The 1,153,433-nt window shown below is 44.4% G+C and overlaps 2 protein-coding genes and 2 long non-coding RNA genes across 4 annotated transcripts; 2 read left to right on the top strand and 2 right to left on the bottom strand.

Moving 5' to 3' along the window:
* Positions 1 to 12,880: 12,880 nt before the first annotated feature.
* Positions 12,881 to 66,272, top strand: LOC120999497 (the record flags this gene model as incomplete). The annotated part of the gene is given in 5 exon segments (XM_040430453.1): positions 12,881 to 14,146; positions 14,582 to 15,202; positions 55,735 to 56,267; positions 56,269 to 56,389; positions 66,135 to 66,272. Coding segments are annotated over 5 exon segments (2,679 nt in total), but the record flags the coding sequence as incomplete, so codon positions are not given.
* On the top strand, positions 35,640 to 54,644 carry LOC121002651. Its single transcript, XR_005779304.1, has 3 exons — positions 35,640 to 35,765; positions 51,671 to 51,677; positions 54,634 to 54,644. It is a non-coding gene; the product is annotated as an uncharacterized LOC121002651 (long non-coding RNA).
* A 425,011-nt stretch (positions 66,273 to 491,283) lies between the features above and the next one.
* On the bottom strand, positions 491,284 to 1,044,320 carry SHANK1 (SH3 and multiple ankyrin repeat domains 1). Its single transcript, XM_040430330.1, has 24 exons — positions 1,044,051 to 1,044,320; positions 921,114 to 921,317; positions 905,086 to 905,157; positions 893,255 to 893,363; positions 891,383 to 891,534; positions 865,547 to 865,714; positions 857,827 to 857,943; positions 837,648 to 837,725; positions 835,218 to 835,284; positions 825,443 to 825,725; positions 800,028 to 800,191; positions 789,923 to 790,036; positions 768,512 to 768,587; positions 579,563 to 579,645; positions 566,620 to 566,744; positions 540,434 to 540,569; positions 539,045 to 539,125; positions 534,186 to 534,209; positions 512,322 to 512,378; positions 510,351 to 510,475; positions 495,981 to 496,089; positions 494,507 to 495,559; positions 492,988 to 494,449; positions 491,284 to 491,854 (listed from the first exon to the last, which is right to left on the bottom strand). The coding sequence occupies exons 1-24, from the start codon at positions 1,044,318 to 1,044,320 to the stop codon at positions 491,284 to 491,286; spliced, it is 5,700 nt and encodes a 1,899-aa protein (XP_040286264.1).
* A 75,015-nt stretch (positions 1,044,321 to 1,119,335) lies between these two features.
* On the bottom strand, positions 1,119,336 to 1,144,303 carry LOC121002643. Its single transcript, XR_005779303.1, has 5 exons — positions 1,144,291 to 1,144,303; positions 1,141,121 to 1,141,130; positions 1,136,899 to 1,136,902; positions 1,128,292 to 1,128,300; positions 1,119,336 to 1,119,448 (listed from the first exon to the last, which is right to left on the bottom strand). It is a non-coding gene; the product is annotated as an uncharacterized LOC121002643 (long non-coding RNA).
* Positions 1,144,304 to 1,153,433: the final 9,130 nt, after the last annotated feature.

The raw sequence follows: 1,153,433 nt of genomic DNA, 5'->3' as shown, positions 1-1,153,433 counted from the left end.
GCGCTGAACATCCTTTCGGACAGGGCACTGGACGAGGGGCAAACCAACAGTTCCATGGCAAATTGTCAAGCCTGCATACCCAGTAGTCCAGGGGTTCATCGCTTCTCAGAGTGTCCACATCGGCCATTAACCCGATGTAGTCGGACACCTGTCAGTCTAGGCGTTCCCTGAGGCTGGATCCGGAGGATGGCTGTCGATGGGTTGGCTGCAAGAATGATCTCAATCCGAAATCACCAACACATCTTCAAACCGCCTTCTTCTTGCATGAGCTGTTGGATTGGTACCCGTAACTGTTTTTCTGTGAGTGGAAATTCCTCTGCCAGCGCCCACAAAAGCAGAATGCAGCATTTCTCGAAGCAAGACCTGGAAATGCTGCATTTTGACAGCCCTATGTGATGGTAGTAACATTTCCGCCATTTAGTGTTTGTATCAGGGGTCTAAGTATGTTGCCACCCAGTACTGGTCCTTGCCCTTTATGCTTTTTATACGGGGGTCCCTCTTAAAACACTGGAGCATAAAGGCCCCTATTTGCACTAAACTGGAAGCGGTGGAGTGGCCTGGCTCCTGCTCATCATCCAGGATAATGTCATCCTCGTTCTCCTCCCCCCATCCACGGACAACACCAGGGATCCCAGAAACGTTTAAAGCATGCTCTTCTTGCTCCTCCTCCGCCCTGGCACCATCCTCCTCTGACTCCTCTTCAGACTCCTGTTGTTGACTTGTCTCAGATGGAGTATCCTCCCCTGGGAATTCATCCAGCATTGCGACTTCCTCATCTTCCAGCTCCTGCTCCTCGACGGCTTGATCAATGACACGACGCAATGCACACTCCAGAAAGAAGGCGTAAGGTACGATGTCACTGATGGCGCCCTGGCTGCAACTGACCAGTTTGGTGATCTCATCAAATGGCCGCAGAAGTCTGCATGCATCGCGCATGAGCAGCCACTGGCGCGGTAAAAAAAAACAAGCTCCCCAGCAGGGCTGCCCTTAGGCTCCATTCACACGTCCGCAATTTCGTTCCGCATTTTGCAGACCCATTCATTTCTTCTATGGGGCCGCACATCGGGTCCGCACTTCTGTTCCACCAAAATATAGAATATGTCCTATTCTTGTCCGCAATTGCGGACAAGAACAGGCATATTCTATTAGTACCGGCAATGTACGGTCCGCAAAATGCAGAACGCACATTGCCGCTTTCCGTGTTTTGCGGCTCCGCGGACGTGTGAATGGAGCCTTAGGTGTTCAGGCGCCCTGTGCGAGCTAATCTTGTGCCGGTTCACCTAAACATACACAAAGAGGAAAACAATCTTTGTAACAAACAGTTTTTTTTTTTATTACAGATAATTTAAGTCCAAGTGCAAACAGGTACAATCATACCCAGTGTCACCCATAGCCAGTCTCCTGCCCCCCTTAATCATACCCTGTCACCTTTGCTCAGTCAACTGCCCCCCTTAATCATACCCAGTGTCACCCAGAGCCAGTCCCTTGCCCCCCTTAGTCATACCCTGTCACCTTTACCCAGTCCCCTGCCCTTCTTAATCATACCCAGTGTCACCCTTACCCAGTCCCCGGCCCCCTCAATTAGACCCTGCCCCCCTTAAATTAAGGGTGACAGACACTGGGTATGATTAAGGGGGCAGGGGACTGGACAAGGGTGACACTGGGTATGATTAAAGGGCAGGGGACTGGCGTTGGTTGACACTGGGTATGATTAAGGGGGCAGGGGACTGGGTAAAGGAGACACAGTATGATTAAGGGGGGCAGGAGACTGGCTATGGGTGACACTGGGTATGATTAAGGGGGCAGGGTCGAATTGAGCGGGCAGGGGACTGGGTATGATTAAGAAGGGCAGGGGACTGGGTAAAGGTGACAGGGTATGATTAAGGGGGGCAGGGGACTGGCTCTGGGTGACACTGGGTATGATTAAGGGGGGCAGGGTCTAATTGAGGGGGCAGGGGACTGGGTAAGGGCGACACTGGGTATGATTAAGAAGGGCAGAGGACTGGGTAAAGGTGACAGGGTATGATTAAGGGGGGGCAGGGGACTGGCTCTGGGTGACACTGGGTATGATTAAGGGGGGCAGTGGACTGGGCAAAGGTGACAGGGTATGATTAAGGGGGACAGGAGACTGGCTATGGGTGACACTGGGTATGATTAAGGGCCTTAATCATAACCAGTGTCACCCATAGCCAGTTTCCTGCACCCCTTAATCATACCCTGTCACCTTTACCCAGTCCCCTGCCCCCCTTAATCATACCCAGTGTCAACCAAAGCCAGTCCCCTGCCCCTTAATCATACCCAGTGTGACCCTTATCCAGTACCCTGCCCCCTTAATCATACCTAGTGTCTTTCACCCTTATCCAGTCCCCTGCCCCCCTTAATTAGACCCTGCCCATTTAATGAGAGATATTTGGTAAAAAACAAACAAAAAAAACCCAATAAGAACAGGTACTCACTATTTGAAGTCTTCTGCTCCCTCCCTGTCTGCAGAGCACCGGCCGCCGCCCTCACACATTGAGCGGATCCTTCCGCGGCTCTCTGTAAAGGTGCAGCCCCTAAACTCCTCCTCCACGCTCTGGATCCTGACCTGGCAGCTGCAGCGGCTCAGCTCGCCAGGCTCGCCTCACACAATCTCGGGCCGGCCTGCTGTAAGAGACCGACTGCGATCTGTGTCGGCCGCCGGGCGCCCCTGTTTCCATGGCACCCTGTGCGGCTGCACAGCTCGCACACCCCAAAGGCAGGCCCTGCTCCCCAGAACCTGTCCTGCTGCAGAGTTCGTACAGGTAGTGCAGCGTACTCAAGTTAGGGTTACTAGTGTTCCTGGGTGTTATAGTGCAATCATGACACTAACCTGAGACCGCTGACTCTCTGCAAGGGCAGGGGATGATAGGAAATGTTCGTGACGCCAGTGCCAATTAAACGGTGGCACGCCGTTTGCTGATAGCAGGAATAATTGAGGAACCACGTGATGTTAAAGCAGAACTCAAACTTTAGTAGTCATCATATAGGGACAATAACGGAAACGCAGTTCCTTTGCAGACAGTTGATTTTCGGTACAGTTGATGCAGGCAATATATGTATAGCAAGGTGACTTCAGAGTGTTAAACACAGGACTTGTAGTACAGGCAGCTTGCACTCTATTCCTGACTGATCCTGGAACATATAAACTCTTCTCCAAGGCCCAATACCCTAGCTCTGGCGTATATCCTTGGTTTTATCTTTATCAAGTACCTCCTCTGTTGTCTTGAGTACCTCTTGCTTTTCTGAGCTTTGCCTCTGTCTCTCTCTCAGCTTCCTCAGACTCTAGAAACTTCTGAATTCAGGTGTTCCTGCTTCTGCATAGATGAACTCAGGAGGGGAACCTTCTCTTTGAATCTGGAATCCGGTTACAGGGACTGCAATACCCTCTCCTGGTCTGCAGGCTTCCGGCCTGGACTTGACTCTGACATAGTCTAAACTCCAACTGCTGTAGACTGACTTTAGACTAGACTCACTTTTCCTTCCCTGACTGGGCCTTATATAAACTAGGGCTCCCTAGCTCCCTCTAGTGACTAAGAGCTGGAATGACACCCCTAGCAGGCCTGTACATGCAAGTTTCACAGTAACAGGGAAATACATAGCATTACAGTTTATAAAGATGACTTATACCAACTTCCCCATAAATAAGGGGGAACGACAGCACACAAGTGACCCTTCTGTAGTGACGGGCATTACAGTCCCCGTACACTACATACCCCACTGCTTTAAGCTGAGTACGACCTCGTACTCCATCAGGGCTCGCCCAACTGGAATCTCTACCTGAAACAGAAAAAGAGACATGCAGGCATACATATATGTAATTCATCTGCATTTACATTCATATCAGGTCCAATTGGCAAAAGCGAAGTGTGGTGACAAGGGGCGTCGTTCTCTTCTTCTCAGGATAGTGAATGGAACTGGGGCGCTGACCTGGCACAGCGTGACATTAATAACCAGGATAGTCCATGACAATGAATAAGTCCATAATAGAACAGCAAAATAGATAAAACAGTATAAAAGTTCTTGGAGGCTCAAAGAACAAACATGAGTCCGTACCCAGGTTATTTTCCTATTAAATCACAGAGGCTCTCGTGCGGTGGAGTCCATCTCTGGGCACATTTCCTTTAAAAAGAGTAAGAATCTCAGAGGCTCAGGTTCTTTTGAGTCTGTCTCCGGGCACGGTTCCTTAGTATGAAGTTGCACAATATAAAACTGTAGTGTACGGGAACTGTAATACCCGTCACTACCAAAGTGTCACTTGGTGTGCTGTCGTCCCTCCTTAATTATGGAGAAGTTGGTATATGTCAGTTTTATAAAATGTCATGTAATGTAATGTTATGTATTTCCCTGTTACTGTGAAACTTGCATGTACAGGCCTGCAGGGGTGTCATTCCAGCTTCTAGTCGCTAGAGGGAGCTAGAGAGCCCTAGTTTATATAAGGCCCAGACAGGGAAGCAAAAGTCAGTCTAGACCACAGCTCAGAAGTTTCTAGAGTCTGAGGAAGTGTCCAGAAGTTGAGAGAGACAGAGAAGCAAAGATCAGGAAAGCAAGAGGTACTCAGAAAGACAGAGGAGGTACTTATTAAAGCTATAGCCAAGGATATAAAGCCAGAACTAGGTTAATGGGCCTTGGTGAAGATATGCTATATTCCAGGATCAGACAGAATTAGAGTGCAAGCTCCTGTGCTGCAAGTCCTGTGTTCAACACTCTGTAATTACCCTGCTATAACTGAATTGCCTGCATCGACCGAATTGCAAAATCGACTGTATGCTTAGGAACTGCATTTCCAATATTGTCTCTGCTTGCAAAACTACTAAAGTTGGAGTTCTGTTTTAATACTACGTTTCCTCAATTTATTCCTGCATCCGCAAACGGCGTGCCACCGTTTACTTGGCACTGGCGTCACGAACTATTTCTACCTATACCTGCCTGTCACGGAACCATGAACCAGACGTACAACAAGAGATAAGAGAAAATAAGAAGGCTTTATTGAAAATAAAGCTGTAAAGCAAAAGTCCAAACGGATGGTGAAACCGAGCAGAGTCTTTGCGAAGCCAGAGGTCAGGAACCAGAAGGGTAGTCAGACGAAGCCAGGATCAGGAACCAGCAGGGTAGTCAGACGAAGCCAGGATCAGGAACCAGCAGGGTAGTCAGACGAAGCCAGGATCAGGAACCAGAAGCAGCAGCAGTCTTAGAAGCATGTGAACACAAGAGGACCAAGCAAGGAACTGAAGCCACAGACCTCCTATATATATGAGCTAGGCATCCAGCTCCTCCCAGTGGGAAGGAGGAGCCGCAGGGTGGAAGGCTACAAGAAACCCAGAAACCAAGATGGCCGCAAGCACATGTCAAACGAAGGAGAACAGCAAGAAGGTAAGACCATGACAGTACCTCCCCCTCAAGGGCCCCTCCTCCGCGGAGCACAGAACGGTTTCTGAGGGAAGCGTGCGTGGAAGGCTCGGAGCAAGGCAGGAGCATGGACATCTGCGGAGGGAACCCAGGAACGCTCCTCTGGACCATAACCACGCCAATGGACCAAAAACTGCAACCGACCGCGGACCAGGCGTGAGTCCAGGATATTGCTCACCTCATATTCCTCACGATTGCCCACTTGGACCGGACGAGGCCGAGGAACCGAGGAAGTGAAACGATTACACACCAGTTGCTTCAACAGGGAGACATGAAACACGTTGGAGATCCGCATGCCAGGAGGAAGCGCAAGGGCATAGGCTACCGGGTTTACCCTGCGAAGCACTCGGAAGGGACCAACAAAGCGAGGCGCCAGCTTGGGAGTGGGCACTCGAAGGTTGAGGTTGCGGGTGGACAACCATACACGGTCTCCGTAGGAAGGAGCAGGCGCTCGTCTGCGATCAGCCTGGAGTCTCTGGCGCTGCGCAGAGACCTCAAGGGACTTCTGGATCTGTACCCAAGAAGCACGTAGGACGGAAAGGTGATCCTCCACAGCCGGAATATCCTGGGGAGAGAATACCTCCGGTAACACGGCAGGTTGGAACCCATAATTGGCCATGAAGGGAGACGTCCCAGAGGAAGAGTTCACCGCCGTGTTCCTGGCAAACTCAGCCCAAGGCAGGAGGTCAACCCAATTGTCTTGGTGATCGGAGACATAGCAACGAAGGAATTGCTCCAAGGCCTGATTGGATCGTTCTGCGGCCCCATTGGACTGAGGGTGGTAGGCCGAGGAGAAGGAGAGATGAATCCCCAACTGGGAGCAAAAGGCGCGCCAGAACCTGGACACAAACTGACTCCCCCGATCCGACACAATCTCCTTGGGCAAACCGTGCAACCGGAAGACCTCCCTGGCAAAAATCGTGGCCAACTCTTGTGCAGAGGGTAACTTCTTGAGAGGAACACAGTGGCACATTTTGGAAAACCGATCCACAATCATGAGAATGACCGTATGGCCTCGGGATGCAGGGAGGTCCACAATGAAATCCATCCCCAGGTGTGACCATGGGCGCTCCCCGGTGGCTATGGGTTGCAGAAGGCCCAACGGAAGGTGCCGAGGGGACTTACTCTGGGCACAAACGGAGCATGCCGCTACATATGCGGCGATGTCGGAACGTAGGGAAGGCCACCAGAACAGACGTGAAACAGCCCAGGACAGCTGATTCTTTCCAGGATGCCCCGCGGTCTTGGAGTTATGGTAGGTTCGCAACAACCGAGTGCGCAACTCCTCAGGCACAAAACATCTGCCGTTGGGTCTCCCAGAGGGAGCACCAGATTGAGCCGCCAAAATCTGCTCACCCAGGGGAGAGGTCAGGCTGGTGCGAATGGCGGCCAGGATCTGATTCGGAGGTATGACCGAAGTCGGAATCGACTCCTCCCTGGACAGCTCGGAGTACTGCCGTGATAAAGCATCCGCCCTGATGTTCTTGGAACCGGGTAGGTAGGAGACCACGTAATTAAAACGTGACAAGAACAGAGCCCATCTGGCCTGACGTGGTGTCAATCTCTTGGCCTCAGAAAGGTAGGTCAGATTCTTGTGGTCCGTCAGGATGAGAACCGGAACCACCGAACCCTCGAGCAAGTGCCTCCATTCTTTAAGGGCCTGCACGATGGCCAATAACTCCCTGTCACCAATCTGATAGTTGCACTCCGCGGAAGACAGTTTCCGGGAGTAAAACCCACAAGGAAGCAGAGGACCCTCTGGTGTTCTACGCTGAGACAGAAGGGCGCCTACTCCCGTCTCAGACGCGTCCACCTCGAGGACAAAGGGCAACCCAGGGTTGGGATGCGACAGAATCGGAGCCGACACAAAGGCGGACTTTATGGCCTCAAAAGCTCGGATGGCCTCGAGCGGCCAGACCTGGGAATTACTGCCCTTCCTGGTCAGATCCGTGAGAGGCTTGGCCAGCATGGAAAAGTCCCTGATGAACTTCCGATAATAATTGGCGAAGCCCAAAAAGCGCTGCAGGGAACGAAGACCACTGGGCTGGGGCCACTGTAAGACAGCCGAAACTTTCTCAGGATCCATGGAGAACCCCTCAGCGGAAATGATGTAACCTAAGAAGGTTACCTGGGATCGGTGAAATTCGCATTTCTCAAGCTTACCGAACAGCTTGTTCTCTCGTAACCGTTGCAACACTCGTCTGACATCCAGAATGTGGGCCTCCATGGATTCAGAATATACCAAGATGTCATCCAAATAGACCACCACACACTGCTGCAACAGGTCACGGAAAACATCGTTGATGAATTCCTGAAAGACTGCGGGCGCATTGCACAACCCAAAGGGCATAACCAAGGATTCATAATGACCGGTCCTGGTGTTAAACGCGGTCTTCCACTCATCCCCCGCCTTGATCCTTACCAGGTTATATGCCGCCCTCAGGTCGAGTTTGGTAAAGACCGTGGCCCCTTTAAGGCGATCGAACAGCTCGGAAATCAAGGGTATCGGGTAAGCGTTCTTGATCGTGATGCGATTGAGACCCCTGTAATCGATGCAAGGCCTCAACTCACCGCCCTTCTTTTTCACAAAGAAAAATCCAGCCCCTGCCGGGGACGAAGATTTGCGAATGTGTCCGCGTGAAAGCGCCTCCCTCACGTACTCCTCCATGGCCTCATTCTCCGCTACCGACAGTGGATAGACTTTGCCACGAGGAGGAATGGCACCAGATTGTAACTCTATGGCACAATCGTATGGGCGGTGCGGAGGTAGGGCAACCGCGCGCACCTTATCGAATACATCCCGGTACTCCTCGTATTCAGGAGGCAACAGAGAGTCCGAGGAAGTACACAGCAACTTGACAGACCCATGGATGCAACTAGCCCCACACTGCGGTGACCACGAGAGGATCTCGACCGATCTCCAATCGAAAGTCGGATTATGCTTCTGGAGCCAGGGGTACCCCAAGACCACCGAGTAGTGTGGAGACGAAATAACCTGGAGGCAGACCGACTCTCTGTGAACGGCACCAATGGCTATCCCCACTGGAAGGGTCTCATGAGTCACGTGTGGCGGCAGAAGGGGTCTGCCGTCTATCGCCTCAAGAGCCAGTGGGGAACCTCGAGCCTGCAGAGGAATGAAATTGGCGGCAGCGAACACACTATCAATGAACAAACCACCAGCACCAGAGTCCACCAACGCCTGGGTCGTCACCGAGCCCCCGACCCAGGAGAGGACAACAGTGATCAGTGGTTTGTCAACACGGGAAACCGGGGACGAGGAGACTCCACCCAAGATCTGCCCCCGACAGGATCTCAGGTACGAGCGTTTTCCCGGACGGTTCGGACATGCCAACCGAAAATGCCCACCGAGACCACAGTACATGCATCGGCCCTCGCGTCTCCGGAGTGCCCTCTCCCCCTCGGACAGGCGAGCAAACCCCAGCTGCATGGGTTCACCCCCAGACAAGTCATCCCCAGGAGGCGTGGGAGGAGAGGGAGGCACGGGTGTGAAAGCAAACGTAGGCACCAATCTGTTAGAAGACCTCCGCAGGTTCTCCTTAAAGGAAGGTCTCTCCCTGAGTCTGGTGTCAATCAAAATCAGGAAAGAAATAAGAGACTCGAGCTCAACTGGTAGGTCCTTAGCTGCAACCTCATCCTTCAAGGCATCCGAGAGACCATGAGAGAAAGCAGCGACCAGAGCCTCATTATTCCAGCCCACCTCTGCTGCCAGGGTACGAAACTCAATGGCGTATTCAGCTACGGATCGTGAACCCTGTCTGATGGACATAAGGAGCTTCGCAACAGAGGCAGCACGAGCCGGCACATCGAATACCTTCCGAAGAGAAGCAACAAAACCGGAAAACTCGGCAACCACCGGATTGTTGTTCTCCCATAAAGGGCTGGCCCAGGCCAAGGCCTTGTCCGAGAGCAGCGAGATCAAGAAGCCCACCTTTGATCTCTCAGTGGGAAAGGCATGTGGCAGCAACTCGAAATAAAAGCCCACCTGGTTAAGGAAACCTCGGCACTGAGTTGGCTCTCCCCCAAAGCGCTGTGGAAGAGGGGCAGAACCGGTCATACCCCGAAACACCGCAGGCGCAACAACAGGTGTCGGGGTAGACTCTGGCGCAACAACCGGAGCGGCAGTAGGAGCGAGCCCAGGAGCGACAACCGACCCATCGGCAACGGGAGCGAAATGAGCCGTGCGTTCAAGCAGGGTTTGCAACGCCACAGCGAACCGACCCAACAGGTGATCCTGCTGATCAAGTCTGGCAACCAGCGTGGGTAGCGAGGATGGCCCTGTACCGTCAGAATTCATGGCTTGGTCCTAATGTCACGGAACCATGAACCAGACGTACAACAAGAGATAAGAGAAAATAAGAAGGCTTTATTGAAAATAAAGCTGTAAAGCAAAAGTCCAAACGGATGGTGAAACCGAGCAGAGTCTTTGCGAAGCCAGAGGTCAGGAACCAGAAGGGTAGTCAGACGAAGCCAGGATCAGGAACCAGCAGGGTAGTCAGACGAAGCCAGGATCAGGAACCAGCAGGGTAGTCAGACGAAGCCAGGATCAGGAACCAGAAGCAGCAGCAGTCTTAGAAGCATGTGAACACAAGAGGACCAAGCAAGGAACTGAAGCCACAGACCTCCTATATATATGAGCTAGGCATCCAGCTCCTCCCAGTGGGAAGGAGGAGCCGCAGGGTGGAAGGCTACAAGAAACCCAGAAACCAAGATGGCCGCCAGCACATGTCAAACGAAGGAGAACAGCAAGAAGGTAAGACCATGACACTGCCCTTGCAGAGAGTCAGCTGTACCAGGTTAGTGTATATTGCACTACATCACCCAGAAACACCTACTACACACAACTTGAGTACGCTGCACCTCTCTTTTGGCGTCACGAACAGGATACGCACGCTTTCTAGTGCAAGAAGCGTGAACTTTGTGCCTTATACAGTTGCCCTGTGACCAAAGTGACAATTTGCCTGTTTATTGCAAGTGGACTTTGTGGACTGAAAATCATACCCAAAGTGTACCAAAAACCTCCAAAAAGCGCTGTGCAGTGTTGCGCTGCACAGAGGAAGAAAACCGCCGCATTGGAATGTGGTTTTGTGGACTTTTTGCAATCCTGCTTGCTGTCAGTGAATGGACAGCGTTTTGCTAAAGATGGCCACCGGCTGCCTGGAGTAAAGTTTCCCGCGCCGCTGAGGACTTTCGTGGGCGGATCCCTGCAAAGACACAGAGAGTCCCGCCCCTCTTGATCATCGCACCGCCGCGGCCCTGCTTCTCCTGCGTCATCGGGTGCTCAGGACGTCCGGAACCTCGCGAGACTGGACCTGCGCAAGCCCGGCGATACCGGTAAGCACTTGTAACCGGAGGGAAGGGTAGTGTACCGGCCTCTTTAGTCGCCAGCGGCCACCTCTCAATAGACTACCATGTCAGAGCCAGGAGTGCCTGAGCAGCCGGCCCCAGGAGAGCTTGCGGCTCCTGATCACCCTACAGCCCCTAGCATGATGCCCTTTACCATGCCCTACTATTTCGGGGCCCCATGGTTCCCCCGCTACAGGGGAGAGACCCATACCCTACGGGACTTTGAAGAAAAGTTGCTGGCACTATTCCGATTATACCCTATAAATGCCGACCAGCAAATGGAAATCATGCTGGCGCAACTGGAGGGGGCTGCCCGCAGGGAAGTGTTATCATGGCCTGCTACTGAGCGGAGTACTCTAGAACAGATCTTCACCCGCCTCAGAGCCACTTTTGAAACTAGGACTGCCTCAGAGATAAAGATGCACTTCTTTGGCAAGAGACAGAAGCCCGGTGAGTCCCTCCGTGACTATGCCCTATCACTTCAGGAGGCTTTAGGGGCTGTAATCCAGATAGATCCCAAAGAGGCTGAAAACCGGGACCAGACCCTGAGGGAACAATTTATCAACGGGGTGTCTAGTGAACAAATAAGGACCCAGTTAAAGATGCTGTCCGCCCAGCACCCTAACAGTGCCTTTCTGGACTTTAAAGAACTGGCTATAAAAATTCTGGGGTCCACAGTATCTCCTGAGTTGAGCGCCCTATCTGAGTCATCAGCCTGCAAGCCAAAACCGCTTGTCACTAACCGAGCTGAGGCCGGCCAAGCTGTTCAAGTGTCAGCTACTGATACTATTGCCATGCTGACAGAACAAGTAAATCACCTCACTAAAAGTCTAGAGAAAGTGTGCAGAAAAATAGAGGAATGGGAAAAACCCATAATGCTAGAAGAAGAATTCCTGTCACCTCCTAGGCCGTTCCCACCTCCTTACCAAGAGACTCACCCCAGGGATCCTGGGAGGCGTAATAGAGGTCGCAAGAAGCCCGTGTGTACATACTGCAAAAAGCTGGGACACACAGAATCCACGTGCTGGCAGTTAAACGGGCAACCCCTGAGGCTGAGGACCACCCCTCGGGAGGTAGAACACTAGGTCCAGAGGATCCAAATTGGATGCCACGTTATGTAGGATCCCATCCTAAAATCAATATAGAGATCAACGGGGTCCCCTTTGAAGCCCTATTAGATACTGGGTCTCAGGTCACTACTATTCAGCTGCCTGCATTTGAAAAGTTCTGGGACACCAACCAGTTGACCCAACCGCCTGAATCCTGGGTGGAAATTATCGCCAGCAATGGCAAACCTGTAAAGGTTCATGGATACTGGGAACCCACCCTGCAGATGGGAGAAGTAACCCTGCCTCAACAGGGAGTGATCGTAGTACAGGCCGGTGACAGAGGAGGACATCCTGTCATTCTAGGCACCAATGTCTTCAAGAACTGTTATTCAGAAATACTTGCTGTATTACATCAGACTTTGCCCACAGCTTCCTCTGCATCCAGAAGGGTGATTCAAAAAACTATTACTGTGTTAAGTGCCCAGCAGAGGTTTGCTAATGGGAAAGGAGAAATTTGTACTGCCAGGATCCGTGATATTAAGCCTGTGACTTTGCCTCCTAATTCTCAAACTCTTTTGTGGTGTCGTGCTGTCCTGGGAGTCGAAGGCCGAGATTATCCAGCCCTGGTGGAACCAATCCAGATGGAGGATTATCCTTATGTGAGAGCTGCCAAGTGCCTGGTGAACGTCTCCCCTGGTAAAGTACCTGTCCGTCTGATTAACCTGAGTAATCATCCTGTTGCGCTTACTAAGCATTGCCCTGTTGCCCAGCTGTCCCAGGTGTCCTTCCAAGACATCATTCGTCTTCCAGTGACAGAAAAGCCGCCAGCTGCAGACAGCGGATGCTCGCCGGTGACCCAGCCACAAGTGCCCTGGTGGGAGGAGCTCCATGTCGGGGACGAGACTACCCCCCAACAACAACAAGAAGGGATTATACAGCTTGTCAAGGAGCACCACCAGGCCTTCAGTAAGCATGCCACTGATTATGGAGAGGTGAGTGCCATACAACACACTATACCTACTGGCTCTCATCCTCCTATCAAGGAGAGGTACAGACCTTTACCGCCTACTTCATATCAGACTGTAAAGGAAATGATCCAAGAGATGAAGGACTCTAATGTAATCCGGGACAGCCGTAGTCCGTGGGCTGCACCCCTGGTCCTTGTAAAGAAGAAGGACGGTGGTATCCGTTTCTGTGTGGATTATAGGAAAATTAATCAAATAACCCACAAAGATGCATACCCACTGCCACACATTGAGGAGTCACTAACTGCTCTGGGCTCCTCTGCCTATTTCTCCACATTGGACTTGACCAGTGGCTACTGGCAAGTACCCATGGCCCCTGCAGATAGAGAAAAGACTGCCTTCACTACTCCCATGGGCCTGTTCGAATTCAATTGTATGCCGTTCGGGCTATGTAATGCCCCAGGAACTTTCCAGAGACTAATGGAACGGTGTTTGGGTCACAAAAACTTCGAAACAGTGCTGCTGTATCTAGATGACGTCATTGTGTATTCAAAAACATATGAAGACCATCTGAAACATTTGGCAGAAGTATTTGAAATCCTTATCAAATATGGCTTGAAGGTAAAGCCATCCAAGTGTCACCTGCTCAAACCTGCAGTAAGATACCTGGGGCATGTAGTAAGCGGAGAGGGAGTGCAACCTGACCCTGATAAATTAGCAGCTGTCCGTAATTGGCCGGTTCCTACTACCGTCAAAGAGGTGAGGAGTTTTCTTGGTTTTGCCGGCTACTATAGACGTTTTATCCCCCATTTTGCTCAAATAGCTGATCCTATCCAGGAACTCTTGAGGGGGCAACCCAAAAAGAGTCCTAGAACTCCTGTGCCCATTGAGTGGAATGAGAAAAGAGAGATAGCGTTCCAATTGCTAAAAAAGAAACTGACCGAGCCTCCAGTGTTAGGTTATCCAGATTATAGCAAGCCCTTCCATCTCTATACTGATGCTAGCAAGCGAGGCCTGGGAGCTGTGTTAGCCCAGATCCAAGAGGGAAAAGAGAGAGTGATAGCATATGCAAGCCGCTCCCTGAAAGGAGCTGAGAAAAATGACCAGAATTATAGTTCCTTCAAACTAGAGTTCCTGGCATTAGTGTGGGCGGTGACAGAAAAATTCAAGGATTATCTAGCCGCCACCCCGTTCATTGCATTCACTGACAATAACCCTCTGGCGCATCTAAATACAGCTAAATTGGGGGCCTTGGAGCAGAGATGGGCCTCTCGCCTTGCCAACTATAATTTCTCTGTAAAGTATCGTGCTGGACGTACTAATGATAATGCTGATGCTTTATCCAGGCTTCCCACAGAGACAGCTCCTGATGATGTACGAGATGCTTGGGAAGATGTAGAGATGCCGGCTTTCTATAACAAGTTTGCTCAACAGGATCAGGCTCGAGCTACCAATAACAGAGCTGCAGTTCCTTCACCCTCCAGTAGGCCTGAACCTAAAGAAGAAAGGTGGGTGAAACTACAGTCTGAAAGTAGAGTGCTGGGTGAGTTGTTGGACTTCATTACTAGTGGCAGAGCCCCTGAGAGGATCCGGCGTAAGAGTGCAGATCCTGAGCTCATCAAACTGTGGAGACAGCGCCATCAACTCTTCATACAAAAGGGCCTATTGCTACGGAGAAGCCTAGACCCAGTGTCCAACGAAAGAGTACACCAGATTCTCATACCCCGACGAGATGCAGGTATGGTGTTGGAGATGTACCACAATCAATCCGGTCACTTTGGGGTCCAAAAGACTGAGGCTACTATCCGCCAGCGGTTTTACTGGGTGGGCATGAGAGAAGACATGGAAAAGTGGTGTCGAGAGTGTGTAGCCTGTGCCTTGAAACGAAGTGAGCACCATGATCAGAGGGCACCACTAAGACCCATTGTAAGTACCCGTCCTCTTGAACTTGTCGCCATCGACCATGTAAAACTGGAGCCTAGTCGCTCAGGGTATGCTTATGCCATGACTATTATTGACCATTTCACAAAGTTTGTTGTACCAGTGCCTGTGAGAGACCAGACAGCCAAGACTACAGCCGAAATGTTCTGGAAGCACTTCCTCCTACCCTATGGATGTCCAGAAAAGATCCTCACCGATCAAGGACCTGCTTTTGAGTCCCATCTGTTCCATGAACTGTGCCGCTTACACAACTGTAAGAAGATCCGGACGACGGCCTACCATCCTCAAGGTAACGGATTATGTGAAAAAATGAATCAGACCTTGATAGAGATGCTGAGGGCCGTGCCTCCTGAAAACAGAGGAGATTGGCCCAGTCTGTTGCCACAGCTCATGTTCACATACAATCATACCATACATTGTTCCACCGGGTATACCCCTTTTTACTTGATGTTTGGGCGCCAAGGGACATTGCCTGCTGATCATTCATTGGACATACATGTGCCTGATTGCATTAACCCATTACCTAACACCGACTGGGTTGCTGAGCACCAAAGGCGATTAGATGCAGCCAAAGCCATTGTTCAGGAACGTATGGACCTTGCTAGAGACCGACAGCAGAGAGACTATGATCAGGCAGCCCATGCAGAACCCTTGACCATAGGGGCCGTGGTATGGTTAAAGAATAACCGTCGTACCAGCAAATTGGACAGTAAGTGGGAGCGAAGTCCCTATGTTGTCACTGCAATCCCAAATGTTGGAACTCACACTTATGAGATCACCCGGGAAGACAAGGGATCTCAAATTGTACACCGAAACCGGTTGAAGCTCTGCCTGACACCAGAACCTAGTGCCGAGAGTTCCGGATCTAAATATCCTGTGTCAGAGTCAGCAATACAGCCCGATGATCCTATGCAGGCTGTCAGTGACCTAAGGTATGACGCTGATCCCATGCATTGGCTTCTGACACCTTGGTTGAACTTGCTGGTGCCTGCTCCGGCACCTATTGCGTCTTCACCTCCAGAAGAGCCGGTTCAAGATGCTCCGGATCCAGTTCCCCCTCTGGTGGATATTGTTGTTCCAGTTGTTCCTGTTGTTCCAGTTGTTCCTGTTGTTCCAGTTGTTCCTGACCGAGGTCTCACGGATGGAGACCCTCCTGTTGCTCCTCTCTCTTCTACCTCGTTGCTAAGGGAAGAGGAGACCCCTGTTTTGAGAAGGTCTACCCGGATGACCAGGGGACGCCCGCCAGTCCGTTTAGGAGACTTTGATTATTCTGGTGGTGTCTCCTCCCAAACAGTTGCCACGGGCAATACCTTACTTGACATTTGTGCGCAAGAATGGACTCCTCCACGTGAGCCCTTGCCTGTGATACACCCACGGGAAACTCCTGGGTAGTTCCGTTATTTTGCTGTCCTTTTATTGTGCAACTTCATACTAAGGAACCGTGCCCGGAGACAGACTCAAAAGTACCTGAGCCTCTGAGATTCTTACTCTTTTAAAAGTATTGTGCCCAGAGATGGACTCCACCGCATGAGAGCCTCTGTGATTTAATATGAAAATGACCTGGGTACGGACTCATGTTTGTTCTTTGAGCCTCCAAGAACTTTTATACTGTTTTATCCATTTTGCTGTTCTATTATGGACTTATTCATTGTCATGGACTATCCTGGTTATAATGTTACGCTGTGCCAGGTCAGCGCCCCCGTTCCATTCATTATCCTGAGAGAAGAGAACGACGCCCCTTGTCACTACCCTTCACTTTTGCCAATTGGACCTGATGTAAATGTAAATGCAGATGAATTACATGTATGTATGCCTGCATGTCTCTATTTTCTATTTCAGGTAGAGATTCCAGTTGGGCGACCCATGATGGAGTACGAGGTCGTACTCAGCTTAAAGCAGTGGGGTATGTAGTGTACGGGAACTGTAATACCCGTCACTACCAAAGTGTCACTTGGTGTGCTGTCGTCCCTCCTTAATTATGGAGAAGTTGGTATATGTCAGTTTTATAAAATGTCATGTAATGTAATGTTATGTATTTCCCTGTTACTGTGAAACTTGCATGTACAGGCCTGCAGGGGTGTCATTCCAGCTTCTAGTCGCTAGAGGGAGCTAGAGAGCCCTAGTTTATATAAGGCCCAGACAGGGAAGCAAAAGTCAGTCTAGACCACAGCTCAGAAGTTTCTAGAGTCTGAGGAAGTGTCCAGAAGTTGAGAGAGACAGAGAAGCAAAGATCAGGAAAGCAAGAGGTACTCAGAAAGACAGAGGAGGTACTTATTAAAGCTATAGCCAAGGATATAAAGCCAGAACTAGGTTAATGGGCCTTGGTGAAGATATGCTATATTCCAGGATCAGACAGAATTAGAGTGCAAGCTCCTGTGCTGCAAGTCCTGTGTTCAACACTCTGTAATTACCCTGCTATAACTGAATTGCCTACATCGACCGAATTGCAAAATCGACTGTATGCTTAGGAACTGCATTTCCAATATTGTCTCTGCTTGCAAAACTACTAAAGTTGGAGTTCTGTTTTAACCCCTTAAGGACACATGACGTATCGGTACGGCATGTTTCCCGAGTCCTTAAGGACACATGACGTACCGGTACGTCATGTGTTGTTCCGATCACTGCCGCCCGGCCAGCTGTGATCGGAACAAGGTGCCTGCTCAAATCATTGAGCAGGCACCTCGGCTAAATGCGCGGGGGGGTCCCGCGACCCCCCCATGTCCGCGATCGCAACAAACCGCAGGTCAATTCAGACCTGCGGTTTGTTGCGCTTTCTGCAGTTTCTGATCGCTGCGGTCCCTGACCGCAGCGATCAGAAACTTTAGTGTGCCGAAAATATATTTTTATCACCCCCCCTGCACCTCTGAATGATTTTAGCCCAGTGGGAGGTGCAGGGGGGGGTGTTGCGGGCGGTGGGGGCGGTGCGGGAGGCGGGCGGTGCGGCAGGCGGGATCGCGATCCCCCGCCCGCCTCCAATTGAATAATCGTTGGTGTCTAGTGGGTATACCAGGGTGCCAGCACATTGCTGGCACCCTGGTATAAACGGCTGACATCGGTGATGCGATGTCAGCCGTTTAACCCTTTCCATACAGCGGTCCGTACGGACCGCTGTATGGAAAAAGTTAACAGAAAGAGGGAGCTCCCTCCCTCTCCGATCGGGGGGCTGCTGTGCCTTTGCAGCCCCCCGATGGAGAGGGAGAGAGCTCCCAGACAGCCCCCCGCCAGATCCCATCCTTACCCTTCCCCGTCTGCGCAGTTCTGAGCAGACGGGGAAGGTTCCCATGGCAACAGGACGCCTCTCAGGCGTCCTGCTGTCCATGGTGCTGAACAGATCTGTGCTGAAAGCATAGATCTGTTCAGTGTAAGTAAAATACAGTACAGAACAATATATATTGTACTATACTGTATTATACAGACATCAGACCCACTGGATCTTCAAGAACCAAGTGGGTCTGGGTAAAAAAAAAAGTGAAAAAAAGTGAAAAAAAAGTAAAAATCAAAAAACACATTTATCACTGATTAAAAATTAAAAAAATAACATTCCCTACACATGTTTGGTATCGCCGCGTCCGTAACGACCTGATCTATAAAACGGTCATGTTACTTTACCCGAACGGTGAACGCCATAAAAATAAAAAACTATGATGAAATTGAAATTTTGCTCACCTTACTTCCCAAAAAAAGGTAATAAAAGTGATCAAAAAAGTCGCATGTACGCCAAAATTGTAACAATCAAATCGTCATCTCATCACGCGAAAAATGAGACCCTACTTAAGATAATCACCCAAAAATTGAAAAAACTATGGCTCTTAGACTATGGAGACACTAAAACATAATTTTTTTTGTTTCAAAAATGAAATCATTGTGTAAAACTTACATAAATAAAAAAAAAGTATACATATTAGGTATTGCCGCGTCCGTATCGACCGACTCTATAAAAATATCACATGACCTAACCCCTCAGGTGACCACCGTAAAAAAAAAAAAAAAAAAACTGTGTAAAAAAAGCAAATTTTTGTCATCTTACATCACAAAAAGTGTAATAGCAAGCGATCAAAAAGTCATATGCACCCCAAAATAGTGCCAATCAAACCGTCATCTCCTCCCGCAAAAAATGAGACCCTACTTAAGATAATCGCCCAAAAACTGAAAAAACTATGACTCTTAGACTATGGAGACACTAAAACTTGTTTTTGTTTTAAAAATGAAATCATTGGGTAAAACTTACATAAATTAAAAAAATGTAATACATATTAGGTATCGCTGCATCCGTGACAACCTGCTCTATGAAATTACCACATGATCTAACCTGTCAGATGAATGTTGTAAATAACAAAAAAAAAAACGGTGCCAAAAAAGCTAATTCTTGTTACCTTGCCGCACAAAAAGTGTAATATAGAGCAACCAAAAATCATATGTACCCTAAACTAGTACCAACAATACTGCCACCCTATCCCGTAGTTTCTAAAATGGGTTCACTTTTCTGGAGTTTCTACTCTAGGGGTGCATTAGGGGGGCTTCAAATGGGACATGGTGTCAAAAAAACAGTCCAGCAAAACCTGCCTTCCAAAAACCGTATGGCATTCCTTTCCTTCTGCGCCCTGCCGTCTGCCCGTACAGCGGTTTACGACCACATATGGGGTGTTTCTGTAAACTACAGAATCAGGGCCATAAATAATGAGTTTTGTTTGGCTGTTAACCCTTGCTTTGTAACTGGAAAAAAAATATTAAAATGGAAAATCTGCCAAAAATGTGAAATTTTTGAAATTGTGTCTCTATTTTCCATTGAATCTTGTGCAACACCTAAAGGGTTAACAAAGTTTGTAAAATCAGTTTTGAATACCTTGAGGGGTGTAGTTTCTTAGATGGGGTCACTTTTATGGAGTTTCTACTCTAGGGGTGCATCAGGGGGGCTTCAAATGGGACATGGTGTCAAAAAAACAGTCGGCGCACCTTTCACTCTACGCCCCGCTGTGTGGCCGTACAGTAGTTTACAGCCACATATGGGGTGTTTCTGTAAACAGCAGAGTCAGGGCAATAAAGATACAGTTTTGTTTGGCTGTTAACCCTTGCTTTGTTAGTGAAAAAAATGGGTTAAAATTGAAAATTAGGCAAAAAAATGAAATTCTCAAATTTCATCTCCATTTGCCAATAACTCTTGTGCAACACCTAAAGGGTTAACGACGTATGTAAAATCAGTTTTGAATACCTTGAGGGGTGTAGTTTCTTAGATGGGGTCACTTTTAGGGAGTTTCTCCTCTAGGGGTGCATCAGGGGGCTTCAAATAGGACATGGTGTAAATAAACCAGTCCATAAAAATCAGCCTTCCAAAAACCATACGGCGCACCTTTCACTCTACGCCCCGCTGTGTGGCCGTACAGTAGTTTACGGCCACATATTGGGTATTTCTGTAAACAGCAGAGTCAGGGCAATAAAGATACAGTCTTGTTTGGCTGTTAACCCTTGCTTTGTTAGTGGAAAAAATGGGTTAAAATGAAAAATTAGACAAAAAAATCAAATTCTCAAATTTCCTCCCCATTTGCCAATAACTCTTGTGCAACACCTAAAGGGTTAACAATGTATGCAAAATCAGTTTTGAATACCTTGAGGGGTGTAGTTTCTTAGATGGGGTCATTTTTGGGTGGTTTCTATTATGTAAGCCTCGCAAAGTGACTTCAAACCTGAACTGGTCCCTAAAAATTGAGTTTTTGTAAATTTCGGAAAAATTTCAAGATTTGCTTCTAAACTTCTAAGCCTTATAACATCCCCAAAAAATTAAATATCATTCCCAAAACAATTCAAGCATGAAGTAGACATATTGGGAATGTAAAGTCATCACAATTTTTTGGGGTATTACTATGTATTACAGAAGTAGAGAAACTGAAACTTTGAAATTTGCTAATTTTTCCAAATTTTTGGTAAATTAGGTATTTTTTTTGTGCAAAAAAAATAATTTTTTTGACTTCATTTTACCAGTGTCATGAAGTACAATATGTGACGAAAAAACAATCTCAGAATGGCCTGAATAAGTCAAAGCGTTTTAAAGTTATTAGCACTTAAAGTGACACTGGTCAGATTTCCAAAAAATGGCCTGGTCCTTAAGGTGAAAATGAGCCCGGTCCTTAAGGGGTTAATACTACGTTTCCTCAATTTATTCCTGCATCCGCAAACGGCGTGCCACCGTTTACTTGGCACTGGCGTCACGAACTATTTCTACCTATACCTGCCCTTGCAGAGAGTCAGCTGTACCAGGTTAGTGTATATTGCACTACATCACCCAGAAACACCTACTACACACAACTTGAGTACGCTGCAAAACAAGTGCTGTAATACCCCTGGTCAACCTGAAAAGGGGGTTAAGGGTAAAAGGTGCAACAAAGGAACAGGCACAACTTGGCGTGGGATAGCAAAAGCAGGCAGGAGGTCCTGGAAACAAACTTGGCTTCGTCGACTTTAATACTTCAGTGGTTAACACCTACCACTGAGCCGTGGATAAACTGGCAGCAGCAACAAACGACCAGGAAACATAGGACTCCTGTCCTGGAAGGGTTAACAACATCATCATTTCTAACAAAATAAATCAAAGGCCTAGCAGGCTGATTCACAGTGGCATGTCATAATCACCTGGCTCTGCTGGCAAATACGGCCTGTAGTAGTCCTCTACAGGAGGATGTGCCCACATTACAGTGTTAGGGGGCAGCTGCAAAGTGAAGGGACCCCTAATAGGTATTGGCCCCATAGGCCTAGGGGCAAACACTCTTGTGGACCGTACCGGTCCCGGCATAATGATTGTGGGTTGTGCTGCATTGGGTACCGCCGCCGCAAGCGGTCCGGTGGGCTCAGTACAGCAGTTCACAGCACTAGCGGGTCCTCTTTGGGGCCGCAACGGAGCGGGGGTGACAGAAGGTGGTCTACGGGTGGTGACAGGCACCCTTACCTCGTCCTTCTTTGGCGGCGTCCGGATCCTGGCGGTCGCGATCTTGCGCAGCTCCCGCAACTTCTCTTCCAGCCGGACAATCTGGTGACCGATGCTCTCCGTGTCGGAATTGCTGTCCTCTGCTGGCGCCACCGGCGCAGGTACAGTCAACGATGGCTCGGACTCGGCCTCTGCAGGTTCTGGTGACGCATCGGGTCTCCGACCTTTACGGATATTTTCCAGGGTAACTCTGAGTCCTTTTAAATTTTCTAAGTCCTGGATTGTCTTCTCCCATCGAGGCAGCTCGGGGGAAGGATAAGGGCTCACCCATTTTTCCAACACGGTTGGCTGCCAGAAGACATTAGGCCCAATGAAGGAGCTCCGCTCCTGGAAGGCGTGATGGGCCGGCTCTGGAGAGCGTTCAGGTTCCCGCTCGCAGCCAGAGTAGTCTTCTTCTGCCTCCCAGTCCTCAGGTTCTCGCTTGGGACGGGTCACGGCAGTTGCATAAGGGCCTCTCAGGCTCTCGGCAGAGGTGAACTCCACTTCCTCTCCCTCGCGGAGGCTGTGCTGATAGGAAGGGAGGTAGTCTCTCTTGACAGATCTTCTGTTAACATACAAGTCTCTGCCAGTCAGATAATCTTGGATGAACCCGTAGCCACGGGTTTTGTCAAAGGACACCACCAACCCCTTTCTCCTTTCCAGGCGGGGCTGGGTGTCGGTGTGTCGTTCATGGATAGTCTTGGTTAATTCCTGATAATAGATTTTAGTCTTTGTATTCCACTTTATAGCGGCCTCCCGGATCTCTGCCATTAGTGAAGACCACTTGAAAGAGGGCTGAAAGAAGTCTCTCCAGGAGCCATAGCAGGGCTCCGGTTCTTTCTCCCGTGGCGGGCAGGCGGGTCTCTCCGGTCCCGGAGAGTAGGCCGGCGGAGCCTCCTCTGGCTCTACACCAATATCAGTCATCCTTGGTATTTCAGGCGTGGACGTTGCAGCAAAGCGGTGCTCACTCTCCAACATGCTCGATCCTTCTCTGGAGAGCGATAGGGTGGCGCCAATAAGATCAGCCAGCTCCTCCCATTGCACTGGGAGGCCGCCCCCCAGGTATTCCAGTATGGGGAAGGCGGAGTCCATGCTGGCCGACATGCAAATGTCCAGATAAGCAGTGGCGCCTGACCTTGAACTCCTTCCCGCTATTTCCTCAGAAAGGCGCCAATTTTTCCCGCTTTTTCGGGATGAAGATGACGCAGCAGCTATTTCAGTAGCCTCAGCGGCCATCTTTGGTAGAAACGCTGTCTATTCACTGACAGCAAGCAGGATGGTAAAAAGTCCATAAAACCACACTCCGGTGTGGCGATTTTCTTCCTCTTGATAGCGCAACACTGCACAGCGCTTTTTGGAGGTTTTAGGCACACTTTGGGTATGTTTTTCAGTCCACAAAGTCCACTTTAATAAAACAGGCAATTTGTCACTTTGGTCACAGGGCAACTGTATAAGGCACAAAGTTCACGCTTCTTGCACTAGCAAGCGTGCGTATCCTGTTCGTGACGCCAAAAGAGAGGTGCAGCGTACTCAAGTTAGGGTTAATAGTGTTCCTGGGTGTTGTAGTGCAATCATGACACTAACCTGAGACGGCTGACTCTCTGCAAGGGCAGGGGATGATAGGAAATGTTCGTGACGCCAGTGCCAATTAAACGGTGGCACGCCGTTTGCTGATAGCAGGAATAATTGAGGAACCACGTGATGTTAAAGCAGAACTCAAACTTTAGTAGTCATCATATAGGGACAATAACGGAAACGCAGTTCCTTTGCAGACAGTTGATTTTCGGTACAGTTGATGCAGGCAATATATGTATAGCAAGGTGACTTCAGAGTGTTAAACACAGGACTTGTAGTACAGGCAGCTTGCACTCTATTCCTGACTAATCCTGGAACATATAAACTCTTCTCCAAGGCCCAATACCCTAGCTCTGGCGTATATCCTTGGTTTTATCTTTATCAAGTACCTCCTCTGTTGTCTTGAGTACCTCTTGCTTTTCTGAGCTTTGCCTCTGTCTCTCTCTCAGCTTCCTCAGACTCTAGAAACTTCTGAACTCAGGTGTTCCTGCTTCTGCATAGATGAACTCAGGAGGGGAACCTTCTCTTTGAATCTGGAACCCGGTTACAGGGACTGCAATACCCTCTCCTGGTCTGCAGTCTTCCGGCCTGGACTTGACTCTGACATAGTCTAAACTCCAACTGCTGTAGACTGACTTTAGACTAGACTCACTTTTCCTTCCCTGACTGGGCCTTATATAAACTAGGGCTCCCTAGCTCCCTCTAGTGACTAAGAGCTGGAATGACACCCCTAGCAGGCCTGTACATCCAAGTTTCACAGTAACAGGGAAATACATAGCATTACAGTTTATAAAGATGACTTATACCAACTTCCCCATAAATAAGGGGGAACGACAGCACACAAGTGACCCTTCTGTAGTGACGGGCATTACAGTCCCCGTACACTACAGTAGTCATTAACTGCACGTTGCTGCTGGAGCAGCCTATCAGGCATATACAAGGTGGAGTTCCATTGCGTCGGGCAGTCACAAATCAGACGTCTGACGGGCAGGTTGTGTCGCCGCTGAATGTCATCAAGGCGAGCCAGAGATTTTCCTGGCCTGCCGCAAGACCCCGGAGTATTTGGCAACGAATCGCTGCACGACTAAGTTCAGGACGTGCGCCATGCAAAGCACATGTGTCATTTTGCCCTGTTTCAGCGCGCTCAGCAGATTGGCAACGTTGTTGCACACCACATCACCAATTGTCAAATTGCGTGGGGTTAGAAACTGATCTGCCTGTGACCGCAAAGCTGAAAGCAGTGCAGGACCGTTGTAGCTCTTGGCTTCCAGGGACAACAGACGCAGCACAGCATGGCAACATCTCATCTGGCACGTTAAATAGGTTCTGCGTATCTTGGGGGGGGGGGGGCGCAGCGGAAGAGACGGTAGCAGCGGAAAAGGAGGAGTCAGCCGAGGAGGAGAGGGAGGATGGAGTAGGAGGAGGAGAAGAAGAGGCAGGCCTGCATGCAATCCGTGGTGGTAACACCAAATCTACACAGGTGCCATGGGTTGCATGCTTGACGGCCGTTAGAAGGTTTACCCAGTGGGCAGTAAAAGTTATGTACCTTCTCTTCCCGTGTTTGCTAGACGACGTGTCTGTGGTCAGATGTAATTTGGCACCGACACTGTGTGCCAGAGATACATTCACTTGCCACTGAACGTGGCCATATAGCTCTAGGATGCCCTTCTGGGAGAAATATTTCCTTACGGGACCTTCCATTGCGGTGTTCCAATGGCCACAAGTTTTCTAAAGACTTCCGTGTCCACCAGTTTATATGGCAGTAGTTGGTGAGCTAGCAGTTCTGACAAGCCAGCGGTCAGCCGTTGGGCAAGAGGGTTATCCGGTGTCATCAACCTTTTACGCTCGAACATTTGGGCCACGGAAGCCTGCTTTTTACCAGGTAAACGCGAGGACGGCACGGTGAAAGGTGGAGTGGAGGACAATTGGGAAGAGAGAGGAGGAGAAGAAGAAGAGGCAGGACGTGGAGCACAGGGAGTGTGGCTTTGTGGGTTCTGACGGCGTTGCTCCCACTGGGCTTGGTGATGGGAGGCCAGGTGCCTTCTTTTATGCATTGACAGCCAAAGCTGCAGATGGCAACACTATTGTCAGCAGCAGACACGTTAAAAAAAAGCTCACACTGCGGAGCCATGTGCCGGCGTCCTGGGAGCGCCAGATGTGACCATGCATGGTAGATGGCTCGCTCCTGATACATTTGCAGTCTGCTTTTTGCCTCCTGTGCAATGTAAGTTCTGCCTGCTTCTCCTCCCTATCTGCTGCTCTGTCTCTCCCTCTGAACTCTTCTCCTCTTTCTCTCTTGTGGGCCCCCACATGATGTCCATCGACACTAGAGATGTCCTGAACTATTCGCCGGCGAACATCGCTTGTTCGCCGTGGCGGGGGAACATATGCGATGTTCGGTCCGCCCCCTATACGTCATCATTGAGCAAACTTTGACCCTGTACCTCACAGTCAGCAGACACATTCCAGCCAATCAGCAGCATACCCTCCCTCCCAGACCCTCCACCTCCTATCAAAAAGCAAGGACAGCATCCATCTTAGATTCATTCTGAAGCTGCAGTGTTAGTTAGAGCAGGGACAGTGCAGCTGCTGCTGAATTAATAGGGAAATCGTTAGCTAGGCCAGTGTTCTGTGTCCACTCCAGTCCTCAAAGACTCATCTGATCTGCTGTAAGGACAGCGTCCTGACAGCACCCCAAAAAGCCCTTTTTAGGGCTAGTAAATCAGTCAGCTTTTTTATTTATTTTTCTCTGTAATATAATTGCAGTTGCCTGCCAGTGTGTGTCAGGCCCACAGAGTGTACTGTGCCCACTGCCAGTGCCCACCACTCATATCTGGTAGCACAGTAGCTTGCAGATAAAACAGTAAAACTATTTTATCTCTGTAATATAATTGCAGTTGCCTGCCAGTGTGTGTCAGGCCCACAGACTGTACTGTGCCCACTGCCCACCACTCATATCGGGTGGAACAGTACCTTGCACGCATAGTACCACTAATCTAATAAAAAATAACAGGCAGAGGCAGGCCACCCCGCAGGGGTCGTCATGGTCGTGGTGCTGTGATTTACTTTGGCCCTAGAATAATGCCCAGTGTTCAGAGGCCACGTACCCTGAACTCGAAAAGTTCTGAGGACATAGTTGACTGGCTAACACAGGACACCCAATCTTCTACAGCTTCCACTCGGAACCTTGACGCACCATCCTCCTCCAGCTCAGCTTGATGCGCAACCATTATTGCTAGAGGATGTAGATAACAGGGATATGTCTCAGTCAAGCAGCATTACACACATGGACGTACAGTGTGATGATGATGATGTTGTACCCTGCTGCTTCCTTTGCTGAGTTGTCAGATACAAGTGAAGCGGTTGATGATGACGATGTGTCCGTGGATGTCACGTGGGTGCCCGCTCAAAGAGAAGAAGAACAGGGGGAAAGTTCAGATGGGGAGACAGAGAGGAGGAGGAGGAGACGAGTTGGAAGCAGGGGGAGGTCGTCGCAAGGAGCTAGTGGCACAGTCAGACAGCATGTATCGGCACCCAGGGTCAGCCACACAGCACGCCAATCAACGCATGCTGTTGCCACCACCAGAATGCCGTCATTGCAAAGCTCAGCAGTGTGGCATTTTTTTTGTGTGTCTGCCTCTAATAACAGCAATGCCATTTGCAACCTGTGCCAAAAGAAACTGAGTCGTGGGAAGTCCAACACCCACCTAGGTACAACTGCTTTGCGAAGGCACATGATCTCACATCACAAACGCCTATGGGGTCAACACATGATGAGTACAAGCAGCACACAAACTCAAAGCCACCATCCTCCTCCTGGTCCAGCATCTTCAGCCACGTCAACCACTGCTGTCCTCCTTGCCCGCTCTCAACCACCCGCCACTCCACCTCTCACCTTCAGCAGTTCCTGCTCATCTGCCCACAGTCAGGTGTCTGTCAAGGAAATGTTTCAGCGTAAGAAGCCAATGTCACAGAGTCACCCCCTTGCCCGGCGTCTGACAGCTGGCTTGTCGGAACTCTTAGCCCGCCAGCTTTTACCATACAAGCCTTCAAAAAATTTGTAGCTATTGGGACACCGCAGTGGAAGGTACCCGGCCGAATTTTTTTTTTTCACAAAAGGCAATCCCCAACCTGTACTCTATTGTGCAAAAGGAAGTCATGGCATGTCTGGCACACAGTGTTGGGGCAAGGGTCCATCTGACCACTGATACCTGGTCTGCAAAGCACGGTCAGGGCAGGTATATCACGTACACTGCGCATTGGGTAAACCTGCTGACAGCTGCCAAGCATGGAATGCGTGGCTCTGCAGAGGAGTTGGTGACACCGCCACGACTTGCAGGCAGGCCTGCTGCCACCTCCTCTACTCCTCCTACTCCATCCTCTTCCATAACCTCCTCGGCTGAGTCCTCTTCTGCTGCTGTGTCTTGCTCCACATCAACTGCACCCCCCCCCCAGCTCCCCAGGGGCTATTCCACATCCCAGATACGACCGTGTCATGCCGTCTTGGGGTTGACTTGCCTGAAAGCAGAGAGTCACACCGGACCAGCACTCCTGTCCGCCCTGAACGCACAGGTGGATCAGTGGCTGACCCCGCACCAACTGGAGATCGGCAAAGTGGTGTGTGACAATGGAAGCAATTTGTTGGCGGCATTGAATTTTGGCAAGTTGACACATGTGCCGTGCATGGTACATGTGTTGAATCTGATCGTACAACGCTTTGTGCATAAGTACCCAGGCTTACAGGACGTCCTCAAGCAGGCCAGGAAGGTGTGTGGCCATTTCAGGCGTTCCTAAACGGCCATGGCGCACTTTTCCGATATTCAGCGGCGAAACAACATGCCAGTGAGGCGCTTGATTTGCGACAGCCCGACACGTTGGAATTCAACACTCCTAATGTTCGACCGCCTGCTCCAACAAGAAAAAGTCATCAACGAGTATTTGTATGACCGGGGTGCTAGGACAGCCTCTGCGGAGCTGGGTATTTTTTTGCCACATTACTGGACGCTCATTCGCAATGCCTGTAGGCTAATGCGTCCTTTTGAGGAGGTGACAAACCTAGTCAGTCGCACCGAAGGCACCATCAGTGACATCATCCCATTTGTTTTCTTCCTGGAGCGTGCCCTGCGAAGAGTGCTGGATCAGGCCATAGATGAGCGTGAAGAGGAAGAGTTGTGGTCACCATCACCACCAGAAACAGCCTTATTAGCATCGCTTGTTGGACCTGCGGCAACGCTGGAAGATGAGTCTGAGGAAGAAGAGTCAGAGGAGGAATGTGGCTTTGAGGAGGAGGAAGACCAACCACAGCAGGCATCCCAGGGTGCTCGTTGTCACCTATCTGGTACCCGTGATGTTGTACGTGGCTGGGGGGAAGAATAGACCTTCAATGAGATCAGTGAGGACGAGGAACGGGACAAGAGTAGCTCGGCATCCAACCTTGTGCAAATGGGGTCTTTCATGCTGTCATGCCTGTTGAGGGACCCTCATATAAAAAGGCTGAAGGAGAACAATCTGTACTAGGTGGCCACGCTACTAGACCCCCGGTATAAGCAGAAAGTGGCTGAAATGTTAACGAATTACCGGAAGTCGGAAAGGATGCAGCAGTTACAAAACAAGTTAAAAAGTATGCTTTACACAGCGTATAAGGGTGATGTCACAGCACAACGGAAATCTAACAGGGGAAGAGGTGAAAGTAATCCTCTTCCTACCACGACCACGCCGGCAAGGACAGGACGCTTTACAGACGTGTTGTTGATGGAGGGCATGCAGAGCTTTTGAAGTCTTACGCATCGCCACAGCCCTTCGGGGTCCACCCTCAGAGAACGACTCGACCGACAGGTAGCAGACTACCTCGCCTTAACTGCAGATATCGACACTCTGAGGATGAACCCCTTGACTACTGGGTGTGCAGGCTTGACCTGTGGCCTGAGCTATCCCAATTTGCGATAGAACTTCTGGCCTGCCCCGCTTCAAGTGTCCTGTCAGAAAGGACCTTCAGCGCAGCAGGAGGTATTGTCACTGAGAAGAGAAGTCGCCTAGGTCAAAAAAGTCTAGATTACCTCACCTTTAGGGTCCATTCACACGTCCGCATTTTTTAACCGCATCCGATCCGTTTTTTTTTGCGGATTGGATGCGGAACCATTCATTTCAATGGATCCGCAAAAAAAGCGGACAGCACACGGTGTGCCCGTTCCGATGCTCCACATAAAAATAGATCAGGTCCTATTCTAGTCCGTTAAATGCGCCCCGTTGTCTCATTGATTTCTATGGTTCCGCAAAAAAAACGGATGTCACATGGATGCTATCCGTATGTCACCCGTTTTTGCGGATCCGTTGTTATAGTTATATTATAGTTATATTATATAGTTATATTACAACTTTATTAGCATTTTAAATTTACATCATGTTATCCGATTTTGCGGATCCGCAAAAACGGATCACATACGGATGATATACGGAAACATTTTTGCGGAACAACGGATCCGCAAAAAACGGATCGCAATCCCGGATATAAAAATGCGGACGTGTGAATGGACCCTTATTAAGATGAAAGAGGCATGGATCCAGACGGGACTGACAGTGGGGGATGCATTTGACTAAAAAAGGCCTGATGAAATGCCTTGGGCTAAAAATGGTCCACACGCTGCTGTATTTAATCTCTGCATGCCGGGTGACTTGCGTGACTTCTCCGCCACCAAGTAGGGTTCAAGCCGCAATGTTTTAGTGCACTTTCTGCTGCTACAGCAGAGGCTGCAACAATACCACATTTTTCAGGCATGTATACATGGCTAATTTTTCTGGCCTCTGGTGCTGCACTGTGGCTGCAAAAACAAAACAAAAAAAAAGGCACATACATGTGTCAATTTCCCTTCATGATCGTTACCTTGTTGTGGTGAAGGGGCTTGCGTATCACAATGAAGCGACCACCTCTATGAGTGTGTTGGCAATGGCAATGTTGGCACACCCCAGATGATAAGGTCGTTGCTTCATTGTGAACAGACCAAAAGCGATCGGCTGGATAATTTTGCCTAGAAAAAACCTTAATTTTCTTTGTGATCATCTAAGGTGATCATTAAAGCCTACTAGGCGAACAATGGGCCCACACTGCAGAATCCTTGTTTTCTGGGTCACTTAACTGTCACTGAACTACCTCAGCACGACCATAGGCTTTAAAAAACTACCATCGCCAGCAATCTCCCAAACGTGCCCACGAGCACAGTCATCACTACACCAAGATTGACGCATAGAGGAATAAAGTTTATGTCATGAGTGTGTCAACTATTGACAACTCTTTGCGGTTGTCTAAACTCTATTCGATACACGTCCCCTGATAGGGAACATAACAGGGATTAAACTGATAAGAATAGTACTACTTAACACACCACTCATATCTGGTGGCACAGTACATTGCACGGCGCACGCGCAGTGCCCCATATTGGAAGTAAGAGAACCAACCAAGCATCTTTTTCCATCTCCCGGTTCCTAAAATCTATTCCACACACCGGCCCCTGATAGGGGACGTAACAGGGATTAAACTGATAGGAATAGTACTACTTAACATACCACTCATATAGGGTAGCACAGTACATTGCACGGCGCCCACGCAGTGCCCCAAATTGGAAGTAAGAGGACCGACCAAGCATCTTTTTCCATCTCCCGGTTCCTAAAATCTATTCCATACACCGGCCCCTGATAGGGGACATAACAGGGATTAAACTGGTAAGAACTGATTTTTTTAATTAAAAAAAAAGAGGACAGCCTCTGCGGAGCTGGGTATTTTTTGGCCGCGTTACTGAACGCTCATGCACAATGGCTGTAGGCTCATGCGTCCTTTTGCGGAGGTGACAAACCTGGTCAGTCAAACCCAAGGCAACATCATCGACCTCATCCCATATGCGTTTTTTTGGAGCGTGCCCTGCGAAGAGTGCTGGATCAGGCTGTAGATGAGCATGAAGAGGAAGAGTTGTGGTCACCATCACCACCAGAAGCAGCCTTGTTGTCGTCGATTGCTGGACCTGCGGAAACGCAGAGAGAGGAGTCTGAAGAAGAGGATTCAGAGGAGGAAGGTGGCTTTGAGGAGGTGGAAGACCAACCACAGCAGGCGTCCCAGGGGGCTTGTTGTCACCTTTCGGGGACCGTTGGTGTTGTACGTGGCTGGGTGGAGGAAGAGACCTTCAATTACATCAGTGAGGACAAGGAACGGGACATGGGTAGCTTGGTATCCAACCTTGTGCAAATGGGGAGTTTGCGGTTGTGCAAATGGACTGTTTGCGGTTGTTAAACGGGGAGTTTGGTCTGTCAGAGTTTGGTCTGTCACTGTGAAGCGGGCGTAACCCTTACACTACCTGTTCGATACAACATCATACCTGATCGTATACACACACTGGATGTTTTAAAGCACGTTATTCCAAACAATTTAGGAATGTTAGGTGATTTATGCCCTTTATGGATTAAAACCTGACTCTGTGTCAACTACGTAATTTTCCATGGGAGTTTTGCCATGGATCCTCCTCCGGCATGCCACAGTCCAGGTGTTAGTCCCCTTGAAACAACTTTTCCATCACTATTGTGGCCAGAAAGAGTCCCTGTAGGTTTTAAAATTCGCCTGCCTATTGAAGTCTATGGCGGTTCACCCGGTTCGCCCGTTTGCGAACATTTGCGGAAATTCACGTTCGACTCGTCATCATCGTCACCTACCCCACCACTAACATTAGAGATCTCGGAGTAAGCAGCAACAGCGGGGACCAACCTCCTTGGGCTGATATGGATACTGTCATCAGAATGCTGGGTGGCGGCCGTTGCTACCTCCTCTTCCTGATCCGATTCCAAGAATGGCTGCGCATCGAATTTTTTTTTGGAATGGATCGGAAAATAATTCCTCTGACTCGATTGGAGAGGATATGGTGGTGGTGGTGTCTTTGGGGGTGCACACAGCAGAGAGTGAAGAGGGTGCAGATAGAGAGGATGAGGAGGGTGCAGAAACGGAAGGCTGAGTGAGCCACTCAACCAAGTCTGGTGCTTCCTTTGACGTAATCGCACGCACCTTCTGAAACTTCCCACTTAGGCTCTGGCCTGGTGCTCCTGCCCGACCCCTGCGGAAGGGCCTGTCTCTTCCATTGCCTATAATTTTTTACCCTGTGACAAAAGTCTCTATAGAAGAGCAGTATTTGTGGAAGAAGGTATATAACACCCCGCTTCAATCAGTTGTTTTGGGGGGCGACTGGTATATCACAGTTATAGTTATTTTTTCCAATACTGTTTGTCACTGTGTGTAGCAGAGGGAATGTAGCAAAACAGCAAACAAATGCTGCAGTACCCAAATGCACTATATAGAAAGTATATTATTGGTATATAACACCCCGCTACTATCAGTTTTTTGGGGGGGCAACTGGTATATCACACCAGTATAATTATTTTTTGTAATTGCGTTTGTCACTCTGTGTAGCTGCAGTATCGCTGCAGAACCGCTCACCACCACTGCTACACAATACAGGGAGTGCAGAATTATTAGGCAAGTTGTATTTTTGAGGATTAATTTTATTATTGAACAACAACCATGTTCTCAATGAACCCAAAAAACTCATTAATATCAAAGCTGAATATTTTTGGAAGTAGTTTTTAGTTTGTTTTTAGTTTTAGCTATTTTAGGGGGATATCTGTGTGTGCAGGTGACTATTACTGTGCATAATTATTAGGCAACTTAACAAAAAACAAATATATACCCATTTCAATTATTTATTTTTACCAGTGAAACCAATATAACATCTCAACATTCACAAATATACATTTCTGACATTCAAAAACAAAACAAAAACAAATCAGTGACCAATATAGCCACCTTTCTTTGCAAGGACACTCAAAAGCCTGCCATCCATGGATTCTGTCAGTGTTTTAATCTGTTCACCATCAACATTGCATGCAGCAGCAACCACAGCCTCCCAGACACTGTTCAGAGAGGTGTACTGTTTTCCCTCCTTGTAAATCTCACATTTGATGATGGACCACAGGTTCTCAATGGGGTTCAGATCAGGTGAACAAGGAGGCCATGTCATTAGATTTTCTTCTTTTATACCCTTTCTTGCCAGCCACGCTGTGGAGTACTTGGACGCGTGTGATGGAGCATTGTCCTGCATGAAAATCATGTTTTTCTTGAAGGATGCAGACTTCTTCCTGTACCACTGCTTGAAGAAGGTGTCTTCCAGAAACTGGCAGTAGGACTGGGAGTTGAGCTTGACTCCATCCTCAACCCGAAAAGGCCCCACAAGCTCATCTTTGATGATACCAGCCCAAACCAGTACTCCACCTCCACCTTGCTGGCGTCTGAGTCGGAATGGAGCTCTCTGCCCTTTACCAATCCAGCCACGGGCCCATCAAGACTCACTCTCATTTCATCAGTCCATAAAACCTTAGAAAAATCAGTCTTGAGATATTTCTTGGCCCAGTCTTGACGTTTCAGCTTGTGTGTCTTGTTCAGTGGTGGTCGTCTTTCAGCCTTTCTTACCTTGGCCATGTCTCTGAGTATTGCACACCTTGTGCTTTTGGGCACTCCAGTGATGTTGCAGCTCTGAAATATGGCCAAACTGGTGGCAAGTGGCATCTTGGCAGCTGCACGCTTGACTTTTCTCAGTTCATGGGCAGTTATTTTGCGCCTTGGTTTTTCCACACGCTTCTTGCGACCCTGTTGACTATTTTGAATGAAACGCTTAATTGTTCGATGATCACGCTTCAGAAGCTTTGCAATTTTAAGAGTGCTGCATCCCTCTGCAAGATATCTCACTATTTTTGACTTTTCTGAGCCTGTCACGTCCTTCTTTTGACCCATTTTGCCAAAGGAAAGGAAGTTGCCTAATAATTATGCACACCTAATATAGGGTGTTGATGTCATTAGACCACACCCCTTCTCATTACAGAGATGCACATCACCTAATATGCTTAATTGGTAGTAGGCTTTCGAGCCTATACAGCTTGGAGTAAGACAACATGCATAAAGAGGATGATGTGGTCAAAATACTCATTTGCCTAATAATTCTGCACGCAGTGTACAAATCCACTATAATATGCTTTCTATGTTAGAAAGTATATTATAAGTATATCACACCCCTCTGTACTGCACACCTATCAATAGTACACCTATACCAGTCCTTAAAAGGACTTTTGTGGACCTATTATCTAGCGATTTGTGTCCCTAACAGTCTGTCCCTGCTCCACACAGCAACCTCTCCCTACACTGACAAAAGACTGAATGTAAAATGGCTGCCAGATCAGGTTTATTTATAAGGTAGGGGGTATGTCCACGGGCTGCTACTTTTCAATTGGCTGTCCTGTACCACCTGATGGATGTGTCATGAGTCAAAGTTCTTTACAATGTAAAAGAATATGGCGGGCGCGAATATCGCCATATGTTCGCATGTTTGGCGAACGTGCGAAGTTCGCCGCAAACCGACCGCCCGGCGAACCGCAAGGCCATCACTACACAGAAGATCCAACAGAGGCAGGGCAACACTCTCCAAGGCCTGGGTGTAACGGGGCGCCGAAGGCGCACTCAGTCTCCCATCAGCTGCAGACCTGCTGCTTAGCTTCGGGAACGAGGATCTGTGTTCGCCCTCGTTCCCAGGGCGGCTTTGCTAGCTGGGAGGCTCCCTGCTCCTAGGTCTGCCTTGAGTGCCGAGCTGATCACTCGGTGCTCGACTTGTCTGTCTGTCGGTCATGTGACGCTGGCCACGTCACATGACCCTCACTCCCCACTATAAATACGGGCAACTTGCTGGCTACAGGTTGCCTGTGATTTTGGTCCCTTAGGCTTTGTATTATTATTGTTATTTAGCTTACCTTTGGATTTGACCCTTGATCTGCTTCCTGACACCTCTTCTGCCTGCTCCCTGAACCTTAATGCTACCTCTCGGATTTTGACCTCGACTTGCTTTTGGATTTTGTCTTTGCCTCTTCTCTTGTACTGACGTGACCTCCCGGATTTTGACCTCGGCCCACTCTTGGATCTGTCTCTGTCTCCTGGACTGACCCCGGCTAGTTGACCTGCCTCGCCCTTCTGTTTTTGGTGGTACCTTGCTTGTTCCACCTCTCTGTCAGCTCGAGTGCTACCTCTCATTGGCTGTCCGCTTCCCTGCTGTCTCTATCTCTCTGCTTGCACTTACTCAGGTCAGGGACTGTCGCCCAGTTGCGCCCCGTCACCTAGGGCTGGTGGTGCAAGTAGGCAGGGACAGGGGACCGGATGAAAGCTCAGGGGGTGCACCTCCGCTCTATCTTTATACCCGTGATGCTACCGCGTGACACTTGGACAGATTCATGACACCCCGCCAGCACCCTCACCCTAATGCGCGGCCTAGTGTCACAAAGAGGGAAAAGTATATATGCCATAAGTACAGTATTTCTGTTGGTAATACCCCTTTAAGTTTTATTTTCGGCCCTTGTCATTGATTCAGTCTGGCAATGTGGCCCCTAACCTAAAAATGTTGTGCACCCCTGTTTTAGAGGGTCAGCTCAGCAGCCTGCCCTCGCCCCAAATGTTTTAGATGGTCAGATCAGTAGCAGACCCAAGCCCCTAATGTTTTAGAGGGTCATGAGCAGGCCCTTGCTCCTAATGTTTTTGAGGGCAACCAGCAGTCCATCAATCATAATTTTTCAATTGTGTATATAATGCCCTCCTTTATGTTTAATAAAGGGTGTATTTTTGGCAGCCCTTTCATTTAGTGCATAGGCTTTATGAGTGTAGGAGTCCCACTACCTGAACAATTGTACCACAATGTGAATGAGGCCCTCCTTTATGTGATATACAGGTTTTATCGGAGTGCCTCTTCCTTGTAATTTTAGGCAGCACTTGCACTTTATATACAAGTAAATATACAGGAAAGAATGTTCCCTAACAATTTTTCCTCTAAAATCGATTTTATCTTCAGTTTTGTGAGTATTATTGTCAGTCTGTAAAAGTGGAGTACTTCTCAGACAATGACCTGGGAGTCCAAGATGCATCTAGACATCCTCCCCATGCTGTTCCCGAACCATTTCAGTGGTGTTTCCATCAATTTCTGACCTTTTCCTTTGAACCAGACACCCTCCCCTCTTTAGAGCAGGGGGTGCCTGGTTTAATGCTCGGGTTCTCCCATTGACTTCTGTAGAGCACCCGAGCATCCCAATGTGTTCTACTGGAGCACCCAAGCACTTTGGTGCTCGCTCAACACTAATAAGGAGTCCATCTGCTCCTGGTCTGCAGGAAAAGACAGAAAATCCAAAGGGTGCTACTAGAGCATGTCAGCTCTGTATAGAAAAAAGGACTTTATATTTTTAATAAAGACAATTAAAAATATATTTTTTGCTCAAAATGAGTACAATACAATAATTAAAAAAATTGCCCCAAAACATGTACATAATCTTTAACCACCTCCCGTCCGCACGTTGACTATAAACGTCCGGGAGGTGGTTCTCTATTTCTGAATGGACGTTCCAGAACGTCTGTTCAGAAGCTGCAGCTGCACGCTAATCGTGCAGCTGCTGATCGGGTTGCCCGCTGTCAGTGACAGCAGGGCAACCCTTAGAGAAGGCAGGGACAGTGCCCAGATGTCCCTGCCTTCTGGATCGCTGTATACACAGCGCTCACCTAGCGCTGTGCATACAGAGCAGGAAGCGCTATGCACTTCCTGTTCCGGCCCGGCGGTCATGTGACCGCCGGGATCGGAGAGTGCAGGAGCTGTGTGAGGTCTTTCAGAGACCTCGATCAGCCCTGCACTGAGGCTGTACAGCGCTGTATTGCGCTGTACAGCCTCTCTGGGGGGTGTATTTCTCCTGTAACTGGGGCTGCTATGTCAGCCCCAGTTACAGGAGAAATCAACAGTGAAAAAAAAAAGAAAAAGTGAAGTAAATATCCCCCCAGAGGTCTTGTATGACATTATGGGGGACGAAAAGTGTAAAATAAAAAATAAAAAAAATAAAGTGTTAAAAAAAATTTATAGAAAAAAAGGTTTCACATGTAAAAAAAAAAATTCCCCAAGTAAGGAATAAATATTGAGTTTTGTTTGGCTGTTAACCATCGATGTGTTAAAGAAAAAATTGGATTAAAATGGAAAATCTGCCAAAAAATCTCCATTTTCCTTTAATTCTTGTGGAACGCCTAAAGGGTTAACAAAGTTTGTAAAATCGTTTTTAAGTAACTTGAGGGGTGTAGTTTCTACAATGGGGTCATTTATGGGGGTATCCACTATGTAGGCCCCACAAAGTGACTTCAGACCTGAACTGGTCCTTAAAAAGTGGGTTTTGGCAATTTTCTTAAAAATTTGAAGAATTGCTTCTAAACTTCTAAGCCTTCTAACGTCCTAAAAAAATAAAATGACATTTTTAAAATGATGGCAACATAAAGTAGACATATGGGGAATGTTAAGTAATAAATATTTTATGAGGTATCACTTTCTGTTTTAAAAGCAGAGAAATTAAAATTTAGAAAAATTGTGAATTTTTCAAAATTTTTGGTAAATTTGGGATTTTTTCATAAATAAAGGTGAAATATATTGACTCAAATTTATGACTATCATAAAATACAATGTGTCATGAGAAAACAATCTCGGAATAACTTGGATAAGTAAAGGCGTTCCAAAGTTATTGCCACATAAATAATTATAATAATGAATTATACAAAGCAGAAAAACAAAGTCTTGTTCTTTGTTGTAGGAGTGACATATTGTAAAACAAAACATTACAAATAATATAATATCATACAGAATTCTTTTTTGGTGTTTTAAACTGTGGACCACATGCTAGAGATTTGGCTTGGTATTATAAGTGCCAGTATTGATTTGAGAAGTACAGCATATTTCACCTCTTCACATCCTGAAGAAACTTATTATTCTTTATTTCATTAGCTATGCTGTCAATATTGTTACTTACGTTTTTTATTAATGAGGGCTGCCCGGAAATATTTACATAAATCAATGAATTATCAAGAAAACATGATTCTAAATCAAAATTGCATACCAGGAGTAATTATAGGACATGCAGACAGTTTAGGACATGAGAAGGAATAGGTAACAGCAAATTTTGCTTCCGTATTGTGGATTTATGTTTAGATATACGGTCTTTTACCATTTGCATTGTCTCTCCCACATACAATAACCCACACGGGCACTTGATGAGGTAAATTACATTTTTCGTGTCACAGGTGTAGTAGCCTCTAATCTTATAGGCCTTCCCAGTGCGTGGATGATGAAAATATTGTCCTTTTAATACATTACTACATTGCATGCAGTGGAGACAAGGAAATGTACCTCCCTTTTGACTGACCAAAGTTCTCTGGGTCTGTATTTTAATATTGGTTCCAATATCTTAATGAACCAAATGATCCCTCAAATTGGGGCTAACTTTATTGCATATAAGAGGTGGATTTTTAAACTCCTCTACCATTGGATAGGATTTACCCAAAATATGCCAGTGTTTGCGCAAAATATTATCGAAAAGATGGTTGTACGGGTGATATTTGTGAACAAATGGTATACGGGCACCTGCCTCCTTATCCCTGGCTGTAATTATGCCCTCACTAGCACTCCACGCTTCCCTGAGTACCCCCTCTGGATAACCTCTGTCCCGGAACCTGGAAGACATCTCCTCCATTCTCAGGGTTTGTATCTCAGGAGTTGACACAATCCTTTTAACCCTTAAAAACTGGGACTTGGTGATGGCCTTTTTCAGGGAAAGTGGATGTGCACTCTGGTAGTGTAGTACGCTATTCCTATCTGTTTCCTTACTAAACAAGTCTGTGGCCAGACACCCATCTTGTTGCTGTCTTTCTCAAGCTATGTGCACATGTGTTACAAGCATATATTATAAAGGTGCATCAATTAAACATATAATCAAATAAATGTATACATACAGAGAAAGTATTTTGGTCAACAATGTTTAATTGATGCACCTTTATAATACATGCTTGTAACACATGTGCACATAGCTTGAGAAAGACAGCAACAAGATGGGTGCTGACACTGGGTAAATAAACGACACGTTTTCCTTTGAAATCCGTGGTGTGCCGCTGGCCTTCTTTCGTCTCTCTCTCTCTCTCTCTCTCTCTCTCTCTCTCTCTCTATATATATATATATATATATATATATATATATATATATAGAAACTATATGGCAGCACCAATTCACAATGGTCGTCACGGGTGCTATGTCCCAGGGTGTAGAAGGAAACGGACAGCACTTCCAAATAAAAAAAACTTGATTTATTCAGCCACAGTGGCACAGTGAGGCAACGTTTCGGCTCGAACACAGAGATGCTTGAGAAAGGCTCTGTGTTCGAGCCAAAACGTTGCCTCACTGTGCCACTGTGGCTGAATAAATCATGGTTTTCTATTTGGAAGTGCTGTCCGTTTCCATATATATATATATATATATATATACAGGGAGTGCAGAATTATTAGGCAAGTTGTTTTTTTGAGGATTAATTTTATTATTGAACAACAACCATGTTCTCAATGAACCCAAAAAACTCATTAATATCAAAGCTGAATATTTTTGGAAGTAGTTTTTAGTTTGTTTTTAGTTTTAGCTATTTTAGGGGGATATCTGTGTGTGCAGGTGACTATTACTGTGCATAATTATTAGGCAACTTAACAAAAAACAAATATATACCCATTTCAATTATTTATTTTTACCAGTGAAACCAATATAATATCTCAACATTCACAAATATACATTTCTGACATTCAAAAAAACAAAAAAAAACAAATCAGTGACCAATATAGCCACCTTTATTTGCAAGGACACTCAAAAGCCTGCCATCCATGGATTCTGTCAGTGTTTCGATCTGTTCACCATCAACATTGTGTGATACACAGAGGGGTGCGATATACTTATAATATACTTTCATAATGAGTCAAAAACACATACAGGGAGTGCAGAATTATTAGGCAAGTAGTATTTTTGAGGATTAATTTTATTATTGAACAACAACCATGTTCTCAATGAACCCAAAAAACTCATTAATATCAAAGCTGAATATTTTTGTAAGTAGTTTTTAGTTTGTTTTTAGTTTTAGCTATTTTAGGGGGATATCTGTGTGTGCAGGTGACTATTACTGTGCATAATTATTAGGCAACGTAACAAAAAACAAATATATACCCATTTCAATTATTTATTTTTACCAGTGAAACCAATATAACATCTCAACATTCACAAATATACATTTCTGACATTCAAAAACAAAACAAAAACAAATCAGTGACCAATATAGCCACCTTTCTTTGCAAGGACACTCAAAAGCCTGCCATCCATGGATTCTGTCAGTGTTTTGATCTGTTCACCATCAACATTGCGTGCAGCAGCAACCACAGCCTCCCAGACACTGTTCAGAGAGGTGTACTGTTTTCCCTCCTTGTAAATCTCACATTTGATGATGGACCACAGGTTCTCAATGGGGTTCAGATCAGGTGAACAAGGAGGCCATGTCATTAGATTTTTTTCTTTTATACCCTTTCTTGCTAGCCACGCTGTGGAGTACTTGGACACGTGTGATGGAGCATTGTCCTGCATGAAAATCATGTTTTTCTTGAAGGATGCAGACTTCTTCCTGTACCACTGCTTGAAGAAGGTGTCTTCCAGAAACTGGCAGTAGGACTGGGAGTTGAGCTTGACTCCATCCTCAACCCGAAAAGGCCCCACAAGCTCATCTTTGATGATACCAGCCCAAACCAGTACTCCACCTCCACCTTGCTGGCATCTGAGTCGGACTGGAGCTCTCTGCCCTTTACCAATCCAGCAACGGGCCCATCCATCTGGCCCATCAAGACTCACTCTCATTTCATCAGTCCATAAAACCTTAGAAAAATCAGTCTTGAGATATTTCTTGGCCCAGTCTTGACGTTTCAGCTTGTGTGTCTTGTTCACTGGTGGTCGTCTTTCAGCCTTTCTTACCTTGGCCATGTCTCTGAGTATTGCACACCTTGTGCTTTTGGGCACTCCAGTGATGTTGCAGCTCTGAAATATGGCCAAACTGGTGGCAAGTGGCATCTTGGCAGCTGCACGCTTGACTTTTCTCAGTTCATGGGCAGTTATTTTGCGCCTTGGTTTTTCCACACGCTTCTTGCGACCCTGTTGACTATTTTGAATGAAACGCTTGATTGTTCGATGATCACGCTTCAGAAGCTTTGCAATTTTAAGAGTGCTGCATCCCTCTGCAAGATATCTCACTATTTTTGACTTTTCTGAGCCTGTCAAGTCCTTCTTTTGACCCATTTTGCCAAAGGAAAGGAAGTTGCCTAATAATTATGCACACCTAATATAGGGTGTTGATGTCATTAGACCACACCCCTTCTCATTACAGAGATGCACATCACCTAATATGCTTAATTGGTAGTAGGCTTTCGAGCCTATACAGCTTGGAGTAAGACAACATGCATAAAGAGGATGATGTGGTCAAAATACTCATTTGCCTAATAATTCTGCACGCAGTGTAGATCTATATAGTGATCACCTGGAAGTCAGAGGCTTAGGGGCTAGGGGCTTACTAGGGCCATTTTTATATAGGGTAAGGTTCCGGACGGGGTCACTCTTATCAGGGCGGGTGGTCTGTGGTTAGGCTATCAGGGCCAGAATAGCACCCCCTGTAGGGCAATATCAGGGACAGTTCTTTGCCCACCCTGTCCTTCAATACCACATCATCATCTAGCCCAGGGAAAGATGTTTTTTGCTTTCCCTCCGGGATTCATTTATGTGCACTGGAACTCCCCGGATTGTGGTAGGACATATGGTTTCTGATTTGGTGCCGCCGAGCAACTGATTTAGTGTCGTCGAGCACTTGTTATTGCCTACCACATCTATGCTTTTTGCTTAACTTTAATAATTAAATTTATTTTAATTTTGAGGAATATCTTTTCCATTCACACGTCCGCATCCGTTCGCAAGGGGTGCACACCCATTCATTTTCAATGGGGTCGGAATGTGCTGTCCGCATTTGCGGATCCGCACTTCCGCATCTGTGCTTCCGTTTCCGCAAAAAAATAGAACATGTCCTATTCCTGTCCGCAATTGCAGACAAGATTAGACATTTTCTATTATAGTGCCAGCGATGTGCGGTCCGCAAATTGCGGAATGCACATTGCTGGTGTCCGTGTTTTGCGGATCCGCAAAACACTTACGGACGTGTGGATGGACCCATTAGTAACATTATTAAAGGTTGCGTTTTATCTTTATGTATATTCTAATGGATTGCCTTCCTTGTACAATGTTATAGTATACTTTCTATGTTAGAAAGTATATTATAGTGCATATGTATTGTGCGGCAGTTGTGTGCGGTTCTGCTGCGATACTGCAGGTATATAGAGGGACAAGCGTTATTGGAACAAATAATTTCTACTGGTGTGATATACCAGTCGCCCCCAAAAAAACTGATTGAAACGGGGTGTTATATACCAATATACTTTCTTTATAGTGCATTTGGGTACTGTATAGAGCATTTGCGCATGTGCGTACGCAAAAATTATATTGCCGATATTTTGCATTGAAAAAATTTATGAATGGAGATCGCAAATTTGAATAATACATCTGGTATGTCACTGTCTATGTTGCGGGACTATTTGTGCACTTCTAGTAATTATTTCTTGGCTGCAAATATTAGCTGAAGGTTTTTCAGGTTCGCCTGCCATTGAAATGAATGGGACCCGCCGCGAACTTGCGGTTCGCAAACATTTGATACTATTAACCCCCCTAATTGGAAGAAGGACATTGCCAGACTGAGGAGGCTTGGATATTATCGTATGAATATTGAATTGCTAAAGAAGGAAACTACCACTACACGGAAGACGTCTGGTTTCAAACACAAGACCACGTGTATCCAGCAGTTCGTTTGGCGCTAAATTCAAATTTGATCAAACAGCCTTTGAGACCGGAACCTTAACCTTCATAGAAAGTGGACCGAGTCGAGGGCTTACAGTCCAGCTAAAAGACCTGCTGGTAAGACTGCATACTCTATTCAAAACTAAGCGATCGCTTTCTAGCCAAATACAGGCCGCTGTTTGTTTGAGCAGGTGGAACGTCGTCTTATACATTATCGACTTCCATCTGTTTTTCGAATTTTTGTCACTAAATGAATGTGTGTTGATAACTGGTCATGAGCTGGCAGCTATTTTGAATATTCGGTAGAGATCGATAATTCTTATTGTGATTTCTTCTCATCTTCAGTAATTCTTATTGAACATTTTATCATCGAATATTTTACATCGAAGAACTTTTATCGAATATTTTTGATCGATTACCTTTCATGAATATTATTGCTTTTAGGATTGGAGACCTCACATTATGGCCTTTTAGATTTTATTTGATTATTGGGATCTGTATATGATGTATGTTTTTATTGTTTTAGGTTTTATGACATTACTGAGTTAAATATTACTACCAACTATTCCTGATATTCTATTGCCATATTTGTGATATTCTATTGTTAATTTATCTTATTCAATAAAGATCCCTTTACTAATAGAGAGTGCCCCACTACTATCTATTTATTGTACTTACCTTTTGTCAGACTGGGTGTTGTCTGTCAGTGGGAGCACCTCTGCGAGATAACTCCTCATCCTAGTGCGACATTTTCCTGTATTAATTAACTGGTGTCTGTCTCTAATATTTGAACTGCCCAAAATATCTGGCATTATCCATTATCAGCTATGACGTCAGCGTGATGACGTGGAGACGTCAGCATGTGTGCGATTTGGCGCATTTTCTTCAATCAAGATGGCCTCAACGGCCTCTCTGTGATCAAATGGATGAGATGAGTATGTTTTTTTAACCCCTAATTAAACCCTGAAAGACCTCAATGTGACTCTCAGATGGTGCAATCAGTGTTGAGCGCGGCATCTAAGGAGTTCAATGACGGGAAGCGGCGCTATCGCCGTTCCTCGTCATTGCACCCACTACATACAATGGAGTACTTTGCAACAAATCCAAATTTCTTATCGGAGTTTGGCGAAGCAGCTGAATTTTTGAAAACTTCGTTCATCACTAGCCATTACATTCACTAATGTATGGGGATGGGAGATTTGCTTCTATACTTAAATCAGTGAATATTACCTTTTCAGCCCCCTGACAGTTACATGGAGAGGGGGAAACTCTCTACCTTTTACGTGAATCATTTTATATTACTTTCCCCCTGCAATACTGTGCTCTTTTCTGCTAATAAATAGAATGTGTGGTCAATCTTGTTCCGATCAATTCCAATTTGTGTTTTAATTCTCATCAAGTTGTTCTGGTAAAGTCTTCCAAATAACTTTGCTGAGCATGAAAGGAGATTTCTATAGTGACATAGAGAACCTTTGTTACTTGGCAGCCCAGGCGTCTTGGCTTGCAGATCTCTTGCTGCTGCATCCGTAGAATGAGCTATAGTGAATGCATCAACTGACTGCTAAAATGGAAGCAATTATCTTAACAACATATGTACCAAGTTTGCCTCACATTAATTATCATCAAGTCCTAGTAATATAGTTCCAGGTCTCCAATCAGAGGCTCTATAGCTGTTGGAAAACTACAACTCCCAACATGCAAAATGCCCCAGAGGATGATTTCTAAGGCTTAATTATTAATAAAAGGGTTAATTTCATGTTACAGAGTTAAATGTTGTGATTTGTTGTAAAAGCACTTTTTTAAATTTTTTTTTTGCACTACATATATCTAATAGCAATGTATGTGCAATATATGATTAACAACCTCCGGACCGCCTAACGCAGGATCGCGTTCCGGAGGTGGCAGCGCTGCGCACAATCACGCATCTACGCGTCATCTCGCGAGACGCGAGATTTCCTGTGAAAGCGCGCACACAGGCGCGCGCGCTCACAGGAACGGAAGGTAAGAGAGTTGATCTCCAGCCTGCCAGCGGCGATCGTTCGCTGGCAGGCTGGAGATGTGTTTTTTTTTAACCCCTAACAGGTATATTAGACGCTGTTTTGATAACAGCGTCTAATATACCTGCTACCTGGTCCTCTGGTGGTCCCCTTTGTTTGGATCGACCACCAGAGGACACAGGTAGCTCAGTAAAGTAGCACCAAGCACCACTACACTACACTACACCCCCCCCCCCGTCACTTATTAACCCCTTATTAGCCCCTGATCACCCCTGATCACCCCATATAGACTCCCTGATCACCCCCCTGTCATTGATTACCCCCCTGTCATTGATCAACCCCCTGTAAAGCTCCATTCAGATGTCCGCATGATTTTTACGGATCCACTGATAGATGGATCGGATCCGCAAAACGCATACGGACGTCTGAATGAAGCCTTACAGGGGCGTGATCAATGACTGTGGTTATCACCCCATATAGACTCCCTGATCACCCCCCTGTCATTGATTACACCCCTGTCATTGATCAACCCCCTGTAAAGCTCCATTCAGATGTCCGCATGATTTTTACGGATCCACTGATAGATGGATCGGATCCGCAAAACGCATACGGACGTCTGAATGAAGCCTTACAGGGGCGTGATCAATGACTGTGGTGATCACCCCATATAGACTCCCTGATCAACCCCCTGTCATTGATTACACCCCTGTCATTGATCAACCCCCTGTAAAGCTCCATTCAGATGTCCGCATGATTTTTACGGATCCACTGATAGATGGATCGGATCCGCAAAACGCATACGGACGTCTGAATGAAGCCTTACAGGGGCGTGATCAATGACTGTGGTGATCACCCCATATAGACTCCCTGATCACCCCCCTGTCATTGATTACACCCCTGTCATTGATCAACCCCCTGTAAAGCTCCATTCAGATGTCCGCATGATTTTTACGGATCCACTGATAGATGGATCGGATCCGCAAAACGCATACGGACGTCTGAATGAAGCCTTACAGGGGCGTGATCAATGACTGTGGTGATCACCCCATATAGACTCCCTGATCACCCCCCTGTCATTGATTACACCCCTGTCATTGATCAAACCCTGTAAAGCTCCATTCAGATGTCCGCATGATTTTTACGGATCCACTGATAGATGGATCGGATCCGCAAAACGCATACGGACGTCTGAATGAAGCCTTACAGGGGCGTGATCAATGACTGTGGTGATCACCCCATATAGACTCCCTGATCACCCCCCTGTCATTGATTACACCCCTGTCATTGATCAACCCCCTGTAAAGCTCCATTCAGATGTCCGCATGATTTTTACGGATCCACTGATAGATGGATCAGATCCGCAAAATGCATACGGACGTCTGAATGAAGCCTTACAGGGGCGTGATCAATGACTGTGGTTATCACCCCATATAGACTCCCTGATCACCCCCCTGTCATTGATTACACCCCTGTCATTGATCAACCCCTGTAAAGCTCCATTCAGATGTCCGCATGATTTTTACGGATCCACTGATAGATGGATAGGATCCGCAAAACGCATACGGACGTCTGAATGAAGCCTTACAGGGGCGTGATCAATGACTGTGGTGATCACCCCATATAGACTCCCTGATCACCCCCCTGTCATTGATTACACCCCTGTCATTGATCAACCCCCTGTAAAGCTCCATTCAGATGTCCGCATGATTTTTACGGATCCACTGATAGATGGATCGGATCCGCAAAACACATACAGGCGTCTCCCTGGAGCCTTCCAGGGGGGGTGATCACCCCATATAGACTCCCTGATCACCCCCCTGTCATTGATCACCCCCCCCCTGTCATTGATCACCCCCCCCCCCTGTCATGCTGCATTCAGATGTCCGTATGATTTTTACGGATCCACGGATACATGGATCGGATCCGCAAAACACATACGGACATCTGAATGGAGCCTTACAGGGGGGTGATCAATGACAGGGGGGTGATTACCCCATATAGACTCTCTGATCACCCCCCTGTCATTGATCACCACCCCTGTCATTGATCACCCCCCCTGTCATTGATCACCCCCCTGTCATTGATCACCCCTCTGTAAGGCTCCATTCAGACATTTTTTTGGCCCAAGTTAGCGGAATTATTATTTTTTTTTCTTACAAAGTCTCATATTCCACTAACTTGTGTCAAAAACTAAAATCTCACATGAACTCACCATACCCCTCACGGAATCCAAATGCGTAAAATTTTTTCGACATTTATATTCCAGACTTCTTCTCACGCTTTAGGGCCCCTAGAATGCCAGGGCAGTATAAATACCGCACATGTGACCCAATTTTGGAAATAAGACACCCCCAGGTATTCCGTGAGGGGCATATTGAGTCCATGAAAGATTGAAATTTTTGACCCAAGTTAGCGGAAAGGGAGACTTTGTGAGAAAAAAATAAAAAATATCAATTTCCGCTAACTTGTGCCAAAAAAAAAATAATTCTATGAACTCGCCATGCCCCTCATTGAATACCTTGGGGTGTCTTCTTTCCAAAATGGGGTCACATGTGGGGTATTTATACTGCCCTGGCATTCTAGGGGCCCCAAAGCGTGAGAAGAAGTCTGGTATCAAAATGTCTAAAAATACCCTCCTAAATGGAATTTGGGCACCTTTGCCCACCTAGGCTGAAAAAAAGTGTCACACATCTGGTATCGCCGTACTCAGGAGAAGTTGGGGAATGTGTTTTGGAGTGTCATTTTACATATACCCATGCTGGGTGAGATAAATATCTTGGTCAAATGCCAACTTTGTATAAAAAAATGGGAAAAGTTGTCTTTTGCCAAGATATTTCTCTCACCCAGCATGGGTATATGTAAAATGACACCCCAAAACACATTCCCCAACTTCTCCTGAGTACGGAGATACCAGATGTGTGACACTTTTTTGCAGCCTAGGTGGGCAAAGGGGCCCATATTCCAAAGAGCACCATTCGGATTTCACAGGTCATTTACCTACTTACCACACATTAGGGCTCCTGGAAAATGCCAGGGCAGTATAAGTACCCCACAAGTGACCCCATTTTGGAAAGAAGACACCCCAAGGTATTCCGTGAGGGGCATGGCGAGTTCCTAGAATTTTTTATTTTTTGTCACAAGTTAGTGGAAAATGATGATTTTTTTTTATTATTTTTTTTTTCATACAAAGTCTCATATTCCACTAACTTTTGACAAAAAATAAAAACTTTCATGAACTCACTATGCCCATCAGCGAATACCTTGGGGTCTCTTCTTTCCAAAATGGGGTCACTTGTGGGGTAGTTATACTGCCCTGGCATTCTAGGGGCCCAAATGTGTGGTAAGGAGTTTGAAATCAAATTCTGTAAAACATGACCAGTGAAATCCGAAAGGTGCTCTTTGGAATATGGGCCCCTTTGCCCACCTAGGCTGCAAAAAAGTGTCACACATCTGGTATCTCCGTACTCAGGAGAAGTTGGGGAATGTGTTTTGGGGTGTCATTTTACATATACCCATGCTGGGTGAGAGAAATATCTTGGCAAAAGACAACTTTTCCCATTTTTTTATACAAAGTTGGCATTTGACCAAGATATTTATCTCACCCAGCATGGGTATATGTAAAAAGACACCCCAAAACACATTCCTCAACTTCTCCTGAATACGGAAATACCACATGTGCGACCCTTTTTTGCAGCCTAGGTGGGCAAAGGGGCCCATATTCCAAAGAGCACCTTTCGGATTTCACTGGTCATTTTTTACAGAATTTGATTTCAATCTCCTTACCACACATTTGGGCCCCTAGAATGCCAGGGCAGTATAACTACCCCACAAGTGACCCCATTTTGGAAAGAAGAGACCCCAAGGTATTCGCTGATGGGCATAGTGAGTTCATGGAAGTTTTTATTTTTTGTCACAAGTTAGTGGAATATGAGACTTTGTATTAAAAAAAAAAAAAATCATCATTTCCACTAACTTGTGACAAAAAATAAAAAATTCTAGGAACTCGCCATGCCCCTCACGGAATACCTTGGGGTGTCTTCTTTCCAAAATGGGGTCACTTGTGGGGTAGTTATACTGCCCTGGCATTTTCCAGGGGCCCTAATGTGTGGTAAGTAGGTAAATGACCTGTGAAATCCGAAAGGTGCTCTTTGGAATATGGGCCCCTTTGCCCACCTAGGCTGCAAAAAAGTGTCACACATCTGGTATCTCCGTACTCAGGAGAAGTTGGGGAATGTGTTTTGGGGTGTCATTTTACATATACCCATGCTGGGTGAGAGAAATATCTTGGCAAAAGACAACTTTTCCCATTTTTTTATACAAAGTTGGCATTTGACCAAGATTTTTCTCTCACCCAGCATGGGTATATGTAAAAAGACACCCCAAAACACATTCCTCAACTTCTCCTGAATACAGAGATACCAGATGTGTGACACTTTTTTGCAGCCTAGGTGGGCAAAGGGGCCCATATTCCAAAGAGCACCTTTCGGATTTCACTGGTCATTTTTTACAGAATTTGATTTCAAACTCCTTACCACACATTTGGGCCCCTAGAATGCCAGGGCAGTATAACTACCCCACAAGTGACCCCATTTTCGAAAGAAGAGACCCCAAGGTATTTCGTGATGGGCATAGTGAGTTCATAGAACTTTTTATTTTTTGTCACAAGTTAGTGGAATATGAGACTTTGTAAGAAAAAAATAATAAAAATAAAAATCATAATTTTCCGCTAACTTGTGACAAAAAATAAAAAGTTCTATGAACTCACTATGCCCATCAGCGAATACCTTAGGGTGTGTACTTTCCGAAATGGGGTCATTTGTGGGGTGTTTGTACTGTCTGGCCATTGTAGAACCTCAGGAATCATGACAGGTGCTCAGAAAGTCAGAGCTGCTTCAAAAAGCAGAAATTCACATTTTTGTACCATAGTTTGTAAACGCTATAACTTTTACCCAAACCATTTTTTTTTTACCCAAACATTTTTTTTTTATCAAAGACATGTAGAACAATAAATTTAGAGCAAAATTTATATATGGATCTCGTTTTTTTTTGCAAAATTTTACAACTGAAAGTGAAAAATGTCATTTTTTTGCAAAAAAATCGTTAAATTTCGATTAATAACAAAAAAAGTAAAAATGTCATCAGCAATGAAATACCACCAAATGAAAGCTCTATTAGTGAGAAGAAAAGGAGGTAAAATTCATTTGGGTGGTAAGTTGCATGACTGAGCAATAAACGGTGAAAGTAGTGTAGGTCAGAAGTGTAAAAAGTGGCCTGGTCTTTCAGGGTGTTTAAGCACTGGGGGCTGAGGTGGTTAAGGGTCCATTCACACGTCCGCGGAACGGGTGTGGACCCATTCATTTTCAATGGGGCTGCAAAAGATGCGTATTGTCCGCATCTGCATTGCCGTTCCACGCAAAAAATAAAACATGTCCTATTCTTGTCCGCAGCCACGGACAAGAAAAGGTATTTCTATTATAGTGCCGGTGTCCATGTTTTGGGGATCTGCAATTTGCGGACCGCGAAACAGTTGCGGACGTGTGAATGGACCCTTACACTGGCAGATCTGATTAGGTTACCACAGTGATGGACTTAGCCCACCCAGTGATTAGTGGAGTCTTAAGGTCCTATTACACGGGCAGATTATTGTTAAGATCATTGCTAAGATAAGCGATCATCTTGCAGCGCAATACTGCCGCTGATTTAGTAATCAGGATTAGTGTTGGGTGCGAATATTCGAATCGCGAATATTAATTGTGAATATCGGCACTTTGAGAATTAGCAAATATTTTGAATATAGTGATATATATTCGTATTTTCGAATATTCTAGATTTTTTTTCATCTGAACCCATGATCCCTCCCTGGTTCTTGCTTGTGGGCCAATAAGAAGGCTGCAATGTTTTGTCTGAGCTTAGCAACATCCCTAGCAACCAATAGGAAAGCTGCCTACCCCTTACTATCTAAGAACCTCCCCAGCAGCCATTTTCTACAGTATTTTGCAGTTCTGAGAAAGAGAGAGAGAGAGAGAGAGAGAGAGCAGTGACATTGCTGTGCTCTGTGCTTTCCACTCATTACATTAGATAGATAGTTAGATAACTTATCTATACTAATAAAAGCCCTGTGTACGTGCTCAGGGCTGTTGTCCGTGCGTGTGTGCCGATTAGTGAGCATGCGCGGCGCACAAACCAATCAGCACACACTCCATCGGATCGGAGTTTTCTCCAATCCGATGGTATATTTTAACTTGAAGCGACCCCATCACCATGGGAATGCCTCTATGTTAGAATATACCATCGGATTTGAGTTAGATCGTGAAAACTCAGATCCGACAGTATATTCTAACACAGAGGCGTTCCCATGGTGATGGGGACGCTTCAAGTTAGAATATACTGAGAACTGTGTACATAACTGCCCCCTGCTGCCTGGCAGCACCAGATCTCTTACAGAGGGCTGTGATCCGCACAATTAACCCCTCAGGTGCCGCACCTGAGGGGTTAATTGTGCAATCTCAGCCCCCTGATCGGGTACTGCCAGGGAGCAGGGGCCAGACCCCCCTCCTTCCCCAGTATTAAGAGCATTGGTGGCCAGTGCGGCCCCCCTCTCCCTTTCTCCCCAGTATTAAAAGCTGCAAAACAGTGGCCTCTAGGGCCTGGAATGCCAAATGACAGTTTAAGTACATACATTATGCAGAAATAGCTGTTTCACAATCTCACATGGCCCCCCTCCCTCCCCAGTATTAAAAGCATTGGTGGCCAGTGCGGCCCCCCCATCCCCAGTATTAAAAGCATTGGTGGCCAGTGCGGCACCCTCCCTCCCTCCCCAGTATTAAAAGCATTGGTGGCCAGTGCAGCCCCCCCTCCCTCCCCAGTATTAAATGCATTGGTGGCCGGTGCGGGCCCCCCCTCCCTCCCTCCCTCCCCAGTATTAAAAGCATTGGTGGCCAGTGCGCCCCCCCCCCTCCCTCTCTCATCAGTATTAAAAGCATTGGTGGCAGTGGCCACAGGCTAACAACCCCTCTCCCCCCCATCATTAGTGGCAGCGGAGTGGCATTTCCGATCGGAGTGGCCGCACAGGCCACCAATGCTTTTAATACTGGGGAGGGAGGGAGGGGGGGTCGCACTGGCTACCAATGCTTTTAATACTGGGGAGGGAGGGGAGGGGGCCGCACTGGCCACCAATGCTTTTAATACTGGGGAGGGGGGGGCCGCACTGGCCACCAATGCTTTTAATACTGGGGAGGGAGGGGGGGCCATGTGAGATTGTGAAACAGCTATTTCTGCATAATGTATGTGCTTAAACTGTCATTTGGCATTCCAGGCACTAGAGGCCACTGTTTTGCAGCTACAGCCAGCACACTCTGAGATTTGAATATGCAAACCAGGAAGTGTGTTGATCTGGCATGGTGGTGGAAGGATTGTGCTGTGAGGGACTGAATCCGATTCCATCCTGGCTTGCAGATGTCTGGCAGTTAATGGACACTCAGAAGAAGGAGAGTAGCTGTTATACCCTGACTGAATCCAGCCCTTCTGAAAGAGAGGTTGTCCCAGGAAGACCAGTTCAGTGTGTGGACAGAAGGCCTCATCATCAAGCAAAGCCGCACGGTTGCTAAGAGGTTGGTGGCCATCCCTGGTAGGCTGCATCCTCGGGCCCAGAATGGACGCAGGTCAGTACACCTGGTTACTGATTGTTACATTGTGTGGCGCCTGAAGATACAGAGACTAGCCTAGGCCTAGCATTATGTAGTTAGTTAGGATTAGATCATTTTGCTAGGCTGTAATGTACTGGACTGCAGCGCAGTCATTGACTTGCAGGCTCTGCTGCGTTTGCCATCGGCTAGGGGTGTCCTCTGTAGCGGCACAGCACGACTTGCAGGCTCTGCTGTGTCCGTTATCGGCTAGGCCTGTCCAGTGGGCAGGGACATTGACTGTGGGTCTGGGGATACAGCGTTTTCTATGCATGTTTGTATTGTTCTTATGTTATCACTCGTCTAAGTAAAGTTTCTGTTCTTGCATAGTAAGCTGGTGTCAGTGTCGCTTTCCTTGTCTGTGAGTTCGCTGTATTCTGGGGAGCCCACCCCGGTAAACGGCTTACAACTTGGCATAGTCGGCAGGATACAGCGACCGTTATGGATGGGAACGCGGCTGAAGATCGTCCCCCGGCGCCAGTGGTGCCGGATCAGGACCCAGCCCAGGGTGCACAGGCGCAAGTCCAGCTTGCCCCCAACAATATGGCTACCCCAGTAGGATACATCCCTGTAGGGGCACTGCTGGGTCATCTGCCAAAGTATGACAGTAACAACATGACATTGCAGGACTGGACTGAAAGGGTGCAAAGTGCGGTTAAAATGTGTAACCTGACCCCCGAACTGCGGGCCAAGGTTGCATTGGGAGCCCTAGAGGTCGAAGTCAGACGGACAGTGATGGTAAGGCCTGACTCTGAGAGAGATACCCTAGAGAAGATATTCTCCCTGCTAGAGAGAGCCCAAGGGGGGCGGGCCAAAGTGGTACAGTTACGGAGTCACTTCTTTAACTGACCCCAGCGAGAGGGCGAGACCCTGATGCAATATTCCAATGCTCTACAGGAGAGACTGAATGAGATACAACGACGAGACCCTGAGGCTATGGGCGCCTTCCGGGAGGTGGACCGGCTTCTACGAGATCAGTTCATAGTGGTGCTCTCCAATAAATTCCTACAAGATAAATTACAAGAGATGACCCAAACAATGGCCGATATGACATTCAAAAGCGTTTATTTAGCTGCCGTAGAGAGGGAGGAAGAGCCCATACCTGTGGCAGCGAGAGTGGTGAATAGCGCGCATGTTACAAGGGACCGGCCAGGATGTGGTCCAGGCCCTGCGGGCGGAATTGAAAGAGCTTCGGCTGGAAGTGTCCCAGATGAAGGTAGAACCGTCCCGGCCTCCGTAAACTGTCCCCGCACCTCGTGTCACTCCACCCGGAACAACCCCGGTGAGGGGGCCGGGCAGAAGAGGGCCCCTCTGTTGGGTTTGCCGAAAATACGGCCATATGGCCAGAGAGTGCCCAGAGCAGGTAGCGTCAGAGCCAACGTTAAACTTACGACCGCTGCAGTAGCTGGGCGTCCTTTCGTCGGTGCACCAGAAGTTAAGCCCTCTGTGTGAAGAACGTGATCTGTATGCCAGCAGCCCCGTATTAGAAGCCGAGCTGGAAGGCCGAAATGTTTGCTGCCTAGTTGATACAGGGTCAGAGTGCACTCTAATGCCTTTGGAGTTCTTTGAGAGGCACTTCGGGCATATGATGGAGCCCGAAAATGGGAGTGTCATCAGGCTGACGGCTGACGATAATAGAGAGATGGATGTTCGAGGGATAGTCTGGATGCGGGTCCGACTGTTTGGGCAAGACATCGGCAAGAAAGGGGTCGTGCTGGTGGACCATTCGTCCCTGAAAGGAATGAACGTGACCCTGTGCATGAATATACTGAGAGACCTAGATCATCAACTCTATGCCAAGGAAGGGCCGAAGTACTGGCAACGGGCCACCGCACACCGGCCTACCCAGAAGGTCTTACAACAAATGGTGAGGAGCTGTAGCCTGCAAAAGAGTAACCTGTCCGGACGGGCCATTGGAGACGTGAGGGTGCTACGGAGGACTCTGTTGAAAATCCCACCTCGACAGGAGCGAATATTGATGCTGCCAGTGGCGGCTGGACGACGACTGAATGGACTGGAGGTCCTGATCGAGCCCGCTTATAAAGAAGAAACGCAGATTCGCCCTTGCCGTTGTAAAAGACGGATGTGTGCCTATACGCTGCTGTAATGTTGAGGACTGCGAGTTAACCGTCCCTGCAAACACCATGCTGGCCAAAGTTTATGTGTCCGAAGGGGGTATCGCTCGACGAAGGGGCTTTACGCTGCAGCCGGATAAGAGATTAGCCTAGACCTATGCTGTGGAGGTCCATTCAAGGGAAACCCCGACAGCGGAGTGGAACGGTCGAGTGATCATGGCCCGTATGGGGGTGGACTACAGAACCCTGACTCCGGGGGAACAAAAGCTGCTGGAAGACACCCTCTGGGAATTTCAGGAGGCCTTCTCAAGACATGATGAGGACTTTGGGTGTGCTACTGCCATCGAAACATGAAATCCCAACCGGCGATGCTGCGCCGATCAGGGAACGCTACCGGCAGATCCCACCGAAGATGTATCAGGAGGTGAAAGATATGGTGGCCAGCATGTTGGAGAACCGGGTGATCCAGGAAAGTCAAAGTCTGTGTGCTGCTCCGGTAGTCTTGGTGCGGAAGAAAGACGGGAGTCTCCGGTTCTGCGTGGATTATCGGAAGCTGAATGCTCAGACCGTCCGAGATGCCTACCCCCTGCTGCGGATTGAAGAGTCATTATCAGCCCTAAGCGCAGCTGTTCTTTTCAACTCTTGACTTGGCTAGTGGGTACTGGCAGGTGGCGGTGGCCAAGATGGACAAAGCCAAGACGGCCGTCATTCTACCTATGGGACTCTACGAGTTCAACCGGATGCCCTTCGGCCTCTCCAATGCTCCGGGGACATTCCAGCGATTGATGGAACACTGTCTGGGGGACCTCAACTTCGAATCAGTATTGATATACCTGGATGACATAGTAGTGTTCGGAGCCTCCTTTGAAGATCACCTCCAGAAGCTGCGACAAGTCTTGGGACGGCTACGAGACCATGGGCTCAAGATCAAGCCAAAGAAATGCCAGCTGTTCCGACAGCAAATAGAGTACTTAGGACATGTGGTCACCCAGGAGGGGGTAAAACCGGCCCTCAGCAAGGTGGAGGTCGTTCAGAAGTGGCCCCGGCCAAGTACGCTACGGGAGGTACGGGCGTTCGTGGGACTGGCCGGCTACTACAGGAGGTTTATACCCAAATTCGCTCATCTGGTGGGCCCGTTAAACGAGTTGCTAAGAGGAACGGCTGGGGGCCCGAAGAAACGCCCCGTCAACTGGGGGCCCCGGCAACAAGAGGCCTTTGAAGCAGTGAAAGAGGCGCTGACCAATGCCCCGATCCTGGCTTACGCACGGTTTGATACCCCATTCCTGCTGTATACTGATGGAAGCCTATATGGTCTGGGGGCCGTCTTGTCCCAAGTCCAGGATGGACGGGAGAGAGTCATCGCCTATGGGAGCCGGTCCCTGAGAGAGTCAGAACGCAACCCTGATAACTATAGCCATGACCGAAAGGTTTGCAGAATACCTGAATGGTGCAGAAGTGACCGTGATGACGGACAACAACCCGTTGGCACACCTGGAGAATGCCAAGCTCGGCGCACTTGAGCAAAGATGGTTGGCCCACCTCTCTAAGTACCAATGCCGATGCACTCTCTCGAGTTCCAGTAGGACAGTCGACTCAGAGAGCCGATGAGGAGTTAGAGGATACTGAAACTCCTGACCTTGGTCGCTTACCTCTGTTCCCGAATGTGGCACATTCAAGTGGGGTGGCGTCTGGAATGACGCTGTGCTGGGGAAAACGTTGACTGATTGGGAGAGAGTCCAGGATAGCTGCCGGGATTTGTGGAAGGTGAAAGAATGGGTTCGGAGCAAGATCTGGCCTCGGCCAGAAGAACGAGCCCTCCTGACCCCAGAGGGTCAGAAGTTGTTAAGGCAGTGGGACAAGTTGACAATTACTCAGGGCCTCCTGTGCCGGATCATATACTTACAGTTAGAGCTTCAGTACCGGCAACAGATTGTCATTCCCATGTCGTTGGGACCGGAGGCCGCCAGAGAAGCTCATGAAAAGGGAACTCATTTCGGGAGCGACAAAACGTTCAAGTGGCTCCAACGGCTGGTGTACTGTCCAGATCTGGCCAGCATGGTGGCCGCGGCATGTCTTAAGTGTCGATCCTGTGGGTTGAGTAAGAGTACTGAACAGCGGGCTCCTGTGCAGCTCATCCGCACCTCAGCGCCCCTAGAACTTCTAAAGATCGATTATGTACAGAGCGGATATTCTACCTTTGGGGCACTCGTAACATAGAAAACATAGAATGTGTCGGCAGATAAGAACCATTTGGCCCATCTAGTCTGCCCAATATACTGAATACTATGGATAGCCCCCGGCCCTATCTTATATGAAGGATGGCCTTATGCCTATCCCATGCATGCTTAAACCCCTTCACTGTATTTGCAGCTACCACTTCTGCAGGAAGGCTATTCCATGCATCCACTACTCTCTCAGTAAAGTAATACTTCCTTATATTACTTTTAAACCTTTGCCCCTCTAATTTAAAACTGTGTCCTCTTGTGGTAGTTTTTCTTCTTTTAAATATGCTCTCTTCCTTTACCGAGTTGATTCCCTTTATGTATTTAAAAGTTTCTATCATATCCCCTCTGTCTCTTCTTTCTTCCAAGCTATACATATTAAGGTCCTTTAACCTTTCCTGGTAAGTTTTATCCTGCAATCCATGTACTAGTTTAGTAGCTCTTCTCTGAACTCTCTCTAGAGTATCTATATCCTTCTGGAGATATGGCCTCCAGTACTGCGCACAATACTCCAAGTGAGGTCTCACCAGTGTTCTGTACAGCGGCATAAGCACTTCACTCTTTCTACTGCTTATACCTCTCCCTATACATCCAAGCATTCTGCTGGCATTTCGTGCTGCTCTATTACATTGTCTTCCCACCTTTAAGTCTTCTGAAATAATTACTCCTAAATCCCTTTCCTCAGATACTGAGGTCAGGACTGTGTCAAATATTCTATATTCTGCCCTTGGGTTTTTACGCCCCAGGTGCATTATCTTGCACTTATCCACATTAAATTTCAGTTGCCAGAGTTCTGACCATTCTTCTAGTTTTCCTAAATCCTTTTCCATTTGGCGTTTCCCTCCAGGAACATCAACCCTGTTACCTATCTTTGTGTCATCAGCAAAAAGACAAACCTTACCAGCGAGGCCTTTTGCAATATCACTTATGAAGATATTAAACAAAATCGGTCCCAGTACAGATCCCTGTGGAACCCCACTGGTAACATGACCTTGTTTTGAATGTTCTCCATTGACTACCACCCTCTGTTGTCTGTCACTCAGCCACTGCCTAATCCACTCAACAATATGGGAGTCCATGCTCAATGACTGCAGTTTATTGATAAGTCTTCTATGTGGGACAGTGTCAAAAGCCTTACTAAAATCTAGATATGCGATGTCTACTGCACCTCCACCGTCTATTATTTTATTCACCCAGTCAAAAAAATCTATAAGATTTGTTTGACATGATCTCCCTGAAGTAAACCCATGTTGTTTTTCATCTTGCAATCCATGGGATTTTAGATGTTCCACAATCCTATCCTTTAATAGGGTTTCCATTAATTTGCCTACTATTGATGTCAGACTCACTGGTCTATAGTTGCTCGATTCCTCCCTACTACCTTTCTTGTGAATGGGCACGACATTAGCCAATTTCCAATCTTCCGGGACGACTCCTGTTACTAATGATTGGTTAAATAAATCTGTTAACGGTTTTGCCAGCTCACCACTAAGCTCTTTTAATAATTTTGGGTGTATCTCATCAGGCCCCTGTGACTTATTTGTCTTCACCTTAGACAGCAAACTTAGAACATCTTCCTCTGTAAAGATACATGCATCAAACGATTTATTAGTCATTCTTTCTAGTGGAGGTCCTTCTCCTTTTTCTTTTGTAAAAACTGAACAGAAGTATTCATTAACCACCTCCGGACCGCTGTACGCACAGACGCGTCCTGGAGGTGGTTGATTCATTCCGAGTGGACGCATATACGCGTCATCTCGCGAGACGCGAGATTTCCTGTGAACGCGCGCACACAGGCGCGCGCGCTCACAGGAACGGAAGGAAAGAGAGTTGATCTCCAGCCTGCCAGCGGCGATCGTTCGCTGGCAGGCTGGAGATGTGTTTTTTTTAACCCCTAACAGGTATATTAGACGCTGTTTTGATAACAGCGTCTAATATACCTGCTACCCGGTCCTCTGGTGGTCCCCTTTGTTTGGATCGACCACCAGAGGACACAGGTAGCTCAGTAAAGTAGCACCAAGCACCACTACACTACACTACACCCCCCCGTCACTTATTAACCCCTTATTAGCCCCTGATCACCCCATATAGACTCCCTGATCACCCCATATAGACTCCCTGATCACCCCCCTGTCATTGATTACCCCCCTGTCATTGATCAACCCCCTGTAAAGCTCCATTCAGATGTCCGCATGATTTTTACGGATCCACTGATAGATGGATCGGATCCGCAAAACGCATCCGGACGTCTGAATGAAGCCTTACAGGGGCATGATCAATGACTGTGGTTATCACCCCATATAGACTCCCTGATCACCCCCCTGTCATTGATCACCCCCCTGTCATTGATTACCCCCCTGTAAAGCTCCATTCAGACGTCCGCATGATTTTTACGGATCCACTGATAGATGGATCGGATCCGCAAAACGCATCCGGACGTCTGAATGAAGCCTTACAGGGGCATGATCAATGACTGTGGTGATCACCCCATATAGACTCCCTGATCACCCCCCTGTAAAGCTCCATTCAGATGTCCGCATGATTTTTACGGATCCACTGATAGATGGATCGGATCCGCAAAACGCATCCGGACGTCTGAATGAAGCCTTACAGGGGCATGATCAATGACTGTGGTTATCACCCCATATAGACTCCCTGATCACCCCCCTGTCATTGATCACCCCCCTGTCATTGATTACCCGCCTGTAAAGCTCCATTCAGACGTCCGCATGATTTTTACGGATCCACTGATAGATGGATCGGATCCGCAAAACGCATCCGGACGTCTGAATGAAGCCTTACAGGGGCATGATCAATGACTGTGGTGATCACCCCATATAGACTCCCTGATCACCCCCCTGTAAAGCTCCATTCAGATGTCCGCATGATTTTTACGGATCCACTGATAGATGGATCGGATCCGCAAAACGCATCCGGACGTCTGAATGAAGCCTTACAGGGGCATGATCAATGACTGTGGTTATCACCCCATATAGACTCCCTGATCACCCCCCTGTCATTGATCACCCCCCTGTCATTGATTACCCCCCTGTAAAGCTCCATTCAGACGTCCGCATGATTTTTACGGATCCACTGATAGATGGATCGGATCCGCAAAACGCATCCGGACGTCTGAATGAAGCCTTACAGGGGCATGATCAATGACTGTGGTGATCACCCCATATAGACTCCCTGATCACCCCCCTGTAAAGCTCCATTCAGATGTCCGCATGATTTTTACGGATCCACTGATAGATGGATCGGATCTGCAAAACGCATCCGGACGTCTGAATGAAGCCTTACAGGGGCATGATCAATGACTGTGGTGATCACCCCATATAGACTCCCTGATCACCCCCCTGTCATTGATCACCCCCCTGTCATTGATCACCCCCCTGTCATTGATCACCACCCCTGTCATTGATCACCCCCCCTGTCATTGATCACCCCCCCTGTCATTGATCACCCCCCCTGTCATTGATCACCCCCCCCTGTCATTGATCACCCCCCCTGTCATTGATCACCCCCCCTGTCGTTGATCACCCCCCCTGTCATTGATCACCCCCCTGTCATTGATCACCCCCCTGTCATTGATCACCCCCCTGTAAGGCTCCATTCAGACATTTTTTTGGCCCAAGTTAGCGGAATTATTTTTTTTTTTTCTTACAAAGTCTCATATTCCACTAACTTGTGACAAAAAATTAAATCTCACATGAACTCCCCATACCCCTCACGGAATCCAAATGCGTAAAATTTTTTAGACATTTATATTCCAGACTTCTTCTCACGCTTTAGGGCCCCTAGAATGCCAGGGCAGTATAAATACCCCACATGTGACCCCATTTCGGAAAGAAGACACCCCCAGGTATTTCGTGAGGGGCATATTGAGTCCATGAAAGATTGAAATTTTTGTCCCAAGTTAGCGGAACGGGAGACTTTGTGAGAAAAAAATAAAAAATATCAATTTCCGCTAACTTGTGCCAAAAAAAAAAAATTTCTATGAACTCGCCATGCCCCTCATTGAATACCTTGGGGTGTCTTCTTTCCAAAATGGGGTCACATGTGGGGTATTTATACTGCCCTGGCATTCTAGGGGCCCCAAAGCGTGAGAAGAAGTCTGGTATCCAAATGTCTAAAAATGCCCTCCTAAAAGGAATTTGGGCCCCTTTGCGCATCTAGGCTGCAAAAAAGTGTCACACATCTGGTATCGCCGTACTCAGGAGAAGTTGGGGAATGTGTTTTGGGGTGTCATTTTACATATACCCATGCTGGGTGAGATAAATATCTTGGTCAAATGCCAACTTTGTATAAAAAAATGGGAAAAGTTGTCTTTTGCCAAGATATTTCTCTCACCCAGCATGGGTATATGTAAAAAGACACCCCAAAACACATTCCCCAACTTCTCCCGAGTACGGAGATACCAGATGTGTGACACTTTTTTGCAGCCTAGGTGGGCAAAGGGGCCCATATTCCAAATAGCACCTTTCGGATTTCACTGGTCATTTACCTACTTACCACACATTAGGGCCCCTGGAAAATGCCAGGGCAGTATAACTACCCCACAAGTGACCCCATTTTGGAAAGAAGACACCCCAAGGTATTCCGTGAGGGGCATGGCGAGTTCCTAGAATTTTTTATTTTTTGTCACAAGTTAGTGGAAAATGATGATTTTTTTTTTTTTTTCATACAAAGTCTCATATTCCACTAACTTGTGACAAAAAATAAAAACTTCCATGAACTCACTATGCCCATCAGCGAATACCTTGGGGTCTATTCTTTCCAAAATGGGGTCACTTGTGGGGTAGGTATAATGCCCTGGTATTTTAGGGGCCCAAATGTGTGGTAAGGAGTTTGAAATCAAATTCTGTAAAAAATGACGAGTGAAATCCGAAAGGTGCTCTTTGGAATATGGGCCCCTTTGCCCACCTAGGCTGCAAAAAAGTGTCACACATCTGGTATCTCCGTACTCAGGAGAAGGTGGAGAATGTGTTTTGGGGTGTCATTTTACATATACCCATGCTGGGTGAGATAAATATCTTGGTCAAATGCCAACTTTGTATAAAAAAATGGGAAAAGTTGTCTTTTGCCAAGATATTTCTCTCACCCAGCATGGGTATATGTAAAAAGACACCCCAAAACACATTCCCCAACTTCTCCTGAGTACGGAGATACCACATGTGTGGCACTTTTTTGCAGCCTAGGTGGGCAAAGGGGCCCATATTCCAAAGAGCACCTTTTGGATTTCACTGGTCATTTACCTACTTACCACACATTAGGGCCCCTGGAAAATGCCAGGGCAGTATAACTACCCCACAAGTGACCCCATTTTGGAAAGAAGACACCCCAAGGTATTCCGTGAGGGGCATGGCGAGTTCCTAGAATTTTTTATTTTTTGTCACAAGTTAGTGGAAAATGATGATTTTTTTTTTTTTTTTTTTTTTTTCATACAAAGTCTCATATTCCACTAACTTGTGACAAAAAATAAAAACTTCCATGAACTCACTATGCCCATCAGCGAATACCTTGGGGTCTCTTCTTTCCAAAATGGGGTCACTTGTGGGGTAGTTATACTGCCCTGGCATTCTAGGGGCCCAAATGTGTGGTAAGGAGTTTGAAATCAAATTCTGTAAAAAATGACGAGTGAAATCCGAAAGGTGCTCTTTGGAATATGGGCCCCTTTGCCCACCTAGGCTGCAAAAAAGTGTCACACATCTGGTATCTCCGTATTCAGGAGAAGTTGGGGAATGTGTTTTGGGGTGTCTTTTTACATATACCCATGCTGGGTGAGAGAAATATCTTGGCAAAAGACAACTTTTCCCATTTTTTTATACAAAGTTGGCATTTGACCAAGATATTTATCTCACCCAGCATGGGTATATGTAAAATGACACCCCAAAACACATTCCCCAACTTCTACTGAATACGGAGATACCAGATGTGTGACACTTTTTTGCAGCCTAGGTGGGCAAAGGGGCCCACATTCCAAAGAGCACCTTTCGGATTTCACTGGTCATTTTTTACAGAATTTGATTTCAAACTCCTTACCACACATTTGGGCCCCTAGAATGCCAGGGCAGTATAACTACCCCACAAGTGACCCCATTTTGGAAAGAAGAGACCCCAAGGTATTTCGTGATGGGCATAGTGAGTTCATGGAAGTTTTTATTTTTTGTCACAAGTTAGTGGAATATGAGACTTTGTAAGAAAAAAAAAAAAAAAATCATCATTTTCCGCTAACTTGTGACAAAAAATAAAAAGTTCTATGAACTCACTATGCCCATCAGCGAATACCTTAGGGTGTGTACTTTCCGAAATGGGGTCATTTGTGGGGTGTTTGTAATGTCTGGGCATTGTAGAACCTCAGGAAACATGACAGGTGCTCAGAAAGTCAGAGCTGCTTCAAAAAGCGGAAATTCACATTTTTGTACCATAGTTTGTAAACGCTATAACTTTTACCCAAACCATTTTTTTTTTACCCAAACATTTTTTTTTTATCAAAGACATGTAGAACAATAAATTTAGAGCAAAATTTATATATGGATGTCGTTTTTTTTTGCAAAATTTTACAACTGAAAGTGAAAAATGTCATTTTTTTGCAAAAAAAATCGTTAAATTTCGATTAATAACAAAAAAAGTAAAAATGTCAGCAGCAATGAAATACCACCAAATGAAAGCTCTATTAGTGAGAAGAAAAGGAGGTAAAATTAATTTGGGTGGTAAGTTGCATGACCGAGCAATAAATGGTGAAAGTAGTGTAGGTCAGAAGTGTAAAAAGTGGCCTGGTCTTTCAGGGTGTTTAAGCACTGGGGGCTGAGGTGGTTAAGGCAGTCGGCTAGCCCTTTATTCTCTTCTACATACCTTCCGTCCTTTGTTTTTAATTTAGTTATTCCTTGTTTTAATTTCCTTTTTTCATTTATATATCTGAAGAATGTCTTATCCCCTTTTTTCATAGACTGAGCTAGTTTTTCTTCTGCCTGCGCTTTAGAAGTTCTTATAACTTGCTTGGCCTCTCTCTGCCTAATCTTGTAGATTTCCTTATCTTCATTGCTCTGGGTTTTTTTATAATTACAAAATGCTAGCTTTTTATTTTTAATGATTTGGGCCACTTCTGCTGAGTACCACAGTGGTCTCCTCCTTTTTTTGTTTTTACTGACAAGTCTAATGCAATTTTCTGTTGCCTTCAATAATGCACCTTTTAAGTAGTCCCATTTCTCCTGGACTCCATGTAATCCGTTCCAGTCTGATAAGGACTCATTTATGACTAATTTCATTTTTGAAAAGTCTGTTTTTCTAAAATCTAAAACTTTTGTTTTTGTGTGGTGGGACTCTTTCACAGTTCTTATATTAAACCACACTGACTGGTGATCACTAGATCCCAAGGTTTCGCCTACAATGACATCATATACCGAATCCCCGTTTGTGAATACCAAATCCAAAATGGCCTCCCTCCGGGTTGGCTCCTCAACCACTTGTTGTAGAGATAGGGAATTTAGAATATCTGTACTCCTGGTAGAACTTGCTATTTTGGTTTTCCAGTTTATATCTGGAAGATTGAAATCTCCCATAATGATAACTTCTCCTTTCATTGTCATTTTAGCTATTTCTTCAACTAGTAGATCATCTAGTTCTTTAACTTGACCAGGTGGTCTATATATCACACCTACACGAGTTACTGCATGGTTAGCAAACTGCAACGTAACCCAAACTGACTCTATGTTGGCCTCACCAACTTGTATTAGGTTAGATTTAATGCTATCTTTCACATACAGGGCCACTCCTCCTCCTTTCTTGCCTTCTCTGTCTCTTCTGTATAAAGAGTACCCTGGTATGGTTATGTCCCAGTCATTTCTTTCATTAAACCATGTCTCCGTAACAGCCACTAAATCTACATTCTCAGATGCCATTATTGACCCAAGTTCATTGATTTTTTTACCTAAACTGCGAGCATTTGTAGACAGGACTCTGAGCTTATCATTTCTTAACCTCTGTGCTTCTGACCTGTTCTGGCATTGTTTCGGGGGGCAATTGGACTCTTTTATTTTCACTCTTTTGCCCCCCCTTCCTAGTTTAAATACTCTTCCGCAAATTCTTGGAGTTGTTCACTAAGTACATTTGTTCCTTTGAGAGAAAGATGCAAACCATCTTTTTTGTACAGTTCCTTTCTATTCCAAGTAGAGCTATCATGAGAAACAAAGCCAAATCCTTGCTCTTGACACCATTTACCAAGCCATATGTTGAACTCCTTTATGCGCCTCTGCCTATCATTCTGAACATTATGCACAGGCAGAACTTCAGAAAATGAAATGCTGGATGCAAAATCCTGTACGTCATTACCAAGTGTGATAAAAGTATTTTTCACCTCTGACACTTCATTGCAAGCCAGGTCATTTGTCCCTAGATGGACAAGAACATCCACGTCCCCTTCCTGCTTTGCTTGCTTAACAATATTAATAATACGTCTTCTATCTCTTCTAGCAGTAGCCCCAGGGAGACATCTCACAAAACCATTTTCTTTAAGCTCCACACTTCTTATGATTGAATCACCCAGCAACAGCTGCTTCCTTTGAGACTTCACTTTATCTTTTTTGTTGCATACATTAGACATAGGAGTCGATGGTTTCACACCCTCTGTGCTTGAGTCCATATCCATGTTGTCCTTACATTCTGAGAGTGCTGCAAATGAATTATGGAGAACCACCGACTGTGGGACATGTCTTCTATCCACCACTCTAAGACTTCCAGAACCTACAGTAACCCATCTGCCATTTCTGGGGGTCCTCTGTGGCAGCTGCATTGCAGCAGTCCTAGCTGGAGTTTGTTTAACAGATAATTTAAATATTTCAGCTTTCAAAAATGCAATTTCCTGCTGCAGTAAGGAGAACTGTCTACAGATCTGACAGCATCCGAATCTCCAAAGAGTGGAACATGAAATAAATGCACAACCAAGTATGCGGTGGCTGTGCCCACCAGAGACCAAACCGCAGAATCGGCCGCCGAAGCTGTCTGTAAACACTTTATACAGGTGTTCGGGTGTCCACGGAGGATACATTGACCAGGGAGCATGCTTTCAGGGTACTCTAATGAATGAACTGTACCAACTGTATGGGATTGAACGCTCCCGAACCACTCCATATCACCCACAAGGAAACGGGGCGTGCGAACGCTTCAATCTCACCTTGCTTCAGATGCTGCGGACTCTGGAAGTCAAAAAGCCCAGTGGCCCGCATACCTACCTGAGTTGATGTGGGCCTATAATAACAGAGTACACAGTACCACCGGATACTCTCCACATATGCTCATGTTTGGACGAGCCGGACGGGAGATTGAAGATCTCCACATGCCTAACCCGATGGAGCCCCCACCGAGAAGTACCACCGCATGGGTGCAGGAGCACCGCCGCCGGCCGAGAGCGGTACACAAGGTTGTGGGAGAGCGCCTGGGACAGGTGGTACACCCTAACCCAAGACCAGTGCAGAAAGATGGGTATGTCCCTGGTGATCGGGTGATGGTCAAAGCCAAATGGCCGTCAGGAAAGTTGGATGGACGGTGGGAGGCAGTTCCATACACGGTGAAGAGAAGGGTAGACCCTGCTATTCCGGCCTATGAGGTAGAGCCAGTAGGGACAGGGGGACCCTTACGGAACTTACATCGTAATATGTTAAGACGTTGCAATTTTGATGAGCCGGTGTGCCTAGAGGGGGTGCCTCCTCACGCTCAGGGTATGGAGCAAAGTCCCTCAGACGAGGAAGAGGGGGAATGGTGGGTCGTCCCTGCTCAAGTGTCCACAGAGGTTCCGGCTGTGGCAGGTTTGCCACCCAGATGCAGTGCTGAGCAATCAATAGCTCCTCTCTTGTCAAATATGCCTGATGTCCCCAGTATTTCTGAAACCCCCAATCTGAGAAGGTCAGCGAGGCCCAATGCTGGTGTGCCTCCACAGCGCTATGCTCAGGATGAGTTTGTATAGGGAGAGTTGCTGAGTGCGACAACTTGTAGTGGGGTGGCATGTGAGATTGTGAAACAGCTATTTCTGCATAATGTATGTGCTTAAACTGTCATTTGGCATTCCAGGCACTAGAGGCCACTGTTTTGCAGCTACAGCCAGCACACCCTGAGATTTGAATATGCAAAACAGATGATGACTCATGCTGCTGCCTGTGAGTGAACCAGGAAGTGTGTTGATCTGGCATGGTGGTAGAAGGATTGTGCTGTGAGGGACTGAATCCGATTCCATCCTGGCTTGCAGATGTCTGGCAGTTAATGGACACTCAGAAGAAGGAGAGTAGCTGTTATACCCTTACTGAATCCAGCTCTTCTGAAAGAAGGGTTGTCCCAGGAAGACCAGTTCAGTGTGTGGACAGAAGGCCTCATCATCAAGCAAGGCCGCACGGTTGCTAAGAGGTTGGTGGCCATCCCTGGTAGGCTGCATCCTCGGGCCCAGAACGGAAGCAGGTCAGTACACCTGGTTACTGATTGTTACATTGTGTGGCGCCTGAAGATACAGATACTAGCCTAGGCCTAGCATTAGGTAGTTAGTTAGGATTAGATCATTTTGCTAGGCTGTACTGTACTGGACTGCAGCGCAGTCATTGACTTGCAGGCTCTGCTATGTTTGCCATCGGCTAGGGGTGTCCTCTGTAGCGGCACAGCACGACTTGCAGGCCACCATCTGCTAGGCCTGTCCAGTGGGCAGGGACATTGACTGTGGGTCCGGGGATATAGCATTTTCTATGCATGTTTGTATTGTTCTTATGTTATCACTCGTCTAAGTAAAGTTTCTTTTCTTGCATAGTAAGCTGGTGTCAGTGTCACTTTCCTTGTCTGTGACTTCGCTGTATTCTGGGGAGCCCACCCCGGTACACGGCTTACAGCCGCACTGGCCACCAATGCTTTTGAAACTGGGGAGGGAGGGGGGGGCCGCACTGGCCACCAATGCTTTTAATACTGTGGAGGGAGGGAGGGAGGGGGGCCGCTCTGGCCACCAATGCTTTTAATACTGGGGAGGGAGGGAGGGGGGCGCCGCACTGGCCACCAATGCTTTTAATACTGGGGAGGGAGGGAGGGGGGCCGCACTGGCTACCAATGCTTTTAATACTGGGGAGAAAAAGAGACAATGCAGCAGCACTCTGCAAATCAGACAAAGTACAACAATGCTTACAAAAATTATGGTGCTAATACTACGCTTATTTATAAAAGCGAGATGCTTGGACAATGCATTTTGTACAAAACCATCTAAGCCTGTCTGCCGAATGTCAAGGCGATCTCTGTTAGACGGGTCCTAACACTAAATACTACCTGTTATGCGCCATAATGACCGCCATAAAATTCAGGGAGTGTTGGACTCGCTTTTATAAATAAGCGTAGTATTAGCACCATAATTTTTGTAAGCATTGTTGTACTTTGTCTGATTTGCAGAGTGCTGCTGCATTGTCTCTTTTTTTCCTCTAGGTCTTTGCACTGGGAGGTGCTGACTGACCCCCCCTTTTTTTGCAGATTTAATACTGGGGAGGGAGGGAGGGGGGGCCGCACTGACCACCAATGCTTTTAATACTGGGGAGGGAGGGGGGGGCCGCACTGGCCACCAATGCTTTTAATACTTGGGAGGGAGGGGGGGGCCGCACTGGCCACCAATGCTTTTAATACTGGGGAGGGAGAGAGGGGGGGGCCGCACTGGCCACCAATGCTTTTAATACTGGGGAGAGAGGGGGGTCTGGCCCCTGCTGCCTGGCAGCACCCGATCAGGGGGCTGAGATCCACACAATTAACCCCTCAGGTGCGGCACCTGAGGGGTTAATTGTGCGGATCTCAGCCCCCTGTAAGAGATCGGGTGCTGCCAGGCAGCAGGGGGCAGTTATGTACACAGTTCTTAGTATATTCTAACTTGAAGCGTCCCCATCACTATGGGAACGCCTCTGTGTTAGAATATACTGTCGGATCTGAGTTTTCATGATCTAACTCAAATCCGATGGTATATTCTAACTTAGAGGCGTTCCCATGGTGATGGGGATGCTTCAAGTTAAAATATACCATCGGATTGGAGAAAACTCAGATCCGATGGTTTATTAATAGGGACTCAGCCAAAAGTCAGTGCCAGTGATGCATATTACAGCTACATATAAGTCAGTATTACAGTAAGAGAAAATATTATAAAATTATAAAAGTACAAGCCTATATTACTTGGACTTTTTACTAACAACATGCCACCCAAAAAAAGGACACATCAAGTAGGACACAAGACACAGACAATGAAACCCTGCATAACCAAATTCTCAGCAAGTAAAAATCAAAAAAAGAACGGCTGAAAAACAAAGAAAAAAACGAGCAAATAGATCAATTCAAGAAATAAAATGTGGTTAAATTATCTTACTATTTAATATAGATAGTTTCTACTAATGTTTATACACTACTGTTCTAGCGCCCGTTATAACGGGCTTAATGTCTAGTATATATATAATACAGATAGTTAGTGGGAGATAGTCAGTGTAGGTTGTATCCTGATATAGTATAGCTGATAGGTTCTGCTGTCCATACATACATGCTACAGACATAGTGCTGTGTTGTCACTACAATACATAGTGCACCAATCAGTAATATGCAGTCAGACCTGCTAAAATGTGAAGTTTCACGTATTGCACCAAAATATTTGCATCATTAGTGCCGATTAGCGCAATCGCAAATATATTGGAAACTTCTAGCAACTTGGAAAATGTAGCAAAAGTGAGCCACGCCTGTATTGCTCGCACATTACGCAAATATTACATTGCCGATTTTCGCAATCAAGAAAATAATCGCGCATTCTCGATTTGCGAATATATGACGAATATTCTACAAATATTTGCGAAATATTGCGAATTCGAATATTGTCCTTGCCGCTCATCACTAATCAGGATCATCAAAAATGTTTAAAAATTCTGGTTTGCCAGCTGCACATCGTGCCATGTAATAGGCGCTCTGCTGCCGGCAAACAATGAGACATTATAGGGATGAGTGTTTCATTAGCGATTGCTCGTCCCTATACAATCTTCTGTTCTATCTGCCCATGTAAAAGGACCCTTAGCAGAGCAGAGCTATAGACAAGACCTACATGTGCAAGCTCCTGCAGACTAGGCCAGAGTCTAGAGAGTCCAGAGTCTACAGCTGTCAAAGAAGCTACTATATCATCAGAGTACCCCTGAAGAAAATAAAAGATACCAGCCATCTGATAAGATCTAGGCAGTGTGAGATAAAGACAGCAAGGTATACACTTGTTTAAGGCATAAAGACATGGATGCTGTGGAAATGGTTAATTGCACCTGTACATTTTGAGATGGACTGGCCATCCGTATCTAAATTCTGCACCCCCTCAGCCGGGGAATTGCTGAAAGAGTTAACAAAAAACAGAATAGCACGCCTGTGGTTATTTGGAAAGACTGTAAAGTGTCCTTAGAAGCTGAGTCAGGGAGAATTACTATTACCATCTTGCTGCTGCCCAAACACAGCTATTGGAAGGTGACTATGCTGTGATATACTTTGGAACTGTGGCTTTTGTTGCTGTATGAACTACTATGCCCATCATCTATTTAGTAAAGAAAGTATTTATTGCAACCAATGGCCTGATCTTTGATTCTATCATGTGTCTCCAGGCCTGCATCTGCCCTCCTGCCTTGCACCCTGCCAGCCACCTAAAATGAAGGCACACCAACTACCATCAGGCAAGAGCCCCAGAAAGTGAGGGAGTGTCTCGAAGGAACAGAGGGCGCACCCTCCTTTCACTATGCATGCCCAGGGAGAGCCAGTTTGAAGTTTGCCACCATGAACTCAGAACTACTACTAGTGATAAGCGAAAAATTTGATTAGACTGCTTTTCCGAATGTCAGAAAGAAATTTTATGCATGACAAATTACAAAGCGCATTCCTTTGTATGTAGCGGGCGCAATCACGGGGAATGGCGATCTCGCCGCCCCATCACTGAACCCCTCAGATGCCACATTGATCACTGATCACAGCTAGGGATGAGTGAATCGACTTTGGATGAAACATCGATTCACATAAAACTTTGTGTCAATACTGTACGGAGCGAGAGCTCCGTACAATATTAGAATGCATTGGCTATGATGAACCAAAGTTACTGCTTCACGAGACTTCGCATAATAACTTCAAACTCGGGTTCGGTTCCAAGTTCATAGCCACTATCACTCCTCCCAGCCTCGCCCTCCCTCCGGGTCACTGCACATGCAATGAGAACCACTGACCATCAGGACATGAAGACCACTAATGAATCAGCAAAAGTGGGGAGCATTTTCATTATAGCTGTGGGACCTGCTTTACCCTACACATGACTGACTCTGACATACTTTATGGCTCTCTCTTTCAATGCATTTAGCTAAAGCCCCAAATGCGGTAAGCAGGGCCAAGTCTGTTAAAGTCCCTGGGCATAGATGTTAAAGAGTAAAAACCAGGCCATCTCTTGGCTGAGCAGCAGCAATAGTTCCTGTATCTGAGTTGTTTTTCTGTTTGCCTGTACAGTCCTTGCCAGTCTGTATGTCTGACCTGTGTCCATTGTCACGTCTGACCTCACCCTGCCTGAATTCCTGTCGTGGCCTGTCTGTTACCCTGCTTGTTTGATATCAGATTAGTTTTGTCCTTGTTTTGTCATCCAGTCTGCTGTTCCTGCTCTTGTTCCAGTCTGCCTGTTGTGGTGTTCAAGAGACCTGTGTTTTAGTCTTAGTTCCTTTTCAGACTGTGGTTTTGTGCATTTCCTGATTCTGCCTGTGTTCACCAGGACCATTACAGGAGGTAGCGGTCTGGTTGCTAACCCACAGCGAAGTCGACATCCCTATACAGAGGATAAAGGGTGAATAATGGGGAGGAGCCAGAATAACACCCTTAGAGTTTGGTCCAACATCAAACTGGTTACTTGGCACAGTGGTTTAACATTACCACTTATCTGCCTTGATCCATAATCAGCGGATCTGTAATACCATAATTTTCTCCTTTTTACTTCCCTAGTATCATGTGCTAGAGACAAGTGCTACAGTGTCACGACCATGGTCATGGTCGTGACTCCCCCACATGCAGTTGCCTGCGGTTTGGTCTGTTGTCAATCACATGGTGAGGATTGCTGGTATGTTACCTCACATGTGGTTACCGCTGGCAACATGATTGTATTCACAGTATAGCAGCCTGAGCTGTTGCTAGGCAGCTTGCTGTGAAGGGCATGCGGTAGCACCTGGCAACCTCTCTTCATATGTGTGCACTTTCCTTGTTTGTTGTGCACGAGGTTGTTGTATGTGTGTACTGTGAGACTTTCCTTCACTTGCGGTTGTCTGTGGCAACGTGTGGTTTACTGTACATGTGGTGGCAGTGTCTCGGCCTTCTGGCTGTTCCCCAGGACATGGTTGCCACGCATGTCGTTGCCGGCGGTAACAGCTGCAGTGTGATATTTGTGTGTGTATTCCCCTTTAAGTGTTTCACTTCCCTGGTTGGTGTTGGAAGGGTTAATTCCCTTTCCCGTCTGTGTCTGTGTGGCCACTTTGGGCTATAAGGCCTCTGTGGAGACCTGTAGCTGAGGGGTACTCCAGCCTTGTAGTAAGCTGGAGGCATCCTCCTGGTCTCTAATACCATCTGCCAGTGAGGGCCACCCTTGTGGTCATAAACCTATGTATTGATGTTATTTTATGTTTATGTGGCGTCTGTTATTATTGCAGCAATGGATCTGGGTTCCTGTGTGTTTATGTGTGTGTGCTGTGTGCTTTTATGTTTGGGTGTGGACATCAGCCTGTTAGCACGGGATCCAGTCAGTGTTCCTGTGGCAGGTCGGTGTGGAAGTGCTTTTCAATCTCCTGCCATATCCATAGGCTGTTTATGTCTCTCGTCCCATGCAGCTTGGTCAGTTTAAACTCCTGTTCGTCCATATCCAGGAGGAACAGGTTGTCTTATCCAGCTCCTAGCTCAGGGATCTGTCCAGGGCTAGTAGGGAAGCGAGGTTCCTGAGTATGAGCCCTCCTACCATCAAGGTCGGCTCATACAGCTAGGAGTCAGGGTCAGATTAGGGATGCGCTAGGAGGTGACCTGCTCCCTAATTCTGTTGTCCTGGTCAAGCAGCTTCCACTTAACTTAACATCGCACAGATTAGAGTTACCCCCACTCTAATCCGTGACATACAGACATCAATTATCACCACAAAAGCAAAGTCCATGGCTATGTAAGAATGTGCTATGAAGTAATTTAATTTTTGCACAACTGTTGAAGACCATCTATGGAACATGAACAACTGCAAATCAGCACTGCTGAACTAAAAAAAATGATGTCACACATATGAATCTTAAAGGTGTCAAGATAAGGAGACATAACCTATATGAAAGCTCTCAAGTCTTAAGATCAGAGCGGCACAACAATGTTGTCATCAAAGAACTGGAAAGATGCCATGGCTCTCACTGGGGTCCCACACCCTTCTCTAACAGCTGATTGAATGGGTTCCTGGGTGTTATACTCATTACCCTCCAAAATCTATTTTAATAAACTAGCCACATCTCTCAGTCTCCATGTCCCGAAATCTCAAATCTAAACTAGCTATGAGCCCTTGTAGATTTGAGCTATAATTTACACACTTCTGGTGTAAATTATAGTAAATCTGCTGGGTAGCAGAGGCCGTGAGCATGGTGTAAAAGCGTAATAAATGATGCGTGCACTAAAATTTATGACTTTTTTATGCCATAAAACTGGCGTAGCACCATTGAAAAATATCCACCATTCTGTTTATCTATTGTGCTACTTGTTGTTGCTGTCTTTTATTTCACATGACTCTTTTCTTATCATCAATCCCATTTCCTCTTGGGAAATGTTCTATTGGGATAAGTATTTACTGTGAATAGACAATTCCATCTTTAAATCAGGTATAATTACCCATTACTAAAACATAGATGACATCCTAGACAAAATTATTACCTAGTGAAAAGTGTAATTTTTTTCAATTTCATGCTGGTTTTGTCAAGAACATTTTGTTTATGTTGTAACCGTGTCTATATATCTATTTTGCTTAACTCTGACATTTCATAATTTTTTTTTAATCTTCGGATTTGTCCTCTATTCCGTGTTTACTTCAGAAAGATGAGTCAATTGCAGATGTAGCCAGAGATAACTGCAAATGATATTCAGGGCATCAAATATTGTCACTTGTAAATCCATTTTACAAATTGAACTTGGTGGTAGGGCCTTAAACAAAAAGCTGATACCACTTTAGGATCCAATGTAAAAACTTAAACTGGCTAATAGAGGGGGTTCTTGACAGGGGACTTCCCCTGTGTCTGCTATAGCAGCTATACAGGGGACACTGAAGTCCCGGTCTGGTTCTTCATCTGCCAACAAGGCATTGTGTAATTCCCTAGACCTGGGAGTACAACAAATGGTTAGTAATCTAATGCTTTGCAATATTCATGTCACTTTGTTCACCAGCAGATGGGGTACGGTTGGCAGTGTTTGGCAACAGGAATGGGACTTACCATCCCTTTCCTCTCTTCTTGGTAGGAGTGGCCTGGTCTAAATTCCTGCCAAGGGAGGGGCTCAGCTAGTTAGAGCCAGGTGGAGTCATAGAGAGGAAATTCAACAACCATTGCCCCAGAGAGACTGTTGGGTTCTAGGCTACAGAAGATATGTACACTACAACGTTCAGTATTTGTGTCAGCAGAGTGATGAAGCAATCAAGCTATCAAAACTCTGCTGCAAGGTGGTGGGAAACACATTAAGACACCACCACTGCAGTTCAAAAGAGGCATAGCTTGAAGCCTGCATCGTACAGTGATCACTTACAGCCACAGGTGCCAGAGTGAAGGCGTAGGTAAGGGAATCAGGAGAAAGACATTGCCAGCTAGCAAACCTCTAAATGTCATCTTCTGCCACATTGTCAGCCACCATATCCCATTATCTGGGAGGAGAAATTGCACTTTGTACAAACTGCTGTTGGATGTGCTGCTATTTGTTTCTTGGACTCAGTAAAGAAAGAGGTTTTTTGGTTCCTTTACATCACCTATTTACTGCACCAAACCCTAGGGAGCGATGGCCTGAGGTAGGACATCGTGACACATAATTTCATTAGGCCCACTCCCATTCTCTGCAATAGATCCTCAGGGGCTCATTGTAATTACATGGAGATCTCATGTTAAATGGGTATTCCAATATGATGAAGGTATAGGGCAGTGGTGGGGAACCTATGGCACGGGTGTCAGAGGCGGCACTCGAAGCCCTCTCTGTGGGCACCTGCACCCTGGAAAAAGTCTATAGTGTACCAATAAGCCTTAGACTTTTCCTGCCATTCATCAGCACCGAGCGCTCTATGAACAGCACAGGGAGCCCACTGAATGTACATGTAGGCAGTTTATTATAGCTAAATGATTAAGTACATGGAAGATATACTATATTGGACTGTAGTATTCAGGTTAAATTGCCGTGTTGGCACTTTGCGATAAAACTCTTAACGGTTCGCCATCACTGGTATAGAGGATAACTTTTAGATAAATGCTAGTGTTGCTTGTGTGCTCTGGTGCTCTACAGAGACTTGCTGTATAGGAATACTTACAGAGCACCCGAGCACAATGGAAGTCAATGGGAGAACTCGAAAATTAAACCAGGCACCCCTGCTCTGAAGAAAGGAGGGTGGCGGGACTCTAGTTCGGCTTAGGAGTCCCTGCTCTGACTCTGTATATAGCTATGTCCATATATGGAGTCAGTGCTTGGGGACACCCCAGTGTATTTAAATCTAATTTAGCCTCTATTGCTGAAAAGTTTCTAGCGGGATTCATATTCACAACCTTCTACATTACAGCCAAGAATCTTAACCACTACACTATAGAGCTACATGACAAGTTACTTAAAAAAAAAAAAAGAGAGACTTCTGCTGTATAGGAGTATAGGAGTACTTACTAGTAGTAAGTATTCCTATACAGCATAAGTCTCATATATATATATATTTTTTTTTTAAGTAACTGGCCATGCAGCTGTATAGTGTAGTGGTTAACATTCTTGGCTGTAATGTAGAAGGTTGTGAGTTCAAATCCCACCAGAAACGTTTCAGAAATAGAGGCTAAATTAGATTTAAATACACTGACTCAACATAGCGATGCTCGAGCCAAACTGGTATTTGCATGCTCGCCCAACACTAATAAGTGCATTGCTAAGCAATAGCATGTAAAAAGGGTCAAATAATGTCAGCAGGTTAGCGATCTATCAACATCCAAAGGGATTACTCATCAAATGTATATATAGTAGGGAATTGATGGTAGATGTGTGCAGAAGCGTATGGGGCACAGACCATTGACTCAAAGAGACCCAGATATTTCACCAAAATTGTCTCCATCAGTTCAGCAAGCAATCATAATGCAAAGCACCTGAATATAACTGATAATCTTTTCATGCTTCTTAGTATGAAACTACCCAATAGGTTGACAGTAGTACATTACAGTACCATGGAATATAAAGTGGCCATTACCTGTTGGCAAGTAAGCTATGACCAGAAGCATATACCCATGTTTATAAAGTAGGCGCATAACTGGTGATCCGTAGAATTCATGTAGTCTTAGTGTCTACTGGACTATGCAGTGTACTCCCAATATCTTGTGTTACATGCAAATTCCTGGGCCACTGAGTTCTACATACAGTTGGTAATGATTTATACAATGAAACAATAACTAGAGATGAGCGAAGTTTTGAAAAATTCGATGCAGAAGCTTCACTGAATTTTGAAGAAATTTGATTAATTGCTAATTAGTTTGTCATGAATTGTTATGTTAAAACCCTATTCAGCCTATCCATCAATGGGACCATTTTTAACAGCCATTTAGACAGAAGTGCACCCATCTAACAACCATTACAAACAGTAATACGCTAGTGCAATATGGTCTTTTGCTCCCGCAGAGGCAGTCCTCTCCACTCTGGAGTGGAAAAGACCTGCTGAAGGACTTGTTCTGAGCGTGATGACGTCACCACATGATCATGCTGGGAGCACGCATTGACTTCATCGTCACACCCAACGCAGGTCCTTCAGCAGGTCTTTTCCACTCCAGAGTGGAGCGGACTGCCTCTGCGGGAGCAGGCGGATGAGGTGAGTATTTCTTCTTTGTTCTTTCTAAGACAACTCTAGCTAACATTTTAGGAAAAATGATGCGTTACCATGAAGTGCAAAGAAATTTGACTTTGTGGCAAATTTTTCCTAAGCTTCGGATCCAATTCTGCTTCGGATGCTTCGATTCCCACAACACAAATAATCACACATGCGTATTAAGATCTGCATCAGGGTATTAAAAATCCCTGAATTTTCTTTAGCAAGCATCAATGACCCCTAATTCAAAGATCTTATAATTAAGTAACTGCTATGAGCAAATAGTTTCAGCACCTCCAGGAGACGTCATCTGTAGCTCAACAGAGTTATGTGTCCATGTGTTGTCCATCATTGATTCATGCTCCAGATTGGCATCCAGTCTGGAGCTCAGGCACATCATTTTATTATATACTTCTGTGTTGCACAAAGCCATAATACAATGGGCATCATCTTCTATGGGCTCAGACTGTAGGTCAATGTTCCTCACATTTTTCAAGCAGTCACATAGAAGCACTAAATTACAGCAAGGGTAGATTCTGTAATGAGGACCTGTAGGTACTTCAAGTGCCACCTTCAGGACTCTGGCTGTAGCTGTATGGCATCTATATGACCCTTAGGCAAAGAAGTACATAGATGGGCTAAAGCAAAAAGAAAATGCTCAGAATTCCCTTCTATAAATATCTTGGACATTGGATCCAAATATTCTCAATTTTCAGATTGAAGAAATGGGTTTGGCATTCGACACGCCTGGATGTTGATTTCGTTGGGCAGATGCTGTTGGCCGTACATTCCCCCTGCAGTGACCACTAGAGGGTAAATGCAGTATGACAGTTGGCTAATCATGTAATATACTGTACGTATGAACATCTTTGTTAGTGGCTGTCAACCCTAGCTTGATAATGCCCATATGCCCTGTTCTTGAGAGAAGAGCTCTTTAAGGAAACATACACTGCAAAAGTAGTTTGGAGACCATAGTATCATAAATAATTTTTATTCTATATTATGATTATGCACATTACCATTCTTCTAGATGCATAACTTAACCAGGGAGATATTTCATGGTGTTCTTTTAACAAAACTCTGGTCTAATTTATTGCAGCACGTTCCTTAACCACTTAAGGACCACAGGTTTATACCCCCCTAGTGACCAGGCCCTTTTTTACAAATCGGCACTTCACAACTTTAACGGTTTATTGTTCGGTCATGCAACTTGGCACCCAAATTAATTTTACCTCCTTTTCTTCTCACAAATACAGCTTTCTTTTGGTGGTATTTGATTGCTGCTGAGATTTTTCGTTTTTCTGATATTAATCAAATTAGATTGCAATTTTCTCAAAAATAGTGTATTTTTAACTTTTTCTGGTAAAATTGTTCAAATCTAATTATATTTCTATACAAGTTTGTGTCAGAATTTATTGTGCTACATGTCTTTGATAAAAAAAAAATCCAATAAGTGTATATTTATTGGTTTGCGCAAAAGTTATAGCATTTACAAACTATGGTACAAAAATGTGAATTTCCGCATTTTGAAGCAGCTCTGACTTTCTGAGCACCTGTAATGTTTCTTGAGGTGCTAGAATGCCAGGATAGTATAAATAGCCCCCAAATGACCCCATTTTCACAAGTTAGCGGAAAATGACACTTTCTGAGGAAAAAAATAATAATAAAGTTTCCATTTCTGCTAACTTCTGGCAAAAAAAGAAAAAATCTCCCACGGACTCACTATGCCCCTCAGTGAAAAACTTGGGGTGTATACTTTCCGAAATGGGGTCATTTGTGGGGTGTGTTTACTGTTCTGCCATTTTGGGCGGGGCTAAATTGTGAGCAACCCTGTAAAGCCTAAAGGTACTCATTGGACCTTCGGCCCCTTTACACACCAAGGCTGCAAAAAAGTGTCACACATGTGGTATCGCCGTACTCAGAAGAAGTAGGGTAATGTGTTTTGGAGTGTATTTTTACATATACCCATGCTGGGTGAGAGAAATATCTCTGTAAATTGACAACTTTGTATAAAAGAAATTAAAAAGTTGTCATTTACAGAGATATTTCTCACACACAGTATGTGTATATGTAAAAATACACCCCAAAACACATTGCCCTACTTCTTCTGAGTAAGGCGATACCACATGTGTGACACTTTTTTGCAGCATAGGTGCACAAAGGGGCCCAAATTCCAATGAGTACCTTTAGGATTTCACAGGGCATTTTTACGCATTTGGATTCCAAACTACTTCTCACGCTTTAGGGCCCCTAAAATCCCAGGGCAGTATAAATACCCCACAAGTGACCCCATTTTGGAAAGAAGACACGCCAAGGTATTCCGTGAGGGGCATGGCGAGTTCATAGAAGATTTTTCTTTTTTGGCACAAGTTAGCGGAAATTTATTTTATTTTTTTTTTTTTCTTACAAAGTCTCATATTTCACTAACTTGTGACAAAAAATAAAATTTTACATGAACTCACCATATCCCTCACGGAATACCTTGGGGTGTCTTCTTTCTAAAATGGGGTCATTTGTGGGGTTTTTTTTGTTGTTTTTTCTCACAAAGTCTCCCTTTCCGCTAACTTGTGACAAAAAGTTCAATCTTTCATGGACTCAATATGCCCCTCAGCAAATACCTTGGGGTATTTTCTTTCCAAAATGGGGTCATTTGTGGGGTGTTTGTACTGCCCTGGCATTTGAGGGTCTCCGCAATCATTACATGTATGCCCAGCATTAGGAGTTTCTGCTATTCTCCTTAGGCCTCATGCACACGACCGTTGTTTGGGTCCGCATCCGAGCCGCCATTTTGGTGGCTCGGATATGGACCCATTAATTTCAATGGGGCCGCAAAAGATGCAGACAGCACTCCGTGTGCTGTCCGCATCTGTGGCTCCGTTCCGCGGCCCCGCTAAAAAAATATAACATGTCCTATTCTTGTCCGCGCTTTGCGGACAAGAATAGGCATTTATCAAGAAGTCAGAAGTCAACACGGGCGCCTTCCGTTTTTTGCGGATCCGCGGTTTGCGGACCGCAAAAAACAGCACGGTCGTGTGCATGAGGCCTTATATTGAGCATATGGGTAATGAGATATTTTTTTTTCGTTCAGCCTCTGGGCTGAAAGAAAAAATGAATGGCAAAGATTTCTTCATTCGCATCGATCAATGCGGATGAAAAAATCTTTGCCAAAAAATGTGCAAAAAAAAAGCTGCGATCGCTAATAAAGATCCAAAAAGCTCAAAAGTGATCTTTATAGTGCCGCAGCAATTTTACTGTGTTTTTGCAGTGATCAGAAAAAAAAAATTCTGTCACTGCGGTGAGGCGGACTGAACGCAAGTGTGCGCACAAGATCAGGCCTGATCGGGCGAACACTGCGTTTTTTGAAGAGCCTAAGGTGACCCTAATGTACTGATATAGATCTGATTGCGATCAGTCTTGATCACTTACAGATACTATATAGTACTAGTGCTGATTAGCGACAGCGATGACGCTAATCAGTGACTAATCAGTGACTGTGGTGCGGTGGGCTGGGCGCTAACTACCTAACAAGTAGCTAACTAACTGGCGGTGATAAGGGACCCTTAGGCCCCATTCACATGTCCGCAATTCTGTTCCGCATTTTGCGGAACGGAATTGCGGACCCATTCATTTCTATGGGGACAGACTTTGTCCCGCTCGGATCCGGAATTGCGGATCTGCACTTCCGGGTCCGCACTTCAGTTCCGCAAAAATATAGAACATGTCCTATTCTTGTCCGCAATTGCGGACAAGAAAAGGCATTTTCTATATAGTTCTGGTAATGTACAGATACGCAAAATGCGGAAAGCACATTGCCGGTGTCCGTGTTTTGCGGATCCGTGGGTCCACAAAACACATATGGACGTCTGAATGGAGTCTTACAGGGGGGGTGATCAATGACAGGGGGGTGATCAGGGAGTCTTTATGGGGTGATCAGGGGTTAATAAGGGCTTAATAAGTGACAGGGGGGGTGTAGTGTAGTGTGGTGCTTGGTGCTACTTACAGAGCTGCCTGTGTCCTCTGGTGGTTGATCCAAGCAAAAGGGACCACCAGAGGACCAGGTAGCAGGTATATCTGACGCTGTTAACAAAACAGCGTCTAATATACCTTTCTGATGTTAAAAAAAAATTGCATCTACAGCCTGCCAGCGAATGATCAGCGCTGGCAGGCTGTAGTTCAACTTGTTTACTTCGCGATCCTGTGAACGCGCGCTCCTGTGAGCGCGCATTCACAGGAAATCTCGGCTCACACGAGATGACACCAATAAGCGTCGCTGAGCCCTGAGACAGCCGCCGCCCGGACGCCTATCGGCGTTACGCGTGCGGCAAGTGGTTAAAGGGGTTCTCCGGGAATTAAGAAAATGAAAATACATAGAAATTACTTCATTATAAATATATTTCCAAATACCTGTCATTAGTTATAGTGGCTCGTTTTGCATAAGTGTCATCCACAGATCCCCCATAAATGTCATCCACAGATCCCCCATAAATGTCATCCACAGATCCCCATAAGTGTCATCCACAGATCCCCCATAAATGTCATCCACAGATCCCCCATAAATGTCATCCACAGATCCCCATAAGTGTCATCCACAGATCCCCCATAAGTGTCATCCATAGAGTTGAGCGAACACCTGGATATTCGGGTTCGAGAAGTTCGGCCGAACTTCCCGGAAATGTTCGGGTTCGAGATCCGAACCCGAACCGAACTTCGTCCCGAACCTGAACCCCATTGAAGTCAATGGGGACCCGAACTTTTGGGCACTAAAAAGGCTGTAAAACAGCCCAGGAAAGAGCTAGAGGGCTGCAAAAGGCAGCAACATGTAGGTAAATCCCCTGCAAACAAATGTGGATAGGGAAATGAATTAAAATAAAAATAAAAAAAATAAAAATGAACCAATATCAATTGGACAGAGGTCCCATAGCAGAGAATCTGGCTTCACGTCAGCAGAGTATCAGTCTCTTCATGCCATAGCAAAGAATCTGGCTTCATGTCAGCACAGAATCAGTCTCTTCATGCCATAGCAGAGAATCTGGCTTCATGTCAGCACAGAATCAGTCTTCATGTCATAGCAGAGAATCAGGCTTCACGTCACCCACCACTGGAACAGGCCACTGTCACACATTTAGGCCCCGGCACCCAGACAGAGGAGAGCGGTCCCATAACAGAGAATCTGGCCTTATGTCAGCACAGAATCTGTCTTCATGTCATAGCAGAGAATCAGGCTTCACGTCACCCACCTCTGGAACAGGCCACTGTCACACATTTAGGCCCCGGCACCCAGACAGAGGAGAGCGGTCCCGTAACAGAGAATCTGGCCTTATGTCAGCACAGAATCTGTCTTCATGTCATAGCAGAGAATCAGGCTTCACGTCACCCACCACTGGAACAGGCCACTGTCACACATTTAGGCCCCGGCACCCAGACAGAGGAGAGGGGTCCCGTAACAGAGAATCTGGCCTTATGTCAGCGCAGAATCTGTCTTCATGTCATAGCAGAGAATCAGGCTTCACGTCACCCACCACTGGAACAGGCCACTGTCACACATTTAGGCCCAGACACCCAGGCAGAGGAGAGAGGTCGCGTAACAGAGAATCTGGCCTTATGTCAGCACAGAATCTGTCTTCATGTCATAGCAGAGAATCAGGCTTCGCGTCACCCACCACTGGAACAGGCCACTGTCACACATTTAGGCCCCGGCACCCAGACAGAGGAGAGCGGTCCCATAACAGAGAATCTGGCCTTATGTCAGTGCAGAATCTGTCTTCATGTCATAGCAGAGAATCAGGCTTCACGTCACCCACCACTGGAACAGGCCACTGTCACATATTTAGGCCCAGGCACCCAGGCAGAGGAGAGAGGTCGCGTAACAGAGAATCTGGCTTCATGTCAGCACAGAATAAGTCTTCATGTCATAGCAGAGAATCAGGCTTCACGTCACCCACCACTGGAACAGGCCACTGTCACACATTTAGGCCCCGGCACCCAGACAGAGGGGAGGTTCATTCAACTTTGGGTTGCCCCGCAATATAATGGTAAAATGAAATTAAAAATAGTATTGAATGAGGAAGTGCCCTGGAGTAAAATAATATATTGTTAAGGGGAGGTAGTTAATATCTAATCTGCACAAGGGATGGACAGGTCCTGTGGGATCCATCCCTGGTTCATTTTTACGAACGTCAGCTTGTCCACATTGGCTGTAGACAGGCGGCTGCGTTTGTCTGTAATGACGCCCCCTGCCGTGCTGAATACATGTTCAGACAAAACGCTGGCCGCCGGGCAGGCCAGCACCTGCAGCGTACTCAAGTTGTGTGTAGAAATGTGTTCCTGGGTGTAGTAGTGCAATAAACACTAACCTGAGACGGCTGACTCTCTGCATAGGCAGGTGATGGTAGGAAAATGTTCGTGACGCCAGTGCCAATTAAACGGTGGCACGCCGTTTGCTGATAGCAGGAATAACTGAGGAACCACGTGATGTTAAAACAAAACTCCAACTTTAGTAGTTTCCATATAGAGACATTAACGGAAGCACAGTTCCTTTGCATACAGTTGATTTTTCAATACGGTCGATGCAGGCAATACAGAGTAAGCAAGGTGACTTCAGAGTGTAAAACACAGGACTTGCAGTACAGGAGCTTGCACTCTATTCCTGACTGATCCTGGGACATAGAAAATCTTCTCCAAGGCCCAATACCTTAACTCTGGTGTATAGCCTTGGTTCTCTCTTTATAAAGTACCTCCTCTGTTATCTTGAGTACCTCTTGCTTTCCTTGACATGCCTCTGTCTCTCCCTCAGCTTCCTCAGCCTCTAGAAACTTCAGCACATTCTAGAAACTTCTGACTTCGAGGTGTTCCTGCTTCTGCATAGATGAACTCAGGAGGGGAACCTTCTCTTTGAATCTGGAACCCGGTTACAGGGACTGCAATACCCTCTCCTGGTCTGCAGGCTTCCGGCCTGGACTTGACTCTGACATAGTCTAAACTCCAACTGCTGTAGACTGGCTTTAGACTAGACTCACTTTCCTTTCCCTGACTGGGCCTTATATAAACTAGGGCTCCCTAGCTCCCTCTAGTGACTAAGAGCTGAAATGACACCCCTAGCAGGCCTGTACATGCAAGTTTCACAGTAACAGGGAAATACATAGCATTACATTACATTACATTTTATAAAGATAACTTATACCAACTTCCCCATGAATAAGGGGGACGACAGCACACAAGTGACCCTCCTGTAGTGACGGGCATTACAGTCCCCGTACACTACATACCCCACTGCTTTAAGCTGAGTACGACCTCGTACTACATCAGGGCTCGCCCAACTGGAATCTCTACCTGAAACAGAAAAAGAGACATGCAGGCATACATATATGTAATTCATCTGCATTTACATTCATATCAGGTCCAATTGGCAAAGGTGAAGGTTGGTGACAAGGGGCGTCGTTCTCTTCTTCTCAGGATAGTAAATGGAACTGGGGCGCTGACCTGGCACAGCGTAACATTATAACCAGGATAGTCCATGACAATAAATAAGTCCATAATAGAACAGCAAAATAGATAAAACAGTATAAAAGTTCTTGGAGGCTCAAAGAACAAACATGAGTCCGTACCCAGGTTATTTTCCTATTAAATCACAGAGGCTCTCGTGCGGTGGAGTCCATCTCTGGGCACATTCACTTTTAAAAGAGCAAAAATCTCAGAGGTTCAGGTTCTTTTGAGTCTGTCTCCGGGCACGGTTCCTTAGTATCAAGTTGCACAATAAAATGGTATAATATAAAACAAGTGCTGTAATACCCCTGATCAACCTGAAAAGGGGGTTAAGGGTAAAAGGTGCAACTCAGGAACAGGCACAACTTGGCGTGGGATAGCAAAAGCAGGCAGGAGGTCCTGGAAACAAACTTGGCTTTGTTGACTTTAATACTTCAGTGATCAACACCCACCACTGAGCCGTGGATAAACTGGCAGCAGCAACAAACGACCAGGGAACATAGGACTCCTGTCCTGGAAGGGTTAACAGCATTTTTCGTTGGTGCAATAAATCAAAGGCCTAGCAGGCTGATTCACAGGGGTATGTCATCATTACCCGGCTCTGCTGGCAAGTACGGCCTGTAGTAGTCCTCTACAGGAGGATGTGCCCACATAACAGTGTTAGGGAGAAGCTGCAACGTGAAGGGACCCCTAATAGGTATTGGCCCCATGGGCCTAGGGGTAAACCCTTGGGTGGACCGTACCGGTCCCGGCATGATAATTGTGGGATGAAGTGGAGTGGATACCGCCGCCGCAAGCGGTCCGGTGGGCTCTGTGCAGCAATTCACAGCAACAGGGGGTCTTCTTTGGGGCACTGGCGGAGCGGTGGCAGCAGAAGGTAGTCTACGGGTGGTGACAGGCACCCTTACCTCGTCCTTCTTCGGCGGCGTCTGGATCCTGGCGGTCGCGATCTTGCGCAGCTCCCGCAACTTCTCCTCCAGCCGGACAATCTGCTCACCGATGCTCTCCGTGTCAGAGTCGCGGTCATCTGCTGGCGCCGCCGGCGCAGGTACTGTCACCGATGGCACGGACTCGGCCTCTGCAGGTTCTGGTGATGCATCGGGTCTCCGACCCCTCCGGATGTTCTCAAAGGTATTTCGAAGTCCCTTTAGATTTTCCATCTCTTGCATGGTCTTCTCCCGACGAGGCAGCTCGGGGGAAGGGTAAGGGCTCACCCATTTTTCCAACACGGTTGGCTGCCAGAAGACGTTAGGCCCAATGAAGGAGCTCCGCTCCTGGAAGGCGTGATGGGCCGGCTCTGGAGAGCGTTCCGGTTCCCGCTCGCAGCCAGAGTAGTCTTCTTCTTCTGCCTCCCAGTCCTCAGGTTCTCGCTTGGGACGGGTCACGGCAGTGGCATAAGGGCCTCTCAGGCTCTCGGCAGGGGTGAACTCCACTTCCTCTCCCTCGCGGAGGCTGTGCTGATAGGAAGGGAGGTAGTCTCTCTTGACAGACCTTCTATTAACATATAAGTCTCTGCCAGTCAGGTAATCTTGTATGAACCCGTAGCCACGGGTTTTGTCAAAGGACACCACCACTTCCTTTCTCCTTTCCAGGCGGGGTTGGGTGTTAGTGTGTCTTTCATGGATTGTCTTGGTCAACTCTTCATAATAGATCTTGGTCTTTGTATTCCGCTTTATAGCGGCCTCCCGGATCTCTGCCATAAGTGACGACCACTTGAAAGAGGGTTGAAAGAAGTCTCTCCAAGAGCCATAGCAGGGCTCTGGTTCTTTCTCCCGTGGCGGGCAGGCGGGTTTCTCCGGTCCCGGAGAGTAGGCCGGTGGAGCCTCCTCTGGCTCTACACCAATAGCACTCATTTTTGAAATCTCAGGTGCGGACGTTGCAGCAACGCTCTGTTCACTTTCCAACATGCTCGATCCTTCTCTGGAGAGCGATAGGGTCGTGTCAATTAAATCAGCCAGCTCCTCCCATTGCACTGGGAGGCCGCCCCCCAGGTATTCCAGTATATGGAAGGCGGAGTCCATGCTAGCCGACATGCAAATGTCCAGATAAGCAGTGGCGCCTGACCTTGAACTCCTTTCCGCTATTTCCTCAGAAAGGCGCCAATTTTTCCCGCCTTTTCGGGATGAAGATGACGCAGCAGCTATTTCAGTAGCCTCAGCGGCCATCTTTGGGTATAAACGCTGTCTATTCACTGACAGCAAGCAGGATGATGAAAAGTCCACAAAACCACACTCCGATGTGGCGATTTCCTTCCTCTTAGTAGCGCAACACTGCACAGCGCTTTTTAGAGGTTTTAGGAACACTTTTGGTATGATTTTCAGTTCACAAAGTCCACTTTAAATAAACAGGCAATTTGTCACTTTGGTCACAGGGCAACTGTATAAGGCACAAAGTTCACGCTTCTTGCATTAGAAAGCGTGCGTATCCTGTTCGTGACGCCAAAAGAGAGGTGCAGCGTACTCAAGTTGTGTGTAGAAATGTGTTCCTGGGTGTAGTAGTGCAATAAACACTAACCTGAGACGGCTGACTCTCTGCATAGGCAGGTGATGGTAGTAAAATGTTCGTGACGCCAGTGCCAATTAAACGGTGGCACGCCGTTTGCTGATAGCAGGAATAACTGAGGAACCATGTGATGTTAAAACAAAACTCCAACTTTAGTAGTTTCCATATAGAGACATTAACGGAAGCACAGTTCCTTTGCATACAGTTGATTTTTCAATACGGTCGATGCAGGCAAAACAGAGTAAGCAAGGTGACTTCAGAGTGTGAAACACAGGACTTGCAGTACAGGAGCTTGCACTCTATTCCTGACTGATCCTGGGACATAGAAAATCTTCTCCAAGGCCCAATACCTTAACTCTGGCGTATATCCTTGGTTCTCTCTTTATAAAGTACCTCCTCTGTTATCTTGAGTACCTCTTGCTTTCCTTGACATGCCTCTGTCTCTCCCTCAGCTTCCTCAGCCTCTAGAAACTTCAGCACATTCTAGAAACTTCTGACTTCGAGGTGTTCCTGCTTCTGCATAGATGAACTCAGAAGGGGAACCTTCTCTTTGAATCTGGAACCCGGTTACAGGGACTGCAATACCCTCTCCTGGTCTGCAGGCTTCCGTCCTGGACTTGACTCTGACATAGTCTAAACTCCAACTGCTGTAGACTGGCTTTAGACTAGACTCACTTTCCTTTCCCTGACTGGGCCTTATATAAACTAGGGCTCCCTAGCTCCCTCTAGTGACTAAGAGCTGAAATGACACACCTAGCAGGCCTGTACATGCAAGTTTCACAGTAACAGGGAAATACATAGCATTACATTACATTACATTTTATAAAGATAACTTATACCAACTTCCCCATGAATAAGGGGGACGACAGCACACAAGTGACCCTCCTGTAGTGACGGGCATTACAGTCCCCGTACACTACACACCTCCAAGGCATAAAAGGGTAGCTCTGGCCACGTGGACAATTTGGAGACCCAGAAGTTGAATGGGGCCGAACCATCAGTCAGTACGTGGAGGGGTGTGCACAGGTACTGTTCCACCATGTTAGTGAAATGTTGCCTCCTGCTAACACGTTCCGTATCAGGTGGTAGTGCAGTTAGCTGTGGCGTGGTGACAAAACTTTTCCACATCTCTGCCATGCTAACCCTGCCCTCAGAGGAGCAGGCCGTGAAACAGCTGCGTTGGCGACCTCTTGCTCCTCCTCTGCCTTCGCCTTGGGCTTCCAGTAGCGCGTCTACCAACGTGCGCTTGTACTCGCGCATCTTCCTATCACGCTCCAGTGTAGGAAGTAAGGTGGGCACATTGTCTTTGTACCGGGGATCCAGCAGGGTGGCAACCCAGTAGTCCGCACACGTTAAAATGTGGGCAACTCTGCTGTCGTTGCGCAGGCACTGCAGCATGTAGTCGCTCATGTGTGCCAGGCTGCCCAGAGGTAAGGACAAGCTGTCCTCTGTGGGAGGCGTATGGTCATCGTCCTGAGTTTCCCCCCAGCAACGCACCAGTGATGGGCCCGAGTTGCTTTGGGTGCCACCCCGCTGTGAACATGCTTCATCCTCATCCTCCTCCACCTCCACCTCCTCCTCATCCTCGTCCTCCTCATCCTCTTGTAGTGGGCCCTGTCTGGCCACATTTGTACCTGGCCTCTGCTGTTGCAAAAAAACTCCCTCTGAGTCACTTCGAAGAGACTGGCCTGAAAGTGCTAAAAATGACCCCTCTTCCTCCTCTTCCTCCTGGGCCACCTCCTCTTCCATCATCGCCCTAAGTGTTTTCTCAAGGAGACATAGAAGTGGTATTGTAACGCTGATAACGGCGTCATCGCCACTGGCCATGTTGGTGGAGTACTCGAAACAGCGCAACAGGGCACACAGGTCTCGCATGGAGGCCCAGTCATTGGTGGTGAAGTGTGTCTGATCCACAGTGCGACTGACCCGTGCGTGTTGCAGCTGAAACTCCACTATGGCCTGCTGCTGCTCGCACAGTCTGTCCAGCATATGCAAGGTGGAGTTCCACCTGGTGGGTACGTCGCATATGAGGCGGTGAGCGGGAAGGCCGAAGTTACGCTGTAGCGCAGACAGGCGAGCAGCGGCAGGGTGTGAACGCCGGAAGCGCGAACAGACGGCCCGCACTTTATGCAGCAGCTCTGACATGTCGGGGTAGTTGAGAATGAACTTCTGCACCACCAAATTCAGCACATGCGCCAGGCAAGGGATGTGCGTCAAACCGGCTAGTCCCAGAGCTGCAACAAGATTTCGCCCATTATCGCACACCACCAGGCCGGGCTTGAGGCTCACCGGCAGCAACCACTCGTCGGTCTGTTGTTCTATACCCCGCCACAACTCCTGTGCGGTGTGGGGCCTGTCCCCCAAACATATGAGTTTCAGAATGGCCTGCTGACGTTTACCCCGGGCTGTGCTGAAGTTGGTGGTGAAGGTGTGTGGCTGACTGGATGAGCAGGTGGAAGAAGAGGAGGAGGAAGCTGAGTAGGAGGAGGAGGAGACAGGAGGCAAAGAATGTTGCCCTGCGAACCTTGGCGGTTGAAGGACGTGCGCCAAACAGCTCTCCGCCTGGGGCCCAGCCGCCACTACATTTACCCAGTGTGCAGTTAGGGAGATATAGCGTCCCTGGCCGTGCTTACTGGTCCACGTATCTGTGGTTAGGTGGACCTTGCCACAGATGGCGTTGCGCAGTGCACACTTGATTTTATCGGACACTTGTTTGTGCAGGGAAGGCACGGCTCTCTTGGAGAAGTAGTGACGGCTGGGAACAACATACTGTGGGACAGCAAGCGACATGAGCTGTTTGAAGCTGTGTGTGTCCACCAGCCTAAATGACAGCATTTCATAGGCCAGTAGTTTAGAAATGCTGGCATTAAGGGCCAGGGATCGAGGGTGGCTAGGTGGGAATTTACGCTTTCTCTCAAATGTTTGTGAGATGGAGAGCTGAACGCTGCCGTGTGACATGGTTGAGATGCTTGGTGACGCAGGTGGTGGTGTTGGTGGTACATCCCATGTTTGCTGGGCGGCAGGTGCCAACGTTCCTCCAGAGGCAGAGGAAGAGGCCGAGGCGGCGGCAGCAGCAGCAGAAGAGGCCGAGGCAGCAGCAGAAGAGGTAGCAGGGGGAGTCTGAGTGACTTCCTTGTTTTTAAGGTGTTTACTCCACTGCAGTTCATGCTTTGCATGCAGGTGCCTGGTCATGCAGGTTGTGCTAAGGTTCAGAACGTTAATGCCTCGCTTCAGGCTCTGATGGCACAGCGTGCAAACCACTCGGGTCTTGTCGTCAGCACATTGTTTGAAGAAATGCCATGCCAGGTAACTCCTTGAAGCTGCCTTTGGGGTGCGGCGGTCAGTAGCAGGCGGAGTCTCTTGGCGGCGGGTGTTCTGATTTTGCCCACTGCTCCCTCTTTTGCTACGCTGTTGGCTCGGTCTCACCACTGCCTCTTCCTCCGAACTGTGAAAGTCAGTGGCACGACCTTCATTCCATGTGGGGTCTAGGACCTCATCATCCCCTGCATCGTCTTCCACCCAGTCTTGATCCCTGACCTCCTGTTCAGTCTGCACACTGCAGAAAGATGCAGCAGTTGGCACCTGTGTTTCATCATCATCAGAGACGTGCTGAGGTGGTATTCCCATGTCCTCATCATCAGGAAACATAAGTGGTTGTGCGTTAGTGCATTCTATCTCTTCCACCCCTGGTGAAGAGCTAGGTGGATGCCCTTAGGAAACCCTGGCAGCAGAGTCTTCAAACAGCATAAGAGACTGCTGCATAACTTGAGGCTCAGACAGTTTCCCTGATATGCATGGGGGTGATGTGACAGACTGATGGGCTTGGTTTTCATGCGCCATCTGTGCGCTTTCTGCAGAAGACTGGGTGGGAGATAATGTGAATGTGCTGGATGCACTGTCGGCCACCCAATTGACTAATGCCTGTACCTGCTCAGGCCTTACCATCCTTAGAACGGCATTGGGCCCCACCAAATATCCCTGTAAATTCTGGCGGCTACTGGGACCTGAGGTAGTTGGTACACTAGGACATGTGGCTGTGGCAGAACGGCCACGTCCTCTCCCAGCACCAGAGGGTCCACTAACACCACCACGACCATGTCCACGTCCGCGTCCCTTATTAGATGTTTTCCTCATTGTTCCCGTTCACCACAATTTTGAGAATGGCAAATTTGGGAATAGTTTTTCAACCCAGAAAAAAAAAAGGGCTTTTACGGTCGCTACAAATAACTTGACCAGCTAAAACAGTACAGATTTTCTTGAATAGAAATGTGAGACCTGTTTTATTTTGCACTGTGTGACAGTTTAAGGTTTAATCTCAGAATCAGACTTCTATCTGCACGGTAGCGTGTGTCTTAGGTTTTTCTGAATGACACTATCAGTACCTTCAATGTAAGATATCCTTTTTGGGATAGATTTAAAGTAGGCCTCAAATACCAGAAACTAGTTATTTTGAGAATGGCAAATTTGGGAATAGTTTTTCAACCCAGAAAAAAAAAAGGGCTTTTACGGTCGCTACAAATAATTTGACCAGCTAAAACAGTACAGATTTGCTTGAATAGACATGTGAGACCTGTTTTTTTTTGCACTGTGTGACAGGTTAAGGTTTAATCTCAGAATCAGACTTCTATCTGCACGGTAGCGTGTGTCTTAGGTTTTTCTGAATGACACTATCAGTACCTTCAATGTAAGATATCCTTTTTGGGATAGATTTCAAGTAGGCCTCAAATACCAGAAACTAGTTATTTTGAGAATGGCAAATTTGGGAATAGTTTTTCAACCCAGAAAAAAAAGGGCTTTTACGGTCGCTACAAATAACTTGACCAGCTAAAACAGTACAGATTTGCTTGAATAGAAATGTGAGACCTGTTTTTTTTTGCACTGTGTGACAGGTTAAGGTTTAATCACAGAATCAGACTTCTATCTGCACGGTAGCGTGTGTCTTAGGTTTTTCTGAATGACACTATCAGTACCTTCAATGTAAGATGTCCTTTTTGGGATAGATTTCAAGTAGGCCTCAAATACCAGAAACTAGTTATTTTGGGAATGGCAAATTTGGGAATAGTTTTTCAAACCAGAAAAAAAAATGTGCTTTTACGGTCGCTACAAATAACTTGACCAGCTAAAACAGTACAGATTTGCTTGAATAGAAATGTGAGACCTGTTTTTTTTTGCACTGTGTGACAGGTTAAGGTTTAATCTCAGAATCAGACTTCTATCTGCACGGTAGCGTGTGTCTTAGGTTTTTCTGAATGACACTATCAGTACCTTCAATGTAAGATATCCTTTTTGGGATAGATTTCAAGTTGGCCTCAAATACCAGAAACTAGTTATTTTGAGAATGGCAAATTTGGAAATAGTTTTTCAACCCAGAAAAAAAAAATGTGCTTTTACGGTCACTACAAATAACTTGACCAGCTAAAACAGTACAGATTTGCTTGAATAGAAATGTGAGACCTGTTTTTTTTTTTGCACTGTGTGACAGGTTAAGGTTTAATCTCAGAATCTGACTTCTATCTGCACGGTAGCGTGTGTCTTAGGTTTTTCTGAATGACACTATCAGTACCTTCAATGTAAGATATCCTTTTTGGGATAGATTTCAAGTAGGCCTCAAATACCAGAAACTAGTTATTTTGAGAATGGCAAATTTGGGAATAGTTTTTCAACCCAGAAAAAAAAAAGGGCTTTTACGGTCGCTACAAATAACTTGACCAGCTAAAACAGTACAGATTTGCTTGAATAGAAATGTGAGACCTGTTTTTTTTTGCACTGTGTGACAGGTTAAGGTTTAATCACAGAATCAGACTTCTATCTGCACGGTAGCGTGTGTCTTAGGTTTTTCTGAATGACACTATCAGTACCTTCAATGTAAGATATCCTTTTTGGGATAGATTTAAAGTAGGCCTCAAATACCAGAAACTAGTTATTTTGAGAATGGCAAATTTGGGAATAGTTTTTCAAACCAGAAAAAAATATGTGCTTTTACGGTTGCTACAAATAACTTGACCAGCTAAAACAGTACAGATTTGCTTGAATAGAAATGTGAGACCTGTTTTTTTTTGCACTGTGTGACAGGTTAAGGTTTAATCTCAGAATCAGACTTCTATCTGCACGGTAGCGTGTGTCTTAGGTTTTTCTGAATGACACTATCAGTACCTTCAATGTAAGATATCCTTTTTGGGATAGATTTCAAGTAGGCCTCATATACCAGAAACTAGTTATTTTGAGAATGGCAAATTTGGGAATACAGTTGCAAGAAAAAGTATGTAAACCCTTTGGAATGATATGGATTTCTGCACAAATTGGTCATAAAATGTGATCTGATCTTCATCTAAGTCACAACAATAGACAATCACAGTCTGCTTAAACTAATAACACACAAAGAATTAAATGTTACCATGTTTTTATTGAACACACCATGTAAACATTCACAGTGCAGGTGGAAAAAGTATGTGAACCCTTGGATTTACAACTGGTTGAACCTCCTTTGGCAGCAATAACTTCAACCAAACGTTTCCTGTAGTTGCAGATCAGACGTGCACAACGGTCAGTAATTCTTGACCATTCCTCTTCATAGAACTGTTTCAGTTCAGCAATATTCTTGGGATGTCTGGTGTGAATCGCTTTCTTGAGGTCATGCCACAGCATCTCAATCGGGTTGAGGTCAGGACTCTGACTGGGCCACTCCAGAAGGCGTATTTTCTTCTGTTTAAGCCATTCTGTTGTTGATTTACATCTATGCTTTGGGACATTGTCCTGTTGCAACACCCATCTTCTGTTGAGCTTCAGCTGGTGGACATATGGCCTTAAGTTCTCCTGAAAAATGTCTTGATAAACTTGAGAATTCATTTTTCCTTCAATGATAGCAATCCGTCCAGGCCCTTTCGCAGCAAAGCTGCCCCGAACCATGATGCCCCCACCACCATACTTCACAGTTGGGATGAGGTTTTGATGTTGGTGTGCTGTGCCTCTTTTTATCCACACATAGTGTTGTGTGTTTCTTCCAAACAACTCAACTTTGGTTTCATCAGTCCACAGAATATTTTGCCAGTACTGCTGTGGAACATCCAGGTGCTCTTGTGCAAACTGTAAACCTGCAGCAATGTTTTTTTTTGGATAGCAGTGGCTTCCTCTGTGGTATCCTCCTATGATATCCATTCTTGTTTAGTGTTTTACGTATTGTAGATTCGCTAACAGGGATGTTAGCATATGCCAGAGACTTTTGTAAGTCTTTAGCTGACACTCTAGGATTCTTCTTCACCTCATTGAGCAGTCTGCGCTGTGCTCTTGCAGTCATCTTTACAGGACAGCCACTCCTAGGGAGAGTAGCAGCAGTGCTGAACTTTCTCCATTTATAGACAATTTGTCTTACCGTGGACTGAAGAACAGAAAGGCTTTTGGAGATACCTTTATAACCCTTTAAAGCTTTATGCAAGTCAACAATTCTTAATCGTAGGGCTCCTGAGAGCTCTTTTGTGCGAGGCATCATTCACATCAGGCAATGCTTCTTGTGAAAAGCAAACCAAGAACTGGTGTGTGTTTTTTAAAGGGCAGGGCAGCTGTAACCAACACCTCCAATCTCATCTCATTGATTGGGCTCCAGTTGGCTGACACCTCACTCCAATTAGCTCTTGGAGATGCCATTAGTCTAGGGGTTCACATAGTTTTTCCACCTGCACTGTGAATGTTTACATGGTGTGTTCAATAAAAACATGGTAGCATTTAATTCTTTGTGTGTTATTAGTTTAAGCAGACTGTGATTGTCTATTGTTGTAACTTAGATGAAGATCAGATCACATTTTATGACCAATTTGTGCAGAAATCCATATCATTCCAAAGGGTTCACATACTTTTTCTTGACAACTGTAGTTTTTCAACCCAGAACAAAAAGTGTGCTTTTACGGTCACTACAAATAACTTGACCAGCTAAAACAGTACAGATTTGGTTGAATAGAAATGTCAGGTCTATTTTTTAGGCGCTGGGTGACAGGCTCAGCCTGCACCAGATGTAGTATATGGCCAAAAAATAATCAGACTGTTGATGGTTAAATGCACTTCGGTGACACAGGCTCAGCCTGCAGCTGATGTAGTATATGGCCAAAAAATTTCCAGACTGTTGATGGTTAAATGCACTTCGGTGACACAGGCTCAGCCTGCAGCTGATGTCGGATACAGCACAAAATAACCACACTATTGATGGTTAAATACACTTGGTGATAGCTTGTGCTGGCGCACCACAAGTCACAAAATGGCCGCCGATCACCCCAGAAAAAAAGTGATCTAAAAACGCTCTGGGCAGCCTCAAAAAAGTGAGCAAGTCAATATTAGCACTTCAATGATCCACAGCTGCAGATCGATCACAGAATGAAGTCTTTTGGAGGAGTTAATCACTGCCTAATCTCGCCCTAACGTCGCAGCTGCAACCTCTCCCTATGCTTCAATCAGCAGAGTGACGTGCAGCGCAACGTGACCCAAGCTTATATAGAGGCTGGGTCACATGCTGCACTGGCCAATCACAGCCATGCCAATAGTAGGCAAGGCTGTGATGGCCTCTTGGGGCAAGTAGTATGACGCTTGTTGATTGGCTGCTTTGCAGCCTTTCAAAAAGCGCCAAGAAAGCGCCGAACACCGAACCCGAACACGGACTTATACAGTTCGGGTTCGCTCATCCCTAGTCATCCACAGATCCCCATAAGTGTCATCCACAGATCCCCCATAAATATCATCCACAGATCCCCCATAAGTGTCATCCACCACAGATCCCCATAAATGTCATCCACAGATCCCCCTAAGTGTCATCCACAGATCCCTTCCCCGCCCAGCGCCGCCTCCTAGCTAATTTATTCACTTCACTTGCCTCTGCGTAATCTCGCACTGGCAGAGGCATCGTCAAACGAGGTGCGCTGGAAGACGGTGCATGCGCACTTCGCTCGACGATGCCTCTGCCATTGCGCCTGTGCGAGATTACACAGAGGCAAGTGAAGTGAATAAATTAGCTAGGAGGCGCCGTCCCTGCATTCGGGGCACTGGACAAAACATCCGGGGCTTCAGCCCCGAATGTTTTGACCTAACGACGCCCCTGCTCCCTAGACAAAATGAACTATTATAGCTAATGAAATGTATTTGGGAATACTAAAGTAATAATTAAGTTTTTTTTTTGTTTTCTTCATTCCTGGAGAACCCCTTTAATGGACTTAACACAAATATCATCATATTTATTGCAGAATTAGCTGTACTAAGAGTCTCCCAGCTGAAAGCATTGCTTTTGCTTTAATCAATAGCTGCTAATGTCATAAAAACAGTTTGACTTCTCTATGATAAAGAGGTGTTTCCAGCTAATGCAGCATAATTAACAACACAAACAGGAATATTAAAATGTGCACTTGAAATCAAACTCATTGTTAAAGAGTTGAGCGATGAAAAGATAGAATGGGAATTAATATGTTGCTCCCAGGGATTGTGCCTGCTAGAGATAAGGTGAAGGTTTACTGAGAGCTAACACACAGCAGGGGCACCTGCCGCGATTACAAGGGGTAAAACACTCACTAAATTATTCACATAGGTTATTGTAATAAATCACTCGCTACCAAAGAGACTGTTGGCTCGCAATGTAAATCACTTGCTCTGTTTCTGTTGCTTCCCAGATCTTCCCTTCTGGCTGACTCAGCACAGTGGTCCTGTTCCTGACCACTTTATGACTCACATATATCACAACCTATATTACAGTGTATGACATAAAGGGAATCATATAGAGCCAACAAAACCCTTTCAATGGATTAATGGAAGCATGAACCTAGCGCAATTTATTAAATTGTTTACACTTACATTCAACCCACAGTGTGAATATGAAGGTTTATGGTAATGTGGTTAACCCTTAGTGAAAAAAACATTGTATGTTAACTGATCCTCAAACGGCAGTGCTTCGATGAGGTGGTCATATCTACATTGTACTGTGCACAGCTTGCATTTTTATACAAAGCTAGAGATCGTTTAGCCCAGTCATGGGGATCTGTCGCTTTCTCATTTTTAAAGGAATTTTCAAGGAGTTCAATATTGATACATCATCAATATCTGATCTCAGCCACGGCACTCACTAAGGCCAGTGAAGTCACGCTCGTTAGTCACATGGCCTATTTGCAGCTCATTCCTATCCAAGTGAATGAGCCTGGGCTGCTATACCAAGGGCAGCCACTATACAGTCAATGTGCTTGAAATGCTATGAGAAGGCCACAATGCTCACCAAAGTGCTGCAGCCTCTTTAACCAGCTGGTCTGCGATGGTGACAGGAGTTACAGCATACAAAGCACAGCACCATACATTGTATAGTGGCTGTGCTTGGTATTGAAGCCCTAGTCCATTCACTTGAGTTGCAAATAGGACAAGTGACTAATAAATATGATGTCACTGGCCTAGCAAGCAAGAGGTTGCATCACTCACCAGAGCACTGGAGGCTCTTTTAATAGCTAATTGGCAGGCGTGCTGGAGGTTGCACCTTGACTGATCAGGTATTGATGACATATCCTGAGGATAGGCCATCAATATTGAACTCCTGGAAAACCCCTTTAACCCCTTAAAGGGGTTCTACAGTTTGTTTTAACTGATGATCTATCCTCCGGATAGATCATCAGCATCTGATCGGCGGGGGTCTGACACCCAGGACCCCGCCGATCAGCTGTTTGAGAAGGCAGCGGCGCTGTTTACCGCTAGCCCAGTGACGTCACGACTAGTATCAACTGGTCTGGGCGGGGCTAAGCTCTGTTCACTTGAATGGAGTTTAGCCAGTTGATACTAGGCCAGTTGATACTAGTGACGTCACTGGGCCAGCGGTAAACAGTGAGAAGGCTGCAGTGCTGCTGGAGCGCCGCTGCCTTCTCAAACAGCTGATCGGCGGGGGTCCCGGGTGTCGGACCCCCGCCGATCAGATGCTGATGTTCTATCTAGAGGATAGATCATAGGGATCTTAGGGAAAAAAAAGAAAAGTAGACATATTAGGTATCGCCGCATCCATATCAACCGGCTATCACATGACCTAACCCCTCAAATGAACACCGTCAAAAAAATGTAATAATGTCACCTTACATCACTTAAAGTGCAACACCAAGCGATCAAAAAGGCGTATGCCCCCCAAAATAGTACCAATCTAACCATCAGCCCATCCCGCAAAAAATTAGCCCCTACCTAAGATAATCGCCCAAAGAATAAAAAAAAATATGGCTCTCAGACTATGGAGACACTAAGGCTACTTTCACACTTGCGGCAGTGTGATCCGGCGGGCAGTTCCGTCGTCGGAACTGCCCGCCGGATCCGCCGATTTGGATGTGACTGAAAGCATTTGGGAGACGGATCCGGATGCGGATCCGTCTCACAAATGCATTGCAAGAACGAATCCGTCTCTCCGCTTGTCATGCAGACAGACGGATCCGGTGCGCATGCCGGAAGAACGGATCCGGCATTCCGGTATTTTGAATCTGGCACTAATACATTCCTATGATGAAAAACGCCGGATCCGGCATTCAGGCAAGTCTTCAGTTTTTTTCGTCGGAGATAAAACCGTAGCATGCTACGGTTTTATCTTTTGCATGATCAGTCCAAACGACTGAACTGAAGACATCTTGATGCATCCTGAACGGATTACTCTCCATTCAGAATGCATGGAGATATGCCTGATCAGTTCTTTTCCGGTATAGAGCCCCTGTGACGGATCTCTATGCCGGAAAAGAAACACTAGTGTGAAAGTACCCTAAAACATATATTTTTTTGTTTCAAAAATGCTATTGTGCAAAATAAAATAAGTATACATATTAGGTATCGCCACGTCCGTAAGAACTTTTTAAGGACCGGTTCAGGTCTGAAGTCACTTTGTGAGGCTTACATAATAGAAACCACCCAAAAATGACCCCATTTTAGAAACTACACTTCTCAAGGTATTCAAAACTGATTTTACAAACTTTGTTAACCCTTTAGGTGTTCCACAAGAATTAATGGAAAATGGAGATGAAATTTCAGAATTTCACTTTTTGGGCAGATTTTCCATTTTAATCCATTTTTTTACACTAACAAAGCAAGGGTTAACAGCCAAACAAAACTCAATATTTATTGCCCTGATTCTGTAGTTTACAAAAACACCCCATATGTGGTCGTAAACTGCTGTACGGACACACGGCATTGTGCAGAAGGAAAGGAACGCCATATGGTTTTTGGAAAGCAGATTTCACTGGGATAATTTTAAGCTGCCATGTCACATTTGAAGACCCCTGATGCACCCCTGGAGTAGTAACTCAAAAAATGTGAGTCCCATTTTAGAAACTACACCCCTCAAGGTATGCAAAACTGATTTTACAAACTTTGTTAACCCTTTAGGTGTTCCACCAGAATTAATGGAAAATAGAGATGACATTTCTGAATTTCACTTTTTTGGCAGATTTTAAGAGAATTTTAGGCTGCCATGTCACATTTGAAGACCCCTGATGCGCCCCTAGAGCAGAAACTCCCAAAAAGTGACCCCATTTTGGGAACTACGGGATAAGATGCCAGTTTTGTTCGTACTATTTTAGGGTACATATGATTTTTGGTTGCAATATATTACACTTTTAGTGAGGCAAGGTAACAAAAAATAGCTGTTTTGGCACCGTTTAAATTTTTTGTTATTTACAACGTTTATCTGACAGGTTAGATCATGTAGTATTGTTAACGGACGCGACAATACCAAATATGAATCATTTTTGAAAAAAAAATATTTTTAGTGTCTCCACAGGGTTAGGTCATGTGATATTTTTATAGAGCAGGTTCTTACAGACGTGGCGAAACCTAATATGTCGACTTTTTTTTATTTATGTAAGTTTTACACAATGATATAATTTTTGAAACAAAAAAAATCATGTTTTAGGCTAGGTCTACACGACAACATGTGTCGCGTGACATTTTGTCGCACCAATGGATTTTTCTGCGACTGTCGCATCGCAGTCGCAGCATGTCGCTTGTCGCAGTGTGACACCGTAAACTACCATTATAAAAATTGTTGCGCGACATTGGTGCAACAAAATGTTACGCAAAAAATGCTACAGTGTAGTTGTGCCCTATCTGTCGCGCGACTTATTGTCACGCGACAAATGTCGTCGTGTAGACCTAGCCTTAGTATCTCCATATTCTGAGAGCCTTAGTTTTTTCCGTTTTTGGGGGCGATTGTCTTAGGTAGGGTATCATTTTTGAGGGATGAGCTGACGTTTTGATTGGCACTATTTTGCGGTGCATATGACTTTTTGATCGCTTGCTATTACAGTTTTTGTGATGTAAGGTGACAAAAAATGGCTTTTATGACATTGTTTTTATTTTTTTACAGTGTTCAACTGAGGGGTTAGGTCATGTAGTATTTTTATAGAGCAGGTTGTTACGGATGCGGCGATACCTAATATGTATACTTTTTTATATACTTAAGTTTTACACAATAACAGCATTTTTTAAACAAAAAAAAAATCATGTTTTAGGGTCTCCATAGTCTGACAGCTATATAATTATTTTTTTTTGGGCGATTGTCTTAGTTAGGGTATAATTTTTTTGGGGCATATAGTGACGGTTAGATTGGTAATATTTTGGGGGGCATACGCCTTTTTGATCGCTTGGTGTTGCGCTTTTTATTTTATTTTTTTGACGGTGTTCATTTGAGGGGTTAGGACATGTGATATTTTTATAGAGCCATTCGATAAGGAGGCGGCGATACCTAAATTGTCTACTTTTTTGCCCTATTTTAAAAAATAAATAAAAATTACCTTATTTTAGGAAAAGGACGCAACTTTTAATTTTTCTTTACTAAACTTTATTTTTTTAAACTTTTTTTGACACTTTCTTTTTTGTCCCACTCTGGGACTTCAACTTTTTGGGGGTCTGATCTTCTTTACAATGCATCAAAATACTTCTGTATTGTGATGCATTGGCTGTAAGTGTATTACACACTGCAATACACTTACAGCCTGTTTGCCTGTGAGATCCAGCAGGCTGGATCTCACAGGCTCTCCCGGAAGGCAGCCATGATGCCTAAGGAAGGCATCGGGCTGCCTTCCCTGCCATCGGGTCCCTGTCACAGCAGCATGGGGACCCGATGGAAGCTCCGATACCCGCAAGGACATCGCAGGTGCCTAGGTCAGCTCTGACCGCGGCACATCAAGGGTTAATGCGCTAGTATTGGTGATTTCACCAATGCCAGCGCATGCAGCAGGGGTCCGGCTATCGGTGACTGCCGGAGTTTTGCTGCGGATCGGGTGAGCACATCTCCTGCACCTGCCCGATCACGGCGCCATACATGTACAGCGCTGGTCCTTAAGTCACGGACATCTGCGCCATACATATAGGGCGCGGGTCCTCTACGGCTTAAGGTCTTACACAGAGTGTTCCCTTTTATTGAAAAGTCTTTTATTTTTATGTGCATGGGCATGTAAGGTCTTTTTTTGTTGGTGGTGGATTTTCACTACTGACTGTTTTTGAAAGGACATACAGTCCTATAAAAAATTAGTACACTGTTGCAATAGGTGTCAGTATATCTCCCATTCCAAACATGTCATAAGTGACTCAACCTCATTCCCTCTCTATGGCCAGAAAATAAACAGTTGCCATACTAGCTGAATGGGTTTGGTATATTGTGTCCCTTGGTTACTGTATATTGCTAATACATTACTCTGGGAAAAGTGTCATAAAGACACATATTGAACCACGCACTTTCAAATTAAGTAAAAGAGACATTATAAGATTATTACAGATAATATAGGCTACAGATAACATATCACAAGCGGCCACCGCATCACATCATGAAATGGAGAAGGATATAAAATCTCGGTTAGAAAATCTTGAGCCAAAGAAATTATTTATTTTTCCACAAAAGGCTCAAGGGAGCATTTCTGAGCCTATGGTGTTATCTATAGAATGTGAACTATCATAAATGCTACAAAGTCATGAAATTCATATCTGATCCATTAGAACTTTCTCTCCTAAAAATAAAAAAATAACGTAAAAAAAATGGAAAGGTTGTGTCTACATGCTCGAGTGGTTCATTACATTTTTCAAGTCTAGGTGACAGACAAATATATCTCTTCATTTCTTAATTACGTCCAATCCTGTTACTATTATCAACGCACTGTAAGCTGAAGCCACAAGAAAATCCTTCAGTTACTATGTGAAGTAAAATGCCATTTAATTTTTAAATCTTGTAATGGAGAAATGATTCATTTCTCTCATCGGGCAGTAGATCTAAGCCGGTGCTAGCTCTGAGTCTGTGATATTATCTATAGAGCACTTGAAGTATCGTAAAGGTTGAAATGTGACGAGATTCATAGCTTTTCTCAGAGGTTCTCTATTGATGCATCTTCAAAAATATTTGTCCATTAAAGGGGACCATTCACCTATGATAACAATTTTGTTAATGGCAGTCTTCAAGAAGCATAAACGGTTCTTGAAAATATGAGAGACGTAGTACTGGATTATATCTAATCAGTTTTTACTAAAAATTTGTTGAAGAGGCTCACAAGCAAAATTTTGGCTGTACTACTCTATCACTATATATTACTGCAAAGACTTGACACGAAAAAGAAAACAGAAAAGCTTTATTAAAGTAAATGTTTTAAAATGGGCAAATACCACCCAATGAGATCCATTATCAAGGAGTTAACTGTGGAACCAACCAATATAGGACTGATTCCCCCTCCTACTCAATTATAATTAACCCTCAAGTTTGATAGGGTTAAGTTTAGTGATCAGCAGCCTTCTTGTTAAAACACACGTGCTGTGCTAGGCTGCGAACCTATCGGTCACCATCTTGCTTCTGCCTAAAAAGATAAATTGCTGAACTATCTGGTACTTTGCTATATTACTATCCATATCACTCTACCTATAGCACAGGCGTTTCTACGCTACAGTGGTGTGACATCAGGAGCCCAAGAGCAGAGATAGTTATTAGTTATATAAGCAACATCCCGCCGGCGTTCTGAATGCTCAGAGGCAGTGCGTACAGCACTAGTGCGGCGATGAAGCGGCCGCCGGAACTGAAACCTTTTAGGGGTGAAGCCTGGGTCCACGCACCAGGGAATCAGAGGAGAGGAGGAGTGCCAGAGGTCAGATCGCTCCCAACACTAACTAGGACCATCAATGATCAGCTGTAGTTTGTGGTCAGACAGATTGGCTGAACAGGCATCTGTATGCCATTTTCTATGAGTCAAATCCAGATAAGGAAACAGAAACCAGTGGTGGCCCAGTAAGTATTTTAACAGCCATGGTGCGAGATCAGTGCAGTGAGTAATGTTTCTTACATTTTGCTCCTCATAAAAAAAAATGTTATCCTGTTGGACAACCACTTTGAGTTCCATCAACCTAAAGAGTCTTTTATCATTATATCTACAAAAGAGGTTCCAACTCAGTTCAGTTTCTTGTACACAATTTCCATTGTCAATTACCGATATTGAAACACCTCTATATAATGAGTATATTATTGAAATACTATTGAAACACCTCAGTATCGTTATATATTTTTGCCCTTAGTAACTCCCTTTGCTCCTTCGCTGCCTCCCTGGAAATTGCTCCTCTCAATTTTTCTGGGTCCTGTTAACAGAGTCTTCTATGATTCTTTGTCCTGGCAATGAGACAAATGATTCCACGACACTGGAGATCTGCTCTCTCTTTATCTAGATCAACATGGGTTGAGGCGGTGGAAGTGCACTGGCGAAAGGAAGACATTTCTGTCTCCAATAATGGCACTCATGATAAATCTGAGAATCTGGAAGCCCTGGATCCAGTTTAAGGACTCCCCTTCCTTTGCAGTTTGGATTTTCTTTGGAATAGTTCAGACCAGACAGTGGAGCACATTGGTCATGGTTATTTATTACCTCTTCTCCCCCTTCTCTACTCCTCTTTTCCCTGCTTAAATTGTCATGTCTTTCTTTCCTTATGCTTGTGCTCATGCTAATAAGAAACACAGGTGAGATTCTTCAGTGAAGTCTTACATCATGTACTCATGTGTTTAAACCCTAGAGAAATGTACAGTACATTGACACCTTCTCGGAGGTTTTGCCACCTTGCTGTTATTACTTCAATGTCTTCACCTGCTTCAATTACCTGTTTGTATTTGATGGAGCTAACTCTTTTATCTCCTACTTATTTTATGTCACTTGCATAAAACTAATAAAATGCTTTTGAACCATGAATAAAAAAAAGAGTAAATGTGTTAGAAATGTCACAGAAGTTTTGCCATGGGGCCCCATGATATCTTTATATGCTCATAGCATAATGTGAAGCTCCTCACTCCCAATGAAATAGGATCCTATCCCCTGCCTACCATCTATGCTCCGTTTATAATAATGGGCTCGTACAGCCGGGGCCATTAAGCCCCCTCAGGCACCAGGGCACAGGAGTGACTGCCATCTCTGCACCCCTACAGCCATCTCCTGTTACAGAGAATTGTGCCAGAGTTAGAATTTCTTGTGTGATTTCTGTTTGTTTGTATTTGGCTGTTAGGAAGGGTAAATGGTGCGTCTATTGTAAGCAAACAGTGCCTGAAACCTGCTTAAAATTCTATTCACTGACTAGACCATCTGTTTCTGCGTATAAGAGGAAATTACTCCCTTTTTATCAGTGCAGTTTACATTCGTTTTATTTTTTGCACAAATTCTGTGAAACACATGGACTGATTTTTAGGCAGGGACCTAGTCCTCCTCTTAATATTTGCATATTTATTTTTTGAGCAACAGTTAAAATATGAGCTAAAAAATGTAACTGGGTTTCAAATATAACAAACAGAATAAACTGAACTTCATAACATAAGTTAGTACAGCTTTTACATCTTAAGGTTCCATGCACACGTCCGGTTTTTTTTTGGCGGATCCGCAAAACACTGGGCCGGCACCCCAATAGAAATGCCTATTCTTGTCCGCAGCTGTGGACAAAAATAGGACATGTTCTATTTTTTGCGGCGCTCCGGACCGGAAGTTCGGGGCCGCGGACCGAAAATTTGTGCTGTCCGCATCTTTTCTGGCCCCATTGAAAAAGAATAGGTCCGCACCCGTTCCGCATAATTGTGGAACGGATCCGGACCCATTCTATGGACGTGTGAATGGACCCTAAGGGTTGTCTGGTAATACAGTTGGTCATTTCTAATGGGTGCCAGTAGCCTGCCTCCCCTACTGAAAGATTTATACTTACCTGCTCCACGGTGCTCCTGTCTTCCTCACTGGCTCCCGCCTCTCCATCTTCTAGTCCTGGGTTTGTGTTCTTCATCCCCGACATGGGCATGGTCACTGGATCCTCTTCAGCTAACAGCTTGTTACAGCAGTGATGTGTTTCTTGTGCACACATTACCACTGAAGCCAGCAGTTGGCTGAAGAGGACTAGATGACCATGCCCATTCTGGGGAGGACAAAAATAAACCTCAGACAAGAGGAAGTAGAAGCAGGAGCCAGTGCAGAGGACCAGAGCAGTGAGGAGCAGGTAAGTATGGCCATTTCAGTTGGTTAGCATCTGTTAGATATTATGTATTCCGAGACAACTCCTTTAATGACCAGGTCTGAAAAGGCCTTACTGACCAAACACTTATTTGTGATTTACCACATGAGCCAGCCCTAACTTTTTTTTTTTTGGGGGGGGGGGAGTGTGACTCAAAGGGATGTATATTAAAATTCATTGATTCAAATTTAAATTTATCACTTTTTATATCTTTTGATAATTGACACATGAATGAGTTGTTTATGATGAAGGTTTTTGTAGGTGTGGGCATTTTTTTATATTTATATATATATATATATATATATATATATATATATATATACACAGTCGTGGCCAAAAGTTTTGAGAATGACATAAATATTGGAAATTGGAAAAGTTGCTGCTTAAGTTTTTATAATAGCAATTTGCATATCCTCCAGAATGCTATGAAGAGTGATCAGATGAATTGCATAGTCCTTCTTTGCCATGAAAATTAACTTCATCCCACAAAAACCTTTCCACTGCATTTCATTGCTGTCATTAAAGGACCTGCTGAGATCATTTCAGTAATCGTCTTGTTAACTCAGGTGAGAATGTTGACGAGCACAAGGCTGGAGATCATTATGTCAGGCTGATTGGGTTAAAATGGCAGACTTGACATGTTAAAAGGAGGGTGATGCTTGAAATCATTGTTCTTCCATTGTTAACCATGGTGACCTGGAAAGAAACGCGTGCAGCCATCATTGCGTTGCATAAAAATGGCTTCACAGGCAAGAATATTGTGGCTACTAAGATTGCACCTCAATCAACAATTTATAGGACCATCAAGAACTTCAAGGAAAGAGGTTAAATTCTTGTTAAGAAGGCTTCAGGGCGTCCAAGAAAGTCCAGCAAGCGCCAGGATCGTCTCCTAAAGAGGATTCAGCTGCGGGATCGGAGTGCCACCAGTGCAGAGCTTGCTCAGGAATGGCAGCAGGCAGGTGTGGGCGCATCTGCAAGCACAGTGAGGCGAAGAATTTTGGAAGATGGCCTGGTGTCAAGAAGGGCAGCAAAGAAGCCACTTCTCTCCAAAAAAAAAATCAGGGACAGATTGATCTTCTGCAGAAAGTATGGTGAATGGACTGCTAAGGACTGGGGCAAAGTCATATTCTCCGATGAAGCCTCTTTCCGATTGTTTGGGGCATCTGGAAAAAGGCTTGTCCGGAGGAGAAAAGGTGAGCACTACCATCAGTCCTGTGTCATGCCAACAGTAAAGCATCGTGAGACCATTCATGTGTGGGGTTGCTTCTCATCCAAGGGAGTGGGCTCACTCACAATTTTGCCCAAAAACACAGCCATGAATAAAGAATGGTACCAAAACACCCTCCAACAGCAACTTCTTCCAACAACAGTTTGGTGAAGAACAATGCATTTTCCAGCACGATGGAGCACCGTGCCATAAGGCAAAAGTGATAACTAAGTGGCTCGGGGACCAAAACGTTGACATTTTGGGTCCATGGCCTGGAAACTCCCCAGATCTTAATCCCATTGAGAACTTGTGGTCAATCCTCAAGAGGGGGGTGGACAAACAAAAACCCACTAATTCTGACAAACTCCAAGAAGTGATTATGAAAGAATGGTTTGCTATCAGTCAGGAATTGGCCCAGAAGTTGATTGAGAGCATGCCCAGTCGAATTGCAGAGGTCCTGAAAAAGAAGGGCCAACACTGCAAATACTGGCTCTTTGCATAAATGTCATGTAATTGTCGATAAAAGCCTTTGAAACGTATGAAGTGCGTGTAATTATATTTCACTACATCACAGAAACAACTGAAACAAAGATCTAAAAGCCGTTTAGCAGCAAACTTTGTGAAAACTAATATTTGTGTCATTCTCAAAACTTTTGGCCACGACTATATATATATATATATATATATACACACACTCACCTAAAGAATTATTAGGAACACCATACTAATACGGTGTTGGACCCCCTTTTGCCTTCAGAACTGCCTTAATTCTACGTGGCATTGATTCAACAAGGTGCTGATAGCATTCTTTAGAAATGTATTGATAGGATAGCATCTTGCAGTTGATGGAGATTTAAGGGATGCACATCCAGGGCACGAAGCTCCCGTTCCACTACATCCCAAAGATGCTCTATTGGGTTGAGATCTGGTGACTGTGGGGGCCATTTTAGTACAGTGAACTCATTGTCATGTTCAAGAATCCAATTTGAAATGATTCGAGCTTTGTGACATGGTGCATTATCCTGCTGGAAGTAGCCATCAGAGGATGGATACATGTTCTCATTCTGTTTACGCCAAATTCGGACTCTACCATTTGAATGTCTCAACAGGAATCGAGACTCATCAGACCAGGCAACATTTTTCCAGTCTTCAACAGTCCAATTTTGGTGAGCTTGTGCAAATTGTAGCCTCTTTTTCCTATTTGTAGTGGAGTCTTCTGCTGTTGTAGCCCATCCACCTCAAGGTTGTGCGTGTTGTGGCTTCACAAATGCTTTGCTGCATACCTCGGTTGTAACGAGTGGTTATTTCAGTCAACGTTGCTCTTCTATCAGCTTGAATCAGTCGGCCCATTCTCCTCTGACCTCTAGCATCCACAAGGCATTTTTGCCCACAGGACTGCCGCATACTGGATGTTTTTCCCTTTTCACACCATTCGTTGTAAACCCTAGAAATGGTTGTGCGTGAAAATCCCAGTAACTGAGCAGATTGTGAAATACTCAGACCGGCCCGTCTGGCACCAACAACCATGCCACACTCAAAATTGCTTAAATCACCTTTCTTTCCCATTCTGACATTCAGTTTGGAGTTCAGGAGATTGTCTTGACCAGGACCACACCCCTAAATGCATTGAAGCAACTGCCATGTGATTGGTTGACTAGATAATTGCATTAATGAGAAATAGAACAGGTGTTCCTAATAATTCTTTAGGTGAGTGTATATATATACAGGGAGTGCAGAATTATTAGGCAAGTTGTATTTTTGAGGATTAATTTTATTATTGAACAACAACCATGTTCTCAATGAACCCAAAAAACTCATTAATATCAAAGCTGAATATTTTTGGAAGTAGTTTTTAGTTTGTTTTTAGTTTTAGCTATTTTAGGGGGATATCTGTGTGTGCAGGTGACTATTACTGTGCATAATTATTTGGCAACTTAACAAAAAACAAATATATACCCATTTCAATTATTTATTTTTACCAGTGAAACCAACATAACATCTCAACATTCACAAATATACATTTGTGACATTCAAAAACAAAACAAAAACAAATCAGTGACCAATATAGCCACCTTTCTTTGCAAGGACACTCAAAAGCCTGCCATCCATGGATTCTGTCAGTGTTTTGATCTGTTCACCATCAACATTGCGTGCAGCAGCAACCACAGCCTCCCAGACACTGTTCAGAGAGGTGTACTGTTTTTCCTGCTTGTAAATCTCACATTTGATGATGGACCACAGGTTCTCAATGGGGTTCAGATCAGGTGAACAAGGAGGCCATGTCATTAGATTTTCTTCTTTTATACCCTTTCTTGCCAGCCACGCTGTGGAGTACTTGGACGTGTGTGATGGAGCATTGTCCTGCATGAAAATCATGTTTTTCTTGAAGGATGCAGACTTCTTCCTGTACCACTGCTTGAAGAAGGTGTCTTCCAGAAACTGGCAGTAGGACTGGGAGTTGAGCTTGACTCCATCCTCAACCCGAAAAGGCCCCACAAGCTCATCTTTGATGATACCAGCCCAAACCAGTACTCCACCTCCACCTTGCTGGCGTCTGAGTCGGACTGGAGCTCTCTGCCCTTTACCAATCCAGCCACGGGCCCATCCATCTGGCCCATCAAGACTCACTCTCATTTCATCAGTCCATAAAACCTTAGAAAAATCAGTCTTGAGATATTTCTTGGCCCAGTCTTGACGTTTCAGCTTGTGTGTCTTGTTCAGTGGTGGTCGTCTTTCAGCCTTTCTTACCTTGGCCATGTCTCTGAGTATTGCACACATTGTGCTTTTGGGCACTCCAGTGATGTTGCAGCTCTGAAATATGGCCAAACTGGTGGCAAGTGGCATCTTGGCAGCTGCACGCTTGACTTTTCTCAGTTCATGGGCAGTTATTTTACGCCTTGGTTTTTCCACACGCTTCTTGCGACCCTGTTGACTATTTTGAATGAAACGCTTGATTGTTCGATGATCACGCTTCAGAAGCTTTGCAATTTTAAGAGTGCTGCATCCCTCTGCAAGATATCTCACTATTTTTGACTTTTTTGAGCCTGTCAAGTCCTTCTTTTGACCCATTTTGCCAAAGGAAAGGAAGTTGCCTAATAATTATGCACACCTAATATAGGGTGTTGATGTCATTAGACCACACCCCTTCTCATTACAGAGATGCACATCACCTAATATGCTTAATTGGTAGTAGGCTTTCGAGCCTATACAGCTTGGAGTAAGACAACATGCATAAAGAGGATGATGTGGTCAAAATACTCATTTGCCTAATAATTCTGCACGCAGTGTATAGACAACGTAGAATCAGGGCAGCACACCTGGTGATGAATAGATGGGTGCCAGCGGTGGAAACACCTTACCAAGGTGTATGATATAGAAAAAGAAAAGACACCGCAGCACATCCATAGGTGAAAAATGTGGATCTTTATTCACCCTTGCGACGTTTCAGTCCACTTGCTGGGACTATTATCAAGCCTGATAATAGTCCCAGCAAGTGGACTGAAACGTCGCAAGGGTGAATAAAGATCCACATTTTTCACATATGGATGTGCTGCGGTGTCTTTTCTTTTATATATATATATATATATATATATATATATATACAGATTTTTATTGCATATATATTTTTAACAGATTTTTTTATTTTTTATTTTTGCCAAATAATATGTACTCCAAGATGTTATAAAAGACCTCTACAAGGAATAAAAACAGATACAGGCTTTACATATAGAGATGAGCAAATTTTAAAAAAATTTCATTCGGACAGTCCTCCAAATTTCCCAAAAAGATTTGATTCGATCCGAATTTATTAATGACAAGTCACATTAAAAAACTAACTTCTATTTCCTGGCTTCAGATAGCCTGTATAGTGGTGTAGAACACTGTGTCCATTGCAGAAACATACATAGGGAGTCTGCTCTGGTAGTGAAACAGTACTGAGTCAGTATGACACACAGATGACAGACGTCACTCTTTCAATCAGTTCGCACTTCACTTATTTGGTTACAGGGCGAAAACTGACCAAATTCAGCCTTACAAGTCAATTTTAGCGTCAGTTATAAAGAACCGCACAGTGGCCCAAGATTCTACTGTAAAGTCAAACAGCGCACTCCTTTTACACCATCTTCAGCTGATCCCATATAGATTTCTGCAGAACCTGTTCTGTTACATGCTGATACAAGTAGTGTCCCCTGACAGAGTGGAGAGGGTGTCAGCAGTAAGTTTGTGTCGACGTCACTGTTTATTTTGCCCTTCTTCTTCTGATCCGTCAGAACAATCCTCAGAAAGCGGTTCCGGTCTTTTGAGCATCTGTAATGGATCAGCTTCCGTTAATGGACGCTTCCTAGCTTGCGCCGAGGACCACAAGCACCGCACTGGACACCACAACCACCGCAGACTCCACAACCGTCGTAGCTTAACTGGAGCCGCGCCGTCTTCCTTCCACCCTGAATGAACCTCCAGCATTCAGGACCGTGTGGGACAGATCTCTCCTCCAGGAGAGGGTATCAGGGACAAAAAGAAAGAGATTAAAGCTCCAGGGAATATGCAGAGCATAGCAATCCCCAGCGTGATACAGCAATTCCCTCCAATAACGATACAAGGCTACGTTTTGAGGGATCAAGAAAAACATGAACACTTTATTGAGGGCTACCCGCCCGTATTTATGCAGGTCCCCATCTGGTGAACACGCCCCTAGGGGACCAGAAGGAGGACTGTGACACAGGACAGATACGTAGCACTCAGGATATACAGACACAACACATCCCCACAATGCATCATGGTTTCCTCCTCTCTGCCCTGGAGAAACCCGAAGAGCAATTCAATTATCTCTCAGGACAAAGGGAAATCACCAATACACATGTGGGAACAACAGGACAGGAATCCCCACCCAAACACACAATGTCACACCCTCCCAGCAAACACAGACATTTAACCTATTCCCAGATAGCTCAAGTCTGAGGGCATATCATTAGAGGAATGCTGCTCAGAGTACACAAATACAATAAAATTAGCTATCTGGGTGCCATTTTTTAATCCATACGGATGGGTCTGTCACAAATTCCAACCGCGTTCGGTCCTATTAACAGTCCAGAAATGCGGCATAGTTCTGTTACACAGTTCTTGAAGTGTAATATGTCCCGGGGCCATAGTCGTAGGGCAGGAGGCTAGCCATAGGTTTTCTACAATGCCCAGTGGCAAATGGCAGTTTGTCACAGCATCCACCTCCACATGGTCAGCATTTAGTCAGTAATCCATCAGTATTGCTAAGGCCAAAAAAAAACCAGGAGTGGATCCAAAACAGAGATGACACGTGATTGGAAAGTTTGCATGTCTTCTGTGTTTTGCACCCACTCCTGCTTTTGGCTTCCAAATCATGAGTAAATCCTGATGCAAAATGGGGACTGTATGATACAGGTCTTACGGTTGCTCCAAAAATAGGATCCATTGTGCTTCTCAATTTTCCATCCTTCTGACAGATCAAAAGAAGGGTAAAATAAATGGTGATGCCAACAAGGCCAAACAGGAACAATAGCGACCCCCCTTCCCGGTCAAAGAGTGGTGAGGTGGCAATCACATAAGGAGTCAACAGAGTGGCCCTGTCACAGAGTGGTGAAGGTGACAAAAGCATGAGGAGTCAACGCTTTGGCCCAGTGACAGAGTAGTGAAATGGCAGCAGCATGAGGAGTCAACACAGTGGCCCAGTGACAGAGTGGTGAGGTGGCAGCAGTATGAGGAGTCAACACAATGGCCCAGTGACAAAGTGGTGAGGTGGCAACACCCCAATACTGTTTGTATCACACAGCAATTTCACCCAAGAAGCAAGGACAAATGGAAGTACTTTTAGATCAACTAAATACACCCCAAAACTGTTTGTGTCACACAGCAATTTCACCCAAGAAGCAAGAATAAATAGAAGTACTTTTAGATCAACTAAATACACCCCAAAACTGTATCAGACTGCAATTTCAACCAAGTAGCAAGGATGAATGGAAGTATTTATATATCAACTAAATATACCTGAAAACTCGTTGTAACAGACCACAATTTTACCCCAGAAGCAAGGATGAATGGAAGTACTTATAGATAAAATAAATACACCCCAAAACTGTTTGTATCAGACCTCACTTTCACTACAGAAGCAAGGATGAATGGAAATACTGATGTATAAACTAAACACCCCCCAAAACTGGTTGTATCTGAGCGCACTTTTACTACAGAAGTAAGGGTGAATGGAAATACATATATATATAAACTAAATAAACCCGAAAACTGGTTGTATTAGACCGCAATTTCACCCCAGAAGCAAGGATGAATGGAAATACTTATATATCAACTAAATACACCCCAAAACTGTCTGTATCAGACTGCAATTTCACTACAGAAGCAAGGGTGAATGGAAGTACTTGTATATCAATTAAATACACCACAAAACTGTTTGTATGAGACCGCAGTTTCACCACAATGACAGAAGCAAGGATCACTAGAATTACTGATGTATAAAAGAACGCAAACAACATATTGTAATGTATTAGCATGCACTATACAGGCAGCCGAATGCAGATTTTTTAGAAGCGGTCAACGCACATGTGACTGCATCTATGACAACACAAAACACTGTGGTTATTAGAAAACGGTGATATTGCCATATCATTTTATTTTTAATACCACAGTATATCGCTGACACTGGTATTTCGCTAAACCCTAGGCTGGAATAATATGAGCAATTTCTGTGGCAACTTTTGATCTAGGTTTTTGAACAAAAGCAAGGAGTGGATAAAAAAAAAAAGAAACATATAAAATAAAGACTGATACTTCTCTCATGTCTCCTGCATGCACCCCCCTCCTGGGTGACACAACAGATATCATCCCGACACAAGGGTCAGTGTCAGAATGTTTTTTACGGCATTGCTTGGAATGGAAGAAGAGTGCAGAAATGAGAAGTGAGTATTAGTGTTGATCGAACACTAAAGTGCTTGGGTGTTCGTGTGCGCGGGTCGAACACCTTAAGATGCTCGGGTGCTCTACCGAGCACCCGAGTACAATAGAAGTCAATGGGAGAACCCGAGCATTCAACCAGGCACCCCCTGCTCTGAACAGGGGAGGGTGTCTGGTTCATAGGAAAAGGTCAGAAATTGATGGAAACACCACCGAAATTGTTCGGGAACATTGATGTCTGGATGCATCTTGGACTCCCAGGTCGCTGCTGGGAACAATGTTGTCCGAGTAATACGCCAATTTTACAGACTGACAATAATATGCACAAAACTGAAGATAAAATCGATTTTAGAGGAAAAATTGTTAGGAAACATTCTTTCCTGTAGATTTACTTGAGCTGGCAATTGTAAGCGCTGCTGCAGCGTTGACAGACCGGCGGAAGCTGTCGATGACTTGCGGAAATGGGCACACATGCGGCGCACCTTCACCAGTAGCTCAGGCAAATTGGGGTAGGTTTTAAGAACCACTAAGTTGAAGACGTGGGCTAGGCATGGGATGTGTGTGAGCTTGCCGAGCTCCAAAGCCGCCACCAAGTTAGGGCCATTATCAGACACAACCATGCCTGGTTCTAGGTTGAGTGGTGAGAGCCACAGCTCAGTCTGGTCTCTTATCCCCTGCCATAGCTCTGCAGCGGTGTGCTGTTTGTCACCTAAGCAGATCACCTTAAGCACGGCCTGTTGATGCTTCCCCACTGCAGTGCTACCCTGCTTCCAGCTACCGACTGATGCCTGACTGGTGCTGCAAGAGGAAAATTCTGAGGTGGAAGTGGAGTAGGAGGCGGAGGAGGAGAAGTGTGGGTTGGAGAAACTAACTGTCACGAGGGTATCTAGAGCCACGTCTGACTCCGTTATACCCGGGGTCAGGAGGTCGCAGCGGGTGGCTGCGCGCTCTATATCTAAAGATCACGTTGTTTCTTAGTGATTGTTTTCTGTGTTTGCCTTGCTATCCTTTTTGTCTCAATCAGGGATCCGTAGCTTCCCCTCCTCAGCTGTTTCTTGTCTGCCACTCCCAACCTCCTTATATTCTCCCCTCACACTTCTCTAGTTGCCAGTTATAGAGCTTCCTGCCTGGACATCTATACTGACCCACTGGAGTTGTGAATCCTGGTTGTCGTTCCAGAGTGCTACCCTCCGGATCCCTGTTGGGCTTCTTGTTGTCTCCTGTTGTCGCCCACCTGGGATTATATGTTGAGTTTGTATTGTCTGTCCTTCCCTTGGTGTTTTCCTTTAGAGCTAGTGGTGCGGACTAGTGTTCCCACCGCCCTGTTCACTATCTAGGGCTCAGCTTAGGTAAAGCCAGGGCTTTAGGCACGTGATCGGCGTACGGGTGAGGAACCCGTCTAGGGACGTCAGGGCAGCCAGGTGCCAGCCGCTAGGTGAGTCAGGGGTCACCACCTTCCCTCTCACTTGGTCAGGGCCTTCCTTGTTCCCTCCCTCTGTGTCACGTATGTGATAGTCACGCCGACCGTGATACTAACGTAGGTGACGGAGGAAACTCTGATGGAAGTAGGGCCCGCAATCCTTGGCATCAGTTGTACCTGTGCCATCCCAGGGTATGACTCGCTCCCGGCCTCCACAACGTTCACCCAGTGTGCCTTCAGGGAAATGAGGCGTTCCTGGCCGAAAGCACTTGTCCATGTGTCAGTGGTTAAGTGGATCTTCCCAGTAACTGCGTTGGTCAGGGCACGGGTGATGTTACGGGACACAAAAATAGTGGCAGCTGGGGACTGCGTAACGAGGGACGGCCACCAACATCAGGCCGTGGAAGGCCTCAGTGTCCACAAGCCTAAATGGCAACATTTCCAGGTCCAGTCATTTGAAAAGTTGCGCATTTAGTGCTATGGCCTGTGGGTTAGTGGCTGGGTATTTGCACTTGCGTTCAAATGCCTGGGGTAAGGACATTTATACGCTGCGCTCGGATACAGTGGTCGGTGATCGTGCTTGCAAAGGTGCAGGTGCAGGGCGGGAGGCATCCGGGCCAGCGCCTTCAACCAGGGATTGGCCAGCAGGTAACACAGGGGAAGAGGAGGCAGTGGTGTGACCTGCAGACACAGATTGCGGACCCAGGCGTTCAGCCCACCTATTACGGTGCTTTGATGCCATGTGGCGGATCATGCTGTGGTGGTGAGGTTGCTAGTGTCCATGCCCCTGCTCATTTTTGTATGGCACAGGTTGCAAATTACAATTCTTTATTCATCCGCACTTTCCTTAAAAAAGTGCCAGACTGCGGAACACCTACTCCTTGGCAAGGGAGATTTACGAAAGGGTGTGCTCCGGGGAACAGTTGCGGCCCTGTTTGGTGTGGCCCTCCTTCTCCCTTTTTCCACCCCACTGCCTCTTCCAGCCTGTTGCGGAGCTGCGGATCCCTCCGCCTCTGTACTGCTGTCCTCGCTCGGCTTGCCACCTTCCCAGGTTAGGTCAGTGATTTCATCGTCCACCACCTCCTCTTCCACTTACTCACTCTGCTCATCCTCCTGACTTGTTGACCTAACAAGAAACAACCTGAGTTACTGACAACTGTGTCTCATCCTCATCATCAACCTCTTGACACACTAATTGTCGTTGACTTATTGGCAACTGTGTCTCATCATCATCATCCACCTCGTGAAACACTTAATTGCCGTTCCCCACCGTCATCTTCTTGTGACTGTGGATGCTCAAGAGTTTGGATATCAGGGCACAAGATCTCATGTCCCTCTTCAAGCGGGTTTGTTGAGAGGCCCAAAAGAAGGAATTGTGCTGAAAATAGCTCCTCGGAATATCCGAGTGTGGGATCACTTGTTTGGCAAAACTCTCCAAGGTGGGAGGAAGGAGGATCAGGGTGAGGCTTGTGTTGACCGGACTCTTGGCTACTGAGACTGGACTTGATGGAAGACAGGGTGGTGCTTAACCGACTGGAAGCATTATCTGCTGCAATCCAACCGACCACCTGGACGCACTGGTCTGACTTCGAGAGCATTGTCCTGCGCCGCCCTGCAAACTGGGACATGAAGCTAGGTATCGTAGATGATTGTTTTTCTTGTGCTCTGGCAGCAGGCACAGTTTCAACGTGCCCAGGGCCCGGGCCTCTGCGTGCACAATCAGCATCACGGCCACTTCCCTGTTCCTTACTGCTCGTCTTCTTCATGTTATATATGCTTGAAAGTATGTCACACGTACAGTAGCGTAGCATTTGTAAGTGTATGTGCAAAAAAATTAAACAAGGTATTTGGGATGTGGAAACGTCACACAGGAGATATACTGCAGATAATGTCACTGATGTTAAGAGCGGCTAATATAAAATTACAGGGAATGTCACAGGTATTTGGGATCAGGGGCATAGCTAGAACTGACTGGGCCCCACAGCAAATTTTTGAATGGGGCCCACCCACCACCACAACCTTCTCATCCCGTGTAAAATCCACTCCTGTGGCTATTTTACACTTTTTTTTAAATGTACTTACTGTAAATTTTAGCATCCTTTTTGACGATGGACACGTGACCGATGCAGTCAATAACTGCCCACAGTAGTGACACGTCATCTGTGTGGCACATGACCCACTTACAAGCTTCATGGGTGACACATCACTGCTGAAAACAGTTATTGGCTGCAGTGGTCAAGTGCCCTGCTGTGTGGAGACCCCGGACCTACACAGATGGCAGAGATGCAAATTATGGCACACTTAAGCTACTTTCACACTGCCGTTTGGTACGGATCCGTCATGGATCTGAACAGAAGGATCCGCACCGATAATACAACCGCATGCATCCGTTCAGAACAGATCCGTTTGTATTATCTTTAACAAAGCCAAAATGGATCCGTCTTGAACACCATTGAAAGTCAATGGGGGACGGATCTGTTTTCTATTGTGCCAGATTGTGTCAGTGAAAACGGCTTAGTTTCGTCAGACGGACACCAAAAAGCTGCAAGCAGTGTTTTGGTGTCCGCCTCCAAACTGAGCCAAACTGATGCATTCTGAGCGGATCCTTATCCATTCAGAATGCATTAGGGCAAAACTGACACAGATCTCACAAACGGAAACCAAAACAGCAGTGTGAAAGTAGCCTTATATATACACGCAACCGACTATCCTGGCACCACTTGTGTGCATATGTAAGTGTGCCAAAGTAAGCACTAATACACAACGCAGCAGTGGGTGGATAAGGGAGGCTGCCATGTACCGTATGATATAATACAGAAGAATGGCAGAGGAAGGAGTGGGCAGAGGTTTGGATCAGCATGCAGCTGTCAGATAGCCATCCCAGCCTCTGCCCACCTCCTTTCTTGGTCAGCCTCCTGTACTACAGTATGCATGCTATGAAAAATGGAAATGTGAACAAGGCCTAAGATCTCATCCCCTATCCACAAGATAGAGGATAAGTATCTGATTGGTGGGGATCTGACCACTGGAAATCAGAATGAGACCACAAGAATGAGGTGTTGGAGTCCCTGGAGTGAATGGAACAGTGGTCACACAAGCGCCCTCTGCTCCATTCAACTCTATGGGAATGCAGGTGGCAGGTCAGCGCTGTACACTTCCTATACAGATGAATGGAGCGGCAGCATGCATGTTACTGCCATTCCATTCACCCTGAGGACTTCACCTTCCTAGCAGTTGGAACTCGACTGATCAGATACCTTTCCTCTATCCTGTGGATGGGGATACTTATGACAACCCCTTACTGTACAGAAAAAAAACAATACTGGAATACATTATGCGGCATACATTTAAAAAAGCACACTCATATATACTGTATATATAGACACACATTTTATATCTCTCTATATATATCCACACCATTGTATATACAAACATTTACACATATCTTTACACACTATATATATATACATATAATTACACTGTACATTCCCACACAACCTGTATATACACACACATATATTCTCACATATACACTGTATACATACATTTACACCTACCCTTTCTCTGCAGTCTGTGAAGATATAGACAGGCTCAGACAGCGCAGTCTCTGCAGCCTCCCCTCCTGTTAGTCCCAACTGCCAACCTGAGCTATGTTCTATTACCACCAGCAGAAATATGGATTGTTCTATCTTTCTGTAGGGGGGTGGGGGGCAGAAGCTGGCTAGCTGCTACCAGCTAAGCAAGTGACTAATGCTGGTGGATTTTGAATAAAGCCTGCACTCCTCTGGCTGGTGAGAGGGAACTCCAGTTCTGATTCTCTCCAACAATATGGAAGGACTGCACACTGTAGGGAGGAGGGGCTATAAGAGGTGCAAATCACATGACAGGCAGTTCTTCCTGATCTATTACTGCTGTTACTGTATCTAGTACTGCTCCGGGCCCCTTGATAGCTGGGGCGCCGAAGCAGCTGCTTCCCCTGCTTCCCTGGTAGCTGCGTCACTGTTTGGGATGTGGAAACGTTACACAGGAGATGTGTAAGCCATGTACTGGGGTGGGCTCCCTAGGATACAGCAAAGTTACAGACAAGAAAACCGACACTGACACCAGCTTTATATGCAAGAACAGAAACTTTACTTTAACAATAGTAATAACACAACAATATAAATATACAGTACACAGAATAAGCTTTGCCCCTGGCTCCCAGTCACTGTCCCTGTCCGATGGACAGGCCTAATCCGGTGGCGTACACAGCAGAGCCTGCAAGTCGTGCTGTGCCGCTAAAGAGGACACACCTAGCCAGTGGCAAACTCAGCAGAGCCCACAAGTCAAAATACTGCACTGCAGAACAGTTCTGTCCGGCCTAGCAAAACATATAACCCTAACTATCTAACTATTTTCAGGCCTAGGCTTAGTCTCTGTTACTTCAGGCGCCACTCAGTATAAGACAATGAGTAACCAGGTGTACTGACCTGCGTCCGTTCCGAGCCCGAGGATGCCGCTTACTCAGGATGGCCACCAAACTCTCAGCAACCGTGCGGCCTTGCTTGGTAGTCGGACTTCTGCCCACTCGCTGTACACGGTCTTCCTGGAACAATCTCTCTTTCAAAGAGACGGATCCAAGTAAGGGACAACAACTAGTCTCCTTCCTCTGCGTGCCCGTTCACTCCTGGACACCCGGAAGCCAAGATGGAATCGGATTCAGTCTCTCACAGCACATTGCTTCCACCATGTCAGATCAGCTCACACTTCCTGGTTCTCTTCAGAAGCACCCTGCATGAGTCATCACCTGCTTTACATATGCAAATCCCAGAGTGTGCTGGTTGTAGCTACAAAACAGTGGCCTCTAGTGCCCGGAATTCCAAATGACAGTTTTAATACAATTCGGCACAAACATTATACAGGAAGAGCTGTTCCACAATCTCACAGATGTACCCCAGGTAATGTCACTTTTTTCAGTACACTGGATGTCACTGATATTTTTGGGATGCGCACACGTTACACAGGAGATGTAGTGCAGATAATGTTGCTGTCTGCAGCGGCCTAACTATTGCGCGCTATTTAGCTCAGGATGCGTTATAAATAGATATTGCTGCCACTCACAACAGTCCTTAAAAGGACTTTTGGGTCTGTAAAGTTTTAGCAATTTATGGCAGGTTGCGCTAAAAATATATATTGCTGCTGCCACATACAACAATAGTCCTTAAAAGGTCTTTTGGGTCTCTGACAAGTTTTTAAACTTCCCCCCAAAAAAAGCCACTCCCTACACTATCTTTCCCTTCTTCAGCACAGCTCTCCCTGACTAACACTGAGCCGAACACTTGTCATCGGGTGCCATATAGCACCCAATGACGTGTTCCCGCCAGCCAATCACTGTAATGCCAGTAATCAACATGGCTACGGCATTACAGTCAACAAACGCAGCCAACAAACGTGCGGGGAGGAGACTCGAGCATCGCACTTAAGCATATGTTGAATTTGGCTGAATACCGCCATGTGCCGAGCATCAAGATGCTCCACCCGAACTGGTGTTCGGCCGAGCATGCTTGATCAATACTAGTAGGTATCATTTTTAAAAGATGTGGCACTTTGGAGATTTGCCTATGTCTACTCTGCCAAGAGTTCTTCCTCTTTTCTGAGGTCTCCTATTTCACAAATATACAGTGTCTTGCAAAAGTATTCACTCCCTTGACTTTTTTTGTATGTTGGTGCCTCACAACCTGGAATTAACATAGATTGTTTGAGGAATTGCATTATTTAATTTACAGAACATACCCACAACTTTGAAGATTTTTTTATTTTTTATTTTTTTATTGTGAAGCAAACAACAAATAGTGAAAATGACAGAAAAAGTCAATGTGCATAACTATTCACCCCCCTAGAGTCAATACTTTGTAGAGCCACTTTTTGCAGCAATCACAGCTCCAAGTCGCTTTGGATAAGTCTCTATGAGCTTACCACATCTTACCACTGGGATTTTTGCCCATTCCTCTTGGCAAAACTGCTCCAGCTCCTTCAAGTTGGATGGTTTTCGCTTGTGAACAGCAATCTTTAAGTCTGACCACAGATTTTCTATTGGATTGAGATCTGGGCTTTGACTAGCCATTCCAAAACATTTACATGTTTCCCCTTAAGCCACTCAAGTGTTGCTTTAGTAGTGTGTTTGGGGTCATTATCCTACTGGAGGGTGAATCTCCATCCTAGCCTCAATTCACGCACAGAGTGGTACAGGTTTTGCTCAAGAATATCCCTGTATTTATCACCATCCATCTTTCCCTCAACTCTGACCAATTTCCCAGTCCCATCCCCACAGCATGATGCTGCCACCACCATGTTTCACTGTGGGGATGGTGTTCTTTGGGTGATGTGATGTGTTGGGTTTTCTTTGATGGCCGAAAAGTTCAATTTTAGTCTCATCAGACCTGAGCACCTTCCCCCATACATTTTGGGAGTCTCCCACATGCCTTTTCGCAAACTCACAACGTGCCTTATTGTTTTTTGCTGAAAGTAATGGTTTTCTTCTGGCCACTCTGCCATAAAGCCCATCTCTATGGAGCTTACGGCTTATTGTCTTCCTATGTACAGATACTCCAGTCTCTGCTGTGGAACTCTGCAGCTCCTCCAGGGTTACCTTAGGTCTCTGTGCTGCCTCTTTGATTAATACCCTCCTTGCCCGGTCCGTGAGTTTTGGTGGGCGGCCATCACTTGGCAGGTTTGCTGTTGTGCCATGTTCTTTCCATTTGGTTATGATAGATTTGATGGTGCTCCTGAGGATCATCAAATATTTGGATATTTTTTTATAACCTAACCCTGACTTCTACTTCTCAACAACATTGTCCCTAATTATGTGACTTCTGAAGGTAATTGGTTGCACCAGAGCTTTTTATGGGCTTCCTAACAAAGTGGGTGAATACATACGCACATGCTAATTTTCTATTTTCTATTTCTAAACAATAGTTTTACTTATATATTTTTCTCATTTCACTTCACCACTTCACTTAGACTAGTGTGTTATGATCCAACACATAAAATTCAGATTAACAAAACATTGAACTTAACCCCTTCCTGACTGCATATGGCTATATACGTGCTAGCTGCATATACCCCGTGCAGCTAGCACGTGTATAGACGTCATGGCAGTTCTTTAATCCAAGCGCTGCAAAACGCTTGGATTAAAGCTTCTGCCCATGCCCTGCTGCTATCACGGACAGCTTACAGTTCAGTAATGCTGGCAAGGGACCAATCAGAGTGGTCCCTTGCCGGCAATCGATCCAATTGGTTAGTCTGTGCAGACTAACCAATTGGATCGCAGCAGTGAAAAAGTGCCTGTTCCAGAGCCTGAAATCAGGTAATGTGTCCTGGTGTCCCCCGATCTGTCCCTCTGTGCTCCTCCAACCCCCCCTGTGAGCCCTGCCTTCGCCATCTGTCCCTGCCTGCCCCTGTTGCGGTTCCCCCCGCTACCATCCATATCCATGTATCCTGCCCCTGATGCGGTCCCCCCCTCCCCCATCCATGCATCCTGCCCCCATCTGTGCCCCCTCAATGCTGGCTGTACCCCCCCTTTCCAGCGCTAACCCCATTTGGGCCCCTTGCCCTCGATGCAGTCCCCCTGGTGTGTTTGATGGCGGCGCCTCTGTTTCTGAGCCGCCTCCATCAACAGCGAATGTCAGCTGTATGCTGACACTCTGACTTAACCCCTTAAATGCAGTGGCATTCATGGGGTTAATAGAGGGAGGGGGCTCCCTCTCTCAACCACCGGGGTTGCAAAAGCGTCCAGTGTTGCCACCTACAGGAAATCTGATAGTATTATACTTTGCAATGCAAGAGCATTGCAAAGTATAGTACAGCCATCAGTCCCACGGGATCTTCAAGACCCAAGTGAGACTTGATAAAAAAAGAAGTGAAAATGATAAAAGTAAAAATAAATAAATAAATAAAAATGTAAATTAAAAGAATAAATTGCCTTTTCCTATAAAAAATGAAAATAAAATAAAAAACGACACATATTAGGTATCACCGCGTCCGTAATGACGTCTCTATAAATATATCACATGATCGACCCCGTCCGATAAACACGATAAAAAAAAAGTGCAACACCAAGCGATCAAAAAGGCGTATGTCAAACAAAATGGTACCAATAAAACCGTCACCTCATGCCACAAAAAATGTGACCCTTCATAATAAAATCGCCCAAAAAATAAATAAAAACTATAGCTCTCAGAACATGGAGACACTAAAACATCATTTTATTATTTCAAATATGCTATTATTGTGTTAAAGTGAAATATATAAAAAAAAGTGTACATATTAGGTATCGCCGCATCCGTAACAAAATGCTCGATAAAAATATCACATGACCTAACCCCTCAGGTGAACACCGTAAAAAAAAAAGTATAAAAACAGTACCAAAAAAGCCATTTTTGTTACCTTACATCACAAAAAGTGCAACACCAAGCGATCAAAAAGGCGTCTGCCCCCCAACATAGTACCAATGAAACCGTCACCTCATCCCACAAAAATTGATACCCTATTTAAGACAATCGCCCAAAAAATAATAAAAGCTATGGCTCTCAGACTATGGAGACACTAAAACATAATTTTTTTGGTTTCAGAAATGCTATTTTTGTGTAAAACTTAAATAAATAGGAAAAAGTATACATATTACGTATTGCCACGTCCGTAACAATCTGCTCTATAAAACTGTAAAAATAAATAACTAAAAACTGTTCCAAAGCAGTCCTTGCCCCATAAAGTGTAATAATGAATGATCAAAAAAACCTATGTACCCAAAAATGGTACCAATAAAAACCTCAACTCTTTTTGCAAAAAAATGAGCCCCTGCACAAGATGATCGGCAGAAAAAAAAAAAATATATGGCGTTCAGAAAATGGACACACAAAAACATAATTTTTTTTTCAAAAATGCTTTATTATGTAAAACTAAAACAAACAAACAAAGAAAGTAGATATATTTTATATCATTGCGTCCGTAACAACCTGCACTGTAAAAATAGCACATGATCTACCCTGTGAGATTAATCTTGTAAAAAATAAAAAATAAAACGGTGCCAAAACAGTGCCATTTTTTTGTTACCTTGCCTCACAAAAAAACATAATATAGAGCAATTTAAAATTATATGTACCCCAAAATAGTACCAATAACACTGGCACCTTATCCCCTAGTTTCCTAATTCTTGTGGAACACCTAAAGGGTTAACAAAGTTTATAAAATCAGTTTTGAGTAACTTGAGGGGTGTAGTTTCTACAATGGGAGCATTTATGGGGGGTTTCCACTATGTAAGCCTCACAAAGTGACTTAAGACCTAAACTGGTCCTTTATAAGTGGGTTTTGGAAATTTTCTTAAAACTCTTAAGAATTGCTTCTAAAATTCTAAGGCTTCTAATGTCCTAAGAAAATAAAATGACATTTCCAAAATGATGCCAACATAAAGTATACATATGTGGAATGTTAAGTAATAAATATTTAATGAGATATCACTTTCTGTTTTAGAAGTAGAGAAATGTAATTTTTGAAAATTGCTAATTTTTCCAATTTTTTAAAAAATTTGGGATTTTTTCATAAATAAAGGTGAAATATATTAACTCAATATGAAGTACAATGTGAAGTACAATGTGTCATGAGAAAACAGTCTCAGAATGGCTTGGATAAATAAAAGTGTTCCAAAGCTATTACCACGTAACGTGATGCATGTCAGATTTGTAAATTTTGACCTGGACACTGGGGCATCAATGACCCTTGGTCATGAAAAGGTTAAGGCTGTAATGTAACAAAACACGAAAAAAGTGAAGGGGGTGAATAATTTTGCAAGGCACTGCATAGTTAATCAAATGGAGTGATTTTTTTAAACATCTTATACATTTTTAGTGCCCCCACCCTAGGAGAGTTTAACGTGCAGTCATTTGATCACAATGGTTTACCATTGCAGTCTTTGGTAAAACCACAGTGTTCTCATTAATCCCTGCCATAGAAACGGCTTAATAAGAACTTCAGGCTGCCATAGCAACTTGAACGCTGACCTGTCAATTCTCCTGTTTTTTTCCAAGGAGTCACCCAGGTTTTTGATGGACTTTCCCGAGCTCTAGTCATCGCATTTGTCGTGAATACAGTGAGTAACCAAACTACTGTGGCATGCAGAATAAACCAGAATAAAATGGAAGTCGAGGTCAAGTACCAGGAGGTCACGTCAGTACAAAGGAATAGCACAGGATCAAGGTCAAATACAAGCCGAGGTCAGGAGCCAGGAGATCACGTCAGTACAAAGGGATTACGCAGGATCAAGAGTCAAATACAAGCCAAGGTCAAGTTCACAAGATCACACATGCAGGAAAACACTATTGGAGAGTAAGACCAATCACAGGCAACTGGTGGCCAGCAAGTTGTCTGTTAAATAGGCCAGACTGAATGATCACGTGACGTGGCCAGCATCACGTGGTCCTGCGTCAGCCCCAGCCAAAACCCTGAGTGCCGAATCATATCTGTCGGCGCTCGTTCCTGCCCCTGCTCATTGTCTAGGGGATGGAGGTCGCCGCTCGCGCTGAGGAAGCATGCGCCGCCGGGTCCTCCCCACCCCCTTGTTGCCAGGGAGATGAGGACGTCGGCCATGTCCGACACCGGCTCCTCCTCCCTCTTTATCAGAGGGACGCCGGCGGTGCTGCAAGGAGCGCACCGCCGGTTCCTTGTTACAACTTTTCATTCTGATCCAAACTGCTCAATGTTTCAGATTAGAACCTTGATTGTGTCACGGAACTATGAACCAGACGTACAACAAGAGATAAGTGAAAATAAGAAGGCTTTATTGAAAATAAAGCTGTAAAGCAAAAGTCCAAACGGATGGTGAAACCGAGCAGAGTCTTTGCGAAGCCAGAGGTCAGGAACCAGAAGGGTAGTCAGACGAAGCCAGGATCAGGAACCAGCAGGGTAGTCAGACGAAGCCAGGATCAGGAACCAGCAGGGTAGTCAGACGAAGCCAGGATCAGGAACCAGAAGCAGCAGCAGTCTTAGAAGCATGTGAACACAAGAGGACCAAGCAAGGAACTGAAGCCACAGACCTCCTATATATATGAGCTAGGCATCCAGCTCCTCCCAGTGGGAAGGAGGAGCCACAGGGTGGAAGGCTACAAGAAACCCAGAAACCAAGATGGCCGCCAGCACATGTCAAACGAAGGAGAACAGCAAGAAGGTAAGACCATGACAGTACCTCCCCCTCAAAGGCCCCTCCTCCGCGGAGCACAAAACGGTTTCTGAGGGAAGCGTGCGTGGAAGGCTCGGAGCAAGGCAGGAGCATGGACATCTGCGGAGGGAACCCAGGAACGCTCCTCTGGACCATAACCACGCCAATGGACCAAAAACTGCAACCGAACGCGGACCAGGCGTGAGTCCAGGATATTGCTCACCTCATATTCCTCACGATTGCCCACTTGGACCGGACGAGGCCGAGGAACCGAGGAAGTGAAACGATTACACACCAGTGGCTTCAACAGGGAGACATGAAACACGTTGGAGATCCGCATGCCAGGAGGAAGCGCAAGGGCATAGGCTACCGGGTTTACCCTGCGAAGCACTCGGAAGGGACCAACAAAGCGAGGCGCCAGCTTGGGAGTGGGCACTCGAAGGTTGAGGTTGCGGGTGGACAACCATACACGGTCTCCGACCTGGTAGGAAGGAGCAGGCGCTCGTCTGCGATCAGCCTGGAGTCTCTGGCGCTGCGCAGAGACCTCAAGGGACTTCTGGATCTGTACCCAAGAAGCACGTAGGACGAAAAGGTGATCCTCCACAGCCGGAATATCCTGGGGAGAGAATACCTCCGGTAACACGGCAGGTTGGAACCCATAATTGGCCATGAAGGGAGACGTCCCAGAGGAAGAGTTCACCGCCGTGTTCCTGGCAAACTCAGCCCAAGGCAGGAGGTCAACCCAATTGTCTTGGTGATCGGAGACATAGCAACGAAGGAATTGCTCCAAGGCCTGATTGGATCGTTCTGCGGCCCCATTGGACTGAGGGTGGTAGGCCGAGGAGAAGGAGAGATGAATCCCCAACTGGGAGCAAAAGGCGCGCCAGAACCTGGACACAAACTGACTCCCCCGATCCGACACAATCTCCTTGGGCAAACCGTGCAACCGGAAGACCTCCCTGGCAAAAATCGTGGCCAACTCTTGTGCAGAGGGTAACTTCTTGAGAGGAACACAGTGGCACATTTTGGAAAACCGATCCACAATCATGAGAATGACCGTATGGCCTCGGGATGCAGGGAGGTCCACAATGAAATCCATCCCCAGGTGTGACCATGGGCGCTCCCCGGTGGCTATGGGTTGCAGAAGGCCCAACGGAAGGTGCCGAGGGGACTTACTCTGGGCACAAACGGAGCATGCCGCTACATATGCGGCGATGTCGGAACGTAGGGAAGGCCACCAGAACAGACGTGAAACAGCCCAGGACAGCTGATTCTTTCCAGGATGCCCCGCGGTCTTGGAGTTATGGTAGGTTCGCAACAACCGAGTGCGCAACTCCTCAGGCACAAAACATCTGCCGTTGGGTCTCCCAGAGGGAGCACCAGATTGAGCCGCCAAAATCTGCTCACCCAGGGGAGAGGTCAGGCTGGTGCGAATGGCGGCCAGGATCTGATTCGGAGGTATGACCGAAGTCGGAATCGACTCCTCCCTGGACAGCTCGGAGTACTGCCGTGATAAGGCATCCGCCCTGATGTTCTTGGAACCGGGTAGGTAGGAGACCACGTAATTAAAACGTGACAAGAACAGAGCCCATCTGGCCTGACGTGGTGTCAATCTCTTGGCCTCAGAAAGGTAGGTCAGATTCTTGTGGTCCGTCAGGATGAGAACCGGAACCACCGAACCCTCGAGCAAGTGCCTCCATTCTTTAAGGGCCTGCACGATGGCCAATAACTCCCTGTCACCAATCTGATAGTTGCACTCCGCGGAAGACAGTTTCCGGGAGTAAAACCCACAAGGAAGCAGAGGACCCTCTGGTGTTCTACGCTGAGACAGAAGGGCGCCTACTCCCGTCTCAGACGCGTCCACCTCGAGGACAAAGGGCAACCCAGGGTTGGGATGCGACAGAATCGGAGCCGACACAAAGGCGGACTTTAGGGCCTCAAAAGCTCGGATGGCCTCGAGCGGCCAGACCTGGGAATTACTGCCCTTCCTGGTCAGATCCGTGAGAGGCTTGGCCAGCATGGAAAAGTCCCTGATGAACTTCCGATAATAATTGGCGAAGCCCAAAAAGCGCTGCAGGGAACGAAGACCACTGGGCTGGGGCCACTGTAAGACAGCCGAAACCTTCTCAGGATCCATGGAGAATCCCTCAGCGGAAATGATGTAACCTAAGAAGGTTACCTGGGATCGGTGAAATTCGCATTTCTCAAGCTTACCGAACAGCTTGTTCTCTCGTAACCGTTGCAACTCTCGTCTGACATCCAGAATGTGGGCCTCCATGGATTCAGAATATACCAAGATGTCATCCAAATAGACCACCACACACTGCTGCAACAGGTCACGGAAAACATCGTTGATGAATTCCTGAAAGACTGCGGGCGCATTGCACAACCCAAAGGGCATAACCAAGGATTCGTAATGACCGGTCCTGGTGTTAAACGCGGTCTTCCACTCATCGCCCGCCTTGATCCTTACCAGGTTATATGCCGCCCTCAGGTCGAGTTTGGTAAAGACCGTGGCCCCTTTAAGGCGATCGAACAGCTCGGAAATCAAGGGTATCGGGTAAGCGTTCTTGATCGTGATGCGATTGAGACACCTGTAATCGATGCAAGGCCTCAACTCACCGCCCTTCTTTTTCACAAAGAAAAATCCAGCCCCTGCCGGGGACGAAGATTTGCGAATGTGTCCGCGTGAAAGCGCCTCCCTCACGTACTCCTCCATGGCCTCATTCTCCGCTACCGACAGTGGATAGACTTTGCCACGAGGAGGAACGGCACCAGATTGTAACTCTATGGCACAATCGTATGGGCGGTGCGGAGGTAGGGCAACCGCGCTCACCTTATCGAATACATCCCGGTACTCCTCGTATTCAGGAGGCAACAGAGAGTCCGAGGAAGTACACAGCAACTTGACAGACCCATGGATGCAACTAGCCCCACACTGCGGTGACCACGAGAGGATCTCGACCGATCTCCAATCGAAAGTCGGATTATGCTTCTGGAGCCAGGGGTACCCCAAGACCACCGAGTAGTGTGGAGACGAAATAACCTGGAGGCAGACCGACTCTCTGTGAACGGCACCAATGGCTATCCCCACTGGAAGGGTCTCATGAGTCACGTGTGGCGGCAGAAGGGGTCTGCCGTCTATCGCCTCAAGAGCCACTGGGGAACCTCGAGCCTGCAGAGGAATGGAATTGGCGGCAGCGAACACACTATCAATGAACAAACCACCAGCACCAGAGTCCACCAATGCCTGGGTCGTCACCGAGCCCCCGACCCAGGAGAGGACAACAGTGATCAGTGGTTTGTCAACACGGGAAACCGGGGACGAGGAGACTCCACCCAAGATCTGCCCCCGACAGGATCTCAGGTACGAGCGTTTTCCCGGACGGTTCGGACATGCCAACCGAAAATGCCCACCGAGACCACAGTACATGCATCGGCCCTCGCGTCTCCGGAGTGCCCTCTCCCCCTCGGACAGGCGAGCAAACCCCAGCTGCATGGGTTCACCCCCAGACAAGTCATCCCCAGGAGGCGTGGGAGGAGAGGGAGGCACGGGTGGGACAGCAAACGTAGGCACCAATCTGTTAGAAGACCTCCGCAGGTTTCCTTAAAGGAAGGTCTCTCCCTGAGTCTGGTGTCAATCAAAATCAGGAAAGAAATAAGAGACTCGAGCTCAACTGGTAGGTCCTTAGCTGCAACCTCATCCTTCAAGGCATCCGAGAGACCATGAGAGAAAGCAGCGACCAGAGCCTCATTATTCCAGCCCACCTCTGCTGCCAGGGTACGAAACTCAATGGCGTATTCAGCTACGGATCGTGAACCCTGTCTGATGGACATAAGGAGCTTCGCAGCAGAGGCAGCACGAGCCGGCACATCGAATACCTTCCGAAGAGAAGCAACAAAACCGGAAAACTCGGCAACCACCGGATTGTTGTTCTCCCATAAAGGGCTGGCCCAGGCCAAGGCCTTGTCCGAGAGCAGCGAGATCAAGAAGCCCACCTTTGATCTCTCAGTGGGAAAGGCATGTGGCAGCAACTCGAAATAAATGCCCACCTGGTTAAGGAAACCTCGGCACTGAGTTGGCTCTCCCCCAAAGCGCTGTGGAAGAGGGGCAGAACCGGTCATACCCCGAAACACCGCAGGCGCAACAACAGGTGTCGGGGTAGACTCTGGCGCAACAACCGGAGCGGCAGTAGGAGCGAGCCCAGGAGCGACAACCGACCCATCGGCAACGGGAGCGAAATGAGCCGTGCGTTCAAGCAGGGTTTGCAACGCCACAGCGAACCGACCCAACAGGTGATCCTGCTGATCAAGTCTGGCAACCAGCGTGGGTAGCGAGGATGGCCCTGTACCGTCAGAATTCATGGCTTGGTCCTAATGTCACGGAACCATGAACCAGACGTACAACAAGAGATAAGTGAAAATAAGAAGGCTTTATTGAAAATAAAGCTGTAAAGCAAAAGTCCAAACGGATGGTGAAACCGAGCAGAGTCTTTGCGAAGCCAGAGGTCAGGAACCAGAAGGGTAGTCAGACGAAGCCAGGATCAGGAACCAGCAGGGTAGTCAGACGAAGCCAGGATCAGGAACCAGCAGGGTAGTCAGACGAAGCCAGGATCAGGAACCAGAAGCAGCAGCAGTCTTAGAAGCATGTGAACACAAGAGGACCAAGCAAGGAACTGAAGCCACAGACCTCCTATATATATGAGCTAGGCATCCAGCTCCTCCCAGTGGGAAGGAGGAGCCGCAGGGTGGAAGGCTACAAGAAACCCAGAAACCAAGATGGCCGCCAGCACATGTCAAACGAAGGAGAACAGCAAGAAGGTAAGACCATGACAGATTGGGGATTTAAAAATAACCTTAATTTATGCTAACACAATATATTTTTTTCTATGAAGTTAAGTTCACTGAATCAGAATAGACAGTGGCGTAACTACCAGGGAATCAGGGGAAGCAGCTGCTTCGGGGCCCATGCTGCCAAGGGGGCCCGGCACCCCGGCAGTGTGTATGACAGTTTATTTTCAAGTTAGTTAAATATCACAGCGGCTGACCAGGCCCCCTCGCTAATGTGATCTAATCTTACTGTTTCCTAAAGTCTCCTGATGTGTCTGGGATTCAAACCCACAACCTCCAGTGTATCAGTGGCAAAGCTTTTACCCACACAGCCATAAATGCTGCATTAGAACTGATTGAAAAAATATGAGACTTCTACTGTTATAGCTGGCTAAGTGTACATCTATACACATGACAGCTTCCCCAACACACCCAGCACTGCTATATCTCTATATGACAGCTGTCCCAGCACACTAAGCTCTGCTATATCTCTATATATGAGCAGCTGTCATGTGTATAGATGTACACTTAGCCAGCTATAACAGTAGAAGTCTCATATTTTTTCAGTCAGCAGCAAGGCAGCTTTTATGGTCTTGTGGTTAAGTGCTTTGCCTCTGATACAGAAGGTCGTGGGTTCGAATCCCAGCAGAAACTTTTCTGAAATACAAGCACTGACTCCATATATGGACATACAGGGCGGGACACAGGAAGAGGCTGCATCGCATCGCTGACATGGAGGTAAGTAGAAGTGTTTTTTTTTTTTTTTTAATACCCAACTGTTACTGCCATGGGGAAAGCGGGAGGCACTTGATACTGGCACATGGGGGGAGGGGGGTTGGCACCTGATACGGGCACCTGGGGGGGTTGGCACCTGATACTGGCACATGGGGGGGGAGAGGCACCTGATACTGGCACATGGGGGGGAGAGAGGGGTTGGCACCTGATACTGGCACCTGGGGGGGAGGGGGGTTGGCACCTGATACTGGCACATGGGGGGGAGAGGCACCTGATACTGGCACATGGGGGGGAGGGAGAGAGGCACCTGATACTGGCACATGGGGGGGAGGGAGAGAGGCACTTGATACTGGCACTTTTTTGTGGGGGAGATGGCACTATGATACTGGGAAATGGGGGGGGGGGGGAGGCACTTGATACTGACACCTGGGGGGAGGGGGGGTTGGCACCTGATACTGGCACATGGGGGGGGGGCACCTGATACTGGCACCTGGGGGGGTTGGCACCTGATACTGGCACAATGGGGGGGAGAGAGGCACCTGATACTGGCACATGGAGGGGGGGAGAGGGGTTGGCACCTGATACTGGCACAAGGGGGGGGAGGGAGAGAGGCACTTGATACTGGCACTTTTTTTGTGGGGGGGAGATGGCACTATGATACTGGGACATGGGGGGAGGAGAGAGGCACTTGATACTGGCATGTGGGGGGTTGACACTTGATACTGGCACATGGGTGGGTTTGGCACTATGATACTGGCACATGGGGGGGGCACTTGATACTGCCACTTTTTTTGGGGGGGGAGATGGCACTATGATACTGGGACATGGGGGGGAAGAGAGAGGCACTTGATACTGGCACATGGGGGGGTTTGGCACTATGATACTGGCACATGGGAAGTGGGAAGGAGAGAGGCACTTGATACTGGCACATTGGGGGGGAGATGGTACTATGATTCTGGGACATGTGAGGGGGAGGAGAGAGGCACTTGATACTGGTACATGATGGGGGGGCATCTATGGGGACACTTACTGGCACATTATTGGGGGGCATTATGGGGGACACTAGGCCGGCAGCCTATCAGAGGCTGGACACTGAGGGGCATCTACTGGGGCACTATATATGGGGCATTTTATACTGGTACATTATGGGGGGCACTAGCAGGAAGGGGGGATAGGAGCACTATGGGGGAATTTACTGGGGGCACTATATAGGGGTATTTTATACTGGGACATTATGGGGGTACTATGGGGACATTAGCTCAACTGGGGGCATTACAAGAGGGTATTTTTGCACTGTCACATTATAAGGAGAATTATTACTACTGGGGGGGCATTATAGTGGGCTTTATTACTCCCCCATGGTATGACCCCCTAGTAGCAGCACCAGCCTCTCCCTGCTCTGCTCTCCCTCTGCGTTTTCTCCAAATCCTTATTATGAAATCTTTCTCATTAGGATAAAGCACAACATCAGCTCCGCCGAGCCCCCGGCCAAGTGTTGAAGTGGTGTCCGAGATCCCCAAGGGTCAAGTAACTGTAAGTTTTCATATGAAATATGTTTATGTTATACACATATAGCATACACTGTGCCCCACAATATACAGTATACCGCTACACTGTGCCAAAGGAGTGGGGTTTACACAGGAGGAGGGAGGTGCGAAGCGCGCTGGAGGGGCCCTTACAAATATTTGCTGGGGGGCCCAGTCACTTCTAGTTACGTCCCTGAGAATAGATTTTCCTGCCATCCACGAGTCACACTTTTTCTCATTTTTTTTATTGTCTTGCTTTTCAAAAAACACAGTTAACTAATGTAACATCTGTAGGTAGGGACAGACAAGGACAGTGATCCCTAACCTAGAACCAAGCCTGCTTTCCATACCTACTTGCAGTATAAGTCCTACTTGGCAGAACTGCAACTGCAACTAAATAAGTGCAGAGACAGACAAAAACCAACAAACATAACGACTGTATGGAAATGGGTCAGAACCAGACAAGCTCCAAATAAGCTTCCAAATAAGAGACAGAGACTGGTCAGAAGACAAGCCGGGGTCAGAAGCACAGAGGAATCAGTATGCAAATGACGGAACAGGGAACAAAGAACCTAGTTAGTGAGACAAAGAAGACTATAACTGGCAATGGTGTATGGCCAGGAAGGGATTTAAATAGAGCGCCGAGTCCCTGGATCAGAACCTGAAACTGTAGGTCCATGACTCGCCACTCTATTAGTCAGAAACACAGTAACAGAACAGATGATCTAATCAGCCCACTGCTAATCTCCCCCCAAACACGTACACTGAGGGAAAAACAAAGTATTGCATCTTGTTACTAAGGAAGCAGTTGCGGGGGAAGTGGCTCAGGAGTGCGTCTCTCCCAACGCGGCTATACCAAGGCTCAGGATAGTGCCGCTGAAGCCCGGACAGGTAAGTTTATTACAACTAATCTGTGTGAATTTTTCCATCAGGACTACCAAGATGATGGTAGTGGTATCCTCTGACTGTGGCCTTATTTATGCTGCCTCTCACTTGCATTTCATATCTCCAGCCCAGCATTAATCATACACAATCAAAGATCACATTGATAATTAAAGTCTTTTATGCAGGGCATAGAATGGGATATCGATAGAAGGGTTTCTGTGGCTCACCAGACGGTCAGTATGGATGGAGGTGCTCTATCACCGGTACACCTAAAACCGTAAGGATATGTTAAAATAGAAATAAATTGTGATGGCACACTCGCATTTGGGTTAAGTATGGGGATTTTTATTGTTATATAAATAAAAAGTATTTGGTGGTAATTATTTATATTTAATAAATGATGGTATAGATATAAAAATATATAAAAATATATATATATATATATATATACAGTATATATATATATTAGGTACGTTAGGGTAGATTAGGTACGTTAGGGTAGAGTATAGAGTCTATTGGACAATGGTATATAGTTCAATGGGTATGATGGAGTAGGGTTCCCTAAAGTTGTAGTTAAAAATAAGGAAAAAAATGAAGTATATATAAAAATAAAATAAAAATAAAGTAAAAATAAAAATAGTGTCCAAAAAATATTATAAAAATGTTCAAAGAGTTCTTTAAGAGGTCCTGGAATCGATATATATACAGTCCAAGAAGTTCTAATAATATATTGTCTGTCTTCAGTAAGATAGTGCTGTTCTTGAGAAGGGTGCAGTATATGCGCATATAAAATCCAATTGATAAAAATAGAACAAAAGTGCAGTGCAAAAAAGTGAAAAAATTGAGAAAATATTTTAAAAATAGAGAGATACGTGCTCAATTGCAATTACTATGTTGTGCACAACAAATCAATGTTGCCTTTTGGCATACAAGTGAAAAAATGTGTTGTGAATAGTTGCTGATACTGGTACAGCTTTGTTAGGACCTGTATTCACCGGATTACCAAGTGTTGGTGCCCGCCTTTTAAAGAGAGAGCGACTCTCCTAGCAGTTCTCCAATTCACTTGGATTTGGGTGTGAAAATGTCCCGGTATTATTATTACATATGTCCGTTATTGTGGGCAATATAGCATATGTAGTTTAGGAGGAATATTAGAAAGAAGAGATTTACTTTACCCCTCTTCAGTTGATTACGATATTTTCCGTTCTGCAAGGACCTGCGTGGCGTCCCACGTGATCGCTTGCCTTACCGTGTGATGCTGCACGTGATGATGATGCAGTCTGGCGTCACACGATGCTTTCTTTCTGATTGGCCAATCTCCTTCTCTGCGGGAAATTTAAAGATATCACGGTAGCATGTATTTCCTTCCGATGATTTTTAGTTCGCTATGATTAATTTCTTTATGGTCCTCACTGCTTCCTCTTGACCAGACGCAGGGATTTTGATTCCATATATATATATTTAGTCTTAAGGGCTCCCATCCCTACTATGAAGCCCTTAAGACTAAATATATATATATGGAATCAAAATCCCTGCGTAAAAGACCACTATAATGACAATTACTAATAAAAAGTCAAAGAATCAGACCCACAACACGAAAGAAAAAGGAAAAGACAATTCCCAATAGAAGCATAGACATCACATAAATATCACATGAAAGCATAAACTTAAATAAAACGCACAGAAACCGCACCATATACGCAAGCACCGTGTGAACATTACCCATCTATTAGGGTTAATCGATATGGACTATCAGGACAAAAACATACATACACCTACAACACAAATGATTCAATCCCAAAACAACACAAATCTAAAAAAAAACGCACTGAAACCGCACTTTAACATATTTTAAAACAAACCGCACTGAAACCGGACTGTAACTACACAAAAACACGACAGGAACATACATACATCTACAACACAAATGATTCAATTACAAAACAACATACATTTTAAATAAAACGCACTGAAACCGCACTGAAATATATTATTTTAAAAAAACGCACTGAAACCGCACAAAAATAAACCGCACATAAAATATAACAAGTTTTAGTGGAAATCTATGATCCTTTATTAACTTATAGACAAAGATCTTTATTGTAGAAACGTATTCTTTGTGGGACCCCAAGAATGAATTGCACGGATACAAATTCACTTGACTGCTGACAAAATCCAGTCCAGGACTTATATTTAACCCAACAAAATTTGGGCAACACCCCTTAAAGAAGAACGCACATAAACCCTCACTTGCTCCGGACTCACCACTACGTGACCACTGAGGAAGGGACCAGAAAGTGTCCCGAAACGCGTCTGGTCAAGAGGAAGCAGTGAGGACCATAAAGAAATTAATCATAGCGAACTAAAAATCATCGGAAGGAAATACATGCTACCGTGATATCTTTAAATTTCCCGCAGAGAAGGAGATTGGCCAATCAGAAAGAAAGCATCGTGTGACGCCAGACTGCATCATCATCACGTGCAGCATCACACGGTAAGGCAAGCGATCACGTGGGACGCCACGCAGGTCCTTGCAGAACGGAAAATATCGTAATCAACTGAAGAGGGGTAAAGTAAATCTCTTCTTTCTAATATTCCTCCTAAACTACATATGCTATATTGCCCACAATAACGGACATATGTAATAATAATACCGGGACATTTTCACACCCAAATCCAAGTGAATTGGAGAACTGCTAGGAGAGTCGCTCTCTCTTTAAAAGGCGGGCACCAACACTTGGTAATCCGGTGAATACAGGTCCTAACAAAGCTGTACCAGTATCAGCAACTATTCACAACACATTTTTTCACTTGTATGCCAAAAGGCAACATTGATTTGTTGTGCACAACATAGTAATTGCAATTGAGCACGTATCTCTCTATTTTTAAAATATTTTCTCAATTTTTTCACTTTTTTGCACTGCACTTTTGTTCTATTTTTATCAATTGGATTTTATATGCGCATATACTGCACCCTTCTCAAGAACAGCACTATCTTACTGAAGACAGACAATATATTATTAGAACTTCTTGGACTGTATATATATCGATTCCAGGACCTCTTAAAGAACTCTTTGAACATTTTTATAATATTTTTTGGACACTATTTTTATTCTTACTTTATTTTTATTTTATTTTTATATATACTTCATTTTTTTCCTTATTTTTAACTACAACTTTAGGGAACCCTACTCCATCATACCCATTGAACTATATACCATTGTCCAATAGACTCTATACTCTACCCTAACGTACCTAATCTACCCTAACGTACCTAATATATATATATATATATATATATATTTTTATATATTTTTATATCTATACCATCATTTATTAAATATAAATAATTACCACCAAATACTTTTTATTTATATAACAATAAAAATCCCCATACTTAACCCAAATGCGAGTGTGCCATCACAATTTATTTCTATTTTAACATATCCTTACGGTTTTAGGTGTACCGGTGATAGAGCACCTCCATCCATACTGACCGTCTGGTGAGCCACAGAAACCCTTCTATCGATAAGCACATATACACCTATCTGGTGCGCTCCCAGCCGATCAAATATGGACATTTGGAGCCATATGGAAAATAAATGCAGAAAAATAGACACCTACTCTTTTGATGAACAAAACAACAGCAAACTCACAATAGATGCTACAATATCACTAACAACTACATTCAAAGAACTAGAGAAGCTCCTCCATAAACAACTAAAACATAGATGGGAAATAAAGGCACTAAGCCAATGCCTAGAGAGAGGTCAAGTACCTAAAGGGTTAATACTAACAAAAGACCCAGCACAGGATCTCTATAGTACAGAATTCAAAGAAGAATGGGACTCATTCCTAAAAAAACAATCATGCACCTTGGTAGAACTAATAATAAAAAGAAGAAAACAACTATTAGAAGAAACCATCACACAAATAGACAAATTAAAAGAAAAAATGGAATTATTTCAAAAAGACGAAGAATATCAGAAATGGTCAGAGAGAATATGCAAAGGGCTAGACACACTAGAAAAAGAAATAATATATAAGAAAACAAAAAAGCTAAGACATTACCAATATGAAGAACATACCACACAAAACTCTGATTATGACCACTATGACCAATCAGTAGAATACACAAATCACACATTATCCAACCACCTACAAAATCACTCAAACAAAGACAAAGGAAGGGACCCAGAAAATACCAAAGAAAAGACAAACAATGGGACAAATAAAAAACAGCATAACTCAGTCACAGACAATTCACCCACCCATTACAACGTACCAACCTCTAACAGATATGAAACATTAGCAACCCCACATTTTTTAGATGTAACCCCCCCCCACCACAAAACCAGACAGAAGGTGACACCATTACCACTCTTAGAGAAAAAATACAATCAGACACATTCTTCCACCCACGATTACAATCTGAGACACAAACAAAACAGCAAATCGATATATCAACCACGAGATTGTCCACCACAATACAGACACCAAACCTCACATCAAAATCAATACCAGAGGGACAACCCATCACAACAAACATGGATCCCACCCAAAACACGCACATATCAACAAAGAGAAAGATACGAAGAGGAAGAAGAAAATCACTACACAATCAGACACCACAACAGATAGAGCAAGAAGACATCATTGTCAATCTGAGTCACATAAACTTAACATCAGACCAGAAAAACCTTCTAAATAAGGGACTTAATTTTGCACCAACAACCAATCTAAACAAATTTGCAACATATATAGGTATAGAAAAGTATATCAGAAAATTATGCTTAAAGAAATACCACCTAAAAAATACACTTTCTCCACAGACACCAGAAAGCAGCGAATTCTTACACACTGCCCTGAAAAATAAATCAAAACATTATCCCAGACAAGAAATAAGCCATGAAATCACAACATTTCGTAAAAGTGTAGAGCAAGACATTAGAAAATTAAAAACACACTCAACCTTCAATAATCTGACAAGAAAAGAAAGGGAATCAATGAAACAACTTCAAGCATTGGAAGAGATCACCATCCGACCTGCAGACAAAGGAGGGGCGATAGTGATATTAGACTCCGCTAGCTATAATCAAGAGTGCACACGTCAACTCACAGATTGTTCAACATATCAAAAATTAAAACATGATCCCACTGAAGAATACCAAAGAAAACTGATAGAATACTGCAACATAGGCCTAAATGAAGATATACTTTTAGAACGAGAACACAAATTCATCATATCCACCCAAAAAAGATTACCAGCATTCTACTGCATACCTAAACTACACAAAAACCCAATAGCTCCCCCTGGAAGACCCATGATCTCAGGTATAGGATCAATAACATCAAATCTATCGGAATACATAGACAAAATGTTACAACCATACGTGAAAATCATTCCCTCATACATAAAAGACACCACGGCCATCATTACTACATTAGAAGCAATAGAATATAATGAAAATTGGACACTTGGTACTCTGGACGTCAATTCCTTATACACAGTAATTGACCACAAACAAGGCATAATAGCACTCAAAAAACATCTAACAGATTATTCACCACTCAAAGCCGACCAAATAGATTTCATCATATCCGGTGTTCATTTCATACTAACACACAATTACTTCATCTTCAATTCCGAATTTTATCAGCAACAAGTCGGTACGGCAATGGGCACCAGATTTGCCCCGAGCTACGCCAACATCTTCATGTCCGAATGGGAACGGGAGGTGATAGGCCCCAGGCTCGGGGGAAATCTGGTGCTATGGAGAAGATACATAGATGATGTGATTTTTATATGGCAAGACACAGATAGCTCTTTACAGTCATTTTTAAATGAAATTAATGTCAATAATTTAAATCTAAGATTCACATCCAACACAACAAAAACCCAACTAGAATTTCTTGACTTAAATATTCAAATACAAAAGACAAAACTAATATGTAGTACATACCAAAAACCGGTAATGAAAAACAATCATATCCTATTCTCCAGCTGTCATCTCCCACAATGGTTAAACAACATTCCAACCAACCAATTTAGAAGACTAAAGAGAAATTGTACCATTAACACCAAATTCGAAGAAGAAGCCATCCAAATGAAAGAGAAATTCGCAAATAAAAAATACCCATACAAACTATTAGACAACGCACTAGACAGAGTTAAGGAAATGGACAGATCAGAATTTTTCAGAGAAAAAGAAGAGACAGATATACAACAAAAAGAAGAAGCCAGACTGATCCTACCCTACAATGCCCAACACAAAACCATTGCCAAAATCATCAATAGACATTGGCATCACTTACTTAAAGACAAAATCATAGGCCCCTTATTAAACACCACACCATCTATAGTCTACACTAAAGCCCCCAACCTAGGACTAAAAATAGCTCCTACAATAAAACAAAAAACAAAACAACCACAAAATAACTGGCTCTCCCTTAAGGGCTTCTTTCGATGTGGACGATGTAGTAATTGCAGAGTGACTAATTTCCCCAAAAAAACTACACAGGTCTTCTCTACACAAAACCCATTTAAAATACGGATAGAGGAATGTCTTACATGCAACACAACAGACGTCATATACATATTGGAATGCCCATGTCATAAACAATACATTGGAAGGACAAAAAGACAACTGAAGAAAAGAATATCGGAACACATAGCAAACATTAAAAAAGGATACGAACAACACACATTATCCAAACACTACAAAACACACCACAATAGTGACCCATCATCTCTCAAATTCACAGCCTTCGAAAAAATCAACAAACCCTGGAGAGGAGGAAACCATATAAACAATATGTCACGACACGAATCTAAGAGAATCTATGAATTCGACACCCTAATGCCTGCAGGTCTAAACGCCGAATTAGAAATTTTTGGATTCTTATAAATGGGGATGTGCCTCTTTGGGAAAGAGAAATAGAGGTCAGGCTGTTTTACCAGCACCTCTATCTCCTCTCCTATTGAGGCCCCTCCCCGATATACACCTCCCATCCCTACTATGAAGCCCTTAAGACTAAATATATATATATGGAATCAAAATCCCTGCGTAAAAGACCACTATAATGACAATTACTAATAAAAAGTCAAAGAATCAGACCCACAACACGAAAGAAAAAGGAAAAGACAATTCCCAATAGAAGCATAGACATCACATAAATATCACATGAAAGCATAAACTTAAATAAAACGCACAGAAACCGCACCATATACGCAAGCACCGTGTGAACATTACCCATCTATTAGGGTTAATCGATATGGACTATCAGGACAAAAACATACATACACCTACAACACAAATGATTCAATCCCAAAACAACACAAATCTCAAAAAAAACGCACTGAAACCGCACTTTAACATATTTTAAAACAAACCGCACTGAAACCGGACTGTAACTACACAAAAACACGACAGGAACATACATACATCTACAACACAAATGATTCAATTACAAAACAACATACATTTTAAATAAAACGCACTGAAACCGCACTGAAATATATTATTTAAAAAAAACGCACTGAAACCGCACAAAAATAAACCGCACATAAAATATAACAAGTTTTAGTGGAAATCTATGATCCTTTATTAACTTATAGACAAAGATCTTTATTGTAGAAACGTATTCTTTGTGGGACCCCAAGAATGAATTGCACGGATACAAATTCACTTGACTGCTGACAAAATCCAGTCCAGGACTTATATTTAACCCAACAAAATTTGGGCAACACCCCTTAAAGAAGAACGCACATAAACCCTCACTTGCTCCGGACTCACCACTACGTGACCACTGAGGAAGGGACCAGAAAGTGTCCCGAAACGCGTCTGGTCAAGAGGAAGCAGTGAGGACCATAAAGAAATTAATCATAGCGAACTAAAAATCATCGGAAGGAAATACATGCTACCGTGATATCTTTAAATTTCCCGCAGAGAAGGAGATTGGCCAATCAGAAAGAAAGCATCGTGTGACGCCAGACTGCATCATCATCACGTGCAGCATCACACGGTAAGGCAAGCGATCACGTGGGACGCCACGCAGGTCCTTGCAGAACGGAAAATATCGTAATCAACTGAAGAGGGGTAAAGTAAATCTCTTCTTTCTAATATTCCTCCTAAACTACATATGCTATATTGCCCACAATAACGGACATATGTAATAATAATACCGGGACATTTTCACACCCAAATCCAAGTGAATTGGAGAACTGCTAGGAGAGTCGCTCTCTCTTTAAAAGGCGGGCACCAACACTTGGTAATCCGGTGAATACAGGTCCTAACAAAGCTGTACCAGTATCAGCAACTATTCACAACACATTTTTTCACTTGTATGCCAAAAGGCAACATTGATTTGTTGTGCACAACATAGTAATTGCAATTGAGCACGTATCTCTCTATTTTTAAAATATTTTCTCAATTTTTTCACTTTTTTGCACTGCACTTTTGTTCTATTTTTATCAATTGGATTTTATATGCGCATATACTGCACCCTTCTCAAGAACAGCACTATCTTACTGAAGACAGACAATATATTATTAGAACTTCTTGGACTGTATATATATCGATTCCAGGACCTCTTAAAGAACTCTTTGAACATTTTTATAATATTTTTTGGACACTATTTTTATTCTTACTTTATTTTTATTTTATTTTTATATATACTTCATTTTTTTCCTTATTTTTAACTACAACTTTAGGGAACCCTACTCCATCATACCCATTGAACTATATACCATTGTCCAATAGACTCTATACTCTACCCTAACGTACCTAATCTACCCTAACGTACCTAATATATATATATATATATATATATATATATATATATATATATATATTTTTATATCTATACCATCATTTATTAAATATAAATAATTACCACCAAATACTTTTTATTTATATAACAATAAAAATCCCCATACTTAACCCAAATGCGAGTGTGCCATCACAATTTATTTCTATAGAATGGGATATGTATATGTATAGTAACATCAATCGCTCCCCTCAGTATATTGTCCATAATTATTTTCCTCACTATATTGCAGCAGGTTTTTATGTCTAAAAGCATTCGTTATAGCAAATAATGTCAAACATACCAGAAAAAACTACGATATAGCTAAAATGATTTGACAAACTCTAGTTGTTATGGAGGGGAGAGGAGGAATTGAAGAAGGACAACAACTGCTATATATATAACTTTTTCCTTCAATCAGGAATATGGGCAATACCCTTTCAACCAATATGTTTTGAAACCACCAAGGGGTGTAGCTACGGAGGAACTGGTAGGACATGTGTCCTGGGTGGTGGGCCTTTCTGCCCAAGAATAGACACCCAAAGACACTGCTAAGCTGGAATCCAATTGACACTGGGGTATGAGGTTTAAGGGATCCCCTAGTTTTAACCTTTCCCCCTGCAAGGAGGAATGGAATTTGCTGCAGGATGTATCGCCCAGGAGAACCACAGATTAAGGCCTCATGCACACGAACGTATATTCTTTCCGTGTCCGTTCCGTTTTTTTTGCGGACCGTATACGGAACCATTCATTTCAATGGGTCTGCAAAAAAAAAAAAACAGGAGTTACTACGTGTACATTCCGTTTCCATATGTCCGTATTTCCGTTCCGCAAAAAAATAAAACATGTCCTAATATTGTCCGCATTACGGAGAAGGATAGTACTGTTCTATCAGTGGCCAGTTGTTCTGTTCCGCAAAATACGGAATGCACACGGACCTCATCTGTATTTTCTGCGGATCCATTTTTTGCAGGCCGCAAAATACATACGGTCGTGTGCATGAGGCCTAATGGCAGTAATGCTGATACACTGTAACATAGTCAACAACTGAGTCATCACCAGGAGGGTGGTAAGGATGCAAAAGGCCAGAGGATGAGACATTAGCATGGTCAGAAATGTGGCTAAGGGTCAGAGCCAGAAGTTGAAAAACAGGTGTCAGACAGTCAATAGAGTAGTCAACATCGACACACAGGTGTCACGTTCCAAACCTCCCGAATGTCATGCAAACAGGACACAGGCACATTCAGACCAAGGACCAACAGAATACTGGGTCAGCAGCAAGGGGCTACACCCAGCAAGGCACAAGACAGAACAGACCCCAAGCCCCACAGCTCACAGGAAGAAATAGCTGCAATAATGAGGGCACCTGATAAGCCACACCCAGGAACAGACCAGGGAATGTTAACTCCACCAGAACCAGGAGTAACCCGAAGCATAAAACATGCAATCACAAGTGTCAGTTCACACCAGTCACAGAATGCTGCAGCCAACACGCCCCAAACGACAACCAGCATACACAGGATAACTGTAGTCAGTACGAGGTTACAGGCATCCTACACAAGAACAAGGAGTGACAGAACTGCACTGTGATACAAAGACAAATGCATCCATACTCAGACCCTGTTCACACACAACACCACAGCTAGCATGCAGCCCCAAGCAACCAGCATACACAGGTGTCAGCCAGTACGTGAGAGAGCATGCAGCTCAGCCACCATTCAGATGAGCTGCATTAACTGAGCAGAGCTTCTGTGTCTGACTCTATCCACTTAGTTGTTGTTTATTTCAATACTGAGAACAGCTGGTCGATGGAGTTGTCAGAACGCTACCGTTCAAATATTGATGATCTACTCTGAGGATAGGTATTCAATATCTAGAACCCAAAAACCCTTTGATTGTATAACATAAGAAAAAAAGTTCTATTTTTTTTTTCAATAACAGTGCCACCCATGTGCACGGGCTGTGAATAAGGCTGTACTATAATCATTAAAGATATATGATCCCCCCTGGACACTAGAATGAAAGTGCCATAGAGCTGCACCCTTTTGGTGTAGCTTAGATTTCTGTATTGCTCTACTATGTCAAAACTATTATTAATGTTAATGTTTCTTGTGTCACATGTCACATAATGAATGATAAGTACAGTATACATTCCTAGGTATGTCATCTGTAATGAGCCAACTAGGATTACTGACAGATTTAAAGGGATTGCTAAAAGGCTATGTGCACCTTTGGGGGCATTTTTTTTTATTATTGCTTTGTACTCATTTAGAGCTAAAAATATTTTTTTCAATTGGTCTTTATTAAAAAAAAATCTAACCGCTGTCTGTGTGCAGCCCTGAGTTTCTCTAGTAGCAGGATCAGGATTTTCACTCTGTTCCATCATGCAGCTCAGCTGATGGGCTCCTTATATCTGATCTTTGACATTATAAACACTCATTATAGCTTGATTCTTATCTAACTGATATGTATGTCACTTTTTTTTTATAAACAATTTTTATTGATTTTTGTTTATGAATCAAAGAGTAACAAATACAGTACATTTCTGAGATATGTATGTCACTTTAATAAGTGTTTATGACCTTATAGTACCTTAGAGATAAGGTTTATAAGATGACTGACACAAAATGACAGTAAAAAGTACCTTGACAAACAGTTAACCCTTTGTGACAGAACGGCTCAATTGAAAAAATTATTTTAGCCCAAAATGAGTAAAATGCAATAAAAAAAAATAAAAAAAATCTGCCCTCGAAGGTGTACATAGTCTTTAACCACCTCAGCCCCCAGTGCTTAAACACCCTGAAAGACCAGGCCACTTTTTACACTTCTGACCTACACTACTTTCACCGTTTATTGCTCGGTCATGCAACTTACCACCCAAATGAATTTTACCTCCTTTTCTTCTCACTAATAGAGCTTTCATTTGGTGGTATTTCATTGCTGCTGACAATTTTACTTTTTTTGTTATTAATCGAAATTTAACAATTTTTTTGCAAAAAAATGACATTTTTCACTTTCAGTTGTCAAATTTTGCAGAAAAAACGAGATCCATATATAAATTTTGCTCTAAATTTATTGTTCTACATGTCTTTGATAAAAAAAAATGTTTAAGTAAAAAAAAAATGGTTTGGGTAAAAGTTATAGCGTTTACAAACTATGGTACAAAAATGTGAATTTCCGCTTTTTGAAGCAGCTCTGACTTTCTGAGCACCTGTCATGTTTCCTGAGGTTCTACAATGGCCAGACAGTACAAACACCCCACAAATGACCCCATTTCGGAAAGTACACACCCTAAGGTATTCGCTGATGGGCATAGTGAGTTCATAGAACTTTTTATTTTTTGTCACAAGTTAGCGGAAAATGATGATTTATTTATTATTTTTTTTCTTTTCTTACAAAGTCTCATATTCCACTAACTTGTGACAAAAAATAAAAAGTTCTATGAACTCACTATGCCCATCAGCGAATACCTTGGGGTCTCTTCTTTCCAAAATGGGGTCACTTGTGGGGTAGTTATACTGCCCTGGCATTCTAGGGGCCCAAATGTGTGGTAAGGAGTTTGAAATCAAATTCTGTAAAAAATGACCTGTGAAATCCGAAAGGTGCTTTTTGTAATATGGGCCCCTTTGCCCACCTAGGCTGCAAAAAAGTGTCACACATCTGGTATCTCCGTACTCAGGAGAAGGTGGGGAATGTGTTTTGGGGTGTCATTTTATATATACTCATGCTGGGTGAGAGAAATATCTTGGCAAAAGACAACTTTTCCCATTTTTTTATACAAAGTTGGCATTTGACCAAGATATTTATCTCACCCAGCATGGGTATATGTTAAAAGACACCCCAAAACACATTCCCCACCTTCTCCTGAGTACGGGGATACCAGATGTGTGACACTTTTTTGCAGCCTAGGTGGGCAAAGGGGCCCATATTCCAAAGAGCACCTTTCGGATTTCACAGGTCATTTTTTACAGAATTTGATTTCAAACTCCTTACCACACATTTGGGCCCCTAGAATGCCAGGGCAGTATAACTACCCCACAAGTGACCCCATTTTGGAAAGAAGACACCCCAAGGTATTTCGTGAGGGGCATGGCGAGTTCCTAGAATTTTTTATTTTTTGTCACAAGTTAGTGGAAAATGATGATTTTTTTTTTTTTTTTTTTTCATACAAAGTCTCATATTCCACTAACTTGTGACAAAAAATAAAACCTTCCATGAACTCATTATGCCCATCAGCGAATACCTTGGGGTCTCTTCTTTCCAAAATGGGGTCACTTGTGGGGTAGTTATACTGCCCTGGCATTCTAGGGGCCCAAATGTGTGGTAAGGAGTTTGAAATCAAATTCAGTAAAAAATGACCTGTGAAATCCGAAAGGTGCTCTTTGGAATATGGGCCCCTTTGCCCACCTAGGCTGCAAAAAAATGTCACACATCTGGTATCCCCGTACTCAGGAGAAGTTGAGGAATGTGTTTTGGGGTGTCTTTTTACATATACCCATGCTGGGTGAGATAAATATCTTGGTCAAATGCCAACTTTGTATAAAAAAATGGGAAAAGTTGTCTTTTGCCAAGATATTTCTCTCACCCAGCATGGGTATATATAAAATGACACCCCAAAACACATTCCCCACCTTCTCCTGAGTACGGAGATACCAGATGTGTGACACTTTTTTGCAGCCTAGGTGGGCAAAGGGGCCCATATTCCAAAGAGCACCTTTCGGATTTCACAGGTCATTTTTTACAGAATTTGATTTCAAACTCCTTACCACACATTTGGGCCCCTAGAATGCCAGGGCAGTATAACTACCCCACAAGTGACCCCATTTTGGAAAGAAGACACCCCAAGGTATTCCGTGAGGGGCATGGCGAGTTCCTAGAATTTTTTATTTTTTGTCACAAGTTAGTGGAAAATGATGATTTTTTTTTTTTTTTTTTTTCATACAAAGTCTCATATTCCACTAACTTGTGACAAAAAATAAAAACTTCCATGAATTCACTATGCCCATCAGCGAATACCTTGGGGTCTCTTCTTTCCAAAATGGGGTCACTTGTGGGGTAGTTATACTGCCCTGGCATTCTAGAGGCCCAAATGTGTGGTAAGGAGTTTGAAATCAAATTCTGTAAAAAATGACCTGTGAAATCCGAAAGGTGCTCTTTGGAATGTGGGCCCCTTTGCCCACCTAGGCTGCAAAAAAGTGTCACACATCTGGTATCCCCGTACTTAGGAGAAGGTGGGGAATGTGTTTTGGGGTGTCTTTTTACATATACCCATGCTGGGTGAGATAAATATCTTGGTCAAATGCCAACTTTGTATAAAAAAATGGGAAAAGTTGTCTTTTGCCAAGATATTTCTCTCACCCAGCATGGGTATATGTAAAATGACACCCCAAAACACATTCCCCACCTTCTCCTGAGTACGGAGATACCAGATGTGTGACACTTTTTTGCAGCCTAGGTGGGCAAAGGGGCCCATATTCCAAAGAGCACCTTTCGGATTTCACAGGTCATTTTTTACAGAATTTGATTTCAAACTCCTTACCACACATTTGGGCCCCTAGAATGCCAGGGAAGTATAACTACCACACAAGTGACCCCATTTTGGAAAGAAGAGACCCCAAGGTATTCGCTGATGGGCATAGTGAGTTCATGGAAGTTTTTATTTTTTGTCACAAGTTAGTGTAATATGAGACTTTGTATGAAAAAAAAAAAAAAAAATCATCATTTTCCACTAACTTGTGACAAAAAATAAAAAATTCTAGGAACTTGCCATGCCCCTCACGGAATACCTTGGGGTGTCTTCTTTCCAAAATGGGGTCACTTGTGGGGTAGTTATACTGCCCTGGCATTTTCCAGGGGCCCTAATGTGTGGTAAGTAGGTAAATGACCTGTGAAATCCGAAAGGTGCTCTTTGGAATGTGGGCCCCTTTGCCCACCTAGGCTGCAAAAAAGTGTCACACATCTGGTATCTCCATACTCAGGAGAAGGTGGGGAATGTGTTTTGTGGTGTCATTTTACATATACCCATGCTGGGTGAGAGAAATATCTTGGCAAAAGACAACTTTTCCCATTTTTTTATACAAAGTTGGCATTTGACCAAGATATTTATCTCACCCAGCATGGGTATATGTAAAAAGACACCCCAAAACACATTCCTCAACTTCTCCTGAATACAGAGATACCAGATGTGTGACACTTTTTTGCAGCCTAGGTGGGCAAAGGGGCCCAAATTCCTTTTAGGAGGGCATTTTTAGACATTTGGATACCAGACTTCTTCTCACGCTTTGCGGCCCCTAAAATGCCAGGGCAGTATAAATACCCCACATGTGACCCCATTTTGGAAAGAAGACACCCCAAGGTATTCAATGAGGGGCATGGCGAGTTCATTGAAAATAAAAAATTTTGGCACAAGTTAGCGGAAATTGATTTTTTTGATTTTGTTCTCACAAAGTCTCCCTTTCCGCTAACTTGGGACAAAAATTTCAATCTTTCATGGACTCAATATGCCCCTCAGCGAATACCTTGGGGTGTCTTCTTTCCAAAATGGTGTTATTTGTGGGGTGTTTGTACTGCCCTGGCATTTGAGGGTCTCCGCAATCATTACATGTATGCCCAGCATTAGGAGTTTCTGCTATTCTCCTTATATTGAGCATACGGGTAATGAGATTTTTTTTTTTCGTTCAGCCTCTGGGCTGAAAGAAAAAAATGAACGGCACAGATTTCTTCATTCGCATTGATCAATGTGGATGAAAAAATCTCTGCCAAAAAAAGAAAAAGGAGGGGAAAGGCGTCTGCCAGGACATAGGAGATCCGCCCAACATCCAAACCCACTTCAGCTCGTATGCCCTGGCAAACCAGATTTCTCCATTCACATCAATCGATGTGGATGAATAAATCATTGCCGGGATTTTTTTTTTTATATATACAAAGTGTTTGCCAAAGTATATGAACACCGCCACCTCCTCAGCTCATATGCCTCGGCAAACATATCTTTTACTGCAGAGGAGAAATCTCGTCTTGCAGCGCCGCATACACCGACTTGCGTGTAATCTGACAGCAGCGCAATGCTTCTGTCCGAATGCACATCAGTGCTGCAGCTGGTCGATCGGTTGGTCCACCTGGAAGGTAAAAAAAACAAAACAAAAAAGAAAAAACCAGGCCGCAAAGCAATAACTTTATTAACTTTAGAACAGAACATATTAACTTTTTTTAACTTTTTAAACTTTTTTACTTACCGGTAATTTTTTTTTTGTTTAGTTTTTTTTTACTTTTATAGAACAAACCTCTCCTTCCCCATGGGACAATGTGCAAAGCGCAAATCGCCCAAAGATGTGGCGAAGTACGTTATGCACTTTATCCCAGGTGAAAGGAGAGGTTTGCAGCAGCTGTGAGAGAAAGGGCCCTAATAGCCATGTGTGCCTGTCCTGGTGAGATGTGATCCCTATGCTAGGTGTACCTGTGTGTGGTACTTCCGGAAACACTCACCATAGCATAGGGCAGGGTGGTCCGGACAGTCAGGACAGAAATAGCGGGTGTCACGCCTTATTCCACTCCTGCTACAGACACAACATTTTTTTCGGGGTGGCGGTTGGGTTGAGGTACCAGCAACGACACTGGGGAAATGTCGCTCGTGTAGACGGCTAACTACACTGGTGGATGGGGCCACGGAACCTCCCGGATAAATGAGGTTCTCGATGATCTCTTCCTGGAATTTGAGGAAGGATCCTGTTCTCCCAGCCTTACTGTAGAGAACAAAACTATTATAGGCAGCCAATTGAATTAAATATACAGACACCTTCTTATACCAGCGTCTGGTTCTGCGGGAAACTAAATAGGGAGCCAACATCTGGTCATTGAAGTCCACCCCTCCCATGAGCGCATTATAGTCGTGGACTGAGAGGGGCTTTTCAATGACACCCGTTGCCCTTTCAATTTGGATTGTCGTGTCTGCGTGAATGGAGGAGAGCATGTAAACGTCACGCTTGTCTCTCCATTTCACCGCAAGCAGTTCTTCGTTACACAAGGCAGCCCTCTCCCCCCTTGCAAGACGGGTGGTTACAAGCCGTTGGGGGAAGCCCACGCGACTAGTTCGCGCGGTGCCACAGGCGCAAATCCGTTCTAGAAACAAATGCCTAAAGAGGGTGTCATGGTCTTACCTTCTTGCTGTTCTCCTTCGTTTGACATGTGCTGGCGGCCATCTTGGTTTCTGGGTTTCTTGTAGCCTTCCACCCTGCGGCTCCTCCTTCCCACTGGGAGGAGCTGGATGCCTAGCTCATATATATAGGAGGTCTGTGGCTTCAGTTCCTTGCTTGGTCCTCCTGTGTTCACATGCTTCTAAGACTGCTGCTGCTTCTGGTTCCTGATCCTGGCTTCGTCTGACTACCCTGCTGGTTCCTGATCCTGGCTTCGTCTGACTACCCTGCTGGTTCCTGATCCTGGCTTCGTCTGACTACCCTTCTCGTTCCTGATCTCTGGCCTCTCAAAGACTCTGCTTCGGTTTCACCATTCGTTTGGACTTTTGCGTTACAGCTTTATTTTCAATAAAGCCTTCTTATTTTCACTTATCTCTTGTTGTACGTCTGGTTCATGGTTCCGTGACAGAGGGCCACACTTGTGTAAAAATTGTCCACATAAAGATGGTACCCCTTGCCGAATAAGGGTGACACCAAGTCCCAGACTGTCTTCCCACTGCTCCCCAGGTAGTCAGGGCAACCGACCGGCTCCAGGGTCTGATCTTTTCCCTCATAGATCCGAAATTTGTGGGTATAGCCTGTGGCCCTTTCACAGAGCTTATACAATTTGACCCCATACCGGGCACGCTTGCTTGGGATGTATTGTTTAAAGCCAAGGCGCCGGGTAAAATGTATTAGGGACTCGTCTACGCAGATGTTTTGCTCGGGGGTATACAAATCTGCAAATTTCTGGTTGAAATGGTCTATGAGGGGCCGAATTTTGTGGAGCCGGTCAAAAGCTGGGTGGCCTCTGGGACGGGAGGTGGTGTTGTCGCTAAAGTGCAGGAAACGCAGGATGGTCTCAAATCGTGTCCTGGACATAGCAGCAGAGAACATGGGCATGTGATGAATCGGGTTCGTGGACCAATATGACTTCAATTCATGCTTTTTAGTTAGACCCATGTTGAGGAGAAGGCCCAGAAAAATTTTAAGTTCGGAAACTTGGACTGGTTTCCACCGGAAAGACTGGGCATAAGAGCTTCCCGGGTTGGCGGATATAAATTGTGTGGCATATTGGTTGGTCTCTGCCACGACTAAGTCCAAGAGCTCCGCAGTCAAGAACAGCTCAAAAAATCCCAGGGCCGAACCGATTTGAGCCGTCTCAACCCGAACTCCAGACTGGGCGGTGAAAGGGGGAACTACAGGTGCGGCTGAAGTTGGTGACTGCCAATCAGGGTTTGCCAGCACCTCAGGGATTCTAGGGGCTCTACGGGCCTGTCTGCGCGGTGGCTGCGACGGGGTAACTAGTGCACGTGCCACCGTACCAGCTTCAACTGCCCTTCTGGTGCTCGCCACGTCACCATGTTGTACGGCAGTGCTGGTACTAGGTCCAGGAAGGGCTGCGCTGCTGGTGTATGCCTCACCACGTGATCCGGCAGCGACAGCCCCACTCTGCTGCTCTTGAAGCGGATCCTGCATAACCTGTGGTCTAGCGACACGGGGCCGGGTACGCCTGGTGCTGCCAGGGACCTCCACCTCCTCGTCCGAACTTTGGGTCAGAGAGCCACTGCTTTCCACAGGTTCATATTCTGACCCACTAGATTCGTCAGATGAGGGTTCCCACTCCTCATCCGACTGGGTCAGAATCCTGTAGGCCTCTTCAGAAGAATACCCCCTGTTTGACATTTTGGACTACTAAATTTAGGGGTATTCCCTGAGACTACCCAAGAAAAAAAGCAAGCCTGTCTTACAAAGGGGAGGCTAGCGAAGTACCGGAGGCCGCTGCGGTTGATAAAAAATATCAAAACTGATTTTTTTTATCGCCGCAGTGCGTGTAAAGTGAATGTGCAGTGATCAAAAAACAAATTTTTTTTTGTCACTGCGGTGGGGCGGGCGTGGGTGAACGCACGTGTGGGCGACCGATCAGGCCTGATCGGGCAAACACTGCGTTTTGAGTGGAGGGCGAGCTAAGGTGACACTAATACTATTATAGATCTGACCGTGATCAGTTTTGATCACTTACAGATACTATAAAAGTACAAATGCTGATTAGCGATACGCTAAACAGCGAATAAAAGTGACTGCGGTGCGGTGGGCTGGGCGCTAACTGACGCTAACTACCTAACCAAGGGGCCTAAACTATCCCTAAAACCTAACAGCCAATACCAGTGAAAAAAAAAAAGTAACAGTTTACACTGATCACTTTTTGTCTTTCACTAAGTGATTGACAGGGGCGATCAAGGGGTTAATTAGGATGATGGGGGTGATGGAAGGTGATCAGGGGCTAAGGGTAGTGTTTGGTGGGTACTCACAGTGAAGTCTGTTCCTCTGCTGGATCCAACCGACGAAAAGGACCAGCAGAGGAGCAGAGAAGCCATATAACAGATCATATTTACTAATATGATCTGTTATCTGGCTTCTGATTTGATTTTTTGAAAATCGCCAGCCTGCCAGCCAATGATCGTGGCTGGCAGGCTGGTGACGAAATACTTCTTTAACTTTTGCCGGCCCGCGATGCGTATGCGCGGGCCGGCAATGCACGAAATCTCGCGTCTCGCGAGAGGACGCACCGGCGCGTCCACCCAGAACAACAGGACCGCCGCAAAGACGCAATCCTGCGTACGGCGGTCCTGAGGAGGTTAAGATTGCTTTTTTCACTCTGATATTGTCTGGTATTGCACTTAAAGGGCATCTGTCGCAGACTCGTACCTATGCAACTAGATGACCTGTTACATGTGCAATTGGCAGCTGAAGTCATCTGTGTTGGTCTCATGTTTATATCTGCCCACATTGCTCAGAAAAATTATGTTTTAAAATATGCAAATGAGCCTCTAGGAGCAACAGGGCTGTTGCCTTTAACTTACAGCATCCAGATTCTCTGCAACTGCCACACCCTCCGAACTTTGATTGACAAGGACAGGTGCCCAGCTCTGTCAATCAAATTGGAGAGGGTGTGGAAGTTGTAGAGCAAGTGGAGACTCTAGGTGTAATGGCAACATTCCCGTTGCTCCTAGAGGCTCATTTACATATATTAAAACTTCATTTTTCTCAGCAATGCAGCCACATATGAACATGGGACCAACACACATGCCTTCAGCTGCCAAGTGACCAAGTCACAGGTCATCCAGTTGCATAGGTACAAATCTGTGACAGATGCCCTTTAAGCCCCCATTTGAGTGAAATGGCCGAAGCTGCAATACCAAATCATGCTTGTGAACAAGATTGGTGCTGCTTCTGAGAGAAACCAGTCTCATTTTTTAATGCTATAAATTCCCACATAGATGAAGATGTCCTATAAGAAAAGCCATAATACTAATGAAATCGTCTGGCTGTCTATTTGTTCTATATATCAGCCATTGTCACAGAATATAGATGAAAATACCAAACCTTGTAAAAACAAACACGAAAACTGCAATAAGAAAAATGGGAGCTCTTCTATGATCTATCCCCTTCTCCCCTCTAAACCACTTTGCTGAAAAGGCCTTCAGGATACAGGGTGCGTATGGCTTAAAGAAGATTGAGATATCTTGGCTCTGCCTAGAATTAATCTTCCACAAATAGGGCCTATGAATGTAATGCAGCCGCTAAGGCTCCCTGGTATTTCACCTCATTAAGGCTTCTAAAAGCTGGTAAGAAGACGGCAATGAGATGCCTAAATTAACGCTACCCTTTGCAGTGCATTTTACAGTCGTTGGTATAGTCAGAATGACAGTCTCGAAAATGAAGTGTAATCCGTAGTGTTGATCGAGCACCAAAGTGCTCGGGTGCTCTGGAACTCGAGTAGAACACTTTGGAAGTCAATGAGAGAACCCGAGCATTAAACCAGGCACCCCCTGCTCTGAAGAGGGGAGGGTGTCTGGTTCATAGGAAAAGTTCAGAAATTGATGTAAACACCACTAAAATGGTTCGGGAAACGCATGGGGAGGATGTCTGGATACATCTTGGACTCCCAGGTCGCTGCTGGGAACGATGTTGTCCAAGTGGTATGCCACTTTTACAGACTGATAATAATATGCACAAAACCGAAGATAAAATCGATTTTAGAGGAAAAATTGTTAGGAAACATTCTTTCCTGTATATATAGTTGTATATAAAGTGCAAGTGCTGCAAAAATTACAAGGAAGAGGCACTCCGATACAACCTGTATATCACATAAAGGAGGGCCTCATTCACATTGTGGTACAGTTGTTCAGGTAGTAGGACTACTACACTCATAAAGCCTATGCACTAAGTGAAAGGGCTGCCAAAACTTACAAGGAACTGGCACTCCAATACACCCTTTATTACACATAAAGGAGGGCATCATACACACCCTTGAAAAATTATGATTGATGGCCTGCTGGTAACCCTCAAAAACATTAGGAGCAAGGGCCTGCTGGTGACCCTCTAAAACATTAGGGGCGAGGGCCTGCTGCTGATCTGACCATCTAAAACATTAGAAACATTAGGGGTGAGGGTCTGCTGCCGAGCTGACCTTCTAAAACATTAGGAGCGAGGGCAGACTAATAAGCATGTTGATATGATGGAGGAGGAGGACGAGAAAAGGAAGATTGAACCATATACCCTTTTTTGTGGTGGAAGGGGTGCATGGGAATACAGTGTATTCAATACACTATAAAAGCCACATTTAAAGTGCCTTTATGTTCAGCCGCTTTCCTCTGGTGGAGTAGAGAAGTCAGGGGCAATCCAGGCCTTGTTCATTTTTATAAGCGTCAACCTGTCAGCATTTTCAGTTGACAGGCGGATGTGCTTATCAGTTATTATGCCCCCAGCAGCACTAAATACCCGCTCTGACAAAACGCTGGCGGTAGGGCAGGCCAGAACCTCCAAGGCGTAGAGCGCCAGTTCGTGCCTCGTGTCCAGCTTGGACACCCAATAGTTGTAAGGCACAGAGGGATCACTGAGGATGCTGACACCGTCTGCTACGTACTTATTCACCATCTTCCAAAACGTTTCCCTCCATGTGACACTAGGCCACGCATCAGGGTGAGGGTGCTGGCGGGGTGTCATTAAACTGTCCCAGGCCTTGGAGAGTGTTGCCCTGCCTCTGTTGGAACTGCTGTGTGTTCCCCTCGTCTCTCCTCCTTGGTTGCCAAAGGAACAACGTACTCTACAGCCAGCGTTGTCCGCTGGAAATTTTTGGAGCAATTTTTCCACAAGGACCTTCTGGTATTGCACCATTTTGCTAGTCCTTTCCACCACAGGAATGAGAGATGAGAAGTTCTTTGTAGCGGGGGTCGAGAACGGTGAACAACCAGTAATTGGTGTTGGCCAAAATGCGTATAACGCAAGGGTCACGGGAAAGGCAGCATAACAAAGTCAGCCATGTGTGTGGTGCATGTGGTCCGCTGCCGACATCCTCAATTGTATGCATTCTTGCTGGGGATTGCCATTAGCAATGGATCACATGCGGAGGAATTGCTCCCCCAGTTATAAACACACCACAGTGTTTGGGGTTTTTGAGCATTTCTTCCCATTTAGGCGACTTTCGTTTAGTTATTTTTCTTGATATGTTTAGAATGTGCCATTGCGTACTGCTGGTAGCATTCTGTTGCACCTGGTAGCCTGTGTCACATTGCCTGTTATAGGTTGGGGCTTACAGCCTTATCATCTCTCCCACTACCTGAGTTATTTCCCTATGGAGGTATGAGGGAGCTTGGCAGTAAGTTGTATCTTAGCACCTCTCAGACCGTGTTCACACACCGTAGGTGTTCTAGTGGTAGGAACCCATGCCACACTGAGATACCTTGACGGTGGTGCAAAAGGGCTCTGATGTGTTCCTGACAGGAATACATTGGCTAAAGTCGCAGTTCTTAACATAAGCTTGAGGGATTAGCCAGTGTTGTCAGTTGTATATCATTGTGGTGCACCTTTCGCAGTGATTTATGGTCTGGCTATCACCCTGTGTACTGTCTTCCCCCATTTCCACCTCTTCCACATGCAAAGCGTCCGCCTTCATTGTGAGCAGCAAGTGTTTCAATAGACACAGAAGTGGGATGGTGACGCTGATAATAGCGACATCGCCGCTCACCATCTGTGTTGATTCCTTAAAGTTGCGTAAAACCTCACAGAGGTCAGACATCCATGCTCACTCCTCGCTTGTGAATAGCGGAAGCTGACTGGAAAGGCAGTGACCATGTTGCAGCTGGTATTCTACTACTGCCTTCTGCTGCTCACAAAGCCTGGCCAACATGTGGAACGTGGAGTTCCAGTGCGTGCTCACGTCGCAAAACAATCGGTGAGCTGGCAATTGCAAGCGCTACTGCAGAATTGCCAGATCGGCGGCAGCTGTAGATGACTTTCGGAAATGGACACTCACGCGGCGCACCTTCACCAGTAGTCCAGGCAAATTGGGGTAGGTTTTGAAAAACCACTGAACCACTAAGTTGAACACGTGGGCTAGGCATGGTATGTGTGTGAGCTTGCCGAGTTCCAAAGCCGCCACTAAGTTACGGCCATTATCAGACACAACCATGCCTGGTTGTAGGTTGAGTGGCGAGAGCCACAGCCAGTCTGGTCCCTTATACCCTGCCACAGCTCTGTGGCGGTGTGCTGTTTGTCAACTAAGCAAATTAGTTTCAGCACGGCTTGTTGCCGCTTCCCCACTGCAGTGCTACACTGCTTCCAGCTACTGACTAATGGCAGACTGGTGCTGCAAGATGAAAATAAAGAGGTGGAAGTGGTGGAGGAGGAGAAGGGGGGGGTTGCAGCCACTAATGTAGGTGGTCGCGGAAATCCTTATGGAAAGGGCCCGCAATCCTTGGCATCGGTAGCACCTGTGCCATCCCAGGGTACGACTCTCTCCCGGCCTCCACAATGTTCACCCATGCTGCCGTCACGGAAATGTAGCATCCCTGGCCAAAAGCACTTGTCCATGTGTCAGTCGTTAAGTGGACCTTATCAATAACTGTGTTGGTCAGGGCACAAGTGATGTTACATGCTGGTGTAAGGCGGGGCCGGCAAAATAGTGGCTGCTGGGGCCTGAGTAATGAGGGACGGCTGTGGAAAGCCTCAGTGTCCACAAGCCTAAATGGCAACATTTCCAGGGCCAGCAATTTGGAAAGGTGCGCATTTAGTGTTATGGGCTGTGGGTGGGTGGCTGGGTATTTGCGCTTGCGTTTAAAGGCCTGGGGTATGGATATTTGTACTCTGCGCTGGGACACAGAAATGGATGTGGTAGCTTATGGTGATTGCGAAGGTCCAGGTGCAGGGCGGGAGGCATCCGGGCCTGCGTCTTGGACAGGAGATTGGCCAGCACTTAAGGCTCCATTCACACGTCCGCAAAATGGGTCCGCATCCTTTCCGCAATTTTGCGGAATGGGTGCAGACCCATTCATTCTCCATGGGGACGGAATGGATGCGGACAGCACACAGTGTGCTGTCTGCAGCCGCAATTGCGGAGCGCGGCCCCGATTTTGGGTCCGCAGCTCCGCAAAAAGATAGAGCATGTCCTATTCTTGTCCGCAGCTTGCGGACAAGAATAGGCATTTCAATGGGGGTGCCGGGCTGGCGTGTTGCGGACCCACAATTTGCGGGTCCGCAACACACCACGGACGTGTGAATGCAGCCTAACACAGGGGAAGAGGAGGCAGTGGTGTGACCAGCAGACACTGATTGTGGACCCAGGTGTTCAGCCCACCTATTAGGGTGCTTTGATGCCAAGTGATGGATCATGCTGGTGAGGTTGCTAGTGTTCATGCCCCTGCTCATTTTGGTACGGCACAGGTTGCAAATGACAATTCTTTTATCGTCTGCACTTTCCTCAAAAAAGCACCAGACTGCGGAACACCTACCCCTTGGCAAGGGAGATTGCCTCAAGGGGGTGCTTCGGGGAACAGTTGCGGGCCTGTTTTGTGTGGACCGCCTTCTCCCTTTTGCCACCCCACTGCCTCTTCCAGCCTGTTGCCGTGCTGCGGATCCCTCCGCCTCTGTACTGCTGTCCTCGCTGGCTTGCCACCTTCCCAGGTTGGGTCAGTGATTTTATCGTCCACCACCTCCTCTTCTACTTCCTCATTCTGGTCATCCTCCTGACTTGCTCACCTAACAAGAACCTCACTTATTGACAACTGTGTCTCATCCTCATCATTAAAGAGTCCTTGCGGTTCGCCCGGCAGTCGTTTCGCGGCGAACTTTGCGCGGTGTCCGCCAGCGCCATATTCTTTTATTCTTTTGCATTGCACCGAACTTTGACCCATGACACATCCATCAGGTTATCCGGCCAAAAATACTGATCACTTGCGGAATGCCGGCATTATTTTACATTGAAATGTATTAGTGCCGGATCCGGCATTAAGTATTCCTGCAAAACGGATCCAGGTTTCCCATCGGCGCATGCGCAGACCTTTAAAAATGCAAAAAAAAATTATACCGGTTCAGTTTTTCCGGATGTCACCGGAGAGACGGATCCGGTATTTCAAAGCATTTGTCAGACGGATCCGCATCCGGATCCATCTGACAAATGCCATCAGTTTGCGTCCGTATTGACGGATCCGGCGGGCAGTTCCGGCGATGGAACTGCCTGCCGTAATCCTCTACCGCAATTGTGAAAGTAACCTTAAACAGGCAAGAATAGGACATGTTCTATAAAAGAACCCGATCTGGCAGGCAATTTACATTCTACAGTCCTGATCAAAAGTTTAAGACCACTTGAAAAATGGCAAAAAATCATATTTAGCATGGCTAGATCTTAACAAGGTTCCAAGTAGAGCTTCAACATGCAACAAGAAGAAATGGGAGTGAGACAAAACATTTTTTGTGCAATCAATTTAATGAAAATAACGAATAAAATGAAACAGGCTGTTTTTCAGCTGATCAAAAGTTTAGGACCACACCTCCAAAAAAAAACTAAACCCCCCCAAAACAGAAATCCAACTTCCAAACATGAACTCAGTAATGAGTAGCACCGCCGTTATTGTTTATCACTTCAAAAATTTGTTTCAGCATGCTGGATGCAGGCGTTTCCATGAGGTGAGTGGGAACATTTCTCCAAGTGGTGAAGACGGCCGCACGAAGGCCATCTACTGTCTGGAACTGTTGTCCATTTTTGTAAACTTCCCTTGCCATCCATCCCCAAAGGTTCTCAATTGGATTTAGATTAGGGGAACACGCAGGATGGGCCAAAAGAGTGATGTTATTCTCCTGGAAGAAGTCCCTTGTCCTGCGGGCATTGTGTACTGAAGCGTTGTCCTGTTGAAAAACCCAGTCGTTACCACACAGACGAGGGCCCTCAGTCATGAGGAATGCTCTCTGCAACATCTGGACATAGGCAGCGGCCGTTTGACGCCCCTGCACTTCCTGAAGCTCCATTGTTCCACTGAAGGAAAAAGCACCCCAGACCATTATGGCGCCCCCTCCACTGTGGCGCGTAGAAAACATCTCAGGTGGGATCTGCTTGTCATGCCAGTAACGTTGGAAACCATCAAGACCATCAGTTACATTTTTTCTCATCAGAGAATAAAACTTTCTTCCACCTTTGAATGTCCCATGTTTGGTGCTCTCTTGCAAAGTCCAAACGAGCAGTTCTGTGGCGTTCAAGGAGACGAGGTCTTTGAAGACGTTTTTTGTTTTTGAAGCCCTTCAGTCTCAGATGCCGTCTGATGGTTATGGGGCTGCAGTCAGCACCAGTAAGGGCCTTAATTTGGGTCGAGGATCATCCAGTGTCTTGACGGACAGCCAATTGGATCCTCCGGCTCAGTTTTTGGGTCTTTCACTTGACTTTTTTGTTCCATAACCCTCAGGATCATTTAAGAAAATCCAAATGACTGTCTTACTGCATCCCACCTCAGCAGCGATGGCGCGCTGTGAGAGACCCTGCTTATGCAGTTCAACAACCCGACCATGTTCAAAAAGGGAGAGTTTTTTTGCCTTTGCCATCACAACGTGTGACTACCTGACAGAAAATGACAATGAATCCACATCTTTGCACAGATTTGGCCTTTTAAAGGCATGTGGTCCTAAAATTTGGATCAGCTGAAAAACAGCCTGTTTCAGTTTAATTGTTATTTTCAATTAATTGAATGCTCAAAAAATGTTTTGTCTCACTCTCATTTCTTCTTGTTGCATGTTGAAGCTCTACTTGGAACCTTGTTAAGATCCAACAGTGTAAAATAAGATTTTTTGCCATTTTTCAAGTGGTCTTAAACTTTTGATCAGGACTGTATGTTTTGCCAGTGTAGGGAGAGGTTGCTTTGTGGAGCAAAGAAAGGCTGTTAGGGACACTAAACGCTAGCTAATAGGGCCACAATAATCCTTTTAAGGACTGGTATAGGTGTAATATACTGTATATAGGTGTGATATACTGAGGGGTGTGATATACCTGTTTTCACCTACTAACATCACCCAGACTCCAGTTATATGATATAATAACTTATTCATGTCTGGCAAATCACAGTTTTGATTGCAAATACAAGCGGCACTGATAACATTTAAACTTTTTGATATTGTTACTGTTACTCACCAAACCTCGTTATCAAGTACATCCAGCAGTTGTATCAACACTAGGGAATAGGTATACCCACCACCCTAATATATACATATATTCTCCAATACACATCATATACAACAGCAATTATCAATCAATACAATCAGCTAAGGGTGTATATTTTATACATTTTATTATAATATTTTATATTACTTATTAAATATTATCATATATTAAATACGACATTTTATTATCTAGACCAGATGGTGAGTGCCTGTTTTTACTTTATACAATTCAATGCTAATTTTTGGATGATAGGGTGAATCGTCTAAAAACAGAGCACCTTGACCACAGACCGGGTACGGGTGAGCCACGATATACTTGCTATCCCGAGAAGTACGATATACCTGCTTCCACAAAATACTGATTAAGGGGTTTGATATACCTGCTTCCACCAAATATTGATTGAGGCCTGAGATATACTTGCTTCCACAAAATACTGATCAAAGGGTTCGATATACCTGTTTCCACCAAATATTGATTCAGGGGTACGATATACCAGCTTCCACAAAATACTGATTAAGGGGTTCGATATACCTATTTCCACCAAATATTAAATGAGGCCTACTATATACCTGCTTCAACAAAATACTGATTAAGTGGTTTGATATATCTGCTTCCATAAAATACTGATTGAGGGCTGTAAGATACTTTCTTAAACAAAATACTGATTAAGGGGTTTGATATACTTTTTTCCACCAAATACTGATTGAGGGGTGCGATATACCTGCCTCCACAAAATACTGATTAATGGGTTCAATATGCCTGCCTCCACCAAATATTGATTGAGGGGTACGATATACCAGCTTCCACAAAATACTGATTAAGGGGTTCGATATACCTATTTCCACCAAATATTAAATGAGGCCTACGATATACCTGCTTCAACAAAATACTGATTACGTGGTTTGATATATCTGCTTCCATAAAATACTGATTGAGGGCTATAATATACTTTCTTACACAAAATACTGATTAAGGGGTTTGATATACTTTTTTCCACCAAATACTGATGGAGGGGTGCAATATACCTGCCTCCACAAAATACTGATTATGGGGTTCAATATGCCTGCCTCCACCAAATATTGATTGAGGCGTGCGATATACCTGCTTCCACAAAATGCTGATTAAGGGGTTTAATATACCTGCTTCCACAAAATACTGATTGAGGACTACGATATACCTTCTTCCACAAAATACTGATTAAAAGGTTCGATATACCTGTTTCTACCAAATATTGATTGAGGCCTGCGATGTACCTGCTTCCACAAAATACTGGTTAAGGGGTTTGATATACATGTTTCCACAAAATATTGATTGAGGGGTGCGATATACCAGCTTCCACAAAATACTGATTAAGGGGTTTGATATACCTGCTTCCACCAAATATTGATTGAGGCCTGCGATATACCTGCTTCCACAAAATACTGATTAAGGGATTCAATATACCTGAATCCACCAAATATTGATTGAGGCGTGCAATATATCTGCTTCCACAAAATACTGATTAAGGGGTTCGATATACCTGCCTCCACCAAATATTGATTGAGGCCTGCAATATACAGTCAGGTCCATAAATATTGGGACATCAACACAACTCTAAAATTTTTGGCTTTATACACGACCACAATGGATTTTAAATGAAACAAACAAGATGTGCTTTAACTGCAGGCTGTTAGCTTTAATTTGAGGGTATTTACATCCAAATCAGGTGAATGGTGTAGGAATTACAACAGTTTGCATATGTGCCTCCCACTTGTTAAGGGACCAAAAGTAATGGGACAGAATAATAATGATAAATCAAACTTTCACTTTTTAATACTTGGTTGTAAATCCTTTGCAGTCAATTACAGCTTGAAGTCTGGAACGCATAGACATCACCAGATGTTGGGTTTTATCCCTGGTGATGCTCTGCCAGGCCTCTACTGCAACTGTCTTCAGTTCCTGCTTGTTCTTGGGGCATTTTCCCTTCAGTTTTGTCTTCAGCAAGGGAAATTCATGCTCAATCGGTTTCAGGTCAGGTGATTGACTTGGCCATTGCATAACATTCCACTTCTTTTCCTTAACCGCTTTACGTCCGCCCATAGGATATAAACGTCCTATGGGTGGACGTCTATTTCTGAACGGACGTTCCAGAACGTCTTTTCAGAAAGTGCAGCTGCACGCTAATCGTGCAGCTGCTGATCGGGTTGCCCGCTGTCAGTGACAGCAGGGCAACCCTAAGACAAGGCAGGGACAGTGCCCAGGTGTCCCTGCCTTCCGGATCGCTGCAGACACAGCGCTCACCGAGCGCTGTGTATGCAGAGGAGGAAGCGCTGTGCGCTTCCTGTTCCGGCCCGGGGGTCATGTGACCGCCGTGACCGGAGAGTGCAGGAGCTGTGTGAGGTCTCTCAGAGACCTCGATCAGCCCTGCTCTGAGGCTGTACAGCGCTGGATTGCTGCTGTACAGCCTCTCTAGGGGTGCATTTGTCCTGTAACTGGGGCTACTATGTCAGCCCCAGTTACAGGAGAAATCAACAGTGAAAAAAAACAAAAAAAGTGAAGCAAATGTCAGCCCAAGTTACAGGAGAAATCAACAGTGAAAAAAAACAAAAACAGTGAAGCAAATGTCCCCTCTTGTATGACCTTATGGGGGGACAAAAAGTGTAAAATAAAAAAAATAAAAATAAAAGGTTGAAAATAAAAAAATAAAAAAAGTTTCACATGTAAAAAAAAAAAGTCACCAAGTAAGGAATGAAAAAAAAAGTTAAAAATAGAAAAAATAAAAAAAAGTATACATATTAGGTATTGCCGCGTCCGTAAAAACCAGCTCTATAAAAATATCACATGACCTAACTCCTCGGGTGAACACTGTAAAAAAAAAAAAAAACTGTGTCAAAACAAGCAATTTTTGTCACCTTGCATCACAAAAGGTGCAACACCAAGTGATCAAAAACGCGTATGTTCCACAAAATAGTACCAATACAACCGTCACCTCATCCCGCAAAAAATGAGCCCCTACATAAGAAAATCTCTCAAAAAATAAAAAAAACTATAGCTCTTAGAACATGGAGACACTAAAACATCATTTTTTTGGTTTCAAAAATGCTATTATTGTGTTAAAGTGAAACAAATAAAAAAAAGTATACATATTAGGTATTGCCGCGTCCTTAAAAACCAGCTCTATAAAAATATCACATGACCTAACCCCTCGGGTGAACACCGTAAAAAAAAAAAAAAAAAACGGTGTCAAAACAAGCAATTTTTGTCACCTTGCATCACAAAAGGTGCAACACCAAGTGATCAAAAATGCGTATGTCCCACAAAATAGTACCAATAAAACCGTCACCTCATTCCGCAAAAAATGAGCCCCTACATAAGAAAATCTCTCAAAAAATAAAAAAAACTATAGCTCTCAGAACATGGACACATTAAAACATAATTTTTTTGTTTCAAAAATGCTATTATTGTGTAAAACTTTAATAAATGAGAAAAAGTATACATATTAGGTATCGCCACATCCGTAACAATCTGCTCTATAAAAATGTCACTTGACTGAACCCCTCAGGTGAACGCTGTAAAAATAAATAAATAGAAACTGTGCTAAAACAACCAATTTTTTGGTCACCTTGCCCCATAAAGTGTTATAATGAATGATCAAAAAATCATATGTACCCAAAAATAGTACTAATAAAACTGGCACCTTGTCCCCTAGTTTCCAAAATGGGGTCACTTCTTGGGAGTTTCTACTGTAAGGGTGCATCAAGGGGCTTCAAATGGGACATGGCATCTAAAAACCATGTGGAGTTCCTTTTCTTCTGCGCCCTGCCGTGTGCCCATACAGCAGTTTATGACCACATGTGGGGTGTTTCTGTAAACCGCAGAATCTGGGTAATAAATATTGAGTTTTGTTTGGCTGTTAACCATCGATGTGTTAAAGAAAAAAATTTATTAAAATGGAAAATCTGCCAAAAAAGTGAAATTTAAAAATTTGATCTCCATTTTCCTTTAATTCTTGTGGAACGCCTAAAGGGTTAACAAAGTTAGTAAAATCGGTTTTGAATACCTTGAGGGGTGTAGTTTCTACAATGGGGTAATTTATGGGGGTATCCACTATGTAGGCCCCACAAAGTGACTTCAGACCTGAACTGGTCCTTAAAAAGGGGGTTTTGGCAATTTTCTTAAAAATTTGAAGAATTGCTTCTAAACTTCTAAGCCTTCTAACGTCCTAAAAAAAATAAAATGACATTTCCAAAATGATGCCAACATAAAGTAGACATATGTGGAATGTTAAATAATAAATATTTTATGAGGTATCACTTTCTGTTTTAAAAGCAGAGAAATTGAAATTTTTCAAATTGCAAATTTTTCAAATTTTTGGGTAAATTTGGGATTTTTTCATAAATAAAGGTGAAATATTTTGACTCAAATTTATGACGTACAATGTGTCACGAGAAAACAATCTCTGAATGACTTGGATAAATAAAGGCGTTCCAAAGTTATTACCACATAAAGTGAGATATGTCAGTTTTGCAAAATTTGGCCTGGTCAGGAAGGGGGCAAATGGCCCAGATGGCAGGTGGTTAAAAAACTCTCTGGTTACTTTTGCAGGATGCTTTAGGTCATTGTCCATCTGCACTATGAGTGCCGTCCAATGAGTTCTGAAGCATTTGGCTGAATATGAACAGATAATATTGCCTGAAACACTTCATTCTGCTGCTTTTGTCAGCAGTCACATCATCAATAAATACAGTTCTATTGGCAGCTATACATGCCCACGCCATGACACTACCACCACCATGCTTCACTGATGAGGTGGTATGCTTAGTATCATGAGCAGTTCCTTTCCTTTTCCATACTCTTCTCTTCCCATCACTCTGGCACAAGTTAATATTGGTCTCATCTGTCCATAGGATGTTGTTCCAGAACTGTGAAGGCTTTTTTAGATGTTGTTTGGCAAACTCTAATCTGGCCTTCCTGTTTTTGAGGCTCACCATTGGTTTACATCTTATGGTAAACCCAGTGGCGTAGGGATCGCTATAGCAGCCATAGCAATGGCTATGGGGCCCTACGCCACTGGGGGCCCGGGCCGCCGGCTGCGGATAAAAAATAAATAAAATTCATGTGGCGAGTGGGTGGCAGCGGCAGTTCCGATCGGAGTCCCAGCAGTGTAATGCTGGGGCTCAGATCGGCTACCATGGTAGTCAGAACGCTACTGAAGTCATGTCTGCCATGGTCAGTTAGTCAGCAGCATACTTACATGTGCTGTGGCCGCCCGACGCTCCTTCTTCTTGTAACTCGTCACAGGTCTGTGCGGCGCATTGGACCTTTTATCTGCTCATTGTAATTGGGATAATGAGGAAATAACACGCACCAATGATTTTAATACTGGGGGGGAGGGCGCCCTGCCCGCCAATGATTTTAATACTGGGGGGGGCGCACTGCCCACCAATGATTTTAATACCGGGGGGGTGGGGCGCACTGCCCACCAATGATTTTAATACCGGGGAGGGCGCACTGGGGGCTGATAGAGAGGAACTGGGGGCTGATGGAGAGGGTACTGGGGGCTGGTGAGAGGCACTGGGGGCTTATGGAGATGCACTGACTGGGGGCTGATGGAGAGGCACTGGGGGTCCGCTGGTAAGAGGCACTGGGAGCTGATTGAGAAGCACTGGGGGCTGATTGAGAGGCACTGGGGGCTAGTGAGAGGCACTGGGGGCTGGTGAGAGGCACTGGGGGCTGGTGTAGAGACTACTGGGGGCTGCTATGAGGCTACTGGGGGCTGCTATGAGGTGAGGTGTTATCTGAGGTCTTATTAACATTGGGGATCTTATTAAGGCTGTTAGCCGAGGTCTGATTAACATTGGGAGTCTGATTGGTGGTCTGACCTGAGGTATAATGAAAAATATTTTTCCGGAGAAGCTTGAAGAAACAAGGCCTCACAGTCTCCCACACTCCTTATGCCCAGCCAGGCCTGCCAGCACGCCTGAGGTCAAGCCAGCCAGCACCCCTGAGGCCAAGCCAGTCAGCACCCCTGAGGCCAAGCCAGCCAGCACCCCTGAGGCCAAGCCAGCCAGCACCACCGAGGCCAAGCCACCCAGCACCCCTGAGGCCAAGCCACCCAGCACCCCTGAGGCCAAGCCTGCCAGCACCCCTGAGGCCAAGCCTGCCAGCACCCCTGAGGCTAAGCCTGCAAGCACCCCTGAGGCCAAGCCACCCAGCACCCCTGAAGCTAAGCCTTCCAGCACCCCTGTGTCACGGCTGTATGTGAGCAACAAGAGCATACACAGTAAATAGAGCTACTGACCGGACCCAAACTAGGGAGGATAAAGGGTGACCCCTGTCAGACCCTCAAAGCTCTCCCTATGCTGCTAAGCACATGCCCGGATCCAAATGGTGAATCGAGGCATGCCCGCGAACCTAAGACTGATGACCACTGTAACCCCTACAATAGTGGAAGGGGCACGGCCACCGGTGCCCTGCTCAGTATATGGACGGAACCGGGGTCGTCTCGGATCCAGTCAACAAACAAACAGAAACACACAATGTCTTTACACTTAACTGAAGGAACTGCATGCAGCGGAGAAGACAGATCCAAAGACAGCTGGCAATATCCAGAGTACTTTCTGCAGCAGAACACAGGTCCAGTGAAAAGATAGCACACAAGTGAAGATGCTCAAGCGAGAGATACAACTCAAATGAGAAATATAATCCGCACCCTAGAAAGGAGGAGGGGTGATTTAAAGGCAGAGAAATCAAACACAGAAGGAACAGCTGGGAGGAAGGAAACAGAAAGTAAAGACCTCATCACATCGGCGGAGAAACAGAGCAGAGAGAACTCCTCCAAGCTCTAGTAGTGACATCATCACAGGGGTGGAGAAACAGAGCTGTGAGAACGTCTCAAAGCTCTGGTAGTGACACCCTGAGGCCAAGCCAGCCAGCACCCCTGAGGCTAAGCCTGCAAGCACCCCTGAGGCCAAGCCAGCCAGCACCCCTGAGTCTTCAGAACTGTAAGTAAATTATATATAAGGGGAGCTTATAATATGAAAGAGACGAATTATATCTGAACAGACATATAGCGCAAATTCCAGTTTTTGTTTATGTTTTATGTTGCACTGAATTTTCTGCAAAATATATATATTTCCCACACTTTTTTTTTCCCAGGACTTGACCCCTGGAGTGTTCCCACAGTCTGGGCGGCAGTTCTGACTAGTCCTACTTTAATACACAGACATTTAGATTCATACATTTCCTACACTGGCACAAATGCGTTGCCAGTGACCAACTGTCTGTGCTCAGTCCTACGCGTAACCGTCGCAAGTGCATGAGGAGCTGCGGATGTGGCGGCAAGGTCCGAGAGGTATGTGGGGGCCCATAAATTTTTTTTGCTATGGGGCCCAGTCATTTCTAGCTACGCCCCTGGGTAAACCCTTTGTATTCACTCTGGTGAAGTCTTCTCTTGATTGTTGACTTTGACACACATACACCTACCTCCTGGAGAGTGTTCTTGATCTGGCCAACTGTTGTGAAGGGGGTTTTCTTCACCATGGAAAGAATTATTTGGTCATCCACCACAGTTGTTTTCCGTGGTCTTCCAGGTATTTTGGTGTTGCTGAGCTCACCGGTAAGTTCCTTCTTTTTAAGAATGTTCCAAACAGTAGTTTTGGCCACGCCTAATGTTTTGGCTATATCTCTGATGGGTTTGTTTAGTTTTTTCAGCCTAATGATGGCTTGCTTCACTGATAGTGACAGCTCTTTGGATCTCATCTTGAGAATTAACAGCAACAGATTCCAAATGCAAATAGCACACTTGAAATGAACTCTGGACCTTTTATCTGCTCATTGTAATTGGGATAATGAGGAAATAACACACACCTGGCCATGGAACAGCTGAGAAGCAAATTGTCCAAAAGGACGTTCAGCGCAGCTTGGGGGATCGTGACCGATAAGCGCACTCGCCTAGCTCACGACAGTGTGTACTACCTCACATTTCTAAAAGTGAATAAGGCATGGATCTCGGAGGAATTCGACACCTGTGACGACCACGTGTAATTGAATTTCCTCATGCCAGCCCACACATATCCGCCATCACACAGAATAAAGAATGGTCCTTGTCTTATGTATATACAGCAGCATAAATGGCCTTTTCTGTCAGGTGAATGCCAAATTTTTGGGGCCTGTACTCCAGTGGCCTACAGTAAAAATTTTATCCAGTGACCGCCTAATGTACCGTCGGCCACATCATCACAAGTTCTTTTCTGTCAGGTGAATGGCCAATTTTTGGGGCCTGTACTGGCCTACAGTAACATTTTTATCCAGTGACCGCCTAATGTACCTCCAGCCACATCATCACAAGTTCTTTTCTGTCAGGTGAATGTCTAATTTAAAATTTGTATCCAGTGACCACCTAATGTACCTCCAGCCACATGATCACAAGTTCTTTACTGTCAGATGAATGACTAATTTTTGGGGCCTGTACTGGCCTTCAGTAATATTTTTAGCCAGTGACCGCCTAATGTACCTCCAGCCACATAATCACAAGTTCTTTTCTGTCAGGTGAATGCCTAATTTTTGGGGCCTGTACTTCAGTGGCCTACAGTAAAATTTTTATTCAGTGACCGCCTAATGTACCACCAGCCACAAAATCACAAGTTCTTTTTTGTCAGGTCAATGCCAAATTTTTGGGGCCTGTACTCCCGTGGCCTAAAATAAAATTATTATAGGATCCAGCAGGGCACATTTTTGAGAGTTTCCCTTTTAGGACGCATAAAAATGGCCCCTGATTAAAATACATATTTTTTGTGGAGAATTTTTTGCCAATGATCCCCCTCTGGTATGTCACTGTCCATGTTGTGTGACTATTTGTGTACTTCTAGTAAGTATTTGGTGGCTGCAAATATGACCTGAAGGTGTTCGCCTGCCATTAAAGTTAAAGGGGTCCGCCGCGAACGCGCGGTTCGTGAACATTTGATCGCAAACGCGTGTTCGCGTTTGCGAACCATCCCGGCCGATGTTCGTCCATCACTACTCATCATCAAAAAAATAAAAAATAAAATCATCAACCTCTTGAGACACTAATTGCCGTTGACTTATTGGCAACTGTGTCTCATCATCCACCTTTTGAAACAGTATTTGCCGTTCCCCACCGTCATCTTCTTCTGACAGTGGATGCTCAAGAGTTTTGGAATCAGTGCACAAGATCTCCTCATGTCCCTCTTCAAGCGGGCTTGGTGAGAGGCCCAAATTAAGGAATGGCGCTGAAAAGAGCTCCTCTGAATATCCGAGTGTGGGATCACTTGTTTGCCAAGACTCTCCATGATGGGAGGAAGGAGGATCAGGGTGAGGATTCAGTTGACCAGACTCTTGGCTACTGAGACTGGACTTTGTGGAAGACAGGGTGGTGCTTAACCGACTGGAAGCATTATCTGCTGTAATCCAACCAACCACCTCGTCGCACTAGTGTGACTTCCAGAGTGGTGTCCTGTGCCGTCCTGCAAACTGGGACATGAAGCTAAGTATTGTGGATGAGGGTGTTTCTTGTGCTCTGGCAGCAGGAACAGTTTCACCACGCCCAGGGCCACGGCCTCTGCATGCCCCATCAGCAGCAAGGCGACTTCCCCGTCCCTTACTGCTCGCCTTGAGCATATTAAATGGTATATATGCTTGCAAGTATGTCACATGTACAGTAGCGCAGGTTTTGTAAGTGTATGCTCAAATAAATTACACTGAATGTCTCAGATATTTAGGATGCGCAAACGTTATAGAGGAGATGTAGCACAGGTAATGTCGCTGTCACCAGCGGCTTTGTAAAAATTGCACTGAATGTCACAGATATTTAGGATGCGCAAACATTATACAGGAGATGTAGTGCAGGTAATGTCGCTGTCACCAGCGGATAAGAAAAAATTACACTGAATGTCACAGATATTTAGGATGCGCAAACGTTATAGAGGAGATGTAGCACAGGTAATGTCGCTGTCACCAGCGGCTTTGTAAAAATTGCACTGAATGTCACAGATATTTAGGATGCGCAAACATTATACAGGAGATGTAGTGCAGGTAATGTCGCTGTCACCAGCGGATAATAAAAAATTACACTGAATGTCACAGATATTTAGGATGCACAGATGTTATACAGGAGATGTAGCGCAGGTAATGTCGCTGTCACCAGCGGAGAAAAAATTACACTGAATTTCACAGATATTTAGGATGTGCAAATGTTATAGAGGAGATGTAGCGCAGGTAATGTCGCTGTCGCCAGCGGCTACGAAAAAATTACACTGAATGTCACAGATATTTAGGATAAGCAAACGTTATACAGGAGATGTAGCGCAGGTAATGTCGCTGTCACCAGCGACTTTGAAAAAATTGCACTGAATGTCACAGATATTTAGGATAAGCAAACGTTATACAGGAGATGTAGCGCAGGTAATGTCACTGTCACCAGGGGCTAAGAAAAAATTACACTGAATGTCACAGATATTTAGGATGCGCAAACGTTATACAGGAGATGTAGCGCAGGTAATGTTGCTGTCACCAGCGGCAAAAAAATTACACTGAATGTCACAGATATTCAGGATGCACAAACATTATACAGGAGCAGGAGATGTAACACACGTAATGTCGCTGTCACCAGCGGATAAGAAAAAATTACACTGAATGTCACAGATATTTTTTTTAAAAATGTTATAAACTTTATTTATTGATAAATAAATATTCCAACATTTTTCTTACAAATAGATTATTTCTAAATTATAAGTATCGTGGATGAGTGTGTTTCTTGTGCTCTGGCAGCAGGCACAGTTTCACCGTGCCCAGGGCCATCAGCAGCACGGCCACTTCCCCGTCCCTTACTGCTCGCCTTGAGCATATTAAATGGTATATATGCTTGCAAGTATGTAACACGCGCAGTAGTGCATGTTTTGTAAGTGTATGCACAAATAAAGTATGCGCCAACAGGAGATGTAGTGCAGGTAATGTCACTGTCACCAGCGGATAAGAAAAAATTACACTGAATGTCACAGATATTTAGGATGCGCAAACGTTATACAGGAGATGTAGCGCAGGTAACACAGTAACATAGTACATAAGGCCGAAAAAAGACATTTGTCCATCCAGTTCGGCCTGTTATCCTGCAAGTTGATCCTAATGTAATGTCGCTGTCACCAGCAGCTTTGAAAAAATTGCACTGAATGTCACAGATATTTAGGATAAGCAAACGTTATAGAGGAGATGTTGTGCTGGTAATGTTGCCGTTAGCAGCGGTGAAAAAATTACACTCAATGTCACAGCTATTTAGGATGTGCAAATGTTATAAAGGAAATGTAGCGCAGGTAATGTCGCTGTCACCAGCGGTTAAGTAAAAATTACACTGAATGTCACAGATATTTAGGATGCGCAAACGTTATACAGGAGATGTAGCGCAGGTAATGTCGCTGTCACCAGCAGCTTTGAAAAAATTGCACTGAATGTCACAGATATTTAGGATAAGCAAACGTTATAGAAGAGATGTTGTGCTGGTAATGTTGCTGTTAGCAGCGGTGAAAAAATTACACTCAATGTCACAGCTATTTAGGATGTGCAAATGTTATAAAGGAAATGTAGCGCAGGTAATGTCGCTGTCACCAGCGGTTAAGTAAAAATTACACTGAATGTCACAGATATTTAGGATGCGCAAACATTATACAGGAGATGTAGCGTAGGTAATGTAGCTGTCAACAGCGGCCAAACAATTGCGCTGAATGTCACAGATGTTTAGGATGCGCAAATGTAACACAACAGATTTAGCAGAGGTTGTGTCACTGTCAGCAGCGGCCAAACAATTGCATGCAATTTAGCGCAGGTTGCGCAAATAATATATATTGCAGCCAGATGAAACAATAGTCCTTAAAAGGACTTTTGGGTCTCTAGCACCTTTTAACAGTAAACCCTGCCTGAAAAAAATAAAATAAAATTCCTGTCCCTACACTGTCTGTCCCTTCTACTGCAGCTCTCCCTGACTAAGACTGAGCCGAACCACGTGTCATCGGGTGCTATATAGCACCCGATGTCGCGTTCTGGCCAGCCAATCACTGTAATGCCAGTAACCAACATGGCTACGGCATTACAGTGAGTGCCAGTACTTCCCCGCACGTTTATTGGCTGCGTACAGCAAACACCGCGATGTGCCAAGCATCGCGATGCTTGAGTCAAAACAGTGTTGGCCGAGCATGCTCGCCCAACACTAGTAATTAGTTGGTGATGTGTTCTCTATTGAAAAGCCTCTGGGTTAATCGGAGGCAAGATTTGGTTGTGCTGCAGACGAGATAAAGAATAAATTAGAAGAAATTCATTAATATCAGATAAAGGCTGTCAAATAGGTAATTGTCCTTGTCTTTGAAAACGAAACTTATAAAAAAAAACTTTACAACTGATTTTTTAATTGAATTTCACATAGTTCTTTAGCTATGCGTACTGTAACTGTCTAATAAACAACCTGTACAGCATTGGTTCTACTTTCTTAAGGATTTTGATGCACAGTCTGTGCGAAGGAACACACAGAGCTTGACTAAGTTGCCCTCAATCGCCATACCCTACCTCATTTTAAAGGGAATGTGTGACCTGTCAGGATCAGGGACTTAGATTCAGGAGGGGAGCCTGCAGGATCAGACTGGACCTCCTCTGTCAGCACTACTTCCTGAAACAAAAAAATCTTAGCTGCCATCACTCGTCATGAGTGGGTTATTGGCTATTCACTCGGGGGCCCCTATTGTACTGCTTTGACCACCTTTACCCTAACTCTCCCAATAAGACACAGAGACCAGAGTTGGATAATAATGGCCACAGCAGCCGTTTATTAACATAAATACAACAAACCATAAATCATATTACAGTTTCTTACCCATGACGAGGGAGGTCCTTGAAGCCCCAAATTCGTTAAAACACAAGTCACCAAAAAACTGGCACATCCGTCTTGCCTCCAGCCGTAAAGCACCAGCTCGGAGACCACCTGACGGACGCCTTTTATCCGAGCCAACTGTCCAACCATGGGAGTCCAGCCCCACCATTGAGGCCCTCCCATTCACCTGAAGCATCCTTACCACCAACTTCGAGGACCTCCCACCGCCACGACTGCCGCGACATAACATACACGTACAACACATAACAACCCATGCCCCAGCCCAAACCGCCACCTTTCCCCTAAGGCCTTCAGCAAGGGAGGGAGGGTGGGAGTTTGCTTCTTCTCCTAGATTTTAAAATCTAAAATGGCTCCTACACTCCTCCCCTTAATATAACCTCCCTATACCACCCACTTCTAACTCCACCCACCGCAATTCCTACAGCTACTTAACCTCATCACCGCTGGCCCCCCTCCTGCCAAAACCCCTCATGACGGCCTCCCCTAACTGTCGCCCAGTACGGCCTCACTTGAGTGGGTTATTGGCTATTCACTCGGGGGCCCCTATTGTACTGCTTTGACCACCTTTACCCTAACTCTCCCAATAAGACACAGAGACCAGAGTTGGATAATAATGGCCACAGCAGCCGTTTATTAACATAAATACAACAAACCATAAATCATATTACAGTTTCTTACCCATGACGAGGGAGGTCCTTGAAGCCCCAAATTCGTTAAAACACAAGTCACCAAAAAACTGGCACATCCGTCTTGCCTCCAGCCGTAAAGCACCAGCTCGGAGACCACCTGACGGACGCCTTTTATCCGAGCCAACTGTCCAACCATGGGAGTCCAGCCCCACCATTGAGGCCCTCCCATTCACCTGAAGCATCCTTACCACCAACTTCGAGGACCTCCCACCGCCAACAACGCGCAACCTGACTCAACACCCTCAGAATTGCGCGTTCCTCCACACACCCAATGCTCGCTCGATTCCTCCTTGAAGCCCCAATGACCACAAATCAATACCAACGGCATTCAAATGGACACCATCGGCCCTCCAAAACGCCCCCACTCCAGGCTCCAGCTCCGAATGCCGCACTGCCACCGCCCCATTCCTGGCCATAAACTTACCCAATGCCCTATTAACCTTTATCCTTGCCTTATTGAGTCTCTCAACTGAACGCGCCCCACGCCATACCTGCCTAGGCACGATGTCTGACCACACCGTGACCATGCCCGGGAATAACGACCACAAACGTAACAGGTCAAACTTAATATCCCTTAACAGCTCTCTAACAGGCCGCCCCCCCAAATCATTCCCCCCCACATGTAGCACCAAGACATCCGGCGCTCTACTCAAACGTACATAACGATGTACCTCCCTTAACACCCCTTGCCACAACATACCTCTCATCCCCAACCATCTGATAACCGCGACGTCCCTGCCAAACCCCAGCTGCCGACCCTCATGACGAACATCGGCCCTCAAAGCACCCCAGAACACGAACGAGTGCCCCATGATCCAAACCAACGCGGAACCGGAATCTGAAAAATAAGACAAGGCAAACACAAGACACATCAGTCAATGCCCTCTTACAACATTCCCACCCGCACATAGGACCTAAACCTAACAGATTCCCATCTACCAATCCTCTTGATTACCTCGTCACTCATGCCCCACCTGGCCGCCTCCGTAGCCGCCCCTATCCTGAACGAGTGCCCCGCAAAGTCCCCCGCTGTAATACCCAACTCCTGCAAACAACGCCTGAACACTGCCAGAAATTGGTACCGGGACAAATACGAACCATCCCTGTGCCTCAACAGCGGACCTAATTCAGCGCCACCCAAAGCTGTATACTCCCCAACACACCGAACCGGACACATCGCACAACCAGGCACCTCAAACAACCTCACAAAGCTCCCCTTACCTAACTTGTCAGTCTTAGACCTACGAATTTTTATCACCACCCTATCATCCAACAACCCCACATCCTCCTTCAGCAGCCCGCCACCAACAGCCCGCACACTTTGACATACCAACTCGCCAATCCGAAACGCTCCAAAAAACGCCAAAGAAAAAGCTGCTCTAAATAGCTTCACCTCCCAACCTGAACTACCAACCAATTCCAACTGCGTGCCTAATCTTAATAACAAATCAAACGAGACTGGTCTCCTCTTATCTCTGACCGTCTGACCGCGCCGCCAACCCCTTAACACCTGCCTCACTAAAAACGTCTTGGTCACATCTGCCAAACCCCTCAATTTGAAACCAAAGGCCAGCCCAGCAATCCATTTATTCAACTTTGACACCGACCACTCCAGCTCCCTCACATGCCCTAAAAACAACAATAACGGAATATCCCCCTCATCAACATGCGCCCCCAACTCCCCACACCAATCCAGCCACTCCCCCCACACTTTACCGTACGCCAACCATGTTCCGGTACTCATTGAGTCCCGAAGGAGACCGTCTATGATACCTCCAACATCTCCCACATGGACTCCGGACATTCCACTCCCTCGGCATCCGCTCCTGGCGCCAGCTGCCGAAACCGCTCCAGCTGAGAACGAGAAAGGGCATCCGCAATATTATTAAAAATACCTGGCACATGTACTGCTACCACCCAAACATTACGCGACAAACAGACCAAAACCAAATGCTGTAACAATCGAATAACCGGCGGTGAAGACGCCGTCATACCATTAATGGCCTGAACCACCCCCAAATTATCACAGTGAAAACGGATTTTTTTATCTCTAAACCGATCCCCCCACAACACCATGGCTAATACAATTGGAAAAAGCTCTAACAATGCCAAATTCCGAACCCATCCCCTCTCCACCCAGCTAATCGGCCACCTACCAGCACACCATTGCCCATGACAGTACACCCCAAATCCCGAACCGCCCGCCGCATCCGAAAACAACTCAAAGTCAAAATTATCCACAGCCGCCCCCAAAACCAAAGTCCGACCGTTAAACTGCTGCAAAAATTCCCCCCACACCGCCAAATCCCCTTTTAATTCCTTCCCCAACCTTATAAAATGATGCGGGGCCGTAACTCCTGCAGTAGCCCCCGCCAACCGCCGACAAAAAATTCTCCCCATTGGCATAATCCGACATGCAAAATTGAGTTTCCCAAGCAGCGATTGCAAGTCCCTCAACCTGATCTTAGCCGATATCCTAGCCCTCTCCACCACTAAACGTAAATCCTGCAATTTATCCTCAGGCAACCGACATTCCATCCTTTCCGTGTTGATAACAATACCCAAAAAACTCAATTCCGTAGTGGGACCCACCGTTTTTTCCTCAGCCAACGGGACCCCAAATAAACCAAAAACCGACTCCAAAGTGCTAAGTAACAACGAACAGACCCTAGACCCCGCCGGACCCAAACAAAGAAAATCATCCAAATAATGAATAATGGATGAACAACCCGAAACGTCCCTAACCACCCACTCCAAAAAGGAACTGAATGCTTCAAAATATGCGCATGACACTGAACACCCCATTGGTAAACACCTATCCACGAAATAACCCCCCTCCCAATAACAACCCAACAAATGCAAGCTATCCGGATTAACAGGCAACAACCGAAACGCAGCCTCAATATCCGTTTTTGCCAACAACGCCCCCACCCCCAGTTTTCTCACCCACTCTACAGCCGCATCAAATGAAGTATAAACCACTGAACATAATTCAGGGTCAATACCTTCATTGACCGACGCACCTTTAGGATAGGACAAATGATGAATTAACCGAAACTTGTTCGGCTCCTTCTTGGGTACAATCCCCAAAGGTGATATCCTCAAATTGACCAAAGGTGGACTCAAAAAGGGGCCATCCATGCGCCCCAAAGATACCTCCTTCGCCAATTTTTCAGACACCACCCCGGGATGCTCAAGTGCCGAACGCAAATTTTTTCTCCCCGCAACCACCGGTACTGGAAACGAGGGGATACCAAAACCTTCCGTAAAACCGACCCTCAAAAATTCCGCCATCCCTTGATCCGGATATCTATTTAGGAAGGGGCCCATCTCTGCTACCCGCACCGGTGTCCGCCCCTTTTCCACCTGCCTCACCCCCCTTTTGCCTACCCCCTCTAAAACAACGACTGAATCCATGATTCCCGCCGCATGCGGAACATTCATGTTTAAAACGACACTTTGCCCCAAACCTGCAGTTGCCCTCGTTAAAGAGGAAGCAAAGCCCTTTTGCCGACGCCGCTGAGAAAGCTGCCTGTCCTGATCCCCCTGACTCCCCCCGAAAGGACTGCACCGCACGCACCGGAGCCATCACCCGCATCCATAACCCTATGTCTTTATGATCCCATCTAATTGTACTACGCACCGCCATCCTCTGCCGGAACTGCTCGTCGTACCGCAACCAACCCGTCCCCCCGTACACACGAAACGCTTCCCCAATCGCATCCATATAGCAGAAAAGCGCCGAACAACACTCCGGCTTCTTTTCTCCTACCACACTGGCTAAAATAGCAAATGCCTGCAGCCAATTAGAAAATGTCCGTGGAATAAGACGAAACCTCCGTTTCTCCTCATCCTCCTTCTTACCCTCCTCCTTCTTACCCCTATCTAAATTAAACCTCTCCAGGGGGAGCAAGGAAAATATTTCCACATACTCCCCCTTCCAAATGCGCTCCCGCACTTCCATTTTTAAGTGCGCCCCCAAAGGACCCTCAAAGCAGACATACACTTCCCCCCGCGCTGTGTCGTCCACTTTTGGCCTATCATCCTCCCCCCCAACCTGCGTCTGCACGGACACAGAGTCTCCCACCCTGCTCGTCACACTAGCCGGACCACCACTCACCCCAGCCCCCACTCCCCATGCAGGCACAGGTGACATTCCTGCCCCCCCAAAACCAGCCACCCACCCCGCCAAACTCTGAAAAAGCTGCCCCAATCCCTTACCCAAATCACCTTGTGGCCCCCCACCTCCCCCTTGGCCACCCGTCCACGCATTAATGATACCACAGTTAGCCTCACCAAGCTGCCGGGGGGCTGTGAACCCCGCAGCCGAAGGTCCTGCTTCCTGATGATCTTCCTCCTCAGCACGAACCTCTTCTTCTTGCGCCACCAACATCCCAGCACCTGACCTGCTGGATGTGCCATGCTCTTCTCCCCTCACACGATGGGCGGAGCCTCCGCCATGTCGCCCAACTGTCTCCTGTGGCCTGTGCGCCACCGCCATCTCACTGCCCACAGCCACGACCGCCTGCTGCTCTCTCCCACGCCGGGCGGCCTCCCCCGGACTGGGGGCACCCGCCGCACCTGGTCCCGCATCCACCGCTCTTACTGCCGGAGGCGGGGGAGGGATCCGCCCGCCTGTTCTAGGGCTCCGCCGTGCATATTGATTCCTCCCACGTCGGGAGGGTCTGGCAGCAGGCACACCACCATCCTCCCTCAGTGAAGGGTCCCCGAGGGGGCTCTGCACCCGGCGCCGAGCTCTGGGGGTCGCCTCAGGACTAAGGCGCGCCGGCGGCCGTACCCGCCGCGGCCGTCTACCAGTTGGCGGTGAGCTGACACTACTCACCGCCGCCCCCTGCAACACACCATCCACCTGGTCCTGCAGCCATTCGGGTCCCCGGGTCTCCGCCGCTGCCCGCAACTGCTCAATCAAAGCCTCAACCTCCATCACGCAAGTTTGCTTCTTCTCCTAGATTTTAAAATCTAAAATGGCTCCTACACTCCTCCCCTTAATATAACCTCCCTATACCACCCACTTCTAACTCCACCCACCGCAATTCCTACAGCTACTTAACCTCATCACCGCTGGCCCCCCTCCTGCCAAAACCCCTCATGACGGCCTCCCCTAACTGTCGCCCAGTACGGCCTCACTTATCAGGCTGACAAGACACCTTTGCATTAAATAACTCCTAAGTACTCTCTATAAAGCTGTTAGCATTCACAGGGTTAATAAATCAATCTAGGTAACGCTTCTTCTAAGGTCATGGAAACGTTAGAACACAAAAAGGCGCTTGAAGTAAAGTGTTAATATAAAAAAGGACAGTGCATACAAACAATAGGGTTATCATTAAAAATATACCATAAAATACACAGACATATACATACAGGGCAAAATAACAGTTTGTAAAATAAAAGGGATAAAAACAGAACTTAATGATTTACTGTCACGGCCGTGACTCCTTTACCGCATGCGGTTGCCTGCGGTCTGGTTTAGTTGTTCAACCACAGGTGAGGGCCGCTAGTGTGTAGCCTCACTTGTGGTTGCCGCGGGCAACAAGTAGTTGGGTATTGTCGCAGTAGAGCAGCCTGAGCTGGTGCTAGGCAGCTTGCGGCAATGTGCATGCGGTTGCACCTAGCAACCTCTCTGTTAGGTGTGTGTGTGTGTATGTTATGCACTTTGTATGTCTGGTGTGCACTAGGTTTATGTTAGGTGTGCACTGTGACACTTCCCTTCACTGTGGCTGCCCGTGGCAACGTTTGGTATGTGTACATGTGGTGGCAGTGTCTCGGCCTTCTGGCTGACTCCCAGGACATGGTTGCCAGCCATGTCGTTGCCTGCGGTAACAGCTACAGTGTGATGTGCTTTTGGACACTTCCCCTTTAAGTGGTTTCTCTTCCTGTTAGTGTTGGAAGGGTTAATTCCCTCTCCTGTGTGTGTCTGTTGGGTGTGGCCACTTTGGGCTATAAAGCCTCTTTGGAGATCTGAAGCTGAGGGGTTCTTCAGCCATGCTTTGCTGGAGAAACCCTCCTGGTATTTCCATCTGCCAGTGGGGGCCACCCTTGTGGTCATAAACAAATTGTTATGTATTGTTTATACACGATGTTATGAGGACGTGTTTGTGTGTCATGTCTATTCTTTGCAGCGTATGGTCTCCTGGTGTCCTGTGTGGTGTGTGTGCTCTGTCGTTTGTGTTTGTGGACAGCAGCATTGATACTTGGGTCCCAGGCCCTGTGTCTGTGGCAGGTGGATGTTAGTACTAGTTGCACTTACCTGCCATTGCCATATGCCTGTTTCCGTTTCCCCTGTCTTTATAGTTTGGCCATCTTTAGACTCCTATTTCTCCATGTCCAGGAGGAACAGGTAGTCTACCCAGCTCCTAGCGTAGGGACCGGTGGAGGGCAAGTAGGGACCCGAGGTTCCAGAGCATGAGTCCTCCTACCTTCAAGGTCGGCTCATGTCGCTAGGAGTTAGGGTCAGATTAGGGAGGCAATAGGAGGTGACCTGCTCCCTAGTTCTGTGGTTCTGGCCAAGACGTGACTACCATCCTCTGTCATCGCACGGCTGAGGGTTTTCCCCATCCTCAGTCGTGACAGTTACGCGTTAAGTCCGGTTGCCTGGGGAAGCAGAAATATTGGTCAGTCCATCAAGCTAGTGATCCCCAAAGAAATTACAGTTTGCTTTTCTCCCTGCATGTGTTAAAAAGGTCAGTATCATCGCCCCCCCCCCCCCCCCCCCTGTGATGTGGGAGGCCAGGGAGTAAAGACAATTTTTATGACCACTTGCTAAAAACCAAGTCTGCCTCAAAATCCTCAAAATCTTGGTATTGAAATATATTTTCTGGTATTCACCTTAGCAATTTCATATTACCCTCTATCCACTCCGTCCGAATGTCCCGCACACGTGCGTACCAAACATTTACTGAAGTATTGGCAGGATAGATGGAGTTAACCACCAGAGGATAGGTCATCAGTTAAAAAATCTCTGAAAAGTGGAGAGTATTTACAAAGAGCTCCTTTCACTCTGGGTGAACTGCCTAGTGCAGCACTACACTCATAATCTATTGATTGGAATAGACATTGTGTAATTCTTAGCTATCCCTTTGGTGGCGATGCAGGGAAACGGAATATTGAATACTCTCTTTTTCTGCTTCATTACCCCCAATACTAGAAACCGTCTTATCAGGCATTTAAGGCATATCATAAATTCTATTGTTGTTGGAATATCAATGGAAGAAGTACTGTAACTACAGTAAGGTGCCTATTAACATCATGTTTGATGCATCTGTTTCAGTATATGCCCTGGGAACTACTCTGGGTATGTGCAATGAACAGTACCATAAACCCCCTAAAGATCTGATACATACCAGAAAAAAAGTTATTTTGTCATCCACTTGACATTTATATCTCAATATACCTACTGCTGTATATTCTACACAGTGGACTACTTCATGCAAATGTGTTCTTTCTTTTTTGGGGTGGGGGGGGGGGCATGGATGATATATGCTATTTTATGGCATATAAAGTTGCATAAAATGAGACTATATTGGAGCTTTCCCTGATGTAGCCACTGGATTATTGAAAAATGACAGTGAATGTGATGTGAATACACCGTAAGGGGTTCTGAGCCACAGCTGGTATTAATATCTAGCACTAGTATCTAGCACTGTCCATTTGTCAGTATGTCCGTCTCCGATTTACTAAGTTGAACATGGATATATGATGCAGTATCTCTTTAACCTTGCAGATGCCTTCAATCTCTATTGTGATGCACACGCATTCCAGTTCCACATCTAGAATGTTCTCATGTAAGTGTCCTCTGGATGTCCTTTCATAAAACAAGTTAGTCACGTCTCTTAGAACATTACAGTTGCCCATCAGCTTCTATCATAGTCTGAAAGATCTCAGGATCACAATGTACTGTAAAACCTATTCTTTCTGATTTCTTAGTTTTTTTTATGTTTGGGTGACCTTATTATCATGGAAATGTCTGCGCTTTGTATGGCTGTTTTTTTTCCCACAGAGAGCACAATAACTGTACACATGCTCAGACATATTATTAACTTGAGGCCTCAACTCAATAATTTAGCTGAATGCTGAAAGAAATTGAACGTGGCTGATACAAAATTAAGCTCACGAGACTCTCTTAATATGAATTGGAAAATGTTAGAAGAATAGAAATGTCTCGGTATATGCTGCCAACCATCAAAATGCAAGACTGACCACATTTGACTGAGACAACACATTCATAAATTGAAAAATGTAAAATTACTAAGCCGTTAAAAGGAACCTACTGTGAATCTAATTTAGATTATTTCATTACACTTCAGAATGTCACAAATTAATTAATTTATTTTTAAAGGGGTTATTTAAGAACACTATATAAGACTAGTAAAATGGTTTCATTTTCCCTAAACAGCACCACTCTTGTCTGTGGGTTGTTTCTCATATTGCATCCAAGACCTATTCATTTGAATGGGGATGAGCCACAATATCAGAAACAACCCATGGACAAGAGTGGTGCTGTTTCGAGAAAATGCTGACATTTTTACTAGTCTTATACAGCTTTTTTTTATTTTTTTAGTAAATTTTGCCAATGCTGCCATATTGGGTTTATAGCTACAACAATGAATGGGCCTAATGACTCTAACACAGTTCTTTAGCTTTATACATTTCACCCAAGAAGGGTGAGCACTTCTCAATACATCAGGTGGCGCTACCTACAAACAGTGTTCCAGCAGAACAGTAGAACAAAGCAGAGTAAGTGAATACACTCTCTCCATTGCCATTGTCAATGGTGCTCACCTGACTATCTAGTCTCCAGCAGTACAAAAGACAAGTCAATGGACTACAGGAATGCTATATGAAATGTTAGATATGTGGACATCTATATGTTTACTGAACCTACATTATTCTAAAGTAACCGGATTTATAATATAAATAGACTATCCCTTTATGTGTGTGCGCCTGTGTTACTCATCTGCAGGGCTAAAGAGCCATGGGCAGAAGAAAATGAAAATTAATATACCATGGGTGACTGGTTAGAAGGATGTAAGATACTCAGAAAACAGTATTATGATCATGGCTTCATTCGTTTAAAGGGAATGTATAACCAATTTTTTTTTTGTCAGTTAAAACCAGTGACACATATGCTTTTTTCGAATTTGTTTCTATTATCTGATTGCAGATTTTATATTCTTAGTTTTGAACATGATTATAGGGGCTGCCAGTTTGCCTGAGTTGTTGTTAACGGCATTTAGAAATGTGCTTTAAAGCAGTCAACATGTGCCAAAGACACAATGGACAGTAGAGGACCTCATTGATTTCTATAAGAGAGGTTTCCCAGGCATGCTGTGTGACCTGTGCAGAGGTTGGAAGGGAGCAGATAAGCTGTGATTATCACCTATTGTGAATGGTAGATCATGTGATATTTATATATATATATATGCGATTTGTGTCATCGTAATTCTGCCTGTAATGATAAGCATATAAGCACAGTAAAGTGATCTGTACAGACCAAGAATTGGCGCCTATTATTAGGCTTAATGGCTAGTGCGAGATCCGCAGGATTTATTTTTTAACTTTTTTATATTTTATTTTTTATTTTTATTTATATATAAATTTTGACATGGGAAATAATATCACAAGAGATGAGCGAATCGAAGCTGACGAAGTGGAATTCGATCTGAATTTCAGGAAAACTTCGATTCGCAACGAATGCGAATTTCCTCAATTTTCCTAAAACGGCGGCTACACGTGTGAGGACTGAGGACATGGAGCAAGGAACTCTGAGAAGGCGGGATCACCCAGATTGACATGCCTGCATGCAGCCAATCGGCAGCCAGTCAGCCAGTCAGCCCTGTGATGTCACCCTATAAATACAGTGGCCATTTTAGATTCTGCCATTTTCTAGCTTTCAGAGTGCAGGGACATCTATTGTAAAAACCTCTATGTTTAAAAAAAAAAACTGAAAAAGGGATTTATAAGTGCAGGGAAAGGTTAGGGAGAAATCATTTCACAACATCTTAGTGCAGAGAGATGTCAGAAGGCACTAGGGACATTGATAGTAAAGTGATTTACAAGTGCAGGGAACGATTATTTGGGGATCTAAATAGTCATTAGACAGCATTGTCATTCAAGCTTTTTGTTATTGGGCTGCAAGTGCTATGTTGTAAAATCTTTAGTGCCCTATATCTTAGTATCTTATTCAGTACGACAAGAAAAATATATCTGCAGTTATTTCTGTTGAAAGCGTATAGGGGCGTATTACAGTACAACAAGAAAAATATATACGCACTATACTGTCTGTGAAGGTTCTCATTTATCCAGGTCATGGTATATCTGTAAAGAATAAATCAAGGCAACTGGACGTACTGTAGATTTCTTGAAAACGTTTCACTCGTTCTTCCAATGAGCTTTCTCAATTCTGAGTGACTGTACAAGAATTCTCTGGGAATAAATATGTAACTGAATCAACTTCTGGTAATTATACCCAGCATGGGGTCAGAGGTCATTATACCCAGCATGGGGTCGTTGGAAGAACGAGTGAAACGTTTTCAAGAAATCTACAGTACGTCCAGTTGCCTTGATTTATTCTTTACAGATATACGCACTATACTGTTGCAGTTATTTCTAGTCAAAGCATATAGGGGCGTATTACAGTAAAAAAAGAAAAATATATACGTACTGCACTGTTCCAGTTAATTCTGGTGAAAGCATATAAGGATGTATTTCAGTAAAATAAGAAAAATATGTACGCACTGCACTGTTGCAGTTATTTCTGGTGAAAGAGTATAGGGGCGTATTTCAGTAAAAAAAGACAAATATATACGCACTGCACTATTTTATTGTTTTCTGGTTAAAGCGTATAGTGGACTATTTCATTCCAACAAGAAATATATATTCTCAGGTCACTTCTGCAGTTATTTCTGATGAAATCGTATAGGGGGGTATTTCATAAAAATAAAAAAATAATACGCACTGCACTGTTGCAGTTATTTATTTTGAAAGCGTATAGGGGCGTATTTCAGTAAAAAAAAGACAAATATATACATACTGCACTGTTGCAGTTATTTCTGGTTAAAGCGCATAGGGGGGTATTTCAGTAAAGTAAGAAAAATATATACGCACTGCAATATTTAACCCCTTAAGGACTCGGCCCTATTTCACCTTACGGACTTGGCCATTTTTTGCAAATCTGACCAGTGTCACTTTAAGTGCTGATAACTTTAAAACACTTTGACTTATCCAGGCCATTCTGAGATTGTTTTTTCATCACATATTGTACTTCATGACACTGGTAAAATGAAGTATTTATAAAAAAAAATACCAAATTTACCAAAAATTTGTAAAAAATTGCAAATTTCCAAGTTTCAATTTCTCTACTTCTATAATACATAGTAAAACCTCCAAAAATAGTTATTACTTTACATGCCCCGTATGTCTACTTCATGTTTGGATCATTTTGGGAATGATATTTTATTTTTGGGGATATTACAAGGCTTAGAAATCTTTAAATTTTTCTGAAATTTCAGGTCTGAAGTCACTTTGCGAGGCTTACATAATAGAAACCACCCAAAAATGACCCCATTCTATAAACTACACCCCTCAAGGTATTCAAAACTGATTTTACAAACTTTGTTAACCCTTTAGGTGTTCCACAAGAATTAATGGAAAATAGTGATACAATTTCAAAATTTCACTTTTTTGGCAGATTTTTCATTTTAATAATTTTTTTCCAGTTACAAAGCAAGGGTTAACATCCAAACCAAACTCAATATTTATGGCCCTGATTCTGTAATTTACAGAAACACCCCATATGTGGTCGTAAACTGCTGTACAGGCACACGGCAGGGCGCAGAAGGAAAGGAATGCCATACGGTTTTTGGAAGGCAGATTTTGCTGGACTGTTTTTTTTGACACCATGTCCCATTTGAAGCCCCCCTGATGCACCCCTAGAGTAGAAACTCCAAAAAAGTGGCCCCATTTTAGAAACTACGGGATAGGGTGGCAGTATTGTTGGTACTAGTTTAGGGTACATATGATTTTTGGTTGCTCTAAATTACACTTTTTGTGAGGCAAGATAACAAGAAATAGCTGTTTTGGCACAGTTTTTATTTTTTGTTATTTACAACATTCATCTGACAGGTTAGATCATGTGATATTTTTATAGACCAGGTTGTCACGGATATTTTCATAGAGCTGGTCGATATGGACGTGGCGATACCTAATATGTATACTTTTTTTTATTTATGTAAGTTTTCCACAATGATTTTATTTTTGAAGCAAAAAAAATCATGTTTTAGTGTCTCCATAGCCTGAAAGCCATAATTTTTTCAGTTTTTGGGCGATTATTTTAGTTAGGGTCTCATTTTTTGCGGGATGAGATGACGATTTGATTGGCACTATTTTGGGGTGCATATGACTTTTTGATCGCTTGCTATTACACTTTTTGTGATGTAAGGTGTTCATCTGAGGGGTTAGGTCATGTGATATTTTTATAGAGCCGGTTGATACGGACGCGGTGATACCTAATATGTATACTTTTTTTTTGTTCCCTATTCTTTACCAATTTTTTTTTAACTTTATTTGGGGAAAGTTTTTGTTTATTTTTACTTGAAACTTTTAATTTTTTGGGGGGAAAACTTTATTTTTCAACTTTTTTTTTCACTTTATTTATTTGTCCCACTTTTGGGGGTCTAATCCTTTACTTCTGTATTGGAATGCATTGGCTGTATGAGTAATACTGTGTGTATTAATCATACAGCTTCCGGCCTGTGAGATCCAGGGTGCTGGATCTCACAGGCTCATCACAGGAAGGCAGCGCGATGCCTTCCTTAGAAATCGCGCTGCCTTCCATGCCATCGGGTCCCCCCCACAGCCGCATGGGGACCCGATGGCACCGCCCGCCGCCGCCGCAACCGCAGGTAAAAGCCGCAAACCGCAGGTCTGAATTGACCTGCGGTTTGCGGTGATCGCCGATACGGGCGGTTATATGACCCCCCCCCCGGTGTTGTGACAGGATGCCCGCTGAATGATTTCAGTGGGCATCCTGTCACAATTAACCCCCACCGCGCCGCAATGTACTTTTAAACTTAGGACGTACCGGTACGTCCTGAGTCCTTAAGGACTCGGCAAACATGGCGTACCGGTACGTCCTAAGTCCTTAACCCCTTAAGGACACAGCCTTTTTACACCTTAGGACCAGGCCATTTTTTGAAAATCTGACCAGAGTCCCTTTAAGTGATGATAACTTTAAAACGGTTTGACTTATCCAGGCCGTTCTGAGATTGTTTTTTCGTCACATATTGTACTTCATGACACTGGTAAAATGGAGTCAAAAAAAAAAAATTTTTTGCACCAAAAAATACCTAATTTAACAAAAATTTGAAAAAAAAATTGCAAATTTCAAAGTTTCAGTTTCTCTACTTCTGTAATACATAGTAATACCCCCAAAAATTGTGATGACTTTACATTCCCCATATGTCTACTTCATGTTTGAATTGTTTTGGGAATGATATTTTATTTTTTGGGGATGTTATAAGGCTTAGAAGTTTAGAAGCAAATCTTGAAATTTTTCCGAAATTTACAAAAACTCAATTTCTAGGGACCAGTTCAGGTCTCAAGTCACTTTGCGAGGCTTACATTATAGAAACCACCCAAAAATGACCCCATCTAAGAAACTACACCCCTCAAGGTATTCAAAACTGATTTTGCATACGTTGTTAACCCTTTAGGTGTTGCACAAGAGTTATTGGCAAATAGGGAGGAAATTTGAGAATTTCATTTTTTTGTCTAATTTTTCATTTTAACCCATTTTTTCCACTAACAAACCAAGGGTTAACAGCCAAACAAGACTGTATCTTTATTGCCCTGACTCTGCCATTTACAGAAACACCCAATATGTGGCCGTAAACTACTGTACGGCCACACAGCGGGGCGTAGAGTGAAAGGTGCGCCGTTTGGTTTTTGGAAGGCTGATTTTTATGGACTGGTTTATTTACACCATGTCCCATTTGAAGCCCCCTGATGCACCCCTAGAGGAGAAACTCCCTAAAAGTGACCCCATCTAAGAAACTACACCCCTCAAGGTATTCAAAACTGATTTTACATACGTCGTTAACCCTTTAGGTGTTGCACAAGAGTTATTGGCAAATGGCGATGAAATTTGAGAATTTCATTTTTTTGCCTAATTTTCCATTTTAACCCATTTTTTCCACTAACAAAGCAAGGGTTAACAGCCAAACAAGACTGTATCTTTATTGCCCTGACTCTGCTGTTTACAGAAACACCCCATATGTGGCCGTAAACTACTGTACGGGCACACAGCGGGGCGTAGAGTGAAAGGTGCGCCGTTTGGTTTTTGGAGGGCTGATTTTGCTGGACTGTTTTTTTGGCACCATGTCCCATTTGAAGCCCCCCTGATGCACCCCTAGATTATAAACTCCATAAAAGTGACCCCATCTAAGAAACTACACCCCTCAAGGTATTCAAAACTGATTTTACAAACTTTGTTAACCCTTTAGGTGTTGCACAAGATTTAATGGAAAATAAAGATACAATTTCAAAATTTCACTTTTTTGGCAGATTTTCCATTTTAATATTTTTTTTTTCCAGTTACAAAGCAAGGGTTAACAGCCAAACAAAACTCATTATTTATGGCCCTAATTCTGTAGTTTACAGAAACACCCCATATGTGGTCGTAAACAGCTGTACGGGCACACGGCAGGGCGCAGAAGGAAAGGAACACCATATGGTTTTTGGAAGGCATATTTTGCTGGACTGGTTTTTTTGACACCATGTCCCATTTGAAGCCCCCCTGATGCACCCCTAGAGTAGAAACTCCAAAAAAGTGACCCCATTTTAGAAACTACGGGATAGGGTGGCAGTTTTGTTGGTACTAGTTTAGGGTACATATGATTTTTGGTTGCTCTATATTACACTTTTTGTGCGGCAAGGTAACAAGAAATAGCTTTTTTGGCACAGTTTTTTTTTTTGTTATTTACAACATTCATCTGACAGGTTAGATCATGTGGTAATTTTATAGAGCAGGTTGTCACGGACGCGGAGATACCTAATATGTATACAATTTTTTTTTTTTATGTAAGTTTTACACAATGATTTCATTTTTAAAACCAAAAAAATGTTTTAGTGTCTCCATAGTCTAAGAGCCATAGTTTTTTCAGTTTTTGGGCGATTATCTTAAGTAGGGTCTCATTTTTTGCGGGATGAGATGACGATTTGATTGGCATCTATTTTGGGGTGCATATGACTTTTTGATTGCTTGCTATTACACTTTTTGTGACGTAAGATGACAAAAAATGGCTTTTTTTACACCGTTTTTATTTTTATTTTTTTACGGTGGTCATCTGAGGGGTTAGATCATGTGATATTTTTATAGAGCCGGGCGATACGGACGCGGCGATACCTAATATGTATACTTTTTTTTTATTTATGTAAGTTTTACACAATGATTTCATTTTTGAAACAAAAAAAATCATGTTTTAGTGTTTCCATAGTCTAAGAGCCATAGTTTTTTCAGTTTTTGGGCGATTATCTTGGGTAGGGTATGATTTTTGCGGGATGAGATGACGGTTTGATTGTTACAATTTTGGCGTACATGCGACTTTTTTGATCACTTTTATTACCTTTTTTGGGAAGTAAGGTGGGCAAAATTTCAATTTCATCATAGTTTTTTATTTTTATGGTGTTCACCGTTCGGGTAAAGTAACATGACCGTTTTATAGATCAGGTCGTTACGGACGCGGCGATACCAAACATGTGTAGGGAATTTTATTTTTTTCATTTTTTATCAGTGATAAATGTGTTTTTTGATTTTTACTTTTTTTTCACTTTTATTCACTTTTTTTTGACCCAGACCCACTTGGTTCTTGAAGATCCAGTGGGTTTGATGTCTGAATAATACAGTACAGTACAATATATATTGTTCTGTACTGTATTTTACTTACACTGAACAGATCTATGCCTTTCAGCACAGATCTGTTCAGCACCATGGACAGCAGGACGCCTGAGAGGCGTCCTGTTGCCATGGGAACCTTCCCCGTCTGCTCAGAACTTTGCAGACGGGGAAGGGTAAGGAGGGGATCTCTCGGGGGGCTCTCTCCCTCCCCATCGGGGGGCTGCAAAGGCACAGCAGCCCCCCGATGGGAGAGGGAGGGAGCTCCCTGCGCTGTTAACCTTTTCCATACAGCGGTCCGTACGGACCGCTGTATGGAAAGGGTTAAACGGCTGACATCGCATCGCAGATGTCAGCCGTTTATACCAGGGTGCCAGCAATGTGCTGGCACCCTGGTATCCCCACTAGACACCAACGATTATACAAGGGGAGGCGGGCGGGGGATCGCGATCCCGCCTGCCGCACCGCCCGCCTCCCGCACCGCCCACACCGCCCGCAACCCTCCCCCTGCACCTCCCGCCACCATAAAAATCATTCGAGGGTGCAGGGGGGGGGGTGAATAAAACTTTTTTTTTAGGCATATAAAGTTTCTGATCCCCGCGGTCAGGGACTGCGGGGACCAGAAACTTCAGAAATCGCAGCAAACCGCAGGTCTGAATTGACCTGCGGTTTGCCGCGATCGCCGACATGGGGGGGTCACGGGACCCCCCCGCGCATTTAGCCTAGGTGCCTGCTCAATGATTTGAGCAGGCACCGGGTTCCGATCACTGCCAGCCGCACGGCAGTGATCGAAAATACACAGGGCGTGCATGTACGCCCTGTGTCCTTAAGTACCAGGGCACAAGGGCGTACCTGTACGCCCTATGTCCTTAAGAGGTTAAGGGGTTAATTGTTTTCTGGTTAAAGCGTATAGTGGCCTATTTCTTTCCAAAAAGAAATATATGTTCTCAGGTCACTTATGCAGTTATTTAAAAATATATATGCACTGCATTATTGCAGTTATTTCTGGTGAAAGCGTATAGGGGCGTATTAGAGTAAAAAAAGAAAAATATATTCTTAGTGCATTTCTGCAGTTACATCTGGTGAAAGCGTATAGTGGTCTATTTCAGTCCAACAAAAAAAATATATGCTCAGTTCACTTCTGCAGTTATTTCTGTTGAAAGCGTATAGGCGTGTATTACAGTAAAAAAAGAAAAATATATACACATTTCACTGGTGCACTTATTTGTGGCAAAAGCGTTCAGTGGTCTATTTCCGTACAAAAAGAAAAATATATTCTCAGTTCACGTCGGTGGTTATATGTGTTGAAAGCATGGCTGGGAGTCAGCAGGGTGGCAGCAGTGGGAGGTCGGGGTAGAGCACCTGATTCACAGCAGCCTACCTGCCCGGGAAGTAGTGGTGCAGGGGTTTAATGAAGTACTGGCCGTAGCAGTTAATCAGTGCAGCGCTTATATGTGTTATTTTGTATTTCAGTACAAAAAGAAAAATGCATTCTCAGTTCACGTCGGCGGCGGTTAGATGTGTTTAAAGCGTTTAATGGCCTATTTCAGTACAAACAGAAAAATGCATTCTAAGTTCACGTTGGCGGTTATATGTGTTGAAAGCATGGCTGGGATTCAGCAGAGTGGCAGCAGTGGGTGGTCACGAACCAAACGTGCCCGGGCTAGAGCACCTGATTCGCAGCAGTCTACCTGCCCGGGAAATAGTGGTGCAGGGGTTCAAGGAAGTAGCAGCTGTAGCAGTCAGTCAGTGTGGCGGTTATATGTGTTATTTTGTATTTCAGTACAAACAAAAAATTACATTCTCCGTTCACGTCTGCGGCGGTTAGATGTGTTGAAAGTGTTTAGTGGCCAATTTCAGTACAAACAGAAAAATACATTCTCAGTTCACGTTGGCCGTTATATGTGTTGAAAGCATGGCTGGGAATCAGCAGGGTGAGAGCAGTGGGAGGTCGGGAGCCAAACGTGCCTGGGGTAGACTAGTAGGGATTCATGCAGGTAGCGGCTGTAGCAGTCAGTCAGTGCAGCGGTTATATGTGTTAAAATCTTTATTGAAGTATTTTGGTCGTAAAACAAAAGTTATTCAGCGGTCAGCGCTGCGGTTATATGCGGTTAAATCTCCATGATGTCTCTATGATAAATCTGCAACGTGGGGGCCCCATGTGGCTTCTACACACTTTCAAAATAATCCTTTAGCGGAGCGACTAGATGCAGGATGACCGGGACGCTCCATTACCTTCCCAGGATCTGCTGTAGGGAGCAGTGGTTCATTTCTGAGATGTCTGTATAGTGCGGGGGGAATCCGAAGACCCTTTCCATCTCCGAGCTCCGTTATATGTGGAATTACAGCATTATACCACAATACATTTGATATTACATTTAGCAAGAGTTTAAAGTGCCCACATATAGCACATAGTGGGACACTGCATCAAGATGAATCAGGCGTGGATCAGCCAGGATTTCGACACACCAATGTTTGATACATCGACTAGATAATCCATGGTGCCACACCAACAATTTGACAAAAGAAACCGGTTTCTTCTACTGCTACTATTCTGATGCAGTTACCCGCCTGATGTCACACATCTGATGCCAAGTGCTCCTTCTTTAACCCACCATCTTTAGAGGGTACTGGTATTGCCACCCACCTCCACAATATGTCACCTTGCCACTCTGTGGCCTACTCATGCTGCTGTCACCTCCAGACTCTGTCATTGTGCCACTCTGTGGTCTCCTCATGCTGCTTTCACCTCACCACTATGTCATAGGCATTGATGGACGAACATCGCGTTCGCTGCAAGCCCTATTCACTTTAATGGCAGGCGAACCTGAAAAACCTTCAGGTCATATTTGCAGCCACCAAATACTTACTAGAAGTGCACAAATAGTCCCACTAAATGGACAGTGACATATCAGAGGGGGATCAATGGCAAAAATTCCCACAAAAAAAATCTGTATTTTAATCAGGGGCCATTTTTTTGCGTCTTAAAGGGAAACTCTCAAAAATGTGCCCTGCTGGAGCCTAGAAAATTTTTATTTTAGGCCACAGGAGTACGGGCCCCAAAAATTAGGCATTCACCTGACAGAAAAGTGATTATGTGGCTGGAGGTATATTAGGCAGTCAGTGGATAACAATTTTACTGTAGACCAGTGGAATACAGGCCCCAAAAATTATGCATTCTCTGGACAGAAAAGAACAAGTGATTATGTGGCTCGAGGTATATTAGGCAGTCAGTGGATAACAATTTTACTGCAGGCCAGTGGAGTACTGGCCACAAATATTAGGTATTCACCTAACAGAAAAATACTTTTATGCCACTGTTTATATATAAGACAAGGACCAGTCTTTGTTCTGGGTGCTGGCGGATATGTGTGTGCTGGCATGAGGAAATTCATTTACACGTGATCGTCACAGGTGTTGAATTCCTCTGAGATCCATGCCTCATTCATTTTTAGAAATGAGAGGTAGTCCACACTGTCATGAGCTAGGCTAGTGTGCTTATCGGTCACGATCCCCCCTGCTGCGCTGAACGTCCTTTCGGACAGGACACTCGACGAGGGGCAAGCTAAGAGTTCCATGGCAAATTGTGCCAGCTCTGGCCACAGGTCAAGCCTGCACACCCAGTATTCCAGGGGTTCCTTGCTTCTCAGAGTGTCCACATCAGCCGTTAACCCGATGAAGTCGGACACCTGTTGGTCTAGGCGTTCCATGAGGCTGGATCCGTAGGACGGCTGTCGATGGGTTGACTGCAAGAATGATCTCATATCCAAAGTGACCAACACATCTTCAAACCGCCCTCTTCTTGCAGGCGTGGTAGGATTGGTACCCGCACCTGTTTCGCTGTAGGGGTAAATTTCTCTGCCAGCGTCCGCAACAGCAGAATGCAGCATCTCTCACAGCAAGGCCTGGAAATGCTGCATTCTGACAGCCCTCTGTGTTGGCCCCCATTTGCACTAAATTGGAAGTGGTGGAGTGCCTTGGCTTTTGCTCATCGCCCAGGAGAATGTCGTCCTCGGTCTCCTCCCCTCAGCCACAGACAACACCAGGGATCCCCAAAAAGTGTAAAGTCCCCCTCAAAGCCTGCTTTTCTTGCTCCTCTTCCTCCTCCTACCTCCAGCCACCATCCTCCTCTGACTCCTCTTCAGACTCTTGATGACTTGTCTCAGATGGAGTACCCCCCCCGGGAATTCATTCAGCATTGCGACTTCTTAATCTTCCAGCTCCTGCTCCTCGATGGCTTGATCAATGACACGATGCAATGCACACTCCAGAAAGAAGGCGTAAGGTACGATGTCACTGATGGCACCCTGCCTGCAACTGACCACTTTGGCGATCTCATCAAATGGCCGTAGAAGTCTGCATGCGTCGCGCATAAGCAGCCACTGGCATGGTGAAAAGAAACCAATCTCCCCAAAACGTGTCCTGCTGCAGAGTTCGTACAGGAGGAGGAGACGGAGGATGGAGTAGAAGGAGAAGAAGAGGCAGTCCTTCAGGCAATCCGTGGCGGTAACACCAAATCCACACGGGTGCCACGGGTTACATGCTTGATTCACCCAGTGGGCAGTAAAAGTTATGTACCGTCCCTGCCCGTGTTTGCTGGACCACGTGTCTGTGCCAGAGATATACTCACTTGCTGCTGAACATGGCCATATAGCTCTGGGATGCCCTTCTGGGAGAAATATTTCCTTTCGGGGACTTTACATTGCGGTGTGCTAATGGCCGCAAATTTTTTAAAGGCCTCCGAGTCCACCAGTTTATATGGCAGTAGTTGGCAGGCTAGCAGTTCCGACAAGCCAGCAGTGAGTCGTTGCGCAAGAGGGTTATCCAGTGTCATCAACTTTTTACTCTCGAACATTTGGGCCGTAGACGCCTGCCTTCTGCCAGATGAACGTGACGACGGCACGGAGGAAGGTGAAGTGGAGGACAAATGAGAAGAGAAGGAGAAGAGGCAGGACGCGGAGCGCTGGGAGTGTGGCTTTGTGGGTTCTGACACGTTGCTCCCACTGGGCTCAGTGATGGGAGGCCAGGTGCCTTCTTAAGGCGGTCGTCCCTAGGTAAGTGTTGGGCTTACCACGACTTATGCGTTGACAGCACAGGCTGCAGATGGCAACACTATTGTCAGCAGCTGACACGTTAAAAAAAAGCCCACACTGCGGAGCCATGTTCCAGCGTCCTGGGAGCGCAAGATGTGACCGTGCATGGTGGATGGTTCGCTCCAGATACATTTGCAGTCTGCTTTTTGCCTTCTGTGCACTGTGAGTTTTGCCTGCTTCATCTCCTCCTCCCTATCTCTCCTCCTCCTCCCTATCTGCTGCACCGTCTCTCCTTCTGAACTCCCTTCCTCTTCCTCTCTTGTGGGCACACACGTGACATCCATCGACACGTCATCGTCATCACCTTCACCACCACTGACATTAGAGGTCTCGGAGTAGGCATCAACAGCGGGGATCACCCTCCTTGGGCTGATCTGGGTACTGTTGTCAGACCTCTGGGTGGCGGCCGTTGCTACCTCCTCTTCCTCATCCGATGTGAAGAATGGCTGCGCATCGGTAAAATCTGGAAATTGATGGGAAAATAATTCCTCTGACTTGAGTGGAGGGGCTATGGTGGTGGTGGTGGTGTCTCCTCACACAACAGAGAGTGAGGAGGGTGCAGATACAGAGGATGAGGAGGGTGTAGAAGCGGAAGGCTGAGTGAGCCACTTAACCAACTCTGGTGCATCCTTTGACGTAATCGCACGCACCTTCTCCAACTTCCAACTTAGGCTCCGGCCTGGTGCACCTGCCCCACCACTACTACCCCTGCGGAACGGCCCGCCTCTTCCTCTGCCTGTCATTTTTTTAAATTACCTTGTGCCAAAGTTCCTAGAGAAGAGCAGTATTTGTGGAAGCAGGTATATCGCAGGCCTCAATCAGTATTTTGTGGAAGCAGGTATATAGAACCCCTTAATCAGTATTTTGTAGAAGCAGGTATATCGCACCCCTCAATCAGTATTTTGTGGAAGCAGGCATATCGCATCCCTTAATCTGTATTTTGTGGAAGCAGGTATATCGTACCCCTCAATCAGAATTTTGTGAAAGCAGGTATATAGAACCCCATAATCAGTATCTTGTAAAGCAGGTATATTTAACCCCTTAATTAGTATTTTGTAGAAGCAGGTATATCACACCCCTGAATCAGTATTTTGTGAAAACAGGTATATAGAACCCCTGAATTAATATTTGGTGGAAGCAGATGTATCACACCCCTCAAACAATATTTTGTGGAAGCAGGTATATCAAACACCTCAATCAGTATTTTGTGGAAGCAGTTATATTGCACCCCTCAATCTGTATTTTGTGGAAGCAGGTATATCGCACCTCTCAATCAGTATTTTGTGGAAACAGGGATATAGAACCCCTTAATCAATATTTGGTGGAAGCAGGTATATCGCACCAGTTGCAATTAGTTATTCCAATAGCGTTTGTCCTTCTATATGGCTGCAGTATTGAAGCAGAACCACACACAACTGCTGCCCAATACTATGTTAGAAAGTATATTATAAGTATATCACACCCTTCAGTATAACACACCTATCGATAGCGCACCTATACCAGTCCTTATAAGGACTTTTGTGGCCCTATTAGCTAGCATTTGGTGTCCCTAACAGTCTGTCCCTGCTCCGCAAAGCAACCTCTCCCAACACTGGAAAAACACAGAATGTAAAATGTCTGCTAGATCGGGTTCTGTTATAGGGTGGCATCTCAATTAGCTGTCCTGTCCCACCTGATGGATGCGTCATGGGTCAAAGTTCGGCACAATGCAAAAGAATATTGCACATGCGAACATCGCCATATATTCGCATATTCGGCACAATCGCAAACGAGCTAAATTCGCAGCAAAACTGACAATCCGCAAGGACATCTTTAGTCATAGGTCCACTCTGTGGACTTCTCATGCTGTTCCCATCCTCCCCACTTCATGACTGGTCCACTATTTTGGCTTTCGGCTTGGCTGACATCATCATTTATTTGACACTTCTTCTGATCTTTCAGAAGGAAAGAAAAACGAGAAGCCCAACGATCCTGTCTGTGTAGCAGCTTTAAGGCCTGTGTAGTGTCCCACTAGGTAGGCGTGGGCACTACACAAGGGTCAATTGGTTTGCGTGTAACTTCTACTCAAAAGGGACAGTGATCTTATATTTAACTGTGCACTTTAATGTATTTTCTATGTGTTTTTACATGCAATGTTGCCCCTGTATTATGTATAGCAGGCCTATTAGGGTGTAGTTAGACATCCTAGACGCTAGAGGGAGATAGGAAGCCCCTAGTATAAATGTCCAGGCCCAGACAGGGAGGGGTGTGTTCATAGTCAGGAGTCTGTGGAGACAGAAGTGAGAAGGCACCAGCCAGAGATATGCTGAGGGCCTCCTCCTGACATGCAGCTTGATAGCCCTGGCTGCTAGCTATGACCAGGAGGCTAGTGAAGAGCCCTAGCCTGCCTGAAGATTGAGTGAGCCTTAGTTAGCTCAGAAGACACCCCAGTAGTAGGACGGGACCTCCTGGGAGAAACCTGCAGTTACCCTCAAGCCAAGCATAGACAGTGCAACCAGCTAAGATAAGTAAGCTAATGGGCAGAGGAACTATAAAGTAAGAGCAAGAGTCAATACGGGAGGAAGATATAATTACCAAGGATTAAAGCCAGCATTTAGGCATCCGGGCCTTGGGATAGAAACCAGACAGGAGTTCTAAAGAACAGCGTACACTATTTCTGAGGAAAGGTACAACCTGATTCTGAGTGTGTTGTTGATTACTCTCTGAGTATCTTGCACGGAATTATACCTGCCAGTATTTGAAATAAGCCTGCTTGTGAAGCTTGTGATATAAGGGACTGCATCATTACCATCTTGTTGTACAAAGTTGGACTGTTATAAGTAAAGCAACGTTTGGTTCACTATACCCGCTGTGTACCTCACTTATTGCTACTGGAAACCGGTGTGCCACCGTTGCAGGCACTGGCGTCACGAATCTTAAAGGGACCTTGCCTCAGGCACTCTAAACACCTGCAACATCCAGGGCACCTCACACAACATCAGGCCAGGTCTCTACATACCGAGTGTGCCCCAGAGGAACTTGTGTCTACCTCTCCTTCACTGCCGCATGCCTGCCCAGGGTTCTCCTCCAAATAGTGAGTAACCCTCGATTGCTCATAACCGTGACCTCACTTCGCAATACCCTGCAGGTCTGGCGTGCTGCACCTGTATGGTCCCATCAGAATAGGCTTATGATTTGGTAGCCAAAAGCAGGAGTGGGTAGAAAACACAGAAGACATGCAAAATTCCATTCACATGTCAACTCTGTTTTATATCCGCTCCGTTTTCTTTTGCCTTTAACAATGCTGATGGATTATTGACCAAATGCTGACTGAGTGAAGGCGTATGCTCCACAGACAGGATCTGTTTTTTCTGGGTAATTGTTCTGATGGATCAGAGAATGGGGAAAATTAATCAGTGACGTCAACACAGACTTACTGCTGACACCCTCTCCACTCTGTCGGGGGCTCTACTTGTATAAGCGTTTAATAGAACAGGTTCTGATAACATCTATGTGGAATCAGCTGGCGACGGTGTAAAAGGAGTGCGCTTCTTCTTGATGCTAAAATCTACCTGTAAGGCCTCATGCACACAAACGTATTTTGTCTTCGTGTCTGTTCCGTGTTTTTTGCAGATAGGATGCGGACCCATTCATTTCAATGGGTCGGCAAAAAATGCAGACAGCACACCGTGTGCTGTCCGCATAAGTTTGTCTGTTCCGTAGCCCCACCAAAAAAAATAGAATATGTCCTATTCTTGCCCATTTAAGGGTATTTTCACACTTGCGGTAGAGGATTCCGGCAGGCAGTTCCGTCACCGGAACTGCCCGCCGGATCTGTCAATACGGACGCAAACTGATGGCATCCGGATCCGTCTGACAAATGCTTTGAAATACCGGATCCGCCTCTCCGGTGTCATCCGGAAAACGGATCTGGTATACATTTTTTTTGCATTTTTAAAGGTCTGTGCATGCGAAGACGGGAAAGCCGGATCCGTTTGCAGGAATACTTAATGCCGGATCCGGCACTAATACATTTCAATGTAAGTTAATGCTATTCCGGAAAGTGATCAGTATTTTTGGCCGGAGATAAAGCTGCAGCATGCTGCAGTATTTTCTCCTTCCAAAAAACGTAAGAGGGACTGAACTGATACATTCTGTTGCATCCTGAACGGAATGCTCTCCATTCAGAATGCATTAGGATAAAACTGATCAGTTTTTTTCCGGTACTGAGCTCCTGTGACAGAACTCAACACTGGAAAATAAAAACGCTAGTGTGAAAGTACCCTTAGGCATTGTTACAATGGATCCGCATAAAAAACGGATGGCATACGGATGTTATTCGTTTTTTTTTGTGGATCCGCAAAACACATACGGTCGTGTGTATGTAGCCTAAGGCTGAGTTGATACTTGAGTTATTTGGTCAGTTTTGACCCCGTGATCGCCCAAATAACTGAAGTATGCTGTGACTCTAAGAGCGACGCCTGTCATCTGCATGTCATACAGACTCACAGTATTATTTCACTACCAAAGCAGACTCCCTATGCGTGTTACTAAAAGGCACAGTGTTCTACACCACTATAAAGGCTCTCAGCAGGCTGGAAATAGCGTTTTTTTAACGTAATTTGCCACAAATTTATTCGGATCGAACCAAATTTTTCCCAAAGAATTCAGCGAACCGGCGAATCGAATTTTTGAAAAATTCGATCATCTCTAAATATCACCAAAACTTCTTGAAAAATAAGTTTAACATCAAAACATGATTTAAACAATTGGCCATTTTCTGATAAAACATTCCCTTTAAGCAATGCCTATATAGCAGAGCTATTTTCCTGTCAATTTATATCTTTAAAATGTCCCTTTGGGATGTGCTAGAGTCTACCACGTCCATTCCATGAAGTTCATGAGGCCTGTCTTGGTGGGTAACATTGAGTTGCTCAATACATTGCAAACTCTATGTGTGCTCTATATTAAAGATAATTTTCTACAGTCTTTTACCCCAGAAATTCACGGACAATATAACTAAATGACTATTTCATTATTTGATTGTATGTGAAAGTTGTTACATTCATACTCATTCTAGATAACAATGGACCAAAATATTCAGAAGCTACAATCAAAAATTGCTCACCTGACAGAGACCATCAGCCACCAGAACCTTGGTCTTTCCATCATCCTGAAAACCAAGTAAGGCTAGTATATACATTAATTAACTAAGGAATAAGACATTGCATAAAATTTGGTATGCATGCATTAGTAATGATCAAATACCTATTTACTATCATATACAGTATATTCTTACAGTTTAAGTAGAATAACCCAGATGACATGAAATCATCTATAAACTCAAGTCTGCTGATTCCTGCAGTGAGCTGGTTAATAGCTTTTGGATATATTATGTAAATTTCTGCAGTAACGTGGTAGGGGATACCACATGGAATGGATTAGACATGCTCCAGTTGGAATAGTAAACTCCAGGGCTTATCTTCTTTTTACAATTGTTTGCTAGGGAATGGCACCTGAAACAGATTATTCAGAAATATGAAGAGCTGGACTCTGAAAATCCATGCATAAGAAAATTCCCAAACCCTCCTCCACCTCAGCCTCTCACCCTTTGTATGGAGAGTCCGGTTAGTACATTGAAACTTTGCATAGCAACATATTAGGGATTTTCTATAAGGAATGATATAACTTTAAAGAGGAGGATTGCTTCAGGAGAACTGGTTCTTGTAGGGTATACAAGGATCTGTATAGAACTACATCATGTTTAAATGACTCCAAAGATCTCTGTGAAAATGAAGAAAGAGTAGTACCTTCAGCTCTTCTTATTATGATTGCTCAGTTGACATGTACGAATAAGCAAAAGTGATATAAAATTGGCAACATTGTGGGTACAGATACAGTATATGGATTTATCATAAACCTCTTTGAACTTGTATTGGTTGTGCACTCACATCAGAGCATTAAGACTCTACCTGAAATGACCTGTAACCACTTTGTGATATCATTCATCTTTGTGTGTCAAATGAAAGCTAGAGCTCCTAAAGCAACTACTCTCGCTCAAACAAATCAAATAAAGGAACCCTAAAGCTATGATCTTACAAAGCATTGCTGATTAAAAGCACAGCATAATGACCCCCTACAATCAGGCCATGTCACCTCTGGGGTACATATCCACAGGTTGACAACCTACATCTTAAAACACCCATGGAATTATTATGTAGTTAACAGAAAGGAAGGTCTTTATCTTTAGTAGGCCTTGGCCCATTTACCATTGGCGGTTTGAACAGAAAAACATACAATTGCTCCTAAGCAATGCACTAGAAGCAAATTAGGAGTATGGCTTGGATTGACAGGCACATTGGAGAGTGGAACAGAGGAAGGCTCTAATTCGTCCTGTCTTAGGATGGAAGGGTTTGGTAGAGTGAACCAATTTTGTAGTGCAAAGGTTACACTGGACGATACAGCAGGCGATTGTCAGGAAGGAAGAGTTCCTTCCCGACAATCACCTGCTCATCAGTGAAGGAGAGCACTGCATTTACATGCAGCAATCCCCTCCACAGTATGAGGAGGAGCGATCGCTAATGCCATCACTCATCCCCATACAGACTCGTGTTTTGCCGGCAGCAGAGGCCGTTTACACAGCACAATCTTCTGCTGGCAAAAGCTGATTTTTGTGTCCGCATGAATGATCTATTACCCGATGAACAATCATTTCTAAATGGCCCTTTAGATTCCCTTCTCTGTGTTTACTTCTCCAACAAGCAATTTATTTCATTTACGTTCAAGGACAAAACAACATGGATGATGGAAAACCTTTGAAACTCTGGATCCTCTTGATATGTTTGAGTTTAGATCTAAACAGTAGCTGGTATCGAACAAGTTGTACTTATGTGCACGATTATAGATGACACCTTTGAAGCTGATACACCTGATAACAGTTTGGACACAGAAATCAGCTTCCATGTTGGTACTAAAAATAGCAATAGTTCAATGGGAAGCCTTTATGTGTCCTCATATATTGCTGCTATGTTCTCTTAATACATCTACGTAAAGAACGCCTTTGTTGATAGTAAACAGAAAGAAGATGAAAGCCTTTCTCGATTACAGCTTGAATAACATACAATTAAGTGTATTTTTACTTTCTTTATTCCTTGAGTCTTTTAATGTAAAAAGCTTGTAGCCGAGATGAAAGGATGCAGCTAATCACAGAAGCAGTCTGTCCCAGTAACCCAAATGCTGAACAACAGCTGTGATCATTACAGAAAACAATGACTACTACAGGCATGAGACTGTATGTGTGGTAATTACCCAACTAAAGAATGCGATGGAATAAAAATAGATCAATGTTACTGGAATACATTCTCCAGTTCAAGTCAGAGGTCACCAGTAAGACCAACAAATCTGGAGGTCAGTCATCTAAATGAAGATGCTAAATTGGTTAGCTCACGTGCTATGAAGGATGGAGAAGAAGGCTTTCAAATGCCCGAAGACCAACATCTTTAGATTTTTATAAAGATATGTTATAACAATTATAACAAACAAACACACTAGAGTATACCTTAAAATCAACTTGGAGCAATTCAGTATACAAGTATTCCTTACGGCTGTGTAGTAGGCCTTTATAGGTTTTCTGATTTGCATCAACATCCTATAAAATAATTAGTTATGAAGGTAGCTACAATAAATAACATAACTATATGGCACATACTAATATAGCCATTATTAATATTCTGTGCCATCTGTAAAACGTCATAGGCCATGACACCTTGTTAGGCAAATGTTCTGTGCTGTCCACATGGAGGCCCTGTCAACAAAATGGCCTCTAATGGAGGATCATGTGGCTAGGCAAATCACCTCTATGTGATGACTACTTATTTCAAACACACTGCACCTCCAATAAACCCCCAAACTGAATTAATTGTCTTTCCCCTATGTCTTTTTCGCCAATGTCCCACTTTTGCTGAATTTTCCGGAGACTGGCATGTTCTATAATTCCTGATTGGGACCCAGGGGCCCGAATAGTATATAAATATATTTTTATGTGCATCCACTGGTTTTTATAGATGTTATATTTGCACCAATGTTAATTTTAGTTGTTCCTATTGGCTGTGCTGCAATTAGCTCCTTCTAGCTATCACCTGGTGGTGGGAGGAGAGGTTGTGACTAGCCTATATAGACATGGCCTGTTGGATCTCTGATCGGTCACGACTAAGAACATGTTTGTTCGAAACGCGTAGACGTTCACTTGGAACACTGAGGTGATGCTGTCACTGTATGGATCTATACTATACTGAATAAAGGAACCCACAACATTTGCTAACTTCGATGCTGGATTCATTGCTTTATTTCCACTCAGACCCCCTACCTGACCTGTCCATCACAATTAATAGCACAACGCTTTCTCCAGACTCACAGGCCAGCTCCCTAGGGGTAACATTGGATTCTTCCCTGTCCTTTAAGCCACACATCCAAACCCTCACCTCCACCTGCCGTTTCCAACTTAAGAACATCTCTCGTATTTGCACCTTGCTCACCCATGGGTCAAATAAAATACTAGTGCATGCTCTAGTCATCTCCCACCTGGACTACTGCAACATCCTCCTGTGTGGCCTCCCATCCAGCACTCTCTCTCCTCCTCTCTCTCTCTCCTCTCTAATCCATTCTTTTTTTTTAAATCAGCAGGTATTATCCTACCATATCAACGGTATTTCAATTATACATACCAGGGAACCCAAACTTGGCGCCATGTATAAGCATCATAGAGAGGAGAATATTTTGATCGACACAGCAGCTCCCGAATCTACATCCTTAGTAAGGGAGACTAGTCAGGGTAACGTATCCTATAGTTTTCCCAAGTTTCCCATATCTTATCAAATTTCACCACACACTTTCTTTTAACATAAACACCTTTTTCTAGTCGCAAGACTTCCGACAACCTATTTAAGAATTCTTTCCTAGTCGGAGCTTGCAGTTGAAGCCAGTGTTTGGCGATCAATTTCCTGGCCTGAAAAAGCATGCGTTGTAATCCCAGACGGTGATGACGATTTTTAATGTCCAATATCCCAGCCACGCATGCCCTCGGTCCAGGCGGAACCACTATGTTATAGGTGTCTTTGATCAAAATCAAAATCGCCGTCCAAAAATTCCGGAGTTCTGCGCAGTCCCAGAATATATGCATCAGGGATGCAGGACCGTTACCACACCTAGGACAGTCCGCATTTACCCGAACACCTATCTTACATAGGAACTCTGGGGTCCTATACACACAGTGCAGTAAAAACAACTGAGACATACGGTGTCCCTCACACACCGACAGTTGTGGAGTTAGTGCTAAAATCGACTTCCATTGCTCCTCCGAAATCGGCCCCACCTCTGCCTCCCATTTATGCTTGACTGCTAGGACCTCTTGTTCCAGTGATTTTACATATAAATGGATGATATCAAACCACATGAGGAATTGTTTGTAAGGATCTGTTGAAACAGCGGTACCGTAGTACATTTCAATGATGTAGATTGTGCCTGCTTCTGGAAAGCATGGCGTAATTGCAGAAATTGATAAAAGGCCGATTGCGGGAGACCAAATTAATTTCTCAACTGTTCAAAGGACTTAAAGATACCCGAACTCTGTAACTGATACAAAAATCTCACTCCCTTGCGAAGCCACGGTGTAAACCCTTCTAAATAGAACATTTCGGGCAGATGTGGATTTCTCCAGATAGGGGAGACCTGCGTAAACCCTTGAACTGCAAGCAATGTCCTGCATTTTTGCCAGATCTTGTGTATCATTGCAAGGGTTGGATGACCTGACATCTTATCGGCCAACCCCCCATGTTCCAATAGAGTCACTGGGGAGTCCTGGCCTATGATATGGGCCACCAATCTAGCTGAGGCACTATCCCCAGGGTTTCTCCCTATCCTCTTAGCTGCTGCAATTGAGCTGAAAAATAATATAACCAGGCGTTTGGGATTGAAAGTCCCCCCGCCTCCTTCTCTCTTTGTAGTGTATCAAGACGGATCCGAGCTTTTTTGTGACGCCATATAAGGTCCCTAAACAATCTATCTATTTTGACAAATATCCTATGAGGTATCCAAATCGGGGAATTATGCAGGACATACATAAGCTTGGGCATAACAATCATTTTAAGGAGGTTGCTCCTCCCAATTTCAGACATCGGTAGTTTGCACCAGGCTTTAACCTTCTCAGACAATGTATTCAATAACGATTCTATGTTAAGTTTAATATAGCTATTCGGGTGTGCAGTAACTAGGATCCCCAGATATTTGATTTGGTGCGCAACCTGTAGCGGGCAAGACTGGGGAAGGAGGGTTCTGGCAGGGTTATCCAAGGGTAGAAGAATAGATTTATCCCAATTAATTCGTAATCCAGATCTATCACCAAACTCCTGTAATAGGGACATAATAGGACCTAAGGATATTTCCACATTGCCCACATAGATTAACATATCATCTGCATACAGGGACACCCTGTCTTCCCGGGACCCACAAGGGAATCCTACTATCCTGTCAGTTGTCCGCAACATACAAGCAAGCGGCTCAAATGCAATGGCGAAAAGAAGAGGGGACAGCGGGCACCCCTGATGAGTTCCCCTACCTATTTCAAATGCCTCTGATATACCCCCATTGGCCCGGATCCTGGCCATGGGGCCATTGTACAGCAACTGAACCCAGGAGATAAAGGTCTTTCCAAATCCCATGATTTGCAGCACCTCTCAAAGATAGCTCCATTCAACACTATCAAAGGCCTTAGCCGCATCCAAAGAGCGGACAGCCCGTCCTCCTACTGAGTCAACCTTCCTCTGAGTTTTAAGGAAAAGTCTCCTTAGATTAACCGAGGTAGACTTATCCGGCATGAATCCTGCCTGGTCACTATGAATAATAGTTGTAATGACCGATTGTAACCGATTCGCTAAAACCTTTGTCTCTAATCCATTCTTAACTCTGCTGCCAGGTTAATCCACCTCTCCCCTCGTTTCTCCTCTGCATCCCCCCCCCCCCCCCGCCAATCTCTTCACTAGCTCCCCCTTGCCTAGCGAATTCAGTTTAAAATACTTACCACTAAACATAAGGCTATCCACAACCTGTCCCCTCCTTACATCTCTGACCTGTTTACTCAATACATCCCCACACGTAATCTCCAATCCTCACAGGACTTCCTCCTCTGTTCTCCTCTCATCTATTCTTCACACAATCGACTACAAGATTTCTCACGTGCCTCCTTTCTACTCTGGAACTCACTACCCCAACACATCAAGCTCTCCCCCAACATCCAAAGCTTCAAGAGTAACCTGAAAAACCCACCTTTTCAGGAAAGCCTACCATCTGCAATGAGCATGCTGCCACCACACAGCCACAAGAGCAGCCTATACCCTCACATACTGTGTTCTCCCCTTCCCTTATAGATGGTAAGCTCTTTCGGGCAGGGCGCTCTACCCCTCTGTACCAGTATGTTAATAGTTTCTTGTTTACTCTGTTTTTTATTTCTGTGTAACCCCGGCTTGATGTACAGCGCCATGGAATTAATGACACTCTAAAATAAATAATAATAATAATAATAACTGTGCAAATGCAGATGGCAGGCCCAGAGCATTTGCATGGAGGAGACATCATGTGGAGTTGATTTGCCTGGTCACATGACTCTCCATCAGCAGCTATTTTATGGACAAGACATCTTTCTGGACAACAAAAAAGATTTGGCAAACAAGGGGGTAAACCTAATGAAATATAGAAAATGACATATCATTTCAACAAAGACTATATTAGTAAGTGCCATATACACACATTGGTCAACAGTAACCAGAAACTGACCAACACCTTTAAGCAGCTTTGTAAATTGTCTTGAATTACATATTTTCTACTGTTTTGTGTACACAGTTCTTATTCAGCTTATGTGTCTCTGTGGAAAATGGGTGCCCACATTCAAAAAAGGATCTAGGTCCTCAACAGGTAATTATAGACAAGTTAGTTTAACTTCTGTTGCGGGGTAAATGTTTGAAGGACTATATACAGGAATATGTGGCTGTAAATAATATTAGAAGTGATAACCAGCATGGGTTTATCAAGGACAGAAGTTGTCTTACTAACTAACCTGATTTGTTTTTATGAGGAGGTGAGTAGAAGCCTGGACAGAGGGGCAGCTGTGGATGTAGTGTTGCTTGATTTTGCATAAGCTTTTGATACTGTCCCTCACATATGTTTAATAGGTAAAATAAGGTCTATAGGCTTGGATAGTATAGTTTGTAATTGGATTGAAAACTGGTTTAAGGACCATGTCCAGAGAGTTGTGGTCAATAATTCCTATTCAGAATGTTCCCGATAAAAGTGGTGTACCCCAAGGTTCAGCGCTGGGTCAACTATTATTTAATTTATTTATTAATGATATTGAGGATGGAATTCATAGCACCATTTCTTTTTGCAGATGACACCAAGCTATGTAGTACGGTGCTGTCTAAGGAAGATGTTCAAAAACTACAAGCTGACTTGGAGACTCTGAGTGATTGGGCATCAACTTGGCAAATGAGGTTCAATGTGGATAAATGTAAAGTTATGCATCTTTGTAGTAATAATCTCTGTGCGACATATGTCCTAGGGGATGTAACACTGGGAGAGTCACTTATAGAGAAAGATTTGAGTGTCCTTGTAGCTCGTAGATTAAATAGCAGCATACAATGTCAATAAGCTGCTTCTATGCCTATCAGGATATTGTCATGGATTAAGCGAGGCATGGACTCACCAGACAGGGATGTAATTTACAAAGCTTTGGTGCAGACTTAACTGGAAAATGCAGTACAGTTCTGGCCACCAGTCCTGAGAAAGGATGTTCTGGAGCTTGAAAAGTGCAGAGGAGAGCGACCAAACTGATAAGGGGCATGGAGTGTCTTAGTTAAGAGGACATAATTAACCTATACAAATATATAAATGGGCCATACAAATAATATGGTGAAAAGTTGTTTCATGAAAAATGCCCTCAAAAGACAAGGGCGCACTGCCTCCGACTAGAGAAAAAAAAGTTCAGTCACCAGAAGCGTCAAACCAGAATCTGTGGAATAGACTAACTCCGCAAGTGGTCACAACAGGGATGATTGATAGTTTTAAAAAGGGTTTAGATTAATTTTTAAAAGTAAATGACATTAATGCTTGTGAAAATGTTTAGAAATCTGAGTCTCACTTCCTTTCTGGGATTCACGTCCCTACCTATCCCTTGGTGGAACTTGATGGACTTATGTCTTTTTTCAACCGTATTAATTATGTAACAAACTTTTTAATTGTTTTAAACTCCTACATTAATACTCCTTTCCACTTGTCCCCTATGTCTTGTAGTCTATTATTTGAAAAGCTAGCAAAAAATAGTGGACTGCTCCTATGTGACTTACAGATTTGTCCTTCCTTACCATTCCGCATTATTTCACAATACTGAGTCACAAAATGGTAACAAATCTATTTTTTCCTGAAATGGTGTAAAAAAACATACTTACCTCATCCGTTTGAGAGCCAAGAGGCCGCCACGGCCATCTTGATTGAAGATCCCGCGCTGGTCACCCCGATGACGTCATCAAGCAACGCATGAGATTTTGTGCGGGAACTTCAATCAAGATGGCAGCCTCTTCGCACTCAAATGAATAAGGTAATTTTTTTTTCACCAATTAACTTCTGTAAGCCTTCATTTTTTACCTCAGATGCTAACATGCAGGACTTTTAGCTTAGTGAAGCAGGCACGTGCAGGAGCTCACTCCACTCAGCTAATCCTGGAATAGCACATTGCTACAGGGTACCCATGTGCAATACATGCTCCTGTCCGTAGTCCCTGCGCTGTGGTCCCATTAATAAAGTGACTACTCAGTACACCGCTGAGAAGTCAGTGGTGTACAGAAAAGTCAAATTTAAGTGCACAGGGAAAGGCGCACTTTGGGGTAGGGGGAGTCTATTAAAAATACATTAATGGGGTTCTCCAAGAGTATAAAATGGCCCCTCATGTTCTGGGCACCCCACATGGAATATACTTACCCCTGTCCCCACTCCTGGCGCCGCTCCTGGTCCCTGCACCGCCGCTGCTGCTTCTCCCTGCACACGGATAAAAACATCCAGTGTCGAGGGGGAGCAGCCAATGGCAGGCGGGGATGGGGACGAGCCTCCCTACCGTCACAGGCAATGCTAGGGAGGCTCATCCCCGTCCCCACCTGCCTGCCATTGGCTGCTCCCCTCCCCGACAACAGATGTTTTCATCCGTGTGCAAGGAGAAGCAGCAGCATTTGTGCAGTTCTTATTCAGCTTATGTGTCTCTGTGGAAAATGGGTCCCCACATTCAAAAAAGGATCTAGGTCCTCAACAGGTAATTATAGACAAGTTAGTTTAACTTCTGTTGCGGGGTAAATGTTTGAAGGACTATATACAGGAATATGTGGCTGTAAATAATATTATAAGTGATAACCAGCATGGGTTTATCAAGGACAGAAGTTGTCTTACTAACTAACCTGATTTGTTTTTATGAGGAGGTGAGTAGAAGCCTGGACAGAGGGGCAGCTGTGGATGTAGTGTTGCTTGATTTTGCATAAGCTTTTGATACTGTCCCTCACATATGTTTAATAGGTAAAATAAGGTCTATAGGCTTGGATAGTATAGTTTGTAATTGGATTGAAAACTGGTTTAAGGACCATGTCCAGAGAGTTGTGGTCAATAATTCCTATTCAGAATGTTCCTGATAAAAGTGGTGTACCCCAAGGTTCAGCGCTGGGTCAACTATTATTTAATTTATTTATTAATGATATTGAGGATGGAATTCATAGCACCATTTCTATTTGCAGATGACACCAAGCTATGTAGTACGGTGCTGTCTAAGGAAGATGTTCAAAAACTACAAGCTGACTTGGAGACTCTGAGTGATTGGGCATCAACTTGGCAAATGAGGTTCAATGTGGATAAATGTAAAGTTATGTATCTTTGTAGTAATAATCTCAGCATTTGTGCAGGGACAGGAGCAGCGCCGGGAGCGGGGACCGGGGTAAGTATATTCCATGTGGGGTGCCCAGCACATGAGGGGACATTTTATACTCTTGGAGAACTCCTCATAAAATATATTACAAAAACTGTTATTAGGGCATTTGGGACATGTATTCAAAAGTTTAGTTACTCTTTAAACAGAGGGATAACCTCTCTTCAAGTTTCTACAATCTCAAAAGTGTCCACTGGTCAATAGCCAGGTTGCCAACTTCTAAGCCCATTGAGATTTGCTCAGTTATACCCTAAAATAAGAAATGAAATAGACAGCAGGAAACGTTAGCAATTCTTACACTTGCTTTACATGTGGAAACTGCACAATGGGCATTGGCATCATGAAGAGAGACTGTGAATGGCTGTCACTTATGCCACTTTATTGTACAGTAAGCAGCAGCAGCTCAGATGTTAGGCAGCCTCATTTGCAGTGTACCAATATAAATAGAAAACAAAACGTCACATAAAACTTGACATATACAAGGTGTCAATTCATTCAGATGACACTGACAGCAAAGCAGACAGTAAATGCTCGGTGTTACATTTATCATACAAATCACTGGCTCCACAAGATATGTTAAGCATTTTTTTTGCCTTGAAATTGCCTTGAAATTGATGTACTATTACGTCATGTTGATCGGGCAGGCGCAGGAGCTGGGACTGACAGCCGGGCCCCTGTTGTATCCGCCCTATTGAAAAAGGGATCAGACCCCGAAATGTTGACGTCCCTGTACTGGGATAAAAATAAAATGTGAAAAAAGAAATGGTTTATAAAAATAAAACAAAAATAATACTTGACTGAAAAAAAAAAAGCCCCTTTCCTTTTATCAAGCGATTTTTAATAAAAATAGACATAATAGATATCACTACGTCCGTAATGAGCAGCTCTAAAAAAATATTACATGACCTACCCCCTCAGGTGAACGTCGTACAAAATAAATAAAGAAAAACTGCCAAAACAGCCATTGTTTGGTCACCTTGCTCCAAAAAAGTGTAATTGAACGATCAAAAAATCATGCGTACTCAAAAATGGTACCAATAGAAACTTAAACTCTTCTCGCTTCCACAGAAGTGAATTGAGCTTATGTTAAAAACAGATTTAATCCGGATACAATCCAGATTCAATGCATTTTTCACTGATGGTTGCTAAGAGATGTCAAAAGTTATTCTTCAGATTTTTTTTCCACGCACGCGGAAAACGTATAATAAACTCATTGCACCCGAGAGTAAAAAAGGGAAACACTGAACTCATGTGCAAAACCATCAGTTTTTTCCTGAACAGATCCTGACATAATCCGTATAGCTCGCGTGAGAGAGGCCATAGAGTTACATACACAGGATTGCATACATACAGTACAAGCAAACCTAGAGTTATATACATGCATAAGGTTACATAGAGTTTATACATAAATACATACATGCATAGGGTTACACACATACATGGAGTTACAATCATTCATAAGGTAAGATACATACAGTTGTGTTCAAAATAATAGCAGTGTGTTTAAAAAAGTGAATAAAGCTCAAAATCCTTCTAATAGCTTTTATTTCCATACACACAAATGCATTGGGAACACTACACATTCTTTTCCAAATCAAAACATGAAGAAAAATATATAAAATTTGTGTTGTTCCTGTAAAAAAATTTAAGAAAAGTGAATATTAGACTGTTCAAAAAAATAGTAGTGTTTGTATTCTTCTTTACAAACTCAAACATTCACTATATAAACTGAAAAATGTTTGAAGATTTTGCTTTTCTTTGAATCACTTAACTGATATTTAGTTGTATAACCACTGTTTCTGAGAACTGCTGTACATCTGTGTTGCATGGAGTCAACCAACTCCTGGCAACTGTGAACAGGATGGCATGGCATGACTGTTGGGTTTCTATTACTCTACTACAATCAGCCCAGGATGATTGGACTACATTCCACAGTTCTTCTCTATTTCTTGGTTTTGCCTCAGAAACTGCATTTTTGTTGTCACTCCACAAGTTTTCTATTGGATTAAGATCTGGGGATTGGGCTGGCCACTCCATAACGTCAATCTTGTTGGTATGGAACCAAGATGTTGCACGTTTACTGGTGTGTTTGGGGTCGTTGTCTTGTTGGAACACCCATTTCAAGGGCATTTCCTTTTCAACATAAGGCAGCATGACCTCTTCAATTATTCTGATGTATTCAAACTGATCCATGATCCCTGGTATGCGATAAATAGGCCCAACACCGTAGTATGAGAACATCCCCATATCATGATGCTTGCGCCACCATGCTTCACTGTCTTCACAGTGTACTGTGGCTTGAATTCAGTGTTTGGGGGTCGTCTGATAAACTGGCTCCAGCCACTAGACCCAAAAAGAGCAATCTTACTTTCATCAGTCCACAAAATGTCTCTTTCGGCCAGTCAATGTGCTCTTTGGCAAATTGTAACCTCTTCAGCACATGTCTTTTTTTCAACAGTGGGACTTTGATGGGCCTCTTGCAGATAGCTTGGCTTCACATAGGTGTCTGCTAATTGTAACAGTACTCACAGGTAACTTTAGACCTTCTTTGATCTTCCTGGAGCTGATTGTTAGCTGAGTCCTTGCCATTTTGGCTATTCTTCTATCCATTTGAATGGGAGTTTTTTGCTTTCTTCCACGTCTTCCAGGTTTTGGTTGCCATTTTAAAGCATTTTGCGATCATTTTAGCTGAGCAACCTATCATTTTCTGCACTTCTTTATATGTTTTCCCCTCTCCAATCAACGTTTTGATCAAGGTACACTGTTCTTCTGAACAATGTCTGGATCGACCCATTTTCCTCAGAATTTCAGAGAGAAATGCACTGCAACCAGCATGCACAACATTTACTGCCTTCCTTCCTTAAATACGGGCAATAATTGCCACCTGTTTTTCAAAGAATGAATGACCTCACCCATTGAACTCCACACTGCTATTATTTGAACATGCCCCTTTCAATAAGTAATTCAATTACACAGAATCAGCAGCATGGCATGGCATGACTGTTGGGTTTCTATTACTCTACTACACCTGCTACACAAAAACAGTGATTGATCAGGTTAGTGATGTCTGACTGCTATTATTTTGAACACAACTGTACACAGAGTCACATTCATACATAGGGTTACATACATACATGAAGGTACATTCATACATATGGTTACATACCGTATATACTCGAGTATAAGCCAACCCGAGTATAAGCCGAGCCCCTAATTTTACCCCAAAAAAATTGGAAAAATTATTGACTCGAGTATAAGACTAGGGTGGAAAATGCAGCTATAATGCAGAGTGTATGTGTATATTATGCACACACTCTACATTATATACACACATCTGCAAGAGGGTGACTCCCTGTATTTAATGCAGAGTGTGTGCATTATAAACACACACACTCTGCATTAAATACAGGGAGCCATAGACAGATCTCCCCCCTAAACAGTGCCATCCACAGATCTCCCCCCTAAACAGTGCCATCCACAGATCCCCCCTAAACAGTGCCATCCACAGATCCCCCCTCCCCTAAACAGTGCCATAATGGTACTGTTTAGGGGAGGGGGTATCTGTGGATGGCACTGTAGGGGGATCTGTGGATGGCACTGCCATCCACAGATCCCCCTACAGTGCCATCCACAGATCCCCCTACAGTGCCATCCACAGATCCCCCTACAGTGCCATCCACAGATCTCCCTACAGTGCCATCCACAGATCCCCCTACAGTGCCATCCACAGATCCCCCTACAGTGCCATCCACAGATCCCCCTACAGTGCCATCCACAGATCCCCCTACAGTGCCATCCACAGATCCCCCTCCCCGACGCTCACAGCAGTATATTTAAACGATATCTTACTTTGTCTTTGCTCCGGTAATACAGGCAGTGCGGGGAGCGGCGCTCACTCACTGACGTCACGCGCCTTCTCCCACTAGGCGGCGCAGGCGCCTGACGTCAGTGAGTGAGCGCCGCCCCCCGCACTGCCTGCTATTACCGGAGCTAAGACCTAGGCTCGAGTATAAGACGAGGAGGCTTTTTGAGCACAAAAATATGTGCCAAAAAACTCGTCTTATACTCGAGTATATACGGTACATACATGGAGTTACATTTATACACAGAGTTACATACATGGATGGAGTTAAATTCATACATAGGGTTACATACAAAATATACATGTAGTTACATTCATACACATAGTTAAATACATATATGGAGTTACCATTATTACATACATGCATGGAGCTACATTGATATATAGGGTTATATACATGCAGTTACATACATACATAGATACATAGAGTTACATACATATTTTTAGTTACTTCCACACACAGTTAAATAATTGCATAGGGTTACATGATGCACATACATAAGGTTGCTTACATAATGGTACGATTACATTTATACATAGCTACACATATACATTGTGTTACATACATATACTGTATAAGGTAACCCCTTTTTTAACAAACACAATCTCCGCATGACTCACATCCTCACAATGTAACTTTCTCTGTTCGCCGCTATTTTCCCTTCTTCTGTATCAGCACACTCTGTAACATATCGCGAAAAAAGCGGCGCCCAAAGGAAAACTGAACTAAATGGTCAGAATCTGTCAGTCAAGAGGACTGTGTTACCATGGAAACCGTGCCTATTATAAGTGGAGCACGCTGCATTCTATATCTGTGTCTCCGTTACTTACAGTTTAAAAGGTTTGTAAGTACGCCATACAAAAGAACCAAAGCAGAGCCTGAATGCAAGCAGATCAAATGTATTAGAAGTGCTAAATTACCGGTGGAGAAATATTCACTTGGTGGAATTATTTTAATGAGATTTTTTTTGCTGTGTATTGGGATAATCCACACAAGGTCATAAGGTTGATATTAATTTACAGCATCCGCTTCACATAGCTTTTTGAAGTTGGAATCATTAGAAGATATTAAACGGCCAGAATAAATGAGATTTCTTCAAAAACACTTTTTATTTTTTTATTTTTTATTCTTATAACGTGTTTTTGCCATTTTACCCTGGTGCCTGGCTCATGTGTGCTGGCAGTCAAAACTGTTTGAGATCATTACTTGTCACTTCTCATTTCATATGCAACCTCATTAACACATTATCTACAGCGAGAGAAGTCGAATGCCACTTTCATGCTGTGATTGTACTACATTTCCCATGAAGCTCAGGCAGTCTCTCCAGTTGCTCACATTTGTTGAGTGATCACATCTATAAAACTCTACTTAAAGGTGTATTCCGGTTATATAAAGCTATCCCCTATCCACAGGATGGAGGTAAACTATTAGATCAGATCCCTGGCGATCACGAGAATGGGGACACCGTACCCGTGGAGGCCCCCAAAATGAATGGCACAGTCAGCTATGTGCAAAGCTGCTCCATTCATTTCCATGGCAGTTCAGGAGATAGCAAAGGGCTGTACTCTCCTATATTGGGAACTTCCTAGAAATAAATAAAGCAGCTGCATGCATGCCCAACCGGCTGCTCTAATTACTTCAGGGGGCTTCCACAGGGTTCCTATTTTTGTGATTAGTGGAGATCTCAGGGGTAGGACCTCCACCAATCTAATAGTTAGGCTACTTTCACACTTGCGTTTCACTTTTCCTGTATTGAGATCCGGCAGAGGCTCTTAATACCGGAGAAAAACATTTCCGTTTTGTCCCCATTCTTTGTCAATTGGGACAAAACTGAACTGAACAGAATGGAATGCTCCAAAATGCCTTCCGTTCCGTTTGGTTGAGTTCCCATACAGGGAAGAAAACCTCTGCAAGCAGTGGTTTTCTTTCAGTCATGGGATGCAGAGAAAAACGGATCCACCATGACACACAATGCAAGTCAGGGGTGACGGATGCGTTTTCTCGGACACAATAGATGACAGACCCGTTCCCCCATTCACTTTCAATAGTCTAATGCCAGATCCATCATTGCTATTTTAAAGATAATATAACCGGATCCATTCATAATGGATGCAGATGGTTGCATTATCAGAAATAGAAGCATTTTTACTGATCCATGACAGATCAGGCAAAATGCAAGTGTGAAAGAAGCCTTAAAACACCAAACACCCAGGACTAATGTCTGTGATCAGCGATAATGCTCTGCACTCCCAGGTGGTGAAGGTTCACCCAAGCATCGGGTTGTTATCAATGAACGACTTGGTCTCTCTAAAGAAATCAGGGCTTTTAGAGCTGTAGTTCCTACAATGTATTGTAATATAAATCTAAAGATTGCTTATTATAGCCATGTAGGGTGACTTAAAATAAGTAAAAACAAAAGTAAAAAAATAAAAAAAATAAAAAATAAAAAAATTCAAATCACCCCTCTTCCCCATAATTAAAATTAAAATTAAAATGTATAATATATATATATATATACACTCACCTAAAGAATTATTAGGAACACCATACTAATACGGTGTTGGACCCCCTTTTGCCTTCAGAACTGCCTTAATTCTACGTGCCATTGATTCAACAAGGTGCTGATAGCATTCTTTAGAAATGTTGGCACATATTGATAGGATAGCATCTTGCAGTTGATGGAGATTTGAGGGATGCACATCCAGGGCACGAAGCTCCTGTTCCACCACATCCCAAAGATGCTCTATTGGGTTGAGATCTGGTGACTGTGGGGGCCATTTTAGTACAGTGAACTCATTGTCATGATCAAGAAACCAATTTGAAATGATTCGAGCTTTGTGACATGGTGCATTATCCTGCTGGAAGTAGCCATCAGAGGATGGATACATGTTCTCATTCTGTTTACGCCAAATTCGGACTCTACCATTTGAATGTCTCAACAGAAATCGAGACTCATCAGACCAGGTAACATTTTTCCAGTCTTCAACAGTCCAATTTTGGTGAGCTCGTGCAAATTGTAGCCTCTTTTTCCTATTTGTAGTGGAGATGAGTGGTACCCGGTGGGGTCTTCTGCTGTTGTAGCCCATCCGCCTCAAGGTTGTGCGTGTTGTGGCTTCACAAATGCTTTGCTGCATACCTCGGTTGTAACGATTGGTTATTTCAGTCAACGTTGCTCTTCTGTCAGCTTGAATCAGTTGGCCCATTCTCCTCTGACCTCTAGCATCCACAAGGCATTTTTGCCCACAGGACTGCCGCATACTGGATGTTTTTCCCTTTTCACACAATTCTTTGTAAACCCTAGAAATGGTTGTGCGTGAAAATCCCAGTAACTGAGCTGATTGTGAAATACTCAGACCGGCCCGTCTGGCACCAACAACCATGCCACGCTCAAAGTTGCTTAAATCACCTTTCTTTCCCATTCTGACATTCAGTTTGGAGTTCAGGAGATTGTCTTGACCAGGACCACACCCCTAAATGCATTGAAGCAACTGCCATGTGATTGGTTGACTAGATAATTGCATTAATGAGAAATAGAACAGGTGTTCCTAATAATTCTTTAGGTGAGTGTATATATATATATATATGTATATATATATATATCACAATTTCGAAGTAGAAGAGAATATTAGGAGATAAATTATTGAGATTTAACAGGTGTGTATTTTCTAGATTTTGTGTTCCTAAACATGATTCCAGTTATCTTCACCATTCAAGATCCCTCAGAGGGACAAAAACTTTCAGATGCAAGCCACTGTATTCCTTGCCTTCCAAGGGCCCTGCCTCCTGCTGTGTGGAATTAAAAAAATGTAAAGCTGCAGGACTCTAGAGAGGATTCCTGGCATAGTCATACCCAGAAAGGTAGAAGGTACTCTATAGCATGTGGTCCATCCAAAGTAGAATGAGAGGTAGGAGACTGGCATGGAGTAGAAGCAGTGGATTGAGCACTCTAAGACCATGAAAGGGTCAAACAATGTATATAGTAATGGCCTTTCATGTATTTGCTGCTGTGGGCCCTCATAATTGTTACATTCCTGGGTGCATGGAATGAAGAACCCCTCAGCCCACATTGACAGCTCAAAATGGCACCCCTGTCCATGGCTGCCCCTTCCTTTGTCCTCCATGGCTTACTACTACTGTCACATACCTTATCTGGCTGTGGCCTGTTGCTCCAAGGAATCTTCAAAGTTGTTATAAGAAATAACTTTTAAAATATATGTTCTTATAAATAAATATATAATTCTTCTTGATTCCTTCCTACATAGGGTACTATGACATACCTTTCATCTAACGCACATTTTCAAGGTTATTTTCTGCAAATAATATATATAGTATCCACTCTGAGAGAATAAAAAAGTCCCCGGCGGTGCGGACTCTTCTCACATCGCTATTAAATAAGTGTTTCTGTTTCTTTCTTTCCTCCTACCAGCCAGAAAATGATTTCCGACACTGCAATATTTTAAGAGCCATAGAACAAATTGTGCCAAAAGCCTTTGAGAGGAAACAAGTGAACAAGATCCAGTTTAAGAACATGAACGTCATCTGTGGAACAGCGGGGCACAAAAACAGGTCACCACAAAAATTACACTAAATATGTGTTTACTAGGTATAAAACTCAAAAAGAAGCAATTTAGCGAGGGGAGAAATGCATTAAAGCTATTACCAGGAGAGCCTCAACCGCATCCTTTTATGCGGCTGGTAATTAAAATGTTGTGGCTTGAGACCAAACAATAATTTGATATTACCTCATCTTGCTGTTGCGCTATGGAATGAGAGATTTTAAATAGGTTATTAATGGGAATTTTATTTCGCTTCTCCGTCCTGTGCAGAATACCGCAGAAAAGGGAAAGAAATAATGAAATTGTGATGACTGGAGATGTTTGGCTCAGAACAAGGCTGACCCTTCAAACTGTAATTGGTGATCTTTATACAGAATAGATGACGTTTGGAAAAGTCTTCTCTGTTTGTGTGGTGATATAATTGTCTTTTCCCTGGTGGTTGTTATACTTAAACTTGGAAGTCATTTTTTACTGTACTCAGGGTGAAACTTTGCTCATTTCCAGACATGTTTGATGCTAGCATCTCTGAGGTTAGAATATGTAGCTGTCATGTGTTAGCTATTGTGTGCCTTTAATTTCCTGCCTTCTGATGTACGTTGTGGTATCCCAACGCTGTAGAGTAGGTGGCCTTTTTACTATATAATGAATGCGATATAATACATAAGGAATGTGATTGAGCTCTCAGGATCAAACACAGTTTTGACTTCTATTACTTGTTTGGTCAGAAAATACATTTACTGGTAATTATTATTATAATTGTTATTTTTGTCTTTTAAAGCTCCATGAACCCTTTCAGGACTGAGCCATTTTCCCTTTTTGCGTTTTCATTTTTCACTCCCAGCCTTCCCAGAGCCATAACTGTTTTATTTTTCCATTTATATAGCCGTACTTGTAATGGCACCATGTACTGGTGAATACAACATAATGGGAATCTGGAAAAAAAAATCCTATATGGCGTGAAATTGAAAAAAAATATGCAATTCCACCACAGTTTTATGGGTTTTGTTTTTACGGTGTTCCTTATGCGGTAAAAATTATCTGTGTCCTTTATTCTCTTGGTCAGTAAGATCAAATCAATTACCACATTTGGAAAGTTTTTCTTGTCTTTAATTTTTTTTTTTCACCGCTATGTTCTGACCCCCATAAGTTTTTTTTAAAATTTATTTATGTCTGCGAAACTGTGTGAGGGATCATTTTTTTGCACAGTCATTTAATACCATTTTGGGGTTTGACGTTCTGATCACTTATAAAAAAAAAAATTTGGGACGTAAAAAAGTGGCAAATTGGCCATTTAGATTTTTTTTTTACACCGTTCGCTGTATGGGATAAATATTTTTCTATTTTGATAATGTGTGCATTTTGGGATGCAGTGATGACGATGATGTTTATTTTCTATTGCTTATTGTTTATTATGGGGAAAGACTTTTTTTTTTTTGCACTTCCTGGGGAACTTAAACATGTGATCATTAGATCACTTCTCTGATAGACTCAAATGCATTAGTATTTAAGTCTATGAGAAATCCACTATGATCCTACGGAGCCCTATCAGAGGCAGCGCCTCCATAGAAACATAGCTGTGGCACACCTCATATCCTTCAGATGGACCGAGTCTGCCACACAGAATGAACAGCAACCAGGGGCCATTCTAGCCCCGGGAGTGCAGCACTCCCAGATTTTCTGCTCTTAGATTCAAGGCGTTAAATGTCTGCAATTGGTGTTATCGCCCATCACACACATTACCTCTGAGTGTCTGCCACTTTGAAACCTTGGTTGCGGTGCTGAAGGGCTTAACTCAGGGTGTGTGTGTGTGTGTATATATATAGTATATTTATATATATATTTATATATATATATATATATATATATACAGGTGAAACTCGAAAAATTTGAATATCGTGCAAAGTTCATTTATTTCAATAATGCAACTTAAAAGGTGAAAATAACATATGAGAGAGACTCATTACATGCAAAGCGAGATATTTCAAGCCTTTATTTCTTATAATTTGGATGATTATGGCTTATAGCTTATGAAACCCCAAAGTCACAATTTTGAGGTACCCTTTGCTCAGGGGGTATGTATTAATTAGCTGACTAGAGTGTGACACTTTGAGCCTAGAATATTGAACCTTTTCACAAAATTCTAATTTTAAGCTGCATTTATGCAATTCCTTTTAATTTCTATTACTGAAATAAATGGACTTTTGCACGATATTCTAATTTTTCGAGTTTCACCTGTATATATATTTTTCTATTTATATATATTTATATATATATATATATATATATATATATATAAAGGTTATTCATACATATTACACAGTAATACAAAAACAAGTACGATAAGAATTTAACAGTATAGACAAAAAGTGGCAGATGGGTGCAAAGGAAGAGAAGAACCTTAAAATGAGCAAAGGAAGGTTGAAGGAAACAGTAGGCGAAGGTAGAAGCTGCTCACATGGCTGTGTAGTGGCAGCTGGGATATTGTAGGATTTCTTCAAGTGGGGGCTTTTCAGGTTGCTTTTGAAAAGTTGGATGGAAAGGGATAGTCTGATGTGCTGGGGGTAGTGAGTTCCAGAGTATAAAGGGGGGGGGGGGGGGGGGGTGTACAGAAGAAATCTTAGAAATGATTGTGTGAGGAGCAGACAACTTCAAGAGATTAGGTCAGAGATGTAGACAAGGTACAGGTGGTGGATGGCCTTGTATGTTGTTACCATTTGAATTCACTGGTCAATGGGTAGTCATTGAAGGAATAGGTAGAGTGGAGAGGCAGGTGAAGGGAGTAGATTAACTGGGCAGCAGAGTTGAGGATATATTGGAGGAGCCAAAAAGTGGCCACCGTGTTGGGTGTTGCAGTAGTCTAGGTGAAAGATCATGAGAGCATGCACTAGCATTTTTGTTTTGACACAGAGTTGAGTAAAGAGCACATTCGAGAGTTGGAGACTGGTAAGGGCTTGGATGTACAGTTTAAAGGGTCAGAGGCTACATAGCTTGAGTCAGACATGTCAGACTCTAGAAAGTGTGGAGTCAATAACTGTGATTGATAGGTCTAATTCAGGAGTTGAGTAACATGAGGGAAATATAAAGATTTCCGTTTTCTTCATGTTGACTTTCAGAGAGCAGGAGAAGAAGGCAAATATAGCTGATAGACATTGGAGATAGCAGAGATGTAAGATCTGGGCCAGAAAGTGCAACCAAATCAGCACATAAGTGGTAGTCATATGAGCTGTGGAAATACCCTTGAAAGACATCATAGTTATTTATCCTTGTCAATAGGAGGCCAGGTCCAGCTCAAACAGTTCTAGACCAGGGATGCTCAAGCTGCGGCCCTCTAGCAGTTGCAAAACTACAACTCTCAGCATGCCCTAATAGCTGTAGGCTGTCCAGGCATACTGGGAGTTGTGGTTTTGCAACAGCTGGAGGACCGCAGCTTGGGCATCCCTATTCTAGACAGTTTCCAATCTCACCTTCCTAGATACATGCCAGTATAATATAGGATTCACAACAGTGGCATATGAGTTGTTAGTAGAGTATGGGACAGCTCAGCACTATGGATGTATGGTGTCACTGTGCAGAACTGTATTCTCCCCCATAAGTAAGTCTTGTAGTGAAGAATACAAATGAATAACTTCCTAGGAAACTGGATGCTTGCAGAGGTATAATATGAGCCCATATTACTAAGGGTGCACTATTACGATTGCGTCCAACACAGATCCATAATATGACAATGTAAGCCCTTATTGATGTCCTTTACTTACAGTACAATAAGTGACCATTGCTTCCTAATATAAAAACACAAAAAAGAAACTTCAGCTCACCTAAGCTGGTCTTGTGGCCATGCAAGGAACTCCCAGACCAAGGTTAAATTCCAAAAGAAAAACAACATCCAGCATCCAGGCAGTAGTAAAATCCATCCATGTATATTAATAGCTTTAGAGAATCCATATGGCAGATAAGAATCACAAATCAGTCCCGTATAGATTTTTAAAGCTATTAATATGCGTGGATGGATTTTACTACGGCCTGGATGCTGAAGGTTGTTTTCTTATTGCTTCCTAATAATAACAAATTGACAAGTCTCTTCATTCTCTCCATTTCTCTTCATTTTCCATTTTTGCATTTTTAATTTTTCGCTCTTTGCCTTCCCAGAGCCATAACTTTTTTATTCTCAGTTCACATAGCCATATGAGGAATTGTTTTTTGCTGGATAAGTTGTATTTTCTAATGGCACCACTTAATATGTTATACAATGTAGAGGGAAGCTGGTTTGGAATTGGAAAAAATACACAGTTCTGCCATAATTTTATGGGTTTAGTTTCTTATGGCATTCACAAAATGTTTTAAACTTATACTGTATTTTTTCTTGTCATCGCTATATTCTGACCCCAATAACTTTTTTATAGTTATGTCTACGGAGGTGTGTGAGGCTCATTTTTTGCAGGATGATCTGTAGTGTTTGCTAATACCATTTTGGGGTGTGCATCACTTTTTGATCGCTTTTTATTCAATTTTATTGGGAAGTAACTTGACAAAAAATGGCAAATCCGCAATCTTTATTTATTTTTTTCCGTTATGCCATTCCCTGTATGGGATACGTTTTTTTTCCCATATTTTAATAGTACAGGCATTTTCACATGTGGCGATATCCATGATGATTTTTTTTTTATTGTTTATTGATTTAGATTTTGGGGAAAGGGGGTGATTTAAATTTTTATATTTGAATTTTTTTTTATATTATTCAAAACTTTTTACATTTTTTATGCCCCCAAGTGGACCTCAACTTGCAGTCATAAGATTGCAATTTTTATAGAATAATGGAATTTGCTCTAATATTCTATGCAGAAATAGCTATATTACAATTCAGCACTGCCACCTGCTGGCCTTGTAATTTAATATGCAAGTAATGGGCCTGGAGGCCTAGTACAGGCTCAGGATCATTACGAGCATAGAACGACTTCCCCGATCTCTGCCAAGGTTTTAGCCCTTTTAGACGCCATGGGCACATTTGACCATGGCATCTGAGGGGTTAAATGTCCATGGTCGGCATTTCACAGATACACACCACAAGAGATAGAACATGTCCTATCTTTTGCCACCTCTTGCAGATTGCTGACCCATTGACGTCAATGGGTCTGCACCACGACGCAGAGTGCACACGGCGGTCCCCAACACGGGCACGGTCAGGTGGTTGTGTGAATGTGACCTTAGAATATTTGACTTATTCCTTTTATAGTGTTCTAACTGGTTCTCCCAGCTTAGGCTACTGGTTCTGGTTAATTTCTCCATCTGTTTTCCCCAGGTGGCTGATTACTGTTTCGAATTTACAGATCCGTAACCTATTACTGAATTCCCGCATTGAGATTGATGGTGAACATTTTGCTCTACACTGCCATGATGATATTATTGTCGAGGATGACAAGGTGCACTTGAGAAGAGCCTTGACCAAAAAAGTGATTCTAGACACACTCATCAATTCCACTGATTTAAGCAGCATTCCATAACCTGTGCCTTTGAATGTGTGGAGGTGCAATAATATCACATTTGTTAACACACTGATGTGTCAAAAATAGCAAGAACAATAAAAGAGAATGAAAGTAGAAAGCATCTGACTGGGGGATTTAATAAGAGTAGCAATACTTTTCATAACATGCGTCCAATTTCAAATATGATTTACAAGCATGCAGTAAGCTGGGCATGCTTTAGGCTATAGATCCTCCTGCTCTTCAAGCTGCACTCTGTATAAATCTTCACAGAGTGGCCTTTCTGCCTTCTTAGCTTCTGTATTCAGCTCTAATATATTATCTGGGACAGCTGACAATATTCGTGGTAAAGATATAGGGAACATGCTGCCTCTTTCGTCAGGCTGCAGGAGAGGTACCAGGAGGATCTAAAAAGTGGGGCAAAGAAGGTTATGAAGTATAGGTCAGTTTCACCATTGTAAGTAAGATGTCCATGAGGAGATCTTGTGTTAACAGTATAAAGTAGATGCAAAAAAAGCCAAATTAATCCTATCATTTACATTTCTGTCACCAACATCTACAATTGCCAATGTATCAGCCTCAGCTGTTGTCCTCAGGGTCGATCTTTAGGGTCATCACTGGATGATATGGAGGAGGAAGATAATAAGTGTAATGTGGCATTCATTGCTCCCTTGTTGGCCGTATCAGAGGCAGTGATATCCCTCCTCAGCTGAATACTGTCTTTGATATGACTGAGATATTTTAATGGGGGTGTGTAATGTACGCGATTCAACAAGTGTAAAGTGTGTATTAACCCCTTCCCGACATATGACGTAATAGTATGTCATGGCGGCAAGTGACTTGCCGCATTTTGACGTACTATTACGTCATGGTGATCGGAGCCAATGCCAGCAGATTAACCCCTTCTATGCTGCGGTCAGCGCTGACCGTGGCAGAGAAGGTGCATGCAGCAGATGAGGGAGCCCATCGGATCCCCACGCTGCTGTGGCAGGGACTCAATGGGTGACAAGGCAGACCGATGCCATGCACAGGCTACCCAATGCCTTGCAATGTATTGTAATGCATTGCAGAGAACATCAGACCTTCAAAAGTTGAAGTCCCAGAATGGTACAAAAATAAAGTTAAAAAAAAGCATAAAAATGTGTTTTTTTATAAAAAAAATAAAGTTTCAAGTAAAAAAAGAAAAAAAACACCCCTTTCCGCTGATTTTATAATAAAAAATAGAAAAAAAAGGAAAAAACACACATATTAGGTATCACTGCGTCCTTAACGACCAGCTCCATAAATATATCACATGATCCACCCTGTCTGATAAACACCATAAATAAAAAAGCCATTTTTGTCACCTTACATCACAAAAAGTGCAACGCCAAGTGATCAAAATGCATATGTCCCACAAATTGGTACCATTAAAACCATCACCTCATCCCACAAAAAATGATCCCCTACATAAGGAAATCACTCAAAAAATAAAAATAAACTATAGCTCGAAGAACATGGAGACATTAAAACATTATTTTTTGGTTTCAAAACTGTAAAACTTAAATAAATAATAAAAAGTATACATATTAGGTATTGCCACTTCTGTAGCAATCTGCTCTATAAAAATGTCACATGACTTAATTCCTTAGGTGAACGCTGTAAAAATAAATAAATAAAAACTGTGCCAAAACAACAAATTTTTTGGTCACCTTGCCCTATAAAGTGTACGATGAAACGATGAAAAAAACATATAGTAACATAGTAACATAGTACATAAGGCCAAAAAAAGACATTTGTCGTTCCAGTTCGGCCTGTCATCCTGCAAGTTGATCCAGAGGAAGGCAAAAAAAACAAAACCTGCAAGGTAGAAGCCAATTTTCCCCACTTTAGGGGAATAAAAAATTCCTTCCCGACTAAAATCAGGCAATCAGAATATCTCCCTGGATCAACGACCCCTTTCTAGTAGCTATAGCCTGTAATATTATTAAACTCCAGAAATACATCTAGGCCCCTCTTGAATTCCATCACCACCTCCTCAGGCAGAGAGTTCCATAGTCTCACTGCTCTTACCGTAAAGAAGCCTCTTCTATGTTTGTGTACAAACCTTCTTTCCTCCAGACGCAGAGGATGTCCCCTCGTCACAGTCACAGTCCTGGGGATAAATAGATGATGGGAGAGATCTCTGTACTGACCCCTGATATATTTATACATAGTAATTAGATCTCCCCTCAGTCGTTTTTTTTCTAAAGTGAATAACCCTAATTTTGATAATCTTTCAGGGTACTGTAGTTGCCCCATTCCAGTTATTACTTTAGTTGCCCTCCTCTGGACACTCTCCAGCTCTGCTATGTCTGCCTTGTTCACAGGAGCCCAGAACTGTACGCAGTACTCCATGTGTGGTCTGACTAGTGATTTGTGAAGTGGTAGGACTATGTTCTTATCACCGGCATCTATGCCCTTTTTGATGCAACCCATTATCTTATTGGCCTTGGCAGCAGCTGCCTGACACTGGTTTTTGCAGCTTAGTTTGCTGTTTATTAAAATTCCTAGGACCTTTTCCATGTCAGTGTTACCGAGTGTTTTACCATTTAGTATGTACGGGTGACTTGCATTATTCCTTCCCATGTGCATAACTTTACATTTGTCAGTGTTAAACCTCATCTGCCACTTATCTGCCCAAGCCTCCAATCTATCCAGATCCCGCTGTAGTAGTATACTGTCCTCTTCAGTGTTAATTACTTTACACAGTTTAGAGTCATCTGCGAAAATTGATATTTTACTATGCAAGCCTTCTACAAGATCATTAATAAATATATTGAAGAGAATAGGGCCCAATACTGACCCCTGAGGTACCCCACTAGTGACAGTGACCCAATCTGAGTGTGTACCGTTAATAACCACCCTCTGTTTTCTATCACTCAGCCAGTTACTTACCCACATACAGACATTTTCTCCCAGTCCGAGCATTCTCATTTTATATACTAGCCTGTTATGTGGTACAGTGTCAAATGTACCCAAAAATGGTACCAATAAAAACGTCAACTCTTCCTGCAAAAAACTAGCCTCTGCACAAGACGATCGGCAGAAAAATATAAAAAATATGGCGTTCAGAAAATGGAGACACAAAAACATATTTTTTCTTCAAAAATGCTTTATTATGTAAAACTGAAACAAAGAAAGTAGACATATTTGATATCATTGTGTCCGAAACAAGCTGCTCTATAAAAATAGCACATGATATACCCTGTCAGATGAATGTTGTAAAATATAAAAAATAAAAACAGGCCAAAACAGCCATTTTTTTGTTACCTTGCCTCACAAAAAACTTAATATAGAGATAATAAAAATCATATGTACCCCAAAATAGTACCAATAAAACTGGCACCTTATCCCTTAGTTTCCAAAATGGGGTCACTTTTTGGGACTTTCTACTGTAAGGGTGCATCAGGGGGGCTTCAAATGGGACATGGCATCTAAAAACCAGTCCAGCAAAATCTGCCTTCCAAAAACCATATGGCGCTCCTTTTCTTCTGCGCCCTGCCGTGTGCCCTTACATCAGTTTACAACCACATGTGGGGTGTTTCTGTAAACCACAGAATCAGGGTAATAAATATTGAGTTTTGTTTGGCTGTTAACCCTCGATGTGTTAACCCCTTAAGGACCGGGCTCATTTTCACCTTAAGGACCAGGCCATTTTTTGCAAATCTGACCAGTGTCACTTTAAGTGCTCATAACTTTAAAACGCTTTGACTTATCCAGGCCATTCTGAGATTGTTTTTTCGTCACATATTGTACTTCATGACACTGGTAAAATGAAGTCAAAAAAATTATTTTTTTTGCACAAAAAAATACCTAATTTACCAAAAATTTGAAAAAAATTAGCAAATTTCAAAGTTTCAGTTTCTCTACTTCTGTAATACATAGTAATACCCCAAAAAATTGTGATGACTTTACATTCCCCATATGTCTACTTCATGTTTGAATTGTTTTGGGAATGATATTTTATTTTTTGGGGATGTTATAAGGCTTAGAAGTTTAGAAGCAAATCTTGAAATTTTTCAGAAATTTACAAAAACTCAATTTTTAGCGACCAGTTCAGGTCTGAAGTCACTTTGCGAGGCTTACATAATAGAAACCACCCAAAAATGACCCCATCTAAGAAACTACACCCCTCAAGGTATTCAAAACTGATTTTGCATACATTGTTAACCCTTTAGGTGTTGCACAAGAGTTATTGGCAAATGGGGAGGAAATTTGAGAATTTCATATTTTTGTCAAATTTTTCATTTTAACCCATTTTTTCCACTAACAAACCAAGGGTTAACAGCCAAACAAGACTGTATCTTTATTGCCCTGACTCTGCCGTTTACAGAAACACCCAATATGTGGCCGTAAACTACTGTACGGCCACACAGCGGGGCGTAGAGTGAAAGGTGCACCATATGGTTTTTGGAAGGCTGATTTTTATGGACTGGTTTTTTGACACCATGTCCCATTTGAAGCCCCCTGATGCACCCCAAGAGGAGAAACTCCCTAAAAGTGACCCCATCTAAGAAACTACACCCCTCAAGGTATTCAAAACTGATTTTACATACGTCGTTAACCCTTTAGGTGTTGCACAAGAGTTATTGGCAAATGGGGATGAAATTTGAGAATTTCATTTTTTTGCCTAATTTTCAATTTTAACCCATTTTTTCCACTAACAAAGCAAGGGTTAACAGCCAAACAAGATTGTATCTTTATTGCCCTGACTCTGCCGTTTACAGAAACACCCCATATGTGGCCGTAAACTACTGTACGGGCACACAGTAGGGCGTAGAGTGAAAGGTGCGCGGTTTGGTTTTTGGAAGCCAGATTTTGCTGGACTGGTTTTTTGACACCATGTCCCATTTGAAGCCCCCCTGATGCACCCCTAGAGTAGAAACTCCATAAAAGTGACCCCATCTAAGAAACTACACCCCTCAAGCTATTCAAAACTGATTTTACAAACTTTGTTAACCCTTTAGGTGTTGCACAAGATTTAATGGAAAATAGAGACACAATTTCAAAATTTCACATTTTTGGCAGATTTTCCATTTTAATATTTTTTTTCCAGTTACAAAGCAAGGGTTAACAGCCAAACAAAACTCAATATTTATGGCCCTAATTCTGTAGTTTACAGAAACACCCCATATGTGGTCGTAAACCGCTGTACGGGCACACGGCAGGGCGCAGAAGGAAAGGAATTCCATACGGTTTTTGGAAGGCAGGTTTTGCTGGACTGTTTTTTTTGACACCATGTCCCATTTGAAGCCCCCCTGATGCACCCCTAGAGTAGAAACTCCATAAAAGTGACCCCATCTAAGAAACTACACCCCTCAAGCTATTCAAAACTGATTTTACAAACTTTGTTAACCCTTTAGGTGTTGCACAAGATTTAATGATAAATAGAGACACAATTTCAAAATTTCACATTTTTGGCAGATTTTCCATTTTAATATTTTTTTTCCAGTTACAAAGCAAGGGTTAACAGCCAAACAAAACTCAATATTTATGGCCCTAATTCTGTAGTTTACAGAAACACCCCATATGTGGTCGTAAACCGCTGTACGGGCACACGGCAGGGCGCAGAAGGAAAGGAATTCCATACGGTTTTTGGAAGGCAGGTTTTGCTGGACTGTTTTTTTTGACACCATGTCCCATTTGAAGCCCCCCTGATGCACCCCTAGAGTAGAAACTCCAAAAAAGTGACCCCATTTTAGAAACTACGGGATAGGGTGGCAGTTTTGTTGGTACTAGTTTAGGGTACATATGATTTTTGGTTGCTCTATATTACACTTTTTGTGCAGCAAGGTAACAAGAAATAGCTTTTTTGGCACGTTTTTTTTTTTTGTTATTTACAACATTCATCTGACAGGTTAGATTATGTGGTATTTTTATAGAGCAGGTTGTCGCGGACGCGGCGATACCTAATATGTATACATTTTTTTTTATTTATGTAAGTTTTATACAATAACTTCATTTTTAAAACCAAAAAAATGTTTTAGTGTCTCCATATTCTAAGAGCCATAGTTTTTTCAGTTTTTGGGCGATTATCTTGAGTAGGGTCTCATTTTTTGCGGGATGAGATGACGGTTTGATTGGCACTATTTTGGGGTGCATATGATTTTTTGATCGCTTGCTATTACACTTTTTGTGACGTAAGATGGCAAAAAATGGCTTTTTTTACACTGTTTTTATTTTTATTTTTTTACGGTGGTCATCTGAGGGGTTAGGTCATGTGATATTTTTATAGAGCCGGTCGATACGGACGCGGCGATACCTAATATGTATACTTTTTTTTTATTTATGTAAGTTTTACAGAATGAGTTCATTTTTGAAAAAAAAAAAAATCATGTTTTAGTGTCTCCATAGTCTAAGAGCCATAGTTTTTTCAGCTTTTGGGCGATTATCTTGAGTAGGGTCTCATTTTTTGCGGGATGAGATGACGGTTTGATTGGTACTATTTTGGCGTACATGCGACTTTTTTGATCACTTTTATTACTTTTTTTGGGAAGTAAGGTGGGCAAAATTTCAATTTTCTCATAGTTTTTATTTTTTTATTTTTATGGCGTTCACCGTGCGGGGAAAGTAACATGACCATTTTATAGATCAGGTCGTTACGGACGCGGCGATACCTAATATGTGTAGTTTATTTTATTTTTTTAATTTTTATTCAGTGATAAATGTTTTTTTTTTTATCTTAACTTTTTTCACTTTTTTTTACATTTTTGTGACCCAGACCCACTTGGTTCTTGAAGATCCAGTGGGTCTGGTGTCTGTATAATACAGTACAGAACAATATATATTGTTCTGTACTGTATTTTACTTACACTGAACAGATCTGTGCTTTTAGCATAGATCTGTTCAGCACCATGGACAGCAGGACGCCTGAGCAGGCGTCCTGTTGCCATGGGAACCCTCCCCGTCTGCTCAGAACTTCGCAGACGGGGAAGGGTAAGGACGGGGCTGAGGGGGGCTCTCTGGGGGCTCTCTCCCTCTCCATCGGGGGGCTGCAAAGCCACAGCAGCCCCCCGATGGAGAGGGAGGGAGCTCCCTGACCGATGACAGTTAACTTTTTCCATACAGCGGTCCGTACGGACCGCGGTATGGAAAGGGTTAAACGGCTGACATCTTCACAGATGTCAGCCGTTTATACCAGGGTGCCAGCAATGTGCTGGCACCCTGGTATACCCACTAGAAGCCAACGATCGTTCATGGGGAGGCGGGCGGGGGATCGCGATCCCGCCTGCCGCACCGCCCGCCTCCCGCAACGCCCCCACCGCCTGCGACACCCCCCCCGCACCACCCTCCGGCATAAAATCGTGCAGGGGTGCAGGGGGGGGTGAAAAATAATGATTTTAGCCACTCTAAAGTTTCTGATCCCCGCGGTCAGGGACCGCGGCGATCAGAAACTGCAAAAAGCGCAGCAAACCGCAGGTCTGAATTGACCTGCGGTTTGCTGCGATCGCCGATACGGGGGGTCAAATGACCCCCCCCTGCATTGTTACGGGATGCCGGCTGAATGATTTCAGCCGAAATCCCGTTCCAATTAACCCCTGGGGCGCCGGAATACAGATTTTAAGTCAGGACGTACCGGTACGTCCTGGGTCCTTAAGGACTCGGGAAATAGGGCGTACCGGTACGTCCTAGGTCCTTAAGGGGTTAAAGAAGAAAATGGATTAAAATGGAAAATCTCTATTTTCTTTAAATTCTTGTGGAATACCTAAAGGGTTAACAAAGTTTGTAAAATCAGTTTTGAATAACTTGAGGGGTATAGTTTCTACAATGGGGTCATTTATGGGGGGTTTCTACTATGTAAGCCCCACAAAGTGACTTCAGACCTGAACTGGTCCTTAAAAAGTGGGTTTTGGAAATAAAAAAAAAATTCTAAAAAAATAAAATGAAATTTACAAAATGATGCCAACATAAAGTAGACATATGGGGAATGTTAAGTAATAAATATTTTATGAGGTATTACTTTCTGTTTTAAAAGCAGAGAAATAAAAATTTTGAAAATTGCTAATTTTTCAAAATTTTTGGTACATTTTGGATTCTTTCATAAGTAAAGGTGAAATATATTGACTCAAATTTATGACTATCATGAAGTACAACGTGTCACAATGTCACAAGAAAACAATCTCAGAATGGCTTGGATAAATAAAAGTGTTCCAAATTCATTACCGCATAAAGTGACACATGTTAGATTTGCAAAAAATGGCCTGGGCAGGAGGGCGAAAACTGGCCCGGGGTAGAAGGGGTTAATTTTATTTATATATAGAAGTATGTATGTTGCACTTTTACAAGTGAAGGGACTGTAATAAATGTCAAAATTTGGAAGGAAAAAGAAGAAGAAAAAAGTAAGATAGAAATTTTGGTTAAAAAAAAAGAAAAAAGTAGTCTTGCAACAGTAAAAAAACAAAACCCTAATCCTAACCCTGAACACAAATGCAAACAAACTATCCACGCTTAACTACAATTTCTGTTAAGAAAAACGTTCACATTAATTGGTATCCGCCAAAAGCAGACGGGAAGGGGGAAGGGGAATAGGGATTGGGACTTAGACAGCAGCCATCTTTGTCTAGTCACTGTGCAATTAATTACAGTGACTGATTTTTCATAGTGCTGAGTGAGTCAAGAACTGCCGAATATATATGGTAAAGGTAGGGAAAGGGTTAATGGGGTTTGTTCTCATTTTCAAAAATGCTGTTAGGATATTCAGGTTTAGTTGAGGCAGGTTGCTTGTTCAGTACTCTCATCTATTATCCAGAGCAGAGTGGCTACAAAGAGTATATTTTATTCTGGAGGACCCACATATGCTTTCTTTACATAGACTGTCCACTGATTTCAATGAGAATAGTGTAATGCTTCATTTCTCCTGTGGTGGAGCTGCTGGATAATTGAGTTCAGACAACCCCTTGAATATGACTCTCAGTTTACTACCAGGAATTCAAAATATGAATGGCTGTTACCCCCACAATGAGTGAGGGCTTTAGTGCTGGGAAGATGGATAGTGCTAAATGAAGGGTTGAGGCACTGAGGAATAATTTAGAGAGAAAAATAAATGGAAAATGATAGAAAATTGAAAGAAAAAAAATAGATATAGCTACCTAAAGAGATGTGGCTTGCTTAAAACTGCAGATGTTGGGAATGAATCTATCAGAGGTAGCGCATTTCAGAAAACTGGTGCAGTTCAAACAAACACATGGAGACAGGGGTGGGGTGTCCAGATTATGGAAAATGTTAGTCTTTGTTCATTGTCTGATGGTAAAGCATGGGAATGGTAGTAGACAGAGTTGAAAGTGGTGATATAGGTAGGTGCAGAACAGTGGAGAGCTTGGTGAGTGTGAGTAATGGGTTGTAGGGTTAATTGGCTAACAGTACCTTGACTCGCCAAGGCAGAGGCTTCAATGTGACTGACACAGGGTGGAGGCATCAGAGTAGCAATTCGTCAGAAAGATAAGCCTGGCTGCTGAATTCAAGATTGATTGTAGAGGGGAGAGTTTTGTGAGGGGAAGACTGATTTGTAATGAGTTACAGTAATCAAATAGAGAATCAATCAAGGCAACAATGAGAGTTTTGACTGTAAAAAAAAAAGGCCAGATTCTGGAGATGTTTCAAGATGTACAGTAGGTGAAATGAGTGTGTCAGTGTGATTCAATACAAGGAAGCAAAGGGCATCAAACCTTACCCCAAGACAGCATGTGTGTTGCTCTGGAATTATGGTGGAAGCACACACTGAAATGGAAAAATCAGGTTTAGCTAGATTAGTAGATAGCTTGTTAAATACACTGCTCAAAAAAATAAAGGGAACACAAAAATAACATCCTAGATCTGAATTAATTAAATATTCTTCTGAAATACTTTGTTCTTTACATAGTTGAATGTGCTGACAACAAAATCACACAAAAATAAAAAAATGGAAATCAAATTTTTCAACCCATGGAGGTCTGGATTTGGAGTCACAAATTAAAGTGGAAAAACACACTACAGGCTGATCCAACTTTGATGTAATGTTCTTAAAAACAAGTCAAAATGAGGCTCAGTAGTGTGTGTGGCCTCCACGTGCCTGTATGACCTCCCTACAACGCCTGTGCATGCCCCTGATGAGGTGGCGGACGGTCTCCTGAGGGATCTCCTCCCAGACCTGGACTAAAGCAGGAGTTGGTGGATAGAGCGAAACATGATGTCCCAGATGTGCTCAATTGGATTCAGGTCTGGGGAACGGGCGGGCCAGTCCATAGCATCAATGCCTTCGTCTTGCAGGAACTGCTGACACACTCCAGCCACATGAGGTCTAGCATTGTCTTGCATTAGGAGGAACCCAGGGCCAACCGCACCAGCATATGGTCTCACAAGGGGTCTGAGGATCTCATCTCGGTACCTAATGGCAGTCAGGCTACTTCTGGCGAGCACATGGAGGGCTGTGCGGCCCTCCAAAGAAATGCCACCCCACACCATTACTGACCCAATGCCAAACCGGTCATGCTGGAGGATATTGCAGGCAGCAGAACATTCTCCACAGCGTCTCAAGACTCTGTCACGTCTGTCTCATGTGCTCAGTGTGAACCTGCTTTCATCTGTTAAGAGCACAGGGCGCCAGTGGCGAATTTGCCAATCTTGGTGTTCTCTGGCAAATGCCAAACGTCCTGCACGGTGTTGGGCTGTAAGCACAACCCCCACCTGTGGACGTCGGGCCCTCATATCACCCTCATGGAGTCTGTTTCTAACCGTTTGAGCAGACACATGCACATTTGTGGCCTGCTGGAGGTCATTTTGCAGGGCTATGGCAGTGCTCCTCCTGTTCCTCCTTGCACAAAGGCGGAGGTAGCGGTCCTGCTGCTGGGTTGTTGCCCTCCTACGGCCTCCTCCACTTCTCCTGATGTACTGGCCTGTCTCCTGGAAGCGCCTCCATGCTCTGGACACCACGCTGACAGACACAGCAAACCTTCTTGCCACAGCTCGCATTGATGTGCCATCCTGGATAAGTGTCACGGCTGAGGATGGGGGAAACCCTCAGCCGTGTGCCGAAGGATGATGGTCGCTGCTTGACCAGGACAAACAGGATTAGGGAGCAGGTCACCTCCTACAGCGTCCCCAACCTGACCCTAACTCCTACCTGCATGGGCCGACCTTGAAGGTAGGAGGACCCATGCGCAGGAACCTCAGAGCCCTAACTTACCCTCCGACCGGTCCCTGGGCTAGGAGTCAGAGTAAGACATCCTGTTCCTTCTGGATACGGAGGAACAGGAGTCTCACTGGCCAAGCTGCAAGCAAGGGGAAACAAATGCAACCTATGGCAATGGCAGGTACTTGTCACAAACATAGCAGAGACCTACCACAGACAACCAAGCCTGGAACCCATGTGGATGTACTGCCCACAGACAGCAGGACTCAGCACACAAACACACAACACACGGGAACCCAGGACCACAGGTGCAATAAAGGAACATAAAACCAAACACATCTTCCAGACACCTAAGGACATATATTTAGCTTATGACCAGAAGGTTGGCCCCCACTGGCAGTTGGTAAGTAACCAGGAGGATGTCTACAGCCAGCATGGCTGAAACACCCTCTCTGGCTACTGCCTACAACTGAGGCTTTATAGGGCCAAGAGGCCACACCCAACAATCAGACACACCCCGTGACTCACACACACTGAAAGGGAGTTAACCCTTCCAAAACCACAGAAGGGAAAACATAACTTAAAGGGGAAGTGTCCAAACAACAAACACACTGTGGCTGTTGCCGCAGGCAACGACATGGGTGGCAAGCGTGTCCTGGGAGTCAGCCCGAAGGCCGGGACACTGCCACCACATGTGCATCATACCACCAAACGTTGCCACGGACAGCCACAGTGCAGGGAAAATGTCAGTGCACACCAAACATAAACAAAGTGCACACAGACATACAAAAGTGCTTACAAACGCGCACACAACTCCGAGGGAACCGCACACATAGCTGTTGTCCACGGCAACCGCACCTGAAGCTAACAACCTTATGCCTCAAGCTGCGGTTGACACTACAACCCAAAACCGCGGGCAACAGTATGCGGCTCCCAAGGAGTCACGGCCAAAACCGTGGCCGTGACAATAAGCTGCACTACCTGAGCCACTTGTGTGGGTTGTAGACTCCGTCTCATGCTACCACTAGAGTGAAAGCACCGCCAGCATTCAAAAGTGACCAAAACATCAGCCAGGAAGCATTGGAACTAAGAAGTGGTCTGTGGTCAGCACCTGCAGAACCACTCCTTTATTGGGGGTGTCTTGCTAATTGCCTATAATTTCCACCTGTTGTCTATCCCATTTGCACAACAGCATGTGAAATTGATTGTCACTCAGTGTTGCTTCCTAAGTGGACAGTTTGATTTCACAGAAGTGTGATTGACTTGGAGTCACATTGTGTTGTTTAAGTGTTCCCTTTATTTTTTTTTAAAAGTGTATTTAGCCCTACAATTTTGTGCTGATATTTTTTATTTATTTTTTATGTTACCATACAAAAGAATTAAATTCATAATTCTTAAACATAATTATTTAACCTTATCCCTTATGCCTCTATACCACCCCCACTCTTTTGCCACATGAGGAGAAAAAAAAACTAACAATTATTACCCAACTTGGGATAAGGTTCCAAAGTCTGTTTATATACCAGGTTTTTCATTGCATTGTCCCACTGTTGGAGGGAGAACAGATTTCTAATTCATCACAACTAGTCTCCTCACCACCAATAATCCTCCGAGGGCTATTATTTTATTATCTTTTGACCGCCCAGAATGTAATTCAGTGGATTCCTAGGAATTATCACCTTGAAATCCATTTCTAGTTTTCCTATTATGTCCTTCCAAAAATCTATGGAACTTGGGACATTTTCACACTATATGAACTAGATCGCAGCAGCGATTGCAGCGCTCGATGGTTGCCATGGCAACCGGACGCTTTCCAAAAGCGTCCACTGTTGCCACCTACAGGGCATCTGATTGTATTATACTTTGCAAAGTATAGTACAGCCATCAGCCCCACAGGATCTTCAAGATCCAAGAGGGACTTGAGAAAAAAAATATGTGAAAATAATAAAAGTAAAAATTAATAAATAAGTAAAAATGTAAAATTAAAAAAATAAATTGCCTTTTCCTATAAAAAAAAAAATACACATATTAGGTATCACCGCGACCGTAACGACCGTCTCTATAAATATATTACATGATAGACCTCGTCCGATAAACACCATAAAAAATAAAAAATAAAAACTGTGTAAAAAAAGCCATTTTTGTCACCTTACATCACAAAAAGTGCAGCAGAAAGCGATCAAAAAGGCTTATGACCCCCAAAATAGTACCAATCAAACCGTCACCTCATCCCGCAAAAAATGATACCCTTTTTAAGACAATCGCCCAAAAAATAAAAAAGCTATGGCTCTCAGACTATGGAGACACTAAAACATAATTTTTTGGGTTTCAGAAATGCTATTATTGTGTAAAACTTAAATAAATAAAAAAAAGTATACATATTAGGTATTGCCACGTCCGTAATGATCTGCTCTATAAAACTGTCACATGACCCAACCCCTCAGATAAACGCTGTAAAAATAAATAAATAAAAACTGTTCCAAAACAGCCAATTTTTTGGTCACCTTGCCCCATAAAGTGTAATAATGAATGATCAAAAAATACTATGTACCCAAAAATGGTACCAATAAAAACCTCAACTCTTTCTGCAAAAAACGAGCCCCTGCACAAGACGATCGGCAGAAAAATAAAAAACATATGGCGTTCAGAAAATGGACACACAAAAACATAATTTCTTTTTCAAAAATGCTTCATTATGTAAAACTGAAACAAACCAACAAAGAAAGTAGACATATTTGATATCATTGTGTCCGTAACAACCTGCTCTATGCAATAGCACATGATCTACCCTGTCAGATGAATCTTGTAAAAAAATTAAAAATAAACGGTGCCAAAACAGCCATTTTTCGGTTACCTTGCCTCACAAAAAACTTAATATAGAGCAATTAAAAATGATATGTACCCCAAAATAGTACCAATAAAACTGGCACCTTATCCCCTAGTTTCCAAAATAGGGTCACTTTTTGGGAGTTTCTACTGTAAGGGTGCATCAGGGGGGCTTTAAATGGGACAAGGCATCTAAAACCAGTCCAGCAAAATCTGCCTTCCAAAAACCATACGGCGTTCCTTTCCTTCTGCGCCCTGCCGTGCGCCCTTACATCAGTTTACGACCACATGTGGGGTGTTTCTGTAAACCGCAGAATCAGGGTAATAAATATTGAGTTTTGTTTGGCTCAATCCCTCAATGTTTTAAAAAAATGTAATAAAATGGAAACTCTGCCAAAAAAGTGAAATTTTGAAATGTCATCTCCCTTTTCCTTTAATTCTTGTGGAACACCTAAAGGGTTAACAAAGTTTGTAAAATCAGTTTTGAGTTACTTGAGGGGTGTAGTTTCTACAATGGGGTCATTTATGGGTGGTTTCCACTTTGTAAGCCCCACAGAGTGACTTTAGACCTGAACTGGTCCTTAAAAAGTGGGTTTTGGAAATTTTCTTAAAAATTTTAAGAACTGCTTCTAAACTTCTAAGCCTTCTAACGTCCTAAAGAAATAAAATCACATTTCCAAAAATGATGCCAACATAAAGTAGACATATGGGAAATGTTAAGTAATAAATATTTTATTAGGTATGACTTTCTGTTTTAGAAGCAGAGAAATGTAAATTTAGAAAATTGTGAATTTTTCTAAATTTTTGGTAAATTTGGGATTTTTTCATAAATAAAGGTGAAATATATTGACTCAAATTTTTGACTATCATGAAGTACAATCTATCACGAGAAAACAATGTCAGAATGGCTTGGATAAATAAAAGTGTTCCAAAGCTATTACAACATAAAGTGACGCATGTCAGATTTGGAAATTTTGACCTGGACACTGGGGCATCAATGACCCTTGGTCATGAAAGGGTTAATATTGTTTTCCATTTCATGTAACCCCTACTTTTGATTATATTGATTCTATGTCAAGATCTTATATATCCCAGAAAGAAGATGCTTTTTTACAGAAAACTGGAATTATAACATCAAAGATCTGGTGGTATAGTTTTCTAAACCACTGCGACTTCCGATTATAACTAACAGCATAGTACCATTGCATATAATAAAAAAAATCTGAACTATCCAAATGAAATTCTTCTTTAAGAACCTGAAAGGGATTGGGTTTACCATCCACTTGATGGACAAAGAGTATCCCCTTATCCCTCCAGGATTCGGAACAGAACCTTTCTCTTTCATTTATCTTTTATCACCTCCCATATCTTTTGTATTAAATAGCCAGTTGGAAGCTCTTTTTTTTAATACCCGACCTCCTAAAACTCCAGACTCCAATATACTAAGAGTGTTATACTTTCCCATATAGATCCTTTTTATTCAAATAATACTGTACTTCTTGTACTTTCCGTCTGAAGTTTCGGAAAACTTTGATTCGCAACAAATCAAAATTTCCTCGTGCTTCGTGGTAACGAATACGTTTTTCGTAAAATAGTGCTGCACATGTTACAAAGTGAAAGTAGGAAGCCCGGGAATGTGATATGAGCCATAATGCCTTGCAGCTAGCCAATCCGCCGGTAGCCATCCCCTGTGATTTCACAGCCCTATAAAACCCTGATTTTGCATGGTCTCTGCCAATGTCCTGTGAGCTGAGCATAGAGAGAGACATGGCAAGCGCTCATGCACTAGGGAAAGTGTTAGTGCAATAATCCATTGGCCATGTTTAACCCTCCACCATGTTTGCCCATCTGGTCTTAATCCTAATAATTTTTAAATCATTTTCAAAATACCACTAGGTTTACAGCAGGGAGGGATCGACATGGGATTATGGCCATCCTTGTGGTGGATCCCTCAATTTTTTGGCTTTGAGGAAGATTTTCCAGCCATAATGATGTGTACCATCTCTGGTAACATCACAATAGTGATGTGAAATCTAGTTAATTTTGGGGATTAGTTCATTCTGATCTAGTTTACCTGAAACATTAGTTCAAATGATTAGTTCCTTTAGTTCATTATGTCTGTGGCTCTGTGATGCTAATAGAATGAATGCTGACAGTCTATTTCAATGAGAAAAGATAGGGCGCAGCAACGCCACCTATAGTAGTTCTGATCCACTGACTCAAGGGGAGTGTATGAGAGCTGAAAAGCAGTGTAGCTGCACCTGCAGTATCTTCAGCACAGAGTGTGGGAGGGACAGGAGCCAGCAGCAAGACTGAACCTTTGGACTATCAAGATGGAGAGTTTATCACAAAAACTGTTTTTATAAGCCTACACACACACTGTACACTCACTCTTTTTTACTCACACACACGGGCTGTGTATAAGCAGTTTAATTTCAGAGATATTTTGTTTTATTTCATTTGCATTTGCTGGTCTATATTGTGTTTTCCTACTTTTCTAGCAATAGGAACTATAAAGCAAGCGGTAGTGACAGTGACAGTGACATTGATCCTGCTGGAGCTCCTGGTGAACTAATCTTTTTCACGAAGGTGAACTAAATGAGATCAGTTCATTTTGAAATGTTCGTTCGCAAACTACCCATCACTACATCCCACAAGAAGCCAGGGGCTGCTTCATTCACACTCCAGAGTCCCTGATCCCCACCGGGGGGAGCAAGAGCACACCCTGGATGACCACGGCATCTGAAGAGTTAAGAGTTCACGATCGGCATAACCTCCGGTCGCCGACATTAGTGCCGTATTTCTGCTTTTCAAAACAGCAAACACCTGGCACCCATGGCTCCTGCTGCACGCACCAACGGTTGCCATTTTTATGCCCGGCTGCCAGTGAAAATTTACTGTCAGCAGTCAGGAAAGGGTTAAATTCCAAGCCTTAACACTGAGATTTGGCCAGAATATGTTTAGGCAGAGTGGCCTGGGTATACCTGATTTATAGTGATTCATGACAAATTAATTCAGAACAAATCAAATTTCTTGGCAAACTTATGCCTCATTCACACATCAGTGTTTGGTCAATGATATCCATCAGTGATTTTGATCTAAAACCAGGTGCGGCTCTAAACACAGAACAGGTGCAGCTCTTTCCCTTATACCTTATGTCTGTGAAGACTTCAATCCTGGTTTTGGCTCACAATCACTGATGGAAATCACTGACCAAAACACTGACGTGTGAATGAGGCTTTAGGCAGTTGTCAAATCAAAATTTTCAAAACTTCACTCATCTCTAATAATAACCCCTTCTTCTTTACAAATCATGCATAACTGTGCTGCCAAATAATATACTAAAAATATCCAGAAAGGTCATACCACCTTTATCCCATGGTAAATACAGAGTCTTTTCCCATTCCACAAAAAAATCTTAATCCCTATAATTGAGTTAATAATAGTTCTATCTAACAATACTAGTGCACTTTGTAAAACAAAAAGAACCTGTAGTAGTATTATGATCTTAATTAAAGTGAGTCTAGCAGCCATAGAGATTTGAAACCTTACCCAAATGTTACATTTATCTTTGAGTTTTTGCAGTAATGGCAATATATTCAATTCCATGTACCTACCTAACTTACTAGGAATTCCCACCCCCAAATATGTAAATGATTCTACCAACTGAATTTTCCACCCCACCTAATAAAGCTCCCGTCCCCAAGGGGAGACACACTGTTTTTTCCCAATTTAATTTAATCCTCGAGAATCTGCTATGATTCCCAATTAAATGCACCACTTTTGGGACTGATGGGACTGAAACAAAGGGATCTCTTAGCAACAATACCATGTGATAATAATGCTCTATCTTTATAGAAACCATGTTCAAAACCCTCTATTTCAGAGTTAGTTCTAATCAATTCTGCTAAAGGTTCTCCCTAAACAGGAATGTGGAGAGGGGGCAACCCTGCCTTGCCCCCGATAGAGCTCAAACATCCCTGACGCCTTTCCACCCACACTTGCACATGCCCTGTGCCCTTGCCTTCACCCCTGTCCTCTCCACTCTGTATATTCCAAAATAATCATGGAATGTTATCCATCAGTGATTTCCCTGATTAATTTCTAATTATTTCTTTATAGAGTTTACATGATACAATTATGGCTACCAGCAGTCGTCATTAGGGGGAGCTAACTGCATTATTAAACAGTACTGCATAATAAAGTGGTGGCTATTTGCAAATATAATTTTATAATTTAAAAGGGGTTATCCCATGATTAATGTAAAAAATGAAAAACAGACATAACATAGTACATAATAATCTTTTTCTAACAAAGCTACAACCAGCCCTGTTCCTCATATGGATTCTGAGATCTTTCCATTCATTGCTCTGTGAGGTTTTTTCAAACTAGCAACTCTCGAGGGGCGTGCCTTTTTGCTGCAGCTCCCTCTCTCTCTCTCTCTGTTACCATTCAGGGGTGTGCCCTTTCTGCTACAGCTCTCTCCCTATAACAGCTCAGTGGTTATGTCTTCTCTTGTAGCTCTCTCCCTTCTCTGCAGCTCAGGTACTGTATCCTTTCTGCTGTCTATGTGTACCTGTCACAGTTTGACATTCTGTAGAAAATGTTTCACAAATGCCTCACAAGCTTTGTCTTTTAAAATAATCCTACAATTTTCACACTGGCCACTAGGCCTAAAATATTTTAAGACTTCCTGTCTTTTAACAGCAGCTATATAGACACAATGGACAGGTGCTGACCCCACTGACTTATGTGGGAGAGATTTCTAGGCATGCTCTGTGGCCTGTGCAGAGATCAGGAGGGAGCTGATAAGCTGTGACTTCACCTGTTGTGAATGATGGATTCTGTGTTATCTATTTAGAGGTGTTACTTATTACTGTAATTCTTCCTGTGGGGATAATGAGAATAGTTACTGAAAAGTTACCTGTACAGAACAGAAAATCATGACCTATTATAGACCAAGAGGCCAATATGAAAATTGGAGAATTATATACATGTAATACTGAAAAAAAATAAAAACTTAAAACAATTTTTTTCTTTTCATCACCATATTCTAACCCCCATAACTTTTTTATAGTTATAGTCTATGGAGTGAAATGAGGCCTTGTTTTTTGAGGGACGATCTGTAGTTTTTACTTATATCACTTTGGAGTGTGTAGGACTTTTTGATCACTTATTATTCAGTTTTTTTTGTGGGGGGAGTGATGAAAAATTGGTGAATTGGCCATTTTGATTTTTTTTTTTTACCATGTGAGATAAATATTTGTATATTTTAACAGTAGAGGCAATTTCAGACGTGATGATGTCCCTGATATTTAATTTTCTTATTGTTTATTTTTTTTGTTTTTTTTATTCTGGGGTAAATTCCTTTTTTTTTTTATTCACCATAGGTGAATATAGCATGTAATCATTAGATTGCAACTTATATTCTGTAATTCATATCTATACATTGCAGAATACACAATTTTGTATAATTCAAAGCTGTGCTGCCACCTGCAGGCCAGCATTTGAATACACCAGTAATCAGCCTAGGAGCTTTATACCGGCTTAGGACTATTACTAGTATGGGCTGCCTTCCCCAATCTCAAAAACAGAAGAAAAAAAAAAAAAAGATTAATCAAAGATATTTTTTGGGTGGTGACCCAAAATATATATGATGTAAACCAAACGCGCCAAGAAGGGGGAAAGGATGGACAAAAAAGAAAAAAGAAAAGTAGTAAGGAAAGGCTACTCAAGTGGTCCAGGTGCAGGAATAAACTTGCACGTGAAATGTGGTAGATAATAAGTGGTAAAGATGCAGGAACCAAAAAGTCATGGGACCCACATCTACCACAAGAAAGATTAATACTTGGACCACATCTAGGCGCCACTCCCAAAGAAAATATGCAAAGAATATGGATTGATCATGGAGAGATGGTACTATAGGTGTAATATAAGCAGCAAAGGACTAAAGTACCGTAGGTGACAAAAGACAAAAGGTACAGATCACCACTATTTAAAAGCAGGCGTAAATCACCAGTATTTAAAAGCAACAAAAGCACCCGTGGGTGTATTGGCCTCTAGTGGGGTAAAAAACTGGTGGCAAGTGAAGATTTATAAAAATAAGATGTAACGAACGGCAATAAAATGAAATAAAATTAAATAAAATTAAATACAACTCACTTCACTGGGGAGGATGTCTGTAGGATAAAGCTCAAGACACCTGCAGACAGAGCCTCTCTGGCTGAGTCCGCTGCAAGTATGACAGTAATGATGGCAGCAGATGATACAGCTTCCGATCTAATTCCTTTATTACATATAACAACCGGCTCTCAACGCGTTTCAGGGTTATGAATATATAGACCCCTTCTCCAAGAGTAGTACAATTGCAATAAAACAAAAACTTGTAAGACCAGGGTTAAAGGGGTATTCCCATCTCAGACAGTGGGGGCATATCACTAGAATAGGTTTTTATTTTATTTTTTTACACTGTACACTATGCGGTAAAATTGACCTGTTATCTTCATTCTCCAGGTCAGTACGGTTACAACGATACCACACTTTTATAATTTTTATTGCGTTTTAATACTAAAAAATAAATTAAAACCTTTGAGAAAAAATTGAATTTTTTTTATAACCATATTCTGACCCCTATAACTTTTTTGTAGTTATGTGTACTGGGCTGTGTGAGGGCACATTTTCGCGGGATGATCTGTTCTTTTCAGTGATACCAATTTGATCACTTTTTAAAAAATAATTATTGGGTAGTTGAAGTGACAAAAAATGGCAAATATGCATTTTTTTTTTCCCGTTAGACCATTTGCCGTATGCCATTAATAATGTTATATTTTAATTGTATGGGAATTTTCACATGCGGCGATGCCCATGATGTTTTTTTATTTATTATTTAAGTATTTTTATTTTAAGGAAAGGGGGGGGGTGATTTGAATATTTTTTTTATTTTATTTTACATTCGTAAAAACTTTTTTAAACTTTTTTTTTATGCTGCGTTCACACTTCAGTTATTATGTCAGTTATTGTGAGTCAAAACCAGTAGTGAAGCCTACACAGAGATCAGGTGTACTTATTTGATTTGTACCTATTCTGTGTTTTTGACCCACACCTGGATTTGGCTCAGAATAACTGATTGAAATAACTGACCAAATAACTGAAGTGTAAATGCAGCCTTACTTTTTTTTAAGTCACCTTTGGTGACAATAACTGGCAATCTTTAGATTGCCTATTGTGTTCATTGATGTCTATATAGACATCATTGAACAGTTCATTTGAACTATACCTATACAATGCTGCCTAGTGGCCTGTATTAGTATAGTCATCTAATAGGCTCTGAAGCCTGCCTGAGGCTTCAGCCTATTAGCGCAAGATAACAGGTTCTCCGATCTCTCACGGGGAACGCTGTTACTGGAGTGGAAGTACGTGACTTCAGCTTCCGGACTGCGCAGATGCCGTGGTCACATTTGACCACGGCATCTGAAAGGGAAAATGTATGCGATCAGCCTTATGGCTGATCGCATACATGTGCTGCGGGTCTCTGCTATTTAAAATAGCAGAAATTCAGTGGCTATGGTGCCCTTAAAGGGTTAATATTCTTGGATACAGCACTCTGTGAACAGCCAGCTTATTTAGCAATGACCTTTTGTGGCGTACCTTCCATGTGATGGGTGTCAATGACGGTCTTCTGGACAACTGTCAAGTCAGCAGTCTTCCTCATGATTGTGTAGCCTACTGTACCAGACGTAGGGACCAGTTAAAGGCTTAGGAAACCTTTGCAGGTGATTTGTGTTAAAAGCTGTCTAATATTGAACTTTTTCAAAATATTTTAATTATCTGAGATACTGACTTTTGGGTTTTCATCAGCTGTATGCCATAATAATCAACATTAAAAACAAATAAACACTTGAAATAAATTAAGCTTTCTATGATATTCTACTTTATTGAGATTCATCTGTATACAACCATCACTAACAGATTGTCAGAAGTTCTTGGTCTCCAATTATTGGGTTCGATAAAAGTGTGTAGGTAAAACAAATTGCCAATGCAAAATTGGTATCACTGCCCCTATATGCCATTTAGATTACTGGCCTACTGAGACACCTGGGCCTGGTTGTGACTGCTGGTGGAGCATGAGACACAGATGTTGAAAGCAACAACCCACTCTGGCTTGGTCAGGGTATATAGATACAGGGATATGTCATCAGAAGGACCTTTTCCACCTTGAAGAAAGCCTAGCTACGGATCTGCATGCTATAATTTGACAAAAGAACAACAAAACTACCTACTGTTTTATATTAGAAGCAAGACACTCTTCATGTGCTGGTTGTTATCCTGAAGGGGGAGCGAAAAGCAATTTTTTTTTTTTTTTAAACTCTGAACTGGGGGCTGCAAGCAGCAAGCAATGGGAGGGCTGAAATGAGCAAGCTACCTCACAATAAATTTAACATGCATTCTAAGCAATGTAAACAGGCAGGGAACATGGAGCGGTGGAACCAGCCAGGAAACTTTAGAAACACAGTGAGTAGAACAGTCACCACTGATTAGGAGAACACTCATTTCACCGTTACCAACGCAACAGTTGAATAGTTTTCAGAAGTAATTCCACAAATTACGTATCGTATCATTACTAAACTAACTGAACTTGGCAAAGATTAGGCTGGGGCTACACTGCCTCGTGTAGCAAAGCATCAAGGTAAAGGACCACTATCATGTTTTTCAAAGAGGTTGTCTTTATTGAGACAATCCCTTTAAAGGCCACGGTCAATCAGACTTTGCTCACATGACTCCAACCCTTTACCTGCTTTAAAATTCCATGTCTCCATTGTACCAATTTTTTACCTTATTAAAATATGCAAATTATCTGTTCCTTGCACGGAGGATGTTCCCGCTGTCCTCGGTGCACAAAAGATACTCTTCTTCAGCATCCCAGCCATCCTCTCTAAGGTTTAATTGACAGGGTCATGCATTATCTACCTCATCTTCACTGGCCTTGTCTTCTCTTGCAAACCACGTGCAATTAGACATTGGCCCATTAGCAGTAGATCTTTGCGGGGACAAAAACAAGTCTACTGCGCTACTGCACATGCATTGATATCTAATTGCATGGCACTTGTGCCAAAAGACAGGGCCAGGCAAGATGACATAGCTAATGCCTGGTCCTGTCAATCAATCAAACCTCACCTTGTGGATGAGAGGTTGAAGAAGGGGATCTTTCATGCAGCAGGGTAGCAGGTATGTCCTCAGTGTAGGGAACAGCTAATTTGCATATTTTAGAAAAGCAAAAAATTGGCACAACAGAAGCATGGAATTTTAAAACAGATGAAGAGTTGATTCAGGTGAGTAAAACCTATTTGAACATGATGTTGGATTATTATAGCTGCTGGGCCATTGAAACAGGGTGGAATGATGCAGCCTTGTGGAGTTCTTTTCTGAGTGGGTTAGCGGATTCCCTCAAGAACATGTTGGTGCACCACTCCCTGCCGCAAAGTCTGGAAACTGCCATGACCCTGGCTGTTCATCTCGATAGAAGGCGATGTGAACGTCTACAAGATAAGTCCGCCTACAAGGGGGTCTCGCCTGTGGCAGGGTCAACATCTCCTCCAGGTGAAGAACCTATGCAGTTGGGAAATACTGCCCTTTCACATGATGTAAGGCGACATAGCTGGGAATGGAGACAGTGTCTGCTCTGTGGGTCACCTAAACATCTGGTGCAGGATTTCCATCGTCTGGAGCAGTCTGGAAACAACCACGCCTAGTTGGAGCAGGGGCTCCCCAACTAGGTGCCAAGGTAACCCTATTTAAAAAAGTGTTTTTTCCTATTGAGATTTCTTTTCAGGGGCGGGAGGTGAAGGGGTGTGTATTTTTTGACTGCGGGGCTGAGGTACATTTTTTGGACTCTGCCATAGCCAAGGATCTGCGGGTGCCCCTTAGAGGCTTGGAGTCAGCTATTAGACTCTCCTCACTTGACGGTTTGTTACTTGCTCAAAGTGTAGAGGCGGTTACTGACAGACCAGTATCCCTTCAGGTGGGGTGTTGTCACAAGGAAGAGATTACCTTCTGGGTTATTCATTCCTTCCCTGCCTCTGTGGTTTGGGACCTGCCCTGGCTCAGACAACATAATCCCTTGGTCAGTGGGGATGTTACTAGTTGCAGTAAGGAGTGTCAGGGTAAATGTATTCAAATGATCATTCAAATTGGATGCTCCTCTACACAGGTCCGATGGTACATAAAGGAGTTTCCTGAGGTGTTTTCGGAGGTGGGAGGTTCGATTTTACCACCTCATCGACCCTATGATTGTGATATTCAATTAATTCCTGGGGTCCCTCTGCCTAAGGGAGGGATCTTCAATCTCTCGGAACCCGAGAGGGCGGCCATGTCCAGGAGAATGTTTCCAAAGGTTTTATTCACCCTTCTAAGTCTCCTGAAGGAGCCGGTTTCTTTTTTGTGTCTAAAAAAGATGGAGGATTAAGGCCATGTATTGACTATCATGAATTAAATAAGATCACTATTAGGAATCAGTATCCTCTTCCCCTCATTCCTGACTTATACAACCAGTTTATTGGGGTGAAGATCTTTACTAAATTAGATCTTAAGGTGGCCTACAACCTCCTCCATATCAAAGAGGAACTCGTCTGCACTGGGTACGTACGGCGAGCGGATGGACACAAGGCGCAAATCACAACCCAAGCTTGTATACGAGGTTTTTTTTATTGAAAAGACTACGCATTTCGGGGTACACAGGACCCCTTTAGCAATTCTAAAAAACATAGTTGGTACAATAGTATGAGCAATGTAAATGGTCAATAGTTCATGATGGTTGGAGGGGGGGTAGCTAAAATATATATTTTTAATTACTTCATAAATAAATTAATAAATGGATCCATAAATAATAATTGAATAAAGGATGAATAAAAAAAAAACCTTTGGGGGTGTGTTTGCATCGGATAGTTTCATAAATACGTACAAGTATAAATATACGTAAAAACAAGTACATAGTTTAAAGTACAATACAATGCAAAGGGTCCCACAATGGGGTGGACCATACTTCTGCAGACCGGTAAAAGTATTAGAACTGGATAAGTCAGGAAATAAATGAATAAATGCATACAAAATTATGAATATTTCACCCTGGGTTTGGGATGGGTGCTGTCACCTGGATTAGAAGGCTGGACAGTTGGTGCCATTATCTACAAGTGTAAATGTACTGTATACAGGTTTTGTAATAAAAAGGTGAACTAACGGTACCTGTATCCTTGTCACCGTAGGCTTGCTGGGGGAATCTCCTGTAGAGTCCCTTTCAGAGGGAATAATGGTCGGCACAGCTGTGATAAAATCATGGGGTAATGTTAAATAAAAAATTGTGATTTAATTCATATTAGGTTGCAGGTAATGAGCATTTGGTAGTGTGCTTATCGAATTTAGTATTTGTTATTTAATGGTGCGCTTGTTGATGTATGCTTCTATTCAATATAGTGCTATATATTTGTTTTTTAGAATATTCGTAATTTTTTCCCATCTGAAGTTATGATTCCTCCCTGCTTAGAAAAAATTACAACTATCAAAAAAAAAGATTATAGCAAAATTTCTTTATATTAGCTTTTTTTTTCCGAATATTCGCTATATTGCTATATATTCTTGTTTTAGAATATTACGAATATTCTGAAAAACAAATATAGCTCTATATTAGCTATATTGCTCTATATATTTGTTTTTCAGAATATTCGTAATTTTTTTCCATATGAAGGCATGATTCCTCCCTGCTTAAGTAACTTAAGCAGGGAGGAATCATGACTTCAGATGGAAAAAAATAATGAATATATCATCATTCGTCATTGACGAATATTCAAAAAAATGAATATATAGCACTATATTGAATATTGTGCTATATATTTATTTTTTAGAATATTCGTAATTTTTTTCCATCTGAAGTCATGATTCCTCCCTGCTAAACTCAAAGTGCACTGCTTTAAGCTCGCCCCCAGGTTTATCGGACCCTTTCCTATTCTGGAGGTAATCAATCGGGTTGTCTTTAGAATTTAAACATTACTAATGTGTTTCCCAGATCCCTCCTTAAAAAAGCCTGGGGGCCAAGGTCCAAAATTCTGTTCAATACCTAATACATTGGAAAGTGAATGGGCCAGAGGAGAGGTCATGGGTCTCTAAAATGAGTATCCATGCCGATAAGTTGATTGCTGAATTCCATTCTAGGTTCCCGGATAAACTGGGTGGTGAGAGCCCGGAGGTCTCTCCTCAAGGAGGGTACTGTCAGGCAGCCAGGGAGACAGATGCAGTCTCACCAGAGCACGTGAAGATGTGTCTCTCATTCTCCTAGTTGGCCACGAGGGGCGGGGGGTCTCCCCCGGAGGGCGGAGCTAGTAAAGGTTTGCGCTTTAGGAGCATGTGTCACTCTGTGGGATCTTGGTACTGCTGGTGCTGTCATTCCCAGTGCTGGCGCTGGTCAGGGTGTCCCGGGACGCCTGAACCCCTAACATCAGCTGTTGCCAGGGAACCTCTGTTGTCATGTCTCCTGACTTAGACATGTGGTGGGAGTTTCCTTCCTCTGCACACTCTCAGCCCTCACCTGTGCTTCCCTGGTCTTAGGGAGCAGATTGGGTGTGAATTCAGCAGTGTCAGGTGATCTGTGGAGGGATATTTAAACCTGGTCTTTACACTCACTCACTACTGATAATTCAGTTGCTTCCCTGGTTCTGGATCTGAAGCTAACTGGTGAGTGGTTTCTCTGGTTATTGACTATGGCTTTGGTTGTCTTCTGGTTCTTGTGCCCTTGCTTACGTTTATTTACCATTCTCGCGTTTCCCTATAGACCATTGCATAGTGTCACGGTATTTACTTTGGGGTTTTGCCCCACTGAGGTCGGTGTGCCCAGCCACCAGCCGCCCTGCTACTGACACCTGGAAAGGGCTCTGCCAAAGTACCCCTTCCTGCTGGAGGTGGGTGAAAAGAACCCCAGCCCTCAAGGGTGTTCAGAGTGTGACGGCTTGCACAAAGTGTGTCTGGTACGCCACGTTTGCTGGCCGTCAGTTTGGCTTTATCATTACATTAGCATTACCCCAGGCTCCTGTAATCTAACATATCTCACCGCATCTCCTTGGACAGATGTTAAAGGAGTTTTCTGTGGGAGTTATTTTGTTAGAAAAAGGGTTAAAATGACAAAAAAAAACAACTATCTTTATTCACCTCAATTATCCCCTTCCGCTGCTGTTCCAATGCCGCTCTGGTCATCAATCCTATATACTTCTTGGTCTTCGACTCGTCACACTAGAATTGGAGTGGACTGCATATTCAGCCAATCACTGGCTGACGCAAGGCATCACTGTGGTCAACGATTGGCTGAGAAGGCAGTCCAAACCATTTCCTGTGTGTTGAGCTTGAGACCAGAAAATGGAGAGGTGCAGAGACCAGAGTGCAGTGTCAAAAGTCAGCTGCAGGGGAATGGTAAGGTGAGAAATTATAGTTGATTTTTTTAATGTCATTCTGATCCTGTTTTTGAGAAAAAATATTCCCCCAGAAAACCCCTTTTAATTAAGTTATCTCTTCGGAGAAATAGGATGAAAAGTGTATTTCCATCAGGTGCAGTTATAGCATATCCATCTCTAGGAACTGTTCCTACAGTATCTCCGTAAAAGCCTATAGTAACCTTAGAATCCCAAAAAAAACTCTTACGTCAACACAACTTAATAGATGTGGGGAATTGGGTCAGCACAACCTGTATGTGGTGCACATCACTATGGCGAAATACATATACAAACGGAAAATACAAATGTGATAGCACTCTACATCCAGCAATTTGCCTCCATGCTGGATGAGGCATTGGTGTACATTTTGGCCAATGCGTAGTAAGCCACTCACCACGTCAAGGTCGCCTCTATTTGAGTGGTCCCTAACTCTAGTTCCTACCTGTTCATGGGCCATGACAGCCACACAAAATCCAGGGAATGCAGGTCAGCATGCACGCCAAGCACACTCTGCTTTTAACCCCGTCCGGTGCCATTACAGCTTTCATCGGATCCAGGGATGCAAGTACCAACATGCACGCTGAGCCCACCATATACTTCTCCGGGAGCCAAATGGCTACTGGTAGGTTCTATATAAGCAGATTCAGTTTTATACTGACTTTAAAACCAGCCTCCAGGACAGATTGACTGGTCAGGTGTGCAATGACTCCAAGGAGATCGCCACGCCTCCAATATATACTGCAAAGAAAAAATGTGGGGAATTGGGTCAGCACAACCTGTATGTGGTGCACATCACTATGGCGAAATACATATACAAACGAAAAATACAAATGTGATAGCACTCTACATCCAGCAATTTGCCTCCATGCTGGATGAGGCATTGGTGTACATTTTGGCCAAAGCGTAGTAAGCCACTCACCACGTCAAGGTCGCCTCTATTTGAGTGGTCCCTAACTCTAGTTCCTACCTGTTCATGGGCCATGAAAGCCACACAAAATCCAGGGAATGCAGGTCAGCATGCACGCCAAGCACACTCTGCTTTTGACCCCGTCCGGTGCCATTACAGCTTTCATCGGATCCAGGGATGCAAGTACCAACATGCATGCTGAGCCCACCATATACTTCTCCTGGAGCCAAATGGCTACTGGTAGGTTCTATATAAGCAGACTCAGTTTTATACTGACTTTAAAACCAGCCTCCAGGACAGATTGACTGGTCAGGTGTGCAATGACTCCAAGGAGATCGCCACGCCTCCAATATATACTGCAAAGAAAAAATGTGGGGAATTGGGTCAGCACAACCTGTATGTGGTGCACATCACTATGGCGAAATACATATGCAAACGAAAAATACAAATGTGATAGCACTCTACATCCAGCAATTTGCCTCCATGCTGGATGAGGCATTGGTGTACATTTTGGCCAAAGCGTAGTAAGCCACTCACCACGTCAAGGTCGCCTCTATTTGAGTGGTCCCTAACTCTAGTTCCTACCTGTTCATGGGCCATGACAGCCACACAAAATCCAGGGAATGCAGGTCAGCATGCACGCCAAGCACACTCTGCTTTTGACCCCGTCCGGTGCCATTACAGCTTTCATCGGATCCAGGGATGCAAGTACCAACATGCATGCTGAGCCCACCATATACTTCTCCTGGAGCCAAATGGCTACTGGTAGGTTCTATATAAGCAGACTCAGTTTTATACTGACTTTAAAACCAGCCTCCAGGACAGATTGACTGGTCAGGTGTGCAATGACTCCAAGGAGATCGCCACGCCTCCAATATATACTGCAAAGAAAAAATGTGGGGAATTGGGTCAGCACAACCTGTATGTGGTGCACATCACTATGGCGAAATACATATACAAACGAAAAATACAAATGTGATAGCACTCTACATCCAGCAATTTGCCTCCATGCTGGATGAGGCATTGGTGTACATTTTGGCCAAAGCGTAGTAAGCCACTCACCACGTCAAGGTCGCCTCTATTTGAGTGGTCCCTAACTCTAGTTCCTACCTGTTCATGGGCCATGACAGCCACACAAAATCCAGGGAATGCAGGTCAGCATGCACGCCAAGCACACTCTGCTTTTAACCCCGTCCGGTGCCATTACAGCTTTCATCGGATCCAGGGATGCAAGTACCAACATGCACGCTGAGCCCACCATATACTTCTCCGGGAGCCAAATGGCTACTGGTAGGTTCTATATAAGCAGACTCAGTTTTATACTGACTTTAAAACCAGCCTCCAGGACAGATTGACTGGTCAGGTGTGCAATGACTCCAAGGAGATCGCCACGCCTCCAATATATACTGCAAAGAAAAAATGTGGGGAATTGGGTCAGCACAACCTGTATGTGGTGCACATCACTATGGCGAAATACATATACAAACGAAAAATACAAATGTGATAGCACTCTACATCCAGCAATTTGCCTCCATGCTGGATGAGGCATTGGTGTACATTTTGGCCAAAGCGTAGTAAACCACTCACCACGTCAAGGTCGCCTCTATTTGAGTGGTCCCTAACTCTAGTTCCTACCTGTTCATGGGCCATGACAGCCACACAAAATCCAGGGAATGCAGGTCAGCATGCACGCCAAGCACACTCTGCTTTTGACCCCGTCCGGTGCCATTACAGCTTTCATCGGATCCAGGGATGCAAGTACCAACATGCATGCTGAGCCCACCATATACTTCTCCTGGAGCCAAATGGCTACTGGTAGGTTCTATATAAGCAGACTCAGTTTTATACTGACTTTAAAACCAGCCTCCAGGACAGATTGACTGGTCAGGTGTGCAATGACTCCAAGGAGATCGCCACGCCTCCAATATATACTGCAAAGAAAAAATGTGGGGAATTGGGTCAGCACAACCTGTATGTGGTGCACATCACTATGGCGAAATACATATGCAAACGAAAAATACAAATGTGATAGCACTCTACATCCAGCAATTTGCCTCCATGCTGGATGAGGCATTGGTGTACATTTTGGCCAAAGCGTAGTAAGCCACTCACCACGTCAAGGTCGCCTCTATTTGAGTGGTCCCTAACTCTAGTTCCTACCTGTTCATGGGCCATGACAGCCACACAAAATCCAGGGAATGCAGGTCAGCATGCACGCCAAGCACACTCTGCTTTTGACCCCGTCCGGTGCCATTACAGCTTTCATCGGATCCAGGGATGCAAGTACCAACATGCATGCTGAGCCCACCATATACTTCTCCTGGAGCCAAATGGCTACTGGTAGGTTCTATATAAGCAGACTCAGTTTTATACTGACTTTAAAACCAGCCTCCAGGACAGATTGACTGGTCAGGTGTGCAATGACTCCAAGGAGATCGCCACCCCTCCAATATATACTGCAAAGAAAAAATGTGGGGAATTGGGTCAGCACAACCTGTATGTGGTGCACATCACTATGGCGAAATACATATACAAACGAAAAATACAAATGTGATAGCACTCTACATCCAGCAATTTGCCTCCATGCTGGATGAGGCATTGGTGTACATTTTGGCCAAAGCGTAGTAAGCCACTCACCACGTCAAGGTCGCCTCTATTTGAGTGGTCCCTAACTCTAGTTCCTACCTGTTCATGGGCCATGACAGCCACACAAAATCCAGGGAATGCAGGTCAGCATTTTGTGTGGCTGTCATGGCCCATGAACAGGTAGGAACTAGAGTTAGGGACCACTCAAATAGAGGCGACCTTGACGTGGTGAGTGCTATCACATTTGTATTTTTCGTTTGTATATGTATTTCGCCATAGTGATGTGCACCACATACAGGTTGTGCTGACCCAATTCCCCACATTTTTTCTTTGCAGTATATATTGGAGGCGTGGCGATCTCCTTGGAGTCATTGCACACCTGACCAGTCAATCTGTCCTGGAGGCTGGTTTTAAAGTCAGTATAAAACTGAGTCTGCTTATATAGAACCTACTAGTAGCCATTTGGCTCCAGGAGAAGTATATGGTGGGCTCAGCGTGCATGTTGGTACTTGCATCCCTGGATCCGATGAAAGCTGTAATGGCACCGGACGGGGTTAAAAGCAGAGTGTGCTTGGCGTGCATGCTGACCTGCATTCCCTGGATTTTGTGTAGCTGTCATGGCCCATGAACAGGTAGGAACTAGAGTTAGGGACCACTCAAATAGAGGCGACCTTGACGTGGTTAGTGGCTTACTACGTTTGGCCAAAATGTACACCAATGCCTCATTCAGCATGGAGGCAAATTGCTGGATGTAGAGTGCTATCACATTTGTATTTTTCGTTTGTACAACTTAATAGATACCTGGAGAATATTGAATCCTATCTGCAAGGATTATTATTTTTACTCTTCTGCCCATGACTAGGGTTGAGCGAACCCGAACTGTAAAGTTCGGGTTCGTACCCAACTTTAGGATTTTTGGATCCCGAACATTTCAGTAAAAGTTTGGGTTTGGGTTTGGTGTTCGTCGCTTTCTTGGCGCTTTTTTAAAGGCTGCAGAGCAGCCAATCAACAAGCGGTTAACTGTCTGACCTTAGAAGCCATCACAGCCATGCCTACTAATGGCATGGCTGTGATTGGCCAGAGCAGCATGTAACCCAGGCTCTATATAAGCTTGAGTCACGTAGCGCTGCACGTCACTCTGCTGTTACAAGTGTAGGGAGAGGATGCTGCTGGACTGGTGATTTCAGGGAGAGAATAGGAGAGAATCTAACTCAGCGATCTACATAGAAATAGTTGTGATGGTGCAGGGCACAATCGTTTTACCCTGCTTTGAGCCCATTGACCAAAAAAACAAAAACTTTTATCCGTCTGTTAGTTAGGTGGGCGGCCGCGGCCATTTTATGCAAGCTCAGTGCACCAGCACTGCATCTGAGCTTTTGGGACATTGAAAATCACAATTTTTTGGGCAATATACAACATCTGGATTAGTCAGTGTGCAATTTAAGCTAGATATACAGCCATCATTTTCTGGGATTTTAAAAACACACTTTTTTGCCAAAAAACTGTATTTTCCTGATCTGCAAGTGTTAAATTCAAGTTTTATATATTCAACTTTCATATTCTGTTACCAAAAAAAACACTTTTTTGGCAATCAACAACATCTGGATTAGTCAGTGTGCAATTTAAGCTAGAAATACACCCATCATTTTCTGGGGTTTTAAAAACATACTTTTTTGCAAAAAAAACACTATTTTCAGGCCTTGCAGTATCAGCACGTGTGAAATTACAGGCTTATATACTGCTGTCAAATTCAGTTGTTAAACAAACGTTTGGGCAAAAAATAATTTAGTTGGCAGCCTTTGATGCAGATGTCATTGTGAGATACACCCTTAATACATTTGTGTTAGATTCAGAGATTTTAAATACCGCCATTTGGTGCACCAATATTGAATTCAGGCCTACACTGGTTCAGGCCGTGTGAGATACACCCTCTACATACAGGGGTTTGATTCAGGCATTTGAAATACAGCCATTTGAAATACAGTCATTTTGGGCAAAGAAATCTTTAATTCAGGTCTACACTGATTCAGGCCGTGTGAGATACACCCTCTACATACAGGGGTTTGATTCAGGCATTTGAAATACAGCCATTTTGGGCAAAGAAATCTGTAATTCAGGCCTACACTGGTTCAGGCCGTGTGAGATACACCCTCTACATGCAGGGGTTTGATTCAGGCATTTGAAATACAGCCATTTTGGGCAAAGAAATCTTTAATTCAGGCCTACACTTGTTCAGGACGTGTGAGATACACCCTCTACATACAGGGGGTTTGATTCAGCCATTTGAAATACAGCCATTTGAAATACAGCCATTTGAAATACAGCCATTTGAAATACAGCCATTTTGGGCAAAGAAATCTTAAATTCAGGTCTACACTGATTCAGGCCGTGTGAGATAAACCCTCTACATACTGGGGTTTGATTCAGGCATTTGAAATACAGCCATTTTGGGCAAAGAAATCTTTAATTCAGGCCTACAATGGTTCAGGCCGTGTGAGATACACCCTCTACATACAGGGGTTTGATTCAGGTATTTGAAATACAGCCATTTTGGCCAAACAAATCTCTATATGAGGCCTAGTCTGGTTCAGGCCATGTGAGATACACCCTTTACATACTGTCGTACTATTCTACTATTAATTAAACACCCATTTAAGGCAAGATCCTAAATTCAAGAAATATGAGGAGAACGTCAAATAAGGGACGTGGCCCAGGTTGTGGTGCTGCTGGTGGAGCTCCTGTTGCAGGGAGAGGACGTGGATGATCAGTGCCAGCTACACGGACAAGTGAAACCCCTTCCTCAGGTGCGAGTAGGCGACAGAACCTGCAGCGGTATTTGGTCGGGCCTAATGCGGCTCTACGAATGGTGAGGCCTGAACAAGTACAGGCGATAGTAGATTGGGTTGCTGACAGTGGATCCAGTTCCTTCAGTCTCCCACCCAGTCTCCTGCTGAAAGACCACAGTTGGCACCTGCAGCCGATGTCCATCAGTCTTTCACCTCACCCCCTTGCAAATCAGCCAAGCAGTCTGAGCCCCAAGTCATGCAGCAGTCTCTTCTGCTTTTTGATGACTCTGTTAGCAGGGTTTCCCAGGGCCATCCACCTTGCCCTGCCCCAGAAGTGAAAGAGATTGAGTGCACCGATGCCCAACCACTTATCTTTCAAGATGAGTACATGGGAGGACCATCGCAGCACGTCTCGGATGATAACAAAACACAGGTGCCAACTGCCGGCTTTCGAAAGTGTGCAGACCGACATGGAAGGCAGGGGTGAAGACTGGGTGGAAGATGATGTGGAGGACGATGAGGTCCTCGACCCCACATGGAATCAAGGTCATGCGAGTGACCTATGTAGTTCGGAGGAAGAGGCGGTGGTCGCACAGAGCCACCAGCACAGCAGAAGAGGGAGCAGGGTGCAAAAGCGGAGCGGCCATCCTCTAGACAGTACGCCTGCTACTGCCCACCACAGCAAGGGACCGAGCACACCAAAGTCAGCTACAAGGAGTTCCCTGGCATGGCAGTTCTTCAGATAATGTGCTGATGACAAGACACGAGTGGTTTGCACGCTGTCCAATCAGAGCCTGAAGCGAGGCATAAACGTTCTCAACCTGAGCACAACCTGCATGACCAGGCATTTAAGTGCAAAGCACGAGCTGCAGTGGAGTAGACACCTCAAAAACCAAGAAAGGTCTCTGGCTCCTCCTGCTTCCTCTTCTGCTGCAGTCTTGACCTCTTCATCCACCTCTGGAGTGACAGTGCCACCTGCCACCCCGCAAACAGAGGATCTGCCAGCAACACCAACACCTGGGTCACTAAGCATCTCCACAATGTCCAACAGAAGCGTTCAGCTCTCCATCTCCCAAACGCTGGAGAGGAAGAGGAAGTATCCCCCTACCCACCCGCGATCCCTAGCCCTGAATGCCAGCATTTCTAAATTACTGGCCTTTGAAATGCTGTCATTCCGTCTGGTGGAGACGGATAGTTTTAAAGGCCTTATGGTGGTGGCTGTCCCACAGTACGTCGTGCCCAGCCGCCACTACTTTTCAAGGCGAGCCATCCCTTCCCTGCACAACCAAATAGGGGTTAAAATCAGGTGTGCACTGCGCAACGCCATCTGTGGCAAGGTGCACCTGATTACGGATATGTGGACCAGTAAGCACGGTCAGGGCCATTATATCTACAGAACTGCACACTGGGTAAATGCAGTGGTGGCTGAACCTGAGGCGGATAGCAGTTTGGCGCATGTCCTTCCACCACCGAGCATTGCAGGGCGCTTCAGTTTGCCTCCTGTTGCTTCCTCCTCCTACTCTGCTTCCTCATCCTCTATTAGCTCCTCATCCGGTCAGCGTAACACCTTCACCACCAACTTCAGCACAGCCAGGGGTAAACGACAGCTTGCAGTTTTAAACTTATCTGTTTGGGGGACAAACCCCACACCGCGCAGGAGCTGTGGACGGGCCTTGAACAACAGACCGTTGAGTGGTTTGTGCAAGTCAGCCTCAAGCCCGGCCTGGTGGTGTGCGATAATGGGCGAAATCTCATAGCAGCTCTGGGACAAGCCGGTTTGACGCACATCCCATGCCTGGCGCATGTGCTGAATTTGGTGGTGCAGAAATTCCTTAAAAATTACCCCGACATGTCAGAGCGGGCCGTCTGTGCGCGCTTTTGGCGTTCTCACCCTGCTTCGTCAGGGGCACACTTGTTTTCTCCCTCCCCCACCTTCCTATTCCTTCCTTGCAACTAATTGATTAGTTGCAAGGAAGGAATAAGAAGGTGGGGGAGGGAATAAGAAGGTGGGGGAGGGAGAAAACAAGTGTGCCCCTGACGAAGCTCTAGTAGTGTAACCCGGGTCGGGCAGAAGCAGCAGACGCTGGGAATTTTATGTGTTTTAAAAGCTGTTTTAAGAAAGTTGTCTTGTGAGTATGGACAAATAAAAAGTTTTAAAGAAGTATTACGGAGCTTCACTATTGCAGAAGCCATTCTTGTCCACAGAATACTTCCAGGAATCTGAAGAAAAGAAATACAGATTTGTCTGTGGTATATACCATTTGAGTCCGTGTGGGGACTGAACCAGATTGTATGGAAACGTGGCTGTTTCGACAGAATAAGAGCAACCTACCACGGAGAGATTACATTTACGCCTTGTGTGATACTCAGTGTGTGAGTACAATCAGTGCAATGCAGGTTATTGTTACATACGGATTTACACTATTATAATTACATTGGTTGCAGGATATCTACTTGAGGGATATTTGCAGCCCTCAGGCTCTCTCTGCAAACGAGGAAGTGAGAAGGATTAAAGAACTTGCATACTGACCTGGACCAGAAGCGCGGTCCGAACCCTATATATTGTACTCTACCAACATGGCCAGTGCTGATAACGCCGTTCTCAGCGCTACTATCCCACCTCTATGCCTCCTTAAAAAAACGCTCCTGGCAATGATGGAAGAGGATGTGGCACAGGAGGAGGAGGAGGAAGAGGGATCATTTCGTAGGGTTTCCTGCCAGTCATTCACAAGTGGCTCCGAGGGTGGGTTCCTGCACCCACAAACCCAAGGTACACAATTGTCCAGCCAGAGCACAGTTCTGGAGGATGACGAGGTGGAGGATGAGGAGGAGGAGATGGAGGAGGAGGAACCATGTTCACAGCAGGGTGGCACCCAGGCCAGCTTATGGCCATCACTGGTGCGTGGATGGGGGAATACAGAGGACACAGATGATACACCTCCCACAGAGGACAGCTTTTTGTTGCCTCTGGGCAGCCTGGCACACATGAGCGATTATATGCTGCAGTGTCTCTGCAACGACCGCCGAGTTGCCCACATTCTAACTTGTGCTGATTACTGGGTGGCCACGCTGCTGGATCCCCGTTACAAGGACAACGTACCGTCCTTAATTCCCTCACTGGAGCGTGATCCTAAGATGCGTGAGTACAAGCGCACGCTGGTAGACGCGTTGCTGGTGGCATTCCCACCTGACAGCGGGGGCACAATGGAAGCACAAGGCGAAGGCAGAGGAGGAGGAAGAGGTCGCCAACACAGCTGGGGCACCGCTAGCACCTCAGAAGGCAGGGTTAGCATGGCCGAAATGTGGAAAAGCTTTGTCAGCACGCCACAACAACCAGCACCACCAGTTGATATGAAACGTCTTAGCAGGAGGCAGCATTTCACCAACATGGTGGAGCAGTATGTGTGCACATGCCTACACGTACTGAATGACGGGTCTGCCCCCTTCAACTTCTGGGTCTCCAAATTGGGCACATGTCCTGAGCTTGCCCTTTTTGAGCTTGCAGCCAGTGTATTATCTGAAAGTGTGTTTAGCACGGCAGGGGGCGTCATCACAGACAAGCGCAGCCGCCTGTCCACAGTTAATGTGGACAAGCTCACGTTCATTAAAATGAACCAGGCATGGATCCCTCAGGACTTGTCCGTACCTTGTGCAGAATAGACATGTATACCGGCACTAACCAGCCATTGTTATACTGCAGCACAATTGCTCATTCTTGTATTTTGGATATTTCACACTCTTTTGGAGTGTACCCTAATTTTAAAAAATGTAATTAAAACCAAAAACCTGTGTTGGCTACCTCGTCCTCCTCCACCGCCGCCTTCACCTACACCGCTACGTCCACCGCCTCCTCAAACTCCTACTCCATATGGAACGCCACTTTTTTTTATTTATTTGTAAGTATTTTATTTCATATCATTTCACTACTTTGTCAGTTACATTTTTTGGTCAAATTCACCAATTTTTGGGTGTAATATACCCCTCCTCTACCTAGTTGACAGCTTAATAAATTTCAATAATTTTTCTGTTACATTCTTGGGTTGACATTATACAATTTTTGACGTGAATAAACACCTGCTATGCATAGGTGACAGGGAATAAAATTTTATATATTATTCAGTAATTAATGCACGCCACATCCTTTCATTCAATGCTTAAACTTTGAAAAGTTGTCACACTTTTATGCTTTAATAATTTCTCCCATATTTCAACTCTAATTTTAAATTTGACAAAATGAATCCTCCCTTGGATGTGGTCTCTCTTTCTTACGCTCCCTCTCTCCCGTGATCACCATGGTAGTGCATAAAAGAACATCGAAAGTTGATAGAGCAGATATCAAATTGGATCGTGAACATCACGGGGACGTGCGACATGGTGGGGCAGTAAGTGTGCACAAGCCTACACGAACTGACTGATAGGGGTCAGCCCCTGCAACTTCTGGGTCTCCAAATTGGGCACATGGCATGAGCTTGCCCTTTACCCCTTGGAGGTGCTGGCCTGCCCTGCAGCCAGTGTATTGTCTGAATGTGTGTTTAGAATGACTGGAGGGGGTTATCACAGGTTATATTTCCCAATGTTTTGGGGTGTACCCTAATTTTAAAAATAAAATTTAAAACCAAAAAGCAGTGTAGGCTACCTCCTTCTCCTCCATCGCCGCTTCCACCTACACCGCCACATCCACCGCCTCCTCAACCTCCTACTCCATATGGACCTCGTCCTCCTAGATCAAGATTATTATTTTTTATTTTTACCTATTTTATGTTATTTAAAGTCATTTCCATATCCACATTTGTTTGCAGAGCACTTGCCATGCTCTTAACCACATTTTGATGCCATTTGCAGCCCTCTAGCCCTTTCCATGATATTTTTACAGCCATTTTAGTGCTCAAAGTTCGGGTCCCCATTGACTTCAATGGGGTTCGGGTTCGGGGTCAAGTTCGGGTACCGAACTCGAACTTTTTTCTCAAGTTCTGCCGAACCCGTCGAACTCGAACATCCAGGTGTCCGATCAACTCTACCCATGACACTTATTCTTGGTTAGATTATTATTTTTTCATACATCACAAAGATATACATTGCAGAAAAGACCGGCACTCGCTGTAGATCAATTTTGTATTTATTCAGTCACATGTACAGGGAATAAGTGACGCGTTTCGGTGCTACTGCACCTTCATCAGACTTATCATCATACAAGAAAAATTTAATAAATAAATGAATTGGACTGGCACTCTGTATGTGTGGTGATGGAATAAATACAATCAATAATATAATAAAAGTGATCACAATTTAATTCATAAACAAAATACAATAAAATACACAATAAAATGGATATGAACGCTAAATTATGAAAAAGCAGCACTGATATGGTAGTTAATTTAAGAATTTGTGGTATGAAGTTCATATGAGCCAACGACCAAACGTGACTAGGTATAGTGGTTTGTCCTTTCAATCCTAAAATTAAATAGGTGTAAAAAACGCAATGCAAGCGTAAAGTCTGATAATTATACAGTTCAGGCAAAAAGTTCAGCACAGATATGTTGTCTCCTGAATAGCGGTAAGTTGCAGTCACTGTGATGCAGTGCTCCTAAGGTAAGGAAGATATCGGATCTTACCTTGAGCCAACTAAGGTGGAAAGCAAAGGCACTCACATGTATGGTGCGACTGATCCCGCACTTGAAGGTAACGCCGAAGCAATGCGGTCTATGGCGTACTGCGTGTTTTTCCGTCTGTATCGCAGAGTATACTGCGTCCCACGTGATCCGTGACGTCTCCGGTCTGGGACTTCTGGCAGTATATCGCGAGATCTGATGTGCGGCAATCAAAGTAGCAAGAGCTATGCTCGGCAGGTCCTGGGAGGAGTTATTTCACTGGAGCGCTCCAGTTATTGCAATAAGCTGTTCACAGATTCTTTTCTCATCTGTGTATCCGGAGAAGGCCTTAATTCCAATGGGAGTATATCAGCTGGTTACGCCAGCTGATATACTCCCATTGGAATTAAGGCCTTCTCCGGATACACAGATGAGAAAAGAATCTGTGAACAGCTTATTGCAATAACTGGAGCGCTCCAGTGAAATAACTCCTCCCAGGACCTGCCGAGCATAGCTCTTGCTACTTTGATTGCCGCACATCAGATCTCGCGATATACTGCCAGAAGTCCCAGACCGGAGACGTCACGGATCACGTGGGACGCAGTATACTCTGCGATACAGACGGCAAAACACGCAGTACGCCATAGACCGCATTGCTTCAGCGTTACCTTCAAGTGCGGGATCAGTCGCACCATACATGTGAGTGCCTTTGCTTTCCACCTTAGTTGGCTCAAGGTAAGATCCGATATCTTCCTTACCTTAGGAGCACTGCATCACAGTGACTGCAACTTACCGCTATTCAGGAGACAACATATCTGTGCTGAACTTTTTGCCTGAACTGTATAATTATCAGACTTTACGCTTGCATTGCGTTTTTTACACCTATTTAATTTTAGGATTGAAAGGACAAACCACTATACCTAGTCACGTTTGGTCGTTGGCTCATATGAACTTCATACCACAAATTCTAAAATTAACTACCATATCAGTGCTGCTTTTTCATAATTTAGCGTTCATATCCATTTTATTGTGTATTTTATTGTATTTTGTTTATGAATTAAATTGTGATCACTTTTATTATATTATTGATTGTATTTATTTCATCACCACACATACAGAGTGCCAGTCCAATTCATTTATTTATTTTTAATACTCGTCTGTAAGGGTGATACAGTTTTTCTGGCCTAGAGCACCTGGTCCTTCTTTGCATATAGAGTGAGCTATTCCTCAAATATTTCTCTTTAAGAAAAATTTAATGTTTAAATAGACCGCCCAAACACAGGGAAATGACATCACACAGAAAACCACTTCCACCAATCAGTGTTAAAGCAAAACATATGAACAAAATGAAAACACGCTTTGTAGTAGCATTTCTTTGGATTCAATCTATATTAGTGTTTCCTTCCTTATTGTGTTCTCCTTTTCTTAGGTCTGCTATAAAAAATATAAGAAAAAAAGAATTTTTTATTTTATTTTTTCAAAAAAAAAATTCTAATTTATCTCCCCCCCCAAAAAAATTGGGGAATTTTTATCAAGAAAAAAAGAGGAGAGTTGTATTTTTTGGTGTTTTTAGTAAGGTAATCTATCAAAGGAAGCTTTGTACGTTGTATTCACGATTGAGTCCACGGGGCTCAATCGTTTGTAGTCGGTGTATCCAATAAGCCTCCCTTTCAAGCAATAATTTATTTATATCTCCACCTCGGCGTGGTAGGGGTACACTTTCAATAATCTGATAACGCAACTGTGCCACTGTGTGTCTATGTTCGTGAAAGTGAAATGGTACAGAAAATAATAAATTTTGGTAGATTTATGATTGCTTAATCTATCTTTCATCCTTGTGGAAGTTTCTCCCACGTACAATAGACCACAAGGGCACTTCAAAATGTACACAACGAAGCGGCTATCACATGTGAAAAAGCCTTTGATAGGTATACGTTCACCCGATTGTGGGTGGGTGAAATGTGTACCCTTAATTACGCTGGAACAGTGTACACAATTTAAACAGGGAAAAGTTCGCATTTTGGGGGTAGCCAATACTCTCTGTATAGGTCCAGTTCTATTGCTGCCAATATCTGCCCGCACTATCCTGTCAAGTATGTTGCTAGCTCTTTTAAAACACATCATGGGTGGTTGTCTAAATTCCACCACTTGTGGGTAGGATTTTGATACCACATGCCAGTGTTTGTTTATTATCCCTCTCAATCTCTGGGTCCATGGATGATACTTGACTACAAGTGGGATCCGTGGTTGTTTCAAAGGTTTATCCTGCTGTATTTCCTCAACTCTGTTCCTTTGTTCCTGTAGTAAATGATCAGCACCGCGACTTCAAACAGCAGTGCCGACATGCGATTATTATATCATAAAGATATACAGATATTGAAAAAAGCTGTTTATAAATCCTTTCACCTATCTGGCCATGCCCCTCTGCTGATGTATCTTTCCTTCAGAGAAAATAAAACTAAGACATGTAAGTGGTCACTAAATGAAAGCCTACTGAAAGATCCTAAAGATGTTACAGCTCTTACAGCGGACATTCAACTGGCCCACGACGACCAATCCACTTTCCAGGAAACTGTTCATCTAGGAATGCTCGGACCTGACACCCATAATGTGGTGGTGCACCATCTTGCTGGAAAAACTCAGGGGACATGCCAGCTAGATGAACAGTTTCCTGGAAAGTGGATTGGTCGTCGTGGGCCAGTTGAATGGCCCCCAAGGTCTCCCAATCTGACCCCCTTAGACTTTTATCTTTGGGGTCATCTGAAGGCAATTGTCTATGCTGTGAAGATACGAGATGTGCAGCACCTGAAACTACGGATACTGGAAGCCTGTGCTAGCATTTCTCCTGCGGTGTTGCTATCAGTGTGTGAAGAGTGGGAGAATAGGGTTGCATTGACAATCCAACACAATGGGCAGCACATTGAACACATTTTATAAGTGGTCAGAAACTTGTAAATAACTCATGAAAGAATAAAGTTACGTTAAAACCAAGCACACCATTGTTTTCCTTGTGAAATTCCCAATAAGTTTGATGTCTCACATGACCCTCTTCCTATTGAAAAAACAAAAGTTGGATTCAAAATGGCCAACTTCAAAATGGCCGCCATGGTCACCACCCATCTTGAAAAGTTTCCCCCCTCACATATACTAATGTGCCACAAACAGGAAGTTAATATCACCAACCATTCCCATTTTATTAAGGTGTAGCCATATAAATGGCCCACCCTGTAGATAGGAAAACAAAAATCTGAGAATTTTTTAGGTCAATTTCCCTCCCCAAAATATCCGACACCCAGCAGACCAAACTGACTACTCCCTTTTCACAAGAGGAAATAGAATTAGTGGTAAAATCTCTATCAAATGGTAAGAGCCCAGGCCCTGATGGACTGTCTGCTAGCTATTATAAAAAAAAAATTTAAAACCTCTCCCCTCATATGTGTGCATATTTTAATAGTATAGCAAATGGTGACTAATTCTGCACCGAGTCCCTTTTGACTCACATAACAGTCATACCCAAAGAGGGTAAGGATGTGACTTTGTGTTCTAATTACAGACGGATTTCATTATTGAATGTCGACATTAAAATTTATGCTAAACTTATTGCCACTAGGCTTCAGTACATTCTCCCTGGTATACTATACCTAGATCAAGTAGGATTCATCGAAGTCAGGGAATCTAAGGATAATATCTACAGGGTTCTCCATGCCATACAATTAGCCCAATCTAAAAATATCCCTTTATCGTTTGTCACTACCGATGCTGACAAAGCATTCGATAGGCTAAGCTGGAGTTATCTGAAGGAGGTGCTGATTGGTTTTGGCTTCCCGAAACCGTTCATATTTTAGCAATGTACACTACTCCGTCAGCAGCAGTGAGAGTAAATGACTCTTTATCGAGATTTTTTCATAGATTTTACATATTTTTATCTAATACACCTATACCTCACTATCCCCCCCACCACCACCATCTGGAATTTTATCCACCACTACACACAATCACTATGCCCTTTTTCCTATGAACTAATACTTTTCAAAAATATATGAAAAAATATATAATCGATGAGAATAAATAATCGATGAGAATAAATAATCGATGAAACAATATAATCGGTAAAGAGCGCGCAATATACAGCGCGAACAAGCAAACCCCCGAAGGATTACACCGGCTACTGCTTCACCAATACACGAACTAAGCTTGGACCGCAGGGTGAGTACTAAATATTTGCCGTGTGGGACGCCACCGGCAATAGACAAATACTTAAATTGGACACTGTACAATAATCCCTTTGACGGCATATAACACCACGTGTATTAATGAGCGCTACTGTATCTGACAACACTATCTAGCGATATTGGACCAACTTACTATCTTCTGAACCATTATCCTCTAATTGTTTTTTATACTTATTTTTTTATATATATATTCATAATTTTTATCTTTATTATTTTTATATTTTATCCTTATTTTGGACAATCATCATTGTATTTCTTGAACATTCTCGGACTATTATTTCCATTTTTTTCATCGATTATTTTCATCAACGATATCATTTGTATTTTTTCCCGATTATATTGTTTCATCGATTATTTATTCTTATTGATTATTTATTCTCATTGATTATATATTTTCGTAGATTTATTCATCGATTTTACATAATTTTATCTAATACACCTATACCTCACTATCCCCCCCCCCCCCACCATCCGGAATTTTTTCCACCACTACACACAATCACTATGCCCTTTTTCCTATGAACTAATACTTTTAAAACATACTTAGTTCACACTATAATGCCCTAATTCACATTTTAAACTAATAAGAAAGGAACCAACATGACAACCCTAATAAACTTTTAATAATAACCTTTGTAAATAACCAACAACAAATAAATAAATATCCTATAAAAAACTGATATAGAGTGCCTGCCTATTCTTTACTTTTGACTATTCCTATACCTATTAGTGGTTGGGTGAACCACTGTAGACAAGAGCACCACCCCAGGGAGTGATCTGGGAGAGCCACTATTACCTTTATATAACCCTAGATTTTCAGAAGTACCACATGTCAGTCCATATTGCCAAATTAATGGAATGGTCAGTTAAACCAAGCAGAAAATTATGGATTGAATTAGAGAGAGAATATCTCCCTTCTAATCCTCAAACACGTCTGTGGAAAACCAGGGAAGGCACCGCTACACCTCTCTTGTCGAGAATTAGTGATTCTTTAACCTCACTGTCTTTGAAAATCTGGCATAAGTTGAATAAACACATTCAATTTTTGCCAACATATTGTGCGAATACACCGATAGGTACACTGATCCCGCCTAAGCTTAAATCTGTTAAGGAGAAGATCCATAATACAGCAGAACTGTTTCACTCTCCATACACAATTTGTTTATCAGTAATATATCTATCTTAAAATATGACCTAAATATATACTTTCAAAACTTGAATTTCACTGGAAGAGAGTATTTGCAATTTAAAAGATGTATATTGACCTCGGAGGCTTTTAGATCTCTTCTTTCACCCATGACTACGATTCAAAAAATATAAACAATTACACTCCAGTCGAGAAAGCTACTATATATAACATTATAAATACCACTGACTCACCTCCTTCCTAAATGGGCGTCAGAGTTAGAGATTACCCTTAATGCTACAGTAATTAGATATTATTTTAAATGCTAGATCGAAGTCAGTATGCCCTAAAATCCAGGAGACACACTTTAAACTAGTATCTCGTTGGTACAGGACCCCCATGCTTCTACCATACATCGTATCTTCTCCAATGTATCCCCCCCTGTGCTGGAGATGCGAGGAAGCACAAGGTACGCTGTCATATATTTGGCTAACTTGTAAATGCATTAAGATATTTTCGAGGAACATATCTACAATCATTAGTCATATATTTGACGTTCCAGTGGAAATTCCTCCAAAACGACTTTTCTTCAGTGTTTTTGAGCTTCACTCCTCGAACATCAGACACCCCCTCACCCTACATATTCTCAACGCTGCAAAATTACTAATCCCAAGATTGCGGAAAGAAAAAACACCCCCCTCAATCTCAGAATGGTTACAGGAAATGAATACTCTGCACAATTATGAGAAGTTAAGACTTCAGAGAGAAGATAAATTGCATCAATATAACAAGACATGCAATCTATGGAACTCATTTATTAAAAGTGATTTTATCTTGTCTTCTTTTATCAACTTCAGTTTTAAGCTAGACAATTTAGAGTCAAGCTCATGATTTGAGCCCTAAAACTCACTTCCCCTAGTTTTACTAACCCTTATCCAGTTATTTCTGTTACACCACAGATGAACTTGGCATACATAAACATATACTATCCACATGAGTTAAGGTATAGAATGCTTATATGTTTTACCTCTAACATTTACTTTATAAAAGAGTTTTGATTTTGTCAATAAAGACTACAGTCCTTTTCAGTTATGTAATAAAGACCTTTTTTTTTTTTTAGTTTTTTATTGAAAATTATAGAATATACAGATAGAGTACATGCTATAGAAGTAACACATCTTGTAAAAGATACATATTGGATGACAGGAGATAAACATGAGAATTGCATTATATTACTTGGATACAAAGGTATAATAAACTTCATATTAGGGAAGACTTACATTCCTTTTGAACCTACAGCTAAGTGTGGGTTGGTTTGACTCCCCATTTTAAGTGCACATGATGTAATTAGTGATGCAGGTACATTAAGGTATATAGGTAAAATTCCTAAAATTGGACCATGCTTTCCAAGTAGACCTAAAGGGGCTAAACCTCCGGTTCTCCCAAGCCGAGATCTCTTCAAACCTGTATATTTGATCTAATTTCTCCGTCTATTGAGATATGGAAGGTACATCTGATGATAGCCAAAATTTCTGAATAAGGAGGCGAGCTGCACTAAGCATACAGTGAAAAAGGCGAGTGGGGGTCCCCCTAGAGAGGGAAGGATAAGATCCCAGTAATGGCAATTGGGGTGACACTGAAATCTCCATTTTACAAATTTTGTTAGCTATACTAAAGATTTCGATCCACCATTTCTGTATTACTGGGCATGACCACCAGATATGGTAAAATTAGCCTCTTTGATCTCCGCACCTCCAGCATTTGTCCGACCCATTCAGGCTATATAGACATGTGATGTCCGGGGTCCTATACCAGCGGGTCAAGACTTTATAGCCGTTTTCTTGGGTTCGGACACATTTGGATGATCTGTGGGGTAGTAATAGTAGTTGTGAGATCTTGTCTTGGGAAAATTTCACTCCCAAATCTTTCTCCCAATGACCTATAAAGGCAGGTTTGGCCATATTTATCGGCGTGATTCATTTTTTGTATAGTCTGGATATCAGTTTGTTGTGTCTTGAATGGTCCACCAATAGACTTTCAAACCACGTTAATGGGCGTAATAGAGCTTCCATAGGAATGTTTTTAATAATAAAGGAGCGAAGAAAAGTAAGTAGGTGTGGGAAGGGTTTACAATCTGGGAAAACATGAAGAATCTCCTCATTACTTAATATTGTGCCCTCATCTCCATATAGGGAGAGAATCTGGATTGTGGAATTCTTAACTGAGGTAGGTAGACAATCTCTTAAAATAGGAGAGGCATGTGCCATTATATCTTTTATCTGAAGCAGAGGTGATGGAAGTGGAACTGCATATTGTGAGAATTGAAGCCAATTCCACGCCGACAATGTCGTCTTTACTATAGGGTTGAGAGGTCTATTCGGGACAGGAAACTTAACTTGACCCACTAAAAGACCTGAGATGCACGAGCCCATATCATTCTGTTCCATGGAGACCCAAGGCTTATTTATAGGACCCGTCAACCATTCCACTACTAATAAAGACCTTTTGATGACACATTACTTTTGCAATTTTACAACACAACTGTGTAATATGTACATTACGCATGATTATTAATGCTTTGTATATTAAACTTTTTATTTCATGTATATTGTAGAGAAAATCTATACTGCTATATATACTTTTATATGACACTTTTTGACCCTTAAAAAACTTCAATAAAAACAAAAATGTTACTCCATAAAAGCAGAGCAGTTGAAGCAATAAATGGGGAGACCTGGATCCATGTGAGGTACGTACAGGGCTGGTTCTAGCTTTGTTAGAAAGAGGTTGTCATGTACTGTATGATATCTGATTTTCATTTTTACATTTATCATAAGATAACCCCTTTAAACCTGATGTACATAAGCATAAGCCAGTGATTGGCTGAGCAAGCATTTGGAGGCATTTCCTGCATGTTAAAACCAGACCCAGATGCAGAGACCAGAGTAACAAAAGAGGAGTAGCAGCGGAACAGTGAAGGTGAGTATTGCTTCTTTTGTATTTTTATCACAGATTAAGGCCTCATGCACACGACAGTTGTTTTTCTCGGCCTCCGTTCCGTTTTTTTTGCGGATAGGATGGGGACCCATTCATTTTAATGGGTCAACAAAAAAATGCTGATAGTTCATCCGTTTGTGTTCCGCGTCCGTTGTCCGTGTTTCCCTTCAGCAATAAAATAGTGCATGTCCTACTTTTTTCACATTTGCGGACAAGGATAGGCATTTATTACAAGGGATCTGTGAAAAAAAAGGATCCTCCAAAAAAACCGGATACCGCATCCGTTTTTTTTAGCCGACGCACAATTTGCGGATGCAAAAAACAACTGTCGTGTGCATGAGGCCTTAGGCTGTCTATGCCACTATTTTATTTTATTTTTAGGGTATTGCAAAAAAATTCTTATTTTTTTTGATGTTTTAAAAAGTTTATTTTTATTTTCAAATAAAAACATAGTAACAAGACACCAGCAATGGTGTAACATGGTACAGGATACAAATGGCAAAAAGAGTCATTGAGTATATGTAGGATGGTGACACAAATTGACAGGCTTCAATTAATTGTTTGATAAGCAAGGTAAGAGGCAAGAAGATGACTAGCACAAGAGAAGTAATCTTCATTTATTCTAGGCTGACAAAAAGAAGACCACGCACACCTAGTTTAGTTGACACCTTAGCATGAGTAAGTATAGGTGGAGCTAGGGGTAGGCCAGAGCAGTTTTCTGCCAGAGACAATGATTAAATATGAGGCTAATATTAAAACTTCACCTAGTGTTTGTCACGGTGGACAGGATACAAGATGCACAGAATATAAACAAACAAGTGTCTAGGCAAGAATCTGGGGATGAAGGTCACCTCCTGACAAATCCCTACCAGCTCTCCCTAGACTTCTATGCCCACGTTCAGACCCTGAAGGCGGGAATGACCGTGTCCCCGTGCCTAGGCTGAAGATACCCTAAAATCCCTAAGATGGTGAAATGGGGAAAGAGGCAGCCTGCTCCCTCAGGACCTGGAGGGGGCAGGCGTCTCTCTAACAGCCTAGACAGACAACCACAAGAAAGCAACACCAACTTATCTTTTACTGAGCAGGAACAGCAAATCCTTCCTTCCTTCCTCTGAGCCAGACAAAAGCTATAACCCGCACAGGACACTGAGCTATAACCCGCACACGACACTGAGCGTAATTTAAACTCAAACCAACGACCCCACCCAGTGCCCTTGAAGGGAGGCGGATATAGCTCAACTCCAAACAAAAACAAAAGGCTACACACGTGCTGCTAATCTGGCAGACCTCTGCACATAGCCTGAGCAGGGCATGACAGTGTTGCAGTGGGAGTCCAAAGGTAGGAACCTGAATAAAGGCTAATCTGGTATTATAAAGGTCTGGGAGACCTGTAATTTGACCACAGGGCCCAACGCTTAAGAAAAGCAGGGTGGGTGCGAGATTCCCAGGAGGAAAGCTCCTCAAATTGGTAAAGTTGGTCTACTTTGAGTTTCCATTGCTCCACAGAGGGAAGGGAGGTCTGGAGCCAATACTTGAGATCAGGAGGCGAGCTGCGATCAATAGTTGTTTGAAGAGATGAGGAGAAGAGGGGGTGCATCCCTCTTCAAAGTATGAAAAATGGGCTCCATAGGGGGACAACTTAACTGAGGTCGAGCATATTCGGTTACAGTACTGTAGGATGTCTGACCACCATTTACTTATAATTGGGCAGCTCCACCAGATATGGAGGAATGTTCCTCTCTCCCTCAAGCATCTCCAGCATCTGTCTGGAGGCGAAAGGCAAAGAATGAGGATCTAACTGGGGTAATATACCACTGGGTTAGGATTTTATACCCGTTTTCCTGAATGCGTACACAACGCAATGATTTATGGGGCAAATTAAATAATATGGGCAGTATTGAGAAGGGCAAGTCGATCCCAGTACCTTTTTCCCAGGTATGTATGAATGCAGGTTTGACGATGAGGGGAGGAGAGCGTAATTTATTATATAATTGTGAGTTTAATTTTTTTGGGGGGTTGGGATTTGCGATTAGGGATTCATACCACACTAAAGGGCTAAGGAATTCTCCCTTTGTGTTGTTCCTAAGAACAAAGGATTTTATGAGTGGTATTAGGGAGAAATCACAGGGTGGGGGGTTGAGCAGGTCTCGCAGGCTGTCTGAGGAGACTAGGGATCCTTGAGACTTGAGGAGATGGGTAATTGGGAGGGAGGATGATCTAACTCCTTTAGAGGAGGAGTCGCACAAGGCTAGGGAGGAAGTACCCAAAATATCGCTAACTGTGAGTAGTGGGGAGGGAAAGGGCACTGAGCAATGGGAGGAGCTAAACCACTTCCATACTTCCAGAGTGGCTTTTATGATTGGGTAAGCAGATAGTGTGGTTTGAGGTGGGGTTTGATGGCCTAAACAGAGAGCTCGGGTAGGCATACTTAAGATGATTTGTTCCAGAGCCACCCAGGATTTATTTCTTGTGTTCCGTAGCCAGTCTACAGTTCTGGCCAATAGTATTGCTTTCCCATATAATTCTGGATCTGGGAGACCAATGCCACCTGACTGATGGGAATGAGACAGGAGAGAGTAGGAGAGTCTTGCTTTTTTCCCATTCCAGATGACGGCCCTAAACTTCTGTTTAAGAGAGGCATAGTAGGACTTGGGTATGGTGATTGGGAGCACCTGTTGAAGGTATGTGAGGCAGGGAAGGATAAGAGAAGTGAGGAGGTTTTTGCGGCCAAACCAGGAGAGGGTAGGGGCAGAGGAAATAAGTTTATCAATTGTTTTGAATATTGATGCTTTAAGGGGGATATAATTAAGTGAGAAAAGGTCTGAGATATTGTGACTAATTTTGACTCCTAAGTATGTGATGGTCGGCGAGGACCAGTTGAATGGAGAATTTTCCATTAGAGAGTGTTTTAGTCGGGGAGATAGGCCAGTAATAAGTATGAGGGATTTACTCGCGTTAATCTTGAAGTTAGATAAGATACTGTAGTGGTTTAGATGTTTCTGTATAATGGGGAGAGAGTCTTTGGGGTTGGTTGTCATTATCATTACGTCGTCAGCAAAAGCCGCTATCTTATGTTCATAGCCGCCTAAATTCAGACCCTTAATGCCAGAGTCTGCCCGTAGAGTGGCGAGAAGGGGTTCCATTGCTAAAATGAAAAGGAGGGGGGATAAGGGGCATCCCTGGCGGGTTCCATTGTGAATTTGGAAGGGTGAGGATAAGTCTCCATTCACCATGACGGGAGCTGTGTCATGCGTATACATAGCAAAGACAGCTTTTACATATGGACTAGGTAAGCCGAAGTTCACCAAGACGTGTTTCAGATAGTCCCAGTTGATTCGATCGAAAGCTTTCTCAGCATCAGTGCTGAGAAGTAGGAGTGGGGAGGAGGTATGTTTAGCATGACATAACACATTAATGACTCTAGACGTGCCCTCTCTATTCCGAACAAAGCCCACCTGGTCCACATGTACCAAGAGGGGAAGAAGAATTGTCAGTCGATTGGCCAACATTTTAGCTAAGAGTTTGAGGTCAATGTTTAGGAGTGAAATGGGCCTGTAATTTGAGCATAGCTTAGAATCCTTTCCCTCTTTGGGTATCAGGGCTATGTGAGCTGTCGTCATGTCTCTAGAGAGTGGGCTACCTTGTAGGGATAGGTTGCAGACATTGAGAAGGTGGGGTAGGAGTTGTTTCCTGAAGGTTTTGTAGTACGAGGCTGGAAAGCCATTAGGGCCAGGGCTTTTGCCTTGAGGCATCTGGAAAAGGGCTGTGGATAGCTCTTCTATAGTGAAGGGAACAGCCAGCGAGCATTTTTGAGGTTCGGTGAGTAAGGGGGGGTGGTCGAGTCGAGAAATGAGGAGACAAGAGAGAGATGAGATTCGGGGGAAGAAGGTGAAAGGAGATTATATAGTTATTCATAAAAGTCCCTAAATTGCTTGGCAATTTGGGAAGATGCAAAGATGGGGTTACCATTGGGGAAGGATAGTTGGTGCATGTAGTTTTCTGCCCTTCTGGTTTTAATTCTACTCATCAGGAATTTAGTTGCTTTGTCACCGTGCGCGAAAAACTTATGTTCAGAGTTGAGGTAGTATTTGGCGGATCTAGCTTGTAGTAGGGAATTCAGTTCAGCTCTCGCATTAGAGAGTTCCTGGAGTTGAGTATTAGATAAGCAGTGTTTGTGTAGAGACTCAAGCTTTTTTATCTTGGAGAGGAGGATTTCAATGTTTCTCTCTCTAAGTTTTTTCAGGTGTGATGCTATGCTGTTAAATTCGCCCCTTATGAAGGGTTTGTGTGCATCCCATACAGTCTGGGTTGAAAGGGAAGGGTGGCTATTCAATTTAAAATATTCATCTAATAAGGATGCTACTTTTCCGATGGTGTTGGGATCTCCTAAAATGGATTCATTGAGGCGCCAATTGAAACAGTTAGAGTTATGTGAGGGGGGGAGTACCGTGAGGAAAACTGGGGCGTGGTCTGAGATGTGGATGGAACCTATTTTGGCTTCGGGACAGAGCTGGAGATGCTCTTTGGAGATGAAGATTTAATCAATGCGATGGTAAGTGTTATGGACATGGGAGAAGAAGGTATAGTACGATGTATCTGGGTGTAATGTACACCAGACATCCACCAGTTGGAGGTTCCAGAAAATGTCTCTAATGACCTTCAGAGAACGGAGCGAGTGGGTCGATTTATGGGAAGATGAGTCGATTTGGGGGTTGAGAGCAACATTTAGATCTCCTCCCACAATTACTATACCTTCCTTAAAAGAGGCAATAATTTGAGAGATATCTGAGAGCCATGGGGCCTGTTTAGTATTAGGAACATACAAGTTTATAAAGGTATACATTTGAGTCCCTATATAACCTTTGACCAGGAGATATCTCCCCTCTGGATCTTGGATGTGACTAGTGTATTTAAAGGGCACTTTTCTCCTAAACCCTATACTTACTCCTCCCCCACAGTGGAACCATAAGGGATATTGTGAGAATTCCAGTTTGGGGTAATGGTTAAACTTGAAATGTCTCTGCTGGAGGAGCAGCACATCAGAACCTGCTTTCCGTAATATAGTGAAAATATGACTCCGTTTGGACGGGGAGTTGAAACCCTTTACGTTATATGTTGCTATATGTAGATCAGCCATAGTCAAGGGTCAGGATGGAGACATAGTGGTGCAGTGTGCTGGTCCCCCAGAGGAGAACACTTACAAGATAGGAAATGTCTGTCCGTTCCGGAGGAGGAGCCCAGGTCCAGAGGTCAGATTGCCAAATCCCATAGTACTTGGGTGATAGTATCGAGTACCTTAAACCAAACAAGGGAAAGGGAAAAACTATGAGAACATAAAACATAATCAAAAAATTACTTTTTGTGTGAAGTGACACACATACAATGAGCATGGAGGGGTTTTGGTCACTAGACTTGATTATGTGCCATCCAGCACATTATATATCAATAAAATGGTGAAATAGAATAATGACAATGGGTGAAGACAATGGGGTTCCAGGAGGGGGCCGTACGGTAGGCCAGGGGTTACAGGGCAGACTTAGAAAGGAAAACGAGACCATTGGAAGGGGAGGATTGAGAGACAAGAGGTTTAGGAACAAGGAGGAATGCAGATTGATCGAGGTGGTCATTGAGAGAAAACAACTAAACGAATATATGAGAGATAGGGGAAACACTGTAAGTGACAGACTGCCTACTCCACATATCATCTATTGTAGATTCTTCTAGCTCTTCTGTGCGGCTGGGGTCTGCTGGTAAGTTGAAGTTCCTTTTCCACAGGATCGTCAGAATGTTGGTATCTCGACGAAGAAACTCATATGGTGGCTCTCAGGGAAGATACGTCAGCTAGGTAGGAGCTAAGGATCTTGAGCAAGTCTCTTCTGTGTCAGTTGGCGGCTCTTTTTACCAACTTTATGCGCTTTAGGAGTGTGTTGCAGAGCAAAAGGTGCAATTGTTGGAACCTCCGGGAGCATGGTGATGTCTTGGAATAAGTCCCAGTTGTCTATCTGTAGGGGAGGGATTTGCAGGTATTCATAAATGTCCTCCAAATCGGAAATGTTCTGAGATGTTAAAGCGGCACCCTCCCTGGGAAAAGGAGAGGCCAAAGGGAACGTTCCACTTGTATTGGATTCTATTGGCCCGTAACCATTCCGTCAGTGGTTTCAGGGTTTTACGTTTTCTAAATGTAGAAGGGGCCAGATCCCGATATATGGACACCGGAGTGCCCTCAAGTAGAATGTCCGACCGGTTCCTAGTGGCTTCCTGAACTGCCACATTTACTTGAAAATTGAGGAACTTACAGATCACGTCCCTAGGAGGGTCGTCTGGCTTGGGTTTAGGACGTAGTGCTCTGTGGGCTCTCTCTATAATTATATCAAGAGCAAAATCTGGTCCCAGCAGCGAGGTTATGCCACTATTTTTTATCCCTGGACATCTCCTTTGATTGGTGGCTGATCCAAGTTTATTTTACAATTCAGTCCAGTTTATAATGTGAAGTGGTATCAGATGCACAAGTAGGAAATGGAAGCTCATTGTCGATTTTGAGATAGGGATTATTATTTTAGGTACTTCCAGCAGCATGTCATTATTATAGCAATTCACGTTAAAACACCTGTCAAAATATCTCTTACTTAACTTTTACGCTATCCATGTTATTTTACTCAGTCAACAATTTCTAGTGATAAGCTAACAACACACACTAACAGGCACAAAGAAGAAATTTTCCAAATGTAACGATGTATACATTCCACATGTAAGGATGTACCACGTGGTGAGCGCAGTGACGTCAGCGCAGGTCCAATTCTGTATTAAGAATGCTATTATTTTCCCTTATAACCATGTTATAAGGGAAAATAATACAGTGAATACACTTAATGGGGTCCGGGGTTGCTTTCATCCCTATCATCTGCTAACAACCATGCGTGAAAATCGCACCGCATCTGCACTTGCTTGCGATTTTCATGCAGACCCATTCATTTCTATGGGGCTGCGTTGCGTGAAAAACGCAGAATATAGAACATCCTGTGATTTTCACGCAACGCACAAGTGATGCGTGAAAATTACCGCTCATCTGCACAGCCCCATTGAAGTGAATATTGAAGTGAATGGGTCCGGATTCAGTGCGGGTGCAATGCGTTCACCTCACGCATTGCACCTGCACGGAATTCTCGCCTGTGTGAAAGGGGCCTAAGGGGTTAATGGAATATTCATTTAAGGGAAAAAGTGTGGTAGAACACGGTGCACAGACAACAGGGATAACCACAGCCTTGAAAGGATTGTCAAGAAAAGGTTGTTCAAGAATTTGGGGGAAATTCACAAGGAGTGAACTGGAGCTGGAGTCAGTGCTTCAAGAGCCACCACACACAGATGTATCCAGTACATGTACTACAACTGTCACATTCCTAGTGTTAAGCCACTCATGACCCAGAGACAACGTCAGAAGTGCATTTCATTTGGAAATCAAAGTCCCAGAATCTGAAGGAAGAGTGGAGAGGCATATAATCCAAGATGCTGGAGGTCCAGTGTGAAGTTCATATAGTCAGTGATGGTTTGGGGAGCCATGTCATCTGCTGGTGTTGGTCCATTGTGTTATATCAAGTCCAAAGTCAGCGCAGCCATTTGCCAGGAAATTTTAGAGCACTTCATGCTTCCCTCTGCTGACAAGCTTTATGGTGATGCTGATTTCATTTTCCAGCAGGACTTGGCACCTGCCCACACTACCAAAAGTACCAATGCCAGGTTTAATAACTATGGTATCACTGTGCTTGATTGGGCAGCAAGCATGCCTGACCTAAACCCTATAGAGAGTCTATGGGGTATTGTCAAGAGGAAGATGAAAGACAACAGACCCAACAATGCAGACAAACTGAAGGCAGCTGTGAAAGCAACCTGGGCTTCCATAACACCTCAGTAGTGCTACAGGCTGGAATTAGTAGAACTACAGGTAACAACATACTGCTAGTCAATTGCACAAAGATATAAGCAAATACTGAATAAAAAATAGCTGCTTGGTAGGCATACTTACTGCAAGGGCAGTTAGAGGCCCTTTGCGCATATAATTGATCAAATATATAAATATGTCGGGCCCATCTACCAGACGACAAGGTGGCTTCTAATCAGATGGGGCCTACTCGAACATGCCTCTCCTGGGCTTACAGCCTACAATCTGGGAAAAGTAGCACCCAGCTATATCCTACACATGCCTCTCCCAGGCTGTCAGCCTGCAATATGGGCAAAGTAGAATACAGCTGTACAATCTATCTAATTAAAAGCACATGGTAAATGGGCGGTGGTGCACGGTTCAAACTCACCACCAGGGGGCGCCTAGTGGCAGTGACAATAGGGAAAAAATAAAAACGAACCCGCACCTCCATAATAAGTAAATTTGAGAGCGCAGGTGCACGCTACCTTGGCTGAAACACAATGGAATTAGTATAACTACAGGTAACAGCATACTGCTAGTCAATTGCACAAAGATATAAGCAAATACTGAATAAAAAATAGCTGCTTGGTGGCCATACTTACTGCAAGGGCAGTTGGAAGCTCTTTGCGCATATAATTGATCAAAAATATGTCGGGCCCATCTACCAGAAGCCCAGGAGAGGCATGTTAGAGTAGGCCCCATTTGATTAGAAGCCACCTTGTCGTCTGGTAAATGGGCCCGACATATTTTTGAGCAAATATGTGCGCTAAGAGCTTCCATTGACTCATTTATAGTAGGTATGATACCACTTTTATTTAGAATGACCCCCATTTCTTAGCTCTATTGTTTGTATGTATAATGGTGTGCGTCCATTTTCTTTTTCATGTTTGCTTGATGGATATGCACCTGTGATTCTAAATGTTCTAGTCTAAATTTTCTTATAGTATATATTGAGGGCAGCACCTATTTTAGACTGAACAACGCCCATCTACCTGGGACTTTTGAGCAGAGTACTTATGTAGCTGGTTCCTACACTGCCCTGAAAACTGTAGACTTAGGTAAGTCCAAGAGAGGCAGTATATTAGTGTTAGCGATCCATGTACGGAAGCCACCTTGACACCTGGTAGATGGGCCTGATACATATTTGATCAAATATGTGCGCTAAGAGCTTCCATTGACTCATTTATAGTAGGTATGATACCACTGTTATTTAGAATGATCCCCATTTCTTAGTTCTATTGTTTCTATGTACAGGGTGGGCCATTTATATGGATACACCTTAATAAAATGGGAATGGTTGGTGATATTAACTTCCTGTTTGTGGCACATTAGTATATGTGAGGGGGGAAACTTTTCAAGATGGGTGGTGACCATGGCGGCCATTTTGAAGTCAGCCATTTTGAATCCAACTTTTGTTTTTTCAATAGGAAGATGGTCATGTGACACATCAAACTTATTGGGAATTTCACAAGAAAAACAATGATGTGCTTGGTTTTAACGTAACTTTATTCTTTCATGAGTTATTTACAAGTTTCTGACCACTTATAAAATGTGTTCAATGTGCTGCCCATTGTGTTGGATTGTCAATGCAACCCTCTTCTCCCACTCTTCACACACTGATAGCAACACCGCAGGAGAAATGCTAGCACAGGCTTCCAGTATCCGTAGTTTCAGGCGCTGCACATCCCGTATCTTCACAGCATAGACAATTGCCTTCAGATGACCCCAAAGATAAAAGTCTAAGGGGGTCAGATCGGGAGACCTTGGGAGCCATTCAACTGGCCCACGACGACCAATCCACTTTCCAGGAAACTGTTCATCTAGGAATGCTCAGACCTGACACCCATAATGTGTTGGTGCACCATCTTACTGGAAAAACTCAGGGAACGTACCAGCTTCAGTGCATAAAGAGGGAAACACATCATCATGTAGCAATTTTGCATATCCAGTGGCCTTGAGGTTTACATTGATGAAGAATGGCCCCACTATCTTTGTACCCCAAATACCACACCATACCATAAATTTTTTTCTCCCAACAGTCTTGAAGGGATCTATCCAATGTGGGTTAGTGTCAGACCAATAGCGGTGGTTTTGTTTGTTAACATCACCATTCACATAAAGGTTTGCCTCATCACTGAACAAAATCTTCTGCGTAAACTGAGGGTCCTGTTCCAATTTTTGTTTTGCCCATTCTGCAAATTCAGTGCGCCGATCTGGGTCATCCTCATTGAGATGCTGCAGTAGCTAGAGTTTGTAAGGGTGCCATTTGTGAGTAGCTAATATCCGCCGAAGGGATATGCGGCAAGTGCTACGCTGTGGGCTCTTGCTGAATGAAGCTAGGACAGCCACTGATGTTTCTTCATTAGAGACAGATTTCATGCGTCCACATTTTGGCAAATCCAACACTGAACCAGTTTCACGAAACTTAGCAAGCAGTTTGCTAACTGTAGCATGGGAGATGGGTGGTCTCGTAGGGTGTCTTGCATTGAAATCTGCTGCAATGACCCGGGTACTGCGTTCACCAGACAGCAACACAATTTTTATCCGCTCCTCACATGTTAACCTCGGCGACATGTCAATGGCTGTAAACAAAGAGAAACTTGTAAATAACTCATTGTTATTTGTGTGAAATTCCCAATAAGTTTGATGTGTCACATTACCCTCTTCCTATTGAAAAAACAAAAATTGGATTCAAAATGGCCAACTTCAAAATGGCTGCCATGGTCACCACCCATCTTGAAAAGTTTCCCCCCTCACATATACTAATGTGCCACAAACAGGAAGTTAATATCACCAACCATTCCCATTTTATTAAGGTGTATCCATATAAATGGCCCACCCTGTATAATGGTGTGAAGCCATTTGCTTTTTTATCAATCATGTTTGCTTCATGGAAAAAAAGTTGGCACATGTGCAGGAATATATGCCAAATCAATTGCATACAAATACAGGCAGTATAAACTATAGTGCATATTTCCCATTTAAATCAAGGGAATATGGTTGATTAGTAGAGTATTTTATATCTAGAGAATATCGGCACTCTCAGATACAGCAGCCCCAAATTGTGAGGCTCCAGCTTCTCTTTCTTCCAGCTTCTCACTTGCTGAGCCCTCCTACAGGTTAGTCTTCCACCACAGTCTCCATTATTTGCTGTGTAGGTCCACACCAACAGTTATCACCACTCTGGGAAGCCTCACCACCAAGAACCACAAAAACACTGCCGCTTTCTCAGCTCTGCTGCACAGAAAAACTTTTGGCACTTCTTACCCAAGAGTACGAAAGAAGGGTTAATATCAACTCCCTATGAACCCTGTCATGACACTATTGCAGATTCAGACATCACCACATGGGCTCCTCTGTTAACAGTCATATACAATAACAGCAAAAACTGACATAATCATTTAAAGTTTTGCTAAAATATAAATGGTGTGAGACAGTGACAAAGAAAGTGGTAGAAAATAGCAATATTACCCCTAGGTTTCTTTATACAGTATACAATCTACTAGGCTACAGGGAGTGGATATCCCATCTAGGAAAACTGGATGAGATATCAGAAATCCAGCAAAGATGAATTGCCTTAGCAAAGCATTGTTTGCTAGGGACTTTGGTCAATGGCGTTGTCAGGCCTGGATTTTTATGGAATATTGGGCAGGTTGGTAGTGGGGCTTATCATTCCCTTCCTGTCCAGTACAGGTTTTCTCATAGTCCTCAGTCAGGTGATAGAGCTTAGCTCATAACTTGGCTACAAAGGTCTGCACTGTGGGCGTTTCCGTGTGCGGACCTGCTGTACCGATTGTCTTGCACGAGTACTGCTGAAGTCTGCTAAGACCTCAAAAGGACATTGTATCTTTGCTTTGTGTTGAATCGTGTGGCTGGTAGCGAGCCACCCGTATAGAAAGTGCATTTTCATGTTCAGTTACTGTTCAGCCGAGCAGGAATTTGTATTTTGCTGAATGTAAAGACTTTATATATTTTTTTGTCTGTTTATACATGAAAATAAAGAAAACAGCCAAAGCCCTGTATGAACTGTACTTCTGTGTCACTGTCTCTGACTGCTGTGCCTACCGATATTGAGTTGACCCCACAATGGCAGTTAAATGAAGTGACCCTTTTTAACCCCAAATTGGCCTGGTGAAGGGAAGGGGGTTCTCTATTCCTTAAAAATTCAGATTCAATTGAGAATAAAGCAACAAAAAAAACATCAAATACCTTTATCTTTGAATCTAATATAGAGTTCTAATGGAACAGACATTCATTTTGTGCTCTTTCAGTCCACAGGAGCTTGGTGTAAAAATAATAAATAAGTCTGGATGTCATTGCTGCATCCATCATAAGATGAGGCATTGTTTGCAGAGTCAGCAAGTCAGCTCAATTGCAGTAGAATGGCCAGTGTGAGTTGTCTGGCTTCCCTCCATCTCAATCTGCTACTTATGATGTAATCCCTGGCGGAGGAAGCAAAGTCAGCATAACAATTCTGAATCCAAAAACACTATAGATGTGAATTCTTAAAAAAAAAAAAACATGTTCATTATCAAAGGCGATTATTAGAGATAAGTAGAGTTGAGCGAACACCTGGATGTTCGGGTTCGAGAAGTTCGGCCGAACTTCCCGGAAATGTTCGGGTTCGGGGTCCGAACCCGACCCTAACTTCGTCCCGAACCCCATTGAAGTCAATGGGGACCCGAACTTTTCAGCACTAAAAAGGCTGTAAAACAGCCCAGGAAAGAGCTAGAGGGCTGCAAAAGGCAGCAACATGTAGGTAAATCCCCTGCAAACAAATGTGGATAGGGAAATGAATTAAAATAAAAATAAAAAAAATAAAAATTAATAATAATTAAGTCTCTTCATGCCATAGCAAAGAATCTGGCTTCATGTCAGCAGAGAATCAGTCTCTTCATGCCATAGCAGAGAATCTGGCTTCATGTCAGCACAGAATCAGTCTTCATGTCATAGCAGAGAATCAGGCTTCATGTCACCCACCACTGGAACAGGCCACTGTCACACATTTAGGCCCCGGCACCCAGACAGAGGAGAGAGGTCCCGTAACAGAGAATCTGGCTTCATGTCAGCACAGAATCAGTCTTCATGTCATAGCAGAGAATCAGGCTTCACGTCACCCACCACTGGAACAGGCCACTGTCACATATTTAGGCCCAGGCAGAGGAGAGAGGTCGCGTAACAGAGAATCTGGCTTCATGTCAGCACAGAATCAGTCTTCATGTCATAGCAGAGAATCAGGCTTCACGTCACCCACCACTGGAACAGGCCACTGTCACATATTTAGGCCCAGGCACCCAGGCAGAGGAGAGAGGTCCCGTAACAGAGAATCTGGCTTCATGTCAGCACAGAATCAGTCTTCATGTCATAGCAGAGAATCAGGCTTCACGTCACCCACCACTGGAACAGGCCACTGTCACATATTTAGGCCCAGGCACCCAGGCAGAGGAGAGAGGTCCCGTAACAGAGAATCTGGCTTCATGTCAGCACAGAATCAGTCTTCATGTCATAGCAGAGAATCAATTGAGGGAAATTGTGGAGTCCGCACACCTTGATATAGTGGTGGGTGCTCGCAATGGCACACCAATGTCTTTTATTATTGGTACAAAAATATTCACAAGTTTGTCAATATATGACTGGTCGCGCCATCATAGTAATATCAGCATAAATAACATATCTTTGTAAAATACGAAAAACAGAAAGTCAGTCCTGTGTCCCAACACGGACAATTACTTGCGCTGCTGCTGGTCCCGGAATAGTGTGGTAGGTCGCTCACACTTGTTTAGATAAATCACAGGGTTTTGGAACCGCGCTGCTAGAGACTATGTCTCCCGGTCAACAGTGGATAGCAAGAGGGTATAAGCCCCTCTCCTCGACACCCACAGGGTCCGCTCCTGACCTCCTCCTCTGCAGGGATAAAAGGAGATAGGCAGGATAGTGAAGCACCCTCTTGCAATCTTTTTTAAAACGGTTTTATTCTACTCACAAAGGTCGGTAGACAAAAGGCATAAAATATATAAATCAGTCGTCACGTTCCTGCCCGACCCGGGTTTCGCTGCCTTGCTTCTTCAGGGGCATAAGATTAAGTCAAGATTATATGTATTGGATAGATTAGGTAAGTATAATAAGCATAAAAAGGAAATCTCTGTGGATAACTGAAGCAGCAGATTGAATATAAATATCGCATATGGACTCACCATGGCCGGGTAGCAAATGGTTTGAAGCAGGCGCTATGTGTCTCACATTTGTTTGCGTTTTAAACTAAGAGGCCGGAAGTCAAGATATTTTGAGGAGTATATATAGTTGGTTCTATGCTAACGCTTTAATTAAGAAGAATGGGGGAAGTTGTCTCAGGTAAAGAAAAAGGGGGGTCACATACATATATAGATAAAATGGTTTGAAGTATAATTAGACAATTGCTTCGATTCTCGTCGTGCTAGAACGTAAAGAATGAAAAAATAAAGAAACAAAAAACAAAAAAACAAAAGGCGAATGATCACATTGTATGGTTCTAGATTTAGTGGATACATGTCTCAGCATATAGGTATCTAATATACTATAATCTTATACTATATTATGATCTATGATGAGAGGGAGGGGTGGAAGAGAGGGATGGAGGAGGGGAAAAGGGGAGAGGGAAGAAAAGGGGGGGGAGGGGGGGAAAGTAAGGGGGGGGTTAAAAGGATGGAGGGAAAATGCGGGGGAAAGGAGGGGGGGGGGAAGTTTTTTTTTCTCACCAACTTGTATATTGACTATGATTATAATCCAACTAGGGAGCCTGAAATAAAGGAGAAGTATATGCATATTAATATCAAAGAAATAACATTATGATACCATATCAGTCCACAATACTGAAAACCAAGAATGAATATTTAAAGATTCAATATTTAAAGATCACAGTAAAAGTCACATTCCCGGTTGAGGCCTCTCGGGGATAAAGTGTCCAGTCGGTGTATCCAGAAACTTTCTCTTTGTTTCAATGTTTTAATCCTGTTACCGCCTCTCCGTGGGGTATTAACTTCCAAAACCTGATAGCGTAAGGATGAGGTCTGATGATTGTGTTCCTTAAAATGTGCTGGGATTGGTAACAAAAACTGTTCAGTCCTGATGGTGGATTTATGTTTAGAAATACGATTCCTTATTTGCTGCGTGGTTTCACCCACGTAACAAAGTCCGCACGGGCATTTAATTAAATAAACGACAAATGAGGAATCACAAGTATAGTATCCTTTGATAGGGAATCTTTTGCCGGTGTGTGGATGTGTGATAAAGTTTCCTTTGATCACACTCGAGCACTGCGCACAGTGTAGGCACGGGAAAGTGCCATATTTCGGATTCTGTAAAAAACGCTGTTTTGGTATTTTAATTAAAGGTCCAATGTCTGCACGGATGAGGTGGTCCCTAATGTTTTGTGATCTTTTATAACAAGTGATGGGAGGAGACTGAAATTCTGGGATCTCGGGGTATGCTTGTGACAGTATAGATCATTGTTTTCTGATTGTTTGTTGGATTTTGGGAGCAAGGGGGTGGTATGTGAGAATGCATGGTATCCGTGGTATCCGTGGTAGGGGAGTGGTGGTCTGTGGAGTGGTGTGTTTGCATATTGCCGGTTCGTTGGTAATTAATTGGTCGGGGTAGCCTCTTTGTCTGAATTTAGATTTCATATCTGATTGTCTCTGTTGTAAAGTTGATGGATCTGTTACTATTCTTTCTAACCTTGTGAATTGAGATTTGGGGAGTGATGCTTTGGTGGCTCTGGGGTGGTTACTAGTATAATGTAGTAGGCTATTCCTGTCTGTTGGTTTATTGTAGAGGTCAAATTGAATGTGACCAGATGGATCCTTCAGGACTAGGGTATCCAAAAAACTAATTTTCTCGGTATTGGTCATGATGGTGAAACCAAGTTCTGGGTAAATGTTGTCAAGGTAGTGATGAAAGTTCAAAGCACTTGACATGGGACCTCTCCACAAACAGAAAATATCATCGATAAATCGAAGCCATATTTTCGCATGTTGTTGAAAAAGATGGTGTGTGTAAACAAACTGTTCCTCAAAGTGGATCATGAAAGCGTTTGCGTAGGGCGGGGCTACGTTAGCCCCCATCGCGGTACCCCGTTTTTGAACGTAGTATTGATCCCCAAAGAGGAAGTAGTTTTCCTGCAACACTAAAGTTAATAGAGATAGGCAAAATTCCTGTTGTGTGGGAGATAAAGTAGAGGCAGTGGCAAGTAAGTGTGCTGTGGCTTTGATGCCTTTGTCATGTTCAATGGACGTATAAAGGCTGTTGAAATCCATGGTCAACAAAATGGTGTCTGGTTCTGGTTGGATCTGTTTAATTTTGGAGATGAAGTCATTGGTGTCTAATAAAAATGATTTTGACGTCTTGATGAGTGGGGTAAGTATACGGTCTAGGTAGATGGAGAGGGGGGACAGGATAGATTCTGTAGAGGCAACGATTGGTCTTCCAGGGGGGTTCTCGAGGTTCTTGTGTATTTTGGGCAAGATATAGAAAACTGGGATTATTGGATGTTGTTTGGTTAAATAAGTTGTTGTTTTGCTGTCAATTATGCCTAGTTCTTGGTAATGAGATAAGGTGGACTGAATTTTCTTGGCTAACATTAATGTTGGATTAGATGGTAATGGCAGATAGGTAGTAGAATCACTCAATTGTTTTTGCACTTCATTAATGTACATCGACTTGTTCATGACCACTATTGCGCCACCTTTATCAGCAGGTTTGATAATGATGTCCTGGTTTGTTTGTAATTCCGTGATAGCCCTTTGTTCTTCTATGGGGAGATTATTGGTGTGTTTCAATTTACCAGTCTGTTGGGCCTTAATGATCTGTAGAATGGATTGGTATGTGAAAGAGATATAGGTTTCTGCTGGGTGGTAGGTTCTAGGAGGCATGAATGTGCTTTTTAATCTCAGATCTAGGTTCTTCAATGATAAAGGGTCTGGAACACTGGCTTGTGATGGGATTGATACGGGGTCTGCCTGGTTGAAATGTGTCTTTAGTCTTATGTTGCAAAAGAATCGCTGTAATTCTAACTCCAAGTGAAATGTGTCAAGAGGAGTGGTAGGACAAAAGGTTAACCCTTTTTGCAAGACTGAGATGTGTGCTGGAGATAAGTTCATGGAGGAAATATTGACAACTAAGTTCTCAACTTTACCTGAGAGCGAGTCTGGATTCTGTTGTCTGTGTCTGTGCCTCTTGCCCCTCCGCGTTCGTTTCTGTTGTAGCGTTGGCGTGTCCGTCCTCGTCCTAAAAAAGGTTGGGAGTTGTATTGGTTGTAGGGTCGGTCGCTTTCGGATCCAGAGGAACTTGCGGAGAAGTGTTGTTGGCGATTATCTCGTGGTGGCCGAAAGTTGGGATCCCTCCACCTGTAGACTCGATTGGAGCGGTAGTATTCCGCGTCTCTGATGAACTTTGTTCTTTTCCTGTTCTCTGTCAGCTTCTGGAACTCAGAAATCTGTTTGGTTGTTTTCTCCTTTAGGTTTGTCCATTCCTCTTGTGGCAATACTGTTGAAAGTTGGTTCTCTGTGGATTCAATTTGTTTCGTTAATTCGCCAATTGTTTGATGAGCCTTGTCTATGGTCAGGAGCATTAAATCAAAAGAGCATTTGTTAAGTATGCTTTCAAAGCGATTGCAAAAATCAGGGTCGTCACGAAAAAGTGTGGGACGCAAGTGGGACCGTAGTCCCCTCGGTATGCGACCGCTTTTGTGATACTCGGTGAGTGTACTGCAATGTAACTGCAGTGAAACCAGTCTTCGTTGATCACGTGTGTAATCTCTGGTTTTCCATTCCTGTGAGGGAATTTGTAGAAAATCATTCCCCAGTTGTACCTGGGCGATGATATTGGTAGTAGCTTCAAGATCATATGAAAAAGTGTTCTGAGACATATAGTCTGGGTGCTGGATCCACAGGGAAAACTTCAATTGAGGGAAATTGTGGAGTCCGCACACCTTGATATAGTGGTGGGTGCTCGCAGAGGACTTCAGTCGTAAATTATATAGAGATAATCCACGGCACACCAATGTCTTTTGCTTTGCAAATTTATTATTGGTACAAAAATATTCACAAGTTTGTCAATATATGACTGGTCGCGCCATCATAGTAATATCAGCATAAATAACATATCTTTGTAGGCCGTAATGTGTCCCAACGTTTCGGTCCTGTCAAAGACCTTTCTCAAGGGATCTGTAAATAAATATAACGGTTTGAATGGCGTCTACATGTGGCGACCATAATATACTGTTGACATGTGGTGAAAGAGGAAAACGATATGAGAATAGGATGAATTGTACATGTACATATATATGTGTGCCCGCATATGCCTGCACACACACACATACATGCACATACACATACATAAACATACATACAGGTCTCAGATTCTGTGCTGTGGCTTTGATGCCTTTGTCATGTTCAATGGACGTATAAAGGCTGTTGAAATCCATGGTCAACAAAATGGTGTCTGGTTCTGGTTGGATCTGTTTAATTTTGGAGATGAAGTCATTGGTGTCTAATAAAAATGATTTTGACGTCTTGATGAGTGGGGTAAGTATACGGTCTAGGTAGATGGAGAGGGGGGACAGGATAGATTCTGTAGAGGCAACGATTGGTCTTCCAGGGGGGTTCTCGAGGTTCTTGTGTATTTTGGGCAAGATATAGAAAACTGGGATTATTGGATGTTGTTTGGTTAAATAAGTTGTTGTTTTGCTGTCAATTATGCCTAGTTCTTGGTAATGAGATAAGGTGGACTGAATTTTCTTGGCTAACATTAATGTTGGATTAGATGGTAATGGCAGATAGGTAGTAGAATCACTCAATTGTTTTTGCACTTCATTAATGTACATCGACTTGTTCATGACCACTATTGCGCCACCTTTATCAGCAGGTTTGATAATGATGTCCTGGTTTGTTTGTAATTCCGTGATAGCCCTTTGTTCTTCTATGGGGAGATTATTGGTGTGTTTCAATTTACCAGTCTGTTGGGCCTTAATGATCTGTAGAATGGATTGGTATGTGAAAGAGATATAGGTTTCTGCTGGGTGGTAGGTTCTAGGAGGCATGAATGTGCTTTTTAATCTCAGATCTAGGTTCTTCAATGATAAAGGGTCTGGAACACTGGCTTGTGATGGGATTGATACGGGGTCTGCCTGGTTGAAATGTGTCTTTAGTCTTATGTTGCAAAAGAATCGCTGTAATTCTAACTCCAAGTGAAATGTGTCAAGAGGAGTGGTAGGACAAAAGGTTAACCCTTTTTGCAAGACTGAGATGTGTGCTGGAGATAAGTTCATGGAGGAAATATTGACAACTAAGTTCTCAACTTTACCTGAGAGCGAGTCTGGATTCTGTTGTCTGTGTCTGTGCCTCTTGCCCCTCCGCGTTCGTTTCTGTTGTAGCGTTGGCGTGTCCGTCCTCGTCCTAAAAAAGGTTGGGAGTTGTATTGGTTGTAGGGTCGGTCGCTTTCGGATCCAGAGGAACTTGCGGAGAAGTGTTGTTGGCGATTATCTCGTGGTGGCCGAAAGTTGGGATCCCTCCACCTGTAGACTCGATTGGAGCGGTAGTATTCCGCGTCTCTGATGAACTTTGTTCTTTTCCTGTTCTCTGTCAGCTTCTGGAACTCAGAAATCTGTTTGGTTGTTTTCTCCTTTAGGTTTGTCCATTCCTCTTGTGGCAATACTGTTGAAAGTTGGTTCTCTGTGGATTCAATTTGTTTCGTTAATTCGCCAATTGTTTGATGAGCCTTGTCTATGGTCAGGAGCATTAAATCAAAAGAGCATTTGTTAAGTATGCTTTCAAAGCGATTGCAAAAATCAGGGTCGTCACGAAAAAGTGTGGGACGCAAGTGGGACCGTAGTCCCCTCGGTATGCGACCGCTTTTGTGATACTCGGTGAGTGTACTGCAATGTAACTGCAGTGAAACCAGTCTTCGTTGATCACGTGTGTAATCTCTGGTTTTCCATTCCTGTGAGGGAATTTGTAGAAAATCATTCCCCAGTTGTACCTGGGCGATGATATTGGTAGTAGCTTCAAGATCATATGAAAAAGTGTTCTGAGACATATAGTCTGGGTGCTGGATCCACAGGGAAAACTTCAATTGAGGGAAATTGTGGAGTCCGCACACCTTGATATAGTGGTGGGTGCTCGCAGAGGACTTCAGTCGTAAATTATATAGAGATAATCCACGGCACACCAATGTCTTTTGCTTTGCAAATTTATTATTGGTACAAAAATATTCACAAGTTTGTCAATATATGACTGGTCGCGCCATCATAGTAATATCAGCATAAATAACATATCTTTGTAGGCCGTAATGTGTCCCAACGTTTCGGTCCTGTCAAAGACCTTTCTCAAGGGATCTGTAAATAAATATAACGGTTTGAATGGCGTCTACATGTGGCGACCATAATATACTGTTGACATGTGGTGAAAGAGGAAAACGATATGAGAATAGGATGAATTGTACATGTACATATATATGTGTGCCCGCATATGCCTGCACACACACACATACATGCACATACACATACATAAACATACATACAGGTCTCAGATTCTGACTATAGTAAAAAGAGAGTAAGGGGTAGGTAAAGTAAGAGGGATGCAAGACAGATAAGGCAAAAGCTGTCTCTAAGAGAGGAGGAGATAGTGATCAGGACTGGGCTAAAGCATGAACCATAACTAATCGATGGGGCATAAGATTAAGTCAAGATTATATGTATTGGATAGATTAGGTAAGTATAATAAGCATAAAAAGGAAATCTGTGTGGATAACTGAAGCAGCAGATTGAATATAAATATCGCATATGGACTCACCATGGCCGGGTAGCAAATGGTTTGAAGCAGGCGCTATGTGTCTCACGTTTGTTTGCGTTTTAAACTAAGAGGCCGGAAGTCATGTGGGCTCTTTGCCCTGTGTCCGGGTTCAGCCGGTCACATGATCGTCAGTGACGTCATGTGAACCGCGTGACCGCGGGCCGCAGTTTGCGCATGCGCACTGGGTGCTGGGACAGAAATAGAAGATAGCTTGGTGCTGGGGATATATAACATGTTGTATCTTGGAAAACGGGAATAATAGGCTAGGGATTGGTCTGCTATTTGATTGAAAGGAGGAAAAAAAGTTGTAAAGAAAGATATTGAAGATATTTTGAGGAGTATATATAGTTGGTTCTATGCTAACGCTTTAATTAAGAAGAATGGGGGAAGTTGTCTCAGGTAAAGAAAAATGGGGGTCACATACATATATAGATAAAATGGTTTGAAGTATAATTAGACAATTGCTTCGATTCTCGTCGTGCTAGAATCGAAGCAATTGTCTAATTATACTTCAAACCATTTTATCTATAGATGTATGTGACCCCCCTTTTTCTTTACCTGAGACAACTTCCCCCATTCTTCTTAATTAAAGCGTTAGCATAGAACCAACTACCGTATATACTCGAGTATAAGCCGACCCGAGTATAAGCCGAGCCCCTAATTTTACCCCAAAAAAATGGGAAAAATTATTGACTCGAGTATAAGACTAGGGTGGGAAAAGCAGCTATAATGCAGAGTGTATGTGTATATAATGCACACACTCTACATTATATACACACATCTGCAAGAGGGTGACTCCCTGTATTTAATGCAGAGTGTGTGCATTATATACACACACACTCTGCATTAAATACAGGGAGCCATCCACAGATCTCCCCCCTAAACAGTGCCATCCACAGATCCCCCCTAAACAGTGCCATCCACAGATCCCCCCTACCCTAAACAGTGCCATGATGGCACTGTTTAGGGGAGGGGGGATCTGTGGATGGCACTGTAGGGGGATCTGTGGCTGGCACTGCCATCCACAGATCCCCCTACAGTGCCATCCACAGATCCCCCTACAGTGCCATCCACAGATCCCCCTACAGTGCCATCCACAGATCCCCCTACAGTGCCATCCACAGATCTCCCTACAGTGCCATCCACAGATCCCCCTACAGTGCCATCCACAGATCCCCCTACAGTGCCATCCACAGATCCCCCTACAGTGCCATCCACAGATCTCCCTACAGTGCCATCCACAGATCTCCCTACAGTGCCATCCACAGATCCCCCTACAGTGCCATCCACAGATCCCCCTACAGTGCCATCCACAGATCCCCCTACAGTGCCATCCACAGATCCCCCTACAGTGCCATCCACAGATCCCCCTACAGTGCCATCCACAGATCCCCCTACAGTGCCATCCACAGATCCCCCTACAGTGCCATCCACAGATCCCCCTCCCTGACGCTCACAGCAGTATGCTTACTTTGTCTTTGCTCCGGTAATACAGGCAGTGCGGGGAGCGGCGCTCACTCACTGACGTCACGCGCCTTCTCCCACTAGGCGGCGCAGGCGCATGACGTCAGGGAGTGAGCGCCGCCCCCCGCACTGCCTGTATTACCGGAGCTAGACTAGACTCGAGTATAAGACGAGGAGGCTTTTTGAGCACAAAAATATGTGCCAAAAAACTCGTCTTATACTCGAGAATATACGGTATATATACTCCTCAAAATATCTTCAATATCTTTCTTTACAACTTTTTTTCCTCCTTTCAATCAAATAGCAGACCGATCCCTAGCCTATTATTCCCGTTTTCCAAGATACAACATGTTATATATCCCCAGCACCAAGCTATCTTCTATTTCTGTCCCAGCACCCAGTGCGCATGCGCAAACTGCGGCCCGCGGTCACGCGGTTCACATGACGTCACTGACGATCATGTGACCGGCTGAACCCGGACACAGGGCAAAGAGCCCACATGACTTCCGGCCTCTTAGTTTAAAACGCAAACAAACGTGAGACACATAGCGCCTGCTTCAAACCATTTGCTACCCGGCCATGGTGAGTCCATATGCAATATTTATATTCAATCTGCTGCTTCAGTTATCCACACAGATTTCCTTTTTATGCTTATTATACTTACCTAATCTATCCAATACATATAATCTTGACTTAATCTTATGCCCCATCGATTAGTTATGGTTCATAAAATAAAATAAAATGAAGTCTCTGTAGAAAATACTCGTCCTCTCTAGCGCTGCAAATCCAAAGACAATGTGGGAAACGTCCGTTGTATAGGAGTATATGGAAGGATTGCGCTGCAGGAGAGAAATCTTATTTGTGTGAATAAATGTTCCTTTTATCAGTCTTCAACTAATGTGATCACAGGCCAACCTCACAATCCGACACTGGTATGGAGACCTGTAGTGTAATAAAAAGCGCACTATGGTGTAGCAAATTCTAAGCACTTAACGCACCGTGTGAATAGATTATACTCACAGGATTTTCCAGTGGGTAAATGCGTGTAGAAAACTGGATGGTATCTTCAATTGGACTCTGCTAAAAGAAGAGAACTATAGCGTAGTATGTAGTGACACTTAATGCGCCTGCAACAAGATTCTACTCACAGAACTTCACTGGTAAAGTGCATGGAAAAATTCTCTGCGGAGTCTTCACAGACAGCTGGGCAAATAGAACAGGCGAGGATCAGGACGCTTAGGCATAAGAAATCCTAAAAACAATCCGGCAGATGAAAAGCTTCTACACCTGGATGGCAATGAACCACAGCTTCCAAGAAGGACTAGGAGGTAGGACGGATACGCACCAAAGGGTCAGATAAAAGTTATTTAATAAAAGCCAAAAATTACAGCTATAAAACATATATTAAAAATCTCTGTAGTGCCCGACCCGGGTTTCGCCGTGATGCTTCGTCTGGGGCGTTGATGAGTAATTGAATTCCACAGAGTTTAAATTACCAGGAGAACCTCCCCTATACCACGTCATAGACACATCCACAGAAATACAAAGTAAGAACAAATACATACAAGCAGATAAAATATAATGAAAGGCTAATTGGCTAGTGGCAAATATATTAAAATAAGCAAGCATTGACGTCACACTCTATATTTAACCCTTGAGGCTGAATTGTTCCCAAAAGGAACATCCATTCAACCTCTTTTTTATTTATTAAGGAAATAAAATCCCCTCCACGGGTAGGTGTGTGCACCAGTTCCAAACCAAAAAATCGAAGACCTCTAGGGTTTTTATTATGATGGATTTTGAAATGTAACGAGACACTGTGGGTCTCGAGACCTTTTTTGATATTGCGTATGTGTTCCTGCACCCGAGTCTTTAGACTCCGTGTAGTCCTACCGACATATTGGAGGCCACAAGGGCACTCCAAAAGATAAATTACGCCAACATTATTGCAGGAAAATTGGCCCCTAATTTTCAGGATGGTATCCTTTGTTTTATTAGTGGTGATTGTATCCACAAACCTGCCTCGGTCTTTTAGGGTACGGTTTTTGCAGGGTAGGCAAAAGCCGCACCATGTGAACCTACCTTTATCTGTGCGAACGCGTTTTTTACTAGTGGCGAGACTGGCACTGCGGACCAATTTATTGGTAAGATTGTCGGCTCTTTTAAATACTACAGGAGGCCTTTCTGGCAGATCTTTGCTGAGTACAGGATCATTTTGAAGGATATGCCAATTTTTGCGGATCATGTTTTTAATACAACCCATCTTACTATTATATTGGGTCAAAAATGTGTATCTAAAATCCTTCTTATGTTCTTTACTATTAATAGTGGTCTGTGAAATGGTGCGCTTTTGTTCTATTTCATCTTTGCAGTGATCTAAAAATTCATTTTCATATCCTTTTTCCAAGAATCTATTTTTGACCAACTGCCCTTGTTCTCTATAGTCTTCTAACTTGCTACAATTTTTAGAAATACGTAGAAATTGGTTTTTGGGAATATTTTTAAGCCATGATGGATGGTGACAGCTGTTGAGTTCTATATACGTATTCACATCAACCGTTTTGAAGAAGGTCTTAGTTCTAAGTCTCCTATCTTCCACAAATATAACCAAATCAAGGAAATCCACAGAGATCGCACTAATATGACTAGTGAATTTTAGATTAAAGCTGTTGACGTTAATGCCCGCTATGAAGGCATCCAGACCCTCCCTCTCACCTGACCAGATGAGAAGGCAGTCGTCTATATACCTTCGCCACACTAATAATTGACCCCCTCCCAAATCCTTATTAAGGATCTGGTCAATACTCTCCCTCTCCCACATCGTCATAAAAAGATTGGCGAGGCTTGGGGCGAATTTCGCCCCCATCGCCACGCCGGAGTGCTGAAGATAAAAATTGTCTTTATAAAGAAAATAATTATGAGTGAGGCAAAAATCAACACATTCCAAGATAAAGGTTTTTTGATCCAACCCCATATCTGGATCAGTGTCCAACGCTTCCTGAACCCCCCTAATACCTAAACCCTGAGGAATACAGGTATAGAGGGAGGAAACATCGACTGTGGCTAACCACAGGGATCCATGGATTTCTCCAATGTCATTGACTAAATCAATGACACTGGTGGAGTTTTTAGAATAGGAGGGAGCCACTGTCACATATTTCTGCAAGAAGAAATCAATGTATTCAGAGACTCTACTGCTAAGGGAATTAATTCCTGACACAATAGGTCTCCCCGGTGGATTGATGGGATCTTTATGCATCTTCGGCAAAAAATATATGACAGGGGTAACAGGACATTTTAAAAAAAGGTAATCATATTCCTTTTTATTCAGCACCTCCTTCTCCAAACCCTTCTTCAGAATAACCTCCAATTGCCCCTTGAAAGCAACAAGGGGATTGTTTTTTAAAACTAAATAAGTATCTCTGTCCGAAAGCAGCCTATCCATTTCCATAGTGTATTGCTCAACATCCATTATGACAACTCCTCCCCCCTTATCTGCCGGTTTTATCACTATCCTATCATTTTTCTCCAACTGTTTTAATGCTTCCTTCTCCCCTTTTGAAAGATTCTGTTTTTTGGGATTGTGATCCATCTTCTCTAGTTCATTTAAGAGGCTCCTTTTAAAAGCATCAATACATTCGTTGTTTTTGTTTTTTGGACAGAATTTAGATCTGTTTCGGAGGTCAGTGTGCAAGACCCCCGTGGTAGTCACAGTGTTGGCCGGCAGAGATGGTTGTGCATTCAGATAGTACTTTGCTATATTTAATTTTCTGATATATCTATGGATATCGAGAAATAAACTAAATTTGTTTATACCATTGCTAGGTGCGAATTTTAGTCCCTTTTGTAAAACCCGTTTTTCTTCTTTAGATAACGGATGTCTGCTAAGGTTAAAGATTCCTATTGACTCCCCTTGCTTTTCTTCCCCCCCGGGGTTGGATTTCCGTCCCCCACCTCTATGTCCTCGGTGTAACTTCTTTTCAGGGGCGTTCTTGTTGTCTCTAGAATTGCCTTTTCCTGAGGGGGGTCCCTCTGTACCCCCCGCATACTCTGGTGGGGAAAAGCATCACTGCGAAACCCGGGTCGGGCACTACAGAGATTTTTAATATATGTTTTATAGCTGTAATTTTTGGCTTTTATTAAATAACTTTTATCTGACCCTTTGGTGCGTATCCGTCCTACCTCCTAGTCCTTCTTCGAAGCTGTGGTTCATTGCCATCCAGGTGTAGAAGCTTTTCATCTGCCGGATTGTTTTTAGGATTTCTTATGCCTAAGCGTCCTGATCCTCGCCTGTTCTATTTGCCCAGCTGTCTGTGAAGACTCCGCAGAGAATTTTTCCATGCACTTTACCAGTGAAGTTCTGTGAGTAGAATCTTGTTGCAGGCGCATTAAGTGTCACTACATACTACGCTATAGTTCTCTTCTTTTAGCAGAGTCCAATTGAAGATACCATCCAGTTTTCTACACGCATTTACCCACTGGAAAATCCTGTGAGTATAATCTATTCACACGGTGCGTTAAGTGCTTGGAATTTGCTACACCATAGTGTGCTTTTTATTACACTACAGGTCTCCATACCAGTGTCGGATTGTGAGGTTGGCCTGTGATCACATTAGTTGAAGACTGATAAAAGGAACATTTATTCACACAAATAAGATTTCTCTCCTGCAGCGCAATCCTTCCATATACTCCTATACAACTGACTTTTCCCACATTGTCTTTGGATTTGCAGCGCTAGAGAGGACGAGTATTTTCTACAGAGACTTCATTTTATTTTATTTTCTGAATTGTTATTTTGGGTGTCTCTGTTTTTATACCTCATTATCATGGATATTTTTGATTTTCGTGCTAATTTAGTTTGTGATATCGATACAGTTTTTCCTAGTGAGGGTGTCATTAACGAAATGTTTGCTTTGGAGAGTCTCTTTTTGGGTCTAGAGAAGGATTTTTCCAGGGAGATTAGAACCATGTGGGATGTGGTATCCTTGGAAAAATATCTCTCCGAAAAAATGATCCCAGAGGGGCTGAGATGGCAATTACCTTTAAATTCTGAGGATAAGGAGGATAAAGAAGAGTGGGAGCTTTTAATGAATGATTGTAGCTTTAGGGCTATTACGTTCATTATTTGTAAAAGAAAACAAAAGCTTAAAAAGATCAACGCCAATATAGAGAGACTGCAGGCTTTGCTGACACCACACAGGGAAACTACTGAGTATTTAAGATTTTCTAAACAATGTCAAACGAATATCATGAAGGTAGAAACGGAAGTCAAAACCAAAAAGTGTAAGAAGTTCCTAAAGGTCTGTGAGGACTATCAGAAAAATAGGGTATATAAATGGAAGTCACTAACTAGTGTGGATCACAGGGGATTGAAAGATAGGGGTATGGATATATCTGTTACACAGGTAATAAATAGAGAACAGATAAGCACAGATAATATGGGGGCTAATTTACAGCATCCACCACCACTTTATGAAAATAGGGACCTCTATAATAATAGAAGACCCTTTGAACAATATCAGGACCAAGGCTTTAATTTTAATGGACATAGAGACCATCCTTACTATACCCCGAATGGATATAGAGATCACTACACACCCTATTATCATCAGGGGAATAATTATAATAATTATAATAATAAAAGATATAAACAACGCCCATACAATACCGTAGATTAACATCGTCCATCCAGATCTGGACATGTCCCGACATATCCCACTCGGGAACAACTTAGACTAAATAATTGTAAGAGTCCATTATTAGCCAAAAAGAAAAGTGGAGGAGAAACCATTAAAACAGACACAGTCATCCATCCCAAACCTACTGGGGGGAACAACGTTGTACAGCAGATGACCCTTGAACAGATAGGGATAAAGGACGGTAAAGCAAAACCATCGACCATGGTGGATTCACACGAGAGGGACCTTAGCCAGAATTTTCCCCACCAGAGTATGCGGGGGGTACAGAGGGACCCCCCTCAGGAAAAGGCAATTCTAGAGACAACAAGAACGCCCCTGAAAAGAAGTTACACCGAGGACATAGAGGTGGGGGACGGAAATCCAACCCCGGGGGGGAAGAAAAGCAAGGGGAGTCAATAGGAATCTTTAACCTTAGCAGACATCCGTTATCTAAAGAAGAAAAACGGGTTTTACAAAAGGGACTAAAATTCTCCCCTAGCAATGGTATAAACAAATTTAGTTTATTTCTCGATATCCATAGATATATCAGAAAATTAAATATAGCAAAGTACTATCTGAATGCACAACCATCTCTGCCGGCCAACACTGTGACTACCACGGGGGTCTTGCACACTGACCTCCGAAACAGATCTAAATTCTGTCCAAAAAACAAAAACAACGAATGTATTGATGCTTTTAAAAGGAGCCTCTTAAATGAACTAGAGAAGATGGATCACAATCCCAAAAAACAGAATCTTTCAAAAGGGGAGAAGGAAGCATTAAAACAGTTGGAGAAAAATGATAGGAGAGTGATAAAACCGGCAGATAAGGGGGGAGGAGTTGTCATAATGGATGTTGAGCAATACACTATGGAAATGGATAGGCTGCTTTCGGACAGAGATACTTATTTAGTTTTAAAAAACAATCCCCTTGTTGCTTTCAAGGGGCAATTGGAGGTTATTCTGAAGAAGGGTTTGGAGAAGGAGGTGCTGAATAAAAAGGAATATGATTACCTTTTTTTAAAATGTCCTGTTACCCCTGTCATATATTTTTTGCCGAAGATGCATAAAGATCCCATCAATCCACCGGGGAGACCTATTGTGTCAGGAATTAATTCCCTTAGCAGTAGAGTCTCTGAATACATTGATTTCTTCTTGCAGAAATATGTGACAGTGGCTCCCTCCTATCTTAAAAACTCCACCAGTGTCATTGATTTAGTCAATGACATTGGAGAAATCCATGGATCCCTGTGGTTAGCCACAGTCGATGTTTCCTCCCTCTATACCTGTATTCCTCAGGGTTTAGGTATTAGGGGGGTTCAGGAAGCGTTGGACACTGATCCAGATATGGGGTTGGATCAAAAAACCTTTATCTTGGAATGTGTTGATTTTTGCCTCACTCATAATTATTTTCTTTATAAAGACAATTTTTATCTTCAGCACTCCGGCGTGGCGATGGGGGCGAAATTCGCCCCAAGCCTCGCCAATCTTTTTATGACGATGTGGGAGAGGGAGAGTATTGACCAGATCCTTAATAAGGATTTGGGAGGGGGTCAATTATTAGTGTGGCGAAGGTATATAGACGACTGCCTTCTCATCTGGTCAGGTGAGAGGGAGGGTCTGGATGCCTTCATAGCGGGCATTAACGTCAACAGCTTTAATCTAAAATTCACTAGTCATATTAGTGCGATCTCTGTGGATTTCCTTGATTTGGTTATATTTGTGGAAGATAGGAGACTTAGAACTAAGACCTTCTTCAAAACGGTTGATGTGAATACGTATATAGAACTCAACAGCTGTCACCATCCATCATGGCTTAAAAATATTCCCAAAAACCAATTTCTACGTATTTCTAAAAATTGTAGCAAGTTAGAAGACTATAGAGAACAAGGGCAGATGGTCAAAAATAGATTCTTGGAAAAAGGATATGAAAATGAATTTTTAGATCACTGCAAAGATTAAATAGAACAAAAGCGCACCATTTCACAGACCACTATTAATAGTAAAGAACATAAGAAGGATTTTAGATACACATTTTTGACCCAATATAATAGTAAGATGGGTTGTATTAAAAACATGATCCGCAAAAATTGGCATATCCTTCAAAATGATCCTGTACTCAGCAAAGATCTGCCAGAAAGGCCTCCTGTAGTATTTAAAAGAGCCGACAATCTTACCAATAAATTGGTCCGCAGTGCCAGTCTCGCCACTAGTAAAAAACGCGTTCGCACAGATAAAGGTAGGTTCACATGGTGCAGCTTTTGCCTACCCTGCAAAAACCGTACCCTAAAAGACCGAGGCAGGTTTGTGGATACAATCACCACTAATAAAACAAAGGATACCATCCTGAAAATTAGGGGCCAATTTTCCTGCAATAATGTTGGCGTAATTTATCTTTTGGAGTGCCCTTGTGGCCTCCAATATGTCGGTAGGACTACACGGAGTCTAAAGACTCGGGTGCAGGAACACATACGCAATATCAAAAAAGGTCTCGAGACCCACAGTGTCTCGTTACATTTCAAAATCCATCATAATAAAAACCCTAGAGGTTTGGAACTGGTGCACACACCTACCCGTGGAGGGGATTTTATTTCCTTAATAAATAAAAAAGAGGTTGAATGGATGTTCCTTTTGGGAACAATTCAGCCTCAAGGGTTAAATATAGAGTGTGACGTCAATGCTTGCTTATTTTAATATATTTGCCACTAGCCAATTAGCCTTTCATTATATTTTATCTGCTTGTATGTATTTGTTCTTACTTTGTATTTCTGTGGATGTGTCTATGACGTGGTATAGGGGAGGTTCTCCTGGTAATTTAAACTCTGTGGAATTCAATTACTCATCAACGCCCCAGACGAAGCATCACGGCGAAACCCGGGTCGGGCACTACAGAGATTTTTAATATATGTTTTATAGCTGTAATTTTTGGCTTTTATTAATTAACTTTTATCTGACCCTTTGGTGCGTATCCGTCCTACCTCCTAGTCCTTCTTGGAAGCTGTGGTTCATTGCCATCCAGGTGTAGAAGCTTTTCATCTGCCGGATTGTTTTTAGGATTTCTTATGCCTAAGCGTCCTGATCCTCGCCTGTTCTATTTGCCCAGCTGTCTGTGAAGACTCCGCAGAGAATTTTTCCATGCACTTTACCAGTGAAGTTCTGTGAGTAGAATCTTGTTGCAGGCGCATTAAGTGTCACTACATACTACGCCAGGGGAGCACCCAGGAATTTTGTCTAGGGGGGGTCCGAAAGGCAAAAAAATGTGGCATGTGTAGTGTGCTGTGCTAATTCAATTTTTCAAAGCCCCCTTTATATTTAAAAATGCAGGGAAGGGGTGTAGTGTGTTGCGCTGATTCTTTTACTTGGCGATTCTAAAAGCTCTGTAGGAAAATAAGAATGCAGCGCGCGGATAATGTGCCAATAAGAATAAAGGCCCCTTTAGAGCCCCCACTTCCCCTTAGTGCCCCCAAATAATGCCCCTATAGTGCCACCAGATGCCCCATAGTGCCATTCTCCCCTATAGTGCCCCCATAATATGTCAATAAAAAAAGCCCCTTTAGACCCCCCAGATGCCCCCATAGTGCTCCTCTCCCCCATGGTGCCGCCCCATAATGTGCCAGTAAAAAATTCCCCTTCAAAGTGCCACTATATGCCCCAATAGTGCTCCACTCCTCCATAGTGCCGCCCTCCCCTATAGTGCCTCCCATAATGTGCCAGTAAAAAATGCCCTCTTAGTGCCACCAGATGCCATAATGCCCCCATGTGCCAATAAGAAAAAAAGGCCCCTTTAGAACCCCCACTTCCCCATAGTGCCCCCAAATAATGCCCCTATAGTGCCACCAGATGCCCAATAGTGCCGTTCTCCCCTATAGTGCCCCCCATAATGTGTAAAAAAAAGCCCCTTTAGAGCCCCCATAGTGCTCCTCTCCCCCATGGTGCCCCCCAAATAATGCCCCTATAGTGCCACCAGATGCCCCCTAGTGCCGTTCTCCCCTATAGTGCCCCCCATAATGTGTAAAAAAATAAATAAAAAATCCCCTTTAGAGCCCCCATAGTGCTCCTCTCCCCCATGGTGCCCCCCCCCCCCCATAATGTGCCAGTAAGAAGTGCCACCTAAAAAAAAGTATCACCAGATGCCCCATAGTGCCGTTCTCCCCTTTAGTGCCCCCATAGTGCCAGCTCCCCCCCTCCAAAAAAAAATAAAAATACACTGATACTTACCTCCATCAGCAGCGATGCGATGCAGGCTTTTCCGGCCTGTGTCCCTGCTGTGTGCTGCCCGGCTCAGGCGCGTGATGATGACGTCATCGCACCGCCTGAGCCGGCCTCTGATAGGCTGCAGGCATTAGTGCCTGCGGCCTATCAGAAGAACAGGGGAGGGACACACCTCTCCCTCCCCTGCTGCAGCACAGCATAGGCATCTGTATCGCTGTCCTAAGGACGGCGATACAGATGGATTAGATATGGAGATGAGCGCTTCCACAATGGAAGCGCTTATCTCCTAGTACTCCTACTGCCCCCCCCCGGCTTCCCCCACCACCGCCGCGGCCGCCGCAATTACATCCAGGGCCGCGCCGCCTGTGGTGATCAGCGGTGCGGCCCTGAAGGATTAAAAAATAATAATTTTGGCTGGTTGTTCTAGGGGGGTCCAGACCCGCTGGACCCCCCCTGTAGGTGCGCCACTGTACTACGCTATAGTTCTCTTCTTTTAGCAGAGTCCAATTGAAGATACCATCCAGTTTTCTACACGCATTTACCCACTGGAAAATCCTGTGAGTATAATCTATTCACACGGTGCGTTAAGTGCTTAGAATTTGCTACACCATAGTGCGCTTTTTATTACACTACAGGTCTCCATACCAGTGTCGGATTGTGAGGTTGGCCTGTGATCACATTAGTTGAAGACTGATAAAAGGAACATTTATTCACACAAATAAGATTTCTCTCCTGCAGCGCAATCCTTCCATATACTCCTAGTTATGGTTCATGCTTTAGCCCAGTCCTGATCACTATCTCCTCCTCTCTTAGAGACAGCTTTTGCCTTATCTGTCTTGCATCCCTCTTACTTTACCTACCCCTTACTCTCTTTTTACTATAGTCAGAATCTGAGACCTGTATGTATGTTTATGTATGTGTATGTGCATGTATGTGTGTGTGTGCAGGCATATGCGGGCACACATATATATGTACATGTACAATTCATCCTATTCTCATATCGTTTTCCTCTTTCACCACATGTCAACAGTATATTATGGTCGCCACATGTAGACGCCATTCAAACCGTTATATTTATTTACAGATCCCTTGAGAAAGGTCTTTGACAGGACCGAAACATTGGGACACATTACGGCCTACAAAGATATGTTATTTCTGCTGATATTACTATGATGGCGCGACCAGTCATATATTGACAAACTTGTGAATATTTTTGTACCAATAATAAATTTGCAAAGCAAAAGACATTGGTGTGCCGTGGATTATCTCTATATAGCAGAGAATCAGGCTTCACGTCACCCACCACTGGAACAGGCCACTGTCACACATTTAGGCCCCGGCACCCAGACAGAGGAGAGAGGTCCCGTAACAGAGAATCTGGCTTCATTTCAGCACAGAATCAGTTTTCATGTCATAGCAGAGAATCAGGCTTTACGTCACCCACCACTGGAACAGGCCACTGTCACACATTTAGGCCCAGGCAGAGGAGAGAGGTCGCGTAACAGAGAATCTGGCTTAATGTCAGCACAGAATCAGTCTTTATGTCATAGCAGAGAATCAGGCTTCACGTCACCCACCACTGGAACAGGCCACTGTCACACATTTAGGCCCCGGCACCCAGTCAGAGGAGAGAGGTCCCGTAACAGAGAATCTGGCTTCATGTCAGCACAGAATCAGTCTTCATGTCATAGCAGAGAATCAGGCTTCACGTCACCCACCACTGGAACAGGCCACTGTCACATATTTAGGCCCAGGCACCCAGGCAGAGGAGAGAGGTCGCGTAACAGAAAATCTGGCTTCATGTCAGCACAGAATCAGTCTTCATGTCATAGCAGAGAATCAGGCTTCACGTCACCCACCACTGGAACAGGCCACTGTCACATATTTAGGCGCCGGCACCCAGACAGAGGAGAGGTTCATTCAACTTTGGGTTGCCTCGCAATATAATGGTAAAATGAAAATAAAAATAGGATCGAATGAGGAAGTGCCCTGGAGTACAATAATATATTGTTAAGGGGAGGTAGTTAATGTCTAATCTGCACAAGGGATGGACAGGTCCTGTGGGATCCATGCCTGGTTCATTTTTATGAACGTCAGCTTGTCCACATTGGCTGTAGACAGGCGGCTGCGTTTGTCTGTAATGACGCCCCCTGCCGTGCTGAATACACGTTCAGACAAAACGCTGGCCGCCGGGCAGGCCAGCACCTCCAAGGCATAAAAGGCTTGCTCTGGCCACGTGGACAATTTGGAGACCCAGAAGTTGAATGGGGCCGAACCATCAGTCAGTACGTGGAGGGGTGTGCACAGGTACTGTTCCACCATGTTAGTGAAATGTTGCCTCCTGCTAACACGTTCCGTATCAGGTGGTGGTGCAGTTAGCTGTGGCGTGGTGACAAAACTTTTCCACATCTCTGCCATGCTAACCCTGCCCTCAGAGGAGCTGGGCGTGACACAGCTGCGTTGGCGACCTCTTGCTCCTCCTCTGCCTTCGCCTTGGGCTTCCACTGGTTCCCCTGTGACATTTGGGAATGCTCTCAGTAGCGCGTCTACCAACGTGCGCTTGTACTCGCGCATCTTCCTATCACGCTCCAGTGTAGGAAGTAAGGTGGGCACATTGTCTTTGTACCGGGGATCCAGCAGGGTGGCAACCCAGTAGTCCGCACACGTTAAAATGTGGGCAACTCTGCTGTCGTTGCGCAGGCACTGCAGCATGTATTCGCTCATGTGTGCCAGGCTGCCCAGAGGTAAGGACAAGCTGTCCTCTGTGGGAGGCGTATCATCATCGTCCTGTGTTTCCCCCCAGCCACGCACCAGTGATGGGCCCGAGCTGCTTTGGGTGCCACCCCGCTGTGAACATGCTTCATCCTCATCCTCCTCCACCTCCTCCTCATCCTCGTCCTCCTCGTCCTCCAGTAGTGTGCCCTGTCTGGCCACATTTGTACCTGGCCTCTGCTGTTGCAAAAAACCTCCCTCTGAGTCACTTCGAAGAGACTGGCCTGAAAGTGCTAAAAATGACCCCTCTTCCTCCTCTTCCTCCTGGGCCACCTCCTCTTCCATCATCGCCCTAAGTGTTTTCTCAAGGAGACATAGAAGTGGTATTGTAACACTGATAACGGCGTCATCGCCACTGGCCATGTTGGTGGAGTACTCGAAACAGCGCAACAGGGCACACAGGTCTCGCATGGAGGCCCAGTCATTGGTGGTGAAGTGGTGCTGTTCCGCAGTGCGACTTACCCGTGCGTGCTGCAGCTGAAACTCCACTATGGCCTGCTGCTGCTCGCACAGTCTGTCCAGCATGTGCAAGGTGGAGTTCCACCTGGTGGGCACGTCGCATATGAGGCGGTGAGCGGGAAGGCCGAAGTTACGCTGTAGCGCAGACAGGCGAGCAGCGGCAGGGTGTGAACGCCGAAAGCGCGAACAGACGGCCCGCACTTTATGCAGCAGCTCTGACATGTCGGGGTAGTTGCGAATGAACTTCTGCACCACCAAATTCAGCACATGCGCCAGGCAAGGGATGTGCGTCAAACCGGCTAGTCCCAGAGCTGCAACGAGATTTCGCCCATTATCGCACACCACCAGGCCGGGCTTGAGGCTCACCGGCAGCAACCACTCGTCGGTCTGTTGTTCTATACCCCGCCACAACTCCTGTGCTGTGTGGGGCCTGTCCCCCAAACATATGAGTTTCAGAACGGCCTGCTGACGTTTACCCCGGGCTGTGCTGAAGTTGGTGGTGAAGGTGTGTGGCTGACTGGATGAGCAGGTGGAAGAAGAGGAGGAGGAAGCTGAGTAGGAGGAGGAGGAGACAGGAGGCAAAGAATGTTGCCCTGCGATCCTTGGCGGCGGAAGGACGTGCGCCAAACAGCTCTCCGCCTGGGGCCCAGCCACCACTACATTTACCCAGTGTGCAGTTAGGGAGATATAGCGTCCCTGGCCGTGCTTACTGGTCCACGTATCTGTGGTTAGGTGGACCTTGCCACAGATGGCGTTGCGCAGTGCACACTTGATTTTATCGGATACTTGGTTGTGCAGGGAAGGCACGGCTCTCTTGGAGAAGTAGTGGCGGCTGGGAACAACATACTGTGGGACAGCAAGCGACATGAGCTGTTTGAAGCTGTCTGTGTCCACCAGCCTAAATGACAGCATTTCATAGGCCAGTAGTTTAGAAATGCTGGCATTCAGGGCCAGGGATCGAGGGTGGCTAGGTGGGAATTTACGCTTTCTCTCAAATGTTTGTGAGATGGAGAGCTGAACGCTGCCGTGTCACATGGTTGAGATGCTTGGTGACGCAGGTGGTGGTGTTGGTGGTACATCCCATGTTTGCTGGGCGGCAAGTGCCAACGTCCCTCCAGAGGCGGAGGAAGAGGCCGAGGCGGCGGCAGCAGCAGAAGAGGCCGAGGCGGCGGCAGCAGCAGAAGAGGTAGCAGGGGGAGCCTGAGTGACATCCTTGTTTTTAAGGTGTTTACTCCACTGCAGTTCATGCTTTGCATGCAGGTGCCTGGTCATGCAGGTTGTGCTAAGGTTCAGAACGTTAATGCCTCGCTTCAGGCTCTGATGGCACAGCGTGCAAACCACTCGGGTCTTGTCGTCAGCACATTGTTTGAAGAAGTGCCATGCCAGGGAACTCCTTGAAGCTGCCTTTGGGGTGCTCGGTCCCAGATGGCGGCGGTCAGTAGCAGGCGGAGTCTCTTGGCGGCGGGTGTTCTGATTTTGCCCACTGCTCCCTCTTTTGCTACGCTGTTGGCTCAGTCTCACCACTGCCTCTTCCTCTGAACTGTGAAAGCCAGTGGCACAACCTTCATTCCATGTGGGGTCTAGGACCTCATCGTCCCCTGCATCGTCTTCCACCCAGTCTTGATCCCTGACCTCCTGTTCAGTCTGCACACTGCAGAAAGACGCAGCAGTTGGCACCTGTGTTTCGTCATCATCAGAGACGTGCTGAGGTGGTATTCCCATGTCCTCATCATCAGGAAACATAAGTGGTTGTGCGTTAGTGCATTCTATCTCTTCCACCCCTGGATAAGGGCTAGGTGGATGCCCTTGGGAAACCCTGGCAGCAGAGTCTTCAAACAGCATAAGAGACTGCTTCATAACTTGAGGCTCAGACAGTTTCCCTGATATGCATGGGGGTGATGTGACAGACTGATGGGCTTGGTTTTCATGCGCCATCTGTGCGCTTTCTGCAGAAGACTGGGTGGGAAATAATGTGAACGTGCTGGATGCACTGTCGGCCACCCAATTGACTAATGCCTGTACCTGCTCAGGCATTACCATCCTTAGAACGGCATTGGGCCCCACCAAATATCCCTGTAAATTCTGGCGGCTACTGGGACCTGAGGTAGTTGGTACACTATGACGTGTGGCTGTGGCAGAACGGCCACGTCCTCTCCCAGCACCAGAGGGTCCACTAACACCACCACGACCATGTCCACGTCCGCGTCCGCGTCCGCGTCCCTTACTAGATGTTTTCCTCATTGTTACCGTTCACCACAATAAGAAAAATATTATTCGGGCCAATGTATTGAATTAAAATTCAGGCCTTTTTTTACAGACACCTAACACTGTCTGGCTATCTATTTAGGTACCGTATAACACTAATACAGGCACACCAGTAATGACAGATTTAGCTGAATATAAATGTGAGGCCTATTTTTTAGGCGCTGTGTGACAGGTATAGGTTTAATCACAGAATTAGACTTGTATCTGCACTGTAGCGTGTGTGTTAAGTTTTTCAGAATGACCCTATCAGCACCTTGAATCTAATATACCCTTTTAGGGATAGATTTAAAGTAGGCCTGATATAGCAGAAACCACTAATATTGAGAATTGCAAATTTGTGAATTGTTTTTCAACCCAGAACAAAAACTGTGCTTTTACGGTCACTAAAAATAACTTGACCAGCTAAAACAGTACTGATTTGGAGGAATATAAATGTCAGGCCTATTTTTTAGGCGCTGTGTGACAGGTATAGGTTTAATCACAGAATTAGACTTGTATCTGCACTGTAGCGTATGTGTTAAGTTTTTCAGAATGACCCTATCAGCACCTTGAATCTAATATACCCTTTTAGGGATAGATTTAAAGTAGGTCTAATACAGCAGAAACCACTAATATTGAGAATTGAAAATTTGGGAATTGTTTTTCAACCCAGAACAAAAACTGTGCTTTTACGGTCACTAAAAATAACTTGACCAGCTAAAACAGTACTGATTTGGAGGAATATAAATGTCAGGCCTATTTTTTAGGCGCTGTGTGACAGGTATAGGTTTAATCACAGAATTAGACTTGTATCTGCACTGTAGCGTGTGTTTTAAGTTTTTCAGAATGACCCTATCAGCACCTTGAATCTAATATACCCTTTTAGGGATAGATTTAAAGTAGGCCTGATATAGCAGAAACTACTAATATTGAGAATTGCAAATTTGGGAATTGTTTTTCAACCCAGAACAAAAACTGTGCTTTTACGGTCACTAAAAATAACTTGACCAGCTAAAACAGTACTGATTTGGAGGAATATAAATGTCAGGCCTATTTTTTAGGCGCTGGGTGACAGGCTCAACTTGCCCCTGATGTAGTATATGGCCAAAAAATAACCACACTATTGATGGTTAAATGCACTTGATGAAAGCTTGACCCTGATGTAGGATATAGCAAAAAATAACCACACTATGATGGTTAAATGCACTTGGGTGACACAGGCTCAGCCTGCAGCTGATGTAGGATATGGCCAAGAAATAACCACACTATTGATGGTTAAATGCACTTGGGTGACACAGGCTTAGCCTGCACCTGATGTAGGATATAGCAAAAATAACCACACTATTGATGGTTAAATGCACTTGGTGGTAGCTTGTGCTGGCGCACCACAAGCCACAAAATGGCCGCCGATCACCCCAGAAAAAAGTGATATAAAAACGCCCTGGGCAGCCTAAAAAAAGTGAGCAATTGAATATCAGCACTTCAATGATCCACAGCTGGAGATCGATCACTGAATGAAGTCTTTTGAAGGAGTTAATCTGCCTAATCTCGCCCTAACGTCGCAGCTGCAACCTCTCCCTACGCTTGTATCAGCAGAGTGACGTGCAGCGCTACGTGACCCAAGCTTATATAGAGGCTGGGTCACATGCTGCACTGGCCAATCACAGCCATGCGAATAGTAGGCAAGGCTGTGATGGCCTCTTAGGGCAAGTAGTATGACGCTTGTTGATTGGCTGCCTTTCAGCCTTTCAAAAAGCGCCAAGAAAGCGCCGAACACCGAACCCGGACTTTTACGAAAATGTTCGGGTTCGGGTCCGTGTCACGGACACCTAGGGTGGCCACTGGCTTCACCCTAGAAAGCCGTACTGACCCAAACCACACCCACAACGTCCCAAACCACACCCACAATTAGCAAAACCACGCCCCAAATGGCATGAAGCCACGCCCCGTATCAGTGAAGCCACGCCCCCACCATCGGCTGGAAAAACACGGGGGAGGAGATTGGTAGGTGAGCCGAGGGGCAGCCGGGGTGCTTCTCTCCCCCTCAGTCAGCCACAGGGAGTCATTTCTGCGGCTCTAGTGACTGACTGGGGGTGAGAGAAACCTCGGTCAGTTGCTGCAGCTTACGCTCAGACAGCGCAATGCTGCTGAGACGTGAGCTACTGAAAAGGAGGACATCCCTGTGTCCGTCCAGGCACTGTGCCGGACGGAGGACAGGGAGCCTGAAAACCGGACTGTCCGGCCTAAAACCGGACGTTTGTACACAAACATAGAAGAGGATTCTTTACGGTAAGAGCAGTGAGACTATGGAACTCTCTGCCTGAGGAGGTGGTGATGGTGAGTACAATAAAGGAATTCAAGAGGGGCCTGGATGTGTTTCTAGAGCGTAATAATATTACAGGCTATAGCTACTAGAGAGGGGTCGTTGATCCAGGGAGTTATTCTGATTGGAGTCGGGAAGAAATTTTTTATTCCCCTAAAGTGGAGAAAATTGGCTTCTACCTCACAGGGTTTTTTGCCTTCCTCTGGATCAACTTGCAGGATAACAGGCCGAACTGGATGGACAAATGTCTTTTTTCGGCCTTATGTACTATGTTACTATGTTACTATGTTACCCTACGGACACCCCAAAATTCGTTACGAACCCGAACTATACAGTTCGGGTTCGCTCATCCCTAGAGATAAGCAAAGTTATGAAAAATTGTCTGCTTCGCTGAATTTCACAAAGAAATTCAATTCATGATGAATTACTTCTTCACTAGTGTTGAAGAGCGCATGTGCTCGAGCGTAATGCTCGAGTCTTCTCCCCGCTCGTTTGTTGGCTGCTACGCAGTCAATAAACGTGCAGGTTAGTACTGCCCTCACTGTAATACTGTAGCCATGTTGGTTACTGGCATTACAGTGATTGGCTGGCCGGGACTCCTCATCGGGTGCTATATAGCACCCGATGACACGTGTTCGGCTCAGTGTTAGTCAGGGAGAGCTGTACTGAAGAAGGGAAAGATAGTGTAGGGATTGAAATTTTCTTTTTTTCATTAGAAAACTTGTCAGAGGCCGAAAGTCCTTTAAAGGACTATTGTGGTCGTGGCCACCAGGTACGTACCTGACCCTACCTGGGATACCTAACCCTAAGCGGTCAGAGTTGTGCCGCAACCGCGTCGTGGAGGGACGCCTGAAAGAGGGCATCCCCTTTGAGAGTAGCAGGAAAAGGGGGCTGGGTGGGAGGGAGAACTCTGTACGCCGTACACGTGTGGGAGGGTGCCGGCCGCTGATGTAGGCAGCCAAGCCCCTCCCACAAATACAGGCCAATCGGCCTTACACTTGTGGTCGTGGCCACCAGGTACGTACCTGACCCTACCTGGGATACCTAACCCTAAGCGGTCAGAGTTGTGCCGCAACCGCGTCGTGGAGGGACGCCTGAAAGAGGGCAAAAGACATACTGATAGGCAAAAGTAATTTATTGCGACGTTATTACAAAGCCAGGTTCTGAAAAGCTGTTGACATTTCAGTATCGGGGTGAGGTATGTAACGGGTGAAACATGCCGAGTGCCAACGCCCTAATTTCTGAATGACGTGTGCTGGTACTTGATTCTTGGATGCTGCAGACGCAGCGCCTATGCGGAACGAATGTCCTGAAATAGTGGAGGGGTCACAGCCCAGGCTGGCCACCAGTGACCTGACGTGGGATACGAACTGATGGGTGGTGAGTGGAACCACCCCGAAGGGCAACAGTGGACTGTTAGGCCCAGACCCCGACAAGGCGGACCGTAGCTGACGGAGCACCGTGACGGGGCACCATTGGTGTGACGTGGGAAAGAAGGACACCGGGACAGGGGGGCCCACCTGGGAGGTCTTGGACGTCCTGAGCAGTAACGTGAACCCTTCGGTGTTCTGGACCAGCTGGCTGACCGTGAGGAACTCGCCACTGCCGGAAGAACAAGTGAACTCCCCAGGCCTCAGAAAGCCGTAAAAGGCTAAATAGATGGCAGATTTGAGTACCAAGCTGGGCAAAACCCCGAAAGGATTACTGTCCAGGACGTCGGATAGATTGCGAAAAAGGGGCCCGGTGACCGCTTGCCTACGCCCTTGGCCTTGATGTCCGCATTTGCTTAAGCCCTTGAGTGCGGCTTTGACAGCGTGCATGGCGAACACTGATGGTCGTTCGGGATGACTAACAGAGAGGAAATGTTGTACACCCGCTAGGTACGACCTCACCGTACTGTGGGAGAGCTTGTGCACTGAGTGGCAGTAGCCAATGAACGCCAGGATGTGATCTGTAAAACTGGATTCCCCCTGAGGACATTCCCCCTGGAACCTGCGGAACATCTTCCACCCGGTGTGGTACGCTCTGGTCGTGTTGGGCGAGAGGGAATTGCGAATCAGAGCGTGGGCCGTCTCAAGGTGGTCGATTACGCTAACATTAAGGACTCGTGAGGAGGAACGGTGGCACCTGTCGCATCTGCCTCTGGCATGACCTGAAAGAAACGGGAAAAGTTAGCCCTCGATAAGGCGTCGGCAGCCAAGTTTCGCTCACCTGGCACATGCGCGCTATGAACGTGGAAATGGTGGTGTAGGGAGAGCTGTACTAACCGTCTAAGGAAGCACATGACATGGCTTGACTTTGATGACCCACTGTCTATGATGTCTACCACGGCTGTGTTGTCAGTCACAAACAGGACGGACTGATTCACCCAAAGACTGCCCCATATGTGAGCAGCTACCACAATGGGGTACAGCTCGAACAGTGCCGAGGTTTGGAGGAACCCTGGGATTAGTTCCGCCTCGGCAGGCCATCCGTCTGCAACCCAGTGAGTGCCAAATATAGCGGCAAACCCTGTGCCGGCCGCCGCGTCTGAAAAGACTAAGGGGGACTGACACGACAGCTCGGGAACGAATAGGGACACCCCGTTCCACCGGTCCAGAAAATGGTCCCACATACGGAGATCCGCTAAGGCCTGACTGTCCAGACGCACTGGGCTGTCCTGTTCTGGGGCGGTGCTTAAGAGCGCCAGCAGGCGGGATATGAACGTTCTGCCCTGCGGAATGATGCGCATGGCAAAATTTAACATGCCCAGTAGCGACTGAAGATCAGTCTTAGTGACCACTGACGTGACTGAAAACCTGTGGATCACTTCTCTGACTCTCGTTAGCTTGTCCGCAGGTAACCTGGCTAACATGCGTTGGGAGTCTAACTCGATGCCCAGAAAGGTGATCACGGTGGACGGGCCCTCTACTTTCTTGGAAGAAACTGGTACCCCCAACTGGGAGAAACACCTTAGCAGCTTCCCCAGCCCCAGAGGAGCAGCCCCTGGCCTCTCAATCAGCAGGAAGTCATCTAAGTAATGGATGACGAATTCGCAGCGAACCTTGTGTACCAGAACCCAGTGAAGGGCTTGAGCCAGCTGATCAAAGAGCCAGGGGCTGCTCTTGGAACCAAAGGTGAGTTTTGTGGCGAAATAATACAGGCCTCTCCACCTGATACCGTGCCATTGCCAGAGTGCTGGCATGATGGGGAGCAATTTAAAGGCGTCCGATATATCTGCTTTGCACAACACGGACCCGGGACCTGTCTTCATGATAATGGCGATGGCCTGGTCTATAGAAGAATACCTCATACCAACTTCTTCCGAAGGAATGAGGGAGTTGAGGCTGGGGACCTGGGAGCCATGTGGGGCAGACAAGTCAATGATGAGTCTCTCCTTCTTACTGAACTTGCCTGTGACGACCCCCACGGGACTGACTCTCCACCGTTGAAATGGGGGCACTTCGAAAGGACCAATTAAGAACCCTTTGTCTAACTCGGACTCTATGAGTGTGTCTACTGAGCCAGGATTCCTTTCGGCTGACTGAAGGTTCCTACACTCGTGTGTGACCTCTGGGGTCGTGATTAACCCCGTGTGGAAACCCTCATGAAACCCTGATACCAGAAACTGCACAAACCCTGGATTATGATGACCTTGTAATTGTAGCTGTAGACGACTAGTATTGACCACGCTCATGTAATTCTTCACCGATTTTAATGAGCAAGCTACTCGGGGGTGGGCCCTGAAGCAGTTGGTACAAATATGCAACAAACGGCATTGCCCGAAATTACAAGACGCGTAATTAAAATTGTTGCATATCTGGGCCCTACCTAACTGGACAATGGGTCGTCCTAGTTTATCTACCGAATTGGGGGGTCTGAAGATGTCGAGTGGTCCCGCTGAAGAGCCGGAGGGGTATGATGTCGTGCTGACAGCTGACTTATGGCACCACTCTACTGAGTGGAAGATAGACTGACAGGCAGAACAGGAGGGAGCTTTCAGGCCTGCAAAGTGTCTGCAGAACAACTCTGTGTCCAAGACGGACCAGTCTGTGACATGTTGAAATTGGGACAGGGCCGCAGCTGCTTTGGCTGAGAACGAACAGTGGTAATCATAGAACGCGTTCCCACCATACCTATGACCCAATTCTGTGACCCGAAAGAGGTACAGGTCTAGTTCCTCCCTCCTGTCCGGCCTGGCAGTACAAATGACGTCCCTGAAAAGGCTGAAAGCCATAACAAACTCTGGAATGTTCAATTTGCGATTGAGCCGGTGGTCGCGGCTTCTCAGGACCACCGACACTTCCCTGCAAGCTATGACCTTGTTGTCGGAAAGGTCCCTGGAGGCTATTAGTAGAGAAGCGAGATTGACGTCCCTACCCTCTAGGATGTCCTTTCTGATGCTGATGGGGACAAAATGAGACGGAGTCACGTTGGGGACTGGCTGGGCAGTGCGAATGTCTGCCGCGGCAGAGGTGGAGGCGACCGGAGGCTCGGGGGAAGAGACCGACACTGCTGAGTTGTGAGCCTCGACTGACTCTAGTCTAGCCTGTATGGACGTGACGGCCGACGTCAAATTGTTCAGCATGAGGTGTAATTGGGCCAGCGATGTTTGTATCGTGGTTGCGGGGGGATCGCCGCTGCTGGGCACCAGGGAGTCTTTCCATAGCCGGTATAGCTCCGCTTTTCTGGCAGATGCCGGGAAAGGAACGCCCCGCCTCGTCAGCTCCGCCATCAGCTTGGGAATAGTCCAGGCACGCAGGGATAGCGTACTGCCCCCTTCGGACGACCCTGCAGCGTTTTCATGCACTGATGCTTCCATAATGTCAGACGCGTGCGACATCGCAGCTGTGGAAACAATAACGCAAGGTGACCGACTACCCTGGGCGACCACCCGTGTCCGTGAAGCTGTTTGACAACGTGGTAGAAAAGGTGCACTGTCCCTGTGAAGCACGCACACTAACCCCAGAAAGGCCGTGAAAGAGTGGCCAGGAACCGCCACCCGGAAGTACACGCTAGGAGACCTGACTTACTTACCAACTGAGGAACTCTGCGCTCTAAAACCCCGCGGATGTTTTTTTTTTTTTTTGGGAACAACCTGGACGTAAAACAGTGCGTGAGACCACTCCCTTGCTAACGATCAATACCTCCCGCCACTAGTGTGAACCCCCACTACCTTGTTCAAAAGAAAACTCGAGTGAAATCCTAGGCTGACTTCTCTTGTTTTTTTGTTTTTTTTTTTCTCTCAGACCTGGGAAACAAACAACACAAAGAAACCAGTCAATGCACGAGGTACAACTGATGGAGCACGAGCTGTGAGCTGTGGGTTTGATCAATGGATGGGGGCGGCATTGATTGACGTTGTCCACCCCCTGTCTCTGTCTGTCGTTTGTGGTGAACCCCTACCTACCTAAGCAGCACGGCGGCCCGTGCCAGACTTTAGGTGTGCGCGAGGCGCGGGCCATTGCGTCCCCACCGTGCTCCCCGTGAACCGCGTGGGGAGCGCGGAGCTCCCTGGCACTGAGGACCAAGTGGGGGGATACCTTTGAGCAACGGCTCGCGCCTCACGCAACACGATTTTTGTGCCACGTGGAGAGCTAACGAGAGTCCCTGGCAGGGTGCGCAGTGCGGGGGGGCCCCTTGCGTTCGAGGGCTGGCCCGCCCTCCGGCTGAGCACTCCTGCCACGTGGGGAGCCGCGCAGCCCTCAGGCATGAACCGACACAGGGAGGGCCCCCGGTGGTGAGGGCCTATCCCTGCCGATAACGGAATGCCGCGTGGGGGGCCTCACCGGTCCCTGGTGGAGTGCTCAGTGCGAGGGTGCCCGCCTGCCGTCTGAGGGCCGACCCTCCGCCGGCTGAGCGCCTCCACCGCGTGGGGAAACGGCGCTGCCCCCTGGCATGATTTGGAACAGGGGGAAGCTTAACATGACGCAGCCTTCCCCCTTTTTACCAATTAACAACGTGCCGCGTGGGAGGCCCACCGCTCCCTGGTGGAGTGCTCAGTGCGGTGGTGCCCCTCTTTCTCAGAGGGGCCGACCCACCGCCGGCTGGGCATCTCCACCGCGTGGGGACACGGTGGTGCCTCCTGGCTTGGACAGAGACGGGGGAGGGGGGGGGGCCTGTGTGGCCTTGCCCCACCCCGATTGTGGCAAGGAGGGGCCACATGGAGCCGCCCCGCTCCCCGACAGAGCGCTCATGGCAGGGGCGCCTCCCCCCAACTGGGGGGGCGGCCCGCCGCTGAGGGGCACGCCCACCACGTGGGGGAGCGGGCAGCACCGGCTGGACATGGAGCGTGGGAGGTGGCCTGAAGAGGTGGATGGGGGGCAGCCTCTCCTGGCCGTGGGCCTCGCCGGCGAGCGACCACCACGCCCGACCCAAGCGGCGGAGGAGGGGAGCGCCGTCTCCGTCGGCTCCACCACCTCCGTCGGACGAACGAAGTGCCGCCGCCCACGGGCGGGAGGGAACCCTCTACCGTCGAGGCCCCGCTCCCCCGTTGCCAACCTCTGCCGGAGCCCCCGCCCGCTGTGAGCGGAGAACGAGGGCATGTGAAGTGGTCCGGAGCGTGGGACTCGCTTACCAACGGGGCCGACCGCACCACCGGACATCGACTTACCTGGCCTGTTCGGCAGGACTGTCAGGTACAACGCACGCTCCGGAACTCTAGAACTCTGTACGCCGTACACGTGTGGGAGGGCGCCGGCCGCTGATGTAGGCAGCCAAGCCCCTCCCACAAATACAGGCCAATGAATCGGCCTTACACTTGTTGTGTGTGGCAGCAGCAATGTATATTTTTAGCACAACCTGTGCTAAATTGCTAAAACTTTACAGACCCAAAAGTCCTTTTAAGGACTGTTGTGTGTGGCAGCAATATCTATTTTTAAAGCATCCTGCGCAAAATAGCGTGCAATAGTTAGGCCGCTGCAGACAGCGACATTATCTGCGCTACATCTCCTGTGTAACGTGTGCACATCCCAAAAATATCAGTGATATCCAGTGTATTTTTTCCGTAGATGGTGTCCGCTGCGGACAGTGACATTAACTGGGGTACATCTCCTGTGTAACGTTTCCACATCCAAAATACCTGTGACATTCCCTGTAATGTTATATTAGCCGCTGCCAACATCACCGACATTATGTGCGCTACATCTCCTGTGTAGAGATGGTCTTGCGGTTCGCCCGGCGGTCGTTTTGTGGCGAACTATGCTCGTTCGTGATTCGCAGAACATGCAAACATGTGGCGATATTCTCAAGCGCCATATTTTTTGCATAGCGCCGAACTTTGACACATGACACATCCATCAGGTGGGACATGATAGGGTTATTGGGGAAGTCCACTCGGGTCCCACATACCCTTTCCCACCCCAAACACTCAACCAGCCCCACCCCCCTTTTTTACCCCAATAAATACACTGAGGCAGGTACTGGAATTAAATGGCCACAGCAGCCTTTTATTAACATAACATAACATTAACAATAAACACATGTCCATCATGAACCCGACGAAGGAGGTCCTGAAAGCCCTAGTTACACTCTAAAACAAGTGCACCAAAAACACCCGGGTAAGTACAACTTGCCTCCAGCCGCACCACACCAGCTCGGGGACCCCCGAGTGTTGTATCCCCTTTTAACCGCCCGATTACCGAAACCTGGGAGTCCAGCCCCACCAATTGAGGCCCTCCCATCCACAAGACACCAAGTCATAGCCCAGCTTCCAGGACCTCCTACCGCCACCCCTGCCGTGACAAACAGACTCAATCACCAAATCACCCAGCAATATTGAAACCCAAAAACAGGGAGGGTGGGTGGGAGCTTGCTTCCAAATCAAGATGGCGCCGGATAGCCCTTGGCGCCACCCATATAAACCCTTAGCTCCACCCCTCCACCTCGGCCGCTACTTCCCACCATTTTAACCCCTACCTCACCTCGCCCGTCCACACTCCATTACCCCACGTCCCCTCGTTCCCCAAAACCCATCATGGCAGCCTCCCCTAAAGGCTGTCGCCCCCCAGTACAGCTGCACTTGATAGGGTTATTGGGGAAGTCCACTCGGGTCCCACATACCCTTTCCCACCCCAAACACTCAACCAGCCCCACCCCCCTTTTTTACCCCAATAAATACACTGAGGCAGGTACTGGAATTAAATGGCCACAGCAGCCTTTTATTAACATAACATAACATTAACAATAAACACATGTCCATCATGAACCCGACGAAGGAGGTCCTGAAAGCCCTAGTTACACTCTAAAACAAGTGCACCAAAAACACCCGGGTAAGTACAACTTGCCTCCAGCCGCACCACACCAGCTCGGAGACCCCCGAGTGTTGTATCCCCTTTTAACCGCCCGATTACCGAAACCTGGGAGTCCAGCCCCACCAATTGAGGCCCTCCCATCCACAAGACACCAAGTCATAGCCCAGCTTCCAGGACCTCCTACCGCCACAGACGTGCAACTTGACCCACCTACCTCAAGCTTGCGCGCCCCTCCACACCACCAATGCTCGCTCAATTCCACCCTGCAAACCCAGGGCCCACAAATCCACCCCCACCGCATTAAGGTGAACACCATCCGCTCTCCAATACGCTCCCTCCCCCGACTCCAGATCAAAATGCCTCACCACCACCGACCCATTCCGAGCCACAAACTTACCTACCGCCCTATTCACCTTAATACGAGCCCTATTGATCCGTTCCACCGAACGCGCCTCCCGCCAACACTTCCTTGGGACAATATCCGACCACACTACCACCAGCCCCGGGAACAAGGCCCACAACCTCAGAAAATCAAATTGAATGTCCCTTATCAACTCTCTTACCGGCTTCACCCCCAAATCGTTACCACCTGCGTGCACGACCATGACATTCGGGGGACGGTCCAGCTGAACAAAACGATGCACTTCCCTCAAAACCCCGCCCCACAACATACCTCTATAGCCCATCCACCGGACGGCCGCAACCTCCCTGCCAATCCCCAACTGCCGCCCGTTAGGCCTCACGTCCGCCCGAATCGCCCCCCAGAACACAAAGGAATGGCCGATAATCCACACCAACGCCGGCGAATGACCTAAAATACAAAAGAAACAATCAACATCAGAAAGCAAGCCCTAACCACCACCCCTCAAACTACCCCAAGCCTCACGTATGACCGGAACCTATCAGATTCCCACCGCCCAATCCTCCGAATCACCTCATCACTCACACCCCTCCGTGCAGCCTCGGTGGCTGCCCCAATCCTGAAAGAGTGACCCGTGTAACACCCTGGGTCCACCCCCAGGTTCCGCAAACACCTCTTCAACACAGCCACAAACTGAAACCGGGACAAAAACGCCCCATTCTCATGCCTGAGCAAAGGGGCCCCCGTCTCCCGTAACCCCGCACCATACTCCCTCAAACAAACCACCGGGCACATAGCACAGCCCGGAACCGCAAACAAACAGACACAACGACCCCGCCCTTCCTGATCCGTCTTTGACGCCCTCAGCCGAATCACCACTCGATCTGGGAACACATCCACATCATCGTCCCGCAAACCTCCCGCACAGCGAACACTCCCACTCACCAGCTCCCCCAACCGAAATGCCCCAAAAAATGCCAGCGAATAAGCAGCCTTAAACAAGCGAACCTCACTCCCTGAGCTGCAAACCAGCTCCACCTGCACCCCCAGCTTCAGCAACAAATCAAAGGACACCGGCCGACGCCGGTCCTCCGACCTCCACCCCCTCCGCCAGCCCTTTAACACCTGACGCACCACAAAAGCTTTGGTACAGTCCACCAACCCCCGTACCCGAAACCCAAACGCCAGCCCCGCCATGCACTTATTAATCTTCGCCACTGACCAACCCTCCTCCTTCTTCCATCCCAGGAACAACACTAAAGGAACCTCCCCCGCATCCACATCCATACCCAACATCCCACACCACTCCCTCCAAGCAACCCATGCCGTATCGTACGCCGCCCACGTACCAGCCGACAGGGACGCCCTAAACAGCCTGTTCACCGTACCTCCAATATCTCCCACAACAACCCCGGGCACTCCATCCCGACGACATCCGCGTCCGGCGCCAACTGCCGAAAACGATCCCACTGCGAACGAGAAAGAGCATCCGCAATACCATTAGACACACCTGGCACATGTACTGCCACTGCCCAAACATTCAATGACAAACAACTCAAAACCATATGCTGCAACAACTTCACCACCTGCGGAGATGAAGCCGACAACTGATTAATTGCCTGCACCACCCCCAAATTGTCACAATGAAAACGCACCTTTTTATTCCTAAACTTGTCCCCCCACAACTCCAATGCCAACACAATGGGAAACAATTCTAACAACGCGACGTTCTTGACCCAACCCCTCTCCACCCACAATGAAGGCCAGCGATCCGCACACCACTGCCCGTTACAATAGACCCCAAAACCAACCCCCCCCGCCGCATCTGAAAAAAGGTCAAAATCCACACTATCCACTGCATCCCCCAAAACCAACGCCCTCCCATTGAACTCCTCCAAAAACCGGGCCCACACCACCAGATCCCCCCTCAACTCCTTCCCCAAACGAATAAAGTGATGCGGAGCAGTCACCCCCGCGGTCGCAGCCGCCAACCGCCTACAAAATATCCGCCCCATGGGCATAATCCGACATGCAAAGTTCAATTTACCTAGCAATGACTGCAAATCACGCAAACGAATCTTCACCAACCGGCTTGCCCCGGCCACTACCGCCCGTAAATCCACCAGCTTGTCCTCCGGCAGCCTACACTCCATAGCCACCGTATCTAACATGATCCCCAAAAAACTAAGCTCCGTAGTGGGCCCCACCGTCTTACCCTCCGCCAAAGAGACCCCAAAAGACGCAAACACTGACTGCAACGTAGCTAGCAACACCGCACAAACCCGAGAATCCGCCGGACCCAAACACAAAAAATCATCCAAATAATGGATGACCGACACGCTCCCTGCCACCTCCTTCACCACCCACTCCAAGAAACAACTAAACGTCTCAAAGTACGCGCAGGACAGGGAGCAACCCATCGGCAAACACCTGTCTACATAAAAAAAACCCTCCCAAAAACACCCCAACAAATGCAGGCTATCTGGATGCACCGGAAGCAGCCGAAACGCCGCTTCGATATCCGTTTTTGCCAGCAAGGTCCCCGGCCCCAACCTCCGAACCCACTCCACAGCCGCATCAAACGAGGTATAGACCACCGAACATAATTCGGGATCAATGCCCTCATTGACCGACGCCCCCTTTGGGTATGACAGGTGATGAATCAACCGAAACTTGTTCGGTTCTTTCTTCGGAACCACCCCCAAAGGTGAAACCCTAAAATTAGGCAAAGGCGGCACCAAAAATGGGCCATCCATCCTCCCCAATCCCACCTCCTTTGCCAATTTTTCCGCCACCACCCCCGGATGATCCCCCGCCGAGCGCAAATTTCGCCCCACGAACGGAGCCGGCCCCGGATCCGACGGGATCCTAAAACCCCAACTAAAACCTTCCCACAAGAACTGCGCTGCAGCCCTATCCGGGTACCTATCTAGAAACGGCAACATCTCTGCCACCCGCACCGGCGTCCTGCCCTTTTCCACCATTCCCCCCCTGCTGCCGTCCCCCCTTGAAACACCGTGCCGCTCCATGTCTCCCCCCCACAGTTGGTACACTCGTGCTTAAATTTGCACTTGGCACCGAATTTGCAGGTTCCCTCATTGAAGAGGAAACACAGCCCCTTTGCCATTGCTGTTGCCGCACCTGATGTTCCCGCCCCGGGACCCCCATCCCCCCGAAAGGACTGCCCCTGCCGCCCCGGTGCCGTTACCCGCATCCATAACCCAATATCCTTATGGTCCCACCTCATAGATGGGCGGACCGCTTTTCTCTGCCGAAATTGCTCATCGTACCGGAGCCATCCTACACCCCCATACACCCGGTACGCTTCCCCGATCGCATCCATGTAGCAAAATAAAGCAGAGCAACACTCTGGCGCCCTTTCCCCAATCACGCTGGCCAGTATCGCAAAAGCCTGCAACCAATTTGAGAACGTGCGCGGGATCAAGCGATACCGCCGCTTCTCCTCCTCCTCCTTCTTCCCCTCCTCACGACGCGCCCTATCCAGATTAAACCGTTCCAGCGGCAACACAGAGAAAATCTCTATATACTCCCCCTTCCAAACCTTTTCCTTCACCTCTTGCTTCAAATGCGCCCCAAGGGACCCTCAAAACAAACATAAACTTCCCCCTGCGCCGCATCATCTACCTTGCGCCTCTCCTCCTCCCCACCGGCCTGCGTCTGCACCGAAACTGCCTCACTCACCCGGCCCGCCGCCACCGGAATCCCCCCGCCAACCCCGCCCGGCCCCTGAGAAGCCACCTGCACCTGCCCCCCCCACGCCGGCAACGGAGACACACCTGCCGCCCCTGACCCCCCCAAGGCGGCCACCCATCCCGCCAAACTCCCTAACAGCTGGCTAATGCCCCCAATTAACTCTCCCTGACCTCCCCCAACACCCACAGTCTGAACCCCTACCACAGTCTGCAAAACATTCCCCATGGTCCTACCTGGCTGCCCGGGAGCTGTGAACCCCGCAGCCGTGGGTCCGGAATCCAGATCATCCATCCTCTGCGCAGAGACGTCGCCACATGGCACCTCCCTGGAACAGGAACCCCGCACCCCAGCCTCCAAGCTGCTGGGTGCGCCGTAAGATGGATAATCTGAGGCAAACAGCTCCTCAGCACGACCGCTCTCCATAGGGCCCGCGACATCACCCTCCAAGTCCAAAGGCCTGGGCCTGCTGTGGCCGGACACCACACGCCCAGCCTCGCTTCTGCCACTGGCGCCGCTCCCTCGTCGCGTGGGCCTCCCCACCCCCCTGGAGGGGGGGGGACCCCGCAGGCCCTGGTCCGGATCCCACGTTGCTAGCAGGAGAAGGCAGGGGGAGGGAACCCCTGCCCTGCACAGGACTCCGCCGTACTGCAGGATTCCTCCCGCGCCGAGAGGATGATGCTGAGGGTCTCCTACCTCCTCCCCGGCGCGGAGGGTCCCTAGGGGGGCTCCCAATTCGACGCCGAGTCCGTGGGGTCTCGCTCGGGCTAAGGCGCGCCGGCGGCCGTACCCGCCGCGGCCGTCTGCCCTCCGGCGGCGCGCTGGCTGTGCCCGCCGCCTCCCCACTCAGCAGGCTAGATACCTGCGCCTCCAGCCACTCTGGGCCCCGCTCCTCCGCTACCACCCTCAGCCTTTCTAGCATGGCCTCCATCCCGAGCACCGCAGACACCTTGCTCACAGCTTGCTTCCAAATCAAGATGGCGCCGGATAGCCCTTGGCGCCACCCATATAAACCCTTAGCTCCACCCCTCCACCTCGGCCGCTACTTCCCACCATTTTAACCCCTACCTCACCTCGCCCGTCCACACTCCATTACCCCACGTCCCCTCGTTCCCCAAAACCCATCATGGCAGCCTCCCCTAAAGGCTGTCGCCCCCCAGTACAGCTGCACTGGACAGCCAATTGAGACGTTTCAGCACATGGACACCCCTCCAACCTTATAACACAACCCGATCTGGCAGCCATTTTACATTATGTGTTGGGAAAGGTTGCATTTTCGAGCAGGGACAGTTAGGGACACCAAACGCTAGCTAATAGGGCCACAAAAGGACTGGTATAGGTGTGCTATCGATAGGTGTGAAATAGAGGGGTGTGATATACTTATAATATACTTTCTAACATAGAAATTATATTATAGTTTATTTGTATTGTGCAGCAGTTGTGTGCGGTTCTGCTGCGATACCGCAGCTGGATAGAGGAACAAACGCTATTGGAGTAACTAATTGCAACGGGTGTGATATACCTGTTGCCCCCAAAAAACACTCCTTAAGGGCTGCGATATACCTTCTTCCACTAAATACTGATTGAGGGGTGCTATTGCTATATACCTTCTTCCACCAAATACTGATTGAGGGCTGCGATACACCTGCTTCCACAAAATACTGATTGAGGGGTGCCATATACCTGTTTCTGCCAAATACTGATTGAGGGGTGCTATATACCTGTTTCCGCAAAAATACTGATTGAGGGGTGCTATATACCTGTTTCCGCCAAATAATGATTGAGGAATGCCATATATCTTCTTCCACTAAATACTGATTGAGGGGTGCTATTGCTATATACCTTCTTCCACCAAATACTGATTGAGGGCTGCGATACACCTGCTTCCACAAAATACTGATTGAGGGGTGCCATATACCTGTTTCTGCCAAATACTGATTGAGGGGTGCTATATACCTGTTTCCGCAAAAATACTGATTGAGGGGTGCTATATACCTGTTTCCGCCAAATACTGATTGAGGGATGCAATATACCTTCTTCCACTAAATACTGATTAAGGGTTGCTGTTGCTATATACCTTCTTCCACCAAATACTAATTGAGGGCTGCGATACACCTGCTTCCACAAAATACTGATTAAGGGGTGCCATATACCTGTTTCCGTCAAATACTGATTGAGGGGTGCTATATACCAGTTTCTGCCAAATACTGATTGAGGGGTGCTATATACCTTCTTCCACCAAATACTGATTGAGGGGTGATATTGCTATATACCTTCTTCCACCAAATACTGATTGAGGGCTATGTGATACACATGCTTCCACAAAATACTGATTGAGGGGTGCCATATACCCTTTTCCACCAAATACTAATTGAGGGGTGCTATATACCTGTTTCTGCCAAATACTGATTGAGCGGTGCCGTATACCTTCTTCTACTAAATACTGATTGAGGGGTGCTATTGCTATATAACTTCTTCCACTAAATACTGATTTAGGGCTGCAATACACCTGCTTCCACAAAATACTGATTGAGGGGTGCCATATAACTGTTTCCGCCAAATACTGATTGAGCGGTGCTATAAACCTGTTTCCGCCAAATACTGATTGAGGGATGCCATATACCTTCTTCCACTAAATTCTGATTGAGGGGTGCTATTGCTATATACCTTTTTCCACCAAATACTTATTGAGGGCTGCGATATACCTTCTTCCACAAATACTGCTCTTTTCTAAGGACTTAGGCAGAGGTTAATTTAGAAAATGACAGACAGAGGAAGAGGCAGACCGTTCCGCAGGGATGGTAGGGGTTGGGCAGGTGCACCAGGCCGCAGCTTAAGTGGAAAGTTGGAGAAGGCGGGTGCGATAACTTCAAAGGGTTGGTTGAGTGGCTCACTCAGCCTTCCGCTTCTGCACCCTTCTCATCCTCTGTATCTGCACCCTCCTCACTCTGCTGTGTGCACCCCCAAAGACACCACCACCACCAGAGCCCCTCCACTCAAGTCAGAGGAATTATTTTCCCATCCATTCCCAGACCTTACCGATGCGCAGCAATTCTTGACATCGGATGAGGAAGAGGAGGTAGCAAGGGCCGCCACCCAGCGGTCTGACGACAGTACCCAGATCAGCCCAAGGTTGGTGGTTCCCGCTGTTGCTGCCTACTCTGAGATCTCTAATGTCAGTGGTGGTGAAGGTGACGATGATGAAGTGTCGATTAACATCACGTGGGTGCCCACAAGAGAGGAAGAGGAGGGGAGTTCAGAGGGAGAGACGGAGCAGCAGATAAGGAGGAGAAAGAGGAGAAGCATCGCTCCATGTCCTGCCTCTTCTCCCTCTCATCTCTCCTCCCATTTGTCCTCCATTCCACCTTCCACTGTGCTATCGTCGTGTTAATCTAGCACAAGGAAGGCTTCCGTGGCCCAAATGTTCGAGCATAAAAAAATGATGACGCTGGATAATCCTCTTGCCAAATGGCTGACCGCTGACTTGTTGGAACTGCCAACTACTGCCATACAAACTGGTGGACTCGGAGGCCTTTAGAAAATTTGTGGCCATTGGCACACCGCAATGGAAGGTCCCCGGAAGGAAATATTTCTCCCAGAAAGGCATCCCTGAACTATATGGCCACATTCAGCAGCAATTTAATATATTTCTGGCACACAGTGTGGGTGCCAAGATACATCTGACCACAGACACATGGTCTAGCAAACACGGGCAGGGAAGGTACATAACTTTTACTGCCCATTGGGTGAACCTTCTGACGGCTGTCAAGCATGTAACCCGAGGCACCCGTGTGGATTTGGTGTTACCGCCACGGATTGCCTGCAGGCCTGCCTCTTCTTCTCTTCCTCCTACTCCATCTTCCGTCTCCTCCTCGGCTGACTCCTCCTTTTCCTCTGCTACCGCCTCTTCCGCTGCACTCCCCAAGCTCCCCAGAACCTATTCGACGTGCCAGGTGAGATGTTGCCATGCTGTGCTGCGGCTGTTGTGCCTGGAAGCCAAGAGCCACTCCGGTCCTGCACTCCTTTCAGCTCTGCGGTTACAGGCCGATCAGTGGCTAACCCCGCTCAATTTGACAGTTGGTAAAGTGGTGTGCGACAACGGTGCCAATCTGCTGAGCGCGCTGAAACAGGGCAAAAGGACACATGTGCCGTGCATGGCACACGTCCCAAACTTAGTCGTGCAGCGATTCGTTGCCAAATACCCCGGGGTCCAGGATGTCTTGTGGAAGGCCAGGAAAATGTCTGGCCATTTTAGAAGATCTTACACATGGCTCGCCTTGCTGACGTTCAGCGGCGACACCACTTGCCCGTCAGACGTCTGATTTGTGACTACCCCACGCACTGGAACTCCACCTTGTATATGCTTGATAGGCTTCTCCAACAGAAATGTGCCGTTAACGACTACCTGTACGAACTCTACGTCAGGACAGGTTCTGGGAGCTTGTTTTTTTTTCAACGCACCAGTGGCTGCTCACTCAGCCAGGGTGCTATAAGTTACATTGTACCTTACACCTTCTTTCTGGAGTGTGCATTGCGTCGTGTCAATGATCAAGCCATCGAGGAGCAGGAGCTGGAAGATGAGGAAGTCCAATGCGGAATGAATTCCAATGGGAAGCTACTCCATCTGAGACAAGTCAGCAGGAGTCTGAAGAGGAGTCAGAGGAGGATGGTGGCTAGGGGGAGGAAGAGGAGGAGGAGCAAGAAGAGCAGGCTTTAAACTTTTCGGGGATCCCTGGTGTTGTCCGTGGCTGGGGGAGGAGACCGAGGACTACATTCTCCTGGGCGATGAACAGGAGCCAAGGTGCTCCACCGCTTCCAATTGGGGGCCTTCAAGCTCCAGTGTTTAAAGAGGGACCCCCGTATAAAAAGCATAAAGGCCAAGGACCTGAACTGGGTGGCAATGTACTTAGACCCCCGGTACAAACACAAAATGACGGACATGTTACCAGCATCACAGAGGGCTGTCAGAATGCATCATTTCCAGGCTTTGCTGCGAGAGATGCTGCATTCTGCTGTTGCGGGCACTGGCAGAGGAATTTCTACCCACAGTGAAACAAGTGCGGATACCAATACTACCATGCCTGCAAAAAGAGGGCGGTTTGAAGATGTGTTGGTCACTTCGGATATGAGATCATTATTGTAGCCAAGCCATTGAACAGCCGCCCTCCGGATCCAGCCTCAGGGAACGCCTAGAAACAAGGAACCCCTTGACAACTGGGTGTGCAGGCTTGACCTGTGGCCAGAGCTGGCACAATTTGCCATGGAACTCTTGGCTTGCCCCTCGTCGAGTGTCCAGTCCGAAAGGACGTTCAGCGCAGCAGGGGGGATTGTGACCGATAAACGCAGTCGCCTAGCTCACGACAGTGTGGACTACCTCACATTTTTTTAAATGAATGAGGCATGGATCTCGGAGGAATTCAACACCTGTGATGACCATGTATAATTGAATTTCCTCATGCCAGCCCACACATATCCGCCACCACACAGAACAAAGAATGGTCCTTGCCTTATGTATATACAGCGGCATCAAAGGCCTTTTATGCCAGGTGAATGCCTAATTTTTGGGGCCTGTACTGGCCGACAGTTACATATTTATCCAGTGACCGCCTAATGCACCTCTAGCCACAGAATCCAAAGTTCTGTGCTGTCAGGTGAATGCCTATTGGCAAATTTCTGGGGCCTGTACTGGCCGACAGTTTTATCTTTATCCCGTGACCGCCTAATGCACCTCTTTGAGGGTCACTAGCAGGCAATCAATCATAATTTTTTAAGGGTGTATGATGCCCTCCTTTATGTGTAATAAAGGGTGAAAGATTGATTTTATCTTCGGTTTTGTGCGTATTATTGTCAGTCTGTAAAAGTGTCGTACTACTCGGACAACATCAATCCCAGCAGCGACCTGGGAGTCCAAGATGCATCCAAGCATCCTCCCTATGCTGTTCCCAAACCATTTTGGTGGTGTTTCCATCCATTTCTGACCATTTCTTATGAACCAGACACCCTCCCCTCTTCAGAGCAGCGGGTGCCTGGTTTAATGCTCGGGTTCTCCCATTGACTTCCATTGTGCTCGGGTGTTCGGTAGAGCACCCGAACACCCGAGCACTTTGGTGCTCAATCAACACTATTCTTCACAAAGCACATTCCTTTGTATGTAGCGGGTGCAAAATGACGGGGAACGAAGATCGTGCCACCCCCTTCATTGAACCCCTCAGATGCTGCGTTCATCTCTGATTGTTAAGGCTACAATTTAGGCCTTGTATAGGTTAATCAGGGTAAAATAAATAACTAAATACTGACCTTATCCATTTGCTTGCGTAGAAGACGTTGCGGCAATCTTGATTGAAGACACTGCGCAAAATCTTACGCGGTGACATGATGACGCCGTGATACGTCACCCCGCGTGAAATTTCATCGGTTTCGGCAATCAAGATGACCGCAATGGCTTCTATGAGATCAAATGGATGGGTGAGTATGCTTTTTTTTAACCGCCATTTTAGGAAAAATAGATTTGTTACCACGAAGCGCAAGGAAATTAAGCTTCGCAGCAAATCAAATTTTTCCTGAAATTTGGATGCGCTCAATATTAGTGATTATGATAGACTGCACAATTCTACAGTTACAAAAAAAGTAAGTGAACACTTTGGAACTACTTGGATTTCTGCACTGATTACAAGCAAAATGTGGTCTGATAGTTATCTGTCACATCTACAGACAAACACAGCTAAGTAAACTAATAAACAGTCATACCACTCATGCATTTTATTGAGCACATTGATTAAACTACCACAGTGCAGCGAAAAATAAGTAAGTGAACCCCTGCGTTAAATAGCTAACTGGCAAAAGCTGTTTCGATCAAGGCGATGAAATTGGTTTCACTTTGATTTCACTTTGCCCATTAACCCCTTAAGGAACTGCACCATACATGTACGGCGCTGGTGGACGTGACTTAAGGACCAGCGCCGTACATGCTGATCAGCGGCAGGGGTCCGGTAGTCACTGATAGCCAGACCCCTGCTGTATGCGCTGGCATCAGGGAAAACACAGATGCCAGCGCATTAACCCTCACACTGCCGCGGTCAGCGCTGACTGAGGCACATGCAAGATAATGCCGGGTGCAGGGTGGCCATCGGGTACTTTCACACTGGCGTTTCTGGGTCTGCTTGTGAGATCCGTTTCAGGGCTCTCACAAGCGGCCCAAAATGGATCAGTTTAGCCCCAATGCATTCTGAATGGATAAGGATCCATTCAGAATGCATCAGTTTCCCTCCGATCAGTCTCCATTCCGCTCTGGAGGCGGACACTAAAACGCTGCTTGCAGCGTTTTGATGTCCGTCTGACGAAACTGAGCCAAACGGATCCGTCCTGACTAACAATGTAAATCAATGGGGACGGATCCATTCTTCACTGACACAATATGGTGCAATTGAAAACGGATCCGCTTCCCATTGACTTTCAGTGTAAGTCAAAACGGATCCGTTTGCATTATCATGAACAAAAAAAATAACATTATTTTTATTTTTTTCATGGTAATGCAAACGGATCCGTTCTGAACGGATACAAGAGTTTGCATTATAGGTGCGGATCCGTCTGTGCAGATACCAGACGGATCCGCACCTAACGCAGGTGTGAAAGTAGCCTTACAGCCAATGCATTAAAATACAGTAGTATTGTAATGCATTGTAAAGGGGATCAGATCCCAAAAAGTTGAAGTCCCAAAGTGAGACAAAAAATAAACGGAAAAAAGAAGTTAAAAAAATAATAATAATAAGTTTTGCAAAAAAATAAAAAATTTATAGTAAAAAAAGCGTCCTTTTCCCAAAATAAAGTAAAAAAATTTTGTAACAAATAGGGAAAAAAAAGAAAAGTAGATATATTAGGTAACGCCGCGTCCGTATCGAATGCCTCTATAAAAATATCACATCACCTAACCCCTCACCATCAAAAAAATTAAATATAAACTGTGCTAAAAAAAATATTTTTTTTGTCACCTTACATCTAGGATTAAGCGAACTTTTCTAATATGTAAATTAGGTCTCTACCAGCAAGTAGGGCGTCTACTTGCTGGTAGCCTCCGCAAAAAACCGCCCCCTCGTCGTGTTGATTGACAGGGCCAGCCGCGATCTCCTCCTCCGGCCGGCCCTGTCAGCACTTCAAAAATCGCGCGCCTGTGTTGATTCGGCGCAGGCGCTCTGAGATGAGGAGGCTCGCCTCCTCAGAAACTCCCTCAGTGCACCTGCGCCGATGACATCACCAAAAGAGAAGATGTCATCGGCGCAGGCGCACTGAGGGAGTGCTGAGGAGGCGAGCCTCCTCATCTCAGAGCGCCTGCGCGAATGAACACAGGCGCGCGATTTTTGAAATTCTGACAGGGCCGGCCAGAGGAGGAGATCGCGGCTGGCCCTGTCAATCAACACGACGAGGGGGCGGTTTTTTGCGGCGGCTACCAGCAAGTAGACGCCCTACTTGCTGGTAGAGACCTAATTTACATATTATAAAAGTTTGTTTTTATAAAAAACTGCTGAAGCAAAGTAAGTAAGACCATTATATTTTCATATATCGCAGTATAAGGAATTTAACTAGCCCCAAAAAAAAAAAAATACTTTAGTGGGGTGACAGAAGCCCTTTAATTCAGGCCTACACTGGTTCAGACCGTGTGAGATACCCCCTCTACATACAGGGGTTTGATTCAGGGATTTGAAATACAGCCATTTGAAATACAGCCATTTTGGGCAAAGAAATAATTACTTCAGGCCTACACTGGTTCAGATCCTGTGAGATACTCCCTCTACATACAGGAGTTTGATTCAGGGATTTGAAATACAGCCATTTTGTGCAAAGAAATATTTAACTTAGGCCTACACTGGTTCAGGCCCTGTGAGATACCCCCTCTACATACAGGGGTTTGATTCAGATATTTGAAATACAGCCATTTTGTGCAAAGAAATATTTAACTTAGGCCTACACTGGTTCAGGCCCTGTGAGATACTCCCTCTAGATACAGGGGTTTGATTCAGGCATTTGAAATACAGCCATTTGAAATACAGCCATTTTGGGCAAAAAAATCTTTAATTGAGGCCTAGTCTGGATTAGGGTGAGATACACCCTTTACATACTGTCGTTCTATTCTACTATTAATTTAACACCCATTTAGGGCAAGATCCTAAATTCGAAAAATATGAGGAGAGCGTCAAATAGGGGATGTGGCCCAGGTCGTGGTGCTGCTGGTGGAGCTCCTGTTGCAGGGAGAGGACGTGGTTGATCTGTGTCAGCTACACGGACAAGTAAAACCCCTTCCTCAGGAGCGAGTAGGCGACATAACCTGCAGCGGTATTTGGTTGGGCCTAATGCTGCTCTACGAATGGTGAGGCCTGAACAAGTACAGGCGATAGTAGATTGGGTTGCTGACAGTGGATCCAGTTCCTTCACATTGTCTCCCACCAGTGTCCTGCTGAAAAACCACAGTTGGCACCTGCAGCCGAAGGCTATCAGTCTTTCATCTCACCCCCTTGCAATTCAGCCAAGCAGTCTGAGCCCCAAGTCATGCAGCAGTCTCTTCTGCTTTTTGATGATTCTGTTAGCAGGGTTTCCCAGGGCCATCCACCTAGCCCTGCCCCAGAAGTGGAAGAGATTGAGTGCACCGATGCCCAACCACTTATCTTTCAAGATGAGTACATGGGAGGACCATCGCAGCAGGACTCGAATGACGACGAAACACAGGTGCCAACAGCTGGGGCTTTCGAAAGTGTGCAGACTGACAAGGAAGGCAGGGGTGAAGACTGGGTGGAAGATGATGTGGAGGACGATGAGGTCCTCGACCCCACATGGATTTAAGGTCATGCGAGTGACCTATGTAGTTCGGAGGAAGAGGCGGTAGTCGCACAGAGCCACCAGCTCAGCAGAAGAGAGAGGAGGGTGCAAAAGCGGAGCAGCCGCAACCATCTCCCAAACGCTGGAGAGGAAGAGGAAGTACCCCCCTACCTACTTGCGATCACTAGCCCTGAATGCCAGCATTTCTAAATTACTGGCCTTTGAAATGCTGTCATTCCGTCTGGTGGAGACGGATAGTTTTAAAGGCCTTATGACGGTGGGTGTCCGACAGTATGTCGTGCCCAGCCAGCACTACTTTTCAAGGCGAGCAATCCCTTCCCTGCACAAACAAGTAGGGGACAAAATCAGGTGTGCATTGTGCAACGCCATCTGTGGCAAGGTGCACCTGACTACGGATACGTGGACCAGTAAGCACGGTCAGGGTCGTTATATCTCCATAACAGCACACTGGGTAAGTGCAGTGGCGGCTGGGCCTAAGGCGGATAGCAGTTTGGTGCATGTCCTTCCACCACCGAGGATTGCAGAGCGCTTCAGTTTGCCTCCTGTTGCTTCCTCCTCCTCCTACTCTGCTTCCTCATCCTCATCTGGTCAGCGTAACACCTTCACCACAAACTTCAGCACAGCCAGGGGTAAATGACAGCAGGCAGTTTTAAAACGTATCTGTTTGGGGGACAAACCCCACACCGCGCAGGAGCTGTGGACGGGCCTTGAATAACAGACTGATGAGTGGTTTGTGCCAGTCAGCCTCAAGCCCGGCCTGGTGGTGTGCGATAATGGGCGAAATCTTATAGCAGCTCTGGGACTAGCCGGTTTGACGCACATCCCTTGCCTGGCGCATGTGCTGAATTTGGTGGTGCAGAGATTCCTTAAAAATTAACCCGATATGTCAGAGCTGCTGCATAAAGTGCGGGCCGTCTGTGCGCGCTTTCGGCATTCTCACCCTGCTGCTGCTCGCCTGTCAGCGCTGCAGCGTAACTTCGGCCTTCCCGTTCACCGCCTCCATCTCCTCATCCTCCACCTTGCACATGCTGGCCAGACTGTGCGAGCAGCAGCAGGTGATAGTGGAGTTTCAGCTGCAGCACGCACGGGTGAGTCGCTCGGCGGAACAGCACCACTTCATCACCAATGACTGGGCCTCCATGCGAGACCTGTGTTCCTTGTTGGGCTGTTTCGAGTACTCCACCAACATGGCCAGTGCCGATAATGCCGTTCTCAGCGTTACTATCCCACTTCTATGCCTCCTTGAAAAAACGCTCCTGGCGATGATGGAAGAGGATGTGGCACAGGAGGAGGAGGAGGAAGAGGGATCATTTCGTAGTGTTTCCGGCCAGTCATTCCCAAGTGGCTCCGAGGGTGGGTTCCTGCACTCACGTACCCAAGGTACACAATTGTCCAGCCAGGGCACAGTTCTGGAGGATGAAGAGGTGGAGGATGAGGAGGAGGAGATGGAGGAGGAGGAACCATGTTCACAGCAGGGTGGCACCCAGACCAGCTCATGGCCATCACTGGTGCGTGGATGTGGGGATACAGAGGACACAGATGATACACCTCCCACAGAGGACAGCTTTTTGTTGCCTCTGGGCAGCCTGGCACACATGAGCGATTACATGCTGCAGTGTCTCCGCAACGACCGCCGAGTTGCCACATTCTAACTTGTGCTGATTACTGGGTGGCCACGCTGCTGGATCCCCATTACAAGGACAACATAACGTCCTTAATTTCCTCACTGGAGCGTGACCGTAAGATGCGCGAGTACAATCGCACGTTGGTAGACGTGCTGCTGGTGGCATTCCCACCTGACAGCGGGGGCACAGTGGAAGCACATGGCGAAGGCAGAGGACGAGGAAGAGGTCGCCAACGCAGCTGGGGCACCGCCAGCACCTCAGAAGGCAGGGTTAGCATGGCCGAAATGTGGAAAAGCTTTGTCAGCACGCCACAACAACCAGCATCACCAGCTGATATGTAACGTCTTAGCAGGAGGCAGCATTTCACCAACACGGTGGAGCAGTATGTGTGCATACGCCTACACGTACTGAATGATGGGTCTGCCCCCTTCAACTTCTGGGTCTCCAAATTGGGCACATGGCCTAAGCTTGCCCTTTACGCCTTAGAGGTGCTGGCCTGCCCTGCAGCCAGTGTATTATCTGAACATGTGTTTAGCACAGCAGGGGGCGTCATCACAGACAAGCGCATCCGCCTGTCCACAGCCAATGTGGACAAGCTCACGTTCATTAAAATTAACCAGGCATGGATCCCTCAGGACTTGTCCGTACCTTGTGCAGAATGGACATGTATACCGACACTAAACAGCCATTGTTATACTGCAGTGCAATTGCTCATTCTTGTATTTTGGATATTTCACACTCTTTTAGAGTGTACCCTAATTTTAAAAAATTAAATTAAAACCAAAAACCTGTGTTGGCTACCTCGTCCTCCTCCACCGCCGCTTCCACCTACACCGCTACGTCCACCGCCTCCTCAAACTCCTACTCCATATGGAACTCCACCTCATAAATCAATTTTTTTTATTTATTTGCACGTATTTTATATCATTTCACTACGTTGTCATTAACATTTTCGGGTGAAATTCACCAATTTTTTGTTGTATAGTACCACTGCTATAAATAGTAGGCCGGTTAAAAAATAATAATAATTGTCATTAACATTTTCGGGTGAAATTCACCAATTTTTGGGTGTATAGTAACACTGCTAACCTAGTATGCCGGTTAAAAAAAAAAATTTTATTAACATTTTCTGGTGAAATTAACCAATTTTTGGGTGTATAGTACCACTGCTATACCTAGTAGGCCTTTTAAAAAAAAAAATTCAAATGTCATTAACATTTTCTGGTGAAATTAACAAATTTTTCGGGTGTATAGTACCACTGCTATACCTAGCAGGCCTTTTAAAAAAAAATAAAAAAAATTGTCATTAACATTTTCAGGTGAAATTCACCAATTTTTGGGTGTATAGTACCACTGCTATACCTAGTATGCCAGTAAAAAATTAAAATAAATTGTCATTAACATTTTCTGGTGAAATTAACCAATTTTTGGGTGTATAGTACCACTACTATACCTAGTAGGCCTTTAAAAAAAAAAAATGGTCATTAACATTTTCAGCTGAAATTCACCAATTTTTGGGTGTATAGTACCACTGCTATACCTAGTATGCCGGTTAAAAAAAAAATTGTTATTAACATTTTCTGGTGAAATTAACCAATTTTTGGGTGCATAGTACCATTTCTATACCTATTACGCTGGTAAAAAAATAAAATAAAATTGTAAGTTACATTTTCAGTTGAAATTCAACAATTTTTGGGTGTGAAGTACCACTGCTATACCTAGTAGACAGGTAAAAAAATAAAAATAAATGTCAGTTAAATTTTCTGGTGAAATTAACCAATTTTTGGGTGTATAGTACCACTGCTATACCTAGTAGGCCGGTTAACAAAAAAAATAAAATTGTCAGTTACATTTTCTGGTGAAATTCAGCAATTTTTTGATGTTAAGTACCACTGCTATACCTAGTAGACCGGTAAAAAAAAATAAAAAAATTTGTCAGTTACATTTTAGGGTCAAATTCACCAATTTTTGGGTGTAATATACCCCTCCTCTACCTAGTTGACAGCTTAATAAATTTCAATAATTTTTATTTTACTTTTTCGGGTGACAATAAACAATTGTTTTCTGTCATAGACCCAAGTAGACAGGTTAATTAATTTCTGTAATTTTTCTGTTACATTCTTGGGTTGACATTATACAATTTTAGACGTGAATAAACCCCTGCTCTCTATAGATGACAGGGAATAAAATGTCGGAAATGCTTCTTTAATTGATGCGCGCCACCTCCTTAAAATAAATAAAAATATGGCTCTCAGACTATGGAGACACTGAAACATGATTTTTTTTTGTTTAAAAAATTATATTATTGTGTAAAACTTAAATAAATAAAATAAAGTATACTGTACATATTAGGTATCGCCACTTCTGTAACGACCTGCTCTATAAAAATATCACATGATTTAACCCCTCAGGTGAACACCGTAAAAAATAAAATAAAAAAAATGGTGTCAAAAAGCCATTTTTTTGTCACCTTACATCACAAATAGTGTAATACCAAGCGATCAAAAAGTCATACGCACCCCAAAATCATACCAATCAAACCATCATCTCATCCCACAAAAAATAAGACCCTACCTAATACAATCGGCAAAAAAAAAAAAAATATGGCTCTCAGAATATGAAGACACTAAAACATGATTTTTTTTTGTTTCAAAAATGCTGTTATTGTGTAAAACTTAAATAAATAAAAAAAAAGTATACATATTAAGTATCACCATGTCCGTAAGAACCTGCTGTATAAAAATATCACATAAACTAACCCCTCAGGGGAACACCGTAAAAAAAGTTTAAAAAAACGGTGTAAAAAAAGCTATTTTTTGTCACTTTACATAGCAAAAAGTGTAATACCAAGCTATCAAAGAGTCATATGCACCCTAAAATAGTACCAATCACACCGTCATCTCATACCGAAAAAAATGAGTCCCTACCTATGACAGTCACCCAACTAAAAATAATATGGCTTTCAGAATATGAAGACTCTAAAAATTAATTTAAAAAAAAAATGGTTTATTATGTAAAACTGAAACAAACAACCAAAATAATTAGTCAACTCCACAGATCTAACCTGGGCCTCTAGTAGTGTTGAGCGCGAACATTCGAATATCGAAATTTTTTTGCAAATATCGGCACTTCGCTAATTCGCGAATATTTAGAATATAGTGCTATATATTCGTTATTTCGAATATTCTTATTTATAATTTTTTATTGTTACCCTAGCTTTGTCCAAAAGCAGTACTTTTAAGAGAGGATTCCTTTCTCCCTGCCCGCTCAAGTCAGTGCCCATTGCCGCCTCTATATACTTCCCGTGCGCATGGAGCGTCCCCATCACCATGGGAATGCCTCCATGCTAGAATGTACTGTCGGATGTGAGAATCAAGTTGCAATCGCAATGCGAAAAATATAACTTGAATAAATCGCATAACGATTTTAACTTGTATCTGGTTTACAATGGTTGGCTTTCTTGAATTAGCGAAGATGGAGAATATTTTGTTTTGACTAATAAATATATTCGTTATCCTCGCTAATTTAAAGTAATTTAGTAAACCAGGTCTAAGTTGAAATCGCAATGCGATTAATTCGAGTTATATTAATCGCATTGCGATTTTAACTTGTAGCTGCTGCTGGGTCTCGACTCTCTAATGGAATGGGTCAGCTTGCTAGAATTAACGAAGTTAACGAATATGGAATCTAGCAGCGCTAATTTGCAATCGCAATGCGATAATATTTGCTATTATTATTAACTGCATTGCGAATCCAACTTTTATAATCCACTATTCTCAAAATATAGTACTATATTCGTTATATCCGACCGTTAATTCTCCCGATATCACCATTATCAAAATCACCTAAGTTGTAATCGCAATGCGATAATAACTTAAATTGAGGAAGATGTAGAATACTTTGCTATCTTCGTTGATGTAGAATACTTCGCTATCTTCGTTGATGTAGAATACTTCTCTATCTTCGTTGATGTAGAATACTTCGCTAACTTCGTTGATGTAGAATAAAGAATACTTCGCTATCTTGATTCTTTTTATTAACAAAAACATAGAATATAGCGCTATATTCGTGGTAAATCTAGATCTCCAAGATTAAAGAATAGGAAAGTTGCCTTATTATTAAGTTATAAGGCAATTAGAAGTTATAATTTATAACTTCTAATTCTAAGCTTAAAAATTGCAATATGCGAATTATTAAATCGCATATTAATCGCGATAAATCCAAAAATGACGAATATTCGATTTTGACGAATATAAGATAAATATTCAAGCGAATATTCGCGAAATATCGCGAAATCGAATATGGCACCTCCGGCTCAACACTAGCCTCTAGCGGCAGGCTCTGATGAAGGACTTAGGGGTAACCTTAGTATCTTACCACCAGTAGTGTTTTTGGAAGGCAGATAGCATTTTGAGTTTCACTGGCTGTGGTCCGGATGGTGACCCTAATACTCCCTAACAAACAGTAATAGACCAAGGCCAGGCACACTCTGTATACAGACTCTAGATCAGGCCCCTTTTATTTACTGATCAAACTTTTTCCTGTTTACAAACCCCCAGTCTAGAGGTCCCTCTTTTTACAGACCACAGAACAGACTACAAACTACAACTCAACAGACAATGAGTGACTCTCTTATCCCCATTCCCGTGCCTCCCTCCACTCCTGGGACTTCTGGAGCAGAACAAAGTGCAGGAAGGGGGAGAGGTGAGAATATGTTACCTGGGAGATTTGCTGGCTCTTCTGGGCATCCAACAAATCTTACTCCCAGGAGTCTCTCAGAAACTTAAGAGTTGGCAAGTAAGGGCCTACCTTCCGGGCCAGGTTGCAACCATAGACAACTATTCTATTCCTTTTGGAAGAAGGGAGTGGCAACAGCTTTTTTAAAAGCCGCCGTCAGCATCCTATCTTCTGTTGCAGTCCAGTGATCCAATTTAGTTACCAGAAATATATCCACTTCCAGCAAAAAAAAAACGAATACCGTACTTTCCTCCAGGCCACTGCAGTTACAGAGTGCCACCACTATACTACTGTACAGCATTTTGCTACTTAGAAGGGTATCTAGGGGAATTCAGATTTTTTTAGCAAGTGCCCTCAGCCTGCTCCCTGAAAATTCATACTTACCAGCTCCACACCACTCTGGTTATTTCCACTGCTTCTTTCTTTCCTATCCACAAAAAAAAAAAAAAAAAAGTCAAATAATGTCCGGAGGGGAGCAGTGGGTGACATTCGACTCATATTTTGCAACACTGCGCTGCAGACTTTAGCAGCTCAGTGACTAAAAGTATTGAAAGCCATCACAGGAGTGAGAAAATGCTGAAATCGGCAGTTCTGTCACTATACTATGCTGCCCTCAGAGATGGGAGGATATAAGAACTGACAGGTTCCCTTTAAGACATTCCCCCTTATTGAGCTGGGAAACAAACAGGTGGGCTGGGCAGCTACTATGCAACTGTCTTATACCTGATCCATGGGTCAGTTTAGGTAGTAGTTCATGATGGTTAGGCTTCCTTTAAATATTTCTGCTTTCTGTAAGGAAGGTGCAGTGTATAGCATGAACACTGTGCATCTATATACAGAATCCTATTATTTTATCCTGTAAGGGCTCATGCACACAACTGTATGTATTCTTCAGTCCGCAAAAACGGATCCGCAAAAAATACGGGTGACGTCCGTGTGTATTTCGTATTTTGTGGAACGGAACAGCTGGCCCCTAATAGAACAGTCCTATCCTTGTCTGTATTGCGGACAATAATAGGACATGTTATATTTTTTTGCGGAACAGAAATACGGACATACGGAAACAGAATTCACACAAAAGTAACTTCTTTTTTTTTGTGGACCCATTGAAATGAATGAATCCACATATGGTCCATAAGAAAAACAGAGAACAGACACGGAAATAAAATAAGTTCGTGTGCATGAGCCCTAATCCTGTCCATGGTGATGGATCATGTGATGGACCATGTGATGAGCGCAGTGACATCACCAAAGATCCTTTTCCTCCTAGGTCATTAAAGAAGAAGACAGAAGACGAGCCGGGCAGCGCGAACAAGTGGATAAGGTGAGTTTAATTATTTATTTATTTTTAACCCCTCCATCCCTAATTTACTAAGCATTTTGTATTAAGAATGCTATTATTTTTCCTTATAACCATGTTATAAGGGAAAATAATAATGATCGGGTCCCCATCCCGATCGTTACCTAGAAACCATGCGTGAAAATCGCACCGCATCCGCACTTGCTTGGGATTTTCACACAGCCTCAGCCCCGCACAATATAGAGCATGCTGCGATTTTCACGCAACGCACAAGTGATGCGTGAAAATCACCGCTCATGTGCATAGCCCCATAGAAATGAATGGGTCTGGATTCAGTAAGGGTGCAATGCGTTCACCCACGCGGAAAACTCGCCCGTGTGAAAGAGGCCTTAGGCATGGATTTGGGCCGGATAAGATGCAGGTGCGTCACGGGAAAATGCACAATTTTTCCGCGTGAGTGCAACATTTTAATGCGTTTTGCATGCGCGTGAGAAAAATCGGCATGCTTGGTACCCAGACCCGAACCCGGACTTCTTTACAGAAGTTCAGGTTTGGGTTAGGTGTTGTGTAGATTGCATTATTTTCCCTTATAACATGGTTATAAGGGAAAATAATAGCATTTTTAATACAGAATGCATAGTAAAATAGGGCTGGAGGGGTTAAAAAAAAATTTAAAAAATTTAACACACCTTAATCAACTTGTTTGCGCAGCCTGGCTTCTCTCCTTTCTTCTTTCTTCAGGACCTGGGTAAAGGACTTTGATGATATCACTGCGCTCATCACATGATCCATCACCATGGTGATGGATCATGTGACAGACCATGTGATGAGCGCAGTGACGTCACCACAGTTCCTTTTCCTCCTGCACAGCAAAGCAGAAGAAAGAAGAGAAGCCGGGCCGCGCGAAATGGATTAAGGTGAGTTAAATTATTTTTTTTAAACCCTCCAGCCCTATTTTACTAAGCATTCTGTATTAAGAATGCTATTATTTTCCCTTATAACCATGTTATAAGGGAAAATAATAATTATCGGGTCCCCATCCTGATCATCTCCTAGCAACCGTGCGTGAAAATCGCTCTGCATCCGCACTTGCTTGCGGATGCTTGCGATTTTCACGCAGCCCTATTCACTTCTATGGGGCCTGCGTTGCATGAAAAATGCACAAAATAGAGCATGCTGCGATTTTCACGCAACGCACAAGTGATGCGTGAAAATTACCGCTCATGTGCACTGCCCCATTGCACCCACGAAAACCCACCCATGAAATCTCGCCCGTGTGAAAGAGGCCTAAGGGTTACATAGCATTATAAATCAATATATTGCTATGCGACCCCAGCAGTGCTGGAAGGTCTTGACGGGTGCTTTCCCTGACACATGCTGTAAGTCCAATGCGTGGAACTCACTCGTGTGAAAGGGGCCTGAAGGCTCATGCACATGGTCGTTGGTCGGCCATTCCGTGCATTGGGGACTGCAATTTGCGGTCCCCAATGCACGGGCAACATCTGCAGATTGATCCAAACCCATTCAACTTTAATGGGTCCGTGATCTGTCCGCACCACAAAAAAATTGAAAATCTTTTTGCGATGTGGAGTCACGGAGAGAAACTACACTACGGAGTGCTTTCGTGGGGTTCCATGCCTCTGTTCCGCACGACCTTTCAGATTGTAGACCCATTCAAGTTAATGGGTCCACATCCGTGATACTGAGTGCACACGACTGGTGCCCTCATTTTGCCAACCCGCTATTTGCGGTCCACAATACGGGCTTGGCCGGGCAACGGACCCTTTCAAGTTGAATGGGTTTGGATCCATCTGCGGAATCCGCACAGATGTTGCCCGTGCATTGGGGACAGCAAATTGCAGTCTCCAATGCACAGAATGGCCAACCAACGACCATGTGCATGAGCTCTTAGATCCCTTTCACATGAGCGAGTTCCACATATTGGACTTACAGCATGTGTCAGGGAAAGCACCCGTCAAGACCTCCCAGCACTGCTGGGGTCGCATAGCATTATATTGATTTATGATGCTATGTAACCCTTAGAGGTCTGGAATGTATTGGATAACACTGACAGCATTATGTCGACCAGCATGATCACATGGTGACGTCTTCAATTAAGACGGGAGCGGACGGCCTCTCTGCAATCAAGTGGACGAGGTCAGTATATCACGAGTGTGATTTCCACGCAGGTGCAATGCGTGATACGAACGCATTGCGCCCGTACTGAATCCGGACCTATTCATTTCAATGGGGCTGTGTACATGTGCGTTGGTTTTCACGCATCACTTGTGCGTTGCGTGAAAATCGCAGCATGTTCTATATTCTGCGACTTTCATGCAACGCTGGCCCCATAGAAGTGAATGGGGCTTCAGTGAAAAACGCATTGTATCCGCAAGCAAGTGTGGATGCAATGCGTTTTCACTGATGGTTGCTAGGAGATGTTGTTTGTAAACCTTTAGTTTTTTATCACGCGCGTGAAAAACGCATTAAATTGCAATGCACTCGCACGATAAAAACTGAACAACTGAACGCGATCGCAGGCAAAACTGAATGAATTTGCCTGCAAAATCGCGCAGTTATCACTGAACGCATCCGCAATGCATCCGGACCTAATCCGGACACGCTCGTCTGCAAGGGGCCTTAGGCCCCTTTCACAAGAGCGAGTTTTCCGCGCTGGTGCAATGCGTGACGTGAACGAATAGCACCCGCACTGAATTCTGACCCATTCATTTCAATGGGGCTGTGTACATGAGCGTTGTTTTTTACGCATCAGTTCTGCGTTGCGTGAAAGATGCAGCATGTTCTATATTCTGCGTTTTTCACGCAGCCCTGGTCCCATAGAAGTAAATAGGGGTTCAGTGAAAAACGCATTGTATCCGCAAGCAAGTGCGGATGCAATGCGTTTTTCACTGATGGTTGCTAGGAGATGTTGTTTGTAAACCTTCTGTTTTTTTATCACACGCGTGAAAAACGCATCAAAACGCATTAAACCTGCATGGAGAAAACTGAACGCAATCGCAGACAAAATTGACTGAACTTGTTTGCAAAATGGCGTGAGTTTCACTGAACGCAGCCTGAACGCATCCGGACCTAATCCGTATCGATCATGTGCAAGAGGCCTTAGGCTGCCGAGGCTGGTGTCCGAGGTAGTCACATAAATGTTCAATTGGCACTAAATATGGTGACTAGGTAGGCCAAGGGAGTGTTGCAATCTGGTGTAGACATTCATGGGAAACCAGTGCGAGTAGGACACCCTGCCTTGAGAGGCAACATATGTGTCCGCAGGAGAGACTAGGGGGGAGCTTTATCAAAACTGCTGCAAAAGAAAACATAGCAACCAATCAGATCCCATCTTTTATGTTCCAAAGGAACTCTGAAAAATGAAAGGTGGAATCTGATTGGTTGCTATGGACAACTGAGCCAGTTTTCCTTTGCACCAGTTTTGATCAATCTCACCCAATGTCTGATAATGAAATTGCTATTAGAGTAAATGTGGTTGAGCTGCAATACCAGACACATCCTATTGACAAGAGTGGCGCTGTTTCTTTAAAAAGGTATGTTTTTTAATCTCACCAAACAGTGCAAACTTTTAGTTACTTTTATATCTTATTCTTCAGTTCCTGTAGATTTCCCCATAACCTAATTGTGTCAGGTTGTTTAACTATAATTATCTTTTTCTGCTATAAATGTTTAAACAGATGGACTAAGATGGCGGGAACAGATGGATTTGTTACTGTCCATGTATGAAAAGGAATCCAGAAAAAAAAACACTTAACAGCATTTTATATGTACAGAAAGTGAGACTCAACACAAAGCTGCCTTGTTCTCATTAGTTTCCTGTGTACAAACTGCACTCGCTGCATCCAGTCTAATTACCATGAGCTAACACCAGGGCTGGGCTAATTGGACCTTTATATGAATATACATATAGTAGTGGTAGGAGCGGATAGTAAAGAGAAGGAAGCCACTTGTCCACAGGAAGGATTCTTCTCTTCTTTTTAGGCTCATGCACACGACCGTATGTATCTTGCGATCCGCAGAAAATACCGATGATGTCCGTGTGACATCTGTGTTGCATCTGTTTTTTTGTGGATCCATTGTTACAATGCCTATTCTTACCTGCAAAATGGACAAGAATAGGACATGTTCTATCTTTTTTTTTGCGGAGCTGCGGAATGGACATACAGATGCAGACAGCACGCAGTGCGGCCCCATTTGTAACGTAATGTGAATTCGAAAGATATGAGAATGAAGGAGCTTATGCAGGCTAAGTGAATAAATATATTTACTAAGTGATTAAATATACGATGACAAAAACAAATCACATACTGAATAACAAAAAGTAAATAGATATCACTAGCCTAAATATGCAACATGCAATATGGGGTGGCACTTCAGTCGCCATGTAGTAGCACATGGACAACACCCCAAGGTGTACAGAAATAGGGCAAATGAATACTTACATCCTACCTAGAATGAAGTCTTCAATAGAGTCCCAATTAATTGTTAGTACAGACCACAGTTATTCTCATCATCCCCTCCTCTAGTGTGAATCATGCATGTCTCTGAGATCACTCAGAAATGTGTTCTTATCAGCACAATGGGGGGTGGGTACTATCTCTAACCAGTGGCATAGCATGGGGTGGGCCAGGGGGGCCGCTGCCCCGGGCGCCAAATTTCAGGGGTGCCAGGCAGCAGGCAATAAAATGAGGGCGATTGAGGCCTATGGCTCCCATCCCTTCCGTTCTGCCTCATAAGCTTTAGGCCAGGCCTGAAGCCTATGAGGCAGTAGAGCAGCGCAGGAGGTCGCGATTACATCACCCTGACCTACTGCAACGGGTCGAGATGAAGTGGTGCAGAAGGGCACAGTGATGTGTTCCTGACCGCCTGTGCCGGGACACCTGGGCAAAGGCTGCAAGAGGCAATGAAGAGAGGTGAGTATTTATTTTTATAACATTATATATTATACAGAGGGACCACATTATATATTATACAGAGGGGCCATTATATATTATGTATTATACAAAGGAACTATTATACTGTATATTATAATTATACAGGGGGCCCATTATTAATGTCCCCTCTGTATAATTATAATATATAATGGCCCCTCTGTATAATATACTGGCATATATAATGACCCCCTCTGTATTATTAGTATATAATGGCCCCCCAGTATAATTATTATATATAATGGCCTCTCTGCAATATTAGGATATACAGTTGTGTTCAAAATTATTCAACCCCCACTGAAATTGAGTGTTTTGGCCAGTTTGACATTGATTTTGATAATTTCAGTCATCTTGTTTACAATTAAATCAAAGAGACACTTGTAAGTCAGACAAATATAACATAACATTTATAATGAAATAACCACAAATGTCTTTTCTGTGTTCACATCATTATCAGTTTTATTCATCCCCAAGTGACATTCAATCTTAGTACTTAGTACAACATCCTTTTCCAGTTATAACAGCTTTTAAACGTGAAGCATAGCTTGACACAAGTGTCTTGCAGCGATCTACGGGTATCTTCGCCCATTCTTCATGGGCAAAAGCCTCCAGTTCAGTCACATTCTTAGGCTTGCGCGCTGCAACTGCTTTCTTTAAGTCCCACCAGAGGTTCTCAATCGGATTTAAGTCTGATGACTGCGATGGCCACTTCAAAATGTTCCAGCCTTTAATCTGCAACCATGCTCTAGTGGACTTGGAGATATGCTTGGGATCATTGTCCTGTTGAAAGGTCCAACGTCTCCCAAGCCTCAGGTTTGTGACGGACTGCATCACATTTTCATCCAATATCTCCTGGTACTGAAGAGAATTCATGGTACCTTGCACACGCTGAAGCTTCCCTGTACCTGTAGAAGCAAAACAGCCCCAAAGCATGATTGACCCCCCGCCATGCTTCACAGTAGGCAAGGTTTTCTTTTCTTCTTAGGCCTTGTTCTTCCTCCTCCAAATATAGCGTTGATCCATGGGCCCAAACAGTTAGAATTTTGTTTCATCAGTCCACAGAAAACTTTTGTGGTTTGTCCACATGACTTTTGGCATACTGCAGTCGACTCTTCTTATTCTTTGGAGACAGCAAGGGGGTGCGCCTGGGAGTTCTGGCATGGAGGCCTTCATTACGCAGTGTGCGCCTTTTTGTCTGAGCTGAAACTTCAGTACCCACATCTGACAAATCTTTTTTCAGTTCCTCAGCAGTCACACGGGGACTTTTCTCCACTTTACGCTTCAGGTAGCGCACAGCAGTCGAAGTCAGCATCTTCTTTCTGCCACGACCAGGTAGCGTTTCAACAGTGCCCTTTGCCTTGAATTTGCGAATGATGCTTCCTATGCTGTCTCTTGGTATGTTTAACATCTTTGCAATCTTCTTATAGCCATTGCCCTTCCTGTGAAGAGAAATCACCTCTTCTCTTGTCTTCCTGGACCATTCTCTTGACTTCACCATGTTTGTAAACACACCAGTAAATGTCTAGAAGGAGCTGAGTATCACAGTCCTTTTAAATCTTATTATGCTTCATTGCTGCTCCTTGACATCCACAGGTGTTTTCAATACCTGATCGAAAACACTTGAATGAACCTCTGTTCTTAAGAGTAGTAGTCTTTAAGGGGTTGAATAATTGTGTCAATGAAGAAATCACAAAAAAAACATTTAATACTGTATTACAAAAAAAATTGATGTCATTTTAGTTGCATTTGGTTCTTTAAAAAGTCCTTGTAAGATTTCATTCTGAACACAATTACAAATGTACACTAAATTCCCTAAAACCCTTTACAGCATTGGGGGTTGAATAATTTTGAACACAACTGTATAATAAATCACTCTGTATTATTATTAGTATATATAAAGGCCCCCTCTGTATTGTTATATATATGCTGGCCCCCTCTTTATTATTATATACATATATTATGGTCCCTTCTGTTACTGCTGGAGTCACTATTTGAGGCCTTATTTCTACTAGGGGCCCTATGGGGGAATTATTATTGAGCACATGTTAATGGGGTTGCTATTGGAGATACTGTAGGATAGTCTTAACTCCAGTCCTCCAACCAGTCATGATTTCAGAATATCCCACAGAATGAATACCTGTGGTAAGTCCTGACGCACTGACAATAATTATATCACCTACTCAGTACTAAGGAAATCCTAAAAACATGACCGTCAGGTGGGCCCTGAGGACTGAAGTTGAGGAACCCTGCTGTAGGGAACGCTATTACCATGGAGTACAGTTTGGGAGCATGTTATTATGGGGGACTATCTGTCTGGCTCTACCACAGTATTCGGGGTAGCAGCAGGATGACAGTGTTGAGGCACCAGAAGGGGAAGGATGATAGTAAAGTGAGGAATCTAAGCCGAGACACGGCTGAAAGAAGGTTTCATGGTGGTCTTTCCTCAACGTCTTCATTCGGAGATAAGTTTACATCACAGGAGAAGTCACTGGAGGTACAGTATGTGGTTCTGTATTCTCATGTATATTTTTTAGTGATGTATGTAATGTCCACACACATATCTGCTTCACGGTAGAGTTGGGGGATAGTGGATATAGAATTTGGGCCACACTGCCGCAGCCTAGCCCCAGACTTCAGGTCACATTGTGCGTGTTCTGAATTCTGGTGTGTCACACCCATCTACTACAATATCTGTACTCAGAGAGTTATCACTGTGTTATCTGTGGTGTTACATAGAACTACTATATTATCTGTAAAAAGGGGTGTGTCCACAGGTTGGGGGGGCGCAATACATGGCTTGCCCCAGGTGCTGGCAACCCACGCTACTCCACTGCGTGCCAGGATACAGCATGTAACTGGTGCAGCCAATCACTGTTCTCAGTTACATGCTGTATCCAGGCACTTCACCACTACTGTTTACCAACAAACAGCACAAAAAGGACTGGACTAACACAGTTTGATGTGGTAGAAGGACCCAAAGGTGCTCTGGCTGTCAATGAACAGGCCCTGATGGGGTACCAGCACGGGGAAGCCGATTTGCACTTAACAGATGTAAGTTCATAGACAGGGCCGGTTCTAGGTGAAATGGGGCCCTGGGGAGAAAAACAATAAGGGCCCCCCCCCCACACGACACTTGCTGACTTTAACGCCCCCCCATCACTACAGAAATACAGCGCCCCATACCTCCAACATCCAGTGACGTCTCCTTTGATGTAGATGTTCTCTGTCCTCGTCTTCTCCTTTTAGATTTTCAGACCAGACCACCATTTTGTCGCCATTTTCCGTCTCAGCAGTTTGACAACAAAAAAAAATCTTAGTTTACTACTTTTCCATCATCCTCCCATCTTCTGGACAAATCATCCTACTACCCCAATACTGTGCTGCTGTGTTCCCCAATACTATACTGCAGAAACAAATAATACCCCTGATAATACTAGTACCACACAGAGACCCCCATATAAAATACCCCTTCTTTGTGGCCTCAGTAGAAGCCCCCATAGTGCACCATAATAATGTGCCAGTATCAAGTGCCTCTCTTCCACCCCCCATGTGCAAGTAACAAGTGCCTCTCCATGCCCCCCCATGTGCCAGTAACAAGTGCCTCTCCATGCCCCCCATGTGCCAGTAACAAGTGCCAAACCCCCCCCATGTGCTAGTAACAAGTGCCAAACCCCCCATGTGCCAGTGACAAGTGCCTCTCTTCCCTTCAATGTGCCAGTATCAAGTGTCTCCCCCCCATGTGCCAGTATCAAGTGCCAAACCCTCCCCCATGTGCCAGTATCAAGTGCCAACCCCCATGTGCCAGTATCAAGTGCCAACCCCCCATGTGCCAGTATCAAGTGCCAAACCCCCCCATATGCCAGGATCAAGTGCCAACATGCCTCCCATGTGCCAGTATCAAGTGCGAACCCCCCATGTGCCTGTATTAAGTGCCAACCCCCCCATGTGCCAGTATCAAGTGCCAAACTCCCATGTGCCAGTATCAAGTGCCAAACCCCATGTGCCAGTATCAAGTGTCAAACCCCCCTATGTGCCAGTATCAAGTGCCAAACCCCCCCATGTGCCAGTATCAAGTGCCTTCCGCTCCCCCCCATTTGCCATCATCAAGTGCCAAACCCCCCATGTGCCAGTATCAAGTGCCTCCCGCTCCCCCTATGTGGCAGTAAAAGTCCGGTATTAAGAAAAAAAAACCACTTATACTTACCTCCATCACACAGTGATGCGATGCAGACCTCTTGTGGCCTGTGTCCCATGCTGTATGGTTCAGGCGGCACGATGACGCCACCGCGCGCCTGCACTGGCCTCTGATAGGCTGCGGGCCTTGTGCTGGCAGCCTATCAGAGGAACAGGGAAGAGAGACGCCTCTCCCTGTCCCACAGCACAGGCATCTCTATCGCTGTCCTGAGGACGGCGATACAGATGACTATGGAGATGAACGCCTCCACAATGTAAGCGTTCATCTCCCTGTGACCTGCCGCGGACACGGGCCCCCTTCCCGGAGCCAGAGCGAGGCCCCCAACAGCGCGAGGCCTCACAAAAAAAAAAAGTCTCGGGACCGTCCGGTGTCGGGTGGTGGGGTGGGGGCCCCTAAGGACTCGGGGGCAATTGCCCCCCTTGCCTATATAGAAGCGCTGGCCCTGTTCATAGACAACTCAGCAACAGGAGAATGAGTGGTGTAAGTGTACATGTTGTGGAAGCATTCCCGTCAGAGCTGTCCACTCAAAATGAGTGCTGTTTTCATGCCATGTATAAGCCCTATAGTGAGGGGAAATGTGGGCCACCCAATCTGCAGAACCCTGCTTTGGAAAATACAATCATGCAAATTAACACAGGTGCTGGGATTTGAACGTACAACTTGTGCCGTGTCTGTAGACGATTGCTCAATTGTTGAATATTGTGGAAAGAAGATACAGAATTGGAGCCTCCAGGAACATAGAACAGGTTGGAGAAAGCTCCTTGTAATACTGTTCAGCCAAAGCTGGTTCTCCTGATGTACATATAATGTGATTTTCCCGGAGCCCATCTAAGAGTGTCTGCTTGTCAGGGGTCCTGGACAGGAGGATTGTGCTCATCAAGCCCTGGTCTGGTCCTCCTGCCACTGCTTGTTTACAAACTGCAGTGCTAATGTACAGGTGTGTGTGTGGCACATGACCATTGCGGCCAATCAATGTCCTCGGAGGTAGACGACCGAGGACAGTGATTGGCTGTAGCAGTCACCTGCCATATACCAGCATGTCACAGCTGCAGTTTATAAACAAACAGCAGGAGGAGGACTGGACCACCGCCACAGAGAACAGCACAGGAGAAAGTAATGAGTATTAGATAACTTTTTTATTTTAGGCAGTTGGGGGTCTTTAATTATGTTGGACAACCCATTTAGGCTGGTTTCACACGGGCATTACAGGAAAAGGTGTGGGTGCGTTGCGGGAACATGCGCAATTTTTCCACGCGAGTGCAAAACATTGTAATGCGTTTTGCACGCGCGTGAGAAAAATCGGCATGTTTGGTACACAGAAGTTCGGGTTTGGGATTAGGGTTGTGTAGATTGTATTATTTTCCCTTATAACATGGTTATAAGGGAAAATAATAGCATTCTTAATACAGAATGCATAGTACAATAGCGCTGTACTTTTTTTTAACTCACCTTAATCCACTTGCTCGCGCAGCCCGGCTTCTCTTCTGTCTTCTTCTTTGCTGTGTACAGGAAAAGGACCTGTGGTGACGTCACTCCGGTCATCACATGGTCCATCACATGATCTTTTACCATGGTGATAGATCATGTGATGGACCATGTGATGACCGGAGTGACGTCCCCACAGGTCCTTTTCCTGTACACAGCAAAGAAGAAGACAGAAGAGAAGTCAGGCTGTGCGAGCAAGTGGATTAAGGTGAGTTAAATTATTATTATTATTTTTTTAACCCCTCCAGCGCTATTGTACTATGCATTCTGTATTAATAATGCTATTATTTTCCCTTATAACCATGTTATAAGGGAAAATAATAATGATCGGGTCTCCATCTCGATCGTCTCTTAGCAACCGTGCGTGAAAATGCTTGCTTGCAGATGCTTGCGATTTTCACACAGCCCCATTCACTTCTATGGGGCCTGCGTTGCATGATAAACGCACAATATAGAGCATTTAGCGATTTTCACGCAACGCATAAGTGATGCGTGAAAATCACCGCTCATGTGCACAGCCCCATAGAAATAAATGGGTCCGGATTCAGTGAGGGTGCAATGCGTTCACCTCACGTATTGCACCCGCTCGCCCGTGTGAAAGGGGCCTTAAAGCTTATAGCCACTGGTGTTAGGTGGTCTAGACCAGTGTTCCCCAGCTCCAGTCCTCAGGGCCCACATTCCAGTCATGATTTGAGAATATCCCACAGAATGAATACCTGTGGTAAATCCTAATGCATTTTGAAACGAATTATATCACCTGTAGTGATGAGCGGCAGGGGCAATATTCGAATTCGCAATATTTCACTAATATTTTGTAGAATATTCGTCATATATTCACGAATTCGAGAATTCGCTATTATTTTCTTGATTGAGAAAATCGGCAATGTAATATTTGCGTAAAGCACGCACTATACAGGCTTGGCTCACTTTTGCTGAGACTGAGGTTGGCACGGCAAAACATTAAAAATGGCTTTATATGCAGATAGTGTGCTCCAATATATTAGCGATTGCGCTAATAAGCAATTGATGATGCACATATTTTGGCGCAATACATGCAACTTCACATTTTATCAGGTCTGACTACATATTACTGACTGGTGCACTATGTATTGTTGTGACATCACAGCACTATGTCTGTAGCATGTATGTATGGACAGCAGAACCTATCACACTACCTACCACCCTGCACTGGAACCTATCAGCTACACTACATCAGGATATAACCTACACCGACTATCTCCTACTAACTATCTGTAATAAAGCCTGCTGTGGACTGCAGGGGATAAAACAGCTAGCAAGGTGACGTGTCTGTTCTATGGACTTTTCATTGTGTGAATTAACACCAAGACTGTAATGAGTTGTTTTTCTTTTGCCTTTTGTGTGAATAAACGCTGACACTTTGATTTACGAACTTGTTTTGCCTCTGTACTGCGTCTGCTTACCCTGCCTACCAGAGCAAATCATCAGACTATGACCTCATGCACACAAACGTTCCGTTTTTTGTGGTCCGCAAATCGCGGATCCGCAAAAATGGAAGCCGCCTGTGTGCCTTCTGTAATTTGCGGAACGGAACGGACGGCCCATTGCAGAAATGACTATTCTTGTCCGCAAAGCGGACAAGAATAGGACATGCAATTATTTTTTGCGGGGCCACGGAACGGAGCAAAGGATGTGGACAGCACCCGTGACTTCATTGAAGTGAATGGGTCCGCACCCATGCCGCAAAAACTGCGGCTCGGATGCGGACCCGAACTACGGTCGTGTGCATGAGGCCTATGTATGAAGGTAGCTATAATTTTGTAATATATTTATTTTACCAGTGCCTTTACCCTTTCTTATTAGTCTTGTCTTCTGGGCTGTGCTTACATAACATGCTATGTGTGAACATAACCTTAAAGGGGTTCTCTGGGAATTATGAAAATACTTAAATATTACTTTATTATAAATATATTCCCAAATACCTTTTCATTAGTTATAATGGCTCATTTTGTATAGGGAGCAAACATTAGGAAAAATAAAATGTCCGCCGTCCTTGGCTGTGAAAATGAAAAATTTCAATTTTTTCCAGAAAAAGTTGCTTTACACCCACATCAGGACAAAATGCACCCCATATTTTGTTAGCCGATTCCCCCTGAATGCGGCAACACCGACGTGTGCTCAAAAACAGATTTTTGAGCGCATGGCAGGGTTCAAAAGGGAAGGAGCACAAGAGGGCTTTTGGAGGACAGATTTTGAAGCATTGGCTTTTTGGAGCCATGTCGCATATGAAGACACTCTAAGGTACCCCTACAGTGGAAAAACCCCCAAAAAGCGACCCCATTCCGGAAACTAGACCCCTCAAGGAGTATTTCAAGGTGTGTAGTGAACACGTTGACCCATCAGGCGTTTCACAGAATTAGGAAATACTTGGCTTTGAAAATGAAAAATTTCTATTTTTTTCCAGAAAAAGTTGCTTTACGCCAACATTTTTTACTTTCACAAGGGGTAACCGGACAAAACGTAGCCCACATGTTGTTACCCATTTCCCCCTGAATATAGCAACACCCAATATGTGCTTGTAGCATGCTGTATGGGCGCACACCAGGAAAATAGCTAAAGTGGTAGGCAATTAAGAGTGCCGCATTTGTGTGAGGGGAGGCGGGGCGTTCACTATTTAAACCTGGCCCTCCTCCCCCCACTTGTCGGTTCGAACGATTTCGAATCGGCTTGTGGGTTGGTGCCAGAGAAGGGCATGCGTCACTGGAGGATCGGGGGATCGGCTGCGTCGAGCTCGTCGCTACGGTGATTAGGTAGGCAGGGTGGCTTGCACACCCGTCTCGCTATGTATAACATGTGGGGCTGCCGAGCGTGCCGCCGGTCCCCAGCTGCGCTGGAGACTGCCCGCACTCCCGATCGCTTCCGGCACCCCGAGACAGGCACCCCGATCCGCTCCAGGCCCTGCGCTAAGCACCCCCGCTCCCACATGCAGCGTCCCCCAGGCAGGCACCCCTCACCTGTGGCTCAGCAGCGACGGGTCACGACGTCCGCTCGCATACCCTGAGCATCGGTCACGCCGGCCGTCGGCTCCACGACGCAGCGTTATATATCACTCACTCCCGTATCAGAACGTTCCGCCGTAGAGGAAAACGCCGTCCGCTCACACAGGGATCTATTCATTAGCTGCAATCAGTAAGCGGAGGTCCAGCTGCAGGATCAGGGGGCGGAAGCCGAAACCTATAGGCGATTAATACGCCGCGGCTTTCCCTGTACAAATAGTCGATAGCGGTGGTCACGGGATGCAATGTTCCACATGGCGGAGCGCAAATCCCTCGCAGCCGATCCTGATGCACGTTCTCCTGGTAATTACAATTAGCGAGGCTGTGAAGGTGGACATGCTTATGTGACTTTCAGTCATGTCTAGGAATCCGCTGCAGAATAAACTCGTCTTCTTTACTGCGCCAAACTCAGGCAAGACGAGATAAGCAGATACTCAGACATGTGCACTGTATAACAAGTTATGATTTCAATGGTTGATTCTAACCTAGAAGGGAATCACTGGCTTGCTGCGCTCCAGCAGGTCCTGGCTTGAGAGAGGGCGGGGGATGGTCGACACCTACAGGCCCATACTGGTACTGCAGTCCAGGTGCAGGGCTCCTCTGCTCAGGCACAGTGGCTAGGTACTAAGGCAGGAGTATAAAAAAAAAATATTTAAATAAAATTTGGAATATGTTCAAGGATCAAATATAAAGAGGGCTTCAAGGAGGGGGGCTGGCCACGTCACTTTGCGCACGCAGCCGGGCCGCCCGTAAGCCCATACGGTCAGTCAGGGGGTTGGTTCGGGCGCAGTCACAATAATCCGGTGGTTAGCTAGGGAGCGGTGGCATGAGTGAAGTGTCGCCCAGCTGGCGTGCGCTCACTCACACGTCTGTTCTTGGTTGTTCAGGTCCACAGGTGGTGGGCTAACTTACGATACTGTGGGGTTCGTGGCTGTCATGGCCGCCAGGTGAGTCAGGGGTGGTGCATGCGGGGGCCAACCCCCTCTTTTCTCCTGCATAGGCTTGGGGGACGGGGGATGGTGGACTATTATGTCCAGGCCTCTGGCGCATCTCTTACAGGGTGGCGCCTACAGTCGTGGCCTTTGGTGGGGGGGAAAAGAAAAAAAAAAAAAGAAAAAATAATAATAATGGTATAGATAGGAATGTTGCTTTGCCAGGTCTGTCACGACTACAGACTCCTTATAAAGCCCTGCCACGACTGCAGGCATCAGTCTGTCACGACTACAGACCCGCTCTAAAGCCCTGCCACGACTGCAGGCAACAGTCTGTCACGACTACAGACCCGTTATAAAGCCCTGCCACGACTGCAGGCATCAGTCTGTCACGACTACAGACTCGTTATAAAGTCCTGCCACGACTGCAGGCATCAGTCTGTCACGACTACAGACCCGTTATAAAGCCCTGCCACGACTGCAGGCATCAGTCTGTCACGACTACAGACTCGTTATAAAGTCCTGCCACGACTGCAGGCATCAGTCTGTCACGACTACAGACCCGCTCTAAAGCCCTGCCACGACTGCAGGCACAAATCCGTTACGACTACAGACTCATTATTAAGACCGGCCACGACTGCAGGCATTAGTCTCATGTCAACAGACTCACGAGGTTATATTACCACGTCTACAGGCGATGGTCCGTTACCGCTACTCTCGATGTAGGGTCCCCTCACGACTACAGGGGCTAGTCGGTCACATCCACAGACTCGGTCGCACTCCCGTTAACTACAGGCACTGGGTGGGCATCTACGGGTAGTTGCGTCACGACTACGCACGTGGGTCAGCCACGGCCTGGGAGGTCAGCCTTCACGGTCACAGGTAGGTCCAGTTAGGCTTCAGTCTCCCAGCGGGTTCCAGTCACAATAACCAGCCCCTAGGTGAGGGGGGGCACTCCCGCACCGGCGCACAATGCCAGGGAGCTGTGCGGCTCCTCACGCGGCACACGGTTCAAACCAGCGGGGGCCGGGGCCCACGGTAAAGGAGGGGCTCCCTCTGATCCGGTGCACATTGCCAGGGAGTGGCGCTGCTCCCCACGCGGTACGAGTGTCCAGCCGGCGGTGGGTCGGCCCTAGCTGAGGAGGGGGGCTCCCCCGCACTGGTGCATTCTGCCAGGGAGCAGCGTGAGCTCCCCACGCGGCTGGGGGGTAAGGCTCCTCATCTTCAATAAAGTCTGGCACGGGCCGCCGTGCCGTTAGGTAGGCAGGGATCAGGGGAAGGAGTACTAGGCTCGGTCAGGGGGAGCAGATCATAGGCGGTGGCTGGCTTCCTGCTGCCGGCCGTACATTAGGTTCCAAGGGGGTTATTTAGGCACAGGATGTTAGTTAGTCCATGCAGGTGATCTGCGTTATACCATGCTCTTCATGCTCGTACTCAGAGCTGTGCCCATACGGGAGCTGCTTAAGTGGTTGATAGTGAAAAAAAAAAAAATAAATAAAAAAATACATTTTTGAGTCTCTCACGCATGGCTTCTCCGTTTTAGGTTTACACATACGGATCCGCCATTAGAGTCTCTCACGCATGGCTTCTCCGTTTTAGGTTTACACTTATGACTCCGCCATCTGAGTCTCTCACGCATGGCTTCTCCGTGTTAGTTTTACACATACGGATCCGCCATTAGAGTCTCTCACGCATGGCTTCTCCGTTTTAGGGTTACACTTATGACTCCGCCATTAGAGTCTCTCACGCATGGCTTCTCCGTTTTAGGTTTACACTTATGACTCCGCCATTAGAGTCTCCCACGCATGGCTTCTCCGTTTTAGGTTACACATATGACTCCGCCATTAGAGTCTCTCACGCATGGCTTCTCCATGTGAGTTTTACACATACGACTCCGCCATTAGTCTCTCACGCCTGGCTTCTCCGTTTTAGGTTGGCACATATGACTCCGCCATTAGAATCTCTCACGCATGGCTGCTCCGTTTTAGGTTTACACATATGACTCCGCCATCTGAGTCTCACGCATGGCTTCTCCGTTTTAGGTTACACATATGACTCCGCCATTAGAGTCTCTCACGCATGGCTTCTCAATGTGAGTTTTACACATACGAGTCCGCCATTAGTCTCTCACGCCTGGCTTCTCCGTTTTAGGTTTACACATATGACTCCGCCATTAGAGTCTCTCATGCATGGCTTCTCCGTTTTAGGTTACACAAATGACTCCGCCATCTGAGTCTCTCACGCATGGCTTCTCCGTTTTAGTTTTACACATATGACTCCGCCATTAGAGTCCCTCACGCAGAGCTTCTCCGTTTTAGTTTTACACATATGACTCCGCCATTAGAGTCCCTCACGCAGAGCTTCTCCGTTTTAGTTTTACACATATGACTCCGCCATTAGTCTCTCACGCATGGCTCCGCCATTAGTCTCTCACGCATGGCTTCTCCGTTTTAGTTTTACACATATGACTCCGCCATTAGTCTCTCACGCATGGCTCCGCCATTAGTCTCTCACGCATGGCTTCTCCGCTTTAGGTTTACACACAGGACTCCGCCATTAGAGTCTCTCACGCATGGAGATTAAAAAAAAAAAAAAAAAAAAAAGGGGGCCTATCACTCACCTATTGGGCTTTGTCAGGGTTTTTGCCACTCTCAATTAAACTTGTCCTATAGCATTGTTAACTATACATGGCAGGTATTCAGCACCATTGGTACAGGCTACATCCGGACCTACCGTCACTCTTCTCCGCCCACCCGATCAAAGCGGCGTTGAAGGGTTTGCGCAAGATGTCTGTTGTGAAACGACATGGGCGTCAGCCATTTACCGGTAGCTTGTTCAGGCCGTGACAGGCAAACTGCAGGGGCAAACCGTTCGGGCCACAGGTTAGCGCTCTGGTAGAAACAGCCTTGTACCTGGCCTTCCATGGATTCCTCAAGTCAGGCGAGCTCATGGGCACCAATACGCTGGCTGGGTGCCTGCGGAAAGGTCAGCTCATCCGGCGCGGGTCCATCTATGTCCTCACCTTGGCCTCGTCCAAGACGTCACGGCCGGGGCAACCAGTGGCGGTCAGATACTTTCCCACGGACAGCAGATGGTGCCCGGTGCAGGCCTTGGAGGCTTGGCTGCGTAGTATTTAGTCCAAGCGGCATGTTCTCCCGTACTCGAACTAGGCAATGCCCGGCTAACCACCGCGGCCTTTCTTACGTACATTCAGGTTAGTTGACAGGTTCAGGGGTCGGTCCTCGCTGGATCACAGGACATTCCTTCCGCATGGGCGCGGCAGCAATGGCGTCCATGCATTAGGTGCCAGTACATGTCATCAAACGGTTGGGTCGTCGCAGTTCCGCGTGTTCCATGCGTAATATCCCGGATCCTTTTACGAAATATCATTGGCTTTCGAGTTTTGGTCTGTAGTTTCTGTTATCAAGTTTTCTAACTCCTATGCATGGTTCTTTTGGCCCCTTTAGGCTACCCTTCGATAAGCAGTTCCGGCATAACTCTGCTGCTTCTAGGTTGGGGGGGTGGAGTATAGGCTTAGGTAGGGTACCCTCTCAGCATGAGCCGATCCGAGCACAAGTGGTAGGCAATTAAGAGTGCCGCATTTGTGTGAGGGGAGGCGGGGCGTTCACTATTTAAACCTGGCCCTCCTCCCCCCACTTGTCGGTTCGAACGATTTCAACCCACCCAGGAGCCCTCCCTTCTTTCAGGTCTTATCATTGGGGTAGCCCCCTTTAGGCTACCCTTCGATAAGCAGTTCCGGCATAACTCTGCTGCTTCTAGGTTGGGGGGGTGGAGTATAGGCTTAGGTAGGGTACCCTCTCAGCATGAGCCGATCCGAGCACAATATGGATTTTGCTGGCAGGCCTGAATTGGCAGACATTGATTTTAGGTCACATGTTGCATTTAAATAATCCTGAGGTCCCCAGAAATTAAAAACCCCAAGAAGTAACCCATTTTGGAAAGAACACCCACGTACGATCATTTTAAGTGGTGGAAAGGGCACCTTTGACTAAACAGGTGTATTACAGAAATGAATATGTAGTGGTTGGTGAAAAGTGGATATGTAAGGGTACTTTTACACTTGCGTTTTTCTTTTCCGGCATAGAGTTCCGTCCTAGGGGCTTAGGCTGGTTTCACACTTGCGTTGTCCGGATCCGGCGTGTACTCCATTTGCCGGAATTACACGCCGGATCCGGAAAAACGCAAGTGAACTGTAAGCATTTGAAGACGGATCCGTCTTCAAAATGCGTTCAGTGTTACTATGGCACCCAGGACGCTATTAAAGTCCTGGCTGCCATAGTAGTAGTGGGGAGCGGGGGAGCAGTATACTTACAGTCCGTGCGGCTCCAGAGGCGCTCCAGAATGACGTCAGAGCGCCCCATGCGCATGGATGACGTGATCCATGCGACACATCATCCATGAGCGTGGGGCGCCCTGACATCACTCTGGAGCGCCCGGGGAGCCGCACGGACTGTAAGTATACTGCTCCCCCGCTCCCCACTACACTTTACCATGGCTGCCAGGACTTTAGCGTCCCGGCAGCCATGGTAACCATTCAGAAAAAGCTAAACGTCGGATCCGGCAATGCGCCGAAACGACGTTTAGCTTAAGGCCGGATCCGGATTAATGCCTTTCAATGGGCATTAATTCCGGATCCGGCCTTGCGGCAAGTGTTCAGGATTTTTGGCCGGAGCAAAAAGCGCAGCATGCTGCGGTATTTTCTCCGGCCAAAAAACGTTCCGGTCCGGAACTGAAGACATCCTGATGCATCCTGAACGGATTTCTCTCCATTCAGAATGCATTAGGATAAAACTGATCAGGATTCTTCCGGCATAGAGCCCCGACGACGGAACTCTATGCCGGAAGAAAAGAACGCAAGTGTGAAAGAGCCCTTAGGGCTCTTTCACACTTGCGTTATTGTCTTCCGGCATAGAGTTCCGTCGTCGGGACTCTATGCCGGAAGAATACTGATCAGGATTATCCTAATGCATTCTGAATGGAGAGTAATCCGTTCAGGATGCATCAGGATGTCTTCAGTTCCGGTACGGAACGTTTTTTGGCCGTAGAAAATACCGCAGCATGCTGCGCTTTTTGCTCCGGCCAAAAATCCTGAAGACTTGCCGCAAGGCCGGATCCGGGATCAATGCCCATTGAAAGGCATTGATCCGGATCCGGCCTTAAGCTAAACGTCGTTTCGGCGCATTGCCGGACCCGACGTTTAGCTTTTTCTGAATAGTTACCATGGCTACCGGGACGCTAAAGTCCTGACAGCCATGGTAAGTGTAGCGGGGAGCAGGGGAGCGGTATACTTACCGTCCGTGCGGCTCCCCGGGCGCTCCAGAGTGACGTCAGGGCGCCCCAAGCGCATGGATCACGTGATCACATGGATCACGTCATCCATGCGCATGGGGCGCTCTGACGTCATTCTGGAGCGCCCGGGGAGCCGCACGGACTGTAAGTATACTGCTCCCCCGCTCCCCGCTCCTACTATGGCAACCAGGACTTTAATAGCGTCCTGGGTGCCATAGTAACACTGAAAGCATTTGGAAGACGGTTCCGTCTTCAAATGCTTTCAGTACACTTGCGTTGTTACGGATCCGGCAGGCACCTCCGGCAACGGAAGTGCATGCCGGATCCCAACAACGCAAGTGTGAAAGAGGCCTTAATACCGGAAAAAAACTGATCAGTTTTATCCCCATGCATTATGAATGTAGAGTTTTCTGTTCAGGATGCATCAGGATGTCTTCAGTTCAGTCTTTTTGACTGATCAGGCAAAATATAAAACTGCAGCATTCTACGGTTTTGTCTCCGGCCAAAAAAACTGAAGACTTGCCTAAAGGCCGGCATTTCAATGCATTTTTCTGACTGATCAGGTATTTTTAAGACTGATCAGGATCCTGATCAGTCTTACAAATGCCATCAGTTGGCATACGTTCCATACGACGACGGAACTGCCTGCTGGATCACTCGGCCGCAAGTGTGAAAGTAGCCTAAGGCTACTTTCACACTTGCGACAGAGTGATCCAGCAGGCAGTTCCGTCGTCGTATGGAACGTATGCCAAGCTCTGTGGACAAAATCAGATATAAGGTGGTAAAATTACAGGGTACATCAAGGATAAAATTGTTCTATGGATGAGTAATAGATTCTGAAACAATGCTTGATGCATAGGCCAGGTTTTTCAGGGCAGGTTTCGCAATGGTGAATGGTGTCTTTCCTTATCCAGCCTATTATTTGCACACAGGGGAGTGCTTTGATTGAATATAAGTCTTTCCTTATCCCCCTTTTGGAACACACCCTGCATCTTTTGTGGGTCCTTTCTGTTCTCGCTGTTTCGGGGACTTCACCAGGGAAATGTTGCCCTGGTACAACTCGGGCACGGTAACTTACAGAAGTACTGGGACCCTCCATTGCTTGGTTTGAAAAAATTAGGGCCTTTATCACCACCTAGGGCAGGGGTACTCAACTAGTTTTATTAAAGGTCCACATACCAGGGTCTGCAGTCAGGTGAAGGTCCGAGCTGAACGCCAACAGTAAAGATGCCATGCGATCATGTGATACATGCGCGTGGGGCGCTCTGACGTTATAGTGGAGCGCCCCGGGTAAGTCCCAGAATTAGTAATGGCCACATTAGTGCCCCAGTAAGAATAATGTCCCCATTAGTGCCCCCAGTAAGAGTATTGCCCCCATTAGTGCCGCCCTTCTCTGCTTTTGCAAAAAAAAATAAAAAATTAGCATTCACCTGGCTGCGGTGAACATTCGCTGCTGACTGCAAGCTCAGGACCGGTGCTCTAACGTGATGGCGTCTTGTAGGTCCTGTCCTGAGCTTCTAGTCAGCAGGGAGTGTTCTCCACAGCGTGAGCAAATGGAGGTGGAGGTACCGTAATTAATATATATTTTTTTTTACTAGCACAAGTAGCGGTGGAGGTAAAGTCTGTACTAATGGACGTTCCATGATGGAAGCGCTCATTAGTAAGGGTACTTTCACACTTGCAGCAGGACGGATCCGACAGGCTGCTCACCCTGTCAGATCCATCTTGCCACTACTTCGCCGTGCCGCTGCTCTGTGCCCATCGACTATAATGGGGATGAGGGCAGAGCTATGGCGCAGCACGGTGAGAGGCCGCCAGACTAAAAGTACTACATGTCCGACTTTTTCGTCTGGAGGCCCCCTCAATATAATAAACATTGGTGGCGCAGTGCGCCCCCCCTCAAAATAATAAACATTGGTGGCGCAGTGCGCCCCCCCCATCACCCCAGTATAATAAACATTGGTGGCGCAGTGCGCCCCCCCAATATAATAAACATTGGTGGCACAGTGTGCCCCCCCCAATATAATAAACATTGGTGGCGCAGTGCGCCCCCCCCAATATGAAAAACATTGGTGGCGCAGTGCGCCCCCCTCAAAATAATAAACATTGGTGGCGCAGTGCGCCCCCCTATCACCCCAGTATAATAAACATTGGTGGCGCAGTGCGCCCCCCCCAATATAATAAACATTGGTGGCGCAGTGCGCCCCCCCTCAAAATAATAAACATTGGTGGCGCAGTGCGCCCCCCATCACCCCAGTATAATAAACCTTGGTGGCGCAGTGCGCCCCCCCTCAATATAATAAACATTGGTGGCGCAGTGGGCAGTGCCAATGAGGGTTAAAAAATAATTTACTCACCTCCTCCAGTTGATCGCGTAGCTGCCGGTCTCCTGCTCTTACTTCTTTCTTCAGGACCTGTGGTGACGTCACTGTGCTCATCACATGATCCATCACCATGGTAATGGGCCATGTGATGAGCTCAGTGATGTCACCACAGGTCCTGAAGAAAGAAGTAAGAGCAGGAGACCGGCAGCTACGCGATCAACTGGAGGAGGTGAGTTAATTTTCTTTTATTATTTTTAACCCTCATTGGCACTTCCCACTGTGCCACCAATGTTTATTATACTGGGGGGGGGGGGGGGGGCGCAACCAATGTTTATTATACTGGGGGGGGGGCGCACTGTGCCACCAACGTTTCTTATACAAATACAGGAGGCAGGTGCCGGAATCAAATAGCCGGCACCCGACCTTTGTGACAGGGAGCTGCGATCAGCTACAATTAACCCCTCAGGTACCGCACCTGAAGGGTTAACTCAACTGCAGCTGATCGCAGCTCCCTGTCACAGAGGTCGGGTGCCGGCTATTTGATTCCAGCACCCGCCTCCTGTATTTGTATTACAGGACAGTTTTCTTCATTGGTGGCGCAGTGGCCACAGCCCCTCCCCTCCTCCTCCCGTCTGTTCTTATTGGCAGCGGCGGGGGCAGCAGCACAGGGGGGAGGGAGAGACTCCTCCTGCGCTGCTGAGAACTATCTCCTGTGCCCCGCCGCTGTATTGAGCAGAGCTGCCAGAGTGTGCAGGAGGAGGAGCGCTACATGTAGAGGAAGCCCTGTCTCACTGCGCTGTGGGACAGGCGGAAGTGCGCCGGTAAGCTCCTCCTCCTGCACGGTACAGTGTGCAGGAGAGGAGGAGCGCTCTGAACGATGGCCGGGGTCCGGACAACTGGCGGCCACGGTCCGTATTTGGACCGCGGTCCGCCAGTTGAGTACCCCTGACCTAGGGCTTCATAACTTGATCTGAAAGATCACCCCCCCCCCCCCCCCCCCCTATGTGTTTATTGTAGTCCAGGATGCAGTCTGGCTTGGGAACAGTAGTAGTGGTACCTCGTACAGTGGCAGGGGAGCTGGTGTTTCTGTGAATAGTGGTCGGTAAAAGGACATCCGTCTTGTGCTTGTACTTAACTGCCAACGTGTTCTAATTGAGGAGAGCACGGCTTTCTCCTTTTCTTAGTGGTTGCCCTACCAGGTATCTAGGGAGGCCTCTCAGATTTTTGCATACTGTGCCGCACGCCATAGTACCTCTAGAAGGTAGGGACTGGAACAGTGGTAGACTGGTGTAGTAATTATCCACATAGAGATGGTAACCCTTATCCAGCAATGGGTGCAGTAAGTCCCACACTATCTTCCCACTAGGAGGGGGCATTCTGGGGGTTCAATCCGGGTGTCCCTCCTTTCGTAAAACTGGAACTTGTGAGTGTACTCAGAGCTACTCTCACAGACTTTATACATTTTTATGCCATACCTTTCCCAATTGCTGGGCACGTGCTGGCGGAATCTTACCATCCCTTTTGAGAACAGTTCTGAGAAATTTGCGTTGAAGTGGTCAAGGATGGGCCTAATTTTGAACAGACGGTCAAATGCGGGGTCATTCTGGGGTGGGCACTGTGCATTATCGTTGTAATGCAAAAATTTCAGAATTGCTTTGAATCGATTACAGGCCATGGTATTACTGTAAATTGCAGTGTGGTACAAGACATCCGCACTCCAATACTGAATTTTTTTTTTTTTTTACTAGGCCCATATGCAGCAAGAGCCCCCAAAAGGTCATAATCTCTGCTGCATTTACTGGGGTCTAACCTTGGGGTCTAGCGTATGGTGTTCTAGAGTTCTTGGAAATAAATTGCTGGTCGTATCCAGCCAATAGCAGCGCTGACAGGGGACGCCAAACACTGGTGTCCCCTGCCTGACCCAGGGGGGACAGGTGCTGACAAGTTCAGCACCAGTCACCCGCGTACAAACCCTGTTCCACCCCCTTGCAGCTTCCTGGATGAATGAAAAATCATCCGGAGCAGCGATTGGCCGGTCTGCAGAAATCGGCCAATCTTAGCAATCGATTCTGCGGGGGTGCGAGAAAACCTCCTCTGCCCATTGGGAAGATGGCTGCCTGCCGTCCTGAGCAGCCATCACCCGGTCACCGAGCGAGGCCACATGGACGGTGTCCATGCATTGGGGACCACAGAGCACAGGCATGTTACAAAACAGTGCACCAAGGATTCAGCCCCATCACCTGGTGCTCCAACCCTCTCATTTGCAGATAAATAAAAACGCAGATATCTCTGCAGCTGTTTAACATACAGACAGGTATTATTTTAATCAGTATGATGAGCCCTCCGAGGTAATATGCCTGGTTTAATAGAATTGATCATGCTGACAGAGGTTCTTAAACTCTTTACCCAGAGCAGAATCTAAACCAGTCCCTACCACTTACTATGTGTCATTTATAATACTAGTGCATTGTTGTGTCAATGAGGGGCCAGTAGCCGGGAACAATTTCTACTCTTGTATCCTGTATAGAAGGGATCAGCAACCTTTGGCACTCCAGCTGTTGTGAAACTATAATTCCCAGCAAGCTTCATTCATTTCTATGAGAGTTCTTAGAAGAGCAGAGCAAGTATACATGATGGGAGTTATAGTTTCACAACAACTTGAGTGCCAGAGTTTGCAGACCTCTGCTGTATAGCTACTTCCCTGGATGATTAAGAAGACATGAATCTTTTTATTTTTTTATCACAGTTGTCAGGATTGTTGGATGGTAATATACGGTATAATGGACAATAAAACAATATACTACGGACCTGCGGGTTATACAATACCCTAATGTACGTAGGTTCATTGTAAATGACTTGTGAGGTCCCACATAGAATTTTATGGATGTTACAGATCAAATACCTCAATTACATTACATGTCAGCACGGCAATATGATGTGAATGTTTCAGAGCATTTCTGGAGTCCCAGGCAATGTCTTCTAAGTTGGAGAGTTTTTACAGAAAAAAGAAGTTGTCCATCTCAAGGACAGTTCACATGAATGTAAAATGTGAGTCTAGATTTCTTCTTACTTTTCATTTTCTTTGTGTAGCACCTATGGTTTTCCATACATTCTCATACAAGGGGTAAGAGGGCTAGGGGAGTAAGGAGTATTTTCACAATGACCCCATGATAATCACACTTTCCAGTAAAAGTGAAACCAACCTTCATCACCCCTCAAGGTCAGGCAAAGGACCACAGGTGAAAGGAGGACCCACTGTTGTTCTCTGCTCTTGCTCTACATTTACATCCTGTTTAGGCCAGGTTAACATCACCATTTATTTTTCCGTTCTTGTTATCCGTCAGATGGTCATTGATGCAATTTTGTCATCTTCCATGCATGCAGGACTTATTTTTCTGTCTAAAATAACGCGCTCATGTGGAAATAGGTAATGTTGAGCTAATCGAAGTTAACGTGGAAGTTGATCTGAATTTCAGGAAAATTTTTATTTACAATTAATCCGAATTTCCTTGCGCTTCGTGGTAACACTTCAGATTTTTTTCTAAAACGGCTGCTGCACATGTTACAAATTGAAAGTAAAACACCCGGGAACAACGGATCACCCACAATGCTGTGCAGCCAGCCAATCCGCAGATAGCAAGCCCCTGTGATGTCAAAGCCCTATAAAAAGCCTCATCCTGCCTGGTATCCACAATTTTACAGTGAACTGCACATAGGGACAGATGTGACAAGTGGTTTCACCAAGCTTTTAATAGTATATTCTGGGATAGGGACAATGTAGGGAGATCGTAGGGAGAATTTCGGGACACTGTAAAGAGGACATAGGGAGAGCATAGGGAAACTTCAAGGGCAGCACAGGCTCTGTAAGCTGAAGGGATCCTTAGCTTGCATCAATCCACTATGTAGGGCACAGATTTAATTGAATGGTGCCCACCTTGTTTAATAGATAAGCAATTGCACCTTTATTCTCAAATTGGTGAGAAAAAGCTGTGTAATCTAATTGTTATTGTGGTGCCCACTATATTCAATAGATAAGCAATTCTATTACACCTTTATTCTCAAATTGAGGTGAATAAGCTGTATAATTTAATCGATATTTGGATGCCCATCTTGTTTAACCCCTTAGTTACCACCCATGCATGTTTTTACAGCGGTCCTTAGGGGGCCTTTGGCAGGGCCGCTGCTTTTTTACGGCGGCCCAGTCTAAGTGCTAGGGAGCGGGGACCAGGCTCTCACATGAGAGCCGCGGCCTTGCTCTAACAGCCAGGACCAGCAGGAGTGCCGATCCGAGCTGTTTAACACTTTACATGCCGCATGCAAGGGCACCCGCCGCATGTAAAATGCTGACAGAGGGAGCGGACTCCCTCTGTCTCCCAGCGGGGTGCCGATGTGTGTGAAGGCTGCCTGAGGTCTGATGTAGGCCCCAGACCAGCCTTCAGTAATTTCCAGCAGGCTGTGCCTCTGTGGCACAGCCTACTGGTCAATGTTAGAATAGCATTGCCATTAAAATGCAATGCACTATAGGGATAGTGCATTGCGTTTTAAAAGCAATCAAGTATCTGTCTGTTATAGTCCCCTTGTGGGACTATTAAGTGGTAAAAAAAAGTAAAAAAAACAACAAATTTATTCAATAAAAAAATCCCATAAAAAATTACGCATTTTTTTCCTCTGAAAATACGCTTTTCATTGAAAAAAATTGCAAGAACAAATTTTCCCCATATGTTTAGTATTGCCACATCTGTAACTATGGTGAACGCTGTAAAGAAAAATAAACAAAAAAAAGACAGAATTGATAATTTATTCTTAGTTGCCACTGAAAAAACTTAATAACAAGCGATCAAAAAGCTCCATTTACTAAAAAATGATACCAATGAAAAATGCAACTTGTCCTACAAAAATAAAGCCCCCCCACAACTCCATATAAAGAAAAGTTAAAAAGTTATGGGTCTTGGGAAGCAGCAATGCAAAAAAAAAATTTCTTTAAAAATAAAAGGGGTTTTATTGCAAAAAAAGTAGCAAAACGTTAAAAAAATATTTATGTATTTGGTATCAGTGTAATCGAACTGACCCAGAGAATAAAGATATTATGTTATTTATACCGAAAAATGAACGCTGTGAAATTTATAATGTAAAAATGCTGTGGCAGTATTGCTGTTTTTCCCATATCCCTCCGAGAAACAGTTAATAAAAGTTAATCAGAAAGTTATGTGTACCCCAAAATGGTGCCATTAAAAACTACAACTTGTCCCGCAAAAAACAAACCATAATAAAACTATATAGATGAAAAAATAAGTTATAGCTCTTGGAACGCGACAATGAAAAAAGGAAGAAAAACCCTTGGTAAGGCCCAAAACAGGCTGGTCACTATGGGGTTAAAGGGGTTCTCTGGGCTCTCCTATATTTATGACCTTTCCTCAGGATAGGTCATCAATATCAGTTCGGAGGGGGTATAACACCCGACTCCCCCGCCGATCTGCTGTATGACAGCAGCAGAGCAGGAAGAGAAAAGGTAGATGGCATGTGCACACTGTGTGTGCAGTCTCCTCATACAGCTTATTGGCGGGGTGCTGGGTGTTGGACCACCGCCAATCTGATATTGATGACCTATCCTGAGAGAGCCTAGAGAACCGCTTTAATAGATAAGCAATTCTATTACACCTTGATTCTCAAATGGGGTGAATAACCTGTGTAATAGAACTGTTATTGGGGTGTCCACCTAATTTCATAGACGAGCAATTCCATTAGGTCTTGATTCACATGTTGGGGTGAATAACCTGTGTAATAAAACTGTTAGTGGGGCGTCCACATTGACATTGAATAACTTATTTTACATATTCAGTTACTGTTACAGTAAAGTATGTCCAACAAAGAAGTGCCAGGGCCCTGAAAACGAATGGGCAGTGGCAAAAATGTTGCAGGAGCCAACAGAAGCAGCAGACGAAGGGATGGTAGCAGCAGCAGATGCAACAACAGGCAAGAGCTACCACTGTCATCCAGCGGTCATGTTTTTAAGATGAATCCCGCTGTCCTGGAATGATTGGCAGACTTGAACATTATCTCAACTGACATCAGACACCCACAGCCAGGCCTGCTCTGCTCCGCTTTTCAGGGAGAAAGATACTACTGAGGACGGTCAGCAGCTACTACCGAGCGCATATTTGGAGGAGAAGTCCGCTGCTTCCTCCAGTAGGCGTGCAAGTAGCAATGATGAGTCGCGTGGTAGCAGGTGTTGAGAGTAGTCAGGGAGAACTTGTGAGGTGACGTAAAGGACGAGCAGACAGTAGTGGATGATGATATATCCCACGTGGGAGCCAAGTGAAGAGGGGGCTTCATCATCATCATCATCAGGTGGCAGCAGGCCCGTGAGACAGCAGCAGGGTGACAGCATGACCATAAGCCAGCAGGGTGGAAGCAGTGGGAGATCTGGAGCCAAACGGACCTGGGGTAGACCGTCTGGTACTCAGGAGCCTATCTTTCCATAAATAGCTAGCAGTGCACAGGTTCATAGAGGCAGCAGCAGGAAGTCAGCACGGAGTCGTGGGGGTAAAATGCCATACTGTCACGGAACCATGAACCAGACGTACAACAAGAGATAAGTGAAAATAAGAAGGCTTTATTGAAAATAAAGCTGTAAAGCAAAAGTCCAAACGAATGGTGAAACCGAAGCAGAGTCTTTGAGAGGCCAGAGATCAGGAACCAGAAGGGTAGTCAGACGAAGCCAGGATCAGGACCAGCAGGGTAGTCAGACGAAGCCAGGATCAGGAACCAGCAGGGTAGTCAGACGAAGCCAGGATCAGGAACCAGAAGCAGCAGCAGTCTTAGAAGCATGTGACACAGGAGGACCAAGCAAGGAACTGAAGCCACAGACCTCCTATATATATGAGCTAGGCATCCAGCTCCTCCCAGTGGGAAGGAGGAGCCGCAGGGTGGAAGGCTACAAGAAACCCAGAAACCAAGATGGCCGCCAGCACATGTCAAACGAAGGAGAACAGCAAGAAGGTAAGACCATGACAGTACCTCCCCCTCAAGGGCCCCTCCTCCGCGGAGCAAAAAACGGTTTCTGAGGGAAGCGTGCGTGGAAGGCTCGGAGCAAGGCAGGAGCATGGACATCTGCGGAGGAAACCCAGGAACGCTCCTCTGGACCATAACCACGCCAATGGACCAAAAACTGCACCCGACCGCGGACCAGGCGTGAGTCCAGGATATTGCTCACCTCATACTCCTCATGATTGCCCACTCGGACCAGACGAGGCCGAGGAACTGAGGAAGTGAAACGATTACACACCAGTGGCTTCAACAGGGAGACATGAAACACGTTAGAGATCCGCATGCCAGGAGGAAGCGCAAGGGCATAGGCTACCGGGTTTACCCTGCAAAGCACTCGGAAGGGACCAACAAAGCGAGGCGCCAGCTTGGGAGTGGGCACTCGAAGGTTGAGGTTGCGGGTGGACAACCATACACGGTCTCCGACCTGGTAGGAAGGAGCAGGCGCTCGTCTGCGATCAGCCTGGAGTCTCTGGCGCTGCGCAGAGGCCTCAAGGGACTTCTGGATCTGTACCCAAGAAGCACGTAGGACGGAAAGGTGATCCTCCACAGCCGGAATATCCTGGGGAGAGAATACCTCCGGTAACACGGCAGGTTGGAACCCATAATTGGCCATGAAGGGAGACGTCCCAGAGGAAGAGTTCACCGCCGTGTTCCTGGCAAACTCAGCCCAAGGCAGAAGGTCAACCCAATTGTCTTGGTGATCGGAGACATAGCAACGAAGGAATTGCTCCAAGGCCTGATTGGATCGTTCTGCGGCCCCATTGGACTGAGGGTGGTAGGCCGAGGAGAAGGAGAGATGAATCCCCAACTGGGAGCAAAAGGCGCGCCAGAACCTGGACACAAACTGACTCCCCCGATCCGACACAATCTCCTTGGGCAAACCGTGCAACCGGAAGACCTCCCTGGCAAAAATCGTGGCCAACTCTTGTGCAGAGGGTAACTTCTTGAGAGGAACACAGTGGCACATTTTGGAAAACCGATCCACAATCATGAGAATGACCGTATGGCCTCGGGATGCAGGGAGGTCCACAATGAAATCCATCCCCAGGTGTGACCATGGGCGCTCCCCGGTGGCTATGGGTTGCAGAAGGCCCAACGGAAGGTGCCGAGGGGACTTACTCTGGGCACAAACGGAGCATGCCGCTACATATGCGGCGATGTCGGAACGTAGGGAAGGCCACCAGAACAGACGTGAAACAGCCCAGGACAGCTGATTCTTTCCAGGATGCCCCGCGGTCTTGGAGTTATGGTAGGTTCGCAACAACCGAGTGCGCAACTCCTCAGGCACAAAACATCTGCCGTTGGGTCTCCCAGAGGGAGCACCAGATTGAGCCGCCAAAATCTGCTCACCCAGGGGAGAGGTCAGGCTGGTGCGAATGGCGGCCAGGATCTGATTCGGAGGTATGACCGAAGTCGGAATCGACTCCTCCCTGGACAGCTCGGAGTACTGCCGTGATAGGGCATCCGCCCTGATGTTCTTGGAACCGGGTAGGTAGGAGACCACGTAATTAAAACGTGACAAGAACAGAGCCCATCTGGCCTGACGTGGTGTCAATCTCTTGGCCTCAGAAAGGTAGGTCAGATTCTTATGGTCCGTCAGGATGAGAACCGGAACCACCGAACCCTCGAGCAAGTGCCTCCATTCTTTAAGGGCCTGCACGATGGCCAATAACTCCCTGTCACCAATCTGATAGTTGCACTCCGCGGAAGACAGTTTCCGGGAGTAAAACCCACAAGGAAGCAGAGGACCCTCTGGTGTTCTACGCTGAGACAGAAGGGCGCCTACTCCCGTCTCAGACGCGTCCACCTCAAGGACAAAGGGCAACCCAGGGTTGGGATGCGACAGAATCGGAGCCGACACAAAAGCGGACTTTAGGGCCTCAAAAGCTCGGATGGCCTCGAGCGGCCAGACCTGGGAATTACTGCCCTTCCTGGTCAGATCCGTGAGAGGCTTGGCCAGCATGGAAAAGTCCCTGATGAACTTCCGATAATAATTGGCGAAGCCCAAAAAGCGCTGCAGGGAACGAAGACCACTGGGCTGGGGCCACTGTAAGACAGCCGAAACCTTCTCAGGATCCATGGAGAACCCCTTTAGCGGAAATGATGTAACCTAAGAAGGTTACCTGGGATCGGTGAAATTCGCATTTCTCAAGCTTACCGAACAGCTTGTTCTCTCGTAACCGTTGCAACACTCGTCTGACATCCAGAATGTGGGCCTCCATGGATTCAGAATATACCAAAATGTCATCCAAATAGACCACCACACACTGCTGCAACATGTCACGGAAAACATCGTTGATGAATTCCTGAAAGACTGCGGGCGCATTGCACAACGCAAAGGGCATAACCAAGGATTCATAATGACCGGTCCTGGTGTTAAACGCGGTCTTCCACTCATCGCCCGCCTTGATCCTTACCAGGTTATATGCCGCCCTCAGGTCGAGTTTGGTAAAGACCGTGGCCCCTTTAAGGCGATCGAACAGCTCGGAAATCAAGGGTATCGGGTAAGCGTTCTTGATCGTGATGCGATTGAGACCCCTGTAATCGATGCAAGGCCTCAACTCACCGCCCTTCTTTTTTACAAAGAAAAATCCAGCCCCTGACGGGGACGAGGATTTGCGAATGTGTCCGCGTGAAAGCGCCTCCCTCACGTACTCCTCCATGGCCTCATTCTCCGCTACCGACAGTGGATAGACTTTGCCACGAGGAGGAACGGCACCAGGTTGTAACTCTATGGCACAATCGTATGGGCGGTGCGGAGGTAGGGCAACCGCGCGCACCTTATCGAATACATCCCGGTACTCCTCGTATTCAGGAGGCAACAGAGAGTCCGAGGAAGTACACAGCAACTTGACAGACCCATGGATGCAACTAGCCCCACACTGCGGTGACCACGAGAGGATCTCGGCCGATCTCCAATCGAAAGTCGGATTATGCTTCTGGAGCCAGGGGTACCCCAAGACCACCGAGTAGTGTGGAGACGAAATAACCTGGAGGCAGACCGACTCTCTGTGAACGGCACCAATGGCTATCCCCACTGGAAGGGTCTCATGAGTCACGTGTGACGACAGACGGGGTCTGCCGTCTATCGCCTCAAGAGCCAGTGGGGAACCTCGAGCCTGCAGAGGAATGGAATTGGCGGCAGCAAACACACTATCAATGAACAAACCACCAGCACCAGAGTCCACCAACGCCTGGGTCGTCACCGAGCCCCCGACCCAGGAGAGGACAACAGTGATCAGTGGTTTGTCAACACGGGAAACCGGGGACGAGGAGACTCCACCCAAGATCTGCCCCCGACAGGATCTCAGGTACGAGCGTTTCCCGGACGGTTCGGACATGCCAACCGAAAATGCCCACCGAGACCACAGTACATGCATCGACCCTCGCGTCTCCGGAGTGCCCTCTCCCCCTCGGACAGGCGAGCAAACCCCAGCTGCATGGGTTCACCCCCAGACAAGTCATCCCCAGGAGGTGTGGGAGGAGAGGGAGGCACGGGTGGGACAGCAAACGTAGGCGCCAATCTGTTAGAAGACCTCCGCAGGCTCTCCTTAAAGGAAGGTCTCTCCCTGAGTCTGGTGTCAATCAAAATCAGGAAAGAAATAAGAGACTCGAGCTTCACTGGTAGGTCCTTAGCTGCAACCTCATCCTTCAAGGCATCCGAGAGACCATGAGAGAAAGCAGCGACCAGAGCCTCATTATTCCAGCCCACCTCTGCTGCCAGGGTACGAAACTCAATGGCGTATTCAGCTACGGATCGTGAACCCTGTCTGATGGACATAAGGAGCTTCGCGGCAGAGGCAGCACGAGCCGGCACATCCGAAGAGAAGCAACAAAACCGGAAAACTCGGCAACCACCGGATTGTTGTTCTCCCATAAAGGGCTGGCCCAGGCCAAGGCCTTGTCCGAGAGCAGCGAGATCAAGAAGCCCACCTTTGATCTCTCAGTAGGAAAGGCATGTGGCAGCAACTCGAAATAAATGCCCACCTGGTAAAGGAAACCTCGGCACTGAGTTGGCTCTCCCCCAAAGCGCTGTGGAAGAGGGGCAGAACCGGTCATACCCCGAAACACCGCAGGCGCAACAACAGGTGTCGGGGTAGACTCTGGCGCAACAACCGGAGCGGCAGTAGGAGCGACAACCGACCCATCAGCAACGGGAGCGAAATGAGCCGTGCGTTCAAGCAGGGTTTGCAACGCCACAGCGAACCGACCCAACAGGTGATCCTGCTGATCAAGTCTGGCAACCAGCATGGGTAGCGAGGATGGCCCTGTACCGTCAGAACTCATGGCTTGGTCCTAGTGTCACGGAACCATGAACCAGACGTACAACAAGAGATAAGTGAAAATAAGAAGGCTTTATTGAAAATAAAGCTGTAAAGCAAAAGTCCAAACGAATGGTGAAACCGAAGCAGAGTCTTTGAGAGGCCAGAGATCAGGAACCAGAAGGGTAGTCAGACGAAGCCAGGATCAGGAACCAGCAGGGTAGTCAGACGAAGCCAGGATCAGGAACCAGCAGGGTAGTCAGACGAAGCCAGGATCAGGAACCAGAAGCAGCAGCAGTCTTAGAAGCATGTGAACACAGGAGGACCAAGCAAGGAACTGAAGCCACAGACCTCCTATATATATGAGCTAGGCATCCAGCTCCTCCCAGTGGGAAGGAGGAGCCGCAGGGTGGAAGGCTACAAGAAACCCAGAAACCAAGATGGCCGCCAGCACATGTCAAACGAAGGAGAACAGCAAGAAGGTAAGACCATGACACATACTCACTGGTGTAGGAATTTTTCATAAAGTTGCTTGAGGATATCAGCGTGGCCGTATGTAGGATCTGTGGGCAGAAGGTGAAGTGTGGCCAGGGTGCCAATGATGGTGCCACGGCCCTCGGTCAACACATGGAGCGTCACCATAAAGTGGCCTGGGAAAACCGTAGTGCTAATGTAGTGGTACAGTCTGACGCATCTCCCAGCGGCCCCCACTCTTTCTCCAGCAGTCAGGACTCCACCACCTCAGCAGAAGGGAGCTGTGTTTTATTACCATTGTCTGCTGGTCCTCCTCCACCTACTTTTTGTGGACATGTTTCACCAGCGATCGATCACTAAGGCAATTGCAAAGAGACAACAGTATGTGTGCAGTCATCCAACAGTGCAGAAACTGAACTTCTTCCTGGCCAAGTTGCTGGTACTACAGTCCCTCCCTTTCCATGTGGTTGACTCTGCCCATTTCAGAGAACGGATGGCTTGTGCCAAGCCAAGGCCTCTATCACATGGTCAGTATTTTGCATCAGGATTTGATCATGATTTGGAAGCCGAAAGCAGGACTGGGTTCAAAACGCAGAAGACATGCTAATATTCACATCAGATGTCATCTCTGTTTTGGATCCACTCCTGTTTTTTTTTACGGCCTTACCAATACTGAACAATTACTGACCAAATGCTGGCCGTGTGAAGGCGGATGCTTAAAAGACAGGATCCATTTTTTTCGGGGTCTTCTGACAAATTAGAAAAAGAGAAAAATAAACAGTGACGTCAACATAAACTGATGGCACCCTCTCCACTCTGTCATGGGCATCAGTATGTAGTATGTAACAGAACAGGTTCTGTAGAAACCATCCTGGGTGACATAGCACACTGTCTTTTTTGGTGAGTCTTTGCTGTCTTTTTTACCTATAAGGCATTTGATTCAGGTTTTTTCATACCTAGTCACTACTGAGGTTTGCTCTTATTTCATTTATGCTGCACTCGCAATGCAAACCCTGTTTCAGTTTTTGCCGTGTAGGTTTTCTTTTGATTGCTGACTCAACTGTTATTTATGCTGCATTTTTTGGTCATTGGTTGGTCATTGTACCGTATATAATCTATTCCATTGATCATTATTGTGGCAAATCCAGCCACATTGAGAACTGTTGGACTGTATTCGTGACAATCCCTGTGACTATGGGCCCTAGGCGATTTGGCCCTGTAAATACAGAACTTGGGCATATTGCATGTTATTTCCCTGTTTCTGGGCTTAATGGATTCATTTGTACCATGCTGGGTGTGTTTCTATTGTCCCATTGTGTAGTAACTTTTCAGTCTAGGAGATAATGGGGGAGATACAGTGATTGATTCAATTATCTCCTAGATAGAGGGGAGGAATATGTGTGGGTTGTAACTACAATGTTATCGATTAATGTATGATAATGTGTGTGTCCCTCTCCTTCAGGGGAGGAGGTAATAAAAAGGGCTGCAAGCTAGCAGCCAGGTAGTTCACCTCCAAGCTATGTGTCGTCTAGTTCTTGGAGGGATGGGATATATACACGCTACCTGCATTTCATTCTGATTGTTCCTGTCTACCAGCGGAGATACTGCACTTCACCCTGCCTCTCCGCTACAATTGGTGGCAAGCGACGGGATTCGAATCTCACAGCAGAAGACCGTTCAGCTGTTTTATTTGATACGAACGCAAAGGAACCTCATCCGTACAAAGTCATTGTTCGTGAGTATGCGGATTTTATGCGAACAGATGACGAATGGGGACGGATTATACCAGGCTGAAAAGAGAAACGCTAAAGGCATTACTGGAAGCCAGAGGAATTATTGCCAGTAACAAAGCGAAAAGAGTCATTATTGCGGAACTCATGGAGGGCGATCAAGCAGCAGTTACACCAGCAGCCACGGAAACATATAGCTCAGCATGGGCCAACGAAATAAGGATAAGGCTGGCATTTTTTCCGTTGCCACATTCCCAGGAATTTCTGGAAAGGACATCAGCTGATATTAATGAATATCTAGCGGCCACCCGACCAAGCCTCACTTCACCTGGGGGAGCAAACCCTCCTGCATATCCGGTAATATCAGAAAAACAGAAATTACCGCACCATGCATTTAAAGCCTATGTGGAAACCGAGGACAATGATGGGTACCTGCAGGACTTCGAAAGATTATGCCAGCTGCATAAAATCGATCCTGCGGATAAGGTACCCCTATTGGCCGGCAAATTGTCGGGTAGGGCAGCGGAAGCATACCGGACTATGCCAGATGAGGACAGCACAGATTATCAAAAGGTAAAACAAGCCATATTGACCCGCTATGCCATTACCCCTGAGGCATTCCGCCAGCGCTTTCGGGAGCTAAAGAAAGCCGAGAGAGATACCCACACGGAATGGGCACATAGATTGACCCGTGCTGCTAAAGGATGGGTACAAGCAGCACAGGTAACCCAGCTGGAAGAGCTGTTACAATTGTTATTACTGGAGCAATTTTTTCAAGGACTGTCTGACGAATTACAAAACTGGTTACGGGATCGCAAACCCAATACCGTACATGTGGCAGCTACTATGGCAGACGAGTACCAAGATGCCCGGCGGGCACAGAAGGTTGCACAATGACCCCTTTCCGGGGCCCCTACAACTAACCCCGTTCCAGCACCCGTTCCAGCATCCAGTCCAGCACCCTACAGATCGAGTGGGGGCAACTACCAACAAGCACCCAGATACCAGTCTCGCCCTCAGGTCAGATGCCATATTTGCAAGCAGCAGGGGCACATCCAGAAAGATTGTCCCAGGAACCGAAACCGTTCCAACTGGGGAAACCCTAGCCAGCAGATTCATCGCCCAGCGGCAGTACACTGCTTCCAAAATGAGTTTTCCCAGCAGCAATTGGTGCCAATGCCTCCAGGGGAACCCTTGGGCATTCTACACGAGGCCAACCCGATACAGGCAGCCTCTGACAACAGACAAGGACATTGCCAGGCCGTCCACCTAGATGGCAGGAGCCGCCAGGGATTACGAGACTCTGGCGCCACCATCACCTTGGTCCGGAATCACTTGATCCCTGCTCACCAGCTCACCGGTGAATGTGTAGCTGTTCGAGTAGCCGGGGGTAATATCTACAAGATTCCTACATTTGAATTGGGGAGCGGGGTCTGGAAATGTGGAAGTGGGGCTCATGCAAGATTTGCCAGCGGATATTATTTTGGGCAACGATTTGGGGGAGCTGACTTCGGCGTTTGTGCCACAACGGAACCTCCAGGAAGCTTTACCTGTTGTTACCAGGCAGCAGGCCCGCACCAACCCACCGGCAAATCACTCTGAGGCTCAGGTAAAGAACAATACCCCTGTTATCTCTTGGGCCCCCCCATTAGAGTTTGGTAGTGAGGTAGCTAATGACCCTTCCTTGCAAGTATATAAAGATAAAGTAGCAGGAAGCCAAACTGGGTTAGAGGGGGAGAGATATGGGTGGGAAAAGGGGTTACTGTATAGATATGCAGAGAAGACAGTAGCCGGTACAGTTCCCGTATCTATGCGACAGTTAGTAGTACCTAAGAGATACCGACGTGAGTTACTACGCATTGCTCATGACATCCCCCTGTCAGGACACTTAGGGGTTAGTCGGACTAAACACCGGCTAACGCAGAACTTCTTTTGGCCCGGTATCTCCAAAGACATTCGGCAGTATTGCCAAACGTGTGACACCTGCCAACGAGTAGGGAAGCGAGGAGATAAATATAAGGCTAAGTTACACTCCCTCCCTATAATTGAAGAACCCTTCAGTAGGGTAGCTGTTGACATAATTGGACCCCTAGCTAAACCTGGCCCCTCGGGGAAGCGGTTTATCCTAATGGTAGTAGATTACGCCACCCGTTACCCTGAGGCAGTGGCATTGACTAATATTCATGCCGAGACCGTAGCCGAGGCCCTTATTAAAATATTCTCTTGCATGGGTTTCCCCCGAGAGATTATTTCTGATAGGGGCACCCAGTTCACCGCTGAAGTCACCCGCCAGTTGTGGAAAACATGTGGGGTAAAGCCGATTATAAACTCGGCCTACCACCCCCAGTCTAATGGCCTCTGTGAACGGTTTAACGGAACATTGAAACAAATGCTCCGTACGTTCATGGAGACCCAGAAGAACTGGGAGCGGTTTTTGCCCCACCTGTTGTTCGCATACAGGGAGGTACCTCAAGAGTCCACTGGGTTCTCTCCTTTCGAGTTATTGTTCGGAAGGAGGGTAAGGGGCCCCTTATATTTAATCCGGGAACATTGGGAGGGGGAAGTCACGATAGATGGTACCCCTGTTGTACCATATGTGCCGGAGTTGCGGGACCGCTTGGAGGAGCTAACCGAGACCGTACGCTCTAACCTCCAGGCGGCCCAGAACCGGCAGCGCCGATGGTATGATGGAGGTGCCAGGGACCGCAGTTTTCAAGTGGGGGAAAAGGTGTTGATCCTTAAACCTGTTAAGAATGATAAACTGCAGGCTTCCTGGCAGGGCCCATACAAGGTGGTGGAACAAGTCTGTGACACCACCTATGTGATCGGTCCATGTACTGGAGCAGGAGTTAGTCGGATGCTCCATGTTAACATGTTAAAACCATATCATGAACGCCCAGAGGAGGTAAATGCTATTTGCGCCTCTGCTGCAGAAGATATGGACAATTTACCTCTCCCTGATCTCCTGGGAAGGGAGAACCGGAACGAAGACCTGGGAGAGGTACATTTGGGGGAAAGATTAAACCCGCAGGAAAGGGACCAGATTGTAGATCTCTTACGAGAGAAAAGCGAAACCTTCTCTAATGTACCAGGGTATACCCCCCTAGCCACTCACCGAGTGGAGACCCCTGGTCAGCTGCCCATGCGTCAACCCCCTTACCGCATCCCTGAATCTGTCAAGGAACACATGCGTAAGGAGATTGACGAAATGTTAGAGCTTGGGGTGATAGAACACTCCGACAGCCCCTGGGCTTCCCCGGTAGTTCTAGTGCCGAAACGGGACGGCACGACCCGTTTCTGCGTAGACTACCGGAAGTTGAATGACAAGACGGTATCAGACGCCTATCCTATGCCCAGGATAGACGAACTCTTAGATAAGATGGCCCGTGGTCAGTACCTCACGACGATAGATTTGTGTAAGGGGTACTGGCAGATTCCCCTATCTGAGGATGCCATCCCCAAGTCGGCGTTCGTCACCCCATTTGGCCTGTACCAGTTTAAGGTCATGCCATTTGGGATGAAGAACGCCCCGGCTACCTTTCAGAGGATGGTAGATCGGCTATTGGAAGGATCCCAGGAGTTTGCCTTTTTTGTGGGCCTTAAAGAAATTACAGCCGTACATTAATGGACAACAGTTCTCGCTACTCACCGATCACAACCCGTTGGTATGGCTAAACAGGGTGTCTGGAGACAATGCACGGCTGTTGCGCTGGAGTTTGGCGCTGCAGCCGTTTGACTTGACAATTCACTACCGCCCTGGGAAGCAGAATGGTAACGCCGACGGGTTGTCCAGACAAACTGACCTTGAACAATGATCGGTGGGTACTCTTCCGGACCTCCCCAAGCCGATCCGTTTGGATCAGACTGTGTATGCCGGCTTGGTTCTGGGGGAGCATTGTGGCAAATCCAGCCACATTGAGAACTGTTGGACTGTATCCGTGACAATCCCTGTGACTATGGGCCCTGGGCGATTTGGCCCTGTAAATACAGAACTTGGGCATATTGCATGTTATTTCCCTGTTTCTGGGCTTAATGGATTCATTTGTACCATGCTGGGTGTGTTTCTATTGTCCCATTGTGTAGTAACTTTTCAGTCTAGGAGATAATGGGGGAGATACAGTGATTGATTCAATTATCTCCTAGACAGAGGGGAGGAATATGTGTGGGTTGTAACTACAATGTTATCGATTAATGTATGATAATGTGTGTGTCCCTCTCCTTCAGGGGAGGAGGTAATAAAAAGGGCTGCAAGCTAGCAGCCAGGTAGTTCACCTCCAAGCTATGTGTCGTCTAGTTCTTGGAGGGATGGGATATCTACACGCTACCTGCATTTCATTCTGATTGTTCCTGTCTACCAGCGGAGATACTGCACTTCACCCTGCCTCTCCGCTACAATTATTTTTTACATTTGACACGTGTGCTATCCCAGGGTAGCGTTCCTTTTTCTGCTTCCATTCACTTTTTTACGGAATATCACTTATTGCGTTATACTTTTTAACTATGTTACAATAAAATAATAATTTTACTTTTGGTACCATGAGCTCTGTTTTCTTGTTTTTTCGTCTGTAGAAATCTATGCAGAATCAGCTGACGGTGTAAAATGAGTGCGCTCTTTCACTCTATAGTAGAATCTTTGGCCACTGGATGGTTAAATACAATATACCTGACGCTAATACTGACCGGTAAGACTGAGTTCTGACTTTAGTTATTTGCTAGTATGAAGTGTGCACTTAGTCTAAGAGTAATGGATGTCACCTCCCTGTCATAAATACCGAGATACACTCTCTCTGCAGCAGGGCTGGGACAAGGCCATTTGGTGCCCAGGGCGAAGATGGCAAACTGCGCCCCCCCCCCCCCCCCCCCCCCGTTTTTAAGAAAGAATCAATGTTGTTTCAAAACAAGAATATACTTAAAGCAATAGAACAAAGGACTGTGGGACTTTGAAAGTCACAGACACTATAAAGTTCCCCCCCATCATCATGTGCCAGTATAAAGTCCCCCCATCATCATGTGCCAGTTTTGTAATAAGCCCCCCCAATGTGCCAGTAACACTATTGTAAAAAAAAACAAAAAAAAAACACTTATACTTACCTAAGTGTCAGCGATGCGATGCAGCCTCTTCCTGTGTCCCACGCTGTAATGTAAGGCTCAGGCGGCACGATGACGTCATTGCGCCGGCCTCTGATAGGCTGCCGGCCTAGTGCCTGCAGCCAGGGGCGTACATAAAAATCACTGGGCCCCATAGCAGGAATCTAAATTGGGCCCCCATTACCCTTTTATAGCCCCTCCCTTTGTTCCATGAACTATTCTTGCTGCTGCGTTTTATAATTTATGCCATCAGGGCCGGAATGGGATTACAAAACAGCCCTGGCACACAAAAGAGGTATAATAGATGCAGATGTATATTATATACAGCAGTGTACAGTTATGTGAGGTACGCGGTATAATAGATGCAGTGTGTACAGGTATATAGTATATTCCCTAGTGTTCTGATATGTGAGGTACAGGGTATAATAGATGCAGTGTGTACAGGTATATAGTATATACAGCAGTGTACTGATATGTGAGGTACGGGGTATAATATATGCAGTGTATACAGTATATACAGTAGTGTAATATGTGAGGTACGAGGTATAATAGATGCAGTGTGTACAGGTATATAGTAAATACAGCAGTGTATTGACACCTCGTACCTCACATATCAGTACACTGCTGTATATACTATATATCTGTACACACTGCATCTATTATACCTCGTACCTCACATATATAGTATATACAGAAGTGTACTGATATCTGTACACACAGCATCTATTATACCTCATACCTCACATATCAGTACACTGCGGTATATACTATATATCTGTACATATTGCATGTATAATACTGTGTAATATATGCAGTGTGTGTGCATGTATGTGTGTGTGTATATATATATATATATATATATATATATACAGAGCAGTGTATTGATGTGACACATAGAAGGTATAATACTGTAGATGCAGTGTTTATAGAAATATGTGGTCAGTTATGCATTATAGTCACTGTGAGGTACATGAGGTAGTGGTAACTGTCTGAAGTAGTATACATGAGTGAGCAATGAGTAAAAACAGGGCATGGAGGGGGGGGGGGGTAAATGATGAAAAGTGGAGGACCTCCTCTTACCTCTCCATTCCAGTCTGTATGGATCAATACAGAGCTGCTTGTGAACTTTTAATACTTGCTGTTAGGGGTTGAAGGACCTGTGATGATGTCATCACAGGTCCTGGCAGATGTACCTTTGAAACCTAGGAACTACACCATTTTTGGTGCAGTTCCTTTGCTAGATTTTGCAGGACCTGTGATGTTGAAGATGATGTCATCACAGGTCCTGGCAGATGCACTGTTCTAACCTGGGAACTACACTTTACACTGTGCAGTTCCCTTACAGGACCTGTGATGACATCATCAAAGGTCCTTTAGCTTTAGAAAGGTAAACAGGAGTAATTAGGGGGCGGGGCCTCTCCTCCACTTCGGTGCCTGCCTGCAGCCTATCAGAGGAAAGGGAAGGGACACGCCTCTCCCTCCCCTGCACCTCCGCTGGCACAGACAGTTTACAATGGAGATGAGTGCAATGGAAGCGCTCATCTCCCTGTGCCCGGCGGCGGCTGCTCACTTGGGGGGGGGTCATTTTAGTTGGGGGGGCACATGGGGGGGCACAGCATGATGTAGGGGGGGCCGTGGCCCCCTCTGGCCCCCCCCTGGCGACACCACTGCTGCTGGCACTTCACCTGCGCCCCCCTCCTGTCCGCAAATGGTAGCGCCCAGGGCACCCGCTCCTTCGGCCCCTGCCTTGTACCGGCCCTGCTCTGCAGGCTGGGAAACAGCTGACTTATAACGCGCTTTGTGATGAATTAATTTGGATCAAATCAAATTTTTGAAAACTTTGCTCATCTTTAATAGTGATAGTCACAAGATAAGCATAAACAGAGACATAGGTCCCCAAATAACAGTGGTTATTGTAGGCTCTAACCCAAAACAGTGATAGCCACAAAGTATGTAAGCATAGAAGCAGAGATTACACCAGCACTCCATTTCCTGATGGTGCCAATGGAAGGAAAACACTAAAACCAAATCGTAGATTGATAAAGTCCATGACACTTGTGTTATGCTCATATGGCTGAAGAAGGTCTATATTTTATGTTCTTAAATATATGAGCACTAGACATTAAGCCCGTTACAATAACGGGGGCTAGAACAGTAGTGCATAAACATTAGTAGGAGCAGTCTATATTAAATGGTAAGGGAACTGACTGGTGGCTTGTGGCTGAGACTGCTGGCACTGACTGGTGGCTGTGGCTGAGACTGCTGGCACTGACTGCTGGCACAGACTGGTGGGTGAGACTGGTGGCTGAGACTGCTGGCTGTGGCTAAGACTGCTGACTGCGGCTGAGACTGCTGGCACTAACTGGTGGCTGTGGCTGAGACTGCTGGCACTGAGCGTTGACTGTGGCTGAGACGGCTGGCACTGACTGGTGGCTGTGGCTGGTGGCACTGACAACTGGCACTGACTGGTGGCTGATACTGTTGGCACTGTGACTGGTGACTGTGGCTGGTGGTTCTGACTGATGTCTGAGACTGCTGGCAGTGACTGGCACTGGTGTGGGCAGCACGATTTCAAGTGGAACGTTGTGTGTTGATTGGTAAGCGTGCCGCGCATGTGCAATTCAATTATTGGCAAACATGAACGGACACGCAGCCCTGAACAAGCACACAGGGCTTTTATTAAAAATTATACTGATATCTAGTGGTATATTATTGTGTTATATTGACATCAGTTCGTATATTATCATGTTTTACTGCCTTGTTTGCACTCTCCCTTTATGAATACTTGTCAGGTTGTTTTCGTCGGGCTGTAGCACCCCCCTACTTTAAAAAAAATTGTACCCCCTCACAGTAGTTTTGTACAGATGTTTGCCCCCTCACAGTAGTTATGCCCTCTCTGTGCCCCTTTCACAGTTGTAATGCCCGCTTTGTGCCCCCTTCACAGTAATAATCCCCATTGTGCCCCCTTAATAGTAGTAATGCCCACTGTGCTAGTAATGCCCTCTGTGCCCCCTCCATAGTAGAAATCTCCATAGTGCCCCTTCACAGTAATAATGCCCACTTCATTGTAGTAATGCCCTCTGGCTGGCTCTGTGCCCCCTCCATAGTGATAAAGTCCTCTGTGCCCCCTCCATAGAGATAAAGTCCTCTGTGTCCCCTCCATAGAGATAAAGTCCTCTGCACCTCCTCCATAGTAATAAAGCCCTCTGCGCCTCCTCCATAGTGATAAAGTCCTCTGTGCCTCCTCCATAGAAATAGTCATCTGTGCCCCCTCCACACTGATAAAGTCCTCTAACTCACCTTCTCCCGTTCCTGTAGCTCACAGTCCTTTCTTCCCTGCAGACACAGATCGCTCTGCAGCACTGTGTGGGGGCAGAGCTTATGCAGATTTCCCGGCTGCAGGCTCCACCCACACACTTGCTGGCAGCGCGATCCGTGCCTGCAGGCTGAATAGTGGAGCGGGGAGAAGTCTTCCTGCTTTACCATTCAGAGCGCCACAGGCTTGAAGGAGGGGAGGAGCTCGAGGAGATGAGCGGTGAGTGATGTGACATCAGCTGTCTGCGCCCTCCCCCCCCCCCCCCTTAGTACGCCACTGTGTTGCTCGGTCTCGGTTCCCTTCCTTTTGCATATTCCCTGCCTTTTGGTGCGGGCGGTGTGTGGTGCGCCATCTGTTGATTGGCCGGTGTGCCGCACATGCGCACTTCAATAATCGGCACACACGCACGGACACCAGCCCTGAGCACGCACACAGGGCTTTTATTAGTATAGATAATCATAGTTTTTTTTATACTGGGCCCTACTACTGAACATATATGAATAAGGTAAGCATAGAGACAGACGTAGGACCCTAAAACAGTAATAGCCACAAGGTACAGTAAGGTTATCATAGAGACATAGGACCCCCATAACAATGATAGCAACAAGGTAACTATAGAGACAAACATATGACCCTGCGATAGTGCCATTTAATAGTGCTAGGCACAATGCTGTGATAAAAGTGCCAACCTTGGCAATAACTAGTATCCTGGGACAATAAGTATGTTATGTTTCTTAGCCTTAAAAAAAAAAAATCTGACAACATTGTCAGTAGTTGGTGCAGGGTGGGACTATTACCATGTATCCAGGCAATATACTGTATTTTTGACCCAGTTGTTCAGTTGATAAATGATTGGCATTTCTTAAACTACCTAGTAGGTCCCTGGCATATTACTCCAATTTATTACCCCTGTATCTGGTGCCCCTTGATTAGGCCATATGTAGCCCCCTCCCCTCTTGGTCACACCTGATTGAACACTGAGTGGTATAAATCTAAGGTCCTAGGTCTTTCAGACCTTGGTCTTTCCAAATGCAACATCTCTCAAGTGCCACTCTTAAGTGCACAGACTGAATTATACCAGAATTGGACCAGAAGGGGACCACAGGTAATTACAGACATTAGTTAATGCAAACAATGTTTAAATTTTTCCTCTTACTCTTCCCACTTTTCCAACACCTCCTGAAATACCCCCACATCCATTCACCCACCAAGGAACTATTCATCTCTTCCTACATTTTACCTTCTCATCTGATCGCTTGCACAAACCTGTTTGCCAACATAAAACACTTCCTTCCCAAACAAACACAGATACCTCCTGCCCTCTCTTATTCTCATCTATTAACACTTTCTCTGCTTCTCCTTACTGCTGGTGATATCTCTCCAAATCCAGGACCCCCTCAGCAAATCCCCACTATCACCTCCATGTCCCACTATAAATCTCTTTCTACAAATTTCTGCAACCCCTTAAACCTAATAACTATTCCTCTGACCCCTGCTCCTTTGGTTCCTCTTGCAGGAGCGCTCTGTCTGTAACAAACTGTCGTACATTCACGAACTTTTCATCTCTCAAAACCTTTCCTTTCTGGGTCTCACAGAAACATGGCTGACACCCTCAGACACCTCCTCCCCTGCTGCACTCTCTTATAGTGGATTTCAATTCACTCACACCCCCGCCCCGGCTGCAAACATGGTGGAGGAGTTGGTCTTCTCCTATCAGACACCTGCTCCTACAGCCCAATTCCACTGCCACCCTCCATTACGCTCACCTCATTTGAAGTACACTCTGTTCGCATCTACTCTCCCTCCAACCTTCAAGTAGCCGTCATTTACCGCCCTCCAGGCCCAGCCACCATCTTTCTTGACCACTTTAACACCTGGCTACTACACTTTCTTTCTGCCGACATCCCCACTATCATCATGGGTGACTTCAACATCCCTATTGACACATGCCACTCGGCCGCCTCTAAACTCCTGTCACTCTCTTCCTCCTTCGGCCTATCACAGTGGTCTTCAGCTCCCATCCACAGAGATGGTCACACTCTGGATCTGATCTTTACCCGCCTCTGCTCCCTATCTAACCTTTCTAATTCGCCTCTCCCCCTATCCGACCACAACCTACTCACCTTCTCCTCACTGGTCTCTTCTGCTGCTCCCCCGGTCCACACACTAACACACCCCCGCAGGAACCTTAAACATCTCGACTTTTGCTTGCTTTCTGACTCTCTTCTCTCACTCTCTACCATATGCTCCCTCCAAGACCCAGAAGCTGCTACCACCCTATATAACAACACAATAAGTACAGCTCTGGACACTGTTGCCCCCCTCACACACAACAAAACCCGAAAAATCAACAGACAACCCTGGCACACCAACCTGACCAAAAAACTCAGACAAGCTTCCAGGGCTGCTGAGCGGCAATGGAAGAAATCCCATTCTAAAGATCATTTCACCGCATACAAGCAATCCCTCCTCATATTTAAATCCTCACTCGCTGATGCAAAACAGGCCTACTTCTCATCTCTCATATCTTCCCTGTCCCACAGCCCTAAACAACTTTGTAGCACTTTTAACTCCCTTCTCCGTCCCCCAGCGCCCCCACCCTCTCCTCTCTTCTCAGCTGAGGACTTTTCCAAATATTTCAAACAAAAGATAGTCAACATCAGGGAAAGCTTCACTACACAGTCCCCACAGACCCTCTACACAACGGCTCGGTCTTCTTCTCCCAAAACCTGCTTCTTCACCATTACAGAGGAAAAACTCTCCACTCTACTCTCCAAATCTCATCTTACCACCTGTGCACTTGACCCAATCCCATCCCACCTCATCCCTAACCTCACCACAGTGTTTATCCCAACCCTAACTCATCTCTTCAACCTATCACTAAACTCTGGTGTCTTCCCCTCTGCTTTTAAACATGCTACCATTACACCCATCCTCAAAAAGCTTTCACTTGACCCATCTTCCTTGTCCAGTTATCGCCCCATATCACTTCTTCCGTATGCCTCAAAGCTACTTGAATTACATGTCCATTCAGAACTATCCTCCCACCTCTCCTCCTGCTCCCTCTTTGACCGCCTACAATCTGGCTTCCGACCCCACCACTCGACCGAGACTGCCCTTACCAAAGTCACCAATGACCTACTGACAGCCAAAACCAAGAAACAATACTCTGTCCTCCTTCTACTTGACCTGTCCTCTGCCTTTGACACTTTTGACCACTCCCTTCTGTTGCAAATTCTCTCATCTCTTGGCATTACCGACCTGGCCCTCTTCTGGATCACATCATACCTCACAGACCGGAAGTTTAGCGTCTCCCACTCTCGCACCACCTCCTCGTCTCATTCCCTCTCTGTTGGTGTCCCACAAGGCTCTGTCCTAGGACCCCTGCTCTTCTCTATCTACACTTTTGGCCTGGGACAGCTCATAGAGTCCCATGGCTTTCAGTATCACTCCTACGCTGACGACACACAAATCTACCTCTCTGGTCCAGACATCACCACCTTACTATCACGAATCCCACAATGTCTATCTTCTATATCATCCTTCTTCGCCTCTCGCTTTCTAAAACTTAACATGGATAAGACAGAATTTATAATCTTTCCCCCATCTTGTTCAACCCCCTCAACAGACCTATCTATGATGATCAATGGCTGCACACTCTCCCCGGTCAACAAAGTCCGCTGCCTTGGAGTGACCTTAGATTCTGCACTTTCCTTCCGACCGCAAATCCAAGCTCTTTCCACCACCTGCCGCCTCCAACTCAAAAACATCTCCCGCATCCGTGCTTTCCTTAACTTTGAATCTGCGAAAATTCTTGTACATGCCCTCATTATCTCCCGCCTAGACTACTGCAACATTCTCCTCTGTGGCCTTCCATCTAGCACTCTCGCACCTCTCCAATCTATCCTCAACTCTGCTGCCCGACTAATCCACCTCTCACCCTATTACTCCTCTGCCTCTCCCCTCTGCCAATCTCTTCACTGGCTCCCCATTGCCCAGCGAATTCACTTCAAAGTACTAACAAATACATACAAGGCCGCCCATAACCTGTCCCCTCCCTACATCTCTGAGCTACTTTCCCGATACATCCCCACACGCACTCTCCGATCCTCACAAGACCTTCTTCTCTCCTCTCCTCTTATCGCCTCTTCCCACAATCGACTCCAAGATTTCTCCCGTGCATCCCCCATACTCTGGAACTTTGTAACTTGTCTTGTTTATGATTAGTGCAATTGTCTGTATTATGTATGTGCACCGCTTATCATATGTACAGCTATGGAATGAATGGCGCTTTAATAATAAATAATAATAATAATAATAATTAGATGTTCCTACCTCCTTCTGGAAATATTAATTAACTTTATGGAGATTTACATAAAATATAATCATCAGTGTGCTATTTCAGAAGGAAATATTTGAGTAATTCATTAACTGACGTGCCTGTATAATAGTAGTGTTGGGCGCAAATATTCGAATCACGAATATTAATCGCGAATATCGGCACTTCGAGAATTCGCAAATATTTAGAATATAGTGATATATATTCGTAATTTCGAATATTCTAGATTTTATTTTCATCAGTAACCTCCCTTCTTGCTTGTGGGCCAATGAGAAGGCAGCAATGTCTTTGTCTGAGCTTAGCAACATCCCTAGCAACCAATAGGAAAGTTGCCTACTCCTTACTATATAAGAACCTCCCCAGCAGTCATTTTCTACAGTTTTTTAAAGTTCTGAGAGAGAGAGAGAGAGAGAGAGAGAGAGACATCAGTGTCATTGCTGTGCTTTCCACACTACAGTAGATAGATAGTTAGCTTTTATTTATATCTATATATATCTATATATATATATATATATATATATACACTGCTCAAAAAAATAAAGAGAACACAAAAATAACACATCCTAGATCTAAGTTAATTAAATATTCTTCTGAAATACTTTGTTCTTTACATAGTTGAATGTGCTGACAACAAAATCACACAAAAATAAAAAAATGGAAATCAAATTTTTCAACCCATGGAGGTCTGGATTTGGAGTCACACTCAAAATTAAAGTGGAAAAACACACTACAGGCTGATCCAACTTTGATGTAATGTCCTTAAAACAAGTCAAAATGAGGCACAGTAGTGTGTGGCCTCCACGTGCCTGTATGACCTCCCTACAACGCCTGTGCATGCTCCTGATGAGGTGGCGGACGGTCTCCTGAGGGATCTCCTCCCAGACCTGGACTAAAGCATCTGCCAACTCCTGGACAGTCTGTGGTGCAACGTGACGTTGGTGGATAGAGCGAGACATGATGTCCCAGATGTGCTCAATTGGATTCAGGTCTGGGGAACGGGCGGGCCAGTCCATAGCATCAATGCCTTCGTCTTGCAGGAACTGCTGACACACTCCAGCCACATGAGGTCTAGCATTGTCTTGCATTAGGAGGAACCCAGGGCCAACCGCACCAGCATATGGTCTCACAAGGGGTCTGAGGATCTCATCTCGGTACCTAATGGCAGTCAGGCTACCTCTGGCAAGCACATGGAGGGCTGTGCGGCCCTCCAAAGAAATGCCACCCCACACCATTACTGACACAATGCCAAACCGGTCATGCTGGAGGATGTTGCAGGCAGCAGAATGTTCTCCACTGCGTCTCCAGACTCTGTCACGTCTGTCACATGTGCTCAGTGTGAAACTGCTTTCATCTGTGAAGAGCACAGGGCGCCAGTGGCGAATTTGCCAATCTTGGTGTTCTCTGGCAAATGCCAAACGTCCTGCACGGTGTTGGGCTGTAAGCACAACCCCCACCTGTGGACGTCGGGCCCTCATATCACCCTCATGGAGTCTGATTCTCACCGTTTGAGCAGACACATGCACATTTGTGGCCTGCTGGAGGTCATTTTGCAGGGCTCTGGCAGTGCTCCTCCTGTTCCTCCTTGCACAAAGGTGGAGGTAACGGTCCTGCTGCTGGGTTGTTGCCCTCCTACGGCCTTCTCCACGTCTCCTGATGTACTGGCCTGTCTCCTGGTAGCGCCTCCATGCTCTGGACACTACGCTGACAGACACAGCAAACCTTCTTGCCACAGCTCGCATTGATGTGCCATTCTGGATAAGCTGCACTACCTGAGCCACTTGTGTGGATTGTAGACTCCGTCTCATGCTACCACTAGAGTGAAAGCACCGCCAGCATTCAAAAGTGACCAAAACATCAGCCAGGAAGCATAGGAACTGAGAAGTGGTCTGTGTTCACCACCTGCAGAACCACTCCTTTATTGGGGGTGTCTTGCTAATTGCCTATAATTTCCACCTGTTGTCTATCCCATTTGCACAACAGCATGTGAAATTGATTGTCACTCAGTGTTGCTTCCTAAGTGGACAGTTTGATTTCACAGAAGTGTGATTGACTTGGAGTTACATTGTGTTGTTTAAGTGTTCCCTTTATTTTTTTGAGCAGTGTATATATAATACAGATAGTTAGTGGGAGATAGTCAGTGTAGGTTGTATCCTGATATAGTGTAGCTGTTGCAGTGCAGGGTGTTAGGTAGTGTGATAGGTTCTGCTGTCCATACATACAGTATATGCAGACCTGCTAAAATGTCAAGTTTCACGTATTGCGGAAAATATTGGCATCATTAGTGCCGATTAGCGCAATCGCGAATATATTGGAGCACTCTAGCTGCATATAAAGCTATTGTAATGTTCTGCTGTGCCAACCATTTTCTCCAGTCTCAAGAAACTTCTAGCAGCTTGGAAAATGTAGCAAAAGTGACCCACGCCTATATTTTGCGCGCATTACGCGAATATTACATCGCCGATTTTTCGCAATCAAGAAAATAATCTTGAATTCGCGAATATATGATGAATATTCGCCCAAATATATTAATATATTAATATTGCGAATTCGAATATAGCCCCTGCTGCTCATCACTATATAATGGATGAGATGTATGAACACATCCTGGTCCCTTAGAAGTAAAGAAAGGAATCAAGGAAACAGAGGCTAAGATGTTTGAGATGATGAGAATATTGTATGACAGACAATATGGAATCAGAAGACCTCTAGTCATTAGAATTCCTTGTTCGTGTCCAAAATGGGTAATTCTCAATCAATGCAGCTATTACTTAGCAGTTTACATGTTGCATAGAATATTAAGCATTATGTAAAATAGGATGATGAGTGATTGAGAGCTGGAGAGAAGACTGCCGAGGTTTGAAAATAAATATAACTGAGAAAAACATTTTTTGTGACAGCTATTTTAATGGCCTGGCATTGTAAGGGCTCATGCACCAGTCCGTTGCTGTTTTTTCAGTCCACAAATTGTCGATCTGCAAAACACGGATACCGGCCATGTGCATTCCACCCTGTACATTCCGCATTTTGCAGAATGGAACATCCTTCCCCCTGTAGAACTGTCCTATGTGTCATTTTCTTTACCAGCTGACGCCAGTTGTTAAACATCAGTGGAGATTTTTTTTCAGGCCCTGGGTACCCTGTATGATGAACCAAACAAGGCACTGGTAGCCGAGACTGCTCTAAAGGCACTGGTTCAGGGCGATCTACCTGCGGAGGAGTATTGCACCTAATTTAGAAGGTGGTGTGTTCCCTCAGGATGGAATGAACCAGCCCTTAAGAGTCAGTTCAGGTCAGGTCTGTCTGATAACTTAAAGGATCTTCTAGTGAGTTATCAGCTTCCAGAGACTTTAGAGGAGATGATGACCTTTGTAGTCTGACTTGACCGACGGGTTAAACGACAGTTCTCTCCTCAGGTGGTTGTCCAGCCTGAGGTCTATCCCATAAACAACGCTGAGGTCTCTACCGAAGAACCTATGCAGGTCGGCATGACCCAAGGGAATCTGCGCCGCAGACGTGGAGTGTGTTTTTACTGCGGAGATTCTGACCATTGGATCAACCAGTGTCCTAAGAAGGCCCTCTCCGTCAAGTCTCCCAAGGCAAGGCAACCTAAAGACCAGGAACACCCTGATATTATGAAATGTAAGCTTTTGGTACCTATAACGATATCTCTGGGGGTTAATAAATGGCCAGGTAAGGCCTTTATTGACTCTGGCTCAGCGGCCAGCTTTATTGATTCTGGGTACGCCATTAGACTGGGTATTCCTATTTGTCCATGTCATGGCTATTGACGCCACTCCCCTGGTAGGTGGTATGGTGAGGTCATGTACCTCAGAGATTTCTTTAACCGTGGGTGTGTGCCACTATGAGAAATGTTCCCTCTTAGTCCTGGAGAACTTACCGGTCGAGGTGGTACTAGGGTTGCCTTGGCTCCGATTACACAACCCCACTATAAATTGGTCCAGGGGGGAGTTGGTGAAATGGGGGCCTAAGTGTGACTCGTGCTTGTCTGTGGTACAAGCAGGGGTCTCAGTAGAATCTGATATATTACTTACGGTCATTAGGGTTATATTCTGATGTGTTCTCATCACCTACCCCGGAGGTTCTACCACCCCATAAACCTTATGATTGCGCCATAGAATTAGTAGAAGGCGCCAGGTTTCCTAAGGGGCATATTTATAATCTTTCTAAGCCTAAACGCAAGGCCATGGAGGATTATATTAAGGAAAGACTCGAGGGGCACATTAGACCTTCTGTCTCTCCTATGGAAACGAGGTTTTTCTTCGTTAAGAAGAAGGATGGTGGTCTTAGGCCTTGTATCGATTACCGGAAATTAAATAAGATCACTATCCAGAATAGATACTCTCTCCCATTGATTCCGGATTTATTTAACCAGGTTCTGGGGGCAACCTGGTTTTCTAAGATTGACCTGAAAGGGGCATATAATATAATCCGAATCAAGGAGGGAGGCGAATGGAAGACAGCGTTCAATACTCCGGCAGGACACTTTGAATATCAGGTTATGCCTTTTGGACTCAGCAGTCAGCAATGCTTCAGCTGTGTTCCAAAACTTTATGAACAACATTCTTAGGGAGTTTTTAGGTAAATTTGTCATTGTCTATCTTGACGACATTCCGATAGGAGAAGTTCCAAGGGGGTAAACTTTCAGGTTGAAGATAAGGTGTGGTTGTCCTCCAAGAATCTCTCTCTCAAGGTTGCTTCTAGAAAATTTGCTCCTCGTTTTATTGGACCGTATAAGATCACGGAGGTGATTAATCCGGTATCGTTTAGGTTGGAGCTGCCCGAGTTGTTCCAAATTCATAATGTGTTTCAGAAATCTCTACTTAAAAAATATTTTGAACCTCTTGTACCATTGAAAGCCTCGCCTCCGCCGCTTCTTGTTAATGATGCTGTCGAGTATGTGGTGTCTTAGATAGTGGATGTCAGGAGAGTGCGTAATTCCTTACAGTACCTGATTCTCTGGAAGGGGTATGGACCCGAAGAGAGATCTTGGGTACCTGCTAGGGATGTTCATGCTCCTAGACTGGTTCGAAAATTTCATTTAGAACATCCTGAAAGGCCATTCGCCTGAAGTCTTGAGTCCGCTGGTCCCGCATAAGAGTAGGGGTACTGTCATGGGACGCCGAGGCGCTCGCTCTCCTCAGCGCCATTGGCGTCCCGTTGCTGTGCAGGAGAGAGGACGCGCACAGCGTCCTCGTCTCCTAAGTGACAGGGGGCGGGACGGACCGGCCGCTCACGTCTCCTCCGCGCGGCCAGCGTCCTCAGTTCCCCCAGTAACCAGGGGAGGTCTGAGCACCGAGCTGAACACTCGGTGCTCGGCTGTTCTCCCTGGTGTGGGTCATGTGGCGCTGGCCACGTCACATGACCTCAGCCTGCCAGTATTTAACAGGCAGCCTGCTGGCCACAGGTTGCCTGTTAATTAGGTATCTGCCGTTTGTTTGGTTTCCTGCATACTTACCTGATCCTGTGTTCCCTGACGATCCTCTGCCTGCTCCTCCTGTACTGCGCTACTCTCCTGGTATTCTGACCCCGGCTTCCACCTGACGATTCTTTGCAGACTCCTGTTGTACTTCGTTTCTCTCCTTGTATTTGACCTCGGCTTCTACTGATTATTCTCTGCTTATTCCTTGGTACTGCGTAGCTCTCTAGGTATTGACCCGGTCTGTTCACAATCCGTTATTTGTCTTGTCCGTCTTCCCAGCACATATCCTAAGTTAGGGACTGTCGTCCAGTTGTCCCCTGTCATCAGGACTTGCGAGGCAAGTAGGCAGGGCCAGGGGTGAGGGTGGAGCGCAGTGGTCACTATCCTCCCCCTGTGTGTTGTGTACGTGACCGTCACACTATGCTTGTCTTCCAAACAAACAAGAATGGGATATGTTCTATTTTTTTTTTATTTGTTTGTGGGGCCACGGAACGGACATACAGATGCGGACAGCACACAGTGTGCTGTTTGCATCTTTTGCGGCCTCATTGAAGTGAATGGGTCCGCATCAGTCCTCCAAAAAATATAGAGAGCCTGAGCCTTTCCAGCTCCTATGCAGACCTATGCGTAGTCTAATTCTCATCCTGTATTTTTCCATTTTGTTTGCTAACCTACTTACACTAAGACCTATTTGTCACTGATTTTACGCAACAAAAAAGTCCCCGATTAGGACACGCACTGTAACTTTTTGCTACTCTCTTGCCACCTTTTAAAAGTGAAATGAAAATTGAGAATGGCTTAGCAGGAGGAGAATGGCTGCCCAGATCACCACATCTGCTATTATTTATACCACAAACTGGGATAGTGCTCACCAGATCCCCTCCGTTGGGCTACTGGGCCACCAGTTCCGTTCCCACATGCCCAGAGTACAAGATACGTCACATGGGTGCTGATCTGCCGGCCAAGAAGCCCAACAGACGGTATCCAGTGGTGGGGATCAGGTGAGCATCACCCTTACCCTGGGTCGAGCAGGTCTGAGACATTCTTTTTGTGTTGGATAACGCTTTTCACTGACATAGATTTGAATTTCTGGCATATGGACATCAGAAGATGCACCATATTTATTAAGAGATGTGTGCCTCTGAATACATTTTGCTTATTTTGTGCCAACAGTCTTTATACTAAGACTTGCATATGTAATGCCAATCTTGGCATTCCTGCCACAATAATAAGGTAGGCAGATGAAAAATGTATTTCTGCCTTTAAGATTAGACTTTGTAGTCTGTAACCATGGAGACACATATGTCTGCATTAAAGGAGTTGTGCGGGCAATATGTATTGATGAACTATCCTCAGGATAGGTCATCAATATAGGAACGGCAGAAGTCTGACACCCGGTATCCCACTGATCAGCTGTTTCAAGAGGAGGCGAGCACTGCTTGTCTTCATTACACTGCCGATCACTGGAATGGAGGAAGTTCTGTACTTGTCATTACACTATTTAACCGCCGCCAGGGAGACAACGAATAGTGTAATGAAGAGGAAGCAACACTCGGTGCCGGGTGTCTAACTTCCTCCGATCAAATATTGATATGTCATCAACATATACCATTTGCTTTTATATGTCGGGTTACAGTTAAGAGTCTACCTCCACAACGTACAAGGTTGTGCAGCACTAGGCAAGAGGTTAATCAAAGTTATATGTAAAATTGCTTCACTTTTATTTCAAATACAATAGAGCAGGGATCAGCAACCTTCAGCACTCCAGCGGTGGGGAAACTACAGCATGCACACTTGCTTGACTGTTCTAGGAACCCCCACAGAAGTAAATGGAGCATGCTAGGAGTTGTAGTTTCACCAAAGATGGAGTGCCAGAGGTTGCTAACCCATGCATTAGAGCAAGATAAAAAGTTATAAATCGTTGGCACTTCCCTTAGTTCTTTGGTCCACAAAAGATCACAATTACAGTCAGAAAAATACATAAACAAGGATGAACATTCTCTTTCATCCTCACAGTTCTGGCTCATGTTATATTATCCCTACCTATCCTCAGAAAGGTGGGCCCACCCCCCAGTTGTCCTCTACCTTGCCTTTGGTAGCACTTGGTATTATTTCTCCTTTGTTTAACCCCTTAAGGACCCATGACGTACATGTATCTGGCCGTGACTTAAGCACCAGTGACGTACATGTACGTCATGCTGACTGGTGCGGGATCAGTGGCATGGACCCGGCAGTCACTGACAGCCGGGTTCCTGCTCCATATGCCGACACCGGTGCATTAACCCTTGCACTGCCACGGTCAGCGCTGACCGCGGCACGTGCGGTATCCTACCGGGTGCGGGCTGCTGTGACAGGGACCCGATGGCAGGGAAGGCAGCCTGATCCTTTCCTTAGGTACCGTGGCTGCCTTCTGTGACAGCCTGTGAGATTCAGCCCCCTGGCAGGCAGGAAGCTGTAAGTGTATTAGAGTGTGTAATACACTTACAGCCAATGCATTACAATACAGAAGTATTCTAATGCATTGTTAAGGGGATCACACCCCCAAAAGTTAAAGTCCCAGAGTGGGAAAAAAAATAAAGTGAAAAAAGAAGTTAAAAAAATAAATTTAATAAAGTTTTACAAAGTGTTACAAAAAAATTTAAAGTTTCAAGTAAAAAAAAACATCCTTTTCCCAAAATAAAGTTAAAAAAATTGCAAAAAATATGGAAAAAAATAAAAGTAGACATATTAGGTATTGTCGCGTCCGTATCGACCGCCTCTATAAAAATATCACATGACCTAACCCCTCAGGTGAACACCGTCAAAAAAATTAAATAAAAACTGTGCTAAAATAAAACATTTTTTTGTCACCTTACATCACTAAAACTGCAACACCAAGTGATCAGAAAAGTGTATGCCCCCCAAAATTGTACCAATCTAACCATCACCTCATCTTGCAAAAAATGAGCCTCTACCTAAGACAATCGCCCAAAAAATAAAAAAAACTATGGATCTCAGAATATGGAGACACTAAAACATGATTTTGTTTTGTTTCAAAAATGATATTATTGTTTAAAACTTACATAAATAAAAGTATACATATTAGCTATCACCGTGTCTGTGACAACCTGCTGTATAAAAATATCGCATGAACTAACCCTTCAGGTGAACACTGTAAAAAAAAAAAAAAAAAAGTTGTAAAAAAAAAAGGCTTTTTTTGTCACCTTACATCACAAAAAGTGTAATACCAAGCGATCAAAAAGTCATACGCACCCCAAAATCATAGCAATCAATCCGTCATCTCATCCCGCAAAAAATGAGACCCTAACTAAGACAATCGCCCAGAAAATAAAAAAACTATGGCTCTCAGAATATGGAAAAACTAACAACATGATTTTTTTGGTTTAAAAAATGCTGTTATTGTGTAAAACTTAAATAAATAAAAATAATTATACATATTAGGTATCACCGCATCCGCAAGAACCTTCTGTATAAAAATATCACATGACCTAACCCCTCAGGTGAACTCCGTAAAAAAGTATAAATAAATAGTGTTTAAAAAAAAACATTGTCTCCTTACATCACAAAAAGTGTAATACCAAGCGATCAAAAAGTCATATGCACCTTAAAATAGTACTAATCAAACCGTCATCTCATACCGAAAAAAATGAGCCCCTACATAACACAGTCGCTAAAAAAAAAAATATATATGGCTTTCAAAGTATGGAGACACTAAAAAATATATATTTTTTAAAAATGCTTTATTATGTAAAACTGAAACAAGCAACCCAAAAAAGTTGTCATATTTGGTATTTGGTTAACCCTTGCTTTGTTACTGTAAAAAATGGATTAAAATGGAAAATCTGCCAAAAAAGTGAAATTCTGAAATGTCATCTATATTTTCCTTTAATTCTTGTGGAACACCTAAAGGGTTAACAAAGTTTGTAAAATCAGTTTTGAATACCTTGGGTGTAGTTTTTAAAATGGGGCCATTTATGGGAGGTTTCTGTTATGTAAGCCTCACAAAATGACTTCAGACCTGAACTGGTCCTTAAAAAGTTGGTTTTGGAAAGTAGACATATGGGGAATGTAAAGTAATTACTATTTTAGGAGGTATCACTATCTGTTTTAGGCCTCATGCACACGACCGTGCTGTTTTTTGCAATTTGCGGAACGGAACGGGCGTCCCATTGTAGACATGCCTATTCTTGTCCGCAAAACGGACAAGAATAGGACATGCTATATTTTTTTTGCGGGGCCTCGGAACGGAGCAACGGATGCGGACAGCACACGAAGTGCTGTCCGCATCTTTTGCGGCCCCATTGAAGTGAATAGGTCCGCACCCGAGCCGCAAAAACTGCGGCTCGGATGCGGACCCGAACAACGGTCGTGTGCATGAGGCCTTAAAAGCAGAGAAATAGAAATTTAGAAAATTGCAAATTTTTCAAAATTTTTGGTAAATTTTGTATTTTTTTTTTATAAATAAAAACTAAATATTTTGACTCAAATTTACCACTGTCATGAAGTACAATATGTGACGAGAAAACAATCTTAGAATGGCTTGGATAAGTAAAAGCGTTTTAAAGTTATCACCACATAAAGTGACATATGTCAGATTTGCTAAATATGGCCCGGTCCTTATTTAATGCAACGCACAGGACAATGCTGCCCACTGAGAAGGTAATGTGATAGGAGTGAGGCGGTCTCCTCACTCCAGGGGTCACATTGTGGTCACTAAGGCTCTCTCTACAGTATTCACAGCCATATGATACACAGGTCTTTATCTTTATTGGATGAAGATACATCTTATTTATAATGAATCCTAGAGCCACCCTTCATCCTAGTAATAGCTGTACCATCACTGTTTCCTATAACAGTTGGCTGTGTCTGTCATGACCCTTCCTTCGTCTTGCCTTACGCTTTATCTCCATCCTGTGGACTTCATCTGTGTTGCAGCTCTTACATGAAATAGATTTCTTTCAAATGCTAAATGCCTGGTGGTATTAAGAGCTCAGACAGTTTGACAGTGCACTGAGAAATAAAGTACAAGAGTTTAAGACGCATCATCACTGATACAGAGCCTCTACCAATATTAACTCATAGACAACTGGAGAGATGAATGAAAGCACATGAAAGTATAGATGTGTAAAACAGGACGTTCCAGGCAAGAGATGCAGTGGTTGCAGTCACGCTTGAGTCTTATGGTCTGAGTGGCCCCAGTGGTTAAGCTATCACATAAGATAATACGTAATTCTCTGTACCATTACATCACTATGTTAGTTATCACTGTGTGCGGACATCACTGTATATTATCACTATACTATGACATTACTGTATATCATCACTGTTTATGATATCTGTAATTACTCAGTTGCACTTGTTTTGTGACATCACTCTATTTATTATCCCTTTTATTGTGGTGTCACTGTTTATTGTCTCTGTTCAGTAAGGCCGGACTAGAGGTTTACCCTAAGGATAGGCCATCATGAGAAATTTTGGTGCAAGGGCCCGGGAAGGATAGGGTTAATGGACAGTAAGGGTGTGGAGAGGTGTGGTAATAGGGGTGGGGTTTGTGGGTCTTTATATAGAGCGGCAGCATGATGTCCGGTCGCCATTTTACCAGCAGTTAAAAAAGCACAGCAGTAAGCTCACCTTGCTGTCTGTTGAGGAGATGATCGGGAGGTTGCGGGCGGCAGCGTAGGCCCGGGGACCGGAGTGGCTCTGCCGGCAGATGGCAGGCCTACTGTCACGGATGATATTGCAGATAGCTGGAAATCATGGATAAACATCCGACTGGCTTGATCCCAAACTAAGGAGCATAAAGGTGACCCCTGGAAAACCCTAAGAGCTCACCCTGACTGCTAAGCTCATACAAAGGTCTCAGAGGTAGACGATTTCATGCCCTCGTTCCTAGACTGTGTGACACCTGAAAACCCTATAATAGTGAGGGGACACGACCACCGGCTCCCTGCACTTAATACGGAGGGAGTCAGGGTCACCTAGAATCAAGCGAGCAAGTAAACACAATACAAGAAAGGATTTATCTGAACAAGCAGTAACAGAAGTCTCCAGCAGTGATCACTTCAATCCAGGAAGTAGTATAAACCGCAAAGTGAGGCAGTATGGGAGGGAATATAAAGGGAGGCAATTAGTGTGAATAGGTGACAGTTGGGAGAAGGAAAGGAAATGACAAAGTGAAACCAAAACAAAGAACATCATGCAAGAGGTACAGAAGAACGTCTGCCAGACCTTCTCAGAGAGCTGGCGGTGACACCTACTGCATGGGGAGATGCTGGGTGCAGCAGGCCAGCCGGCATGTGCGACACGGCCGCGGAGGGTTCGCCCGCCAGCGTGTCTTAGCCCCAGCAAAACACCCAGGGTTCGGCACAGGCGTAGGAGCCCCTCTAGGGACCCTCCACAAAAGAGGGACGATGGACGCCTTTTATCATTGTCCTCTCGGCGTGGGAGGAATCCGTGTGCGCAGCAGAGCCCAGAAGGTGGCAGGGCCCCCCCTTCCTGTCTTCACCAGCAAGCGGTGCGGGAGCGGGAGCTGGAGCGGTGGTTTCCTTGCCCCCCCCAGTGGCAGGAAGGCCCGTTCGGCGAGGGAGAGAATGCAGCCTGAGGATGGAGCCTGTGCATAGAGTGAGCACTAGAGGACGCAGGGCTCCAAGAGTAGACAGGCAGAGTTTTCCTGGCCTGGGACAACAGGAGGAAGAAGAGGTATCTGAAGAAGGGGAGAGTGCACCCAGCATGGACATGGCTAGGGTGCAGGGGCTGCCATCGGCTCGTTTGCAGCAGGAGGATTCGAAGAATCGCCTACGAGGGTCATCCGTCAGGAGCCAGGACCATCGGCTGTGGGGTTCACAGCGCCCGGGCAGCCAGGTGAGAACATGTGGAGAGTTTTCCAGACATTAGTTAGCAGCCCGGGCAGTTCTTAGTAGGTTCGTTAGGGGCTCATTTAATGCAGGAAGTACGGGAGCGCATATAGAAGGGAGAGTATGTTGATATTTTTTCATTTCTCCCCCTGGAGCATTTTAACTTAGATAGGTCAAGGATAGTTGAGGGAAAAAAGGAAGAAAATGAGAAGCACAGATATAGACTTATCCCGGGCACTTTCGCCAACTGATTGCAGGCGTTTGCTATATTGGCGAGTGTCATTGGAGAAAAGACACCTTAGTGTTGCTCTGCTCTTTTCTGTTACCTAGACTCGATTGGGGAAGCGTACAGAGTTTACGGGGATTCAGGTTGGCTCAGGTATGATGAGTAGGGTTGAGCGAACCCGAACTGTAAAGCCAATCAACAAGCGTTTTAACTCGTTTAAGCCCTTAGAAGCCATCACAGCCATGCCTACTAATGGCATGGCTGTGATTGGCCAGTGCAGCATGTGACCCAGCCTCTATATAAGCTGGAGTCACGTAGCGCTGCACGTCACTCTGCTCTGATTAGTGTAGGGATAGGATGCTGCTGCTGTGAGTGAGAGAATAGGAAAGAATCAGTTATCAAAAGTGCTTGTTAACTCAGCGATCTACAGTGATTTTGTTTTGTGGGTGCAATGCACAATTTTTTTTACCCTGCTCTGATCCCAGTGACACAGAAAAATAACTTTTATCCGTCTGTTAGTTAGGTGGGCGTCGGCGGCCATTTTATGCAAGTTCAGTGCACCAGCACTGCATATGTGCATTTGTGACAGTGAAATACTGCAATTATATTCTGGGTTTTAAAAAACACAATTTTTTGCAAGACCCTACATCTGGGGCCTTTGCTGCATTTGTCACAGTGAAATTACTAGCGTTAGATACTGCAGTTATATTCTGGTTTAAAAAAAACACCCCTTTTGGGCAAGATAATACATTTGTGGCCTTTGTTGCATTTGTCCCAGTAAAATACAAGCTTGAAATACTGCAATTATATTCTGGTTTTAAAAAAACACCCATTTTTTGCAATACCCTACATCTGGTGCCTTTGCTGCATTTGTCTCAGTGAAATACAAAAGTGTTAGATAGTGCCGTTATAGGCTGGTATTAAAAAAACAGCCATTTTGGGCAAGATAATACATTTGCGGCCTTTACTGCATTTCTGACAGTCCAATACAAGTGTGATATACCGCTGTTATATTCTGGTATTAAAAAAACACCCATTTTGGGCAAGATAATACATTTGTGGCCTTTGTTGCATTTGTGACAGTCAAATACAAAGTATAAATACTGCTGTTATATTCTTGGTTTAAAAAAAAACACCCTTTTTTTGCAAGACCCTACATCTGGTGCCTTTGCTGCATTTGTCACAGTGAAATACAAGCTTGAAATACTGCAATTGTATTCTGGTTTTAAAAAAAACAACAATTTTTTGCAAGACCCTACATCTGGGGCCTTTGCTGCACTTGTCACAGTCAAATTACTAGAGTTAGATACTGCTGTTATATTCTGGTTTTAAAAAAACACCAATTTTTTGCAATACTCTACATCTGGGGCATTTGCTGCATTTGCTGGCCAGACTGTGCGAGCAGCAGCAGGCGATAGTGGAGTTTCAGCTGCAGCATGCACGGGTGAGTCGCTCTGCGGAACAGCACCACTTCCCCACCAATGAGTGGGCCTCCATGCGAGACCTGCTGTGTTCCTTGTTGCGCTGTTTCGAGTACTCCACCAACATGGCCAGTACCGATAACGCCGTTTTCAGCGTTACTATCCCACTTCTATGCCTCCTTGAAAAAACGCTGCTGGCGATGATGGAAGAGGATGTGGCACAGGAGGAGGAAGAGGGATCATTTCATAGGGTTTCCGGCCAGTCATTCACAAGTTGCTCCGAGGGTGGGTTCCCTCACCCACAAACGCAAGGTACACAATTGTCCAGCCAGGGCACAGTTCTGGAGGATGACGAGATGGAGGATGAGGAGATGGAGGAGGAGGAAACATGTTCACAACAGGGTGGCACCCAGACCAGAGGACAGATTTTTGTTGCCTCTGGGCAGCCCGGCACACATGAGCGATTACATGCTGCAGTGTCTCTGCAACCACCACCGAGTTGCCCACATTCTAACTTGTGCTGATTACTGGGTGGCCACCCTGCTGGATCCCCGTGACAAGGACAACGTACCGTCCTTAATTCCCTCACTCGACCGTAATCGTAAGGTGCGCGAGTAACAGCGCATACTGGTAGATGCGCTGCTGGTGGCATTCCCACCTGACAGCGGGGGCACAGTGGAAGCACAAGGCGAAGGCAGAGGAGGAGGAAGAGGTCGCCAACGCAGATGGGGAACCACCAGCACCTCAGACGGCAGGGTTAGCATGGCCGAAATGTGGAAAAGCTTTGTCAGCATGCCACAACAACCAGCACCACCAGCTCATATGGAACGTCTTAGCAGGAGGCAGCATTTCAGCAACATGGTGGAGCAGTATGTGTGCACACGCCTACACGTACTGAATGATGGGTCTGCCCCCTTCAACTTCTGGGACTCCAAATTGGGCACATGGCCTGAGCTTCCCCTTTATGCCTTGGAGGTGCTGGCCTGCCCTGCAGCCAGTGTATTGTCTGAACGTGTGTTTAGCACTGCAGGGGGCATTATCACAGACAAGCGCAGCCGCCTGTCCACAGCCAATGTGGACAAGCTCACGTTCATTAAAATGAACCAGGCATGGATCCCACAGGACTTGTCCGTACCTTGTGCAGAATAGACATGTATACCGTCCTTACCCATATACTCCAGCGCAATTGCTCATTGTTGTATTTTTGATATTTCCCACTCTTTTGGGGTGTACTTTAATTTAAGCAGAAAACAAAACAAAAAAAAAACAGTGTTAGCTACTGCCTCCTCAACCTCCTACTCCATATGGACCTCAACCTCATAGATCAAGATTATTATTTTAAATTTTTACGTATTTTATTTTATTTTAAGTAATTTCACTAATTTGTCTGATACATTGTTGGGTGAAATATCCCAAATTTTTGGCTGTGATATACCCCTGCTCTACATTGTGGACATGAAAATACCTTTCACAAATTTGTCTGTTACATTGTCGGATGAAATTCACCAATTTTTGGCTGTGATATTCCCCTGCTCTACCTAGTGGACAGGAAAATACATTTTACTAATTGTCTGTTGCATTGTTGAGTGACAAATGCTCATCTTTTGCGCTAGATAGTACATTTGCAGCCTACACTGCATTTAGGACAGTACGAATGGTGTCTTTGTTGTTCTTTTTCTCCCCTTCATGTGTGTGCTGTTTATGATCACAAACTTATCAGTTAGACGCACCTTCCTAAATTGGAGTTTTCCAATCATTGTCAGTTAGGCGTGTACATATGATAATGACTGAGTCACTGTATCACCCAGAATGCATTTCAGCTGTTGGTGCAATATTATCTATTCATACCTAGGTGGTACTATTGCATAAGCTACTAGCATCATCACTATTAAGGGTTAACTGTCCAGGTCTGATTTCTCTTACATTCTATACAAATAATATATGGAATCCTAAATCAGAGTTAAGGGATTACTTTTGACACAAAAACCAACTAAAACAAAGACATTTGGGTACCATTTGAGACACTTTCCCAAGCTACTAAGTTTATGTACCGATAAGAATATAATGGACCTTGTACTCTTACAGATATGCGTGTCTCCTCGGTTACTCCAACGGATGATTGATTGAAAGTTAAAATAACACCATCTTCCCTGAACGAGGACTCATTAACACAGTCTATACTTTAAATTCATGCTTTAGGACTGTATGCGTTCTTAGTGAGAAATATATAAGATGATAGATGCATTGACGTCCTTCATAATATTCAACAATATAAAATGATACATATGTCCTATTGATTATCTTATACTAAAACTTAATGTTCATTATACATATACATCACAGATTTTCTGCTTCATCAATAGACATTAAACCATAAGGGTAATTACTACCAGATGCATCTATCCTTATCTTAGTCATAAATCTGTAAGGAGATGGTTCATCTACAGAGAAAAAAAAAAATACATGAACTGTGTCCTTTCCGTGAACCTCTTTCGGCCTACTTTAAAATACATACACAATGGTGAATATAACACACATGGCCTATTATATATCAAATCCACTATAATTTGAATATTTTGATATAAATGTTATATACATATGAAAAGGCACAACAAATCCCCCTTCATTACAATCTAATCCATTGAAATAAAATTGGATTAAATTGGAATGTCAAAAGGGCTTTTCATAAGTGTTCCTTTATGAATATACAGTTGCAAGAAAAAGTATGTGAACCCTTTGCAATGATATGGATTTCTGCACAAATTGGTCATAAAATGTGATCTGATCTTCATCTAAGTCACAACAATAGACAATCACAGTCTGCTTAAACTAATAACACCCAAATAATTAAATGTTACCATGTTTTTATTGAACACACCATGTAAACATTCACAGTGTAGGTGGAAAAAGTATGTGAACACCTAGACTAATGACATCTCCAAGAGCTAATTGGAGTGAGGTGTCAGCCAACTGGAGTCCAATCAATGAGATGAGATTGGAGGTGTTGGTTACAGATGCCCTGCCCTATAAAAAAAACACATACCAGTTCTGAGTTTTCTTTTCACAAGAAGCATTGCCTGATGTAAATGATGCCTCCAACAAAAGAACTCTAAGAAGACCTATGATTAAGAATTGTTGACTTGCATAAAGCTGGAAAGTATCTCCAAAAGCCTTGCTGTTCATCAGTCCACGGTAAGACAAATTGTCTATAAATGGAGAAAGTTCAGCACTGCTATTACTCTCCCTAGGAGTGGCCGTCCTGTAAAGATGACTGCAAGAGCACAGCGCAGACTGCTCAATGTGGTGAAGAAGAATCCTAGAGTGTCAGCTAAAGACTTGCAAAAGTCTCTGGCATATGCTAACATTCCTGTTAGCGAATCTACAATACGTAAAACACTAAACAAGAATGGATTTCATGGGAGGATACCACAGAGGAAGCCACTGCTGTCCAAAAAAACCATTGCTGCACGTTTACAGTTTGCACAAGAGCACGTGGATGTTCCACAGTAGTATTGGCAAAATATTCTGTGGACAGATGAAACCAAAGTTGAGTTATTTGGAAGAAACACACAACACTATGTGTGGAGAAAAAGAGGCACAGCACACCAACATCAAAATCTCATACCAACTGTGAAGTATGGTGGTGGGGGCATCATGGTTTGGGGCTGCTTTGCTACGTCAGGGCCTGTACGGATTGCTATCATCGAAGGAAAAATGAATTCCCAAGTTTGTCAAGACATTTTGCAGGAGAACTTAAGGCCATCTGTCCACCAGCTGAAGCTCAACAGAAGATGGGTGTTGCAACAGGACAACAACCCAAAGCATAGAAGTAAATCAACAACAGAATGGCTTAAACAGAAGAAAATACGCCTTCTGGAGTGGCCCAGTTAGAGTCCTGACCTCAACCCGATTGAGATGCTGCAGCATGACCTCAAGAAAGCGATTCACACCAGACATCCCAAGAATATTGCTGAACTGAAACAGTTTTGTAAAGAGGAATGGTCAAGAATTACTCCTGACCGTTGTTCATGTCTGATCTGCAACTACAGGAAACATTTGGTTGAAGTTATTGCTGCCAAAGGAGGTTCAACCAGTTATTAAATCCAAGGGTTCACATACTTTTTCCACCTGCACTGTGAATGTTTACATGGTGTGCTCAATAAAAACATTTAATTCTTTGTGTGTTATTAGTTTAAGCAGACTGTGATTGTCTATTGTTGTGACCTAGATGAAGATCAGATCACATTATATGACCAATTTGTGCAGAAATCCATATCATTCCAAAGGGTTCACATACTTTTTCTTGCAACTGTAAGTTCTTGTTTAAAATGATTGTTACTCTCATAAAGATTTATTGAGCGGGTCAATAACTTTGAATGTAAGTTGGTGGTGACGATAGTGTCCTCCACAATGGAATATAAGTCTGATAGATGTCGCTTCTGATTTTCCATCTTTGCATGAATAGTTATCAGATTCCTTTTTAGCGAACCGATCTCAAGTTCTAATGTCTTAATGGAGATGGAATTAGCAGCTGATACACCGGTGGCAACGACAGCGCCTACTATCCCAAAGATTATGGCAGCTGCAATCGCAGAAATAAACCGCTTTGGTCGTTGACTCGTGGAAAACTCTTCCCTGGTCAAGGTTTTTCTTGTCTGTTCCAGGATCTGTGTAATCAGTTCTTGAGAATAACCAACGTGTATTTGATACCACATCTTTATCTCTGGAGACTGAACCTCGGAAACGTTGAACTGCCTTTTTAACTGAGATACGTGGATCCAAACTGACGTTGATCTTTTGGGATAGAATCCTCTTATTCGTCAAGATGAATCCTGTGGTAATCTGCAGCATGATCCCAGATGAAGGGCCTGGTGCAGCGATCAGTTCAGCATGGAACTCCTTCCCCAAGATTAGGACGATGTAGATAACAGCAACAATCTTTTATGCCATCTTGTGCCTATAATATATTGTATGACAAATATAAGCACATACATCTTTCCACTTTTCTTCTTATCAACCCAAGTCATACTGCAGTGTACTCAAGTTGTGTGCAATAGGTGTTTCTGGGTGATGTAGTGCAATATACACTAACCTGGTACAGCTGACTCTCTGCAAGGGCAGGTATAGGTAGAAATAGTTCGTGACGCCAGTGCCAAGTAAACGGTGGCACGCCGTTTGCGGATGCAGGAATAAATTGAGGAAACGTAGTATTAAAACAGAACTCCAACTTTAGTAATTTTCCAGCAGAGACAATATTGGAAACGCAGTTCCTTGGCATACAGTCGATTTTGCAATTCGGTCGATGCAGGCAATTCAGTTACAGCAAGGTGATTACAGAGTGTTGAACACAGGACTTGCAGCACAGAAGCTTGCACTCTAATTCTGTCTGATCCTGGAATATAGCATATCTTCACCAAGGCCCATTAACCTAGTTCTGGCTTTATATCCTTGGCTATAGCTTTAATAAGTACCTCCTCTGTCTTTCTGAGTACCTCTGGCTCTCATGATCTTTGCCTCTGTCTCTCTCAGCTGCTGGAAACTTCCTCAGGTTCTTGATCTAACATATTCCTGTTTCTGCATATGGGAATTCAGGAGGGAATCTTCTCCTGGACAGCAGGCTTCAGGCCTGGACTTGTCTCAGACATTGTCTAATCTCCAACTGTAGATTACAGACACTAGACTCCGTCTCCCTTGCACTTCCTTGTCTGGGCCTTATATAAACTAGGGCTCCCTAGCTCCCTCTAGCGACTAGAAGCTGGAATGACACCCCTGCAGGCCTGTACATGCAAGTTTCAGTAACAAGAAAATACATACATTACATGACATTTTATAAAACTGACATATAACAACTTCCCCATAATTAGGAGGGACGACAGCACACCAAGTGACACTTTGGTAGTGACGGGTATTACAGTTCCCGTACACTACATACCCCACTGCTTTAAGCTGAGTACGACCTCGTACTCCATCATGGGTCGCCCAACTGGAATCTCCACCTGAAATAGAAAATAGAGACATGCAGGCATACATACATGTAATTCATCTGCATTTACATTTACATCAGGTCCAATTGGCAAACGTGAAGTGTAGTGACAAGGGGCGTCGTTCTCTTCTCTCAGGATAGTGAATGGAACGGGGGCGCTGACCTGGCACAGCGTAACATTCTAACCAGGATAGTCCATGATAGAACAGCAAAATAGATAAAACAGTATAAAAGTTCTTGGAGGCTCAAAGAACAAACATGAGTCCGTACCCAGGTTATTTCTTATTAAATCACAGAGGCTCTCATTCGGTGGAGTCCATCTCTGGGCACAATACTTTTAAAAGAATAAGAATCTCAGAGGCTCAGGTTCTTTTGAGTCTGTCTCCGGGCACGGTTCCTTAGTATGAAGTTGCACAATATAAAGACAGCAAAGACAAGTGCTGTAATACCCCTGATCAACCTGAAAAGGGGGTGAAGGGTAAAAGGTGCAACAAAGGAACAGGCACAACTTGGCGTGGGGTAACAAAAGCAGGCAGGAGGTCCTGGAAACAAACTTGGCCTTGCTGACTTTGTGATTTCAGTGGTCAACACCTACCACTGAGCCGTGGACAAACTGGCAGCCGCAACAAAGGGCCAGAAACATAGGACTCCTGTCCTGGAAGGGTTAACATCAAACTTCTGCAGTGAAACAAATCAAAGGCCTAGCAGGCTGATTACAGTGGCATATCATATCCACTTGGCTCCGCTGGCAGGTATCGTCTGTAGTAGTCCTCTACAGGAGGGTGTGCCCACATAACTGTGTCAGGGGGCAGCTGTAGGGTAAAGGGGCCCCTAATAGGTATTGGCCCCATAGGCCTAGGGGTGAACCCTCTGGTGGACCGTGCCGGTCCTTGCATGATCCCTGCAGGGTGTAACGGGTTTGGCACCGCCGCAGCAAGCGGTCCGGTGCTCTGGGTGCAGCAGTTTACGGCTATCGCGGGTCCGGTCTGGGGCACTGACGGAGCGGTGGCAACAGAAGGTGGTCTACGGGTGGTGACAGGCACCCTTACCTCATCCTTCCTCGGCGGTGTCTGGATCCTGGCGGTGTACCTCTTGCGCAACTCCCGCAACTTCTCCTCCAGCCGGACGATCTGCTCACCGATGCTCTCTGTGTCGGAGTCGCTGTCATCTGCTGGCGCCGCCGGCGCAGGTACAGTCACCGATGGTGCGGACTCGGCCTCTGCAGGTGCTGGCGATGCGTCTGGTCTCCGACCCATCTGGATGGTCTGAAAGGTAGCACTAAGTCCCTTTAACTGCTCCAGCTCCGATATTGTCTTCTCCCGACGAGGCAGCTCGGGGGAAGGATAGGGGCTCACCCATTTTTCCAACACGGTTGGCTGCCAGAAGGCATTAGGCCCAATGAAGGAGCTCCGCTCCTGGAAGGCGTGATGGGCCGGCTCTGGAGAGCGTTCAGGTTCCCGCTCGCAGCCAGAGTAGTCTTCTCCTTCTTCTGCCTCCCAGTCCTCAGGTGCTTGCTTGGGACGGGTCACGGAAGTTGCATAAGGGCCTCGTAGGCTCTCGGCAGGGGTGTACTCCACTTCCTCTCCCTCGCGGAGGCTGTGCTGGTACGAAGGGAGGTAGTCTCTTTTGACAGACCTTCGATTAACATAGAGGTCTCTGCCAGTTAGATAGTCCTGAATAAACCCGTAGCCACGGGGTTTGTCAAATGACAGCACCACTCCCTTTCTCCTTTCCAGGCGGGGTTGGGTGTGCGTATGCTTCTCATGTATGGTCTTTGTATTCCGCTTGATAGCGGCCTCTCGGATCTCCGCCATCAGGGAGGACCATTTAAAAGATGGTTGGAAAAAGTCCCTCCACGAGCCATAGCAGGGCTCGGGTTCTTTCTCCCTTGGGCGGCAGGCGGATTGCTCCGGTCCCGGAGAGTAGGCCGGTGGAGCCTCTTCTGGCTCTACACCGATGTCAGTCATCTTTGCAATTTCAGGTGCGGACGCTGCAGTAACACTCTGCTCACTTTCCAACATGCTCGATCCTTCTGAGGAGAGCGATAGGGTCGCGTCAATTAGAGTAGCCAGCTCCTCCCACTGCACTGGGGAGCCGCCCCCCAGGTATTCCAGTATATGGAAGGCGGTGTCCATGCTGGCAGACATGCAAATGTCCAGATAAGCCGTGGCGCCTGCCCTTGACCTTCTTCCCGCTTTTTCCTCAGAAAGGCGCCAATTTTTCCCGCCTTTTCGGGATGAAGGTGACGCAGCAGTAAATTCAGCAAGCCCAGCAGCCATCTTTGGGTATAAACGCTGTCTATTCACTGACAGCAAGCAGGAATGTAAAAAGTCCACAAAACCACATTCCAATGCGGCGGTTTTATTCCTCTGTGCAGCGCAACACTGCACAGCGCTTTTTAGAGTTTTTTGGTACACTTTGGGTATGATTTTCAGTCCACAAAGTCCACTTGCAATAAACAGGCAAATTGTCACTTTGGTCACAGGGCAACGGTATAAGGCACAAAGTTCACGCTTCTTGCACTGGAAAGCGTGCGTATCCTGTTCGTGACGCCAAAAGAGAGGTGCAGTGTACTCAAGTTGTGTGCAATAGGTGTTTCTGGGTGATGTAGTGCAATATACACTAACCTGGTACAGCTGACTCTCTGCAAGGGCAGGTATAGGTAGAAATAGTTCGTGACGCCAGTGCCAAGTAAACGGTGGCACGCCGTTTGCGGATGCAGGAATAAATTGAGGAAACGTAGTATTAAAACAGAACTCCAACTTTAGTAATTTTCCAGCAGAGACAATATTGGAAACGCAGTTCCTTGGCATACAGTCGATTTTGCAATTCGGTCGATGCAGGCAATTCAGTTACAGCAAGGTGATTACAGAGTGTTGAACACAGGACTTGCAGCACAGGAGCTTGCACTCTAATTCTGTCTGATCCTGGAATATAGCATATCTTCACCAAGGCCCATTAACCTAGTTCTGGCTTTATATCCTTGGCTATAGCTTTAATAAGTACCTCCTCTGTCTTTCTGAGTACCTCTTGCTCTCCTGATCTTTGCCTCTGTCTCTCTCAGCTGCTGGAAACTTCCTCAGGTTCTTGATCTAACATATTCCTGTTTCTGCATATGGGAATTCAGGAGGGAATCTTCTCCTGGACAGCAGGCTTCAGGCCTGGACTTGTCTCAGACATTGTCTAATCTCCAACTGTAGATTACAGACACTAGACTCCGTCTCCCTTGCACTTCCTTGTCTGGGCCTTATATAAACTAGGGCTCCCTAGCTCCCTCTAGCGACTAGAAGCTGGAATGACACCCCTGCAGGCCTGTACATGCAAGTTTCAGTAACAAGAAAATACATACATTACATGACATTTTATAAAACTGACATATAACAACTTCCCCATAATTAGGAGGGACGACAGCACACCAAGTGACACTTTGGTAGTGACGGGTATTACAGTTCCCGTACACTACAATACTACCATATATCTTCAATTTGGCATAGTTTTTCTTTCTTTAACAGAGCAAGTTCTTGGTTTAGAAGTGAATCAAGAGATAATTAGTTACAGAGGAAAAATACATGAGGATAGGTTAGTACACTCGTTTGTTTATATGAAACCGATTCTGGGTTTCCGTCTTTAGCTGGAACCTTGATATCTCTTCACTCCTCATCCTCCGGTGATCCTTTCATTTTGTGAAGTTGTGACTTAGGATGACAAACACATAATTGATTAATATGCACCCATTTCTCTATAAATCCATCCCTCTTAGGAATTTTTATCTTGTAGACCACAGGTGACAATTTGTAAATGACGACATAGGGTCCCTTCCAGGAAGGAAGGAACTTCCTTTCCTTCACCTGATCCCGGAAATAGTTATAGAGATAAACCTGATCGGAAATCTGGTATTCCTATTGAGTAGTCTTCTCATCATAGTAGGTTTTGGCGCTTACTGCTGCTGTTGAAGCATTTATCAAATTGTGGTCTGTTGTCCGGTAAAATAAATGCTGGGGTAACATCATCTTCCTTCATGTGATCATTTTGAAGGGAGATAGTTTGATTGCCACGCTTGGGGTGGCTCTGATGGCCATGAGAATCAAAGGCAACCTTACATCCTAGTCTTTACCGGATTAATTGACAAATTTCTTTAGAATGTTGACAATGGTTCAGTTGTAGCATTCTACTCCACCACTAGAGGCTGGCCGATAAGCTATATGTAGCTTTCTTTTCACCCCCAGTACCTCCCACATTTTCATCATCACCTCACTAGTGAAATGACTTCCGTGATCAGACTCGATGCGTTGGGGAAGACCAAATCTGGAAAATACATGGTTAATGAGTAGAAACGCGGGCGCACTTGAACTGCATGTTCTGCAAGGCAAACATTCCACCCATTTTGTGAATAGACAAGTCATGGTTAACATATATCTGTTGCCTTTTGATGAAGTTGTTACTGGTCCAATAAAGTCAATCTGGATGTCTGACCATGGCATGGACATCCCCTTTTCATCAGCGGTGCCCAATGAGTGGGTGCTTGTGGCTGGAATTGAGGGCAGATTAAACATCCTTCAAAATATGTGCAAAAGTCTTGCAACATATGAGGCCAATAAGCGTAATCCTGCAATAATACATACGTTAACTTCTCACCTCGATGACCAGCCATTGGGGCGTCATGGGTGTGATGTAACATCAAACCTCGGAATGCCGCGGGTACCACCCATTGTGAGATATCATTCTTCAAGGTTCTTACCAACAATCCACCCTGTAACGAGAATTGGAACTTACCTTTCATCAAAATCCGTAACTCTTCTTTGCCTACACAGTCTTTCACAGTTATGGGACAATTCTGTGGATCTTCAATGTGTTTGTAAAAGATACCAATCACTGGATCCCCCTTTTGAGATCCTCACTAGGGGAATCTTGGCTCCATTGCACCACATTCGCTTCGGCCTCCTTTTAGGCCTGTCTTCTTGTCTTTGCCTCAGCGATAAGCTCTGCGATCTGGCTACTTTTAGGACCAATTTTGTACCTCACGGACACATCTGGGAATATATTATTCCACATGACTCCGATACTCGCAACCAATGTATGTTCAGTTCCTATATTGGTATAGAAAGAACAGCCATCTACATATACACATGGTAAAGATTTGCACTATTCTTCTTCATAAGACTTGTATGGAGATAAAGATTGTTCTTCCAGGAAATCATTTCCTGTTGATGCATCTTTATATCCTACATTGGTACAATCGTGAAGTTCAGCTAACCCTTGAGCAACTGAATTCTTATTATTTTGTTTGTATCTGACTTCCAACGGCCATCCCATTAAGGACATCGTCCAGGTGGTTATCCTGCTGTTTGACAGATTTCCATCCTTGATTCTATCACTTTGCAAATATTGCAGTGGTTGGTGTGCAGTTTCCACAATGATCTTTTCACCTTGGATAAAACTCCTGAAATATTGCAAAGCCTACACTGTTGACAGTAATACTTTTTCACAGTCATTGAATTTTACTTCAACCAGTGATAAGAACTTGCTGATAAAAGCGGTAATCGGTTTCCCTGTTTCTAGAAGAGGACTGCACTCACGCTTTTCTCGGTGAAGCCTGTTTCAATGAAGAAAGGTTTCCCACCTTCTGGGTAAGCAAGGCATGGAGATTGGGTGAGTCTGGCTTTGAGATCATTCACAGCTTGCTCGTGGTGTACACTCCATTCCCATTTCACTCCTTTCTTCAGCAACTGCAAAAGAGGTTTTGTAATCTTGGCATAGTTGTCTATGAACTTACGTGAATAGTTCATCAGACCCAGGAAGGATCTCAATTCCTTGAGATTTGTGGGTGACTTCCACCTTCTTTTTCTGCGGGTTGATTCCATCAGAAGTGATTTTGTGACCTAGGAAATTGACTTTGGTACGACACCATTGAGCCTTCTGCAAAGAAAGTTTCACACCAGCTTTCCTCAGTAAGGTTAGTACATGCCTCAGTTCCACATAAGATAAGGTACCTCGTTCAGTGGCATAAGGCATCGCCTTATGCATGAACACAGCAAACTCATGGCCTGCATTAATGTATCCGAAAGGCAATCAGGTCCAGGCATATTGCCGCTTCCCAAATGTGAAGGCCAATTTGTATTGATCCTTCTCGTGCACCTTAATCGTCCAATATCCTTGCGCACAGTCAAGAGCAGTGAAAATTTTGGACCCCTGTTGTATTTGAGCCAAGCACTGGTCAATATATGACACGGGCCATCCGGACATATACAGTATACCCGTTTATTTAACTGCCTTAGGGTCAAACTGAGGTGAAATTGACCATTTGGTTTGAGAATCCCAAGTATAGGGTGGTTGAATGAGCTGTGCACCGGACGGATGATTCCCGCCTCTCCAAGTTCTTGACGATTTCTGATAGCGAAATGTAAGCTGCCAGCGGAAGTTGGTACTGTTTGACATATACAGGGGGTGCATTGGGATCCGTCTGGATTCTTGCAACGTGCAGGTCAGTTTCCCACCTTCTGGGTATCAAACATGTCCTGGAATTCTGCGAAGAGCCCCTTTAGCTGTTGATGCTCTGACTCATCGAAACATGCGTTAGCTATTGAGATTTGATCTTCTGCCCGTTCCTGAAATTTTGGAAAGATTTCAGATTGACTTAACTCGTAAGCTTCTTCAAGCTCACTAGTTTTGAGTATCGTGTACCTTCTCTTTTCCCTATTGGGATGACTCCTACTTAGGGATGAGCGAACCCGAACTGTAAAGTTCGGGTTCGTACCGAATTTTGGGGTGTCCGTGACACGGACCCGAACCAGAACATTTTCGTAAAAGTCCGGGTCCGGGTTCGGTGTTCGGCGCTTTCTTGGCGCTTTTTGAAAGGCTGCAAAGCAGCCAATCAACAAGCGTCATACTACTTGGCCCAAGAGGCCATCACAGCCATGCCTACTATTGGCATGGCTGTAATTGGCCAGTGCACCATGTGACCCAGCCTCTATTTAAGCTGGAGTCACGTAGCGCCGCACGTCACTCTGCTATGATCAGTATAGGGAGAGGTTGCAGCTGCGACGTTAGGGCGAGATTAGGCAGATTAACTCCTCCAAAAGACTTCATTCTGTGATCGATCTGCAGCTGTGGATCATTGAAGTGCTATTATTGACTTGCTCACTTTTTTGAGGCTGCACAGAGCGTTTTTAGATCACTTTTTTTCTGGGGTGATCGGCGGCCATTTTGTGACTTGTGGTGCGCCAGCACGAGCTATCACCAAGTGTATTTAACCATCGATAGTGTGGTTATTTTGTGCTATATCCTACATCAGCTGCAGGCTGAGCCTGTGTCACCGAAGTGCATTTAACCATCAACAGTCTGGTTATTATTTGGCCATATACTACATCAGCTGCAGGCTGAGCCTGTGTCACCCAAGTGCATTTAACCATCAACAGTCTGATTATTTTTTGGCCATATACTACATCAGCTGCAGGCTGAGCCTGTGTCACCCAAGTGTATTTAACCATCGATAGTGTAGTTATTTTGTGCTATATCCTACATCAGCTGCAGGCTGAGCCTGTGTCACCGAAGTGCATTTAACCATCAACAGTCTGGTTATTATTTGGCCATATCCTACATCAGCTGCAGGCTGAGCCTGTGTCACCCAAGTGCATTTAACCATCAACAGTCTGATTATTTTTTGGCCATATACTACATCTGGTGCAGGCTGAGCCTGTGTCACCCAAGTGCTTTTAACCATCAACAGTGTGGTTATTTTTTGGCCATATATTACATCAGGGGCAAGTTGAGCCTGTCACCCAGCGCCTAAAAAATAGACCTGACATTTCTATTCAACCAAATCTGTACTGTTTTAGCTGGTCAAGTTATTTGTATTGACCGTAAAAGCACACTTTTTTTTCTGGGTTGAAAAAGCATTCCCAAATTTGCCATTCTCAAAATAACTAGTTTCTGGTATTTGAGGCCTACTTGAAATCTATCCCAAAAAGAAAATCTTACATTGAAGGTATTGATAGTGTCATTCAGAAAAACCTAAGACACACGCTAGCGTGCTGATAGAAGTGTGATTCTGTGATTAAACCTTTACCTGTCACACAGCGCAAAAAAAAACAGGTCTCAAATCTCTATTCAACCAAATCTGCACTGTTTTAGCTGGTCAAGTTATTTGTAGTGACCGTAAAAGCAGACTTTTTGTTCTGGGTTAAAAAAGCATTCCCAAATTTGCCATTCTCAAAATAACTAGTTTCTGGTATTTGAGGCCTACTTGAAATCTATCCCAAAAAGAAAATCTTACATTGAAGGTATTGATAGTGTCATTCAGAAAAACCTAAGACACACGCTAGCGTGCTGATAGAAGTGTGATTCTGTGATTAAACCTATACCTGTCACACAGCGCAAAAAAAAACAGGTCTCACATCTCTATTCAATCAAATCTGCACTGTTTTAGCTGGTCAAGTTATTTGTAGTGACCGTAAAAGCAGACTTTTTGTTCTGGGTTGAAAAAGCATTCCCAAATTTGCCATTCTCAAAATAACTAGTTTCTGGTATTTGAGGACTACTTGAAATCTATCCCAAAAAGAAAATCTTACATTGAAGGTATTGATAGTGTCATTCAGAAAAACCTAAGACACACGCTAGCGTGCTGATAGAAGTGTGATTCTGTGATTAAACCTATACCTGTCACACAGCGCAAAAAAAAACAGGTCTCACATCTCTATTCAACCAAATCTGCACTGTTTTAGCTGGTCAAGTTATTTGTAGTGACCGTAAAAGCAGACTTTTTGTTCTGGGTTGAAAAAGCATTCCCAAATTTGCCATTCTCAAAATAACTAGTTTCTGGTATTTGAGGACTACTTGAAATCTATCCCAAAAAGAAAATCTTACATTGAAGGTATTGATAGTGTCATTCAGAAAAACCTAAGACACACGCTAGCGTGCTGATAGAAGTGTGATTCTGTGATTAAACCTATACCTGTCACACAGCGCAAAAAAAAACAGGCCTCACATCTCTATTCAACCAAATCTGCACTGTTTTAGCTGGTCAAGTTATTTGTAGTGACCGTAAAAGCAGACTTTTTGTTCTGGGTTGAAAAAGCATTCCCAAATTTGCCATTCTCAAAATAACTAGTTTCTGGTATTTGAGGCCTACTTGAACTCTATCCCAAAAAGAAAATCTTACATTGAAGGTATTGATAGTGTCATTCAGAAAAACCTAAGACACACGCTAGCGTGCTGATAGAAGTGTGATTCTGTGATTAAACCTATACCTGTCACACAGCGCAAAAAAAAACAGGCCTCACATCTCTATTCAACCAAATCTGCACTGTTTTAGCTGGTCAAGTTATTTGTAGTGACCGTAAAAGCAGACTTTTTGTTCTGGGTTGAAAAAGCATTCCCAAATTTGCCATTCTCAAAATAACTAGTTTCTGGTATTTGAGGCCTACTTGAAATCTATCCCAAAAAGAAAATCTTACATTGAAGGTATTGATAGTGTCATTCAGAAAAACTTAAGACACACGCTAGCGTGCTGATAGAAGTGTGATTCTGTGATTAAACCTATACCTGTCACACAGCGCAAAAAAAAACAGGTCTCACATCTCTATTCAACCAAATCTGCACTGTTTTAGCTGGTCAAGTTATTTGTAGTGACCGTAAAAGCAGACTTTTTGTTCTGGGTTTAAAAAGCATTCCCAAATTTGCCATTCTCAAAATAACTAGTTTCTGGTATTTGAGGCCTACTTGAAATCTATCCCAAAAAGAAAATCTTACATTGAAGGTATTGATAGTGTCATTCAGAAAAACCTAAGACACACGCTAGCGTGCTGATAGAAGTGTGATTCTGTGATTAAACCTATACCTGTCACACAGCGCAAAAAAAAACAGGTCTCACATCTCTATTCAACCAAATCTGCACTGTTTTAGCTGGTCAAGTTATTTGTAGTGACCGTAAAAGCAGACTTTTTGTTCTGGGTTGAAAAAGCATTCCCAGATTTGCCATTCTCAAAATAACTAGTTTCTGGTATTTGAGGCCTACTTGAAATCTATCCCAAAAAGAAAATCTTACATTGAAGGTATTGATAGTGTCATTCAGAAAAACCTAAGACACACGCTAGCGTGCTGATAGAAGTGTGATTCTGTGATTAAACCTATACCTGTCACACAGCGCAAAAAAAAACAGGTCTCACATCTCTATTCAACCAAATCTGCACTGTTTTAGCTGGTCAAGTTATTTGTAGTGACCGTAAAAGCAGACTTTTTGTTCTGGGTTGAAAAAGCATTCCCAAATTTGCCATTCTCAAAATAACTAGTTTCTGGTATTTGAGGCCTACTTGAAATCTATCCCAAAAAGAAAATCTTACATTGAAGGTATTGATAGTGTCATTCAGAAAAACCTAAGACACACGCTAGCGTGCTGATAGAAGTGTGATTCTGTGATTAAAACTATACCTGTCACACAGCGCAAAAAAAAAACAGGTCTCACATCTCTATTCAACCAAATCTGCACTGTTTTAGCTGGTCAAGTTATTTGTAGTGACCGTAAAAGCAGACTTTTTGTTCTGGGTTGAAAAAGCATTCCCAAATTTGCCATTCTCAAAATAACTAGTTTCTGGTATTTGAGGCCTACTTGAAATCTATCCCAAAAAGAAAATCGTACATTGAAGGTATTGATAGTGTCATTCAGAAAAACCTAAGACACACGCTAGCGTGCTGATAGAAGTGTGATTCTGTGATTAAACCTATACCTGTCACACAGCGCAAAAAAAAACAGGTCTCACATCTCTATTCAACCAAATCTGCACTGTTTTAGCTGGTCAAGTTATTTGTAGTGACCGTAAAAGCAGACTTTTTGTTCTGGGTTGAAAAAGCATTCCCAGATTTGCCATTCTCAAAATAACTAGTTTCTGGTATTTGAGGCCTACTTGAAATCTATCCCAAAAAGAAAATCTTACATTGAAGGTATTGATAGTGTCATTCAGAAAAACCTAAGACACACGCTAGCGTGCTGATAGAAGTGTGATTCTGTGATTAAACCTATACCTGTCACACAGCGCAAAAAAAAAACAGGTCTCACATCTCTATTCAACCAAATCTGCACTGTTTTAGCTGGTCAAGTTATTTGTAGTGACCGTAAAAGCAGACTTTTTGTTCAGGGTTGAAAAAGCATTCCCAAATTTGCCATTCTCAAAATAACTAGTTTCTGGTATTTGAGGCCTACTTGAAATCTATCCCAAAAAGAAAATCTTACATTGAAGGTATTGATAGTGTCATTCAGAAAAACCTAAGACACACGCTAGCGTGCTGATAGAAGTGTGATTCTGTGATTAAACCTATACCTGTCACACAGCGCAAAAAAAAACAGGTCTCACATCTCTATTCAACCAAATCTGCACTGTTTTAGCTGGTCAAGTTATTTGTAGTGACCGTAAAAGCAGACTTTTTGTTCTGGGTTGAAAAAGCATTCCCAAATTTGCCATTCTCAAAATAACTAGTTTCTGGTATTTGAGGCCTACTTGAAATCTATCCCAAAAAGAAAATCTTACATTGAAGGTATTGATAGTGTCATTCAGAAAAACCTAAGACACACGCTAGCGTGCTGATAGAAGTGTGATTCTGTGATTAAACCTATACCTGTCACACAGCGCAAAAAAAAAACAGGTCTCACATCTCTATTCAACCAAATCTGCACTGTTTTAGCTGGTCAAGTTATTTGTAGTGAGCGTAAAAGCAGACTTTTTTTTCTAGGTTGAAAAAGCATTCCCAAATTTGCCATTCTCAAAATTGTGGTGAACGGGAACAATGAGGAAAACATCTAATAAGGGACGCGGACGTGGACATGGTCGTGGTGGTGTTAGTGGACCCTCTGGTGCTGGGAGAGGACGTGGCCGTTCTGCCACAGCCACACGTCCTAGTGAACCAACTACCTCAGGTCCCAGTAGCCAGCAGAATTTACAGTGATATTTAGTGGGGCCCAATGCCGTTCTAAGGATGGTAAGGCCTGAGCAGGTACAGGCATTAGTCAATTGGGTGGCCGACAGTGGATCCAGCACGTTCACATTATCTCCCACCCAGTCTTCTGCAGAAAGCGCACAGATGGCGCATGAAAACCAAGCCCATCGGTCTGTCACATCACCCCCATGCATATCAGGGAAACTGTCTGAGCCTCAAGTTATGCAGCAGTCTCTTATGCTGTTTGAAGACTCTGCTGCCAGGGTTTCCCAAGGGCATCCACCTAGCCCTTCCCTAGGGGTGGAAGAGATAGAATGCACTAACGCACAACCACTTATTTTTCCTGATGATGAGGACATGGGAATACCACCTCAGCACGTCTCTGATGATGACGAAACACAGGTGCCAACTGCTGCGTCTTTCTGCAGTGTGCAGACTGAACAGGAGGTCAGGGATCAAGACTGGGTGGAAGACGATGCAGGGGACGATGAGGTCCTAGACCCCACATGGAATGAAGGTCGTGCCACTGACTTTCACAGTTCGGAGGAAGAGGCAGTGGTGAGACCGAGCCAACAGCGTAGCAAAAGAGGGAGCAGTGGGCAAAATCAGAACACCCGCCGCCAAGAGACTCCGCCTGCTACTGACCGCCGCCATCTGGGACCGAGCACCCCAAAGGCAGCTTCAAGGAGTTCCCTGGCATGGCACTTCTTCAAACAATGTGCTGACGACAAGACCCGAGTGGTTTGCACGCTGTGCCATCAGAGCCTGAAGCGAGGCATTAACGTTCTGAACCTTAGCACAACCTGCATGACCAGGCACCTGCATGCAAAGTTTGAACTGCAGTGGAGTAAACACCTTAAAATCAAGGAAGTCACTCAGGCTCCCCCTGCTACCTCTTCTACTGCTGCCGCCTCGGCCTCTTCTGCTGCTGCCGCCGCCTCGGCCTCTTCTGCTGCTGCTGCCGCCGCCTCGGCCTCTTCCTCCGCCTCTGGAGGAACGTTGGCACCTGCCGCCCAGCAAACATGGGATGTACCACCAACACCACCACCTGCGTCACCAAGCATCTCAACCATGTCACACGGCAGCGTTCAGCTCTCCATCTCACAAACATTTGAGAGAAAGCGTAAATTCCCACCTAGCCACCCTCGATCCCTGGCCCTGAATGCCAGCATTTCTAAACTACTGGCCTATGAAATGCTGTCATTTAGGCTGGTGGACACACACAGCTTCAAACAGCTCATGTCACTTGCTGTCCCACAGTATGTTGTTCCCAGCCGCCACTACTTCTCCAAGAGAGCCGTGCCTTCCCTGCACAAACAAGTATCCGATAAAATCAAGTGTGCACTGCGCAACGCCATCTGTGGCAAGGTCCACCTAACCACAGATACGTGGACCAGTAAGCACGGCCAGGGATGCTATATCTCCCTAACTGCACACTGGGTAAATGTAGTGGCGGCTGGGCCCCAGGCGGAGAGCTGTTTGGCGCACGTCCTTCCGCCGCCAAGGATCGCAGGACAACATTCTTTGCCTCCTGTCTCCTCCTCCTCCTACTCAGCTTCCTCCTCCTCTTCTTCCACCTGCTCATCCAGTCAGCCACACACCTTCACCACCAACTTCAGCACAGCACGGGGTAAACGTCAGCAGGCCATTCTGAAACTCATATGTTTGGGGGACAGGCCCCACACCGCACAGGAGTTGTGGCGGGGTATAGAACAACAGACCGACGAGTGGTTGCTGCCGGTGAGCCTCAAGCCCGGCCTGGTGGTGTGCGATAATGGGCGAAATCTCGTTGCAGCTCTGGGACTAGCCGGTTTGACGCACATCCCTTGCCTGGCGCATGTGCTGAATTTGGTGGTGCAGAAGTTCATTCGCAACTACCCCGACATGTCAGAGCTGCTGCATAAAGTGCGGGCCGTCTGTTCGCGCTTCCGGCGTTCACACCCTGCCGCTGCTCGCCTGTCTGCGCTACAGCGTAACTTCGGCCTTCCCGCTCACCGCCTCATATGCGACGTGCCCACCAGGTGGAACTCCACCTTGCGTATGTTGGACAGACTGTGCGAGCAGCAGCAGGCCATAGTGGAGTTTCAGCTGCAGCACGCACGGGTCAGTCGCACTGTGGATCAGACCCACTTCACCACCAATGACTGGGCCTCCATGCGAGACCTGTGTGCCCTGTTGCGCTGTTTCGAGTACTCCACCAACATGGCCAGTGGCGATGACGCCGTTATCAGCGTTACAATACCACTTCTATGTCTCCTTGAGAAAACACTTAGGGCGATGATGGAAGAGGAGGTGGCCCAGGAGGAAGAGGAGGAAGAGGGGTCATTTTTAGCACTTTCAGGCCAGTCTCTTCGAAGTGACTCAGAGGGAGGTTTTTTGCAACACCAGAGGCCAGGTACAAATGTGGCCAGACAGGGCACACTACTGGAGGACGAGGATGAGGAGGAGGTGGAGGAGGATGAGGATGAAGCATGTTCACAGCGGGGTGGCACCCAAAGCAGCTCGGGCCCATCACTGGTGCGTGGCTGGGGGGAAAAACAGGACGATGACGATACGCCTCCCACAGAGGACAGCTTGTCCTTACCTCTGGGCAGCCTGGCAGACATGAGCGACTACATGCTGCAGTGCCTGCGCAACGACAGCAGAGTTGCCCACATTTTAACGTGTGCGGACTACTGGGTTGCCACCCTGCTGGATCCCCGGTACAAAGACAATGTGCCCACCTTACTTCCTACACTGGAGCGTGATAGGAAGATGCGCGAGTACAAGCGCACGTTGGTAGACGCGCTACTGAGAGCATTCCCAAATGTCACAGGGGAACCAGTGGAAGCCCAAGGCGAAGGCAGAGGAGGAGCAAGAGGTCGCCAACGCAGCTGTGTCACGCCCAGCTCCTCTGAGGGCAGGGTTAGCATGGCAGAGATGTGGAAAAGTTTTGTCAACACGCCACAGCTAAGTGCACCACCACCTGATACGGAACGTGTTAGCAGGAGGCAACATTTCACTAACATGGTGGAACAGTACCTGTGCACACCCCTCCACGTACTGACTGATGGTTCGGCCCCATTCAACTTCTGGGTCTCCAAATTGTCCACGTGGCCAGAGCTAGCCTTTTATGCCTTGGAGGTGCTGGCCTGCCCGGCGGCCAGCGTTTTGTCTGAACGTGTATTTAGCACGGCAGGGGGCGTCATTACAGACAAACGCAGCCGCCTGTCTACAGCCAATGTGGACAAGCTGACGTTCATAAAAATGAACCAGGCATGGATCCCACAGGACCTGTCCATCCCTTGTGCAGATTAGATATTAACTACCTCCCCTTAACAATATATTATTCTACTCCAGGGCACTTCCTCATTCAATACTATTTTTAAATTCATTTTACCATTATATTGCGGGGCAACCCAAAGTTGAATGAACCTCTCCTCTGTCTGGGTGCCGGGGCCTAAATGTGTGACAGTGGCTTGTTCCAGTGGTGGGTGACGTGAAGCCTGGTTCTCTGCTATGACATGAATACAGATTCTGCGCTGACATAAGGCCATATTCTCTGTTACGGGACCTCTCTCCTCTGCCTGGGTGCCTGGGCCTAAATGTGTGACAGTGGCCTGTTCCAGTGGTGGGTGACGTGAAGCCTGATTCTCTGCTATGACATGAATACAGATTCTGCGCTGACATAAGGCCAGATTCTCTGTTACGGGACCTCTCTCCTCTGCCTGGGTGCCTGGGCCTAAATGTGTGACAGTGGCCTGTTCCAGTGGTGGGTGACGTGAAGCCTGATTCTCTGCTATGACATGAAGACAGATTCTGCGCTGACATAAGGCCAGATTCTCTGTTACGGGACCTCTCTCCTCTGCCTGGGTGCCGGGGCCTAAATGTGTGACAGTGGCCTGTTCCAGTGGTGGGTGACGTGAAGCCTGATTCTCTGCTATGACATGAATACAGATTCTGCGCTGACATAAGGCCGGATTCTCTGTTACTGGACCTCTCTCCTCTGCCTGGGTGCCTGGGCCTAAATGTGTGAAAGTGGCCTGTTCCAGTGGTGGGTGACGTGAAGCCTGATTCTCTGCTATGACATGAAGACAGATTCTGCGCTGACATAAGGCCAGATTCTCTGTTACGGGACCTCTCTCCTCTGCCTGGGTGCCGGGGCCTAAATGTGTGACAGTGGCCTGTTCCAGTGGTGGGTGACGTGAAGCCTGATTCTCTGCTATGACATGAATACAGATTCTGCGCTGACATAAGGCCAGATTCTCTGTTACGGGACCTCTCTCCTCTGCCTGGGTGCCTGGGCCTAAATGTGTGACAGTGGCCTGTTCCAGTGGTGGGTGACGTGAAGCCTGATTCTCTGCTATGACATGAAGACAGATTCTGCGCTGACATAAGGCCAGATTCTCTGTTACGGGACCGCTCTCCTCTGTCTGGGTGCCGGGGCCTAAATGTGTGACAGTGGCCTGTTCCAGTGGTGGGTGACGTGAAGCCTGATTCTCTGCTATGACATGAAGACAGATTCTGCGCTGACATAAGGCCAGATTCTCTGTTACGGGACCGCTCTCCTCTGTCTGGGTGCCGGGGCCTAAATGTGTGACAGTGGCCTGTTCCAGTGGTGGGTGACGTGAAGCCTGATTCTCTGCTATGACATGAATACAGATTCTGCGCTGACATAAGGCCAGATTCTCTGTTACGGGACCTCTCTCCTCTGCCTGGGTGCCTGGGCCTAAATGTGTGACAGTGGCCTGTTCCAGTGGTGGGTGACGTGAAGCCTGATTCTCTGCTATGACATGAAGACAGATTCTGCGCTGACATAAGGCCAGATTCTCTGTTACGGGACCTCTCTCCTCTGCCTGGGTGCCGGGGCCTAAATGTGTGACAGTGGCCTGTTCCAGTGGTGGGTGACGTGAAGCCTGATTCTCTGCTATGACATGAATACAGATTCTGCGCTGACATAAGGCCAGATTCTCTGTTACGGGACCTCTCTCCTCTGCCTGGGTGCCTGGGCCTAAATGTGTGACAGTGGCCTGTTCCAGTGGTGGGTGACGTGAAGCCTGATTCTCTGCTATGACATGAAGACAGATTCTGCGCTGACATAAGGCCAGATTCTCTGTTACGGGACCTCTCTCCTCTGTCTGGGTGCCGGGGCCTAAATGTGTGACAGTGGCCTGTTCCAGTGGTGGGTGACGTGAAGCCTGATTCTCTGCTATGACATGAAGACAGATTCTGCGCTGACATAAGGCCAGATTCTCTGTTACGGGACCGCTCTCCTCTGTCTGGGTGCCGGGGCCTAAATGTGTGACAGTGGCCTGTTCCAGTGGTGGGTGACGTGAAGCCTGATTCTCTGCTATGACATGAATACAGATTCTGCGCTGACATAAGGCCAGATTCTCTGTTACGGGACCTCTCTCCTCTGCCTGGGTGCCTGGGCCTAAATGTGTGACAGTGGCCTGTTCCAGTGGTGGGTGACGTGAAGCCTGATTCTCTGCTATGACATGAAGACAGATTCTGCGCTGACATAAGGCCAGATTCTCTGTTACGGGACCGCTCTCCTCTGTCTGGGTGCCGGGGCCTAAATGTGTGACAGTGGCCTGTTCCAGTGGTGGGTGACGTGAAGCCTGATTCTCTGCTATGACATGAAGACAGATTCTGCGCTGACATAAGGCCAGATTCTCTGTTACGGGACCTCTCCTCTGCCTGGGTGCCTGGGCCTAAATATGTGACAGTGGCCTCTTCCAGTGGTGGGTGACATGAAGCCAGATTCTCTGCTATGGCATGAAGAGACTGATTCTCTGCTGATATGAAGCCAGATTCTTTGCTATGGCATGAAGAGACTGATTCTCTGCTGACGTGAAGCCAGATTCTCTGCTATGGGACCTCTGTCCAATTGATATTGGTTCATTTTTATTTTTTTTATTTTAATTTTAATTCATTTCCCTATCCACATTTGTTTGCAGGGGATTTACCTACATGTTGCTGCCTTTTGCAGCCCTCTAGCTCTTTCCTGGGCTGTTTTACAGCCTTTTTAGTGCCCAAAAGTTCGGGTCCCCATTGACTTCAATGGGGTTCGGGACGAAGTTCGGATCGGGTTCGGATCCCGAACCCGAACATTTACGGGAAGTTCGTCCGAACTTCTCGAACCCGAACATCCAGGTGTTCGCTCAACTCTACTCCTACTCCTTTTTATCGATCTCTTGGTTGAAAACCAAAGATAATTCTTCAATGTGGCATGTACCTTCTTTAGGACTGAAAGGATAAACAGAGTGGTTATTGAATAAGGGTACTTTCACACTAGCGTTATTCTTTTCCGGCATTGAGTTCCGTCCTAGGGGCTCAATGCCGGAAAAGAACTGATCAGTTTTATCCCCATGCATTCTGAATGGAGAGCAATCCGTTCTGGATGCATCAGGGTGTCTTCAGTTCAGTCTTTTTGACTTTTCAGGATGGAGATAATACCGCAGCATGCCGCGGTTTCAACTCCGTCCAAAATTCTGGAATGCTTTCCGGAATGCCTGATCCGGCATTAATTTACATTGAAATGTATTAGTGCTGGATCCAGCAATAAAAATACCGCAATGCCGGATATGCATGCGCAGACTGGTAGAAATGTGAAAAAAATATAGAAACTGATCCGTTTGTCCGTATGACAAACGGAGAGACGGATCCGTTCTTGCAATGCATTTGTGAGACAGATCCGCATCCGGATCAGTCTACAAATGTCCGTTTGCATGCAGATTGCCTGATCCGGCAGGCATTTCCGGCGACGGAACTGCTTGCTGGATCAGTCTGCCGCAAGTGCGAAAGTAGCCTAACACCTCAGATGTTAAGGAAAAATGTTGTTCCACTACTTACTCTTCTGTCAAGTATTCATCTGGAATAAGTCCAATGACATCAATCTGGAATCCAAAAGTGTAATACTCCAAATCCATACCTAGACCAATTGTGGTGCCTTTTTGTAAGGATATGCTATGAGGAGTCATATTATGAATTACCATATGCAATGGATTCTGATGGATGTTTACCATAGGAGTGGGCTTTACCTTCAGGCCGAGTTGCTGTGTCTGGTTAGACAAACAGATCAAAGCATCTGCGTTCGTCAAATTTTGCCCCTTGTTTACATGAATGGGAAGAAGAAATGGCTTGCACACTTCAGGGATTTTAACCTCACCAGCTACCATGATACTTACGACATAGAGCATCTGTTGTCCCCATCTCAAGGCTTGCTCTTCATCATGGAACCCCTCCAGGTTTCCAGGTAATCTGGATCATAGAGTATTGTTGACCAGATCAATTTGCACGGCAAATCGGTGTAGAAGGTCATTACCTATGTTCATCTGGTACCGTGGTTCATTCAATACGATGAATAAATGTTCCGTAGTCTTATCTCCTATGGAAATAGACAATAGACATCTTTCAATCACATCATGACTGAGAATCTCTATCCAGATCATAAATCCATTGGTCCTGTGGAGAGAAACCTTTATTTACTTTAGGGTTGGCGACCTGTTTTAAGAGACCTAGGCTTATATAACTGGCTTCGGATTTTAGATCCAACTTGGAGTATTTCACCCGGGCTATATTGTTCACCTGTACAGGAATCAATAAGTTATCACTGAACTTCTCAATCCGTACCATGGATTGAGTATGCTTAGTAGAGAAGGCCTTGCAGTTTGCCCGGTGGTCGTTTCACGGCCAACTTTGCTTGTTCGTGGTTCGCCGAACGGGTGAACATATGGTGATGTCCTCCGGCACCATATTCTTTTACATTTTGAAGAAATTTGACCACTGACACATCTATCAGCTGGTACAGGACAGGCAATTAAGACGTTTCAGCACATGGACACACCCCCTACCTTATAAATAAACCCAATCTGGCCGCCATTTTACATTCAGTCTTTTGCCAGTGTAGGGAGAGGTTGCTGTGTGGAGCAAGGACAGACTGTTAGAGACACCAAATGCTAGCTAATAGGGCCACGAAAGTTCTTTTAAGGACTGGTATAGGTGTGCTATCGATAAGTGTGACTTACTGAGGGGTGTGATATACTTATAATATACTTTCTAACATAGAAAGTATACAGGTAAAACTTGAAAAATTTGAATATCGTGCAAAGTTCATTTATTTCAGTAATCCAATGTAAAAGGTAAAACTAACATATGAGATAGACTCATTACACACAAAGTGAGATATTTTAAGCCTTTATTTGTTATAATTTGGATGATTATGGCTTATAGCTTATGAAACCCCAAAGTCACAATTTTGAGGTACCCATTGCTCAGGGGATATGGATTAATTAGCAGACTAGAGTGTGACACTTTGAGCCTAGAATATTGAACCTTTTCACAAAATTTTTAATTTTAAGCTGCATTAATGAAATTCCTTTTAAATTGCATTACTGAAATAAATGGACTTTTGCACAATATTCAAATTTTTCGAGTTTCACCTGTATTATAATGCATTTGTATTGTGCAGCAGTTATGTGCGTTTCTGCTGCGATACTGCAGCAATACAGAGGGGCAAACGCTCTTAGAACAAATAATTTCAACTGGTGTGATATACCAGTTGCCCCCCAAAAAAACTAATTGAGGCAGGGGTGTGATATACCAATAATATACTTTCTATATAGTGCATTTGGGTAGTGCAGCATTTGTGTGCAGTTCTGCTGCGTTAGCGCAGCTACACAGAGTGACCAACGCTATTTTAACAAATAATTTCTACTGGTGTGATATACCAGTTGCACCCCAAAAAAACTGATTGAGGCAGGGGAGTGATATACCTTCTTAAACAAATGCTGCTCTTCTATAGGGACTTTGTCACAGGGTCATTTTGAAAATGACAGGCAGAGGAAGAGGCAGGCCATTCTGCAGGGGTGGTAGGGGTCGGGCAGGTGCACCAAGCCAGAGCCTAATTGGGAAGTTGCAGAAAGTGCGTGCTATTACGTCAAAGGACGCACCAGAGTTGGTTGAGTGGCTCACTCAGCCTTCCGCTTCTGCACCCTCCTCATCCTCTCTATCTGCACCCTCTTCACTCTCTGCTGTGTGCACCCCCAAAAACACCACCACCACCACCACCATATCCCCTCCGCTCGAGTCAGAGGAATTATTTTCTTATCCATTCCAAGACCTTATGATGCGCAGCCATTCTTGGCATCGGATCAGGAAGAGGAGGTATCAACGGTTGCCACCCAGCGGTCTGACGACAGTACCCAGATCAGCCCAAGGACGGTGGTCCCCGCTGTTGCTGCCTACTCTGAGATCTCTAATGTCAGTGGTAGTGAAGGTGACGAAGATGACGCGTCGATGGACGTCATCTAGGTGCCCACAAAAGAGGAAGAGGAGGGGAGTTCAGAGGGAGAGACGAAGCAGCAGATAGGAAGGAGAAGGAGGAGAAGCAGGCAGAACTCGCAGTTCACCGGAGGCAAAAAGCAGACTGCAAATCTATCTGGAGCAAGCCATCCACCATGCACAGTCACATCTTGCACTCCCAGGACGCAAGCACATGGCTCCGCAGTGTGGGCTTTTTTAAAGTTTCAGCTGCTGACAATAGTTTTGCCATCTGCAGCCTGTGCTGTCAACGCATAAGTCGCGGTATACCCAACACTCGCCTAGGGATGACCGCCTTAGAAGGCACCTGGCCTCCCATCACCGAGCTCAGTGGGAGCAATGCCATCAGAACCCACAAAGCCACACTCCCAGCGCTCCACATAATGCCTCTTCTCCTTCTCCTTTCTCCTCCCATTTGTCCTCCACTATCCACCGCGCCGTCATCGAGTTCATCTGGCAAAAGGCAGGCTTCCATGGCCCAAATGTTCGAGCGTAAAAAGATGATGACGCCGGATAACTCTCTTGCTCAACGGCTGACTCCCGGCTTGTCGGAACTGCTAGCCCGCCAACTACTGCCATATAAACTGGTGGTATGATACAAGGGAAGCAGTTGCCACAGTGAAGATTGCTGACAGCCTTTCCTCTAAACAGACTCAGGAGGTCAGGGAGTTTGTCAGCAGGAACATGCATGTGTTCTCGGACCTCCCTGGATACACTTCTACATCCAAAATGACATTGTCACTGAGCCTCAGGCCAGAGTCCGGTTGAAACCATACCGAGTACCCATGTCTCGACGACAGGCCATCTCGGTAAAAGTGCAGCTAATGCTACAACTAGACGTCATTGAGAAGTAGAAAAGTGAATGGCCCGGTCCGATAGTCTTAATACCCAAGCTGGACGGGACGTTACAATTCTGTAACAATTTCTGTAAACTAAATGAGATTTCTAAATTTGATGCATATCCCATGCCTCGGGTGGATGAGCTTATTGAGAGATTAGGCCAAGCCCAGTATTTTTTTGATTTGGACCTCACCAAAGGGTACTGGTAGTTACCCTTGACGGAGGATGCCAAAGAGAAAACTGCCTTTATCACACCAGAGGGGCTGTACCAATATAAGGTGTTACCCTTTGGTCTGCATGGCGCCCCTCCACTTTTCAACGGCTCATAGACATTGTGCTGCTTCCACATCGTCGGTACGCTTACCTGGACGATATTGTCATTCACGAATGGCAAAGTCACTTACCAAAAGTACAGGCTGTAGTGGACTCCCTTCCAAAGGCTGGACTATCAGCTAACCCCAAAAAAATGTGCAATAGAGGAGACAAAATACCTGGGGTATGTCATTGGGCACGGAGTCATCAAACCCCAAGTGAACTAAATAGAGGCAATACGGAATTGGCCCCGACCTGTCACTACTAGGCAAGTAAAGTCGTTCCTAGGAATGTTAGGATATTATATGAGGTTTATCCCCCCACTTTGCTACGGTAGCCGCACCATTGACAGGGCTCTTGAAGGAACGCAAGTCAGTGATGGTCTACTGGGATGATCAGGCGGAAGAGGCTTTCTCTGCTTTAAAGTTGGCCCTGTGTGGGTCCCTGGTTTTGGTGACGCCCGACTTCAAAAGGGACTTTATATTACAGACTGATGCCTCTGAAGTAGGCCTCGGTGCTGTACTGTTTCAGGAAGTCAACGGGGAGAAGCATCCCATTGTGTTCTTCAGCCGTAAGCTCACCCCAGCCGAAACCAGGTACAGTATATTGGAGAGAGAGTGTTTGGCTATCAAGTGGGCACTAGAGTCTCTCCTCTATTATTTGTTGGGGAGAAAGTTCCACCTGGTGACTGACCACTCCCCTCTTAAATGGATGAGCCAGGCCAAGGACATAAATGCCCGTGTTACCCAATGGTTTCTCTCCCTACAAAATTTTACATTATTGGTGGAACACAGGGCAGGCCAGTAGCAAGGAAACGCGGATGCCCTGACCCGGGTACACTGTTTGATGTGTGTTCACCCCCTCAGGGTTGAACAAAGAGGGGAGGTATGTAGGAGGGTTCAAGGGATGATCGTGGATGATAGATATGCGTCACCGAGGTTCCTGGCCTCGGTGAAGTAAGAGCCGGTTTCATGTGTTAGCAGCAGTTGCTGTTTGACAGATTGCTATTTAGTATGGCTGTAATAACTGATCCGAGACGGCTCTTGCTGGGATTAGTCAAAGTGCTGGGGGATCTTGGTTTTGAGCTATAAAACACAGGCAGCACTGTCAGGTGGTGTGGATTACTCCTCTCTGACAGTGGAGCTCTGTCAGTCTCTGTGTTGGGACCTGGGAGTTTTTGGCCTGGATTAAGGCCTGCTACCTTGTTGGTGTGAAAGCAGGTGGATTCTGCTTTGTCTAAGGACTTCTTCTTTGCTGCATGGTATGAACGAACACCAGAATCACAAGGTGACTGTTTTCTTTGAAACTGACTTTTTGTTTTGTCACTTACTTAAGGTGTGAATAAACACTGAACTGTTTAATTTAAAGACTTTGTTGTCCCCTCTATACTGCGTCTGCTAACCTGCCTATCAGAGCGAACCCCACACCATGTTATAATGGAAAATAATAAAATCATCCGAACACCGAACCGAAACCCGAACTTCAGTGAAAAAGTTCTGTATGAACCCTATATATTAGTAAATGTTTCATATTAACTTTCTACACATCATAACAGCCATTTGATGAAGTGAGACAACCCCTTTAAAAATAGGAGCTTTTGAACAGGTTTTTGGGAGCAAATGGACATTGATACAATAGGAAAACCCCTGAGTGCAACAAAACTATACACTGCTATTGATGCACTAAAAGATGCTTATTTGTGCACTTATAATTATAAATGGTACAAACTACAGTTTGACGTGGTATTAAAAAGCAGGAAATGCTCAACCCCATATGCAGTGGTGCATCTATATCGGGAAGGGGAGGGGGCAGATCCTGCACTTGTGGTCCGCTGCTAATGGCAATCCCCAGCAAAAATGCATACAATGGAGGATGCCTGCAGCGCACCACAAGTACCACAATGGACATCCTACACAGGATAGCAAATGTGTGGATGTGATAAACAGCAAAAATAATATAACAATAACGAAGACAGGTGCACTCTGTGGTCTTACTAACCCTCATACTGGTGTAAAATTGAGATATTAGCCAACACATCCTACTTGGAGGACATGTCTGAGCCCGAGCACTGCGCCAAGGTTTCTCAAGTAGCTCGAGACCTAACGCTAAAACCTTGGTGCGGTGCTCGGGCTCAGACATGTCCTCCAAGTAGGATATGTTGGCTAATCTCTAAATTTTACACCAGTATGAGTATTAGTAAGACCTCACTTATACATGGTAGAAAAATTGCAATAGGTAATTGGAAAACAGAGAAAAGTGCAAATGGACGTCTCCTGGCTGTGACCAAGCTATACACTGCTAATCACACACAATTTGCATTCTTAAAAACTGTAGAAACAGGCAACTAAGGTTTCTGAGACGTATAAAAGGTGCAATTGGACATCCCCAGGGCAACGATCAAAACATACACTGCTATTGACACACTAAAATACATGTATTGCACACATATGAACTGTTTTGGGATAAAAACAGGTGCAATTGGATGGATACACCAAATGGAAAAAGATTTAGGAAAACTAGAGGAATGGTCAAAAATCTGGCAACTAAAATTTAATGTTGATAAGTGCAAGATAATGCACCTGGGGCGTAAAAACCCAAGAGCAGAATATAAAATCAGTGATACAGTCCTAACCTCAGTATCTGAGGAAAGGGATTTAGGGGTCATTATTTCAGAAGACTTAAAGGTAGGCAGACCATGTCATAGAGCAGCAGGAAATGCTAGCAGAATGCTTGGGTGTATAGGGAGAGGAATTACCAGTAGAAAGAGGGAGGTGCTCATGCCGCTCTACAGAGCACTAGTGAGACCTCATTTGGAGTATTGTGCTCAGTACTGGAGACCATATCTCCAGAAGGATATTGATACTTTGGAGAGAGTTCAGAGAAGAGCTACTAAACTAGTACATGGATTGCAGGATAAAACTTACCTAGGAAAGATTAAAGGACCTTAACATGTATAGCTTGGAAGAAAGACGAGACAGAGGGGATATGATAGAAACTTTTAAATACATAAAGGGAATCAACAAGGTAAAAGAGGAGATAATATTTAAAAGAAGAAAAACTGCTACAAGAGGACATAGTTTTAAATTAGAGGGGCAAAGGTTTAAAAGTAATATCAGGAAGTATTACTTTACTGAGAGAGTAGTGGATGTATGGAATAGCCTTCCTGCAGAAGTGGTAGCTGCAAATACAGTGAAGGAGTTTAAGCATGCATGGGATAGGCATAAGGCCATCCTTCATATAAGATAGGGCCAGGGGCAATCCATAGTACTCAGTATATTGGGCAGACTAGATGGGCCAAATGGTTCTTATCTGCCGACACATTCTATGTTTCTAATCCCAAAAAAAACTTTCCACTGCATTTCATTGCTGTCATTAAAGGACCTGCTGAGATCATTTCAGTAATCGTCTTGTTAACTCAAGTGAGAATGTTGACGAGCACAAGGCTGGAGATCATTATGTCAGGCTGATTGGGTTAAAATGGCAGACTTGACATGTTAAAAGGAGGGTGATGCTTGAAATCATTGTTCTTTCATTGTTAACCATGGTGACCTGCAAAGAAACGCGTGCAGCCATCATTTCGTTGCATAAAAATGGCTTCACAGGCAAGGATATTGTGGCTACTAAGATTGCAGCTCAATCAACAATTTATAGGATCATCAAGAACGTCAAGGAAAGAGGTTCAATTCTTGTTAAGAAGGCTTCAGGGCGTCCAAGAAAGTCCAGCAAGCGCCAGGATCGTCTCCTAAAGAGGATTCAGCTGCGGGATCGGAGTGCCACCAGTGCAGAGCTTGCTCAGGAATGGCAGCAGGCAGGTACCAGTTGCCCCCCAAAAAAACTAATTGAGGCAGGGGTGTGATATACCAATAATATACTTTCTATATAGTGCATTTGGGTAGTGCAGCATTTGTGTGCAGTTCTGCTGCGTTAGCGCAGCTACACAGAGTGACCAACGCTATTTTAACAAATAATTTCTACTGGTGTGATATACCAGTTGCACCCCAAAAAAACTGATTGAGGCAGGGGAGTGATATACCTTCTTAAACAAATGCTGCTCTTCTATAGGGACTTTGTCACAGGGTCATTTTGAAAATGACAGGCAGAGGAAGAGGCAGGCCATTCTGCAGGGGTGGTAGGGGTCGGGCAGGTGCACCAAGCCAGAGCCTAATTGGGAAGTTGCAGAAAGTGCGTGCTATTACGTCAAAGGACGCACCAGAGTTGGTTGAGTGGCTCACTCAGCCTTCCGCTTCTGCACCCTCCTCATCCTCTCTATCTGCACCCTCTTCACTCTCTGCTGTGTGCACCCCCAAAAACACCACCACCACCACCACCATATCCCCTCCGCTCGAGTCAGAGGAATTATTTTCTTATCCATTCCAAGACCTTATGATGCGCAGCCATTCTTGGCATCGGATCAGGAAGAGGAGGTATCAACGGTTGCCACCCAGCGGTCTGACGACAGTACCCAGATCAGCCCAAGGACGGTGGTCCCCGCTGTTGCTGCCTACTCTGAGATCTCTAATGTCAGTGGTAGTGAAGGTGACGAAGATGACGCGTCGATGGACGTCATCTAGGTGCCCACAAAAGAGGAAGAGGAGGGGAGTTCAGAGGGAGAGACGAAGCAGCAGATAGGAAGGAGAAGGAGGAGAAGCAGGCAGAACTCGCAGTTCACCGGAGGCAAAAAGCAGACTGCAAATCTATCTGGAGCAAGCCATCCACCATGCACAGTCACATCTTGCACTCCCAGGACGCAAGCACATGGCTCCGCAGTGTGGGCTTTTTTAAAGTTTCAGCTGCTGACAATAGTTTTGCCATCTGCAGCCTGTGCTGTCAACGCATAAGTCGCGGTATACCCAACACTCGCCTAGGGATGACCGCCTTAGAAGGCACCTGGCCTCCCATCACCGAGCTCAGTGGGAGCAATGCCATCAGAACCCACAAAGCCACACTCCCAGCGCTCCACATAATGCCTCTTCTCCTTCTCCTTTCTCCTCCCATTTGTCCTCCACTATCCACCGCGCCGTCATCGAGTTCATCTGGCAAAAGGCAGGCTTCCATGGCCCAAATGTTCGAGCGTAAAAAGATGATGACGCCGGATAACTCTCTTGCTCAACGGCTGACTCCCGGCTTGTCGGAACTGCTAGCCCGCCAACTACTGCCATATAAACTGGTGGTATGATACAAGGGAAGCAGTTGCCACAGTGAAGATTGCTGACAGCCTTTCCTCTAAACAGACTCAGGAGGTCAGGGAGTTTGTCAGCAGGAACATGCATGTGTTCTCGGACCTCCCTGGATACACTTCTACATCCAAAATGACATTGTCACTGAGCCTCAGGCCAGAGTCCGGTTGAAACCATACCGAGTACCCATGTCTCGACGACAGGCCATCTCGGTAAAAGTGCAGCTAATGCTACAACTAGACGTCATTGAGAAGTAGAAAAGTGAATGGCCCGGTCCGATAGTCTTAATACCCAAGCTGGACGGGACGTTACAATTCTGTAACAATTTCTGTAAACTAAATGAGATTTCTAAATTTGATGCATATCCCATGCCTCGGGTGGATGAGCTTATTGAGAGATTAGGCCAAGCCCAGTATTTTTTTGATTTGGACCTCACCAAAGGGTACTGGTAGTTACCCTTGACGGAGGATGCCAAAGAGAAAACTGCCTTTATCACACCAGAGGGGCTGTACCAATATAAGGTGTTACCCTTTGGTCTGCATGGCGCCCCTCCACTTTTCAACGGCTCATAGACATTGTGCTGCTTCCACATCGTCGGTACGCTTACCTGGACGATATTGTCATTCACGAATGGCAAAGTCACTTACCAAAAGTACAGGCTGTAGTGGACTCCCTTCCAAAGGCTGGACTATCAGCTAACCCCAAAAAAATGTGCAATAGAGGAGACAAAATACCTGGGGTATGTCATTGGGCACGGAGTCATCAAACCCCAAGTGAACTAAATAGAGGCAATACGGAATTGGCCCCGACCTGTCACTACTAGGCAAGTAAAGTCGTTCCTAGGAATGTTAGGATATTATATGAGGTTTATCCCCCCACTTTGCTACGGTAGCCGCACCATTGACAGGGCTCTTGAAGGAACGCAAGTCAGTGATGGTCTACTGGGATGATCAGGCGGAAGAGGCTTTCTCTGCTTTAAAGTTGGCCCTGTGTGGGTCCCTGGTTTTGGTGACGCCCGACTTCAAAAGGGACTTTATATTACAGACTGATGCCTCTGAAGTAGGCCTCGGTGCTGTACTGTTTCAGGAAGTCAACGGGGAGAAGCATCCCATTGTGTTCTTCAGCCGTAAGCTCACCCCAGCCGAAACCAGGTACAGTATATTGGAGAGAGAGTGTTTGGCTATCAAGTGGGCACTAGAGTCTCTCCTCTATTATTTGTTGGGGAGAAAGTTCCACCTGGTGACTGACCACTCCCCTCTTAAATGGATGAGCCAGGCCAAGGACATAAATGCCCGTGTTACCCAATGGTTTCTCTCCCTACAAAATTTTACATTATTGGTGGAACACAGGGCAGGCCAGTAGCAAGGAAACGCGGATGCCCTGACCCGGGTACACTGTTTGATGTGTGTTCACCCCCTCAGGGTTGAACAAAGAGGGGAGGTATGTAGGAGGGTTCAAGGGATGATCGTGGATGATAGATATGCGTCACCGAGGTTCCTGGCCTCGGTGAAGTAAGAGCCGGTTTCATGTGTTAGCAGCAGTTGCTGTTTGACAGATTGCTATTTAGTATGGCTGTAATAACTGATCCGAGACGGCTCTTGCTGGGATTAGTCAAAGTGCTGGGGGATCTTGGTTTTGAGCTATAAAACACAGGCAGCACTGTCAGGTGGTGTGGATTACTCCTCTCTGACAGTGGAGCTCTGTCAGTCTCTGTGTTGGGACCTGGGAGTTTTTGGCCTGGATTAAGGCCTGCTACCTTGTTGGTGTGAAAGCAGGTGGATTCTGCTTTGTCTAAGGACTTCTTCTTTGCTGCATGGTATGAACGAACACCAGAATCACAAGGTGACTGTTTTCTTTGAAACTGACTTTTTGTTTTGTCACTTACTTAAGGTGTGAATAAACACTGAACTGTTTAATTTAAAGACTTTGTTGTCCCCTCTATACTGCGTCTGCTAACCTGCCTATCAGAGCGAACCCCACACCATGTTATAATGGAAAATAATAAAATCATCCGAACACCGAACCGAAACCCGAACTTCAGTGAAAAAGTTCTGTATGAACCCTATATATTAGTAAATGTTTCATATTAACTTTCTACACATCATAACAGCCATTTGATGAAGTGAGACAACCCCTTTAAAAATAGGAGCTTTTGAACAGGTTTTTGGGAGCAAATGGACATTGATACAATAGGAAAACCCCTGAGTGCAACAAAACTATACACTGCTATTGATGCACTAAAAGATGCTTATTTGTGCACTTATAATTATAAATGGTACAAACTACAGTTTGACGTGGTATTAAAAAGCAGGAAATGCTCAACCCCATATGCAGTGGTGCATCTATATCGGGAAGGGGAGGGGGCAGATCCTGCACTTGTGGTCCGCTGCTAATGGCAATCCCCAGCAAAAATGCATACAATGGAGGATGCCTGCAGCGCACCACAAGTACCACAATGGACATCCTACACAGGATAGCAAATGTGTGGATGTGATAAACAGCAAAAATAATATAACAATAACGAAGACAGGTGCACTCTGTGGTCTTACTAACCCTCATACTGGTGTAAAATTGAGATATTAGCCAACACATCCTACTTGGAGGACATGTCTGAGCCCGAGCACTGCGCCAAGGTTTCTCAAGTAGCTCGAGACCTAACGCTAAAACCTTGGTGCGGTGCTCGGGCTCAGACATGTCCTCCAAGTAGGATATGTTGGCTAATCTCTAAATTTTACACCAGTATGAGTATTAGTAAGACCTCACTTATACATGGTAGAAAAATTGCAATAGGTAATTGGAAAACAGAGAAAAGTGCAAATGGACGTCTCCTGGCTGTGACCAAGCTATACACTGCTAATCACACACAATTTGCATTCTTAAAAACTGTAGAAACAGGCAACTAAGGTTTCTGAGACGTATAAAAGGTGCAATTGGACATCCCCAGGGCAACGATCAAAACATACACTGCTATTGACACACTAAAATACATGTATTGCACACATATGAACTGTTTTGGGATAAAAACAGGTGCAATTGGATGGATACACCAAATGGAAAAAGATTTAGGAAAACTAGAGGAATGGTCAAAAATCTGGCAACTAAAATTTAATGTTGATAAGTGCAAGATAATGCACCTGGGGCGTAAAAACCCAAGAGCAGAATATAAAATCAGTGATACAGTCCTAACCTCAGTATCTGAGGAAAGGGATTTAGGGGTCATTATTTCAGAAGACTTAAAGGTAGGCAGACCATGTCATAGAGCAGCAGGAAATGCTAGCAGAATGCTTGGGTGTATAGGGAGAGGAATTACCAGTAGAAAGAGGGAGGTGCTCATGCCGCTCTACAGAGCACTAGTGAGACCTCATTTGGAGTATTGTGCTCAGTACTGGAGACCATATCTCCAGAAGGATATTGATACTTTGGAGAGAGTTCAGAGAAGAGCTACTAAACTAGTACATGGATTGCAGGATAAAACTTACCTAGGAAAGATTAAAGGACCTTAACATGTATAGCTTGGAAGAAAGACGAGACAGAGGGGATATGATAGAAACTTTTAAATACATAAAGGGAATCAACAAGGTAAAAGAGGAGATAATATTTAAAAGAAGAAAAACTGCTACAAGAGGACATAGTTTTAAATTAGAGGGGCAAAGGTTTAAAAGTAATATCAGGAAGTATTACTTTACTGAGAGAGTAGTGGATGTATGGAATAGCCTTCCTGCAGAAGTGGTAGCTGCAAATACAGTGAAGGAGTTTAAGCATGCATGGGATAGGCATAAGGCCATCCTTCATATAAGATAGGGCCAGGGGCAATCCATAGTACTCAGTATATTGGGCAGACTAGATGGGCCAAATGGTTCTTATCTGCCGACACATTCTATGTTTCTAATCCCAAAAAAACTTTCCACTGCATTTCATTGCTGTCATTAAAGGACCTGCTGAGATCATTTCAGTAATCGTCTTGTTAACTCAAGTGAGAATGTTGACGAGCACAAGGCTGGAGATCATTATGTCAGGCTGATTGGGTTAAAATGGCAGACTTGACATGTTAAAAGGAGGGTGATGCTTGAAATCATTGTTCTTTCATTGTTAACCATGGTGACCTGCAAAGAAACGCGTGCAGCCATCATTTCGTTGCATAAAAATGGCTTCACAGGCAAGGATATTGTGGCTACTAAGATTGCAGCTCAATCAACAATTTATAGGATCATCAAGAACGTCAAGGAAAGAGGTTCAATTCTTGTTAAGAAGGCTTCAGGGCGTCCAAGAAAGTCCAGCAAGCGCCAGGATCGTCTCCTAAAGAGGATTCAGCTGCGGGATCGGAGTGCCACCAGTGCAGAGCTTGCTCAGGAATGGCAGCAGGCAGGTGTGAGCGCATCTGCACACACAGTGAGGCGAAGACTTTTGGAAGATGGCCTGGTGTCAAGAAGGGCAGCAAAGAAGCCACTACTATCCAAAAAAAACATCAGGGACAGATTGATCTTCTGCAGAAAGTATGGTGAATGGACTGCTGAGGACTGGGGCAAAGTTATATTCTCCGATGAAGCCTCTTTCCGATTGGGGCATCTGGAAAAAGGCTTGTCCGGAGAAGAAAAGGTGAGCGCTACCATCAGTCCTGTGTCATGCCAACAGTAAAGCATCCTGAGACCATTCATGTGTGGGGTTGCTTCTCATCCAAGGGAGTGGGCTCACTTACAATTTTGCCCAAAAACACAGCCATGAATAAAGAATGGTACCAAAACACCCTCCAACAGCAACTTCTTCCAACAATCCAACAACAGTTTGGTGAAGAACAATGCATTTTCCAGCATGATGGAGCACCGTGCCATAAGGCAAAAATGATAACTAAGTGGCTCGGGGACCAAAACGTTGACATTTTGGGTCCATGGCCTGGAAACTCCCCAGATCTTAATCCCATTGAGAACTTGTGGTCAATCCTCAAGAGGCGGGTGGACAAACAAAAACCCACTAATTCTGACAAACTCCAAGAAGTGATTATGAAAGAATGGGTTGCTATCAGTCAGGAATTGGCCCAGAAGTTGATTGAGAGCATGCCCAGTCGAATTGCAGAGGTCCTGAAAAAGAAGGGCCAACACTGCAAATACTGAGTCTTTGCATAAATGTCATGTAATTGTCGATAAAAGCCTTTGAAACGTATGAAGTGCGTGTAATTATATTTCACTACATCACAGAAACAACTGAAACAAAGATCTAAAAGCAGTTTAGCAGCAAACTTTGTGAAAACTAATATTTGTGTCATTCTCAAAACTTTTGGCCACGACTGTACACTATTAAACTGCTGTTGATGCACTAAAATATGCTTAATGCAACATGTAAACTAGAAGTTTTGCAAAAAGTTTCTAGAAAGACATAGGCGCAATTGCACAGCATGTGCGGTTCCATTTATGCTGCTGGTGATGCTGGGGAATGTGCCTATGAACTGTAGAAGCTTTTTGTCCAAAAGCCTGTAAGAGGCTTTTGGTCAAAAAGGCTTGTTCCTGTACATACTGTAAAAAAGAGTGCTGTCTCTTTAAAAGCTCATGTCTCTTCTGTAGTATAACACATGAAGTTATGAACAGCTCTAGCCATGGCTACAGACATACATACGCTAACTGCCTTTATCCCGTCCATAATGATAAAACCTGACATTCTACGTACCTAGTAATTCAATCTACCTAATTAAATATATCTTCTTCACAAGACATACACTGCCCCTGCAAGACCCTAAGATGGCTGACTTGTTTGTCTAATTGGTGTGTGTCAGAGGCACAGCAGACACTTCCTATCATATCAGTGGCTGAGCTCAAAATGCCATCCCTGCTTCAGAGCAGAACTTAGAGCCTGATAGACCAGCCAATAATTATCCCACTATTCAATGTCACATTCATTTTAGGGATCATAGGACAAGGACAATTGAGCATATTTGCTGTATAAAAAAATAAATAAATAGTGAAGCGTTATAAAATTTTCTTACATATGATGGTGCCACCTGGTGCTCAAAGTGTATAGCAATGTGCATGTCCATCTACTCTGTGGTATGTCTCCCCACAGTTGGGTCTCAGCATAGTGATCCTCTGTTCACGGCAGAGCTGAATAAAAATGAATACAGGAAAGGAAGCTATTTCTATTAGTTTCCCCTTGGTGAGCAAAGGATCATTAAACGGAGACCTGATTGTGGGGAGACTGACCAAGCGTGGGTGACCAGCAGCAGTCAGCTCAGTAGGGGGACGTGCACATTGCCATACACTTGGAACACCAGGTGGCATCGTACTATGTAAGTGTCATAACTCTTCACTGGATAATTTTTTAATTCATTCATATTTACTGCAGATTATAATAAATCAACTTAATTTTAAATGTGAGGATAAGACATCTTTCTTTACAGATATCCCAGGCTTACATTCATTTGTGCACAAGACCTTGAGATAACATGTCAATTGTGGCTAATGTACATTTCCCAAGATGAGCAAGTAAGTCATTATCAGGAGCTGCCAATTAATATATGGAGTGTTAGGGTACTTTCACACTTGCTTTAAAGTTATCCGGTATTGAGTTCCGTCACAGGGGCTTAATACCGAAAAAAAAAACGCTTCAGTTTTTTTCCTAATGTATTATGAATGGAAAGCATTCCGTTCAGTATGCATCAGGATGTCTTCAGTTCAGTCACTCTTACGGTATTTGGCCGGAAAAAATACTGCAGCATGCTGAGGTATTTTCTCCGGCCAAAATTCTGGAACACTTGCCGGAACGCCGGATCCATTGAAATTTATTAATGCCGGATCCGGTACCAAGTGTTCCAGAAAACCGGATCCGGTTTCCCAATCTGCGCATGCGCAGACCTTAAAAAATGTGAAAAAAATAAATACCGGATCCGTTTTTTCCAGATGAGACGCAATGGAACTGCCTACCGGAATCGAACAACACAAGTGTAAAAGTACCCTTAAGCAAGGGCAAGACAAGGATTTACATGAGCTATTCCAGTAAATTTGAATAACTGTGGTCTATATCCACTCTGCCTGGTGTGCAGGGGCAGACTGATAACTCATAGGGCCCCCGGGCAATAGGAGATTATGGGGCCCCTGTGTCCCCGCCCACCCTAAAGCCACACCCACACACAGCCCAACACACATATCGCGCCGCCCAAATCACCTACACTTGGTACAGAATTTCTCTGCACTATGTTCAAAATAAAAGTTAATTATTAGAGATGTCACGAACATAAAACTTTCCGTTCGCGAACGGCGAATCCGAGTCTCCGCAAATGTTCGTGAACGGGCGAACCGCCATAGACTTCAATAGGCAGGCGAATTTTAAAACCCACAGGGACTCTTTCTGGCCACAATAGTGATGAAAAAGTTTTTCAAGGGGACTAACACTTGGCATGCCGGAGGGGGATCCATGGCAAAACTCCCATGGAAAATTACGTAGTTGACGCAGAGTCGGGTTTTAATCCATAGAGGGCATAAATCACCTAACATTCCTAAATTGTTTGGAATAACGTGCTTTAAAACATCCAGTGTGTGTATACGATCAGGTATGATGTTGTATCGATCAGGTAGTGTAAGGGTTACGCCCGCTTCACAGTGACAGACCAAACTCTGACAGACCAAACTCCCCGTTTAACGCACCGCAAACAACCGCAAACGGTCCATTTGCACAACCGCAAACTCCCCATTTGCACAAGGTTGGATACCAAGCTAGCCATGTCCCGTTCCTTGTCCTCACTGACGTCATTGAAGGTCTCTTCCTCCACCCAGCCAAGGGTCCACGAAAGGTGACAACAAGCCCCTTGGGACGCCTGCTTGGTTGGTCTTCCACCTCCTCAAAGCCACCTTCCTCCTCTGACTCCTCTTCTTCAGACTCCTCTCTCTGCGTTGCCGCAGGTCCAGCAATCGACGACGACAAGGCTGCTTCTGGTGGTGATGTTGACCACAACTCTTCCTCTTCATGCTCATCTACGGCCTGATCCAGCACTCTTCGCAGGGCACGCTCCAGAAAAAACGCATATGGGATGAGGTCGATGATGTTGCCTTGGGTTTGACTGACCAGGTTTGTCACCTCTGCAAAAGGACGCATGAGCCTACAGCCATTTTGCATGAGCGTTCAGTAACACGGCCAAAAAATTCCCAGCTCTGCAGAGGCTGTCCTCTTTTTTTTTTTTATAAAAAAAATCTGTTCTTACCAGTTTAATCTCTGTTTTGTCCCCTATCAGGGGCCGGTGTATGGAATAGATTTTAGGAACCGGGAGATGGAAAAAGATAGTTGGTCGGTCCTCTTACTTCCAATTTGGGGCACTGCGTCCTGTCCTTGCCGGCGTGGTTGTGGTAGGAGGAGGATTACTTTCACCTCTTCCCCTGTTAGATTCCCGTTGTGCTGTGACATCACCCTTATACGCTGTGTAAAGCATACTTTTTACCTTGTTTTGGAACTGCTGCATCCTTTCCGACTTCCGGTAATTCGGTAACATTTCAGACACTTTCTGCTTGCACCGGGGGTCTAGTAGCGTGGCCACCCAGTACAGGTTGTTCTCCTTCAGCCTTTTTATACCAGGGTCCCTCAACAGGCAGGACAGCATGAAAGACCCCATTTGCACAAGGTTGGATGCCGAGCTACTCATGTCCCGTTCCTCATCCATTATAACTGATCTCATTGAAGGTCTGTTCTTCCCCCCAGCCACGTACAACACCACAGGTACCAGATAGGTGACAACGAGCACCCTGGGATGCCTGCTGTGGTTGGTCTTCCTCCTCCTCAATGCCACATTCCTCCTCTGACTCCTCTTCCTCAGACTCCTCTTCCAGCGTTGCCGCAGGTCCAGCAAGCGATGATGATAAGGCTGTTTCTGGTGGTGATGGTGACCACAACTCTTCCTCTTCCTCTTCACGCTCATCTATGGCCTGATCCAGCACTCTTCGCAGGGCACGCTCCAGGAAGAAAACAAATTGGATGATGTCGCTGATGGTGCCTTCGGTGCGACTGACTAGGTTTGTCACCCCCTCAAAAGGACGGATGAGCCTACAGGCATTGCGCATGAGCGTCCAGTAACGTGGCAAAAAAATACCCAGCTTTGCAGAGGATGTCCTAGCACCCCAGTCATACAAATACTCATTGACGGCTTTTTGTTGTTGGAGCAGGCGGTCGAACATTAGGAGTGTTGAATTCCAACGTGTCGGGCTGTCGCAAATCAAGCGCCTCACTGGCATGTTTTTTCACCGCTGAATATCGGAAAAGTGCGCCATGGCCGTGTTGGAATGCCTGAAATGGCCACACACCTTTCTGGCCTGCTTGAGGATGTCCTGTAAGCCTGGGTACTTATGCACAAAGCGTTGTACGATCAGATTCAACACATGTGCCATGCACGGCACATGTGTCAACTTGCCCAAATTCAATGCCGCCAACAAATTGCTTCCGTTGTCACACACCACTTTTCCGATCTCCAGTTGGTGCAGGGTCAGCCACTGATCCACCTGTGCGTTCAGGGCGGACAGGAGTGCTGGTCCGGTGTGACTTTCTGCTTTCAGGCAAGTCAACCCCAAGACGGCGTGACACTGTCGTATCCGGGATGTGGAATAGCCCCTGGGGAGCTGGGGGGGTGCAATCAAAAGGACGGATGAGCCTACAGGCATTGCGCATGAGCGTCCAGTAACGTGGCAAAAAAATACCCAGCTCTGCAGAGGCTGTCCTAGCACCCCGGTCATACAAATACTCATTGACGGCTTTTTCTTGTTGGAGCAGGCGGTCAAACATTAGGAGTGTTGAATTCCAACGTGTCAGCTGTCGCAAATCAAGCGCCTTACTGGCATGTTGTTTTGCCGCTGGATAACTGAAAAGTGCGCCATGGCCGTGTAGGAACGCCTGAAATGGCCACACACCTTCCTGGCCTGCTTCAGGACGTCCTGTAAGCCTGGGTACTTATGCACAAAGCGTTGTACGATCAGATTCAACACATGTGCCATGCACGGCACATGTGTCAACTTGCCCAAATTCAATGCCGCCAACAAATTGCTTCCGTTGTCACACACCACTTTGCCGATCTCCAGTTGGTGCAGGGTCAGCCACTGATCCACCTGTGCGTTCAGGGCGGACAGGAGTGCTGATCCGGTGTGACTCTCTGCTTTCAGGAAAGTCAACCCCAAGATGGCGTGACACTGTCGTATCCGGGATGTGGAATAGCCCCTGGGGAGCTGGGGGGGTGCAATTGATGTGGAGCAAGACGCAGCAGCAGAAGAGGACTCAGCCGAGGAGGTTAGCGAAGAGGATGGAGTAGGAGGAGTAGAGGAGGTGGCAGTAGGCCTGCCTGCAAGTCGTGGCGGTGTCACCAACTGCTCTGCAGAGCCACGCATTCCATGCTTGGCAGCCGTCAGCAGGTTTACCCAATGCGCAGTGTACGTGATATACCTGCCCTGACCGTGCTTTGCAGACCAGGTATCAGTAGTCAGATGGACCCTTGCCCCAACACTGTGTGCCAGACATGCCACGACTTCCTTTTCCACAATAGAGTACAGGTTGGGGATTGCCTTTCGTGAAAAAAAAATTCGGCCGTGTACCTTCCACTGCGTTGTCCCAATAGCTACAAATTTTTTGAAGGCCTCAGACTCCACCAGCTTGTATGGTAAAAGCTGGCTGGCTAAGAGTTCCGACAAGCCAGCTGTCAGACGCCGGGCAAGGGGGTGACTCTGTGACATTGGCTTCTTACGCTCAAACATTTCCTTGACAGACACCTGACTGTGGGCAGATGAGCAGGAACTGCTGAAGGTGAGAGGCGGAGTGGCGGGTGGTTGAGAGGGGGCAAGGAGGACAGCAGTGGTTGACGTGGCTGAAGATGCTGGACCAGGAGGAGGATGGTAGCTTTGAGTTTGTGTGCTGCTTGTACTCATCATGTGTTGATCCCATAGGCGTTTGTGATGTGAGATCATGTGCCTTCGCAAAGCAGTTGTACCTAGGTGGGTGTTGGGCTTTCTTTTGGCACAGGTTGCAAATGGCATTGCTGTTATCAGAGGCAGACACACAAAGAAAATGCCACACTGCTGAACTTTGCAATGACGGCATTCTGGTGGTGGCAACAGCATGCATTGATTGGCGTGCTGTCTGGCTGACCCCGGGTGCCGATACATGCTGTCTGACTGTGCCACTAGCTCCTTGCAACGACCTCCCCCTGCTTCCAACTCGTCTCCTCCTCCTCTCTGTCTCCCCATCTGAACTTTCCCCCTGTTCTTCTTCTCTTCGAGCGGGCACCCACGTGACATCCACGGACACATCATCATCATCAACCGCTTCACTTGTATCTGACAACTCAGCAAAGGAAGCAGCAACGGGTACAACATCATCATCATCACACAAAACGTCCATTTGTGTAATGCTGCCTGACTGAGACATATCCCTGTTATCTACATCCTCTGGCAATAATGGTTGCGCATCACTCATTTCTTCCAACTGATGTGTAAATAACTCCTCTGACAGATCAAGTGAAGCGGCTGTGGTTCTAGTGTTGGTGGTGGCGCCCGAAGCTGAGCTGGAGGAGGATGGTGCGACAAGGTTCCGAGCAGAAGCTGTAGAAGATTGGGTGTCCTGTGTAAGCCAGTCAACTATGTCCTCAGAATTTTTCGAGTTCAGGGTACGTGGCCTCTGAACACTGGGCATTATTCTAGAGCCAAAGGAAATCACAGCACCACGACCACGATGGCCCCTGTGGGGTGGCCTGCCTCTGCCTGTCATTTTTTTTAGATTATTGGTACTATGCGTGCAAGGTACTGTGCCACCCTATATGAGTGGTGGGCAGTGGGCACAGTACAGTCTGTCGGCCTAATACACACTGGCAGGCAACTGCAATTATATTACAGAGAAAAAATTAAATGACTTTTTTTATCTGCAAGGTACTGTGCCACCCGATATGAGTGGTGGGCACTGGCAGTGGGCACAGTACAGTCAATGGGCCTGACACACACTGGCAGGCAACTGCAATTTTATTAAAGGGTAAAAATTAAATGACTTTTTTATCTGCAAGGTACTGTGCCACCCGATATGAGTGGTGGGCAGTGGGCACAGTACAGTCTGTGGGCCTGACACTCACTGGCAGGCAACTGCAATTATATTACAGAGAAAAAATTAAATTACTTTTTTATCTGCAAGGTACTGTGCCACCCGATATGAGTGGTGAGCACTGGCAGTGGGCACAGTACAGTCAGTAGGCCTGACACACACTGGCAGGCAACTGCAATTATATTACAGAGAAAAAATTGAATGACTTTATCTGCAAGGTACTGTGCCACCCGATATGAGTGGTGTGCACACAGTACAGTCTGTGGGCCTGTGGCCTCTCACACACGGGCAGGAAACTGCAATATATATATATATATAAAAAAAAAGACTGATGTACCAGCCCTAAAAAGGGCTTTTTGGGGTGCTGTCAGGACGCTGTCCTTACAGCAGATGAGTCTTTGAGGACTGGAGTGGACACAGAACACTGGCCTTGCTAACGATTTCCCTATTAATTCAGCAGCTCTCCCTGCTCTAACTAACACTGCAGCTTCAGAATGAATCTAAGATGGATGCTGTCCTTGCTTTTTGATAGGAGGTGGGAGGGTCTGGGAGGGAGGGTATGCTGCTGATTGGCTGGAATGTGTCTGCTGACTGTGAGGTACAGGGTCAAAGTTTGCTCAATGATGACGTATAGGGGGCGGACCGAACATCGCATATGTTCGCCCGCCGCGGCGAACGCGAACAAGCCTTGTTTGCTGGCGAATAGTTCGGGACACCTCTATTAATTATAGTTAATGGGGCTGGCCGGAATTCTGTCTGCATCCAGCAGTGCCGGATGCAGTAAATTACAGCAGGCTGTTCTCAGCTGAAACAGCCTGCCAGAATCACTAACGCATATGTGAAGGCATCCTAATACAGTGTCACATACCTCTTACATCCATTGACGTCTCCTTTGATGTAGATGTTCTCTTTCTTCATCTTCTCCATTAAGACCAGACCGCCATGATGATTTCTTTTAGCCATCTCTCATCTCTGCAGAGTTTCTCCGACAGACATCTTAGTTTCCTACTTGTCCTCCCACCTTTTCAACATCCCATCAGGCACCCCCAATACTGAGACGCCGTGCCCCCCAAAACTATACTGTAGAAACAGATAAACCCCCTGAAAATACTAGTTACACAAAGATTGCGCCCCCTTCAATAATTATTGGAACACAATACTCTAAAAAATAACTGCACGCAGCAAGTAGTGCCCTGACACTAATAGTGTAACCATAATGTACCCCAAAAATAACTGTGCTAAGCTTATACTGTGCCAGGGTGCCCACACAGTAATAGTGCTCCCCAAACTCCCAGCAATAGTAATAATTCTGTGCCAGAGTACACTTAGTAGTAATAGTACTCCTACAGTGCCCCCAACAGTAATTGTGTCCCTGAACTAATAATGCTCCCATAGTCCCCCAGTTGTCATAAAGCCCCCTTATAATGTGTGCCAGTACAAAAAATGCCCTGTTGTGTGGCAGTAAAAAAAAAAAAAACTCCTTAGTGACCCCAGTAGAGCCAATGTCCCTAGAGTGCCCTCATGTGATCAAATGACCCGTACTGTGTCCCATTACAAAAAACACTTAGTGCCCCCAGTTGAGCTAAGGTGCCCATAGTGCCCTTTTATTTGTGCCAGTATAAAATACTCCTATATAGTGCCCCCAGAAGATGCCCCCATATTGTTCCTCCCTGTCCTATATAGTGTCCCCAGTAAATGCCCCCATAGTGCTCCTCCCTGTCCCCATAGTGCCCTTCATAATGTGCCAGTATAAAATGCCCCTATAGACTGCCCTGCATAGATGCCCCCATAATGCTTCTCTCCCCCTTCCCCATAGTGGCACCAAAATGGGTGCCAGTATTAAATGCCCCTATATAATGCCACCATAGTGCTCTTCTCTCCCCACTTCTCCATAGTGCCCCCCATAATGCATGCCAGTATATAGGGCCCCCAGTAGATGCCCCCATAGTGCTCCTTTCCCCCACACTTCTTTATAGTGTCCCCCATAATGTGTGCCAGTATATAGGGTCCCCAGTAGATGCTCCCATTATGATCCTTCCCCCTTCTCCGTAGTGCCCCCCATAATGTGCCAGTATATAGGGCCCCCATTAGATGCCCCCATAGTGCTCCGGCCTCTGATAGGCTGCAGGCGTAGTGCCTGTAGCCTATCAGAGGAACGGGCAAGGGAAACGCCTCTCCCCTGCCACCCACCATTCATCTGGGCTACCTGCTGTCACCTTAAGGTTTTCGAATGGATCCAGAGAAAGTCTGTACTGTATTGTACTGGGATCGACCTGAAAATCTGAAGGCTCTTATGCGTTTTTTTGGGTTCACCAATTATTACCGAAAATGTATTCTGAACTATTCAACAGTGGTGAAACCCTAAAGGACATGACTAACAAAGGGAAAGGAAAGACTTAACTTCAAAAGGCTATGGCAGCACCAGGAACTCAGCCAAGATCCACACACCAGCTATCCACAACTCCAACAGGAGCTATAAACCACATAGCATAGTGGGAGAAACAACAATAAATAGAGAAGGTAAAATGACCATAATAGCCACACCTGGAGGCAAGGGGTGTGGCCATTACTAGAAACAACACAGACACATATTGATCGACAAGTGAAACCTGCCAGATCAAACCACGTGTTGCCAGTCTCACAGATCTCCTGCCACTCACTGTCGCCGGAATGTCCGTATGTCTCGGTACGTCCGTGACAGAAGGATGACACACTTTGTAGGCTTTTTCTTCACTTTAGCTCATAGGTGAGGATCCTAAATGAGGGACCTCATTTTGTGAACTCAGAATTAACTTTTAGGGCATTTTAAACAAAAAAAAAACGACTTTAATTTGTGTAGTCAATTTGAGAATTTACTGATTTATTTCCATTCATATATCCATACCAGTCATACAACTTCTTTTATTTCTGTTTATTTCAATTTTTGTTTACTTCACCTCCTTGTCATGACACAGCCATTGCCGCTACATCCAGTCCCCTCTAGGGGGATCTTCCAGCTTGCAGCTTTCTTCAGTTTAATCGTATAAATGCATATGAGGTTAGTGCCCCCTAGAGGGGGCAGAATGATACAATCATTTAAATTAGAAAACATAGCACATAATCCTGAACCTTAAAATGTTTTGGGGAACATTAAATTTAATAAAATTAGCTTAAAATGTTTTGGTGAACATTAAACTTTATAACATTAACTTAAAGAGGTAAGATATGAACTAATCTTCTGTCTTCAGGATAGTGGATAAGGATCTGATTGGTGTAGGTCTCGCTACTGGGACCCCCAGTAATCATGAGGATAGGTGATACATTCCTAACTCCATTAAAGAACATTTAAAGAGTTCTGAGTAGGGAATGTGGCCCATTCTAACTTTTGCTATGGGGTTTTATTTCTGCGCTATATTGTCAGGAACTTATCCAGCCATGTAAAGTGCATGTGCAGATTTGTACTTATGAAACAGCCTGACCTGTTACATGTGCACCCTTGCAGTTGAAGGCATCTCTGTTGGTCCAATGTTCATATGTGGCCGCATTGCTGAGAAAAATTATGTTTTAATATATGCAAATGAGCCTCTAGGAGCCATTACTGCTGACAGATGCCCTTTAAAGCACTGGTTAATTCTACAACAAAGGCAGTTTCTGCTCCCATCAGAGTAGCAGTGCAGGAGAAGATCTGGAAGAGCACATGCATCTTGCTCACAGCTGTTCCAGGAGGGTTGACATACAGACCAGCCAAGCTCTAGTTGATGCCCTATCAGTGAGTCTGTACAACAGGCCAATGGTCCCTGGCTCAATGTCCAATCCCACAGCTAAGCGGGGCATTTACTCCAGGCACTTAGTGCTCGTCAGTGCTTGTGATTCTTTGATTCCTGGCTTCAGTTGGTTTTTTGTGGTCAGAACAGTGCTGCAATTCAATTGGATCTTCCAGTGTATTAACCTCAGCTTGGTTCAGGTTTTACTCCTTATCTACTGATTACATTTCTATTGATTCTCGTGGCTATGACTCCTCGGCATGTTTCTGGATTAACCCCTTGTCTACTGTTTCTAATAGCTCTTCTGGCTTTGGCTTTGGCTTATTCTACTCTCCTGCTACTAGTTGGCATCTTATAGGTCTGCTACTTGTGAGCTTGCATCTGTTTTCTCTCGCCTTACTCCACAGACATAAACAGAAACCAAGTCTAGCTGGTCTTCCAGTTGGCTCCACTGAACATCTAGGGGTACCGTTCTACTAACCAGAGAGATGAAGGAAGATAGGTAGAATGTTAAGTGTTTGCTGGTGGTTATCCAGGAGGGTGATCTTGTATTATTTTTTTGCCTCTGTATTCATAACAGGTATTTCTGCTCTGTTGACGCACACATGATTGAAGTCTATCAAGAATAATGAGATTCGGTTCTTGGTGTAGACAAATACTTCCATCATCATCCCTATAAATGCAAATCCGAGCTGCAAAACCATCATATCAGCCTTAGATACAATACCATTTGTAAGTTTTTCGCTCATATCAACTGAACCTCACTATATTAGATGTAAAATGTTTACTAAGCTAGCAACATTGAAACCAATGAATTTTGATAAATAGAAAATCAGTCTACAACCTAATGGAAAAAGCAGTGGCATGCAAAAATGATCTGAATAATTGTGTTATTGGATTCTGACTGGGTCTTTATGGCAAGTAGCCAAGAGAAGTGAATGATAGATATTAAAAGCCTGCATTTACCAATGTCATAGAGAAATAGCAGGATAGCAGGGAATCTTAAGAAAGTCTTTGTAAACATTAACCTATTAGTGGAATTGGTGAAGCAGTGCAGTTATTCCTTTGTATAATTGGCTGTTAAAGCTCAGAATACTGGAGAGCTGAATTTATCTGAGTGCGGTGGAGCAGAGCACACATTTTTCATATTTATGTTTGATCCATTTTTCAAAATGGATCTGCGGCAGCTGCAGGCTCCCTGAAGCCTTAATGCCATTGAGTTTAATTACACTAAATTGTAAAAGTCCTGACACTTGTATGATAGTTTGAGAAATTCAAAGCATTAACACAACTGCCTCGAACACAACATTTGAAGTGTTTTGAGCAAGGAAAAAGTGATTCATCGTTTTGCAAAACAGATCCTTGTGTTTTCTCCATTTACCCTTTCCCAATGTAACCTTTATTCCTTTTTTAATTTTAGTTTTTCTCCTTGTATTCCAAAAGCCATACCATTTTTATGTTGAACAAGATTCACATGGTGATATATTAGACCGCCCTTTAATACTGAGGCACAGTAATTCTATATATAAAATAAAAGATTACCTGCAGTTCAACAAGATTATTAATGTATTGGGAGACACACCCCCACCCTATAACAGAACCCGATCTGGCAGCCATTTTACATTCTGTGTTTTGATACTGTAGGGAGAGGTTGCTTTGTGGAGCACGGACAGACTGTTAGGGACTTCAAACGCTAGCTCATAGTGGCCACATAGGGCCACAAAAGTCCTTTTAAGTACTGGTATAGGTGTGCTATCAATAGGTGTGATATACTGAGGGGTGTGATATACTTATAATATACTTTCTAACAAAGAAAGTATATTATAGTGCATTTGTATTGTGCAGCAGTGATGGTGAGCGGTTCTGCTGCGATACCGCAGAGACAAACGCTATTGGAATAACTAATTGCAACAGTTGCCCTCAAAAAAACTGATTGAGGGGTGTGATATACTTATAATATACTTTCTAAGGGGTTTTATATACCTGCTTTCACAAAATACTGATTGAGGGGTGCGATATAACTGCTTCCACAAAACATACTGATTAAGGCTACTTTCACACTTGCGTTCGGGGTTCCGATTGTGAGTTCCGTTTGAAGGCTCTCACAAGCGGCCCCGAACGGATCCGTACAGCCCCAATGCATTCTGAGTGGATGCGGATCCGCTCAGAATGCATCAGTTTGGCACCGTTTGGCCTCCGTTCAGCTCAGCAGGCGGACACCCGAATGCAGCTTGCAGCGTTTTCGTGTCCGCCTGGCCGTGCGGAGCCAAACGGATCCGTCCAGACTTACAATGCAAGTCAATGGGGACGGATCCGTTTGACGTTGGCACAATATGGTGCAATTGCAAACGGATCCGTCCCCCATTGACTTTCAATGTAAAGTCAGGAGTCCCTATTAATATACCATCGGATCAGAGTTTTCTCCAATCCGATGGTATATTTTAACTTGAAGCGTCCCCATCACCATGGGAACGCCTCTATGTTAGAATATACCATCGGATTTGAGTTAGATCGTGAAACTCAGATCCGACAGTATATTCTAACACAGAGGCGTTCCCATGGTGATGGGGACGCTTCAAGTTAGAATATACTAAAAGAACTGTGTACATGACTGCTCCCTGCTGCCTGGCAGGTGCTGCCAGGCAGCAGGGGGCAGACCCTCCCCCCCTCCCCTGTATTTAACTCATTGGTGGCCAGTGCAGCCGGCCCCCCTCCTTCCCCTATATTTAACTCATTGGTGGCCAGTGCGGCCGGCCCCCCCCCCCCCCCCTTGTTTTTAACTCATTGGTGGCCAGTGCGGCCGGCCCCCCCCTCCCTCCCTAATTAAAATGACCGACCCCCCATCATTGGTGGCAGCGGAGAGTTCCGATCGGAGTCCCAGTTTAATCACTGGGGCTCCGATCGGTTACCATGGCAGCCAAGACGCTACTGCAGTCCTGGCTGCCATGGTTACTTAGCAATTTTAGAAGCATTATACTTACCTGCGATGTCTGTGACCTGCCGGGCGCTCCTCCTACTGGTAAGTGACAGGTCTGTGCGGCGCATTGCTTATAGCACAGACCTTTCACTTACCAGTAGGAGGAGCGCCCGGCCGGTCACAGACATCGCAGGTAAGTATAATGCTTCTAAAATTGCTAAGTAACCATGGCAGCCAGGAATGCAGTAGCGTTCTGGTTGCCATGGTTACCGATCGGAGTCCCAGCAATTAAATTGGGACTCCGATCGGAACTCTCCGCTGCCACCAACGATGGGGGGTCGGTCATTTTAATTAGGGGGGAGAAGGAGGAAGGGCCGGCCGCACTGGCCACCAATGAATTAAAAACAGGGGGGGGAGGGAGGGGGGGCTGGCCGCACTGGCCACCAATGAGTTAAAAACAGGGGGGAGGGAGGGGGGGCCGGCCGCACTGGCCACCAATGAGTTAAAAACAGGGGACGGAGGGGGGCCGCACTGGCCACCAATGAGTTAAATACAGGGGAGGGAGAGGGGTCTGCCCCCTGCTGCCTGGCAGCACCTGCCAGGCAGCAGGGGGCAGTCATGTACACAGTTCTTTTAGTATATTCTAACTTGAAGCGTCCCCATCACCATGGGAACGCCTCTGTGTTAGAATATACTGTCGGATCTGAGTTTTCATGAAGTGAAAAATCAGATCTGAAAAAAAATGTTATGCAGACGGATCCGTTCTGAACGGATGCAAGCGTTTGGATTATAGGAGCGGATCTGTCTGTACAGACACCAGACGGATCCGCTCCTAACGCAAGTGTGAAAGTAGCCTAAGGGGTTTGATATACCTGCTTCCACAAAATACTGATTGAGGGGTGCGATATACCTGCTACCACAAAATTCTGATATACCTGCTTTTACAAAATACTAATTAAGGGGTTCTATATACCTGCTTCCACAAAGTACTGATTGAGAGGTGCGATATACCTGCTTCCACAAAATACTGATTAAGGGGTTTGATATACCTGCTTCCACAAAATACAGATTGAGGGATGCGATATACCTGCTTCCACCAAATATTGATTCAGGTGTTCTATATACATGTTTACACAAAATACTGATTAAGGGGTTCTATATACCTTCTATATACCTGATGTTTATCCATAATGGAAGCGCTTTATTAGTGCAGAGTTAAAGACTGCCCTGATCGCCGCGGCGCGGCAAACCATCTTCCAGGGCCCGGTCCTGGGCCGTGGCCCGGCGGTTGGGGACCGCTGTTCTAGATCATTTGTAACAAGTGTTCTTATGGACGCTTGTTAGCAATGATCTGGCAGTGTAATACTGCCACCGATTAACTAATGAATGAGCAAATGCTTGTTCATCGAGCAATTGGAATCTTTCAATAGGTTTAAAAATCATTGTTTGCCGACAGCAGATCATGCTGTCTAATCACGATCTGACAACTAGTCAGTATGGAATGAGTGATGGCATAATGATCGCTCCTCCGCATACTCTGGAGGAGATCACTGCATGTAAATGCATCAGTCTCCTCCACTAGAGAGTAGGCAGGAACGCTTATCTCCCAACAATCGCCTGCACGATCGATGTACGTAATACAGCCTTAAAGCACTAACTGAATTTATTTCCTCATAATGAATGTTTCATTACGCACAGAGTCAATCTTAGGTTCCTGTGCTCCACCAAAGGAGATGATTTTAAGACTGCAATTGTTGCAGCTGCATACAACCCAAGACCGCAGCGTTGTGTCAGCATCACATCATTATAGAAAGGTGCAGGCCAATGTTATAACTATGGGTAATGTTGAAATGTGATCTCATCACTATATATCAGAATCACCCTGCTCATCATACGATATCACTCATAGCTCCAGCGCTGCAGTGTGACAGAGCTAACTACTTTACCCTCCAGGCATGCAAGTGATGTGGAGCTACTGCAGTAAATATTTGAAATACATTAGTGAAACCACACCTTATATTGCAGAACATTAATTAAATTGTGTCCTCAAGGTTAAAGCCTGTTCAGTCTATTTCCTTGAGCTCAGCTAAAAACATTTACTGATTCTGAAGAGGAATGTTCCGCAAAGCAGCACTTTACAGATAATGACTGTGACTCACTTAGAAATGCTATATGAAAAAAAGGCAGAATATATTTGAGATACAATGCAGCGTCTACATTTACATATAAATGCTTTCTGATTGCAGAACGGATCTTCAGCACTCTTAAACTTACTGCTCCCTCATGTGGTACTGAGTGGAAGTGCATTCATATTGTCCTGGCTTGTATTATGAGCCCGGATCTGATTCCATCTAGCTTGCACTACAGCTTTCAAAAGCTCTTGCTGCTTCATTGTGAGATGCAACAATGAATATCTGCTGATTCCAAGAAAAAGTCTCAGTAGACATCCAAAATAGATTTTAAATGATGTGATATAAATTAGGACCAAATAAGAAGCAGCAATTTGGCCTCCATACAAAAGTCTACTGACACACGCTTAACAATGTAGCAGTTGTAGCAATTAATAGTTTTAGAATGCACAACATAATGTCTTACCCTTTATAGAGGGGCCGTTTCCTCCCTGTTTGTGTATAGGAATAAAATCACTATAAATAAGTCAGGTTTAGGAGGCTTATAACCTAGTGGGAGAAGCTGAATTCAGGAGTTTGAAACCTACTGGCATTTAAAACAAAACTGCAGTACGTCTGATTAGGGTTGAGAGAAGTAAAGCATTCAAAGTGGAATTCGGTCCGAAGTTTAGGAAAACTTTGATTCAAAATTAAGCCGAATTTTCTCACGCTTCGTGGTGACGAATCAGGTTTTCCTAAAATGGCAGCTGCACATGTTACAAAAGTGAAAGTAAGAAGCCCGGGAAGGTGAGATCTCTCATAATTCCGTGCAGCCAGCCAATCCGTAAATAGCCAGCCTTATAAAAACCTCATCCTGCGTGCAGGGCCGGCTTTAGACAAAATGTGGCCCTTGGCAAAATCAAAAGTGAGGCCCCAAATCTTGTAATAATGTGCTAAAAACACAGTCCGACACCTGACACCCCCGCCGATCAGCTGTTGGAGCAGACGGTGCATGCTGTTCACTGCTGCTGTCCCATAGTCATACATACGGCGTCTCCTCAAACAACTGATCGGCAAAGGGAGCCCCTACAGTACCCTAGTAGTAATAATATAACCATAATGTCCCCTTGTAATGCCCCCCACTAGTTCCAATATATAATGCTCCCCCCATAGTGCCAGTATATATATAATGTTCCCCCGTAGTGCCAGTATATAATGCTCCACCATTCCCCCCAGTAGTGCCAGGTATATATAATGATCTCCTTCCCCCCTTTCCTGGTGCCCCCAGCAGTGCGGACATTTATTATTAAAAAAAAACAAAAAAAACACCTCACTCCCATTTTCCCCGCCGCTGTGACGCAGACCACAGTTTTATCTGTGGCTTGTGTTGCTGCGTCCTGATGCTTGCCGTCCCAATGACATCACCACTCCTGCTCCAGGTCTCACGTGATGATGTCATCATTCGAGAACCAGTGCAGGAGGTTGCATTGATATCATTGCGGCTTCTTGCGCTGTTCTAATGCCTCACAGGCTTGAGGCCTGGCGGCCTGAGGCTTGTGAAGTTGGACGGCCATGAGTGTGTCCCCCTTTATGGGTAGCGAAGTGGCGCCCTAGGCTGATGACTACCTTCCCTTATCCATCGTCCCGGCCCTAATGCAGAGCACATTACTGCAGGAGGTATAACAGGAGAGGACTATAACTCCCAGCATGTCTAAGCCAATATTATTTAATATCAGAGCACATTACAGGGGGATGTATAAGAGGATGGGACTACAACTCCCAGCATATCCAAGCCATTATTATGTAATATCAGAGTACATTATAAGAGGAGTTATAAGAGGAGAGGACTGCAACTCCCAGCTTATACAGGGTGTTGTAATGTACCCTGATATTACATAATAATGGCCTGGACATGCTGAGAGTTGTAGTCCTCTCTTGCTATGCCTCCTCTTGTAATGTACTCTGATATTACATAACAAGCTGGACATGCTGGGAGTTTTAGTCCTTTCCTCATACCTCACTTTGTAATGTACTCTGATATTACATAACAGGAGGTATAGGAGGCGAGTACTACAGCACTTCCCTGGCACTTACATTGAATCCTTCACTTGTTCCCATGCATCACTGGTCTTCTTCTACATTACTTTACTGCATAGCTCCGCCTGCTGTTCTGGTCACATGATGGTGAGGTCATACAAGGTCCTTCATTTCCCTCTTCTCTGCTGAGCTCCGCCTCCTGGACGTGACATCATGGCAGGTCCTACAGCTCCAGTAGGAGAGTGCTGCTTGTGTCCGGAGCTGTCAGTTTGCAGAGCAGCACTGTGGTAATGACTTGTGTTATGTTTACAGGGAGGGGGCCTTACACTGCATTGGAAAGTGCAGCTGTCCGCCTGTTCAGCTGTCCGCCCGTGCGCTTCCAGGGACGTTCAACTGAATAGCAGCACTGAAGCAGGGGACCCCTTAGACCATGGGGGCCCTGAGCAATTGCCTAGTTTGCCCCCCCCCCCCCCTAACGCTGGCCCTGCCTGCGTGGTCTCTGCCATTGTCCTGTGAGCTGAGCATAGGGAGTGACATGGCAAGAGCTCATGCATGTGCTAGGAACAGTGTGGCTGAAAGTGATTAATAGAAGAATATTGGAGAGGGAGAAGGCATGGACAGTGCAGGGAGATTAAAGCTGTGACATTTTTTTTACTTATTTATTCCTACATTTACTTATTCCTACTTTAGCCATAAACTAAGATATCCAATTTAATACCAATTAGATGAAAGCCTTTATTATCCCACTATCAGTGTGCCAACCAATACCATCCAGCCTGCACCCCTTAGGGGGGCCAGGTCTTAATGATGACCATCCTCATCTTTTGCTGGCTTTACTTCTTCCAAATCATCCTTCAAAGTTCGCATGTCCTAGAAAAGTCAGCAAGATGCAGAGAGAGGAGGAGCTGGATGTTCCTGCTGACATATTCTCATCAATATTAGATGATGAGGAAAGATGGCAGAAGAAGGGTTCTCACCTGTACGCCAAGAGATCGCTGGGGTTGAAGTGGGTACAGCCTCTGTTTAAAGGTGCATTAAAGATGCTGCGTGGGCATAAAAGGGGTTATCCAAGATCTATAATGCCCCCCTATATGCCTGGGCCCCTCAAAGAGGTTGTACTTATCTTGCTCCCCGACACCTGCTTCTGATGCCGTCACGGCCGCCGCTGCATATACCCGTTGTTGATGTTGATGTGGGGAAACCCGGGACCTGCAGAGCCGGTGTGGCAAAGATGAAGCCAGAACCCATCAGCAAGGAGCAGGTAAGTATGATCTCCAATGTAGGTCCGGCCATGCTGGGGTCCTGTAGAAAAGTTCCCTGGGGGTGAACAACCCATTTAAGCATTACCCAGTTATCCATTCATAACAGCACGTTGTCTGTGTTAGGCCTCATGCACATGGCCATTGTCTGGCTGTGCCTGTATTGTGGGCCACTTGAATGGGTTCGCAATCTGGAAGGTTCGGTGCGGACAGATCACGGACCCATTCAAGTTGAATGAATCTAGATCAGTCTGTGGAATCCGCACGGATGTTGCCCATGTAATGGGCCGTGGGCATGAGGCCTAATGTAGGGTGGGACAGGTCATCCAGAGTGAGAGATGCTTTATGTAGTCAATGGCCAAAAATGAGGATCTCCATTAGCTCAGGATTCCCTAGCAGGGTATATGAAAATGGATTTTCTAAACTAGATAACTCCTCATAAAAAGAAGGCTCCTGATATGACTATGGGGAAACATCATTTGTACCTAAACCTTAGTGTCAGTCCTATATATTAGTTTGTCTGGGGTACCCTAATCCAAAATCTGATAATAACCTGCCACTGATTCAGCAGTGCAAAATAGGCATTGTCAGCTCCTAAATCCACAAGCAAAACTCACCAACAGTTTTCTCATTAACTTTAATGTTAAAAACTCCACTTTGCGCAAAATAGTAAAGGTTGTATCAGTAGCTGATTTTAAAAAAACTCTTAAGAACTGACATGTTGCTTCTTGGAAGCAGATTTGATTGTGGATTTCATAGAAGTTAATGGGGAAGCAGAGAAACCTTATGTAAACCAAATACTGTTCTAATACTTTTGTAAAAACTCATCTGAAACTCCCATCAAAAATGACTTATTTTCAGCTACTAATCTGCTACTGATTTTTCTGCCGTTGATTTTACTGTGTGAACTTAGCCTGATGTAGCTGAGGTATGTATTCTAAAATTTCATAACTAAAATCAGTTGGATTAGTACTTTGAACACAGCCTGAAAAAAATAAAAAATTAGTAGAAAGAGAACAATTCGTCCCCTGACCTTCTTACATAGCATAATGTGAAGATAAGGGTCCACCATAAGAACATTGAGCCCATATTCTTCTCTGAGCCACCTGATGTGTTGGTGGAGCCTAACAATTCATAGCTCCAGCCCTTCACATATATGTCTGGACCTTCAGGTTTGGGCCATTGCTTAGTTAATGGCAATTAAAAAAAATATTAATGAAAATATAATGTTTTCTCAGTACAACTTTCTATACTAAATTCTTCCATACTGAACTCAGATTCGATTACAGATTATTATAAAGTAGAACCAAGGGCAAACGTTCATAATCAGCGACAGGGGTAATTAAAAATTGCTGGACTGTTATTTATTTCATTATTTATTTCATTTTGTTCCCTAAAATGCAAGATTACAGGGTTTGCAGACTATAAGCACCACAGGAAATAAAAAGAAGTGCAGGAGAAAATGCCAAAACTATTCATGCTCCCCTCTCTGATCACTTTCTGTTTAGCAACTATTGGCTGAAACTGTACTTTACAGACTTCTTCATCTGCCCAATGCTATCCTTTACCAATGCAAGGAGAACCTGTTAAACTGGGGCATTTGAAGAAACAAGCAACGAGAATACCCTAAATTGGAGCAAAGCCGTTTCATGACTATCTGTCAGGATGAATGTAGAGGGTGAGAAGAGTAGCAGCCAATAGCATCTGAGATGTGAGTGATGCCAGAGAAGCGGGCATTGTTTTGGCAACTTCTCCTGTACATCTCAGTAATACGCAACTATTTTATTTCTAGTGGCGTTAATGCCTTAGAGACTACCAATACACCTTTTTACAATGGTCAGTAAGGGGCCTTAGGCTGGGCCACTACATGTTTACGGTGGTCCAGGCTAAGCACTGCACGTGTCTCTCACATGAGAGTCAAGCTCCTGCTCTAACAGCCTGGTCCGGCAGAAGCCCCTATCTGGGCTGTTTAACCGTTTATATTCTGCAGTCAATAGCGACCATGACAAAGAAGCGGCATACAGAGGGGGCGAACTCCCTCTGCCAACGATCGGCATCCCATGAATGAGATTGTGGGATGCTAAGCCTGCTGGTGGATGTCAGTATAGCACTGACAGTAAAATATATTGCAGAGCAATGTATTTTAGAAGCAATCAAAATACTGCTGATTGTAGTCCCCTTGTGGGTCTAACTACTTTCAGGCCAGGTCATTTAGTCCCTTCCTGACCAAGCCTAATTTTGCAAATCTGACGTGTCACTTTATGTTGTAATAACTTTGGAATGCTTTTACTTACCCAAGTTATTTTGATATTGTTTTTATATTTTTCCATGACACATCACGTTAATGGTAAATTTGAGTCAAAGGAGGAATTTATCATGAGGGGAAAATTTGAAGTAAGTTTTGCTGTACTTTATGCCACATATATCAAATGTCTCATGCTACTTGATAAATTTGTCTTATGATTAGATCTAACACATTTGTCTAGAGAAGCTACTCCAGTTTTCCTACTCCACCCTCCTCCTAGAGTGATATTGCGACTTTTTTTTTTTTAATGTCTCAATGATAAATCTGGATTGAAACTCATTAACATAGCTAACCACACCCACTTTTCTACTAAAATTACAAAACTGGAGTGAGTGGTGTAAAAATGCAAAAATTCGCAAAAAAGTCACAGAATTTTGCGCAATCGCACAAGGGAACGCAAAAAGTCACAAAAGCACCTATTCTAGCAAATTTTTGATGCCAGAATTCTAAAGTGAAGGTATGATAAACCAGGACCAATATGTTCTATCCTTATTTATTAAAAAAATAAAAAATTTACAGAAAATTTGGAAAAATCACTATTTTCTAAATGTGAAATTCTCTGCTATTAAGACAGATACTGATACCTCATTAAAGTTATTAACATTCATCGTATGTCTACTTTATGTTGACATCATTTTGGTAATGTTATTTTTTAGGACATTAGAAGGTTTCGAATTTTAGAAGCATATCTTGAAATTTTCCAGAAAATTTCCAAGATCCACTTTTTTATAGACCAATTCAGTTCTGAAGTCATTTTGAGGAACTGACATAAAAGAAACCTCCCATAAATTACCCCATTTTAGAAACTACACCCCTCAAACAATTTTTTTAGTTGGCATATTTTTCTGGAATGATCTTTGGGTGACGTGTTGTATTTGAAGAGACACAAGAAATTTTTAAGGGGTGTAGTGAGTACTTTCGCCCAACAGGTGTTTCATAGAATTGACTTGGCTGTAAAAAGAATTTTTTATTTTTTTTTTACAAGAAAATGGTGCCCAAACTTATTTTTAACAGGAGAGCATAACGCTACAATTTTCTACTCATTTTTTCCTGAATACAGATTTAATACCCCTCTTGTGGTTGTAAACAGACTGTACTTTTTATCAGTCCTTTTTTTGGGTACATATGGTTTTTTGGAGGCAAAGTGGCAAAAAAAGCTATTTTGGTGTTTTTTAGTTTTTTTACAGCGTTCACTTGAAGTAGAACAAGTGTTATATTTTATAGAATCAGTTGTTGCAGATGCAGCGATGCCAAATATATCTTTTTTTAAAGTTTTACACAATAAAAGCATTTTTGGACAACAAATCATGTTTTTGTGTTGCTATTTTCTTAGACCAAATTTTTTTATTTTTCTGGCCAAGGTCTTGTGTGAGGGCTTGTTTTTTGCAGGATTAGTAGACATTTTTATTCATACCATTTTGGGGTACATTTGACTTTTTGATCGCTTAATATTATGTTTTAGGTTAGGTGACAAAAAAATAGCTGTTTTGGCATAATCTTTATTTTTCGCCTGATGTGATAGATCATGTTTTATTTTTATACAGCTAGTCATTTTAGACACGGTTATACCAAATATGTCTATTTTTTTAAATTTTAAAATGTTGGGGAAAAGTACACCCTAGTTACAGGGGGAATACACTCCCCAGAGAGGCTATACAGCAGTATACTATGCTGTACAGCCTCACAAGCTTCACTGCAGGGCTGATCGTGGTCTAAGCAAGACAACAGCTCCTGCACTCCCCTAACTGCTGAAACAGAAAGTGGCATATCGCTTCCTTGCTGTATACACAGTACCGATTCATCCGTATGGTGAACATCATTAAAAAAAATGCCAGAATTGCTGCTTTTTGCTTATTCACCACCAAAAACCGAGGGCAAAAAGTAATCAAAAAGTGTTATGTACCCAAAAATGATACAAATGAAAACTATAAGTTGTCCCCCAAAATTGAAGTCCTCACACAGCTGTGTAGAAATAAAAATAAAAAAAAGTTATGGGAAAGAGGTAATAAAAGTTAATTAGTAAGTTATGTGTACTCCAAAATTGTTCCATCAAAGCAGAGGTCCCAACCTTTTGTATGTTGTGAGCCACATTCAACTTTCAGGGGCAACAGGTAATTCAAAATTAGAGAGACATTTAGAAAGTGGAGAAACTAAAAACATGAAATTGATAAATATTTTATTGTGAAATCTGACATTAATATACCATCCAAATTGGCTCTGTTTGGTGGTAAATCTAGGATAGGTCTGCAACAATGTGAATTGCCAGTACATATGTTCATAACTTAGGACTACCAGAGCAAGCCACATAGCAGGGGGTCGTGATCCACATATGGCTCCCGAGCCTCTGGTTGGGGACCACTGCATTAAAAGCTACAACTGGTCCTGCAAAAAAAAAGCCCTCATACAGCTACATTGACAGAAAAATAAAAATAAAAATTGGTCATTAAGGCCCAAAATAGGCTGGTCACTAAGGGGCTTAAAGGGGTTGCTTCCCTTCAGCAAATTACATTTATCATGTAGATATATTTAATGCAAAACACACTACTATATTGCCTCCTTTGCTGGCTTGATTCATTTTTCTATCTCATTATAAATTGTCAGTTTCCAGGATTTATGACCACCCTGCAATCCAATCGTACTTACCCACTAAAGTGTGTGGCTTTCAGTTGACCGGGACTGTGGGAGCACACATAGGCATGACATACACAACAGCTCATGGCCCGGCCACCTTGTATCTGCGCTTCAGTGGTGGCCATAACCACTGGATAAGAGTAGTGTATAATGCAAGAAAAATTAACCAAGCCATCAAATCAGAAAATATGAACAGTTACAATAAGGACCTGTAGTGTACAGATCACTTTGGAAACTTGCATTTGAGGCAACAGAGTGTTATCAATTATAAAAAAAATGCCCAAAATTTCACTTTATGCTCGATTCACATGAAGCCATCATCAATTGCCAATATTGTTCCATTAACCAACATGCTGAAATCTGCGTGAAAAAACAGACAAAGTACTTATTAACCCCTTCAGGAAACAGCAAATTTTCACCTTTGTCTCACTTTAGAAGCGCTGGCCACTCTAGTGGCAGGGACAGCGGAAGTGTGCATAGGCAATCGCTTTTTCCTAAAGTGTGCAAGCATGGCCACCACTGCTGGATTGCAGGGTGTTCACTGCCCTCAATATGAGCATTTGATTGAAAAATGAATCAAGCCAGCAAAGGAGGCCCTACGGACAATACATTAGTAAGTGCCTAGAATAAACTTTGTCTACATGATAAATGTCATTTGCAGTAGTGAGACATAGTGTTGAGCGTGAATATTCAAATAGCGCATTTTAATCGCGAATATCGTCACTTTGAGAATTCGCGAATATTTAGAATATAGTGCTATATATTCGGAAAATCGAATATTCTTTTTTAACAGTACACATCAGGTGATCATCCTTCCCTTCTTCTAGCTTGTGGGCCAATGAGAAGGCTTTGTCACAGCTTAACAACATCCCTAACAACCAATAGAAAAGTTGCCTACCCCTTATTATTGCCGAGAATTCGCAAGCGCAAATATATTGGAGCACTCTATCTGCATATAAAGCTATTCTAATGTTCTGCCGTGCCAACCATTTTCTCCAGTCTCAGGAAACTTATACCATCTTGAAAAATGTAGCATAAGTGACCCACGCCTGTATTTCGCGCGCATTACGTGACTATTACATTGCCGATTTTCGCAATCAAGAATATAATCTCGAATTCGCAAATATATGATGAATATTCTACAAAATATTTGCGAAATATCTTGAATTCGAATATTGCCCCTGCCACTCATCACTAGTGAGACACCCCCTTTGGGACCCAGCCTAGTTTTTCAAATCTGACATGTGTCACTTTATGAAGTAATAACTTTGGAACGCTTTTACTTAACCAAGCCATTCTGAGATTGTTTTCCTGAGACACAAAAAAAAAAGATCCAAAATTTACAGTTAATTTTGAAAAATCATCAAAATGTGAATTTCTCTGCTTTTAAGGGTACTTTCACACTAGCGTTAGAAAAATCCGGCAGGCAGTTCCGTAGCCGGAACTGCCTGCCGGATCCGGAAATCCGTATGCAAACAGATATCATTTTTTTCCGGATACAGATGAGGATCCATCTAACAAATATATTGAAATACCTGATCCATCTCTCCGATGTCATCTGGAAAAACAGATCCAGTATTTTTTTTTTTTACAGAATTAAAGGTCTGCGCATGCGCAGATCGGGAAACCGGATCTGTTTTTCCTGAACACTTGGTACCGGATCCGGTATTCTGGCAAGTTTTCTGGAATTTTGGCCGGAGAAAATACCGCAGCATGCCAAATACCGTAAAAGGGACTGAACTGAAGACATCCTGATGCATACTGAACAGATTGCTTTCCATTCAGAATTCATTGGGACAAAACTGAAGTGTTTTTTTCCGGTATTGAGCCCCTATGACGGAACTCAATACCGGAAAACTTTAATGCTAGTGTGAAAGTAGCCTAAGACAGTGATACCTCATAAAATAGTTAATTAACATTCACCATATGCCTACTTTATGACTGCATCATTTTGTAAATGTCATTAGATTTTTTTAAGGATGTTAGAAGACTTGAAAAAATTGAAAAATTGCTTCTACAAGTCTAAGAAAATATTGACTTTAAGGACCAATTCAGTTCTGAAGTCACTTTGAAAGGCTTACATAATAGAAACCACCCATAAATGACCTCATTTTAAAAACTACACCCTCAAATTATTCAAAACTGATTTTAGAACTTTGTGAAAGGGCATCTGTCAGCAGGTTTGTACTTAAGAATCTGGCTGACTTGTTGCATGTTTGCTTGGCAGCTGAAGGAATCTGTGTTGGTCCTATGTTTATATGTTTCCTCATTGCTGACAAAAATGAAGTTTGCTGATAGAGGGTCTAGGAGCAATGGGGCATTGCCTTTACGCTTAGAGGCTCAGCTCTCTCTGCAACTGCTGCACCTTCTGCAGCTTGATTGACAGGGCCAGGCAGGTGTGATCAGAGTTACACTGCCTGACCCTGGTAATAAAAGTGCACAGGGTGCGTTAGTTGTAGAGAGAGCTGAGCCTCTAGGTGTAACATCAATGCCCCCCATTGCTCCTAGAGGCTCATTTTCCTATATTAAGACATCATTTTGCTCAGCAGTGCAGACACATATGAACATAGGACCAACACAGATGTCTTTAACTACCAAGGGTACATGCAACAGGTTAGCCAGTTTCATAGGTAAACATCTGCTGACAGATGCCCTTTAAGCCTTTAGGTGTTCCACAAGAATTAAAGCAAAAGATTTTCCATTTTAATCCAATTTTTTCTGCAACACAGCATGGAATGACACTAGAACAAACCTAAATATTTATTATCCAGATTCTGCAGTTTACAGAAGCAACCCATATGTTATTGTAAACTTCTGTATGGGCATACAGCATGGCTTAAGAGGGAAGTTGTGCCATATGGCTTTTAAAAGGCAGATTTTGCTTGAATGGTTTTTAGGCGCCATGTCACATTTGAAGCGACCCTGAGGTACCCCTAGAGTGGAAAAATGACCCACTTTTTAAATCTACATCCCTCAAGGATTTTTTCAAGGGGTATAGTAAGCACTTTGATTCAATAGTTGTTTCATAGAATTTAGACACTTGGCTGTGAAAATAAAAAAATTACATTTTACTCCAATAAAATGCTGATGTTTTTAATTTTTGCAAGGAGTAACAGGAGAAAAAGTACCCAAAAGTTTGTGACCCATTTTCTCCTGAAATTTGAAGAGATCTGAGGTACTCCTATAGTGGAAACCACTAAAAAGTGACCTCATTTTGGTAACTACACAATACAAACCCCAAAGGTAGTGCTGAGTGAATCCAAGCCAAATAAATTGACATACAAACTGTACTATAAGCTCATCAAAGAAAAGAACTGAGAATCTACACTATGCACATTGTACACATTTCTAAATATTTTATTAGCCCTTTCTTAATATACATAAAGGACATTATGATGACCTATAGATGTGGTAAACTTACTCATGGTGGCCGCAACAATATAATACATGGAATCTTGTGGAGGGTTTAAATATGTTGTAAGAAGAAACAAAATAGTCACTGTGACCATGCAAGTCATAAGAAGCTTTGGAAAAGAGCTGCAAAAGACACAATGCTGGTTCTATATAGGAACATAATTTATATATAACGCTTAAATCTTATCAAGCCATTGAGTCAATAAATCAAGACACACAATGGTTGGCACATATTTTTTTATTACAATCAGAGAACACAGGCACCCAGTGCGGCCAAACCGAGAAGTAGATTAAACCTACTTACCAACCTTCCCTGGGAATATATGAGTAATACTCAATAGCCCTTCCCAGCAGCAGATACATCATTCCTTACCCTTTCTGTGGAGGACTTACATTCATCCAAAAATTCCTCCTTATTAATCAACATTCAAGTGCAAACACACAGAAGCTCAAACCACCCACTCATTTGATAATATATTTCTCCACCCACCCACTCCTACTCTGTGGAAAACCGTTTAATGCCTAGACTCATTTCTTCTACAACCAAACCCAACAGTCACTGTTTAGGATGAGGTGCAAAGAGATCAGGCTAGTTAATGAAAAGAGAACAGTCCAGTCAATTAAATGTGTATGCACCTGCATTCTCAAAGTCCTACTCTCATTAAAAATATAGAAGTCAACTCTTGGCAGATATGGCTTTAAAATGAATTTCCCTTAAACGCTGGACTGAAATCTCAAAAAACCATTTTCAATAGAGTTCATATAAAGGTTTCTGTTGCTGATGAAAAGGTTGTACTTTGATGACAAACTACTGATTTAAGCACAAAAAGCAGCACTTTATATTTCTTCAGTAATGAGTCTTTATAACGGCTTGTATAAGAAATGCATATTGATATATAATCTTCATTAGATATTCTTCTATATTGGTCTATAAGGACAGCATGCCACTTCAGGGGAGCTAAACCAATAGAAATCACAGGAGGATCATCTTTAAATACCCGTTACAGACATTGGATTATAAATTCTCCCAAAGGTTATCTAATGTAATTTTTTGGATATTTTTGCTATCTGTATAAAAATAGTGTTTACTTAAACCATGCATTTATGCCTGTCTTAATGTTGCTTAGATGATAAACAGATGTGTACAATATGGTAATTTATACATTAAACAACAAGGGTAAAAAAGGGAAAGAAAAACACAAAAAAGCAAAAAACTTTTTGGCAATGGAGGCCCCCAGAACCATCTTTACAGTTAAGTCGATATGTAACATCATACATTGAGATGGAAAACTAGCTAAAACACAAGGCAGCAATACTAAAATCCTTTGTAGTTGTATAGTTTTTGAAAAGCCTTACAAAATTATAGGAAAAATCCACCATGGACCTGTCTCACCAAAGCCAAGTATAGGGATCAGGTTTAAACCTCTTTAGAGCAAGATGCATGGGAGACACAAAATTACAGGTCATTGTGAGCCCTTCTGGTCATGAGATCCTCTTGACGAAATTGTCGGAGCATTACCTGAAAACTGACTTGAGAGGGCTATTCCTATTGAGATTTTACCTGCTACCTGTATGGTCCAAACTTAACATTTTTATGCTCTGGGCTTGCCTAGTAATGCATTTCTGGCCTATACATCCACAAAGGAATTTAAAAGGCATTCAATCCACTGATGTATACTGTAGAAAATGGGGCAAGATAAAAAATACCGCTATTTCTCAATGCTAATAAATAAGCTATTTATATATAATTACTGCTTTTTTATGTCTGTTAGCATTATTCAGATATATCTAAAAGAAATCCATTATAAGTATATACATGTAGAGCAGAAAAGGTAAACGTTATACGAGTCCAGACTCTTAACTCCAACAGAATGTGAAGTTTGGGCGTCGACATACAAAGCATGTGCCAGCTTCCTGCATCATTCAGTTGATTATTCTGTGTACTGTGATTACTAAGTACATGAGTCTAGGTAACTGAATGCATTTCCCTGCAGTAATACGGAAAAACACAACATGTGATAAAATGGCACCTCATGTAAAAATTACAAACTGAGCTCTAATCTGTAAAGTCAGCCCTGCTACATCGGTGTATTGCTAAAGAAAAGTGACATGGAGCATGTGTACACAAAAATCTTAACGTTTCCCTTTGGTGCAATAACCCTAAAAGTTCAATGTATAATTTATTTCCTTAAAGGATTTGTCCATGATTACTATTCATCTTTTTAAAAGAAAGTTTCATATAAATTGTACTTGATGAAATTGTAAAAATGATGTACCATGTATGACTTTTTATATCTCTTATATTTCTGAGCTGGCTGTGACAGCATATAAAAATTGCAGTTGTGGTTCAGCACTAATATGGCATTCCCCCATTGCACAACCTTGATCACTGCATTCGGAAAGTCTTTAGACCCTTTAACGTTTTTCACATTTTATCTTTAACTTTTTTCATATTTTCTCCATCAATCTGCACTCAATCCACCTTAGCAAAAAGTAAAAACTAAAATTTCTCATGGATATAAGTGGTAAGTTTCTTTGCTATGACACTTGATATTTAGCGCTGGGCCTTTAATTTCTCTAGATCATCTGTGAGATGTTTTTCTATATACCTTGACTGAAGTCTGAGACCACCTGTAGTAAATTCAGTTGATTGGACATAATTTGGAAAGACACACCACTGTCTATATGAAGTCTCATAGCTGACAATGCATATCAGAACCAAGTCATGAGGAGGAAGTGTAGAGCTCAGAGACAGGATTTTGTGGAGGCAGAGATCTGGAGAAGAGTACAAAAAAAGTCAGCTGCACTGAAAGCTCCAAAGACCACTGTGGTCTCTATAATTCTTAAATGGAAGAAGTTTGGAACAGCTAGGACTCTCCCTAGAGCTTGGTGCCCCACCAAACTAAATAGGGGAAAACGGCTTTGGTAAGAAAGGTGACCAAGAACCGAATGTTCACTGTGGCTGAGCTCCAAAGATCCTGTGTGCAGATAGGAGAAACTTCGAGAAGGTCGACCATCACTGCAGAATTCCACCAATCTGTGCGTTATGGCAGAGTGGCCTGAAAGAAGTCTCTCATTAGTAGACACATTAAAGTTAGCAAAAAAAGCACCTAAAGGATTATCAGACTGTGAGAAACAAGATTCTCTGGTCTGATTGAATATTTTGTCCTAAGATTTATGTTTGAATAAAACCAGGCAGTTCCTAATGCCATCACAACAGTGAAGCATGGCGGTGACAGCATCATGCTGCGAGGGTGTATTTCAGTGGCTGGAACAGGGAGACTGGTCAGACTTGAGGGACAACTGAATGTAGCAAAATACAGAGATATTCTTAATGAACACCTGATCCAGTGCACTCTGATCTTCAGAAAAGTCCAAATGTTTAGCTTCCAACACTAATCCTAAGCACACTGCCAAGAGAACACAGTATTGGCTTAGAAACAACTCTGTGAGTGGCCTATCCCTGATTTGAACATCTCTGTAGAGACCTGATAAATGTCTGTCCACCGACGGTCCCCTTACAACCTGACAAAGCTTTACAGGGTCTGCACAGAATGGCAGAAAATCGCTAGATCAAGTTGTGCAATCATTATGGTATCATATTTAAAAATACAAAAAAACTGGAGGTTGTATTAACTGCCAAAGGTGCATTAACAAAGTCTTCAGTAAAGAGTCTGAATACCTTTGTCAATGCAAGATTTTAGTTTTTCCATTTCATAAATTAGCAAAGATTTCTAAAATTCTGCTTTCACTTTGTCATTATGCAGTACTGAGTGCAGGATGATGGGGGAAAAAGTGAAATGGTACGAACACTTTCCAAATGCATTTTATGTACAGGGAGCGTTTGGAGTGATGTACAGTTATAATTTTCAATTATGATTAATTAAAACTGATTTCTAGTAAAATGGTCATCTGTGGCCAAGTAAAAAAAAAAAAAGTTTGTCTATATGGGAAAATTCCTTTTTGTTAGGTTTCTCCAAGAAGAAAGCTGATCAAAGGAACACCTGCTGTTTGGACTTCTGGGAATAAACTGTAATCTATGGGGGAGACCTGGCAGCAAATTATCACTTTCATTAGCAACACCAATAGGGAAATAAAAATCAATGAACTATAAATGTGATGTACAGATATGATGTGTCCTCCACAGTGTTAGATACTTTTTGTAGCCCCCTCTATTCCCTAATAGAGTATATAAAAACAGTTTTCTAAACCAGGTCTTTATTCAACACATGCCTGCAAAACATAAATTATATGTATCAAAAATAAAATTATAATAGATATTATTATTCTGAATAAAACTAACTCCAGGTCTATATGCCTTTCAACAACAGTAAGTTCACTCATTTAAAAAAAGAATGGCACTTCTACAAGAAAGACATTCCACATACAAACTGTCTGACCAAGCAATCAGGCAGGTTTACTAATCTTGTAGATGGTGCAAATTTAAAGCAAACCTGTCACCATGATTTTGCGCATAGAGCTGGGGACATGGGCTGCTAGATGGCCACTAGCACATCTGCAGTACCCAGGTCCCACAGCTCTCTGCGCTTTTATTGTGTTAAAAAAACGTTTTGAGTGATATGCAAATTAGCTGATATGAGTCCTGTAGCCGGAGAGGAGTCAAGCGTCAAGGAGCCCAGCACCGCCCCGCGTCCTCCGAATCTCCTCCTTTCCGGCTGACGTCACAGAGCTGGAGCGCCGAAATCTCGCGATGCGCGAGCTAGCGCATGCGCAGTGTCGGCATCATGTTCATTCCCTGTGCTGGCATCAGCACAGGGAATGAACTACGCATGTACTAGCTCGCGCATCGCGAGATTTCGGCGCTCCAGCTCTGTGACGTCAGCCAGCAAGGAGGAGATTCAGAGGATGCGGTGCAGCGCTGGGCTCCTTGACGCTTGACTCATCTCCGGCTACAGGACTCATATCAGCTAATTTGCATATCACTCAAAACGTTTTTTTAACACAATAAAAGCGCAGAGAGCTATGGGACCTGGGTACTGCAGATGTGCTAGTGGCCATCTAGCAGCCCATGTCCCCAGCTCTATGCGCAAAATCATGGTGACAGGTTCGCTTTAAGCGGTCTAAATATCAGCCAAATTTATCACAGTGGGTCAGGCTAGATAACGTATTTGGTCCCCTGCGAAGAAAACAACACTGACTATACAATAATGTATGTTTGGCTCCAATTGATCTTCAAGCCTTTAAGCTGAAAACAAGCCTGATGTCTAGTTGAATAGTGCAGTCATGTGGCACACCATTTCCAAAATTTATTTTGATGCATTGGAGCAATAAATAACATTGGTTACAAAGGTAAACATAGCTTTGCTTGTCTAAGTAGTTACTTCAAATTTTATGAAAATTTGTTTAAAGGGGTTCTGCTTAGAAAGGTACTCTGGCATTAGGCCTATCAAAGGTTGCCCTGCTGCCTGTAAGGCATCAGTGTTCTATTTCCCTGCAAGGCCACCACAGAGGAGATGGACAAATATATATATATAATTTATTTATTTAATTTTTAATCTGCATTATATCAGTAGCTGCCCTGCTCCATCCCTGCTTTTGGTGCTGGCCTAGTGATCTCATAGTGAGGCAGGTGAAGTGATCCAGACATATTCATCCCATTCCCCACTTGTAAATTCATAATCCTACATATATCTCTTTCTCTAGACATTGGAGATGGAAATTGCATTGCATACCATAGTGCTTTGTACTAGTGAATCGCTGGGGCTGTGTGTGAGGATCAAGAGCTAATTGCAATGCACTCCTGGTAGCTGTAGGTGATTTATTGTCACGTGTGACAAGCTGCTGCCCACCCACAGCATGGGAAGAGACAAATAATACAGATAAGTGAGTAAAAAAAGAGAGAAAAGAGGCGAAACGTAGACTGAAGAGTAAAATTTTTGCATTGCAATACTTAAAATAATGGTGTGCATTACTCCAGATATTTTCTTTAATTTGCGAAATAGCCTCTTTAAAATTGCACATGCAAAATGTGGTACTCTCATATGTACCCTACCCTGGATTGTGAGAGAACAAAGCATTTTCATCTGCAGCTTTAACTGTAGAGTATAATAAACTATAGACTGTATTAAAAGGTCTTAGACTCTTGATGCATATTCACAGTAAATCAAAAGGCTTCAAAGCTAGTTAAAGCAGTTGCAGAGAATAATGAAGCATTTGCCCTTCTTGTGTTCTACAACTTTCAAAAAAATGTTAAGTGTTCCACAACTTTTTAAACAAGCAAACTCTTTCTTTTATACACAGTGCTTAAAGTAGAAAATATTATAGGTCGTGAAAACTCACATAATAAGTCTTGGCACACAATATATAATATTTTGTAGGTATGTCTATGTACAACAAAAGAAGTTATATTCATTTCTGTGTTGCCCGCTGGCAAGATATTTTTAAAGCATTAAACTGATAAAATACTAAAAGGTTAATTAAACATTAAAAGTTTTTTTAGCCATGGGGACTAAAGTAAAAAATGGTTAAAATAGGTGCAACCCACTATAGGGTTACATAGGTGACCGAGGACAGTTTTGTGAGTGGTTAGAGGCATGAAATTGCTTTTCATTAGAATGTTCTGCCAAAAATAAGCTCAACACAAGTTGTCCTACAACTGGAACCATCAACAATTAACTATTATCTTCAGGGAAAGCTGCCAGTGAGTGTTCTGTTTCCCTTTGGTGCCACCACAATGAGTAAATGAAGCATTATATTTGATGCAAACCAAGCCACATTCTCCAGAGACAAGGGCGCTTTTTGTAGCTTCTTCTTCATTACTTGAATAAAGAAACACCCTCTGTTAATTAAGTATGCCCTAACTGGTTATTTGAAAAATGTTTTTCTAAGCCGCACAACTCTTTAGGAATATGAAATAAAATGTTTCACAAAAAGCCATTTATCTCAAACTTTTGTGAAAAACTCTGGTCACAAATATAAAAAATGGTCACAAATAAAAAGTTGCAATCCGTACAAGATATTTTCAGTTCAACAGTTGCAATTTTTAAGAATTGCTTTAGAATATTCTAATAAAAATAATACAATAAAAAAATTGGAAAAATTATAATATATTTATATTTTGGAAAATCCTGAATGCTAATCTATCTTTTATCCTGAAAAAAGGCCGTAACATATGTAAATAATATTTAGCATTTACTATTTTTACACAGTGAAATAAAATCTAATATTCAGACGGCTTTTGCATGGATAAAATAATCACAGAAAATCAATTACAAAAATAAATAATAATCACTGTGAGAAAAAAAATCATATTATGTTTTTTTTAATTACACCAGTGTCTGAAAGACAAATTCATTTTTCAGTTTTATATTGTGAAACTATCATTCCAGTTATTTACATTATCTTAAAGAGTTGATCAATTTTTATATTTTTTATGAAACTGCTATATTAATATTTTTATATGGTGTTGATAATGTATGTAGATACATTTTTATTAAAACATCTCTTCAAGTATAAACTGCCACGAAATACTTATATTTGGCAGATATTACAGTTAGTAAGACATTGGTAACCTGTGTTTAAATGTTGTTTTAGATGGAAAAAAACATGCAATATATACTAAAACAGACATGATTTGTACATTTGTACATATATTATTTGTACATTATTGCAGCACTTTTAGATCCAAAATATTACAAGATTATTCTAATATTTATTCTATAATAACCATAGTACATGGCCTTGTCATTAGACTCATTGTTTGTTCTTATTAAAACCCACATTTCCAAAAAATTCTAAATTTACATAATTATTATTATTATTATTATTATTATTTTGCTTTACATACACCCTTGCATACTAAGGGGGAAAACTTTTACAAGAAAATTATTTTTCTTTCTGAAAAAATTATGTTTAATTTCAACAAAAATTACATGGAAAAGAAAAACATATAAACCACTGTATTTGTTTATACGTAGCTCTGATGTTTTTTACAGTTTTATTTTAAGTGACAAAACAATGCAACAACTGAAAGGTTTTGGGCTTCTTTTCTTAAATATCTAAAAGATAAAGCTTTGTTAAAAATTTAATTCCTTATCAATGTTATGTATTTATGGATATATCTGTAATACAGTAGTAATATTTTCATTAATGACATTTCACATTAAAATAATAATAATAATAATAATAATGTTAAATTGCTGCACATTACAACTAACTATGAAAAACTTTGAAGAAAAATCAATAAAGAATTATGTTCACTTATTTAAATTGATCTGCCCTTTTTAACTATAGTATAGTTTTAGAATTTTAGCCAGAAAAATGTGTTTTATAATACTAATTCTGATTTACTATTGGCTATAATTTGATATTAAATCAAAATTGTAATAAATAATATAAAATATACAATATATTAATAAAATATTCTTTTGAGAAGCTATTTACACGTTTTGCATATAATGTATAGTAACCTTTTTCAGGCTAATAAAAAAATGTGAAATTCCATCATATCTAAACTATAAGCAATCAATGAATCACTTGATCCGATAATACTGTTACGCTCATTATTAGTAAAATATTAGTAAATACAAAAAATTAATATGAGAAATATTTACTCTGAATGTATTTAGGATAAATATTTTTGCATGTGATATATTATACTAAGATTCGTTTTTTTCCTTTATTATTTACAGTTTCAAGCACTGTAGTCAACCTATCAATAACTATCAATAGCCATTTACTAAACTTTTCCAAACAAGTTTGACATAGATAATAATGACCTTGAACTTTGGACGTAATATAAAAAGACATTGTAGGGGTTGCCCAGATTTATTTTTCAGAAACAGTGCCGTCCTTGTCAAGAAATGATGAATGTTACTTTAGCCAAACGCCATTAAATAAAAATGGGGTTATGTTGCAATAAGTTGCAATATCAAACACAATTTATGGATCAAAGTGGTACAGATGCTACGTAAAAAAAATAAAAATAAACAGCAGACCAGGATTTTTAGATTTTTAACAACAACTGTATCCAATTCTATTGCATATAAAAGCACAGTGGAATTTTCATTAACACAATGGGTAAGCTTAAATAAAAATGTTGCCTAATTCTGTAATAACAGAGTACATGGTGTGCACTGGAAGGGTGCTTCTGTACTTCTATTTATTTAGGGCATTTCTTTTGCTTGTATAAAATGCATGAAATTCACACTTTTACAAGCATCTTTATGGGGGTGATGTTAATGATTTCTGTAATAGGACAAAACTCGAACAAAATTCATTTTCATGAAATCCACTCCTCTAAAAAATTACTTTTAAAAGTCTTAAAGAAAATAACATAAGCATAAGCTATACTTATATAATCCATTTGAAGACAATTTTGGAAAATTGGCAACCTGTACTTAAAAGGGTTATACACAGTAGAAGTTAAAAATATTTGTGACTAATTACATGATAACTGCAAGTTGGCACAGGTGAGTATACATTACATTTTATTTTAGTATTTTAGTAACGTGCCAGACACCTGCAGAAAAGTTTATCTTCAGGAAAATAATATAAAATCTGTCAAGTACTTTTTGGAGGAGATTTGGAGGGATCTTGAGACGGCACCCATAACCATAACCAACAGATAGTTGGAGGATCTTGATGAAAAAGGCAGAGGTTCTGACAATAAGCAATGACTATGACTGGCACAAAATAATTCCTCCTATCCTGAAACATTTACATAATATTTCTCTTCCACTGGAATCTCAGAACACTTAATAAAGAAAGCAGCTGTCAAGGGGTTGTGGATAGGTTCTAGAAAGAAGTCAGTAGCCGTAAAAATCATAAAAGTATTGGTAAGCTTTCAACCTCTGGCATCTTAACAATTTCTGAAATCAAAAACGTTGGGGGGGCTTTTTTTCTCAATAATAGTGGGGTTCCAAATATCAGGCCCTTACCTACCATACATTATTACCACCCTGGCTGTAAAAGGAAAAACAGGTTCTTAGACAGCCCCTTTTAGTGGAACATATCAGTAGGAGAAGATTCTGAGAATTTCAACTTGACCAAATGAGTCAATTTTTTATATCAGCAAAAATCTTAGATGTGTAAATCAACTAAATCAAAGCTTTAAACAGTTTCTACAGAGGAATCACAAAATTCTAGTAGCTCAGATAAACTGGCTACAAAATGCAGAGTCTTCCCTCCTTTTTAAGATTTTATACACAATATATTGGATATTGCAGTAAACCACTGCTTTCTAATGTATCTCATTGTATTTATAGCCAGGAAGTCACTGTATAGAAATGGAACCAAATTCAAGGGGTACCAAAACTGTTTAGTGACATGGGTATCTACATTTAGGACAAGACGACAAAAGAAGATCACTGGTGATCAGCTGATCACTGTGGGTCCAGCTTATCTAGCCTCTGTCCATCAGCTATAATAATGAGGGAAGCCATGCCTACCCCTTTATTCCTCTGGATGGCACAGGATAAATGCAGTATTACATGACAGCCATTCAGATGACCCATATAAGTGAATATAAAGATGGATCATGTCACAGTCATTCAGATGAACCATATAAGTGAATATAAAGATGGATTATGTCCACCATAGCAAGAGCCATTGTTAAAGAGTGTCTCTGGCTCTTAGTTATGACTCATAGAGTGAGGTCTGAATGAAGAACTCAACTCTTTGATTTCTTCATGCCCAAACAAATAGACAGAGGTTGTCTTAATGAAACAACACTTCAAATAAGCCAAAATGCTTTAATTTAGCAAATTCTTTAGATATCAAAATCTTTAAGTGGTTTGCCAAATTGAGACCAGAAGTAATGAACAATAAATGAGAAATAAAGTGTTCCCAAAAGAGGAGCTCCGTGTAAGGTAGGAATTTCTCATAATTACTTATTATGGACTACTGCAGACCACCTAATAAATATATTCTGCAAACAAAATGTTATTAGGCAGCATTAAAATTTACACTTCATAAATTTGACAATATATACTCTATTTTTATAAATATAAACTAAAGAGAATAATAGTTTTGATGCCCTCTGTAATCTGGAAGACGTTTTTTGAGTTTATTTTTTAATATACAGATATATATTTTTCAGTAACATCAATATCTCTCTATTAGAGATGAGATAAAAAGATAAAAATAGATAAAGTGATATAATTCCGAGCCCTTAACACAGGATAATGGGCCGTTGGAGAAAGAAAGAAAAGCAGCCTATTTTGATAGCTACAAAGTGCCAATATGAATAATATCCCTGACATCTTGAATAACCAGAGGATTCGGGAAAGTAAAATCTTTCTCCTGTTGTTTTTTACAAGGGCACAGTCTGTCGAAGAGGAAAATACTAAACACCATATATAAAAATCAAAATGTCTGACGTTAGGAGCAACATGACATTGATTTCTGGATAACCTTTAGGCCACTGGATGTATAAAAGAAGAAAAATAGAATAAGATTTTTGGTTAAAAAAGTTTTTACGGAAGTCTCAGGTTGCGATAGGGATAAACAATCCAAATCAAGGGGGAGGAAATGAGGTCCTTCTAGACCTAGAAGAAGGGATAGTTGTTATACACAGAACCAGCCTACCCTTCCCCATTTTTTGGATCAACGGATAAATTATATTTTACGCAATTGGAACTCACAGCCACCACCGACATAATAGCTACTACTGAAGAAAAATTGGTGAAAAATTTATCTACACGCAATTTTTTTCAGCAGTAGAGAATAAGGTACTGAGACAGGGTTTATCATTTGTCCCGATGTGTAGTTTTGATATTTTTGAGTGGACTAAGGATCTCCACCTGTTTGCCCGTAAATTACACTGGCATAAGTGTTTTAAAGCTACTGAAAAGAAAGAGAGCTGCGAATTGGGGATACCAGTGGAGATCCTAAAGGATGTAAAATTACTATATAGTTTGGACAAAACATCTACCAACATAGAGGGAGATGGACCGTTTACGGACCTAAAGAACAAAAATCAAAAAATGCCCCCCCATGGTGATGTTTCATGTGTTTGATGTTTTTGTTAAACAGGTGACATCAGATTTGACATTATTGAATCCCACCCCTAGGAGGTTTAATTGCAGCATAGAAGAACGCATAGCAATTAAAACACTCAAGACAGACAAATCCATTGCGATTAAGCCCTCCGATAAGGGGGGCAACATCGTTGTGATGGATTTGTATAATTATAAAGAGATGTGTCTGGATATATTACAAGACAAAAGGGGGTATGAGATACTGCCTACTAATCCCACTTGACAATATCAGAAGAAACTCAAAAAGCAAAACTCTTAAAAGCGAAAAAGAACCACTTAATCAGTGAGGATGAGTTAGACTTTTTGTATCCTTGCTGCCCGGTTACTGCGACGTTTTACCCGCCCCCCAAGGTCCATAAGGGCACCACTCCATTGAGGGGTCACCCCATTTGTATTGGGGGTATGCAGTTTGTCGCAGAACTGCGGTATCTACGTCGATAAAAATCCTCCATTCATTTGTGCAAAGCCTTCCTTCTTATATCAGGAAAACCGGGGATTTCATCACAAAACTCTTGAAGGCGTCTTCATTGAACCAGAGTGGTTTCTTGCCTCGATTGATGTGGAGGCCCTTTACTCTTCGATTCCACATGAAGAGAGCATTAGGGCTTCTGCACATTTCTTGAGGGCCAGAGGACAACAATTTATCCATAATGCTTTTGTATTGGAACTTTTAAGATTTATCCTCACCAGAAACTTCTTTCTCTTTGATCGTAAATACTTCCACCAGCTCAGGAGTACTGCGATGGGCAGCTCATGTGCTCCGTCGTATGCAAATTTACTCCTGGGCTGTTTTTTGTGAAGTCCCCATCGAAGGACTTAATAATGTGATCCTCTGGTGCCGCTTCATAGATGACATTTTTGTCATCTGGAGCGGGACAGAAAGGGAGTTTCAGGACTTTGTGATGGAACTTAATGTGAACTGGATTAACTTACGATTCACCTTGGTGATTATTATGGATAACATACCTTTTCTTGATATCCTTATCTCGAAAAAAGGATCTGGGGGGACTGGATACCACCATTTACCGTAAACCGACCGCGACAAATTCATTATTAAGGTGGGAAAGTAACTATCCCACACTCTTGAAACGCGGTATACCCACTGGACAATATCTGAGATTTAGTTTAGACGTCAGGCCAAGGATCTGAGGGGGAGATTCCGGGCACGCGGATAACCCTACAAAACCCTATGCATCTCCTATCAACGAGCACTCCAACAAACCCGTACAACACTATTACATCCCCTGGGGCACCAGGATCAGGGAGTATCTGACATGATTAGAATAATAGGGACCTTTGATGCAGTAGCCACTGATATCAGGAGGATTATCAGTCATCATTGGGATACCCTATTAATGGATCCCGATTTAAAGGAGGTACTAGGCCCCCAACCTGCCATTACACATAGAAGGGGAAAAAATCTTAGGGATCACATTGTACACAGCCACTTTGTTCCACCTGAGAAACCACACACCTGGCTTGAAAACCCAATAAAAGGTTGTTTCAGGTGTGGTGTCTGTAGCTTTTGTGATTCCCTACAACCTGGAAAAACCTTTACCAGCACCAGCACCCTAGATTCTTATTATATACGAGATTTCATTAACTGCCGGACTATTGGGGTTGTGTATCTCATTACCTGCGAATGTGACTTATAATATGTGGGCAAGACCTGCAGGAAATTACGTTGTCAGATTGGGAAGCATCTCAGCGATATTCGTAATAACAGAGAGACCCTGGTAGCCAGACATGTGAATACTGTCCACAATAGACGTGCAACTGTACTTAAATTTAAGTTTAAATAAAAGGTTTCAGAAATAATTTTATAATTGGAATACACGCATCTTACAAAGGGAATGCTGGTGGATTTTTAAACTAGATACATCTAACCCCCATGGCCTTAATGAGCAACAACATTTTGGCTGTTTTATTTAAGTCCCCCAAGTGTAGTCATATACCTGGTCACCTAGGAGTTGTGTCTACTTGTTGCGACCGTTGTGAGTTTAATCAGCCTTTAATGTTCACGTTCTGTCCAAAAATAGCACTTGTCAAGTCATTTTGACAGTATGCTGCTGAAACAGTATCTAGTCCCTTTGAATGGGGTGCCTTTTGTGACAGGAGTAGGACGTGCTTGTATTAGGACACCCCCCTTCAGTCGTGTATTAACTGAGCAGTATGGACCCTTTAGTACCTGCTAGCTGTCTCTCCGCCTCTTTTCATTTGCTCCCGTAATGTTCCCAGCATAAGCGCTGACGTCACGACACCACGTTGGTGCGCGATGACATCAGTACATGCCAGGGGGGAGGAGGATTGTTTTGATGCGTGAGAAAGTTTTTAACTTCAATCTGAAAACACTGGGTCAAGGAAAGCTACCTACTGTACAACTTCAGTTCCGATTTGTATGAAGACGTACAGTATATACTGTACACTACTGTATGTATCATTGACTTAGTATACTTCCCAACAGTCCTTTTTCTTTTGTAGAACTGTCCCACAAAGAGAAAGTAGGCATGAAATTAAAATATGCATAAAAAGTTGTATCTAAAGGTAGTTGGTGGAACCGGTTCCAGATGGGCCAACAGGGTTTAAAATATCCATCTATTTAGGTTCAAATGTTGGAATATATAGATTCTGTAATGTTTATGTGACCATGTATAAAAAGAAGAGAAAAATCAACTATTTATGATACAGATGAAAATAGTGAACATATCAATACAGTAGTATACTGTATATCTATCAATTGTTTTGTGGCATAAAAAAATTGCAAGTCACAGTGTATGCCAATATTTGTAACTTTTTACACATACCACTTTTAAAACCTGAACAGAAAAGTGGGCATGACATTGCACGGAGGGTGTAGCATCACACAGCTTGGGAAATTTTCTATCATTTATACCAGATGCAGGTGTAAATTATAGCTGAAATGTATAGCAGCTCAAAGTTGACATTGATTTCAGTTTTGGCACAGACAGAAGGTCCAGCAAATAAGCCTGTGACTTTTAGTAAATGTGGCTTATCTTAATCCGTCTGACTTTTTATGAAGGCTACAATATGGAATCCCAGTCATAGTAAATCTGTCTGAGTGGGGCTGAGTTATTACAATTGTCTGAAAAAATTGCCTTGTTGCCCATAGCAATTACAGCACAACTTTTATTTTATTTTTCTAGAGCCATTTAAGAAGCTGAGCTCTAATTGGTTGACCTGGGCTATGGGGTCAAGTCTGGGGTGTCCTCCTAATACCATTGAAAAACAAAGCATGGACAAGTGCCATATTTTGAAAAAATTCATTGGCTTTTTAAAGATAGTTATCGAGTAACTCTCATTCTACAGTCTTCATCATACTGCTTTGTAACAGCAAGTGTTTAATGCTACAAATATTCAATAAGTAAATAAGGATTTTATCAAAGTGTTATGACCCAATAAGAAAATGTACCTTGTCATGTATAGCAGAATAAAGAATAAACTATTGTTTCCTGGAATTAACATCCTATTAAAGAAGAATTAATGTATATATATGTATATATATATATATATATATATATATATATATATAACAAAGCTATGTCACTGCATCATCAGCTTGTCTGTGTTGTCTCTAGTACATCATACATGCATACATATATAGCTGATAAAATAAGATAAGGCTACAAATACCAGAGATCCATTCATTTCCTCAATGTCCTCTCTGTACCTCATAGTTAAGATTGAGACATTTACATCAATAAGCCTTGACCACATGTTTTCCAAAATCTTCAAGAAATAATAATTTTGGAAATAAAAACGATGATACAAAATAAGACTAAGACAATGTTGTGTCTGAGAGCAAACGATCAGTCACAACAGCACAGTGGTCTTTCGGCTTTGGCTAAAGAGGAGAAGTGCATTAACTACAACATATACAGAAGTAACCATTGAAGGCTGTGCTAAATAAAATAAAAATAAGACTAGCTATCTCTACAGTTTAGTCTAGCAGACCAGTATTCATTGCATTTTTGGTTGCAATCTGGGGTATGATAACCTACAAACACAAATTTATATAGGCATTTAGGTATTTCCTTGTTATGGAGGCCAAACCTACTGTATTTTTAGTTACCGTATATACTCGAGTATAAGCCGACCCGTGTATAAGCCGAGCCCCTAATTTTACCCCAAAAAAATGGGAAAAATTATTGACTCGAGTATAAGACTAGGGTGGGAAATGCAGCTATAATGCAGAGTGTATGTGTATATAATGCACACACTCTACATTATATACACACATCTGCAAGAGGGTGACTCCCTGTATTTAATGCAGAGTGTGTGCATTATATACACACACACTCTGCATTAAATACAGGGAGCCATCCACAGATCTCCCCCCTAAACAGTGCCATCCACAGATCCCCCTACAGTGCCATCCACAGATCCCCCTACAGTGCCATCCACAGATCCCCCTACAGTGCCATCCACAGATCCCCCTACAGTGCCATCCACAGATCCCCCTACAGTGCCATCCACAGATCCCCCTACAGTGCCATCCACAGATCCCCCTACAGTGCCATACACAGATCCCTCTCCCCGACGCTCACAGCAGTATTCTTACTTTGTCTTTGCTCCCGTAATACAGGCAGTGCGGGGAGCGGCGCTCACTCACTGACGTCACGCGCCTTCTCCCACTAGGCGGCTCATGCGTGTGACGTCAGTGAGTGAGCGCCGCCCCCCGCACTGCCTGTATTACCGGAGCTAGACTAGACTCGAGTATAAGACGAGGAGGCTTTTTGAGCACAAAAATATGTGCCAAAAAACTCGTCTTATACTCGAGTATATACGGTAATCAGGAAGAACCAGATAATGAATTTCCCAAATGTATGTATTAATTCAGCCTTAAATGATTGTGACATGGATGGATTTACTACTAGTAGTATTACCAATACTTCTTGTGTTTCAACTAAACCAAACTTAGTTTACCATAGGACCCTAGGATCTAGCAAGCTCCAACATTAGTAGGTTAATGCATTAACCAATGTAAGAGGCTTTGCACGTTATTAAACTAAGCCAGCTCGTGTGTTAACGTGCCAGGAATTACTGTAACATCTTCTCCATCTGTAAGTTCAGTTCACTTGAATAGCAGAACATGCATTTCCTGCACTTACAGATGCTAAAATGTCACTGCATTATAACTTTCTGAATGTGGCATTGGTTTCTTCTGCTATGATTTGCTACATGCCATTTAACATGTTCCTTTGAGAAGTCGTCTGTTTTCTATACAGTATTTCATTTCCATACACAATAGAGAAGATTGGGGTGTCTTATTACATTTGTTTGTTAATGGGTTTTCCAAAAACTCTGCAAGCAAAATGTTGTTGGGCAACATTAAAATTTGCATCACCGGCTCTTCCACTCCTGCACTCCTGGTGGAAAGATGATCATGGGTCTCCAGTAACGGTCACTTTTTGTTGAGGACTTCTGGGAAGCTGAATAATTTCAACGGAATACTTGCAACATAGCATTATAAATTGGCACATTGATAGGGATAAGGATTATTGAAATTGAACAAGTTCTTTAAAGGGATTGTCAGAGTTAGAAAAGTTTCAAAGCCCTAGGTTTCAACATAACTATTTCGATCCTGCCGCTAGTGATTGGCTGCAGTGTTCACATGCAGCATACAGGACGTCATTTTTGCAGCCATGTTCATAAGCCCATGGATGCAGAAGACAGTTGGAATTAGAGAAGAGGCAATTGAGAAGCAGGGGGGTAATAAGCAGAAAGTTAAAATTTATTTTATATACTTTATTTATTTATTTTTTTACCTTGGACAACTCCTTTAAGAGCAGACTACACTGTCCATCTTGTATCTATGTATTTTGACAAAGTGCCAGTTTGGAGTCTTACGGCATATAAAATGACATGCAGCAAATCTCAGGAAGGTGAAGTTTAATATGCATCCAGTATCAGACAATCTGCAGGATGAACAAATATTTGTTACAATGCAGCCTGTCTACTATGGTACTGGTATAGGCATTACTGAGACATGTGTCTGTACGCCAGCCATTCTGGAAAACAATGACATCACTGATATATCACCTCCATATGCCAGAAAAGTGGAAAATTCATTGTGCAAATAGTGTTTTAGGGCTGCCAGCACCACTTTCCAAAAAGTAGGCGTCATAGGGGCATGGTGTGTGTGGGTCCATATTTATCATCATTACGCCATTCCTCTGGTGTAAATGATGTCTGAAATCTTTACCAGCTATGAACTGGTGAAGATTTTATTCTTGGTGCATGTACTGCCGGTGGATGCACTTAATCTATGACAAGACTTGCACCTTTTCATAAGAAAAGCGCATCCTCTGATGACGCCAGATAAATCTCTCCCTTAGCACCCAAAACTAGCTTCTTCATTGGTACATGACATTTATCTAATTAGGAAAACAACCAACTGACTTTCTAATTCCCATCTCTTCTCACCACAATTACTCACTCTTAGGCCCCTTTCACACGGGCGAGTATTCCGCGCGGATGCGATGCGTGAGTTGAACGCATTGCACCCGCACTGAATACCGACCCATTCATTTCTATGGGGCTGTTCACATGAGCGGTGATTTTCACGCATCACTTGTGCATTGCGTGAAAATCGCAGCATGCTCTATATTCAGCGTTTTTCACGCAACGCAGGACCCATAGAAGTGAATGGGGTTGCGTGAAAATCGCAAGCATCCGCAAGCAAGAGAAGATCGGGATGGAGACCCGATCATTATTATTTTCCCTTATAACATGGTTATAAGGGAAAATAATAGCGCTGGAGGGGTTAAAAATAATAGCGCTGGAGGGGTTAAAAAAAAAATAAAAAATTTAACTCACCTTAGTCCACTTGATCGCGATGCTGGCATCTTCTTCTGTCTCCTTTGCTGAACAGGACCTGTGGTGAGCATTCATTACAGGTAAAGGACCTGTGGTGACGTCACTCCGGTCATCACTTGATCCATCACATGATCTTTTATCATGGTCATGGATCATGTGATGACCGGAGTGACGTCACCACAGGTCCTTTACCTGTAATGAATGCTCACCACAGGTCCTGTTCAGCAAAGGAGACAGAAGGAGATGCCGGCATCGCGATCAAGTGGACTAAGGTGAGTTAAATTTTTTTTATTTTTTTTTAACCCCTCCAGCGCTATTTTACTATGCATTCTGTATTCAGAATGCTATTATTTTCCCTTATAACCATGTTATAAGGGAAAATAATACAATCAACAGAACACCGATCCCAAGCCCGAACTTCTGTGAAGAAGTTCGGGTTTGGGTACCAAACATGCGTGATTTTTCTCACGCGAGTGCAAAACGCACCCGCACCTTTTCCCACAACGCCCGTCTGAAAGAGGCCTTAAGGTCACACAACCCTTCATATATATCCCCAAAACTTCATAATCTGATGAAAAAGCCTATAAAAAACTGTTTTATATTACCATGAACTAAAATGATTGGTTCCATAAAATTACTAGCTCAGTTTAGCAACTCTTGTAAAGACATTGAACAAAAATAATAAATTAGATTTAGGAGAGGAATGGTAAACCATTGTTCTTTGTAATAATATCAGTCCTACACAGTTCAATTAGTAAACCTCATTAGGTCACCTCAATAAGAGTGGGAGTAGCATGTTATCAAATGAAACAATTGTGATAAGATGGCAGCCTAAAAGAAAAGAAAAGTTAGGTTGGCGGCACTTAGCTTCCGTTTGGTTAGATGTTTGTATACAACCACTATTTTGCAATGCACACACATAATCACAGCTTTAGGGAAGACTCTGCTTAAGTTTTACTCTTTTGTTGCTTCATTCTCCCCTCTTACAGTAGTATTTAAATCTCTTGCAAAGCAATGCATTTAACCTTCTGTCTATAATACTGCATTCTATGTTGACAAAAAAGATGCAAGAAACAGAACGGGGCATAGTGAAAATGGAACACTACAGTGCTAGAGTGATTTCCCGATTCATACTGTAAGTGCCTCCGGCTCCCAAATGTACATGGCTCAAGATGAAGCCTTCATTGCCCCCTTATAGTAAAATAAGCAGCTGGTGAATCAATCATCATTATGTGCATGATATATACTCAATATATATATATATATATATATATATATATATATATATATATATATATATATATTAGAAGATTGTTCTTGCTTAGCTTTTTTTTTTCAATTTGACTCAAAGTAAAGTACATTCATACTCTTCTCTTCTAGGACCTTGTACCAAACCATTTTAGGTTTGAGGGTATGGATGCAAGATGAAGTAACTAGGAACCAAATGACTTGAAATCACCTCTCCAAGAAAAATTTCAGAGCTCGGTCAATGTTCATTCGATGGCCTACTCTTGTAACACCCAGGTCAATGTAATCCTCCTTGGTCAGGGATGGTAAGTGACTGCCATCAATTTCATTGTCTAAGAAATGTTCTCGGTGTTCACCAAGATTTAAGTAGTCCAACCAATCAGCCACATCATATTTTGTCCAAAAGTGAATGGGCTTAGAGGCAAATGGTTTCTCAGTGGGGGGTAGAATGAAATGAGTTGGAGATAAGGACCGACTGCCCGTTTGGAAGCCAGGGAAAGCATCTCCTCCAGCTGTAGGGGAGCCTCTTAGGTCAAAGACCCCTGTGTAAACAGGGGCAGAAGGCAAGATGGGTAGAGAAGAAGGACGTGGAGTTGGGCTTATTTTGTGCTCCGTGGGCAAGGTTGATGGGCTTGGTGCTCTTCTCAAGGTAGGACGTATGTCAAAATCCACACTTTTGGGGTGTTTTTGAGCAGGCTGTGGAGACTTAGGCCAGTTATGAAATAAACTGCTCACGGGTTTAGAAGAAATCAATGAAGCAGCAGAATCATCAACTATCCTATAAAAGAAAAGACAGAAAAAAATAGCAAAATAATAAAATACCTCTAATACAGTAGTTTGAAAAGTATCTATCAGCAACTTATGCTACTGTATAACAATACATTCAGTGAGCAAATGCAATTTCAAGTAATAGTCTATGAAGAAACTTCTCAAGGAATATGAAAGATTAAAGTCTCCTCTAGAAGTGTCTTCTGTAAATGAATACCCTGTTAGTCACTGTCCAGCCCCTATGGTTTACAGCTAAGCCAGAGTCATCTGTAGACTACACTGATGCTCCTCATCAGTATGGCTCTTCCTTCCACTTTTCCTTCCACGTAGTAGGAAGTGTTAAATGGGTTACACAAGATAAATAAATATCCTGGACAACCCCTATAATGTCTTGACTGTTGCAACCAATTACTGTCCTTAGCTATTAAAAGGTGAGGACAGTGATAGGACTCAGCAGTCACAAGGCATATTCAGACACGTCACTACTGCTGTTTGGAAGTAAACAGTGGTGGGAACACTGGACCATCTCCACAGGGAATGTGACTTGAAAAATGGGTGAGTAGCAAGTATATAAATATTTTTCTTATTATCATTTTAAGATATTGTCAGTGTTGTCAAAGATTTTTAATTATCTCTTTAACAGTAATGCTGTCTAGGAAAAGTGAGCAAAATAGTCAGTATTTGCAAAGCATCTACGGTAATACAACCAATCACAACACTGACATCCTGAAACAGTGCTGTCTACAGGAAAGAATCTCTTGTTTGGCTGATGAGCTGTCAAGTTTCAAGGCTCCTTAAGGTGTCTGACATTTTCTTACAGGGTAGCCAGAAATATACTATTTTGAATAGTTTTCCTAGGGAGCATTGTGTTTAAGAATCCTAGCAGGATCACTGAAAGGAGTAGAAATTATCATCAAGGTTTCATGTGGCACAGGAAACCAGAACACTTCTCTGTACTAATAAGGAGCAACAACTCAGAAGCAGTACTGTCTACAGGTGGCAAATATAACAATATAGTCTTTCAGTATTGTGAAGCCCGAATATCACTTTAATCAAAATTGGACATTTCACTGGTAAGTCAAGAAGAAGCTAACATTCAACTGGTAAATTAAGCATTTTCCCACAACAACCCATTGAACCTACCTGTGTCTCTGCAGTGAAGTGGGCCTTTCAGGTGTAAATGATACTGCAGATTCTGGTGGCCTGGACCATGAAACTCCACTCATATGCTGAATCTTTGAACTTAACTCAGTCATCATATTTGATTTAACTGTAGATACCGAAGAGAGTTTTTCCTGGGAGTAGTCCTCCCATGGGAGCGTGGGAGATTTTCTATGAGAATCCTTTGCTGGCTCTGAAGGAGCACAGAGTGAGGGTCCTTTAGATGGTGTCAGTGTGAAGACATTTTCCGCAGAGGGAGAAACAGAAATGGTGGTACTGGTGGCAGTAATGGGATCTCTAAGTAGTCCAGGTGTTCTACTTGGAAATGTCCTTGAACGAATCTTATTTTGGACAACAGGCTTATCAGCACTAAATGCTTGTCCATCTAGATAAGTTATGTAAGTGTCCAATAGTTCTGTTCCTTCTGTTGAAAGTCCAGACATACTTGATAATGTTGAGACACTACTAATAGTCTCTAGATGGTGATCACTGCTGCTTCGACTATCAATCTCTTCAATGCCAGAATCAGTTACTGTCTCTATAGTGTCTGATGCTGGTATTTGAATTGACGACACAACAGATGAGAAATTGACATGAGGTTCTTTAAGTTCTGGTGTCCCCTGGGTTAAGTTGGCTACTTCGCTGTCATAAGAAGTGAGACTAGAAGTCGTAGAGTCTAGAGCAGGAGTGCTACCAGAGTCAGGAGGTGGTGGAGGAACAGGAGGTGGAAGGGTAGATGTTCCACCTGATGCCCCTGGAGGTGAATCAGGCTTATCAAAACTGTTTGAAAATTCTAATGGTGGGGGGAGAGGATCAGTAAATAAAAAATCATCATCAACATCAATTGAAGGGGCCGGGGGAGGCAAGACTAATAATGGTAGCCCATTCTCCTTGGAATTGGATTCATGTGTTTCTGAATTTGTGCTAGGTAATGGGGCATGGTTCATAGTTGGGTTGGCTCTTTGTCTTTCATTTTTTACTTCCTTACATAAGGAGGAAATCTTATTATGATCTTCTTCATCTTTGTGGGTGGAGTTCTCCATGAAGCGCACATGCAGTTCTATTTTTTCTTGGCCTTCAGTCCTCTTTTCCCAGGCTTTACCATGTTCTACACCTTGAAGCAGCAAGAGAGCAGGAGACCGGTGGCCAGAACTCTCATCTGACTTTCTTTCACCAGTTGGGGATACCATACATGGCTTGAAATCAATCTCTTTTCTTTTTGTGGGTCCTGACTCCCAGAGTCGATGTGGAGAGCTGCTTCGGGACTCTATTGGAGACTTTTGTTCTGGAAAACGTGGAGAAGATGGACGGGACTTTCTCTCTTCTAATTCACTTCTACTATGCTGTTGTGACTCTTTTAAAGCTCTTTCTCGTGCTGCTAAAGCAAGACCTAAAGGAGAACTAGGATCCAGTATTTTCCCAGTCAGGGGATGTATAAGTGGACTGCCTCCTCCAACTGGATTGACATTGGATATTGTCATTGGACTGGAGCATGATTGTAGCTGTGGTAAAAAAGTGGAACATGCAGAACTAAATGCGCTAGTGGTACCAGGGCCATAGCCCTTGCCAGTTTTTGACTGGTAGGCGTATCCACTAGTAACATCTCTATTCACAGGTGTGGCAAAATTTGTGGGAACATTTAAATGCATGTATGGTTCACTAGAAAACATACCCTCATCAATAGACTTAGAATGCTTCAACCTTGGGGCAGGTGTGGGCTCTGTGTCTTCGTCTGTGGAAAGAAAAAGAGCAGATTTTCGGCGGGCTTCATTAAACCACTCACGGTCCCGCCGTGCTGCACCGACAATGGCTGCTCCAAACTGGCTTGTAAAGTCAATATTATCACGTAATTGCAGAGATGGAATAGGGTCTGGCTGGGTTTCAGCCTCCATACTACTACCTTGGCTACTCCTTCCACTACTACTGGTCGATGGGGCTTTAATAATGATTGTAGGTATAGGAATGGAACTTTTTTCATGTGACTTGCTAGTTTGTTGCTGCTGGTGATGAGACTGGTATTGCTGCTGATGCTGCTGTTGTTGCAAATGCTGCTGTTGTTCATTTTCTACCTTTACTTGTTTCACTAGTTGGCCTTTTCGACGTACGGCTTTTGCTGGTACATACATTGCTGTACTGGCTGCTCTTGTAGGAAGATTAAAGTAACGCATCTCCTGTGTCTGTGACCTCCAGTTTCTCATATTTGCTGTTGAAGCCATTCCTATTCGGATCTGCTCATCAGCAGTTTGTTCAGAATCTTGGTGGTAGAGCTGCTGTAGCTTCTCACGTCTCTGAGATGCATCCATAATTTGTTGGTCAAAAAGACTAGATTCTTGTCTCATTGTAGGGGAAAACAATTTAGAATCTCCACTTTGATTAAAGTTAGACCTTACAACTGGGTTAACCCTAGCTGCAGATGAAGGTGCAGTGTTATATGGAGGATCAGGAGGAGAAGTTGTAGGCGGAGGGGGTATGTCTTCTGAGCTAGGAACAGAAAGACTGCGGTTAAATTTCATGGGGGGAGCAGACAAAAATGGCTTTTCATCATCCCCAGCACCTACAAAAAAAGAATAAAAACATATTATAAAGCCCTCTTAAAATGTACTGGTAATTTTTAAACATAAAAGTGTACAATAAAGCCTGCTATGATGCTAGATATTTCAGATCATAAACCTGATAAAAGTGAATTTTAAGAGTTGATAGGGCTGCCATTTACGGTACAAGATTTAATTTTTTTTATTTATTTACAAGTTCACCAGTTCACCGCATTACTAAAGAATTTCTCCCATTTAAGACAATGGAGGCTTAAATGTGGATGCCTGTTTTAGCCTTATCTTCAACAGCACAGATATGGCTACTTAAAACAACACACACATTATTTCACTCATCATTAAACCCTTCTACTAGCATCTCTCTCATCACAATGTGTTAACCTTGGCTTTGCATAGGACTGCAGATAAACCTATATTCCTACTTACCAATAGACTTTTGCCGCAGCATCATGGCCTGGCCAGGAGAAGAGGACAAGTAGGATGGACCATCATACACCGACTGTGTACTTGAGACTCTATGCTGTCCAAAATTTGGCTGCACAAACAATAGTAAAAAGTTAAAAGGGTGTTATATCTTCAAAGTAAATTCAAAATTTAATCCATGTGTATTTAATAATTGTTAAGAAGCAAGAGGATACAATTAGTGGTCATTCATGTTCTGTTACAAACAATATGGAAGTCAATAGAACAAAACACAAGAAATAGTGAATAAAAATGCTATATTTTAGAGATGAACAAATCGATTCTAAAAGAATAGGATTTGTTACAGATTTTACAAAAATTTGTTCTCCAAACCAATCCAACGTTTTGTCAATTTGCACCCATGCTGGTACCTCAGAACCAAAGCAGAGTTCGGTTTCAAGTTTTAACCCCTTAATGACCCTGGGATTTTCCATTTTTGTGCTTTCGTTTTTCACTCCCCGACTTCCCATAGTCCTAAATATTTTTTTCCCATTCACATAGCCTTATGAGGGCTTATTTTTTGGTGGACAAGTAGTACTTTCTAATGGCTCCATTTACGGTTGCATACCATGTAGTAGAGAAAAAAATTCCAAATGGGGTAGAATTGGGAAAAAATGCAATTCTGATAAAGGTTTTTTTTTTTTTTCTTTGTTTGTTTTTTTACACTGTACACTATGCAGTAAAATTGACCTGTTATCTTCATTCTCCAGGTCAGTACGGTTCCAACGATACCACACTTGTATAATTTTTCTTGCGTTTTAATACTGAAAAAAAAAAAAGTTAACCTTTGAGGAAAATTTATATTTTTTATAGCCATTTTCTGACCCTTATAACTTTTTTGTAGCTATGTGTACAGGGCTGTGTGAGGGCTCATTTTCTGTGGAACGATTTATTCTTTTTAGTGATACAAATTTTAAGTGTGTGCGACTTTTTGATCACTTTTTATTGAAAAATTATTGGGTACTTGAAGTTACGAAAAATGTCAAATTGGCTGTTTTTATTTTTTTCCCCGCTACGCCATTTGCCGTATGCCATTGATATTGTTATATTTTAATAGTATGGGCTTTTTTGCAAGCGGCGATGCCCATGATGTTTATTTTTTTATTGGATAAGCATTTTTATTTTTATTTTAAGTAAAGGGGGGTGATTTGAACTTTTATTTTCTTATATTTTTTTATATTTGTAAAAACTTTTTTCTTACTTTTTTTAAGTCACCTTGGGTGACAATAACTGGCAATCATTCGATTGCCCATAGTATTCAGTGATGGCTAAATAGCTATCATTGAAGACTTCATTTGCACTATATCAATACAAGGCTGCTGTATTGATACAGTATATACATCTAATTGACTCTGAAGCCTGCTTGAGGCTTCGGTCAATTAGATCGAGGTAACAGGTCCCTCCATCTCAGCCAGGGGACGGTGTTACCGGATCGGAAGCACGCGACTTCCGATTCCGGTCTGCGCAGATGCCATGGTCACATTTGACCATGGCATCTGAAAGGTAAGATGCATGCGATCAGCCTTATGGCTGCAAGCGGGCACCATGTTTAGGGATTGGACCCATGACGTACAGCTACGTCCTGGGTCCTTTAAGGGTTAAACTTTAAAAATCAACTACCAAAGTTATTCAACAAAATCTCGTGCGACTTCACAAATAACTGACTTTGCTCATCGGAGCTCATACATTTTAATACTGTGTGGAGACAGATCTCCGTACAGTATTAATCCGAAGTTTTGAACAAATCGACTTCAGATGTAGCATCCGAAGCTCACTTTGCTCATCACTAATTATAACCTTGTTACAGAACATGTGGTATGGCACTGCAAGATAATGGGTAGTTGCAACAAAGGCATTTAGTATAACACCGTTATTATACATGTGTCATTAAACGTGTTGTGGGGCGGAGCCTGGCATCGGAGCAGCGCGCACATGTCAGCGTGAGCTCTGCTCGGGACCGGAGGAAAACGGGCTTCATCAGCTTTAAATAAGAAGACAACATGGGCAAAACTATAAAGGAGAGGCCCAGGAACACACCGGGATCACTCAAACAGGGGCAAATAGTCGGCTACATTGATAAATTTATGAGAAAAGCCAACTCGCTTTCTCTCAGGCAGAGCGGCAAGATGCCGCTGGAAGAGGAGGCCCCCCCACTGGGGATCTCTCAGCGGACTCAGAAGCCGAGCGGGACAGCGAAGCTGATAATCGCCCGGGACAAGAACATCTTCCAGTCTCGAGAGCCTTTATGAAAGACCTGCTAGTGGAAGTCCTGAGCCCAATAAAGAAAGACTTGCAGGAAATCAAGCGAGATCTGAGGCAAGTGACTGAAAGGGTAGATATAGTGGAGAATAACCAAGGGGCCATAGTAGATTTTGGGGCAGCGGTCTCACATAGCTTGGACAACACTCAAGCCCACATCGCGGAAGACGAAATAATATCCGCATAAAAGGCCTCCCTGAAACAGTATCAACTGAAGGCCTCATGGAGTCAGTGACTGAGCTCTTTAAACTATTACTAGGCCCAAACTCCACGATGGATCTCACAACAGAGCACACAGGGCGCTGCGCCCTCTACCGAGACATAATGAGCCGCCTAGAGATGTAATTTGCCGCTTAGCGAGCTTTCAGGAGAAATAAAAAATTCTGCAAACAGCCCACACACCAACTCTGCTGACGTTTGCAGGGGCTAATATCTCACTTTTCCAGGACCTCTCCTCCTTGACGCTACAAAAGAGGAGAGCGCTAAAGCCTTTACTGAATGCCCTTAAGGACAGAAATATAACTTACCGCTGGTTACACCCATTTGGTGTTCTGATCAACACCCCAGGACGCAAAATAACCATCCGATCACCTGCAAACCTGCAGAACATATATCAAGCCCTAGAAATGGAGCCATTGGAATGCAGCCCAGAACCTGACAGACCTTCCACCACTCCCATTCATCGCTCCGTGGACGCCATGCATCCTCTGAGACAACAACAATGGGTGAAGATGAAGCTGGACAAACTAACACCCCGGAGAATACTAGAGGACAATACAGAATGAGTATATCCTTTAATTATTGATAATAATCCAAGCTTTCATAATACTGCCCCTGATAGAGTGTACTGTAGATACATTACTATAAGCTATTCAAGTATTGTTAACAGTTCTATCCTTCTACCCTTATCATTGCTTCTATGATATGTTTTAACTCCCTGCCCGTACCCTTCTTTAAGGTCACACCGACCCCCTCTCTTAATAATCTCCACAGGCTGATCCTTATACACTTAGCCTGTGGCACAAGTTCCTTGATATGTCACTTAACCTGAGCATATTACAAGTAGCTAAAAATGTGCTGAAAGTGAGCTATAAGTATATTTTGCACCTTGACATGTCACTTCAATTTGTTATATTTAATGCTTTAACTTTAATGTTATGTTTTAAAAATATGTTTTTTAAAGTCACGTCTGCTTTGACGAGGTCCACTTCAGACAAGTATCCACTATCACTTCAAAATTGTGATGGCATCACTTAATGTATGTTCCTTTAATGTTCGAGGTCTGAGAGCACCGTCCAAGAGAGGCCAAGTCATCCAACAAATGCGCAAACATCGGGTGGACGTAGTACTGCTACAAGAGACCCACTTCAAGAAACACCACATCCCCAATTTGCTGAGATCCATATACAACCAATGGTGCCACAGTGTGGCACCCGATTCTTTGACAAAAGGTACCTCAATAGTTATCCATAAAAATTTCCCCTTGGAGGTGCGCTCGACCTTAATGGATGAAAAGGGCAGATACATTTTCCTAAAAGGGAACATAGGGAATCAAACATACACGTTTGGTAATATATACACTCCAAACAAGTTACAACATATATGGCTCAAAAAAACACTAACACTCTTTAGTGATTTTTCTGGGGGGGCGAAGGTTCTGGGTGGGGACTTAAATGTAGTCCTTGACCCACGACTAGATGCATCCACAGGGAGGTCAGCCTTGTCTCATTTAACAATCCAGAAAATCCATAGATTCATCACAGAAGCAGGATTGGTGGATACATGGAGAACTTTACATCCTTCTGAAAAGGATTACACCTTTTTCTCATTAGCCCATAAATCCTATAAAAGGCTTGATTACTTACTTGTTCCCCCTCACCTGCTCTCACATTGTAAAAAGGCCTTTATTGGTAACATATGGCTCTCCGATCACGCTCCACTATTTCTGGATATAACACTTGGGGGCCTTCCTAGACCATCCTCTGCGTGGCGCCTCAACGAAACAATTTTGGGTAACGCTGACCATATCAATATCATCAGAGGGAAATTAGAATAATATTTCAGTCTTAATGAAACCCCAGATGTTTCAGAGGGGGTGGTCTGGGAGGCTCACAAGGCTTATCTCCTTCGGATCATATCTAAATAAGGGAAAAGAGGCGTTGATTTTAGATATCTCAACCCAGATCCAGATACTGGAACAAAAACACAAAAAAAATCCCTAAAAACAGAAGATCTGACCAAGTTAGAGACACTCAGAACAGAACTAAGAAACTTACAAAATACCCGGTCTGTGAAAATAAACCTCTCAGCCTAATTCAAGTACTATCCCAATAAAAAAAAGGAAAGCTAAATCTTACATCCATAATGTTAAATCAGCTATATCTCGCCCGCTGTTATCTACAGAACAAATTGCTGCACGCTTTAGCGAATTCTATCAATAACTGTAATAACTTACGTGGATCTGCCACGCCACAAGAAGAAGAAGAGACCAGGGGGCGAGAGATAGAAATCTGGTTAGATTCTGTTATTCTTCCACGAATAGGGGATACTGAAGCGGCCTTGTTACTCCGACCTTTCTCAATCGAAGAGCTGACCCAAGCCCTTAGAAAAACCTCTCTCCGTAAAAGCACAGGACCCGATGGTCTACCACCATTTTACTATAAAACATTCCAAACCATTTTACTCCCCAAACTACTCTCTGTCTGCAACGCTGCCCTTCAAAATAAACCTTTACCCCACCAAATGTTAACAGCCACAGTTACCATTATCCCCAAGGATGGGAAGGACCCGACGTCATGTGCAAGTTACAGACCCATTTCTCTACTTAATGTAGATTTAAAATTATATGCGAAAATGTTGGCCCTCAGACTACAACCCTTACTCCCTAAACTCATTAACATGGAACAAGTTGGATTCGTTGCAGGCAGAGAGCGGCGCATGAATAAAACCCGCCTGATTAATATTATATACCGAGCAAATCCCTCTCTATACCCCTGATACTTTTAGGAACAAACGCCGAAAAGGCTTTCGACAGAGTGGATTGGTTATTTATGACTAAGACACTCTCAAGATATGGCTTACCTCCCCAATTTGTGAACGCAATTATGGTAATGTATAGAGACCCCCTCGCAAAGGTCTTAGTTAACTCTACCTTGTCCCCTCCCTTTATCATCCGCAATGGAACCCGACAAGGCTGCCCCTTGTCCCCCTTACTTTTTGTACTTAGCATTGAACCCCTACTGCAAACACTGAGACAGGATGACAGGATTGAGGGAATGCAAGTTGGAGATACACACCACCAAACTGCAGCCTTTGCTGACGATCTATTGATCATTATCACTAATCCTCAGTAGGCACTGCCGGCTATTCATTTGATTTTGAATAAATTTGGAAAGATGTCAAACTTCCTCATAAATTTCTCAAAAAGTCTTAAACATATCCCTATCACAGAACCCAACAACTCTTACAACTTCACTCCCCTTTTCAATGGTCAAACGACCATATTACATTTTTGGGGATACAACTTACCTCAAACCCTTCAAACCTTTACAAGGCTAATTTCCTAAGTATGCCTACGCAAATACAAGCCCTATTAGACTCCTGGGAAACGCCATTCACCTCATGGTTTGGCAGAAGAGCACTGATTAAAACCATAATATCCCCTAAGATCTTATATTTTCTACAAACCCTACCCATACACCTACCTGTCAGCTTCTTTTCGCAAATACGCACTATCCTCTCGACATATCTCTGGAAAAAAGGTAGACCCAGACTATCCCACACACAACTCATACAGCCCAACAACAGAGGCGGCATTGGCCTCCCAGATTTCTTGCTATATTACAAAGCGATTCAGGGACTTAGATGTCTGGAATGGCTACGACCTCATGACGGTCGATTAGATATCCAAACAGATACTGCTCAGACGACAATACCTCTGAGGTCTCTTCTCTTTCTCTCAAAGGAGATCTCGAGGGATGTCATATCTGACCTAAATCCATGCACTTATAATACTATTAAAATCTGGAGACAATGCTTAAGCTCAGTTGTCCTGACCCCGCAAATCTCACCATTACTGCAAGTGAGGGATATCCTGAATAACTCCTCCCCCCTCTTTATTAGATCACTCACAATCCTAGGGAAAAATATTACTTTACCTGTAGTAGTCTTACTAGACTCCAACTTACACTTAATTGATAATTGGCAACTAGACCCCCAATTAAAATCTCTTTCTCCTCTACATTTAATCCATATCCAATATTTCATTAACATATCACCATCCCCTCAGAGAGCAAGTTCAGAACATTTGCAGTTTAAGAAACTTGCTCTTGTTACTAGACCCCCGGCAAAGAAAATCTCAGCTATCTATTCCACTCTAATATCCAACAGCAGATCCACAGAACCACAATACATAAAAAAGTGGGAAAGAGATCTTAAAATCCAGCTGTCAGACAAAGAAAAATCATTTCTGATGGCACAAACCCCAAAAATCTCAAAATGTTTCAAATTACAAGAAAACTTCTTTAAGGTACTAACAAGGTGGTATTATACCCCAGATAGGCTCCACTCTATATTCCCTACGACCAGTTCTTTGTGCTGGAGATGCCATCAGAAAGTGGGCTCATTTATACATATATGGTGGGAGTGCCCCATAATTCTCTCTTACTGGCAAGAGGTTGGAGGCATTATCTCACACATATGTCAAACGCCTTTATCCATAACACCCAAAACCTTCCTCCTTAATATATACGAGGACCATCTAAAACCTAACACACAAACACAATTATGTACTCACTTATTAGCCACTGCAAGGCTTCTAATAGCAGTACACTGGAAATCTAAATCATCTCCCCCTATCTCCCAATAGATCAACAGATGTGATCACATCTTACGAATGGAGCAAATTTGTAGCTGGGAAAATGGATCCCACCCTAAGTTCATACTTATTTGGAATCCATGGCGAATCTTTAGGAACTTTGGGGACACGTGAACTGAGTGGAAACTATCTGAATATATCTATATTACCTCTCACCCACATCACATATAACAAACAGAAACACCTCCTATTAACCCATTTTACAAGGAAACAGAAGCAGCACGTGGACGTCTTAAATAACTTAAGTTTACACATGTTTTTTTAATTCCTATGTCCCTCCCCCCCTTCCTCACCATTGTTACCACCTCCCTCCCTGCCTACCATCCACTCTCTATATTATTTACTTATCCTCTATGATTTGTATAATCTTAACACTGACTTGTATTAAGCTGTCTTGTCAATAACTATATATCCACCTTTGTAAAATGGGTAGGAAACTTTGATTTCTTGTGAAATGTATACCTCAGCTTTTTGTGTACCCTAAAAAAAAATTATAAAAACATTAAACGTGTTGTATATCACTACAAGATAACGGGTAGTTACAGCAAACACATTTTATGGCAATAATACCACTACTACACCTGTGTTACTGAACACATTGTATATTACTGCAAGATAATGGGTAGTAACAGCAAAAGCATTTTACAGCATTAATGCCATTTTTATACCAAGGCAATTGAATGCATTTTATTTTTACTCCAAAAATGTGTTGTATTACTGTAAGATACTGTTCAGTTCAAACACATTTTACTGCAAAAATGACACTGCCACCAGAGCACATTGACAATACTAGTGTGCAATTTGCTTGTAGAAAGAGAGATGCACGTAATTGTGCTTCTGTCTTTAAATTTCAGAAAAACACTTGCAATTTTGCTGGTACCATTTAATAATATGTGTACCAAACCTGTGAGATTTCATTTATAGGAAACCTATGACTTTTCATTTATAGGCCCTTATAATAAAATGTCTGGAAAATGGAAGCGTAAAATGAAAGACACATGCTTCATCATTCCAGAGTCATGTGGGTAGTAGCTGCATTAGCAGGACCAGCCATCTGGCCAGCAGTAGTAGGCTACAGTTTTTCCTGGCTTCCAATAGGCGGCATATTATTATTGAGGACAAAGAAGATAGCATTGTGGACTAGATTCCTTAGCCCTCAGTCACATCAGAATGATGTTAAGGTGACCTCTGAGTCGCATACAGTGCCTTGGAGCCAAGAATTACAGCATTCTCTCTGCTCCTCCTCCCTTCAACCTCAGAAAAGCCTTTCAGTTGCATTCTCTATATTCACTGCCCCCTACTAAAGGGCTGCCTTCTTTTTTCCTAAGAAGAGTCAATAAAAACCCACTACACGCTATGGAAGGGATACTCAAGAGAGTCTCCCTGTTGATGACTTGTGTGGGAACACTCAGAGTTTGGACTGCCATGAGGAGGTGTTTAAGGGGTGTTGGGGACCCTATTCATAGCTGTGTTGATGGTGATGGTAGTAGTGGAACCAGTAGTCATGGCAGTAGGGGCAATGGTTGCCACAGTGGCACTCAGGGGAAAATACAGAACAGGGAATCGGGAGGGGTGTCAAGGAGCCCACGGTGACATATCACAGTCTGATAAAAACAGTGTGAAAAGGGTGAGTACTCTGACAAGGATTGTGTGTTGGACTGGACTTTGGAGTCAGATCAGGCATCAGAAAAGGAGGGTGATGGCCATGGAGACAGCAATAAAAATCTAAAGCAACCCCAGATTTGCTTCAACTGGTGATGCCACTGATACTGTAGGCAAAGGCTCAAAACATTCTAGACCTAAGCCAAGCTATGTGAGTATCTGAGGAAAATGAAATTTAAGATGAAATGTAGAATGTCAAAGCTCCGTATTTTTCAGATTCTAAGACGCACCGGACAATAAGATGCCCCTAGAATATGGAGGAGGAAAGGAAGAAAATAATCAGACCTCTGAGCAGATCCCCAAATCAGATCCCCATTCTTTATCAGACCTCAGGTCAGACCTTCATCAAACTCACAATCTTCATCAGAACCCCAAATCAGACCCCCATTCTTCAGCAGACCTCAGATTAGACCCTAAAATAATCAGACTCCCAAGCTCCATTAGCCTCAGATCAGACCCCTCAATCTCCGTCAGCCGCAGATCAGCCCCCCATCAGACCCTATAGCTTCCATCAGCTTCAGATAAGACCCCCTGCTTTCCCAATTTTCCCTCTAAAAATATATAAACAGTAAAAAATAAACATTACAGGTATCACCACGTCAAAAAATGTCTGAACTATTAAAATATTAAAATACAGTGTATTTTCCCTTTGTAGAGAACTACATAACAGACAAAAACAATAGAAATACACAATTTGCCATTTCTTAGTAATCAGAAATGGTACCAATAAAAACTACAATTCGTCCTGCAAAAAACAAGACCTCATAAAGCCCTGTAGACATAACTACAAAAGATTATGGCTGTCAGAAAATGGAGATGCAAAAAAAATGTAGATTTTTTTTCATATTTTTTTATTTTTTTAAATAAATTAATAAAACAAAATAAAAACTGTACAAATTTGTTATCACCGTAATTGTACTGACCCACAGAATAAGGGCATCATGTCATTTTTAGCACATGGGGAACCCAAAAAAAAAACTTGTCTGATTTTTTTCTTTCTTATTATTTTACCCTGCAAAGAATTGTTTTCCAATATAAGACCTGGTAAATTAAATGGTTCCATTAAAAAAAATGGTTAAATGGTTCCATAAAAAAATCTTATCCCACAAAAAAAAAAATCCCTCATATAGCTATGTGAACAGAAAATGTACAAAGTTGTGGCTATTGAAACGTGGTGAGGAAAAATAAAAAAAAACACAACCAAAAGTAAGCCCAGTCCTTTAATTGGGACATATCGCTAGGATTTCCCGGGGTCCGTCCCCCACCAAGCGTTGCTCCCCACTGCTCCCATAGAAGTGAATGGGAGCGCACCACGCACACGCGGCCCTTGCTCCCATTCATTTCTATGGGGCTAACAGAAATAGCCAAGCCAGTATAGTGCATGCGCAGTGCGCCCTCCGTTCACTTCCCTGCTTCATTCTCATTGTAGGTGCGGGTCCCAGAGGTGGGACCCACACCTATCAGACAATGGGGGCATATCCTAGCGATATGCACTCATTGTCTGAGATGGCAAAACCCCTTTAAGGGTTCAACACAAAAGAGGGCAGTATACTGCTAGAGATGGATCTGGATAGTTTGGAAGCTTGGGCAGAGAAGTGGCAGATGAGGTTTAACACTAAAAAAATGTAAGGTTATGCACATTGGAAGGAATAATGCAAGTCACCAGTACATACTAAATGTTAAAACGCTGGGTAACACTGATATGGAAAAGGACTGAAGAATTTTAGTTGACAGTAGGCTCGCTCATCTGTAGCAACTAGTGTCAGGCCGCTGCTATCAAGGCCAATAAGATAATGGATTGCATCAAAAGGGACATAAATAAACATGATGAGACTATAGTCCTGCCACTTTACAGAACACCAGTCAGACCACACATGGGGGGAGATTTATCAAGACAGACGCTTTCTGTACCATCTTGATATCCCCTGCACTGTCGGAGGATGCACCACATTTATCATAATAAATTAGGCGCATCCCCTGGCAGACTGTGTGACTAAACAGAATTATGAGACAGCTCAAACCTGCCGTAAATTTCTGGCTTCATTTGCACCATAAAACTGGCATGAATGAAGATAAATTTATCTCCACTGTTGGCCATGCCCCTCTCCCATCCTTACCATGCCCCCTTTTGGAAAAGTGACAAGGGTGGGGTAAAAAGAGGCTTTTGGGTTGTTGATCAGGGAGTTAATCTGATTGCCTGATTGGAGTCTGGAATTTTTTTCCCCTAAAATTGGCTTTTAGGTCACAGGGTCTTTTGCCTTCCTGTGGATCAACTTTTATTTGACGAATCAGACATGAAATACATTTCAAGAAGTTTGCTCATCTCTAACACATTAGAGCACAAGATAGATATACACATGCAGTGTTTTATAGCCATATGTTTGTGTTTAGCCGACAAAATCTGCATCAAAAAGAACAAATTACAAACACCAGAACAAAATACATAAAAATTCCTCCAAAACTGCAAACAGGTCATTTATTTTATTTTTATTTTTTCGTAATTGGGTTATGCCTATCTGATAAAATGATGGCATATAGTTAGGAGATGCCATCACTTTGATCGGGAGGGTCAAACCTGTAGAACAACAGCGTTTCTGAGAATGCATTTTGCATTGATCTGTTTTTCCTTTCACAGGGGTGACCTGGCACCCATTTTGCAATAAAGTGCAGTACAAGCACCATTGTGCAAGGAAAACGTAGGGGTCGCAACATTAAACTGCCACTGCTATACTACCGTTCTCAGGAACAGTGGGAGTCCCAGAGCGATAAGCGATCACTTTATAAGACAGGATTACCTCTTGACGGTCTATAGTTGGAAAACACAGTCAGAACTGACAAACATAGGGCATGCCTTTTAGAAAGAGCCAAAACACCAAACAACACCTCAAACTAAAATCTAAACTAAACTGGCAACTAAACATCTAATATTCAGACACTGTAAATAGTGTTGAGCTAATTGACGTCAGGATAAATTCGATTCGCTGAGAACCCGAGCTAGCGAATCGATTTTACCTGAAATAGTGTAAAAAAAAAATGAACGGGACTTTCACGATTATGAAAATCAAAAAGCTTTATTAATAATATACAGTACATACATACATAATAATAAAAGGCAGCACAAAGGCGGGACACACAGATAAGGAACGGGACCCAAGGAGGGGCCGGGAGATCAGCACACCAGAAGGCAGGAAAAAGGTATAAAAACTAGAGAAACACCAAGACGCCTCATGGCAAGAAAAGAGCCCCAAACAAACTGCAATGGAGGCACATGTAACGACAGTAAGGCTTGGTGAAAGAACAAGATAAGTATACCATGAATGGTGTGTCGAACTCTCGGCCGCCTCCTGACCCAACGCCGTTTCGCCAGTAACCTGGCTTCTTCCGGGGGATATGGAATCATGAGACAACACCTCCCCTATATAGTGCCCACACTGGTGTGTGGAAAAGTAATTACGATTAAAAGACCTAATGGCACCTGCACCAATGGTATTGGAGCTCCAGGTATTGGGGACCAATCGGCGATGACATGTAAGCCTGATGGGGGCGGAGCCAGACCGTCGCGGCGATCATGTGACCAAGCACATGATCGCAGCGTCAGGAGCATATCAAGGGTCACGCCCATACTGAAAAGAGAGGGTCAATCCATGGCCTCTGAGATCATATGGAGGGAGTGGCAGGGGCGGAGCATGCAATAGCAACGCCGCATGGTCGGCGGGGCCACATCAAAACAGGGCGGAAGAAGAATGACGCGGCGCACACGTGAACAAGCACATGACCGCAGCGTCACAGGCACCTGGGAGTGACGCCCCCACCATAGGCTCACAGTCAGTGGGGAACACCTAGCCCAAGTACCAGTGAGTAGAGGTTATTTCTCCCTTTTGTAATCTGTGAAGATTTTGTGAGATTTTTCTGTGACACTTTTTCTTTTTCCCGTTTTTCCTCTTTTTTAGTACCTTTCTTCACTTATAAAGTCCCCTGATGAGTCCCTTAGATGGGATGAAACGTGGCATGTAGGGAAATTAAGTGAGGGTCATTATAGGGAATAGGCCCCAAGCAGGAAAAGGTTCCGTATGGGGTCGCACCAATATCCTTCTGCCATCATACTGAAGGATATACACCTGATGTTAAGATCATATCGCAGACACCTGAAAGGGTTAAGATCTGTCTATTTATTACTTTGGTATTGATTACGGTCAGGTGACAAAGAAAAAGGAAAATAATTTGTATATTTTAGTGTCTTCTCACTTCATTTTTCTTTTGAGCATGTTATGTAAATTGCTTTATTTTTAATTGTAACCAGTAAAAGTTATGTTTTATTGATATACCCAGTCCACTGTGAAATAGTACTGGGTGACCTCTCCAAGGTGGGCTGTCCAAAATATAAAAGCATTCTTTTGATTAAAAAAATGTTTCTGGCAAGTCTATTGATTACCCGGGATTGGTTTTCTCGAAATATTCCAAATATTGCTACTTGGCTAAACTTGGCTAATAAGATTAAGCGATATGAAAATATTCTATATAAACATAGAAATACTGAGGAAAAATTTATTTAAATTTGGGGAGAATGGAAGATTTAAGATGTTCCTGTCCCCATTCCCTCAATATCTGCCCCTTTCTGTTTTTATGGGACAGGAGGCGCATCGCAAAGGGGTGGGTTATTTAGGTATGAGTAAGGGGGGTAAGGTTTATTGGGGGACAAAAATAAATAACTATGTGGATGTTTTGACTGAATTGTGTTGTTGGAATTTCTAATAACATTTTGGGGAAAAAAAATATATATATAAGCTGTAAAATTCTGCCCCAGGCCATGGTAACTATTAAATGCTGTGCATGGTGCAATCCAATATTATTCTAGAGAGAGAACTTGATAAAGCAATGCAACAGTACACTGATAACATTAATAATTACCATGGAAAAACCTACAGAGCCTCAGTTCACAGACTGAAGTCAGGGATGGACATGTCATATGTGTAAACACTGAAGATGGACAGAAGGCCGGACAGCAATGGGGCCCATTCCTACCTTAAAATAAACTGCTTCCAATAGCTCACAATTAAAATGGGCTCTGCTAGGTTTTTTCCCCCCGAAAATAGCACCACTGTTGTTCATGGTTTGAGTTGGGTACTGCAGCTTATACAAGTGGATGGGGCTAGGCTGCAATACCATACACTGCCAATGGACAAGGGAGACACTATGGGGCACATTTATTAAGACTGACATTTTAGACGCGGGTCCTAATAAAGCCCTAAACCAGCGGAAGTTATGTAGAGGCATCCAGCGCCAGTTCTAAATGTAAGACAGCTTCTGAGTGGTCTTACATTTAGACCTTTTTTCTACGCCTAAAAGAGGCGTAGAAAATGGTGAATGAGATGGGCCTGCTGGCCCATCCCCTTCCCCGCCACGCCCGCAATTTTAGACCTAGTGTGAGAGGGACAAAGTCACAGATAGCAGTGCCTGAAATACGCCTAATTTAAGCGTATTTCAGCATAGTAAATGAACCCCAAAATGCACAATTAAAAGAATTGTTGTATTTCTACCTCTGAGGAAAAAAAGCTCTTTGAGGCAGACCGTGATGTTCCCAGAGATGCTAGTGTACCAGGGTTGGAGCTCTCATTCACGCTAATAGTTTGCTGGGCTGCTGCGAGGATTTCATCCAGTTTATCTGTAGGAGGAAGAAAGAGAAAAGAGTGCAATGACTAATTACTTCATTTGTATATACAATAATGGATAGTTCACTAAATATCATACTGTACATCAATTCAATTTTACTTTAAATAATTAAAGGGGTTGTGCAGGGATTTTATATTGATACCCTATCCAACGACACCCAGCACCCCGCCGTTATTATTGCATCCCAAAAAGTTAGAACTTTAAAAACAAAAAATATTTTTCTGTGTGGTGAACATCATAATGGAAAAAAAAAAGTGCAATTTCCCATTTTTTGGTCACCTTGTCCCCTCCACAAAATTGAATAAATAGATGGAAAAATAAATATAATTTTTTTTTTTATTTATTGTTTTTTTTTAAAGGTTTTATTTGTGTTAAAATCTATATACATTTGCTATTGCCACAATCTTACTGACTGGCAGTATTTCAAGTCCTTTTTAGCTCATATTGAATACTGTAATAACAAAACAAAAACCAAAAAAAAAATGGTGGATTTTTTTTTCGTTTTTTTTATTTTGACCCACAAAGAAATTTTTTCTCCATTTTCCAATACAAGATATGGTAAATCAAACAGTACCATTAAAGATGCATCTTGTACCACAAAAAATAGGCCCTCACGTGGCAACATGGCATATCTGAGGTGGGGAGGGCATCGGCAAATTAACAATATAAAGAGACCCCTTTTTTATTTTCCTCCTCAGTATACATCCCGCATAACAATGTATTTTGTTTTCCTTTAGACTAGGTCTACACGACGACATTTGTCGGGCAACATTTGGTTGCACCAATGTCGCGCGACAATTTTTATAATGGCAGTCTATGGTGTCGCACTGCAACATGCAACATGCTGCGACTGAAAGAAAATCAATTTGAGATGGATTTTTCTGCGACTGACGCGTCGCAGTCGCATGCTGCAGAGCAACACCATAGGCTGCCATTATAAAAATTGTCACGCGACATTGGTGGAACAAAATGTTGCACGACAAATGTTGCAGTGTACTTGTGCCCTATCTGTCGCGCAACTTATTTTCGTACGACAAATGTCGTCGTGTAGACCTAGCCTTAACCCCTTCGGGACCCCGCGATTTTCTGCTTTTGCGGTTTCATTTTTCACTGCCTGCCTTCCCGAAGCCATGACTTTTTATTTTCCATTTACATAGCCATATGAGGGTTTGTTTTTTGCGGCACAAAATTTTATTTTTAATGGCATAATTTACTATTGCACACAATGTATTAGGAACCTGGGAAAAAAAGCACAAATGAGATGAAAATGGAAAAAGAAAGGCATTTCCGCCACAGTTTTATGGGTTTTGTTTTTAGAGTGTTATGTGGTAATACTGACCTATTCCCTTCATTCTCCAGGTCAGTATGATTATGGCGATACTACATTTATATAAGTTTTTCTTATTTTTTTTGGACCGCACAGCCGCAGTGGAAAAGGACAGGGGAGGGGAGTAAACGGGCGGGCAGAGGCGCACGGAGGGCGGGGTTATAAGCCATTTAGGAGGTGCTGCCTGGGGCTCCGAGGATTGAGAGACCGCCCTGGGCACTTGAGAGGGCTCATTAACATAACCTTATAAGTTCATTTTCGGCTAAAAGAAAAGTCAGTTTTCTACAACAAAGGTACCGTTTTTAAGTTCTGGGTGGATCATATAACCCTATTTGATCGGTCTAATATGCTGAAATGTGGTGACAGACTCCCTTTAAGTGGGTATGTGAGGATGGGATTTCTAAACTAGACATTCAATTTTACAACTAAGATTTAAGATGAATAAGTTTAATTAGAAGGTTCTGAAGCACTTTGAAATATCCTGACCAATTATAGTAAAGGTAGATCTTACTTAGTGCCATTTGATATACGGTTCTTTTCTTCTCTGTGTTCTGAGATGGCTCATAGTCTAAAAGAATGAGAATCATGTAGGTACAGTAGGTTGAGCTTTATAATACAACATATTAAAAAGTAGCCATGGCAACATTGACAAACTAACTATTCTCTTCTGTCACATGACAGTAAATCTATACAAAGAAGTTTGTTGAAGCTACCATGGCAACCCGAGAGCAAGCATGTTCACATTAGTGCAGCAATTAGAGGACCAGGAGAAGAGCTAAATCTTACAATATCCATTGAACTAAAAAAATTTACTATAATTCTCTAGTACAGTAGTTGGAAATATAGAAAGAATGTTGTACATAGCTTTGCATTATTTATGCCCTTCAGGTTTATAGTAAAAATACTGTAATGCATACAGTCTGCTTTTCAGTTTTTAGCCTCAAATTATGGTACGTGTAATTAAATAGAAGAGACAAAATGGAGTCATGATGATTCAGACGGGTCTATAGAACAACTATTATACATGAGACTACTGTCAGATCAATGCAAATAATCCCATTTTATATCAAAGCAGAACCTCAATATTAGCAAAGCAAAAAACATAAAAGGAAATACATTCCAGAACTGTGGGCGTGAAAACTGGCAAAGTTCAATTCGTGACACAGATTTTCTGGGAACTGAGATGTATAAATGATCCAGGAGTTTTACCAAGAGATTTATACACAACACATAATTCCGGTCAGTAATAGTCGTAATACAGCACATAGGTAGTACCTTGTTCTCTATATTCTACGTAGACCAGGGCAATAACAGTAGTGGATCCCCACACCATCCCACAAAACAGGTATAAGAAAAAATTAGAGCTGCCCTGTCTATAAAAAAAATAAAAAACGATAAAACCCCTAAGTGAAAGACACTATCTCCTTCAGACATGTTTGACTGTCCGAAAGGTCAACCCTTCCCTAAATAAAACCATTAAAGAGTGGCTCCACCCATATTTCACATTTTATTCCAGTACTGACAGACATGCTGTGTCATTTTTTAGGGACTATGGTGGCCCATTTGTGAAATTATAGTTTATTCATTGCAACAGGATGTGGATGAGAAGTCTGGCATATCAATGAGCTGTGGGCTCACCTCCCTCCCACAACTGATGAACAGCTTTCTCCTTATTTCTGTGCATAGGAAGCAAACACAAAGATCATAAAGATCATGTAAATGATAATCTGTAAGTTTTACAAAATGACGCCTTAGTCACCATTGAAATCAGTGTGTCTGTTACTACTTTATCCTTCCTCTGAACTGTACTGACTGCGTTGCTTCCTAGGTCAGCGGTGGAGATGCAAGACACAAAATCCTAAATGTGCTCTCTTATGTGCACATAATCCTATGTTATAGATTGGGTACAGGATCTCTACATATAAGAGTGAACATCCTAGACAAGATGCTCTGGACAAGCTCCCTAATAGACAGTCAGTCAGGACCTGATGTAAATGATACATTTGCAATGATTAAGATATCTATATATTTACACAATACCTTTATTATAAAGAATAAATGGGAACTCTCTAAAATTACTTTGGTAGACTTAAAGGGGTTGTCTGCTTTTTACTATTGATGGCCTATCCTCAGGATAGGTCATCAATATCAGATCGGCGGGGCTCCGACTCCAGGCACCTGCACCAATCAGCTGTTTGATAAGAACACAGTGCTCACATGAGCGCTGCTGTCACGGATGGTGTAGCAGGTAACAATAAGTAACAAATAAAGATCTGACTGACTTGATCCCAAACTAAGGAACAAAAGGGTGAGCCCTATTAATGCCCTAGAGCTCTCCCTCACTGCTCAGCCCATGCAAAGATCTCAATGATAGAAAGTTGCATGTCCACGTACCTTAGACTGAGTGACACCTGCAAACCCTATAATAGTGAGGGGACACAACCACCGGCTCCCTGCACTCAATACAGAGGGAGTCAGGGTCACCTAGAATCAAGCCAACAGGAAAACACAAATACAGAAATAGACTTATCTTGAGGAACCAGCAGTAGCAACTTCAAGCAGTGAAACCAATCCAGGAAGTAGTATAAACCGCAAAGTGAAGCAGTATAGGAGGAGATATATAGGGAGGCAATCACTGCTAATAGATGACAGCTGGGAGAGGGAGAAGAGATGTCAAAGCGAAAGCAAAACAAAAGAACATCATGCAGGAAGTACTGAAGAACGTCTATCAGAACTTCTCAGAGATCTGGTGGTGACAGCTGCCTTCTCTGCTCTGTTTACCTGCACACCGCAGCAACTTCAGGGGTGAGCAGGTGTAATTCCAAGTATGGCATCCCCATTCACTTCTATGGGACGGCTCTATCTGTTCAAGTGAATACTACAGATCCGTCCCATAGCCGTCCTGTGGTGATCAGGTAAACAGAGCAGAGAAGGCAGCGCTAGTATGAGCGCTGCCTTCTCTTTTAACAGTTGATCGACTCCCGCTCATCTGATGTGGATCTGGCAACATAAAGGGGTTGTCTAGGATTAGAAAAACTTGCTGCTTTATTCCAAAAACTGTCCATGGGTTGTCTGGTATTGCAGCTCAGCTCCATTGAAGGGAATGGAGCTTAGCTGTAATACTACACACAACCTGAGAAAGCAGCCTTTTTATCTAGTCCTGGAGAATCCCTTTAATATGCTGTCTAATATAAGGCTATAGGTTTGTACAGCTAGAAGACAATAGCAAAATATGTTCCACTTGGCTACTAGAAGCACTGAAAGAATATACCCAACACATTAGGGCAGGTGTAGTATTGCAAATACACCAGGTTTTTTTAGACAAAAAATGACGTGCATACTTTGTATCATGTTTCCAAACTTTTTTACACACTATTCTAAGCATTTTAGGCCTTGTCCGCCAAGAGAATGTGGCTTCAAGGGAAATGGGTGTCACTTTCTGTAAAGGGGAGTAGCCTAAATGCATCTCTGTGCACCAAAAAAATGCACCAACATTTTGGCTAATTTTACAGTAAAACTTTGCCAAGTTATAGGTGGAGTAAGGTTAGTTTTTTGTACACGGATTCCCTTTTTTTGGCGCACAGATACAATTTTGGCTCACAGGCAGAATTTTTAGTGCTCATAAAATAAAATTGGCGTATGGACAGAATTATAGCATAAATCTGCTGCAGGAAGACACAATACTCCAAATTTCTTTGAACCAGAATAGTACATTTTTGTAATATTAAAGGGTTCCTTAGCTTACATTTTTGTCTCATTTCAGCAAATCGCATTTATCATGTAAACACAGTTAATACAAGGCACTTACTAATGTATTGTGATTGTCCATATTGTCTTCTTTGCTGGCTGGATTCATTTTTATCACATTATACACTGCTCATATGCATAGTTACAATAAATCTGTAATCAAGCAGCGGTGGCTGTGTTTTTCACACTATAGTAGAAGCATAGCGTGCAAGCAAGACCACCACTGCTGGATTACTGGGTGATCGTAACCATGCATATGAGCAGTGTATAATGTGATGAATAATGATTCAAACCAGCAAAGGAAGCAATATGGACAATCACAATACATTAGTAAGTGCCTTTTATTAACTTTCTCTACATAATAAATGTAATCTACTGAGGTAAAACAACCCCTTTAATAAGTAGATCATGATAACCTGTGAAGGGAAGCTTTTTTACATAGTGCCTACCCTCCCTTGATCCCCTGATGCCACCGTCTTCGTTGCGCTTCTGGGCTTTTGTCTCTTCTGCTGGGGTCTCGACCATATGTGGCTGCTTCTTTTCCTGTTCAGCTACATGCAGCAGAGACGGTGGCATCGGGGGAGTGAGGGAAAATGAGTACTATGTAAAAGAGGTTCCCTCCACAGGTTATTACAAACTACTAATTGAGTTAAATGACCAGAGAACCTCTTTAAGACTGTTTCATATTCTTAGACAGTGTAAAGTGCAACACTGATAGTACATCTGCGCCATTGTTTATGAGTCTGGTATATTGATGAGGAGAGGTGGAAGAAATACTTTCCTCATGAATACACTGGACTCATAAACAATGTGTCCGGTGTATTCTTTCAGTAATACTAGTTGCCAAACAGCACAACATGTTTTGTAGTGTTTTGTCTACTAGACATCTGGACCTGTAGCTGTAGTATGCTGGCCTTACATAGGGCATCATATTAATCTGACAGATCAACTGAAATGCCTAGGAAGTGTCTGTAATTAGTAAAATGGAGCTACTATGGTTAGAGATGGCTGGTTCGTAGAATTTTTCGAAACAATTCGATTCGATCCGAATTTATTTGTGGTGAATCGTGTTAAAAAAACAGCTATTTCCTGGTTGCAGAGAGCCTGTATAGTGGTGGTGTAGACTGTGCCTTGCAGTAACATGCATAGGGAGTCTGCTGTGGTAGTGAAACAATGTGAGTCGGTTTGACACGCAGATGACAGGCATCGCTCTTAGAATCACTGCACACTTCACTTATTTGGGCAGTTATGGGGCCAAAACTGACTAAATAACTCAAGTATGAACCCAGTCTTACAGGTCGATGTTAGCGTCAAGAAGAAGCGCACTCCTTTTACACCGTCGTCAGCTGATTCCACATAGATGTCTACAGAACCTGTTCTATTAAACGCTTATACAAGTAGAGCCCCCCGACAGAGTGGAGAGCAGTCAGTTTGTGTTGACTTCACTGATTATTTTGCCTTTTCCGGTCATAACAATAACCCCCAAAAAACGGATCCTGTCTGTTGAGCATCCGCCTTCACTCAGTCAGCATTTGGTCAGTAATCCATCAGTATTGCTAATGCCCAAAAAAAGAAGTGGATCCAAAACAGAGATGACACGTGAATGGAATATTTGCATGTCTTCTGTGTTTTGTACCCACTCCTGCTTTTGGCTACCAAATCATAAGCCAATTCTGATGGGATCATACAGGCGTTACAGCTGCTAAACAGACAGGGTTTGTTGTGTGTCTCATTTTTTCTTCCTTCTGACAGATCAGAAGAAGTGTCAAAAAAATGGTGATGTGGTCCAGACAAAAAGGAAAAATAGTGGCCCAGTCATGGAGTAGGGAGGGTGGAAGAACAGCTTGAGAAGTGAGGTGGTGAGGTGGAAGCAGCATGAGGAGACCACAGAGTGGCCCAGTGACATAGTGGTGAGGTGGCAGCAGCAGCAGCATGAGGAAACCACAGAGTGGCACAATGACAGAGTGTTGAGGTGGAAGCAGCAGCATGAGGAGGCCACAGTGGCAAGGTGACATAGTGTTGAGGTAGCAGCAGGAGCATGAGGAGGCCACAGAGTGGCACAATGACAGAGTGTGAAGGTGGCAGCAGCAGCATGAGGAGGCCACAGAGTGGCAAGGTGACATAGTGTGGAGGTGGCAGCAAGGTCACATAGTGTGGAGGTGGCAGCAGCATGAGGAGGCCACAGAGTAGCAAGATGACAGAGTGGGGAGGTGGCAGCAGAAGCAGCATGAGGAGACCACAAAGTGACACGGTGACAGAGTGGGGAGGTGGGTTGCACTAACAGTACCCACTGATGATGGTGGGTGTAAGAAGGAGCACTTGGCATCAGATGTGTGGCATCAGGCGGGTGGCAGCATCAGAATAGTAGCTGAGGCAGGTAGCCAGAAGAAACCGGTCTCTTTTGTCAAGGTTTGAGTGAGGCAGCATGGATGATCTAATCTCATGCACCAGGCATTGGTGGGTGGAAATACTGGCTGATCCACGCCTGATTCATCTTGACAAAGATCAGTCTCTCCACATTTTGGGTGGACAGGCGAGTTCATCTTGGGGTAACTATTGCCCCCACTGCACTAAACACCAGCTCTGATGCCACACTACTGGCCGGGCAGGACAGCTTTTCCAGGGCAAACTCGGCCAGTTGCGGCCACAAATCCAGTTTGGCTGCCCAGTAGTCCAGCAGATCTTCGATGACGGGTGGCACTGTGCACTCCAAGTATGCCACCACAGGCTGGTTCAGGTTTTGCTCTATGTCTAGCTGCTGATGAGTAGTTTATTCACTAGGCAGGTGAAGAAAGCTCCTCATCAGCGACTCTAGACTCAGGCTGCTGCTGATAGAGCTTGTACTGCTCCTGCCACCCCCCCCCCCCCCAGCAGCCATGGCAGTGGAACATGAGCGCAGAGAGCCCCATCTGGTCAGACCTGCAGTAAAATATACTTTCTATGTTAGAAAGTATATTATAAGTATATCAAACCCCTCAGTATATCACACCTATCGATAGCACACCTATACCAGTCCTTAAAAGGACTTTTGTGGCCCTATTAGCTGGCGCAGATAAGCAGCGGCCAACTGACTACATAGAATGTCTCTATAGTAGATCATTTTGTCCTCCCTCTCAGCGGGTGTAAAAAAGGCCTCTATTTTGGACCAGTAGCAAGGGTCTAACATGGTGGAGAGCCAGTAGTCATCCCTCTGGCGAATGGTGACAATTCGGCTGTCACTACGCAAGCAAGTGAGCATGCATCGGTCAATTGTGCAAGTGACTCGGAGGGACTCCCTGCATACTGCCACGGTGTGCAGGGATCATATGCTTTGTCTTCCTCATCTTCCTCTTGCTCCTCCGGCTGCTCCTGCTCCTCCTCTCCTGTCACCTGTGTAGAAAAAACACCCATTTCGCTACACATTGCTTGTGCTCCAATGTCCACCTTTCTCCAGGTCAGCCCCCACAGGGATCATGTGGCCGTGAGATGTAGGCGCCATGTATCCAGTCCCCTGACCAGCCAGATTTACCAGCATCTTTTCCAGGATATGAATCAGTGGAATGACGTTGTTCATCCCGTAGTCCTGGGAACTGACAAATAAAGTGGCCTCCTCAAAGGGCACGAACAAACGGCAGGTGTCACGCATGAGCTGCCACTGGCTAACATCGAAGTTACACAGGGGAGTACCTCTGTCCACTTGGATCATCAAGAAATCGTTTATGGCCTTTCTTTGTTCGAATAGTTGGTCCAACATATGGAGGGTGGCATTCCAATGGGTGGAAATGTCGCATATCAGCCTTTGTTGGGCGATGCCGTTCTGCCACTGCAGCTCAAGGAGGGTGTGCTTGGCGGTGTATGAGTGACTGAAGTGCATGCAAAGTTTCCTGGCCATTTTTAGGGTGTCTTGCAGATGGGTGGAAGACTTTAGGAATAGAAATAGCCTTGCAGTTCGCCCAGCTGTCATTTCACTGCGAACTTTGCTCGTTCGCGATTCTCCGAACATGCGAACATATGGCGATGTTCGCATGCGCCATATTCTTTTGCATTGCGCTGAACTTTGACCCATGACACATCCATCAGGTGGGACAGGACAGTCAATTGAGACGTTTCAGCACAAGGACACACCCCCACCCTATAACAGAACCCGATCTGGCAGCCATTTTACATTCTGTGTTTTGCCAGTGTAGGGAGAGGTTGCTTTGTGGAGCAGGGACAGACTGTTAGGGACACCAAACGCTAGCTAATAGACCCACAAAAGGCCTTTTAAAAACTGGTATAGGTGTGCTATTGATAGGTGTGATATACTGAGGGGGTTTGATATACTTATAATATACTTTCTAACATAGAAAGTATATTTTACTGCATTTGTATTGTGCAGCTATATAAAGGGACAAACGCTATTGGAATAACTAATTGCAACTGGTGTGATATACCTGCTGCCCCCCCAAAAAAAACTGATTGAGGGGTGCGATATACCTCAATCCACAAAATACTGATCAAGGAGTTTGATATACCTGCTAACACAAAATACTGATTGAGGGGTGTGATATACCTATAATATACTTTCTAACATAGAAAGTATATTATAGTGCATTTGTATTGTGCAGCAGTTGTGTGGTTCTGCTGCGATACCGCAGGTATATAGAGGGAAAAGCGTTATTGGAACAACTATTTGAAGCGGCTGCGATATACCTGGAAAAAAAAAACTGATTGAGGGGTGCGATATACCTGCTTCCACAAAATACTGATCAATGGGGTTTGATATACCTGCTAACACAAAATACTGATTGAGGGGTGTGATATACCTGCTTCCACCAAATATTGATTCAGGGGTTCTATATACCTGTTTCCACAAAATACTGATTGAGGGGTGTGATATACCTGCTTCTACAAAATACTGATTAAGGGGTTCTATATACCTGCTTCCACAAAATACTGATTGAGGGGTGCGATATACCAGCTTCCACAAAATACTGATTAAGGGCTTTGATATACCAGCTTCCACAAAATACTGATTGAGGGGTGCAATATACCTGCTTCCACTAAATACTGATTGTGGGGTGCGATATACCAGCTTCCACAAAATACAGATTAAGGGGTTTGATATACCTGCTTCCACAAAATACTGATTGAGGGGTGTGATATACCTGCTTCCACCAAATATTGATTCAGGGGTTCTATATACCTGTTTCCACAAAATACTGATTGAGGGGTGCGATATACCTGCTTCTACAAAATACTGATTAGGGGTTCTATATACATGCTTCCACAAAATACTAATTGAGGGGTGCGATATACCAGCTTTGACAAAATATTGATTAAGGGATTTGATATACCTGCTTCCCCAAAATACAGATTAAGGGGTTCGATATACCGGCTTCCACAAAATACAGATTGAGGGGTGCGATATACCTACTTATACCAAATATTGATTAATGTGTTTTATACCTGCTTCCACAAAATACTGTTTAAGGGGTTTGATATAACTGCTTCCACAAAATACTGATTGAGGGCTGCGATATACCTGCTTCCACCAAATATTGATTCAGGTGTTCTATATACCTGTTTCCACAAAATACTGATTGAGGGGTGCAATATACCAGCTTCACCCAAATACTGATTGAGGCCTGTGATATACCTGCTTCCACAAATAGTGCTCTTTTCTAGGGACTTTGGCACAGGGTCATCTTGAAAATAACGGCAGAAGAAGAGGCAGGCCGTTCAACAGGGGTGGTAGGGGTTGGGCAGGTGCATCAGGCCGGAGCCTAAGTGGGAAGTTGGAGAAGGTCCGTGCGATTACGTCAAAGGATGCACCAGAGTTGGTTAAGTGTCTCACTCAGCCTTCCTCTTCTGCACCCTCCTCATCCTCTGTATCTACACCCTCCTCATTCTCTACTGTGTGCACCGCCAAAGACACCACTATAGCCCTTCCACTCGAGTAAGAGGAATTATTTTTCCATCCATTCCCAGACCTTACCGATGCGCAGCCATTCTTGGCATTGGATAAGGAAGAGGAGGTAGCCACGCACGCCACCCAGCGGTCTGATGACAGTACCCAGTACTCCAATCTTTGTGGTTACTGCAGAAAATAGAGGGATGGTAGCGCTTGTGTATTATATGCTCTGTTTAGTTGATGTAATGTGTTATTTTATATTAGAACACCGTTAGCCTTAGTGGGCTTTAGGAACTATGTTTATTACTTTTATTGCTTGAACATCCACAAAAAGGAGAAAAAAATAAATTTGTATTAATGGGCGGTCCTTGGGAGGGATCTCGGCTCAATAAATACTGCACCTGTGAGGGAGGATACTATCGCTCCTGACAAAGCTGGACTGGCGAAACCCGGGTTGGGTGGACTCTTGATGAAAGCAATTTGTTTTTATGAATGAAATTTTATGATCCTTTGTATGTAGAATAAAACCTGCTGATTGCGATAATACCTGGTGGAACTTCACTATTTGTAGTATAACTTCCCTCTAGGGTGCAGGTGTACGTGAGTGCACCAGCCTCTGGTAACCGATTGTTTAGCTACAAGGTGGAATAACCTGAGCATTGGAAAGAAGGGTCTGAGATTGGAACTCTACACTCAGAAGGCAGCGTGATCAACATTTTCCGGAAATTTCGCCTAATATACCTCCAGCCACATAATCGCTTGATCTTTTCTGTCCAGTGAATGCATAATTTTTTGTGCCTGTATTCCACTGGCCTGCAGTAAAATAGTTATCCACTCACCACCTAATATACCTACAGTCACATAATCACTTGTTCTTTTCTGTCTGGTGAATGCCTAATGTTTGGGGCCTATACTTCACTGGCCTGCAGTAAAATTGTTATCCACAGCCCGTCTAATATACCTTCAGCCACATAATCACTTGTTCTTTTCTGTCTAGTGAATGAATAATTTTTGGGGCCTGTACTCCACTGGCCTACAGTAAAATTGTTATCCACTGACCGCCTAATATACCTCCAGCCACATAATCACTTGTTCTTTTCTGTCCTGTGAATGCATAATTTTTGGGGCCTGTACTCCACTGGCCTACAGTAAATGTGTTATCCACTGACCGCCTAATATACCTTCAGCCGCATAATCACTTGTTCTTTTCTGTCCAGTGAATGCCTAATGTTTGGGGCCTGTACTCCACTGGCCTGAAGTAAAATTGTTATCCACTGACCGTCAATCTACCTCTAGCCACATAATCACTTGTTCTTTTCTGTCTAGTGAATGCATAATTTTGGGGCCTGTACTCCACTGGCCTACAGTAAATTTGTTATCCACTGACCGTCTAATATACCTCCAGCCACATAATCACTTGTTCTTTTCTGTCTAGTGAATGCATAATTTTTGGGGCCTGTACTCCACTGGCCTACAGTAAATGTGTTATCCACTGACCGACTAATTTACCTCCAGACACATAATCACTTGTTCTTTTCTGTCAAGTTAATGCTTAATTTTTGGGGCCTGTACTCCACTGGCCTATAGTAAAATTGTTATCCACTGAACGTCTAATATACCACCAGCCACATAATCACTTGTTCTTTTCTGTCAGGTGAATGCATAATTTTTGGAGCCTGTACTCCACTGGTCTGCAGTAAAATTGTTATCCAATGACCGTCTAATACACCTTTAGCCACATAATCACTTGTTCTTTTCTGTCCGGTGAATGCCTAATGTTTGGGGCCTATACTTCACTGGCCTGCAGTAAAATTGCTAACCCCAGACCGTCTAATATACCTCCAGCCACATAATCACTTATTCTTTTCTGTCTAGTGAATGCATAATTTTTGGGGCCTGTACTCCACTGGCCTACAGTAAAATTGTTATCCACTGACCGCCTAATATACCTTCAGCCACATAATCACTTGTTCTTTTCTGTCCTGTGAATGCATAATTTTTGGGGCCTGTACTCCACTGGCCTACAGTAAAATTGTTATCCACTGACCGCCTAATATACCTCCAGTCACATAATCACCTGTTCTTTTCTGTCCAGTGAATGCCTAATGTTTGGGGCCTGTACTCCACTGCCCTGCAGTAAAATTGTTATCCACTGACCGTCAATCTACCTCCAGCCACATAATCACTTGTTCTTTTCTGCCTAGTGAATGCATAATTTTTGGGGCCTGTACTCCACTGGCCTACAGTAAATTTGTTATCCACTGACCGTCTAATATACCTCCAGCCACATAATCACTTGTTCTTTTCTGTCCAGTGAATGCCTAAAGTTTGCGGCCTGTACTCCACTGCCCTGCAGTAAAATAGTTATCCACTGACCGTCAATCAACCTCCAGACACATAATCACTTGATCTTTTCTTTCCAGTGAATGCATAATTTTTGGGGCCTTTACTCCACTGGCCTACAGTAAATGTGTTATCCACTGACCATCTAATTTACCTCCAGACACATAATCACTTGTACTTTTCTGTCCAGTGAATGCATAATTTTTGGTGCCTGTACTCCACGGACCTGCAGTAAAATTGTTATCCACTGACCGCCTAATATACCTTCAGCCACATAATCACTTGTTCTTTTCTGTCCAGTGAATGCATAATTTTTGGGGCCTGTACTCCACTGGCTTACAGTAAATGTGTTATCCACACATTTATACATTCACACACATTTATGTATTCACTTGTTCTTTTCTGTCCAGTGAATGCATAATTTTTGGGGCCTGTACTCCACTGGCTTACAGTAAATGTGTTATCCACTGACCAACTAATATACCTCTAGACACATAATCACTTGTTCTTTTCTGTCCGGTGAATGCATAATTTTTGGGGCCTGTACTCCACAGGCTGCAGTAAAATTGTTATCCACTGACCGCCTAATATACCTTTAGCCACATAATCACTGGTTCATTTCTGTCCAGTGAATGCATAATGTTTGGGGCCTATACTTCACTGGCCTGCAGTAAAATTGTTATCCCCAGACCGTCTAATATACCTCCAGCCACATAATCACTTATTCTTTTCTGTCTAGTGAATACATAATTTTTGGGGCCTGTACTCCACTGGCCTACAGTAAATTTGTTATCCACTGACCATCTAATTTACCTCCACCCACATAATCACTTGTTCTTTTCTGTCCAGTGAAAGCATAATTTTAGAGTCCTGTACTCCACTGGCCTGCAGTAAAATTGTTATCCACTGACCGCCTAATATACCTCCAGTCACATAATCACCTGTTCTTTTCTGTCCAGTGAATGCCTAATGTTTCGGGCCTGTACTCCACTGGCCTGAAGTAAAATTGCTATCCACTGACCGTCAATCTACCTCCAGCCACATAATGACTTGTACTTTTCTGTCTAGTGAATGCATAATTTTGGGGCCTGTACTCCACTGGCCTACAGTAAATTTGTTATCCACTGACCGTCTAATATACCTCCAGCCACATAATCACTTGTTCTTTTCTGTCCAGTGAATGCCTAATGTTTGGGGCCTGTACTCCACTCCCCTGCAGTAAAATTGTTATCCACTGACCGTCAATCTACCTCCAGCCACATAATCACTTGTTCTTTTCTGTCCAGTGAATGCATAATTTTTTGGTCCTGTACTCCACTGGCCTGCATTAAAATTGTTATCCACTGACCGCCTAATATACCTCCAGTCACATAATCACCTGTTCTTTTCTGTCCAGTGAATGCCTAATGTTTGGGGCCTGTACTCCACTGGCCTAAAGTAAAATTGTTATCCACTGACCGCCAATCTACCTCCAGCCACATAATCACTTGTTCTTTTCTCCCTAGTGAATGCATAATTTTTGGGGCCTGTACTCCACTGGCCTACAGTAAATTTGTTATCCACTGACCGTCTAATATACCTCCAGCCAGATAATCACTTGTTCTTTTCTGTCCAGTGAATGCCTAATGTTTGGGGCCTGTACTCCACTGCCCTGCAGTAAAATTGTTATCCACTGACCGTCAATCTACCTCTAGCCACATAATCACTTGTTCTTTTCTGTCTAGTGAATGCATAATTTTGGGGCCTGTACTCCACTGGCCTACAGTAAATTTGTTATCAACTGACCGTCTAATATACCTCCAGCCACATAATCACTTGTTCTTTTCTGTCTGGTGAATGCATAATTTTTGGGGCCTGTACTCCACTGGCCTACAGTAAATAAATGTGTTATCCACTGACTGTCTAATTTACCTCCAGACACATAATCACTTGTTCTTTTCTGTCAGGTGAATGCATAATTTTTGGGGCCTGTACTCCACTGGCCTACAGTAAAATTGTTATCCACTGACCGTCTAATATACCACCAGCCACATAATCACTTTTTCTTTTCTGTCCGGTGAATGCCTAATGTTTGGGGCCTGTACTCCACTGGCCTGCAGTAAAATTGTTATCCACTGATCGTCAATCTACCTCAAGCCACATAATCACTTGTTCTTTTCTGTCTAGTGAATGCATAATTTTTGGGGCCTGTACTCCACTGGCCTACAGTAAATTTGTTATCCACTGACCGTCTAATATACCACCAGCCACATAATCACTTGTTCTTTTCTGTCAGGTGAATGCATAATTTTTGGGGCCTGTACTCCACTGGCCTACAGTAAAATTGTTATCCACTGACCGTCTAATATACCACCAGCCACATAATCACTTGTTCTTTTCTGTCAGGTGAATGCATAATTTTTGGGGCCTGTACTTCACTGGCCTACAGTAAAATTGTTATCCACTGACCACCTAATATACCACCAGCCACATAATCACTTGTTCTTTTCTGTCCAGGGAATGCATAATTTTTGGTGCCTGTACTCCACGGACCAGCAGTAAAATTGTTATCCACTGACCGCCTAATATATATTCAGCCACATAATCACTTGTTCTTTTCTGTCCAGTGAATGCATAATTTTTGGGGCCTGTTCTCCACTGGCTTACAGTAAATGTGTTATCCACTGACCGTCTAATATACCTCCAGACACATAATTACTTGTTCTTCTCTGTCCAGTGAATGCCTAATGTTTGGGGCCTGTACTCCACTGGCCTACAGTAAATAAATGTGTTATCCACTGACCGTCTAATTTACCTCCAGACACATAATCACTTGTTCTTTTTTGTCAAGTGAATGCTTAATTTTTGGGGCCTGTACTCCACTGGCCTACAGTAAAATTGTTATCCACTGACCGTCTAATATACCACCAGCCACATAATCACTTGTTCTTTTCTGTCCGGTGAATGCATAATTTTTGGGGCCTGTACTCCACAGGCTGTAGTAAAATTGTTATCCACTGACCGCCTAATATACCTTTAGCCACATAATCACTTGTTCTTTTCTGTCCAGTGAATGCATAATGTTTGGGGCCTGTACTCCTCTGCCCTGCAGTAAAATTGTTATCCACTGACCGTCAATCTACCTCCAGACACATAATCATTTGTTTTTTCTGTCAAGTTAATGCTTAATTTTTGGGGCCTGTACTCCACTGGCCTACAGTAAAATTGTTATCCACTGACGATCTAATATACCTTCAGCGACATAATCACTTGTTCTTTTCTGTCAGGTGAATGCATAATTTTTGGGGTCTGTACTTCACTGGCCTACAGTAAAATTGTTATCCACTGACCGTCAATCTACCTCCAGCCACATAATCACTTGTTCTTTTCTGTCCAGTGAATGCATAATTTTTGGGGCCTGTACTCCACTGGCCTACAGTAAAATTGTTATCCACTGACCGTCTAATATACCACCAGCCACATAATCACTTTTTCTTTTCTGTCCGGTGAATGCCTAATGTTTGGGGCCTGTACTCCACTGGCCTGCAGTAAAATTGTTATCCACTGATCGTCAATCTACCTCAAGCCACATAATCACTTGTTCTTTTCTGTCTAGTGAATGCATAATTTTTGGGGCCTGTACTCCACTGGCTTACAGTAAATTTGTTATCCACTGACCGTCTAATATACCTTCAGCCACATAATCACTTGTTCTTTTCTGTCAGGTGAATGCATAATTATTTGGGCCTGTACTTCCCTGGCCTACTGTAAAATTGTTTTCCACTGACCGCCTAATGTACCACCAGCCACATAATCACTTGTTCTTTTCTGTCAGGTTGAATGCATATTTTTGGCGGCCTGTACTCCACTGGCCTACAGTTAAATTATTATCCACTGACTGTCTAATATACCTCCAGCCTCATAATCACTTGTTCTTTTCAGTCCAGTGAATGCATAATTTTTGGGGCCTGTACTCCACTGGCCTACAGTAAAATAGTTATCCACTGACCGCCTAATATACCTCGAGCCACATAATCACTTGTTCTTTTCTGTCCGGTGAATGCATAATTTTTGGGGCCCGTACTCCCGTGGCCTAAAATAATATTTTTCTAGGCTCCAGCAGGGCACATTTTTGAGAGTTTCCCTTTAAGACGCATAAAAATGGCCCCTGATTTAAATACATATTTTTTGTGGGAATATTTGCCATTGATTCTTCTCTGGTATGTCACTGTCCATGTTGTGGGACTATTTGTGCACTTCTAGTAAGTATTTGGTGGCTGCAAATATGACCTGAAGGTTTTTCATGTTCGCCTGCCTTTAAAGTGAATGGGCCCACCGCAAATGCGCGGTTCGACAAAATTTGATCACGCGTTCATGAAACGTCCCGGCCGATGTTCGTCCATCACTATATAGGAACCACTTTACAACCAGATTGAACACATGCGCCAGGCAGGGCGCATGTTTCAGCCCTCCTTATCGCAGCGCCAATACAATGTTCTACCCGTTGTCGATCACCATGATTCCGATTTTCAGTTGTCGTGGAGAAATCCAGGATTTGATTTCTTAATGAAGGACATGGAGCAGTTCCTTCCCTGTGTGACTCCATTCGCCCAGGCAAACAAGGTGTAGAACAGCGTGACACCGCCGTGCCCTGCACCTGTGGTATGCTGGAGGAGCACTGTGAATTGTCCCTGCAGTGGAGGCTGAGGACACGGTGGAGGATGAGGAGGCAGAGGCAGATATTGTTGCAGGACCAATGGCGTGAGAGCATGGAGGTGGAAGTGGCGTCACCTGGCCAAGTTGCTGGTGTGGCTGGGCACGAACCACATTTACGCAGTGGGCTGTAAAGGCTGTATATTGTCCTTGACCTTAGTTACAGCTACCGACCAATTTTTCCAAAAAAGACTGCATCACAAACAAATTTCACCACTGAATGACTAATCAACGAATTGTTAGTTCCTACGGAAGATACTGTACAATCACACATCAATTTTCCCAAAAAAGGCTGTTTCACAAAAAAATTTCACCACTGAATGGCTAATTGACACAATTACTCAGTCCCTACAGAAAAAAGTCTTCATTCACCGACAAATTTTCCCCAAAAAGGCTGTATCACAAAAAAAAAAGTCACCACTGAATGACATTGTAAATTCACTGCAGAATGGCTAATAACACGTACTTGGTTTTGCTATTAATACAGCGCAACAATGGCTGCATAACAATGTCGGTTCATTGCAGACCGGCTAATAAGACATATTCTTTTTCCTATTAATACATAAAAAAAAATATATATAACAATCACAATAGGATGTACATATCTATCCTATTAATACACCCCATAAATGGTTGTAGTACAATGGAACTTCACCGCTGAACGGCAAATAATATTTTTATTTTCCCACTAATAGATGCCAAAAAGGGCTGTAATTTTCTCACTTCAACACACAATGGCTAATAAACCCTTTTTCTTTTTCCCCACTAATACACGCCAAAAAGCGCTTTAGAACATATAACTGCGGCGTGAACGACAAATACTTTTTTTTTGCTACTAACACACGCCAAAAAGGGCTGTCATTTTCCCACTTCACCACACAATGGCTAACAAGCCCTTTTTCTTTTTCCCCACTAATACACGCCAAAAAAAGACTTTCGAAAATATATATAACTGCACCGCACAAGGGCTAATAAGACCCCAATAACAAGAAGGGTTTGCTGGAATTACAGAGGTATTGCAAACCTGAAATGAGAAGCAGTATAATGGAAATTTGGATCCGCAGTCAGTGCAGCAAGGTGTATTAGGATTGTTCTTTTTACCCAGGCTGTACACTCCCCTACTGAACCCTGTTCTATTTAATACTGTGGAATAATTCCTCCCTAATCCTTTCCCTACACTTTTAATGCTCTTTCCCTGAACTTCTATTCGGCAAAATATACGTTTTCAAGTCTTTCCTAGCACTGTCCCTAGCGCCTGCTAAAGTCTCTCCCTGCACTAAGTACACTGGAAAATGGCTGAATCCAAGATGGCCGAGGCTATTTAAAGGCCTGTGACATCACAGGGCTGGCTGGCTGCTGATTGGCTGCATGCATGGCATTGTGGGTTATCCACAAGAGTTCCTTGCTTTATGTCCTAACATGGGCAGCAGCCATTTTAAAAAATGTGATTCGTTACCACGAAGCGTGAGGAAATTCGGATTCGGTGCAAATCAAATAATTCCTGAAATTCGGATCGAATTCCACTTTGTCAGCTTCAATTCACTCATATCTAACTATGGTCATAACATACCAAGGCTGTTCATTCTTTTTACTCTAGTCAGACTAGTGCACGTTTCTGTGGCCCTTAAAGGATAATTGTCATATTTTCATCCAAAAATCTATTTTAGCATATGTTACTGCTGCAGCAGCTTTATGCATAAAGCAATCTTTAGTTTCTTCACTTACCACAGTTTTTCTTGAGTTTTCACCTTTTCACCTTGCGGCTGTTTTGAATCCTACATTATGAGGTTCTTCTCAAGATGGCTCCTCTGCCAGTTCTCTGAGGCCAAAACTGCATTCCCTCAGGTCACATACAAACTTTTGTAGCCAGCAGCTTCCTGCCAGCCAATCAGATTGGATTACTGAGAGACACGCCTCCTCACTCTGAAGCCTAATGCAGGCATGCAGTGTGAAGGACCGCCCCTCTGTCTTCCTAGCCGGAGACAGATGAGCCATAGCAACGTTCTTTTAAGGGAGCAGTGGAAAGGGACAGGAGACATTAAGGCCCCCTTCACACGGGCATCGTGGGTGAGGGCTGGATGCGTTAAGGGTGCATTGCGGAAACCCGAGCGAGAAGGCATGCAATTGCAGTCAGTTTTGTCTGCGATTGCGTTCTGATGTTCATTTTTTTCTGCACAAGTGCAATGCATTTCGCTTGCGCGTGAGAAAAAACTGAATGTGGTACCCAGACCCGAACCCGTACTTCCTTACTGAAGTTCGGGTTTGGGTTTGGTGTTCTGTAGATTTTATTATTTTCCATTATAACATGGTTATAATGAGAAATAATAGCATTCTTTAATACAGAATGCTAAGTATAATGTCAATTAAGGGTTAAAAAATAATAAAAACATAACTCACCTCATCCACTTGATCGCGCAGCCGGCATCGTCTTCTTTCTTCTTCTTTCAGGACCTGTAAAAGGACGTAATCACGCTCACCACGTGGTAATGTCAGCTCAGGTCCAGATGAATGAAGACAGAAGGATCTTCTATCTTCATTCAGAAGTACCTGTGCTGACGTCACCAAGTGGTGAGCGCGATTACGTCAAAGGTCTTTTTGCAGGTCCTAAAAGAAGAAGAAAGAAGACGATGCCGGCTGTGCGATCAAGTGAATGAGTTAATATATATTTTTTTTTTAACCCCTCAAGGCCCATTGTACTAAGCATTCTGTATTAAGAATGCTATTATTTTCCCTTATAACAATGTTATAAGGGAAAATAATAGCGTGAATACACTTTAATAGGGTCCGGGGTTGCTCATCCATATCATCTCCTAGCAACCCTGCGTGAAAATCGCACCGCATCCACACTTGCTTGCGATTTTCACGCAGCCCCATTCATTTCTATGGGGCCTGCGTTGAGTGAAAAAACGCAGAATATAGAGCATGCTGTGATTTTCACGCAATGCACAAGTGATGCGTGAAAATCACCGCTCATCTGCACAATCTCATTGAAGTGAATGGGTCCGGATTCAGTGCGGGTGCAATGCGTTCACCGCATTGCACCCGCGCGGAATTCTCGCCCCGTGTGAAAGAGGCCTAATGAAAGCTGTTCTTATAAGGTAATTACAGATATTTTGGCAATCATTGACAGACTAACTCCGGTATACAGTACATGCCTAGCTCTAATAAACTAGCAAATAAAACAAAATATGACAGTTATCCTTTAACTATACACACAAAGAGAAAATGTCTTCATGTTATAAGTTCTACAGGAGACATTGCATAAATGACACTTCTGACACCACTTTCTGCACTGCAGCTATTTGCTAATGCTGCACCTCTTAGACTTCTTGCTCTGCCTGCCCCTGCATGCACTCAGCATGTTATTGGGATAAACAGTTCAATCAAAAATGAGACAGCTCACCACTCTTGGTTAGTAAAAAACACTTGCACGGGATTGGATCGTTCCCAATTCCAAAGTCAGACAAATCCCAGCAGGCGCACTTGTTTCTGAATGCTTTATTGTATAATCCATATAACAGGACGCGTTTCGGTCCATCCAGTCTTCCTCAACTGCTGTTGAGGAAGGCTGGATGGACCGAAACGCGTCCTGTTATATGGATTATACAATAAAGCATTCAGAAACAAGTACGCCTGCTGGGATTTGTCTGACTTTGGAATTGGGATATTGGGATAATACTGAGAGTCCTCTTTTCCAGATAATCTTTAAAATGTCTAGAAAAGTACATAAAAGGCACAAAGAGCAACAAACACCTGGGGTAAAGAAAAGAAAAGGGGGGGAAGGTATGAAAACCACTCACCTTGGGGCGTTGTACTGGGCGTGCCAAATCAGAGCGCAGTCTCACCAGACCAAACACATTTCAAAAGTATCAATGGAAACAAAAGGAAACGAGACTTCTGGAGGGGGGTGCTTGCTTGAAAGAACTTCTGAATGCGGAACCTTAGCATATCCATTTATTCGGGTAAAATGGCAACACATTTCATGGCTGGAGTAACCCCTTCAGGCACTACACAATAAACTCTTTCAAGCAGGCAGCCCTTGGAGAAGTCTTTTTTTCCTTCTGGTTTCCATTGACTCTTCCAGATAATCTCCCCTACTTTCTGGTACAAATGCAGTAGAAAGCAGAAAAGGTGAAGCTCTAGGAAGTACCAGTACCAGTGTATGCAGGGTGTAGGCAGGGGTGTAACCTGTTCTGGTGCAGACTGCTCTGTCTCTTTTCCATCTCTCAGCTATGACATCAACCCCTTAGGAACATACCCTGATTTGGTGTTTGGCTTTTTTTTATGTCTTTTGATCTCGCGTTTCAAAATCCTTAACTTTTTTTTACTTTTCCACCAGCATAGCTGTGAGGGCTTGTTTTATGCAGGAAAAGTTATTTGTTTTTTATTTTTTATGACAACATGTTGGGGTATATCAGGTGACATGTATAACTTTAAAAAAAATTGGTGGGGTGATAGTTTTAAAAAAGGAAAAAAAGAAAATGCTCCTTTAAAAAAAATATATTGCTTTGCGTCACCATACTCTGACACTCATAGCTTTTTTTTTATTTCTACCACTGGAGTTGTGTGAAGGGTCTCTTTTTGCAGGGTGAGCTAAGCGGCACGGGCCCAGCTCCTGAGCCGACGTCTTCACTGTGACCAGGGGCATAGCTACCATGGAAGCAGGGGAAGCGACTGCTTTGGGGCTCAAACTCAGGGGACCAGGAGGAGGATAAATGGATTCTTTTTCAGGGCCTAAAGAGCATAGCACCTAGTCTTAGCACTGATATAACTAACCAAAAACTGGTGTTCTCCGAGCGCCTGCACTGCATTAAGTACTGGCAGTGCAAAGCTTCAGGACGGGACGTACAGTACAGTGTGTAGGAGTGCACTATCACCTGATACTGTGCGACATCAGGTCATAGCGTAGTGCGTGCCTAGACATAGTGCTGCAGAAAGAGCGGTGATGCTCACAGGAGGAGAAGATCATATAGTGTTAGGGGATTAAACCCGGCTCAGGTTGTGGAACTTTTAAGGAAGAATTTGAAATCCCCACTTGTTAGTACTGTTAGCAGGCTCGTCTACTACTATATCCATCTGACCCACTACTCTGCTATTTCAGCCTCTCTGCAGCATCTTCAATTTTTCTATACCACCAACTCTGCAACATCATGAGGTCTGCTACACCACCAACCCTGCAACATCATCAGCTTTGCTACACCCTCCAACTCTGCAATGACGCTGACTTTATTACATCTACAGTTCTGTTACAGCTCCAGTACTGCTACTTCATCAACTCTGCTACATCTACAGTTCTGCCATGTCACCAGCTCTGTTACATCTCCAGTTCTACAATGTCATCTGCTCTGGTACATCATTCTTTAACATCACCCTTGTAAGTCTGCTGCATCGGTGCTTCTGGCCTTCTATATCAGCACCACTTGGTCATGCTGAATAAGACTTGCTATTCTGGACAGGAAGCTTCTGACAACTCCTATACTCCTGTATACTCACTAGCATGCAGCCATTTTGTTATTTCCTGCAGTGTTACCCTATAATGTACAGAGTAGCTTGGAAACTTACACTGGGGTGATGTGGGTGAAAAAATTTACATACCAGTTGGTATATTTACGAATAGTTCTGTTTTACTCATTTGGAAACTTTTCACTTGAATATAGAAGCCATTTCCTAAATGTAAAGTACTCACATTAAGAAGTCAATAACCAAATTCTTCTTACTCACCATTTTTCTTTTTCCAGGGAGACACTGGAGAAAATATCAGATAAATAATCAATGTATACTCATTATTTTGCATATAAATTCCCCAAATTTTATACAGATTCAATCCCACCACTGTAAGAAGAAAATGATTTACATTCATACAGTAGTTAAGTTCCAAAAATGTACAAAGCTGAGTAAGGTGTAATTTTTTTACTTAGATTAATGTAGGCACTTTCAAAGACAAGCTTTTGATGTGCCACCTCACACAGCAGGGGTAAGTGAATGAACCTCAGAAGCTCATCTTGGCATTTTACTGCTGTCCCAAGTCATAGTAGCATACTCCAATACTCAGCCTCTGCCATAGAATGCAGTAATAGTAGCAGAAACGGCATGACTTACACATATCTAGTTGAAGGTCTTCCTGTTGCTTCCAATGGATTCTCGCAGCTACTAAAATTACCTTACCAGCAAAATGAGGTGGAAGTGTCTGGTGGCTTGTGAAAAGCAACAATGTATGACTGCTTGAATTGCCTACACTCACAGTTTGATGGATACACAACCATCTGCTGATAAATACCAACCATGCAACAAGTTAAAGCCTTGAGATGTAGGAGCGACTCAGGCCTATCCTACAGATTATATGCTTGGATATAGTGGCACTAATAGGAATCCAAATACCTATCCCACATTCCCAGAGTTGAAAACAAGAATATACCACACTGTTGTGTTCCCAATGGTTATTTGATCTGCTTTGTACTTTTCCTACATTCATACCAGATCTATGCAGTTTAGGGCCTTTAGGTTATTTCATAAAAAATATAATTATCAGTCCTTTCGTACGCCCTATTGTAAAATGATCACCACCAGTTCTTCTCCATGAGAGATCGCATGGCCTAATTAGAAGTCCTAGGCTCATCAAGTTCTTTTGAGGGCCTAATGGAAGGTACAGGAGCCCTGATCTACTGTGCAGGAGGTTAGAGGATGATACACTATTGAGGTGTCCACTCATGGCAGGAAAATTAGTTGTATTATGCACTTCTTTAGTTTTTCAACCCAACTTAGCTGCACCAGAACTTCTGGTTATAGAAATGATGCACGACATTTGGCCAGGCCAAATGTTTGTATTATGGAGGGAATAAGTAATGACTGCCGGCAAAAAGAGGTTTACAGCACCAGTCTTGGTGGAAGAATGAGTCATGGCTGGTTGTCAGAATGAGTCATGGTCTAAAATCAGGGCCAGGAAAAATACATTTAGGGACAATTATTTTTGACAATCATGTTTTAGCTTTTGTAATGTAGTCTTTGCTCAGCTATTATGCTATACATAGATGCACAGGCCTACTACATCAACGAATAGATAAATTTAAGGTCAAAATGACTTTTGAAGACCAGAATAATCTTAAATATAGCCATCAACCTAATGACTAAAACATTTGTGGCTCCAGCTACAGTAATTGTCCTATGGATTTCAACAGTAACTCTATGTACTCACCAGATCAGAGTAATCTAAACCACTAACTCCCCATAAAACCAAGCGCCATCAAAACAGCTTCTAGCGCAGTCAAGCTGAATAGTACAAACTACCCTGTTATGGCCTCTTAATTTTCACTGATTATAAAGGACACGGTGTCCAATGTTATCACACAGCAGTGCTGACTCATATTACTCATGTCACTAGAATTTAATCACATTACACAACTGTCGGACCACAGTGTAGATAACGCAGAGTAAATGATACACATTTAATTATCCAACAATTAAAAATTTCAAGGATGTACCTTTTTCCACTTAACATTCAATAAAATGGAGGAGGACATGACACAACATGAGGAGAATTAAAAAAAATGTAATTGTACAGAATATAGCGAATAGTGGCAATGTGGGGTCATGTGTATAATGAAAATGGGAATATAAAGATCAGAATACACAAGGAAAGAGAAAGAAGGAGAGAAAATGACTCGTCGTTAAAATCTCTTGATTATACATCTCGAAGAGAAACTGCCACTGATTTTGACTCGTCACACTTAAAGTGTCCCTTTTGCCTACACACATTAGATGTAGCCTTTGCAATCAATATTTTGTGATCAACTCACTAGGATTTAGTGACACCACTGAGGTGTTAGTGGCCAACTGCGCTTCTGTGTAGGTGACAAATACACTTGTGAACAGTTGGATTCATTCCATATGGATTTGTTCTGCAGCTTTTTCATGAAGGCTGGTTTCAGATGGCCATGTTATAACCTCACTTTAGCATCTGTACTAAGACTGCAAGAGTTAGGACATCCACATTTCTACAGATCCAGTGATTGTGGTTCGGCTTAGTTTTGCAGTGTCAATATGACTTTTCAAAATGGCCGTCATTCCTGCCATAAGGATAGGCCACACTATGGCTATGAGCCAAAGGCATGATATTTACCCTCCTCAGAATTTTTTGCTTCATATTCTCTATACAGCTGGAAGACATGAATTACGCCGACCTCTTACCCAGGGCTATAGAAGATATACAGCTCAATAACAGGGGAAATTAAACATTATATAGTTATGAAGTCAGTGGAGGTGTCAAGTCTTGCAGAATGAGACATATTCTCTCCAGCCATCCTGAATGTGAAAACATGAGGCTGGCTATTTCAAAATGAGTTTTCTAATCCAACTGCATGAAACTGAAATTTCAACCTCTGATAGCTGCCTTGTATCCCTCATTAAAAACTATATTTTCCTCCATTTTAAAAGGGAATGTGTGATCAGAACCGGCCTATTGAGCTATTTACATGTTCGCATTGGTCACTCAACGTTCAGAAACTGTTTGAAAACTTTCCTAACATTGTGAAACTGTAGCTAGTGGAGTCAGTGTGGCATATCCCTGCATGAGACTGCCCCTTGGTTCCTGGAGATCAGCAACTAGCCATGTGGGATCCTGACATGCAGTGAGCGCTTGAAGCAGAGGTGTATATGCCTTAAATGTGTAAGCTGGGAATACCCCATTAAAGGGGTTGGCCCTTTCTGAGACACTGATGATTTTGCTAGGATATGCCATTAGTGTCAGATAGATGCAGGCCCCACCTCTGGGACCCACTCCTATCTCCAGAATGGGGCACCTGAAGTGAAGGGAAAGCAGCAGCACAGGCGCAGCCATCCACTGTTCACCGCTACGGAAAGTCCAGAAATAGCCAAACCCCAACTTGACTATTTCCAGCAATCCCATAGGAGTAAATAAAGCAGTGGCTGTGCTTGTGTGGAGCTCCCATAGTAATGAATGGAGAGCATACTGCGCAAGCACGGTCACCATGTAATTCACGTTATGGGATCCAAGCAGGTCCCAGAGATGGGACCTCACCTATCTGACATCCTACCAATATGCCATCAATCTCTGAGGTGAGCCAACCCCTTTAAGTGCTTAGTGGTTGGAATGACAGGCTGCCATTTATGGAGTAAATGTGAATTTTTTTGTGCCATTTTATTTACATTATTAAACATATCTAAAAATATTTTTCTTTTTTATAATTTAATCCAGATGGGAACTATAAGATATACAATTTGAGAACCTTTGAATTTTTGCCTGTTGAAAATTGTTCACAAATTAAGAACTGAGAAATGCAGATTAGATAAGGATAAATTCCAGTAAATCTAGAACAAATCAAAATCTTTGTGATAGTTTCTCTTCAAATGTCATACATTTAGAACATCTTGAGTATAAGAAATAGACCAAGCATAATTGAATAACCCCTAACGAGGATGTGCTTTTATTCCGGCTAATGAGAACAATGGGAAGACTGTAGCAGTTCATGCCAGATTTACCCTGGAGGCGGCACTGGAACATAGTATTCTGAAGAATACTCAGCTATGTCCTGAAGAGCAGGCATGACACATAGAAAGCCCACACGTCATTCTCACAACACATAGACTCTGCAGATGCTACGTTTTGTTTTTACTCCTATAAAACCATCTGTGGGACTTCTTTAATGTAATGCCAGTGTCAAAGGATTGCATAATAAATTATGCTTGCTGAAAATAAGAAGATAAAACCACAGAGCCAAGATTTCTCACATGCATTAATAATATTCCCAGAGGCTCATGGGCAACAATCCAAAGTCTGTAACAGAGCCCTCACCTACCATAACTCATTTATTGGTCAAAGGATCCATTGGGCTTCTTAAAGCTCCAGGTCCTGGATGCATCTTCTACCTCTACACCCCCTATAGTTCTATCCCTAAAGATATCTAACCCCAAAAGTACTAGGTCTTGGCTAGATTTTGTCAATAGACATTGTCAAAATAATTTCAGAATTTACAGAGAATGAGGCAAGGGTTGTTATGTAACAATGGTGGGATCAAAACCTCTTTTGGTCCAGGGCAAGATATCATATAGTCACATTATACTGCATGTTGGATCTCTCCAAGCATGTGTAGTCAGGGCATTATCATTTATTATCTGGCAAAGGCAGGATAAAGAGTAGACTCATTAACTCAGGACTCTCAAAATCCCTGGTTCACAAAAAATAATCAGGGCGATGATCAATTAGCCAAAGATCCAACAAGTTTCAGCTCTAGTGTCCCAGTATCATTAATCAGAGCAGAACCAGACATGGACAGAGCAGGATTAGGCATGAAAAAGGTTTTCCTAACAATATCCCTCAGGTCATGTTTTACAGAACCCTGTCAAGATCAGATTATTAGTGTATCCCCAAAAGGCACAAGATACAGCCAACGAAAATCTATAGCCAGCTAAAGTGTCCATCCAAGAACATGGCTTTATTCCAGTAGCTCATTTTTATAAAGCTTGAGCCATGCAAGTATGCATGCATGTATGACGACTACAAGGATGTCTCATCATGCAAGACAACTGTTGCAGGAAAAGCCATAGAAGGAAACAGCAACACTTACCCATTTCCTCCAGTTCTGAAGTCATGGATTTGGAACGCAGTGATATTGCGGGTGGAGTAACCCGCTTGGTTTGCTGGGGCACTGGAATCGTTTAGAAGAAGAAGGACGTCTGTTAATATACAAGTATACCTTTAAACTACTTTAGCCCAAAAATTTAGCAACTGACTAATTCATTATCTTTAATATTTGATGAGTAACATTTTCAAGTATGGAGGCAGTAACCATGTATACCTCTAATTCCTTGGGCATTTGGTTCTGATGGCTCTTGCATAACTGTTGTCACTCAGCTTCTCACCGGTGCTCACTACATTATACTACCCAGCACCCCATATAGATACATCACTGACTGTGTAAATATGTCTTTTGATCTCCTGAGAAAAGAGAACCTACCTCTTTGCATATTGTTTTCCCATGGAGCACTTACAACAAGTCTCAATCCAGTTCTGGTCTCTATAAAGACAGCCTGCACCCCACCTAGGTTGCAATCTCCTACACTGCACTACATTGCAGTAACAGAAAAACAATTGATTTCTGTATTTGGCTTTGAGAATAAATGGAGGAGAAAGCAACACTGAGCTAAAAATCAGAGCAAAACACAGATACAGTATTATACATTAAAGGGAATCTGTCACCCCGATGTTGGACCATTATCTACAGTAATACATGAGTAGTTCTGCAGATATGGAGTCCAGATCACTATTTTTTATTTTCCTATTGGTCACCATTCCGCCGCTGTCAGCTCTCAGAACTGCATTGAAATACATTGTCAGGACTGCTGTGTATGCGCACACGAGTCACCTCGATTATGTTAGAACAGCGCAGCAGTCCAGCCTGTGTATTTCAGTGCAGTTTTGAGAGCTGACAGCATCGTAATAGGGGCAGTAGGAAAATAAAAAATAGTGGTCTGGAGTCTACATCTGAAGTACTATGCATGTATTACTGTAGCTAAAAGTCCAAAATCGGGCTGATGGATATGATGGATAACCTTCAAGGGGCTGCTTACATGGCAGAAACCTTTTCCAGTATGGCCATGTATACAAATCCTTAAAAGCGGTTGTAGACAAGGATTACAAAAACAGTGCCACTGCTGACCATGAGTTGTGTCTAGCATTGCAGCTCAGCTCATTTGAAGTGAAGGCGGCTTAGCTATAATACTACACGTAGCCTGTGGACATGTGCGGCACTGCTTTTGTTGTTCAAAAGTAGAATTTGTAATTAAAGAGAAATCACATTGTACTTTCATATTGTGCTAAACAAGCACCTTTAACTCTCGCTGATGACCTACATACCTATTACATCTTTCACTGATATATTGACCATCTACATGGATATGCAGTAAACACTGAGTAGTTGGTACCATACATCAATTAAACATATCCTCATTTGTACCTTTTTTTCGCATGGCATCCTCCATTTCTGGGTTCCGTGTCACCATAACAACTTTTACCATTAAGTTGTTTCCTCCCTGCCGAATCATGTTAACTACCTGCCGATGACCCACTTTTACCACATTCTGTCCATTTACCTAAGAAAAGAGAACATTGTATCTTACAAAACACAACATCTATTAGGGAAAGTCATAACCAAATGCTTGACCAGATCATTTCACATTGCAATTCCTGAGGATCTATGATGGCAATCAGTGAATGGAAACATTCTTGTTTACATTCAGAGTCTGAAGGCTTGCCCATAAAGTGTGCTGCTCATACAGGTGCACTGTTGTTAGAGCTTACAGCTTTGGCACAGTTAAGAAGCCCTCTCATAGAAAAAAAAGGTTCATGTCAGACACAGACAGCAAGCAGAGATCTTGAATATTATATAAGTTTGATCTAAAGGTTTGCTGTTAAAGGCTATGGACATCTTTGGTGCCATGTTTTTTTTATTATTATTGCCTACTACCTTTGAGCTAAAAAAATATTTTTTTTCAATTGGTGTTTATTAAATTTACAGCCCCTTTCTCTGTACAGTATTGAGATTCTCCAGTAGCAGGCCGTCTACACTGTGTTCTGTCAGGGAACTCAGCTGATGGTGAAGCCTTATCTTTGACACCTGACAGCTTATAAACACTCATTATAGCTCAGTTTTTATCTTACTTATAAGAATATGGCTGAAATAAGTGTTCATGCACTGTGCACTGTCAGGAGTTCAGCACTAAGGACAATACATAGCCGTCAGATGACGACTCAAAGTGGAAGCGAAAGTATGATGCTCACAGCCAGGCTGAAACTGTGGGTCCAATTGAATTTTTTTTATTTTAGCCGAAAATAATAGAATGCAATCATTAAAAAATGTTGCCCCAAATGTGTTCATTGCCTTTACTCAGGCACCAGGGCATAGGAATACAAGAAAAAAAATACTTATAGACTTCTGTAGGATGGGGATGTGACATGCAGTATTCACTGTGCAGGGAAGAGAGAAGGGACAGAGCTACTGAGCAATTCTTATATTGACACTTAACAAGGTAAGCATTTGCAAGAAACTGTTACTGTCACATATGTGTTTTGGCATTCCGGTTTTGAGATCCGGCAGAGAATATCAAAACTGGGTCAAAACAATTCAGTTTTGTCCCCATGCATTCTGAAAGGAAATAGATCTGTTCAGGATGCAGCAGGATGCCTTCCGTTCCGTCAGCAGTCTGTTTTGTGACCAGACACAAAACCGCTGCAATCTGCGGTCTTTTGTCCGGTCATTGAAACGGAATAAACCAGATCCGTCACTAAAAACGATGTAAGTCAGTGGTGTCGATTGACTTTAAATGTACTTAGTGACGGATCCGGTTTGTTCCGTTCCGATTTCACACAAACGCATACTAATGCAACGGATGCATCCAGATGTGTAATCAAAACTTAACCATTTTAGTTGGGTTTTGAGATCCTCTGCCGGATCTCATAACCTGAAATCAAAATGCATAATTGAAAGTAGACATTGACTTAATTTTTATTTTTTTGTGACATGATATCACTCTGTGATTTGATAACACAGTCAAGTAAAGACCTCTTGTCACGGATGGTGTACAGGAAACAAGACAATGCAATATAATCAATGACTCACTGTATCCACAACTAAGGAACAAAAGGGAGACCCCTGCATGAGACCTGCCACTCTCCCTGACTGCTCAGCCTATGCGAACACCCCAAAGGTGGATGGGCGCATATCCACGTACCTCGGCTATCTAATACCTGAAGACCCTACAATAGTGAGGGGACACGACCACCGACTCCCTACACTAGACACGGAGGGAGTCAGGGTCTCCTGAAATCCAGCAGACAGAAAATCACAAATAAAGGAACAGCACTTATCTTGCAGAGGACTGGGAAATAGGAACAGCATGCACACTCACTCCAGGAAGTTGTATAAGCCGCACACTACTGTATTAAGGGGAGGAACTTAAAGGGAAGCAATCAGTCCAACTGCATGACAGCTGAGATAGACTAACGAGATGAGGAACTGAAACCAAAACAAAGAAACTCAAGGAGGAGGATCTGGAAGGCTCCTGTCAGAGCTTCTCAGCTGTTTGGTTGTGACAGTACCCCTCCCTCTACGAGTGGACTCCGGACACTCAGAGCCCACCTTCTCAGGATGGGACCTATGGAAAGCCCTGATGAGACGGGTGGCCTTAATGTCCGTCACTGGGACCCACATCCTCTCCTCAGGACCATAACCCTCCCAATGAACGAGGTACTGGAGGGAACCGCGGACAAGACGAGAATCCACAATCCTAGAGACCTGAAATTCAAGATTTCCATCAACCATAATCGGAGGAGAAGGCAAAGGCGAAGGTACAATAGGTTGAACATAAGGTTTCAATAAGGACTTATGGAAAACATTATGGATCTTCCAAGTCTGAGGAAGATCAAGACGGTAGGCAACAGGATTGATGACAGACAGGATCTTGTAAGGCCCAATAAACCTAGGACCCAACTTCCAAGAGGGAACCTTCAATTTGATATTTTTGGTAGACAACCACACCAGATCACCAACATTCAGGTCCGGACCAGGCACACGTCTCTTATCTGCCACACGCTTATATCTCTCACTCATGCTCTTTAGATTATCCTGAATCTTTTGCCAAATAGATGACAAAGACGAGGAGAATCTGTCCTCATCAGGTAAACCAGAAGACCCCTCTCCCGAGAAAGTCCCAAACTGCGGATGAAACCCATATGCACCAAAAAATGGTGACTTATCAGAGGACTCCTGACGACGGTTATTTAAAGCAAACTCAGCAAGGGACAAAAAAGAACACCAATCCTCCTGATTCTCCGCCACAAAACAGCACAGATATGTCTCCAGATTCTGATTGACGCGCTCTGTCTGGCCATTCGACTGCGGGTGGAAAGCAGAAGAGAATGACAACCAAACCCCCAAGCGAGAACAGAAAGCCTTCCAGAATCTGGAAACAAACTGCGTGCCCCTATCAGAGACTATGTCTGAAGGAATACCATGCAATTTGACAATGTGGTCAATAAATGCCTGCGCCAGCGTCTTAGCATTGGGCAAACCAGGAAAAGGGATGAAATGCACCATTTTGCTAAAACGGTCCACCACCACCAGAATCACAGTCTTCCCCGAGGAACGAGGCAAGTCCGTTATGAAGTCCATGGACAGATGTGTCCAAGGACGGGAAGGAATGGGTAAGGGAAGGAGAGGACCTGATGGCCGTGAATGAGGGACTTTGGCACGAGCTCAAGTCTCGCAAGCTGCCACAAAACCCACTTACGAAGCGCAGGCCACCAGAATCTCCGAGCGATGAGATCCAGTGTGGCTCTTGCCCCGGGTGCCCAGCAAGGACGGTATCGTGGTGTTCCTTAAAAATCTTGTGTCTCAAAGCGAGATGCACAAACAACCTCCCAGGAGGACAAAGATCAGGAGCCTCTGACTGGGCTGCCTGCACCTCTGCCTCCAATTCAGGAAAAAGAGCAGAGACCACCACACCTTCAGCCAAAATGGGACCCGGGTCTTCAAAATTCCCACCTCCCGGAAAACAACGTGACAGGGCATCTGCCTTCACATTCTTAACCCCAGGGCGGAACGTGACAACAAAATTAAACCTTGAAAAGAACAAAGACCATCTGGCCTGTCTCGGGTTCAGACGCTTGGCTGACTCCAAGTAGGCCAGATTTTTATAGTCAGTAAACACGGTAATAGGGTGTCTGGCTCCCTCTAGCCAATGGCGCCATTCCTCAAAAGCCAACTTGATGGCCAACAATTCCCTATCTCCCACATCATAATTTCTCTCTGCGGAGGAGAGTTTCTTCGAGAAAAAGGCACATGGTTGCCATTTGGCAGGAGAGGAACCCTGAGACAAGACCGCACCCACCCCTACCTCAGAAGCATCAACCTCAACTATGAAGGGTAACGAAATATCAGGTTGTACCAGGATGGGAGCGGAAGCAAAACTCTCCTTGATATTAGAAAAGGCCTTACACGCCTCTACCGACCAGGAAGAAAAATCTACCCCCTTTCTGGTCATATCAGTGAGTGGTTTAACAACAGAGGAATAATTCAAAATAAATTTCCTGTAATAATTGGCAAAGCCCAAAAAACGCATCAGCGCCTTCTGATTCTCAGGAAGCTCCCACTCAAGCACAGCGCGGACCTTCTCGGGGTCCATGCGAAAACCAGAAGCGGAGAGAAGAAACCCCAGAAATTGAATTTCTGGAACCGCAAACACACATTTTTCCAGTTTCGCGTATAATTTATTCTCCCGCAGGATGAGCAAGACCTGACGTAAGTGTTCCTTATGAGTCTTGAAATCAGGAGAAAAAATCAAAATGTCATCCAAATACACTAATACAAATTTTCCCATTAAATGATAAAAAATGCTGTTCACGAAATGCTGAAAAAAGGCTGGGGCATTCATCAAACCAAAAGGCATAACCAAATTCTCAAAATGGCCCTCAGGGGTATTGTAAGCCGTCTTCCATTCGTCTCCTTCTCTGACCCTGACCAAGTTGTATGCCCCTCTTAGGTCTAATTTGGAAAAGACTTTAGCTCCAACAACCTGGTTAAACAGGTCCGGGATCAGAGGAAGCGGATAAGGGTCACGAATAGTGATACTGTTCAGCTCCCTGAAATCCAGACAAGGTCTTAAAGAACCATCTTTTTTCTTAACAAAGAAAAAACCAGCGGCAACAGGTGACTTCGAGGGTCGTATGTGTCCCTTTCTCAGACTCTCAGAGATATAAGCACGCATAGCGACCCTCTCAGGTTGGGAAAGATTGTATAAACGAGATTTAGGCAGCTTGGCGCCTGGGATGAGATTAATAGGGCAATCGTACTCCCTGTGCGGAGGCAAATCCTGAACTCCACTCTCAGAGAAGACATCCGAAAATTCAGAGAGGAAAGGTGGTACAGTCTTAGTAGAAACCTCAGAAACAGATGTCATGAGGCAATTCTCTCTGCAAAAGTCACTCCAACCATTTATTTGCCTCGCTTGCCAATCAATGGTGGGGTTATGTTTAGTGAGCCAGGGTAGCCCCAACACTAGAGGAGTAGGCAAACCGCTAAGGACGAAACATGACACATCCTCAACATGAGCATCACTCACAATTAAACGGATATTGTGAACTATGCCCTTTAATGATTTCTGAGAAAGTGGAGCGGAATCAATAGCAAAAACAGGAATATCCTTTCCCAAAGTGCATACCTGGAAACCATGAGTTATTGCAAATTGATTATCAATGAGATTGACAGCTGCTCCACTATCCACAAAAATCTCACAAAAAATGCTCTTGCTCTCTAGCGCCACCCTAGCAGGCAGGACAAAACGGGAACTACAAGCAAACGGAAAACCTTCAATTTCTGCCTCAACCCTGCCAATAGTAACAGACGGAACATTTTTAAAAGATTTTTTCCTTTTTGTTTCTTTATTACTCCCAGAAGACTGCCTGAATCTCCTAGAGGGACAAACATTTGCCAAATGATTTATACCTCCACAACAAAAACAAACCCTCCCATGCGGGCTGAATCCTCTATTGTCAGAGGCAATCAACCCCAGCTGCATGGGCTCCTGCTCAGAAGGGGCTGACAGCGACTGAGACCCCTGCGCACAGAAAGAGACCGCTGCACTGTCCCGGGACTGAGTATGACAGGAAGGAGAGATCTCTCCTCTCTCTCTAAGACGCCTGTCAATACGAACGGCCTGAGACATAGCAGAATCCAAGGAGGTAGGTCTCTCATGAAAGGCAAATGCATCCTTCAATCCCTCTGAAAGACCATGGCAAAATTGACTTCGGAGTGCAGCATCATTCCAACCAGTATCAGCTGCCCATCTCCGAAATTTTGAGCAGTATATCTCTGCGGATTGTTTACCCTGGCATAACAGACGTAGTCTAGACTCAGCCAGAGCAATACGATCCGGATCATCATATATCTGACCCAGGGCTAAAAAGAATTCATCCACTGAACGGAGGGGCCGTGCCCCCTCCGGCAGCGAAAAGGCCCAGGACTGAGCGTCACCCCTGAGCAGCGATATAATGATCCCCAACCTCCGTTCCTCATCACCAGAGGAATGGGGAAGAAGGCGAAAATGGAGTTTGCAAGCCTCTCTAAAACGCACAAAATTCTCACTACCCCCGGAGAACGTATCCGGGAGCGAGATCTTAGGCTCCGAACAAACTCCATGAATGCAAGCTGAACCGGTCACTTGAAACTGAGAAAAAGTCTTACGGAGATCAGCTACCTCCAATGAAAGACCCTGGAAGCGTTCAGCCAAAAGTGAAACCGGATCCATGCTTGAGACGGTTTTGGCGGTTTATAATGTCACGGATGGTGTACAGGAAACAAGACAATGCAATATAATCAATGACTCACTGGATCCACAACTAAGGAACAAAAGGGAGACCCCTGCATGAGACCTGCCACTCTCCCTGACTGCTCAGCCTATGCGAACACCCCAAAGGTGGATGGCGCATATCCACGTACCTCGGCTATCTAATACCTGAAGACCCTACAATAGTGAGGGGACACGACCACCGGCTCCCTACACTAGACACGGAGGGAGTCAGGGTCTCCTGAAATCCAGCAGACAGAAAATCACAAATAAAGGAACAGCACTTATCTTGCAGAGGACTGGGAAATAGGAACAGCATGCACACTCACTCCAGGAAGTTGTATAAGCCGCACACTACTGCATTAAGGGGAGGAACTTAAAGGGAAGCAATCAGTCCAACTGCATGACAGCTGAGATAGACTAACGAGATGAGGAACTGAAACCAAAACAAAGAAACTCAAGGAGGAGGATCTGGAAGGCTCCTGTCAGAGCTTCTCAGCTGTCTGGTTGTGACACCTCTACAGGGAATTACCAAAAACGAGCCGCCCATTCCTGATGATTGCCTACTTGTCAGAATAAGTGAAGGCTGCGTTTACATGCAGCAATCATCTCTTCTGTATGCAGATGAGCAATTGCTGCTGTGATTTCTCATCGTCATACACATTCATTGTTTCTGGCCAGCAGATACAATTTCTGTTTATCCAGAAGGACTGGTTGTCTAAAAACAATTATTTAAAGCTTCTTTGCACGGGCCGACAATCCAGGCAATTATCTGGAAGGATCATTACTAGAAACGATCCTTCCCAATAGTAAAGGTACTGCCAATTACCCAATGAATGAGCAAACGTGCATTCATTGGGTGAAAGCATCACTCATACAGTCATTTGAATCATCATTTTTGTACAGCAGTTTGTTTTGTGTAAACAGGGATCTGCTGCCCAGAAACAATGATTTTCATTGGAGACAAACGATTGTAGCAGCGATTGCTTCTCCCCATACAGAGGAGATGATTGCTGCATATAAATGCAGCTCTCACCTCCTCCTCTGACAAAGCAGACAATTATCATGGAAAAATGGTTCATTCTCGATAATTGCACACTGTCTTGAGCAAAGAAAGGAGCCTTTTGAGGTTCATATTATCCCGTTCCGGATCTTCATCGTAGAAGTACGGCTAAAGACTTGTCTTTAAAGATGCTGCCGCTCACGAGCACATAACTGCCAGGTTTCTGCTGTTTTAAACAACAGAGGCCCAGATGAACTCTGCATCTGGGAGTGCTAAAACTGGGAGCCGCATGCCTCCTGGCCTGGGCCGCTGTAATAGTAATAGGCCTAAGCCTGTATGAAGCTTACAGGCAAATTACTAGTAGATTCCAGTGCAGGCCTGTAGGTGGCAGCACTGAATTGGAATATACTGAATTCAGTATTCTACAATGCAAAAATATGAATTATAGAATACAAGATACAATCTAATGATTGCATGTTATGGTCACCTAGGGTGTATTAAAAAAAATAAATGTAAAAGTTTTAAAAACATAAAAATAATAAAATATTAAAATTAAAATCACCTCCCTTTCCCTAGAATAAAAAACATACATAAACAATAAAATAAAACATCCTGGGAATTGCCATACCTGAAAGCGCTCATATTATTAAAATACAAAAATACACTGCCTGTCCAAAAAAAAAGTCGCCACCTGGATTTAACTAAGCAAATAGTTAGCCTTCAATTGGATAATTACTGCATGCGCGATTATCTTATAGCTGGCAATAAGTTATTTGACCCCAACTGGTGCAATGAGACTTCTCATTTCTAAAACAACCATGTCGAAAGACACATCTCGTGGTCGTGGAATAGATGTTAGGCTGTTTGAGAAGGGTCAAATCATTGGCATGCATCAAGCAGAGAAAACATCTAAGGAGATTGCAGAAACTACTAAAATTGGGTTAAGAACTGTCCAACGCATTATAAAAAACTGGAAGGATAGTGGGGACCCATCGTATTCCAGGATGAAATGTGGCGGGAAAAAAATCCTGAATGATCGGCGATCACTTAAACGTTTGGTGAAATCAAATCGAAGAAAAACAACAGTAGAACTCAGGGCTATGTTTAATAGTGAAAGTAAGAGCATTTCCACACGCACAATGCGAAGGGAACTCTTCAATTTGCTAGGGAGCATAAAGATTGGACTCTGAAGCAATGGAAGAAGGTCATGTGGTCTGATGAGTCAAGATTTACCCTGTTCTAGAGTGATGGGCGCATCAGGGTAAGAAGATAGGCAGATGAAGTGATGCACCCATCATGCCTAGTGCCTACTGTACAAGCCTGTGGGGGCAGTGCTATGATCTGGGGTTGCTGCAGTTGGTCAGGTCTAGGTTCAGCAACAGTATGTGCTCCAAGAATGAGATCAGCTGACTACCTGAACATACTGAATGACCAGGTTATTCCATCAATGGATTTTTTCTTCCCTGATGGCACGGGCATATTCCAAGATGACAATGCCAGGATTCATCGGACTCAAATTGTGAAATAGTGGTTCAAGGAGCATAAAACATCATTTTCACACATGACCACAGAGTCCAGACCTTATTCCCATTGAGAATCTTTTTTTTTTTTTTTGGTGGCGACTTTTTTTTGGACAGGCAGTGTATTTATCACTTATGGCGAATGGCATAATGGAAAAAAAAATATGAGCTCTCAAAGAGCTCTATAAACATAAAGTTTTTAGTTTTTTTCAGTATTTTCAGTATTAAAACGCAAGAAAACTATATAAATGTGGTATCACCGTAATCGTACTGACCTGGAGAATGAAGGTAACAGGTCATTTTTACTGCATAGGGACCGCCATAAAGACAAAACCCATAAAACTGTGGCGGAATTGTGTGTGTTTTTCAATTCCACTTAATTTGGCTCTACAACTATGTGACCCAAAAAAAAAAAAAAGCTATGGCTCAGTGAAAAACAAAACTGCAAAAACAGAAAATTACTGAGGGCTGAAGGGGTTAATGATGCTTTCACCCAATGAATGAACGCTTGCTTATTTATCAGGTGATCTGAAACACCTTTAGATGGGCCAATTATTGGAAATAGTCATCCATGTGAACATTCTTTCCTAATATTCAGCTTTTGGAAGGGGCCTTTGGAAAATGTTTAAATATATATCTCCATCATTGATAGCCACTTTGTTTTAGTGTTGTCCATAAATTTTGTAAAACCCTTTGAATTTAATTTTCAGAGGATGCAGGTCAAGCTATCTTTAAAGCAAAAGATGCGGACAGTACACATTGTACTGTCTGCATCTGTAGTTCTGTTCCGATAACCCACAAAAAAAATATAGAGTGCGTCCTATTCTTGTCTACAATTTCAGACAAGAATAGGCATTTTCTATATAGCGCCAACCCTGTGCGTTTTCGCAAAATTCGGAATGCACACGGCCAGTATCAGTGTTCTGCGGATTCGCAACTTGCAGACCGCAAAACACGGTGTGGTCATGTGAATGTACCCTTAATCCATTTAGTTGCATGGGACAACACTGTAATACACCGAAGAGCCACTAAGAAAAATATGTCTTTATGAGTACGAATATCACCAGAGGGACAAAAACTTTGAAGAGGCTGCAGTGCTCACGCAAGTGCCCCAACTAGTGTTGAGCGAACTTCTGCTTTCAAATTTGGCATACAAGGTTTGGGATATCTAAGTTATGGTCCGTGGTAGCACAATCCATAACGGAATTCTTAGATAACCCAAACCTTGTAAGCCGAACTTGAAAACAGAAGTTCGCTCATCCCTAGCCACAACCCCTTCCAATAGGTGATCGGGGGGGTGTTGAGAGTTCGACTCCCACCAATGTAATAGTAATAGCCCATCCTTAGAATAGGCCATCAATAGGCATGAGCAAATCGACTTCGGATGAAACATCCAAAGTCGATTTGCATAAAACTTTGTTTGAATACTATTAGAATATTATAATGTATTGGCTCAGAAGAGCCGAAGTTATTACTTTGCGAAGTCTTGCGAGACTTCGGGTAATAACTTCTGAAATTAATTTCTACTGTTAAAAATCTTTTACCGAACTCGGGTTCATACAGTATTGGAACGAAGTTTTATGCGAATCGACTTCGTATTTTTCATCTGAAGTTGATTCACTCATCCCTAAATACTGTGTTATTAATTAATTCAGTATATGAACAAAATGCAGTATGCTCCTAGGCACTCTCTAGTGGCTACAGTCACAATATTACCATTTAAAGGGGTTGAGCAGTGCTACAATATTGATGAACTATCCCCAATATAAGCTATTTATATCAGATTGGTGGGGGTCTGACTCACAGCACCCCCGCTGAGCAGCTGAAGAGGTAGTGGCGCTCGTGTGAACACTGCTTCCTCTTCAAAATTGCCTATGTGCCGTCTCCTTTACAGCGCCGGCACAGTGCAATTACAATGGGACGAGCAGTTGTAATTACGCGGCACTGCCTTTATCTAGGAGAGGAAGTGCAGGCATTTTGAAGAAAAAGCAGTATTCGCATGAGTGCCGCTACCTGTTCAAACAGCTGATCAGAGGGGGTTCCGGGTGTCAGACGCCAGCCGATCTGATATAAATTGCTTATACTGAGGATAGTTCATCAATATTGTAGCACTGCACAACCCCATTAACTCTATGGCTATGCAGGGGATATGGAGCTATGATTGGGGGAAAAATAGAATCCTATATAAAGATATACTATGACAATAATCATCACCGAGTTTCAGGGCCGGTACAAGGCAGGGGCCGAAGGAGCGGGTGCCCTGGGCGCTACCATTTGCGGACAGGAGGGGGGCGCAGGTGAAGTGCCAGCCACGGCCCCCCCTACATCATGCTGTGCCCCCCCAACTAAAATGACCCCCCCCCCAAGTGAGCAGCCGCCGCCGGGCACAGGGAGATGAGCGCTTCCATTGCGCTCATCTCCATTGTAAACTGTCTGTGCCAGCGGAGGTGCAGGGGAGGGAGAGGCGTGTCCCTTCCCTTTCCTCTGATAGGCTGCAGGCAGGCACCGAAGTGGAGGAGAGGCCCCGCCCCCTAATTACTCCTGTTTACCTTTCTAAAGCTAAAGGACCTTTGATGATGTCATCACAGGTCCTGTAAGGGAACTGCACAGTGTAAAGTGTAGTTCCCAGGTTAGAACAGTGCATCTGCCAGGACCTGTGATGACATCATCTTCAACATCACAGGTCCTGCAGAATCTAGCAAAGGAACTGCACCAAAAATGGTGTAGTTCCTAGGTTTCAAAGGTACATCTGCCAGGACCTGTGATGACATCATCACAGGTCCTTCAACCCCTAACAGCAAGTATTAAAAGTTCACAAACAGCTCTGTATTGATCCATACAGACTGGAATGGAGAGGTAAGAGGAGGTCCTCCACTTTTCATCATTTACCCCCCCCCCCCCCTCCATGCCCTGTTTTTACTCATTGCTCACTCATGTATACTACTTCAGACAGTTACCACTACCTCATGTACCTCACAGTGACTATAATGCATAACTGACCACATATTTCTATAAACACTGCATCTACAGTATTATACCTTCTATGTGTCACATCAATACACTGCTCTGTGTATATATATATATATATATATATATACACACACATACATGCACACACACTGCATATATTACACAGTATTATACATGCAATATGTACAGATATATAGTATATACCGCAGTGCACTGATATGTGAGGTATGAGGTATAATAGATGCTGTGTGTACAGATATCAGTACACTTCTGTATATACTATATATGTGAGGTACGAGGTATAATAGATGCAGTGTGTACAGATATATAGTATATACAGCAGTGTACTGATATGTGAGGTACGAGGTGTCAATACACTGCTGTATTTACTATATACCTGTACACACTGCATCTATTATACCTCGTACCTCACATATTACACTACTGTATATACTGTATACACTGCATATATTATACCCCGTACCTCACATATCAGTACACTGCTGTATATACTATATACCTGTACACACTGCATCTATTATACCCTGTACCTCACATATCAGAACACTAGGGAATATACTATATACCTGTACACACTGCATCTATTATACCGCGTACCTCACATAACTGTACACTGCTGTATATAATATACATCTGCATCTATTATACCTCTTTTGTGTGCCAGGGCTGTTTTGTAATCCCATTCCGGCCCTGATGGCATAAATTATAAAACGCAGCAGCAAGAATAGTTCATGGAACAAAGGGAGGGGCTATAAAAGGGGAATGGGGGCCCAATTTAGATTCCTGCTATGGGGCCCAGTGATTTTTATGTACGCCCCTGGCTGCAGGCACTAGGCCGGCAGCCTATCAGAGGCCGGCGCAATGACGTCATCGTGCCGCCTGAGCCTTACATTACAGCGTGGGACACAGGAAGAGGCTGCATCGCATCGCTGACACTTAGGTAAGTATAAGTGCTTTTTTTTTGTTTTTTTTTACAATAGTGTTACTGGCACATTGGGGGGGCTTATTACAAAACTGGCACATGATGATGGGGGGGACTTTATACTGGCACATGATGATGGGGGGGAACTTTATAGTGTCTGTGACTTTCAAAGTCCCACAGTCCTTTGTTCTATTGCTTTAAGTATATTCTTGTTTTGAAACAACATTGATTCTTTCTTAAAAACGGGGGGGGGGGGGGGGGGGGCGCAGTTTGCCATGTTCGCCCTGGGCACCAAATGGCCTTGTCCCAGCCCTGCCGAGTTTATACCTATTTAGATTTTGAATTTTAAAAAATAACGTGAACATTTAATGCAAAGCCAGTGGTTTTTTGTGGCCCTCTGTTGCAGCCTGTGCAAATAATTAAGCAATCTCTTCTCTGCCTCATTAACTTCCCCTCTACAGTTCTCGGCTTATAGATCCTATGGACTTGAAATGGTTTTCTGTGGTATGGAGCGAATATAGGGCAGGAAAATGTACAACACATGCAGAACAGAGAGCAGGAAAATCAGTGGCTTTATCTATTTAAAAGTGAATATAAAAATAGAAACTCCAGCAGACACGGGAAATAATGCCCAACGTTCCCAAACCTAGCAACATTATTACTGAGCTCATCAGTTTTCCCCAATGCCACCTTTGAATAGCCACTTCAATAGCAATAGAGAATAATCCAGCTTCTGTCTTTTATTTTAATTGCAGAGTTTGCAGACATCACTGACTGCTGGTTGTATTACTGGTAACTACATGTCCAGGTTCACAGTTATCGAAAACCTACAGTTATATGTACAATTACAGACTGAGCACAGGAATCTGGAGAGCCACATATGTTGGTACAAGATACTGCACAGAAGAGGGTGCAGACAGTCCCCTGTGATGCAGCATGCATGTCACATGCAATGTGCCCAGTGTAGGAAGAGATGACTAGTTGGCAAAACTTGTTCCATTTTTTACATTCATAACATTTTCCTCTCTGGTAGTGCCCCCTGCTGTCTATCCTTCTGGTCTGCCTTCTCCTGCATTCAGAGGTGAGCTAACATGCTCAGTACCTTCCCTGCTCCCTTCCCCTCCTCTCAGTAGGGGAAGCAATCCAGAAATCTTTTATTCATTTATTCGTACTTCTAAATTCATAGCTATATCTCTTTAGAGGGTGGAGAAGAAAATTGTGAGAGCATTACATTTCATATGCATCTCTGGGGCTTTATGTGAGGGAGGGAGAAAGGAAATAAAGGGGTTCTCTGGGCTTTTAATATTGATGATATCCTCAACAATATCAGATCAGCAGAGGTCCGACACCCAGCACCTCAGACGATCAGCTGTATAAGGAGATGGCATGCGCAGTGTGCATTTGCTGTCTCCCTTCTCTCTTCCTGCTCGCTGCTGCTATGTCTATGGCAAAGCAGCAGCGATCAAAAAGAGGGATGGCAGATGGCACGTGCATACTGCGTGTGCCTTCCTGATCGGATATTGATGACCTATCCTGAGGATAGGTCATCAATAGTAAAAGCCCAGGGAACCCCTCTAATTGCAATGTTTTATGGGAGATCCAAGTGCCTAATTCTCTTATGTGAGCTGTTGCCCACCCACAAGAAAGGAAAAAAAAGTCCTTCAGGTGAGCAGATACTTGAGTAAAAAAAAGTTTTAAATTCATCGAATAACCCCTTAAAGAGGACCTTTCACTTGTATAAACTATGTGAACTGAGTATGCTGCCATATAGAGCGGCGCCCGGGGATCTCACTGCACTTACTATTATCCCCGGGCGCCGCTCCGTTCTCCCGTTATAGGCTCCGGTACCTTTGCTCCTTAAGTTATAGTAGGCGGGTCTTCCCTTGTCCTGTGGGCGTCTCCTTCTCCTAGGCTGCAGCGCTGGCGAATCGCAGCGCACAGCTCACAGCCTGGTAGAAAAAAACCTCCCAGGATGTTAGCTGTGCGCTGCGATTGGCCAGCGCTGCAGCCTAGGAGAAGGAGACGCCCACAGGACAAGGGAAGACCCGCCTACTATAACTTAAGGAGCAAAGGTACCGGAGCCTATAACGGGAGAACGGAGCGGCGCCCGGGGATAATAGTAAGTGCAGTGAGATCCCCGGGCGCCGCTCTATATGGCAGCATACTCAGTTCACATAGTTTATACATGTGAAAGGTCCTCTTTAAATATAATTGCCTATGGGTACATTTACAAGGTGCTTTTTTAGTGACTTTTGCATAGAAAAACTGTCCAGTAAAAGTACATCAAATAACCTACAGGAATGACTTGGCTGCAAGGTTATTCCACTGAAGCAGCAGAACATGCAAACATCAACTTAAAGAAAAAGCTGCTAACACTTGACAAGTGGGTGGTGAAGTCTTCTTTACACTCATTTTCCAACATTTTCCAATTAACGCACGGTACAAATATAGCTGGGGGAGCTCGGAGTTTCTGACCTTGACAACCTGTTTATAAGGTATTGAAGAAATATCACATGACGTGATCTAAATATCCTAGGGTTTACGGCTGAACGTTATAGCAAATCCAGGTCATATTTCTTGCTCTGTGTTTAGGCTAGGGCTATATACAGTAGTATATATTTTATTGCCATGAGTAACAGTAAAATCATAGCATTAGCGGAACTTCAATTTGTCAAGACAGGAATGGAGGATGGGCTTGTGACCAGAGGCAGACCAGGTTGAATAGCTGGTTTTGGTCACGTCTACTCCACGACATTTTCTGATGTAACATTGTGGTTGTGTGATTGATGTGATGTGAAAGGTCACTTTGTAGCTCAAGCCTAAAAAAAAATTGATTAGGTAATTGTATACTTGTGATCCAATGGATTACGTCTGCAGCTGAAAGGTATTGATCGTGATCTGTGTAGAATTAATTGGCCAGGACTGGATACATAACCCAGGGTTCTCCTATAGATTGTGTCTGCTCTCTATAGACACTTTACAGCACAACTCTTACTTACTTACCGGCATATACAAACAAAACATCCGGTACCTGTGGATCTTAAATTCAAAGTTTGACTCTTAATAGGAACCAAGTTAAAGGGGTTTTTCTGAGTGTTTAATACTGATGACTTATAGAGATGAGCAAATTTCCGCTTATGAAATTCATTCACACTTTGTTTGGTAGTAAAAGGTGAATTGCGTTATGGATTCTATGCAATTCTATGACGGACAAGAGAGGACTCCCCTGCATAACGGAAACAGGACGGATCCGTTTTGGAGCCCATAGACTTCTATTATGATTGAATGAATAACGGAATGCCTCTAAAGGCTTATTCCGTCATAGAGTTGCGTTATGGTCCGTGGTAACGGAATCCATAACGCAATTCACCTTTTACCACCAAACGAATTTTAAAACATGAAATTTGCTCATCTCTAGTAGTCAGTAGAGATGAGCGAAGTATTGGAAAATTAGATGTGGCTGCTTTGCCAAATTTTACAAAAAAGATTTGTTTTGTGACAAATTACTTAGGGTACTTTCACACTTGCGTTGTTGGATTCCGGCAGGCCTACCGGATCTAAAAATACATATGCAAACGGATGGCATTTCTTTCTGGATCCGGATGCGGATCCGGCTGACAAATGCATTGAAACATTGGATTTGTCTCTCCGGTGTCATCCGGAAAACCGGATCCGGTTTTTATTTATTTTGCATGCGCAGACCGGGAAACCGGATCCGTTTTTCCCGGAACACTTGGTACCAGATCTGGCATTAATAAATTTCAATGTAAATAAAATGCCGGATCCGGCATTCCGGCAAGTGTTCCGGAATTTTGGCCGGAGAAAATACTGCAGTATTTTTTCCGGCCAAATACCGTAAGAGGGACTAAAGACATCCTGATGCATACTGAACGGATTGCTTTCCATTCAGAATGCATTAGGATATAACTGAAGCGTTTTTTTCCGGTATTGAGCCCCTGTGATGGAACTCAGTACCGGAAAACTTTAAAGCTAATGTGAAAGTACCCTTAGTCATGAAGCGCATTTCTTTGTAAGTAGTGGGTGCAATGACAGAAAACGTGAATTGTGCTGCCCCGTCATTGTACCCCTCAGATGCAGTGTTCATAGCTGATCGCGGCATCTGAAATTAATATTATAGTGTAAAAAAAAAATTTGAATTTATAAAATCATACATACCCTCATCCATTTGATTGCGAAGAGCTTACCATCACCATCTTGATTGTAGATCCAGCGCAAAATTCATTGTCATCATCGGAGCTTGCCAGCTACGGAAGCCCAGGAGATCCAGCCTGCAGGCTGGGTCTCCTAGGCAACTGTCAGCGTCTTACACAGTAAGTGCATAATGTATTGTACTGAATTGAAACAGGGATAAAACACTGAAAAGGAGAAGTCCCACAGTGAGCCAAAAATACAAAAGTAAAAAAAAAAGTGTTTTTTTTAAAATAAAAAATAATTTAAGTTTTAAGTAAAAAAAAAAAAAGAAGCCCCCTCACCATAAAATAGTGTTTAAAAAAATAAAAAATAAAAAACAGACATAATAGGTATCGCCGCGTCTGTAACGACATGCTCTATAAAAATGTCACATAATCTGCCACCTCAGTTGAACACCATAAAAAATATATATATAAAAACTGAGCAAAAAATGACACTTTTTTGTCACCTTACATCACAAAAAGTGTACTTCCAAGCAATCAAAAGGACATATGTACCCCAAATTAGTACTAATCAAACCATCTTTTCCCGCAAAAAATGAGCCCCTACAAGACAATTGCCCAAAAGATAAAAAAAATATGGCTTGAGAGACTAAAACATGATTTTTTTTCTTCAAAAATGTGTTATAGTGTAAAACTAGAATAAATGTAAAAAAAAAAGTAGACATATTAGGTATCCTCGCGTCCATAATGATCTGCTCTATAAATATATCACATGATCTGTCCACTCAGGTGAACACTGTAAAAAAAAAACTGTGCCAAAAATGTCTTTTTTTTGTCACCTTCATCACAAAAAGTGCAATTCCAAGCAATCAAAAAGATATACACACCCCAAAATGGTAATAATCAAACCGTCATCTCTTCCCGCAAAAAATGAGTCCCTACATAGGAAAATCGCCCCCCAAAAAAAATATGTCTTTCAGAAAATGGAAATGCTAAAACAAGATTTTTTTTTTCAAAAATGTTTTTATTGTGTAAAACTGAAATACATTAAAAAGTAGATATATTAGGTATTGCTGCATCAGAAACAACCTGCTATATAAAAATATCACATGATCTAACCCCTAAGGTGAATTACATTAAAAAAAACAAGCAATTTTTTGGCACAAAGTGTAATATTAAGTGATCAAAAAATCATATGTACCCAAAAATGCTACCTATAAAAACATCAACTCTTTCCGCAAAAAATGAGCCACTACACAAAACAATCAGCAGAAAAAAAATATATATACCTTTCAGAAAATGGTGACACAAAAAAACATGATTTTGTTTTCCACAAACGCTTTTATTGTATAAAACTGAAATAAAAAAATAGACATATTAGGTATTGCTATTTCCATAATGACGTGCTCTATAAAAATATCACATGATCTACCCCCTCAGTTGAACGCTGTTAAAAAAAAAAAAAGTGTCATGATGACTGATCAAAAAAATCATATGTACCCTACCAATAAAATTGTCAGAAAAGAGCCCCTGCACAAAACAATCGGCAGACAAATAAAAAAAATGTAGCTTTCAGAAAATGAAGACACAAATTTATTTTTTTTGGTTTTCAAAAATGCTTTATTATGTAAAACTGAAACAACAGAAAAATACACATATTTGGTATTGTCGCGTCTGTATAAACCTGCTCTATAAAAGCAACACATGATCTATCCTGTAATGAGAACTCCGTAAAAAAACAAAAAATAAAAACTGTGCCACAACAGCCATTTTTGGTTATCTTGCTGCAAAAAAAGCGTAATATTGAGCAATATTGAGCAATCAAAAATCATATGTACCCCAAATAGTACCAACAAAACTGTCACTTCATCCCGTAGTTTACAAAATGGGGTCACTTTTTGGGAGTTTCTACTCTAGGGGTGCATAAGGGGGTCTTCAAATGTGACATGGCAGCTCAAAATTATCCCAGCGACATCTGCCCTCCAAAACCCATATGGCACTCCTTTCCCTCTGCGCCCTGCCTTGTGCCCATACAGCAGTTTACCACCACATTTGGGGTGCTTCTGTAAACTGCCAAATCGGTAATAAGTATTGAGTTTTATTTGGCTATTAACCCTTGCTGTGTTACAGGGAAAAATTTATTAAAATTGAAAATCTGCCAAAAAAGTAAAATTTTGAAATTTCACCTCCATTTTCCTTTCATTCTTGTGAAACACCTAAAGGGTTAACAAAGTTTGTAAAAATCAGTTTTGAATAATTTGAAGGGTGTAGTTACTAAAATGGGTAAAATGGGTCATCTATGGGTGGTTTCTACTTCGTAAGCCCCACTAAAGTGACTTCAGAACTGAACTGGTCCTTAACCACCTCAGCCCCCTTAGCTTAAACACCCTTAATGACCAGGCCACTTTTTACACTTCTGACCTACACTACTTTAACCGTTTATTGCTCGGTTATGCAACTTACCACCCAAATGAATTTTACCTCCTTTTCTTCTCACTAATAGAGCTTTCATTTGGTGGTATTTCATTGCTGCTGACATTTTTACTTTTTTTGTTATTAATCGAAATTTAACGATTTTTTTGCAAAAAAATGACATTTTTCACTTTCAGTTGTAAAATTTTGCAACAAAAAACGACATCCATATATAAATTTTGATCAAAATTTATTGTTCTACATGTCTTTGATAAAAAAAAAAATGTTTGGGTAAAAAAAAATGGTTTGGGTAAAAGTTATAGCGTTTACAAAATATGGTACAAAAATTTGAATTTCCGCTTTTTGAAGCAGCTCTGACTTTCTGAGCACCTGTCATGTTTCCTGAGGTTCTACAATGCCCAGACAGTACAAACACCCCACAAATGACCCCATTTCGGAAAGTAGACACCCTAAGGTATTCGCTGATGGGCATAGTGAGTTCATAGAACTTTTTATTTTTTGTCACAAGTTAGCGGAAAATGATGAATTTTTTTTTATTTTTATTTTTTCTTACAAAGTCTCATATTCCACTAACTTGTGACAAAAAATAAAAACTTCTATGAACTCACTATGCCCATCAGCAAATACCTTGGGGTGTCTTCTTTCCAAAATGGGGTCACTTGTGGGGTAGTTATACTGCCCTGGCATTCTAGGGGCCCAAATGTGTGGTAAGTAGTTTGAAATCAAAATCTGTAAAAAATGGCCGGTGAAATCCGAAAGGTGCTCTTTGGAATGTGGGCCCCTTTGCCCACCTAGACTGCAAAAAAGTGTCACACATGTGGTATCTCCGTACTCAGGAGAAGTTGGGCAATGTGTTTTGGTGTGTCATTTTACATATACCCATGCTGGGTGAGATAAATATCTTGGCAAAAGACAACTTTTCCAATTTTTTTTTACAAAGTTGGCATTTGACCAAGATATTTATCTCACCCAGCATGGGTATATGTAAAATGACACCCCAAAACACATTGCCCAACTTCTCCTGAGTACGGAGATACCACATGTGTGACACTTTTTTGCAGCCTAGGTGGGCAAAGGGGCCCACATTCCAAAGAGCACCTTTCGGATTTCACTGGCAATTTTTTACAGATTTTGATTTCAAACCACTTCTCACGCATTCGGCCCCTAAAATGCCAGGGCAGTATAACTACCCAACAAGTGACCCCATTTTGGAAAGAAGACACCCCAAGGTATTTTGTGATGGGCATAGTGAGTTCATGGAAGTTTTTATTTTTTGTCACAAGTTAGTGGAATATGAGACTTTGTAAGGAAAAAAAAAAAATCATCATTTTCCGCTAACTTGTGACAAAAAATAAAAAAATTCTAGGAACTCGCCATGCCCCTCACGGAATACCTTGGGGTGTCTTCTTTCCAAAATGGGGTCACTTGTTGGGTAGTTATACTGCCCTGGCATTCTAGGGGCCCTAATGTGTGGTAAGTAGGTAAATGACCTGTGAAATCCGAAAGGTGCTCTTTGGAATGTGGGCCCCTTTGCCCACCTAGGCTGCAAAAAAGTGTCACACATCTGGTTTCCCCGTACTCAGGAGAAGTTGGGCAATGTGTTTTGGGGTGTCTTTTTACATATACCCATGCTGGGTGAGAGAAATATCTTGGCAAAAGACAACTTTTCCCATTTTTTTATACAAAGTTGGCATTTGACCGAGATATTTATCTCACCCAGCATAGGTATATGTAAAATGACACCCCAAAACACATTGCCCAACTTCTCCTGAGTACGGCGATACCAGATGTGTGACACTTTTTTGCAGCCTAGATGCGCAAAGGGGCCCACATTCCTTTTATGAGGGCATTTTTAGACATTTGGATCCCAGACTTCTTCTGACGCTTTAGGGCCCCTAGAATGCCAGGGAAGTATAAATACCCCACATGTGACCCAATTTTGGAAAGAAGACACCCCAAGGTATTCAATGAGGGGCATGGCGAGTTCATAGAAATTTTTATTTTTTGGCACAAGTTAGCGGAAATTGATTTTTATTTTTTTTCTCACAAAGTCTCCCTTTCCGCTAACTTGGGACAAAAATTTCAATCTTTCATGGACTCAATATGCCCCTCACGGAATACCTTGGGGTGTCTTCTTTCCAAAATGGGGTCACATGTGGGGTATTTATACTGCCCTGGCATTCTAGGGGCCCTAAAGCGTGAGAAGAAGTCTGGAATATAAATGTCTAAAAAATTTTACGCATTTGTATTCCGTGAGGGGTATGGTGAGTTCATGTGAGATTTTATTTTTTGACACAAGTTAGTGGACTATGAGACTTTGTAAGAAAAAAAAATAATAATTTCCGCTATCTTGGGCCAAAAAAATGTCTGAATAGAGCCTTACAGGGGCGTGATCAATGACAGGGGGGTGATCAATGACAGGAAGGTGATCAGGGAGTCTATATGGGGTGATCACCCCCCTGTCATTGATCACCCCCCTATAAGGCTCCATTCAGATGTCCGTATGTGTTTTGCGGATCCGATCCATGTATCAGTGGATCCGTAAAAATCATACGGACATCTGAATGCAGCCTTACAGGGGGGTGATCAATGACAGGAAAGTGATCAATGACAGGGTGGTGATCAATGACAGGGGGGTGATCAGGGAGTCTATATGGGGTGATCACCCCCTGTCATTGATGACCCCCTGTAAGGCTCCATTCAGACGTCCGTATGTGTTTTGCGGATCCGATCCATGTATCAGTGGATCCGTAAAAATCATACGGACATCTGAATGCAGCCTTACAGGGGGGTGATCAATGACAGGGGGGTGATCAGGGAGTCTATATGGGGTGATCACCCCCTATCATTGATCACCCCCCTGTAAGGCTGCATTCAGATGTCCGTATGCGTTTTGCAGATCCGATCCATGTATCAGTGGATCCGTAAAAATCATACGGACATCTGAATGCAGCCTTACAGGGGGGTGATCAATGACAGGGGGGTGATCAGGGAGTCTATATGGGGTGATCACCCCCGTCATTGATCACCCCCCTGTAAGGCTGCATTCAGATGTCCGTATGCGTTTTGCGGATCCGATCCATGTATCAGTGGATCCGTAAAAATCATACGGACATCTGAATGCAGCATTACAGGGGGGTGATCAATGACAGGGGGGTGATCAGGGAGTCTATATGGGGTGATCACCCCCGTCATTGATCACCCCCCTGTAAGGCTGCATTCAGATGTCCGTATGCGTTTTGCAGATCCGATGCATGTATCAGTCGATCCGTAAAAATCATATGGACATCTGAATGCAGCCTTACAGGGGGGTGATCAATGACAGGGGGGGTGATCAATGACAGGGGGGTGATCAGGGAGTCTATATGGGGTGATCAGGGGTTAATAAGGGGTTAATAAGTGACAGGGGGGGGGTGTAGTGTAGTGTGGTGCTTGGTGCTACTTATTACTGAGCTACCTGTGTCCTCTGGTGGTCGATCCAAACAAAAGGGACCACCAGAGGACCAGGTAGCAGGTATATTAGACGCCGTTATCAAAACAGCGTCTAATATACCTGTTAGGGGTTAAAAAAATCGCATCTCCAGCCTGCCAGCGAATGATCGCCGCTGGCAGGCTGGAGATCCACTCGCTTACCTTCCGATCCTGTGAACGCGCGCGCCTGTGTGCGCGCGTTCACAGGAAATCTCACGTCTCGCGAGATGACGCACGGATGCATCCAGGAGGAATGAATCAACCACCTTCCGGACGCATCCGTGCGTTAGGCGGTCCGGAGGTGGTTAAAAAGTGGGTTTTGGAAATTTTCTTAAACATTTTAAGAATTGCTTCTAAAATTCTAAGCCTTCTAACACCCTAAAAAAATAAAATGACATTTACAAAATGATGCCAACATGAAGTAGACATCAGAGAAATGTACAGTAACAACTATTTTATGAGGTATCACAATCTGCTTTAAAAGCAGAGACATTCAAATTTAAAATATTCTGTAAATTTTGGAATTTTTTATAAATAAAGGTGAAACATATTGACTCAAATTTACCACCAACATGAAGTACAATATGTCGCGAGAAAACAATCTCAGATTCGCTTATATAAGTAAAAGTGTTCCAGAGTTATTACCACATAAAGAGAAACATGTCAGATTAGCAAAATGTGACTTTGTCCTTATGGTGAAAACTGGCTTGATCTTGAAGGGGTTAAAGAGGCCGTGGCGCTCAACTTATCTTCTTGCAGCTTAGGGTGGGTTCACATCAGCGTTATGTATTCCATTATGGCTTTCCATTATAACATGGTTATAACGGAAAATAACAGAATCCATAAGACAGAAGTCAAAACGGAAGCCTTTAAGAGGCATTCTGTTTTGATCCTTCATAATACTAGTCTATGGGCAGCATAACGGATCCAGTATGCAGAAGTCCAGTCCTGCATAACGGAAACCAGGACGGATCCGTTATGCTGCCCATAGAATTGAATTATGATGGAATACAAAACAGAAGCCTTTAAGAGGCATTCCGTTTTGCTTTCCATCATAATAGAAGTCTATGGGAATCATAACGGATCTGTCTGGTTCCCGTTATGCAGAACAGACAAAAAAGTCCTGTCGACAGGACTTTGTTTTCCGGGAGCCAGACGGATCCGTTATGATTCCCATAGACTTCTTATGACAGATCAAAATGGAATGCCTCTTAAAGGCTTCCATTTTGACTTCCGTCTTATGGATTCCGTTACTTTCCGTTATAACCATGTTATAACGGAAAACAATAACGGAACACATAACGCTGATGTGAACCCACCCGTACCAAGCGCATTAGATAGTGGCTCTGCTTGGTATTGCAACTCCGCCCCATCCGCCCCCTTAATGAACGTGACACCACTGGCCTAGGTCACTGTGCTCACAGGAGTGCAGAGGCCTCTTCAAACAGCTGATCGGCATGGGTTGCCGGGTGTTGGACCCTTACTAAATAATGACCTAACTGCCTTGGAATGAAGTATTACACATGCAGGACTATTCAATTAGACGGTACTGTATGTGCATTTTTGATCAAGTATTGATCAAGATTTTATCATTTTGTGTATACATCTTCTATGTAGACCTATGAGCCTCTATGGTTATTGTCTACAAGTGTAGTCTGATCTTGCAGTCATGTGTTACTCCTCTCCAGTATTATAGTCCATGTGGTGCCTTTGCAATCAAAGCATAAGTATTACCAATGTGATACAACATGTGGTGGAGCAGGCCACCAATTTTTATTTTTGACTGACTCTCAAGAAAGCTATTAGAAAAAACCCTCTTTGTGTTTTGTTTGCAAATTAACAGCATCAGAAGCGTAGCTGGTGAGGGTGCAGGTGGGCGACGGCCCTGGGACCATTCGCATGGTGCATACCACCAGGGGAGGATTGGTAATTCCCAGAGGAGGGGCACTCTCAACTGTGTCAGCTTCTATAGGACATGGATACAATTGAACGCTGTAGTTGAGCAGACAGCGGTATGCTTTCTGCTCTACAATTTGCCATCTTGTAGGCTGCAGGCAGTTTTAGGCCTGTGGCCTACACTAAGCCAGGATTCAAAAATATGTTTTTTTGTGGGGGGGGGGGGGGGGCATTCCATTATGACTTTGTAAGGGTGCATTCAGAATTATTACTTTTTCGCTAGACTCAAAGTGCATTATTGACTCCAAATAGGTACACAGGGGTATTATTAGTGTCTTAGGTCATTGATCCTGTTGTTACTTTGTAGGGGGCACATGGGGCATCATTACTTTCTAGAGGGCATGAATACTTTGTAAGAGGCAGAGCATCTGGAGCATCTGACTTATTACTTTGTGAATCATATTATTCTGTGGGGTACAAAAGAGGGCACTTTTACTGTGCGGTGCATTATAATAATCTGTGACACTTCATGGGGCTCTGTGTATCTGGCACTATTATTTTGGGGTACACAACCTGCCACTATTATTTTCAAAGGTGCTGTCCATGTAGTATTATTTATGATGCTATTAGGAAATAGAGTTTGGGGGCCCTGTGCCAAACAGCAGATACAGTAATAGGAGAAGATTGGTTAGCAACAGGCACATAACTGGGGGTATCAGCAGGATGGGAAGTTTGGGTAGGTTTGGGAAAGGCAGAGAGGATACTGTAAAAGTGGGGAGCCAAAGATGTCTCTGTTACAAACTCTGCAGGCACAAGTCATGGCTGGAAGAAGTTGTTATGGTTGTCGGGGCCGAGTAGAAAAAAACAGGAAAAGCGAAAGACTCCAATCGGATGAAACATGCATCAACTGTAAGTCACTGGATTTCACTGCACTATAATGACTTATACGGTCTGCAGAGCACCTGTGTAGGACTGGTACCTACCACTGTATAGCCACTGGATTCTATAGATATTCATGGTCCTTGTCATATTTTGAACTTGTTATCAATGTTGTAGAGTCAGACTATGAAGCTACTAAAGGGTCTTAGAGGTCCAGGTTGGGTTGGCCCCATTCCTACTGGGTGGCCTTCCTTCGTCAGAGGAACTGTACTGTAGGCAAACAAGGGAGTAAAGAGGTTGACCCAAGTGTCATAATAAGAAAGCAGAGGAGAAACTAACACCAGGCCCTTCTATATGTGGTGCAAAACCTAGCATCATAATAGAGTGCCGATTTAGATTTTTGCTATGGAGCCCTTTTCTATTCTGTATGTAACACATGTTTTGACCATCCTGACCACATTTACCATATGTGTTGATTAAAAGCACACCGCATATTTTTAGCTATACGTAGTATGAAATGAACTCATGTTACCTCAATTAAAAAGTCCCCCATCCTGAGACCTGCTCTCCAAGCCACTCCACCTTCATCCACACTTTCCAAGTACTGAAGCGCTGGAAAAGCCGGAGTTGGAGTAAACTCCTCAATTGGGGTTTGTGCTGTAAAGAAACATGACAATTATAAATTGTACTTCAAATAATCATTAATAATACAATAATCAACTCGACCACCCATAAGAGGACATAAAGGGGTCTTATTCCTGTAAAAGTACATATGGTGAAATATATCATGATGGGACTTTTTAAAGTCAGTTGTGCTTTAAGTTTGCAAATTCATCAAAAGTTGCAAGTTGTTTAATAAATTATGAGCATCTTCAACCAACAATTTTTCTTGTGCTCTGTTCTGGCTTTAAGAAAAGGATTTAATGATTCAGTTAGGCGAGGGAGGAGGAGGGGTACTGCTTAACCAGCTCACATCTAGGGATTGGTAAATATATGAATTTGGCATTATCATATCTGTACTGGCCCACAGAATTATGTTACTTATACCACACAGTGAATGCCGTAAATATATTCCACAAAATAATGTCAAAATTGTTGTTTTTTAATCTTTCCCCTTAAAAAAGTAAATAATAAAAGTTATTTAATACGCAGTATGTACCCCAAAATGATTTCTAATAATCTAAAATCCATGCTGCAAAATCAAGAAAACATTTTAGAAGAAATTTTTTTAAAGTTATGACTGCTAAAGCACAGACGGGGAAGATGTTCCTTAAAGGGCATCTGTCATCACATTTGTACCTATGATGTGTTGTATGTGCGCTTGGCAGCTGAAGGCATGTTGGCTGTGTTGGTGCCATGTTCAAAAGTGCCCACATTGCAGAGAAAAATTGTGTTTTTATATATGCAAATATGCCTCTAGGAGCAACGGAGGCGTTTCTGTTACACCTAGAGGCTCTGCTCTCTGCAACTGCCGCACCCTCTCCTCTTTGATTGACAGGCAGCGAAAATGTCATCACACTAGGTCCTGTCAATCAGAGTGTTTGAGGGAGCGGCAGTTTTAGGCCCCTTTCACACGGGCGAGTATTCCGCGCGGATGCGATGCGTGAGTTGAACGCATTGCACCCGCACTGAATACCGACCCATTCATTTCTATGGGGCTGTTCACATGAGCGGTGATTTTCACGCATAACTTGTGCATTGCGTGAAAATCGCAGCATGCTCTATATTCTGCGTTTTTCACGCAACGCAGGCCCCAAGTGCGGATGCAAGCAAGTGCGGATGCTGTGCGATTTTCACGCACGGTTGCTAGGAGACGATCGGGATGGAGACCCGATCATTATTATTTCCCCTTATAACATTGTTATAAGGGAAAATAATAGCATTCTGAATACAGAATGCATAGTAAAATAGCGCTGGAGGGGTTAAAAAAAATTAAAAATAATTTAACTCACCTTAATCCACTTGACCGTGGAGCCCGGCTTCTCCTTCTGTCTCCTTTCTTCAGGACCTGGGTAAAGGACCTGTGGTGACTTCACTCCGGTCATCACATGATCCATCACATGATCTTTTACCATGGTGATGAATCATGTGATGACCGGAGTGACGTCACCACAGGTTCTTTACCGAGGTCCTGAAGAAAGGAGACAGAAGGAGAAGCCGGGCTCCGCGGTCAAGTGTATTAAGGTGAGTTAAATTATTATTATTATTTTTTTAACCCCTCCAGCCCTATTGTACTATGCATTCTGTATTCAGAATGCTATTATTTTCCCTTATAACCATGTTATAAGGGGAAATAATACAATCTACAGAACACGGATCCCAAGCCGGTTTGGGTACCAAACATGCGCGATTTTTCTCACGCGAGTGCAAAACGCATTACAATGTTTTGCACTCGCGCGGAAAAATCGCGGGTGTTCCCGTAACGCACCCGCACATTTTCCCGCAACGCCCGTGTGAAAGGGGCCTTAGAGAAAGCAAAGCCTCTTGGTGTAATGGCAATGCCCCCCCCTTGCTCCTAGAAGCAATGTGGGCACATATGAACATGGAACCAACACAGATGTCTTCAGCTGCCAAGCGCATAAGTAACAGTTCAGCCAGTTTCATAGGTACAGATCTGCTGAAAGATGCCCTTAAGGCTAAAATTAATTGTGTCACTAAGGGGTTAAAAATAGTGTCCCCCTGGAGCTGCGAGCTAACAATATTTACTTCAGACATACATATATTAAGAATCTAAAATGTAAAAAGTGACATTTTCTTGAATGTTTCTCCAATTTTACTGTGATCGTTAGGAGGTTAAACCCAACACCTTTTGTCTAGAAACGCTGCTCCAGTTTTCCTATGCCACCCACCTGCTTGAGTGATTTTACAACTTTTTTTGAGACTTTTCAAAAAAGTTGCAGTGATATATCTGGCATGAAAAGAATCCATGTCCACTTTGCCATGCACCTTTCCAAAAGTGGTGATGGTGACAAGAAACAACAAAAAGTTGCAATTTTGGAGCAAAATGGCACCTTTGTATGCTACAAACTTATATCTATTGTGACAGAGTGTCTGGAGAAGTGGTGGATGGGGTGTATATTTGACCAAAGTTCCTCACTTCATGGTTTTATTAAGCAACCAGAATATATGAATGACAGAGATGTTCAGTTGTCTCTTAGGCCTCTTTCACACAACCATTGATTTTTTCGTTTACGGGCCGTTTTTTTGGGTTCCGTCTACGGATCCATTCATTTCAATGGTTCAGCAAAAAAAAAAAACGGAATGTACTCCGTATGCATTCCGTTTCCGTATTTGTTGCCTGCAAATCACGTTCTGTGGCTCCATTCAAGTCAATGGGTCCTCAAAAAAAACTGAACACATATGGAAATGCATCCGTATGTCTTCCGTATCCGTTCCATTTTTCCGGAACCATCTATTGAAAATGTTATGCCCAGCCCCATTTTTTCTATGTAATTACTGTATACTGTATATGCCATATGGAAAAACGGAACAGAAACGGAAACAAAAAACTGAACAACAGATCCATGAAAAGCGGACCACAAAACACTGAAAAGCCATACGGTCGTGTGAAAGAGGCCTTAGGGTTTGTGGAAAATCCGCTTTCAGGGCCTGGTTTGCTGAAGTGGGGAGGGAAGGGTGGGCCCCCACTCCATCCGGACAGTCCAGGTCTTGGGGTGTCCGTATTAATTACATACAAAATGTAAGAAAAAGAACTGGATCGCACATCTTCAATACTATGCTTTTATCTAACTGCTTCTCAGCATAATTAATATCGCTTCTCAGCGTAATTTATCGTATACCTACCCCTATGCTGCATGCTGTACATGAGGCATTAGTATATAATTTGATCAAAAAGCATAGGCCCACTCACCGCGACAAGGTTGCCTCTTCGAATGGGACCCTATTCTAAATTTGGCACAGCACTGCACGGCGACATTGTGTCCGTATTAATTAGTTCACAGGTGTTCGCAGTTTTTGCGGCTCGGGTGCAGACCCATTCACTTCAATGGGGCCGCAAAAGATGCGGACAGCACTCTGTGGCCCCGCAAAAAAAAATATAGCATGTCCTATTCTTGTCCATTTTGCGGACAAGAATAGGCCTTTCTACAATGGACGAACCGCAAAAAAATGAATGGTCGTGTGCATGAGGCCTTACTAGTAGAGAGTAGTCTCAAATGCACGAGTCCTTCTTTTAAAGGAAATGTGTGACCAAAAATCTTATCTGCCAGTTAAAACCAGATAGCAACAAATGTTCTTTTTTTTCTAATGGCAGCCCCATGGGCCATAGACACAATGGTTAGGAGGGGACCTCACTGACTTCTATGGGGCAGTTTTCTAGGCATGCTTTGTGCCCTGTGCAGAGGTCATTGTACAAGGAAAGAATAGATCAGCTCCGACAATCACCTATTGTGAATGGTGGATCCTGTCTTATCTATACACAGAGGTGATATCATCACAGGCAGGATTAGATTGACAGATAAGTAGGTAAAGTAAAGTGATCTGTGCAGATCAGAAAGTGACTTGTGCAGGCAGGGAGTGGGCAGAACCAGGGGCAGGATTTAACTCTCAAATGAGGACATAAATCTACAGCAGCTCCGAGTTGCCATATATCTTTTAATTTGGCGCACGTACTGCCAGAGGACGTTTTAAGTATATCACGAGGCCTGTGCCTTGTCATAAATGAGTCAAATCCTCAAGTAGGTTTAGTGACTAGTGTGAAAACTGCAGGATTTTGTTTGTGGTTTATTGACATGAAAAATTAAAAACCTTATTAAAAATTCTTCAAAAATGTGTTCAACAAAAAAATTTGATTTAAACAATAGGTCATTTTATGACACATTTCCTTTCACTCAGAATAGCTTTGATAATCACCTATTGTGAATGGTGGATCCTGTCTTATCTATACACAGAGGTGATATCATCACAGGCAGGATTAGAATGACAGATAAGCAGGTAACTGCAGTAAAGCGATCTGTGCAGGCCTATTAATCTGTGGCGCCTATTAAGCTTAGTGGCAAGTGTGAAAAATGGAGGATATTATGGCTTTTGCTTAAATGTGGATATTGACATGAAAAATTACAGCATCAAAAATTCTTTACAAATATGTTAACCATAAAAATGTGAGTTAAATAATAGGTCATTTTCTGATGACTCATTCAGTTTAACTTTTTTTTTTTTATGTACCAATCTAATCAATATGAATTAATCAATTTATTCAAATAATGCTTCTGGTATTAATTGTGTATACTGCTTTTTATATATTATTTTATCATACATTGGAGTGTATTCTTGTGTATGGATTGCATATGTCCTGTTTTTTCCATACATATTTCTGAGTGCACGGTTTATTATTTTTTAGATATTTTTTTATATTATTTTATTGTCTATTCAAGTAGTTACCCTATTAATTATTCTAATTTTCCTTGATTATTTATTCATTTTTAATGTGACATTTAGTATGGTTGTGAGAAGCAAGTAATGTAGGGACTTTTTCCCATAGAAGTGATGCTCAGTTTATGGATCAAATGATATTAGATATTACTATATATTCCTAATAGATTTATATGGATATATATTTACATATAGATTCCTGATTTTATATATATATATTATTATTCTATATTTTTTTTTTCATTCTTTATATTTTTTTTTCCATTTTATTGTATATATAATTGTCCGGATCTAGACATATTTCCTTATAGCCATTTATTGACTTGTGGTGTAGCATCTAGAATAGATATAATAAGGAATGCAGGAACCAACCTTTCATAGAAGGTGATGTTCAGCATATTGATCAAACTATTTCTTATTGAAAAAATCCCTTAGAAGTTGTAACGGAGTTTGCCGAGTGTGGAACGCATATGCGCCCTACACACCAGTGCTTCCTACTTCTGCCTTTAAAGATGGCGGCTCCGATGTGGAACGCAGATGATGACTAAACATTTACCAAATGGCGGAAAATGAGCGCTATTTAAAGAGGTAAGGCAGCTCGTTGTCCTTGTGTATTGTTTTATTATTTTGTATTTGCTCCTGAAGAAGGGGGATTGTGATTTTGAACCCCCGAAATGCGTTGAAGTGGAACTATTAAAAGAAACTGTTTGAGAAACAACCGTGGCTGACACCAGTTTCTTATATTCTACATGCGACCCTGGCGGGGGAGGAAGTACCTGTACGTGTCATGTGGTTATCCTTCAGGTATCCTCCTCAGTAAAGTAAGTAAATACTCTGAATTCTCTTACCATTAAAGAGGGGTCCACTTGTAGCCTTTGCATTACGTTTTAATTGCTCCTATATGTGTTTTATTGAGAGACCATTCGTTAATTATCCTGATGTGAAACTCTGAGACAAGTGGCGCTGATTTTACTTTTTTTGATACTAGATTGTTCACATTACATGGGTACAGCCCCCACGAGATCAAGCAGCCTCTCTAGAGATCCCTTTTTATTTTATTTTTTATTTTTTAACTCCTGTTATATATGTATTTACTAACCTACAAACAATTCGATATTGATAAATGTTCACTAGTATTCTAGGGATACACATTCCATTGGCACCAACAATTTTATATATTCATCTTGGGTAATTCCTTTCCAGAATAGCAATATAACCTTCTATTTTTTTTCTCTTCATATGGTTTAACCACCTCAGCCCCCATAGCTTAAACACCCTGAAAGACCAGGCCACTTTTTACACTTCTGACCTACACTACTTTCACCGTTTATTGCTCGGTCATGCAACTTACCACCCAAATGAATTTTACCTCCTTTTCTTCTCACTAATAGAGCTTTCATTTGGTGGCATTTCATTGCTGCTGACATTTTTACTTTTTTTGTTATTAATCGAAATTTAACGATTTTTTTGCAAAAAAATGACATTTTTCAGTTGTAAAATTTTGCAAAAAAAACGAGATCCATATATAAATTTTGCTCTAAATTTATTGTTCTACATGTCTTTGATAAAAAAAAATGGTTTGGGTAAAAGTTAAAGCGTTTACAAACTATGGTACAAAATGTGAATTTCCGCTTTTTGAAACAGCTCTGACTTTCTGAGCACCTGTCATGTTTCCTGAGGTTCTACAATGGCCAGACAGTACAAACACCCCACAAATGACCCCATTTCGGAAAGTAGACACCCTAAGGTATTCACTGATGGGCATAGTGAGTTCATAGAACTTTTTATTTTTTGTCACAAGTTAGCCGAAAATGATGAATTTTTTTTTTTTTTTTTTTCTTACAAAGTCTCATATTCCACTAACTTGTGACAAAAAATGGGGTCAGCGAATACCTTGGGGTGTCTTCTTTCCAAAATGGGGTCACTTGTGGGGTAGTTATACTGCCCTGGCATTCTAGGGGCCCAAATGTGTGGTAAGGAGTTTGAAATCAAATTCTGTAATAAATGGCCGGTGAAATCCGAAAGGTGCTCTTTGGAATGTGGCCCCCTTTGCCCACCTAGGCTGCAAAAAAGTGTCACACATGTGGTATCTCCATATTCAGGAGAAGTTGGGGAATGTGTTTTGGGGTGTCATTTTACATATACCCATGCTGGGTGAGATAAATATCTTTGTAACTTTGTATAAAAAAATGGGAAAAGTTGTCTTTTGCCAAGATATTTCTCTCACCCAGCATGGGTATATGTAAAATGACACCCCAAAACACATTCCCCAACTTCTCCTGAATACGGAGATACCACATGTGTGACACTTTTTTGCAGCCTAGGTGGGCAAAGGGGCCCATATTCCAAAGAGCACCTTTCGGATTTCACTGGTCATTTTTTACAGAATTTGATTTCAAACTCCTTACCACACATTTGGGCCCCTAGAATGCCAGGGCAGTATAACTACCCCACAAGTGACCCCATTTTGGAAAGAAGACACCCCAAGGTATTCGCTGATTGGCATAGTGAGTTCATGGAAGTTTTTATTTTTGGTCACAAGTTAGTGGAATATGAGACTTTGTAAGAAAAAAAAAAAAAAAAAAAATCATCATTTTCCACTAACTTGTGACAAAAAATAAAAAATTCTAGGAACTCGCCATGCCCCTCACGGAATACCTTGGGGTGTCTTCTTTCTAAAATGGGGTCACTTGTGGGGTAGTTATACTGCCCTGGCATTCTAGGGGCCCAAATGTGTGGTAAGTAGGTAAATGACCTGTGAAATCCGAAAGGTGCTCTTTGGAATGTGGGCCCCTTTGCCCACCTAGGCTGCAAAAAAGTGTCACACATGTGGTATCTCCGTATTCAGGAGAAGTTGGGGAATGTGTTTTGGGGTGTCATTTTACATATACCCATGCTGGGTGAGAGAAATATCTTGGCAAAAGACAACTTTTCCCATTTTTTATACAAAGTTGGCATTTGACCAAGATATTTATCTCACCCAGCATGGGTATATGTAAAATGACACCCCAAAACACATTCCCCAACTTCTCCTGAATACGGAGATACCACATGTGTGACACTTTTTTGCAGCCTAGGTGGGCAAAGGGGCCCAAATTCCTTTTAGGAGGGCATTTTTAGACATTTGGATACCAGACTTCTTCTCACGCTTTGGGGCCCCTAAAATGCCAGGGCAGTATAAATACCCCACATGTGACCCCATTTTGGAAAGAAGACACCCCAAGGTATTCAATGAGGGGCATGGCGAGTTCATAGAAAAAAAAAATTTTTGCCACAAGTTAGCGGAAATTGATTTTTTTGATTTTTTTCTCACAAAGTCTCCCTTTCCGCTAACTTGGGACAAAAATTTCAATCTTTCATGGACTCAATAATCCCCTCAGCAAATACCTTGGGGTGTCTTCTTTCCAAATTGGTGTCATTTGTGGCGTGTTTGTACTGCCCTGGCATTTGAGGGTCTCCGCAATCATTACATGTATGGCCAGCATTAGGAGTTTCTGCCATTCTCCTTATATTGAGCATACGGGTAATGAGATTTTTTTTTTCCGTTCAGCCTCTGGGCTGAAAGAAAAAAATGAACGGCACAGATTTCTTCATTCGCATCGATCAATGTGGATGAAAAAATCTCTGCCAAAAAAAGAAAAAGAAGGGGAAAGGCGTCTGCCAGGACATAGGAGCTCCGCCCAACATCCATACCCACTTAGCTCGTATGCCCTGGCAAACCAGATTTCTCCATTCACATCAATCGATGTGGATGAATAAATCCTTGCCGGGATTTTTTTTTTTATATATACAAAGTGTTTGCCAAAGTATATGAACACCGCCACCTCCTCAGCTCATATGCCTCGGCAAACGTATCTTTTACTGCAGAGGAGAAATCTCGTCTTGCAGCGCCGCATACACCGACTTGCGTGTAATCTGCGTGTAATCAGTGCTGCAGCTAGTCGATCGGTTGGTCCACCTGGAAGGTAAAAAAAACAAAACAAAAAAGAAAAAACCAGGCCGCAACGCAATAAATTTATTAACTTTTGAACCAAACATATAAACTTTTTTTTAACTTTTTTAACTGAACGTTAACTTTTTTACTTACCGGTATTTTTTTTTTGTTTAGTTTTTTTTACCTTTTATAGAACAAACCTCTCCTTCCCCATGGGACAATGTGCAAAGCGCAAATCGCCCAAAGATGTGGCGAAGTACGTTATGCACTTTATCCCAGGTGAAAGGAGAGGTTTGCAGCAGCTGTGAGTAAAAGGGCCCTAATAGCCCTGTGTGCCTGTCCTGTGAGATGCAATCCCTATGCTAAGTGTACCTGTGTGTGGTACTTCTGGAAACACTCACCAAAGCATAGGGCAGGGTGGTCAGGACAGTCAGGACAGAAATAGCGGGTGTCACGCCTTATTCCACTCCTGCTACAGACACGACATCTTTTTCGGGGTGACGGTTGGGTTGAGGTACCAGGAACGACACTGGGGAAATGTCGCTCGTGTAGACGGCTAACTACACTGGTGGATGGGGCCACGGAACCTTCTGGATACAGGAGGTTCTCGATGATCTCTTCCTGGAATTTGAGGAAGGATCCTGTTCTCCCAGCCTTACTGTAGAGAACAAAACTATTGTACAGAGCCAATTGAATCAAATATACAGACACCTTCTTATACCAGCGTCTGGTGCGTCGGGAAACTAAATACGGAGACAACATCTGGTCATTGGAGTCCACCCCTCCCATGAGCAAATTATAGTCGTGGACTGAGAGGGGCTTTTCAATGACACGGGTTGCTCGCTCAATTTGTATTGTCGTGTCTGCGTGAATGGAGGAGAGCATGTAAACGTCACGCTTGTCTCTCCATTTCACCGCGAGCAGTTCTTCGTTACACAAGGCAGCCCTCTCCCCCCTTGCAAGACGGGTGGTAACGAGCCATTGGGGGAAGCCCACGTGACTAGTTCACGCGGTGCCACAGGCGCAAATCCGTTTTAGAAACAAATGCCTAAAGAGGGCCACACTTGTGTAGAAATTGTCCACATAAAGATGGTACCCCTTGCCAAATAAGGGTGACACCAAGTCCCAGACTGTCTTCCCACTGCTCCCCAGGTAGTCAGGGCAACCGACCGGCTCCAGGGTCTGATCTTTTCCCTCATAGATCCGAAATTTGTGGGTATAGCCTGTGGCCCTTTCACAGAGCTTATACAATTTGACCCCATACCGGGCACGCTTGCTTGGGATGTATTGTTTGAAGCCAAGGCGCCCGGTAAAATGTATTAGGGACTCGTCTACGCAGATGTTTTGCTCGGGGGTATACAAATCTACAAATTTCTGGTTGAAGTAGTCTATGAGGGGCCGAATTTTGTGGAGCCGGTCAAAAGCAGGGTGGCCTCTGGGACGGAAGGTGGTGTTGTCGCTAAAATGCAGGAAACGGAGGATGGCCTCAAATAGTGCCCTGGACATAGCAGCAGAGAACATGGGCATGTGATGAATCGGGTGCGTGGACCAATATGACTTCAATTCATGCTTTTTAGTTAGACCCATGTTGAGGAGAAGGCCCAGAAAAATTTTAATTTCGGAAACTTGGACTGGTTTCCACCGGAAAGGCTGGGCATAATAGCTTCCCGGGTTGGCGGATATAAATTGTGTGGCATACCGGTTTGTCTCTGCCACGACTAAGTCCAAGAGCTCCGCAGTCAAGAACAGCTCAAAAAATCCCAGGGCCGAACCGATATGAGCCGTCTCAACCCGAACTCCAGACTGGGCGGTGAAAGGGGGAACTACAGGTGCGGCTGAAGTTGGTGACTGCCAATCAGGGTTTGCCAGCACCTCAGGGATTCTAGGGGCTCTACGGGCCTGTCTGTGCGGTGGCTGCGACGGGGTAACTATTGCACGTGCCACCGTACCAGCTTCAACTGCCCTTCTGGTGCTCGCCACGTCACCATGTTGTACGGCAGTGCTGGTACTAGGTCCAGGGAGGGCTGCGCTGCTGGTGTATGCCTCACCACGTGATCCGGCAGCGACAGCCCCACTCTGCTGCTCTTGAAGCGGATCCTGCATAACCTGTGGTCTAGCGACACGGGGCCGGGTACGCCTGGTTCTATCAGGGACCTCCACCTCCTCGTCCGAACTTTGGGTCAGAGAGCCACTGCTTTCTACAGGTTCATATTCTGACCCGCTAGATTCGTCAGATGAGGGTTCCCATTCCTCATCCGACTGGGTCAGAATCCTGTAGGCCTCTTCAGAAGAATACCCCCTGTTTGACATTTTGGACTACTAAATTTAGGGGTATTCCCTGAGACTACCCAAGAAAAAAAGCAAACCTGTCTTACAAAGGAGAGGCTAGCGAAGTACCGGAGGCCGCTGCGGTTGATAAAAAATATCAAAACTTTTTTTTTTTATCGCCGCAGTGTTTGTAAAGTGAATGTGCAGTGATGAAAAAATATATATTTTTTGTCACTGCGGTGGGGCGGGTGTGGGTGAACGCACGTGTGGGCGACTGATCAGGCCTGATCGGGCAAACACTGCGTTTTGGGTGGAGGGCGAACTAAAGTGACACTAATACTATTATAGATCTGACCGTGATCAGTTTTGATCACTTACAGATACTATAAAAGTACAAATGCTGATTAGCGATACGCTAATCAGCGAATAAGTGACTGCGGTGCGGTGGGGTGGGCGCTAACTGACGCTAAACTACCTAACCAAGGGGCCTAAACTAATCCAGGGGCGATCAAAGGGGTGATCAAAGGGTTAATTGGGGTGCAGGGGGGTGATCTGGGGCTAAGGTGTAGTGTTGGTGCTACTCACAGTTCAGTCTGCTCCTCTGCTGGATCCAACCGACGAAAAGGACCAGCAGAGGAGCAGACAAGCCATATAACAGATCATATTTACTAATATGATCTGTTATATGGCTTGTGATTGGTTTTTTTGAAAATCGCCAGCCTGCCAGCCAATGATCTTTGCTGGCAGGCTGGTGACGAAATTGTTCTTTAACTTTTGCCGGCCCGCGATGCGCATGCGCGGGCCGGCTTTGAGCGAAATCTCGCGTCTCGCGAGATGACGCGTATATGCGTGACTCTGCGCAGCGCTGCCGCCTCCGGAATGCGATCCTGCGTTAGGCGGTCCGGAGGCGGTTATCTGAGAATGCCATAGTATAGCATTTGAAATTGTTCTACAGCAGACAAGCCCTTTAAAGGGGTTTTCTGGGAATACAATATTGATGGCCTATCTTCAGGATAGGTGTAATCTGAAACCAGGCATGCCCGTCAATCAGCTGTTTGATCAGTTTATGATGCTCCAGTGAGCCCTGTGTCTCTTCACAGCTTACCAAGCCCCATTAGTTGTCCAGTGGCTGTGCTTGGTATTGCAGCCCAGGCCCATTTCCTTCAATGGGAATAAGATTTTCATAGGCCATGTGACCGATGAACTCAATGGCCAAGGAAGAGGCTACAGAACTCGCTGATCAGATATTGATGACCTATCCTGAGGTTACGTCCTTAATACTGTGCTTCTGGAAAACCCCTTTACAAAAAAAATCTAATATATTAAACAGCTAGACCAGTGGTCTACATAATGTGGCCCTGCAACGGTTGTAAAATTACAACTCCCAGAATACTGTGCTAGAGTATACTAGGAGCTGTGGCTTCCAACTAAAAGCTGCACATTACTGAGCTAAGCAATACTTGAGTCAGTAAAAATCTCTGCTCTATGTTGCTGCCACGTCTTGATGCTCAATACTCAAGTTCCACTGAGAGTCTTTTAGAAGAAGAGTGCTTTCCATAATCAGCTCAGGGATAAAAAAAAAAAAAAGAAAAAAAAAATCACTCCAATCATCTGGTACTGCCGCAGCCTGGCATGATTGATTTGGGCAAAGTGGAGCTCTCAATCATCACCCATGCAGACTACAGCTGTACCTTCTATTCTCTAAGCCATAATACAGATGAGATCTTTCACATCTTGTATTCATTCGGCCTAATCTTGGTCATTTGTACTTGTTAAAGGAAAATATGCCTTTGCGGTTGTCTACAGAGAGCTATGCATTCAGTCTCAGTCCAGCAGAGCAGGGAGGCACAAGTAACCCCCAGTAATTAGAGGAGATCCTCACCCTTAGCTCCTCTCAGCACAAAGCCAAATCCTTCGCTGTCTTTCTTCTGCAGCAGCACCGTTTTTTCTTTAATAATGTAGTCACTGAAATTAAAAACAGTCAGAGTTAGTATTAGGACACCCAACATATACGTGTCATACAAAAGGGGCCCTTAAAGGCCTCCACTGAAGCCATGCCCCATTCTTTCTGCTGATCGGCAGGACAACAGTCGGACCCCTACTGGACTGACACAGATAGCAAAACCTAAAGACAGAGCATCACATTTTGCAATCCCAGTTAACCCCTTTAACCATTCTCTTTCCACTAAACCATTATTCTTTATGCAACTGTACAGTATATGCCCCGGGAACATGGTGGCAGGAGGGCGTCAGGAGCAGCAAACTGAATCTACACATGAAGCCCCATTTGAAGGAAATCCTAGCTATGACTTCAAATGTATCTAGATGGGTTCTTACATGTAAGGGTCCATTCAAATGTACGCAAGTGTTTTGCAGTCTGCAAAACACGGACACCGGCCATGTGCGTTCCACATTTTGCAGCTGCGGACAAGAAAAGAACATGCTCTATTTTTTTTTATTGTAAAATGAATGGGTACGCACCCATTTCCGCAAAATTGCGGAACGGATGCAGACCCATTATGCGGACGTGTGAATGGACCCTAAGGGCTCATGCACACAAACGTATTTTCTTCCGTTACATTTTCTTTTTGCAGACCGTATGCGGAACTATTCACTTCAATGGGTCCGTTTTCGTATTTCCGTTCCGCAAAAAAGTAGTGCATGACATTATTGTCCACGGTCTGAGGCCCCATTCAAGTGAATGGGTCCGCAAAAAATACTGAACGCACACGGAACACATCAGTATGTCATCCGTATTTTGCGGATCCATACTGTAGAAATGCTATACCCAGCCCATATTGCTCATGTGTTTCGTGATTAAAAAGTTATTGTTTCCGATCCGCAAAAAACGGATCGCCAACAGAAACCATATGGATATGTTTTGTGGAATAACGGGACGGAAGAGGACTTAAATCAGAGGAAAAAAAAAACTCAGATACGGAACAACGGATCTGTGAAAAACGGACCATAAAACAACAACGGTCGTGTGCATTAGCCCTAAAACTGAAGCTCATCCTTTGGAGCCAGTAAACATATTACTGTATAATAGGGAATTGCATAATTAGCAATTGCCTAATTGTATCTTATTATCTGAATTGGACCCTTTTATAGAAATTATAAAAAATCTAGCAACCACCCTGCACCTTTTGTTAGACACTGGATATTTTAGGAAGCCACTCTGGTGTCCATTTAACAGACTACAGGCTGTGGGGTAGCCTGCAGTCTATCACTGGTAATGGGTATGCGGTGCAAGGAAATTTGACATTCTTAACAGACCCTCAAGTTAGTGAGGGGGGATCTGATAATGTAGTGGAGTATGTATTAAATCAAATTAAAGGATTAGAAAAACATGGCTGCTTTCTTCCAAAAACAGCACCACCCCGGTCCATGGGTTGTGTTTGGTATTGCAGTCAATGGGGGCAGAGGTGTAATACCACACACTGACTTTGTCTCGTCGGAGCCCATACATTTTAATGCTGTACAGAGAAAGATCTCTGTACAGCATTAAAACGAAGTCTAGGATCCGAAGCTTGCTTCGCACATCACTATTTACCATCATATAGAGCCTGGAACTTTATTTACGAGCTTTGGAATACTGCCATAAATTCAGTTATAGCATATCTTTTGAGGGACGCTAAAGAAAATTAGTATAATGTATATAATGCTCTAGGTATTCATCCTATCTATAATGCCAAGACTATCACTGACAAAAATCTATAGCGTTGAAAAGTACAGAAATAACTATCACAGAGAAAATAATGACTTTTCGGAAAAAACGTAACTTTTACTTCTCGATATTAAAATAATACCCCACAATGTATATAATAATTGATAACGTATTGTGCCACATAAAAAGAGCAGAGCCTTACTTTGGACGTGGTCAAGGATGGTATCATCCAAGTAATTAAAGATGCAACAACTTACAGTTTTGAAGACTAAGGGCTTGGATGCTTTGGCATCTTTAATTACTTGGATGATACTATCCTTGACCACGTCCAAAGTAAGGCTCTGCTCTTCTTATGTGGCACAATACGTTATCAATTATTGTATACATTGTGGGGTATTTCTGTACTTTTCAACACTATAGATTTTTGTCAGTGATAGTCTTTGTATTCAGAGTATGGCAGGTTTCCTTACAGGACCCATAGACACTAATGTTTGGTTAAATGATGCTTATGAAGCCTTCTCAGAGATAGGTAAAGAATACTCTAGATAGGACCCCTACTTTAAAAGACATATTTAAGGAGTTACATGAGGGATACAAAGAAAACTTAAATTCTTGGTGGGAGTGCCAATCCCTAGAGAACTATATCAAGAATAAAATAGTTCCTAAAGGATTGAGGGTACATGTCATACCAGTCCAGCGGGCATACTCAACCCAATTATAAGATAAGTGGGAGGAGCAGCTACTTTCCAGCTCCATTCGCTTCATGCAATTATTGTTAAACGAAGAAAAATTAATTCATGATAGAACATCCAAACATTTGAATACCCTTATTGAATCAGCTCTGAAACTTAAATCAGATACTGATTTTAATAGACCCGAAAATATTCTATGCACTAATGTAAAAAGATATCAGATAACACTTAAGGATAGAAAACATAGACAATTCATTCGGGACCTGCTAAAATTTCGTGGGAAACGTGCTTTTGACTTTTTAAACAACAGCAATCAAACAAATCCTAGTACTGATATTTCCTCTAGTGACCCTGACTCCTCTGATACAGAAAGAGGTATAGCTTCCTCTAGGGGCAGAAATAGATTCAGAGGAAGGGGTAATAGAAGACGGCCACGAGGACAATACAGAGGGAATTACAGGGGTACAAACCCCTTCACCTACTTTTCAGGGCCCTCAAAAAAGTACAACACGGGAATCATCACCCCCGGTACAGTCATCTCTGTCTTCTTCCTTTCCCTCCTCATTATCCTTCATCTCCGTCCCCCTGTACCACTTTTTTAGAAACCGGCAGGGAAACAAATATGTTTCCTTACCAACTGAGAGACAGGGAGGGTGGAACAGTTCAGAATCCACCAAAACCAAGTAACACCGCCCTCAGCCTAAGTAATAATCTTACGGCTAGACCTCTAACGGAACAGGAAGAGAGACTTCTCGAGAAAGGTCTTTCTTTCGTCCCCACAACAAAACTTAATACCTTTTAGTGGGTAAAAGACCTTAGGCTCTTCATTCGCAAATTAAAATGGCATACATTTATTAAAACTCATGATAAAGAGGAATGTGTTAAACTTGGTATATCTTTGGAGGATTTAGTGGGAGTTCGCACATTGTGCTTTTTGCTGACTGAAAATTAATGTAATCCTGAAATGGGTCCATTTACGAATCTTAAACCCAAGAGTGTGAGAATGCCTCCTCCTCAGGACACCCCAGCTTTAGATCTCTTTAACAAACTAGTAGTAGATCAACTTGAGAAGCTTCAGGGCAATAAGATAAGAGGATGTTATAATTTGGATAAAGGTCAAATGGATGCATTAAAGAATTTAGAATCTGACACTAGCATCATATGTAAACCATCCGACAAAGGTTATAATGTGGTTTTAATGAATCACATTACATACCGGAAAATGTGTCAGGCTCTATTGGATGATAAGACATGTTATTATATTCTTTTCTCTAACCCCACAGTTAATTTCTCTAACCAGTTGGAATCTATGGTTATAGGTGCCCTTGGAAATAGACTGATTTCTAAGGACGAGATGAAGTTCCTGGTGCCGGCACACCCACAGATTCCCACATTTTACTCCCTCTCCAAAATTCATAAGGGGTACCCTCCCCTCAAGGGACGTCCCATTATTTCAGGTGTGGGATCCATTACTCACAGTATCAGTACCTATGTTGACAACATCTTACGTCCTTTTGTGTCATCCTTGCCATCTTATTTTAGAGACACAACAGATTTGTTACTTAAAATTGAGAATATCCATATAGATGAGAACGTCCATCTGGCCTCTATTGATGTAGAGGTCTTTTATACAAGTATCCCCCATGAATGGGGTATTACAGCAGCTAAATACTTCCTAAGCACCCGTGGTACTCAATTTAAGTTACACTCTTGTGATCCAAGCACTTGAGTTCATTTTATCACATAATTATTTCATCTTTGAGACGCGTTTCTTCCACCAGCTCAGGGGTACGGCTATGGGTAGCCCTTGTGCGCCCAGTTATGCCAACCTAGTCCTGGGCTGGTGTGAGGACACCATTGTCTTCAATGAACCCTGTCGTCGATGGGCCCCTAATATATTGTTTTGGGGTAGGTACATCGACGACGTGTTTATCTTGTGGGATGGCACCAGGGACACATTCACTGATTTTGTGACGCACCTTAATATTAACACGATTGGTTTGAAATTTACTTGTGAGATTAGTAGTGATAGCATTGCCTTTTTAGACATCCACATCACTAAATACCAGGGTGAGCTCCACACTGAAACTTATAGAAAACCCAAGTCTACGAACAGCCTGTTACAATGGGAAAGCTATCATTCCGTAAGTCTAAAACGTGGTATCCCTAAAGGACAATATCTCAGAGTTAAAAGAAATTGTTCCTCATATGAATCGTTCTACTATCAGGCTGCAGACATGCGTAATAGATTTCAACAACGAGGATATCCTAATGATGTCCTGAGAAAGACCTTACAACAATCCAGCAAGGTCAATCGCCACTCCCTATTAGTGAATAATGTTCGACAAGACCAAGATAAGACTAGTAACACCATTAGAATCATCGGTACGTATGACTTTGAAAATCAAAGAGTGAGCGGTATCCTTAGGAGATACTGGGATATCCTTCTTGTTGACCCAGATATAAAAGATGTTCTCCTTCCTGTACCAGCAATTACCTATAGATGTGGAAGATCTTTTAGAAATAGGTTGGTACATAGTCACTATCTAATACCAACCAAGGCTATAACATGGCTCGATCCAAAACCAACTGGTACATATAAGTGTGGCGGAGACTGCATCTGTTGCCCCTTCATTTTGAAATCTAAAATGTTCACTAGTAGTAGTACGGGAATAATTTATACTATGCGCAACTTTGCTAACTGCCGTACACAGGGGGTTATCTATCATTGTACCTGTGGTTGTCCTTTGCGCTATGTTTGTAAAACTAAACTAGAATTAATGAGACAGGTTGGTGAACATCTAGGCGATGTGAAACCGTAGGGATAAACCTATTGCATGTCATGTAATAGATGTTCATAATGGTGATGTCAACACTTCAAGTTATCGAGGTCATACGACAATCACCTAGGGGTGGCAATTGGTACAATGGGAATCTTTGGAAGGAAGCCTAGTGGATATATTGCATAAAAACGGAATATTCCCAGGGATTAAATGAGCAAATTTCATTCACCTGTTTTATGTAGATGTTTCTCTCCCCCCTCTTTCTGATTAACCATTGTCTATAGTGATCTACAATTTTTGAAGCATAAGTTTATCTGCCTGTTATCGAACCAAGATTGGTTCATAAATATAGTTATCTAAATAGGTGGGGATCAGTTTATCTGCCCATATTTGTTTACAATCGTTGCTATTGCTCCCCCAGGCTTCTATGAATGCTCTGTGATGCGTTCCATATACCGGAAGCATCATCGGCAGGAACCCTGACGCACTTCCGGTTTTGGAATCATATATGCGTTCCACCGGCCGGCAGTAGCATGTATATTGATGCCAACTTTGCGATTGGTTGTTCCAGCAGGAGGGGCCATTCACCAGCGCCAAATTCAAGCTATTTAAGGTCTTATCGCCAGTTTGTTAGTGCGCCTTACTACATTAGGATGCCATTACCATGCTGCCAGTATCATTGATGCCTATTGGATTATTTATCTTTGGTCCCCTGATGAACCAGCTCGCATGACACTGGGGAAAACGCGTCGGGACAAGCATTCATCACACCTTGGCAGGGTCACAGTAGGTGACAGCGAGGGCTTAGCCACCGAGAGGTGGGGTCGCCCCTTTCGGGGCGGGTGCCCCACCTTTAGGCAGGGGTAGTATTTTGAGGGATTCATCAGGGAAAGACTCCCCCCCTCCCCCTCCTGACCTCACTTCTCGTTTGCCAAAGCATCTAAGTCCTTGGTCTTTAAAACTGTAAGTTGTTGCATCTTTAATTACTTGGATGATACTATTCTTGACCACGTACAAAGTAAGGTTCTGCTCTTCTTATGTGGCACAATACGTTATCAATTATTGTATACATTGTGGGGCATTATTTTAATATCGAGAAGTAAAAGAAACGTTTTATACAAAAAGTCCTCCCTATAATGCCAATACATAAAAAAATAATAATAATAATATTTCAGTAATTCAATTCAAAAAGGGAAACTCACATATTATATATAGTGTGGAGCGAGTGGAATTCGATCTAAATTTCAGGATAAATTTGATTTGCCACAAACCCGAATTTCCTTGTGCTTTGTGGTAACGAATTTAACCTGAAATAGTATAAAAAAATTAAAAATAAATCATACTTGCCTCATCCATTTGCTTGCAACAGGCCGGCCACCTCCATCACGCATGAGGATCTCGCACGAAGTCCCATGCGCGGTGCCATATGACGTCACCAGAATGGAATGATCAATTGTAATTACACTGTGCCGCTAAGCCTTCCAAGATGACGCGCAGTTTAATCTTGAAGAGGAAGTAACGCTTGCATGAGCACCTCCTCCTCGTCAAACAGCTGATCATGGGAGTGAGGGACAGGATTCAGACCCCCACCGATCAGATATTGATGGGGATAGGTCATCGGTATGTACTGGCTGCACAACCCCTTTAACAACAGACAATGTTTTTAGCCGACTGATGTTTGAAAATAAATCGGCCATGTTTTATATTTTCGCCAATTGCTGTTCAACCATCAAGAAATCTCTATCTAATGGCATATGACTACTTTTAGTAAAGCAGGACCAATGCCTCAAGTCCTACTACACAATGGAAGAGGATTTGATTCCTTTGCATTGAGCTGGAGGAAACCTTCCCTATTACTTATTCATTCAGTAGTAGAGGTTTCTTATGCAGCAAGCTGCACCTAGTTTACGATAAAAACTAAGCTCTGTGATTAAACGGCATCTGTTAGCAGATTTGTACCTAGTAAACTGGCTGATGTTTGGCTGAAGGCATCTGTGTTGGTCCCATGTTCATATGTGTCCGCATTTCTAAGAAAAAAAAAAGTTTAAATTAGAGATAAGCGAATCGAAGTTGACGAAGTGGAATTCTATCCGAATTTTAGGAAAAATTTGATTTGCTCCGAATTTCCTCATGCTTCGTGGTAACGAATCGCATTTTTTCCAAAAATGGAAAGGTTAGGTTAGGACATGGAGCAAAGAACTCTGGGAACACGCGATTACCCATGATGCCATGCAGCCAATCAGCAGTCAGCCAACCCCTGTGATGTCACAGCCCTAAAAATGGCCTCAGCCATCCTGGATTCAGACATTTTGCAGTGTACTTAGTGCAGGGAGAGAGGTTAGCAGGCACTAGGGACAGTGCTAGGAAAGACAAACTTTTATTTTGTATAAAGTTCTTCTGAATAGAAGTTCAGGGAAAGAGCATTAGAAGTATAGGGAAAGGATAGGGAGGTATTATTCCACACTACAAAAGAACAGGGTCCAATAGGGGTGTTTACAGCCTGGGTAATAAGAACAATCCTATTACACCTTGCTGCACTGACTGGGGATCCAAATTGCCATTACACTGCTGCTTTTAGGTTTGCAAACCTTGCTTGTTATTGGGGTGCAAGTGCTGTGTGATACCGCCATTAACAGGGTGTATTACTAGGAAACATTTTTACGTCTTATTAGCCCTTCTGCGGTACAATTATGTTTTAAAGCTTAATTTGTCGTGTATTAGTGGGAAAAAAAAAGGGATTATTAGCCTTTGTTCAGTGAAGTGACAAAATTACAGCCTTTTTTGGGGTGTATTAATTTCTTATTTATTTATTTGATCTAACAGTATGTCAGACAGAGAAGTGACAGGCACTGCACAGGGGAGGTGCAGAGTCCTAATTGTTTCTGGCGCAGGCAGAGGTCGCAGCATAGTAAGGGGACGTGGCATCAGAGGTCACTTCGAGAGGCCTGAGCTCCCGGTGTCATCTGGCAGTCGTGTCTTGACCAGCAACCCAGCGGTGCTTGAATGGTTGACTCAGTCATCCAATTTGTTCCAAATGACATCAGACACCCCCAGCCAAGAGACGGTGGGTTCGTCAAACACAACCCTTAGTTGGCATGGCCCAGGAGCAGGCCCTGTGCCCTCACCTGTCCTTTTCTGTTCCCTCAGCCAGACAAGTATTATATGCTGTGGGCTCAGCTCCACTATACAGTGAGGATGAGCTCTCTGTGCTCTCGTTCCACTGCCATGGCTGCTGAGGGGGGGGGGGGGGTAGGAGCAGTACCAGCTCCATCAGCAGCAGCTTGAGTCAATGATGAGCAGCTTTCTTAACCTGCCTAGTGAAGAAACTAGCCAAGATCCGGTAGGCTGACAAGTAGTGATGCGGAGAGTGGTGTGGGAGCTGGTGTTGCAAGCGGTCAGGCTATCGGCTCAGAGACCATTAAGGTTGATATCAGTGACATGCAGATAGTAATTGATGATGATGTAGCCAATCACAATTGGGAGCCGGGTGACTAAGTGGCTTCATCATCGGGAGAAGAGGGTGGCAGCTTGCGCCTGAGGCAGTGGCGGAGCTAGCAAGTTGGTAGCGTGGCCAGGAGTCAGCAGTGTGGCAGTAATGGGAGGTCAGGAGCCAAACGTGCCCGGGTAGACCACCGGCTTCACAGGAGCCTACCTGCCTGGAAAGTAGTGGTGCAGGGGTTCACAGAAGGATCGGTGGTAGCAGTCAGTCAGTGCGGAGTGTTGGGGGTAAAATCACCTACTCAGCGGTGTGGCAGTTTTTTGTTAGGCTTCTGGAGGAGGTAAACATGGCCATTTGTAGAATCTGTGGGCAGAAGGTGGCCCTGCGTCAACATATGCAGTGTCACGATATAGTGGCCTGGGAGAACCGTGGCTCCGATGTGGTGGTCCAGCCTTCCATAGCAACCTCTGCATCACCCAGTGGCAGGCACCTGATTTCAGGCAGTCAAGGATCCACCACCTCAGCCGAGGGGAGCTGTCTGTCCTTCCCATCATCTGCTGGTCCTGATGCTCCTGCTCTTCCTCCTACTTCTCGTCAGTCATTCCGTCAGCAATCGATCACCGAAGCAATTGTCAAGAGACAACAGTATGCGTGCACTCATCCAACGGCGCAGAAGCTGAATGTGCCCCTGGCTAAGTTGCTGGTACTGCAGTCCCTCCATTTCCAAGTGGTGGACTCTGCACCTTTCAGAGAAATGATGGCTTGTGCAGAGCCGAGGTGGAGAGTCCTAAGCATCATTTCTTTAACAAAAAGGCAGGCCAGCCCTGCACAGCAGCGCAGACGTATTTAGCTGTAACTACAGTCAGGGACAATACATGTCCTTTACGAGCCAACGGGGTGAATGTGGTTCCTGCACAGCCACACCAGCTACTTGGCCAGATGACGCCACTTTCACTTCCATGTTTTCACGCCGTTGATCCTGCGACAATGTCCGCCTCTGCCTCCTCATCGACCACCGTGTCCTCAGCCTCTACTGCAGGGACAATTCAGTGCTCCTCCAGCATACCACATGTGCAGGGCACGGTGGTGTCACGCTGTTCTGCACCTCGTTTGCCTAGGCGAACTGAGTCACACAGGGGAGGAACTGCTCTGTGTCCTTCATCAAGAAATCGAATACTGGCTTTCTCTGCAACAACTCAAAACCGGAACCATGGTGACCGACAACGGGAAGAACATGGTGTCGGCGCTGCATCAAGGAGGGTTGAGCACTGCGCCCGGCATGGCGTACGTGTTCAATCTGGTTGTCGAGCGGTTCCTGAAGTCTTCCACCCATCTGCAAGACATCCTAAAAATGGCCAGGAAACTTTGCATACACTTCAGCACCTCGTACACCGCCAAGCACACCCTCATTGAGCTGCTACGGCTAAACGGCATCCCCCAACATAGACTGATATGCGACGTTTCCACCTGTTCGAATTCCACCCTCCATATGTTAAATTTCTTGATAATCCAAGCGGACAGGAGTAGTGATGAACGAACATCGGCCAGGACGATTTGCGAACGCGATCAAATGTTCGTGAACCGCAAGTTCGCAGCAGGCCCCATTCACTTTAATGGCAGGCAAACCTGAAAAACATTCAGGTCATATTTGCAGCCACCAAACACTTACAAGAAGTGCACAAATCATCCCAAAACATGGACAGTGACATACCAGAGGGGGATCAATTGCAAAAATTCCCCCCCAAAATATGTATTTTAATCAGGGGCCATTTTTATGCATCTTAAAGGGAAATTCACAGAAATGTGCCTGCTGGAGCCTAGAAAATTTTTATTTTAGGCCACGGGAGTATGGTCCTTAAAAATTAGGCATTCACCTGTCATAAAATAAATTGTGATTATGTGGCTCGAGGTACATTATGCGGTCAATGAATAACAATTTTAATGTAGGCCACTGGAGTACAGGCCCCAAACATTAGGCATTCACCGGACAGAAAAGAATAAGTAATTATGTGGCTGGAGGTATATTAGACGGTCATTGGATATCAATTTTACTGCAGGACAGTGGACTACAGGCCTCAAACATTAGTCATTTACCAAACAGAAAAGAACAATTGATAATGTGGCTGGAGGTACATTAGTAACAATTTTAATGTTGGCCAGTTAGATTACAGGCCCCAAAAATTATGCATTCAATGTACATAAATGATCAAGTTAGTATGTGGCTGGAGGTATATTAGACCGTCATTGGATATCAATTTTACTGCAGGTCAGTACATATAGATGTCAAATACATATGTTTAAAAGGGCGAAAAATATAAAATTGGATTAAAAACATGGCTAACGAAATCCCCCCTCTTAAAAAAACAAACAAATGGTGTTGAATTTCTCCGAGGTCCCGAACAATAGGCATTCACCAGACAGAAAGCATCAAGTGATTATGTGGCTGGATGTATATTAGACGGTCATTGGATAACAATTTTACTTCAAGCCAGTATCTCAGCAGAACCGCACACAAATGCTGCACAATACAAATGCACTATATAGAAATTATATTATAGGTATATCACACCCCTGCCTCAATCGGATTTTTGGGGGGCAACTGGTATATCACACCATTTGCAATTGTATAGCTGAGGTATCTCAGCAGAACCGCACACAACTGCTGCACAATACAAATGCACTATAATATACTTTCTATGTTAGAAGGTATATTATAGGTATATCACACCCCTCAGTATTTCACACCTATCGATAACACACCTATACCAGTCCTTAAAAGGACTTTTGTGGCCCTATTAGCTAGCGTTTGGTGTCTCTATACTCTAACAGTCTGTCCCTGCTCCACACAGCAACCTCTGCCTACACTGGCAAAAAACTGAATGTAAAATGGCGGCCAGATCGTTTTTTTTTTTATAGGGTAGGGGGTGTGTCCACGTGCTGAAATGTCTCAATTGGCTGTCCTGTCCACCTGATGGATGTGTCATGGGTCAAAGTTCTGCACAATGCAAAGAATATGGTGCAGGCAGACATCGCCATATGTTCGCCTGTTCGGCGAACAGCGAACAAGCAAAGTTCGCCGCAAAACGACCGCCGGGCGAGCCGCAAGGCCATCTCTAGACAGGAGTACTCTCCTGTGTAACTTCGATGTCAGCCAGTGGCAGCTCATACGTGACACCTGTAATTTGCTCAGGCTCTTTTAGGATGCCCCGTTATTTGTCAGGTGCTAGGACTACGGGATGAACAATGTCATTCCACTGCTTCATATCCTGGAACAGATGCTGGTAAGTCTGGCTGGTCAGGGGACTGGTGATCTACATCTATGCATACATCTCACGGCCACGTGAGCCCTGTGGGGGCTGAACTGGAGGAGGACATTGGAGCACAAGCAATGTGTAGCGAAATGGGTGGTTTTTCTACACAGGTGACAGGAGCCGGAGGAGCAAGAGGGAGATGAGGAAGACGAGGCAGATGACCCAGGCACACTGTCGCAGTATGTAGTGGAGATAGAGGCAGGGAGTCCCTCCGAGTCACTTGAGCAAATGGCCCACTGCATGCTCACTTGCTTGGGTAGTGACAGCCGAATTATCACCATTCGGCAGAGGGATGACTTCTGGCTCTTTATCTTGTTGGACCCTCACTACCGGTCCAAAATGGGGGGCCTTATTTTCCTCCGCTGAGAGGGAGGACCAACTGAACTACTATAAAGACATCCTATGTAGTCAGTTGGCCGCTGCCTATCTGCGCCATCGTCCATCCTCTGACAGGTCTGTGTTCTCATTCCACTGCCATGGCTGCTGCGGGGGGGTAGGAGCAGTACGAGCTCCATCATCAGCAGCTTGAGTCTAGAGTCGATTATGAGCAGCTTTCTTAACCCACCTTGTGAAGAAACTACTCACTAGCAGCAGCAGATAGTCCTGGAGCAAAACCTGAACCAGGAGGTGGTGGCATACTTAGACAGCACCCTGTCACCCCACATTGAAGATCCGCTGGACTACTGGGCAGCCAAACTGGATTTGTGTGCCGCACCTGGCTGAGTTTGCCCTGGAAAAGCTGTCCTGTCCGGCCAATAGTGTGGCATCAGAGCGGGTGTTTAGTGCGGCGGGGGCCATAGTTACCCCAAGGAGAACTCACCTGTCCACCCAAAATGTGGAGAGACTGACCTTTGTCAAGATGAATCAGGCGTAGATCAGCCAGGATTTCCACCCACCAATGCCTGATGCATCAGATTAGATCATCTATGCTGCCTCACCCAAACCTTGACAAAAGAGATCGGTTTCTTCTAAGTACCTGCCTCAGCTACTATTCTGATGCTGACACCCGCCTGATGCCACACATCTGATGCCAAGTGCTCCTTCTTACACCCACCATCGTCAGCGGGTGCTGTTATTGCCACCCACCTCCCCATTCTGTGGTCTCCTCATGCTGTTGCCTACTCACAACTGTCTCTGGGCCACTTTGTGGTCTCCTCATGCTGCTGCCACCTCTACACTATGTCACCTTGCCACTCTGTGGTCTCCTCATGCTGCTGCTGCCCCATCACCACTCCGTGATCTCTTCTTGCTGCTGCCACCTCACCACTATGTCACTGGGCCACTTTATGGTCTCCTCATGCTGCTGCCACATCACGACTATGTCACTCTGTGGTCTCCTGATGTTGCCACTTCACCACTCTGTGGTCTCCTCATGCTGCTGCCACCTCACTACTATGTCAATAAGCCACTCTGTGGTCTCCTCATGCTGCTGCCACATCACTACTCTGTGGTCTCCTCATACTGCTGTCACATCACCATTCTGTGGTCTCCTCATGTTGTTGCTGCATCACCACTATGTCACTGGGCAACTCTGTGGTCTCCTCATGCTGCTGCCACCTCACCACTATGTCATTGGGCCACTATGTGGATTTCTCATGCTGTTCCCACCCTCCCCACTTCATGACTGGGCCACTGTTTTGCCTTTTTGGCCTGGTTGACATCATCATTTATTTGACCCTTCTTCTGATCTGTCAGAAGGAAAAATGAGACACACAATGGATCCCGTCTATGTAGCAGCTGTAAGGCCTGTATGGTCCCATTAGAATTTGGATACCAAATCATAACCCAAAGCAGGAGTGGGTGCAAAACATGCAAATTTTCTATTCACGTGTCATCTGTTTTTGATCCACTCCTGTGTTTTTTGGCTTTAGCAATGCTGATAGATTATTGACAAAATGCTGACCGAGTGAAGGCAGATGCTCAACAGACAGAATCAGTTTTGGGGTTATTTTCCTCTGACTGATCAGAGGATGAACAAAACCCTCTCCACTCTATCGGGGGGGGTGTACTTGTATAAGCGTTGAATAGAACAGGTTCTGTAGACATCTATGTGGAATCAGCTGATGACGGTGTAAAAAGAGTGCACTACTTCTTGACGCTAACATCGACCTGTAAGGCTGAGTTCACACTTGAATTATTTGGTCAGTTTTGGCACCGTAACTGCCCAAATAAGTGAAGTGTGCAGTGATTCTAAGAGCGACGCATGTCATCTGCATGCCATACAGACTCACAGTATTGTTTCACTACCACAGCAGACTCCTTATGCATGTTACTGCAAGGCACAGTTTTCTACACCACTATAAAGGCTCTCTGCAGCCAGGGAATGGCTGTTTTTTAACACGATTCGCCACAAATAAATTTTAATCAAATATTTTTTGAAAATTCGGCGAACCGACCAAATCGAATTTTTTAGAAATTTGCTTATCTCTAGTTTTAATATATGCAAATGAGCCTCTAGGAGCAACGGGGCATTGCCATCACTCCTAGAGGCTCTTGATAGGGACAGGCAGTGTATACGCGATCATGCCTGGCCCGGACTTCTCCTAAAGTCTCACTTTCTGCCCTGAGCTTCAATATCTAGTGCAGGCACAGTACATAAGAGAACTGCCGGCGAGCCTCTTTCCTGTACTGTGCCTGTGTCCTATACTGAAGATCAGGGCCAGGATTTATCAGGTTTACACTGCCTGGTCCCGATAATCAATGTGGAGAGGTGTAGTTACAAAGAGAGCAGAGCCTCTAGGAGTGATTGTAACGCCCCATTGCGTCTAGTCTCATTTACAGCATATATGAACATGGGACCAACACAGACTCTCCAGATCCTGCACTGCCGGATGCCATTACGTATAATAGGGTCTGGCGGAGATCCAGCCTCATTCCGGCAAAAATGCGAAGAATCAGCCGGACCCAAACCGCTGCACGCTGTGGTCATGTCCAGCTGATTCCTGGCATTCTCTGCCGGACCAGGCAGCTGGATCTCCGTGCCGGAGATGTAAAACTAGCCTTAGCAAAGCAGCAGAACATTAAAAAAAAAACTCAGTCTCTCAAATATTTACACATCATAATTTTCATTACCATGGCTGGTTCTATAAATAGATAGATATATACAAATAGAAGTTCAAATGTCTTAAGATGCTAAAATATTGAAGCATTTAGATTACTTGAACTATTGAGCACAATCTATTGTTCTCTTGTATCACCATATTTTATGAACAGCAGCTAAAATAGGCTGACTGCTGGGTACATCAATGGAATTAATTATAGGAACTTGGCTGTAAGTAGGAACAATATTCCCCCTCATAATCACAACTGTAGCTGAAATGTCTGTTATTCTCATAACTGTTGGATTGCTTTTTCTTTTGCACGTATTTCTCTTACTTGCTCTTCTTGTAATCCAGCTTGAAATGTTAAATGGCTTCCTCAGTTCATCATGAAATATGAAAAAGATCTTGTGTTATGTGACGACGCCATATCTTCTACCTACTGCTGTGCTGACCTACAGTTTGCACTGCTGAGCAGCTCAATGTAGGAGGGACTCTGCTCGAGGCATTGCTTGCACTGGGTTTTCCAGGCCAGTGGCCAGTCTTCTTCGAGACTCTGCGATGCACCTCAGGCCCCCTCCAACTAGCTCACACTTTAAATGTCTTTTAATCCTTTCGCTACCAGCGCATACATGTATGTGGATGCCAGCAATTCACTTTAAAGAGGTTGTCCGGGTTCAGAGCTGAAACCGGACATACCCATATTTTTATTACCCAGGCAGCCCCCCTGATGTTAGTATCGGAGCATCTCATGCTCCGATGCGCTCCCTTGCCCTGCGATAGATCGCGCAGGGCAAGGGCTCTTTTGTTTACATTGTACCGTGCCTTTAGCGCTGCCGTTTTACAGTTTCACTGGCTAGGGCATGCGCTAAAGCCCACCCATCAGTGGCGGTGGCATCACTGGGCTTCCTGGCAGCCCCAAGGAGAGCCCGGTTTGTCACCGGAACTCCTGAAAATGCCTTTGCCCTGCGCGATTTAGCGTAGGGCAAAGGAGAGCATCGGAACTGCTCTGATGCTCAAGCCAGGGAGGCTGCCTGGGTGAAAATGGAGGTATGTTCGGCTTCAGCTTTGAACCCGGACAACCCCTTTAATACCCAGCTTCAGCTCTGAACCCGGACAACCCCTTTGATGATTTTTTATGTTGGCCTGCCACCTGCTGGCCAGTATAAGAATTGCAGCTTTAATATGCTGGGTCTCTTCAGAGAGACCCAGCATATTAAAGCTGCAATTCTTATACTGGCCAGCAGGTGGCAGGCCAACATAAAAAAAATCATCAATTCACATATTACTATGCTCCTGTATGGAGTGTGGTAATACAGGCTACAAAAACATTTAAAAAAAGTGAAAGAATGTAAAAAAAAATTATATAAAAAATTATCCAATATAAAAATTTAAATCGCTGCCCTTTCAAATACATTTTGAAAAAAAAAATAAAAAAAAATTTAAAGATCATGGTCATTACCACTTCTGAAAATCCCATGTTATTAAAATATAAAAATATTTTTCTAATACAGCGAATTGTGTAACGGAAAAAAGTATCAAAATGGCCGATTCGTCATTTTTTTCATCGCTTCTCTTACACAAAAATTTATAAAATGTGACCAAAAAGTCGCACACACTCCAAAATCATATCAATAAAAACTACAGATCATCCCACAGAAAATGAGCCACCACACAGCTCAGTATACATAACTATAAAAAAAGTTATGGGGGTCAGAATATGGTGATGTGTAATGTCGCTCCCACTGCCATTACCACTTCTTTTTGGCACCTTGCTACCATCTCCTATGTGCTAATGTATAACATCTAATGTATTTTGTCATCGCCTAATAATGTGCATATTTATTCCTGAAACTGGTTATGTTCATGTAATTTCCTGGTCTACCAGCAGATGGCAGCAACATTGGCAGTATTAGCTTACCTGGAGAGGAACCTCCTTGTTCCCTTCCAGCCCTCTCTAGAGAGGGAGGAGTTAGTTAGTTAGTTAGAAGTCAGTGTCCAGCCACCCTCCTTAGGGAGAGGTTGTGTGCTGGCTAGCAGAGCACTGCCTGCTCTGCTAGGCCCAAAGGCCCTGCCTCTGAAGTCTACATGGTTGTGTGTCCCCTCCTGGGCTTGGATTGCCTTCATCCAAGCTGAAGCTAGAGCTTGAGGTACTCCAACGCCAGGACAAGAAGTTCCTAGGATTATAAGTAAGAGACAGACTACAGACTGCAGCTAGCTTAAGTTCCAGCAGAAGAGGAAGAGTTTCCTCTTTATCCAGCCAAGCATAGCAGAGGTGAGAGAGCTACCACATAGCAGAGCTGAGATTGTTGCAGAGAAGTATTTGCCTGCCAAAGTTAAGCCAATACCTGCTGATGACCAATATATCGTTTGGAAGTTGTTTGCATTACCAATTTATGGCAAGTAAAAGCAACTGTTCAACGTTACTACAAGTCTGGACTCCATTTATTCCACTTGTTCATCATCTAAGTTTAACAACCCCCATTTGCACTGCTTCGGACCACATCACGTCTGGGATCCACGGATATCCAGGTAGGAACACTGTGACACGTGTATATAACATCTACAGAGACTGTAGGCCACTCTGGCAATCCTACCTCTGGGTACCAACATTACCATCTACAAAGGGAGCCTTGTGCTTCCGCTACTTAACCGCAGCTGGCGTCACGTTTACTTGCTCTATAAGAGGGACATATTTCGTAGAAACCTCCCAAGGGGCAAGGGATACCCCAGGCATGGCCTTAGTGGGCCCGTTGCAGATGTAAAAAAAAAACATTTTTTCCCCAAAGTTTTAATTAAGGAAAAACGATTCCTTTGTCAGGGGCCATCACAGCAATTCACAACAGTAAATATTCTCTATAGGATACAGTTTAACAGTTCTTACACCAGGAGCCTTTATACTTGAAGACTGAGACTCACTCTAAGCATACAGCTTAAAGGGGTTGTGCAGCGATTTATATTGATGACCTATCCTTAGGATAGGTCATCATTATCAGATCGGCGGGGGTCCGACACCTGGTACCCTCGCCAATCAGCTGTTTGAAGAGGAGGTGGTTCTCTCAGAAGTGAAATCTAATGACAAGTACTCGCTACATTCTTCGTCTCCTGTGATGACAAACAGCTCATCAACAAGGCTGTCAGGTGTCGTTCTCCCGCTGATCAGATATTGATGACCTATCCTGAGGATATATCATCAATATAAATTGCTACTCATTACCTTTATGCTCTGCTCGGTACTGTGTCTTTATCTTGCAACCTGTTTCACAGCAATTCAACTACGAATTCAGCAGCTCATACTTGGGGGCCAGCTTTTTTCACCTAGGACTGCAGACACCTCTGTTTCTGCCCTCTCTTTGTCCAGACTACACTACACCCTCTCTGTCTGCATCAACCCAGGAACTCTGGTGCACACTCCTAAAATTTCCCCAACTGTCTCTTGAACTTTAGTTCCACCTCCCTCTTGCTGACACACAGCACCTAGACTCTGTGGCAGACTCTGGAGGGAGAGTGCAGCTTCTCCAAGTGTTACATATGAAGGAGGAACGATACATATCTTTGTCTATTATAAAATTCAATTAAAGGGGTTATCCAATACCAAAAAAAAATCACAAACAATTCTATCTATACTGGGTAAGTATGATTAAATATATCACTAAATAAAGAAAAAATACCCTCTAAAATATAACTTAATTAGTAAACGTTAAGATACTCCCACATCAAAATTAGAAAATTACAAAAGAAAACATAAATATGAGGTGAGATCATCCACAGGTCCCTATCCATTATTTCCATTGTGTATTTTAGAGACCCTAGAGTCCCTTGATGAACCTGACACAAAAAGAAAGGGGAAACGCGTCGGGACCTTTTGATGACCTATAGGCACTCACTGTATGGGAAATCTCATAATAGGAAGGGAGATCTTGCATATAGGGTGAGCCACCGATAATAGGGGCCGCCCCTTTCGGGGCGATTACTCCACTATTAGGCAAGGACTCAGTAGTAATATAGGGATAGTATCCCAGTGCCTAAAAGCGAACTTCAATTTATGGATAATACTGTCAACATATGAGAACAATCCATGCTGCAGCACCTTTATATCTCACCAGATAGTGATGTGACTGTGTGAGCCCCCTATATCGTGATCCACAGAACGTGAGTGACCACAAGTGTGGCAAATATTTGGTTTACCCAGAACTATACCTTCCACCCTTTTTAGTGGATGCCTATTTGTATTATCTGAGATTATATTTGTTTTCTTTTGAAATTTTCAAATTTTGATGTGGGAATATCTTAACGTATACTAATAAAGTCATACTTTAGAGGGTGTTTTTTGGGTTAAAAACTGCCCTTCACAGGGGATATACTTACCCCGCTCCCTGCGCCTCTCCAGGTCCCCACACTGCCACTGCTGCTTCTCCCTGTGTGCTGATGAAAACAGTATATTCCACAAGGAAGGGGCAGTTTATGGTATTGGATAAACCCTTTAATATGCATGTGTTCTGGGGATTATGACAGGATTATGTGGCTGACAGAGCCAGCAATTTTTAACTTTTCCTGGTAGAACCTAAGCAATGTGATATTGGTCCTGGTGCTTTGAAGAAAAGTACACAAAGTAACTGTAATATCTGTGAACAAAGGTAAATCCTGAATGACTTTGGGGGACATTTATCAAATAAGGTACACCTAGTTTTTGGCATAGAAATGTCTCAAGTGCTGTTGCATGCGCCAATTCGTGCAAAATTTTGAGAGCTGTGCCTTTCCCCTGGCACTTTCAGTAGTGGAGTTAATTGTTGGTTGGGATTTCAGAGTAGATCATTTTTATGTCACATTTCTGAGTAGTGATGAGCGACAGGGGCAATATTCGAATTTGCGATTTTTCACGAATATTTGGGTGACTATTCATCATAAATTCGAGAATTCAGCATTATTTTCTTGATTGCAAAAATAGGCAATGTAATATGCGTGTATTGCAAACACAATACAGGCGTGGGTCACTTTTGCTACATTTTTCAACCTGGTATAAGTTTCCTGAGACTGGAGAAAATGGTTGGCACGGCAGAACATTACAATAGCTTTATATGCAGATAGAGTGCTCCAATATATTTGCGATTGCGCAATTCGGCAATTAATGATGCGCATATTTTGGCGCAATACATGCAACTTCACATTTTAGCAGGTCTGACTACATACAGGTGAAACTCGAAAAATTTGAATATCGTACAAAAGTCCATTTTATTCAGTACTGCAAATTAAAAGGAATTGCATTAATGCAGCTTAAAATTCGAATTTTGTAAAAAGGTTCAATATTCTAGGCTCAAAGTGTCACACTCTAGTAAGCTAATTAATCTATACCCCCTGAGCAAAGGTACCTCAAAATTGTGACTTTGGGGTTTCATAAACCATAAGCCATAATCATTCAAATTATACCAAATAAAGGCTTAATATATCTCGATTTGCATGTAATGAGTCTATCTAATATGTTAGTTTCACCTTTTAAGTTGCATTACTGAAATAAATGAACTTTGCACAATATTCACATTTTTCGAGTTTCACCTGTATTGCTGATTGGTGCACTAAGTATTGTTGTGACATCACAGCACTATGTCTGTAGCATGTATGTATGGACAGCAGAACCTATCAGCTACACTATATCAGGATATAACCTACACTGACTATCTCCCACTATCTGTATCATATATATATATATATATATATATAAAATATAATAATCACAGGTCGGCACTGCTGTGTATGGTCACGGTGCACGAGTCTATGGGATGGCGTCCCAATGTAGAATCAATAGAAAAGACCGGCACTCGCTGTGGATAATTCTTTGTATTTATTCAATAAATACAAACAATTATCCACAGCGAGTGCCGGTCTTTTCTATTGATTATATATATATATATATATATATATATATATACACTCACCTAAAGAATTATTAGGAACACCTGTTCTATTTCTCATTAATGCAATTATCTAGTCAACCAATCACATGGCAGTTGCTTCAATGCATTTAGGGGTGTGGTCCTGGTCAAGACAATCTCCTGAGCTCCAAACTGAATGTCAGAATGGGAAAGAAAGGTGATTTAAGCAATTTTGAGCGTGGCATGGTTGTTGGTGCCAGACGGGCCGGTCTGAGTATTTCACAATCTGCTCAGTTACTGGGATTTTCACGCACAACCATTTCTAGGGTTTACAAAGAATGGTGTGAAAAGGGAAAAACATCCAGTATGCGGCAGTCCTGTGGGCAAAAATGCCTTGTGGATGCTAGAGGTCAGAGGAGAATGGGCCGACTGATTCAAGCTGATAGAAGAGCAACGTTGACTGAAATAACCACTCGTTACAACCGAGGTATGCAGCAAAGCATTTGTGAAGCCACAACACGCACAACCTTGAGGCGGATGGGCTACAACAGCAGAAGACCCCACCGGGTACCACTCATCTCCACTACAAATAGGAAAAAGAGGCTACAATTTGCACGAGCTCACCAAAATTGGACTGTTGAAGACTGGAAAAATGTTACCTGGTCTGATGAGTCTCGATTTCTGTTGAGACATTCAAGAGTCCGAATTTGGCGTAAACAGAATGAGAACATGTATCCATCATGCCTTGTTACCACTGTGCAGGCTGGTGGTGGTGGTGTAATGGTGTGGGGGATGTTTTCTGGGCACACTTTAGGCCCCTTAGTGCCAATTGGGCATCGTTTAAATGCCACGGGCTACCTGAGCATTGTTTCTGACCATGTCCATCCCTTCATGACCACCATGTACCCATCCTCTGATGGCTACTTCCAGCAGGATAATGCACCATGTCACAAAGCTCGAATCATTTCTAATTGGTTTCTTGAACATGACAATGAGTTCACTGTACTAAAATGGCCCCCACAGTCACCAGATCTCAACCCAATAGAGCATCTTTGGGATGTGGTGGAACGGGAGCTTCGTGCCCTGGATGTGCATCCATCAAATCTCCATCAACTGCAAGATGCTATCCTATCAATATGGGCCAACATTTCTAAAGAATGCTATCAGCACCTTGTTGAATCAATGCCACGTAGAATTAAGGCAGTTCTGAAGGCAAAAGGGGGTCCAACACCGTATTAGTATGGTGTTCCTAATAATTCTTTAGGTGAGTGTATATATAAGCGCTATCTAATGTAATGACACAGCAAAGCACAGAGCACAGCAATGACACTGCTGTCTCTCTCAAAACTGCAGAAAATGGCTGCTGGGGAGGTTCTTATATAGTAAGGGGTAGGCAACTTTCCTTTTGGTTGCTAGGGATGTTGCTAAGCTCTGACAAAGACATTGCAGCCTTCTCATTGGCCCACAAGCAAGAAGCAGGGAGGGAATCATGGGTTCAGATGAAAAAAAAATCTAGAATAATTACGAATACGAATATTTATGAAGTACAACTCTACATTATAAAGTCTCAACTCCATGGCAGGTATCTCCCAAACATACTTTTGTAAAATAGTCGCATCTACATTGCAGGAAAGAAAAGATGGCTGCTCAATCAATTTGCATACACTTTACTAGATCAGTACATATATACAGTATAACAAATGTCATAAAAACAATATCCCCATTATACAAATTATCAAAAACATTCTCACATAAAACTTTATAAATGATGTACAAGATATGGCTTTGTGGTACTTATAATTCCTTGTATCCGTACATGCAATGCATACTTAGTTGTATCTTATTTATAATATGACTTGATATCCACATAAGATGTGTTTAATGTTCATTGTCCTAGCACTCCTGCGCTCAGGCTTGGACTTGGGGTACTAACAAATTAGTTTTAATATGGGCTATACATGAAATGTTCCGCTATTCGTTGTACTGTCCAGTCAGGTAGCTTCTTTATAAGTAAACTTAATATATTAGCTTGTTATATTTGCTTCTATTGGTGGTGATTTTAGAGATCTGTTACTCACGGAACCCACAGCGCCAAATTAATTTTTACCAACCTAAAGTTACCCAACAGCTATTATTCCCAAGGCTAAAATGCACATGCAGTTCAGCTAGGCTGAGCATGCATGTATTAAAACACCTCTGCCGGAGGCTTATCTCCCAGGAAAACAATGGGTCAGGCATGTTTAACCCATAGGATACCAGGGCCATACCTGTATGGCGCTGCGGGGCGTGACTTGAGTCCCAGCGCTGTACATGTATGGATTGTTGATTGTTCAGTGGCAGGGGCCTGGCTGTTCCTGAATACAGGATGTACTCACAGATGCTGGCGTATTAACCCCTTGTATGCCGCTGTCAGCGCTGATCACTGCATACACGGGGCTTGCGGAGGGCACGGACTCCCTCCCTGTCTCCATTGGATCCCCGCTCTGTGGTGACAGGGACCCAATAGCTGATAAGGCCACCTGATGCCTTGCCCAGGCATCGGGGCTTGCCTTCTAGGGAAGCCTATGAGATCCAGTCGCAGGCTCGGTCTCACAGCTACTCTGTCAGTGTAAAAGCTGAAAGGTCACGCATTACAATACAGGATGTATTGTAATGCATTGCAGAGAGGATCAGACCCCCAAAAGTCGAAGTCTTAGGCTACTTTCACACTAGCGTTCGGGGCTCCGCTTGTGAGTTCCGTTTGAAGGCTCTCACAAGCGGCCCCGAACGGATCCGTCCAGCCCTAATGCATTCTGAGTGGAGGCGGATCCGCTCAGAATGCGTCAGTCTGGCATCGTTTGTCCTCCGCTCCGCTCAGCAGGCGGACACCTGAACGCAGCTTGCAGCGTTCAGGTGTCCGCCTGGCCGTGCGGAGGCAAACGGATCCGTCCAGACTTACAATGTAAGTCAATGGGGACGGATCCGTTTGAAGATGACACAGTATGGCTCAATTTTCAAACGGATCCGTCCCCCATTGACTTTCAATGTAAAGTCAAAACGGATCCGTTTGCATTATCATGAACAAAAAAAAAAAAAAAAAAAAATTTTTTTTTTGTTCATGGTAATGCAAACGGATCCGTTCTGAACGGATCTAAGCGTTTACATTATAGGTGCGGATCCGTCTGTGCAGATACCAGACGGATCCGCACCTAACGCAGGTGTGAAAGTAGCCTTACAGGGACAAAAATTAAAAGAAAAAAGGTGTTTTTCATAATAAAAAATAAATATCATGCAAAAAAAAAATTACCCATTCCCATAATAAGGAAAAAACAGACAAATAAGGCATAGCCGCATCCGTAACAACCAGCTCTATAAAGATATAACTTTAACTACCCCATTAGGTAAATGCTGTAAAAATAATTTAAAAACAGCAATTTTTTGGTCATCTTGCCTCACAAAAAGTGTAATACCAAGCAATCAAAAAGTCATATGTACACAAAAATGGTACCAAACTGTCATCTCATCCCACAAAAAATGAGCCCCTTAAAAAATTGCCCGAAAAAAAAAAAAAGATGGCACAAAAACAATTTTTTTTCTTTTAAAAATGCTTTTACTGCATAAAACTTAACAAAAATAAAGAATAGACATATTAGATATCACTGCATCCATAACGACCTGCTCTACAAAAATATCATATGGTCTACCCCTCAGGTGAATTCTGTAAAAAAGAGAAATATAAACTTTGCCAAAGCAGCCATTTTTTTGGTCTCTTTGCCACAAAGTGTAATATTAAAACAATCAAAAAATCATATCTACCCAAAAATTCTATTAATAAAACACTTCCCACAAAAAATAAGCATCCAACATAAGATAATCACCCGCAAAAAATGGCTTTAAAGAAATAGAGACACAAAAACATGATTCTTTTTCAAAAATGCTTTTATGGTGTAAAACTGAAATAAATTTTAAAAAGTAGACATATTAAGTATGGCTGCATCCGTAGCGACCTGCTCTATAAAAATATCACATGATCTACCCCCTCCAGTGAATTCAATAAAAAATATTAAAAATAAAAAACTGTGCCAAAACATACTTTTTTTTTTTGGTCACCTTGCCCTTAAAAGTGTAGTATTAAATGATAAAAACAATTATATGTACCCAAAAATAGTACCAATAAAAATAAAAATTTTAAAAAATATGGTTTGGCTTTCAGAAAATGGAGACACAAAAACTAACGACCTACTCCATAAAAATAGCACATGACCTATCCTGTCAGGTGAACCCTGTAAAAACTGTGCCAGAACAGCCATTTTTGGTTACCTCACAAAAAGCGTAATATTAAATGATCAAAAATCATATGTACCCCAAATTAGTACCAATAAAACTGTCCCCCTTATCCTGTAGTTTCCAAAATGGGTTACTTTTTGGGAGTTTCTAATGTAGGTGTGCATCAGGGGGTCTTCAAATGCGACATGGCAACTTAAAATATCCCAGTGAAGTCTGCCCTCCAAAAACCATAAGGGGTTCATTCCCTTCTGAGCCCTACATTGAGCCCATACAACAGTTTACGACCACATGGGGTGTTTCTGTAAACTGCAGAACCAGAGAAATAAATATTGAATTTTTGTTTGGCTCTTAACCCTTGCTGTTTTACAGGAAAATGGATTAAAATGGAAAATCTTTCACCTCCCATTTTCCTTTAATCCTTGTGGAACACCTAAAGGGATGACAACATTGTTAAAATCAGTTTTGAATAATTTGAAGGGTGTCGTTTCTAAAATGGGGTCATTTATGGGTGGTTTCTACTATGTAAATCCCACAAAATGACTTCATAACTTAACCGGTCATTAAAATGGGTTTTGGAAATGTAAAAAAAAAAAAAAGTAAGAATTGCTTCTAAAATTCTAAGCCTTCTAACATCCTAAAAAATAAAATTACATTACAAAATTATGCAAACATGAAGTACACATATGGAAAATGTAAAGTAATAACTATTTTGAGGTACGTATTACTATCTGCCTTAAAAACAGAGAAATTCAAATCTCCAAATTTCTGTAAATTAGTTTTTTTCTTTTAAAATAACGGTAAAACATATTGACTCAAATTTATCACTAACATAAAGTACAATGTGTCATGAGAAAACAGTCTCAGAATGGCTTGGATAAGTTAAAGCGTTCCAGAGTTATTACCACATAAAGCGACACATGTCAGATTTGCAAAATTTGGTCTGGCACTCAAGGTGAAAAGTGGCTCGGTACTGAAGGGGTTAAATACAAAATGCCCAATTCTTCTTTCCCCCCCATCATCCGTCGCTAAGGTGTTTGGGGGGGGGGGGGGGAGGTGAATCGTGACAACCCCATACATATTAGATAGAAATCAGTTCAACTGACTTTTAAGTAATGTGTATGGACCCCCTAAGCTGAGACTACAGCTACAGTCAGGCTACTTAGCAACTGGATCTTATGAAATAGGCTTACAAAGTAGAAAGCTTTAGATTTCCATGGACAATAAAGTTTGTAAGTCAATGCTTTTACGCTTCATGCACACGACCGTTCCGTTTTTTTTCGGTCCGCAAATTTCGGATCCGCAAAACATGGAAGCCACCCGTGTGCCTTCCGCAATTTGCGGAACGGAACAGGTGGTCCATTGTAGAAATGCCTATTCTTGTCCGCAAAATGGACAAGAATAGGACATGTTATATATTTTTTTGCGGGGCCACGGAACGGAGCAACGGATGCGGACAGCACGCAAAGTGCTGTCCGCATCTTTTGCGGCCCCATTGAAGTGAATGGGTCCGCACCCGAGCCACAAAAACTGTGGCTCGGATGCGGACCAGAACAACGCTTGTGTGCATGAGGCCATAGACTGAGATTCAGAATATCTGATGAAGCTACCATTTTTTGTGATTTTAAGAGATAGAACTTGACCATATAGAATGAGTAATAAACAATTATAGTAGGAGATCTAAACAGGTTTCCCCATAATGTAGAAATATAACAAAAAGGTGCAATATTGAAGAAATGTTTTTAACAAATCAATGAAAATAACTGCAGTGACCACAGTGAGGCCCTTCAAGGGTTTAACTTCCAAGAAAATATGTAGCAATATATTTTGTATATGCAGTATATGTATATTCATATTTCCATGTATCACCTCCCTTTAAAGAGCAGCCTAACTGCCAAACTCAGCATCAGACTAAAGTTTGTTGGACCCACCAGCAGAGATGACTCTGAAGGCCTTTAGGATTTATCCATGGCCACTTTTTAATTGCAGGGCATATAAAAAAAGGCCTAATAGGTTGATTGTGAATCAGCCAATAAGAAACGTATATTAGCAGCAAGTGATTGGTTCTAAAGTCAATTAAATGGGGTTGTCTTAATCTGGACCTTTGAGAAACTGTTTTAGCAGTGGCAGAGCCTGGGCCCACATGAGGACCACCTGGTACTTTAATGGGCCAACTCAATCATCAAGTTGGTTCCTAGCAATCCTTTCAAAAAAAGCTGTAAAAAATGAAAGTTTGCTATGGGCAACTAGGCCAGTTTTCCTTTACACCAGTTTTGAAAAATATCCCCCAAAGTGTCTAAAAAGACACAAACAGTTAGGCTGGTTTCACACGGGCGTTGCAGGAAAAGGTGCGGGTGCGTTGCGGGAACATGCGTGATTTTTCTGCGCGAGTGCAATACATTGCAATGCATTTTGCACGCGCGTGAGAAAAATCATCATGTTTGGTACCCAAACCCAAACTTCTTCACAGAAGTTTGGGCTTGGGATCGGTGTTCTGTAGATTGTATTATTTCCCCTTATAACATGGTTATAAGGGAAAATAATAGCATTCTGAATACAGAATGCTAAGTAAAATAGGGCTGGAGGGGTTAAAAAAAAATATATAATAATTTAACTCACCTTAATCCACTTGTTCGCGCAGCCGGCATCTCTTCTGTCTTTAACTGATGTCACTGCATTCATCACATGGTCCATCACATGATCCATCACCATGGTGATGGATCATGTGATGAATGCAGTGACATCATCAAAGGTCCTATTGCTCACAGTTAAAGACAGAAGAGATGCCGGCTGCGCGAACAAGGGGATTAAGGTGAGTTACATTTTTATTTTTATTTTTTTAACCCCTCCAGCCCTATTTTACTTAGCATTCTGTATTCAGAATGCTATTATTTTCCCTTATAACCATGTTATAAGGGGAAATAATAATGATCGGGTCCCCATCCCGATCGTCACCTATCAACCGTGCATGAAAATCGCACCGCATCCGCACTTGCTTGCGGATGCTTGCGATTTTCAAGCAACCCCATTCACTTCTATGAAAAACGCAGAATATAGAACCTGCTGCGATTTTCACGCAACGCACAAGTGATGCGTGAAAATCACCGCTCGTGTGCACAGCCCCATAGAAATGAATGGGTCATGATTCAGTGCAGGTGCAATGCGTTCAACTCACGCATCGCATCCGCGCGGAATACTCGCCCGTGTGAAAGGGGCCTTAAAAAACTAGGACTGATGGCTAAGGCATAAAAGCAGTGAATAGCTGTCATGTAATATGATAAAGGAGGAAAAATAGTATATTCAGAGCTATAAAACACTTTAGATGTAATTATATGTCATTCTAAACCAATTAGTATTGTTTAGGCTGTGGTTTCTCATATGGCTCCACATGGATGTAACATTTAGATATTAACACTGAAGTCTGTGAATTTTTCAATAGAGAACATCATGGTTGATACTCAAGAGGACTTGAGCCACACAGACGTAATCTTTCAGTAAAGGCACAAAATGACCAGATTCACCTATACCATATATTTCAGAGCTCATTGGAAAAGACAAGTTTGTTTGTTTGGTAGAGTTAAAGGGAAATAAAGAGGACAACAAGAAATTAGATGAATAGAGAAGGCTGAAGAACTAAATACATCATAGGATATTCGTGAGAAATAATAATCACATGGTTGCCAGGAGTCAAAACCAACTTGACGGCACTTAATATTAATAAAGTAGTCGCCAAACCTGACGCTAGCACAGCTGTCTACAAATTAGTGCACAGTGACATTGAGATCAACGACCCAGAAGTCTGCTCTTACTTCCATGAGTTAAACATTTGGAAAATCACAGCACAATGCAGCCAAACATACCACAGAAACATATTATTTGCCTGTGTTCAGCAATTTTCATATCAAGGAAGAAAATCTCAATACAAGCTGATAATATCCAATGTACTGTACCTTTAGTGCTTTTGTAGACCCAAGGCCACTTGTGCTAAACTAATGGCTCTCATGTTCAAATGTGTGGCTCCTAGGGGAAGGTAAGTGTATATTGTGCAGTTGCTTTGTGTACTGTATGCTTATGTATCTTTTGTATGTGTGAGTGTCACGGCGCAGTATGGGTAGTAAACTCCACACGGAACACAAGAGAAAAGGGAAAAGGTACAAGGCCTGGAAACTAGAGAAAGGTCACCACCTAGTGAATCCCTAAACCGAGCCCTGACTACTATCAGTATGAACAGACCTCGATGGTAGGAAGGTTCATACGCAGGAACCTAGAGCTCTGTTCGACCCTAAAGGGCCCTGGAACAGTGTCAGGACAAAAGATGACCTGTTCCTTCCCAGCTGAAGAAACAGGAGACTCCCTCAGACCTAATAATAAAAGATAGGGGAATACAACAAACAAGATATAGGGAAAAGACACTTAACTCCGAAGTACGGGGACGAGCAGGAACTCAAAAGAGAACCAAACACCGGCACTTCCACAACCAGAAAGGAGCTATCAACCGCATAGCATGATGGGTGAGACCAGACTAAATAGAGGGGTTGGAATGACCACTTAAGCTACACCTGAGACAAGAGGTGTGGTCATAACCAGCAACAACACAAAAACAAATGAAACCAAGAAGGCTGTCAGATCACATCATGTGCAACCAGTCTCTTAGATCTTCTGACCCCTGTGTCACAGCCATTCCCATGACAGATGTCAGGAGATCAAAGAGACTGGCGGAGCATGGAGGAATCCAACAGCCTCTTTGATTACTTTTGATTCAGTGTTTTGGTATTTGACCACACCCCTTTTTTCAGGTGTAGCTTAGTAGTCATTATTTCTACCCTATTTAGTCTTACCCCACCCTTCTGACGTGCGGTAAGACAGCTTCATTTGGTTTTGGAAGAGCTGGAGGGTTGTTCTCTCTCGACTTCCTGCTCGTCCATCTAACTACAGAAGTTAAGTGTCTCGTTTGTTTGTGTTTTGTTTTTCCTTCCTAGTTGGTTGTTACCAGGCTTCAGGGAGACACTTGTTTCTTCATCTGGGAAGGAACGGCTTGTCTCAGCCCTGCAAATATCTATAGGGATCTTTAGGGTCTCTAGGGTCCCAGGTTCCAGGGTAGGGGCATTCCTACCATCAAGGGGTGCCCATACGGTTAGGAGTCAGAGCCAGGAGTAGGGTTCTCTAGGAGGTGACCTTTTTCTTTCCTTAGCTTTAAGGCCTAGTGGCTTTCCCTTTCCCTCCGGTTGTCAGTGTGGTGTTTCCTCCTATACTTTATCCGTGACACCTTGTCACGGGAGAGACCGTGATAGTGAGGTTTTTTTGTATGTGTGTTTTTATATCTATGGATTAAATTCAAGAATAAATAATGCATAATCTCTTTGAAAGTCAAAACCGAACAGAAATACAGTATATGGAGAAACCGAAGCTACAAATACAGCTGTCATCATACAATATGTGTGCAAGTCTCAACCTACTAAACAACTACTGGATGAATGCAAAGTATGGCCCATTGATAAAGTTAAAGGTTTTTTCCCATTTCAGACAATGGGAGTATATCGCCAGGGTTTGCCCCCATTGTCTGATAGGGGCGGGTCCCATCTTAGCGTTATGCCCCTTATTCTCTCAGATGGGAATACCCCTTTAAGGGTCAAATATGAGGCTACCACTGACCTAGTTCACTGCTATTTCCTCTAGCCATTTCTAGAATGTAAAACCATTTACTACTAGTAGAGGAATATACAAAGGCATATCCAAAAAAAACATTTATTTATTTAATAATGAGAGAAAAAGGTGCTCTGAGGTCATTACAGGTTCATGGATCATGACAGAATGTCATCAGTGGAAAAATAGTTCCCTCCCTAGCAGTCCCTCCAAGTCCATGGAGACAAAATGAGGAAACATAACCTTTACCATTTTTATTTTTATTTTTCCAAAAAGTTTTTCACAAAAACTTGACACCAAGTGTCCAGATATAATTCAGGAATATGATGTTTTGGAACAGATGCCTAAGATACCCTAACAAGGTCGTCCTTAATATACCTGAGATGGTAAAAAAAACTAAAACTGGGACACTGTTATAATGATAATAGAAAATATACTCATTCCAAGCCCGTGTGCCACTGCTCCTATCCTCCACGCTGCTGAACCCATTACTTAAAGGGAACCTGTCATCAACTTTATGCTGCCCATACTAACAGCAGCATAAAGTAGAGACAGGTGAGTTGATCTCAGCGGTTTGTCATTTATAAGTTAAAAGTAAGTGGTTGCCGAGAACCAACATCACAATCATTGCAGACTGGGCCTGAAAAAGAGTCCTGGACACCTTAGGAGAGTCATGGTTATTCATGAATTCCTGCTCTCCTGCCCACCTGCTGATGATTGACAGGCTTCTACCTAGTTTTCTCCCTTTCTCCCTAGGAGAGAACTGCCAATCATCAGCAGATGGGCGAGGAGAGCAGGAGATTATGAAAAACCATGACTCTTCTTATGTAGAGTTTACTCTTTTCAAGGCCTGTGCTTCAATGATTATGATGCTGGTTCTCAGCAACCACTTACTTTTAGCTCATGAGTGACACACCGCTGAGATCAGCATTTCTGTCACTATTTTATGCTGCCCTCAGTGAGGTCAGCATAAAGTTGATGACAGGATCCCTTTAATGTTTTTTGCTGCAGCTGTGATCTGCTGTATACCACTTGTGACTGCTGCATCCAATCACTGCCCTCAGCAGCATAAAGAAGGTGAATGCTGAGGCCAGGGATTGGCTGCAGTGGTCACATGCAGAATACAGGCATGTCCTCACTGCAGTCAACACACAGCCCAGTGGGTGTGGCCAATGCAGCAGAGCAGGAATGGAATGCTCTTTAAAAAAAATATATATATCTGAGACAAGCCCTTTAATACATTTAATATGGGGCACAATCTGTGAGTCTCACCCCCATATTGTAAAATGCCCCTGCCCTGCAGCTAGATGGCAAATCCACAGATATAGACGTGGTGAATATTTGCTGCTTATACTGTATGAGCATTTTCTTGAGAACTTCTCAGCTGATTGCGCATTCTGTAACAAAGGGTGTTTTAATCACCCACTCACCTACCATACGTGCATCAGTTCAAGCTCACAGCCTTCCCATCATGTCGCCTGCCTGACTCACACTACAATAATCCATAGAGCATTATGTACTGTACTGTACTAAGGCAGCAGACACAATATGTCATTACTATTTATAATGCTATACATTAAAATAAAAGTATGGGAATTGAATTCTCTCAAACACCACCAGCAGTACAGACTGAAAACTGTTTATGCCATGTTTAACCACAAACGTATGTCATTTCATGTGGAATTCTGTGATTTGCCCGTATAGTGAGAAGGATATGTGGGAACTTACCCAGCCATCCTTAAAAGGGAAGTCCTAAAACCATACACCATTTGTAAGAGGAAGGTAGTGGTGGGGGTCTTTGAGTTTGAATTTCCATAGCTTCTTGATTTTATAGGGACTGGATTAAAAAAAAAATTGTTACATAGGGGGAGATTATCAAAATTACTTTCATTTTTCACAGCTCCTTTGGAAAATGAAAGATGGAATTGGTTGCTATGGGCAACTAAGCCAGTTTTCCTTTACATTAGTTTTGATAAATCTCCCCATTGTTTGTAAGGCTGAAAAAACACATCTGTCCATCCAGTTTAGTCTGTTATTCTTTTGATGCAGAGGTAGAAGTAAATTTTCCTCGTTTTAGGAGAAAACTTCCTTTCTGATTCCAATCAGAAGAACTCCCTGGATTTGTACATGTAGCTGCATTTTTATTTTTTAAAGGACATTGTCCCAGTTAGTGAGGTTAATGGACTTTTTAGAAGTCTGGCATTTTTGTGACACCCTAAAAAAATGAATGACAGGTTATTTTATGGTCACTATTTCCCAGGTGTCCCCCAACCTGCACATCTGTTGTTCTGTCAGGTCTATCGGTTAACACTAAGTCCAATATGGCCGTCCCTCTAGTTGGATCCTGTACCAAGTAGAAAAGGTATTCTATCTTTAGTTAATGGCAATAACCTATTTTCTTTGAGATCTACAGGTTTCAGTTTCCCAGTCTATATTCCAGTTTATATCAGGGAAGTTCAAGTCCCCATGATAACAACTTCATTGTGATTTCCCGCCTCATCTCTTTCCCTTCAGTAGAGATGGCCCGAACTATCCGACGGCGAACAGTTCCCGGCGAACATAGCTTGTTCGCGTTTGCCTCTGCCGGGCGAACACATGCGATGTTCGGTCCGCCCCCTATACATCATCATTGAGCAAACTTTGACCCTGTACCTCACAGTCAGCAGACACATTCCAGCCAATCAGCAGCATACCCTCCCTCCCAGACCCTCCCACCTCCTGCACAGCATCCATTTTAGATTCATTCTGAAGCTGCAGTCTTAGTGAGAGGAGGGAGACTGTAACTGCTGCTGATTTAATTGGGAAATCGATAGCTAGGCTAGTGAATTCAGTGTCCACTCCAGTCCTGAAAGACTCATCTGATCTCTGCTGTAAGGACAGCGTCCTGACAGCACCCCAAAAAGCCCTTTTTAGGGCTGCAACATTAGTCTGCTTTTTTTTTTTCCTTTATATACATATTGCAGTTGCCTGGCCTGCCTGTGTGTGAGGAGCTGCAGGCCCACAGACTGTAGTGTGCCCACTGCCAGTGCTCACCCCTGTCATTCCGTGTGGCACAGGACTTTGCTTAAAAAAAGGCACTTAATTTTTACACTTTAATCTAAGGTTAGTTGCCTGCCAGTGTGTGTCAGGCTGACTTCCACTGACTGTAGTGTGCCCACTGCCAGTGCCCACCACTCATACCGGCTGGCACAGGACTTTGCATAAAAAAGGCATTTAATTTTTACACTTTAGTGTAATTTCAGCTGCTTGCCTGCTGCTAGTGTGTGTCAGGCCGACTTCAACTGACTGTAGTGTGCCCACTGCCAGTGCCCACCCCTGTCATCCCGTGTGGCACAGGACTTTGCTTAAAAAAAAGGCACTTCATTTTTACACTTTAATCTAAGGTTAGTTGCCTGCCAGTGTGTGTCAGGCCGACTTCAACTGACTGTAGTGTGCCCACTGCCAGTGCCCACCCCTGTCATCCCGAGTGGCACAGGACTTTGCTTAAAAAATAGGCACTTAATTTTTACACTTTAATCTAAGGTTAGTTGCCTGCCAGTGTGTGTCAGGCTGACTTCCACTGACTGTAGTGTGCCCACTGCCAGTGCCCACCACTCATACCGGCTGGCACAGGACTTTGCTTAAAAAAGGCATTTAATTTTTACACTTTAATGTAATTTCAGCTGCTTGCCTGCTGCTAGTGTGTGTCAGGCCGACTTCAACTGACTGTAGTGTGCCCACTGCCAGTGCCCACCCCTGTCATACCGAGTGGCACAGGACTTTGCTTAAAAAATAGGCACTTAATTTTTACACTTTAATCTAAGGTTAGTTGCCTGCCAGTGTGTGTCAGGCTGACTTCCACTGACTGTAGTGTGCCCACTGCCAGTGCCCACCACTCATACCGGCTGGCACAGGACTTTGCATAAAAAAGGCATTTAATTTTTACACTTTAGTGTAATTTCAGCTGCTTGCCTGCTGCTAGTGTGTGTCAGGCCGACTTCAACTGACTGTAGTGTGCCCACTGCCAGTGCCCACCCCTGTCATCCCGTGTGGCACAGGACTTTGCTTAAAAAAAAGGCACTTCATTTTTACACTTTAATCTAAGGTTAGTTGCCTGCCAGTGTGTGTCAGGCCGACTTCAACTGACTGTAGTGTGCCCACTGCCAGTGCCCACCCCTGTCATCCCGAGTGGCACAGGACTTTGCTTAAAAAATAGGCACTTAATTTTTACACTTTAATCTAAGGTTAGTTGCCTGCCAGTGTGTGTCAGGCTGACTTCCACTGACTGTAGTGTGCCCACTGCCAGTGCCCACCACTCATACCGGCTGGCACAGGACTTTGCTTAAAAAAGGCATTTAATTTTTACACTTTAATGTAATTTCAGCTGCTTGCCTGCTGCTAGTGTGTGTCAGGCCGACTTCAACTGACTGTAGTGTGCCCACTGCCAGTGCCCACCCCTGTCATACCGAGTGGCACAGGACTTTGCTTAAAAAATAGGCACTTAATTTTTACACTTTAATCTAAGGTTAGTTGCCTGCCAGTGTGTGTCAGGCTGACTTCCACTGACTGTAGTGTGCCCACTGCCAGTGCCCACCACTCATACCGGCTGGCACAGGACTTTGCTTAAAAAAGGCATTTAATTTTTACACTTTAATGTAATTTCAGCTGCTTGCCTGCTGCTAGTGTGTGTCAGGCCGACTTCAACTGACTGTAGTGTGCCCACTGCCAGTGCCCACCCCTGTCATACCGAGTGGCACAGGACTTTGCTTAAAAAATAGGCACTTAATTTTTACACTTTAATCTAAGGTTAGTTGCCTGCCAGTGTGTGTCAGGCTGACTTCCACTGACTGTAGTGTGCCCACTGCCAGTGCCCACCACTCATACCGGCTGGCAGAGGACTTTGCATAAAAAAGGCATTTAATTTTTACACTTTAGTGTAATTTCAGCTGCTTGCCTGCTGCTAGTGTGTGTCAGGCCGACTTCAACTGACTGTAGTGTGCCCACTGCCAGTGCCCACCCCTGTCATACCGAGTGGCACAGGACTTTGCTTAAAAAATAGGCACTTAATTTTTACACTTTAATCTAAGGTTAGTTGCCTGCCAGTGTGTGTCAGGCTGACTTCCACTGACTGTAGTGTGCCCACTGCCAGTGCCCACCACTCATACCGGCTGGCACAGGACTTTGCTTAAAAAAGGCATTTAATTTTTACACTTTAATGTAATTTCAGCTGCTTGCCTGCTGCTAGTGTGTGTCAGGCCGACTTCAACTGACTGTAGTGTGCCCACTGCCAGTGCCCACCCCTGTCATACCGAGTGGCACAGGACTTTGCTTAAAAAATAGGCACTTAATTTTTACACTTTAATCTAAGGTTAGTTGCCTGCCAGTGTGTGTCAGGCTGACTTCCACTGACTGTAGTGTGCCCACTGCCAGTGCCCACCACTCATACCGGCTGGCACAGGACTTTGCATAAAAAAGGCATTTAATTTTTACACTTTAGTGTAATTTCAGCTGCTTGCCTGCTGCTAGTGTGTGTCAGGCCGACTTCAACTGACTGTAGTGTGCCCACTGCCAGTGCCCACCCCTGTCATACCGAGTGGCACAGGACTTTGCTTAAAAAATAGGCACTTAATTTTTACACTTTAATCTAAGGTTAGTTGCCTGCCAGTGTGTGTCAGGCTGACTTCCACTGACTGTAGTGTGCCCACTGCCAGTGCCCACCACTCATACCGGCTGGCACAGGACTTTGCTTAAAAAAGGCATTTAATTTTTACACTTTAATGTAATTTCAGCTGCTTGCCTGCTGCTAGTGTGTGTCAGGCCGACTTCAACTGACTGTAGTGTGCCCACTGCCAGTGCCCACCCCTGTCATACCGAGTGGCACAGGACTTTGCTTAAAAAATAGGCACTTAATTTTTACACTTTAATCTAAGGTTAGTTGCCTGCCAGTGTGTGTCAGGCTGACTTCCACTGACTGTAGTGTGCCCACTGCCAGTGCCCACCACTCATACCGGCTGGCACAGGACTTTGCATAAAAAAGGCATTTAATTTTTACACTTTAGTGTAATTTCAGCTGCTTGCCTGCTGCTAGTGTGTGTCAGGCCGACTTCAACTGACTGTAGTGTGCCCACTGCCAGTGCCCACCCCTGTCATCCCGTGTGGCACAGGACTTTGCTTAAAAAAAAGGCACTTCATTTTTACACTTTAATCTAAGGTTAGTTGCCTGCCAGTGTGTGTCAGGCCGACTTCAACTGACTGTAGTGTGCCCACTGCCAGTGCCCACCCCTGTCATCCCGAGTGGCACAGGACTTTGCTTAAAAAATAGGCACTTAATTTTTACACTTTAATCTAAGGTTAGTTGCCTGCCAGTGTGTGTCAGGCTGACTTCCACTGACTGTAGTGTGCCCACTGCCAGTGCCCACCACTCATACCGGCTGGCACAGGACTTTGCTTAAAAAAGGCATTTAATTTTTACACTTTAATGTAATTTCAGCTGCTTGCCTGCTGCTAGTGTGTGTCAGGCCGACTTCAACTGACTGTAGTGTGCCCACTGCCAGTGCCCACCCCTGTCATACCGAGTGGCACAGGACTTTGCTTAAAAAATAGGCACTTAATTTTTACACTTTAATCTAAGGTTAGTTGCCTGCCAGTGTGTGTCAGGCTGACTTCCACTGACTGTAGTGTGCCCACTGCCAGTGCCCACCACTCATACCGGCTGGCACAGGACTTTGCTTAAAAAAGGCATTTAATTTTTACACTTTAATGTAATTTCAGCTGCTTGCCTGCTGCTAGTGTGTGTCAGGCCGACTTCAACTGACTGTAGTGTGCCCACTGCCAGTGCCCACCCCTGTCATACCGAGTGGCACAGGACTTTGCTTAAAAAATAGGCACTTAATTTTTACACTTTAATCTAAGGTTAGTTGCCTGCCAGTGTGTGTCAGGCTGACTTCCACTGACTGTAGTGTGCCCACTGCCAGTGCCCACCACTCATACCGGCTGGCACAGGACTTTGCATAAAAAAGGCATTTAATTTTTACACTTTAGTGTAATTTCAGCTGCTTGCCTGCTGCTAGTGTGTGTCAGGCCGACTTCAACTGACTGTAGTGTGCCCACTGCCAGTGCCCACCCCTGTCATACCGAGTGGCACAGGACTTTGCTTAAAAAATAGGCACTTAATTTTTACACTTTAATCTAAGGTTAGTTGCCTGCCAGTGTGTGTCAGGCTGACTTCCACTGACTGTAGTGTGCCCACTGCCAGTGCCCACCACTCATACCGGCTGGCACAGGACTTTGCTTAAAAAAGGCATTTAATTTTTACACTTTAATGTAATTTCAGCTGCTTGCCTGCTGCTAGTGTGTGTCAGGCCGACTTCAACTGACTGTAGTGTGCCCACTGCCAGTGCCCACCCCTGTCATACCGAGTGGCACAGGACTTTGCTTAAAAAATAGGCACTTAATTTTTACACTTTAATCTAAGGTTAGTTGCCTGCCAGTGTGTGTCAGGCTGACTTCCACTGACTGTAGTGTGCCCACTGCCAGTGCCCACCACTCATACCGGCTGGCACAGGACTTTGCATAAAAAAGGCATTTAATTTTTACACTTTAGTGTAATTTCAGCTGCTTGCCTGCTGCTAGTGTGTGTCAGGCCGACTTCAACTGACTGTAGTGTGCCCACTGCCAGTGCCAACCACTGATACCGGGTGGCACAGTAGCTTGCCGATAAATAAGGCATTTAATTTTTAGACAGTAGTCTAAATTCAGTTGCTTGCCTGCTGCCAGTGTGTGTCAGGCCCTCTTCCACTGACTGTAGTGTGCCCACTGCCAGTGCCAACCACTGATACCGGGTGGCACAGTAGCTTGCCGATAAATAAGGCATTTAATTTTTAGACAGTAGTCTAAATTCAGTTGCTTGCCTGCTGCCAGTGTGTGTCAGGCCCTCTTCCACTGACTGTAGTGTGCCCACTGCCAGTGCCAACCACTGATACCGGGTGGCACAGTAGCTTGCCGATAAATAAGGCATTTAATTTTTACACTTTAGTGTAATTTCAGTTGCTTGCCTGCTGCCAGTGTGTGTCAGGCCCGCTTCCACTGACTGTAGTGTGCCCACTGCCAGTGCCAACCACTGATACCGGGTGGCACAGTAGCTTGCCGATAAATAAGGCATTTAATTTTTACACTTTAGTGTAATTTCAGTTGCTTGCCTGCTGCCAGTGTGTGTCAGGCCCGCTTCCACTGACTGTAGTGTGCCCACTGCCAGTGCCAACCACTGATACCGGGTGGCACAGTAGCTTGTCGATAAATAAGGCATTTAATTTTTACACTTTAGTGTAATTTCAGTTGCTTGCCTGCTGCCAGTGTGTGTCAGGCCCGCTTCCACTGACTGTAGTGTGCCCACTGCCAGTGCCAACCACTGATACCGGGTGGCACAGTAGCTTGCCGATAAATAAGGCATTTAATTTTTAGACAGTAGTCTAAATTCAGTTGCTTGCCTGCTGCCAGTCAGTGTGTCAGGCCCTCTTCCACTGACTGTAGTGTGCCCACTGCCAGTGCCAACCACTCATACCGGGTGGCACAGTAGCTTGCCGATAAATAAGGCATTTAATTTTTACACTTTAGTGTAATTTCAGTTGCTTGCCTGCTGCCAGTGTGTGTCAGGCCCGCTTCTACTGACTGTAGTGTGCCCACTGCCAGTGCCAACCACTCATACCGGGTGGCACAGTAGCTTGCCGATAAATAAGGCATTTAATTTTTACACTTTAGTGTAATTTCAGTTGCTTGCCTGCTGCCAGTGTGTGTCAGGCCCGCTTCTACTGACTGTAGTGTGCCCACTGCCAGTGCCAACCACTGATACCGGGTGGCACAGTAGCTTGCCGATAAATAAGGCATTTAATTTTTAGACAGTAGTCTAAATTCAGTTGCTTGCCTGCTGCCAGTGTGTGTCAGGCCCGCTTCCACTGACTGTAGTGTGCCCACTGCCAGTGCCAACCACTGATACCGGGTGGCACAGTAGCTTGTCGATAAATAAGGCATTTAATTTTTACACTTTAGTGTAATTTCAGTTGCTTGCCTGCTGCCAGTGTGTGTCAGGCCCGCTTCCACTGACTGTAGTGTGCCCACTGCCAGTGCCAACCACTGATACCGGGTGGCACAGTAGCTTGCCGATAAATAAGGCATTTAATTTTTAGACAGTAGTCTAAATTCAGTTGCTTGCCTGCTGCCAGTGTGTGTCAGGCCCTCTTCCACTGACTGTAGTGTGCCCACTGCCAGTGCCAACCATTCATACCGGGTGGCACAGTAGCTTGCCGATAAATAAGGCATTTAATTTTTACACTTTAGTGTAATTTCAGTTGCTTGCCTGCTGCCAGTGTGTGTCAGGCCCTCTTCCACTGACTGTAGTGTGCCCACTGCCAGTGCCAACCACTGATACCGGGTGGCACAGTAGCTTGCCGATAAATAAGGCATTTAATTTTTAGACAGTAGTCTAAATTCAGTTGCTTGCCTGCTGCCAGTGTGTGTCAGGCCCACTTCCACAGACTGTAGTGTGCCCACTGCCAGTGCCAACCACTCATACCGGGTGGCACAGTACCTAGCACGCGTAGTACCACTTATCTAAAAAAAAAATGACAGGCAGAGGCAGGCCACCCCGCAGGGGCCGTCGTGGTCGTGGTGCTGTGATTTCCACTGTCCCTGGAATAATGCCCAGTTTTCAGAGGCCACGTACCCTGAACCCGAAAAATTCAGAGGACGTAGTTGACTGGCTTAGACAGGACACCCAATCTTCAACAGCTTCCGCTAAGAACCTTGACGCACCATCCTCCTCCAACTCAGCTTCGGTCACCTGCTCTCAAGTTACCACGCACCCGCCCGTCGCCACTACCACCACAGCCACCACAGCCGCTTCACTTGATCCGTCAGAGGAGTTATTTACACATCAGTTGGATGCAATTAGTGATGCGCAACCATTATTGCCAGATGATGTAGATTACGGGGATATGTCTCAGTCAGGCAGGATTACACACATGGACGTACAGTGTGATGATGATGATGTTGTACCCGCTGCTGCTTCCTTTGCTGAGGTGTCAGATACAAGTGAAGCGGTTGATGATGACGATGTGTCCACGGATGCCACGTGGGTGCCTGCTCGAAGAGAAGAAGAGGGGGAAAGTTCTGAAGGGGAGACAGAGAGAATGAGGAGACGAGTTGGAAGCAGGGGGAGGTCGTCGCAAGGAGTTAGTGGCACAGTCAGACAGCATGTATCGGCACCTGGGGTCAGCCAGACAGCACGCCAGTCAACGCATGCTGTTGCCACCACTAGAATGCCGTCATTGCAAAGCTCAGCAGTGTGGCATTTTTTTTGTGTGTCTGCCTCTGATAAAAGCAATGCCATTTGCAACCTGTGCCAAAAGAAACTGAGTCGTGGGAAGTCCAACACCCACCTTGGTACAACTGCTTTGCGAAGGCACATGATCTCACATCACAAACGCCTATGGGATCAACACATGAGTACAAGCAGCACACAAACTCAAAGCCACCATGCTCCTCCTGGTCCTGCATCTTCAGCCACGTCAACCACTGCTGTCCTCCCTGCCCCCTCTCAACCACCCGCCACTCCATCTCTCACCTTCAGCAGTTCCTGCTCATCTGCCCACAGTCAGGTGTCTGTCAAGGACATGTTTGAGCATAAGAAGCCAATGTCACAAAGTCACCCCCTTGCCCGGCGACTGACAGCTGGCTTGACGGAACTCTTAGCCCGCCAGCTTTTACCATACCAGCTGGTAGAGTCTGAGGCCTTCAAAAAATTTGTCGCTATTGGGACACCACAGTGGAAGGTACCCGGACGAAATTTTTTTTCAAAAAAGGCAATCCCAAACCTCTACCATGTCATTGAAAAGGAAGTCATGGCATCTCTGGCATACAGTGTTGGGGCAAGGGTCCATCTGACCACTGATACCTGGTCTGCAAAGCACGGTCAGGGCAGGTATATCACGTATACTGCGCATTGGGTCAACCTGCTGACGGCTGACAAGCATGGAATGCGTGGCTCTGCAGCGGAGTTGGTGACACCACCACGACTTGCAGGCAGACCTACTGCCACCTCCTCTACTCCTACTCCATCCTCTTTAATTTCCTCCTCGGCTGAGTCCTCTTCTGCTGCGGCGTCTGGCTGCACATCAACTGATTCCCCCCAGCTCCCCAGGGGCTATTCCACATCCCGGATACGACAGTGTAACGCTATCTTGGGGTTGACTTGCCTGAAAGCAGAGAGCCACACAGGACCAGCACTCCTGTCCGCCCTGAACGCACAGGTGGATCAGTGGCTGACCCCGCACCAACTGGAGATCGGCAAAGTGGTGTGTGACAATGGAAGCAATCTGTTGGCGGCATTAAATTTGGGCAAGTTGTCACATGTGCCGTGCATGGCACATGTGTTGAATCTCATCGTACAACGTTTTGTGTCTAAGTACCCAGGCTTACAGGACGTCCTCAAGCAGGCCAGGAAGGTGTGTGGCCATTTCAGGCGTTCCTACACGGCCATGGCGCACTTTTCCGATATTCAGCGGCGAAACAACATGCCAGTGAGGCGCTTGATATGCGACAGCCCGACACGTTGGAATTCAACACTCCTAATGTTCGACCGCCTGCTCCAACAAGAAAAAGCCGTCAACGAGTATTTGTATGACCGGGGTGCTAGGACAGCCTCTGCGGAGCTGGGAATCTTTTTGCCACGTTACTGGACACTCATGCGCAATGCCTGTAGGCTTATGCGTCCTTTTGAGGAGGTGACAAACCTAGTCAGTCGCACCGAAGCCACCATCAGCGACCTCATCCCATTTGTTTTCTTCCTGGAGCGTGCCCTGCGAAGAGTTCTGGATCAGGCTGTAGATGAGCGTGAAGAGGAAGAGGAAGAGTTGTGGTCACCATCACCACCAGAAACAGCCTTGTCATCATCGCTTGCCGGACCTGCAGCAACGCTGGAAGAGGAGTATGAGGAAGAGGAGTCAGAGGAGGAATGTGGCGGCTTTGAGGAGGAGGAAGACCAACCACAGCAGGCACCCCAGGGTGCTCGTTGTTGTCACCTATCTGGGACCCATGGTGTTGTACGTGGCTGGGGGGAAGAACAGACCGTCAATGACATCAGTGAGGACGAGGAACGGGAAATGAGAAGCTCTGCATCCAACCTTGTTCAAATGGGGTCTTTCATGCTGTCATGTCTGTTGAGGGACCCACGTATAAAAAGGATAAAGGAGAACGATCTGTACTGGGTGACCACGCTACTAGACCCCCGGTATAAGCAGAAAGTGGCAGAAATGTTACAAAATTACCGAAAGTCGGAAAGGATGCAGCAGTTCAAAACCAAACTAAAAAATATGCTTTACACAGCTTATAAGGGAGATGTCACAGCACAACGGGAATCTAACAGGGGAAGAGGTGAGTGTAATCCTCCTCCTACCACAGCGGCAAGGACTGGACGATTTACAGATGTGTTGTTGATGGAGGACATGCGGAGCTTTTTCAGTCCTACTCATCGCCACAGCCCTTCGGGATCCAGCCTTAGAGAACGACTCGACCGACAGGTAGCAGACTACCTCGCCTTAACAGCAGATATCGACACTCTGAGGAGCAATGAACCCCTTCACTACTGGGTGTGCAGGCTTGACCTGTGGCCTGAGCTATCCCAGTTTGCGATAGAACTTCTGGCCTGCCCTGCTTCAAGTGTCCTGTCAGAAAGGAGCTTCAGTGCAGCAGGAGGCATTGTCACTGACAAGAGAAGTCGCCTCGGTCAAAAAAGTGTTGATTACCTCACCTTCATAAAGATGAATGAGGCATGGATCCCGAAGGGACTGACAGTGGGGGATACGTTTGACTAACAAAAGGCCTGATTACATGCCTTGGCCTCAAAATGGTCCCCACGCTGCTGTATTTAATGTCTGCATACCGGATGACTTTCGTGAATTCTCCACCACCAACTAGGGTTCAAGCCGTAATGTTTTAGTCACTTTTCTGCCTGGAAAACATAAATTTTTCCGGCCGCTGCTACAATAGCGTCTGCAACAGTGCCATTATTTTTCAGGCATGTGTACATGCCTAATTTTTCTGTCCTATGGTGCAGCACTGTGGCTGCAAAAACAAACCAAAAAAAAAAGGCACATACAAGTGTCAATTCCCCTTCGTGATCGTTACCTTGTTGTGGTGAAGGGGCTTGCGTATCACAATGAAGCAATCATCATCACCTCTATAAAAGTGTGTTGGCAATGTTGCCACACCCCAGATGATAAGGCCGTTGCTTCATTATGGTCAGACCAAAAGCGATCGGGTGGCCACGCTACTAGACCCCCGGTATAAGCAGAAAGTGGCAGAAATGTTACCAAATTACCAAAAGTCGGAAAGGATGCAGCAGTTCAAAACCAAACTAAAAAATATGCTTTACACAGCTTATAAGGGGGATGTCAATGGGGGATTCGACAATGGTTAATCAATTCGACCGGATAGGGTCCGTAACAGGGATTAAACTGATAGCAATAGTACTAGTTAAGACACCACTCATATAGGGTGTCACAGCACATTGCTCTGTGCACGCGCAGTGCCCCAATTTGGGAGTAAGAGGACCGACCAAGCTGCTTTTTCCATCTCCCGGTTCCTGAAATCAATTCAGTTTAGTGTATGAGAGTTTGGTCTGTCACTGTGAAGGCAGTCGAAGGTACCCGGCCTAAATTTTTTTTCATAAAAGGCAATTCCTGATATGGGACGTAACAGGGATTAAACTGATGAGAATAATACTACAGAAAATACCACTCATATCGGTGGAGGGAGCCAGCGTTTTTTTAACCATCTCCCCGTTCAAAAAATCTATTTAATAAATGGCCCCCAGATTGGGGACGTTAGAGGGATTAAACTGATGAGAATAGTACTACAGAAAATACCACTCATATCGGGTGTGACAGTAAATTGCACGGCGCAGATGCAGTCACCGTGGTTTAAAACAGAGTGGAGGGAGCCAGCGTTTTTTTAACCATCTCCCCGTTCGAAAAATCTATTCAATAAATGGCACCCAGATTGGGGACGTTAGAGGGATTAAACTGATGAGAATAGTACTACAGAAAATACCACTCATATCGGGTGTGACAGTAAATTGCACGGCGCAGACGCAGTCACCGTGGTTTAAAACAGAGTGGAGGGAGCCAGGTTTTTTTTAACCATCTCCCCGTTCGAAAAATCTATTCAATAAATGGCACCCAGATTGGGGACGTTAGAGGGATTAAACTGATGAGAATAGTACTACAGAAAATACCACTCATATCGGGTGTGACAGTAAATTGCACGGCGCAGACGCAGTCACCGTGGATTAAAACAGAGTGGAGGGAGCCAGCGTTTTTTTAACCATCTCCCCGTCCGAAAAATCTGTTTAATAAATGGCCCCCAGATTGGGGAGTCGGGGACGTTAGAGGGATTAAACTGATGAGAATAGTACTACAGAAAATACCACTCATATCGGGTGTGACAGTAAATTGCACGGCGCAGACGCAGTCACCGTGGATAAAAACAAAGGGGAGGGAGCCAGCGTTTTTTTAACCATCTCCCCGTTCGAAAAATCAATTCAATTGACCTTTCGGGGACCCTTGGTGTTGTACGTGGCTGGGTGGAGGAAGAAACCTTCAATGACATCACCGGGACGTGGCTAGCTTGGTATCCAACCTTGTGCAAATGGGGAGTTTGCGGTTGTGCAAATGAACTGTTTGCGGTGCATTAAAAGGGGAGTTTGGTCTGTCAATGTCTGTGATGCGGGCGTAACCCTTACACTACCTGATCGATACAACATCATACCTGATCGTATACACACACTGGATGTTTTAAAGCACGTTATTCCAAACAATTTAGGAATGTTAGTTGATTTATGCCCTTTATGGATTAAAACCCGACTCTGCGTCCACTACGTAATTTTCCATGGGAGTTTTGCCATAGATCCCCCTCCGGCATGCCACAGTCCAGGTGTTAGACCCCTTGAAACAACTTTCTCATCACTATTGTGGCCAGAAAGAGTCCCTGTGGGTTTTAAAATTCGCCTGTCTATTGAAGTCTATGGCGGTTCGCCCGGTTCGCCAGTTCGCGAACATTTGCGGAAGTTCGCGTTCGCTGTTCGCGAACTGAAAATTTTATGTTCGCGACATCACTACCCTTCAGTAGATTTTCTGTGGACTCTGTAATATTAGTGGTTTATAATGTACTCTATCAGTATTTTATTATTGTTTTTGCTTCCATGTTCATGTTCCTCACTTATATCTTCACGGAGTGTGGGCTTTAGACAGGACTTTACATAAAGGCAGACCCCTCCCCCTCTCGTATTTTCACGATCCTTTCTAAACAGACTGTAACCCTGTACGTTAACCGCCCAGTCATAGCTATCATCCAGCCATGTCTCAGTAATTCCCACCATGTCATAGTCTTCCTCAGTCAATACTAATTCCAGTTCCCCAACTTTATTAGTCAGGCTTCTGGCATTAGTATACATACAATTAAGAGGTTTTTGAATAGTTTATCCTACTCCTTTCCTTATGAACTGTTCTAGTTCCTCTCTCCGTTCCACCCTCAGTTCCATTACCTCACCCACTATCTTCACTATATTTCCCTCCTCTAATGTAATTACGAGCCCCTCATTGCCTAGTTCAAATATTCCTCCAAACTTCTAGCCATCTTGTTCCCCAAAACGGCTGCATCTTCCTCATTGAGGTGCTGCCCATCCCTACGATAGAGCCTGTATCCAACAGAAAAGTCGGCCCAGTTCTCCACGAGTCTAAACCTTTCCTTCCTACACCAGTTCTTCAGCCACTTGTATACCTCCCTAATCTGCAGCCGACTTTCTGGTATTGGCTTGTGGTACTGACATTTTTTTATATTTTTTTCATAAAGTGGTGCATTGAGCACTGTAATACAAAGGTTGCTATGTATAAACTGCCTAAGGAATACACATACGCAGTACAGCAGTACTCACATATTAATACTACCAGTCCTAAATGGTGGTCACTAGGGTCGTACATCATTGTCTATGCTACGGATCAGCGAGAGTAGATCCTGCTGTGCCAGTTAATGGTTTGGCTTTGGGCTAAACACTAAGGGAGTTATTCTAGAGCTCCTCTGTAGTCCCCATTTAACCCCTTTACAAGGATCTGGACTTCACGGCAGAGAGGCAACTGGACTGCTACCTCCTGGGATAGTCCCAGTGTAGTTGGCAGTTGACCCACAGGGGTTAGGGACTCTGATGCAGGCACCAGAAGCTCAGGATAAAGAAAATGCAGCAAAAATGCTAAAAAAAAAAATGCTAGTATAGTCTGAACAGTCAGACTTTGATTTCGGTTTCTGAGATTCAGACAGCACACTGGAAGCATAGCTGGTGGGGGACATAGGATTAACAGGCAGGTAGGGTGATAGTGAAGATAAAGACAAAGCAGGCAGACTGGATACATGGCAAGAACACAGGCAAGAACAGAAACTGGAAGTGCTAGACCACAAAGGCAACGCAGGTACAAGCTGAAGCATTATCAAGAGACCTTTGCTGGATGACAGGGAACCTAAAGTTCAGATCCCAATGCCTGGAGAGGGGGCCTTAAAAACCCAGGGACATAGAAACATAGAATGTGTCAGCAGATAAGAACCATTTGGCCCATCAAGTCTGCCCAATATACTGAGTACTATGGATAGTCCCTGGCGCTATCTTATATGAAGGATGGCCTTATGCCTATCCCATGCATGCCTATGACTCCTTCACTGTATTTGCAGCTACCACTTCTGCAGGAAGGCTATTCCATGCATCCACTACTCTCTCAGTAAAGTAATACTTCCTGATATTACTTTTAAACCTTTGCCCCTCTAATTTAAAACTATGTCCTCTTGTAGCAGTTTTTCTTCTTTTAAATATTCTTTCCTCTTTTACCTTGTTGATTCCCTTTATGTATTTAAAAGTTTCTATCATATCCCCTCTGTCTCGTCTTTCTTCCAAGCTATACATGTTAAGGTCCTTTAATCTTTCCTGGTAAGTTTTATCCTGCAATCCATGTATTAATTTAGTAGCTCTTCTCTTAACTCTCTTTCAAAGTATCAATATCCTTCTGGAGATATGGTCTCCAGTACTGAGCACAATACTCCAAATGAGGTCTCACTAGTGCTCTGTAGAGCGGCATGAGCACCTCCCTCTTTCTACTGGTAATGCCTCTCCCTATACACCCAAGCATTCTGCTAGCATTTCCTGCTGCTCTATGACATTGTCTGCCTACCTTTAAGTCTTCTGAAATAATGACCCTTAAATCCCTTTCCTCAGATACTGAGGTTAGGACTGTATCACTGATTTTATATTCTGCTCTTGGGTTTTACGCCCCAGGTGCATTATCTTGCACTTATCAACATTAAATTTTAGTTGCCAGATTTTTGACCATTCCTCAATTTTTCCTAAATCCTTTTCCATTTGGTGTATCCCTCCAGGAACATCAACCCTGTTACAAATCTTTGTGTCATCAGCAAAAAGACAACCATTGGCTTGGGAATGACTTGTAAACACACGCACTGGCCCTTTAAGTGGACAGAGATGAGCACATGCATGTCCTAAGGAGACAGACAAGGCAGCAGCATGGTGAGTAGCCCACAGGGGGGAGCAGGTTAGTGGTGGACATCTGAACAGTCTATAAAGATGAATGGTCTTGGTACATGTATAGAAGAAAATTCAACCTCAAGTACTGTCTCCCCTGCTTTAGTCCCCTGCCTACACACACACACCAATACATAATACTTTTCTCTACAGCAAATTAATTAAAGGGATTTCCAGCATTTTGATACTGATGACCTATCCTCACTGAGCGGAATACCAAGCACAACTGCTCTACAATATACGGCGCTGTGCTTGGTGAGCACAGAGAAGGCAGGGTCGCGGCGCCAGTGTCTTCTCAAACAGCTGATCATTGGGGGTCCCACGTGTCGGACCCCCACTGATCACATACTGATGACCTATCCTGAGGATAGGTCATCAATATCAAAATCCCAGAAAACCCCTTTAGGATTTGATTTCCCTTTAAAGGGAACTTGTCATTAGAAAATGACCTCTTGTTAAAATATGTATTTGTAATATTTTTATATGCCAAAACACATGGTTAAAAAAACCTGAAATCTTAGTTTTTGTCTCGCTGCTTATCCTTATTATAGACTGACACTTTCTGGTTTATGGAGATCAACTTTTAGCAGTCATCTCATCACCACAAATAGGATTACAATGAGAGATAATCCACCACTCACAATAGGTGATAGTGCCAGCTCACTTCCTTCCCCTCCCTGCACAATGACCTCTGCACAGGTCATAGAGCATGGCCACAACACTCTCCCTTAGAAGTCAATGGGGCAGATATACTAAGAGTGCCATTACAAACACCAGTCCTAGTATACAGTCCATCAATGCAGAATGCACCAAATTTATTCAGAGGCACAGAAGTGAAAAGTCCCAAATTATGGCGTAAACACCTTGATAAACATCCCTCAATGAGTCTTATCCAGAACTCAGGTTCCTACAGGGTCCATGTAGCTGCTGTAAAGCATATCTCTAAAGGCTGTTCACTGTCATATACCCTGAATAAAATAAGAAAAAAAAAAAATTCAGAAAATAACAAATGAGAAAAAATATTTACCAGTAAATATCGGTATTTAAGGTAATGCTGCCCTAGACACCATATATTGTACAAATAGGCCATAAGGACCAATAATAATACTTTCCTACTACGTTTAGTTAAAATATAAGAGAACTAAAGGAAGATGACAGAAAAGTCCATCTTAATGGCAACTCCTGTCCTTTAGGCTAGGTCTACACGACGACATTTGTCGCGCAACATTTTGTTGCACCAATGTCGCCCGACAATTTTTATAATGGCAGTCTATGGTGTCGCACTGCGACATGCAACATGCTGCGACTTCGACGCAACTGTTGCAGAAAATCTATTCGAGATGGATTTTTCTGCGACTGTCGCGTCGCAGTCGCAGCATGTCGCATGTTGCAGTGCGACACCATAGACTGCCATTATAAAAATTGTCGCGCGACATTGGTGCAACAAAATGTTGAGCGACAAATGTTGCACTGTACTTGTGCCCTATCTGTCGAGCGACAAATGTCGTCGTGTAGACCTAGCCTGCAAGACATTACACAACAGTGGATGTCACACCACCCATGCATAGACGTGTGTCTTTGACCCTCATGTGAGGACACTGTCATTCACTACAGCCAAGGCCTGAGGGATCATTGATTTCTGTGACAAAACTGAAATAGTGAATGTAATATTCTGGCTAGAGCTGACCCATAAACTATGATTTATATAGATTGGAAGGGTCATATGTCCTATGAGTCAAGATCACCGGTGACAGCAGCATTTGTCATGTGGGTATTTCATACTTTGCCCTTTGATAAGTTTTCGATCCACCTAAGTGTATTTTACTGTATTAAAAAGCTACACTTTTCTTTATGTTCTGTTAAATCTGGCAAATTATGCAAAATGATCATGACTTGGGAATACTACTCACAGGTGACTGATTTGCCATCATGGACTTTTGCTCGGCAAATCTGCAGCGTTGTGCAGTACCAGCAAATTTCTGAATTGTCACCCATATGCTGCGTAAAAAAATGCAGCAGAAAAGCAGCGGTATTGCGGTTTTTGAAATCTACAGCATGTCAATTTAAACTGCGGATTTCTCTTGTGAATTTCACCCTTCTCGATGGAGAGGGTGAAATCTGCTGGTTTCTCTGCATGTAACACCTGAGGCTTTCATTGAGTTTTTTGCTGTGGAAAGGCAGCAAAATCCGCATCTGATTTTTTCCCACTGGATATTCAGTAAACACAGACTTAAGCCTCATGCACACGACCGTTCCGTTTTTTGTGGACCGCAAACCGCGGATCCGCAAAAAACGAAAGCCACCCGCGTGCCTTCCGCAATTTGCGGAACGGGCGGCCCATTGTAGAAATGCCTATTCTTGTTCGCAAAACGGACAAGAATAGGACATGCTATATTTTTTTTTGCGGGGCCACGGAACGGAGCAACGGATGCGGACAGCACACAGCAGTGAATGGGTCCACACGCGAGCCGCAAAAACTGCGGCTCGGATGCGGACCAGAACTACGGTCGTGTGCATGAAGCCTTATATATGACCAACCAGAGCCAGAAGACTCCTGGCCAGCCTCTCCCCTGCATAATCACTATAACATAACACTGTTATAGCGTAATTATGCAAAAATAATACATTTTTATTAACTATGCCCCAAAGATTCAGAGTTATTATTATTATTATTATTGTCTTCCAGAGCTGCAATCAAAATTTTATTGGTTGATACTGGAAACAGTCAACAAGCTTGTTGTCAAACAAACCCCTAATCATATAATGCAGTAGGACTGTTTGCTTTCTCACATTACCGCATATTGTTTGGTGTAAAGAGTGAACTTCCCAGGACCAGCTCTGTCACACAGGACTGTTAGTATTTACTGATACCTTAGTACGCTATGCTGTGATGTAACATCAGCACCAAAATGTTTCTAATTTACAGTTTTTTCACCCACATATTTTCTTAACTTTTTTTCAAATGCCTCCAATAATAAGGGGGTTATTTATCAAGCTGGTGTAAAGTAGAACTGTCTTAGTTGCCCATAGCAACCAATCAGATTCCTCCTTTCATTTTCCAAAGGAGCTGTCCAAAATGAAAGATGGAATCTGATTGGTTGCTATGGGAAACTAAGCCAGTTCTACTTTACACCAGTTTGATAAATGACCCCCTAAGTGCTTACAGTGTTACTGCTGCTTTAAGTACATTGTAGAAGGTCTACAATACAAGCCGGCCATACATCTGCCCCAAGACCTGCAGTACAAAAACTGCCTTAGGCCCCTTTCACAAGGACGAGAATTCCGTGCGGGTGCAATGCGTGAGGTGAAAGCACTGCACCCGCACTGAATCCCGACCCATTCACTTCAATGGGGCTGTGCAGATGAGCAGTGATTTTTACGCATCACTTGTGAGTTGCGTGAAAATCACAGCATGTTCTATATTCTGTGTTTTTCACCCAGCGCAGGCCCCATAGAAAATGAATGGGGCTGCGTGAAAATCGCAAGCAAGTGCGGATGCGGTGCAATTTTTCACACAGGGTTGCTAGGAGATGATAGGGATGAGCAACCCCGGACCCCATTAACCACCTCCGGACCGCCTAACGCAGGATCGCGTTCCGGAGGTGGCAGCCCTGCGCAGAGTCACGCATATATGCGTCATCTCGCGATGGCCGAGATTTCCTGTGAACGCGCGCACACAGGAACGGAAGGTAAGAGAGTTGATCTCCAGCCTGCCAGCAGCGATCGTTCGCTGGCAGGCTGGAGATGTGTTTTTTTTAACCCCTAACAGGTATATTAGACGCTGTTTTGATAACAGCGTCTAATATACCTGCTACCTGGTCCTCTGGTGGTCCCCTTTGTTTGGATCGACCACCAGAGGACACAGGTAGCTCAGTAAAGTAGCACCAAGCACCACTACACTACACTACACCCCCCCCCCCGTCACTTATTAACCCCTTATTAGCCCCTGATCACCCCTGATCACCCCATATAGACTCCCTGATCACCCCCCTGTCATTGATTACCCCCCTGTCATTGATCAACCCCCTGTAAAGCTCCATTCAGACGTCCGCATGATTTTTACGGATCCACTGATAGATGGATCGGATCCGCAAAACGCATCCGGACGTCTGAATGAAGCCTTACAGGGGCGTGATCAATGACTGTGGTGATCACCCCATATAGACTCCCTGATCACCCCCCTGTCATTGATTACCCCCCTGTCATTGATTACCCCCCTGTAAAGCTCCATTCAGATGTCCGCATGATTTTTACGGATGCACTGATAGATGGATCGGATCCGCAAAACGCATCCGGACGTCTGAATGAAGCCTTACAGGGGCATGATCAATGACTGTGGTGATCACCCCATATAGACTCCCTGATCACCCCCCTGTAAAGCTCCATTCAGATGTCCGCATGATTTTTACGGATGCACTGATAGATGGATCCGATCCGCAAAACGCATCCGGACGTCTGAATGAAGCATTACAGGGGCATGATCAATGACTGTGGTGATCACCCCATATAGACTCCCTGATTACCCCCCTGTCATTGATCACCCCCCTGTCATTGATTACCCCCCTGTAAAGCTCCATTCAGACGTCCGCATGATTTTTACGGATGCACTGATAGATGGATCCGATCCGCAAAACGCATACGGACGTCTGAATGAAGCCTTACAGGGGCATGATCAATGACTGTGGTGATCACCCCATATAGACTCCCTGATCACCCCCCTGTAAAGCTCCATTCAGATGTCCGCATGATTTTTACGGATGCACTGATAGATGGATCCGATCCGCAAAACGCATCCGGACGTCTGAATGAAGCCTTACAGGGGCATGATCAATGACTGTGGTGATCACCCCCCTGTCATTGATTACCCCCCTGTAAAGCTCCATTCAGATGTCCGCATGATTTTTACGGATGCACTGATAGATGGATCGGATCCGCAAAACGCATCCGGACGTCTGAATGAAGCCTTACAGGGGCATGATCAATGACTGTGGTGATCACCCCATATAGACTCCCTGATCACCCCCCTGTAAAGCTCCATTCAGATGTCCGCATGATTTTTACGGATGCACTGATAGATGGATCCGATCCGCAAAACGCATCCGGACGTCTGAATGAAGCCTTACAGGGGCATGATCAATGACTGTGGTGATCACCCCATATAGACTCCCTGATCACCCCCCTGTCATTGATTACACCCCTGTCATTGATTACCCCCCTGTCATTGATTACCCCCCTGTAAAGCTCCATTCAGATGTCCGCATGATTTTTACGGATGCACTGATAGATGGATCCGATCCGCAAAACGCATCCGGACGTCTGAATGAAGCCTTACAGGGGCATGATCAATGACTGTGGTGATCACCCCATATAGACTCCCTGATCACCCCCCTGTCATTGATCACCCCCCTGTCATTGATTACCCCCCTGTCATTGATTACCCCCCTGTAAAGCTCCATTCAGATGTCCGCATGATTTTTACGGATGCACTGATAGATGGATCCGATCCGCAAAACGCATACGGACGTCTGAATGAAGCCTTACAGGGGCATGATCAATGACTGTGGTGATCACCCCATATAGACTCCCTGATCACCCCCCTGTAAAGCTCCATTCAGATGTCCGCATGATTTTTACGGATGCACTGATAGATGGATCCGATCCGCAAAACGCATCCGGACGTCTGAATGAAGCCTTACAGGGGCATGATCAATGACTGTGGTGATCACCCCCCTGTCATTGATTACCCCCCTGTAAAGCTCCATTCAGATGTCCGCATGATTTTTACGGATGCACTGATAGATGGATCCGATCCGCAAAACGCATCCGGACGTCTGAATGAAGCCTTACAGGGGCATGATCAATGACTGTGGTGATCACCCCATATAGACTCCCTGATCACCCCCCTGTAAAGCTCCATTCAGATGTCCGCATGATTTTTACGGATGCACTGATAGATGGATCCGATCCGCAAAACGCATCCGGACGTCTGAATGAAGCCTTACAGGGGCATGATCAATGACTGTGGTGATCACCCCATATAGACTCCCTGATCACCCCCCTGTAAAGCTCCATTCAGATGTCCGCATGATTTTTACGGATGCACTGATAGATGGATCCGATCCGCAAAACGCATCCGGACGTCTGAATGAAGCCTTACAGGGGCATGATCAATGACTGTGGTGATCACCCCCCTGTCATTGATTACCCCCTTGTAAAGCTCCATTCAGATGTCCGCATGATTTTTACGGATGCACTGATAGATGGATCGGATCCGCAAAACGCATCCGGACGTCTGAATGAAGCCTTACAGGGGCATGATCAATGACTGTGGTGATCACCCCATATAGACTCCCTGATCACCCCCCTGTCATTGATTACACCCCTGTCATTGATTACCCCCCTGTAAAGCTCCATTCAGATGTCCGCATGATTTTTACGGATGCACTGATAGATGGATCCGATCCGCAAAACGCATCCGGACGTCTGAATGAAGCCTTACAGGGGCATGATCAATGACTGTGGTGATCACCCCATATAGACTCCCTGATCACCCCCCTGTCATTGATCACCCCCCCTGTCATTGATCACCACCCCTGTCATTGATCACACCCCTGTCATTGATCACCCCCCCTGTCATTGATCACCCCTCTGTAAGGCTCCATTCAGACATTTTTTTGGCCCAAGTTAGCGGAATTTTATTTTTTTTTTCTTACAAAGTCTCATATTCCACTAACTTGTGTCAAAAAATAAAATCTCACATGAACTCACCATACCCCTCACGGAATCCAAATGCGTAAAATTTTTTAGACATTTATATTCCAGACTTCTTCTCACGCTTTAGGGCCCCTAGAATGCCAGGGCAGTATAAATACCCCACATGTGACCCCATTTCGGAAAGAAGACACCCCCAGGTATTCCGTGAGGGGCATATTGAGTCCATGAAAGATTGAAATTTTTGTCCCAAGTTAGCGGAACGGGAGACTTTGTGAGAAAAAAATTAAAAATATCAATTTCCACTAACTTGTGTCAAAAAATAAAATCTCACATGAACTCACCATACCCCTCATTGAATACCTTGGGGTGTCTTCTTTCCAAAATGGGGTCACATGTGGGGTATTTATACTGCCCTGGCATTCTAGGGGCCCAAATGTGTGGTAAGGAGTTTGAAATCAAATTCTGTAAAAAATGACCTGTGAAATCCGAAAGGTGCTCTTTGGAATATGGGCCCCTTTGCCCACCTAGGCTGCAAAAAAGTGTCACACATCTGGTATCGCCGTACTCAGGAGAAGTTGGGGAATGTGTTTTGGGGTGTCATTTTACATATACCCATGCTGGGTGAGAGAAATATCTTGGCAAAAGACAACTTTTCCCATTTTTTTATACAAAGTTGGCATTTGACCAAGATATTTATCTCACCCAGCATGGGTATATGTAAAATGACACCCCAAAACACATTCCTCAACTTCTCCTGAGTACGGCAATACCAGATGTGTGACACTTTTTTGCAGCCTAGGTGGGCAAAGGGGCCCATATTCCAAAGAGCACCTTTCGGATTTCACAGGTCATTTTTTACAGAATTTGATTTCAAACTCCTTACCACACATTTGGGCCCCTAGAATGCCAGGGCAGTATAACTACCCCACAAGTGACCCCATTTTGGAAAGAAGAGACCCCAAGGTATTCGCTGATGGGCATAGTGAGTTCATGGAAGTTTTTATTTTTTGTCACAAGTTAGTGGAATATGAGACTTTGTATGAAAAAAAAAAAAAAAAAAAATCATCATTTTCCACTAACTTGTGACAAAAAAAAAAAAATTCTAGGAACTTGCCATGCCCCTCACGGAATACCTTGGGGTGTCTTCTTTCCAAAATGGGGTCACTTGTGGGGTAGTTATACTGCCCTGGCATTCTAGGGGCCCAAATGTGTGGTAAGGAGTTTGAAATCAAATTCTGTAAAAAATGACCTGTGAAATCCGAAAGGTGCTCTTTGGAATATGGGCCCCTTTGCCCACCTAGGCTGCAAAAAAGTGTCACACATCTGGTATCTCCGTACTCAGGAGAAGGTGGGGAATGTGTTTTGGGGTGTCATTTTACATATACCCATGCTGGGTGAGAGAAATATCTTGGCAAAAGACAACTTTTCCCATTTTTTTATACAAAGTTGGCATTTGACCAAGATATTTATCTCACCCAGCATGGGTATATGTAAAAAGACACCCCAAAAAAAAAATCATCATTTTCCGCTAACTTGTGACAAAAAATAAAAAGTTCTATGAACTCACTATGCCCATCAGCGAATACCTTAGGGTGTGTACTTTCCGAAATGGGGTCATTTGTGGGGTGTTTGTACTGTCTGGCCATTGTAGAACCTCAGGAAACATGACAGGTGCTCAGAAAGTCAGAGCTGCTTCAAAAAGCGGAAATTCACATTTTTGTACCATAGTTTGTAAACGCTATAACTTTTACCCAAACCATTTTTTTTTTACCCAAACATTTTTTTTTTATCAAAGACATGAAGAATTATAAATTTAGAGCAAAATTTCTATATGGATCTTGTTTTTTTGGCAAAATTTTACAACTGAAAGTTAAATTTCGATTAATAACAAAAAAAGTAAAAATGTCAGCAGCAATGAAATACCACCAAATGAAAGCTCTATTAGTGAGAAGAAAAGGAGGTAAAATTCATTTGGGTGGTAAGTTGCATGACCGAGCAATAAACGGTGAAAGTAGTGTAGGTCAGAAGTGTAAAAAGTGGCCTGGTCTTTCAGGGTGTTTAAGCACTGGGGGCTGAAGTGGTTAAAGTCTATTCACTGTATTATTTTCCCTTATAACATTGTTATAAGGGAAAATAATAGCATTCCTAATACAGAATGCTTAGTAAAATGTGCCTTGAGGGGTTAAAAAAAAATAATTATTACCTCACCTCATCCACGCCGGCATCGTCTTCTTTCTTCTTCTTTTAGGACCTGCAAAAGGACCTTTGATGACGTGGCTTCCCATGGCCAAACAAATTTACTCCAGAGACTCATAGGTGGGGTAGATCAGAATTTTGGGCTCATGGATTTGTAATTAATTTGGCGCATTCTGGGCCAACGGATTTTACACTAAGGCCTCTTTCACACAGGCGTCGCGGGTGAGGGCCAGATGCGATGCAGGTGCGTCTAGGGAAAATCGTGCGAGTAGGCACGCAATTTAAGTCATTTTTGACTGCCATTGAGTTCCGTTGTCCGCGCGAGTGCAATGCGCTTTGCACGCACGTGAGAAAAAACTGCTGCGATTTTCATGCAACGCACAAGTGATGCGTGAAAATCACCTCTCATCTGCACAGCCCCATTGAAGTTAATGGGTCCGGATTTAGTGCGGGTGCAATGCGTTCCCCTCACGCATTGCACCCGCATGGAATTCTCGCCCGTGTGAAAGGGGCCTAAGCCTCTCCCACTTTTCTTGGAGCTTTGAAAAAGTGGCGAGAGAAATCAAAAGTCTCAAATCATGGCACACACATGGCATGCTGCATACTTACAATGTTTTATGCCACAATAGTGGAGTAAACTCTTGCTAAATGTCCCTGCGTCATTTCCAAAGGAGGAAACAGAGAAAAAGATGTCCCTAGTTATGAGATTGTCAGCAGGCGCCGGTAAAAATTTGGCCTCATTTCTACACTTCATTACATTATTAGGCCTCATGCACACGACCGTTTTTTTTTGCGGTCCGCAAAAACGGGTTCCGTAGTTCCATGATCCGTGTCCGTTTTTTCTTCCGTGGGTATTCCTTGATTTTTGGAGGATCCACAGACATGAAGGAAAGTAAAAAAAAAAACGTTTTGGTGTCCGCCTGGCCGTGCGGTGCCAAACGGATCCGTCCTGACTTACAATGCAAGTCAATGGGGACGGATCCCTTTGACGTTGACACAATATGGTGCAATTGCAAACGGATCCGTCCCCCATTGACTTTCAATGTGAAGTCAGGAGTCCCTATTAATATACCATCGGATCAGAGTTTTCTCCAATCCTATGGTATATTTTAACTTGAAGCGTCCCCATCACCATGGGAACGCCTCTATGTTAGAATATACCATCGGATTTGAGTTAGATTGTGAAACTCAGATCCGACAGTATATTCTAGCACAGAGGTGTTCCCATAGTGATGGGGACGCTTCAAGTTAGAATATACAAAGAACTGTGGACATAACTGCCCCCTGCTGCCTGGCAGCACCCGATCTCTTACAGGGGGCTGTGATCCGCACAATTAACCACTCAGGTGCCACACCTGAGGGGTTAATTGTGCGTATCATAGCCCCCTGTAAGAGATCAGGTGCTGCCAGGCAGCAGGGGCCAGACCCCCCTCCCTCCCAGTTTTAAATTCATTGGTGGCCAGTGCAGCGGGGCCCCCTCCCTCCCTAGTATTATATTTATTGGTGGCCAGTGCGGCCCCCCTCCCTCCCCAGTATTATATTCATTGGTGGCCCCCCTAATTTAAAACATCATTGGTGGCAGCGGAGAGTTCCGATCGGAGTCCCAGTTTAATCGCTGGGGCTCCGATCGGTTACCATGGCAGTCAAGACGCTACTGCAGTCCTGGCTGCCATGGTTACTTAGCAATTTTAGAAGCATTATACTTACCTGCGCTGTCTGTGTCCGGCCGGGGGCGCTCCTCCTACTGGTAAGTGAAAGGTCTGTGCGGCGCATTGCTTATAGCACAGACCTGTCACTTACCAGTAGGAGGAGCGCCCGGCCGGTCACAGACATCGCAGGTAAGTATAATGCTTCTAAAATTGCTAAGTAACCATGGCAGCCAGGACTGCAGTAGCGTCTTGGCTGCCATGGTAACCGATCAGAGCCCCAGCGGTTAATCGGCACCTGAGGGGTTAATTGTGCGGATTACAGCCCCCTGTAAGAGATCGGGTGCTGCCAGGCAGCAGGGGGCAGTTATGTCCACAGTTCTTAGTATATTCTAACTTGAAGCGTCCCCATCACTATGGGAACGCCTCTGTGTTAGAATATACTGTCGGATCTGAGTTTTCACGATGTGAAAACTCAGATCTGAAAAAGCTTTTATGCAGACGGAGTAGCCTACGGACACGGATCACGGACGCGGATGACAATCCTGTGTGCCTCCGTGTTTTTTCACGGACCCATTGACTTGAATAGGTCTGCGAACCGTTGTCTGTCAAAAAAATAGGACAGGTCATATTTTTTTGACGGACAGCAAACACGGATCACGGACACGGATGATAAACGGTGCATTATCCGAGTTTTCAACGGACCCATTGAAAGTCAATGGGTCCGCAGAAAATCACGGAAAACGGAACAACGGACACGGATGCACACAACGGTCGTGTGCATGAGGCCTTATACTGTCACTTATATGACTATACTAGAGAATACCTCCTGAAATACTCTGCACTTCTTTAAAAAGTAACTTGATTCTATTGGCTAAAGTATGTCCTGTCTTTGCAGCTCCAAAACTGAGAGCTCACTGGAAAGCAGTTCTGACCCCGATTCTGGACTCAAAGGGAATATTTCACTGAAAATACAATTACTAAGATTTTTATTATGTTCTTTAATTGTATTTTAGGTTTTCTCATTTGAGTCACAAAAATGAATCACAAGTCCATAAAAGACATAAAAGAATCTCAGCAGTTACTTGTTTAGCAAAGGCTTGTACTGACAGCCCGTCAGTATAATACTCTTAACATTCTGGCAAAGTACCGGTTCAGATCCATATTTCTCTCCCCAGGGACTCTATAATATTAGAGGTATTTTCCCACAATCATGGCATCTTTACTGGCTACTCTATAAAAGTTTGATCGGTGGATGTCTGTTGTAGACGCCGGTCTTAATAAGCCCTATACCTGGCGGTTGATCCACCGCAGTTATGAAAAGGCTCAGGCCTCTACATACTGTAACTTCGGCTGATCCTCCGCCACTTCTAAATGTAAGGCAGCTTCCTAAAACAGCTGTAGAAAATGGTAAATGAGACGGGCCTACTGGCCCATCCCCTCCCGCCCACTGTTTTAGACCTGGCATGAGCAGGGAAAAGTCGCAGATTGCAGTGCAAATAATCTTTGCCCTGCAATCTGCACCAGAAATACACCTAATATAGGCGTATTTCTGATGGTAAATTACCCCCTATATTTGTATGGCCCCTGCAGTGCAGTAAACATTGACACTGAGGGAACTGATAACAGAAACAAATACAACTACGTAGAGCTTAAAGAGGACCTGTCAGCTATCCTGATATGTCTGTTTAGTAACTACTTGCATTCCCCATATATAAACCGTTTTGGAATATCTTCTCTCATGACCCTATGTTGCATTATTCCTTTATTATTCCTTGTAGAAGTGTATTAATGAATTGACGGAGGTCTGGAATATAGACCAACTGGGTCTTACTAATTGGGGGTGTGTCTTTGCACAGTCTGTCACTGGCAGCACTGTTTAGATTGTGTCAGACTGTGCAAGTGTAACGCCCCAGAGGTGCATTACCACCTTTTACACCTCCCTTCTATCTTCTAGGTTTAATATAATGTCATCATGTGTATTTATTCCAGGTTCAAACACTGTGCATTCTTTTCCATGTAATTGTTATGTTCAAGTGTAATATGCCTGGTTCACCAGCAGATGGCGGCAGTAACAGCAGAGCTACTTTGCCTAGAATGGAACCTTCTTGCCATTCAAGCCCGCGCTCTAGAGAGGGAGGAGTTCAGTTAGCTAGAGTTAGTTGAGAATATCCCCTGCTTGGTGATGGCAGCAGTCCCTCGTCTCTGCTGGACGAGCCCTGCAGAAGTGAGTTGAGTCTACCCCCTGTAAGGGGAAGGTTGTGCAGCAGGCCCTTGTCCCTGCTGGATGGGCCCTGCCAAAGCCAGCAGAGCACCACCTGCTCTGCTGGGACAAGAGAGAAAAGCAAAAGAGCCTCAGAAGCCAGGAGGAAGGGTTCCCTGGATAAAGAGAAAGAGAAAGATAGAGACCAAGATAAAGACTGAGTCAGACTACAGAAAACTAAGTTCAGCAGAAAGGAAAAGTTTCTATTCAATCCTGTCAGCACAACAGAGCTAAAGAGCAACAGATGTAGCAGAGCCGAGTGTGTTTGCCTGCCAGAATTTAAGCCAAAACCAGCTGGTAACCACGGTAAAGTTGGAAGATTGGAAGTCTGGACTCCATTTCTTTCTCCACTCCCTTCATCAACTATCCCCTTTCTGCAGCGGACGACCACCCCTAGGGTTCTAGGATATCCAGGTAGGAGCACCGTAACATGTGCACAGCCACACCTAAAGGGACATTACAGGCAACCCTTACACTACTCTGGCATTCCTACACCTGGGTACCACCATCACCATCTACTTAGGGGGACTCTGTCCCTCGTTGCTGAAATGCAACTGGCGTCAGGACAAACTGTTAACATTCATAACACCTTAAAGGGACCCCTAGCACTCATCGTAGCACTGCACAAGAACACACCCCCAACTGGTAACACCCAATTGGTCCTTTATTTCTGTCTTCTGACCATTCATAAACTTCTAGTAGGAATAATAGAATACTACAACATAGTGTTATATGAAATGATGTTCCACACCAGAATTGTTATTGCATGGAGAATGTAAGTAGTTACAAAGGCAGACATAACAGGAGAAGTGATAGGTCCTCTTTAAGTCTTAATGCAGACTACTGGGAACCCATCAGTGCAGAGAATTAAGGATCTAACTCCGTATTGGGAATGACAGGCCCATTCGAATAAATTCCAACACAGCACTAGGTTGGAAGTGGTGCAGCTTTGAAAAAATAAATAAAATATAGTTCATTCATTCTAGTCGCAGCAGTCAGTTCCTCCACTATTCAGACATTGATATCATCAGTGCCAGCTCCAGAATCATGTGGGCCCTTAGGCTAATGTGTTACAATGGACTTCACCCTTGGTTTGACAGGGGCAGAGCAAGCTGAGAGATTGCCTAGTAGTGAGCTTTGGTTTCCGTTCAGGTTTGTTCTCTGGTGACGCCGGTCCTGGAGGCCATATTTGTCATCAATATCTATTGCTGGAAAATCCCTTTAAGGATAATTACAGTTAATAATAATAGTCAAGCTCTATGTAAAGAATTAACCAACACAAAGCAGGAGCTTCCATGTGAATAGATCTTGCATTGTGCTACATTTATAACACATGCAAAATGTGATTATAGATTGATCCTATTTACTGTGAAATTTATAATAAAAGCTATTACATTATTGGCTTTAAAATTCTCATTTAGGAGAAATAATATGCAACTGTCAGTCAGCAAGGTTAGGAAGGGTGAATTTTTTTTTTTTTGCAGGTAAAATTACCCCTGTTTAAAATATATATACACTTGCTGAAGGACCCGGCTTCGCTCGGGTATATTTAATCTATTTAATTTAATGTTTGTATGTTTCGTTAAAAGATATAAACACTATCCGCAATAACAGTGACATCTACAGCACCCTGCCCCCACTGTGCCCCGTCCCTTAAAATTAGACCTCCACAGCAGCCCACCCCCTTAACTTTGACCTTTACAGCAGCCTTCCCCTTTAACAGTGAGTTTCACAGCAAACCACCCCCTTGACAGTGACCTCCACAGGGGCCCGCCCCCTTAACAGTGGCCTTTACAGCAATTTTTCCCTTAACACTGACCTCCATAGCGGACCGTAACCTTAACTGTGACCTCCACAGCAGCCTGCCCCTAGGGTGGCCAGAGGTCCAGTCTTAGGCCGGACAGTCTGGCTTTCAGACTCCCTGTCCTCCGTCTGGCGCAGAGCCTGGACGAACACAAGGATATCCTTTTGAACAGCTCACTCTCAGACAGCAGCACTGTGCTGTCTGAGTGTGAGCTGCAGGAAAAAAGTCACCATCCCTCCCACCCCTGCAGCTGACAGAAATTGATTATTAACTTTATTTTTTCAGTCCCCGTCGGCTGAGTGGGAGGGGGAGTGACCTAACTGAATCAGGGGTGGCTTAGCGGGCCTAGGGGCGGGGTTTTAAGTTTTTCTTTTGAGGGTGGACACATTGTAGAAGGGGGCGTGTCTGGGCTCCTTTCTGCAAGAATGACGCCCCTCTGGGCACCTTACTGGCTAATTTTCATAACAAATAAACTGGATTTTCAGATGATAAAAACATCTATTGCTGGAACAAAGGCCCATCTTGAAATAAGGTATTAAGTGCTATTAGGCCATGGCTTTAATTCAATAGCAATTATCTTAGTGACAGGTTTCCTTTAAAGCTCACCTATGAGACGGGCCCACTTTTTAGACCTGGCATGAGCAGGGAAAAGTCAGATTGCAGCGCAAATAACCTTTGCACCGCAATCTGTGCCAGAAATACCCCTAACATAGGCGTATTTCTAATAGTAATAGAATAGTAATAGAATACAAAATAGTCCTCTGGTGAACCCAAGCTCTAATACAGTAATGGGACATTAATATAACAAGGCCCCAAAGATCTAGACAAAATTTCGGGAGAAGACGTCCCATGACTGTTGCAGATTTATTTGTGATAATCCTGTGAAATCCTAATTCCACTTCTCCGTAATCTATTAATAAAATTCTTAGCAACATGTACATTTTTCAAATAGATCTTTCCTTCTTCTCATGTGTAAGTGATCTCCTATATTGGTGACTATCTCATACCTCCCTAGTGTCCCTCTTTTGGAGGGACAGTCGCTCTTTTTGACCCAAGTCCCACTTTCCCTCTTTACACCTTAAATGTCCCTCTTTTTGATCTGAGGTATAGTTTTGCATTATTACATTTGTAACATCCCAGAGTTATGTAACTAAACTCTTTTACCCTGCTACAACCTGTTAAGTGTATTTGTACGGTCATCTAATGTGATTTATCTTACATCCTCACTAATGTGCATCGAAACCCTTTTTGAATGTATTTGCTGTAATTTTCATGTTCACCAGCAGGTGGCAGCAATGTGTTTAGAAGGGACTTAGTTCAGTTTAGTATTTCTAGACTGGAATAGTACATTCCAGTTTAGCTCCTCCCTCTTTGAGCAGTGTAGAATGTTCCCACATCCTGCTTCATGGGTGGGGAAGGAAGTTAGTGTTGGTGTGCCAGCCACCCCGGCTAGGGGAAGGCTGTGCTGGTAGGAGCTCCCAGTTCTAGGGATCCCAAGCCAGAATCTTGTCTCGGCTGAGACAAAAGATCATCATTCCCAGTCTGAGCCCTTCAGCCTCAGCTGGTAGGAAACAAGCAGCCACCTCTAGAACTCCAGGAAGAACCATACCCTGTGAGCACAACTGTGAGTACCATCCAGAGACCAGGAGAAGCCAAATTCCTCCCTAGCTAGTCAGTCCCCAATACAGCAGAAGATAGCACAGAAGATATAAATTCCTGCCATATTACAGAGCCACAAGCAGACGACTTATCCTGCAAGAGAGCACCAGGCACATGATAGAAGCAGAAGATAGATTCCTGCCATACATTGGCAATACCTGTTGGGACTTCAGACTATTGCTGTACCTCATATGGATTACTGCTGCATCAAGTAAAGACCAGTTTGAACTTTATTACAAGTCTGGATCTCATTTACTGCTACTAAATCCCTCAACTACTCCTACTAGCAACGCACTCATTTTATTGCAAGTGAGCCAGGATCCAGGAGTCCAGCCGTACCAAGGTAGGAGACACCGTTGACACTATTGCCATTATCACACAGAGACATTATACCACTCTGGCATTCCTAACCTGGTACGTGAGTTGCAACACCATAAAGGGCCCTGTGACTGTACCCTGCGCACATTGCAATTGGCGTCACGAACAAAAACCATAGACTATTATACTCATATCCTGACCCACTGCATAATTTGGCGTCCGCGTAACCGTACCACGGTCCGGCTCATTGCATAAGAGGCGTCACTGGAACAGGATCGAGCTGTGTGCCAACAGAACTGAATTGTGTGCTACAACAGAACCGGATCCAAATGTGTGCTTAACTGGATCAAGTTGCATGTTTCACAGTACTGCAAGACCTACAGATTGTGCAAAAACCCTAAAAATTGACTTTATTGCTTTGTTGCTGTGCCAGAAAGCACTATGCAGTGCCCACGAGCACTCGAAGGGTTAATTCGCCGTATTCGCAAAATGGCGCCGCCTCTCCATGCTTGCAAGAAAATTTAGACTAAAACCTTCAGGATCACAGTTGCATATCCATGAAGCAAACATAATTACAAAAAACAAAATGGCTGCACACCATTATATATACAAACAATAGAGCTAAGAAATGGGGGTCATTCTAGATAAAAGTAGTACAATACCGACTATAAATGAGTATACATGAATAATGGAAGCTCTTAGCGCACATACGTGTCGGGCCCATCTACGGAAACCACCTTGACGCCTGGTAGATGGTAGATTCATTTATAGTCGGTATTGTACCACTTTTATCTAGAATGACCCCCATTTCTTAGCTCTATTGTTTGTATATATAATGGTGTGCAGCCATTTTATTTTTTGCCTCTCCATGCTTGTTGGAAGTGGGAAAAGACAAGAACGCCCTCTCAAGAGCGCGAAAATGCCAAAGACGCCCCCCTAGAAGCAGGAACTCTAAAGCCTGCCCACCAAGAACTTTGCATTGTGAGCCAAGGGAGTGTAGACTCCTCCCTCTGGGCTCCACTCTCACTTCCTGAACGCACCCCGACAAAGGAGCCAAGGAAGATGGCGCCCCCTTCGCCGAAATGGAACCCAATGGTTATCAGAGGAGAGCCTGTTTATGAAGACCATCCGCCAGAGATTCAAGTCTCTCAACTGGTGAAGAGAAGTGGTCCCTCCGTTTTTGCCGCAAGCCCGGAGGCAGTGGATCCCTCCGCGGCTACGGAGCCTGCAACCCAGATTGCTGCCAGCGCCGGAGAAAAGATGGCCACCACACTCCAGCCGATGTCAACAAGCAGATGTCAACCTGCCAAGCGGACTACAGCTTCGGAGACGGCCCTGATGACGTCACCTATCGCGGAGGCCCCCGCGCACCACCAGGAGGCACCGGAACCGGCCGCCCGGCTGCAACACCAGGTAGGAGCAGACGCGCTCCCTGAGGCCCAGGCCCGGTCCATAGCTGCCCCTGCATCGCTCCCTGTGGGTCCTGATACCCCTGATAGGCCCAAGCCTGCTCCGCCATGCACACATACTGGTGCGGCGGAGGCGGCCAGAACTTCCACTCCGCCACCCAGAGCTAATACCGCTAGAGCAGGACGCCTTAATCCTGAGGTCCCCATAGTGAGCCCTGAAATCCCTGCGGCTACAGCTCTGCGGAGTGCAGCCATATGTTCTTCCTTGGAAGCTGCCCCAGGCACCTGCAAGTTGCCTTCCAGAACCCCTTCAGCCGGAGGTATTAACCGCCTCTGCACCGGCTAGGGATCCCTGCTTGCAGCAGGTTACAGCTGCTTTCACCAGGCTGTCTGCACAGCCAGTACCCAAGGACACCACCAGAGGTCAGTGGCGTACCACTACTGCTGCAACTATGAGCTACCAGAGGCAAGAGCGCCCCCTGATGCGCTTTAGTAGCTCCAGCAGCAAGGAGGACATGGATGTCCTTCTCTAAAAGCATCCTCTTCAAAAATAAGGAACTATTTGGGAGCCACGTCGTGGACTATTCCTGACGGGTGAGGACCCATTGGAATTGTTTTTAACGTTTTCTATTTCAGGTTGCCCTAGTTTGTCCTCACCCTGATGGTCATGAGCTGTAAGGACTCCCCCCATCAGCATTTAACCCCTCACGTCCAAGTTCATTGTTTTATCCCCTTTCTTAGGTTACTTGATACCTCATGGAACTATGGTTCTTAAATATGCTGCTTTTATAATATTTTATACCTCCTTTGGATTACAATTAACTTTTATTCCTGTGGATTACAATTGACTTTTTTACCTGTTTCCAGAGGATTCAACGTCAAGCACTTCAAGTCAAAGGACTCAAGTTATTTTTGAGCCTACTCTTGCATTAATAAAATTGCACTATTTTACTAAAAATGTTTACAGGTTGCGCAACGTTCAAGTGCTTGTGCCCATTGTGTGTATTCTTTTCCAGATGCCGCAAATGTGAATTTATGCATTTATTGTGAAACTGCACTAACTTTTGCCTTTAGCCAGAGCAGTAGCACCTTACTTTTGTGTGTCTTGCCTTACAGCTCTGTTCTCTTTATGCGGACTGCCTATCTGGACACTTAATACTAATGGCCTACTCTTAGTGCACAGGCAGGACCAAGTGGTAAGTCCTGGCAGGTCCAGTAACTACACGGGTAACCCCGCTGCTTCGGGAATGGTTAGTAGAGATGTCCCGAACTATTCGCCGGCGAACATCGCTTGTTCGCGTTCGCCGCGGCGGGCGAACATATGCGATGTTCGGTCCGCCCCCTATACGTCATCATTGAGCAAACTTTGACCCTGTACCTCACAGTCAGCAGACACATTCCAGCCAATCAGCATACCCTCCCTCCCAGACCCTCCCACCTCCTAAAAAAAAAGCAAAGACGGCAGGCCTCTTAGATTCATTCTGAAGCTGCTTGATCTGTCAGAGGAGTTATTTACACATCAGTTGGAAGAAATGAGTGATGCGCAACTATTATTGCCAGAGGATGTAGATAACAGGGATATGTCTCAGTCAGGCAGCATTACACACATGGACGTACGGTGTGATGATGTTGTACCCGCTGCAGCTTCCTTTGCTTAGTTGTCAGATACAAGTGAAGCGGTTGATGATGACGATGTGTCCGTGGATGTCACGTGTGTGCCCGCTCGAAGAGAAGAAGAACAGGGGGAAAGTTCAGATGGGGAGACGAGTTGGAAGCAGGGGGAGGTCGTCGCAAGGAGCTAGTGGCACAGTCAGACAGCATGTATCGGCACCCGGGGTCAGCCAGACAGCACGCCAATCAACGCATGCTGTTGCCACCACCAGGATGCCGTTAATTGCAAAGCTCAGCAGTGTGGCATTTTTTTTGTGTGTCTGCATCTGATAACAGCGATGCCATTTGCAACCTGTGCCAAAAGAAACTGAGTCGTGGGAAGTCCAACACCCACCTAGGTACAACTGCTTTGCGAAGGCACATGATCTCACATCACAAACGCCTATGGGATCAACACATGAGTACAAGCAGCACACAAACTCAAAGCCACCATCCTCCTCCTGGTCCAGCATCTTCAGCCACATCAACCACTGCTGTCCTCCTTGCCCCCTCTCAACCACCCGCCACTCCGCCTCTCCCCTTCAGCAGTTCCTGCTCATCTGCCCACAGTCAGGTGTCTGTCAAGGAAATGTTTGAGCGTAAGAAGCCAATGTCACAGAGTCACCCCCTTGCCCGGCGTCTGACAGCTGGCTTGTCGGAACTCTCAGCCCGCCAGCTTTTACCATACAAGCTGGTGGAGTCTGAGGCCTTCAAAAAATTTGTAGCTATTGGGACACAGTAGTGGAAGGTACCCGGCCAAATATTTTTTTTCACAAAAGGCAATCCCCAGCCTGTACTCTATTGTGGAAAAGGACGTCATGGCATGTCTGGCATACAGTGTTGGGGCAAGAATCCATCTGACCACTGATACCTGGTCTGCAAAGCACGGTCAGGGCAGGTATATCACGTACACTGCGCATTGGGTAAACCTGCTGACGGCTGCCAAGCATGGAATGCATGGCTCTGCAGCGGAGTTGGTGACACTGCCACGACTTGCAGGCAGGCCTGCTGCTACCTCCTCTGCTCCTCCTACTCCATCCTCTTGGCTAACCTCCTCGGCTGAGTCCTCTTCTGCTGCTGCGTCTTGCTCCACATCAACTGCACCCCCCCAGCTCCCCAGGGGCTATTCCACATCCCGGATACGACAGTGTCACGCCATCTTGGGGTTGACTTGGCTGAACGCAGAGAGTCACACCGGACCAGCACTCCTGTCCGCCCTGAACGCACAGGTGGATCAGTGGCTGACCCCGCACCAACTGGAGATCGGCAAAGTGGTGTGTGACAACGGAAGAAATCTGTTGGCGGCATTGAATTTGGGCAAGTTGACACATGTGCCGTGCATGGCACATGTGTGTAATCTGATCGTACAACGCTTTTTGTATAAGTACCCAGGCTTACAACGTCCTGAAGCAGGAAGGTGTGTGGCCATTTCAGGCATTCCTACACGGCCATGGCGCACTTTTCCGATATTCAGCGGCGAAACAACATGCCAGTGAGGCGCTTGATTTGCGACAGCCCGACATGTTGGAATTCAACACTCTTAATGTTTGACCGCCTGCTCCAACAAGAAAAAGCCGCCAACGAGTATTTGTATGACCGGGGTGCTAGGACAGCCTCTGCAGAGCTGGGAATTTTTTTGCCACGTTACTGGACGCTCATGCGCAATGCCTGTAGGCTCATGCGTCCTTTTGAGGAGGTGACAAACCTAGTCAGTCGCACCGAAGGCACCATCAGCGACCTCATCCCATTTGTTTTCTTCCTGAAGCGTGCCCTGCGAAGAGTGCTGGATCAGGCCGTAGATGAGCGTGAAGAGGAAGAGTTGTGGTCACCATCACCAGCAGAAACAGCATTATCAGCATCGCTTGCTGGACCTGCGGCAACGCTGGAAGAGGAGTGTGAGGAAGAGGAGTCAGAGGAGGAATGTGGCTTTGAGGAGGAGGAAGACCAACCACAGCAGGCATCCCAGGGTGCTCGTTGTCACCTATCTGGGACCCGTTGTGTTGTACGTGGCTGGGGGGAAGAACAGACCTTAAATGAGATCAGTGAGGACGAGGAATGGGACATGAGTAGCTCGGCATCCAACCTTGTGCAAATGGGGTCTTTCATGCTGTCATGCCTGTTAAGGGACCCTCGTATAAAAAGGCTGAAGGAGAACGACCTGTACTGGGTGGCCACGCTACTAGACCCCCGGTATCAGCAGAAAGTGGCTGAAATGTTACCGAATTACCGGAAGTCGGAAAGGATGCAGCAGTTACAAAACAAGTTAAAAAGTATGCTTTACATAGCGTATAAGGGTGATGTCACAGCACAACAGGAATCTAACAGGGGAAGAGGTGAAAGTAATCCTCCTCCTACCACGACCACGCCGGCAAGGACAGGACGCTTTACAGACGTGTTGTTGATGGAGGACATGTGGAGCTTTTTAAGTCCTACGCATCGCCACAGCCCTTCGGGGTCCACCCTCAGAGAACGACTTGACCGACAGGTAGCAGACTACCTCGCCTTAACTGCAGATATCGACACTCTGAGGAGCGATGAACCCCTTGACTACTGGGTGTGCAGGCTTGACCTGTGGCCTGAGCTATCCCAATTTGCGATAGAACTTCTGGCCTGCCCCGCTTCAAGTGTCTTGTCAGAAAGGACCTTCAGCGCAGCAGGAGGTATTGTCACTGAGAAGAGAAGTCGCCTAGGTCAAAAAAGTCTAGATTACCTCACCTTTATTAAGATGAATGAGGCATGGATCCCAAAGGGACTGACAGTGGGGGATGCATTTGACTAAAAAAGGCCTGATAAGATGCCTTGGGCTAAAAATGGTCCCTACGCTGCTGTATTTAATCTCTGCATGCCGGATGACTTGTGTGACTTCTCCGCCACCAACTAGGGTTCAAGCTGCAATGTTTTAGTACACTTTCTGCCTGGAAAACACTAATTTTTCTGGCCTCTGGTGCTGCACTGTGGCTGCAAAAACAAAACAAAAAAAAGGCACATACATGTGTCAATTCCTCTTCGTGATCGCTACGTTGTTGTGGTGAAGGGGCTTGCGTATCACATTGAAGCAATCACCTCTATGAGTGTGTTGGCAATGCGATCGGCTGGATAATTTTTCATAGAAAAAACATTAATTTTCTTTGTGATCATCTAAGGTGATCATTAAAGCCTACTAGGTCAAAAATGGGCCCACACTGCAGAATCATTGTTTTCTGGGTCACTTAACTGTCACTGAACTACCTCAGCACGACCATAGGCTTTGAAAAACCGCCATCGCCTGCAATCTCCCAAACGTGCGCACGAGCACAGTCATCACTACACCAAGATTGACGCATAGAGGAATAAAATTTATGTCATGAGTGTGTCAACTATTGACAACTCTTTGCGGTTGTTTGCGGTGCGTTAAACGGGGAGTTTGGTCTGTCAGAGTTTGGTCTGTCACTGTGAAGCGGGCGTAACCCTTACACTACCTGATCGATACAACATCATACCTGATCGTATACACACACTGGATGTTTTAAAGCACGTTATTCCAAACAATTTAGGAATGTTAGGTGATTTATGCCCTTTATGGATTAAAACCCGACTCTGCGTCAACTACGTAATTTTCCATGGGAGTTTTGCCATGGATCCCCCTCCGGCATGCCACAGTCCAGGTGTTAGTCCCCTTGAAACAACTTTTCCATCACTATTGTGGCCAGAAAGAGTCCCTGTGGGTTTTAAAATTCGCCTGCCTATTGAAGTCTATGGCAGTTCGCCCGTTCGCGAACATTTGCGGAAATTCGTGTTCGCTGTTCGCGAACTGAAAATTTTATGTTCGCGACATCTCTAATGGTTAGTAGTCATAGACCCCTCCTTCCTGTTTGTTATATGTTCAGGATTGCTCCCATCCTGAGGTGTTTCGTCCAGGAGTTTCATGGGATTATACTACCCTCCTCCTGTGACATTGCCAGAAGTGCATGGAGATGCTAAATACCTCCCCTTCTGAGCCTTTGCCTAAGGTATGGTACCTCAAGCCTTAGAGCCACAATTTAGCTACCCTTAGTCACCAAAGTGATCGTGCTATAAGTTATATTTTTCCGACTTTGGTGCAGGAAAGGGAATACAGGATAAAGCCACCCTTCTATTTGCCAGTATTTCATTACACCTTTGGTGTTTAAAGGATCCAGAACACTACAAAGTCAGTCAGTAATTCACTGGTTATACCGAGAGGGAAACTGTTAATTAAGGACACCCTACTCATGCGGGCAGGAACCCAGGATAGCCGTTTCATGTTTGTCTTTGTATGTCATATATGTAATATGCAGCACTTTGTACTTTATTGGGTACCCCAGAGCTGGTTCCTCTCCCTCCTAAGCATAAGCCGAGGGCGGCTTAACTCGAAGTAAGGGGGAATGTAAGATCCCAGAGTTATGTTACTAAACTCTTTTACCCCGCTAGAACCTGTTAAGTGTATTTGTACGGTCATCTAATGTGATTTATCTTACATCCTCACTAATGTGCATTGAAACCCTTGTTGAATGTATTTGCTGTAATTTTCATGTTCACCAGCAGGTGGCAGCAATGTGTTTAGAAGGGACTTAGTTTAGTTTAGTATTTCTAGACTGGAATAGTACATTCCAGTTTAGCTCCCCCCTCTTTGAGCAGTGTGGAATGTTCCCACATCCTGCTTTATGGGTGGGGAAGGAAGTTAGTGTTGGTGTGCCAGCCACCCCGGCTAGGGGAAGGCTGTGCTGGTAGGAGCTCCCAGTTCTAGGGATCCCAAGCCAGAATCTTGTCTCGGCTGAGACAAAAGATCATCATTCCCAGTCTGAGCACTTCAGCCTCAGCTGGTAGGAAACAAGCAGTCACCTCCAGAACTCCAGGAAGAACCATACCCTGTGAGCACAACTGTGAGTACCGTCCAGAGACCAGGAGAAGCCAAATTCCTCCCCAGCTAGTCAGTCCCCAATACAGCAGAAGATAGCACAGAAGATATAAATTCCTGCCATATTACAGAGCCACAAGCAGACGACTTATCCTGCAAGAGAGCTCCAGGCACATGGTAGAAGCAGAAGATAGATTCCTGCCATACATTGCCAATACCTGTTGGGACTTCAGACTATTGCTGTACCTCATATGGATTACTGCTGCATCAAGTAAAGACCAGTTTGAACTTTATTACAAGTCTGGATCTCATTTACTGCTACTAAATCCCTCAACTACTCCTACTAGCAACGCACTCATTTTATTGAAAGTGAGCCAGGATCCAGGAGTCCAGCCGTACCAAGGTAGGAGACACCGTTGACACTATTGCCATTATCACACAGAGACATTATACCACTCTGGCATTCCTAACCTGGTACGTGAGTTGCAACACCTTAAAGGGCCCTGTGACTGTACCCTGCGCACGTTGCAATTGGCGTCACAAACAAAAACCATAGACTATTATACTCATATCCTGACCCACTGCATAATTGGTGTCCGTGTAACTGCACCCACGGTCCGGCTCATTGCACATTTACAATATCGATCCAGAATATGTTTCCCTGGTTCTTATCTATATATTAGAGCCTATCATTATTTGATTTAATTTGGATTTTAGAATTTTTTTTATTCAGAATTTTTGCACTATTGTCTAAAAAAAAAAAAAACTATTGAAGTATATAAATATGCAGGAAAAGTGGACCTTTCACACAGTAAACCATAAGTGTCCCTCTATGACTGTCCAAAAAGTTGTTAGGTATGCTATCTGTACATGTAAAAGGCCCAATAAATTCTGTGCGGTACAATAGGGTGCCCCTCATATAAAACTGAAATTAACAAGAAGGGGTCTAATCATCAAATAAACTCGGATGGCATGACACAAAGATGGAAGAAATATAGGTACAGTATATCTTATGGTTTTGCCCTCAGCCTCATTGGAGCTAGGCCTCATTTACATTTCAGTGTTCGTTTGATGTCCATGGAAAATACATCTGTGTTTCATCCGTGAAGATGTCTGTAAAAGATCTGTGTTTGCTCCATGTGTCTGTTTTTTGCCCTCTGTGTGTTATTCTTATCTTAGGCCTCTCACCCAGTTAAGGGTACTTTCACACTAGCGTTTTTCTTTTCCGGCTTAGAGTTCTGTCCTAGGGGCTCAATACAGGAAAAGAACTGATCAGTTTTATCCCCATGCATTCTGAATCGAGAGTAATCCGTTCAGGATGCATCAGGATGTCTTCAGTTCAGTCTTTTTGGCTTTTCAGGACGGAGAGAATACCGCAGTCCAGAGCATCTCCTACCAGTGATCTGTGAAACACTGACAGAACATGGATGCCATCAGGGTTGTGTCAGTGGTTTCTCACACTCAGGCCTCGTCCGCATTTTACAAAAGTAGTGCATGTCTCATGGTCAGCGGAAAACTACTGATGTGTGTACAAACACATTAAAATCAATGGGTACATGTCCTGTTCGTGGAAAATGTGGACAGCACACGTTAGTGAAAAATGGAAATGTGAACAAGGTCTTAGACTTATATTGGATCATTTTCCCTTCCTTTTGGTAATAATATACTTTAACCCCTTAATGCACCCTTAAAGAGGACCTTTCATCTGAATCAAGTAAGTAAACTGAATATACATACATGGAGAGCGGCGCCCAGGGATCCCCCTGCACTTACTATTATCTCCGGGCGCCGCTCCGTTCTCCTGTTATAGGCTCCGGTAAAGTCACAGTTAGGCTCCACCCATTTGAGCCTGCCGGCGTCTCTTTCTCCTATGTTGTAGCGCTGGCCAATCGCAGCGCTCAGCTCATAGCATGGCTAAGGCTACATGCACACGACCGTGCCGTTTTTTGCAGTCCGCAATTTGCGGAACAGAACGGGCGGCCCATTGTAGAAATGCCTATTCTTGTCCGCAAAACGGACAAGAATAGGACATGTTATATTTTTTTTGCGGGGCCACGTAACCGAGCAAAGGATGCGGACAGCATCGGAGTGCTGTCCGCATCTTTTGCGGCCCCATTGAAGTGAATGGGTCCGCACCCAAGCCGCAAAAACTGCGGCTCGGATGCGGACCCGAACAACGGTCATGTGCATGAGGCCTTACCTATATATACCTATAATAAAGGTAGAACTTGATGGACATACTGTATGTCTTTTTTCAACCTATGTGACTAGGTAACTATGTAAAGGTGTATTCAGTTAGTAAAAAAAATTCTAATGGAATACCCCTTTAAGGCACCATGACATACAAGTACGTAAATCATGATGATCATGAGGGCACAAGAATTGTGCCTGTGCAATCAACATCAGGAGTTGGTAACCACACTGGCAGAGGATGAACCACACAATGGCTTATCCATCCTTCTTTTCTTAAAGGGTTTCTACAACTTCATTTTCACATAATTAGCTTTCAGACACTAGCGATCCGCTAGTGTCTGCTCTGCCAAACAATCCTAATATAACAGCTTATTGTCCTGCCGTTTCGCTAAAAATCGAACTTATATAGATATGCTAATGAGCCTCTAGGTGGTATGGGGGCGTCATTAGCACCTAGAAGCTCGGTCTACCTTCACAAAATGCCGCCGCCCAGCGCGTCCCTCCAGCCCGCCCATCTCCTCCGGAATGCGATCAAGCGGATGAATTCTCGTGCATGCGCCAAGCGCGTCTGTATTCGGCGCATGCGCAGTGAATGTCTGACCGCTTCCCTGCACAGACATCTCCACTGCGCCTGTTCCTCGGAGCACTATGACGTCATCGGCGCAGGCGCAGTGGAGATGTCTGAGCAGGGAAGCGGTCAGACATTCACCGCGCATGCGCCGAATACAGACGCGCATGCGCGAGAATTCGTCCGCTTGATCGCATTCCGGAGGAGATGGGCGGGCTGGAGGGACGCGCTGAAACCCTTTAAAGTATAAGGCTACATTCACACTAGCGTTAAAGTTTTGCCGTAGTGAGTTCCATCCTAGGGGCTCAATACCGGAAAAAATATCATTTTTTTTCCTAATGCATTCTGAATGGAAAGCAATCCGTTCAGTATGCATCAGGATGTCTTCCGTTCCGTACCTTTTACGGTATTTTCTCCGGCCAAAATTCTGAAACACTTGCCGTCATGCCGGATCCAGTGTTCTGTCAGAAAACCTTACCTCGTCAGATTCCCTTACCTCACGTGACTTCCAGGGGTGTGCGCCTCCACGCAAGCGCAGTACCACAGCAGGGCGCCTCCGCACAAGGGCAGTATCAGGGCATGGGTAAGGTAAAATTACAGTGATCGTTGACTCATGGACAGGCGCACGGACACCGTGCATGCGCTCTCAGGGGTAAGGAGATCTGATGGTCTTTTGTCTCTAAAACTACTTATAGTATAGGCTATGTGCACCTTTGGGGCATTTTTTTTTATCGTTGCATTGTACTTATTTTGAGCTAAAAATCATTAAATAGCTTAAGTAAGTGTTTATGACTTTTTAGTAATTCAGAGATATGGGTTATTAGGGTACTTTCACACTAGCGTTTTTCTTTTCCGGTATTGAGTTCCGTCCTTATGATCAGTTTTATCATAATGCATTCTGAATGGAGAGCAATCCGTTCAGTATGCATCAGGATGTCTTTAGTTCAGTCACTGTACGTTTTTTGTACGGAGAAAATACCGCAGCATGCTACAGTATTTTCTCCGTCCAAAATTCCGGAACACTTGCCGAAATGCCGGATCCGGCATTATTTTACATTGAAATACATTTATGCCAAATCCAACCTTAAGTGTTCCGGAAAAACGGATCCCGTTTTGCGGTCTGCGCATGTGCAGACCTTTAAAAATGGGAAAAAGATAAATACCGGATCCGTTTTTCCGGATGACAACCGGAGATACGGATCCGGTATTGCAATACGTTTGTGAGACGGATGCGCATCCGGATCAGTCTATAAATGGTATCCGTTTGCATACAGATTGCCGGATCACGACGGAACTGCCTGCCGGAATCCAGTAATGCTAGTGTGTAAGTACCCTTAGATGATCAGCACAAAGTGAAAATAAAAAGTACTAGTCACACCCTTTTTGAGAGAACAGCTCAATATTTTTATTAAAGACCAATTGAAAAAAAGATTTTTTATCCCAAAATGAGTAAAAGGAAATCAGAAAAAATTGCCCCCGAAGGTGGACATAGCTTTTAAATGGGTGGGCCCATCTGGGACATTAGATGTATATCGCTAGGATATGCATCAATGTGGTATAGGTGCGGCTTGGCTATATTCAGAATTCTCATAGCGAGGAATGGAGAGCACACAGTGTATACGTGGTGTACTCTCCTTCACTTCAGGGCCTCATTCTGGGGATAGTATATCCTAGTGATATGCCATCAATGTCCTAGATGGGTTAACCCCTTTTGGATACCTGCACACGAAGAGGTTTAGGGCTCATGCACACGAACATATTTTCTTTACATGTCCGTTCAATTTTTTGGGCGGACCGTATGCGGAACCATTCATTTCAACGGGTCCGCAAAAAACAAACAAAAGTTACTCAGTTTGCATTCCGTTTCTGTATGTCCGTTCCGCAAAAATATAGAACATGTCCTATCATTGTCCGCATTACAGACAAGGATAGTACTGTTCTATTAGGGGCCAGCTATTCGGTTCCGCAAAATACGTCATCTGTATTTTTTGCAGGTCCATTTTTGGCGGACCGCAAAATACATATAATCGTGTGCATGAGCCCTTACTACTGGGGGCTCTATAGGAGGGACTTATAGATCTGCATTATTTCTACTAAGAGCACTGTGGGGGTCTTATTACTACTGAGGGGTCAGTAGACAGCTTTATTACCACTGCGGGAACAATAGGGAGGCCTTATTTCTACTAGGGGCTCTGTAAAGGCATAATTAATACTGGAGGGCTCTTCTACTAATGGGGGCAACCCTGGGGAGCATTATCACAGTTGGGGGCACTGTATGGGGCAGTATTACTAATGAGGGCATTCTAGAAGGGAATTTCTATTGGTGGGACTATGAGGAGCACTATTACTATGGGGGGCACTCATTTTTCTTCAGGATAGTATTTTGGGGTACAGAAAAATGAGAAAGCTAAGATGTCTGTGTGTTACAATCTGTAGAGACGAGGCACGGCTGAGAGAAGTTATCCGGACGGAATCGAGAAGATGATGACAGAGAAGATCTACATCAGAGGAGACGTCACCTGGGAGAAACTGGATGTGAGAGGTACGTGCTGCTGTATAGCTGTATAGCTATAGCGGGCTTAGGGGTCGGTTGGTCGACTTAGAGAATTGGGCTATATGTATTGGGGCTTGGGCCCTGGATCTTTTGAGACCCTAGCAACGCCTCTGCGATACACAGTAAGGGCTCGTTCACACGAACGTATGAACCCCGTGCCTGTGCTGTGGACCGCAAATTGCAACATCCGTGGGGCAGGCGCATGGGGATCGCAGACCCATTCACTTCAATGGGTCCACGATCCTTCCATTCCGCAAAAAGATAGAGAGCAAGTTCTATCTTTTTGCGGTATGAAAGCATGGAACGGAACACCAGAAAGCACTCCGTAGTGCTTCCGTGGTGTTCCGTTCCGTTCTTCTGTTCCGCATCTCCGGATTTGCGGCCCTATTGAAATTAATGGGTCCGCATCCGTGATGCGGAATGGCCACGGAACGGTGCCTGTGTATTGCAGATCCTCAAATACGGCAACGGGCATCATTCGTTCGTGTGAACGAGCCCTAATAAGAGGGTGAAAAGGTGCATAGCAGTTGCCAAAAGGCCTAGAGTCTAAAAGAGCCCAAAAGCTTCTCTGCCACGTAAGACATCAATATTATACACTGCCTGTCCAAAAAAATAAGTCACCACCTGGATTTAACTAAGAAAATAGTTATGAGCCTCCTATTGGATAATTACTGCATAGGCGATTATCTTTCAGCTGGCAACAAGTTATTTAACCCCAACTGGTGCAATGAGTTGCTTCTCATTTCTTAAACAACCATGTAAAAAGACACATCTCGTGGTCGTGGAAAAGATGTTAGTCTGTTTGAGAAGGGTCAAATCATTGGCATGCATCAAGCAGAGAAAACATCTAAGGAGATTGCAGAAACTACTAAAATTGGGTTAAGAACTGTCCAACGCATTATTAAAAACATCGTATTCGAGGAAGAAATGTGGCGGGAAAAAAATCCTGAATGATCGTGATCAGCGATCACTTAAACGTTTGGTGAAATCAAATTGAAGAAAAACAACAGTAGAACTCAGGGCTATGTTTAATAGTGAAAGTAAGAGCATTTTCACACGCACAATGTGAAGGGAACTCAAGGGATTGGGTCTGAACAGCTGTGTAGCCGTAAGAAAACCACTAATCAGTGAGGCAAACCAGAAAAAAAGGCTTCAATTTGCTAGGGAACATAAAGATTGGACTCTGGAGCAATAGAAGAAGGTGATGTGTTCTGATGAGTCCAGATTTACCCTGTTCTAGAGTGATGGGCGCATCAGGGTAAGGCCTCATGCACACGACCGTTGTGTGCATCCGCGGCCGTTGTTCCGTTTTTTTTCGCGGACCCATTGACTTTCAATGGGTCCGTGGAAAAATCGGAAAATGCACCGTTTTGCAGCCGCATCCGTGATCCGTGTTTCCTGTGCGTCAAAAAAATAGGACCTGTCCTATTTTTTTGACGGACAACGGTTCACGGACCCATTCAAGTCAATGGGTCCGTGAAAAAACACGGATGCACACAAGATTGCCATCCGCGTCCGTCATCCTTGTCCGTAGGCTACTTTCACACAGACGGATCCGCTGATCCGTCTGCATAAAAGCTTTTTAGATCTGATTTTTCACTTCGTGAAAACTCAGATCCAACAATATATTCTAACACAGAGGCGTTCCCATGGTGATGGGGACGCTTCAGGTTAGAATATACTAGAAGAACTGTGTACATGACTTCTAGTATGTATGCATGCTGCAGTATTTTCTCCGTACAAAAAAACGTACAGTGACTGAACTAAAGACATCCTGATGCATACTGAACGGATTGCTCTCCATTAAGAATGCATTAGGATAAAACTGATCAGTTTTCTTCCGGTATTGAGCCCCTAGGACGGAACTCAATACCGGAAAAGAAAAACGCTAGTGTGAAAGTACCCTAATAACCCATATCTCTGAATTACTAAAAAGTCATAAACACTTATTTAAGTTATTTTAAGTTTTGGAGGCGGGCTACTTTTTTGTGGGCTACCCTGTAGTACAGCTGTGGTGTGTATAATACAACTGTCATCTCCATCAATTTCCTCTGCTAAGAAGACTTATTCTCACTTTCATCTCTCCTGGATCCCATGTCTCCAGTAGAAGAGGCAAATCCATATGTAACTGCAGCTAAATGAGATACCCAATTAAAAAAGTGATGGTTAGTTGTGTGGCCAAAATATTTTAAAGCCTCATTAGACACAGTTCTGTATACTGCATCTTCTCAGGTTAATGGCGCTGTGTGCAGATTCACATTGGCCTAGAAACCACATCCTCTAATCTTGTGTTCAGCACCACAATTACAGAGATATCACAAGATTCTGCTTCTCCTGCTGATCGGCCCTTACAGTATTATGGAAATAAAGTGGAACCCAACTGAACGCTAATGCTGAAGAGACTTCACCATATAATCTATCGAAAAAGGGTCCCGAAACCAAGATTGTGGTGACAGACACTAATAATAATAATAATATTTATATAGTGCCACCATATTCCACAGCGCTTTACAAGTTCATAGGGTTCATGTACAAAGCAAAAATAACTGGATAATATGCAACTGAAACACTAGGAGTCAGGGCCCTGCTCGCAAGAGCTTACAGTCTATGAGAAATTGGGGGTGACACATAAGGTAGTTGATTGTGATAAGTAGGATTCGAGCCATTATTGAACTGACAGGAGTGGTGCCGGCCGATCTGCTTTGGGTTTGGGACTACTAGAGGATCGAGTTTAGGCCAGAGGAGTTGGTGCGGGGAGGTTTAGTCGGGGAATAGTCCTTTTAGGGAGCTTGATAAGCCTGCCTGAAAAGATGTGTTTTTAAGGCACGTTTGAAGGTGGAGAAGTTGTGAATTGACCAAATATTCCGGGGCAGACTATTCCAGAGAGTAGGTCAGCTCGAGAAAAGTCTTGAAGACGGGAGTGAGACGTACGAATTATGGAGGATGTTAATCTTAGGTCCTAACAGAACGGAGAGCACGAGTCGGGTGGTAGATGGAGATTAGGGAGGAGATGTATGGAGGTGCAGCACTGTGGAGAGCTTTGTGGGTGAGGGTGAGAAGTTTGAACTGTATTCTCTGGTGGATGGGCAACCAGTGAAGTGACTGGCATAGGCTAGTAGCTTCAGTGTAGCGGCTGGATGGATAGATGAGCCTGGCTGCAGCATTTAGGACAGACTGAATGGAGGCAGTTTAGTGAGAGGGAGACCGATTAGTAATGGGTTGCAGTAGTCAAGACGAGAATGAATCAAGGCAACAACAAGAGTTTTTGCCGTTTCCACCGTAAGAAAAGGGCGGATTCTGGCGATATTCTAGAGGTGAGGACGACAAGAGCGTGTAAGTGATTAAATATGGGGAACAAAGGAAAGATCAGAGTCAGATGTGGCCCCAGGACAGCGGGCATGTTGTACAGGAGTTATGATAGTGCTGCAGAGCGAAATTTAAATATCAAGTTTAGGTGAGTTAGTAGATGGGGGAAAGACAAGTTCAGTTTTTGAGAGGTTCAGTTTTAGATACAGAGAGGACATGATGTTAGAGACAGCTGCCAGACAATTACTGGTGTTTTGGAGTAAAGCAGACACTACATGAATGTATATTTCAGCACTTTTTTTTTTATTTACATAATTCTCTTATAGGTGTCTGAATAAGTCATATAATTTATTCTGCAGTGCTCCAATGCAGCTAAAATACTAAAAAGTTACTATTTTCTTCATGAAATCTCCAGCCGTTTTGTGTATACAGAATTTATACAGACCTGGGCATCTACATTACAGACTACAAACAAACCCTGAGGAGTCTGCTCCTGCAGACATGAGTTACTTCCTTCCATCAATCCCCTCTTCTACTGCCTGTAGTCAATCAAGGAGAGGGGCAGAGGGAGTGAGTGATCAGTCTAGACCTTCGGGTACGGCCACACCATCAGGTTCCCTTTTGAAGTCATATCTGTCCTTTTTACTTTGTCTCCTTTTATGATCCACTCTTGAGCTTGGCTTCCAAAACTGCATCAGGAAAACCGACTATGCGGCCATACCCTTATAGGAACTGCATGCACAAAAGACCAGGAAATTTTAAATGAAGACTACTTTCAAAGAAGTTGTTTTATGTTGTAAAGCAATACAAATACATAGCAAAAATTTTTTGCATACGTTTAGAAACCCTTTAAGATTGTCTCTTTTCAAGTTTTATGGGGTCATTTAACAAACTGGTGTACAGTAGAACTTGCTTAGTTGCCCATAGCAACCAATCAGATTCCACCTTTCATTTTTCAAAAGAGCTCTCAAAAATGAAAGATGGAATCTTATTGGTTGCTATGGGCAACTAAGCCAGTTCTACTTTACACCAGTTTGATAAATTACCCCATTAGTGTTTACCGCTAATGCTTCTCTACTTGATATTGTACAAGACAAAAGTTATAGATTTAGGGTTTAGTTGTCATTCGGAATTCACTATCTAATCTGTGGAAATAAAGCAATGGCCTCTGAGAGATTCTCAAGAACCGTGCACAAAATGTAACTGTCTACTAAATATAAAGAATCCTCAATATCCTGCAGACCTTCAAGCAATTAAAGGATTTTCAAAGAACATACACTGATAGCCTGTCCTTAGGATGGACCCTAAGGGTCCATGCACAGGTTCGCAATTCTGTTCCGCATTTTGCGGAACGGAATTGCGGACCCATTCATTTATATGGGGCTGCACTATATGCTGCCCGGATCCGGAATTGTGGATCCGCACTTCCGGGTCCGCAATTCCGTTCCCGAAAAAAATAGAACATGTCCTATTCTTGTCCGCAATTGCGGACAAGATTATGCATTTTCTATTAAGTGCCAGCGATGTGCGGTCCGCAAAATGCGGAACGCATATCGCCGATGTCGTGTCTTGCGGATCCGTGGATCCACAAAACACACACGGACGTGTGAATGGACCCTAAAGGTGCAATCACTGTAGATATGACAGCCTGGACCCCCACAATCAACAGAATGGAGACAAAGGCACTTATTAAAAGTCATGCGGGTAGAATTGCTAACTCCATTTTTAGAACTACTCAGGTAGCAGCAATGGCGGCTGCAACGTCGGACTGAGGAGCCTAGCACCCACCAGTAAAATGTATTATGGGTCCACTGTGCAGTTACTTGCAATATTACTCGCACAGCAACAGGCCTCAGGCAGAAGCAAGAAGACTGGTGATTTGTGCCCCTGTAGCAAAATATGACAGGAAGGAGGATATTCACTGACCTGCCTCTGCACCTAGATGTCATCCCCGTCACCCAATGCAGCTATATAATAATAAGCTGGGTAGTTTACTGATAATCCACCCAAATTATTATATGGACAGATAGATTGAATAAGATGCTGTATGCCGCCTATGTATGTAGTACAGTGCTATGCATAGCTTATTCAGAAGTAGGGGTGCTAGGGGCCCACCGGGGAATTTACCTGCTCCAATGTGGACCAGTTCAAGCCTGAGAAACTGTTAGGAGGGCCCAACAGCTAAGGTTGCTCATATCCACTTAGAAATACAGTGCAGTTAATGATCACTATGGATACGCGTACATTACTTTTTGCATTATTTCTGTGCCATGACATTACTGCATTATTCCTTGTTCTTTGACATTCGGAGTTCGATATGCATGCATGTGCGAGCTATGCTCATGCTATGATATCACAGTGTGCATGACTTCTGTGTTGTGACATCACTTCTTGTATAATTCCTGTGCTGTAAACTGCAATGTCACTGAGTAGTTCACAACTGTTCTGTGACATCACTTTGAGCATTACTCTTGCACAGTGACATCACTGTGCTAATTATCCAACTACTGTGATATCACTGTGTGCATTATTCCTGTACTGTGATATCACTGCTTGTATCATTCCTGTACTGTACACTGTCGCAGTTCTGTGACATCACTATGTGCATTGTTCCTGTACAGTGACATCACTGCTTGTATCATTCCTGTACTGTACACTGTCACAGTTCTGTGACATCACTGTGTGCATTATTCCTGTACTGTGACATTACTGCTTGTATCATTCCTGTACTGTACACTGTCACAGTTCTGTGACATCACTGTGTGCATTATTCCTGTACTGTGACATCACTGCTTGTATCATTCCTGTACTGTACGCTGTCGCAGTTCTGTGACATCACTGTGTGCATTGTTCCTGTACAGTGACATCACTGCTTGTATCATTCCTGTTCTGTACACTGTCACAGTTCTGTGACATCACTGTGTGCATTATTCCTGTACTGTGACATCAAGTGCTTGTATCATTCCTGTACTGTATACTGTTGCAGTTCTGTGACATCACTGTGTGCATTATTCCTGTACTGTGACATCACTGTTTGTATCATTCCTGTACTGTACACTGTCGCAGTTCTGTGACATCACTGTGTGCATTATTCCTGTACTGTGACATCACTGCTTGTATCATTCCTGTACTGTACGCTGTCGCAGTTCTGTGACATCACTGTGTGCATTGTTCCTGTACAGTGACATCACTGCTTGTATCATTCCTGTTCTGTACACTGTCACAGTTCTGTGACATCACTGTGTGCATTATTCCTGTACTGTGACATCAAGTGCTTGTATCATTCCTGTACTGTATACTGTTGCAGTTCTGTGACATCACTGTGTGCATTATTCCTGTACTGTGACATCACTGTTTGTATCATTCCTGTACTGTACACTGTCGCAGTTCTGTGACATCACTGTGTGCATTATTCCTGTACTGTGACATCACTGCTTGTATCATTCCTGTACTGTACACTATAATGTTGCAGTTCTGTGACATCACTGTTTATATAATTCCTGTACTGTGACATCACTGCTTGTATCATTCCTGTACTGTACACTATAATGTTGCAGTCCTATGACATCACTGTTTATATCATTCCTGGGCTGTAAGCTTGAATTTCAATAATAGGATTTTCTAGTGTAGGTAGAGATGTCGAGGCACTCATGTGTAGGAGCTGGGCCTTATGTAATGTGTCTATAAGGCCTCTTGCACACGGCCGTTATGTGCCCGTGGCCCTATTGCGGCCCACATACGGCGGGTCTGCAATACACGGGCACCGGCCCGTGTGCACTCCGCATCATGGATGCGGACCCATTCACATAAATGGGTCCGCAATCGCGGAGATGCGGAACGGAAGCACGGATCGGAACCCCACGGAAGCACTACGGAGTGCTTCCGTGGTGTTTCTGTCCATGCCTCCGCACCGCAAAAAAATAGAACTAGTTCAATTTTTTTGCGGTACGGGCGGATCACGGACCCATTTAAGTTGAATGGGTCTTGATCCGTCCCGGCCGCAAATTGCAGTCCTCAATGCACGGAATGGATGCACAACGTTTGTGCAAGAGGCTTAATGCTGGGTCCCCCTATAGAATTATAGCTTGAAGCTCCTTAATCCCAAATTATATTTGGGTAACAGAAAAGAAATGTGCTCTAGAATGTATAAAATATGATATTAATACACACAACATTATGTATAGTTCAAAAATGTAAATATAAAATCTATTCGAATGCATATGGCAAGGATGTTCTACAAATGCAGCGTCTGAACATGCACCTTATGGGGGGGGCTCTACTAGGCAATGCTAATTAATCAATTACGACACTGCTCCATGGAGCTCTATGCTTGTGCCAATTGTTTGAAGTCCATAATATATAATGGAAGAGTGAATGGCCAAATCTATACATATAACATATAATATCTGGGATCAGAAGCTGATCACTGATGACATCAATCATTCTGTCCCCCTACTGACCTGCTGCCATTTTATTATGTGCACACCCTCGGGCATAGGGGCCTAATGGTATTTTCAAGCTCTTTAATCAGCATTGGTATGAGGCATCCTTTCTGCTGCAGAAAAAGTGCCCAGGATGGCTGGATCATTATATACCGGAAATCCAGGGCCAGATCTGTATTGTATAATGATTCCATCATTAATATGTCTCCCCTGTGCCCACCTATAGCAGTGGTCCTCTTGCTTATGGGCACATAAGGAACTTGTTGCAACGGCTACCTCCACACCTTCTACAGCTATAACACGGGTGTACGTGACTTTTTAATATGAGAAGAGATAATACATTTTAATTTAAAGTTTAAAACTCCATTCTGAGGTCGGCCACCAGGATTTGCAGACCACTAAAAAAAATTGAGGGGCGCAAATTCTGGATAAAGCTGTATATTTAACATCGCCTAGAATTACTGTCCAAAAATAATTTCTATTTTTATGTAAAAGAATCTTAAAGGGGTTTTCCAAGTGTTTTTTTTTTTACTGATGACCTATCATCAGTATAATAATAATCTTTATTATATAGCACCAGCATATTCCGCAGCGCTTTACACTCAGGGGATTCAAGTACAAGCAGAGTCATAAATAACATAGCAGCAAACAGGTCAACAATAAAAACAAGAAGAATGAGGAGCTCACAAGAGCTTACAATCTATCAGGAGATAAGGGTGACACAGAAGGTGACAAGTGCTTATTTCGTACAGCGGTCGGGCCATCTTAACACAATAGGGGAGTAGATATGAAGCTGCATGAGCCAGTCACCAGTAGATATATGTAGTGCATTTGAGTGCATGAGGTGTGGCTGATAGTAATGGTTCAGGTTCAGAAGAATTATTCTGAAGGGGGGTGGGAGAGCGGTGAATGGAGGAGAGTAAGATCAGGGGATATGATAGGTTACCCTAAAAAGATGTGTTTTTAGGGAGCCCATAAAGCTGTGGATGTTATGAACTAACCTATTTGCTTGGGGAAGTGCATTCCAGAGAACTGGAGCAGCTCCAGAGAAGTCTTTGAGATGGGAGTGAGAGGTTGGGATTATGGTGGATGTCAGTTGCAAACCCCAAGACCCCCGCTGATCATCTTTTTGAGAAAGCAGTAGCGCTGCGGCCTTCTCTCTGCTTACCTTGCACAGTGCCGTACATTGTATAGTGGCTGTGCTTGGTATTGCAGCTCAGCTCTATTCACTTCAATCTGCATCTACACCATGTGACCGCTGAACATGACATTACACGGCCTCGGAAAAGCTGGAGAAGGCCGCAGCACTACTGCAAGCGCCAGCTGCTTCTCAAAGAGCTGATCAGCGGGGATTCGGGGTGTCGACTGCCAATCAGATACTGATCCAGAGAATAGGTCATCAGTAAAAGACACTTGGAAAACTCCTTTAAATGGATTGGATCCTGAACAAAATGTATTAACTATCCACAGGATAGCTGATAAATGTATGTTCACTGTGGGGGGTCTGACTGCTGGAATCCCCACCAACCAGGAGAACAAGTGTAACACCCCAGAGTTGTGTTCCGAAACTCTTTTACCCCGCTACAATCTCCTAAGAGCATTGACCTTGTCATCTGATGTAATTTTACATTATATCCTTACAACTGTGCATTATAGACCATTGTGAGACAGTGACAGGTCTCAAGCAGGGTAGAGGCAAGGAAGGGGTGGATAGTTCGGTCCACATCCCTATTCCACCACAGGCGAGACCAGCTGGAGGTACTCAGGCTGGCACAAAGCACCTCCCAGGGTGTCAGAAAGGGGGTAGTGTGTTACCTGTGGATAGAGGCCTGGAGGCTCTGTCTGTGTGGTCTCAGCTGGGCAAGGCTGAGGGACCACAAGGCTGGGAAATAGCCTGGAGTTGGGGGACGCAGCGACGCCTGGGAGGGTCGCAGAGCTATAGTCAGGCGGACTACTATGCCCTAATCCCCCACCATAAACACTGAACTGGAGACAGTGGGCGTACTGGACTCTGTACAGCCAGGAGACCGAGGGACATTGGCTGACAAAGCCGCATGGGTTCACAGGGTGTGAACTGTGACTTAGGTGAGTCAGGAACTTCATGTTTAGTTAGAGCCCAGCCGAGCAGGTGTTTATTTTGTATTATTTATGTTTGGTTTGCTGAGGCACAATAAATGCACTGTTTGGACCTGAAACCTGGTGTCCTGAAGACGATTCTTGTGAGAATGACCCCCCAAGTACAGCGATCCCTTACACCATGTTGAATGTATATTGCTGCAATTTCCATGTTCACCAGCAGGTGGCAGCAATGCTCTGGTAAGGACTTAGGTTCAGTTTAGTATATCTAAGCTGGAATAGTCCATTCCAGCTTAGCTCTCCCTCTGTGAGCAGAGTGGGCTGTGCCCACATCCTGCAGCATGGGGAGGGGAGGAAGTTAGAGTCAGTGTGCCAGCCACCCCTGTTGGGGAATGCTGTGTGGGTTAGGAGCTCCCAGATATAAGTATCCAAGCCAGGATCTTGTCTCGGCTGAGACATTGATCCCAATCCCCAGCCTGAGCCCTGCAGCCTCGGCTAGATGAAGCAAGCAGACAAACTCCAGTTCCAGGAAGAAAGCATACCCTGTGGAGATAACTGTGAGTAAAGTCCAGAAACCCAGGAGAAGCCATATTCCTCCTCAGCTAGTCAGTCCCCATACAGCAGAAGATAGAAAGTGCAGAAGCCAAATTCCTGCCACAGGTTAGAGCTACAAAGCAGACGTCCTTTCCTGCAAGCTCCCTGGATCTCAATTTCTGCAGCAAATTCCTCTATTACTCCTACTAGCACCACACTCCATTTATTGCAAGTGAGCCAGGATCCAGGAGTCCAGCCGTACCAAGGTAGGAGACACCGTTGACACAATTACTACTACCATACAGAGACATTACGCCACTCTGGCATTCCTAGACTGGGACGTGCATTATAACACCTTTAGAGGGCCCTGTGATTGTACCCTGCGCATGCTGCAATTGGCGTCACAAACAAAACAATAGACTATTATCTACACCTGACACAGCCATTGCATAATTTGGAGTCAGAATGCATACCCCAATCCAGCTCACTGCACAGGCATACCCAGTATGAACGGAGGAGTAATGCATATGTCTGACTACTGCTCTGTTCACCTTTATGGCAGGGATGGCCAACCTGAGGCTCTCCAGCTGTTGCAAAACTACATCTCCCAGCATGCCCACACTGCCTACAGCTATCAGTCTACAGCAAGGCATAGTGGGAGTTGTAGTTTTACAGCAGCTGGAGACCCGCAGGTTGGCCATCCCAGCTCTGTAGGATTGCCAGGGATAGCCAAGAACTGCATTCCAATAGACCGTGAACAGAGTGGTGGTCATGCATGCACTGACACAGGTGACTTGGGTACCCCCAGCAATTAAACATTTATCACTTTCATCACTGTATATGGAATTTTTTTATATATATATCTTGTGGTTCAGTTTTCCACCATTTTCAATATCTCAGCTTGCTGTTAGTGAATGAGCACAGTCTTGATTACATTCAGAGGCTGAAAACACTTTAGGGGCTCTAGGTAAATTTCTGTGAAGTAAAATAAGCAGTGCATAACATTTAACCTTGTCATGATAGTTTGCTACAATGTATCAGTGCAGGTAAAATGAGCCTAAAGCCCAGACTGTTTGGTCACAGAGGATTGTCTGCACTGGGAACAACTGTAGCAAACCTTCTATAAGACTCTGTTCATATAAGTGTCATGGTTGCACTTCTTCTAAGGCTAGGTCTGGCAGGCTGTTTCGGAAGAGAATGCTGGAAATCGCCCGGACAAAAACCTTTATATGCAGCGTTTTTTGTCCAGATGATTCTCATTATATTTGCCTGGTAGCGGATGGATCTTTCTCGGACCCCATTAAAGTCAATGGGCTCCAGCATGCAGGCGGTAGCCGGATCCGGAGAACTCCAGCAGGCTGTTCTCTACCGGAATAGACTGCCGGAGGATCTGCCGCAGAAGTGAAAATAACAGTTATACCTGACACATATTCCGTTGGATTCCGATGAATCCTTGCAGACCCCACAGACTTTTTTAATGGGGTCTGTCGGAAATTCCAGTATAGGGGTGACTACTCGGAGCAGCGGCGCAGGGCACAGATTGTCAGAGCCAGGCTAGATATACAGCCTTGCCCAATCAACAGGCCCATTTAAGGCTACTTTCACACTAGTGTCTTTGCTGGATCAGTCATGGATCAGCAAAAACACTTCCATTACTGATAATACAACCATCTGCATCTGTTGCGAACGGATCCGGTTGTATTATCTTTAACATGGCCAAGACGGATCCGTCATGAACACCATTGAAAGGCAATGGGGGACGGATCCGTTTTCTTTTGTGTCCGAGAAAACGGATCCGTCCCCATTGACTTACATTGTGAGTCATGACGGATTCGTCTTGCTCCGCACCACATTGCTGCGTTATTCTGTCCGCAATGGGGACGCAACCAAACGGAATGGAATGCATTCTGGTGCACTCCATTTCAATTAGTTTTGTCCCCATTGATAATGAATGGGGACAAAATTGAAGCCCCCCCCCCCCCCCCCTCCCATGACGGATCTCAATAGCGGAAAGGGAAAGCGCAGATGTGAAAGTAGCGTAAATGAGTGGAGCCTACTGGGAGCTGTGGTTTAACAACAGATGGAGTGCTGGAGGTTGTTGACTTTGGGTTACCTCATTTCTTAAGACAAATTGAGCGGTGATAAGTGCTGTATTAATTTACTAGTATAATATTTCTTAATAGTTTTCTTTTAGACAAAGCACAAGATCTCGTGATAACCAGTGAGATCTCGTCTTCTGAGAACATATGCTGCCATGGAGGTTGTGGGAAGCCACTGTGGATGGAGTGATCACATCACCAGCAAGTTTGGACCCAACTCCCCGCCTATCTACATACTGCTTGCTACTGCAGCAGGGGAGGGAGTGTAGGGGGATTTTTCATATGAAACAGATACCCCATTTCTACTGATAGGTCCTCTTTAAATACAGAGTATATTAAAAACATGTAGAACTTTTGATTACACAATGATTATTCTTTTAGAGTACAGTGGTCGCGGCCAGGATTGCAGGCGCGTCGCAGTGTAGAGGTGATTACATAGAAATAAATGGGGTAGCAACGCGAGTTGTGCTGCGACTGCGACTCCTGAATCGCAAACTATCCAACTCTGCAGGATTTTTTTGTGATTCAGCGGTGGCGACAAACGTGCTATTCGCGCTGCAACCCTGCTACACGGGGGTCCTGGACGCGACAACAACCAGCCATACCCTAAGGACATAAAACCAGAAAATACAAGCTTGTACATTTTTTATCCCACAGATCAAATAACCAGAGCAACATTTACATTTTAAGATGGCAATCCGACTTTTACCAATGTCCAGACATTGCTGTGACCAGTAACAAGCCACAGCAGCCGGCCATGCATGCCCAGTAAGCTCCTTTACATATCTCCCTACTTTTGGATGGTCAAAGAGGGACACTTATGATTAGCTGTGTACATAATAAGATACATTTCTGCAATGAGATTTTTTTTTATATTTCAAACTGTATTAAATCATCATACAGTATATGTCATTTTGTGTTTTATATAAACCAGACACCTTCTTAAATACTACCGTAAATTTTGTAAATCATTTTTTCTCAGGACAAAAAGAGGGACATTCAAAGACCAAAAAAGTACAGAGTAGTGTTGAGCGAGCATGCTCGGCCGAACTGCTGTTCGGCTCGAGCATACCAGCTCGGCATGTCCGAGTGCTCGGCCGAATAATTTGGGTGCTCAAATACATTTATGGCTACTTTCACACTAGCGTTCAGGGTTCCGCTTGTGAGAGCCTTCAAACGGAGCTCACAAGCGGCCCCGAACGGATCCGTAGAGCCCCAATGCATTCTGAGTGGATGCGGATCCGCTCTGAATGCATCAGTCTGGCACCGTTTGTCCTCCGCTCCGCTCAGCAGGCGGACATCCGAACGAGGCTTGCAGCGTTCAGGTGTCCGCCTGGCCGTGCGGAGCCAAACGGATCCGTCCAGACTTACAATGTAAAGTCTGGACGGATCCGTCTGACTAACTTTCACACTTAGAATTTTTTCTGAACTATAATGCAGACGGATCCGTTCTGAACGGATCCCAACGTTTGCATTATAGGAGCCGATCCGTCTGTGCAGACATTGTATTCAAGTAGCCTATAATACAATGGAAGTCAATGGGAGAACCCCAGGCACCCCCTGCTAGAAAAAAGGTTAGAAATTGATGGAAACCGCATCAAAATGGTTTGGCAACAGCATTAAGAGGATAGCTGTTTCCAAACCATTTTGATGGGGTTTCCATCAATTTCTAACCTTTCTTTATGAACCAGACACCCTCTTCTCTTCCGAGCAGGGGTGCCTGGTTGTCTCCCATTGACTTCCATTAGCACACGAATATAGCAATGTGTTCGGGCCGAACACCCGAATACTTTGGTGCTCGATCATCACTAGTACAGAGAGATCTGGGTCAAAAGTAGCGACTTTCCCTAATACATATATAGTTTTTCCATCATTCAAAGTAAATGTTCACCTTTAGAGGACTTGTCTGAGGTAATGAAAAACTATCTAAAGTCAGGATTTGTGTTAGGCTACATTCTAACGACGGACACACTGTAAATTTTTCATGGCTATTTTTTAACCATTTGTGCATCCATTTTGTCTCTGTCTGTTCGTTTTTAGGCCAGGGCTACATGGTGACATGTGTCGCAGAAAAGTCGCTCAAGATTCTTGATAATGTTAGCCAATTATGTCGCACTGAGACATGCTACGACTGACACGACAGTCGGAAACAATCCATCCAAGTTGGATGGCTCGACACCATTGACAATTGTTGCAAAAAATATTGTGCAACATTGGTGCAACATGAATTTCATGCGACATGTCGCAGTGTAGTTGTACCCTTTTTGTTGCGCGACTTATTGTCGTGCAACACATGTTGCTGTGTAGCCCTAGCCTTAAAAGAAGTCATCCAATCCCTATAATGACCCCCGCATCCCTCATCCACAATGCTAGGGAGGCAAGTCACCGATGCGGCCTGCTATTGGCTGCAACCCCCACTGCCGGATGTTTTGATCCGAGTGATGGTGAGATGCAGCGGCGGCCATGCAGGTTATCTGGAGGACGGGGGTTCCAGGGAGCAGGTAAGTATGCACTAGAGGAGGGGCCCGGGCATTCTGGGGGTCATTATAAGGATTGGATAGCATCTTTTAATGGCCATTTTGAATCTGTTTTACACCCATTTTTAACAGACATGAAAATGGCCACTAAAAATGGGTGATTTTCATGGGGTTTTTAAGTTAAAACCGCAGCCCCTACAGTGCCCTCAGTATGTGTGTGTATGTATGTATGTATATATATATATATATATATATCCCCCTATAGTGGTCCCAGTATAGTGCACACTCCTTTGCGCTCACTGTTAGTTAAAATGGCCCCCAGTTGTGCCCCCAGTATAGATAATGGCACCCTTAGTGCCTCCTGGTAGTTATAATAGCCCATAGGTTGTGCCCCAGTATACATATTAGCCCCCAGATGTGCTCCCATTCATAATGCCCCCACCTTTCCCCGATCCTCGCTAGTACTGATATATAAAAAAAAATAAAAAATACTCACCTACTCATCCACTTGAACATGCGGAGACATTCACACCTCAAATCCTCGCTCTTCAATGGATGCAGCAGGACCTGACGTTCCCGACACTGTGACGTCACAACACTGGAAGAGCAGGTCCTGCTAGATTCAGTGAATAGCGGGGGCTTAAGGTGTAAGTGTCCCCGCATGTTCAAGTGGATGAGTTTTTTTTAAATGTAATTTTACTCCTGAAAGACCCTTGTAGCCAATTTTAATGGCCATCACACTAGTGCAGTCCTGTCTATACATCCCATTGATTTCAATGGAGTTCATCTGGTAGTGAAAACGACCAAAAATAGGACATGTTCTATTTTTGGACGGCTGCTATTCACTGGCCTTTAACCCCTTCCCAACCAGCGGCAGGTCTTTAAAGCTACAGTATAGCCGCGGGGTGCCTGTTGTTTCAAACAGCAGACAGCCCCGACTCATGTCCGCGTCGCAGACTTTTAACACTTCAGATGCCCTGGTCAATCCTGACCACAGCATCTGAGCATGTGCAAATCTGGAAGCCCCTTCTCCCTCCGGCGGCAATCGGAGAAGCGGAGCTTGTATGCAGCAGACTCTGTCATAGAGAATGACAGGAGGCTGCTGCATAGTGTTTCCTTTGGATCCCCTGTCTGTAGCAAGGCTCCATAGGAAACTAGTACATTTCTCATAGACTCCATTGCTAATGCATTGGTTCTATCAGAACAACAATCTAATGATTGTAAAAAAAAAAAAAATAATAAAGCTTTTAAAAATTAAAAAAAATATAAACATTCAAATTAACCCTCTTTACCCAAAATAAAAAAAATAAAATAAAAAAATACACATCATGGGCATCGCCATGTGTGAAAACACCCATAGTATAAAAATATTTAAAAAATTCCCCATATGGTAAACGGTGAAACGAAAAAAAGCTTCATTTCCCACAATTTTTTTTTAATGAAAAGTGATCAAAAAGTCATACACACCCCAGAATGGTATCAATGAAAAGTAAAGATTACCCTACAAAAAATGAACACTCACACAGCTCTGTACACATAACTAAAAGAAAGCTATAGGGATCAGAGCATGGCAACAAAAAAATAAAACAGATTTTTTCCAAGGTTTTATTATTATTTTATCAGTATCAAGAAAAACTATACCTATAAGGTATCGTCGGATTCGGACTGACCCGTAGAATAAAAGTAACTGGTAGGTTTTATCGCATATCGAACATCATAAATAATAAACCCGTAAAATTGTGGCAGCATTGCTTTTTTAAATCTAATTTCACCCCCATTTGGAATTTTTTTCCCTCTTCCCACTACATCATATGCAATATTAAATGGTGGCTTTGGAAAGTACAACTTGTCCTTCAAAAAACAAGCCCTCATAGGGTTATGTGAACAGAAAAGTAAAAAATGATGTCTCTGGGAAGGCAAAGAGCACAAAACAAAGACGCAAAAACAAAAAAAAAACCTCTGGGGTAGGAAGGGTTGAAAAAAAAAGTCCATGTGGATAGCACCACAGGCTTTTATTGGCTCTGAAAACAGCTGTGTGATGGCCGTATTTCACAGTTGTATGAATGTGGCCTTAAAGGGTTTCTATCACTTCGTTTCACCTATTTAGCTTTCAGACACTAGCGATCCGCTAGTGTCTGCTTTATCTAACCATCCTAATATAAGAGCTTATTGTCCTGCCGTTTAGCTAAAAAAATAACTTATATAGATATGCAAATGAGCCTCTAGGTGCTATGGGGGCGTGATTAGCACCTAGAGGCTCCGTCTACCTTAACAAACTGCCGCCGCCCAGCGCGTCCCTCCAGCCCGCCCATCTCCTCCGGAATGCGATGCTCCTTGTATTCGGCGCATGCGCAGTGAATGTCTGATCGCTTCCCTGCTCAGACATCTCCACTGCGCCTGCGCCGATGACGTCATAGTGCTCCGAGGAACAGGCGCAGTGGAGATGTCTGAGCAGGGAAGCGATCAGACATTCACTGCGCATGCGCCGAATACGAGGAGCATCGCATTCCGGAGGAGATGGGCGGGCTGGAGGGACGCGCTGGGCGGCGGCAGTTTGTTAAGGTAGACGGAGCCTCTAGGTGCTAATCACGCCCCCATAGCACCTAGAGGCTCATTTGCATATCTATATAAGTTATTTTTTTAGCTAAACGGCAGGACAATAAGCTCTTATATTAGGATGGTTAGATAAAGCAGACACTAGCGGATCGCTAGTGTCTGAAAGCTAAATAGGTGAAACGAAGTGATAGAAACCCTTTAAAGTAAGAAAAGAGGCTGTAAATCCCACTGCATCCAGTGCCTCTGCTCTGGCCCTACTCGCAAGGCTTTGTTTACACAGCTGCAGCAGTGACATAGCGCTACACCCCACCTGACTACTGCAGCCAATCACTGGCCACCTCAGTGGTCTCACACAGTATACCGCTGAGGCCAGTGTTTGGCTGCAGTGGTGATGTGGAGTATACCAGCACATCATTGCTGCAGTCAAGTAAACAGTGCCCAGGGGGAGGACTGGAGCAGTAGTACTGGATGTAACAGGGGTTCCTGTGAGTACAGCTCCTTTTCTTATTTTAGCACAATCCCTGGTTTTGGGCAAGTTTTTCATTCTCAAAGACAACCCCATTAATCACTACTGTTACTTATAGAAACAACCCACCTAAAAAAGTGAATCAGTTCATAAATAAATTACATTACCAATATTGTACTGACTGTATGTATTCACAATGCATCAGGCTTCAGATCTAAAATCTCCCACCACTTCCGGCTGCCCTAATGTCTGCACAGAGCTTCCTCTGGTGATTTGCATCATACGAGGTGTTCTCTTTGCCAGGCACTGTACAGTAATCTTATAGAGGAAAAATTCACTGTCTCATTATATTATATAAGGTCTGCTAAGCAGTTAGGGGTGCGTCTGACAACAAGCTTGTGGACTGTCGCACACTAGCAATCAGTAGAAGTGTAAATGCAGCTCTGAAGTACAACACAGCCTGTAACTCATGCACATTGACTGTATTTTTAAAACAGATGGCCCACTAAAGAAATACATTACAATGGTCAAATATCCATCTTATTCACAGATCCAGGTGCTTGTCTGTTTTTGTAGATAAGAACGCACATGGAAGCTATCCATTTTTCAAGAGTTTTTGAAAATCAGATATGGCGTTCTGCATGAGGTCTTAAAGGGGGTCTCTCAGCGGTTTTGACCATGCTAAACTGTTGCCAGCACCAGGCATGGGACAGGGAGAACAGGACTAACATACCTTTTGTGGAGTTATTATTATCAGGAGTAGTGTAAATATTAATTGTAATTCTGCCAGATTCTCCTCCTGCAAGCGCCCAGGAGCAGTGATGGCCAGTTCGCAGTGTTCGCCAGTGAACATATGCGGGCTGCCATCTTTAGTAAGGTTGACTCACCCGTCAGGCGATGCACAGGTAAGCCCTTACCTGTGCCTGTGCCGGGAGCCGGTCTGAAATCAAACGCAGTCACAGGGAGCAGGCAGTTCCGAGAACAGCCGCTGGGGGCCTTCATCGGGCTGTTCTCGGAACTGCCTGCTCCCAGTGACTGCGTTTGATTTCAGACCGGCTCCCGGCACAGGCACAGGTAAAGGCTTACCTGTGCATCGCCTGACGGGTGAGTCAACCTTACTAAAGATGGCTGCACGCATGTGTTCACTGGCGAACACTGCGAACTGGCCATATCTGCCCAGGAGGTGATGCTTCACTATGAAGTGCACTCTGCATTGAGCGGCTTCACAACCTCTCCCCTCTGCTCTTAGTGATAGCTACAGCATCCAACCAAGAGACGGCTACATCTCTCAGGGCAGAGGGGAGGAGATGTGGAGCAGCTCAATGTGTCAGGATATTTATACTGCTCTGATTAATAGTCTATATTCTTTATGTAAATAAATTGGGATCTGTAGGGGAGGGGATTCTAACTTATTATCATAAAGACCAAGCCAATAAGAGCTCGTGATCTGCGCTAAGTTCAACGACAAAAAGAAGGCAGTGGTAAATCAAAATATATATTTATTGAAATAATAATAATACAGTGCAAATTAATCAAATATAAAATCGGTGACAAGGAATGGGTGGATCCCCCTGGATGACTGGATAGGAGGCCATCTGATCCCATCTGATCCCATCTGATACACCTACCTGAGGAAGTCATCAGAACCATCCGATGAACTAGGACCACCTATCTAGTCATCCAGGGGGATCCACCCATTCCTTTCCTCAATCTTTTCAAGGAGGACACAACTGTCCGGGGACAAATAGGACCAGACCTATAGTCCTGAATCTTGAAACTGATTTCTGCTAGCCGATACACTGGTATAGTATAAACTTTCCTATATTTTATAGGAGAATGAAAATAATGTATTTGCATATATATATATATATCATTAACCATAGGCTGACCTGTTACATGTGCGCTTGGCACCTGAAGACATCTGTGTTGGTCCCATGTTCATATATGCCCACATTGCTGAGTAAAATTGTTTTAATATATGCAAATAAGCCTCTAGGAGCAACAGGGGCGTTGCCGTTACACCTAGAGGCTCTGCTCTCTATGCAACTGCTGCACCCTTTTTACTTTAATTAACAGGGTCAGGCAGTGTAAACGTGATCACACCTGGTCCTGTCAACCAGAGTGCAGAGGACGAAGCAGTTGCAGAGAGAGCAGAGCCTCTAGGAGTAATGGCAACGCCCCTGTTGCTCCTAGAGGCTCATTTGCCTATATTAAAACATCATTTTTCTCAGCAATGCGGGCATATATGAACATGGGACCAACACAGATGTCTTCAACTGCACATGTAACAGGTCAGCCATTTTCATAGGTACAAATCTGCTGACTGATGCCCTTTTAAAGTCAATATTCACACTACTCCTGCTCTGCAAAATATATGTTTGTACTGATCCACTCATCCCTGACCTAGTGCTTTCAGCAGGTTAGCATGGTCAAATCTGTGGAAAGAGTCTCTTTAATGCATTGAGAAGTACAGTCATCAACTTATTAGCCCCAGCGTTGGACTGGCCCACCAGAGGATCCTCCAGTGGGCCCAGATTCTGATACCATAGTTGATCCCAGATGTCCAGGAGAAAAAAAAAAACATTTGGTGCTGCTTTTGGAGCCAATAACTTGCAACTAGGACCAATTTCTTATACTTTTAAAGATATGGGGATTGGGCCCAAAGAATAATTTCCTCTAGTGGGCCCAAAAAAACCCACTCCGTCTCTGATTAGCCCTACATATTTTTTATATGTGAACATAGCTGTTTATGATACCTAGCCAGGTTGCAGGTCTAGGCTGAGATTCCGGTGGTCAGCCAGCATCAGCAATATCCATACACTGTGCAGTAAGAAAACCATTACGCTGTCAGTTCTCAAATACAAAACTCAGCCGTTTCCTTTTTCTGAGCCTATATGTGCGTCTTGTCTCCAAACTGATCTAGAGGACTATGCACAGAGAGTCCATACAACATATACAGGAGCACAGCCAGAGGAGCGCAAAGAACAATGTACTGCACCATGTACGGCAAATGCCCCCCAGGTTTCAACACCACTTTCATGTCGGCCCATTGCAAATTCATTATGAAATAGCAGCATTGTATCCGCGACAGCCTGTATATAGGTATGCAGCACTAAAGCCAGTGTTAGGACGGCAACAACACCAGATACACAATACAACTGTATATTATAATGGCCTAGTACAGCAGGCCCAAGCAGAAACTTTGCATCATGCCCATCACGTGAATTAACTCTGCAGCTGCCATAACAAATGATGACTGTGGAGTGCATTGAGTCATTATTATACATCAAGGTTAATCACTGCATATTTAATTCCTTAGCTATTGATATTGGTTTCGGGAGATCCATTGACCGGTGCTGCACATGCAGCTCTTGTGAGGGTCTGAAATGCATTGCCGGTTTTGACTGGAGCATCCTCTACACACATATACGGTATACGCTATAGATTGTATGTATGCAGCGGATGCTGTCATGCTGGATTACACAGAGACTTAAGGGAGCCATCACTTACTCCATTTTAAACAGCGACTTGTCATCTAAGATACATAGTTGTCCTTTTTTCCTCCTCCACTGCAGAGCTGTCTCGCTGGCCTGGGGAGGGTTAACCACAGGACAAGGGATACACACAGAATTGCAAAGACCATTCTCAGCACACATAATCCTTGCACAATGGATGCATCATCTTAAAGTGCCCCCTCCTCCCAACGGTGCCAATAAATAAAATAACTAAAAAAAATATTTAAAAAATGGGGGGGGGGGGGGTTTCAAATTGGAGAGTGGGGTTAATTACGCAGGCACTAGAATTTCAGCCAAGCCCCCTCCCCCCTACCTCATTCCCTCTTGAATAGAGAGACAGACGAAAGCCATAGCAGCCTCGATAAACAGGAATGGAGCAGGACAGCATACACTCTCACATATATATACACACACATGGGTGAATGGGGGTGGGGTGGAGGGGGCGGAATGTGTGTAGCAGCAGAGAGAGAGAGAAAGAAAGATGAATGAATTGTGTGAATGAATAAGAAATGAATGGAAGTTAAAGGCAATGCTAGGCCCTCCGCGGAAGAGGCAGCATCATCAGAGTGTGTGTCTAGGGAAAGGGAGGGGGGGTTTAAAGCCCCCTCTCAGCCCCCCCCCCCCCATACACACGCACACCCACCCACCGATAATGCATATAAAACAGTACTGTGAAAGGAGGAGAGAAGGGCAACAAGAGACATTTTTTGCCGGTTCGAAAGACAGATCCTCTTTACCTGTAAATATACCAGACACTTCTCCTTCGGGGGCCCAATGCAGGCCAGCTAGAGGAGAGGGAGAGTTGCATCCTGCCATCTGACAAAGCCATGATGCTTCTCCGAACCTCAGAATTACAGCAGAGCTCAACCTCATTCTAAAAAGCCTCGCTGATATAGAGAGACCGAGAGAGAGAGAGAAAAAGAGAGAGAGAGAGAGGCAGTGCGCCTGTGATGGTATAGCAGCAGCGCAGCCGTCTGTACGCTAGCCTAGCCAAGACCCAGTGTAAGATACTCACATCATTGCCTCCGTGTGCCTGTGAGCAGGGCAGCAGTGCCTAAGACTGTAGTCATTGGCAGACTGTTCAATCAAACAAGAGAGAGCAAGCCAGCAAGGGAACTGTTCCTGGTGCTGAAAGCTAACTGCTTGCTTTAAGAGAGTAGGGTCTTTTAACCCATGCCGGCCTGTAATGTACATGGGGACTCTGACGACCTGAAAAATTTGAAAAAAAAAAATATTCAACCAGGTCTTGCTGCCACTACTGCAGCTCAATGCAGAGCACAAGAAAAAAAAATGAAAAAAAAAATAAAAAAATCCCAGAGAATACATAGAGAAAAAGACTTGAGAAATAGACAATAGCACAGTAAGGGATGATTGTTAGAACTTGATTGAATAGGCGGAACGGGAAAGGCTGAAAACCTTCCCGCTGCATTGCTTGAGGAAGGACTGGAGATTTCAATGCCATTGACATTTAACATGCCATTACTTCTACGGCTAAGGTAGGAGACCTGGGGCCTTCCAGATGTTTTGGAAGTACAATCCCCAGCATGTTGCGGGAGCCGCAAGAGAGTGCTGGGACAGCTAAAGCTAGTGAATGGTTTAGCATAGAAAATCTTCTGGGTGACATCAATGAACGGCACAAACCCCAAAGGACATAAATCTACATTATTCTGCTGAGTTAGATTTCTCCCAGCCTTACTGCCCTGCCTGTGTAAGTGCCTGTCGTGGTCGTTTTGGTAGCTTTGTCATTGGGGTCATTTATATTCATGAAAAAGGAAGATTAGGATGAACTATAACCATGTGACCCATGTCATCAGAAAGCAATTCAATTCCTTTATTGGCTGTAATCTATCCCCCCCCCCCCCCCCCCCGGGACACCCTGGGTGGGACACAGGCAGTAAGGGGCCCTGTGTAGGAACAGTGTAGCAGCCCTTGCTTTCCAGCTGTAAAGTGAATGAGACTTCTTTCATAATTCTCAACCCTTAATGGGGTCCCAATCAAGACCATGCCAGACCTGGGCTGCAAGCTTGGGGGGAGGCCTACGTGACTGGGTTTGAAGAAAGTGGGGGAATCTGGCAGGCATGTGGTTAATTTTAACTTGGGGTAGGGTGTAGCTACTGGAAGGGGTGAGATGGGTTGAAAAGGGGTTCTGGAATGCGGAAAAGGGGCCATTTTTCATGGGCACAGGAACGGTAGCAGTCCCCACCCTTGTAGATTGCTACGTTAGCAGTTTGGGGAGCTTTTGCTTGTGGGGCCAGGTAGGTGGTTGCTGGAGATTGGCCGGGCAGTTCTTTTTTTCATGGAGGCCTTGGCGGTTGGAGTTACTTGGAGTTGGTTTTAATGGTGGCTCTGGAGTGGTGGGGAGGGAGCCAAGAGGGTTGTGGACTCCTCAGGCATTGGAATCGAAGCTGTTAGATGGTGGGAATCTACCCAGGTTGTTGCCCATGTTTGTACAGTTCTGTCTCTGAGCTGGCGGCTATCGGCTAGAGGTAATTTAGTTAAGGGACGGGCAGATTTCCACCAGGTTTTTTGGAGTTCCAAGGACCCTCCCTGTTGGGTAACATATTAAGAAATGTTGGTGGTTCGTGGAGGGTCTTATGGAGAAAAGGGCCTTTGGGGATGTTATTTGTTAAATCCACCTATGTGTCTTTCTTGGGGATAGGGGAAACTCAGGAGATGGAAGCTTGGGGAGGAGAGTGATTTGACAATACCCTAGTCATGAGAATCCTTAGGGCCAGTTCACACTGAGTTTTTGGCACTGATGTTGGAAGGTTTCTGCCTCAACCTCAGCTCCAAAAAAACAACTTCAAACAACCTCCCATTCATTTCAATGGGAAAATGCAGTTGCGTTTTTTCTACATGGAGGCGGAATCCAAGCTGAATCTTCCATTGAAGTGAATGTGAAGTATTTAAAAAAAAAAAACAGCTCTGTGCCTGTGAAAGTGGTTTTTGCGTGTTTTCTCCAACTAAAACCAAATCTGAAAATGCAGTTCTGTATTGAAGTAAACACCCCCTTGGTTAAAAAAAAAAAAGCTGTCAACAAAGCATCAAAAACCGCACAGAAATGTGCTGAAAAAAAGTGCGTGGATTCCTTGCTGCATTTTTCAGACAGATTTTCAGCCCTTATTGTAGTTCCTTGCATGCAGTGTAATAGATAGTAGATATACTCCTACAGGGTCCTTTTACTGCTTGAAATATAGGGTAGGCCCATCCCTGGGAATAGCTCCCTGAGAACTATAGACCAGGGAAGTGAACGCTTCAGTAATTTCACTCCATCTATATCCATAGAAGTTGAAAATGGTGACGGGTAGAGTAATACTGCCCCTGTTGACCTTGGAGGACTAGAAATCCAGATATCAATTGATGACAGAATTCAGTTCAGTCACACAGAACTCAGACGCTCCAGCTGAAGGTGACACCACTTACAGATATAGATTTTTTCATGAAGCTGTTTGGTCACTGTGTGGTGGCATCAGATGGTGTGTGGTGGCATTGTATGGCTGCACAAAATTTCATATACAAACAATAGAACTGAGAAATGGGGATCATTGTAAATTAAAGTGGTATTATACCTACTATAAATTAAAAAAAATTGAAGCTCTTTGCGCACATTTTTGATCAAACGTGTGTCGGGCTCATCTACCAGGCGTCAAGTCGGCTTCCGCAGATGGGTCCCTAGCACTAGCAGAACTGCCTCTCTTGGACTTACCTAAGCCTACAATATTCAGGGCAGTGTAGGAACCAGCTATATTTATACTCAGAAGCCCTAGGCAGAGTATAAATGTAGCTGGTTCCTACACTGCCCTGAACATTGTAGGGTTAGGTAAGTCCAAGAGAGGCAGTTCTGTTAGTGTTAGGGACCCATCTGCGGAAGCCGACTTGACGCCTGGTAGATGAGCCCGACACACGTTTGATCAAAAATGTGCGCAAAGAGCTTCAATTTTTTTAAATTTATAGTAGGTATAATACCACTTTAATTTAAAATAATCCAGATTTCCCAGTTCTATTGTTTGCATGTGAAATGTTGTGCAGCCATGCTTTTCTTAGTTCTCTGCATGCTTGCTATATGGATATGCACCTGTGACCATGAATGTGCTAGTCTAAATTTTCTTGTGGTGGCATTGTATGGCACTGCTACTGGGATAGTATGTTATTTGTGCAGCGTATGATGATTGAGGCATTGTATACCACTGTTATTGGAAACTGTATGAAAGTGTTATTTGGTCAACCTATGGCACTCTTTTGGTGTCATATTATATAGTGAGGCACTTATACTTGAAGGGGGCAATGATTGTCTGGCGCTGCAGATGGTTACCCAAGTGACAGTTCAGGTTGGGAGCCCCTCCATTCACACACACTACACCTGCACTAAACTCCCAACAGTATAAATGGCAGGTACAGTGTATATGACTGGAGGAGGTTGAGTGATTCACCTGATCACATGACCCTCCATCAGTGGCCATTTTATGGACAGGACCCCCTTGAGGACAGCAGAAAAGACATGGCCAAGGAGGCCCAGTATTTTAACAAATGCTATATTAGTAAGTGTCATACTGTCAGGGGTGGATTGGCCATAGAACTTACAGGGAAACTTCCCAGTGGGCCGATGCCCAGGGGGCCGCCTAAACTCTCCTCACAGCCAGCCAGTGAAAGTTTTTGGGGATGTATTTTGTGCTGCTGGCAGTATTTTATGATGGACTGTGGTATTTGGCTCTGTTGGGATGGTATAATGTGCCACAGTATGGTATTGTTGGCTCTGCCTTCCATCAATTTGGACCCGACTACAAAACTGTATTTTTTTCCAGGGCCACTTTAAGTTCCCAATCCGCCCCTGTATACTGTTATCTTACAAACACATCAACTGTAGCCAGAAAGTTCCCAAACCCGTCAACAGTTGACATTTGAGGCAACAAAGAGGTACAGTGCTTTATGGCTGACAGTTTCTCAGCAAATAGAGGGCACAGTATTTTTAATAGAACGTTACTTCAGCTAATGGAGGCTTTCCACCCACGGTTTCATAGGCTAGTCGGGCCTTTGAGTCTACTTCCCTCATACAGATTATACTTGGGACGAGTTGCTTTTGGTCTGGTGGTCCGGACCCTCTGCACCACATTAGCAGGCATGCTATCTTGGTCTCCTACACCTCTCATTTACAGTACCACATCTCCAGACCTCTTCACTAGGGCCAGACTGTCACTCTCCAGCCAAACTCCATCTCGGGGCCGCGGTGGACACCAAACATCTAGTCTTCAACCCGGACGCCGCTTAACAACCTCTTATCACAATACCAACAACATATGTCACACACCATTTGGTGAATGACAGCTCCTTAGCTCCCTCCAGCAGCTCCACCTCCTAGTGGTCTCACTGTTAAGTCTGTGTTGGCGTACTTTGCTTCAAATGTATCAAAAGTTGCACGTTGTTAAATCTGGCACATCTTTAAACCTAATGCTACTGTGTTTTTTTTTTTACCTTTTACTGAAGTGAGTTTCAAATTGTTTTGCAACTTTTTTCAAAAAGCCCCAGTGATAAATCTGGCCTGAAATTAATTAACAAAGCTAATCACACCTGCTTTCCAAAACTGGAGTGAGTGGTGTAGAAATGCTAAGTCACAACATTTTTGGGCGCGTGACCTCAAAAAGTTGCAATATTTTGCTAATTTTTTAAGCCACTATTCTGGATTGCAGGGTCTGATAAATTCCCCCCTGAGAGTCCCCCCTCCACTAGGCTATTGAATCTATCTGAAACACCAGGGGAAGAACATCTTAATACATTGCTGTTACTTGCCACATTTTTTTAAGACAATTAAAACCTTTTTTACCCAGTTTAGTCTAAATCAATACAGAATATTAATAACTGAGCAAAACTAACACAGTCAACCACATCACTTTGTAGGGTGGATGCTGCCACTCCCCCATCCTACATACTTAGGGCTCGTTCACACGAACGTGTGAAGCCCGTGCTGTGGTCCGCAAATTGCCGTCCGCAATGCACAGGCACTGTCCGTGGGGCAGGCGCATGGGGATTGCAGACCTATTCACTTGGGTCTGCGATCCTTCCGTTCCGCAAAAAAATAGAGCAAGTTCTATCTTTTTGCGGTGCGGAAGCACGGAACGAAACCCCAGAAAGCACTCCATAGTGTTTCCATAGTGTTCCATTCTGTGCTTCCGTATGGTAACGGAACGGTGTCCGTGTATTGTGAATCCGCAAATGCAGTCCGCAATACGGCAATGGGCAGCACACGTTCGCGTGAACGAGCCTTTATGCACTGCTTGGTATTACGAAACAGCGTATGGGGGAGGGATTCCAACAGAATGTACTGTACAGGGCACCATCCAACATAAGGCCCTCCTATGATGCAATTCATTTATTACTACATAAATCCAATAGGTCAAAATTGGTAGTAGGAAATTAAAGTAGAAATAAAATTCCTTTCTTGGGGTACCTGCACACTGTGAAAAACACAATAATAGCCACACATAAATCTACACTATTTATTGTGGACATTGTGTGGTTTTTATGTGGTTTTTGCCTCATGCACACGACCGTTGTGTGCATCCGCGGCCGTTGTTCCGTTTTCAGTTTTTTTTCGCGGACCCATTGACTTTCAATTGGTCCGTGGAAAAATCGGAAAATGCACCGTTTTGCAGCCGCATCCGTGATCCGTGTTTCCTGTCCGTCAAAAAAATATGACCTGTCCTATTTTTTTGACGGACAACGGTTCACGGACCCATTCAAGTGAAAAAACACGGATGCACACAAGATTGCCATCCGCGTCCGTCATCCTTGTCCGTAGGCTACTTTCACACAGACGGATCCGCTGATCCGTCTGCATAAAAGCTTTTTAGATCTGATTTTTCACTTCGTGAAAACTCAGATCCGACAGTATATTCTAACACAGAGGCGTTCCCATGGTGATGGGGACGCTTGTGGTTAGAATATACTAAAATAACTGTGTACATGACTGCCCCCTGCTGCCTGGCAGGTGCTGTCAGGCAGCAGGGGGCAGACCCCCCCCCTCCCTCCCCCCGTGTATTTAACTCATTGGTGGCCAGTGCGGCCCCCCTCCCTCCCCTGTATTTAACTCATTGGTGGCCAGTGCGGCCGCCCCCCCCTCCCTCCCCCCCTTGTATTGAACACATTGGTGGCCAGTGCGGCCGGCCCCCCCTCCCTCCCCCCTAATTAAAATGACCGACCCCCCCATCATTGGTGGCAGCGGAGAGTTCCGATCGGAGTCCCAGTTTAATCGCTGGGGCTCCGATCGGTTACCATGGCAGCCAAGACGCTACTGCAGTCCTGGCTGCCATGGTTACTTAGCAATTTTAGAAGAATTATACTTACCTGTGATGTCTGTGACCGGCCAGGCGCTCCTCCTACTGGTAAGTGAAAGGTCTGTGCGGCGCATTGCTTATAGCACAGACCTTTCACTTACCAGTAGGAGGAGCTCCCGGCCGGTCACAGACATCGCAGGTAAGCATAATGCTTCTAAAATTGCTAAGTAACCATGGCAGCCAGGACTGCAGTAGCGTCCTGGTTGCCATGGTTACCGATCGGAGTTCCAGCGATTAAACTGGGACTCCGATCGGAACTCTCCGCTGCCACCAATGATGGGGGGTCGGTCATTTTAATTAGGAAGGGGGAGGGAGAGGGGGGTCGGCCGCACTGGCCACAAATGTGTTAAATACAAGGGAGGGAGGGGGGGCCGGCCGCACTGGCCATCAATGTGTTAAATACAAGGGAGGGGGGGGGGCGGCCGCACTGGCCACCAATGTGTTAAATACAAGGGAGGGAGGGGGGGCCGGCCGCAGTGGCCACCAATGTGTTAAATACAAGGGAGGGAGGGGGGGGCCGGCCGCACTGGCCACCAATGAGTTAAATACAGGGGGGGAGGGAGGGGTCTGCCCTTTGCTGCCTGGCAGCACCTGCCCGGCAGCAGGGGGCAGTCATGTACACAGTTATTTTAGTATATTCTAACCTGAAGCGTCCCCATCACCATGGGAACACCTCTGGATTAGAATATACTGTCGGATCTGAGTTTCACGATCTAACTCAAATCCAATGGTATATTCTAACATAGAGGCGTTTCCATGTTGATGGGGACGCTTCAAGTTAAAATATACCATCGGATTGGAGAAAACTCCGATCTGATGGTATATTAATAGGGACTCCTGACTTTACATTGAAAGTCAATGGGGGATGGATCCGTTTGCAATTGCACCATATTGTGTCAACGCCAAACGGATCCGTCCCTATTGACTTGCATTGTAAGTCAGGACGGATCCGTTTGGCTCCGCATGGCCAGGCGGACACCAAAACGACTTTTTTTTCATTTCCGTGGATCCTCCAAAAATCAAGGAAGACCCACGGAAGAAAAAACGGTCATGGAACAACGAAAATCCGTTTTGCGGACCGCAAAAAAAAACGGTCGTGTGCATGAGGCCTTTTAGTGTGAATTTTCTGTGTATTTTAACAACCCCATGGAAGTCTATGGGGAACCCAAAATAAATTAGCTGCAGAGCTGCACAAAATAATTAACATACAGTACTACTCATTGTAAAACCTGCACCACAGGACCATTTTCATATGTGCAAAATACATCCTGTGTACATGAGATTTGCTGGTGTGAAAATTCATGAGATAAAACTGCACATAATCTGCACTGTGTGCTGATACCCTTGGGGCAAAAAGAGAGATTAAGGTCATTATATTATACATAAAGTAAAACTTTTAATATAGAGATCAATTAATATTAACTTCATGTCTGTTTTTGTCTTTGCAAAAATAGTGAGGGTCCTTTGTCTTTCAGCATCCTAATTTTCAAGGTTCAAGTTACTTGGTGTAATACTGTAATACTGTACAACATTGGAGTGATGTATAACCACCTGAGCTAGGAGTTTGGTTGAAAGAGGTTTAACTAAAACTCAAGCTCCTACCTAAGTTATCAATGCAAGACTGGAGTTATATCACTGCTTGACCTCTGACCAGGATTACCACTTGACTAGTAAACCACCAGCCTAGTCAGTATTTGTGACAGCAAGCTGGTGCCAGTAATTTCCCTACACTGCATAGGAGTTCCTTTGCTATCTGGTAGTCCCTTGACTTCACTTTGACTGTGTCTATTAAGTCAGTGATATGACGATCGGGGAGGGGGGGGGGGATACCTCTGTATATCTGCCTCTGATTTTAAAATTGTTACTGCTAGGTCTCAAACCAGGACCTTCTGTATGGGAGACACACTATGAAGTGAGCCTCAAAGCTATTAATGGGAGGATTTTCTCTAAAAACTTCAGTACTATTTTTCCCATGCACAAGGTAATGGTATTATATACTACAGATACACCTCTAAGTATACCAGTACATTGTGTGTTGTTTTTTAAGAGGATAAAAGCTGAAATATGTTTTCAGTAATTGCAAAAAAAAAAAAAATATATTAATAGCACACTATAACTTACAATAATGACAAAACTGTCCATTAGAGGAGAAGAACAATTAAACTAAAAGAAGCGCCATCACCATCAAATGATGGACATGAATGAAACCTGATGGAGCCCACTGACATCATGGGATTTGGTTTCCATTAGCAAACCTGGCATGCTGAGTAGAGTTGAGCGAACACCTAGATGTTCGGGTTCAGGGAGTTCGGCCGAACTTTAAAAAAAAGTTTGGGTTCAGGACCCGAACTTGATCCGAACTTGGACCCGAACCCCATTGAAGTCAATGGGACCCGAACTTCACTTTATTATTTTCCGTTATAACATGGTTATAACGGAAAATAATAGTATTAGCTTTTTCAGATCTGAGTTTTCACGATCGTGAAAACTCAGATCCGACAGTATATTCTAACACAGAGGCGTTCCCATGGTGATGGGGACGCCTCAAGTTAGAATATACTAAGAACTGTGTACATAACTGCCCCCCTGCTGCCTGGCAGCACCCGATCTCTTACAGGGGGCAGACAGCTGCTCATAAGATTACTAGAAAGGCAAAAGACCTTGACTGCAAAAGACAGTCAGGAATATTTAACAGACTCTGAAGTTGTGGTACATTGCTCTACTGTTCCGCCACAGTCATTAGAAAAAAACCTCTCCTGCATCCTCACCACAAAATTCAGTGTCAGAAGTTTGCAACAGAACATCTAAACAAGCCCGATGCATTTTAGAAACAAGTCCTGTGGACTGATAAGGTTCAAATAGAACTCTTTGCCCACAGTGAGTGAAGGTATGTTTAGAAAAAAATGGCACAGAATTTCATGAAAAGAATACCTCCAATCATTAAGCATTGTTGAAGTTGAAAAGAGGATGGCTTCTACAAATGGATAATGATCCTAAACACACCTCAAAATCTACAGTAGATTATGTACCACATGGATAATGATTAGTGTTGAGCGAACCTGAACTACAAAGTTCGGGTCCGTACCAAAGTTTGCGAGTTCGAGTACCCGGACCCGAACCCGAACTTTGCAGCAAAAGTTCGAGTTCGGTGTTCGGGCATTTAATAAAGCTTGTTGAAAGGCTGCAGGGCAGCCAATAAGCAAGCTTTTACGATGTGGGCACTTAGAGGCCATCACAGCCATGCCTAGTAATGGCATGCCTGTGATTGGCAGGTGCATCATGTGACCCAGCCTCTATACAAGCTGGATCATGTGTAGCACCGCCCATCAGCTCTGAGTAGTGCAGGGACAGGAAGCAGGCAGCTGAAGTGAGGGAGAGTGTTAGGAATCTCATCTGGCTATTTATTCTTTGGGTGACCTATAGCGATTTTTTTGTGGGTGCAATACACCAGCTTTGCACCCCTGACACAGAAATATAATAATTAATCTGGCTGTTAATTCTGTGGGTGACCTATAGCAATTTTTTTGTGGGTGCAATGCACCATCTTTGTACCCCTGATAAAAAATATTATAGTTATCTCTCTGTTAGTTCGGTGGGTGACATATACCCATTTTTGTGTGAGGTACACCTGCACTGCATCCGTGACAGGGACATTAATATAGTTAATCCGTCTGTTAGTTCAATGGGTGACATATACCCATTTTGTGTGTGAGGTACACCTGCACTGCATCCGTGACAGGGACATTAATATAGTTAATCCGTCTGTTAGTTCGGTGGGTGACATATACCCATTTTTGGTGTGAGGTACACCTGCACTGCATCCGTGACAGGGAAATTAATATAGTTAATCCGTCTGTAAGTTTGGTGGGTGACCTCAAAGAATGAGGAGTAGTGTTGATCGCGAATATTCTAATAGCGAATTTTTTATCGCGACTATCGGCACTTCGAGAATTCAGGAAGATGTAGAATATAGTGCTATATATTCGTAATCGCGAATATTCTACACTGCGTGCAGAATTATTAGGCAAATGAGTATTTTGACCACATCATCCTCTTTATGCATGTTGTCTTACTCCAAGCTGTATAGGCTCGAAAGCCTACTACCAATTAAGCATATTAGGTGATGTGCATTTCTGTAATGAGAAGGGGTGTGGTCTAATGACATCAACACCCTATATTAGGTGTGCATAATTATTAGGCAACTTCCTTTCCTTTGGCAAAATGGGTCAAAAGAAGGACTTGACAGGCTCAGAAAAGTCAAAAATAGTGAGATATCTTGCAGAGGGATGCAGCACTCTTAAAATTGCAAAGCTTCTGAAGCGTGATCATCGAACAATCAAGCGTTTCATTCAAAATAGTCAACAGGGTCGCAAGAAGCGTGTGGAAAAAACAAGGCGCAAAATAACTGCCCATGAACTGAGAAAAGTCAAGCGTGCAGCTGCCAAGATGCCACTTGCCACCAGTTTGGCCATATTTCAGAGCTGCAACATCACTGGAGTGCCCAAAAGCACAAGGTGTGCAATACTCAGAGACATGGCCAAGGTAAGAAAGGCTGAAAGACGACCACCACTGAACAAGACACACAAGCTGAAACGTCAAGACTGGGCCAAGAAATATCTCAATACTGATTTTTCTAAGGTTTTATGGACTGATGAAATGAGAGTGAGTCTTGATGGGCCAGATGGATGGGCCCGTGGCTGGATTGGTAAAGGGCAGAGAGCTCCAGTCCGACTCAGACGCCAGCAAGGTGGAGGTGGAGTACTGGTTTGGGCTGGTATCATCAAAGCAGTGGTACAGGAAGAAGTCTGCATCCTTCAAGAAAAACATGATTTTCATGCAGGACAATGCTCCATCACACGCGTCCAAGTACTCCACAGCGTGGCTGGCAAGAAAGGGTATAAAAGAAGAAAATCTAATGACATGGCCTCCTTGTTCACCTGATCTGAACCCCATTGAGAACCTGTGGTCCATCATCAAATGTGAGACTTACAAGGAGGGAAAACAGTACACCTCTCTGAACAGTGTCTGGGAGGCTGTGGTTGCTGCTGCATGCAATGTTGATGGTGAACAGATCAAAACACTGACAGAATCCATGGATGGCAGGCTTTTGAGTGTCCTTGCAAAGAAAGGTGGCTATATTGGTCACTGATTTGTTTTTGTTTTGTTTTTGAATGTCAGAAATGTATATTTGTGAATGTTGAGATGTTATATTGGTTTCACTGGTATAAATAAATAATTGAAATGGGTATATATTTGTTTTTTGTTAAGTTGCCTAATAATTATGCACAGTAATAGTCACCTGCACACACAGATATCCCCCTAAAATAGCTAAAACTAAAAACAAACTAAAAACTACTTCCAAAAATATTCAGCTTTGATATTAATGAGTTTTTTGGGTTCATTGAGAACATGGTTGTTGTTCAATAATAAAATTAATCCTCAAAAATACAACTTGCCTAATAATTCTGCACTCCCTGTAGATTTTGTTTTCATCAGTAACCTCCCTTCTTGCTTGTGGGCCAATGAGAAGGCTGCAATATCTTTGCCAGAGCTTAGCAACATCCCTAGCAACCAATTGGAAAGTTACCTACCCCTTTACTATATAAGAAACTCCCTAGCAGCCATTTTCTGCTGTTTTTTTTTTAGTTCTGAGAGAGAGACAGCAGTGTCATTGCTGAGCTCTGTGCTTTCCTCTGGATCCTATTCCTTATCCAATTACATTAGATAGTTAGTTAGCTCATATATATAATACAGATAGTTAGTGGGAGATAGTCAGTGTACGTTAGATAGTGATATAGTATAGCTGATAGGTTCCAGTGCAGGGTGTTAGGTAGTGTGATAGGAAATACAGTTTCTCTGCTGTCCATACATACATGATACAGATATAGTGCTGTGATGTCACAACAATACTTAGTGCACCAATCAGTAATATCTACTCAGACCTGATAAAATGTGAAGTTACATGTATTGTGCCAAAAAAATATGCGCATCATTAGTGCTGATTTGCGCAATCGTGAAAATAAGGACTGGAGAACACAAATTCTAGAATTCACGAATTTATAGCGAATATTATGCGAAAAATTTGCTAAATAATGAATAATTGCCAATGCTGCTCCTTACTAATGAGGAGAGCGTCCAATAAGGGACGTGGCCCTGGCCGTGGTGCTGCTGGTGTTGGTGGAGCTCCTGTTGCAGGGAGAGGACGTGGTCGATCTGTGCCAGCTACACGTCCAAATGAAACACCTTCCTCAGGTGCACGTAGCAACAGAACGTTCAGCGTTATTTTGTAGGCCCGAATACCGGTGTACGAATGGTGAGGCCAGAACAAGTACAGGCGATAGTAGATTGGGTGGCTGACAGTGCCTCCAGTTCTTTCACATTGTCTCCCACGCCGGGGTGTGAACACTAGAAACCTCACCACCACCAGCATGACATGGCATCCAAGCACCGTAATAAGTGGGACGAACGCCTTGGTCCACAATCTGTGTCTGCGGGTCACACCACTTCCCATGTGTTATGTGCTGGCCAATCCCCTGTCGAAGGCGCAGGCCCGGATGCCTCCTGCCCTGCACCTGGACCTTCACAAGCACCATCAGCGACCACATCCACTTCCGTGTCCCAGCGCAGCATCCAAATGTCCTTACCCGAGGCCTTTGAACGCAAGCGCAAATACCCAGCCACCCACCCACAGGCCATAGCACTAAATGTGCAACTTTCCAAATTACTTCCCCTGGAAATGTTGCCATTTAGGCTTGTGGACACTGAGGCCTTCCGCAGCCTGATGTTGGCGGCTGTCCTACGTTACGCAGTCCCCAGCCGCCACTATTTTTCAAGGTGTGCAAGGTGTCCAACATGTGTCCCGTAACATCACACGTGCCCTGATCAACGCAGTTACTGGGGAGGTCCACTTAACCATGGACACATGGACAAGTGCATTCGGCCAGGGACGCTACATTTCCTGACGGCACACTGGGTGAATGTTGTGGAGGCCGGGAGCGAGTCGTACCCTGGGATGGCACAGGTGCTACCGACGCCAAGGATTACAGGCCCTACGTAGATCAGGGTTTCCGCCAGCACCTTCTCCTCGTCCGCATCCTCCTCCACTTCCACCTCTGAATTATCCGTGTGCAGCACCAGTCAGCCATCAGTTGGTAGCTGGAAGCAGTGTAGCACTGCAGAGGGGAAGCGGCAACAGGCCGTGCTGAAACTGATTTGCTTAGGTGACAAACAGCACACAGCCGCAGAGCTGTGGCAGGGTATAAGGGACCAGACTGAGCTGTCAGAGTCCTTAGTTCTTTGGGAAACTGAGGAAGGGAGACAAAGGTAACACACAGCAGTTCCAACAGAGGCAGGGCAACACTCTCCAAGGCCTGGGACAGTTTCATGACACCAGCCATCATCCTCACCCTGATGCGCGGGATTACGCTCACAAGGAGGGAAAAATTCTGAAAGATGGTGGAGTACACAGCAGACCGTGTCAGCATCCTCAATGATCCCTCAGTGCCTTACAACTACTGGGTGTCCAAGCTGGACACATGACACGAACTGGCGCTCTACGCCTTGGAGGTGCTGCTGGCCTGTCCTGCCGCCAGCATTTTGTCTGAACGAGTATTTAGTGCTGCTGGTGGCATTATAACAAATAAGCGTATCCGCCTGTCAACTGAAAATGCTGATTTATAAAAATGAACAAGGCCTGGATTGACAATGACTTCTCGAATCCACCAGAGGAAAGCTGGTGAACATAAAGGCACATTAAATGTGTTGTTTATAATGCACTGAATACACTGTATTCCCATTCACTCCTTACACCACAAACAGGAGTATATGGTTGAATCTTCCTTTTCTCCTCCTCTTCCATCATATCAACATGCTTATTCGTCGCATATAATGCCCTCACATATACTGTATGCCCTTCGCATATAATGTTTTACAGGGTCAGTTCAGCTACAGGCCCTCGCATATAATTTTTAGACGGTCACCTCACCAGCAGACCCTCACCTACAATCTTTTACAGGGTCAGCTCACTTCCAGGCCGTCACATATAATTTTTTAGAGGGTCATCTCACCAGCAGGCCCTCACCTACAATCTTTTACAGGGTCAGCTAATCTGCAGGCAATCGCATATAATGTTATACAGGGTCAGCTCACCAGCAGGCCCGCACCTAAAATGTTTTACAGTGTCAGCTCACCTCTAGGCCCTCGCATATAATGTTTTACAGGGTCAGCTCACCAGCAGGCCCTCGCATATAATTTTTTAGAGGGTCAGCACACCAGCAGGCCCTCACCTACAATCTTTTACAGCATCAGCTCACCAGCCGGCCTGCACCTGAAATCTTTTACAGGGTCAGCTCACCAGCAGGCTCGCACCTAAAATCTTTTACAGTGTCAGCTCACCTGCAGGCTCTCGCATATATTTTTTTAGAGAGTCAGCTAACCAGCAGGCCATCAATTATAATTTTTCAAGGGTGTATGATGCCCTCCTTTATGTGTAATAAAGGGTGTATTGGAGCGACGATTCCTTGTAATTTTTGGCAGCCCTTTCACTTAGTGCATAGGCTTTATGAGTGTAGGAGTCCCACTACCTGAACAATTGTACCACAATGTGAATGAGGCCCTCCTTTATGTAATATACAGGTTGTATCGGAGTGCCTCTTCCTTGTAATTTTTGGCAGCACTTGTACTTTATATACAAGTAAATATACAGGAAAGAATGTTTCCTAACAATTTTTCCTCTAAAGTTAATTTTATCTTCGGTTTTGTGCGTATTATTGTCAGTCTGTAAAAGTGGCATAATACTCGGACAACATTGTTCCCAGCAGCGACCTGGGAGTCCAAGATGCATTCAGACATCCTCCCCATGCTGTTCCTGAAACATTTCGGTGGTGTTTCCATCAATTTCTGACCTTTTTCAGGGGGTGCCTGGTTTAATGTTCAGGTTCTCCCATTGACTTCCATTGTGCTCGGGTGCTCGGCATGTTTGGTACCCAGACCCGAACCCGGACTTCTTCACAGAAGTCCAGCTTTGGGTTAGGTGTTGTGTCTATTTTATTATTTTCCCTTATAACATGGTTATAAGGGAAATTAATAGCATTCTTATTACAGAATGTTAAGTAAATTAGGGATCCTCAAAGAAGAAGAAAGAAGACGAGCGGGGCTGAGCGAACAAGTGGATGAGGTGAGTTTAATTATTTATAAAAAAAAATTAACCCCTCCATCCCTATTTTACTTAGCATTCTGTATTAAGAATGCTATTATTTTCCCTTATAACCATGTTATAAGTGAAAATAATAAATATCGGGTCCCCATCCCGATCGTCACCTAGCAACCATGCGTGAAAATCGCACCGGATCCGCACTTGCTTGCGGATGCTTGCGATTTTCACGCAGCCCCCTTCACTTCTATGGGGCCTGCGTTGCACAATATAGAGCTATCTTGACCCACTAACCTTTATTAATGGGTATATTTAATCGCAGTTAAAGGGGTTGTCCAACCACAAGCTAAAATTAAATAAACACAATAAACACAATAAAAATAAAACAAGAAATCAACTTACCTGTTCAACGTTGCTTTGTTCCATTGCTAAGGGTCCCATCCTTATGCAGTACCCCAGACCTGGAGGTGTCTGCAATGTTACCTTGTAGACCAGCAAATGGGGTATGGCTGCCATTAGTTGGCATTAGGAATGGAACTTACCATCCCATCCCTTCGCCTCTTGGTGGGAGTGAGCTGGTCCTGCTTCCTGCCAGGAGGGCTAATCTTAACTACGATAATGAGGAGGAAAGCACATGCTAGAGCTCCGAGTCCAATGGTCGTAGCAGCAGGTTTTTGTTCCAGTTCTTCTGTGAGGCTACTGCTCCAGAGAGACTGAAAGAATACTAAAACTCCAGATATCAGCAAAGCTACCATGTTTACAGCCAGCAGTGAACTGAAAACACAGCTATACAGACCCTACTGCAGGTGCTGGACTATGGACTTAGACACCCATCACCTAGATTACATCCAGGACAGGCCAATTCATAAATCAACCACCATACCTCACCAGCATTTCTTCCCTCTGTGGAAATACCAAGCATTTACCCCTGCCTCGAGTGCTGTCTGCAGCTTCAGATTCCACCACAGAAGGTCCCCAGAGGGCCACAGAGGGCCAGGTCCCCAGAGGGCCACATGGAGTTTCTGCTGGATATACCGCTTCCAGGGATACCCCAACCAGCAGGATCAGTCCTGAGGATCTGGATGTTAACAAGCCAGTGGCCGTGGCGTGTATCGACCTGGCCTGAAGCTTTTTCTATAAAAAAAAGAAAGGAGCCAGGATCCCTCAGTGCATTCGAAGGGTAAGAAATATGGAACTGGAGCTTGTTTTATTTATTAGTGTATTGGGCACTGCTTAACCACCTTCCTGCCTAAGATCATTATGCAGTTTTTCAAGACCTGTTCCCAAGGAATGGACTCAAACATATGCCTCGAGCTCCTTATGACTCAACTTGTGATTCCAGGACTCTAGGCTGGTAGAACCACAAGTTGGGGATCTCCTGTTATTCCTTTTTAAGCAACGTTTAGAAGAAATTAAGTACCCTCTATGATAGACTAAAATGCACCTGAGCGGTGATGTGCACTGTCTGGATACTGGGACTCTCGTACAAAGCAGCAGACCCAGTAATGTTTTTCCCCTTGCTGTAGTATTTGGAGGACTCTATCCCAGCTAAGCCCTGCAGATAGTTTTTTTTTCCAAAAGATAGACGGATAGTTAGGCTGCCAAGGACTGCCACTCGGGAACTTCATTTATGCCCTTGGTTGCTAGACTTTAGCCTAGGACTTTGAAAAATGTATGTATATGCGCTTAAAGGGGTTGTGCAGCAGGTAATATTGATGACCAATCTTCAGGATAGGTCATCAATATCTGATCAGATCAACTCTTTGAAGAGGAGGCGACGCTTGATGCGAACACCTCTTCCTCTTCATTACACTGCACTTCATCTTGCAAGTGCAGTGTAATACAAGAACTTGCTCCATTCAAGTTCACCGCTCCACTGGAGACCAGATCTATCCTGAAGATAGGTCATCAATATTACCTGCTTCACAACACTTTTAACCTTTATTTCTCCACAGGATTGAGAGGGAAGAGAACCAGCTGATATCTGTGTCTGTGGACATTTGCTGTCAGGCTACCAGGAGGATCGCAAGCACAACTTTAGGATGGCTTGCCTTTAAGCAAGGGTGTCTGAAGTACCCCAAACCTGGGTGTGTCTACAATGTTTGTTATATTTTATGTTGCCTTGGTAGGAGTAGCTGGTTGTGCTTCCTGCCAGAAGGGGGAGTCTTAGCTAGGACAGTGAGGATAAAGGAAGCATATGCTGGGGGTCCTTCTCCAAGAGTCTTAGTGATCGGTTCTTGATTCAGTCATTCTGTGACACCACTACTCCAGAGAGACTGTGAGTATACTAAAACCCCAGATATCAGAAAAGCTACAGTGGTTACAGCCAGAAGAGTGACCAACAACCACAGTTATACAGACCCTGCTGCAGGCGAGGGACTATGACTCAGACACCAATCATATAGATTACATCCAGGCCAGGCCAACACATAAAAGCCTGTATTTTCACCAAGTGGACACCTACAGCCACAAGTGTCAGCTTCCAGCTATTAGGCAGACGTTCAGGAGAGAGACATCAACAAGATAGCATACTAGAGGTGCCATTATGTGCCCCTTTGCCAGCCACCATAACTTATTATCTGGGAAGAGGAATTGCACTGTAAACAACTACTGCTGGATGTACTACAACCCCCATTTTGCACGAAGCAAAGAGAGACATTTTTTCTTCTACTTCTGGCCATTTTCACTGCACCGATCCCCATGAAGCAAAGGTCTGATGGAGTACACTGTGACACATCATCATCCTCTGCACAGACCCAAGAGTTTGCTGCACTTGCTGCTTCTGGTCCCATGTCCACCGGAAGTTTGACTTCCTGTCCATAGTCACATGCCTGGCTGTAGCTATTCACTGGCCTCTATAGTGACATGTGCCACAGAGGCTAAATCGTGACATTCTGCTCGACCGCAGATGGGACATTACACCTCTGGTGTATAGGGGACTGGAAGCAGTGGGGACAGGACCCTCAGCGCTGCAACAGATGAGTTGGGTTCTTTTTTCTTTTATGTTAAACACATTCATTCATTTTAGCTTGGGGTTGGAAAATCATTTAATGTTGTGTCAATACAGTTACTGTACTGTATCCATATAAATACACTATGAACCTTTATAGCACTTATAGCATTGTGCAACAATAGAGTAAAGAGTTTGATCCACTTTTTCATACTAATGCTGCCAGAGTGACCTTTAAGATCCAGGTCTCAGAGCTTACAATGATGTCTGCATCCTAACTAATTGAAAATCTTTTCTAGCCATTCAGCAAATGGCAGCTTGTGTATTTTCCAGACAAAAATTGATACTCTGGCATGCTGCCTATATACATGTACTTTTACCCGTCCAGATGAGAGTTGTTTTTTTTTTTTGAGGTGACATAGCCTATTACAATGACTGTCCATATAGGTACAAGCAGATTGATTAGTGTATTCCAAACTTCAAAAAGGTCCGTGTTATTTTCTTCCACTGTCTACAACAGCGATTCCCATGCAGCGTGTCAGGACTCATCTGTGTATCCCATAATTGCCAATGCCAATATTTCCTAGCTGGACAGATTTTCTCTACTTCTGGGACACCTTGCTGCCAGGCAGATGCATCTATAGCATCGTAATTACTGATGTACGAGTAATATGTGAGCCATATGCACCTCCAGTACTTAAAATGACAACCCCTATCCAAATATACTATTAGGTCATATGATAAAACGGTCCCCTACTAAGGGCCCCGCTCTATACAACTAGCAGAGAGCCACTAGAGAGAACAGTTACTGTTACATTAAAATTGTCACAGATTCCACCACATAGAAAACGAAAACTAGGTAGTACTATCTATGCCCCACAGATTACAGGGAGAGACAAGGAAGCAGTTCTATCTGTCTGACCCAAATTGTGTCTTTATCAGGGAGAAACAGGGAAGCAGAACTACATAATTACATAGAAATGGTACTTATTGTCCAATATCATCTAGAGAGACACATGGAAACAATATTACCAGAGTCTTCATTAATACCAGGGAGAAATACGGAGACATCACTGTTTGTGCCTACAGGAGAAACGGAGAGAGGCAGTACTAACTCTATCCAGATCATTTACAGGAAGAGACAGAGAGGAGGTATTCTGAATATCAACCTTTTTCAAAATACTTCTATGTCCAGAATATAGCATTGAGTTTCTTTTCTTCAAAATCATTGTCCTCACTGTGTGGCCAAGTACTGTCCAATGTCCTATAATGGGGGTTCGACCTCTGACTTGGCTCAATTTTGTTAGTGGATGCACAATCGAACATTGACCTAATGGGCCAAAATATATGGTAGACCATAAAACAGTCATCGCACTATCAATGAATTTCATTCATGTGTGAATTCCTCCTCTTCATAATCATTGTCCTTGCTGTCCTTTTGCCCAGGGCTTCAACTGGTAAGTGTCCAGAAATGACTCCTGCCAATTGCTAGAAATAAATTGAAGGAAAGTACCATACCCTTCTGGCTCCTGATGACTACACTCTGCTATTTGGAGGCTCTGGATGGCCACTATGCCTTTGAAAAAAAAGCTATGTAATGGGCACTTCCGTGGTATATGGGTATCTACTTCTATACTCAATAGTCATAGAAAGCTGATTTTTTAAAATCATTTTTGCCTGTTTTTCTTTTTCAGTTCAGTACTGTTCAGTTCTGCTCCAAGTGAAAATGGAATACAAAATATTGTCTTTCTGTAGCAGTCAGCCTGGAGAGATAAACTCTGACAAATAAGCCATTGTCAGTTTATTGCTTCTGTGAGCGGATATGTTATCTGTTAGTATAATAGTAGGTATAGCATTAGGATGACAGTATGACAACTCCATTGTTCTCCTGATAGACCTACATAAATACACCCACAGAAGAACATTGCGAAAATAATGACTGGAGATCACGAATTCTAGAATTCGCTAATTTATTGTGATATTATGCAAAAAATGTGCGAAATATCGCAAAAATGAATATTGCCTATGCAGCTCATCACTAAACGTGAATATGCCTGAGCTGCAATACCAAGCACAGCTGCTATACAGTGGGTTGAATGTACTGGCAGCCCATTACATAAAGGGTTAAATGTCTATTTCATGTGACACATTTGTTCTGCACTGGAGGTTGCAAATGAGGTTAATTGGCCCTTAGAGATAGTTGCTAGGTGGGGCTGCTATACCCTAACCATATGGAGTGGATAAGACTTGTTAGGAGTGCGAGGAAAGTTGAGTCTGAGACAGTGGAGAGAGAAAGAAAGCAGTTCTGGGAAGTACCAGGCAGTGAGGGAATAAAGTGAGACTGATCTTTAAACCAGCCGCTGAGGAAGCATTTGTAGTGTCCCACTTCAGTTGGATGGGAACACTCCAAATTGTTATGTGTCATTTCCTTTGTCACAGCTAAATTCCTATTTCAGGCTGATGAATACATTACATGCATCCAACACTAGAGGTCTCTGTAACACCATTTATATAGGTCAACCACAGGAAGTTAGGGGGAGATGAGGAGTGAGGAGTTAGGTGAAGAGAGGAGACAGACTTGGCTCTGTTCTCCTGGGAATAGCCCAGGGGACCATACTACTGCAACATTTGTAGTCCTAGACTAGGACTTATTGATCCTTCACTATAATACCCCTTACAGGGACCCTTCCAGGCATTAAGAGAATAATTGCTGTATCTTGTGCAACCTTTTCAAAGAATGGAGCAAAAAATTTGCCTGCCATGAGGGAGACCGCCCTTGGCTTGCTGAATTACTGAATCACTGAATGTTGCTGAATTGCAGTATACAGGGAGTGCAGAATTATTAGGCAAGTTGTATTTTTGAGGATTAATTTTATTATTGAACAACAACCATGTTCTCAATGAACCCAAAAAACTCATTAATATCAAAGCTGAATATTTTTGGAAGTAGTTTTTAGTTTGTTTTTAGTTTTAGCTATTTTAGGGGGCTATCTGTGTGTGCAGGTGACTATTACTGTGCATAATTATTAGGCAACTTAACAAAAAACAAATATATACCCATTTCAATTATTTATTTTTACCAGTGAAACCAATATAACATCTCAACATTCACAAATATACATTTCTGACATTCAAAAACAAAAACAAATCAGTGACCAATATAGCCACCTTTCTTTGCAAGGACACTCAAAAGCCTGCCATCCATGGATTCTGTCAGTGTTTTGATCTGTTCACCATCAACATTGCGTGCAGCAGCAACCACAGCCTCCCAGACACTGTTCAGAGAGGTGTACTGTTTTCCCTCCTTGTAAATCTCACATTTGATGATGGACCACAGGTTCTCAATGGGGTTCAGATCAGGTGAACAAGGAGGCCATGTCATTAGATTTTCTTCTTTTATACCCTTTCTTGCCAGCCACGCTGTGGAGTACTTGGACGCGTGTGATGGAGCATTGTCCTGCTTGAAAATCATGTTTTTCTTGAAGGATGCAGACTTCTTCCTGTACCACTGCTTGAAGAAGGTGTCTTCCAGAAACTGGCAGTAGGACTGGGAGTTGAGCTTGACTCCATCCTCAACCCGAAAAGGCCCCACAAGCTCATCTTTGATGATACCAGCCCAAACCAGTACTCCACCTCCACCTTGCTGGCGTCTGAGTCAGACTGGAGCTCTCTGCCCTTTACCAATCCAGCCACGGACCCATCCATCTGGCCCATCAAGACTCACTCTCATTTCATCAGTCCATAAAACCTTAGAAAAATCAGTCTTGAGATATTTCTTGGCCCAGTCTTGACGTTTCAGCTTGTGTGTCTTGTTCAGTGGTGGTCGTCTTTCACCCTTTCTTACCTTGGCCATGTCTCTGAGTATTGCACACCTTGTGCTTTTGGGCACTCCAGTGATGTTGCAGCTCTGAAATATGGCCAAACTGGTGGCAAGTGGCATCTTGGCAGCTGCACGCTTGACTTTTCTCAGTTCATGGGCAGTTATTTTGCGCCTTGGTTTTTCCACACGCTTCTTGCGACCCTGTTGACTATTTTGAATGAAACGCTTGATTGTTCGATGATCACGCTTCAGAAGCTTTGCAATTTTAAGAGTGCTGCATCCCTCTGCAAGATATCTCACTATTTTTGACTTTTCTGAGCCTGTCAAGTCCTTCTTTTGACCCATTTTGCCAAAGGAAAGGAAGTTGCCTAATAATTATGCACACCTAATATAGGGTGTTGATGTCATTAGACCACACCCCTTCTCATTACAGAGATGCACATCACCTAATATGCTTAATTGGTAGTAGGCTTTCGAGCCTATACAGCTTGGAGTAAGACAACATGCATAAAGAGGATGATGTGGTCAAAATACTCATTTGCCTAATAATTCTGCACGCAGTGTAGAATAGTGTTGATTGCAAATATTCTAATCGCTAATTTTTATCGTGAATATTGGCACTTCGAGAATTTGCGAATATCTAGAATATAGTGCTAAATCTTCGTAATCGCAAATATTCTTGATTTTTTTTCATCAGTACCCATGATCCCTCACTGCTTCTTGCTTGTGGTCCAATGAGAAGGCTGCAATTTCTTTGACTTTAGGAGTAGTGTTGATTGCAAATTTTCATATCAAATTTTTTTTATCGCAAGTTTTTATCGCTAATTTTCCCATTGCCGATTTTCACAATCAAGAAAATAATGACTGGAGATCACGAATTCGCGAATATATAATGAATATTTGCCCAAATATTCGCAAAATATCACAAATTCGAATATTGCCCCTGCCACTCATCACTGGAATAAGAACTTACAGAGGATCCAAACTATTATTGAAAGGCTGAGTATCCAGAGTAAGATCTGGAACCAAGTACAAGTAAGATCATCAGTCATATACAGCTGGAACCTACATACACCACCTTACTGAGCCTGTTATTGGGATTTACAGCTTTACCATCTGTATTTATGACAAAGTGCTGCTATACTTATTGCAAGAGAAGTTAAGTTCCTGTTTGGTTCAACTACTGCCTCTCTCTTTATTCAACTCTATCTCATAATTGCACCTTACGGTGCTGGCATCACAAACAACACAGGGGCCAAGCCACCAAAGCACCCTAAGCATACCCACTACCATCAAGGGCACCTCAACGTCCATCTGGCTGGTGTACCCTGCAACAGACTGCCCCAGAGGATTTAATGCTGTCGTCCCCTCCACTGCAAGGGCGGCCCAGGGAGCTACGCCAAAAGTGAGTACAACTACTACACCCATTCAGCACTCTATTACACTCGCATATTGCCCCTGCGGTTTGGCACGTTGCACATTTGAGAGTACATTGGAATGAGCCTGCCACTTAGAGGAGGCGAGTGCTAAAAGACTGTGGAGATAACCTGTACAAAACTTCTGGACTCCAAAGCACACAGGAATTTTTGGAGACCCAGATTACATTGGAGGCAGACTACAGAGTACATAGGAACTACGTCTTACAGTTGGGTATTACATACCACATTTCGATGAGAAGAGAAACAGAGAGAAAGATATTGCACTTCTGTGTGTAACGGTCGCGTACACACACACACACAGGGGAGAGGGAAGTGACCACTGCGCTCCACCCTTACCCCTGGCCCTGCCTACTTGCCTCGCGAGTCCTAATGACAGGGGACAACTGGACGGCAATCCCTAACTTGGAATAAGTGCAGGGATGACAGACAGACAAACAACAGGACGTGAACGGACCGAGTCAATACCAGGAAAGCTACAAAGTACAAAGGGAGCAAGCAAAGAATTGTCAGGAGAAGCCGGGGTCATAAATACCAGGAGAGCAGCAAAGTACACATGGAGCAGGCAGAGGATCGTCAGGAATTCAGCAGGAGGTAAGTACGCCAGGAAAGACCAAATCACAGGTGGAACCTAAATTAACAGGCAACCTGTGGCCAGCAGGCTGCCTGTATTTATAGTGGGGGGTGAGGGTCATGTGACGTGGCCAGCGTCACATGACCGACAGACCAACCAGTCGAGCACCGAGTGATCAGCTCGGCGCTCAAGGCAGACTATGAGCAGGGAGCCACCCAGCTAGTAAATCCGCCCTGGGAATGAGGTCAAACACAGATCCTCATTCCCAAAGCTCAGCAACAGTTCTGCGGGCAATGGGGGACCGAGTGCACCTTCGGAACCCCGTTACAGTACCCCCCCTTTTACGAGGGGCCACCGGACCCAAGACTTCAGGCGATGGCTTTTCAGGGTGTTCTAAATGAAATTTTCGAACAAGTCTAGGAGCATGAACCTCCCTGACAGGTACCCAAGATCTCTCTTCAGGTCCATACCCCTTCCAGTGAATCAGGTACTGCAAGGAATTACGCACCTTCCTGACATCCACTATTTTAGACACCACATACTCGACAGCATCATTAACAAGAACCGGCGGAGGCGAGGCTTTTGATGGTACTACTGGTTCAAAATATTTTTTAAGTAGAGACTTATGGAACACATTATGAATGTGGAATGACTCGGGCAGCTCCAACCTAAAAGATACCGGGTTAATCACCTCCGTGATCTTATATGGTCCAATAAAACGAGGAGCAAACTTTTTAGAATCTACCTTAAGAGAGAGATTCTTGGAGGACTACCATACCTTATCCCCAACCTGAAAATTCACCCCCCTTGAACGTCTCCTATCGGCCTTGAGTTTCTGAGAACTTTGAGCCTTTTCTAAGTTCGATTGAACCCGGGCCCAAACTGTGCACAGTTCAGAGGAGAGCCTATCCGCCTCAGGGTTAGAGGAGGAGACGGATGACCCAGAATGAAAACGGGGATGGAAACCATGGTTACAAAAGAAAGGTGAAACCCCAGCAGAAGAATTGACACGGTTATTCAAAGCAAATTCAGCCAATGGAAGAAATTTCACCCATAATTGCTGGTCATCAGCAACATACAACCTCAAGAATTGTTCGACAGACTGATTAAGGCGTTCAGTCTGCCCATTACTCTCAGGGTGGTAAGCAGAGGAAAAAGACAATGAAATTTTACATTTTTGACAGAAGGCCCTCCAGAATTTGGACACAAACTGCACACCCCTGTCAGAAACAATATTTTCCGGGATACCATGCAATCGAACAATTTCTTTCACAAAAATAGACGCCAGGGTTTTGGCATTCGGGAGTTTAGACAGGGGAATGAAATGGACCATCTTGCTAAACCTATCGACCACTACCCAAACTACAGTCTTACCCTCCGCCGGCGGTAGGTCAGTTATAAAGTCCATCGAGATATGGGACCAGGGTCTACTGGGAATGGGTAGGGGTCGTAGGTTACCAGCAGGGTGAGTCCTAGGTGTCTTGGACCTGGCACAAACCTCACAGGCTGACACGTAGGACTTGACATCCCTAGTTAGAGGGGGCCACCAATAAGATCTAGAAACCAGATCCTTAGTGCCCTCAACACCCGGATGTCCACAAAAGGCAGAATCGTGACACTCACCCAACAGCTGGAGACGAAATTGTACGGGAACAAACAACTTATCTGTTGGGGTGGATACCGGTGCCAGATGTTGTTCAGACCTAATGCGAGCCGAGATATCCTGGGTAAGAGCTGCTAAGAAGATTTTTGCTGGTAGGATGGATTCAGGTGGTACCTCAGTAGGTTGAAAAGCCTGGAAGCTCCGAGATAATGCGTCCGCCTTCACATTTTTACTTCCCGGCCTGAACGTGATGGAAAAATCAAAACGAGTAAAAAACAGAGCCCATCTGGCTTGACGGGGATTCAACCTCTTAGCAGACTCGAGAAACATAAGGTTTTTATGGTCAGTGACAACAGTTACACAATGCCTTGCCCCCTCCAGAAAATGCTTCCACTCCTCAAATGCCCATTTAATGGCCAGCAGCTCCCTATTCCCTATGTCATAGTTTCTCTCCGTGGGAGAGAATTTCCTGGAGAAGAAGGCACATGGTCTCAGATTAGGGAGGCTAGCAGGACCTTGTGAAAGGACTGCTCCTGCGCCGTCCTCGGACGCATCCACCTCCACAATAAAAGGTTTCTCCTGATCAGGCTGGATCAGAATGGGAGCGCTACTGAATGCCTTTTTTAATTTTTCAAATGAAGAAATGGCCTCAGTAGACCAATTCTCCAAATCCGCCCCTTTCTTAGTAAGGTCGGTCAACGGTTTAGCAATTACGGAAAAATTCATAATAAATTTACGATAGTAATTGGCGAAACCTAAGAACCGTTGTAAGGCCTTTAAGGATGAAGGTCTTACCCATTCCTTAATTGCTAGTACCTTACCAGGATCCATCTTGAAGGCGTGAGGAGTCAGAACATGCCCTAGAAACAGAATCTCCTGTACACCAAAGACACATTTCTCTTGTTTAGCGGATAGGAGAGAATATCAAAATGTCGTCAAGATAGACAATAACAAATTTACCTAAGAACTCCCTAAGAATGTCATTCATGAAGTTTTGGAACACAGCTGGGGCATTGCTGAGTCCAAAAGGCATCACCTGATATTCAAAGTGTCCTACCGGAGTATTGAATGCCGTCTTCCATTCGTCTCCCTCCTTGATTCAGATTAGATTGTATGCCCCTTTCAGGTCAATTTTGGAAAACCAGGTTGCCCCCAGAACCTGGTTAAATAAATCCGGAATCAATGGGAGGGAGTATCTATTCTGGATAGTGATTTTATTTAATCTCCGGTAATCGATACATGGCCTAAGACCACCATCTTTTTTCTTAACAAAGAAAAAACCCGCCCCCATAGGAGAGACAGAAGGTCTAATATGCCCTTTACCAAGGCTCTCCTTAATATAATCTTCCATGGCCTTGCGTTCGGGCATAGAAAGATTATAAATGCGTCCTTTAGGAAACTTGGCCCCCTCTACTAGCTCTATGGTACAATCAAAAGGTCTATGGGGGGGTAGAACCTCCGGGGATGGTGATGAGAATACATCAGAATATTCACGAACAACAGAGGGTAAAGTATCAGACTTTACTGAGACCCCAGCCTGTACCACGGACAAGCATGAGTCACACTTAGGCCCCCATCTCACCAACTCCCCATTGGACCAATCTATAGTGGGGTTATGTAGTCGGAGCCAAGGCAACCCTAGTACCACCTCAGCAGGTAGGTTCTCCAGGACTAGAAGCGAACATCTCTATGAGTGGCACACACCCACGGTTAGAGAAATCTCTGAGGTACATAAGCTCACCGTACCACCAATAAGAGGAGTAGCATCAATAGCCATGACATTGATAGGAGTTGGTAAGGCAAACATAGGAATAACCAATCTTACTGCATACTCAGAGTCAATAAAGCTAGCCGCTGAGCCAGAATCAATAAAGGCCTTACCCGGCCATTTATCTACTCCCAGAGAAATCGTAATGGGTACCGAAAGCTTACATTTAGAAAATTCAGGGTGTACCTGGTCTTTAGGTTGCCTTGCCTTAGGATACTTGACAGAGAGGACCTTCTTAGGACACTGGTTGATCCAATGGTCAGGATCTCCACAGTAAAAGCATTCTCCACGTCTGCGGCGAAGATTCCCTCGGGTCATGCCAACCTGCATAGGTTCCTCGGTGGAGACCTCAGCATTGTCTCTGGGATAGGCCTCTGGCTGGACCACCATCTGGGAAGAGAACTGTTGTTCCTGTCGTCTCTCTCTAACCCGTCGGTCAAGTCGGACAACAAGGGTCATCATCTCCTCTAAGGTCTCTGGAAGTTGATAACTGACCAGAAGATCCTTTAATTTATCAGACAGACCTGACCTGAACTGACTCTTCAGGGCTGGTTCGTTCCATCCTGAGGGGACACACCACCTTCTGAATTGGGTGCAATAATCCTCCGCTGGTAAATTGCCCTGAACCAGTGCCTTTAGAGCTGTCTCGGCTACTAGAGCCCTGTCTGGTTCATCATAGAGGGTACCCAGGGCCTGAAAGAACCCCTCCACAGAATATAAACAACTGGCGCCAGCAGGTAAAGAGAACGTCCAGTCCTGGGGATTACCCTGTAATCGGGAAATGATAATGCCCACGCGTTGACTCTCGGGGCCAGAGGACACGGGGCGCAAACGGAAGTAAAGTTTGCAACTCTCCTTAAAAGAGAGAAACTTCTTCCGGTCTCCAGAAAAGGGTTCTGGGAGCTTAATCTGGGGCTCAAAATGCGGACTGGAGGCCTGAGGAGTGGAAGAACCTTGCCCTAACTCAAAAGAACTGAGTTTTTCCCCTAGCTCCTGCACCATCTGCGTCAGATTAGAGACATGGTCAGTCAGGGTCACCAGAGGATTAATAATACAGTGGTTATTGGGCCTGTTAATCTGTAACGGTCGCGTACACACACACACACAGGGGGGAGGGAAGTGACCACTGCGCTCCACCCTTACCCCTGGCCCTGCCTACTTGCCTCGCGAGTCCTAATGACAGGGGACAACTGGACGGCAATCCCTAACTTGGAATAAGTGCAGGGATGACAGACAGACAAACAACAGGACGTGAACGGACCGAGTCAATACCAGGAAAGCTACAAAGTACAAAGGGAGCAAGCAAAGAATTGTCAGGAGAAGCCGGGGTCATAAATACCAGGAGAGCAGCAAAGTACACATGGAGCAGGCAGAGGATCGTCAGGAATTCAGCAGGTGGTAAGTACGCCAGGAAAGACCAAATCACAGATGGAACCTAAATTAACAGGCAACCTGTGGCCAGCAGGCTGCCTGTATTTATAGTGGGGAGTGAGGGTCATGTGACGTGGCCACATGACCGACAGACCAACCAGTCGAGCACTGAGTGATCAGCTCGGCGCTCAAGGCAGACTATGAGCAGGGAGCCACCCAGCTAGTAAATCCACCCTGGGAATGAGGTCAAACACAGATCCTCATTCCCAAAGCTAAGCAACAGTTCTGCGGGCAATGGGGGACCGAGTGCACCTTCGGAACCCCGTTACACTGTGGCTGGATATAGATAGAAAAAACAGATATTGGAAGACTGACTCAGAAAGAGGTATCATCAACCAGCCTTTAGAACTATAAGAACTGTGAAAGGGATTTTTCATTATCTTACTTTTGATACATCACAGATTTGACATAGATTATACAAGCCTCATCTCTTGTGGAATACAGTACCCCGAATTAGCACATCTCACACCCTTTGCCAGTTGCTGGACACAATAGCAGCCTCCCTTAACAAAAGGCTATTTAACATCACACCTCACATACAATGACAGCAAACTATGATAAGTCATTCCACTTATTAGCATGTAGATAAACCTGTTCAATATGTAAAATAACCCTTTTCATGTATTGTATATAGCAGATACCAGTATTGTTGAACAAAGTTTCTTAACAAACATGTTCCCCAAGGCCTCCTAAGAATACCAGGATTGTTCCAATTGGATCTTGAGAGACAATATGCTCCCACCCCCAAAAAGCCCTATAAGTATGTGCTGGGAAATAAAGATTTCAGATATTTGACAACCTGAGTTGAGTCTGGGCTGTCGTATCTCCTGATCAGAAGCAAACCGGATATTCGTTGTACAGGGAAATATTCACGGGTTGGAGGTCTGATGCCTCATCATTTAACCAGCATAAACCTGCCAGAAGAAAAAACGCTAACTAACTGTACACACTGTGAGACATGAAAGATCTGCCAGTCCATGCATAATAAAACCTGTGACTACTACAGTGAGGACATGTATCTGAACTTTGCAACCGTTATTGCCAGTAAAGGACTGTTATTTGTTCTACCTAAATCCAGCCTGGTCAATGCATGCACCAGCACCTGCATTGCCACAGAACCGCATTGCTTTGGAACCTCTTTCACAGGGACCCTGCCTTGAACCCAAAAAACTCACCTACATCAAAGGGTCCCAGAACAACCACCAGGCAGGAGAACCTCAAAGCCAGGGTGTGTCCTGAAGGAACAAGGATGCACCCACCCTTTACTGCTCAGCCTCCCAGGGAGCGCCAGGGTGAGGACCACCACTGTGAGTACTACTACCACCATCAGTACCACTCCTGTCCACTACCCTACCTCCTTACCGGGCCTGTTGTACTATATTCAAACAATATACCATCAATGTCCCTTTAAAAAGTTGCCAGGAGATTTCCAGTTCCTGTCTTCCAATGCACTGTGAGATAATCTTCTTGCTGTCATAATCGGCAGTGGCTGAACTGGAGTATAAAATTCCGCACTGTATACACAGGGGTGGTCTCACACCGCTACCTCCTCATCTCTCACTACGTTACAGTGGAATGCCCTGCAGACTTATGAATGGAGATGATGAGGCAGCTGGTAACATTCAGCACGTTACTTGTGGTGTGGAGTAAGGAAGAGTTAAAGAGTGCTGAGAAGAGACTGAATGAGATTAGATATGTATCAGGGGAGCCATTTTCATGTTAAAAGCATTTTCCTATTGCATCAATGTGTGCAAGTGATTTTCTTCAGCAATGGTGTCTTCACTGAGGGATTCTGGGAATTGTTCACCTTAAAGCAAGAGGAAGGTAAGTATCGCTGTGCAATCATATAATGAGATGTTAAACCCTTCACTTATGCAAGCAGTGTTGGTAGTACTGTCTCATATTGCACTGTACCTCTCATAATTGGGTAGGGGATGTTTCATCTGCACTGTTAGGTATATTCTCTCATGTGTTTTGCAATTTTGGGATAAGCTTTAAATGTTTTTTTTTTTCCAGATTAGAAAAAGGGTCTTCTTTTTTACCCAAAACATACTTCTGCCCCTGAGCTGTGATTAATATTGCTGCTCAGCACTTTTCACTTGAATGAGGCTGAGCTGCAATATCAGATACAACCTATAGACCTGAGTGGAGCTATTTCTGGGAAAAAGGATACACATTTTCCAATTTTAGACAGGGCCTGGACTGACACTGGGGTGCCCTCCTTTTCAGCCTGTGGACTCCCCCTACTCCTACCCAGCAGGAGAGCAGATCATTGGAGGAACTAGGTGAGTATTTACTTTTTTTTACTTCCTGTGAGGGAGTACCTTTCTGGCCATAACTACTGTAAAGAGGGCATATATTTAGGCATAACTATTGTAAAGGGAGCACATCTGGGCATAACTACTAGTGTTGGGCGCGAATATTCGAAGATTCACGAATATTAATCGTGAATATCGTCACTTCGAGAATTTGCAGCTATTTAGAATATAGTGATATATATTCGCAGATTTGAATATTCTAGATTTTTTTTTAATCAGTAACCTCCCTTCTTGCTTGTGGGCCAATGAGAAGGCTGCAATGTCTTTGTCGGAGCTTAGCAACATCCCTAGCAACCAATCGGAAAGCAGCAGCCATTTTCTACAGTTTTTTAAAGTTCTGAGAGAGACAGCAGTGTCATTGCTGTGCTCTGTGCTTTCCACTCATTACATTAGATAGATGGTTAGATAGCTTATATATATATATATATATATATATATATATATATATATAATACAGATAGTTAGTGGGAGATAGTCAGTGTAGGTTATATCCTGATATAGTGTAGCTGTTGCAGTGCAGTGTGTTAGGTAGTGTGATAGGTTCTGCTGTCCATACATACATGCAGACCTGCTAAAATGTGAAGTTTCACGTATTGCGCCAAAATATTCGCATCATTAGTGCCGATTACCGCAATCGCGAATATATTGGAGCATTCTAACTGCATATAAAGCCATTTTTAATGTTCTGCCATGCCAACCATTTTCTCCAGTCTCAGGAAACTTCTAGCAGTTTGGAAAATGTAGTAAAAGTGACCCACGTCTGTATTTTGCGCGCATTACGTGAATATTACATTGCCGATTTTTCGCAGTCAAGAAAATAATCTCAAAGTCGCGAATTTACAGTATAACGAATATTCGCCAAAATATTTGTGAAATATCACGAATTTGAATATAGCCCCTGCCGCTCATCACTAATATCTACTATGAAGGGAACACATATCTGGCATAACTACTGTGGGGGGGGGGGGGGACATATCTGGCATAACGACTGTAAAGGCAGCACAATGTGTGCATAACTACTGTGGAGGGGGCACAATGTGGACATAAATGCTGTAAAGAGGGCATATGTCTGGCATAACTACTGTGAAAGGGGCACAATGTGGGGCATAACTAACGTGAAGGGAAAAAAATGAAGGTATAATAACTGTGAGGGGGGCACAGTGTGAGCATTTCTACTGTGTGCTGGCACAAAGGGGGAATAATTATCTGGTATAACTACTGTGAAGAGGGCAACAATGTGTGCATTATTACTGTGAAGGGGGCACATGTGGACATAACTGCTGTGATTGGGGCATATATCTGGCATAACTACTGTGAAGAGGGCACAATGTGGACATTACTACTGTGAATGGGGCACAATGTGAGCATTACTACTGTGAAGGGGGCACAATGTGGGCATTACTACTGTTTGCTGGCAAAAAGGGGGAATAATTACTATGTGGGGGCATTAAGGGCACTGGGTGTGTATAGTTTTGGTTGGAGTTAAAGGTGTGGCCTAGAATTTTAAAAATTGCCAAAGCACGCTTCCCACATATTGTCCCTCTTTATGTTTTTCAAAAGTTGGGAGTTATGAGATACTGTAGTACAGACAGGAAGTTTGAGGCAGGAGGTTTATATAACTACAGCTATAGCTATATCACTGTATATACTTACCTACAATATATCTGCCCTCCTGGTCCTTTAGATAGGTGGGATGTTCGGGGAGATTTATCAAGTCTGGTGCTCCCAGATACCAGTCTTGATCCCCTGTGCTTTGGAGTGAGATGGACCTCCTAATAAATTAGGCACATCTCTGTCACACTGTGCACCAAAAACTCAAACCTACACCAGCTATGGGCTGGCATAGACTTAAGATATAAACTTATGCCAGTTTCTTATGCCACTTTAGAAAAGGGGAGAGAAGTTAAAAAGTCATGCATCATAATTTACAATATTTTTTAATGCCACAATAGTGGCGTAATAACTGTCATAATTGCCGCCCATTATAGCTTCAGCAGAATAGAAGAGTATACAGAGGAACATGGAGAGTGTGAAGGGGCCAGGGGGGATTTGATAGGTGATGATGTCATCCTCTAGTTTACGGGAAGTCAGCAACACAGGAGAGACCAAGTTCCAGTTTACACACTAGAGCAAGCTCTGGAATACTGGTAGTCAGACTTGAGGTCACATGACCAGGTTCCCATAATGAAAAGGTTAAAAATGTATGAATGCAACTGAGATAGGGTGTAACAAATTACATTGCTAGAAAACTGGTGGTGAGTTAGCAATATATGTGCAATTATTTTTTTATAATATCGGAGTGCTTTTTAAGCACTAGGGCCTAAATGAGTTTTTATTACCCTCTTCTTTCACAGCAATGGGAGGGGGGGCTGGTAGCAAAGGTAAAGATCGGACCTGACTGGAATCGTTTTCAATATGGTGACCTCCACAAAGCTTTCATTGCTGTGATCAAAGCATTCAGTAATTCTATATCTATGCCGGGATGCATATGTTTCACACAAACATGATCCCTATATTCAATGAACCTGTGTGCGGCAAGATAAAGACCAGCAGTCATCCTAAAAAGAAGACAGTGTCTACCAATCGTTGGCACTAAAATGGTTTACCTGGCTCAAAAACACTGCTGAGGGCATGAAGCAGTTGTCTGGTTAACCAAAGTTATCGGAAATCCATGTCTCCAATTTTTGTGCAGTCTATAGCGCAGAGGGATACAATACACTGCCCTCCAAAGTGCTGCAGGATTTTGGAACAGATGAGGTTAACAATAGGCTTTACTTCTACAGTGTAAAGCAAAGCAGGGCCCATGGTTTGCTGCCATCAATAGATTTCATGCAAGAGCAATGGAGAGTGTAATTAAAAGCTGCTCCCTTTCTCAGCCCATTACTGGCACAGGCAGTCTTTTAGTCAATGCAACAGTTACCTGTCGTTCACATTGCTTTGAACCTGGGTGCCCAACATTTACGTATATGCCAGGTACATTATTGATGCATGCAGTACATTAGCTACCAACGGATAGTTTAAAATGACACCTGCACATCAGAAGTATTTCAGTATAGGGTGACACATTATACGAGGCAGAATTACTGTACAGTATGTCATGGGAAGTGCTTCTGATCATTATAGTGAAGGACACTAAGAAGAGATGATCCCATTTCAAACTATCCAAATTCCCCAAGAATTAAACATCTCCTTTAAGAAGCTACCTATTCCGGTCATAGAGCAGCAGTACTATGGACTTTGAGGTAGAAGAAGTAAGGGTTGCTTGGTATTTGGTATATACACTCATCTAAAGAATTATTAGGAACACCATACTAATACGGTGTTGGACCCCCTTTTGCCTTCAGAACTGCCTTAATTCTACGTGGCATTGATTCAACAAGGTGCTGATAGCATTCTTTAGAAATGTTGGCCCATATTGATAGGATAGCATCTTGCAGTTGATGGAGATTTAAGGAATGCACATCCAGGGCACGAAGCTCCCGTTCCACCACATTCCAAAGATGCTCTATTGGGTTGAGATCTGGTGACTGTGGGGGCCATTTTAGTACAGTGAACTCATTGTCATGTTCAAGAAACCAATTTGAAATGATTCGAGCTTTGTGACATGGTGCATTATCCTGCTGGAAGTAGCCATCAGAGGATGGATACATGTTCTCATTCTGTTTACGCCAAATTCGGACTCTACCATTTGAATGTCTCAACAGAAATCGAGACTCATCAGACCAGGCAACATTTTTCCAGTCTTCAACAGTCCAATTTTGGTGAGCTCGTGCAAATTGTAGCCTCTTTTTCCTATTTGTAGTGGAGATGAGTGGTACCCGGTGGGGTCTTCTGCTGTTGTAGCCCATCCGCCTCAAGGTTGTGCGTGTTGTGCCTTCACAAATGCTTTGCTGCATACCTCGGTTGTAACGAGTGGTTATTTCAGTCAACGTTGCTCTTCTATCAGCTTGAATCAGTCGGCCCATTCTCCTCTGACCTCTAGCATCCACAAGGCATTTTTGCCCACAGGACTGCCGCATACTGGATGTTTTTCCCTTTTCACACCATTCTTTGTAAACCCTAGAAATGGTTGTGCGTGAAAATCCCAGTAACTGAGCAGATTGTTAAATACTCAGACCGGCCCGTCTGGCACAACCATGCCACGCTCAAAATTGCTTAAATCACCTTTCTTTCCCATTCTGACATTCAGTTTGGAGTTCAGGAGATCGTCTTGACCAGGACCACACCCCTAAATGCATAGAAGCAACTGCCATGTGATTGGTTGACTAGATAATTGCATTAATGAGAAATAGAACAGGTGTTCCTAATAATTCTTAAGGTGAGTGTATGAGTTGCTCTCTTATGCTCCATAACATTGGCTTGATGAGTCTCAAAACCTCTACAACAATGGATTGTGGGCTGTTGCCATTGTGTTGTTATCGTTGTGCTCACAACAGGGGTTCCCTGGGTTCTTGCATATCTGACAAGAGTAGTCTAGGGCAAATGGTAGTCACGGGCTGGTTTCCTAACTGTGACTGGAATGGGAACTGTGGAGCATCTGGCACTATAGGAGCATCTGCAGTATGCACTGATATGGGCACCTAGGGCAGGCATTGATTCGGGGGGCGTCTGTGAAGGACATTGATAGAGGAATCTGTGGTGGCCACTGATAAGAACATATGTGGCAGCCCTTTAATAGTGGTATCAGTGACAAGCATTGACAGAGACATATTTGGCAGCCTGGCAGGCAGTGATTGGGGTATCTATGACAGGCACCAATAGGAGCACTAATAGAGGCATTGTGGCAGTCACTGATAAGAGCATCTGTGGCAAACACTGATGGGGGAATCTGCAGAAGGCACTGATTTGAGAAATCTGTGGCAGGCAATGATAGGCGCATCTGTGGCAGGCATTAATATGGATATCGTGGCAGACACTGATAAGGACATCTGTGGCAGGCACTTATAGGGGCCTTTTGGGCAGGCGCTGAGAGGGGCATCTGTGACAGGTGCTGATAGGAGCCTCCAAGGCAGGTGTTGATAGGGGCATCTGTGAGAGGGGCTAATAAGGGCCTTCAAGGCAGGCGTTAATAGGGCATCTGAGGTAGGCATTAATACAGGCATTGTGGCAGACAATGATATGGACATCTGTGGCAGGTGCTGATAGTGGCATCGGTGACAGGCAGTAATAGGAACCTATTTTCAATTTTGGAATGCTGAAGTGTATGCATACTTACAGAAACATACATTAACAAGGTGCAAGACATTCATTGAATAAATGCCCACCATGTTTAAATCGTGGAGAACTCCTCTAAAATATGTGTATGTTTTCATACTGAATTATTACCTATTTCCTCTCACCTCTCCTGCTGGTATGAGCAATTATTGGGGAATTTCATGTACAAATTCAAAATGTCTGTATAGATAAACCAGGAACAATTAAGCAACATTCTATGGGAATTATATGTTTGCACTAGATTACATATTGTCTATCACAGGGGTTCCCAACCTACAGTCAGGTCCAAAAATATTGGGACATCGACACAATTCTAACATTTTTTGCTCTATACACCACCACAATGGATTTGAAATGAAACGAACAAGATTTGCTTTAACTGCAGACTGTCAGCTTTAATTTGAGGGTATTTACATCCAAATCAGGTGAATGGTGTAGGAATTACAAAAGTTTGCATATGTGCCTCCCACTTGTTAAGGGACCAAAAGTAATGGGACAATTGGCTTCTCAGCTGTTCCATGGCCAGGTGTGTGTTATTCCCTTATTATCCCAATTACAAGGAGCAGATAAAAGGTCCAGAGTTCATTTCAAGTGTGCTATTTGCATTTGGAATCTGTTGCTGTCAACTCTCAAGATGAGATCCAAAGAGCTGTCACTATCAGTGAAGCAAGCCATCATTAGGCTGAAAAAACTAAACAAACCCATCAGAGAGATAGCAAAAACATTAGGCATGGCCAAAACAACTGTTTGAAACATTCCTAAAAAGAAGGAACGCATCAGTGATCTCAGCAACACGAAAAGACCTGGAAGACCACGGAAAACAACTGTGGTGGATGACCGAAGAATTATTTCCCTGGTGAAGGAAACACCCTTCACAACAGTTGGCCAGATCAAGAATACTCTCCAGGAGGTAGGTGTATGTGTGTCAAAGTCAACAATCAAGAGAAGACATCACCAGAGTGAATACAGAGGGTTCACCACAAGATGTAAACCATTAGTGAGCCTCAAAAACAGGAAGGCCAGATTAGAGTTTGCCAAACGACATCTAAAAAAGCCTTCACAGTTCTGGAACAAGATACTATGGACAGATGAGATCAAGATCCACTTGTACCAGAGTGATGGGAAGAGAAGAGTATGGCGAAGGAAAGGAACTGCTCATGATCCTAAGCATACCACCTCATCAGTGAAGCATGGTGGTGGTAGTGTCATGGCGTGGGCATGTATGGCTGCCAATGGAACTGGTTCTCTTGTATTTATTGATGATGTGACTGCTGACAAAAGCAGGAGGATGAATTCTGAAGTGTTTCGGGCAATATTATCTGCTCATATTCAGCCAAATGCTTCAGAACTCATTGGATGGCGCTTCACAGTGCAGATGGGCAATGACCCAAACCATACTGCAAAAGCAACCAAAGAGTTTTTTAGGGGAAAGAAGAGGAATGTTATGCAATGGCCAAGTCAATCAACTGACCTGAATCCGATTGAGCATGCATTTCACTTGCTAAAGACAAAACTGAAGGGAAAATGCACCAAGAACAAGCAGGAACTGAAGACAGTTGCAGTAGAAGCCTGGCAGAGCATCACCAGGGATCAAACCCAGCGTCTGGTGATGTCTATGCGTTCCAGACTTCAGGCTGTAACTGACTGCAGGATTTGCAACCAAGTATTAAAAAGTGAAAATTTGATTTATGATTATTATTCTGTCCCATTATTTTTGGCCCCTTAACCCCTTAAGGACATAGGACGTACCGGTACGCCCTATTTCCCGAGTCCTTAAGGACCAAGGACGTACCGGTACGTCCTAACTTTTAAATCGGGATTCCGGCGCCCGAGGGGTTAAACGGAACGGGATTTCGGCTGAAATCCTTCAGCCGGCATCCTGTGACAACGCCAGGGGGGGTGATGTGACCCCCCCGTGTCGGCGATCGCAGCAAACCGCAGGTCAATTCAGACCTGCGGTTTGCTGCGCTTTTTGCAGTTTCTGATGCCCGCGGTCCCTGACCGCGGGGATCAGAAACTTTAGAGTGGCTAAAATCTATATTTTTCACCCCCCCCCTGCACCCCTGCATGATTTGATGCCGGCGGGTGGTGCGGGGGGGGTGTCGCAGGCGGTGGGGGCGTTGCGGGAGGCGGGCGGTGCGGCAGGCGGGATCGCGATCCCCCGCCCGCCTCCCCATGAATGATCGTTGGCTTCTAGTGGTTATACCAGGGTGCCAGCACATTGCTGGCACCCTGGTATGAACGGCTGACATCTGTGCAGATGTCAGCCGTTTAACCCTTTCCATACCGCGGTCCGTACGGACCGCTGTATGGAAAAAGTTAACTGTCATCGGTCAGGGAGCTCCCTCCCTCTCCATCGGGGGGCTGATGTGCCTTTGCAGCCCCCCGATGGAGAGGGAGAGAGCCCCCAGAGAGCCCCCCTCAGCCCCGTGCTTACCCTTCCCCGTCTGCGAAGTTCTGAGCAGACGGGGAGGGTTCCCATGGCAACAGGACGCCTGCTCAGGCGTCCTGCTGTCCATGGTGCTGAACAGATCTATGCTGAAAGCATAGATCTGTTCAGTGTAAGTAAAATACAGTACAGAACAATATATATTGTACTGTACTGTATTATACAGACATCAGACCCACTGGATCTTCAAGAACCAAGCGGGTCTGGGTCAAAAAAATGTTAAAAAAAAGTGAAAAAAGTTAAGATAAAAAAAAAAACATTTATCACTGAATAAAAATAAAAAAAATAAAATAAACTACACATATTAGGTATCGCCGCGTCCATAACGACCTGATCTATAAAATGGTCATGTTACTTTCCCCGCACGGTGAACGCCATAAAAATAAAAAAATAAAAACTATGAGAAAATTGAAATTTTGCCCACCTTACTTCCCAAAAAAGGTAATAAAAGTGATCAAAAAAGTCGCATGTACGCCAAAATAGTACCAATCAAACCGTCATCTCATCCCGCAAAAAATGAGACCCTACTCAAGATAATCGCACAAAAGCTGAAAAAACTATGGCTCTTAGACTATGGAAACACTAAAACATGATTTTTTTTTGTTTCAAAAATGAAATCATTGTGTAAAACTTACATAAATAAAAAAAAAGTATACATATTAGGTATCGCCGCTTCCGTATCGACCGGCTCTATAAAAATATCACATGACCTAACCCCTCAGATGACCACCGTAAAAAAATAAAAATAAAAACAGTGTAAAAAAAGCAATTTTTTGCCATCTTACGTCACAAAAAGTGTAATAGCAAGCGATCAAAAAGTCATATGCACCCCAAAATAGTGCCAATCAAACCGTCATCTCATCCCGCAAAAAATGAGACCCTACTCAAGATAATCGCCCAAAAACTGAAAAAACTATGGCTCATAGACTATGGAGACACTAAAACATTTTTTTGGTTTTAAAAATGAAGTTATTGTATAAAACTTACATAAATAAAAAAAAATTTATACATATTAGGTATCGCCGCGTCCGTGACAACCTGCTCTATAAAATTACCCCATGATCTAACCTGTCAGATGAATGTTGTAAATAACAAAAAAAAAAAAAACGTGCCAAAAAAGCTATTTCTTGTTACCTTGCTGCACAAAAAGTGTAATATAGAGCAACCAAAAATCATATGTACCGTAAACTAGTACCAACAAAACTGCCACCCTATCCCGTAGTTTCTAAAATGGAGTCACTTTTTTGGAGTTTCCACTCTAGGGGTGCATCAGGGGGGCTTCAAATGGGACATGGTGTCAAAAAAAACAGTCCAGCAAAATCTGCCTTCCAAAAACCGTATGGCATTCCTTTCCTTCTGCGCCCTGCCGTGTGCCTGTACAGCTGTTTACGACCACATATGGGGTGTTTCTGTAAACTACAGAATCAGGGCCATAAATAATGAGTTTTGTTTGGCTGTTAACCCTTGCTTTGTAACTGTAAAAAAAATATTAAAATGGAAAATCTGCCAAAAATTTGACATTTTGAAATTGTGTCTCTATTTTCCATTAAATCTTGTGCAACACCTAAAGGGTTAACAACGTTTGTAAAATCAGTTTTGAATACCTTGAAGGGTGTAGTTTCTTAGATGGGGTCACTTTCTACTCTAGGGGTGCATCAGGGGGGCTTCAAATGGGACATGGTGTCAAAAAAACAGTCCAGCAAAATCAGCCTTCCAAAAACCAAACGGTGCACCTTTCACTCTACGCCCTACTGTGTGCCCGTACAGTAGTTTACGGCCACATATGGGGTGTTTCTGTAAACAGCAGAGTCAGGGCAATAAAGATACAGTCTTGTTTGGCTGTTAACCCTTGCTTTGTTAGTGGAAAAAATGGGTTAAAATTGAAAATTAGGCAAAAAAATGAAATTCTCAAATTTCATCCCCATTTGCCAATAACTCTTGTGCAACACCTAAAGGGTTAACGACGTATGTAAAATCAGTTTTTAATACCCTGAGGGGTGTAGTTTCTTAGATGGGGTCACTTTTAGGGAGTTTCTACTCTAGGGGTGCATCAGGGGGCTTCAAATGGGACATGGTTTCAAAAAACCAGTCCATAAAAATCAGCCTTCCAAAAACCATACGGCGCACCTTTCCCTCTACGCCCCGCTGTGTGGCCGTACAGTAGTTTACGGTCACATATTGGGTGTTTCTGTAAACGGCAGAGTCAGGGCAATAAAGATACAATCTTGTTTGGCTGTTAACCCTTGCTTTGTTAGTGGAAAAAATGGGTTAAAATGAAAAATTAGACAAAAAAATTAAATTCTCAAATTTCCTCCCCATTTGCCAATAACTCTTGTGCAACACCTAAAGGGTTAATAATGTATGCAAAATCAGTTTTGAATACCTTGAGGGGTGTAGTTTCTTAGATGGGGTCCTTTTTGGGTGGTTTCTATTATGTAAGCCTCGCAAATCGACTTCAGACCTGAACTGGTCCCTAAAAATTTAGTTTTTGTAAATTTCTGAAAAATTTCAAGATTTGCTTCTAAACTTCTAAGCCTTATAACATCCCCAAAAAATTAAATATCATTCCCAAAACAATTCACACATGAAGTAGACATATGGGGAATGTAAAGTCATCACAATTTTTTGGGGTATTACTATGTATTACAGAAGTAGAGAAACTGAAACTTTGAAATTTGCAAATTTTTCCAAATTATTGGTAAATTAGGTATTGTTTTTGTGCAAAAAAAATAATTTTTTGGACTTCATTTTACCAGTGTCATGAAGTACAATATGTGACGAAAAAACAATCTCAGAATGGCCTGGATAAGTCAAAGCGTTTTAAAGTTATTAGCACTTAAAGTGACACTGGTCAGATTTCCAAAAAATGGCCTGGTCCTTAAGGTGAAAATGAGCCCGGTCCTTAAGGGGTTAAAAAGTGGAAGGCACATATGCAAATGTTGTAATTCCTACACCGTTCACCTGATTTGGATGTAAATAAGCTAACAGTCTGCAGTTAAAGCACATCTTGTTCGTTTCATTTCAAATCCATTGTGGTGGTGTATAGAGCCAAAAATGTTAAAACTGTGTTAATGTCCCAATATTTATGGACCTGACTGTATTATTACTGGGGAACTTCAGACCCAATTATGTTTACTGGGGAAATAAACTTACTGAATAGAGTGATGCCTGTGTCTCAATGCCTCTCTTGATCTGCTATGTAAAATTATTGCATCTAGTGCAGAATACACAATACAGTAAAGCTAACATACACTAGGAGTAATATATTTAGCTTCCCCATGCTGTGCAGTAATTCAGTTACAGTACCTCAAGTCCACTACCAGGGATGTACATAGAAGTCATTGGACCCCATAGCAAAAATCTGAATTGGACCCTGATGCCCCATCCATAGCCCTTCCCACTAACCATTCCTGCCCCTACCCCCCTCTTTCTCCATTAACTGTGCTTGCTGCTGTGTGTTATGTGGTGTGCCATCAGGGCAGGACTGGGATTACAACAGCCCTGGCACACAAATCTCACCAGCCCACATATGATATTGCATAAAAATAATGGTGCACAATTCACACTGCGGAGGTGAATTTTACTTTGCTTGGCCATGCCACTATGTAAACCATCAATACAAGAAAGGAAATACAAGTGAAACAGAAAAAATGGCTAATCATCATGATAGAGCTCAAAATAAAACACTGGTAGCATCCGATACCACCATGCATCCAAAAATACCTCCAAGCAGGATGTGATACCAGCTTGCAACCCAAAATACCCCCCCCCCCCAACTTTGCCATATACATACCACATTGCTTCACAAACTATTTCTCCAACAGCGCCAAAAATGCCCCCATGAAATACAAAATATCCAGCATTGTTGTCCCCTGACAACCACTCCCCTACTGGCAGCAGCATTGAAGGGAGCGAACCTTCTGGTAGAAGGTAGAATGGAGTGGGTAAGAGGGGGTGTGATGTCACAGGTCATATGCTGCTGATGGTCACATGGTAAGAGGTATAATAGATGCAATGTGAACAGATAGATAGCATATACAGCAGTGTACTGATATGCGAGGTACAAAGTATAATTTATACCTCTTACCTCACATATCTGCATCTATTATACCTTTCATATCAGTACACTGCTGTATATACTATATATCTGTACACATTGCATCTATTGTACCTCATACCTCACATATCAGTACACTGCTGTATATACTATATATCTGTACACATTGCATCTATTATACCTCATATCTCACATATCAGTACACTGCTGTATATACTATATATGTGTACACATTGCATCTATTGTACCTCATACCTCACATATCAGTACACTGCTGTATATACTATATATCTGTACACATTGCATCTATTGTACCTCATACCTCACATATCAGTACACTGCTGTATATACTATTAAGCTGTATAATCAGGTAGTGGCCGCAGCAATCATCCTAATGGCTTTTGGTGGGTGCACATCACTAGATTTATCCCTCTCCACCTAAGGATCCGTTTCCAATATATAGTAAAGTGGTAGACAGCACACCAACATCATTTTTCAGTAATGCTTGTTTTAGTAATTAATTTGTAATCCTCTTCAGTCAGCAGGTAGGTTATCTCTAGGGTAAGGTTCAATATATCCTCATTCATTTGGCTCTTGTCCTTGTCCCTCCTAGTCATGTGAGCTAGGAAGTTCAAGAAGAAGAATCAAGGACACGGGGAGGAGTCACTGCTCTGACGGCAGTAACGTAATATGAAGTCGTGACATCACTTGAGTATAATTTTGCACTTCTGAGGTATGAGAATCAATGAGGCATGAGGTACTACTGAGTAGAAAAGGGGATTAGGGGGCACATGGAGAGAAAAAGGGAGGACCTCCTTTTACCCAGTCTATTCCAGTCTCAATGGAGGGCTTCTCTTGCAGTTCTCCACACTGTCAGGGAGTGAAGAACCTGTGATGATTTCATTATAGGTCCTGGCAAATGCACCTTCTTAATATGGTAACTATACCTTTCTCTGTACAGTTCATTCACTAGATGGTGCAGGACCTTCTGAGCCTCTGGACTGCACCGATAATGCAGGGTTGTCATCATCAGTGCAGTTACTGTTTAGTCTTGTCAGGCAGCCTTCTGGCAGCCCGCCTGACGAGGACTCTGGACGGGAGTCTATAATAAATGCAATTAAGGGGCAGCCTTTTGTCCACAGTGGAGCCCCCTTCCCTCATGGGCTCCAGAGCAGCTGCGTGGTTTGCCGCCATTGGAGATACGCCACTGTCCACTAGCATTCCCATATACACTCACCTAAAGAATTATTAGGAACACCTGTTCTATTTCTCATTAATGCAATTATCTAGTCAACCAATCACATGGCAGTTGCTTCAATGCATTTAGGGGTGTGGTCCTGGTCAAGACAATCTCCTGAACTCCAAACTGAATGTCAGAATGGGAAAGAAAGGTGATTTAAGCAATTTTGAGCGTGGCATGGTTGTTGGTGCCATACGGGCCAGTCTGAGTATTTCACAATCTGCTCAGTTACTGGGATTTTAACGCACAACCATTTCTAGGGTTTACAAAGAATGGTGTGAAAAGGGAAAAACATCCAGTATGCGGCAGTCCTGTGGGCAAAAATGCTTTGTGGATGCTAGAGGTCAGAGGAGAATGGGCCGACTGATTCAAGCTGATAGAACAGCAACGTTGACTGAAATAACCACTCGTTACAACCGGGGTATGTAGCAAAGCATTTGTGAAGCCACAACACGCACAACCTTGAGGCGGATGGGCTACAACAGCAGAAGACCCCACCGGGTACCACTCATCTCCACTACAAATAGGAAAAAGAGGCTCCAATTTGCACGAGCTCACCAAAATTGGACTGTTGAAGACTGGAAAAATGTTGCCTGGTCTGATGAGTCTCGATTTCTGTTGAGACATTCAAATGGTAGAGTCCGAATTTGGCGTAAACAGGATGAGAACATGTATCCATCCTCTGATGGCTACTTCCAGCAGGATAATGCACCATGTCACAAAGCTCGAATCATTTCAAATTGGTTTCTTGAACATGACAATGAGTTCACTGTACTAAAATGGCCCCCACAGTCACCAGATCTCAACCCAATAGAGCATCTTTGGGATGTGGTGGAACGGGAGCTTCGTGCCCTGGATGTGCATCCCTCAAATCTCCATCAACTGCAAGATGCTATCCTATCAATATGGGCCAACATTTCTAAAGAATGCTATCAGCACCTTGTTGAATCAATGCCACGTAGAATTAAGGCAGTTCTGAAGGCAAAAGGGGGTTCAACACCGTATTAGTATGGTGTTCCTAATAATTCTTTAGGTGAGTGTATGAAGCCTGGTATTCAGTACTGCAGCTATTGAACTAAGCTGAGAGCCGTCTAGTTGCATTATACCTGAGTGGCTGTGCAGTTATTTATTCCAGCAGTTACACTACTGATTTTCCTCCAGGACTTTGAAGAAGTATTCATAATTGTGATTACCAAGGCATCTGGCTCATAGCAGGGTAGCACCTCGAAATAACACGCTATTGTACAAATATAGGGTGGTTTTACTGCAAGACACACAAAGGAACTGGTCACCAGAGAAGTAATAATTGCTCCGCACTGTTATGTGGTTTTAAATACGTTTGTTAATTATTTTCGTATTATAAGTGTGAAATTCTCCTACATCTGTATTTGGATAAAAAAAAAAAAGAGAGATACAGTATTAAACCTTTAGCCATCTTCATATTTTCCAGAGAGATTTGTGGAGACAAGGGATGTTTAACCCTTTCAGCTACCTAAACAGTAATGGGAGATATGCCACCTCCCTAAACTGCAAGTGGGTATGGTTATACACCATGACATACATATGCCTCTCCCTTACATATAATCATACCTCCTTAACTCATTCTCATCATAAGTCAATACAGACATTGTTCAGTACCTTAGTGCCAGTCTGATGATAATGCCTATAATAGCAGCCTGGCAGTAATTCCCATAATGGCAGCCACATAATTACAAGACTATAAAGTTGAGAACACATCTGCATTAGGAATTCTGTTTTTCTGTTTAGTCACAGAAGCAGAAAAACAGAATTTAAGCTGTGATGGATCCATCATATGCTGGACACCAACAGTGCCTAGCAGACCCTATTGACTTATAATGGGTTCCGTCAAAGTGTCCATCATTTTAGCAGGCAAAAAAATGTACTGCATATAACGCTATTTTTTTCATCAAATGTTACTTGATTTGTGACGAAGGCTCCTGACAGAGCACCTAATGCAAACACAGCCTTAACTGACTACACTTACTTTCTTCCTCCCATCAGCAGGAGACTTATATTACTGATCTCTCTTTCGAGGACATCATAGGCCAGAATTCAAGGAAATCAAAATACTGCTCGCACTGCAGTCAAGGAAGAACACCTCCTGGAAAACTGTGTGAAGGTCCATGAGCTGGATCTACCTGCAATGTCCAAATAGGAGGAGCAGAAGCACTTCTTAAAGTCCTTTATAATAAGACCGGTTTAAGATGGCAGTAACGGCCACACTCAACAGCCATGTTACAACTCCAAACTTTGAACCCTTTGGTTTGCTAAAATGAACTTAAATAATCACAGAAGCCTAGGGTTAATAGATCCATGTGTTTTATGTCTGTAATATGGGCACTAAAATGACACCATATTGTAGCCATGTGAAACCAACCAAACTAATCGCCATCACTAAGGTTCATGTGGAATTGGTTTGTCGAATATTCTAACATAGGAAATAGATAATTCAGAGGTATTAAAGACTTCTATTACTATATGCCTTTCAGGCTGGGACGAGTATATATAGGGCATAATCCAAAAATATCTTTATCGGGCACTAACCAAATGTCTTTGGGCTTGACTGCCTCTGCTCCATAAGAAGAGACAAGTGAGCTACATTGTATATTGGAGCCTAAGGTAGTCAGAAATCCACCTTGTGTCTCAAAAAAGGCTTACACTACTTCTCCCTTTATCTCCCATTGTTCATGCTGAAGCTCTGCTAGTTAAAGGGCTTATCCAACCCCTATAATGACCTCCAAAATGCCCAGCCACCACATACAGGTTATACGTACCCTGTTCCCTGGCACCCAAGTCGCTCCTGAGGGCCGCTGCTGCATCTCCCATCGCATGGATCAAAACATAGTCAATAGCAGCCTGCGATGGGAATGAGCCTCCCTAGCATTGCGGGTGATGCTAGGGAGGCTTGTTCCTGTCGTGGCCTGCTATTGGCTGTGACCTCACCCCCCGCCGCCGGAAGTTTTGATCCGCACGACGGGGAGATGCAGCGGTGGCTTTGTGGGCATCAGGAGCGACGCGGGTGCCGGGGAGCAAGGTAAGTATAACCTGTATGTGGTGCCCGGGCATTGTGTGGGGCATTATAGGAGTTGGATAACCATTTTAAGATTAGTCTCTACTATATGTATCAGTACAAGCCCAACACAATCTTACCAAGGTGATTTTCATATACAGTAGAAAGTATATGTGGTAATGACAGAACGATTGCAAATAGTATTGAGCAAATCAAAGTCAGATTTGCTGCGAAGCCGAATTTCCTTGCGCTTCATGGTAACGAATCAATTTTCCCTGAAAAAAAAAAACATACCTCATTAATTTGCATGCAAAGAGGCAGTCGTGGCCATCTCAATTGCAGAAACTGCAGAAAATCTTGCTCGGGGTGACATATGATGTCACCACACCGACGCTCTGGCCGGGTGCGCTGATATCATCATTGATGACCACACCGCGCCCGGATAGCGATACAGCAACAATAAGGCTAAACTGCCTAAATTATAGCCACAATCTGTGATGAACGTGGCATCTGAGGGGTAAGGCGGTGTAATTGCCGTTGCCCATCATTGCACCTGCTATATGCAAAGAAATGCACTTTGTGACAGTCATTCAGCACAAATCAAATTTCTTTGTGAAATTCTGCGGACCAAATTTTTCATAACTTCGCTCATCTTTAATTACAAACATAACTGCCAAAAAAGAAGTTAGGAAAGCAATAAGAATAAGAAACTGAATACCTGAAGTATTACACAGTTCTTATTGAAACTGATAGACCTTCCATGTAATCCATGAACATCCTTATTAACACAAAATTCCATAAATCCATATTGCTTAAGAGTCTTTTAAAATGTAGACACCCCCTTTAAAATCTAAGCTATTCCAAACATACTATTAATTAATTATAGAAAGCTAAGGTACTTAAGAACACAAAGAAAAAATGCTGGAAAGGTTGATGAAAAGGTCACATTACAGCGAGCATTTATGTATTTATCACTGCAAATGGGTTAAAGTTGAAATCTACTGACACCTCCATCTCTCCCGCTTTAGCCACCTCCAGAGCTTACCAACATCTACCACCCCCCCCAAAAAAAAAGTAAACTTGGCACTCATCCATAACGCACGTGCTGACTGCATGTTTGTATCCACTCAGTAGCGCAGTGGAAAAAGTAGCTAAAAGCACAATGTCTCAACCCCCACAAAAGAAGCAGGGAGCATAGGATTACAGAAGACTCAAGCCCCCTCCTTACAGCCACCACATACAGTACTAAAAAGTTACAATTAAGTATTTCAGCTTATGCTCCTGAAATGATTACCCATTTTTACATAAATTTTACATAAATTACTTGTTCTGAGTCAGAAAGATTTCCTCCTGTATTAAAATATAAAGCACAGGGCTGCTGTAGTGCTGTAGAGTCCTTTTATGATAGAAGGTGATAAGATATTCAAGTCCTCATCACTCAAAAAATATGTAGGTCAAATTCCACACATAGATTGAAATGCCACCATAAACAGTGCCGTATGTATTTGTAAAAAGGCTGTCTCCAATGTTCATCAGCCTGTATTTCCTAATTGGGTCACAACCTGACTTTAATTCTTCTCATTTTTGAACAGTGTTGATAGACGCTGCTAAGAATTTTACCCCTCCTGTAGTGAACAGAATTAAACTACAGATATCTGCCATGAGGGCGGATGACCTAAATTTAAATTCAATATGTTTAACTGGCAAAACTTATAAGTGTTTATATTGGCTACTCTTCTACTGACTTCCAAAATGAGGACAAAAGGAGAAATTTTGATTGAGGTTGATTTCCAAGTTTTAATTTCTCTACTTTTATAATACATACCTCCAAAAATAGTTATTACTTTACATTGCCCATATGTCTACTTCATGTTTGGATCAATTTGGGAATGATATTTTATTTTTGGGGGATGTTACAAGGCTTAGAAGTTTAGAAGAAAATCTTGAAATTTTTCAGAAATTTTTAAAAACCCACTTTTTAGGGACCAGTCCAGGTCTGAAGTCACTTTGTGAGGCTTACATAATAGAAACCACCCAAAAATTACTTCATTCTACAAACTACACCTCTCAAGGTATTCAAAACTGATTTTTACAAACTTTATTAACCCTTTAGGTGTTGCACAAGAGTTATTGGCAAATGGAGATGAAATTTGAGAATTTAAATTTTTGGGCAAATTTTCAATTTTAATCCATTTTTTCCAGTAACAAAGCAAGGGTTAACAGCCAAACAAAATGCTATATTTATTGCCCCGATTCTGTAGTTTGCAGAAACACACCATATGTGGCCATAAACTACTGTACGGGCACACAGTAGGGCGTAGAGGGAAAGGTGCGCCGTATGGTTTTTGGAAGGCAGATTTTGCTGGACTGGTTTTTTTGACACCATGTCCCATTTGAAGCCCCCCTGATGCACCCCTAGAGTAGAAACTCCATAAAAGTGACCCCATCTAAGAAACTACACCCCTCAAGGTATTCAAAACTGATTTTACAAACTTTGTTAACCCTTTAGGTGTTGCACAAGATTTAATGGAAAATAGAGATACAATTTCAAAATTTCACTTTTTTGGCAGATTTTCCATTTTAATATTTTTTTTCCGGTTACAAAGCAAGGGTTAACAGCCAAACAAACTCATTATTTATGGCCCTGCTTCTGTAGTTTACAGAAACACCCAATATGTGGTCGTAAACTGCTGTACGGGCACACGGCAGGGCGCAGAAGGAAAGGAATGCCATATGGTTTTTGGAAGGCAGATTTTGCTAGACTGTTTTTTTGGACACCATGTCCCATTTGAAGCCCCCCTAATGCACCCCTAGAGTAGAAACTCCAAAAAAGTGACCCCATTTTAGACACTACGGGATAGGGTGGAAGTTTTGTTGGTACTAGTTTAGGGTACATATGATTTTTGGTTGCTCTATATTACACTTATTGTGAGGCAAGGTAACAAGAAATACCTTTTTTGGCACCGTTTTTTTATTTTATTTACAACATTCATCTGACAGGTTAGATCATGTGGTATTTTTATAGAGCAGGTTGTTATGGACATGACCATAGCAAATATGACTACTTCTTTTGGTTGTTTCCCCGGCGTTGTGACAGGATGCCGTCTGAATGATTTCAGCCGACATCCTGTTTGGATTAACCCCTGCAGTGCCGCAATCTCATTTTAAACTCATGACGTACCGGTACGTCATGGGTCCTTAAGGACTCGGGAAACATGCCGTACCGGTACGTCATGCGTCCCTAAGGGGTTAAGGACCCTGCCATTTTTCACCTTAAAGACCAGGCTATTTTTTGCAAATCTGACATGTGTCACTTTATGTGGTGATAACTTTAAAATGCTTTTACTTATCCAGGCCATTCTGAGATTGTTTTCTCATCACATATTTTACTTCATGACAGTGGTAAAATTGAGTAAAAAAATTAGCAAATTTTCAAATTTCAATTTCTCTACTTTTATAATAGATAGTAATACCTCCAAAAATAATTATTACTTTACATTCCCCATATGTCTACCTTATGTTTGGATCATTTTGTGAATGCCATCTCATTTTTTGGAGACATTAGAAGGCTTTGAAGTTTAGAAGCAAATCTTGAAATTTTTCAGAAAATTTCTAAAACCCACTTTTTCAGGACCAGTTCAGGTCTGTAGTCACTTTGTAGGCTTACATAATAGAAATCACCCAAAAATGACATTTTACAAACTACACCTCTCAAGGTTTTCAAAACTGATTTTACAAACTTTGTTAACCCTTTAGGTGTTCCACAAGAATTCATGGAAAATAGAGATAAAATTTCTAAATTTCACTTTTTGGACAGATTTTCCATTTGAATCCATTTTTTTTCCAGTTACAAAGCAAGGGTTAACAGCCAAACAAAACTCAATATTTATGGCCCTAATTCTGTAGTTTACAGAAACACCCCATATGTGGTCGTAAACTGCTGTACGGGCACACAGTACTGCGCAGAAGGAAAGGAACGCCATATGGTTTTTGGAAAGCAGATTTCACTGGGATAATTTTAAGCTGCCATGTCACATTTGAAGACCCCATTAATGCACCACTAGAGTAGAAACTCCAAAAAAGTGACCCCATTTTAGAAACTACACCCCTCAAGGAATAAAAAACTGATTTTACAAACGTTGTTAACCCTATAGGTGTTCCACAAGAATTAATGGAAAATAGAGATGAAATTTCAGAATTTCACTTTTTTGGCAGATTTTCCATTTTGATACATTTTTTCCAGTTACAAAGCAAGGGTTAACAGCCAAACGAAACTCAATATTTATGGCCCTAATTCTTTAGTTTACAGAAACACCCCATACGTGGTCGTAAACTGCTGTATGGGCACACGGCAGGGCGCAGAAAGAAAGGAACGCCATATGGTTTTTGGAAGGCAGATTTCACTGGGATAATTTTAAGCTGCCATGTCACATTTGAAGACCCCCTGATGCACCCCTAGAGCAGAAACTCCAAAAAGTGACCCCATTTTAGAAACTACACCCAAGGTATACAAAACTGATTTTTACAAACTTTGTTAACCCTTTAGGTGTTCCACAAGAATTAATAGAAAATTTAGATGAAATGTCAGAATTTCACTTTTTTGGCAGATTTTCCATTTTAATCCATTTTGTCCAGTTACAAAGCAAGGTAAAACAGCAAAACAAAACTCAATATTTATGGCCCTGATTTTGTAGTTTACAGAAACACCCCATATGTGGTTGTAAACTGCTGTATGGGCACACAGCATTGCGCAGAAGGAAAGGAACGCCATACGGTTTTTGGAAGGCAGATTTTGCTGGACTGTTTTTTTGACATGTCCTATTTGAAGCCTCCCTGATGCACCCCTAGAGTAGAAACTCCAAAAAAGTGACCCCATTTTGGAAACTACGGGATAAGGTGGCATTTTTTTTGGTACTATTTTAGGGTACATATGATTTTTGGTTGCTCTATATTGCACTTTTTGTGAGGCAAGGTAACAAGAAATAGCTGTTTTGGAACCGTTTTTATTTTCTGTTATTTACAACATTCATCTGACAGGTAAGATCATTTGGTATTTTTATACAGCAGGTTTTAGTGTCTCCACATTCTGAAAGCCGTAGTTTTATTTATTTTTTGGGCGACTGTCTTGTGTAGGGGCTCATTTTTTTCGGGATGAGATGACAGTTTGATTGGCACTATTTTGGGGTGCATAGGACTTCTTGATCGCTTGCTTTACACTTTTTGTGATGTAAGTTGACAAATAAATTGCTTTTTTCACACTTTTTTTTTTACTGTATTCAACTGAGGGGTTAGGTCATGTGATATTTTTATAGAGCAGGTTATTATGGACATGGTGATACCTAATATGTCTACTTTTTTTTTATTTATGTACGTTTTACAGAATAATATCATTTTTAAAACCAAAAAAATCAGTGTCTCCATAGTATGAGAGACATATTTTTTTCAGTTTTTGGGCAATTGTCTTAGGTAGGGAAAGATTTTTGCGGGATGAGATGACGGTTTGATTGGCACTATTTTGGGGTGTGTATGACTTTTTGATCGCTTGCTATTACACTTTTTGTGATGTAAGGTGACAGCTTTTCTGCAAAAAGAATTTCCGTTGTTAACCTGAGGGATTAGGTCATGTGATATGAGAGCAGGTTCTTACGGACGCGGCGATACCTTTTTTTTATTTACGCATTTTTAATACCAAAAAAACAATGTTTTAGTAATTTTTTGGGGCGATTGTCTTAGGTAGGGGCTCATTTTTTGCGGGATGAGGTGACGGTTAGATTGATACTATTTTGGCAGGCATATGCCTTTTTGATCGCTTGGTGTTGTACTTTTAGTGATGTAAGGTGACAAAAAATGTTTTATTTAGCACAGTTTTTTTATATTTTTTTGACAGTGTTCATCTGAGGTGTTAGGAAATGTGATATGTTTTTACAATTTTTTTTTTAACTTTATTTGGGGGAAATGACTTTTTTTTTCAACTTTTTTTTCTTTTTTGTCCTACTTTGGGAGTTCAACTTTTGGGGGTCTGATCCCCTTTACAATGCATTCCAATACTTCTGTATTGGAATGCATTGGCTGTAAGTGTAATACAGCATCGCGCTGCCTTCCCTATCAGGTCCCCGTCACAGCAGCACAGGGACCCAATGGCAGCTCCGATCCCCGCCCGACATCGCACGTGCCGCGGTCAGATCAAGGGTTATTTCACCGATGCTGGCGCATGCAGCAGGGGTCCGGCTATCAGTGACTGCTGGACCCCTGCTGCTGATCGGGCAGGCGCAGCTCCTGCACCTGTAACATCCCAGAGTATGTCACTAAACTCTTTCTCCCCGCTACAACATGTCAGGTGCATATGTATTGCCATCTTGTGTAATCTAACAATGCATTTTCCATTATGTGTATTTTCTATGCCTGTTTCATATGCAGTTGCAAGAAAAGTATGTGAACCCTTTGGAATGATATGGATTTCTGCACAAATTGGTCATAAAATGTGATCTGATCTTCATCTAAGTCACAACAATAGACAATCACAGTCTGCTTAAACTAATAACACACAAAGAATTAAATGTTACCATGTTTTTATTGCACACACCATGTAAACATTCACAGTGCAGGTGGAAAAAGTATGTGAACCCTTGGATTTAATAACTGGTTGAACCTCTTTTGGCAGCAATAACTTCAACTAAACGTTTCCTGTAGTTGCAGATCAGACGTGCACAACGGTCAGGAGTAATTCTTGACCATTCCTCTTTACAGAACTGTTTCAGTTCAGCGATATTCTTGGGATGTCTGGTGTGAATCACTTTCTTGAGGTCATGCCACAGCATCTCAATCGGGTTGAGGTCAGGACTCTGACTGGGCCACTCCAGAAGGTGTATTTTCTTCTGTTTAAGCCATTCTGTTGTTGATTTACTTCTATGCTTTAGGTCGTTGTCCTGTTGCAACACCCATCTTCTGTTGAGCTTCATCTGGTGGACAGATGGCCTTAAGTTCTCCTGCAAAATGTCTTGATAAACTTGGGAATTCATTTTTCCTTTGATGATAGCAATCCATCCAGGCCCAGACGCAGCAAAGCAGCCCCAAACCATGATGCCCCCACCACCATACTTCACAGTTGGGATGAGGTTTTGATGTTGGTGTGCTGTGCCTCTTTTTCTCCACACATAGTGTCGTGCGTTTCTTCCAAACAACTCAACTTTGGTTTCATCTGTCCACAGAATATTTTGTGCCAGTACTGCTGTGGAACATCCAGGTGCTCTTGTGCAAACTGTAAACATGCAGCAATGTTTTTTTTGGACAGCAGTGGCTTCCTCTGTGGTATCCTCCCATGAAATCCATTCTTGTTTAGTGTTTTACGTATCGTAGATTCGCTAACAGGGATGTTAGCATATGCCAGAGACTTTTGTAAGTCTTTAGCTGACACTCTAGGATTCTTCTTCACCTCATTGAGCAGTCTGCGCTGTGCTCTTGCAGTCATCTTTTCAGGACGACCACTCCTAGGGAGAGTAGCAGCAGTGCTGAACTTTCTCCATTTATAGACGATTTGTCATCAATTCTTAATCGTAGGTATTCTGAGAGCTCTTTTGTGCGAGGCATCATTCACATCAGGCAATGCTTCTTGTGAAAAGCAAACCCAGAACTGGTGTGTGTTTTTTATAGGGCAGGGCAGCTGTAACCAACACCTCCAATCTCATCTCATTCATTGGACTCCAGTTGGCTGACACCTCACTCCAATTAGCTCTTGGAGATGTCATTAGTCTAGGGGTTCACATACTTTTTCCACCTGCACTGTGAATGTTTACATGGTGTGTTCAATAAAAACATGGTAACATTTAATTCTTTGTGTGTTATTAGTTTAAGCAGACTGTGATTGTCTATTGTTGTGACTTAGATGAAGATCAGATCACATTTTATGACCAATTTGTGCAGAAATCCATATCATTCCAAAGGGTTCACATACTATTTCTTGCAACTGTATTATGCTGTAATTTCCATGTACACCAGCAGGGGGCAGCAATGTGTTTAGTTCCGTTTAGCATAGCTAGACTGGAATAGTTCATTCCAGTGTTTAGCTCCCCCTCTTCTAGGAGCAGAAGTGGGCTGGTCCCACGCCCTGCAGCAAGGGAGGGAAGAAACCAGTTAGATCCAGTGTGTACCAGCCCCCCTCTTGGGGAAGGCTGTGTTGGTAGGAACTCCCAGAAACAGGGATCCCAAGACAGGATCGAACCTCGGCTGAGGCCAAGATCACTCTTCCCAGCCTGAGCCATCAGCCTCAGCTGGTTGACAAGAAAAGCAGCCATCTCCAGCCTCCAGGAAGAAGCATTCCCTGTGAGCCAAGCTGTGAGTACATATCCAGAAACCAGGAGAAGCCAAATTCCTCCTCAGCTAGTCAGGCCCATATCAAGCAGAAGACCTGCCAGATTCTCCAGGCATATAGTATAGGAGCAGAAGAGGCATTAACATGTATTGCCATACATTGCCAATACCTGCTGGGACCTAAAGACCTATGCTGTACTCATATGGATTTATGCTGCACCCCTTCAGTAAAGACAAGTTGGATCATATTTCCTGTCTGGATCTCATTCATTCCTCAGTTACTCCTATTAACCACACTCAATTTTGTTGCATGTGAGCCAGGATACAGGAGTCCAGCCGTACTACAGGTAGGAGACACTCTGACACAATACAGAGACAATATCCCCCTCTGGCATTCCTCACCTGGTACGTGAGCCTATAACATCTTAAAGGGCCCTGCTACAGTACCTGCGCAAGCTGCAACTGGCGTCACAAACTTATACACATATAAACTGACCCACTGCATAGCATCCCCACTGACCCAGTGTCCTGCTCATTGCACACCCGCCTGATCACCATGAAGTACATGTACGCCATGGGTCTTTAAGTCCCGGAAAGAAATGACGTACATGTACGTCACGGGTCCTTAAGGGGTTAACAGAGTAGAGGGTATTCCTAGACAAGTTCTTAACAACCATTACAATAAGGCATGAGGCCAACCTAGACTTGTCTCTCTCTCACCTTGAAACCCATAGCAGTTGCAGTTCTGTGGTACATACACCCTTGATCACAGGATAGCTAAACATCTTAGCCTAATACTATATTTATGTAGTACTGTCTTATGCCCATCTGATTTTTCTTTTTCTAGATAATAAAGCAAGCCAGTAGGAAACTCTGAATGAATGAATGAATTACCGTTAGAAATTCCGTTATAGTGTTCTATCTATGGGCACAAATAACTGTTCCGTTTTGTTTTGTTTTGTTATACATGTAAACTGAACCGTTATTTGTGCCCATAGACATGTAACGTATTTAGATGGAGCAAAACAGAATGCCTCTTAAAGGTTCCATGTTGCATTCCATCCTAAAATTCCGTTATATTTCATTATACAGATGTAGCAGGGGTAACACACACACTCTTTACTCATCGCGTTATCTTGAAACAAAAGCCATTGAAAAGCAATTGCTTAACTCATTTACCGTATTTTTCTCCCTATAAGACGCACCGGCCCATAAGACGCACCTAGGTTTTTGGGGAGGAAAAATATTTTTTTAACCAAAAGGTGTGCTTTTGGTGGGTTTGGAACTAATGGTGGTCTGTGGATGACGGACACTGTTATGGGGGGGATCTGTGGATGACGGACCCTGTTATGGGGGGGATCTGTGGATGACGGACACTGTTATGGGGGGGATCTGTGGATGACGGACACTGTTATGGGGGGATCTGTGGATGCCGGACACTGTTATGGGAGGATCTGTGGATGACGGACACTGTTATGGGGGGATCTGTGGATGACGGACACTTAGGGGGGGATCTGTGGATGACGGACACTTATGGGGGGGATCTGTGGATGACGGACACTTATGGGGGATCTGTGGATGACGGACACTTATGGGGGGATCTGTGGATGACGGACACTTATGGGGGGATCTGTGGATGACGGACACTTATGGGGGGATCTGTGGATGACGGACACTTATGGGGGGATCTGTGGATGACGGACACTTATGGGGGGATCTGTGGATGACGGACACTGTTACAGGGGGGGATCTGTGGCTGGCACTGTTACAGGGGGGGGGATCTGTGGATGGCACTGTTACAGGGGGGGATCTGTGGATGGCACTGTTACAGGGGGGGATCTGTGGATGGCACTGTTATATATGTGCCATCCACAGACCCCCCACCCCATAACAGTGCCATCCACAGACCCCCCCAGCCCATAACTAAGCCATCCACAGACCCCCACCCCTTAACTGTGCCATCCACAGATTCCGTGTGCCCCCCCCCGCCGCCACCGCCCCCCCAGTATACAAATATAAAATGTATTATTGAATTAAAAGTTATTAAACATGCCCCCCTCACTCCTAATAGTACTGTATATCCTAATTGCTTCTGTATAATGCCGGCAGGCGGGCCGGGCGGCTGGCGCGTCACTCACTGACGTCACTTGCCTGCGCCGCCTGCTTCATTCATAAAGGAGGCGGCGCAGGCACGTGACCTCAGTGAGTTACGCTGCCGCCCGCCCGTCCCGCCTGCCGGCATTATACAGAAGCAATTAGGATATACGGTACTATTAGGAATGAGGGGGGCATGTTTAATAACTTTTAATTCAATAATACATTTTATATTAGAATACCAGAGCGGTGGGGCGGGGCTATAGTACTGTAACCGCACCGCCGCTATTGCCGGCCCCCAGCTCCTCCTCCCAGTCCCTCCCCCGGCCCCCGCTCCGTACATCGCATCCAGCAATGTTAAAACTGTCAGCATTCACCCCATAAGACGCAGGGGAGGAAAAAGTGCATCTTATGGGGCGAAAAATACGGTAGTTGCATTTAGTTTAGATAACATGTCTCATAAAGCATGTGTGTTAACCCTGCTACATCCGTAACTCTGTTATAACGGAACATTATAATAGAATTTCTAAGGGTAGTGAGAACCTATGCAAATTCCCTTTAGATTAGACAATATTTACATACACCTCCATTCTCCAGTGTGAATGTAGAACCCCAGTCGGGGTTGCACATAAACCATTGAATGATACTTGAAATGTATTTAACATGTTGCAATTGAACTTGAATTGTGCTATATATATATATGTATATCTTTGAGAAAGGTTCTATGAATGAGCTAAAACATTGCAACCATATGGGCTAAATGGGTCATGCTAGGTCATGCTAGGTTGTCACAGGTATCTGGAGCCATGCTGGCTGAAGTCCATCCCACAGCTGTGGTAGAGTGCACGGGGGAGGATCAATTGAGCAAACACAGCAATTGAGGTGGTCTCATAGATGCTCAATTGGGTTCAAGTCTGGGAAATTAAGGGTCAGGGTAGAACTTGGAAGCAGCATCAGACTGGGGTGCCTAGGGTCCACCAGTAAAATTTATTCTGGGGCCCACTGTAAAGTTACATGCAAATATTATCTTCTCACACAGTAGCAGGCAACAGCAAGATACTACAAGACTAGCGACTTTGAGATGGTGGGTCCCTAATGAAAGAGGATGCTGGCTGGCCTGTACCTACAAGTCACATCAGCCACCTGATGCATCTTTAAAAATAAACTGTGTAGTTTGTTAAATAATCTACATATATAGACATAGGCTGGTTAAGATGCTGTAGGCTGCCTATCTGTATGTAGTCGAGTCAGTCTACTGTGCCACTTCTGCAGGGGGTGGAGGACTAGGTGCCCACCTTGAACAGGGGAGCACCTCTGGATTCACCTGTTCCCCTGTGGGCCAGTCCAGGTCTGCTTAGAAGTCTTGGCCATGCTCTTCCAACCAATGTCGGACATTTATAGCCGTGTGACATATCACATTGTCTTGCTGGAAGATCCCATCCACATCAGGGAAGGCAATCAGCATGCTTCGGTGTGCGTGATCATACCCAAATCGGTTGACTGTGCCTTTCACATGGATGTGTGAGCCCAGAGAATGTCAGGAAATCATTCTCCAGACCATTACGCCGCCACCACCACTTGCAATGGTTGCAGGGTGTCACGGAACCATGAACCAGACGTACAACAAGGGATAAGTGAAAATAAGAAGGCTTTATTGAAAATAAAGCTGTAAAGCAAAAGTCCAAACGGATGGCGAAACCGAAGCAGAGTCTTTGCGAAGCCAGAGGTCAGGAACCAGAAGGGTAGTCAGACGAAGCCAGGATCAGGAACCAGCAGGGTAGTCAGACGAAGCCAGGATCAGGAACCAGCAGGGTAGTCGGACGAAACCAGGATCAGGAACCAGCAGGGTAGTCGAACGAAACCAGGATCAGGAACCAGAAGCAGCAGCAGTCTAGAAGCATGTGAACACAGGAGGACCAAGCAAGGAACTGAAGCCACAGACCTCCTATATATATGAGCTAGGCATCCAGCTCCTCCCGGTGGGAAGGAGGAGCCGCAGGGGGGGAGGCTACAAGAAACCCAGAAACCAAGATGGCCGCCAGCACATGTCAAACGAAGGAGAACAGCAAGAAGGTAAGACCATGACAGTACCTCCCCCTCAAGGGCCCCTCCTCCGCGGAGTAAAGAACGGTTTCTGAGGGAAGCGTGCGTGGAAGGCTCGGAGCAAGGCAGGAGCATGGACATCTGCGGAGGGAACCCAGGAACGCTCCTCTGGACCATAACCACGCCAATGGACCAAAAACTGCACCCGACCGCGGACCAGGCGTGAGTCCAGGATATTGCTCACCTCATACTCCTCACGATTACCCACTTGGACCGGACGAGGCCGAGGAACCGAGGAAGTGAAACGATTACACACCAGTGGCTTCAACAGGGAGACATGAAACACGTTGGAGATCCGCATGCCAGGAGGAAGCGCAAGGGCATAGGCTACCGGGTTTACCCTGCGAAGCACTCGGAAGGGACCAACAAAGCGAGGCGCCAGCTTGGGAGTGGGCACTCGAAGGTTGAGGTTGCGGGTGGACAACCATACACGGTCTCCGACCTGGTAGGAAGGAGCAGGCGCTCGTCTGCGATCAGCCTGGAGTCTCTGGCGCTGCGCAGAGACCTCAAGGGACTTCTGGATCAGTACCCAAGAAGCACGTAGGACGGAAAGGTGATCCTCCACAGCCGGAATATCCTGGGGAGAGAATACCTCCGGTAACACGGCAGGTTGGAACCCATAATTGGCCATGAAGGGAGACGTCCCAGAGGGAGAGTTCACCGCCGTGTTCCTGGCAAACTCAGCCCAAGGCAGGAGGTCAACCCAATTGTCTTGGTGATCGGAGACATAGCAACGAAGGAATTGCTCCAAGGCCTGATTGGATCGTTCTGCGGCCCCATTGGACTGAGGGTGGTAGGCCGAGGAGAAGGAGAGATGAATCCCCAACTGGGAGCAAAAGGCGCGCCAGAACCTGGACACAAACTGACTCCCCCGATCCGACACAATCTCCTTGGGCAAACCGTGCAACCGGAAGACCTCCCTGGCAAAAATCGTGGCCAACTCTTGTGCAGAGGGTAACTTCTTGAGAGGAACACAGTGGCACATTTTGGAAAACCGATCCACAATCATGAGAATGACCGTATGGCCTCGGGATGCAGGGAGGTCCACAATGAAATCCATCCCCAGGTGTGACCATGGGCGCTCCCCGGTGGCTATGGGTTGCAGAAGGCCCAACGGAAGGTGCCGAGGGGACTTACTCTGGGCACAAACGGAGCATGCCGCTACATATGCGGCGATGTCGGAACGTAGGGAAGGCCACCAGAACAGACGTGAAACAGCCCAGGACAGCTGATTCTTTCCAGGATGCCTCGCGGTCTTGGAGTTATGGTAGGTTCGCAACAACCGAGTGCGCAACTCCTCAGGCACAAAACATCTGCCGTTGGGTCTCCCAGAGGGAGCACCAGATTGAGCTGCCAAAATCTGCTCACCCAGGGGAGAGGTCAGGCTGGAGCGAATGGCGGCCAAGATCTGATTCGGAGGTATGACCGAAGTCGGAATCGACTCCTCCCTGGACAGCTCGGAGTACTGCCGTGATAAGGCATCCGCCCTGATGTTCTTGGAACCGGGTAGGTAGGAGACCACGTAATTAAAACGTGACAAGAACAGAGCCCATCTGGCCTGACGTGGTGTCAATCTCTTGGCCTCAGAAAGGTAGGTCAGATTCTTGTGGTCCGTCAGGATGAGGACCGGAACCACCGAACCCTCGAGCAAGTGCCTCCATTCTTTAAGGGCCTGCACGATGGCCAATAACTCCCTGTCACCAATCTGATAGTTGCACTCCGCGGAAGACAGTTTCCGGGAGTAAAACCCACAAGGAAGCAGAGGACCCTCTGGTGTTCTACGCTGAGACAGAAGGGCGCCTACTCCCGTCTCAGACGCGTCCACCTCGAGGACAAAGGGCAACCCAGGGTTGGGATGCGACAGAATCGGAGCCGACACAAAGGCGGACTTTAGAGCCTCAAAAGCTCGGATGGCCTCGAGCGGCCAGACCTGGGAATTACTGCCCTTCCTGGTCAGATCCGTGAGAGGCTTGGCTAGCATGGAAAAGTCCCTGATGAACTTCCGATAATAATTGGCGAAGCCCAAAAAGCGCTGCAGGGAACGAAGACCACTGGGCTGGGGCCACTGTAAGACAGCCGAAACCTTCTCAGGATCCATGGAGAACCCCTCAGCGGAAATGATGTAACCTAAGAAGGTTACCTGGGATCGGTGAAATTCGCATTTCTCAAGCTTACCGAACAGCTTGTTCTCTCGTAACCGTTGCAACACTCGTCTGACATCCAGAATGTGGGCCTCCATGGATTCAGAATATACCAAGATGTCATCCAAATAGACCACCACACACTGCTGCAACAGGTCAGGGAAAACATCGTTGATGAATTCCTGAAAGACTGCGGGCGCATTGCACAACCCAAAGGGCATAACCAAGGATTCATAATGACCGGTCCTGGTGTTAAACGCGGTCTTCCACTCATCGCCCGCCTTGATCCTTACCAGGTTATATGCCGCCCTCAGGTCGAGTTTGGTAAAGACCGTGGCCCCTTTAAGGCGATCGAACAGCTCGGAAATCAAGGGTATCGGGTAAGCGTTCTTGATCGTGATGCGATTGAGACCCCTGTAATCGATGCAAGGCCTCAACTCACCGCCCTTCTTTTTCACAAAGAAAAATCCAGCCCCTGCCGGGGACGAGGATTTGCGAATGTGTCCGCGTGAAAGCGCCTCCCTCACGTACTCCTCCATGGCCTCATTCTCCGCTACCGACAGTGGATAGACTTTGCCACGAGGAGGAACGGCACCAAATTGTAACTCTATGGCACAATCGTATGGGCGGTGCGGAGGTAGGGCAACCGCGCGCACCTTATCGAATACATCCCGGTACTCCTCGTATTCAGGAGGCAACAGAGAGTCCGAGGAAGTACACAGCAACTTGACAGACCCATGGATGCAACTAGCCCCACACTGCGGTGACCACGAGAGGATCTCGGCCGATCTCCAATCGAAAGTCGGATTATGCTTCCGGAGCCAGGGGTACCCCAAGACCACCGAGTAGTGTGGAGACGAAATAACCTGGAGGCAGACCGACTCTCTGTGAACGGCACCAATGGCTAACCCCACTGGAAGGGTCTCATAAGTCACGTGTGGCGGCAGAAGGGGTCTGCCGTCTATCGCCTCAAGAGCCAGTGGGGAACCTCGAGCCTGCAGAGGAATGGAATTGGCGGCAGCGAACACATTATCAATGAACAAACCACCGGCACCAGAGTCCACCAACGCCTGGGTCGTCACCGAGCCCCCGACCCAGGAGAGGACAACAGTGATCAGTGGTTTGTCAACACGGGAAACCGGGGACGAGGAGACTCCACCCAAGATCTGCCCCCGACAGGATCTCAGGTGCGAGCGTTTCCCGGACGGTTCGGACATGCCAACCGAAAATGCCCACCGAGACCACAGTACATGCATCGACCCTCGCGTCTCCGGAGTACCCTCTCCCCCTCGGACAGGCAAGCAAACCCCAGCTGCATGGGTTCACCCCCAGACAAGTCATCCCCAGGAGGCGTGGGAGGAGAGGGAGGCACGGGTGGGACAACAAACGTAGGCGCCAATCTGTTAGAAAACCTCCGCAGGCTCTCCTTAAAGGAAGGTCTCTCCCTGAGTCTGGTGTCAATCAAAATCAGGAAAGAAATAAGAGACTCGAGCTCCACTGGTAGGTCCTTAGCTGCAACCTCATCCTTCAAGGCATCCGAGAGACCATGAGAGAAAGCAGCGACCAGAGCCTCATTATTCCAGCCCACCTCTGCTGCCAGGGTACGAAACTCAATGGCGTATTCAGCTACGGATCGTGAACCCTGTCTGATGGACATAAGGAGCTTCGCAGCAGAGGCAGCACGAGCCGGCACATCGAATACCTTCCGAAGAGAAGCAACAAAACCGGAAAACTCGGCAACCACCGGATTGTTGTTCTCCCATAAAGGGCTGGCCCAGGCCAAGGCCTTGTCCGAGAGCAGCGAGATCAAGAAGCCCACCTTTGATCTCTCAGTGGGAAAGGCATGTGGCAGCAACTCGAAATAAATGCCCACCTGGTTAAGGAAATCTCGGCACTGAGTTGGCTCTCCCCCAAAGCGCTGTGGAAGAGGGGCAGAACCGGTCATACCCCGAAACACCGCAGGTGCAACAACAGGTGTCGGGGTAGACTCTGGCGCAACAACCGGAGCGGCAGTAGGAGCGGGCCCAGGAGCGACAACCGACCCATCGGCAACGGGAGCGAAATGAGCCGTGCGTTCAAGCAGGGTTTGCAACGCCACAGCGAACCGACCCAACAGGTGATCCTGCTGATCAAGTCTGGCAACCAGCGTGGGTAGCGAGGATGGCCCTGTACCGTCAGAATTCATGGCTTGGTCCTAATGTCACGGAACCATGAACCAGACGTACAACAAGGGATAAGTGAAAATAAGAAGGCTTTATTGAAAATAAAGCTGTAAAGCAAAAGTCCAAACGGATGGCGAAACCGAAGCAGAGTCTTTGCGAAGCCAGAGGTCAGGAACCAGAAGGGTAGTCAGACGAAGCCAGGATCAGGAACCAGCAGGGTAGTCAGACGAAGCCAGGATCAGGAACCAGCAGGGTAGTCGGACGAAACCAGGATCAGGAACCAGCAGGGTAGTCGGACGAAACCAGGATCAGGAACCAGAAGCAGCAGCAGTCTAGAAGCATGTGAACACAGGAGGACCAAGCAAGGAACTGAAGCCACAGACCTCCTATATATATGAGCTAGGCATCCAGCTCCTCCCGGTGGGAAGGAGGAGCCGCAGGGGGGGAGGCTACAAGAAACCCAGAAACCAAGATGGCCGCCAGCACATGTCAAACGAAGGAGAACAGCAAGAAGGTAAGACCATGACACAGGGTGTTTGTGATTTGATGTTTCTTGCCTGACACACCAAAGTCCACCCATTCGATGAAGAAGAAAACATGACTGATTGGAGAAGGCAACACTTTGCCAATCAGCGAAGGTCTAATTCCGATCATGCAATTAACTCCTTAAGGACACAGCCATATTTCGCCTTAAGGAACAAGCCATTTTTTGCAAATCTGACCAGTGTCACTTTAATTGGTGATAACTTTTAAACGCTTTGACTTATCCAGGCCATTCTGAGTTTGTCTTTTCGTCACATATTGTACTTCATGACACTGTTAAATTAAGTAAAAAAAAAATCTTTTTTATTTAAAAAAAAATCTTTTTTATTTAAAAAAAAATCTTTATTTAAAAAAAAATCTTTTTTATTTAAAAAAAAAATCTTTTTTATTTATAAAAAAATACCAAATTTACCCGCATAGAGGGAACATATTGGCGGAAAAGGAGTCTCCCCTTGAAAGCAATGAGAGACTCATCAACCGCGACCTCCCTTCCAGGTACATAGGCCTGTACAAATTTGGTTCCAAAGCGATCGATGACCGGCCTGATTTTGTACAGGCAGTCATAGGCAGGATCACCTTGGGGGGGACATGCTGCATTATCTGAATAATTCAGGCATTTCCGGATGGCCTTTAAACCGGGAGAGTGTCATGGCCGTACTGTAAAGTGGGGCCTGGTAGAGGACGTCCCCACTCCAGTAATGCCTGACACTAGGTTTCTTGACTAGGCCCATGTGCAGCACGAGGCCCCAAAACTTCCTCATCTCGGAGTCCAGCCACCAGGCCTAGCCAAAAAGGAGCCCGGGTGTTGAGCAACGAACTGTTGGGCGCACAGGTTCGTCTGCTCCACCATCATATTTACAAAGTGGTCACTGAAAAAAAGACTAAAGTAGTCGTATCCAGTGAAGCCCACTGTGGAAATCTGGATTCCTGGTTGGCCTACAAAATCATGAATCACGGGCTCATAACGCTCTGGAGTATACCAGACAAGTTCACTGGCAGGGGGCTCCGGTGGATTTAACTGGTGGGCCGGAAAACTAGTACGAGCCCCAGAGATGCTCGTACTAGGGTGGGCCACAGGGTCCCTAGCATGGCGGTCCCCTTGCTCCACCTGGCGGCGTCTCCGCCGCCTTGGGGGATCATCATCATCGCTAGATGATGAGGAGGACGCGGATTTCAAAAGGAAAGTGGGGTCATCCTCGTCCTCACCGGGACTCTCGGACTCGGAGGCAAGCTGGGCGTATGCCTCCTCGGCCGAGAACATCCGGCGGGCCATAGGGGAGTGTGTGTGTGCGTGTGTGCGTGCGTGGAAAACTTTATTTGGTGTGCGTGTGTGTGGGGGCATGGGTGTTCGCAAACTCGCCCTAAACCTAACAGACAAAAAAAGACCAACAGGCAAAAAATGTGGGAAAAAATAAAATAAAAACATTTAAAAATCGCTGATCAACGGTCCGGACGTTAAGAGTGCTGGCCACAGTCAGCGTACGCACACACACAAAAAAAAAAACTGCTTGCGCCCAAAAAAAAGTTGGGGGGCAAGCTGCAGTACCCCTGGGGGGTCTAGGGTCACACAGCTGTGCTGTGGACCCCAGACACCCGATTTAGGGTGATACAATAAAAAATAAAAAAAATTCACTAACTTTCCCTAAAATATCCCTGCCTAACCTAACCTTTCCCTAATTACATGGGTGCTGGGGCACAGATGGGGGTGCTGGCTGGAGATCCGTGCAGCTCTGGCGATCCGACGTAATTTGAACCTCCCGCCCGCCCAGCCGACCAATGACAGCGATCCTGAGGGGTGATGTCGCCATCACCTCTCAGGATCGCAGGATGGTGATTGGTAGGGTGTATTATCACACCACCAATCACCATCCTATTCCGGGTTATCGGGTCCCCAGAGACCCGAATAACCTGGAAACGCAGCAAACCGCAGGTCTGAATTGACCTGCGGTTTGCTGCGATCGCCGACATGGGGGGACCCCCCGGCGCATTGAGCCAAGGTGCCTGCTCAATGATTTGAGCAGGCACCGGGTTCCGATTACCGCCCGCTGGGCGGCGGTGATCAGAACTATACATGACGTACCGGTATGTCATGTGTCCTTAAGTACCGGGACAACATGCCGTACCGATAAGTCATGTGTCCGGAACAGGTTAAATCAAAGTCTTTTCTGTTGAAGCAACTTCATTAGCAGAAGTGCAGTGACCATCCATCTGCTTCAGAGCCCCATAAGCAGTAGGGTTCCCTTAACTTTTTTTTTTTTTTTTTTAGATATATGGCTGGTAGCCACGTGGTTCATTTGCTCCACTGTAGCATGTCATTCCACCCTTATTCACCTTTGTAGCTGGGGGTCATGGAATATGGAAGGTCATGACACCGTGGTCTCATGGTCGAGATATACACTGCGTGTAGAATTATTAGGCAAATGAGTATTTTGACCACATCATCCTCTTTATGCATGTTGTCTTACTCCAAGCTGTATAGGCTCGAAAGCCTACTACCAATTAAGCATATTAGGTGATGTGCATCTCTGTAATGAGAAGGGGTGTGGTCTAATGACATCAACACCCTATATTAGGTGTGCATAATTATTAGGCAACTTCCTTTCCTTTGGCAAAATGGGTCAAAAGAAGGACTTGACAGGCTCAGAAAAGTCAAAAATAGTGAGATATCTTGCAGAGGGATGCAGCACTCTTAAAATTGCAAAGCTTCTGAAGCGTGATCATCGAACAATCAAGCGTTTCATTCAAAATAGTCAACAGGGTCGCAAGAAGTGTGTGGAAAAACCAAGGCGCAAAATAACTGCCCATGAACTGAGAAAAGTCAAGCGTGCAGCTGCCAAGATGCCACTTGCCACCAGTTTGGCCATATTTCAGAGCTGCAACATCACTGGAGTGCCCAAAAGCACAAGGTGTGCAATACTCAGAGACATGGCCAAGGTAAGAAAGGCTGAAAGACGACCACCACTGAACAAGACACACAAGCTGAAACGTCAAGACTGGGCCAAGAAATATCTCAAGACTGATTTTTCTAAGGTTTTATGGACTGATGAAATGAGAGTGAGTCTTGATGGGCCAGATGGATGGGCCCGTGGCTGGATTGGTAAAGGGCAGAGAGCTCCAGTCCGACTCAGACGCCAGCAAGGTGGAGGTGGAGTACTGGTTTGGGCTGGTATCATCAAAGATGAGCTTGTGGGGCCTTTTCGGGTTGAGGATGGAGTCAAGCTCAACTCCCAGTCCTACTGCCAGTTTCTGGAAGACACCTTCTTCAAGCAGTGGTACAGGAAGAAGTCTGCATCCTTCAAGAAAAACATGATTTTCATGCAGGACAATGCTCCATCACACGCGTCCAAGTACTCCACAGCGTGGCTGGCAAGAAAGGGTATAAAAGAAGAAAATCTAATGACATGGCCTCCTTGTTCACCTGATCTGAACCCCATTGAGAACCTGTGGTCCATCATCAAATGGGAGATTTACAAGGAGGGAAAACAGTACACCTCTCTGAACAGTGTCTGGGAGGCTGTGGTTGCTGCTGCACGCAATGTTGATGGTGAACAGATCAAAACACTGACAGAATCCATGGATGGCAGGCTTTTGAGTGTCCTTGCAAAGAAAGGTGGCTATATTGGTCACTGATTTGTTTTTGTTTTGTTTTTGAATGTCAGAAATGTATATTTGTGAATGTTGAGATGTTATATTGGTTTCACTGGTAAAAATAAATAATTGAAATGGGTATATATTTGTTTTTTGTTAAGTTGCCTAATAATTATGCACAGTAATAGTCACCTGCGCACACAGATATCCCCCTAAAATAGCTAAAACTAAAAACAAACTAAAAACTACTTCCAAAAATATTCAGCTTTGATATTAATGAGTTTTTTGAGTTCATTGAGAACATGGTTTTTGTTCAATAATAAAATTAATCCTCAAAAATACAACTTGCCTAATAATTCTGCACTCCCTGTATAGATGACATTCTATTCATCTGGCAGGGCTCAACGTCGCATTTGGAACAATTTTTGAGTAGAATGAATATCAATGATCTTAATATCAGACTTGCGTGGCAGTTTAGTTCTGTAAACGTTGAATTCATTGACCTTGTGATCCTTGTGGATGAGGCTGGCTTACTGGAGACAGATGTGTTCAGGAAGCCGACGTCCACCAATTCTTTGTTACACTCCACCTCCTTTTATCATCCACAGGTTATCTAAGCCATACCTACTAGTCAATTTTGTAGGATAAGGAGGATCTGTTCAAGTGAACGCCATTTCGAATACCAAGCAAAAGATCTTCATAGACTATTTGAAGAAAGAGGATACAGTAAAAGACTCATTAAGAAGGGCTATAACAGAGTCAAAAATTTGCCAAGACAGTCTTTATTGGTGAGTGGACAGAGACATAATACAAAAAGTGAGGGTTATCCCAGATTTATCACGGGATATAATACTCAGTGGAGACAAATGTATTCCATTTTGAATAAACATTTGCAAGTGTTACTAACAGTTAAAGATATGAGAGTACAGATTTCCCAGGGTCCCATGATTACATTACATTTTTTTTCTCACTTCCTTCTGGGATTTGCGTCCCCACTTCTCCCTTGGTTGAACTTGATGGACGTTTGTCTTTTTTCAACCGTATTAACTATGTAACTATGTAACATGGAAACGGTCGAGAAATTTGAGATACATGATTACTAAGAGCCACTATGTGGCACCAAGGAGTGGCGGTTTGTTTTGAGATAGAGGCCCCAAGTGGGTATGCTCCCTTGTGGTAATTGCACCACTTGTCGTTACATAATACAATGTGAGACCTTCCTGAACTCAAAGGGAAGTAAGGAATACAAAATAGTGCATCATATATCTTGCAGTACGGAAGGGGTGATATATCATGCTCAGTGGCCATGTGAGTTGATCTACACTGTGCAAAAATATAAACGCAACACTTTCGGTTTTGCTACCATTTTGCAGGAGCTGAACTCAAAGATCTGAAACATTTTCTACATACACAAAAGTCCCATTAATCTCAAATATTGTTCACAAATGTGTCTAAATCTGTGTTAGTGAGCACTTCTCCATTGCTGACATAATCCATCCCACCTCACAGGTGTGGCATATCAAGGTGCTGATTAGACAGAATGAATATTGCACAGGTGTGCCTTAGACGGCCCACAATAAAAGGCCACTCTGAAATGTGCACAGTTTTGCCTTATTGGGGATGTCATTTGTAAATTCTTAAGCTTCCCGGTGAAAGAAGCGGTTTTGACAATATTTCAAGACCTCGCCCAGTCCACATTGAAAAAAAGATCTTTGAATTCAGCTCATCCAAAATGGGAGCAAAACCGAAAGTGTTGCGTTTATATTTTTGCTCAGTGTATATAGGCATGACAACTAGAGCATGATCAAAGCAGCGGCAGAAATCCATGATCTTGAGAAAGTGAATAACTTGAAACCTATTGCAAAACACTTTAGAGAGACTCATGGAAGCAAACCCCAGGGTATACGTTTCAGGGGAATCGACAGAGTGAGGTTAGGCATTAGGGGGAGGGGGGGGACGCGATATTACGAAACGCCTTCTCCAAAAGGAGACAAGATGGATGGTACTGCTGAAAACAGTGACTCCAGTGGGGCTAAATGAGGCCCTTAGCTTCAAATCCTTTCTATAATGCGTTTTTTTTATTTTATTTTTTAACCTTCAAGTTCATTCTTCTGCCTTCAGACCCAATAGTTCATGCTTCTGCCTTTTAGATACAACTTTTCACAACCATCAAATATAATATACAAATACAATTTATAGTTAATTAATTATTGATGTATGGATTAATATACTGCAATTATTTGCAGTATAGCTATATTTGCTACTACGTTAGTTTTTTGTGTACCACACCATACAACAATGAAATTAAATAAAAATAGAAAGCATTGAGAAACCGCATCAAAACCGTATTGATACCGCATGGGTCCCATAGCGTTTTGTGGTGCAAGGGAAGCAGGGACCATTGATATGAAAGCTTATATAAAATCATGCGTATGAAGGATTGCTTTACTGTATTGTATGATATATGTTTTAGAGTATTTTTTTAATATTTTTTAGAGAATTTTAATTAATTGTCGTATTTTTTGCATCACCATAGTGGCCTAAATGATTAAATAAGAGGGTATATTAGGAATTATAGGAGTAAAGAATATTTATTAGTTCTATAATAATGCAAATGGAATGAAATTGAGAAATGTATCCACAAAAAAATCCACATCGGGTCTTAGAGAAGACCAAAACACCCTATATAAGGGGTGAATTTATGGGGGACTGAGAACCACTGAGGAAGGGGTCATTTAGAACCCCGAAACGCATTTGGTCAAGGATCCCCCAGACATATTGGAACTTTATTGGATATAAATTTTCCGTGTGCTAATTTACCCCAAGAAATTGTCCAGCGCGCGAGGAGTGGAAATTTACTGCACTACCACAAGATACAGCATCAGTAGACACGTGCAAACAGCCACCAGCACGGAAGTTCACGGATAGAGCTTGCAAGACACCGGTCTCCAGCTGTACAAGAGAGGTGTCCAGAGCGACAAAGGGGTATTCAGCAGGCACGGTAAGCACTTTTCCTAACAGCACGCCAACAAGAGCATATATTGGAAAAACGCAGCATCCAGAACAGTTCAGCGGGACGCCGCTGACTTGTAAGTATAACGGGATGCCGCTAAACTTTTACTTACCGAGACTCTACCAAAGCAATATATCTGGAGTATACACTATTGACTAAGACTGTCTATACAATCCATGAGCATTCTGGAAACAGTAGCACGGGCTTGATGCCGATATATATCACTATTGGAAGCTAAGTCTACTACTGAGCAACAATTACTGGTTGACTTTGGGGTATTGTCCTTAGTGCAGACACACATTATAGGACTATTGTACCGTCATATTTATTCATACACCGCATTTTCTTATCTATTTTAGGCTGTTCATTTTATTTCACCTTAGGCTATTTTATTTCATCCATTGTTGCATTATATATGTATGGTCATATTATATGATTTTATGAATATATTAAATTCTATATGTTCCCAGTATATTGAGTGTGCCCGGCTACCCTATATTATTTCATTACAGTATGTATTTGCAGCGAACTATGGTATTTTCATAAATATTGAGAATACAGTATGTATATCATTAGTATTTATCCATCCGTTCTGATAGCAATATTACAGATCAAGTTTTCAGTTATGTATGCTGTAACATCTTAACTTACTTTCCAATTATGTTTGGGAATAGGAGTATGTTGATCTGTTTATATTTATCTCCATGACAGCGGTATCCAAGCACTTCTGATAGGTTGGCTGAGCACATCACTGAGGTGCGCTGCGTGGCTGCGTCACGTGGTGACGTAGTTTCGGCCTTGTTGGGCGGACTGAATCGCTAACTCCTCGCTCCACTCCTCCCTCCGACGTTATCGACGCCACCATGATGACGCGGCACGTATCACCGAGGAGGCATGCGCCAGGACACGCCACCTATGTTAGTTTTTTGGCGCCATATATGGATATATAAGGAAACCAGGTCACTACAAATTTGACCTCATGAAGAAGCTGTGAAGGCGAAACGCGTGTCAAGTAGTGATGAGCGGCATAAACAATATTCGCCAAACTTCGCAAATTTGAGAATTTGTGATTGCAAAAATCAATAATGTAATATACACATATTCAGCACGCAATTTCATTACCTATAAAAAGTAATAAACAAACAATCACACAAAGGCTGTATGCCAAAAGCCAGGTATATGCAAACTAACAATCTATACATGAGACAGCTACAGCCAGTATACCTTACAATGGCAGCCTTGTGCACTATGAGAAATTCAAAACCAGCTCTCATCTGACTGAGAACAAGTAAGCCTCGAAGTTGCTTGATTTGCATTGGATTTCTAATTGTTCTAATATTATATTCAATAACCTTTCTATACTGTTTTGTCATGTAAACTCATTTGCATAAACTTGAATATGGGAAATCAGAGGCAATGTCAGAAAAGCAGGCACAAGGTCAGCAATCCAGAGTAACTAACTAAACTAGCTAGCAAGGCAGGAATACCAATCACAGGCAACTGTGGCCAGCAGTTGCCTGTTATAATAGCCCGCCCTCAGGAAGCATGTGACTCCAGTGCCGAGCCTCATTAGTTTGGCATTCCTGCTCCCTGATTATTTAAGGTAGCCATGATGGATATTTGTGATTAATTATGAATAATGAGGGATCCAGTCCCATCCTTGGTTCTGATTATACAGCTTCTGGGATAAATATCCAGCATCTGAATAGTCCTACATTGATATATTGCATCAAACTATTATTTGCTTATGTAGCATCACAAATTCTGCTGCGCTGTACAGAGATTCTCATGACTCATATTAGTCCCTGTGGCTGCAATCTAATTTTCCTATCCTAGGTATCCATACACTTAGATAGCTATAGGCTGAATGCATGCTATTCTGACTTCATCATGCATATGTTTTCAATGGAGTCAGACTCCTTTATTGGTGCATGTTGAAATCCAGTATGGTTGATCCTTCTGTTGCCAGCATTTAAAGTCAGAGAATAGTCAGATGGTCCCCAATCACACTTTAGACACATACTGTACATAATAGGAGCAGTTTCATAGGTTTTAAAGGCTATCTACACCTTTGGGGGAACATTTTATTATTATTAGGCCTCATGCACATGACTGTTGTGTGCACCCGTGGCCGTTGTTCCGTTTTCCGTGATTTTCTGCGGACCCATTGACTTTCAATGGGTCAGTTGAAAACTCGGAAAATGCACCGTTTGTCATCCGCCTCCGTGCTCAGTGTATCCTGTCCGTCCAAAAAATATGACCTGTCCTATTTTTTTGACGGACAACGGTTCACGGACCCATTCAAGTCAATGGGTCCGTGAAAAAACACGGATGCACACAAGATTTGCATCCGTGTCCGTGATCCGTGTCCGTAGGCTACTTTCATACAGACGGATCCGAAGATCCGTCTGCATAAAAGCTTTTCCAGAGCTGAGTTTTCACTTTGTGAAAACTCAAATCCGACAGTATATTCTAACACAGAGGCATTCCCATAGGGATAGGGACGTTTCTAGTTAGAATATACTACGAACTGTGTACATGACTGCCCCCTGCTGCCTGGCAGCACCCGATCTCTTACAGGGGGCTGTGATCTGCACAATTAACCCCTCAGGTGCCACACCTGAAGGGGTTAATTGTGCGTATCATAGCCCCCTGTAAGAGATCAGGGGCTGCCAGGCAGCAGGGGGCAGACCCCCCTCTCTCCCCAGTTTTAATTTCATTGGTGGCCAGTGCGACCCCCCCCGGCCCCCCCTCCCTCTATTGTATTATCATTGGTGGCCAGTGTGCGCCCCCCCCCCCGGCCCCCCCTCTATTGTATTAATATCATTGGTGGGCAATGTGCGGCCTCCCCTCTCCCCCCCGATCATTGGTGGCAGCGGAGAGTTCCGATCGGAGTCCCAGTTTAATCGCTGGGGCTCCGATCGGTAACCATGGCAACCAGGACGCTACTGCAGTCCTGGTTGCCATGGTTACTTAGCAATATTAGAAGCATCATACTTACCTGCTGCGCTGTCTGTGACCGGCCGGGAGCTCCTCCTACTCGTAAGTGACAGATCATTAAGCAATGCGCCGCACAGACCTGTCACTTACCAGTAGGAGGAGCTCCCGGCCGGTCACAGACAGCGCAGCAGGTAAGTATGATGCTTCTAATATTGCTAAGTAACCATGGCAACCAGGACTGCAGTAGCGTCCTGGTTGCCATGGTTACCGATCAGAGCCCCAGCGATTAAACTGGGACTCCGATTGGAACTCTTCGCTGCCACCAATGATGGGGGGGGAGAGGGGAGGCCGCACATTGCCCACCAATGATATTAATACAATAGAGGGGGGGCCGGGGGGGCGCACACTGGCCACCAATGATAATACAATAGAGGGAGGGAGGGGGGCGCACACTGGCCACCAATGATAATACAATAGAGGGAGGGAGGGGGGGCGGGGGTTGCGCACACTGGCCACCAATGATATTCAAACTGGGGAGGGAGGAAGGTCTGCCCCCTGCTGCCTGGCAGCCCCTGATCTCTTACAGGGGGCTATGATACGCACAATTAACCCCTTCAGGTGTGGCACCTGAGGGGTTAATTGTGCTGATCACAGCCCCCTGTAAGAGATCGGGTGCTGCCAGGCAGCAGGGGGCAGTCATGTACACAGTTCATAGTATATTCTAACTTGAAGTGTACCCATCACCATGGGAACGCCTCTGTGTTAGAATATACTGTCGGATATAAGTTTTCACGATGTAACTCAAATCCGATGGTATATTCTAACATAGAGGCGTTCCCATGGTGATGGGGACGCTTCAAGTTAAAATATACCATCGGATTGGAGAAAACTCCGATCCGATGGTATATTAACTCATGACTTTACATTGAAAGTCAATGGGGGCGGATCCGTTTGCAATTGCACCATATTGTGTCAACGTCAAAACGGATCCGTCCACATTGACTTGCATTGTAATGCAGGACGAATCTGTTTGGCTCCGCACGGCCAGGCGGAGCCAAACGGATAGGGATAGGGATTATAAGTACACAAAAAAAAAAAATTCGTTTAGTGGGGTGACAGAAGTCCTTTAACATGCTGCCTGCAGATTGCATTGGATTTTTTTGTGACAGATCCTCTTTGAAGGGGTTTTCCCAGATTTTGATACTGATTACCTATTCTCTGGATTTTGCAGTGTAACTGTCACGGCCTTTGGTGTGCGCTGTGACACTTATGCCATGCTTGTTGTTGCCTGTGGCAACGTTTTGCTGTTTCAGCATGCGGGGGCAGTGTCACGGCCTTTGTGGTGTGTGCCGTGACATGGTTGCCTTGCATGTTGTTGCCTGCGGCAACGTGTAGCTTTTTATGCTGGTGTGTACACTCCCTCTTTCAGTTGTTTCCTCCTCTGTCCGGTGCTGGAGGGGTTAACCACCTTGTTGGGTGTGGTCACTAGGTGCTTCATCTTACCTGTGGCTAGAGGCCAGGAGTCAGTGGTACTCCAGCCATGGTGTGTGTTGGAGTTATGCTCCTGGTCTTCATGTTCCATCTCCCAGAGTGAGTGCCTCCTAGTGGGACATCGTGGTCTCCAGCGATGTCTTCCCTCCCTTACATGTGTTGTATGTTTGGTGTGGGGTTATGATTTGGTGTGTTGTAATTGAACCACAAGCCTGTATGCAGTGCTGCCTGGGGCTGCCATGCACCTTGCGGCATGGGGGTCCTGGCGGAGTCTTGTGTGCTGGATACCTGTGTGAGTTGTTGGTATGGTGTCCTATTTGGTGTTAGGGCTCCGGTACGTATTCACGGCTTCCAGTTGTGGTGGCAGCGGCAGGTAAGTGTGTTGTCTTGTTTTCTTACCTGCCGATTCTCTTGCTGCATATGGTCTTTTTCTTTCCCTGCTTCTAGGCCTTTAGAGACTCCTGTTCCTCCGTGTTGTGGATGAACAGGTCCTCTCTCCCCTGCTCCTTAGTGAGGGATTTCCAGGGCAACTCAGGATATTAGGTATCCAGGGTATGAGCCGTCCTACCATCCAGGTCCGCTCATACGGTGAGGAGTTAGGGCTAGGTATAGGGATGCATTAGGAGGTGACCTGCTCCCTTATCCTTGTGTTCAGGCCTAGTTGCTTTCATTATCCCCCAGTTATCATACGGTGGGGGGTTTTCCCCACTCCCCACCGTGACAGTAACATTGCAATCTTAAAGGAAATGTGTCATTAGAAAATGACCAATTGTTTAAATAACGTTTTTAAGTTTAACATATTTTTAAAGAATTTTCAATGATGTTATTTGAAATTTCGATGTCACTATCTATAACAAAAACCATAAAATCCTGCAGTTTTTGCACTGATCACCAAAAAGCCTAATAATAGGTGCCACTTCTTGGTCTGAACAGATCACTTTACTGCAGTTACCTGCTTATCTGTCATTCTAATCCTGCTTGTAATGATATCACCTCTTTGTATAGATAAGACAGGATCCACCATTCACAATAGGTGATTATCAGAGCTTATCTATTCTTTCCTTGTACAAGGACCTCTGCACAGGTCACAGAGCATACCTAGAAAACTCTCCCAAGTCAATGAGGTTCCATCCTGTCTATTGTATCCATGGACCATGGGGCTACCATAAAGCAATTTTCCTAATGCTTTATAAATTCTGTTAAGAACAGCTTAGGCAGGGGGGGGGGGGGGGGGGCGGAGCTAATGCCAGAAGGAGATACTAGCCTGATATTACTGAATACAGGATCGATTATGGTCAAAATTGGGAACGCAAAAACAGGTGAAACTCCTGGCCAACACAAGACTGGGGCGAGCAGGTGAGAGATGGAGAAACTTATAAAGAAAGCCGCTGCAACTTATGTCGCCTGGGAATCCAAGATGGCGCCGGCACCACCACGAGCAGCAAGTCAGAGGCAGTCAGAGGATACAGGAGGGTCACAAGGAGGTGAGGACGAACCAGACAACCTCCCCATATCTCGCTCCTATCTGAAAGAGGCACTTGCATCTTTACTAACATCAGTGCTCGAGCCTCTGAGCGCAGATCTGACAGCCATAAAACAAGATGTACGCACTATAGGAAGAAGAGTAGAGTCCTTAGAGGACTCACAAACACTAATCCTCCATCAGGCTGCAGTGGCACAATATTTACAGATGTTTCAAACTAACTTGAACACTATGTACAACGCAATAGAGGATCAAGAAAATCACGGGAGGGGTAATAACTTAAGGTTCCGCGGAATCCCAGAGACTGTTGCCCATGGCGATATCCCTAATCCATTTGTCCAAATATGCCTGCATGTACTGGGACCAGACTCCGCCCATGAAGTCATATTAGAGAGGGCACATAGGGCTCTGCGGTCGAAACCATTCTTATCAGAACCACCAAGAGATGTAATTTGTATATTCTTAAGCTTCCCGGTGAAAGAAGCGGTTTTGAAAAAAGCACAAAATACTAAATCCATTGTCTGGGACGGCTACGAAGTCCTCATATTTCAAGACCTCGCCCAGTCCACATTGAAAAAAAGAAGAGCGCTAAAACCCTTGACTGACTGGCTTAGGTCACATAAAATACTTTCCAGATGGTCATTTCCCTTTGGCTTATCTTTCGTACATGAGGGTCACAGAATATCGATTTCCTCTTTCTGGGACTTGGACTCTGTCTACAACCAATTACAGATTAACTCACTGGACATTTCCAACTGGTACCCCATTCAAGACCTAGCAAATCTTCCAGAATTGCCACAACAAGAGCGATGGGAAAGACAACGTACAAACAAGTCTGCAAGGAACAAAAAAGGGACACCTTATAGAAGATTACCAATAGGAGATTAAGACGACGTGCGTCTAGTACATTTACTCCCTTAAAGCTGCTGTCTCTCTAATTGCGCTCATTATATCACTCTCTAACTACTTCTGCTTAATCCAACTAGTCCTCTTCTCTTGCAGCTCTACCTGTTTGGCTCAACTGAGCCCCTGACCTGATCCACATCCCGATCACGGGTGGTGCTATACACTACTGTTCTCACTTTCCCGCCTTTCCTCCCTTTCTACCTTTATATTCTTTAAAGGATTAAACTGCGTTTTAGAGGCCATACATTCCAAGAATGGCACTCTGGCTACGGAAATGTTTTTTGTTATTATGTATTTACACTGTTTTTCGTTTCAGTGAATGCTTCTCAGTATATACAGTATATCAGCAGGGAAAATACAGAGGGATTCACCTAGGGAGGCTGAGTATAATTCATTTATCTCAATACTCGAGGCCCTATTATATAGACCACGTGCATTATTCCTCCGACTATTCACTTTATCATGGCTAATTTGCAAATAGCTTCCTACAATGTGAAGGACTTTAATTCACCCTCAAAGAGGTGCCAAATTCTTTCGCATTTGGAGAAGAAGAATTGCTCTGTCCTCCTCTTTCAGGAGACTCATTTCAGATTCAGCCGCTACCCGAACCTCAACCATTCATATTTTCCTACATGGTTCCATTGTGGATCACATTCATCGGCCTCCAGGGGCGTAAGTGTGGGCTTCAGCAAGGAGACCTCATTTCAATACCGTGGTGATATTCAAAACAATGAGGGTAGATATATACTATTGAAGGGCACAATAACCATTCAGACATATACGTTTATCAACATCTATGCCCCAAATGTAATTCAAATTGCTTGGTTCAATGTCCTCTTCCCAATTGTTGAGTCTTTCAGCGAGGGTGTGGTCGTGATGGGGGGTGATTTTAACATCACTCTAGAACCTCAGTTAGACTCATCCTCTCACAAATCAGCTTTGCCTAAAAAAGCACTAAACTTCAAAAGCATAAAGTTACAAACTATGCATTTAGTAGATACATGGAGGATGTTGAACCCCTCCGGTCGCGACTACACCTTCTTTTCTAATGTACATAGATCCTATCAAAGGTTAGATTACCTGTTTATTTCCAAGGAACACTTACAATTGTGCCTTGGAGCTCAAATTGGTTCTATTCACCTATTAGACCACTCTCCTGTACTTCTAAAGGTCTCCACACCACACCACACCAGGCTCCACAAGCTTTTAAATGGCGGCTTAATGAACATTTGATATCTACTGATACCCTAAAGGAGCAAGTACAAAATCTTCTAGACAAATACTTTTTGCTAAACTCCCTCCCGGAGACCTCTCCCCATGTATTATGGGATGCTCACAAAGCCTATATAAGGGGCCAATTCATCAATATAGGGACACGTCTCAAGAAAGAGCGGCCTGTATAGACGCTCTCTTAACCGAGATACATACGATAGAACTCCTCCACAAACAATCCTTATCTGAATCCCATCTAACCCAACTCACAGAACTTAGGACGGAACTAAAGAACGTTTTAAATACGACCTCAGCTAAATATTACTAGCACTCACAATACAAATACTTTGCACATGGAGACAAAGCCTCCAGATTCATGATGAGCTGTATTAAATAGAGGGAAGTTCATAACTATATTTGTAAAATCCACAAACCATGAGGAGGCATTGCAATTACAACAAAGGAGATAGCCCACCAATTCCAGAAATGTTACCAGTTGCTATACAATATCCCCCATCACAAACCATCGATGGACCTAACATCTCCTTTGAACTCCATTAACATATTCCTTCAGTCCTTAACGCCCCCTAAGTTAGACATTACTCAGAGGGATACCCTACAATCTCCATTCACAGGGGACAAACTTTTGGTAGCCATAAAAAGTCTTCCAAAAGGGAAAGTTCTGTGGCCTGATGGTCTTCCCGCACTGTATTATCTCACTTTCAGCAAATCCTACTTCCACACTTATTGGCTATCTGTAACCAATCTCTTAAGGGCTCCCCCTTAACCTTGGACATAACTAGAGCACATATAACAATCCTCTCTAAGGAAGGTAAAGACCCAGCATATTGTGCAAATTATCATCCCATCTCTTTATTAAAGGGAACCTGTCACCGGGATTTTGTGTATAGAGCTGAGGACATGGGCAGCTAGATGGCCGCTAGCACATCCGCAATATCCAGTCCCCATAGCTCTGTGTGCTTTTGTGTAAAAGAAAACGATTTGATACATATGCAAATTAACCTGAGATGAGTCCTGTATGTGAGATGAGTCAGGGACAGGACTCATCTCAGGTTAATTTGCATATGTATCAAATCGTTTTCTTTTACACAATAAAAGCACACAGAGCTATGGGGACTGGGTATTGCGGATGTGCTAGCGGCCATCTAGCTACCTATGTCCTCAGCTCTATACACAAAATCCCGGTGACCGGTTCCCTTTAAACCTGAATTTAAAACTACTAGCAAAAATGATACCCACCCGCTTATCTACCTATTTACCTTCCCTGATACTTAGAGATCAGACGGGATTTATAAATGGAAGAGAGGGCCGAGATAACTACAAGAATTTTAAATGTGCTATTCTTTGCAAAAAAATATTCCCAACCCCTATTTGATAGGGTTAATTGGGATTTCATGCGACTTACATTAGAAAAATTTGGCCTCCCAGACCCTTTATAAAAGCTATCTTTTCCATGTATAATAATGCCTCAACTGCAATACTAGTGAATGATTCCCTGTCCCCTCCATTCCCTATTAAGAATGGTACTAGACAGGGTTGCCCTCTTTCCCCCCTGATCTTTGTCCTGATCATGGAACCGCTGCTCCAAGCCATTAGGCAAGATGAGAGGATTGGGGGAGTCAGGATGGGCCGCCTTTGCGGACGACCTTCTGGTCATGACCTCAAACCCTGAGGTCTCGCTATCCACTATTTATGATTTGTTGGAGAGGTTTAGCCCCTTATCTAATTTATCTAATTTCAAGACTAATATGAAAAAATCGCACGTCCTGAGTTTGGGTCTAAAGCCCTAAGTTAAAAGAGACCTGGAGACGAATCCACCCTTTAACTGGAATGCCCCATTCCGTACTTATTTAGGAGTGAAGATGGGCTCTGACCCTCAGAGCTTGTTTTACCTCAGTTGTGTTACTAAACTCTTTTACCCCGCTACAAGCTGCTAAGAGCATTTACATTGTCATCTCATGTAATTTTACATTATATCCTCACAAATGTGCATTGTAAGCCTTGTTAAATGTATATTGCTGTAATTTTCATGTTCACCAGCAGGTGGAAGCAATGTTCTGGCAAGGACTTAAGTCAGTTTAGTGTTTCTGAGCTGGAATAGTTCATTCCAGTTCAGCTCCCCCCTCTGTGAGCAGAGTGGATTACTCCTATATCCTGCCTCATGGGGAGAGAAGGACGTTAGAAGTTAGTGTAACCCACCCCCTGCTAGGGGTAGGGTGTGCATGCTAGGAGCTCCCAGATATAGGGATCCAAGCCAGGATCTTGTGTCGGCTGAGACATTGATCATCATCCCCAGCCTGAGACTTGCAGCCTCAGCTGGTAGAAGCAAGCAGACAACTCTAGTTCCAGGAAGAACCATACCCTGTGAAGATAACTGTGAGTACAGACCAGAGACCCAGGAGAAGCCATATTCCTCCTCAGCTAGTCAGTCCCCATACAGGAGAAGATAGAAAGTGCAGAAGTCAAATTCCTGCCACAGTTTAGAGCTAACAAGCAGCCTTCTTTTCCTGCAAGCTCCAGGTACATGAGAGAGCAGAAGATAAATTCCTGCCAACCATTGCCAATACCTGCTCGGACCTAAGACTATAGCTGTATCTTGCTTGGATGAAAGCTAGAACCAGTAAAGACAAGTTTGAACTTTACCAAAGGTCTGGATCTCAATTTCTGTTGCAAATTCCTCTATTACTCCTACTAGCACCACACTCAATTTATTGCAAGTGAGCCAGGATCCAGGAGTCCAGCCGAACCCAGGTAGCAGACACCGTTGACACTATTACCACTACTATAGAGAGACATTACACCACTCTGGCATTCCTAACCTGGTACGTGAGTTATAACACCTTAAAGGGCCCTGTGTTAGTACCCTGCGCACGCTGCAATTGGCGTCACAAACGAAACTATAAACTATCACGTACAACTAACCTAGCCATTGCATAATTTGGCGTCAGAGTGCATACCCCGGTCCAGCTCACCACATATCCCATTGTTGAAATCTCTACAGGAGCAACTTACCTCACTGCACTTCCCAATATTATCATGGTTTGGTCGCAAAAACATGGTTACGTCACTAGTAATATCTGGATTAAACTATTTACAACAAGTCCTTCCAATTTCCGTCCCGAGATCCTTTTATTTGACTCTATCAAAAAGCATACGCTCCTTTATTTGGGGGGGGGGGGGGGGTGGAATCTCGTCTGGCCCTCTTAATTCTCCAAAGGCCTAGAACCTCGGGAGGCATGGGACTTCCCGATCCTTTGTTATACGGGAGAGCTATCTCTCTGTCCAGAATCATTGACTGGTTTAGACAACCTCCTCATAGGTCCTGGGTGGAAATGGAAGTTAAAAATTTCTTGACTTCCTTCAGAAGATTGTTAATAGGCCCTATGGATCATACGGTTTTCCTATCCTAGGCCAATCCAATAATCAAAGCTACCCTGGGTACATGGAACTGCTTTCAGATGTCAGCTTGGGGAGTCCCTCTGCCCTCCTCACTAATACAGGTGGGAGACTTGATAAGTGTTGCCCTACTTCAATTGAGGCAGTCTCATCCCACATGCATTCGCAAGTCAGAGGTCTCTATATTATCTCTCTTCAATGAGAGGGGAGAGGTATTAGAGGGAGAAACCCTCATTTCCATAATGCCAGACCTAAAGTTTCTACACACTTTGATATCCTTCCTTCGCGCATACATATCTAAACATATACCAAAACAAGCCCTTCTTAGACCTCTCACTTGGTTCGAAAGCTTGATATGTAACCCCACTCCTCCAACAAAACCTATCTCACAACTTTACTGGAGGCTTAGTACCCCCATATCTAAACCAAAGTTAGCTTTTGTAGGTCTTTGGGAGAGAGATTTGGAGACTTCTTTCTCCACTGTTGATTGCTTTAAATTATGTTTGGAGTCCCATGTCTCCTCAAGATGTGTTAAAGTGCAGGAAAACAGGTACAAGATTCTCACAAGGTGGTACAGAACTCCTGATATCACATGCAGATATGACCAATTGAACACAGATGTCTGTTGGCAGTGCAGAGAGGAAAGGGGCACTTTTTACTATGTGTGGTGGACTTGCCCACTTATACTTTTAAGTGGTGGGGTGAGTTTTTTAAAAGAAGCAATGAAGTTTGCAATTCAAAAACTCCCCTTTCTCCCCAATTAGCTCTTTTAGGCCTCTCTCCTCTGTGCGCCACTAGGGGAGAGCCTCTCCTCTTTAAGAGGCTTATGATCGCTGCACGTCTTTTGGTGCCCCGATACTGGCTTACATCAGAGCTCCCCTCCCTGGAGCAATGGATAGGGAAGGTGGACACTATATACAGATTCGAAGAAATAGCAGAATGGGAAAACCACACTTTCCCTAGATTTCGAGCTCAATGGAAAGACTGGGAAATATTTAGGAAATTCAGAAGAGAATGAAGCCTTACTGCTTAGGCAAGATGGCCGCCCCCATAATGAAAATTTTGGTGACACATTTCCTTTAATGCTGTGTAGCCTGTATAGGTTTGTACAGGTTTATACCCTACATAGTAAACATGAATGCTTTCCCCCACTGACATCAAGCAGATGCCTTAAAATGTCAACTTTTAATTTCCTTCCGAAACCCCTTAGAAACAGTGACAAAGCTATGTGTAAATGACATTGGCATCTCTTTTTATAAAGTTCTATTCCACATGCTTGCTAATACAGTAGGTATGGTACTTCTTAAAGGGGTATTCCAGCACAAAACAAAACTTCTCCCAAGGCCTGTATGGTAAAAAAAAAAAAAAGGGGGGTTATACAGACATAACCAATCCTCTGCAGCTTCTGTTCTGACAGTGCCCTGGTCCCCACTGCTCTCCACATCCTGCTCCTGCACTTGACATAGCAGGAAACGACTGTGACCGCAAAACACTTACGGATGTTTGAATCAACCCTAACACAGGCCTGCTATAATTCGCCAGTGCCACACTTTCGGATGGTAAGCCACCAACCTGATGCTGTAAACAGTGTAAAGCAACTCATTTGCAGGTCTGCTGCCACCTTGAGGATTTGTTTAAAAATTACACACTTATTTTCTAATAAGCATCTCGGAAATATTAGATTACCAAGCACCCTAACCTAAGCTAATGACTGCATGCTGCAGGCAGGGCTATAGATCTAACATCTCCATTTCTACCCACATTCTTTAATTTAACCTCTGGTTCCATCAGATTTTCCTCAGCCTCCTCCTTAGGGGCTCAGTATAAGTGAGTCTATTAATGCCTCACAGTAGGTGTCTGATTATTCTATGCTTCAGAAAAAATTGTGCTTCAGCTACTTTCCAAGAGCCCTGGAAAGAAGAAACTGAAGAAGAACATAACCAAGGGATTGGAAATACATAAAAGACTCACATTTTATGTCAACATATTGAAAGAACTTCTTACATCTGGAGCAAATAGATATTTATGCTTGTTTTTTACTTTCACGATGAAGTTTCATATAATGAACATGAATTATAGAGGAGTGAAAAGTTGATCCCTAGCCTTAAAGGGAACCTGTCACCGGGATTTTGTGTATAGAGCTGAGGACATGGGTTGCTAGATGGCCGCTAGCACATCCGCAATATCCAGTCCCCATAGCTCTGTGTGCTTTTATTGTGTTTAAAAAACGATTTGATACATATGCAAATTAACCTGAAAAGAGTCAGAGCTTGAAAATATGACTCTTCTCTGGTCACACAAGTAAGATATGACTCTTTTATGTTAATTTGCATATGTATCATATCTGTCTTTTTACACAATAAAAGCACACAGAGCTATGGGGACTGGATATTGCGGATGTGCTAGCAGCCATCTAGCAACCCATGTCCTCAGCTCTATACCCAAAATCCCGGTGACAGGTTCCCTTTAAGATAGGTCATCAATATCTAATCAGTGGTGGTCCAACTCCCGGCACCCCTGCTTATTAGCTAGCTGTTGGAAGGCTGGCGCTGTGGCGCATTTGTCAGCCTGTAAAGTCATGTCACGTCCATTGGTCACATGACCTTCATGTATGTGAACGGGATTGAGCTCAATACCAAGCAGAGCTGCTATATAAAGTGTATAGTTTAGTATAATATAATGTGTATAGTTTAGTATAATATAATGTGTATAGTTTAGTATAATATAATAAGGTCACGGCGTCTGCGTCTTCAAACAGCTGGAGGTGGACCCCCACCAATCACATATAAATGACCTATCCTGAGAGCATATAAGTGCACCAAGGGCGGGACCATGCCACTCTGTGCAACTTTGCTTCTCCAGCTTCCTATGCTGGGCCCTTCCTCTCATGTACTGGTGCACTTTATAAGGGAGTCTTTTTTGTACTGGCATAACTCATAAGTGGGCATTTTTTTGTACTGGCACACATTATAAGGGGGTATTTTTTTGTACTGGCACATATTGTAAGGTGGTATCTTTTTTTTCTTTTTTTTTTTCTTTTTATCTGTACTATTCATTTCTGCAAAGTTGTGTGAATGTACAGTGACAATTTAAGGTGTGAGAACAAATTCTTTATACATCATTGCCATAAAGTGAAACTCATTTATAAACACATAAGGGGACCTTTATCAAATGTGTCACACAAGTTTATTTTGGTGTAAAAATGTGCACATATGGCTGCATATGTCACCCTGCTCAACATTTTACTTTTTTGTCTCACTTATTATCTGTGACTTTTTAAAAAGTTGTGTAACATCCCAGAGTTATGTTACTGAACTCTTTTACTCCGCTACAACCTGTTAAAGGCATTACCATTGTCATCCTGTGTAAGTTTACATCACATTCTCTCAAATGTGCATTCTAAGCCTTGTAAAGTATATATTGCTGTAATTTTCATGTTCACCGGCAGGTGGCAGCAATGTTTAGCAGGGACTTAGTTCAGTTTAGTATTTCTGAACTGGAATAGTACATTCCAGTTTAACTCCCCCCTCTGTGAGGAGGTGTGGAATGTTCCCATTTCCTGCCTCATGGGGAGAGAAGGAAGTTAGAGTTAGTGTGCCAGCCACCCCTTCTTGGGGAAGGCTGTGCGAGTAGGAGCTCCCAGATATAGGGATCCAAAGCCAGGATCTTGTCTCGGCTGAGACATTGATCATCATCCCCAGCCTGAGCCTTGCAGCCTCAGCTGGTAGAGGCAAGCAGATCACTCTAGTTCCAGGAAGAACCATACCCTGTGAAGCCAACTGTGAGTACCGTCTAGAGACCAGGAGAAGCCACATTCCTCCTCACCTAGTCAGTCCTCAAGATAGCAGAAGATAGTAAGCGCAGAAGATATAAATTCCTGCCACATTACAGAGCCACAAGCAGACGACTTATCCTGCAAAAGCTCCAGGCACATGATAGAGCAGAAGATAGATTCCTGCCACACATTGCCAATAGCTGCTGGGACCCAAGACTATTGCTGTATCTCGCTTGGATTAAAGCTGCAACTAGTAAAGACAAGTTTGAACTTTACTCAAAGTCTGGATCTCAATTATTGCAGATCCCTCAATTACTCCTACTAGCAACACACTCATTTTATTGCAAGTGAGCCAGGATCCAGGAGTCCAGCCGTACCCAGGTAGGAGACACTGTAGACACTATTGCCATTACCACACAGAGACATTACACCACTCTGGCATTCCTAACCTGGTACGTGAGTTATACCACCTTAAAGGGCCCTGTGACAGTACCCTGCGCATGCTGCAATTGGCGTCACAAACATAACCATAGACTATTATACCCATATCCTGACCCACTGCATTTTTGGCGTCCGTGTAACCGTACCACGGTCCTGCTCATTGCAGTTGCAACTCCACACCAGGCATTCCCGGGGCGTACTTCTACTGAAATAGGCACAGCTACATTGCACTTGCACCAAACTTATTAGTTGTGCACTCTTTTCATAAATGAGGTGTACATAGCAATTGCAATCTGAAAAACTAATGTTAAATACACATACAATAATAAATTCCCCCCATAGAGAGAATTACTGGATAGTGCAGAGGGAGTATTTACTGATGACCTGGTCAATTTTCATTTTCACTCTGGAGTCACACATAAATAGCAACAATTTCTAGTCACAGAGCTCATGTCAGAAATACATTGGAAGTTATGAGAAGTATGCATGCATCTCCTGGTTGGTCCCTTTTCCTCTGCTATTGGGTGGCAGAAACATGTGCAGGACTCCCTTCTCAAAGGCAGAAACAAGAGAACACATGAAAAAGGGAAAATCAACATCAGGCCCTTCTAATCAGGGCCCAAATATCCATCACCATATTAGTCAATTTAGATCTAGTCCTCGCTTATATCACAGTAAATGGTTTATAAAACGATTTATTTGCACACCAACCAAATTACTGCATTACCGTAAAGTGAAACATTCTCCCTCTGCTGGACATCCCATGACATTACAAACAGCTACTATATAACAGTTCATCCATACTGATATTATACGGTGGGTAAATCAAATGTTGTACAGAATGTGAGTCCTATGTCATATTTCTAAGCAGTTTTTTAAAGCAACTGTGTTTATGGTTCATAAAGTAATAAACCTCTGTAAGTGATTCCACTATTCCGCACTGCTGCTCTGCATGACATAGCGGCATATTCAGACAGTTAACATATAGATTAAGGCCGTAACTTTAGATGGATGTAAATGGTGCTATCCTTGGTTACTATTGGCTGAGCACTTTGCTGTCTCATGCTTCATATTTCTTGCTTTCTCAGTTTCCCATTCACCTCGGTGGAGCAACTGGCAGCAGTCCATGCTATAATCACACCTGCAAATGTCCTTGAAGACACAGCTTGCCTGTATGATGTCGGCAGACAGATGGAAAGCAGCATAAAGAAGAGCAGAAATTTCTTACCTGGGAGCATCAAAGCTGTCATACGATCCAACCGTGTAGTGTCTGAACAACCGTTTGGCTTTGTCACTCCGGCTCTCTGGCACAAAGACAGTAAAAATATGATCACATTAAGTAATAAATCTTTGGGTTATTTTACTACATTGTTTGGTCAATAAGATATTAATGTAAGTACCATAATACTAGAAACAAATCAAACACGCCAATGTAGAAGATGCTGCGGTTGTCATTCTACCCTTTCACTGCCAGTCAGGTACTGTATATGGTTCACAAAAATGAATGTATTGTCAAGAAATGTAAGGGTTTCGGTATATCATATTTTTTAAATAATTTAGCAGTTTTTTCACATTTTCATGTGACTACCAAAATAAAATGTAAAGTCTTGAAATATTCCTGTTTTCACATTGGCCATTGGTCACAATTAGAGATGAGCGAATCAAAAATTGACAAAGTGGAATCCGAATTTCTGAAAAAATAAAATTTGCACCGAATCCGAATTTCCTCACACTTTGTGGTAACGAATCACATTTATTCCTAAAATGGTTACTGAACGTGTTAGGACATGGAGCAAGGAACTCTGGGAACAAGGGATCACCCACCAATGCCATGGATGCAGCCAATCAGCAGCCAGCCAGCCCTGTGATGTCACAGCCCTATAAATAGCCTCAACCATCTTGGATTCAGACATTTTCCAGTGTACTTAGTGCAGGGAGAGACGTCAGCAGGCGCTAGGGACAGGGATAGGAAAAACTTTAAAACTTTTATTTTGCTGTATAGAAAATCAGGGAAAGGATAGGGAGGAATCATTCCACAGTATTGAAGCAGAACAGGGTTCAGTAGGGGAGGTTACAGCCTGGGTAATAGGAACAATCCTATTACACCTTGCTGCACTGACTGCAGATCCAAATTGCCATTATACAGCTCTGTAATTCCAGCAAACAGTTTTTGTTATTGGGGTGCAAGTGCTGTTTGATACAGCCATTAACTTATAAGTAACTTAACTTGGTTTATTGTAAGGAAATATTTATACGTCTTATTTGCCCTTGTGCGCTGCAGTTATATGTTCTAAAGCATTTTTTGGCTTGTATTAGTGGGGAAAAAAGGGCTTATTAGCTGTTGTGTGGGGAGGTGAGAAAATTACAGCCCTTTTTGGCGTATTTGCCGTTCAGCTGTGCAGTTATATTTTCAAAAGGCCTTTTTGGCATGTATTAGTGGCAAAAAAATATATATTATTTGCCGTTCAGCGGTGCAGTTATATGTTCTAAAGCCTTTTGTGGTGTGTATAATTGAACAAAAAAAAATAAGGGCCTATTTGCCGTTCATCAGTTATATGTTCTAAAGCCTTTTGTAGAGTGTATAAGTGGAAAAAAGTAAGGGCCTATTTGCCAATCAGCGGTGGAGTTATATGTTCCAAAGCCCTTTTTGGTGTGTATTGATTGCAAAAAAATATATATTATTTGCCGTTCAGCAGTGCAGTTATATGTTCTAAAGTCCTTTTTTGCGTGTATTAGTGGCACAAAAAAAAGTATTTGCTGTGTGTGGTGAAGTGAGAAAATTACATCCCTTTTTGGCGTGTACCATATTAGTGGCAAAAAAAGATTCATTTGCCGTTCAGTGGTGTAGTTATATGTTCTAAAGCCCTTTTTGGCGTGTATTAGTGGCAAAAAAAATATATATTATTTGCCATTCAGCTGTGCAGTTATATGTTCTAAAGCCTTTTGTGGCGTGTATAAGTGGAAAAAGATAAGGGCCTATTTGCCGTTTAGCGGTGCAGTTATATGTTCTAAAGCCCTTTTTGGCATGTATTAGTAGAAGAAAAAAAAAAGTCTTATTAGCCGTCGTGTGGTGAAGTGAGAAAATTACAGACTTTTCTGGGGTGTTTTAATTTCCTTTTTATTTATTTGATTTAACATTATGTCAGACAGAGAAGTGGCAGGCCCTGCACAGGGGATTGGCAGAGGCCTAAATGTTTCTGGCGCAGGCACAGGTCGCAGCAGAGTAAGAGGGTGTGGCAGCAGGAGTTGCAGCGAGAGGCCTGGGTGCCCGGAGTCATCTAGCGGTCGTGTCTTGACCAGCAATCCAGTGGTTCTTGAATGGTTGATTCGGTCATCCACTTCGTCCCAAGTGACATCAGACACCACCAGCCAAGAGTCGGTGGGTTCGTCAGACACAACTCTTAGTTGGCATGGCTCGGGAGCAGGCCCTGTGCCCTCACCTGTCCTCAACCTGCCTCAGTCCTTTTCTGTTCCCTCAGCCAGAGAAGTATTAAATGCTATGGGCTCAGCTCCACTATACAGTGAGGACGAGCTACTAGAGGACAGTCAGCAGCTACTCTCCAGCCAAGATGTGGAGAAGACATCCGCTGCTTCCTCTGGTAGGCGGGCAAGTAGTGATGAGGAGAGTGGCGTGGGAGCTGGTGTTGCGAGCGGTCAGGGTCCTGAGACATTAGTGACATGCAGACAGTACTCAATGATGATTATGTAGCTGATCGCACTTGGGAGCAGGAGCCAGCAAGTCGGTACCGTGGACGGGAGTCAGCAGGGTAGCAGCAGTAGGAGGTCGGGAGCCAAACGTGCCCGTGGTAGACCACCCGCTTCGCAGGAGCCCACCTGCCTGGAAAGTAGTGGTGCAGGGGTTCGCAGAAGCAGCGTCGGTAGCAGTCAGTCAGCTCGGAGTGTTGGGGGTAAAATCACCTACTCGGCGGTGTGGCAGTCTTTTGTTAAGCTGCCCGAGGAGGTGAACATGGCCATATGTAGAATATGTGAGCAGAAGGTGAAGCGTGGCCTGGGTGCCAATGTTGGCACCACGGCCCTGCATTAACATATGCAGCGTCACCATAAAATGGCCTGGGAGTACTGTGACTCCAATGTACAGCCTGCCGCAGCAACTGCTGCATTACCAAGTGGCACGCACCCAATTTTAGACAGTCAAGGCTCCACCACCTCAGCCGAAGGGAGCTGTCTGTCAAATCCTGGCTTTCTCGGCGACAACTCAAAATCGGAACCATGGTGACCGACAATGGGAAGAACATGGTTTCGGCGATGCGCCAAGGAGGGCTAAGCCATGGGCCCTGCATAGCACACGTGTTCAATCTGGTTGTCAAGCAGCTCCTGAAGTCTTCCATCCATCTGCAAGACATCCTAAAAATGGCCAGAAAACTTTACATGCACTTCAGCCACTCGTACACTGCAAAACACACCCTCCCTGGGCTGCAGCGGCAGAACGGCATCCGCCAACATAGGCTGATATGCGACGTTTCCACCTGTTGGAATTCCACCCTTCATATGTTTGACCGACTATACGAATAGAGAAAGGCCATAAACGATTTTTTGATGATCCAAGCAGACAGGAGTACTCCCCTGTGTAACTTTTTGATGTCAGCCAGTGGCAGCTCATGCGTGGCACCTGTCGTTGGCTCAGCCCCTTTGAGGAGGCCTAGATCTCACAGCCACATGAACCCTGTGGGGGCTGAACTGGAGGAGGACATTGGAGCACAAGCAATGTGTAGCAAAATGTGTGGTTTTTCGACACAGGTGACAGCAGAGGAGGAGCAGGAGCAGCCAGAGGAGCTATAGGGGGCGATGAGGAAGATGAGTCAGAGGACCCAGATACACCGTGGCAGTATGCAGTGGAGATGGAGGCAGGGAGTCCTCACTTGCATGCTCACTTGCTTGAGTAGTGACAGTTGAATTGTCACCATTCAGCAGAGGAATGACTTCTGGCCCTACACCTTGTTGGACCCTCGCTACAGGGCCTTTTGTAAACCAACTGAGAGGTAGGACAAACTAAACTACTATAGAGACATCCTATGTAGTCAGTTGGCAGTTGCCTATCTGCGCCATCGTCCATCCTCTCGCAGGTCTGACCGGGGGCCCTCTGCACTCAAGTTCCTCTGCCATGGCTGCTATTGCAGAGTGGGGGGTAGGAGCAGTTCCCGCTCCATCAGCAGCAACTTGAGTCTAGAGTCACAGATAAGCAGCTTTCTTCACCCGCCTAGTGAAGAAACTACTCACCAGCAGCAGCTAGACCTGGAGCAGGAGCTGGTCCAGCAGGTGGTGGCATACTTGGACAGCACCCTGCCACCCCACATTGAAGATCCGCTGGACTACTGGGCAGCCAAACTGGATTTTTGGCCGCAACTGGCCGAGTTTACCCTGGAAAAGCTGTCCTTTCCGGCCAGTAGTGTGGCATCAGAGCGGATGCTTAGTGCAGCCAGGGCCATAGTTACCCCAAGAAGAACTTGCCTGTCCACCCAAAATGTGGAGAGACTGACCTTTGTCAAGATAAATTAGGCATCGATGAGCCAGCATTTCCACCCACCAATGCATGATGCATCAGACTAGATCATCCATGCTGCCATACCAAAACTTTGACAAAAGAGACCGGTTTCTTCTGGCTACCTGCCTCAGCTACTATTCTGATGCTGTTACCCGCCTAATGCCACACATCTGATGCAAAGTGCTCCTTCTTTCACCCATCATCTTCCACTCTGTGGTCTGCTGATGCTACATCAACACTATGTCACCTTGCCACTCTGTGGCCTCTTGATGATGCTGTTGCTACCTCCACACTCTGTCATTGTGCCACCCTGTGGCCTCCTCATGCTGCTGCTAACACCTCCACACTGTCATTGTGCCACCCTGCAGCCTCCTCCTTATGCTGCTGCTGCCACCACCTCCACACTTTGTCATTGTGCCACTCTGTGGCCTCCTGATGCTGCTGCTGCCACCTCCACACTGTCATTGTGCCACTCTGTGGCCTTCTCCTGATGCTGATGCCACCTCCAGACTCTGTCATTGGGCCACTCTGTGGTCTCCTCATGCTGCTTCCACCTCACCACTATGTCATAGGGCCAATCTGTGGACTTCTCATGCTGTTCCCACCCTCCCTACTTCATGACTGGGCCACTATTTTGCCTTTCGGCGTGGCTGACATTATCATTTATTTGAACCTTCTTCTGATCTGTCAGAAGGAAGGAAAAATGAGATGCACAACAGATCCTGTATATATAACAGCTGTAAGGCCTGCATGACATGGTCCCTATTTTGTATCAGAATTGGTTTATAATTTGGTACCCAAAAGCAGGAGTGGATCCAAAACACTGAAGACATGCAAATATTCCATTCACGTGTCATCTCTGTTTTGGATCCACTCATTATTTTTTTTTGTTTTAGCAATACTGATGGATTACTGATCAAATGCTGACCGAGTGAAGACGGATTCTCCACAGACAGAATCCATTTTTTTGGGGTTATTGTTCTGATGGATCAGAGGAAGGGCAAAATAATCAGTGACGTCAACACAAACTTACTGCCAACACCATCTGCACTCTGCCCGGGGGGCTCTACTTGTATAAGTGTTTAATAGAACAGGTTCTGTAGACATCTATGTGGAATCAGCTGCCGATGGTATAAAAGGCGTGTGCTTTTTCTTGACTCTAACATCGACCTGTAAGGCTGAGTTCACACTTGAGTTATTTGGTCAGTTTTGGCCCCGTAACTGCCCAAATAAGTGAAGTGTGCAGTGATTGTAAGAGCAACACCTGTCATCTGCATGTCATACTGACTCACAGTATTGTTTCACTACCAAAGCAGACTCCCTATGCATGTTACTGCAAGGCACAGTGTTCTACACCACTAGAAAGGCTCTCTGCAGCCAGGAAATAGCTGTTTTTTAACAAATCAGTTTCTTAGTTTTTCAAAACCTCAAGTTTCATTAGCTTATTGCCAGCACAGCACCCCAATCGCATTCTGTTTCTTTAGCAAACGCTGGACAATTGTACTTTTTTTTTTTCAGAGCATAATATTCGTGTTATTAAACTCATTGCATTATGGCAAACACATTTTATGTCAATTATGCCATTTTACACCAGTGAAATTTTGTAAATTACACCGTAGACAGAAATATTAACGGATTTCTTGCATAGTTATATTGGTGGTGGGGCAGGGGGATAATCGCAGATCAAGTTTTCTATGTGTGTTTTATAGTAAAGAAAATCTTTTTGACCCAGCGTTGTGCAACGTAAATTGCACAGTGGAAAGAAATATTACTAGCCTTTCCTACATAGTTATATATTAGTGGTAGGGAAAATAATTGCATTACAAGCTTGCAAATTGCACAGTAGACAGAAATATTGCCAGCGCCAATACTGCCTTATTCCCAAACTAAGTTGTCAATAGCAATGTGCAGTGTGTTAGTAGAAGAGGAAGGGCATTTCATTGCGCCTCTGTCTTTAAATTATAGAGACACGCTTGTAGTTTTGCTATAACCTTTTCATAATTTGTGTGTTTGTGTAACAACCAAACCCATGGCTTTTCATTTATAAAAACCTTGAGATTTCATTAGGCCCCATAATAAAATGTCTGGAAAATGGGGCAAAATTAAACACCTATGCCTCGTCCTTTTGCTCATCTGAGAATTAAAATGTGTTTATTAGCAGCACCAGCCATCTGGCTAGTAGTGGCACTTTAAGCCTCAGTGGTGAAGATAAGGGCAGTGGTAGCGACAGTGGCAGTCAGGGAATACAGAGAGTGCAGAATTATTAGGCAAGTTGTATTTTTGAGGATTAATTTTATTATTGAACAACAACCATGTTCTCAATGAACCCAAAAAACTCATTAATATCAAAGCTGAATATTTTTGGAAGTAGTTTTTAGTTTGTTTTTAGTTTTAGCTATTTTAGGGGGATATCTGTGTGTGCAGGTGACTATTACTGTGCATAATTATTAGGCAACTTAACAAAAAACAAATATATACCCATTTCAATTATTTATTTTTACCAGTGAAACCAATATAACATCTCAACATTCACAAATATACATTTCTGACATTCAAAAACAAAACAAAACAAATCAGTGACCAATATAGCCACCTTTCTTTGCAAGGACACTCAAAAGCCTGCCATCCATGAATTCTGTCAGTGTTTTGATCTGTTCACCATCAACATTGCGTGCAGCAGCAACCACAGCCTCCCAGACACTGTTCAGAGAGGTGTACTGTTTTCCCTCCTTGTAAATCTCACATTTGATGATGGACCACAGGTTCTCAATGGGGTTCAGATCAGGTGAACAAGGAGGCCATGTCATTAGATTTTCTTCTTTTATACCCTTTCTTGCCAGCCACGCTGTGGAGTACTTGGACGCGTGTGATGGAGCATTGTCCTGCATGAAAATCATGTTTTTCTTGAAGGATGCAGACTTCTTCCTGTACCACTGCTTGAAGAAGGTGTCTTCCAGAAACTGGCAGTAGGACTGGGAGTTGAGCTTGACTCCATCCTCAACCCGAAAAAGCCCCACAAGCTCATCTTTGATGATACCAGCCCAAACCAGTACTCCACCTCCACCTTGCTGGCGTCTGAGTCGGACTGGAGCTCTCTGCCCTTTACCAATCCAGCCACGGGCCCATCCATCTGGCCCATCAAGACTCACTCTCATTTCATCAGCCCATAAAACCTTAGAAAAATCAGTCTTGAGATATTTCTTGGCCCAGTCTTGACGTTTCAGCTTGTGTGTCTTGTTCAGTGGTGGTCGTCTTTCAGCCTTTCTTACCTTGGCCATGTCTCTGAGTATTGCACACCTTGTGCTTTTGGGCACTCCAGTGATGTTGCAGCTCTGAAATATGGCCAAACTGGTGGCAAGTGGCATCTTGGCAGCTGCACGCTTGACTTTTCTCAGTTCATGGGCAGTTATTTTGCGCCTTGGTTTTTCCACACGCTTCTTGCGACCCTGTTGACTATTTTGAATGAAACGCTTGATTGTTCGATGATCACGCTTCAGAAGCTTTGCAATTTTAAGAGTGCTGCATCCCTCTGCAAGATATCTCACTATTTTTGACTTTTCTGAGCCTGTCAAGTCCTTCTTTTGACCCATTTTGCCAAAGGAAAGGAAGTTGCCTAATAATTATGCACACCTAATATAGGGTGTTGATGTCATTAGACCACACCCCTTCTCATTACAGAGATGCACATCACCTAATATACTTAATTGGTAGTAGGCTTTCGAGCCTATACAGCTTGGAGTAAGACAACATGCATAAAGAGGATGATGTGGTCAAAATACTCATTTGCCTAATAATTCTGCACGCAGTGTATACAGAACAGAGAATCAGGAGGGAGACCGAGGAGCCCACAATGACATATCACAGTCTGCTAAAAGTGGTAGAGAGGGTGCAGATTCTGACGAAGAATATATGTTGGACAGGAACTGTGAGCGGGATCAGGGTGCTGAAGAGAAGGTGGAAACATCAGAGAAGAAGGGTGGTGGCCGCAGTGGCAATAAAGAGTGGAGTCAATGTACTGCTAAAATCCACAAAAGAACTGCCAGATATGCTTATATTGTAGTCAGCTCTGAAATTGGTGATGCCGCTGATACTATGACTCAAAACGAGCCAGACACGCCAAGCTTGACAACCGCTAGCTCTGTGTGAGTAATTCCCATATGGCGTTTTTTTCTCCACAAGGCCAGCACACAAAACCACAGCCATGTGCAATATCTGCAGGATTAAAATAATCCATGGGCATTCAAACACAAACATAGAGCTCTATTGTAGCACATGAGGCAGCATCACTGGATCCTTTGGGGAAAATAGAACTGGCCAACATTCCCAATCAGAAGAATTCTTTCCTCCTCCTTCTCCTGGTCTTCTTTGTGGCAGCCAGCCCACTTCCTCAAGAGATACAGTGTCCTTGTCATCATCATCAGCTTCTTATCCTCTTCCTTGTCCTCAGCTCCACTGTGCAATATAACGGAATATGTGGCCATGGAAAAATAACCAGCAATTAGCTTGTGTTAAGCTGAACCCACACCAGTTCACATTGCTGGTAGTTCAGTTGCTGCCATACCACTTAGTTGTGGCAATCGTGGTACTGTTCTGCGCTTTCCCCTAAATTTTATTCTGGTAGTATATGATATGCATACTTCCTTCCAAATGTACTTTTTTTCTAAATGCAATTGTATAAAATTGCAATTCTCACTGTGCAACAAGGTGCAGGACCAGCTGTTATGGGAAGGGATAGTACATGTCTTTCACAGTCCACTAGGCCAATGTTTTTCACGGCAGTGGAAAGGTAGCACCCCAGCAACAAGTCCAGGTTCTATTGACACCTCCACATTTGTGTCAGCCTTGCTCCCACACCATGCTGAGGCAAATCAGCAAACAGGTGAATGTTTTTTCACGGCAGTGGAAAGGTAGCACCCCAACAACACGGCAAGGTCCTATTGACACCTTCACATTTGTGTCAACCTGGCTCTCACACCATGCTGAGGCAAATCAGCCAAAAGATATCCACTGCCTCAACGCACAGGTTCAATCCTACCTGGACTCTGTCCTTTCTCCTGCACATACCATGTTCTCTGACCCCATGGATTTCTTGGTAGGAAAAATAGAACAGTGGCCTGAACTGGCTCAGTATGCTCTCCCTGTTTTTTGTTGCCAAGCCTCCAGTGTCATCTCAAAGAGGGTTGTCGGCACTGCAGAGGGCACGGTGAAAGCCAAACGGATCAAGCTGTCCATAACATCACTTTTGTCAAAAGGAACTAGGCATGTATTATGGGAGGATTTTCACACTCTGGCTGAGGCCGATCAATGTTCTGCACCGTATGGCTGCTACTGATGCTGCCATCATGCCACTGCCACTGTCTGTCTTTCTACCATCATGTTCCATACCGCATGGCTAAGGCTACTTTCACACTAGCGTTAAAGTTTTCCAGTATTGAGTTCCGTCATAGGGGCTCAATACCGGAAAAAAACACTTCAGTTTTGCCCTAATGCATTCTGAATGGAAAGCAATCCGTTCAGTATGTATCAGGATGTGTTCCATTCCATCCCTTTTACGGTATTTTGCCAGAGAAAATACTGCAGCATGTTGCGTTTTTTTCTCCGGTTGAAATTCCGGAACACTTGACGGATTCGGCATTAATTTCCAATGAAATGTATTAATGCCGGATCGGTACCAAGTGTTTAGGAAATTGCCGCATGCGCAGACCTTTAAACATGTGAAAGAAAGAAATACCGAATCAGTTTTTCCGGATGACACTGGAGAGACGGATTCGGTATTTCAATGCATTTGTCAGACGGATCCGGATCCGGAAACAAATGATATCCGTTTGCATACAGATTTCCGGATCCAGCAGTCAGTTCTGGCAACGGAGCTGCCTGACGGATTCTTCTAAGGCTAGTGTAAAAGTACTCTAATGGTGCAATCATGCCAGTGCATCTTTCTGCCTGCCTACCAACATGTTCCATACCACTACTACTCCTTGCTAATAATCCCCTAATGCCACCACTATTAACGCTACACAGTTGCCACTACGATTACTACCCTTAAACACCCAAACTACTGCCTTGTCTGTTCCATGCTATGCTGCTACTGTTTCTGCTACTGTTGCAGCCACATGCCATGATCGCCCTACCCCTTCCACATCCACACTATACTCCTGCTGCTCCCAATTAAGAGGAAGAATTTTTCTAGGCTCATTCAGAAGGAGCCACTCTTTCTTCTGACAATTATCACCCATTGACACATATTTTTTGGACACTTAGTCCCAAAAAGGCACTGTTTCTTCTGACAAGTAACACTGGTGCATGTCATATGGGCAGGCATTCTGCCCCCATTAAGGCTTAATTTGTGGACGCTTCGTCCCCGACAAGCCACTGTTCTTTTTTTCCCCCCATAACACCATGTGTGTTTAAACACCATCTGCCCCTGATTTGGGGGACAGAAGGACAAAAAAAGCTTAACACATGCAACAGTGCAGTCTGTTTTTAAACACGTTGTTTGTTAACGCCGTCAATGATGCATTTACCCACAGCTACGTATGTCAGTATCTCTCTGACGTTATTTGTTAGTGCTGTCACTGCATTCAAAAGCATAGGGAGGGGGGAGAAAAAAATTGCAAACATTTACAAGAAATTAACAAAAAGAGATAACATATTTATCTAAAAATTATGGGTACTAGGAGATTAGAGGGAGTTGTATACCAACGTTCAGGGCAATTGGAGCAACTTTGGTTCAGGTAGGTTTAGGGTTTAACCCTCTAGGGGTTAAAAAAACTAAATGAACCCAAAATGCACTTAAATTGCAAGTATGAGTTATTAATCAATGGGTCACTCTTCTCTTCGGCTAATTGATGAGGGTCCAGAATGAGAACCTTCCTCTTTTAAATGGAATGTCCCACAAATAATAACTACAGTTTTCAAACCAGCACTTGGATCTGAATACTTTAGTAATTCCATGTAATTAAAAATGTATTATAATTACTGGGTTATTCAATAAAAATCTATCTGTATGGCGCCACCTGCTGTTTGCTCTTTTTCTAATTTCTCTGTCCTGCTCACTGCGATGGAAGCACGTGCTCAGTTTCATCCTTCATCTGCCACCAGCTGCAGCAGACAGGACAAGCCATCTAAGAAAGGGCACGTTCCCTAAGCTGCCAGCTTGAAACAAAGTTAGCAGAACAATTGGAGCAATGCATGGCGATATCTCGGGAACCATGTGAGGTACAGGTAGAAAGAAGTAGAAAGAAGCTGAGGTGGAAAGAGGTAGAAAGAAGTTATCGTGCACTACATTATATATGATTTTAACTTTTTACATTAATCATGAGATAACCCCTTTGCAACAGATACAATGGTGTAAGTAGCCCAACTTGAATGCAACGGCTTCTATTCTGACATGTACTATAGGATCGTATATGTGTACAGCTCACACATAGTATAGATGCCGGGGATTATCTGTTCTAATTTGCAGGTGGAAAATTTACAACATAATACAGTTGCAACAAAGTGGATAACATTTTATCAGTTCTCATCCACCCGCTGTGAAAAATTGCTTGGCGAGAAATGACATCCCACATGGAATTTATATTCACAGCATGTCCATTCCTTCTGACTATGCTTACCAATACAAGCATGTTGTCTCCAATTCCTCCTTTTTCTGCTTTTCTGTTTCAAGGTTGGTGTGAAAATGAACTTTATATCTTACTGCCCCCATATTCTAATTATCATTTTGAATTAAGGAAGCTGCAGCTTGCATCCTCCAAGTCACAGTTGCTGTGCCCAAATTCTGCCAGCCCATGCCATGATTGCACACGGACTCCCAGACCATGTTATTGGGATGGAGAACACATTACTGTAGCTTTTCCTAAATTGGCTTGGGTCTCCCTGGCCTTAAAACATGTGGGAAACCCTGCTCTAAAGGCCAAGGTGGGGATATGAATGGGATGTTACATGGCAGCACCTAGTCAAAGGATGGAAATGTTGCCAATTAAAGGGGTTGTCCAGGATTGGGGACATTGCTACAAGTGAACACAAAGCACATAAATATTACATACATTCCTGTCCTACCTGTGCCAGACTTTTCTAATGCCCCGTTTTCATGTCATAAATCCTCTGCCGGAAGTGCCGCTTTTCAAAGATTCAGTGACGTACCGGGTCCCGTACTGCAGAGCGAAGCCTCTGCTTCCGCTTCGCAGGGAGCCCGGTGACGTCACCGTCAGCCTCAGTGCGCTCAGTGATTATGCAGAGCGCACTGAGGGGCAGAAACTAGGTGGCAACACATGACGCTAAACCCCGCCCCTCTGGTCCTGTGACATCACCGGGCAGTGCGCTTTCTTCTCAATGAAGGAGGCAGAGCACTATGCTACTTAGCATAGTAAACTCCTCCTATGTAAAATACATGCAAATTCTGCAGCAGGCTGGAGAAAGAATGATTCAGGGGGGGCGGATGCACAGAGGAGGTGACGATGTGCGGCAGGAAGTTAGCGCTAATATAAACATCAATGTCAACAATGAGTGGGGGACTGTGGGAGCCCTGTAGAAGAGGAGAAAATACAAGAAAACATATGTGGGGACCTTGAATCGGCTATTAAGAGTGTGTAAACGTATTTAAAAAAAAAATAATTGATCCCGGACAACCCCTTTAATACAGTAAGTTTGCATAATGGGACATCCACTGCCTGTACCCCAGACTTTGTTCTCTGTACTTCCCATGTTCTGTGCCACAACATAAATAAATTGTATTTGCTTCCTGTAAGATAACTGTTTGCAATATTGTGTGACTCTATTCTAAGTCACCTCCATTATTTTAGCAAGCACTATACAAAGAATGCATCGTAGTCGGGATGGGTGAATTCATCACAGAGCCATGATCATGCCTAAGAAGCAGAATGACAAATCCACTGATTAGTTGGCTGGCATAGTGCCCAGTCATCTCTTATCTTGCCACAAGTATTATCTCCATAGACCTCCCCTGCATTGCACTGCAAATCCCATTGTCATCATGAGCACTAGAGGGCATGACATCAATTGTAAAAACAAGAGGAGAGAAATGATTCATGCTGGATGTGGAGTTCCTATGAAAGGCCACTAGGTGGAGGCAGAGAGCTATGACTTTGCACTGTTAGGTCAGGACAATCTAATCCAAAGCACCAGAACACTATGGAGTAGATCCATCAATGTAAAGGAAAATTGGCTTAGTGGCCCATAGCAACTAGTTAGCATCCACTTTTCATTTTTAGAGCTCCTTTGGAAAATAAAAGGTGGATTCTGGTTGCTATGGGCAACTTAGCCAGTTCTACTTTGCACCAGTTTGATAAACCTCTCAACCTCACTTTTTTGGGATGAACATGGTCAAATAATAGAACAGGGAGGTAGAGATGCTGTAAATCAAATTCCCTATTGGCCGCATTTAATGTAACTAACGTTCAATTTGCAAGGGAGAGCCAGGACCAAAGATACATGGATATGTAACACTGATGATCTTTCACACATGAAAAAAAGCTACATACAAGTCAAAAGACTGCCACTATTATTCTGTAGTTACCACTACTCTGCTACAAAGGAAACGTGTGTATACTCCTAGCAAACATGTGCAGTGACCACGTGCAGTGGTCAATGTTGTAATACACTATAGTTCACTGCTAAAGTTGTCAGTAAGTTAACTGCTAAAGTTTTTAAAAATGTTTATTGTGATTGCTAACTATGCGCTTTCAGTGGTACAAATGGTTAATTACTATGACTTTACTATGCACTACATATCTTAAAAGGCTGTATATGGGAAGAAAATAGATAACTGACAGTCCTTAGTAATAGCTTCCCCTACTTTCTCCTGGTTGGAAAGTTTTGGCAAGAAGGTCAGGAGCAAAGATGTTGAAGAGTTCCTGTTAAGCAGGCCAAATGAGAGGGCCTATTTAGTGTGTGCTGCTAACAAGGAACCAAGAACAGAAGCTTGTGTGTAACTGAAGCAGAATTTATCCAGGCAGACACCAATCCCTGAACAAACTGCCAGAAAAACATCTGTGCCAAAAACTAACCTCTGAGGGAGAGAAAACACTTATTACAGAAGGTTGAGGACCAATTAAAAGGCACAGTGCTTGAACAAGAGAGATGGTTAAAGTAATGCACACATATGGCTTTAGACTTTACTGCATGTGGTTTGGGTTATAATGCTTCTGGTGCCAGCCACACTAATGAGAGTGCCTGCCACACTACTGAGACAGACCTTCTGAGACAAATGTTCTAGGACTGCATCCTGCAGTTGGGCATTAAAGAGATACATGCCTTTGGTCATTTGGGAATATTGATTGTATCTCTGAAAGAAACCCAGGGAGGATCACCTAGTAGCTGTGACCTATACACAGCCTTTTGGAAAAGCCTACTCTGTGATATACAGTCAGGTCCATAAATATTGGGACATCGACACAATTCTACTAACATTTTTGGCTTAATACACCACCACAATGGATTTGAAATGAAATGAACAAGATGTGCTTTAACTGCAGACTGTCAGCTTTAATTTGAGGGTATTTACATCCAAATCAGGTGAACGGTGTAGGAATTACAACAGTTTGCATATGTGCCTCCCACTTGTAGGGGGACCAAAAGTAATGGGATAATTAGCTTCTCAGCTGTTACATGGCCAGGTGTGTGTTTTTCCCTCATTATCCCAAGTACAATGAGCAAATAAAAGGTCCAGAGTTTATTTCAAGTCTGCTATTTGCATTTGGAATCAGTTGCTGTCAACTCTCAAGATGAGATCCAAAAAGCTGTCACTATCAGTGAGGCAAGCCATCATTAGGCTGAAAAAACAAAACAAACCCATCAGGGGGATAGCAAAAACATTAGGCTTGGCCAAAACAACTGTTTCGAACATTCTTAAAAACACACCGGTGAGCTCAGCAACACCAAAAGACCCGGAAGACCACAGAAAAAAACTGTGGTGGATGACTGAAGAATTCTTTCCCTGGTGAAGAAAACACCCTTCACACAAATTGGCCAGATCAAGAACACTCTCCAGGAGGTAGGTGTATGTGTGTCAAAGTCAACAATCAAGAGAAGACTTCACCAGAGTGAATACAGGAAAGGAACTGCTCATGATCCTATGCATACCACCTCCTCAGTGAAGCATGGTGGTGGTAGTGTCATGGCGTGGACATGTATGGCTGCCAATGGAACTGGTTCTCTTGTATCTATTGATGATGTGACTGCTGACAAAAGCAGTAGGATGAATTCTGAAGTGTTTCAGGCAATATTATCTGCTCATATTCAGCCAAATGCTTCAGAACTCTTTGGACGGCGCTTCATAGTGCAGATGGACAATGACCCAAAGCATACTGCAAAACCAACCAAAGAGTTTTTAAGGGAAAGAAATGGAATGTTATGCAATGGCCAAGTCAATCACCGGACCTGAATCCGATTGAGCATGCATTTCACTTGCTGAAGACAAAACTGAAGGGAAAATGCCCCAAGAACAAGCAGGAACTGAAGACAGTTGCAGTAGAGGCCTGGCAGAGCATCACCAGGGATGAAACCCAGCGTCTGGTGATGTCTATGCGTTCCAGACTTCAGGCTGTAATTGACTGCAAAGGATTTGCAACCAAGTATTAAATAGTGAAAGTTTGATTTATGATTATTATTCTGTCCCATTACTTTTGGACCCTTAACAAGTGGAGGCACATATGCAAACTGTTGTAATTCCTAGACCGTTCACCTGACTTGGATGTAAATACCCTCAAATTAAAGCTGACAGTCTGCAGTTAAATCACATCTTGTTCGTATCATTTCAAATCAATTGTGGTGGTGTATAGAGCCACAAATGTTAGTAGAATTGTGTCGATGTCCCAATATTTATGGACCTGACTGTATTTCAGAACTGTGCATACTGTCTGGATTTGCACTGTGGCTCCTATCATCCACTCCAGTAAAAGAGAGACTATATTTTACTATAACTAAGTTAGCCTGGTAATTAGTCTCCATATCCGACATGGGTCCCTGTTCTCCTGCCTTGCACCCTGCTGCTTATCTAACACCAAGGACACCCCAGCCACCACCAGGCAGGAGACCCCAAAATCTAGGGTGTGCCACTTCCAGCATTGGATGCTTGACCTGGGAGAGTGCCGGGACAGGGTTATCCACCATGAGGACTACAACCATCCTCATCACCATCACCACTATTCCCATCCTCTCCATCTCCTCACGCCCCCCGTGCAGGCCAGTACGCATGGAGAACAAACAATCTCCATGCAAATGTTGTTCTTGGTCATATTCAAATATGGGGCACAAAGCTGCAAATCAACAATTCTGACCACTGAGCTACCATTTTAAACAGCTATATACAGTAAATACAATCCTAAATGTCCTTAAAGGACCATTCCCCTGCTGCAGGTAGTTCAGCTCATGCAGGCACAATACAATAATGTAATTGAGCCTGATGCACCTACTGTAGGTACAGACAGTCCAGATGGAAGAACAGAGAAGACTGGCTATAATCCATTGGTCACGGAAATTTGTAGAAGGTGAATATTCAGCTTCTACTATGGAGGCATTACTCCATGTGGGGGCAGTAATTGGGGCATGATAATGTGTGGGGGTACTTAAAAGGGGATCACACTGTGTGGGGGACTCATATTGTGTGGGGGCCACTAAAAGGGGCATCAAACTTTGCGGTGGACTTATACTCTTTGGGGGCACTAAAAGGGGCAACGTCCTGTGTAGGGAATAAAATCTTATGGGAATGAATACATTGCAAATTGTCAGGCAAAAATTGAAGGAATTGTCAAGTTCTGTGGGGGAAGCCAAAGGCATTGGATACTTGACCAGGATTGATGGTGGTCTCAATACTGAGCTATATGTGAGTATCCTACAAGACAAGATACTTCATATATTCGAGTACTATGTGTATGAAAAAGACGACATAGTGTTCTAGCAGGACAATAATGCGATTGGCAAAGAAATGGGACAATAAAGTAGGAGGTGCTGCATTGGCACCCAAAGTACCCAGATCTCAACCCAATCGAACACTTGTAGGTAGAGTTGAAAAAAAAGGCTGTATTCATACCCAACTGAGTCGACGAGTAGGCACCAAAATTGGGAACATGTAGAAGAGACCTGAGAACAGATTTTGGTCGAGACTTGCTTGAATCTGAACGAGAGCATGCCCAGAAGGATTCAGGCAGTGTTGAAAGCCAAAGGGGGATTTACTAAAAACTAACAAAATAAAAAAAATTTAGATGTTGAATTTTAGAAGCAAAACAGTTCCTGCCTAAACCCTTTTCAATGAACCTTGGGCCATTTTTCCACTGCTTCATTTGCTAAAAGCTGTTCCTTTAGCGCAGAGGTTGGGAACCTCCGTCCCGCGGCCGTATGTGTCCCACTGGACCATTTCATGTGGCCCCCGACCCACTGACAGAAAATGCTGTAGTCATTAGCATGCGGGAGGCACAGGATGGTGACAACAGCGCATTGCTAGCTGTACTCAACTTCACTGGTCTTCTTCCGGCCCCACGCTGCGTCCTGACAGGTACAGCTGTGTGCTGTCAGGTCACAGTACAGCGCGGCAGGAAGAAGACCAAGGAGGATAAGTGAATCTGCCAAGAGGCAGCGCCGTCCAGAGCTGGAGAGGTAAGTTTTTTTTTCCCGTTATTTTAAATGTCTGATCTGAGGTTTGATTGGGGCTGATCTGAGGATGGTGGGGTCTGATCTGAGGCTGGTTGGGTCTGATCTGAGGCTGGTGGGCCTATTAGGGGTCTTATCTTAGGCTGGTGGGGTCTGATCTGAGGCTGGGGGGTCTGATGGGGGCTGATCGGAGGCTGGGGTTCTGATATGGTTCTGATCTGAGGCTGGGGGCCTATTGTGGACTTATCTGAGGCTGGGGGGTCTGAACTGAGGCTGGGGGATCTGATGTGGGCTGATCTGAGGCTGGGGGTTTGATGGGGGTCTGATCTAAGGCTGGGGAGGGTCTGATGAAGGTCTGATCTGAGGCTGATGTAGGCTGGAGGGTCTGATAGGAGGCTGATTTGAGGCTGATGGATGTGGGGGGCAGATATAATGCTGAGAAAGGTAGGGACAGTTGCGAAGAAAGAGGCAGGGACAGTGGCAGGGAGAGTAAAAGCTGGGTGAACCCCATTTCTGGACCGCTCTAGGATGAGCTTGGCTGCCATTAATGCCAAATAAAGAAATAAAGAACTAAATATATAACATTCTCAACTTAAATATTAGACTGCTATGTGTGGTCAAAATGGCGCCTGTACTATTTGTAATATATAGTGCAGGCGCTATTATGTGCTGCAAAAATACAGCGCTCTAGATTTTTTTAATTGAAGCACAATTTCTGTAACTTACCCCTAAGTCACTTATATGTTTGACCAAATATAGCCATTAAATTTTTAAGTTGAGAATTTTGTATGGACCCCGAACGATGTTACAAATATCCAAAAGGCCCTCGGCAGCAAAAAGGTTCCCCACCCCTGCTTTAGAGGGTAGAGTCCTGACTCCTGACCAAGTTTTCACCTCCAGCAGAAGAGGAGATAATCACAACTACATCTGGGCCCCCTCTTACTGGGCCCCCTCTTGCCCTGGGCCCCATGGCAGTCGCCTAGTCTGCCGCTATAGATAGTTACGCCCATGCATATGCTAAATATTTGCAAGTCCAATTTATGTATGAGATAGCCAAGATGATTGTCTATAAAATGATAGTAGTTTTAGGTTCAAAGCTGTAGTGGATGGTAAAATAAAGAGCCTGAAAGTCAAAAGTTCAAAACATTGTTACCCTTTTGCTAATTAGTGTACATCATCCTTTCCTACTCAGAACTTCTCATCTATCAGGCTGAAAAAACTTAAGTTGTGTTAAAATGTGTTAAAAAACAAACAAACAATACAATAAAACAAAATCACATGGATCTTTTTTGGTGCTGAGCGAATCGAAGTCCATGCGAAGCCGGATTTCTTCGTGCTTCGTGGTAGCAAATTGATTTAAAGCGAACCTTTCACCTGGATTTCACTTAATAAACTATCAAAAGTACCTTATAGATCATCCTCATTGTGTTAGCACACGGTCTTGTCCCGCTTTTCTGTCATGTATATGCATGGAAAAATCGCTTTATAAAGTACTCTTCTCCAGCTCCACAAGTCACGGTAGAAGTCAAGGGGGTAGCCCTTCCCTCACTCCAGGCTGTAACTCCCCTGCCCTAACCCCGCCTCTATGCAGTCTAATTGACACCCGGCTCAGTCGCCGGGACCGCGCTTGTACAGGCGGCGCATGCTCCGTCGGACTCAAGCGCGATCCTGTAACTGAATCGCGCATGCGTCGTCCCCGGTGCCTGCCTGTCTTCTCTTCCTCACGCGCGATTCAGTTACAGGATCGCGCTTGAGTCCGACGGCGCATGCGCCGCCTGTACAAGCGCGGTCCCGGCGACTGAGCCGGGTGTCAATTAGACTGCATAGAGGCGGGGTTAGGGCAGGGGAGTTACAGCCTGGAGTGAGGGAAGGGCTACCCCCTTGACTTCTAACGTGACTTGTGGAGCTGGAGAAGAGTACTTTATAAGGTGATTTTTTCATGCATATACATGACAGAAAAGCGGGACAAGACCGTGTGCTAACACAATGAGGATGATCTATAAGGTACTTTTGATAGTTTATTAAGTGAAATCCAGGTGAAAGGTTCGCTTTAAGATAGAGTCGCACAATAATTGAAAGGTCAATTGTGACCTAAAATTCGCCTCAGTAATTTCTGGTGTGAAAGGCTAAATATGACCTTGGTAGAAAAAATAAAACATAACTTTTACTTTATCTTATCATTAAAATGAATTGAGGCATTCTAAAATCTAAATAACAGTTCCTTATTTTGGAGGAGAAGAACTACTGGTTCTTATCAGACCTAGTTGCCTTGTCTTATTGTTTGCAGGGGGAAACATCACCTGGAGTGCTAGGCTCACTATCTTGCAAGTCCTGTCTGTCCCTACTCTACTAATCTAGATAGTGGAATTGCTGACAGGCTGTAGTCGGAGCACTCGCCCTTGCAAGGGCGACCCCCAGCCGCTGGACGCGTTTCGCCAAATTTAGTCGCTCGTCAGGGAAATAAATTCTTTGCAGCGCTCTGTGCAGTGGCAGCTCTACATTTGTTTGTTAGAGGCAGCGTATCTTGAATAATGAATTATTTTTATTCCTCTAGTACCACCCCCTCACAGCCCATTGTCCAATGAGCGAGGGGGTGTGCACCTAGGAAGATCACACCCACCAACGGCGTCATACATCACATGATAGCAGGGGAGGTCACATGGTACGGATGCTTACCGCCCCAGACCGCCCCTTGCTTAACTCCAAGTCCAGTGGTTACACCCTGTGGGAGTGCTTGTTGTCATGGGGATCAATAGCCGCGTCCCCAGGCAGGTAATCTCTATATAGCAAAGTGTTATAGTTTTTCATCGACACAGTTTGGCATCAGTCCTCCCAATCCCATGGACTGAATAACCCATTCAGACATTGATCCACAATGATTCGATTCTCAAAAGGATTTGATGCTGATCTGTTTTGATCAGATGACAGAGGTGCCATTGTATGTTGGTTAGTTGTAGTAACCCATAGCAACCGACATCAGTCCTACCATTCTCATGGACTGAATGTCCAATTCAGATATGACATCTTCAGGAGGATTCATTGCTGATCTGCTTTTATCATATGACATGAGTGTCCTTATGTTTAGGTTTTCAATAGTAACCCATAGCAACTGACATCAGTCCTGCCATTATCATGAATTGAATGTCCGATTCAGACATGACATCCTCAGAAGGATTCATTGCTGATCTACGTTTATCATATGACATGAGTGTCCTTATGTTTAGGTTTGCTATAGTAACCCATAGCAACTGACATCAGTCCTGCCATTATCATGAATTGACTGTCCAATTCAGACATGACATCTTCAGAAGGATTCATTACTGATCTGCTTTTATCAGATGATATGAGTGCACCCACTACTTACAAAGAATTGCTCTTCGTGACTAAGTAATTCATCACAAAGCTGACTTTTTTGTAAAATTCAGCGAAGCGGTCGAATCAAATTTTACCAAACCTTGCTCATCTCTAATCATTTCCAATAAATAACATTAGGAACAAAAGGCTGACAAGAACTTGTCACTGTTGTACCTTGTTTTCCTTCCTGGGGTTTTGTGGGAATTTCCTCCACGCAGTCTGAAGGGAACCATCCGGTGCGTCCTCTGGCGTTTCCTTCCCAGAATCCTCCTTCTCCAACACTCAAAACTAAGAAATATACAATATTCCGGTTAAATGCTGTTTGAAGTATGCAAAATAAAACAATCTACATTCAATAATAATCAGGGATATAGTATGTGCCAATCATCATGGTATAGAGTTTGTTATTCCAGACTCTTCAAACTAAAATTTCTGGTTCAGGGGGTCTGACTGTAGGGCTTTTCAATCGGCTGGCCGCCAGAAGAGGCAGAGCATAGCTCTGAAATAGAAGATGTACACCTACCACTTTATTAGGCTACCATGGCTAGAAAATACCGAAATCAAATGAGGCATTTGCCAAGGTACCACCAGAGCCTCAGGACTTAGGGGTCCTCTCTTTCTAATATCTATCTATCTATCTATCTATCTATCTATCTATCTATCTATCTATCTATCTATCTATCTATCTATCTCACTCTCCATTATATTATCATTTTAGTTTTCAATATGTTGTGTATTATCATGTGTTTATCATCGGCAAACCTTCACTGGATTCAGACCGTGGGACTGCTATGGGGACCAGGTGGGCGGAAGGGCCCGATGCAAGCTCTTTCTTCTGTTCTCAAAGTGAAAACCACTAGGCTAGTGCAAAGGGATGATTACAGCTTCTGTTGCAGACAATGGTAAGTGTATAAACTCTGATGGACAAAGCACCCCCTAGTGGTATCTACAGGCTGAAAGCTTTGTAATAATTGAACTGCCATGTATTCAGAAAGTCTTCAGACCATTTCACTTTTTTCACATTTTGTTATGTTGCGGCCTTGTGCTAAAATAAAAACAAATTCAAGATTTTCCCCATCATTCTGCACTCAATTTCCCAAAAAGGGACAGTGAAAACAGAATGTTCAAAATCTTTGCTAATTTATTGAAAAGGAAAAACTAAAATCTTGAATGGGCAGAAGTATTCAGGCCCTTTGCTATGAATACTTGAAATTTAGTTCTTGGGGCTTCCCATTTCTCTTGATCATCTCAGAAATGTTTCTGCACTTTGATTGGAGACCACCTGTGTTTTTTTTTTATTTCAATAAAATTTCTTCTGCTTAATAAATATAAAATTATGGTTCTTATAATAATCGTTATCATATTTATCTTAAAGAGTAACTACCATATGATTTTAAATATTATTTTTTTTTGCTAATGTATAGAGACAGTGACAGGGAACATTTTTGTAATATACTTTATTTAGGGAAAAAAAAAATTGTGGTAGAAAACTGGGGCTGAAATGTCCCTTAGCTGCGCTCTTTCAAATGAGCGTCGCTAAGGGACATCTGTCTTCCATCAGCATCGGAGAGACGGGCTGTGCGGGAGCTGCAAGCCCTGCTCCCTCACAGCCTGGTGGGCACAGGGTGTTTCATAGAATTTAGAGACTGTAGATGCTGTAAAAATTAAAAATGTAAATTCTACAAATAAAATGTTGTTTTAGCCCCTTTTTTTTCATTTTTACTAGGGGTAACAGGAGGAAAAGCACACCATAATTCATTAAGCATATGTGGTCATAAACTGCTGTATTGCACAGTGCAAGGCTAAGAAAGGAAGGAGTGCCATTTAGCATATGGAGGGCAAATTTTGCTGGAATTGTTTTTGGGCGCATGAATGAGCATGGAATGGTGCAAAATTAAAATTTAAAGGTTTTCACAGATATGTCATTTCTGTCCCCAACTTGTGCCATCTGAGGCACACCATGCCACTTAATATATTAAATTATTTCACACTGGGCAGTTAACCTAATAATAGGCGCCACTTTTTTAGTTTGTACAAATCACTTTTCTTCAGTTATCTGCTTATCATTACAGGCAGCATTACAATGACAGATATAACCTCTCTCTCTCTCTCTTTCTCTCATATATACACTCACCTAAAGAATTATTAGGAACACCATACTAATACGGTGTTGGACCCCCTTTTGCCTTCAGAACTGCCTTAATTCTACGTGGCATTGATTCAACAAGGTGCTGATAGCATTCTTTAGAAATATTGGCCCATATTGATAGGATAGCATCTTGCAGTTGATGGAGATTTGAGGGATGCACATCCAGGGCACGAAGCTCCCGTTCCACCACATCCCAAAGATGCTCGATTGGGTTGAGATCTGGTGACTGTGGGGGCCATTTTAGTACAGTGATCTCATTGTCATGTTCAAGAAACCAATTTGAAATGATTCGAGCTTTGTGACATGGTGCATTATACTGCTGGAAGTAGCCATCAGAGGATGGATACATGTTCTCATTCTGTTTACACCAAATTCGGACTCTACCATTTGAATGTCTCAACAGAAATCGAGACTCATCAGACCAGGCAACATTTTTCCAGTCTTCAACAGTCCAATTTTGGTGAGCTTGTGCTAATTGTAGCCTCTTTTTCCTATTTGTAGTGGAGATGAGTGGTACCCGGTGGGGTCTTCTGCTGTTGTAGCCCATCCGCCTCAAGGTTGTGTGTGTTGTGGCTTCACAAATGCTTTGTGCATACCTCGGTTGTAACGAGTGGTTATTTCAGTCAACGTTGCTCTTCTATCAGCTTGAATTAGTCGGCCCATTCTCCTCTGACCTCTAGCATCCACAAGGCATTTTTGCCCACAGGACTGCCGCATACTGGATGTTTTTCCCTTTTCACACCATTCTTTGTAAACCCTAGAAATGGTTGTGCGTGAAAATCCCAGTAACTGAGCAGATTGTGAAATACTCAGACCGGCCCGTCTGGCACCAACAAACATGCCACGCTCAAAATTGCTTAAATCACCTTTCTTTCCCATTCTGACATTCAGTTTGGAGTTCGGGAGATTGTCTTGACCAGGACCACACCCCTAAATGCATTGAAGCAACTGCCATGTGATTGGTTGACTAGATAATTGCATTAATGAGAAATAGAACAGGTGTTCCTAATAATTCTTTAGGTGAGTGTATATATATATATATATATATGTTACAAAAATCCACGGCACTCTGTAAAGTGGGTGCCAGCGGTAACCCCTCAATTCTGGGTGAAAGACAAGTTACAAAAATCCACGGCACTCATGTCATACAGCAACGTTCTTGGCTTGAGAAAGGTTCTGACAGAGAACCGATATGTTGCTGTATGACATGTGTGAATAAATAGCAAATTTTTTCACTTTTAAGGAGTGCCGTGGATTTTTGTAACTTGTCTACCACCCAGAATTGAGGGGTTACTGCTGGCACCCACTTTACAGTTGGCAAAGGAGTGTTGCCCTACTTTTGATGTATATATTTAACACAGGACCCACTATTCAGATGCAGTAGTTATAGAGTAGGAGGAGCTGAGCAGATTGATGTAGTTTAAGGGAGAAATTTAATATAACTTGTATTTCATTCATTTAAATCCTGCTCATTTTGGGAATTAAGCTCAGATATCATGTTCAATGTGACAGGTTTCCTTTAACATCAGCGCAGGCAAGATAGTTGCCCCATGATCATGTTCAGGAGATATAATAAAGAAACATGCAGATTAGGGAATATATATATACAGTACAGACCAAAAGTTTAGACACACCTTCTCATTCAAAGAGTTTTCTTTATTTTCATGACTATGAAAATTGTAGATTCACACTGAAGGCATCAAAACTATGAATTAACACATGTGGAATTATATACATAACAAACAAGTGTGAAACAACTGAAAATATGTCATATTCTAGGTTCTTCAAAGTAGCCACCTTTTGCTTTGATTACTGCTTTGCACACTCTTGGCATTCTCTTGATGAGCTTCAAGAGGTAGTCCCCTGAAATGGTTTTCACTTCACAGGTGTGCCCTGTCAGGTTTAATAAGTGGGATTTCTTGCCTTATAAATGGGGTTGGGACCATCCGTTGCATTGAGGAGAAGTCAGGTGGATACACAGCTGATAGTCCTACTGAATAGACTGTTAGAATTTGTATTATGGCAAGAAAAAAGCAGCTAGTAAAGAAAAACGAGTGACCATCATTACTTTAAGAAATGAAGGTCAGTCAGTCAGCCGAAAAATTGGGAAAACTTTGAAAGTAAGGGCTATTTGACCATGAAGGAGAGTGATGGGGTGCTGCAACAGATGACCTGGCCTCCACAGTCACCGGACCTGAACCAAATCGAGATGGTTTGGGATGAGCTGGACCGCAGAGTGAAGGCAAAAGGGCCAACAAGTGCTAAGCATCTCTGGGAACTCCTTCAAGACTGTTGGAAGACCATTTCAGGGGACTACCTCTTGAAGCTCATCAAGAGAATGCCAAGAGTGTGCAAAGCAGTAATCAAAGCAAAAGGTAGCTACTTTGAAGAACCTAGAATATGACATATTTTCAGTTGTTTCACACTTGTTTGTTATGTACAGTTGCAAGAAAAAGTATGTGAACCCTTTGGAATGATATGGATTTCTGCACAAATTGATCATAAAATGTGATCTGATCTTCATCTAAGTCACAACAATAGACAATCACAGTCTGCTTAAACTAATAACACACAAAGAATTAAATGTTACCATGTTTTTATTGAACACACCATGTAAACATTCACAGTGCAGGTGGAAAAAGTATGTGAACCCTTGGATTTAATAACTGGTTGAACCTCCTTTGGCAGCAATAACTTCAACCAAACGTTTCCTGTAGTTGCAGATCAGACGTGCACAACAGTCAGGAGTAATTCTTGACCATTCCTCTTTACAGAACTGTTTCAGTTCAGCAATATTCTTGGGATGTCTGGTGTGAATCACTTTCTTGAGGTCATGCCACAGCATCTCAATCGGGTTGAGGTCAGGACTCTGACTGGGCCACTCCCGAAGGTGTATTTTCTTCTGTTTAAGCCATTCTGTTGTTGATTTACTTCTATGCTTTGGGTCGTTGTCCTGTTGCAACACCCATCTTATGTTGAGCTTCAGCTGGTGGACAGATGGTCTTAAGTTCTCCTGCAAAATGTCTTGATAAACTTGGGAATTCATTTTTCCTTTGATGATAGCAATCCGTCCAGGCCCTGACGCAGCAAAGCAGCCCCAAACCATGATGCTCCAACCACCATACTTCACAGTTGGGATAAGGTTTTGAATGCTGTGCCTCTTTTTCTTCACACATAGTGTTGTGTGTTTCTTCCAAACAACTCAACTTTGGTTTCATCTGTCCACAGAATATTTTGCCAGTACTGCTGTGGAACATCCAGGTGCTCTTGTGCAAACTGTAAACATGCAGCAATGTTTTTTTTGGACAGCAGTGGCTTCCTCTGTGATATCCTCCCATGAAATCCATTCTTGTTTGGTGTTTTACATATCGTAGATTCGCTAACAGGGATGTTAGCGTATGCCAGAGACTTTTGTAAGTCTTTAGCTGACACTCTAGGATTCTTTTTCACCTCATTGAGCAGTCTGCGCTGTGCTCTTGCAGTCATCTTCACAGGACGGCCACTCCTAGGGAGAGTAGCAGCAGTGCTGAACTTTCTCCATTTATAGACAATTTGTCTTACCGTGGACTGATGAACAGCAAGGCTTTTGGAGATACTTTTATAACCCTTTCCAGCTTTATGCAAGTCAACAATTCTTAATCGTAGGTCTTCTGAGAGCTCTTTTGTGCGAGGCATCATTCACATCAGGCAATGCTTCTTGTGAAAAGCAAACCCAGTACTGGTGTGTGTTTTTTATAGAGCAGGGCAGCTGTAACCAACACCTCCAATCTCATCTCATTGATTGGACTCCAGTTGGCTGACACCTCACTCCAATTAGCTCTTGGAGATGTCATTAGTCTAGGGGTTCACATACTTTTTCCACCTGCACTGTGAATGTTTATATGGTGTGTTCAATAAAAACATGGTAACATTTAATTCTTTGTGTGTTATTAGTTTAAGCAGACTGTGATTGTCTATTGTTGTGACTTAGATGAAGATCAGATCACATTTTATGACCAATTTGTGCAGAAATCCATATCATTCCAAAGGGTTCACATACTTTTTCTTGCAACTGTATATAATTCCACATGTGTTAATTCATAGTTTTGATGCCTTCATAGTCATGAAAATAAAGAAAACTCTTTGAATGAGAAGGTGTGTCCAAACGTTTGGTCTGTACTGTATATATATATATATATATATATATACAGTACAGACCAAAAGTTTGGACACACCTTCTCATTCAAAGAGTTTTCTTTATTTTCATGACTATGAAGGCATCAAAACTATGAATTAACACATGTGGAATTATATACATAACAAACAAGTGTGAAACAACTGAAAATATGTCATATTCTAGGTTCTTCAAAGTAGCCACCTTTTGCTTTAATTACTGCTTTGCACACTCTTGGCATTCTCTTGATGAGCTTCAAGAGGTAGTCCCCTGAAATGGTCTTCCAACAGTCTTGAAGGAGTTCCCAGAGATGCTTAGCACTTGTTGGCCCTTTTGCCTTCACTCTGCGGTCCAGCTCACCCCAAACCATCTCAATTGGGTTCAGGTCCGGTGACTGTGGAGGCCAGGTCATCTGGCGCAGCACCCCATCACTTTCCTTCATGGTCAAATAGCCCTTACTTTCAACGTTTTCCCAAATTTTCAGCTGACTGACTGACCTTCATTTCCTAAAGTAATGATGGCCACTCGTTTCTCTTTACTTAGCTGCTTTTTTCTTGCCATAATACCAATTCTAACAGTCTATTCAGTAGGACTATCAGCTGTGTATCCACCTGACTTCTCCTCAATGCAACCGATGGTCCCAACCCCATTTATAAGGCAAGAAATCCCACTTATTAAACCTGACAGGGCACACCTTTGAAGTGAAAACCATTTCAGGGGACTACCTCTTGAAGCTCATCAAGAGAATGCCAAGAGTGTGCAAAGCAGTAATCAAAGCAAAAGGTGGCTACTTTGAAGAACCTAGAATATGGCATATTTTCAATTGATTCACACTTGTTTGTTATGTATATAATTCCACATGTGTTAATTCATAGTTTTGATGTCTTCAGTGTGAATCTACAATTTTCATAGTCATGAAAATAAAGAAAACTCTTTGAATGAGAAGGTGTGTCCAAACTTTTGGTCCGTACTGTATATATATTGCTATCTGATTTTAGCTGGCAGAAAATAAATGTTGGTGACACATTCTCGTTAAATTCCAGCAAAGAGCTGTACTATGTACATGTCAACATATTTACCACTAGGTGGCAGTGTTGACATGTAAGATACATCAATTCATAATATAGAAATGATAAATGTCCAGAAGAATGTTTTGGGATTTCTAATTCTACATCCACTGAAAAACCACATGTTATTTCACCTTTGACATCTACTTGTTACACCAAACAGATTACTCTCCATATCTGACTGTATTCGCAAAGCATTCTGTTATGTGTATCTGCTATACTCAAACACAGAAGATTTATCTGGCTGCAGAAATCCAGGTGCTTCCTGCCAAAATAACCCTATTCAGATGAATGGAATTGATTTTCAGTCACAGAAATTTCTGCAGCAAATCTATTGCATTTGAATATATCCTTACAGAGACGATACCATTCTACAGTGTAGACTACTAAGGGGGAATTTATCAAGCCCTGAACTACAAAATTCTGTCTTCAAAAAGTAGTAAGTAGGGGCTTTGCTGCTATTTAAGTTCATGTAGGAAAACATTTCGTGACTTTTTATGCTGTGCACCTTCCAGCTCCACCTACAGAATAGTAGTGAAAAATGTGGTCACAAATTCAGAGTAGATAGTTTTTGTAACACGTTTATTTTATTCACTTATACAGGGCTGACATACACATACTCATCAGCGCTTGGCCTTATGCACACGACCGTTGTGCTGGTCCGTATCCGAGCCGCAGTTTTTGCAGCTCGGATGTGGACCCATTCACTTCAATGGGGCCGCAAAAGATGCGGACAGCACTCCGTGTGCTGTCCTCATCCGTTGCTCCGTTCCATGGCCCCGCCAAAAAAATATAACATGTCCTATTCTTGTCCGTTTTGCGGACAAGAATAGGCATTTCTACAATGGGCCGCCTGTTCCATTCCGCAAATTGCGGAAGGCACGCGGGCGGCTTCCGTGCTTTGTGGATCCGCAATTTGCGGACCGCAAAAAACAGAACGGTCGTGTGCATGAGGCCTTTTACAGACATTATCATCATTCACTGTCCTCAATGGAGCTTACAATCTAGATTCTCAGTACGTCTTTGGAGTGTGAGAGGACACCCATGCAAACACAGTGAGAACATACAAACTCCATGCAGATGTTGTCCTTGGTCAGATTTAGTCCCAGGAACCCAGCTCTGCAAGGCACCAGTGCTAACCACTGAGCCACTGTGCAACTTTTTAAAAAGTTGCAAAAAAGTCTCAAATCCACCCCAGGCATCCTTTATAGAGGACCTTTCATTGGTTTGTAGTAAGTAAGCCGTGCTGCCACCCCGCCCTGTCTTTTAAAATAGCGCTCCTGCGCCCCAATATGGCCCCCCACAAATTTAGCGCTCAGTATGCTAATACTGAGCATCGGAGCAATGGGGAGGAGACGCAGTCTTTGGCTTTATTCACACGTCCGCAATTCTGTTCCGCATTTTGCGGAACGGAATTGCGGACCCATTCATTTCTATGGGGCCGCACGATGTGCTGTCCGGATCTGGAAATGCGGACCCTTCACTTCTGGGTACGCAATTCCGATCCCGAAAAAAATAGAAAATTTCCTATTCTTGTCCGCAATTGCGGACAAGATTAGACATTTTCTATTAAGTGCCGGCGATGTGCGGTCCGCAAAATGCGGAACTCACATTGCCGGTGTCCGTGTTTTGCGGATCCTTGGATCCGTGGATCCGCAAAACACACACGGATGTGTGAATGGACCCTTTCTCTGTGGGCGTATCCTTCTCCCCTGGCTGTAGCGCTGCCCAATCGCAGCGCAGAGCGTCACAGCCAGGGACAAAAAAACAGAATGCACTTGCATTATTATGTATGCCATTGTCTCAAAAGGGTTGTCTGGGTTCAGAGCTGAACCTGGACATATCCCCTTCTTCACCCAGGCAGCCTTTCTGAGATAAGCATCAGAGCAAGGGCTTTTTCTGCAGATCTAGTGCTGTACCGGATCTCTGTTAGGCAGAGGTTTTCTCCTAGCTGTTTTCCCGGTGAGGTCACCAGCACTAATGCATGGGCTTTAGCACTGCCCTAGCCTGTAAAACAGAATAAGGCAGCGCTAAAGCCCACCCATTAGTGCCGATGACGTCACAGGGATCCGATCTGAAAACAAACCTCAAATACACCTACAATGATAAATTGCCCCCTAAATTGCCTTTGATCCATTAAAGGCCTGCACCAACCCCCAAGTTTAGCTCGCAGGCACCATGGCTCCTCTAATAAAGGCACAGTCTTTGAATCAGGAATCGAGTGATGCCATCCGATGTAATTGATATAATGCTGTGATTCTGGTATTGTGCGAAAGCTTGGAATGCCAGCTTTCACACAAGACCTGGCCCATATCTCTAGCTGCTACTACCAATCTCAAGATATGAGCAGCTAAAGCAGCCCTTCCCCCTTCTTAAGTCTGGTTTGTTTTGGGCACTTGGAAGCCCGTTTTTCAGTGGAATAAAATCACTCTTCCTGGACATGGAATAAAGACATAAAGTACACACAGTTATGTTTGGAACAAACTTCTGCGGGGCAATGGTGTTAGTTACTGTATATTGGTGAAAATGATGTGAGAGACTCCCTTAAAGAAGTTTTTTCATATGAGCACCCCAATTCCATATGCTTTGATAGGGTCTGTGACAATATAAAGTATGTTTCCACCTCTATTAGCCAGAGTGGAAAAATTGTCTCCTATTCTGGCAGACTATATTTTAACAAGTGTAACACAACATTGACCATGCAATGGCCACACGTGCCCTCAACAAATCCTGTTTTCAGCAGCTATAAACTATGTTAGACCTCACTACCCGTGACATGAAGATGGTGTCGCTAATGCTAGCCCAGGTAGTCTGGTTTTTCCAATTCTCAGGACCTAGTTTTACACATACTTGACATACATGTACTATGGTAAATAACCCATGTTATACTGTAGAGGCAGACATTTTTACCTTTGATCTTCTCTCCTTTGCTGAGAGAGATTTCTCCTTCACCTTGGGACTGGTAAGGTTTGCTGACCACAAACATGCGTCCTGGCACGGCTGAATACAATTTGCGTTTCATACGGTGATTGACAGTCCCACCAGCAGGGGCATCTTTGGAAGAACCACTGGAACTAAGCAAGAAGATAACTTGTGAACAATCAGTATTTTGATTTTGTGTATTCTTTGTAATGAAGTAGGCAAATAAAAAATATAGCTGTTTAACTTAAAACTAAGTTCTGCTGCATCTGTATTTACTAATTAGTAACTTTTAATATGCCATAGTTTGTTGGTATGGTCTTCCTGGATAAACTAGTACCCCAGAAATTAGAATTTGTAATCAGTTTTGCTCAATCTTAGATACTCTCTTTCTTGCACTGACCTCTAGCGGATGGTCTAGACCATCGTCTTATTCAAACCCATGGCTACATCAAAGATAGTGGTGACTCTTGGCAAAAAAAAAGGAGAGGACCAACCCTTTCATAACAATGTCTTGCAATTATGAACATGACCCATCAACAATCTTATTGGAAAGCCAAAACGTTTATTGATATCTTCTGTTCTGAGTAACAAAAATTAGGCGTGTTGGACTAGCATGTTGGATCCTTTTTTCAAAATGGATAAGAAATAAGTGGAAGCAGGGGTGCCTGGTGGGCCACTTATGCCCTCTACCTAAGGCTATATAAATGCATGCTAGGCCACCTAATCGTCTAGCTGGTAATGCAGGCAGATAGGACATCAGAGATCCAAACATGGACAATGGAACTCCAATCACTGGTGATATGTTTTTGTGATCACCTTTCAGCCACATATTTAAACAGGTGGCACTTACTAGGTCAATTGCCACATGGGAGACACATTACCGCTGAGGCCAGTCATTGGCTGTAGTGGCACATGTGGTCCCCACCGTGTAAATGTTGACAGACAGGGACCGAAAGTGCAGTGCAGACGGCCTGGGAGCCAGGGAGCTGGAACCAAGTTGTGGAGACCCAGTAAGTGCATATGGAAAGTGCATTCCCTTTGGAGGAAATCAGATTATAACTTGACTGTTCAAAACTGGCCCTTTGCAAGCGGTAATGAAGATGATTCCAGGAACCCCATGGAAATGCACACCCTCAGACAGAATGGCACCTCCCACAGCAGGGGCCAGAAGCTTTTCAGATGGACTACTAGAAGATGAAGAAAACATATCATAAGCTATAAGTCATCTCTGGTACAACTCACCTACTAATCACTGTAATAATTGCATTCCGTATAATTTGGGCGTCTTAGGAAGTCCAAACATCCCACCCCTGACAGCCAGCATTCCCACATAACAAGTATCTTACCTTCTGGGACCCCCACACCAGTTATATTTGGTATTAGAGCAGGGCCGGACTGGCCATAGGGCAGACCAGGCATTTGCCCGGTGGGCCGGGCCGCCTCAGGGGAACGGGTGGGAACCATGGGTGTAGGAAGTGGGGGGGGGATCCCCCCCAGGAAATAATGTGGGGCCGGGGGGGGGGGGCAGGTTTGGTCAAATTTCCCCCAGCGGCAGTGTGTGCGGCGGCGGCAGGGCAGGCACTGAGATGAGCGCTTCCATTGTGGAAGCTAATCGCTCATCTCCATAGTGATCCTCAGGACAGCGATACAAACAGAAAGCTGTGCGGAGGAGCAGGGCAGGGAGGTGTGTCGCATTCCTGTTCCTCTGATAGGCTGCCGGCACTACTAGGCCGGCAGCCTATCAGAGGCCGGCGTAGGCGGCGCGATGACGTCATCGCGCCGCCTGAGCCGTACAGCGCTGGAGTCGGGACACAGGCCAGAAGAGGCCTGCATCGCATCGCTCCAAAGAGGTAAGTATAAGTGTTAATTTTTTTTTAAACTATATACAATACTTTGTTTTTTTACTGGCACATGCTTGGGGGGGGGGGGGTCTGTTATTACTGGCACATGATTGGGGGAGTCTGTTATTACTGGCACATGATTGGGGAGCTGGTCTGTTATTACTGGCACATGATTGGGGGGGCTGGTCTGTTATTACTGGCACATGATTGGGGGGGCTGGGGGGGGGCTGGTCTGTTATTACTGGCACATGATTGGGGGGCTGGTCTGTTATTACTGGCACATGATTGGGGGGGCTGGTCTGTTATTACTGGCACATGATTGGGGGGCTGGTCTGTTATTACTGGCACATGATTGGGGGGGCTGGTCTGTTATTACTGGCACATGATTAGGGGGGCTGGTCTGTTGTTACTGGCACATGATTGGGGGGGCTGGTCTGTTTTTACTGGCACATGATTGGGGGGGGCTGGTCTGTTATTAGTAGCACATGATTGGGGGGGCTGGTCTGTTATTACTGGCACGTGATTGGGGGGGCTGGTCTGTTATTACTGGCTGATGAGAGGCACTGGGGGCTGCTGATGAGAGGCACTGGGGGCTTCTGATGAGAGGCACTGGGGGCTGCTGATGAGAGGCACTGGGGGCTGCTGGAGAGGCACTGGGGGCTGCTATGAGGCATGGGGCTCTTATCTGAGGTCTGATTGGGGGTCATTCATATTGGGGTCTGAGCTGAGGTGTGATCTGAGGTCTTATTAACATTGGGGATCTTATTGGGGCTGTTAGCTAAGGTCTGATTAACATTGGGGGTCTGATTGGTGGTCTGACCTGTTTGGTGGTCTGACCCCTGGTTAGCCTGATTGTGTTCGGCCGGGCACGGACGCTATTCCCGGGCACGGCCGCTATTCCATTTCCCGGGCACGGCCGTTATGCCCGATGCACATGTTGAGGTAGCTCCTCCCTCTCATTGCCCTGCTCAGAGGCCGAGCAGGCAGATGTAAACGAGCATTGGTCATCTGAGCAGGCTGATGCATACTGCACTAGTACCTGACAGACCGGCGCTCGTTTACATCTGTCTGCTCTGCCTCTGATAACATTTTATTACCTGTATGCTAGCTCCACATTCTGCAAGCATCCACCTGAGTGTCAGCATTCTCTGCTACCAACAAAGCGTATCAATTTGGAGAGGAAATTGCGTATCACAGCAGACTTCCCAGCCAATAGAGTATTGTCTTTGACAGACCAGGAAAAAGATGTCAGTGAGGTGGTGTTGTGGTTCACCTGTGTACGGAATTGGTGATATTTGCCAGAGTTGCTGGAGAACTGTAAGTGCTATTTCGGGGGCACTGACCTGTACAGGGTGTGGAGGATGGGGAGGTTGAGATCCACTGAGGATATTATAAGACTTTTCTGTAGCTTCCTATATTGTTGCAAGGTCTGTATGTTAGTTGTTGCAAAGCTTGTGTGTTGGCTGAAGCCTTGCTATCTTACTGGTGGCTGGCCCTGCCCCGCAATTGTGCTTCCGGTTTTGGCTCCGCCCCTAGACTGCAAGGGGGTGGGGCCTGTTGGGGGTCATGTGATTGGGCTGCTCAGTCAAAAATGCCCGGGCCTATTTTTTGTCCCAGTCCGGCCCTGTATTAGAGTGATTGGCCTGATGAACTATGTGTTATTAAAACATGTTGGGCCCCGGATATACATTGGTGTGGACTGGAAGACATGTTTTATTGATATTTCATGTTTGCCAGCTGAGTAAGAGAGGTGAAGCTTACACAGGTAATGAGGGCCTTCCCAGAAGGCTGGGCCGAAAATGGGAGGGAGACTCCTCTCAGCTTCACCCTCTGCCGAATGAGGATAAAAATTAGGGATTTGGAACCTTTCATTGACACAATTTGGGGATCCGATCATCATTGGGTTGTGTTGCACGTCATCCTGTCCCTGGAACTAGAACGGACTCTGATCACACAATTCGTTAATAGTGATGAGTGGCAGGGGCAATATTCGAATTTGCGATACTTCGCGAATATTTGGGCGATTATTCGTCATATATTCGTGATTTCGTGAATTCCTGATTATTTTCTTGATTACAAAAATCTGCAATACAGGCGTGTGTCACTGTTTCCTGAGACTGGAGAATGGTTGGCATGGTAGAACATTACAATAGCTTTATATGCAGATAGAGTGCTCCAATATATTTGCGATTGCGCATATTGGCAATTAATGATGCACATAATTTTGCGTAATATGTGCAACTTCACATTTTAGCAGATCTGACTACATATTACTGATTGGTGCACTAAGACTGCTGGTATCCAGGGAAACAGGGGAAGGGGTACCACCTTTAACTCACCCTTGGCCCCTTTACCCAACCTTGACCCATAACAAAAGACACAGACAACTGTATCATTTTATTGCTGGGTGGTAATCTGCCACAGCTTCTTTATTAAAGCGGCAAACCTTAATAAATCATAATATCGGAGCGGTATGCCAAAGGCTGGGCTCCCAGCGGGCAAGTTAAACCGTAATCATCAGAGCGGTCTGCCAACCGCTGGACTCCCAGCGGGCAGTTACGCCACCTGCTACCACCATATCTCCGCTGTACTCAAATGCTGCCAGCTGTGACTTCATAAACTCGACCAGAATTCGCAGCTCTCAAAAGCCGTAATCATCGGAGCAATATCCAAAACCGCTGGACTCCCAGCGGGGGCTCTTAAGAATAGAGAAAAAAAAAATATCTGAATAACCAAGTATCCATAACTACTCAGAACCGTGCACCTCGACCCGCCTCCCAAGAATAACCGCAAAGGGAGGGAGGGAGGGCCAATCTGCTTCCACTTGCAAGAGGAAGTGACCAGAACAGAGAGGAGGTATATGTGACCTTCAGGATTTCCTGCACTGCCCCCATCCTGTCTAAGGAGGATCCTCAGTGAATTAACCCTTAATGACCCTAATCTGCAACCTACATAACCATTACTAAGACGGGGCCAGCTCCCTAAACGCCCCTAAGGGGAAAAGGGGGAGGGGGGAGGACCATCAGTCCTAAGCACCCTCCCTATACAGTCGGGCGCTTGCCAGTTTTGTTGTGAACTTGTGACATCACAGCACTATGTCTGTAGCATGTATGTATGGACAGCAGAACCTATCACACTACATAACACCCAGCTACACTATATTACTATCTAACCTACACTGACTGTACCCTCTTTAGTACATTAAAGCACATCTTTAATGGTTTTTCCTTGTGCCCTGAACGAGCCCAGTAACCTCCAATTTTAAGTGTATGAGTGCAGTTTGCATTACCGTGTATTTGCTATTAGTGTGGCTAGTTCTAGATACTGATAATTAGTGATTAGCGAAGTTTTAAAAAATTTGTTTTGGGAGCTTCACTGAACTTCATCAAGAAATTTGATTAGTTACAAATCCCTTCATCACGAATCGCTTTTCATTGTATAGTGTGAGCGCAATGACGGGGAATGGCAATCACACCGCCCCCGTCATTTAACCCACATGAAAGTGACATCTATACTTACCTCATCCACTTGATCGTGGAGAGGTAAAGGGAAGGGGCAGTAACGTATATTAAAACTTAACTTTTAATAAGTACAACTAGAATGTGGGCCCCTACATAGACAAACAAACAAAAAGACCGTCCGGAACCTTTCACTATTCAAAAGGCCCTAGAATGCCCTATTATGTTTAGATGTAGAGGGCTTAAAGAGACAACAACCTGATGCCCTTAAGGTGGTGTTCTATCTTCAAGGGATTACCCGGTCAAGAAACTGTGTCCCAAAGTGTTTCATCAATTTAAGAGTCAGCCCCACGAATCGTGAGGGGACACGGGGCTGAGGCTGACAGACTGATGTGGTTAGGTTCGTATGGCAGAGCTGTCAGTATGGCGTCTGTGTCCCCACCGCAAGGGTGGCAGATCGCTCTCTGCACATCGCAGCACCATGGGTCCCAGTACTGGCTTACCTTGTAGGAGACGCAGGCGCTCCCCAGCATACCGCCGTATCCGTCCTCACTGCCAGGTGTCATCTGATGCGCTATAGCACGCACGCTATGGGTAGGCAGCTGGTTCCTGATTTCTGTCCCCACCCGGAGACGGGACTATTTGTATTTAAGGCAGCTTCACTCATCATGAAGTGCCCAAGCGTGGTTGTTGTACCTCCTGACTCCTGCTGAAGCGGCCCACTGTGTCTGTTTATTGGATTTCCTGGATTCTGACCTCTGCTTCGTTTGACTACGCATCTGCCTGCCGTCTGTTTATTGGATCATCTGGATTATAGACCTCTGCACTGTCTGACTACGCATCTGCCCATCGCCTCCTGTAAGTCTGCCCGGATCCTGACCCTGCACTGCCTGACAACAAGACCGCTTATATCTGCATGCTGTATTGCTCTGAACTTTGTTTTGCCTGTATCTGTCAAGTGACTTTTGAATACTGTCTGCCAGTAAAGACCATCTGTTCCTTTACTCCACCTTTGTTGGACTCTGTTCACACTACTGCTAGTAGCTGCATTCTGGGTGACTGGTGCCGACAGCAGGGTCTTGACTAGGAGAGTCAGCAGTCAGCAATATTGGGATAATTTCCAGTCCTCTATCAGCTGACGCAGAGGATCCACATCCTCTGGTCGTAACAGTACACTTGGGCCATGGATCCCGCTGGCTCTAAACCAGGAATGTCTGAACTACTACAGGAACTTGAACAACAGCGTACCACCCAGAAACAAGTGATAAATTAATTGCAGCATGTGGCTGCTCGCCTGGACTCCCTTCCTACAGCACAGTCTGCACAGGCTCCTACTGCTCCTGCTGTCCCTGTTGCGGCTGCAGCGCAGCCAAGCTTTTCCGGACCACCATTATGTGCTCCGCCCCATTACAGCGGCAACCCGAAAACCTGTCGCAGGTTTCTTAACCAGTGTACAATTCACTTTGAACTGCTTCCTTATCACTTTCAATCAGACCGAGCTAAAGTGGCGTTCATTATCTCTCATCTCGAGGGTGAGGCTCTGGCCTGGGCAAATCCAATATGGGAGAGATCTGGCCCTATCACCAGTAATGTGGCACTATATATGGACTCTTCTAAGAGGGTGTTTGAGGAGCCATGTCGAGCTTCTTCTGCGGCCTCCTCGCTGCTGCACGTCCGCCAAGGAACCTGGTCGGTGGGCCAATATGCGATTCAGCTCCGCACCTTAGCGTCTGAAGTTTCATGGAATGAGGAGGCTTTGGTGGTGGCCTTTTGGGAAGGTTTGTCTGGACGTATTAAGGACGAACTTGCAGATCGTGATGTGCCTTCCTCCCTTGAGGCTCTGATCTCTCTGGCTATTAAAAAGACTTCCACAGCACCTGTTTAAGTCTAATATGTCTCAGCCTCCATTACGCACCTCCTTCGCATGTCTTCTGGACTCTGCCTCTACTGTGGGGGTCCAGCTCACCGTATCCGCAACTGTCCCTAGAAGTCGGGAAACTCCAATTCTTAGGGTCTTTGGGAGAGGTGGCCCAAGGCAAAAACTGTTCCACTCTCCAAATTCCTGTGACTCTGGTTCTTGGGGGCATCAGGGTCTCCATATCCGATTCCTTGGATTCCGGGTCTGCGGGGAACTTCATACACCAAGCTATGGTGAGTCAATACCACATTCTTGTACGCCTGCTTAAAAATCCCCTGCTGGTAACTGCTGTCAGTGAAAAAAGTACTGACGGATCCAGTGCGGTTCGTCACTGAGCCGTTGGAACTGCGGGTGGGGTGGTTACATGTTGAAAAGATTTCTCTATATGTGCTCCCTGAACTGTCCCATTCTCTTTTGCTGGGGTTGCCCTGGCTTAGGATGCACAATCCAGTAATCGAGTGGAGCTCTGGAGAGGTTCTTCAATGGGGACAGCTGTGCCAAGGCAAGTGCATATGTTCTATTCAACAAAGGGTTTCTATATCCCTCCCTAAAAACCTGGAGGCCTTGCTGGTGGTCTATCATTCCTTTACAGATGTGTTCGATAAAAAAGAGGCTGAGATACTACCACCCCATCGCCCCTATGACTGCCCAATTGATTTACTACCTGGGACATCTCCTCCTCGGGGTCGTGTTTATCCTCTGTCTCCCGCTGAATCGCAGGCTACAGCAGATTACATTAAGGAGAACCTTGAGAGGGGTTTCATCAGGTAGTCTTCTTCACCCGCAGGGGCAGGATTCTTTTTTGTGAAAAAGAAAGATGGGTCTCTTCGCCCCTGAGCACTACCGTTGTCTGAATAAGATCACCATCAATAATAAATACCCCTTACCGTTATTCTCTGAATGATTTGATAGACTCCGTGGGGCTCGGATCTTCTCTAAGCTGGACTTGCGGGGGGCATATAATTTAATACGGATTCGTAAATGTAACGAATGGAAGACAGCTTTTAATACCAGGGATGGCCACTAAGAATACCTTGTGATGCCCTTCGGACTCAGTAATGCCCCTGCTGTCTTCCAGGAGTTTGTCAATGATATTTTTCGTGATCTGCTCTATTCTTGTGTTGTCTATTTGGATGATATTCTTATTTTTTCCAGAGACATCAGAACTCATTGCAGGCATGTGTAGAGAGAATCGTCTGTATGCTAAATTGGAAAAGTGTGTCTTTGAAAAGTCGTCTCTGCCCTTCCTGGGGTACATAATCTCGGATCATGATCTCAAAATGGATCCTGGAAAGGTGGCAGCAGTGCTCGATTGGCCCCGTCCCTCTGGCCTGAAGGCAATACAAAGGTTCTTGGGTTTTGCCAATTACTATCGTCAATTCATCCGTAACTTTTCTACCCTGACAGCTCCTATTTCCGGTCTGACCGAGAAGGGTGCCAATCCCAAACAATGGTCCCCTGAAGCAGAGACAGCATTTTCCTCCCTCAAGGAAGCCTTTTCTTCAGCTCCAGTCTTCAGACGCCCAGAACCCAACAAACAGTTCTTCTTAGAGGTGGATGCATCCTCCATGGGAGCCGGGGCGGTCCTGTCACAGAAGAATGCCTTAGGTCGTATGTCTCCTTGTGTTTTTTTTTCCACTGCCGAAAAAACTATTCTATTGGGGACAGGGAACTCCTAGCAATTAAGATGGCTCTAGAGGAATGGAGATATCTTCTGGAAGGTTCTAACCTATTTGCAGACAGCTCAACGACTCAATCCTCGTCAGGCTCGTTGGTCTCTCTTCTTTGCCCGATTTAATTTTCAACTGCATTTTCGGTCCGCTGACAAAAAATATCAAAGCGGACGCCAGTTCATCATTGAACCAACTAAATAGTCCCAGTGGCTCCAGTCAACCTGTCCAAGGTCCCCCCAGGTAAGATCTTTGTTCCAGGATCTAAACGAAGGAAGGTTTTATGGTGGGGGCATGCATCCAAGATTGCTGGCCATCCAGGTCAACGGGGGACCTTGAATCTCATCTCCAGACATTACTGGTGGTCATCCATAACCACGGATATTGGAGACTTTGTGGCTTCCTGTACCTTGTGTGCCCAGAATAAGTCTTCCAGACTGAAACCTGCAGGTTTATTATTGCCACTACCGGTGCCTGCCTTCCCCTGGCAGCATATTGGTATGGACTTTATAACCGATTTACCTTTCTCCGAGGGCTGTACAGTCATTTGGATTGTCGTTGACCGTTTTTCTAAGATGTCACAATTTATTCCGCTTTCAGGTCTGCCATCTGCTCCTCGTCTGGCTGAGCTATTCATTTTACATATCTTCCGCCTTCATGGATTTCCTCTCCATATCGTCTCGGATAGAGGAGTACAATTCACCTCCCGATTCTGGAGATCTTTATGTAAATCTCTGAATGTCTCTTTGGACTTTTCTTCTGCTTATCATCCACAGTCTAACGGACAGGTGGAACGCATGAACCAAATATTGGTCAGCTTCCTGCGACATTTCACCAATGCCCATCAGGACGACTGGGTGAAGCATCTTCCCTGGGCTGAATTTGCTCAAAACAATCGAGTCAACCAAGCCACAGATAAATCTCCATTTTTTGTTGTCTACGGACGACATGCAAGTGTTCCTCTTCCCGTGCGGCCTTCTTCGGGAGTTCCTGCGGAAGATTCCTGTGTGGAGCAGCTGTCTCGGGTCTGGTCTGACACTAAGGTATTGCTTCGGAGAACAGTGGACCAGATGAAAAGGTCTGCAGATAAGAGGCGCAGACCTCCTCCTCAGTTTGCCATTGGAGACAAGGTATGGCTTTCTTCTATGAATATCCGTCGCAGACTTCCCTCTTACAAACTGGCTCTGCGATTTTTGGGACCTTTTTCTGTGATCAAGAAAATTAATCCTGTTGCCTACAAGCTCAAACTACCAACTACCTTGCAGATTCCCAACTCATTTTATGTTTCGTAACTTAAGCCAGCTGTCTTTAACAGGTTTTGCAAAGGCACTTCACAGAACCCTCCTCCTGTCACTATGGATGATGAGTTTGAAGTCAAGGACATTCTAGACAGGAGGATTATCAGAGGTAAGACCTTTTACATGGGAATCAGTGGAGAATATTCATGCCCCTCTGTTGCTGAAGAAATTTCTCTCCAGGTCAGCCATGTGGAGGAGGGGGCGTAAGAGGGGGTGGGGGTACTGTCAGTATGGGGTCTGTGTCCCCACCGCAGGGTGGCAGATCGCTCGCTGCACATCGCAGCACCATGGGTCCCAGTGCTGGCTTACCTTGTAGGAGACGCAGGCGCCCGCCAGCATACCGCCATATCCGTCCTCACTGCCAGGTGTCATCTGATGCGCTATAGCACACGGGCGCGCACCTCTCCCTTTCTTATATGAGTAGGCAGCTGGTTCCTGATTACTGTCCCCATCCGGAGACGGGACTATTTGTATTTAAGGCAGCTTCACTCATCATGAAGTGCCTCAGCGTGGTTGTTGTACCTCCTGACTCCCGCGGAAGTGTCCCACTGTGTCTGTTTATTGGATTTCCTGGATTCTGACCTCTGCTTCGTTTGACTACGCATCTGCCTGCCGTCTGTTTATTGGATCATCTGGATTATAGACATCTGAACTGTCTGACTACGCATCTGCCCATCGCCTCCTGTAAGTCTGCCCGGATCCTGACCCTGCACTGCCTGACAACGAGACCACTTATATCTGCATGCTGTATTGCTCTGAACTTTGTTTTGCCTGTATCTGTCAAGTGACTTTTGAATACTGTCTGCCAGTAAAGACCATCTGTTCCTTTACTCCGCCTTTGTTGGACTCTGTTCACACTGCTGCTAGTACAGTCATTCTGGGTGACTGGTGCCGACACCATGGTCCTGACTCTGAGAGTCAGCAGTCAGCAATATTGGGATAATTTCCAGTCCTCTATCAGCTGACACAGAGGATGCACATCCTCTGGTCGTAACAAGGGCTCAAAGGTATCCTAATTGAAACGTGAAAAAAAAAAGGAACCAATCAGGATCCAAAATACTAAATTTCAAAAATGACCACATCAATAAGGAATTAAACTTACTTACTATAGTGTTCTGGAAATGTGCGTATGGCTGTTCTCCTGTGTGCAGGGACACGCAATGGTTCCAGTATCCCCTCTCGCTTGGTAAGTCTGGTGGCAGGAGCATAACCAACCGTGTGTTTTAAGCGCTATGGGGCTGGCCCAGAAAGACGGCCATCGCACGTGATGTCATCACATAGTGACGTCACCCCGCGCGTGCGCACCACCGCTCCTGGGGAGAATCCAAGTCAGGCCGTTCAGTACAGCTCCAGTGGCGTGCATAGATAACCCCTGCCCACTGGAGCATGCACATGGGAAAGTAAACACAGCCGGAGGGGACATATATATAAAGCCATCAGGGAGCAGGTGGATGTAATGTGTTACATGTCCATGCCATTATCCCCTCTCCACTCCGGGTCAGTATTTGCTTGGTTCATGCCTACCATCTTCCATTAGCCACTCTTGTATCTAGGTTTGCACTTGGAGTATGCCTTTGGAGACTAGCATGTTATGGTATTTTATGGGTATGGGAAGATGTTATGGCATGAGGTCAAGGTATGAGATATGTGAGCTATTTATATTTTTATATGTGTTTGGTTCACAATATTTGTATTAAGACTTTGGCTAATAATCTCCTATTAGACTGTGCAAAACGATCCATAGGAGTTATTGGTGTTAGAGGGATGGTGGTCTTATACTTGTCACAGTATTGTCCTGCACTGCTACCACTATACTTATTTTTGCTTTAATATGTATTTGATTTTTCTTTTTAAACAATAAAGATTGAGCTTATACTATATGTGTGTATTATCTTTTTTGGTTATCTGTTTAGTGACACACATATTCAACTATTGATATTCGTATCGGTCGTTCTCTGGTCAGTTCAGCAAAAGCTCCATTAAATGTTGGGGTGTATTACTTCTGAACGAATGAATGTTCCGAGAAGACAGCCTTGGCCTCATTGAGCCACGTATCTTTATCTAGGCCAGTAGTTAAGAATCCTGCCATGTCCTCCAATGAAAAAGCAAACTGAGAGATCGTCTGTCTGAGAGAGATGCCCGTTGGTGCCCTCTGCACAGATTAGAAAACTAAAATTAAAGGGAAGGGGAAGTAACGTATATTAAAACTTAACTTTTAATAAGTACAACTAGAGTGTGGGCCCCTACATAGACAAAAAAACAAAAAGACCTTAACCGAAGCCGAATGTGCTGGCCAAGAGCCGACTACAGGACCCAGGCAAGACTCACATAAAGGTTCCACAAACAGGACAAACAACCACAACTAACTACCGTAGACTGGATCTTACTTTAGACCGGTAAAAAAAGGGTAGGTCTTACCAGTCCAGTTGAATTTCATCACATGGCTGTAGGACAGGCTGGTACCGATTCGGTGCGGACTGTAGGATTTCTACACTCGAGGGTACTTGCTGTCACATCACGAGTCTTGATGTAAAGACGGGGTAAGGGATCTAATACTGTCCCTGAAGTGCCCTACTTGGACTAGTATTCCCTAAGGACCTCCAAATACGGAGTCTTCGCCCCAAAAGGGGCGGCCACCTCCTCTGTCATCTCTGGAGATCAGAATATCCAGAAATGGGAGATGGTCCTCCATTATGACAGAAGTAAATTTCAGGTCTCCAGAACACTATAGTAAGTAAGTTTAATTCCCTATTGATGTGGTCATTTTTGAAATTTAATATTTTGGATCCTGATTGGTTCTTTATTTTTTTTCTACGTTTCAATTAGGATACCTTTGAGCCCTGCCATACACACCTCTCCACATCAGTCTGTTAGCCTCCGCCCCGTGTCCCCTGACAATTTGTGGGGCTGACTCTTAAATTGATGAAACGCGTTGGGACACAGTTCCTTGACCAGGTGATCCCTTGAAGATAGAATTTGAAGAAGATGGAGAACCGCACTCTACTTATTATGTTCTGGTGCCAGTCAAGCCAATATACACAAAGTAAAATTGAGGCACACAATTTTCAGTATTTGCAATTTCAAAGGGGAATTTATTCATTCAAATCATGTAGTAGTTTCATCCATTTTCCCAATATATATATATCATAATATGAATAGTATTCTTAAACCAGACGTTTCGGTCGCGCAGGACCTTCATCTGCGGTTTTATCTGTTCAGACGGGTGTGTGGGCTTGTAGGGTGCTGGAAACGCATTGGTACACAGTTCCTTGACCAGGTGATCCCTTGAAGATAGAACACCACCTTAAGGCGAACACTATGGCATCAGGTTGTTGTCTCTTGAAGCCCTCTACATCTAAACATAATAGGACATTCTAGGGTCTTTTGAATAGGGAAAGGTTCCTTACGGGGCGATGACTCTGTATTAGGAGGTTATTAGGGAATACTAGTCCAAGTAGGGCACTTCAGGGACCGTATTAGATCCCTTACCCCATCTTTAAATCAAGACTCATGATGTGACAGCAAGTACCCTCGAGTGTAGAAATCCTACAGTCCGCACCGAATCGGTACCAGCCTGTCCTACATCCATGTGACAAAATTCAACTGGACCGGTAAGACCTACCCTTTTTCACCGGTCTAAAGTAAGATCCACTCTACGGTAGTTAATTGTGGTTATTTGTCCTGTTTGTGGAACCTCTTTGTGAGTCTTGCCTTGGTCCTGTAGTCGGCTCTTGGCCAGCACATTGGGCTTTGGTTGCGGTCTTTTTGTTTGTTTGTATATGTAGGGGCCCACCCTCTAGTTGGTACTTATTTCTAATTTCTAATCTGTGCAGTACTCTGGGAGAGACACCAACGGACATCTCTCTCAGACAGGTGATCTCTCTCAGTTTGGTTGATCTTGGAGAGGCCATCCGCTCTCGTCTTGATTGAAGAAAGCCCACCAAAAGACCTGCTGTGTGCGTGAAGCCTTCACCACGTGGTCATGCTGGCCACATGGTGAGGTCATCAGTAGTGTTGGGCGAGCATGCTCGGCTGAACACCACATGTGCTCGAGTGCGAGTCAGTGTATTTAAATGTAATTTAGCATCTATTTCTGAAAAGTTTCTGCCGGGATTTGAACCCCAAGGACCTTATCCACTCAGCTATAAAGCTGAATGCTAAACTGTGTCAGAAAAACCTCATAGTAGTTTCTGATGTAGTGAGTATTCCTATTCAGCAGAAGACTTATTTTATATTTCTGTGCGATTTAACATGTAGCTCTATAGTGTAGTGGTTAACATCCTTGCCTCTAACATACAAAGTTGGGAGTTCGAATCCTGGCAGAAACATTTATGTATATATATAAGTTTTTAGTCATAATGTATTTACATATATATAAATATATTTTTTCTCTTTATTGGGGCATGAAAAAAAAAGTACCATGAGAGAATGAGATGTTATACATTCACAATTATTGGCATAAGGATCAAATTACATTGATTCAGTATAATGTATACAATATTTCAACAGTTTCTTCTTTTCCTTTTTTATTTAGAAGAAAAATAAAACGTCTCTACCCAACTAAACCCCAGAACCTAGCTCCCACCAAGGATCTAACACAATATTTTCATGAGTATGTACAGTTCCCTATATTGTGACTCGTCAGATCTCCAACTTTCCTAGTCTACCATGTACCTAAGCTTCTAAATACCATTTAGTTTGTGTAAATGGAGAGATTAATTCTCGTAATTCTGTTGTGGACAAAGAAAATTCTATAATTTTCCTAAATTTTTTGATAAAATTGGCTACTTCTCTTTCTTTATTTTTGCCTACCTCCAATTTTTCCATATACAGCAGCTGTTTCACCTGACCGACAACCTCATCTTTGATTGGCACTGTCCCAACCAGCCAGTGCCGCAGGATACATTTCTTTGTTGACATAAGAATTATTACGTGTATCACTGGTTCTCCTACCCCTTGTCCTGATACTTCGGATTAATCCCTTGGAATATATTGAAATATGCACTGTTGAGGATTGAATAGCACCTCCATATTATTATATATTTAGAATATATAATACAGTCAGGTCCATAAATATTGAGACATCGACACAATTCTAAAATTTTGGGCTCTATACACTACCACAATGGATTTGAAATGAAACAAACAAGATGTGCTTTAACTGCAGACAGTCAGCTTAATTTTAGGGTATTTACATCCAAATCAGGTGATAGGTGTAGAAATTACAACAGTTTTCATATGTGCCTCCCACTTGTTAAGGGGCCAAAAGTAATGGGACATAATAATAATCATAAATCAAACTTTTACTTTTTAATACTTGGTTGCAAATCCTTTGCAGTCAATTACAGCCTGAAGTCTGGAACGCATAGACATCACCAGACACTGGGTTTCATCCCTAGTGATGCTCTGCTAGGCCTCTACTGCAACTGTCTTCAGTTACTGCTTGTTCTTGGGGCATTTTCACTTCAGTTTTGTCTTCAGCAAGTGAAATGCATGCTCAATCAGATTCAGGTCAGGTGATTGCCTTCGCTATTGCATAACATTCCTTTTTTTTTCCCTTAAAAAAACTAGAGGTGGGACGAATCCAATTTTTTTCAAATCCGAATCCGAAAAGGTTCTCGAATATATCGAATCTTTCGAATCTCGAATCCTACGAATCCTGTACATAATTGTGTAAACCTTGTAAGAAACAAAGTCAGACCGCGTCAGTTTGTCTGAACCTCCACCTCCCAGTCACGGTTGCACCCTATATGACCGTGATCGTTACGCCCCTGCTCCTATCACTACAGAACATACAGGGTAATACAGCGCCACATACCTCTTACATCCAGTGACGTCTCCTTTGATGTAGATGTTCTCTTTCCTCATCTTCTCCTTTCAGACCTTCAGACCAGACCACCATTTTTCAGCCATTTTTCGTCTCTGCAGTTTGACAAAAGAAAATCTTAGTTTACTACTTTTCCATCATCCTCCCATCTTCTGGACAAATCATCCTAACACCCCCAATACTGTTCCGCTGTGCTCGCCAATACTGTACTGCAGAAACAGATAATACCCCTGATAATACTAGTACCACACAGAGCCCCCCAAATAAAAAACCCCTTCTTTGTGGCCTCAGTAGATGCCCCCATAGTGCCCCCCAATAATGTAGCAATAAGAAGTGGTCCCACAGTGCCACCCAATAATGTGCCAGTAAGTGTCCCCATAGATGCCCCCCTAATCATGTGCCAGTATCAAATGCCTCTCTCCTCCCCTCATGTGCCAGTATCAAGTGTGGAGTGCCTCTCTCCTCCCCCCCATGTGCCGGTATCATAGTGCCATCTCCCCCCCAATGTGCCAGTATCATAGTGCCATCTCCCCCCCCAATGTGCCAGTATCATAGTGCCACCCCCCCAATGTGCCAGTATTATAGTGCCATCTCCCCCCATAATGTGCCAGTATCATAGTGCCATCTCCCCCCCAATGTGCCAGTATTATAGTGCCATCTCCCCCCCATAATGTGCCAGTATCATAGTGTCATCTCCCCCCCAATGTGCCAGTATCATAGTGCCATCTCCCCACCAATGTGCCAGTATTATAGTGCCATCTCCCCCCATAATGTGCCAGTATCATAGTGCCATCTCCCCCCATAATGTGCCAGTATCATAGTGCCATCTCCCCCCCAATTTGCCAGTATCATAGTGCCATCTCCCCCAATGTGCCAGTATCATAGTGCCATTTCCCCCCATAATGTGCCAGTATTATAGTGCCACCTTCCCCCATAATGTGCCAGTATCATAGTGCCACCTCCCCCATAATGTGCCAGTATCATAGTGCCATCTCCCCCCAATTTTCCAGTATCATAGTGCCATCTCCCCCAATGTGCCAGTATCATAGTTCCATCTCCCCCATAATGTGCCAGTATCATAGTGCCATCTCCCCCCATAATGTGCCAGTATTATAGTGCCACCTCCCCCATAATGTGCCAGTATCATAGTGCCATCTCCCCCATAATGTGCCAGTGTCATAGTGCCTCCCCCCATGTGCCAGTAGTATCATAGTGCCATCTCCCCCCATAATGTGCCAGTATCATAGTGCCTCCCCCCCAATGTGCCAATAGTATCATAGTGCCTCTCACCTCTCCCCCTCGCCAATGTGCCAGTAACAGATTAAAAAAAAAACACTTTTACTTACCTCCGCTGCGATGCAGGCCTCTTCTGGCCTGTGTCCCACGCTGTACGGCTCAGGCGGCATGATGTCATCGCGACGCCTGCACCGGCCTCTGATAGGCTGCGGGCCTTGTGCGGGCAGCCTATCAGAGGAACAGGGAAAGGAAACGCCTCTCCCTCCCCTGTCGCAGCAGCGAAGCGCTCATCTTCTAGAGTGCCCTGCCGCCGCCACCACCAGTCTGGGCACCACCAGGATTCGTCGGATTCGTATCCGGTAAATTATGTCGGGATTCGAGTCCACAAATCCTACGAACACAGCAAGATTCGAGGGATTCGTGGATTCGACGAATCACCCGTCCCATCTCTAAAAAAACTCTTTGGTTGCTTTTGCAGTATGCTTTGGGTCATTGTCCATCTGCACTGTGAAGCGCCGTCCAATGAGTTCTGAAGCATTTGGCTGAATATGAGCAGATAATATTGCCCAAAACACTTCAGAATTCATCCTGCTGCTTTTGTCAGCAGTCACATCATTAATTAATACAAGAGAACTAGTTCCATTCTCTTGATTGTTGACTTTGACACACATACACCTACCTCCTGGAGAGTGTTCTTGATCTGGCCAACTGTTGTACAAGTTGATCTTGGTCTCATCTGTCCATAGGATGTTGTTCCAGAACTGTGAAGGCTTTTTTAGATTTCGTTTGGCAAACTCTAATCTGGCCTTCCTGTTTATGAAGCTCAACAATGGGTTTACATCTTGTGGTGAACCTTATGTATTTACTCTTGTGAAGTCTTCTCTTGATTGTTGACTTTGACACACATACACCTACCTCCTGGAGAGTGTTCTTGATCTGGCCAACTGTTGTGAACGGTGTTTTCTTCACCAGGGAAATAATTCTTCGGTCATCCACCACAGTTGTTTTCTGTGGTCTTCCTGGTCTTTTGGTGTTGCTGAGCTCACTGGTGCATTCCTTCTTTTTAAGAATGTTCCAAACAGTTGTTTTGGCCACGCCTAATGTTTTTGCTATCTCTCTGATGGGTTTGTTTTGTTTTTTCAGCCTAATGATGGCTTGCTTCACTGATAGTGACAGCTCTTTGGATCTCATCTTGAGAGTTGACAGCAACAGATTCCAAATGCAAATAGCACACTTGAAATGAACTCTAGACCTTTTATCTTCTCATTGTAATTGGGATAATGAGGGAATAACACACACCTGGCCATGGAACAGCTGAGAAGCCAATAGTCCCATTACTTTTGGTCCCCTAACAAGTGGGAGGCACATATGCAAACTGTTTTTAATTCCTACACCGTTCACCTGATTTGGATGTAAATACCGTCAAATTAAAGATGACAGTCTGCAGTTAAAGCACATCTTGTTTGTTTCATTTCAAATCCATTGTGGTGGTGTATAGAGCCAAAAATTTTAGAATTGTGTCAATGTCCCAATATTTATGGACCTGACTGTATATTATATTATTCATATAGATATATCCGAAGTATTATTTTATATATATATATATATATATATATATATATATATATATATATATTAGAAAAAGTAAGGCAGCACCAACCTATAAACAATACTGCGGGTGAAAGCTCAAAAGGGCAAGCTTACCCAAAAATCCAGTCCAAAAAATACTCCAGGATAATGTGGAAAATAGTGGTTTATTCACCCATTGGTGACGCAACGTTTTGGTTCCAACATGAAGCCTTTCTCAAGCAATGTGAACAGGATATTCAAAATATTATATAGCCAAAGGAAATGACATCACAGTGTCATGTGATCACACATCTCAAGGAAAACATTAACCCTTGCTGTGATAAATTGCAGAATCAATATGCACAACCATGCTAAAATCAGTATAATGTGTTCAAAATATACATAATTATACGTGAGAACTGTGCAAAGATGCTTATAAAGTGCATGATGACCAACAATGATCATAATAAATATACACAATTGATATATGCATTAATATATAGTGCATGAAATGACTAATGATACAAAGTGTGTGTGTGCAGCTGATGGATGTGATGGGTGGAAACACATAGTAGAGGGCGTGGGCACAGACACACTAACCAGCAAAAGAACGATCCCAATCTCATGCTCAATGCCGGACATAGCGTGCCCTCATCGTAACAGCGCATGCGCCTATTACCGCACATAGTATTGCCACCATAGAAAATCGCATCACTGATAAAGAACATGCACAGCGTCCAGCTCTCCCATGTATTCACAATTGTAGAAGTGGTAATGCCGACAGCAGCCATAGCGCATGCGCCATGACATAACGTCAGCAACCATTCCTCAATGTGGAATACAGAAAACAGCATTATCAAGCATGTCAAAACGTTACTTATTGGATCTATGTGCGGAACAGAGGGCACCATTAAGCACCCACAGTCCAGCCAAACATAGAGAAAACCTGAGACGGGGAACCGCGTTAACAGCAACCCCGCCCCAAATTAACCCTACGGATCCAGTAACTTATCAACGAGGGATCTCCTCATCACATACACACCACAATGATCATTGTTGGTCATCATGCACTTTATAAGCATCTTTGCACAGTTCTCATGTATAATTATGTATATTTTGAACACTTTATACTGATTTTAGTATGTTTGTGTATATTGATTCTGCAATTTATCACAGCAAGGGCTAATGTTTTCCTTGAGATGTGTGATCACATGACACTGTGGTGTCATTTCCTTTGGCTATATAATGTTTTGAATGTCCTGTTCACATTGCTTGAGAAAGGCTTCATGTTGGAGCCAAAACATTGCGTCACCAATGGGTGAATAAACCACTATTTTCCACATTATCCTGGAGTGCTGCTCTATTTCTTGCTATATATATATATATATATTTTTTTTTTGTAATTACACATTTATTTTGTGCCATACATTTTTTACAATTACTAAAAAAATATATAAAATATACCAATTCAATCTCTAAAATGTTTCTGCCAGGATTCAAACTCCCAACCTTGTACATGGCAAGGATGTTAACCACAACACTATAGAGCTACATGGTAACATGCCCAGAAATATAAAATAAGTCTTCTGCTGAATAGGAATACTCACTAAATCAGAAACTACTATGAGGTTTTTCTGACCGATTTTAGCATTCAGCTTTATAGCTGAGTGGATAAGGTCCTTTCCTCTAGTACACAAGGGGTTGGGAGTTCAAATCCTGACAGAAACTTTTCAGAAATTAGATTTAAATACACTGGGGTGTCCCCAATCACTGACTTCAAATATGGATATAGCTTTATATTGAGTCAGAGCAGAGGAACTCCTAAGCCGAACTAGAGTCCTGACACCCTCCCCTCTTTAGAGCAGGGGGTTCCTGGGGTTCTCACATTGACTTCCATTGTGCTTGGTAGAACACCCGAGCATCGTGAAGTGTTCTACTCGAGCACACGAGCACTTTGGTTCTCGCCCAACACTAGTCATCAGTGATAACATCACCGCACGGCCAGAGTGATCACATGGTGACATCTTCATGCTCGCCACAGGTCCCTTGGCGGCTTTTCTTCAATCAACATGAGAACGGACGCCTCGCTATGCTCAAGTGGATGAGGTGAGTATGTTTTCAGCCACCATTTTAGAAAAAAATTATTCGCTATCACGAAGCGCAAGGAAATTTCGCTTTGCTGTGAAATTAATTTTTCCTAAACTTCTGATTAAATTCCGCTTAGGATGCTGCGATTCGCTCAACATTACTGATAACCTTTCCAATTGGTCATCAGTATTTAAATCTCGGAAAACGCTTTTAAGAAACTGAAGTAGAAATAATGCTGAGGGTACACCTAAACTTTTTGTAGAGTTTTTGACTGATTTTAAATTGCATGCGATCCAATTTACTGCTACGGACTATGGCTGCCACTTGATAGTTGAAATCAATCAACAGTGCTACAAAATGTCTAGGTGTAGCCTCTGTGATTCAGGGAAGATCAGGAAATAGAGTTGAACAAATTGATTTTATGAATCTATTCATCGCCTCAACAAGAATTTTTCACCTGCTAGGGGGCTGTCCCTGCTGTTCAAGAAGCTTTCCCCTGGTGAATGAACAGTGGTTGCTCCGGAAGCAGAGCCTCTGCACCTCTGGTGCTACTTAGAGCAGGGGCACAGGCGCCAGATTGTTATGGCCAGGTGAGATGTCCGCCCCTGTCAATCAAGCAGCGGGGATTGTTTCTTCAGTAGCAGGGGCAGCCCCTAGCAGGTGAAGAACTCCTGTGGATGTCTCATCTATAATTAGGAAACAATGGCCCACATTTACTTAGATTTTGGTACATATTGCACCAAAATGCAGCACAATTTGGCAACCCTGGTTTTAAAGAAATTATCTTTGTCTAGTTTAACCGGAGTGTGATTTACAGGAAGGAGTGTGGCTTTCCAGGAAAGAGCATGGAGTAAGACCAGTCTCCCCACCACTTCTCAGATACTTTACAAGCTCATTAACTGTTGAGGGCAAACAATTGTCACTGATATGAAGATTACCATTGGCTGCAGGACTTGAAGAAGAACTCTCTGAGGAGGAGGCCAGGAAGTGGAAAGTTCACTCACCAAACCAATCACTGCTTTGTTTGTAAGACTCATACCTGCACTTACCCAGGTTTCATTAGTGTTCCAGCAGCACCTGTAACTGTTAAGTGTGGGTGTCTGGTGGAAAAGAAGGAGTAGCTTCAGTAATTGGCTAACCAGCAACAGGAAAACATGAGGTAAGTGAGACTGAGTTTGTACACCTAGCAGCTCAGTCTGTGCTGGAAGGCTTCTCTGCTTTCTGTACTGGCACATGACTTATGTACAATGGCATCCTGGCGTTGCCCTCCCCTCCATTACTCTCAATCCTGTTGCCTTCCTGTATATGTGTCTTTCAATCCGTAGGCAGCCTGTGAGATGATCTGTCAGTCTTACTAGTAGTGTGACTGGACTACACTGGAAGAAGATGCCGTGCATGCAGTGGTTGGAGGGTGCACCCTTTCATCCCTTGGTGCACTCCCTGAGTTTATTAGGTTCTCCCGTCTGGTGGTGGCCTTGATGTTAGGTGGTATTATTAGGTGATGGGTGATGGGGAAAGATAGGATAGGTCATTATTGTCACATCAGCGGTAGTCCAAGTCCTGGTACCCCCACCAATCACCTGTTTCAGTGAGCTGCTGCACTTACTGGAGCTCTGGTGAGCGATGCAGGCTCCCAGCTGCTTTCCAGGACATCGTATAGGGGTAGTGTTTGGTATTACAGCTCAGCCCCATTTACTTGAATGGGGATGAGCTGCAACTAGGTCATGTGACTGATGGACAGTGATGTCGAGGGCCTAGGAAGAGGCTTCAGCGCACAAGGCCTCCTCTAACAGCTGATCGGTGGGGTCCCGGGTGTCACACCTCTGAAGATCTAATACTGATGATCTATTCTGAGAATAAGTCATAAATATCTTTTCCTGGGTAACCCCTTTAACACTTATATGCTGGTTTGGCCAGCTGTTCTGCATTGCTCATTCCGGAAATTGCAGAGCTGATTGCGAGACTTATTGCATGTGAATGGTTTGCATGTGAATCACACATTCTTGCTATGTGTGTGGATGGTTTGTAGTCTTGGACATCTACCATAATTTTGATAGTTTTACACACTTGTGATCAACTTGGAAAGGTTACAAAGTGTTTATAAGAAGCTCAGGGACTATTACTCCAATTATCATCATTGTTGCCATTTTCCTGTATACAGTTATAGGGAAGAGACTGCACTTTAGTAAAGAGAGACATTAATCTTCTACAACTGGCCTGGTTACTGACTCCAGCATGATATGCTGACCACAACACCTACACACCATACTTTGCAACCATACAAAATGTTAACAGCAAAGGCACACAAATACAATCAGGCAGGTGTCCCAACATTAGGGTGTACCCCAAGGGAAGATTATTCTGCGCTTCTCAAGCTGGACCTTCTCAGATGTTCAGCGGTCCGACTCCATTCAAGAAAGTGGCAAGATGACTCAAGCCCTTTAAATGTTAAAGTGGTTTTCTGGGGCTTAATACTGATGACCTATCCTTAGAATAGGTTGTCAGTATCAGATTGATCCAGCTCCATCTACCCTCGCCGATTAGCATTGGAACCAGAAACAGGTCCATGTGTAGTGACTATGACTCAGTTAGAGTGCTGCAGTAACCAGGTATGCCGCTACACAGTTCCTGTGCACCTAAGCTCTTGTCAGGAATCAGACCTACTCTAAGAAATGTTCATCAACATTAGTTCTGGAAAACCGTTTTAAAGGGATTTTCCCATATCAGTTATTTAAGGACTATTACATGGTATGCTATTAAAGTCTGATAGGTTGGAAATATCAAGAAAATGAGGGTCCTTGAATTAGGGCTCCCAACCTACCATGACACATAGTAGGTGGGAGTGCTGTAAAAGATTTTGTATTGGGGCCAATGCAAGTTACGCCCCTGCTTGTAACCTCTAAGCAGGTAAATCCCAGAGTAAACTTATTTCTTATTATGTCCTGAGTAGAGTTGAGCGAACACCTAGATGTTCGGGGAGTTCGGCTGAACTTTAAAAAAAGTTCGGGTTCGGGACCCGAACTTGATCCGAACTTTGACCCGAACCCCATTGAAGTCAAGGGGGACCCGAACTTCACTTTATTATTTTCCGTTATAACATGGTTATAACGCAAAATAATAGTATTAGCTTTTTCAGATCTGAGTTTTCACGATCATGAAAACTCAGATCCGACAGTATATTCTAACACAGAGGCGTTCCTATGGTGATGGGGACGCTTCAAGTTAGAATATGCTAAGAACTGTGTACATAACTGCCCCCTGCTGCCTGGCAGCACCCGATCTCTTACAGGGGGCTGTGATCCGCACAATTAACCCCTCAGGTGCCAGACCCCCCTCCCTCCCATGTATTAAAATCATTGGTGGCCAGTGCGGCCCCCCCTCCCTCCCTCCCCAGTATTAAAATCATTGGTGGCCAGTGTGGCCCCCCACCCCCCTATTAAAATCATTGGTGGTTAGTGCACCCCCTCCTATTAAAATCATTGGTGTCCAGTGCGGCCTCCCCTCTCCCCCCCACTCCTAATTAAAATCATTGGTGGCAGTGGCCACAGGTTAACAACCCCCCCCATCATTGGTGGCAGCGGAGCGGCAGTTCCGATCGGAGTCCCAGTTTAATCGCTGGGTCTCCGATCGGTTACCATGGCAGCCAGGACGCTGCAGTCCTGGCTGCCATGGTTACTTAGCACTTTTAGCAGCATTATACTTACGTGCGCTGTCTGTGGCCGGCCGCGCTCCTCCTACTGGTGAGTGACAGGTCTGTGCTATAAGCAATGCGCCGCACAGACCTTTCACTTACCAGTAGGAGGAGCGCCGGACGGCCACAGACAGCGCATGTAAGTATAATGCTGCTAAAAGGGCTAAGTAACCATGGCAGCCAGGACTGCAGTAGCGTCCTGGCTGCCATGGTAACTGATCGGAGCCCCAGCGATTAAACTGGGACTCCGATCGGAACTGTCGCTCCACTGCCACCAATGATGGGGGGAGGAGGGTTGTTAACCAATGATTTTAATTAGGGGGGGAGAGGGGAGGCCGCACTGGACACCAATGATTTTAATAGGGGGTGGGGGGGCCGCACTAGCCACCAATGATTTTAATAGGGAAGGGGGGGGCCGCACTGGCCACCAATGATTTTAATACTGGGGAGGGAGGGAGGGAGGGGGGGCCGCAATGGCCACCAATGATTTTAATACTGAGGAGGGAGGGGTCTGGCCCCCTGCTGCCTGGCAGCACCTGATCTCTTACAGGGGGCTGTGATCCTCACAATTAACCCCTCAGGTGCGGCAATGAGCAATGTCTCTATTACTTTTTTGTATGAATTCAGTGAGATGTTCTGGGTCCCATTATAAACCGTATTATATTCAAAGGCACAACTAGCCTCATAGCAGGTGTTTTAGGACCCACAACCTAAGAAACCAATAAATAAGATATATACCTCATGTCTGGTGTACATATTGTAATAGATTTAAACTTGCTTTGTGTTATTATCATTAATGAAGTGTACCTAGGCCGTCCCCGTGGTTGTTTTTTGGACTCCTCTGTGTGGCGTCCCCGTGAAGGTGATCGACTTCGAGCCCCTCGTGGGCTACTGGAGCTTCTCAGAGTTCCCCCTGAGGCCTTTTGTCCCTGCAGAGTGACAGTATTGGCAGTGGAAGAGGAGAAGACCATCCAGTCAGGCAGTGATAGGCTGTTGTCGCTATTGGCACGTAAAAGGACATGGGGAACAGACAGAGCTTTTCCTCCTTCTTTACGATGGACAGCATAGGAAGGAGATTCCTGGAAGGGCACTAAAAAGCAAAGTAGAATTAAGGAATTAACATGATTTTTAGAAATCCAGATGAAAATTGCAGCTCCCCAATCAACCTGTCTACTATAAAAAAATATTTCTGTGTATATGCACAGGCATAATAGAAAAAGGGACAGGGAAAAATTAGGGAAGGTGTTTCTTTACTCAGAAACCTCTCTCGGGCGAACACGGATCTCACACAGCACCTCAGCAAAACTAAGTATGGTAGCCCCTCTTCATAGTATACCAAACCCAGTACTGTACATTGTATAGTGGCTGTGCTTGATATTTCAGCTCATTCCCCTTCACCTGTAGCCCCTTTTAACAGTTGATCAGCGGGGGGTGCCTGAAGTTGAACCTAGCTGATCACATATTGATGATCTATCCTGAGGAGAAGACATCAATATTTAAATGCCAGAAAACTTCTTTAAGCATTAACTACTAAACCACCCTAGACCTCCAGAGTTATTAGATAACTGTAGTGCAGTCGATCCGAGCCTACCGACATCTCCCTTCTCCATGCGGGCATTGCCACCGGAGTGTTTGTTATACTAAAGACCTCTTCTGGCCGTCTCTGCCCCCTGCCTGCTGGTCTCTGTTCCCAAATGGTTCATAAAGGATTAATCGGCCCCCCAAAAAAATCACAGAAAGAAAAAAAAAACCACGCATTATATGATAAATAAATACACGGATTTGCATGGCCACATTTAAAAGGCTTCTGTCTCCCCACTAAACTTTTTTTTGGTGTACTTATAATCCCTATCCTGCCATATTGCCATACATTATGTTATTAATCATTTTCGTTCAGTAGATTTAGCAAAAAACGTATTTTTATGATATGCTAATTACCTTTCTACCAGCAAGTAGGGCGTCTACTTGCTGGTAGCAGCCGCAGAAAACCGCCCCCTCCTCTTGTTGATTGACAGGGCCAGCCGCGATCTCCTCCTCCGGCCAGCACTGTCAGCATTTCAAAAATTGCTCGCCTTTGTTGATTCGGCGCAGGCGCTCTGAGATAAGGAGGCTCGCCTCCTCAGCACTCCCTCAGTGTGCCTGCGCCGATGACGTCACCGAAAGAGAAGACGTCATCAGCGCAGGCGCACTGAGGGAGTGCGGAGGAGGCGAGCCTCCTTATCTCAGAGCGCCTGCGCCGAATCAACACAGGCGCGCAATTTTTGAAATGCTGACAGGGCTGGCCCGGAGGAGGAGATCGCGGCTGGCACTGTTAATCAACAAGAGGAGGGGGCGGTTTTCTGCGGCTGCTACCAGCAAGTAGACGCCCTACTTGCTTGTAGAAAGGTAATTAGCATATCATAAAAGTAAGTTTTTTTGCTAAATCTACTGAACGAAAATGATTAATAACATAATGTATGGCAATATGGCAGGATAGGGATTATAAGTACACAAAAAAAAAATATGCGTTTAGTGGGGTGACAGAAGCCCTTTAAAGAAAAAACTGAATATAATAGCGCTCACATAGCACTAAATACAGAGGCTATACAGGTGAAACTCGAAAAATTAGAATATCGTGCAAAGTTCATTTATTTCAGTAATGCAACTTAAATGGTGAAATTAATATATGAGAGAGACTAATTACATGCAAAGCGAGATATTTCAAGCCTATATTTGTTATAATTTGGATGATTATGGCTTACAGCTTATGAAATCCCAAAGTCACAATTTTGAGTTACCCTTTGCTTAGGGGGTATGGAATAATTGGCTGACTAGAGACTAGACACTTCGAGCCTAGAATATTGAACCTTTTCACAAAATTCTAATTTTAAGCTGCATTAATGCAATTCCTTTTCATTTGCATTACTGAAATAAATGGACTTTTGCACGATATTCTAATTTTTCGAGTTTTACCTGCCTATTCATTGTATAGATCTATTGCCTGTTTATCAGATTAAATGAACTCTGCCTGCCCTGACCTTGGCTTGTCTACTGACCATCAGCTGTCACTGAATAGAAACTACTCCAAGAAGCAACAGCCTGGGGATTCCTCTGCAACGATGGCTAAAATACTTGTTATGGGGTGAAAGGGTAAAAACCAGGGGAGTACTTTGGAGTTGCCCTAAGTTAAATCTATTTAGTGACACAGTGGGCCCATACTAAGTGCGTTACAATCTCTTTTAATCATCATAGAATGCCAGAGATACAAGATATTAAAGTTTTGCATTAAAGTTAGTGAACCCTTCAGAATTTTTTATATTTCGGCATAAATTTGTGCTAAAACTACATCAGATTTTCCTAAAGTCCTAAAAGTGAATGAAGGTACCCAAATCAAACAAATGAGTCAAAAATATTAGACTTGGTCATTTATTTATTGAGGAAAATGATCCAATATCTTATGCCTGTGAGTGCAAACGTATGTGAACCTTTGCAGTATGTGGTGTGATCCTCTTGTGCAACTGAACTGAATGTTTCCGCTAATTGTTAATTAGTAGTGTTGAGCGAGCATGCTCGGCCGAACACTAGTTCGGCTCGAGCATCGCGATGCTCAGCACATCGCAGTGTTCGGCCGAATACTGCATGTGCTTAAGCGCGATGCTCAGTCTTAGGCCTCATGCACACGACCGTTGTGTGCATCCGTGGCCGTTGTGCCGTTTTCCGTTTTTTTTCGCGGACCCATTGACTTTCAATGGGTCCGTGGAAAAATCGGAAAATGCACCGTTTTGCAGCCGCATCCGTGATCCGTGTTTCCTGTCCCACCAGAGGAAAGCGGCTGAACATAAAGGCACTATAAATGTGGATTTTATGGTGTATTGAATAAACTGTATTCTCATGCACCCCTTTAACCACAAAAAAGGGTATATGGTTCAATCTTCCTTTTCTCGTCCTCCTCCTCCTCCATCATATCAAAATGCTTATTAGACTGCCCTGGCAACTAATGTTTTAAAGGGTCATCTCAGCAGCTGGCCCTCAACCATAATTTTTTCGATGGTCAGATCAGCAGCAGGCCCTCAACAATATTTTTTTTCCATGGTCAGATCAGCAGCAGGCAGTCGCCCTTAATGTTTTAGAGAGTCAGCTCATCAGCAGACCCTCAACCATAATTTTTTCGATGGTCAGCTCAGCAGCAGGCCCTCAACCATAATTTTTTCGATGGTCAGCTCAGCAGCAGGCACTCGCCCCTAATGTTTTAGAGAGTCAGCTCAGCAGCAGACCCTCACCCCTAATGTTTTAGATGGTCATCTCAGTAGCAGGCCTTCGCCCATAATTTTTTCCATGATCAGCAGCAGGCACTCGCCCCTAATGTTTTAGAGAGTCAGCTCGGCAGCAGACCCTCACCCTTAATGTTTTAGATGGTCAGCTCGGCAGTAGGCCCTCGCCCATAATTTTATCCATGGTCAGATCAGCAGCGGGCCCTCTCCCCTAATGTTTTAGATGGTCAGCTCAGCAGCAGGTCCTCGCCCCTAATGTTTTAGATGGTCAGCTCAGCAGCAGGCCCTCGCCCATAATGTTTTAGATGGTCAGATCAGCAGCAGGCACTCGCCCCTAATGTTTTAGAGGGTCACCAGCAGGCCCTTGCTCCTAATGTTTTTGAGGGTCACCAGCAGGCCATCAATCATAATTTTTCAAGGGTGTGTATGATGATCTCTTTTATGTGTAATAAAGGGTGTATTGGAGTGCCGGTTCCTTGTAATCTTTGGCAGCCCTTTCACTTAGTGCATAGGATTTATGAGTGTGGGAGTCCCACTACCTGAACAATTGTACCACAATGTGAATGAGGCCCTCATTTATGTGATATACAGGTTGTATCCGAGTGCCTCTTCCTTGTAATTTTTGGCAGCACTTGCACTTTATATACAAGTAAATATACAGGAAAGAATGTTTCCTAACAATTTTTCCTCTAAAATCGATTTTATCTTTGGTTTTGTGCGTATTATTGTCAGTTTGTAAAATTGGCGTACTACTCAGACAACATCATTCCCAGCAGCGACCGGGGAGTCCAAGATGTATCCAGACATCCTCCCCATGCTGTTCCTGAACCATTTCAGTGGTGTTTCCATCAATTTCTGATCTTTTCATGAGAACCAGACACCCTCCCCTCTTCAGAGCAGGGGGTGCCTGGTTTAATGCTCTGGTTCTCTCATTGACTTCCATTGTGCTCAGGTGCTTGGTAGAGCACCCGAGCATCACGAGGTGTTCGGCCCGAGCCCCCAAGCACTTTGGTGCTTGATCAACACTATTGATTAGTACTGCACATTGGCTTGGGGAATTTTAGCCCATTCCGCCATACAAAACAGCTTCAACTCTATGGTAGGTTTCCTCTCATGAACTGCTTGCTTAACATTCTTCCTCAACATTTCCATTGGTTTATTGTCAGGACTTGGCCATTCTAAAACTTCAACGTTATACTTATTTGGTAGAACGAATTTTGCGCTTAGGGATGTTGTCTTGCTGCATGACCAACGTTCTGTTGAGATTCAGCTCACGGACAGATGTTCTGACATTTTCCCATAGAATTTGCTGGACTCATCCACCAACAAAACATTGTTCCACTATCCACACAAAAGAAAAAAAAAAAGAAAACATTGTTCCAATAGCCTTCTGGCTTGTCCAGGTGATCTTTAGTAAACAGCAGATGGGCAGCAATGTTCTTTTTGAGCAGCAGTTTTCTGCAGCAATCCTGCCATGCACACCATTGTTGTTCATTGTGCGCCTGATAGAGGACTCATGAACATTAACATTGATTAATATGAGAAAGGCTTTTAGTTGCTTATAGGTTACCTTGGGCTCCTTTGTGACTTCGAGAACTGTTACACACCTTACTCTACACACCTTGCTATTTTTGTTGGTCAACCACTCCTGAGGAGAGTAACAATGGTCTGGAATTTCCTCCATTTGTACATAGTCTGTCTGACTGTGGATTGGTGGAGTCAAAACTCTTTTTCAGCTTGATGAGCATTAACAACTCTTCTTCTAAAGTCCTCAGAGATCTCCTTTTTTCATGTGATGATACACTTCCACAAACATGTTTTAAAAACCATGATTTGATAGGTCCCTGTTATTTAAATAAAACAGAAACTGACACCTGATTGCCATCCCATTGATTGAAGACGCCTGGCTTTAAATTCACCTCCAAACTATCGGCTAATCCTAACATTTCACATATTATTGCCACTCACAGACATGTATTATTGTGTTATTTTCCTCAATAAAGGATTTGGGGGGAGAGAGCACCTTAATCAGGGTGAGGAAACTTATAGGCCATACATGCTTCTCTGGAATTCTGGGAAGAAAGGGATGTAAATGAGCTTTTAACAAGCTCTGCCTTTAACAATTCTACCAGATGTAAGGCAGCTATCCTAAAAGTCAATATTTGACCCTTTAAATAGGCTTTGAGATATGACTCGTGCATTGAATAAGTCAGCACCTTATTTGCAAACAGCTGTTTCAGGGTGATTGTCCCTCATCAGTGCAGAGCACGGCGTGAGGAGACTTATAAGTCATACATGCTTCTCTGGAATTCTGGGAAGAAAGGGATGCAAACGAGGTCTTAACATGCTCTGCCACCTCACGCTGATTAAGGCAATCTCTCCCCAAGGAGAGATAGTACCCCCAAAATCCTAACTTAGGCCATTCAGCCAGTGCTCTGCACTGATGAGGGGCAATTACCCCAAAACAGCTTTCTGCAGATGAGGTGCTGGCTTATTTAATATCTGAGTCATCTCTCAAGACCTATTTAAAGTGTTGAACATTGACTTATAGGATAGCTGCCTTACATCTGGTGGCATTAAGGTACTTTCACACTAGCATTTTTCTTTTCCGGCGCAGAGTTCCGTCCTAGGGGCTCAAATCCGGAAAAGAACTAATCAGTTTTATCCTAATGCATTCTGAATGGAGAGTAATCCGTTCAGGATGCATCAGGATGTCTTCAGTTCAGTCTTTTTGACTGATCAGGCTTTTCAGAAAACCGTAGCATGTTGTATTTTTACCTCCGGCCAAAAATCCTGAACACTTTGACTGAATGCCGGATCCGGTCTTTTTCCCATTGACTTGCATTAATGCCGGATCTGGCGCCGTGTGTTCAGTCAAACCGGATCCGGCTTTTGCATGTTAAACCCGAAAAATGTGAAAAAAAAGTTAAAGTCCATAAATGGCGGATCCGGTTTTTCCAATGCATTTTTTCATTGTGATCAAAATCCTGATCAGGATTCAAATGTAATCCGTTTTCACACGTTTTTCCGGATCCGGCAGGCAGTTCCGGTGTCGGAATTGAACGCCGGATTTAAACAACGCTAGTGTGAACGTAGCCTTAGAGGCAGGGCTTGTTAAGAGATCATTTGTATCCCCTTCTTTCCTCAATAATAATAGTTTGATCAGAACCCTGATGTAGTTTAACCCCTTAAGGACCCTGCCATTTTTCACCTTGAGGACCAGGCCATTTTTAGCAAATCTGACATGTGTCACTTTATGTGGTAATAACTTTAAAACACTTTTACTTATCCAAGCTATTCTGAGATTGTATTCTCATCACATATTGTACTTCATGAGAGTGGTAAATTTGAGTCAAAATATTTCATTTCTATTTATAAAAAATACCAAATTTAACAAAAATTTTGAAAAATTCGCAATTTTCAAAATTTCTATTTCTCTGCTTTTAAAACAGATTCCTCATAAAATAGTTATTACTTTACATTTCCCATATATCTACTTTATGTTTGGATCATTTTGTAAATTACATTTTCTTTTTTGGGGACGTTAGAAGGCTTAGAAGTTTAGAAGCAAATCTTGAAATTTTTTAGAAAATTTCCAAAACCCACTTTTTATAGACCAGGTCAGGTCTAAAGTCACTTTGTGAGGCTTACATAATAGAAAGTGCCCATACATGGCACCATTTTAAAAACTACACCCCTCAATGTATCCAAAACTGATTTTACAAACTTTCTTAACCCTTTAGGTATTCCACAAGAATTAAAGGAAAATGTAGATGGGATTTCAGAATTTCACTTTTTTTGCAGATTTTTCAATTTTAATCAATTTTTTCCAGTAACAAAGCAAGGGTTAACAGCCAAACAAAACACAATATTTATTGCCCTGATTCTGTAGTTTACAGAAACACCCCACATGTGGTTGTAAACTGCTGTACAGGCACACGACAGGGCGCAGAAGGAAAGGAACGCCATATGGTTTTTGGAAGGCAGATTTCACTGATCTAATTTTAAGTTGCAATGTCACATTTGAAGATCCCCTGATGCACCCCTAGAGTAGAAACTCCCAAAAAAGTGACCCCATTTTGGAAAATACACCCCTCAATGTATTCAAAACTGATTTTACAAACTTTGTTAACCCTTTAGGTGTTCCAGAAGAATTAAAGCAAAATGTAGATAAAATTTCAGAATGTCACTTTTTGGCATATTTTCCATTTCAATACATTTTTTCCAGTAACAAAGCAAGGGTTAACAGCCAAACAAAACTCAATATTTATTACCCTGATTCTGTAGTTTACAGAAACACCCCATATGTTGTCATAAACTGCTGTATGGGCAGACGGCAAGGCGTAGAAGGAAAGGAACACCATATGGTTTTTGGAAGGCAGATTTCACTGGGATCATTTTAAGTTGCCATGTCACATTTGAAGACCCCCTCATGCACCCCTAGAGTAGAAACTCCACAAAAAACCCCATTTTGGAATCTACGGGATAAGGTGTCAGTTTTGTTGGTGCTTTTTTTGGTTGCTCTATATTACACTTTTTGTGAGGCAAAGTCACAAAAAATAGCTGTTTTGGCACTGTTTTAATTTTTGTTATTTATAATGTTTATATGACAGGTTAGATCATGTGGTATTTTTATAGAGCAGGTTGTTACGGGCGCAATAATACCAAATATGACTATATTATCAGTTTCACATAATAAAGTATTTTTGAAAAAAAAAAACATTTTGTGTCTCCATATTCTGAAAGCCTTTTTTTTTTTTTTTATTATGTAGGGGCAAATTTTTTTTACGGTGTTCCCCTGAGGGGTTAGGTCATGTGATATTTTTATACAGCAGGTTCTTACGGATGCGGCGATACCTAATATGTATACTTTTTTTATTTAATTAAGTTTTACAGAATAACAACACAGTTTTAGTGTCTCCATATTCTGAGAGCCATCATTTTTTTTTGTTGTAGTGATTGTCCTAGGTAGGGTCTCATTTTTTGCAGGATGAGATGTTGGTTTGATTGCTATGATTTTGGAGTGTGTATGACGTTTTGATCGCTTGGCATTACACTTTTTGTGATGTAAGGTGACAAAAATTGCTTTTTTTTTTTTTTTTTTTTTACGGTGTTAACCTGAGGGATTAGGTCATATTACGGATGTGAAAATACCTAATATGTATACTTTTTTATTTATTTAAGTTTTACACGATAATATAATTTTTGAAACAAAAAAAAAATCATGTTTTAGTGTCTCCATACTCTAAGAGCCATAGTTTTTCAGTTTTTGGGAGATTTCTTAGTTAGAGTATCATTTTTGCTGGATGAGATGACTGTTTTATTGGCACTATTTTGGGGTGCATATGACTTTTTGATCGCTTGCTATTACACTTTTTGTGATGTAAGGAAACAAAAATTGCTTTTTTGACACCGTTTTTATATATATTTTTTTTTACGGTGTTCACCTGAGGGGTTAAGTCAAGTGATATTTTTATAGAGCAGGGTTTTTTTTGGGTGATTGTCTTAGGTAGGAGCTCATTTTTTGCGGGATGAGGTGACGGTTAGATTGGTACTATTTGGGGGGCATACGCCTTTTTTATCGCTTGGTGTTGCACTTTTAGTGATGTAAGGTGACAAAAAAATATATTTTTTAGCACAGGTTTTATTTTATGGTGTTCACCTGAGGGGTTAGGTCATGTGATCATTTTATAGAGCCGGTCTATACGGATGCGGCGATATCTAATATGTCTACTTTTCTTTTTTTCTCCCTACTTTTTAAAAAAAAAATTGTTACTTTATTTTGGGAAAAGGATGCTTTCTTTTTTTACTCGAAACTTTTTATTTTTTGCAAAACTTTATTTTTTTTACTTCTTTTTTCACTTTATTTTTTGTCCCACTCTGGGACTTCAACTTTTAAGTGTCTGATTCCCTTTACAATCCATTACAATACTTTTGTATTGTGATGCATTGGCTGTAAGTGTATTACACACTGTAATACACTTCAGCCTGCTTGCCTGTGAGATCCAAGGGGCTGGATCTCACAGGCTGTCACGGAAGGCAGCCATGATGCGCTGCCTTCCCTGCCTTCGGGTCCCCGCCACAGCAGCGCGGGGACCCGAAGGGGAAGGGGAAGGAGCTCCCTCCCTCCACACACCCTGCACGTGCCGCAGTCTAAAGGGTTCAAAAACACCACGGCAAAGTAAAGTATCTAGGCTTCCAGGAACATTATACGAATATACAGTCTCCAGCCCCTAAATCCCTCTCTGTTGTAAAAATATGTGTTTTTGCACAGATAGAAACTAGGCAAAATCTCAGTTTGCCCTTCTGAAGTGCAGGAGATATTCACTCACCAATATCAGTGTCTCGATGACTCTTGATCAGCTCCCCTAATTCAAAATTTCCTGAAATAACAGCTACCTGTTCAAAGAAATGTGAATTGGAAAGAGGACAAGATTTACATGAAGGAAATGTCAGGGTAGAAGACAGATTGAGAAGTTTGGAGCTGAAAGCAACTTATAAACATTTAGAAATTCTGATGCAGATAAGAAAGTGCACTAATGACCATTTGCAAATCTTCTGACACAGCAATAGCTATTGCGAATGAGATTGCTTATTAAATTGTGACAAATATTTCTAAATTATGCACAAGCCGTGCAGCCAGGGGCAAGGAGAAGGAAATGAAAGAATAAATATACACAACAATCCCTGTTTCCAATGCATATGGATAGTGAATAATAATATAAGCTTTGGACAGTCGACTGTACTTGCTTGTTGGTTAGCTACACAGAAAAGGGTCCAAGTGATTTAGTCTAGGGAGCCTTCAATTTTGGAGAATGTAATTAATCTTGTAGCAGTCAGGCCTCCTGCAGGATATTAGCTTTATTTCTGTTCTCCTAGCCAAGTCTCTTACAGTGAATTAGATTAAATATTCTAGATACTGCCAAGGATATTGTATATCTGTAATACTGAATCAGCCATGGTCCAGGAAGTAAAGGGATCACCATGCTTGGGCCACCATCCTCCTACCTGTTTATTGGTTGAATCTTACACTTTTGCACCTGGATGGTCCACACTACAGCCAGAGTCAGACTGAAGTCCCTAAGGCCCCCCAGAGGAAATGATTCTGAGGGCCCACTCTCTGTGCATATACGGCCTTAAGGGCCCCATTTTATTAGGGTGTCCATTGTTGTCAGAGTTTGGGCCCAGAGAAGATCCAAAAACGACAGCATGCTGTGTTTTTTGTCCAGCTACCTCTCGGCTTGTTTGCCGTGCTGCGGCCGGATCTCCTGCCTGCCCCCATTATAGTAAATGGGGCCGGAGCGGACTTCCAGCGGCACGGTGGGCTAGCGTTAGTACAGATCCAGCAGGCTGTTCCCCCGCTGGAACAGCCTGTCGGACCCTGCTACCGCTAGTGTGAAAGTAGCCTTAGTTATATGTGTGCTTTCTGTGTATGTATATAAATAAAATATAGAATATATATAAATCCCAGTAGGCGTTATATGTGTACATATAGATATTTGTAGTCTGTAGTTGTATGCCATTTACACAAAGGTCTGTGGATCCTGTGGCTTGCACATATTTGTGTATGTGTTGATAATATATGCTATTTATGCATTAGTCTCTATAAGTACATGTACTAATAGTCAGGTAGTGGATGTGAGCTGGTTGGAAGTGTAGATCCAGTAGACAGTATATGTTGGGATCTGGATATATTGTATATATAGTACATACACATTACTGGTCACATTTGCTTATCATCCAAGGAGGGCAGGAAAGGGGTCAGCTGTGTGTGGCTGTGTCCTCTATGTAAAATGTGTTGTATCTGTATCTTCTTGTAATGTCCATTGCTTTGTCACCTTTATATTATCAGTAAAGTATTTTTAAATATAAGTATCTGCAAGGGTTGTATGTTACTCCTGGGGTGTATGAAGGATTGGAGAGGAAATGGGTTATATAGGAGACAAAGATAACAGTTTAGGAACAGAATAAAAGGGACGGGTTACAGAGTATAAATCTCCTATTCCCAATAGCCAAGTTCCCTTTATCACCCCACCAAATGCTTCTCCTTCTCCAAATGCTTTTTGTACCCCAGTGGGTGTTATGTGAGAGGAATAAGATATTGGGGTTTGAAGACATATCTTGAAACTCCAAGACCCCAAGGTTAAATCTGCAAAGCCACCCCACCTCCCAGTAATTATGGCGAGGGAAAAAAAGAGATGGGGAGAGGCGCTCATAGGGTGGTAGGTAACGATAATTCGGTTTAGCGAAATGGATGGAGTATGCTCACCTTTTGGTGTTGTGCGTGTATAGGCACAACGTTCGTAAGGGCAGATACACAGAGAGAAGTGGGTCGGTGCTGCCAGTACCCGTTCGGTCCCTTCGGATGGAGTTTGCCAAAAACTCCTAGGGACTATAGAGGAAGTAGTGGACGGTTTGTGTGCTGGCACACAGTAGGCTACTTCTTTGGCGCACAAAAAATGACCTCAATTCGGGAGCTTTTGGTGTAATACCTGTTTATTGCACAATAAACAGCTATTACACCAAAAGCTCCCGAATTGAGGTCGTTTTCTGTGCGCCAAAGAAGTACCCTACTGTGTGCCAGCACACAAACCGTCCACTACAACCCCACCTCCCAGGGGACTGTGCTGTTCTTCTCTTATGAAGCACAAGACCCAGATATGAGTGCAACCCCCTAAAGTTATGTCCCTGTTGACATTATAATATGTGAAGGGAGAAAGAAGAAAAACCTGGAAGTAATATTATAGGTGTGATGTCCGAACCTGGAAAGGGGTCTGTCCACTGTGGTTCTTTATATCTTTGCTCGCCCCTCGGTACAGCAATACTCGAGCAGAGCTCTCCTGGAGGGCAATGGAAAAGAGTGACAAGCAATTCAGCATGAGTAAAGAGCGACAGGGTGCAACCACCATTATTTTCACAGCTCTGTAAAGGTGCAAGCATGACAAGGTAAATACAGCCTGCCACAGCAAGACAAGGGTGAATTAAACAGATACATGTAAATTAAAGTGGAGAATCAAGTGAGGATGAAAAGATTCATCACATAGGGTACATCCAACTAAGCAACAGTCTGGTGATGAGCAGTTGAGCACTAAGGGTGGAGGTGCATATACAGTCTGATGCAAAAGTTTTGGTAATAAATTATGGGATGCCAAAACGTTTGCACATTTTTCCCCACTATAACAAAGGAAAATTTGTAGAAATATATTCCATACAGAGTTTGATTTAATGTCTTCCTAACAAGTGTTTGCACAAACTTTTGCACAAAACCATCTGAGACCAGTTTTTGTGTTACTACTCTAAAGCAGTATTTAAAATACCAGATTCATCTGTCCTGTGGACCACGATAAGGGCACCCCCTTGGCATGCAATGCTTAACATAGCATGAGGGCAGTTTTAGTCCCCATTTTTGTCAAGAGAGTTGGTCACACGAATCCAGTGAGTCTCCACAGCAATTAATGGTAATTCTTAAAACAGCCCAATGTAGGAGCCCTTGGCTCTTTCCATTTTCAAGGTGAGAGGCAAAATTTGGAAAGGAGGGTGATTTGAATTTCTAATATTTTAGTTTTTTTAAGTTTTTTAAAACTTCTTTACAGTAATTTTTAGTCCCTTTGATGGACTTGGACATGTGATCTTCTGCTCACTTGTACTACAGACTGCAATAGAATACTACTGCAGTTTAGGGGATTCTGACAGGCTGCCTGCTGAGCTGTGGCTCAAACACAGCTTAGCAGGCAGTTCGCTATGACAGTGCTGGGAGCCTTCTCAAGGCTACAGGCTGTCATAGCAGCAGATCAGAGCCCCACAATTTCATTGTATGGGCCTCTGATTGGAGGACAGAGGGAGTCCCCTCCCTCTGTCTAACCCCACAGTTGCCGTGGTCGCTATTGACAGCGGCATCTGAGGAGTTAAATGGCCGGTATCAGCATCATTGCCATTGGTGTCTGCTGTATGTACCCGCCATGTATAGAGTGAGCTCAACATGTTAGCCTGCTCCGTACATTCTCCATATAAGTGTTAAAGATATGTTCACTCAATACTTAAAAATGACCACATATTAACACGTTTATTTGAATACATGTGAGCTACAATCCCAGACATGGCCTACAGTCATAAACTTGTGTCTTTACTCTAATTTCCTTTTGCTCTATTAGAAGTTGGAACACGCTCCCCAAATGCCCCCAGTCTTACCTTGCAGACACCATTTCTCCTCCTCAAGCTGCTCCTTTTCTGAAATTTCCCAATAAACAGGTGTTCATTGCATGGCAGGAAGCTGAAACTTGCCAACTTCATGTCAAACACTGAACTTTTCTGCGGATACTAATACATTGCCAAGTCCACTAATGATAGGCTGGCAGTAGTATCATATCAATGTGAGCTCTTCTTCTCTGGAACACAGACTACGACAGGGATGCCAAGACCTTTGAGACATGGGGATCTACATTTAACACAATTTGTCTGTGTATCTACCAACTCACTTATTGGACCTAATGTTCCAAATTAGTAGATCAGCCAACGTCCATTGCATCTCTTTGTGGCCCCATGCTGCGGTACACCTATACCAGGTTCGCCTTCAGATGACCAACAGCTTCATAGAGTAACACCTAAATATAGTACAGGAATGTCCACACAGCAAACACATCTACTACAATGATAGAAATGTATCTAGCATGTCAGTGAAAATGGCACATTTGGGGAATATATACCAACATCTTTTGGCAAAATTATGCATTTTTAAAAAATTCGCCCCATGAAAAAAATATGTCTCACCCTTTTTAGATTCTTTTCAACAATGTGTCGAAAACTGTCTTAAACACAAAATACATTTGGTGCAGGATTTGCAACAAAAGTTTGTAGTAACCATTGTCTGTACAGCCGTGCCTCTTTTAGTCCCTGTTCTTATCTACCAAGCACATACCGTAGTGGTGTAAATGCAGTACAGCCAGCACAGTAAAGCCGCAATGCTAAGATCATACATTAAAGGTGCAGCATACCCAGTGTGAATACCCCTGGAAATATCAGAGTTGGATGAGCAACAATCTTTATTACAGCCAGCAGAGGGCGCTGTGATCATTAATCAGGTCCAAGTTATCTATTTTTTTTTGTGTGTGATTGTTTTATTTTTTGTACTGTATGTGTTAGAACATCCATGTATGTGTGTAACGGAGGGATGGCTTTTGTCAGATTCTCACTTGTTACTTTCACCATGGTTATGTCAGATTTTTTAAATATTCATATCCGGCTGTAGCCTAATTACAAGGGGTAGTTACAAACTATCCCCTATCTACCAGAGATAACAATTAAATCAGTAAAGGATCTGACCACTGGGACCCTCACCAACTGCGAGAACAGACAGTTATTCATCTTTATGGGACTACCAAAGATATCCAAGCACTTTTTTCGGCAGCTCCATAGAGATGATTGGAATAGCAGTGCACATGGCAAACTGCCACTTTATTCATTTTTGGGGCCCCTGTTTTCATGATCAGTGGGGGTCCCAGAGGTCGGACATCTAGTGATCTAATAGTTATTCTCTGTCATGTAGATAGAGCATCACTTGATGTAACCTGAATAACCCCATTCATCTCTTTTTGACTAATACATATTCAGATTTTGCCATGTTTTTATCTATACAGCCAGGCATGTGTAGTGATGGGATGTGTCAGGTCTGGAGTGAGAAACCTATTTTCGAGTTCTAAATTAATAAAGGGGATCCATCATTCAAAGCTCCCACAACAGATTGCTCCTACAAAGACTCCCAACTCTCTTGAGGATCAGTCATGTATGTATGCAGTTACTCAGTGGATCACTGCTAAAAGTCTGTTTTAGTAGCTTCTTGCATTCTCCATGCAATAACAATTCTGAAACCTCTTTAGTTATAACTCAATGTTGTGTTATTCCTCTATTATTTCTACTAGATGTTTACAAAATATACAGCTAGGTTTTACCAGCTTGGAGATGTTATGGACATTCTGAGAACTAGAAGCATAACGTCTGACTATGCAGACGCACACCCCCAACTGATATCACTAGTTGCACATTTATTCATAAACTTCTAGTACTAATGATAGAGAAATGGCACAATAGAGAGTCATGAGAAAAAATGCTTCAGAATTCTTTACGCATGGGGAATGCAAGTAGTTACTAAAGCAGACATGTCAGGAGTGGCCCTCATTAATTGATTGCACTGGTTTAATGGCTTTGGTAACTGACAACTAGAGTTGAGCGAACACCTGGATGTTCGGGTTCGAGAAGTTCGGCCGAACTTCCCGGAAATGTTCGGGTTCGGGATCCGAACCCGACCCGAACTTCGTCCCGAACCCGAACCCCATTGAAGTCAATGGGGACCCGAACTTTTCGGCACTAAAAAGGCTGTAAAACAGCCCAGGAAAGAGCTAGAGGGCTGCAAAAGGCAGCAACATGTAGGTAAATCCCCTGCAAACAAATGTGGATAGGAAAATTAATTAAAATAAAAATAAAAAAAATAAAAATGACCCAATATCAATTGGACAGAGGTCCCATAGCAGAGAATCTGGCTTCATGTCAGCAGAGAATCAGTATCTTCATGCCATAGCAAAGAATCTGGCTTCATGTCAGCTGAGAATCAGTCTCTTCATGCCATAGCAGAGAATCTGGCTTCATGTCACCCACCACTGGAACAGGCCACTGTCACACATTTAGGCCACAGAATCTGTCTTCATGTCATAGCAGAGAATCAGGCTTCACGTCACCCACCACTGGAACAGGCCACTGTCACACATTTAGGCCACAGAATCTGTCTTCATGTCATAGCAGAGAATCAGGCTTCACGTCACCCACCACTGGAACAGGCCACTGTCACACATTTAGGCCCAGGCACCCAGGCAGAGGAGAGAGGTCCCGTAACAGAGAATCTGGCCTTATGTCAGCGCAGAATCTGTCTTCATGTCATAGCAGAGAATCAGGCTTCACGTCACCCACCACTGGAACAGGCCACTGTCACACATTTAGGCCCAGGCACCCAGGCAGAGGAGAGAGGTCCCGTAACAGAGAATCTGGCCTTATGTCAGCGCAGAATCAGTCTTCATGTCATAGCAGAGAATCAGGCTTCACGTCACCCACCACTGGAACAGGCCACTGTCACACATTTAGGCCCAGGCACCCAGGCAGAGGAGAGAGGTTCCGTAACAGAGAATCTGGCCTTATGTCAGCACAGAATCTGTCTTCATGTCATAGCAGAGAATCAGGCTTCACGTCACCCACCACTGGAACAGGCCACTGTCACACATTTAGGCCCAGGCACCCAGGCAGAGGAGAGCGGTCCCGTAACAGAGAATCTGGCCTTATGTCAGCACAGAATCTGTCTTCATGTCATAGCAGAGAATCAGGCTTCACGTCACCCACCACTGGAACAGCCCACTGTCACACATTTAGGCCCAGGCACCCAGGCAGAGGAGAGAGGTCCCGTAACAGAGAATCTGGCCTTATGTCAGCACAGAATCTGTCTTCATGTCATAGCAGAGAATCAGGCTTCACGTCACCCACCACTGGAACAGGCCACTGTCACACATTTAGGCCCCGGCACCCAGACAGAGGAGAGGTTCATTCAACTTTGGGTTGCCCCGCAATATAATGGTAAAATGAAAATAAAAATAGTATTGAATGAGGAAGTGCCCTGGAGTAGAATAATATATTGTTAAGGGGAGGTAGTTAATATCTAATCTGCACAAGGGATGGACAGGTCCTGTGGGATCCATGCCTGGTTCATTTTTATGAACGTCAGCTTGTCCACATTGGCTGTAGACAGGCGGCTGCGTTTGTCTGTAATGACGCCCCCTGCCGTGCTGAATACACGTTCAGACAAAACCCTGGCCGCCGGGCAGGCCAGCACCTCCAAGGCATAAAAGGCTAGCTCTGGCCACGTGGACAATTTGGAGACCCAGAAGTTGAATGGGGCCGAACCATCAGTCAGTACGTGGAGGGGTGTGCACAGGTACTGTTCCACCATGTTAGTGAAATGTTGCCTCCTGCTAACACGTTCCGTATCAGGTGGTGGTGCAGTTAGCTGTGGCGTGTTGACAAAACTTTCCACATCTCTGCCATGCTAACCCTGCCCTCAGAGGAGCTGGCCGTGACACAGCTGCGTTGGCGACCTCTTGCTCCTCCTCTGCCTTCGCCTTGGGCTTCCACTGGTTCCCCTGTGACATTTGGGAATGCTCTCAGTAGCGCGTCTACCAACGTGCGCTTGTACTCGCGCATCTTCCTATCACGCTCCAGTGTAGGAAGTAAGGTGGGCACATTGTCTTTGTACCGGGGATCCAGCAGGGTGGCAACCCAGTAGTCCGCACACGTTAAAATGTGGGCAACTCTGCTGTCGTTGCGCAGGCACTGCAGCATGTAGTCGCTCATGTGTGCCAGGCTGCCCAGAGGTAAGGACAAGCTGTCCTCTGAGGGAGGCGTATCGTCATCGTCCTGTGTTTCCCCCCAGCCACGCACCAGTGATGGGCCCGAGCTGCTTTGGGTGCCACCCCGCTGTGAACATGCTTCATCCTCATCCTCCTCCACCTCCTCCTCATCCTCGTCCTCCAGTAGTGGGCCCTGTCTGGCCACATTTGTACCTGGCCTCTGGTGTTGCAAAAAACCTCCCTCTGAGTCACTTCGAAGAGACTGGCCTGAAAGTGCTAAAAATGACCCCTCTTCCTCCTCTTCCTCCTCGGCCACCTCCTCTTCCATCATCGCCCTAAGTGTTTTCTCAAGGAGACATAGAAGTGGTATTGTAACGCTGATAACGGCGTCATCGCCACTGGCCATGTTGGTGGAGTACTCGAAACAACGCAACAGGGCACACAGGTCTCGCATGGAGGCCCAGTCATTGGTGGTGAAGTGTGTCTGATCCGCAGTGCGACTGACCCGTGCGTGCTGCAGCTGAAACTCCACTATGGCCTGCTGCTGCTCGCACAGTCTGTCCAGCATATGCAAGGTGGAGTTCCACCTGGTGGGCACGTCGCATATGAGGCGGTGAGCGGGAAGGCCGAAGTTACGCTGTAGCGCAGACAGGCGAGCAGCGGCAGGGTGTGAACGCCGGAAGCGCGAACAGACGGCCCGCACTTTATGCAGCAGCTCTGACATGTCGGGGTAGTTGCGAATGAACTTCTGCACCACCAAATTCAGCACATGCGCCAGGCAAGGGATGTGCTTCAAACCGGCTAGTCCCAGAGTTGCAACGAGAATTCGCCCATTATCGCACACCACCAGGCCGGGCTTGAGGCTCACCGGCAGCAACCACTCGTCGGTCTGTTGTTCTATACCCCCCCACAACTCCTGTGCGGTGTGGGGCCTGTCCCCAAAACATATGAGTTTCAGAATGGCCTGCTGACGTTTACCCCGGGCTGTGCTGAAGTTGGTGGTGAAGCTGTGTGGCTGACTGGATGAGCAGGTGGAAGAAGAGGAGGAGGAAGCTGAGTAGGAGGAGGAGGAGACAGGAGGCAAAGAATGTTGCCCTGCGATCCTTGGCGGCGGAAGGACGTGCGCCAAACAGCTCTCCGCCTGGGGCCTAGCCGCCACTACATTTACCCAGTGTGCAGTTAGGGAGATATAGCGTCCCTGGCCGTGCTTACTGGTCCACGTATCTGTGGTTAGGTGGACCTTGCCACAGATGGCGTTGCGCAGTGCACACTTGATTTTATCGGACACTTGTTTGTGCAGGGAAGGCACGGCTCTCTTGGAGAAGTAGTGGCGGCTGGGAACAACATACTGTGGGACAGCAAGTGACATGAGCTGTTTGAAGCTGTGTGTGTCCACCAGCCTAAATGACAGCATTTCATAGGCCAGTAGTTTAGAAATGCTGGCATTCAGGGCCAGGGATCGAGGGTGGCTAGGTGGGAATTTACGCTTTCTCTCAAATGTTTGTGAGATGGAGAGCTGAACGCTGCCGTGTGACATGGTTGAGATGCTTGGTGACGCAGGTGGTGGTGTTGGTGGTACATCCCATGTTTGCTAGGCGGCAGGTGCCAACGTTCCTCCAGAGGCAGAGGAAGAGGCCGAGGCGGCGGCAGCAGCAGCAGAAGAGGCCGAGGCGGCGGCAGCAGCAGAAGAGGCCGAGGCGGCAGCAGCAGAAGAGGTAGCAGGGTGAGCCTGAGTGACTTCCTTGTTTTTAAGGTGTTTACTCCACTGCAGTTCATGCTTTGCATGCAGGTGCCTGGTCATGCAGGTTGTGCTAAGGTTCAGAACGTTAATGCCTCGCTTCAGGCTCTGATGGCACAGCGTGCAAACCACTCGGGTCTTGTCGTCAGCACATTGTTTGAAGAAGTGCCATGCCAGGGAACTCCTTGAAGCTGCCTTTGGGGTGCTCGGTCCCAGATGGCGGCGGTCAGTAGCAGGCGGAGTCTCTTGGCGGCGGGTGTTCGGATTTTGCCCACTGCTCCCTCTTTTGCTACGCTGTTGGCTCGGTCTCACCACTGCCTCTTCCTCCGAACTGTGAAAGTCAGTGGCACGACCTTCATTCCATGTGGGGTCTAGGACCTCATCGTCCCCTGCATCGTCTTCCACCCAGTCTTGATCCCTGACCTCCTGTTCAGTCTGCACACTGCAGAAAGACGCAGCAGTTGGCACCTGTGTTTCGTCATCATCAGAGACGTGCTGAGGTGGTATTCCCATGTCCTCATCATCAGGAAAAATAAGTGGTTGTGCGTTAGTGCATTCTATCTCTTCCACCCCTGGGGAAGGCCTAGGTGGATGCCCTTGGGAAACCCAGGCAGCAGAGTCTTCAAACAGCATAAGAGACTGCTGCATAACTTGAGGCTCAGACAGTTTCCCTGATATGCATGGGGGTGATGTGACAGACCGATGGGCTTGGTTTTCATCACCAGAGGGTCCACTAACACCACCACGACCATGTCCACGTCCGCGTCCCTTATTAGATGTTTTCCTCATTGTTCCCGTTCACCACAATTTTGAGAATGGCAAATTTGGGAATAGTTTTTCAACCCAGAACAAAAAGTGTGCTTTTACGGTCACTACAAATAACTTGACCAGCTAAACCAGTATGGATTTGGTTGAATAGAGATGTGAGGCCTGTTTTTTATTGCGCTGTGTGACAGGTATAGGTTTAATCACAGAATCAGACTTCTATCTGCAAGGTAGCGTGTGTCTTAGGTTTTTCTGAATGACACTATCAGCACCTTCAATGTAAGATATCCTTTTTGGGATAGATTTCAAGTAGGCCTCAAATACCAGAAACTAGTTATTTTGAGAATGGCGAATTTGGGAATAGTTTTTCAACCCAGAAAAAAAAAGTGCTTTTACGGTCACTACAAATAACTTGACCAGCTAAAACAGTACAGATTTGGTTGAATAGAAATGTGAGGCCTGTTTTTTTTTGCGCTGTGTGACAGGTATAGGTTTAATCACAGAATCAGACTTCTATCTGCACGGTAGCGTGTGTCTTAGATTTTTCTGAATGACACTATCAGCACCTTCAATGTAAGATATCCTTTTTGGGATAGATTTTAAGTAGGCCTCATATACCAGAAACTAGTTATTTTGAGAATGGCAAATTTGGGAATAGTTTTTCAACCCAGAACAAAAAGTGTGCTTTTACGGTCACTACAAATAACTTGAGCAGCTAAAACAGTACAGATTTGGTTGAATAGAAATGTCAGGTCTATTTTTTAGGCGCTGGGTGACAGGCTCAACTTGCCCCTGATGTAGTATATGGCCAAAAAATAACCACACTGTTGATGGTTAAATGCACTTGGGTGACACAGGCTCAGCCTGCACCAGATGTAGTATATGGCCAAAAAATAACCAGACTGTTGATGGTTAAATGCACTTCGGTGACACAGGCTCAGCCTTCAGCTGATGTCGTATATGGCCAAAAAATAACCAGACTGTTGATGGTTAAATGCACTTCGGTGACACAGGCTCAGCCTGCAGCTGATGTAGGATATAGCACAAAATAACCACACTATTGATGGTTAAATACACTTGGTGATAGCTTGTGCTGGCGCACCACAAGTCACAAAATGGCCGCCGATCACCCCAGAAAAAAAGTGATCTAAAAACGCTCTGGGCAGCCTCAAAAAAGTGAGCAAGTCAATATTAGCACTTCAATGATCCACAGCTGCAGATCGATCACAGAATGAAGTCTTTTGGAGGAGTTAATCTGCCTAATCTCGCCCTAACGTCGCAGCTGCAACCTCTCGCTATGCTTGAATCAACAGAGTGACGTGCAGCGCAACGTGACCCAAGCTTATATAGAGGCTGGGTCACATGCTGCACTGGCCAATCACAGCCATGCCAATAGTAGGCAAGGCTGTGATGGCCTCTTGGGGCAAGTAGTATGACGCTTGTTGATTGGCTGCTTTGCAGCCTTTCAAAAAGCGCCAAGAAAGCACCGAACCCGAACCCGGACTTTTACGAAAATGTTCGGGTTCGGGTCCGTGTCACGGACACCCCAAAATTCGGTACGAACCCGAACTATACAGTTCGGGTTCGCTCATCCCTACTGACAACCACTTGCAGTGGCCACAGCTTGAGACCACGGCTTAGACCAGTTAGGGTGGGTTCACACTAGCGTTAGGGATTCCGTTATGGCTTTCCGTTATAACATGGTTATAACAAAAAATAACGGAATGCCCAGACAGAATGCAAAACGGAAGCCTTTAAAAGGCATTCCATTTGCTTTCCGTCATAAAAGAAGTCTATGGGAAAGCATAACGGATCCTTCTGGGTCCCATTATGCAAGACAGAAAACAAAGTCCAGGACTTTGTTTTCCGTCTTGCATAACGGGACCTAGATGGATCCGTTTTGATTCCCATAGAATTCTATTAGGACGGAGAGCAAATGGAATGCATTTTAAAGGCTTCCGTTTTGCATTCCGTCATAATACAAGTCTATGGGCAGAAGAACGGATCCGTCCTTCTGTGTTATGGATTCCATTATTTTCCATTATAACCATGTTATAACAGAAAGCCATAACGGGATCCCTAACGCTAGTGTGAACCCACCCATAATAGTCATTTGCCCTCATCTAGATAAACAGGGAGCCACAATTAGCAAAGGAGGTAAAGAGGATAAGAAACCCCATCTTAACCTAGCCTTTCTGCTGCCTGAAGAGAAAATTGAAAAAGCTGCATAACATTACGTATATCTCTTCAGAACATACAGGGTAAGGCCTCCTGGACACGACCGTATTTTTTTTCCATTTCCGGTCCGTTTTTTTGCGTTCCGTTTGCGGTCCGTATAAGGAACCATTCACTTCAATGGGTCCACAAAAACAATGGAAGGTACTCCGTTTACGTATTTCCGTTCCGTTCAAAGATAGAACATGTGTGTCCTATTATTGCCCACAATACACGTTTCGTGGCTCCATTTAAATCAATGGTACCGCAAATAAAACGGAATGCATACGGAATGCATACGCATGGCTTATTGCACATGAACGTGTGCGCTCCGTGGCCGTATTGCGGACCGCATTAGCGGATCCGCAATACACGGGCACCGTTCCGTGTGCATTCCACATCATGGATGCGGACCCATTCACTTCAATGGGTCCGCAAATCCAGAGATGCGGAATGGTGCGGAACAGAAGAATGGAACAGAACCCTACGGAAACACTACGGAGTGCTTCCGTGGGGTTTCGTCTCGTACTTCCGTTACGCAAAAAGATAGAACATGTCCTATCTTTTTGCAGAAATGCCAGATCGCGGACCCATTCAAGTGAATGGGTCCGCGATCCGCTGCGGCTGCCCCATGGTGGGTGTTCGTGCATTGCGGCCCGCAATTTGCGGGCCGCAGCACGGCCACAGGGCGCACACGTTCGTGTTCAAGAGGCCTATGTCTTCCGTATCTGTTCCGTTTTTGCGGAACCATCTATTAAAAGTTTTATAAAAATCAAAGGGTTTTGGAACCGCACTGCTAGAGACTATGTCTCCCGGTCAACAGTGGATAGCACAAAGGGTATAAGCCCCTCTCCTCGACACCCAAAGGGTGTCGAGGAGAGGGGCTTATACCCTTTGTGCTATCGTCGAGGAGAGGGGCTTATACCCTTTGTGCTATCCACTGTTATTCGGGAGACATAGTCTCTAGCAGCGCGGTTCCAAAACACTTTGATTTGTCTAAACCAGTGTGAGTGACCTACCACACTAATCCGGGACCAGCAGCAGCGCAAGTAACTGTCCGTGTTGGGACACAGGACTGACTTTCTGTTTTTTGTATTAAAAGTTTTATGACTAGCCCAATTATTTTTTTTTACTTACTGTTTAAACATTATTGTATGCTTACGTTTCCGCTTGTGATCCGCAAAAAACGGATCACAAACAGAAACCAAACGGAAAAACGAAATGGCAAAACGGAATGGAAGCGCAACTGAAACACTACTGAAAAAAAAAAACTGATCCGTTTAAAACGGACCGCAAAACCATACGGTCGTGTGCAGGAGGCCTAATAAAGCGCCACATACCTCTTACATCCAGTGATGTCTCCTTTGATGTAGATGTTCCTTCCCTCATCTTCTCCTTTCAGACCAGACCACCATTTTTCTGCCATTTCTTGTCTCTGCAGTTTGACAAAAAAAATCTTAGTTTACTACTTTTCCATCATCCTCCCATCTTCTGGACAAATCATTCTACCACCCCCAATACTGTGTCGCTGTGCTCCCCAATACTATACTGCAGATACAGATAAACCCCCTGATAATACTAGTAGCATGCAGATAGTGCCCTTCAATAATTATTGGCACTCAGTGCCCAAAAATAACTTTTCCCAGCAAATAGTGCCCCTGACACTAATAGTGTAAACATAACGTCCCCCAAAAATAATTGTGGTAAGCTGATACCGTGCCAAGGTGCCCCACAGTAATAGTGCTCCCAAAAGTCCCACCAATATTAATAACTTTCTGCTAGAGCACATATGGTAGTAGTAGTGCTCCTACAGTGCCCCCAACATGTCCCCACTGTGCCCCAGAAGTAATAATCTTACCATAGTGCCCATACTAATAATCATGTTCCCCATAGACCCCCAGCAGTAATAAAGCCCATCATAATGCCCCCAGTAGTAATAATTATCCTTATAATGCCCCCTTATAATGTGCCAGTGCAAAGAATATCCCCTTTTAATGCCCCAGTTGAGCTAATGTCCCCATAGTGCCCCCATAATATGCCAGTATAAAATACCCCTATATAGTGCCTCCAGTAAATGCCCCCATAGTGCTCCTCTCCCCCTTCCTCCTAGTGCCCCCCATAATGTACCAGTATAAAATGCCTCATTTATAGAGCCCCAGTAGATGCCTTTAGTGTCCCCCATAATTTGCAAGTATAAAATACCCCTTCTTAGTGCCCCCAGTAGATGACCCCATAGTACTCCTCTCCCCCCTTCCTCATAGTACCCACCATAATGTGTCCCAGTATAAAATGCCCCTATACAGAGCCCCCCATATAAAATACCCCTTCTTTGTGGCCTCAGTAGATGCCCCCATAGATGCCCCCATCGCTTTATTCCAATAGTATCAAGGCTCAACGCGTTTCAGGGAACAATCCTCCCCTTCTTCAGGAGCAGGTGCTGATATAAAAATACATCCCGTATACACGTATGTATTTTTATATCATCACCTGCTCCTGAAAAAGGGGAGGATTGTTCCCCGAAACGCGTTGAGCATTGATACTATTGGAAAAAAGCCATTGATCGGAAGCCTGCCTGTTTATGCTGCCATCAATCTCTGTCTACTCTACATGCGATCCTGGCCAGGAGGGGTTCAAAGTCACAGGTGTCATGAGTTTATCCTGGTGACTACCCCCCAGCGAAGTGAGTGCTCATTATTTTTATGTTTATTATCTGCATGCTTTTAATACCTCTTATATGCATTTTAATCATATGCTATTTCCTTGGCACTAAGATCATATATTGCACTGGGGGTCTGTGATATCTTCACATGTGCCCGCCCCCCTGATCCACCCATTGTATATCTACTTTTATTCATCTCTACCATCTATTATCTCGTATTTACCTATGGTTTTAGGGAGTGGTGCTTAGCACTTTTTACCACTTTATGGATCTCCGCCACCGGTGTGAATGAGACCTCTCACCACATGGTGACCGATGCCATATGTCTTCAAGCATATTTTCCCCCTCAATCATGTGCCAGTGAGAAGTGCCCCCCATAGATGCCCCCCAATCATGTGCCAGTAAAAAGTGTCCCCCATAGATGCCCCCCAATAATGTGCCAGTAAGAAGTGCCCCCCATAGAAGCCCCTCCAATCATGTGCCACTAACAAGTGCCCCCACAGAGCTCCTCTCCTTTATTGTATCATATAAAAAAAATAAACTCACATACTTACCTCCATCAGGCTGGCAGCGATGCAATGCAGGCCTCTTCTGGCCTGTGTCTCGCTCTGTATGGCTCAGTCGGCGCGATGACGTCATCGCGCCACCTGCACTAGCCTCTGATAGGCTGCAGGCCTAGTGCCTGCAGCCTATCAGAGGAACGGGGAAAGGAGATGCCTCTCCCATGCCCCGCAGCATCCATCTGTATCACTGTCCTGAGGACGGTGATACAGATGACTATGGAGATGAGCGCTTCCACAATCTCCCTGTGACCTGCCGCCACACCCTACTTGTCACCAGGGCCGTACCGCCTGAGGCGATCGCCTCACCTCGCCTAATTGGCGATACGGCCCTGGTGTCACTTTAGCAGAGAATAACTTTGTAAAGGTTTTGCACATCAAAGTAATTCTGCCATTGTTTTCTCATCACATATTATACTTTACTTAGGTGGTAAAATTTTACCGATACAGTATGCGTATTTTTATTAAAAAACTAAAAAATCTTTAAAAATGTGTAAAAGTTGGCATATTTTTCTATCTTAAACTGCAATATTTCACATAAATTCTATTAAATATTTTTATCAGAAATATATTTCCACATCTTTACTTTATTTTGGCTGCACTTATTTATGAGACTTACCATTTTAATATTACCATTTTAACATTAATTAAAATTTTTTTGAAGTACATATTTTTTCTTGCTTGTTGACCCCATTTTGAAAATTAGACCCCTTAACATATTCATCTATGGGTTTTATGACCCCCTAGTTTTTTAAAGAAATTAATGCTAAGAAGGTGAAAATTTTTTTTTTCTACAGAGCACATGAAAACAAAGAAGTACACCCCAAAATGTATCACCTAATTTTTCCTGTCTTCAGAAATATCCCCATTGTGGCCTTAATCTTATGTCTTAACACACAGCAGGGCCCAAACATAAAGGAGCAACTGGGGCCTTTCAGATAATAAACTGAAAATGGTTCAGGCCCCATTGCACACATGTAATACATGTAATGGTGTTAAGCTGCCAAAATTATAGAAACCCCCATAAATGACCCCATTTTGAAAACTAGACCCCTTAAGGAATTCATCTAGGGGTATAGTGATTTTTTTGACCCCTCAGCTTTTGAAGAAATAAATGCTAAGCAGGTGAAAGAAAAAACATTTTTTTATTTATTTCAATTTAAAGATAGTTTTTTGGGAAGAAGTACACCCCAAAATGTATTAACCAATTTCTCTTGTCTTCGGAAATATACCCATTGTGGCCCTAATCTTATTTCTTGACACACGGCAGGGCCCAAAGATAAATGAGCACCCAGTGGCTTTCAGATAATAAATTGAAAATGGTTCAGGTCCCATTGCACACTTTCATTGGCATTGAGCTGCAAAATGATAGAAAACTCTTATAAATGACCCCATTTTAAAAACGAGATCCCTTAAAGCATGCATCTAGTGGTGTAGTAAGCATGCTGAGTGCAAAATTATTATAGGATGAAATAATGAGTATATATGGTTTTATTCAAATTGTTAATAACATTTTCACAGGAAATTGGAGAAAAAATATTTTTAGATGGGTAACTGTTACTGTCTTAGAAATCCGCCACATTCTGTGGCACTTATAAGGGGGGCAGATTTCTAAAAAATCATTTGCCTGTACATATGACTATGACTCGCTAACAAAGCAGTTGTCCCCCATTTCTGTCATTCTGATGCTGTTGTAAGCAGCGTTCTGGTCTGACATATAATAAATTATTGCAGGAAAAAAACTGTAGTGAAAGGCAACATGTCCAAGAAAACAAACCAAAATGTCTCCAACTACGTACATTGCAAATACCAGTTTGTTCACAAGATACAAGAACACCGATAGGGCTGTAATGACAAGCTGGCATTCAAGGACACTGACTGGTCATACAACGTCTCTTTAGCCCCATCAATCCCTATATGAGAGACGAACGTGCTAAGTGACGTGGTGCATCATAACTGCCTGGCAAGGTAGAAACCGCTATGCACACAATCAACCAGTCACCTACAGAATATATAAAAGGACAGAGTCCAGAACTGTCTGTAGGAACAATAATGGATCACTAATTTCCAAAATGATGTCACTATTTCTAGAAGTGTTGTGGGGTGTAAGAGGTCTTAATAAAGCCCTTAGTGTACAGGTGAGGAACAACTCAATCATTAGAGATCCTCCAAATAAAAAAAATATCATGCCAATATCATGATACAGTAATGTGAAAGGAATTAACAGCTTTGTGTGGCAGGACATAATCATTAATAAATGAAATGTTGAAAATTAAGAAAACAAATCAGGAAAGGTAAAATTTGTTCCAATGGCTGAAAATTTTTTAGCTCCACAACCCATCCCAAAAGGATCACCCCCTCCCTGGAAAGCCAACAAACTAAACAGAAAATGAGAATAAATTGACTTCCTGAAAAGACCCCCCACCCACCCTTTTTGGTATTAAATATAATTAATAATTAGCAACCATATGGTATGTCTCAAAACAGGGGTAATTGCAGAGGCCTGGTTGTGATGGGCAACTGGGGCAGTAAAATCGGGTGTCCCTCTTCCTTCCATGTTTGCTACACACCCGGCATAGTTTCTGAGGATATGTCTTGCTGACAGTGGCAGTGACGTGGTGAGGGAAGTGCTATTCTGAAAGCCTTCAAACATCCTCAGATTCAAAGGCTTGCCCAGGTGCGGGGGACTCAAACAGGAGACTCTTAACCACCTTCTCCTGGAACTCGAGGAAGTTGAGGGTTCCTTGGGCCTTTTTAAATAAAACAAAACTATTATAGGTAGCAATCTGAATGAGGTAGATTGCTATCTTTTTATACTAAGACCTGTTTTTTCGCTTCACCAGGTAGGGTTGAAGCGCCTGGTCCGAGAGATCTACACTTCCCATAAATTTATTATAGTCTGTCACACAGATTGGTTTGTATTTGTCAGCAGTAGCCCCCTCTCCCTATCTGCTACTGTGGTGTCTGCGTGCACGGTGGTGAGCATGTAGACATCCTTACTGTCCTTCCACTTCACTGCAAGCAGCTGGTCACTTGCAAGGGCGAAGGATGTTTCTTTCTCCAACGCTTGGACAACCACGGTTGTGGGTATCCCACTTTTTATGGACGGTCCCAAAAGCCCCTGTGTTTGTAGCATGGAGGGATTTAAAAATGGGTTTACTGGTATAAAAATGATATGTGTACATGTACTAATCTTTGTGTAGTAATTTTTCCCTATGTCCCAATATTTTCAGGGCACCCTGGGGGGTAAATTGGGAGTCTCTGCCCTTATACAGTATACAGACAGACCACAGGTGTAGCCGATTGTGCTCTCGCACACCTTATATAATTTTACCCCATATCTGGCACTCCTTGGAAGGAATAAACTGACGAAAAGAAAGGAGGCCTTTAAAACTAAAAAGGAATTCATCGATGGATAGATTTTTATAGGGAGGGAAATAAGGGGTCTCAATTTATTTAGCTGGTCAAGGCTGGGTCAGTTCTGGAGGGGACTTGGGAATTGTCTGAAAAATGCATAAACCACATTTGGGCTTCATAGCAGTTTCGGCACATAACTGCTGCAAACACAGGGGTTGGGTGGACAGTACTCGCAGCCCAATAGGATCGGACGTTTTTTTTTTTTTTCTACAATGCCCATATACAGGGTAAGCCCCAAAAATGTTTCAATTTCAGGGACACTTGTGGGAGTCCAACGTCTTATAGAAATAGATGTGGGTTTTTGTACAGCAAACTGTGTGGCGTACAGATTAGTCTGCTGCACAATTAATTCCAGGAATTTATTGTCCACAAATAAATGAAAAAAATCATAAGAGGTAAAATTGGTGACATCCACATTAATTTGAGGAGTAGATAAAAATTGGGGTATTGGGGGGAAAAGATGAAGTAGGAACCCACATACAGTAGTAGAATGGACGGGAACGGTGGGTGGTGAATGCGATGAGGTGGCGACCTCTACCACCATAGGGCTATGAGGTCTGGGGATGCAAGCGGAGCAAGAGTCCCCTCTATATAAAAATATTTCCGCTTCTGAAGTGGTGTCGGATTCAGAGTTGTCAGAGCATAGAAATTCATATGCCTGCTCTGCACTGTATAATCTTCGAGCCATTTTTTTATATTAAAGCTCAGAAAGAAAAAAAAAATATTATATATATCCCACCCTAAAAAATTCAAAGTCGATTTTCAGTAGTGTCAGTAGCGGTGCGTCCACTGACCCTAACAGATGCCCACAGACCAACTAACAGATGGACAGTCACAGATGCCCACTGACCGACTAACAGATGGACAATGACAGATGGCCTCTGACCGGTAGTAACAGATGGACACACGGTCCCTAATGGACGCCTAATGACGGACACCTAACGGCGGACGCCTACTTACCGACTGTAACAGGCGCTTAGTGACGAACGCCCACAACCGCCAGTTCTGATATTGATGACTTATCTTGAGGATAGGTCAATCATAGTAAAAGCCCGGACAACCCCTTTAACCCTGAGGCCCGATGGGTGTAATTCAGAATAACAATTTAAGCTGTATTTTCCATTGAAAACAGTATAATTACTGTTAATATAAGCTATACATAGTGTAAGAAGGTACCTGGAATCATCGTGGATGGAAGGTATGTGTCACCGAGGTTCCTGGCCTTGGTGAAGTAAGAGCCGGTATTTTATGTGTCAGCAGCAGCTATTGCTAATTGATACCTAAAGAGTTAGCATGGCTGTTATAGCTGACCCGGGATGGCTCTTACTGGGAGTAGTCAAAGTGCTGGGTGGGTGACTACTCCCCATGTTCCAGGGTTTTGCCAGGCAAAAAAAACAGCCAGCACTGCCAGGTATGTGGATTTACCTCCCTCTGACAGTGGAGCTCAGGAGTCTGTGTGCTGTGAACTGAGGGCTGTCCTGGGATCTGAGGTTTGAGCCGGGCTTCAGGACTCAGGCCCCTCTAAAGACGAACAGGCCGCCTATGGACTTGATGAGGCTGAACGGCTAACAGGGTGTGAATTAACACCCAGGAGAAAAGGTGACTTTTATTGTTTATGGACTTTCCTTGTGTGTGAACAAACACCAAGCCACCTGCGTTTTGTCATACAGCTTATCTGCATTTTGTTATACACCAATGTGTGAATAAACACCGCTGTTTGATTCAAGGATTGTGTGCTTTGCCTCTATACTTCATCCGCTAGTCCTAACTACCAGAGCGAATCCCCACAATAGGAACATCCTAGATGCAGAAATAATTACATTAGAAACAAATAAAGCTGTGTTTTTGCGACCCCCATATCTCTGGTGTGTATATTATTATTGAGTAAAATGTTAAAAATGATTATATAATATAAAAATAGCATAAATTAAAATGTGTTTACCCAATGTACACTAATGCCTCATAATGCAGCCTCCAATTTTTATGGTGTAGTAATTTAGCTCATGTAGAGCTAAGGGCCTATGCTGTACCTCTGTACGCCCCCAATTTCAGGCATAGGGATACAGTTACTTTCTTTTAGCTTTATATGGACTCTGATTGAGTACAAAGCTACCATATGGCGATACGCTATGATTACAACGTTGTACTATAGAAGTCACACTGAGGTCCTGCTGCCTGGGGAAGCCCAAAGGCACCAGTAATATAAGCAGTGCATGGTAGGTGGAGGCACAGGCATTACAAGTTACAGCTCTGGCCAAATGTATGGTGCCTTAAGATATATTCACATGGGGTGATAACAGCTCTGTAGAGAGTCTTAAAGGAATTCATGTTGTGTAATTGAAATAAAAATCCATCCTCTTCATTAGCTAAAGCGTGTAGTAGAAAAAATGATGCAACCACCAAATACTATATAAGAAGTCACCAGAGACCTAGGGTCTGGGCATACATCCAAATCTCCAACTGTGCCCATAGTTATCAAACATTTTATAATACTGGTCTCCTCTTATGAGGCAGATAGATCTTTTGGGTCCCCTCAAGCTTCAAGGCTCAGGTGTGACTGCTATCTCTCCACCCTATGTATTTACACCTTGGATGTCACCTTGGCATTGACTTACTTTGTGACTTTTAATACTCTAATAATTTACAGTAAAAGAGCCCATTGTGCCCTATATTTGTATTTTTTTTTTGTCCATGATGTGAAAGGAACATGAATTATGGCTCCAGATTTCCACCAAATTCATGGAATCATAATACTGCCCCTATAGGAAACTATCACACTATAGAATACCTCGATTTGCCTCTGTTTTCATACATTCATGTGACATATGCCATTTCCAGGCCCCATCATACCAGCAAAGGTGTGTAACCCTGTTCTGCCAGATTCATCCACCTCTGAATGCAAAGTCTTATACGTCAGCATCATAGTGCATAGAATGCATTCTCCTCAGTGACGATATCGTGTGTGCCTATATGTGTCATACATCTGTAGCCAGGGTTACACACTGCCCACATCAAGCAATTATTCATGATTTATTGGCCCCAGCTGCCTGAATGAGGAGTCTGAAAACCATTTACGGACTGTCACTGTGTGTGAGCAGAGAGGAATAAGAAGACAGAGGTGACAGGAAAAGATAATGACACTGGAGGCGATGTGATGGAGAGACCTAGTAGGGATATGGCAGAATGAGACTTCCCAGGGGCACCAACCTTGTTGTACAGGGCACAGATATGCAGAGCGGTGTTGCCTGAAGCGTTCTGAGCAGCAGGGTCAGCCCCATAAAAGAGTAGATGCTCTAAGTGTTGTGAGTGGCCATGCTGGCAGGCCTGGGTGAGAGAAAACACATCAACATTCATTATGATGAATCTAGAATTTAAGACACAGCTGCCATTGTAACACGATGATTAAAGAGGACCTGTCACCATAAAATGCCATGCAATCTAAACCATGTTGTAGAGCAGGAGAAGCCGAGCAGATTGATATATAGCTTTGTGATAAAAGATTTAGTAAAACCTGTCATTTATACATTTATATCTTTGCTTTTTCTTCCTCCTGTGAACAGCTATTGGTACAGGAGGAAGTAGTTATCAGTGATTGATAGCATTGTGTGTATAAGTGTGCATAAGAGATAGCTGTCAGCCCCTGGTAACACCTCCTCCCTGTACCGATAGCTGTTCACAGGAAGTGGGAAAAAAGCTAATTTATAAATGTATGAATTACAAGTTTTACTGAATCTTTTCCCACAAAACTATATATCAATCTGCTCGTCTTCTTCTGCTCTATAACCTGGTGCTTTCAGACTGCATTGCATTTTGTGGTGACAGGTCCTCTTTAAGTTATACAGGCAGGAAGGAGCAGGGCAAATCTCCTAAATACTTTTCCCTATATACAGTTCTTGAGTCCTTAGATGGCTATAAATCATGGATACCCCACATTACAGCTCCTACAGGGGTTGATATCCAGCTTTACCAAATTAAACCGCCGCAAAACTGTCATTTTGTGAAAACCCAAGAAAAAAATGGAGATTGACAGTGTCATGTAAACTCACCTTAAAACTGAAACTTTTTGGGGACATTTATTAAGACCAGTGTTTTCCACACTTGTCTGAAGCATGGAAAATGATAAATAAGCAGGGTCTAATGGCCTGCCCGCTTTCCACTTGACACGCGCCCCCCCCCCCCTCCTCCTTTTCTCCCCACTTTGGAAAAGTGGCGTGAGCAGGAAAAAGTCACAGACTTTACAGTAAAATGCCTTGCAACAAAATCTGGGACTTATGTACACCACTATTGGGGAATATACAATATATTTTAATAAATGCTTTCTCATTAGAAAAACCTAACTTTCTCATTACAGAAGAAGAAAAAAGATGAACGTTTGGATGGCGCTGTCAGCAGGAGTCAGAAGCCGGTATGTATTGATAACACAATACTTCTTTTATTTTTAGTCAACGCGTTTCAGGGGCGGAGAGCCCCCTTCATCAGGACATTGTATACTGTCCTGATGAAGGGGGCTCTCCGCCCCTGAAACGCGTTGACTAAAAATAAAAGAAGTATTGTGTTATCAATACATACCGGCTTCTGACTCCTTCTGACAGCGCCATCCAAAGGTTCATCTTTTTTCTTCTTCTGCAACGTACTTCTCCCCGACGAATGCTTCCAAGGCACGGGGCTGGAACCTAGGCAGCAGCGCAGGCACCCCGCACGCTGATCGGGAAAATCAGCACAAGCTTCATATAGATGTTGTGACTTCTCACAACATCTTCTGGTAAGAGTTTTCACTTTACCTTTTGTACCTATTATTAGACTACACCACACATGAGGCGCTGCCTCCTATCTCTCTTTTATCTTACCTTTCTCATTAGAAAAACCTAACAAGACCTTTATGAACTATAAAGGTGACCATATTGGTCGTCACCCTGCTTTCCCAGAAACAGATATTACTAGAAATTGCACAACATCTGTAACAGCTTGATAGAGGATGATGACTGAAATACATATTCACTTGGCAACTTCTCTAAACTCAGAACTGCCCTTTTCCTCATAGTTTCCATCATAGCTGGTTGACAGCTAATATAGCTGCTGCAGGGTGCTAAGGGTTGCTGCACTCAACTATTTTAGTTTCCCACAAGAGGAGAACCTAACTGCTATAAACAATTGCAGCCAATCAATGCCTCTAAATCAGCAGATAACTCTGGTATTGCTATTGTCAACCATCCTCCCACTTTGTTGCCTGGTGTAGCAATTAGAGATGAGCGAAGTTCTAAAAAATTTGATTCGGCCGGTTCGCCGAATTTTCCAAAAAGATTAGATTTGACCTGAATTTATTAACGGAAAATCGAATTAAAAAACAGCTATTTCCTGGATTCTGAGAGCCTGTACTGCCTTGCAGTAACACGCATATGGAGTCTGCTGTGGTAGTGAAATAATACTGTGATTCCATATGACATGCAGATGACAGGCATTGCTCTTAGAAGCACTGCAAACTTCACTTATTTGGGCAGTCATAGGGCCAAAACTGACCAAATAACTCAAGGATGAACTCCTACTGTAGTGTGAAACAGCGCACTCCTTTTACACCCTCGTCAGCTGATTCCACATAGATGTCTACAGAACCTGTTCTATTAAATGCTTATACAAGTAGAGCCCCCCTGACAGAGTGGAGAGGGTGTCAGCAGTAAGTTTGTGTTGAAGTCACTGATTATTTTGCCCTTCCTCTGATCCGTCAGAACAATAACCCCCCATAAAACAGATCCTGTCTGTTGAGCATCCACCTTCACTCGGTCAGCATTTGGTCAGTATTCCATCAGTATTGCTAAAGCCCAAAAAAAAAAGACAGGAGTGGATCCAAAACAGAGATGACACGTGAATGAAATATTTGCATGTCTTCTGTGTTTTGTACCCACTCCTGCTTTTGGCTACCAAATCATAAGCCAATTCTGATGGAACCATACAGACCTTACAGCTGCTATACAGACAGGATCCGTTGTGCATCTCATTTTTCCTTGCTTCTGACAGATCAGAAGAAGGGTCAAATAAATGATGATGTCAACCAGGCCAAAAAGTCAAAATAGTGGCCAGGTCATGGAATGGGGTGGGTGGGAGAACAGCTTGACAAGTACACAGACTGGCCCAATGACATAGTGTTGAGATAGCAGCAGCATGAGGAGACCACAGAGTGGCCCAGTGACATAGTGTAGAGGTGGCAGTAGCAGCATGAGGATACCACAGAGTGGCCTATTTACATAGTGTGGAGGTGGCAGCAGCATAAGGAAGCCACAGAGTGGGCCTGTGACATAGTGTTGAGTTAGCAGCAGCATGAGGAGGCCACAGACTGGCAAGGTTACATATTGTGGAGTTGGCAGCAGCAGCATGAGTGGCCCAGTCACATAGTATTGATTTAGCAGCAGCATGAGGAGACCACAGAGTGGCAAGGTGACATAGTGTAAAGATGCCAACAGCATAAGGAGACCACAAAGTGGCCTATTTGCATAGTGTTGAGGTGGAAGCAGCATGATGAAGCCACAGAGTGGCAAGGTGACATAGTATGGAGGTGGCAGCAGCATTATGAGGAGGCCACAGAGTGGCAAGGTGACATAGCGTGGAAAAGGCAGGAGCAGCAGCATGAGGAGGACACAGAGTGGCAAGGTGACATAGTGTGAAGGTGGCAGCAGCATGAGGAGGCCACAGAGTGGCAAGCTGACATAGTGTGGAGTTGGCAGCAGCAGCAGCATGAGGACGCCCAGTGTTGATTTAGCAGCAGCATGACCACAGAGTAGTCCATTTACATAGTGTTGAGGTGGCAGCAGCATGAGGAAGCCACAGAGTGGCAAGGAGACATAGTGTGGAGGTGGCAGCAGCAGCAAGAGGAGGCAACAGAGTGGCAAGGTCACATAGGGTGGAGGAGGCAGGAGCAGCAGCATGAGGAGGACACAGAGTGGCAAGGTGACATAGTGTGAAGGTGGCAGCAGCATGAGGAGGCCACAGAGTGGCAAGCTGACATAGTGTGGAGTTGGCAGCAGCAGCAGCATGAGGACGCCCAGTGTTGATTTAGCAGCAGCATGACCACAGAGTAGTCCATTTACATAGTGTTGAGGTGGCAGCAGCATGAGGAAGCCACAGAGTGGCAAGGAGACATAGTGTGGAGGTGGCAGCAGCAGCAAGAGGAGGCCACAGAGTGGCAAGGTCACATAGGGTGGAGGAGGCAGGAGCAGCAGCATGAGGAGGACACAGAGTGGCAAGGTGACATAGTGTGAAGATGGCAGCAGCATGAGGAGGCCACAGAGTGGAAAGGTGACATAGTGTGGAGGTGGCAGCAGCAGCATGAGGAGGCCACAGAGTGGCCCAGTGACGGAGTGTTGATTTAGCAACAGCATGAGGACGCCACAGAGTGTCAAGGTGACATAGTGTGGAGGTGGCAGCAGCAGCATGAGGAGGCCACAGAGTGGCAAGGTGACAGTGTGGAGGTGTCAGCAGTATCAGGAGGCCACAGAGTGACCCGGTGACAGAGTGGGGAGGTGGGTGGCAATACCAGTACCCGCTGACAATGGTGGGTGTAAGAAGGAGCACTTGGCATCAGATGTGTGGCATCAGGCGGGTGGCAACATCAGAATAGTAGCTGTGGCAGGTAGCCAGAAGAAACCGGTCTCTTTTGTCAAGGTTTGGATGAGGCAGCATGAATGATCTAATCTGATGCATCAGGCATTGGTTGGTGGAAATCCTGGCTGATCCACGTCTGATTCATCTTCACAAAAGTCAGTCTCTCCACATTTTGGGTGGTCAGGCGAGTTCTCCTTGGGGTAACTATGGCAGGTGTCACGCATGAGCTGCCTCTGGCTGACATCGAAGTTACACAGGTGAGTACTCCTGTCCGCTTGGATCATCAGGAAATCATTCATGGCCTTTCTCTGTTTGTATAGTCGGTCCAACATATGGAGGGTGGAATTCCAATGGGTGGAAACGTCGCATATCAGCCTATGTTGGGGGACACCGTTCTGCCGCTGCAGCTCAAGTAGGGTGTGCTTGGAGGTGTACGAGTGGCTGAAGTGCATGCAAAGTTTCCTGGCCATTTCTAGGATGTCTTGCAAATGGGTGGAAGACTTCAGGAACCGCTTGACAACCAGAATGAACACGTGCGCCACTACCGCCGCTACCTCCGTGAACCAATGCACCACTACTTTCTGGGCGTGGTGGTCTACCCCAGGCATGTTTGGCTCACGACCTCCCACTGCTGCCACCCTGCTGACTCCCGGCCACGCTACCGACTTGCTGTCTCCAACGCTGCCTCTCCAACGCTGCACGTCACTGATGTCCTCCTTAACTGTCTCTGGGTCAGAAGCCTCTGCCCCTCCCATGTGCTAGGCCTGTCACTTCTCTGTCTGACATACTGTTAGATCAAATAAGTAAATAAAAAGGAAATTAATACACTCCAAAAAAGGCAGTAATTATGTCACTTCCCCACACAATGGCTAATAAGCCCTTTTTGCCACTAATACACGACAAAAAAGGCTTTAGAACATATAACTGCACCGCTCAATAGCAAATAATACTTTTTTTGCCTCTAATACACGCCAAAAAGGGCTGTAATTTTCTCACTTCACCACACAACGGCAAATAATACTCTTTTTTGACACTAATACAAGCCAAAAAAACTTTAGAACATATAACTGCACTGCTTAACGGCCAAAGAAGCTTTAGAACATATAACTGCACCACTGAAAGGCAAATAATACTTTTTTTTTGGCACTAATACAAGCCAAAAATGGCTGCAATTTTCTCACTTCACCACACACTGGCTAATAAGCACTTTTTTCTCACTAATACACGCCAAAAAAGGCTTTAGAACATATAACTGCACAGCTGAACGGCAAATAATATTTTTTTGGGCACTAATAAATGACAAAAAAGGCTTTAGAACATATACCTGTCCCGCTCAACGGCAAATAATATTTGTTTTGCCACTAAAACACAACAAAAAAAGCTTTAGAACATATAACTGCACAGCTGAACGGCAAATAATTTTTTTTTTGCCACTAATACATAACAAAAAAGGCTTTAGAACATATACCTGCCCCGCTCAACGGCAAATAATACATTTTTTGCCACTAAAACACAACAAAAAAATCTTTAGAACATATAACTGCACAGCTGAATGGCAAATAATCCTTTTTTTGCCACTACTACACGACAAAAAATACTTTTCAACATATAACTGCACCGCTGAGCGGCAAGTAATACTTTTTTTTGCCACTAATACACACCAAAAAGGGCTGTAATTTTCTCACTTCACCACACAACGGCAAATAATACTCTTTTTTGACACTAATACAAGCCAAAAAAGCTTTAGAACATATAACTGCACTGCTTAACGGCCAAAAAAGCTTTAGAACATATAACTGCACCGCTGAAAGGCAAATAATACTTTTTTTTGCCACTAATACAAGCCAAAAATGGCTGTAATTTTCTCATCTCACCACACAATGGTTAATATGCCCTTTTTTCCCACTAATGCACGCCAAAAAAGGCTTTAGAACATATAACTGCACCGCTGAATGGCAAATAAAAATTTTTTTGTTCCTCTTATAAACGCCAAAAAGGGCTGTAATTTTCTCACTTCACCACACAACGCAAATAATACTTTTTTCTGCCACTAATACACACCAAAAAAGTTTTAGAATATATAACTGCACTGCTGAACGGCCAGAAAAGCTTTAGAACATATAACTGCACCTCTAAACGGCAGATACTTTTTTTTGCCACTAATACACGCCAAAAAGAACTGTAATTTTCTCACTTCACCACACAACAGCTAATAAGCTCTTTTTTCCTACTAATACACACCAAAAAAGGCTTTAGAACATATAACTGCACCGCTGAACGACAAATAATATTTTTTTTCCCACTAATATAAGCCAAAAAGGCTGTATTTTTTTACTTCATCACACAACGGCTAATAAACCCTTTTTCCCCACTAATACACGCCAAAAAAGGCTTTAGAACATATAACTGTATCGCTGAACGGCAAATAATACTTCTTTTTTGCCACTAATACACAACAAAAAAGGCTTTAGAACATATAACTGCACCGCTGAACAGCAAATAAGCCCTTTTTCCCCACTAATACATACCAAAAAATGCTTTAGAACATATAACTGCACCACACAATGGCTAATAAGACGTAGAAATATTTCCTAGTAATGCACCCTGTTAATGGCTGTATCACACAGCACTTGCACCCCAATAACAATTTGCTGGAATTACAGAGCTGTATAATGGCAATTTGGATCCGCAGTCAGTGCAGCAAGGTGTAATGGGATTTTTCCTATTACCCAGGCTGTACACTCCCCTATTGGACCCTGTTCTGCTTCAATACTGTGAATTAATTCCTCCCTATCCTTTCCCTACACTTCTAATGATCTTTCCCTGAACTTCTATTCAGCGAAATAAAAGTTTTTAAGTCTTTCCTAGCACTTTCCATAGCGCCTTCTGACGTCTCTCCCTGCACTAACTACACTTAAAATGGCAGAATCCAAGATGGCTGAGGCTATTTATAGGGCTGTGACATCACAGGGCTGACTGCTGATTGGCTGCATCCATGGCATTGTGGGTGACCCCTCGTTCCCAGAGTTCTTTGCTCCATGTCCTAACATGTGCAGCAGCCATTTTAGGAAAAAATGCGATTTGTTACCACGAAGCGTGAGGTAATTCGGATTCGTTGTGAATCAAATTTTTCCTGAAATTCCACTTTGTCAACTTCGATTCACTCATCTCTAATAGCAATTGTAAACCATCCTACCACTTTGTTTCCTCTGGTGTAGCAACTGTAAATGATTCTACCGCTCTGTTGTTTCTGGTATTGCAATTGTCAACCATCCTGCCTCTTTGTTGCCTTTCTTATAAGATTTGTGTTAATGATAAAAAAAATTTTTTTTACCTGGTGAATTTCTTGCCAGCCATTTTCATCCACAGTGCCAATGTATGCTCTGTTGTAGAGCAGTAACTCACAGCACCTGGGATCTCCACCCACCATGGCCGTATGGTACAGAGGAGTAAGACCTCGACGATCTTTGTAATTTGGAGAACCACCGAGATCCAAAAGTGTCTATAAAGAAAAGTTAATAAAAGACAAGATTAAAAAGTAAAAAATATTCACAACTTTTCATTAAAGCCTTTGCCAAATTTAAACCATAATTGATCTTTGGAATACCTCATTGTGGTACCACATATAGGAAAAACATCACTTTCCTCAATTCAGTTAATGGATGACATCCCTAAAATAATGACATAAAATGCCACTAATACAATTATTTAGTAAGCCAAAGAAACTGCACAGATTAGACACCATAAAGTGTTACTGAGATTACTCAAAAACACCTGTAAAAGCAATGTCAAATGGACCCTCAGATATGTTGTTCAGATAAAAGATATCATTACTGGGGATCCATATGCCATATACCATACGGACATACATATCATAGAGGCAGCCCAGGGAGCTGTTATAGGACCCTTGGAATGGGGGCCCAGCACTTGTTCATCCCATTCCTTTGCAACTGGATGGCGAGAACCTGTGCACGACTGTACTATTAACAAACAAGGAGATGGGAAATTTCCCAAGGTTCGTGGAAACAGAGTCGGAGATGAACATCCTTTGTGGAAAAATGCAGCAATATAATGCTTTGGTGTTAACATTTTGCTATGAGGCACCTTCTTTTCTACTGTAAGTGCACCACTGATACCTACAGTTGGGTGTTTAAGTATGGGAATTATTGAAACACATGTTAAGCCCACACCCTTCTCCTCTGATGTCTTTGAAATATATCTAACTGTCACTGATTCCATAGCGCTGGGTCCCTACCAAACAATAAGGAACTATTGGAGTCTCCCAGCTCTCTGACTTTTACTTTGGTACCCATGTTGATCCATCTTTCCTGCCATCTATCTACCTTATCATGCATTGTGTCCACTCCACAGAAATTCAAGTTTTAATCTTCCCACGGTTCTCTACTCATGAATTCAAAAGACCTCAGAAAATTTAAGATCATATCCTCTCAGACCTCCCCATTAATGCATATATTATCCATGATCTATAGACATCTCCAAACTCTTAACATGTCCATTAGGAGACATATTATCTTCTCATGGAGACTGATTTATCCAGAACCTTTTGTGACAAAGAGATTTTCCAGATTTTTTTTAATGTCTCATAGCTGTTCCTATAAAATAGTTTCTTAGTGGTACCTGATCGTGGCCAGACTCAAAACTATAAAGCCGCTTCAGACACATGCTGGAGATGCCTACAATATCCATTCCTGGGACTTAGGCCTCATGCACACGACCGTGCCGTTTTTTTTGCGGTCCGCAAACCTCGGATCCGCAAAAAACGAAAGCCGTCCACGTGCCTTCCGCAATTTGAACGGAACGGCCCATTGTAGAAATGCCTATTCTTGTCCGCAAAACGGGCCCACGGAATGGAGCAACGGATGCGGACAGCACACGGAGTGCTGTCCGCATCTTTTGCGGCCCCATTGAAGTGAATGGGTCCGCATCCGAGCCGCTAAAATGGCGGCTCGGATGCGGACCCAAACAACGGCCGTGTGCATGAGGCCTTACACGTATATGTAGTGGCCCTGTTCTTTAATTACTTCCAGAATCTCTTCTTTTACAAAAAAAAACTCTGTAAGCTCTTAGGGGGGGCTCTCTCGACAATAATACTTCTCCTAAACATCTGTTTACCTTCTAAACCAAAGCTTACCTAAAAATGATTCAGAATACTTTCTTCAGATGCCAAGCTTTTAATTCCACTTCATAAAATGTATTTACCACACCATCTATTTCCCAACAGCTTCAAAAAGTAAACCAAATATTCCAAAAGGAGGATGCTTGGAATGGCTTGGGAGATGAGGGTCTGGAAGACTTGGATTGACATTAGAGCCTTTCCTTCTATGTGCTCTTTGTGGGCCTCCCATTTTTTGTCATTCTCGCTCAATGTAGGTTAACGTAAAAAAACTTTGTAAAAAATCTTTGAACTGTGTTAGCCAGTGAACAGAACATAAAAAATAATTAGATTCCTTAGTAGTTCAAACCTTTTAATGGGCAAATGAAAAGATTATCACAAAATGGTAAGCCTACGAGACTACTCATGTCTCTACCATGCCGGATCTTTTCAGTTAGCCATTAAAGGGTATCAACTACTAAGAAACCTCTGTCAGTCTGGGCTGGGATATCTTTCTTCTATCGTATTTGGTGAGAGGGGAGGGGAGTGACAACAAAATAGTTGCTATATTTTAATAAACATAATTATCTCTTCGTATGACTCCAATTATATATATAAAAATCAGTAGATGTACAGTAGAAGGATGCAATCAGCTGCAGACACACTACAACTTCTTATATCCCATGTCAATCTGTTCTGTGACGTATTAGAGTATTTGAAGTCAGTGATCTGAGCATTGAAATCACATGTGAATAATAATAAATATGCATAGCAAAGGTTAATTAGAATGGGGGATGACGTCTTATACATTGGCATATAGATATATGTTTATATGATAAATATGCAGTGATAACTAACGGCATAAATTATTTATAGCTGCACAGGGCGGCTGGCGTCATATTACGTATTGATAGAAGAAAACAAAGCAAAGCTGGAGAGACCAGAGCTCTATAGGAAGCAATGTATGCAGAATTACTAGCAAGGCCAGAACTTGAAGCCTCTGGGCCCTAATATAAAACTTGTAACAAGGCCTGAAACCCACCTTGTGTCCTACAGTAGTGTCTTCTTATGTGGCAGAGGAATCTTTGGGTCCTATCTGGCATTAGGGCCTGGTTGTGCTACCTCTGCAACCCCATAGCTATCTGATTACCAGGAATACTCTATGATGAGTTACAAATTATAACTTGGCAATTGTTCTCAAGGTTGCTAGGCCTCATGATTTACTTCAACAGACTATGCATGAATTGCCGCTCAGATGTAGCAGGGCTGAAGATGTCATTCAACGTTTTGGAGCTGCAATGTGTGTTCATTTGCCTTTGTAATGAGATAAGTGGCATCTTCGTGATGCCACCCAAGCACCCACATACTACAGCCTGCCAGAGGACACCAAAACCAGAGCCAGGTTGCTTCAATAACAGTGTTGGCCAGCAGGAGTGAAGCTTTAGTGGGTGCAGAGGTAGCCCTGTAGTCTGATGGGCCCCTCTGCCACAAAAGAAGACATCAGTATGAGATGATTGATCGGGGCCCAAGTACAGATTTTACATTGGGGCCCAGGAGCTCCAGAATGTCCCCATGGCATTGTCAGCCAGATTGGACCTATGTACCTGATGAAAGAGTCTCTTAAAAGCCAAAATAGGAGACAATGAAGTATAATTTCCCTACAATTAGTACCCTCGTTTGGACCTTCTCTAGCTCAGATAGCACCTTTCCCATTCTCCATCTCTTCTTAGTCAATCTTGGAGGGTTGGTGACTATGCCATAAAGAGTTAAACTGGCAAGTCTGCCTCCTTCATCCCTATGTAAAGCAACACACTGAGATATGACATTGAATTGTGCCAAATGACAAACTCCGCTCTAGAATGTGGCACATCTGTGTGCACTGAAAAATAAAATAAAAAAGGCCATATTGTAACGCATTTCTCTGCGGGCTTAGATAGGATTACAGCCCCTCGTAGATACGCGTGTCACAGTGGGGTACCATAGCTTTGCTACTATTGACCTCAATTTGCTTCACTCTTATTTGCTTCTATGGAAACCAGTTATAGTTTAAGGGAGGGGGGATACAAATCTACGCTATACTTTGTCCTGTGCTTTTGTCTGTTAATTGAAAAGCTTTATATCTATATATTATAACAATCTGCCAGAAAATAAGAGGTCTTCCTATGACTCAAATGTTACCATGGAAGCAGACCCCCTCCCCTCAAAAGCTATTAACCCTCGTGGTAATGTTCAGCAGAACTGGGCTGCAGTCCAATATGTGGTGCCAAGAGGGGGTCATGTAAAGTTGTCCAAGAAATTCTGAAACGTGGACTGCGGAGGGGTCATATGTAATTGGGGGGGGGGGGGGGGGGGGGTTAGTGCCTAATTTAATACTGCATGTTTAACGCATAACCACCCTAGATCCCCAAAGGGAAGTAAACGCCTATGTAAAAGCTTGGGTGTCAGTAGGTGCTGGTATCTTATGTTTTTTTGTTGTTGTTTTATTCTATTATTACTACACAGATGGTGCCAGCATTAAAGTCGTACCTGGTGCATTATGACACTAGCTTATTGTGCTGGTTTAGTTTAACTATGTGCAAAGCTTCTAATCTGCCTAAAGATGGTATCGAGTTACACTGTCTGGATGGCGCGCTAACCCACTGATTTTGGTGTTTGATACATCTATATATATATACTATTATATTTCTGCAGAAGGTGTTGCTATTCTTATATGTCTGATTGGCTTATGGCCCTCGAGTTGTTGGGGCCACATAGAGACTGCTACAGTACATACTGAGACAGATGTACTAATCCAGCTAATCCAGCTGTGTGCTGCTGTGAAACTACAACTCCCATGCTCCGCTGTTCTTCTAATGCCTATAGAAGTGAATGGAGTATTCTGGGAGTTGTAGTTTCAGAACATAGACATACACCAGATTTTATCATTTCACACTAACATTTGATTCTCTGTATCAGAAAAATTAAGCAATATCCCATGTTAAAATACATTGAGGAACATTTATTAAAACTGGCATAACCATTCGCCAGTCTTGATCTCCCTGCACTATGAACTGGCAGACGTCTCTTAATAAATTAGGCACATCATTGAGTTTATGCCAGCTACAGGCTCATGCAGACTTATGCCACTTACTGGCAAAAGTTATAGGGAATCCTCACTAAACCCCATCCCCCTTTTCTCTGCACTTTGTAACCCTAACCCATCCAAGTTAAAGGGAACCTGTCACATTGAATATGTGCAGGAGGAGCTGAGCAGACGGTCCTATCAGTGATTGACAGCTCTCTCTATATACACAGTCATAGAGGGAAGGCTGTCAATCACTGATAGGATCGGCTCCTGGACTTCAAAGCCCAGAATAAGCAGTAATATGAATGTATAAAATATAGGTTATAATAAATACTTTTCCACAAAACTATATATCAATCTGCTCAGCTCCTCCTGCTCTATAATATGTTGCTTGCAGTTTACATTGCATTTTACTGGTGACAGGTTCCCTTTAAACTTTAGAGGATGCAGCACTAAATTAGCAGTGCATCCCCTTAATTTCTCAGGATCAGTGGACAAGTCGCTGAGAAACTGATAAAATATCCAAGTAAAGTGCCATCACTTTAAAAGATGGGAAACCTCTCCCATAAGAACCTACCACCTATAGGCCTCATGCACACGACCGTTTTTTTTTTAACGGTCCGCAAAAACGGGGTCCGTAGGTCCGTGATTCCTTGATTTTTGGAGGATCCACTGACATGAAAAAAAAGTAGTTTTGGTGTCCGCCTGGCCGTGCGGAGCCAAACGGATCCGTCCTGAATTACAATGCAAGTCAATGGGGACGGATCCGTTTGACGTTGACACAATATGGTGCAATTGCAAACGGATCCGTCCCCCATTGACTTTCAATGTAAAGTCTGGAGTCCCTTTTATACCATCGGATCGGAGTTTTCTCCAATCCGATGGTATATTTTAACTTGAAGCGTCCCAATCACCATGGGAATGCCTCTATGTTAGAATATATCATCGGATTTGAGTTAGATCGTGAAACTCAGATCCGACATTATATTCTAACACAGAGGCGTTCCCATGGTGATGGGGACGCTTCAGGTTAGAATATACTAAAAGAACTGTGTACATGACTGCCCCCTGCTGCCTGGCAGGTGCTGCCAGGCAGCAGGGGGCAGACCCCCCCTGTATTTAACTCATTGGTGGCCAGTGCGGCCCCCCCCTCCCTCTCTTGTATTTAACACATTGGTGGCCAGTGCTGCCGGCCCCCCCTCCCTCCCTTGTATTTAAGACATTGGTGGCCAGTGCGGCCGCCCCCCCTAATTAAAATCACCGACCCCCCATCATTGGTGGCAGCGGAGAGTTCAGATCGGAGTCCCAGTTTAATCGCTGGGGCTCAGATCGGTAACCATGGCAACCAGGACGCTACTGCAGTCCTGGTTGCCATGGTTACTTAGCAATTTTTAGAAGCATTATACTTACCTGCGATGTCTATGACCGGCCGGGCGCTCCTCCTACTGGTAAGTGAAAGGTCTGTGCGGTGCATTGCTTATAGCACAGACCTGTCACTTACCAGTAGGAGGAGCGCCCGGCCGGTCACAGACATCGCAGCTCGCAGGGAAGTATAATGCTTCTAAAAATTGCTAAGTAACCATGGCAACCAGGACTGCAGTAGCATCCTAGTTGCCATGGTTACCGATCGGAGCCCCAGCGATTAAACTGGGACTCCGATCGGAACTCTCCGCTGCCACCAATGATAAGGGGGAGATTTTAATTAGGAGGGGGAGGGAGGGGGGGCCCACTGGCCACCAATTAATGGACAGTAATACAGGAAAGGGAGGGGGCCCACTGGCCACCAATGAATGGACAGTAATACAGGGGAGGGAGGGGGGGCCCACTGGCCACCAATGAATTTAAAACTGGGGAGGGAGGGGGGTGTGCCCCCTCCTGCCTGGCAGCACATGATCTCTTATAGGGGGCTATGATACGCACAATTAACCCCTTAGGTGCAGCACCTGAGGGGTTAATTGTGCGGATCACAGCCCCCTGTAAGAGATCGGGTGCTGCCAGGCAGCAGGGGGCAGTCATGTACACAGTTCAAAGTATATTCTAACTAGAAGCGTCCCCATCACTATGGGAACGCCTCTATGTTAGAGTATACTGTCGGATCTGAGTTTTCACGAAGTGAAAACTCAGCTCAGAAAAAGCTTTTATGCAGACGGAAAGTGAAAGTAGCCTACGGCCACGGACCACAGACGTGGATGCCAATATTGTGTGCATCCGTGTTTTTTCATGGACCCATTGACTTGAATGGGTCCGTGAACCGTTGTCCGTCAAAAAAATAGGACAGGTCTTATTTTTTTGATGGACAGGAAACACGGATGCGGCTGCAAAACGGTGCATTTTCCGATTTTTCCACGGACCCATTGAAAGTCAATGGGTCCGTGAAATAAAACGGAAAACGGCACAACGGCCACGGATGCACACAACGGTCATGTGCATGAGGCCATACTCAGGCTAGTCAACAAGTATCTGGTTGGTGGAGGGCAGATGGCTTAGACACCACTAATGGAGAGAGAACGGGGTCCCTGAGCACACAGAGCACATGGATTGAGGGTCACATATGTGCACTATTGCTCCATTCATCTCTATGAGATAGCTGGATATACAGTAGCTGAGTGCTACACTTAGCTTCCCTTCAGTAATTCTATAGAGTTAGGGCTCGTTCACACAAAAGTGTGAAGCCCATGCCATGGAACGCAAATTGCGGTCCGCAATGCACGGGAACCGTCCGTGCGGCAGGCGCATGGGGATCGCAGACCCATTCACTTGAACGGGTCCGTGATCCTTCCGTTCCGCAAAAAGATAGAGCAAGTTCTGCGGTGCGGAAGCACGGAACAGAACCCCAGAAAGCACTCCGTAGTGCTGCCGTAGTGTTCCGTTACGCATCTCCGGATTTGCAGACCCATTGAAATGAATGGGACCGCATCCGTGATGCGGATGGCCACAGAACGGTGCCCGTGTACTGCGGATCAGCAAATGCGGTCCGCAATACGGCAATGGGCATCACACGTTCGTGTGAACGAGCCCTTGAAGAGGAGCTGTCACCTCTCCTGACATGTCTGTTTTGGTAGCTCCATGCATTCCCCATGTAATAATGATTCTGGAGCATCTATTCTTATGACTCTATGTTGTACCATTCCTTTATTATTCCTGCTAGAAGTTATGAATTACCACCAGTCTGCAATAAAGGTCAAGATGTTTCCAGTTGAATGTATGTCCCTGCACTATCTGACACTGGCAGCATTGATTGGATAGCGCCGGTCTATGCAGGGATACCTCCCAGCTGGGGAAGGCTGTGTTAGCAGGAGCTCCCAGAAACAGGGATCCCAACCTAGGAGCCAAGCCTCCTTGAGGCCCAAGATCACTCTTCCCAGCCTGAGCCATCAGCTTCAGTTGGTTGACAAGCAAGCAGCCACCTCCAGAACTATAGATCTCCAGGAAGAAGCCATCATACCCTGCGAGCAGTCCTGTGAGTACAGATCCAAAGACCAAGAGAAACCAAATACCTCCTCAGCTAGTCAGGTCCAAACTAAGCAGACTAAAGACAGAGCAGAAGACAGATACCTGCCAGATCTACTAGGCATATGTATAAGAAGCAGAATAGATATAAATTTCTGCCACATATTGCCAATACCTGCTGGGATCCAAGACTATTGCTGTAACCTGTATGGATCAAAGCTGCCAATCACTAAGTAAAGACGAGTTGGATCATACTACCTGTTTGGATCTCAATCATTCCTCAATTACTCCTACTGACCACACTCAAATTTATTGCAAGTGAGCCAGGATTCAGGAGTCCAGCCGTACCAAGGTAGGAGACACCGTTGACACTACCATATCTGCTATACAGAGACATTACCCCCCTCTGGCATTCCTCACCTGGTACGTGAGCTATAACATCTTAAAGGGCCCTGCTACAGTACCTACGCAAGCTGCAATTGGCGTCACAAACTACTACATATATATCTTGACCCACTGCATAGCATCCCCACTGACTCAGTGTCCTGCTCCAGAATTGTTATTACTTAGGAAGTACAAGTAGTGGCTAAAACAGATATGTCAGGAGAGGTTAGAGGTCCTCTTTAAATGGAACATTGATGGATTCACTACCGGTATCATTGTACTCCAAAGAGTAGCTCCATAAAATTAATCAGCACAGAATTGTTGAACCATTAATCTGCCCAGCCACAAATTTGCCAGCTCATTTAATATAGAGGGTGAATTGATTTGCCACTGATGCACATTTATTTGCCAATAATCAAATTTCAAACACGTTAAATGTATTCACCCTTTGCAGATAGATCACAAAATCAAGTGGTCAATTATGAAAACTGGAATGGGTTGAATAAATTTACTCATCTGTATTTTCATGGCCTGTGTGGGCCACGCCAGCAATGCTCCATAGATTTGATGTATGGACAACAAGCAGTTTTATATGATTGGTCTTTACTGATGCAGAAATCATACAGAGAGGCAGAGAAATAGATGGAACGCATTAAAGTCTAATCATTACTCCTAATATCCAGTCTGCCAGTGATCCCCTATATCAATCATTAGGACGTGGAGGGTTACTCTGGATATATCTATGAGAGATGCATGTTCCTTGCCCTTCTCTCCGCATCTCATAGCCCATTTGTCTAGGGCGTGATATATAAACTTGCCTCTTCATTTCTGAAAACATATCCACTTGGAAAAATTAAAAACAACTCCAGTTATTTTTTTTATTGCAATTCTTTCTTTTTTCTTAACCCATTCGGCTGTGCTGGGGCATTAAAGGGAACCTGTCATCAACTTTATGCTGACCTCACTGAGGGCAGAATAAAATAGTGACAGAAATGCTGATTTCAGCGGTGTGTCACTCATGAGCTAATAGTAAGTGGTTGCTGAGAACCAGCTTTATAATCATTGCAGCACAGGCCTTGAAAAAAGTCAAATCTACCTGGGAAGAGTCCTGGTTATTCCTAATCTCCTGCTCTCTCACCATCTGCTGATGATTGGCAGTTCTCTCCTAGAGAGAAAGGGAGAAAACTAGGTACAAGACGGTCAATCATCAGCAGGTGGGCAGGGAGAGCAGGAATTTATGAATAACCATGACTCTTCTCAGGTGGCCAGGACTCTTTTCTAGGCCCAGTCTGCAATGATTGTGATGTTGGTTCTCAACAACCATTTACTTTTAACTTATAAATGACAGACCGCTGAAATCAACTCACCTGTCTCTACTTTATTCTGCCGTTAGTATGGGTAGCATAACATTGATGACAGGTTCCCTTTAAATCTAGCATTTTGGGATTTGCTTGAATACAGTAAATACAGCTTTAACGAACTGTACATAGTCTGCACAAAATACAATAAATGCTGTGGTAAATAAAGAGAGCCTTATTCTAAAATGTATCCTTCCCTTGATGTGCTACTTGGGTGGCCTCCCAGTCCACTGCACACCTTAAAGAGGACCTTTCATGTTTTACTTATAGGAGCTAAATTCAGTACATGTACTTAAGGGGTACCCCCCCCCCCCTCGCTGATGCTGCTACCCAGTTTTCCTTCAGGCGGGCGCAGCAGGGCATAGGAGCGATGTTTTAAAAAAAAACTGGGTGACAGGTATTTAGTAGTGTTGAGCGCGAATATTCGAATTATGAATATTTATCGCGAATATCACAACTTAGAGAATTTGCGAATATTTCGAATATAGTGCTATATATTCGTTTTTCGAATATTCGTAATTTTTTTTCTTTACTCGAAAAATCGGCAAGGTAATGATCGCGTAATATGCGAATATTATGCAATCAATACAGGCGTGGGTCAAAAACGAATATATATCACTATAGAATATAATGCTATATATTAGTTTTTTAGAATATTCGTGATTTTTTTCCATCTGAAGTTATAATTCCTCCCTGCTTAAATTGCTTATCAAGCAACTTAAGCAGGGAGGAATCATGACTTCAGATGGAAAAAAAATTATGAATATTCAAAAAAATGAATATATAGCACTATATCGAATATAGTGCTATATATTTGTTTTTAAGAATATTCGTCATTGACAAGCAACTTAAGCAGGGAGGAATTATAACTTCAAATGGAAAAAAATGACGAATATTCTAAAAAACAAATATATAGCACTATATTCTATAGTGCTATCGATTAGTTTTTGACCCACGTATGTATTGATCGCGTAATATTCTCATATTATGCGATCGTTACCTTGCCGATTTTTCGAGTAATTTTTTTTTAATATAATGAATATTCGAATTCGCGAATATTGGCGAATATTCTACAAAATATTCGCTAAATATCGCAAATTCGAATATGACCCCTGCCGCTCATCACTAGTATTTAGCTCCTATAAGTAAAACACATGAAATGTCCTCTTTAAGGTGCTCATAGATATTAGATGAAAGCTGCTAGAAGCCACCAATTTGAACAGGAATGGTCGACTACTTAAAGAGTGACTAAACTTTTATTAAACGTTTAAAAGAAATGTTCTAAATTTTCATACTTTATTAATTGATTTTGCTGTTTTACTAAAGAAATAAGCACCCGATAGTCCTGGGTGCCTTTTATCATTCAGTATTCGGTCATAACTGGCTTGTTAGCGGTGCGCGGATTCCACTGAACTGCAGCAAAAGGGGGTGTAGAGGACAATGTGCCCCCTCAGCTTGACTAAATGCTGGCATAGCACATCGGTACCCTATGCCGGGGTTAGCTAAGCAGAGCGGACTCCTGCCTGTGCCCTCTCCATTCAGCTAAAATCTTCCTCTGAATAATAAAGATGGCCTTGCGGTTCGCCCGGTGGTCTTTTCGCCGCAAACTTTGCTCGTTAGCGATTCGCCGTACATGCGAACATATGGCGATGTTCGCATGCGCTATATTCTTTTGCATTGCACCAAACTTTGACCCTTGACACATCCATCAGGTGGGACAGGACAGCCAATTCAGATGTTTCAGCACATTGACACACCCCCATCCTATAACAGAACCCGATCTGGCAGACATTCTGTGTTTTGCCAGTGTAGGGAGAGGTTGCTTTGTGGAGCAGGGACAGACTGTTAGGGACACCAAAACCTAGCTAATAGGGCCACAAAAGTCCTTATAAGGACTGGTATATGTGCACTATTGATAGGTGTGATATACTGAGGGGTGTGATATACTTATAATATACTTTCTAGCATAGAAAGTATATTATAGTGCATTTGTATTGTGCAGCAGTTGTGTGCGGTTCTGCTGCGATGCTGCAGCTATATAGAAGGACAAACGCTATTTGAATAACTAATTGCAACTGGTGTGATAAACCTGTTGCCCCCAAAAAAACTGATTGATGGGTGTGATATACCTATAATATACTTTCTAACATATAAAGTATATAGTGCATTTGTATTGTGCAGCAGTTGTGTGCGGTTCTGCTGCGTGTCACGGAACCATGAACCAGACGTACAACAAGGGATAAGTGAAAATAAGAAGGCTTTATTGAAAATAAAGCTGTAAAGCAAAAGTCCAAACGGATGTCGAAACCGAAGCAGAGTCTTTGCGAAGCCAGAGGTCAGGAACCAGAAGGGTAGTCAGACGAAGCCAGGATCAGGAACCAGCAGGGTAGTCAGACGAAGCCAGGATCAGGAACCAGCAGGGTAGTCGGACGAAACCAGGATCAGGAACCAGCAGGGTAGTCGGACGAAACCAGGATCAGGAACCAGAAGCAGCAGCAGTCTAGAAGCATGTGAACACAGGAGGACCAAGCAAGGAACTGAAGCCACAGACCTCCTATATATATGAGCTAGGCATCCAGCTCCTCCCGGTGGGAAGGAGGAGCCGCAGGGTGGGAGGCTACAAGAAACCCAGAAACCAAGATGGCCGCCAGCACATGTCAAACGAAGGAGAACAGCAAGAAGGTAAGACCATGACAGTACCTCCCCCTCAAGGGCCCCTCCTCCGCGGAGTAAAGAACGGTTTCTGAGGGAAGCGTGCGTGGAAGGCTCGGAGCAAGGCAGGAGCATGGACATCTGCGGAGGGAACCCAGGAACGCTCCTCTGGACCATAACCACGCCAATGGACCAAAAACTGCACCCGACCGCGGACCAGGCGTGAGTCCAGGATATTGCTCACCTCATACTCCTCACGATTACCCACTTGGACCGGACGAGGCCGAGGAAACGAGGAAGTGAAACGATTACACACCAGTGGCTTCAACAGGGAGACATGAAACACGTTGGAGATCCGCATGCCAGGAGGAAGCGCAAGGGCATAGGCTACCGGGTTTACCCTGCGAAGCACTCGGAAGGGACCAACAAAGCGAGGCGCCAGCTTGGGAGTGGGCACTCGAAGATTGAGGTTGCGGGTGGACAACCATACACTGTCTCCGACCTGGTAGGAAGGAGCAGGCGCTCGTCTGCGATCAGCCTGGAGTCTCTGGCGCTGCGCAGAGACCTCAAGGGACTTCTGGATCAGTACCCAAGAAGCACGTAGGACGGAAAGGTGATCCTCCACAGCCGGAATATCCTGGGGAGAGAATACCTCCGGTAACACGGCAGGTTGGAACCCATAATTGGCCATGAAGGGAGACGTCCCAGAGGAAGAGTTCACCGCCGTGTTCCTGGCAAACTCAGCCCAAGGCAGGAGGTCAACCCAATTGTCTTGGTGATCGGAGACATAGCAACGAAGGAATTGCTCCAAGGCCTGATTGGATCGTTCTGCGGCCCCATTGGACTGAGGGTGGTAGGCCGAGGAGAAGGAGAGATGAATCCCCAACTGGGAGCAAAAGGCGCGCCAGAACCTGGACACAAACTGACTCCCCTGATCCGACACAATCTCCTTGGGCAAACCGTGCAACCGGAAGACCTCCCTGGCAAAAATCGTGGCCAACTCTTGTGCAGAGGGTAACTTCTTGAGAGGAACACAGTGGCACATTTTGGAAAACCGATCCACAATCATGAGAATGACCGTATGGCCTCGGGATGCAGGGAGGTCCACAATGAAATCCATCCCCAGGTGTGACCATGGGCGCTCCCCGGTGGCTATGGGTTGCAGAAGGCCCAACGGAAGGTGCCGAGGGGACTTACTCTGGTCACAAACGGAGCATGCCGCTACATATGCGGCGATGTCGGAACGTAGGGAAGGCCACCAGAACAGACGTGAAACAGCCCAGGACAGCTGATTCTTTCCAGGATGCCCCGCGGTCTTGGAGTTATGGTAGGTTCGCAACAACCGAGTGCGCAACTCCTCAGGCACAAAACATCTGCCGTTGGGTCTCCCAGAGGGAGCACCAGATTGAGCCGCCAAAATCTGCTCACCCAGGGGAGAGGTCAGGCTGGTGCGAATGGCGGCCAAGATCTGATTCGGAGGTATGACCGAAGTCGGAATCGACTCCTCCCTGGACAGCTCGGAGTACTGCCGTGATAAGGCATCCGCCCTGATGTTCTTGGAACCGGGTAGGTAGGAGACCACGTAATTAAAACGTGACAAGAACAGAGCCCATCTGGCCTGACGTGGTGTCAATCTCTTGGCCTCAGAAAGGTAGGTCAGATTCTTGTGGTCCGTTAGGATGAGGACCGGAACCACCGAACCCTCGAGCAAGTGCCTCCATTCTTTAAGGGCCTGCACGATGGCCAATAACTCCCTGTCACCAATCTGATAGTTGCACTCCGCGGAAGACAGTTTCCGGGAGTAAAACCCACAAGGAAGCAGAGGACCCTCTGGTGTTCTACGCTGAGACAGAAGGGCGCCTACTCCCGTCTCAGACGCGTCCACCTCGAGGACAAAGGGCAACCCAGGGTTGGGATGCGACAGAATCGGAGCCGACACAAAGGCGGACTTTAGAGCCTCAAAAGCTCGGATGGCCTCGAGCGGCCAGACCTGGGATTTACTGCCCTTCCTGGTCAGATCCGTGAGAGGCTTGGCTAGCATGGAAAAGTCCCTGATGAACTTCCGATAATAATTGGCGAAGCCCAAAAAGCGCTGCAGGGAACGAAGACCACTGGGCTGGGGCCACTGTAAGACAGCCGAAACCTTCTCAGGATCCATGGAGAACCCCTCAGCGGAAATGATGTAACCTAAGAAGGTTACCTGGGATCGGTGAAATTCGCATTTCTCAAGCTTACCGAACAGCTTGTTCTCTCGTAACCGTTGCAACACTCGTCTGACATCCAGAATGTGGGCCTCCATGGATTCAGAATATACCAAGATGTCATCCAAATAGACCACCACACACTGCTGCAACAGGTCACAGAAAACATCGTTGATGAATTCCTGAAAGACTGCGGGCGCATTGCACAACCCAAAGGGCATAACCAAGGATTCATAATGACCGGTCCTGGTGTTAAACGCGGTCTTCCACTCATCGCCCGCCTTGATCCTTACCAGGTTATATGCCGCCCTCAGGTCGAGTTTGGTAAAGACCGTGGCCCCTTTAAGGCGATCGAACAGCTCGGAAATCAAGGGTATCGGGTAAGCGTTCTTGATCGTGATGCGATTGAGACCCCTGTAATCGATGCAAGGCCTCAACTCACCGCCCTTCTTTTTCACAAAGAAAAATCCAGCCCCTGCCGGGGACGAGGATTTGCGAATGTGTCCGCGTGAAAGCGCCTCCCTCACGTACTCCTCCATGGCCTCATTCTCCGCTACCGACAGTGGATAGACTTTGCCACGAGGAGGAACGGCACCAGATTGTAACTCTATGGCACAATCGTATGGGCGGTGCGGAGGTAGAGCAACCGCGCGCACCTTATCGAATACATCCCGGTACTCCTCGTATTCAGGAGGCAACAGAGAGTCCGAGGAAGTACACAGCAACTTGACAGACCCATGGATGCAACTAGCCCCACACTGCGGTGACCACGAGAGGATCTCGGCCGATCTCCAATCGAAAGTCGGATTATGCTTCCGGAGCCAGGGGTACCCCAAGACCACCGAGTAGTGTGGAGACGAAATAACCTGGAGGCAGACCGACTCTCTGTGAACGGCACCAATGGCTATCCCCACTGGAAGGGTCTCATGAGTCACGTGTGGCGGCAGAAGGGGTCTGCCGTCTATCGCCTCAAGAGCCAGTGGGGAACCTCGAGCCTGCAGAGGAATGGAATTGGCGGCAGCGAACACATTATCAATGAACAAACCACCGGCACCAGAGTCCACCAACGCCTGGGTCGTCACCGAGCCCCCGACCCAGGAGAGGACAACAGTGATCAGTGGTTTGTCAACACGGGAAACCGGGGACGAGGAGACTCCACCCAAGATCTGCCCCCGACAGGATCTCAGGTGCGAGCGTTTCCCGGACGGTTCGGACATGCCAACCGAAAATGCCCACCGAGACCACAGTACATGCATCGGCCCTCGCGTCTCTGGAGTACCCTCTCCCCCTCGGACAGGCGAGCAAACCCCAGCTGCATGGGTTCACCCCCAGACAAGTCATCCCCAGGAGGCGTGGGAGGAGAGGGAGGCACGGGTGGGACAACAAACGTAGGCGCCAATCTGTTAGAAAACCTCCGCAGGCTCTCCTTGAATGAAGGTCTCTCCCTGAGTCTGGTGTCATTTAAAATCAGGAAAGAAATAAGAGACTCGAGCTCCACTGGTAGGTCCTTAGCTGCAACCTCATCCTTCAAGGCATCCGAGAGACCATGAGAGAAAGCAGCGACCAGAGCCTCATTATTCCAGCCCACCTCTGCTGCCAGGGTACGAAACTCAATGGCGTATTCAGCTACGGATCGTGAACCCTGTCTGATGGACATAAGGAGCTTAGCAGCAGAGGCAGCACGAGCCGGCACATCGAATACCTTCCGAAGAGAAGCAACAAAACCGGAAAACTCGGCAACCACCGGATTGTTGTTCTCCCATAAAGGGCTGGCCCAGGCCAAGGCCTTGTCCGAGAGCAGCGAGATCAAGAAGCCCACCTTTGATCTCTCAGTGGGAAAGGCATGTGGCAGCAACTCGAAATAAATGCCCACCTGGTTAAGGAAACCTCGGCACTGAGTTGGCTCTCCCCCAAAGCGCTGTGGAAGAGGGGCAGAACCGATCATACCCCGAAACACCGTAGGTGCAACAACAGGTGTCGGGGTAGACTCTGGCGCAACAACCGGAGCGGCAGTAGGAGCGGGCCCAGGAGCGACAACCGACCCATCGGCAACGGGAGCGAAATGAGCCGTGCGTTCAAGCAGGGTTTGCAACGCCACAGCGAACCGACCCAACAGGTGATCCTGCTGATCAAGTCTGGCAACCAGCGTGGGTAGCGAGGATGGCCCTGTACCGTCAGAATTCATGGCTTGGTCCTAATGTCACGGAACCATGAACCAGACGTACAACAAGGGATAAGTGAAAATAAGAAGGCTTTATTGAAAATAAAGCTGTAAAGCAAAAGTCCAAACGGATGGCGAAACCGAAGCAGAGTCTTTGCGAAGCCAGAGGTCAGGAACCAGAAGGGTAGTCAGACGAAGCCAGGATCAGGAACCAGCAGGGTAGTCAGACGAAGCCAGGATCAGGAACCAGCAGGGTAGTCGGACGAAACCAGGATCAGGAACCAGCAGGGTAGTCGGACGAAACCAGGATCAGGAACCAGAAGCAGCAGCAGTCTAGAAGCATGTGAACACAGGAGGACCAAGCAAGGAACTGAAGCCACAGACCTCCTATATATATGAGCTAGGCATCCAGCTCCTCCTGGTGGGAAGGAGGAGCCACAGGGTGGGAGGCTACAAGAAACCCAGAAACCAAGATGGCCGCCAGCACATGTCAAACGAAGGAGAACAGCAAGAAGGTAAGACCATGACACTGCGATACCGCAGGTATATAGAGGGACAAGCGCTATTGGAACAACTATTTGCAACGGGTGTGATATACCTGTTGCCCCCCAAAAAAACTGATTGAAGAGTGCAATATACAGTACAGACCAAAAGTTTGGACACACCTTCTCATTCAAAGAGTTTCTTTATTTTCCTGACTATGAAGGCATCAAAACTATGAACTAACACATGTGGAATTATATACATAACAAACAAGTGTGAAACAACTGAAAATATGTCATATTCTAAGTTCTTTAAAGTAGCCACCTTTTGCTTTGATTACTGCTTTGCACACTCTTGGCTTTCTCTTGATGAGCTTCAAGAGGTAGTCCCCTGAAATGGTCTTCCAACAGTCTTGAAGGAGTTCCCAGAGATGCTTAGCACTTGTTGGCCCTTTTGCCTTCACTCTGCGGTCCAGCTCACCCCAAACCATCTCGATTGGGTTCAGGTCCGGTTACTGTGGAGGCCAGGTCATCTGGCGCAGCACCCCATCACTCTCCTTCATGGTCAAATAGCCCTTACTTTCAAAGTTTTCCCAATTTTTCGACTGACTGACTGACTGACCTTCATTTCTTAAAGTAATGATGGCCACTCATTTTTCTTTACTTTGCTGCTTTTTTCTTGCCATAATACAAATTCTAACAGTCTATTCAGTAGGACTATCAGCTGTGTATCCACCTGACTTCTCCACAACGCAACTGATGGTCCCAACCCCATTTATAAGGCAAGAAATCCCACTTATTAAACCTGACAGGGCACACCTGTGAAGTGAAAACCATTTCAGGGGACTACCTCTTGAAGCTCATCAAGAGAATGCCAAGAGTGTGCAAAGCAGTAATCAAAGCAAAAGGTGGCTACTTTGAAGAACCTAGAATATGACATATTTTCAGTTGTTTCACACTTGTTTGTTATGTATATAATTCCACATGTGTTAATTCATAGTTTTGATGCATTCAGTGTGAATCTACAATTTTCATAGTCATGAAAATAAAGAAAACTCTTTGAATGAGAAGGTGTGTCCAAACTTTTGGTCTGTACTGTACCTGCTTCCACAAAATACTTATTAAGGGGTTTGACATACCGGCTGCCACAAAATACTGATTGAGGGGTGCGATATATACCTGCTTCCACCAAATATTGATTAAGGGGTTCTTTATTCCTGCTTCCACAAAATACAGATTGAGGGGTGTGATATACCTGCTTTCACACAATACTGATTAAGGTGATTGATATACCTGCTTCCACCAAATATTGATTGAGGCCTGCGATACACCTGCTTCCACCAAATATTGATTCAGGTGTTCTATATACCTGTTTCCACAACATACTGATTGAGGGGTGCGATATACCTGCTTCCGCAAAATACTGATTAAGGGGTTCTATATACCTGCTTCTGCAAAATACTGATTAAGGGGATTGATATACCTGCTGCCACAAAATACTGATTAAGGGGTTTGATTTACCTGCTTCCACAAAATACTGAATAAGGGGTTTCATATTCCTGCTTCCGCAAAATACAGATTAAGGGGTGCGATATACCTGCTTCCACCAAATATTGATTAAGGGGTTCTATATACCTGCTTCCACAAAATACTGCTTGAGGGGTGCAATATACCTGCTTCCACAAAATACCGATTAAGGGGATTGATATACCTGCTTTGACCAAATACTGATTATGGATTGATATACCTGCTTTCACCAAATATTGATTGAGCCCTGCGATACAACAGCTTCCACAAAATACTAATTAAGGGGTTTGATATACCTGCTTCCACAAAATATTGATTAAGGGGTTCTATATACCTGCTTCAACAAAATACAGATTGAGGAGTGCGATATACCTGCTTCCACAAATTATTGATTATGGGGTTTTTGTATACCTGCTTCCACAAAATACTGATTGAGGGGTGCGATATACCTGCTTCCACAAAATATTGTTTAAGGGGTTCTATATATCTGTTTCCACAAAATACTGATTATGGGGTGCGATATACCTGCTTCCACAAAATAATGATTAAGGGGTTTGATATACCTGCTTCCACAAAATACAGCCTGAGGGGTGAGATATACCTCCTTCCACCAAATATTGATTAAGGCGTTCTATATACCTGCTTCCACAAAATACAGATTAAGGGGATTGATATCCCTGCTTCGACAAAATACTGATTAAGGGGTTTGATATACCTGCTTCCACAAAATATTGATTAAGGGGTTCTATATACCTGCTTCAACAAAATTCTGATTGAGAGGTGCGATATACCAGCTTCCACAAAATACTGAATAAGGGGTTTAATACACCTGTATCCACAAAATACAGATTGAGGGTTGCGATAAACCTGCTTCCACCAAATATTGATTAAGTGGTTCTATATACTTCCTTCCGCAAAATACTTATTTAGGGGATTGATATACCTGCTTCCACCAAATATTGATTGAGGCCTGTGATATACCTGCTTCCGCAAAATACTGATTGAGGGGTGCGATATACCTGCTTACACCAAATATTGATTAAGGGGTTCTATATACCTGCTTCCACAAAATACTGATTGAGGGTTGTGATATACCTGCTTCCACAAAATACTGATTAAGGAGATTGATATACCTTCTTCCACCAAATACTGATTGAGGCCTGCGATACACCTGCTTCCACGAAATACTGATTAAGTGAATTGATATACCTGTTTCCACTAAATATTGATTGAGGCCTGTGATACACCTGCTTCCACAAAATACTGATTGAGGCCTGCGATACACCTGCTTCCACAAAATACTGATTGAGGGGTGCGATATAACTGCATCTGCAAAATACTAATTAAGGGGTTTGATATCCCTGCTTCCACAAAATACTGATTGAGAGGTGCGATATACCTGCTTCCACCAAATATTGATTAAGAGGTTCTATATACCTGCTTCCACAAAATATTAATTGAGGGTTGCGATATACCTGCTTCCACCAAATACTGATTGAGGCCTGCGATACACCTGCTTCCACAAAATACTGATTGATGGGTGCGATATACCTGCTTCCGCAAAATACTGATTAAGGGGTTTGACATACCTGCTTCCACAAAATACAGATTGAGGGGTGCGATATACCTGCTTCCACCAAATATTGATTATGGGGTTCTATATACCTGCTTCCACAAAATTCTGATTGAGGGGTGCGCTACACCGGCTTTTACCAAATATTGATTCAGGGGTTCTATATACCTGTTTCCACAAAATATTGATTGAGGGTTGCGATATACCTGCTTCCACCAAATACTGATTGAGGCCTGCGATACACTTGCTTCCACAAAATACTGATTGAGGAGTGCGATATACCTGCTTCCGTAAAATACTGATTAAGGGGTTTGACATACCTGCTTCCACAAAATGCAGATTGAGGGGTGCGATATACCTGCTTCCACAAAATACTGATTAAGGGGTTTGATATACCTGCTTCCACCAAATATTGATTATGGGGTTCTATATACCTGCTTCCACCAAATACTGATTGAGGGGTGCGATATACCTGCTTCCACCAAATATTGATTAAGGGGTTCTATATACCTGCTTCCACAAAATACTGATTGAGGGATGTAATATATTTGCTTCCACAAAATACTGATTAAGGGGATTGATATACCTGCTTCCACCAAATATTGATTGAGGCCTGCGATACACCTGCTTCCACAAAATACTGATTAAGAAGATTGATATACCTACTTCCACCAAATACTGATTGAGGCCTGCGATACACCTGCTTCCACAAATACTGCTCTTCTCTAGGGACTTTGGCACAGGGCCATTTTGAAAATGACAGGCAGAGGAAGAGGCAGTCCATTCTGCAGGGGTGGTAGTGGTCGGGCAGGTGCACCAGGCTGGAGTCTAAGTAGGAAGTTGGAGAAGGTGCGTGTGATTACGTCATAGGACGCACCAGAGTTGGTTGAGTGGCTCACAGCCTTCCGCTTCTGCACCCTCCTCATCCTCTGTATCTGCACCCTCCTCACTCTCTGCTGTGTGCACCCCCAAAGACACCACCACCACCACCATAGCCCCTCCACTCGAGTCAGAGAAATTATTTTCCCATCCATTCCCAGACCTTACCAATGCACAGCCATTCTTGGCATGGGATGAGGAAGAGGAGGTAGCCACCCAGCAGTCTGACGACAGTACCCAGATCAGCCCAAGAAGGTTGGTCCCTGCTGTTGCTGCCTACTCCGAGATCTCTAATGTCAGTGGTGGTGAAGGTGACGTTGATGACGTGTCGATGGACGTCACATGGGTGCCCACAAGAGAGGAAATGAAGGAGGGTTCAGAGGGAGAAACGGAGCAGCAGACAGGGAGGAGAAGGAGGAGAAGCAGGCAGAACTCGCAGTGCACAGGAGGCAAAAAGCAGACTGCAAATGTATCTGGAGTGAGCTATCCACCATGCACGGTCACATCTGGCGCTCACAGGACGCCGACACATGGGTCCGCAGTGTGGACTTTTTTAACGTGTCAGCTGCTGACAATAGTGTTGCCATCTGTAGCCTGTGCTGTCAACGTATAAGTCGCGGTAAGCCAAACATTCACCTAGGAACGACCACCTTAAGAAGGCACCTGGCCTCCCATCACCGAGCCCAGTGGGAGCAACGTCGTCAGAACCCACAAAGCCAAACTCCAGGTGCTCCACGTCCTGCCTCTTCTCCTTCTCCTCTCTCCTCCCATTTGTCCTCCACTCCACCTTCCACCATGCCATCGTCACATTCATCTGGCAGAAGGCAGGCTTCCATGGCCCAAATATTCAAGCATAAAAAGTTGATGATGCCGGATAACCCTCTTGCCCAACCGCTGGCTTGTCGGAAATGCTAGCCCGACAACTACTGCCATATACACTGGTGGACTCGGAGGCCTTTAGAAAATTTGTGGCCATTGGCACACTGCAATGGAAAGTCCCTGGAAGGAAATATTTCTCCCAGAAGGGCATCCCAGAGCTTTATGGCCACGTTCAGCAGCAAGTGAAAATATCTCTGGCACACAGTGTCGACGCCAAGATACATCTGACCACAGACACGTGGTCTAGGAAACACTGACAGTTAAGGTACATAACTTTTACTGCCCACTGGGTAAACATTCTGACGGCCGTCAAGCCTGTAACCCGTGGCACCCGTGTGGATTTGGTGTTACCACCACGAATGCATGCAGGCCTGCCTCTTCTTCTCCTCCTCCTACTCCATCCTCCGTCTCCTCCTCGGCTGACTCCTCCTTTTCCACTGCTACCGCCTCTTCCGCTGCACCCCCCAAGCTCACCAGAACCGATTCGACGTGCCAAGTGAGACGTTGCCATGCTGTGTTGCGGCTGTTGTGCCTGGAAACCAAGGCCCAAGAGCCACAATGGTCCTGCACTGTTTTCAGCTCTGCTGTCACAGGCCGATCAGTGGCTAACCCTGCTCAATTTGACAGTTGGTAAAGTGGTGTGCGACAACGGTGCCAATCTGCTGAGTGCGCTGAAACAGGGCAAAATGACACATGTGCCATGCATGGCACATGTCCTGAACTTAGTCGTGCAGCGATTCGTTGCCAAATACCCAGGGGTTTAGGACGTCTTGTGGCAGGCCAGGAAAATCTCTGGCCATTTTAGAAGATTTTACACAGCCATGGCTCGCCTTGCTGACAGTCAGCGGCGACATCACCTGCCCGTCAAACGTATGATTTTTGACAGCCTGATGCACTGGAACTCCACCTTGTATATGCTTGATAGGCTGCTCCAGCAGCAACGTGCCGTTAACGACTACCTGTACAAACTCCTGTACGGGTTCTGGGGAGCTTGGTTTCTTTTCACTGGGCCAGTGGCTGCTCATGCTCAACATGCAGACTTCTGAGGCCATTTGATGAAATCACCAAACTGGTCAGTCTCAGCCAGGGCACAATCAGTGACATTGTACCTTACGCCTTCTTTCTGGAGCGAGCATTGCGTCGTGTCATTGATCAAGCCATCGAGGAGCTGGAAGATGATGAAGTTTCAATGCTGAATGAATTCCCAGGGGGAATCAGAGGAGTCAGAGGAGGATGGTGGCTGGGGGGGAGGAGAAGCAAGAAGAGCAGGCTTTAAGGGGGACTTTAAACTTTTGGAATTCCCTGGTGTTGTCCGTGGCTGGGGGGAGGAGACCAAGGATGACATTCTTCTGGGCGAGGAGCAGGAGCCAGGGCGCTCCACCGCTTGCAATTTAGTGCAAATGGGGGCCTTCATGCTCCAGTGTTTGAAGAGGGACCCCCGTATAAAAAGGATAAAGGGCAAGGACCAGTACTGGGTGGCAACGTACTTAGACCCCCGGTACAAACACAAAATGGTGGACCTATTACCAGCATCACAGAGGGCTTTCAGAATGCAGCATTTCCAGGCCTTACTGCGAGAGATGCTGCATTCTGCTGTTGCAGGCGCTGGCAGAGGAATTTCCACCCACAGCGAAACAGGCGCGGATACCAATCCTACCGCGCCTGCAAGAAGAGGGCGGTTTGAAGATGTGTTGGTCACTTCGGATATGAGATCATTCTTGCAGCCAACCCATCAACAGCCTCCCTCCAGATCCAGCCTCAGGGAACGCCTAGACCGACTGCTGATTGACTACATTGGGTTAACGGCTTCTCTGAGAAGCAAGGAACCCCTGAACTACTGAGTGTGCAGGCTTGACCTGTGGCCAAAGCTGGCACAATTTGCCATGGAACTCTTGGCTTGCCCCTCGTCGAGTGTCCTGTCCGAAAGCACGTTCAGTGCAGCAGGGGGGATCGTGACGGATAAGCGCACTCGCCTAGCTCACGACAGTGTGGACTACCTCACATTTCTAAAAATGAATGAGGCATGGATCTCGGAGGAATTCAACACCTGTGACGACCACGTGTAATAGAATTTCCTCATGCCAGCCCACACATATCCGCCACCACACAGAACAAAGAATGGTCTTGAGTATATACAGCAGCATAAAAGGCCTTTTCTGTCAGGTGAATGCATAATTTTTGGGGCCTCTAATCCAGTGGCCTACAGTAAAAATTTTATCTAGTGACCGCCTAATTTGTACCTCCAGACACATAATAATCACTAGTTCTTTACTGTCAGGTGAATGCCTAATTTTTGAGGCCTGTACTCCCATCCCGTGGCCTAAAATAAATAAAAATCTAGGCTCCAGCAGGGCACATTTTTGAGAGTTTCCCTTTAAGACACATAAAAATGGCCCCTGATTAAAATACATATTTTTTGTGGGAATTTTTGCCATTGATCCCCCTCTGGTATGTCACTGTCTATGTTGTGGGACTATTTGTGCACTTCTAGTAAGTATTTGGTGGCTGCAAATATGACATGAAGGTTTTTCAGGTCCGCCTGCCAATAAAGTGAATGGGGCCGCCGCGAACATGTTTTTCCATCACTAATAATGTTTTGGAAACGAAATATTAGGCATGTTGGACTTCATCTTTTTGCAAGAAATAAGGGGATCTGGTTGTTACTCATTCCCTTTCCTTATTGAAATAAAATGTCACACTTGGCCAGACAGAGCTTTTTGTCAAATATGTATGATCACCAAACATTCCCCACATGCAGTGGCGTACTGCCAATATAGGCAGACCACACAGTTGCTATGGGGCCCACTGCACAGGGCGGCCTGGAAAGCCCCACCCCCCTACGTCTACTCTGCACAGGACACAGTTTACTGGCTGGGGAATGAGGCGGCCTGTGTCCCGCCCACTTGTGTTCTCCCAGCAGACACCCCCCTTCCCGCTGATGAAACGATTGCGATCCCTCCCCCTTTCTGACCTCCATATGATCCGGGCTCCCAGGCACTGCTTCTGCTCTCTGCTGCATTTCACACTGGCCAATCAGAATTTAGCAGCGTAAAGATTCTGCTGCTGATTGGCCAGTGTATCGCTGGCAGGCAGCAGGACCAGCGCAGGCTCAAGCACTTTGAAGTACACACAGAGGCACGCACCCAGTCTGGCAGTAGTTATCATCTTTCTGCCCTCAGTGTGTGCTGCCCGCCATCTGCCTCGGGCCCTCGGCCCTCATGTCATCACTCAGCCAGTGTCAGTGAGTGAGCGCAGTCCCCCCGGCCAAGACTGAAGGACCACTCCGAACCGGGACAGAATAAACACACTTACTCAGGTAGTGTGCCACACATAGGCGTGCGCATATAGAAAACTCTTAAGTTGGCACACTTTCAAGCACCGTTGTATAACAAGTGAAATTGACTCAAGTTATGAAATAAACCAAATTGACAAATGTTTTATTCTTACCATGAGCGCATTATAATTTCGGGAGCAGACAGCCTTGTGGAGAGCTGTGGTGCCATCGCGGGCACGAAAGTCAATGTGGGCCCCTCCAAGGCAAAGCATCCTAATGACATCCACCGTTCCTTCCATTTGTGCAGCCATGGTCAATGGCGTCTCTATTGAAAAACAAATGGCATCAATCTGTCAATGTAAATGTACATACTGTATGCCCAATGCAATATATAATATCAAAAACGTATTCCATACTGTTCATTTCCAAAATATAGATATATTCTTGTATACAGCGACAAATAAAATATAAATACATAGATTATTTATAGTTGGATGTTCTTATGTCACCTTAAACAGCCATTTTGAAGGCTTTGGAGAGCTGTGATTGGTCACCTACTAGCACAGAAGTATGTACTTCAATAACCTATTCACCCCCTATTCATCATGCCTTTCATTACTGTGTCTGGTTCTCCCATTTTCACGCCTCTGTACCTTTATTACCTATTCGACTTATTATATAGGAAGAAGACATACACTGAGATATGAGAGCATATGTCCAGTTCTAGTAAAACGCTTTGTATTCAGGCTCGGACTGGGCCACAGGGGTACAGGTGAATCCCCCGGTGGGCTCCTGAGCAAGATGGGCCAATAGTCTCCCACCTCCTGCAGATGTGGCACATAACACAGTACACTACAAACATATATTCAATGTACAGCACCTCAACCAGCCTATGTTCAAATAAAAAACTTAATAGATTATTAAAGAAACTCCCCAGTTTATTATTATAGATATGATCAGAGCTGAGATGACTTCTAGATAGAGGGGAAAGCTGCCAGTGTCCTCTTCTCTCCAGGACCTACCTTCTCAAAGGTACTGCAGGGACCCCCATATTCAATCATCTAGTAGCATCTTGCTGCTGTGTGAGCAGGTAATATTTGAATGTATCCGTACGATGGGCCCCCAAAATGAATTTTACTGGTGGTCCCTAGGCACCCCAGTCCGACACTGTTTGTATTTATTAGGGAAGGCTCTGATCATACTACTATCATGTGCTCAGCCCATAACACAGCTACAATACAAAAGCTAGAATGGATCCATTTTCAACTGGATCCTTATAGATTCTGGCAGCGTATACTGAAAGTCAGTGGAATCTGCCAGAATCTATAAGGATCCAGTGGCAAGAATGTTTTTTATTTATCATTTTCCATTGGAATGGGTTGTATTTATTAAATGGCATACTCATACCATTTTATTAATTATGCCAAATTATACATTTATTCTCTGGGTCAAAACGACTACAGTAATACCCAATTTATATTGTTGTTTTAGTAGATTTACACAATAAAAACACTTTAAAAAAAAAAACTTTTTTTTTGTTCTGCTTTCCAAGACTCAATACATATTTATTGTGGGACAAAGTGCAGTTTTATTTGTACCATTTGGTGTACGTACCAGTTTTTGTTTGTTTCCCTTTTTGTGAGGTTAGGAGGAGTATAAACAAAGAACAACAATTCTGCCATTGTTTTTTTTTTTTTGTTCGCGTTCACAGAACAGGGTAAATACGGTGATCTACCATTACCAATTATGTGTGGTGTAGCCCTTTGCAATTTAGAACATTTTGTTTATAGTGGGTCAATATCCTGGTCAGTATGCATTTCGTAATTCATTTTTAGGTTTTCCCTATTTGACTCCACCACTGTCAAGAAAGGTCCGCTCAGGACGTTTGATACTGTGGTTCAAAAATGAATTATAAAATGTATACTCATTTGGATACTTGCAGACTGTAAGTAAAATGCCATAGAATTTCCTTATTACTAATGGACAGGGACTGCTTTCAACCATGTGGACCACAACTATCCCTTCCACGTAGTTATATATTTTACCTCCACCTTCAGAATCATGATAGTTGGGATCCAAGCCTTTGTCCAGCAATCTGGCCACTTTCTCCGCTGAGCCATGTTGTACATACTCCACAAACTTTTTCAGACCAGCCTGCAGCAACAAAAGTAATAAGCAATATCACACAATTTGGTAAAACGACAGCTTGGATATGCAGTCCATTTCAAACTTGCAGTCTCCTGATGTGCAGGACAGTATATGAGGATTATGGTATTTATTATGTACCCTAATTTATTCTAAAATGTGGGTTCTATGGGCAGAGGTGTGGCTGTAGGAGGTGCAAAAATAATAGTTGTACATGGGCCCCAGTGCCTGAGGGGCCCAATGTTCCTCTTCTGCTTAAAAATATACCAGTATTATAATTAGCACATGGTGGATAGGAAGGAGGATGCAGTCTTTATGATATTGGTTACATTATCATGTCAGATTTAAGAGCTCTCATGTTAACCTCTTGGTCCTATGAAGGAAAGACACAGCATACATAATACAGATTAATACTTGAATTAAATTGCACTTGAGAGAAAATAAAAAAAAATTACCAGGAACCTTAGAAGTGACCTGCAATTATGAAGGATGGTCAGTGAATTAGCATGGTACTAAACATTACAGGCTAAACTCAGTGAGCCAATACTGCCATATAACCTGTAGCTGAATGTACTGTGCCTGCTTAATGTCATCATAATGGAGTCAAAGTATGCAAATTCTCTGTGCTTGACCTGTGACCTCCCAGTCTGGTCATATACAGGTGAAAGTCAAAAATTTTGAATATCGTGCAAAAGTTCACTCATTTCAGTAATGCTACTTAAAAGAAGTTGCATTAAAGGGTTTCTACCACTTCGTTTGGACATATTTAGCTGTCAGACACTAGCGATCCGCTAGTGTCTGCTCTACCAAACAGTGCTATTATAATAGCTTTTTGTGCAGCCGTTTCCATAAAAAATGAACTTTTATCGATATGCTAATGAGCCTCTAGGTGCTATGCGGGCGTCTTTTTAAGCACCTAGAGGCTCGGTCTACCTTCACAAAATGCCGCCCAGTGCGTCCCTCCAGCCCGCCCATCTCCTCTGGAATGCGATCCTCCCTCTGAGTCAGCGGACGAATTCTTGCGCATGCGCCGTGCTCGTCTGTCTTCGGCGCAGGCGCAGTTAATGTCTGACCGCTTTCTGCACAGACATCTCCACTGCGCCTGCGCCGATGACGTCATAGTGCTCTGAGGAACAGGCGCAGTGGAGATGTCTGTGCAGAAAGCGGTCAGACATTAACTGCGCCTGCGCCGAAGACAGACGTGCACGGCGCATGCACGAGAATTCGTCCGCTGACTCAGAGGGAGGATCACATTCCAGAGGAGATGGACGGGCTGGAGGGACGCGCTGGGCGGCATTTTGTGAAGGTAGACCGAGCCTCTAGGTGCTTAAAAGACGCCCGCATAGCACCTAGAGGCTCATTAGCATATCGATAAAAGTTTGTTTTTTATGGAAACGGCTGCACAAAAAGCTATTATAATAGCACTGTTTGGTAGAGCAGACACTAGCGGATCGCTAGTGTCTGACAGCTAAATATGTCCAAACGAAGTGGTAGAAACCCTTCAAGGTTTAATATTCTAGGCTCAAGTGTCGCACTCTAGTCAGCTAATTAATCCATACCCCCCCGAGCAAAGGGTGCTTGAGATTGTGACTTTGGGGTTATCATAAGCTGTAAGCCATAATCATCCAAATTATAACAAATAAAGGCTTGAAATATCTCGCTTTGCATGTAATGAGTCTATCTCATATGTTAGTTTCACCTTTTAAGTTGCATTACTGAAATAAATGAACTTTGCACGATATTCTAATTTTTCGAGTTTCACCTGTACATAGTGAGTGCACAGTGCTTGCAGTATGACATCACAATCAAGTCACAGTCTTGTCATAGTATAACCCACTATGTTCACTGTGTCAATGCACAATGACACCACAATGTACCGACACATAATGTTCTGCTATATGACATTGTAAATCTGTTGCAGACCAAGCCACTATATTGACCATGTGGTTGTCGTGCTCCTGTATTATGACATAGAAACACTGAAGACTGACGGAAGAAAAAGAATACATGGTGCATTCAGTCTGACCTTATATTATGTCCTCTATTTTCTCTTAGGATAGATATATGTGTATCTCAAAGAGGTTTCAATTCATTTACTGAAGATTTTCCAACCTCATCTGCTGGCAGCTTGTTCCAAGCATATACTACTCCTTCAGTAAAATCATTGCTTGTTCTCCCCCTAGTTCTCGTGTTCAGTATCTTATTATACAACACTTCCCTCCTTAACACTATTTAAACCTTTAACATATTTAAAGGTTTTGATCATGTCCCTTCTTTCCCTACGTACCTAAAGGCTACACAAATTAGGGTGGGTTCACATCAGCGTTATGGATTCCGTTTTTGTTTTCCATTATAACATGGTTATAACGGAATCCATAAGACGGAAGTCAAAACGGAAGCCTTTAAGAGGCATTCCGTTTTGATCCTTCATAATAAAAGTCTATGGGCAGCATAGCGGATCCGTCCTGGTTTCCATTATGCAGGAGTCTAGTCCTGCATAACGGAAACCAGGAGGGATCTGTTATGCTGCCCAGAGACTTCTATTATGACGGAATGCAAAACGGAAGTCTTCAAGAGGCATTCCATTTTGCTTTCCGTCATAATATTAGTCTAAGGGAATCATAATGGATCTGTCTGGTTCCCGTTATGCAGAACGAAAAAAAAAGTCCTTTTGACAGGACTTTGTTTTTCGTCTTACATAATGGGAACCCGACGGATCCGTTATGATTCCCATAGACTTCTATTATGATGGTTTAAAATGGAATGCCTCTTAAAGGCTTCCATTTTGACTTCCATCATATGGATTCCGTTATTTTCTGTTATAATCATGTTATAACAGAAAACAAAAACGGAATCCATAACGCTGATGTGAACCGACCCTTAAAGGGATTGGACCATCTGGGTTATTGATGGCACATTGCAAGGATATGACATCAGTGTCAAATACGGTAAGTGTGGGTCCCACCACTCCTATGTCCAGAACAGGGCCCCTGAAGTGAAGGAGTGTTCACCACGCATGTGTGGCTTAATACCTCAGGGGACCCAAATGCCCCTCTGCCACATAAGAACACACCAGAATTACATACATTGGTGCTTAAAAGTTTGAGAACACTTTGTGGAAACTGAGAATATGTAAACAATTAAGGATTAATGCTGAATTTCAACTTAACACACAGGAAGATTGCTGCGCACAGCATGGGTATTGCTACAGTAATCATGTATATACAGTATACTGCTTAATTACACTGAACAACCCTCCCACACAAAAAATTAAATTGCAACCATATGGAAACTGAAAATACATAAATGGACAACTTGATGCTCAATTTTAACTTAACACACACAGGTAGATTGCTGCCACACTGTAGGTATTGCTGCAGTAATCGTGTATATATGCAGCTTAATTAAACTGAAAGACCCTCCCAAAAACATTAAATTGCAATCATGTGGAAACTGAAAATACATACATGAACGACTGAGGCTCGACGCTCAATTTCAACTTAATACATACAGGTAGATTGCTGCAACACTGTGCGTGTTGCTGCAGTAATCACATGTATATATATATATATATATATATATATATATATATACACTTCTGATAGCAGGCACCTGCACTTCTCCTTTCTCCCTGTCTGTCAACTGCCCTGATTCTTTCCATTGTACACAACACACACAATTCTTCTTTGAGATCCTAGCCTTTCACTTCACTATCCCTGGTAATAACCTTGATTGATTGATTTCTGACTGTCCCTGATTGATTTTTCACTGTCCCTACCCTAACTCCCTAAGTCTACTTTCACACTCGCGTTTTGGCTTTCCGTTTGTGAGATCTGTTCAGGGCTCTCACAAGTGGTCCAAAACGGATCAGTTTACATTCTAATGCATTCTGAATGGAAAAGGATCCGCTCAGAATGCACCAGTTTGCATCAGTTCAGTTTCCCTTCGTCTTTGGAGACGGACACCAAAACTCTGCTTGCAGCATGTTGCTGTCCGTCTGATGAAACTGAGCCAAACGGATCCGTCCTGGCACACAATGTAAGTCAATGGGGACGGATCCGTTTCCACTGACACAATCTGGCACAATAGAAAACAGATCTGTCCTCCATTGACTTTCAATGATGTTCAATACAGATCCATATTGGCTATGTTAAAGATAATACAAACGGATCCGTTATATTATATTATATTATATTATATTATCCGGTTGTATTATCTGAACAGATCCGTCCATGAAAAACGTGAGTGTGAAAGTAGCCTAAGATAATTCCCTGGCAGACACTGTCACACACAACTACCCTCTTTCACAAACCAGCAAAGAATGGTGTTCTGCTCGGGCACCTCCCTGCCTGCTGCAGCACTGGTCTGGTTGTCTGTCAGTCTGGGAGCCAATCAGGGTAAGCTCTGCCCCCCCCCCCCCACTTACTCTCAGGGTCATGTCATCATAACCCTTCTATTTCCTCACTAGTGCTTTTTTCCTGTGCACCATTTTACTGGATTTGTGCAAAACAAACTGGAAAATATTCGGGTTTGTCTGGCATCTGTATCAGTTTGGACTCCGTTCGGTCCAAACTGATTCACTCATTCTTATTGAGAAGCCATACCAAAAGGGTGTGCATGGCAATCTTTGAAGGTAACACACAAGGCTATAGACGTCAAAGCACTTGGCCAGGTATATTCTAAAGGCTTCCGGCCTGTAGTCATAAGATCATAGCACTCGCTAAGATATATTGTAAAGGCTTCCAAACCCCGTTTGCATCCCTGCTACTTGGAGAAGAGTCTGCCCCACTGAAGGAAACACAGACAAATTATGGAATTGTAGGCCATACACTTCTGCATAAGAAATTCTAATCTGATAATGGATTCAAATTGGCCACAGCCTTTATTAATTAACCTGTACTCATAAATTCAAACTTCATAACTGATTAAAAATGGAAACCATAACTATAAAATATTAATCACCATCATACTTAAAACTGTTAAATAATAAACAAAATACAGTATATATAAAGCATGAGCTCAGCCCTAAGCTTAACCTCTAGCAAAATTCTTCCACATATAAAGGCAATTACCCCAGGTTAACAAAAAAGGCTGTGATGACACCATCAAAGGAATAAAACAAAGGATATATAACAATACAGAAAAAGTGGAGGGTTGGAGGGCGTTGAAGATATCCAGGAGACAGTCGGCGAGGTGAGACAAAACTGCCGCCAATAGCCTACATTATATCCCCAGAACCAAACCCCTGCCCCAGAACCCCTAGCCAATTGCCCTGAACCCCAATAAACAATCGACCAGTCAATATAACCAATAGAACAGCCGTTGCCAAATTTGCCCAAAGGGATGGTAACAACAATAGCCGATCAAAACGCTGTCACCATGCAATGGACATCTGCCCAGAGATGGTGAACAGCATTTTTTGGCGGGAAAATTTCCTGATAACAAAAGCAATGGAAGGAAATCCACAACTGGAATGCCCATAAATACCATGTGGATTCCTCCTTAAAGATCCCTCTATTAGACTTGTGAAGCACCCCTTGGCTGAATTAGGAAGTAGAGAACAGTGTGATTTGAAAGTACACCTTTGCAGATTGCGCCTGGAGTTAACCTATTAATTAAGCCTCAGCAATGTTTGTAACCATTCAGGAACTGTCTCCATGTTATGTGGATGATTGCTTAGAAGATCCTCTTCAGTAAAGACTTCTGGTTAATTTAAAGCCTCATGCACACGACTGTTGTTGTGTTTCGTGTCCGTTGTTCCGTTTTCCGTGATTTTCTGCGGACCCATTGACTTTTAATGGGTCCGTTGAAAACTCGGATAATGCACCGTTTGTCATCCGCGTCCGTGATCCGTGTTTCCAGTCTGTCAAAAAAATAAGACCTGTCCTATTTTTTTCACGAACAACGGTTCGCGGACCCATTCAAGTCAATGGGTCCGTGAAAAAACACGGAGGCACACAAGATTGTCATCCGCGTCCGCGCGTCTGCACCCGTTTTTTCCCTATCATTTTCAAGGCAAACTTGACTTAGATTTTTTTTTCACTTTTCATGTCTGGTGATCCTCCAAAAATCAAGGAAGACACAAGGAAACAAAAACGCAAAGGGATCACGGAACAACGGAACAGCTTTTTGCGGACCAAAAAAAAATACTGTCGTGTGCATGAGGCCTTAATCTGCAATATCTATATTGCTCATCTGGTCTTCTGTCCTTAAACTGCACTCTGACACCAAAGGCACCTCACTTTCCACCGTGTATGAGGCCACAACCTTGGTGTGCCCAGGGGAGGGGGGTTGGTTGGGGAGAACTACACCTATTATACAGTGTCCCTCCTCTTCACTGTAACCACCCTGGGGGCAAACAAGAGTGACACAGGTACAGTACAGACCAAAAGTTTGGACACACCTCATTCAAAGAGTTTTCTTTATTTTCATGACTATGAAGGCATCAAAACTATGAATTAACACATGTGGAATTATATACATAACAAAGTGTGAAACAACTGAAAATATGTCATATTCTAGGTTCTTCAAAGTAGCCACCTTTTGCTTTGATTACTGCTTTGCACACTCTTGGCATTCTCTTGATGAGCTTCAAGAGGTAGTCCCCTGAAATGGTCTTCCAACAGTCTTGAAGGAGTTCCCAGAGATGCTTAGCACTTGTTGGCCCTTTTGCCTTCACTCTGCGGTCCAACTCACCCCAAACCATCTCGATTGGGTTCAGGTCCGGTGACTGTGGAGGCCAGGTCATCTGGCGCAGCACCCCTTCACTCTCCTTCATGGTCAAATAGCCCTTACTTTCAAAGTTTTCCCAATTTTTCGGCTGACTGACTGACCTTCACTTCTTAAAGTAATGATGGCCACTCGTTTTTCTTTACATCATTGAAGATTTAATCTGAAGATGGAAACATCATCTTATGTTTCCCACTCTCTTCACGAGCCCGTCCATATATTTTTGTTCATTTAATCATGAAAAACATGTATTGGTGTTTTTTCTTTATTTCATCAAGTACTTCTAATTCACTTTGTATAGTAACCCATCACTAATTTGTGACTTCATTTTGATGTATCACTCTATAACTGTATTAATCACGTTTTTTTCACTCACGTGGTTTTGACCCTCTGCCACACAATCCCCCTCTGTTGGATGCCTACTTCTTTGGCTACCGCATGATTTTTGGGAGATCCTGTGGCCGCGACTCACTTTACCCGACTATTTAACTTAGTTACTTTTTTAGATGTATCGTAATTGATGTATTTTATTACTGCATCGGTTATGGTTTTCTACTTCACTTGGTTGTGACTCTCTGCCCCACGACCTCTTTGTGCTAGATGCCCATTTGTTGGCCAACGCATTATTTGGGAGATCCTGTGGCCGCTACTCACTTTACCTCATTATTCCACTTGTCACTTCATCTTGATACATCATGACTTGATGTATCACTTTACATTTACACCAATTATGTTGTCATATTTTCTGGTTGTGCTTCTTTGCCACATGACCTCTCTCTGGCGGATGCCAATTTTTTGGCCACCGCAGGTTTTGGGAGACCCTGTGGCCGCGACTCACTTAACCATATTTTTTTCAATACTTCATCATTACCCTTTACTCTCTGTCATGCGATCCCCCTCTGTTGGGTGGCCCCCCCTTTTTGGCCGCCGCACCATTGGGAGACCCCGTGACCGCGATTCACTTCACTTTTTTCTCCTCCGGTGTTTGTGACTCTCTGTCACATGATCTCCCTCTGTCCGAGATCCTTTTTTGGCCTCTGCATGTTTGGGAGATCCTGTGGCCGCGACTCAATTCACCCCACTTTTAGTCATTGCTCAATTACCTTTAATCCTCAGTCGCGCGATCCCCCTCTGGTGGGCGTCCCTTACCGGCCACCGCATCATTTGGTGATCCCGCGACTTTGCTTACTATTTCACCACCCTCAGTTTATTTATCAATTTATTATTGTCTATGTAGTATGCACAATGCACTTTTATTGTATACATTACTGTATCTTTAATGCCTATGTATTCATCTGTTCATGACCCCCGGGGGTCATTTTCACTACCTCCAGTCTATTTACTATTTTATTACTGTCTATGTAGTATGCATCATGCACTTTTCATTGTATACATAATTATACCACTAATGCCTATGTACTTATTTGTCTATGATCTGTGATGTTTACCTCCGCTTTTTGGTGGGTTGAACCATAGGAGATCATGTGATCGGGACTTACGATCACATGACCCATCCCCCTGACTTCGCCGCTTGCGTGACTGGCCATTACGCGGCCTCTGAATATCTTGTGGGATCATGACGCGTTTGACGTCACGGAAGGTCCTTTGGTCAAAGGGCGCAGCTGCACTAGCGCAATTGGCCACTGCGCAGTTCACCTGTGCCTTTGACGAATTAGTCTTCCGGATATCACATGACTGCCTAACATGTTTTGGATTGGTGGCACGGGTATCTAAATACTAGCTCTCCAGTGGGAAGTCTGTACCCCCAGAGGAAGGTTTCAAATCGAAACGCGCATTTTTGGTCATGCTATTCAGTTATTATCTCCCACAGCTTGCACATGCACTTTACTGTTTGCTATACTTAGCTGTATAGATACAACTATACATTTAGAAAGAGCCACATTTGAGGGTTGATACTTTTTTACCCCCCATTTACAATAGATAATATGCACTTTTATATTTAATGCATTCATTTGCATTGTGGATACTCTTTTCAAGTGTACTTTTTGTATAGGAGCTTCTTTTATGTACAGGCGTTTATACCTTTGGTCACTTACCCTATTACTCTGTTATACTGGATAAACTCTCCCAGGATTGTACTGCACTTTTTTGCACTTGTTTGTCATCTCTTTGTATATGTTTTTAACTATATGCTCAATAAAACAATATTTTTTAGCTTAATAGTTCTCAGTGTTTCTTTATAGGTTATCTCGTTTTTCTTTACTTAGCTGCTTTTTTCTTGCCATAATACAAATTCTAACAGTCTATTCAGTAGGACTATCAGCTGTGTATCCACCTGACTTCTCCTCAACGCAACTGATGGTCCCAACCCCATTTATAAGGCAAGAAATCCCACTTATTAAACCTGACAGGGCACACCTGTGAAGTGAAAACTATTTCAGGGGACTACCTCTTGAAGCTCATCAAGAGAATGCCAAGAGTGTGCAAAGCAGTAATCAAAGCCAAAGGTGGCTACTTTGAAGAACCTAGAATATGACATATTTTCAGTTGTTTCACACTTGTTTGTTATGTATATAATGTGTTAATTCATAGTTTTGATGCCTTCATAGTCATGAAAATAAAGAAAACTCTTTGAATGAGAAGGTGTGTCCAAACTTTTGGTCCGTACTATACATCAGGAGCTACTACTACTCTCCTCACCACTGCCACTCCCATCCTCCTCCCTCTTACACTCCGGTCCAGGCATATTGCACTATGTTCTGAAGAAACCATGACCAATATCCTAACAAGTACATTATATATATACCCCATGAAAGCTGAATGTTGACCCTAACCTATCAAACCCAACATTGCATTTTGGATCACAACTGTCATATCCATAGAGAACAGTAAGGCCTAGTTCACATTTCACTGATTTCATCAGTGATTTCCATAAGTGAGTGTGACCCAAAACCAGATGCGAGTCAAAAACACAACAGGAGCATTATACTTGATTTCTGTGAAAACTCCACTCCTGGTTTTGGCTCACAATCATTGATGGAAATCACTGACCAAAACACTGAAGTGTGAACTGGGCCTGAGGGAGGTTTATGAAACTGTCTAAAAGAAAAACTGAGTTGCCCAGAGCAGCCAATCACAGTGCAGCTTTTCATTACTAATAGTGCTCCTGAAAAATGAAAGCTGAGCTGTAATTGGTTGCTATGGGCAACAATGGCAACCTATCTTAGTTAGACTGTTTCGCGTGGCTATGAGAGAGACCTGTAGATCACTAAAAGACCTGTATATCTGCCAAAATGCTGGCACAAAGCATTACTCTGCTGTGACAATCTGCATCCCATTCATTGTTGAGCTGTTAAGAAGAAATACATCTGCGTAGTAATAAAGAAGTCCTAAACTGTCCCGTCACATAAATCATTGATATTTTATTATCTCTGCAGCCGCTGACACCTTGATAAACGATACTCACTATTTTCCACTAAACAACTTGGTCTGGTGATTCATCTGTATTTTGCACTATACAAGCCGGGAATAGATGGCTCGGGTGCCAGTGAAAATTTCAAGGTGCCATCTTCAATTCAAAGCAGGCAAAATAATTCCAGTAATTGGAGTAGCTGAAGAGCGTGTCTCTGGTACTCAGCTAATAAAGCTATCAAAGTGACCGCAATGTGTGTTCAGCCTATGTATTGGTAAATGTCCGCATACAGATTCCCATGTCTTAGACCTGTTTCACATCTGCGTAAGGCCTCATGCACACGGTTGTTGCCTGGCCGTGCCAATATTGCAGCCCGCAAACAGTGGGTCCCCAATATGCGGGCAATGGCCACCACAATGGCCACCACATCACGGATGCGGACACATTCACCTGAATGTTCTATTTTTTTGCAGTGCGAACGGATCACCGACCGATTCAAGTTGAAAGGGTCTGGATCCATCTGCGGCAGCCGCATGGATGTTGCCTGTGCATTAGGGACCGCAAATTGCCGTGTGCATGAGGCCTTATGCAGATCCAGCAGGCTGTGCAGGCTGGGAAAAGCTTGCCAAATCCATCATTGCCGGGCACTGCTGGAATTCCGTCTTTCCCCATTCACTATAATGGGGACCAATGGAGATCTGTTCACAGCCCGGCAAATATGCCGAGAATCGGCCGGACCAAAACCAAAATCTTGACATGATTGCCAGGTTGTGGCCGGATCGACGCCGTTCCCCATTATAGTGAATGGGGTCGCTGGGTGTCAGCTAGCATCCGGATCCAGACAACACAAGTGTGAAATTAGCCTTAGGCCGCTGCAATTAGCGTATTAACTGCAGATTTATCACACTGATTTACCGACAGAAAATCTGCAGCTTTGATCTCACTGGTGACCATGGGAGTGCGCATAGGCCGCCACCTTTTCTTATAGTGTGCAAGCACGACCATCGCTGCTGGATTTCAGGATGGTCGTAACCATGGAAATGAGAAGTGTATAATGTGATGGAAAAATGAATCCAGCCAGCAAAGGAGGCAATACACAATCACAATACATTAGAAAGTGCCTTGTATAACTTTCTCTATATGATAAATGCCATTTGCTGAAGTGAGACAACCCCTTTAATAGAAAGAGCTCTTCTTTAAGAGATCTGATAATGAATAGCATTTCACACTTAGGGCTCATGCACACCAACGTATTTTCTTTCCATGTCCGTTCTGTGTTGCGCAAAAAAACGAAAGGTACTACATGTGCATTCCGTTGCCGTATGTCCGTTTTTCTGTTCCGCAAAAAAATAGAACATGTCCTATTATTGTCCGCATTAATAGGACTGTTCTATTAGGGGCCAGCTGTTCCGTTCCTCAAAATACAGAATGCACACGGATGTCATCCGTATTTTTTGTGGATCCGTTTTTTGCGGAACGTTAAATACATACGGTCGTGTGCATGAGCCCATAGCAGGATAAACAATTTATATAACAGAAGTATGTTGTAGATTTTTAAAGATTCCACATTATATTGCCTCATTTGATCACCTTACTAAAAAAAAGTGCATGTCATTCTGGACTACATACCTTAGTGTGGAGCTTCGCCAATTGCTTTTCATCAAGGTTAGTCTGCTTGTAAACTCTTGTCTTGTAGCGGAACTAAGAAAAATATTAGCAATTACAGACAGATGAGACTGCAGCCATGAATGCACATAATCTTATCACCTACAGTTAATATATGAACCCTTCCAGCAATTTTTTTTCCTCCTCGTCTTCTAATAGCCATACCTTTTTTACTTTTCCATGCACATAGCTGTATAAGGGCTTGCTTTTTGTGAGACAAGTTGTACAGTATTTTGTAAATGCTACCATTTAATTTACTATATCATGTATTAAATAATGGGAAAGTCTTTGTGGGGTGAAATTGCAAAAAAAAATGCAATTCTTTTTTCGGTTTTGCATTTACTGTACATCGTTCACTATGATTGCCAAGTGAATGGGAGCAGCACTGCAGTAACCAGCCGTGGCCACCACACAGTGGATAGAGCTGCTACTGCAGAACATCTGATTGGTGATGGTGTTAGGAGCCGGACACCACTGATCTGATATTGATGACCTATCCTAAGAATAAGCAATTAATATAACTCTTACAAAGAACACCTTTAAGTCTATGTAACATGTAACATGGTAATTAAAGATGGGCATTCCCTTTAAATGTTAAACAGAGTTTTATTGGTTGAAAAGACCAAGGCTACATTCAGATCTGCTGGATTTGATGTGGGCAAATTCAATGTGAATGAGTCCATGAGGCTGAAACCTAGATCTCCACCACAGATTTGACAATGCATCCGCACACAGAATAGCCCTCTTGTTTCATGGGTCTAACTAGAGATAAGAAAATTTCTTGAAATTCGTTTTGGGTCCAATTCGCCACATTTTTGAAAGCTTTAAATTCGAGTACAATATGGCAAGGTTTTTTAGTGGTTCATTCCCCTTTATTTTCTTGTAATGTAGTTGGTAAGCGGTACCTGGTACCTGGCCACCTCATTCCTGAAGCATGAAGCATACTGCACACTGACGTCCTTTAGGAAGGGCTAGGTGGGACCAGGATGCTACAAAACATCTAGATATGTAAGAAAGAGCACAGCTCAATTGAGGACATCATCAGGGTAAGATGTGTCTTGCTACCGCTACCTCTCATATGGGCGTTGGCCAGGTGCCATATTGGGAACTGGTCAACGGAGAGCACGCTCATTTGTTCACAGCTTTGCTGAATGTTCTGTATGTCATCTTTCATATATATCTTTTGTGGTCGAGGCTACGGAAAATAGGATATGCTAGCTGAGGGGGAAGAAGCTTAATAAGGAAACTAACTGATGGCTGGTGGTGTGCCCTTAGCCATGAGCGCGAGTAGGCCTATAAGGGGGCATACCCTAGGAGAAAAGGAATAAATAAGGGAGGGAGGGGCACCGGAAGCGCACGCAGGGTGTGAAACACCCCGTGCGAGTTATAAGCGCACCTGCGCCCCTCCCACAAATGCAGGCTGAATAACTCAGCCCTCTAATTTGTGGTCGAGGCTACGGAAAATAGGATATGCTAGCTGAGGGGGAAGAAGCTTAGTAAGGAAACTAAATGATGGCTGGTGGTGTGCCCTTAGCCATGAGCGCGGGTAGGCCTATAAGGGGGCAAAAAACCAAACGTAGGAGAATATATATATTTTTATTTTTATTTTTTTTATTGCAAATTCAGAGAGCATGCAAGCTCAAAGGGCCAGATGACAAAAGGCTTTTGATATCTCAGCATGAGGATTAGGAATGTACCGGGAAAAACAGGAGGACTTCCAACGACCAATTTTCTTAATGACATGTCCGGGCACCGCGTGCTTCGAAGCCGCGCAGGCAGCTCCGATTCTGAAGGAATGCCCGGATATGGCGGCAGGATCGAAGCCTAGGCCGGAGGCTATGGACCGTACGTGGGAAATTAATTGGGAAGAGGTTAAAGGACCGTTCTTGAAAGGAAGCAGGGGACTGTCGGCTGGAGCGTCGCCCAATACCGTAAGAAGTTTTCTGAGGACTTGGACTGGGCACCAAGCGTTGAGAGTTTCGAAATACTTAATGATCACTGGAGGACCTGTTTGGGAGGTTTTTGAAGACGGGAGACGGAAGACAAAGTGGTTGTGCTGCCATTCTAGTTGGCCCTTTGATGGACCCCTGTTTCTAGAGGAGGTGCTGGTAAACTATCCTGGTCTCAGGAAGCCGTAAAAAACTTAAATATATGGCGGCTTTGATGATGATGCTAGGGTATGACCCAAAAGGATTCCCGTCTAGTGAGGTGGACAGTTTCCTAAAAAGGTCACCTGATACCGGCTCCCTGACGGGGGCGGTCTCCTTACTAGATTTCTGAATACCCCTGAGGGTAGCCTTAACTGCGTGGGAAGAGAATATTGACGCGCTACCAGGGCACTCAAGCATGGAATAATGCTGTACTCCCGACAGGTACAATCTAATGGTGCTATAGGAAAGCTTGAGTTCCGTGTGACAATAAGCCAGAAATGCCAGAATGTAGGAGATTTTGTCAGTGTTGTTCCCGGGATAAGAATGCGAGAATTTGGTGAAAACTTTCCATGCGGTTCTGTAATTTCTGGCTGTATTGGCCGATTTGTGGATGAGGGCCTTGGCGGCTGCGAGGTGCATGCTCAGTCCATTGTCAGTGTGTGGAAGGCTGGCGGGGTTAATCCTATTCGGTCTGCTTCTGGCACCACCTGAAAGAAAGCGGGAAAGTTGAATCGTGACAGAGCATCGGCTGCTAGATTCTTGGAACCCTGAATATGTTGACAGAGGAAATGGAAGTTGTGACACATGGAGAGCCAGACCAGTTTGCGTACAAAGGACATGACTCTGGGGGATTTGGACCTACCTTTGGCGAGGATTTCTACTAAGGACTAATTATCAGTCACAAAAACAACTGGGGAATTGGCCCAACAACTGCCCCAAAGCTGTGCGGCTGCAACTATGGGGTAAATTTCCAAGAGGGGTTAAGATCTAAGGGCTTTCTTGTCTGACAGGATTTCGGACGGCCATGGACCTGCGAACTAATGTTTGTTGAAAATTGCGGCGAAACCGCTGGAGGCTGCGGTGTCCGAAAAGACAGTAGGAAAGGCGAGATTCCATTGTGGCACGAACAGGGAAACACCGTTCCATTGGGACAAGAATTCGTCCCACATGGACAGGTCGGCTAGGGCCTGCGAGTCCAAGTGCACTGGGGAGTCCTGATCTATGGCCGTGGGCAATAGCTGAAGCAACCTAGAGATGAAGGCCCTACCTTGGGGCATAACTCTTGTGGCAAAGTTTAGCATGCCTAGCAAGGATTGTAACTCTGTTTTAGTGAGGGTATTAGAAACTAGCGATTTGGAGATGGCATCTTTGATTTTTGTGAGCTTCTCCTCTGGCAGCTGTCCCTCCATTTTTACGGAGTCCAGGATGATGCCTAGGAAGGTTACAGCTGTGGCGGGGCCCTCTGTTTTTGAAGATGCAACTGGGACATTTAGATTTTAAAATAATTGTAAAAGAAACGCTAGCCTGTCAGGTAGACGACCCGGTGCTTCGACTAAGAGAAAATCGTCCAGATAGTGGATAACCATTGGGCAGTGGCAATGGTTAACGAACATCCAGTGCAGCGCTTGGGCGAACTGGTCGAACAACCAAGGACTGCTCTTGGAACCGAAGGTCAACCTGTTGGCGAAATAATACTAATCCTGCCACTTGATACCGTAAAATTTCCAGAGCTGAGCCTGGACAGGCAGGAGCTTGAAGGCATCAGCGATATCGACTTTTGTTAACCAAGCTCCCCAGTCAGGATCCCTAACTGCGGATAAGAGGTTGTCCCCTTCCTAGGTAGACTAAGGCAAAGCTACTAACCCTGTGTGGAACCCTTCTGTGAAGCCAGCAATGAGGAACTGGACGAAGGAGGGAGGGCTCGTGGTGGTCCTGCAGTAGAGTTACGAGCAACTCTACGTTAACCCCGACTAGTCAGGACTGCTTGGATCTTTGGCGGCAGGTAGTTTGGGGGTGGGCCCTGAAACAGACTGTACAAATATGGAGGGCTCGGCACTTATTGTAGTTGCAAGCCGCCAGATTGTAATTATTACATATCTGATTCCTGCCCAGCAGGACTATGGGTCTACCCAGCTTATCTAAATTTGGTATCTGCCTGGGGAGGCCTGACGGGCCAGGAACAGGAGTGCCCGAGAAGGTGGAGGCTAAATTAGGACACCAGTCAGATGTATGCAGTATAGACTGGCAGGAAGCGCAGGAAGGGGCTTTAAGACCTGCGAAATTCCGGCAAAAGAGTTCCATGTCTAGCACAGCCCAGTTGGTGACATGATTGAACAGTGCGATTGCTGCAGCGGCTTTGGCTGAGAAGGAGCGATGGTAATCGTAAAAGGCGAAGCCGCCATACTTATAGCCCAGGTCGGTGACCCTATAGAGGTATGTGTCCAGCTCCTCCCGTCTCCCCGGCTGGCCGGAACAGATGATGTCCCGGAAAAGGCTAAAAGCAAGGACAAATTCTGGGATGGAAAGCTTCTTGTTGAGATGGGCTTTCTTAGATTTAAGGACTACGGACACGTCGCCGCAGGCGATGGTCTTGTTCTCTGTAGTATAATGAGTGGTGATAAGTATGGAGGCCAGATTTATGTCTTTCCCTGCCAAAATGTCCTTCCTGATGTTCTCAGGAACGAAGGGGGCGGGGGAAATATAGGGGGTGCTGAGAACCCTACCTGGAGAGGGGCAGCGGGAAGTTGAGGGGACTGGCGCGGGAGGGGCCGGCGGCTCGGCAGCCGGAGCCCGATTATCGACAGTGAGGAGTCTAGACTGCATGTCGAAGACTGCGCTGGAGATACAGTTGATTGAGGCATGTAGTTGCTGGAGGGAGGTCTGAATGGTGGACATGGACACCTGCTCTCCACGGAAGCTGAAGTGCCGGTGACCAAAAGTTTGTATAGCTCGGCCTTCATGGCGGAGGCTGAGTGGCGAATGCCTCGGCGATTCAGCTCATCAATTAGCTTTGGCACGGTCCAATTGCGCAGTGACGTGCAACTAGGATGCTCGGAGACTTGGGACTCTGGCATGGAGATGGCGTCTTCAATGTCGGACATGTGAGATATGACTGGGCTGTCTGAAATACTGAAAACATGGACACAACAATAGATGGTGATGGAGAATAAGGCAGATGAAATATTAGTGAGACAGACGAGGGAACGGAGAAGTGCTGCCGAGCGAGTCCCGAAACAGATGAGAGCCGAACAACCTAGGGTGAACCAGAATTACAATAGAGAGAGAGTGCGATGAGTGGACCCAGGCGGGATTTGAACTACATGGCCTAAAACGTGCAGGCGGTGGAGTTGGGAACGTGAAACCTGGCCGGCATGGCAGGTTGACCCTATGGGAATTGGGGCAGCGAGACCTGGTTAGTGAGACAGGCAGTGACCTTGACTAAGAGGCCTGATATGGGAGGCCGCTTTATCCTGAAATTTGAGCTATATGGCCTGCCACGTAACAGGCGAGAAATTAATAAAACTTAAACCTACCAACGTGGCAGGTTGTCCCTATGCGAATTGACTAGGAGACCTGGCTGGAGAGGTCGGCGGCAACAAAGGCACGTCCTGGGTGGTTGGTTGATCCTAAAATTTTGAGCTACATAGCCTGGGTCGTAACAGGCGAGAAATTAATAAACGTAAACCTACCGACGTGGCAGGTTGTCCCTATGCGAATTGACTATGAGGCCGGCTGGAGAAGCAGGCGGGAACAGAGGGCTGGTCTGGGAGGCTGCTTAATCCTGAAATTTGAGCTACGTGGCCTGCGACGTAACAGGCGAGAAAATAATAAAAAACATAAACCTACCGACATGGCAGGTTGTCCCTATGCAAATTGACTATGAGACCTGGCTGGAGAGGTCAGCGGCAACAAAGGCACGGCCTGGTTGGCTGGTTGATCCTAAAAAATTTTGAGCTACGTAGCCTGGGTCGTAACAGGCGAGAAATTAATAAACGTAAACCTACCGACGTGGCAGGTTGTCCCTATGCGAATTGACTACGAGGCCTGATTGTTGTGGCAGGCGGTGGCCGAGGCCTGGCTTGCTTGGGCGGGATTATCCGAGTGGAGAAGCGAATAGAGAGAGAAGACGGGACCTGGCGGCGTGGCAGGCTGTTGCTAGAGGGAGCAGAAGAGATTTGTTGGTGTGACCAGATACCACTAAAAAGGCGTGAAGCTGTGCAGAGGCGACATGTGGAGCCGCAGAGGAACCGTACCTTGAACCTAAGTGAGGAGGTAAATAGAGGAGGTTCGCTGAACCTGGCGTGGAGGACAATGGGCCGCGAGGCTGGAAGCAATAGGTAACGTATACAAGAGTAAGTAGGTAGAGCAGGCGAGAGCAGGAAGTAACCTGTAGCGAGGAGTGGAAGGGGGTCCGGCGGGCTCAAGCGGAGCGGAACCGCGGGACTCACCCTCCACCTTCCGCCAGACAAGTAAATTTTAGGAAGTTTAGTACTTTTTTTTTTTTTTTTTTTACATGGATACAGACAAACCGGATTCCAAAAAAGTTGGGACACTGTACAAATCGTGAATAAAAACTGAATGCAATGATGTGGAGGTGGCAACTTCTAATATTTTATTCAGAATAGAACATAAATCACGGAACAAAAGTTTAAACTGAGAAAATGTACCATTTTAAGGGAAAAATATGTTGAATCAGAATTTCAAGGTGTCAACAAATCCCAAAAAAGTTGGGACAAGGCCATTTTCACCACTGTGTGGCATCTCCCCTTCTTCTTACAACACTCAACAGACGTCTGGTGACCGAGGAGACCAGTTTCTCAAGTTTAGAAATAGGAATGCTCTCCCATTCTTGTCTAATACAGGCCTCTAACTGTTCAATCGTCTTGGGCCTTCTTTGTTGCACCTTCCTCTTTATGATGCGCCAAATGTTCTCTATAGGTAAAAGATCTGGACTGCAGACTGGCCATTTCAGTACCCGGATCCTTCTCCTACGCAGCCATGATGTTGTGATTGATGCAGAATGTGGTCTGGCATTATCTTGTTGAAAAATGCAGGGTCTTCCCTGAAAGAGATGACGTCTGGATGGGAGCATATGTTCTAGAACAGGCATGGCCAACCTGTGGCTCTCCAGCTGTTGTAAAACTACAATTCCCATCATGCCCTGCTGTAGGCTGATAGCTGTTGGCAGTCCGGGCATGCTGGGAGTTGTAGTTTTGCAACATCTGGAGAGCCTCAGGTTGGCCATCCCTGTTCTAGAACCTGAATATATTTTTCTGCATTGATGGTACCTTTCCAGACATGCAAGCTGCCCATGCCACACGTACTCATGCAACCCCATACCATCAGAGATGCAGGCTTCTGAACTGAGCGTTGATAACAACTTGTCCTCTTTGGTCCGGATGACATGGCGTCCCAGATTTCCAAAAAGAACTTTGAATCGTGACTCGTCTGACCACAGAACAGTCTTCCATTTTGCCACACTCCATTTTAAATGATCCCTGGCCCAGTGAAAACGCCTGTGCTTGTGGATCTTGCTTAGAAATGGCTTCTTCTTTGCACTGTAGAGTTTCAGCTGGCAACGGCGGATGGCACGGTGGATTGTGTTCACTGACAATGGTTTCTGGAAGTATTCCTGAGCCCATTCTGTGATTTCCTTTACAGTAGCATTCCTGTTTGTGGTGCAGTGTCGTTTAAGGGTCCGGAGATCACGGGCATCCAGTATGGTTTTACGGCCTTGACCCTTACGCACAGAGATTGTTCCAGATTCTCGGAATCTTCGGATGATGTTATGCACAGTTGATGATGATAGATGCAAAGTCTTTGCAATTTTTCGCTGGGTAACACCTTTCTGATATTGCTCCACTATCTTTCTGCACAACATTGTGGGAATTGGTGATCCTCTACCCATCTTGGCTTCCGAGAGACACTGCCACTCTGAGAAGCTCTTTTTATACCCAATCATGTTGCCAATTGACCTAATTAGTGTTAATTGGTCTTCCAGCTCTTCGTTATGCTCAAATTTACTTTTTCCAGCCTCTTATTGCTACTTGTCCCAACTTTTTGGGGATTTGTTGACACCGTGAAAATTGGAATCAACGTATTTTTCCTTTAAAATGATACATTTACTCGGATTAAACATTTGATCTGTCATCTACGTTCTATTACAAATAAAATATTGACATTTGCCATCTCCACATCATTGCATTCAGTTTTTATTCACAATTTGTTTAGTGTCCCAACTTTTTTGGAATCCGGTTTGTATATACATACATACATACAATAAATTGTTTAGTTCTTTCTTTTTTTTCTTTTTTTTTTTATATACACATATATACATATACCCATATATATATATACATGTTTATTTTAAAAAAAAATATTTTTAACAACTTCCCATCTGGGCCATTTGCCCCCTTCCTGACCAGGCCTAATTTTGCAAAACTGACATATCTCACTTTATGTGGTAATAATTTTGGAACGCCTTTACTTATCCAAGTCATTCAGAGGTTGTTTTCTCATGACACATTGTACTTCATGATAGTCATAAATTTGAGTCAGTATATTTCACCTTTATTTATGAAAAAATCTAAAATTTACCTGAAATTTTGAAAAATTAGCAATTTTCGAAATTTCAATTTCTCTGCTTTTAAAACAGAAAGTGATACCTCATAAAATATTTATTATTTAACATTCCCCATATGTCTACTTTATGTTGGCATCATTTTGGAAATGTCATTTTATTTTTTTAGGACGTTAGAAGGCTTAGAAGTTTAGAAGCAATTCTTCAAATTTTAAAGAGAATTGCCAAAACCCACTTTTTAAGGACCAGTTCAGGTCTGAAGTCACTTTGTGGGCCTACATAGTGGATACCCCCATTAATGACCCCATTGTAGAAACTACACCCCTCAAGTTACTTAAAACCGATTTTACTAACTTTGTTAACCCTTTAGGCGTTCCACAAGAATTAAAGGAAAATGGAGATCAAATTCTAAAATTTCACTTTTTTGGCAGATTTTCCATTTTAATCCAATTTTTTCCTTAACACATCGATGGTTAACAGCCAAAAAAAACTTAATATTTATTACCCAGATTCTGCGGTTTACAGAAACACCCCACATGTGGTCATAGACTGCTGTATGGGCACACGGCAGGGCGTAGAAGAAATGGAACTCCACATGGTTTTTATATGCTATGTCCCATTTGAAGCCCCCCTGATGCACCCTTACAGTAGAAACTCCCAAGAAGTGATCCCATTTTGGAAACTAGGGGATAAGGTGCCAGTTTTATTGGTACTATTTTTGGGTACATATGATTTTTTGATCATTCATTATAACACTTTATGGGGCAAGGTAAACCAAAAATTGGTTGTTTTAGCACAGTTTTTATTTATTTATTTTTACAGCGTTCACCTGAGGGGTTCGGTAAAGTGACATTTTTATAGAGCAGATTGTTACGGACGTGGTGATACCTAATATGTATACTTTTTCTTATTTATTAAAGTTTTACACAATAATAGCATTTTTGAAACAAAAAAATTATGTTTTAATGTGTCCATGTTCTGAGAGCTATAGTTTTTTTTTTTTTTGAGATATTTTCTTATGTAGGGGCTCATTTTTTGCGGGATGAGGTGACGGTTTTATTGGTACCATTTTGTGGGACATATGCCTTTTTGATCACTTGGTGTTGCAGTTTTTGTGATGTAAGGTGACAAAAATTGCTTGTTTTGACACAGGTTTTTTATTTTTTATTTACGGTATTCACCCGAGGGGTTAGGTCATGTGATATTTTTATAGAGCTGGTTTTTACGGACGCGGCAATACCTAATATGTATACTTTTTTTATTTATTTCACTTTAACACAATAATAGCATTTTATGAAACCAGAAAAATGATGTTTTAGTGTCTCCATGTTCTAAGAGCTATCGTTTTTTTTATTTTTTGAGAGATTTTCTTATGTAGGGGCTCATTTTTTGCGGGATGAGGTGACGGTTTTATTGGTACTATTTTGTGGGACATACGCCATTTTGATCACTTGGTGTTGCACTTTTTGTGATGTAAGGTGACGAAAATTGCTTGTTTTGACACAGTTTTTTTTTTTTTCTTTACGGTGTTCATCCGAGGGGTTAGGTCATGGGAAATACCTAATAGGTATATATATATATTTTTTTTATTTCACTTTAACACAATAATAGCATTTTTGAAACCAAAAATATGATGTTTTAGTGTCTCCATGTTTTAGTGTCTCCATGTTCTAGTTTTTTTATTTTTGGAGAGATTTTCTTATGATGGGGCTCATTTTTTGCGGGATGAGGTGACGGACATACGCCTTTTTGATAACTTGGTGTTGCACTTTTTGTGATGTAAGGTGACAAAGATGGCTTTTTTTGATAGTTATTTATAAAAAAATTTATGGTGTTTATTGGACAGGGTCGATTATGTGATATATATATTTTATTCCTTACTTGGGGATTTTTTTTTTTACATGTGAAACCTGTAACACTTTATTTTTTATTTTATTTCTTTACACTTTTCGTCCCCCATAAGGTCATACAAGACCTCTGGGGGACATTTACTTAACTTTCTCTTTTTTTTTTTCACTGTTGATTTCTCCTATAACTGGGGCTGACATAGTAGCCCCAGTTACAGGAGAAATACACCCCCCCCCCCCCCCCCCCCCCCAGAGAGGCTGTACAGCGCTGGGTTAGAGATGAAAGGATCAATTCCCAAATTTTTCCAAAAATTCTGAATCCTTAGAATCAGAATTTCTTGATATTCAATTCAGGAGAATTTTTCCAGAGAGAGAGACAAGAAAGAGAGATAGAGAAAAATTAGAGCGAGACATTTAAAGGGACACTGACAGGGCCAATAAGCATATTGAGGTTAGGTATATATATGGCAGTACAGGTCTTATAATGGGTATTACAATCATCTAAGTATCCCCCCTGTCCACATTATACATACAGTAAACTTAAGTTTTATAACCTGCTCCAACAGTCTTCAATCTGCCCAAGGGGCGGCGTTTCACCTCTCTTGCGCCCAGCCAGCCTCCCCCAACTGCCGCTTTGAAGCGCCGCCCAGCTCATGAATATTCAGTTTGCTGGGCGGCTTCTGCGGTCCCCGCTCTGAAGCGCTGCGCTTAACAGTGCCCTGCGCATGCGCCGGATCTTGTAAAGTCGGGGACAGTAAGCGCCGCCCAGCGAAGTGAATATTGATGAGCTGGGCGGCGCTTACTGTACCGGACTTCACAAGATCCGGCGCATGCGCCGGGTACTGTTAAGCGCAGCGCTTCAGAGCGGGGACCGCAGAAGCCGCCCAGCAAACTGAATATTCATGAGCTGGGCGGCGCTTCAAAGCGGCAGTTGGGGGAGGCTGGCTGGGCGCAAGAGAGGTGAAACGCCGCCCCTTGGGCAGATTGAAGTCCGTTGGAGCAGGTTATAAAACTTAAGTTTACTGTATGTATAATGTGGACAGGGGGGATACTTAGATGATTGTAATACCCATTATAAGACCTGTACTGCCATATATATACCTCAATATGCTTATTGGCCCTGTCAGTGTCCCTTTAAATCAGAATTGATTTGTAAACAGATTTTGTCAGGATTTAGACTTGGAATAGTTTCCTAAATTCAGAAAAATTCCAGAATGTGTGACTATTGTCTTAGGCCTTATTCACACAGTTGGGACTCATGCACACAATCGTGTGCTGGCCGGGCCCGTGCTGCGGACCTCAAATTGCACTACTTTTGCACTACCATTTTGGGGTGCGTAGGCATGGCCAGAAATACCATGGAAGCACTCTGTAGTGCTTCCGTGGGGTTCCGACCCGTGCCTCCATTCTGCATCTCCGCGATTGCGGACCCATTGAAGTGAATGGGTCCGTGATTAGAGATGTCCCGAACTATTCGCCGGCGAATAGTTCCCGGCGAACATCACTTGTTCGCGTTCGCCGCGGCGGGCGAACATATGCGATGTTCGGTCCGCCCCCTATTCGTCGTCATTGTGTAAACTTTGACCCTGTACCTCACAGTCAGCAGACACATTCCAGCCAATCAGTAGCATACCCTGCCTCCCAGACCCTCCCACCTCCTGGACAGCATCCATTTTAGATTCATTCGGAAGCTGCAGTGTCACAAATTTGACTAAGTTGTAATCACAATGCGATTAAGGCCTCTTTCACACTACCGTTTTTTTTTTTCCGTTTTGCGGTCCGTTTTTTGCGGTCCGTATACGGTCCGTATACGGAACCATTCATTTCAATGGTTCCGCAAAAAAAACGGAATGTGTTCCGTATGCATTCCGTTTCCGTATTTCCGTTTTTCCGTTCCATTGAAAGATAGAACATGTCCTATATTTGGCCGCAAATCACGTTCCGTGGCTCCATTAAAGTCAATGGGTCCGCAAAAAAAAACGGAACACATACAGAAATGCATCCGTATGTGTTCCGTTTCCGTTCCGTTTTTTTCTGAACCATCTATTGAAAATGTTATGCCCAGCCCAATTTTCTCTATGTAATTACTGTATACTGTATATGCCATACGGAAAAACGGAACGGAAAAACGGAACCGAAACGGAAACACAACGGAAACAAAAAAACAGAAAAACGGATCCGTGAAAAACTGAACGCAAAACACTGAAATGGACATACTGTAGTGTGAAAGAGGCCTAATACAGGTTATATTAATCGCATTGTGAATTCTACTTAGAGCTGGGTTCCTAATGGTTGTATTGCTAGAATATAACGAAGATTGAGAATATAGTGCTATATTCATTATATTCGTCAATTCTAGCAATACAACAATTAGGAACTCAGATCTAATTTGTAATCGCAATGCGATTAATACAGGTTATATTAATCGCATTGCGAATTCAACTTAGTAACATAGTAACATAGTACATAAGGCCGAAAAAAGACATTTGTCCATCCAGTTCGGCCTGTCATCCTGCAAGTTGATCCAGAGGAAGGCAAAAAAAACCTGTGAGGTAGAAGCCAATTTTCCTCACTTTAGGGGAATAAAAAATTCCTTCCCGACTACAATCAGGCAAACTTAGAGCTGGGTTCCTAATGGTTGGCGTTGCTATGGCTGGTGTCACCCGGTGCGGTAGAAAATGGTGTCACCCCTGAAGCCCACAGTTCAACCCAACCCCTTATGTCTCCTGGCCTGGGGCCGTCTCTATAATAATTCACCAGTAATTTATGAATGGGGTTATTAACTTATTATTATTGGGGTATTATTAAAATAATTTAGTCTATAAAGTCAGAGCCGCTCTACCTACCTTCTCCTCCCGGCACCAGAGACTCCTGCCGCGGCGCCCCACCACTCACCAGGCTGCAGTGAGTCACACCCCCGTCCCCCTTTACCACGTGACGGCGCAACGAAAATTACGTAGTTGACGCAGAGTGTGGTAAGTTAAATTCGCAATGCGATTAATATAACCTGCATTAATCGCATTGCGATTACAACTTAGATCTGAGTTCCTAATGGTTGTATTGCTAGAATTGACGAATATAGCACTATATTATCAATCTTCGTTATATTCTAGCAATACAACCATTAGGTACCCAGCTCTAAGTTGTAATCGCAATGCGATTAATACAGGTTATATTAATCGCATTTCGAATTTAACTTACCACACTCTGCGTCAACTACGTAATTTTCCATGGGAGTTTTGCCATGGATCCCCCTCCGGCATGCCACAGTCCAGGTGTTAGTCCCCTTGAAACAATTTTTCCATCACTATTGTGGCCAAAAAGGGTCCCTGTGGGTTTTAAAATTTGCCTGTCTATTGAAGTCTATGGCGGTTCGCCCGTTCGTGAACATTTGCGGAAATTCGCATTCGCCGTTCGCGAACGGAAAAATTTATGTTCGCAAAATCTCTATCCGTGATCCGCGGTGCACGCGGCCGATGCCTGTGTATTGCGGACCCCCTGTACGCGGCCCGGAAAAAGGCCACGGCTGGGCAACGATCGTGTGCATGAGCCCTTGGCGTTTGGTCCATGATTTTCATCAGTGATTGTGAGCCTTGTCTCTGTGTAGGCTTCACTCCTGGGTTTGACTCACAATCACTGACCAAACACTGACATGTGAATAAAGCCTTGAGCCTCATTCACACATCAGTGTTTTGGTCAGTGATTTCCATCAGTGATTGTGAGCCAAAACCAGGATTGGAGCCTTCACAGACATAAGGTATAAGGGAAAGACCTGCACTTGTTCTGTGTTTAGAGCTGCACCTGGTTTTGTCTCAAAACCACTGATGGAAATCACTGACTGAAACACTGATGTGTGAATGAGGCTGTGTGAAAAATGGAAAGAGCTAAAGGAGCCAGATTCTTCCACTACTAATAAGATAACCTCTCCACCTGCAGCATTTTACCCATTGCTGATCACTAAGGCCCCTTGCAGACGAGCGTTGGTCACACTGCGGCCTGACCTCCCAGCACTGAGGGGGTCGCATAGCATTATATTGATTTATGATGCTATGTAACCCTTAGGTCCCCTTCACACGGGCGGCGCAGGTGAGGGCCAGATGCGTTCAGGGTGCATTGCGAGAAACCCGCGCGAGTAGGCACGCAATTGCAGTCAGTTTTGTCTGCGATTGCGTTCCGATGTTCAGTTTTTCCCGCGCGAGTGCAATGTGTTTTGCACGCGCGTGAGAACTTCTTCACTGAAGTTCGGGTTTGTGTTTGGTGTTCTGTAGATTTTATTATTTTCCATTATAACATAGTTATAATGGAAAATGATAGCATTCTTTAATACAGAATGCTAAGTATAATGTCAATTGAGGGTTAAAACATAAAAACATAACTCACTTCATCAACTTGTTTGCGCAGCCGGCATCGTTTTCTTTCTTCTTCTTTCAGGACCTGCAAAAGGACCTTTGATGACGTAATCATCATCATGTGGTGAGCGCGATTACGTCATCAAAGGTCCTTTGGCAGGTCCTGAAAGAAGAAGAAAGAAGACGATGCCAGCTGTGCGATCAAGTGGATGAGGTGAGTTATTTTTTTTATTTTTTAACCCCTCAAGGCACATTTTACTAAGCATTCTGTATTAAGAATGCTATTATTTTCCCTTATAACAATGTTAGACAATGAATAGACTTTAACGGGGTCCGGGGTTGCTCATCCCTATCATCTCCTAGAAACCATGCGTGAAAATCGCACCGCATCCGCACTTGCTTGCGATTTTCATGTAGCTCCATTCATTTCTATGGGGCCTGCATTGTGGGAAAAACGCAGAATATAGAACATTCTGCGATTTTCACGCAATGCACAAGTGATGCATGAAAATCACAGCTCATCTGCACAGCCCCATTGAAGTGAATGGGTCCGGATTGCACCCGCGCGGAATTGTTGCCCGTGTGAAAGGGGCCTTACAGTTCTGGAATGTATTGGATAACACTGGCAGCATTATGTCAGTGTTATCCAATATATTCCAGAACTGTAAGGCCTCTTGCACACAAACTTTTTTTTTCTGTTTCCGTTCCGTTTTTTGCATTCCGTATACAGACCGTATACGGACCCATTAATTTCAATGGATCTGCAGAAAAACAGAAGGTACTCCGTATGCCTTCCATTTCCGTATTTCCGTATTTCCGTTCCATTCAAAGATAGAACATGTCCTATCAGGGGCCAGCTGTTCTGTTCCGCAAAAAACTAAATGCACCCAGACGTCATCCGTATTTTTTGTGGATCCGTTTTTTTTCTGACCGCAAAATACTGAAAAAGCCATACGGTCATGTGCAAGAGGCCTAAGGGTTACATAGCATCATAAATCAATATAATGCTATGTGACCCCTGGCAGCGCTGGGAGTTCAAACTGGGAGCTGCGCTGCGGACAAACGCTCATCTGCAAGGGGCCTAACAAGGTAACGCTAGAAAGGCATCTATCTCATTCATGAAAGAAGAATTACACAATTACATTTTCTACCACATAAAATATTTTTTAATCAGTACTTTCCTTAATTCAACTTATTGCAACTATTCATCTCTCCTGACGTTTAATATTCTTTACTTGCTCTTAAAAGCAGTGATACAATTCCAACCAACAATTGTAATACTTGCCTCCAAATATGGAACCCCTTTCTCAAAAGACTGTGGATACTCCCGAAGAAGACGCTCTTCATCCAAGAACTTGGCATCCCTTCCATTGGTTGCTGGTTGGAAAAGGCCATAGTTAAGGACATCCTTCAGGCTCTCATTCAGAGTGCACAGTATCTGTTGCTTTGCAACCCAGATTGTGGCATCTGGGTTAAATCGGAGGCATTTCTGTTAAAAAAAAATATATAAAACACAAATTAAAATAAAATATATTGCAATACATATCTACACTGTGCAGAAACAACATAAAAGTACATTATGAGAGTATTGAGGAATATAACTCTTTTCCAACAAGAAGAAAACTAGTGTCTATTGGTAGCTACCCTGAAGGTCAACTTCCGACCAAATCTAAATAACAGCTCCACACCTGTTCAAGTGTTCATAGGTTGTATGTGGTATTGCAGCCAGCTTCATTCACTTCAATGCAATACCAGACATAACCTGTGGACAAATGTGGCACTGTTCCTGGAAGAAACAGCCATGTTTTTAAATCTTACGCAATCCTTGTAAAGCTTGACCAGAAGTCATGAGCTGGAGGGGCATTTATTCATTTACAGTAAGATGAGTCTGAATTCTGCAGAAGAAACATTAGTCCAGCAGGAGCGGGTGCAATGACACATAGATGAAGGTATGTTTTATGGTGGCATCTCCCTTGCCCTTAGGCTATGAAAACATTGGTCACTCAATGCCTGTGCCCCAAATCCCTGCCTACAGACCCAAATCATTACAGCAGCCACTGCCATGACTATTGTGATTTCCAGATGAAGCAAAAGTTGTCATCAGCGAGCAGGCTTCTGTCTGTTCCATGTGACAATGACAGTGGTAGGAGAGCAGAAGATCCTCAGGATGCAATGTGTGTGTATTAGTAGGTATACAGTATACATAAGTGTGCATGTGACTGTTCACAATGGCATTACTGGTCATATTTTACAGTACTCATAACAGGCCCATAAGGATTTTTCACTATCCATTTTTAGAATTGCAAAGGGGCCAAAAAGTTTTGACTACAGAACATAGTAAAGCATGTCCTATTCCAGCCATCTAAAAGTAATGGATACCTAACAGAAAGAAAATTGTGAACCGAACCTTAGGTGGTTCCTCTTTACTAGTTTTGGGCAAGCATGCTCGGCCGAACACTAGTTCGGCTCGAGCATTGCGATGCTCGGCACATCGCGGTGTTCGGCCGAATGCTGCGTGTGCTCGAGCGCAATGCTCGAGTCTCCTCCCCGCACGTTAGTTGGCTGCTACGCAGCCAATAAACAGGCAGTTAAGTACTGCCATTCACTGTAATGCCGTAGCCATGTTGGCTGCTGGCATTACAGTGATTGGATGGCCGGAAGGCATCATCGGGTACTATATAGCACCAGATGACACGTATTTGGCTCAGTATTAGTCAGGGAGAGCTGGACAGCAGAAGGGAGAGATAGTGTAGGGATTGAAATAGCAATATTGTCATTTTTATACTTGTTATAGACCCAAAAGTCCTTTTAAGGACTTTTGTGTGTGGCAGCAATATCTATTTTTAGTGCAACCTGCACTAAATAGCTTGCAATTGTTTGGCCGCTGCATCTCCTGTTTAACGTGTGCACAACCTAAAAATATCCATGACATCCAGTGTACTTTTTCCGTAGATGGTGTCCGCTGCGGACAGTTACATTACCTGAGCTACATCTCCTGTATAACGTTTGCGTATCCTAAATATCAGTGACATTCAGTCAAATATTTTTTTGCTGCTGGTGGCAGCGACATTACCTGCGCTACATCTCTAGTATAATGTTAGCGCATCTGAAATATCAGTGACAGTGCAATTTTTTTTCGCCGCTGGCAACGCTGGCTGTAGAGTACGTAGTTCCTTGGCCAACCGAGGAGGGGAGACGAGGGGAACACACAGCAGTTCCTACAGAGGCAGGGCAACACTCTCCAAGGCCTGGGACAGTTTTATGACACCCCACCAGCACCCTCACCCTGATGCGCGGCCTAGTGTCACAAGGAGAGAAACATTTTGGAAGATGGTGAAGGAGTACGTAGCAGACCGTGTCAGCATCCTCAGAGATTCCTGTGTGCCTTACAACTATTGGGTGTCCAAGCTGGACACGTGGCACGAACTGGCGCTCTACGCCTTGGAGGTGCTGGCCTTTCCCGCCGCCAGCCTTTTGTCAGAGCGTGTATTTAGTGCTGCTGGTGGCATTATAACAAATAAGCGCATCCTCCTGTCAGCTGAAAATGCTGACAGGTTGACTCTTATAAAAATGAACAAGGCCTGGATTGCCCCTGACTTCTCTACTCCACCAGAGGAAAGCGGCTGAACATAAAGGCGCTATAAATGTGGCTTTTATGGTGTATTGAATACACTGTATTCCCATTCACCCCTTTCACCACTAAAAAGGGTATATGGTTCAATCTTCCTTTTCTCGTCCTCCTCCTCCATCATATCAACATGCTTATTAGTGTCATGGTCTTACCTTCTTGCTGTTCTCCTTCGTTTGACATGTGCTGGCGGCCATCTTGGTTTCTGGGTTTCTTGTAGCCTCCCACCCTGCGGCTCCTCCTTCCCACTGGGAGGAGCTGGATGCCCAGCTCATATATATAGGAGGTCTGTGGCTTCAGTTCCTTGCTTGGTCCTCCTGTGTTCACATGCTTCTAGACTGCTGCTGCTTCTGGTTCCTGATCCTGGTTTCGTCCGACTACCCTGCTGGTTCCTGATCCTGGCTTCGTCTGACTACCCTGCTGGTTCCTGATCCTGGCTTCGTCTGACTACCCTTCTGGTTCCTGACCTCTGGCTTCGCAAAGACTCTGCTTCGGTTTCGCCATCCGTCTGGACTTTTGCTTTACAGCTTTATTTTCAATAAAGCCTTCTTATTTTCACTTATCCCTTGTTGTACGTCTGGTTCATGGTTCCGTGACATTAGGACCAAGCCATGAATTCTGACGGTACAGGGCCATCCTCGCTACCCACGCTGGTTGCCAGACTTGATCAGCAGGATCACCTGTTGGGTCGGTTCGCTGTGGCGTTGCAAACCCTGCTTGAACGCACGGCTCATTTCGCTCCCGTTGCCGATGGGTCGGTTGTCGCTCCTGGGCCCGCTCCTACTGCCGCTCCGGTTGTTGCGCCAGAGTCTACCCCGACACCTGTTGTTGCACCTGCGGTGTTTCGGGGTATGACCGGTTCTGCCCCTCTTCCACAGCGCTTTGGGGGAGAGCCAACTCAGTGCCGAGGTTTCCTTAACCAGGTGGGCATTTATTTCGAGTTGCTGCCACATGCCTTTCCCACTGAGAGATCAAAGGTGGGCTTCTTGATCTCGCTGCTCTCGGACAAGGCCTTGGCCTGGGCCAGCCCTTTATGGGAGAACAACAATCCGGTGGTTGCCGAGTTTTCCGGTTTTGTTGCTTCTCTTCGGAAGGTATTCGATGTGCCGGCTCGTGCTGCCTCTGCTGCGAAGCTCCTTATGCCCATCAGACAGGGTTCACGATCCGTAGCTGAATACGCCATTGAGTTTCGTACCCTGGCAGCAGAGGTGGGCTGGAATAATGAGGCTCTGGTCGCTGCTTTCTCTCATGGTCTCTCGGATGCCTTGAAGGATGAGGTTGCAGCTAAGGACCTACCAGTGGAGCTCGAGTCTCTTATTTCTTTCCTGGGTTTGATTGACACCAGACTCAGGGAGAGACCTTCCTTTAAGGAGAGCCTGCGGAGGTTTTCTAACAGATTGGCGCCTACGTTTGTTGTCCCACCCGTGCCTCCCTCTCCTCCCACGCCTCCTGGGGATGACTTGTCTGGGGGTGAACCCATGCAGCTGGGGTTTGCTCGCCTGTCCGAGGGGGAGAGGGTACTCCGGAGACGCGAGGGCCGATGCATGTACTGTGGTCTCGGTGGGCATTTTCGGTTGGCATTTCCGAACCGTCCGGGAAACGCTCGCACCTGAGATCCTGTCGGGGGCAGATCTTGGGTGGAGTCTCCTCGTCCCCGGTTTCCCGTGTTGACAAACCACTGATCACTGTTGTCCTCTCCTGGGTCGGGGGCTCGGTGACGACCCAGGCGTTGGTGGACTCTGGTGCTGGTGGTTTGTTCATTGATAATGTGTTCGCTGCCGCCAATTCCATTCCTCTGCAGGCTCGAGGTTCCCCACTGGCTCTTGAGGCGATAGACGGCAGACCCCTTCTGCCGCCACACGTGACTCATGAGACCCTTCCAGTGGGGATAGCCATTGGTGCCGTTCACAGAGAGTCGGTCTGCCTCCAGGTTATTTCGTCTCCACACTACTCGGTGGTCTTGGGGTACCCCTGGCTCCGGAAGCATAATCCGACTTTCGATTGGAGATCGGCCGAGATCCTCTCGTGGTCACCGCAGTGTGGGGCTAGTTGCATCCATGGGTCTGTCAAGTTGCTGTGTACTTCCTCGGACTCTCTGTTGCCTCCTGAATACGAGGAGTACCGGGATGTATTCGATAAGGTGCGCGCGGTTGCCTTACCTCCGCACCGCCCATACGATTGTGCCATAGAGTTACAATCTGGTGCCGTTCCTCCTCGTGGCAAAGTCTATCCACTGTCGGTAGCGGAGAATGAGGCCATGGAGGAGTACGTGAGGGAGGCGCTTTCACGCGGACACATTCGCAAATCCTCGTCCCCGGCAGGGGCTGGATTTTTCTTTGTGAAAAAGAAGGGCGGTGAGTTGAGGCCTTGCATCGATTACAGGGGTCTCAATCGCATCACGATCAAGAACGCTTACCCGATACCCTTGATTTCCGAGCTGTTCGATCGCCTTAAAGGGGCCACGGTCTTTACTAAACTCGACCTGAGGGCGGCATATAACCTGGTAAGGATCAAGGCGGGCGATGAGTGGAAGACCGCGTTTAACACCAGGACCGGTCATTATGAATCCTTGGTTATGCCCTTTGGGTTGTGCAATGCGCCCGCAGTCTTTCAGGAATTCATCAACGATGTTTTCCGTGACCTGTTGCAGCAGTGTGTGGTGGTCTATTTGGATGACATCTTGGTATATTCTGAATCCATGGAGGCCCACATTCTGGATGTCAGACGAGTGTTGCAACGGTTACGAGAGAACAAGCTGTTCGGTAAGCTTGAGAAATGCGAATTTCACCGATCCCAGGTAACCTTCTTAGGTTACATCATTTCCGCTGAGGGGTTCTCCATGGATCCTGAGAAGGTTTCGGCTGTCTTACAGTGGCCCCAGCCCAGTGGTCTTCGTTCCCTGCAGCGCTTTTTGGGCTTCGCCAATTATTATCGGAAGTTCATCAGGGACTTTTCCATGCTAGCCAAGCCTCTCACGGATCTGACCAGGAAGGGCAGTAATTCCCAGGTCTGGCCGCTCGAGGCCATCCGAGCTTTTGAGACTCTAAAGTCCGCCTTTGTGTCGGCTCCGATTCTGTCGCATCCCAACCCTGGGTTGCCCTTTGTCCTCGAGGTGGACGCGTCTGAGACGGGAGTAGGCGCCCTTCTGTCTCAGCGTAGAACACCAGAGGGTCCTCTGCTTCCTTGTGGGTTTTACTCCCGGAAACTGTCTTCCGCGGAGTGCAACTATCAGATTGGTGACAGGGAGTTATTGGCCATCGTGCAGGCCCTTAAAGAATGGAGGCACTTGCTCGAGGGTTTGGTGGTTCCGGTCCTCATCCTGACGGACCACAAGAATCTGACCTACCTTTCTGAGGCCAAGAGATTGACACCACGTCAGGCCAGATGGGCTCTGTTCTTGTCACGTTTTAATTACGTGGTCTCCTACCTACCCGGTTCCAAGAACATCAGGGCGGATGCCTTATCACGGCAGTACTCCGAGCTGTCCAGGGAGGAGTCGATTCCGACTTCGGTCATACCTCCGAATCAGATCTTGGCCGCCATTCGCACCAGCCTGACCTCTCCCCTGGGTGAGCAGATTTTGGCGGCTCAATCTGGTGCTCCCTCTGGGAGACCCAACGGCAGATGTTTTGTGCCTGAGGAGTTGCGCACTCGGTTGTTGCGAACCTACCATAACTCCAAGACCGCGGGGCATCCTGGAAATAATCAGCTGTCCTGGGCTGTTTCACGTCTGTTCTGGTGGCCTTCCCTACGTTCCGACATCGCCGCATATGTAGCGGCATGCTCCGTTTGTGCCCAGAATAAGTCCCCTCGGCACCTTCCGTTGGGCCTTCTGCAACCCATAGCCACCGGGGAGCGCCCATGGTCACACCTGGGGATGGATTTCATTGTGGACCTCCCTGCATCCCGAGGCCATACGGTCATTCTCATGATTGTGGATCGGTTTTCCAAAATGTGCCACTGTGTTCCTCTCAAGAAGTTACCCTCTGCACAAGAGTTGGCCACGATTTTTGCCAGGGAGGTCTTCCGGTTGCACGGTTTGCCCAAGGAGATTGTGTCGGATCGGGGGAGTCAGTTTGTGTCCAGGTTCTGGCGCGCCTTTTGCTCCCAGTTGGGGATTCATCTCTCCTTCTCCTCGGCCTACCACCCTCAGTCCAATGGGGCCGCAGAACGATCCAATCAGGCCTTGGAGCAATTCCTTCGTTGCTATGTCTCCGATCACCAAGACAATTGGGTTGACCTCCTGCCTTGGGCTGAGTTTGCCAGGAACACGGCGGTGAACTCTTCCTCTGGGACGTCTCCCTTCATGGCCAATTATGGGTTCCAACCTGCCGTGTTACCGGAGGTATTCTCTCCCCAGGATATTCCGGCTGTGGAGGATCACCTTTCCGTCCTACGTGCTTCTTAGGTACTGATCCAGAAGTCCCTTGAGGTCTCTGCGCAGCGCCAGAGACTCCAGGCTGATCGCAGACGAGCGCCTGCTCCTTCCTACCAGGTCGGAGACAGTGTATGGTTGTCCACCCGCAACCTCAACCTTCGAGTGCCCACTCCCAAGCTGGCGCCTCGCTTTGTTGGTCCCTTCCGAGTGCTTCGCAGGGTAAACCCGGTAGCCTATGCCCTTGCGCTTCCTCCTGGCATGCGGATCTCCAACGTGTTTCATGTCTCCCTGTTGAAGCCACTGGTGTGTAATCGTTTCACTTCCTCGGTTCCTCGGCCTCGTCCGGTCCAAGTGGGTAATCGTGAGGAGTATGAGGTGAGCAATATCCTGGACTCACGCCTGGTCCGCGGTCGGGTGCAGTTTTTGGTCCATTGGCGTGGTTATGGTCCAGAGGAGCGTTCCTGGGTTCCCTCCGCAGATGTCCATGCTCCTGCCTTGCTCCGAGCCTTCCACGCACGCTTCCCTCAGAAACCGTTCTTTACTCCGCGGAGGAGGGGCCCTTGAGGGGGAGGTACTGTCATGGTCTTACCTTCTTGCTGTTCTCATTCGTTTGACATGTGCTGGCGGCCATCTTGGTTTCTGGGTTTCTTGTAGCCTCCCACCCTGCGGCTCCTCCTTCCCACCAGGAGGAGCTGGATGCCTAGCTCATATATATAGGAGGTCTGTGGCTTCAGTTCCTTGCTTGGTCCTCCTGTGTTCACATGCTTCTAGACTGCTGCTGCTTCTGGTTCCTGATCCTGGTTTCGTCCAACTACCCTGCTGGTTCCTGATCCTGGTTTCGTCCGACTACCCTGCTGGTTCCTGATCCTGGCTTCGTCTGACTACCCTGCTGGTTCCTGATCCTGGCTTCGTCTGACTACCCTTCTGGTTCCTGACCTCTGGCTTCGCAAAGACTCTGCTTCGGTTTCGCCATCCGTCTGGACTTTTGCTTTACAGCTTTATTTTCAATAAAGCCTTCTTATTTTCACTTATCCCTTGTTGTACGTCTGGTTCATGGTTCCGTGACAATTAGGCTGCCCTCGCTCCTAATGTTTTAGAGGGTCAGCCCAGCAGCAAGCCCTCACCGATAATGTTTTAGAGGGCCACCAGCAGGCTCTCACCCATAATGTTTTAGAGGGTCAGCTCAGCAGCAGACCCTCACCCCTAAATTTTTAGATGGTCAGCTCGGCAGCAGGCCCCCGCCCACAACATTTTTTAAATGGTCAGCTCGGCAGCAGGCCCTTGCCCACAACATTTTTTAGATAGTCAGCCCGGCAGCATGCCCTCGCCCATAATGTTTTAGATGGTCAGCTCGGCAGCAGGCCCTCGCCCACAACATTTTTTTGATGGTCAGCTTGGCAGCAGGCCCTCGCCCACAAAATGTTTTAGTTGGTCAGCTCGGCAGCAGGTACTCGGCCACAAATTTTTTTAGATGGTCAGCTCGGCAGCCGGCCCTCGCCCACAATATTTTTTAGATGGTCAGCTCGGCAGAAGGCCCTTGCCCACAAAATTTTTTAGATGGTCAGCTTAGCAGCAGGCCCTCGCCCACAATTTTTTTTAGATAGTCAGCTTAGCAGCAGGCCCTCACCCCTAATGTTTTAGATGGTCAGATCAGCAGCAGGTCCTCGCCCCTAATGTTTTAGAGGGTCACCAGCAGGCCCTTGCTCCTAATGTTTTTGAGGGTCACCAGCAGGCCAGCAATCATAATTTTTCAAGGGTGTGAATGATGCCTTCCTTTATGTGTAATAAAGGGTGTATTGGAGTGGCGGTTCCTTGTAATTTTTGGGAGCCCTTTTACTTAGAGCATAGGCTTTATAGAAACATAGAAACATAGAATGTGTCGGCAGATAAGAACCATTTGGCCCATCTAGTCTGCCCAATATATCTGAATCCTATGAATAGTCCCTGGCCCTATCTTATATGAAGGATAGCCTTATGCCTATCCCATGCATGCTTAAACTCCTTCACTGTATTTGCAGCTACCACTTCTGCAGGAAGGCTATTCCATGCATCCACTACTCTCTCAGTAAAGTAATACTTCCTTATATTACTTTTAAACCTTTGCCCCTCTAATTTAAAACTGTGTCCTCTTGTGGTAGTTTTTCTTCTTTTAAATATGCTCTCCTCCTTTACCGAGTTGATTCCCTTTATGTATTTAAAAGTTTCTATCATATCCCCTCTGTCTCTTCTTTCTTCCAAGCTATACATATTAAGGTCCTTTAACCTTTCCTGGTAAGTTTTATCCTGCAATCCATGTACTAGTTTAGTAGCTCTTCTCTGAACTCTCTCTAGAGTATCTATATCCTTCTGGAGATATGGCCTCCAGTACTGCGCACAATACTCCAAGTGAGGTCTCACCAGTGTTCTGTACAGCGGCATAAGCACTTCACTCTTTCTACTGCTTATACCTCTCCCTATACATCCAAGCATTCTGCTGGCATTTCATGCTGCCCTATTACATTGTCTTCCCACCTTTAAGTCTTCTGAAATAATTACTCCTAAATCCCTTTCCTCAGATACTGAGGTCAGGACTGTGTCAAATATTCTATATTCTGCCCTTGGGTTTTTACGCCCCAGGTGCATTATCTTGCACTTATCCACATTAAATTTCAGTTGCCAGAGTTCTGACCATTCTTCTAGTTTTCCTAAATCCTTTTCCATTTGGCGTTTCCCTCCAGGAACATCAACCCTGTTACATATCTTTGTGTCATCAGCAAAAAGACAAACCTTACCATCGAGGCCTTTTGCAATATCACTTAACATGACCTTGTTTTGAATGTTCTCCATTGACTACAACCCTCTGCTGTCTGTCACTCAGCCACTGCCTAATCCACTCAACAATATGGGAGTCCATGCTCAATGACTGCAGTTTATTGATAAGTCTTCTATGTGGGACAGTGTCAAAAGCCTTACTAAAATCTAGATATGCGATGTCTACGGCACCTCCACCGTCTATTATTTTAGTCACCCAGTCAAAAAAATCTATAAGATTTGTTTGACATGATCTCCCTGAAGTAAACCCATGTTGTTTTTCATCTTGCAATCCATGGGATTTTAGATGTTCCACAATCCTATCCTTTAATAGGGTTTCCATTAATTTGCCTACTATTGATGTCAGACTCACTGGTCTATAGTTGCTCGATTCCTCCCTACTACCTTTCTTGTGAATGGGCACGACATTTGCCAATTTCCAATCTTCCGGGACGACTCCTGTTACTAATGATTGGTTAAATAAATCTGTTAACGGTTTTGCCAGCTCACCACTAAGCTCTTTTAATAATTTTGGGTGTATCTCATCAGGCCCCTGTGACTTATTTGTCTTCACTTTAGACAGCAAACTTAGAACATCTTCCTCTGTAAAGACACATGCATCAAACGATTTATTAGTCATCCTTTCTAGTGGAGGTCCTTCTCCTTTTTCTTTTGTAAAAACTGAACAGAAGTATTCATTAAGGCAGTCGGCTAGCCCTTTATTCTCTTCTACATACCTTCCGTCCTTTGTTTTTAATTTAGTTATTCCTTGTTTTAATTTCCTTTTTTCATTTATATATCTGAAGAATGTCTTATCCCCTTTTTTCATAGACTGAGCTAGTTTCTCTTCTGCCTGCGCTTTAGAAGTTCTTATAACTTGCTTGGCCTCTTTCTGCCTAATCTTGTAGATTTCCTTATCTTCATTGCTCTGTTTTTTTTTTATAATTATAAAATGCTAGCTTTTTATTTTTAATGATTTGGGCCACTTCTGCTGAGTACCACAGTGGTCTCTTCCTTTTTTTGCTTTTACTGACAAGTCTAATGCAATTTTCTGTTGCCTTCAATAATGCACCTTTTAAGTAGTCCCATTTCTCCTGGACTCCATGTAATCCGTTCCAGTCTGATAAGGACTCATTTATGACTAATTTCATTTTTGAAAAGTCTGTTTTTCTAAAATCTAAAACTTTTGTTTTTGTGTGGTGGGACTCTTTCACAGTTCTTATATTAAACCACACTGACTGGTGATCACTAGATCCCAAGGTTTCACCTACAATGACATAATATACCGAATCCCCATTTGTGAATACCAAATCCAAAATGGCCTCCCTCCGGGTTGGCTCCTCAACCACTTGTTGTAGAGATAACTCCAGTAAGGAATTTAGAATATCTGTACTCCTGGTAGAACTTGCTATTTTGGTTTTCCAGTTTATATCTGGAAGATTGAAATCTCCCATAATGATAACTTCTCCTTTCATTGTCATTTTAGCTATTTCTTCAACTAGTAGATCATCTAGTTCTTTAACTTGACCAGGTGGTCTATATATCACACCTACACGAGTTACTGCATGGTTAGCAAACTGCAACGTAACCCAAACTGACTCTATGTTGGCCTCACCAACTTGTATTAGGTTAGATTTAATGCTATCTTTCACATACAGGGCCACTCCTCCTCCTTTCTTGCCTTCTCTGTCTCTTCTGTATAAAGAGTACCCTGGTATGGTTATGTCCCAGTCATTTCTTTCATTAAACCATGTCTCCGTAACAGCCACTAAATCTACATTCTCAGATGCCATTATTGACGCAAGTTCATTGATTTTTTTACCTAAACTGCGAGCATTTGTAGACAGGACTCTGAGCTTATCATTTCTTAACCTCTGTGCTTCTGACCTGTTCTGGCATTGTTTCGGGGGGCAATTGGACTCTTTTATTTTCACTCTTTTGCCCCCCCCCCTTGCTAGTTTAAATACTCTTTCGCAAATTCTTGGAGTTGTTCACTAAGTACATTTGTTCCTTTGAGAGAAAGATGCAAACCATCTTTTTTGTACAGTTCCTTTCTATTCCAAGTAGAGCTATCATGAGAAACAAAGCCAAATCCTTGCTCTTGACACCATTTACCAAGCCATATGTTGAACTCCTTTATGCGCCTCTGCCTATCATTCTGAACATTATGCACAGGCAGAACTTCAGAAAATGAAATGGTGGATGCAAAATCCTGTACGTCATTACCAAGTGTGATAAAAGATTTTTTCACCTCTGACACTTCATTGCAAGCCAGGTCATTTGTCCCTAGATGGACAAGAACATCCACGTCCTCTTCCTGCTTTGCTTGCTTAACAATATTAATAATATGTCTTCTATCTGTTCTAGCAGTAGCCCCAGGGAGACATCTCACAAAACCATTTTCTTTAAGCTCCACACTTCTTATGATTGAATCACCCAGCAACAGCTGCTTCCTTTGAGACTTCACTTTATCTTTTTTGTCCTTGGCTGCAGTCTTGCATACATTAGACATAGGAGTCAATGGTTTCTCACCCTCTGTGCTTGAATCCATATCCATGTTGTCCTTACATTCTGAGAGTGCTGCAAATGAATTATGGAGAACCACCGACTGTGGGACATGTCTTCTATCCACCACTCTAAGTCTTCCAGAACCTACAGTAACCCATCTGCCATTTCTGGGGGTCCTCTGTGGCAGTGGCATTGCAGCAGTCCTAGCTGGAGTTTGTTTAACAGATAATTTAAATATCTCATATTTCAAAAATGCAATTTCCTGCTGCAGTAAGGAGAACTGTCTACAGATTTGACAGCATCCGAATCTCCAAAGAGTGGAACATGAAATAAATGCACAACAATTCCTGCACTGAACCAAGTCTGCCATTTTAAAGAGGAAAAAAAAAAATTGTAAATTTAAATCTAAATTTATGAGTGTAGGAGCCCCACTACATGAACAATTGTACCACAATGTGAATGAGGCCCTCCTTTATGTTATAAACAGGTTGTATCCGAGTGCCTCTTCCTTGTAATTTTTGGCAGCACTTTATATACAAGTAAATATACAGGAAAGAATGTTTCCTAACAATTTTTCCTCTAAAATCGATTTTATCTTCGGTTTTGTGCATATTATTATCAGTCTGTAAAAGTGGCGTACTACTCGGACAACATCGTTCCCAGCAGCGACCTGGGAGTCCAAGATGTATCCAGACATCCTCCCCATGGTGTTCCCGAACAATTTTATTGGTGTTTCCATCAATTTCTGTCCTTTTACTATGAAACAGACACCCTCCCCTCTTCAGAGAAGGGGGTGCCTGGTTTAATGCTCAGGTTCTCCTATTGACTTCCATTGTGCTAGGTGCTCGAACAACACTACTCTTTACCCTTTTCCTGTAGCTTTTGTAAATCCAGGGACAAGGGTATGTGCCTATGCCATACATAAACTTTAATATGAGGATGACTCATGAATCCAATACTTAAAAAGGTTGAGGTGCAAAAGACCAGAAAGATGTGTTATTTGTCAAAAAGTTCAATTTAAATAATGGGTCTGGTGGTGGCTCAGAAAGCATGGTAGATGCATGGATAGAAATGTAATGATAATCATTTATGGTTACCACATGTACCTGAATTACCACTATTCCTTGACCTCTCTGGGGGTTTAAGACTTTCATGCCTTAAAGAGGACCTTTCATGGGTCCAGACATTATGAAATAAGTAGCAGGTTATGTAAGGCATAGTCCATGGATGTAAGATCGCTTACTATTTTTTTGGGGAGCCGCTCCGTTCTCCCACCTGGTATGCTAATTAATAGCTTCGGTACAGGAAGGAGGAGACTGCCCTGTTTCTCAATGGGCGTCTACTTCTCCCTGGCTGTAGAGCGGTCCAATCACAGTGGAGAGTGTCACAGCCAGGGAGAAAAAAAAGCCCACCTTGTCCTTGGCTGTGACACTCTCTGCTGTGATTGGACTCCACTCCAGCCAGGGAGAAGGAGACTCCCATTGAGAAACAGGGCAGTCTCCTCCTTCCTGTACCGATGCTATTAATTAGCATACCAGGTGGGAGAACGGAGCGCGCACAAAAAAAATAGTAAGCGATCTTACATCCATGGACTATGCCCTAAATATCTGCTACTTATTTCATAATGTCTGGACCCATGAAAGGTCCTCTTTAACCCTTTCTTCTGCTACTTATTGACTTGTCCAGACTCTATAAATGACCAAGAAGCTGAGTTTCTGTGAGGTGTCAGAGGGTCTGATTTGGCTTTGGCCCAAAACCAGAATCTCTGATGATTCATCAGATCATCAGATACAATAGTATGGAATTACAATCTATTAGGGGTTCACTAAGCAGTTTTTTTTTCCAGAAGCCAGCATTATAATCAATGGCTTTCTCTCAGATTATTGCATTATACAATATAATTCATTTATTCATTTCCTTTGCCAAATCTTTGGAACAAGTCATATGATACTAGGCTTGCCTCTCTCTTTTTTTGCATAGGCACCTGCAAAGAGATTTTTCTATCATCGTTTCTAAGAAGATAACAGCTTGTACACCCTGGTTACTGTTTCCATGGAAATCTTAAGATCACCAAGGACTCTTGCTATGAGTTTAAGAAAGTCCCGAAGGTCTGATTAATGGAGGCATATTGATGCACTATTCCAGTAGATCAGTGAGAAGTCTTCTGAACAAACCCACAGCTTACCTTAATCTTGTTTATTCATAATCAAGCCATTCAAAATTAGAAAAAATGACACGTGACTGCAGATATCCCACTATCCTTCATGTATTATTCAGAGGAAGCTGAGATACAACGATTTTTTTTGTTTAGTCCTCACACTGAAGTTTGTGGTCACCACTTATCACCTGTCACTTTATTTCTATAAAATAGTGCCTCTGTAGATTGTAGAGAGAACTTCTGCACAGAAACCTTCAAAATGCTGTATTATTAGTCTAAAACATCACCAGTGACTAGAGATCAGCAAACCGATTCTACAGTACATTGATTGAACTTGTTACAAATTTCCCAAAAGCTTGAAGGGGTTGGCCACTTTCTGGTTACTGTTGACCAATAAATTTTTTAAATGATTATTGCCGCTCACTAATATAGCCTTTGTTGAAATTCTGCACCATTTTCTATATTTCATAAAGTGCAGTATGCAACTTGTTTAAAATGTCTTTGGGTCCTGTCTAGAGTTGAGCGGACACCTGGATGTTCGGGTTCAACGGGTTTGGACGAACTTCACAAAAAAGTTCAAGTTCGGGACCCGAACTTGACCCGAACTTGACCCCAAACCCGAACCCCACTGAAGTAAATTGGGACCCGAACTTTTAAGCACTAAAATGGCTGTAAAAATTTAGTGGGAAGGGCTAGAGGGCTGCAAATGTCATCAAAATGTGGTTAAGAGCATGGCAAATGGGAAATGACTTTAAATAACACAAAATACGCAAAAATAAAAAATAATAATATTGATCTAGGAGGACGAGGTCCAAATGGAGTAGGAGGTTGAGTGGTATATCACACCCAAAAATTGGTGAATTTCACCCGAAAATGTAACAGACAAATTAGTGAAATGACATAAAATAAAAATATTGCGCCGTAGTATAACAATGGCTGGTTAAGGCCGGTATACATGTCTATTCTGCACAAGGTACGGACAAGTCCTGTGGGATACATGCCTGGTTCATTTTAATGAACGTGAGCTTGTCCACATTGGCTGTGGACCGGCGGCTGCGCTTGTCTGTGATAATACACTGGCTGCAGGGCAGGCCAGCACCTCCAAGACGTAAAGGGCAAGCTCAGGCCATGTGCCCAATTTGGAGACCCAGAAGTTGAAGGGGGACAGACCCATCATTCGTTACGTGTAGGCGTGTGCACACATACTGCTCCACCATGTTGGTGAAATGGTGCCTCCTGCTAAGACGTTCCTTATCAGCTGGTGGTGCTGGTTGTTGTGGCGTGCTGACAAAGCTTTTCCACATTTCAGCCATGCTAACCCTGCCTTCTGAGGTGCTGGCGGTTCCCCAGCTGCGTTGGCGATCTCTTCCTCCGCCTTCGCCTTGTGCTTCCACTGTGCCCCCGCTGTCAGGTGGGAATACCACCAGCAGCGCGTCTACCAGTGTGCGCTTGTACTCGTGCATCTTACGATCACGCTCCAGTGAGGGAATTAAGGACAGTACGTTGTCCTTGTAACGGAGATCCAGCAGCGTGGCCACCCAGTAATCAGCACAAGCTAGAATGTGGTCAACTCGGCGGTCGTTGCGGAGACACTGCAGCATGTAATCGCTCATGTGTGCCAGGCTGCTCAGAGGCAACGAAAAGCTGTCCTCTGTGGGAAGTGTGTGGTCTGTGTCCTCTGTATCCCCCCAGCCACACACCAGTGATGGCCATGAGCTGGTCTGGGTGCTACCCTGCTGTAAACATGATTCCTCATCCTCCATCTCCTCCTCCTCATCCTCCACCTCGTCATCCTCCAGATCTGTGCCCTGGTTGGACAATTGTGTACCTGGTGTTTGTGGGTGCAGGAACCCACCCTCAGAGCCACTTGTGAATGACTGGCCAGAAACCCTATGAAATGATCCCTCTTTCTCCTCCTCCTCCTGTGCCACCATTATCGCCAGCAGCGTTTTTTCAAGGAGGCATAGAAGTGGGATAGTAATGGTGAGAACGGCGTTATCGGCACTGGCCATGTTGGTGGAGTACTCAAAACAGCGCAACAAGGAACACAGGTCTCGCATGGAGGCCCAGTGTTTGGTGGTGAAGTGGTACTGTTCCGCAGAGCGACTCACCCATGCGTGCTGCAGCTGAAACTCCACTATCGCCTGCTGCGGCTCGCACAGTCTGGCCAGCATGTGCAAGGTGGAGTTCCACCTTGTGGGCACGTTGCATATGAGGAGGTGAGCGTGAAGGCCAAAGTTACGCTGCAGCGCTGACAGGCGAGCAGCAGCAGGGTGAGAATGTCGAAAGCGCGCACAGACGGCCCGCACTTTATGCAGCAGCTCTGACATACCGGGGTAATGTGTAAGGAAGCTCTACACCAAATTCAGCACATGTGCCAGGCAAGGGATGTGCATCAAACCGGCTAGTCACAGAGCTGCTACGAGATTTCGCCCATTATCGCACACCACCAGGCCGGGCTTGAGGCTCAGTGGCACCAACCACTCATCGGTCTGTTGTTCAAGGCCCGTCCACAGCTCCTGCGTGGTGTGGGGTTTGTCCCCCAAACAGATAAGTTTTAAAACTGCCTGCTGTCATTTACCCCTGGCTGTGCTGAAATTGGTGGTGAAGGTGTTACGCTGACCGGATGAGGAGCCGGTAGAGGATGAGGAAGCGGAGTGGGAGGAGGAAGCAACAGGAGGCAAACTGAAGCGCCCTGCAATCCTTGGTGGTGGAAGGACATGCGGCAAACTGCTATCCGCTTCAGGCCCAGCCGCTACTGTATTTACCCAGTGTGCTGTTTTAGAGATATAATGTCCCTGACTGTGCTTACTGGTCCACGTATCTGTAGTGAGATGCACCTTGCCACAGATGGCGTTGCGCAGTGCACACCTGATTTTTTCCCCCACTCGGTTGTACAGGGAAGGGATGGCACGCCTGGAAAAATTGTGGCGGCTGGGCACGACATTCTGTGGGACAGGCACCGCCATATGGCTTTTAAAACTCTCCGTCTCCACCAGACGGAATGACAGCATTTCAAAGGCCAGTAATTTTGAAATGCTGGCCTTCAGGGCCAGGGATCACGGGTGGGTAGGGGGGTACTTCCTCTTTCGCTCCACTGTTTAGGAGGTGGAGAGCTGAACGCTTCCGTGGGACATTGTGGAGATGCTTGGTGACCCAGATGGTGGTGTTGCTGACAGATCCTCTGTTTGCGGGGTGGCAGGTGGCACTGTCACTCCAGATGTGGATGAAGAGGCCGAGACTGCAGCAGAAGAGGAAGCAGAAGGAGCCAGAGACCTTTCTTGGTTTTTGAGGTGTCTACTCCACTGCAGCTCGTGCTTTGCACTTAGATGCCTGGTCATGCAGGTTATGCTCAGGTTGAGAACGTTTATGCCTCGCTTCAGGCTCTGATCGCACAGCGTGCAAACTACTCGTGTCTTGTCATCAGCACATTGTCTGAAGAACTGCCACGTCAGGGAACTCCTTGGAGCTGGCTTTGGTGTGCTCGGTACCTTGCTGTGGTGGGCATAGGCAGTAGCAGGCGTACTGTCTAGGGGACGGCCTCTCCGCTTTTGCACCCTGCTCCCTCTTCTGCTGTGCTGGTGGCTCTGTGCGACCACCGCCTCTTCCTCCGAACTACACAGGTTACTCGCATGACCTTGATTCCATGTGTGGTCGAGGATCTTTACATCATCTTCCACCCAGTCTTCACCCCTGCCTTCCTTGTCGGTCTGCACACTTTCGAAAGCCTCAGCAGTTGGCACCTGTGTTTTCGCCATCATCCGAGATGTCCTGCGATGGTCCTCCCATGTACTTATCTTGAAACATAAGTGGTTGGGCATAGGTGCACTCAATCTCTTCCATTTCTCGGGCAGGGCTAGGTGGATGGCCCTTGGAAACCCTGCTAACAGAGTCATCAAAAAGCAGAAGAGACTGCTGCATGAATGACTTGGGGCTCAGACTGCTTGGCTGATTTGCAAGGGGGTGAGGTGAAAGACTGATGGACATCGGCTGCAGGTGCCAACTCTGATCTTTCAGCAGGAGACTGGGTGGGAGACAATGTGAAGGAACTGGAGGTACTGTCAGCAACCCAATCTACTATCGCCTGTACTTGTTCTGGCCTCACCATTCGTAAAGCCGCATTAGGCCTGACCAAATACTGCTGCAGGTTCTGTTGCATACTCGCACTTGAGGAAGGTGTTTCACTTGTGCGTGTAGGTGGCACAGATCAACCACGTCCTCTTCCTGCAATAGAAGCTCCACCAGCAGCACCACGACCGGGGCCACGTCCCTTATTTGACGCTCTCCTCATATTTCTCAAATTTAGGATCTTACCCTAAATGTTTTTTTTTTAAATAGCAGAATAGGACCACAGTATCTAAATGGTGTATCTCACACGTACAGATGCAGACTAGGCGGCAATTTAAGATTTTTGCCCAAAATGGGTGTTTTTCTAATAGCAGAATAGAACCACACTATCTAAAGGGTGTATCCCACAATGACATATTGTCACCGCCAGCTCTCTGAGAAGATCTAGCAGACGTTCTTCTGTAGCTCTTGCATGATGTTCTTTGTTTTGGTTTCACTTTGTCATCTCTTTTCCTTCTCCCAGCTGTCATCTATTTACACTGATTGCCTCCCTTTATATTCCCTCCCATACTGCCTCACTTTGCGGTTTATACTACTTCCTGGATTGTGTTCACTGCTAGAGCCTGCAACTGCTGGTTCCTCAGATAAGTCTTTTTCCTTTATTTGTGTTTCCGTGCTGGCTTGATTCTAGGTGACCCTGACTCCCTCCGTATTAAGTGCAGGGAGCCGGTGGTCGTGTCCCCTCACTATTATAGGGTTTTCAGGTGTCACACAGTCTAGGTACGAGGGCATGCAATCTTCTATCATAAAGATCTTTGCATGGGCTTAGCAGCCAGGGAGAGCTCTAGGGGTTTTATAGGGCTCACCAATATGTTCCTTAGTTTGGGATCAAGTCAGTCGGATGTTTATTTATAACTTCCAGTTTTCTGCAACACCATCCGTGACATTATAAACCGCCACTACCGTCTTAAGCATGGATCCGGTTTCAGCCTTGATTGACCGCATGCAGGGTCTTTCACTGGAGGTAGCAGATCTCCTTAAAACTGTGTCTCAGATTCAGGTGACCGGTTCTGCTTGCATTCATGGAGTTTGTTCCGAGCCTAAGATCTCGCTTCCGGATACGTTCTTTGGGGGTAGTGAGAATTTAGTTCGTTTTAGAGAGGCTTGCAAACTCCATTTTTGCCTACTTCCCCATTCCTCTGGTGATGAGGAGCAGAGGGTGGGGATCATCATCTCACTGCTCAGGGATAACGCTCAGTCTTGGGCCTTTTCGCTGCCGGTGGGGGCACGGCCCCTCCGATCGGTGGATGAATTTTTTGTAGCCCTGGGGCAGATATATGATGACCCGGATCTATACTGCGTCTTTTATGCCAGGGTAAACAGTCCGCAGAGATATATTGTTCAGAATTTCGGAGATGGGCAGCTGATACTGGTTGGAATGATGCTGCACTCCGAAGTCAATTTTGCCATGGTCTTTCGAAGGGATTGAAAGATGCATTTGCCTTTCATGAGAGACCTGCCTCGTTGGAGTCTGCCATGTCTCTAGCTGTTCGTATTGCCAGGCGTCTTAGAGAGAGAGGAGAGACCACTCTTTCCTGTCATATTCAGTCCAAGAACAGTGGGGCGGTCTCATTCAGTGCGCAGGGGCCTCAGTCTCTCTCAATCTCCTCTGAGGAGGAGGCCATGCAGCTGGGTTTGCTTGCCTCTGATAGTAGAGGATTCAGCTCTCAGAGGAGGGTTTGTTTCTGTTGTGGGGGTATAAATCATTTGGCAAATGTTTGCCCCTCTAGGAGATTCAGGGAATTTTCTGAGGGTAATAAAGAAACAAGAAGAAAAAAACCCTCTAAAAACTTTCCATCTGTTACTATTGGCAAGCTTGATGCGGACATTGAAGGTTTGCCGTTTGCTTGTAGTTCCCGTTTTGTCCTACCTGCCAGGGTGGCGCTAGATAGCAAGAACATTGTTTGTGAGATTTTTATAGATAGTGGAGCAGCTGTCAATCTCATTGATAATCAATTTGCTATAACACATGGTTTCCAGGTATGCACTTTGGGAAAGGATATACCTGTTTTTGCTATCGATTCTGCTCCACTTTCTCAAAAATCGTTAAAGGGCATAGTTCACAATATCCGTTTGACTGTGGGTGACGCTCATGTTGAGGATATGTCATGTTTCGTCCTAAGCGGATTACCTTCTCCTCTAGTGTTGGGGCTACCCTGGCTCACTAAACATAACCCCACCATTGATTGGCAAGCAAGGCAAATAAATGGTTGGAGTGACTTTTGCAGAGAGACTTGCCTCACGGCGTCTCTTTCAGAGGTTTCTACCAAGACTGTACCATCTTTTCTCTCTGAATTTTCGGATGTGTTTTCAGAGAGTGGTGTCCAGAAGCTGCCCCCTCACCGGGAGTTCGATTGCCCTATTAATCTCCTCCCAGGCGCCAAGCTGCCAAAATCACGTTTATATAATCTCTCCCAACCTGAAAGAGTCGCTATGCGTACTTATATCTCTGAGAGCCTGAGAAAGGGACACATCCGACCCTCGAAGTCACCTGTTGTCGCTGTTTTTTTTTTTTTAAGAAAAAAGATGGTTCTTTAAGACCATGTCTGGATTTCAGGGAGTTGAACTGTATCACAATTCGTGACCCTTATCCGCTTCCTCTGATCCCAGACCTGTTTAACCAGATTGTTGGGGCTAAAGTTTTTTCTAAGTTGGATTTAAGAGGGGCATACAACCTAGTCAGGGTCAGGGAAGGGGACGAATGGAAGACGGCCTTCAATACCCCTGAGGGCCATTTCGAGAATTTGGTTATGCCCTTTGGTTTGATTAATGCTCCAGCCGTCTTCCAACATTTTGTGAACAGCATTTTTTATCATTTAATGGGGAAATTTGTACTGGTGTATCTAGATGACATTTTGATTTTTTCTCCTGATTTCAAAACTCATAGGAACCACACTATCTAAAGAGTGTATCCCACAATAACATATTGTCACCGCCAGCTCTCTGAGAAGCACTAGCAGACGTTTTTCTGTACCTCTTGCATGATGTTCTTTGTTTTGGTTTCAGTTTGTCATCTCTTTTCCTTCTCCCAGCTGTCATCTATTTACACTGATTGCCTCCCTTTATATTCCCTCCCATACTGCCTCACTTTGCGGTTTATACTACTTCCTGCCTGCAACTGCTGGTTCCTCAGATAAGTCTTTTTCCTTTATTTGTGTTTCCGTGCTGGCTTGATTCTAGGTGACCCTGACTCCCTCCGTATTAAGTGCAGGGAGCCGGTGGTCGTGTCCCCTCACTATTATAGGGTTTTCAGGTGTTACACAGTCTAGGTACGAGGGCATGCAATCTTCTATCATAAAGATCTTTGCATGGGCTTAGCAGTCAGGGAGAGCTCTAGGGGTTTTATAGGGCTCACCCATATGTTCCTTAGTTTGGGATCAAGTCAGTCGGATATTTATTTATAACTTCCAGTTTTCTGCAACACCATCCGTGACACATATGCAGCAAAGTCTGAAATTTTTTGTTTTTTGCCCTAAATGGGTGTTTTTTATTAGCAGAATAGAACAACGGTATGTAAAGGGTGTATCTCACACGTACAGATGTAGACTAGTCCGCAATTTAAGATTTTTGCCCAAAATGGGTGTTTTTCTAATAGCAGAATAGAACCACAATATCTGAAGGGTGTATCTCACACGGACAGATGCAGACTAGGCCGCAATTGAAGATTTTTGCCCAAAATGGGTGTTTTTCTAATAGCAGAATAGAACCACAGTATCTAAAAGGTGTATTTCACATGTACAGATGCAGACTAGGCCGCAATTTAAGATTTTTGCCCAAAATGGGTGTTTTTCTAATAGCAGAATAGAACCACAATATCTGAAGGGTGTATCTCACACGTACAGATGCAGACTAGGCTGCAATTTAAGATTTTTGTCCAAAATGGGTGTTTTTTTACTAACAGAATATGACAGCTGTATATAACGCTTGAATTTCACATGTGCAGACGGAGCAAGGGCTGTAAAATTGTGTATTTTGCCCAAAATGGGTGTTTTTTTAAACCCAGAAAATTATAGCTGTATTTATAGCTTAAAATGCACACTGACTAATGCGGCAGAGGCCCCAGATGGAGGGTATTGCTAAAAATGGGTGTTTTTTCAAAGCCAGATAATTATTGAAGTATTTCAAGCTTGTTTTTAACAATAACAGATGCAGCAAAGGCTGCAATATTAAGTATTTTGCCCAGTTTCTTCAATCAAGATGGCCGCAAAGGCCTCTCCGAGAGCAAATGGATAAGGTGAGTATGTTGTTTTTTTTACTCTGATTAACCCCTGAAAGGCCTCGATTGTAATGCCAGATGCTGCGATCAGAGATGAATGCTGCTTCTGAGGAGTTCAATGATGGTTAAATGGTTGGTTGAGGGGTTCAATGATTGGTTAAATTGGTTAATCTAAGTTTATAGTAATTACTTTTTTTCAGAAAAAAAAAGGTCAGTTCATCCATGCTTTCTTTTTCACTGGCTGATGGAGATGTTTTTGGCTTTTGCATTAGATGTCTTCAGAGTCCTATGGCTAGAGGCAGCACATTAATCTTTCTTGCAAAACTACTCAGAGCAGCAGTTAATATGCTGCTCTCTCAGCAAAGTAGTTAACAATAAAAGGCAGTTTTCTCAATACAGACCTTCAGTGAGGAATATTCTGTGTGATAATAAATGATCCTGAAGAAGATCAGATCTTAAAGAATCAGAATGGCCAAAATACTTTCTTTAATATTTCAAAAAGGAACTGTTACACCTCTGGATAGTCAGGTGGTGAATGTATTTTACGTGGATCAAACACACTTCGGATGAGTAGGTCTGGCACCCTTTATGCTTAATGTCAATTTTTTGGGGTATATTGAATTGCATTCAGCAGATTAACAGGAAAGGGACAGATTAAAGAAAGTTTGATGGCACAATCAGACTACACAGAGTTTGTAGTCTGTAACCGTGGCGACACATAGATGTGCCTAGGAGCTAACTATATAAACAAAACAGAGTTTTAACTATTTGCACAGTACCCCTGGAAGAAGATGTAAGTTGAAACGCATGTCAGGGTCTTAGATGAAGGTCAAGCCTGTACATTCAATGATGCCTAATACCTGTTTGTAATCTGTACTATTTGTTAGCACACTTTATGCTGCTTAATTGTTCTCTATTTATGTAATTTACGCAGGATTTTATAGCATCATGCATGCTGCAGAAATATAAGGATTGCAGTGAGAGCTATGTTTGTATGGGATTACCTATATTGCATCACATTAGGGCTCTTTCACGTCAGCGCCATTATTTCCGTTCTTCGAAAATAACATAAGTGTTGGATTCAACACATAGCTAACGGGAACCGACCCTAACTGATTCCATTGACTATAATTGGATCCATTCGGTTTCCGTTCAGGTGAACATTTTTGCCTGCACGACTTTTCTCTCTGCTATTTTTGATTAACTCTGTGACGGAGGCCCCGAATGGAACCTTACTTCCGTTCTTCGAAAATAACGGAATTGTCATTCGGCACAACTGACAGAAATGAAGCCTAATAGATCCACTTGACTACAATGGGATCCATTCAGTTTTCATTCAGGAGAACATTTTTTTAACGGAGAAAAAAGTCCTGCCTGCAGGACTTTCCTCTTTGCTATTTTTGATGAACTCATGACGGAGGCCCCAAACGGAGCCTTATTTTCTTTCTTTGAAATTAACGGAATTGCTCCATTCGGCAAAACTGACAGGAACAGAGCCTAATAGATCCAATTGGCTATAATGGAATCCGTTCAATTTCCGTTCGGGAGAACATTTCTATAGCGGAGAAAAAATGCAGGACTTTGCTCTTTGCTATTTTTGACGATCTCTGTGATGGAGGCCCTGAACTGAGCCTCCAACGCAGATGTGAACATGCCCTTAGTACTATTCTATGAGCATGTAAGGAATTGAGTTTACATATTTTTGGTTTGACCTCTGTCCTCCATCACATATGGTTTTAAACTATTTGAAAAATGTAGATACAGAATAAGATTACTCGTGGCTCACCAGTTGACCAATATGAATAGAGGTGCTCAATCACCGGTACACCTAAAAACCGTATGAATATATGGGGTTAAAAAGAAGAAGAATTGTGATGGCACACTCGCATTTGGTTTAAACTAGAAGGTATTTATTATTAATTGATTAAAATATTTGGATTTATTCTTTATTGTAAAATGGATATAAAAATAGTAAAAATAAATGTAAGGATAAAGTGAAAAATGTGATTGTTATTTAAAATGTGATTTTGGTTGGTGTTAAATGTAAAATAAATAGTCAATGATCATCAATGGGATCAGTAAGATGTCTTAAAGGATCCAACAGCCTCCGGCACTGCAGTTTATTTATATATATATATATATATATATATATACACTGCTCAAAAAAATAAAGGGAACACTTAAACAACACAATGTAACTCCAAGTCAATCACACTTCTGTGAAATCAAACTGTCCACTTAGGAAGCAACACTGAGTGACAATCAATTTCACATGCTGTTGTGCAAATGGGATAGACAACAGGTGGAAATTATAGGCAATTAGCAAGACACCCCCAATAAAGGAGTGGTTCTGCGGGTGGTGACCACAGACCACTTCTCAGTTCCTATGCTTCCTGGCTGATGTTTTGGTCACTTTTGAATGCTGGCGGTGCTTTCACTCTAGTGGTAGCATGAAACGGAGTCTACAACCCAAACAAGTGGCTCAGGTAGTGCAGCTTATCCAGGATGGCACATCAATGCGAGCTGTCGCAAGAAGATTTGCTGTGTCTGTCAGTGTAGTGTCCAGAGCATGGAGGCGCTACCAGGAGACAGGCCAGTACATCAGGAGACGTGGAGGAGGCCGTAGGAGGGCAACAACCCAGCAGCAGGAGCACTGCCAGAACCCTGCAAAATGACCTCCAGCAGGCCACAAATGTGCATGTGTCTGCTCAAACGGTCAGAAACAGACTCCATGAGGGTGATATGAGGGCCCAACTTCCACAGGTGGGGGTTGTGCTTACAGCCCAACACCGTGCAGGACGTTTGGCATTTGCCAGAGAACACCAAGATTGACAAATTGGCCATTGGCGCCCTGTGCTCTTCACAGATGAAAGCAGGTTCACACTGAGCACATGTGACAGACATGACAGAGTCTGGAGACGCAGTGGAGAATGTTCTGCTGCCTGCAACATCCTCCAGCATGACCGGTTTGGCATTGGGTCAGTAATGGTGTGGGGTGGCATTTCTTTGGAGGGCCGCACAGCCCTCCATGTGCTCGCCAGAGGTAGCCTGACTGCCATTAGGTACCGAGATGAGATCCTCAGACCCCTTGTGAGACCATATGCTGGTGCGGTTGGCCCTGGGTTCCTCCTAATGCAAGACAATGCTAGACCTCATGTGGCTGGAGTGTGTCAGCAGTTCCTGCAAGACGAAGGCATTGATGCTATGGACTGGCCCGCCCGTTCCCCAGACCTGAATCCAATTGAGCACATCTGGGACATCATGTCTCGCTCTATCCACCAACGTCACGTTGCACCACAGACTGTCTAGGAGTTGGCAGATGCTTTAGTCCAGGTCTGGGAGGAGATCCCTCAGAAGACCGTCCGCCACCTCATCAGGAGCATGCACAGGCGTTGTAGGGAGGTCATACAGGCACGTGGAGGCCACACACACTACTGAGCCTCATTTTGACTTGTTTTAAGGACATTACATCAAAGTTGGATCAGCCTGTAGAGTGTTTTTCCACTTTAATTTTGAGTGTGACTCCAAATCCAGACCTCCATGGGTTGAAAAATTTGATTTACATTTTTTTATTTTTGTGTGATTTTGTTGTCAGCACATTCAACTATGTAAAGAACAAAGTATTTCAGAAGAATATTTAATTAACTCAGATCTAGGATGTGTTATTTTTGTGTTCCCTTAATTTTTTTGAGCAGTGTATATATATATATTTTTTAAACATAATTTTTTAAAACATTTTTTTATATATCTTCATCTTTACCCTTAATCCTTTTCATTCATTGATCTACCTTCACTCTATCCATTTTGTGCACGGACATTTTGCTATTATTTATTTATTTGTTTTTATTTTTATTTGTTATTCATATTGAGTATCCTCTTGGATTATCGTCACTGTCTCACATGACTGAACCATTGTTAATTCATCCACATCTATCCTGAAGGACTTTTTGAATTTTTTGAACAGCTGTTGGATCCTTTAAGACATCTTACTGATCCCATTCATGATCATTGACTATTTATTTTACATTTAACACCAACCAAAATCACATTTTAAATAACAATCACATTTTTCACTTTATCCTTAAATTTATTTATACTATTTTTATATCCATTTTACAATAAAGAATAAATCCAAATATTTTAATCAATTAATAATAAATGCCTTCTAGTTTAAACCAAATGTGAGTGTGCCATCACAATTCTTCTTCTATTTGAAAAATTTGCCTTTATTAATAAAATTTACATAGGTTGTGCATTTTTGTATTGTATGGAGCATACTAGGAGTGCTGTAGGTGTTGATTTGTGAAGGTGGCTCATGTCATAGGGTAGATGCTTTGGAGCAGAACATAGAGGATTGAGCAAACGATATTTTGATTTACCTTGAAAACCACATTTCTTGCCTTTCAAGGATGTCTGCATAATTTATTACTAATGAATTACCATTGATATTTTCCGCATTCGCATGATAGAAGACTTACCAATACTATATGCCCATGCACATGCTGTAACTTAAACAGTACAGAAAGTAGATATATTTGTAAAGTGCAATTAGCAGCACAAATAACAAATCAATGGGAGAGAAGCAAGTCCTGCTGTTTGTTGTACAATATATTTACCCAGCAGGAGTAAATGGAAGGGTATTGGTTTCAGAACATTTCAGGGAAAGTGAATTAATAGGCATCCATTTGATTATGTGTAAAATGAAGGCTTTGTTCTTGATGGCAGAGACCATTCTCCCGCCTGTAAATGGAAATACTTCTCAGAATGTGGCAAGGATCATTTGGAGCTACAATGTAACGATCATGTCTTTGCACATAAAATCTGCAAAACCACTTGTCAAATAGTACTTCTAGAGAAGACCGACATTGGGGGGACGTCATGCTGGGATCAGCTGCTATTGCCTTGGGAACCACTGTGACAGTCCTCCGAGCTATACAGGACTAGGCTCAATACACGAAGCCCCTTAAAAACAACACGGCACATCAATTCATTCAGTGGATGTCATTTGTCCTCCAGTGCCAAAAGTCATTGTCATTGTCAATTAAGTTACCGGATATCGAGGGCAGTCAAACAGGCCCAATAAAGTATTAAATTACTAGCTGTTAATGTGCAAATAATGAATAAAGTACAGATGTAGCAGTGTTGAACTTATCAGTTTACCAAAGAAGAGTATGTTATTTGGCTTCTCCCAAGTTTCCATAGATCTGAAGGTAACAGAGTAAACCATTCTTAAAAGGGATTTCCAGCTCTCTAGTCAAACACTTCCTGTCACGGGGTTCCAAAGGTGCACTCGGTCCCCCATTGCCCGCAGACCTGTTGCTTAGCTTTGGGAATGAGGATCTGTGCTTGACCTCATTCCCAGGGCGGCTTTACTAGCTGGGTGGCTCCCTGCTCCTAGTCTGCCTTGAGCACCGAGCTGATCACTCGGTGCTCGACTGGTTGGTCTGTCGGTCATGTGACGCTGGCCACGTCACATGACCCTCACTCCCCACTATAAATACAGGCAGCCTGCTGGCTACAGGTTGCCTGTTAATTTCTAGGTTCCTGGCTATTTGTTGGACTGCTGAATACTTACCTGATCCTGTTCCCTGACCATCCTTTTGCCTGCTCCTCCTGTACTGCGCATCCGTCCTGGTATTGTGACCTCGGCTCGCACCTGACTACTCTCTTAGGACTCCTCTTGTACTTCTCTGCTCTCCTGGCATTTGACCCCGGCTTCTCCTGACCATTCTTTGCTTAATCCTTTGTACTGCGTAGCTCTCTTGGTTCTGACCCGGTCCGTTCATGTTCCGTATTTTGTCTTGTCTGTCTTCCCTGCACATATCCTAAGTTAGGGACTGTCGTCCAGTTGTCCCCTGTCATCAGGACTCGTGAGGGAAGTAGGCAGGGCCAGGGGTGAGAGTGGAGCGCAGTGGTCACTACCCTTCCCCCTGTGTGTGTGTGGACGTGACCGTTACACTTCCGCTTTCTTTATAGTTGTAGGGAACTGATTATCTTGAAATAAACAAAAAACAAAAAAATAAATAAAGGAAACCAGTACCTGAGAGTAGCCAGCAGCGCGTTTCCGACAATAACCACTCCCCCTTCCCAGCCCCTTTGCTGTGACTGACAGCTGGCTGTTTGGCTGGCTTTGCCGAACTCTCTGCATAAGCACTGTCAGTCACAGCGAAGGGGCAGGGAAGGGGGCGTGGTTATCTTGACTTGAAGCAAGAAGGCCGCTGCCCCCTTGACTTCAAGCATGACTAGAGAAGGCAGGGGATAAAAGAACGTTTTCTGAGCTTTAGCCGCATCGGCCTCCAGGAAGAAAATTATTGTCAGAAACACGCTGCTGGCTACTGTCAGGTACTGCTGGCGGCTTGGGATGGTTTTCCTTTAAGGTTTCCATTCCATGAAAACAAGCAGAAATCCAAAAAATAGTCATCAATATACAAAGTTTATTAGAGACTTCCAGAACTCATACAGTACAAAGTATAAGGCTGGGTTCACACGGGCGTTGCAGGTGACGTACGGGAAAAGATGCGGGTGCGTTGCAGGAAAATGCGTGATTTTTCCCCACTAGTGCAAAGCGTTTTAATGTGTTTTGCACGCATGTGAGAAAAATTGGCATATTTGGTACCCAGACCTGAACCCCGACTTCTTCACAGAAGTTCGGGTTTGGGTTAGATGTAGTGTAGATTTTATTATTTTCTCCTATAACATGGTTATAAGGGAAAATAATAGCATTCTTAATACAGAATGCTTAGTAAAATAGGGATGGAGGGGTTAAAAAAAAATAAAAAAAATTAGACTCACCTCATCCACTCGTTCGCGCAGCCCGGCTTCTCTTCTGTCTTCTTCTTTGCCCAGGAGGAAAAGGATCTGTGGTGACGTCACTGCGCTCATCACATGGTCCATCACATGATCTATCACCATGGTGATGGATCATGTGACGGACTATGTGATGAGCGCAGTGACGTCACCACAGGTCCTTTTCTTCCTGGGCATCAAAGAAGAAGACAGAAGAGAAGCCGGGCTGCGCGAACAAGTGGATGAGGTGAGTTAAATAATAAAATAAAAAAATGTAACCCCTCCATCTCTATTTTACTAAGCATTCTGTATTAAGAATGCTATTATTTTCCCTTATAACCATGTTATAAGGGAAAATAATAATGATCGGGTCCCCCTCCTGATAGTCTCCTAGCAACCATGCGTGAAAATCGTCCCGCATCCGCACTTGCTTGCAGATGCTTGCGATTTTCACACGGTTTTGAAAAAAACGCACAATATAGAGCATGCTGCGATTTTCACGCAACGCACAAGTGATGCGTGAAAATCACCGATCATGTGCACAGCCCCATAGAAATGAATGGGTCCGTATTCAGTGCGGTTGCAATGCGTTCACCTCACGCACTGCACCCGCGCGGAAATCTCACCTGTGTGAAAGAGGCCTAAGTCTTGTTTGCCGAAACCAGTAACTCAGTGGAGATAAGTGAAAAGATTCCTCAATTTGCCTTAGGCCTCATGCACACGACCATTGTGTGCATCCGTGGCCGTTGTGCTGTTTTCCTTTTTTTCTTTCGCGGACCCATTGACTTTCAATGGGTCCGTGGAAAAATCGGAAAATGCACCGTTTTGCAGCCGCATCCGTGATCCGTGTTTCCTGTCCGTCAAAAAAATATGACCTGTCCTATTTTTTGGACGGACAACGGTTCACGGACCCATTCAAGTCAATGGGTCCGTGAAAGAACACGGATGCACACAAGATTGGCATCCGCGTCCGTGATCCGTGGCCATAGGTTACTTTCATACAGACGGATCGTGAAACTCATATCCGACAGTATATTCTAACACAGAGGCGTTCCCATAGTGATGGGGACGCTTCTAGTTAGAATATACTACGAACTGTGTACATGACTGCCCCATGCTGCCTGGCAGCCCCTGATCTCTTACAGGGGGCTATGATATGCACAATTAACCCCTCAGGTGCAGCACCTGAGGGGTTAATTGTGCGGATCACAGTCCCCTGTAAGAGATCGGGTGCTGCCAGGCAGCAGGGGGCAGTCATTTACACAGTCTGTAGTATATTCTAACTAGAAGCGTCCCCATCACTATGGGAATGCCTCTGTGTTAGAATATACTGTCGGATATGAGTTTCACGATCTAACTCATATCCGACAGTATATTCTAACATAGAGGCGTTCCCATGGTGATGGGGACGCTTCAAGTTAAAATATACCATCGGATTGGAGAAAACTCTGATCCGATGGTATAATAGGGACTCCTGACATTACATTGAAAGTCAATGGGGGACGGATCCGTTTGAAATTGCACCATATTGTGTCAATGTCAAACGGATCCGTCCCCATTGACTTGCATTGTAATTCAGGACGGATCCGTTTGGCTCCGCACGGCCAGGCGGACACCAAAACAACTTTTTTTTCATGTCCGTGGATCCTCCAAAAATCAAGGAAGACCCACGGACGAAAAAACGGACACGGATCACGGACCAACGGAACCCCGTTTTGCGGACCGTGAAAAAATACGGTCGTGTGCATGAGGCCTTATTGAAAAAATTCTGAATCTACCAAACCCGAATTTTTCTGTGATTCAATTTAGAAGAATAACAAGCAAACAAATCTTAGAGATAGCTTTCCTAGTTATCGAGTGATCTTTATTATTATATTCTGTAAATTTATTCTACAGAGAGTTAGACTGAAGAGGAACTTAAGGATGTGGATAAAAAGCTAAATTAATTTACACGTAATTGTATACATGATGCTAGAAGCTGGATCTTCATGAATAATTTCCTTTCACTTTTATCATTTGTTTTATAATGCTTTTTTTTTGTAGTTTTCATATGCAAAAAGGTAGATATATCAACAGCAATTTCATTTATTGAACATTATTCCAAATGTAACCAATTAACTTCACAACTCATTAAATGTATCATTCTGAAGATGTGATGAGGAGATGAGTCTTGTATTCAATCTCAGTAAGGGTGGGTTCACACTAGCGTTAGGGATTCCATTATGGCTTTCCGTTATAACATGGTTATAATGGAAAATAATGGAATTCCAAGACAGGACTTTGTTTTCCATCTTGCTTCCGTTATGCTTTCCCATAGATTTCTATTAGGACGGAAAGCAAACGGAATGCCTTTTAATAGGCTTCCATTTTCCATTCCGTCATCATAATACAAGTCTATAGGCAGAAGAACTGATCCGTCCTTCCGTCTTATGGATTCCGTTAGTTTCCATGTTATAACGGAAAGCCATAACGGAATGCCTAACGCTAGTGTGAACCCACCCTAAGGTTATATTTTGTTTTGTCCTTTCTGCTGACATTTACAGTAGGAGCCTCAGTCATGGATGGACTGAAGTTAAGATGGGATAGGTGGAGTAGTTGGCTTCCTAGAGTGTCATTGAGGTGGGAGTGTAATGAAGAATTGAGTCAGTAGGACAGCAGTAGTAGTCAGGGTTCGGACAGGGTGACCAGCTGGCCTTGCATTGTATGCAAGTATGCAAGATGCCACATTTCTAAATGAAACATTTGGCATAAAGACCTTATATGCGTCACTTTTTTAATGTGGAAATACCCCTTTATCACAGCAAAAAAAAAATATAACAGTGCTGACGTTGTCAGTCTCCAAAGTTCCAAGATCCTTACTATACATATAGATGCTCCATAGAGGTTTTTTTTTTTTGCTTTGTTTTTTTTTTTTTGCTAGCAGCATTGTTTTTGGGCTTTTCTCTTACAGGACTACGATTTTTGCAGATGACACTAAACTGTGTAAAGTAATTACCATGAAAGAGGACAGTATACTGCTACAAATGGATCTGGATAGAATTGGAGGCTTGGGCAGATAAGGTTTATCACTGACAAATGTAAGTTTATGTACACGAGAAGGAATAATGCAAGTCACCCGTACATACTAAATGGTAAAATACTGGGTAACACTGACATGGAAAAGGACCTATTTTAGTGGACAGCAAACGTAATTGTAGAAACCGGTGGCAGACAGCTGGGGCCAAGGCCAATAAGATTGTGGGGTTCATCAAAAGGGGCATAGATGCCCATGATGAGAACATAGTCCTACCACTTTACAAATCACTAGTCAGACCACACATGGAGTACTGTGTAAGGTTCTGGGCTCCTGTGAACAAAGCAGACATAGCAGAGCTGGAGAGGGTTCAGAGGAGGGCAACTAAAGTATCAACTGGAATGGGAGGACCAGAAATATTATCAAAATGAGGGTTATTCACCTTAGAAAAAAGACGACTGAGGGGAGATCTAATAACTATGCATACATATTTCCTGGGTCAGTACAGAGATCTCTCCCATCAACTATTTATCCCCAGGACTGTGACTGTGACGAGGGGACATCCTCTGCGTCTGGAGGAAAGAAGGTTTGTATACAAACATAGAAGAGGATTCTTTACGGTAAGAGCAGTGAGACTATGGAACTCTCTGCCTGAGGAGGTGGTGATTGTGAGTTCACTAAAAGAGTTCAAGAGGAGCCTGGATGTATTTCTGGAGGGTAATAACATTACAGGTTATAGTTATTAGTAGAGAAGAGCGAATCAAAGTTGACGAAGTGGAATTCGATCCGAATTTCATGAAAAATTCGATTTGCACCGAATCCGAATTTCCTGACACTTCGTGGTAACGAATCACACTTTTTCCTAAAATGGCTGCTGCGGTATGCCCGGCGGTCGTTTCAAGAGAAACTTTGCTCGTTCGCTGTTCGCCGAACAGGCGAACATATGGCGATATCCACCGGTGCCAAATTCTTTGCATTGTGCAGAACTTTGACCCATGTGACACATCCATCATGTAGGATAGGACAGCCAATTGAGACGTTTCAGCGCATGGACATACCCCCTACCCTATAAATAAACCCGATCTGGCTGTCATTTTACATTCAGTCTTTTGCCAGTGTAGGGAGAGGTTGCTGTGTGGAGCAGGGACACCAAACGCTAGCTAATAGGGCCACAAAAGTGCTTTTAAGGACTGGTATAAGTGTGCTATCGATAGGTGTGACATACTGAGGGGTGTAATACAGTATACTTATAATATACTTTCCAACATAGAAAGTATATTATAGTGCATTTGTATTGTACAGCATTTGTGTGCGGTTCTGCTGAAATACCACAGCTATACAGAGGGACAAACGCTATTGGAACAACTAATTGCAACTGGTGTGATATACCAGTTGCCCCCAAAAAAATCTGATTGAGGCAGGGGTGCGATATACCTAGAATATAATTTCTATAGTACATTTGCATTGTGCAGCATTTGTGTGCGGTTCTGCTAAAATACCGCAGCTATACAGAGGGACAAACGACATTGGAACAACTAATTGCAACTCGTGTGACATACCAGTTGCCCTAAAAAAAATCTGATTGAGGCAGGGGTGTGATATACCTATAATATAATTTCTATATAGTGCATTTGTATTGTGCAGCATTTGTGTGCGGTTCTGCTGAGATACCGTAGCTATACAGAAGGACAAACGACATTAGAACAACTAATTGCAACTGGTGTGATATACCAGTTGCCCCCCAAAAAAAACTGATTAAGAGGTTCTATATACTTGCTTCCACAAATACTGCTCTTCTATAAGGGACATTGTCACAGAGTTATTTTGAAAATGACAGGCAGAGGTAGAGGCAGGCCATTCTGCAGGGGTGGTAGGGGTCGGGCAGGTGCACCAGGCCGGAGCCTAAGTGGGAAGTTGGAGAAGGTACGTGCAAGTACGTCAAAGTACACACCAGAGTTGGTTGAGTTGCTCACTCAGCCTTCCGCTTCTGCACCCTCCTCATCCTCTGTATCTGCACCCTCTTCACTCTCTGCTGTGTGCACCCCCAAAGACACCAGCACCACCATAGCCCCTCCACTCAAATCAGAGGAATTATTTTCCCATCAATTCACAGACCTTACTGATGCGCAGCCATTCTTGGCATCGGATGAGGAAGAGGAGGTAGCAACGGCTGCCACCCAGCGGTCTGACGACAGTACCCAGATCAGACCAAGGAGGGTGGTCCACGCTGTTGCTGCCTACTCTGAGATCTTTAATGTCAGTGGTGGTGAAAGTGACGATAATGATGTGTCGATGGACGTCATTTTGGTGCCCACAAGAGAGGAAGAGGAGGGGAGTTCAGAGGGAGAGACGGAGCAGCAGATAGGGAAAAGAAGGAGGAGAATCAGGCAGAACTTGCAGTGCACAGGAGGCAAAAGAAGACTTCAAATGTATCTGGAGCGAGACATCCACCATGCACAGTCACATTCTTGCGCTCCCAGGATGCCAGCACATGGCTCCGCAGTGTGGGCTTTTTTTTTAACTTGTCAGCTGCTGATAAAAGTGTTGCAATCTGCAGCATGTGCTGTCAACGCATAAGTCGTGGTAAGCCCAACACTCCTTAAGAAGGCACCTGGCCTCCCATCACCGAGCCCAGTGGGAGAAACCATCAGAACCCACAAAGCCACACTCCTGGTGCTCCATGTCCTGCATCTTCTCCTTCTCCTCTCTCCTCCCATTTGTCCTCCACTTCACCTTCCACCGTCGCGTTAATCTGGCACAAGGCAGGCTTCCGTGGTCCAAATGTTCGAGCGTAAACAAAAAAATTGATGACGCTGGCTAATCCTCTTGCCCAACGGCAGACCGCTGGCTTGTCGGAACTGCTAGCCCGCCAACTACTGCCATATAAATTGGTGGACTCGGAGGCCTTTAGAAAATTTGTGGTTATTGGCACACCGCAATGGAAGGTCCCCAGAAGGAAATATTTCTCCCAGAAGGGCATCCCAGCGCTATATGGCCACGTTCAGCGGCAAGTGAATGTATCTCTGGCACACAGTGTCAGTGCCAAGATACATCTGACCACAGACACGTGGTCTAGAAAACACGGGCAGGGAAGGTACATAACTTTTACTGCCCACTGGGTGAACTTTCTGACGGCCGTCAAGCATCTAAGCCATGGCACCCATGTGGATTTGGTGTTACCACCACGAATGCATGCAGGCCTGACTCTTCTTCTCCTCCTCCTCCATCCTACGTCTCCTCCTTGGCTGACTCCTCCTTTTCCACTGCTACAGCCTCTTCCGCTGTACTCCCCAAGCTCCCAGAACCTATTTGACGTGCGACGTTGCCATGCTGTGCTGCGGCTGTTGTGCCTGGAAGCCAAAAACTGCACCGGTCCTGCACTGCTTTCAGTTCTGCGGTCACAGGCCGATCAGTGGCTAACCCTGCTCAATTTGACAGTTGGTAAAGTGGTGTGCGACAACGGTGCCAATCTGCTGAGCGCGCTTAAACAGGCCAAAATGACACACGTGCCGTTCATGGCACACGTTTTGAACTTAGTCGTGCAGCGATTCGTTGCCAAATAATTTCGGGGTCCAGGACGTCTTGCGGCAGGCCAGGAAAATCTCTGCCCATTTTAGAAGATCTTACACGGCCATGGCTCGCCTTGCTCACCACTTGCCCGTCAGACGTCTGATTTGTGACTGCCCGACGCGCTGAAACTCCAACTTGTATATGCTTGATAGGCTTCTCCAGCAGAAATGTGCCGTTAATGACTACCTGTACGAACTCTGCAGCAGGATAGGTTCTTGGGAGCTTGTTTTTTTTTTCACTGCGCCAATGGCTGCTCATGCGCGACACATGTACAGTAGACTTCTGCGGCCATTTGATGAGATCACCAAACTGGTCAGTCGCAATCGTGGCGCCATCAGTGACATCATACCTTATGCCTTCTTTCTGGAGTGAGCATTGCATCGTGTCATTGATCAAGCCGTCGAGGAGCAGGAAGATGAGGAAGTCGCATTGCTGAGTGATTTCCCAGGGGGGCTACTCCATCTGAGACAAGTCAGCAGGAGTCTGATGAGGAGTCAGAGGAGGATGTTGCCTGGGGTGAGGAAGAGGAGGAGGAGCAAGAAGAGCAGGCTTTAAACTTTTATGGGATCCCTGGTGTTATCCATGGATGGGGGGAGGAGACCGAGAACGACATTCTCCTGGGCGATGAGCAGGAGCCAGGCCGCTACACCACTTCCAATTAGTGCAAATGCGGGCCTTCATGCTCCAGTGTTTGAAGAGGGACCCCCATATAAAAAGCATAAAGGGAAAGGACCAGTACTGGGTGGCAACCTACTTAGACCCCTGGTACAAACACAAAATGGCGGACATGTTCTCAGCATCACAGAGGGCTGTCAGAATGCAGCATTTCCAGGCCTTACTGTGGGAGATGCTGCATTCTGCTGTTGCGGGCACTGACAGAGGAATTTCCACCCACAGAGAAACAGTGGAGAGTACCAATCCCTACAGTGCATGCAAGAAGAGGGCGGTTTTGAAGATGTGTTGGTCACTTCGGATATGAGATCACTCTTGCAGCCAACCCATCAACAGCCGCCCTCCAGATCAGCCTCAGGGAACGTCTAGACTGCAGGTGTCCGACTACATCAGGTTAACGGCTGATGTTGACGCTCTGAGAAGTGTGGAACCCCTGGACTACTGGGTGTGCAGGTTTGACCTGTGGCCAGAGCTGGCACAATTTGCAAGGGAACTCTTGGCTTGCCCCTTGTCGAGTGTCCTGCCCGAAAGGACGTTCAGTGCAGCAGGGGGGATTGTGACCGATAAGCGCACTCGCCTAGCTCACGACTGTGTGGACTACCTCACATTTCTAAAAATGAATGAGGCATGGATCTTGAAGGAATTCAACACCTGTCACGACTAAGTTTAATTGAATTTCATCATGACAGCCCACAAATATCCGCCACCACCCAGAACAAATAATGGTCCCTGTCTTAGGTAAATAAAGCGGCATAAAATGCCTTTTCTGTCCGGTGATGTTTGGGACCTCTGAGGAATTCAACACCTGTGACGACCACGTGTTATCGAATTTCAACTATTATCATTTGAGGATTTCGTTAGCCATGTTTTAATCCAATTTTATATTTTTTGGACATCTATTTGTACTGGCCTGCAGTAAAATTGATATTGAATGGCCGTCTAATATACCTACAGCCACATAATCACTTGATCATTTATGTACGGTGAATGCATAATTTTTGGGGTCTGTAATCTAACTGGCAAACAGTAAAATTGTTATACGGTGACAGCCTAATTTACCTCTAGCCACATTATTAATTGTGCTTTCCTGTACGGTGAATTAATAATTTTTGGGGCCTGTAGTCCACAGGCCTGCTGTAAAATTGATATCCATTGACAGTCTAATATACCTCCGGCCACATAATCACTTGATCATTTATGTACATTGAATGCATAATTTTTGGGGCCTGTAATCTAACTGGCCAACAGTAAAATTGTTATACAGTGAGCGCCTAATTTACCTTCAGCCACATTATCAATTGTTCTTTTCTGTCTGGTGAATACCTAATGTTTGGGGCCTGTACTTCACTGGCCTGCAGTAAAATTGATATTGAATGACCTTCTAATATACCTCCAGCCACATAATTACTTGTTCTGTTCTGTCCGGTGAATGCCTAATGTTTGGGACCTCGGAGGAATTCAACACCTGTTGACGACGACCACGTGTTATCGAATTTCAACTATTATCATTTGGGGGGTTTTCAAGAGGGAGGATTTCGTTAGCCATGTTTGTAATCCAATTTTATATTTTTTGTTCTTTTAAACATATGTATTTGACATCTATTTGTACTGGCCTGCAGTAAAATTGATATCCAATGACCGTCTAATACAGTGTTTCCCAACCAGTGTGCCTCCAGCTGTTGCAAAACTACAACTCCCAGAATGCCTGGACAGCCTTTGGCTGTGCGGGCATGCTGGGAGTTGTAGTTTTGCAACAGCTGGAGGCACACTGGTTGGGAAACACTGGTCTAATATACCTCCTGCCACATAATCACTTGATGTTTTCTGTCAGGTTAATGCCTAATTTTTGGGGCCAATGTTCGTCCATCACTAGTTAGGACATGGAGCAAAGAACTCTGGGAACGAGGGATCGCCCACAATGCCATGCATACAACCAATCAGCAGCCAGCCAGCCCTGTGATGTCACAGCCCTTTAAAGAGCCTCAGCCATCTTGGATTCAGACATTTTCCAGTGTGCTTAGTGCAGGGAGAGACGTCAGCAGGCGCTAGGGAAAGTGCTAGGAAAGACTTGAAAACTTTTATTTTGCTCAATAGAAGCTCAGGGAAAGATCATTAGAAGTGTAGGGAAAGGATAGGGAGGAATTATTCCACCCTATAAAAGGAAAAGAGGGTCCAATAGGGGAGTGTACAGCCTGGATAATAGGAGCAATTCTATGACACCTTGCTGCACTGACTGGGTATCCAAATTGCCATTATACTGCTGCTTTCAGGTTTGCAATAGATGATACCTCTGTAATTCCAGAAAACCTTTCTTGTTATTGGGGTGCAAGTGCTGTGTGATACAGCCATTAACAGAGTGTGTTACTAGGAAATATTTCTATGTGTTATTAGCCATTGTGCGGTGCAGTTACATGTTCTAAAGCATTTTTTGTCATGTATTAGTGGAAAAAATAAAGGCTTAGTTGCCGTTCAGCGGTGCAGTTATATGTTCTAAAGCCTTTTTTGGGGTGTATTAGTGCAAAAAAAAGGTCTTATTAGTCGTTGTGTGGTGAAGTGAGAAAATTACAGCCTTTTTTGGCGTGTATTAGTGGAAAACAAAAAGTATTATTTGCCATTCAGCAGTGCAGTTATATGCTCTAAAGTATTTTTTTGGCCTGTACACCGTATTTTTCACTCTATAAGATGCACTGGCCCATAAGACGCACCTAGGTTTTAGAGGAGAACAATAAGAAAAAAATATTCTTTATTAGACCTCTGGTCACACCACCAATCAGACCCCCAATGTTAAGGAGACCTCAGCTGACAGCCCCAATAAGACCCCAAATGTTAATAAGACCCTAATAAGACCCAGATCAGACCCCCAATCAGACCTCAGCTCAGACCCCAATGTCAATGACCCCCAATCAGACCTAAGATAAGAGCCCCATGCCTCTCATCAGCCTCCATATGCCTCTCAACAGCCCCCAATAGCCTCATATCAGCCCCCATGCCTCTCATCAGTCCCCATCATCCTCATATCAGCCCCCATGCCTCTCACCAGCCCCCAGCAGCTTCTCTTCAGCGCCCAGTGCCTGTCATCAGTCCCCAACAACCTTATATCAGCCCCCGTTGCCTCTCACCAGCCCTCAGCAGCCTTACATTAGCCTCATATGGAATAAAATAAAATAAAAACTCTTCATCCTGCCGCCGGCTGTGAGGTCACAGAGCACTCTCATGCTGTGCGCAGCCACTGCACAGCCGACAGCCGAGGACCAGGAAGCGGTGAGTGCAGAGCCTTCACCGCTTCCTGGTCCTCTGGTACATAATTGAAGTGCTCATTAGTATTCACCCTATAAGACACTATTGGGGGGGAAAATGCATATTATTGGGCGAAAAATACGGTATGTGGAAAAAATAAGGGCTTATTTGCTGTTCAGCGGTGCAGTTATATGTTCTAAAGCCTTTTTGGGGGTATTAGTGAAAAAAGGGCTTATTAGCTGTTGTGTGGTGATTATTATAAGTTTTTTTGGTGTGTATCAGTGGAAAACAAAAAGTATTATTTGCCGTTCAGAGGTGCAGTTATACATTCTAAAGCCGTTTTTGTGGTGTATAAGTGGAATTTTTTTTAGCTTATTAGCCGTTCAGCGGTGCAGTTATATGTTCTAAAGCCTTTTTTGGCGTGTATAAGTGGGAAAAAAAGGGCTTATTCGCCGTTCAGCTGTGCAGTTATATGTTCTAAAGCTTTTTTAGGGTGTATTAGTGGAAAAAAAAGGGCTTATTGGCCATTCAGCGGTGCAGTTATATGTTCTAAAGCCTTTTTTAGGGTGTATTAGTGGGGAAAAAATAAGGGCTTATTTGACGTTCAGCGGTGCAGTTATAGATTCTAAAGCCTTTTTTGATTTGTATAAGTGGAAAAAAAAGGGCTTATTTGCCGTTCAGCTGTGCAGTTATATGTTCTAAAGCTTTTTTGGGGTGTATTAGTGGGAAAAAAGGGCTTTTTAGCCGTTCAGCAATGCAGTTATACGTTCGAAAGCCTTTTTCAGGGTGTATTAGTGGAAAACAATAAGGGCTTATTTGACGTTCAGCGGTGCTGTTATATGTTCTAAAGCCTTTTTTGGTGTCTATAAGTGGGAAAAAATAAAGGCTTATTTGCCGTTCAGCGGTGCCGTTATATGTTCTAAAACCTTTTTTGGCGTGTATAAGTGGAAAAAAGGGCTTATTTGCCGTTCAGCAGTGCAGTTATATGTTCTAAAGCTTTTTTGCCGTGTATTAGTGGGAAAAAAAAGGGCTTGTTAGCCGTTGTGAGGTGAAGTGAGAAAATTACAGCATTTTTTGGGGTGTATTAATATAATTTTTATTTATTTATTTATTCGATCTAACAGTATGTCAGACAGAGAAGTTACAGGCCCTGCACATTGGAGGGGCAGAGACCTAAATGTTTCTGGCGCAGGCACAGGTCGCAGCAGAGTAAGGGGGCGTGGTAGCAGGGGTAACTTTGAGAAGCCTGAGCTCCCAGTGTCATCTAACGGTCGTGTCTTGACCAGCAACCCAGCAGTTCTTGAATGGTTGACTGGGTCATCCACTTCGTCCCAAGTGACATCAGACACCCCCAGCCAAGAGTCGTCAGACACAACCCTTAGTTTGCATGGCCCTGGAGCAGGCCCTGTGCCCTCACCTGTCCTCAACCTGCCTCTGTCCTTTTCTGTTCCCTCAGCCAGAGAAGTATTATATGCTGTGGGTTCAATTCCACTATACAGCGAGGATAAGCTACTAGAGGACAGTCAGCAGCTACTGCCCAGCCAAGATCTGGAGGAGACATCCGCCATTTCCTCCAGGAGGGGGGCAAGTAGTGATGAGGAGAGTGGCGTTGGAGCTGGTGTTGCGAGCGGTCAGGCTCCTTGTTTAGAGACCGTTGAGCAGGACATCAGTGACGTGCAGACAGTACTCGATGATGATGTAGCCGATCGCAATTGGGAGCCAGGTCACAAAGGGGCTTCATAATTATCGGGAGAAAAGGGTGGCAGCTTGCGCGTGAGGGGGTGGAGCCAGCAAGTCTGTAGCCTGCCCAGAAAGTAGTAGTGCAGGGGTTCATGGAGGCAGCGGTGGTAGCAGTCAGTCAGTGCGGAGTGCTAGGGGTAAAATCACCTACTCGACGGTGTGGCAGTTTTTTGTTAAGCCGCCGGAGGAAGTAAACATGGCCATTTGCCAAATATGTGGGCAGAAGGTGAAGCGTGGCCAGGGTGCAGCATCACTATAAAGTGGCTTGGGAGAACCGTGGCTCCAATGTGGTGGTCTAGCCTGACGTAGCAACCGCTGCATCACACTGTGGCACGCACGAGATTTCAGGCAGTCAAGGCTCCACCCCCTCAGCGGAAGGGAGCTGTCTGTCCTTCCCATCATCTACCGGTCCTCATGCTCCTGCTCCTCGCCCTCCTACTCCTCGTCAGTCATTCTATCAGTAATCGATCACCGAAGCGATTGCCAAGAGACAACAGTATGCGTGCACTCATCCAATGGCGCAGAAGCTGAATGTGCTCTAGGCCAAGTTGATGGTGCTGCAGTCCCTACCTTTCCAAGTGGTGGATTCTGCACCTTTCAGAGAACTGATGGATTGTGCCGAGCCAAGGTGGAGAGTCCCAAGCCGTCATTTCTTTGAGAAAAAGGCAGTACCAGCCCTGCACAAATATGTAGAACAGAAGGTTCCTTGATAAAAAAAATAGAGTTCGGACCGCGCATATCATCAAGGTCAGTATGCAAACAATTTTTCTTTCTTCCTTCTCCCTTTTGACAGAGAACCAAGGGCTGAAAATACCCTTTAAATGGATATCCTGCAACTAATAAAAGTTTAAAATAGTGTAAGTCCGTATGATTAGGTGACCTGCACTGCACAGATTATACTTACACAGCGCTATGTCAACCAAGGCGTGTATATAATCACTCTGTAGCTTGCTGTTCTTATTTTGGCGGAGATCCACGTTCTCATGCAATACCGCAGGATCTGCACACAGACTTAATTCAGGTATACCCCAGGTGAATCTGCTGTTTTCCGATTTCTTTTCCTAGAGGTTCTGTAAATAAAAGTGGCTTCTGCAATAGTGAAGCTCCGTTGGTGTTTGATTAAAAAAAAAATTATTTGCACATACTCACAAACACGCTCTTGCAGGGGATTGGGGAGAACACATGGATGGCTACCATCGATGTGTCCTCCCTGTATACTATTATACCAAAAATACTAGGTCTACAAGCAATACGAGAAACCCTGTACAATGACCCTGACATGATTAAGACGCAAGCTGACTTTATACTACGCTGTGTTGAATTTTGCTTAGAACACAACTATTTTTGGTTTAAGGGCCTGTGAAGGACTTTTATGCAATTGCCTATATGCTTCAGTTTGATTCTCTCCCTGCTATTTTGAGGACTATATTGTTCGGTTCCAAATGTCAAGAATGAATGTATTCGTGTACCGGACAATGATGTTGAGATTATGTTTGTATGTGGGATAGAAAGTACTTGTGTGAAATTGTTAAGAATTGTAAATGTTCTGGCCAGCAGATAATTGAGCTGTGTGTATTGGTAAAACTCAATTGTCTAGCCTGGCCCAGAGGAGGAGTTTTAGGATAATTGAGCTGTGTGTATTCTTAAAACTCAATTATCTAGTCTGGCCCAGAGGAGGAGTTTTTGCTGCATAAATTGTGAGTTCTGTGTACCAGTAAATCAGTCTTGTTCCAGCATTAAGTTGACTCATGTGTGGATTATTCGGCGATTCCAGGGATATTCCTACTCGTGGAATATTGGGTGATTTTCTTTTATGGGAAGAAGGGAATGCTTGACGAGGATATTTTCTACTACCGTCACAATTGGTTGGCAGCAGCGGGATTTTCCCTTCTACTTTCCTTTACACCAGGATTCCAAGCAGACACTGGGAACAGTGAATGGAAGGCTGGTACACCCCCTTAAAAGAAAAACACTGAAAGAACTACTGGAAGTCCGTGGAAGGATTGCTAGCAACAAAACCAAGCGGGTCATTATAGCAGAATTAATGGAGCTAGACCAGGAGAACTTGGTTGCAGCAACGCCAGCAGTACAAGAGATGGGGACACCAGTGATTCAGGAGGAGGAATCACCAGCCAACAAGGCAATGAGAGAGAAGCTAGCATGGTTCGGTCCGAACCCAACGGCGGATGTGGTGCTGAAAGTGATGAACCTGTTAGCGGAGGAGGCTAAACAAATAAGAGACGCAGAGCTACAGTTAAAATTGGCAGCAGTCCAACAAGCAGCCACACATTCTCCAAACAGTGAGTACAGCACAGCAGACACAAGGAAGATTCCGTTTAGCGCTTTTAAAGCTTTTGATGAAAAAGACTGTGACATTGATAATTACCTGGCAGATTTTGAGCGACAATGTAACCTGCACCGAATAGATAGAGGAGAGTGGGTCGCAATATTGTCAGGCAAACTGTCAGGCAAAGCTTCTGATGCTTTCCGGACCGTGCCAGAGCAGGAGATCCATAGCTACGCCAGGGTTAAAGAAGTGCTCCTGGCTCGTTATGCAGTAACCCCAGAGTCCTACCGACAAAAGTTCAGGGACTCACGCAAAACCACGAAAGACTCTTACGTGGAATGGGCATGCCAGTTATCCCTGTCGGCCTCTAACTGGGTCAACAGCAGCCAGGCCACCACCGCAGAGGACATTTTGCAACTAATGCTTCTGGAACAATTTTACAATCACATCCAGACGGATGTCAAAGACTGGGTGAGAGATTGCAGGCCCATGACTCTACCAGAGGCCGCTAAGTTGGCGGATGAATATGCGGATACTCGCAAGACGAACCTGGTCACACCACGGGTACAACCTCCACGACCAACGGTGCCCTCACACCCACCAGCCGCTAGATACCAACCTCCTAACAGACCGGTGACATCTAGCCCTCGCTATCCACGCCAGGAGGACAATGAACAACGCTGCTTCCGGTGCAAACAGCTGGGTCACTACAAGCATAATTGCCCCATGGACAACAACACCAGGTCAAATTGGTCTCGACCTGGGTACCGCCCACCAGCAGCAGCCCATTGTGTAGACTCGGCTTGGGATCCCCAGGAACTGGGTCAGGAAGAACCATTGGGCACCCTTTACGAAGCCCTCATGGTACAATCTGTTATTACGGACAACAGGAAACACCATTGTCAGCTGGTCATGGTTAACGGAAAAACCGCCCGGGGATTAAGAGACAGTGGGGCAACCATCACGTTGGTACAAAGACACCTTATTAAGGAATCAGAGAAACCGGGGAAATCAATTGCTGTGAGAGTGGCAGGGGGAGCAGTATACCGTATTCCTACTGCACAGGTACACCTAGACTGGGGTGCGGGAGCTGGCAATGTTCATGTGGGCGTCATGAAAGACTTACCTTCTGAAGTCATCCTGGGCAACGACATTGGCCCCCTGACTTCGGCGTTCGCCTCTACCCCCGCTCAGGAGGCCCACGCAGTAACCACCAGAGCACAAAGTCGCGCTGCCGAGAGCCATCCGCTTCCTACTGAGACCCAGGTAAGCCAACCCAACCTACCCTTGACTGTAGAACCCCTACCCTGGGACACCCCAGAGGATTTTGGGCGGGAGGTGACCGGAGACCCTTCCCTCAGAAAGTATCGAGAGAAAGCCAGGAGGGGCCAAGGGGGGTTAGAGAAGGAGCAATTTATCTGGGAGGAAGGCCGCTTGTACAGGCTCACCGAGACCCGGGGTAATACACCAGGGCCTAAGCAAAAACGCCAGCTGGTAGTTCCCCGGAAATACCGCCAGGAGTTATTGAGGATTGGGCACGACGTACCCTTGGCAGGCCATTTGGGAATACGCAAGACAGGGTATCGGATAACCCAGAACTTCTTCTGGCCTGGGGTGTCCGACGACGTCAGGGCGTATTGTCAAACGTGCGAGGTATGCCAACGTATAGGTAAAAAGGGAGACCACCCAAAGGCTAAACTAGTTTCCATGCCCATTATTGAAGAACCGTTCACAAGGGTAGCCGTGGACATTATAGGGCCCCTGGCCCAACCTAGCCGTTCCGGCAAGCGGTATATACTCACCATAGTAGACTACGCCACCCGTTACCCCGAAGCGGTAGCTCTCTCTAACATACAGGCTGAGACCGTAGCAGAGGCCCTAGTTAAAGTATTTTCCCGAGTAGGCTTTCCCAAGGAGGTTCTGTCCGACCAAGGTACCCAATTCACGGCCGAGGTAACCCAGCAGATATGGAAAACCTGTGGAGTTAAATCCCTGACTAGCTCCCCATACCATCCCCAGACTAACGGCCTGTGCGAGCGCTTCAACGGAACGCTAAAGCAAATGTTGAAGTCGTTTACGGGGGCATACAAGGATTGGGAGCGATTCCTGCCACACCTTCTCTTTGCCTACCGAGAGGTGCCGCAGGAATCGACCGGATTCTCACCCTTCGAACTTCTCTATGGGAGGCGGGTGAGGGGGCCCTTAGATCTCATCAAGGATCACTGGGAGGGGCAGACAGAGATTGAGGGGACCCCGGTTGTACCTTATGTCCTGGAGCTGAGGGACCGCATGGAGGAATTAGCCCAGACAGTGCGAGAGAACCTCCGGGCGGCCCAACAGCGCCAGAGGGTATGGTATGACCGACGGGCTAGGCACCGGAGCTTTCAGATAGGCCAAAAGGTCATGATATTAAGGCCGGTCCGAACAGACAAGCTCCAGGCCGCCTGGCAGGGCCCCTATAAAGTTATAGGACAGATATGCGACACTACCTACACGATAGCCAGCTGCGAGGATGAAGATGTGAAACGAACCTTTCACATAAACATGCTCAAGGCCTATCAGGAACGGGCAGAGGAGGTAGCCGCTATCTGTGCACCAGCAGGAGAAGACACAGAGACCCTACCCCTTCCCGACCTATTGGGCAGTAACGAAGGGATGACCCAGATAAAGAAAGTCCAGCTAGGTGAAGAGCTGGAGCCGCAAGAGCGGGATCAAGCGGTCCGCTTACTAGAAACAAAACAGGCCACATTCTCTCAGGAGCCTGGATACACACTCCTAGCCATACACAAGGTAGAGACTCCAGGACAGGCACCCCTGAGACAGCCTCCCTACCGTATCCCCGAAGCAGTCCGGGAAGGGATGCGGAAGGAGATAGATGAGATGCTTCGGCTAGGCGTAATCGAACCCTCAGAAAGTCCTTGGGCCTCGCCGGTAGTCTTAGTGCCAAAGAAGGATGGGACAACCCGCTTCTGTGTAGATTACCGGCGCCTCAATGACAAGACAGTTACGGACGCCTATCCGATGCCACGGATGGACGAGCTGCTTGACCGTATCTCTGCAGGGAAGTATCTGACCACAATAGACCTATGCAAGGGATATTGGCAGATTCCCCTAGCAGAAGATGCCATACCCAAGTCGGCCTTCATCACCCCGTTCGGCCTATACCAATTCCGGGTTATGCCGTTCGGGATGAAGAACGCCCCGGCCACCTTCCAACGGATGGTGGATCAGTTACTTAGGGGTCTCCAGAGCTTTGCAGGCGCTTACCTGGATGACATCGCCATCCACAGCGATACCTGGGAAGCGCACCTAGAGCACGTAGGGGTAGTATTAGATAGGATCAGGGGGGCCGGGCTGACCCTGAAACCCGACAAATGTCACTTGGGTATGGGCGAGGTACAATATTTGGGCCACCGAGTAGGATGTGGTAAGCAACGGCCGGAGCCGGCTAAGATCGAGGCCGTTGCCAATTGGCCCACTCCCCACACCAAGACACAAGTCATGGCTTTCTTAGGCACAGCCGGCTATTACAGACGCTTTGTACCCGACTATAGTGCCCTGGCCAAACCCCTGACCGACTTGACCAAAAAGAAGCTACCCCGACAAGTCCTGTGGCCCCCGGAATGCGAGGTGGCTTTCCAAGCACTAAAGACTGCTCTGGTTAATGCTCCGGTGTTGGTTACCCCAGATCCTAACAAAAGATTTATTGTCCATACAGACGCTTCAATGTTTGGACTGGGGGCAGTACTAAGCCAGATCGGGGAGGATGGAGGAGAGCACCCGGTGGCATACCTGAGTCGGAAGCTGTTGCCAAGGGAGGTCAGTTATGCCACCATTGAAAAAGAGTGTTTGGCCTTGGTATGGGCACTCAAAAAGCTCACACCTTACCTTTATGGCCGGGCGTTCACTCTCATCACCGATCACAACCCCTTGGTGTGGCTTAACCGGGTTTCAGGGGACAACGCCCGTTTGCTACGCTGGAGCTTGGCCTTACAGCCCTATGACTCTACGATTCATTATCGCCCAGGCAAGCAAAACGGGAATGCCGATGGATTGTCACGCCAAACGGATTTAACCTCGGACTAAAAGCTCTGAACCCGTCAACCCTACTGGACCAGGAAAGGTCCAACCGAGTTGCCGGAGCAGGGAGAAAAAGGGGGGCCATTGTGAAGGACTTTTATGCAATTGCCTATATGCTTCAGTTTGATTCTCTCCCTGCTATTTTGAGGACTATATTGTTCGGTTCCAAATGTCAAGAATGAATGTATTCGTGTACCGGACAATGATGTTGAGATTATGTTTGTATGTGGGATAGAAAGTACTTGTGTGAAATTGTTAAGAATTGTAAATGTTCTGGCCAGCAGATAATTGAGCTGTGTGTATTGGTAAAACTCAATTGTCTAGCCTGGCCCAGAGGAGGAGTTTTAGGATAATTGAGCTGTGTGTATTCTTAAAACTCAATTATCTAGTCTGGCCCAGAGGAGGAGTTTTTGCTGCATAAATTGTGAGTTCTGTGTACCAGTAAATCAGTCTTGTTCCAGCATTAAGTTGACTCATGTGTGGATTATTCGGCGATTCCAGGGATATTCCTACTCGTGGAATATTGGGTGATTTTCTTTTATGGGAAGAAGGGAATGCTTGACGAGGATATTTTCTACTACCGTCACAGGGCCAATATTACCTACAGAAGGTTGGAACGGCGATGGGGGCGAAATTCGCCCCCAGTTTTGCGAATATTTTTATGACCATGTGGGAGAAACAATATATTGACCCTGAGATTAAAAAATCCAAAAAAAGTGGGACTCTAAAAACCTGGAAAAGGTATATAGACGATTGCTTGGTGATATGGGAAGGTGAAAAAAATCAGCTGGAGGCCTTTATCGCAGGATTGGATAATGAGGAATGGAACCTGAGTTTCACTAGTACGGTCAGTGCGGTCTCTGTGGATTTTTTGGACCTCACTATATACGTCGAAGAGGGACAGCTCAAAACCAAGACCTTTTTCAAACCCACAGATGTTAACGGGTATATAGATGTAACGAGCTGCCATTATGCCCCTTGGTTGCATAACATACCGAAGGGACAGGTCCAGAGAATCCACCGAAACTGCACTGATCTAGCTATTTTCAAAAAGCAGAGTAATGTAATAAAAGAACGGTTTTTGGAAAAAGGTTATGAAAACGACAATTTAGACAGATGTATAAAAGATGTAATTAAACAACGAGAGGGAACCCCTAACAAACCAAAAACATCTAAAAGAACCATGGATTTTCGTTCTTCATTTATAACCCAGTTCACACAGTGCTCTGGGGAACTGAAAAACGCAATTAAAAAAAACTGGTCGATTTTAAAAAATGACCCAGTACTGGGACCGGTGATTCCTGAACAACCATTAGTCATCTATAAAAAAGCACCCAATTTACAAAATAAATTAGTACACAGTGCCAACCGATTGGAAGATAAAAATAAAGATAAAAATAAAAAAATAAAAAACAGTTTTAACTGGTGCGGTTTTTGTATTGCTTGCAAAAACAGGAAAAAAACAGATAGGTTACAAAAGAGCACTTCAATCATGAGCACCAGCAAAAAGAAACAGTTAGAACCAGTGGGTGAGATGACATGCTACAGTAAAGGGGTTGTATATGTACTGGAGTGTCCTTGTGGCCTCCAGTATGTAGGACGGACAATCAGACCTCTCAAGGTCCGTGTGCAGGAGCACATAAGAAACATCAAAAAAGGACTTGAAAGTCATGGTGTATCGGCCCATTATAAAAAATATCACCAAAAAAATCCAGAAGGTCTAAAGTTTATGGGGGTAGAATCTGTACAAAACCATTGGAGGGGAGGAAGCTTTTTGGAAAAAATTAACAAAAAAGAGAGTAAGTGGATATATGATTTAGGTACATTACAACCAGGAGGTCTGAATGTAGACTTTGACCTGCAAGCTGTGTTAAATTAAAATATAAAACTGACAGTAAAATTATGTCCATGTGAATTGGGACCTAACAGCATCCGTTTTTCTCCTGAGGATTAGGTGATATAAGTATAGGGTTAAAGTAGCACTAGGCAAGTTGTCTGGAGTAGCACATCTGATGCTTGATTAACTCCAGTCTATCAAATGAAAAGAAGGGGGAGGGATAGATGAAGTGTGCCCCTGACGAAGCTCAAGGAGTGAAACCCGGGTCGGGCTAAAGTTTAAGACGCTGGGATGTTGTTTAATTACGCTGGGACGTGTTTGTGAGTATGTGCAAATATTTTTTTTTTTAATCAAACACCAACGGAGCTTCACTATTGCAGAAGCCACTTTTATTCACAGAACCTCTAGGAAAAGAAATCGGAAAACAGCAGATTCACCTGGGGTATACCTGAATTAAGTCCGTGTGCAGATCCTGCGGTATTGCATGAGAACATGGATCTCCGCCAAAATAAGAACAGCAAGCTACGGAGTGATTATATACACGCCTTGGTTGACATAGCGCTGTGTAAGTATAATCTGTGCAGTGCAGGTCACCTAATCATACGGACTTACACTATTTTAAACTTTTATTAGTTGCAGGATATCCATTTAAAGGGTATTTGCAGCCCTTGGTTCTCTGTCAAAAGAGAGAAGGAAGAAAGAAAAATTGTTTGCATACTGACCTTGATGATATGCGCGGTCCGAACTCTATTTTTTTATCTGTTTAAACGTGATTGATCCCACAACACTTTTCGGACCTGCAGCACAGCATTGTTGCGGACTGGTGACTAATTTCTTTTAGAAGGTTCCTTGAGCCTGTGGGTGTCTGCAAAGTGCACGGCAGCACCGACGTATGGAGCTGTAACTAAGGTAAAGGACAATATATGTCCTTTATGGCCCACTGGGTAAATGTGGTTCCTGCTCAGCCAAACCAGCAAATTGGCTAGGAGATGCCGCTTCCGCCTCCACGTTCTCACGCTGTTGGTTTTGCGACAATGCCTGCCTCTGCCTCCTCATCCACCACTGTGTCCTCAGCCTACACTGCTAGGACAATTCGCAGTGCTCCTCCAGCATGCCACATGTGCAGGGCACGACGGTGTCATGCTGTTCTACACCTCGTTTGCCTGGGCAAACGGAGTCACACAGGGGAGGAACTGCTCCATGATCTTCTTCAAGAAATCGAATCCTGGCTTTCTCCACAACAACTCAAAATTGGAAACATAGTGACCGACAACGGGAAGAACATGGTATCGGCGCTGCGTCAAGGAGGGCTGAGCCATTCGCCCTGCATGGTGCACGTGTTCAATCTGGTTGTTAAGCGGTTCCTGAAGTCTTCCATCCATCTGCAAAACATCCTAAAAATGGGCAGGAAACTTTGCAATCACTTCAGCCACTCGTACACCGCCAAGCACACCCTCCTTGAGCTGCAGCAGCAGAACAGCATCCCCCAACATAGGCTGATATGCGATGTTTCAACCCATTGGAATTCCACCCCCTTTATGTTGGACCGACTATACAGGATTTCTTAATGATCCTAGCGGACAGGAGTACTTCCCTGTGTAACTTCAATGTCAGCCAGTGGCAGCTCATCCGTGACACCTGTCGTTTGCTCAGGCCCTTTGAGGATGCCATGTTATTAGTCAGTCGCCAGGACTAAGGGATGAACAACGTCATTCCACTGCTTCATATCCTGGAACAGATGCTGGTAAATCTGGCTGGTCAGGGGACTGGAGACGTGGCGCCTACATCTCATGTCCATATGAGCCCTGTGGGCGCTAAATTGAAAGAGGAGGAGGACATTGAAACACAAGCAATGTGTAGCGAAATGGGTGGTTTTTCTACACAGGTTACAGGTGAGGAGGAGCAGGAGGAGCAAGAGGCAGATGACCCAGGCACACCGTGGCAGTATGCAGTGGAGATGGAGGCACGGAGTCCCTCCGAGTCGCTTGCGCAAATGGCCCGCTGCATGCTCACTTGCTTGGGTAGTGACAGCCGAATTGTCACCATTCGGCAGAGGGATGACTTCTGGCTCTTCACTTTGTTGGACCCTCGCTTCTGGTCCAAATTGGGGGCCATTTTTAAACCCACTGAGTGGGAGGACAAACTGAACTACTATAGAGACATCCTATGTAGATAGCTGGCCGCTGCCTATCTGCGCCATCATCCATCCTCTCGCAGATTTGACTGGGGGGCCCTCTGTGCTCTCATTCCACTGCCATGACTGCCGTGGAGGGTTGGGGGGTAGGAGCAGTACCAGCTCCATCAGCAGCAGCTTGAGTCTAGAGTCGATAATGAGCAGCTTTCTTAACCTGCCTAGTGAAGAAACTACTCAGCAGCAGCAGCTAGACCTAGAGCAGAACCTGAACCAGCAGGTGGTAGCATACTTGGACAGTACCTGGCCACCCCACATTGAAGATCCGCTGGACTACTGGGCAGCCAAACTAGATTTGTGGCCGCAACTGGCCAAGTTTGCCCTGGAAAAGCTGTCCTGTCCGGCCAGTAGTGTGGCATCAGAGCGGGTGTTTAGTGCAGCTGGGGCCATAGGAGAACTCGCCTGTTCACCCAAAATGTGGAGAGACTGACCTTTATCAAGATGAATCAGGCGTGGATCAGCTAGGATTTCCACCAACCAATGTCTGATGCATCAGATTAGATCATCCATGCTGCCTCACCCAAACCTTTACAAAAGAGACTGTTTTCTTCTGGCTACCTGCCTCACTTACTATTCTGATGCTGCCGCCCGCCTGATGCCACACATCTGATGCCAAGTGCTCCTTCTTACACCCACCATTGTCAGCGGGTACTGTTATTGCCACCCACCTCCCCACTCTGTCCCCAGGTCACTCTGTGGTCTCCTGCTGCTGCTGCCACCTCCACATTATGTCACCTTGCCACTCTGTGGCCTCCTCATGCTGCTGCTAAATCAACACTATGTCACTGGGCCACTCTGTGGCCTCCTCATGCTGCTGCTGCCACCTCCACACTCTGTCATTGTGCCACTCTGTGGTCTCCTCATTGTGCTGCTAACTTAACACTATGTCACTGGGCCACTATGTGGCCTCCTCATGCTGCTGCCACCTCCGCACTATGTCACCTTGCCAGTTTGTGGCCTCCTCATGCTGCTGCTAACTTAACACTATGTCACTAGGTCACTTTGTGGCTTCCTCATGCTGCTGCTGCTTCCACCTCCCCACTATGTTACTAGGCCACTCTGTGGTCTCCTCTTGATGATGCTACCTGAATACTATGTCCTTGGGCCACTCTGTGGACTTCTCAAGCTGTTTTCCCACCCTCCCCACTCCATGTCTGGGCAATTATTTAGCCTTTTTGGCCTGGTTGACATCATCATTTATTTGACCCTTCTGATCTGTCAGAAGGAAGGAAAAATTAGATGCACAACGGATCCTGTATGTGTAGCAGCTGTAAAGCCTGTATGGGCCCATCAGAATTAGCTTATGATTTAGTAGCCAAAAGCAGGAGTGGGTGCAAAACATAGAAGACATGCAAATATTCCATTCACGTGTCATCTCTTTTTTGGATCCACTCCTGGTTTTTATTTTTTGCTTAACAATACTGATGAATTACTGACCAAATGCTGACCAAGTGAAGGCTGATGCTCAACAGACAGGATCCGTTTTTTGTTGGGGGGCTACTGTTCTGACAGATCAGAGGGAGGGCAAAATAATCAGTGAAGTCAACACAAAATTACTGCTGACACCCTCTCCACTCAGGGGTGCTCTACTTGTATAAGCATTTAATAGAACAAGTTCTGTATACATCTATGTGGAATCAGCTGACGACGGTGTAAAAGATGTGCGCTCTTTCACGCTACGGTAGGATTTGAGGCGTCTGTCCTCTTCTTTTTACCTGGCGCTAACATCGACCTGTAAGGCTGAGTTCATACTTGAGTTATTTGTTCAGTTTTGGCCCCGTAACTGCCCAAATAAGTGAATTGTGCAGTGATTCTAAGAGCGACACCTGTCATGTGCGTGTCATACTGACTCACAGTATAGTTTCACTACCACAGCAGACTTCTTATGCATGTTACTGCATGGCACAGCGCTCTACACCACTAAACAGGCTCTCTGCAGCCAGAAAATAGCTGTTTTTTAATGCAATTTGCCGCAAATAAATTCGGATCGAATCTTTACGGAAAATTCTGCGAACTGGCCGAATCAAATTTTTGAGAAATTCTCTCATCTCTAGTTATTAAATTTCTGGAGAAGGGTCATTGATCCAGGGAGTATACGGTCTGCCGGATTGGAGTCGGAAGGAATTTTTTTCCCCATAAAATTAGAAAAGTTGGTTTTCACCTCACAAGGTTTTTTGCCTTCCTATGGATCAACTTGCGGAATAACAGGATAAACTGGATGCACGGATGGCTTTTTTCAGCCTTAAAAACTATGTCTCTGATTTGATGTTGTTGAAGTGTTCACTATGCCTACCCTTTGTCCAATTGATGTCCAATTGGATTGACCATCCAGCTTCTCGAAATCCCGCTATCGGGCTGATAGCAGGATTTCGAGAAGCTGGATGGTCAATCCATCAAATTTCAGAGTTGAACAAGAAGTTTTTCTAGCACATCTGTGGTGTCAACAGTAGTCAGAGGAGGACAATCACACATGTAGAGAGGTTATGGATGGTCAAGACAGACAGATGCACACCAAGATAATATTAGCTGCCATATCTGAAAATACAGCCACATTATCAGAAACTGGTTCTGCAGTGGCCTTTGCAGTGACTGCCTTGTCCATAAGAAAATGTCTACTTAAAGCAGGACTACATTCACGCACTCCACTAGCTTGTTTGCCACTAACATCTCGTTATCGGCAAGAGCACCTGCACTGGTGCCATAAAAGAGCCCTAAAATGGCAAATCATAGTGTTCAACGATTAACCCCTTCTACCAGTTTTCGCCCTCCTGCCCAGGCCATTTTTTGCAAATCTGACATGTGTCACTTTATGTGGTAATAACTTTGGAACACTTTTATTTATCCAAGCCATTCTGAGATTATTTTCTCGTGACACATTGTACTTCATGATAATTATAAATTTGAGTCAATATATTTCTTTTAAAAATTTCTTTGCTTTCAAAACAGAAAATATTTATTACTTTACATTCCGCATATGTCTACTTTATGTTGGCATCATTTTGTAAATGTAATTTTATTTTTTTAGGACGTTAGAAGGCTTAGAATTTTAGAAGCAATTCTTAAAATTTGTAAGAAAATTTCCAAAACCCACTTTTTAAGGACCAGTTCAGGTCTGAAGTCACTTTGTGGGGCTTACATAGTGGAAACCCCCCATAAATGACCCCATTGTATAAACTACAACCCTCAAGTTACTCAAAACCGATTTTACAAACTTTGTTACCCCTTTAAGTGTTTCACAAGAAAAAAAGGAAAATGGAGATGACATTTCAAAATGTAACTTTTTTTTGCAGATTTTCTATTTTAATCAATTTTTTTCTTTAACACTTGAAGGGTTAACAGCCAAACAAAGCTCAATATTTATTACCCTGATTCTGTGGTTTATAGAAACACCCCACATGTGGTTGTAAACTGATGTAAGGGCCACACGGCAGGGCGCAGAAGAAAAGGAGCGCCGCATAGTTTTTGAAAGGCAGATTTTGCAGGACTGGTTTTTAGATGTCATGTCCCAGTTGATGCCCCCCTGATACACCCCATTTTGGAAACAAGGGGATAAGGTGCCAGTTTTATTGGCACAATTTTGGGGTAAATATGATTTTTAATTGCTCTATATAAAGTTTTTTTTGTGAGGCAAGGTAACCAAAAAATACTTTTTGGCACAGTTTTTTTTTTTTTTACGGTGATCCCCTGAGGGGTTATGTTATGTTATATTTTTACAGTATAGAGCAGGTTCTTACGGACGCGGTAATACCTAATATGTCTACTTTTTTATTTTTTTCACTTTACACAATAATTGCAGTTTTTAAGCAAACAAAATCATATTTTAGTGTCTCCATTGTCTGAGAGTCATAGTTTTTTTCTTTTTTGACTGATTGTCTTAGGTAGGGTCTTATTTTTTGCGGGATGAGGTGACGGTTGGATTGGTACTATTTTGGGGGGCATATGCCTTTTTGATCGCTTGGTGTTGCAATTTTTGTGATGTAAGGTGAAAAAAATGGCTTTTTTTGGCACGGTTAATTTTTTATGGTGTTCAGCTGAGGGGTTAGGTCATGTGATAGTTTAATAGAGCTGGTTGTTACGGACGCGGCTATACCTAATATGTATACTTTTTTTATTTCACTTTAATACAATAATAGCATTTTTGAAACAAAAAAATTATGTTTTAATGTTACCATGCTCTGAGATATATATATATATATATATATATATATATATATATATATATAAAATAACAAAAAGGGCAGCACTCCAGGAAGTAAAAAACAAAAAATACTTTATTTACCCATATGGGACAAGCGAAGTTTCGGCTCAGTATGTGAGCCTTTCTCAAGGCTTGAGAAAGGCTCACATACTGAGCGAAACATCGCTTGTCCCATATGGGTAAATAAAGTATTTTTCGTTTTTTACTTCCTGGAGTGCTGCTCTTTTTGTTATTTTTTATCTATCTGGATTGGCTTATATCCACACTGGGCCAGCTGCACCCGCATTTATTCCATTGACGGTGCTGCCACTGAACTTTTTGTTTTTATATATATATATATATATATATTATTTTTTTTAGGGATTTTCTTATGTAGGGGCTCATTTTTAGCGGGATGAGGTGATGGTTTTATTGGTACCATTTTGTGGGAAATAAGCTTTTTCTTTTTTAACAAATGTTTATTTTAATTTTCAAGAAGACATGTACACATCTTGCAACATGTGCATACCCAGATCACCAAAGAAAAAGTGACCATATGTAAGCAAAAAATATATACAATATTAGAACAACACAATAAAACACATATAATGGAGTCTTACATCATTGGATGGAGTAAAACAGGTATAAAAGAGGGACACAGGTGGAAGGGGACCGATAAATGTGAATACATATAGGGGAAGCAGCAAATGTAATTAAATAAATAAATACACAAGTGTAAACGTTGCCACAAGTTAGTAATAGAAAATGTAGGAAAGAGATACTACAGAAGGTTTCCACACACAGGCAAAGAGTCTAGTAAAGTACATAGCAATAATGCCTCAGGTAGACCAGGAACCACATATAATAGCTCATTCAATTGTAAACAAACGTATTAACGGTCACATTACCCATCCAGTGTCCCTCACATACCCAACATTACAATTAGTCAAATACAAATAACGCACAACAAAGGGCAACAAGCCCAAGAATCATGTGAGCAATAGATATAGCCAAAAAAGACCAAATAGTCAGTAAGGTGATGATACCTAAGAGGATGCATAGATAGTCCCATATGATATATGGCAGGGCACTAATGTGTATTGCAAATAGCTGGGGAGCTAAAGGCACTGTAGAGTAGCAGAGGTGGAACCAGGGAGACCATAGAGCAAGGTGTTTATCGAAGGAATAATTCTCCCAACTAGATATTTCTTCTAGTCTACATATATTTCATGGACTTTTTGGACCCAGTCTGATAGGGAGGGCACCTTTTCCGACAACCAATGAAGTGGAATTAGAAGTTTGGCTGCCGCTATAAGATAAGAAGGCAATGAACGTCTATCAAGTAAGAAATGTTGGCTAGGTAGGTTCAACAGCATAAGTGTGGGTGAGATGAGAGTCGCCGTGGAGCAGATTTACTTGACAGCGTTTGACACTGTTTCCCATTAGGGGGTTATTTTTGGACATGTCCACCAAATGTGATAGGCCATGCCCTGATCACTATGGCATCTCCAGCAGATTGAGGGTAATGAGAGGGTCATTTTGTGTAGAGTGTCTGGAGTGCGGTACCATTTCGTGATTAACTTATAAGAGTTTTCTTGGAGCCGAACACATCTCGAAAAGCCATGTGAGTGTTTGAGGATTAAGGATGTGTCTTCTTCAGAGAATGCTACACCCATTTCATTTTCCAACTGTTGAATAAAGTTTGGTTTTGTGGGTATATTAGTTTGTAATATTTTGTTGTAAAAAAGCGAGATCAACTTTCTCTGGGGGTGAGGAGAGTCTGTTACAGCATCATACCATGAAGGTACATAATTTCTTTGGAAATTGGAAACCCATCTGGACCTGGGTTTTTCCCTTTAGGGATTGTGCTAAGGACCTTGCAGAGTTCCTCAACGGTAATTGGTCTAAAAACGACTTCTCTTGTTCTTTTGACAAAGTGGGTAATTAAAGGGCAGACAAGAATTTATGTATATTGTCTATTCTAGTAGCTAGGATATCAGGTGGTTCTTGAGGGCGGATGTTATACAAGGATTAGTAAAAGGAGGTAAAGGCTTTCACTATCTCTGGGGTAATGTTCAGAGTCTTGCCATTATGTGATCTCATCTGTCTGATATGTGATTGTTCAGCCCATTTTCTAATGAGTGCGGTCATAATCTTATTGCCCTTATCACCATGAGCATAGTGCTTATGTTTTATCTTAATATAGGCATGTGCTGCTTGTGTATTTAAAACTGTGTTATAAGCTCATTTCTCAACACTATTAAAGCTTCATGGTCTTTTGGAGAAAGTGACCTCTTGTGAAAGCATTTTAAGGTTGCTATTTGTGACAGAAGAGATATGATCTGTGCCAAGCGTTTCTTTTTCAGTTGAGATCCTAAGGATATGAGTTCCCCACAAATTACTGATTTATGGGCTTCCCAGATGGAGGCGGGTGAGGCCTCAGATGGGGTATTGAGCTCAAAATAGTTTTGGAGTTTCGATGACAGTGAGACAATATGTGAGGGCGTATCTAAAAGTGTTGGGTTTATCCGCCATGTCCAGTCCCTCTCAGTTAGGCTACTTTCACACTAGCGTTCGGGTGTCCGCTTGTGAGCTCCGTTTGAAGGCTCTCACAAGCGGCCCCGAACGGATCCGTCCAGTCCTAATGCATTCTGAGTGGAGGCGGATCCGCTCAGAATGCATCAGTCTGGCAGCGTTCAGCCTCCGCTCCACTCAGCAGGCGGACACCTGAACGCTGCTTGCAGCGTTCGGGTGTCCGCCTGGCCGTGCGGAGGCAAACGGATCCGTCCAGACTTACAATGTAAGTCAATGGGGACGGATCCGTTTGAAGTTGACACAGTATGGCTCAATTTTCAAACGGATCCGTCCCCCATTGACTTTCAATGTAAAGTCAAAACGGATCCGTTTGCATTATCATGAACAAAAAAAAAAAAAAAAAATTTTAATTTTTTTTTGTTCATGGTAATGCAAACGGATCCGTTCTGAACGGATCTAAGCGTTTGCATTATAGGAGCAGATCCGTCTGTGCAGATACCAGACGGACCCGCTCTGAACGCAAGTGTGAAAGTAGCCTTATCTCAGGGATATTCAGAGATATAAAAACAAGAGCGTGATCAGATACTGTAATGCAATGAATATCCGCACCACACACCTGAGGTAAGTATGGGTCTTCTTGAATAAAGAAATGGTCCATCCTCTGATAAGATTTATGGGAGTTAGAATAGAAGGTATAATCTTTTCTGACTGCGTGTTTTGACCTCCAGACATCGCTCAGGCAAAGCTCTCACAGATTTCTCGGTGGAAGAATCTAATAATGGGTTGAGGACTAGGTTGAAGTCACCACCAATTATTAGTAGGCCAGAAGTGATAGAAGAGATGTTGAGAAGTACTTTCCTCAACCATCTGACCATTCTCACATTAGGGGCGTATAGATTACACATTGTAACCTCAATGTTTCCCAAATTACCTTTGAAGAATGAATATCTCCCCTCGGGGTCCACCCACCACCTCAGACATGGCAGAAAAAGGAACATTCTTATGGATCCCTATGCTAACGCCTCTGGACAGGCGATCATGACAAGCATGGAACCAGGATTGATAATCTGAATTTGACATTTTAGGGGCGTGTCTCCATCTAAAGTGCGTTTCTTGTAGCATGAGCAGTTGGGCACCTTTGCCCTCTCCCTCCTCAGTATCTGAAAGACACGACTTCTCTTAACTGGTTTATTACACCCATATACATTAAAAGAAGCTAACTTGAGTTTTAAGGTAGACATCTCGATAAACACCAAAGTGAGAGATAAGGACATTCTGTATGCTCCACGATCCAACATTTGAACAGTGCAATAAACTTGAATGAAACATAAAAAAGGGGTACATAAAAGGTATAAATGCACCTGGGGGCTCCGTAAGGAGCAAGAAGGGGGAGGTAAGCACACACATACTTGTAACCTGATCTGCCCAAGCTTCCTTTAGGTAAGCCTATAGCATAAAATGAGGGCACTTAAAGGTAGAGCTATCCCATTAAAGTAAAAGAGAATAATGTAAAAGGGGGTTAAAGAAAGTGAAGGAGTTAACATAGTCTGCAACTTTAACATTGTGGTGGAAAGTAATAGTTGACCTCGCATTATGTGCAGCAAAGGGGTCGCCTACTCATGATAGTAAGCAATAAATGACTGCCAGCGGGGCGTCCACGATCAAACGTTATATATATATTATTTTTTTTAGGGATTTTCTTATGTAGGGGCTCATTTTTAGCGGGATGAGGTGATGGTTTTATTGGTACCATTTTGTGGGAAATAAGCTTTTTCTTTTTTAACAAATGTTTATTTTAATTTTCAAGAAGACATGTACACATCTTGCAACATGTGCATACCCAGATCACCAAAGAAAAAGTGACCATATGTAAGCAAAAAATATATACAATATTAGAACAACACAATAAAACACATATAATGGAGTCTTACATCATTGGATGGAGTAAAACAGGTATAAAAGAGGGACACAGGTGGAAGGGGACCGATAAATGTGAATACATATAGGGGAAGCAGCAAATGTAATTAAATAAATAAATACACAAGTGTAAACGTTGCCACAAGTTAGTAATAGAAAATGTAGGAAAGAGATACTACAGAAGGTTTCCACACACAGGCAAAGAGTCTAGTAAAGTACATAGCAATAATGCCTCAGGTAGACCAGGAACCACATATAATAGCTCATTCAATTGTAAATAAACGTATTAACGGTCACATTACCCATCCAGTGTCCCTCACATACCCAACATTACAATTAGTCAAATACAAATAACGCACAACAAAGGGCAACAAGCCCAAGAATCATGTGAGCAATAGATATAGCCAAAAAAGACCAAATAGTCAGTAAGGTGATGATACCTAAGAGGATGCATAGATAGTCCCATATGATATATGGCAGGGCACTAATGTGTATTGCAAATAGCTGGGGAGCTAAAGGCACTGTAGAGTAGCAGAGGTGGAACCAGGGAGACCATAGAGCAAGGTGTTTATCGAAGGAATAATTCTCCCAACTAGATATTTCTTCTAGTCTACATATATTTCATGGACTTTTTGGACCCAGTCTGATAGGGAGGGCACCTTTTCCGACAACCAATGAAGTGGAATTAGAAGTTTGGCTGCCGCTATAAGATAAGAAGGCAATGAACGTCTATCAAGTAAGAAATGTTGGCTAGGTAGGTTCAACAGCATAAGTGTGGGTGAGATGAGAGTCGCCGTGGAGCAGATTTACTTGACAGCGTTTGACACTGTTTCCCATTAGGGGGTTATTTTTGGACATGTCCACCAAATGTGATAGGCCATGCCCTGATCACTATGGCATCTCCAGCAGATTGAGGGTAATGAGAGGATCATTTTGTGTAGAGTGTCTGGAGTGCGGTACCATTTCGTGATTAACTTATAAGAGTTTTCTTGGAGCCGAACACATCTCGAAAAGCCATGTGAGTGTTTGAGGATTAAGGATGTGTCTTCTTCAGAGAATGCTACACCCATTTCATTTTCCAACTGTTGAATAAAGTTTGGTTTTGTGGGTATATTAGTTTGTAATATTTTGTTGTAAAAAAGCGAGATCAACTTTCTCTGGGGGTGAGGAGAGTCTGTTACAGCATCATACCATGAAGGTACATAATTTCTTTGGAAATTGGAAACCCATCTGGACCTGGGTTTTTCCCTTTAGGGATTGTGCTAAGGACCTTGCAGAGTTCCTCAACAGTAATTGGTCTAAAAACGACTTCTCTTGTTCTTTTGACAAAGTGGGTAATTAAAGGGCAGACAAGAATTTATGTATATTGTCTATTCTAGTAGCTAGGATATCAGGTGGTTCTTGAGGGCGGATGTTATACAAGGATTAGTAAAAGGAGGTAAAGGCTTTCACTATCTCTGGGGTAATGTTCAGAGTCTTGCCATTATGTGATCTCATCTGTCTGATATGTGATTGTTCAGCCCATTTTCTAATGAGTGCGGTCATAATCTTATTGCCCTTATCACCATGAGCATAGTGCTTATGTTTTATCTTAATATAGGCATGTGCTGCTTGTGTATTTAAAACTGTGTTATAAGCTCATTTCTCAACACTATTAAAGCTTCATGGTCTTTTGGAGAAAGTGACCTCTTGTGAAAGCATTTTAAGGTTGCTATTTGTGACAGAAGAGATATGATCTGTGCCAAGCGTTTCTTTTTCAGTTGAGATCCTAAGGATATGAGTTCCCCACAAATTACTGATTTATGGGCTTCCCAGATGGAGGCGGGTGAGGCCTCAGATGGGGTATTGAGCTCAAAATAGTTTTGGAGTTTCGATGACAGTGAGACAATATGTGAGGGCGTATCTAAAAGTGTTGGGTTTATCCGCCATGTCCAGTCCCTCTCAGTTAGGCTACTTTCACACTAGCGTTCGGGTGTCCGCTTGTGAGCTCCGTTTGAAGGCTCTCACAAGCGGCCCCGAACGGATCCGTCCAGTCCTAATGCATTCTGAGTGGAGGCGGATCCGCTCAGAATGCATCAGTCTGGCAGCGTTCAGCCTCCGCTCCACTCAGCAGGCGGACACCTGAACGCTGCTTGCAGCGTTCGGGTGTCCGCCTGGCCGTGCGGAGGCAAACGGATCCGTCCAGACTTACAATGTAAGTCAATGGGGACGGATCCGTTTGAAGTTGACACAGTATGGCTCAATTTTCAAACGGATCCGTCGCCCATTGACTTTCAATGTAAAGTCAAAACGGATCCGTTTGCATTATCATGAAAAAAAAAAAAAAAAAAATTTTAATTTTTTTTTGTTCATGGTAATGCAAACGGATCCGTTCTGAACGGATCTAAGCGTTTGCATTATAGGAGCGGATCCGTCTGTGCAGATACCAGACGGACCCGCTCTGAACGCAAGTGTGAAAGTAGCCTTATCTCAGGGATATTCAGAGATATAAAAACAAGAGCGTGATCAGATACTGTAATGCAATGAATATCCGCACCACACACCTGAGGTAAGTATGGGTCTTCTTGAATAAAGAAATGGTCCATCCTCTGATAAGATTTATGGGAGTTAGAATAGAAGGTATAATCTTTTCTGACTGCGTGTTTTGACCTCCAGACATCGCTCAGGCAAAGCTCTCACAGATTTCTCGGTGGAAGAATCTAATAATGGGTTGAGGACTAGGTTGAAGTCACCACCAATTATTAGTAGGCCAGAAGTGATAGAAGAGATGTTGAGAAGTACTTTCCTCAACCATCTGACCATTCTCACATTAGGGGCGTATAGATTACACATTGTAACCTCAATGTTTCCCAAATTACCTTTGAAGAATGAATATCTCCCCTCGGGGTCCACCCACCACCTCAGACATGGCAGAAAAAGGAACATTCTTATGGATCCCTATGCTAACGCCTCTGGACAGGCGATCATGACAAGCATGGAACCAGGATTGATAATCTGAATTTGACATTTTAGGGGCGTGTCTCCATCTAAAGTGCGTTTCTTGTAGCATGAGCAGTTGGGCACCTTTGCCCTCTCCCTCCTCAGTATCTGAAAGACACGACTTCTCTTAACTGGTTTATTACACCCATATACATTAAAAGAAGCTAACTTGAGTTTTAAGGTAGACATCTCGATAAACACCAAAGTGAGAGATAAGGACATTCTGTATGCTCCACGATCCAACATTTGAACAGTGCAATAAACTTGAATGAAACATAAAAAAGGGGTACATAAAAGGTATAAATGCACCTGGGGGCTCCGTAAGGAGCAAGAAGGGGGAGGTAAGCACACACATACTTGTAACCTGATCTGCCCAAGCTTCCTTTAGGTAAGCCTATAGCATAAAATGAGGGCACTTAAAGGTAGAGCTATCCCATTAAAGTAAAAGAGAATAATGTAAAAGGGGGTTAAAGAAAGTGAAGGAGTTAACATAGTCTGCAACTTTAACATTGTGGTGGAAAGTAATAGTTGACCTCGCATTATGTGCAGCAAAGGGGTCGCCTACTCATGATAGTAAGCAATAAATGACTGCCAGCGGGGCGTCCACGATCAAACGTTGGAGTCCATGCGAGATGATCTTTTGCTCTTCATGTGTTTTTGCTTCTTGCTAGTTGACCATATAAGGAGGAATTTTCAGGGTAGGTAGATCCTCATCTTGAGTTACAGGCAACCAAGAAGGGACCTCCACCGTGTTAGACTCAGAGGTTCCCATAGCGGATCTGGGATACGAATAGTGAAGCGCTTATTTCCAGAGGTGATAAGGAGGCCAAAAGGGAAGAGCCACCTGTAGGGGATTTTTGCTGTGCGCACTAAGTCCTTAAGAGGCCTCAAAATTCTCCTCTTCTGTAGAGTTGAGGGGGAGATATCCTGAAAATCTTGTATTCTAGATTCTGCCAGCATTATGTCTCCTATGCCTCTGGCCTTGTGTAAGATGTCTTCCGTGTCCCGATAATTCAATAAACCACAGATACCGTAATGTCCCTTGGGTTTTCCGAGGGAGTAGGTTTGGGGCGTAGAGCCCTATGAACTCTCTCTACAACAATGGCTGTCGACCTTTCAGAGCCCAGTAAGCTAAAAAAACAAGTCCTGCATGACCGCAAACAGATCTTCCTTCTCAACAGCTTCAGGAAGACCGCAAATTCTAATATTTCTCCGGCGGTTTCAGTTTTCTTGATCCTCTAACATCGTTAGGGTATTGTTTATGACAGAATGGTGGGTCTCTAGGGTGCTTTTAACTGCTGAATTAAAAGAGATCAGAGCCTCCTGTGACTGCTCCAAGGTTTCTAACCTGTCTCCAATATAGTGTACATCAGCTTTAATGAGGTCTGCGGCTATAGGAGCTAATGCTCTTTGTAGGACCCGATCCAGGTAGTCTCAGGTGAGAGGTGTAGATTCACTCACCACCTGATGTGTTGGGGAGGCAAATACATCAATATCGGAGTCCTCGGCGGGACCATTAGCGCACTGCCGCATTGTATCTTGGCTTCTCGGCGCCATCTTGCCAGCGCGTGCTGCCGGGTGGGACGACTGTTTGTGAAGATATTTCTCCATATTTTTTGTCATTCTCTCCAAGTTACCGGCTCCGATTGGCTCCCCTGGGTGATTCTTAGGTTGTATCTTCACCATCTCAAGGGGATAGCGTGCTAAGGAAGGCTTAGAAGCAGCTTGATTATTGCAGTTGCGCTTCTCTCAAGCAGCCGCTATCTAGCAAGGTCTGGCTCCGCCCCCCGGAAATACGCCTTTTTGATCACTTGGTGTTGCACTTTTTGTGATGTAAGGTGACAAAAATGGCTTTTTTTTTACAGAGTTTTTTTTTATGGTGTTTATCAGACGGGGTGGATTATGTGATATACTTATAGAGCCGGTGGTTCCGGATGCAGATATACCTAACGTGTTTTACCCTATTTTTTACTATGAAACCAGGGTAAAGGGGCGTTTTTTTATTTTTTTATTTCTAACTTTCTTTTTTATTAAAAAAACTTTTTTTGGTTTTTTTTTTAAACTTTATTTCTGTCCCACTCTGGGACTTCAACTTTTGAGGGTTTGATCCCCTCTGCAATGCATTACAATACATCTGTATTGTAAAGCATTGCCTGTTGGTGTATTACACTGAGTAATACACTAACAGGTTGCCTAGGAGACCCAGCCTGGGCCTGGATCTCCTCGGCCCCCAGGCTTCACCCAAGAAAGTCGGACGTCACCGGCCATGCCCCCAAACTGATACACCACGCCCACCGCCGTGAAGCCACGCCCCGCCTCCATGAAGAAATTGTTGTCCGGGAAAAAACAGGGGGAGTAGAGCAAGAAATTTCTGTGGGGAAGGTGAGCTGGGGTCAGCTGGGGTGCTTCTCTCCCCCTCAGTCAGCCATAGGGAGCCATGTCTGCGGGGTCTAGTGACTGACTGAGGGTGAGAGAAGCCTCAGTCATTTGCTGCAGCTCACGCTCAGACAGCACAATGCTGCTGTCTGAGCGTGAGCTACTGAAAGGGTGGACATCCCTGTGCCCGTCCAGGCCCTGCGCCGGACAGAGGATAGGGAACCAGAATACCGGACGTCTAGCCACCCTATGACCGCGGCATAGAAGGGGTTAATCCGCCGGCATCGGCTTTTACAGCGTTTACAGCAGGGGCCCAGCTATCAGGAACTGCTGGGGTCCTGCAGTGATCGGGCACACACCGCTCCGGTGCCCGCCAGATCACCATGACATAATAGTACATCAAAATGCGGCAAGCCACTTGCCGCCATGACTTACTATTACATCATATGTCGGTAAGAGGTTAAAGCAGGTTCTGTTTTGGTACTAATGATGGCTGCATAAAAATTCACAGGAGGGCTGGAAAGTGCACACTGCCATTATACATAGTGTGAAGACATAAAAACACCCAGGACCAACTCCAGGTGCCATGGTGTGGGGCGCCATTAGCTATCATAGCCGTTCCTGTCTTGTATTCATAAAGGGAAAATTGACCATCCTTCAGAATGTCCGGGACTTCGTATAACCAGCCTCAATGCTTTTTTTTTGGACTCAGTAGACATAGTGTTCCAACAAGATAACACCTGCCCACACACTGCCCGCATTACACAATGTGCTCTTCAGGATATCCAGCAGCTCTCCTGGCTAGCTTGATTTCCAGATCTCTCCTCCATTGAGAATGTCTGGCACTAGAAGAGGTGATGGATCTCCCATGCACAGCAGCCAGCAAACACCTTGGCAGAAGTATGGCCTCCAGTTGAAAGAGCTTGGAATGACATACCACAGAAGGGTATCCATCATCTGCATAACCATTACATGCCAGAGTTGCAACGTGCATCACAGAAAGGAGAAATGTCATCCAGTATTAATGTGACCCTGTCTCAACATATACCCTGCTGCAGAACCCAAAATAAGGTTGACCAAGTACCACCAGCAGTTTATACTTTGTCCATCCTAGCTCAATTGCATTAAGTTTTCCAGGTTGTTTTGAATCTTAAATTTTTTTAAATCCAGCATTTGACAATCCAGAAAGTCTGATAATGCATCAAAGAACTCCAATATACAGTAATGTGATAAGCAAATTTGATAGATTAGGAAACTCCTTTACTGCACAGGTTTTAGACATGTCTCCAGCAGTCCCGAATATTTGCTAATCCAACACCTATCAGATGATGTCAAATTAAAGTAATTTTACTACAAATGTTCATCTCTACTGAGTGAGATAACAATACTGTATGTTCTTCTTATTATCTTAACCTTTACAAGTGAAAGCAATTCAGTAATATAGCAGCAAAACCATTGTGCATTTAAATACCTATTGTCGGGTTGCATCAAGAGTGTATACCTTCTTGAGAACAGTCCAGATTTTATAGGACTGTCCTTTGAAATGGTCCTCAAAAAAGGTGAGTCCTATCTAGGGATTAAAATGTCCCACCATGTTGGGATGAAATGTTGGGATTTATGTTTATAAATGGTTTTTTTGGAATGACTTATTATTCATTTCACCCCTTGTTTGGGAATATAGTGATGATGCATGGGTCTCCAAGACAGAACTGTATTATGATACAAGCTCTTCAGATGAGTGTTCCTGAAAATTACTTTACAATGGGGATAGAGGTTGAACTACAGTATACAGGAGCTATAGGCATATAGCACATACTACATAAAGAAGAAAGAGCAAGCTATAAAACGTGGTATGAGCTCAGGAAATATAAATCTATGAGCAGTGTCTGGAAACTGCTGCTTTTTGAAAAGGTTAATTATTAATAGCAGGGACACGTGGTGGTGGATAACCTTGGGCACTGGTTTGATTTACATTTCATATAAAGAAGTTGCTTAACAGACCTTCGGCAGATTACTGAGGAGTCTGTTAAAGCACATTCTCTAAATAATTCATTTCAGAAACAGTTCTGTACAGTAACAGCTCAGTCTGCAGCTCATAAACCTTATATACATCTAAGGCCTTGTATAGGGACCTGGTAGGGAGTTATACAAGTCCCTTCAGCTCTTTACGACATGTGCTTCTATGTAACACTACATAATAGGATATTCTCCCCAAGACACCATGACGTTAGGGAAGGAGGACACAACTTGTGACCCAAGGGCAACATGTGGCCCGTGATGCCATTCTGTGTGGCCCCCAACTATTGGGACACACGTTTTCTGTGTCTGATAACATGTAGTGTCCATGACAGCATGAAGAGGAGTATCACACAGTGTGGAAGCAGAAACATGCAAGTACTACTGGTCCATTGTAAGGCCATATCATGAGAATTGGGTCCCTTGACCCCTTTTTAACACTCCAGACAGGAGTAGATGAGGTAAAAGGTGGCTGTCTATGCAAGTGACTTTCTCCATTGTTTATGAGAATTAGAAAATACTCAAGCAGTTTCTGCAACTCCCATAATCCTCTCTCTAGAGTGTTTAATGGGGTAAAAGTGAACCTCCATTTTCTTGATACAGTAAGTAAGCAATAGTGAAACCCACACCTATGACACATTTACAGCATATAGATATATATATTCTGTATTTTGTGACAGGCCATAGTGTACTTGAATCTGGCACTTTATTCCGAATTATTCTGAGTTGCATCCCCCTCACATACAGTCCTCAGGCCCATAGGTGAGAGTAGAATATGCAAAAGGTAGCAGTAGTTCTACAAGGCCTGCAAAGGCACCAGTGGTTCCGATATCATAGCTGATCTTGGGAATGAATTTGCACTACATGCCCTGTCTTGCACCCATCCAAACAGCTACCATCAGGCAGGAGCCCTAAAATCAGAGTGTGCCCAGAGGGAAGAAACAATGCCCCTCCTTACACTTGCCCCTTGTGACAGGAGCATTTTTCTGCATCACCCTCACTTCCTGGACTCAATGTTAGTGGCAAATTCTTCCTCTATGACACATCCATGGTCGGACTGGCCTAACATAGGACAAGAGCATCATGTGGTGGGATGAGTCCTTATGCATGAAAATAGCTTGTATGTGCGATGATAACAGCAAGATTTACAATACGATAAAAAGTAGATAAGCACATGTTCTGGTAGGCCCAAGATATTTTAGTCTTGTCTGACACTGTATACACACATCAGCGGATGCCAAGCATCCACCTAAGAATAATTTTTATCATTGCTCACTTGTCGGTTAATGTTCTTTTTAAACATGTCTTGATCTTGAAATCCACTTAAAATGCCCTTGATTCACTAAAAAAAAACTATTTATATTACATTAATGTCTTTAAGATAGCCTTAGGAAAATGTGATACTTCAGAACCATCATCTTAAGCGGGAATTCTTTTTTGTCTTCAGGCAGGATAATTTCCTACTGTTATAATGTTCTCTTAGTAGATGCAAAACTGAACCACAAGTGTTCAAACAATAGATAATGGATTAATATAGTGTCATCTAAAACAATGCTGTCCAAGTTTTTTTTTGTTTTGTTTTGTTGCATTGGCACATTTCTGAATTTCCCTGTCAAATAATTGCTATTGAAAACATGAGGATGTCAAGTCTACATGGATGTTCAAGAAAACATAAAAGAGAATAACTAGGCACAGCAAACTGTACTACATAGTGCTGAAACCTACTATACAGTATCCACATAATACTTCCATGCAGTACCGAGAAAACACCACTATACAGTGCTCCAATAATACTTTCACAGACTATCCAAATAACAGTGCCAAACATTGCACAAATAATAGCATCATTCTAAGTAAATAAGAGGTTGTCACTGGTCACCTTTGTTGTAGGAGGGTTGTGAATTCCTCTAAATGGTGGATACCCCAGGGAATATGCCCATGGCCATACAATGGCAAATTCTATGTTAGGCCTCATGCACATGACCGTTGTTGTGGTCCGCATCCGAGCCGCATTTTTTGCACTTCAATTAAAGTATACCCATAATTAGGGATGAGCGAACCCGAACTGTATAGTTCGGGTTCGTACCGAATTTTGGGGTGTCCGTGACACGGACCCGAACATTTTCGTAAAAGTCTGGGTTCGGGTTCGGTGTTCGGCGCTTTCTTGGCGCTTTTTGAAAGGCTGCAAAGCAGCCAATCAACAAGCGTCATACTACTTGCCCCAAGAGGCCATCACAGCCTTGCCTACTATTGGCATGGCTGTGATTGGCCAGTGCAGCATGTGACCCAGCCTCTATATAAGCTTGGGTCACGTTGCGCTGCACGTCACTCTGCTGATTCAAGCATAGGGAGAGGTTGCAGCTGCGACGTTAGGGCGAGATTAGGCAGATTAACTCCTCCAAAAGACTTCATTCTGTAATCGATCTGCAGCTGTGGATCATTGAAGTGCTAATATTGACTTGCTCACTTTTTTGAGGCTGCCCAGAACGTTTTTAGATCACTTTTTTTCTGGGGTGATCGGCGGCCATTTTGTGACTTGTGGTGCGCCAGCACAAGCTATCACCAAGTGTATTTAACCATCAATAGTGTGGTTATTTTGTGCTATATCCTACATCAGCTGCAGGCTGAGCCTGTGTCACCGAAGTGCATTTAGCCATCAACAGTCTGGTTATTTTTTGGCCATATACTACATCTGGTGCAGGCTGAGCCTGTGTCACCCAAGTGCATTTAACCATCAACAGTGTGGTTATTTTTTGGCCATATACTACATCAGGGGCAAGTTGAGCCTGTCACCCAGCGCCTAAAAAATAGACCTGACATTTCTATTCAACCAAATCTGTACTGTTTTAGCTGGTCAAGTTATTTGTAGTGACCGTAAAAGCACATTTTTTTTCTGGGTTGAAAAACTATTCCCAAATTTGCCATTCTCAAAATAACTAGTTTCTGGTATTTGAGGCCTACTTGAAATCTATCCCAAAAAGGATATCTTACATTGAAGGTGCTGATAGTGTCATTCAGAAAAACCTAAGACACACGCTACCGTGCAGATAGAAGTCTGATTCTGTGATTAAACCTATACCTGTCACACAGCGCAAACAAAAAACAGGCCTCACATTTCTATTCAACCAAATCTGTACTGTTTTAGCTGGTCAAGTTATTTGTAGTGACCGTAAAAGCACATTTTTTTTTCTGGGTTGAAAAACTATTCCCAAATTTGCCATTCTCAAAATAACTAGTTTCTGGTATTTGAGGCCTACTTGAAATCTATCCCAAAAAGGATATCTTACATTGAAGGTGCTGATAGTGTCATTCAGAAAAACCTAAGACACACGCTACCGTGCAGATAGAAGTCTGATTCTGTGATTAAACCTATACCTGTCACACAGCGCAAAAAAAAACAGGCCTCACATTTCTATTCAACCAAATCTGTACTGTTTTAGCTGGTCAAGTTATTTGTAGTGACCGTAAAAGCACATTTTTTTTTCTGGGTTGAAAAACTATTCCCAAATTTGCCATTCTCAAAATAACTAGTTTCTGGTATTTGAGGCCTACTTGAAATCTATCCCAAAAAGGATATGTTACATTGAAGGTGCTGATAGTGTCATTCAGAAAAACCTAAGACACACGCTACCATGCAGATAGAAGTCTGATTCTGTGATTAAACCTATACCTGTCACACAGCGCAAAAAAAAACAGGCCTCACATTTCTATTCAACCAAATCTGTACTGTTTTAGCTGGTCAAGTTATTTGTAGTGACCGTAAAAGCACAGTTTTTGTTCTGGGTTGAAAAACTATTCCCAAATTTGCCATTCTCAAAATTGTGGTGAACGGGAACAATAAGGAAAACATCTAATAAGGGACGCGGACGTGGACATGGTCGTGGTGGTGTTAGTGGACCCTCTGGTGCTGGGAGAGGAAGTGGCCGTTCTGCCACAGCCACACGTCATAGTGAACCAACTACCTCAGGTCCCTGTAGCCAGCAGAATTTACAGCGATATTTGGTGGGGCCCAATGCCGTTCTAAGGATGGTAAGGCCGGAGCAGGTACAGGCATTAGTCAATTGGGTGGCCGACAGTGTATCCAGCACGTTCACATTATCTCCCACCCAGTCTTCTGCAGAAAGCGCACAGATGGCGCATGAAAACCAAGCCCATCGGTCTGTCACATCACCCCCATGCATATCAGGTAAACTGTCTGAGCCTCAAGTTATGCAGCAGTCTCTTATGCTGTTTGAAGACTCTGCTGCCAGGGTTTCCCAAGGGCATCCACCTAGCCCTTCCCCAGGGGTGGAAGAGATAGAATGCACTAACGCACAACCACTTATTTTTCCTGATGATGAGGACATGGGAATACCACCTCAGCACGTCTCTGATGATGACGAAACACAGGTGCCAACTGCTGCGTCTTTCTGCAGTGTGCAGACTGAACAGGAGGTCAGGGATCAAGACTGGGTGGAAGACGATGCAGGGGACGATGAGGTCCTAGACCCCACATGGAATGAAGGTCGTGCCACTGACTTTCACAGTTCGGAGGAAGAGGCAGTGGTGAGACCGAGCCAACAGTGTAGCAAAAGAGGGAGCAGTGGGCAAAATCAGTACACCCGCCGCCAAGAGACTCCGCCTGCTACTGACCGCCGCCATCTGGGACCGAGCACCCCAAAGGCAGCTTCAAGGAGTTCCCTGGCATGGCACTTCTTCAAACAATGTGGTTTGCACGCTGTGCCATCAGAGCCTGAAGCGAGGCATTAACGTTCTGAACCTTAGCACAACCTGCATGACCAGGCACCTGCATGCAAAGCATGAACTGCAGTGGAGTAAACACCTTAAAAACAAGGAAGTCACTCAGGCTCCCCCTGCTACCTCTTCTGCTGCTGCCGCCTCGGCCTCTTCTGCTGCTACCGCCGCCTCGGCCTCTTCTGCTGCTGCTGCCGCCGCCTCGGCCTCTTCCTCTGCCTCTGGAGGAACGTTGGCACCTGCCGCCCAGCAAACATGGGATGTACCACCAACACCACCACCTGCGTCACCAAGCATCTCAACCATGTCACACGGCAGCGTTCAGCTCTCCATCTCACAAACATTTGAGAGAAAGCGTAAATTCCCACCTAGCCACCCTCGATCCCTGGCCCTGAATGCCAGCATTTCTAAACTACTGGCCTATGAAATGCTGTCATTTAGGCTGGTGGACACACACAGCTTCAAACAGCTCATGTCACTTGCTGTCCCACAGTATGTTGTTCCCAGCCGCCACTACTTCTCCAAGAGAGCCGTGCCTTCCCTGCACAAACAAGTGTCCGATAAAATCAAGTGTGCACTGCGCAACGCCATCTGTGGCAAGGTCCACCTAACCACAGATACGTGGACCAGTAAGCACGGCCAGGGACGCTATATCTCCCTAACTGCACACTGGGTAAATGTAGTGGCGGCTGGGCCCCAGGCGGAGAGCTGTTTGGTGCACGTCCTTCCGCCGCCAAGGATCGCAGGGCAACATTCTTTGCCTCCTGTCTCCTCCTCCTCCTACTCAGCTTCCTCCTCCTCTTCTTCCACCTGCTCATCCAGTCAGCCACACACCTTCACCACCAACTTCAGCACAGCACGGGGTAAAGGTCAGCAGGCCATTCTGAAACTCATATGTTTGGGGGACAGGCCCCACACCGCACAGGAGTTGTGGCGGGGTATAGAACAACAGACCGACGAGTGGTTGCTGCCGGTGAGCCTCAAGCCCGGCCTGGTGGTGTGCGATAATGGGCGAAATCTCGTTGCAGCTCTGGGACTAGCCGGTTTCACGCACATCCCTTGCCTGGCGCATGTGCTGAATTTGGTGGTGCAGAAGTTCATTCGCAACTACCCCGACATGTCAGAGCTGCTGCATAAAGTGCGGGCCATCTGTTCGCGCTTCCGGCGTTCACACCCTGCCGCTGCTCGCCTGTCTGCGCTACAGCGTAACTTCGGCCTTCCCGCTCACCGCCTCATATGCGACGTGCCCACCAGGTGGAACTCCACCTTGCATATGCTGGACAGACTGTGCGAGCAGCAGCAGGCCATAGTGGAGTTTCAGCTGCAGCACGCACGGGTCAGTCGCACTGCGGATCAGACACACTTCACCACCAATGACTGGGCCTCCATGCGAGACCTGTGTGCCCTGTTGCGTTGTTTCGAGTACTCCACTAACATGGCCAGTGGCGATGACGCCGTTATCAGCGTTACAATACCACTTCTATGTCTCCTTGAGAAAACACTTAGGGCGATGATGGAAGAGGAGGTGGCCCAGGAGGAAGAGGGGTCATTTTTAGGACTTTCAGGCCAGTCTCTTCGAAGTGACTCAGAGGGAGGTTTTTTGCAACACCAGAGGCCAGGTACAAATGTGGCCAGACAGGGCCCACTACTGGAGGATGAGGAGGAGGTGGAGGAGGATGAGGATGAAGCATGTTCACAGCGGGGTTGCACCCAAAGCAGCTCGGGTCCATCACTGGTGCGTGGCTGGGGGGAAACACAGGACGATGACGATACGCCTCCCACAGAGGACAGCTTGTCCTTACCTCTGGGCAGCCTGGCACACATGAGCGACTACATGCTGCAGTGCCTGCGCAACGACAGCAGAGTTGCCCACATTTTAACGTGTGCGGACTACTGGGTTGCCACCCTGCTGGATCCCCGGTACAAAGACAATGTGCCCACCTTACTTCCTACACTGGAGCGTGATAGGAAGATGCGCGAGTACAAGCGCACGTTGGTAGACGCGCTACTGAGAGCATTCCCAAATGTCACAGGGGAACCAGTGGAAGCCCAAGGCAGAGGAGGAGCAAGAGGTCGCCAACGCAGCTGTGTCACGGCCAGCTCCTCTGAGGGCAGGGTTAGCATGGCAGAGATGTGGAAAAGTTTTGTCAACACGCCACAGCTAACTGCACCACCACCTGATACGGAACATGTTAGCAGGAGGCAACATTTCACTAACATGGTGGAACAGTACCTGTGCACACCCCTCCACGTACTGACTGATGGTTCGGCCCCATTCAACTTCTGGGTCTCCAAATTGTCCACGTGGCCAGAGCTAGCCTTTTATGCCTTGGAGGTGCTGGCCTGCCCGGCGGCCAGCGTTTTGTCTGAACGTGTATTCAGCACGGCAGGGGGCGTCATTACAGACAAACGCAGCCGCCTGTCTACAGCCAATGTGGACAAGCTGACGTTCATAAAAATGAACCAGGCATGGATCCCACAGGACCTGTCCATCCTTTGTGCAGATTAGATATTAACTACCTCCCCTTAACAATATATTATTCTACTCCAGGGCACTTCCTCATTCAATACTATTTTTAATTTCATTTTACCATTATATTGCGGGGCAACCCAAAGTTGAATGAACCTCTCCTCTGTCTGGGTGCCGGGGCCTAAATGTGTGACAGTGGCCTGTTCCAGTGGTGGGTGACGTGAAGCCTGATTCTCTGCTATGACATGAAGACAGATTCTGTGCTGACATAAGGCCAGATTCTCTGTAAGGGGCCTCTCTCCTCTGCCTGGGTGCCTGGGCCTAAATGTGTGACAGTTGCCTGTTCCAGTGGTGGGTGACGTGAATCCTGATTCTCTGCTATGACATGAAGACAGATTCTGCGCTGACATAAGGCCAGATTCTCTGTTACGGGACCTCTCTCCTCTGCCTGGGTGCCTGGGCCTAAATGTGTGACAGTGGCCTGTTCCAGTGGTGGGTGACGTGAAGCCTGATTCTCTGCTATGACATGAAGACAGATTCTGCGCTGACATAAGGCCAGATTCTCTGTTACGGGACCTCTCTCCTCTGCCTGGGTGCCTGGGCCTAAATGTGTGACAGTGGCCTGTTCCAGTGGTGGGTGACGTGAAGCCTGATTCTCTGCTATGACATGAAGACAGATTCTGTGCTGACATAAGGCCAGATTCTCTGTTACGGGACCTCTCTCCTCTGCCTGGGTGCCTGGGCCTAAATGTGTGACAGTGGCCTGTTCCAGTGGTGGGTGACGTGAAGCCTGATTCTCTGCTATGACATGAAGACAGATTCTGTGCTGACATAAGGCCAGATTCTCTGTTACGGGACCTCTCTCCTCTGCCTGGGTGCCTGGGCCTAAATGTGTGACAGTGGCCTGTTCCAGTGGTGGGTGACGTGAAGCCTGATTCTCTGCTATGACATGAAGACAGATTCTGTGCTGACATAAGGCCAGATTCTCTGTTACGGGACCTCTCTCCTCTGCCTGGGTGCCTGGGCCTAAATGTGTGACAGTGGCCTGTTCCAGTGGTGGGTGACGTGAAGCCTGATTCTCTGCTATGACATGAAGACAGATTCTGTGCTGACATAAGGCCAGATTCTCTGTTACGGGACCTCTCTCCTCTGCCTGGGTGCCTGGGCCTAAATGTGTGACAGTGGCCTGTTCCAGTGGTGGGTGACGTGAAGCCTGATTCTCTGCTATGACATGAAAACAGATTCTGTGCTGACATAAGGCCAGATTCTCTGTTACGGGACCTCTCTCCTCTGCCTGGGTGCCTGGGCCTAAATATGTGACAGTGGCCTGTTCTAGTGGTGGGTGATGTGAAGCCTGATTCTCTGCTATGACATGAAGACAGATTCTGCGCTGACATAAGGCCAGATTCTCTGTTACGGGACCTCTCTCCTCTACCTGGGTGCCTGGGCCTAAATGTGTGACAGTGGCCTGTTCCAGTGGTGGGTGACGTGAAGCCTGATTCTCTGCTATGACATGAAGACAGATTCTGCGCTGACATAAGGCCAGATTCTCTGTTACGGGACCTCTCTCCTCTGCCTGGGTGCCTGGGCCTAAATGTGTGACAGTGGCCTGTTCCAGTGGTGGGTGACGTGAAGCCTGATTCTCTGCTATGACATGAAGACAGATTCTGTGCTGACATAAGGCCAGATTCTCTGTTACGGGACCTCTCTCCTCTGCCTGGGTGCCGGGGCCTAAATGTGTGACAGTGGCCTGTTCCAGTGGTGGGTGACGTGAAGCCTGATTCTCTGCTATGACATGAAGACAGATTCTGCGCTGACATAAAGCCAGATTCTCTGTTACGGGACCTCTCTCCTCTGCCTGGGTGCCTGGGCCTAAATGTGTGACAGTGGCCTGTTCCAGTGGTGGGTGACGTGAAGCCTGATTCTCTGCTATGACATGAAGACAGATTCTGTGCTGACATAAGGCCAGATTCTCTGTTACGGGACCTCTCTCCTCTGCCTGGGTGCCTGGGCCTAAATGTGTGACAGTGGCCTGTTCCAGTGGTGGGTGACGTGAAGCCTGATTCTCTGCTATGACATGAAGACAGATTCTGTGCTGACATAAGGCCAGATTCTCTGTTACGGGACCTCTCTCCTCTGCCTGGGTGCCTGGGCCTAAATGTGTGACAGTGGCCTGTTCCAGTGGTGGGTGACGTGAAGCCTGATTCTCTGCTATGACATGAAGACAGATTCTGTGCTGAAATAAGGCCAGATTCTCTGTTACGGGACCTCTCTCCTCTGCCTGGGTGCCTGGGCCTAAATGTGTGACAGTGGCCTGTTCCAGTGGTGGGTGACGTGAAGCCTGATTCTCTGCTATGACATGAAGACAGATTCTGTGCTGACATAAGGCCAGATTCTCTGTTACGGGACCTCTCTCCTCTGCCTGGGTGCCTGGGCCTAAATGTGTGACAGTGGCCTGTTCCAGTGGTGGGTGACGTGAAGCCTGATTCTCTGCTATGACATGAAAACAGATTCTGTGCTGACATAAGGCCAGATTCTCTGTTACGGGACCTCTCTCCTCTGCCTGGGTGCCTGGGCCTAAATATGTGACAGTGGCCTGTTCTAGTGGTGGGTGATGTGAAGCCTGATTCTCTGCTATGACATGAAGACAGATTCTGCGCTGACATAAGGCCAGATTCTCTGTTACGGGACCTCTCTCCTCTGCCTGGGTGCCTGGGCCTAAATGTGTGACAGTGGCCTGTTCCAGTGGTGGGTGACGTGAAGCCTGATTCTCTGCTATGACATGAAGACAGATTCTGCGCTGACATAAGGCCAGATTCTCTGTTACGGGACCTCTCTCCTCTGCCTGGGTGCCTGGGCCTAAATGTGTGACAGTGGCCTGCTCCAGTGGTGGGTGACGTGAAGCCTGATTCTCTGCTATGACATGAAGACAGATTCTGTGCTGACATAAGGCCAGATTCTCTGTTACGGGACCTCTCTCCTCTGCCTGGGTGCCGGGGCCTAAATGTGTGACAGTGGCCTGTTCCAGTGGTGGGTGACGTGAAGCCTGATTCTCTGCTATGACATGAAGACAGATTCTGCGCTGACATAAAGCCAGATTCTCTGTTACGGGACCTCTCTCCTCTGCCTGGGTGCCTGGGCCTAAATGTGTGACAGTGGCCTGTTCCAGTGGTGGGTGACGTGAAGCCTGATTCTCTGCTATGACATGAAGACAGATTCTGTGCTGACATAAGGCCAGATTCTCTGTTACGGGACCTCTCTCCTCTGCCTGGGTGCCTGGGCCTAAATGTGTGACAGTGGCCTGTTCCAGTGGTGGGTGACGTGAAGCCTGATTCTCTGCTATGACATGAAGACAGATTCTGCGCTGACATAAGGCCAGATTCTCTGTTACGGGACCTCTCTCCTCTGCCTGGGTGCCTGGGCCTAAATGTGTTACTGTGGCCTGTTCCAGTGGTGGGTGACGTGAAGCCTGTATCTCTGCTATGACATGAAGACAGATTCTGCGCTGACATAAGGCCAGATTCTCTGTTACGGGACCTCTCTCCTCTGCCTGGGTGCCTGGGCCTAAATGTGTGACAGTGGCCTGTTCCAGTGGTGGGTGACGTGAAGCCTGATTCTCTGCTATGACATGAAGACAGATTCTGTGCTGACATAAGGCCAGATTCTCTGTTACGGGACCTCTCTCCTCTGCCTGGGTGCCTGGGCCTAAATATGTGACAGTGGCCTGTTCTAGTGGTGGGTGACGTGAAGCCTGATTCTCTGCTATGACATGAAGACAGATTCTGCGCTGACATAAGGCCAGATTCTCTGTTACGGGACCTCTCTCCTCTGCCTGGGTGCCTGGGCCTAAATATGTGACAGTGGCCTGTTCCAGTGGTGGGTGACGTGAAGCCTGATTCTCTGCTATGACATGAAGACAGATTCTGTGCTGACATAAGGCCAGATTCTCTGTTACGGGACCTCTCTCCTCTGCCTGGGTGCCTGGGCCTAAATGTGTGACAGTGGCCTGTTCCAGTGGTGGGTGACGTGAAGCCTGATTCTCTGCTATGACATGAAGACAGATTCTGTGCTGACATAAGGCCAGATTCTCTGTTACGGGACCTCTCTCCTCTGCCTGGGTGCCTGGGCCTAAATGTGTGACAGTGGCCTGTTCCAGTGGTGGGTGACGTGAAGCCTGATTCTCTGCTATGACATGAAGACAGATTCTGTGCTGACATAAGGCCAGATTCTCTGTTACGGGACCGCTCTCCTCTGTCTGGGTGCCGGGGCCTAAATATGTGACAGTGGCCTCTTCCAGTGGTGGGTGACATGAAGCCAGATTCTCTGCTATGGCATGAAGAGACTGATTCTCTGCTGACATGAAGCCAGATTCTTTGCTATGGCATGAAGAGACTGATTCTCTGCTATAGGACCTCTGTCCAATTGATATTGGGTCATTTTTATTTTTTTTATTTTTATTTTAATTCATTTCCCTATCCACATTTGTTTGCAGGGGATTTACCTACATGTTGCTGCCTTTTGCAGCCCTCTAGCCCTTTCCTGGGCTGTTTTACAGCCTTTTTAGTGCCCAAAAGTTCGGGTCCCCATTGACTTCAATGGGGTTCGGGTTCGGGACGAAGTTCTGGTCGGGTTCGGATCCCGAACCCGAACATTTCCGGGAAGTTCGGCCGAACTTCTCGAACCCGAACATCCAGGTGTTCTCTCAACTCTACCCATAATGTAAGTGGGCACGTAGGCGTATGCCATGGTGACATTGAGCATAAGATGATTTTCTTTAATATATAGTGTATTTCTTCCTGTTTTTGCTGCTTTCTCTGCGTTTTTCCCCGCCTTTTTTCCCTGTGATACAGGATCCATAAGTACCTGAGGTGAATTGGAAGAACTCAGCTGATTGGTTCCTGGTTGCTTACCTGTCGCTGGGTACCTGAATTCTGCCCAGCGCTGATTGGTCAAGTAATGCCAGGAGGCGGGAATCTGGTCTATTTAAGCAGGGGTCCGGAGGTCTGGATCTTGTCTGCCCTGGAGCACCTGAAGAAGAGAAGACGCCGTGAAGCACCAGAGGATCGTCGGCTCAGCTGCAAAAGAGCTTATCTGCTGGCCGGCATCTCTGGGCGGAAGATTGAAGCAGCGGCATTTCGGAAGTAGCACTGAAGTGGCGCTGAAGTTTTCGGCGGTGAAGGAGAAGCGGGGCAGAAGAAGAAAGAGAGCGTGGTATCTCTGAAGTAGAAGCCGACGCCCTTAACTAAAGATCCGAAGAAGAAGAAGAGGTGTTCCGACGGTGGTGGCGGCATGGGAGAGCTTTTAAGGCAGCTGGTTGTGCGCGCCGAGTCAAGCGGTGGTGAAGAGTGGCTTCGGCATTGCTTGACTATTGAAGTTCCGGCGCAGAGGGAAGAGGCGGGGCCAGCTGACGTCGCGCAGCAAAGTGACGTCACAGAAGTTTCGGTGGCCGGACCGGCAGAGGGCGCTGTATCGAACCCGGAAGTCAGAACATTCGGCAGAGCAAAGAGGCCGAGGAGAACCTTTTCTCCGGCTGAAGGTGAAAGAAGAAGAAGAAGTGGCAGCAGGCGCTCCTCCCCCGGACGGGCTGTATCGCAGTCTGGGGTTCAGAGTAGAGCGCCGCAGCCGGCTTCCACCGCAGCAGCATCTATTCCAGCGCAAGGGACAGGTGAGAGGGCATGTGAGTTCAGCGATGCTGTACTCACCAACGTTAATAACAATAATAATAATTTGCTTTTTAGCTTAGTTAAGCTTTTGAGTGAGTTTTCAGGTTTTTCAGTTCCTAATCAGAAGGATCCGCCTGCAGCAGCATGGAGTGAGGTTCCATCTGCTGCAGCTGCTGTTAATGTTGATCCAAGTAGTTTGACAAAGGTTTATTCTGGGGTGGCTGAGACCTGCTTTAAGGAAGCTCTGATGTGTGAGAGCTCTCCTTTAGGGTTTCACTTATCCCAGGTTATAAAAGATAAGATTTGGAGGAAGGAGTATATAGATATTTTGTCTTTACTTCCTTCTTCCAGGGATCAGTTCAAATCAGATAAAAAGGGTGATGAAAAAGAGGAGGATAGGAAAAGGTTTGATCCATGTTATTTTTATAATTGGTTGCAGGCCTTTGGTATATACTCCTCAGTATTATGTTCTAGACATCCGCATCTTGCTGTCGGATTGTTTCAGCATATGGACTCCATTCTTGAAGCGTACCGGAATTTTGGTGGTTTTGCATGGTTTACATATGACAAAACATTTAGTTGCCACAGAGAGGTGGTTTTAAAGCTAGGACAAATATTTCACCGGTGGCTAGTGCTACTTTTAAAAAAGGCATTTGCTTTGCATATAATGAATCAGCATGCAAATGGTTAGCTAATTGCAGGTATTGGCATGAATGTTCAATTTGTGCTGGTGCTCATCCCAGTTTTCGCTGCTTTAGGAAGTCAAATCAATTGTCCTTTCAGGGACATAGTAGTAGAGAATTTTCAAAAAGCTCAGACGCCGGTGAAATTGGAAGAAATGCGACCATGGCTAGAATTGTTTCCAGACCAATTGAAGGCGGAAATAATTCTTAGTGGTTTTTCATTTGGTTTTTATGTTCCTAAATTTTTGGGTAAAGGTTGTCAGTGGGTTAAAAATTTACCTTCAGTTAAGCAGAATTTGTGTATAGTTAAACAGAAAATTGATAAAGGAATTAAAGAAGGTAGAGTTGAAGGTCCTTTTGTTTCCCCCCCTTTTTTAGATTTTAGGTTGTCTCCGTTAGGTTTAGTTTCAAAAAAAGATTTCAATGATTTTAGATTAATTCATCACTTATCATATCCATGGAAGTCATCTCTTAATGATACTTTGGATAAAGAGGCAGCGTCTGTTTCTTATTCATCGTTTGATGACGCAGTTTCGTTATTAAATTTTTTTGGTTAAGAATGTTTCTTAGCTAAGGCAGATATTAAGTCAGCTTTCCGTTTGCTGCCTGTTTACCCAGATGGCTTTAATCGTTAGGTTTTCAATTTAATGGTCAAATTTTCTTTGACAAATGCCTTCCTATGGGTTTGTCGTGGTCTTGTTTTTATTTTGAAACATTTTCTTCCTTTTTACATTGGGTGGTTACAAAGAAAGTGGGTTTGTCAAGTATGTTACATTATCTGGACGATTTTTTGTTTTTAGGTTCATTTACTGAGTGTTAAAGTTTGTTGTTTGGTTTTATGCAGATTTGCAAGCAGTTTGGTGTCCCGCTTGCTTAAGAGAAGACGGTTTTGCCTTGTAAAGAAATTGAGTTTTTAGGCATTATTATTGATTCTGTAAATAAGGAATTTAGGCTGCCTATAGATAAGATAAATAAAACTTTAACAGCCATTAAGAAAATGATTTTAGTTAAGAAGGTTCAGTTGAGAGAGTTGCAGAGCTTGTTGGGCCTATTAGCTGTTGCCTCTTGGGTTATTCCAATGGGTCGAGTTTTTTCAAGGAGATTATATATGGCGACAAAGGGTTAAAATCCCCTTATGCGCATGTTAGAAACACCTGAGAATTGAGAGATGATTTGGCTGTTTGGGAAGGGTTTTTAATAAATTTTAATGGACATAGGACTTGGCAAGAAGAATTTTAAAGTTTCAAATCAATAGGGCAGCAGTCTTTTCAAATAATTGCAGGGGTGGGTGCATGTCCGGGTTATGTTCTGTAGCTCCACCTCAAGAACTGTAGATATCACACAAATATTTAGACAGCACTCCGTGATGATGATAAATAGTGATTTATTTCATATTATTTCAGCCGGAGACCGTGGTATATCAGTTGCGTGCAACGTTTCGGGCTAACATACGCCCTTCATCAGGCTGACAAAACATAATATACAAAGAATAAACAAAAAATAGTTCATAGAATGGAAATACCTCATAAATTTATGAAACATGATTATACAATTTTGTAAAAAGATCGGGCATAATTGATTAGTCAAGGTTCAAAACAGAGGAGGTTGAGCCCCAAACATCATTATATGCCATAGAGTACATGAACAGATAATAAAGTTATAGTTGATACAATATTCATCAAGACATGATTATACGGTGTCTGTTCAAAATTTAGGACATGATTGGTGAGACAGGGTCCAGGGGAATAGGAAAGTTCATGGACCCTAAGTATAATACAATGCCATAAAGTGTATGAACAGGCCGCAGGATCAGGCCCCGGGGTGATCCATATAACAAGTGGATTTTGAAAGAGGTGGCAGGGAGGTCAGACCAGGCATGCGGCAAAAAACTACCGCAGACCTGCTCTAAGTACCAAGCCACATCACTGAAGGCAGGCTGAAAATATATATGAAAATATATAGCAGAGAACAAAACTCCTGTGAGTGTGTGCTCATACTCTTTTCGGTTTTTCTCCCATGCTTTGGAGCATTTCTCCATAAGTATGAGCCCACACTCACAGGAGTTTTGTTCTCTGCTATATATTTTCATATATATTTCCAGCCTGCCTTCAGTGATGTGACTTGGTACTTAGAGCAGGTCTGCAGTAGTTTTTTGCCACACGCCTGGTCTGACCTCCCTGCCACCTCTTTCAAAATCCACTTGTTATATGGATCACCCCGGGGCCTGATCGTGCAGCCTGTTCATACACTTTATGGCATTGTATTATACTTAGGGTCCATGCACTTTCCCATTCCCCTGGACCCTGTCTCACCAATCATGTCCTAAATTTTGAACAGACACCGTATAATCATGTCTTGATGAATATTGTATCAACTATAACTTAATTATCTGTTCATGTACTCTATGGCATATAATGATGTTTGGGGCTCAACCTCCTCTGTTTTGAACCTTAACTAATCAATTATGCCCGATCTTTTTACAAAATTGTATAATCATGTTTCATAAATTTATGATGTATTTCCATTCTATGAACAATTTTTTGTTTATTCTTTGTATATTATGTTTTGTCAGCCTGATGAAGGGCGTATGTTAGCCCGAAACGTTGCACGCAACTGATATACCACGGTCTCCGGCTGAAATAATATGAAATAAATCACTATTTATCATCATCACGGAGTGCTGTCTAAATATTTGTGTGATATCTACAGTTCTTGAGGTGGAGCTACAGAATATATCCCAGACGTGCACCCACCCCTGCCATTATTTGAAAAGAGTGCTGTTGCCTATTGATTTGAAACTATTGAAGAACACTCCAACATTGTTCCACGTGCACCATTCTTGGCTTATTCTAGATGTCGTTCCTTAATGCAAATACGCAACACGACACCAGTGGAGTCTTTTCGTTCTCGGAGGAGGACGCAAGAAGAATAACCTCTTCAGTTACAGCATCTAATAAGTTCTTATCCAACTCTAATTCAAGGGCTTCTGTGAATTCCCTTGAGAAAGCCTACAGAAAAGCAATTTCCTTGGAACTACACATGGTTACCTTGGCGGAATACTATAAAAGGAAAATTATACCACGAGGTCTCCGCTGTAATCTTCGACCAACTCTGTTCTCAGAAGATTCTGAGTTCTGTCTACAATTTGAGAGAATACTCAACAAAGCATCGTTCGACATTATTCTTCTAACTCTTGAGAGTGCTACCAAAAAGATTAAGAAGACAAAGGAGGAAACCACCACTTAATTGGAACATAACCTATTCCAGGAAGCACCTACGGAAGAAGCATCATCAATTCGAACCAACCTTACCCAATAGAATAATCACTTTAGGCGTAATTTAGAAGAACATAAAAAGTCCAAGTTTCAGAGAGATATCCAGGATTACACCACGAACCAGGTCTATCGTACGGTTCCCCAGAATTTTCCCACTTCAGGCACTGCTGCTGCACTTACCTCAGGCTCCTTGAGTGCCAGTGACGCCGATTTTTTAGACAGAGGCGCCCCCAGGAACAGAGGCAGAGGCCGCCAAGGAGGGCAGGGAAGAAACATAGGAAGAGGCGGACAGAATTACCGCTCACAATCACGGGAACCAATCCAGACCAGATCAACATACAGGAATTAGACAGATATTCTTCATATTCTGAGGATCTAACCATCAACCTATCAAAAAGAGTCCTCTTGATGGATGAAGTGTCTGCACTGAATTTGGGGCTTGGCTTCGTCCTGACTAATTTTACTAACCCATACCTACTGGACAAAGAAATGTCTCACTTCTTCCGTTCTATCAGATTAAGGGCTTATTTGGACATTGAGAATCCATCTTGGATGAATGAACAACTACCACTATCTTCACCATTCCAAGTACGGACCAAGGGATGCAAGCCACCAAGCAAGTACATGCCACTGAAAAGATATGACATGATTGAGAAATATATATCGAAGGTTCAAGATGAGGTGAATAGCCTTGAGAAAAGGCCATCTTCAAGAAAGGTGAGATTTAACCTGTCCAAGGGACAAATGTGCTTTAAAGAACCTTTCTAGTGACAGGAACATAGTAATTAAGTCGGCCGACAAAGGCTCGGGGGTAGTAATAATGGATCGCTCTAAGTATAAAAATGAAATTCTGGGACAACTGAGGGGACATGGGACTTATCTACCACTGGATCATGACCCCACTAGAGAGTTCCTGATGGAACTAGCTGTGAAAAATGGTATCCTGACCAGTAAGATGGTAGAATACCTGATTCCCCAACACCCTCGTATCCCCGTAATTTATACCTTACCAAAGGTCCACAAAAATAGGGAAAACCCCCCTGGGAGACCCATCGTGTCCGGGTGTGATTCTGTGTTCCAGGCGGCAGCAAAAATGCTTGACAATCTGCTTAGACCCTATGCCCTGAGTGGTAGATCGTACATCCAGGATACCACAGATTTTTTAAATAAAATTCAAAAGGTCCAACTAGGTGATAATGCCCCATTTCTAGTAACCATGGATGTTACCAGCCTGTACACCAATATCCCCACGGATGCAGGAATTGAATGCGTCAAGACCGCTTTACTAAAACAGGCGGAATTCTCCCCGGGTGAACAGGAATTCATATTGTACCTGCTGTCATTTGTCCTCATACGCAATTACTTTCTATTCGAGGACCAATTCTATTTGCAGACATCCGGGACAGCGATGGGGTTTAACGTAGCACCTACGTTTGCGTCATCTATATGAACTCCTTCGAAGAAAAGGTGGTTTATCCCCATGCCATGTTCAATGATTTTGCCTATTGTTGGGTCCGATATATCGATGACATTTTCTGTATTTGGCAGGGTACACAGGAAGATCTCCTTGTCTTTCATCAGGACATCAACTCAAGTGTCTCCTCCATCTCTCTCTCTCTGGGCTCCAGCCGGTCGGAAATCTCCTTCTTAGATGTCTGTCTTAAGGTAAAAGATAACACTATCATTACTGACTTATACACTAAACCGACGGACAGAAATAGCCTACTTAGGTTCAATAGCTTTCACCCCCCAGGCCTAATCCGGTCGTTACCTCGATCACAGTTGATGAGGGTGAAACGCATTGTCTCGGATCCATCGATTGTAGACATAAGATTAAAATAAATGTCATCTAAATTTATTGCGAGGGGTTTCCCGGCCCATATCCTACATACACATACCCACAAAGTAACAGATATCTCTAGAGGTAATTTACTGACACCTAAACTGCGTACCCAAACATCAACTCAGAAACGGATCCCATGTGTGACTACATTCTCGCACCAGAGTATGGATATCAAAAGAATTGTGAACAAACATTGGAATATCTTACTAATAATTTTCCCAATGTCTTCAAGGAGATGCCCCTAATGTCTTACAAAAGGGCCAAAAACATCAGAGACTTACTAGTAAAATCTGATCTTGGGAGCAGTAAGGGGACCTCCATTCAGACTATCATCACAGGTTCCCCTATTAATGGCACTTATCCTTGCCTCTCATGCACCCAATGCAAAAATGTTACCAAGGGCCCGACTTTTACCCACCCGACGTCAGGGAAAACATATAACATCCAGGGCCACTTCTCATGTCAAACTAACTTCGTCATTTACCTTATTAAATGCCCTTGTGGGCTTGGCTATGTTGGTCAGACTATCCAAAAAATCAAAGAACGTATCTGCCAACACAAGTCCAATATACGTACCAAAAAGACTGACACTCCACTAGTCGAACATTTTATTGGACACAAACATGCCATCAGCCAATTACGATTTCAGGTAATTGACTGGATTCCTCCTCTGAGAAGAGGAGGTGATCGCCAGGCGGTGCTGCGGGAGAGAGAGATGTCATGGATTCGCCGGCTGTGTACTTTACAACCTATTGGACTTAATAAGGATTATCTTTAGGATGATTAGCATTAAGCATTGCTTTTCAATGTGTACTGTGTGTTACTAACATTGACCTTTCTCCTTTCTATTTTCCTTGCAGGACCAGAACTGTCCAGTAGCGGGTGGTGACATCCGTCAAGCACATTCTATGGTCCCTTGCATTCTCCATGGTTTACCATTATTTTAAGTATCCCATGCGTCAATTTGAAGTGACCTATTGCTTATGTAAAGTGTGTTTCATACAACGGTAGTGCAATGATCTTGGCTCTATCTATTTAGCTGTTTGCAAAAATGGCCCTCTGTATCTCAACTGTGGTTGACCCTGGAGTTATATATAATGATTCGTGCTCCCATAATCGTATAATTCCAGGGCCACACTTATTCGTATGTTCCTATGATTTCCTCCACTTATGCTGGCCCTGGAGCTATACATTACTGCATATGGTCTCATAAGTATATAGTTCCACGGTCACATCTCTTTGTATATACTCTAATCACATGTTTTTGTACTGATTTTTGTGCTATATCTAGCAATATGATGAGTCTCTCCTGATGCCGGTAATTTGCCATATTGTAAGATGGCTGCCAATGAAATTTTGGGGGGTAGCGCATGCGCCATGAAGGTGTGGCCCTCCGCTTTTTTGCAACCCCGTGTTTCCAATTTGAATATATGGCGGCATAACATTTATGTATAGTGACATGTCCATTGATACACACTATATTGTTTTACTTAGTGGCATTCCGTGACAGACATGTCACATATTCTAGTTGCCTCCCCACTTACCAGTGGTTCCGCCTACCCGATTTGAATAGGCGCGGTCACGTGACGGGTTAGTCACGTGACGCGCACGTCACTTCCGTCCTGCTCTGATTCTGTGACGCATGGATCACATGACGCGCACGTCATATCCCCTCTGCGCTAGCCTCGGTTTGGGTATGGTACACTTCGGTGTATCAAAAATTGGATAGAGATCCTACCCCCACTATCTTAGTGCAACTCCGCAGGCTACTGACGCGATACATTGACATGGATTTTTTCACGGCTCGTATCATGGATCGGCTTGTGCCACCATCCCCCAAGAGACCTACTTGGTACTTCGTACCTAAAATTCACAAGTCACTGACCCACCCACCAGAACGCCCCATTGTGGCGGGGATAGGGTCAGTGACAGAGTCTCTATCCAAATACCTGGACTGGCTGCTTAGACCACTCTTGTCACATGCTCCTACACATTTACAGGACACCAACTCCTTCCTGGAGGCATTGAATCACTTCCAAGGGCAGGATGACTTCAATTTGGTGTCATTTGATGTGGAAAGCCTGTACACCAGTATCCCACACAGGGAGGGTGTGCAGGCGGTCATCAAGGTTCTTAGCAAAACTGACAAGACTGATGTCTATTGCATGTTTGTCCAGGAGGCACTTAATTTTAATTTTGTACTCAGCAGTAATGTGTTTACTTTTGGGGGATGCTGGTACAGGCAGATCTATGGTACGGACATGGGCACGCCGGTGTCTTGCACCTTTGCCAATTTGTTTTTGTCAGTGTTTGAGGACCGTTTTGTCTGCTCGGCTTCTAACCCGTATCTGCAACACATTAAAAAAAAATTACGCTACGTGGATGATATTTTCATGGTGTGGCAGGGTCCGAGGCAGTCATGTGAGGATTTTGTGCATTTTCTCAATAACCACAATGACAGGAACATGAAGTTCACTATGAACTTTGGAGGTAGAGCATTAGAATTTCTTGATGTTATGGTTACCATAGAGAATAACACCATAGTCACCACAGGTTACCGTAAGCCCACGGCCACTAATTCACTGCTGCACTATGATAGTTATCATCCACGTAGCGTAAAACAAGCAGTGCCATATGGCCAGTTCATACGGCTTAAACGTATAAATAGCACGGAAGCGGGTTATAAAAAGCAGGCCCAAGAACTTAAGGAAAGACTAATAGCGAGGGGATACCCAGAAATTGCTTTAGACACAGCTTTGACAAAGGCAGGCCAGTTCACCCAAAAGGAGTTACTCAAAATTAAAGATAAAAAGAGCAGCCAAACAAAAAACAACACAGAGAGGTTCACCTTTGCTTTTAAGTATAGCCCTCTGGCAGACACAATTAAGCAGGTCATATTTAAGAACTGGGAGATCCTCAGGAATGAGGAAGGGTTACAAGATGTAGCAGGCAAAAAACCGCTGATCACCTTTAAAAAGTGCCACACGATCAGGGACAAACTAGTGAGAAGCAGATTGAGGGAAACAAAAGCAAAAAATTGGCTCACTGAGAGCACCCCAGTAGGGAGCTACAAATGTGGTGATTGCTCATTCTGTAAACATGTTATACAAGGCAAATACATCTTTTTTGCTGGCATTGAACATAGACTCATGCAGTTCACTACGTGTAAAACCAAATATGTAGTCTACCTGGTTTTGTGCTCCTGTGGATCTTTCTACATAGGGAAGACTATCCGCCCTATGTATGAAAGGTTCAGGGAGCACATAAATTCTGTAAGATCAGGAAAGGATGTCCAAGACTGATTGAGCACGTAGTCAACACATATGATGGCAATGTAAAATGCTTAAAATTTGTGGCCCTGGAGCATGTATCTGCACCACCTGCAGGGGGGGAAAGAGACCGTCTCCTCATGCAGAGGGAGGCAGATTGGATTATTCGCACAGGTGCGATGGGACCGCTAGGGTTAAACGACCGCAATGATCTAAGTGTTTATTTATGAAGAAGGCACGCATCTAGATTAGCCTTTGCATGTAAAAGTAGTAGATGTCAGGGATGGTTTTATATCCGATATCGGTATACATGGTTCAGTTAATGTTCAGGAAGTTGATTACTGATATGCTCCAGCATCAGAGGTTGCCTAGGCAACTCGAGACTTGTTAAAAGGGAGCGCACAGGTAGCGTGATGAGGTCAGAGGCCAGAGGAAGCGCAAGGTGCGCGAAGCGGCCGTCGCCAGCTGATCACTCAGCAAACACACGCTCCTGTCCGCCCCAGCCTGCTGAACTATGTATTTGCCTTCAAAGAATAAAGATACCACTTGCAACATCTGGGTGAGTGCCGCTATCATTATTCCCTCTACGTACTGTATCGGTTTGGGTATGGTACCGCCCACCGAGGTTGTCACATGCCACTGAACAACCAATGAACATCCTTTAGCTACTATTTAACATGGCGCCCCGCATCCCACTGTAGCGCCGGCTACATATCTGCTGTGGTCTCTATAGTGGTGAGTCTTTGACATTGCTTAAATTTTTTAAATTTTTTGCATCAGTAGGGACTTATCAATGTTCTATTTAAATAGAGTATTGTTTCTTCTTGTTCTCTTTTCGGTTTTTCTCCCATGCTTTGGAACATTGCTCCATAAGTATGAGCCCACACTCACAGGAGTTTTGTTCTCTGCTATATATTTTCATATATATTTTCAGCCTGCCTTCAGTGATGTGGCTTGGTACTTAGAGCAGGTCTGCGGTAGTTTTTTGCCGCATGCCTGGTCTGACCTCCCTGCCACCTCTTTCAAAATCTACTTGTTATATGGATCACCCCGGGGCCTGATCCTGCGGCCTGTTCATACACTTTATGGCATTGTATTATACTTAGGGTCCATGTACTTTCCCATTCCCCTGGACCCTGTCTCACCAATCATGTCCTAAATTTTAAACAGACACCGTATAATCATGTCTTGATGAATATTGTGTCAATTATCACTTTATTATCTGTTCATGTACTCTATGGCACATAATGATATTTGAGGCTCAACCTCCTCTGTTTTGAACCTTGACTAATCAATTATGCCCGATCTTTTTACAAAATTGTATAATCATGTTTCATAAATTTATGATGTATTTCCATTCTATGAACTATTTTTTGTATATTATATTTTGTCAGCCTGATGAAGGGCGTATGTTAGCCCGAAACGTTGCACGCAACTGATATACCACGGTCTCCGGCTGAAATAATATGAAATAAATCACTATTTATCATCATCACGGAGTGCTGTCTAAATATTTGTGTGATAAGAAGAATTTAAAGAGGCTGGTGCATTAGGTTTATTCACTGACGCGTCTGGTTCTTGGGGTTATGGAGCTTTCTTTAATGGTCAATGGTCAGCGGAGCAGTGGCCAGAGTGGCTAAAAGTTCAGGGCTTAGTAAAAAATGTGTTTTTCTTTAGTAATAGTTGTTTCTTTAGTAATTTGGGGCTATGCGTTCAGAAACAAAAGAGTTTAAATTTTTTCTGATAATTAAGGTGTCATTTTTGCTATTAATTGCTTATCTTCTCATTGCAGGATAGTGGTGAAGTTATTGCGTTATCTAGTCCATTGTTGTTTAGAGCTGAATTTGTGGATCAAAGCTAAGTATATTGCGAGCAAAGATAATTCTATAGCTGATTCTCTTTCCCGCGCTCAGTGGGAAAGGTTCTTTTCTCTAGTGCCGGAAGCAGAGAGAGAGAGGGGATTCCGTGTCCGGATCTGGTTTGGAATCTTATCCAGGAATGATCTGCAGCTTCATTAAGAATTTGCTAGCTCCCAGGACGTGGTATGGTTATTCTCATTCTTGGAGGAGATGGTGTCAATTTTGTTCTGGTAGCAATGTGTTTTGTTTTAATTCAGATTTGGATTAATTTTTTTCAGTTTTTATGTTCCTTATTGGAGGATGGTTTAGGTTTTTCTTCAGTTAATAAAATTGTTTATGGAGTTTCATTTTTCTTTAAAGGGTTTCTATCACTTCGTTTCACATAATTAGCTGTCAGACACTAGCGATCCGCTAGTGTCTGCTCTACCAAACCATCCTAATATAATAGGTTTTGGGGCAGCCGTTTTGCAAAAAAAAGAACTTATATCGATATGCTAATGAGCCTCTAGGTGCTATGGGGGCGTCATTAGCACCTAGAGGCTCGGTCTACCTTCACAAACTGCCGCCGCCCAGCGCGTCCCTCCAGCCCGCCCATCTCCTCCAGAATGCGATCCTCCCTGTGAACGTATGTATTCGGTGCATGCGCAGTGAATGTCTGACCGCTTCCCTGCTCAGACATCTCCACTGTGCCTGCGCCGATGACGTCATAGTGCTCCGAGGAACAGGCGCAGTGGAGATGTCTGTGCAGGGAAGCGGTCAGACATTCACTGCGCATGCGCCGAATACATACGTTCACAGGGAGGATTGCATTCTGGAGGAGATGGGCGGGCTGGAGGGACGCGCTGGGCGGCGGCAGTTTGTGAAGGTAGACCGAGCCTCTAGGTGCTAATGACGCCCCCATAGCACCTAGAGGCTCATTAGCATATCAATAAAAGTTCTTTTTTTAGCAAAACGGCTGCCCCAAAACCTATTATATTAGGATGGTTTGGTAGAGCAGACACTAGCGGATCGCTAGTGTCTGACAGCTAAATATGTGAAACGAAGTGATAGAAACCCTTTAAGTTAGCTGGTTACCAGTTGTTTTCCAATCAGTTCATAGTTAAGCAGTTTTTGAAAGGGGTTAGGAAGGAGTTAGTTTGTTCAGATGCTAGAAGGCCGATTTCTTTTGAATTATTAGAGATGATTGTGTCGGTTTTGGAGTTTTGTACATTTTCGGTTTATGAGGCATTATTATTCAAAACGGTTTTTGTTTTGGCATTTTTCAGGGCAACTCGGGTAGGTGAGTTAGTGGCAGTAAACAAGAATTCGTTAGCCCCATTGAAAGTAGAGGATGTAAAAGTTAGTGGAAATTTATTAACAGTTTTTATTAGAAAATCTAAAACAGACCAATTAGGTAGAGGAACATCGATTAAGCTAGCACCGCTACCCAGATCCTTGTTATGTCCAGTCAAGACGGTGAAGAATTTTTTAGAAATCAGACCTAGGAAGGAGGGTTCTTTTTTAATTCATGAGAATGAGTTAACGATGTCTGTTTATCAATTCAATGCAATGTTAAAGAAGTGTTTGCGTTTATTGAATTTGAATACTGATCATTACTCGTCTCATTCATTTCGCATTGGTGCAGCGACTGTTGCTGCCCGTTTGGGTTTAAATGAGGCGTTAATCAAAAGAATTGGTAGATGGGAGTCTAATAGGTATAAAATTTATGTCCGGCCTAATTTATTGTTATGATGTAATTTATTCTCTTTTAGGTTCTAATCAGTTAACCGTGTGGATCCTAGGCCATTCTTTTGTTTTTTGGGCTGAAAGAAGGGCTGCGCAGTGCAATTCCTCGCATAAATCCTTCATGGGTTCGTTATTTATTTCTGTTTTTTGGTTAGGGTTTAGGGGTTTGAAGTGGTGTCAGATCGTTCCGATTTTAAGAGATGAGTTGCGGTCTTTACCTTAGCCTGATATCTTGATTATTCACGCTGGGGGGAATGATCTGGGGAAAATCAGAACGATGGAGTTATTAAATCAGATGAAAGCAGATTTAAGTTATACATGTGCCTTATTGCCTAATATTACTGTGATTTTTTCTGAAATCATACCAAGACTGGTGTGGAAAAGTGAACAATTTAATTTTATTAACAGGATTAGGAAAAGGGTGAATGGAGCATTGGAGAAATACCTTCCAAGTTTAAATGGTTGGAGTTTTAGACATACCGAGTTAGAAGGTTTTGTGTTAGGGCTATATCTGGACGACTTGGTTCATCTGTCAGATATAGGCCTGGATATTTTCAATGTAGGTCTACAAGAAATGATAGAGAAGGCCGCGGTTTTTAAGGGGGAACATGATGGTTAATACCCGCATGTCTGGTGGGTTAGTCACCCAGCTTTTCTGGGGGGACAGTAATATTTTAATGGTTTTAATGGTTATTTATTGAGTGAAATTGTAATTATTTTAATAGAATTTTTATTGGTTTGGAGATTAACCCTTAATAAAAGACCGCGGACATTATTTCACCACTGGAAAAGTTGTTGTGTTTTTATTTTACTATTGGTTTAATTGAGATGTTAAAGGTATTGCATATGGCACCATGAGCTGTGTCCAGTTATAATGGTATAAACTCCGAAATACTTGACGTGCATTTCATCACCGAGCTAGCCTAGGCAGAAAATAGGCCAAGCACATAAAGACGCATACCTAATACCTAAATACATTACAAAAATAATTTGAAGCCAGTTTGTCACAAGATGATTAAAAGATACCTAAGAGTGATGTTTAAATTTACTTTGCAGAATAAACTGCTACAGTATATGTGTAGTATACTGAGCACCCGAGCACAATGGAACTCAATGGGAGAACCCGAGCATTAAACCAGGCACCCTCTGCTCTGAAGAGGGGAGGGTGTCTGGTTCATAGGAAAAGGTCAGAAATTGATGGAAACACCACCGAAATGGTTCGGGAACAGCATGCAGAGGATGTTTGGATGCATCTTGGACTCCCAGGTCGCTGCAGGGAACGATGTTGTCCGAGTAGTACGCCACTTTTACAGACTGACACTAATACGCACAAAATCTAATCTAAAATTGATTTTAGAGGAAAAATTGTTAGGAAACATTCTTTCCTGTATATTTACTTGTATATAAAGTGCAAGTGCTGCCAAAAATTACAAGGAAGAGGCACTCCGATAAAACCTGTATATCACATAATGGAGGGCTTCATTCACATTGTGATACAATTGTTCAGTTAGTGGGACTCCTACGCTCATAAAGCCTATGCACTAAGTGAAAGGGATTCCAAAAATTACAAGGAATCGGCACTCCAATACACCCTTAATTACACATAAAAGGAGGGCATCATACACTCTTGAAAAATTAGTATTGATGGCCTGCTGGTGAACCTTAAAAACATTAGGAGCAAGGGCCTGCTGGTGACCCTCTAAAACATTACGGGCGAGGGCTTGCTGCTGAGCTGACCATCTAAAACATTAGGGGTGAGGGTCTTCTGCAGAGCAGACTCTCTAAAATACTAGGGGCGATTGCCTGCTGCTGATCTGAGCATCGAAAAAATTATGGGCGAGTGCCTGCTGCTGAGCTGACCATTGAAAAAATTATGGGCGAGGGCCTGCTGGTGAGCTGACCCTGTAAAACATTATGGTTGAGGGTCTGCTGGTGAGCTGACCCTCTAAAAGATTGTAGGTGAGGGCCTGCTGGTGAGCTGACCCTCTAAAACATTACATGGCAGGGCCTGCAGGTGAGCTGACCCTCTAAAAGATTGTAGGGGAGGGCCTGCTGGTGAGCTGACCCTATAAAACATTACATGGCAGGGCCTGCATGTGAGCTGTTCCTCTAAAAGATTGTGCGTGAGGGCCTGCTGGTGAGCTGACCCTCTCAAACATTACATGTGAGGGCCTGCAGGTGAGCTGACCCTCTAAAAGATTGCAAGTGAGAACCTGCTGGTGAGCTGACCCATTAAAACATTATATGCGAGGACCTGCAGGTGAGCTGACCCTCTAAAAGATTGCAGGCAAGGGCCTGCCGGTGAGCTGACCCTCTAAAGGATTGTAGGTGAGGGCCTGCTGGTGAGCTGACCTCTAAAACATTACATGCTAGGGCCCGCAGGTGAGCTGACAATGACTGTAGGTGAGGGCCTGCTGGTGAGCTGACCCTCTAAAACATTATATGCGAGGGCCTGCAGGTGAGCTGACTCTCTAAAAGATTGCATGAGGGGGCCTGCTGGTGAGCTGACCTCTAAAACATTATATGCGACGGCCTGCAGGTGAGCTGACCTCTAAAACATTATATGCGAGGGCCTGCAGGTGAGCTGACCTCTAAAACATTATATGCGAGGGCCTGCAGGTGAGCTGACCCTCTAAAAGATTGTAGGTAAGGGCCTGCTGGTGAGCTGACCCTCTAAAAAAGTACATGAGAGGGCCTGAAGGTAAGCTGACCCTCTAAAAGATTGTAGGTGAGGGCCTGCTGGTGAGCTGACCTTCTAAAACATTACATTGCAGGGTCTGCACGTGAGCTGACCCTCTAAAAGATTGTGAGTGAAGGCCTGCTGGTGAGCTGACCCTCTAAAACATTACATTGCAGGGCCTGCACGTGAGCTGACCCTCTAAAATATTGTGAATGAGGGCCTGCTGGTGAGCTGACCCTCTAAAAGATTGCAGGTGAGGGCCTGCTGGTGAGATGACCCTCTAAAAGATTGTAGGTGAGGGCCTGCTGGTGAGCTGACCCTCTAAAATATTAAATGCGAGGGCCTGCAGGTGAGCTCACCCTTTAAAAGACTGTAGGTGAGGGCCTGCTGGTGATCTGACTCTCTAAAAGATTGCAGGAGAGGGCCTGCTGGTGAGCTGACCCTCTAAAACATTACATGCAAGGGCCTGTTGGTCAGCTGACCTCTAAAACATTATATGCGAGGGCCTGCAGTTGAGCTGACTCTCTAAAAGATTGCAGGAGAGGGCCTGCTGGTGAGCTGACCCTCTAAAACATTACATGCAAGGGCCTGCTGGTAAGCTGACCTCAAAAACATTATATGCAAGGGCCTTCAGGTGAGCTGACCCTCTAAAAGATTGTAGGTGAGGGCTTGCTGTTAAGCTGACCCTCTAAAGCATCACATGCTAGGGCCTGCAGGTGAGCTGACATAAAGTCAGCCATATGTGCCAGAGTCCCAACAATCAAGACTTCGCTGTTGTCATCAGGAGGATGACTCTCAATCTCCTCATCCTCTTCCTCCTCATCTGCCCATCCACTCTGAACAGATGGAATTAAAATTCCATGGGTAGTACCATCTGTAGCGGAGGCAACTGACTCCTCCTCCTCATCATCCAATATGAGCTGAGAAGACAAATTGAGGGTGGTCTGGCTATCACCCTGTGTAATGTCTTCCCCCATTTCCACCTCTTCCACAGGCAAAGTGTCGGCCTTAATTGTGAGCAGCGAGCGTTTGAGTAGACACAGAAGTGGGATGGTGACGCTGACAATAGCATTATCGCCGCTCACCATCTGTGTTGATTCCTCAAAGTTTCTTAAAAACTCACAGAGGTCAGACATCCATTCCCACTCCTTGCTTGTGAAGAGCGGAAAATGACTGGAAAGGCGACGACCATGTTGTAGCTGGTATTCCACTACTGCCCTCTGCTGCTCACAAAGCCTGGCCAACATGTGGAACGTCGAGTTCCAGCGTGTGCTCACGTCATACAACAGTCGGTGAGCTGGCAATTGCAAGTGCTGCTGCAGCGTTGAGAGACCGGCGGAAGCTGTTGATGATTTGCGGAAATGGGCACACACGCGGCGCACCTTCACCAGTAGCTCAGGCAAATTGGGGTAGGTTTTGAGAAACCGCTGAACCACTAAGTTGAAGACGTGGGCTAGGCATGGGATGTGTGTGAGCTTCCCGAGCTCCAAAGCCGCCACCAAGTTACAGCCATTATCAGACACAACCATGCTTGGTTCTAGGTTGAGTGGCGAGAGCCACAGCTCAGTCTAGTCTCTTATCCCCTGCTACAGCTCTGCGGTGGTGTGCTGTTTGTCACCTAAACAGATTATCTTAAGCACGGCCTGTTGACGCTTCCCCACTGCAGTGCTACACTGCTTTCAGCTACCGACTGATGCCTGACTGATTCTGCAAGAGGATAATTGTGAGTTGGAAGTGGAGGAGGAGGCGGAGAAGTAGGGGTTGAAGCCACTAACGTATGTGGTGGCAAAAACCCTGATGGAATTAGGGCCCGTAATCTTTGGCGTCGGTAGCACCTGTGCCATCCCAGGGTACGACTCGCTCCTGGCCTCCACAACATTCACCCATTGTGCCGTCAGGGAAATGTAGCATCCCTGGCCAAAAGCACTTGTCCATGTGTCAGTGGTTAAGTGGACCTTCCCAGTAACTGCGCTGGTCAGGGCATGAGTGATGTTACGGGACACATGCTGGTGTAAGGCGGGCACGGCACACCGTGAAAAATAGTGGCGGCTGCGGACTGCGTAACAAGGGACGGCCGCCGACATCAGGCTGAGGAAGGCTTCAGTGTCCACAAGCCTAAATGCCAACATTTCCAGGGCCAGTAATTTGGAAAGTTGCGCATTTAATGCTATGGCCTGTGGGTGGGTATTTGCACTTTCATTCAAATACCTGGGGTAAGGACATTTGTACGCTGCGCTGGGACACGTAAGTGGATGTGGTCGCTGATGGTGCTTGCGAAGGTCCAGGTGCAGGGCGGGAGGCATCCGGGCCTGCGCCTTCGACAGGGGATTGGCCAGCACGTAACACGGGGAAGAGGAGGCAGTGGTGTGATACGCAGACACAGATTGTGGACCCAAACTTTCGGCCCACCTATTACGGTGCTTTGATGCCATGTGGCGGATCATGCTGGTGGTGGTGAGGTTGCTAGTGTTCACTCCCCTGCTAATTTTTGTATGGCACAAGTTGCAAATTGAAATTCTTTTGTCGTCCGCACTTTCCTGAAAAAGACTGACGGAACACCTACCCCTTGGCATGAGAGATTTGCGCAAGGAGTGTGGTCCGCCTTCTCCCTTTTGCCGCCCCACTGCCTCTTCCAGCCTGTTGCGGTGCTGCAGATCCCGTCCCCTCTGTACTGCTGTCCTCGCTCGGCTTGCCATCTTCCCAGGTTGGGTCAGTGACTTCATCGTCCACCACATCCTTTTCCTCTTCCTCACTCTGCTCATCCTCCTGACTTGTTGACCTAACAACAACCTCAGTTATTGACAACTGTGTCTCATCCTCATCAGCAACCTCTAGAGATACTAATTGCCGTTGACTTATTGGCAACTGTGTCTCATCATGATCATCCACCTCATGAAACACTAATTGCCATTCCCCACCGTCATCTTATTGTGACTGTGGATGCTCAAGAGTTTTGGAATCAGGGCACAAGATCTCATGTCCCTCTTCAAGCATGCTTGGCAAGAGGCCAAAATGAATGAAAGGCGCTGAAAAGAGCTCCTCGGAATATGCGAGTGTGGGATCACTTGTTTGGCAAGACTCTCCATAGTGGGAGAAAGGAGGAGCAGGGTGAGGATTGTGTTGACCAGACTCTTGGTTACTGAGACTGGACTTTGTGGGAGACAGGGTGGTGCTTTTCTGACTGAAAGCATTATCTGATGCAATCCAACCGACTACCTGGTGGCACTGGTCTGACTTTGCCGCCCTGCAAACTGGGACATGAAGCTAGGTGGATGATTGTTTTTCTTGTGCTCTGGCAGCAGGCACAGTTTCAACGTGCCCAGGGCCACGGCCTCTGCGTGCACCATCAGCATCACGGCCACTTCCCTGTCCCTTACTGCTCGCCTTCTTCATATTAAATGTTAAATATCCTTGAAAGTATGTCACACATACAGTAGTGTAGGATTTGTAAGTGTATGCGCAAAAAAAATAAAAAAGGTGTTTGGAATGTGGAAACGTCACACAGGAGAAATACCAAAGATAATGTCGCTGATGTCAGCAGCAGCTAATATAAAATTACAGGGAATGTCACAGGTATTTGGGATGTGGAAACGTTACACAGGAGATGTAGCGCAGCTAATGTCACTGTCCGCAGCGGACACCATCCATGGAAAAAGTACACTGGATGTCACTGATAGTTTTTGGATGTGCACACGTTACACAGGAGATATAGCGCAGCTAATGTCACTGCCCGCAGTGGACACCATCTCCGAAAAAAATACACTGGATGTCACTGATATTTTTGGGATGTGCACACATTACACAGGAAAGGTAGCACATCTAATGTCACTGTCCACAGGGGACACCGTCTACGGAAAAAGTACACTGGATGTCACAGATATTTTTGGGATGCGCACACGTTACACAGGAGAAATACCTCAGATAATGTCGCCGATGTCAGCAGCGGCTAATATAAAATTACAGGGAATGTCACAGTTATTTTGGATCCGCACACGTTACACAGGAGTAATACAGCAGATAATGTCGCTCATGTCAGCAGCGGCTAATATAAAATTACAGGGTATGTCACAGGTATTTGGGATGTGGAAAAGTTACACAGGAGATGTTCCCCAGGTAATGTCACTGTCTACAGCGGACACTGTCTACGGAAAAAGTACACTGGATGTCACTTATATTTTTGGGATGCGCACACGTTACACAGGAGATGTAAAGCAGATAATGTCGCTGTCTGCAGCGGCCTAACTATTGCACGCTATTTAGGGTATTGCTGCCACACACAATAGTCCTTAAAAGGACTTTTTGGTCTGTAAAGTTTTAGCAATTTAGCACGGGTTGCGCTAAAAATATATATTGCTGCTGCCAACACAATAGTCCTTAAAAGGACTTTTGGGTCTCTGACAAGTTTTTCAACTTCCCAAAAATAAAATTCGCTCCCTATCTTTCCCTTCCTCACCACAGCTGACTAACACTGAGCCGAACACGTGTCATCGAGTGCTATATAGCACTCGATGACGCGTGTTGGCAAGCCAATCACTATAATGCCAGTAACCAACATGGCTACAGTGAAGGGCAGTACTTACCTGCACGTTTATTGGCTGCGTAGCAATCAACAAACGTGGGGAGGAGACTCGAATACCGAATACCGCCATGTGCCGAGCATCGAGATGCTCGAGCTAAACTGGTGTTCGGCTGAGCATGCTCGATCAACACTATTTCTTAGTTCTTTGACCTGCTCATTAAGGCTACTTTCACACTAGCGTTTGGAGCGGGTCCGTCTGATGTTTCATCAGACGGATCCGCTCCTATAATGCAGACGTTTGCATCCGTTCAGAACGGATCCGTCTGCATTATAACTATTAAAATTTTCTAAGTCTGAAAGTAGCCTGAGCGGATCCGTTCAGACTTTACATTGAAAGTCAATGGGGAACGGATCCGCTTGAAGATTGAGCCATATGGTGTCATCTTCAAGCGGATCCGTCCCCATTGACTTCCATTATAAGTCTGGACGGATCCGCTCGCCTCCGCACGGCCAGGCGGACACCCGAACGCTGCAAGCAGCGTTCAGGTGTCCGCTCACTGAGCGGAGCGGAGGCTGAGAGCTGGCAGGCGGATGCATTCTCAGTGGATCCGCCTCCACTGAGAATGCATTGGGGCCGGACGGCTGCGTTCAGGACCGCTCGTGAGCCCCTTCAAACGGAGCTCACGAGCGGACACCTGAACGCAGGTGTGAAAGTAGCCTAAGAAGGTCACACATGCTCAGTTTCATCTTTCAACTGCCACTGAGCTGAGAAAGGGAGAGCTGAGACATGTCCCTTTAGCTGCAGCAGGAAAGACACCCCCCTTGAGCTATCTGCTTGATATAAATCTAGAAGAACAATGAATGAGGAGATCTATGTACATATACATGTGAGGTACGGGCTGGTTCTAGATTTTTAGAAAGACATTGTCATGTGCTATATATGTCTGATTTTCATTTTTTACATTATTCATGGGATAACCCCTTTAAAGTCCTCATTCTGGTTACCCATACAATACAAGATTCAATTTAAATTTCATTCTCACCCACAAAGCTCTCCATGGTGCTGCATCTCTTCCTTCATCTCTGTCTAAATCCTACCTGTGCTCTCCGTTCAGCTAATGACTTACAACTGACATCCACCATAATCCCAACCTCTCACTCCCATCTCCAAGACCTCTCTCTCTCGAGCTGCTCCAATTCTCTGGAATGCCCTACTCCAAGCAATTACGTTAATTCATAACATCCACAGTTTAAGGGGCTCCCCTGATCTGACTCTCCATTCACTGCCCCACCACACACCCCTTCAGAATCATTCTTCTGAACTTGATCCATCAGTATCCACTACACCCCATGCACTATAGCATTATAGATATTAGCTTGTGGCTGGCTCATTCAGCCTTATATCTAGTCACCTATTGTGTTAAGATGGCAAACCACTGTAAAAAACATGCACTTGTCACCTTCTGTGTCATCCCTAACTCCTCATTGATTGTAAACTCATGCAAGCAGGGACCTCATTGTTCTTGATTTAATTGTTGACCAGTTTGCTGCTTCTGTATGTTATTTACGACTGCACCTATATACAGGTTGTGCTGACTCAATTCCCAATTTTTTTTCTTTGTAGTATGTATCGGAGGCGTGGCGATCTCCTTTGAGTCATGCACACCTGACCAGTTAATCTGTCCTGGAGGCTGGTTTTAAAGTCAGTATAAAACTGAGTCTGCTTATATAGAACCTACCAGTGGCCATTTGGCTCCAGGAGAAGTATATGGTGGGCTCAGCGTGCATGTTGGTACTTGCATCCCTGGATCCGATGAAAGCTGTAATGGCACTGGACGGGGTTAAAAGCAGAGTGTGCTTGGCGTGCACGCAGACCTGCATTCCCTGGATTTTGTGTGGCTGTCATGGCCCATGAACAGGTAGGAACTAGTGTTAGGGACCACTCAAATGGAGGCAACCTTGACGCGGTGAGTGGCTTATTACGCTTTGGCCAAAATGTACACCAATGTCTCATCCAGCATGGAGGAAGGGCAGAATGCTGGATATAGAGTCCGATCACATTTGTATTCTCCGTTTGTATATGTATTCGCCATAGTGATCTGCACCTATATACAGGTTGTGCTGACTCAATTCCCAAAATTTTTTCTTTGTAGTATGTATTGGAGGCGTGGCGATCTCCTTTGGGTCATGCACACCTGACCAGTTAATCTGTCCTGGAGGCTGGTTTTAAAGTCAGTATAAAACTGAGTCTGCTTATATAGAACCTACCAGTGGCCATTTGGCTCCAGGAGAAGTATATGGTGGGCTCAGCGTGCATGTTGGTACTTGCATCCCTGGATCCGATGAAAGCTGTAATGGCACTGGACGGGGTTAAAAGCAGAGTGTGCTTGGCGTGCACGCTGACCTGCATTCCCTGGATTTTGTGTGGCTGTCATGGCCCATGAACAGGTAGGAACTAGTGTTAGGGACCACTCAAATGGAGGCAACCTTGACGCGGTGAGTGGCTTATTACGCTTTGGCCAAAATGTACACCAATGTCTCATCCAGCATGGAGGCAGGGCAGAATGCTGGATATAGAGTGTGATCACATTTGTATTCTCCGTTTGTATATGTATTCGCCATAGTGATCTGCACCTATATACAGGTTGTGCTGACTCAATTCCCAAAATTATTTCTTTGTAGTATGTATTGGAGGCGTGGCGATCTCCTTTGAGTCATGCACACCTGACCAGTTAATCTGTCCTGGAGGCTGGTTTTAAAGTCAGTATAAAACTAAGTCTGCTTATATAGAACCTACCAGTGGCCATTTGGCTCCAGGAGAAGTATATGGTGGGCTCAGCGTGCATGTTGGTACTTGCATCCCTGGATCCGATGAAAGCTGTAATGGCACTGGACGGGGTTAAAAGCAGAGTGTGCTTGGCGTGCACGCTGACCTGCATTCCCTGGATTTTGTGTGGCTGTCATGGCCCATGAACAGGTAGGAACTAGTGTTAGGGACCACTCAAATGGAGGCAACCTTGACGCGGTGAGTGGCTTATTACTGTAACGGTCGCGTACACACACACACAGGGGGGAGGGAAGTGACCACTGCGCTCCACCCTCACCCCTGGCCCTGCCTACTTGCCTCGCGAGTCCTAATGACAGGGGACAACTGGACGGCAATCCCTAACTTGGAGTAAGTGCAGGGATGACAGACAGACAAACAACAGGACGTGAACGGACTGAGTCAATACCAGGAAAGCTGCAAAGTACGAATGGAGCAAGCAGAGAATTGTCGGGAGAAGCCGGGGTCATAAATACCAGGAGAGCAGAGAAGTACAAGAGGAGTCCTAAGAGAGTAGTCAGGTGGGAGCCGAGGTCACAATACCAGGACGGAAACGCAGTACAGGAGGAGCAGGCAAAAGGATGGTCAGGGAACAGGATCAGGTAAGTATTCAGCAGTCCAACAAATAGCCAGGAACCTAGAAATTAACAGTCAACCTGTAGCCAGCAGGCTGCCTGTATTTATAGTGGGGAGTGAGGGTCATGTGACGTGGCCAGCGTCACATGACCGACAGACCAATCAGTCGAGCACCGAGTGATCAGCTCGGCGCTCAAGGCAGACTAGGAGCAGGGAGCCACCAGCTAGTAAAGCTGCCCTGGGAATGAGGTCAAACACAGAACCTCATTCCAAAAGCTAAGCAACAGTTCTGCGGGCAATGGGGGACCGAGTGCACCTTCGGAACCCCGTGACAGTACCCCCCCTTTTACGAGGGGCCACCGGACCCAAGACTTCAGGCGATGGCTTTTCAGGGTGTTCTAAATGAAATTTACGAACAAGTCTAGGAGCATGAACCTCCCTGGCAGGTACCCAAGATCTCTCTACAGGTCCATACCCCTTCCAGTGAATCAGGTACTGCAAGGAATTACGCACCTTCCTGACATCCACTATTTTAGACACCACATACTCGACAGCATCATTAACAAGAACCGGCGGAGGCGAGGCTTTTGATGGTACTACCGGTTCAAAATATTTTTTAAGCAGAGATTTATGGAACACATTATGATTGTGGAATGACTCAGGCAGCTCCAACCTAAAAAATACCGGGTTAATCACTTCCGTGATCTTATATGGTCGAATAAAACGAGGAGCAAATTTTTTAGAAGTTACCATACTTTATCCTCCACCTGAAAGTTTACCCCCCTTGAACGTCTCCTATCGGCCTTGAGTTTTTGAGAACATTGAGCCTTTTCTAGGTTCGATTGAACCCGGGCCCAAACTGTGCACAGTTCGGAGGAGAGTTTATCCGCTTCAGGGTTAGAGGAGGAGACGGACGACCCAAAATGAAAACGGGGATGAAAACCATGGTTACAAAAGAAAGGCGAGACCGCAGCAGAAGAATTGACACGGTTATTCAAAGCAAATTCAGCCAACGGAAGGAATTTGACCCATAATTGCTGGTCATCAGCAACATACAACCTCAAGAATTGTTCCACAGACTGATTAAGGCGTTCAGTCTGCCCATTACTCTCAGGATGGTAGGCGGAAGAAAAAGACAATGAAATTTTACATCTTTGACAGAAGGCCCTCCAGAATTTGGACACAAACTGCACACCCCTGTCAGAAACAATATTTTCTGGGATGCCATGTAAACGAACAATCTCTCTCACAAAAATAGACGCCAGGGTTTTAGCATTCGGAAGTTTAGACAGGGGAATGAAATGAACCATCTTGCTAAACCTATCGACCACTACCCAAACCACAGTCTTACCCTCCGCCAGCGGTAGGTCAGTTATAAAGTCCATCGAGATATGGGACCAGGGTCTACTGGGAATGGGTAGGGGTCGTAGGTTACCAGCAGGGCGAGTCCTAGGTGTCTTGGACCTGGCACAAACCTCACAGGCTGACACGTAGGACTTGACATCCCTAGTTAGAGTGGGCCACCAATAAGATCTAGAAACCAGATCCTTAGTGCCCTCAACACCCGGATGTCCACAAAAGGCAGAATCGTGACACTCACCCAACAGCTGGAGACGAAATTGTACGGGAACAAACAACTTATCTGTTGGGGTGGATACCGGTGCCAGATGTTGTTCAGACCTAATGCGAGCCGAGATATCCTGGGTAAGAGCTGCTAAGAAGATTTTTGCTGGTAGGATGGATTCAGGTGGTATCTCAGTAGGTTGAAAAGCCTGGAAGCTCCGGGATAATGCGTCCGCCTTCACATTTTTACTTCCCGGCCTGAACGTGATGGAAAAATCAAAACGAGTAAAAAACAGAGCCCATCTGGCTTGACGGGGATTCAACCTCTTAGCAGACTCGAGAAACATAAGGTTTTTATGGTCAGTGACAACAGTTACACAATGTCTTGCCCCCTCCAGGAAATGCCTCCACTCCTCAAATGCCCATTTAATGGCCAGCAGCTCCCTATTCCCTATGTCGTAGTTTCTCTCCATGGGAGAGAATTTCCTGGAGAAGAAGGCACATGGTCTCAGATTAGTGAGGCTAGCAGGACCTTGTGAAAGGACTGCTCCTACGCCGTCCTCGGACGCATCCACCTCCACAATAAAAGGTTTCTCCTGATCAGGCTGGATCAGAATGGGAGCGCTACTAAATGCCTTTTTTAATTTTTCAAATAAAGAAATGGCCTCAGTAGACCAATTCTCCAAATCCGCCCCTTTCTTAGTAAGGTCGGTCAATGGTTTAGCAATTACGGAAAAATTCATAATAAATTTACGATAATAATTGGCGAAACCTAAGAACCGTTGTAAGGCCTTTAAGGATGAAGGTCTTACCCATTCCTTAATTGCTAGTACCTTACCAGGATCCATCTTGAAGGCGTGAGGAGTCAGAACATGCCCTAGAAACAGAATCTCCTGTACACCAAAGACACATTTCTCTTGTTTAGCGGATAGCTGATTCTCCCTCAACACCTCTAATACTTGTTTAACATGAGACACATGGGATTCGAAGTCAGGAGAGAATATCAAAATGTCGTCAAGATAGACAATAACAAATTTACCTAAGTACTCCCTAAGAATGTCATTCATGAAGTTTTGGAACACAGCTGGGGCATTGCTGAGTCTAAAAGGCATCACTTGATATTCAAAGTGTCCTACAGGAGTATTGAACGCCGTCTTCCATTCGTCTCCCTCCTTGATTCGGATTAGATTGTATGCCCCTTTCAGGTCAATTTTGGAAAACCAGGTTGCCCCCAGAACCTGGCTAAATTAATCCGGAATCAATGGGAGGGAGTATCTATTCTGGACAGTGATTTTATTTAATCTCCGGTAATCGATACATGGCCTAAGACCACCATCTTTTTTCTTAACAAAGAAAAACCCCGCCCCCATAGGAGAGACAGAAGGTCTAATATGCCCTTTACCAAGGCTCTCCTTAATATAATCTTCCATGGCCTTGCGTTCGGGCATAGAAAGATTATAAATTCGTCCTTTAGGAAACTTGGCCCCCTCTACTAGCTCTATGGTACAATCATAAGGTCTATGGGGGGGTAGAACCTCCGGGGTTGGTGATGAGAATACATCAGAATATTCTCTAACAACAGAGGGTAAAGTATCAGATTTTACTGAGACCCCAGCCTGTACCACGGACAAGCACGAGTCACACTTAGGCCCCCATCTCACCAACTCCGCACTGGACCAATCTATAGTGGGGTTATGTAGTCGGAGCCAAGGCAACCCTAGTACCACCTCAGCAGGTAGGTTCTCCAGGACTAGAAGCGAACATCTCTCTGAGTGGCACACACCCACGGTTAGAGAAATCTCCGAGGTACATAAGCTCACCGTACCACCAAAAAGAGGAGTAGCATCAATAGCCATGACATGGATAGGAGTTGGTAAGGCAAACATAGGAATACCCAATCTTACTGCATACTCAGAGTCAATAAAGCTAGCCGCTGAGCCAGAATCAATAAAGGCCTTACCCGGCCATTTATCTACTCCCAGAGAAATCGTAATGGGTACCGAAAGCTTACATTTAGAAAATTCAGGGTGTACCTGGTCTTTAGGTTGCCTTGTCTTAGGAGACTTGACAGAGAGGACCTTCTTAGGACACTGGTTGATCCAATGGTCAGGATCTCCACAGTAAAAGCATTCTCCACGTCTGCGGCGAAGATTCCCTCGGGTCATGCCAACCTGCATGGGTTCCTCGGTGGAGACCTCAGCATTGTCTCTGGGATAGGCCTCTGGCTGGACCACCATCTGGGAAGAGAACTGTTTTTCCTGTCGTCTCTCTCTAACCCGTCGGTCAAGTCGGACAACAAGGGTGATCATCTCCTCTAAGGTCTCTGGAAGTTGATAACTGACCAGAAGATCCTTTAATTTATCAGACAGACCTGACCTGAACTGACTCTTCAGGGCTGGTTCGTTCCATCCTGAGGGGACACACCACCTTCTGAATTGGGTGCAATAATCCTCCGCTGGTAAATTGCCCTGAACCAGTGCCTTTAGAGCCGTCTCGGCTACTAGAGCCCTGTCTGGTTCATCATAGAGGGTACCCAAGGCCTGAAAGAACCCCTCCACAGAATATAAACAACTGGTGCCAGCAGGTAAAGAGAACGCCCAGTCCTGGGGATCACCCTGTAATCGGGAAATGATAATGCCCACGCGTTGACTCTCGGGGCCAAAGGACACGGGGCGCAAACGGAAGTAAAGTTTGCAACTCTCCTTAAAAGAGAGAAACTTCCTCCGGTCTCCAGAAAAGGGTTCTGGGAGCTTAATCTGGGGCTCAAAATGCAGACTGGAGGCCTGAGGAGTGGAAGAACCTTGCCCTAACTCAAAAGAACTGAGTTTTTCCCCTAACTCCTGCACCCTCTGCGTCAGATTAGAGACATGGTCAGTCAGGGTCACCAGAGGATTCATAATACAGTGGTTATTGGGCCTGTTAATCTGTAACGGTCGCGTACACACACACACAGGGGGGAGGGAAGTGACCACTGCGCTCCACCCTCACCCCTGGCCCTGCCTACTTGCCTCGCGAGTCCTAATGACAGGGGACAACTGGACGGCAATCCCTAACTTGGAGTAAGTGCAGGGATGACAGACAGACAAACAACAGGACGTGAACGGACCGAGTCAATACCAGGAAAGCTGCAAAGTACAAATGGAGCAAGCAGAGAATTGTCAGGAGAAGCCGGGGTCATAAATACCAGGAGAGCAGAGAAGTACAAGAGGAGTCCTAAGAGAGTAGTCAGGTGGGAACCGAGGTCACAATACCAGGACGGAAACGCAGTACAGGAGGAGCAGGCAAAAGGATGGTCAGGGAACAGGATCAGGTAAGTATTCAGCAGTCCAACAAATAGCCAGGAACCTAGAAATTAACAGGCAACCTGTAGCCAGCAGGCTGCCTGTATTTATAGTGGGGAGTGAGGGTAATGTGACGTGGCCAGCGTCACATGACCGACAGACCAATCAGTCGAGCACCGAGTGATCAGCTCGGCGCTCAAGGCAGACTAGGAGCAGGGAGCCACCAGCTAGTAAAGCCGCCCTGGGAATGAGGTCAAACACAGAGCCTCATTCCAAAAGCTAAGCAACAGTTCTGCGGGCAATGGGGGACCGAGTGCACCTTCGGAACCCCGTGACAATTACGCTTTGGCCAAAATGTACACCAATGTCTCATCCAGCATGGAGGCAGGGCAGAATGCTGGATATAGAGTGCGATCACATTTGTATTCTCCGTTTGTATATGTATTCGCCATAGTGATCTGCACCTATATACAGGTTGTGCTGACTCAATTCCGAAAAATTTTTCTTTGTAGTATGTATTGGAGGCATGGCGATCTCCTTTGAGTAATGCACACCTGACCAGTTAATCTGTCCTGGAGGCTGGTTTTAAAGTCAGTATAAAACTGAGTCTGCTTATATAGAACCTACCAGTGGCCATTTGGCTCCAGGAGAAGTATATGGTGGGCTCAGCGTGCATGTTGGTACTTGCATCCCTGGATCCGATGAAAGCTGTAATGGCACTGGACGGGGTTAAAAGCAGAGTGTGCTTGGCGTGCACGCTGACCTGCATTCCCTGGATTTTGTGTGGCTGTCATGGCCCATGAACAGGTAGGAACTAGTGTTAGGGACCACTCAAATGGAGGCAACCTTGACGCGGTGAGTGGCTTATTACGCTTTGGCCAAAATGTACACCAATGTCTCATCCAGCATGGAGGCAGGGCAGAATGCTGGATATAGAGTGCGATCACATTTGTATTCTCTATTTACTACTCTGTTTGTACTTGAACCCCCTGATCATATAATGTTGCAGAATATTTTGGCGCTATATGAATATAATTATTATTCTTTCCTCTAGAGTCACTTCCTCAAATAGGATCACTCAGAAGCACCATATAGGACATTACTATATTACTGAGCAGCAATGATGTGAATAAAGCACACAGGGTGAGATATAATACTTGATATTAGCTGCACCAGCCTCTGTTTGTGTTTGAGCCAGTTTCTGGCCGTAGGCTGTCAAAACTCAAGATGTTTGTGTAGTGTACGGGGACTGTAATGCCCGTCACTACAAAAGGGTCACTTGGTGTGCCGTCGTCCCCCCTTATTTATGGGGAAGTTGGTATATGTCATCTTTATAAAATGTCATGTAATGTAATGCTATGTATTCCCCTGTTACTGTGAAACTTGCATGTACAGGCCTGCTAGGGGTGTCATTCCAGCTCTTAGTCACTAGAGGGAGCTAGGGAGCCCTAGTTTATATAAGGCCCAGTCAGGGAAAGGAAAGTCAGTCTAGTCTAAAGCCAGTCTACAGCAGTTGGAGTTTAGACTATGTCAGAGTCAAGTCCAGGCCGGAAGCCTGCAGACCAGGAGAGGGTATTGCAGTCCCTGTAACCGGGTTCCAGATTCAAAGAGAAGGTTCCCCTCCTGAGTTCATCTATGCAGAAGCAGGAACACCTGAGTTCAGAAGTTTCTAGAGGCTGAGGAAGCAGAGAGAGAGACAGAGGCAAGCTCAGAAAAGCAAGAGGTACTCAAGACAACAGAGGAGGTACTTGATAAAGATAAAACCAAGGATATACGCCAGAGCTAGGGCATTGGGCCTTGGAGAAGAGTTTATATGTTCCAGGATCAGTCAGGAATAGAGTGCAAGCTGCCTGTACTACAAGTCCTGTGTTTAACACTCTGAAGTCACCTTGCTATACATATATTGCCTGCATCAACTGTACCGAAAATCAACTGTCTGCAAAGGAACTGCGTTTCCGTTATTGTCCCTATATGATGACTACTAAAGTTTGAGTTCTGCTTTAACATCACGTGGTTCCTCAATTATTCCTGCTATCAGCAAACGGCGTGCCACCGTTTAATTGGCACTGGTGTCACGAACATTTCCTATCATCACCTGCCCTTGCAGAGAGTCAGCCGTCTCAGGTTAGTGTCATGATTGCACTACAACACCCAGGAACACTATTAACCCTAACTTGAGTACGCTGCACCTCTCTTTTGGCGTCACGAACAGGATACGCACGCTTTATAGTGCAAGAAGCGTGAACTTTGTGCCTTATACAGTTGCCCTGTGACCAAAGTGACAAATTGCCTGTTTATTTAAAGTGGACTTTGTGGACTGAAAATCCTACCCAAAGTGTGCCAAAAACCTCCAAAAAGCGCTGTACAGTGTTGCGCTATCAAGAGGAAAGAAATCGCCACATCGGAGTGTGGTTTTGTGGACTTTTCATCATCCTGCTTGCTGTCAGTGAATAGACAGCGTTTATATCCAAAGATGGCCGCTGAGGCTACTGAAATAGCTGCTGCGTCATCTTCATCCCGAAAAGGCGGGAAAAATTGGCGCCTTTCTGAGGAAATAGCGGGAAGGAGTTCAAGGTCAGGCGCCACTGCTTATCTGAACATTTGCATGTCGGCTAGCATGGACTCCGCCTTCCATATACTGGAATACCTGGGGGGCGGCCTCCCAGTGCAATGGGAGGAGCTGGCTGATCTTATTGGCGCCGCCCTATCGCTCTCCAGAGAAGGATCGAGCATGTTGGAGAGTGAACAGAGCTTTGCTGCAACGTCCGCGCCTGAGATCCCAAAAATGAATGATATTGGTGTAGAGCCAGAGGAGGCTCCACCGGCCTACTCTCCGGGACCGGAGAAACCCGCCTGCCCGCCACGGGAGAAAGAACCGGAGCCCTGCTATGGCTCCTGGAGAGACTTCTTTCAACCCTCTTTCAAGTGGTCTTCACTAATGGCAGAGATCCGGGAGGCCGCTATAAAGCGGAATACAAAGACCAAAATCTATTATGAGGAATTGACCAAGACTATCCATGAACGACACACCAACACCCAACCCCGCCTGGAAAGGAGAAAGGGGTTGGTGGTGTCCTTTGACAAAACCCGTGGCTACGGGTTCATACAAGATTACCTGACTGGCAGAGATCTATATGTTAACAGAAGATCTGTCAAGAGAGACTACCTCCCTTCTTATCAGCACAGCCTCCGCGAGGGAGAGGAAGTGGAGTTCACCCCTGCCGAGAGCCTGAGAGGCCCTTATGCGACTGCTGTGACCCGTCCCAAGCGAGAACCTGAGGACTGGGAGGCAGAAGAAGAAGACTACTCTGGCTGCGAGCGGGAACCGGAACGCTCTCCAGAGCCGGCGCATCACGCCTTCCAGGAGCGGAGCTCCTTCATTGGGCCTAACGTCTTCTGGCAGCCAACCGTGTTGGAAAAATGGGTGAGCCCCTATCCTTCCCCCGAGCTGCCTCGTCGGGAGAAGACCATACAAGATATGGAAAACTTAAAAGGACTTCGCAATACCTTTGAGAACATCCGGAGGGGTCGGAGACCCGATGCATCATCAGAACCTGCAGAGGCCGAGTCCGCGCCATCGTTGACTGTACCTGCGCCGGCGGCGCCAGCAGATGACAGCGACTCTGACACGGGGAGCATCGGTGAACAGATTGTCCGGCTGGAGCAGAAGTTGCGGGAGCTGCGCAAGATCGCGACCGCCAGGATCCAGACGCCGCCAAAGAAGGACGAGGTAAGGGTGCCTGTCACCACTCGTAAACCACCATCTGCTAATGTTGCTCCGTCAAGGCCCCAAGGAAGACCCGTTATTCCTGTGAGTTGCTGCACCGAGCCCACCGGACCGCTTGCGGCGGCGGTACCAACTGTCTTACATCCCACAATTATCATGCCGGGACCAGTACGGTCCACCCAAGGGTTTACCCCTAGGCCCATGGGGCCAATACCTATTAGGGGCCCCTTTACCTTGCAGCTGCCCCCTAACACCGTTATGTGGGCCCATCCTCCTGTAGAGGACTACTACAGGCCGTATTTGCCAGCAGAGCCGGGTAATGACGATATACCCCTGTGAATCAGCCTGCTAGGCCTTTGATTTATTTCACCAAAGAATGATGTTATTAACCCTTCCAGGACAGGAGTCCTATGTTTCCTGGTCGTTTGTTGCTGCTGCCAGTTCATCCACGGCTCAGTGGTAGGTGTTAACCACTGAAATCACAAGGTCAACAAAGCCAAGTTTGTTTCCAGGATCTCCTGCCTGCTTTTGCTATCCCACGCCAAGTTGTGCCTGTTCCTGAGTTGCACCTTTTACCCTTAACCCCCTTTTCAGGTTGATCAGGGGTATTACAGCACTTGTTTTATATTCTACAATTTTATTGTGCAACTTGATACTAAGGAACCGTGCCCGGAGACAGACTCAAAAGAACCTGAGCCTCTGAGATTTTTGCTCTTTTAAAAGGAAATGTGCCCAGAGATGGACTCCACCGCATGAGAGCCTCTGTGATTTAATAGGAAAGTAACCTGGGAACGGACTCATGTTTGTTCTTTGAGCCTCCAAGAACTTTTATACTGTTTTATCTATTTTGCTGTTCTATTATGGACTTATTCATTGTCATGGACTATCCTGGTTATAATGTTACGCTGTGCCAGGTCAGCGCCCCAGTTCCATTCACTATCCTGAGGAGAAGAGAACGACGCCCCTTGTCACCACCCTTCATCTTTGCCAATTGGACCTGATATGAATGTAAATGCAGATGAATTACATATATGTATGCCTGCATGTCTCTTTTTTCTGTTTCAGGTAGAGATTCCAGTTGGGCGAGCCCTGATGGAGTACGAGGTCGTACTCAGCTTAAAGCAGTGGGGTATGTAGTGTACGGGGACTGTAATGCCCGTCACTACAAAAGGGTCACTTGGTGTGCCGTCGTCCCCCCTTATTTATGGGGAAGTTGGTATATGTCATCTTTATAAAATGTCATGTAATGTAATGCTATGTATTCCCCTGTTACTGTGAAACTTGCATGTACAGGCCTGCTAGGGGTGTCATTCCAGCTCTTAGTCACTAGAGGGAGCTAGGGAGCCCTAGTTTATATAAGGCCCAGTCAGGGAAAGGAAAGTCAGTCTAGTCTAAAGCCAGTCTACAGCAGTTGGAGTTTAGACTATGTCAGAGTCAAGTCCAGGCCGGAAGCCTGCAGACCAGGAGAGGGTATTGCAGTCCCTGTAACCGGGTTCCAGATTCAAAGAGAAGGTTCCCCTCCTGAGTTCATCTATGCAGAAGCAGGAACACCTGAGTTCAGAAGTTTCTAGAGGCTGAGGAAGCAGAGAGAGAGACAGAGGCAAGCTCAGAAAAGCAAGAGGTACTCAAGACAACAGAGGAGGTACTTGATAAAGATAAAACCAAGGATATACGCCAGAGCTAGGGCATTGGGCCTTGGAGAAGAGTTTATATGTTCCAGGATCAGTCAGGAATAGAGTGCAAGCTGCCTGTACTACAAGTCCTGTGTTTAACACTCTGAAGTCACCTTGCTATACATATATTGCCTGCATCAACTGTACTGAAAATCAACTGTCTGCAAAGGAACTGCGTTTCCGTTATTGTCCCTATATGATGACTACTAAAGTTTGAGTTCTGCTTTAACATCACGTGGTTCCTCAATTATTCCTGCTATCAGCAAACGGCGTGCCACCGTTTAATTGGCACTGGCGTCACGAACATTTCCTATCATCACCTGCCCTTGCAGAGAGTCAGCCGTCTCAGGTTAGTGTCATGATTGCACTACAACACCCAGGAACACTATTAACCCTAACTTGAGTACGCTGCATTTGTGTTAAGTAGGTTGTAAGAAGGTACAAGGAATCATTGTGGATGATAGGTACGTGTCACCGAGGTTCCTGGCCTCGGTGGAGTAAGAGCCGGTTTTTATGTGTCAGCAGCAGTTGCTGTTTGACACCTTGATACTTAGTATGGCTGTAATAGCTGATCCGGGATGGCTCTTACTGGGAGTAGTCAAAGTGCTGGGTGGGTGACTACTCCCCATGTTCCAGGCCGGGATTTGCCAGGCATAAAAAACAGCCAGCACTGCCAGGTGGGGAGGATTACCTCCGTCTGACAGTGGAGCTCAGGAGGTCTGTGTGCTGTGATCTGAGGGCTGTGTTGGGATCCGCGGCTTTAGCCGGGCTGGAGGGCTCAGACCCCTGTGTGGGCAAACAGGCCACCTAACGCCTGCCTGTGGACTTGACTAAACAGAACTTCAAACAGGGTGTGAAGTAACACCCAGGAGAAAAGGTGACTGTTTTGTATATGATCTTTTCATGCGTGTGAACGATCACCAAACTTGCGTTTTTGTTTTGCTTTCACGTGTGAATAAACACTGATGTTTTGAACCAAGAACTTGCACTTTGCCTCTGTGCTGCACCCGCTAATCCTAACTACCAGAGCGAATCCCCACAAGGTATACACTCAGTCAGGTTTAAATTAATCAACAATCAAGAGTGCTGATCAGTAGAGATGGGGCTTGTTCCAATGTACAGTGTACAGATAAGTCCTTTCTTGCCTTTCCTCTTGGCTTGAGATATCCAGAAAAGAGTAGCACAAGGTGACCCAGTTAGAAATATAAATTACTTTGGTGTTAGTCGCACCACTCTACGGAGTAATGCAAACATTTTTTTCCAAGGCTGGTCATCTTATGCCCCTCTTCTCAGTATATCTTGAGTCAAGACAAAAGGTAAGAAAGGACACATGTCTATGATGTCGGCTGTATGCTACCGGCATCTGCTCTCTCATCTCTTCTGGAGTACTTAACCCTCTCACTGCTCCACGTTGTCTTCTACTAGAGGCATTCCCTGTTTTCTTCCTGCCACATGCACTCCCCCTGGCTCTTAAGGGCCAGTGTGTACATAGGCTAATCTTTCTCCATCCAATAGTAGAATTCCCTGGGGAATATACAGTAGATTGCCTTCCCTTATGGGAAGGTGTCTGAGTTATAGGTTCTGATCTTGGATTGTCCACTGACCCCACTCCTGCCTGTCCCCGTGTCTCTTTGGTCAGTGGCCTCTGAACAGAGACTACTTCTAGAGGTAGCAGACCTGCATCAAAGTCCAGAACCCCATATGGGCTAAGCACAGCAACCCACGCCATACAATTCACTGCACATAATGCCATACTTGTACAGCATTATGCGTTACGGGGTTAAAAAACTAGGACAGGTAACAGAGGACACATCCGTATGTCCCTAGTCTTAATGCTAGACTATTCTTATCACTCTACATTGCAGTAAAGTGCTGGGCAAACTTTAGATCTGTCTATAATAATTAACTTAATATCTTAATAAAGCAGCTTGTGCATGAAGTGCCATAGTGGTACAGTATGAGTTTCTATATTCAGAGGCTTGATGGAATTTTCGTTCCATATCCAAAGCCTGATAATTTGTCCAATTCAGCTAAAATGCTCTGCTGATGAAAGAAATTGTTCAGTGCCTGTAGCAAAATTTAAAAACCTAACAAAGTTTCCACCGCCACTTCTTAAAGTACCTTGTGATCACTCCCCGTTGTACTTCAAGTACAGTAAAGTGCAGGATTTAATGAGAGGTTGACTCCGGGGCCGAAGGGAGATGTGTTTATTTGATTTTGTTTGTGCTGAGTAAGAGATTAATCATAACTTTCAGGTAATGACACCCTTGGAGACCTCACAATAACATACTGTAAGGATGGAAATTGAGGAAGAGTTAGAGATTGAGAATTGAAGACAACGCTATATTGGTTATCCCACATGAACAGTCCACCCTTAAAAAAATGTGATATTAAGCAAACTTTAGTTTATTTAATACAGCATTGCATGAAGAAATAGGACAGGAATCTGTATAAGGTGAAAGATTTGTGGTTGTCACATTATTTCACTTTCATAGCTTTCACCTTCGTAACAAAGAACATAGTAAGCAAGACTTTAAGGCCATTATACAGTATATGGTAAAGCATTTGGCAGTCTAATGGCTTCCCACAGTGAGCTCATAGAGCGAGACAGATGATGTAGAATGGATATCAGGCAATGATATAAAGAAATATGAACAGTTTAGGAGTAGCCATATGACTATTCTCAAACGACTCTGTTGAGGAAGGGTTGAGACGTATGCATATATATCCATGCATGCCTGCAAACACGTGCGGGCATGTATGGTATATATATGCATACATTAACCACCGCATCATGGGGTGATGTGCGCAGATGTGCCCAGCATCTGCGCACGTCTGCCCATGGTGATCCCCAGGGGCTCATGGTGGCCCCTGTGGGAAATATGTGGTCCCTGGAAGCTGTGCCCCCTTATAATCCCCCTTATATTAGTATATATATATATGTGCCCCCTTATATGTGTCCCCTTATAGTTAGTATATATTTCCTGTATGACCATGTATATATTGGCCCTGTATGGCAAGTGGGGACATATGCATGTCCCCTGTATGTGATGCCCCAGATATATGCGAGGGTGTGTGTATATATAGATATGTGTGTATGTATTTGCACACGTGTCTATGTATATACACTTATGTCAGCATGACAGTATGTATGTGGGCTTATTGCTGCCCATTCATACCCCCAGTTTTGTATGTGTATGTGTTTATAGATGTGATATATGCAATTCCAACTCTTATCAACAGAGTTGTTTAGAGAAAAACTTGTGCTGATAGCCTGTAGGATAACAGCTGATTAGCATCTAGTCCCCTTTTGTTCAGGCCCAAAGCAATCAGACTCTTTGGCACCGTTTGTGGGGGACTTTCTAACCAGAGACATCAAGAACCTGTTTTTCCACACCTCTGCCCATGGCTAAAACTCCATGCCCCTACTCCCAGCATTTTTGGGACTAGGGGGGGGAGGACTCTGGGGATTGTAGGCAGGCATACGTCACAGTGACACTATGATGTCACATCCCTGAGGAAGGAGGAGGGGGGCTGGTTTTGGGCTATAAAGCCCCAAACAGAGCAGAGGTGCGGCCTCTTGCAACCAGACTAGTTTCAGAGACGCATGGGAGAGAGCAGCTTCATGATGACCACCTGGATAAGGCCTAAGTATACCTGTGTAGCCCCTACCTACCCCTCACATATCCCTATATTTCCCTGATGTGCACCTTGGGCCCTGATTCAACCCCTATCCCACCAACGATTAACCCTTTCCCTGCCAGGCATTACCCCTGGTAGTTACCCTGGTCCCTGTGCCCTGATGGACCCTGGTCCCTGCCTACTGTTCACCCTGGCTACCCTTGCCCCTGAAACCCCTGATATACCCTTTCCCTACCCTGAATAACCCCTGGTGGTAACCCCTGCTTAAACCCTGCCACCCCCCCTCCCCCCTCACTGTACACTTGCAGGGTATTTAGCCCCTGCATTGCTGTACAGTTCTGATATTATCCCCATTGTTAACCCTTTGTGTTTGTGGTCGGCTTACACCCCTGTAAGGCCACCGTTAACTCTTGGCGTACCCCATAGGTATAGTATAGAACTAGATGGGTGGGCTGTTAATATTGTATGTGTGAACTGTATAGTTAGTTGATGGGTGGAATTGGGAATGTGTAGTGTAGTTTAGGATTGTATATTTAGTGCTGTATTGTTAGTGTATTGCGTAGTGTATTGTTAATAAATACCGTTATATTTGTAAGTATCTGTGTAACGTGTAGTTATTGGCGATAGTTAGTTAGTAAGGCGCATGCAGCTAGTGTAGCGATCAGTGTAAGGCATAGTGAAAATATTGTTATTGTTATATAAAGGCATAAATAGGCGGAGTTATCACTAGACTCCTCCTATTTATGAATATTAATTATCGATATTTGCATAAATATTGGTGATTAATATTCCCCCTTTACAGACTCAATGGCTCAAGGTCAAGGATGGGCAGGAACAACAGGATATCCTCCAGCTCTCCATGGTTCTGACACAATTGTAAGTCAAAGCAAAACAGGGTCCAAGAGGCTTAGCAATGGATATGTCTACTTGCAGATTACTTTCTTTGTTGGGCTTTAGTTACAGAAGTCTAATAATACGGTATATAAGAACACATGGGCGGTCATTTAATAGGATTGTCGTTTTAGACGCCGGTCTTATTCACCCCTGCGCTGGTGGTAGATCTGCCGACGTTATGAAGCGCCGTCGGCCTCTAGATTTTAGACCATTTTTTAGGCGTAGAAAATGTTAATTGAGACTGGTCTGCTGGCCCATCCCCTTCTCTGCCAACTCCACGCCCCCTTTTTTAGACCTAGCGTGAGTGGGGAAAAGGTACAGATTGCAGCACAAATAACCTTTGAGCCGCAATCTGCAACAGATATTCGCCAGAAAACTGGCATTTATCTGATAGTAAATGACCCTCATATTTCTCTTATTCAAAAGCAGAATGGGGCTTATTTTCCTTAAGACCACCTGACAATATGATTCTGAGGTCCAAACTCCATCAAAACATATGCTTGCACAATAATCTTTGTTGTCACTGCACACATATAATCATAGATCCTAAATCCTCTAATGGTTACAAATGCTCCAAAGGTCTTCAGCAGGACCTTTAGGTTCCTGTCATCATAGGGTCTTATTTTGTCTGACCTTCGGCCCACTAGAATGTTGGACTTGATTGAGAATATGTTGATATGGCACTAGGGTGCTATGCTATGTCTACAGACACCATGGGACACCATGCATAGTTATAAAGTGTCCAAACCTATATCACATAGTCCTTGATTCCATAAGGAAAAGCAAGAAACTTAAGCTCTACTTGACTCTCCAACACCATCAGCCAAACTTGTCCTTCTATGGTCTCTGTATTCTTTGGTTTGATATAGGAAATCGGCTATTATAAGATGTCAATACATATTACCAACAATTACACCTGTATTCTGTTGACAGCACCAGGGGAGCTGCCTCTCTTTTAACCTGATCTCCTTTGCAGGTAGATCCTGTCAAAGGTGTACCTTGACGTTCCTGGGACCCTGTGTAATTGTTATGTTTAGACCTCAGCCAAACTTTTTAATGCTATGTACCATCATATCTAGTAGCATCATCCTGTATAATTATGTGGCGAAAATAACCTCACACTGGGTTTTGGAGGGGTATGTTTGCCAGCCTCTTGCCTCAGAATTATGGCCCATATACTAACTTTGAAGGAGAAGGTAGACCTGCCGCACAGCCTAAATCTGTGGAACTGTTTTGGGCAGGAAAGCCATGCTTGTGGTCGGCCAAATGTGACTTCCATGGAATTCGGGAACCCCTGCTCGGATCTGGGTGATTTTTGGATATGCTGTTCACCCAGATCAGAGCTATGCATGGATATATAAATTATGAGGATATGTGGGGTTTTGAGGTGTTTTCTGTGTTTTCTGCCTGTGAGTTATTAAGGTAGCCCATTATGTTTGGTAATTGTATCACAAGCAGAGCCCATTGTGTTTTGGTAATTGTATTTTGTTGATTGCGTCAAAGACAATGCCTATTCTGTTATTGAGTGTGTCACAGGCAATGCCATTGTGTTTGTTAATTGCGTCACAGACATTGTGTTTGTTGAATGTATAGTTTTTGTGTTTAAATTGTAAGGATTGGCTGCTATGTTATGTCTTCAGTTCCCAACCAGGTCCACGGGGGTGGTACCCTTGTTGGCAAATGTGTATATAAGTCAATGCTTGTGTGTTCAATAAAGAGTTCCTGTTTTACCCTTCATCATGTTGAGGCTGGTGTTTGGGTAACTGATCGACACTGGGGATTGCTATATGCTGAAGATTTGCTATACTCCCCTGGCTATAACTACTAGCTCTTGTAAGAGCTGTTCCTGTTCCTGGTTCCTGTGGTGGTTACGGTGTCGAGTGGAGTGCTTGGAGTCCTCGGGAAGCACTAGGAGCATCCATCAACGGAGGTACCCAGTCGGGGTGCCAGGAGATCCGTTACAAATTATATATCAACTAATTCAATAACACAAAGGCAAGTGGGAAAGGTATGTTATTATGCCTGCATATTACCCACTAACAAAGGATATATACTTCAGCATCTCTATATAATGCAGTGGTACACTGCACTGCAAAAGGGGTTCAAAAATGTACCTTTGTATGTTATATGCATTTATTGTACTAATTACACGCAAGGGGTTAATAGGCCATATTTATATCCACCACTAGATGGGTCTGTTGTCACCCTTCCTATATATAGAGAATGAGTTTGACTAATTTGGGGTGAATCTAGACAGAGGGGGGAGCACATGCTAAGTGACAGAGCTGAGAGAAAGCTGGATTAGGTGCCAGCCAAATCAAGGCCAGAACAAGAACTTTATAGACTTGAAAAGCATTAAAGTGTTACAAGGAGGTGCAAGTAGAAGCCCTGTGGAGATAAACTGTTAAGCAAATCCTTCTACACTCCACAGCAAACACTGGCTAGTATTGTAAAGGCCCTGGATACATTTACAAAACGCATAATCTGGATATGCCCAATATGCCATCTCCTGCTGAGGAAAATTGAAGTAACTTTAACTGCGAGTATGGCAACCTATACAAAAGATGCAGAGCATTGTCAGACGTTGTGGTCCGCCCTGTGGTTGCATTGTACAAGAGAAAGTGTTCAACGCCTATTTCTGGATGATTGTGCAAGATTCAGCTAGAGAAATGCAGTGTGAGGAGAATTGCTTTAAGGAGACAACTTGTCCTATTAGATACCTGTGCAGCCTTGTAACCTATAAATCTGTGTAACATGCACTTCTGTAACATCTGCCATTCTATGCATGCTGAGAACTGTAGCCAATGTGCTTTAACTTGAATATTCAGAAAAGAACTATTCTACTGCAAAACTATCTCATTATTGCCTCCTCCAACACTGCAGAGAAACCTTCCTTGCACCTCACAATTCATCACCATCAAGGGTTCCCCGAACCACCATCAGGCAGAAGAAATCCCAAGATCAGGGTGTGTCGTGAAATTAAGAAAGGTACCCCCTTCCCAGGCCCAGGAAAGTGTCAACTTCAATCACCATTTCTGCTACTATCACTCCTATTCTCTCCTCTGCTCTCCTCTCCTGGGCCTGCTGCAGTAGTAGGGGGTCTATGGTCCTGGTTATGATTGCAACTTCTGCACTCTATAGATATGCGATTAGTTGTTAGCTCTAATTCTGATTGCATTTTCACAGCAGGAGCCTTGTTTTAAAGATGGGCCCCTCCAATTCACTGACTAATTGATATTAAGCTGTGAAGGAGAAGCATCTTGGCAGTAGTATGCCATGCCGTTCCCTGTCTTAGCTGGTCATATTGAATAAATTTTAGAATAAATCACTCTTTAGAGTGACAGCACAGCAGAGTATATCTAGAAATAGTCTCAGGTATAAATTATGTAAAAGAGAAACATTATGGAACAGGAAAACTGGAATAGTAGATTTGCAGCAAACAAAGCTTTAGCATATCTTATGAATGATTAAATCAGCTAATATAAAGGTCAGGCTTTTGTTGCAATATGATGGATAAATAGTGACTGTAGACATCAGAATTTGGTTCAAGATCAAAATTGTTCCAATTGTAGGCCTACAACTCGAGTTGCACTAGCCCACCTGGGTACTAGAGAGACCTACCTAGTAGATCTTATTGATGATGAGCCTACGTGGATTCACACATCGTTTCCTGGAAAAACCCTGTGCCTACAACACTCACCCTGTCAATGAGTTATCTCCACACTACAGGTGCTCATGGTCATTATTATTATTATTATTATGGAAGAAAACACCTCTGTAAAGACAACACAGGGTTAACCATTCACAACTGGTAATGGTCACAGTTCAGCCACCCATCCCTGCACAATGATATCTGCAGAGGTCACAGAGCATGCCCACAACAAACCCCATGTCAATAAGTTATCTCCAGACTATAGGTTCTTATGGTCCATGTGGCTGCTGTAAAGCATATCTCTAAATGCTGTTAGGAGCTCAGGCAAGATGGCCGCCCCTGTAAGCATGTACAGAGAACAGAATAGAAAAATCTACAATCAAAAAATAAAAACAAGTCATGACTGTAATAGTATGTTTCCATGCCATTCCCATTTGCACCCAGTCCTTACTGTTTGATGTAGGTCAGGGATACCAATGCGAAAGACCATCATACTGAAATTGGAATCGTCAGGAACAGACATGGATCTCTCCTTTATTCTCCTTGCTGCTACTGAGGATGCTGAAAGAGGGTTAGGGCTAGTATTGCTGGTGGCAGAACTGGGATTGTTTTTCCCTCCAGGGACCATGACCTCTCTGGAGCTGTCCGAGTCCGACTCTCCCCCAGGATATTCGGAGATGCTCCTCCTCTCCTCCTCGCTTGATACAGGGCTCTGGGGCATTGTCAGGAAGGCGGAACCAAGGCAGCATTACAGGGCCAGCTAAGGGAGAAAAAAGAAAGAACATATTATTGATTCATTACAGAATTGTACTGTCATCATATCTGCCAGATTTCACATTTTTTTTATCCTAGGAGAGGTGCTTTCTCTACTGCTCATTATTGCCCCCTGTTGAGTAATATACATTACTGTATATTGTATGACCAGCCAAAAGAGGTGGTAAAGCAAAAAAACACAAAATGCTAAGGCCGGGTTCCTATCACCATTTCATTTTCCGTTCTTCTGATCTGAAAATAAACGGTGATGTGAACCCGGCCTTAAATGTTAACGTTTGCCTTAGTTCAGAGCTGAACCCGGACATACCTTATTTTCACCCAGGCAGCCCCCCCGAGGCTAGCATCGGAGCATCTCACGCAGGGCATGGGCTCTTTTGTTTATCATAACACACTGCCGGGTGGAAGCTTCTGCTCTGCAGACGGACAACCCCTTTAATGTTGATATAACTTAATTTTCACACAGTTAGTTATCCATCCTGGACATTATAGAAACTGCTAAATATAATTTGCCATTTATTGCTTTAAATGTATGTGTGTGTCCAAGGGGTGGCCTTATCTTATCTAATTTAAGCTATCTCTGTATGCATTCTCATATGGGGTAAGTTGTTATTTAGTAGGGACGCCTACTAGACTCACAAGCTCATAAATCTCTGCTTTCTTGCTCTGTTAGATACTGCCTGCATAAAGGGCAACATGTTCAACATAATGCATTTGGTTTCGGCTTCAGAAAGCTGATTTGATAAAAGAATGCAATATTAGTTAAAACAATAAGCATTAGAATTATTAAAGGGCAACTACATTTTTGTTAAAGAAAAAAAAAAGCAAAGCTCTTTTCAGCTTTTCAAGCACATGTAGTGCAGAACCTATATACTTACTTACTTTCTATGGATCCATACTCCACTTGCTCAAAAAAGCCAACCACTATTGGAGGATCTCACGAGGGATCCAGCCATTATAAAAGAATTGGATGTACAACAGTCAACATTTGTCATGATCAGTAATGAGTACATGCCATAAAAATAAACCATGTGGCTTTATCCACCAATCAAGTTTGGACTAGTGCAATGTCTTTTCTGAAGACACATCCCAATGTTAGCAAAAGCAGTGAAAGGAAACCTAGAGTCCATTTTCTCTTCAAGAGTTTGGCGGGGGTGTAACTTAAATATCATTGCAAGAAGAAAATCACAGTCCTAATGTATACAAAGTACTCAATTACCAAGGGTAGCAGCACTCCCTCATGTGCCTAGGTGTGAGGCACACATTCTAGGGGTCCTGCTATCAGGACCCAGTAGCAATCCACAATCTATAATAATAAAATCCCTGTGTGAGTGCGCTGTGTCCGTGTGTGTGTCGCCAGTTTTGCACTGGGCATGCGCGGTGCGGCATCCAATCAGGACACAGTGCTCCATACGGACACAGCACTGCACACAAGTTTCCCTGCAGGGTGTCACCCTATAGGCAGGCCACAGCTCCCCCGACGCTGTCCGCTCCTGCCACAGTTCTCAGCCAGTGCGCATGTGCCGCCTTCGCCGCACGGGGTGTGGTCTGTGTGGACGGTGGGTGGTGCGGAAAGGCATGTGGGGGGCGGCGTTGATCGGCCGGAGCGCGGTGTGATGATTGCTCCACGTGCCGGACAATTCTAGCGTCCGTTATTGTAACAGGCATAATGTCTAGTACTCTTATAACAGGACAGCAGACACTGAAGTTGGTGCACTTCATGACATATTATTAAGGCTCTACTAAAAACATATTGCAAAGTTTTGGTAAAGCCCTTTATCAAGCTAGGGAGCATGTAATTAGGATAACTATCGTCCACCATTACTCATTATATGCATTTTGGCTTGATAAAGGGCTTTGATGAAACGTTGCTACTAGTGATTAGCGGCAGGGGTCATATTCGAATTCGTGATATTTTGCGAATATTTTGTAGAATATTCGTCGAATATTCGTGAATTCGAATATTCGTTATATTCAACTTTTTTTTTTTTTACTCAAAAACCGGCAAGGTAATGATCGCGTAATATGCGAATATTACGCGATCAATACAGGCGTGGGTCCATCTGAAGTTATGATTCCTCCCTGCTTAAGTTGTTTGTCAAGCAACTTAAGCAGGGAGGAATCATGTGTTCAGATGGAAAAAATGACGAATATTCGAAAAACTTGACAAGATTTCAGTAAAAACATGTAGCAACTAGTGTTGAGCGAGAATATTCGAATTAAAAATTTTTATCACGAATATCAGCACTTTGAGAATTTGCTAATATTTTGAATATAGTGCTAAATAGCACTATATTCGAAATATTCGCAAATTCTCAAAGTGCTAATATTCACGATTAAAATTTGTAATTCGAATATTCTCGCTCAACACTAGTTGCTACATGTTTTTACTGAAATCTTAATAAAGCTTTCCGCACTGCATCAAATTCAGTGTCTGCTGACCTAACTGTAATATTGTCTATTAGGGCATATCGTCACCTGTAGCCAGAATGGAGCAGGAAAACCTTGAGCAGCCCTTGTAATACTGTACATGGAGCTTTTCCCGGCAAAATCAATTGTTTGCTTGAGGTTCTGGGAGTATGACTTAAAGCAATCAGCTGATTGCCCTGTAGCTGCTTTTTTAGAGGGGTTGTCTATGATGAGACAACCAATTTAAAGACGACCTGTCACCACAATATGCAATCCAGTCTGAAAGCACCATGTTATAGAGCAGGAGGAGCTGAGCAGATTGATATATATATATATATATATTTTTTCTATCTTATGTATATATATATATATATATATATATATATACTGTATATATATACTGTATATATATTACAATAAAAGATTCTGTAAAATTTATACATTTATATATGCTTTTTCTACCTACTGTTAACAGCAATTGGTACAGGAGGGAAAAGTTATCAGTGACAGCATTGTGTGAATACCTGAACATAAGAGATAGCTGTCAGTCATTAATAACGCGTACTCCCTGTACCAATAGGTATTAGAAAAAGCAAATATATACATTTATAAATCACAGGTTTTACTGACTCTTCTCCCACAAAACTATATATCAATCTCAGATTCTCTTGCTCTATACCATGCTGCTTTCAGATTGTGTTGCATTTTGTGGTGACAGGTCCTCTTTAAGCCAGTCTGTACTGAGCCTGGAAGGAGAAGCTGTGACGTAAGCTAGCTTGTGAATTTTTCTATGCCACCCCACCCATCTCTCTACATCCCAGCATGCCCCTTCTGATTAGATCTTTTAAACACTAAAGCTTGGCCATACATATTAGACTTATGTCAGCTGAACCCACTGATTTGTATGGTGCACCTCCCACCTCTCCCTCAACAGCCAATGGTTGGGGAGGTAAGGACGAGCCACAACTGCCCATCCCTTTTGTTCTCTGGGAGATAAAAACTTGCCAGAGAAGTCTGGCAGTGGCTTTCTTCCATCTCCCTATTCACTACATATGTACGGGAGGATTGGGACAGACAGCTGTCGGCCAAACAAGCATCCAACAATTATCTGCATGTATGGCCAGCTTAGTTGTCAATAGCTCCTACTTCTCCAAAAAACTGAAAATCAAGACAAAAACTAACCAAACGGCCCAATTTTAAAACAAGTGCCTCCATCAGAAATCTGGATGACTGTATAGTTTTCATAACAGTATGATACAAGTAAAAGTTCAAGTTCATTTTTTTCACTTTTTCCAATTAGATCTGTTTTTTAATCTTTCAGGTCTACTTGAAAGCAACTTTGACTGTCTTACTGTGTAAAAGTAATTTACAAATAAGGACGGCTGCCTCCATTTCTCCTACCTTTACTTGAAAGTATTGTACTTGAAAAACATGTGTGAAATGAAAAATTAAAACATACCTCCTCGACAATGATCTGTTTTGAAATGTTGCTCAGTGGGATACCTTTAAATCAAATTATCAAACTTATATTTATGTTCGCTAGGCTTTTTACTTTTTCCAAAAGCCGAACATTCTGTGAAATGTCCTGTTCTTATGGCAACATCTCTGAATTCCTCGAGTATATGCCTTCCTCTATAAATGTTATCGAGGCAGCATGGTGCACAAATCATAAGATACAAGAAAAGTCAACAAGGCAGCATTCTATTCAACCTGTGCTTTACGAAACTAAATGCATATATAATAAATCAAATACATATTATGCTGCATACAAGTATCTTCATTTATGTGGTTTATCGACCAGTGCTGGCTAAGTCTCCTGATGGGCTTGATTGACGTACAGGCATTCAAATCCTGGGTGTCTAAAGGTTTCTTTTTGTGAATGCTAGCTATACAGTACTCTTACACCTTTCCATTCATGGGGAAAAGAAGACTTAACTGCATAGCAATTATCTTTACTGTGTCTCCTCTGATCCCCCACTACAAATATATGCCCAGTCCACATGTCCAACTCAACAGTTACAAGCCATGCATGTAGGGTGACAAAATAATTGGTTTTGTTTCTCAGGCCAACTTAATCACATCATTACCCTCCTTACCAGGACAATTTTTCCGTTTTAGCAATGGGCCTATCTAACTGCAAATAACTATTTAATTTCTGAGACAACCTACATGTGCTGTGACTGGTTGCTATGGACCACAAAGAGTTTTTCTTTTAGACAGTGTCATAAATCTCCCCCTTTGTGTCTTCAGTCACTCAATTTGAGCACCACAAAGTGAAACAGAAAGTGAACATGGGTGGAGTAAAATGGCCTTACCCTCAATCACAATTTCTAAGATCTAAATAAGCAGGGGATAGGGACAGCTTGGACCTCATCTGAATAATACAGTAGTTAAAAACATTCTATCTGTCAAAGAAAAAAGGACCAGTTAAGGTGGATTTAGTTGGCCATTCTGTGAATTGGGGACCTAAATTTGTGGTCTCCAATGCACGGGCAACATCCATGTGCATTCCTCAGATAGATCCAGATCCATTCAACTTGAATGGGTCCGTGGTCCATCCGCACCGCAAAAAAGCAGTGCATGCCATTCCGCACTGACCGTTCTGCACCGACCTTTCAGATTCAAGTGAGTGGGTCCGCATCCGTGATGAGGGGTACACGCGGCCGGTGCCTGTATATTGTGGAGCTGCTGTTTGCGGGCTGCAATATGGGCATAGCCGGGCAACGGCCATGTGCATGAGGCTTTATAATAATTCAAGAGCTTAGGATATGGAAACAGCGGCTCACCCCAAACACTCCCAAAAACTCCCAAAAGACGAGGTGATCACTCCACGGATCCACCCGAATCCAGAGAAAATGATGCAAAAAGTATGAAAAATAGAAGGGCACTCAAAATATCCGGGACCACCAGAAAACAAATGTCTATTACCACATTTAATATAAAAAGTTAATAACATAAAATAGTACATACATGAGATAAAATATAATACGGTACAAGCGTGGTATGAATGTGCCCTCTTGGGCATAAAACGCCTGGATGGCACCAAGCGAGCAATGCGATGGTACCACACAGGTAATATAGTAGCCGCTCTTACAAGCTGTGGGTAGGTAATCTGGGTAGGTAATCTGGATCCCAATGTAATGTCCTCTGGGAATCTATATTGATGTTGGTCTATAAATTAGACCGCACTGCCATAGGTAGCGTAGCGATGGTATATCGATAAATATAGCCCCATGGGGCAAGGTACATTACCCCTCTTCTTCTGCTTGGCAGAGATGGAAAACAGTCTTTGCTTCGCCATTCACGGAGGGAAGGTGTCACAGACTAGCTTGAGGGCTCCTCTTGGAGCACAAGTCCCCCTCTACAAGCACTGCAAGTCTCGCCCAACCCTACCCCCACCCCCCTGACACAGGATGTTTTCATCCGTGCACAGGGAGAAGCAGCATGAGGAAAGGGTGTGATCCCTGAAACGTGTCCGGTTTGATACAGCAAAGTTCTTCTTTTTCTTTCAAGTCCCCCTGTCGAGTTCCTAAGGTGCTGATACCAATAGGTAGCCCCCTGGATCTCTATCGACTGGATTTGTGGACATTCGCATAGTCCAGACTCTAGGACCCAACATAGCACTAATCGAGCTGTTCCCTAAACGAGCCGCGTGTATCACGTGGTGTGCCGCCAGGTCACGTGGGACGCCGCGTATCAGACCTAGAGACCACACGGGACGCCGAGGGGAGTCCGGGCGGCGAAGCAAAGACTGTTTTCCATTACCTACCCAGGACTTAGCCCACAGCTTGTAAGAGCGGCTACTATATTACCTGTGTGGTACCATTGCATTGCTCGCTTGGTGCCATCCAGGCGTTTTATGCCCAAGAGGGCACATTCATACCACGCTTGTACCATATTATATTTTATCTCATGTATGTACTATTTTATGTTATTAACTTTTTATATTAAATGTGGTAATAGACATTTGTTTGCTGGTGGTCCCGGATATTTTGAGTGCCCTCCTATTATTCATATTTTATAATAATTCAGCAAGTCCAAAATAATCTATCAGGCTATCTTCCAATAGGGTCCTATGAAAAATATATATGAGGCCCCATATTTGAACTGATTCGTGCTACAGCACCTTTGCTTCCAGGAGAGGATGGGCAGCATGGTCTTATCTTCATCCCTTCACTGGCTGCAGGGGACTCCTTTATAGTGCACTTGCCCTTCTGATACACGCATTGCAAAAAAAATATATAATCCACCAGGAAGGAGTTGTTGAAATGGAATGAAACTTTTTATGTGTGACTGTAATGATGATATATGTAAGTGATTACAGTATTAGACCAGAGGGATATGTTTATTGGGGAAAACTGTACAAATGAAAAGAGGTTCTAGTATCCTGTTGGGCCACCTCTAGCCCAAGATGAGGTCGGGTTGGGCATGGAGGCATGCAGATTCTGTATGGTATTGGCTGTAACCCAGCAGAACACTGCTAAATAGTTAATTCACTACTAAAAGGATTAATATCCTCCATTAACCCCTTAAGGACAGAGCAATTTTCAGTGTTTGCATTTTCATTTTTTACTCCTAGCCTTCCCAGAGCCATAACTTTTAAAATTTTGCATTCTCATAGTTGTATGAGGAGTTGAGGACTTGTTTTTTTGCAGGAAAAGTTGTATGTTCAAATGGCACCAAATATATTAGATTACATACAATGTAGTGGAAAGCTGGAATTTGTTTTTTTAAATGGGGTGGAATTGGGGGAAAAAAACGAACCTATCGCATGGGTGCCAGCGGCAGCACTCAGAGCCCTCTTTGTGGGCACCCACACCCTGGAAAAAGTCTATGGTGTACCAATATGTCTTAGACTTTTCCTACCATTCATCAGCACAGGACGCACTATGAACGGTACAGGCAGTGCACTGAATGTAGGCAGACTATTATAGGTACGGTAAATGATAAAGTACATGGAAGATATACTGGACTGTAGTTTTCAGGGTAAATTGTCGTGTTGCCATTTTTCGATAAATAAGTGGGTTTTGGGTTGCAGTTTGGGCATTCGGCCTCTAAAAGGTTCACCATCACTGTCCTATGTGGTAAAATCAGATTGATTACAGAGACACCAATTTGTATGGCTTTTCTTGTTTGCATCGCTATATTCTGACCCCTGTGACAGGACCAGGGGGAAAGTGGTGGAAGGAGTCTACATTTCACCTAGGTTCCTGTCCTATACGTTCTAAAAAGCAGCCAGGGAATTGACAGCAAGGAAAACTAGGTTTTCTCTTTGCAAGGGTTTTGTTAAAAACCTGGTTAGAAGGGCCTGGCTGCTTGGAGCAGGGAGAGTTGGGTGGTTCCCTGCTCCAATTAGCCACTCCAGGTATTCAGTGTAACTGTGGCTAATCACCTTGGAACCTGAGTGTGCTATAAAAGGGCAAACAGCTCACTAGCTGATCTCTCTGCTCCTGGGAAGAACCCTTATGTGTGAGTAAAAACAACAGTGTGTTTTGTTGATGGAGCTGGGCACAAGGCTCAGTTTCATGTAGTTAGGGACTACTACCTGTCTAGAAGTAGTGGCCAGACGGCCAGGTATTTCATTTGTTTTGAACTGTTTTGTTTAATTCTTTTTCTGCAAAAGTCAATAAAACTGGCTGAGGCCAGTTGCACCATACTTGCTTGGACTGGACTGTGTTTTATGTGCCTATAGCGCCCGTCTATCCCAGGAGACGGCGGTCCCGTGAGCTAATCCCGCTACATATGGTGGAGGCTGCGCTGGCACAAAAATCCAGCAAGTTTTATGTCCTGGTTAAGTCTGCTGTTCTGAAAAAAACAAACAGGTGCAGATATGGAGGAAGTGCTGAAACAGCTGATCCAGGCTAACATACAGCTCCAAAAGGCGAATGCTAACCAGCAGGAAACCAATCGGTTTGTTCATAGAGGACTACGCAAGCTGGTTTCAGAGAACAGCAATCACTTAATAAAAGTCTGGTGGAGCAGATAGCGGTGCTGGCTGAAAGGCCCCATGTCCAGGAGGAATCCATCTCTGTGGGGAGGAGAGTGAAAGCTTCCCTTCAAAAAATGGTAGCAGGGGATGATGTGGAGACCTACCTCACCATTTTTGAAAGAGCCGCTGAAAGAGAGAAACTCCCAGCCGAACAGTGGGTAGACACCCTTCCTCCTTTTCTGAGTGGGGAGCCACAGAAAGCCTACTATGATTTGAGTGAGCAGGATGCCAGACAGTACCCAAAACTGAAAGCAGAAATTCTCGCTCGCTTGGGTGTAACATCTGCAGTCAGAGCCCAGCGGGTGCACAACTGGACTTTCCAATTGGATAAACCAGCGAGGTCGCAAATGTATGATCTTTTTCACCTGGCTAAAAAATGGCTACAGCCAGAGGTATCTACAGCCACTCAGGTGGTGGAAAGAGTGGTCCTGGACCGGTTTGTTCGTGCTCTACCAGTTCGGATACAGCGCTGTGTGGGACAAGCAGACCCCAGGGATGTGGATCAACTCGTCGCCCTAGTGGAGCGGTATCTGAACACAGAGGAGTATCTCCCACACCTCTCTCCTACTTGGCCGGCCCCAGGGAGCCAGAAGTCTACTGATCGCGGTAAGACTGTTCCTAATCTAAAGGGGGCGAGGGAGGGCCGTAAAGTAGGAACTGAGACCGACCTATTAGCCAGACCTCTTAAGCCAGTTAGCCCTAGACAGCCTTGGGCGTTCAAAAACATTGTTTGCTGGCGATGTCAAGGACTGGGCCACGTGGCTGCCAACTGTCCTTTGGCTGAGCCTATGGAGTGTGACAGTGGGCGGAGGAGGTCATTGTTTGCGGGACCTGCCTACTCTGCCTTGCCGACCCCAGATATGGAGCGACAAACTTGCAGCTTGGTGATTGAAGGACACTCAGTTCAAGCTCTGTTGGACTCTGGTAGTCTAGTGACTCTTGTGCATGGCAGCCTGGTGGACACTAGGAAGCTGCAAAAGAGACAGATGGGGGTCATCTGCATACATGGGGATACAAAAGAGTACCCCACTGCTATAGTCTCTTTTGAAACCCCGTGCGGGAAAGTAACCGATGAAGTGGGGGTTGTAAACAGTCTGTTGCATACTGTCATTGTGGGGTGTGATTTTCCTCTGTTTTGGAAAATGTGGAATATGCTTGATAAGTGTTTAAGTGGGTCTGCTGTAGATCCCATTCCCCTGGCTGAGACTGAAAATGTGCAAACAGTAGGGGTGACGCAGAGTGAAACCGAGAATTTTCCCTTAGCAGTGCTTGCAGGTGATACTGATGATGTCCCGGAAATTGGTCTCCCTGACTTGCCAGTCTCCAATGATAACTTTGGGACAGCTCAACTCAGGGACCCAACATTAACCCACGCATGGCAAAGTGTGAAAGTAGTCAATGGGGTACCTCAAGATACTGGGGTAGAGAAAATATTTCCCCATTTTTCTATAGAGAATGAACTCTTATATAGAGTTGATGAGCAAAATGGGCAGGTTGTGGAGCAACTTGTGGTCCCAAAATCGCATCGCCAAAAGGTGATGGATCTAGCCCATTCACATGTGCTAGGAGGGCACTTGGCCTATGAAAAAACCAAAGACCGGATTTTGCAGAGGTTTTATTGGCCCGGGGTACATAAAGAGATAAAAGAATACTGTGATTCATGCCCAGAGTGTCAATTACACAACCCGGTAGCGACCTTTAGGAGTCCGTTAGTACCACTCCCGATTATTGAAACTCCCTTTGAGAGGATTGCAATGGATTTGGTGGGACCTCTTGTTAAGTCTGCCAGAGGTCACCAATACATTTTGGTTGTCCTTGATTATGCTACCCGCTATCCTGAAGCAATACCTCTAAGGAAAACCTCTGCAAAAGTGATAGCCAAGGAGTTGTTCCAGATGTTTACTAGAGTGGGCATACCTAAAGAAGTACTCACTGACCAGGGGACGCCCTTTATGTCAAAGGTTACAAAAGAGTTGTGTAAACTGTTGAAAATAACTCACTTGCGTACCTCAGTTTATCATCCCCAAAAGGATGGATTAGTTGAAAGGTTCAACAAAACCTTAAAAGGGATGCTCAGAAAAGTGGTGGCACAGGATGGGAAAGACTGGGATTGTCTTTTACCATATCTTATGTTTTCTGTACGGGAGGTGCCTCAAGCATCTACCGGATTTTCTCTGTTCGAGCTAGTGTATGGTCGGCACCCTCGGGGTCTTTTGGATATTGCCAAAGAGACCTGGGAGAGTGAGGCTACACCCTACAAAAGTGTGATTGAACACTTGTCCCAAATGCAGGAAAGGATTGGAAAAGTAATGCCCATTGTAAAAGAACACTTGCTGCAGGCCCAGGAGAGTCAGTCCCGGGTTTACAACAGGTCGGCTAAAGTAAGAAACTTCAACCCTGGGGATAGGGTATTAATCCTTGTCCCCACAGTAGAAAGTAAATTTTTGGCCAAATGGCAAGGACCTTATGAAATAGTTGAGAAGGTCGGAGAGGTGAATTACCGGGTTCACCAACCAGGTAGACGTAAGCCCTACCAAATTTATCATGTGAACGTAATCAAACCCTGGAAGGACCGAGAGGTGTTAGCAGCTTACAGCAGTGGGAAAAAGGAATGTAGCTTTGAGATACCAGAGGTAAAAATTGCAGACACTTTGTCAGGATCTCAAACCCAAGAGGCAAAGGAGTTTGTAATAAAAAATAAAGATGTATTTTCTGAGCTACCTGGTCGAACAGATATAATTGAACATGATATTGTAACCGAACCAGGGGTCAGAGTCAACCAAAAGCCTTATAGAATACCTGAGGCTAGACGTAAAGCTGTCTCCCAAGAAGTCCAAACAATGCTTCAGTTAGGGGTTATAGAGGAGTCCCATAGTGACTGGTCTAGTCCTATAGTCTTGGTTCCCAAACCTGATGGCACCATACGTTTCTGTAATGACTTCAGGAAACTGAACACTGTCTCAAAGTTTGATGCTTACCCAATGCCTCGAGTGGATGAGCTGATTGATAGGCTTGGTAATGCTAGGTTCTTTACCACATTAGATCTTACAAAAGGTTACTGGCAAGTACCGTTGACTGAGGGGGCCAAAGAAAAAACTGCTTTTAGTGTCCCTGATGGCCATTTTCAGTATGTAGTCCTTCCCTTTGGTTTGCATGGGGCCCCGGCCACATTTCAGAGGATGATGGACAAAATTTTAAGACCACATCGTAGATACGCAGCTGCCTATTTAGATGATGTGATAATCCATAGCACGGATTGGGAAAGTCATCTACCCAGGGTAGAAAGCCGTCCTGAATTCTATTAGGGAAGCAGGGTTAACAGCGAATCCAAAAAAAAGTGCCATTGGGCAAGAAGAGGCAAAGTACTTGGGGTACATGATTGGGCGAGGAGTTATAAAACCTCAAATAAACAAAGTGGAAGCCATCCAGAAGCTGGCCAAGGCCTTTGAACAAAAAAATAAGTCAGAGCATTCCTAGGTTTAACTGGTTATTATAGGCGTTTTATTGAAAATTTTTGCCAGCATTGCGAGCCCTTTAAACAGACCTTACAAAAGGGAAGGATTCAACCATGGTCAAATGGACCACGGAAGCGGAACAGGCCTTTCAGAACCTGAAGCAGGCTCTATGTGCCCACCCAGTGTTAGTCACACCAGATTTTAAAAAGGAGTTCATTGTGCAAACAGATGCCTCGGATGTTGGTATAGGGGCTGTGTTGTCGCAAGTAAGGGCTGTGGGAAAGAGCATCCTGTAGTATACCTGAGTAAAAAGTTAAATGAACAAGAAAAGAAATACTCCATTGTAGAAAAGGAGTGTTTGGCAGTTAAGTGGGCCATAGAAGCTCTCAGGTATTATTTGGTAGGGAGAACATTCAAACTGGTAACTGACCATGCCCCCCCTTAAATGGATGTGCCAAAACCGTGATGAAAAAACAGGCGAGTGACCCGATGGTTCATGTCTCTTCAAGATTATAGTTTTACAGTTGAACATAGGCCCGGGCGTCAGCTTGGAAACGCAGATGCCCTGTCCAGGATGTACTGTTTAAGGGCACAGAGTGTTCCTACCCCAAGGTCGAAACAGGGGGGGAGGATATGTGACAGGACCAGGGGGAAAGTGGTGGAAGGAGTCTACTTTTCACCTAGGTTCCTGTCCTTTACGTTCTAAAAAGCAGCCAGGGGAATTGACAGCAAGGAAAACTAGGTTTTCTCTTTGCAAGGGTTTTGTTAAAACTGGTTATGAAGGGCCTGGCTGCTTGGAGCAGGAGAGTTGGGTGGGTCCCTGCTCCAATTAGCCACTCCAGGTATTCAGTGTAACTGTGGCTAATCACCTTGGAACCTGAAGTGTGCTATAAAAGGGCAAACAGCTCACTAGCTGATCTCTCTGCTCCTGGGAAGAACCCTTATGTGTGAGTAAAAACACCAGTGTGTTTTGTTGATGGAGCTGGGCACAAGGCTCAGTTTCATGTAGTTAGGGACTACTACCTGTCTAGAAGTAGTGGCCAGACGGCCAGGTATTTCATTTGTTTTGAACTGTTTTGTTTAATTCTTTTTCTGCAAAAGTCAATAAAACTGGCTGAGGCCAGTTGCACCATACTTGCTTGGACTGGACTGTGTTTTATGTGCCTATAGCGCCCGTCTATCCCAGGAGACGGCGGTCCCGTGAGCTAATCCCGCTACACCCCCTATAACTTTTTTTTTTATTTCCCGCTACGGAGCTGTCTGGGGTTTCGTTTTTGTGGGCGATCTTTAGTTTTTAATGATCTTCATTTTGGAATGCATATGCCTTTTTGGGTCACTTTTTTCACTATTACTTTGGAGAGGTGAAGTGACGAAAAAACTGTGAATTAGCCATTTTTATTTTTTTTTATATTCATCATATAGGATAAATACATTTATATTTAACTATTCAGGCGTTTTGGGACCCGGAGGTGCTAATGATGTTTATTTTTTACTTATTTTTACTGTTGGGAAACGGGGTGAATTTGAATCTTTATTTTTTATTTATTTATGTCCCTATAGAAGACTTGAACATGTAATCATTAGATCACTTGTCCTATAGACTGCAATGACTGATTCAATACATGCTACAGGTACAGTTCCATAAGAACTAGCACTGTGGTAGCCTTGGATCCTTCAGAAGGACCACATCTGCCACAGGGAATGAATGGCTAGCCAGATCGCCACATTGGGAGCACTGTGCTCCGCTGTAAAGTCACCTCAGATGCCGTGGTCACAGTTGACTGATAATGCCGATCGCAGATATTAGCCCTGAGTATCTGCTGGCTGAAATGGAGAGGGTACCATCTTAAAGGTTGGTTGATGTACTTTCCTATGCCATTATGTGAATCTAAGAACTGAACATGGGAAGAAAGCTTAGTTATCTGGCCCTACTCAGAAGAGGAAGGGGGGCTCTGCTCTGTCTGAGTCAGGAGTGCAGAGCAGTGCACTTTAGGCAGCCAACAAATAAGGAGCTGCATGTGCCTGTGCAGTGTGAGGCCTACTTCAAGGAGCCGTCATTCTTGCATCATTCTTGCATGTTGAAAACCATTACCATTCTCTGAGAAAGGAAGAAGCAAAGAATTTACAGACTGTTGAGGGCCATTACAAAGGACTGGTGAAAGGACAGACAGTAAGGTAATCGCTCCTTTATAGCATCAGACACTTCCCTATGTGTATGTGTTGTCACAGGGAAAACCTCTTTAAAAATGTGTACGTGTTGGTATATACCTGTCTGATGCTCCCCAATAACTACAGTCCAACTTGATTCAGGGAGACAAGCCTAAGCCAAAGTCAAGAACTTAAGAGTTACTCCGTTTACCATAAATATAACTTATGTTTCAGACTAATTCATCATCAATAATTACCCAATATAATGTCAATTTCACATATTTTCCGTTCAGTAGTTATAAAAGTTTTCTTCCTCTGCTACCCACTGTGTTTCCTCATAAATTACCCTGGCATCGACCTATAGGTCTGAGCCCTTTGTCAGGTGTCGAGCATGCTCAGTGTGTTGCTATCAATACTCTAGCTAAATGTCTTGTGAAACAATGGGTGTGTTAGTGTGCTGGTGAGTAGAGGTGGTGTGACTGCACTGTGATCAGGCACCCAATTCTATAACATCAACATCATGAACAAGCACAAACTCACAGCAGGAAAGCTAGGGATTGTGGGGATTGTAGTTTTGTGAGGAAGATCAGGCGCCTGATGCTCTGTGTGTTGCAGGCTCACACAGGAGCTAAACAAATGGACTGCAAGGTAAAATGAAGCCCTGGTTATTGTAGGGGCTTGGGTTCTGGTTGAGTCCACTGCTTGCAGCCTTAATGCAGTTTTTAAAAATTAGGTTACTTCACCAGAATAACCCTTTAACCCCTTAGGGACCCATGACGTACCGTTCGGCATGGTTTCCCGAGTCCTTAAGGACCCATGACGTCCCGGTACGTCATGTATAGTTCCGATCACCGCCGGCCCCGGCGGGCGGTGATTGGAACCCGGTGCCTGCTCAAATCATTGAGCAGGCACCTCGGCTAAATGCGCCGGGGGGTTCCGTGACCCCCCCGTGTCGGCGATTGCCGCAAACTGCAGGTCAATCAGACCTGCGGTTTGCAGGTTTTACCTGGTGCGGGGGTGGTGCCATCGGGTCCCCATGGGGCTGTAGGGGGACCCGTGGCATGGAAGGCAGCGCGATGCCTTCCTTAGGCATCTACGCTGCCTTCCGAAGACGAGCCTGTGAGAGCCAGCCCCCTGGATCTCACAGGCGGAAGCTGTATGAGTAATACACACAGTATTACTCATACAGCCAATGCATTCCAATACAGAAGTATTGGAATGCATTGTAAAGGAATATACCCCCCAAAGTTCAAGTCCCAAGTGGGACAAAAAATAAAGTGAAAAAAAAAGTTTAAAAAAGAAAGTTTTCCCCAAAAAAAAATTAAGTTTCAGTAAAAATAAACAAAAACGTCATTTTCCCCAAATAAAGTAAAAAAAAAAATCGTAAAAAATAGGAGGAAGGAAAAAGTATACATATTAAGTATCGCCGCCGTCCGTATCGACTGGCTCTATAAACATATCACATGACCTAACCCTCAGATGAACACCCTAAAAAATAAAAAATAAAAACTGTGCTAAATAAAACCATTTTTTTGTCACCTTACATCACAAAAAGTACAACAGCAAGCGATCAAAAAGGCGTTTGCCCACAAAATAGTACCAATCTAACCGTCACCTCATTCCGCAAAAAATGAGCCCCTACCTGAGACAAACGCCTAAAAAAATAAAAAAAACTATGGCTCAGAATATGGAGACACTAAAACATCATTTTTTTTGTTTTAAAAAAGCTGTTATTGTGTAAAACTTTCATAAATAAAAAAAAGTATACATATTTGGTATCGCTGCGTTTGTATCGACCCGGCTCTATAAAAATATTACATGACCTAACCCCTCAGATGAACACCGTAAAAAATAAAAAATAAAAACTGTGCTAAATAAACCATTTTTTGTCACCTTACATCACAAAAATGTGTAAAAGCAAGCGATCAAAAAGTCATATGCACCCCAAAATAGTGCCTATCAAACCGTCATCTCATCCCGCAAAAAATGAGACCCCTACCTAAGATAATCTCCCGAAAAATGAAAAAACTATGGCTCTCAGAATATGGAGACACTAAAACATGATTTTTTTTTTTGTTCATAAATGATATTATTGTGTACAAATACATACATATAATAAAAAAAAAAAGTATACATATTGGGTATCGCCGCGTCCGTATCGATTGGCTCTATAAAAATATCACATGACCTAACCCCTCAGATGAACACTGTAAAAAATAAATAAAAAACTGTGCTAAATAAACATTTTTTTGTCACCTTACATCACAAAAAGTGTAATAGCAAGCGATCAAAAAGTCATATGCACCCCAAAATAGTGCCAATCAAACCGTCATCTCATCCCGCAAAAAATGGACCCTACCTAAGATAATCGCCGAGAAAAATGAAAATATTATGGCTCTCAGACTATGGAAACACTAAAAACATGATTTTTTTTGCTTCAAAAAAGAAATCATTGTGTAAAACTTACATAAATTAAAAAAAGTATACATATTAGGTATTTCCGCGTCCGTATAGACCGGCTCTATAAAAATATCACATGACCTAACCCCTCAGATGAACACCGTAGAAAATTTAAAATAAAAACTGTGCTAAATAAACAATTTTTTTTGTCAGCCTTACATCACAAAAAGTGTAATAGCAAGCGATCAAAAAAATCACACGCACCCCAAAATAGTGCCACTAAAACTATCATCTCATCCCTCAAAAATCATACCCCTAACCAAGGTAATCGCCCCAAAACTGAAAAATTATGGCTCTCAGACTCTGGAAAACATTAAAACATGATTTTTTTTTGCTTCAAAAATGAAATCAATGTGTAAACTTACATAAATAAAAAAATATATACATATTAGGTATCGCCGCATCCGTGACAACCCTGGTCTATATAAATATCACATGATCTAACCTGTCAGATGAATGTTGTAAATAAAAAATAAAACGGTGCCAAAACAGCTATTTCTTATTATCTTGGCTCACAAAAAGTGTAATATAGAGCAACCAAAAATCATATGTACCCTAAACTAGTACCAACAATACTGCCACCCTATCCCGTTAGTTTCTAAAATACGGCCACTTTTTTGGGATTTCTACTCTAGGGGTGCATCAGGGGGGCTTCAAATGGGACATGGTGTCAAAAAAAACAGTCCAGCAAAATCTGACTTCCAAAAACCGTATGGCATTCCTTTCCTTCTGCGCCCTGCCCGTGTGCCCGTACAGCTGTTTACGACCACATATTGGGTGTTTCTGTAAACTACAGAATCAGGGCCATAAATATTGAGTTTTGTTTGGCTGTTAACTAGGGCTCTGAAACGATTACTCGATTAAATCGAATAATTCGACACAAAAAAAATCCTCGATGCAAATTTTTTGCATCGAAGATTCGTTTGTGTCATGTGACCACGGATCGGGAGTGAGCGCTTGCTATTACTTCCGCTCCGTGGTCTCTGCGGCGCTTGGAATACTTACTTTTCCAGCAGGCGGCCATCCGGACACTCCACAGTACGTCCATGGTCCCGCCTGCTCTGACCTCCTGACGTACGCACGCCGTGACACGACGCACTGTGTGACGTCAGAGCAGAGCAGCGCAGAACGATGGAGTGTCGGCAGCGCCCCTGCTGGAAAGGTAAGTGGATGAAACCGAGGGGGTGGGGGCGCAACTAAGGCCAGGCGCCTGGAGGGCACTGCGTCATAGAAACCAGTGACGCTGTGCACTACGGGTTGTCAGGAGGAGCATGGCAACAGAGCTGATGGCACAAGGGGGCAGATCTGATGGCACAAGGGGGCAGATCTGATGGCACCAAGGGGGCAGAGCTGCTGATGGCACAAGGGGGCAGAGCTGCTGATGGCACAAGGGGGCAGAGCTGCTGATGGCACAAGGGGGCAGAGCTGCTGATGGCACAAGGGGGCAGAGCTGCTGCTGGCACAAGGGGGCAGAGCTGCTGATGGCACAAGGGGGCAGAGCTGATGGCACAAGGGGGCAGAGCTGATGGCACTGGGGTGAGGGATTGCTGATCGGCACAAGGTGGGCAGAGCTGATGGCACTGGGGTGAGGGAGAGCATATGGCACTGGGGTGAGGGAGAGCTGATGGCACTGGGGTGAGGGAGAGCTGATGGCACTGGGGGATAGTGGAGCTGATGGCACTGGGGGGAACTGATGCACTTGGGCTGATCGCACAGTGGGGAACAAAGGGTGTTGGGGGCTAATGGGCCGGGGGTCTGAGTTTTTATAAAGGAAAACAGTATTATTTTTTTCTTATTAGATTAATCGTAAAAAATAATCGATAGAATACTCGATTACTAAAATAATCGTTTACTGCAGCCCTACTGTTAACCCTTGCTTTGTTACTGGGAAAAAATTGATTAAAATGGAAAAATTTGGCAAAAAATTGAAATTCTGAAATTTCATCTCCATTTGCCAATAACTCTAGTGGAACACCTAAAGGGTTAACGACCTTTGTTAAAATCTGTTTTGAATACCTTGAGGGTGTAGTTTCTTAGATAGGGTCACTTTTATGGAGGTTCTACTCTAGGGTTGCATCAGGGGGCTTCAAATGGGACATGGTGGTCAAAAAAAAACAGTCCAGCAAAATCTGCCCTCCCAAAAACCGTATGGCATTCCTTTCCTTCTGCACCCTGCCGTGTGCCCGTACAGTAGTTTACGACCACATACTGGGGTGTTTCTGTAAACTACAGAATCAGGGCCATAAATATGAGTTTTGTGTGGCTGTTAACCCTTGCTTTCTAAAAGTAAAAAAAATATTAAAATGGAAAATCTGGCCAAAAAGTGAAATTTTGAAATTGTACTTCTCTATTTTCCATCAATTCTTGTGGTACACCTAAAGAGTTAACGACGTTTTGTAAAATCAGTTTTGAATAACTTGAGGGGTGTAGTTTCTTTAGATGGGGTCACTTTTATGGAGTTTCTACTCTAGGGGTGCATCAGGGGGGCTTCAAATGGGACATGGTGTCAAAAAAAAACAGTCCAGCAAAATCTGCCTTCCAAAAACCGTATGGCATTCCTTTCCTTCTGCGCCCTGCCGTGTGCCTGTACAGTAGTTTACGACTACATATGGGGGTGTTTCTGTAAACTACAGAATCAGGGCCATAAATATTGAGTTTGGTTTGAAACAATTTTTAAATTGTATCTCTATTTTCCATTAATTCTTGTGGAACACCTAAAGGGTTTAACAAAGTTTGTAAAATCAGTTTTGAATACCTTTAGGTGTAGTTTATAGAATGGGGTCATTTTTGGGTGGTTTCTATTATGTAGCCTCGCAAAGGGACTTCAGACCTGAACTGGTCCCTAAAAATTTGGAAATTTCTGAAAAATTTCAAGATTTGCTTCTAAACTTCTAAGCCTTGTAACATCCCCAAAAAATAAAATATCATTCCCAAAATGATCCAAACATGAAGTAGACATATGGGGAATGTAAAGTTAATAACTATTTTTGGAGGTATTACTATGTAGTATAGAAGTAGAGAAATTGAAACTTGCAATTTGGCAATTTTTTACAAATGTTTGGTAAATTTGGTATTTAAAAAAAATAAAAATGATTTTTTTTTTTTACTTCATTTTACCAGTGCCCTGAAGTACAATATGTGACGAAAAAACAAGAATGGCCCTGGATAAGTCAAAGCGTTTTAAAGTTATCAGCACTTAAAGTGACACTGGTCAGATTTGCAAAAAAGAGGCCAAGTCCAGTATGAGAAATAGGGGCCGAGTCCTTAAGGGGTTAAATGCCTAAGGGTACTTTCACACTAGTGGCACGACATCCGGCAGGCTGTTCCGGTGAGTGAACAGCCTGTCAGATCCGTCCTGCCGCTAGTGCCCCCGGACTACCGCTCTGGCCCCATTGACTATAATGGGGGCGGGATGGAGTTCCGGCGGCAGCGAACGACGAGAGGCCACCGGAATAAAAGTACCACATGTAGTACTTTTATTCCGGCGGCCTCTCGGCTTGCGCTGCTGTGCTGCCGCCAGAACTCCGCTCCGGTAGTTCGGGGGAAAGCGTGCCCTAGCGGCAGGACGGATCCGACAGGCTGTTTACCCGCCTGAACAGCCTGCCAGAGTCCCTTGCCACTAGTATGAAACTAGCCTGATATAGTCCAAAACAAGCCTAAGGATAAAAATATTTACTTCTTCTAAGATGTATCAATCTACCCGACACCAAAATTAACGTTATTTAGTTGTTACAGTTCTGTAAAAGGATAAGAGGTAAATTACAACTCTCTGGTTAAGGCCTTTCATGGAAAAAAATGTATTATGGACAATAAGAGATGAAAGTAAACTATGATAGAAATAAATATAAGAAAATCGTGTTCAAAGCAAATTCAATACAGCAGTTTGGCTATTGTTCATGTTGTGAATAGAAGCAAGAAGTATATACCAATAGTAATTGACTTTGAAGTTGGAAAAGACACCCACATTGTCAGTCACTATTAAAGCTTATCATCATTTCCTGCACAATGTCTTGTCTACCCCAGAGCCTCCCTCTTGGTATATGGATAGCAATATTTTACAATCTGCTTTATTTATAGTTGTTACAGTGCCTTGCAAAAGTATTCACACCCCCTTGACTTTTTTGGTATTTTGGTGCCTCACAACCTGGAATTAAGGGTACTTTCACACTAGCGGCACACTGTTCACCCTGTCGGATCCGTCCTGCCGCTTATTGCGGCCGTGCCGCCGGACTGACGCTCCGTGCCGATTGACTATAATGGGACGGGGGGCGGTACTCCCGCGCAGACAGCAGTGCGCGGTGAGAGGCCCGCCGTACCTAAAAAAGTCGGACATATGCAGTACTTTAGTCTGGCGGCTTCTCGCCGTGCACTGCCGTGCTGCATCGGAGATCCGCTCCGTCCCCATTATAGTCAATGGGGACGGAGCGCAGTCCGGCGGCACGGCAAAATAGCAGCAGAATGGATCCGACAGGGTGAACAGCCTGTCGGATCCGTCCTGCCGCTAGTGTGAAAGTAGCCTAACATGGATTGTTTGAGGATTTGCTTCATTTATTTTCCAGAACATGCCCGCAACTTTGAAGATTTTTTATTTTTTTTTATTGTGAAGCAAACAACAAATAGGACAAAATAACAGAAGTCAATGTGCATAACTATTCACCCCCTAAAGCCATACTTTGTAGAGCCAGCCTTTTGCGGCAATCACAGCTTTAAGTCGCTTTGGATAAGTCTCATGAGCTTGCCACATCTTACCATTTTTGCCAATCCTCCTTGCAAAAACTGCTCCAGCTCCTTCAAGTTGGATGGTTTGCACTTGTGAACAGCAATCTTTAAGTCTGATCACAAATTTTCTATTGGATTGAGATCTGGGCTTTGACTAGGCCATTCAACACATTTACTGTTTCCCCTTAAACCACTCAAGTGTTGCTTTAGCCGTGTGTTTGGGGTCATTGTCCTGCTGAAGGTGAACCTCCATCCTAGCCTCAATTCACGCCCAGAGTGGTACAGGTTTTGCTCAACAATGTCCCTGTATTTAGCACCATCCATCTTTCCCTCAACTCTGACCAGTTTCCCAGTCCCCCAGCATGATGCTGCCACCACCATGTTTCACTGTGGGGATGGTGTTCTTTGGATGATGTGATTTGTTGGGTTTGCCGCCAGACATAGTGTTTTTCTTTGATGGCCGAAAAGTTCAATTTTAGTCTCATCAGACCAGAGCACCTTCCTCCATACATTTTGGGAGTCTCCCACATGACTTTTCACAAACTCACAACGTGCCTTTTTGTTTTTAGCTGAAAGTAATGGCTTTCTTCTGGCCACTCTGCCATTAAGCCCAACTCTATGGAGCGTACGGCTTATTGTTGTCCTATGTACAGATACTCCAGTCTCTGCTGTGGAACTCTGCAGCTCCTCCAGGGTTACCTTAGGTCTCTGTGCTGCCTCTCTGATTAATGCCCTCCTTGCTCGGTCCGTGAGTTTTAGTGGGCTGCCGTATCTTGGCAGGTTTGCTGTTATACCATGTTTTTTCTATTTGGTTATGATAGATTTGATGGTGCTCCTGGGGATCATCAATGATTTGGATATTTTTAATAACCTAACCCTGACTTGTACTTCTCAACAACACTGTCCCTTACTTGTTTGGAGAGTTCCTTGGTCTTTATGGCAGTTTTTGGTTAGTGATGCCTTTTGCTTAGGTGTTGAAGCATCTGGGCCCTTTAAAAAAAGGTGTGTATGTAATGACAGATCATGTGACACTTAGATTGCACAAAGGTGGACATCATTTCACTAATTTCACTAATTATGTCACTTCTGAAGGTAATTGGTTGCACCAGAGCTTTTTATGGGCTTCCTAAAAAAGGGGGTGAATACATACGCACATGCCAATTTTCTGTTTTCCATTTCTAAACAATAGTTTTATTTATATTTTTTTCTCATTTCACTTCATCAACTTAGACTATTGTGTTCTGATCCATCACATTAAATTCAGATTAAGATCAAGCTTCCTGCTACCAGAATGTGAGGAACCTAAATCAAGTCCGTGTAGGATGAAGTGGCAGTCTATTGTACAGCAGATATACTTTACAGTGATAGCAGGTATTGGTGATACTTTTGGTGCATTTTAACCAGAATGGTGGTCAATTAGTCTAGCACCCAGAAAAAAAAAAAATATAATAATAAAAGCGTCACTAGAAAAAAAAGAAAAAAAAAAAAGAGGGGAATTTATCATTCCTATCATTAAAGGATAGGAAACCAAATTTCAGGGCAGTTGGGACATATTTGATTGGAGTCCAAATAGTTTTTTATTTTTTTTATTTCATGAATTGGACTCAAAACAATTAAGAAATGTGTTCATCTCTAAACCATTTGCAAAGTTTCTTCATATTTTATTTTACAGCAATTAAATGATTGGAGCCAAATGTTCAAATATTCTTTAAAGGGGCTGTCTCAACAAAACAATCGCTTTTTAAAAGGAAGCAACACTGGTGATGGTCGTTTCCACTGGAAGTTGTGACTGACCCTTTTCTTTCCTCTGTGGGGGAAATGTAGAAATTACATGACGTCCATTATGGCCAGGCTGAGTCCACGAGAGATGGAGCCACTCGTACTGAACAACTCAGAGCCAAGAATATTCCTCTATAAATTAGGCACATCTCTGGCCCATTGTGTGCCCAAAACTAAAATCTGCACCAGCTAGGGGCTGAGCTTGGGGCGAGCTAGACTTGAGTTTTAACTTGCAGCTGTTTTTGGTGTAAGTGTGGGACTCATGCACATAACGGTATGTTTGGTCCGCATCCTATATGCATTTTTTGCAGATCGGATGCAAACCCATTCATTTCAATGGGGACACAAAAGATACGGACAGCACATCGTGTACCGCAAAAAAGATAGAACATGTTCTATTCTTGTGCATTTTGCTGACAAGGATAGAACATTTCTATTAAAGTTAAAAAGAAAATGGCAACATGCACAGGCCGGGGATCTGTGTTTTGTGGATCTGCAATTTGCGTCCGTATGAAGGAGGCCTTATAGTAAATTTGGCATGGCGTTGGAGGTTCTGCCCCTCCAGCTAAGCCCCAGCCATATTCTAACCACTTTACAAAAGAGGCAAGAAGCTCAGAAAGTCTCAAATTATAGCACAAATGTGGTGTAAGCCATAAACTGTGACATTTTAACCCATTTGATAAATCTTTCCTGTGTCTTTTTTTTTAACTTTATGAACTACGTAGTTTAGTAACTCATAGTACATACGGACAAGGGTTGCCTTATTTAGGTTCCATGCAGCAGCTAAACCACTAATTGTATGGGTACAGCGGGCCAACAAGCGTTAATCCACATATGGTTACTGCAGTTTAGCCGCAACATGTCTGGACACCGTTACACAACCTCTGGTATTTTACTTAAAATGATTAATTGTAATAATATTGTCAATGGAGATAAGTACAGCAGCGGCTTGTCACCTCTATTCTAAAATAAATACATTCTGGTCATTTAGTCTCTACATTTATGTAGACGTATTGGATTTGCAATTCATATTTAATGAAGTAAGGAGCTGATTTAGTAGATTGACGTCTTGTTAATGTTTCATTATTTGCATCATCTGTGAATATTGAGCTGTGTGTGCAGGAGAGCGCTTCAGTTAATTAAATAGTGAAAACATTGATTAATGATGGGTGAATGGGATCAGTTTGCTATAATAGTCTAAGCTTTATGTGTCATGGTGCCTATTGCTTACTGCTTAAAGGGAGGCTGTCACCAGGAAATTCAGTTTTTTGCATTGTATGGTTAGCTCAGTTGAATGTAATGACACTTTTCACTCTGTGATCTGTTTCTTCATTCTGGAGAAAAAGTACTTTTAATCCATATGCAAATGAGCAGTTAAGAGCTCTGAGGGTCAGCCCAAACCACTGTGTGCATGATTGCTCCTCTTGCTTCCTCTGTCACCTTCTCTATTGACAGGACCAGGTAAAATGAGGGAACCTGGCCCTGTCAATCAAAGAGAGGACATTTCGTGTGTACCGTGGGAAACCTCCCGACATATAGGGGCTACTTTTATCTGGTACACTTCACTATACCTTTATTTTATTAAATGTCGTAACTATACCAAATTAAACAAAGGGACACACATATAAGATAATAACAAATTTTATTTAAGTAATAAATATTACAAAAAGACATAAAAGAGTATGATAATGTTAGCAGCAGCAATGCAGACGAGCGCTGCGACAAGTAGCTTGTTTACCGGACACAGAGTGTAATTGACCCAAATAAAGGGGAAACACCAAAAAATTGCATAAGTGCCGCAGAATGCAAGCAACATTGGAACAACCCCCAATAGATGTAAAAGACCCCTCACTAAACATATGAAAACTGCACAAATATGAGCCAATATGAGGGCCACATATAAAGCACCTCAAAAGTAGCCTATAGGCAGTATAAGTAACAACAATAGTAGCAATAAACCCAAAGTCAGCAAGCAAACTAAAGCTTGTTACCTAGAGTTGAGTGGGATCACAGAAGGGATCAAATCCTGGACCGGCAAAGAGCGCACCCCGACGCACGTTTCGCTCCGCTTTATCATTGATTACTTTCTGTAATCAATTACACTATGTGTCCGGTAAACGAGCTACTTGTCGCAGCGCTTGTCTGCATTGCTGCCTGCTAACATTATCATACTCTTTATGTACTTTTTGTAATATTTATTACTTAAATAAAATTGCTATTATCTTATATGAGTGTCCCTTTGTTTAATTTGGTATAGGTTATAATATTTTGTCACACATTTAGCTCATCCTTTGGATGATTAAGTAGGTTGTAGTATTATTAAATGTCGTGTAGCAGACAATTTTAGTCCATACTGAGGCATCCCTCCCCCCCCAAAAAAAGTTTATGAGACGGTAATCTGTTTTAGAATATTGGAGTCCATATGTAATGTACAGTATGTCACTGTAAGGCCTCATGCACACGACCGTTGTTATGGTACGCATCCGAGCCACAGTTTTTGCGGCTTGAATGCGGACCCATTCACTTCAATGGGCCCACAAAAGATGCGGACAGCACTCCGTGTGCTGTCCACATCCGTTGCTCCGTTCCGAGGCCCCGCAAAAAAAATATAGCATGTCCTATTCTTGTCCGTTTTGTGGACAAGAATAGGCATGTCTACAATGGGCTGCCCGTTCTGTTCCACAAATTGAGGAAGGCACACGGGCGGCTTCAGTTTTTTGCGGATCCGCGGTTTGCGGACCACAAAAAATGGCACGGTCGTGTGCATGATGCCTAAGGCTGAGTTCACGCTTCAGTTATTTGTAGAGATGAGCGAATTGAATCCCACGAGGTGGAACTCAATCTGAATTTCAGGATAAATTTGATTCGCCTAGATGCTGAATTTCCTTGTGCTTCGTGTCAACGAATCAATTTAACTTGAAATAGTGTAAAAAACTTTAAAAAATCATACTTACCACCTCCATTTGCTCGCGACGGTTTGCCAGCCTCCATCTTGATTGAAGATCTCAGCCTAAATCCCGTGCGTGGTGACGTATGACATCACTACGCCGGCTGGCGTGATGAAGTAATCTCGCGCCGCGTGAGATTTCGCCCCAGATCTTCAAGCAAGATGGTGGTGGCCGGCCCATCGCGATCAAGTGGAGGCGGTAAGTTTGATTACATTTTTTTTATCGCTGCTCCCTGTCATTGCACCTGCTAGTTTAAAAAAAATGCGCTTCGTGACAAAGTTATTCGTCACAAAGCAAACTTTTCATAAATTGGCTCATCTATAGTTATTTGCTCAGTTATTTCCTTTGTGAGCCAAAAACAGGTGTGGGTCAAAACCACAGAACAGGAGGACATTTTTCCAGTATACCTTATCTCTGAGTAGGCTTCACTAGTGATTTTGCTCACAATAACTGATGGAAATAACTGATCAAATAACTGAAGTGAGAACTCAACCTAAGGCCCCTTTCACACAAATGAAACGGATTGTATCTGGATGTGTTCTGGAAAAAAACTGATGGTTTTGTCTGCGATTGCGTTCAGTGTTTCAGTTTTTCCGCATGGGTGGAATCAGTTTTGATGCGTTTTTCATGCGCATGAAAAAAAACTGAAGACTTACAAACAACATCTCCTAGCAACCATCACTGAAAAACGACTTGCACCCTGATGCAATGTGTTTTTCACAGAAGCCCCATTCACTTCTATGGGAACAAGGCTGCGTGAAAAAGGGAGATCATAGAACATGATGCGATTTTCACATAATGCAGATGATGCGTGAAAAGCAACTCAGACCCATAGAAATGAATGGGTCAGGATTCAGTGCATGGGCGCAGTGCGTTCAATTCACGCATTGTACCCATGCGGAAAACTTGCTTGTGTGAAAGGGGCCTAAGCCTATGTCCAGTTCAGAAGCCTCATCTGAGTAAGGTTGCTTGGTTTTTGGGGCTTGACTTAACATAGTGTGTTATTTTTTCACCAATGGTTTATTGATATATATATTTTTTTCAATAACAGTTAATTTTTTTCTCTGTTGGGGACACACCTGTTTATTTAGTCTGTATTTTTAAACTCTCTCTGCTGGGTATCAAACCACGACCTTCTGCATTGAAGGCAAAAACTCTAACCCCTGAGATCAATGCTAGTGAATCAAAGATTTTGGATGGCTAAAAACCTCAGTAGTATTTTTCTACATATACAATGTACAGTACTGGAAGCTAAAAAATTAAATGTTTCCCTGTTGGAGGCACCCCTGTGTGTTTAACATATATTAAAGGGTTTAAAGGTAATACTGATGAGCTATCCTCTGGATGACACGTTGATCGGTCACATGGCCTAGGCTCAGCTCAGCAAGTGAATGAGGCTAAGCTGCGATGTCAAGCACAGCCACTGTACAATGCATAGCGCTGTGCTTGGTGAGCATGGATAAGGCCATGGCACTCACAGGAGTGGGGGTTCCCGAGTGTCGGACCCCCACCGTTTTGGAAAAACCATTCTCTGCCGGGAATCGAACCCATGACCTTCTGTATTGAAGGAACAAAATGTGATCACTGAGCAATAGAGCACAATGCTAATAAATCACAGATTTTCCATGGCTAAAATCCTCAGCAGTATTTTTTCCATGCATTATGTATTCACATATACAATGTACTGGAATCTAAAAAAAAAATCTCTCAGGAATCAAACCCACAACCTTCTGCATTGAATGCAAATTCTCTAACCCTGATCCAATGATTTTCTATTGCTAAAAACCTCAATAGTATTTTTCCACATATCCAATGGGCTGAAATCGAAAAGTTTTCCCTGTTGGAGGGCACTCCTTTGTATTTAACATTTATTCAAAAGGACCTGTCACCTCTCCTGACATGACTGTTTTAGTAACTACTTGCACTCCCTGTGTAATAACAATTCTGGAGCATCTTTTCTTACAATTCTATATTGTGTTATTCTTGTATTATTCCTGCTAGAAGTTTGCAAATAAATTGCCAGCAGTCTGCATTAAAGCTTTACTGAATGCTACTAGTAACTGGTGGGTCTCACTGACTGGTGACTGGTGTGTTCAATCAGTGCTGCTGGTGTCAGACTGTGCAGGGCTGGGCTCCCAACTAGTAACACCCATCTGTACCTTTACTGCAAGAATTGCAGAACTTCTGACAATTCACTCATAAACTTTTAGTAGAAATAACAGAGGAATGACATAACATAGAGTCATAAGAATAGATGCTCCAAAATTGTTATTATATGGGGAATGAAAGTAGTTACCACAACAGCCATGTCTGGCGAGGTGACAAGTCCTCTTTAAAGGGAACCTGTCAACAGTTTTATGGTGTCCTAACTAAGGGCAACATAAATAAGTGACTGATTCTCTTAGCACAATCTGCCAACATCTTGTATTGAAAAGCTCCAGCTCATAATGATGAGTCATGAATATTAATGACCTCCTGACTCTCCCTGCCTACCTGCTGCTGATTGACAGTTTTTTTCCATATGGGAGTAGGGGAGTGGCTATAGCTCTGAATTAAACGCTGGACTCACTGACATCACGCTGGACTCAAATCAGCTCATTAGCATGCGGCATGTGGCATCTTTGTGTGTAAGTATAGGGTAACCATCTGTCACACCAGTAAGTGAATACATCTAAGGCAACTTTTTAGTAGTTAATGATTGTATATAATTAGTTAGATTATAATCAAATATCCACATGACAGGTTTCCCTTTAAGTCTCAACTTTAAAGTTGTCAAACTCATGATCTTCTGCATTGATAGCAGATGTACAATGTACTGTAATCTACAGATATATCTCTATACATACCAGGACATTGTATGGGAAGTTTTTTTTTCTATATATACCAGGACATTTTTTTATTTTTTTTAGCAATTGCACAAAAGAAATTACAATAATCACAAAACTATCTATTTATTTTGTGCCACTAACTTTTTGAAATAGCTAAAAAGAATTCTATAACATATAAAATGACTGCTGATCTAAAAGAAAAGTGATAAGCATTCTTTAAAAATTTCGATTTTTAAAGGGGTTGTCTCATCTCAGACAATGGGGGCATATCGCTAGGACCCACACCTATATTGAGAACGGAGCTCCGATAGTGGTGAAGGGCGTACTATGCATGCGTAGCCGCCCTCAATTCAAAAGTGCTGGCTCGGCTATTTCCGTCAGGCCCATAGAAGTGAATGGGAGCAGTGGTTGGTCATGCGCAATGTGCTCCCATTCACTTCAATGGGGAAAGCATTTGGTGGTGGCCAGACCCGGAGTCCCTCTAGCCACCACTTTACAGGACTCCGCTTAGGAGATAGGTGCAGGTCCCAGCGGTGGGACCCGCACTTCTAAGACGATGGGGGCGTATCCTAGTGATATGCCCCCATTGTCTGAGATGAAACAACCCCTTTAAGTAGAGTGAAGGATATTATTTTCCACTATCCTTTTGAAGAAATATCTAAGGATTTGCTCCTACTTCTTCTGTCATGCTTGTCTTTGTTTCTGCTAAATGAATTAGAAAGAGGTCTACCAGCAATGCTTCCAGTAATGAATCTGTCACAATCTTCATGAATATATTCCTGTTCTTAACATACAGTAGAATGAAATGTATGAATTTTACTATACATATTTTACAGCTGTGGCAATTAGAGATAAGCGAATCAAAGTTGACTAAGAGGAATTCGATCCGAATTTCAGGAAAAATTTGATTCGCAACAAATGCGAATTTCCTTGCGCTTCATGGTAACGAGTCACAATTCTTCCTCAAATGGCAGCTACACGTGTGAGGACTGAGGAAATGGGGCAAGAAACTCTGTGAAGGCGGGATTAACCAGATTGACATGCATGCATGCAGCCAATCAGCAGCCAGCCCTGTGATGTCACAGCCCTATAAATATGGCAGCCATTTTAGATTCTGCCAATTTTCAGCGTTCTCAGTGCAGGGACAGACGTGAGAAGGTGCTAGGGACAGCAAAAGGAAAAACCTCATTGCGAACAAAGAAACTGAAGAAATGATTTATAAGTGCAGGGAAAGGATAGGGAGGAATTATTTCACAGCATCTTAGTGCAGGGAGAGACGTCAGAAGGCACTAGGGACAGTGCTAGAAAAGTGATTTACAAGTGCAGTAAAATATTATTTGGGGATCCAAATAGCCATTATACAGCTGTCATTCTAGCAATTTGTTCTTGGGGTGCAAGTGCTATGTTGAAAAGCCTTTAGTGGCTTATATCTGTGGATAAATAAAAATATATTTTTAGTTCATTTCTGCAGTTATATGTGTTGAAAGCGCACAGAAATAAAAAAATATACGCACTTTACTGGTGCAGTTATTTGTGCCAAAAGCATTTAGTGGCCTATTTCCAGTACAGAAAGTAAAAAATATACGCACTTCGCTGGTGCACTTATTTGTGGAAAAAGCGTTTAGTGGCCTATTTCAATACTGAAAGAAAAATATATACGCACTTCACTGGTGCACTTATTTGTGGCAAAAGCATTTAGTGGCCTATTTCAGTACAGAAAGAAAAATAAATTCTCACTTCACTGGTGCATTTATTTCTGCTAAAAGCGTTTACTGGCCTATATCAGTACAAAAAGAAAAATATATTCTCAGTTCACTTCTGCAGTTATTTATGTTGAAAGCATTTAGTGGCCTATTTCAGTACAGAAAGAAAAAAATCTACGACCTTCACTGGTGCATTTATTTCTGGCAAAGCGTTTAGAGGGCCTTTTTCAGTACAGAAAGAAAAATATATATATGCACTTCACTGGTGCACTTATTTCATGGCAAAAACGTTTACTGACCTATTTCAGTACAGACAAGAAAAATTATATATGCACTTCACTGGTCCATTTATTTCTGCTAAAAGCGTTACGGCCTATTTCAGTACAAAAAGAAAAATATATTCTCAGTTCACTTCTGCAGTTATATGTGTTGAAAGTGTTTAGTGGTCTATTTCAGTACAGAAAGAAAAAATATATAAGCACTTCACTGTTGCAGTTATTTGCGGCGAAAGCATTTAGTGGCCTATTTCAGTACAGAAAGAAAAAATCTATGCACTTCACTGGTGCACTTATTTGTGGCAAAAGCCTATAGTGGCCTATTTCAGTACAGAAAGAAAAAATATACGCACTTCACTGGTGCAGTTAATTGTGGCAAAAGAATTTAGTGGCCTATTTCAGTACAGAAAGAAAAATATATACGCACTTCACTGGTGCATTTATTTCTGCTAAAAGCATTTACTGGCCTATTTCAGTACAAATAGAAAATATATTCTCATTTTACTTCTGCAGTTATATGTGTTGAAGCGTTAGTGGCCTATTTCAGTACAGAAAGAAAAATATATACGCACTTCACTGGTGCACTTATTTGTGGCAAAAGCATTTAGTGGCTAATTCAGTACAGAAAGAAAAAAATATACGCATTCAACTGGTGCATTTATTTCTGGCCAAAGCGTTTAGTGGCCTATTTCAGTACAGAAAGAAAAATATATAAGCACTTCACTTTTGCAGTGATTTTTTTTGGTGAAAGCATTTAGTGGCCTATTTCAGCACAGAAAGAAAAAATATACGCACTTCACTGGTGCACTTATTTGTGGCAAAAGCGTTTAGTGGCCTATTTCAGTACAGAAAAAAATATATCTATGCACTTAACTGGTGCATTTATTACTTGCAAAAGCATTTAGTGGCCTTTTTTTAGTACAGAAAGAAAAAATATACGCACTTCACTGGTGCAGTTATTTGTGGCAAAAGTGTTTAGTGGCCTATTTCAGTGCAGAAAGAAAAATATATACGCACTTCACTGGTGCATTTATTTCTGCTAAAAGCGTTTACTGGCCTATTTCAGTACAAATAGAAAAATATATTCTCAGTTCACTTCTGCAGTTATATGTGGCAAAAGTGTTTAGCGGTCTATCTCAGTGCAGAAAAAAATATATATTCTCAGTTCACTTCAGCGGTTATAAGTGTTGAAAGCGTTTAGTGAGCCTATTTTAGTACAAAAAGAAAAATATATTCTCAGTTCACGTCGGCGGTTATATGTGTTTAAAGCGTTTAGTGGCCTATTTCAGTACAAAAAGAAAAATATATTCTCAGTTCACTTCGGCGGTTATATGTGTTAAAAGCGTTTAGTGAGCCTATTTCAGTAGAAAAAGAAAAATATATTCTCAGTTCATGTCGGCGGTTATGTGTTAAAAGCGTTTAGTGGCCTATTTCAGTACAAAAAGAAAAATATATTCTCAGTTCACGTCGGCGGTTATATGTGTTTTTAAAGCGTTTAGTGGCCTATTTCAGTACAAAAAAAGAAAAATATATTCTCAGTTCACTTACGGCGGTTATATGTGTTAAAGCGTTTAGTGAGCCTATTTCAGTAGAAAAAGAAAAAATATATTCTCAGTTCACTTCGGTCGGTTATATGTGTTAAAGCGTTTAGTGAGCCTATTTCAGTAGAAAAAGAAAAATATATTCTCAGTTCATGTCGGCGGTTATGTGTTAAAATGCGTTTAGTGGCCTATTTCCGTACAAAAATATATTCTCAGTTCACGTCGGCGGTTATATGTATTGAAAGCGTTTAGTGGCCTATTTCAGTACAAAAAGAGAAGTATATTCTCAGTTCACGTTGGCGGTTATATGTATTAAAAGCGTTTAGTGGCCTATTTCAGTACAAAAAGAAAAATATATTCTCACTTCACGTCGGCGGTTATATGTGTTGAAAGGCATGGCTAGGAGTCAGCAGGGTGGCAGCAGTGGAGGTCTGGAGCCAAATGTGCCCGGGGTAGACCACCTGCTTCGCAGCAGCCTACCTGCCTGGGAAGTAGTGGTACCCTGTTCAAGGAAGCAGCAGCGGTAGCAGTCATTCAGTGCGGATTGTTGGGGGCAAATCACCTACTCAGCAGTGTGGCAGGTTTTTGTTAAGCTGCCGGAGAAGGTTTCAAATCGAAACGCGCGTCGGGGTGTGCAGTCTTCCTGTGGACTTACCATCACTTTACATACGGTATGTGACCTCATTCCTGTTCATCTACTTACCTGTTAAACTTCTGCGGTTGTCTTGTGTTTTTCTGACCAAACACTCACCAAGTGTTTTCTCTTATAAATTGTTATGTGATTTGCACATGCACTTTATTCACCCGCTCAGACTACTTGAATAGGTATATGTGTATATATATGTGTTCAGGGACCCACTTTGAAGGGTTATTTCTCCTCTCCTTTGCTTAGATATAAGCTTGCACTTGCACTTTATATTTGACGAGATTATATATATTCCCATCAATAGTGGGTATCCCCTCAACATATATTTTATATGGTAACCTTGCTTATTTAGATACATCCCTACCCGGGGTCACTTCTGTCTTTTTACCATTTTTTGTACTCTACCAGCTCTCCCAGGATTGTGCTGCACTTTCGTGCATTTGTCTGTTATCTCTATGTATGCTTTTAATTATGTACCCAATAAAATAATATTTTTATAGTTCATCAGCTTTCAGTGCTCTTTTGTAGGTTTTCTATTAGTTTCTGAGTTAAGCTCTTTTTGAGGGGCCTTTACTGCGGCTTCACGCCATTCTCTTTGTGTAATCTACTTCTGTACTAACATTGCCATATGTAGAATATGTGGGCACAAGGTGAAGCGTGGCCAGGGTGCCAATGTTGACACCACAGCCCTGCATCAACATATGCATTGTCAACATTTGTGGTATACTGATACTGCTGCTGCTACTGCCATCTCCACACTATGTCACCTTGCCACTCTGTGGTATCCTGATGCTGCTGCTGCTACTGCCATCTCCACACTATATCACCTTGCCACTCTGTGGTATCCTGATGCTGCTGCGGCTAGTGCCATCTCCACACTATGTCACCTTGCCACTGTGTGGTATCCTGATGCTGCTTCTACTGCCATCTCCACACTATTTCACCTTGCCACTCTGTGGTATTCTGAGGCTGCTGCTGCTACTGCCATGTCCACACTATGTCACCTTGCTATTCTGTGGCATCCTGATGCTGCTGCTACTGCCATCTCCACACTATGTCACCTTGCCACTCTGTGGTTTCCTGATGCTGCTGCTGCTACTACTGCCATTTGCACTCTATGTCACCTTGCCACTCTGTGGTATCCTGATGCTACTGCTGCTGCTACTGCCATCTCCACACTATATCACCTTGCCACTCTGTGGTATCCTAATGCTGCTTCTGCCATCTCCACACTATGTCATCTTGACACTCTGTGGCATCCTGATGCTGCAGCTACTGCCATCTCCACACTATGTCACCTTGCCATTCTGTGGTATCCTGATGCTGCTGCTGCTACTGCCATCTCCACACTATGTCACCTTGACACTGTGTGGTATCCTGATGCTGCTACTGCTGCTGCTGCTATCTCCACTCTATGTCACCTTGCCACTCTGTGGTATCCTGATGCTGCTGCTGCTACTGCCATCTCCACACTATGTCACCTTGCCACTGTGTGGTATCCTGATGCTGCTGCTGCTATTGCCATATCCACACTATGTCACCCTGCTACTCTGTGGTATCCTGCTGCTGCTACTGTCATCTCCACACTATGTCACTTTGCCACTCTGTGTTATCCTGAGGCTGCTGCTGCTACTGCCATCTCCACACTATGTCACCTTGCCACTCTGTGGTATCCTGCTGCTGCTACTGCAATCTCCACACTGTCACCTTGCCACTGTGTGGTATCTTGATGCTGCTGTTGCTACTTCCATATCCACACTATGTCACCTGGCCACTCTGTGGTATTCTGATGCTGCTGCTGCTACTGCCATCTCCACATTATGTCACCTTGCCATTCTGTGGTATCCTGATGCTGCTGCTGCTACTGCCATCTCCACACTATGTCACCTTGCCACTCTGTGGTATCCTGAGGCTGCTGCTGCCATCTCCAAACTATGTCACCTTGCCACTCCGTGGTATCCTGATGCTGCTACTGCGATCTCCACATTATGTCACCTTGCCACTCCGTGGTATCCTGATGCTGCTATTGCCATAACCACACTATGTCACCTTGCTACTCTGTGTTATACTGATGCTGCTACTTCCATGTCCACACTATGTCACCTTGCCACTCTGTGATATCCTAATGCTGCTGCTGCTGCTACTGCCATCTCCACACTATGTCACCTTGCCACTCTGTGGTATCCTCCTAATGCTGCTGTCACCATCTCCAGATTCGGTCATTGTGCCACTCTGTGGCCTCCTCCTGATGCTGCTGCATCCGCCACCTCCACACTCTGTCATTGGGCCACTCTGTGGTCTCCTCATGCTGCCGCCAACTCCAGACTGTGTCATTGTGCCAGTCGGTGGCCTCCTCCTTATGCTGCTGCTGCCACCACCTCCACACTTTGTCATTGGGCCACTCGGTGGTCTCCTCATGCTCCTGCCAACTCCAGACTCTGTCATTGGGCCACTCTCTGGTCTCTTCTTGCTGCTGCCACCTCCAGACTCGGTCATTGTGCCACTTGGTGGCCTCCTCATACTGCTGCCAACTCCAGACTCTGCCATTGTGCCACTCGGTGTACTCCTCATACTGCTGCCAACTACAGACTCTGTCAGTGTGCTACTCTGTGGCCTCCTCATGCTGCTGCCACTTCCACAATCTCTCGTCGTCATGCTACTCTGTGTCCTCCTCATGCTGCTGCCACCTCCACAATCTTTTATTGTCGTGCCAGTCTGTGGCCTCAAGATGCTGCCACCACCTCTAGACTCTGTCATTGGGCCACTCTGTGGTCTCCTCATGCTGATTCCACCTCACCACTATGTCATAGGTCCACTCTGTGGACTTCTTATGCTGTTCCCACCCTCCCCACTTCATGACTGGGCCACTATTTTGCCTTTCAGCCTGGCCTTTTTTCTGATCTGTCAGAAGGAAGGAAAAATGAGACGCACAACGGATCCTGTCTGTGTAGCAGCTGTAAGGCCTGTATGGTCCCATCATAATTGGCTTATGATTTGGTAGCCAAAAGCAGGAGTGGGTACAAAACACTCTCCACTCTGTCTTGGGGACTCTACTTGTATAAGCGTTTAATAGAACATGTTTTGTAGACATCTATGTGGAATCAGCTGGCGATGGTGTAAAAGGAGTGCGCTTCTTCTTTGCGCTAACATCGACCTGTAAGGCTGAGTTCATCCTTGAAGTATTTGGTCAGTTTTGGCCCTGTGACTGCCCTAATAAGTGAAGTTTGCAGTGCTTCTAAGTGCAACGCCTGTCATCTGCATGTTATACGGACTCACAGTATTATTTCACTAACAAAGCAGACTCCCTATGCGTGTTACTACAAGGCACAGTCTTCTACACCACTATAAAGGCTCTCAGCAGCCAGGAAATAGCCTTTTTTTTTAACATAATTCACCGCGAATATATTTGGTTCAAACCGAATTTTTCCCGAAAAATTTGGCGAACCGTCAAAGCGAATTTTTAAAAAATTCGCTCGACTCTAGTGGCAATGCAACACTTGTTCATATATTAATCATGAGAACTAGAGCTGGGTCATAACTAAATAAATCTCAAGAAACAGTATAAATTAAGGGTGCACAAACTTTTCTGGTCTGGGGGCAACATTGTCACATTCAGGGGCGGACTGGGAACTTAAATTGGCCCTGGAAAAAAAAATATATATATATAAGTGGCCCCATGTTGTAGGAAGGTCCAAATTGATGAAAGGTGGGGCCAGCAATACCTTAGCGCCACACAAAATACCACCCCAGAAAAACCAAATATCACATTGCAGCACAAAATACTTCAGCCTCCGCAGCAATATTCAACTGTATCACTGTCCTGAGGATAGCAATATAGTCGAATTCAGGAAGGGACCTGAAGCTGCTATCCAAGTGCATAAGTACCTGATGCCCTTAGCATTAATTACTGCTGAGAGCATCAGATTGTTAGGTATCCAGCCTGCGGCTGTGAGGAGGGCTCAGTTGGTCTTCTGGACATCGGCTTGGTGCTCGTTTGCATTGGCCTACTACAAGTGCCGATGCAAAGAAACTGGGGAAAAATAATGGCCACTACTATGGCCTCCTTCATTTAGTTCTATTGATTATTGACAGTACATCCCTGTGTGCTAACAATAATCATACATCTTTCATTCTGATGAACAATGCAAACCAGCCAACAAATGAGTGATTACTCGTTTATCGGCTGATCCAAAGGATGATTACACAGGTCAGTTGTCAGGAATGAGCGTTCCTATGAGCACTTGTTCCTAGTAATTGGCCCAAAAATCATGCAGTGTAATAGGGGCTTAAGTGGCGTCATCTCCTTCCATCTTCCCCCCTATTCATAAATGAGCTCTTTCCTTCACTGCAGAGGACAATGCTCATTGGTTATTACTGCCTCCTGCCCTCAGTTATAGGCAACCACTGTGTGACCAGTGCCCTGCAATAAATAGTAAGCACTTTTCCTTACTAGTGGGGAAAGTGCTCATTGGTTATTACCACCTCCTATGCATAGTTATAGGTTATATCTGTGTGACCAGTGCACTACAGTAACCAGCAAGCACTTTAAAACCCTGAAAAGGCCTCAACGACCAGGCACCTTTTAGGACAAATGGTGGTTTAAAGGTTGTAACTTTTTCATTGTTGGACTACCAAAATCATTATTGGAACATTTTTTTTACGTGATACTGTACATTAAGTTTTTTAATTAGGGATGAGTGAACCCGAACTGCAAAGTTTGGGTTCGTACCGAACTTTGTGAGTTCGGGTACCCAGACCCGAACCTGGACTTTTTCACTGAAGTCCAGGTTCGGGTTAGTTCAGGTGATTTATGAATTACTTTATTATTTTCCGTTATAACATGGTTATATCAGAAAATAACTTAATTCTAAAGACAGAATTCAAAAGGGAAACCTTTAGAGGAATTCCATTTTGCATTCTGTCATAATAGAAGTCTATGGGAGCATAACAGATCCGTTATGCTCCCACAGACTTCTATTATGGGGAAATACAAAATGGAATGCCTCTCCCATTACTGCACAATTCTAACTTTTATAATATGCAAATTAGTATCTAGGAGCGGGGGGGGGGGGGCATTGCTCCTGATCCTAGAGGCTCCGTTTTCCCACCTCATTCCATGCCCTGCCAGTCATGATTGACAGAGCTAGTCCAGCATTCGTCTCCTCCTGCTGGCCCTGTGTGCTTGGTAAATCTCGCGCCTGCGCCGTGCCGAAGACCTAGTACACAGGGCCGGCAGGAAAGGCCAGGAAAGCCAAATACCACAGTGCATCACAAATACTGCCCCAGAAGCTGCTCCTCTGTGGTGTCACGGCGGACAGGATACAAGATACACAGAATATCAACAAACAAGTGTCTAGGCAAGAAGCTGGGGATTAAGGTCACCTCCTGACAAATCCCTACCAGCTCTCCCTAGACTTCTATGCCCACGTTCAGACCCTGAAGGTGGGAATAAACGTGTCCTCATGCCTAGGCTGAAGATTCCCTAGAATCCCTAAGATGGTGAAAGGGGGAAAGAGGCAGCCTGCTCCATCAGACCTGGAGGGGGCAGGCGTCTCTCTAACAGCCTAGACAGACAACCACAAGATAATCAAAACCAACTTATCTTTACTGAGCAGGAACAGCAAATCCTTCCTTCCTCTGAGCCAGACAGAAGCTATAACCCGCACAGGACACTGGGAGTGGGCGTAATTTAAACTCAAACCAATGACCCCACCTAGTGCACCTGAAGGGAGGCGGATATAGCTCAACTCCAAAACAAAAACAAAAGGCTACACACGTGCTGCTAACCTTGGCAGACCTCCGCACATAGCCAATGCAGGGCATGACATGTGGTTATCAGTGCCAGCTGCCCTGCTCTGTCCTCCTACTCCAGTTGCCTTAGGATGGCAATACAGTTGAATTCAGGAGCCAGGACAGGAGTGTCAGATCGTTACTTACCGTGGTAAGTCATGATGAGGGCTCAGGCATCCCCGTGATTATTGGCCCACCAGAAAGTGTCCTTGTAGGGTTCATGGCCAGTCCGCCTCTGGCGTAACTTGAAGCTCATGGGCCCATCCCTAATGCAAAACCTATAAGTGGGTCCTTCACAACCATGTACCAGTTATAATACTGGTGTCTTCTTATGACAGAGGAGTCTTTGGGCCTCCTCAGGCACTAGGGCACTGGTGCCACTACTACTTCTGCACCCCTTCTGTGTTAGTGAAGTTCCCTATGAATGATCCAGATGATACTAACAATATTACATTTGGACAATTCTATGTAAATTAGGAGTTGTGCAGTCATAAGTACTGCATGATGTTTTCATCATGTGTTATGACAAGGACTCACATTAGTCACCTTAATAACTGGTCAGTGATTCACTGATTGAATTACAGGTCCATGCAAATAAGAACATTGTTGTTCCCCATAGTAATCAATAAGATTCTAGTGAGAAACTGTAAAAAGCAGGTTAGAAATGAGGAGTCTGTGCCATGGAAAATGTGCTAATGTTTAGATGTGAATGTGATCCTCAAGACATGTCACTATTCTATCTATGAGATACCGACATCAATCACCTTTAGTATCAACTCCGTAAGCCCAGGTGGTCATTTCCAAACAAGCCTGGTAGAATCTAGTTCATATGTTTTTCATGTGTTTTTCAGATTGACTTACCAAGTGTTGTGCAACCAAACAGTCATGCAAGGTGAAATTAATGTATTTGTCGGGTTTAATTATAGGAATAGAGTAAGATTAGAAAAACCCACACCCTTTAAATAAGTCAGTTTCTCCTGGAGCTTTAAAAAATTAATCTGATAGTACAGAAAACAATGTGATGATTTTCTTGTTACCTTGATCATTCCTTCTAGTCAAGTAGATTTGTTCTTTATGCAAAATTTCCCTCAGCAACTTGTATTATGTATGTGAAATCTTTCATCTTTGATTATGCTCGTTTTTTTTTTTTTTTTATCTAATACCTCTGCAATTACTACCTAATAAAGCTTATGACCTTCAACCCATATTAGCCATTGGAGTTTGTTTGGCCTTTCATGGCTGAAAGAACCCAGATGGAGACAATAAAGACTCTGGCCAGAAAATGCATTATTAATGCATAGAGGCTAGAATTGCCCATAGTTACATATGAAAATACTGAGATGGATGGTACAAGCAGATGTGTGCAGTCAATCACATGTGGTTGGTAGCTCTTAATATTTGCTATTACCATTATGCCATGTTTCCTTACATAGGTGCTGTAATAGCGACAATCATAAACACTGTATCTACCCCTGCAGGAAGTGATAATTAGGGGCTCCTATACATCAATTTTAGGACCCTAACTGGGGACCTTTAATAATAATTTTTTCTAAATGTTGGCTCATAGAGCTTAAAGTACAATTTTGCCTCGTGTTATACGATTCTCTTCCAATTCTTAAAAAAAGTTCTTGCAGCTGCATCACGGCAGGCACACACGACTTTTACTGTTTTACAGGAGATGAAGAGCAGCGTAGGAGGCGATGAACTGAAATGAATAAAATATCTGCACACCCAGAGTATTCCAATAATATTGTTAATATTTAAACCCATTTCTTTCATTCATACAAATTCAGCACATTCTTTTCTATTGATTCATACAATATATAAAAGATATTCCTATTCCTGCCATGTTTGGAAAAACTTCTATCTATCTATCTCTCTACCTTATATCTATCTATTATCTATCTACCTTATATCTATCTATCTATCATCTATATACCTTAAATATATCTATCTATCTATCTATCTATCTATCTACCTTATATCTATCTATCTATCTATCTATCTATCTGTCTACCTTCTATCTATCTATCTATCTATCTATCTATCTATGTATATATCTACCTTATATCTATCGATCTATCTATCTATAAACCGGATTCCAAAAAAGTTGGGACACTAAACAAATTGTGAATAAAAACTGAATGCAATGATGTGGAGATAGCTATTGTCAATATTGTATTTGTAATAGAACGTAGATGACAGATCAAACGTTTAATCAGAGTAAATGTATCATTTTAAAGGAAAAATACGTTGATTCCAATTTTCACGGTGTCAACAAATCCCCAAAAAGTTGGGACAAGTAGCAATAAGAGGCTGGAAAAAGTAAATTTGAGCATAACGAAGAGCTGGAAGACCAATTAACACTAATTAGGTCAATTGGCAACATGATTGGGTATAAAAAGAGCTTCTCAGAGTGGCAGTGTCTCTCAGAAGCCAAGATGGGTAGAGGATCACCAATTCCCACAATGTTGCGCAGAAAGATAGTGGAGCAATATCAGAAAGGTGTTACCCAGCGAAAAATTGCAAAGACTTTGCATCTATCATCATCAACTGTGCATAACATCATCCGAAGATTCAGAGAATCTGGAACAATCTCTGTGCGTAAGGGTCAAGGCCGTAAAACCATACTGGATGCCCCGTGATCTCCGGGCCCTTAAACGACACTGCACCACAAACAGGAATGCTACTGTAAAGGAAATCACAGAATGGGCTCAGGAATACTTCCAGAAACCATTGTCAGTGAACACAATCCACCGTGCCATCCGCCGTTGCCAGCTGAAACTCTACAGTGCAAAGAAGAAGCCATTTCTAAGCAAGATCCACAAGCTCAGACGATTTCACTGGGCCAGGGATCATTTAAAATGGAGTGTGGCAAAATGGAAGACTGTTCTGTGGTCAGACGAGTCACGATTCGAAGTTCTTTTTGGAAATCTGGGACGCCATGTCATCCGGACCAAAGAGGACAAGGACAACCCAAGTTGTTATCAACGCTCAGTTCAGAAGCCTGCATCTCTGATGGTATGGGGTTGCATGAGTGCGTGTGGCATGGGCAGCTTGCATGTCTGGAAAGGCACCATCAATGCAGAAAAATATATTCAGGTTCTAGAACAACATATGCTCCCATCCAGATGTCATCTCTTTCAGGGAAGACCCTGCATTTTTCAACAAGATAATGCCAGACCACATTCTGCATCAATCACAACATCATGGCTGCGTAGGAGAAGGATCCGGGTACTGAAATGGCCAGTCTGCAGTCCAGATCTTTCACCTATAGAGAACATTTGGCGCATCATAAAGAGGAAGGTGCAACAAAGAAGGCCCAAGACGATTGAACAGTTAGAGGCCTGTATTAGACAAGAATGGGAGAGCATTCCTATTTCTAAACTTGAGAAACTGGTCTCCTCGGTCCCCAGACGTCTGTTGAGTGTTGTAAGAAGAAGGAGAGATGCCACACAGTGGTGAAAATGGCCTTGTCCCAACTTTTTGGGGATTTGTTGACACCATGAAATTCTGTTTCAACATATTTTCCCCTTAAAATGGTACATTTTCTCAGTTTAAACTATCTCCTATCTATCTATCTCTCTGTCTATCTATCTATCTATCTATCTACCTTATATCTATCTATTATCTATCTATCTATCTATCTTAGATCTATCTATCATCTATATACCTTATATCTATCTATCTATCTATCTATCTATCTATCTCTATCTATCTATCTATCTATCTATCTTATATCTATCTATCTACCTTATATCTATCTATCTATCTTATATCTATCTATCTACCTTATATCTATCTATCTATTTATCACCAGTGTGACGTTTCAGTTGGGACTTTTCTCAAGCAATTAAAAAAGTCCCAGTAAGGGATCATGCACACAAATGTATCTTCTTTCTGCGTCTGTTCTGTTTTTTTCAGGCCATATGCGGAACCATTCATTTCAATGGAATACGTGTGCATGCCATTTCCGTATGTCTGTATTTCTGTTCTGCAAAAAATAGAACATTTCCTATTATTTGCCGCATTACGGACAAGGATGATACTGTTCTATTAGGGGCCAGCTGTTCTGTTGCAGACTAGTGAAGGACGAACATCTGCCGGGACGGTTCGCGAACGCCATCAAATGTTCACGAACCGCAGGCGAACCTGAAAAACCTTCAGCTCATATTTGCAGCCAAGAAATAATTATTAGAAGTGCACAAATAGTCCCACAACATGGACAGTGACATTCCAGATGTATTATTCGAATTTGCGATCTCCATTCATTATTTTTTTCAATGCAAAATATCGGCAATATAATTTTCGCGTACGCGCATGCGCACACCAGTTATAATTATTTTTCTCCAATACCGTTTGTCACTGTGTGTAGCTGAGGGAACGCAGCAAAACTGCAAACAAATGCTGCAGTACCCAAATGCGCTATATAGAAAGTATATTATTGGTATATAACACCCCTGCTTCTATCAGTTTTTTTGGGAGGCGACTGGTATATCACACCAGTTATAATTATTTTTTGTAATTGCGTTTGTCACTCTGTGTAGCTGCAGTATCGCTGCAGAACCGCTCACCACCACTGCTGCACAATACAAATCCACTATTATATACTTTCTGTTAGAAAGTATATTATAAGAATATCACACCCCTCAGTCACACCTATCAATAGTACACCTTTACCAGTCCTTAAAATGACTTTTGTGGCCCTATTAGCTAGCGTTTGGTGTCCCTAACAGTCTGTCCCTGCTCCACACAGCAACCTCTCCCTACACTGACAAAAGACTGAATGTAAAATGGCGGCCAGATCGGGTCTATTTATAAGGTAGGGGTATGTCCATGTGCTGAAACTTTTCAATTGGCTGTCCTGTACCACCTGATGGATGTGTCATGGGTCAAAGTTCTTCACAATGTAAAAGAATATGGCGGGTGCGAATATCTCCATATGTTTGCATGTTTGGCGAATCGCGAACGAGCAAAGTTCGCCGCGAACCAACTGCCGGGCGAACCGCAAGGCCATCACTATTGCAGACTGCAAAATACATACCGTCATGTGCATGAGCCCTAAGGCTACTTTCACACCTGCGGCATGAATTCCGGCAGGGTGTTCCGGCAGAGAACATCCTACCGGAAATCTCCAGATCCTGCACTGCCAGATGCAAGCAAAATGCCCTCTGGTCCCATTAAGTATAATGAGATCCAACAGAGATTCGGCCGCATTCTGGCAAAAATGCCAAGGATCAGCCGGACACAAACCACTGCATGTTACATAGTTGACATAAGTTTTTTTTTCCAGAAACAGCGCCACTCTTATCCAGTGGTTGGGTCTGGTACTGCAGTTGAAACTCATTCAATAGCTACTTTTTTCTGTACATTATTTCTTTCCACATATTTCACCTGTGTCTCTACTCATCCATCACATTAGGGGAGCCATGGCATCTATATGATAATGTAGGTTACCACTAAGCTTTGTGGGGTGCCAGATATGGAAATGGCAGTCACTACAGTAACATGTATATTATTACCCATTGCTAGTATTACAATCACAAGATATTCCTAATCTTATAGAAGAAACAGTCTGCATCTCATCTGGTGGAGCTTTTCTCTACTGGATTCTACATTACCATCGAAGTCCTTCACAAAGACTCGCTGTAGGTTCTGGAATACTTTGATCCCCACGGAGGGAACACAATAGTGGGCTTATGATAATGGTATCAGAGACGTCACGTATACAGCTTTGAAAATCTCTATAGAGCACTAGAAATCAAACGGGCCTAAGCAGAAATAGCCATAAAATAAATGTATGGATGTTGTCAGTTAACATTCTGGCCTGTATACTGTGATGGAGTACTGTAGGAGCTCTCGCTTTGTCTTTCATCTCTGTCACATTCTCTTTATGTCTCTCATTTACTCTCTCCACAGGATGACTTTAGGCCATTGAGACCCAAAGCAAAATCAATAAAGGTTCCCCCGCAATCCTATGTGACTTATTACTCCTCATTTAGGACAGAGGGACCTCTTCGGCCCACTCAGACTCGAGAGACCAGATGTGATTGCAGCCTCTTCACCCCTACAGTCATGTTGCCTCTGTGTTCTCTCCATCTCTACAGGTATTGTTCTTTGTCTTTTTCTGTTCTTTTGTTTCTTCCTCTTATTCTCTCTCTGTCTCTTCTGTATTTTTCTCTTCCTATCTCTTGGAATGGCCTCAGCCAGCAGTGGCTGGAAGCTCTCTAGGTGTGTGCTCCCACAACCACTGCTGGACTGTGACCATGCTTTTCTTTCCACTACATTTGTATCCTGGATCTTCTCTAAAGAATCCTGCACTATTCCATGGAGAGAACATGTTGGAACAATAGGGTTTACAGGGAAAATGAGGTGCAGATTCATGATAGTTCTGCCCTTTACGGTATAACATATTTAAAAAGGGACTAATAGGCAGAGGATGCTTGAACTGTTGTATGACCAAAACCAGTGGTGTGCCTAAGGTGTCCTTTCTCTGGCATCCCCCTCCCCCTCAATACTTTGAAAAATTGTGCCCTCTCAGTAGTGCTGCCCTCATTGTACAACCTTCACAGTAGTTATGTCCAGATATGTGCCCCTTAATAATATCCATGTACTCCCTCACGGTAGGTATGACCATATTGTGCCCCCTCACAGTATTTATGCCCTCATTGTTCAACCTTCACAGTAGTTATGCCCACATTGTGCCTCTCTTAAAGTATTTATCCCTTCATTGTGCCCCCTTTACAGTAGTTATGCCCTCTCTATGCCCCTTCAGATTAATTATGCCCTCACTGTGCCCATAACAGTTATGCCCATTCACATGAGTAATACCATCTGTGCCCCCTTCACGGTAGTAATGCCCTCTGTGCCTCCTTGTCAGTAGTAATGTCCTCTGGGCCCCCTTCACAGTAGTAAGGCCCTCTGTGCCCCCTTCATAGTATAAATGCACACTGTGCCCCCTTCACAGTAGAAATTTCCACTCTGTGCCCCATAACAGTTATTCCCCTTCATAGTAATAATGCCCATTGTCTTCCCTTCACTGTAATAATGCCCTTTGTGCCCCCTTCATAGTAATAAAGCCCATTGTGCACCCTTCATAGTAGTAATGCCCCCTGTGCCCCCTTCATAGTAATAATGCCCATTGTGCCCCCTTTACAGTAGTGATGCCCATTGTGCCCCCTTCATAGTAGTAATGCCCTCTGTGCCCCTTTGTACTAGTAATGGCCTTTGTGCCCCCTTTCTAGTAGTATTGCCCTCTGCGCTTCTTCATAGAAGCAAAGCCCCTGTGTCACCCCTGTGTTAATAATACAAAAAAAACCCGTAACTACTCACTGTGTCCCGTTCCTGATGTTCAGATCCAGCTCTGTCTCTGCAGACACAGATCGAGTTGTAGCATTGTCTGGGAGGAGAAAAGGCAGATTCCCGGGCTGCAGGCTCCTGCCACACAGAAGACTCCCTGCTTCATCATTCAGTGCGGGAGAGAAGGAGAGTGGGGAGCTGAGCAGTGAGTAAGTGACAGGACAACAGCTCCCTGGTGCTCTGGCAATGAATGCTTCCATCTGTATTGGTGGAAGTGTTAATTGCTTCTGACTCCTCCCTGACAGCGGGCTCCCTGTTTTAAATTTCCCCACAGATAAAAACCACATGTGACAAATCGGGAGAATGTGGTGGCCATAATCCCTTCCTCACAGTTCGCTCCGTGAGGTGTGACATGTTGCCCCATCTTGTTGGAAAAAACAGGACAATTTTTCTTCTGCAGCATCACTGTTGAAGAACTGCAAGCAGCCAACATAATCCGACCTGCCCAAAGATACAGAGACGTGAACGGGGACCAATTTCAGGCTCTTGCGTGACTTTAAAAAAAAAAATACTATCCACTTGCTCGTTCATCTTCTCATACTGTAACACCCCAGAAGTGTTTTACTAAACTCTTTCACCCCGCTACAATCTGTAAAGATCATTAACCTTGTCATCTGATGTAATTTTACATTATACCCTCACAACTGTGCATTGCAAACCTTGCTAAATGTATATTGCTGGAATTTCCATGTTCACCAGCAGGTGGCAGCAATGTTCTGGCAAGGACTTAGGTTTAGTTTAGTGTTTCTAATCTGGAATAGTTCATTCCAGTTTAGCTCCCCCCTCTGTGAGCAGAGAGGGATGTGCCCATATTCTGCCTCATGGGGAGGGAAGGAAGTTAAGTCAGTGTGCCAGCCACCAAGCCAGGATCTTGTCTCGGCTGAGACATTGATCATCATCCCCAGCCTGAGCCCTTCAGCCTCAGCTGGAAGAATCAAGCAGATAACTCCAGTTCCAGGAAGAAGCATACCGTGTGAAGATAGCTGTGAGTACAGACCAGAGACCCAGGAGAAGCCATTCCTCCTCAGCTAGTCAGTCCCCATACAGCAGAAGATAGAAAGTGCAGAAGACAAATTCCTGCCACAGTATAGAGCTACAAAGCAGACGTCCTTTCCTGCAAGCTACAGGTTGATAGAGCAGAAGATGAATTCTTGCCAACCATTGCCAATACCTGCTGGGACCTAATACTAAAGCTGTATCTTGCTTGGATGAAAGTTACAATCAGTAAAAACAAGTTTGAACTTTACCACTGCTGCAAATCCCTCTATTACTCCTACTAGCACCACACTCATTTTATTGCAAGTGAGCCAGGATCCAGGAGTCCAGCCGTATCCAGGTAGGAGACACTGTTGACACAAAAACCACTACCATACAGAGACATTACACCACTCTGGCATTCCTAACCTAGTACGTGAGTTATCACATCTTAAAGGGCCCTGTGACAGTACCCTGCGCACGCTTCAATTGGCGTCACAAACAAAACTATAGACTATTATACCCATATCCTGACCCACTGCATAATTTGGCGTCCGTGTAACCATACCACGGTCCTGCTCATTGCATTTTTGGCGTCACGAACAGGATCGGATCGAAATTGGGTGCCTATCCCTGTCAACAGAACCAGATCCAACTGTGTTCCAACAGAACCGGATCCAATTGTTTGCCAACAGGACTGCAAGATCTGAGAATTGTGCCAAAACCCTAAGGATTGACTTTGTTGATTTGTTGCTGTACCAGAAAGCGCTAAAACGTGTGCACCAGAACTGCAAGGGTTAATTCGCCATATTCGCATAATAGCACCGCCTCTTTATGCCCTTCAGAAGCGGGAAAACTCAAGAACGCCTTCTCAAGAGCGCGAAAATGCCGAATACGCCCCCCTAGAAGCCGGAACTCTCGAGCCCACCAAGAACTTTGCAATGTGAGCCAAAGGAATAAAGACTCATCCCTCTGGGTTCCACCCTCACTTCCTGTACTTGTCCTGACAGAGGAGCCAAGGAAGATGGCGCTCCCATCACCCAAGGGGAACCAAATGATGGTCCAGGGAGAACCAGTGTACGAGGCTCACCCACCAGAGATCCGGGTCTCCCAGCTTGTGAAGAGAGTTGGGCCCAGCGCTTTTGGAGTGTCCCCGGAGGCTGTGAGTTCCTCAAATGGTGGCGAGACGGCCGCCGCTGCTGTAACAAAGATGGCCGTCGTTCCTGAACCCGTTCCCGCGGATGAAGACGTCCTATCTCCAGTCCGGACCCCGGAGGCTGTGGATCCCTCCGCAATGGCTGGATGCACAGACAAGACGTCCCCCAAGATGGCCACCAGCGACAAACCTACTCCCGCGAAAGACACCGCCGACCAAGTCGCCCAAGCCTTGGACCAGTCTGCACCGCTGACGGCAACTGAAGCCCCAGATGACCACCAGGAGGCACCGTAACCAGCCGTCCGGCCACGACATCAGGTAGGAACAGTGGCAATCCCTGAGGCCCAGGCCCAATCGGAAGCTGCCCCTGCACCATGCCCTGTGGGTCCCACCACTGCTAGTAGGCCTGAACAGGCTCCGCCATGCACGCTTGCTGGTGCGGCGTAGGCGGCCGGAGTTTCCTCTCCGCCGCCCAGAAAGGACATCCAAGTCCAGGAGCCTTAACCTAGAGATCCCGTTGGAAATAACAGCACATGCCCAGACAGCCTGGGAATACAAGTCAGCTATAGAGGAATGGGTCAAACAAGTGCTAGATGACCCCCGGCCAGGTGACCCAAAGCTAATCAGGCACACAGGGACTGTACGATGGTTCGCTGTAGAGAGAGGAGTGGGCTTCCTCCAAGACAGCCATTCAGGGGAAGAAATATTTGTGGGCCGCCGCTCTGTCAAGCGCCACTACCTACCACAGGCCCGTCACAACCTGTACGCATGGGATCAAGTGAAGTATATCCCCATGCGCTCCATCCAAGGCCTGTTTGCTGCTAGTGTGACCCTGCTGGTCAAACCTTTGTCCCTTGCAGTAACCCCAGAGTCCTGGCAGGAAGATCCAGGCTCTGCAGGTAGAGTTAGATGTCTTCAAGAGACTCAAGACGGCAGGTTTCGGTTCAAGGAACAACCTCAGCCAGAACCTGAACCCCTGATCCCTGACCTTGCTGCACCCCCAACACTACGGGTGGAGCAGATTAATAACTCTGTTTTAACATTTAACCCCAGGGTGCAGCCATATTTTCTACCTTGGAAGCTGCCACAGGCACCCTCAGTTTTCCTACCAGAGCCCCTATAGGAGGTATTAACTGCCTCTGCACTGGCTAGGGATCCCGGCTTGCAGCATGTCACAGCTGCATTCACCAGGCTGAGTGCTCAGCCAACTCCAAAGGACAGAGGGCAGTAGCGTACCACTACTGCTGCAACTCTGAGCTACCAAAGGCAAGAGCGCCCCCTAATGCGCTTCAGTAGCTCAAGCAGCGAGGAGGACCTGGACGTCCTTCTATAAAAATTTTCCTTTTCAAAAAATAAAGGACTATTTGGGAGCCACGTCATGGACTGTTTCTGACGGGTGAGGACCCGTTGGCATTGTTTTAATGTTTTCTTTTACAGGTTGCCCTATTTTGTCCTCACCCTGATGGTCATGTGTAGTAAGGACTCCTTCCATCATTATTTAACCCCTCATATCCAAAGTTTGCACATTGTTTTATCCCCTTTCTCAGGTTACTTAATAGTCTTATGGAACTACGGTTCTAAATATGCTGCTTTTATGTGTTTTTAAACGACATTTTATGCCGCCTAATGGATTACAATTAACTTTTATTGTCCCTGTGGAATACAAGTGTTTCTGTCCACAGTCAAGCACTTCAAGAAAAAAGGACTCAAGTCATATTTGAGCATATTATTGCACAAATAAATTTGCACTGTTTTCCAAAAGTGGTTACTGCAACATAAAAAGCTTGCACCCAAAGAAAAGACTCAAACGTATACCTGAGCTCTTTGTGATTCATACTGTAATGTTTTTTGCACTAATTTTATTACTAGTTTACAGGTTGTGCAACGTTTAACTATTACATGCCCATTATGTGCATTCTCTTTTAGGTGCCGCAATGTGACCTCATGCACTTATTGTGATAATTGCACTTAACTTTTGCACTTAACCAGATATGTAGCAACTTACTCCTGTGTGCCTTACTTTACAGCTCTTGTTCTTTCCCCCCTTTATACCGACTGCCTCTAGGGACGCTTAATACTAATGGCCTACACCTGGTGTTATATACCCATAGGTACCCAGGATAGGACCATGTGGTAAGTCCTGGCAGGTCTAGTAACTACACGGGTAACCCTGCTGCTTTGGGAGCGGTTAGAGGAGTTTTTGACCCCTCCTTCCCGTTTGTTATTTGTTCAGGATTGCTCCCATCCTGCCAGTGTTGGACTGGGGTACCTAGGGCCCACCAGTAAAATTTATTTTGGGGCCCACCGTATGGATACATTCAAATATGATAAATAATCGAGCACGTTTTTTATATGAACATAGGTTGGTTGAGGTGCTGTACATTGAATATATGTATGTAGTGCAGTAAATCTAATGTGTTATGTGCCACTTGTGCAGGGGTTTGGAGACTAGGGGCCAACCTTTCTCAGGGGCCCACCGGGGGATTCCCCTGTACCCCTGTGGGCCAGTCCGAGCCTGCATCCTGAGATGTCTTTCAGGAGTTTCATGGGACTATCATACCCTTCTCCTGTGACATTGCCAGAAGTGCATGGAGAGGTTAATACCTCCCCTTCTGTGCCTTTGCCTAAGGTATGGCGCCTCAAGCCTTAGTGCCATTTTAGCTACCCATATCTACCATAGTGATCGTGCTATAAGCCTTATATTTTGACTTTGTTGCAGGGAATACAGGATAAAGCCACCCTTCCATTTGCGGGCATTTCATTACATAATGGCGGGACTACAGAGTAAAGACACCCCATGCTTCTTTTGGTGTTTACAGAGCTCAGAACACTTCAAAGTTAGTCAGTAGTGATTGCTTAGTGCAGACCTTGTTCACTGGTTATACCGAGAGGGAAACTGTTACTTAGGACACCCTACTCATGCGGGCAGGAACCTAGGGTAGCCGCTATATGTTTGTCTTTGTATGTCATATATGTACTACATGCAGCACTTTGTATTTATTTGGGTACCCCAGAGCTGGTTCCTCTCCCTTCTAAGCATAAGCCAAGGGTGGCTAAACTCGAAGTAATGGGAATGTGACACCCCAGAATTGTGTTACTAAACTCTTTTACCCCGCATTAACCTTGTCATCTGATGTAATTTTACATTATACCCTCACAACTGTGCATTGTAAACTTTGTTAAATGTATATTGCTGTAATTTCCATGTTCACCAGCAGGTGGCAGACATGTTCTGGCAAGGACTTGTTTCTAATCTGGAATAGTTCATTCCAGTTTAGCTCCCCCCTCTGTGAGCAGAGTGGGCTGTGCCCATATCCTGCCTCATGGGGAGGGAAGGAAGTTAAGTCAGTGTGCCAGCCACCCCTGCTACGGGAAGGATGTGCGTGTAGGAGCTCCTAGATATAGAGAATCAAGCCAGGATATTGTCTCGGCTGAGATATTGATCATCATCCCCAGCCTGAGCCCTTCAGCCTCAGCTGGAAGAAGCAAGCAGACAACTCCAGTTCCAGGAAGAAGCATACCCTGTGAAGATAGCTGTGAGTACAGACCAGAGACCCAGGAGAGGCCATTCCTCCTCAGCTAGTCAGTCCCCATACAGCCGAAGATAGAAAGTGCAGAAGCCAAATTCCTGCCACAGTTGATAGAGCAGAAGATGAATTCTTGCCAACCATTGCCAATACCTGCTGGGACCTAAGACTAAAGCTGTATCTTGCTTGGATGAAAGTTACAATCAGTAAAGACAAGTTTGAACTTTACCAAAGGTCTGGATCTTAATTACTGCTGCAAATTCCTCTATTACTCCTACTAGCACCACACTCATTTTATTGCAAGTGAGCCAGGATCCAGGACTCCAGCTGTACCCAAGGTTGACACAAAAACCATGTAATCTATCTATATAGTGCCACCTGATGTTAGTTATTTTCTTTATTTCTCTGTCAACCTTGCTAAGATTGTTGAACATGTTCTGTTTTGCCTAAACTGCTAACAGCCCTATTTATGAAATTGTGACAGTTACAGGAAAAGAGCTGCAGCAGAATTGGCACACCCCTTGAGCTGTGATCGGGAGAGAGCTCAGCAGAAAGGGCACATTCCCTGATCTGTGACAGGAAGAGAGCTGCAGCAGAAAGTACACACCTCTTGAGCTGATAGGGAGAGCTGAAGCAGAAAAGGACACATCGCCTGAGCTGTTAGAGGAAGAGAGCAGTAGCAGAAAGGTTGCACCCCTGGAGCTGATGTAGGAAGACAGCTGCAGTAGAGACACACCTTCTGAGCTACCAACCTGAAGAAAATGTAGCCAGGCGATTGGAGCAATCAATGAGGAGAACTCTGTCTCAGTGTAAGGTACAGGGCTGGTCTTAGAGATTCTCATGTGGTATATAATATCTTTTTTACATGGGAATCATAGGATAACCCCTTTTAATACAGTATCTCTTAAAAAACCTATTAATAAATACAGGGTGGCGGCCCGCAAAAAAGTAGCCCGCCTCCAGCGATAGTATTGCAATGAGCAGGACCGTGGTACGGTTACACGGACGCCAAATTATGCAGTGGGTCAGGATATGGGTATAATAGTCTATAGTTTTGTTCGTGACACCAATTGCAGCGTGCGCAGGGTACTGTCATAGGGCCCTCCAAGGTGTTATAACTCACGCCCCAGGTTAGGAATGCCAGAGTGGTGTAATGTCTCTGTATGGTAGTAGTAATGATGTCAACGGTGTCTCCTACCTCCTACTAAAATGAGTGTATTGCTAGTAGGAGTAATAAAGGAATTTGCAGCAGAAATTGATATCCAGACCTTGGGTGAAGTTCAAACTTGTCTTTACTGATTGTAACTTTCATCCAAGCAAGATACAGCTTTAGTCCCAGCAGGTATTGGCAATGGTTGGCAGGGATTTATCTTCTGCTCTATCAACCTGGAGCTTGCAGGAAAGGACGTCTGCTTGTTAGCTCTATACTGTGGCAGGAATTTGGCTTCTGCACTCTTTATCTTCTACTGTATGGGGACTGACTAGCTGAGGAGACAGCCACATTATCTGCTCTACACCTCCTGTCTAACGTGTGCACAGCCTAAAAATATCTGTGACATCCAGTGTACTTTTTCTGTAGACGGTGTCCGCTACGGACAGTTGCATTACCTGCACTACATCTCCAGTATAATGTTAGCGCATCCAAAATATCAGTGACATTCAGTGTAATTTTTTTTGCGGCTGGTAACAGCGACATTATCTGCGCTACATCTCCTGTGTAACGTGCGCACAGCCTAAAAATGTCTGTGACATCCAGTGTACTTTCTGTAGACGGCGTCCGCTGCAGACAGTTACATTACCTGCATAATGTTTGCGTATCCAAAATATCAGTGACATTCAGTCAAATTTTTTGGCTGCTGGTGGCAGCGACATTACCTGCGCTACATCTCCTGTATAACGTTTGCCTATCCTAAATATCAGTGACATTCATTCAGTGTAATTTTTTATTAGCCGCTGGTGACAGCGACATTACTTGCTCTATCTCCTGTATAACGTTTGTGCAACCTAAATATCAGCGACATTCATTCAGTGTAATTTTTTATCAGGCGGTGGTGACACCGAAATTACTTGTGCTATACCTCCTGTTTAACGTTTGCGCATCCTAAATATCAGTGACATTAATTCAGTGTAATTTTTTATTAGGTGGTGGTGACAGCGACATTACTTGCGCTATGCCTCCTGTATAACGTTTGTGCATCCTAAATATCAGTGACATTCATTCAGTGTAATTTTTTATTATGTGGTGACAGTCACATTACCTGCGCTATGCCTCCTGATTAATGTGTGCGCATCCTAAATATCAGTGACATTAATTCAGTGTAAATTTTTATTGGGTGGTGGTGACAGTTACATTACCTGCACTATACCTCCTGTTTAACGTGTGCGCATACTAAATATCAGCGACATTCATTTAGTCTAATTTTTTTATTAGGCGGTGGTGACAGCGACATTACTTGTGCTATACCTCCTATTTAACATGTGCGCATCCTAAAATAATCTGTGGCATTCTGTGTACTTTATTTGTGCATACATTTACAAAGCCTGTGCTACTGTACGTGTGACATACTTGCAAGCATATATACCATTTAAGATGTGCAAGGCGAGCAGTAAAGGACGGGGAAGTGGCCGTGCTGCTGATGGTGCATGCAGAGGCTGTGGCCCTGGGTGCAGTGAAACTGTGCCTGCTGCCAGAGCACAAGAAACACACTTATCCACGATACCTAGCTTCATGTCCCAGTTGGCAGGACGGCGCAGGATACCACTCTCGAAGTCAGACCAGTGCAACCAGGTGGTCGGTTGGATTGCAGCAGATAATGCTTCCAGTCGGTTAAGCACCACCCTGTCTTCCACAAAGTCCAGTCTCAGTAGCCAAGAGTCTGGTCAACAGATTCCTCTCCCTGATACTCCTTTCACCCAACATGGAGAGTCTTGGCAAACAAGTGATCCCACACTCGGATATTCCGAGGAGCTGTTTTCATCGCAATTCCTTAATTTGGGCCTCTCGCCAAGCCCGCTTGAAGAGAGACATGAGGAGATCTTGTGCCCTGATTCCCAAATTCTGGAGCATCCACAGTCAGAAGAAGATGACGGTGGGGAACGGCAATTAGTGTTTCACGAGGTGGATGATGATGATGAGACACAGTTGCCAATAAGTCAACCGCAATTAGTGTCTCAAGAGGTTCATGATGAAGATGAGACACAGTTGTCAATAACTAAGGTTGTTATTAGGTCAACAAGTCAGGAGGATGACCAGATTGAGGAAGTGGAAATGGAGTTGCTGGACGATGAAGTCACTGACCCAACCTGGGAAGGTGGCAAGCCGAGTGAGGACAGCAGTACAGCAGGGGAGGGATCTGCAGCACCGCAACAGGCTGGAAGAGGCAGTGGGGTGGCAAAAGGGAGAAGTTGGGCCACACCAAACAGGCCTGCAACTGTTCCTTGGAGCAACGCCATGGGGCAATCTCCCTTGCCAAGGGGTAGGCATTCCACAATCTGGCGCTTTTTTGAGGAAAGTGCGGACCATAAAGAATTGCCATTTGCAACCTGTGCCATACCAAAATGAGCAGGGGCGTGAACACTAGCAACCTCACCACCACCAGCATGATCTGCCACATGGCATCAAAACACCCTAATAGGTGGGCCGATCGCCTGGGTCCACAAGCAGTGTCTGGGGGTCACACCACTGCCTTCTCTTCCCCTGTGTGCTGGCCAATCCCCTGTCCAAGACGCAGGCCCGGATGCCACCCACCATGCACCTGGACCTTCGCAAACACCATCAGCTAGCACATCCACTTCTGTGTCCCAGCGCAGCATACAGATGTCTATACCCTAGGCATTTGGACAAAAGCGCAAATACCCAGCCACCCACCCACAGACCATAGCACTAAATGTGCACTTTTCAAAATTGCTGGCCCTGAATATGTTGCCATTTAGGCTTGTGGACACTGAGGATTTCTGCAGCCTGATGGCGGCGGCTGTCTCAGCCGCCAATATTTTTCATGGTGTGCAGTCCAAGCCTTACACCAGCATGTGTCCCGTAACATCACCCGTGCCCTGACCAATGCAGTTATTGGGAAGGTCCACTTAACGACTGACACATGGACAAGTGCTTTTGGCCATGGACGCTACATTTCCCTGACGGCACACTGGGTGAACGTTGTGGAGGCTGGGAGCGAGTCGTACCCTGGAATGGCACAGGTGCTACCGACACCAAGGATTACGGGCCTTACTTCCCTCACGGTTTCCGCCGCCACCTACATTAGTGGCTGCAACTTCCCTTTCACCTCCTCCGCCTCCTCTTCCACTTCCACCTCTGAATTACCACTAATGAACATTACTACATGACATAATTCAGAGGAGGTTATACCGTAATTCAATTTTCTGACCAACTTGCGGACTTACTATTTGACTTGTATCAGGAGTCATTTTTAACTCTAACTGATATGAACACTGGATTAAAATGCAAGAATATAGTGTATGTTCACGTTCTGTAATTCTCTCTACAAACACCAGGTCATCTCAGGGATTTATTCTTGTCCCAGTTTAGCACATATTCCAGGCCTTGGCAAAGCCTTAGTTTAACTGAAGTACACAACGTCCCAGAAAGGATATGCAGCAGAGGGATCAGATGTTCCACTTTACCCACCAAAGCCCATAAATAGCACAGGAACATAAAATGGTATACTAATTGGGACATAACATGCAATAAAGAATACTAAAATGTGTCTAATACTTTTATAAATGACATCAGTAGGCAAATAGTATACTAGAAGAACCTGGATGGTTCCGTTCCGCACCGCATCTCTGGATTTGCGGACCCATTTAAGTTAATGTGCCCACTGGATGATCCTCTGTTACTCTGCTGGTTTAGTCTGACACTGCACTTGAGAAGCTTTGGCAAGTTTATGAAATTAATGTGAATTGCCAGAAGGTAAATAAACAATCAAATACAATCATAATTGTATTACATGTAAATGTTTATAATGTTACACAAAAAGTGAGATATAAGTCAAATTGCTCCTTTTGGTTATGACTTTTTTTTCCTATATTCTTTATACTGAAGTTCAATCTTTTCTCTGTGGCTTATGACTAATTAAGCCTTGGAGTGTCCTCTGGGCACCGGCAGTTTCTAGTTATTGGTCTACCTTGTATGGCCTTTTCCCCAGAAAAAGATGCAGAATAATGCACTCACTTCAATGCCCTGATGCAGCTCATTAAACAGCCTGCAATGTGAGATCCACTGGGGAATTGGATTCTCAATGCAATTGTAACACCCCCGAGTGGTGTTACCACTTCTGCACCCTGCTACTGTCCTTAATGGTCTAATCTCATGCCATATTATGCATTTGTTTCCAGGTCCTCCACAATGTGCATTCCTAATATCTTTATGCTACTGTTATGTTCATGTAATATGCCTGGTTCACCAGCAGGTGGCAGCTAACAGGGCAGAGTTGTACTTAGATAGAATGGAGCTTACTATTCCATTCTAATCCCAGTTAGGGACAAGTTAGAATCAGTCTAGTTTACTCCCAGCTAGGGGAAGGGTGTGCAGGGGCACGTCTCTGCTGGACTCGCCCAGCCAGAGCACCCTAAGCTCTGCTGGCCATGGAGGCCAAAGCTTAAAGCCTCAGGAGCCAGGAGGAAAGTTACTTGGCATAACTTAGAGTCAGACTACAAAGTGAAGTGCAGCATACAGAAGAAGCTAAGTTATACAGCCAGCTTGTCAGTACAGCAGTGTCAGAGAGAAGCAGATATAGCCGAGTGGAGTTTGCCTGCCAGTTTAATGCTAAAGCCTGCTGGAAACAAGACAAAGCTTGTAAACCATTCTGGAGAATGTGTATGCAAAGTAAAGCTGCCATTGAACTTCATCTCAAGGTCTGGGCTCAAGGTATTCTTTTATCCCTCAATTATTCCCCCTATTTATTGCTTCAGAGCCAAAGCCTGGGGTCCAGCCGTATTCAGGTAGGAGCTCTGTGACACACATAAAGAGACATTTAAGGCCTACCTATACCCCTTGGCATTTCCTACACATGGGACGCGATTTATAGTAGGACCCTGGGGGAGGCCACCCATTGCACAATCCACTGCCTTGTTACAAGACCAGAGAGATACAGTCAGGTTTCCCTCAATAACAAGCTAATAAACGCCAAAGAAAAGCTAAACAGCTGCTCCATCTGCAGTACAAGGATTTGTCTTTGAGTATTTGAGTATTTGTCTATTCATATTCTATTAGGAACATTGACTGGTCTGGCTTTATCAAGAACACTGGCACGACTTCAAAAGTGCCTTGTAAAAGCAGATGTTAGGGAGAGTTCACATTACTGTTTCATTTTTCGCTCTTCGGATCCATCAGAAAAATACAAAAAACAGGATCCTGTAAAAAAAAAAAAGAAGTTCCTGTGCATCATTTGGCACATTTTGCATCCATTTGAGCCATTTCCATCTGAGATCCATTTTTTTTACAGAATTCAGTTTTTTTTTATGTTCTTCTGATGGATCAGAAGAATGGAAAATGTTTAGAATGGTTATGGAGCTTATGTGGGTGCTGCTTTCTCTTCAAAGTTTTCCAACACGTCATTTACTTTGCATCGGTGGTGTAGTTTAATCACAAATGCTCCATCCCATTTGAGTGAATAGGACGGGCAGTTGTAATTACACCGCACTTCCGCTACAAAGGAGACGGCACGCAGAGGAAGCAGTGCTCACACAAGCGCTGAGACCTCTTCAAATTGCTGATCGGCAGGAATGCTGGGAGATAAACCCCCCCATTGATCTGATATTGATGTGACCTATCCTGATGTGCCTACTATTGCTTCAGTGGTGAGCCACCATCAACCAAATGGGATTTACACTTGGAAAAAACACCAGAATAAACTTTCCTTCCGTTTCTTCACAGTTGAGTGAAACAGCAATGCCCCTTTCACAAGGGCGAGTTTTCCGCGCGGGTGCAATGCGTGAGGTAAACGCATTGCACCTGCACTGAATCCGGACCCATTCATTTCTATGGGGCTGTGCACATGTCCGTTGTGTAAAAATTGCAACAAGCTCTATATTGTGCGTTTTTCACACAACGCAGGCCCTTTAGAAGTGCGTATGTTGATGCGGTGCGATTTTCACGCATGGTTGTTTGGAGACTATCGGATGGGAACCGATCTTTATTACAAACCGGATTCCAAAAAAGTTGGGACACTAAACAAATTGTCAAGTGAAGTGGAGGGCGGCACAATCAAACACGCACAGAATCGATGTGGAGCAGTCAGTACAAGTAACAAGGCTGGTGAGGAGATAAGCACTCGGCGGTGCACGGCTGAGGCAGTAGATACAAAGTAACAAACTCCGGTAAGTAGAAAATGAACAGCGGCACTCACCAATGTGCGTTCACAGACAGCAGCTTTATTCCATGAGACTAAGGCAAGGGGCAGACAGTTCAAGCACGCAACTAACAGCGGCGGCCGTTTCGCGCTAACTGCGCTTCGTCAGGCTGTGCGTCACTGCGTGCTTGCGTCAATGCTCCTTTTAAACCCAGGTGCTGGGTTTCTGTCATGATATCAGACAAATCAAAATCGCACCTGAGCAGGAAAAAAACTGCATTACATCAGATACAAACAAACGATGAACAAGCAATACAACAGGGACATGTATATAAGCATACCATGCACACTTGTTTAGGGTACTTTCACACTAGCGTTTTTCTTTTCCGGCGCTGAGTTCCGTCCTAGGGGCTCAAATCCGGAAAAGAACTGATCAGTTTTATCCCCATGCATTCTGAATGGAGAGTCAGTCCTTCAGGATGCATCAGGATGTCTTCAGTTCAGTCTTTTAGACTGATCAGGCTTTTCAGAAAAACGTAGCATGCAGTATTTTTACCTCCGGCCAAAAAGCCTGAACACTTTGACTGAACGCCGGATCAGGCCTTTTTCCCATTGACTTGCATTAACGCCGGGTCTGGCACTGTGTGTTCAGTCAAAACGGATCCGGCTTTTGCATGTTAAACCCGAAAAATGTGAAAAAAAAGTTAAAGTCCATAAATGGCGGATCCGTTTTTTCCAATGCATTTTTTCATTGTGATCAAAATCCTGATCAGGATTCAAATGTAATCCGTTTTCACACGTTTTTCCGGATCCGGCGGGCAGTTCCGGTGTCGGAATTGAACGCCGGATTAAAACAACGCTAGTGTGAAAGTAGCCTAAGACGAACTTATAGAAAAACAAACTTTGGAAGCTTACTTAAAGAAATGGGCTGAGGTCATTTCTGTCATTCAGCCCAAGTTCCCCTAGCGCTTGTGTGCGCAAGACCCACCTAGCTTCCCTCTGCAGGAGGAGGCGGTGTCTGTCCCCCCCCTGCAGGGGGGCAGGGACTGTCTCTAAACCGGAAAATGAAATGGAACTCACATCCCCGTTATGGGCTTCTCTGACATGTTGGATAAATCTGGGACACCCCTTCCCTGTTTTAATAGAGTTTAAATGCTCCCTAAACCTCTCAAATAAACACCTGATGGTCTTGCCGATATAAAATCGACCGCAGGGGCACAGTAGCAAATACACCACATATGTGCTCCTGCAGTTGATGAAGGTGTTAACTTTGTGTTGGACACCCCCAAATTCAATCCACTTTTTAAGGGAATTGTGCTGGCAGAAAGAACAACTGCCACACTTGAAATTCCCTTTGGGTAGATTGCTATTCAGCCAACTCTCACTCCTACTGTGCTTAAACCTGCTTCTGACCAATCTATCTTTTACAGTATGAGCCCTTCTAAAAGAGATCAATGGTTTATGCTCGGTAAGCTCCTGTAGGGTTGCGTCTCTTCTCAAAACGTCCCAATTTTTAAAAATGACAGAGCGAATACGTTCTGCCATCGGACTATATTTGAAAGAGAAAGCAAACCTAGTGGGTTTGGTGTCTGCAATCCCTTGTTAAAAGGAGCATTGACGCAAGCACGCAGTGACGCACAGCCTGACGAAGCGCAGTTAGCGTGAAACGGCCGCCGCTGTTAGTTGCGTGCTTGAACTGTCTGCCCCTTGCCTTAGTCTCATGGAATAAAGCTGCTGTCTGTGAACGCACATTGGTGAGTGCCGCTGTTCATTTTCTACTTACCGGAACTAAACAAATTGTGAATAAAAACTGAATGCAATGATGTGGAGATGGCAAATGTCAATATTTTATTTGTAATAGAACGTAGATGACAGATCAAACGTTTAATCCGAGTAAATGTATCATTTTAAAGGAAAAATACGTTGATTCCAATTTTCACGGTGTCAACAAATCCCAAAAAAGTTGGGACAAGTAGCAATAAGAGGCTGGAAAAAGTAAATTTGAGCATAACGAAGAGCTGGAAGACCAATTAACACTAATTAGGTCAATTGGCAACATGATTGGGTATAAAAAGAGCTTCTCAGAGTGGCAGTGTCTCTCAGAAGCCAAGATGGGTAGAGGATCACCAATTCCCACAATGTTGCGCAGAAAGATAGTGGAGCAATATCAGAAAGGTGTTACCCAGCGAAAAATTGCAAAGACTTTGCATCTATCATCATCAACTGTGCATAACATCATCCGAAGATTCAGAGAATCTGGAACAATCTCTGTGCGTAAGGGTCAAGGCCGTAAAACCATACTGGATGCCCGTGATCTCCGGGCCCTTAAACGACACTGCACCACAAACAGGAATGCTACTGTAAAGGAAATCACAGAATGGGCTCAGGAATACTTCCAGAAACCATTGTCAGTGAACACAATCCACCGTGCCATCCGCCGTTGCCAGCTGAAACTCTACAGTGCAAAGAAGAAGCCATTTCTAAGCAAGATCCACAAGCTCAGGCGTTTTCACTGGGCCAGGGATCATTTAAAATGTTCTGTGGTCAGACGAGTCACAATTCAAAGTTCTTTTTGGAAATCTGGGACGCCATGTCATCCGGACCAAAGAGGACAAGGACAACCCAAGTTGTTATCAACGCCCAGTTCAGAAGCCTGCATCTCTGATGGTATGGGGTTGCATGAGTGCGTTTGGCATGGGCAGCTTGCATGTCTGGAAAGGCACCATCAATGCAGAAAAATATATTCAGGTTCTAGAACAACATATGCTCCCATCCAGACGTCATCTCTTTCAGGGAAGACCCTGCATTTTTCAACAAGATAATGCCAGACCACATTCTGCATCAATCACAACATCAAGGCTGCGTAGGAGAAGGATCCGGGTACTGAAATGGCCAGTCTGCAGTCCAGATCTTTCACCTTAGAGAACATTTGGCGCATCATAAAGAGGAAGGTGCAACAAAGAAGGCCCAAGACGATTGAACAATTAGAGGCCTGTATTAGACAAGAATGGGAGAGCATTCCTATTTCTAAACTTGAGAAACTGGTCTCCTCGGTCCCCAGACGTCTGTTGAGTGTTGTAAGAAGAAGGGGAGATGCCACACAGTGGTGAAAATGGCCATGTCCCAACTTTTTGGGGATTTGTTGACACCATGAAATTCTGATTCAACATATTTTCCCCTTAAAATGGTACATTTTCTCAGTTTAAACTTTTGTTCCGTGATTTATGTTCTATTCTGAATAAAATATTAGAAGTTGGCACCTCCACATCATTGCATTCAGTTTTTATTCACGATTTGTATAGTGTCCCAACTTTTTTGGAATCCGGTTTGTATTTTCACTTATAACATGGTTATAAGGGAAAATAATAGCATTCTTAATACAGAATGCTAAGTAAATTAGGGATGGAGGGGTTAAAAAATGACTAAAAATAATTAAACTCACCTCATCCACTTGTTCGCGCTGCCCAGCTCGTCTTCTTTCTTTTTCTTTGATGACCTGGGAGGAAAAGGACATTTGGTGACGTCACTGCGCTCATCACATGGTTCGTCACATGGTCCATCACATGGTCCATCACCATGGTGATTGACCATGTGTTGAGCGCAGTGACATCACCAAAGGTCCTTTTCCTCTCAGGTCATCAAATAAGAAGAAAGAAGATAAGCTGGGCAGCTCGAACAAGTGGATGAGGTGAGTTTAATTATTTTTTTTATTCTTTAACCCCTCCATCCCTAATTTACTTAGCATTCTGTATTAAGAATGCTATTATTTTCCCTTATAACCATGTTATAAGGGAAAATAATAAAATCTACACAACACCTAACCCAAACCCGAACTTCTGTGAAGAAGTCCGGGTTCGGGTCTGGGTACCAAACATGCCGATTTTTCTCACGCGCGTGCAAAACGCATTAAAACGCTTTACACTCGCGCGGAAAAATTGCGCATTTTCCCACGAAACACCCGAAATCCTATCCGCCCCTCACACGCGACGCCCGTGTGAAAGAGGCCTAATTCTTTTTTAAGAGAAACTACACTTGCATGCCCCTCCTCCCACTTCTCTCTATCTTCTATTTAGGACTCATGCACACAAACGTACTTTTGGTCCACACCCGATCCACATTTTTTAAGGATCGGATGTGGAGCCATTAATTTCAATGGGGCCGCAAAAAAATGCGGTGTGATGTCCACATCACTAAATCCGTTCCACAAAAAAGATAGAACATCTCCTTTTCTTGTCCATTTTGCAGACAAGAATAGGCATTTTTACAATAGTGCGGAACGGGAAAGTGCGGGGTGCACTCTGCTGGAACCTGTGTTTTGCGGCCTGTGGATACGATCGTGAGCATGAGGTCTGTAGACGGGTTTGTTAGTGAGTCAGGAGTCCTGCTGGGAAAGAGTAACTGCAGGAATTTATATATATATTTATTATTATTATTATTATTATTATTATTATTATTATTATTATTATATATTCTAAAATTTCATGGATTCACATTTAGTACTTCCTTATGCAAAGTAATGAAGACAATGGTTATGTTTTAAATTACCGCAATGAAGCTTCAAGTTACGTCTTAGCCTCGCGCATTCCCATGACACCATAGCAAGCCGCAGTTTCCAAAGTAGCCCGGTACTATGTGAGTGTGATTTCTGCGCTGTGCCTACATATTTGCTTACATTCCCAAAAGATATATATACTTTTGATTGAATCTGCACTGTCATGGCTCCCCCAAGCATGCAGAAAAATAATAGAGTGTAATTCCGGCTGCATCTGTATAGATCATTAACCCAGTTTTTAAACATTCAGAAGAATGAAAGGAGAGTCTTGGAGTTGATGGCAAACATCTGCTCATGTCTAATAAGCAGGGCAGGCAGATAACAGGGAGGAGCACATGAATAAGTTACCAGCTGTTAGATTCTATTTCCGAACGCTCGCCCCGAAGTCACCGTAGTACAATGTGCTGCTTTGTCAAGTGCAGACGACTGGCACCATCCCAGGCTGGGCACAGGGCAGGGAAATAAAAGGTCTCTTTAAAGCCATGTCTCCCTGGGCTCTCGGGCTGAGCTGCTCAGTTTCAAAGGAAATTTAATCTACAGTTATGCAAAAGGAGTGAAATTGAGAGTACACAGTGTATAACGAATAAAAAAAAAACCACTGGAGAATATGTAGATAACCAAACACATTAGAAAGGATTTCTATTTTAAGATGCATGATTACCACTCACAGCTTACATGTCTACCACAGACTTCTCTCCGCCAAACTCCAGCTAGGTTTATGTCAGTATACATGCACAGTGGGGGTCATTTATCATTCTCGGCTGTTTTTTTTTAGAGTGCGATTAGACTGGCGTAGTGAATTAACATAGTGCTTATAAAGAGTCGCCCAGCAGGTGATGAATGAGGCGATGCGTCTTTGTATTCGTCAGGAAGCCAGGTGGATCGTGTGCAATGAGACTGCTGGTTGGTCGGCTCACAAACTAGGTGCAAAAGGGCAGTAAAAAAAGTCGCACATTAGATATAAAAAGTTGCATATTCGCTAAAAAGTCACATATCTTATATAAAAAAGTCGCAGCCATATACCGTACATATGTTTATGAAAAGGCGCACATCTACCCACCGATGTTACGATTCAAACAAAGTTGTCACACGGCCCAGCACAAAGCAGACAAACAGAACTACGCCACCCCTGGAGTGGAGTAAGAATTGAAATGCTTTTGCACCTAATTCATGCCTAAAAAAGTGGACCTATATAAATAGCCCAAAAAAATGGCAAAAAAAAATTAAAATCACCAGAAACCCGAGGTGCAAATGCCTCCAAAACAGGCGCACTTTGCACCTTAGGTTGTATTTTAGAGAAGACGTCAGCTCTCATGGCATGTCTGATTTACCAAACACTTGCAAGCCCCCGTGAAATGAAAGTTCATTTTCGTAGGTTTCTGCTACTGATGAGCGAAGCAAGCTTCGGGTCAAAATTTCAGTTTAATGCTCCGGACGGCCTCCGATGAGGCAAAGTACCCCGGAAACCGAAACCGAGTTTGGATCCAAATTTTAAAATGGTTTTTCAGTTTAAAAATCAAATACTGAAGTTAGGCCTCTTTCACACGAGCGTGTCCGGATAAGGTCCGGATGCGTTGCGGTAAACCCGCGCGAGTAGGTACCCAATTGCAGTCAGTTTTGACTGCGATTGCGTTCCGTTGTTCAGTTTTTATCGCGCGGGTGCAATGTGTTTTGCACGCGCGTGATAAAAAACTGTCTGTGGTACCCAGACCCGAACTTCTTCACAGAAGTTCAGGTTTGGGATCGGTGTTGTGTAGATTGTAATATTTTCCCTTATAACATGGTTATAAGGGAAAATATTAGCATTCTGAATACAGACTGCATAGTACAATAGGGCTGGAGGGGTTAAAAATAAAAAATGTAACTCACCTTAATCCACTTCGCGCATGGACCATGTGATGAGCGTAGTGACGTCATCAAAGGTCCTATTCCTCACAGAACAAGACAGAAGAGATGCCGGCTGTGGATTAAGATGAGTTAAAAAAAAATTTAACCCCTCCAGCGCTATTTTACTATGCATTCTGTATTCAGAATGCTATTATTTTCCCTTATAACCATGTTATAAGGGAAAATAATAATGATCGGGTCCCCATCCCGATCGTCTCCTAGCAACCGTGCGTGAAAATCGCACCGCATCCGCACTTGCTTGCGGATGCTTGCGATTTTCACGCAGCCCCATTCACTTCTATGGGGCCTGCGTTGCGTGAAAAACGCACAAAATAGAGCATGCTGCGATTTTCACGCAATGCACAAGTGATACGTGAAAATAACTGCTCATGTGCACAGCCCCATAGAAATGAATGGGTCCGGATTCAGTGCGGGTGCAATGCGTTCAACTCACGCATCGCATCCACGCAGAAAACTCGCCCTTGTGAAAGGGGCCTTATTCACTGAAGTATCGCTCATCCCTAGTTTCTGCATTGCAGTGTTCCTCTGTTACTCCTCCACAAAACATATAGATTGAACCTGAGTGTTAGGCCTCTTTCACACGAGCGTGACGGATTGGCTCCGGAAGCGTTCAGGGTGCGTTCAGTGAAATGAATAGGTCAGGATTCAGTGGGGGTGCTATACGTTCACATCACGCATTGCACCCGCGCGGAAAACTCGCTTGTGTGAAAGGGGCCTTACTTGTCCCTATGCGAATCAGTGCTGACAGTGCAGACTGTGTTATTATATACTAGGGGCACACTCAGTTGTCACTTTTTTCATACATTTTCAGGAGGAATAAGAGAGGAAATGCACAATGAAGAGCTCTAAAAAAAAGCTCTTTATCATTGTTATTTGATGGTTAAAGGAGTTTTCTTGTAAATTTTTTATTTTTTTAGAAAATAATATGTAATAAAATTAACAATGTCAGAGTTAAATTCACTTTGACAATTATACAAATGACAATTAAATTAGTAATAATATTTCCATACCATGCAGGTATAGTTAAAGGAGTTTTCTGAGACTTTTGAACTGATTACCTATCCTTTGGTCCCGACCGCCCCTACCCCCCCCCTCCCTCATTAACTATTTCAGAATGTACTGCATTCCTTTGAGCACCGTGGTAATCTCGCAGCTTAGCCTTGGCCAGTGATGTGATGTCACATTCATGGGTCATGTGGCATAGCCGCAGCTCACTCCACATTCAAGTGAATGGAGCTGAGCTGCCATACCAAGCACAGCCGCTATATAATGTACAACGCTGTGTTTGGTGAGCACGGAGAAGGACGCGGCACTCACAGAAGCAGCGCTGCCTTCTCAAATAGCTGATTTGGGGTCCTGGATGTTGGACCCCTACTGATCCCATACTGATGACCTATCTAGAGGATGTCTGGGAAGCCTCAGAAAACCCATAAAGTACTTACCAAAATAAATATGTTAGGAGTGGTGACAGATAGTCTTTATGTTAGGAGTGGGGACTTTAAAGGAGTTTACCATGGAGCAGTGGCGTAGCGTGGGGCTTGTAGGGGGTGCCAGCGGCCAGGCAGCAGAATTAAGGTGATGGAAACCTATGGCTCCCATCCCCTCCGTTCTGCCTCATAAGCTTCAGGCAAGGCCTGAAGCCTGTGAAGCAGTAGAATAGCGCAGGAGATCGCGATTACATCACTGTGACCTCCTGCGCCGGGTCTCACGAGATGACGTGATGACGCGGCGCAGGAGGGTACGGTGATGTCTTCCTGACGCCCGAGCAGAGGCTACAAGAGGCGATGAAGAGAGTTTTTTTTTTTTTTTTTTATGTAAGTACTGGGGGCCATACTAGGGGCTCTTTGGAGGTGGGGGAAAGAACCATTATATATTATACAGAGGGGCCATTATATATTATACACAGGGACCACATTATATATTATACAGAGGGGCCATTATATATTATATATTATACAGAGGGGCCAATATATATTATAAAGAGGGGCAATTGCATATTATAATTATAAAGAGGGGCCATTATATATTATACAGAGGGGCCATTATACAGAGGGGCCATTATATATTATAAATAGGGGCCATTATATATTATAATTATACAGGGGGGCCATTATATATAATATTATACAGGGGGGGCCATTATATATAATATTATACAGGGGGGGCCATTATATATAATACAGAGGGGCCATTATATATTATCATTATACAGAGGGCCCATTAATAATGGCCCCTCTGTATAATTATTATATATAATGGACCCTCTGTATAATATATAATGGTCCCCCTGTATAATTATTATATATAATGGCCCCTCTGTATAATATATAATGCCCCCCCTGTATAATATATAACGGCCCCTCTGTATAATATATAATGGACCCCCTGTATAATTATTATATATAATGGCCCCTCTGTATAATATATAATGGCCCCCCTGTATAATATATAATACCCCCCTGTATAATATATAATGGCCCCTCTGTATAATATATAATGGCCCCCCTGTATATTTATTATATATAATGGCCCCCTGTATAATTATTATATATAATGGCCCTCTGTATAATATATAATGACCCGTCTGTATAATATATAATGGACCCCCTGTATAATCATTATATATAATAGTCCCTCTGTATAATATATAATGCCCCCCCTGTATAATATATAATACCCCCTGTATAATATATAATGGCCCTCTGTATAATATATAATGACCCGTCTGTATAATATATAATGGACCCCCTGTATAATCATTATATATAATGGTCCCTCTGTATAATATATAATGCCCCCCCTGTATAATATATAATACCCCCTGTATAATATATAATGGCCCCTCTGTATAATATATAATGACCCCTCTGTATAATATATAATGGTCCCCCTGTATATTTATTATATATAATGGCCCCCTGTATAATTATTATATATAATGGCCATCTGTATAATATATAATGGCCCCTCTGTATGATATAATGGCCCCCTGTATAATATTTATATATAATGGCCCCCCTGTATAATTATAATATATAATGGCCCCTCTGTATAATTATTATATATAATGACCCCCCCCAGTATTATTATAATATATAATTGCCCCCTCTGTATTATTAGGACAGTGGTCCCTCAAGATACAATGGCCTCAGGATACAATATTTTCAACATACAATGGTCTTTTCTGACCCATCGTAAGTTGAAACCAGACTCAGATCCACCCAATCAAGGCCACTTCTCTAGTAAAATAGCTGTATTAGTTGCTAGTTAGCAGCTATTTCTGACTGTTATATGTAAGGACTTGTTTTATCTGTTTAGTTATCTGCTTATTTCTCTTAAATCTTCATTTTCTCTTATCTTGAATAACATTTTGGGGCTTTGGAACCAATTTCTCAACTTACAATGGTTTTACCATACAATAGTCATCTTGGAACCAATTAATATTGTAACTTGAGGGACCTCTGTATAATGGCCCATTATATATCCTAATATTACAGAGGGTACATTATACAGAGGGGCCATTATATATTATACAGTGGGGACCATTATATATAATAATAATAACTAATAATAATAAAACTCTGCAGAGATGAGACGTAGCTGAAAGAAGGTGTCATGGCGGTCTTATCTCCGAATGAAGACGTTGAGGAAAGTCTACATCACATGAGATGTCACTGGGTGGATGAAGTATGTGGTGCTGTATTATACTGTATATTTTGTAGTTGTGTATGTAATGTCCAAACACATATTTGTTTCACGGTAGGGTTGGGGGGTGGATTGAGAATATGGCCCACCCTGCTGCATCCTGGCCCCAGACTTCAGGTCACACTGTGTGTGTTCTGAATTCTGGGGTCTCACACCCATCTACTACAATATATCTGTACTCAGAGAGTTATCACTGTGTTATCTGTGGTGTTACATAGAATGCAGGTAATATCTACTACATTATCTGTACTCAGAGTAATCACTGCGTTATCTGTGGTGTTACATAGGACTGCAGGTAATATCTACTACAATATCTGTAAAAAGGGGCGTGGCCACAGGTTGGGGGCTCAATACATGGCTTGCCCCGGGTGCTGGCAACCCACGCTATGCCACTGCCGTGGAGAGCTGGTGATTGGCTGGAATGAAAGTGGATATTAGCAGGGACCAAAGCACATGGGATTGCCAGAGGTGAGTAATGCTTCTTTTACATTTTTAACATTGTCTACCTCTTTATTTTTTTCCTGGAAAACCCCTTTAACATTAAGAGACATTTGACTGGATAAAAAACCACCACTTAGTTGCAGAATAATGCACTGAATGTACCATAGAGTAGGTATTTACGGGATTGTGGATGAACAATAATGCATGGCATCTACAGTGCCACGTGTGCCCACGTGTTCAACAAAATACTGCAAGACAACCAGTAAAGGCTTGACAGCAGAGGGGCTGTTGCAATGTGCACATTTCCCTTCTGACAGCCAGTCTGGTCCATATATTCCCAGCAGAATGACTGATGTAGATGGTTTCTGATTTTACTGACAGCACTGAGAGGGTTTCCTATTTGTTGCCATGGCAACTACTCCACTTTTCCTTTTTGGAGAGGTGGAAAAGCCAAATAACACGCTGAGCACCATTCAACCATTTCAATTGAAATATTCCCATTTTTGTATAAAGCTTTTATCTACACATCTTAATCTTGGAAAATCATTCCGAAAAATGTCCAAGTATCTGAAAGATTGTCTTTAGGGTGATGACCCCAGATCTGCAAAATCCTGGAGACCCAAAGGCATCCAATTTGTTTTTAGTAAATAAGGGCCGCTGATCGGTGTGATGATTTACCACCTGGGTGGTCGTATCCATCAGGACAGAAATTGGACTATATTGAGGGTCAATTACGGAATGGCCAGAATGTTCACAGATCATTTTGTAGGAGCCTTCTCAAATCTACTTCATCATCTTTGTAGATAAATTTTAAAATTGGACGCTTGCTGGGAATAGTAGAAAATTTGATACTAAATGGAAAAACTCCACAGTCCAATTTCTTGTTATATTGGAGAACTGTGTTTAAAGCAGTTTTCCAGAAATAGATAATGAAGACCTATCCTCAGGATAAGTCATCATTATCAGATCGGCTTTGGTCAGAGTCCTGGCACCCCCAGTAATCAGCTGTTATAGGGAGCTGCTACGCTCACTGGAGCTCTGGTGAGCTCAGCCGGCTCCCAGCTACTCACCAAGCACAGCACCATACATATATACATATATACGTATACGTCTAGTGGCTTTGCTTGGTATTGCAGATCAGCCTCATTCACTTCAATGGGCCTGAGCTGCAACTAGGCCATGTGACCTATGTATGGCCTAGGAAGAAGCCTCATTGAGAGCCCAATTTCTTTTAACAGCTGATCAGCGGGGGTCCATGGTGTCCCTGCTGATTTGATATTGATGACCTATCCTGAGAATCGGTCATCAATATTAATTACCAGATAACCCTTTTAAAGAGTACAAGGTCGGTTCATATTTTTTATGGTGGCCACCTGGACCTCATCTTCTAGGAAAGTCTTACAGATTCCATGTATTACTTGGTGACTCCCTACCAATTTCCGATATTCCCCAGTGATCTCGACTGAGAGACCACAAAGCCCTCTTTTGAATAAGATGAGTTTACATATGGTTGCTGTCACGGAACAAAGATGCCTACCATCTTCTAAACAATGTGAATACCTCTATATTATCATTAGCAGGCCTTCAACTGTATGGATATGTATAAAATTATGACAAGTACTGTAGCAGTGTATTTGACATTAGCCGACGAGTGGATACTGGATGGGTATTTATATGGTCATAACATACTCTCTGGGCCAAGGGCATATGTATCACTAGGAATACCCATGCATCTGCAAAGAGACATGTGGGCAAAGGGAGCAGTTCATCCATCTTTGCTACAGTGTTTGTCATTTGCACTTGGCTCCACAATGAAAGTGATGTTAGATATCTCATGGAAGGTACTTCAAAAATAATACAACATACGTATATAGTCTGTGTCTACTAAGGCTAGTTTCACACTAGTGTTCACAGATCCGGCAGGCTGTACTGGCTGGGAACAGTCTGCCATTAACTATAATGTGGTTCGGTGGAGGCCCATGGTAGAACAGCCTGCCGGATGGCTGTACCGGTAGTGTGAAACTAGCCTAATACAGTACAGCTCCACTTGAGTAAGCTGCAGTACCAGAAACAGCCTATGGACAGATGTGGCACTGTTTCCAGAAAGACAGCAGGCCCTTTTTCTAATCTTGGACAAACTTTTTAATGAAAGGGTGTGATGACATGAATCATCACCCAATATTATCTATAAACACCCTTCTGGTCGATTCATTGACAATATTTGGCTTCTCATAAACGGTGTCGATCCCTATATGCTATGGAGGGAATATGAAATTCGAATTTTATCAGGTAACTCATTCTCACATCTAAAATATTCATGGTTTATCCAAGCTGATGCTCCAGTTGAATGTTATGTAAGATCTCCAGATACTGTTCCTCATGTGAACTCACGTGTAGAATCTTTTTTGACAGTGGAGAAATTCAAAAAAGGTTTCCCTGGCGACAACAAGCAATCAAGAGCCTGAAATCTGTCATATCTCTATTCTAACAAGCCTCATGGAAGAAACACATGTTACATGGGAAAGAACATAGAGATAACTGAAGTTGAGGATAATAAGTCAGATGTTCTATAGTTTCTATGGCAACAAACTTGCTGTAGCATTGCCAAATATATTTACACTTCTTCCTATCCATGCCCTGTGGTGCAATATGACTGACAAGAGAGCGTCAATCACTTGTTCTATGAGGGTTAAAAAATAAAAAAGGAAATCTTTGCAGTAAGCTCATTGAAGACACAGCGTATACAGTATAGCAGTATATAGCAACACTTACTGCGGGGTATAAAAGGACTCGTACTAAGAGAAATAGTCACCTTCTTATCCCATCTAATGAGAAGATGAATATTATCATGGAATCGTTGGGGTACATCCACACATGGCATCAATACTGCATATTTGCCCCCTTGGACTAGCATGTGGCAAATCTGCATCAATGTACAGTACAGTACCAACAAAGTGGATGAGATGTGTCAATCAACACCATAAGTGAAAGCAACGATGCCACCCCCGAAAACCAGCCTGTGGATGCAATGAATGGAAGGTGGCCGCACATATGCAGCTGCTCCTCACTCACTTTGGGTGTTCCATTCTGGAGATAGATGTGGGTTCCTGAGGTGCGACTAAGTGACATGGAAACAGCGGAGCACCACGTGCCACTGATGTGAGAGGTGAACGTCAGCTACGAAGGTGCGTGAGGGTGGACTGACACTACAGTGGAACAGCTCACCGCCAAAATGAACCGTGGGGCTACCAGACATGTGTGTAAAACAACAATCCAGTAACTCCACCTGCATATGGGGCTCCGCTGAGTCAAGTTTTCTGCGACGAGGCAAGAAACATCAGAGAACAAGCACCCTGTAAGCATTGCTGGAGGAAAATAAGCTGGTGGTGGCAGCGTTATGGACTGATATGGATATGAATCCATCCTTGCAGATAACATACACCCATACATTCTGATTGTCTTCCATGGGGTGGTGGGATCCTGCAACAAGACAATGTGACATGTCACATGGCTAGAAATGTCGGACATGACCAAGACTTCTAAGTACTACCCTGACCCCCTTATTCCGCAGATTTGAACCCAATTGAGCATGTGGAACCAACTTGATCATTGTGTTCACTCTATGGATTCCTCGTCCATGGACCATCCAGTAGCTATGCAAAGCACTGCAGTCAGCATGAATCCATATACCTATGACAACATACCAGGACCTTATTCAGTCACTCCTAGCCTGTTTAGCTGCTGTCCATGCTGCACATGATGGTTACTCTGGATATTAGTTGGTGGTCATAATAATGTGACTCGACTGGGTATATGGCTATACCAATATATTGCACTCAAACACACATTATGTAGTCTGTCCAGTAGCAAACCCCTTCCCCCCATCGAGCACAGTACAGTACAGTGCTTTGAGATAAGTCAATGTGTAACTAGTTCACATCCCCTATTTATTTTATACATATTTAATAAGATACATAGTATTTCCATTGTTGCCATGGGAACAGCTTTCCTCTCATCTTACATAACTTGCTCTACATTTGCTGCAGAACTACCAAAACTTTCAAACAGAATCTGAAATAAGGGGGGCATGGGCGTTATACAGTAATACATTTCTATGGGGATATTGCCCATACAAATTAGCATGCTGTAGCTTTAGGTATCAATGTGAATTCATCTAAGAGTAACTCCATGCACTGGTTGATGTCTTCTTTAAGGGTTCTCCAGTTTTATAATTTCTTTTTTTATCTGCCCAGAGTACCCCAAACACTGCATAGTTTGACCTGATATTACCTAACCTGTTTTTCATGTCAGCCATTTACTTTTCCTTTTCTCAGCATCACTGCATCCTGGCAGAGCGTTTACATGCAGAACTTCCTGTTTTTATCTGCTTCCTGTTGAGTTTTCTAACCAACCCCAGCAATGTTACCCCTGTGTAATGTTTCACAGGGCTTTCCCCGCCTAGCTAACATGGAGAGGGGAGGTGTAGGGGGCATGACTACTGCAGAAAGAACAGTGTGGCAAGAGGATCAAGCCCTGAGAACCTTTAAAGAGCAGGAAGCAGGTGCAAACAGGAAGTTCTTCCTATAAGCATCCTGCCCAGATGAAATGATGCAGAAAAAAAGGCAAAGAAAAATTCTGACATGAAAAACAAGTATATGAGGCAAAGATATACAGTGCTTGAAGTACTCTGGTTAGGTAAAATATGTATTACGAAATAGCAGAATCCCTTTAAGGGGCCATGTGTGTATTGCATCTCCTCTCTTCTACCCATAAAATGCCTCTTGCAACTAGATCAGGTTATGCTAATATTAGTTTAAGGGTCTGTACACAGACTCTGTATGACAGAACCCTACAGGCCAGTACTATGGACTGATAGGCAGTGCGTGTGTCACCACATGGTGTGTCTGATCAGGATAGCAATAGCATGCGATGGAAATATCATTTCATACAACACAATCTACACTATAAGGTGAAAATGATGGTGCATTCCCCCAGGTTTGGAAAATAGCTATACTGATATATTCAGGTGAGAAAAGTTCCATTTACAGTGCATTTGGAAAGTCTGCACACCCTTTAACTTTGTTTTAAACTTTTGTTATGTTGTGGCAAAAAAAAAAAAAATCAACTTTTCCCCCATCAATCTGTACCCCATAATGAGAAAGTAAAAACAGAATTTTACAAATTTGTTGCAAATTTATTAAAAAGAAAAACTAAAATTTCACATGGACATAAGTATTCAGATCCTTTTCCAGTGACACTTGAAATTTAGCTCTGAGGCCTCCCATTATCCTTGATCTCTCATCTCTGAGATGTTTCTATAACTTGATTAGAGTCCAGACTGTGAGTAACAAGATTCTCTGGTCTGATGAAACCAAGATTGAACTTTCTGGCCTCATTTCTAAGAGTCATATCTGGAGGAAACCAAGCACTGTTCATGACCTGCCCAATATCATTCCTATAGGCAACACACAAGTGGCTTAGGGACAACTCTTTGAATCTCCTTGAGTGACCCAGCCAGAGCCCTGACTTAAACCCAATCAAATATCTCTGGAGAGACCTGAAGAATGGCTGTCCTCTGACCGTCCCCATCCAACCTAACAGAGCTTGAGAGGATCTTCAGAGAAGAATGGCAGAAAATACCCAAATCCAGGTCTGCAAACCTTGTGGCATCATACCCAAGAAGACTGAAGGCTGTAATCGCTGCCAAAGGTGCTCCAGTTAAGTCCTGCATAAAGGGTCTAAATATTTATGTCAATGAAAGATTTTAGTATTTCCTTTTCAATAAATTCATTAATAAAGGTTTCTGCTGAGGTATTGAGTGCAGAATGATTGGGGAAAACTTGAATATCGTATTTTTCGCCCTATAAGATGCATTTTTTGGAAGCACTGATTAGTACCAGAGGACCAAGAAGCAGTGAAGGCTCTGTACTCACCGCTTCCTGGTCCTTAGCTGTCGGCTGTGCAGTGGCTGTGCACAGCGTGAGGGCGCTCTGTGACCTTACGCTGTGCGCGTCGGGTCATAGCACAGCCGACAGCAGGAGAATCGTGCTGGAGGAAAGGAGCGGTGGCGTCCGGAGCAGGAGAGTAAGTGTTTTTTTATTGTTTTATGTGTTATGTGGCTGATGAGAGACATGGGGGCTGAAATATGGCAATATGGGCTGAAATATGGCAATGGGGGCTGAAATATGGCCATGGGGGCTGAAATATGGCAATGAGGGCTATTATGGGGGCTGAAATATGACAATGGGGGCTGAAATATGGCAATGGGGGCTATTATGGGGGCTGAAATATGGAAATGGGGTCTGAAATATGGCCATGGGGGCTGGAATATAGCAATGGGGACTAATTTGAGGGCTGAAATATGGCAATGGTGGCTAATATAGGGACTGATGAGAGGCATATGCGGGCTCATGAGAGGCATGGGGCTCTTATCTGAGGTCTGATTGGGGGTCATTCACATTGGGGTCTGAACTGAGGTCTGATTAGGGGTCTGAGCTGAGGTCTGATTGGGATCTTATTAACATTGGGGGTCTGATTGGGGCTTTAATCTGAGGTCTGATTAACATTGGGGGTCTGACTGGTGGTCTGACCTGAGGTCTAATGAAAAATATTTTTTTCTTATTGTCCTCCTCTAAAACCTAGGTGCGTCTTATGGGCGAAAAATACGGTATTTATTTTATTTTAGTACAAGGCCGCAACATAACAAAATGTGAAAAAAGTTAAAGGGTCTAAAGACTTTTGAATGCACTGTATATGCTGACTTGTCTTATCTTTAATTGGGTGCTGAATCAAGACCATGAAAAATGCCTTTAAGGGCAATCCTGTACTTAAGCCTGACTGAATATCTGTATAAATACCTGGGGTGTGAAATTATTTTACTCAAAGTGTACCATAAGTGCACGCTGAAAGCCCTTGCGTATCAGCATTTACAATGTGACTTGTGGAAGTTTGAAAATAGAATTTCACATTCAGGAGCTGTGATACAAAGTATTGGCAGAGGTGTGATGGCTCCTTTTAATATCATGATACATCTCACAGCATAGCCGCAGGCATCCTGAATCCTGTCAATCTACAACTGGGCAATCAACTGGGGCAAGTATCAGAGGTAAAGAGAAGCTTCTCCCAAGAGAAAATACCAATTGTCCACATTTGTCCACGGACTTAGGTAGGAGAGATAATGTGACAACAGCTGATAACCTGCAGGACACTGGTCCGTAATCCATCCCAGGCGCTCATTATTGCTTCACACGTTGTCACACAGCACACGGTAGAGAAGGTCTGCACATGACACGTTGTATAAAGAGGCTGAAGACTCGTTTTTGCAAACTTCTGTTTTTTCCCAAATCTATTAATTTCATATCAAAAACAGTGTCAAACTTGATATAGGAAAAAAAAAGCCTTATCTCCCAGTCTCCTTCTCAGGCTACAAGCCAGATCCATAATTTGGCGCCTAGGACAGTGGGCTATATATCTTAAGAAAGTCATAGACGATTCCTGAGAAACAAAATCGTGACATGATCTACTGCATGCCAAATGTGCATGTATTCTCCACTAGAGGCGCTGCTTCTGGGGGGGGAATGGAAGTCTCTTGGAAGGACCATATGGTGGCACAGAGTTAAGTCATGTGAATAGACAAATAATCACAACTAATATTAGAATTTATTTTCAAGTCGCCCAGTTTCCAGAGAGCAGTGTACATGACCTGCTTTCTGCTTGTTAAACATTCTTCAATTATTATTCCCATATGCAGAGATTTCTGCACATATGGTATGATAATGCTAACAATCACAGCCCATCTGAGCAAGACAGTGAAATCCATATCCCATTATGGCACTGGGATCTGCTACTAATGAAGGCCTCCGCTCTCATAATTGATGGCACAGGCCTCATTGCCATACCGTATGTAAGGAAGAGAATGACAGGCCTGGGTCTTGCACATATGGCGAACACAATACCTCACTTCAGTTTCTTCTGGGGCCACATTGTGTAGATGATAAATACAATAAAGGATCCTTTAACAATCACTCATTTATCAAAAATTTTCATCCTGCTGATGTCAAGGGGTTTGCTGAGAATTGGACTAGGTTCTAACCTATAGTTAATCAAGGAGAAGAGTTCATGACCATGCTCCATTGGGAGAAAAGGGGGGCTCTGGAAGCAGAAACTTATTTAAAGGAGCTAAAGAAGGTCCTGGATTCCCTTATCTCCAATGGACTGTAATGAAGAGTGACCACATGAAGGTCACTTTACTGCAGAAACTAGTGTATGTTATAGCTGAGGTCTACACCAGCCCCTAGCTGCCAGAGATGTGACTAATTGATTGAGAGGCATGTCACTCCAGCACACAGGGACAAGAACAGCTTTCCCATATGCATGACCCTCTATAAGTCTCTTGTTTTCACTCGGCAAATAAGTTTGGACTAACATGCACAAAGCTTGGCCTACCTAATTCTGCATGAACCTGAATGATTAGGATGAACAATGGTGTCATAAGTAGCAGTATATGCAGTGGGGTGATGGGGGAGGGATCAGAGGGAAAAAATAAATTGCAAACTATAGCCCCTGCTGCATGTATCAGGTTGATTAGGATGAAAAGTGTTATAGATCTCGCAGCATATGAAATGGGGTGCTAGGAAATGTGTCAGATGAAAAACAAATATGTTTAATGGATTTTCTGGGCTTCAAACTATGCCCCTTTCCCTTTTGCATGTACCATAAAAAATCTATAGGTTTCATAAGCAGCAGTGTATAAAAAAGGGTGATGGTGGTGTATCTGGGGCTGCAATCTATGAGCACCCCCCTCCTGCATGAACCAGGGTGATTAGGATGAACAATGCTATAGGATTCATAAGCAGTGGTGTATATAATATTATTATATACACCACTGCTTATGAATCCTAGAGCATTGTTCATCCTAATCATATATTATATATATTATGATAAGGGTGATGGGAGGGATTAGAGGAAAAAAGCTGATTTTGAATCCTGTATCTGGGGTTGCAAACTATGAACACCCCTTCCTGCGTGAACCAGGATGATTAGGCTAGACAGTGCTATAGTTTTTTTAAGCAGCAGCGTATCATACGTGGATGATAGAGGAGTTAGATAAAACAAAGCAGACTTTAAATGGTGTGTCTGAGCTGCATACCATGACCCCTTCTGCATGAACCAGGCTGATTAGGATGAAAAATGCAATAGGTCTCAAATTGTATGACGTGAGGGTGGAGATGCAGGGGTCAAATGAAAATCTGGGCAGTATGATGCCCCCTCCCGCATGAACCAGGATGATTAGGATGAACAATGCTATGGGTCTCAAATTGTATGACACGAGGGTGGAGGTGCAGGGGTTAAATAAAAATCTGGTGAAGTATGGTGCCCCTCCAGCATGAACCAGGATGAGCAGGATGAGCAATGCTTTAGGCCTCATACACAGCAATGTATGAAATGGGGATGCTGGGGGAGGACAGACTTTAAACGGTGCATAGCAGCGGTTACCCTGCAGCCATGTTTTCATGCTATTAGCAGTGTGTATTAGGTAAAGAATATTGTTTAAACGCTCTTAAAGTTTAAATACAAAGTGTTCACCGAGACGTTTCCGAATAATAACTCAGAAATGTATCGCGTTGCTAAGCATTTTTCTACTTATCAGTTCACTAACATCAGCCATCGCCATGGCAACCTCTGTGCACAGTATTAGGAGGGCTGCAGTCATTTCAATTTCCCTTACAGGCAAATCTGCAACAATTCATGTCCAGATAGTAAGTAATGAACCCAAAAAATAATAGAAAACGCATTAACGTTCCAAGCAAAGGAGGAGTATCTGGTCCATGTACTGTCCATGGTGCTGAAAAGGTGAGGAGACCAGGGACAGAGAGGAGGGGGGAAGATGAGACCCATGGAGGAGAAGGGAAGTATACTGTACAGGACAGCAGCAGCTGGGACATAGGACAACATTATCTCTGTGCTCCATCTATACAAGCCGCTACACAAAAAAATCGGCCCACATGTCTTTCTTGCCCAAGAGCCATTGGCAAGGACGGAAGTTCCTTGGGCCTTCAGCATCATTTACTCTGGAGGACCCAAGGAACTTCAGTCTAACGCTGCCTCAAACAGTGGTTGTCACTTTTTTATCCTCCAACAATGCCACCTACATTTGGTATTAAAGGGGTTTTCCAGCTCCATAAAATCATTTGGAAACGGCTGAGGACACTTACCCGGTACTGTCGGTCTGTTTTTACCAGGCTCCCGTAAGAAGCGGCATGGTAACACATGACTACTGTACCCGTCATGTGTTGACTCCACTGAGGTCACTGCTGCGGCAGCGTATATATGTGTGACATCACTGGAGCTGGGTAAATGATTGGCAAATGGTAACACAAGCGCAATTCAACCCCAACTTAAAGGTGTTGTGTCACTTCAGCAAATGGCATTTATCATGTAGAGAAAGTTAATGTGAGCCACTTACTAATGTATTGTGATTGTTCATATTGCGGGCTGCCTTTGCGGGCTGGATTCATTTTCCCCATCACATTATACACTGCTCGTTTCCATGGTTACGACCACCCTGTAATCCATCAGTGGTGGCCGTGCTTGCACACCATAGAAAAAAGCACCAGCCTATGTGTGCTCCCACATTCTTGGCCACCAGAGAGGTTGGTGCTTTTTCCTATAGTGTGCATGACCACTGTTGATGGATTGAAGAGTGGACTTAATGTAGTGTCCCACTACGTAAGGGTGGGCAGTACACAAGGGTCAATTGGGTCACGTTGTTCTCCACCTCCTGTGGAACATGGTTATGGTATTTTACATTGCATTGTAATGTGTATTTTCATAATATTTCTTGTGTACCAGGCCTTTTAGGGGTGTAGTTCCTGCTCCTAGGCAGTAGAGGGAGCTAGGGAACCCCCTAGTATATATAGTCAGGTCCAGACCAGAGAGGAGTGGATAGTCAGAAGCCAGTGTGCACTTTAACCAGAAGTTAGCTGGGAAGCAGCTTCTGACATGCAGCTAGATAGCCCAGGCTCCTGGCTTGCTTCCAGGGGAAGAAGTTACCTCCTAAGGATATATAGCACCTTACAAAGTACAGTGCAGAGCCACTTTTATCCAGCCAAATAGAAAGCTGAAGGGCAGAAGGATATGTACAGCAAGAAGATATATACCAGAGGAAGTTTTCCCTACCCAAGGATAAAGCCACCAATAGGGCATACGGGCCTTGGTGAAAGCCAGACAGGATCTGAGGAAAGTACAGCCTGATCTGTAAGTGTTATACCCTCTGAGTATCCTGCAAAGACTTTGCCTGCCATTTGTATGAAGCCTGCCTGTATTCAACATTATACCTATGGAACTAACTGAGGACTGTATATAGTTGAACTGTTCAGTAAAAATAAGTTCTGGTTCACTGCAACTGTGTGTACCTCAATTCTTCCTACAATAAATCGATGTGCCACCGTTACCAGCACTGGCGTCACAAACTATAAGGGATCTTGCCACAGGCACACTAAACCTACAACACCCAGGGCACCTCACCTACCACCTGGCCTGGTCCCTATACACAGAGAGTGCCCCAGAGGATCCATGTGCCAGCCTCTCCATCACTGCTGTACACCTGCCTAGGGTATATAAAAACTGTGAGTACCAAGAACAACCCTCGGTTTGTTAACTACCCCTGTGACCTCACATTCGCTCACCCTGCAGGGCTGAGTACTGCATTAACCATGGAGACAATATGGACAATCACAATACATTAGTACGTACCTTGTATTAACTTTCTCTACATGATAAATGCCACTTGCTGAAGTGAGACAACCCCTTTAACCACTTCCCGTCACACTAACGCTCTCAGGTCTCAGCGACGCCTACTAGCGTCATCTCGTGAGACCCTAGATTTCCTGTGAACGCGCGCTCACAGGATTGCGCAGAAGACAAGTTGAACTACAGCCTGCCAGAGCTGATCATTGGCTGGCAGGCTGTAGATTTTTAAAATAACCAATCAAATAGGTGTATCAGATGCTATTTTGTAAATAGCGTCTGATATACCTGCTACCTGCTCCTCTGGTGGTCCCTTTTGCTTGGATCGACCACCAGAGGACACAGGCAGCTCTGTAAGTAGCACCAAGCACCACACACACATTACCCCTTCCCCCCCCCCCCCGGTCACTTATTAACCCTCCCTGATCACCCCCTCTGTCATTGATCACCCCCCTGTAAGGGTCCCTTATCACCGCCAGTTACTTAGCTACTTGTTAGGTAGTTAGCGCCCAGCCCACCGCAGTCACTGATTAGTCGCTGATTAGCGTCATCGCTGTCGCTAATCAGCACTAGTACTATATAGTATCTGTAAGTGATCAAGACTGATCGCAATCAGATCTATATCAGTACCAGTGGCGTAGGGATCGCCATAGCAACCATAGCAGTGGCTATGGGGCCCTACGCCACTGGGGGCCCGCCTGGGCCTGTTGATTTATTTTATTTATTTTTTTACATCCACTTGCCGGCCCGTCCGTGGGCGGTCTGCGGCTCGGGCCTGGCTGGGGACGGGCAGAAGGAGTCAGGAGAGAGCAGGGCAGTGAGGGCACAACGGGGCCGGGCAGCAGATGAGCTAGGCCGCGGTGGAGGGGGTCGGGCCAGGGTCACGGTGGTGTGTACTATACCTGGTCCTGGAGTCTAAGAGGGAGTGGCCTCGATTCCCGCCGCAGCAGTGTCTGAGACTGACTGAGAGTGTCAGTCTCACTGCTGCCAGCCTGTGCCTCAGCTCAGCCTGCCTGCGCTGTGGTGGGACCGGTGACCGGTCCGAGTCTGACCCTTTTCCAGTCTGCTCCCTCCTCCTCAACTGGTCAGTGGTCTCCACTCCACTCCGGCGTCCACTCCACTGTCTCCAGTCCTGCCTCTGTGCCTGTGCCTGCGGCTGCCAAGTGCCTGCTGTAACAGCTGATTCTGTTCTGACTGTGCCAGTGTGCCTCAGTCTAAAAGTAAGTGTGAGAACTTAGAACTAAGGTTCAGAAGATTATGATGATCAGTACAGTATCGTGATGATGTTGAACTTGATAATGATCTGAATTCTGAAGTTAAAAAGAGCTGCCTGCAGACCTGAAGTGAAGGAGGGTGTGGGGGCCCCTGCCCCCTTCCTTCTCTTGGGGCCCCCACGGCCCTCTTTATCATTGCAGGTCTGCAGGCAGCTCTTTTTAACTTCAGAATTCAGATCATCAGACTCTCACTTACTAATTACAGCACACACCTCTGTAGTGTCCACCATCAGACAGGGGAGGGAAGAAACCCCAGAACTAGAGTGTGCCCCCCAACTGGGGTTTCTTCCCTCCCCTGTCTGATGGTGGACACTACAGAGGTGTGTGCTGTAATTAGTAAGTGAGAGTCTGATGATCTGAAGTTAAAAAGAGATGCCAGCAGTGATAAGGAGGGCACCCCTTCCTTCTTTTGGGGGGCACACTCTAGTTCTGGGGTTTCTCCCCCCCTTCTTATATGACAGACTAAGGGTACTTTTACACTTGCGGCAGGACGGATCCGGCAGGCTGTTCAGCCTGTCGGATCCGTCCTGCCGCTATTTCGCTGGACCTCTGCTCCGTCCCCATTGACTATAATGGGGATGGGGGCAGAGCTCCGACGCAGCTCATGGCGGTGGGAGATCTAGGATGGGTGTTCGGGTGGGAGCTCTGGAAGGGGTGATGGGAGGCCCGATAGATATGTGGGGGTGGGAGATGGGGGGGGCCCATGAAAATATTTTGCTATGGGGCCCATGCATTTCTAGCTACGCCCCTGATCAGTACATTAGGGTCACCTTAGGCTCTACAAAAAACGCAGTGTTCGCCCGATCAGGCCTGATCTTGTGCCCACACTTGCGTTCAGTCCGCCCCACCGCAGTGACAGTGGGTAGTCTCAGAGGAATACCCCCTAAATTTAGTTAGCCCAAAATGTCAAAGGGGTATTCCGCTGAAGAGGCCTACAGGATTCTGGCCCTGATGGATGAAAGCGATGGGGACGCCTCACCCGCTGAATCCAGTGGTTCAGAATATGAACCTGTAGACAGCAGTGGCACTCTAACCGCTAGTGAAGATGACGAGGTTGAGTTCCCTGCTATGGTCAGGCGTACCCGACCCCATGTCAGTGTTCTGCATACCCCGCGTGATGAGCCTCATTTACAGCAGAGTGGTGCTAGCGCTGATATTTTTTATGGTGCGGCATACACCAGCAGCGCAGCACATCCTGGACCTTCAACCAGCACTGCCATATTCACTGGTGAAGTGGCGAGCACCAGAAGGGCAGTTCAAGCTGGTACGGTGGCACGTGCAGTAACTCCCCTGTCGCAGCCACCACATTCACAGGCCCGTAGAGCCCTTAGTCTCCCAGAGATGCTGGCAAACCCAAATGGGCAATCCCCTGCTTCCGCCGCACCCGTATTGCCCCCTTTCACTGTCCAGTCTGTAGTTCGCGTGGAGACAGCTCATTTAGGATCAGCCCTTGAGTTTTTTGAGCTGTTCTTCACCGCGGATCTCTATGACTTAGTTGTGGCAGAAACCAACCGCTACGCCACACAGTATATAACCGCCAATCCGGAAAGCTTCTATGCCCAGCCTTACCGGTGGAAACCACTCACAGTTTCCGAATTTAAAATATTTTTGGGCCTTATCCTCAGCATGGGTCTAACTAAAAAAAAATGTATTGCGGTCCTATTGGGCTAAAGACCCAATACATTACATGCCCATGTTCTCTGCTGCTATGTCCAGGGCACGTTTTGAGGTCATCATGCGCTTTATGCATTTCACTGACAATAAAACCTGTCATCCAAGAGGCCACCCTGCTTATGACCGGCTTCACAAAATTCGGCCCCTCATAGATAGTTTGTCATCCAGGTTTGCAGATGTGTATACCCCCAATCAGAACATCTGCATAGACGAGTCACTTGTGCATTTTACATTTTGATGCCTTGGCATCAAACAGTACATCCCCAGCAAGCGCGCCCGGTATGGGGTCAAACTGTATAAGCTCTGTGAAAGGGCTACAGGCTATACATATCGTTTTAGGGTCTATGAGGAAAAAGACTCAAAACTGGAGCCGGTCGGATGTCCTGACTACCTGGGGAGCAGTGGCAAGATTGTCTGGGACTTAGTGTCACCCTTACTCCACAAGGGGTACCACTTATACGTGGACAATTTTTACAGAAGCGTGGCCCTCTTTCGGCACTTACATATAGTCGGAATTCAATGCTGTGGCACCGCGCGACCTAGTCACCGGGGCTTCCCCCAACGGCTCATTAATACCCAACTTGCACGGGGGAAGAGGGCTGCCTTGTGTGACCAAGAACTTCTCGCGGTGAAGTGGAGGGACAAGAGGGACGTTTACCTTTTGTCCACCATTCACGCAGACACGACAGTACAAATTGAAAGGGCAACTGGAGTCATTGAGAAACCCCTCTCTGTCCACGACTATAACCTTCACATGGGAGGGGTGGACTTCAATGACCAGATGTTGGCTCCCTAGTTAGTGTCCCGCCGCACCAGACACTGGTATAAGAAGGTGTCTGTTTATTTAATTCAATTGGCTGTCTATAATAGTTTTGTTCTCTACAGTAAGGCTGGGAGAACAGGATCCTTCCTAAAATTCCAGGAAGAGATAATTTCGGAACTCCTGTATCCAGGAGGGTCCGTGCCGCAAGTCCCTGATGTAGTTAGCCGGCTACATGACAGACACTTCCCGAGTGTCTATCCTGGTACCCCAACTCAGCGTTCCCCAAGAAAAAGATGTTGTGTCTGTAGAAGGCTGGAATAAGGCGTGACACCACCTTTTTTTGTCCTGACCAGCCTGCCCTATGCATAGGGGAGTGTTTCCGCAAGTACCACACACAGGTACACTATTAGTGTAGGGATCGCGTGACACAGGACAGGCACACAGGGGTCTTAGGGCCCTTTCACACAGAGCTGCATCTCTGGGCTCTTTGCGCTTTGCACATTGTCCCATGGGGAAGGAGAGGTTTGTCCTCTAAAGGTAAAAAATATCTCATTACCCGTATGCTCAATATAGGAGAATAGCAGAAACGCCTAATGCTGGCCATACATGTAATGATTGTGGAGACCCTCAAATGCCAGGGCAGTACAAACACCCCACAAATGACCCCATTTTGGAAAGAAGACACCCCAAGGTATTCGCTGAGGGGCATATTGAGTCCATGAAAGATTGAACTTTTTGTCACAAGTTAGCGGAAAGGGAGACTTTGTGAGAAAAAACAAAAAAATAAAAATTTCTGCTAACTTGTGCCAACAAAAAAAAAATCTTCTATGAACTCGCCATGCCCCTCACGGAATAGCTTGGGTGTCTTCTTTCCAAAATGGGGTCACATGTGGGGTATTTATACTGCCCTGGAATTTTAGGGGCCCTAAAGCGTGAGAAGAAGTCTGGAATCCAAATGCCTAAAAATGCCCTCCTAAAAGCTACTCGTTGGACTTTCGACCCCTTTGCGCATCTTGGCTGCAAAAAAGTGTCACTCATGTGGCATTGCCGTACTCAGGAGAAGTAGGGCAATGTGTTTTGGGGTGTATTTTTACATATACCCATGCTGGGTGAGAGAAATATCTCTGTAAATTGACAACTTTGTATGTTTGTAAATGTTTGTAAAGTTGTCATTTACAGAGATATTTCTCACACACAGTATGGGTATATGTAAAAATACACCCCAAAACACATTGCCCTACTTCTTCTGAGTACGGCGATACCACATGTGTGACACTTTTTTGCAGCCTAGGTGCGCAAAGGGGCCCAAATTCCAAAGAGTACTTTTATGATTTCACAAGGCATTTTTACGCATTTGGATTCCAAACTACTTCTGACTCATTAGGGCCCCTAAAATGCCAAGATTTTTAAACTGATGGCCTATCCTCTGGATAGGTCATCAGTATCTGATCAGTGGGGGTCTGGGACCTGATAGCTGATCAGCTATTTGAGAAGGCACCGGTGCTCGCAGTTGCGTTATGCCCTTCTCTCTGCTTACCAAGTTACCAAGCACAGCGTTGTACATTGCATAGCAGCTGTGGTTAGTATACACTTCAATGGGGCTGAGCTGCGCCTAGGCCACGTGACCGATTTGCTCAATAGTTATAGCTTCTGGAGTGCTGAATTTATACCTGAGACCCCTGCCACTAGAGCAGCAGATGATAGAGAGAAGCTATGCTCTGTGATGTACAGGTTGATATATTTTGGGGCAGAATTTCTGAGTAAAAACCAGAGCAAGTTCTCACAGGACATCGCAAGAGTCCTGATTACCTTGCACATACATAGTGATTAACACACGCTGATACAGGACTCTTTCTATCTCTACTAGGAGTCCTGATTACCTTGCACATACATAGTGATTAACCCACGCTGATACAGGACTCTTTCTATCTCTACTAGGAGTCCTGATTACCTTGCACATACATAGTGATTAACACACGCTGATACAGGACTCTTTCTATCTCTACTAGGAGTCCTGATTACCCTACACATATATAGTGATTAACACACGCTGATACAGGACTCTTTCTATCTCTACTAGGAGTCCTGATTACCTTGCACATACATAGTGATTAACACAGGCTGATAGAGGACTCTTTCTATCTCTACTAGGAGTCCTGATTACCTTGTACATATAGTGATTAACACACACTGATACAGGACTCTTGCTATCTCTACTAGGAGTCCTGATTACCTTGCACATACATAGTGATTAACACACGCTGATATAGGATTCTTTCTATCTCTACTAGGAGTCTTGATTACCTTGCACACACAAAGTGATTAAAACACTGATATAAGGAAATCTGTCAACCATCCTGTGCAAGTGGGGTAATCAGGACTCTTTCTATCTCTGCTCCTATCAGGTAACATCCTGCTCCAACCTATATGTGACAAGTCCATAAGTTCTGCTTCTCTCCATCATGTTCTACTCAGATTGGGCAGAACTTACCTGACCGGTTCCTTTTAAGCCTAAATCTTCCTACGATTCTATACTGATTTATTACATACAATATATTACATATCTTTTTATACACAGACAGGTTTATACATGTGTCATAGACCTCAATAATAGCTCCATCTTTATTAAATGCCCCACTGCGTCTCTTAGTAGTAACTGCAGGTAGTCAGAATTTTATCATAGTTGTAGGGAGGGAGGCAGGTTTAGACCTTTGACATATATATATATATATACACTGCGTGCAGAATTATTAGGCAAATTAGTATTTTGACCACATCATCCTCTTTATGCATGTTGTCTTACTCCAAGCTGTATAGGCTCGAAAGCCTACTACCAATTAAGCATATTAGGTGATGTGCATCTCTGTAATGAGAAGGGGTGTGGTCTAATGACATCAACACCCTATATTAGGTGTGCATAATTATTAGGCAACTTCCTTTCCTTTGGCAAAATGGGTCAAAAGAAGGACTTGACAGGCTCAGAAAAGTCAAAAATAATGAGATATCTTGCAGAGGGATGCAGCACTCTTAAAATTGCAAAGCTTCTGAAGCGTGATCATCGAACAATCAAGCGTTTCATTCAAAATAGTCAACAGGGTCGCAAGAAGCGTGTGGAAAAACCAAGGCGCAAAATAACTGCCCATGAACTGAGAAAAGTCAAGCGTGCCGCTGCCAAGATGCCACTTGCCACCAGTTTGGCCATATTTCAGAGCTGCAACATCACTGGAGTGCCCAAAAGCACAAGGTGTGCAATATTCAGAGACATGGCCAAGGTAAGAAAGGCTGAAAGACGACCACCACTGAACAAGACACACAAGCTGAAACGTCAAGACTGGGCCAAGAAATATCTCAAGACTGATTTTTCTAAGGTTTTATGGACTGATGAAATGAGAGTGAGTCTTGATGGGCCAGATGGATGGGCCCGTGGCTGGATTGGTAAAGGGCAGAGAGCTCCAGTCCGACTCAGACGCCAGCAAGGTGGAGGTGGAGTACTGGTTTGGGCTGGTATCATCAAAGATGAGCTTGTGGGGCCTTTTCGGGTTGAGGATGGAGTCAAGCTCAACTCCCAGTCCTACTGCCAGTTTCTGGAAGACACCTTGTTCAAGCAGTGGTACAGGAAGAAGTCTGCATCCTTCAAGAAAAACATGATTTTCATGCAGGACAATGCTCCATCACACACGTCCAAGTACTCCACAGCGTGGCTGGCAAGAAAGGGTATAAAAGAAGAAAATCTAATGACATGGCCTCCTTGTTCACCTGATCTGAACCCCATTGAGAACCTGTGGTCCATCATCAAATGTGAGATTTACAAGGAGGGAAAACAGTACACCTCTCTGAACAGTGTCTGGGAGGCTGTGGTTGCTGCTGCACGCAATGTTGATGGTGAACAGATCAAAACACTGACAGAATCCATGGATGGCAGGCTTTTGAGTGTCCTTGCAAAGAAAGGTGGCTATATTGGTCACTGATTTGTTTTTGTTTTGTTTTTGAATGTTAGAAATGTATATTTGTGAATGTTGAGATGTTATATTGGTTTCACTGGTAAAAATAAATAATTGAAATGGGTATATATTTGTTTTTTGTTAAGTTGCCTAATAATTATGCACAGTAATAGTCACCTGCACACACAGATATCCCCCTAAATAGCTAAAACTAAAAACAAACTAAAAACTACTTCCAAAAATATTCAGCTTTGATATTAATGAGTTTTTTGGGTTCATTGAGAACATGGTTGTTGTTCAATAATAAAATTAATCCTCAAAAATACAACTTGCCTAATAATTCTGCACTCCCTGTATATATATATATATATATATATATATAAAATGAAATGAATAAGTGCATATTTTCGGACCTATTTAGAGAAAATAACAAATATAAAAAAAAAACGATAGCTATGTTTTACGATTGCTCAATGTGAACGCTCTTTCATATCTGCAAACAGCGGGTTCATCTATTTACCGGCGGATTCCAATTACTAGACTATATTCTAGTTAGTCAATAATCCTGTAAGACACAGTTTAGTTAATCCCTGTAGTAAAATACCTTATTGAACCCCCATGAGGTTGCTGTCATTTAAATCAAACATGAAATCTTAATAGAAATAAAGCACAAATGTTACAGTGTGAAAAAGGAGACCTGGGTTTCAGGCATGGAGTATAATTGATCGTGTTCGATTGTGCCGCAAGCTCACAGGGAACGATTCATTAGCTGACCTTCCTCAGTGTGCAGAGAAATAAACTCCAAAGGTTCTGTTTACTAAGGCAACGATTTTCAGTCATTGTTTAGATTGGCAGAAGACTTTGTAGTTGTCTGTAGTTAATATAAAAAACATCCTTTTACATAAAATAATAGCAGTTCATTTTCCTGCATTGCTCAGTTACTCAAATTTACAAAAGAGAGCACCTAGTACAGAAACATGTGTTTCTCAACAATATATATGCGTTGTCTAAGGGGTACCCTTTTTCATTATGGAGAGCCCATGGTATGCCGAGTACACATGCGCAGTATTGGAGACCAGGTGATGCCCCTACTATGCTAAGTAGCAGAGTACATGTTCGCAGTATTACGTAGTGTGTCGTAGTTTTATTCTGGCCGCCTCTCGGCATGTTTGTCGTGCTGTGGCCGGACCTCCATTATAGTGAATGGGGCCGGAGTGGACTTCCGGTGGCACGGTGCACTAGCGGCAGCACATATCCAGCAGGCTGTTCCTGCAGCCTTCCGGAGACAGCTGCCGCTAGTGTAAAAGTAGCCTTACCCAGAAATCCAGAGGAGCATTGTCTAGCCTACAGTAGTCGTCATGTAAATCAACTACCCTCTATAATAGAAATAGTACCCACCCAGAGGTTCCCCTAAGTCCTTATAACTAGAAATATTGTTCTCATTTGCTTTTTGGCTGGTTTGTCTGAAACAAATCATCAAAACTTTTTGAGAAGTGCAGACCAAATCCCGAATCGGTAGAACCAGGTTGCTCATCCTTATTCACTGAGCATGTGGGACCACCTTAATAGGGTCATGTGAACATTACTATACAGAATAAACATCAGGGGGTGCTGTTATAATGAAAAGAAGATAATATTTCCCAACTGGAACATTTTTATAACAGAAAGTAAATTAGAAAAGTAACTAGTTCTTTATGCCAAATTATATTAAAATAACATTTAATGGTTGCACAAACTCTCTAAAGCAGTGGCATTAGTACAAAGAGACAGGCAGTGGGATGGCATAGTACAAAAAACTATTCAGTGGGATGGCATACCAGCTTGCATGTCTCTCATGACCTACGTTGGTGCTATGAACTACTAAAGAGCTGTATATGGTATAATAGTGCTCCATATATCACTTTAGGTCTCTATATGTAATTCTGATGCTCAGTAGTATCACTATAAGGCTCTTTATATAGTTATGGTGCACCTTATCTCACTACAGGACTATATATGTAATGAATAGGCTCCACATATAGGGATCACTATAGGGCTGTATATAAAATGATGGTGCTCCATATTTGACTATAAAGCTGCATATAGGGTTGGGGTACTTTGTTCCATTGTCTTAAAGGAGTATTCTATTCTATTCTATTTTTGCATTGGCCCCACCCACCACCAAAGTGGCTACCGTTGAGGGCTAACTGAATACACCTACCTGTGGCAACTTTTAGATTTTTTTTCCAGGGCCGCTTTACGTTTCAAGTCCTCCTCTGCCACCAGAGTATCAGAAAACCTCTGGTGCGCTCAGATTCTGAAAGTAGAATGTGAGCAAAGGATACAGCAGAAGATAAACGCTTAAGGAGGTCACTTTGGAACCAATCGCTTGCTGCTAGGGTCTATTTCTTATGAGCTGATTTACAAATAACCTATTAGATCTTTTTGATCTCCTGTTTTTGAGGCAATTAATAGTGGATATACACACTTTATGCATAAATGGTGGATGGACCCTCAGAATCATGTTTTCTGATAAGCCCAGGGAACCTTGGGCATTTGGCAGCACTATAGTTAAAATGAATATTTTTGACCCTGTCATGCCATTTAAATTCCACTCAGGACAATCATTTGACCAAAAAGGGGAGACAACCAGGTCACCTTATGTGTGATGCACCCCTGCTTACATGTGGTCCAGTGACTTCAGAAATACAGAATGGTGAATAGACCTCACATGAAAAGCAAATTGGCCCTTCTTTTCTCAGTGTTGGCCATCATGCCACCTTTGTAACGTGGACATTCATCCTCTTATACATCCCTATCCCTTATATGGTAGACCTGTAGCTCTTGGACTGCTTCCCAATTATATTATTTGTTAAAAGGTTTGTCCATCATGATTCAAATTACAACTGTAGGCAGGACTGTGTTAAAAAAAAAATCACTCCCCTTTTAAAAATCTTTCAATCCGGCACCATGGCTCCCGGTGTTCCTCACCAGACCAGAACTGAGGGTTACACATTCTTAGTTAAGTGACTGGGATCAATCAATGGCCTCTATGGTCATGTGTGCAAGAATGGCATGTCACTGCTGTGCCTCAGCTTTACACTAGTCATGTTGAACAATATAACCTGAGGTTGCCTCCATCCATGGGCCACCTTGTCTTCTTCTATAGCATGTACAGTATGGACCTGTCTATTAACTCCATGTACTACGCATGGTGCTTTGTCTGGGAAGATGGCAGAAGAATATGGAAATAGACATATATGGTACAAGAGATGGGAAAAGGATAGATGGCTTATGGTTCCCCAGAGGTGTACACAAGGGAGATACCTTAAAGGTGTTTTTTGAGAGTAAAATACTGATGAGCTGTGCTCAGTATAGGTTATCAATATCTGTATCTGATGTGCCAGTAGTCACCTCCTCCGATCAGCTCATTGAAGAGGCCAGTCCTGTGAGTGCTGTGGCCTCTCCCTAGGCCAGTGACATCAAGTTCATTGAACTTGATGTCACTGGCCTAGGGAGAGGCCACAGCACTAGTGTTGATCACGAATATTCGAATCGCGAATTTTAATCGCGAATATCGGCATTTCGAGTATTCGCGAATATTTAGAATATCGCTAAATATATTCATAATCGCGAATATTCGATTTTTTTTAAAATACCAGTTCATGTGATTTTTTTTGTGAATATTTTATGCGAATTTTATGCGAATTTTTTGCAATCAAGAAAATAATGCCTGGAGATCATGAATTTGCGAATTCTCGAATATATGGCGAATATTCGCCCAAATATTCGCGAAATATCGTGAATTCGAATATTGCCCCTGCTGCTCATCACTAAAGTTCATCATTTACATTGTCTATATGCAGCTCAGTCCTATTCAAACGTATGGGCCTAGGTTGCAATGCCGGAGCCACTATACACTGTGCTTGGTAAGCTATGAGGAGGTTGCAGCACTCACTGGAGTGCCGTAGCTTCATCAAACAGCTGATCATAGGAGGTGCTAGCAGTCGGGGCCCCGATGAACTATCCCAAAGAAAAGTCACTAATATTCTACTCTTGCAAAACCACTTTAATGTCTCTATAGGCCTGTCTTTACTCCCCTACTTTAATTGTCTAATAACTAATAAACAGATAGAAAGTTAATTCCTACCTGGTTGCAAAGGTTTAATGCATAGGCACACCATAGTAGAATGTCTGGATGGTGACACACTGCAATTATGCAGCATAAAGATTGTAGTTCTGTTGAAGAGTTAACGTTGTAGACAGGTAAAGTGTGTAATAACGCATAGTACATGCCCTGTTTGCACAATATCGACATGTCAATGCAAGATTCACTTTCAATGGTTCTTTAATGGATAGACATCAAATAATCAAATATTATTTGTATCCATAATAAAAAGTAAAATTACATAGAGATTATTATTATTGTTAAGGGAACTTTGATAAAGTAAAAGGTTAATTTAGCTTTGAACAATAAGGGACCTAATGGGATGTAAGATGAGATAGGGAAGGGACCGCCATCTGATGACTGACAGGTATGAGACTCAGACCTAGAAATGAGCACAGAAAATCTAAATTATTGAAAATTTTTATACATTTCTTCAGTATTTCATGTAAAAACCCTACATTCTATATTGTATTTCTGTTTTAATCATGAGAATTATGGCAAAAACAAAGAGTTTGCTAGGGACATGCCTTTTACTCTCTTAGAAATACAATAATTGTATCATTTTAAAAGAAATACGCTTATGTGGTGCCTACATAAAGAAGTAGACCGCTTTAGAGAACCCCCCACAACAATATGCTGATCACAGGGTACCTGCCATTAAAACCTCCAGTGATCAAATGGGAATTTAATACCAAGTGTTTAATTTTCCTACAGTGCCACCACAGGAGATGAAGTGTTACACTAGGCTGTCCATGTAATGCATGGACACGCTGGGTTCTCCAGAGAATTACACACTCTCTGTAGCCATTCTCTTACTTAGTTAAGAGACGAGGAACCACCCTCAAAGTTCGAAAATCCATAAATAAACTTATTATTTTTTTATTATTATTATTTATTAGTAGGGCAATGAAAAATTGGGTTTCTAAACTGGACAACCAATACAAAATTAAACACCAATTTTTACATGAGTCTAAAGGAATGGTCTTAAGACGCCCCATATGGCCACTGATCAGTTAACTGGACGAACTGATTGGCAGTACTGACTGACCATTTCATGTGTATGGAAGTCTCCATCGTTATGTTCCAAGAGAAGATACTCTGGGAGTCATAAGAGAGCCAAAAGAAATTGTCAGCCATCTGTAGTGTATGGACATCTTTAGTCTACAAACCTATCTTTTGCTTGTGCTAATTAATGAACCTTTTGTCATAAGGAAGCCAACCTACCTAGTCATCAGTTGATCTCACCATGGGAAGTTACAGGCTGGCACACATTACACAGTATAATGCATGTGATACATACATTGGCTTTGCTGAAGTTCATCTCCACCTAATTCCAAAACCTCCTGCTGCCATGAAATTAAAAAATGTTTTTTTTTTAACTGATTCTCTTTTGCAAACAGATTTTTCTTTTCTGCTACAACTATTCACAAAAGAAACAGAAGTGGTCCCAGTGTGGATAATAGAATTTTAAGGGGAAAGAATCCTTTTTGTTCAGCATCACTGAAACAAATATCTATTATTCCTGAAATGTTGAGTGCTTTGTAAAAATGCTCGTCTAAAAGCCACTCTGAGGGATACTTGTTAAAGAGATGCAGAAAAATATGTTGCTAAAAGCGATCAAAGAACAAGACTTCTACACCTTGGATAGTAAATAAATTGTCCTCTTCACAACTAGTTGGTAAGGCTGATTGGTCAGCCTGCATTTGCGGGGGGGGGGGGGGGGGGGGAGGCTCTTCATATACGAGCCACAGTCTCACTCCCCGCCGTGGGTTCTCAGGTGCACAGCTGCCCCTGGGTGTCATTAGTAACTAGCTTCTCTGGTGGTAGGAGTCTTTCTTTGCAGCATGGAGCTTGTTGTTTTGCTCTCTGCTACCGTAGCATGCACGCGCCGTACTATGTAAGTAGGTTGGGCTGGGGCCGTCTCTCATAGCCGGTCGGAACCGACTTTGCTAGCGAACAGGAGGCTTCGCCTCAGAATCTGCTACCTCAGGTTTGCTCGTTGGGGCTAAATACTTCTATTTCTTTTCAACTTTGTTTGTTGGTAATAGGAGTTAGTTCCTATAAATCTTCCAAGTTTTACTTCGCTTTGTTCATCTCGTATGAAAAGTTACTTCAGCCGGTTTGCTGTAAAGGAAGAGGTACCCGGGCTGCACGTGACGTCATGTTTGGAGATCGGACGCAGCGTTTATTGTTTAGGCCTCTTGCTATAGCTGTTCCTTGCCATGTGTCTCCCCCTTCCCCCGCTACCACCATCCTTAGACTTCATGTATTTCACTGCTCCATGTACTTAAAAACCCTGCCGCACTTTCATGCTCTGCTGTTATCCTGAGCGGCATTTACACTTTCGGCTTTTATTTCATGTCTTATGCTGCATCCGCACGTCTTTACTGTCCTGCACTTTCCTACTCTTGGTTCGTATTCACTCAGATTGGTCTCACATTCAAGCTGCGGTCACCTGTTGGCTGTTACATCTCATTCCGTACCCAGCCGACAGCCGGATCCATATTACACGCCTGTTATTTCATGTTGTGTACTCGGCTTACAGCTGCTACTGTTACTCTATTTTTATCCTCGGGACGCACCACCCTGGTGTTCACACCTTGCTCCACTCACAACCAGAGCTGCGTTCATGCATCGACTGATATACCATGTCTGCTCTGCTCACTGTGAGAGCTGTGTTTACACATCCGCTGTCACAACATGTTCATACTAGGCTTGTTTCATAGCTGCATTCACTTTCACTGTTACATCATGTTTATGCTCCACTCACATTTAGAGCTTCTGTTCTACCAATTTCATTCTCGGCCACACCCAGAGGTGCATTCACACTACGCTGTCAAATCATTTTTTGCACTCCACCCTCGACCAGAGTTGCATTCATCCATCTATCGATATATCAGGTTTACTCTACTCGCACCCAGAGCTGCGTTCACACGTCCTATGCTACTACAGGTTCTTTCCATGTCTGCTGTCACATCAAGTTAATATTCCGTTCACATCCAAAGCTGCGTCCGCATGTCTGCTTTTACATCTTGTCCTATACTCCATTCCCATATTCAGAGCTGCGCCCATACCATGTTTTTTAGGTACCACTCACATCCAAAGCCCCATTTGTTGTTACATCATGTGTTGTACTCTGCTTCCACTCAAAGCTGCATTCTCCTGTTCATTGCTACATCATGGTTTTACTCAATAATCTCACCGGGGCAGTCTGCACCCACCGCTCTGGTACCTCTCTCCTGACAAACATAACTGCGTTCTTTTCAGGCTTACGTTCTTTTCCTTGGTGGTCTTATTTTTTTTGGTCTTCTTTAATCCTGGTTCATATTCACTCAGACTGGTCTCCTTTAAAAAAAAAAAAAAACTTGCTTTCACTACTGCAGTCCGAGTCGTCCGCCGCTTGTACACCACCTGCACGAGTCTCCAGGACGGGTAAGCTCCTTCCCTCAGTCCATCCCCTCCACAGGGCTCCTCCGATCAGCGCTCATGTGTTTCCCTGCTTCCGGTCGCGGGGTTAGCGTGCGTTCCAGCGTGGAACGCATGTTGAGAACCACTGCCGGACTTGTGTGTTTTGGATTACAGGTGGTGTCCTGGTTAGTACTGTGTCATTGCTGCCCAAACTTACCGGTGCTCGCCCCTCCCGGTTCCTCTATGCTTCCTACAGCAGCATTTTGCAGATCAGGTTCACACACACTGACATCGCTCTTGATAGTGGCTTGCAGCTAAACCAGCTCCTCTATTCCTTGTTGTGGTTGCTAGGAGCTGGTCATACAGTGCAAAATCCTCACATTGGAGCGCATGCTGGGCTGTGTTTGTTTTACATGAATACGACTCACCTGGGTTGGATATACACAGCTTCAGCCTAGACACTATGCACAGTCACTGCACGCTGACCATTTGCCTGCCATCATCTGTACTGATATGTAGTGGTAACAGGGCCGTTCTGTATGTGTATGTTCATTTATTCATATGCTATGTTTTTTTCCTGTTTCCCACTGGATCGCCCAGGCTCGTACCTACCTCTGTCTCCTGGATCGCCCAGGCTGTCATCTCTACCTCTGTCTCCTGGATCGTCCAGGCTGTCATCTCTACCTCTGTCTCCTGGATCGCCCAGGCTGTCATCTCTACCTCTGTCTCCTGGATCGTCCAGGCTGTCATCTCTACCTCTGTCTCCTGGATCGCCCAGGCTGTCATCTCTACCTCTGTCTCCTGGATCGCCCAGGCTGTCATCTCTACCTCTGTCTCCTGGATCGCCCAGGCTGTCATCTCTACCTCTGTCTCCTGGATCGCCCAGGCTGTCATCTCTACCTCTGTCTCCTGGATCGCCCAGGCTGTCATCTCCTCAGTTATTCCTCCTTCTGACTCGACTAGATTTTGTTCTCCTGGGAACGGGTACGTTCAGTTTATTTTTTATGTATTATTACCCCGGGTCCGTCCAGGCCCTGTTCTTCCTTCTCTGCCTGGTATGTTCAGGTCTGGTCTCCCTGCATGTCTACTATTCCGGGGTTTTTCCAGGGTCTCCCGCTGTCGGCGGATCCGTTCAGGCTTAGCCTCCTATCCATTACGATACTTCCCCATGATCCGCACAGGCCCACATACTCTTTCACACTCGTCTCACCCATGCCTGTCCCTTCCTGGTTTACATTTTCCTGGCACTGCCAGGGCGGTCCTTCACCGGGCTACGTGGTGCGGTATTTCTGGGTCACCCCCTTTTTTTCCAGGTGATGCCAGAAGCAGATCCCGCGGGGTCCCCTCTCCCAGCCTTCAATTCCTGGGTGATGGATTAGAGTCCCTCCTTTCTCACGCCAGGAACCTGGTACAACATTCCCTCTCCTCAAACACTGCCAGGAATTATCAAGCCGGCTATAAAATATATAAAGAATTCTCGGCCCCATGGCTTCGGGGGCCCGATGACGGCTTCGGCCCCATGGCTTCGGGGGCCCGATGACGGCTTCGGCCCCATGGCTTCGGGGGCCCGATGACTGCTTCGGCCCCATGGCTTCGGGGGCCCGATGACGGCTTCGGCCCCATGGCTTCGGGGGCCTGCTGACGGCTTCGGCCCTATGGCTTTGGGGGCCCGATGACGGCTTTGGGGGCCCGATAATGGCTTTGGGGGCCCGATTACTGTTTTCAGTCCTGCTGGGCTGATTGCCTGGTTGGTTGTCCATCTGGGCTGATTTGGCCCGTATGTATCACATACATACCTGCTTCCCTAATTTCCTAATAATCCATGTTGATCGCTCACTTTATGTTTTGACCGCAAACTGGTCCGGTTTGCCCTACAGCATCATTGTCATGTCTTACGCAGATATTTCGTCTTGCTTTAATCGTTCATGCTTTCGTTCAGGTCCTGCCAGAGGAGGAACAAGTAGGATAATTCCATCTAGCATTTCAGTCTCTGATCGTAGTCGATCATATCTTGCCAACCAGGTCCCCGCGCAAAGTCTTTGCCTTTTTACCACGACCAGGAATTCATTTTCGCTGGTAGCTTCATTGCAATTGCATTCCCTCACTCATGGGAGGGCATAGACAGAATCTTGTATATTATGGCTTCGTAGATTCTTTCCGTACTAACCTCAGACTCCCTACAACCATGTTGAATTGGGTTTTGGACAAAGTTCAGCATTTCCTCATGGTAGAAGATTCAGATAGTAGGTCGGTCTTCTCGTCTCAAGCGTTAAAACAATTCTCAGGGGCACACACTAGAACAACGCGCGGACCACGGCTAGCAGATAGCTGTTGTCTGGGGAACTATTCAAGGATTCTCTTCCTATCTACATAGTTCTTTTTGGCCCTCATTCCTGCATAGTCTAGGCAGTTAGGTTTCGGTCCCACGATCTCCTGAGGCTAGGGCATTGCCAGTACTCCGTAGAACCAAAACTTTACAAGGTTCATTTGGTTTTCATGATCCATTTCGCAACGTATTCCCAGTCCTCCATTCCGCTTTGGGGCAGTATCCGCAATATTGAGCATCATGTCTCTGGCCTTGTCATCCACAAAATGGGTTGTAGGTCTCCTTCTGGCCTTGCCTCATACACCCCAAATTTTTCGCTCTAGATCCCTGACGCCTTGCAGTTGGCTTGGGGATTAGTTTGCACATGCCATTCGAGTTCCTTTTCTACCCTACTTGGCTTGGTTTTTGCCTACTTATAGGCCTACCCACGATCATGGCTTAGGGCACACAACAAGCCATTTAGTCAGGTTATCTAGGACACTCCTAGCTGGGTTAGGTTGTTCCCGTTGTTTCTCTCCCCATGGTTCTTCGGATATCTCTTGGCCGTAGCCATGACCACAAATGTACTGTTCAATATGAGATGAAATTGAAGAGACGCCGATAATATTTACACATCTGCCATAGCTCCAAAATTGTCTATCCAATGTAATAGATTGTTGCAGTCACACAGGGTACATTGGCTGTCACTACTGAAGAGACTGGCACTCGTCTTGATGGTCTGGACACCTTGACCATGAATGCCACACTCAGTGTCCAGACTCATGGAAAGACAAATGTACAGGATGCAGCTACATTCGCTAGTTTATGGATTTGTCAGTGTCATCTAAGCACTGTATAAGTGAATTATTTGGGCATTATATAGTACCTTATAAGGGGGGCATCCATGCACATCCACACAGGGCATCTTCAAAGTTCAACTACCATCTCTACATTGTGGGGAATAGGTGTTATCACCATGAGTGGACATACATTTCCTATTCTATGGGTAATGCAGGAGAAATATGGTATTGGCCTACAGCTCCATGATGTCCCAGAAAAATGTTGGGTTATGATGTTCTTCATTCAACAAGTTTCCCAATAAGGGTAAAATGTATATGAATTGCAGCAGTGATGAAGCATAGCCTTGAATGGTGCCCATTCAATCTGTAATATATGGGCACACTGAGTCCTCCAAAGTCGGTCACCATCTTGCAGTGGCTATTCAGACACATAGCCTTCTCCATGATGTCCATTTTCCCTATTAAGAGATGGGGAAACCCCTTTTTAATGTGTGATAAATTAAAGGGGTTTGGGCCTATGAACAATAATATCAGAATAGGTCAACCGCTGGGACCACCACCAATCACGAGCACGTGCATGTGCATGACTACCGCTCCATTCACTGTCTATTGGCTTGGCTATCCCTGGCAGTCCCATGGCAATGAATGGAGCAGTGGACAAGCATGCAACCTACTGCTCCATTTACAGAGGGGACTTGGGAACCTACATATATTCTCATGATTAGTGGGAGTCTCATCATACTTTTATAAAATTTTCTGCATATAGGTGTTAAATATTGTTCGTGGGCCAACCCTTTTTAAGGCAGTTTTCTTATAGTACGATGTCCATCTGACACATAAACTAGAAGCATGAATATTAGTGTTGGTCGAGCACCAAAGTGCTCGGGTGCTCGAGTAGAACACCTCGGGATGCTCGGGTGCTCTACCAAGGAAGTCAATGGGAGAACCCAAGCATTAAACCAGGCACCCCCTTCTCTGAAGAGGGGAGGGTGTCTGGTTCACAAATAAAGGTCAGAAATTGATGGAAACACCACTGAAATGGTTCTGGAACAGCATGGGGAGGATGTCTAGATGCATCTTGGACTCCCAGGTCGCTGCTGGGAACGATGTTGTCAGAGTAGTACGCCACTTTTACAGACTGACAATAATACGCCCAAAGCCGAAGATAAAATCAATTTTAGAGGAAAAATTGTTAGGAAACATTCTTTCCTGTATATTTACTTGTATATAGTGCAAGTGCTGTCAAAAATTACAAGGAAGAGGCACTCCGATACAAATTATGATTGATGGCCTGCTGGTGACCCTCAAAAACATTAGGAGCAAGGGCCTGCTGGTGACCGTCTAAAACATTAGGGGCGAGGGCCTGCTGCTGAACGACCATCTAAAACATTAGGGGTGAGGGTCTGCTGCTGAGCTGACCATCTAAAACATTAGGGGTGAGGGCCTGCTGCCGAGCTGACCATCTAAAAAATGTATGGGCGAGGGCCTGCTGCCGAGCTGACCATCTAAAACATTATGGGCGCGGGCCTGCTGCCGAGCTGACCATCTAAAAAATGTGGGCGAGAGCCTGCTGCCGAGCTGACCATCTAAAAAATATTGTAGGCGAGGGCCTGTTGCTGAGCTGACCATCTAAAAAGTTTTGTGGGCGAGGACCTGCTGCTGAGCTGACCATCTAAAAATTTCGGGGTGAGGGGTCTGCTGATGAGCTGACCTTCTAAAACATTATGGGTGAGGGCCCGCTGCTGAGCTGACCCTCTAAAACATTAGGAGCAAGGGCAGCCTAATAGGCATGTTGATATGATGGAGGAGGACGAGAAAAGGGAGATTGAACCATATACCCTTTTTAGTGGTGAAAGGGGTGCATGAGAATACAGTGTATTCAATACACCATAAAAGTCACATTTAGTGTGCCTTTATGTTCAGCCGCTTTCCTCTGGTGGAGTAGAGAAGTCAGGGCCAATCCAGGCCTTGTTCATTTTTATAAGAGTCAACCGGTCAGCATTTTCAGTTGACAAGCAGATGCGCTTATCAGTTATTATGCCCCCAGCAGCACTAAATCCACGCTCTCACAAAACGCTGGCGGGGGGTAGGCCAGCACCTTCAAGGAGTAGTGCGCAAGTTCGTGCCATGTGTCCAGCTTGGACACCCAATAGTTGTAAGGCACACAGGGATCACTGAGGACGCTGACACGGTCTGCTACGTACTCCTTCACCATCTTTAACAAAATTTCCCTCCTTGTGACACTAGGCCGTGCATCAAGTTGAGGGTGCTGGCAGGGTGTCATAAAAGTGTCCCAGGCCTTGGAAAGTGCTGCCCTGCCTCTGTTGGAACTGCTGTGTGTTCCTCTCATCTCCCCTCCTCGTTTGGCCAAGGAACTACGTACTCTGCAGCCAGCGTTGTCAGATGGACATTTTTGGAGCAATTTTTCCACAAGGATCTTCTGGTATTGCACCATTTTGCTCGTCCTCTCCACCACAGGAATAAGAGATGAGAAGTTCTTTTTGTAGCGGGGGTCGAGAAGGGTGAACAACCAGTAATCGGTGTTGGCCAAAATGCGCACAACGCGAGGGTCACGGGAAAGGCAGCCAAAGTCAGGACTTCGCTGTCCTCATCAGGAGGATGACTCTCAATCTCCACATCCTCTTCCTCCTCTTCTACCCATCCATGCTGAACAGATGGAATAAAACTTCCATGGGTACTACCCTCTGTAGCAGAGGAAACCGTCTCCTGCTCCTCCTCATCATCATCCAATTTGCGCTGAGAAGACAAACTGAGGGTGGTCTGGCTATCACCCTGTGTAATGTCTTCCCCCATTTCCACCTCTTCCACATGCAAAGCGTCCGCCTTAATTGTGAGCATCGAGCATTTGAGTAGACACAGAAGTGGGATGGTTAAGCTGATAATGGCGTTATCGCCACTCACCATCTGTGTTGATTTCTCAAAGTTGCGTAAAACCTCACAGAGGTCAGACATAAATGCCCACTCGTTGCTTGTGAAGAGCGGAAGCTGATTGGAAAGGTGACGACCATGTTGCAGCTGGAATTCCACTACTGCCCTCTGCTGCTCACAAAGCCTCACCAACTCACATCGCACAACAGTCGGTGAGCTGCCAATTGCAAGCGCTGCTGCAGCGTTGCCAGACCGGCAGAAGCTGTCAATGACTTGTGGAAATGGGCACATACGCGGCGCTCCTTCACCAGTAGCTCAGGCAAATTGGGGTAGGTTTTGAGAAACCGCTGAACCACTAGGTTGAACACGCCAGGCATGGTATGTTTGTGAGCTTGCCGAGCTCCAAAGCCCCCACCAAGTTACAGCCATTATCAGACACAACCATGCCTGGTTGTAGGTTGAATGGCGAGAGCCACAGCTCAGTCTGGTCCCTTATCCCCTGCCACAGCTGTGCGGCGGTGTGCTGTTTGTCACCTAAGCATATCAGTTTAAGCACAGCCTGTTGCCGCTTCCCCATTGCAGTGCTACACTGCTTCCAGCTACTGATTGATGTCTGACTGGTGCTGTAAGATGATAATTCAGAGGTGGAAGTGGAGGAGGAGGCAGAGGAGGAGAAGGGGGGTTGCAGCCACTAACGTAGGTGGCGGCGGAAACCCTGATGGAAGTAGGGACTGCAATCCTTGGCGTTGGTAGCACCTGTGCCATCCCAGGATATGACTCGCTCCCGGCTTCCACAACGTTCACCCAGTGTGCCGTCAGGGAAATGTAACGTCCCTGGCCAAAAGCACTTGTCCATGTGTCAGTCGTTAAGTAGACCTTCCCAATAACTGCGTTGGTCAGGGTACGGGTGATGTTACGGGACACATGCTGGTGTAAGGCTGGGGCTGCACACCGTGAAAAATATTGGCGGCTGGGGATAGAGTACCACGGGAAAGCCGCCGCTATCAGGCTGCAGAAAGCCTCAGTGTCCACAAGCCCAAATGGCAACATTTCCAGGGGCAGCAATTTGGAAAGGTGCTTATTTAGTGCTATGGTCTGTGGGTGGGTGGGTGGCTGGGTATTTGCACTTTCGTTCAAAGATCTGGGGTATAGACATCTGTACGCTGCGCTGGGACACAGAAGTGTCACGGATATTCCCGTGGCAGGTACAAGGAAATCGGAGAGACTGGCAACTCGTGGGTTAAATTGACAAGTTCACTGTGGATCTTATTGTGTCTGTGTTTTGGTGAATGCTACACCCTTTGCTTCAGGTGTTGCTTGTTGGTAAATTACCTTTCCCATAAGTAGCCGCTTCTCACTCTTGGAGGTGTGGTTTATAGATTTTCTTCCTGCCTTCTAACTAGCTGGTCGGTTGCACTCTGTGGTGCTTCTGGAGTTGCCAGTTTTCTACTATCAGATAAGTCTTGTCCTATCTTATTGTTTTGTATTTGTTATATTCCCTGTTGTTTTCATCTGGGCCTGAGACAGAGACTTCCATTCGTCCATCTGGAGAGGAATGGGTTGTCTCTGGTCCTCACCTTATTTCAGGGCCTTATAGGGATACAAGGGCCTAGGTATACAGCATATGAATATTCCTACCTTTAAGGTCTATTCATATTGATAGGTAGTTAGGGCCCGGATTAGGGTTGTTTAGGAGGTGACCTGTTTCTTCCCTAGTTTCCAGGCCCAGTTACTGTTCTCCTTCCCTCCTGTGTTTAGTGTGGAGTTTTTCACCCACAATGATTGTGACATTATAAACCGCCGAATAACCATCATTTTGTTGTCTGTATCAGTTCAGCTATGGATGTTCTCGCTGCACTGACCGGACAGCTACAGGGGCTGGATTATCTCTGCACGATCGTCTCACAGATGCAGAGACCACTGTTGGCTGATCGTAGTAGTGGTTACCTGACCTGTCCTAAACCTAAAGTTGTTTTCCCAGATAGATTCTCGGGGAGGAGTGATAATTTTATTCGGTTCAGGGAAGAATGCAAATGGTACTTTAAGTTGCGTCCACACTCATCTGGGGATGAGAGCCAGAGAGTGGGTGTGATTATTTTGTTGCTTAAAGCGGATGCCCAGTCTTGGGCTTTTTCTCTGCCGACCGGATTCACAGTCTCTCCAATCAGTAGATGCATTTTTAGGAGCTTTAGGTCTCATCTATGATGACCCGAACCTCCCTGGCCGAGACTAAATTATGCGGCCTGCGTCAGGGAAAGCGTTCGGTGGAGATCTATTGTTCAGAATTTAGGAGGTGGGCTAGGGATACTGAGTGGAAAGATCTAGCTCTCCATAGCCAGTTTTGTCAGGGATTATCTGAGAGGCTGAAGGACGCTTTGGCCTTCGATGAGAATCCTGAGTCTTTGGAAGTCGCTATGTCTTTGGGTGTACATATTGATAGACGCCTAAGAGAGAGATCTAAGGGCCCACTCTCTCAGGACGTTCTATTACATAACGTACCATATTCCTTTGACTCTTTGGGTGAAGAGACTCCTGAGCTTATACCTGGGGATGAACCCATGCAATTAGGGTAAGCAGGGAGTATGTTTTTTTGCAGTCAGAGGGGACATTTTGTCAATATATGTCCAAGCATTCAGCGGCAAAAAGAGAAACAAAAAGCGATTTCTAAATCCCATCTGACTATCGGAGGTGTGAGTGGGGAGTCAGAGAATGTGCATTTGTCCTTTGCTGGTAGTACCCGATTTCTTCTGACTGCCGAGATGGCGATAGAGTCAAAAACTGTGGGAATTAAAGTATTTATCGACAGCGGGGCCAGGGTGAACCTGATTGATGCTCAGTTTGTTTGTATTTGCTATTGATTCTGCCCCTCTTACTCAGAGGTGCTTGTCGCAAGTGTTGCATGATAGCAGATTAAGAGTGGGTGACTTTCATCAAGAAGCTATCTCGTGTTTTGTCTTGGTAGGTCTCCCTGCACCTATGGTTCTGGGTTTACTGTGGCTTACCAAGAATAATCCTACTATCGATTGGCAAGCTAGGCAGATTCTGGATTGGGGGGGACTATTGCATTGATAATTGTCTCAATACATCCTTTTCTGTTGTTACAACTAAGGCTGTACCCTCTTTTATATCCGAGTTTGCCAATGTGTTTTCTGAGAGTGGATGTCAGGATTTACCTTCCCATCGGGAATATGATTGCCCTGTCAATCTTATTCCCGAGGCTAAATTGCCTAAATCTAGGTTGTAAAATCTTTCTGAACCTTAAAGGCAGGCCATGAGAGAATTTATTGCCGAGAGTTTGAAGAAAGGGCACATAAGACCTTCCAAGTCTCCAGTGGCTGCAGGGTTCTTTTTTGTAAAAAAAAAAGATGGAGGTCTTCGGCCATGTCTGGATTTTCGTGAACTCAATCAGATTACTATCCGTGATCCTTACCCTCTTCCTTTGATTCCCGATTTGTTTAACCAGATTGTTGGTGCCAAGATATTCTCCAAGTTGGACTTATCCTAATCTGGTTAGGATCAAGGAAGGGGATGAATGGAAGACGGCTTTTAATACTCCTGAGGGGCACTTTGAGCACCTGGTCATGCCTTTCGGGTTGACCAATGCCCCGGCGGTCTTGCAACATTTTGTGAATGACATCTTTCATCACCTGGTGGGGAGTTTTGGGATCGTGTATTTGGATGACTTTCTTATTTATTCTTCTGACATGGAAACACATCAGAATCATGTAAGACAGGTGTTACAGATTATAAGGGATAATAAATTGTTCGCAAAATTAGAGAAATGTGTTTTTGCAGTACACGAGGTGCAGTTCTTGTGCTACCTGCTGTCATCTTCGGGTTTTCAAATGGATCTGGAGAAAGTCCATGCTGTATTGGACTGGCATCGACCCGAAAATCTGAAGGCTCTTATGCGGTTTTTAGGATTCACCAACTATTACTGAAAATGTATTAAGAATTATTCGACAATAGTAAAACCCTTAACGGACGAGACTAAGAAAGAGATGGACGTCTCTGTATGGTCTTATTCGGCTTTGCAAGCCTTTTCTCTGATTAAGGAATGCTTCTCTTCTGCTCCCATATTGGTTCAGCCAGATGTGTCACAACCGTTTATTGTGGAAGTAGACGTATCCGAGGTGGGGGCAGGAGCAGTTTTGTCACAGGGCCCATCGCCTGGTAAATGGCGACCATGTGCATTTCTCTCGAAAAAACTATCCCCCGCTGTGAAAAATTATGATGTGGGTAACAGAGAGTTGCAGGCCATTAAATTGGCTTTTGAGGAATGGCATCATTGGTTGGAAGGGGGCGATTCATCCGATCACGGTATTCACTAGTCACAAAAATCTGGCTTATCTGGATCGGCGAAACGACTGAACCCAAGACAAGCCAGATGGGCCCTGTTTTTCACCAGATTCAATTTCACTGTCACCTATCGTCCTGGGATTAACAATGTCAAGGCGGACGCCTTGTCACGTAGTTTCCCTGGAGGTGGTGATTTTGAAAACCTGAGTCCCATACTGTCTAAAGGGGTGGTGATATCCGCCCTCTACCCTGACCTTGAGGTGAAGGTGTTAGAGGCTCAGGGAGACGTACTGGACTCGGGGAAACTATTTGTGCCACCGGAATTGCGTCACAAGGTGTTGGAGGAACATCATTGTACGGTTCTTACAGGACATCCTGGGAGTAGGTCCACTGCCAACCTCAAATCTCGTAGATTCTGGTGGCTGGGGTGGCGTAAGTGTGTGAAGGACTATGTGTCAGCCTGTACTACCTGTGCACGTGCCAAAGTGACACATACTCCACCCTCTGGATCTTTACTTCTGTTACCCATTCCGTCCAGACCATGGACTCATGTATCCATGGACTTTATCACTGATCTACCTAATTCTTCAGGGAAGACAGTTATTCTGGTGGCAGTTGATCGCTTTAGTAAAATGGTACATTCTATTGCATTACCATGCCTACCTAATGCTAAAACCCTTGCACAGGTATTTATTGACACCATTGTGAAACTTCATGGCATTCCCTCTGATGTGGTCTCAGATCGTGGGTTTGTTTCCAGATTATGGAAGGCGTTTTGTACTCGTCTGGGAATTCAACTGTCCATTTCTTCGGCTTTTCATCCTCAGTCGAACTAACAGATGGAGCGCACTAATCAGAGTCTGGAGACTTACTTGAGATGTTTTGTATCTGAGAATCAGGAGGAGTGGTCTTCCTTTTTGTCTTTGGCAGAGTTTGCCATAAACAATCGTCGTCAGGAGTCCACTGGTGAGTCGCTGTTTTGTGAGGCCTATGGATTTCACCCGCAGTTTGGCACATTTTCTGGTTCTAATACTTCTTGTATCCCTAAAGAAGAACGTTTTTCGTCATAATTGTCATCAATATAGCGAAAAATTCAAAATATGGGCAACAAATATAAACGTGTGGCTGACAGGAAACGTATAAATGGTCTGGACCTAAGTGTGTGTGATTCTGTGTGGCTGTCCACAAGAAACATTAAGTTGAAGGTACCTTCCTGGAAGTTGGGTCCAAGGTTTATTGGTCCATATAAGATCACGGCCATTATTAATCCTGTAGCTTTTCGTGTTGAGCTTCCTCAGGCCCTGAAAATTCATAATGTGTTCCATAGGTCTTTGTTAAAAAATATGTGGAACTTTTACAGCTTTCTTCCCTGCCACCTACTCCGGTCATGGTGGATGGTAATTTGGAATTCGAGATCACAAAAATAGTTGACTCTCGAGTTCTCCGTGGACCCCTTCAATATCTTGTCCACTGGAGAGGTTATGGACCGGAGGAGAGGATGTGGATGCCGGCATCTGACGTTAATGCCAATCGCTTAGTGAATGCCTGTCACAGCTGTATGTGAGCAACAAGAGCATGCACAGAAAATAGAGCTACTGACCGGACCCAAACTAGGGAGGATAAAGGGTGACCCCTGTCAGACCCTCAAAAGCTCTCCCTATGCTGCTAAGCCCATGCCCGGATCCAAATGGTGGAAGGAGGCATGCCCGCGTACCTAAGACTGATGACCACTGTAACCCCTACAATAGTGGAAGGGGCACGGCCACCGGTGCCCTGCTCAGTATATGGAGGGAACCGTGGTCGCCTCGGATCCAGTCAGAAAACACACAGATACACAGCAATGTCTGCACACTTAGCTGAAGGGCTGCAGCCGCAGTGAAGACGGATCCAAAGACAGGCTGGCAATATCCGGAGTACTTGCTGCAGCAGAACACAGGTCCAGTGAAAGGATAGCATACAAGGGAAGATACTCAAGCAAGAGCTACAACCCAAATGAGAAATATAATCCACACCTACAATAGGAGGAGGGGGAATATAAAGGCAGGGGAATCAAACGGAGGAGGAACAGCTGGGAGGAAGGAAACAGAAAACTCCTCCCAGCTCTAGTAGTGACATCATCACAGGGGTGGAGAAACAGAGCTGTGAGAACGTCCCAAAGCTCTGGTAGTGACAATGCCTTTCATAGATCTCAC

The sequence above is a fragment of the Bufo bufo genome, chromosome 1 (genome assembly GCF_905171765.1).
Source record: "Bufo bufo chromosome 1, aBufBuf1.1, whole genome shotgun sequence".
NCBI lineage: Eukaryota > Metazoa > Chordata > Amphibia > Anura > Bufonidae > Bufo > Bufo bufo.
Note: the sequence above shows the minus strand (reverse complement) of the source record. Positions and strands in the feature narration are given on the sequence as shown.

Bases quoted from the DNA above. Each gene is read 5' to 3' on its own strand.
- SHANK1 (XM_040430330.1), bottom strand. From the start codon at position 1,044,320: ATGCCCCAGAGCCCTGTATCAAGCGAGGAGGAGAGGAGGAGCATCTCC. The intron at 921,318-1,044,050 runs GTAAGGACTGGG...TTTTTTTAACAG, and splicing joins TCCCTGACCTACATCAAACA to AAATGCCTCCGATTTAACCC. The intron at 891,535-893,254 runs GTAAAATATATA...GTTTTTCAATAG, and splicing joins TCATGATTCTGAAGGTGGAG to AGACGCCATTGACCATGGCT.